This window comes from Passer domesticus, chromosome 7, assembly GCF_036417665.1.
Source record: "Passer domesticus isolate bPasDom1 chromosome 7, bPasDom1.hap1, whole genome shotgun sequence".
NCBI lineage: Eukaryota > Metazoa > Chordata > Aves > Passeriformes > Passeridae > Passer > Passer domesticus.
In genome coordinates, this window is record NC_087480.1 from 42,357,261 (window position 1) to 43,471,241 (window position 1,113,981).

Sequence of the window (1,113,981 nt, forward strand, 5' to 3'; positions counted from 1 at the left end):
TTCATGGACTTTGGTGGGCTCAATCTCAGCACCTCCCTGAAATCTAATTCTCTGGCTACTTCTGTGACTTTGCAGGTCCACATTTCTGGAGCACTTTGGTATGAAAATACCAGCTTGGTCCTCCAGTCCTTATGTAAGAAGGCGCATCTTAAATTTACAGAAATAAGAATGTAGCTGGCAATCTTTCAGAGTTTATGTGCAAAATAAGTTGGTTATAGGCCTTATGCTGCTTCTGGAAGTAAGGACAAATATTAGTTCCTCTTGGTGCTGCAGAGCCCCTCTCTAGCTTTTGTTTGTGGTGAAGTGCTCAGTCTGAGATTAGTAAAAAGCAGGGCAATCTACAAAGTACACAGGAGAGGAATGAGACTGGAGCCAAGGTAAGTGTTTGCAGTACTGTGTTAGAGTCCCTGCCTAATAATGAGGTGCCTTTTGGAAGTGAAGGGCGTTACCTCTCCTGAATGTAGAATTCTGTTCCTAAAATATGTCTTTTAACACCTGCAGCTGCTGATTTTGCTTTTCTGCTGCTGTATGGTTAAGACAGCAAACACAAGAGGATAATATTTTGGCAGGAACTACTCCATCTGCACTTTTTCTTCCATGGAAGATGCACGAAGGTCAAAAGATTTCAATGGAGGTTTTGTGAACAAGAGAGCTGCATGTTCTGTAGTGGAAGGTGGATACCACAGTAGCCTTTTAAGAAATTGGCATTTTCATTTTTCTGTGCATCTTCTTGCAAAGCCCTTGTCTTCCACTAGTATGTGGAGCTCTTTCCTGACAAAGAAAATATTTAAAGCCGTTTGTCCATCTGGATGAGTAGAACTCTGCTCAATTAACCTCCTGCCCAGCTTCTCTCTCTCCACTCTTTCTCCTTCTGACTGGTCTCAGAGTCTTTTCTCACTTAAGCTCCCTTGCAAATGGAGAGAAAGCTCTTCCTTGCTTTTCTACTGTTCCTGACAGCTTTTACTCCTGGAATGTGTGTACAAACTGTTTCCCAACATCCGCCTCAGTCCCTTCTTTGCCGTGCTAAATGTACAGTGTCCATTAAAGCAGTATGTATCTCTAAGCAAAGGCATGATCTTTTCAATTAACAGTGAAATTTGGTGTAAATTCTAGAGCAGTAATTGCCCCTTTGATATACTTGTTGTCTGCATCACTTAGATCTGTGTACCAAAGAGGGGTGTTGCTCCAAATCTGAACACTAATGCATGGAAAAAATGCCCTCTAGACCTTCAACTTCCTAGGAAACCTTCATTTACTTCCATCAAGGTATAGGGAAAAGGCACTTAAATGGCTTAACATCTGCACTGTCTACTGAACTGCAGTTGCTGAGTTTAATGCAGCATTTGCACCAAGCAGAGTAAATCAGCTGTGCAGCAGGTTGAGCTTCTGATTATAATAAGATAGGACAATATCCTACCTGTAAGACATGAAGCCATGTCTCCAACAATGTGATAATACTGAGACAGAGAAAAAGGAAAAAAAAATATTAAATCCTTCTGTCCTTGAGGAAAATGGACCTTGTGGAGACCTTGGAAATCTGTTTGGCTATTCTGCAGTAAGCAAGAGAACAACCATTGTTGACTCTTTCTAGGCAAGATTTCTGATCACAGCTATTACAGAATGCTGAAACTCCATGGCATCGAAACTTCCCTCCATGTCTCTCTTGATGTACATGAAAACATCTGAAATATTGCCCTTAAAACACTTCCTTGGTTTGTGAACTTTAGTACATTTTTCTGACAGTACTAGACTTAAAATTTGTGTTTTTCAGATGTGGCCAAATTTCTCCTATATTCTTGGATTCCAGCCAAGTTCCCTGTAATTTTGTTTTACCTTCATCAGGTCCTTAAGTTTCCAGGGAACAGACTATGACAATTTAAAAAGGGTTTAGCTTCATTTGGAGTTGTCTACCAAACTATGACTGTCTCTGTTCCCCTAACAATTGTTTCAGCCCTCACTTGAAATAAGAATTTGTGACTTACTATTGCACATGTTACAATGTAAAACTTTTTCATGCAATCTTTGAACATTTCACTATTTTATATTATTAATTTATTTTCTTTTTTCTTTAAATGCATATAAACTCCAACAACAACATCAGATGATGGATTCTCTTCATTTATATAACCTTGACTTTACCAGGTGCATTTATCCCAGAAAGGCCTGGCAAGCCCCAGGGTTCTCATTTTTCTTGTAATCTCCTTTCATTGGCATCTAAAGTGGCATTAAGTATACAGACATCTTGACCTTGAAGTCTTCTCAATACAACAGAAAAGCAAGACCCCTTAAATAATAAAAGAGGCAGTTCATAGTTTTATGATTTTAAAATAAGATCCCATTTATTTTCAAATGCTGTGATGATTTTTCAGTGTCTACATTTACTGTCTCTTTGGAGATTTACAAGTTTTTTTCTTTCTTCTCCTAAAACACAACTAGAGTCTAGAAGGCATCTTCTTTTTTAAAAAAATGCATCCCATTTTCATTTCTGGAAATGCTAGTTCTCTTTTACCATCTATACCCTTTCGTTCTTTCTGTAATAACCCCTCCTCTTTTTCCTATTACTTTTTTTTCTTTTACTTGACAGAATGCTTTGTGTTTCATATTGTCATGCTCCATTTTGACTAAAGATCTAGCGTTTTGGATATTCAGTATTAGTCCTTAACTGCTCACTGCACAGACTTCATAAATACTATATTAGCTTTCTCTTTAACAAAAAGAGCCAAAATGCCCTATTTTTATTAGGAGTACAGTGATGAAAACTCATGTAATTTTACTTTTGGTACAGTCTCTCATTAAGAGAAAAGGAAAGCTGATTTTTATAGTCTGAATTGGTACCTTGATAATATAATAGCATATGTCTCATTGACAGAACATAATAAAATATATTTCATTGATACAACATCCCAGTTTCATTTTAATAAGTAAAGAGTTCACAGTATTCCAGACAATTCATTCTGTGATCAAAGTGTTGGCAGAGATTTAAAAAAACCTTGCCTGCTGGACATATTCTGCTACATTTCTCTATGGCACATAAAGCATTTAGGACTAATTACCACTGTCACCTTTAGAAACCATGGCCTGAAAAACTGGAAAGAGAAAAATTCAGACACCACCATTGCAGCTCTATAGCCATGGTGTCTCCAGGGCCAGGGAGCAGCAGAGTCTGTGTCTCTTTGGGATGGCTCCATGTCTGCCAGGAGAGTGGCTCTAGCACAGCAGGGCAGAAGCTTCCCTGGGAGCTCATGGGCTCTCTGGTGGCAAGTTCAGCATCTCAGGTGCCTCTTCTGGGTAGGACTGCAACTTAGAAAGGACTTGTTGCTTTTAAAAGGGATTGAAATTTCTGGTGTTTTTGAGCATAGCAGAGGGGGTACACTGACAGGAGGATACACAAGGATGGGGTGTGGGGGGTTTGTGGGGCTTGCAGAGTTGTATTTTAGATATTAGTTGCAGTTTCAGAGCCATTATTTTGACGTAGGAAGCTTTCCTCCAGTGAACCTTCTGCTGAAGCAAGCTCTGTGCCAGGTTACCACTGAGTGAGTTTACTAACCCTTGAAAAGTGAGGATGGCACAGCTCAGTGGCCCGTGTAAGCTTCTTGTCCCTTAAATGCCATTGTATGAGAATTTTATATTCTCCCTCTGTGCTTCTATTTTCACACTCAGTTGTTCATTCTTTGCATTCTCAACTTTGTTTTCATCCTATTTCTCACTGGAGTTTTTCTCTGCTCCCTCACGGATCCTTCATTTGTAGTCTCTCCTAAGCAGAAAATCAAGTGACATTCAATTTTGTACCAGCCTTTTCAAAACAGTGTGATTTGAAATGAAAGAGCTTGAACATACCATCTACAAATCTGTACACAGATGTGTTGTGGATAAATGGAAATTAAAATATTTGGGGAATTGTTTTTAAAATTGCAGCTTACATATGAATTTACAAGGATAGTCCTTAGCCTTGAAAAAACCTTCACTAGAATTAAAATTGTGCAGTGGACTAATCCCACTAGAAGACATGCTGCAGATACTAGATAATTTTCAATGTAGGATTAAACTGCAGAGATTGCATGTTTACTCTGTGTTCTAAAGTTATGTATAATTATTGTTTGTCCATGTTTTTGTATTTCTGTTAATTTTATATAAATGTGAAGATTAATTGGATAGGAGTTTATGTGCATGTAGAATTCAATGCCACAATATCACCACAGACAAATTCACTGTCTCCAAACTGTCCACACATTGTTCTTCAGCAAATAAATTGACATGTGGGTAAGTCCTTCAGTTCCTTTGAAAAGCAGACTTCTATTCACATGCTTATGTACTCTGCTATAGATAAAATTAGTTTATGGTCTGAATCCCGTACCACTGAAAATTTAATTGTTGAATGTAGCATCACACAAGTGTTCATGTCTAAAAGCCTGGATCTCATTTACACCTGAAAATTCATTTAGCATTCCCTGGTAAAAAGTTTTAGGTGTATAAAGCTTCATCTACAGTGCTAAAAGATATTATAACATGCTCATGTCAAAATCAACTGCAGAAGTTTTATACAAAGTCAGATATCTCATCTAGTGTGTCTAATAGCTCTGAATGCCTGCATGTGTTATGAGTTATAGGTACAATAATTCTGGCTTATTTCACTTGTATAATGCTACGTTTGTGAGCTGAAGGCCTGGATTCTGTGGTGCATGTAGCCAGACCCCAGGGTAAATTCTGAGAAATGCTTGCTTTATCCAGTCATCTTCTCTAGATGATTCTTTCGCATTAAAGCTACTTTCACAGTGATGTCTTCAGAAAAAAGTTTTGAAACAACCATTCAGATTATCACATGAAACAACTCATGCAATTTTATCTTCTCACACGAGACTTAAATCTCTCTTGAAAGACATAGTTAATTTTTAATGATTTTTCTCCAGAACCAGCCAAATTTTTAAAACTAATGCTGATATTAGCCCCATGAACAAATGACATCAATTGAAATTTACTTTTTTTGTACAAGGTGATTGATGTAATTTCGTATTAAAGTGACCTTTGTTAGAAATGTTTTGACTATAATGATTTCCTGTCCTTTTTGCTCAGCAATCAGAACTGCAGAACTGGCATCAGCCTCTTTCAGCTGCTTCCCTTAATGCTTGAAGGGAAGCAAGCTGCCCTGAATGCCTGCCTGAAGGATGGGCAGTGGCTACAGGCAAGGGTCAGCACCAACTAGCTATGGAAATGTGAAATGCCAACCTGAGAGGTTAGTAAGGGCCTCACACCACTAAAAGTGCAGTCAAATTGCTATCTTGAATTTAATTGTTTTACCTTATATTTCTTGGCAAGATATTTTGTTCCCAAGGGAATTGTGTTTCTGACATGTATGGGCTGATTCATGTTTCTATAGGCTGATCTTCTTTGTGTTGGAAGTCTGGCACCTAGAAAACCTGTGATTTATGCTTGTGAATGATACCTATTATATAGTTATAGAAACACACCTGCATCTGTAAAACTGATTGATTGCTCCTTATATGAAACCATCTTATTATGAGTGACTGGAAGTGCTGAAGATGGCAGTGATCTTTTGTAGATTCTGTGGGTGAATGTAGTTTAAAAGATATTTTCATTTAAAAGGGAGAACTATAGTTAAATTTTTCTGTGTGAAATTCATTCTAAAAAGCATGAGTCAAAACTTCATACTGTTCAGGAAAACACAGTTACAAAAAAAGTAACAAAAATTCCCACTTCAAAAGAAAAATTCAAAGTAATCCTATAACTAAGGTGCAATAGGTGCTTGGATTAGATGCCCCATGTGACCTGCTGGTTTTAAAATGTGTGGGCAGTACTCTGGGCCTATTTTAATTTGAACACTATTAAATATCCATACAGACAGAATACGGAGCAAGACAAACTCACTATGGCAGATGTTGTTTTTTTCCTTCTTTATTTTCTTACTTTTCCTGTAGAGAAGAAAATAATCTTTACATGTAGACCCCTGCTCATCATCTCCTGTTTGTAGGAAGAGATGTAACAATATTATTGCCATGCTATTCTTTCAACCGTGAAGTAAACTTTTTCATAACAACTTTGTGATCTGAATATTTTATTTAATAAATCACAAATACAGAATATAATAGAATTAAAAGGAACTGTTTAAAAATAAGGTTGTAATTACAAGCTACCAGGATTCATTTCATAGAGCATATGGCTTCTCTAATTAAGAGGAAGGCTGTTATTTTTTTTATCTTTTAAGCTGCATATAATACTCTAAGTTCTATTCATGTGCTGCCAAACTTGTCAAATGAGCCTGCTTTTGCAGCTAAATTTTTGTTCTTGTTCAACCCCCTCTTATCAAAGGCTGAAGTTACAAAAAAGTACACAGCATAAAATAATATTGAGCTTTGAAGCTAATGCTCGACTTTCTTTTAAAATCCTTCCCCTGTTCTAACTACTGTCCTGAAGTTTAGTGCTCCCATCTATTTGAGAGTATTCACCTGATGTTCATTCTTTATTTAAGAATTCTGTCTTTTAGGTTGATAGGATGATGCATTTATGACATGATTATTGCCATGTCAGCTATTCTGAATATAGTTTGAATGATGACGTTAAGGATGGTCTTGGCTGTTGCAATAAAGTATAGGACATACTTTGCATGGTTTAGAAATGAACATTTTGTCTTCTCTGTTGTCTACTTACTAAGAAAAATACCAAGAGTTTAAGTAGACTAACAATCTAGGAACAATATTTTAAGAGAAAACTAAGCCAGAGTTTACTCCAGAATTTTTCCTTGCTTTGCCCCAAAATTGCCAGGTGTTAATCATTGTACATACTTGGTGGCCACATTGTGTTTTGGTTTATTGTCTGTTCAGAATGGAAAAGGATTAAAGAAGCATTTTTGTCACATGCATCTGACTTTTTAGATAACAAGATTTTAGTGCTGGGTCATAGAGCACAAAGGACATTCCAAATTACACTAAGCTAGGAAAAGTCATTGGCATAGTCTTGTGTGCAAGGTTTTAGGAAAAATGTATCCTGCTGGATGTCCCTCTGTTTCTGCTCTTCAGTGCAGTGTGTCTGTGGGTTACCCACTGCCCAGCAACCCAGCTCCAGGCATGGCCCTGAAAGAGAAAGGCCTCAAAATGCCTCAGCTTGGAGATCTACAGAATAAGATTTGGCACAAGTTTCTTAAAGCTGATCCTATGACAACTTGAGCAGGTGCTGCTGATCCTTTGAGGCTTTTGATTGTTCAATAACTTTTGGAGTGTCTAGACTTTTACAGTAGGAGAGTGTTGGTACCTCTGGGAATTGAGGTTAGATGCTATCCAGAAGTTCCCCTCAGGAAACAATGAGTTTATCAACTACAAAGTTTTGCTTCATCTGTCTCCAGCCTGCTACCCTTCCATTAAGTAGCACTTAGTGCAAAAGCCATCCTTCTATTTTCAGTGGGGTTACTCATGTGAGTACCACTTCACACAGGGAGAACGATGGGATCAGCATCTGAATTGCCCACCACCTGGTTGTTATGTCATTAGTGCTTACTGGCTTGGGTTGCCCACAAACTTCCAGTTATAAAAAAACCTAAACCAAACAAAAAACCTCAAGCAAATAAAAATCCTCCCCTCAAAAAGCGAAAAAGTAATGGGAATTGCAGATTATTGATGTCTTTCTCATATTATGTTTGACTTTTTTGTAATGCAAGCCTACCCACACTACTCTTATATTTATGAATTCACATGCTAGGCAGTCTTGTAATGATTTTTTTTTTTTTGGTAACAGCAAGTCCAACCCATTCTCTTTGTATTTATTTTGTACACTGGCTTATCAATAAATCATTCAAATGATCTTAGTCACCTACTGCAACGTGAAGAAGCTATTCTTTGTTTCTGTCAAATCCGCTTCTGAAGTTATCTGTTCACAGATACATGAATATTTATACAGATGACATTTTCAAGGCATTTTTGGCCCTAGATTCCTAATGGAGAATAATATTCCTATTTAAATGAGCTTTTATTGTTTTCTTTTAATTTTCTATGAAACATTATCACTGCACAAAAACTAATGCTTTGTTCACTTGTTTTGATCCCTAATAATGTAATCATATGCAAAAATTATAAGAAAGCTATAATACCCTGGTGAATTATAATTAAAAGCAGATTTAATAAGGTGCTCTTAGCTGCTAATTGCCTTCTTGAATTGAAATCTGAAGATTCATGCAGGATGCTTTTAAGGAAAGTCATGTTAGGTATGAATTTTGTGAATATATTCTTAATGATGTCAGTAAAGAGGAAGACTTTGAGCTATATTCTTAACATTGATGATGCCAATGCCTACAGTTCAAGATTCATCTGATTTTTGCATTACACATGGAGAAAAATATCATGGGCTTTGCATTTAGGTCCTGGGTCTGACCATGTTCCTTTTTTATCACCTCAGGTTCTCGCTGGGAAAGGGCTGTAACAAACATTGCACTAGGATCTGTTGAAATGTGTCATACTTGATCAGTTTTCTGTAAAATGTGCAGAGGTCTCTGCACAGGAATGACACTTTGGAAGTTATAACATATTCACTAATAAGTGTTTTTATTCAAAGGAAACCTTTAACAAGGTGCTGCTGGGATGTTATCCATTCTCTGCAGCATCCTTAAACTCCATGCTCAGGGTCATCTTCAAAAGCTGAATTTGTGAGTAAGCATGAAACAGATTTGTCAAGCTGCTGTCCACAAAGTTCTCAACAACGTGCGTAGTGAAAGGTGGAGGAAAAAAACAGATGCTTATAGCTTGAACACTTACATTTCAGCTATCAATTTGTTTGAAAGGGGATTATGTTGTTTAAATAAAACAACATAAAATTAATATGAGACTCAGAAACTTTGATCATTGGACTATTACAGAGGTAATATTTTGTACTGTATATACTAGATATACAGCTAGATCTATCTATGTATGTATCTTAGCAAAATACCTACAAATAATCCAGTGGCTGAAATGGATGGGTCCCTTGTGTCGCAGGGCCTGTTGTGTGAACTCCCTGAAAGGAGCCTTTGTTTCCATAGGCAACAGAGCTGCTGTGGCACCATGGATCAAACACATCCGGATTTACTTTTATGCCTCTGAGGTAAACAGTTGCCTGCTGCACTACATAAATACTGAAAGAAAAACTCTCTTTCAGTGAAAGACCTGACCAGCATGAACGGCAGGCTGCCGAGGAGAGCCTGGCGCAGGCAGCTCCTGGGAGAGCGCCACAGGCACTGCCATTTTTGCCTTTTCTGCCATTTAGTGCTCTAACTTTTTTGTTGTGTATTTCACAGCTTAAAGACTAATAGAAAAAAAAAATCTTTAATGTGATCATTTTTCCTTCCCCCACATCCAGATAGAATATGTTTTGGTTGCCTTGTTGCAGTTAGGCTGGAGATAATATTATCAAATGTTTCTGCTTTTGACGATTTGAATTGTAGAATTAACTGCACTTTCTGATCTCAGCCGGCCAAACTGTTTGATACAGCTAAACGGAGAATTTTAAAAGACAATGCAAATCTAGCTGGGTTTTGAAAGCGTACCCTTCCATTTTAACCAGAGTAAACAAAATTAAAGCAACATATTATAGAAGGTGGCACAGGAAAAATGACCTTTACATGAAAAAAAATGAAATGTCTTATGATTGTTGTTGTACAAGAAAAACTAGCCACAAAGATCAAAGAGAAATATAAGCTACTGATAAGTTATGTCTGGGTTTGCTGAGTTTGCTTATTCATCTGATTAAAATGATGCCATTCCATGCAATCTATGTTTGTTTTATTTTGCAGTTCCTATTTGTCTTGCTAATTGTTTCGCTCTCTAAAAGGTAGGTTTCCAGAGGCGCAAGCCACAGAGACCTGGTACACTCTGCTGATTCAGTATAAGTGGAGCCTAATCCTGAGTTAAGTACATAAACCTTTACAGATTTTGCAGTGAAAATTTTTTGATTGATTTTAATGGTATCCACTGTCACATTTCTGAAACCACTGTTACCCTGCAAATAATCAAACCCATTGAGTTTCTGTCTCTGTGATAGCAAATTGAGACTCATAAAATATATTTGTTCTGCTGCTAAAAATGCTCTTAGTGCTTACTTGTGCATCTTAATGAAAAAAAAGTCTTCACCCTCTAGGCAGAATTGTGTGAGAGTGTTGAGGGCATGGAAACTCTGCTGCCTCCCTCTAACAGGGTGGATTTGTCCAGTGACCAGCTCGTGCCCCCGCAGAAGTGGCACTGCAGCATCTCAGGTCCCCTGTGCTGAACGAGGCTCCTCCCTGCTGGCCACGGGAGCCCCAGCCTGTCCCTTCCTGACCTTCCAGCGGGCCTCCTTCAGCATTCTGCTTCTGCTGGAGTAACTTCCCTTCAGAAAGGGGGGATGGGAGGATGGAACATGCCTTTTGGTCTGTGACTTTCTCTGTCATAAGAGGTCAAGTACTGAATATTTTTATCCCAGCTGCTCCTGTCATAGAAATACTCCTTGAATTCATATAAATGCTCTGTTTGTTTGTTCTGATTAAGGCTACTGAATAAATTAATTATTGAGAGAAAAATTAAAAATGTAATTTTGAGGTAGAAATATATAATAAATCACAAAGTGAATATGTGATAATCCCAAAGAGATAAGCACAGTCTTCATGGCAATGCATATTTTTTTGAGTTCTGTGTTCTAGGTCTCTACATCCTTTTTTGGTTAACATGAAAGCTTTTCAAGGTCAGCAGTGCCATACAGGTAATGATGAGCCTGGGGAAGGCTTATGTTAAATGTGTCCTCAGTGTTCAGGTTAATCTTTTCATTTGTGATTTTTTTTCCCCATAAATGGATACATGGAAAGACATTACCTATGTCACAAAAGTAATTTTTGTGTCTTTAAATATTATGGTGGTCTATTTTTCAAGTAAGGGGTTAATTTATGCATTGAAAACTGTGACATTCATTAACAATCCCCTAACTTCAAGCACTTAGGAAAATGTAAACCCTGGGTGCTGCAAGGTTGAATAGATGTAAAAAAAGTGAAGGGATAAATAAAAATAGGGCAGCTTATCTGCACTTTTGCATTTAATCCAAAATTGCATGTTATTTTATCTGACCCAAATAGGTGGAAACAATAAATTAGTGAGTTGAACAGATTATCAGTGTCTTGAAAGTGGAGCTCAGTTTAGGTTCTGCTGGGCTGAGCCCTGTAGTCTTTATCTGGTCTTTGAGCTCTGCCTGCTACCTTCACATTCCATTTATTTTAGTGAGGTGTTGATTTTTGTTAGCATGAGTAGCATTTGGTGTTATTTCGTGAAGATTTCAAATGGTCACTATTTGCCAAAAAACTTTCAGCTACTAGGAAATAGTGTGTTATTCTTTTCTCTGAGACTTTTGAGTCTTAAACAGCAATCCAACTTGTTTCATAGGATTTCCTTATTATAAGGATCCAGCTGTCATATATTTCCCTGTGCATGAAACTGAACATAAAAAGATAAAATAGTTTTTTGGAAAATACTTCTGGCCTGGTTTTATAGCAATAATATTTTTGCATTTGTTTATGTATGACTGTCTAAATGCCTTGTCTAATAACTTTCAAACCCACTGACCGATGTCAAGCAAATTTGACAGAATGGAAGAGGTCTCTAGGATAATTGAGTTCTCAGTAGCTTTGTAAAAATAGACCCCATAAGCATTTTGACTGAAGGAAAGACAGCAATGAAAACTCATGTTTTGTGAAATGAGAGGTTATAAATTCCCATACGAGAAGAAAAGTTCAAATTGGAGCTTAAATCATGAGATAGATACAAATCCACAGAAAACCAAGCTGCATTTATTTCAGACTTCATTTTTTCACTTTTGTTTTTAATAACATCTTATGGGATTTAGAGATCAAAAAAATTTAATCTTTCATATTTGTCATTATTTGCACTGTTTATTTAGTTTTTACTGTCCAAACTTATTGAAAGGAGATTATTTTTCTCTTTTTACATTTTGTCAACATAAAATGAAGCATCAGTTTATGGGAGCTGCAAATGGTTATGTTTGCTGTTTAATTACTAATTTCTATCTGTTTCGTGCATTACAGCATTGTTCCATGTTTTATTCTTTTTTATTCTATTCTTTTAGACAACATAGTCTTTCTTTGAAAATTGAATTGAAAAATCTGCAACCAGTGAGCTGTGGAAGGTACTTCCCTTGTTGCCTCTGGGTCTTTGAATTAGACCTGGAGAAATAATTCTGAACTGTTGTTTGTTTGCTACAGGCATCTTGCTTCCCCTAAACATGCAATGGGATTTGACATCAGTGCTGTTTCTCCCTGCTGATATTGTGATTAAACTCCCAGATTTGAGCAGGTATTTGAACATGCCAAACAAATCCTTCACCTTTTCTAGTCTTCCCCAGGCAAAGGCCACTTTCATGCCCAGTTCCCTGCAACACCTTTCCTATGCTGAGGAAGGAAGGACCCTAAAGAGAAGACATGGAAACCCATGGTAAATGTGCATTTTCTGTGACTGTTTGCTTTGATGCAAAATTACCAGTCTATCCTCTTTTTTTTTTTCTAAAATTTCCTCTACATGTTAGATCCTGTCAAGGAGGTAAGGAGGACTGTGAATCCTGCTTTCTCCTGTATTTATTCTGGCAGGATGAGCTATACAAAAGTGAGCACTCTGTCAGTAGTGTGCACACTGACAGTATCATTGTAGGTGGAGACTGTGCTCTCTGAACAGTGCTTATAATTGTGCTAAAAAATTAAACCAGATGAATTATCCTGAAAGGTTATTGTGTAATTATATATTTCAAGCAGTTTTTCAAAAACATTTTGCACTTGTCACAAGCATTTGTTCAAAGTGGGTAGGAACTGAGAGCAAACAAGCAAAGACTTTAGGGTCTTGGGGTAACTTGCATGCCTATCATCTAAGTGACTCTCATGTCACACATCTGCTTTGTGATATGTCACTGCCTTTCTGTAACATGCCACATCCTAAGCAGTGTGCTGAGAATGACAGCATGTCACTCACCTCGCTGTCATGCACAGTCTTGTAGTACTGAAACCTTCTCAGGCAATGGTTAAAATTTGAAATTTGCTCCATGTTTCCACAGTGAGTGGTGAAAGAGTAGGGAGAAAACTGTGTTAAAAGAAAAATGAGAATAAACTCCCACTTATTGGTTGCTTTCTGTTGCCAGTTAATTCTAGTAAAGTAAGCACACATTTTGTACCTGTTTGGTACAATATTCTACTCATTGTTGTTTGGAAGGAAGCTGCCTATACTGGAAGCACTCAGGAGCTGGGCATTTTATAAAGTCACAGTTCTGACTTATTTATAAAATGCCCAGCTTCTGACTGTCAGATTATCTCTTTCAGATTTAGATGCAGTGATAGAATGCTCACACTTTACACCTCGCTTCTCAGCTGGAAGTAACCACCTGAAGAGCAAAGGCACCAGACTGGATGTGTGATGTAGCTCACAGGCCAGTGGCAGGCCAGCTAAACTGCTTATGAAGGTAGCACTCCCAAACTGGGAACAGACATCCCATTTTATAGTACTGGGATGGAGATGGGTGGAGGGAACACCGTAAATCACAAGTTTAATACCTGAAGGAAATGTAGCTCTTCTGCTGAATGGGCCAGGGGATCTGGTGGAGGATGTGGGAAAGGACAAGATGCTGAGAACCTTTTGGCCTCAGTCTTTCCTGATAAGGCAGGTCTTCAGGAATGCTCAGTCCTTACCCCCTGCTGCTTTACCCCCTTACTGAAGTGGACAATGGGTCAGAGTGCCCCCTGTGAAGCTTTGCCAGGGAGCAGCCAGCTGAAAACAAGCTCTGCAGTGGAACACCTTGGTGTCCTGGTGGATGAGAACATTGCCACCAGACCCAGGGACATGAACTTTCCCCTCAAATCAGCAGTGGTGAAACACATCTAATTGCTGTGTGCAATTCTGGGCTCTACAGGACAACAGATATGACAAGAGGAAATAGCACAATGGAAATATAAGACATTCTAGTTAATTGTAGGCAAAAACGTTTTAGAGCAGAAAAGGTGAAACAAAGGAACGCATTTTCAACAGAGCTTCTGAAGTCTCTTTACTTAGAGATATTCAAAACCTGTTGGGACCTGGCTCTGAGCAACTTGCTGTGGCTAGCCCTGCTCTGGCCAGAGGGTTGGACCAGACAATCTTCTCCAGAGGTGCCTGGTGCAGCCAGTCTGAAAGTTTGATTCTAAAGACTCCCCAGTCTCTAGACCTGAAGACAGTTGTGCTTTAAAAGTTGCTTGCTGAGTTGCTGTACTTTTGTTTGATTGTCAAAAGAATACAACATGCAAAGTACACTACTGGGCTAGTGTTTGCTAAAAACTTGTACAACCTCGGGCTAATAAGGGTAACAAAAGTAGACAGTGGTGCAAATCACGAGCTGGCAGTTTTACAAGGTGTCTACTGAAAAGAAATTCTTTATAGGTGTTTTTTGAACATTTTCTTGGAATTCTGTGAGGTAAGTTTCCTTTCTTCTTATGCCTTTAGACAGATGTACAAACTGCTTTGAAGCCAACCATACTGGAATTAATAGTTTCTTCAAGCCATTATGGACTTGATTTTTTTTTTTTTTGGCATTTCTTCTCTTAGAGACCTCTTTAAGAGATTTAACTTTGAAGCCTTTGTCCCTTTGAATGTTATTGTCTTCAGCAGCAATTTGTAACTCCCAGCATCCCCTTTCTACTGCAAATATGAATGTAAGTCTCTACATTATTCATTCTTGCTAAAGTGAGAAGGGAGAGTTGTAAACTGCTGAATTACAACCTGCAGTTGCCAAGAGGCAGGAACAACTTAAGAGCAATTTAATTGTAGATGTTTTCCTCCTTTCCCTTTTAACTCTTTCCTCAGGGAAGGATAAACACTACAGGCAATTGAATAGTAAAGAAGCTGTTCTGGAGACAGAGACAAGCAGGAATAGAGAAGGTCAGAATGAACTTTGCAGCTAGGAGAACAAAAGACAGCCAGAGTTTCAGACCACCTTTAGAAGAGCAGGAATTTGAAATTAGTTCATTGAGTTACTCTATTCAAGTTTGGTAATGTGATGGACTTTACTCACAAAAAAATTAAATTTCAGTTTAACATTGGGAAGGAGTTAAAACTTTTGCATAATTTTTAGTGGGTGAGATTCCATCAATGCCCTACACTACCCCAGCCAGCTCAAGAGAGAATTTTGTGAAGGAAGCAGATCTGAGCTAAAGGTAAAATGAAGCTACCTGGGGACATTCTATAATCAAAGCGTATGGTCTAAGGCCAGTTGATGGTGTCATAGTTACACTTTTAGTGATATTTATGCTTTTCTGAGAATGCCATAATGGAAAGTAAGTGCTGTTCTGGAACAGCCTAAAGACAGTGCTGAATTGGTGCTCGTCCTTTTAGGTGTTTTATTATTTGTTTATGACCACAGCAACTTCTTCTGTGGTCCCTCACCATTGTTTCCACAGTAATGTGGATGTAACCTGCCTCCTAACAGTGAACCTCTACAAGATGTCATCTCAAAAAAATTGTGTCATCTGGAGAACCTTAGGCAGATTGCATCCACAGTCAACATCAGCAATCCTAAACTGTACATGCTGCAAACTGCAGTGCCTGACAGCAGGGTGAGCTGTTCCTGTTGACTGAAAATATTCTACTTTTTATTTAGAGTGAGGAGTGGTTGAAAGGGACTTAGAGTAACACTTATTTTACTGTCTTCCATAAGCTTCGTGTTAAAAAGCAGTACAAAACTGTGGCACAGAACTGCAACATTTTTACCTGGGTATACACTATTAGAGAGGGACAAGCCTTCAAGCCAAGAGCTTTTGTGAAAGTCATGAATAATATTAATCCTATTACCATGGTTGAAATACAAGTGGGCATATTCTTCTGTTGTTGGCTTTGTGAGAATGCCTTATTTTCTACTACCAGCTTGAGCAGCATGTACTGCCAGCTAAGGGTGACCCTTTCTTTGTGCACACATTCCACGCTGTATCTGTAATGTGTATGGGCATTTTTGCATGACATTGCAGACTGTATTTTCGCAATTCCTTAATGCAGCTGAAAAGAGGATGTTTCCAAAGAATATGTAGTGTAGACACCTGCAAAAAGATTTTTCTTAGGTTCTCTGCCTGAAGTAGAAGGTCTACAAACCTGCCAATGCATTAATTCACTATATGAGGTGTCTGCCATTCTTAGATCATCTGGTTATACCTCTGGTCCTCAGAGTCTGGTAACAAAAACAAAACATGTAAAATCAAAATATGCACAAAAGATTTTTTTTAAAAATGTTTTTGTTCTTTTCTCTTCCTTTTTGTCTAATTCAATTGGATTCTCATATACCATTCTGTGAACTAAAGAAAGTAGGAAGACAAAAATAAATTGTCTCTTTTTTAAAAATCCCTCTCCATTTGATGACAAGTCAAATATGGGGTCATTTGTTTTGTCTGAACTACAAGGCAGTGTTAGCCTTGAGCTTGTTTCCTCTAGAGAAGAGAGATTATGTAACAGCACTAAATGGTGTTAGTCTGGACAAATAAATAAACCTGGCTCACTCCTTGAAGGTAGGGAGGGAGGAATATATAACAATAGCAGGTAAGGGAGATTTTTCTATGAGTGGCTGAAATTTACTCGTGGAGCCACACACTGCTGGTATCACTTTAGCTGCCTTCTCCTTTCCTCATGAAAAAAGTCCTCAGAAAGGCTGGATGTCTGCAGCCATTTGGCCAAAAGCTGGGATTGTCAATACGTTCTACTTTAATCAACTCTGCAGTGCTCAGTGACATGAGTCCTTGTGGTCCTTGCAAGTTTAACAAGTTTTCTGAGGAGACATGTCTTTAACCACCGGAGTCTTAGGAGCTTTTTCACCACCTTTATCCTCTCTTTGTGTCTTCCCAGCCCTTCCTAACCCACTGTTCTGTGGTTCCATGTGTAGCTGCCTCAATATGGCTGACGTACAAACCTCTGGAGAACTTTGTACTAAGTCAAGGCCATGTAAGATGTAGAAACAAAACCTACTGTTGTTAACCACTTTAAATAGTAAAATCCTGTGGTGTTCCACGGCCATTTACTGGAGACAGTCTCCATCCATAAAGAGTTTTATGACTTCTAATCCTCTTACTATAGAAACAAATTATTTTACTTTAACAGACCATTCAGGGAGAAGAAATATTTCTGTTTTGAATTTACTTTCCCATTCTGCAGTAACCTCAAACACAAAAATTTACTATAGTTTCTTTCCTGTGACTTTAAATTTTCTCTACGGTGTCTGGAATATTCTGGTTTTTAGGATGGATCCTCACTCCTTCTGACGTGCCATTTGTGACACTTGTGTAAAAAGTGCATGATGTGTGTAAGTTTTTTCTTCCAAGTCTTTTTGTAAGATTTAGGTTCCTTCTCTTACTGGTTCAAGTGAGCAGTTTTCTTGGGGTGTGTGCAGGGACCTTGTGTGAGCACACCACCCCCTACAAGACAGATTGCAGCTGGAACATGCTACAGCAACAAGTACGTTGTTGGGGCTAAACAAGTTACCTCCAAAATTCACATCTTGAGTTTCCCAAAATTACATATTTAGGTGATTGAATGTTTATTGACCATGTGGACTGTCTTTTTAAAGTACCAGCTGTATTTTAAAACAAGCACAATCTGAATCTGAAACAAACCTAAAGAACACTTCTGTTCATAACAGCCATGTCAGAATTTTCTCATCCCTCTGAGCATACATCTCATTCTGGGATATAAATAAATGGTAGTCTGAAGGAAAAGCACTTCCTATTGATAGCTAAGAGTATATGCCATTGCTTGGGAAAGAATATTATTGCCTTAATTTTTTGCCCAAATGGTATTACACTTCACCTCACATCCCCTTGTACTTGGTTTATTTATCTTTGCAGCAGTTCTCCCTATCCTGAGGGATTTGAGTAGCCTAACTTGCCTTTCTTTTCATTTCTTTTAATGTCCCTGTTTCATGTCTGCATAAGGAGAAATAAAGCTCTCAAAAACTTTTGCTAGATTAAGCATTTAAAATACTCAAGTAGTATTTCCAACCCAAGTGTTATCAGCAGGGGCTATGAGAGGAGGGAGATGAGGAGTGATCTGTCTCCATGTGCCCTATTCATCTGGGGAGAAGGCTACTTGCAAGCATTTTTTGAAATGCTAAGTAGAAGACAAAAATTATTTGAGAGCTGCATGGTAATAATGTACAGTTTTATGGGATAATTGGTGAAGAAATACATGTATGAGACTGAAAAAAATTGTTTACAATGTGATGGAATACAACTTAAAGTCCTTTTAGCAATATACTGTTACTATGGGCAGGACAGTGACCTTTACTCCTGGTTTAAATCAGGGTTATTTGGGTTGATGAGCAAAGAAGAAAGAAGAGCCACAGTTGTCTTTCAGATTTTGGGACTCGATAAGGCTCAAATTCTATTCATAGTTATTTTTACAGTAATCCCTGAAATCAGTGGTGCAAGATCAGCTAGCAAGCTTGTGCTCAATTACAAATACTTCAATATTAAAATTTCTAAAAGATAACAAGCATTCTGCAATACATGTTTTACAATTATTTTTTCGTCTGCCCCTCTCAGGCTATTAAAATTCACTTAAATTTGAATTTCTTGAGTAAACACAAATTTTCAGAATGTTCATCTAGTCTCTGTTTTGATAATACTGTTCTGTTATCCTTCTTTTCAGCTAGACACACCAGGCAGATCTGTGTGATTAATTTCTAGCACATATAATACCAAAATCAAGAACACATGAGCAGAAAAATACACTCCTCTGACTCAGCCTATGAAAATATTAGAATTAATTGCTCACAAGCAGTCTTTTCATAAGCATCCTCAGTAATGCTAAATTGTGAAGCTAAAGTTCTGATTGAGGTTACCAAAATAATTCAGAAGGAGGGCTTTTGTGTAATGGCTGCATCTTAAACCTGCAGGGAACTAAACATGGGGAGCTATTCACTTATCAGGTATTTTAAGATAAGTATAAATGTAAAGGACACAGACTCCTAAAATAAATTTAGAACATTTCTTTTGATTTATTTCTTATAACAACCAGAACCTGATCTTAAAATGGAGAAATATTTCAGGAAATAGTTCTCCTCCCTTAACTTCTGTTTTTCTAGGTAAAACATTGTTATTTGTAGTGTTTATATAATTATATTCCAATGTAATTCAAGTATGTAATGACATTTCTTAAATGAAAGCATTTAAATAACTCAGGAAATTGTTCTACTGTTCTGTTTCCTGACTTAAAACCCATTTTGTCATGTTAGTTTTATTGTTCAATCTGTCTGAGCTCATCTAGGTATAGTCTACCCTACACAGAGTAAAATTAAGTATTTACTAGCTGGTCATCCCATATATGATTATGTACAAATATGCATGTTATATTAAAACCATTCATCTATATATCTTCATACAGTTACTATTTTCACCCTTTACTCAATTTTAGTTAATATAAAAAGACCGAAATCTTACATAACTTTGGAATGGGACTAGATTATAATAAAAAAGAGTAATCTTAAATGATGGCGTATCAAATAATAAATATATTAAAACCAAAATTTTTCAGAAAATAAAACACTTCAATTTTTCATGTAGTACCAATCAATTGTAAGAAATATAGAGTTTTTCCTTGTATTTGGCAATACAGCAAAACCGTTTTCTCACGTGTACAGCCCAAAAAGATGTTTTGTTTTGTTCAATGAAATAGAATAGTTTGGTACAGAGGTGGTATTTTTCAGCAAAGAAGGGGAAAATTTACCAGGCTTGCAGGAGAACTGAATCTTCTTTTACCCTAAAGACCCCTTCTATGAGACAAGTGATAGGTTAACCTGTCTCATTTTTATCCAGAGCTTTTTTAATTTAGTGGATAAGATTAAAGAGCAAGCTGAATACCACAGGTGTAGCTTGGGTTTTTAATCTGCTTGACTCAAGTTAATCTAGTTCCTGAATGGGGCTACTAATAATGTAGTTCCCAAAGTAAAATAGGAAACCTAAGTATTGCAATGCTTTTATTCAGCTTTGAATAAATCAGAGAGGCATAAAATATACTGAAACAGATTAAATTTGATTCCTGCAGGAATCAAAGTTTTAGAAGTTGTAGTAGAGATGGAGAGAAACTCAGTAGTGGAGATCAAACTCTGCCCAGGGCAGACAGACTCTGCTGGGGTGCAACAGTGCCCAGAGAAAACCCCCTGGGCACTTGGCCTGAATAAACAGCTTAGGTACAGCCATGCTTCTGGTTTTATGCAAAGAGTAGACACCAGTGAGATTACAGTATTTATTTCTGTATTATCCTGCACTGGAAAATATGTCTCCATGCTCCAGGACAAAAATGGAAGAGAGGCAGAAAAATACCCTGAAACAATTGCTGGTATATAAGAGTGTGGCACTGCAGCATAAATTCTTGGGTGTCTTTCTCTTCAAGGCACTTTAAATTTTATATATTCTATGCCAAATTCTTTAGCCCTTAGGTGAGCAGAACTCCTGCTGTCCATGCTGTGAGGTGTTCTCAGTTAAAGAGCACAAAAGCTTCATCCTGTGCTACACTGATAGCTTTGATATTTCTGCAAGTTTTCAGGATATTTTTCTTGTGAGCTGAGGAGTCACAGCCCCCTGTGTGTGTCACCCAGCTCCTGGCACTGGCACTGTGAAGGCAGCAGAGTGAGCCCTGCCCCACAGGAGGGTCTGCAAGGGGCACAGGCCCCAGCTGCACCCACCTATGCACTGGGATTAGAAACACCCTGGTGGGGACCGGACCAAGAGCAGGAAAGCGATGGGAGAGAAAAAATGTTGTCTTGGTACCAACAATTGCAGGATGTAGTTCAGAGGAATGATGATTTTTGTAGAAGCCTTTTCTTGCCAGAAAAGAACACTAGAATGTTTAGTTCCTCCCTAGCCCTTGTTTAGTCTGGGAAGCCGCAGGGCTACAAGCATTGCCTGGAAAGAGCTCTGGGCATCCCTGAATTGGTGGGAAGGGGAGCCAGTGCAGGCACCAGGGACCGTGGTGGAAGGGAAGATGCATCAGCCCTGGCCAGAGGCTCCACCTGAAGAACTTCTACCTGTCCCCAGAGCCAAGGGTGTGAAGTGCTGATTCTGTGAGTGCTTCCAAGATTTTCCTATATCTTGAACTTCAGAAAGAAATGTGAAATTAATCTGTTTTTCTTCACTGGGACATGCTACATTTCCTAGATGTTGGCTCTAAATTTGGCAAAATAAATCCACTGGATATGACTGTAACTGTGATGGCTCAACTAATTTTATATACCATCATTATCCTATTCAGGGAGACTGAGCAACTTGATTTTTTTGTATTTAGCTCAGCAGTCAATATGTACTTGCATGTTTTAGTTAATGCTCATTCACATGTATCTAAATATACAGTGCTTTTTAAAAATTTTTTTAGTCTTCAAGTTAAGAAACTAACACATTCTTTTAACTATGTTATTTAGAGAACTTCTTGAGAAAATTTCATGATCTGAACAACTGCTACATCTTGTTGTAGCACTGAAGGGCTAAGGCACTAACAGAAACTCAAGTGCTTCTCTAATTTATAGGAGATGATAACTGTAAGTATTTGAAAATAAAAGTAAATAAGCATCTTTAAATAAAATACATCTGTAAGTATCTCACAGGATCCTAGCTTCCCTGGGTACTTGCTTTGTGGTGAACAGTAATTACTTCCAATTAAAAAGGCAATGTATTTGTTAATCACTTAATGTGCTGTGGTTAAACCATCCTGCTTATTTATGTTTAGATAATTTTAATCAAATAAATAAAACATTCTGGTCTTCTGCTTAATAGTGTACAAATGCAAGATGTGGAGTAGTTTTTAGTTTTCCCTAACCTAATCCTCTTTTTAATATTTAAGAAATATAAATTCTACCGCTATGATGTACTTGGCAGGTATTTGTTACAACAATCTTTGGAACTTATTTCATAGAGATGTATTCTCATAGACTGCAAGGAAGGAAGGAAGAAGTTAAGGTGAAGAGATTTCAGGTTATTCTTCATATAGAAGAAAATGCATACCCCCACCAGTGGAATGATGTTACCTTTTCAAGGCTAACCCACCCCTCCTTAACTGGTACAGAAGATGTTTGTAAATGTTAATTTTTTTTTGTGATCTCTGTTCCTGTGAGGAATTCAAGCTTAAAAAGGGTGAACAATATTGAAAAGTGTAATATTTTCCAAGTCAGATACCATGTATCTAAGAAATAGCATATATGATGGGTCTGCAGGGCTTCTCTCAGAGCAGTTGGGGCCAAGAGGGCTCAGATGGCTCCCCGTGTGCTCAGTTATGATGTGTTGTTTGTGTTAATGATTCCTAACTTAAATCTTGGCAAAAAAGCCATAGAAATCCCACTTCAGTATCTCAGTAGGTGCTTCTTAGTGAAGAAAATCTGTCCAAGAAACAATGGATACTACTAGAGTTACTCATGTTTGAAAAATATTTCAGCCTGATTGTTAGAAAGCCCTAAGGGTAAAAACAGTGACTCCATCGTAGCCGCTGTGGGGAGGGAATGAAGGATGTTTTGTGTTGTCTCCTTATTGGAAGGTAATTTTTGCAGGGTTCAAAATCCTCTGTTTAGTGGGGGAGTCAAGGAGAACCTCATCAGTTTCTGATAAGTGTTCTCTGCCTGTCTTGCGCAGGGTGGGTGGTTAGACAATACCTGACTGTCTGACAGTAGCAGATGTGATGCAAGCTTCAGAGTGCAAGGAAGCAGAGTTCAAATTCCTTTTGTGTCTATAAATACAGAGCTGCTGTGAAAGTCTGTGAATAGAGCTTGGGTCTAATGCCTGAGGACCCTTGAGGCAAGAGATGTGATGGAAAAGGGAAGGCATATAAAACGCACACCTGGGAACAACTGTTTTCACTCATCTATTCTAAGAACGGTTTCAAATCTTTAGTTAATGTAATCCATCTGCAAAAGCCACAATATTTGAAACAAACAGGTGAGATGTAGCTGTTGGTAGGGTAGCTATGCTCTGCTAATGACGTGTTAAACCTGGCTGCAGTTAGTTAACTACTTTACAAAACTTTTCAACTTACTCAACACATCACTCAGCTCACCCAGCTGTGCAGGAGCTGTCATTAAAAACCTTCAAGCTGTATTCAAAATCCATCAGTGCTTTAGAGGATCACCTTTCCAAGATAAGGAATCTCTACAAAGGTTATTGTTCTGACCAAAGAGGCTTATAGATAGTTATATACTGCCTACATCACATTTTTCCTTTTTGCTCTGAATATCTTGGACGCAAAATGTGAAATGAAACTAATGCAGTTAAGAATTCTCAAGTGAGATGAGGTGCAGTGGTTAGAGCTCAGTCAGAGATGGATGGTCAACCTAAACTGCATTCACCTGAATCTGATTTCTCATCTGCTTTGTATCCCATCCCATCACCCATCTTCTCTTTTATCCTCCATCCATTTAGTGTCTTACTAAACTGCTTGGTGTTTTCTTGCCAGCTTTAAGAGCCAATTGTTGCAGGCATGTGCTAAAGTCTTTGTAAAAAGACTTTTAATGTTGGATGTTTCCTTTGGTCAGAGAACTACAAAGCTTCAACAAGCTGTGGTAAGGCTTTATTTTTGCTTTATGTGGATCCACCTGGAATTGTCTTGCATGTGTTCTGTGGCTGTCTCTCGCAAAGTAAAAAATTCTGGCTGTATTCTTTTTCTGGATTTTATATCTTATGTTATATAGAAGAGTTAAATACTTATTAACAACATCCTACAACAAGAAAAATGTTAAACACGGTAAAGTTTTGTTACTACTCTGTGCTGTGCTGAAAAGCTGTATTTGAAGTTGTGCATCTGCATCTCTCATGAAAGATGATTCTGGTCATTTTGGATAGTGGGCTATCTACACATGTGGGCATGTTCTGGTTCTTAGTTTGCAGCACCTAAGATAACTAAATGTCAGCTATTTTCCCTGGATACCATGAACAAATAAAAGTTTAGTTCTTTGGGACACAAGGTTTGGTCATTAGCATACCTGATTGCTAATTTGGCATTACCTATTGTGCTATTAAAATAAAATAAAACAAAACAAAACTGCCATAATAATCTTCCTTTCCCTCTCTGTTACCTAGAGATGAGCATTACTTTTAATGCAGTGCCCCAAATGATCTTATTAAGGTGTATGAATAAAGCATAAATTTTCAATTCCAATAGACAAACGTACATTTTGGAGGTAGAATTTCAATTTTTTAGGAAGCCTTGCACAATTTTTTTTTGTGTGTGTGGGTTTTTTGATGTTCATTTTTTAATTCAAAGGCATAATGTTGAGTGAAGAGGTGGCTTTCTGTGGGGGAAAAGAAGACATTTATATCTATCTATATCTATCAGTACTGGGTCAAGGAAAGAATTTGTGGAAAGACCTTGGTAACTATTGTTTCTCTAATGACAAATTACCAGTGCTTTTGTTGGAAGGTACTGGAAGGGGAAAAACCTCAAGATTTTGAACTACAGAAATAGCCATGCATGTAGGTGCTCTGTTATCTGACAAACAGCAAATCTAATTTTTGCATTATAACTGCTTTTTCTGTATAATTTTTCAACCTCTGGGCTGGCCTATAGCTACTGCTTGGAGTTTGAGACCCTTGAAGCATGGGCAATGTCTTGCATTTGATTGTTTGATTTGTTTGTAGTGACTAGATTTTACTTTATTTGGGGTAGTTCCAGACCTTAAATTAAAAACTACTAAATCAGTAGCACTCTATATGTTTGTCATACATATTTGACTTAAAAGGTTTCTTTTATTCTAGAGTGGGACTACTGCACAGCCAGTATTTGGAATATTGATTCTTTAGCTACTTTTATAGCCTACACAACTTGTTTCTCTGCCATTTTCAAGTTGTTGTGATGTGGGGATTGTTAATAGTTGAATTATAAAAAAGAAACCACCTAAACCTGTAATCACTGTCACACTGTCACCTTCTAAAATAACAAGATTATTTACTTTCCATTTCTTGCCTTCATTTTGAGACTGTATTCTGCACAGATGAATCCAATTTTCAGAATAGTGATATTTCTGCAAGAAAATCTAATACAAGAGAGCAACATCAAACTGACAGGAAGATTGAATGGGTAATGTATGCCCTCTTCTTTTTAATGTGGGGTATCTTTATGATGCTGTGGCCTGTGGTCTACAACTTTGACCCACATCTTTCTTTTTAGTTAACCTCCATCAACTATTTAATATAGCTTCACATGTTTGTCATGTGAATCTGTAATTAATGCCATTTTATTCCCCATGTTAATATGTTCACTGAAAATGATATAGAAGGAAGGGCACTTAGATCTACAGAGAATTAATTAGCATGTAATTTTCAGCATATCATCTCGTGTTAATTAGCAGTTAAACCATCTTCTAGTGCACGACCTGCTGATTTAAATACAGCATTCTGTTACAGTGGCCCTGGAGGATAATGTCTTGAAAGGGTATTCTCTTGAAAATGGTACTCCCTGTTTGTCTCTCTATTTCTTTGTGCCCTAACATCAGATCTTTGTCATCCCTTTCCCCCACATAAAAGCCCCTTTACTTAAGTGATCAGCAAGCAGCAATTTTGATATTAATCAGAAAAGATAATGATAGATTTATGCATGCCAAATCAATGTGCTGCCTGATGGAAGTGTGACAACTCCGTTGTTAAAGGAGGGTCACATCCTCCCTGATGGATCTCTAACTGCAGTAACTTCAGCTTTGCCATCTTTCTTTAAACACATAAAATTCTACCATGAGAAACTGTAATACTGGCTAGCTGAGGCATTCAGGAACTATCTCTCTTTACATAGTTGTAGTGTAGCAGCTTATATTTCGTGTGAAAAAGACAAGTGCTATATTATATTTTAACTACCTAGCTTAATCTGCTTATGTTTTGCTATTCCTCTTTTCTTAAGTTGTGAGTGATCCTTTAAATTTTTTATTTCATCAGTGTAAAAATATCTAAAGCTTTACTTTATTGAGCACTTCCATCACCCTGAATACCTCTATTATACTGCTTTTGAGGTCTTATTTTTCTATGCAATCCAATTCCCTTGACCTCAGAAGAGTATTTATTTCTGGTATCCATGCTTTATATTATAAAGGCTTTACCCTGGTGTGTCATCAAAGCTGTTGCTGTGAAGTGGTGAGTTTTAGTACTGTGAAATTGAACTCTTTCATGGTGATAGAGAACAACTGACCCTAGTTCTTCAACTAGTTGATGATGGATTAGATGAAACTGAGAAGTTTCTTGTGCTGCTGCTGGTTTTTTGGAAGTGTTTGTGGTTTTTTGCTTTTGTTGTTTTGTTTCCATTGGATTCTTTTTTCTTAATATTTCCACAGTCAAGTGTTACAGTGCAGGATGCTGTTAAACTGAAAAAAAATAGTCTCTTGAACAGAAGAGATGACTTATCCAGAAAATGTCCAACTTTTGAGTTTCTGGAATGAGAAGCCTCTTAATGACCAAAAAAGCAAACCCCTCAGTTGTCGCCAGAATTGTGCAGATTCTCGATAGGACTTATCAGATGGGCAATACATTACAGACACCCAGAATATGTTTTAAGAGGCAGATGCCTCAGATGCTTGCAATGAAACTTCTGCCTAAATCAAAGATGGATTGTAAATCTGTTCATTGCCATTATGAAGTGCTTTTGAGGGCAGTTAGAAAAGACTGTAGTTTTTGATTAAATGGTAAGTGACTTAGTGAACTCTTTAGATCAAAAATTTATTCTTTGCAAATTATTGCATTGTCCAAGAGCTCAACTTCATCAATGTATTCATTGTTCAGTTCTAAAATACTGTCAGTATGGATTCATCAAGAATGTAGTGCAGATAGCTAAACATTACTTTTATTTGCTCTCCATGGGAAAGATGGAAACTGCATTTGATAGAATTAATTTCTGAATAAGCTATATTGAACCTGCACACCTATTTCAGCGTTATAAAATCACAGCCTACTCAGCCAGACCAGTCTAAGCTATCAGTGGTGAATTTAATACTGATGTTTCCCTAACCTCAAACATTCAAACACTTTTCTCTCCAGCCATCCTAAAGCAGCACTGGCTAGTGCTAGTAGTCTACTGGCTACTGAAACTGAGCTCAGAGTGTGGAAAGCCTTTCCAAAGCATTGTGTGGCTGGGTCCTTAAAGTGTTTCATGTGATGCGTTTCTGGCCTGGCTGCTGGACTGCCTTCAGCTGATTGTGGTTGGGCTAGGAAGAGGCATCAAAGGGGATTATCCCTGCTGAGCTGTGCTGTGGGGCTGGAGGAGCTGTGTAAGGTGAATCAGTGGCAGAGTAGTGTTGTGGTTCTTTGGTCATTTATTTTTCCTCTGGCAGAATTTGGGATATCACTGTTTTCAGGCATGGCAAAGGAACTGAATTGTTTCCTTTTCACTGTGTTTATGAAACTTTGAACATTTCAGAGTCTGTGTTTGTAATTACTTTTTTCAGAATTATTGGAAAGAAAATCTTGGCCCTATAAATTAAATTAAATACACTACCTTTAAAACACTTTTGTGTGTATTTAAAATACTTTAAAATTACTGTGTGTTCAAGACAGTGGAGGGCAATATCTGAGGCAGAGACTATTCCTACTCTGGTAAGTCTCTTTTTGAAAAGCAGAGGTAGGGAGTACCTACTGAAAATATTAAATTATCAACCCAGCTATATTTTTTATACAATGAAGTAACACCAGTGTTAGAGTGTTCCAGTATGTTCAAATAACATGTGCTACTTCCTCGGCACAGAATTAGTTTTCATTTCCAGAGATTTCCAAATCCTAATGGAATTGTTGAAATTTATTCTGATTATGACACTCATCCAAAAAAGTTCGGGCTGAAGCTTATGAAGGTTGTTCCTTCATTGTATTTCCCACTTTTTTTCTCTGCAAAAATTTCCTGTAACTACTTTTCTCATACAAAATAGCCAGTTTCTCTTTCCCTGGTGTTCAGAGCCTATTACAAACCCTCTGATTGCAAAATCTTGAGTTCCCACTGTCAGCACTGTTTCAATTCCCAGTTTCTAGGTCACATTAAAATACTATGGAAGTTGCTTTTATTCATCTTTCCCTGTTTAAATGTCTCATTTATGGGCTCCTGGCATGGCATTCACACTGAAAAGTGTTACTGCTTGTATGAGTAAGTGGCACAAACAGACTTTGCAGAAGCCTGTAAGCTGTAATTTGCTGGATGATGAAAAGGGGACATAGGGTAAGGTTGGTCCAATATGCTCTCTTTCTCACTGAAGGCTGAAGTGTTGAGAAGTGGAAAAGGGGATTGTTCCAAAGAAATCTTCTTTGTTGACTGCCTAATGATCCATAAACGATTTGTTTGCTGAAATTGAAGATTGTGGTTTTTAACACTTTCATGTTGCTTGTGTCAGCAGGGGCTGTGATGGCTCTCCTGGCCTAAACAGCAATGAATTAAGTTATTTGATTAGACTGCTGTCGTAATTCTACTTTTGTGCAACATTTCTGATTAGTTCCTAAGTAGATGCCTATAATCAAACCAGAGCTTTCAGAAAGAATTGAAATTTGAACATTGCCTGCAGGTTTATGAAGTATCAAAAATTTCCAGAAAATTGTCATGTAACAGTCCTGTGAAGATGCAGCTCAGTAGCTTGAACCGTCTTCTAGTCTAATAAAATTCCAATATAAGATTAATTATTTATTGTGCAATTTTTTCATTTTTCCTATATTCATGTTACTATAAAAGTAATTTATGATGCTATATAAAGATGAGGCAAATTCTGGAGAACATTATGAAAATTAAAATTTGTTCTGGAGAACATATAAAAATTATTATTTTTTAAATTTGTGTGTAATAAAACCTCTAATTATTTGCCTAACTGGACAATGAAACCTAGGCTTTTAAAAAGTATGTTTACATATATTTTGCTGCAGTAGAAAAAACACTGCCTGTGGCAGAAGGTGCTATTAGAAATGTTTAGGCACTGTGGAAGGATGCAAGAATGGAGCTGTGACTCTTGAAACTCACTTCAAGGGCAAACAACAGTAGCTGGGGCAAGCTGTGCCAAAGAGGCTGCAGGGTAGGATTGGGACAAACCTTGCCAGAGACTTGTGATTGGGATGGTCCTTGTGAGTCAAACACTACTGTGAAAGCCAGGCAAGCCCTGCCATGATGAGCTTGCTTCCAAAGCCAGGGCTGGTACTGGTGTTCTGTAGTGCCTGAACATGGCTCCCAAAATGGTTGATGTGTTCCCACTCTCTTCTGTACCAGAGAATGTTAGCTCAGCAGCTGATTGGCAAATGGAAAACTCCTAATGTTGATTTGAAGTCTGCACCTTTTAGATTTGTTTGTGATATTTCTGGTTTAAATTGGGATTGGTGTGAGAAGCTGCATCTACAATGAAGAAAACACTTCTATTTCTGGTCTGTTTCACACAGACAGCCTGAAAGGCTTCCGCTCGGATGGAAACAGGTCACATTTCATCCCAAAGCAATTGAAATGACAGCTACAAATTCTGTAAAGTTTAGAACAAGTCTGCTGACAGATACTCAAATAAGGAGTATTGGAGACCAGCAATAGCATGTTTGTAATGGCCCTCATTGTACAAATCCTGGTCAAGTACAAATTCTACCAAGCTTACTGATCCTAGAAAATACTTTAATTAATAAGTAGTCCAATTGCAATTCAAAATAAGATATTGAAATAAGGGAGGAAGGAAAGCAATGTCTTTCTTGGCCTCTCATAAAATTCTCACCTATTCCTGCATCAATAATATATTCCAGGAATGGCATATATTCCATTATATGACACACTCTTGTTTTTTTCCTTAACTGATCTTAACACCTGCAGATTATTCCTTGAATCTCAATTTACTATGAGCAGATTTTGGATGTCTGGAGTGTCTGGGGCTGGTACTGGAACCATAGGAGAGAAATTATGTTGAAGCAATTAAGATGATTGCCTGCATTGCAGGCAATGCTAATATTAAGGAACCAGTGAAAAAATGGTGTGTTTTGCTCTCTGGAAAATCGCTGGCTGAGAACAAAAACTGCCAACATGCTTATGATGCTCTCCAAAAACCAAAACACCAGCCTAAAAGTGTTTGAAGTGATCTCCACATAATTAAGAAGATTTCTGAATTCAAATCCTTTAAAGAAGAGTGATGTACTCAACTGTTTTAGAGCAAGCAGAAACATTAGTTACAATTTAGCTTCTGAGGAAGAAAATTATCTACTTTCTGTTCTCTCTTAAGGTGCCTTAGATTCTTAATTACTTGGTGTTGGGACCAGTGCAGTGTTCAATTAGTGCCGTCGGTGCCTGTTCTTAATTTGTTTTTCTCAGAGTAGTAACACTGTCACTCCACTTTGGTACGTGTGTACTTGGAGTAAATGTACACTGAAGGCAATCAAAACGACATGTAAGCTTGCAGGGGCAAAACTTGGCATTCACAGTTTAAAAGGTTACACAACAAGGACCAAATGTAGTAAAGTGGGAAAGCTCTTTTTCCCGAAGACCTTAGATGAGGTTAGTGGCGCTTAAATAATACCATGGAAAATTCATTCTTTTTAGCAAGTCCCAGGAGGCTGACACTCTGATAGGTTTAATCTCTGAGGGTCTAAAATGAGACTGGCCAGCTGTGGTTCATGGATCACCAGTAGTGCATGGTGGTCCATGTGTTATAAAGGGATTAGGGAAGAATCCATTTATCTTCAGGCAACTATGCTTTTCTAGTTGTTTTAAGGACTTACAGAACCTTCAGAAATAATTATTTATCCTCTTACTGACAGAAATAAAGATATCAAGCACTTGCCTGTCCTGTGCTGCAATATCTTTCTTTTCTCCTACTTTTTGCAGGAAATTTGACATTTTACTCTTCTGAAATGGAAAGAAGGGAAAAGAAGCTGCAAAGGCAAACCTTGAATCTCAAAATGACCAGGGAAGTTTGAAGTTGCTTCTAAGAGAGGAAGATATGGGACTGGAATCCTCAGCAGTCAGGAAAAAGTAAATATTACAATTTCATAGACATACCCAAGCACAGTGGAATTCATTAGATCTTTTCTCTTTAGAACTGTCCTACTTTGATGCTGCAGTAGGATGGTCACACAAGGGAACATGTTGTCTTGTGGGTGAGGGTTTGAGAGCACTGCTGGCCAGGAAAGGAGGTGTGCTCTAAGAAGTGGCCTGAATATGTAGTCTAAGATCTTCTTTTAAATACCATAATACCCCCAGGGCATTAACACTGACTAGCAAAGAAGTCACTAAGTTATTACAGTTTCCATTTGTGTTGTTTAAGCATGTAACCTGATTCTCCTTACTCAACATTGACATTTGATTCCAGAACTTTGCTCTTAACTTTGCTGATTGGGACTCAGATATTTCTCCCATGACTTCTAATAATGCTTTCTTTGGTCTTGAGAGGTCTTAAATAAAAAAGAATTAATTTCATGCAGATTTTTTTAAGCTTTTGCAGCTCTAATAAGAGGGTATTGCGAAACCTCTATGTTAAAATTTAAATAGCAGGGAAGAAAAGGCAAGCAGGAGGCAGTAAGGAAAAAAGCACAATGGAGGATAAAAAAAAAAGGAGATAATGGTCTATAAGCTCTTTGTGGCAAGGAAGGATTCCTTGTGCAGAACAGCACACCAGTGGGCCTAATTAATGCCTGTTACTTGCCACTTAAGGCTTGTTCTGAAACTGCTGGTAAGAAGCAAAGAGAAAATGAGAGAAAGAAAGAAAGAAATTCTGGAAAGGAAATGCAGAAAACACAGCACAAACAACTCCCTTGAGATTCCTGCTGTCAGCTATAGGAACCTCTTGGATGTGGAGGCTCCTACAGCTGCATGGTGACAGTGGCTGTAAACTGGGGGTACAATAATGTTGGTATGGGGAGAATATCTTTACTTTTCTTGTGAGATTTGTCTCGTGGTTGTCTCATCACGTGTGGATACTATCTAGTATCACATTATCAAACGTAAGAGAATAGTCTGATCTGTCTGAAAAATTGAGTTGTTATGTAAACTGTGTACATCAAGGGCATTTATCCAGTGAGTGTCATGTCATATACACACAGAGAAAAAAATTCTGAAATTAGCTTTTTTTTTCTTGAAATAATATCTAAACTCATATTTTAAAGTCATGAGTGATCCCTGTTCAAACTTATAGTTGTGTGCTGGGGGAGGTATCCACTAGTGGCATCCAGAGTGAACACTGATGCTTCAGCACTTGTCCATCACTGCAGTTCCTCCCCACAGACACCTTGGAGAAGGAGCTGCTGCTTTGGGAACTGCAGAAGGGATGAGTAACATGGCACTGCTGTCTTGGGGTCTGCTCGTGTTTCACGTGCAGGACTGGAACATGCCCTGTTAAACTTCGGTCTAAAGGTAATCCATGGTTTACACAAGTTATTTATGATCTTTTATTAGCCTCATTCACATGAAAGACCTGTAATTTTGGTCTGATTCAGATGCAATATGTACTGGTATTAGGGATTTGTTTTTCTTTGTTTTGACAGGACATAAGGATACAAGTATGAGAGAATTGATTATATTCCATACTATGCATTTGGAGATAGAGCCAGCAGTATGCTAGTTAGCAGTTTCACATAATCTCATTGGCTTCAGCAGCTTTATCCTTTTCTTGCACTATAAATGAAAAAGACTCAGTCCATTAACATTTAAATTGGAGACACAGATTCCTGATGTAAACTATTTGCATTGACATTAATAGTGGGCACAGCCCATTAGTGTGAGCTCATATTAGCAACATCTTAATAATCATGGCAGAGCTTTTTTTAAAGTTATGGGAATTTCCCTGTAGCATATAATTAAGTGTGTATGGAATTTTTATTGGTTATAATTAAGATGCATGATCTTTGTTTATTATAGCATTAGAAAGTACTATAATAGCTCTGAAAAGCACTGGTTGTCATGTGGTACTGCTTAATTATGGAAAAATACTATAACACTTCAGGTTGGGCTGATTAAAGCAATTAGCACAAAATTATAATTGGATGCTATTAAAGTATGTAAAAATATTTACAAGCATCCTCATGACTATGGGAATTGGGACTTAAATGTTTTTCTTTTTAAGAAGATGCAATTTTATGTTTTTCCTGTTGCTAGATAAGAAAAAATATCCAGAAATCTATTAGCTACTTATTGGGCAATGTTACCAGGGTCCTATGTGTGTGCATGTATTTAAAACTATTTTCAAATCTTTTAAAATCTGAAATTACGCATGTTGATCTTATCCATAAAAGCATTCTCATCTCTATTCCTCTAACCAATACTAAGCAGTGTAGATATGGGATCCTTCTTTTCTTAACAGATCTAAAGTTCATGTTCCTCTACTGAGACTATGATAAGATTGTTTTCTCCTGTCCCATTACCTTTGCTTAGGATTGTAACTTCAATTCAGTTTTTGGCACAATATTTTGTGGCACGTTAATATTTTCCTCTTGCTTTTTACATGGGCAAATATGGGACATCTCTGCTGTCCCTTCTTGTTTTGATGGTTTGGCTTCTCTGTGGTATTCATAATTTTAGGGGAGCTGAAACCAAAAACGTCAGCAACTAAAATATTCAGATCAAGAGGCTGGAGGGAATAAGGTCTTAAATATTTTTAATTGAAATTATTCTGTCATCTTCTGGGTTTTGGGTCTTTGGAGTGCACTGAAGTGAAACTTCTCTTCACAGCCATGCACAAAAGGAACTCAAGTATTAAAAATAAGAAATAAAATAAACTGTTATTGGTAGTACAGGGATAGCTGTTTCTCTCTGAGCTGTTACTTCTTGGAAATAGTTTCTTGTTGTTTGCACAGTAATCTCCAGTTCTTTCTTGAGCCTGCTGTTCTTGGGAAGTGGGGAGATGTGATGGTAACAGAGTTCTGTAAGCAATAAGTAGTGGGGAAATGTCATCCGTTTTAATAAAAATATAAGGTTTTGGTCTCAAAATTTTTTTCTGCTCCTGTACATTGCATTGAAATATTTCAGTCCATTTTACATTGTCCTAAAAGAAACTCTGAGACAGAAATGTCTCATATCTGCCTCAGTAAGGAAAGTGAAATGATATTGTTTCAGCAGGGAGATGTCCCATTTGTTGTGATAATAGATTGTGTTCTCAGTGGTTTGTTTTGTTATTTTCACCAACTCGGACTATTTGTGTAAGTGACGAGAATTCTCTGGCAAATTATGAGATGTGATATTTCCCTCAGCCAGGGATATGTTCCCTAAAACTATGTTAAAATATTATGTCTTTCTTCAATGTTCCACGTCAGTGCCTTGCCTATCTCTGTAGGTGTACCTTTTTTCTACTAATTTTCTGGTTTCCTCTTAAAACTGGGGAGTCTGAGTTTTCACCACAAACGGGTGCCAGCCATCTCCATATGCTATACGAACAATTTAATCTGAATGCAGCTTGGTGGTTCTGGTGAGTTGTTGCAGATGTTTTTGTTCATTGTTTGTTTTAATTTAAATAATATAAATCCAAATAATGAGGTTAAACCAAACTTTTCTGTGTTGTCACATTGTAAAGGAATGTACAGGTTATGTAGATGTTGTCATTTGTTATTATTTATTAATGACAAGTAACACATGGGTGGTCCCAACAATTACACTTCAGTTTGGACTGTTAGGATGCTGACAAGTAAATATTTCCTTTTCCTTAAAAATCTTATTTAAGTGATTGTATAAATTCTTTCAAATGAGGTACTCTACTCACCAGAACTTTAGTGAGAAACTGTTCTATCCACTACCCATTTTTGTACTTTAGTATAGAAATTTTTACTTTTCCCCAGACACTAGCTTCATTTATTTTTCTTTCATTTTGACAGAAATTTGGGCTACTGTTTTTTTATTAAATAGAATCAAAATGTGAAAAAATTACAGCTATCATTCCAGGTGATAATGAAATAGGGATTCTTTTGCATGTCAAGAAAAGAATGCTATAATGAAATTTTGCTTTGTAGCTACAGCAGTTGTGTGCTGTAATGTCTAGACACTCTGTTCCCTTATTCATAGATGAGTTGTTTAAATTAATGTACAATAAGCCCTTATCAGATTTTAGGATGAAGTACAAAACAGCTGAGACAGATGATGTTCAGCCATCTAATTGCCTAAATTAATTTTTTGATTCTTACATTCAGTGGCAAATCTATCAAGACACAAAAACTTGTCCCCTTCTTCCTGTCTCAGATGTTCAGGTTTGAGTCCCAAATACAATAATTAGCAGTATCACAATGAGAGCAGAATTCAGTGACCACTGTTATTTCATGGTTTCATTGGCTCTGTCTCACTGGGAGTGCTTTTGAATTTTTCACTCAACTTAGCAAGATAGTCTTTGATACACTTTTCATTATTAAGCTAATAGGAAGGCTCATGGAGGACTTTAGAATGGATTCAAGTGTGAAATCAGTAGGTAATACACATAATGAGGCCATTGCTACAGCTGTGCTGCTTGGTAGAGTTAAGCTGCAAGGAAACCTGAAATTGGCTTTGGCTTGAGTTAGACCTGCACCTGTGAACAGCAGAGATATTGGGCATATCAGGCAAACAATCTGAGATTCCTTAATCAGCCTAAGTTGTCTATGGGTAAGTGATCTTGCACAGCTGATATGGGGGAAGGGGAAATAACCCTCCTCTTTCATTGTTTTTCAGGAGCAAAATGGCAAAAAAACCCTCCTATGTGTACTTCTCCCATTATCTCCTCTGAGGTTCTGACTAGAAACATGGTTTCTTTTTTCCCTGACCTGTTTGTGGATTTCAGGCTTCCCTTCCTCTCTGAATTATCACAAGGCCTCTCATGGTAATACAATGGTATGGTATGGTTCTGTCTGAGAATACTGTGTGGGTCTCGTCTTGCAAACACCCCAGTGTTTTCAGATCTTACTGTGGTTGTCAGTCACTTGCTGGTATAACAAGGCAACTAAAATTAACTTTTGAAGTTCTGTGTGTCTCTGTGGGGATCTCGTAACTACTCGTAGGGATAATAGTCCTTCTTCTCTCCTGTTATCCATCCCATTGTTTTGGTTTGTGAACTCTTACTAGTAAAAGACTGTTTTTTACAGTGTGTGTGTAATGAGATGATATCTACATTGTTTCCTTCAAGCTGTGCTATAAATATTTTTGAGAATCATCTGCCAAAATATTTTAAAAAACAAAAAAATCATACTTTTAGGAAAAAATGCTCCCATGCTTCTATTGTTGTTGTTTTGGAGTGGTTTTTTTTGGTGTTTGGGTTTGGATTGTGGGTTTTTTTTTTTGGTTTTTTTTTGGTTTTTGTTTTTGTTTTTTTTTTTTGTTTGTTTGTTTGTTTTGTTTTTTTTTGTAACCCACAAAGAAAACACAGCTAGCATTTCCTGAAATAGTCTGTGGTTTTCCACTCTGCATTAATTGCTGTACTGTATCTTGGAGTTGTGTTCTACCACGAGAGTGAGACAAACTGGGAATCCACAGGCACTGGTCTTCAACATTCTCATGAGGGGAAGTGGAGGAGCAAATGCAAATCTTGTCACTCTTGTGACAGGACTCAAGGAAATGGTGTGGCTCTGAGCTGGGGGAGGTTTAGGTCAGATATCAGGAAAATGTTATTTACCCAGAGGATGCTGGACAAGGAACAGGCTCTCCAGGGAAATGGTCACAGCACCAAGACTGCCAGTGTTCAACAAGTGTGTTTGGACAATGTTCTTGGGCACAGGATGTGGTGTTGGGGTGTCCTTGCAGGGCCAAAGGTTGGACTTGATGATCCTGATGAATCCCTTCCAAGTCAGCATATTGTATGGTTCTGTGAATAAAGGGATCAAGAGGAAAAAGGACAATTCTAGTGATTGTACCTCAGTTGTTTTCTGACCAAGAGCTAATGTTTCTAATCCTAGTTTCTTGAAGGGTTTAATTTTAATATGTTTTGTTTATTATAAATCTACAGGAGCTTTATCATCTGTGAAACAGGCAAATTGTTATTGAATTGATACGTTGAACTTAAACAAGGAGTGATAAGGAGATTTCAAGGGTGACAAAAGTTCAGACTTATGTCCTGAGTTTTTTGTCTTGTTTTTATTTTAGTAGGTTTTTTTCTGACAGGTGCTGTTTGGTGTGTTTAGTGCAGGAAGCATGGATGGTGTGATGTTGTAAGAGAACAGCTATTCCAGGTCACACTTACAGATTTGAAGAACTAACATAGATATAATAAAGAGAGTCTGTGCCTGCAGAAATGCAAGTGATTTTGCAGTTGTGAAAATTAACATTAGCCTGAGCTTCTTGCAAACAATCTGGGAGATCCAGTAAAATAAAAGTGTAGTTTCTGTAGTGCTGCCTAAGCTCATGCAAAACACTGTGGTTTTACATTTGTGTGTAATGAAGGCTTGTTCTCGCAGGGAAATGAAAGTACTGTGGCTTCTAAAGGATAGGAAGAAGGCATCCTTAAGAATAAAGATGGAAAGAGAGCAGAAGAGGGAGACTCAAGATTCCTAAAGTAGCTTTTTTGGTTTTGGGGCATCTCACAATGGAATATACAGTGAAGCCTAAGAGTTAGGAGACTAATCAGTCCCTTCTTGAGCGAGTGAGCTTTTTCATTTATATCTGTTACTCCAGAAAACAGCCAAAATCTCTTTGTTCTGACAGAAGCAGATGAATTCAGGAAATTCTAATTCTGGAATAATAGCCAGAAATTGGGAAACCAGCTTTTAACCAATTACAGAAAAAAAAAATATGCTTGAAACTTCAATAACTAAAAGTGGTTAGAGAAATCTGGAACTAGGACTACCCTTACCTAGTGCAAATTTTTGACAATTGGCCACACAGAATTTTTGCTATTATTTTAAATGTTTAATGAAATCCTTTCAGTTTTAAGGATAGGAGCATATCCCAACACTCTTGAACAGAAAGTTGCAATGCCAGAAATCCCCATAGGAAGTCTGTTCCTGTTGTGAGATCCTGGGCAGGGTGACTTGAATAAAATTGTGAAAGCTTCAGGGTTCATTCAAATTGAGCGAACTCTGAGCCTTAGAGATGCACACACCAGCAGTTTCTTTGATGTGAAAGAGTTTGTGAGGCAAATCCAGGAAAATTTATTCTCTATCAAAGATTTTTGCCACCACCCAGCTGTGGGACAATGCCTGGCACTGGTGTGGGAGCAAGGCATGGGGTAGGATGCCTTCTGCTCTCGTATGGGGCACAGCTACTGCTGAGCAAAAAGAATAAGACTGGACCACAAGTCATGACAGTTCAAAGCATTACAGGATTTGAGCTAATTCCCAATTCTCTTTGTTCTTTTTACTGTAGGAGAAAAGGAGCCAGGACAGGCAGGTGATTACCTTTGGTTGTTGTTGCTGTACCACAGTTAGAAAAACAAATGTGGCTGATTTGTTTCATTTTTGTCTTAACTGTAACAAGACAGGTTAATCAGTGCAGTGTTTCCTAGTGCTCACAGCTGCCCCAGCACATCAGCTGTCCTCCTGCAGGGAGGCAGCTGGTCTTGCCTTGGTGATTCCATTGTTACTGCAAAGCTCCTCATTGCCCCGGACCTCTGAAGGAGCAGCTCCATTTAGTTTTAACCCATTCTTATTCTGCTAGCTTTAGATTGCTAAAGATTAGGTACAGAGGAAGGAGAAGATAGAAAAATTATGTTTTAATGTTTGGTTGTTTTTTTTTTTTTAATTCAGCTTCAGATTCCTTGTCATATGTAATATTTTTCTGATAGTTAGGCACTCCTGATATAGTAAAGTATCTTTTAATAGGAAAACCGAGGAAATGGCCTCTAATGATTCTTTGCAAGATGTTATTTTTACCTCTGCAATAACTGATTTGAATCTCTGTGGTGGCCAACAGCCAGGAAAAGAGCAAGACAGTGCTTTCTAATAGAACATGTGAATCTTTCTTACAATGTTAAAATAAGGAGTATTCGATAATTTTCCTTCAGAGGCAGAAAAAACTGTTCTCCATGGGTGTACTGCTTGTGATCCCTCTGTGATCCCTAACCCAGGGTTATGGTGACTTGATATCCTGTTTGGTTTGTGTAGGCAAGTCCATGTTCTTGTGTCTCTCTTTTTTACACTTATGCAACCACTCTGTCAGCTGTCGAGAAAGAGCTGTGCTGGGACCTTATGCAAGGCATACAGGCTGCTTTTCTGCTCTTGTGGAGAAAGACTTATGAGTGAGCTTGAGGTATGATCCCAAATCCCACCAGATCCTAACTGCTGCTGGGGTAAATGTAACATCTGACCGTGCTGAGAGTGTCACCTCTGTTGTTGCCCACATAGCTGATGTTTCGCTGCACACGTACATTGCCCCCCCCCCCCCCCCCATTAAAATTCAGTTGAATTTTTTCTTGAAGCTTTTGAAGTTAAGATTGTGCTTAATTTTGGCTGGTTTTCTGCTTTTCTTTCTTCTTGTGTACATCTTAGCCTGTCTTATTGTATAAATCTCTGTGTGTTTATATATAGAGCAAAGCTGAATGAGAGATTCCCACAGTTGCTTTTCACTTTGGACTGTTTTTAAGGCTTAAATACAATAGTCTGTCTTTTCAATGGAATAATTTTGAAATAAAAATTGTCAGGGATCAAATTGTAATAAAAATTTCATGTTCTTTCTTTCTGTTTTGATGGAAATCACTGAATTGGAGCAGAAGGCTGGGAGCCTCATAGACTAGGACATTGGATCTGGGACTACACTAACTGAAAACTAAATTAACATAATAGAAAATAACGCCCAATCTTGTATTTGTGATTGTTCTGTGAATGTTCTTTTTGTTGTTTTTTTTTTTTTTTTTGTGAGGAATTACAAGGGCATAATATAAACAGTGGAAGTGATGGGAAATTCTCAAACTTTGTTTCCTGAAATTAAAATAATTTAAGGATACACTACACTATGAAGTATCCTAACACCAATGACTACTGCTTTCCATCAGGACTAATAAGTTTTAATTACCAATTTCATTGTAAAGGTAGTGGGATTGTGTGTCATTGCACCTGCTAATCTCACTTGGTTCAATGTAGCAGTTGCAGTATAAATAAATTAAAATATGAATAAATATTAGAATGGGGAAATTCCATCTGTCTCTACCAACAGCTGTTCAAAACCATATAATACATGTTGAGACATGAAGCAGAGACACCTTAGTAGCACACTTAAGGAATGCAGGGCTTGTATCTTCATGTGTGACTCCTTTATCTACTTATCACTGGTAATTTCCCGGCTTTGATTTGGGAGGATGTGGTACCTTGCTGCCTCTGAGACAGACCAGCTGCTATTGGAGTGAATTAGACCTTGTACCTGCTGCTGTGCTCTGGTCTGATGAGGAAAATCTTTCCTGTGCTGGCACTCCCATGCTTTGGATTGTTCTGAGCTGAGTGCTGTGCTATGTATTCCTCCTTTTACCTGAGCATCATGATTATTTTTAAATTTAGGAGCTGAACTAACAAAACATGGTGTTTTCCTGAAGAATTGCCTCTAGTGCAAATGAACAATATAAATACTTTTCCAGCTCTCTGATTTTGTATCCTATGTGTGTGGCAGGGGGTGGGGGGAAAGAGAGAAATATCATCATGGTTTAACTGAAGAATGTGATTCTCATATTTGTCTTAGGCTGAGTACAAGGAGGAGCTCCTAATGCCCTTCACTTCCATCATAAGCATTCTGGAAAAGTTGGCTTTTCCAGTTATGAAGCTGGCCATGCTAACTATGACATATGTGAAGATTTTATGTTTTGGTTATCCTTTGTTCTGTGAAAGCTGGCTTCCAAATGTTTTTGGAAATGGATTTTTGAGGAGAGTTTGTCCAAATCTGACAGAGACTGCAATTCTAACACTTACCATGTGAATTCAATGTGATGTCTTTGCCCTAGGCAAAATAACAAATTTTGAGCAAATTTATCCCAGTGAGAATTTAATACTATTTCCACGAATAAATGTCCTCCTTTTCAGTGTGAATCATACCTGGATTATTAACATGTGAAATAACAGTTTTCAGACTTCACAAATAATTTACATTTGTGAGCACACTAGTAAAAATTCAGTGTAAAAAGTTTTGACTTTCTGTGAAAGTTGCTGATTTTTATGAAGCAATGTGATTTCTCTTTTGTTTTTTCCCTTTCTACCTCTTAGGTCTGCTTTATTGATGATGTTGCTTCCTTTTACCTTTTCTCTATTTTTTTTTCCAATTTAAGTTAATCCTAAATGCCAACACAAGAGATTTTAGTAGGAAGCTCATCCTATCAGTTGTTAATAGGACTCACACTGTTAGTGCAAGTCCCAGGCCAGAGTATAAATCTAGATCTGATCTGTAAGCAGTGTAGGCTGGAGTAAACAGACTTGACTAACTTTTACTCGTCAGGGATTTGGCCCAAATATTTTGGTTACATGAGGAGAACTAATGTTGGTTCTTAATTAGCCAGATGTGAGATATTTTGCGTTTATCTTTGTTTTAATTCACAGCTCAGTATATTTTATAGCAAGCTTAAAAGTAATAAATTTCTTTTAATCCTATCACCCTGCAGTAATATAGTGGAATGTTTACTAATTGCTCAGAAGCTTTTAATTTAAAGATAAATGGCCTTTGTACTGGAAATGAAATTTAAAGTTGTTTCATTTTATGCTGATATACTAAAAGCAGTTCTGTATACAAATGTCTTTATCATCAGTTTTACTAAGGAGCCTATAGCACATATATTTATAATATATTAGCAGGGAATTTGAATATACCCTGTGAATAATATAAAGTAGCAAAATAAGATGGTGCGTCCTGACAAAAGAAATGTGTATTTAGTAATTAATTTTATTTGTGAGTGATGTGTATCTGTCACTTCCATCCATGCAATAAGAATTCTCAAAGGCTCTCATCTGCTCCGTATTTTTTCCCAAGTTCCCTTATGTGATTCCCAGTATTTCTAGGTCTTTTTGTGATCTCGAAAGTTTTCTCATCTCTTTTAGTACATTTGCCTCCTACTTCTTCCCTGCAAGGTGTTAATCTTTCCTGGTGCTTCTATTTCACACAAGGCATTTACATGCTAATTTTCATTTTCCTTGATTTCTCAAAATGCTTTTTAAAAATCTGTATCTTTACGTAGCAATGGCATTCTGAAATTGTCAACACTTGTTTTGGTAAATTGCCTTGTAAGAAGCAAAGAAAGCAATAAAACTCCTTAAGTAGCCTTGGTTATGGAAATAATGTGAACCACTCTTCTATACTATGCCTGAATGTACAAGCAACTGCTGAAGATTTCTTGGTAAAATGGTCAAATCCTCACCCTTAAACAAACAATATATTAATCCTTGTAAGAAACATTCAATTTGATTCAAATTTAAGTAGTACAGAAAAAAATTACTTGTAGGGAGTATGTGGAGGAAGAGTCTTCCATATTAACAATCTGCTTGGTTTCTACTAGACTGATTCTTGCTGCATAGTGAATTCAGGGTGCTGTCTTTGAGACCCATACCTGTAATCTGGAGATTTTTTTTTGTTGTGGTTGGGTTTTTTTTTTTTCTTTCTTTCTTTAATCTGGTGTACTTCATCTGGACCCAAACAATAGTTAACAATGGTTGCAGACTATAGGAAATAACTCCTACATGCAGTTGGACCCATGTCACATTTCCATCCAATGCAGTTACAGTTCTTGTGACTATTTTTTGAATACAAGGTGTTGGTTCACTGTTCTTGTGAGCAGCTGGAATAGCTGGAGATCAGGGGGTTGTCAGAGGTGGGGAGGGAAGAGTAGACTGAGGAGTGGGGATGAGGAACTTATGCTGCTATTCTAAATCATCAATGTGGCTGCTCCCAAGATGCTCTGCCATGGACCCATATGGACTTCATATGGAAGTGTGGAACTTCCATATCCTAGTGTACGTTCAAATCTCATCTCTTAGCATAAACTCTCACCTGTTAACACATTCTTTGTTTTGGATACTGTGCTGTGCTTTTAAGAACCAGAGCTGTGGTGCTGTGGTGTGGGTTGTGCTGGACCAAACGCTTTGTGGCACAGTCTGCCTTCACCCTCCAGGCTGAGGAGGGGAGAGCTGGGCTCTGAGGTGAGAGCTCTTCTGTGTTTAAAGACAAGTTTATACAAGATCACAGTGTGACACCTGTGTTACCTCGAGTTTTGGTACCACTTGTGCTCAGCCTGCAAGAGGCAGCCATGGTAAACTGCCTGTGGAGCCTGGGGGAGCCTCTGCTGCAGCACTGCCCTGGCCTTGGGCATCCTGTGACACCCAGCAGAGGCCACTGAGAATTAGTATATTTTCTCCTCTGTTTAGCTCTCACAGTGGCCTTGTGAGGCTGATGAATTATGTATTACAGACTGGTTTCTCTCGCAGGCTTATCTTCCTTAGCTGAAGTGGCTCTGGAGGAGCTGGTGGCTCCTTGGTGGCCCCTTGGCAGCCGTGCCCACGGGAGCTCACAGAGCCGGCCATGCCCTGCCTGGGGCTGCCCTGCTGTGGGCTGCAGACTCTAGCCTGGGCTCCTGAAAGACAGGGCTGCTGTGCTGATGAAAGGTGCTTATCTTATCCTTCCTTTCAGGTGTGTTTAATATCCACGGCTCCCAGAGCCCAGCGCTCTTGAAGGATGGGACTGCTGTGCTGATGGTAATGTGGTCATCCTTCCTCTCAGGTGTGTTTAAGATCCAGTTGTACATCCTCTGTTTTATACCTGACTGTGCCTGTGTTTCTCTACAGTCTGTTGCCTGTTTAGAAAATGTAAATATTTTAGCTCTAAGGCTTTAGAACTTTTCATGTTTTTGCTCACCAAAAAGTACACACCGTATGTTTTCAACCTTTTGCTAAATGCGTATATAACTTTTATTTTTCTATGAAAATGCAATATTATCCCTAAGGAGTTAACTAATATCTCTGAAGCTTTCTAAGGTTAAGATTTGAAAAACCTTCAATATATGTCCCTGATTTTCTGATTCCGTTGCTTATTTGTTTAGGCTGATGGGAATAGGCTTTGTCTACTGTGCTTGAAGAAGAAAAGAAGATTTTTCTGCTCCCAGGAGGCAAAGGCAGTTTTCATTGGCATTTTAGTGAAATATTAAAGGCAAAGCAGATTTGGAGGGACACACTGCAAAGGCTGTCACAGTGATCAGAGAGGCACTGGAGTGAGGAAAGGGACAGCTAAATGTGTAGGTGGAGAGTCAGTCCATTTGTGCAAAGGTATGAGTAACTGAAGTTATGAATTGGTTGCAGATGGGAGATGGCAAGCAAGAAAAGTGGAACAAAATTATATTGACATCCCTGTGTTGTCTAAAGACCACTACAAGACCATTAGTATTGCTGCGTAGCCAGCAGGGAGGCCCTGTCAGGGTGAGATTTTACTTAGGCAACTGGTATTGATTTTTGGTCTGCCGCCAGGATGTAGGAAGGAAAAGATTTTTTTTTTCTTTTTTTTCTTTCTTTTTCTTTTTTCTGCTGTGTCCATATTCATGGATGCAAAGCAGTGTTTCTGGACCTGGGATTATGGTTGAGTGTCTGTGTGCTGTCATGACTGACGTTACTGGGGGTAAAATCTTTTGAATTGACCTTCAGACTTCTGGAATGGAGAGCCCTGTGTTTGTTCCCTGGGCAGCAGCAGGCAGAGCTGTGAGGGCTCAGCTCTCCCCTGGGGTTGCTCAGAGTGCTGTGGGGCTCCTGCAAAGAGCCAGGAGTCAATATTACAGCAGTGTAGGAAGAAACTCTAAGGAGTCAAGCTGCCTTTAATTTCTGGCCAAAGTCTCATCCAGATTCTGCCAAATACAGCTGTTATTAGTGTTTCTCTGTTATCTGTTCTGGTGAAAATAGAGTGGGGGCTAAAAATGGGCCATGGAGCAGCTATCAGGCCAAGGCAGCAGCTCTTGTTCTTGGATCTCACTTGAAGTGGCAACCTGGAATAGCTTAGTACTTAGTGATGCTTCTCTGTTTCCTCCTGCAATGGAGGGGTGCCAGTTTCTCTTCTGTGTTTATGAGTGCCCAGTTAAACATGTTTGCAATGAGTTTATTTCCCTGCTTACTAAGAGAAAGCTTAGTAAAGGGAAATTTCTGGCAAGAGAAGAACTTGTATCAAAAATAGTGAACTGCAGTCTGCTTATAATAGATGGACAGGGACTGACTTCACATCAGATCCTTCCTCGTGACTTACCTTAGATCCTAATATCTTGTTATTAATACACATTTTTAGCAGAGAAAATTAATCTCATAGAAAAATATCTTTCTTCATTCTGTTGCATGTATGATAAACACTTACCTAAGATGTCTTTTCTTTAAAATTTATATACCTGCACACTGCAAATTGAGACTGCAGAATTGTTAGAGAAACAGGCACTAAAACAGAGCAGTGCTGTTCAAGTGTAATAGATGAATTAAATCTCCCATGCTATTTCATCCCTGTTTATCTACGTCAATACTTTTCTCTCATGTTGCGAAGCCTACTTAAATTCATTCCATTATATGTTTGACAGATTATTCTTATGGAGGGTAGGTCTGAACACTGCTTATTTCCAAGGAGATAGAATGAAAATATTCTTTTGGGAATTTGGCCCTTTAATTATGGGTAATTTTTAAACCAATTAGTTGTGATCATTGAAACACCAGATTAAATCTCAGCATTGATTGAGGTCAGTTCTGTTAAGTCTTCAATTTTTGTGCTGTCTTGTGGAACAGACAGCTGTTTGTTCTGAAATTTTGTTTGCTGCTGCTTTATTTTCACTCTCTCCTACCACAGTTCTGACCACATATCTGATTAGGAAACAATCATAATCAAGAAAACAAAAGCCCAATCCAGGATACTATAACTTCTCAAATATTAACTGCTTTTAATTTTGCCTTATTCATAGTGATTATTTGGAACATTTTTCAGACTCTCCATCTATTTCTGTGTGACAGTGATTGAAGAGTAAAAAAGCCATTTATTTACAAATTCTGTCAAAAGTGCTAAAGCATGTCTGTTCTGAAGCACAGCAGAAGTCAAATCCTTAGCTTATTCTTTTTCCTTAGCTCTCCCTCCAGGACCTACTCAGATTCTCTTTGGCTTGACTTTTACCCTGAGATGGAAAATTATTTGATTTTGGGTTGAATAACAGGAATTGTCTCTGTTTGTTTGTGGAGGGTGTTAGCTCCTTTTAGAAGAAGAACATGCACAATTCCAAATTGCAGCTTATTTGAGTAGGTCTGTCAAGATCCAGAATATACAGTATTGTGTTTAATTTTACTGTTCAATGTTTTAATTCCTTCCCCACACCACGATAGCCAAATCTTTGTCTGAATTCAGCCCATTTAGGCTATAAAGTAATCAGGAAAGGGCTTCTGGGTTTTAGTTGCTGCAGAAAAGCTGATACAATATGAATAATGGTTTGCAACAGTGTGTGTAACAATGGTTTTATAAGATGTAAGCAAAAGATCTATTTCCTTAAGAAATAGATCTTAAGGTGTTTGATGAAGACCTATTAGTGTAATAGAGAATATTTTCATCTGTGCATTTTGCTAGAAGATGCTAGTGGAGGTTTGGATGTCACTTAGATGTGTGTTGTTTGTGAGCATGTCTGCTTTTTTAATCATGCTTTTGCAAAGCATCAAAGACACCATTCATTCTAGTAACATTTTCAATACAACACCACCCGTTATTCCAGTAATGTTTTCCTACAAATAAATAAGTTGCAAGTGAGTGTTTTAAGTGTAGAACTATTTTTAAGTTTGCTGGAACACTCTGCACACCAAAGATCTTTCCTTTTGGTGCTTAACACACATGTATGCAGTCTAGTTGCCCTTCTAAAACCTTGAACTTGAATTTCAGTCTGAAAACCATAAATTCCTTCAGCTGAGCGCTGACTCTTCCCTTTATGCAGAAACAGTTGCTAAATTTAGAAATATAGACAACAGTTCCAGGAAATGCTACCTAGAATCTTTACTTTACATCATTAGCTGACAAGTAAGAGCCCACTTGCAAGCCAGTAAGATGGGGTTGTTTTCCTCGCTGCTGTTTGATAGCAAATGATTACAGATAAGCTGTAGGGATATCCATTTATTCACAAGGACTTTGTCTTGCAGATGAAAAAAAACATTACCAATTCAGAAAGCTCTCTATGTATGGCAATCAATTTTAACTCTGCCTTTCTGCTGATAATGGAAGCTTCTGTCTCACCCCCTGTCTGGCTCACGCGAACTCCTCTTCAACATGTTCAGAGCCTGACAAAGTTGTATAAATCATTTTATGGTAACAGAAGATACTGTTAGGCTGGTAAACAGAAAGGAATAAATACACAAGTGTCAAGCTGTCTTCAGTTATATCTATTTATTACCCCACATGAATGCACACGGTGCTTCATAAAACTCCATCAGTATTTGAATCAAGTTGTTTCTTTTGGGAGAGGGAGAAAGCTGTTGTAGGGACATGTTAAACCTTCATGCTCAATAGAGTGCAGAACACCAATTAAGGAGACTTTTGCTCTAAAACTGCCCTAATTTGCCACGTGAGCCAGGAGAATCTTTTATAAGAAGGCTTAAGGGACTCTCTGGGACTTGGTATGCTAGCTAGAGAGAGGTGGCATAAACACAGGCGAGTGTATCCACTAGAGGGTATTGGCACACTATACATGGTGGTGCATTATAGATAATATCTAACAGGTCTCATTTATTATGCCTTTATACGAGACCTTTAAAAGTCCTTTCTCTTGTAAAGTCCATATTCCCCAGGACCTTTTCCATTTCCTGATAGCAAATGCATTCCTAATATGAGCTCAATTGCCATTAGGAGAACAAGGGGGTGGGAAGCTGCTCACCACCAAATTATCAAATGGCTCGTGCCCAGGTGCTGATTGAAATATTGATGCAGTCAGAAGACTTCTAGAGAATTGGAATACCAGCTGAGCAACATGAAGACTTGCCCCTGCCTTGCACAACAGCTTTCAGGAGAGGGATAAGTGGGTTCAAATTCTGCAATCCAAGCATTTCCAAAAAGCATCTGTCCTGGAGTGGAACAAACACAGGAAAGAAGGTCCTATTTTTAATAGCATCCACTAATCCCATTGCTATCAAGACTTTATCACAAATCTAGAATGGGGCCTTTAAGTTTATAGTACAAGACTGGTTTTCTTCAGAGAAGAATTTATATTTGTTGATCAGATAAATGGCCTATCACATTATAATCCTAGTAGTATTACTTTTCAATTTAAAATGTTTACTTGGTTAGGATTGCTATAGGAATTGTTTGGTTTTGCTCATAAATGACTATTAAAAGAAAGACAGAAAGGAATGTGTAGTGTCTGTGAAAATATCAAGTGTCTCACATGAGCATTGGAGTCACTGGAAGACTCTGGGTGGCTTTCATTAATTTTTTTAAAAAGATCTCATAGAAAACAGTGAGAAAAATGAAGGTATTTGCATTTAAGGACACAGTTTAGTGATGGACCTGGTAGTGTTAGGTTGGTGACTGGACTTGATCTCAAGAGGTCTTTTTGAACCTGATGGATCTTATGATTTTGTGGATTTATATTTTGCTTGCTGTGTTCTGAGGCTGTTCTTTTGGAAATTTTAAGGTCTTGGGGAAAACACAATGATAAGTGGTGATTCAGCTATGGACATTTTACTCTAAGATGTGTATCTGCATAAATACCTGCAAATTCCTTGTCCTTTGAGAGCCTTGGCCATATAATTCACAAAGGGAATTTTCTGACTGAAAAAGTCTAGCCTGAAGTAGTGCCTGCCCTACTCATAACAAACCTAACTGTGGATGTGAATTAGGCTCACTAAAATACACTGATCCCAAAAGCAATGCTGATGACAAAAATGAGTCAAGTGAAACCAACAAAAAATATTGCTTTGTTTATATTACAAAACCCATTGCCTTTCTTTCCCATGATAACACACTGTCTCAGGGAATTGATGATAATGCATATGAGCATGTCAGAAAAGCATTTTAATGAGAAAGCCCTTTATGTAATATCTATTTTTATTCAAATTGGAGATTGAGGGATCAAGTAACAGGATGAGATGTTGAAAGATTGGTCTGAAAGAAATTGTTTCATTGTTGTAGTCATTAGTGAAAGTGTTCTCCTTAAATATTCAAACATCTACAGCAGTATTAAAAATTAATTTATATACCATGTACAAATACTTACTAATTTTTTTTGTAGAAGGTAGGTTTAAAAGAACTGATTCTGTGAACAGAAGTACTTGTTTAGGTAGATTTTTTTTTTCTTGTAGTATGGTTTTTTTTTCTTGTAGTATGGATAGTATGGTTTGAATATTTATTCAAAATTTAGTTAGGGATAAAGACAGCTTAGATTTTCTGATTCTCCTTCCAAAATAGGATTTTACATTAATGTGCAGGTTTTAGTGCTCTGCCGAAACTAATTTTAATTTATTTAATTTATTTAATTTTTAAAATTTATTTAATTTAAAAAAATTTATTTAATTTATTTAATTTTTAAGTTGCCAGTGCAATAATAGAAGTATTTCCAGTCTTTTTGGAATTGTTTTCAGATGTGTAGACTTTAACAGTCTAATTTCAGATATGCATAATTCTGTGATTAAAAAAAAAAATCCACTCAATTTTATGTAGGCCTCTGTTGCTGTCCTGGTTTATTATGAACGTGTCTGTGTTCTAGTCATGATTTCTTCTTAGCATCTTCCAGTAACATCACCTAAATATTTTTTCATGTAATATACCTGGCTTTCCATTAGAAGTTCTACCTCATGTTTTTCCTTATTGAATACCACTTGTAATTTCCTACCCACATCTCAAATATCTGAATTTGTGTTTTACTTCTTATTTCAGTCATTATGGACAGAAGTCAATTACACATCACAATTTCTGTAATCGCTCTTTAATAGAAAAGGATTTTCAAATTTCCAAAGTATTTATTTCAGTTGCTCCAAAATAATTAAGAATATTGAACAAGGCCAGTAGACTTTATGGTCATTAAATAAATTATATAATCCCTATTTCCTGTAATTCTGAGTTGCATATAAGTTAGACTAATGGAATGTTGATATCTTGTAGTATTTGAAGAAAGTGTTTGAACTCTGGATATCTTTCCTAACTCTCAGGTTGAATTTTGGTGTTGTGCTCTGAGAAAAGTCTTAACTTGTGCTGCTAACAATGTAGCAACTTCACAGATATATTAACCCTCATTTTCCACTGTAAAGTAAGATGAATAATCAAATAATACAAACAAAGCTGTGTCTCCCAACAAGCATCCTGCGAGCCCAGGCTCCTTGCATTTCCATTTCCTCATCCAATGGTAGGTAGCATCAGCAGTTTAGCTTTTCCATTCTGCATTACAATATCCTACCACTAAAAACTTCCTGAGCATCACTTTAATGGATTGAGGAAGACTATTATAGCTGATTAATTTTTTCAAGTTAAATTAAGTATTAGCAATTTGGCATTACTTTAATCCTTATTCTGCTTTACGATGCTCCTTCCATTGTATTTGTGGTATGATGATGATGCATTTTTGCAGAACTTTAAGTAAATTGTGGTACTAATTGTATTTCCACTGGGAATTTCATGGCAAAATGCCTTTTTTGTTTTAACAATTTAATGAAGAGTTGCCTCACATTGATACTCAGATACAATACCTCTCTCTTGTCAATATTGAGGTTTAAGTATAAATGGCAATATAAAAATTAATCCTGTGTTAGAAAGTAATGGCTCTGAAGTACTATTTTCCTGTGCTTGCCTTAAGAAAACAATTGAAAAAAAACTCCAAAGAAACCATGGATTTTGATAAATACTCTTTAGTTTCAATTGGCATAGAGAGATGAATTTACTCTGTAGAAAATATGCTTGTGACTTGGGATTGTAGATTTTTTGTTATAGACTTGGTACTTCCAGTCACGTGAAGATGTTGCAATACCATGAACTGCTTTGTTGCTGCCAGGCTGAAGATAGAAAACAGGGCTAGGCTGTGCTTTTCCCTGTAAGTCTATGAGTGTGTCACATTGAGGGATACACAGGTAAAGTCTTCCAGGAACACACACAAGAAAAGGTATAAATGCATACTCTACATAAGATTCCTTGCAATAATAGTGTATTTTCTAAGGTGTAAAGCAAACCCAAGTTTTATAATCCCAAGTTTCCAATTAGAAAAAAAGTGTGTAATTTTAGTATATAGACATCTATGGTAATAACATCCTCTTCAGTTTCAAACAGCCTTTCCTCATTTTATTTCCATGTTTGAGTGTAGTTTTGTGTTTCCCCATGCAGTTCTTTTTTCTTCATCTTACTGGTGATGGAACATTTATGTGTGTTATTTGTAAACCATTTTGGGCTGGATATTGTTACACATGACGGATAAGCAGCAGGTTACTACTACTACACCAATAATACCTTTTATGTTTAATGGGAAACACTGCTACACAGGTTCAGCTATAGATAGATGGGAAAGAAAAAAAAACACAAAAAATGTCCATAATCCAAATTCAAATTAATTTTTCTCATATGAAGCAATTGGCATTTCTATCATAGCCGAGAAATAGAATATTATCTTTAAGTCTCTATATCTATAATTGAAAAATTATATATACAACATATTGGTTATACCTCCTTTTTAGAAATCTTGCAAAATGTGTCAGTTGAAAAATATATTGCTTTAAGCTCTATATTGTTAGAGGTGCTTGAGAGGTTTCTTTTTGTTGGGAGTTGTGGTTTTTTCCATGCCCCCACTCCCACCTCAAGTGCCAATGCTCACATTGTGGGTAGTGATGGTTACTTCTGTATAAAAGTGGGGTTTGGCATATAACCTCATGAAACTTCTTTAGAAGGTCAAAGTGAATGGAAAACTTTTTGCTCAGACTTAAATGCATGCTCTAGTAGCTTCTTTAAGTCAAAGCAAGACAGATGTTGGTGAATACATATTTTAGATGTTCTTTTTTTGGATATTCTGCTGCAAGAGCACCTGTCCAGCCAAATGAAAACATCACATAGGAATGAAGTGGCACTTGTGCTGGTTCAAGCATTTTAAAGCAGACATACTGAACTATCACTTAACCAAGCAACATCTGTGGCACAGGGGAAGTTTGAAATTATGCTGCTTATTGGGTTTGCTTAAACACGTTCGTGTCTGCTATTCCAATTTGTCTGCCTGGTGCCACAAAAAGATGTTTCAGTGACTTTGGGAAATGAGGTATAAACAACAGTTTTGCTTGTTAAGCTTACACACCTAACAGAGCACAGAGCTCCTTCTTAGGACAAAGCATATAGGGATCACTGTGCAAAGTCTTTTGTGTGTTTCATCTACAGAGATGATGGTGTGTTTGCATTCCTATCTCTGTATGCTTGACTTAGAATTCATAGAAAGTACCTGAGTAGCTCTGTCATCTTGCATTTGCTGATCTGTAGGATTGGAAGATGAGAATTTCCAGGTTAAGGAATTATATTTTATTAATAAGAAGGTTCACTTATCAAAGGCACAGGTTCCTTCCAGTTGTTGTGCACTGTTGCAGGGCAAGCTAAAACTTTTTTATCAATAGTCAGAAGTGCAAGTAGTACTTTTGACCTTCTGTGAATATCTTTGATTGTAGGTAAAAGAAATGTGCTCCTAGATTCTTAAATGCCAATCTCTTCTCCTTTTACCTGAGGAGCATGAACAAAAGTACGTGTCCCGTAACATTATTTGCCTTTCCTCTAACAAATTTTTTTGTATATGTGACATATTACTATAGAGGATATCAACTCCTCTGAAATCAGCCTTTTTAATTTATCTGCATGCTGTGTAATTCACAGCTTTAAAATCAATTCACAGTTGTACTTTGAGCTGTAGGTTATTTTTTTCTTCTCTATGAAATTACATTATGCATATGTTGTATAAATTAACTTGGGTTTGAGTTTGTTTAATTATGGTTGTCTCCAAAATGATTTTGGCATGGCTGTGTTTATCAGAGGAATAGTTAGCCAACTGACCTGTGGGTTATCTAGGATCTTTAGTTAGTTATTGTCAGTAAACAGCTAACGGTGTAAATGGTATCCTCAAATGTGGAAGTTCATGGCTCTGAAGTAGTAGTCAGGACTGTAAGTGTTGTGAGATGTACTTTGTCGTCAGCTTAGGAGAAACCTAAAGTTAATTTCTCCACCAGAAGTACAGGGTGGGATTTGCTTCATATCTGTACTGTAAAATATAAATTAGTCTTAAAAGTATCCCTAATAATCCAAGCTTTGCAGTGTACAAATACCAGTGGGATTGTTGATGTGCACTGCTAAGGTGCCAGTCTTCTAATTCCCTTACGCCCTGAGAGTGAGCAGCCTTGAGTTGTAAGAAGTTAGAAATGAGTGGTTTGACGTCCCAGTATGTAAAGGGATGTCAAAACACTCATTTTGCCCCACTCTTTGAATTGGGCAGCTGACCAGCAGAAACAACCATTTGCAAATGTGTATCCAAAAGAAATAGCCATAAATCTAATCTGTGACCCTTGGTAGGAGCAGGTATTTGAGTGAGAGGAGGGACCTGATCTTGTCTTGCTATTTGAGATACTCGGGTATTAGAAATGGAGCAAAACGTGACCTATTCTTGGTTATCTCTGTGAGGACATGGAACACCTTGGTAGTCAGGATGCCACAGTGATATTTAGTAGTGTAGAGGCTATTTTTTTCTTGTTTTTTGGAAAAGGTGTAGTTAAAAAAGAGTGTTTAAAACATGGTCCTTTAATACTGGAAGACATTATTGAAATCAACAAAACAAGCAACAGTGCTCCACACTGTAATTTTATTTTTTCCTTCAGACTCTTTAACTACATACTTAACTTTTACAATTGATAAACTGAACACTGCCTTGAGAACCTGAATATAAACAGTGGAATTAATTTTGTTAATTTTCATTGTCTACCTTAAGAAATGGGAAGAAATGGAAGATCATAAATAGAAGAAAGAAGTTTGTTTTCTTTCACTTTGATTTATTGGAAGAAAACTTAGACCAACTAATATGTTACAAGAGGAGTTTGGTATAATAAATAATAAGGTTACAATTCTGGAACAGCAATTTCCTTATTTAATGCTGTTAATGGGAAAAGTTTGAGATATTAATTTGTCTATTACATTTGAAATGCATTAACTAGACACAAATAGCTCAGTCAGAATAGACATTGAATAGCTCATTACCCTTTCATATACTGCACTACAGCCCTAACTAGAAAGGACATGTTAGTAAAAAAGTTACAAGCAGTTTAAAATTCACACACACATTTCTAACAGTTCTCAAGCCACCTTAGATTAGTTACAGATACATTCCTTTATTTTCACTCTGTTCTTTTTCTCTGATTAAGCAGGTTAAATGAATGAATGCATCTGAAACTGGATGAAGTGTATCTATCTGCACTGTATATATTTATATATTTAATTGTAATTGGTTTTTAGAAATACTGCTATCAAGACAAAAATTCTGAAATCTCAAAAAATCATTGCAGGAAAATAATATATTAAAAGTTATATTTTTCAGTGTAGGTGTTTCCCTTGCACATTATGATTTGCAGTTCTTATTGCACAAGAAGCCTTTTACAAGGTAACCCACATTTCCTGCTTTTTTCCCATATAATATAGATTATATTCTAAAATCTTCAGTACTAAGTATTACTACATAATTATTAGTTATATGTACTAATTAATTTATTATTTGGGATGGTGGTGGGTTTTTTGTTTGTTTGGTGAAGGGGTTTGTTGGTTTTTTGGAGGAGGGCTTTGTTGGGTTTTTAAAATTTTGTAAGTGGCAAGCTAAGTGTCTCTCAAGGGGTTCATAGAAGTACCTTGTTGTCTTTGAACAATGCTTTGATTCAGCTTGTTGTGACAACATCTTGAGCCTTTTTTGTTCTTGATTTTGCTCTAAGAGCAACTCTGCTAGTAGCCTACATATTTGTAATATCTATATCATAAACAGCAGTGTTTTCAGAGAGATAGCAGTGACAAATAGTAATTTTGAATAGAACAAGGTATTATGTAGTTTTAACAAAGGAGAGTACTGTGGAGAGAGCCTGGTAGAACAGGCAGGCCTTGAAGGTAAGGACACAGGATGCCCCATGGAGGAGTACAGGCATGGGATGATGAGAGGTGGCACGCAAGTGGCCACCAGAGACCTCCCAGTTTTAAATGATTCACCAGTGGTCAGTTAGAGAAACGCAGACTTAGGAGCTGGGTAAAAATTATGGTGGGATGTGAAAGAGTAAAGAATAAATAGCTTGTGTGCAAAGCTACTATGTACAGTAAGTTTGAATCACTAAAGGAAGAGCAAGGTTAAAAGTGTATTAGAAGACACATAAAAATGGTCTTAAAGACATCCTGGAGAAATCACTGTCAACATCATGCTGCTTGCAGTGGAGGAATTGCTGTATGGGTGGCTCTTGGGAGCCCAAGCAACAGTCCACTCCTCTCTGTCAGAGAAAGGAATCTACACTAGGAAGTGTGCCTGTGTATACTAGCTTTAACTGTAATGTACTATTTAATGATAGATTATTTTCTTATTGCACGTTCTTTTTCTGTAACTGCTAAACTGGACTGAACCCTTTGACCATGCCCTGAAGATTCCAGCTATTGTAATCAAAGTTTCTTGGCCTTAGATCCAGTGTGTGCTTTCCTCCTTATGTGCAACAATGCAAGCTGGGTTCATGTGGAAGAAAAACTGCTGGGGCCTGCAACCATCCTGTGGCCTGATGTGTCAGTGGGCATTACTGCTTTCAGGGCAAAGGCCATTATCTCTGTGGCTCAGTAGCAGGACAAGTGCCCCTGGTGCCTCTTTCCAGGACTGTGAACTAGTTCTCCATTGGTAGTGGGAGTGTTGGTGAGAGGCAGGTGAGAAGTGGTGTCCTGACCTTTTCACCATCAAAACAAATTTGATTTAAAACCTCACGACAACTTAGTGTGAACCCTTGCAACTCTTCATCACGTTTTCATTATGCAGCCTCCCTCCTGGCTGGCCCCATGTCAGGGCTCTGGGGAGCCTCAGTTATGTTGGTGTTCAGCCTGGAAAAAGCATCTCTTTGTTGTATGTCCTATTGTTGCAAATAAAAATCTCTGATGCTAAATGTGCTCTTGAAAAGAGATTTAAAATTCACAGCTGCTTTTGTGCAGTTCATATTCTGTTTCACTGTGTGAATGATCATTGGAACTATGCTGTATTTAACTGTATCCCTCAAGTGGAAATAGCTAATATTAATCCTCTAGCAGAGACATAAACCTTCCTTCCTTCAGGCACCTGCCAGGCACTTGAAGCTTAGCCTTTTACCTCAGCTTGGCTTATACCCAGTCTAGGATATTTCTCACTTTTCAAACTGAATGTTCATTTGAAGTTTGAGTTTCTGCTTTCCTAAGCTCTGAGTGGTTTCTGTGGTGGCAAGACAGGGGCACTGGAGAGCTGACTGACTAAGAATGATCCTTCTCCTTCTGCTTGCCACGGGACTGGTTCCTACATAAGCATAGAAAGAGTAAGTGAGGCTTGGCCGAGGGCCCCTTCCTATAAATGTGTGAGTGATTGCAGTGTTCACCTGTGCCTTACATGCCATCACTCAGCTTCCCACAAACACCTTTGCTTGGTGATTATTTGAGCTATCAGATAAACAAGGCACCATAATGGTTAGAAATGAATGTGCCAACTGAGAGAAGTTAGACATAGGAGAGGCATAAGTAAGGTCTCTCTCAATGCCAGTATTATAACTGGTGTATTGGGGCACAAACTGTTTATTTAATCTTTGAGGTATCTCTAGGAATCAAAGCTAACAAGACCTAGTCCCAGAGAAGATTGGAACTGGAAATCCATTTGTTTTCATGGTATGACAACCATGTTTTCGTGGTAAAAAACTAAGGGGTTGTTTCCCTTTGATTTTTGAAAATTATAATGACTTCATAGAGACAGTAAGTAATAGTGATTTGGATGTGTTATTTATTTCAAGCATGACTCTGCTTGCTGGTGAGAAAAATAAGACTCCTGTGAACTTTTTTGTGATTATATATAGCAGACAGGTTGGTAATTTTAATTGGTGTATATATAGTTACTAAATTGTGGTTTGTGCGAAAGATAACGCAAATAATCAAATTAGCAGGAAATCATAAGAGCTCTGAAAGGGATTTTGAGTCAAAAATTGCATCTGTTTTCAAATGGAGCCTTACAAAAACTGTAATCTTCATCTTTTTAGAAAAGCATTGTTCTGTGAGAGGGTGGCAGAAAGAGGAGAATAGACCTGGATAAAAACACTGGAAACCTACAGTTTAAACCCCAAGTTTAAACATTGCTCAATGTTTAAACAATGCTCAACAAACCCCAACATTGCTCCTTGCTAAGATTTCATTTCTCTGGTATTCTGCTTTGATCAATTAGAAAAAATTATGGATTTTATCTAAGCGGCAGAAAAAATTATATTAAAAGAAAATCTTTAGTGGTGATTGTGTGGTCTTCAGTTAATTACAGCAAATGTTTACTCATGCATATTTCTGTTTGGAGTACCTACATTTAAATTTCAGCCAGGAATTCTCTCCATCAAGAAAGTGATGTTGTTTAATTATTAAGATAGCATGCAATGTGACCTGTTTAATAATATAACATAGGCTCCTTTAGTGTTTATCTAGTATTCATATGAAAAGTTAAAGTTTGATCCATATAAAAATTTTGCTTCAAAATCAGTAAGCAACTATAATTCTGTAAGTACATGGCATTGCCTTGATCTTGACTATTTCTGAAAAACAGGAGCTCATGCAAGAAATCACATATCATCTGGGGAAACTGAGACAAGCTTTCTTTCACCATTCATTGTGTCATCTGATTTCACAAGAGAGGAGAAACTTAAGCTGTTCTGCTTTGAAAGCTTATTTCATTTTAACCCTAAGCTCAAAAAGAAATCTGATATAAAAGCTTGTAGCTGCATGTTCCAAGAGATTTTGTCAAGAATTTCCAAGTTAAAAACTTTAATCCATTGCAGGATATAGACATCCTCATAAAGAAACATATTTTGGGTATTTTTTTCAAGCAGAGTCATTAAATAATACCTTCCTTGTACTGCTGTGATTCAATGCAGGGATGCATTTTGCTTGAGTCTGTATTGCTGTAGCCTTGTTACCGTGTCATGGAAGAGATTTAGGCATGCCATGAACTCTTTCGTTATTATACTTAGCATTTCCTTGTGCACTACTTCTAGGGATTGACATCAAAAAGCAATATGAGTATGCAGACTTTAAACACAGCTTTAAAGAAGTCAAGATGGTTTTGGTTGTCTTCTGAAATGATAATACCTCTCAAAACAAATCCCAAGTAGCCTCATGTTCTGTGTGTGCATGTCTCTGTTTTCCACAGTAACTGAAATTCAAAATAGCATCTCTGGAAGTAGACAAGTGCTGGCATTAATGCTGATCAGGAATAGTAAGTAATTTGCTAGAAACAGACAGAAATGCAAATGGTGTTAATAGAGGGAAACCCTTCAGAGAAAGCAGGTGTTTTACATTCTCGCTTTCTCCAGAGTCTTCTGGAAGTCTTCTGCATCAGTGATTTCTGATCATGGCCTGCAGGGAAACACCCTTCTTGCAATTTGTGCAGTAGTACTGTGAAGTGGTGCTGTTAGAGGGAGACAGTTTCATCCCTCAGCAAAATGAGACATTCCAGACAATATCCAATTTGTTCCCAGGGCATTTTTGGGACATTCTGACAAGCTCTCAGATATCAGCAGTGTCTGAACTGCAGCTAATGGACCTTGCACCTGGAAAAGCAACATTGTCCCCTGAGCTTTTCACATTATGTCTGTCCTAAGTCCAGCATTTTCTTATTGCACAATTTTTTATTGAGGAGAAACATAATTTTTGCTTTTCTTGTCTTGCAATGGGAGTTTTTGTTTTTATCTATTTATTGATACTTTGACATTACATGGCATAGAAAAAAGCCTTTTGGAATTTGGGACATGTTGTGTTTATGCACTGATAGCCCTTTGGAGTTGTAGTCTGACAAATGTGTGTCCTGAAGCAAGTTTTTTGTTCTGAAAGGTTGGAACGTGCTGCCACTCCTTAACTGCTTGTCTGCAGGGTGTCCCTGCTCTGTCCCCATGGCCCTGCCCACAGAGCTCAGCTGCCACCCAGCCCACAAAGGGAGCTAGGGCTCCTCCCCTCCCTGCAGTTCAGCTGGGGTGAAATCTAGCTGAGGTATTTAATTTAAACCTATGGCTTCATCTGGTTTATCACGTTCTGAATTTGTTGATAAAATGCTTCCAGAAGCTCTGCATATTTGAAGGAAAGGGAAGGAAATTGCAGTTCTGCAGCAGAAGTAGCACATACCTGCCGTGGATGCTTTCATTAGGCACGCTCTGGTCTGCAGAAATTGGTTTTTTGATAAAGAGTATTAAGTTGTGGAGCAATACAGAATGGCAGTGTTGTGAAATGTTTGTTCTGGCACTTTTGGAAATAAATGCTTAAATTAATGATGACTTGGAGAAATCACGCAACTATAAAATACTCAATTTGCTGTGGCTTTATGCAGTACTTCAATATTAATTGCTTGGAAAAAAATCCTTTGGAACCTAAACATATTTTTGGGTTAACCTTCCTTCATATCTTCATATTTCATGCAGTAATTTTCACAAGTGAATAAAAAGCTGCATAAACCCAGAAACTTGTGATTAATAAAATGGATTCTGGTGTATTATGAGAAGGACATGAATTAGGCAAAGTTTTTCAGGTTCAGTACTTACCCCCTCCTTTTTGTATCTCAGGACTGCAGAGTGGCAGGAATTGCTACTTTCATTAGAGTGTCCAAATTTCATAAGCCAAACTTTTAAATTATTCTCTGTGCCCAAAACATGGAATGTGATATTATTAGACTAATTCTTGATATTCAGAAAAAAATTACCAAATGATAATCGAGCAGTTAACTATAGGACTACTGCAGCTTTATTCTGCATCAAGGTTGTCACATGGTAGCCCTGATCATTTGGTTGCACGGATCCTTTGTAGTCCTTGAGCACTCTTATCATCTCCAGGTTATTTTTCTTTTCTCTAGAGAGAAAGCTCATGTTGTAAAAACAGGTATCAGCATGTGTTACCGTTGGAAAAAGAAGATTGTCTCTTAAGCAAAGTCTTAACAATTGAGATCCCAGAATTGTAGGATATCCTGAGTGGAAGGAATTCACAAGGATCATCAAAATCCAGCTGCTGGCCCTGCACAGAGCAGTCCCAAGAATCACACCACATGCAAGCAATGCCATTCCAGCTGAACTTGATCTACTTTGCAGTGACCTGTTACAGTGAATGAAATATGGAGACATGGTTTGCAAGTCCAACTTCTGTGGTCTTTTCACTCTAATTGCACCAATCTTTGTCCTGTTCAAGTAACAAGATGGGCTATAGACTGGGAGTATGTGGGAGTGGCTGTATATGTTAAATATCTTTCTCATGGATGTGAAGCTTCATGCTCGGGTAGTGTGCTGCAGTACTGTCAGGTGCACACCACTGTGAGCATCAGACACCTTGGACAGGCTTAGGGCAGCACAGGGAAGGGGGCAGAGAACTCTGCTGCTGCAGCTCACTCTGCTCTGTCCATGGAACCGCTTGGAAATATTGAAGCCTTTGCAGCCTAATTCTGTGTTAGTGAACAAGACTGGCTTACTGCTGTTATGTTGCAGTTTGGTCCTCAAAGTCAATGCAAGAAAAAGAACTACAGATTTTCTGTTAATGATATTTTATAAATTGATTATTGATTTAGTTGGCATGATAGGGGGCTAGTTATAGCCTTGTGATAAATCTCTGCAATTATGAGTGCCTTTGTTGAAGGCATGACCTGAAATTTAATAACAGAGTTCTAGTAGGTTTATATAAACTTGTAACTTGATTTAAATTATCAGGCTGATCACAAAGAGGTCCATAACACATCAGTTCCTAGACTAATGAACCATACATCCTTGTCGACTTTAGTAATGTTTTGACAGTTTTTGCCTCAGTGCCTCTGAATTACAAGTGTGTAGAGATGTATTGCTTACTGCTACGATAGGTCTCTCCCTCAGGATATGGTAGGTCACGTTTTCTGAATCTGAATTGCTTAACTAAACAATGACAACTTCTGTAATGCTTTAAAAGAAGGCTACAATCAGTTATCATAGTTGTAATTGCAATTTTTTTTTCACAAGGAGAAATATTAAAAGAATGACATTTTTCAATTTCATACATTATTTAGCTTTTCTGAAATGGCACTTTGGTGTTCTTAAAATATAGAGGATTTATATAGCAGTGTGATTAATTCTAAGATGTTAGAAAACTGCTGTTGATTCTTTCTTTACAAACAGAGATGCAAAAATAATTCAGGTTTTGAAATCAGTCTGTATTTATCTTCTCACTAATGAATATATTATGTACATGAAACACATGCAGCAACTGTCTTATATTATTTACTGGTTTGCGTTTGTCCTATCAGCTAACCTTGTTTAGTATGAGCATTTTTCATAAATAAGATGGCTTTTTTGCCCTTCACTATGTGGTTGTTTTTTTCTATAGTTGAAAAAAGAGCCTGTGTTTCTCTGTGTTTGATCTTTTCTATGAATTTCCTATTTTCTTGAGTTCACAGGAAGCAAACCAGATAAATATAGGAAGGCAATTTCTATGAATGACAGATGACATTAATATTAAATGTCTAGATTTTTCTTATGTTTGCCTGTTTTCCCCCTTTTAGAGATGCAATAAAGTGGAGCTGAACTGCATCTTACACGTTGAGGTCAGTTCTGCGATGAGGGTTGACTATTATTTCATGTGTTTGAAACATTCCTTTGCTATATTACTGCATTACAGAAGGGAAAGTAAGGCAATCTTTGTTAAACATTGTGACCTCCTGAAATGGAGATTTGGTAAATTTACCGATGGCATTTCCAAGTACAGAAGTTTTGAGGAATATGTCTTTTGTGGAAAATAGTGAATCTGGTGATTCACAGGATATTTCTCTAAGTGGGGTTATGTTTGAATGAAACATGTTACATGATGCATCATCATTTAATTACTTGTGGGAAGGTTTGGGAGCAATGATCCTGGGCACTGCTGCATTTTGTTCTTATCTGCTGATAGACTTCTGAAAGGGCTGTTGTGGGTGCTGCAGAAAGGAGGACAGCTGTGAGGGGGATGATGGTGTCACTTATGTCCACTGTGTTGACTTGCTCCCTTGTGGAAGCTGAATGTAGCATGAACCCACTTTGTTCTTTGTTAAAATTTATTCTATACATTTCAGAATAGGCCTAATAGTCCATATCATAAACCATAATCCCCATTACTGCCCATTATAAATGTGTGGTTTCTGTTCAATAGTACATTATTTTCCCTTTGGATCCATTATCATTTAATATATTAAGACCTTAAAGTTTTAATATATGGATCATCACCCTTCAAAGCTCAGTGGCAGTCTAATAAGTAGTTGAAAATAACTCAGGCTTTGAAATAAGAATTTTTCTTTTCAAAATGACATTTTTCTGGATTGAGCCATCCCTTACACCTGCCTCTTCAACCTCACTTCACTCAGCAAAGACTTTTGTGGAAGTAAAGCAAGTCTTATAAGATTTCAAGAACAGTAAGAATTTTCAAAATGGAGCAAGGTTTAGATTAACTTTTTCACGTTCACACAAAGTAGGACAATAGAGAAGAGCATTTTCTACAGTTTGTATATATCTAAAATTACTCTGTTCTTTTTAGAGCCCTGTAAGTATCAGTCTTGCTGAGGCCATACAGGATCTCCTACAGCCCACAGCTTTTTTGTGCTTTTCTATTTCACTGTGTGCCTGAGGCAGGTCAGTGTTTGGACAGTACAGAAGAAAAATAAATAATGTGGTTCTCAAGTTCTCTAACAGACTTCTCCCATTCAACTTTTCTGCCTTTCATTTTATACTATAGAGAACTTACAAGATGTTGAGTATAGAGACCTTACAAAGAAAACCCTGGTGGGCTGAAGTCTTTTTCTTTGTTCCTCAGCCCTCAGAGATTTCCTGCTCAAGAGTATTTGCAGTTAGATTTAAGACTTCCTAAAACAAAATATTAAGCTATGTAGGTTCATTGATTACAAAGATGATGCAATATTTGATAGTCCTTGCACAAAGATATTTCTGTAATTCCTTAGTCTGTAGAGATTCAAGATCCTGGCTGAGACATTGCTAATTTCTGGTAAATAGTTGACAAATTATCAAACTTAAAGCAAGGCTGCAGATTAAATCTTAGACAGATGACAGCAGTGAATGTGTTTGGACATCCTGTCCAGCCGTTGCATTCTTTCTTTTTTTCCCCCCCATTGTTTCCTAAACTTTCTTTGTCCAACTTATGATCTGTGTATTTGTCATAATTTAAATAAGGATAAATGCCTCTCAATGAGGTTAAGAGCTGATAACATATATTAATTAATTCTGGTACAAATTAGTCTTAATTGTCACTGCATTATGCTACCTGATATAATGGCATGTAGCTGTTTGGCAGCTCATGCAATGACTGAGAAGTGTGTTCATTGGCACAGATGCTCCATGCCAGGTGCTTATCCTCCATTGCAAAGGTCTGTGGTGCTGTGGTTGTCCTGTGTGATGGGGCCCCTCCCTGATCCTGTTATGCCACTTGCTTTTGGGGGAGTCTATTTTTCTTGGATGAAATTAGAGAAAATACTAGCACTCATGCAGCTTTGCCTGTGTTCTTGCTGGAGCAAAGGGAGGGTGCAGGCAGGGTGTGTGAAAGACCAGGTTCCACACGGGAGTGGGCTTAAACAGTTGGAGATGCTGAACTGTGGCAGTGGAGTGGGCATCCTCTGCACTCTGAGGGCACAGATGCCCATTTCAGGTCTTTGTGTTTGGGACCAGTTCCTCATTGTGCTGATAGTTCATTTTAGCTTAGTATTAAAGGAGGAAAAGATCAATCAGAAACATCAACTAAAGAAAAAAAAAAACTTTTATTGTTGTGGATTTCCTGTCTTTAAGGGACAGTGACCCTGCTTGATTCAATATTAGCTTTCAGATTGTTGTGGTGCTTTTCTTTTCCCCCCAGACTACTATTCTTATTCTTAAACTGCAGGTTATTTTAAGCGTATTGTTTTAAATTGCAGAGCATTTAAGACATTGTAGGCATATAGAATTAGCTTGGACAGTATTGAAGGTCACAGTATAGAGAACTAAATTACAATGACAGCTGGGTAGTCTGCATGATAGTCTTTTTATCTAGCTTATGTATCTGATTCAAGTCTTACTAACCAGTGTTTATTCTTTATTACACTGGTAATTACTTCAATACTTCAGCAGGGATGTTTTAAACTTATTTTTGTTCAAAAAATTTTTGTTTGAGCAAACATCAGATTTATTTGGTTACTCTCATCTAGTCAAGTTTAAATGTGTTTCCCTCACCATAAATTTTCCTTGAAATTAAGCTTTTCTGTTGTTTTGTTTTGTAATGCTGTAATAATCATTGACATGGTGATAGATGAACAAAAACACTGGAGGCATAGTCTTCATTTATTACATGAAGTTTGGGAGAAGATGGATCTGGACAAAGATGTAACTGATCCTAGTGTTGCAATTGATTTCAATTAATTGTAGCTTTAAAGACTTCTGACATTGTAGTAGCTTGTTAAAACAAAGTGCTGTGCTGTTCCTCATGGGCTTGGAGCACAGAGGCTGGCAGTGGATCTCTGACTTTCCCGGGCTTTTTGTGCAAAAGACACCTGAGTCTTCCCGCTCTGCGTACATAGAATGATGGCTCATGAGAAACATGCAAGCTGTTGCTTCTCACTCCTTCCTGGCAGGGTCTCACACGCAGTCCTGTCCACTCCCACACGGTGATCTGAACTGTGGCTCCAATTACAATCATGGTTATGTTTTCCATCACAAAGTTCTTGAGCATATTTTGATTTGTTAGTATATATTAATTATTTAATAAGCTGGTTTCAAAGTCTACTTAAAATCTAAATTTTACAATTGGCTACATGTCTGTAAATGGTACCTGTAATTGTTCAATAATTATTTGAAGAGCAAGGCAATTGGTATTCCAAACAATTGTTTTGTGAAGGTTGAAATCTAGATCCACTGAGAAATATGTAGAGAAAAAAACTGCAGATAGACTCCCTGGTGCTTCTCCTATAAAAAATTAAAGACAAAACAGAAAATGACGGTGCATAATTATAAAGAAATAGATCCATTTGTTAACAGTTCTATGGTGAAATTTTTTATTGGCACTAATAACAACATAAACATTTGCATTCGGCTGAAAGCAGGTAGTGATATTCATAATGTGGTCAAAAATGTCCCTGTAGAGTTCCCAATGAGAGGAGCATTGCTTTGAATAAAACCTATCAGGCCACTGAAGAATGTTCTGTTGCTATTGTGTACTTCATTCCCTTTTTTTTTCTTCTCTTTTTTTTTTTTTTTTTCCTTAAGTCCTATTCTTCTCTAAAATATTTTCCAGTATTAAGTTCTCCCACGGAACTGGAAGCTATCTTCCAAACATATTTTCTAATCTGTATTTTTAAACTGCCTTTTCAAGTACATAAATGCACATGCTACAATTTATTTACTCATTATTCCTAAAACTTTGAGTAGACTTTTTGAATGGAAGTAGAATAAATTCACTAAAGCATCTGCAAAATGAGAAGTGTTTAGTAAGTGGCTGGCTACTAATAAATCCCAGGAAAAACATGCGGAAATGAAATAAGATATTGATATAGAAAAAAGATGTAAGCAGCATCAGTACAGTGCAGTAGCTTGATAAATCTGGTTTGAAATAAAAAAAAGGAAGACAGTGCTCCTGAGAAGCAGAGCTGTAGCTGGGCTCTGTGGGTCTGGGGTACATGAGTTTTCCCATAGCAGGTCCACCTCCCAGCCTCCAGAAAGAGCTGGTGTCAAGAGCTGGGAGAAGTGATGTCCCTTTGTAGCAGAGAACATTGCACTGTGAATGCCAAGTGTTGATAACTCTGTATGTGCACCTATTTTTTTATAGTATGGGATTCCTTCTACTGAAAATCTTGAAACTCTGAAAATATTACACAGGCTTTGCAGTAGAAACTGTTATATGCCAGAAATTCAGCTGAACGCTTTTTGGATTTCTCTGTATGAACACCATGGAGATGATGTCTGTCACAATTGTACAGCTGCTGCAAGTGGTAATTTTCTAATCAGATGAAGCATAAGAAAAATAATTCCTTGTTACATACCTTTATGTTACTGCATTTAACTTCTTTTCATTACCATGTACATCTTTTCATTCTATAGATGGTGTGATAATTTCCAAAGTTGTTTGTGTCTGAAAATTAAGTGAAGTTGTGACATGCCTGGAACAGTCTTACTTCAGTGACCTAAACTACTCAGCTCTGGTAAATGTTCACAATAATAAAAGCTGCCTATGCAATGCCCAGTCATCACAAGTTACCCAAAACGGCTGTGACAGAGACACTGTACTTTAGTCCTGATAAAATTCGCAGCCACTGACTCTTTTCTCTTTTTTCTAGTTGTGATGATGTCTTTTTTCTCTATACTGTAGTTGCATTTGTGATTCTTGTAGCTGTTGTAGAAAGCAAAAGGTGAAGTTGTGTTCTAGGCCTGTTGTTTTCAGTAATCTTTAAGAAGATAGGGAAACTAGCATTTTTGTGTCAGAAGAGTATTTTTTCATTTGAAGGAGATCTGAAGAAACACAAAGGGATCTAGCATAGTAGAAGGAACCCGAACAGCAGATAAAACATGGAGAAAACAAAGGTAATTTTAGTAGTATTTGAGAGGTGTTTGAATTCTGTAAAAATGGTGCATTACTAAATATATTGTTTGAGAAAAGAATTATGAATTATCAACAACTATATATACGTTCCAATCATACAGAAAAATTGCGTGTAAATAGTGCTCATCAAGGCCAGTAGAGTGTTAAAATAATTTAGGACTACTGAGTCTGCAAGCAGTGTGTTAAACAGACCACTGATTTGCTTATAGTAAGCCAGCTATTAAGCAATTATTAATCTTTTAAGAACTGATATGGAATTAATGTAAAACATATCTGAGTCTCATCATGCTGGTGTAAAATAAGATTTATTGTAGTTTGTCAGGCGTTTTCTTCCTTCCCTCTCCCAAATGTTGAGAAGGATACTTTAATAGAGGAAAGAGATTTTAGACTTGCACATTTGGCTCTTTTTGTAGTCATTATTACAGGTAGGTTTAGTACTTTTGTAGGCTCCATCAATTGTCTAACTGTATTATGAAAAAATCATGTTTCTTGTTTGACAAAAAAACAAGGAAAGAGAGATGATGTATCAGTGTATGGGTACGTAAGTCAAGAACAGCTAACAGCCAAAGGGCAGTAACTCAACCAGAAATGGATATTGTAGTTCTCAGAGAGCAATTGCCTTGGCAGTTATTTCCCCTAGGAATGGGATAAAAACACTTCCAAAATACAGACACTTACCTATATGTGCTTCTAACCAGTTTGGGTTCTTCCAGCCTACTTAATTGTGAATAAAACCCAAGTTAAAAGATTAACCTGCTTTATCTTAACCTACCTCTTTTGAGACATGCACATAAATGTTTCTTTTCCTTTCCTTAGAAGTATTTTCCACTGCCCTGAGTCCGTTTCTTTGTTTGCTGCCCATCGTGCACAGCCCATGTGATGAAGAAAGCATCATGTCTGGGGTAATGTGGCTGGAAATCCAGTAAAAATGAGATGTGGAGTGGGGTGGGGAGGTTGGAGGGATGGGGAAGCCAGAGGAGCAGCAGCCTGTGGGGCTCAGAGCGGTCCTGCCGGGAGCTCCGGTTCCTTGTGCTGCCTCCAATGGAAACTGATCCAACCCATAAGGGAATGGAGATTTAGCAAGCTCGTATCTGCTCAAGTGCTGGACTCTGTGTCTGCTTTTATGATTGATTGGCCAGTGGAGAAGGCTACTGTAGAGAAATATGGCAGTGAGATGACATGAGATGAAATATTTTTTCAGTTAGAAGTGACCTCGTAATTCCCAAATGGCGGTATGAAGTGGTACTCCAAATGAATTATGTGGGGACATCCTAATGAGTAGGAGTTGTTTTGGATCAAGTTCTAGCCACTACAGAATTTCTAACCTTATGAGAAATGCATTTCCTATCACAATTCACCATACAAAATACAAAATTGAGCAAGCTTTGGATCTATAGCCAGCTTAGTTTAGTTGTCTATGGTGATAATGACTGGCAAATGAGGTTGAATACAACCATGGCATTCAAAAGTTTAGGCAATGTTCAAGACCATGCACTTTTTGTCCTTGCTGTAACTTTAGATCATAACAGGCTCTAAAACATATGTTCATTTCTTGCAGGTAAGGCTTGGGGTTTTAAGTACATCTATGTTTACTCCTGATGATTTTTTTACAATTACATTTTCACAGACTGATTAAGTCAATAAGAGTCATGCACAAATCATTGTCTTAGCTAGAAGATTGCTTAGCTGAGGTTTAGCTTCTGCAAGAGAACTTAAGGGCTGTTTATATACAAGTCACAAGACTAGTGGACACAAAATATAAAAAAATGTTAGTGACAACTTACTCAAATAATCTGCATTTTTTTTTTTATTCTACAGAGAGCACTGAAGAGTATAAGACTTTTTACTGTTCTGTCAGGTCTCTGCAACATGGTTCTTACGCTGAGATAGATGTAAGTACCTTGAAACCGCTTATGTAAAATAAGTAATTTCATAAAATCTGACCTTTATTACAGTTCTCTTCATCATGGTGACATAAGGAGGCTATGTTACCTGTCACTTTTATTAACTCACACAACTAGTCAGCTTGAGTGATGCTCAAAATTTCTCCTTCAAAAGGCTGTAGGAATGAAAAGGTTAAATGTAATTTTAAATGTCACTTTCTAGCAAAATACTTCCACCATGGGAAGGAAACATAAAGTAAGCAAAACTTGCTTAATTTGAAGCTTGGAGTGGACCCTGACATGACTATTTCAAATCCCTCCAGGTAACCTGGAAGAACTGCTGTAATTTCACAGCAAAATGTTACTTTTGCAAGACATGTACCAAGAGATGCAGTGTAAAGGAAAACTGATTTACAAGTATAGCTTTCCCTCATGATAAAGATAATGAAAGTTTTTTTTTGAAATTTAGTCTAGAAATATGCAATGCTTTATTTGAAATTATTTGCTGCCTTGGATAAATTATTGAGATGCACACTTTTTTCAATATAGAGAGCTAGAGGAGCACCAGCATTTTTTATATAGATAAGAGATCAAACTGCTTTCAGGCTGGACATTCCCAATACCATTGATGGCTGGAAAAAGAATGACAGAGGTTGTAAAACTTTTGACACTAAGGGGTTTTTTTTTTATCATAGTGAAAAGATAAATAAAATGATTAATGATAGATCCTAAAGCTAAGTGTAACAGTCCTGTTGAATATACCTCATACTTTATTGGTGACTCTTAAGTATTTGGGTTATGCCAATAGAGATACTGGTCCTCAGTCGAGGTTTTTCCAGAACAGAAATATGTCTAGTAGCTTTTCTGCTTGATAAGGTCTTGATGTCATGTTGCTTTTCAAGATTATTTAACTAAAAATCCTCTAAAATTAGTCTGTTCAGAGAATGTATTTGTCTGACGCCTGATTTGGTTGGCAAACACCTCTAAGAACACCAAGTCTGCCCCTTGGTAGGTTAGTGAAAGGTTATAGGCACTCTGACAGTAGTGGAGAATTGGGTTTTTAGAACTTTTAGATTTACCAACTTAAAATAGGCTAAGAGGTTTCAACTTGAATAAAGTAATGCAGAAAGTATGTGAGATTTATTGGGAAGTGCAAACCTGACCAGCTATACTGCACTGGCCAGACATATAGTTCATGTTGTAAGTAGTACCACAAAAAATGAGGAGGAGTCTGAATAATCAGCAGTTTTAGTCCCTTTTATATTTATTTAGAGCATTTTTTGAGGTGTTGAAGTGCTCTGAAAGTGTTTAGGTCAGGGGGCCTGGGGGACGTTGCTGCTGCCCTGGGTCCTGCACTGCTGGGAGCTCTGTGCTATGGTCGGGCTGGCTGAACATGTTCCAGAGTGGCATGGGCTGCTGGGCTGGGCCTAGCTTACTGCAGCAATGATCACCTGCAACTTTATTAACCACCCTGACTGTCACCACTTGAGAATGTGCCTGATTGTCCTTTCATGGCCCTGAATAATATTTTGTTTTACTATCTGAATTTAACTAGGCTATACTGGCATTTATATGTCTTATTTGTTCCGGAGAAATGCTGAGGGGAAAAATATAGATGTGTAGAAATATACCTTGAATTTATGATATACATTTACATTCTCTGCAGGGGTAAGATTATCTGGCTGTAATTACATAGTTCATCAACTGGCCACTGCTCGTGGGGCTTGCCTCGCCTACTGCTGAATGTGGGGACCTGTACATTAATTTTAACTCTGATGATGATTGGCTGTAGTGTTCCCTGTTGTCACTGCAACTGTGGAGATCAGGCCTGATGATATGCCACAAAATCAGTGACAGTTTGCATACAGACATGGTTTACTCAGGTCTCAGCACTGCCATTCTCAGAAGATGAGGAGGTATTGAACTGTCAAACTGAGACTGAGCAGGTGACAGCTGATGCATTTTAGATCAGCTGCCTTCATGACTGATTTAGTAAACCTAACTGAGAGCAAGCAGGCTGTTTCTCCTTCACTATTACACTCTTTAGAAAAATAAGACGAAAACGAAGCTGTGAAAATGTGGGGTTTTTTCATTTTTATACATTACCCTTTATTCCTTCTTTTCACTTTGGAACTTTTAGTGTAAGAATGATAAGGACGCAAGATCTGAGAGGATTTTTTCTATGGAATGAATTGAGGTAGAAAAGTATTTTTATCCTTTCCACAGCTCCGTGGCAATTTAACATCTGACTCTCAGTCAATCACTCTACCTGCTGTCTTCTATATATCATACAATTTCTTTAAATAGGTAATGCTGAAAATAACATAGACAAGCAACAACATGTGGAAACATGCAGTAAATACAAAATGTGTTTCCTTCTCTTCCCTGAATTGCTTCCTAATCTGATAGCATTGATTAAAAAATGAAGGTAATTCATAGTACACTGAGTTAGCCTAGGATGAAGCCATTTCACAAAACACAGCAAGGTTTTAGTAGGCAATGAATACAATGGTGAAGCAGAACAAGTGGCATTGTCATTGCAAGTTGGTGTTCATAGAGCTGATTGCTCTGCCACATAGGAATTAAATCTTCTAAATCTTCTTGTGTGTGCAGAGAGATGTTTTCAGTCATTTCTCTTGGATACCACTAAAATTTGAAGGACCTAACAGGGGTCTTAAATGGAAAACTCTTTCCTGTCCATTACAGAATGTCCTTTTGGCAGAATAACTGCATAGTCACAGAAGAGGGAGAGAAATTTTGTAGATGTCATTTTGTTGGCAGCATCCAGTTGCTCAGAGCATTTTTTTGTCTCTTGTGTCTGCTCATATGCAAAATAAAGGATGTGGGAAGGGATCTCTTCTCTACATCTCTCCTTTTCTCTCTTTTTGACTGAAATATTCCCCTCAGAAAAGCTCTGCTGTTGCTTCCTGTGGTCTTGGGAATGCTCCTTTGTCTGATTTGACTAGCAGAGAATACAGTGCATAACGTATACCTTGGGTTCAGAAGAAAAAAGATTTTTATGTCAAGAGAATTTCCTGCAGTTTTTCTTGAACACTTAAAAATATAAAGATGAGATGCTAATATGAAGAGTGTGAAGTATATTTCCAAGTTGATAATGCATTGCGTATATTTGTTTTCTGTGTGCTGTATTGTTTTTGAGAAATTGCATTTGGGTTTTTTCAATATGTTAAATACTGGAAAATTGGATCACTGGAGCAGTGAGTAAACTTTGTGCGTATAATGGCTGGAGATGTCCAAAACCTTCTGCATTTCTTTTATTTCCCCCCCAAAACTGCAAGCAGAAAATGAAAGTATTTATGCAGAAGTCACATAAATACTATTCTTTCTTCATCATCAGTGCAGCTGGGAGTGCATTATTTCTGGTGATGACTGGCATGTTCTCTCACCTCTTTGTCCTCTCCTCATGAAAATGCTTTGCCACTGCCGAGGAGCGCCGGTGTCGGACAAAGCGCGGAGTCCTGGGCTTTGCCTTTGGGAGGTCTGGGCGAGGCAGGGGCCAGCAAGGAGAGGAGCAGAGATGTGTTGGAGCACGTATGCCAGTCACTGAAATAAAGGTGATGACCCGGGGAGGTGACAGTGCCAAATCACTGTGTGGCTTAGTCCCAGATGGAGCAGTTCTCTAGTGGCTGTTACTGTTTTCTTGGTGTATTAAAAAGATGACTGGGGAGAGTGGTTGCAAATTGCTTTAGAAATCAGACTTATATATATGTATAATTAGTACTAAAAGCAGCCTTAAAAAAGTAATAAACCACAAAATACTTCACTATTTCCAGGTAAGTGTGTGCAGGGAGAAAGAGGAGCATTAGTTAAATCTCTGTTATATCTGCATGTTAGAGAAATGTCCTACCGTTCTTGCTGCAGGCTGACTTCCCTATATGTTCAAAATTCACTTCAATATTTATTGAAATTTAAGATTCTATTATTGAATATAGTGACACAAAACAACATTCCAGCAGAATGTTTGCTCCACAGACTCTGTGCTACCAGTCCTGCAATATCAAAAAAGAACCCTATTTGGATTATAGAGAACAATAATGTTATCAGGGGGATACTTGTGAATTGCATTCTATCAACTTCTGTGATATTTATTTCAACTATATATGTAATTTGTACATTCTGATTCTTTGCAGGCTTCTTGGTTTTCCTTTAAGTTATTCCAAAATATTCCATTTTTATTTGTTGGTAAAGTATCTTTCCCTATCTCTAATGGATTTATTAAATCCATACCTCATGCTGTTGTCCCTATACACTGGTCCCCAAATGCTGCTTTACTGTCAGTGCTATTTTTGTGTGAGTTGTGGGACCAGATACTACAGTCCTGTCACTTAAATCAGGAAGACAGCCTGGTGCTGGGCTTGAGCCCTCATGGCTTGTCATGATTCAGCATTCCTGCCATCAAGGGAAGGAGATAAACACAGCAGTGAAGGGGGCAGAGGGTGCCTTAATGAGAGTTGTTAATGAGGGGAAGGCATTTTTCATTTTAATGGTGCAATAGAATTTTCCCCCCAATTCCCTTTCTTCCTTTACCTCTGTGTATAGTTTATTACTCAGAAATACACACTTGGGATTAAGTTACCTGGAGAGATGTAGTGCACACCTGGGCTACAAGTACTTTGTTTCCAGGAACATGCAGAGGCAGAGGTTTATCGAGGGTGTGAAGCTCAGGGGGCATGAAATGGTGGGGTGAGCTTCCCCTCTCGATGTATTAATTAGCATACCAATTACAATTAGAGAGAATGGTCTGCTGAACCCTTGCTGGTGGCATCAACAGTGATTTCAGCTTCTCTCATGTTGTCTTTCTATACAAAAGCAGCAAGAGAGTGCAAAACCAAAGGTATGTTGAGGGATGGGGTAACCCCATCAGATCAAGGTGTTTCCATGGCACTACTCCCCAGCCCAAGTCCTTACGGGCATTGTTAGTGGAATATGGACTGCAGGCATCCCTTTGCTGTAGGGCGGATATTTGTGGAACTTGCTTGGGAAAAAGAGACAGAAGTTCATTGCATTTGCAGAATGATAGATTTAGACCTTGCTCTAAAATTATCAAGTCACTTCAACCTCCTTGTATTTTACTCTATAGGCTTGTCATTTTCAACCTTTTTTGATCTGTGAACCTCTCAACCTTTTCCACAGAAGATACAGATCTCTCTATAGTAAGTCAAAGCCCCACTGACAATCAGCTTGAATTTTTAATATTTTCTTTTCAAGTTATCCTTCCAGATATCCCCAGACCTTGAGTGCTTGGTGGACTACATTGTGAAAGCCATTGCCCTGAGGTACCAGTCATGCTGAACTGAGCTGAAAGCTACTAAAAGTTGAAGATTCTGGCTATGAGAAAATATCTATTCTGTTGAGGTAAAAGTGGTGATTTTGATATTGAGAGCTCATACTGTTATCTTTGACAATATTTATAATAATTTTGAATTTTTCCTTTGCAAATTTTAAGCAAGCTGAGTCTTGGACTCTGGTGTTTGAGTGCCCAGCAGTGAGAACAGAAAGCAAGTACAGAGGTAGCTGGGGGTGGGGTGTGAGTGATGATTCCCTCAACAAAGCAGTAGCATGTCACAGCCCCTGAAAGACCAGAAATTCAGGTTTTGCTCTATGATCCATTGAAAAATGAAGCAGATTTTCTGTGAGGAGTTAGAAGTTTGTTGAAAGAAACACATTTCAGGAATCAGTGTTTCCTGACTGAACATGCATTTGGTTAGTCTGTGTCACTCAAACTGAGCTGCAAGCTCAGATGTCCCAGGTATTTTAGCATCGAGCCTGAAGTTACTGGTAGAAGGCTGGCTAGAGAAGCAATATGGAAAGGGTAGTGGTGACAGGGAGATGAAGTCTGATGGGATGGTGCTGAGCAAATAATTCTAATTATTCAATGAACTGACTTTTAAAATTACTGTAGAATTCTGTGAAAAATAAGGGGCACATAAAGTCAGCACAGGAATCAGCCAGCTAGGCAAATATCAGGCTTTTATTTTTCACGGTTTAATTTTCTTTGGAAACATGCTTCCTAGGAGAACTTATCAACAAAGACAGCAACTATTTCATTTTGCCCACAGCCAAAAAATAATTTTTTGTTTGTGCTTATGTCTGGATCTCCCTGCTGGCTGTGAGCCTTCCTTTGAGTGTCTAGGCAGGGACAAGTTAGAATTATATGGTGCAGAACACCTGCTTGCTCCAAGATGCTAAACTGCTGCTTAATAGAAAACTTGATGTCTTACTGGTGTAGTTCTCAATATGAATTTACTATTTCTTTGACTCCTGGCTGTGTGTGATGACTTCTGTAATAAGGAGGAATGTCTAAAAATCAATGGAAAGCTATTTTAAAATTTTCACGCATGAATTGCTATGTGTGCTTGGCATAGATTCTCAAACACAGTCAGAGCAAATTAATGGAAAGAAAAGGATGCTGGCAAGGAGGAGGTGCATCAAGGAAGTTTGGATTAGATTATGCTAGGTAAAGCCTTTTAAAGCAGCATAGGAAGCCAGTGGTATTTTTTTGTTTGTTTTTAAGGAATATTTCTTTTCCTGTTTGTACTTAAGCAAGTCCTAGAAATCAGAGTAGAGTCAAGCACTTTTAAACTTTTGGGATCTTGAAGAAGAAGCTGGCAGTGAACCATGTGCATTTTATCAGCCAGCTTGTTCCAAAACTCTGGGGTCTACATAGGAAAGCAGATTTGCTTTTTAGTTTTCTGGCAGACAAAGATGGATTGCCTCCTTTACATGGCCAAAGGGGGAAGAGAGATTCTGTTTAAGGGGGCAATTTGTTTGGTTGTCTTTCTTTGACTGGAGCTGTGCTTTTAGGAAAAGGGAGAAGCTATGATAGCTGACATAGGCTTCTTGGAAAAACATTATATGGAGCCTGCCAAGATGTGGGGAGAGCAATGACACTGACATAGACTGGTTCCACGCCTGGGGAACTTGAAAGAGAAAGTATTGAAGTGTCTAGCATTTGCTATTAGACAGCAGCTTTTGGAGGTCTGTGTAATGTAAAAACCTTCATTTTAGTAATGTCACATTGAAGTTTCTTTTGCCTCAGAGGAACTACTGCTAACAATATTAACATTAATATCTGTACTTCTTAAAGGAAATCTTTTGTACATTGATGCCTAAGTTTGTGATGGCTTTTTTCTGTTTTATGATTCCCATAAGTTGTGCTCAGATTTAATTTAGTTTTTGAAATGTACCTACAACAGTGTACAAAACAAAAAATATTTAGGCAAATTACTAACTGCATTTTTGAGTGGTCTATATGTGCTCATGTAAATACACACAGAAAGTGAATATTTGCAGGAACAATGTTTTGCACTCATAGTCAAACCTTGTTAATAGAAAGGACTGCAACCAACTATCTTTGAATTTCAGCTGTGGGCTTGGTAAGGAAAGATAGATTTAAAAAAATGATGTGAGGGGGGAAATAGAAATAAAGATAAAGGATAAAAGAAAAGAGTAAAGAGGAAGGAGAAGCAGGTAAACAGAACACTACCTGAGGAGAGAGTTTAGGTCTCCCAACAGCCTTAGTGGCATTTCATAAGGATTAAATTATGTTTTAAATATTGCATGATGAAAGGTATTTCAGCATTTAAGAAGCAGCTTTTGGAAATAAAATAATATTGATGTGGTACTTCATCTGTTTTCTGCAGAAATGAAATAGCTACTGATTCACTTGTACAGCATCTTCCTGCACTAGTGGGAATAGACCTCAGGAGTTAATTAGTTGGTTTTGTGCTTATCCAGAGTGGGAGAAAACTAACTGCAAGTCTCCACAGGGTGCTGGTAGCTCTCCTTTCTTTAGGGATTTTTCTGATGTTTTATAGGTAGAGGACAAGCTTGGCAAAGCCAGGCATGTTTTATGGGAGTAAGAGAGATGATGGCTGTCTTGGTCAGCTGAGGTTGATCTTGTGTTCCTGAATAATTTCCTATCCATACCCCTAGATGCCAAAGTGAACTGGCAGTTCAATAACTGTTGCTGAGCTTCAATATTGCTAGTCAAGGTTTAATGTAATACTTGCTAAAATTATTAAAGTCGAGTGCAGACAGAATACATGTGTTACATTAGAAAAATGTACTTGTGTATACATGTAGCTTCCTGGTTTTTGCTATGTTGCTTGTTTAATGCATATGACTTTTTTTAAAACAAGGAGAAATATTCTAGGAAAAAAAAATCCTTGCTGGGTCCTTTTATTATGGGCCTTATATCAAATTGTGTACTGGCTATGGAAGTATTTTCTTTTAGGAAAGTGGAAATTCCACAGGAATTTCAATCGAAAGGAAGTCCCATTCTGCTGCTCCACTCTCATCTGCCAGAAGCTGGAGGGGGGCCAGTGTGCTCACCACGATGTGTGAGTGCTCAGTGATTGTCCAAGCCAGAGACAGGAGAGGCATTTACTGGGCAGCTTCCAGCCGGGCTGTGCCCGGTGGGCTGCCTTGGCCAGCATAGCTCAGGGAGGCTCAGCACAGCGTCCGAGTTCCCAAGCAGCTGCTAGCCACAGGCAACCTAAGCAGGCTCAAGTGATATCAGCTCTTAGTGATTATCAGCTCTGTGATTTCAGCTCTTTAGCTTGCTGGTGCCACAGCAGATGCCAGGAGAGAGAGGAGAAGCGCTGTGTGAGGTTCCGAAGAATTCTTTATTGGTGTCTTCCATGAAGGTTCTCAGTGACAGCTCTTCTGCTAAACCAGGCAGAAGAAGGGGTTTATATACCCTACAGGGGTTTTTGAAATTGTCCAATAATAAGGGTCAAGGGAAGGTGACCTATAGGCTTACAGAGAGATAAGCAGGGTCCCAAAGGTGGAAGAGAGGGGCTGCTAAGGCCCAGTCATCATGACTCGGCATTTCTTAGCTCAGGCTTCTGACCGCCAAGGAGGCCTTGCAGGCCCTGGGCCTGCTACAGAGAGGCCAGCTGCGTGCTTGAAGTGACAGGAGTTATTTGATAGGGTGGCTGGTGCAATTGTCCTGTGACAGCTCTGCCCATTCCCAGTATGCAAAGAGGCTAAGGAAGTGGCCTGACATGTCATCAGGAGCTGGCACTAGCAGTGCCATGTGGTGACAAATGGAGCTGTTTTGGCCGGGTCTTTGCTCCTCTGTGTGAATGAGCTGTAGGTGCACACAGGGCTGGTGCTTAGTTTCCTCTCCCTCCTTACAGCTGTCTATTCCTTATTGCAAGCTCTGGTTTCAAGGCACAGCTGCAAGACAAAAAAAAATAAGCAGCAGATTTGTGATATAGGACCATAGACTTATTTTTTTGAGAATCTTTTCTGAGCAGTACTTGCACAAAGGTACTGTTAATTTATAATATTTTGGGAAAAGTCGTTAGCTGGAGAGAAGTGCTGTCAGTAAATGTATTTTTAACTTGCAGTCTTAGTCCTTTATTTTTCAGCTCTATTAAGTACTTTCCCCAAATCCCTAGTTACACAGTTCAAAGAGATGAAGCTATTGGATTATTGTCTCTTTCCTGTCAAGGAGCCTACAAAATTCTTTCTAGAGCCTAAGTGTAGCCTCTGTTAAATAGAATGTTTTGGTGGTGCACTTTGCAGCGTATGTGCATAGCACCTGTGAATGTAATTGTTGAAAACTACATTTAAGATAGAAGTTCTTGCCATGGTAGTATCTTCGGTATCTTAGGTTGTAGCCAACATTTTATTTAGTTAGGTTTCCTGAGGAAAATTTTCACTTCTCATCATCCTAGCCATCTAACTGTTCTTAAGCTTAGAAAAAAGAACTTGGCTACCAAGCAAATCCTCCTACCATTTTCTTGATGAGAGTTTCTTCTGCAGACAAGGAAACAGAACCAATACAAATACCTGTGGGTTGGGGCCGCTGGTCGTTGATCAGCACTGCTTTGAACAGGGCACAGTACAAATGTCCAGCAAGAATAATCTCTCCGTGGCTTTTACAAATACATAACAATAATGCATAGAAAATACATCTGTTTTCTGAACCTATGTTCCTACATTGTGTCTACAGACAAACGAAATGTGTCAGGCAGCCTTGCAAAAAGAAGTAAATCCATGCCGAATTCACAGAATTCTTTGTATCTAATGAGAAAATTTTTACTTCTTTATTTTCCTTCTCAAGTCCCTTAATTGGGAAAATAGTCTTGTAAATTCAATTGGTTTATGTAAGAGAAGATACAATACCAATCAAATGTAAAGTTGAAATGCGTAAAATGTTTTATTTAATGAATCTATGGAGAACACTTATTGCTACTAGCATCAACTAATCATGAGCTCAAAGTGAGGCCTGAAGGGAGGTTCTCAGGCTAGTACTAAATCTGTCAGATTAGCAAAAATACTTGTAATTACATAGGCTATTGAAGGAAATTATTAAATTTGGAGTTATGGAACATTGGAGATTTGATAGACACTTTACTAGCAAATTCCTGCATTTACTAGGCTTCCAAATTTTCAACGAGTTTAAACAGAGTTGTTACACTGCAAAGGAAATCCTAAAATGCAGGAGTAATAAGATAGTTTTAATTTTTTCTCATTTGATTACAATTTCTTTTCCATTTCTTGTCTCTCCCTAAATAGCATAATAAAAACATTTTTTCAGGTAAAATTTTCCACATATACAGCATCAAAAGATCAGATTCTGTATTAACCTCAGAAAAATTTTAGCATTGGTGTTATTGCTGAAAAGTGACCCAAAGAAATGTGAAACAGGAATTTTTTTCTTGTGATGGTTTGTCTACCATGACAACATATAAAAGAGATGAGAACAATTTTGTTTTTTCTTTTTGAAATGAAATATCTCTTTCTGAGAACACAGAGAAAAGATTGGCTATGGCCCCAGACTTTAAATGAGAAACAAGGATGATTAATCTCTTTAAAAAAAAAAGACTCGTTCTTTGAATAACATGTTTGATTTTCAGTGAAAGAACTGTCGAATAAAAATCTAAGCACTTTCAACAATTTCAACACTATTTTGAAATTTTAACTAATCTCATGTTATGCTGGCTGTTATAATTGGATTGCCTCTCTTGAGTTTTCTAGGAAGAGCGTAAGAAACAAGAATAATTTTTCTGGTATGATAAAAGATATAACTGCCCTATCACATTACTTCATCCACTTTTTGCTGCCAGATTAGCTATAAAAGCAAAAACTACTTTAAAAGAAAAAGCATTTTATAATAATTTGTACTTTCTTCAAGTTTTTCTTTGAGAACAATATACATCTTCAGTAAATTCCTCATCCTCTGTTGTGTTGTGCAACCATCTGCTTATCTGGTAAGCTATGATGAGTTTGGAGTAGTGCCACTTATTTAATTGGAATTTTAATTCAAATGATAAGGCAATCTTGATTTTTGTATGTATATCACTTGATTTTTTGTATAAGTATGTTAGGGACTCATTTGATGGTCTCTTTTTGTGTTTACTGGATACATGTGTGTGACATTTTTATTAATGGTAGTATATATTATGAATTCTAGCATTATTTTACAAACTACCCACTCCTCTGTTGTAAAGGCAAATATTAAAGGTCAGGAAATTCAGTAGTAGGTGGAGTCAGAAAGCTCAAACTGATGCTCACAATGCACCTGGTGCCCTGAGATTAGAACAACAGTGTGGAGAGAAGTGGTAGCAGGGGGCTTGGCAGCTTTGAGATCTCTGCTGGCATCCAGTGATCTTTCACTATAGGACAATCTTTTCAATCAATGAGCTGCCAGGTAGGCTGTACATTTACAGAGGGGGGATTTGTTCTCAAATGATGCCAGCACGAGGTCTTTGTTTTGTTGTTGTTGTTTTTGTGTTTGGTTTTTTTTTTTTAATCAATACAGTTCTGAGTAGAGATGCAATTAAGCCAGCCTAAGAATGCCTTTAGCAGTATGTTCTGCTTTCTAAATGAACGTGACTTATAGCCACATTATCATATAGTCTATCTACTTCAAACTATGCAGAGTTCTTTAGAAGCCTTGGAAGCAGTGTGAACTCCAGCTACAAGCTTTTATTGCTGCTTCAAAGATCAGTTTTGTGGCTTTTACTGTTGCACCTGGAATTTTGCCTTCCATCTTACCTCAAAAAGGCAATCACCGATAGGTGTTTTGGGAGTAGAGAGCAAATGTGCAAGGAAGAACAGGGCAAGAAAACAGAAGTCTGGTGACATAGCCCCTGGCGTTTCCTTCATCAGAGCTTCTCTCCTCCTCTCTGTGGTGTAGCAGAACATTCTTAACTTCTTGAGGCTTGCAACAAAGAGCATTTCTCTTGTATTTGCTCCTTTCTAGACGTTCCCTGAACCCAAGCTTTTTGAGCTGTTTATGTGAAATATGAATGTAAATACACCACTGTTGGCTTCAGAATCAGATTTTCTACTTACTTTTCCATACCTGAAAGGTGTGAAGATACAAATAATTCCCTGAATCTACAAAAAAGCTATTTATACATGCCTAACTTGGTAGCAAGTGCCCTCCAAGAATATTAAGTGGGGTAAAATATTTAATCCAAATAAATATTAGCTAAAATACCTAGAGAATTTGAAACTCAAAGCAGCATGTCTATATAATGTACCTGATACCTTCTAAAATTGCATTTTCTAAATGGTGGTGTCTAATCAATGTGTCTACTTTGGACGCTTGTCTTTTTTTACATTTGACATGATACAATCAGTGAAAAAAAACCTGTCCTCTTCCTCCTAGGAGTCTTAAAAATTTACCTGTGGGACAAGAAAACCAGATCGAAAGAGGTAGATGGAACAGTAAGAAGAAAATGTGAAAGAGCATCCTAGAACAAGGTATCTTGTGTCCAATAGTTTTGTTTTGCTTTGTTTATATAAGCTTTTCTAGTTCTAGATTCTGTTTTCAGGAAATTTTAATGCTTAATGTGATTATTTACAGATGATCGTTTATTTCATTTCATGCATTTTCTTTCTCTGGAAAGGTTTATAATGGAAAGTGCTGCTGTACTCCTTTTGAAATTCTGCTTTTTCAGACTTACTTTCTGCTTCCCATCTCTATGGAAGTATCAATGTATCTCACTGAATGTTACTTAAATAGTAATTGATCTTTTATACCTGTGAGCCCCCTTTCTGATAGCCACCACATTTAGGGCCATTGTGAAACCTTTTTGAACTGATTATGTGGTTCCAATCAGTTCTGCACTGAATTGCCCAGAGTGCCAGCTGATGGAGTAGCCATGGTTTAGAGGTCAGTTCTCATGTCATTGACAGCAGCTACACACTGGCAGGCAGAGGCTGGTTTGGCCCTTCGTGATGAATTTGGGTTATTTCTTATTTTTGTATTTCAACCTTCATCTTTTTGTTTGAGACTGTTTTGTACCTGTTCCCAGATGATTTTTATATTCAGTACAAGTTCTTGCTGCGATCATCTCACTCTGAATGTCTCTTGCTGAATGAGACTTCAGTAACAGCTATATCTTTTTACACTTTAAATGTGAATTTCAGCCTTGGTTAAGCAAGAAATTAATTCTGCCCCGCCTTCTATACCAAACCTGCCAAATGAATGGCTATTAACTCTGGATTATTAAACCCCCAAAAGCTTTTCTGAAGCTTCTGGGAGCTGACCTGGAACTTCCTTTATGAAAGGGAATGAAAAGAAAATCAGAAGCTGCAGAGGACTTTTTTGGCTTTTCAAATTATTTTTTTTTTTAGCAGGAGGAGTAGGAGTAGAGGGGAGTGCAGTATGTAAATATCAGAATATATTTTCTTCTGGTTTAGTTTTTGTTTCCTCAGGTTTCTGGCAGGACTGGCTACTGTTGCTTAGTCCATGATATTTACTGTTGGCTTTCTTTGTCTGTCCTGTTACTGGTAGGTTTTCAAGATCTCCCTAAAGACAGGTTAGATGAACTGACAGTTTGCTGGTTGTGGGCAGTTTTCCCCTCAGGCTTGTGTTTAACACAGTAAACTTGTTTTCAGGGGTTGGTTTGCTTGTTTGTGTTTGGCTTTTTTTCCCATGTCACTCATTGCAGCTGGAATAATTTTCTTTGTATATTCTGGTTTTTTAATGTTGGACACATATTTAAGAGAGCAAACAAGTAAACCCTCTTCCAAAGAGAAGTAAACAGGTTCCCAGAGCCCCAAGACCTGCAGCTGGGCATTCTTGCTTGCTGGGCTCAGCACTGCAATGGGTGTGAGCACCTTCCTGTCTTTTAACTGCCTGGAACCAGCTCCTTGGCTCTTGTGAACTGATGGTCTGCTCTGCAGATTCTTTCCTTCTCCCACTTTGCCTCTCCACTATTGCAAGAATTGCTGTGCTATTCTGAGTGTAACTGGAAATACTATTTATTTTGAGGACAAAGTAACCTACATCTAAGGTAGATGCATCCTCTACAGGCAGACTAATACAACAGTGATATTTAACAGGTACCAAGATAATTGACTGGTGCAATTAATTATAGACAGAAATAAGTAGAGACAAATAAAATATATACTCAAATCTGTCAAGCATGCTTAACACTAAAATTACTCAGCAAAGCAGAGCGGGGAATGTTTTGGGATGTTTGAGGAGGGCTAATCTGTATTATCTAGTTGCTGTTTTATCTATTTGCTAAGCCTTTTACACAGAGATACTCACTTTTCTCTTTATTTATTAAACATTTGGTTATCCCTACTGAATGTTGGTACACTGTAAAACCTTCTGTATACAAGGTAAGATGGGTGTGCTGATTGAAGGCCTGAAGATTGACTGAGCTGGAGCATTCTCAAGGCTTCAAGAAAGGTTTTTACTTGACGTGCTTTCCCGCAGGAGTTCACATTTGCTGTTTTATCTCTGGGAGTGAGCTTAGTGACAGACACACACTGAGAGTCGGGGAGAAATGCCATGGGAGCTACTTAACAGCATTCAGATGCAGAGATGGCATTTGATTCCCAGGCTTCTTTGCTGCAGCCGCTTTATAAGAAATCTAAATCAGGAAACTCTACAGGGTATCAGGAAAGCAGACCTCTGATCTGTGAGCTCACGCCATTAAAAAGCAGAGTCTGGCTTCTGAAACAATAAACAGATCTAAATGTTATTTTGGAATAGCTCCTGTTTATTTTGGTGGAGTCTGTGAAGTGGTAGAATTGCAGGTGTGTGGACACACCACCGTGCGTGGTAGAACCATGAGAGTTCTCCGACAAGGTGTTAACAGGTTGTCTGACATACTCATTGTAGCTGCTTCCATTTCATGTAGTCTAATTCCTACATGTTGTTCAGGTAAAATGTTCTGGATGTGTTTAAAAGCAAGTGCCAGTCTTTTGAAACAGTTCCCAGTACCTGCGTTACAGACATCAAATATTCTTTTAGAGATAGCAGAGCTTGAAATATTTCTTTTGCATTTTAGTTTTTATGCAGTCATTTAAATTTGTATTTATAAATATCTGGAGGTGAGTAATTGAAACTCCTCAGCAATCCTTTTTCTTTCCCTTGAAAAATCCAAAATGCCTTGTGAGTAGACATGCTAATGCTGTGTTGAAACTTTGCCTATCATTCAAGGAAAAGGTAATTTTTTTGTGATTCTTTTGGCACAGTGAAAGTAAGAAAGTCATCAAAAATAAACATAAAAGCACAAGACTAGATGGCAAAAGTGATAAAAATGTAAGCACTGCAGCTGTAAGATAACACACTCCCTGATGTCAGAACTGTGAATTGTTGATGAAGTTTGAAGTAATTCTATTTTGCATAATATTTTTAAATTCTCATCTAACACAATTGCTTTAAATGTGGAAACTTTGAAATACAAATAATTAACCTCACCTTCCAGACTAGATGCTTAAGGTTAAAAATAATAGAAACATAAATCTTGTGTAAGTCTTATTAGAAAAGAAATATCTGCACTATCTGAGTTAGATTTCTTTCAACCAAAACTCCTATTCTGAAATGCTACCGTTCTGACAGTGTGACAAATTGCTGGAACAAATGCTAAATAGTTAAATGGACAAGTGATGGATGGCCTCATAAGCCTTGCAGGGCAGCCTGTGTAAGATACTAATTGGTTCTGTGGAACTGGTTTTGGTCAATAAATTCACTTGAGATATTTTTTTGTATGTGTGTGTTAGATATCTTTAAAGAATGCAGTCTTGTAGGTGACAAACCACTTGCAATGTATTAGGCCACCAACAACTTTATTTTGTCTGCTCTACAATCTACCTTCTTTCAAGGATATAACCTACTAAAAATCTATTATTGATGCATTGCTGTCTCTCAAATGCTTCTGAATTATGAGTTTATTTGGAAGCCTCCAGAATTTTCTGATGCTAAAAAATGTCCACGTTAAGTTTTCCACAGTGTTTGCAATTGCTCCTTTTTTTTTTTTTCTTTTCCTTCCCCTGGAATAGATTCTGCCACTATTGCTCACTTTGAGCAATATATTCTACTGCAGAGAGCCTAAATATTAGTGTACTCCCCTCGTAAAAAATATTGCCAAGGTGAGAAAAGGCAGTCAGACTCTGGACTTTGGGACCTGTTGCAGAAAAGAGTTGAGCCACCAATCTTTGAACTGAACTTGGAGATAAGGAAGTAGCTGCGGAAGGGTTTTCAGGATTCTCACTTTGAGTTTAGTCTCTAGCTGCTCCCTGTTCTACAACCCCTGCACTTCCCCGAGCTCTCTTGGCTGAGCCATGGTTCATGGTGTCTGTAGCCCAGGGCAGCCCTGTCCTGACGGGGCTTGCAGGCTGAGCTGCAGCCTACACTGAGCTCCGGGGCCTGCAGTGCCAGAGGAGGCTGCAGTGCTCACTGTGGTGGCCGAGCCACAGCCCCTCCAGGCTGGTCCCCAGCCTGTCCCTGCATCCCTGCTCGGCTCCGTCTGCTCCGAGGCACGGCTGGGATGCAGGGTGCTGGCCGAGGCAGAGATGCTGTCACAGGCAAAACCCCAGCTCTTTCACTGCTCCAAAGTCTGGAAGAGAAGCTCGTTGCTATTGCTCTGGTCCTGCGTAGATCAGCTGCAGGGGTGAAAGAGCAATGCTGTTTCCCAGCGATGTGTGCTTCGTTTTGGACAGCTCCCTTCCACAGCCTGGCTGCTGCAAACCCCGTGTGAGACTCCTGCTCTGCACAGCATTGCACAGCCCATCCTGGGACCTGCTGTCTTGACATCATCTCCAGGCATTGAAAAGACAAGCCCTGAAGCAATTGCCTTTCAAGTCCTTCAGTCCTTTGTTGAATTTGGACCTAAGTGATTTCAGTGGAAATAAGAGATGTAGAGTTGTTGGTTTCTTTTGTTTTAGTTTCTGGGGTTTTTTTTGTTTGTTTGTTTGGGTTTTTTTAATTGCCTTTTTTTTTTTCCCTCTCACGTTGGTTTGTTTGTTGGGTGGATTTTTTTCTTTTTTAAAAATTGTCATTAATGCTAAGTAGAATTTGTTTTCCATGAATGCTAAAAAAAACCCCAGAGAACCAAAGCCAGCCTCAAAAAGCAAACCAGGGAAGCAGAAGGATTGAGATGGTTTCACAGTTTTTTCCAGATAACAATTTTCTGTTCTATAAAGTAGAATAGGTTAATTCTAAAAACATTAGAGTTTAGAAGGCTAATTTTTGATATAAAGGAGAAATCTGAAATTAATTTAGAATTTAAATAATGCTAAACTTAAACATATATTGTCTTTGTTTGCTTTGCATTCTTGCTCATGTTAATGTATATGAGATGTTTCATGATGAAACCCTATATTTCAACTGCTGTATATTTAAACCAAGTTTGACTGCTTACACTTACTAGCTACTATAACAAGATGTTTCCAGAAGGATCCATAAGTCTAACATATATAAATGTCAAGAAAACTTTCCGGGAATGAAAAAGCATTCAACTGCTTTAACATTCAGTTATTTATTCAGTTATACTTAATATTCAGTTCAGTGCAGTATAGTCAACTCTTGTAGAATGCGTATTTAACTCGAAGGTAAATGTGTTACTTTGAGAGACTGTGAAGACAAGGCTCCATAGGCTCCTTGTAAAGTTTTGGGAAGAGGTAGAGATGTCTCAAGGAGAACTTGCTGTTTGTGGCATACAACCCAGACCCCAGTACAAGAAAAACATTATTTGTCATTGTGGAAAAGAACATTCAAGTAATTATGTGACAAAAAACTAATAGTTTTTTTTCCTTAAACCCTAATATAAGATTGGATTTTATGACCAAACAACCCCCAGAACAGGCCTAGTGAAAGCTAATTTTTTATCAGTTTTCTGGGTAGTAGCTTCCTTGTGCAGATTAGTTGATTGAGGTATGCAACAAGCTGAGCATATGTGTTGTTGATCCAAACAAGCAAGAGCTGAATTAGAAGAGTTCAGAGCTATCCTGTTAGAAACCTGCTGGATGCGTAGCCATCTGAGAATCAAGAGATAAATAACAGTCTATTTTCTTAATTTATTCAGATTCTGAGGCTCCACAGAAAAGGCTCCCGTGTCCCTCTGGAGAGAATTTATGATGACTGTTTTAGTTTATTAATACAAAGTATTGTGACTATACACAAAACAGAACAAATAAATGTCATGCAATATATGATACTCTGATCTCTATTTAGGCTTGTGTAAAAGCCCAAGGATCACTTAGGATATTGAGCAGTGACCTTTAACTACTGAATTGACCAGAGATGATAGACTTAAAATTTTTTGTGTAAACAAGATAATTTTTATTAAATCATTTAACCTTTTTTTTTGGTTTAAAGTTAATTTTGGACTAAGGACTGTATATGTTGTTTTCTGCAATACAGAAAGTGCTGCTACAGGTAACCTATCAATCTGCAAGGGTGGCTGTGCCAAGAAAGACCTTGCAGCACAGAGCACTCCAGTTAATGGTTACCAGGCCATAGATTTATTGTTGTGAAGCAGAACTTGATGTTTAAATACCAACATTCTTTTGCTTGTAAATCAACTGGAAGTGAGGCTCTTTTGGGTCATTTGGAAATTGGAAATCTGTCGTTTGAATTCAGCTGATAAACTTAGATGTTGCAAGTGTAAAGTACATAATTTGCTGTAAGGAACTTGTAAATACTATCTGTGTCTAAATAGCATGATGTGCATCCAAAAAGTCTTTCAGTTCCTGTAGTAACCTCTTAATCACCTCAGCGAGGAAAGGTAAACTGTATCTCGGGTACAGTTGGCACAGAAACTGCTCTAAAAGCTTCTCTCATTTTCCAAAGTTCCTCAGCTACACTTCAAAAATTAAGAGTATACTTCCAAATAGCTTATGAAACAAACATGGAGGTGATGAGCTGATATGTTTTTCACGCTTGTGTACTTAGGTAGCCATGTGTTTATGAAGTGTTCTGTCACATCTGTGGGAGACACTGCAGCTGTTCATAACTTTGACTGTAAGAAATCTGCTGACCCGCTGGATTCCTTAACAGTTTCAAGTTATTGCTTAACCTTTCTGAAAGATTTTTTTTTAAATTTATGAAAGTATACTTTTTCAGAAAATCTGAGTGTGTGATATTACAAGAGAAAGTAAAGAGATGGAAAGAATAAAACTGCTGAATGTCAAACTCACAAGGACCTCCTGAAATTCAGGACAAAATCCAAATTCAGGTAATTTCTTAAGTTACCATCTGTTCTGTTCACAAGTATCTTTTATATACTATAAATATACCATACTGTAACAGCTTCCCAGCTGTGAAGAACCCATTTGCCTGACTATTCTTGTAATTCCTCCATAAAACTTTGGTTTTGAAGTTGGCCATCTGCCTAGATGCCAGTGCAATAGGCATTAATAAAATATAGTATAAAGGATAAATTAAGGCATCTGCTAAAATTAATATGAAAAGGTTCTATTTGGCATAGCAGGAAGTACAATAGCATGGGGAAACTGAGCAGTCTGAATTGGAAGTCATAATTTTGAGATATGGAGATAATGAAGGAGGCACTTGGGAGCTGGTCCAGAAGTGCTTGCATTCATACAGTGTTCAACTATAAGCCTGTGAGTTACCCCATTTTTGGCTCACTTGCACATAAACCCAACACTAAGTGTGTTATGTGACAGAAACCATTTTTATATCCTGCTGCAGCTCTAGAGTTATGGGAGATTCATTTTACTGTTGAGGATAAGCCCTAGCAGGTGCGGCTTGATTGGAAAGGTGAGGCTGTTTCCCTCTGTCACCACCGTGTGTGTGTGTGCTGGGCTGCAGCTCAAGCTGGAACCACGTAGCCCCCAAAGCTCAGTCTGGGCTGCATTGACTGCTCCTGGCAGAGAAGCCAAAGGGCAGGATTCTGTAAGCACCTGCCTCCTGCCAGAGCCAAGTGATGGATTTCCTGCAGGCTGAGAGTTGCAGAACATGAGTGTACCGTGCTTTCAGTGCAGGCAGCGTGTAGGCTCCACTTGTTGCTTATGCTGATCCAGCAACAGGAGCCTGGCTTGGGCTAAGCATGAAGAAAATCAGGGAGGTGATCAGCGTAAGTGCAAATCTTTTCCTTAGAAAAAGGCTTCTTTGTGAGGAGGGTGTACAGCACTAACAGAGTATATTTCAGTCATGTATTTCTTCATCCTTAGAAGTGTTTGGACTTGTGTTTAGTCAACACTGGGGCTAGAAACTTCTAGAAATGTGTTCTAACTTTCTTGAGACAATGCTTTTTCAGAACAAATCTCTCTCTCTAGCAGAGATCAGGACCAGGCACTTAAGAAAAAGCGAAAGATGAGACATACATATTTGTTCTCAATATTCTACTATAATCTGGCAACAATGGGATGGGCATTTCCCAAACAGAAGGTGTTGTCTTTCTATTTCTTTAACAAGTATGAAAAAATTTGGTTGAGACACCTTAAGGTTTTTATTTAAACCTAGTAATTATTTCAGTTCTGAGATATAACCTCAGATAAAATAACTTTTACTATCATTGTGTATTGCAGTGGCACTCGATACCACTGCACTAGTTAAGGGTCTGTGAGGAGTATTTCTGCTATAAATCTGGAAGATTATATCTCTGTCTTCTCATATTGTATCATCCTGAAACCTGACAAGTTGTCAGTGGAGAGGCAATTATTTCTACCATAACATGGAGAACATAAATTTTGAAGAGATGTAGAAAATATGAAATCCATGAAAATATTTAGGAGAAAGTGATGAGGTTGTTGGGATTCTTTGTTTCTGTTTACTCCAACTATAAAATTTGCATGTTGAAACTTTAAAAGTGATCTTTTTCTTGCTGGTAGTTGACAATGAGGTTTAATTGTATTTTTCAGTTTTCAAGGGTGAGGGAGAGGGAATGACACAGTTCAAGCCTTAAGAAAAATGGGAGGAAAAAAACCCAAACAAGCCGGTGGGGCTGGCCAGAAGATACTGTTCTATCCTATGAAAGAGAGATAATGTTATTTCCAGTTTGTTGTTGAGTTTGAGAGCAGCTGGTGCTAGAGGAAGAGGCTGTGTTTCCCAGCAATGACTCACTGGATCTCAGGAGCAGCAGGGAGAGCGGGAGTGAGCAGAGCCAGGAGCGGCTGTCAGGGCTGGGACACCAAGACTCCTAGCAGGATATAGCTCATTATTTTTGCTTTGCAAACTCCCCAAAAAGTGAACGTTTTGGAAGGGTAAGACAAAGACTAGGGAGGCAGGGGAGCAGAGACAATGTTTGGAGGGGCAAAAGGAATCTGAAGAAGAGTGAAGGTGCCTCTCAATTTACCTGATAATATGCCAGCTTAGAGCAGCACAGTGCATCATCAGTGTGGTTATGTTGTATGAACAGCATAACTAACTGAGAGTAAGTGAACTGCAAATTCAAAATTCAGATTACCCTGTATTTCTGGATACTTGTTTGTGTGAAGAAAGCCAAGTGGCCTTAGAAACGTTAGCAACTTTTAGTTCCTTATTGTGAATTAGCTTCAGCAATGCTGATTATTGAAAATGGATGAAACATTTTTCTTATTAGAAATCTTCAAGGTAAAAAAATTCTTTCTCTCTGCCTTGCTGTGAAATTGAAATGTAACCTTTCCTATCTGTTACCATTAAAAAAATGGAGGAAATGAACCTGTATTATGTCCCAGCAGTGCACTTATTTGGAAAGATGTAGGAGTTTGATTCGCATTACCATAGTGGAGGTATCTCATTTACTGGCTTGGAACTACAGTGCTTTCTTCACAGACCTCTGCTGCATGACTACATCTAATTCTTAGGACATGGAAGAGCCAAGTTCAGTTCTCTGCTCTATTATTCTTCTGTCTCTCCTATGGCCTTATACACCTTGCCTTAACATTGGGCTCTGTCTCAGTAACCCTGTTTTAATATTTTTGCATAAGGTTGGTCAATATATTAGAAATTTAACTGACAGAGGCAGAAACTAAATTGTTCATGTCTTGTACAACTGCAGAGGGCTCCACAGCTACTTGTCATTATATGGCAAGTAATTCCTAGTGTTCTAATACTCTAGTTTTAATCAGAAATATTCTGTATACTTGCCATTCTGATAGCTTTCAGAGATACATTTAGGACCCCAATAGCTCAATCAGTATTTTTTTAGGATACCTTAAATTGAAATTGCGACTACTAATATACAGTTCAGAGAATTTTCAAAGGAATTTGTAAAATTAGTTTTCTTTCTTAAATCAGAAGAATTAAACAGAAACTTGAATCAGTAAGAAGAAAAGTCTTCATTATTTATGGATAAAAACCTTTATTTCTCACAGTCAGATATGACCTACAATTTGTATCATTATACTGCTGAAGGGAGTGAGGCAGTGAAAGCAGACACCACACGGTCTGTGCTGAGTGGATGGGAAGCAGGAGCAGTTTTGGGCTGACAGATTGTAGAGCTGTGGTGGTGAGGTCAGGACCATCCCTGCTGCACTGGCTTTTGTATTTGTATTCATCTTGAAATCATGAAACCATTTTCTGTGGTTCCTCTACCTTCTTCCATCAGCATTATTTCCCTGAAGAAGAGTGGTCAGCTGCTTTACAGAATGAGGGGACAAAGTGTGCGGTTATGAAGTCATGTCTCAGAGAGGCCGCTGTGGTTTGGGGCCACCTGGGGGAAGGTGCACAAAGATGTTCCACCAAGGAGGTGCAGACACATTCTGGGGGTTGATGAATATGACAGCTGATACTTGTTTGGTTAACAGCTGGGACCTTCTTTGCTAGCTTCATCATCAGTGGAGAAGTGTTTCATACATGTGCCATAAAGTATAAACACCAGATTGCCTCCCTGCCTGCCAAATTCCCAGGGCATGGGTGCCTGAGAAGTTGCTCTGAGTGCACTGAGCAATCATGATGGCATTTGCTACGTTAGCATTTGTTCATGGGGCGTGAACATACTGAAACAGGAGTAGTGCATTAACAGCTCAGTGTCACAGCGAGGTGGCCACTGTTAGCATGATCTCACACCCTGCAGAAAGTTACACTGCTCTCAATAGCACTTAAAAAGTGCCCGTCATAATTAATGAGGCTGTTAACTTCCTCCTTGGAGGATGGCTGAGGGCCACAGACTCCTTCTTGTGACCCCAGCTAATAGGAAGGAACGAGAAATGCTAAATTTTGAATTTTGTGGCTATTAAGAGCTTTTGTATACTTGGCAGTTAAGCAGCTCATATCATGGATTTGCTTCATGCTTCCCATTGATTCATTTCCTCCAATTCCCAGATCAGTAGACTATGGCCACTGAGATGTTCTGACTGCATAAACTGTTTTTTGATTGACATTCTTTGTAATTAGCTCTTTAACCCCAGTGGCCTTCCAAGATTGCCTCTTGCCATCCCTGTATTAGTTCCCAAAAGCTTTGCTTTTGCACATCTTTTATGCCCTTTTCTCCAAGGTTAGTATTTGTCAGCATATCCTACTTTTGTAGAGAGTTATTATATATTATATGCATTTACACTCTTGAAGGTAGAATTACCTCTCCTTTCACTTCAACATTGCTTTATACTCCTGGGCTACCTGGTAATCCAAGAGAAGTCATTATCAGAATTAAGAGCTCATCCACAAATCCTTTTGTGTTTTCTCTTTTGTGAAATGCCTCTTGACAATAAAGTTGAATTCATATCATAATTTGAGTTTAAAATTCAGTTACCAAGTAGACATTCCTAAAATTAAAATGGCTGTTAGAAAACATATTCTCTTCCTATAATTCTCAGCAGTGAAAATCTGAAAGTGAGAAAACAGAAGTGGGAAAGCTGGAACTCTGTAGCAGTAGAAACAAAGGATGCACAGCAGAAGTTTGAACTCTTTCCATTTTGGTGTGCTAACACTTCTGATTTGAACAGTTAATTGCTCTTGTACCTTTAACCCTTTGGCAACCATTACTTTTAGGTGTCTATTACAATGGGGAAAATCCATTGCTTAGTGAAAAAGGAGTGAAGGAAGTACTTTATTGCCTTTTATTACTGGTCTCTTTCTATAAATAAAAAATTATGCTGTTACCTTGCTTAAAAACCTCTCTCACAGGGGCTTTTCAATTAGGTTGAGCATCAACTTCTAAGAAGTGACAGTGCCCCTATGAAACCTCTTTTCTAGACAAGGCCTCTGCAGTGTAGACATCAAGTTATTGACTTTGAGGGGAAGATGGTAAGATGGGAAAATTTTCATTCTCTTATTCTTGTATCGCTAGGAAACAAATAGAACAAGAGCTAAATGTTGGTCAGAGGTGTTAAGTAAAAAAATTAAATTTGTAGTGCTCTAACTTACTCCCAGTGAAATCATACAGTCTTGTCTTGAAATGCACAATGTGTTTCTGCAGAGTATTTTAAGTCCAGGAATCTTAATATATTTTCAGGTCAGATTTAAATGTTTTACACTGGGATGGTGATGGTGAATGCAAATATAGCCCCAGGTATTAGACTTTATCCTATATTTTTAATGATCTGGAGAAAAATAAAATTACAGTAAAAATAAATTGCCTTATTTTTATTATAGCAAACAGAACAAATCAGAAAAAAACTCACACCGTTTAATATTGTCTTTTCCTGGATTTCTGTTTTATTGTAAATCACTATTTTTAAATAGGCAATATATCTGACAGTTTTCCATAGAGATGTCAGTGGCTGCATGCACGACTGATCTGTAAGAGAATTCCATGTTTAGTGTTTGGTTAAACTCTTAGATCTTGGTAAGTTGTCTTCAATTTGTGAACTTGTCTTCCATCTGTGTAGTGCATGGAGACAGACAGCAGCCTACGGAGCCAAATGGGAATTTCTCTGCTCTGAGGAGTCCCTGACATGCTGATTCTTGTGCTGCATCGTTGGCAAGACTGTGAAGAAGATACATGACCAATGTAAGAAAAAACAGAATATGACATGCATTAGGCTTTAAGTGTCATAGTTTGCATAAGTTCTGAGTGAGTTAAAAAAAAAAATCCCAAAATAGGAACACATAACTGGCTCTTACATAGCTTCTTACTTTATGATGCACATTTAGCTCAGCTGAGGAACAGGCATATAGCAGTGAAACTTCTCACTGTAGACCTAGTTTATCATCTCAGACTCTCCACAAAGGACAGCTTGGAAGTAGAGACACATTTGTGCATATGTTTACAGGTCACAGACTGCTTTGTCCTCAGGTATGTTTTACAGGAATGATGGAACAATTAACGGAATTGCTATGTTTTCCTTTTGGACATATCCTGTTCTTAATTAAGTGTGCTTCTTCAGCATATTTGTGATGTTTAGGGATAGACAAAGAGGTTCTGAATGCAGAAATACCCATTTTGTTAACTGCTTTTCTTTTACTAGTATAATGGGTTGGTTTTGACATTGTGGGACAGAAGATATTACACAATTTGGTCCAAAAACTGATGCCAAATCTGGGGTTTGTGAAAGTTCTTTTCTGTGTGTGCTTAGGAAAGCAGTGGGGAAAAAGGGAGTGATGGGGGGATCACAAACCTGGGTGCAACCATTTTTATACCTTTTTTTAACCAGAAAATGTCTTCTAGTGCCTTGGACAATCAATTTATTATACTGGGTTTGAACACATAAAGTGTCCATTGCAGCATATATAGAGATTACTTGTGAGCAGTGCACACCAGGTGGCTAAGAAAAGCAAACCTCTGTTAAGCTGACATAGATTCAGTTAACAATAGTTCATATTTTGAATGAAAAAATTTCAGAGGTCTACAGACTCCCTGGACTAGTCTGTTGCCTGGGAAACTGCACTTCATAAATTAGGGTAAGGGGAAAATGTGGTTATTAGATATGTATTTTTTATAATTATTGCTGTAATTTTTACAATAAACATCCAAGCCAGGGCTGTGCCATGGATGTGATCAGCCTTTTTGTGTTTGTACATCCCTGATAACAAGGTTGGGATATTTTTTTGTAAGCAGTGCATGATTGCATAGGAGGTTAAATATTAAGTAAAAATAGTTGTTTTCCAAGTCTATCAGCATATGTTTTGTAGATATAAAATCTCTTCCTCTTGTTATTGATGACTTGCTGTGTCTGCTTTAGATGCAGAATGGACTGCTGGAGGAATGGTTGAATCCCTTCCTCCCAAACCTGACATAATTGAAAAAGCCAAGAGAGAAGAAGGATTGCTTAAGCTCTTATAGCTCTAATAATTTTTTATCCTGTAGGTGTCCCCTCTTTTCTTAGCACTTGTACTTTAGAGAACATGAGCTTTAATTTTTATAAGGGATATATAGAAAGATTTACTTAATATGTGGGAAAGCATAGAGCATTGACTTTAGAAATTGATAAAATAGAACTCTTGGACTGGCCATTCCAGACACTGAAGCTTGATTTGCATATCTTTTCAAATGAGGGTTTGAAATACATCTAGGGCATAAGAGTGTAAGCACATCATTTTTAACCTCAGCTGAAAAGAAGAAGAAAGCAAGATCATGCTAAAATGCTAAACAGCACCTCCTGCTTTGGCTAACCAATTCAACAAAACCAAATTGTTTTTGCAACTCCCATCTCCGTAGGAGACACCAAGACGGACATGGTGTGCATTGAGGAGAACGGAGAAAATTAAGGTGAATGTTGATTTTGCTTGAAATCAGATACTCATAGAGAGATGTTGAAAGCTCAAGTCAAAATGAGTTTCAGACAACTTCTTCCTCCTGCAAGTGCCTCATAAGGTATTTCTTCCAAAATCTAACTGTAAGAATGTCTTTTACAAGAGCAGCCATGCTGCTGTCTGGACAACAACTGGAGCACATGCAGCCAGTCACTGCTCCCAGTCTGGAAAGTTCTGTGCAAGGTCAGAGCAGCTTTTCCTGTCTGCTGTCCCTTTCTTGGCTTTGGCACATGCCTGCTGGCACTCTGGGTTTCCTTGCAGCAGGAATAGATCCTTCAGTGGCCACACCTGCCTGCTTGGTTGTAATATCCTGGCCCATGCTGAGCACTTTGCCTCTCAAGAGAGCTGCAGGTGACCCAAAAGCTACTTTTTGAGTCTGGTCTCTCCACATTTCTTTTTGCTGGGCTTTTGCTTTTAGAGGCAAAACAAACTCCTTAGCTCAAAAGGAATTATCTTTGAAACTGTGTCTTGACATTTGGTTTGGAATGGCAGGGAGAGAAACTGCAATTTTTGTATTACTGCATATGCAGCAGGAGTCTCAGACTCTTTACTTCAACAAGAAGAAACTCACTGAAAAACTAATGGCTTTCCTGGTAGTAAATCCATTCTTTTCCTGGGGTTAAGCCATTCAGTAACTGTGGGCACTGACCTTACTGTCAGAGTTTTCCAGACGTTGTCTTCCTCTAAGTGTCAAGCTACAGTTGGAGAATGAATGCTTCAGTCCATAGTAAAGATTATTTTCCAAGTCAAATGAAATTGTGGAATTGAGGAGTTGACATTGGCATAGTCTCCAAACTGTCACACTTGTGTACAAAAACTAATAACACAGGACACACTGCAGTCTTCTGGACTGGTAGAGTTTATTTTTAACTCTGTAACTGAGGTAAGTTAGGGAAATTTGGTATTCATTGCCACTCAGCTTCCTCCTCAACTCCCTGGTGGTAAAGATCTACTTGTCTTGGCTGTCATTGTGCTGTATTTACTTACATTCTCTATAAATCCTCTGTATTCATTATTTTTTTTCTAAAACAATTTTTTTTTTTCATTCAGGAAAATTATGCTGTAAAAATCATGAGATCCTGTTTTGTTACATAAGTATTAAACCTGGACTGTTCCTTCCAGTTCTACCAGTGGCTTAGAGTGTTCTCCCTGAGATATTTTAGTAATGTGACTAATCTGTTACAAATAGTTTGTTCTGTCATGTTTTCTCTGTGGAAAAATTGTATAAACATTGTAGTGTTTCTCTGTGACAAGATGTTGCTTATGTTTGTGAAGGTTTGTTATTTATGGGTGTGTTAGGAAAGGTGGCTTGGAGAACAGAGCTGGCTTGCTTCCTCTGTTTTTCTGGAATTTCATTTCGTTCCAGGACTGCTACTATCCCCTGAGTAACCTCGTTGCTACTCCAGTAATTGTTACTGAGTATAGTTACTGACATGACTGAATACAGTTTGTTCTTTTAGAGGTGCTTTCAAAATGTGTTTTAAGATGATGGTCCAATGGATGAATTTATGACAAAATCTGACAACTTTTGGATAGTTTGGTATTTCTGTAGATCTTTGCTGTAACACCACCCAAATAGCTTTGGGACAATTGTAAGTTAAGTTACTTCATAGAAGTGGTTTCAGCAAGCTTCAGATAGATCAGTGTAATCCACTGAATATGTCAAAACCATTAGTGAGAAGTTCCTTATCAAATTTGACTTCAGGTGCCATGTTTGATTTTGAAATCTGTATTCTCTATTTACATTTTCCTCATCTTTGATGATAACACATTAAACAAAACTGCTTCTTGCTTTTCCAAAAAAAAAAAAAAGTGTTTTAAAGATAAATGTGGCTCAAGTATTGACAGTTTCCTAAACCACATGTTGTAGGCAGCCTTCTTGTTCACAGTATCGTTACTTTTAAACATAAACTCAATTTCTGATGGAGAGGCTTTAAAGCTTCATTTTCTTAATACTATGTTTTCTCTTTAGCCTTTGTTACTCTGCATCTCTGGGCTGGAATAGACATTATTCCAGCTTCTTTAATCTCTTTATATTGAACTACTAATTCTGTCTAATGTTTATGGTGGGGAAGATGTCTCTAGGAAATTTTTTTCTCTGAAGAAAAAAAAAGATATTGTGTTTCTAAAGAATAAGATTCAAAGGTCTGAGGTAAAAAACCCACCTCATAAATGATTACTAGGAGCACACGTAGAGCAGCCATAGTGCTGTGAGCGGGCCACGCTTTTGGGGAAATGAAAAATTTAACAAGAAAATGTGCTGCAGAAGAATACGGGAATATTTTGTGCCTCCTAAATTCTGAATGAAAAAGGTAAACACCTTATTAAAAAATCCAGTATATCTATCAGCCAACTGAATTGCTTTCTGGAAACACATTAGTTCTAGGCTATATAAGCAGCAGTTATTAGTGTTCATAGTCAGTTTTATCCAAGAGATGTGTCCTCCAGCAGGTCCATACCAATAAAACTCTGCCTTAACGAGGTTTTACATTTTGCTTATACACGCCCCATCTTCTTGGAGTGTCTCAGCCCTTGTTCCTAAAATGATTATCAGAATATCCTGTTTTTCACCTCTGTTTTCTTGGAATATCATGATTTACTCCTCAAACAAGCACGAGTTGAATCTACCTCAATCTCAATCAGGGTCAACCATTGACATGTACTTAACTGAAATTATGTTGTTATCTTGATGTAATTGTTGAAATTGAACAATGGAATAATGTATTCTATTCACTATTCTAAATAATTCAAGTGACTTTATTCACATTCCTAAGTGACTGTCAGCAGTGTGGGATTTGGAATAGCAAGTATTGCTTTATGCTTAACAAAACACAGATAACTGACAGCCCCTTCAAATGGGGAATGGTTCATTTTGTGATGCAAAACAGATAGCTTGGGTGGGAATAATATTGTGTATCTATATGCAGGATTAAATCCCAGGCAGAAAGCATAGGCAGATGAAAAAATCATACTGCTAGTCTCCTTTTTTCCTGCAGTAAAACTGAATGTTTCACAGCCCTCAGGAGAGTAAGGCAAGTGGCTGATTAATGCATTGGCTGTGTTTGACGTACCTTATAACTATTTTTGAACTTTCAGCTCCCTTTTTTAAACATGAGCAGATTGTTGCTGTGATTGAATAGCTTTCTCCAGTAAGAATCTTGTGATAGGGGATTTACATGTTAGAGAACAGTGTACCTGTAACAAAGGTAAGCATTATTTCTGACATCATTGGCAAGCAAAATGCTCAAGAGCTAGGCAGTCTTCTTCAGCAAAGACTGCCTTCATCCCTTTCATCATTCTAGGAAAGCCTTGGTTTCAGGGAGTTTGTTTTTAAATTTATTTATTTAAAGTAGTGTGTCACGCACGTTTTGAGAAGCTGAAATGTGCATTCATAGAAATCGTGGTCCATGGAGCTAACTGGTAGCCAAAGCAATCAGATGGTGCTTAGGAGCCTATTAGTCCAGCTCTTTGCTATTGCACTGTGTCACAATGGTGAGTCCTTCAGTATCTGTCACTTGCAATCCTGCCAGCATCTCAGTGCATGAAATGTCAGGAAAACATTTCTGGGGATGCTGCCAATGGGAAGGGCTCCGTGCGCTCGGCCCTTTCCCCCTCTCTGATGGCTCTGTCTGTGATCACTGCTGGGGATCAGCCCCAGTGACACAGGGCTCCGTGCCAGCCAGGGAGGGAGGCACATGTGGAGGGCAGATGGGTGTGCTAGCAGCCTTTTGCCCCCCTCATCCTTCTGGGCTGCCATGCTCATTACCCAACTGATCCTGCAACCACTTAACATATGAACCCTCTTAAAAGGAACTGTTAGACTGATAGGTTGAGTGAGCTCCCACTGACATTACACAGAAAATGTTTTGAAAAACGTTCCAGAGCCCAAATGAGTTAAAAAGCAATTTATGCATTTTGAAAGCTGCTCTGAAGGGGAATATAATATTTTTTTATTGTTCTGCTGAAAACATATGCTTAAAGAGATGTTTCAACCTGAAACAGGCAGCAGGAGAGCAGGTGGCAGCTTTGGGTGTCTGGGCACAGCTCCTCTTGGTGGTTGGAGCTCTTTTGCTGGCAGGTGAAGGGTCTGCTGCCTTGAGCTGTCCCAGAGGTGCTCCTGGTTCACTGTGGTTGGTCACAGTCAGGTTTGCTCAGTTTGAAGTGTAATTGTTCAAAGCTACAGTCAAATACAAACCCTTCAATCAACTGTTTTATTAGATTGCAAAAACCCAAAGTTCATAGAACCACAGAATAATTTATGATGGAGGGGTCTCTGGAGGTCACCTGATTCATTTTCCAGTCAGATTCTGAATATCTCCAAAGATGGATATTTCACAGTGCCTCAGGTCTTTTCCATTGCTTATCTTATTGTGAAAATTTTATTTAAACCACAGCTGCATAACCACAAAAGTGCAACATTCCCATATTTACCTATTCTAGTGCCCTTCTCTGTCAGGCGGAGCAGGAAAGCTAGTAGGAAGTAAATAGGAGCCTTGAAATGTGACTGTAACCTGGACTCAGGAGGATATTAGAGTTTATATCAGTATAGATTATTTCTTATTTCATATAGTTCCCCAAAAGGCTTTTGACTTTTCCTGCTTAAACCTCTGAAATTGAATCTCTAATAGCTGCATCAAGATTCTTAAATACTCCATGAAAAAAAAAAAAAATCCAAATCCACTCTTTATTGGAAGGGAAAAAAGCAAGAGTATTTTTGGGGAGGTCATACCTCGTAGAAAAAATATACAAAATCCTTCGAGGCTCTTGCTTGCGGGTGACCTTTTGTCTATTTTGGCAGGTGGTCTTAACTTATTTTCTTATTTTCCGATTTTTCTATCTATTCCCTAAGGAAAGCTCACAGTCACTGTAATCCTGGACATTCTGTGCTTAATAGGTAGTGTAAAAAAACCTGATGAGGATGTAGAGTAACACCTGCGTCATCACTCATACAAAGGACACTTTTGTGAACTGCATTTCTGTGAGGACACAAAATGCAAAGGGGAGCTTGAACGTGCTTTTTGTGTTCAGAGGAGGAAAAACGCGCTTCTTGCAAGTCCTGAATCCTGTCCTCTCATTGAGCTGCTCCCCAACACTTTCATGTTCAAGGGTCCTTCCTTCTTTCCCTGTCCATATTGTCTGGTCTGCCTCCTGTCCCAGCCTGACTGTTATTTGGGCAGCAGCAAAGAGAAGTCCCAGCTTGCGCGTGCGTGCCCCTGATGGAGCGCCATGTTCAGATGCCGGCGTTTGTGCCGCAGGTTTACGATTGCTGCATCGATCGGTGTCTCCATTTAAATGATTTATCCTTGCTCTTGGCTTGCTGTGAGCTTTTCCATGAGCTGCAAGGAAAACTGATTTTATATATGTGTTTTTAGCAAGTTACTCAGCTTGTTACTCATGTTATCTGAAGGAAATGGGATAAGAGCTGGGAAGTAGTGTGTTGGGTGCCAGGGCATGTGCAGGACCTGGAGCTGTCCCAAAAGATTGTGTGGTGGGGATGGCTGGAGACCTCACTCCCTCTGCTGTGCGCTACCAAAGCCACACCTGGCTCTGAGATCTGTCAGCAGGCTGCTGAGAACTACTGTGTTGGGAAGGATCAGTTACTGCAGGTTTTAGAAAGCACAGAGTTTGGAGTATTTAGAAGTCTAACATTGAATCAAATCCCCAGGGAACAATCAATTTTTGGTATATCAAAATAAGTATATTTTGCTTATGTAATCAATCCTCGGATGATAAATACTTTGTCATCCATTCCAGGCAATTTACTTCATTGATTGGCATCAAATAGATATTGTATGGTCAATATAATTTTCATACCTCGCCTTTAGCAGCAGTTTCACCTACTTTTTAAAATTTATTAAAAACTCTGGTTCAGTTTTCCTTTTTATTTGAACTCAGAAGCCTCATTTTGTTCTCCTGATTAAAAAGTATGTTGTCAAGACTAACCCGGAGTTACGTAAATCAATAATGCTACACAGAAAACTAGAACAAATTGTACCTCTTATTTGCATAATGGACAAGATCTAAAATGAATTCCTCAGGTTAATGAGTGTCCTCAGGGTTGTTTGTGAGAATGTACAGCCTTCTGTGACACCAATGTGTTACTGATTGAAAAGTACTGCTCAGAGTCAAAGAAAAGAAGTGGGGAAAAAAAAAATCAGGAGCAATCAGGTTGGGGGACTCCATACTAAGCTTTTAGCTTTAGTGCATTGATTTTTGGATGCCTGCATTGAGCTTCACTATAAGCTGAGGATACAAATTCAGATTTACCCTTGCTTTGAGGTTCAAACTCAGCCTAATCTCACCTGGGGTTTTGGCTAAAATGCAGCTGAGTCCCCAGGTTTCTGTCACAGTGACATAAGGTTATCTTTGTCTTTCTCAGAAAGAGAACAGTGCTCCCCAGAGGGAAGGGAGCATGAACACCCTCTGCAGGGTTATGCAGCTTGGTTAACTCAGAAGAGTCTGAATCTTACATAAGACAATCACGGGGCCAAAAATTGCTAGAAGCATGCAGTTACAACAGCATTAAAATGTCTCATATTTCCTATTCTGTTTCAGCTCCATTACCTTTATCCTCTTATTCCAGGCAGTTAGCCTCCTCTTGCTCCTATTAGCTTGCTGTGAAATGGTAACATGGCTGGAGGAGCACAGGATACTGCCACAGGTGGCCATTCCTGCATGGAAAGGAGAATGGAGAGGAGGAACCTTGCTTTGGCCGGAGTGCTCTGCAAATGGAATTGCTTTTGGAAGCTTGTAGTGTGACTGCAGTTGGATATGCGTTTATGTAGGTGGCAAGAGGGGATTCAAGGCAGAAGGGAGGGCCTATTACCTCCCCACCCAGCGTAACATCTTTTATTCCAAACAGGAGGAAGCTGGTGCTACTCAAAGTTCAATTGAAAATAAACAAAACAAGTGTTTTGTTCTTAAGCCTTACTGATAATGAACTATAGTAAATGAATTTTACCTTAACTATACTATGGAAGGGTCATAAACTACTGAAGAAGGGCTTCTACAAAAATTAAATTACACGTTAATACAGTTCATATAATGTGAGAGAATTGACTCTATAGATCAACCACTGCACAATGACTCTTGCTTTTTCCCTGTTTAACGTGGACCTTGAATATAGCACTATAAGGGATGATCTTCTTCAGAGGATTGTTCTGAAGAAGGAAAAGTTCAATGGTCAAGTGAAGAAGGTGTTTTCCAATTAACAGTACAGCGACTCGTGGAGATTGGGGCCACTCTTTCTTCTTTCTGCTTCAGGACTCGAGCTGGAAAGGCACCTATTTGCAGTAGGACTGCTGCAGCCTGGTTCCTGTCACTGGTGCCCTGACAGACCTCTCACTTGTGCAGCAAGTCTCTGGGAGTTCAGAACCAGACAGGCTTTTTCATCTGCTGAAACATTTCCTTGCTGAGAAATAGGACTTGCTATACTGGGAGTCAGCAGGTGTATTGTGCTGGTTTATGAGGTCTACTCTGTTTTTCTGTATAGGCAGAACATTAAGTAAACATTTATTTTTTTATATATATAAAGAATATTTAATTTACCATACACACACAGAGTTACATCTTTGGGTTTCTTTTCTGATTTTTACATGGCCTTTTTTTCTGTGTAACACCCTTCTTCCAATTCTGTTGCATCTTGCCTATGATCTATAAAGCTAAGAATTATGGAAAAATTCCCAGGGATTTGTAACTTCTGAAAACTGAATCCTACTGTAGAAACTTAGTGAATTAAATTGCCCCAATGCTTATGGTTTTGAGAGTTTTCAAGCCTTCTACATAGGGGGAAAAAAAAAAAGAAGACATTAAGTAAGGAGAAATTGTGCAAACTGAACCCAGCAGAGCTGCTGTGCTTTACCTATCATTCTTCAAAAGGTTTTTGATCCTTAGATAAAACATTTGTTAATACTTTCAAGATTTCAACATAACATCTTTAAAGATTTTCTCTTCTTCCACAGTAAAAACCTAATAATATGTCATAATTTTACTTAAGTGTTAAACTTCTCTCAGTATCTGGAACTATTCACCCTAGGCATTCAATAACAACAGTGTAACACAGAAATCCTGAATCAGGAAGTAAGAGGATGAAATAAGGCTGGGGTAAATGAGTTGAAGGTTTAGAATAATTTCAGATTGATTTAACTCCCTGACTCTCTGCTAGCAACATGAAAAAGATAATCTTTTCATGTCATTGATAGGCAAATTTTGGGAAATGCTGAATGCAGGGCACAGAAAATAATTAGAAAGAGAATTAAAACATGAAAATGTTCTTTCAGATATAAAATCATGTTATTGGGTAAACTAAGGTTCTGGAAGCCTTATTCTTTCTCTCTCTCTTTTTTAATCAGTTTGCAGGAAATGGAGCAAAGCAAAGCAAACAGAAAAGAGTGGCAGGGTGTTAATTGCAACCTGATAATTAAAGTGAAGCATAGTCAAGGAACAGATATCCTCCCAGCTTTCAGCATGAAAATGATGATGGGCAGCATCTCTGGATGCTCAGCGCTGTTTTGATAACCCTGGGAAACTGCTGCAGGGAGAGCCTCAGTGACACACAAGTCTGTGTCTGAGAACACACATTACCAGGTGGGGAGTTCCATAAAACTGATTTTTTTAATTGATCATCTTGTTTTTTTTCCATCTCATCCTTGGTGTCTGGGCTGTTGATGGGTAGGAAATGGAAAGGATGAGCTCCCTTGGTGATAAAAAGTGTGGGCGAGCAGGCGACGGTTGCAGGGTAATGGCAACAGTGCCTTGTGTCAGTCACAGATGAGTACTGAGAGATTAAATAGATTAAATGAGAATAAATGTAAGCTAATTGAATTCAGTGATATAGGAGAAGAAATCAGAGGAGTATAAAATTAGGTTCAAGATGGGCATTATTATTTTACTTTTTGTCAGCTCTCTTTTTGGCTTGCCAGAGTCAGGAGCTTTTTGAATCAGAAGTGAAAACAAAACAAGAATACACTCTGAAAGAGAATGAACTACTTACCTGTTTTGCAGGTTTTAGTTTTTTTTCTTACAACAAACCAGTTTTGCAGAAGGTTTGCAATGTTTTAAAAAGATTATGCTTTGACACCATCTTAGACTGAAGTTGCTTAGATTTTCTCCATATTTTTAGGTAAGATGACCTAAAATTTGAGTTTAGAGTCTCTCTTTTCAAGTTATAATGTTCAGAAGTGTGATGAACTGTGACAATACAACTGTGATTATTTTTCTAGATTTTGTTCTGGCTCACAGAGGTGGTGGTTAAACTCCCCTTCTCCTGACATGACCTCCCCACTTCAAGCATGTGTGTTTTATGGAAGAACATAAATTTGTGAACTCATGAGTTTATATCCAGTCAGCAAAATGGACCACTAAACTTAGGAACAGTACAGAAAATAAAATGGACATTAAGGTCTAAAGAGCATAATGGGGAGAAGGAAAGTTTTAAAATAATCAGAACAAATTGAAAGCCAAGTATGTGTTGTGTTTTTCTGGGCCTTGTATTTGAGAGAAGAACTGTGAACTTGAAGCAGAGAATGAAGGGTTTGATTTGAATATGAATGTCTCTCAGGGTCTTAGCAGCATGAAAGGGATAATTTTAGCAGCAGCTTTTGAATAGAGTGGTTGGGTACAAGCTGAGATATAAGTAGGCTACACAGGCTATAGCTAAGATCAAGGATAGGGTAAGGAAAAACCACAAAAAGCAGGTGAAATTCACCTGTGTGCAAAAAACATCTTGCAGAAGCATGCATGGCTTTCACTGATACCTGCATCCTGGTTTGTAAATTTTATTGGAATACCAAGGGTTTGGTTGGCAAACAGAGATTTCTCTCAGGTAGAAGGTATGTTTTATGGTATCCACTTACAGGCACAGTACCTGAGGGGGCTTGGTGAGCATCTGAAACATAGGAGAGGTTATTAGGGTTGGGGTTCAGTTGAGACTTCTCACCAGATGAAGGGATTTGTAGTAAAAATGAACTTTACTATGTGGAGTCAGAGGTTATGGCAGGGTGCCCAAGAGAAGGGGAAGATATAGCCAGCATTGTCTAGACTCAATAACAGGCTTAAAAGATTTTTTCACACCTGAAAGCTTGTGCTGTAGAAGTAAAATATCGAAACAAATGCAATGATTAGTAGAGCAAACCAAAACAATATGAAGTGTCTAGCACTTTTTCCTCTTTTCTAACAAATTCTTTTTCAATTCCTCAGTGATGATTTTTTTTCAGAGGAAAATACCATACAATTAAAGTTTAGTAGGCATAGATGAACATTGAAAAAGGCATGCACTGTAAAAGACGTCAATAATGTTTACAGCCAACCCATTTGGCAGATAAAATACTTTACTGCTTCAAAATTTTCTGTCAGAGGCACTTCACTTTTCTTGGTACATAGAAATGTTTATTATCTTTGATTTGAAAACAAACTAACAAAAGCCTTTTTCCTATTCATATTCAGGTCTTACTTTCATCGCAGGATATTTAAAAATCTGGCATTGGCTTTAGCAGAGGAAGGAATGAGCTCTTTTCAACTCAGTTGGAACACTTGCAAGTTTAATAGTTGATATAGCTTCCAGGACCTAAGGCCTTACTTTACAGGTAATGGAATCCATTAAATCCCACCATATATCATAGAAAGATTTTCATATTTATTAACAAAGTGACCATGGATAATTGGGTTGTTTTTTGGGTTTTTTTGACTGATGAGACTCAGGTATTAAACTGATCAAAAATGAGAGAGGCTAAATTAATTTATAATATAATGAAGTGAAATTAACATTTTTTATATAGGACTGTGGGCTGTGTATTTGAGAACACTCCTTATAAATATCAGTGACCATAACGGGTTCTTTCTCACCTCTTCATTATTCCAGCCAATGTTGCTTATTTTTTTCATGAAGCACTTAGAAATTGAATATATTGAGTGTTCCTCTACCTCGTAATATTACTTTATTGTCTATGATGCCATGCATTTATCACATGTTTATGATCTCATAAAATGGTTTAGGTTGGAAGGGACCATAAAACCATCTGGTTTCAGTTCCCCTGCCATGGGCAGGGACACCATCCACTGGACCAGGTTGTTCAGACCTGGCCTGGAACACTGCCAGGGATGGGGCAGCCACAGCTTCTCTGGGCAACCTGTTCCAATGCCTCAACACCCTCACAATAAAGAATTTCTTCCTAATATCTACTATAAATCTACTATATCTCTTTTAGTTTAAAGCCATTCCCCCTTGTTCTATTAATATGCATCCTTGTAAAGAGTCCCTGTAGTTGGCATCCTCCAGGTACTGGAAGGTGCTCTAAGGTCTCTCCAGAGCCTTCTCTTCCCCAGGCTGAACAGCCCAGCTCTCTCAGCTTGTTTTTGTAGGAGAGATGCTCCAGCCCTCTGATCAGGCCTGTGGCCTCCTCTGGACTTGCTTCAACAGGTCCATGTTCCTCTCTGCACTGGGGACCCCAGAGCTGGACACAGCACTGCAGGCTGGGTGTCAGAGCAGAGGGGCAGAGTCCCCTCCCTGCCCTGCTGCCCACACTGCTTTGGATGCAGCCCAGGCTGCAGCTGGCTCTCTGGGTGGCAAGCTCACATTGCTGGGTCATGTTCAGCATCTCAGCCCCCTGGTTGTCCTTCCCAGGGAGAAATGTGAAACGTCCACTAATTCAAATACATTTTGGCAACAGATGGTATTCTTCAAGTTAGATATGCTTTCAGTGTAAAGTAAAATAGATGGGAAGATAATTTAGAATCAGCAGTCATATTAGAATGTACCACCAATGAATATGCTTGAAACTCAGTAGAATAGGGTTACATTTTCCCCCACTAAAAATAATGAGATCTGCTTTGAAATTTCTGGCTCAAACTAAATTTCAGTAAATAACCAGGCAACAGAAAATTAGTCTAGTTTGTAACTTTCCTCCCCCATTGTTTTTCAAATACCACAAATAAATTTTTCATTCAGAATTTTGGTAAATTTAGGATCAGAAATTTGGAGAGCTTTCACTGATGATACAAATATGTGAGCTATTTCAAAACCTGAAAATGTGTTTGTAAGTTCTGTAAAAAGGAACAATTGAATGCTGAACTCTAAGAACAATCTGGCCAGGATTTTGTGTGCCAAGTGTTCAAGAATCTTTTCCTTAAAGTGTGTAAAAATATACCCTTATCAAAGCCAAAAAATTTGAAAATTATTGAAAGTATTATCCCCTCCTCCTTCATGTTTTTGTCGTCTTCGAGTCTGAGAAATTCAAAACCACAAGCAGGCAAACCACCATTTCTTGAAATGTTTTTACGTGGCATGTTGTGATGGGGGTAATGTCATGTCCTACAATCAACTAGCAGTGGAACTTCCAAAATCTCACCTCATCTGAAAAGGCTATTAAATTATATAAAAAATTATAAACTTAAGAGACTTGGAGAAGCAGAGCTATCACATACAGATGCAGGTTAGAGATTTCTTTATCCTTGAGGTGGCTACTAATTCCTGGTTTGCACTAGGAAGCAATTATTTTTTTATTATTTATCTATTATTCTTATTAGAATTTAGCTCATTTAGCTAGACAAAATATGTATTCTTGTTATTTAATATAGTCCTTCAGAAAAAGAAAATTTGACTGTTTTTTCATGATAGTTTTAGTAAGAGACATATTATGACTTTTGAGCTGTGCATCAGATATTAGTGGAGGAGAGATGGAGCTGAGGCGATGTTTCCTACATGTCAGTAGCAGAAGTTCTGATTTCACTGATAAAGGAACTGTAGTGTCAGCTAAATGGGCTTAGAGCAAGTTGGTTCAGGTCAAATGCACTGCAACTATCAGCAGTCTGAATCCCAAAGAAAGAGGAAAATAAAGCCTTAAAGCATCAGAAACCTGTGGCTGAAGCACTTTTTCTCTAGTTTTAGTCTTTAACTGTAAGCACATATATAGGAAACTGGTGGATACAGAGGCTTCCCTGAACTTTCTTATGGAATAGTTTAGGTTGAAGAGAAGATTCTTCAAGTAGAAGAGAAGATACTTCAAGTAGAACATGGCTCAATTTTTCTAGAAGTTTTGCTGATTGAACACTGTTATTAGTTATACATGAATGAAACTTAGTTTATTTTGTGGTTTTTCTAGGTTTACATCACCACAGATAAAGAACAAACCAAATCCATTGTCCAACTTGTCCTTTAAACCTTTTATTGCTGAATTCAATGGACAGCTTTCTGATTCTGATGATAGAACCAAACTCCTCCCATCTAGAATGTTAAACAAGGATAGCTGAAAATAACTGCAAGTGTGTTAATTGTCCTTTGAGGATCTACAGGGAGAGAGACTGAAAAAGAGTTTTCCAATTGAAAAATTGGAAGAATTAAGTTAGTTTCTGGAGTTGAACATATATTAAATATATATATTTTTTTATTTCTTAAAACTTTTGGATTGTCTATTTAATGTGTTGTAACTACAGTATAACCTCTTCTAGATTTTTTTGGATCAAAAGTAGTAAGGAAGAAATAATAAATACAAGGAGTAAGGGATCTTTTAGGCAGAGTAAAGAGATGGAATTAGAGCCACTTGCTTTCTTTATGTTCATTTGTTCCTATGGTTCTTCCTTTCAGAAAGTGCTTGTATGCAGACATCAGGACAGTAAGTCTCATATAAGTCAGATCTCGTTACAGCTCCTCATACTTGGCTTCAGTCTGCCAAGTGTTCTTGACAGCTTTTAGAAACTTTAAATAATTGTGAAGGAAAATTGAAGCATCAGCCATCAGTATGAAACAAGAATGTTTCATTTTTGCTGCATGTTTGCTCATAGGTTTTGGAACCATGTTTTTTATGTATGCTTTGTTTGATGGAGATATTTTATGGAGATATTCAACTGACTAAGGAAAATCCATACCGCAACCTAGAAAAAAGTTTTCCTATTACACTTTGTTTTGCAATTGGCTTTCATAGATTTTTGTTGCAGGAAGCTTATTCATGCAACCTAGTATAGATTTCACATGCTTGCCATGTTTAGACAGCAAGGTTCAAGTTATTACAGAGATGGGTAGTAGTATAAATCTTCTGGCAGTGACCTCCTCTAGTATATTCTGTATATACTATGTATATTTGCATTGTAATAACTCCTTTATTAATATCCGGGGAAATAAAAATTAAATCAGCATGAGATCTGTTTAAAAAAAAAGTGTGAGCTTGCATCCTTCAAGGGTCTTTCCTCATTATTTTAACAGGCAGAGATACTATGCGAGGTATGGATAGTACGTATAGGAACAAAGGATATTTCATCTCTTACTGAAATCTTCTCAGCTTTGGTAACTCCAAAACTGAACAGGACCTTTGTAGCTGCATTGTTTGATGATATTTCCATAACATTTGTGGCTGTCCAACTTTGTTGTGAAATGAAAGTCAAGAAATCTGACTGAATGCATTGTTAACTTTCAAGAGCCTACATTTTCCTTCTGCAAAAACCTGTGACATTTTGGTCTGTAAACGTCCTTGTCCTTAAACTGGGGCAGAAAGATAGGGACAGGAAAGGAACCTAAAGGATGACTGTAATTTAAAGGTTTTCCTGGAGACGATGAGCAAGGCACTGTTTGGTCTGCCAGAAGCTGAAATCAAACAAATGACTGCTTTAACATGTTGGGTGTGATTTCATTCCATCATCATCAGCCAGATGGAAAACATACTGACAAGCTTTGAGTGACCAGTGACAGGATCCAAAGGGCACTGTGGTCACAGTATGGTTAGCTGGCACAACAAGGACACCTTAGATAACTAGTCATGCTACTAGTGTAGTGCATTAATTTTTGAAGAATTAACATTGGTATTAATTATGATATTTTTGATAAATTTTTTTTAATGTCCAGCTTTTCTAGAATGCTCGTTTTAATATTGTATATTGTGTTTGCTCTTTTTATTGTATATTAGAGTCACATTCTGTTGTGTAACTATCCAGGTGGGTGGAACTACAGGCTGAGTTGTTTGGCTTTAAATGCATAATGAAAAGACTACCAGAAAATTTACTGAATTTATGATGTCTTTCTCAATGATTAAATATTGAAGTAAAGAAGGAAATCATATGTTAAAAATTATTGTAATCTTCTACTTGTACATTTTTGTGAAGATGATGATTTGTTTTTTGATGGTATTTGAGATTCTTGTAATTATTGTGTGGTCTTTCCCAGCTGCCCTAATACCAAGCTCCTTTGCATTTTCCTCATTCCATAGGTGCTCTAGGGAATACTCTGTTTCACAGCAAGCGTGTGCCTCCCTGGCTGTACTGTGGAAAGAAGCATGCATTATGATTTCTTTTGTAAAGTCCATGCATTTGATCGTGTAATGAGGTTGAGGTGTTCCTCACAATGCTTTTATAGCATGATACCCATGACCTGATATGCCCTAGAAGAGAGAAAGAGGTAGTTAACTATTTATTAGCTCTCTCTGTATATGCAGCAGGAGATTACAAGCAGTCACCACTTTATTAAAGCAGTCTCAGCTGATCATTCAAGCCTTTTATTTGCGCATTAAAGTAAGACCGGAACATTTGTAGTTATCCTTTCCTAGACATCCTCTTCAGATCTCTCTCTTCTGGGAGACTGGAGCAGTGTGGGTTTTGCCCCTTGGCTTAGACCTCTGATATTTCTGACCAGTTTATCTCACCTTTTCTTGTGGTGTTGTTTAAAAGCTGGTTCAACTATTTTTGCTACTGCTGTTTGTTTGCTTAACTAATCCTTTAATCCTATTCATAGCTTCTGTTAGAGAGTGAGGTCCTTATAATCCTTTTGGGCAAACTTGTTTTCCTTTTATTGTTTTGGCTGATGTTCATTCAGGAGTGGTTACTAGCCATAAATATATAGCAATTTTTAAAGATAATTACAGAGGCAATAATTGGAGATTTTTGACTTTGAATTTTACTGTTCTGGTAGCAGGTATGAGCTCAACAAATCGTGCTGCATGGCTTTGTTGTGCCTGGTCCCATAACCACACATTTACATCTCCAGTTAAAGGAGGGTAGCATAAACCTTCTCACAAGGCCTTGGAAATCTCTTCAGACAGAAAGCAAAGTGTTAGAGGATTTTAGAAGAGGCCGTGTTTACATATCACATTGCTACTTTGCTTGCAGTAGATCCAAATTAAGTAGAAGTTCCCAGCTTCTTAGAAAAGATACTATTTTCTCTAAGAGTGGCTGAATTAAGAATCTGAAGCTTTGCTTCCCTGCCTGACAAGCAGGAGGCCCTGAGCAGTGTCATTTTCTGCCAAGAGGGAGGAAGTGGAGCTGACAGGATCTCTCCTGACAGAGAGCTGCTGACCACCAGGACATGGGCTGTTGGTCTCTCTAAATGTGGTATTTCTTTTCTAGGGGATGCATTGTGAATTTCAAGCTTTGCTCTTTTTCCTGTTTCTAGCATGAAGGCTGTTGGCAGTGTTATATATGTATATGTTATTGCATATATATATATTATATATATATATGTTATATATATATATATATGTTATATATATATATATATATATGTTATTGCAATTTTGTTGTCTTGGCAAAGAATTCAAAAGTGTTTGCGTGCCTCAGTGGACCAGTGATAGACTAATGATATGTAGCAGCAGTAAATGATTTTTTTTTTTTTTTTCACTGCAATCATGTTTCATAGGTGCCATGCTGGAAAATGAGATAAATGTTTGAGTCCACTCTGGTGGTTCAGTTGTGGATATGCTGCTCTCAAGGGAGGCAGCTCTTGAGTACAGTGGACAGACCCCAGGGACAGCCTGGCAGTTTTAGCATCACCATTTTCCTGGATGGTGTTTTTCTTTTGCCTGGAGAAATATCTGGAGACATAACTGTGATTGTGGATTGCATAGGCTTTGAGTGCTGCTGTGTGCCCCAAATTATGGACAGCTCCTCTTCAGATGATCTGATAAAATGATGTTGCAGTAGTGCTGCACAAGTTGCACACTTCTGAACTGTTGATGGTCTGCAGCTGCTCAGTCAGCACAGAAACATGAGGTCCTTAAGTATGGCCTGCAATCAGTTTGAGTTTTCTGGGTGGCATTAGACGAGGAAAAGCCCCAGAGAAGCCAGGAAAATCTATCCTGCCAAAAGCTAAACACGTGCAGGAACTCTTTGTACACGTCTGGCACAGTGCGTTTCCTGCATGTGAAACTTCTCTTACTAGAACAAACAGCAGGTTGATGGAGACATGTGTTTCTCCAACTGAACCTTAATGCCAGTTAAAACCAGCACTTGTTTATTAAGAGCAAAACTTCTACTTTTACTAGACAATTTTTTGTCAGTCTATGGCATCAGAAGAATCAATGAAAGATAGTGAATGTGTAAAGTGGCAAGTTATGAAAATTAAATAATGAAACATACTTTTCAAAAGCTATGAAGGATTATAATTTCAAAACTATTTAAAGTGTTTGATTTTTAACCTACTTTTTTCTAATAGATCACATTTTTTTTAGGGTGGTCTCCCTTTTAAAAAGATCTGAAAACCTGGTGAAAATGGCCATAGCTATGTAAAAATATTCCTCCTCAGAACATGAAACTCTTGAATGATATGTTATCGTCTGCTAATAATTTTTTAAAATTTATTTAATATAATGCTTTATGAGATTTTTAATATAAAAACTTAGGGCAATTTGACCAAAAAGACCCCCCAAAACCTTGAAAAGTGTAGGTGCATTATTCCTGGCATAAAATAGAGTCTAAAACACTGATACATTACAAATGATTTCACACCAAAGACTGCCCTGACTGTCCAAAAGCAGGAATTAATTCCCTTATCCAGACTGAGATCCCTAGGCACCAAAAAAAACCATTGGAACAAGGAACCGAGGCTGAATTTTTCAAAAATGTGTAACAGCTCCTGTTTTTTCACTTGTCTCATAGACCAAAGGGACGCATTGAGTGCATATTTGTGCAATTTTTTTTAGTTGTTGAGTTGCAGTATCACAAAACTATCTGAAAATGTACCCCAATGAAACTTCCCATTTTTGGGGAAGGAATAATAAATGTCCTTTAATGAGTTTACTCCATCTGAATGCTTTGTGAGAAGGCATATACTTATGACACGGAGGGGACCTAAAAGTTTGTGGGATTTGATCTCTGTCATCCTCAGGTAATGCTGAGGGGGATCAGGTATAGTGGTATGACTTTTGTTGTTAACCCTCTAAGCTTGTGTAAATATTAATTTAACCAGATTAAATGTGTGATTGACTTTATCAGCAGGCAAAACCAGATCTCATTCCAGGCTAGCCCTGTTTTGTACCTGCCGCAGAACTGGCATTGTAGGTGATGCATGGTTTGAAGATGGGACTGAGTTCTGTTCATCTATCAGGCTTAATCCTCAACCTTATGTGTACAGCATGATAATATTTCATGCCATGTGACCTCCTCCATTGGAATCCTGCTGAGATTGTGGCAAAGTGAGTATCCCACAGTGTTACCCAGGAGTAACACACTGTCCTGGTCACTTTGGGTTATATTTTTCCAGGTTTGTGTTTCAAGTCATGGAGATAATTGGAAAACTACAGCTGCACAGTAAGGAGCATGCTGTGCAAGCAGAGGTCTAAACACACTCTACAGAGACATCTAGATACCAGGGTGTGTGTAAGAAAAACTGCTTAATTATGGACACAATAACAAACACATCTGCAGGGAAACACAGAATTCACTGCAAGGAAGTGTCACTGGGATGTAATCTACATACATTAATTGCTAGGTAATATTTTTATATTATGCAAATAGCTAAACAAAATACAAACATGCTATAGCCTTTTAACAAGGAGCTAAAGGCCTAGGATATCTAATAAAAATTCTGAAAAACACCATTTAAAACGGATTATGCCTCTATGTTATAATTTTTAAGATCCTTTGCATTATTAGCAAAATTTCAAAGGAACTGCAGTCTTTGTTCTCAGATGTCCACTTTTCAGGAGCATGCATGCAGCTTTCTGCATGGCCAATCCAAAATGCATGACATCTGTGATTATTCAGATAAGCTGATACATATGCTGACTTTCAAAACTTTGAGTGATGAGCTATTTGGTTTTTCTGTATTTTCCTTTTTCTTTTCACTAGTCTTCTCTGATACACTAATCTTCACTACACTTATGTTATATCCCAACCACAGACATTTTCTGTTCTAGCAGACACAGCTCCTCTGGCACTAGGCAGCTTTTCCACCAGTTTAAGCTTCTGGATGCCTCTCAAATCTCACTTGAACAACATATGGAAATCATACTACAACTAGTTATATTTTTTTGGATATGATTTTGTAAAGAAAATGTGTTCTGTTTGAAACTTGGGGTGAGGGGAGATAAGGAAAACAGAATATAATAAAAAAGGCACTTCTGAAAAAAACTGTATGATCTGACTTCTAAGCTTCCCTATTCTAATTCAGCAACTACTTTTTTTACATGCAGCAAATCCTTTTATTGGTTATTTCTTTTTCTTTAATGACTTCACTACAGGGTTGCATGGGTCGATAGGAATGCCTTCTCCAAAATCCATTAACATGGCTCTTGACTGAATGCAGTTCAGGCATGTTAATCACCATTATTCTTCAAGAATGTCAGACCTCTCAAGTTTTCTATATGTGAATTTCATGTCTGAGAATCGATGTGTTCCTTATTTATACACAGGACTGAGTACCTTGCTGGAAATCATGGTACAATTAGTTTAAAAATCTGCTATAGCAAATATGATCAAGGTGAAGAAACTTCTTTAATGTTGGGAAAAACTTATAAACTGAAATTAAAATTATAGTATCATCTGTGCATTTCTTATCTAGATGATAGTAGAATTCAAAGAAATTTGAATTATATGTCTCTTCTTTTACTCCAACATATGCATATTAAAGAGAAACTTTTTTTGATGTGATTGCATCAGGAGAAAAGATATAGCATGATTGATGCCAGTGGGGTTTGACAAATAGCAACTCTACAGAAATTATACAAAAATTTCCTTCCATATTTCCTCTCAACTGTTCTGCCACTTTGATGAAATGGTAATCTCTCTAATCCATTTCTCCAGCTAGAGAAGCTGTTTCAGAAACATACCCTTCCCTGCAGTTATTACCATGATGGAACATTTATTATCCAGCAAATGAGGCATCACACTCTCTGATAATTCTCCTAAAAAAAACTTAGGGATAACTGCCATCTATTGTGCATATCAAAGATCAATTAAAATGTGAAAAAAATTGTTGTACATTCTGTACAAGGCGGAATACAGACTGTTCACTGATCAATATCCAGTGCAAAAATATGTTAAATTTTGTGTGGACAAATTCCTGCCTCCTGCTGAGGGGTGGTTGGACACCCCACTCACACCCTAAACCAGTGAGGCTGTAGAATGTAGAGTTGTGAATTATTGCTTTCACATACAAAAGCCCTGGTCAATTTTGCCTTGAAAAATATGTCTGTAGTTCACTCAATGATTGTGGCTTTTGGCCCTGTGTATTCCTGACCTGTTAGGGAAGAGTGAGAAACACAGCTGTGAAAAAATGAACAACCAAAAAAACCATCAACCAAACAAAGGAACCCTTTCTTTAATACCCCTGCAAAAATCACCAGTGGACCTTGCACAAAGCTAGTCGCTGCTTAACTATTTGCTTTATTTTACAAAAGGCAAATCACAAGGGCTAAAGCCACACAGGAGCTCTAAACCAACAATACTACTTTAATATTATATTTTTTTCTTCAGTCACTTATATTTTTATCTACTCTGCTTCAAAGCATGCAGGTGAAGTTTAAGCTATTCACAAGAGTTAATTTTAAGTTTAGGGGGCATATTAGGTATAAAAAAAGAGAAAAGTTATTTTTGTAAAATGGTCTAATAGTAATGTGATAAAATATTTGCTGAGTGATATGGGTTGTTTGTCTGTCTTCAATCCCATTTTATTTTATGTGTACACACATACATATATATGTGTGTACCTGCTATATACAAACACATTCAAGTATAGAGCAGGTACTGTTTGTTAACTTTGGCCAATATCTTTATTGCTTTCCTTGAAATATTCAGTGGTTTCTGCCCTCTGCAAGTAGTTTAAGAAATGTTTTTGTGACACTGTGTAACCAAAACCTCACTGAATTACTGTTCTATCCAAGAGAAGTTTTTAAACATAGTTGAATATTACCTTGAAAATGCAATTTTTAAATAGTAATGATTCTTAAAAGTCTTTATTGTGGATTCTCTTCCTTCCTATGTCTGATCTTTAAAAATAAATTTCAATTATATGGCCTGTTACAAAGCCATAATTGCATAATGAGAAAATTTAGGTTATTAGTTTCTTTAACATTTACTGCTGCCTTTTCTTTTATTAAACTGAAGCAAAATATTTTTTTTGCTTTTTTTCTTTAGCTAAAGCAATAGGTGACATGATGTTGTGTTTTGCCCACTTGCAGGTTGCTGATTGAACACTTGCGTACCACCTCTCCTACCACTACATTAGGAACCACCTCACATTTCGTTCTTGCACATGTGTAATGATTTAAAAGAATTTGAAAGAATGTACCATGGATGGAAACAAGACAGTTTCCTGAAGAAATGTTTTATTCAACAAAACTTGCCCAACTTGAGCATTTGCCAGGTAAAGGATCTGCCTTTTTTTTTTTTTAATTTTTTTTTTTTACTTGTTTACTTAAACACTGTGGAGTAAGTGACCTAAGAAAAGCTTGCTGAGTCAAAAATGCTTTCTCCCAGAGTCATTTGTGAGAAGGGAACAATACCTAAAATAGTAACCTGCTTGGAATCAAACCTCCCTGATAATGCCATGAATATGTGAATATTTCTTTCTTACGTAGTAGAAAAAACCCCAACGTAATGATCTCGAATAGTTACCATAGTAACTGATGTAATGGTATATTATTTATGGACATATTGCAACATAGTATTCATAATATGTTACTTTTTTCAGACCTTACACTTCTGGTTGTTCAGGTAACATTTGTACATCTGAATGAAAATGCCAGATCTTTTCACTTGTAGCAAGCTAACATTTCTCTATATTATCAAAAAGTGCAGAACTATGTATTTTTGAGACCACTAGAAAAAAAATCATAGGTTTTAAAAATTATATTTAGATAATCAGTGTAATACAGCTAAGCAGTGCTGCTAATTTATTTTTTTATCACTACTATGTTTTATGGGCTGGAGGGCAGGGGGTGTAACACTGCAGCCACAACAAGTAGTACATTCCTGATCTGCTGATGGAAGGGAATGACATTTCATTAAAAAGTCAATTGAAACTGCTGAAAAGAAAGGAAATAGAAATATCACATGACTGGCTCTACCGTAGTTTTTTCATAAATGCTCTTTAATACTGTTACTTATGATGTGAATGAATAAATTAGTCTGTAAAAGGCAGACTAATTTGTTAAGCTCGTGTTGATGAAATTTCAAACTAATTTTATTTTTTAGGATTATCTTCAGACATTTATTTATTAAAACAAGTACCTATGCTCTTGGTAAAAGTAATCTTCCCTTCTGCTTACATTTTGAGGCAGAAAGAGCAGCTGGATACTCTACTGCTAATGAATGATAATGAAACTCGGTCACCTGGCTTTGCCATTCCCAGCCAGGGGCCAGAGTAGGTGCTGTCTCTCTCTGCCCTCTTCCTTTTTATACAAATGCAGTCTTTAAAAAATCAAGCTAGATATTGCTATGACTGTCTGCAAAAGAATGCCATTGAATCAAAGGGAGCAGTGTGGGTATCTGCACATCCAGGTCACTCTGAAATGCTTTGTCTTTGAAGCTGATCTCATATGTGCACCAAATTGAATATTTGGATATAAATATTTAGACACTTGAGTTGATTAAGTTTACTTAACACCCAAGTATTTTTACTTATCTGATTTCCATGTTACACAGAACAAGTTTTTCAAATGAGGTGTTGCTGCCAGCAAGTGCCACTCCTTCCCAGACAGGAGCTCAGCTATCAGTTGATATTCCCTTTTCTGCTTGTCATTTTCATCATTTGGCACCTGTAACTATTTTGAACACAATTTATGTCATTTATACATGAAGTGTGTGACACCTAAATGCCACAAATCATGCATATGCATCACTGCTGGCACAAATTTACATCTGTAATTATCTATACTTGCAAACTGTCATTGTTATGAAGCCTTGTTGGAGACTGGCTGAAGAACATGACATACTTCACTCATCCTCTACACGCAAATTATGTCCTGTTCCAGAATTTTTTTTCTGTTTGAAAAATTATTAAAATGTTTTAAAATCAAAATTAGTTAACAATTGACATGGATGAAAGAGAAATATTCTGTGTGAGGAGTATTTTTCATCTCCTCTCTGCCCTGCATTTTATTTCAACTGTGAATGGACTTTTCAGAAAAGATATTAATATTTTATTGAGAACAGTCCTGTTCCATTATTACTCTGACCATGCAATTATTCCACTAATGAGCAAAAAAAGGATGTTTCCCTATATAGATTTCTTTTTGCCATCAATATTTACATGGATTCTGGTACATCTGGTTGATAAATGTTCTTGTAATTCCTGGTTTGCATTGCAAAAGAAAGCAATCACTCTAGTTTCAAGTGTCCAAATCTGGTGGTTGCACAGATATGAGATTTTCCTGCTATGGTTATTTTTTGTAGGAAGACAGTTCACTTAAAGGTAGGGAGGTTTTTTTGCCCATTCACTGTCTGATTATTGATGCAGCTTCTCTACTACAAACTGATAATTTCTGAAAGGGACGGGAAAAACTTCTTCATATGTAATCCACAGTTCTTTTGTTAAATTTTCACTATGCAATAATTCACTTGTGAAGTATTTGTAAGTACAGTCTCCTCACAATGGCAACATATTTTTTTGATCAAAAATGCTGATGTTTAAATAAATCCAGTTGGATTTGGATGCTGTTTCTACCACTGGAGCTGTGATCTGAGAGCTCATGCACATGTCACAAGCTTTCAGACCAAGTATTTTGAAACATACTCAACAAGGATCCTTGAAGGGAAATTTTTGTATTGCCTCTCTGCTGTTTGCATCATGACTTTTTTTAGTGCTTGCCCTTCCTCCTCCAACTCCAGTCTTTGAAGTGCTGTGTCTCTGTAGCCAGCTGATAGAGTTCATAGTGATTTTGAGGTTGGGAGTATCTGCCTTTATTTGGAATATGTATCTGACACAGAAGACTCTTAACAGCCATTTCAGAGCTGTTTTAGAGCTGGCTGTTGCCAGCTGGTGTCGATTTCTCATGTGCTGATAGGTGCTACTTATTTTTAACACCAGTATTTTCTAAATGATAAGAGCAGAAGAAATAGTTGGTGAGCATAAACATCACTGTCTTCTTTGAAATTTTGTATTAATAGAATATTAAATGGTAAGGAAGGAAAGGCTAAGGGAAGGATTAAAAGTAGAAAAAAAAAGGAACAAGTAAAATAATTGAGTTGAAAGGAAATTTAATCACTCACTGGGTTATAATATCAGTGCTTCACACACTCCAAAAAGACAAAACAGAAATGAAACAGTGGGTTTACATTTGCACAAATGGAAATAAAAGCCATAAAGAAGTCAGAAATTAAATCAATATTTTAGTGTACATAGGTATCTCTTTCCAGCTGACTTCTGAAACCTGATGTTTGCCTGTGCATTCCAAATAATCCATCTGCCAAGACCTGTTTTTAAAGTGGGTTAACTTTTGTGGGACTTGTGTTTTTAAGCCATTGATGTGAACAAATTTTGAGAGGTAGGGTTTGCTTGGGGTTTTTTTTTTTGGTATAATGACTCTGCTTTCTTGTAGTGACCAATGTTTCAGTCTGCATACAAAATTGCTGTTTCACTGACAGGAGTGTTTTTCCTCCTCACCACAAGAGGAGTTCTAGTCCAATGTGAAATTGGAGAAGCCTTTGCAGAGTTTATAGAGATCTTCCAAGCGACTCTTTGAAGCTGTCATTTTGTTGTGTTAAAAGTACTCTCATGCAAAGAAAAAGCTGCACAAAATGTTTAAGAAAGCACATTAATTCTCAAATGAAACTTTGTAGAAATGCTTAGCAGCTGGTGTACAATCTGAAAAAGGTTCTTTCTTTTATTAGAAACACATAACGTTGGCATTCCCACTACTGCCAGAAAAGGTTATGCCAATATGAAGAAAAGAGGAGGAAGGAAAGAAGATTAACAAGTTTTCCAGCTTTCCATTTCTACATAATAATATGACTTGAAGAAAAACAAAACTAATTTTCATTATATAAAGGGAAATACCTTTTGCATTTTGGTTTGCCTAGTTCCAAAACAGATTGCATGATTTTTGCTCTTGTGACAGAGTTTATTGTATTTTGGAAAATCGATCTGTTAATTGAAGTCAAGTAGCTGAATGCTGGCCTTTTTGGGTTTGGGAGAGCAGGACACAAACAAACCAAAACCCCCGACCTTGAAGGTTCAAGGTTCAACTTCCATTTTAATAATTTGTATGGTTCTGCATTTGTGGTCATCCTGGCCAGTTTGATAGATAAACACCAGTAGAGATTCATTGACCTCAACTTTGACACCTAAGAAACTATAACAAAATCTCTAAAATATGGAATTGCTACAGGAAAGCATGCCAGTAATAACTGTGACTTTTAAATTCTAAATATGCAGATATACATTTAATTTCATTTTCTAATTTCCTATTTTCTTTCCACTTTTCTTTCCTTGTGGCACAACTGATGAAAGCCAAAGTGTAGGTTTTAACCTCAAATCAATTCACTGATCTTAATAGATCATCTATACTAATCTGATTTTTGTGATATAAGTCTAGTTATGGCATTATAAAAATTGTGGAAAGCATTTCTAGGTGCTGCTCTAGGTGCTGCTTCCCATGATGTGGGAAACAACTCCTTTTTAGATCTTGTAACTAAATGAACAAAATGTAATATAGATAAAGTCATGTGTATCTCATAGAGCCTCATTTTCCTCTGAGTTAATCAATCTCATTAGCCTTGTCACACAGTTACTTATGTCAGTTGATTACACACCACCACAAACAAAGAATGGAAACAGTACCACTATTCTTGGGACTAAATTATATTTACATAGGAAACTCCTTTGTTTTCCCTTTGTTTCCCCACACACAAAGACATCCAGCCTTGCAGCCTGGGGACCCTAAATGTGCTGCATTGCAAGGGCTTGGAGAGAGAGAAGAGGATGAGGAGGAGCTGTGATCCTGACTGGCTTTGTTCCAGGGAGGCTGTGATCAGTAGTGGAGAGAAAGAAAGGACATCCTTCCTTCAGGGTTGTTAGGCTCTTTCTGTGTTTCAGATCAGGTAGGATTACTCATAATCCTGCCTAGTGTTATGTGGTCTTAGGATCCATAACTGAACCCTTAAGGTTCAATTTTGTCTGCATGTGTTGCAGAGGCTTACTTGAATTGCTACCTCTATTTTAATTTTGCTGCTGACCAGTTTTTTAGTTGCAGCTACCTTCCACTCTGTTGTCAATTACTTTGTAGTTAGATTTGGGCCCAATCAGTTCAAATAGCAATGCCTTCACTTAGTAACTTAGATCCAATTTAGCTACCTAGAGAAGTGACTATTAACATTAATCACTTAACTAATCAGCACCTTTTCAGAATGGCTGAGTAGAGATGGAAGATAGAATGTTCCTTCCTGAAGGCAGGTGAGTTAGAATTTTTTGGCCAAGCAGATAAAATCCTAACATTACATTGTCTTCATTGGTTGCTACATTAAGTAAGATGGGAGATGAAATTCTATGACCTTTTAAAAACGGGCAATTACCGTTGCTGAGAAATTAGCATACTAGAAATCTGTGTAGAATTGCATAACTGAAGTTGTATGAATGATTTAACATCGAACCTACCATTGCCTTGCACATACATTTAGCAGAGATTAAATTTACTGTAGATCTTCTAGTTTTCACAAATCTGCATGTTAATCTGAATGTCTTTTATATTATACCTTTAGTAGATAAAATGAAGTGTCAGGTTAAATAAAGCAGTAAAATATTTATTCTAAGCTGTTGACAGCATCAACAATGTATTAGGAGCCAACCCCAGGAAGCACTGACTTCTGTCTCATCTACTTTAATGTGAGTCTGAAATAAGCCATTTAAAGGTAAGGGATATGTTAATAGAGTTAAGTCGGTGTAAAATTGGCATGAAAAGAGGATGAAGATGTAATATTGAGTCATTGGTTCAGAACAAAATACAGACCCTGTTAAATGTAAAAATTCTCATGACTGATGCATGGCATCTGCTTCCAGATGAAAGTTGTTCCTCTGATCCTTTTTAAACCAACCGCTGGGCATCCTTGTATTTTGTGTATCTTGAATATCCGTGTCAGGGAACTGAAAATATTTGAGTGCTAAAAATTCTAAAGAGCTGGTTTTGGGAGTTTTCCCAGGAGTTCTGAAAGATTGTTTAAACTTATCATGGTGTTCTTAGTATGGATAAGGATATTTCTTTAGTCAACTATGCTTGGTAACTTAATATGACTGCTCTGTTTTCTTCTGTATGACATGGCATGGAAAAGTTAAATATTTCAGGTTGTGCTGGGTAGATATAGAAAGTCACACAATTGGCAAATGCATCTCAATATAATATGACATGAATTATTAGAATTTTAATGCAAAAAATCACAAACTCCTGCATATCCAACTGCATCATCAGTGCTGCTTCATCCTGGCTATGTCAAAATGACTATAGATACATGCCTGGTGAAGCCACAGAAGTAAAACCCCCATTGCAAGGCACTGCCTTCCTGCAGGCCCCTCCTGCTGCAGAGGAATCCCATGTACCTCCTCTGCACATGTGTCTGGCTATAGGTTGTCCCCACTCTGGCTCCTGGCCTGAGGGTTGCAGGGGGGCTGTGACTGTGTTCATGTCCCCTATAGCTCTGCAAGAGGGCTACAGCAGAATTCACTTTCTACACTTCACCTTCAAATGGCTCCTGTAGCTTCCCTGGAAGTGCAGCCCAAATTGAGATCATAATATAGCACCTATGTGCAGTTGTTAAGAGGGGAGGGCTATATATCCAGGCTTCTGTTTGACATTCCTATAGCCTGATGCAAAATGTACTGCTTGCTGTAATTGGCTGATAAGTGGAGAAGATAGAAAGTGGTCTGGCTTGACTGCTACAAAACACTTCACGATTATGTTGCATAGCTCACCTCTTTGTTTCCTGTATCACTGCATCATGATTATGATTCTAATTAGTTTATTTTAATCACGATCAATACACCAAGGAGAAGCATCAGACAGCTAATATGATTTATTACATATTCCAAGAGCATTTGTCTCAGATTTGGCATTTCTGCTATCTGTCTCCAGAATGCCCCTGCCTGCTTGACAGCAGCCTGTCAGTGCTGCGATGATTGCTCTATGCAGTGACTTTAACTGCCAGCTTTTCCTGCAGCCTTGGAGAGTGATCGATCAGCACTACAATCACAGCTACACAGAATATTTTAACACTTGCCTATGGCCCTGCCAATTATGAAAAGATGGAGTATCAATGCACATTGCAATCTGGTGCTGTAGCACTTAAGCATCAAACACAAGACAAAAAGTAAACAGTGGTGACCACCTTTATGAATATCTTTCTCTTTTGAAGCTTTTTTTTCTTTTAATGATGTTTTACTCATAGCTCTGGAGGAAGATCAAGAGCTGTCTTTGTAACATTAAGGATTCTTGGATGTACTGTTAGTACTGAAGTACTGATAAAGAAATGCAGTAATGCTAAAGATTTTCATAAACTGTCTTTCAAACCTGTGAAGGCAAAGGTCAGGTGAGGTGGTAGGTTGTTATTATTAATGAATATAGGAGCGAGGGGAGATATTAAGGTTTCCTTCAAAATATACAGTATTTTACAGCTTAGTTTCAAGGCATCTTCTTTTCCTGAACCTCTAGTATGGGTGACTTGACCCTGGTTTTATTGATTAAACTTTTATTCTTCCCCAATGAATAATTTAAATTATGAGCTGTAGTCTGGCATGATTAGCAGGAGCATAGGAGAGATTTTAAAGTAATACACTGTATCACTGTATGCTTCTCCTACTGCATTGGATTCCTCTGCATCACTGCACTCTGGGCTGAAAACTTTACGGGCAGCTTTGTAACTTGATTACTGATTCTCTTCGGTGAGAGGCCTAATAACAGATTTTCACTCTTTGATGCAGGAGCAGGATTACGGGGCTGGTTTGGGTTCCCCGATTCTCCTGTTGGTCTCCAGCCCTGTTCCCATAGTTCAGCTCACCTAACACAGGTGATTCAGCTGTGCTGCAGTAAAGAACCCCCTGATCTCTACTTTTCCCTGAATGCAACATGTGTCAGTCCTGTTGGAGGGGGAGAAAAGCATGGCCCCCTCTTTGCCTCAAACACTATTGCAATAAGTTGTGCTTTATCACAAGGAATTTTTATATAGGGGGTGTAGGAAACCTCAATATCATGTAAATCTGTAACTTCATAAAACTGTGAAGCACAAAAGGCCAAGATTTGGACTGTGAAGAATTATTTTAATGTTGCACATAATGGTCATTATACTCTCACTAATGCTTTCTATCCTCAGATGCTCTTGCAGGTCCCGCTGATATACCAGAGCATTAGTGTGTGAGTCCTGAAAACAAGTGTAGCTCAATGTAGTGACTGCATGAGTATATTGTATGCAAGAGATGTGCAGGTGGCACTGAAAAACAATCTCAGATTGTAAATGGTATTCAGAGATATGACTTTAAAAATGTAAAAAAAAAAGAAAAAAGACAGCAACAACAAAAGAAAAAACACAAAGTGCTTCCCTTCTACTAAGCCATAAACTGCAGCAAAACTCAGGAAAAGGGCCAAAAATAATTATACCAGTTCCCCAGGAAACAGGTATTTTTAATTACAAAGCTGTATTAGCTGGCTAATAATCCCCGTGGTGAAGCTGTACACAGGAAATTGCCTGTTGAAGTTGCCAGGCTGCTGCTGCAGAGTCTGTTGTAGCCCTGCACCAAAGTGCCTGGAGCCTTGATGCCTTGGGCTTTAGCTTTTATATTTTACAGATTCTCTGCTGCTTGGCATGTAACCCTGAAAGTTCATATTAGGTGTTAGTAGATTCTCTTCACAGGGCAGTTAAATTAAACAATCCCTTCCCAGCAGAGAATTGAGGACAACTATTGCCCAAAAAGCATAAACAATGTAAAGAGAAGGGGGCAAGCCAGGGGATGACCTGGAGCTGTAATTGGACAATTGAATCCAATATGTAGATGAACCAAAACCCGTGAAAGTGTAAAAACTCGTGACTAGGATCCATCTTGGATTCAACCTGGGTGTAGCTCTGGCCAGCCCTTATGCTGCCCAGGGTGTATCCCTTCAAGGCCTTTCAATAAATTCTTATTTTGTCCATTTAGCTCTCTTCCAGATCAACCTTTCTAGGCATCAGCCTCACTCCAAATGCTGTTGTCAAAACACTCCTTGGAGTCCTGAAAGCAGCCAGGGCTGCGCTCACAGCCTCTTTCCACATCCCCTTTTATGAAGTGCCTTGGTGTGGCAGGGATGAGCCCTTGTTCTCAGGACAGGGAGATCCCTGCTGGTGCTCCCGCTCCCTGTGCTGATGTGAGCAGAAGGTGGTGCTGCCTTGGGTTACAGGGGAATGGAGCACCTTTCTGGAGATCATGGCACGTGTGCACAGGCACTTGGCTGTGGAGCAAGGAAAGGAGAGAGCACAGCCTACTGCCTCAGGCATGCTTGGTTTCCCAGCCACAAGCAGGAGAAATATTCTTGGGACCTAAGTGTTTTTAGTAGAGAGAGTGTTCCCATATCTTTACTTGTTTTTTTATTTCAAATGATGACTACGTTGGAGTTGGTTATTTACATATATATTACAGTCTCTGCCCTATTACAAATTCTGTATTTCTGAAAGAGTTTATAGAATATGTTCTTTAGAAAACCTTCTGAATTTTTTTAGTAGACTGTTTTTCTAACATAATAGAAGTATATATTTAATAAAAGAATACATTTAATGAAAATATAGTACATTTTCCCTGCAAGCTGTTTAATGTACAGGCATATTTCAACTATCAGAACTTGGCACTTTCCATATGGATTCAGTTTTAACTCAGTCTTAAACAGCATTTTGTTAAATATCTTTTGGCATTTTTAGAACTTGTTGTTCTGAAATAAAATCTGCCATAGCAGCAAACCCATTTGAAAGGACAGTTATAGGGGCCATCCAAATCTTAAAATTTTAGAATTGATCTGAAGATGGCATCAGACAATATGCTTCAATGAAGTCTTTCCTGGGAAAATGAAATGCTTTAAAGAGAAATTGTACCATACTAAAGTTAAGATAGGACAATCCTACCTCTGTACATCTAAAATTTTGGAGCCTAGAAAAAACAAAGGCATAGCATGTTCATGTCTGCTCACCTTCATCTCACCTACAGTATTACAGTACTTCATTTGCAGGGTTATTACTTTAAAACAGATTTCGGAGAATGACATGCATCCATATTTCCATCAAATTGTTGGTCTAATATAAAATCAATTGTGATCTCAGAGCTTTGATTTGTATTCATTGGAGGATTAGATACCCTTGCCAGGTAGTCTAGTGTGTGTATGTGGGGAAGGGGATTATCCCTTGAGTGGGTCACAATCCCAGCTGAAGCTGGGCATTAGAAGTGCAGCACTGAGGAGATCCAAGGTTGTGGTTTTCCAGGAGTGTTCTTCTGGCCACACTCTTGCTGCTGATCCTTCAAAGAATGTTTAGCAGCTTCTGCCAGCTCAGTCTTTCTACAAGTTGCTGTTTGCAGTACTGAGGTCTTATTTTAAATCTTTTCTGATGTCTCAGGTTTAGTGGTTTAAAACTTTCTGACAATCTTTATCCTTCAGTAATTTTCATAGAAGGGTCTCCATCCTAAATTTCAGAGCAGGTTAATCCTACATCTCTGTTGTGCTGAATAATTTTTACACAGCTATGAACTTTTAACAATACACATTTTAATGTATCTTCCTATACCTTGGCAGACTTATAGGACAATTTATTAACCATCTAGGAAAACAGCAGGAGAAGTTCTTTCATTTGGAGCCTGGAGGCTGTGAATTGGTGTTCATTTTTTCCAATGATCTGCAGTCACTGAGAAAATACTTAAAGAATAGGAAATAAAGTACCATGCAAAGATAAAAATGTGATTTATGGATTGAATTTGAACTTGTGATGTTGGTTATTATGTATATATAGATTTTTAAAAATCTTTTGTGCTATAATGGGCTATAAGTGCATTTGTACATTGAAGTTGTAAAGAAGACATTGATCTCTTCTTAAAATGATTTGCTAGTATTTTAATATATCTACATTCATTTAGGCTATAGAAAAGACAAAGAAACAAATTCTATGCTACTCTTAATATATTTTAGTATATGAAGCTCAAGATCCAAATGCAGCTTTCAAATACAATATGTTGGAAGATTTTACAAGGAACAACAAGGAATTGGACTTAAAATTGTAATTTCTTCTGTAATTAACTCTATCTTTTTTTTCTATATATTTGATAATTTAAATGCAAACCAAAAAAATGCTTGTATTATAGAAATGAAATTCAAATTAAGGCAGTTCAATTTAAAGGATGAGTATTAATAACTAAAATGTGCTTATTATAAGGAGGAAATTAGATATATTTATGGTAAAGACAGCACTTCCTAATTAAAACGCTTGATGTTAAAAACTGAGCAATGCCTGTGGGTTCCCTGTTGTGCCTGGAGACTTGTACCCCTTTCACTGAACATGTGAATTTCTGCTGGTGTCATCTGAGCTTAATAATCCTTCTGCACTTTAGACAGTGTTAGTTTGCATGAATTTCTCTGCTTTGTTCCTTCATGTTTGTCACTTCCTGAGAGGAGCAAGTAGAGTTTTCATGGATTTTGAGGTAGAAATGACAAACTTGCATTGTTCTCTATTTGAAGTGTAATTTTATATTGCTGTTATACATTTTATTGGGTACATTTTCTGGTATCAATTCCAGTCAGAAAAGTTGTGGATCAAATGCAAAGTTTGTTTCACCTGAAATCTGTCACCTAATATGGGTTGCTGTAATCCTCAAGTAGCAGATTAAAGGTCTGGAATTAGTTTGGGCACTCTTGCTGCTTTTGCTTCATGGAATACAAGGTTTTTTCTTGCCATAGTTGGTTGTTTTTTTTCTTTCCCCTGTATAATAATAGAAAGGAATAACAGAATAATTCTTATGTGAATAATTATTGTATTTAGATGGAAATAGTCTCTGACATAACGTTTTTATAATCATGGATTTTTAACATTTTTAAAAGTCTAGCTTTTCAAATTAAAAATCAGGATGTACTGACTGATATTTTAATAAGGAAACCTTTTTTTTAATATAATAAGAAGGGATAAAAGATATATCAATATTGTACCACTTTTTTTGGGCCATATGTGTATGGAAAGTGATTGTATCAGAAGTCAACCTGATTAAGTGATGTAATACCCATGAAAATAAATGGGGGAAGGATCTTGATTTGTTGTTTCACTGTAACAATTTAACTTCCCAAGCTACTAAAAGGTGGTGGGGGCAGGGGGTGTGGGGCTAGGTTCTAATGTAACTTTCTAATTTCTGTCTTTGTCTTTGATAACTTTGCACTTTAGTCTGAAAAATGGATATATGTTAAGATTTTGCTGGGGTGAGTTACTTTTCCACGTTCCCACCTGTTTGCCATGGCTCCTGCAGGCCTCCAGAAGACTGGCAATAGTTAGTGAGTCTCAGTTTAGTTCACAGGAGACTGTAGATTTTAACTTTCTTGTAGAGCATAATTCCTTTGGGAAAAGACTTTAAGGGATTATTCTTGTGGGAGTTTTCTGGCCAAACCATTTCAGCAGGCTAGAGGCTTTTGCAAAACTGATGATGCCCTTTGGGAATGTAGTTTTCAGCATTGTTTGTATCTTGCCTTGAGAAATAAAGAGGACAAGCATAAGGAGAGACAGTGACTTCAGAGCTTTCTTCTGTGACTGTTAAACCTTCTGTGAACATTTCAGGAAGATTTAGGCCCCAGTCACAGAGTATCCCTTCAAGGGAAATTGATCAAATTTGCTTTATCATCTGAGAGATTAGTTTCTAGGTCTGGTTCCCATGAGCTGTGGGAAGAGAGAGACTGCATGAGACTCCCTTCTCTTCTTTGCCTTACTTCCCTTCCTGTAAAATCCAAATAGGAACAGCCTATATATATAAGATCAGTAAGGAAAGTTTCATATAAGGTCAGTAAAGAAAGCACTCCCTCCTTAAATTAAGATTTGTAGTGCTCTAATAAAGGACAAGCAGCTATAATGTGCTGATATTTAAGTAAATGTAAAGAATATCATTAGAGAAAGCAGTGAATATAGCATTGCTGAGTCAAGGATAAGCATCATCAAAATACGAAGCTGTGATTTGAGATTAGTGCACTTGGAATTCATGATCAGCTTTTGTGTTCCTCTCTGTTCTGTTGAAACATTTCTTAAAGGAAGGGATGATGAACTTTTGAGTGTGTACTATGAAAAAAATGAGGAGCCCTATGGCAGGGGTTGTTTTCTTAGCCAATTATGTGACAAAATGTTAATAATATGTTCAAGAAATCTCAGTAATATAATTCCTTGTTTTCTGCGTTGCTAAGATATTGGTGGAGCTTTCTAAATATTAGCATATTTCCTGTCACACAGGGCTGAGTATTGTCTTTGGAAGAAAGAAAAGCTCTTGTCTTTTCAGCAGGATAAGCAGATTCATGTTTATCCAAATTCAGGATGTAGATGTTTTCTGTAATTAGATTTAAAGTGCTCTCTTAGTGAATGATGTTTTTAGCTACAAATGCCCACAGGGCATTGTGCCTGAGTGGTATCATCTCTCATATCACTTTTGTGGAGCAAGGAATATAGACCCACAAACAGCTCTGGAGCCAGCCATGACTGTGGCCCCATGGTTTTTGAACCATCTTTCACTGGTAGATAATTTTGATAACTGCTGCTAATAATAACTTTGGTAAGGTTGATAGCCCTAAAATCTAATCTGAACAGAGTTCTTCCTTTCCACAGTTGCAAGTAAGAAAAATACTGAATGCATTACTAAATTCAAATGTTCTATTACCTTAAGTTGTATCCTCACAGTGGGGTAAATCAAATGTCATTACTACTCAGAAATCTATGTGTAAGCTGCATATGAACAAAGTGGTTAGCAATCATTGTTTTTATGGTAAGAGAGGGACACAGATAATTTGTATTCATGTTATCAGGACCATTTTCAGGGTTTTCCTCAAAGCAGTAGCAATGAGTGTGCCTGCTGCCTGTTGTGTAAGGCTCTAATATGCTTTCTTATGGTCACTTGTTTTGATTGAAGAGGAATTACTAGAGCTGAGAGGACAAAATGAATGCTATTACAGAGAGTGTTATAGGCACAGAGAAAAGAACAAAACTTAGTGAGCCCTCAGTACGTGAGGGCTGCCTATTACCTCTGCAGCAGTGCAGTGAGCATCCATGAGAGCCATTTATAAAGTGTGTGCCTGCATGGGGCTCTGATGGCACCCTCTGATGATGAGTTAATTGAACGGTGTCAGCAGGGCACTCCTGGCCCTGGGAAGAGACTGACAGGATGACGGCAGCAGTCACTACTTCATTACTTAGAAACAAAATCAGAGATTCTTCATTTTAAAGGCAGGAGCTGCCAAGCAGTTTAAGAGCAAACGTTATAATGTGTGGGGGTGGATGAGGTTAGGAGCTTTTATGTGTGAAGAGCTTCACTTAACCCTGTGGCAGCATTCCACTCTTGATCTGTCTGTGGCATCTGAGCAGACAGGCCAGGCCTACTGTTTTAACACTGGTCTTTGATTCACACCAGCCAAATCTATTTTAATTGTTTAACTAATTTAATTTTCCTCAAGTAAGTCTGTTTTGCCCATGACAGTAACTGGCAAGATATTTCCCTGTCTTTGTCCTGACCCACAAGGTTTTTCATCTCATTTTCTACCTGTCCTACTGAGAAGGGGGAGTGATAGAGAGAGTGGGTGGCCATGTGGCAGCTGGAGAAGGTCAGCAGACCATCCTATATATTTGGCTGCCTCAGTGCTGCTATTCAATGTTCCATTTTCTCAAATCCTTTACCAAGATCTGTGTGTAAGCAGAAGGGTGTAACAAATAGAACAGGCAGGTGCTTTATTGCTTGAAAATTCTGCCTTCTTCAGTGGTCATCTTATAAATGGGATTTATTTCCAATGTTGGCTATGTTTTTTCTCCCTACTCTTTGCAACCCTGTCTCTCACACCATCCATTAGAAAAAGAAAGAAAAAATGTTAAGAAGTGTAATTGTTTTGTTCTATAGGATCATTTGGGATTTGTGTTTCTGTTTTCACTTGTGGATCCAGTTTGCTAGCTGAGCAGTATTTTCCATAGTTAGTTCTTAGAGGAGGATTGTTGTCTAAGAAAAGTAGGAATCACACATAGTACAAGGTTCATAAGTAAATTTCACCCTCTCACACACACCCCTGAATTAGTGCCTTTTAGATATAACTCAGTATTTCTCACTTCACAGGTGTTTCATCTCTTTGGTGACAACAGTGGGTCCTATACAGGACATTTCAGTGAGCTGCACGTGCTGGGAAGTGCTGGTCAGGTGAAGACCATCCTGTCAGGTCTGGAATGGGTACTGCCACACTTGGATGTTCAGTTCCTCCATCTCAGATGTACCTGTACCCATGAGGGAAAAATCTCTCCCTTCCTGATCCCTATCACAGAAGCAGGTTTGGCTGTGAGGTAACGTCCCAACAAAAGGCTGGGGAGCAGGGAACAGGGCATGGGCAGCACCCCACCACCCCCCTGAATGCCAGCCAGGTGCAGACTGTCCCTACCCAGCCTGTCAGGGATCACAGTTCTGTCTCTATGCCCCTTTGAACTACTGTCAGCTTTTATTGTGTGTAAGCACAATTACTGGAAGAGAGGTCATAGTATACTTTAACATTTTTAATGAAAGAGAACATTGGATGTGCAGACTGTAGTCATGGTAGTAGCTTTGGCACTGATGTCAATGTAAGTAAAAAACTGAGAAAGGACAAAATGTCTCTAATTTGAAGTTTTAAATGTTGAATGAATTAAATGGTAAGAAATTTTCAGAAGCAGTGTCTCATAATTCCAGTAAATAAATGGAAGGTCAGATTTCAAGACATGCTTCATCCCCTGCAGCAGAGGTATTTTACATATTTTACTACTTATTTCACTGTTTTCATACATGCTAAATTCTTCTGAAAATACAGTTTAAATGGTCTTTGGAGCATCCTCTATAATCTATAGATGGTGAAATAGGAAATTTCTAGACTGAAAGTTTGAAAAGACTGCTATTACTATCATTTTCAGCAGTAGTGACTGTCAGTATTCAATCTTGGATTCCTCCAGCTGGCCAATAATAGTTTAGTTTCTTATCAGCTTTTCTATTTTTATAACTTATTGGATTTGGATGTATATTTAAGATTACATGTGAATTTTTCCATTTTACCTTGCATTCAAGAGGCCCTGCAATTTTTGTTACTTGTCCAGTTTTTAGGGATTGTTCATTGAATTAGACTTTGGGAAATTACAGCTCATGTAATGACAAAAGGATGGCATAATTCAAATAAGTAGCAGCATGAGAGATTTCGAAAAACAGTTTAAACTCCCAAATCTGGTGGTTGTTGCTGGTGATTTTTGCTTGCTGGTTCATTTATTTATTTAAGATTAGATTTAATTTTAGATTTGTGGCCCAGAACCAAATGATTCCTCCCATAGCAGCCCCAAAACGTTCAGTCTGAAGAGGGTGAAGTATAATAAGAACAAACTTCTAGCGGTATTTTCTTAGGCTGCTTTTCTGTCATCTGCCATTTGCCAGATTTTACACTGTTTAATTTAATTTAATGAGTGGTTTTGGTGAGGCCTGGAAGACAGAAGTTATCCAAGTTTCTTTAAGAAACTCATGCACTATTGCTCCTTCTGCTTCCTTTGCCTTTTATCAGAAATAATTTCAAATACTTAATGTTTTGCTATGTGAATGTCTTTTCAAACCTTTGATTATTTTTGGAGCCCCTTCAGTCTTTTACTAACCTTTCTTAGATAAAATGACTGGAACAGTGTTTGAAGAAACAAAATCAGTGATGTATGAAAACATATGCATGTTTTGATATTACGTTCTGTCCTACTCTCAGGACAACCTAACATTTCTTCTATGATTTCTTTACCTGTTGAGAGAAACTCTCACAGAGCTGTTCACAATCATAGTTCCATTTCTTTCTTGTGGTGCTTTTGTGATAAGAGAATTATAATTGGTGTAAAATAGATTTAAATTTTTGCCCGTTTGCCTTTCTGGATTTGCATCTTTGACTTCCATTTCCATTGTGTGGTCTTTTCCTGGAAAATGAAGATTCTATGATATTAAAATATTTCTCAAGATTATAGAGATGGCATCAAAACATTTTGTAGAAAGCAGGTCTGGCAGGAGAGCTGGCCACATTGCAGTTTCTAGCCAGCCCTTTCAGCAGCAGCACTGCCAGGCTAGCGAGCTGCTGTGCAGGTCTTCCCAGACTTTTCAGGCTGTTTTGATGCTCTGACCCTTTCCTTTGAGAGAATCAGTGTTGCAAGTTCCACTCTCCCAGGATGCCCGGTTTGTCTGTCCCAGCTGCAGGCAGAGCTGACAGCTCCCTTAGGGACCTGCACCTCATGTTGTCATACAGGAGAGTGGCTGACACTGCCCACCAACACTTCACCTTACAGCACCTAGAACTCATTCCTCCTTTCTCAGCCATCTCCACAGTACATTGCTGACAGCTTTCTGAAAGATACTTTGAAGTAAAAGAAATCAGACACTTCAAAGTGATAAACAATTGGCCCTTTGAAAAAAGCAGGTCTTCAGCATCACTGCTGTACACATCTTCAGCTGGTGGGAGGATGTGCCAAATGGATGTGTTGTCATTGGCTGCTTTGGGTACAGAGTAAAAAACTATTGTCAGGAAGTTTGAATCACTGCTTGTGATGCTCTTGGTAGTTTTGTAAGGAAATTTCTCTTTTCTTGGTTAATGAAAACTAGCTTTCTCATGAAACCAATCATCTCACAGGTTTCTTGGAAGCTTCAGTCTGGAAGCTCACATGGTTCTGTTTCATGTTGTGTTTCATGCCCTGAGATATATAAAGGTAGAGAAACTATTTCACTAGTTGTTCCTTACTTGATCATGATATGCCAAATACTTTGTTTCTCTTAATCAGCCCTGTTCACTAGGCTCACATGTAAAACTCCCTTTCATATGTCAATATTGACATCTGTTATATGTCACATTTAATTCCATAATTCTGTGGATTATTTGCACAATTTTTAAAAACTAGAGCACAGTATTCATTGCTTCCCAGTCCTCTGAAACAGTGGCAGTTCACTACAGGTGTTGGTTGAGTTCTGAAGTTACTCTGCCTATGTGAGGAGATGATGAAGAAACATCTTGCAGTTTTAATGAAAAAAAGAATTGCACAAAAGATTTTGGAAGGCAAAGGACTGCTGAGACTCTTGAGACGTAATTCACAGGATAGGGCTCTCAACAGAATGACAGTGAGGAAAAGGTTTGCTTAGGGAGAATGCCATGAGTAACATTTGAGAGCCTTGTGGGAATAAATGAACAAAACCTTAAATACTTGTGAATAAATATTCTCACAGGTTTCTTGCTTATTGCAAAGGTATTTTATGTATTTTGTTGTGTAAAAGCCTGTGATATTTCTGGAAAACAGGCATTGGGGGAGGGAAGGTCAGGGGGAGTCATCTACAAAAAAAAAAAAAAAGAGCAGTGTCCGATTTCTCTCTTGCTAAGGCAGGAAGGTATCATAGAAATGCATCAGTCCCAGCAGACTTGTAAAAATATCTCCAAAATAGTCAAATATTCCTTAGAGTTATTTGATGCTTATCTTACTTGAATCCTAGAACTGTAGACTCTATCTAGAATTTGTAGTTTTCAAATGACTGGGATAATGTGGGAAGTTATGTACATTTTTGAGGAAAATACTGGCATTCTTGGTGGCATTTTGATCCTAGGAATGGAGTTATTTACTTAAGGAAATTATTTTTTACCTCCTTTCTCTCTGCTTTGACTTAATGCTGTCAAGGTACAAAACTGAGCATGGTACATTGTGCAGGCAGCAATCTAACAATGAAGAAACCTATTGAGTATATTTAATTGGATGCCAATTCAAGGAAACCAGAGAAAATTGCAGTACAACTGGTGTGTGAGTTGGCTGGTTCTAAACTAGATTTAGGTGAATGTAATTAGCATCACTGCCATGGTTTTTGTGATTGATTTTTTCATAAGGTTGTGAACTAGAAAAATAAAAATAAAAGAAACATTCTACTGTATTTCATATTACCTTGAATATCAGGTCCAACAGTTTACAAGTCAAATAGTTGTATGACTATCCACACATCCCACATTTTAATTGATTTGACTTTTTGGAGATAAATGTCTTGTGTCACATATGCAACACAAAACATAACATAATATAATGAAATTTCATCAAGGATCTTTTGTAATTGCTTATCACACATGGCTATGCGTGATAGATAGAAACAATAAAAAAAGAGAAAAATATTTAAGCCCAACAATGTTAGTTTCTGAAATGTTGATTTTTTTTTTTTTCCCCAGTATGTCCAGATCTGAACACTCAGAAAACATCAATCTCTTCAGGAATGCATTAGGAACTGTGGGATAGAATTGATAAAGAGCTTACTTTCCACAGATTTAAAATCAATAGTGGGGACTTTAAGAAAGACAACTGCTGGCTGCTGCGTGGGGTGTAAGGTACACTTCTGAGTGCCTGGAGCGACGTCATCATATTTATCAAGTCAATTCTTGCTTTTCATTTTGGTTGTTTTATTGAGATTGTGTTAGGAGAGCAGTTACAAAGCACATCTTTAAATTAGTGAAAATACATTATCAAAAATGGTATCGTTTAAGAATCAGCAAGCCATAAAAACTAATTTAAAAATCATTTATCATATAAGAGTTTAGGGTTTTTGTTTCAGAACCAAACTCCAACTGTATGCTGGATAGCTGCCTGATATGTGCTTGGATGTGGCTGGACTGTAGTTAGCCTTAATTAGTTCACAAAACTAAAGTTATGCAAATATAATTTTAAAATGTAGCTGTTATCCCTTTGTAACCTGGGCTTCCTAGTAGCAGTAGGTCGCAAAATGCTGTTGTAGTTTTCATGAACAACCAGTTTAGATGAACAACCAGTCCCGCACTTTCTGCAGTCTGTGATAACAGAGACCCTCTGTTACCACATAATAAATAATAAACCTAGCTGGTTTTGGTTACTATACTTTCATCTCATCTTGTCCCACCTAGTGCTGGGGAACCCTTTCTTTTCCTTTAGACAGAACCACACAATACCTGGGAGAATCTTAAAATGAGAAAAGAGATGCTGAAAACTGAAGTGGCTTTTCGTACTCCTGTAAAGCTCTGTCCCGTGTCACCGAACCATGCAGGCTGCAAAGCATCTAGAGACATCTCTAGTCCATCATCCTGCACAAAGTAGGTCCAAGCTTTGTCCAGCCAGGCTTTTGGTACCTGCTGGATGGGAGCTGCACTGCCTTTCTAAGGGATGTGTTCCCAGAATGTGCCATCCTCCTTGTGAAAAATGTTTGCTTGTAGATCAAGATTTTTTTGTGTTGTACCTGATGACTGTTGTCATTCATCCTACTGATGTGCACTTCTGTTCCATCTGTGGCCCTTGACAGTATTGAAGCAATTCATTATCTTACTATCTCCTCCTTTGCTGTCATTTAGCTCAGTTTTGGTTTTTTCCAGTAGCAATAAGAGAAATGTATTTTGTCTTTAAAAACTACTACTGCCTCCAGTGCTTGAAATGTGTTCTTTGCATTGGAAGATATTTATTATCACATATCAAAATGGTAAAGCCATTGCCAATTCTGATTCCAAGATGCAGGGTAATATTTAACAAATTTTCAGTGTAAGTGACAAACTCTAGACAATATTCTATATGGCAGGCTAATGTACAGACCCCTTGTGACTATTTGTAGCAGGGTATTTTTTTATAGTTTTGTGGGATTTTTATTTTTCTCTTTTTTCTGGCATTGTAAGATATCTGTCTCCCTGTCATGTTAAGGTTTACTTAATGTTGTCTGTTCATAGGACATGTTGATTTCTAACTTGGTGGTCTTCTTCACTGTGGCTTCCAATTCCTGTAGACATTCTTAGCATTATTATGTGGTGTTCCTAAATCAGTGACTAGAGGGAAACCATGCTTACCTGGCCCTATTTCTTGTGCCTTATCTCCTGGGGTATAAGGGCTCAGAGATATAATTTGACATTTGTTTCTAATTTTGATTATAAATACAAGAGAACTTGTAATGTTCTCTCAGGCCTCCAAGTTTTCTGTAAGGAAGGGTGAGTGGAAAGTGATGGGTGCTCCACTAGGATTGCCAACTGCTAGATCTTAACTGAGAACCATAGCTAAGGTCATAATTAATTCATATTAGCTGCAGCTTAATTCAGCTGAGGACTTGTGCTCACAGACAATATTTTTAATTGGTTGCTGAATTACTTGTTTGCTGTGGGAAAGTCCCATTTTTTCCCATTTCTGCTGCAACGTACTTATTCTCTAACCACAAAGCACTGGCTCCTTTATACTTTTGGAGATTCTGCTTGTTCAAGGCTAGTGACAGCTTTTCATCTTTGGGGTTTTGCTGTGTGGATATTTTTAATTGTTTGCCTGATTTTAGTGGCTTGTTTTGCAAATCATTTGGGATGGGATCAAAATGGGATAATTTTGATTGCATAAAGTTAAATAAAAATTAAGAACCCTATCACCTAGATTCTCCTTTTGTTTTAGTTTGACTATTTGCATTCTGTGAGCAGATCTGGGTTTTTTTCCCTGCTGTTTTCATTGCTCTTGTTAATTCTGCTGCTTTGGGCCATGTTAAATTTGCTTTCTCCAGGAATCATCTTTGGAATCTCTCATTATTAACAGAGTATTCATTGTCTCAGTATGTCCTCTAGGACATTTCTAAATGGACAATATTCTGTTAGTCTCTTAGGCTGTCACATACACAGTTATAGTATCATGCAACTGTAATGTCATATTGCCTTTTCCTATAATGAAATATTTTACAATGGTGTTAGGTTTGATATGTTACTCTTTACAATTATTTGTATAACTTCTGAGGTTTTATCTCCTGCTTACAGAGACTGCTACAAACTGCTTAAGACAGAGTAAGTTTAACCCTTTATATATTTAGAAGAATTATATGTTCTCAGTAATCTTATATGTGAAAAAACATTGGCCTTGGTTTTCTATGTATTGCTGCCATTTTCTGCATTGAACTGTTTATTCTTCCTACAAACTGCCACTCTGATTTTTTTTTTTAGTATTTCTAAAGAAACTTTTAGTTTAAAAAAGCAAATTTTACTTACATCAATGAAAAAAAACTTTTGCTGTATTTCAGCAGCATGAAAACAAAATAGAGGAAAAACACTGTAATTAAAGAGTAAAGAGATGAAAATGGAGAATTGCTACATTGTGTTGCTATTAGTTCATTTCCTGAAATGCTATCTGTTAACTATCTGGAATAGTTTATTCTGGGCACCACAGGGTTGTTGTCCAGTGTGCCTTTGAAGGAGGTATGCTTAAAATAATTTTTTTTAATGATAATTTTCCATCATCAATTACAATTTGAAAGTGTAAATATATAATTGGTTTTGAAATCATTGCTCTTTTGGATTATTTGATAGTTTATATATGTATTTTATATGTCTTTTTTTCTGCATGAACCAGAAACTTGCCCTGTAGGAATTATATGTCTGTTTATTTTCTCTTCTGCAAAAACCATTTAGGTAGATTTCAGCTTTTTTGAAGCAGTTGATGTTTTCTTTGTATGCTGAGTGCCACACATCACTTTGCTTGAAGCTATGAATGTCCATAGTTTTATTTATAGGACAGTATCAGGCATGAGCTGTGGAATATGCTGCATTTATGTCTGCCTACACATGGACTCTAGAGCAGATAAACCATTAGCAAAGCCCCCAGCCTGGTGGCCAAATGCAGTCCCATGAGTGACTGCAGATGAGATTCAAATACAACCTGAACAGCTTACAAATTCTTACAACTCTTACTCTAGACAGCAGCTAAAGCCCAAGAGTGCCTAAAGGAACTTTCTGCAATAAGAACTTTGCATGCAAAACTTAATATATGGTTTCCTTGTTTATCCAAAATTAATTATAAAATACTCATTTGCTGCAAGGGTGTGACACAGGAGTCTGTCCAGGTGTCCTGGTTCTGGCCAGGACAGGGTTAATTTTTTTCAGTAGCCAGGAGGGAGCACAGCTGGGACACAGAGATTATTCTATACCACCTCATGGAATTGCTGGGGGCTATCTATACCACTTCATGGAATTGAAGGAAAGAGATGCGCTTCCAGAGAAAAGGGGCTCTTGCCAGTCAAGAAAAGGTGGCAGCTGGAAGCCTTTATTTATTGTCAAGGCCTTTGCGTGTACGTTGTCCTCCTTTCTTATACCTCTTGTTATTAATAATGTGCTGTTACTGTTCATTTTCTCATCTCATTGCTCTTTCCAGTAAATCATCCTTTTCTCAACACATGATCTTTGCCTTTTGTGCCTCCATCTGGAGCAGGGTGGGAGGGGAAGCAGTTGTCTGCCTTTAGTGTGAGTACTGAATTGGAGAATACCATTCCTAAACCATGACACCAGATTGAACTGTCTTCTCTGAATGACAAAGGGGAGACTGAAATCCTGGCTTTGGCCAGGCAAATTTCTGCTGTGTCACCTTTCCAATAAATCAAGCCCTTTCATTATCAACATCTCTTCTGGCTATTAGTTTCTCTTCTATCTCATTTCTCTCTCCACCTTACATTTTGATTTTTTAAAAATTATTCCTAATTAATAAGTAGGGCTGTTTAACTATTGCAAGTTTACCTTGTTTTAATGATTTTTTTTCTGAGTTTAGTCATGCTTTGTGTCATCAACTTCCACACATGACCCTTCAAATGACAGGAAAAAACGTCCTCAGACTTGATAAAATTATATGTAAGTACCTTAACAGTACTTAACCTCTTTTTTCCACAAATTGCTTTTTACATTAATTTCTAGTATTTATAGACATCAGTAATTTTATTTGCATTAGGGTTAAGGAGAAAGGAGATTCTGAAAATTATGAAAATTGAGGGGTACTTCAGATCTGGAAAATATAGCCTGATTAAAACTCCAGGGAACAGAGCCACTACATTTGGTTTCAGGTAAACACATACCTGAAGAGGAAAGTGATTTTGGTATTTGCCTGAGACCTTTTTTTTTACAGCCTAATGCAGTCAGGCACCCAGCTATTGTTGTATTTTGAAAGAAATCAAGTTCCTATATCCCTTAATCGTCTTTCATAAGTCTAACCTATTTTGCGTGTATCTTTTATCCAGTCATAGGTAATATATACTCTCCAAATATGCGAGGAAATGCTCAATTCATTTATTATTTATTAGAAAGAAATATTTAACTATTTAAATGATAAAATTGAAAAAGATCCCATCTAAGCCAAAGCCAGCCTGTCGCTTAGACCCTTGTATGGGGAAAACCATTTCAAGTTATTTATATTTTATATTTTTCTACTCAGCAGGTTTTGAAGGCTAAATGTTTTGGTGATTTACATGCAATAAACCTGGGCTCTTTTCCAGGATCTCCCAAAGGCCATTTTCGTGACCTTCGGCAAGTTCATGGCAAATAAATAATGGGATTGAACCTAATTTCCTTTACAAAGGAAAGCACTGTGGCTATAAGTATAAATGTTTATATACTCATCTGAGATACTGCAGTAAAAGTCCTGTCGACCACAAACCAGCATTATTTATTGGAGTGACTAAGATTGAATGATGAAAATGTTAACACTATCTACTCAATCTGCATACTTGTTAGTGTGTCATAAACACAACACTTGCCATCAAATGAACTCTTCCTGATATGAATCAAGTTTTTTTATTACAGTGCTCTGCCCTATTCATCAGTCTGACTCCCTGGCCTTTACTGCCAAATACAAAACGCTTGCTGATTTTCAGGGATCTCACCACGTAGCCATGTGCTTTTGGTTAGAGTAATGGGCTATCAGCAAAACACATACAAAAAATAATTACAAATATTTAAAACTGAATTCTGGGTATTTGTACCAGCAATACAATTCAGGTACCTGTTTCTGCATTCAGTAGGCATGCTCTAGTTCTATACAAGGAATTTGGACTTTCATTCATCCTTAGAAATGAACCAAAATACTCATAGAGAATCCCTGTGTGACACTGTTAGTTTCACTATCAGACATGGGATGGTCTGTTGCAGTTGAAGATTTTATCCTTCCCTATACGTAGCTTGACACCTGTGTTTTCTCCATTTCTCTGTTTAAAATGCTGAACATTTTCGTAGTCAATCCATGCCAATACAGGAAGCTATTATGGCTTAACAATGTATGGATCAACGAGAAGTTGCATTCTAAATCTTGGATTCTTGGATCTGTAAACCCTATTGAAGACAATAATCAGTCCAGGTGGCAAATATTTTTGGTATTAAAGCTCAAGGTAGGCAGTTTGCAAGTTTTAGAACAGAGACCAAGACTCCTTGACAATCTGGAAAAAAAACCCACTCTCTTGAAGAATTCTATCAGAAAACAAAACTCTATATTTCATTGGCTTGGTTACTGTCATTTTTGGTTAATTAATTCCTGTGTCAGTCCCACACTCTTAAGAGGTTATGTCCAGTGCTGTACACCAAGTGTTGAACAATCAGTGATCTTCACCTTGTGAAAAATCTCAAAAAGTGTGTTATGCGTGGGAGGTGCAAAAAGTCAAGGTTTGAAATACAGAAGCAGCTGTAAACATCACACTTTCCTAGGTGTTTTGTGATGATAGGAAACCTGATGTACTGTGAGATTGTTGTCTAGAAGGTTACAGTATTGTGGAAGGTCTATTTATGTTTATTGCAAACACATTTAATTGAGTACACAGAAAAAATTGGAGATGTTGAACAAATGTGAGAATTGTTGTGCATTTTGTGCTCTAATTGAAGAAAAATGGTACCAATGAGATCATTGCATTATTTTTGAAGGAATTTATCTTTTCTTGTGTGAAATTATGATTCTTGTGAAGGCAGAGACATTAGATTCTCCTTTGGAGCTAACCTTATGTAAAATGAGAAGGCTAATCTTTTGCTCTTGGTAGAAAGCAAGACCTTGATAAGACAGAAATAATTTTAGAATTTTCCAGTGACTGTGAGCAAATTACTGATGCAGCCTGAGGCTGTTTTACTTGACTAGTAGGAAAATACCAACTTTTCTATCTCTACTATTGTAAAGTTCATCTGTTGGAAAAAGTTTTTGTTATTATTATTGCAGTAAAAAGGGTTTGTACCCTCTGTTGGAGGGTGTGCAGAGGGAAGTAAGCAAATTAATGTCTAGAAAACAATGGTTTCATTTAGGTGCTTTAAATCAAATGTTTTCACATTTCCTTATATATCTTCCTCTACTTGAGCCCTAGATATGTATGATTCCTTAGTGAAGCATTTTTTAATAATTCAGGGACACAGAGAAGAGACATTGTACCCCACAAGCTGTTTAGCTCCAAAGCTGACCTATAACCACACTGCTGGCACCAATGCTGCTGCTACCAAAAGGAAATGCCAAAGAAGTTCTTGGGCTTTTTTTAAGAGTTATTTCTGGAGAAAAGACATAACATCTAAATATTTCAGTTCATCTTAATCATACTTTTTTTTTTTCTGTTTAACAGCTCCACCTTGAGAATTTCACATTATTAATGGTCACTTTTAAAAACTGGGATATCTGTCCTCTAACTCATGTGTGCTAAAGTGTCCTTTATTCCCCACTGAGAAGTCTGGGTGATACTGGTAGAGAACCATAGATGAACACAATAAAAAAATCTGTATTTATTTTTTTCCCCAGTTCCTTCCTTTAGTAATTTTTAGGTGGTCTCTCTCTGTATGGCTCTGTGATTCATTCTTGTTTGAAAAACACCAGAATTTCAAACTTGATTTGACTTGGTCTGTCTCTCTGGGTGGTTTTTTTGGGTTTTTTTTTTTTTTTGACAATATAGTTTAAAAGAATAAGCCTGGAAATACTAACATAACTTTTGTTTCAGTTTGGTACTGTGCAAGAAACAATTCTCTGTAGGGGGATTTACAGTCTGAAAAATGGGCATTGTAACATCTGTTTTGTACAGCAGGCTATGTGGGTTAACTAATGAACACTGAAAAAATTATTACTGAGTTTTTGAATAAAAGTTCTATCTGTACAATAACTGCAGAAATGTTAGAAAAACTGCAATTTTAAATCCCAGACTGAGGATTGACAAAAAACCCCAAAACCTAAAAGAAGACCAACTTAGCATTTCAAACATCCTCTGAAATGTGAGGCCACAGAATGACCTGGAGGATGCCTGATTTTTAGAAGAAAACTGGTGATTAATTTGTATAGCATCAAAGTTCCTCTTGGTAGGCATGAAAACTGGTCTTCTCATATAAGTTTGGGAAAAAGTCAAAATAATTCAGTTCCTCTGAAGTGACAAAGGAATAAAATCAAGGACATCCATAGCAGTACTTTAGTTGTTTTTATTTTTACAATGGTGCAAACAGAAACTGTTAAGCCATTTGCAGTCTGTGCTCATGTGTGTTACTTCCCAAGAGAACAGACACCTGAAGGGTTTGATTTTAAAACACCATTTAGATGAGAATTATCTGTTGGTTTAAGGTTGTAGCTTTTGGTTTTAGTTTTTCCTTAGGAGAAACAGAAGGCAAGTGACCAATGAAAAAGCTCTGTTCTTTCTTGCAGAGAAGAGCTGCTCTGCCTATGCTGTGGGGTCAATAGCTTGACTGTGTTTATTTTATATATATATTTATTTAATCACTGTGTTCATTTTTAGTCTTTTATTGCTTTTTTTCCAGACAGTGCTTTGGAGCTGCTTACTAGCTCTATCCCTGTAATCCTAGATTTTTGCTGCTAAACTGTTAAAAGGAAATTTGACTTCAAGACTTGTGGGAATGCATGTTTGCTATGACTGTGTTATCTGTGCAGCTGGCTTTATATGATCCTTTATCCTAGTGGAGAATTGCGAGTTGAGAAAGGTGGATTAGGAGAGCTGCTGGACAGCAAGTGCTGTTCACAGCATGCAAAGTGAGCATTGTATTTTAAATGCAGTTCTGATAGCAACTGGGTGTGTCTGATGTCAGGACAACACACAGAAAAGGCAGCATAGAGCTGGGTATCTGTCTGGTGGATGGGATGAGATAATCTATGGAATTTCATAATTTACTGTTAATTTTTCTATCACTGAATTGAAATTCTACCATAAACATTCTTTATTCAGTTTGCATTTTAGTTCAGATTGCATGTGAACGTAATCCCACTACCTTTTAACTTAAAGAAAAGGGAATTAATTGTTAAAAATTATAGTGGCACACTGAATAGATGAATTCCATTCAGAAAAAGGAAAAATTATTCCCTCAGGGGCTTTGTCATGGGAAGTCTTTAAAAGGAAAATGCATGTAAGAACAAAGTAGATCTGAGTGATTTTGAAGGTGGCTTTGCCAAGTGCTAATGGGAGACTATGGCAGGAATCTTTTCAAAGGATGTGGAGAAGAAAATTAATGCTTCTTGTGGTGGTAGTCTTCTTCCTGTGGTGCTGATTAACCAGGGTCACCTGAGTAGGACAACCAGGGGCAGTTCTCATCTCAGATATAGAGGATCCATCCTCACCGGGACTTTGTAACTCTCCATAAATTTGGGTCCTCTTTGGCTCAGTGCTAAACACAATTGTGCTGGCACCAAACCCAACACCACAACTCAGTGGGGCAGGAAGTGTTGCTGCTGTTGAGAACTTTGAAGTGAACAAGTGAAGAAGAGCCAGAGCTACCACTCAGCGTACAGAATTCAGATAGCATTGTCACCATTGGCTGTGTTAAAACATTGAGCTGGTCTTTGAAGTATTTGAGCATTTTCAGCTCTAAGAGTTAGTTAAGTTAGTTAAGCAATACATTTTGTTTTAATTGATGCTTTTTTGTTTCTCCCAATAAAACTCTTGAAACTTAGACACCTAAAATGAGCTAAGAAGATCTGTTAAGGAGGTTTAAGTTGTGCTGCTGTGCAGTAATGCACGTAACTACAGAAACTGTTAAGAAAGCTGGATACTAGCAGTATGATGTGGGCTGGTACAGGACAAATCTACCTTTAGTGAATTCTGTGTTATCATGGATACACTGCCTTTGATACCCGAGTTAGCTGCTTTAAAACTGGCTCAGGTGTGTCAGTGGTATTGTGAAGTTTTGGTCTAGCCAGGAAGTGAATAGAAAAGGGATCTTGTATGGTACAGAAATGCTGGTTCCATAGCTGCAAATGTTCTTCTTTCTTCCTTGTTACCTCTGATATTACTGGTTTAATGTGGAGAAATGCTTTCATTGTAAAGCACCCTAGGGCACTCTTAAGTTAAGGTGTTTCCAGTGGGATATTACTTGCATTAGATTTTGGAGAATATTCTTGATGGAAGAATACTTTTTTGCTACTTTATTCCCCATGATTCTCTTATTGTACCAAATCCGAGCATAAACATTCTGGGAGAAATGTGCTGTAAATATTTGTATTTATTAATGCAAATCAAAATCACACAGTTAAATCCCCATGTACTGGATTAAATATTTACTCTTCTGTGTAGATTTTAAGTGTATTCAAGGACAGAACAACCATTCTCCATGTTCATAAACAGTAAAAGACGCTATTCTAGAATTATGGACATTTTCTTATTATTGGGAGGGAGAGTTGGAAACTAATATAAAATATAAGAATGAGTTCTAAAATGTAAATATTATGTGTCTTGACATATTTTAGTCATTATGATATAATGTGTTAATTGCTTGACTATCAATTCATTTGGCAGACCTCTAGGAAGCCCCTTATACATAGTACCACATGTTAAAAACCATTCCGCTTCCTGGAACAGCCCCTGCTTAAAGAGTTAGCAGTCTAGTGAGCCCAAATGGACAGAAATGTAGGATATCAAATGGACTTAAATGAAGTAAAGTTTCTGTCAAAAGTCCTAGAGCTGCTTAGGTAAGCTAGAAGTGTGGTTTTTCTTCCTTAGTCCCATCCTGATACACAGCCCCAGCCAGTCACACTTTACCTGAGGCTGCTCAGCGCTTCCAGTTTAGACCATAGAAAATTGCTGTGGAGAAGAATCCCAATAGCAAGGTTACATGGCTCCTAGATTTACTCCAATTCTGGCTTCCAAAATGGTGCAGGAAGGCCCACACCTTTCATCATGCCCATGTGTCTGTCCTTTATGAAAAGGTGTGAGGAGTAGTCTCTGCACCAGCCAGGGGCTGCAGCCTGAACCATGAGCACATCAGCAGGACCAGCTTAGGCTCACTGTGCCCCACTGAGCAGAGAGGGACCTGATCATCTGCCAGGAGCTGGGACACCAGCTACCCCAACCCAGCAGGTCACCCCTGCACCCCAAAGGAGGGCTTCCAATATAGATATAGCCTGTACAGGAATTTCTTTCCCTTTGGTGCTATTTTGAATGTGACAGTGGGAAAACCTCATCAAACTTTCCCCAGAGTGAGACTTTAATTCCCTCTCTCATAGCCTATCCTGCCTGCTCCTGATGGGCCAAATCAGTGCTATTGTGTTTAAAGATAAATGGCAGAGCTTTGCATACACCTGTGCTGGCAAATGTGTCTGCTGCAACTTTAGAAAAAGTGACATAAGGACAACAAGTAATGACAAGATGAGTAGATTAAGTGTGGAATACCTTGCTGAGCTACAGCTCACTATGATCAAACCCCTCTCTGTGATTTAGTAAGCCAGGAAAATAAATTATAGTTTAGACTTGTTCTTCTCTTCTTTTTGAGACCCAGGAAGGCTAATACTTTTATAATAACTGTTTATAGAATGTCTGACTTCATGATCCTGACCTAAGCACTGAACAGGAGACCACTACAGGAAATTTATGCCTCAAACCAGCATAGTATCTCCAACTATTATTGAATTGTAGCACTACAATATAGCTCATAATAAAGCTTGTAACAGTGGTGACTTCTTTGCAGCTCTTTCTCTTTAAAATCTCCTGATACAGTTTTAAATCAATTTCTAGCAGGGAAACATTTTTTTCCCAAGGCAGTAAATAAAACGTTAATGGAGAGAAGACTCCTGCCCCACTGTGCCTGAGCAAACCAAGAATTTCAATAGATCAGGGCTCCCTCTCTTCCCCACTGAGGGAAAGGATGGCTGGGGATATACTCAGTGGTGGCCTTGTCCACCACATAAATGCTTCTCTGGGCTAGATGACCCAGACTTAGAGTGCACACAAATATTTATAACTCTCAGAAGTGCCCTTACAATCCATCCTGCCATGAGTAGCAGAGGTCTATTTTGTGCCACTGGATGAAGATTGTGTCAGTTAAAACATAAACAGAAAAGATTATATGATTAAGAAATATTTTATGGTTACATGGGATTTTTTTTTTCATTAAATAGCAAACTGGTAGCTGGCTTAAATCAGCAGTGAGAAACCCTGGGAATAGAAAGAAATTCAGATTAATCTTCAATTTCTCTGTTTTGGTACTATCTTTTAAATAAACAATAGTTTAATATCTGTATCTCTGTATCTGAAGCAAGACAAAAAGAAATAATAACAAAAACCTCATATGACACCTGTACATCTGCAGTAACATTGAGCTAGTTTGTTAATAATGAGAGTAGCTTGAAAGGTTTGGAGAGGTAAATTGTATTGCTAGGTAAGTGAAAAGTGATGGGTTCTATTTTTGTGACCTCACTTGCTCTGAATCAGGGAAAACCTCTGATCTCTTTTAACAAGATAGACTACAGATGTAATCTAAATAAGCTGCATTTCTTATTTGTATAAAGTTTTCTCTCTGTAAAAAATTTGAAGGCCATATTTCTTCTGTATTATTATGTAGTAGTTGCTCACCAGGATCGTAATTTTTTTAATGCTAAAGAAAAAAAAAAAGAAGAAATTAAAGTTAGGCATGTTTATTAAAGGGAAGAGGTTGCTCAGTGCAGATTAGATTTTTAGGGGATTTTGATGTTGCCTTTTAAGAGCGTGCACAGATAATAATTCTGAACCTTACAGTTCAGTTAGGACTGATTGTTGGAGAGCATATTCTACCTCTAATGCAGTATCTTAAAAATTAAGTTGCTGCCAAACTTTGCAAAATCTCATTGCAAATCATGAAGATGTTAAGCTTTCTCATAACTGATTTATTTTTCATGTTTGAAAAATGCCCGTCTCAAAAAATGGATGAATTACTTTCTTAAAACGATTTTTTAAATGACATTCAGAGGGAGAATTTAATCTCAAATATTTAAAGTGTAGTGTAATGAGAGCAACTGCAAGATAGTTACATTGAGAAGTGCTTTCTTATATTAACTATGGGTATTTCTGTGGGCTCTAGCTATATTGAAAATGACATAAATAAAAAAGTAAATGCCATTCTTTTTTCTTTTTTGCCGCTTTTAAAATGTTCCTTCAAATAATATTAATTTAAGTTGTTTTGATAAGAAAACTGGGCTATCATACTGGTGATTTAATGGATGAATGTCTGTTTAAAAAGATTAATTTTTCCCTGGGACTTCAGTGAAGACTCTGGCTCGTGGTGCTCTGCAATAGTATAGTATATTTCACAGCTGTGGGCTTTGATGGAGCACAGCCTGCCCTCTGCTCCAGAGAATGCCTCTCAGGGGAATGTTCCCTGTAGTACTTTAGATGATAACCTCTTCCAGAAAGTGTAATGGATGACAAAAGAAACCACAAGATAGTTTGACCCATGCCAGTTTGAAGGCTTTAAAATTACTGACCTTACTCTAAACTTACAGTTGATTTTTTATTTTTCCTCCTCCATGTGGAAAATGGAATACAGGTGTGCTGTGATCACTACCAGAAAGGCTTGCAGCAGGGTGCCCTGGAGGTTCTGTGTAGGCAGTTTCTTGTACAAATGTCTTGGTGAAGACAGAAATGTAGATCACTGCCGTGGAGCTGTTGCCACGCGGGAGATCATGTGCTGGAGAATTGGTTCTGGTTTTGGGTGGTTATAAAGTTTCCCTGTTACCATCCGGACAGCCAAGAGTGACAAGTGTGAAGTGATGCCCTGCACTTTTGTACATGAAGCTGGCTTTAAGCTTGTGTGTCTAGGCCACCTTGTGCTGTCACAAGAGCACTCAATGAAAGCCAGTGCTGAGCCCTGGCCTGTGCTGAGCCCTGTCCTGTGTTGCCAGTGCCACCTCAACATGCAGCTCTGACAAATCCGCTGTGCTAAGTCTGTTCCAGACACAGAAATGACTGCAGTGTCCACATCTTTTGGGTTTCCCTCAGTGCACAACAGGTAGGCATAATTGTGTAAGATACATCTACTCTGCAGCAGTCCTGAGAGATTTTGCTGACCTAGAGATAAAAGATACTTAGCTGTTTTTGTATGGAGATGCCATTGGAAAACTAGCATTTCACTCATGCATAAAATTGTTATTAAAAATGTAGAGAAGCCAAGACTTTGTTATGTCTACAGATATCTTCCCATCTCAACTGGAAGCATGAAATTTGTTATTTTCTGATTTTAAAATGCCAACCGCAAGAGCCAAAGGTTATCAAGAAGACAGTATTAATGAAGTTTATCCATTTCTGCAAAACTTTCCTGTAATACCTTCTACTGGCATTGTATGGCTCTTCATAGTGTGACAGAATTCATTTTGGGGCCACACCACTCAGAATTAATGAGGTTACTCTAAATTTCTGCTGATAAAATCTATATACCATCTCATGCTGGTACATGCCTTTGTTGTATAGTGTGCAGAGAGGTAGATGTATATACACTTACTCAGCTTATTTATCTTTAAACTTACAGTGCATAAAGCTTAAGATCTAGTATTTTAATACTTCAATAGTCCTAAAATGTCCATAACTATAAAGGTAAATGGCCTATGAAATGATATACTTAGCATCTGTAAAGGAATAATGTGTTTAGAGACCCAATGAAATAAATCTGTCAACATAAGAACTACTTTAGAGAATAGGATTTCCACAAAGTTATTTTCTTCTACAGAATGTTAGGAAAACTGATTCAGTTAGACAAAAAGCGATTAGAGAGACAAGGATATACACCATAAACACAGGAGACCCCCTATATGTATAGGTGATAGCCAAATAAGCATTTCAATTACATGAGTTAAACAAAGGCAGTGAAAAAAATTCATTTGGCCAAGGCAGCCAATATTTGGTGTAATCAAAATTATTCACAGACCAATGAAAATAATTTGAGATTTTTGAGTCTCTAAATATGGAAGAAGTACAAATGTTTCTTTGAAACGGAAAAAAATTTCCAAGTTTCCACAATTAAGTTATTTCATTTTCTTTTGTACTAGCTTTTATTGCTAAGCTCAAATTTCTTTTAAAGCATTTGAAATGCAAGAATTGGAGGGGAAAGTGGCATGTTTATACTTATGCCATCCGAGTATTTTGTTAGTAATTGCAAAAGTGGCAGTATCTGATATCAGTGTGAAAGAAAGCCTTACAGTAATTTGAATAGTAATGTAGCAAACAGCAGCAAGAATTAAGTACATGTGCTATAATATATACAGCAAGTCAGCTAGCTCTTAAATGTACACACATCACTTCTGCCTGAGCTTGCCTCTGAAAAGCAAAGCTAGAAACTGGGGAGACACTCTAGAAAGGTAACCTGTAGTTCTGCTCTGGTTTTAACACTTCCTCTGACAACAGGAATTGAGCACCTTTCAAGACAGAGCAGATGAGCAGGCAACTGTCTTAATCCTGAGGGGTCACTCCTGTGTCAGTTTCTTGCGTTGTTGGGAACATTAAGCTCTAAGATTACAAGAATTTCAGCAAAATAATTAAACAGTAGGAAATTCCATGACATTAAATATTATTCCTGTACATAATGCTTAATGTCTTTGGAAAAAACCCAAGTAGATGAAGTAGAGGATTATATTATTTGAATCAGAGTAATTGACCTCCTGTGTGTTTATTTTGATGCTTTCTGTATATAAGATACCCTAGTGACACCCTAGTCATCCATTTTGTGCCAGTCAGTGCACATTCTCTTCTTTCAGGATTAATATTCCAGAATTAGATATCAGATCCAGTTCAATAGTATATTCAATTCCAAATATGAACATACCCTCAGAGAGTGAGAATAGAGGGAAAGGTCAGATGATATCATCAGTTGCTAAGAACAGCTACAGGGCTTGAGAAGCAGGCTGAGGAGAAGGGAATGTTTCTTGGACAGGAGCCAGAAATCTGCACTGTGGTGAAAAATTTTTCAAGTTCTAAGTACAGTGTTTCCATTTGGTAAGGATCTTTGAGGATTGCACCATCCAGCTTTCAGGGATTAAAAGCAACAGCAGCCTCAAGAATCTTGTTTGCCCACATTTTTAATTGTTAGAAATGCTCGTTTTAGGCATGAAAGCAATGAGACTTATGAAGACACGATCAAATGGTTAATTAAGATATGTGTTTGCTCTCCTTCTTCATTTAGAGAATGAAAGCATTCTGGTGGGATATATTCTTCAATGGTGTGGCTATTATTATGTTATCTGCAATTATGTCATAAGATTTGATATTTCAAGTCTAGTCAGATACTTTTCAGGGTTTTTCAATACAAAAGTAGTTTAGCCCTCAATGTATCTAATAAGTGAATTCATTGAGATGATGTGTTGAAGATTAAAGAACTAAGTCTTGCAATTATTGCAGCCATAAAACATGCTAGGTAATAAACTGAGAAACATTTTATAGAATGATTTAGCACCTTTGGTAGTCAATGGGAAGAAACAAATGAGATTGGTCCTAATGGATTTTCCTTGGAAATCAAGGAAGTCAGAGGGAGTTAGGAAATCAGTGTGAACAAGGCACACCACAGTTAAACCCCTTGGCATGTCTGCAATGCAGTGCAGATGCTTTGCAAGCATTTCTGAGGTAGCAGTGCCAAGTGTGAGCTGTGTGTGGGCACATCCCCGCGTGTGAGCGGAGCAGCCCACGGAGGGATGAGCTGCCAGAACCCGCGCCAGTCCTGCTGAGGGAAGCAGGGCACTGCAGGACAGGGCTCTGCACAGGGGTCTGTGGGCAGAGCAGCTTGGACATCACCACACAGCTCTCCAGCCTGCAATGACAGGTATTCCCATGGTTTCCAAGCTTCATGCAAACTTCCAAAAGAGTAAAAGATTCTATATATTCTCCACAGTATTTATTCATTTCACATAGTAGCTTTCACTACTCTTACTGCCATTCCTATTGGCAGATCTTTTTTATATTGTAACCTACTCAGTTGCCAACTTCCACTATAATCCCAAATTTATAAATAAAAGAAAATGACTGCTTAAAAAACATAATCAAAGCACTTGGCTGACTATAGAGATATGTTATTACAGATCTCTTTGTTTGCTGTGAAATTGCTTGTCTTTTCTTTCCAAATGCTGTCTAATTTTCATAATAATGATTTTAGCTTTGCCTTCCTTTTTAAAACAGCATTAAATTAAAAAATGAGTATGTTCCAGTGGTCATATCTGTTGGTGGCAAAACATACTTAATTCTTAATGGGTGTATAACCTTGTTAAAGGCTGAGTGCAAACTAAATGATGTCCTCACAAAGAGAAAAATAATGCAGCTTGTTCCTGGCATAAATAGGGGAGGGGAAAGGGGAAAAGCGCGAGCTATAAACAAATCTGTGCAATGGAGTCAAGCTTGGTGTCCAGCTGGAAAACTGTCCTGTGTACAGAAATGGCTGTGGGAATAGTGACTGATAAAAGTGAGTGATTGGCACAAGAGAGGCTGCTCTGGGGACCCTTGAAAAAGCAGGTTTTTTTCTGTAGTCTGTGCTCCTCTGTATCCTTGGCTGAGGAAATAAATCAATGCACACTTCCTAAAGTGTATAACCATGGCTTTCCTAAATGGCAATGCAGCTTTGGATACCCCTGTGTACAGGAGGGAGAAGCTTTCTCCTGCTTGTGAGTCACACACAGCTAAAAGATTTGGAATTAGGTATGCATAAACCTGATTCTCGGGTGCTGGAAGATGAATTTCCACTGCAACAATGTAGATTTATAAAGCTGACAACCAGTATTTTAACTTCAGCAGCAATAGAAAAACAGTGATTGATATTTTTAAAAAATTATAAATAATCATAGTAATTTCAGATTTCTTATCTGTAGTTAATACAAGTAGATAAAATAGCACTGATTTATTTATTTATTTATGAAATATTTGTTTCCCAGAAACTTCAAAATGAGCTTAGCTGTGATGAGATTTGTCACTGTTTTCAATGGAAAAGATAAATAATTAAGGGGAAATTTTAAATTAATATTTTTAACTAACATTCCTGTCTTTACAGAAAAGAAGTGTTAAAAATTAAGTATGTGGACACTGAAACAAGTAGCCTTAACTTTTAAATATGAAGTCAAAGTTGACTGATTTACAAATGAATTCTAGATATGGATTTTCTTTTTGATGATTCATCTGCTGTGTGAGGGTTCAGATGGTGATTGGTGGTAAAATCCTGCATTGCTGGTATTGCTCTGGCCCTTGTGGAGGATGCCAGGTGCCAGTTTCCCTGCAGGCAGTAAATGGGTCCCAGGCAGGTGCCCAGGGCTGGGCAGAGGGAAGGGCAGGGCTGCTGGGCCCTCCTGTGACCACAGCCCCAGTTGTGCCCTGGAATCCCCCACCCCTCTCCCACGGGAGTGTGTCCTGGGCAGGATACAGCATAATTAAAAACTGCAACACCAAATTAAACTTCTGAAGTAATGTTTGGGTTTTCTTCTTTTTTTTTTTTTTTTTTGGCAGACCATTTGCAAACATCCAGAAGCTCAGTCTTTAAAGAGGCAGCCCAAAACCTAAGGAAATAATCAGTGTAATCGGATGTAATCATTGCTATGGCAACAATTTCTTCCAGATCAGTGGATAAAATGTTCGTTTCAAACTTGTGTCTATAACTTGTAAGTAGACTTTATTTATTCTCTGTTTTATTTCCTCCTCAATATTCTCCATCACCACAATGAAGCTTCTAAAGAGCACTTGTAAAGAGCACGGTACAACAATTGGTGAAGCAAGTGGGTTCAACAATCCATATATTGACACAATGAATTCAATAGAAAACTAATTAATAATAATAAAAATAATAATAAGATAGCACTTTGCCCTCTATGGCTTCTTTCATCAAAGAAGCTCAAAGAGCTTTGCAAATATTAATTAAGCCTCAGAACACCCTGATAAGCATCTCTCTCTTCTCATTTTCTCCCTGCAACTAATATTAATTTCTGGATTACAATGAATAAGACCTACAAATCAAGAAAGACTGAAAGGTAAAACAATCCCCTTGGTACTGTTTTAAGGTTACCCACAGCATCAAAGCCTGCACGGGTGAAACCAACTGCTGCATCTGGTGCTCTGCAGAATAATCTGTGCACCTGCCCCTGCACTCTCATTTGTGTGCAGTGTTCCTTTGGTCTACAGTGTGTGCAACCATCCAATCAGATTTTTTTATCAACATATAATCCTTTCCCAATCAGTAAAATGTACTGACTGTTCCAGTCTAACACACAGATTTAGACAAAGTGATGATTTTTTTTCTTATTTTAAGAAAGTATTCCCCAAAGCTTAATAAAGAGTTCATATATTCTAGTGTGCAGAAGGCTGGTCTAGGATCTTGAGATCTAATCCTATTTGCAAATGGCTTGAATTGTAGCTTTGGAAAAATATTTTAATCTTATTACTTCAATTTCCTGCTTTGGAGAAGAGATAAATAGTATTTGTTTATATTCAGGGTTTCTAGAAGGATTATTTAAATGTTGTTTTAAAGGCAGTGTAGCCCAGTGCACTGTCTCAGAACAGGAACAAGGCAATTATCTGTTTATTGAGGCATTTATTTATTATTCCTTAATTTTATGAACTTGGCTTGGCTGATATGGGCCATTGTACAGAGGACAAGATTTTGGTGAGACTTTTTTCTACAGCCTTATCAGCAGTTTCCACTTCCTGGTCTTACTTTATTCACCTATTAGAATGCAATAATCTTAATTATTTTCCAGTGCAAAGTCATATCTTCTCTGGCTTTTAGCAGGTGCACAATGTCATTCCCAGCTGCTGTTTTCTTTGGTTCTTGGAATGCCATTTCTTATTTCCTATTGCTCCTCACAATCCCTTTGTGTTTTTGGGCCCCACACAATTCTTCAGTGGAATAACTGCTGCACCTGATCACCCGTACTGGCTTTTCACATGCAAGAGTGAGTTGGTATAATCTCTGAGTCTCATCTGCTGAAAGGAAGAATGGCTGAATTAAAATTATTCACAGAAAAGTGTTTCTTCTGGTTTGTGCTGTTATTTCAGACAGCCAAATGATTTCTGCTCAAGTAAAGACAGCAGTGTGTGGCCCTGCAGAAGCTGTGTGTGCTTGCTCCGGGCTCTGTGAAAGTCACTGGCTTGGCAAACGGGCTCTGCAGCGTCACTCACATTCCTTCTCTTCTGACTTTTACACAGAATTTCATTTGCTGACTGAACTTGAGGATCTTAAATTACAGCTCTCTTGGACAGGGATGTAGATGTGAGAGAGGTGAAGAGAGGTGAAGTGACCTTTAGGTAGCCTGTTTCTCTGACAAACACTTCTCACTCGTTGTGCAGCTGTGGCACAGGTTCTGACGCAGTGGTTTGGAGAAGCTCTTGTCAAGGAATTGGGGTGAAAAGATGTTTGTCCCGCTTCTCTTGAGGACAATTTTAGAGAAACATGGTATTGCTTAATTCTAATGAACTACGTGCAAGTATTTGATTGCTTACTGCAGAACAAAATTGTAGATGGTCTTTTTAAAGTCAGAAAAACATTTGAAGGTATTTTCCTAGCTGTTCACAAGCCCAGAAAGGAGAGACTGTTCAGGTGTTCTTCCAGTGCCTGAGTGTGTGCTTTTAGCCCACGAAAATTTCTAACTTCTAAGGGAAGTGAGGAGTCTGGCTGTGAGAAATGCAGTTTAATAAGTTCTGTACTAGTGAATGCCCAAGGTGCTTGGGTGTTAACCACCTGGGAGTAACTCTCTCTGTTTCACCAAGGACACTCTAAACTGTGTCCTGACAATATCTCTCTTTCCAGTAATACTTGGAGATATTGAGCTCCCTAACAGTGCTCTCAGCTGTACAGAAACTGGTTGTTTAGAAGACATGGTCTAAACAGAACTTCTGGATCTAATTCTCTGTGTTATGTTAACAAGGGGGTGGTGTAAGGAAAATATGAACTGAAGTCTATTCTCAATACTATAAAGGATGAAAACAGGGCAGATAAATGCACTCAGAATCAATTTTTAAAGTATTAAGATTATTGAGGTGAATGTTTTGTGTTTAATTAGGTCCACAAATGAAGAATAATTATATTTTCAGGTGGAAAATTTTTTTGCTGAGATTACTCATTTGTACAAAATTACATACCTTAGTAATTCTCTCAACGTTTGTGGCCCAGATGTTTGATAACAGGAATTTCAGCATATGTGCATGCATTTTAAATTGTATTTCCCAAAAAGTGTATAACAAATAGTTCCAACAATTATGCACTGCTACATGAACTCAGAGAGGGAATTTACAGTTGTATTCACTCAGAACTTGCATACTTCTTTGTAAAGCTGTAAATCAAAAATCTCGTATGAGGACTGCATTCTCTTGAAACAGCTCTTGAAATCTGGAATTTTTTTAAAAGAATCTTTTGAATTCCCAGGATAAGGTAAAGAAAACATTTTTTCATCAATTTATTTTGCCTTAAAAAAACAAAATCCTAGTTAGCTGTTGCAGACTGTTGCCTATTACACAGAGATCAATGTTATGACACAAACACCATGTTAGAAGTGTTTATTTATTTATTTAGCATAAAAATATATGTTTATATTTAGCAGCCAATTATGGATATAATATCTAGCTAATGATTTAGTCCTCTATTTCCCCTAATTTTGTTGATCCTATAAGATAACAGGATACTTATTTATAGCATATATATAAAATTTGCTGCATTGACTGAAGCACCTTAGCAGAGCCACCTTTCAGCAGTTCCTTCAGGTTACATCACCGTGCTATTACTGTGGATTAATTAGCCTTTCCCAACAGAATGGTGGTGTTAGAATATGAATGAAGTCCTGCAGCGATCTCTTTTAAGTGTGGGATCACTGGGTTAATCTCTACATGAAACAGTTTGGTTACTGAATGGAAGAGCTGCCATGTGGGCTAAAGCTGGCAAAGTCAATATATTTTAAGAGATTTAGTAAGACATACTCTTCAGAAGTAGCTTCACAAGAACTGTGTGGTCTGCAATAATTTAATAAATTGGAATTACTTTTATATTCAATTGGAGTGCAGCTTTAGTTTCCATCCTTTCCATTTGCTGTATAACAAAGACCTAAAGTAATTGGGTGTAATCCTGGGCTGTCACCCTGGGAGCAGGCAGAGCAGGGAGGGTGCTGCTTCAAGCTGTCCTGATATATTCCATCTACTACAGAAACATTAATGAGCCCCAGGTTATTAGCCTGTGGTTTGATTATCTTTTCTCTGGCAGAGAACAACAACCTGATTCTGGGGCTATACACAGTGCTCACTCAGGGATCTGAATTTGGCATCAGTAGGGCCCAGTTAGCTGGAGGAGCAGCCCTAAATCCCCTCCCTGCCACTGTTGGAGTTTTCAGTCAAGGCTACACACTTGGCTTCCCGTCTGCTCACTGTCATGCTTGTCATGCTTGCTTACTGTTAATATTTTGTGCATCTTTCAAAGTGTTAGTAACAGAATTCTTCCCACAAATGCCATGTGCCATGTCCTCTAATATTCTCACCTGAGTGATTTTACCCTGCTGACTCTCCCAGACTGGCAAAGGGGCTTGCACCTCTGTGCAGGGCACCTGAGAAGTGGCAGCAAGGGGAAATCACATCAATTGTGTGTGTATTTTCCTCAGGGAGAGCGCTAAACTGGAGCTGAATGTGTGACTTGTGGCTGGAATGAAAGCGAAAGGTATGTGATCCTTGCATCAGAAAGGGTGTGGGCATTTCTTGGTGGACAAGTATTCTCAGTGGGAGCTCGCTAAATATTTCTTAGAATGGTCATGTTGTGTTTATTTTTTTGTCAAGTGGTCATTGTCCTACCCAGGTATACACCCTCCTTATTACCAGAAGGACAAAACTCGATAGGGATTGCTTCATTTTAAGTAAATATTCTTTGCTCTTATGCTTGTCCACTGTTAAATCACAGTTCAACAGCAGTGGCTGAAGTGGGTCATACTTGCTTTGCTTGATTTCCGAGTAAATTTAACCAAATGGAGTCAAATATCTAACTCAAACATTATTTGGTTTACCTTCCACTCGGGGCTGTGAAAGAAACATGAGAGAGAAAAGGAGAAACCTGTGAAAAACATGAAAAAGTCAAGAGGGTGAAGGAGAAGGAGGTGGTATTAGTACCTGCCTGCCTATCTTTCCATAGGTACTCAGGCTGAGGGCAATCACAAGCTATCAGTTCAGTAGCCTAGTGAGTAATTTGCAGCAGAAAGTTATTTCAGCCCTTTCAGTAGGATGTTATGTACTATTCAAGATATCAGAAGTCCTTTTTTTTTTTTTTTTTTTTAAACCTCAGTGCATACTAAAAAGAAACACTAGCTGGAAGAGAAAAGTTGCCAGTTAGTAATAAATCTTGCTGTGGTTCCTAGCCCCAAATTTTAATCTGCCCATGTCCTCCTTGCTGTCTCACATCTCCTTTCTTCACTAGTGCAGTTTTTGGGCCGGGGGATCTTCCATAACAGCATCCACTTTGATTTGCAGGAGGGGATAGATGAGGACTTCTAACGATGAATAAGATATGTGCTTTCTCCTGTACTGGCAAAAGTGAGCAGAAATTCAAGCCTTCAGTCCTGCAGTTGCAAGAGGGTAGGTAGGGGCACATCCTTGTCCTCAAAAACCCCAGGCAGTGTCTCAAATGAGGCCTCTGCCCAGCTCCCCTCTGGTAAAGCAGGGAAAAGCAAGAGGGCAGCCTGAGCTTTGGGAAGTGTGTCTGTGAAGATAGGGCTACACTTGAAAGGCTGACAGGATATGTGTAGCCAACATACACAATTGCTACAGTTTTTACAGCTACAGGATAGCAAAGATACCAAAAATATCCTGAGATTTTTTTTCTGAGATTTGTTTCCTGTTAGAACTAATTTCAGTACACCTGAAGCATTGCTTTATTTTTTTTTTTATATTTTGTTTTTCTGTCACTGAATGATTTCAGTAAATCTTCTCTTAAACATTTATTTTCCTTTTATGTTTATCTCTAGCACAGAATAAAAACTGTTTACAGGAAGAACTAGTCTCCCTACTTAGTATGCAGTGTAATTTAATGCTTAGAGTACCTATTCTGTAATTGTGTATACACAGCTAAATATGTACTTCTCAATAGGGCTTAACCTTCTATGAACATATGCTGTAAATTTACAGTGTTTGCATAATGTTTATCCAGCTTGGTAGAATTCTATGGTTTAGTGATATAGAAAACTTACTGTGTTTTTAAACGTGGTAGGTGTGGAGGGGATCCTGAAATCAGCTGGAGAGCTCTTTGTCTTGGTTCCTGAGGATGCTCTGAAGTGCAGCTAAGCAGGGGTGGCAGTTCTGCTTTGTGGTGCTACTGCCAGTTCTGCTGCTGCTCCTGCACCATCTCTAAACAATGGATTTTGAAAACAGATCTCTTTTAAGTAGAGTTTTAGCCCTACTGGATATTGTGAAATAGTAGTGGCATGAGATGATGCTTTTTATATTTTGTCTTCAGTTTCTTGATTATTGTACTGAAAGCAGTCTGCAGGTTTTAAATTTGAGGTGATGGATGAAACTGTACAGCTGAAGAGACAGCACACGTGACAGGTTTGCAATAGGTTTGTTCATCTTCCTATGCTAAATGACTGAACATCAGCCAGTCGTGAGATGGCATTAAAGGTCTAGGTCTAGTGAGCTGGCAAAGAGATATTCCCTGAGATACTAAGAGATGGGAGGGTTTTGGTAGGAATTACTGTACTATTAATCTGCAAGTGTTATGGCAATAGGTCTAGTGTCTCCTCTTTGGGGACTTAAATAGAAGGGTTTCATTGTTCTGTTTTAATTCATTCCTTGCCTCAGCCTAACTTATAGAATTTGGAGGGAATAAGAGGGGACGATTCAAGTTCTATTATCTTCTTCTACATTGGCAGGTATCCTATAATGGAATTTTCTTTCCAGTTGTCAGGAGCCTCAAATCTAAACTTGATTTTAAACATTTTCATTGGATGAAAATGCAATTTACAGGGAGAAAATATTGTCTGAAGGAAAGTTAAAAATTACTTCTGGAAAAACAATTAATGCTGTAAGCGTAAGGAAAAAGCATCAAAACTCTAGCTGGAATACTTGTTAAAGATAGTACTATTGGATTAAAAGGAAATTCTTAATCAATCTACAGACATGGAATTTCCATGTATTGACTTCGCCCAAAGAAGTAAAACTTTGAAACTTTCACCTCCCACCTCCCTTGGTGATGCAACTTCATATTCTCTTATCATTTTTGATCTTTAGAACTTTAATATTTTGTCCTGAAGTGCCTTAAGGACCATAAACAGAGCTGTCTTATCTATAATATTTCCTGTGTTTTTTCCTACTAGTCACTGTCACCATAAGACTGAAACAATAACATTGTCCCCGCACCATACTATGTGCTCTTTGTGCCAATCCAAATCATTTGGTGTAGCATGAAATGGAAATGAGGCAGTTCTGTAGCAGGTGTCTGCTGCTCTATAAAGGTGGGGAAGCCTTCGAAATCTCTTATGTGAAGCTCTGGAATTCTGGCAGGCTGATGAGCTGAAGGAGACCAAAGCCACAGGCACAGCAGAGGCAATAATCCTGTGCTCTGTTCCGTGTGTGCTGAGAGAGTAATATGGCAAAATGCTGGACACAGATGGTGTAAGGAGGGAGCTCCATGGGCTTCCAGGGGCTCTCTTGGTCCTTAAAGCAGCACATCTGGTGGTGACCAGGCTCTGCTGATTCTTTAGTCAAGCATTCCATTTCAAACAGACTTAGAGACTGTATTTAGAATCAGGTAAGTTTCATGTACACAGAAAAATAAAGACCCTTCAGTTATCTGCTTAAGGCCTTTACTTAGGTTTTATGCTTTGCATATTGCATTTTCTCCAGAGAGATGCAATTCATTAATTAGATCACTAGCACTACTACAAAATGAGTTATAAATTTGCATATTCAAAAATTGCACATTCAAAAACATAATCTAGAAAACAATGTTAACTCAGTGTTCGATTAGAAATATGTTGCAGATTTTTTTGTAAGCCGCTTTAAACATATATTTAAAGACCTCTGTTTAAAACAAAATAACATAACTTCTCGTCTTAAGAAGGAGTCACTGTAGTCTTGTAGAAATAATAGAAGTGAGAAAACTCTTGGGTTGAGATAAAGACAGTTTAACAGGTAAAGCAAAGCAAGGAACTAATTCCCTGCTTCCCCTGGTCAGGCAGGTGCTCAGACATGCCCAGAAAAGCAGGGCTCCATCACATGTAAGGGTTGCTTGGGAAGGTGAATGCCTTTCTGTGCTGAGCATGGCTCCATGCAGTGTGGGGCATCCCTGGGGCCGGCTGTCCTGCTTGTGCCCCCTCCCAGCTCCTTCCATTCCCCAGCCTCCTCACTGGCGGGGGGCTGCAAGAAGCAGAAAAGGCCTTGGCTTCTCACAAGGTCTGCTCAGCAATAATGAAAACATCTCTTATGTCATGGCCACTGTGTTCAGCACAAATCTAAAGTAGTCCCATAGCCACTACTGTGAGGCGAACTGGCTCTATTGCAGCCAAAACCAGCACACTCAAGGCTCCACTGAAAGGAGCATTATTGAAAAACAGAAGGAAGGCATTGCATGCATATGTATAATGCAGATGATTCCCTGCTTTATGGAACAAAATCTGGAAAATCACAGTACAACAGGAGAGAGGAGCTGATAAAGAAACAGGAAAGTGATTGTATTTACTACAGTGTGGGCCATTTATACATTTAAGATAAATTTATTATTTTTTAAGTATGTCTAATATTGATGTGCTCTTTGGATTTCTGTCTGTACAGACAGCTTTCATCTGAGGTCTGGTGCATTTCAGGTGGATAGCTAAACTTTCCAATTTGCATCAAGAAAAACTATAGCACAATGACTTTATGGAGGCTGTAATGTATTTTATTCTTTCTTTTGAAAGACTGCTCATCATTAAAGCTCTTCTTAGGGCTTTAAAGCAGATTGCTTCAGACATGAAACATGAAGTTTTAGGATGACATTGCTTTGCTGTAGAAAGTCTTTATAAAAGTGCAGGTGTAAGAAAAATTTGATCTGTTATTACCCTAACAAGTCACATTTGTCTGCTAGCTTTAAAGCTTCTTTTAATCACAGGTCATAGTCTTTGATGTTCATGGTTACCTTTCATCCCTTTTCTCTTCTCTGCCTTCCTTACATGCCCAAACCATAATTCTCAGTGCTGCTAAATCCACACGTCAGACATTTTTTATTTGTGTACTCAGAAATAGTTTTACAATTTAGACTTCATTGAAATTCTAGTTTAAGTAGTGATTGAACTGTTGTTTTTAACCTTTGTCTTTAAATATTTCTCTCTATATACCTAAGGTTTGTTTTTATTGCTCATTGGGTGATTTTATTTCAACTCATTACACTTCCAAAACAGCTAGCAAAACCTTTTAATGACTTGTTAATTAAATACTAACTCCTCCAAAGCTTTATAAAAGACCTATATGTGGACTAAATTCTGCCATTTGGATTAGAGTGCTATGGATGTCTTCTCCATGGCACTGGTGCTGATGCCTTTTCTTTTCCTTCTCAAGGGTCTGTCCATCATACCTGGCATTCATAACCTCTTATTGCTCTCATTTTACTGGGATTACTCTTACAGCAAAATGCAGCCTAGCACACAGTCTGTCTCACTCCTCCCTCACCCTCTGTCTGGGATACATCCAGGCAGCAAATGAAGCACATTCACCATGAATCAGCATTAGAGGACTTGGATAATGTGTCACAAACCTGCTGGGGCTTGTGGTAAAAGCAGTGCCTTGATTTGATTTTGGAGTGTGTGGCACAAAGGCAGCAGAGCAGATAGCCAGTGTATATACAGAAAGTTACAAAGCTATGACTCTTACACCTAGATTTTAGCTGCATCTGTCCTTTAGTGTAAGGTATGGACAGGGTGAGGGACTATTAGAGCATTATAAAAGTCATCTCTTTTAATCCTCCTGTTGTAATCATCCCTAACAACAGGAGCTTTAGAAAGTAGCTGTGCATTTAGTATTTATTGCAACAGAGCAGAAGTTATGCATTTCATTAAACTATTAAAACTGGGGCCTACATTTGGAACGTACTGGCTCTGCAGATCTCAGATTCGTTCAGTCAGAAGCATTTGATACCAGAGGTCAACTGATGAAAATTAGAGAAACAATAGGTGGCTCTGAGCTTTTTCACTTCCTTTTTTTCCTAAGCAGTTGACAGCAAAATCCTACAATAATAGAGTGAGCTACAATGGCATCTAATGATTTTCTGGGAAGCAGGGAGTACGCTTCAGCAGGGAACCAGAAGCCATGCCATACTGATTCTTTATATGCTAAAGTTTAAAAGCTGAAACCTCAGCAGTAGATGACTGAGACATGCTGAGGAAGGAAAAAGTAGCCCTGCATTTCTTCACCAACTCATATTTTAGTAAAGTTTATAACATACTAATTTCAAAACACCAAATAAACATATGAAATGGGGAGATGTTTAGGCTGATTTTAATCCAAGACTGCAGAAAGTTGCTTTTTGGACACTATGTCAGACATCCTTGGTTAGTCAATTGAAGCAAATTTCCTAGGCTGTTATTTTCAGTAATTTTCAATTAAGAAGACTTAGTATTTTTTTAAATACAAAACATTAAAACATATATTATAAATTAATAATAATTCATTTTTTAAAAATTGCAAAACAAACTATGGAGAAACAGAGTGATGAAATGTCAGCCTTTCCACTGTGTTGCACTTCCCGGGCCACCTGGAGGTAGAAGTCAGGCTGCTCTGAGCTTTTGGCAGCTACCTACAAGGAGTCTCTCCTGAAGGTAGGGGCTGGTTTCCACAAGTCACCCCAGGATATGAATCACTTCCAAACTCCTCAAGGCAAGTACTTCATGGATGGCTTTGACATCCAGGTCGTCTGCAGAGGGTGGCAGATACATCCCAGGATGATCCTCTTCCCCCTTGGGAAGGAACAAGAGGCAGCACATATAATCTTAGAGGATCCAAAATGATGCTGAATACTTGTGCAGCCAGGATCTGCATCAAGTTGTCAGACACAACCAGATAAAACAATGAAAAAAACCTGAAAAACAAAAGTCTACCTTGGACGGTACTGTTTAGTCACCTGTTATAAGCCTGGGCTTAATTCTAGTACCTTTTGCTAAAAAGAGGTCAGACTCAAAATATTTACCAATGTTCTCATATAATTATGTCTTCCTTACAGGGGGAAAAAAAAAAAATCTTTGCTATCTAGTAATTCATATGCATTCAAATGTCACATTCCCCCAGTGCATTCCTCCATTTATTCACACTGAAGCTCTCCATCTGTGTATCAATACCATTATGAGATTTCTCTGAGTAGAACCAGACATGTTTGAATGGATATTGTAAATGTGGAGTGGGGTTTTTTGCCTTCTTTTTTCTACCTTCTGGGCATAAGTAATGCACACAACTATTAAAAAATGTGGTCCCTATGTAGTGGCTGCAATAAATGTATGGTGTTTTATTACAATGGAATGATGTATTGAAATATCTCAGGAAATGGGGATGAGGGTGATGCTTTAGGCTGAACTGGAAAGAGGGAAGGTGAATACTGGGAAACAAAAGGGAATGGAGCAGCAAATTTGGTTTAACCTTCATTTGTGTTACACGTTTTTTGGTTTTTAAAAGTTCTTCTATTCAGATTGAATTATTTTGTCCTGAAATAGGAAGACTATTTCGTACATGGGCTTGATGGGTCAAAAAGGGGGAGAAGTGTGAAACACACTTTTCTGAAAGTGTGTTTCCCAATGGGAGAGTGCTTCTGATCCTACTTAATTGAACGTCACACTTGGTGTGGCAGAAGTCACGTTCTGCAGTGGTACTGACTGTGCACCTGCTCTGCCTTTCTCAAAGCTAGTGAGGAGGTACTCTGTTTACTGTTAATATTTGTAGCAGGCAATGGTAAGATTTTCATAGTGATTACTTTGAGCATAAACAGCTGATTTCAAAATTAATTAGATCCTATGATCATACTTCCAACCTTTGAAAATCTTGATAGTAAATGAAAGACATTCAGCAACTTGGCATATATTTTCTGGAAGCCAGTTTTATCACTTAGCATATTGTTTTGGTCAGTATGTGTAATCTGTGTAAATAAAAGGAAGTAAATACATTCAAAATGGTGATAGTCTCAGCTTAAATAATTAGTGTGTCAGTTTTTTTAGGAACTGCAGTGGGAAGTGTCAGTAAACCAAGTGCCTTTGTAAAAGTCAGCAGATGCTCATACCAACCACACCAGTTTTTCTTGGATTTATTTTTATTTCCTTTTGTTTAAGTATTTGTCATATTGTTCAGTATGTTGTACAATTAAGATGAAAAGAGCACTGCCTCCTATTATAGTGACTAGAGAAATAATTAATTCATTTGTTTTAGTAACGTGTCTTTCCATTATTTGGATTAATTCTCTAAATAGCCTGATCTAAACCAGACAAAACAAGCTCAGCATAACTGCTGGAATAATTTCACATTATTCTCAAATTATCCATAATCTTATATTCCTGACTTCATGACTGTTGTGCACAATTACTGTTATAATTGTAAAGATAATTCTTTCATTTGAATTCAACAAAAAAATTTAAAATTTTATGATTAATCAAGACACACTGGTCAATACAACAGCTTTAAAAGCATTCTAAGCATTCAATTAGGTTGTCCAATGAGAGTTGAGTTGCACTTGGGGTTTTGGCATCGGTGCTGTGTCAATACGTGGTCAAGGCTTTCTTGTTTGAACTAACAACAGAACTGCAACAGAAATTTATTCTCCTTTAATTGGTAAGGGCATGGAGAAGGACTGGAATTATTAACTTAACATCTTAAGTAGAAGTTAACTCATCTAGAGAATCAGTTGTATTTTTCTCAGATCTTTCAGACTTGAATAGAAAAGGATTTTCTGTTACACATGGTCAGATGCCTGAAGGAACACTCATTATCTCTCAGTATTGTTATCACACATGATAGCAGGAGACAAAATCTGCTCATTATGTTTTCATCACTACAGTTTGAAAAGCATATCTCTTGTGCTTCTTTGCATAAAGCCATCAAGTATTTTAAAATGTTAATGGATCTTAATGAGGATGATTTCATATAACCTTTTTGTGGTTTCTTTGAAAATTAATTGTTGCTCTGTTCTTTAGATGACTTGGATCATTCACTTTGAGCAACCTGTAATGAGAAAACTACTACTAATACTTCTTTATTTCTTCAAACTGTTAGGAGAATGTTTTCAGGTATTGACATAAATCTGCATCTTTGCCAGATGATGAAAATTACTTTCTGCTTCCTGTTTGTCTCCCTCACTAGAGATCTTAGAATTTGAGCTTGGTAAATTTGCACATTGCTCTTTTATTCCTTTGATATTTGAAGGCTTGATCACCTTTCAGATAGAGGAGGAATAGGCAATTTCTCAGAATGTATTTCGTATTCTACCAGATTAGGCCCTGTGAATATCTGATCTTCTGTGCTTTCCCCACTTGGGCGTGATTCTAAACAAGCGTGTCCGACTCCCTGTCTGTTTGTTCTGATGCTGACATAGACTTGTGTTTTCTATCAAGTAAAATGCTATACATTGATGCTGTTATGTGTGTGAATATCAAACTCTCATCACCTGTCTCTTTGCTTGCAAAAGGTTTTCCAAGGAAAAGAGAAAAAGTGATGCAAATCATGATGAAAAAAGCTTTTGAATTTTTTTTTTTTTGATATTTTATCTCTGGAAGTGTGTCTTTGCTGTCTACTTTGGATGCACATTTTTGAGCATAAAATATCACATGAAGTGTTAACATTTGGTAGAGTCTTGTAAATTTAATTTGGTTTTCACGTGGGATGTAGAAATCAATAGAAAAATATATCAGTGTTTACCTAAAATGTTTTAACATCAAATAACAAAGGTCTATTGATATGGCAAATGCAGGACAAATTCAATAAGAAATACAAAAGGGTAACTTAGGGATTGGAAAACATTCTCATGTTGCACAATGTCGTGTTAAATCATATTTCATAATGGGAGAATAATGCAATGGTAACTGCAGATGATGTCCTGCAAGGTATGTGATTTGAGAACAAGTATTGGCAGGACTGTCTCGTCAATACTGTTTTGTCCTACTGCAATTCTGAGAAGAAAATATAAGCCAGGTTAAGATGGTTGTTATTTGGTAAAAGATCTTTTTCTGTATACAGAAAGTGATAAGTCTTATTCCATGGTCCCAACTTCGAAGTGTTTCATTTCTGGGTCTGATAGAATTGCTGTAGAAAATTAGAGATTGGCCATGTTATATTGCAACAGCTTCATTTTCTTGATGAGAGTGACTGAAATTGTTGCTTATACATATCCTAAGGATAGTTATGGAAGGTGAAGATAAGCAGCACAACAGGGGCAAGTGAGACCTTAAATCTATGACATGCTTTTTTGTTTTTTGGGGTTTTTTTCTGATTTAGTAGTAGAAAAATGCTAAAATAATTGCCAGCAATATTTATTTGATTACTTTACCAGTTTTTTCCTCTGAAAAATTTCTTTAACTTTTTCATCTCCTAGTCAGTGCTATTAATTCACTATCATATTTGAACTTTGCTAGTGCCCAAATCTTCCTTCTTCAGTCTTCAGATATTTTCTTGCAAGTATGTGTTCAGATACTTGAGCAGAGAGGGTTATGAAATCGCAATTTCTTGATGAAATTAAATTAAATTATTTTGTGGAAATGCTTGGAATTAGCATGGTCCACTTGGATCCAAGCTGGGAACAAAATTATCCGTCATTCATGACAGTCTTTTCTCTTTTTACTTTGCTGTTGTCTTTTGTTTGGTTGTACTGAACTGTGCTACTCAGAGAAAATGAGCTTCAGTGTTGAGAAGCTTTGTTTCTAACATTCAGTAGAACAGCAGCAATAATTAAAATGTCATACTATTTAATACCAATAATTTCATGTGTTCCCAGAATGGTTTAGTAACTTTAGATTTGGATTAGTTCAGCTCTTCTTGGATAAAACTCTCACAAAGATAAAATAATCCTTACTTCTTTAAGACAAAAAAAAAGTAAGCATACCTTATTCAGATGGGAACTTAGAGTGGAATTTATTTCCTCATTTAAAATTCAGGTATAACATGGTTTCTAGTATACATACTTTTAAAATGCCATGGACAATTTTTAATTGTCATGGAAGTGCACACTTTGATGTGATGCCTTTTCCAACAACAGAATCTTGCTGCTACACTGTCTGTCTGTCCTGACTATAGGGCACCTGTCTGCTTGGCTCCTGGGGGCAGAGGGCTGCAGAGATAGCTGAGATACAATATCTTGTGCTTCAGTCTTCTAAATGAGTGAGAAAAAATCTAGGCAGAGGTTAAGCATCAACTTTTAATGGGGTATGGATTGGGCTGAGAAATGTAATTGCAGCAAAAAGACAATGTATTACACAAAGTGCTAAGTAGTAAGAGGAGATGCCTATCTAAAATTTGGCTGATTTATAACAAATATCAATATTTTCTAAAACTTTAAATAGATTATTTTTCAATCTCAAACGCTCAGAAATGGAGACTGTACAACTGCCAGATCCACAGCTTGACCTGCTATTATTTCCTCAGGAGCATTTTATTTGAACACAGCATCCTTCAACCATTCAAGAGAAGACCTTGAACTCTGCTTCTACTCATAGCAGAGGTTATGCTGAGAATACTTTTGATAACACTTCTTTTCTTCTTCAGATGCTTCTAGAATATATCTGCTACCTGTTTCCTTGGAGACTGACATGCAGTCAGCACAATGGCTCTATAGCACCTGTAAATCAAACTTCAAAAGGAGACACTGTCCTTGTTAGAGGAAATGGTATGCATGGTGGGAAAGAGGAGAGCTTTCCTCTCTCCTTGTCTTCCAGAGGATAAAATGGCTGTCGTGCTGTAGGGAGATTGAGATTATGTCGGAGGGTGAAGGCTGAGAAGGCTGTGCAGCAGCCTTCAGACTGCCTGGAGTTTTTATCAAAAATAGCATTGGACTTCATTTAATTTGTAGAAAATAAGGCCTTATTTTGCAAATGGATTTGTGAATACAGTAGTTATGGAGGCAATTGTATATGTATCATTAAGAGTTTAGATGTGAAAAAGATACATTAGTAATTCTGACAGTCTTGGGCATCTTTTTAGCAAATTCTTTAATCACAGATTCTGTAATTTTCATGTATCCCTTTTATGTACCCTTCCTGCATGAAGAGATAGGGCCAGTACACTTGTGAGGACATGAGTTTGAACCTGTTTTCTCCAATTCAAACACTTTATCTTTCTCCTCTGTCCTTTGCAGTGTGGTTAAAGGATATGTTCTAATGGTTTCCTATTCCTTTCCCTTATGTCAATGTTTTAAAATGTTATTAGTTTTGGCAGTTATAAATTTGGTCAACATTTAGCTTCCCAGCTCTCACACAGAAACAAAATTAAAGGACATATTTGCTTTTAGATTAGCTACCGATTCAAAAAGGGCTGAAAATAAATAATTGGAGTCTCACCTTAGGAACAGGTGGTATGTTACAAGAGGGGAAAAAAGGTTTCCTGTTGGAACAGACACATGGGATTTCAGGTGAACCACACTTGGTCAAATACAAATGATATATATAATCCTTATTATTCCCACTTTAGAACGAGTACTGTTATTGCCAATGTCAACATCCAGATTTCCTGTGACTTCACTTTCAGTGTCAAGTTTCTACAGTAAATCCACAGCTATAAATTGCCAGCAGTAGATACAAACAATTTAACAAACATATCAAATGTCCTTCACAGTCTGAGTAAATTTTAAGAGCATGATGCTCAAATATTTGATTAGATAGTGCTGTGGGATGTTCATGTGCTGAGCCTGCTGGCTGAGATCCTTTTGACTGCTTACCCTTTGCTTTGTAAGGGAGAGGGACAGGGGAGCCCCCAAGGTGAGAGTAAATTACAGCTTTACAAGGCATTTCTAAGTGAAAATGTCGACAACTATTGTGTGATTTTGTAATCCATAACTTCCAAGTCTGCTAATAGACACATACAACAATGAGTAAAGCTACAGCTGAATGAAATTTGATCAGATGTGGTGCATAGCCATAGGGCAGTCCTAATTCTTGTGTTGTTTTCTGCAGTCTGCCATTATTCTGCAATGATGTTAGGACATGGCCATCTTTTCTTGCCTTCTCTCAGGCCTCCATCAGCCACTCCTTAAGTCTTCCAGGAGTTATACAGAATGAATCTGTTTCATCCCCTGAGAGGCTTTGTCATGTCTGCATATGATGTTGCACGTGCAGATTGAGTTAATCCTCACTTTGATTTTCCTGCCACACCCTACAGTTTTCAAAAGGCCTCACTGGGACTGAGTGCAGATATCAAGTCTTTTGTTATCAGGTCAGCTTTGCCTCAATTCTTTGGCTAGCAATGGTCTGGCTGGAGAGTTTTGGACAGTAAATCTTGCAATAGCCATGTTGCCTGTGAACTATATGGAATGAGTTGTAATTTTTAATGAACTGCTGAAGGCCATCCAAGGCTCTCTTCTATGGAGAGGACTGCACAGCCAGTCTACCCATACATACTCTACATCCCTGACTAGGTTTGGGACACCTGAGCATAGGGTCACATGGCAGATGTGTGTCTGAGTGGATGCTTGGAAAGATCCTTTAATGTCCCTTGGATGAAAGCAGCAAGGAGAAAATCTAGAACTCCAGAAACCATCAAACATGTTGGCTGCCTTCTTGCATCCCCACGATGAGGCAGTAGCAAAGGGTAGGATGTAGTTAGATGAATGGTTTCTCAGCTGATTTCAGAATGATTAATGGCAGCCATTCTTGCCTCACAAGAACAATGTACAAAGCACAGCTCAGCTCCCACTGAATCACCAAGCTGTCCCTTCTCAATTACTCTCTGGGTGTCATTCAGTCCTACATACTTATTTCCACTATAATTTTATTTTTGTCGTAGGTTGCTACAACACTCAGTGTGCGTGCACACACTGTTGCTAAGAGCTCTGCTATGTGTCACTTGCCAGTATTCTACAAGGAAGAAATTAAGGTGTTCATCATAAAATATATGTTTGGTAAGTCATTGACATAGGCTGAAAGCACAGAGCCCCAAATACAGCTTGTCTATTACAGTCAAATAAGGCATAACTGGTGGTTTGGAGAACCTGTTATGAGTGGTGCACTGATGAAATGTGAAAAGCTCTCAAGAAATTAATTATATCACTCTCTGTGCCCTGATTCTGTAGCTACATGAATCTGGACTGTTTGTGAACTGTATGCACACTTTTAGTGGTCAGAATGACAACTTCTATTTCCCTCCAAGTTTTTAAATTGTTTGGTATGAAAATAACTTGCACATTATAACACATATGAAACTCGTTAAAGAAGTTGAATTAAATGTTCAACATAAAAGGGTTTTGCCTTCCCTTCATGTACAGGCTAAACTCTCATTGATATTAATAGAACTTACACGTTTCCATGAAGAGAAAAATAGGACCACAGTTTGTAGGGCGAAAACTTGAAAGAAAATGAGATTCTTAATTATAAATAAGATTTATGTTAATAAATATTACAGATATGCCATGAAAAAAAAATCTGAAACCCACAGTTTATACTAAGTAAACAAATTATTTTAAATAAGTACTTAGATAGTAGTAGCTTGTTTCTAATTTCTTGTTTTTCATCTATTCATATATTTTGTAGTACCCACAGATCTTATCTAGATGGACTCTTTGTTATATTTAATGCTGTATAAATATGTAATGAAAAGACTTACCCAAAGATATCGAAGTATTAATTTTATTTATAGCCCAAGCCAACCCTATTGTCTACAACATTGAGTTCCTACATAAGTACAGTATTTGCTATTTGTTTCTTATAAGCTTCAGTGAAACATTAAATAAAGTAATTTGCTTGGTCTGGTTATATGAGTTAGCCACTAACATTTTTCCCTGTTTATTAATTAGTATCCTTAATGTGCCCTTGGATAATCATGTATAGAGGAAACAGCATCTGTCACTTAGCTCAAGTCAAAATTGACAGAACAAATAGAGTTATTATAATTATTAGGTAAAGAGACACTTTTGTTCTTGTAGTTTTTCAAGGCTATCCTGCCAGAAAATAGGCATTTTTTTCTCATCCAACTGAAAACTAGCTGAGTAAATCTAATTCACAACTGATTTCAACAGTAAAGAAAATTTATAGTATATTTCCTGGGATGAGGGAAAATTAAAATCTGGCGTAATCAGGAATTTCTGTAATTTGAAAAGAGTATTCTGTGATTGGAATCAAAATCTTGTGATGATGGAATATTTCTGAACAGTAAAAAAAAAAATTCAATAGGTGATGAACAAAATGACCATTTATTACTATAGTAAGGGATCCTTTTACTTTTTAATATCTTGTACAACAGCAATTGTTTAATGTTTCAGATGCAGTTCTATTGCTGCTATGGTTACTGTGTCACTTGTATGTGTGTCTATGCTGATTTGTATAATCCATGAAAGGACAGCAAACCTGGACTCATAATCTATATGGAATAATGTATCAGTTGGCCACAAAATTTACCATGATGGAAACAAATATATGATTCCAATTTGATTTTTGTATTAAAGAGTTGTGGGGTGGGTTGATTCCCTTGGCTTATTATTAATATCAAGTGTGAGGAATGCAGATCAGTGTGGATTTCTGAGTGGGGAGCTTTGACTCTCTGGATGCTCAGAGAGGCCACCAGAGTTCTTGGGGAGAGCTTGCAGGATGGGACAGGGACGGCCTGTGCTCCCCTGCCAGGTCATGTGGGACAGACCAAGAGACTGGCAGCAGCAGCAGCAAAGGGGGAGCTTTAGCACTGTTCTCTGGCAGTTATGCCCTGTTGCAAGGTTGAACTCATCTGCCTGACTGCTGGACTAGGTCCAAAGGAAGAAGAAGCCTTCACAGGCCATATGTTCTGTTTTTAAAAAATACCAGGTCAACAATTGCTAAGTTATTCCTGTTTGTATCTCAGGGACTTCTGGAGAACTTGACCTGTCTGGGTGACTCTTGCATGACTTCAGCTATCACATTTGATAAGGCAAGCAGAACCTCATAGTTACCCTTCCTACACTGCAGCCGCGTTGTGCTTTCTGTTGGAATCTGTTGGGATGCCATTTCTTTGAATCTCTTTTGTATCTCCCGTAAGTGTCTGACAAGATGGTTGTTCTAGGGTGGTGCTGGTGACACCAGCTCTTGGACCCCTCCACTTATCCTCTACATCCTTCCCTGTTTCCATTTGGTCCCTACAGCAAGAGGTTGTAAAAGTAGCAACAGAGGGAGACTTTTTAGCAATTCTGCCCTACCATGCAAGTCCTACTAAACTAGCAATATGATGCACTTTAAACTGTCTTGCTTCTTTATGTATTATAGAGCTGGGACTGAACACCAGAACAGCAAAAAGAAGACTTCTTTACATCCAGCCACCAGCTCAGTTGGTAGCAGAGATGTGTTTCACTTGATCATTGAAGCCAGCAGTGACTGAGGTCCATTTCTGAACAGCTCTGTCCTGCATAAAAACCATTTCTGTTTTTCAAAAGGTTTCAATACTAGACATGAAAAAAATGGTAAGATAGAAAAAGAAAAGAGTTCTCATTAAAAGTGTTCATAAAACTGAAGTTCTAAAGTATTTGTATTCATGTCCTCCCTGCTGCTGGCTGTTCATAAGAATGGGACAAGCTAATTTGCTCATTGTTTGCTGGGGACAGAAAGTAATGTAAGTAAAGTAGGAAGTTCCAAAGCGCATCACTGACCTACAGCCAGTTCGGAGACTTTTTGCAAATTGTTTATGCTGTTATTCCCAATGCAAATTAATTGAACTGCATAATTCTTATTGATGCTGGCATAACTAATGTGTTCCCCTCCAGGTATGTGCCTATTGGTGTTGTGAGCCTTGGCCATTACTTTCTGGATCTTATTTCTTTGAATGAGTTGCATATTTATTTGACATCCTTTTGGAATTCTTTGTCAAACTGAGGAAGTTAGGTTTAAACAGATATGTAGATGGGGAAGTGCAAGTTAAAATTACAGTTACTGACTTTTATTTTAATAAATTTGTTCTAAATACCTGGGATTTAAAATTTTCCTTTCAGTACTAGGTGGTTAATGACTCTATATAGCTGTCAGTTTTCAGTATAACTATTGAAATCAAGCTGACTTACTTTTAAAAGAGAAAATTTCAGACAATGAATCAAATTATGAACAAATAAAAAGGATTTCAAAACATTTTTCCAGGAAATGGGTTTGTGACCAGAGAGAACCAGAATAGAGAGAACTTCAATACTTTTACAAAAACCAGTAGTTAAATTATAGTTAAAAGCAAAACAATTTGAAATTAAAAATAAAAATAAATGAAAATTAAAGACAAAGGAATGGGGGGATCAGTAAAGACAAAGTATTATCTAATCCTCTTGATTTTCTAGGATAGCTGCTGGTACAGGCAAGTGTAATTTTTATCCTCTTTGGTAAGAAGCCATTGCACAGTTAATTAGTCTCCAGTGTTAGCAAGTGGGTGGCATTTACTTTTATAATAACAGGTCTGTCTCTAAAGTGGAGATAGCACAGGTCATGATTGTGTACCTTATCTTTTGAGGCAGGAACAGTAAAGACTCTGTAAATGGGTTTAAGCAGAAAGTTAACTAAGAGCATTTTGGTGTGTCCCAGGAATGTCGTTTGTTCTAATTATAGAATGGCAAATATCAAGTGGAAAGGATGCTGTGCTGGGGTGGTGTGGGTGACTCAGTGCTCACTATTCACTGCAGAGCAGGCTGTCAGAAAGTGCTACTTTTCTGACTCACTGCATCTTGTAAATGAAGAAAGAAACATGAGCTATATTCATATTATATTCATCAGTGCCTTGTTATTTAATTCCAACAGTGTTTGGAGGATTTGCTCAGCTACTGATCCCTTTGAAGTGTTAGGCCCTTGCTCAGTAGTAACAGTAGTAATGCCTAACAGAGTTACTGGCATTTTAGATATAACTGTGGGCCTAAGTGCCATGCTTAAGCAATAAAAGCAGTAATGGCAAAGACAGTGTGGTATTATAACAGAAAGGAAATCTTGGTTTTGGCTCTATTATGTAAGTTGCAAACAGACATGCACATACACAAACATTAAAACTAGTTTAATAGAGGACTTGCCATAAAAATAATTCTAATCTGATCCCCTTCTGAATGCTTGGCTAATTAAACAAAAAAGCCCCAAACTAGTCACCCAGTGAAAAAAACATTAAACCCTCTTTTTCCTGAGGAATATTTTTTTCTAAAGAAGCTTAGTTGTTATCTCATTTCCTTTTGGCATCAGAAAAAGACTTGTAATTCTGTAATGGTAATTTTCTATGTAATGTAAACTGCTAACATGTTTTTAGGCTTTATATATATATATAAATAAAAATTGTTACTATTATTTCAATGATTGCTCCTACCTAGGGGATGTTGAGCATGACAAGACTCATCACCTACATGAAGTAATGGATAATTCTGAGCTTCTTCTGAGGGGGATCTGAGCCTTTTAAAATCAACTTCCAAACTGTTCTGCTGAGTCATACCTAGAGTAACAGGGAATTTTTTCTCTGATTTTAGAAACTATGGATAATTTTACCATTAAATTGTTATAGATAATGTGTGGAATTCCATTTAACTCTGCCTTTGAAAACCAGCTAGTTATTTTACATTGGGGTTTTAAACAAAGCAGCTTTGTAAACTAATTGTATGTTATGTTGAAGAGGCAGTCAGTGGCAGAGTTATTAGTGATATATATTTCTTTAAAATTTTCCCTTGAAAAGCCCACCAACTCTTCTAAATTTTTTTCCTATACAAGGCTCTATTATTTTTGTCCAAATTTTACAGTATTGTCCACAATAGCCAATATGCTGGAAAACATCTTTGGAACAAATCTGTAAGCAATTTATTTCATTTTGAATATGGAATGTATAGAAGGAAACTGCAGAACAGATGGAAGAAGTGCTATTATAGATTTGCAAACAGTGCAATCAAAGGCATAGCTAGTTAGTGCCTGGCAAGATTTTGACTGTGTTTTTTGTCATTTGAGAGGTCTCTTGCTAAGGATGGATGAAGTGCTTTTAAAATTGAGATTAGAACCAGCATATATAATTATTTTTTTTGTTTTGTTGTTTGTCTGTTGCATCCCATTGAATTGGGTGTATTGGTTTGGTAACAGTAACATGTTTAAATACAGACAACTCTGGATGGAGCCATTCAGCAGATGCCATTATGAGGATGGAGCTCTAAGGACCTTTGGTCTTTTTTTTTTTCTTTGCTTTACTATTCCTCTGGTTGCAAACTGAGCCAAACACTATTCAGATGCTGATCTTCAGAGCCTTCATTTCTGAACTCTGGGTGGTTAGATTTAAATGTGAGTAATGCAAATGTGCATATGCACATATCCATAGCTATTTATATTTACAGTAAAGGTGGGGGAGCTGGATTTTATGCTAAGACAAGACTAGTATGCTCAAAAAAGCCTGAAAGATACTATAACTTCATCTTAAATTTGTTTTAATCTCATCAAGAATGAATACATATTTTAAAAGTTCTGTTGAACTTTCAAAACTGACTGCTCAATTCCTAGTCAATAACATTGATATACAAGACTTAGTCGACAACTGAGGCATATTTTTACTTTCTAGTTTCCAGGTTCTTTAGCGCCACTTTGGAACAATAAATTCATTTGTATTATGTTGTTTTTATTAATTAATATCTGTAATCATCATGTGCCTCTTTATCTGTGGATTACATTATCTTATGGTGCCTGTCACCTTTCATCAGTCTATTCTCCTTAGTGAAGAAACACAGATGTAATTAACAGTGACTTAGGAAAAATAATTATACAGATCACTACTGCACACACACACACACAGAAGCTAACTCCCAGCAACACTGGTTCTACAGACACAAAGGCAATAATGCATAGCAATAATCAGCAATTTCAGGCTGACTAAGCAAATATGAGAGAAAAGTTGATCCCAATTTCTATCAAATCCAAGAAAAGGTTAACAAGTATTTTGATGGGGTTGGATCAAAGCAGAGAGAAAATTCTCAAATACACGAGCAGTTAACTTCTGTGTATTTTGATTGTTGGTGATTCGGTCATGAATCATACAGTAATTTAATGTTTAGAAATAATATACTGTGTGCTATCACCTTAACAAGCATAGCATTCTGTGGTGCTGTGCAGCATTTTGTCTAAGATAAAGTTATGGTTTATTTACTAGGTATTTTGATGTTGCAATGAAGTGTGGTTAACACTGAGGTTTGAGAGTATAATAGAATAAATCGGCTTTATTTTCCTTTTTAGCAGTAATTTCAGTTCCTTTTTCTCTGCTGTGCTTATGATTATTCTTCTGAAAAGAATGAAAAAATGATGCCACCACAGTATAATGATAGACTGGGGACTACTAATATAAGGTGTCTTAACAACTGCACTGAGTTGTGGTAGCCAAACAATTTAAGAAATATGCTGCTGGCCAAGGGCATTTGTGGATGTGCAACCTGTGAGTCTGATTTGTTCCAAATTAATTGTGACTATGTGTAAGTTAAGTGAATATGTACTTGTGGATAAAAACTGTTCCTACCCAACTAGAAAAAAAAAAAGCTGAAAGTCAGTTCAGGAAATCTGATTTTTATGCACAGCTCCCAGATCATAGAGCAATGGAAATATTGCACCGATTGTGAAGTACACTTAAATATACATAAGACACAGAGTGGTGGTTTTTTCCTGACTTCTGCTCTGAACTCTTAACCGTAGTCTGTAGGTTTACTGCATAACTTGAAACCTTTTCTAATTTGGAATGGAGTTTCTTCATGTAGAAATAAAGAAGTTGTGGTAGATTGAGGAGAAATTCACATCAGGAAAGTGGTTGTTCTTTTCAGTTTGCCTTTATGGGTTATTTGTACTATGTTAAATACTGTAAATAGAAAATGGGCTCTAGTTCTAGATCTTATGCTATTGAAAAGTTTTTGTTTTGGTTGTGGCCCTGTTTCAGATGGGAACTAAAGTTGCATTGATGTGCTATTAGGTATATTTTCTGAGGAACGAATGTTGATGCTGAGCTTGGCATTCCCTGCAGTGGGTAGAGAAGGCACTTAGAGCACCAGAGAGGTCAAGGAATTCACTCACTTCCCACTTGGGAGTCTCCATGTAACTCTGCCTGCAGAGCTGTAACATGGGCACACCTCTGCCCTCCATCTTTAGTTTATCTTTCCACAAAAAAGTAGAACTATTATTATTTTACTTGAACAGGAAATGGTACTGTGGACTCAAGATTTTCTGCATTGTTCACCCTTCTTGATCTCCAGTATATGTTTGAGTTAGTTCTTCTTTCGTGTCTAGTTTATGAAAAAGCAACTCTGTGTTTGTATGCTGTTCCAAAACACCAGAAATGCAGCATTTTCTGTGGTATGTAACAAAAATGATTATTTTTAAAAATTGTAGTGCCTCAAGATGTTCCTCTTACAGATACATTCTCTTCTCATATTATGTCCAATGCCCCCATAATAAAAACATGCTAGCAAGAGCCTACTCCCTCAGAGAAGAGAAAATAGCAGCACTTCTGTGAATTTTCCTGTAGTTCTGGGGTTTGGTTGTTCTTGTCAAAATGTTAAGATGTGGTGATAACTGGATAAACCCCTAAGAGATGTTAACATTTTATCAAATTGATGTAAGAATTTTGTACAACATGTGTTTCCAACATGTCCTTCACATCAGCTTTTTTCCTTGTGCATGGCTTCCTTGTAGATGACACCTGTTCCTAGTCTCAGCTCTGCTGCTGCTTTGCAGGGAGCTGTGGCACTTCACCATGCTCACCCTGACAGTGCTGGCAGAACACGTCACTGTGCTGGTGGGTTTGGCCAAATGACCCTAAGAGAAGGGAGGTCGAGGCAAAGATGAAAAGAAATGCCACAGCAGGTCTTTACCACGAGGTGTGCATGGAAATCCCAGAGTGCCAGCCTGGCCCTGCAGCTGGCTGTAGCCCATGTCACCTCTCATGACCTTATTGCACATGAGGGCTTGGTGCCAGTTCACACCTGTTAAATTCGGCTGAAGCAGTGCCTCTAATGCCTAGGAAAACCTGCAAAACAATTTACCCAAACAATGAGAGTTGTCCCCCTTCCTCCCCCTCCCCACTTTAGTTTTTACATGGAAGAGAAACATTTAAATAATATAAGTATGCCTTTTAAAAACATTAGTAGTATAAATCACACGCATATGCTGACTGATTCTATTACCTCATTTTCAATACAAACCTCTTAAACAGAATCCCAGAGGATGCATTTCTGCTTTAATCTCTCAGTAATCAAGCAAAAATATGTATTTTAGAAGTTTTCACAGACAAATGCTTAGACTGAACTGTAATTTGCATGTTAGTACCTGAATGTGTTCTTTCTGACTTTAATTAGTTTTGTACTATTATTCTAATTGTGTTTGGAGTATTTTATCAATAATTTTCCATCAATACTTTTATCAATATTTTTATCAACATTATATTTAAATTTATGGGACCTTGCTGATATTTAGTATGTTGGCAATGGAGCCTTTCCACTTTATGGTAATAACCATTGACCTGTGAATTCCCAAGAGTCAAATAATACAGGCTTTACTAGAATTTTGGCAACAGCTCTTGTAAGGATTTTTGGGCTAGGTCATCTTTTCTGACCATTATAACTCCACTGATTTTAGCTGTGCTGCTTTGACCTGGATGGTCTGGGAATTTTTGCTATTTTTTACCTGAATAAAAGCATTGCAGTGATATCTTAAACAGGTGGGTTTTGATTACCCTTCTGGTGATGCTAACAGCCTGCAGGAGGTCGGCTGTCAGAGCAGTGGACTGCTCACTTAGAGGCAGCAGAATTCACTTCCACAGCTGTTTGCAGCTAGCAGGGAGAAAGAAATTATTTCAGCCAAAGGTAATGCGAGGCAGAAGGCTAATGGCTATCCACTCCTCACCACGAGTACTGAATGTATTACTGTGCTGATTGCTCAAAAAAAATTCCCTTGCTCAAGTAAAACAATGCAAATTTTCTGAATTAACTTCAGTAGAGTTTGGTTTATTGACCTATGGCTTTGGAAACTTTTTCTGCCTTTTCTAGCTTTTTAGAAATTCTCAAAGGAAAAGTCTATCTCTGCAGCAGATATAATATAAATTTTAAATAACTATTACAACACAATTCTCTGTAACCGCAGACATGAATTTTGATGCTAATCTCTGAATATAATGAACTTTTGTCTGTTATTTTGCTCTCAGATTGATGCTTAGTTCCAGTATCCAGTAGGGCAGAAAAATAACTTATCAGCATTCATTAGATACATGAAACTCAGTGGAATATTTCCTGTTGCCTATGAAAGTTGCTTTCTAAACTAGGAAAGGATGTATGAAAGGAGAGAAAGCAAAACAGAATTGAAATTGGATAAGAAGCCTTTCACATAGGGGCCATTAGTTATCAAAAGCTATTCTTACATGATGGCTCACTGGTATTCTAAATTTAATACCATATGTGGGTGATCTCATCATTGCTTCTTACTTGATAATTTAACATCTCTTATTTTTGCTGCTGGGACCAGGGCTTCTTAGTTGTAGCAGGTTTTTGGGGTGTCTTTGTCCAATTTTTCACCAATAAAAGAAAACATTGTTTTTCAGGACCCTTTTTTCAAATTTAGACTGCTTTTCTTCACAAATCTTATGAGAGAAGCTGGTCTGCTGAGGGAAAGCAAAGTGAACAAAGAGTCTTTCCTCTGCTCTTTGCCTCCTCGACATAAATGGCAGTGCTTTACTTCAGAGATGTTCATAATTACAGGTGAGCTGCCACCCCTCCTCTTGCTCTACAATTGAACTTTGTTATAATTTGTTTTCACATAGAGTGATTTGCTTGATCCGAGTCAGAATGTTTTGGTTTTTTTTTTTTTGTCTCAGTGGCAGGAGGTCTATGCTTTTATCCTGCATTTCCTCAAAGCAAGACCAAGACAAAATTAGTTTGAGCAATTGCAGCTATATAAAATTCAAAATTGTTTAGCATCAAGTGTAATTGAAAAACTGAAAGTCAGATGCCACAATTGTGAGACTTTTGATTTAATTTTCAGATTTTAACCCATGATTCACATCTTCTTAAACCCAAGAATTTTGTGTGTATTTCTAAGGAGTAGGATGTTTTTTTCAAAACTGCAATATCTTGCAGACATCCAGCGAGTAACATACATGTTTTCTATAATAAATGTAAAATTTTTCCTTAACAACTAAATAATAACATCCTGACCTCTAAGCACCCTAGTGTCTATCTTTGAAGAGCACAAGACTGATGGATTGAAAAAAGAAAATATGTTCTTATTTTGCATGATACTACTTCAGTAATAGTTAAATAAAATTCCCTGTATTGATCTGGACATGAAAACAAACACCAAGATGGTTTTGTTGACTTAATGTATGAATTTAGTGTGTGAATTTAATTAGCAGTCATAAACAAGCAGGGAAAGCTTAGCTCACCCTTATTTCTAGGTTATAGATGGAAGAAGCAAAAGACTTAAAAGGAATCAAATTTTTTTTCCTTCCCCTACTTAAGTGCAGGTAGAGGACTTGCAAACACGCCATGAGCTTTAGACAATTTACTGCATCTGGACTTCTGAAATAACATTTGTAAAGGATTTTAGAGTTCTAACTTTTGGAGAGACCTCTGAACTTCAGAAATTAACTATGAAAGTCTCCATGTTCCTCCTTACTGTTAAAGTTTGTTTAAATTGATAATTCCTACTTTTTGAGTGGAAAAGAAACCCCCATATCATAAACTTGATCCATCAGCTGTTAAATTGGTGTTGATTCCTCAGGTAGATTCTGTAATTTAAACCAGTTATCTTCATTAGATTTTAAGTGTCAGAAATAAATTAGAAGCTGCTTAATTTTTGTTGCTTTTCATTTGAGAAATACTGTGAAATGATAGCTATAACTTAAAAAATAACTTATTTTGACTACCTGGACTAAAACTGACATTACAGGATGTAATGTGCTCTTTCAGTCAGTTTTGGGCACCGAACTCTCTCCTCTTTATAGCTCCTTGCAAGAAAGAAGGAAGAAAACCAACCCCACAATTAGAGCTAGACCCTCAGCCAATACTAGCTGATGTTTCTCTTTCCCTTTGAGCAGGCTTACTCTATTTTGTCACAAAGATCTTTGGTTTTGTCTTATTTCCTTCTCATTGTATTGTCCAGCTTCTGATTTCTCTGAAATGCTGACTCTTTCCCACTCTTTATTAAAGTTCTGCTTAAAGAAAGGCTGCCATCACGCCGTGTTATAAAGAGGAGAGGAATCCCATACCACAGGGCAAAAGTCCAGCTGCTTTTGTTGAGCTGTAGTCTGTGTCAGTGCACACCCTGCACTCAGCAAAAGCAGTGCAGCAATGACAGCAGCCAACCATCTCTTCAGCAGCTGATGGGGTCTGTGAATGTCTGCTCTGGTCACTGGACTGAAAATGTCTCTGAGGACAATCTCTGCTCTGATCTTGTCTCTGGTTTTCTGCAGGCATTTAATCACTGTTAGCTCAGATATCCACCTGAATGTGCTGCCTGTTGTACTCCTGTGACTGAACCCCACAGTTTTCTGCAATAAATGCACAGACAAGGTGCAATCAGTAAACCCCTTCACTCCAGTTGGCTGAATTGCTGTTTGCTCTTTGCTTGATGGTTTTGGGCACAAATCTAAAGTCAGGTTGATTTCAGGGTCCAAGATGCTTTCAAGTATCCTTTCCTCCCTCATTCTCTGATGTTTTCTTGTACTTGATGTTCTTGAAACATGTATCTGGGTATTTCACACTGCTTAGGCAGTTATTCTAAAAAACTTCCATTCAATGCTTATACTTAATGATTCTTAATTTCTACCTTTAAATAATTTCCACATTGATAGTTAAAAATTCATCTAACATTAAATGTACTATTTATTACTCCAGAGGAGTATTTTCTTTGCCCAGTATGTTCAGGATCAGGTTTGAAACAGAATCACAGGGTTGGTAGCCACAATCATAAGGTTGCAATAGCCCTGAGGCCAGGCAGACAGAAGAGGAATTTTTAAACCACCTCACCAGTTTTCTTCTCAGTTTGTCTGTACCGCAGTATTTTGCAGTTGTTAATACTTTTCATTTTATCTAAGGAATTTCATTAGAGCAAATCTTTAATAATGCCTATGATGTGAATTCTAAATTTCCTCTATTTCTGATCCAATTCCTTTATCAAGTACTGTGACACTTCAAAAGGTTATTTTATCAAGTTTTTCTGTTGGTTATGTTTTCAGTCAAATAGTATAAGGAAATACTGCATATGGGGTCAGATTGTTTGTGTACATAACTGGGGGCAAAAAAAAAAATCACAGTCTTGATATCCCACTGTTCAGTTTATTATCAGGCAATCTTAATAGTTCATTGCTGAATGCACTTTCATCTTCTAATTTTGGGACATTATTGTGTATGAGAGTCATACTCTGCTTCCTGGTTTTTGGTAAATGACAGAGCATAACATTGGAAAAAAGCTGAGGGTTCTTTGGTCCTGCTAGGAGATTTCTCAAGTCTTTACTTCCTAAAGATTTGTGGTAATTGACAGTCTTTGAAACTGAAGCTCTGCAAATTGCAAACTAGAAGCTCGTGTTTCAAAAGTGTTAAGTAGAGCTTAACAAACTTTGGCAGAGTAAAAAGCTGGTGATTGAACCACCAGTGTGTCCTGTAATCCATGAAAAATGTGATGTGTTGGTAAAGAGGAGTCTGACTTAGTAATACGTTAAAGATCCTTGAACTGAAATTCATGTAAAAATGAAGGAGCTGAAATGAGCAGACTGATTCTATTTTCATATTACCACCTGAAATTTTGTATAATTAATCGGAGAATCTTTGAAAAGTAAGGCTTTATGGAAGTATCTATATAAGGTATTTAAGTGACTCTGGAAACCACAAAGTACTTTTGTGAAAGTATATTGGGGTGTTTCATATTATTTAAAAACAGTTGTTACAATAAACCAAGTGCTGCAAAGCACTGAGTGCAAACAGAAATGGTGTATGTATTAGACTTGTGTTTTGCTGTGGACAGTCCTGCCTGTCTGTTAGTGTTGTATCTGTTGTTGACTCCTGGCTGACAGAGCTAGACTTCATCCAAAACCTGCTTATTTAGTTGCATTGAATTTCTCTTCTGACCTGCTGAATAGCCGAGTCACACGGCAGAGATATTTAATGTGCAGCCTTCAGCCTATCCCATTAGGCTGAAGATTTATGCTTAACCCAAACCTCAGATGGTTGAGTGGGTTTTAAAAAATATAACTCTACAGTCCTTATCTTCGCCTGGTTTTGTTTTTTACATTTTCCTTTGGTTTCTGGTAATCATTCTTCTGCACACTGTTTGCACCTTTCTCTGCTGCTGAGCAGTGGGCATTCATTCTCCCAGCACCCACTGGACCAGCAGGCACAAAGACAGACACTCTACAGCTCTGCAAAAATGGAGACTGAAATACTGTGCTCCTTCAAAATAAAACAATTGGTGGAATTAAAACAAAAGAAGATATGAAGCAGTTAGAGATATGAATATATGAAGCATTAGAGAGAGTGATACAATTGTAAAGTTTATAGAAATTGAAAACTAAAAACCTTGTTTAAAGCAGGCTTTTCCAGGGATTATACAAGTATTGATTTGCATGTGAGTCTGTATCTCTTATCAATTTATGTATTCATAAAATATCCCAGACCATCACAGGACTTCAAATCTGGTCTTCCCTACCCCCATTTGTTCTAGCAAATGGAAGAGTGAACAAGACAGACCATAAAGATGCTGCTGTTGCCCATCTTTCATCGTGTTTGTAATCAAAAATCTTCACAGTAAACATGTGAAAGTATCTCCTGTTTTGCGGACATGTTCCACATTAAATGTAGTGCTTCCCTTTGTGTTCCTAAGATAAATTATTATTTAGTGTGACCTATGTCTTCCAGCTGTGATATTCTTTGCATCAATTCCTTCTTCAGAGACGCTCCTCTGGCTATTTAATAATGGGCTAGAAGAGAAAATCTCAATTAGAGAGTACCAAAAAAATTCATTTCAGTTATTCTATTTTAGTTTAGTCTTCCACTAAACCACCCCTTTCTCCAACAAGCCATTGTGTAGGGGTGAAATTTAATATCTGATATGAGAACAAGCATCGGTAATCGTATGACAGCACATGAGATTAGGAACAATGAAGAGATTAATTTGATGAGGTTTGTTTATATCTTCTCTCTAAAACCTTTTCTGGGAAATTCTAAAGGGTTTTTGTAATCTATGATTAAATTCCAATATATCTCCCACTGGGTTCCTACCTTGTATTTTCTGTTTACTTAAATAACATGTGTTTTATGTAAGAACTGCATTTCCATTTTTGTTTAACCTAAAACATTTCTGTTGAGTTGTCACCATAGAGTGAAAACTTACTTTGATAACATTCATCCTACTTTCACCAGCAGAGACTGCTTTAAAATTTACCTTTAGAAATGTTTTACTTTATTATGAAGAAATTGTGAATGTTATGCCACTGAGTGCCAGTGACCTTCCTGTATCCCTGCAGGCTGGGAGCAGGAGCTCAGCAGGACTGGAGTGGCTAAGCTGTCCTCCTTGTGAGCTGCACTTGATCTTTGGGTGTGCACCTGTGGAACTGTTTCCAGACTGCTCTGGAATCTCTCCACTTATGGATCACCCGATAACATTTTGCGTCTTGATCAGCTGTGTGCAGAGGTTGGTAGGCGTCCACACCTTCTAAAAAAAGGTAAAAACCCCATGAGGGTAAGATGAGAAAAACAGGTAATCAAATAGAAGAGGAGAAAATAAGGTGATTTTTTTTTCCCTGATGAGTTATGTCTCAAAGATATTTGGGTGATCAGTGAAAAACAAAAAAAGGAGAATTTTGTCAAAATCCATTGCTCTTGAAGTTGATCAAATTTATGTAGAAAATACTTAATCATGAGAGCTGCATTATATTTTAAGACAACCAATCAGCTACCTCTCTTGAAAGACCATATTTAGTTACAAGTAATTCTAAAATATGCATCTGGTAGTATGTTAAATTTGGGGGTTTTTTCACTTATTTGAGGTGAAATAAGAGAAAAAAATAAAATAACAAAAAACCCTCATGATTTGCTTTTGATTGCTGCTTTCAGTGGGAAAAAGCTGTGGGCAGTAGCGCTAAGTGAATGTTTTAAGTCCACTGAAACAGGCAACAGGATGTGACATTAATTAAATTCATGAATTTTTAAAGAATGAGTTGATTCAAACATCAATTTGCAGAATGACATAGCAAAAGAGTCCAAGAGCTCTTCTTCCCTGGAGGGGAGCATAAACACTCAGTGGAGACTTTGCCTCCCAGAGGCAGCAGGAGGGAGGGCGAGGCTGGGGTAATGGATGGTGAATGAAGTGTGACTTTCATGTGCTCCTGGCCTCTGGTCCTTCAGCCGTTGAATGCAACACGGTTTTTTTCCATGAAAAATGTTAGAAAGTCGTTTAATGCCCAGGGTGTTTTAGGTGCCAAAAGGCTCGCAAATGAAAGATGGCAAAGCTAACATGAAAGCGAGCATGAAACTATTAAAGGAATGTCAGTTGATGTATACAAGTACAGAAATAAAAACAGAATTATGTTAATACCTTTCTCATTGTTTTCCCTGGAAGCAGACCCTTACTCATCTGTCCTTTCTTTAATATCCTTTAATTAAACATATTTAAATAAATAAAAAAGCCCTAAGCATATGTTATGACTAATGATATTACTCTAATGCATTTCTCCAGTGGCAATCACAGCTGAATTGCTGGTACATTTTCAATGAGACCACAGTTCTCATTCACCAGTTCTTGTGAAAAGGGGCTGCACTGATTCACCATATTGATTAAATGATTTTTCAGCAATTTCTAGGTTATAACGTGGATATCTGTGCTTGTGTGGAGGGTGAATACTCTTTGTTTAGTTAAAAAAAAGAAGAAAAGTATTTTGGAAAGTAATATTTTGTGTGATATTTTTCAAATATATAAATGAATATAAATAAGTATATAATGAAATACATAGCAGAGTTTTCATGTATATCAAGGTCAACATTAATATCTATATTTTAAATTATTTGATCTCTCTCTGCTAAAATTTGTCTTCCTTGGCTTATGATTCTATAAAATAAAGTTCTTTAGCTTTGAGATTAAAAAAATAGTGGAATAATCTGTCCATTAGGGTAAAATGGACCCAATCTTAACTTTTTGCACCCAGCCTCATAATTCTGAAAAAAAAATGAAATATTAGCTACATGTAATATTTATTATATAAGAGGTACAACATATACTGGATTTTATAAGCTCTCCACTTCTTATATTCAGATGCCCCATAACGCTCAAGGCGAAAAACTTTTTTACAAAAGTATAAAAAATGATATATTTGTATTATATGGAAAAATAAAAAGGGAGAGAAGGAGCCATTTGAATTACTGTTGAATACTTACTGAAAGTCTGACAATTTTCCTGGGAGTCTACTAGCACTAGTATGCTCCACAAAAGGATGTTTTATGACTTTATTATGGATTTTAATTTACTGGAATGCAGAGTCAGAATGCAGCTGGTTTGTTCCATATTTAGCAGTTTAACTATTTGTTAACTGCCACAGCTCTCACCCTGTCCAAGCATGCAACACTGAGGCCATTCAGTAATACACTGAGAAATCTCCATTATTGGGCATAAGGATCATTAACATAGCACAAGTTTAACTAATAAAGTTGAAAACAACTAATAAATCTGCCTGGTTTTATTGTCAATTAAAATCTGCATGCATCCTATGACATTCATTAAAAATTAAGTGGATAGGTACAATCAGAGATAATCATGCATGCCACTTATCCCTGAGAATGTGACATGCTGTTAATTCATAGAAACTGAAAGCCTAATTACTTCTATCACTGTAATTGATGGGCTTTGTATGTACTGCTTCATCACAGAAATTAATGTGAAAAAAAAAATTTTTCTAATTTATTGGCACTTCTGAAATAAAGGAATACTACTTAAATACACAGCATTCTGCATGTGTGCTATTGGAAATTTCAGTATTAATTTCTGCAATCTTTCATAAGCATATTTCTGCATAGTGTTTAAGTATACTGCAATTATTTAATTACCTAATTGCCTAATATGTTATTAACCATGTAGTAAAATTAATTGTTTATTGGGTAATATGTTCATTGACCATACACTCTGTGTTTGAGATGTGGAAAATCTCATGGTGTTAAATCATCCTGTAGTGTGCTAAATGCTTTATAAAACACACAGCCAAGGTTACATTAAGATTCAAATATTAATTTTTCTGCAGCTGTGATGTAATTGAAATCTCTTTACTACCTGTTAAGTACAGTAAAGGTAGGAATGCTGTATGTCTAACTCATTTTCTCATATTCCTGTAAAATCAGCAACATTGGCCAAGTTAATCTGATGGAAGCATGACTGATAAAATTCTGCTTTCTTGATACTAAGGCCATGCAATAGAATTCAGATTAACTTACTGGAATGAGTGCACTCTAAAATTATGTTTGTTTGTTTTTTTTTTTTAACTCTCAGCTTAATGTAGATTTTTGAATGTATTTTTTGTATATTGAGCCAAATGTTTTCCAGCTCTTTGAGTTTTTGTTTCTGGAATAAGTGAACGATTTTCTAGAGACATCACTGTCTTACCTGGTAACTGTAAGAGGCAAAGAGTCTTGACACTGTGCTGTGTAGCAGGGATTGTGTGGGCAGTTTGATGTCTGTTGTAACAAAAACTTTAAATTAATGGTGGTGTTCAAGCATTTGGGCAAGACTGACCAGGCTTCTCTTCTGACTAACTTGGTAAGTGTTCCTCTTGTCCTTTCTCCTACTTTCTCTGGCCTACAGTGCTCTCATTCAGAAAATGAGTGTCGATGTATTCAGGTTTTACAGTACTCTTGCAGATCCTACACTTTACAGCTCATAAAACTGACAGTTGGAAATAAAACACCTTGTTGAAATGAAGAGTTTAAAAGGTTCATTCTATATTTGTAAAGTTTACTATTTCCCATATTCAAGGTAGGCCAGATGTCTCTGTGCTAGGACGTACACGGTGGACTGAATTAAGGCATTGGTTGGGTTGTTGTACTGCATATTTAAGATTTATAAATATGTGCTTTTGATGAGATAGAGTTGCTTCCCTCCCCTTTCTAGTTGCACTATCTAATCTGCTTTCTGTCTTTACTTACTATTCTTGCATTCCAGAAAGCACAGTTTACAGTCACTTTTATAGTTTTATCCATTCTTCAGAGAGAAAGAATTGAAGGTCTGTATACTTAATTGCTGCTGAAGATGGGTTAGCTATTTTTGCACAAATAAAGGACCCTGACAGTCAGTGGAGGTTTTTAAAGACCTGTCACACACATACTATAAGGGGTTGTGTAATTGAATATTACAGGACAGTGGTGGAGGATGTTTGATGCAATGGTGTAATTTTCTTGGGTCCTTTTTGAGCCATGGAAGCAGCTTAGAGTAATGTTTACAGAAAAATGATTGACTCTTTCTGCACCTTAAATCACTTTTCTCCCAAAAGAAATAGACCTGAGGGCAGCAGGTTGTTCTCAGATGCTGCAAAAACCAACCTGAGTATTAAGGGTAGAAAAAAGATGTCTCTATGCTCAGGGGAGGGGAAAAGGTTTGATTTTTTGTTGTTTGTTTATTTGCTTTTTAAGATTGTAAAAAAATCAGTTTGTATTACCAGAATAGTTCACTAAAAAGGAAATGCATAAATGCAATCCCTTCCTGGTTTAATTTAAGTTGTAAAAATTGGTTGTGTTTACATCCCTCAGTAAACCTGAAAACTTGTCTAAGAATATGCTCTGGTTCAGTTGACAGTTTCACAGATAATTGAGTAGACTATAAAAAGAGAGATGTTTCCTCAGTCATATTTTAAAATTGTCTTTGATCTGTTGCATTTTATCATTGGAACAAATAAGGAGGAAGATATTGCTGTGGGTAGAATTAACTTTATTCAGATTTACCATATATTGATTTAAAATGTAAAAGGTCTTATATTACCCTCTAGAAAAATCATCAAAAGGATTTACACTAAAAGCTTGTAAACAGTAACAATGGAAACATCTTTTAGAAGCAATGTTGTAATTCTAGGAAGAAGAAGGATGAAATACCTGTGCAGAGACCTGCTGACTTTTTGATATTTTTTTACTTTCTAAAATATTATATTACTTTAGAATTTGAGCAAAGATGTTATTCAGTTTGGGGGTGGGGGGGGGTGTAAAATGAAAGAAACAAAATAAGCTGTTCTGGAAAAAAGTTTCCAGTATATGAGTATTTCACTTGTAAACAATTTATAATAATATAGGTTGTGAGCTTGAGGAGATTTTGAGGAAAAAGAGCACAAAAAGTTTTGTGAAGATATTAGTGATTTGCCTGTATTTTGATGTGTTTATTCAGAGTGCTCTATTAAAAATAAATATATATGAAAATTCTTTCAAATTAAGAATTTGCAAAAAACCAGATTTATTGTTGGGCAATACTAGCAAAGGATGGAACAACCAAATGAAAACAAAAACCTGACAATTCCTTTCTCCATTGAACTAATTGAAACAAATCCTGATGGCAAGAGATGGGTGCTCAGTAAAGCAAAGGCAGAACTTGGATTTATTTGCTGAATTTGCTATTGACTCCGCCTTTAACCAATAGCAGGTAATTTCCCATGTCCCAGTTCCCCTCTTTTAGTTCCTATTTCCATGTTACCAAACCACAATTATTATATCTGCCTCTTCTATTTTGTTTAATTTTCTAGGTTACAAGTTTCTGTGGAAAGGGAATATACTCTGAATATCATTGGTTTAATGAAAGTTGGGAGTTTGTAAAGGCTATTCTGATACCAACAAATAATTATAGTTTCAATGATCTTCGACAAATATTTACCAAAATGTAATGTTTTAAATTTCACTCTAATTAGTTTTACTCCAGTGTTTCTGTGAAAGGAACCACATAATAAGCGATTAACTAAGACATTTAGCACTGAATTACTTTTTCATGGCTCCTTGCTTCCATTAGAGAAAAAAAATGTGCATTTTCTTTGGCTTCTCTTCTCTGGATTCAAAAGGGATAAACTGTATTGATAATTCTTCCTAGCTTGTAGAGATGGGTTATAACTGATTGCATGGTCATTACCCCTTGTAACTACAGTGGTAATGCTAAACTCAAGATCCTTCTATTTTGTTCCTAGAATGCCTTTGTTACACAATCCAGTTTTAAAATAGTTTATTTTGTCCAAACAGTGAACATTTTAGCTGGAGAGCAGAAAGTTTTTTGAAATTATTATATCACTCCTCCACACTGCTTGAATGCCTCAGAAAGTCAGATTGAGGCTTCCTCTGTTGGCACTACATTCCGTTTCCTGTTATCTCTGAAAAATAATGTTATTTATGAATAGAATTTCTTGATGAAAGCAGACTCAGCACTTTCTGCTAAGCCCACAATCTGACCAAAGAACATTTTATTTCCTCTGTAGCTCAAACTAATTCTAGACACTGCAGTGTTGGAAATGAGCATATCTCTAAAAATGACCATGTCTCTAAAAATACTGTACATTTGTGTGAAAAATCTTTTAAATGGGATTTTCTAATCTTGCAGCCTCAATCAGAGATTTGACAGCAGTAAAACTCTTCCAGCTACTCTTAAAGATGCTAAATTGCAGGTAGATCCAGCAGATGAAAGTAATGACATTAACTTGATAAATATGCATTTTAATATAGAAAGGGAAAAGCTTTCCTGGAACTGAAACAAAAGCAAAATTTCTATGCTATCATGACCAAAAATCTGAAAAGAATGCAGTTGCTTTGAAGAGGAGAAGGTGTTCACAAGTATTTCTGCTCTTCACTTCCTGCATCAAGACCCTGGAACATTATTGTTTCTTGCCCTATATTCCAGCCTAGCTGGACTCAGAAGCTAAAAATCGCACCATAAAGATCTATTTCACCAGCATCTCTGTCCCATCATTATAATAAGGTACTAGCTTTTTTCTTTCCTTGAAAAGAAAAAAATGGGCAGTGTATTATTCCTATATAACACACTGCTGAATTTTCTCTTCTGCTGTCAAAGCCTGCCCCAGTACCATGGGACAAAATTTGTTCAAAGTTCATAGTCTCTGGTTAAATACAGCAGAGTGCCAAACATTTTTTCACAGCTCTCTTCTGCCAGCTTCCTGTCTCAGGGCTCTGCTTGCAGCCCAGTTGATGAGATCCATGCCTCTGTATGGAGCTGGGTGACAAAGGCTCTGGGTCAAGTACTACCCAAGTAAGAGTAATTTGTTTACATTTACTTTGAATGTCACTCTCCCTTGACAAGAATACTAAGTAGGTTAAATGATTGTGGGTATATGTACAAAACCACTGATTATATGCTAATTTCTGTCCCTTTGCTGAAAGTCAGTATCTTCAAAGTTGAGATTGAAAAGTAAAAGATTCTCAACAAGTAATGAGAATTCTCTACCTCGTCCTTTGGTGCCCCCATTATTCCACATTACTGATCTTCTTTTTTCCTAGAATATTAGTCTACACAACTAACAATTTTTTATTTCCAATGTAAGCTTCTGAAAATGTTTTTAAGAATTTATAGCATGCTTTTAACTGTAATCTAGAGGATTTAATTTCCTCTTAATTGTCATTGATAACTGCATATGCGTAGACCACTATCAGGTCTACAGCTGTAGATGTATGAAGAGATATAAATTAAAGGGAGTAATATGATTAGGAAAAATTTAACTGAGGATACAGTTTCTGAAATATTTGTAGGGTGAAACTCACTTATGTGTCAGCATATTTTCATATGCATTCTTCTATAATCTTGAATTGGTAAATATTTTAACTCTCTTCCTCAAAAAGATCATGAAATTTTGATCTTGATCAAAATGAGACCTCAAGAGCAGTGAATGAGGAGCAGAATCAGAAGCAGATTTTTCACCTTGAAGGAATGATGGCATAAACTGGAATCTGTATTAAGAAGCTGCACATACAGGTTGCTGATTACCAGCAGCAGCATGGCTCTATCATATGCAAATGCAGGAGATTTTGCTTGATAAGGGTTTGACCTGATTGGGATGCAGGAAAGCCCAGCAGCAATGCAGGAGTCATCAGCAGGAGTTACAGCTGGAATGAAAAATCAGGCTGGCTTTGGGGAGGGCATAATACAAGGTTGTTCATCCCTGCCAAGGGCCTCTGCACTTGGATTGGCCATGGAGCAGAGCAAACTGTGGAGAGTGCTGTGCACAGAGCCAGTCAGGAGATAAACTCCATGCTGATGGAGAGTTTTACAGCTTCTTACTGCCTCGGTCTCAATGGCACAGGTATTTGCCATCTGTTAGCTGGGGGCTGCTAAAACAAGGCTCTGGTTTTGGAACAATTGTCCAACGGAGCAGGGTAAAAATTGAGGTTAAAGAGTTTTTCAAGGAAAGTATTCTAGAACTGAGATATTTGCTTAGATGAATTATTTACCCTGATTTGCTTATTGGATTTTATCCAAAATTTCTCTTCAATGTCTTGTAGACTTAAAACTCCATGAAGTCCATTCTAACTTTAATCCAACTGGAAAAAGCTGTGAGGCTAAACCCGAGGACTTTAAATAATGTTGACATATGAAAACAAAAAAAAACCCCATAACCTGCCTCAAAAAACCCAATAAAAGCCAAAACCAAACAAAAGAAAAGGAAAAAACAGCACCTCAGAACCACAGTACGAACTGAAATATCAATGTTGATGCACTTTGATTCAAGGAACACTAAAGAAGAATCCAGAAAAAGGATTACAGAACAAAGGTGTTGCATGTGGAATAGTGATACGTAATTTGCAAGTAAGAACCTTAAGTTAAAATATGTTTTTATCTTCAACAGAAAATCAGAGATGAGAAAACCATTTGCCCCACTGGGCAATATTGATGAGTTAGAAGGTTATTAAAAAGGTTAGGGCATTGATTCAAATCAAGTCTGGAGACAGAATTTATGATGTGTCCTGTCTTAATATTTCTTTAAAGTGTCTTTTCTTTGTAGTCTGCAATGTCTGATTTAAAATACAAACAAGAATCAAGGGGCAAATCTCCTGAATGCCTGGTAGTGCCCACACAGAACAGGCATGCCTGTTCTCAGGTGACCATAATTTATTTTTTGCAAAGATGTAGTGTGAAAATAATAAAAAATGAACCATCTAAAAAGCCCCAGAGTATTAGCATTTACATCTGGCCTTGTGGCTGCAGTGGTCACATGAACACTGAGGGTCATATATTTGTCTGAGTCGAGGTGAAGGAATGTCGATGAATTTTTGCAATAAGAATGTCGATGTATTTTTGCAATAAGAAGGGAAAATAAATAATTTGCAGACAATAGGAAGTCTATTATGAAAATGACTCCAGGGAAACAGGGCTAATGTGGCTACTGAGAAGTACCAAGGTCTACACACTTCACTCTCATGGTTCTCTGTTTCCAAAGAATATACAGGGCACTGAGTTTTCGTAACACTTTCTTTTTAAATCTGATAGCTTCAATACAATGAAATTAAAGATAAAAAAGCAAAAACCCAAATAAACATAAAAAAAATTCTTTCATTACAATGAAATTAAAGATAAAAAAGCAAAAACCCAAACAAACATAAAAAAAAAATTTCTTTCTTAGTTCCAATGCAAGATTGGACTTGTTAGGGTAAATGACAGCATTTCAGGAAATGTTGATTTTGTTTTGCATCATTGAGATTTATTCTAGTTAAAAGTCAAAATAATCTGTTAATAGCCCTTAATAATCTTGTTATTTTCCATCACAAATTAACACAGAGCTTGAATTTAAAGGAAATGTTTCTGTAACAACTCAGTAGGAAACATTAACAGCCTACCTTAGAGTTCCAGGCTTGCAGAGAGTAAAGCACTGACTACACAGTCTGTTCCTCTTTCAAATGTGTTCTTGGGGAATTAATTGGAAAGTACATTCCATGTCCAATAATGAGAAAAAATTGCAACTTCAGAGCTGCTATCATAGTTTGAAGCCACATTAAATTCTTGGGTTTCGTTCTCTTTCCAAGGCAAAGCGCTCTTGTATTTTTGCCAGTAAAACCAGAGTATCAGAGATCCTTGACCACTTTTTGAAATTGTAACCAGTACAAACTCTTGCTCTGTGATGTTGTATGAATTCTACTGATATTAAACCTGATATCAGCACTCACCAATGGGAGTCATTAGCTCAGCTGGGACCAGGATAAAGCCCTGAGAGCATCTTTGAATCTATACAAACGCAATGAAACATTTATATTCCTATAGAGCCTCTAGAAATGTCTCTGGAGTTCCTTTCATATGGGTCAGTCCCTTCAGTATTAATGATGGGTATAGAAAACCAGAAGTTATTTTTTTTGTGCTGCATGCTTTTTTCCAATTTTATATTAATGCCTGTGATAGTGACCAAATAACACACAATAGAGGCAATCTGTGTTTTTCTTCAGTAAATTCTGTAATGGTGGCACATTTTTCAGTGCCATTTAATGAAACTACTGTTTCAAAGTAATATTTTTTGCATGTAATAATGGTGCTTATCAGGTTTAAAAAACCCAGAAAAGACCCAAACAATCTAAACCAGCCAACCAAACAGAATCAGATAAAGAAAACCCCAGCAGTGGGGTTACAAATAGACACCAAATCTATTACTTTTCTAGCATATAAGTAATGCAAATAGTCTGATAACCTAAAATGTTGCTCCCAGAAATTCTTGTTAAGAGCAAGGAAATGTGTTGTACCTACAGTGAACTTGTCTATAGCCTCTGCAGACTTGGGGTTAAGGCTCAAGGATCATCTCACTGTTTTGGTCCACTCACATCCTAATACTGAGAAGCTAATGCACAATCTGCACTCTCGAAGAGCTACAGACAGACAAGTTTTGATAGCAGACTGTGTTGGAAATATCTTCCTTGCTTATATTAAATAGGATCTAATTTTAAACCTGATATTGAATGTTAGTGTTGAAAGTGACAGCCTTTCCTTATTTCAAATAGTCAAGCAATGGTGTCCCTCTGCTAGATAGAACAATATATATATATTTGAAAATAATATTACTTTTCACTTAGTTTTAAATTGAACCAGTTTTAGGTTTTGTTCTCCTGCTCTTGGATGTTGTAAGTAATTATCCTGTTGGTACTACCGGGATGGGAAATACCACACAAAGGGCTTTTTTGTTGTGCTGCTTTCTGCCTTTCCAGGCAGTCTGCCTTTTGCATGAAAATGGCTCCAGTTTCCTTGGCAATATTCTTAAGAGAGCTCTTTCCCTCAGGAATAGGAGAGCATTTAAAAATGTTTTTAGGCAATTCACATTTTGCAGATGGGACATTTACCTACGGTAAGTAAGGTCGGGATTTGCCCTAGAGGGGAAAAGAGAAAAAGGGCTCTGCATGCGGATGGGTCCTGTGGTGGGGATGGGCTGTTTCTGGAAGCACTTTGTATGTAGCTGTGCCTTGCAAAGCCTTGCAGCACTGTCAGGTGTCTCTGGAGGAGCACAAGTCACTCCTTCCATCCTTCTGGAGCAAGTGAGAGAGGTCCATGGTCGGATGTTCTCTGTCCTGGCTGGGGCTTCTGTGCAGGTGCCTTGTTGCGGAAAGATGAAGATCCTGCTTCTTCCCATTGATCCCAAATGGACACAAGGGAGAAATCCTGGCTCAGCCTGTCAGCTTCTGGCCAGTTCAAAGGTGAAAATGTTCAGCACTGCAGTTGGAAGCATATTGTAAAGGAACAATTGCTTCAAAATAAGTGGAAGGGACTACACAGCTGATTTCTCACCCTTCCTTCACATGTAGCCTGTAGTGGGCAAAATGTACTTTAATTTTAGCTATGACGTGCAACCTTAATACAGAATGAGAATTCTGGGAAGTATTTTTGGCAAGTGCTGCACCGTATCAGTTTCACACATGCACATGCTTTGTTGCAGTGTTCGCAAAATAGATCTGGATCTTGTCTGGGATAATCAATCTGTTTAACTCTTCATCAGCTATGGTTGTTAAATTATGGGTTATTGGTAATTTTATATGACTATTGTCTCGTAAAATTTATAGATTTGACACGTGTGCTGGATGCCTATGCCTTGCTTTTTTTCTTTGAGGCATTGAAAGAATTTAATGTAACAGTAATTTTGGGCTTTGGTCAAGGAATTAATTTCTAAAATTGTGCATTGAACATAAATCATGGTGCTATTCTTTCTTATGACCCGGAAACCTGATCTCCTTCCTCAAATCTTCACTAATTGCATGTTAACTATACTTAAAAATTAGTAATAAAGAGTTTGACAAACAAATTCTCTGCAATAAACTAGAGATAGGTCTACATTTTATCATCTGTCATTTATGCAGAAAGCAAAAACCATATGGCAGTAGAATAAAATTCCAGGATATGAAACCAAATGAAATATGTTTACTATATTTAATTATCCAGTGATTCAGCAACGGTTTGCATTGACTTTGGTTTGAGCTTGACAGGGAAAAACATTACATATTGAAATAGAAATTATAATTATTATTACCATGATAGATATTGATCTAATTTCAAATCTTGTAGATAGTGAATCATACTTGACTTTTTTTGAATGTAGATAATTGCACTATTCATATGTTAATATAATTTTTGTTGTATTTTTTCAATATAGATTTAGTCCATGACAATATGAAGGAAATTTTTAATATTAAAGCATTGCTTAAGGAAAGAAAAAACCTCAGAAAAGGCAAAATTAGGATGTTGTTGTTGTTTAGACTGGGCCAGTTGTTATTTTATTTACCATTGTTTATTAGTTCAGTCTGGGTCAGTTGGTGGTTTTTTGCCTTTGGACAGCTGACTATAGGAGTTCTGTGTCATTTGAATTACAGTTATATGATTTTAATAATTGGAAACATACATTAGGTGTGAGGACTACAGACATTTAGAAAAAGACAACAAAAGTAATTTTATCAGATGCAGATGAGAGGAGTTCTCTAAATTTCCTATGATGGATTTTTTTCCCCTTTTCTGTAACAGTGCAGGAAAAATAAATAAGGTGTAGTAGAGAACAATTGAAGTGTAATTATTTGCTGGATCATATGTCAGAAAACACAAATGTGCTTTCTAATTTTTGGTCAGATTTTTCTAGCACTTAAGCCAAAATGAGTGTTCCCATTTTCTTCAGTGGAAACTGGAACAAGCCAGGAATTTTAAGTTTATTAAACACCCTCAGGAAAAAAAAAAAAAAAAGGCATTGAGGATGAGGCATCAGGTACCATCTGTGCTATTCAGCACAGGGAAGTAATATAAGATAAGGATCCAGGGATGAGAACATTTTAATCTATGTAGTTAGTATAAACACTATTGGAAGCATGCAGTCAAGTACTTCACAGCTTGGAAATGGCAAAACAAAAGCTACAACATTAAAATTCCCCCATTTTTCTGCCCGTTTTGTGTGCCTACATAGTAATGGTATCCCTATTTTTGTGATTACTTACAATTTCCCCAAACAAGACACCTAATGTGATCAGTATTCTATTATATAACTAAGATATAAAGATAGATGAGAGATCCGAGGTTGTACCAGGACCTCAGAGATCCTCACAGACTTTCATTTTAATTGAAAAGATGGACTTTAATCTCCAAACCTTAATTCTGAAATCAAAGTTTATATTAGTAACTGCCTTATTGTTCTGAAGTATATATAAAAAAGGTGTTTCAAAGTTAAAAATATTATTATTTTCACTAGAGTTTACATATTTGTGAACTGTCAATCTGATGTTGGAGAATATTCTTTGATGGAGTGCATTATTTTTTACAATATTTCTATTTAATCTTACTATCTACATGGTTCCACTTCAATATTATTGTTCTCCTGTGGAAATGGTTTGATACAAAGTGCCCATTAAAAAGGGACTGTTTTGGTGTGAATGATATTTCAGTTTTTCAAACATTGTTATGAACTGATTTTTGAAACTAGTAATGCAAATTAGCACAATCTCTAAGTAATCAACATTTTCTTGCCTGGAAATGAATGTTGAATCACAAGTCAAGTATGGTGAGCTTCTGACTTCTGTGACTAGAATCTCTTTTGACACTTTTCTTCAGGAACCAGTTCCCCCATTTTATTATTTAAAAGAACTATAAATGGTCTTCTTGAAAAAAACCCCACTCACTTGTTTTGGCATTTTTTGTGACTTAGAATTTAGCTGAAAGCAGAGATGTGTTTTGTTCTAAACACATGTTGGCAAAGAAGACCTCATTTTCAAGATTTTTGATAGGGCATGGAAGAGATCTCTTAAATAAATGTTAATGTTCATAGTATAATATTAATTAAGAAGCACACAATAAAACTGACTTTGTCAGCTAAAGCAGCAGTCGTATAGAAACATTCATTTGAGATGACTGTGTGATATAGAAGATATTTGTTGGTCAGTGAACGTAACCAGTAACAACAAGAGTTTGTGCTATTTTATTGACTGTTTTATGACAGCCACATGAAAACATCCAAAGAGGATGGTGAGGTAATTAAAGGTAGGAACAACTTTGCCATTGAAATTACATTGTAGCATAGCTAAGTAGCAGAAAGATTGATTGTTTTGTAACTTGATTTGATAGTCTATTGCTGATCTTATTTAGGTTTCTTTTTCTAATCCATTTTCTCTGGGACATTTATCAAAGAGAGAAAATTGGACTCTGCAAAGCTTCATATGAAAAGTTCACTGGGACTTATCCTTATTTTGAACACCCTCTTACAACAGTAGCTAATTCTTGCAAACTAATAGATCTGTTCTGAAACTTTATCATGATAACTTGGAGCATTATCTGACCCTTAATCTATAGCAAATTCTTTTTCCTTCCCTTGTCTCCCTAAGTTTTTACACTGAGATGATACCTGCAAGGTTGACCTGAAAACCTACTCCAGTGTGAAACTTGGTCCTGTGATGTCAGGAGGGAAATATGCACATGTGAAGGGTTTGCAGAGAGCTCCATTCTGCAGATTCTTCTTAGCTGGTTCAACAAAATACAACTTCTAGACTGTTACTGTAGCACAGGCTATAAGGAGGCTTTTAATGATGAAATTATTTTGATATACAATAATCTTTACCAGTGTGCAATTTTTAGAACAACAACATAAGAAAGGAATAATAATAAATTGTAGACAGAGATTTCATTAAATGATCACAATTGCATCATGCAGAATAAAATAATTTCATCTGATCTAGTTTGCTTAGAAGACTAGGAAGCCAAAATAACTTGGAAAGATGTTTTAAAATTGCACTTAAAACCATCCTACTACGAAAATTAAGATTTCAAACTTTACTACTGAAAAAGAGCCATTTCAGGTGAACTATGAAAACTAAAGTACCTTGGAATGTGTAGAGCAGGAAGGTCAACTGCAGAAAAAAAAATGCACACAAAGATGACAGTGAAGCCAAGGTAGAAAGTCACTGTCCATTGATTGACCTTCAGCCTGTTCTTCAGAATCAGTCAGTGGAATAACTCATTTGATCGACTACTACAATTCACATGGTAATTAAAACAGCCTCTCTGCTCTCTTTCTGAGAAGACATGCTGTCTGACAAGGCATTTTGACAAAAAGGTCCTAGGATCTCTAAGAAATGGTATTTTCATTGGTGAGACCTTGTGCTGCCAAGAAACAGGAGTGTGGAAGATCCGGGCCAAATTTATTCAAAGTTTAGGTCCTTGTCAACGTCTGTGATTTGAATAACCTTGTCATAGAACATAAAAATTTTGTTGACTCAGATGACCCTCCAGTACTGCAAATGCTTAGGTCCCTGATAAGAAGCAGGGCTATAGCACATAGATTCTTTCTTTGGGACTTTTAATTCCATAGAGATTAAATTTTATTTTACCTGATTTCCCACATGAACTACTTCAATGTTCTAAGTCATCTGGGTGAAGTTCCAGAACGGATCTGTTTGCCTTTAAGAATTACCTTCTGTTGTGAGAAGGTATTCCAGGTAAGAATGATCCAATTAACTTTTCATCTAAAGCTCGGCAAGCTCCAATTCTTTCACGATACTCTCTGGATGTTGCAGTATCCTAACTAATAAGAAGACAAAGGAAGTTGTGCTGGTGGTTAGGATAGAACAAACTTCCAATACTGCTAGGTATTTGGTGAATGTCTGTAGAATATAAAGCTTTTCAGTAATCTGCTCAGAATAAGTAAGCGATTGTAATCTGAGGACACCAATCTGGCAATTGAGAAAAATACTGTATTTGGTATTTGGCAGTCATCATAGACAAAATCCCTTTTGATTGCCCTCCTCCTCTAAGGTTTCTTGCTTCTAGCTGCTGGTGAGAAGGAACTATTGCTTCTTGTGAAGTGGAAGGTGCATCCATTTGTCTGTGGTATTGCGACCCTTACTTTTTCTTCCCATTATAAAACCACTGCAAAAGCAAAGCAAAAAAAGTTTTCCTTGCAATGAACTACACAGCTTTTGTTTTGTTAGCAAGTTGTCTACTCCTCAGCTCAGACAGCATAACACTGTAATAATTTAGAACTGTATTCTACAGCCATTCCAGTGGCTTGTTTTGATATGCCACATTAAGATTTAATTTATGGAAGGATGTATAGGTATATAGGCTTGTTTTCTTCAGTTTATGTCTGGAAAAAAAGATAACAAAAAGATGGTTGGAAGTAGGAAAAAACCAATACTCACATGTGCTGGATTTTTATTCTTATCTAATTCTGCACCCCAAATTTAGTAACGCAGTAATCCCAAATTCTTTATAGAAGCCTATTGAAATGTCCCTTTCCTCTCTTTCATGTTTATAGGTGTGCTCATATGTATACCTGAAAAATAATATAATCAGAGAAAAACATGAATAAATTTTCCAAACTTTCAGCTTTTAACAGCACAGAGAACTATTCACTTTTAATCATTACTTTTTCTCCATTTCTTTTATGTAAATAACTTTTACTGCAGTTTATTTTCCTTTCAGTTGCATATTTCAGCCTTTCAGGGTTTTTTTTCACAGCCTCTTCATCCAATTAGTATATGCCTTTCCTACCCTTTAAAAGCGGAATGACAAAATGTAACAGTTTTATTCCCATCTATTTTTTCACAGCTCTGTTTGAAGACACTGGCCCTGATTTACTACAGTGTGTAGGCTCTTATGCCTATTCAGCTAAAAACTTGGGTATTAACATAGGCATTAAATAACATCTCTGTGTTTTGTATTTGACTGGGTGTAGGCAGCAGTAAGGTGAAATGTTCCTGTTTGCATAGTGCTTTTTGTATTTACATAGTAGTAATATAAAAAAATGACAGTAACAGCAAAACCTGTTGGTTTATGAAATAAACCTGAATATTCTAAAAATATAGTATGCCAAGGCATAACCTACCATCTGTAGGCTTTTTCAGTCTAGCTGCTAGTCTAGTCTGAGCACTACAGAGCTGGGTTGCATTGACATCCATGGCTTGGAAACAGCTTCTTTGTAGATTATGACTTTCAGAGGTATGATGACTATCAATTGATTACATCCTGCTTGCTCAATACTGAGTATTGTGCTCAGGAATAAATAATTCATGCAAATAGTACCATCAGGAGGAACCAACCAATACTATAATTTTTTTACCTGCAGGAATGACATGTTTTGCAAGTTGCCTAAGTGTGTGTATTTGTACCCAAATGTTTACACACTGAAAGGCACAGTGAGAAACATATTTCTGTGTAAGGAAAGCGTCTACCAAAATGAATGAAATTCAGTCTTGACATTTCTGGCAGTCGGAGCAGGATTCAATTCTATCACATTTTTATCCCATAATGACCTGCCATCATTGTTCTACCAAGACTGACAACAGAAATGATCCCCTTTGAAAAAATGGCCTGAATATGTGAAGTCCCCATTTAGACATCCTGTGCACCCCTGAGGCAGTTGAAATTTGTGATTTCTTGTCATAGACATTTTAAAGGTAGCAAACTTTCCATTGAAGTGTGTTGACTCTGCCAACAGCACCATGGTAAGGAAATATTAAGTTTTTTAATGATACTGTAAGGTTTAATTATGTACTTGGCACATGAAATCCATGATGAAGGGTGAAGCAGGGAGGGAGATTTTCGCTTGATATCCATGCTACAATCTACTGCTACTACAGAATTTCAGTAAAATTATTTGACAATAAAGAAGGCTAATGAATGTTCTAGAATCCACAGAGCTAAAATTAATATTATGTCAGTTACTTCCTAGCACTTGGATTATTAATAACTTTCTAAGTGACAATAACTTTCTAAAAAAAGTTTTGTTCTCAAGGTCACTCAGAACTCATTTTTATCATCAATTTTTTTAATAACACCAAAAATTCAGTTAATGAAATCTAAGCTAAGAGATGAAGAAATTTCATAATTATCTTTGTTTCAGATGCCAACCTTTTCTAACACAACATGGTACTTATTTGATTTCACTCTTTTTTAGAAGCCTTGTTTTTCTCCTCCAGCTGTTTCTGAGTATCCTCTAAGTCACAATAGATGTAAATCTACACTTCCTTCCACCTCAATATTTTGTATTCTATTTGATAACAATTTCTAATCTATTGTAGGTTGATGACATCAGTCCTGTCAAAGGAAACTATTTTTAACCTCATAAGCAAGAAACTTAAATCTCTGGATCATGAAGGGATGATATAGTAATGCTAAATATACGACAGTTTGTTAGGCTCTTCTTCCATGCATCCCCTCTGGGTGCTGATACATTTCACCTGTGTCAAATATGGTGCAGAACAAATTTTTTTTTGTTTAGTAAATCAAAAATGAAAATTGTAATAATAATTTAAAAAATACGTTTTGTTTACTTATGGTAAATTTTTGGGTTTGAAACAATAACATCTCTGAGGCTGCCTGCTCAAGTTGTGGTTTATGACATTTGAACTGATTATTATTTAAGCTAATCAACCTTCTCTTCACTCTGAAAGATTTGTTTAAGCCCATTGTTTCTGATGGGATATAAAAGTCAGTGTTCATTAATCCAGTTTGCTGTAAAAATTTCTTTTCACCTATTTCCATATCTATTCCATGGGAACTGGTAACTTTAATGCCTTTGAGAATCTGATCCTTCAAGGTGCAGATATCAGAGTGATTTGTAAAGTGGAGCAGACAAATTAATACATTTCAACCTTGACAGATATTGAGTTTGTACCAACATCCTGTTCTTGGCATATGTCCACCCCAACCATTCTATTAATCCATTTCCAGGAATTATTCTTGTTTCAAAATGAAAATATATTTTCAGTATTACTATACTTACTCTAGCTCTCTTATGTGAGAACAAAAGTGTCATATTCATGTATCAGCATCTGCACTTTCAAATGGAAAATAAAAACTAAATACAATAAAGCAAGCAATATTCCATAGGTCTCATTGAAATGTAAACTTACTTGAAAAAAATATAATGTTCATGTTGTGTCCTCTACAATTGGGACAGAAATCTCAGTGAGATGAGACTACCAAGAAGAGTTTATTTTATGTGCAGATTCTGCTAATATATTGGGGGGGCCCTTTATGCAATGTTAATTTTATAGAATGTATACAATTCAAAACTGTCATATATAGCTAGTAGGTAACATGTCCTGAGATCTGGTCTGAGAAGAAGTGCTGTCCTCAGGTTAGCATGTGACAGGTTATGACAAACCCTCTCCATGTCCTGGAAGGACAGACCATTTCCTGGCTGGAATGTTCTCTATATTAAAACCTACTTTATTACAACTTAGTATATGCACCTTTTCCCTCATATTCTTTTATCCTGTCTCCTCCTGTGTCATTGACTCCAAGAGACATTAGCAATACTTTTTCATATTGCACATTTCAGTTGAGAATGGGGTTTTTTGGGGCCTTCCCTAGGAAAGGGCATAATGACTTATTTTAAATTAATTGATAGCTTTTGTCTGATGGCATTCCTGACCCTAGTGTAAAAATAGAACAATATTATTTACAACCTCACTAATACAATATTTAAAATTGTTTCCTGTCTAGAGATTAGACATCCTTTATTGTAGCATTCTAGGATTTATTTTCCCATCTGACCCAGGGAACATTGTATGTTGATGTGTATGATGTATGCTTGTATGAGGAACTCATAACAAGACTAATTTTAACCATCTGAAAAGCACACAAACCTCCAAAAATATGTTGTCAGGATTCTTTTGTGACCTTTAGCAAACAGTTTATTAATCTACCGGTCTATGTGTTATGGATGCATATGGATGGACTACTGTGTGAAGGGTATCACATACTAGAGGTGATAAGAAACCCTGATCTATATCACAGAAGGATGAAGCCACCTCATAACAAGGAGTTGCACCACTATATGTTTGTTTTTTTCTAAAATATGTATTTTAAGTAAAGATTGCCTCTTATTTCTTCTTCTGCATGTCTTTATTATTGCTAAGATTTATAGTTCAGTGCTTTGCTTGTAGATATGGACACTTTTAACCATGGTTGTCCCTGGTTTTCACATTTTGAGCAGTTAGCTTCCATTTCAGCTAGAAGAGATGCATTCTCCCTTTTACCTACCACTTGGTGTATTTGTGATGTATTTTGTTGCTATCCAACTGGTTTAGGCAAAGAAATTTGTAAATAAATGTTTGTCCTTAGTATATTAACACATGAACAGCAATGTTTGTGATATTTGAGTGTGATTAGCTCTTGAAAAATTCATCAAATGTATTGAGATCTGCATTGCTTTTTAAAAATTCATAAAAAGTTTTGAAGAGTGAAAATGGTTTGACAAGTAGGCAGGCCACAAAGAAACTGACACATCAAGGGAGGAAGATCAAACAGGAATAGAGCAGCACATTCATACTGGAGGCTGAGAGCCTGGCTGCACTCCAAGGAGGTTGAAAGAACAAGTAGACATGAAATATAGAGAAAGAATAGAGACAGGAATCTCAAGGTGGGAAAATGAAAGACCATTTGACATTCAAAAAGGATTTTTTAAACATCTTTGACATACAGTCAATAAATTCACCTCTGCTTTGCTTCTTTATTAACTAGATGCAAAAATTTTCTTAGAATGGAAATGTACACTGCATGAAATTTTCAGGAAATTATCTCCTATTTAGGAAGGAAATACTCAAGGGATTCGGAAAGGGTCTCAAAATAATCATTGTGGCTTTGATGTAGGGCTGTGAGTCAAATAGGCTCTACAGTGAAGTCACCCCTGATATTTGATAGCTGCAATTTAACCTTAAACTTAATGATTTATGTCTACTACACTAAACATGAACTGTATCTCTAAAACACTGCCTATTAAAAGATCCCATTATTTTTATTATAAGTATTTTGTTAAAGATGCTGTCATATTTATATAGACAAAGTCTCTTTACTATTTGTGTATGAATATTCCTAAATTTGAATTGACGATGAAATGAGAAAACAAATGTTTCATTAATTACATTATATTTCTTTATTTTGCATTAAGCAAGCATTTGGCACTATGTCATAAAAGATCTATGTGAGTGCCAATCTGAAATATGTTTAATGATGTTTAACAATGCCCTAGTCAACGGCTGGACCTTCCAGCCTACAGGACACATCCATTTATAACATTTACACATATATGGTATGTGAATAGGACAGAAACTGGGTCTTTTGCCTTCCACACTTCTTTGCCACATATCTGTTATGCGATGGATGCCATCCATCAAGGAATTTCAAAGGGCAATTGGTAAAAGAAAACATGAGACATTCATCTCAAGAGGCCTGATTCTGTTTTATTAGATTCTCCCTAGGTTTTTCCCATGCTTTGAAGCGGAGGTAGCAGCAAGGGATCAAGCAGTAAAAGCCTTTTAAAACTTCAACCTCCTCTCCAGCTGGGTTTTGAATCAATTCTTTTTTTCACTGGGCCAGCAGTAGTGTGCTGTAGGAGTGTAGAACACTGCAGTATTAAAAACTTGATAAAACTTAGCTTTCCCTTTCTTATTCCAGGGAAATTTTACAGGACAACACAGAACACAAAGCACCAGTGAGGTTGTAAATGTCAGAATACCTGGTTTGTTTTGGTTTGAGGAATTTAAGGTGGAAATCTGGAAGAATATTCAAGTATTGTACTCTCAAACGTAAATTTCCCCCATGTTCTTTGAGATTCTCATGAATTAGTGACTGTGTACATGTGCACTGGGCAATTCTCAGTATGTACACTTGGATGGGAATAAACAATTTTATCTGCTTGATAAGTCTGAGAAACCTGTTATGAAATAATTTTGAAGTTAATTTCTATGGAAGACCTAAACGAGACAGAAAATTTTCATGATTCTCACAAATTTGGAATGAGGCATTATAATTTTGTCTTCTTTCTCTTTTAAATCTCTCAGGTACTGCTAGAGAAAACAAGGCAGCCAGCGGTCCCAGAAAATATTTACAGAAGAAATGTACTTTGTGCTTGTGGCAATAACAAAACGACGAAGCCATATATCTCAAAATAGTTTAAGAAATCTGCTTTTGCGTATTGTGTCTAAATATTAGGAGATGGAATCGTTCTTGTGCACTTGTGGTTGCTGTGGGTGTTTCTTTGCTTCCCGAGTGGCTGCCTGGCCCTGGCGGTGCAGGTGAGCTTCGTGCCTTTGTGCGGGGCCCGGCAGGGGCAGAACGTGCCTCAGGTGCGCCAGCTGCAATTAATTACCTGGTTAATTGGCTGCAGCTGGGGAGGGGTGGAACGCCCGAGCCTTCCTCACAACCGGGGGCTGCAGTGACCGAGAGCTGGGCTGCTCCTCCGGCTCTGTGGTTCTTCGCACACTCAGGTAAGTTTATTTTTCTGGCCTCAGGGGAGGTGCTCTGTTTTAGTCCTGGTGACGAATAATTCTCCATGGCTGGCAGGCCCCGGGAGCTGAGCTCTCGGCTTGGCCACTGCGGGTTTGGGGGATGCCGTCACAGCTCCGCGGGGCTCACCTCTGCCCGCCACCCACTCCCCTCACCCCCCTGCAGCTCTTGGCTTTGCTCAGAGCGGTGGTTTTAATGTTTCTGTGAGGTGGCTTTTATGTTATGTGTGTATGTATGTGTAAAAATATAAATACACTAAGAATAAATACACTGAGTGTATATATACCTGTATACATATATATATATACGCACATATATATATAAATACACACATATATATATTTGCAGACACACACACGCACATACGGATTCTCAGGATTTTATAGACTTTAGGGCAGTTTTCCTGTTCAGTCTCAGCAGAAAGGCAGCGATCTCCCGCCCCTATGGGGTCCGAGCGGGCCGCGGTTCTGTGCCCGCTCCGGGCGCTCCTGAGCCCAGCATCGGCCAGCCCGAGCCCTTAATGGCTCTTCGTGTCCTTACTCTGGCAGGACAATGGCTGTTGTGCGTGATCATTAGCTCCCTGATATTTGCGAGTCCCGTCTCTTCTGGGCTTTTTATCCTAAATAGGTTTTTCCGGCAAATCGCCTCCTCTGCTGATGTGTCGCTGGGAGCCGCTCGGGAGAGCCGAGTCCCGGGAGGTTATAGCGGAACCCTTGTGAGTCCTTTTCTTGCAATTAACTCAGCTGTGAGCCAGCTTTCCATTAGAACACGATAATTGCTAAGCTGAGGTATTGCAGGGTGCCGCAATATTTTCATAGTTTCTGATTTATTTTCCTCTGGAGTGGTGGTCCTGTTGTGCAGGTCATTTCTGGCTGGAATGACAGAGAAGCTGAGCTCCAGTGAAGTGATTTACCACAGTTACAGTCATGTGTGTAATGTACTTCCAGCCTCCTTGTCACATATGCTGCATGTCATGAAATATTATGGTGGAATGCTTAATATACCAGTGCCCAGCAGGAGATAATATCAGATTAATTACACTGGTGGTGTATATAAATCACGGCTTTGAAGCTGCGGTTGTTCAAGTTCATATGCTGCTTTATACTGTGCTTTTAAGGGTGTCAGGTGAGCTGCTACCTGCACTGCTCGGGTTAGTTGCTTTCCATAAAAATGAAGTATTTGCATATCCCAACTTAACTAAGGCTTCCCGTCTTTGGGATAAAAAAATAGTACAAACTTGTAGAAAACTATATTGTTAGGCTATTGAAAAGCTGAAAATGAGACTATTATTAAAATGCAGTTATGGAAGTTCACATATTGGGGTGACTGCGAAGTGTGTGGTGGTGGTACTCTCCTCTTGAAATGAGTTTGAGTCCTCACTGTTACAGCCCTCTGCTGCTGCATTTAGAAGGCTTTTTGTTCTAGTTGATTTCTCCATAATCTGCATCTGACCTGCACTTCAAATTCTGGACGAACACTTTGTGTTCAGCTCTCGTTTTCCAACAGCAGTTTCTGGTTAGAATCTGTTTTTCCTGCCAAAGGTGTTAAGTATCTCCTACTGCAATTCCTTAGGTTCCTTCTCGCTTTTCCTTTAGACTTTGAACTAAGCTGGGTGCCTGTAAACTGTGAGCTTCAAAATACCTTTATATCCCTCCCTCCCTTGTTTTACCCCTTCAAGAACTGCATTAATGTTCTTATTCAAACTTTCTAGTACTAGCTGAGGCTAGTTAAAAGGGGCAGGTGATGGGATTTGGGTCTTAGCTAGTGTCTGCTAAAAATCAGTATGGAGCTTTTTAGTGGAGAAGGAGGCATGTTTGGGATGTGAGAGGGAAGTCAGGCCCTTTGCTTAGTGCTTTGTTGCATTTGTTAGCTGCTCTCAGGGATGTGCTAGAAATTGATACACCTATCAGTTTGCTTCTTAACAGCATTCCTGTTTTGTTACCAACCACACAAGACTAGCATATTTAGAAGAATTTGCATGTATAACATGCATTTCACATTTGATGCAGGGAGTGTGTGGTGCTGTACTCACAGCTTCCTCTTGCTAACAGATTATAATGTGTTTTTACATGAGCTGTTACAGTGGCCCCTTTATCACCCAAACAGAAATTTTCAGGTGTCCATACCTAAGCCCTGTGCTTAGCCTTGCAAATAGCAAACACTTGTGAGGCAGTGTTTGGTTAAATCTAGTCACAATTTTGCATGTATTTTACAGTACATGTAGACTTTCAGGAAAACTTTTGTGTGAAAAAAGGGGTGAAAGCTTCACACTTTGCAGCAGGCAAGATTTTTGCCATTCTGTGATCTGCATTTTCATGCTTAAACACTTCCTTTCGTCTATTTGCCACTCATGTTCCTCCTTATAACTTTAATTCTGTTTTTTGACTTCCCAAAAATATATTTATGACATTTTTAAAATTTCTATGACTAAAACATGACCTGGTCTGGTCTGTAACTTCAGTGCCTCCTTTAGACGAAGATTTAAAAAATAATAAAGGCCTGTATCTATTATGAGAATTGTCTCTTGCACCTCTCTGTTGAAATCCATATGGCTGAGGCCATTAATACCAGAACTATTTTTCTTTTTAGATTTGGTAGGATCATGCCATTAATACCAGAACTATTTTTGTTTTTAGATTTGGTAGGATCATACCTGAATTTTGCTAAATCAAGTTTGCTTCTTTCAGAAATTTTTGTGCAATAATTCCCTAGAATTTAGGGGGTATGAACCATCAGACTCAGTGCAGTTTTTGTTTTTTTTTTTGTTTAGCTCATAAACAATGTGTCATATTGAGGACAAAGATAAGCCATTAATGCAGTCAATATCAATGACATAATATACCCAGGGGAAATTGGGAAGTCCAAGGACATCCCCTGTCAAGAGGAAGAGTAGGATGGGAACTGACTGCCCACTACATGTAACTAGAGCAGCTCCTGAAGTGTTTAATAATACATTCTACCTATTTCTATGAATTTGAACATCTTTTAACACACTGAATAGAAGCTTCACAAATGTCAAAACTGAGCATCATTGTAGGAGATAGTTCTTTGTTCTTGAACAAATAAAAGGGTGAAACAAACCTTATAATGATTGCTCAGCATGGTTTCATTCAGACTCAGGCCTGTGATTTCTTTTGGCTGGTTTACAGGGATTTTTAGTGTGTTCAAAGAAAAGCTGTCACACTCCCTCTTGGAATTATTTGCAGTTAGAAGGTACTTGGACTACTTGAAGGAACCTATGGGATTCTTCAGGCATACATTTGATTTTCCACTGTTACCTGTGGATTTCTTCATGACACTTGTGAAACTCCTCCCTGAGAGAGATACTGTGCAATGGGTTAATGGCACAACCTGATTCAAATGGGCTTGTCTGCAGTCTGTGTGGCTTTCCATACAGAAACAGGCTATGCATAACTGCTGTATTAGCAAGGATGAATTTGCAGAGATTTTTTGGCATCTCACGTGAACAGAACAGATGACAGCAGAACAGCTTGTTCTGCTCTTTTTTCAATGAATAATAAAGTGTTGAAGCTCTATGCTCTTTAAAACAAATTCAGGAAAAAAATGGCATTGGAGGTTTTGAAAGTTAGAGCTGGTTATGATGTTTCATATCTGAGTACGTGTAAAATATATTCTGATGATTATTCCAGTTTGTGGTGAGTTGATCCTGGCTCTCCAGTATGAAGATTCCCCAGTGTTTTGTGCTTAGGATATTTGATGTTGTAAATGTTTTCCTTTGGCTTTAACTTTTGTAACCCTACATATCAACATGCCAGTATGAGTCCTTTGCATATTGGAATTTACCTTGCTGATTTGATAGTTATTTTTATGTAAAACTATTCTACCTTTTCTGTGAATTGAGATTTTTCTTACCCCACCCCATACTTAGGTAAAAATATGTTGATGAAAATACAAAACAATAGCTTCATGAGAGATTGTTATATTAGTAACTATAAAATAAATGTTATTCCTTGCTGGTATAAACTACCGATTTAACTTTCCCATTCCAAATCAAATGAACTGGGTGCCTTGAAGTCTTTTGTTCTGGAAATTACATTATTTTGGTCTCAAATTAGGGTTTTTGACAGGATGGTGTTTGGTACTTTTGTGCAGATTTGTGTTTAACCACTTTGCTTTGGATTTTTGGAGATAGAGCCCCTCTCTTGTTTGTTGTGACCTTTTCTGTTTCATTGAGTTTGCTTGCTTCCCAATTTCCACTCCTCAGGTGAAAGTGTCTGTTTTCCACTGCTTCATTCCAGCATCACTGATTACTGAAGTTATTTCATCTGCGAATATACACTTTATCTATTGTATCCCTCAGACTGGGACTGGTACCTCTGAATTTTTTTGTCCTGTTGCTGATGACTTAGTCCTTGTAATGATGTTGCTTGATTTACTATTGTTAGCTGTTATTCAGGCTTCAAACTATTTCAAATCTGGCTTCTTTTCTTTGAGCTCAGGAAATGGCTGTTTTGGGGAGTTTGTGTCTTTTTACAGGATAGGCAGTAAAATTAATATGCCTAACCTATAATCAGTGCAGTGAGGTGAGGGTTTTGGGTTTAGTGTTTTTAGACTTTTTAAAATGTCATTTTTCTGAACATAAGTGCTGTAGTGTGCTAACAACTTACACTTGTATAGAAAGAGTTGATCCAGGATAGCTTTTTGTGTCTAATTGTGAATGTTCATGCATGGAGAGAAAGGCCAGCTGCTCTTTTCTCATCAAAATGTAGTAGTTGATATTGCCTGCTAGTAGGTGCCACTATATTGTTCCAGTAATAACAAAAAGATGAAAACTAAGTTCTTGTGTAGAGCAAGCAGAGTAATTTGATGTGACTATACTGTATGTGTGCTCTTAGCAGAATGCAGGCGCTTCCTGAGGATAGCTCATAAGTGCACATGTGGAGCTGCTGAGGAATAAACTTTCTTCAAGGATAGAAGAGCAAAACTGGAATTCCTGGAGGTGAAATACTCCTCCTCAGACAGCCTGTGTGATGTGTTCAGAAAGCATTGTTTACTCATTCAAGTTCCTTTAGCTTAGCATTGGAGGCAGCTTTATTTTGTTAATACTACCCTTGAGGTTAAATAAATACTTTTTTTACAGAGTGCTTTTTTATACCTGAGTAGTGCAGCATCAGAAGTATTGCCTTAAATATGCAAAAGCAAAGTTGTGCTTGTGCTTTACTTCTGCCTAAATTCTTCTCTGTCTACTTGAATTCTGTTTAAAAATGTGCAAATGGGGCACATCTAGTTTGTTTTTTTTAATGATAAGAATGTCATAGAAGTTAGTCTGTTATTCAAGTGATAAAAATTGATTCAATCATAATTTACTTAGTATTTGACAGAAAAGCCTCTGTGCTACTGTGGAATTTAGCAAAAGTCTGTTATCTCAATTTGAGAGCTGATGTCTTTTGTGAAGTGTCTACTTTAACGTATTCATCTAGAGCTTAAAAAACTTCAGCTTTTTTGGCCTATAAACTGCATGCTGTTGCTCTAAATACTGCAATACACCTACCCACAGAACCATAGAATGGTTTGGGTTGGAAGGGGCCTTAAGGTCATCTAGTTCCAAACTGCTCCCTGGTGTGCAGGGACACCTTCTGCTCTATCAGGCTGCTCTGGGTCCCATCCAGTCTGGCCTTGATCACTTCAGGGATGGAGCATCCACAGCCTCTCTGGGCAACCTGTGCCAGGGCCTCACCACCCTCACAGTAAGGAATTTCTTCCTAATGTCTCATCTCGACCTACCTCCTCCCAGTTTAAGGTTATTTGCTCTGTCCTTATAAAAACTCCTTTCCAGGTCTCTTGTCAGTTCCCTTTAGTTACTGAAGTTTAGGCTTCTCCTAGGAGACCTTGAGAGACCTTTTATACTCCAGATGGAATAGCCCTATTTCCCTCAGCCTGTCTTCTTAGGAGAGGTGTTCCAGACCCCTGAGTATCTCTGTGTCCTCTTCTGCCCTTTGAGCTGGGGGCTCCAGGGCTGGACACAGTACTCCAGGTGGGGCCTCCTGATGGTCTTAGAGGTCTTCTCCAGCCCTAGTGATTCTCTGGCTCTCTTCTTCAATGTGAGGAAGAAGAAAGACATCACTGCTGGGAAGACAATGGCTCTGGAAAGGGAGAATGTGTTTAAAGTGAATACAAATAAACATTTATTGGAAACCAGGAGTCGTAGCTTCTGTGTTTGGTAGGCATTTCTGAAACATCAGAATGAAGTAACTTTGTCACAGGGCCACTGTTGGGATTAGATGTGAAGGTTGAAAATAATGTTGAGATCTAAGAATTACTTTCTACAGTAATTTTAGTGTTTCCAGTTCTTATGTTTGGCGTATTTACAAGGAAGTAGACTGAATAAGAAATGAAAACCAAGAACTTACAAAAGGCAAGAGCAGGGCTGAGAGCTGCAAGAAGCTTGGAAGGAGTCATGCCTTAGGATTGTCCTGATGGTACTTTCTGGGATGAAAACGGAGCTGAAAATGGTTGTTTAGGGACAGGTGAGAGAACTGGTCTAGGATGAAAGATCAGACAGAATTACTTAAGAATGTAAAAATTCTAATAGCCAGGGGAAGCAGCACTGTTTCCTGAGTAATTGCTCTTTGGTCACTGAGCAGTATTACCAATTATCCTGCACCAGGGGGTGTGCAGGTTACTTTTTTGTCTTTGGAATTAGGTTTTCTTTGCTGTTAGTCCCTTCACCTTTGTATTGGAAACAGTTATACTCTTTCCTCATGAACTTCCTTCATCAATGCTTCACACATCCCATAACTCTCACACATTGTTATAACTATTGCTTTTTCATCAGCTTTTCATAATTTGTGCTACAGTGGACAATCAACAACTCAAATTCCCGTCCATAAGACAAAGTTAGATCTGCTCATGCACAGAAGTTGCTTATTCAGCATTTCAATTTAGAAGTGTCATTGGCACCAAGATAGTGTGAATATACTTGAAAAACTCAAGGTCTCATATATAATTTCATTTTCCTTATCCCTCAAAGTGTTAGAATTTTACAGGGACAAAGCATTAGATAAAGTTCCACTTGTCTAAACAAATGTCCTGCGCTTTCAACAAGATGTGGAAAAGATGATTGGCAAAACTCATTTACCTTATAAGCTGAGGACTAGTTTGGGGATGAAAGAAGAGTTCTTCATTGTCAATATTTACTGGTTTTTAAATACACTGGGGGTGATTATTCACCTGTCTGGATTTTAATTGAGAATAAGTGGCAAGCAAGACAAAGTAAAATGTTTGTGTGGAACCAAGCCAGAAGTGTGTGTTTATTTATAATCTTTAGACTTCTGCTCTGCAAGGCTAACTGTTCTTGCCTTTTCTTCAGAGAGTAAACCTGTGTCACTTTAGTGCTCTGTCTGAGGCTCTTGCAGGAGAATTCTAATGGATGGATTTCTTTTTTTCACTGAGTAATTGCTACAGCTTTTCAGTTCTGCAGTCACAAAAGAAACATCATATTGTATACTGCGAAAGTATATCATGTTTATAAAAGTATAATGTCATAACTTCAAAGTTATCTTTCAATGTCCTTGGAATTTTCTTTTATCATATTTTTTTATTCTTTGTGCTGAAATTTTTACAGTGTATCTTCAAAGACATTTTATACAATAATTCTCTTCTGTTAAGAGAGCTGTTTGGGCTCATTTTTAGTTAGGTGACAATCAGCAGTCAGTGAACATGGTAATGCCACTAACCCAATGTCACTACAGACGTAATCCTTGTAGATTCTTATGAGAGACAGGTTGAGCCTTTAGAAGTGTTTTACAAAGAATTATTTCATTTATGGTGTAAATAAATGGGCAACAACAGTTAAGATTGTAATAAATAATGAAAAAAAATACCTGTTCCAGAGTTCTGTATCATCTGGTAATATTTTGCTGTAGTTATGTGCTGTATTATTGGCATTTTTTCAGTTTTGAGGGTTCTTTATTTTAGGTCAAAGATCATGTCACTCTGTCTCAGTCAGTGGTTAGCCAGTCAATTTTTTACAGCAAAAATGATTTCCCACACCAGAGGTCAATAGTACAGAAGTATTATAGATCACATTGCCCTCTCCTAATCAATTGAACTGTATTAGACAATTCAAGATTGTAATAATACTTAAGGATGTAAAAAATGTAAAAGTTTGGACTTAAGCTGCATAACTGGGATGGATTATTCTGTGTTTTATTCAGGAGCATCAAGAATGTGCAATTACAGCCTGCAGCAGGGCACTGTGGCAGTCCGCTTAGACAAAGGTATTGGCCAAAGCCTGATAGTCCTGCCAATACATCAGTTTGTCACCACTGAAACTCCTACTAATCTGCACTGGCAAGAGTCAAGGGGAATTTGACCCATGTTTCTTGGTTAAGGAGTCTGTTACTTAAATGCAATTAACTGCTCTGATGCACAACAGTAAGAACTATTCTATTTTGTTCTAATATTCCTTGAAATATTGTAAAAATATTGTTTCCATTGTTCTGATCTTTATGAACCAGGATTCAATAGGTTTCAAAGAGAACTCTCAATTTTCTCATCTCCTTACGCAGACAAGCTTTGTAGCACTTTGCTGCTTGACTTTTTTGCCTAAAAGTCTTTTAAAGAACACAAAAATAGAGGTTTCATTTTAAAGAATAGTCACTTTTTTCAAGCTCCTTTGTTTCACTGTTTTAATGCAGTCTGTGCAGCACTGTTTATCTCTTGCAGCTGACTCTTACAGATAGCTTGCTGCAGACATGTGTAGATTATCTGAGCTTTTCCCTGCTAGCATTTTCATACAGCTTTTTATGTCACTGCAAAGTCTGACTTGGATTCAAATCTAGTAATTACCAGAGTCAAGAAAGCCATCAGCTAACTGTCAGTTTTACATATGTGTTTGCTGAGGCTCGCTTTCAAAATGAAAACTACATTTTTTCCCAGATATCCTGCTTGATAGTAATTTTCAGAGAAATAGATGCCCTGTTTAGAAATGAAGTAGCTCCAATGTCTGTCTTGTCTTTACAGACCAACATGCACAGGAAGATTCTTTAGGCAGACAGAACAATTTGGGTACTTGTCACTTCTTTTGAATGGGTAAATTTAAAAAAACCTAATTAATTATAACCAAAATATGATCTTTTTTCTTAATATAACATTACTTTTTTTTTCTTATAATGCTTCTTAAACAGATACTTGCTCTGATCTCTTGCCCAGTTTGCTGTTACCCAGCCATCCCCTTAATTCTGTTGCTTTGTCAGGTGTTTTCTCCCAGTTTGTACTTTAAATTGACCTATAGCATGTACCCTTGCTTATATTGGTAATATTTTTGCTGACAATATTTGAGATATTGTTTATTTTAGCCTCTTCTTTCCTCTGAAAGATGACACCTGTGAAAATTCGAGATGATAGCAACTGTGGCTTTTCATGGGGTAACTGGGATGTTGGAAGTACAAAAAAGGAGGTAACAAACCAAAAGGCCAAGCTGCCATTTACCCTGTTCTTTGTTGCCAGCTGTATCTCTGGGTTTCAGTATCCTCAAAAACGCTCCCCAACACCTACTTCATGTGAAAGCAGTGGAGAGGTTTGCTGACATGAGTTTCATATGGTAGGCAAGTATCTTAAAATATAATTTGGAATTGTATGAGAAATATATTGAAGGGGTATAATTACTTGTGGAATCAGCAACAGTGTTAAACCTAAATCCACCATAATGCAGAAGAGCCCAGTTTGCTTGATTTGAGTTTACTTTGCCATGGTCTGGAGGTAAAGTGATAATTGTGAATCCATCTATTACTGGGGAGGTTAATGTCATGTTGCCTTGAAACATTTGTAACCTACTTCTACAACTGTAATTATATTATACACAGATATTATTTCTGTCTATCATTTGCTCTCCTCACTCCTGTGAATTCAGCATGTGAAGACACTGAATCTACCTGAAAAAGATCCCAATGTAGATCAGACATTTATTCCTTGTTATAATATTCAGCCATTGTTCTTCCTTTTGTTGGTTATGGTTTTTTTTGGTAGTGTGAATGATTGCAGCATACCTTCAGGCCACCTGTGAAATTGGATAACTTAATTAGCAACAAGTGCTTTTGGTCACTTGGATTATTCAGATTTTTGCTTACTGTACATGTGTAAACAGAAAAGCATTTTAAACCTGGTGTTCCTACCAAAAAATGGTCTAATTTAAGTAATATTTTCAAGAATTGTAGATGATTCTTTTCTGTTCTGGCTTTTTTTTTTTTTTTAAGAGTTAAGATGTAATCATGCAGGCAAATGCAGGGTATGCTGGCATGTATATAAGGAACCCATTTACTGAGTCACTGTCATTTTAACAGCAGGGATGTTGACTCCCTGAGGTGTTTCTAAAGCATTTCAGGCTCACTGAGTCAGGACTAAATAACACCCAGCTGGGTAAGAACAAATACCTGTCAGATAATCCAGCTAATAGCTGGTTTAGTTATCAGTGCCCTTCTCTACCTGCTTCCTCTTTCCTGCCTTTATAAATGTATGATGCATTTCCTACAACATCATGTTTAAAAGCTTCAATAACCCCATAATGGCAACTGATGGAAACCTTTTATATGTTGATTCCTTTTTTCCTTGGTTTTGGAAAGATGGCAAAAGTTTGCATGATGACATCTTGATTGGAATGTCTCTTTTTGTGTTCAGATGTATTTCAGCTGGGTTTTCCCCTTTTTGGAAGTGTTAGTCAGTGTTAGTAATTGCTTCTGGAATCCATGTAATCTTTTTCCTCAGTGAGAATGCAACTCTGCAAACGGAGTTCTTCTGGGAGTGGGCTGGTTTCCTAAGTACAGCTTTACATTGCTACCTTTGAGGTCAGTGATCCAAAGGCTGGCAAGTGAAACATGAGCATCACCAGACTTCTAAGCATTTGTGATGTTAGTGACTGTGTATCCTTGCCCTGGAAACTGGCGTAGCAGTTTATGATCAGCTTCTTTTGACAGTTGTTCCAAGTCTGTTTCCTTGTTTTCTAGAGATACAGACAGCTCTAATTCTGGTAATTGCTAAGTCTTGAGTTAGTTTGTAATCTTCCTACTGTCCTAGAATAGTTCTGTATAATGCATATTTCTATTTTAATTCACTATATTTTACATCGTGCTTTATCTGGGTGCAACATGGCACTGTCAGCTTTGACAGTTTGATCTTCAGTGTTGCTGTAAATCTCATCATTCTTAGCTAATCCGATTGCTTAATTAGATGAATATTATTAACCTCGTAAATTTACATAGAGGTTCTTCAGTTACAAGCTGTCCAGTGTAAGTGTACTTTGGAAAACTGGCTTAACTATTTTCAGTCGTCCTTGTCAAAACTTTATCTAGGCTGAAAATCTGTTGAGGTTCAGTCTGAGTCAAATGAACACAGTTAATGCTTAGGCCTGAATGTTTCTCTGCTCTGTTGTGCTAACATGTGGTATGCAGGCCTTGATCTTGGTGTCTGGTTTGCAGTGCAGGAAGTGGCTTTGAGGAATGCATGCAGGCATTGAAGGGAAGGAACACCTTGCTGTCATCCCTTAGAAATACTCTGGGAAATGAGAAGGTGGCATTAATAGGTTCCAAGAGAATGCTCACACCATATTGCTGTGCTGGCAGAAAGGAGATGGCAGTAGGGAGAGCTGACAGTGGGTGTAAGTTAAAAGGCATCACATGACACTTGACAGAGTGGCAGACATATGTTGTAGCTGATAGAAGCAGGGAGAGCAGAAAGCAGTCAGGAATCCATTGTGTGTGCATCGTGTGCTGTGGTGCTGCCACTGAACACCTCGTACACCTCCTCGGTAACTTTTCTCTTGTAGCTTCTCTTAGTGTCCCATCACAAGTGCTGCTTTTCCTTCCTTGGTGCCTTTCAGTCCTTCAGCCCCAACAAGTGCTCTGTGACCTGCCCTCTTCACAGCTCAGTTCAATCAGGAGTTCTGCTAATCCTGTTCTTGTCTCATGCTTGTTGGTTATGTCTCAGAGGGTTGTAGGTGGGTTCTATAGCTGGGCTCTCTTCCATATTTCTTCCTTTAAATACATGTCAGTAGTGCTTTTTTACAGTTGTGTTTTGCTTATTGAAATATCTATTTGAATTTAAATCTTCCTGGGAGACTTATTCTGTAACAGCAGTAATACAGGAGAGAATAAATGTGTCTCTGGCAAACTGAAATTTGATAGGGAATCCCTTGAGAAAATGTCTTATTAGTGCTTTTGGAATATAATTTTCCTTTACTGTGACAGAACTGTGAACTTAGAATTGGAAAAAGAAACTGAATTTGTAGGACCTGGAAATTTCATTTCTTAAATCATGCTGACAAAGGAAGCAGGACTGGGTTTTCTGGGAGTGCTGTGAGCAGCTGCAAGCTGTTATTAATAAAAGGGCCTAAAATAATTATTAATAAAAAAGCCTGCTAGAAATAAAGCTGATAGGGCAAGTAACTTTAATTTCCAGGATCATGGGCAGTCCAATTGGGTAGTTTGGGCAAATCAGAACAATAGTTATGCCTATGATCATCTGTATCTCATCTGCAGACACTGTGATGCTTTGGAGTTTGAATATTTTTCTCTGCTGGTATTAAAGAAAAAAAAATTCATCTTGTAGGGGGAGGTCCAGGATGGCTGATGAGATGTCACAGGATGCTGTACCTCACTCTGCTCCAAGTCACATTCTAATAATATCAGCATATTAGGAGCTATGAGCTTCAATATCATGGAATTTGGATGAAATATCTCTGACAATCTGACAGACAAGGTGACAGCTAATAAACACCTAATGCCAGGACAAGTCCCCTGGAATCTGCTGAGGCTGGCTGGGTGTGCATGTGAGCATTGACTCACATGTTAAGACTTCCTACTGATGCAAACATATTTGTATTGCTGTTGATACGAAAATAAGAATTCACGTTGTAGAAGTGTGCATTTAGTGCAGTGTATTTTAGTGCAGTGTGTATTTAGCATGTGAAAACCTTGATCTCTTTTCAGTGGTACAAACTGAAGATATCTTCACTCCTGGAAAGCTACTAGTTAAAGACATTATGCACAAAGCGAGACATGAAGTTAATCTGGATCAAGGCTCTGGGCTCGTGTATTCACCGTGCTTGGTGAGATGCAATATTTAAGTTTATATTTTTTTACAATTTTCTGATATATTCTCTGTGACACATCCTCATTGATTTGTCATTTGCCATCTCCAGGATTTAAAGAAACATAGTGAATCTTAGGAAAAAAGCATTGGAAGATGTCACTTAGATCAAATTTGGTATTTCAGCAGTTAGTAATCCTCTACCTCAAATTCATTTCCAAGTAAGAGGCTAGTGCATTGGCTACAGGCCACAGCTCTTTTGGGGTTGTGGCTGTGCTTTTGGTCATGTTTAACTTGGTCCAATTACTGAGCTCCAGAAACAGAGCAAGATTGTGAAGAGGCGCACAGTTCTTACACAATAAATGTGCAGAAAACCTGGAGAACACAATCAGGGAGGTGTTGGCTTCCCAAATGCAGTGTCAGAAGGTGTCTTGTAGTGAAATGGGAATTGTGTTGTACCTTGGGGGTGGTCAGAGGAAACAGAGGCATTTCCCTGCTGATACAGATGCTTTGCACAAGAGTTTAATATAGTGGAGGTGTCCTATCTGTTCCAGGGTAATGTTGCATCATCATGCCCTCTTTGACTTTTGCTATGTAGTAACATAATTTTTCTTTTTTTGGATCTTCTGGAGATGTTAGATTTTCCTGTTTTGCCACAAAGGGTTGTGTGGATTAATGATATGTTGGGGAAAGAAAAGTAAGGTGAATAATTTGGGTTTGTGATTCCTTTGTCACTAAGAATATGAGTTTGCATTGGTTTAGTAAAGTATGGCTGTTCATGGAGATAATGAGTCAGTAGTGCCTGGGCTGCAGTGGCATGGAAACCCATGTAGATGGCTCTCATTTTACCCTCTATTACTATTAACCACAGAATAACTCTGAAAGCTTCAACATCTTATTGTACTTTTTGTAATCTTACATCAAAGTCTACTTCCAGCTGTGCTAAGTAATACTTTGTTTTATATAGATATGAATCAGGTTTATTCATTGCCCTTTATCTCTATTCTTTCTTGACCTCTTGGAATTTTAGTCAGTAGCAGAATTATTTCTACATGCCGATAACACTGTTGTCATTTTGCCATTGACTTTTTATTATTTTTCTAAAAAACCAAGACACAATCCTTTGTACTTATTTTCATTATAAAGCCTTGAAGTATTCCCACGGTTCTTTGCAGATGACTTGTAAAATGTTTATCTTGCAGAGTGTCTGCTTACAAAACCAAAACTAAGGGCTGGGTTTGGGGGTCAGCTTCAACATGGAGACACAAGTGGGCTGACAGGAGTTCTCCACAGCACTGTTAAAGCTGTTCTGGGGGCACAGACACCAGCATGCAGACATTGTTGAGCTATTGTGCAGGGTTTTTCAGATTCAAAAAAGAAGTGTAAGTGCCCAGATAGCACTGGTGAACTGACTGTGCCCCATATGCCTTTGATGAAGCTGGGTGAGTTGTTGGCAGGTGCCTTGGAAACTCATTCCAATGTGACTGAACATAAGACTTCTTAGACACTCCCTGTACTCTGCAGTGTCCATTCAGGAGCTGAAATTAGCTCCAGTTCCTGGCCTGAATTCCCTGAAGATCTTTATAATTTTTAGGCTTTCTCATTTCAAAGCATTGGTAAATTAGGCTTTTGATACCATGGAACTTTTTTTTTGTATGCAATAGACGCTGCACTTTGATAATTGGTTTTGAATATTTTTTTCATCTTTACAATGGAAGGCCACTTGGCATTGCTGCTGATGACCTCCAAGAAGCAGCCAAGAATGGTAAGTTTGGAGAAACCACTTGCTAGCTCAGTAGCTGAGGCTGCAGACATGAGCCAGGCAGTGTGCTCTATGGTGTGTGAAATATTTGGGTGTTGAGCGTTTTCGTACAACAACCAGTAGTTTATCTGCATTATTTCATCTGATTGTTGACCTAATAATTTTCTAGTTTTTAAAGAGATGGTTCTTCTATGTTACTATTTTTTGGGGGTTTTTTGTGTGAAATAAGCCTGTTATAGTAAAAATTCTCAACAATTTCATCTTGAAATCTAATAGTTATCAGAAGTTATCTGTTCTACATTGTCCTTTCAAGCTTTATTGTGAAATATTTGTGCCATAGTGAACACTTCATTGTTCATTAAAACTTTTTATAATTATATACATTTTTTTTTTTATGTACTGTCATGAAGGCATACATTTGTGAGAAGAATTTTAGAATTTTGAACTAAATCTTTCTTAGCCCCAAACCCCAAATGACTTCTTGAAGCATTTAAAGATTTGGATTATCAGAATACAAAGGCATGAAAGACAGGGTGACAAATACTAAGGATAATAACAAAGAAGTGCCATTTTAGCTTTTTAATTCATGTCTGTTTTTAGGTACTTTACACATGCTGCTGTGAAACAAATACTACTTATTGTATAATAAGCATATTTAAAGAAAGGAAAAGAATTGCTTGGGTCTCTCAGTTGAAACATTTAAAGGTGTGCACATTTTTGACTATTGGTGTAAGAATTTTAAGTGAGCTGCTGTGCTAGAAAATTACAAAACAGACAATACTCAAATCTCTCCTCATGTTTTCCTTCTGAGATGTTCAACACTGATTTACAAATGAAGTTTGGCCAGAGCTCTGTCTTGGTGGGAAAATGTGGCCCGACTTGGGGCTACTGCAGTGGGAAACTCTTGTTCAGTTCATGTAAGAGTAAATTATGCAAACTGGTTTTGTGAAGACAAGATTTCTATGTTGGGCTTGTCATCTGAAAACAAATGAGCAGAAAACAAACAAGTGTTTTCTGATTAACTGTCTGCACTTCAGTATATGCTCCATATTCCTTTGATTTGAAAAGCTTTGCAGTGCCTCTGTTCTTACTCCCCAGTGAGCGGCAGACCTCCTGGTGTTTATGTGTTTGTTGCTGTTTACATTTCCTTTCTATTTTAGTTTGGACAGTGCATGTCAGTCTTTCTGCATTAGTAATTCCACGGCTTTCTCTAAGAATGAGAATCAGCATCTAAGGAAAAGGGAGAATGAGATTTAGTGCCTCACATGCATGCCCGCATGCAGGCTGGGGAAATGGGCCGGCAGGAACCTGGTGGAGTTAGGAAAGAAGTGCAGAGTGCTGCAGCTGGGAAAGAAGCAATGCCACGCCCCAGTACGTGCTGGAGCTGTGACACTGGAGAGCAGCTCCCCACAAAGGGACCCCACGGTCCCAAGGGCTCCAGGCTGAACGTGGGTCTGTGGCATGCACTTGCTGCAGAGGTGGGCAGGGTCCTGGGCTACACTATGCCCAGGATTGCCAGCAGGCCAGGAAAGGAGAGCCTTTCCATCTATCCAACATTAGTGAGGCCACACCTGGAGAACTGTGTCCAGTTCTGGGCTTTTCAGTGCAAGAGAAAGATACTGGGGAGTCCTGTGCAGGGTCACAAAGATGCTGAAGGGACTGGAGCACCTCACACGTAAGGAGGGCTGATAAAAGCTGGCACTATTTACCCTAAAGGAAAGAAGGTTCAGGGGATCTTATCAATCTATACAAATACCTGACAGGAGGGTGCAAATGCAAAGTGATGCCTGGTAACACGATTAGAGGAAATGGGCACAAAATGTTCTATCTGAACATTTGGAAGCACTTTTTTTCACTGGTGAGGGTGACGGAACATTTGAGCAGGCTGCCCAGGAGAGTGTGCAGAGGGTCCATCCATGCAGATACTCCAAAGCCCCCTGGAAGAACTATGGACAGCCTGCTCTAGGTGACTCTGGGCAGGGTGATTTGACCAGATGACCTCCAGAGGGTCCCTTCCAACCTCATGGGGCCCTGAGATTGATACGTGACCCTGATATCAAGACTGTTGCAGAATAAATGGTAGGCAGAGTTTTCTACTCTTATTTAATTTCTGGAAATAGGTAACAGTTTTGCTAAATGTTCTAATCAAATGTTATTTGGCATTCAAATTAAAAGTTGGTGATAAATTTCTGTAAGGGTTATTAATGTTCAGCATATGTATCCTATTATGCTTCTGACTGTATAACATATTTTAGCTTTTAAACATGCTCTAAGTGCTGCAGAAACATGACTTTCTTGCATGAGTTTGCTGGTGTCTGAGCCTCCAGATGATAGCAATGATTCCAAGTCCCTCAGGGGCAGTTATGCAAGCCTTATTAGCTGTGAGCAGTAATAAATACTCTTAATGCATGCAACCAGCTGGAATCCTGAAAAAAATAATTCAGGGTATTCCTGCCTTAAACTGATAAGAGTGATTGAAATTCCTTTATATATGTGTCAGATTTAGTTTAAATAAATTGATAATATGTTAGTCACAGCACTGGGAGATCTCCACAGAGTGTGGAGGACCCTTAAAAAATATTTGGACTTTTATTCTGAGGTGGAAGCTGTTGTGATTACACTGCTATCAGGAGTGCAGCTGGCAGGAGTAGTTAACATGAACTCTAATAGAGGATATTTGCTGCAGCAGCACCTTCTTCTCTAGACTGTGCAAGTTGTGTTTCCAGTCACCTTAAATCCCAGGATGCCCTCTCTGACAGTTTAACTTGAAAGAACTCAGAATTAGTTTAGTGGAGCTTAGAAACTGCATTGCAAGAGACAAAATTTGTAAACAAACTGCAGGAAAGAGCTTTAGGAGCCAAACTCTGTAATGAGCTTGAACGCATGAAGGAATCCCTGTTAGTTCTTGTTCCAGTTGTCCTCTGTTTGTCAAGAGCTACACTGAGGCTTTCTTCATTTATTTCTTTGTATATTTCTTAGGTAGGAAGACATAAAGGGGAAAATATGGTAGTAGTTTCAATGCTCATCAGCTTTCCAGCTGTTTTGAAGAGGCATGGAAGTAGTTTGCAAAAAACTGTGTGGAGTAGGGAGTAGTAGGTTTCAAGTTAGCTGCAAGTATCTTCAGCTTTAATAATACAAAGCAAACCTGTCCCCTTTAGTTGCTATTTTGCTATTTTTTAGTTGCAATGAATACATTGCTGTTTCAATCTATTCACCCTCAGGATGTATTCATGGCAAGATTTTAGAACACTGAGCAAAATTATAGCATTGGGCATTTATTTTCTAAAAAGGTTTCTGCTGGTTTTGACTTAAATTTTGGCAGTAAAGAGTGCATTATTAGAGCTTCACATTATGCCTAATTAAATATTTATGTTAGAGTTTATGTACCTGCATAGAAGTCACAATGAAAACAGTCTTTCTCTGGCTTAGTCAGTACATGCCTACCAAGGCAGCATCCATGGGGAAGAAGGGGAATTGCAATTTCATTCACTGAGTAGGAGTTTTTCCTTTATCACTTGATGGTAGAACTAAAAGGGATAAAGGACAGGACTTTTGCCATTAGTGTAGGCTTGTGCTGTCCTGAGCAGGGTCCCAGGAAGCAGAGTGGAATAAGAAAATGTGTCAAGTTCCCACACGGGAGATGTTCCCCCAGCTCTGCTTAGGGACAGCTGAGACTGTCAAACCTTTAACCCTGGGTGATATGGGAAAGGAGAGCATAGCATCAGAGGATTAGCTGATGCTAGGAACTTTTTTGAATAAGTTATCTGTATTAGTAATGAGAATTTTTAATATGCATATTGGCAAGCAGGTTGCTTCAAGTCCTATAATGAGACTGCAGTTTGGACTATTTGGCTGCAAAAACATTGTTGAAGTACCAGCATGTTCCTGGATCTATTTAAAGAATGCATTTTCTGTTGCAAGGTTCTGAGTAACTAAGTGCAAAAGACATGTGACATACTGAGGAAAGTTATTCCTGACCTGCACTGAGTGAAGCTCAGTACTTATGACTAACTCTCGCAGTGTTTCTGAAGGTATGTGGAGTAGCTAGTCCATACTTGAAAGGTCACCCTTCCCTGCCTTCATATGTACTTTTAATTTTTTATGGTTATTTTCCACTTAGATTGGAAAATAAAAGCTGTTACACCATTTGTTTTTAATTATGTAAAAAGGAAAAAATACTGTGAGCAATTTCCAAGGAAAATAATTTGCAGCAGTTGACATATTTTGTGTCAATGAGTACTTTTAATGTTATTAGAAGTGGTTAGTTTATCTTGACAGTGGTAACATACTCAGTAGGAATATGTACTGCTGCCAAGTAACAAACGCATTGCTTTGCCATGTTGCCAACTTTTAATTTCAAGCTTTCAGTGGGAACTAATCCCCCCTTTCCCAGTAGCGCAACCAAAGAAAAGTTATGAACATCTGTGTGAGAAATCTAATGTGAAGATTCTCAGGTCCTGATGCAGTATGACATCAAAATATGTGCCTGCAGGATTGCACAGCAACAATCACTTTGTGACATTATGCTAATGTGATGTATTAAACTTTCATGAACTGGCGTTTAGCTAAACATGTAGCACTATTAGAAAAGACTTGGAAACTAAGCAGTCAAGCACTGCATTGGCACTGGCTGGACAACTTGCGAGCTCCATCCTCTACTAATAGATTGCTGAGAGAGACTTGAAGTTTGTGAAGCTCATTATTACAAAAATGGATTGAAATTCTGTCACTCCTTATCTCCTCTCCCTGTTCTCATCTGAGCAGCACCTTCCAGTCATGGCTTCCAGTGGAGTTTGCAAATGACAGCAGAACAGCAGCAGCAATCTCTTAAACTGCTTTAACCTTTACAGCAGTGTGTTTGTTTGGAGAAGGCAACCATTCCATTTCTCTGTTGCTCACAAAATATTAAGGTTGTAGTCAGAGGAAACAAAAGGAATGGCCAACATCTAGAATTTGAAAATTTTGAAAAGGTCAATATAGCATGGTTTAGGACTAAGTCTGTATGCTTTCTTCTCAGCAGGTGACAACTGACCAAATACCAATGAACTATAAACTATATATACATTTTTAAATATCAGTACAAAAGTGTCTCAACAGTCAGCTTAAGTAGCACTGTTTGCTAGGTTTTCAGTTCTTGGTACCCAGAAGTTATTAAATTTAATAAAGTCATTTTGACTTCTTTACTGCTGTAGGGTTTACTGCCACTTCACTCTCTTTGCACATATAGCAAATGTGGTATTGCATCAAACACTTTTGAGATTGCTTTTAAGAGTATACATGGAGTTTCATTCAGCATAGACTTATACCTTCTGTTTTACACAGTGTTAATTCTCAGAACAGCAAATCACCAGCAGGTGATTTTGCCCATCCAAATACTGGGCTTCAGCTAGACAAGTTGACCCATATGAAATAAGCACTCAGTGTACACATTCAAATGAGAAATGCTTTAGAGGGAAAAAGTAATCAAGAACAAATTGTCATAAAATTGATAGACACTGAATCTGCTCTGAAGATATCCCTCTGTAGCAGGTGTCAGTTATATCTAATGGATACCTAACACCTCACAGGCTCTAGAGTCTCTCTAGACAATGTGTCTGGCTATTGACCTGTTTATTAAAATCTCAATGCTTTTAACTTTGTTATCCAAGCTCTTGCAACAGTGAAATATTTCCTTTTCTGTGCATGGTGGTCTGTGAAAACAATTTACTTCCTTCACTGAGGCAGTTATCTTTCTTTTTGTTTAGACATGGTGCCCTTTCCTCCAGGTGAAAGCAGTCCTGGAACTATATGCATTTATTTTCTAATGATTAAAATGTGACCCCACCAGAGTTTAGCCTTTGAAACCAAACTTGAAGTCTTGTGTTAAAGTTTGTCTTTCAGCCTCATATTTTCCAGAGAAGGAAAAAGATGTCTTCAGGAGGCAGTTTGTTGCATTTCCTTGGGGTTGCTGTCTCCCTCCACTGGTGTGGAGGAGGGACTAAACCAGGAGCAATGCACTTCCTGGACCTTTTGGGACGGTCATAACTGTATGAGAGTAGTTTCTGTAGTATAGTATGAAGATGGGAAAGTAGGAAAGAAAGGAAGGTGGTGCTATGAACACCTTAAAGCTAATAGGCACAGAATATGTTTGTAGACCCTTAATTTGTATTGCACTAGATTCTTTTAAACCTAGTAGCCTGAAACAATTGTGAATTAGCGACTGTTACTGCTTTAGATGTTCCATCTCTGAGAGAACAGAAATAATTATATACTGTAATTAGTTCCATGTCAGTTAATCAGTTTACAGCAGAGCATATAGTGGGAAAGAGTTGATTGCTCCCTTCCAGTTAGCAAAGCAGTCCTCTGACAATGTGAAGGTCTCTGAAGCATAATTAAGAATTAATACATTCTTCTCAATGAACTGTATCCAACGCTGCTAAACTGCTGACTTTATTTTGGATGTGTGACCTTTTACCTTCTTCAGTGTCTGCTCACTTCTGTGTTGAGATGAAACAAGAACAAAGCCCTAATAAGAGAAGGTCATTAAATGCAGATGGTCTTCTATTTAAATACAAACATCTGAGACAATAACCCAGCTCCTACCAGGAAAACTGTGTTGTCAGGGAAGAGGTTACCTTGGCAACAAGGTCACCAGGAGGGCCCTCAGTGCAGAGTGATGGGGCAGCTCGTGATGGCAGAGCCTCCAAGATGATGAAAGAGCAGGAGGTCAATCCCTCACGCTTCTCACTGCCTTGGCTCAGCTCATGGTGAACTACTCCAGGAGTTTCACAAACCTGGCTTTCTGAATACAAATGGTCTGTGTGAGTTGTCAAGGGCATGGAGGACTTTACACTCCAGAAATTATCATCAAAGACTTTTTTTTTAAGAGGGAAAGACTATTTTTGAAGCTCCTTGGTGGCTACTTGCTCATAGCACTGAACTGTAAGCTCCCTGACAAGGATCACTGACTTTAGGTGTGGGCAGGGGAGATGCAGGATGCAGCCCAGAGTGCAGGACAGCTGGGCTGTCAGTGTGTTCCAGTTCATGGCTGTTGGTGCTAGAGAGGTGTCTATGAGTGTCTGGCCACCCTAAGATGAGTTGAAGCATTGGCATTTGACAGTGAGCTCATGGCAGGCCTGCGGTGTGCTCAATCAATTTATCAAATTTCTCCAGCAGCTTAGAAAGACAGAGGAAACCTTGAAAGCTCTTGAGATTGCTCAGGTGCTCAGTGTGCTGGGTGGGTTCTAAGGCAAAGAAATGCCAAGGCTGTGGAGAAGTTGCTAAGCACAGCTGGCAGACTGAGTGATTCCTCATCCTTACAGGATGAGTAAGACAGACGGAGATAGAAGACACAGAGACCAGAGTGGGGTGTTTAAAGCTGCATGGGCAAAAATATTTAAAAGTTAAAATTAAAAACTCTGTCTCAGGAAAAAAGGAGTGGTTTGTAAACAACAAATTGCACTATTCCGGCTTGCTCCTTTTTTTTTCCCACACTGTGAGAAAAATTAAATAGGGATACTAATAGACAACGTACTTAAAGCAGATAAATCAATTCAGGACTGTAATTAACAGGTGGAGCTTAATCACTCCTTATGGTTCTCTTTTACCTGTTTGCATTTTCTTTACCAAGCCATTAGTTTTGTCTGTTACTCTTTGATTGCTGGGCCCTGCAAGAAATTCAGTGCCATCCTCAAGGCACTTTTCTCTTGGTGCCGGATATTCAGTGAGGTAGACTCATTGTGTTGTCTCTTTGTAATTAGCATGCCTGCTAACCATGTCTGCAGTCTAAACTGCTCAGTTGGAAGCTAATGAGACAGTGTAGTGGTGTTATTCTGTATTCAGTGCTCAAGTCTGGGTCTGTTTTTCAGTCAAAGGATTGCCAGCTCTTTCCATTTTGAAGGCAACATTCTGCAGAAGTGTAAATGACACCACCTCCTCTCTCTCATCGTGCAAGACTGCATGTCTAACTGCAGTGACGAGAGAATCGAACTTGTGACTTTGTTAGTGAGGAAATGATGTTCTTGATACTTTTCTCAGTCCTCCTCACCCATCACCTCAGGCAAAACTAACCTACTCCTCCACGATCCTGTTGTTAAATGAAGAAAGACACGGTGCTGATAACAGAAAAAGCCAACACTCTTTAGGTACTGCTAAATTATTCTATGCTGCTCTTAATTTTTAAGGTCTATTTCCTTTTTGTGCTGGAATTAGTGCTGTGCCTAAAAAAACCCGCCTCCTGAGATCTACTTATTCTTAACTGGTGTCACGAATATCTCTTTTTCAAGGAAGGTAATGGTCATGACTGCAAAGACCTCAAATGTGTTTGAAACTATTTTCACCCCTATGCTTTTACTTTTGTTACATTTTTGGGGAACAAAGGAGTTATATCACAAAATTGCTGTTGGTTACTGTTCACTGAGGAGAATTTAAACCATTCATGCAAAAAAATGTTTGTATTTTCTTATTTTCTTCACATTTTTTTGCTGAAAAAAACAGCTGAATATCCAACTGCACTTGCTATGTGTACAAATTTGATAGAAGCTCGTTACTGCATGTGCATGACTGGGTTGTTTGGGAAACTAGAAATTATTAAGAACTACTATGAAAGTCGCAAAGAAAAAGTGAATGTGAATACTGGAAGCTCTAGAAAAGAAACTATTACTAACGAGGCAGCAATTTAGGCTCAAGAGTTTAGAGCTTTTGTTCTGAGTCTTCACCTCACCTTTCCATCTTGTGTCTTCATACATGCTAATCAAGGCATAGGGCATAATCCAAGCTCTCAGACACATCCGTCCTGCCATTTGTTCATCCTGAGAATTTAAGGAATACTGGTAAGCAAAGCAGCAGTGAGGACTATCCAAATATGGCAGCTGATTTTACCTAAGTAGTGTCTTCAGCCTCAGTTTGTGTGGAGCAAAGGCTCGTGAATTGAAGAATTCAGTCTCAAAAAGGGTAGGTTGTGGCTGCAGTTGCAGCAGGTGTGCTACAATTAAAGATAAGACTGGTTCTTAAATGTGTAGAAATAGTCTGCTCTTTCTCCATATGAGCTGCCACTGTTATCCCAGTTACAAAGATGGTAGTCTCTTAAATGGCATTTAACAAAATTACTAAAGCAAGAGAATAAGATAAAAATTTATTGCTGAAATACTAATTGATATTTTGTAAAGCTGTAACTTCCCTGCATAAGCACTTTTGTCAGATTCTAATTAAATACATAGACATTCTCTGGCAAATTTAATTTAATAACAACATCTATTGCTTCTCTAGTTTTCAGTAATGGCTTGACTGTATTCTCCAATATACTATTCATCCAGAGTACATAACTTTCTGATAATTGATTACTATGCTCTGTGCAGCCAGACTAAACAAAACATGGCATCAGGGGGTTTGTCTAAGTGCCCCAATAGTACCACTTATAAAAAGGCTGACGGGCAAATCTGACTGTGAAGCTGCCGCCCCATCCACAGTCATCAATAGAATGCCCAGCTAGGCACCACCTACTGCAGGCTGCCTGGTGAAAAATCCAAAATTGCAATAACCAGTTTTCAATTAGGGCAAGGAAGAGTAATGTCCTTTCAGTTGGAGGTATTTAGAGGCCTGAAATCTGACTGTAGCACGCTTTTCTCTGAAGCCACTTGTGCAGAACCCATCTAGAAGTGCTGATGATCTTCCCACCCCCATTACTGGCTGTAACGGGGGCTTGGATCATCTCTGCCTCCCCTGTGAGCCCAGGATACCTCAGGGGCAGCCAGCTCCCAGCTTGTGCCTCGTCTGTTGGTGCTGGTGAGCCTGTGCTGATGCTGTGTGTGTGTGTGTGCCACAGCCCTGCTTTTCTGCAGAGCCCTGCAGCCTCTGAACTCGCTCTGGGCTTGGCCAGGGGTGCCAGGTGGGGCACGGGGCTCCAGGCTCAGACATGAGTGCCTGGTGGCAGTGGAATGTTTTTTAGGATCCCAGCTTTGCTGTAGGTATGTTCATGTCTGTATGAACAAATAGCATGAGGGACAGCTAAGAGAACAGCGACATCAAGAAAAGAGCAAAGAGGGTTTTTTTAAGGTAATGCTATCGAAATGAACATATTTTGTTCTAATGCATTGGAAAAATTAAAATAATCATTACCATGTAAAAATTTATAACTTTTTCCATTTTGTATGCCAAGTCTGAGTTTCTGCATACCTATCTCAAAGCTTCTAAATAGGTGGAGAAATTGATACGAAGGCCCCAGTGCAGAATGCCTGAGAGGTAAATAAGTGTGAGCATTAATTTAAGTAAAAGCTGTGAGAACTGATTAAATGTCCACATTTATTGTGAGCTAGGATTTCTATATATATATTTATTTTTTTTTTTGCTGGTTTTAAAATGATAATATTATGGTCTTATATAGTAAAATAAGAATCTTTTAAAGAAGTGGACTTTAGTAATGATTATGTGATAGCTGAAGAGAGATCTTAATATTTAGCCCATCTAAATATTGTTGGGCTGTGTCTTAAGGAGGTTTTTTTGCTATTTATAGAATATTTAAGGGACATAGAAAAGCAAAATATGCTACTTTGAAAGGTCACGTTTTTCACCATGTTTATAATATTTTTTTATTCTGTGAGAGCTTGGGTTGATGGCAATAACATAAATATCAATGGTAGCTTTTGACAGGTGTACATTTAAGCTTTGTAATTGTATTTTCACAGTACTTTTAGACTCTCTTCCTTAGTAAAGGTGACTTTTATACAAGACTGCTCGTTGTTTTTGAGGTTGCATACTAAACACAACAGTAGAATGCATTTGTAAGCATATTGGAAAGGAAAAGTGTTTGTAATTTTTCTTATTGCATAATTACTGAAAACATTGGGAAGCTTCAAATTTGAGTCAGCTAACTTCATGTGGATTGAGACAGACTAGATTAATTTGTCCCTTAAAAGATAAAACATTGGTTTTAGGTAGCTGTATAATATAGTTTTCATGTGCTGTTAGCTGTGCTTTCACTCTTTTTGTGTTGTTAACCATCCCCATTTTCGCAAGTGTAGTTGTGGCTGCGCCTTCAGGACCCTCCCAGGTTGGGAGGAATCTCTTGCCTGTGACAATGAATTACTGTTCTGTCACTTGTGACTGCTCTGTTCTCTGTTGTGAGCTGGTGCAGCACCTTCCTTCTCCATGTACACCATTAATCTTTTCCTGGCGAGGAGCAGGTTTGTGACTGTTAAAGGTCTCCTGCATCTCTGTAGCTTTCCAAGGTTTCTGGGGCACTCTAAATTCCCAGGATAGGGCTGCAGTACCCCTAGAAGTGTGTTACTTAAAGACTCCCTGTATAGACTCTGATGAGGTGCTTAGTGCAAGACCTTTTCAAGATTATGTAGGTATTTTTTAGGAAGAGTGATATTTAGAATAAAGTCAAATTATTAGGTATTGAGTATCCATGCATAGATGTGTACTTGCAATGAATTAGGTATTCCCTCCTGATTTGGGGTGATGATCTAGGGAGTGGTTTTTGGAGCTGTATCCAACTTTAACTTGAGCTGATGGTAAATGCAGCAGCAGCTGCATGGTTCAGTCAAACCATGTTTTGGTTTCCTCTAGGGTTTGCTTGGCTTTTTCCATTTGCAGTATCCAGCCTGGGGTAACTTCCTGCTTAGGCATCTGAGACAACAAACACTTAGTCTTCTGGGCCAAACCAATTTTCTATGTCAAGTCTGAAGAAAAATTACCTTAAATATCTATCTATGCTTTGTGAATGGCCATGATTATTTTGTTTTGATTTAGCTAATTACATTTCCAGCCAAAATAACTAAAGGTTACTGAATTAGTCTGAGTGAATGTTAACTGCCTCATAATTTTTTTATTTTTGTGGTATTGACTGCTTGTTTGTCCTGCAATTCACTGATAGAAAAATTGAAAGTTATTATTTTTTAAGCCAAACTTCAGAATGTATTTGACTACTTTGCAGCAAGTTGTAGTTGTTTCAAAAACACTGTGTGATTGTGTCAAAATTCAAGTGCCATATTGCTAACATTTTTCAAAGAATCACTTTACACTTCTGAAAGCAAGATCATTTGAAATCCTTTAGAAGCATCAAAGCAGTCCACTTGAGGATCTATAACATTCTAAAGCTTATAGGGAAAAACTCTGCATTGTCTTCTCTGCTGGAATGGAACTTTTCAGGGGCAGTGTAAGATTCACCATCCCTCAATAAAAACATTTATTTTTTCATTCAAACCTTTTCTTTTCATTTTTCAGATTTCTATAAGATGTCTTAGTGTACTTAAAGAGCAGACACAATGGCAGTGTCCTGAATTCATGTAAATCAGCTGCAAGATCTTTTGGAGATTCAGAACTGCAAATTATTTGTTCAAGAAGTTAAAGAAAATATGCAAAATGTTTAAAATGAGGACAAATGTTCAGGGCACTGCATTTTCGCTGCTTCTTAGATACAGACTTTATGGCTGTTCACCTTGAACTTGGCAGTTCTGGAAGTAACCTGTGCTTCTGTGTATGTTTCTTTTAATGCCACGTTACCAGAAAAGTTGTGCTGGGCTTGAGTCAGAAAACCCACTGGCTGTATGGTTAAAGCACAAATTTCAGCATCCTTTCTGGCACTCTGATATGCAGGGTACACAAAACCTCTCAGCTGCCACACTGAAAAGCTGGAAGTCTTGCTGCTGAAAGCTGTATGGGCACTGCAGTTGTAAATCTAAGCTAACTAAAATACCCACAAAATTCTGTCTTTAACCTTCCCAGAATTAACTATAGGGCAATCTTCTCTTAGTTCTCTACCAAGTTTCTAGAATGCTTTAACAAAACTCCTGTTGCTTATGTTAGTTTTCTATCCATTTTGTGAAAAATTCATACTGTGTGCAGAAGTTTGTCTTCTGCGCTTTAGAAATATGGAAGAAAGTAAAAGATAATAGCTTTTTACATTAAATTAAGTCTTGAAGGCGCCTTTTTCTTTTTTTTCTTTCTTTTTTTTTCAGACACTAACACATGTAATTCCAAGCAAAGCTGAGAGATTAAGTCCCCTGTCAGCTGAAGAATAATTCATGCTTTATTTATGAGAAAATGCGAATATGCTAATAGAAGATTATTCATCTTGGGATGAATATTTGATCTCTGATGTACCTTAGGACAGGCAAAGCTTTTCATATAAAGGATTTGCATGGAAGTAATGGCCAGAAGTTCAAAATTTAGTTATCTCCTGATGTATAAATGAAGGATTTTTAAATTTGCTTCATTTATGTCCAAAAATAGCATTTCTGTTAGTTGTCCCACGGGCTGGATTTAAACAACTCTAGAAAACAATAGGTTTTTTTTTATGCTGGATATTTGTGCTTCAAAATACAGCTTTTAGGTGAAGGGCAGGTGGTTGCTGTGACCCAAAACTAAGCAAAAGAAGCTTTGCTAGGTGAGTACAGAAAATGCAAAATGCAACTTGTGAAGGATGCTCCTCTCCAAAGGCTGAGCAATCCATGAAAGTGTACCTTGTACAGCTTCTCTTGTGCTTATTGGTACCTTGGGTTAGGATCTCCTTGGGCCAGAAGAGATGGATTTTGGCTGTGAGCATGTTCTGCTGGACTCCCAGCTGCTGGCATGCTGGTTGTGATACTTGCCAGTATCTGTTAGTTCAAGGGCTGCTTTTGCACTTCTTATCCAAATAACAGAGTTTGGTTTCACAAAACATGCCACAGGACTTCTCTCCATGAAGTGTGTTTCACCAGGTTCCCCTGGTTTGAAGAGCTCTAACATAGGCTCTAGAATAGAAAACTTTTGGTTTCTCTGCTTGGTTTCAGGTTTCTGTGGAATTGTAGCTGTTTGTGAACTGCTTTTCAAAGGATTTGGTTTTTGTTTCTCCCCAGTCTTCCTCTGTGGCCTCATGTATGGATATCAAAGAGGCTTCATGCAGATGGTGTGGATTTCATGTGCTGGGAATGAATGACAGCTCTTCTATATCTTTCTGCTAGCCCAGAATACTGTGTGTGGAAGGTCACAAACTCGTGTATCTTAAGGAACAAAACAGAAGATGATAAATTCAACATAAATACATGTTCATATATATTAATAAACTGCAACTGGCTGACATTTGAATCCAAGCTGTTGTGCTTCTGAGATGTTAAACAGTTAAGCAAGTACTTTATAGTGAATAATATTTATGATGAATTTCTTCTCCTTTCCTCTTAACAAATCTTGTATGAAAGCACAATGCATCTTCTGAAATGTGCCTATTGTTTTAATTGTTCTTTTTCATCTGTTCTGGTGTTGGTTTTTAAGCCATGAATTGCTTGGAGACTGTTAGCATTTGAAATGCATTGATGCACCTGGATTGAGCTTTGACTTTGTTATATGGGAGGATAATTTTTTGAGGTCCAGGTGGAGATGAAATTAGTTTTTGGTGTGACCCTGTTATTTATAAAATCACTTTTAGTGGTTTGTTTTCAGTGTGGGAGAAGTGGAAATGTGCACAAAACATTTAGAACCACTGTAATTCATGGCAGAAACATTAAATATGCAGCACCTTTCTGCTTCACCTACTTGTTGTTAATTGTTTCTAATTCTTTGCTTAAAATAAGTGTTTAAGGTTACTAGAGCAAAAGATCTCTCTACATTTCTGCATAGCTTGCTGGTTTTGGGGATTTCCTTTGGCAAAAAACACATTGCTTGTTCCAGGAGTTAATCTGCTACCTGAGAGATACAAAATAAACAGAACAAGAAATCTACTGTTTAGGAAATAATATCAAGGGACTCCTGTGAATTTTCTTTTGCTTTCAGTAACACTCTATACATTTTTCTATAAGGGAAAAAAATCTTATCCTTCAATTTAAAGCCTGTCATGGATTCAAAAGTTGATTCACTTTTGATGTTATGAAGTGTCCATTGCACACAGGGAAATCCCTGGGGAGGGCAGGAACAGGAGGGGGAAGGAAATGAGAACAGGAGTGTATTGATTGCATGTGTGTAAACAAAACAAAAAACCCTAGCCAATAATCAGCAATAACAAAACCTCCATAGCCAGAAAAATAGCAAAAATAATTTTAAGTACAAAAGATATATTGAATATAGGAGCAGCCCTTTAACATTGCCCTTAGAATTCTGAGGTGAAAGATGATGTAAGTATATAATGCCAGAGAAAAATATTTCACAAGATGAAGTTATTTTTATGGGCTGCTGTAGTTCCCCCCCTATTCCCCTCTGCCTCCCTTGCTCACAGGCAAAGGTGCACAGTCTGCAGATCTTCAGAGCCTGCAAAGTTCATCTATTCCCCTTTATGCTGAAATTGCTGACCAGAAATCAAAGGGGAATAGAGAGTTCAGGCAGGGAAGCTCCATCTGTGTCTCATTGTTTTTCACCATGTGAAGCACAAAATATTATCCCAAATTTGAAGCCTGCATCCATACTGAGGAGTAACAGATGAGATGTGCAGAGATCTGCATCCAAATATGTGAACTTGCTTGCTGTTAGATTTTTTCTTTCTTTAAAGAAAATGTTTGTGAATTTGCTTATTTTTTTAGGAAAAAAAATGTGTCAACAGAGAAAAAAGTGATTGCAGTTGCTTTTGCCATTTTTTAAGCTAATGGGATTTCTTTTGGTGGTATTCTTCATATGTATTCTCAGCATATCCCATTATAAAGTCCCATGGAACCATTTTAGTGTGTGCTGCAAATGTTTATTGCCAATATGATGAATTGTTTAACAACGCTCAGGCAATCATAACAGATTTACTGAACAAGTTTAAATCTCTTATTTTAACAAAAGCCCTCTTGGAACTCTCAAAAGAAGTAAACAGACCTTAGAACCATTACAGGCACATTAAAAAAGAAAAAAAAAGACAGCACTTAGTGTGACTGATATTTTTATATTTGTCCCATGATAAAACTTGGAAATCATACAAGTGACCTATTTTTGAGTTTTTCTAGGTTTTTTCCTACTATTTACACAACACATATTCTATAAAAAGTCCTAATAAAGCAAGGTTGATCATGCACGAGGACATTTTTTTAAATGTAGTCTGTGAAAGTTCACAGCTTTTAATTCATGCCTGTTTATATTGTTTGTTGTGATTGCACTGACACATTTGGGATGGCAGGAGCACTGTGCTAATTCATCTGTTGGGGCCTGTAAGCAACTGGAATTATTTTCTACCTTCAGAATAAGATGATAAAGACTGTGAGAACCTTGGGAACCATGGACTGGATAATGGTGGGCTGAAGACTGACTCTCCTGTCAGGCCTCAAGGGCTGGTGGACAGCCATGAGCAGAGTGCCCCAGGAGTTGATGTAGGGGCCAATTTTTTCCCCAGCAGTTGTAGCATTGAAGAAATATTGGTTGCAAGGGACCTCTGGGCCTTGACTTTGGAAGTCTGAGCTCCATCTCTAATGCTGCAATCCAAGCTTGGAGTCACTTTTGAATTGCTCCTTCTCTCAGGCTAAGTGAGTCCAAGTGCCTCAAGCTCTCCTGGTGGATCACGTGCTGGAGGTGCCTGTCCACAGTGCTGGTCCTTCAATGCACCTTCCCAAGCTTTGAGTATTCTTTTTGAATTGGGCCACCCAAATCTATGCCCTGTACTGCAGATCCAGCCTGAGCAGGGTTGAATAATGGCTGTAAACTGTGTTTTGAGAGGTTTAGGTAGAACTCTAGGGAGATGAAAATAAAACTTGCTAGAAGAGTAGTGCAGCCCAGGGAGAGATTATCCAGATATTCAGGAGTCTGTGTACTTGGAGGCTCTCAAGCAAACTGAACAGACTGATCTGATTTACTGGTGATTATGCTCTAGTTCATAGTGGGAGGTTAGACTAGATGACCTTTTGGGGTCCCTTCCAATAAGCATTTCTATGATGGCATCATTCATTCATTTTATGAGAGCTGATTTTGATTTTTAAATTCATAGTTTCTACTTAGAATTTTTCTTTCTTCCATATTCTTAAGCAATACTCCAGAGAACTTAATGATAGAACTAAAAGATCTGTTTAAAAATGTTTCAAACTGATACTATTCAGAACTGACAGAACAAGATTTCTTGTTTGAAAACTCGTATCAGATTTTTAAAAATAACTCAGGATGTTGTCACCATTCATAATTCAAAGATTTTTCTCAGGACACATTTTATTAAAACAATCCCCATTTTTCTAGGACCACAAATCTGAAAATAGTTTTGGAGAAAGGTGGGTGCCAGTTCACAGGTTGTATACATGCTGTGCTATGCTGGAGATATGTTAAACTTTTCTATAATTTTTTTTTTTTATAGTCCTAGTTGAAGTCTCAGGGTTTTGGTGTTTGGTTTTTTTTTTTTTTCCCCCTGAGTTTTTTGTTTTATTTTTTTTTGCTTCTTTTGTTGGTTTTGTTTTTTTGGTTTTTTTTTGTTTTTTTTTTTTTTTTTCCAAAGGGAAGGACTAATTTCATTATAGTTGCAGGAAATTCCACACTGAAATCATTAGGCTTGCAGGGAATGGAAATTAAATAAAATTTTGGTCTGGAATACTTTCAAAATCTCCCCATCCTCATAAATAAATGAATAAAAAGAAAACTTCAGAACTGTGCAGAAGTCTGTGTCTCTGCTTCTGCAGGAGCCAGCAGGGCTGGGGTTTTCCAGCTGCCAAGGCAGGGAATTCAGTCACTGGGAAGAGTGCATTAACTGTGCCATGCTTTGGGCAGGGGGCTGGCCTGGGTCTCTAATAGCCCAGGTTCTTCTGCAGCGCTCCTGTGGAGTGAGCCAGGGAATCTCTTGTCTCTGTAGCCTCTTTGGGGTGAATTCCTACTGCTGTCTACCTTGCTGGCAACAAGATTTAGGTGGTGAAAGGTGAAGATGGCCATTGAACTGCCTCACACCTTTTGGTGCATTCTGTTTTACTGTACCAGGGAAGGGATTCTTCACACTGCAAAGCAGAAGGAAGCAGCAGCTTTCCCTGGACTGTTTGTTGGGCAGGACTTGAAATACAGCACTGAGTGGGAAAGAGCAAAGTGAAGTGAGACTAAAGCAGGAGTAGTGATAGCATCTCAGGAGCAATTTAGATCAGGTGTGTGTACCTGTCTCTCTCTATAAAATAAAGTATCTTCCATACACCTTTTGGAAGTATAGATACTGGGGGTATATTGTATGGGGAATGCTAAGCAAAATCTTAGCATTTTATTTTGGGTGGAAAATGAGTAAAGACATAACAGGACTGCCAGGTTTTGGAAGAGAGAATTTATGGAGAGCAGCTAAATGATGTTGCCTTGTTCCAAGGCTCCTCCAGCTATGCATTATGGGTGCTGGGAAAGCTGTTGGTGCAGAGAAAACTGCAAACACCTTTTACAGATCACCTGCAATTTATACTTCTATTCTTTAGCTATGTTTCCTTATATATAATTTTTGGTTATAGTATATGAACTTCTATATTCTGCAGTTCCTTACCATCTGCAACTGTTTTCTGACTAATTTACACCTACCTATGGGGTTCCTTAGCACAACAGATCAGCCTGCCTAAAGATCTGCTATTTGGGCCTACCTCTCTATAGAAAGAAAGCAAGTTGTAGTCTGATTTTCTATGTAACAGTCACACAGTGTAAATGGAATGGGAATAATTTGTTTTTCCTTTGCTGAACAAAAGATATTGTGTTTGTTCAGGAACTTATTAAAAAAAAAGCATATGCCAAGGAGTATGTAGCAGTGAGATAACACATGCCTCAAGGAACTCTGTGAGGCACATACTTTTGAAAATATTTTATTTCTGTGTTCCTTTTTGAAAAGAAGTGTCAAAATATGGAAAGCCAACAGGGAGCTCTCACTAATACAGCAAACAGATTTTCTTTGCAACATATTTGCACATAGGACCTTCCAGTCAAAAAAGATATAATTAAGTCCCTGGAACACTGGTATATAAGTTTCAGTAGTTTTGAAGGTAAAAAAATAACAGGATAAAGATAAAAACTGTAAAGAAGGATCCTTGTGTGTAAAGACTTGCAGACAAAATCTGTTCCTATACATATTCTCCTATATATATTGGATTGCAGACTGTGACCCAAGTATGCATTGTCTTTATTGATCTGGGGTCAAATTGCTTCAGAATTTTAGAAAATCTTTCACCCTTAAGTAATAGGGAAAACATCTGCTTGTATTAAATATACCTTTATTCACTGCTTAGCTATTATGGAGTTATTTAATCTCATCCTTTGATGGACATTGGCTATAACTCCCATCCTTGATTACCTTAAATTTGCATTCAGATCTTTCTTTGATTAATCCTGAAATAACATTTTATATGGATCCTGGCTTTTTTTCCTGCCTGCTCACCAATATAAATTTGGTGCAACCATGCAGCCATGTTTCCAGAGAAATCCTCTGGGATATCTTTGTTCCAAAGCAGTGATTACAAATCACCTTAATCATGAGTATCTCAGCTGCCTTGTAAAACAGGAAGGGCATGTACAGAGATACAGCCACTGATCACTGGTGTCATTTGCTGTTGCTTAACCCAGCTGGTGGCACTGGTGCCCCCGGTCCTTGCTCTGTGTCCTGGGCAGGGGCAGCTCAGCAGGAGCCCTGGAGCCCTGTGCTGCTGCTCCCAGCTGAGCCATCAACCCAGCGCCGGTCACTGTCTCCATCCTGTCCAGCCTTGCCTGCCCGTGCCTTCGGGGACTTGGTAGGGACTGAAGAAGCAGAAAGTGCCTCTGGATCTTTGAGACTGCCTGAAAGGATCTTACCAAGGTGTGCAGGAAGGAAGGCAAGAGCTACAGAGGATGGCAGTTTTCTTATTCAGGTCTTACCCAGGACTTCATTACAGCCAAGGAATACATCATAAATAGTGTCTAACACACTTTGGCCTCCACTGGAGCATCTGAAATATTTTGTAATGTAGGTGTCTAGGATTTTCTCTTATACATAACTCACTTTTTGGGGGATAACAGCTTTCTTGTACTGATCTCAGACATCAGATAAATAAGCAATTATATTGTAAAACAATTCTTAGACAACAAGTGGGAGTTTCTTAACAAATCTGTTTTGCAAGGCTGACTTCTTTTTTTCTCTTTCTCTTGAAAAATATTATTGAAATCATTTTACAAAGCCCAGGCGGTTTTAAGCAACTTGACCACTGCAATGCATCATCTTTAATAAAATAGCTGCATTGCACTTCATTTCAGTTCTCAGGGCTTTTTTCACATTTCATTTCATGTAGTTATTTATAATTTTCTGGTTTATCATTTTTTGTGTAGTTGACCAAAATGTGTCGATTTTCAGTTTGTTTGCTTGTTTGCTTTACCCCTAAGCCTGGACAGTTTAGCAGTTTGACCTTATATCTCAATGTAAGTTTTTTCTTTGTTTTGACTGTACTCATCACCACAACCCTTTGGCTCTAAAGCAGTATCTTTAAAGAAAGAATTTATACAACTGGAGGTAAAGGTGTTTTAGAGATCTCTTCTGGTACAGCACTGAGAAAAGTACTTGCTTTTCACAAACCCTGCTCTGGTAGGTGCTGTAAGGCAGCAATTACTGGTCTTATTTTACCCCAATGAAACACCATTTTGTAAGATAAAATAAGACCCGGTAAAAAAGAAAATCTCTTACACTATTGCCAGTTCAGTGGATGAAAAATAACTCTTTCATTGCCAAAGTTATTTTGCAAGAGGTGTCTGAGGAAACTCGTGAGATTGCAGGATAAAGCAGCTCACAGAATAATATTTTTATAAGTATGATTTCAAAGAACTCTTCCTTCCTTGAGACTTTGCTTGGAAAAGGAGTTTCTGTAGCTGCTCTACAGTGTGTTCTCCAAGAATGCATCCAGCAAACTCTGAAGTTATCCTCCAGTTCTTCCTGTGCAGGAAGCTGGGGTGCAAGGAGGTGAGAGGAGCATGAGGTGTAAGTCTGTACTTTTCCGGAATACCCTGGACCATATAAATTTGCCTCTTTTGCGCCATCTCCAGCTACTGTCCAGAGATTGTGAATCTAAGCTCAGTTGTTTCAGTTCTTGAAGGAAGTAATGAATTACCCTGCAGACAGTCTGAGTCTCCTGGACTTGGTTTACCTGGCTAAGCTACAGAGACTGAGCCTGGAATAGAGGTAAGTTTCCAATCACCTCTATCAGTTTCCAAGTGTGGTGCCTCTTGCCATGGTGCTCTGCCCTACCACCTAGGCATGGACAGAGACATCACAGATCCTGGAGGCACACTTTTGCTGCACACCCGGGGTAAGTGTAGCCTGATACCACCTTGATTAACTTCAGCTGGCTTTGCTCAATTATGATCTTATTTGTATTAACAAAATCGTGCTGCCAATGCTGAAGCTCATTCCTGGTCATAACTGAGGCAGTTAAAGTGCACAGTGGAGTTGAGGGGAAGTGTTTCCAGAGTGGAGGTAGAACTCTGTGCATGTGAGAAAAGCTCTCTTACTGGTATTCAGTGTAATGGACAGAGTTGTGTGGTGAAGTACTCTGCAGCATCTCCAGATTTCTATGGGGTTTATGAAGGTTCCATGTAGCCTTTAATTTATGACAAAGATTTTTGAGTACTTAAAAAGATGAGTAATCCTTCTGAGTTAAATGGTGTGTTCAAAAGTTTAAATGCAGACGTGTTCAGGTTCAATAATATTTTCTTGACTGTGTACAACTAATAAATGCACACAGTTTTCATACTGCTAATATGTTAAGCAATATTTAACAATCTTGCCCTTTATTTGGTCTCTTTGTTTAAATCTTTTGCCTGTTCAGCACTTTAAATTATCTTTAAATAATGATTAAAATTCATATTTGGAAAACGCAGACTTAGGAAGAAAGCTTGAAAAGAGGAAGCAACTTTTTATGAGATTATTATCCCTTTTTTTTCTTCTGTCATTTTCATTTCCCTCTTATTTTCTTATTTCAAACTAGCTGGACCTGGTTCAAATACTCATGCTATATTGACGATATTTATGGATCAAAAGAATATGATTTCCATGGCAACTGCTCCAGGTTTTGAGCAAATATCAGCTTTGAAGGTGCTTTTTCTCTTTTTGGTTTTTTGTTTTGTGATTATTAGATTAACCCCAGGAGGAGTTTAGATCTCATTTATAAACACATAACTTAATTTGAAGAAGAAAAGCAAATTTCAAAATAGAATGGAATGTTCAAGATATCAGATCCAGCTGCAGAGTTCTATCAGATTCTTGCTTTGTCCTTGAGTGTTTGAGCTACTTCAACTTTTAAAAAGCAATTTTTAGCATAGAATATGATGTTGTTTATAATCATGCGATTTCCTAGTTTCTGAATAAGTGTTCTGAAAGAGTTATTCATATTTATAGTGTCCCCTGGCTGTCCATTTGCTGGTGGTGCATATGGTGTGGGTGGATTGAGGGTGACAATGTAGCTGTGAGGTGAATTGAGGGATAAGTGTTCTGAATGGGGAGCTTGTTCTGTAAGCACTGATGATAATAACTGAACCTGATTGTTGCTTGCATGTAGCAAAATGCTCTGGGACAAAGTTTTCCCAGTTTGAATGCCTGCTCTGCCTGCATGTTAGCTCCTGACTCTTGCAAATCTTAACCCTGAAACAGCTGTAATAGCCCTGTAGTCAGTGTACACAGCACTGGATTATTTTAAACAGTTGGTGTTTATTGTCCACCATTATAAAAATGCATCCAATTCAGAGATTCATTAAGTACATACCAAATTTTTATAATTTAATTAATTGCCAAGAAGTCATCAATATTAAAAAATGATGGATCCATGAGTTTAAAGAGGAAATTATTCTTGCTAAGGCTCAATTTTTATGGCTGTGGTTCAGAACTGCTGTTGTGTTGTGGGAATACAACAGTTCAATGTAACATCAGATCTTCAGATCTTCATTATTCCTTGGTGCTGGTATCAAGGAATGAGGCAGGGAACTCCCAGGGCACAAGAGAATGTAATTATCCCATGAGTAAGTTTCAACTATGTGTCACAATACATAGTCATGAGAAAGCAAAGCTGAGGCTGCACAAGCATTTCCTCATTCTCTTGTATGCAGAAAAAAAATGTATTTTGGAGAAAAAAAATTAGGGCAGTGCTTATGAGCAGCAGAACCTCTCCATGTGTTATTGGCAGGGTTAGAAATCTTAATTTTGGACATAATAATAAAGCAGAGTCAAGGACAGGGGATTTGATCTCTTCAAGGATCCTGTCTATAAATATCCTGGTTAAGTTGTAAGGAGCTACAATGTTGGTTAATTTTGGCCACCAGCCTTTAAATACATGTGGTATATGCATGTGGTTTATAGGATATTAGGGGGAAAAATACTTAGAATACTTTTCTTCATGTTTTTCTATATCACCACCCACACTGTCAGCTGCTGTCATATTTTTCTGGCTTTGATACTGTTATTCATTAAAGAAAATAACAGATGAAAGTAGCTTTGGCTACTCAGCTTCTCCAGTCTTGAAGTTCCTCAGTTTGTGGTATCATGTGATGGGGAAGTCCTGGCTGCTAACACTAGTGTTCTCTGAAAAGCCAGACATCAACAGGCCTTTCCAGTTTTGGTTTCTAATTTTATTTATTATTTTGTTCCTCAGAGAGCTAGAGCATGACTATATTTACAATGTATTTATTTTCATGTACTTACACAGAAGTGGAAATGGTAAAAAAAAATACCATGAATTTTTCTCTATTCTGTTTTGCTTTGTGTGAGTGAACCAGGCTGTTGTGTTCCGATGGGGGGGCCTCCTGTACTTACAGAGCATTTTGTCTTTGCTAGACCCAGGTCCTGCTTTGAATGCAGTCAGGTTACAGACACCACATCGTAGGAGCTCAGGCAGATTGTAGCTAAGAGCTGGGAAAACTCACCCTAGTGTTTTGGTTATCACTGTTTCACTAAATTTACACTGAATTATGGTATTAGAACAAAAGATAATCAGAGGAAAGTGTCCAAGATTTTAACTGGAAGTGTGAAATCAAGATGAGTAAGCTCTCAGGAGTGTGCAGTCAAGCTCCATGTTGCACTGAGTACGAGTGAGCATGAGTACTGAGTATGATTTTGACCCATCCATGCAAATATATTCTGATTTGGCGTTTTCTCAGCAAAAGTTTTATAAACTCTGGTCAATCTATTAAAGATCAAGAGTGGAAAGGTTGTACTAGAATGAAAAGGCAGGAATTGTCTTTTTGCAGATTCTCCACTGATAAGCACATTTCAAGACTCTGAACGGGATAAAATAGATTGTGTTTCTTCATTTGACTATGTGAATATTTCTCATAGTTCTAGCTGTGAATTATTTCTGGCCTTTTTTCAATAGTTGACTTTCTCCTACTTTGTAAAACCAAGAGCAGGTTTTATACAGCTTTTTAGGATGGCTTCTTTAGAGATGTCTTTTTAATATTTGAGAATTGTAAGTGAAATTATGCATAGACATACCTGGTTGATTCAGTCTGTATATTTTGCATACTAATCTTATCCAGCCAAAGCTATTTTATTCAAATGAGTTACCTTTGATGTTTGTAGGAGTGCTGAAGTAAAAGTGCTCTTTCCTATCTCAGGAGCTCAATAACTTCCAAAGGAATGCTCTATGAGGTGCCTGCACCTCAGCTCCTTGGAGGGTAAGGGGAATTAGATGTCCACAGCACCTTAGCCATGTCAAGGATATCCTGGTACTCCTGTTTTTCTTTTCAAAGTAAGCCTAATTTGTTTGTTTTCTTGCTACAGGGTAACATTTTTGAATCTTTTTGAAAAGGTTCCCTCATTCCCCAAATACAGACAGATGTCTTGTTTGCAGAAACAGCTAAACTAGTAAAAATTGTGTTTGCAAATTCCACTTTAGAAATGCTGAACTATTTCTGTTGAATAGATGATCAAGTGTTGCAGGTCTGTGTACTGCTATCCCATCAAGTGGGATGCTTTGACTTCAGGAGGGATAATAGCAGACAGGGGCTATAACTTTCAGGTCATTCGATTGCTGCCTGATTTGCCGTAGACTGAGTCATTCTTATGTGCTGGCTCCATTGGCCTGTGTGAAATGACTTAATGGCTTCACTTTGCCTCATGGAGGAGAATTCTCCATGTTACAGGTTGCAGAAGATGTTGGTGGCTCTTGAGCAGAGATATAAATGCTTGTGAATGGAGCAGATGCCACCCTTCGATGCAGGAAGGAGATAGAGGAGAGTAGAGGCACTTGTGCTGCTGCTGTCCCCACAAATGTGCAGTGGCTGCCAGTGCTGCTACACTACTGAGACCAAAATTGGCTCTTATCTAAATTTCTCAGAAGGAAATAGAGTCCAATTACTAAAGGAGTATGTAATAACTAAAGAGAGCTAAGTCCTACCTTATGTTGAACCTCTAACTCTGGGAGGTCCCTGGAACTGTGAAGCCCAACAGTGAGCACCGCAGGTTCCCTTGGCTCAGGGGTGCTGTAAGCCCTGCCCACCACCATGGCATTCTCTGTTCCTGATTCTGCTTTGATTCCCCCCACTCCTTGTTCTTCAGCAGTGGCCTGAAGCCTGGCTGGGCTGGGGTGGTGCTGTGACACAGCTCATTTGCTGCTGTTTGGTCACAGGTGCTACACCACAATTAGCAGCCTTTATCTAGAAAGCTGTTTCACCCCTTGCTAGCCCCTTGTTGAGAAACTGCCTTTTGCTCACAATGGAAAATGTCAAGTCATGTTGAATTTGCCAGATGAGGAAAGGGAGAAAGCCCCACAACAGAAATAACTTTTATGAGGGTGAGCCAAGACAGGCATTTAACTCCTCTTCATCATATGGTTTTATTATGTAATGCCTTAATACAGAAAAGGAAGGCAGGTGGCAGTCAAAGAGCAGGAGAGGACACCAGCCACTGGAGAGCAGGACCATGTGGTCCTTAGTGGAGATGAACATGAGGGAAGGAATACAGCCACAGATCTCATAAGATTAACAGAGGAGTACAGGACTCACCCAAATTTGAAAATGTTAAGAGCAGATAGTGGGTTCACACCTTATGACATCCTCTTTTCACTGATCTATATCTCTTTCTCCATGTTGTTTCAAATTCATTTTCCTGCATGGCTCAAGGCCTTTTGTGATTTCTTTCTCCCAAGGATTGGCTTTTCTGTTACTTTTTGCTTTCAGTTTTGTTTTAGGTTTAATGTCATCTAAATGTTAGTGTAAAATAGGCTGAGATGGTTGTGTTTTTCTAGGAGTCATAAACTGTTACTTGTCCTGTTTATGGCAGTGATAATGGTATAAGCGTAGGTATGTTAGATAATTATAGACAAAATTGTTTGGATTCTTCTTGGTCCTGGAAATGTACAGATTTAAATTGCTATCAGCAGGTCATAAGCATTAATAGTTCAGAAAAATAAAATAAATAAAATAAATAAAATTAAAAGAATGTTACTTAGAGTTCTGCAGTTACCTGGAGAATCTGACTGTGGAAGTGCTGTTTCGCATTGGCAAAATGTTCTCATTTACAGCCCAACAAGTCTCCAAGTTACCATATTTTCAAAAATGCAATATTTTACTGGCTTTAGATATTTCTATGTGTTAGCTTCAGGTTAGCTTCATGTGAGAGTCCCAGATAGGCAATTGTTTGAGCTGTTGTGATGAGGAGTTGAGGACAATGCAGTTTGTTTAGTTTTGATAGCAGCAGTGACACAAGAAACATCAGCTCATGGAAGTCAGTGTCAGGTCTGTGCCATTTCAACACATGCCCTGGAATCTCACACTGGCTGTCTTTGCGTTTACATTGTGTTTGTGCTATTGAAAATCCCTTTACATCACTGTGTTATTTTGCTTGTAAGGTTGCAATCAGGCCAAAGGACTTAATTCTCCAGGCTGTTAAGCACTTTTAGTGTTGTGCTGTATGCTCTCAAATTCTATTGCTTTTGAAGTTTCTATTTTTTTCTAGTTTTGAAGATTCCATTGCTTTATTGAGTACCCAATGCCATGTGAGATCCTATCATTCTAGAAAAAAATGCACTCAAGGTATTTTTCAGTTCTCTGATAAAAGTCACTATGGCACATGAAAGTGCCAGGTACAATTATTATTAATAATAATCAGGCACCATACCAGTAGCATTTGCTACTGCATTTCACTTATTCCTCAAAAATTTAGAGAAATGGTTCTCTGTCACCAGGGATCAGAAGATTTTACTGACGCTATCATCACACACTTTTACCTGTTACTTGGCTCTTTGTCAAAAGTAATAGTCCCAGCTTCATTCTGAGACCTTGATAGGTGGAAGATTTTATTTAAGAACTGAACCTAGAAACAATGATTTTACAAAGATGACATTCCTACTCTATTCACTTTTCCTCCTCCTAAAGCAAAAATCCTCCATGAATAATTATGCTAGTAGTAGTTTTCAGTCTTGACATAGCTGGAGGCTGTTGAAATTTATTTGAACTTTTAGCAAGAAGTAGCCATGTTTGAAAAATCTTAAATTAACTTTCTCAATATGATCTAAACATGGAAATTGTGTCATGCTGTCTTTTGCAATACAGCTGAAGATAGTAGTCACCCTTGTCAGGTCCAGCTGTGAAGCCAATTTTTTTACAGCACAAACACTGATAAAAGGGACTTTGCAACGCAGTCATTTCACTCACAGAAAAATTGAGCCACTGCCCCAGACTCTTTCTCTAATGAGTGGAGAGGGAAAGCAGGTCCACAGGGCAGTTCATCCCCTACAAAAAGACCTTTTCTAGGATGGACTGCATTCATCTTCCTTGACTATGGAGATACATTGATTCTACATCTAGGCTAAACACCCATGTTTCCATGCTGAAGTATAATCAGAGTTGACTCTTACCCTAAAATCATGTATTAACACAACCAAATAACATGCTTTTGGCATCCAAGTGGAAGAGGACTGTAATTAGTGTTTATCTCTGAATCGTTACTCAAGCAAACCTTTAAGGGAATTGTTCCTGATTAATGGTTACAGGACCGAGATCTGTAAGAATCGTTGTAGGAGAGACTGTGATCTCTGCTGCTTTAATGAGTTTTAGTTCTGAGATTCATTATAGCTGAGCTGGCCTTATGAGTGGCCCTGAAAAATGAGCTCTCTCTGAGTGTGCTGCCAGCACTGAGCTGGATAGGTATTTGTGTGGGCTCTTGCAAAGATACTTATTTTTCTTTTCCCTTAAAGTAGAATCCGCTTTTGTTTCTTTCAGCATGACTCTCGGTCTTCCTTTTATAGAATGTGTGAGAAACAGGGCTAGAAAAATGTGATTATGTTCTTGGCTGTGTAAATTAGGGTAACTTCACTGAGTGAAAACACTGTCCTACTGTTTCACTACAAGATGAAAGGCATGATTGAGGTCTTTCTTTACACTTTTATGTATCATTCTCCAGCTCAGGAGACTTGTTCTTGTAGTCTAATACTGTAAGTAGGGAATCCTTTGCACGTCTACTTTCTTCTGTTGATAGAGCTGAAGTAGGCTTGCCAAGGGGATGTATGAATAATTTGTTAGAAATATTAGATGTTTGAATTGAAGACAACTGAGAATTTAATCTGAATTTAAAATTTGTCTGTACTGTAAATGTAGTCATTTTTTTGGAAGTATGGATAAAGTTAGAAAAAGGAGAAAGACAATGTTTTTAGAAAATGCTGAAGAATTTTGTTCTCCAAGGTGTTGACCTTTTCAAAGTAATAACAAATCTTCATGATATGGGAAGTTTTTATGTCTTCTGAGTTTTATTCTCTTTTAGTATTTCCTTTTCTTTTAATAAGTGTTTTGGTCTTATCAATAGGGTCCCAAATATTAGTTTTCCTTTCAGAAGCCATTGGTCTGGAATCAGATAGACAAGAGGGATCACTCTAATTTCTTTATTCCTCTTGCACTCTCCTGTACTCCCTCTCTCTCTTTTCTTTCCTGCCCCACCTAGTTTTCCTCCTCAGAATCACAGAATCACTGGGTTGAAGAGACCTTCAGGAGTCCAACCCATGCCCTAAACACCTCAACTAAACCCTGGCACCAAGGGCACATCCAGTCTTTTTTTTTAACACATCCAGAGATGGTGACTCCATCGCCTGCCCATGCAGTACAGTCCAATATTTTATCACTCTTTCTGTGAAAAACTTCTTCCTAATATCCTAATAACCTCTATTTCCCCTGTTGCAACTTTAGACTGTATCCTCTTGTTCTGACATTTGTTGCCTGGAGAAAGAGACCAACTCCCACCCGACTACAACCACCTTTCAGGAAGCTGTAGAGAGCGATAAGGTCACCTCTGAGTCTCCTTTTCTCCAGGCTAAAAACCCCAGGTCCTTCAGTTGCTCCTCATAGGGCTTGTGTTCCCAGCCCCTCACCAGCCTCCCCTGCTAGAACTGCCATTCTCCCTAAAAGAACACTGCCAAGGAACTTGCTGATCATCTTTCTAGAGTACCTAGCTTGTTGGAGATGTCTCTGATTCAGGCTTTATACCATGAAGCACACAGGGTTTTTTTCAATCTCTAAGGGCTTTCTGTCTGCTGAAACCAAACAATATGTTTGTGCGCGTTCTTTGTTTTGTTTTGTTTTTAATACAACAGTCTGCTTTCTAGCACAATGTGTTACTGTTACAGCTGTGTGAGCTTGACTTTTTGAAATTCTCTTTTATTTTTAAACATCCTGTCATGAACCAACTTCTTCTTCCATCACTTGGTCACGAAAGGATGTTTTGGGTTTTTCAGCCTCATTTAACATCAGCTTAGCACTTAGTTTGTACAAGATCTTTACTCCTGTATCAGACGACAATCGATCTCTTCTGTCTTAATGGTGTTTTTCTGAGATTTGAAATTTGGATTTACACTTGAGTAAAAATGTCAGCTGCTGAGGGCTGGGAGAGGCTTGGGCCCTGCAGGTTTCTAGATAGAGCATTTCTAGGTTTCTAGAGCCTTTATAAAGTTGTCTACTGCAATAATCACATTCACATGGTGCTTTATATAAAAGTTAGAGATTTACTTTCTTACTCCCACCCTTTTGATTGTCTTTTATGTCCAGGAAGGCTGTCTGGCCAAACTCACTTTGCAAAGTAGTACAGTTAATTTCCCTTAAAAGAATGAATGGAAAAGATTATTTTTCCCCTTGGCAGCTGCCTATAACAGTGTCTTTCATAAGGTTCCCTTTATTTTTCACAGAAGGAAAGCAAAGACTCAGTGCTCAGTTTTTTGAATGGGATCTTAGCTCTGTCCAGGCCTATTTACTGCAGTGGTTTCTAGCTGCTTCCCTCAAAACTATTCTAGGTGACAGTGGCATAGTTAAGAAGCACTTACCAGAATTTGTAGTGCTGTTTACAATTTCTTGGCCGAGAGGCTTGTAGGAGTATCTTTGACTGCATGTTCACATGAACAGAAACACACAAATTCTTGTCTAGTGTCTGCTTCCAACTAACACTTCTGAAACTTGGATTCTTTCTGTTCTCTTTGTTGCTGTGTTAGAAATGTCTGTTCTTCAGTAAACTGTCAGGACTGTCATTTTATAAGCAAATTGGAGACTAGAGAAAGTTAAAAAAATCTTTAAACATTGATGGACCTAGCTGGTCAAACTTCAAGGCTTTCTACCTGTATTAGTTTAACAGATGACTTCATTTTTCTGGGCAGAAAATTAAATGCTTCTTCATCCACATAATTTACTAAATTGACAGAAAGACACTAGAGGGACAGTGTACATTACCTAGTTAAGAGATGCTGAACAGAAAGAATTAATTTGAAAGGTGTTTCAAGCAAAAATAATGATGACATACCAGCAAACCTCAAATTGTTCATGGGAAGGAATTATCTGGATCCCTTTATTTCAATATTTATTTTTTTAAATCATGTTATCTCTATGCTATCAGTGCTATATATAAACCAGGAGTCTTGTGAAGGATGCTGGCTAACTGGTTTATATGAACACTCTGAGCTCAGGTTGACTAGACTTTCATCAGTATTACTGTTTATTCAGATTGGTTGTTGTCCTAATCTTACACTTTGCAAATACAAAATTTGATATAAATGAGAGAAATCCCTGAACATTTAATTTTGTCTTTTGATTTTAAAGGACAAGATATCTATAGAAGTACTTCCCTCCTTCCATTTCACCTGTAGTAATAGTACATAATTTAGTGTTAATCTAGGAGAATCTTGAAGCTAGCTGATTATTCAGAGTGAGTGGTCTTCTTTTGTCACAAATGTGATTTCCATGCATCACCATCAGACAGTCTGGAAAAGTCTTAATCTTTATTTAGAACAGCAAGCAATTTGCAGTGTTCTACACTTGTAGCATAAAAACCTGCAAAATCAGGTATGGTTCACAAGATGTGAGCTGTGAAAATGAACAGTATGATATGAAAGAATAAAAATGCTTGTATTTCGCAGTTCATCTGTCTTCTAATGAGCAATTCAATTAAGTCTGGCCTTGTTAAGTAGGTGCTTGAAAAATAAGTCAAGTGATGCAGTAATTAGGAACAGAGAAAAACAAATCCCTCCCTCTTTTAAATAGCAATCAAAATATTTGTGGAGAAGTTACTATTGTGGAGCTTTTTATACATATTCTAAAATCCTTAGGCAGCTAAATTGAGGAAAAACCCAGAGTGCAAAAATACAGGGTTGGAAGGCTTGAGAAGGCATTAAATGCTAATCCATCAGTATCTCAGTTTCAAGACTCCACAGGGGAATGTTTTAAAGAATATGTAAGTTTATAATAGGAACAAATTATACTTCCAGATTGTAAGCAAATTGAGCATAAAAGGTGAATAATGGCATTTCACACTGGGTGTTTGTTTCCAATTAATGCAGAAAACTTAGCCAGCTCTAAAGTAATAGATGATATTTAAGTTAGACATTAATAATGAAACTGATCTCTGGACAGTACATCTGATCATGAGAGCATTTGCTTTATTTAATTGACAGCTTACTGGTTTGCCCCACACACTTTGGTTTTGCTCGTGGTCAACAATTTTTTCTCTAGGACAGCAACATTAAGTTAAAGAGCAAGAGCAGAATGCAAGAGGCAGCATCTACAATGTTTGACGGAGTGGCATTTAGTTCAGCTTGAGCAGTGTCACAGGAGCTGAGAGCTCATTTACCGTTGCCATTTGGAATTTGTAAGGCAATCTGTAAAGAACAGCTTCTGTCCAAGTAACTTGTCTGTTTTGCAAAATTCCACTTTCTTCACCAGTGAGAGACTTGGTCTTTAGTTTATCTGCTTTTGTCTTTCTCACTGTCACTAGTGTCCGCTGTGGAACACTCTCAGTCAAATTTATACCTGTGGAGCCTGTCACTGTCAGAGCTTTACTGAGCATCACCTTTAAAAAACTTGAAAAGGCTGTCCTGTGCCCTAGCAAAGAATTACCTGGTGGAGAAAGGAAAATTAGGAGGTCTTGATTGGACTATCCCAGAGACTCCTTCTGTCAGCTCCTGCTGTGCATTGACCAATTTATAAGAACAAATTATGTGTTTAAATGTGTTGATTAACATACTGGGTGGACAATCTGGCAATTTCAGTGATTTCTCTGCAGCAGGAACTGCCTGGAATTGACCAGATTGAACATAAATAATGTAAAGTAGTAAGTAGAAACTGTTTTTTGCAGGCATAGGAAACCAAAGAAAACAACTGCAAAACCCACCCAATGCACAACAGCTTTCAAATACAGAAAGTAAAGTTTTGTTGTTGAAGCCTATGGGAATCATTGTGACAGTAATTTCAATGAGATAGAAAAGCTTGTTTCATGTAGATGAGAAACAGCTCAAGCAGCTTGACTTGTTTCCTATGTAAAGTGTTTCAGATTACTTACATTTTCATGGGTGTTCTCTTTTCCAAATGTATCTTGCACTACCACTAGGACTGTTGACTTCTGATCCTTTGGGAAGAAAACTGCATCAAGTCTCTTATTATCAACATCTAATTGATATTTTATTCATATCATTTATTTTAATTGCAGGACTTTGAATGGCATTTAAGCAGTCATTGTTTTCCCTATGCTGTGTGTTACCAGGTACATGGGCATGCTACATTACAATGAGTTCATTTCAAGGAAGATGATTCTGATGAGGGAAAGAATGTTTGCAGAATAATTTGGTACAGTGGGATTGCCAAATGGATTGTGAGGTGGTTTGGGTGTTTCTAATCATGTGAAGTCAATGTAATGTCATTAAAATGCTTAGGAAAATCTGTACTAGAGACTTAATAAGGAAATCATGTATGGTGTGGGACTTAAACATAACACAGTCCCTGACCGCTGTGCTAAAGTGTTTTGACACTACACTGAAGCATCAAATCCATTTGATTCTTGGTCTTTCTTCTGAAATTATTACAAAATACTATTAGTGATTATTGTACTCTGAGCACTTTGTTGCTAGGCACTGCCTTGAGCCTGGTGGTAAATTCCCCATGTATCATCAGCTAGATGAGATTTTTATTTTTTTGAAAAACATAGTCCAATTTGTAAAGCAAAATTACTCTGTAGACAGTGATCAGAAATTGGAAGCATCACCGTTATTGGCTGTGCTTTTCTGTTTTCTCTGTGGACAGATCTTCAGTTTCCTTTTCTACCGGGGAAGAAGAAAACTGGTTAAAAGATAAGAACTTGGTTGTAAAGTTCAGATCTGATTGCAGGACTACTTAAAACAGCAACATAATGGCAGTGACAGAAATGCCAGCAGCGATGTTAGAATAGCTGAGGAAAAGTGAATAAATAGTTGCTACTCTTCTGTTTCTTTTTGAGATTGAATTAATGACGGCTTCTCAGGAACAAAAGGTGGAGGTTCTGTGTTTCACTGTGATGCTAATAACCCACAATGGTAAAGGGAGTGGAGTGTCCTGGAGTTGCTGTACGTGGCTCACCCGTGCAGGTGAGCTGGGCAGCAGGTAAATAGCATCCTGCTGCCCTTGACAAGCTTGTGGGATCACATGCAAGTGCTTTGTGTGTTCTTGAGTTAGCCATCCTTGGGCACAGAAATTACCCCTAAGCTTTGCACTTTGTAACCACAACTCTAGGAAAGAGGGTGGTGCTGAAGTGACACCTTATCTTTGGATTTTAACACCCAGTTTGTGCATCATGCCTGAGGTTAATTTTCCCCCTGGCAGTTGGTGAGGCATCTGACCAGAATGCTTTTCTTTTCAATCCATCCTTTTATTTTTTAACTTCCATGAGTGAAATATGCTGACCTTATGAAAATGATAAAATTTTTCTCATGAGTTATTACTGGAAGGTGATAATTGTTTTATCAATACCAGACACAGTCAATTGCATTTCAAATGCCTTCAGAGCGCACATTATCTGATCACTCTGTCAGGCAGCTTTGGTTAGTGTGTGTGAGTTATTAGCAGCAGATGTGTAATCATGAATAACTTCCTTTGCTCAGGAGTGTCTGAGCTTTAAGCTCAGCTCCCAGTGTGAACCAGGTCATGGGTTGGGAAAATGTGTAGGAAAATCACTGAGGAGGAGGACTTCCCTCTGGTCCACAGCTAGCACTGTAGCCAGTTCTGAGTGTTGCCCAAAAATCTGCCCTCCAAGAATGAAATGGGAAATTAGCTGATGAAATGCTGACATTTCTGTCACTCATCCTGCTCATTCAGATTTTTGTACTTGGCAGAACTGAGTGGATTTTTTTTTTTTGTTTCCCAGTAAAATCTTGATGCTCCTTAACTGTTCATGAAAGCTTGCCCCAGCAGGGGTGATGTCCCAGGACCCTTTCCTAAAGGTTCTCCCTAGCTGGTTGTTTGGGCTTCTGGTTAAACTTTTGTCTCAGGTCAGTCCTTGCTTGTTAGAGTAGCAAGTATGTTAAAGAAAGTGCAGCCTCCCATCCTTTGCCCAAAAATTATGCTTTTTGAGGGCAATAATCCTCAAAAATTTATTACTCTGCTAACTGTCTGTATATGTATGCAGACTTCTAGTTTATAGACTTCTAGCTATTATTTTGAGGAATGTACAGTAAAATGTGGCTATCTCTCTATTTAGACTGGACCAATGGATTGCATTTCTGCTTTTCACATTGGATTAACTTTTCAACATTAGCATAGATACATCTTCGTGCTTTTCTTACTTTACTTACTGTGTCCACGCATTTAAAAAACAAACAAAAACAAACAACAACCCTTTTAACTGCAATCTGAATACAAGAACTAGAAGATGTGCTTTGCTTCAGTAATGGCTGGAATTTTAACTGAATGAATTCCATGTATTTAGTGAAAAATACAGAAGATGGATACCATGACACTGGTGATGCCATCAGGAAGTGTTATTCAGTGCTTTGTTCTGGATGCATTCTGCAGCCTATTTCCTCATAGTCTTGCAGCATCCAGTAAATAGCTTTAAAAGACTGAAAATTTGAAAAACTTTTCTAGTGCTTGAAAACCAAAAATCACCTCCCAGATACTTTTCTGTGCTTTCTCTGATGTGTTATTTTTTTTGTTTTGTTTTTTGTTTGTTTATTTTGATGTTTAATGGTCCTTTGGTCATGTACAGGTGCTCCCTGTTCTCAGGGAAGGAGAAGACAACAGCACTGGGGCTCTGCACCCTGGCTGATTTACCTGGTGCAGTTCAGCTCTCAGTTTGTGTATTTGTCTGGATCACTCAGCATCACGGGGCTAATAGGAATTAGCTTCACTGATAAAGTATTTAGACATTACTTTTACTTAGAAACGCTATAGTAACAGGGACAAAGAAATGCAAATGGCACCTCATTATTTTCCAAAATTTCAAGTAAATGGAGCAGTATTCCAAAGACATGAAAACATTAACCTGTCATTGTATTTAAGTGTAGCCAGGTGCTTCACATTGGAAACATTTAATATATTTGAATGGGTACAGATACAGATAAAGCTGTAACGGAGAGAAATGCTCTATGAGGAGACAGAAATAGGAAAATGACATTAAATATTGAAAATTAAAAGAGGAGTATTGAATATGGAGAAAATCCCGTTTAAAGAGCTGCCTGTTCTTAAGCAGATGGGAGAAAAATTGGAGAAGGGGAACTTTGCTGGCTCCAAAATATCAACTCACATCCTCTTTTCTGTCATGAATAAGAAATATTTTATTCATTTTTTTCTAGGAAAGGTTCCTAAAAATATGTAATGCTTAGATTTGAGTATATAGTTAGGAAGTACCGTTCTGTGGAGCCTTTCATGGACCGGGTGCTGAGTCCATGCTGTGCTGATGGGATGAGAGTGCTGTGCAGGATGAACCCCGTGTGTGGCTGAAGGCCTGATATAGTTTGGTGTCTGTAGCTGTGCAGTGGGAATATGGGAGCTCAAGGAAGTGACTGATAAGCAGACAGATAATAGACTGATGATCAGAATGTCAGAAATCCATCAAAAGGAAAGCAAAGGTTTGCACTAGGCATGTGTGGTCTCGAATGAGAAGCAGCGCAGAAAATATCCAAACATGACATGAATAGATGCATGAATTGATCTCATTGTGCTTTTAATGACTGGTGTACACATGCATGCTCTGCTGCCAAGCAAAATTAACTAAGTTAAAGATGTTTCTCAGTTCAGTTGTAGAAAGTACAGGAAAGTTTTGGTTAATGCAGAATTTTTGATTAAAGAATTGATTACGTTGTAAGAGGGTGAGGTGTAGGCTGAATTCTTTAAATTTCTATACTGTGTAGTTAATTTCCCCTGAGAGCAACTGAATGACTTGCCCAAAGTCCTACAAAGTAACCTTCTTTCTGTCCCAATTAACACTTGGATTATGCATGATGCTGCTTTGGTCTAAGTCATAGCTGGCTTTCAGACATTAAAAGATGGCTGTAGATTTGTTAATATTTTGATTTCTACATTCATTTCTGATCCTCTACCTCTCCCAGGGACTGCTGTTTTGGGATTTGGCAAAGAGAAGCAGGAAACTGGATAGTGGTGTGTACCCATTTTTGTGAGGCTGCAGTTCCTCAGGTCCCAGCCCTCATCGAGAAGCATGACCAAAACTGAGGTTAGGTCAGGCTGCTCAGGAACAGTCGAGTTATGAAAATCCCCAAGGTGGCCCAACACCAACTCCCTCAACTCCTGTTTCACTTTTTGTCAGAAAGATGTTTCTTAGTTGTTAAGCAGCCTAAGAAGGACATTACAGGTTCTCACAGTGTATTCCAGTAGTTTCCATATTGTGGATCTCTTAAGCAGTTCCTGGGTAACAAGAATCATTTAAATGTTTGGAGTATTTTATGTTGTTTGCTCTTTTTATTAAATGTCTTCCCTAAACAGGTGTTTCCCTACTCTATCATAAGCAATTGAAAATCAGCTCATGCCTGCCTCTTTTTCACGGGAGGGTTGGAACAAACAACCTTCAGTGAAATAGGATTTTCAGACTTCTATTAAAACTTTGTAGTTATGCAAGTTAAGACAGGGATAATCAAATTTCATACCTAATGCCTATATGCTGACCATCACAGGAGTTGAGGAGAAAGTTTTCTTTGGATTTAGGCATGAAAGAACTTGCTGCTCTTCAGTTTCTGTGTAAACTTCATGGAAAGGTTAGGTTGCTAATAGATGAAAGCTACTGGATTTGAAGGATCACATTACCAAATCCTGGACACTCTTCCTCCAGCAATATGTTCACAGCAATATGATGGACCTTTCTGGCCTTCACAGAGTTCACTTTTACAGTCTTTGGAAATGAAGGAAGTTCAGAGTATGCTTTTGATGAGCAGTGGTGCAGTAAGGCAGGGGTAGAAAGGAATACTCAAGACCTGGCAGACACTACTGTGTTTTCCAAGCAGACATCTCAAGGAAAGGGGAAGTTGGTGGTCAAGGCACTTTTCCATCTCCACAGTGGGCAATGAACTTGTTCCATTTTGAATGTGGAAAAAGGGGTTTCTATTATCCCTTGAATCACTGCATATCATGAATTGTGTGCTGGAATTTGAATTACAATCTTGAAACCAGTGATGTTCTCCAAAAGTGGAAGTGGCAGATATATATTGATTGAGAATTCCATCACAGACAGTGATGTCATCTCACTAGGTGGTGCTACAGAATCATTTTGCCTAGAGAGAGCAAAAATGTGCTTTGTGTAATGATTAATGGCTGCTATATTTCTGAGAAAAAGCTGAATTAGATACTAGAGTTCTTAGCTGAGGAAGTTATGGGGTTTATACTTAAAACTTTTGAATATATAGAATCTGAACTGCAATCAATAATTTTAGTTGAGGAAGAGTTTAAGTAAATCATTATATGAGATGAAATATAAGATGCAAATAGTGCCTATTTTCAATCTCATATTAAGGAATAAGGTAAAAGACAAAAAATAAGAACAACAAAGAAAAGGCAGAAAAGGATGAAACTGCTTGCTATGAGCAAATATTTTCAAGATTTTGATGGGAACTCATTGTGCTGTATCACCATGATGGAGACTGACTTCTTGAAATATTTTGCTTTAGAAATACTGTTTATTTGAATTATGTCTTGCTGTTTTGCTCTTTCTTGAATATTAATGGTCAAATTTAAAGAATGATGTTTTTTATAGACATTTAACTAACAAAGTATTCATTTATATTCTTCTAAAATATGTGATGCAGAGAGCTCATTTACAAACTGATAGCAGGAGTCTACAATATGAACTATCATTGTCCAAATCTGAAGTAGTCTCAATACATGCTGAACATAGAAGAAATATTCCCCTCTGTTATTTCACATTCCTACCCTTATAGTTCTCAAGGGGAGGTACAACTCTCCTTGCTTTTGCCCTGAAATGACAAGGAGGAAATCTTCTTTTGCAAACGTACAAGATTAAATGACAGGACTTCAGTTTAATCCAGTTCTCTGCAAAATCAAAGAACCCAGAGCAACACATGAGCTAAAAAAATCAAGTATAGAAACAGGGAAAAAGTGCTTAGCAATATTATTGGCCTCACTGAGCACGAGCCCATCAGTAATACTGCCTGGGCATGTCAGATGGATCAAATAGCAAGTCAAAATATTTTGAGTATAGGTCATAAGTATTCATTGTTACCTGAAGAACCTCAAAGTTCATGGAAAGAATTAGGCAAAATGAGCCAAAGAGGTTGAATACTGGGGATAACACCTACACCTTTCATTGCAAATCCTCAAGGATCTGGTATATTTTAGTCTGTCATCTGAATATAGCTACAGTCTTAATGAGACAGTTTACCTGTTTGAGGACTGCTGCTATGAATGCTTAGAATGCAGAACAGTCTCAGCTGTGGGTCAGCCATGACTGATTTCTGTGAACCCAAAAGCTGTCTGAGGTTTCCCTGATTTTAACATGCAAACCACCCAGTGTGTTGCCAAGAGTGATTGGTATGCTGTCCTGTGTTCTCTTCTGAGAGCACCATAAGAACATTAAGTATAGCAGAGCAGAACTGGGCAAATAATGGATTTTTTTGCTTGACTGCTGAAACAAAAGGAAAGTAAAAAGAAATTAAGATAAATAAATCAATCTGACACAGGTTTGTGGCACTTTGAATAATATGACTTGGAGGGAAAAATATAAATACTTGGCAGAGAAGCACTCTTTTTAACTCTTTAATTTTTATAAAATTAAATTTGACATAATGCTATCTGAAAGTGAAAAGTTGTGAAGTTTTATCTTGGAAGTATATAAAATTGCTGGTATTTCCACTATTTTTCATTTGAAAATGGATGACGTGCTTCATATAAACAAGTGACATTTTTATAGACAATTCTTGCCCTTGCAAGAAGCTGCAAGTCTGTCTTGTAATGAATATGATATTCATTAATGGAACTAGAGCAGAATTCCAAATGGGAAATGGGCTATTTGAGACAGAATTGCCAAATGGCTAGCAGTGATCTTTCCTGTTACTAGGACTGCTTCATCATCCTTCTCTTATGGCTTATGCACATTGATGCATGACATGATTTCTATGATGAGAGAAACACAGAAGTAATTTGTGTAAATGGTGTAATCTTATTGTTTATTATATAGTCTTTTTCTCTTAAATACTCCTCTTTAAAACCAGAATAATTTTTATTGAATAGTTTAATGCTGCACTTAGTGTTATTGATGTTATCATAAATCATAACTATTTTGAGCTAAGTATGAAGTTTGTGTTTATTTCAGTGAATATGATGTTCTGATTTAATCGTCTTTTCACAAATAATCTTGCTCTTTTTTTTTTCCTGGTTGAATGAAGAACAGCTATTCTCAGGGGAAACTGTTTTGATCTCTAGGATGCCTGGCATATTGTGCTTAAAATATTTGTTTATGAACAGAATGTAGTGGAAACGTTAAGATGTTAAGATAAAGCTGCCCTAACTTTCAATTCCATTGTAAGGTAGAAAATCAGTAGAATTGGATAGAAGCCTTTATGTAGTTTAGTCACCAAGGCTAAAAGAGCGGTACATGTTGGTCCCAGTATTGGGGTTTTTGGAGATCCTGGTCCAGCCTGTACAGCTGCTGAGATAGAATATATCCTCTGCTGAAGGGGGAAGGAAGATCCCAGCAGGAGAATAACCTTGGCTGGTGCCAGCTCATGTTGCCAGAGGTCTGTCTAGGTTTGGTCTGCTCTCTCTGCTGTGCCAGCTGTGCTGGCTCGGGGAACCCAGAGAAATCCAGCTCCTGCTCCTGGCTGCTGCTGCCTGCAGCGTCCCCAGCCAGCACGGGAGGCTGTTCCCTGGGCACCTGGATAAGCTCAGCCCTGGATCTCAGGGGTAGGAGCTCTGCTGGCTGCAGAGGGGCACAGAGCCCAGCAGGGCAGGGAAACTGAGTCTGGGGCTGGGCCAGCCCATGTTTGTGCCTCAAAGCAGAGAGCCCTCTGTGTGCCAGAGATGGTGGTACTGACCCAAACTGGGGACTTCACAACAGATTCCAGTCTGAAGGGGGATCTTATGCCTTCAAAGCCCTCTCAAATCACAATTTCTTTTCTCCACAGCCAAAGCATCAAGCTAATGATGCCAAAGGAGGAAGATTTAGCTTAGTTGCTATGGCAAAACTAGAGAGGACACAAAGCTGAATAGAAAAAGTGTGTCATCCTCAGTGGCTACTTCAGCTTTCTCCTTTTTTCCCCCATCCCAGGAAAGATTTGAGAGAGAGAAGAAGGGTTTATATATATGCTCTATTTGTGTTACATATACACATTGCTACACATTTTTATTGTATGATGTAATATATACATACTGGCATTTAATGCAAATTAATAGACTTCTAAAGAATTAATTTTCGCTATGAGATTTACTCATAATGAATTCCAATTTGGCAGCCTCCTGCAGCGCTTAATATTACATCTGCTTAATAAGCAGGATGATAATTCTGCAAACCATATCCAGATTATTTGCTAAACCTTGGAGCAAGTGGCTGTGAAAATAAATATATTACCAGAAAGGAATACTGTAGTACAACATCTACATTTTGTATTGTAGTTTGTTTGACTTGGCTTGTTGTCTGCTTTAAAAAAAATAACCAACAACCCAAAAACAACCGAAGAACCCAAACAAACCCCACAAACTTTTACTTTGTCTTTTGTGGTAATAACAGCAGTTATTACTTACTAAAAATTATTTTTTTTCTGCAATGTCTTACATTATTGTCTAAAGTCCTTATTGCAATTTTGTGGGTATTTGTTCCAGGTGAAGGTACATCCTGGCATTACAGATCTCATTCCTCTGATTAAGCTCTAAATAAGGAATCCCACAGGGTTGCCTGGCTGACATAGAATTCTGAATGACTTGTAAACTTGAATGTCCTGGGGTGTTTGAAGGTTCTTGATGAAATGGTTGAGAATATGATCACCTGGCCCAGAGGGAATGGCTCTTTGAGCTGCAGGTTGCACCAATCTGGAATCTGAGTGACTGTCATGTGAATAAGTCCTTTCAGCTAAGAAAAATGAAACTTTTAGCAGTTAAGTTTTATACCTTGGTCTAAAGAAAACTCCATGTTCCTAATATAGACAAAATCTCAAATATTAGTTGCTTTTATGAATCTTTAGTTCTTTATTTCTTTTTTCGTAGTTCTATATCTTTCTTACATCTGAGATTAACAAAGTCTGAGGCACAAGTTATTCTTTCTTCTTGGCCATCTTTTTTTTTTTTTTGTGCTATAGTCTTTAAGACCTTCTCACTAATTTTTTGAAAACAAAAGTTTGTTTTGCGGTAAATGAAGTAGTTAATGTAGGGGGGTTTTTTTGTGTTTAACACAAGTTCTTGACAGAGTTTAATTAACTTTTTGCCTTGCTTTAAATTTCTGGTAAAAATTGAGCTTCAGCAGCATTGTTAATTTATGCTGCACTGCTTAAAACGTCTGAAATCACATTTTATATGTTTTCTATCCTTAAAAGAACAAATATATATGACAATTTACAAGTATTTTATTTACTGAGTGTCTTGGTTCTTAGCTCACAGGCTTGCATTGCAAAACTTAAGGCAAACAAGTAAAACTCAGGTAGTGTCTGGTAGGACAAGTTAATTATAGAAGTATGTCTTCAGAAACATATCCTAGTCTTTCCATCCCGAGTATATTTTGTTTAAAATTTATTTAGCTGGAGAAATTATTTGATCTTGCTCACTCATGCCATTACTTGTATCTTAACTGAAGCTATTATATATTTAATGTTTTTAAAGCCATTGCTACTCAGCTGGGCACTGATTTTATTTGTGGCTAGGAGGAGCACTTTCCTTAAAAACCGTAATTGCATAGGCTTGCTACCTTGTGAGCATGTAGGTTGTCTTGCAGTAATCAGAAAAGAATGAGAAACTTTTGGGTCACCAAAACTGAATGAGTAGCGTGGACTGACTGGCTAAATGAGAAGGGAATGCTAAATAATAGAATAATGACATTGGAAAAATGTTAAGCAAAAAATGACTGAGATGTGGTTATATAATACACAAGTATTTAATTCATTTTACGTTTCAGATTTCTCTTGTTTTGAACAAGAAAATTTGAGAGGAATTTCAACAACACAAAAATAAAATTGATGGAGATGATAGCTGTATGGACACAAGTTATTAGTACAAGTAAATCCATATTAGAAGCAGTGTAGCTGCAATAAAGTAAATAAATATTGTAATTTTTAACAAGATGAACTGACAACTAATTTGTGGGTTTAGTAGAAAGTGCAGTCAAGCATAAATTCTTTTCTTTCTCATGCAGAGTAAAATGCTTATTCTGATGATTACAGCCTCTAAGTGTCTATTGCTCAGTGTTCTTCATCTTCTGGACTTTGATATTCCCTCAGTGAATTATCAAAAAGGCAGTGATTTCTACAACATGGCAACTGTATTGCTTTACATAATTTTGATAAAGAAAATTTTCAAAAATCCATCCTAAAGTTCATTAATATACAGAAATACAGCTGTCTTTTATGTCTTGTTCATAGCCACTGAATGTAGAAATGGTGAGCAATAGCAGTGGTTTCATTAGTTGCTCATTGGAGGCCTCTGGTCTTGTGGTTGAGTTTCACTGATAAGTGTTTGTCTTCGTGTTTAGAAACCTTCTTGAGGCTTTGTCATAAGCATAATTTATGTCACTTGGGGCAAGGAATGAAATACATATATAAATATATATATCAAGATTTATATAATCAGTGAACTGCTATAAAAATGATAAGCATTATTTGTTGAAAGCATGGCTGTACTGCATGCACAGTACAAAAAAAGTATTTCTCCCTTTAAGTTGGTTTTATAAAGATAATTTTCAGGAATCTGTTTTGGTGGATTCTTGGTATTTCTTCAACTTTCATTGCAGCATGCAGAGCTGTAGGTGCTCTGAGCACCTTCCAAGATGTATGCACTGCCTTTGTCTTAAGGTGTTCTTGGGGGCTGTGTTCATTTTTGGGAAGGTTGTTTTTTGATATGTGTGTGGGTTTTTTGTTGTATAGATTTGGTTGTTTGTATTTTTTTTTGTTTGGGTATTTTTTCGGTTCATTTTTTATGGGGGTTTATGTGTTCTGTTGTTGGTTTGGTTTGTGTTTTTGCTTTGGTTGTGTGTTGGGGTTTTTTTAGCAATGGGTGGGAGGGGGAGGCTGACTTGTTTGTTTGCTTGAACATTTCACTGTTCCTGAATGCAAGGCAGTGTGTGCTAAACAGAATATTGCAGTCCTGATGTCTGCTGTGGTTTTCCATCACAGCCTTGCTTATAGGAGGGTTACCTGAATTTGACTATGACTCATTATGCACCTTTCATTTGTGTGTGTAAATTGCCAAGTAAGATTACAAGTTTTGAAAGATCAGGTGATGGCTCAAATCTTATTCCAAGCTGATATCCTCCTAAAATTAAATCCCATGTGCTGTAGGACATGGAGAATTTTACAGACTGATTTGATCCATGTGGTAGCAAAGAAACTGTAGATGTGAAATATTTTATACATGACGTCTGAGAAAAGAGAATGGGTGGGATGAAATCCATTGATATCATCCACAGTCCTTTTTAGTTTAAAGTAGTTATTAACTTAATCATTTATCTAACCATAGCATTTCTTTATTTCTCTTTTTCTCTGAGATTTTCAAGTGTCAGTTGTGATATGCTGTTTTTTTAAATTTACTTAATTTTATCTAGTGATATTCACCCTTTCTAAAGGTGAAATTCCAAAAAATAATTCAAGACATCCTCTCTCGCTCACCTCAATAAGGTGGCCTTAGGGGAGGCACTATGAATAGGTCATACTTTGCTTTACAAATATTCAAATTTCTCTGTATAATTCAACTCCTGCTTTCTATTCAGCCACATGGAGCCTGTGATATCACATTTCCTTGTGCAGCCTTCTAGTGAATATTCTTCATGTCAATCCCTTTCCATGAGTGGGGCTGGTTAAGAGCATGGTTACGAAACATTCCAACCTGTTTATTTGACCAACCCCAGAGCGAAAGGCAACACATGTTTGATTAGAGGCACACTGAAATTTTTTATCAGAATATCATTGCTGTCATTGTACAACATCTACTATGGAAGCATCATCAAAAGATAAATGGACCTTAGAAAGAAACAGTAACATCTATATTGATATGAAAACTGGTGATATTTATTGGCAAAAATGGAATATACAATTCTTTATTTTTCACTAAAACACGTCAATATTTCCTTCCTTACATTTAGCAAACAGCAGATTAATATTTTAACATAGCTATTTTCGAACAGTTTTCTGTATAACTTGAAGGCACACTCGGATTTCTTTCCTGGTTTTAAAGAATGACAGCAAAAGCACCTTTATCTGACATTTAGGATGATTAAATTTTGAAAAATCACTTGGCATATTCAGCATGACTCCACAGGGTACTTTTGCTTTATAAGGCAATGGATCATGTTAGCTTAACTTATATTTAAGATTTGCTGGCCTGATATTATTGTGTTAGGCAGTATTGCTGAAATGGAAACATAAAATTTTGCTGCCAGGAGATCAAGTCTGTGCCTGCCCTACACTATAAATTAGTTCCATAAAGTTTTAAAATGCAATATTTGCTCCAACCCAACTAGTGCTGTAAGCCAACAAATTGTGTTTAAATACATAAAATTAAATCCCAGATCAAAAATGTATACATTGGTTTGGTGTTTTTTTGCCATGTCAGAAGCTACACAAGATACTCTGCTATTTTAAAATGGAAATCAACCTCAATTAAATATGTTTAGAGATATAAATAAATTTCACTCTTTTTAATCCATGACACTGATGTAGAAACAGATTTTGGAATATCAAAACTTATTCCCCTGTGTTCCTAAATGGTAATGTGTTTGTTAAGTCCAAGCAAAAGTGCTAGAAAAAAAAAAATAAATGTCTTCTTTTTGAAGTCATGGATCTGAAATTTAATTTCATTAATCATCTGAAAAAAATACCCACCTGTATTAATTTTTCTACATTTCTGTGCTTCAATATTTGAACAATGCTATTTACTGCCATTGGGCTGGGATTGTGATGAGGATGCTCTGCACAGCCCTTTGGTGCAGCCTCCTTTCTGACTTCACCCTTCACCTTCTGAGGAGTGGAGGCAGAAAGCCAGCATGGAGGTTCCTACAGATCCCCTTGGCATGCCTGCTTGAGCCATTTGAACTTCCCTAATTTTCTTTTCTCCAGAGAAGGGTCCTGTTGTGCCACTTGATTGAGCAGAAATAGCTTCTGTTAACATGCAACCTCTGGGGGTCATGGAAAATCCTTTTTTCATCAAAAGAGAGAAGTAAGTTTGTCTCAAAGCTGGGAAACAGGCACTTGTCATTGTCCTGAGAAACAGACTTGCTGAGTTAAGAGAATGCTGGGTTTGCAGCTTTTCTAATCACAAAGATGTACCTCTCACAATAGATATGTGGAAGAGGGAAGCCAGCAATTCCTTTGATTGCAGTAGAGCAGCAAAAGACAAGAAGAGCAGAACTGAAAAGCCAGTCTGTTTTCTGTTGTCTTTTCCCTCCATGCTCATACACATATCATGTATTTGAGATGATTGACCATTTTGTGTAGTCCTTAGGCCTTATTAATAGTATCCTATTGAGAATTTTGATGTTGAAGTGAAATGTTAATTTAGAAGAACAGCTCCCACCTTGGTGTGGCAGTCCGGGAGAGAGCGTTCCTGCACAGGGAACTGGCTCCCTCACCTCCAGCAGTGGCTGTGTTGGAAGGCTTGCTCATATTTTGGTAGTTGAAGGACTCTGAACAAATTATACTGAAGCTTTATAGGCTTTCAGGTGAGGTGCAGTGGGGATTTTTGCACCATGCCTGCAAAGCTGACCCAAAGCTCTCAGATGCCTGTAAGCACTCCCAACAGAGGTGCACGTTTGAATGAGGGGATTTTCCCTCATTGGGGTGGGTCAGGTATGCAGGTGCAGCAGAAGCCTATTTGCAATCTAACCAAATACTGTGGATTAGTTGAACTAACAGGGTGGGTGTAAGGCTTTTCACATCTGTGTTAATGCCTGTTTTTTGCCACATTTGGCTGGGAAAGGCAGGCACAGGGAATGCTCCTGGAGAGCTTGTCATGCACTGCTGAGGCCAATGGCTCAGTGGAAATGAGCTGCAGCTCAGGCACTGACCTCTCTCTGACTCTTTCCTTGCAGGTGCTTTCTGCACTACACAGTGCCTGGCTTGATAAATTAGCCAGAGGTTTACAGAGCACCAATAAATTAATGCCTGCTTTGCATTATGGCTGTTTACAAATCAATTGGAAAAATCACAGTTTCACTGCTGATCTCTTCACTGGTTTGCTCCCTTTGCCAGTTTGTTCTGGGAAAGATGGAAAATTTTAAGCTGAAGATAAAATATCAGCTTTAAGAAAGGATTGACTTGGTGCAGCATTTGAGTAAAAGAAACTTGGAAAGTTATGCAAATATTTCAAAGAAGCTGAGCATTAATTCAAGTGATAAACTGTTTAAAAAATTTGTCTGATTGCTTGCAACTTCTCTTATTATTAGTTAATTAAATATCCTAATGTATCAACACATATTTTTGAAAGCTTATTCATAGAAATAATTGAAAATAAATTACAGTTTCACAAAAGGACAGCTATTAAAACAGGCACTATTCAAAACTGCAATCCTCTTCTCCCAGACACATTTTGTGCCTGTACAGACACATGAATGCTGCTAATGCTGCCTGTTCTGAGAGTTTAGATTTTAGTTTCAGTTTTTGTTTTGGTTTCAGAGTCTGTATGAAAACTGGATCATATTTTAAAGCATATTTCAACTCAGGAAAAATACCTGATGCAATTCTGGAGGCCATGAATCTGAATTGAATGTTGAGTACACACAAGTTCTTGTGAATAAATCAAGATGGCTACAGATGCTGGGCATGTCTTGTGCATTGTAGCCATCCTAAATATATGGCTTAGCTCCTCTGCATGAAGCTGGTAACTGTTCAGACTGGGTGTCCTTCTGTTTTCTGTGGTAAGAAATGGCTTTGGTATGGTTTCGGCAACAGTTAGAGAGCCAATCATGCTGTAGACTTCATGTGGTACATGCAATATAGAAGAGAGTATTTTCTTTTCATGTACAAGGCAGCTGCTTTGGGCCAGCCGTGCAGATTGTTCAGTGTTCCTCTGTGGAACAGTTGGCTTTAGAACTGTTGCTTTGCCAATGTTTTTGTAAGTTTTCAGTCAGCCTACTGAAGGAGGCTGACATTAGTGGCTACTTAGTTGGCAAGTGCTAACATAGTAGTAAAATAGAATTTCTGTAGACTGATTAAATTGTATCAAAGCATACAGATAAAGGGAGTACTTGTGAATGAAGACATCACCCATCTGAATGAAGTTAGCAAAAATCTGTCTCTACATAATTTGGATTAGGATTTTTTTTAAATTTTATTTTAACCTGAGAAAGTGTATCGGTATTTCATAAGCTCATTTAGCAAGTACTGATATATCTTTGACATTGAGTCTGATACATGGAAAAGGCTGAAATAACAAAATTGAATGCTTAGCTACAATTTTCAATTATAGCTGTATTATATCTATCTAGAAACAAAGCATATGCTGTGCTTGGTTTTAAAAAAAATCCATCTTCTGTAGTCAACGGGAGATCTAGAAAATCCCTTGATTCATTAAGGGACAATGTTAGATCAAGTGCCAAAGTTGTGATGTATTTCTGTCACTGAAACTGCGGGAAAACCAAAAACACTCTCCAACAACATTTTAGCATTAGAGAATCTAGTCATTATTCTGGCAAGGATGCTCTGGCCAGGATGTGCAACAGAAATCATTTCATTCATGTATAGCCTGGATGTACAGAGAAAATTACTCTATGACACATGAATTTTACTAGATTTTTCAGATACTTATACAGTCAAAACCCATAGAAATTCCTGGTTGAATGTTCATTGGTCCAAGGTTATGTAGTTCTTAGTATTTTAAGAACTGGGGTGAGGGCTGGTGGGGAAGCCTGGTGTGACTGTGGGGTGTGGGGAGTCCCGTGGGGACCTGTCCCTCTCTGGAGCTGCTGCTGCCAGGAGTGTCAGTCCTGGCACAGGGGTTGCATGGTCACACAGGCAAGTGTCCTTAACCTCCTGAACACTGAATGGTTTTTAGAGTGGTGTTTAGAAGCTTGGTTACATAGACTAAAACTTCTAGTAATAAGTTAGAGGGAGCACTGCATAACCCTGTAAGACTGCTCTTTTTCCCAGCCAACTTTTGTCTTCCCTGTTCGACTCGTCAACCATATCCTTTTAGGAGTTGTTAAAGCCAGGTCTAAACATAGAGGGGCAAAGGAAACGAAGCCTCTGTGAATAAAATGGAAAGAACTTTGAAGGTTCCAAAAAACCAACATAAAACCCAAATGAGATTAAACGTCAATGCCAAAAAATGGACATATTTTTATTTAATGCTGAGAGAGAAAGAAAAAGTAGAGAAAAGTTAGAAAAAGCTGTGGTTGCTTTAAAAATCATGGCATAGGTCATCACCACAGCTGCTGCAGGAGGCCTCAGGTTGTCCCACAACCCTTTGCTTTCCCCTCCATGTTTTGCACCAGGTTTTGCCTTCCTTTTTATGGGCCTCAAGGCAGGCTACTCACAGTCCATCCTCCACATGATTTTCAGCTTTTCAAAAGTTATTGTGATATGCAGACATAATGACAAAGAATAGAAAGTACTGCCAGATATCTTAGGGTTTTAATATATATAAAATATATATTATATATGTATTTTATATGTTTATATTAAAGATATATATATTTACATATATTTATATTAGATATATATATATATCTAATTCTAACTTACCACAGAGTATTCTGATTGGAAGGGAACCCTCAAGGAGCACTGATTCCAGCTCTGAAGTAAATGTCCTATAAAGGGATTGAATCCACAAACATGGCATTATTAGCACCATGTTCTCACCAACTGAGATAATCTGAAAAGCCTTTAATAGACTGTTTAAAATCCCTTGTTTTTAGGACACCAGACCATAAGGAAATTGTGTGAGAAAAACCCTTTAGTTTATACCATGTTTCTGGAAAGGTAATGTACAGAGAGAAGGCCCTACTGAAAAACACTGGTGACTTGAGAAATCAGTAGCCTCTTGTGTTTTCATGTCAGGTGTTTTTGCTTCAGTGAGTGACCTACTACTGTCTGCTTTGCAATGCATTCTGTATTATGTGCTATGGCACTAGAAGTGACAGTGCAGTTATTTGTCATGAGAATTTGAATCATAAGGAAACAATTTTGCAGTCTTCAGTGTGAACAGTAAATGACAGGCAGGCGGGTTTTTTTCACTCTTCCATTTTATCATGTTTCAAGTGTCTATTTCTATTTAAAAATTGAGTATATGTTTATGGAATGAATTAATAATGTTTGGGGAACTAGTGTTCCATGTGCTATATCATACTCATTGTATTAGCAAATTCATCTAAATATTCCACTTCTTTTTGCGAAAGAAAATTCTCTGACTTGTTTGACAAGTGTCTAAAGCATCCAAGAAGCCTATGCTGTGGTGCTCCCTTTGCTAAAACAAGCAAACAAACCCCAAAAGAATCCAAACATACCAAACCCAGAAACCAAATTTCATTTTCCCTTTTGATTGAGGCTTTTGCACTGCTCTGCAGTGCCTCACTGGGCTAATGCAGAAGTTTTGCGTTTCTGAGCAGAACATAAAGTCATTGAGGGGCAAGTAATGAGACTACAGGATCTTCATAGGGGATGAAAAAGACACCCACTAAGACATTTTGCAAAATATCTTTTTTTTTTCTGCTCGTGTTCATATTTGGACGGAAGGTGGGAGTTAGCATTGGCATGCAGTGTAAAATTTGTTTAAGAATTGGGCTGAGTATGAATGGTAGATGTTGTTCTAAATTTTCTTAAACACATGAAATTTAATAAGTATTTACCAGGGAAGGAGATTGTCATTCAGTGTTGTCTTTACCATGAAAATGGGTAGGAATTAGTTCTAAACCAGGTTAAACAGGGAAGAAAACAGCTTGGTTACTACTCATGTCTGCAGTTTCTAAAGTTACATACTGATGATACTTTTGTTCTGTCCTTCAGTCCTGACTTTTGATTAAGACCTTCTGTGGAAATAATAGTAATGCTGACAAAGAGTGTTTTCCTCAATGTTGCAGTTCCTTACCTACATTGTTATAATCCCTGCCTATAAAGGTGCTTCTGCTGTTTTTTCCTTTGGTGTGCTTCACAAGGGCTCATAACTTTAGAATTTGTTGTAAAAATCTGAGTGTTATTTTCATCTTGGGTCCAGCATGGGTGATGCCTGTGCTGGTGCCAAGCCCAGCAGTGAAATGTGCTGAAAGGAGAAGTGTGCTCTATCTCTGCTGTAGTCTTCAATGGCAATTTTTATGGCTGTCACTGCACTTGCAGAGAATTAAAATGTCCACAGCTTTCAGGAAAACCCTGTGTAGAAACTTGAATTGTAACTTTAAGCTAATATATTAATTTTCCTTGTTATTCACAGTAGTTCTGTTAATTTTTGTGATGTTTTTGTTACTAGCACAACTCCAGGAAACCCTTTTCTTAGTGAGCTCTTTAAGTAACTTACAAAACAAGTAAGCCAAACTGAAATAGTTGTGTATAAATAAATCTAATAGCAGCAGTTCTGATTTGATAAAGGAAAGAACTGTAGAATAAAAGCAGAGTCATTTTTTTAAAGAGATATATTTTAAAATTATATCCTGTTACAACAAGGCAGGAGCAAAAACCACAGTGACATTGAGGCATAGAAGCTGATTAAAACGAAACAAAATATGACTGATAATTCATATTGACAAGAGGTTTCAAGGGATCTATCACAGTGTTCTGAGTAAAGCACATAGTATTTAAATATCACTATGAGAATAGATTACAGTATTACATCAACAGTTTCTAAAGGTCTGAGTGACAATGAAATTGAGATGTAAGGGAAAACAAAATGTCAGGTTCAACATACAAAGTAACAAGGAGCAACTACAGCACCCCTGAGAAGCAGGTGGTTTAGTGTCAAATGAATAACCTAACTGGGGGAAAACTACCTAGAAAGTAACAAATTTCATCCTGCATCGGAAGGTTTTCTGTGTATTGCTGCCTGCCACTCCAGTGCCCCCCCTCACCTGCCTACGTGACCACCCCTTAAAGAGAATTTGTTTTCCATTGACTGTGCCATCTTTATAGGAGGATAAGAAATCCTGTAATTGCTCAGGTTGGTGGATGACTTCCTCTGAGCCAGTGATCTCTGCAATTGAAGTTGTCACCAGGCTTGTCTGGCTGCTCCTTTGAGGGCAGAGCATTGCACGTAGCACACAAAATGCTATAGGCTTCCAAAGGGTGGAGGGTGTCCTTTAATGCATTGTGTTCAATGCTAAATTAAATAATATGGAGATTTAATTCAAAGAATGAAAAAATTGCTCTGAAGCATTTTTTAAACAGAAGATTTTTGTTTTTCCCAGCAGTTTCCTATCAGCTGAAATATTTCAAAGAAAGACTTTAATGCTACATTACCTATGAAGGAGAATTTTTTTTTTCTGACTGGCTTAGGAAAATAGTTGCAGAAGATTTCTTTATATAACTGAAAGAATTGGTTTTGTTGTATTTCCTGAGTGCCAGATAGTTTGACCTTCACTGGAGTGCACTAAATCCCTTGAATCTGATAAGCAGGAGAGTCAGAGTGATGCCTAAAAACTCAGTATTTCATAGTTTGTTTTGAATTCTTAACCAAATAGATGCAAATCTCTCTGAAACCAAACTTCACAGCTAGGGTTTTCCTCTGGAGTTGCAATACCAGCCTGGCTGTAAAGTATCTGTAGCCTCCTGATGGCAAGGTGCAGAATGATCTGTTTTCCTGAGCTTGTGCCTGCCCAAGTCACAGCACCTATGAGAAGCAATTTCAATGGCTTTGAAGAGACCAAGAAATATTCTATCACCAGGTGGTATGGAAGTGTGAACTTCTTCAAGTTGAAGCTCTTTCCAGTAGTCTATTTCACATCTGAATATGGTACTCTATTCATTTTATTTTTGTCCAAAGCTCTTTAAACATATATTTAAGTTTGCATCAGTATATTTTTTAGCACTGGTTCCTCTCTTTTTATTGATTTCACAAACCACTTTTGATTTCATTTCTCTCTCTTTCCATAATAGCATATTTTTTATCACACAAGGTATGAGACTAAATTCTCACATCTTCAGCTGTGTGCTGGTATTTATCTTGAGGAAAGCAACCAGAGAACTCAGGTTACATATGATTCAGAAAATAAATTCTTGTGACAGTGTTGAGTTTGGAGGAAGGTGAATGGGCATAGCTGTGGTTTGCAGCATAAACGTGTCTGACTGGGCCAAGCACGCTTTCCAGCAGGGTGCAAAGTGGGATTAACAAAGCACATCACTGTGACCAACACTTATTAGAATTGTTGCTAACTTGTTGCTGTTTCCTTGATAGCATGTGGAAGGCAACAAGCTTCTCAGCCAGCAAGTATGTTCCTATCTCAGTGCAAGCTGTGCTGCTTGCTGAGAATACAAGGAGAATATCTGCACATATGAAAAATAAGGTCCTGAGGATTTTGTGCAGTATTTGATCCACAGAATCCACAGGAAAGTAAAAAAAAAATAAACTTTGTCATAGGAATTATCTAATGTAAAAAAAAAACCCTAAGATAAAATTGGAATCCATAGTGTTTTCTTTTCACTGTAAATGTGCTTGAAATTAATAATGATTTCATTATGTTATTTATGTTAATATATCTTTTATTTTCATGCTGACAATATGTGAGACTATATAATAAATATCTAGGATATAAATGTAATCCCTTTTTGCTTTGTTTTCATTTAATAGAATAAAGCTACATGATCAGAGAGATAACATTTTCAAGAAAATTATCTGCAGGTGATTAATTTTGCTACTAGAGCAATCTCTTGTTCGCACTGGAGTTCACTTAATGGGAGCAGCTTTTATAATGGATTAGGTGACCAGATGAGTTAATTCTGTGGCTTTACATGTTCAGAGTATCACAAATCAGATTAAGAATTGAAAGTATTAAATTTTGTATCTGTAAAACCACTGCAAGATTTATTAAGATCCTAAATAGAAATTCAAAAGGAGTTACAGGTTCAGAAGATAAAAGTTTAAATTTGGCTTATTCTCTTTGAGAACAGTGAATTTTGAAACAATGTATTGAGCCATAAGGTTTTCAAAAGCTGCTCGTATTTGCTCTTGAACAATATTCTGAACACCAGAATCATTTAAATGCTTCTCCAAATCCCTTAAATTTATAAAGTCTTGTAATTTGTTTATGAAGACAGCTTACCTGCATTGATTTGTTGAATATTCAGCATCAGAAAATCCTTTGCCATTTTGTTTAGCCTGCATAATAATGACTTTTGCTTTCCTGGTAGGGGCTTTGAAGTAATTATAAAAGGATAAACCCTTATTGGTAATCTATATCTTTGGCAGAGTTCTATTGATTTTAACTGAAAAACAATGACAAAAAGGATATTAGCTCCAGTGAACCAAATATTTGCAATTAAATCGGAGGATTGGGGAAAGGCTTAGCACTAATGAGGTGAATAGTATGGATTACAGGATCTACATTTTGTCCAATTAACTTCAGAATCTTTGTATTTAGACAAAATAATGCTTAGGGTAGATAATGGCTAATAATTGTCAATCTTAGGTGAAATAGTGTTTTGACAGTATTTCAATATCAGGAATGCTCAGGATATGAACATTCTATATTGTGTCAGGAACGTTCACTGGAGCTGTTGGGTAAATGAGGAGTTCCCTGTGGGTGCTGCAGCCCAGACTGTGGGAAGCCTTTGCCCTGGCACACGAGGGGTGGCTGCAGCTCAGTCACACTGATGGGAATGGAAACAGCCTCTGAAAGAGCTCACATCCCACTCCTCATTTATAACCCTGGCAGTACAAGGCATGCAAGAAACAGCAGAACTTTTCTTTGGTCCTTTATTTGCTGGACACTAATCTGCTGCATGAAAAGACCGACCACTTAATTTGAGTCTAACAGTAACAGCCAGTGAGAAAATTATTTGTGACAAACTCTTTTCTCCTTGATAGGTCACTCCTTGGAGATGCTGATTCCCTTTTCTTCCTTCATCCTCTGTGCAAAATAATGTTTCGGGGCTTTTTTGTTCATTTGTTTGTTTTCTAAAGGATAAATTCATACAAGGTCCTGCGTTCTTTTTAATAAGTCAATCTTCTCAAAGCATTAATTTTTATTGTGCACAATAATATATACCTATATGCAAGAGAAAACTTCTGTAGTAGCTAAACTTTGTGAAGGTAAAATCTGTTGTTGAAGATACATGCATTTTCTTTTTCAAGTGAAAACCCTGAAATTTTGCACATATGAGCTCCTAAAATGCCATATGACTGAAATTAGGGAGTAGTTACAAGGAAGCTGAAGAAATGTAGGAAACTGGAATCTTAACCATGGAAAACAATCTTTCCAAACCTCCTGATAATTATTGTAGACCTGAATAATTTGCCAATTTTTGCTCTCCCTTGAGATGTTTTTAGACATCCTTTAAGCATAGATTTGATTCAATGTGCATATATGCAGATGGTGATACTATGATATGGTGTTTCTCTTGCTGTGTTGAGAATTCCAATATGAATGAGTATTATTTTCAGTTGCAATTCTCATATACAAGAGAATAATTATTTAAGCAAACTTCTTCTAAATAATGGTAATTTTAAAAAAGAAAAAAAAATCCCACTCTTTGCTCTATATCTGGAAGATGCCTGAATATTCTACAATAATAATAAAAGAATTACACATAAACTTAATTTAGGCAGAATCATAGTGATACAGAGGCAGCTTCACCCAGTATTACCTTCTTTGAAGAGCTTCCCTAGTCTGCCCAAGATATGAAAGGAAATTTTGAATAGTGTTCTATCCAGTGGAAATCCCTAATAATTTTATGTATAATTATAATAGAATAGCAATTAGCAATTAAATAGACTGAAATTTATGTTAACTTATGGTGTTTGGATTGTGGATTTTTAGTTTTTTAGGGGAGGGTGTGTGTTAAAATTTCATGCCTAAGATTGATTTTGTTTATAGAAATTGACTTTCTGAGATTGCAAATGGTTGCCTGAAGGAAGCTGGATTTGTTTTCAGCTACACACAGAATATAATAATGAAAATATAACCAAGAGTTAATGAATGTTCAACATATTAAAGAGATCAAAGAATAGCGTGGTGAAATGAATTTTTCGGATAATGTTTTTTTCTGTTTTCTTGGCTGATTACTTGTGAAGGTAGTTAACACACAAAGGATGAGCCATTGCATAATTAATTTATAACTGTAATGCTGCAAATACTCTAAACAAAACTGTAAAATTAGAATATTAATGTATGCAGTGTTGATTATGTCAAATTCGTTTTTGCCCAAACCATGTAATTATTTAATGCTCTATTTAGCTGTGACTAACTCTAACTCTGAGTGATTTAAAGTGTTTATAAATACTTGTCTGTGATTTTTTTTTAATAATTTTATTATGTTGAGATGATTTTAGGGAACTTGTTTAGGCCTTGGTAAATTCCTTATGATTTATTTTATATCATCCGAGTGGTAGCATGCCATGAGAGTAAAAAAAAAAAAGGATAATTGTTTTTTCTGCTAAAAACAATTTATTTAAACTTTTCTAGTTTTACATACATATCTTAGGTAAGCTGCAGCAGTATTGGCCTGGTATGTTTCAGTGGTGCTTTTAACAGTTGTCTCAAAACTTGTGCTAAAAGCATCAAATAGTCTTGATATTATTAAATAAACAAATTTTACAAATCTACACAAATATTAAGCCAAACAAGACCATAATGCTTAGGCAGAATATTTTGAACTGCAGCACCTCTGCAAAGTACACTTTAGTGGCTGCTTTTTTCTCCAGTCCCATAAATAATGTCTCAACTTTTAAATTTGCAAAAACTTGTTTTACCAAGGGATTTCTGTTATGTACTTCAGGATCCAATTAACCTGATAAAGGTACCCTGAAAGAGGACTCCCAAACTGCTAAGCAAAATTTGAATTAATTATTAAGGCCTGTCTAATTAGATAGCATCATTTCTATTTTGACTTCTCTTTTCAAATGTTTGCAATGTAAATGTTCCAAATTGCTTTCTACACATCACATCATAAATATTCAGATCATCATTTGAGACCTATTCTCAGTTTATTCTCTTCAAAATGATTGCAAAGTGCTGAAATGTTTTCCTTATCCAGGCAGAAAACAAAACAAAAATAGCAGGACTTTTTTTCAATAAAGGTGTGAAGGAAAATACTCAGGATTTTAAACACCATCTAAATAATTCTAGTGCCTGTAGTGTTGCAGAATGCACTATGCAAGACTTTCTTTAGCAAATTAGGTTCTGTTTTTGATCTGGAAATAGGATGATGCATACAAATGACATCCAATGGTAATTAATTACTTTGGGATGTTCTTAAAAATTTTCAATATTAGATTATGAAATACCTCAGAGAATAAGGGAATATTTGCCATGCATTCTGCTATAGCTCTGCTCTTGTGAGCTTCATTAAAACTATTGTTTAACGTCTACAATGATCATAAATGTGAATGGCAATGCAAATGATATCCCTTTATTGTGGAAAGGACACTGTTCTTGTTGTCAATAGCTGAAAGCTGGTTAATCTACACCTTCCCACCCCTGGGAGAAGGGTGAGACATCATTCTCCAGCTGAGATTTTTTGTGCTGATGAGCTGAGGAAAGTAATCAGGGGACCATCAAAGATCAGGAGTTTTCCTGTGAAGAGAGGAGTCCAACAAAATTCAGACTCGGTGAGATGGGGCATTTTTAATCAAATCCCATCCACTGGTGACTTCTCTGCTGTGAGGTTTATCTCTGGTTCCTGTTCTTTTTACACTTAGGCAGCATTTTCATCTGTTCAGGATTTTGAGGAGCATCCAGCTGCTGTTCCAACTGAATATATGGAATAACTTATACAAATAGATGTTTGCACATCTGAAAATAAACACACCACACATGTATGTTGCTGTCAGGGGGATGGAGATTGTTGTGATGGGAGTTTCAGAAAACTGACAAATTGGGAAAATTGTGAAATTGTTCAAAATCTTTCTAGTAGTCATTTTTCATGTTAAAAAAGTAAAGAGATTTTTTCCTTTTAAATGTTTATATATGCAACAGGATATAAGCCAGCATGATTCAGAAAATAAAATGAAATTATTCTAGAGAGAAACGTTAACCACATAAGAAATATTGCTCTTGGGTATGATCAAAGTGAATGTTTCATCATGGGAATATGTAACTGAGAAGGCAGTGGCATCTTCCTAACATATACCAAGTGCTACTGTGAACCCAAATCATTATTAAAAGGATTCCCACCCACATTTGTAGGAACTTTTGAAGGTTTGAGTTTGTAGGATGTGTCATAGCCAGAGACATCCTCTTTGGTTTTCTCTCTCTGAAGGGCAAATTACTTCCTCAAACACTTTTAGCAAAGTGAGATGAATTAATAGACCACCTTTTGACGAAAAGGAGGGGTTAAAATAGACAGCAGTAGTTCTAATATTCAGGTCAGCATTCAAGCATATTTCAAATGTATATGCATAGTTCTGGAATTTTATTATATATGCAAGCTCACAGTTTTTTTATTCTTTTGTGAAGCTGAGGATAAAGTGTTTGGTGTTCAGTTTTTTAAAACAAAAATATATTTGTTGATGATGGTGCTTTGTTACACTCGTTCTCAAACAGTTGCTTCTGCTCCTTGAAAGGGCACAGAATGGCTCCTTTAACAATTAAAAACTCATTTACTGAACACTTGCATCATGAAATTTGAACTAATTAATACATTGTACAGAACCCTGTCCTAAATGTCTGATTTCTGTAACATTAAGCAGAAGAGGTACTTTGTTCTACCTTAGATTTTGCAAAACAGCTCCTTTTTTTTATTGGATACAACAAAACTTTGGTTTCTTTATTAACTTTATAAATCTGATTTTGTCCTTATTCATTGTTTGTATCTCAATGTTTTTTTTAATTTTATATTTGAAGTGCTGTTTCAGTTTTCATAAAAGTCAAGTGGAAATATGACCTGAACTTCAAGAGGGCTGAGAGTCAACTCTTAAACAAGTAAAGCATTAAGCAAATGTGTATTTAAAATGCCATACAAATTCCATCTGTTTTACTATTGTGAGGGGTTTTTTTCCCCATGAGTAAATATTTTTTCATATAACATTAATTTAAGCCAATTAAAATACCGTTTGAGTGTTCTAGCAGACTTAAAGCAAGAATTTACATTTCCTTATTAAACTAAAGCCTAAGCGGTCACCTCGACACTCAGGATTTATTTTTTCTGTTTTTCAAGCTGCAGTTTTATTTAGTCATGTCTGCACATGTCCATAAAATTTTGTTACAAGGTGCATGTGTTCTTTCAAGGTTAATTTTTATTTTGCTGCCCCAGCCTATCAGGTCTAAACAAAACATTTTTCCAGCACTTAGAACAGCTCTTCAGATCGCCAAAATCCTGAAAGACTCTCTTCAATTTATAACAGATTCTGGAAATATTTGAGGTGTTTCTTGGTATTTAAAGAAAAAAGCATTATCCATGCATTCTTCCTGATGGTGTTTGTGTCTGATCTAGGCCAGAGATCAGGGAACTGTGTTTGCAGTAGGATTTTGGTGCAGTTATCCACCTGCCATTTCTGTAGGGCTTCAACATCCACTTTTGATGAACACGAATGCTAGCAGGTGAATGATTTTCAGATAGGTGGTTTAGTTAGGTTTGGGGAAAAACATATGGTAGAGGTTGCTCTGGACCCTTTGCTGATGAATAACTGTGATTCTCACTATTTTTAGAACTGGTTACACAGGGTGAGTTTGATTGACACATTGTCAGGTCCTGCATATTTCACAGCTACTGAGAAGGAGAAAAATAATAAAATACTTGCAGACTTCAAGAACTCTCACTGTGGTCTTTGGTTAATTTTACAGTTCTAAATACTGTGGTCAGCCAGGCTGGGAAGGTGGATTGATTGCCTGCTCCATGCTTGCACAACAGCAAATTTGAAAGAGAGACTTTGGTATCTTCTTCCCAAGTATTCACCATGCAGTGCCCCTGAACCCAGGAACTGGACACGGGCCTGTCTGAGGATTGACGTCTATGGGCACATGTTTATGCAGATCTGTCATGCACCTACTTCCATGTCCATGTCATCCTCCAGCTCTGCTATCAATCCAATTTCCTGATGACCAGAAACTGCTGCTGTTGTAGCTGGAACTCCTATGCTCATGACCAGCTTTCAGCAGCTTTAAGAGCTGGGTGGTTAAACTTCATTCTGAATGTTACCCTCTTTGTAATACTGCTGCTGGGCATTTGAAATACTATGGGTGGAATGATCTTCAGTGATTGAATTTCCTTCCCTTATTCTTATTTTCAGTTTAGTGCTTAGGCTCTTTCTCAGTTTCATCCCCACTGCACTTCTCATGCCAATCTCACTGTTGGTTGTTAAATGAGCATCTCTCACTTCCACTGGTCAGTAATTACCACAGATTAAATATAAACAAATTGGGGATTTTTTTTTCTGAAGTATCTTTACAAGTGCTAAAACTAAAATCTCTCTAACATCTATGTTTCAATCAAGAGAAAACATTTGAATGACCAGTAAATCTCCTTTCCTTGTTAGTAAAATATCTTCCATTACAAAACAATGAACCCACAGTCACAATTCGAAGATATGATCACGTTGTACAAGGTGAAGATTTGCAGTGATAGTTGACAGTAAAAGTAGAATTTTTTTTCTGGCACTTGTTGACCTCTCTCTATTTGCCCTACTGGGACGTGCTCCTTATGCTTTCTTGCAGCCAACATCAGAAACAGCTCAGACTGTAGAAAATCTCATTGATTGACTCTCTAAGGAAGGATTGATCAGATCGGATCATCCCAGAGGCTGGGTTTGTGTTTTCTGGGTGGGTCTGTGCTGGAATTTCAGTTTATACCCAGTACTGCTCTCTGCAGTGGATTTCTTGACCATTCCCATTGTAGGTGGCCCCGGGGCATTCTGAAAGGGATTTCTTCCCAATGCCATTAGCCCAGAAGGTGAGAGCAGGATGTGCCAGCAGGGGCAGCTCCTGTCAGCAGCAGATCTGTCTGGGGTGCTGCTGTGTGGGCTCTGGTTACTCAGCAGCAATAATCTCAATCTCCAGGTCAGCTCCCATTACACAGCACTGCTTGGCAATGCAGACATGACTCCATGAAGTTCTATTTTTTTTTTTTTTTTTAAGCCGTTGTCAGCTGCAAATGAAGATAGACTGTGAGTCAATTCTGTTATCGTGTCAGTGAAGATAACCATGAAATAAAGGCTTCCTGGGGGAAGGAGAAGCCCTAACTGTTACTATGACAGAGCTTCATATTTTCATTTATGTTAAGTATTTTCTTTGTTGAAAATTGCATGCAAGGATATTCATATGCATCACATGGTGCATTCTCCATGTGGCTGTGTGACTTCATTTGTAGCCTCTTCCACCTCATGAATGGTGTGTACACACCACGTGAAATGGGAAATAGCAGTAACTAATGGGCATTTTTGTAGAATAGCAGAATAAATAGGCACATAAAACTTTGCAGTGGTTACTGCTGCCTTTCAGCTGTACTGACTCACTAGGGTGCACTTCCAAAGAGAAATGTAGGGTCCAGAAGTAAGCACACAAAACATTTCTATGTTTGTAAAATTACCAAGACATTGTTGTGTTGTTTTGGTGTGGTATTTTTCATTTGTTTTTGTAGTTATTTTGTTTCTTTGGAATATTTTTGTTCAGTTTTGTTTCACTTTCTTTTTGGAATTCTGTTTAACTTTCATCACTGTGAAAGTTTCTTTTTCCTGTCCAGAATAAAAATATTCTTAATTTGCAGACTCTTATTTTCTACCTAATTTTGAGATCTGAGGTTTTCAGTGCCCTTCTTTCTAAATCTCATATTTAACTGGATGGCATAACTAAACAAAACAACAAAGAAAAAGAATCTCTGAGTGTTTGGGAAATTTTTTTATGAAGCTAGAGGTGTAGAGGAAAAAAATCTGCATTTTCTATTTTTGCAGATTAAATACTCAATACATGCATCACCTCAATTTGCAAAGAAAAGGATAGTGTTAAGCACATTTTCCTTTGATTCTAGTCCAAGATTGATAGAGAAGGGAAAGTTATTAACAAGAAATATAATGCACAATTGTTAAAAATAATTGCTTAAGAAATTCAATATCCCTAAATGTCATTGTTGTCTCTGCAAATGAGCATGACTCTTTGGATAAAACCTGCTGCTGTGCTCTGGGCACGTCCTACGTGCTGTGTCTCCAGAACCACCTGAAGGCATGTGTACAGATAGCTTGATCAGAGGGTGGACTGCAGTAGAAAAAATAAATATAAAACTCACAGTAGAAATCACTTGGTATGAAAGTGCTAACTACTTCTGGGAGCATCAGAAGAAAGACATTTTCCATGCCTTTAAGTGCATGATCCAAAAATGTCATTTTAATGCTCTTTATAGTGGCTATCACATAATCCAGTTAAATATTTGAGCTTTGTGAAGGTCTTTGTGCTGTTGTCTATTATATATTTATATTAGTCCCTGCTTCTATTTTTGAATTATTTAATTTTTTTTTAATTTTTGGTTTGCCATTTCCTTTCCGGATTACTCTCTGTCTAGTTGTGCTACTGCTTCTAAAACAAAATCTCCTGTATAGTTTTGAGATTTTGTTTCAGTAGAAACGAATGAGAAATGCTGGCTTGTACTTGTTTTCTTTGGGCAAAAGCTCCATTCAAACAGGTATGGAGTACCACAGAAAAGCAGTAAGTGCAGGCTGTATTTTAAAACACCAGGAGACTGAAAAAACAGAGTGAAAGTTCTGTCAATATATTCCAACTAAATGCTACATAAGAACTGATTTATCTCTAATAAATTCTGCACTTTAAGCTTGGAAGAAGGAAAAGTTAGAGTGGGGCTGTAGAAGGAACATGTTAAAATTGTATGTACTATGATGTCTGGTATTTTCCAGGAGAAAAAGAAAGCCACACTTAAATAGGATTGAGAGATAAAAAAGAAAAATTATTTGAAAAAGGAATGTATAGCTGTTTGTATTTTCACTTCATTCACTGTCTGTTTTGTTCACTTGTAAGGGGCACATTACACTGATAATACTTGAGGAATACTGCTGTTGCTACAAATAACTGCAGCACAACAGCAGCACTGACGCTGTGCTTGACCTGCACGTGCTGATTCTGTGCTACTTGCTCCAAAGCCAGCCACAAACAGGGAGAAAGGTCTGCAAGCAGAAGCTGACATGCTAAAGGTGTACCTGGGTGTTAATTGAGAGAAAAGCAGCCTCCTGATATGGAAGCTTTTTAGGTGATCATTGTGGCGCAGCAAATGCAACAAGTGAGTAGGACTCATGCAGTGGCATTCATCCAGGACTGTACATGGTTTCTCACTTTTAACAAGAAATTACTACTTGTTTGGTTTACAAACTTTCAATTTTTCTTTGCTAAGTTATTTTTTTAAGAGACTGACATTAACACTTAATAATGATATTTGAGTTTTGTGCAAACACAACCAAATATATCTGGCTGTACTTAACTGTAGTTTACTTATCAGGGACCTACAGCGTTGGTCTGTGGAAATTGTTTTGAATGATGTGAACTGGAAGAAAAAGTGTTCCTTACCTGGTACCAGTGTAGCTCATGATGTCTCATCTCTAATCTTTTTGCTTTCTCAAGCCTGATGTGAAATTCTGGAGTTTGGTGTTGGTCCTTTGAAAATTTTCAATATTCAAAAAAGAATCTAGCTATCCGTAACCCAGATCTAAATTTAGGAAAATGTCTTGGGTTTTTTTGGCCTATATGTTTTTCTTTTAATTTCTTGTGGTAATGAGGCATTATACTCATCATCACATAAAGATGAATTCATTTCTCTTACTGCTAGAAGATCAGCTTCATGGAAGTTGTTATTGCTGGGTGTCTTTTGTTTACAGTTTTTTAATTAATAACTACTTGAATATGAGGAGTTTTGCTTAGGTTGATGACAGGGGAAAGTTGCAGAGTTCTAGTGGAGTGCCAATTAGAAACATAATTTGACTTCTTCATAATGACAATATCAAATTGTTTCAGAGGTTCCCTTCTGTTCAGTCATTTTTTCTCAACCTTGTTTTGAATTCAGACAAACAAATGTACTCAAAATTTTTCACATAAAAACAACAGTTAATGCTTCTTGAGACCAAGCTGCTGCCCAGAGGAGACTTTTAATTCAGTCAAGGACTGTGGGTGCAGTCTGCTCCCCGTGGAGCCATTATATAGCTCTCCCCTCACCTCCCATGCACGTCTTGCTGGGTCTGGCTGGGGTGTTTTTTGTGTTTGTGCTTTTTGGTCTTGTTTTCTTTTTCTAAGCTACCATTTGCACCCCTGGATAATTATAGGACCTGGGTAACTACCACCAAAGGGTATAACTCAATTTAAAGGAAAAAATATGTTCAGGCTCCTACGTTGCAGATGGTCACGCTGGGCTCCTGAAGGCCTCTGTGGCATTATGTGGGCTATTCTAGAATGGGAGCCAAACATTGTTACTGATTTGAGACCTAAATGATTATTTAAATTTAGACTGAGGAAGAGATTAATTTCTCTTTAAAGTATGCTGTCAGAATTAATGCAGGTTCATTCTTTTCTCTGGTGTGCTTTCTTGTTGGAGGAGACCATCTGTTTGTCTAGGGAAGCCATAAAATAATATTCGATGTGAGATCTGCACTGAAACCCTGACATCTAGCAACTGCAGTTAGGAGAATTATCTAAATGTGCCTAATTCATTTATATTTTAATTCCAATCCATCAGTGTCAGATAAAATAAGTTATTTTTTCTTCTATTCCTGGGTGGCACCTATAATAGCTTAATGTTGTCTGAAGAGTAAAATGGTAAGTTTTGAAGTCTTTCTGCAAGCCAGGGGCTTTTGACAAGGGCTGCCTAGATGAAAGATTTTTTAAAAAATTATTAAACCTCTTTATATTTCTGTAGTTAATGATTATATTTCATTTCTTTCAAATGATTTGCCTATCACAGCTGTTGGAAGCCATATGTGAAGAGAATGTGAATTAATGATAAAGCAAAAGCAGGTAAAAATTTCTGGATGTCAGGACAGTGATGAGACTTGACAAGAAACAGATTCTTTTGGCTGATCTGATTGAGACAGTTTCATTTTTATGTTGCAAAATTGGAAAAATACATGGAAAATTAACAAAGCAGTTGTGTGCTGTTGCAGGTCTTCTAATTCTGCTCATCCCATTAAACTGGTGATTGCACCATTCTTTCAAAAAGTACTTAAGTTGCTTCTTTCTTTGCAAAGGTTGATTACCAACCTTCAGAAATATGTGGCTCAAATACATGGTTTACGTGGCACCCCTAGACTTTATCTTAAGCACTTCTTAAGGATTTATACATATAATGAAAGCTTTTTGTGATTTTAAGAAAAGATGTCTTTGCTAGTGTCAGCGCGGTTCTTTTAGGATGATCCAAGTTTTCTGATATCTGAGTGTTGTTAAAATGTTCCTAAGATTAATAAGTGGACAAGTCATGGCATCATAGTGTTTTCCACAGGGGTTTGTATGATGATTTCTTTTAAATAAAATAATTTTTTTAAATTTAATTTGTTTCCTTTCAGGCTTCTATTCCACTAACCTCATATAGTTTCATATTTTTAACTCCTGTTTCAGGTGTGGCATTCCTAAACCCATTGGTCATGTGAGTCCATTGGCTCTACCAAACAGCAACAGAGACACGTGCTCAAAGGCTGTGGCCTGGGATCAAACATCAGGGTCTGAGGCCAGGTCTCCACAAATAACCGGCAGGGATTATCTTCCTCTAGAGGTACTATCTTCATATCTTCAAACTAATTTTGCCTAGGATACACCAGAGAATATGCCGTGTGTTTCTTCATAGCCTCTCAGATAAAGTGTGACAAAAATACAAAGTCCATAATCCATTTACTATAAAAGTTCATATTGTAAATGTTTTTTCATGTAACAAAGTGAAAATTGGCCCTTTTATTGCACATAAATGACAAACTATTTCTGGAATGTAACTCTTCTTAAAGCTTCCATTTGAATTCCAATTATTTTTACTAATCAAGGCTTGCCTCCTTAAAAGGGCATTGATGTAATTATCAGCCTAAACATGGATGAAGATGTGGCATAAAGTGATTTCATAATTTGCAATGCTGTTTGAGCATATTTGAAACAACCTCACCATTTTGGGCTAAGCTGGGTTATGATTTAGGCCTTCAGCAGTTTGCAAGGAGTCATGAATAAACAGGAGTGAAGCAATAAACAGGGAAAAAAAGAATTCTGCCTTGTTTCATGTCTGCTTTTGATCTGCTATTGACAGAACAAAGGCATGTATTGTAACTATATCCTCTTTTAGACAGGAAATGAAAATATGACCGCTACATCACAGATTAATTCAAGAACTGTTAATCAGTGAAATATTTTTGTTGCTATTGCTTCAGACTCAGGTGTTTTCTTCATAATGCCAAAGGCTTTACACAAATTTATTTTTATAAAATATTCAGTGACAAATCCTTTAATCTGAATATTTCATTTTAATTTTTTAGAGGAAAGTTTATACCACTTCATTAATTTGCACTCAGCAAACCCAGAGGTTCTGACTTCTGTTTTGCAAGAGAAAACTGAAGTATATTTTATCTGTTGGTATGCTAAGCTTCTTTTCTTCCCTTGTCTCTTTACTGAAAGTAATACAGCTATTCTTGCTATAAAATATCTTTGTGTTACTGGGGAGCAAGTGTGGCAAGAGGCTTTGTTCTGAGGTTCTGAAAATGAGATTGATTTTCAGTAACTGGCTAATTTGCTAGGAGCATACTAAAGCTCCTCAAATAGATATGGTTAACCTAGAAAAAAGAATATGATGAATTCACAGAGTTTTGGTTTTAATTTTCTGGCTTTTGTGTGCATGAGCAAAGATTTGTTTTCTGTGAATGTAAGCACAGGTGACAGCAAGGTTTGAGAGGCAGACTCATAGGTATTGTGTCATGCCATGGTCTGCTGGTCATCCTGGTCAGGGCAGCTGCCTCTTCTTCCTTCTGTGAAAGAGAAGAGATCTGTGCTCATTTGGGCCTCCCTCTGAGATGAACTTGGGACTGTGTCAGGACACACAGCTGGTTTGGGTTTAGAAGGACCAAAAGTTGGCTTGGATTTTGTTTGCTGTTCCACCAAGGAATAGCAAAGTTTGTAGTTTCTTGAATATTCTGACAGCTGCCTCTCAAATGTTTTTCTACACTGTTGTCTCCATGAATGAAAGGAGCTTTCTGTATAAAAGACAGCTGTTACTCTCCTTTAAGACTGCAAAGAAATTCTACAGTGCCATGGCAGCCTGACAAACAGCACTAGCAGAACTAGAACTTGATTGCTGAGAGAGGAGTCTGTAGTGAGGTGCTGCTCCCCATCAGCCACCAGGACTTTATCCTATGTGCCAGAGTAAAGCCCCCTGGCTACTTAAATTCCATTATTCAGTAATATTCATTCTGGCACAAAATAACAAATTGTCCATGATTTTCCTCTAAAAAGTCCACCTAATTTTGTCATAAAATTGGAGAGGTCCTGTTGTGTAGTTGAACATAGAGCTGTGACAGAAAAAAAGGTCTTTTGGAAAATATATATAGATTGACTGTTCACTGTACATAAGAGATGCTAAATACATCTTTTGTCATCTATTTCCCTTCTAATAATAATAATAATTTCAATCAGCTGTCCATTTATAGAGGTCATTAGTGCAAGCAAAAAGCTCATTTAGAATTTGTTCATTAGAAAATTGGTTTTAGTCTTTTAAGTCAGAAAGAAAATATAATCATCCCTTCAAAAATAAACTGTCCTATCCATTTCTTGGTTTGCTTTTTATGTACTGTTGGCAAAACAAAAGCATGTGAAATAATTATTTCTTCTGTTAAACATCAAAACGTCAGTCTCAGCTATATCGTGCATATAAATTGGAGAATAGCTAATTAATCAGTCTCATTTTTTCTCTCTGAAAAGAAATACTGTTATTCATTCCATTACCTGCTGCTTCTTTCTACAGTTTCAAGAGCCAAACCTCAGAATATGATGGTTCAATTTAACTAGTTCTAGGTTTGTGTCTGGGCTGTTTCTGGGTCCTTTTGTGTTAGTTTTCTCTCATGTCAGTGTATGTTTCTTCTACCTGCACTCCATATTATTATAATAAGTTAAGTGATCCAAACTGTAGTGAATTATTACATTTTAAAAAGTCAGTAACCTAAGTGGCTTTATACCCACTAAGCTTCTTTTCTTTGTCTAGTTTTGCCAAGTGAAATACCTATATTGTGTCTAAAAAAGCTTTTCAAATGCTGTACTATTCACCAGATACTTAGGGACAGTACATTTAAACTAGAGTGGATAATGTGTATGCTTTTCTATCCCTTCAGTCAGTGGTTAAGGCAGGAAGTAGCTTTGATAGTGAAAACCAGGGTTTTGTAAAATGCTGAAAGATGGAGAAAGAAGAATGGCACTTCTTTCCTTGCTGTTTCAGAATCCATTTGCTTTTGTATATACAGCAAGGGAGCGAGTTTCCTAAACTGAGAAATGCTTTACTCTAGAAGTGAGACAGCACGAGAACCTGAATTGGTAGATTCAGCTTGTATTATTTATATTTTTTCTGCACTCAGAGGATCATCCTAGACCACCCATTAAAAAAAATTGATGGGTGTGTCAAGGGAAGGGGTGTCTAATATACATATACTGACAACTCAGGAGAGCTTGTTTGGCTCTGTATCTCTGTAGCTCTCAATTGGTTTGTACTTTTTTTGTATTAACCTGCTGTGAATTTCAAAAAATCTTGGTAGAAGACCATTATATGTCATTAATCTTCTTTTCACTCTACTTTTCTCCCAATATGTTCTGCTACATCTTATCTAAAGTGAAGCCTAAATCTAAGCTTTATAACAGAGTGTGAGATTTATGATAGAATCTTTTTCACAGCATCACAAAGGGTAGAATGTAGGAAAAAGTGCCTGGAGAAGTGGCTATCACTTAAGTAGATAAAAGGTGGGGATAATGAAGTGTTAAGTACTGTATTTCTTTGAGATAAAATAAATCAGCCAAGGTCCTGTTGAAAAATTTGGGTAAAATTTCATGAGTCAACCATGATAGCACAAGCCAGTCTGTTGCTTCTACCACTAAGCCTACGTACGTAACTGGAGATCTGAATTTTGTGCTCTCTGCCTCTATATCAAGTTTAGTAGAATATTCTGCAATGTGAACTTTGTTTCCTACAGATGATGATTATAAAAACCAGTGCATGTTGACTCCTTCACCTTTGCCTTGGTATCTCACTCCCACTGAGTGCCTAAATACCACTACTTATTTCTTGCACTCTGAGAACCAGTGAGTTGCTAAAGAAGTTTTGTATACTTTCATAATGTCAGAAAATTTTTTTCAGTACAAGTCAGAGCTCAGAAAGTATTCTTCTCTTCACTTTCCAGGCTTGTTTTAGTGTCCGGTGATGATAATAGTAGAATCTTTTTACTGGTTGGATTTATCCAGGTTTGGGTCTTCTTTTTATTTTTTTAAACTTCTATCTAAATTAGCCAAAACTGTCAGGTACGCAAGCAGAACCTGCTGCTAAGCAACAAAGCTGCATTACCTGGAGAATAATATTGCACTGCACTGAGTACTGACAGAATTGGCAAATGGTCTCCAGAGGAAGGAGATCAGTCCCCATTCTGTTACAAATCTGCAAATACAGATGGTAACAGGGATTAGCAGTCTGGAGGTTTTCTGGCTTAATAATTTACAGATTGTGTCTTTTTAAGAACATGCATTTCAATTGAAGTCAGGCTCATCATTGCCTGTAACTTATTAAGTGTTATGAAATCTACAGATAAGCAATTTTGAGGAACACAGGTACAATCTATCAGGCTGTGAACATCTAGTTTTGTCTTTATAGCATTAGGAAAATTCTTTAGAGAAGCCAAACTTGTAAATGTTGCAATTTCCTAACAGCTGAATTAAAGTCTTTTTAGTTTAGTATCCAGTAATGTGTAAGTCAAAAGTAAAGACCATTTACAATGATAAAATTATCCATCTATGGATAGCAGGTTATTATTCTGCAGTAGATGGAATATCACTGAAGAGGAAACCTGAAAATGTATTTTTCTGAGATTCATTCTGGTAATAGTCCATTTTATGTATTTCAGTATATACTACTTTGTAACATGTCATATGCATTTTCATTTTTATATATGAGATTTCTTTAGCTTTGAGGTTGGGCTGAATAAACCTCAAATCCATGTCTTTTTCATGAGTGCCTGTATGATTCCACCTTGCCTTTCTGCAGCCTGGTGTATTGTACTGGTTAATTGTCCATAATACCCCCAAAATAATAATCTCCCTTAGATATCTTGCTGTGGTCTAAATACCTCTTTTTGGCCTTTTCACCAAAGGCTTAGGAACCAGCTAATTTATTTCCCCCAGGAAGAACCATTTAATGTGTTGGCTCAGTCATGATGTGAAAGGAAGATATAGAAAATTTAAGTGGAATTGAGCATCACAAAACAACTGCTAAATATTAAATAAATTAATAGATACTTATGGTTACTTTGTTATGTCATTTCGTGCATAGTCAGTGCCCAGTGGAGGATGCCTCATTCCTGTCATGCTGTGTAAGGCACAGAAACAAGCAGTTCTATACCTACTTGAAAATATATAGTCTCTTTTTCTGAAAAAAAAAAAAAAAAAAAAAGCTTAGTGTCTTCCTACTTAGTTTATTTCACTGCTGTAGAACGATCTTTTGAGGCAGCAGGTCCATCAATCTCTCCTGCATTTGGGCAGCCCTTCACATCTGGCCACCAGGGCCAACAGGTGGGAACGGGCTTTGCAAACCGGCAGGGCCCGGGGCCACCGTGCTCTCCACAGGCCAGCCTAGCTGTTCCCCAGTGCAAGCTGCACAGGGATTCAGGAAATTATAACCCCCTTCTCATAAATGAGTACTGCAGGAAGCAGCACCCAGGTGTGTTGTGTTTTCCCATGTTCAGTGTTTTCACAAGGCTGAATTGGAGCTTTGTGCAGAAGGTGTCCTGGAAGCATCAGGCATCAGTCCGTGCCTCAGCGGTGGCAGCCCAGCTGTAATTTATCTGACATGCCTTGGTGACTTTCCTCTCAATTCCAAACTAAATGGCTTTCTCACATCATTCAAATGCACAACCAGGTTATCAGTAGCTGCCACTTTTCAGCCTAGCAGCACAAAAAGGACATAAAATGCCACTTGCCCTGAACACCGTTCTTTATGTGCTTCTCTCAGATGCCCAGCAGTGAGTTTCCTGCCTCCCCCTTGGCCCTCTGCTGAATCAAACTCAGAAGCTTTCAGACTAACTGAAGAGGAGCTGAGCAGGAATAATATTCATTATAAGCAGGTCATATGGCATTTAAACCTCCTCTGATATGCAGCCAAATCTATCAGTGTACTCATTCTCCCACAGAAGTGGATACAAATTCTCCTGGTCTAAATGATCCAGCCTTGAAAGCATTGGTTTCAAAGAATTTTAATATGAAGCTTTTCCAAACTGAACTGATTTGTGACACTCTTTTAGTAAACAAAGTGGGGATCATCAGTCTTCTCCCAAGTATTCAAAGTATTCTATAACATTGGGCTCAGCAGTTCATAGGTCTTCACAGACATTTACTGGTCAGCTTGTGAACAGGAACAAAGAATTCTTTTTCTGTATTGTTGGTCTTGCCCAGCTGTATTTGTTCACTGTCACAACACCTTTGTTCAGTTTGATTAAGGTAGATTTAGTTCATTCTGCACAGATGTGCTGATAAAGTGTATGTATAAAAGGTGATGTGAAGTAAGGCCTCAGTTTGTTCTGGTTGCAGCCATTGTAGTTTTATTTAATTGATGTCTTTACCATCTTGAGTTAAATCCCCTCTCTAAGCAGCAGGTTGCAGTTAACCATTTTTCCTGTCAGCTATTAAATAAGCAAAAACTCATTGTTACCATCTTCATCATGAAAGCACTCCCAAAACTTGTTTTTCAACAATTTTTGCATGAAGAGCATTCTTGCTGTAGAGCACTATTGGTATTTGAACCAATTTGTTTTCTTCTGTAAGGATTTTTTGCATTTAGTTTTGATTTTTGACCTTTTTCAGAGATGCTAGTTCCTGTTGAGATTATGATTCTGATAGATGGTGACATTTTCTAAGTTGGTGGGGTCACTAAAGGGACATTTTATTGAAACAAACATTGTTTTTTCTTTTATTGGTCCCACAATACACTCTTCAGATGGGCATTACAGGCAGTTGCTTCCAAGCATGAAGAAACATTTCAAAACTAGCAAAATCATTCTGCTTTCAAACAAATTAACATCTCAGCTTTCCTGTGACAAGTTTCTGAAGATGATCATGTGAACAGTACTGCATCCAGTAATTTATTCAGGCCATACAACTTCATCCTTCTGTGTTGTCACAGATGATTCCATATTGACAGCAATGGGCCATCACCACGTTAGTACCATTGTTCTGGGCCAGGAGTGCAAAGTTTTCAGTACATTCAAATGAGCACAAAACCTATTCAGGACTACAGCCTTCTGTAACCTTGGAAACTATTATATATGTTCATTTGAGAGACAATCACTTTGTTACAACAGCGTCAAACCGTTTTGAAGAGAAAGTGAATTGCCCTGTTTCATTTGTTAAAATGCATTTGTATGACTCCTCTGCTGTTGTTATCGCTCAAACTATAGTTAATAGTAGTAGTAGTAGTACATTTAATGAACACTTCCTTTTTTTGTAGCACTGGAGAACTTCATTGAACACTGAAGCGCAAAGTCTTGGATTCTGTGTAGTCTTGGGAGAGATTGTGCTCCAAGGCCCAATGGAGACAGGTAAAGTTTTTACTTGCTAAATAGATATTTTTCTGAGGGCTTTGTAAGAGGGCTTTATTTGTAGTCGGTGCATGGCACAATTAAAACTGTTTTGAGAAGGCTCTAACAAGTGACTAAATATAAAGAGAAATTGGGAGTTTATTTTCCTGTTTTGTTTCAAAATACAAGTATTAATATTGCACAACATTGATTGCACTATTTTAGAGAGCATGCTTTTAATTTTAAACGCGGATATTAAGTTTAGCATTTGTTTAAAATGTATGTATGTAAAAAAACACTGATCTTTTTGAGGTCTGCCCTCATTTTTCAGTGTTACTGGTAGTTATGTATATATGCATCAAGACATGATTATTTCATGATAAAAACCCCCAAACATTTGGCACTCTTTCTTTCTGATTTAAAACAAGAGTGAAGTATGTCTAGAGCTTTGCATAGCTGTAATACATGGTGTGTATCAGAGACAGAATGTCACCACACTGCTCGTTAGCACATGTGGAGTCACACTCTTCTAAAATCCCAGTGCTGGGGCGCCTCTGTGCTCTGTGACTTAACCTCCATTTCACAGCTACACATGGCTGCTGGCAAAGCACCCAGCTCTGCAGGGAACAGCAAAAGCAGCTCTGTGGGAAGGCTGGGGTCCTTTAAAATATGCTGAGGGTTATTTCATAGAGGTTTTGCAAAGCAAGTGTGAATCTGATGAATGCCAGGAGAATGCAGCTGTCACTGGAGGTACCTTTGAAATGGCACAGTGGGCTTTGCTGTTGGCTCCCTTAGCATCATGTTCCAAAAGGGGCATTTTGTGCTGTCTGCAGCAAAGACACAGTCTTTGACAGAGTAAATGTGTCTACAAATGCTTTTGACAAATAACTCATGTTTAATTCCTCGTGCACTTTTATTACAAAGTGTCCCTGACACTATCAGTAAACTTTTCTCAGCTTTTTTGGGGTATGTCAGTTCTTCCACACAACAGCTTTGATTTGATCTTTTTTTCACACTGGACTGAAAATAAAGTATTTTGAATATTTTCTTGCAATAGAATTGTGTCAGAACAGATGCTCTCAATTCAGAAGCTTTGATTTTTCTTAAAAAAGTTTAGAAAGATTTTTAAAACTTTTGGACTGAAAAATATTGCAGGAAAATAAAATGTTTCCATTATAGTTTTGGTTTCAATGAAAGGTCATAGAACCATCTTCTATGAATCCTACAAACCACTGAAAAGCTTTGCCTAGAAAAAGAACTTCTCAGAAAGAATTAAATCTTTATGGCACAAATAGAAGTTCCTCCACTAAAGATAATGTCAAAATTCATATGGAAAGGGAAAAAAACCTATCTCCACAAGTAACAGCAAAATGAAAATAAGTTACCACAAAGTGAGAAGATAGGGCTTACTGATGGGATGTTTTATTTTATAGTTCAGTGTTACTCACATCAAATATAGTTATCAATACCTAGGTGAGCATCTCGTCCCTCCACGTTTGTGGATATGAAACAGTTTTTAGCATTGGGAGTAATATGTGACTCATAAGATGTGGAGGGCTGCTTCTGTAGACAAGTGGAGCCATTCTTTTCGGACTCACATCTTTCAGCAATTGCTCTGTTCATTCCTATTGCATGTCATGGTAAATAAATGCTTTAAAGTCCATGTGCTGTGTAGAAGAGACAGAAGGAGATATATTTGAAATCTGGCTTTCCATTTTAGTGTCATATACAATCACTGAATAAGGCAACACACATGAACAAATTAAGTACTTAATGTTTTCCCCTTAAAATTGTAGCTTGATGTTAATATGTCCTGAAATATCTTCAATTTTTCATTATGTCTGTAATTATGCAAATATTAAGGATAGAATTGTTGTGTATAAATATTAATCTTTGTGTAGGAAGGTATTAAGGTATGTAGAGGTCAGATTCTGCACTGCAGTGAATCACAGCTGAGAAAAACACGTGGCTTGATGTGTTTTTAACTGGAAATGGGCAGCGAGAGCTGCGGGCACCGACAGGACAGCTGGCGTGGCAGCATTTGACATCCTGTGTGTAATTGATTTTGAATGCTTGACAGGTTTTTATAATGGTGCAGGGGCACTTAGACCAGCAGGTAACTGTTGGGAATAGATTGAGTGGTGGTGAGCCCATTTTCATATTACTCTTACTTGAGAATCCTTTAGACACACTTGACATCAAAGATATGTTCTCTTTTAAGTTCAAGTGACTGTCAGCTGTTACACCCCTTTTCATCAAATTCCAGAAAAGCAGAACAACTTAAACCACCAGTGTGTTATTTAATTAAGTGATCATTGTTAAAGATGAAATTTCAAGTACAGTTTATATATCAAGTAGGAGTAGGGAATAAAATATTGGCTGGGCAAACCAGCCTTTAGTTTTCTTGTCCAAGTTATTTTTGTTGGTAAACCCTGAGCAGAAAATCACTTGTGAAATTGATGTCAGAATTAGATCGACCAGCCCAATAATTACAACCAGAGAAAAGACAAGCTGTTTCTGTCTGTTTGATGTGATGAATTTTTTTTAATATGTGCTAAGTAGGCTGGTCAAATAATTCAACAAATTTTAGAGAACTACTGGGTTTGTTTTTCTGTTGCATTGTATGGCTGAAAAATGGCAATTGAATGAAAAAAAATCATATCTCTAAATAGATTTGATTTCATCTGGGGTTCACCACCCAACCAGGACCTTAGAAAGGGATTAGTGGAACTGAGTGCCTTCATTCTGGGATTCTCAATTTACTACCTGGTGAAAGAGTTTGCATTGCAAATAGAGACACATAATGCAGAGTCTGAAAATTGGGCTGCCTGGAATCAAGCATGCAGATACTGAAGATTCAAAAATGACCAGTTCCTGTAAAAATCTAGGTCATACCCTTCCAGACTTTTGGTCTTCAAACTTGTGGCAAAGTATTTTGTTCTTCAAGGGGTTTTTTTAACATTGTCATCATTTGCTGCTAAAGGTTTGATGTTTTGTATCTTGTCCATTAATGTTGGAATCTGGGTGGATATTTGTATTTGGGACAATAAAATATCTCACATAATACACAGTAAATATCCAAAACAACGGCTATGTTGAATTAAATAGATTGTGCCAAGCAATATTCATAATATTTTATTAATGGCTGCATCTAGAACATTTTTACAGTGGTTGGACTGACCATTCATCCAAAAGATATAGGCACTTAATTGTGTCTAAGCAGCTGTCAATTTTGTATGCCCTTAAGATGTCCCTTTCTCACTTGGCTGATCACATCAGGTTCAGAGTCTCTGAAAGGTTCAGACTAACAACAGAAGGGAAAATTTTGCTTGTGACAAAACTGCAATGGCTTAACCATTATGGTACATGTCTAAATCTTAAAATATCTCTGAAAAAATATTAAGAGCTACAGTAAAGGACAAAGACAGCTGAAGCAAATTTTCATGGAAGTTTAAGTATCTTTTTGCAGCGGTTTGTATGCTTGTAAAGTAATTTGTTTCAGTAATTAAATAAAGTATTTTGGTATATAGGTGCAAAGTATTTCCAGACTGAAAGGACTCACATTGCCTTGCTCATTAGATTAACTTCACTAGGGATTATATTTTTGAACAAAAAATATAATGAAAAGATAGAGAGACCCCAATTTTCAAAGAAATAGAGGGTAACAGCCTTAATATTTTAGTTTACAAAGTTGATCAGATAATTTCAAGTCTGGCTACCTTTAGTTGTGCAAGCTGTCCTTCATTTGCTGTTGTAAAGATGTGTGGTGTTTTATGACTGAGTAAAGCTACAATGTTGCCTCAGTGTAATTTTCAATTATTGAAGCAGGGGAGGTAAGAAAAATTAAATCAAGAGACAAAAGTTTAAGCTAAAGTCTTGGAGATCCTGCAACAATAATTTTTCATGGCAAAACTGGAATGTGCTGTGGCTTAGCTAATAATTGTAGCAAATATTATAAATAGCTTGAGCAATTATACATTTTAACTCGTTCATGAGTCTAGAGCTAATAAACGGCCACTTAAGTAATGAAGTTAATCTCATCAACTCTACCAGTATCATCTTCCTAAGATTATTTGCATACTAGAGGCTTCTTCACTCATTGGAGAGAGATATTTCACTGCCATTAGGTATTTATTAAAAATGTTTGACAGAAAACTGTTTTAATGTGAGATTTTGCACATTTGGTAAAATCTGAAGCATGACTAAATTTGGGCACTAAAAAAAAAATCATCAAACTCATGCTCTGTTTGACAAAAAATTGTTTTGATTTAATATTTCTTTATTTGTTAAGAGTATAATAATTACAATGATTTTTAAAAAACAGGTTTCTCCCACTATTATGTAGAAATTAATTTCTTGGTTATTCTTGGTTATTATTTCTTGTTTCCTAAAAGGGACTCTCAGGTAAAACATTGCTATAAAATCCCAAAATCTGGATGACTTTAAGGATATTTTTAAAAGAAAATACCTATTTGAGAAAACCACTAATCTCCTTTTGGTTTAATAACTCCATTTACACACACATGAAAGTAGCTGTAGACAGCCTTGTGATTCTAGATGAGAAAGGTGTTGCCCTGGTTAGGAGACAGTCCATAGAAAATTAGGAGTAATCACAGAAAATTAACTTAGATTAGTCTACAATAGCATAAAATAGTATTTGTCACTTAAAAAGAATCATTCATAAGACTATGCATTTCAAACATACATGTTATAATAAATCCACATAAAATGCTTCCTTTCTTCCTTTCTTCCTTTCTTCCTTTCTTCCTTTCTTCCTTTCTTCCTTTCTTCCTTTCTTCCTTTCTTCCTTTCTTCCTTTCTTCCTTTCTTCCTTTCCTCCTTTCCTCCTTTCCTCCTTTCCTCCTTCCTGCAGGAGTGTATATGTGTTTTCTTCTGTGGGTTTTTTCTTTTACTATTTTTTTTTTTGTTAAGGAAAGAGAAATCTTAATCATAAACCCAAAAAACTAGGACCTACTGGTCCCCTGCAGTTAAAAACTGGGGAAATCCTGTGAGTGAAGGCCATGTTTCTTGCATTAAAATGTGACACAGTGGGAATTTAAATTATGAAGAAGGGCCAGTTCCCTCTGAATGCTATCTAAGCAGAATTTAGCATACCTGTCATAGCCCATTTCATTTTCAAGAGCATTATAAATTTGCTACCTCCCAAAACAGTCTTGGGAAACCAAGTTGTATCAATATTTGACTCACATTTTCAAAACTTCTATCCTTTCCTAAGCACTCCACAAACTGATTTAAATATGCTGGGTTCTTCCAATGTTGCACCAATGTGTTTTGCTTAGTAAAACTAAATATTGTCTAAATTCATGGCTGCAAAATTTCTCAGAAGCAAAATGTATTCTTCCTGTGCTATAGCTTTCCCGGAGTGTTTACTATCACAGAACAAAAAAGATAAATTTTGAAGAGCAATACTTTCCTCCCAACTAACCTCAGTTTCTGTGATGCAAGACTGTGCCTGTTCCTGGACACAACGGAAATAATGGATAATATAATCCATTCTTTTCCCAGAATCTTTTCAGTAGTTAGAAGCTAGAATTTTTCTTCCATTTTTGCCTCTTCTACATTAGTGCCAGGGAGGAAAAACTTGGTGTTAAATGTTCTGTTCCAGATTTTCTCCTCTCATTTATGTCAAGCTAAACAAATATTCCAAACACAGGCCAGTAGCATCTGTTAATTTTGCTCTTTATTATCTTGCAAAGGTTATTTAATTTTTTTTTAGCATATAAAAGACAAGCATTTCTCAGCCCTACACAGACTTTAGTATTCAAACTTTATGCACGCAAATAGTATTTTTACCTGTATCCATGAATACAGTTACTTTTAATTTATGTACCTAGTCTTCTATCTGACCCTTGAACTTAGTTGGATTCTTTTGTAGTTGTTAAACGGAATTTTTTGTAGTTGTGATATTTATTATATCATGGCAATGGTTTCTTTCCCTCTGAAATCCATTAAATGCTCCTTATCAGTATGGTCTTATGCCACTCAGGTTTCAAAATTATTTACTTCACATGATCACAACACAGTTTGAGGAAATAAGAATTTCTGCCATGCCACAGGGTAATGGGCATTGATGGCTTTTTCAGTGAAAGAGATAGGAAACTTCTGAATTTCATTTCTTCCAAAAGTCATACCTTCCCACTTAACTTTGTTCCCACCTGCCAGCAAAGACAGATTTTTCAAAAGTGACTCCATATCTTGCATCCAAAGAAATGGCAATATTTTAGCAAAAGTTTGGTATAATGGAATGTTCACCTCTATTCTGTGTGTAAAGGTTTTAAAAATCTCTCTGAATACTTTTGGGCAAAAGCTGTTGCCTGGGAAGTTTGCTGGTTTTATCATGATCCAAGGAATTCCCATCTGGCTGGTCTGGGGTTTCAGCTGTCTGTGGACAGGTCACAGGAGGAACTGTGTCAGTGCAACTTGTGTGGCAGCAGCTCCGGCAGTGTGATTGGCTAAAATATTGTATTTATCCCAAGTGAATCATGCTTATTTCTTAGGATAGTGATGCTCTTGGTGCTGATTGTCAGACTAAAGGACATCTGACCATCCCTGGCTGCAGATCAATTAATGTATCTTTCTACTACAATGATATTTAACCTTGAACATTTAGCTTATTAATATGAGTAACAGTTTACCATAAACATCTGTAGGTGCTAATTTATATTTTTTGACAATCCGCTGTACCATAGTTGTAAGCAAACTTCAAGTATAGAGCAGCTGTAGGAGAGTTTCTGTAATGTAGTTTTTGTTCAGAGGGAAGTTTTAACTCTGAATACAAAAAGAGAGATGCAGATGGATTTTCAAAATTCTCCCTGGTTTTTGTGTGTTATTCTACTCAGCTGCGAAGGTGCTACGTATTCTGTCTAGAACAGTCTGATAGTATATCTGAGTTCTATTTCTCATAGGAATTGAATTTTAATCAGGAAAGAAAAAATGCACTTGGGAATCAAAACTGCCAACACTCATTAGTCCTTGAATTAGGCAGTTACATAAGCCAGCAGTCTTACAACTCGTGGGTGTATGGTGGTGTAGGTGGAGCTCTGAACTTACAAAGGAGCGTCACTGGAGTCAGCTGTAGGATCAGAACAGCTTTATCAATGCAATCATTCCCACTCTTAATGGCAGCCCCTTAAAATTATGTAGGATTTCCTTCCCACGTCTTTCAAATGATGTTTAAGAAGTGATGAATTCTGTCTTAAAAAAAAAATAAAGGAACAAAAGTGGTTGGAATTAATTCTTTTTGTGTAGAGAGGTTTAAGTCATGATACTGTATGGTTATAAACTGCATTGTAGTTCTGTCAGAAATGGCTTCTGTATATATTCCTTACCCATTGCTAACAGATGGCCAAAAATTTATAATTTCCTTTTAATGAATCTATAGCCAGATCTCCCATACTGATGAATTTGCTATCAAAGCTAGTACCTACTGTGCCTGAATGTTTTCTGAGTACACTGAACTTTTATCTATTTCTGACCCTAAAAACTGAATTGAATGATCCTTTGAATTCAGCCAGCTGTTCACCAGCCTCCTTTGATACCTAAATGACATGAACTAATTTTCCTCTCTTAACTGTTGAAATCTGTGAGACCACAAACCTCTTAACTGAACATGACTCCCAGTGGCCAATATTTTAAATTGTGATCAGCATGAATACCAGTTTCTTTTTCTGTCATGAGGAACTAGCACTGGTGCAGTTGGAATGATGACAGAGAATCCAGGAGAGTGTTGATTCTTCAGGAACATTTGCAGCTTTACATACATGATTAAGTTCTTCAATTTCTCCCAAAAGGAAGTCCCTAATTAATTTATTACCATATATCTAGGGAGACCTCCCAATGCAGTCTCTACAAGAATTCCATCCCACGGTAGTCCACTAAATACCTGCTTTAAAAAGTTTTTAAAGGACTTGCACATATAGAAAGAGTTGCTTGACCCCCATTTAAACTGGATGGAAGATCTTGGGATTTTGTGTTGTTGATGTACAGCACCGATTGTGTTTGGAATAAGAGGCTCCTAGGAGTTTGAATGTGAGGATTTCTCCACTTATTGTGGGGGACCGTTCATGGGACATGAGCAAGGAGCTTTTCAACCATGCCTCTGTGCTCATTACAACTCTAGTAATAAAATTTTGCTTTCCCTGCAATTTTGACAAAATGTTTCTCTGCTTGTCTGTAAACTCCTGCAGGTACTACACTATGTGGTTTCCCTTCCCCATTTGCATTTGTTTTACCCGTGCAACCCTAATTTCACTCTACTTTTGTTAAACCTAATGTAGCTAACTACTTCTTTATTTTCCTATCATATGTCTCTGTGATAGCCGGGCAACTTCAAGTTTTCCAGCTTGGTTGCAATAAAAATAAGTTTCATGTTACCTAAGAATTTCTACTCTTAGGTGTGTAATAATAGCAGTTGTATGAAAAATATAAAAATATGTAGATTTTTCATGTCTAGGTCATACTTTTTTTTCATAAGAAATTATTATAAGCCTTCAAAATTAATATCCTATCCAGCCATTGAAGGCAAATTAAATGCAAATGAAACCCCTCAAATGAACGCATAATGCTTACTACATTGAGGTTTCAAAACACATTTGTGATGCTGAGGAGAAAAAAAATCAAACTTACATTGAATGTACTCTGCAAATGCAAATGTCATCATCCATTTCTTTTTATGCTTTTCTGGTTTGTGCTCTTTGTTTTGCAAATATGGTAATTGTAATGCAGTTGTATTAAAATTGGAAGAAGTCATTGAAATTCACCCAGCAAACACACTCTTGTTCCAAAGTTATTTGGTTCAAAAGTGTAAAATGGATTTTGAATTTTATGTCAGCAGTTTTAAAGCTTATCATGTTACATTCTTATATTCTACTATGTCACAAACGAGATCAGAAATATTGAGGTGTTGGTATGAAACTACAAAAAACCCCAAAAGGCATGTTTTATTCTACAATTTATTTTTTTTAAATGAAAGGCCACCTAATAATATTTCTTTTGGCAAGACAAATGTTTTAATTCATATGTTGAGTCCTTTACTTAAACTTTGACTGGTGTACTTTCCTTCCAGTATTTTAATTTCAAGAGTTACCTTAGCATATCCATTTCTCTGTACAAGTCCTGTAGGAAATAACTTTATAAGGCTGAAAGGATTACCCTTTTCTGCCTTCATGCATTTTATACTTCCATTTACTCATATCCAGTGAGAATGGTAGGAAGAGCACTCTCATGTTTGCTACATCACTGACCACAGTGCTCTGTCATACAAACTCAAGAAGGTGAAGGATCTTTCTCCAATACATTGTTTATTTAGCTGTCATTATAAATGACTTCCAGCTCTGCTAAATCTCTCAGGTACTGGATTCCTTTATCTGCAGTGGTCTGCTTTCCTGGGGAGTCTACAAGATCTTCCTTAAATGAGCATCTTGCCCAGCACAGCAAGGACATCAGTGCCAGGGTAAAGCACAGAGCCAGTGGCTGTGTTAGCCTTTTCCCAAACTTGGCAAATGAGGAGATAAGCAGCTCTGCTGCCAACTCCCTGTCCTGCTACCCAGTAACTGCTATAACTGCAGCATGATTAATGTGAAACTGCCATGGTCTCGCCCACACTGGGCACCAGAAGGGACTGTGGTGTGCTGACCTTGGCTGGATGCTAGACCCTCACCAAGCTGCTCTAGCACTACTCCTTTTCAGCTGAACAGAGGAGAGAAAATTAGATGGGAGACAACTCATAGGTTCAGATACAGCAGGTTACTAAAGCAAAAGGTTATGTGCACACAAGCAAAGGAAAATAAACCCCCAAAGATTTAACTTTGTGCTTTTCATTGGCAGGTGTTGTCTGGACAGCTCCCAGGAAGCAAGGCTTCAGCTCTCATAGCGGTGGCTCAAGAAGGGAAATGATGTAAACAAAGAATGCCCCCACTTCCAACTCCATTTAGCTTTTGTTTCTGAGCTGATGATATAAGGTCTGGAAAATCCTACTGGTCAGTGTGGGTCCACTGTCCTGTTAGCATCCCCTCCCATGATCTTGCCAGCTCCCAGCCTGCTGCCTCAGGCTGGGATGTAAAGAGACAGTGCTGGTGCTGTGCCAGCCCTGCTCAGCAGCAGCCAAAACCCTGGGATGTTACCAACACCTTTCCAGCTGCTGGTGCAAAGCACAGCACGGGGAGGGCTGCTTGGGGAAAATGAACTCCAGCTCAGCCAGACCCAACAGAACTGCTCACTGGGATTCACAGTGTAGGAAGAAGATGAAGACCATTAAGAGAAGGAAAGCTGAATTGCTCTAAATGACTGAAACAGGCTTTATTCTGCTATGGCTGGTGTGGAAGATGCTGGATCAGAATGGTTGTGTGTCAGGTATGTGGCCTGTAGTACTGTGCAGACATCTTACCTTTGTCAAATGGTAAAAATGCGGAAATAAAAAAATTGGGAAAAAACTCAAGCCCTACAGCTGTCACAGGTCATTTTAGTAATGAGGCCTGTGGTGTGCAAAGCTTGGATAGAAGGCATCAGAAAACTGACCAGCAAAAAAGGTGATTATTACACACCTAAACAAAGAGCACAAGGAAAAAAGCTTTGTTATGTGCACAATATCTGGTGAACAAGAAAGGTGGAGCAACTTTATGGAACTGATTGTCAGGGACAAAAGTAAATGCTGAAGCATTTTATGGGAAATTAAAGTTACACCCTGTGGTGAGGGAGACATGTAGTCAAAGACGAATACCCGTGTGTTTTCATTTTGCAACATAGCAGCAAAATCTGTTCTGATGTCATTTGTCTTGTTAAATCTTTCAACTGACTCTGTATGCATTGTCTTTATATCCTGTAGGATACAGGTTAAGATTCTGCATGCTGTTTGTCAAATTTTAAGATGTAAAGCAATGCTTTTGGAGGCTTAGCATCCTTGTTTAATGAAAGCTGTGTTACAGTATGTGTTTGAGAGTCTGATTGAATATTACAAGGCTACATGCAAAGCAGATCTCCCCTCATGTGGCCTTTGATTAGTGGGGAAATGGAAAATAAAAATTTTGGAGCTGCAATGGTTTCATATTTATTATCAGAGACTATTAGTGAAGGGAGATTGTTTCCTTGCTGTACACAGGTACCAGCAGCAAGTTTTGGGAACTGTGCAAGACCTATCTGAATCTAACTGATTATTTGGAAAGAAAACCAAAATCTTTGAGTTTATAGCAATCTCTTTTATCCTTTGGAGAGGTTCTTAGAATTACTGCTATTCTTGGCTGGAAGGAGGTGTTTCTGTGTGTATGTATATCAGCCTGTATTCAAACCTCCGTAAAAACAGAAATATAGTTTTGACCCTTTCTTGTAATGTTTTAGTTATCTGCTTCACTTTACTAGAAATTTGTTTTAGATACTGGCAATTCAAGGTGCTACATTTTAATTCCTCAGGTGATTCAAATAAACCTGCAACTCTAATGACTCACAACTGCTTTCTTAACAAATTCTATGATCACGTGTGCAGCTGGAGCAACATCCATGGGTAAATCACTGCCAGGCAGAGCCAGGTGATGACTGCAGACCAGGCAAGAGGTGAGCAAGCTCCAGGCTGAGGAGATGAGCACTTGGCATTGGCAAGGGCAGTGTTTGCTTGGCCACAGGCTGGTGGTTTTCAGAAATTCAAGTAAGGCCCTTGGCTGTTTGCTTTTGGTAATCTCTTTGCCTCTTTACTCTAAGTTCCTTAGATTCCTGTTTATGTACCTGTCTCTTTCTTAATGAGACTGTGCATGTGAGGCCAATAAAAATACATTCCAGTTATATGAATTTTGAAAACTAAATACAGCCAACCTTTCAGTGTGTATGCAATGGAATCACTGAAATATATAACTGCTGCAGGTAGTAGGGGAAGTTTTTTTTGAGTGACTTTGGTAAATCAATTTTCCAGTGGGGTGAGTCATAATCTGTCAATGATTTGCTGTCTCTTATGGTGTTTTCATTCCATTGAGATATAAACATGAAAGCACTTCAGTGAAAGCTACAAAGCTTTCTTCTCAATCTTTTTTAGTGAGTCTATGAAGGACTACAGCTGTTTGGAAATAAATTTGTATATAGAGAGAAATAATGAGATTTTAAAAAATCCAGTATCAATGGGAAGAATTAAAATCTTTCAGTTTTGTCTATTAATGTTATTGTATTGCTCCAAAATCTGGTTTTAAGAACTAAGTGATATAAAATGTTTTAGGTTAAATAGGTAGATGGAATTAATTTCAAAAATATTGTTTTTAAGGTCTAGCTAAACCCATTTTTTTTGTTGTTTGTTTCAAGTTAATCAATACTGTATTAATTTTTACCACTCTAAACCTGAAGGTCAAGTAGCATTTAAGATCCCTAAATAGAAAAAGGTGTGGCTTTTTTTAGAGGTTTCAAGTCCTGTTTTGCAGATATGCTGACATTTATGAAACTGTCAAGCTTTGATCATATTGGTTAATCCAATTTAAAGATGCTTAGAGTTTTTGTTTAACCTTCAGCTTGAGATAGATGGTGGTGGTGGTTTCAGAGAGAGGGAGTGATAGCATATTCAGGAGAAATACCACAGGCCAGCATTTGCAACTATTACCATTTAAATAGCCTGTGTCAACCTAAACAATACACAAGGGTTTGGATGACATTTTTTGTGGGAATTTGATTCTAAGGATCTTTACGGTATGATAAGTACGTGATCCAAAATGACATGTTATGGAGTTATTCTGGGCTGAGGTGAACACAGATCTCAAGCAAAGGATGATAGGCAAAACTGCATCCCAAACTGCAAGGAAGGAGCAAGAAATTACAAATAGATGGAAAGCACTTTAAACAATTTCCTCCCCCATGTATAGGACTGTATTGTGACATTCATCAGAGGAATCTCATCTTCCCAAGCTGCTTCCAATTTTCTGCAGCCTATTTGAATAGGTCCACTTCTATTAGGACCAAATTTAAGGGACAGGTAGGGTTTTCATTCTAGCTAAACCAGGACACTGTGTCAGTACTGCTGGCAGATCATCTCTAAAAATCCTGATTTCTGAGTTCCTTGATCTGTAGATATCATACATTTGTTCACAGGTACACACCTAAATAACTCGTTAAGGATAGTGTTTAGGAAGAATTTTCAGGATTGAGGATTAGGGAAAATGGTAATTCTTGGCTTCATTACTTTTATTACTTAGAAATCCTCAGTAGATTTTTTATGAGAACCTGCAGAAAAATTTATGTTATAAATAAAGAAAAGCCTGAAAAAAAATAAGATCCAAGGGCTCTGAGAGTTATAATCTTGCACTTGAAATGTTAGACAGGGATGAAGAAGGCTTGCAAGCTGCTCCTGCAGTGCTGGGCTGCAGAGAGCTGTGAGCACAGGGTTGGAGGAGTGCCAGTGCCCACCAGAGCCAAGCAGGGGCGAGTTGAGAGGGAGAATGCAACTTTGGGGATCAGAATCTGCTGTCTAGGTTGATGTTTGGAATACCAAGCATGTGATAAATTATAGCTTAATTCTCAATTGTGTAAGTGTGACACTTTCGTAATAAACACAGGCTGCTTGGGTTTATCTGAAAACAATCTTGGATGTTTGGTTCATTTTAATCATGGGGACAGTTTCTATGTCATCTGCTGAGTGGGTTTGGTGCTTTTCCCCCTTTTTTTCCAAAACTAGCTCTGAGTGCTTGCAAAGAAAGAAGAAAACAGATACCAAGAGGAACTGAAGTTGTTCATTGTGGGAAGTGTGCCCACAAAATTTGTCTTAAAGCTGTGAATATTTTATTTTTGTTACAAAAATTATTTCAAAGACTGAGGAACAGATCTTTCAGTCTGTATTCTTTATCTGCAAAGTTTTTTTCTTTTTAATTCTTTGCTGAAAAATAGTTGCTCTTTTTTAATAAATGGACAAAAATGGATTGATCAATACTAACCTTTAAGATACAGTTTTTGTTAGCAAACAAAAATTTTTACTTAGTGCACCAGTGATATAACACTGACCCTGCCTTTGGGATACCATAGGAGAAATACTGTGCATGGCAATATTGGCAGTGATGTTGTGTTGTTTTTAATGCCCACGGATGTACTCTGAAGTGACCTATCCTGGGGAGCCACTCTGGTTTAGTTTTGTGCCAGTGCTTTGTTTAGCAGGGCTACAGACCAATGTTTCACTTTGTTATCTGTGTAAATGTTCTTTATTTAGCTGTCAGTCCATTATCTGCCTGAAAAGTACTCTCTGAAAAAAGATTCCTTTTTTTTTGTTCAGTATTATCTATGAGAGAGAGATATGTATATACATTTGTACAGGAATACATGAGAGCTGTGGAGGTGCTTGTTCCTACTTCAACTACTTCCTGTAAACAGGATTACAATTTTAAGAGCTCATTGTAATATCAGGCCTGCTTGTGATCATCTTCCAACTGAAAGCTAGTCTGATGTATACTGATACCTTGCTAATAGATGTTGTATGACACATGTTCAAAAAAAGAGGCAACATTTAAAAATGACACTTGATGTTACTGACAATGTAAATGATGCAACCCCATCAGTTTTCAATCAATTTGGATTTAATCATCATTTATAATTCATTTGATTTCCTCTTAAACTCTGCCTCAAGCATCTCCTAGGTGTTTAGACTGCAGAAAGATAAAATGCATAGATGTATATTGCTGCCTAATAAATCTCTTTCATGTTCTCCACTTGCAGAGACAGGGTAGTCTGACCTTGGAAAAGGGCTGTAATCCAGTGTCTTTATAGAGATGGGGAAGCAGCTTTGACAAGCAGAAGTTAAACCCTAGATGGTCCAGGACTATCTAGCCATTGCTTAATCTTCTTAATATGGTAAGACAAATCCCATTCTTCATTTTTATATTAACATATTTCAATTTTATTGCAGTTTTTAACTCTTAAGCAGAGCTGTAGAAGCTTGGATAGAAATGCCAGACAAGCATACGCTTTCAAAAGAAAAAGAACTCAGCTCAGCAAGCTCACAAGTTTCAAAAAGCTTATTTTAAATGGCTGTGAGTGAGGAAAAATTAGGGCATTGAGCAAGCCAATGTAACTACTGCAGAGATAATAAAATAAGGACTGTTGAGGTGAAAATTAATTACTATTAACAATAAAATACATTTATTCTGGGTAGGGCTTGCTATCAAGACAGGATTTCTAAGTGGCCGCAGGGATAGAAATGACCACTTCTGATTGTTCCCCGCATCATCAGCTAGTTTCCATTTTTTGGGAGCAGGATATGATTATCCCCAGTTGTTTCTGAGAAGGAACATCTAATGTCAGCCCTAATCTCTGTGAGGTGGCTGCTTGTTATTGCAGTCTGCACAGAGACTGACTAGAAGGACTCCACTTTGAAAACTGTGTCTGGAAATGAAGCTTTCTTTTCCATGTCTCTTTTTCATTCTCCTTTCCCAAACTAGTATAATGGATATTATTCTGTATTTGCAGAAATTGTCTGCCACTGAGCAAGTTACACAGGCCCTTGAAGCAGCCAGAGAGCTGAATAGTGGTTGAAGTTGGCCAGATTAATTTAAGATAATATTTTCAACAGTGCATACTTTTTATTTAAGAATAATTAAATTAATTATTAAATATTTTATGGTGAACTAAAAAAAAAAAGAAATTAACTCCTTTTGCAAACATTGGGATAGACAGTCTGTGATGTCTACTCTGTGTGTCATTTGGATATGAAAATCTGTGATTTGAGCTATGGAGTTGTTCTGATATGTCACTGGTTTGGTTGCTATGATGACATTTTCTAGGAAATTTGTTCACTTATGAGCAATAAGTGATCTTAAGAACAATTATGAGTTAATTTCTTATATATTTTTATTTGATAAAACAAAGAACAAAATTACTAATAACAAGAAAAATTCAGTATTTGTGAACATGATTACAAATTCACAAAATTAGTAATAAATCATAAACAGCTCAAATCCAAATTGGTTCTGCTGGAGGGAGTTGTTCTGAAAACATTTCCTATGTTTCACTAGCTCTCACACTTAAAATCCCGTGTAGAATAAATCTCTAGAAAGTGTGAAACATTTGCAGTCCTAGTCAAGACACCCCAAACCAAGCTTTGTACCTTTGCTGTAAGGGTGTTACTGATATTTGGAAGTCTGAATTTTGAAGGGAGAATTTTAAATCTGGCTTCTCAGATGCTGGTTGTATTCAGCAGGCTTGTAAATAACCTCAGGACTGATTAGGTATGAGATACAGGCTGCAGGTTGATTAAATTTGTTTGAATGCTCAAAAGCAAAGCTGATTCTAAACAGGTAAAACATGTTTTTTATGAAACTGAATGGCAGATGAAACTCAATTTTGGTAAATGGAAAGGAACTAATGTATTTAAATATGCATTTTGATTCAGTAGTTACTATTCAGGAGGGAGATATTGGCATTATTGTGATTAGTTCAATAAAACTGTCACCTCAGCACCAGCTAAAGAGGAAAATACAATTCTATAAAACATCCTGGGAAAAACCAAGATGAAATAATGAATGCAATCCTTTTGAAATCTAGGTTGCATTGTTATCTTGAATATTGAGACAAGAGTGGTAAAAGTTCCCAGAGGAACTAGAAGGGCTACAAAGAATAATAGTAGACAGAGAAGGGTTCCTTGCTGAGGACCAAGTAAAGTGTTCTGTAATTTCTCCTTGGAAAAGAGAATACTGGGGGTGTGGTAAAGGTCTAATAATTGACAAATAGTGTAGGAAAGGTAGCATTTTTATTTGTTCTTGTAATGTAAGGATGATGGTGTACTGAATAAAACAATCATGCAACAATTTTAAAACCAACAAATGGAAATACTTTCTTCACAAATAGGTAATTAATTGTGGAATTCCCTGTCAAAGCGTATGGTGGAGATAGGAAATGGGAATAGGCTCAAATAGGATTTAATTACTTTGTGACAAAATGTCCTGCTGGAGGGACATGCCTTCTGTATTTTCCTGGTTACTTATAGTATTGTCCAATTGTGGACCTTTTTCAAAGCATAATATGGCCGTTATGATCTTCAGGTATTTGAAAACAGGATTAATTTTACCAGTATTAACAGTTTCCTCTGTGAAGCGATATTAAATGACTGCATATCAGTGTAATCTTGTGAGGCGTCCCCACTGAGGTGTGCTGTGCCTGCAGAGAGCTCTCCCCAGCCCTGCTTGCCCGGGGTGCTCCTGCCCAGGAGCTCTGCTGCAGCATCATCGTGGGTGGTGATGAGCACAAAAGTGCAGGGGCGCATTTAGGGATGGGGATTTCCTGCTCTGTGGGTGCTGCTGGGTTTGCTCAGAAGGTTTCTTTCTGAAAACACAGCTGCATCAGCTGGTGTCCTGAACTTAGGGCTAACAATCTTATCTGCATGGGAATCAAACCCAAAGAGACAGTGGCATGGGCCTTCTCTCTTCCTGTTTGGGGTCTTGTACCCTTTTCTGCATTCTGTTACTAAGTTGCAGATCAGTCCTCAAACAGGCACTGAAATGGATCCTGTTTGTGTTCCCCCATGTTTTTTCTTTCCTTTCCTGCAAATAATCAATGTAAATGAGTTTGCAAAACATTGGCTGCTAGCAATTTTAGTGTGGTGTGTAACCTGTTTCATATTTTTGCTTATCAATTTCATGGCCAAGTAATTATAATAAGGTTTTTATTTTTTGTTTTTTGCTTTTGTGATCCATAATAGAAGTTCTATTTATTTATGGTAAATGATACAAGTTTGTGGATGCGTGTCAGGCTTCTCTGTTTGCAGGATTCCTTTTTGTATCAAAAAATGTCTCAGGGAATGGAAGAAAATGGGCTATGCAAGAAATAAGTTAAAAAATAAACAGAAGGAGGGGAAAAAAAATCAATGGGATTTTGAAATAGCCCATGTGAGAAAAAGTATTGTCAGCAAATTCTAGAAAGTTTTATTGGGTACAGAATGAACCAGATATACATTTCAGGAATACAGGTTTCACTCTAATTCCCTTAAGCCTCTCCTTTCTACTTTGGCCAATATTTGACATTGCTGGCGTGTCTTCCTCACAGCAAAGTTCATGGAAAGGCAGAATGGTGCAGCTGGTTCCTGGCTAGTTTGATGCTAAGGGGAAATCTTAATTAAAGCCTCCTTCATTATGTGCTACCATGTCCTTGGAAGGGGTGGGATGTTGCAGAGAATATTCCATGTCAGGGACAGCTTCAGAGAGCACTGGCCAGGGAATACAAGTTCTTTGGAGAATGAAGTGGTTTTAAAATAGATAATGATATGCAGAGATAAAATTTGGAAAATTTGGCCTTTGCTTTGGATTTGCAAGGCCTTGGGCGTTCTGCCTGTAACTGCACACGCACACATCCTGGAATTTCTGCCAGTCACCTGCCACTTGGTGTGGCAGCATCCAGACACGCTTCTTGCCAAGTCCCGCAGGACTCCTCGTTGCTCTGTGCTCAAAGATTTAAACCAGATTAAAAAGCAGCCATGAGGACCAGCATAAAAAAAGAGCCCTGAAATATCTGTGAATCACCACCGGCCTCTCACAAGTGTCAGCACTCCTGGGCACCATACCAATGGTGCAGGTGCCAGGGGGCATCAGCAGAGAGCGAGAACAGGATGGTGAGCTGTGCTTCTGAGAGCTTCTGGAGGACACTCCAGCTCTACTGATGTCTGAAACAAAATGCTGCATTCACTCAAAAATCGTGTTTTGCAATATTGTAATTGCAGTATTTCAAGCTGGGATAATTCTGCTTGAAATTTAGATATAATTTTAATTTTCCCCATGGGGAAAAAAAAAAGTTCATTGAACCATTCCTTCCCATAGAATCCTGAAACTGCATCTTTTAGTAAATTGTTTAACAGAAAAATGCTCAGCTTAGTATCTGTGAATTTGGGATTAATATCCTTGGCTAAAATTGTCATTTTATCCAAGCAAAAATTTGACTCTAAACATGGACTTAGATGTGCTAACAGAAATGAAGAAACAGTGCTTTTTAGGCTTCTGAATTCACAGGTGATAAAACAGCAACAGAACACTCTTTTCATAACAAAATTATGGAGGTGAAGAGTTTTCAGTAAAATCTTTCATATTTTGCTAGAGAAGCTTTAAAAATTATTCACTCCTGAATAAATTTAACCTACAGGATTTGTATGAACACAAATGTTTGGCTCATCCATTTTCTTTAGCAGATATATAGCAAACCTAGGAAGTCCAGTATTTCCTTTAAAGAACAAATAGGTGAAGAGGTAATTTCATATTGTACATATATTTTTCCAGAGACTGTTACCTTATGCTGAGAAACAAGTGAGTATAGCCAAATACATAAACCAGTGATGCTCTTTGTGTGGTGTTTGTTAATGGGATCTGCTGGAATACTTTATTTCTGTTTGACAAATAAGAAATGTGTAGTAATTCTCAGAAATATTTCAGTAGCTGTTCTGTAGCTCAGTGAAATGGGACCTGCAGTGGTTTAATCTGTTTTTTAATTAATATGTCTATATCTCTGTAAAAACAAATCCAGTGGGATCTTGCTGACACTATTAACTCTTGTGAGATTATGCTACATATCAGCAAACTCAAACAGAATTGAAAAGAGATAATAGTAAAATTTTTAATTTATTCAGATAATTTTGAATTATCAGAATTATTTTTCAGTTTAGCTTTGCCTTAAAATAGCTTTCCCTTCTTGAAAGTTGAAAATGCGTGTTTGTTCAGAAAAAAAGTATTCTTGGCTGCATTTAGCTTACTCTCAGTATTTCCAAGGTCAGACCAACAGCAACATTCAAGGACTCAATAATCAGATTCTGATTTGGACCTCAGCAGTGTAAACCTATGCTAAGATATGACATTTCAGTGGTTTCGCTTTGATGGTATTTTTGAGAGCAGAGTGTGTCTTTAATTATTACATAGAACACAGCTTTATATGTCAAAAAACCCAGAGAAAAATTGACAAGCTCAACCTACTTTAGAACCATCATTTAAGCCAAAATTCATTAAAATGGAATTCCACAGAAGACATCCTATTGGCATTTCAGGTACAGACAGTAACTGAAAAATGCTTTTATATACAGATTCATACCAACAGCTTTCTGTCCAGCAGGTGACTTTCTGCATTAAAAGGTTTGTAGAAGTGGAGATTGTAATAGGATGAACAACCTTGATAAAACACTTTGATTTTGATCTTTGAAATTTTTTCCCCATTACATTTGCCTTAGCTGGTGCTGCTGCAGTTAAGGGGATCTCAATGCTCCCTTTGTAAACTTCTTTCATGGGGTTTTATGACTTCATGATAAAAAATAGCTTTTGTCTGAAATACTGCAGATTTTTTTAAACAATTCTTTTTTCAGTTAAACAGCGAATGTTAACTTGAAAAAACACATTTGTTGTAAATGAAAGGGCAATCTTCAGCCCAGTAATATCACCTCAGATTAATAAAAATGACAGTATTTTAAAAATCCAATTTTGTTTTCACAGTTAAGGTTGTTTGTTTGATTATCTTTTTTGCATTGCACTTTGTTTAGACAGGGAAATGGATGTAGTTAGTTTCAGTGGGCTTGTAATCATTCTCACTCCGAGGTCGTTAGTACCTCAATATTTAAGATGCAATAGCTGCAAGGTAAGTTTGATGAAAACAACCACACATATTGGAATTTTCTGAAAAGTTCTAATGTTGCATCCATCCATTTTTGGTTGCATTTATGTGTCACAACCCAGCAGCGTTCACTTGCTCAGCTCTGATTTCTGCCCTCTCGCCTGTGAGTCAGGCTGCAGAGACCCTGGCTGTTGAAGATGCTATCTGCAGCTCCTCCTTTCCCTGATTCTGAGGGCACTTTTTCACAAACAGGAGCTGGAAGATGAATGAGCCAGCAGCTCAGAGGGCTGAGCTCCCTTCCCTGCCCTCCTTGTCTCGTTTCCTTGCAAAGGCCCAGGCTTTGCCCTTCCTTGTTCCTTGACTTGTGACAATGCACCTGACCTGATTGTTGAGTTCTCCTGGCTTTTGTGTTTATGTTCTAAGCAGTGTCTTTGCTGCTGCGTAGCTTGGCAGAAATATGTTGTGGTGGCAATATCAGTCAGTTCTGCCAGCGTGGCCTCGGAGCTGTAACACACAGCCTCCTGGGCAGAGGGAGTTTTGTGTTAATGGCTCTTATTAGCGGGGCTACCAGGGAGTGGTGGTGCTTCCTTTTTTACATCTTGGTGTTTGCAAAGTGCCTTTCTGCATGGAGGGCTACCAGGCTCTCAAGGCTTTTTCTTCTGCACCTACTGTAAGAACTCAGAACTTGGGAAAAGACAAGTCAGGGGAGAAGAAGCAGCTGGGAGCTCAGTGGGCAGTCAATGCAGTTCTCTTGTGGTACAGGTGAGCATTTAGAGACTGCTCTTCCAGAGAATGCTGGGATGCTGGTGCATTTTCGCTCCTTCATGAGAATATGGCAGAATCAAGGTCTGTGTTTACTCTTGCTTTAGTACTCTGCAGCTCAGATCTTCTATGCCCCTCCCCAGTGTGAGTTCATAATTTGTCATTATCTCCTGGTTTACACAAGGTCAGTACTATGAGATACAGGAATGAGCAGCTAAATGCTTAGTAATTTGTATACTTAGTAAAATACTAAGTGTATCACCCTTGGTTATGCTATTTTCTCCATGTTTACAATATAGAATTAACTCCTATATAAGCATTCTACTCCTTGATCTAGAATGGTTACAGTAGATTTAGCAAACACCTTTCTCTGTTGGAGGAGGCCCTATCAAAGGGTGGCAGTGACAGCATAAGGAAACAGCCTTCAAGAATTTGCAGAGACAGCATGGGTTGTGTCACTGCTATCTTTGGTGAACAGGAACCATTGAATTTGACTGTGAAATACTTTTAAACAAATCTTTTAAGATATTTTCAAAATGCCTATCTCAGTTCATTGACAACTACCTTAATTTAAGATTTGTATACTGAATATATTGTTTTTGTAACACAAAACACTAGGGAAATTTGTTTTGCTTTGTCTTAGGAAATATTAGAACAAAACAAAAGTGATATGAAAGCTTTAACTAGAAAATACTTAGATTTGTGATGCAAATGAGTTTATGAAAATGATCCACTTGCAGTAGAGGAATAATGGAGCCAAATTATTGGAAAGTAAAGATAATAGCATATCTGGGATCTCATTGTTCAAGAACTGCCTATAAATATAGTGCATTATTACTCAAGCATTACCAGGTTATCTCCACATTGCTCAAATTTATGCAAAACATTTTTCAGTGTCTTTGGAAAAATTATGTGAGAGTGTCTGGCTATTTAAATTTTGGTTGGTCACTGTTAGCACGTACAATGCAGACAGAAAAAATCAGAGTTGCATTGCTAGAGTCTAGCAACATTATTATCTAAAAATAAACTTGAGACAGGAATTCTTTGTTTTTCATTCCCTACAAGTATTCTGTAATTAATCAGAAAATTCAATTCAACTGTGAAATGAAATGAGGAGACAAATCTCCTTCGTATGTAGCCTCGTCAGTCCCCAACACCCTGCTGACCTCTTGTTATTGCTAAAGCAAATCTATTCTGCGTTGACGAACCACTCCTTCCAGCAGCACGTGGAAGGAAAGGTTGAAGTGTGTAGGGCCCTACATGCCCAGCACACTCAGGAGGGGTTGTGACAGCAACCAGGAGTGAGATTCTCAAAGAAAAGGGGTTGTGCCTCTTCCTCCAACTAAGGAAAAACAACAGAGGTACTATCCCTCTTCCAATAGCTGATCAAGGAAAATTAATTTATGGGGGAGACTGAGGTGCTCAGACATGCGAATAAAATCCGTCACTACCTTCCCTTCCTGTAGTTTGTGTCTTAAATTTCTCTCTTGTGCCAGTGGGATGATCATGGTATAACTGTGCCCTTCAGCAGAGAAAGTGTATTTTAATTCTCTATACCCATCTGCATGGTCATTTTCTCTATAGAAGTATTGATCAGAAATATGCTCAATAAACTTTTATCTCATCCTGCTGGTTTTTTTTGTTTTAGTTTTTTTGTTTGGGGTTTTGTTTGAGGTTTTTATTTATTTGTATTTTAAAGAATAGTGTACATTTTGCTTATCTTTTTGGAGAGAGGCCGTTTTCAGACAGGGTGCTGCAAATGAACCCTCTCCTCATCCATTAGTGAAGAGTGGCTGAGCATCCACATGGTTCCAGCCTTTTCCAGGTTTTCCATGTTTGCTGCAGGCAGCTCTGCTCAGTGTGCTGCACTGTGCTTTTGTGCTTGGTGTGGGCCATTGTCACAGGCTAGGTTTGGATTTAATGATGGGAGATGACACTTACCAGTTAATAGTCACAGAATTTATTTTTATGTTTTTTGTTCTTTTTCAGTACAGCATTATATGGCAAGGACACTTGCTCTTTGCAGATATGATTAGGTGACTTCTTCATCTTTTGTAAGGCTGAAACTGCAGATATTTTGGGCTGTGTATGTAAGCCTGTATTCTTTAGGGAATAAAATATAGCAATCTCTAAAAACTCCAGCTAACGAGCAGTAAATTCATCGGCAAGTTATTGTCCTTTCCCCTTGGTTTATTCTTAGTCTACAAAACTTAGCTTAGAGTACAAAAGGAAAAGAACAGATTCCCTTGACTCTCTTGCCCCCTCTCCATACTTTTCTGAGATATAGAAGGTTTAGCTCTGAATACAGTTGTCCCTCTTTCAAAATAAATTATCATCTACTTTGTCAGCAGGGAAAGCATCATAGATTGTGTGTGAGTTTCTCTTGATAATTTTGCTGTAGCCTGTGTGAGAAGAGGCGTTTTTAGATGAGTTGGGGTTCCCCAGTTTCTGAAGGCTGAAGGCGTCAACCATCAGTAATATCAACACCTATTGCATCTCTAGTGATGCTTCACATTCTAGTGTTGTTTCTGGTTTTCAGGGTCTTAATCATCCTGAAACAATTTGAAGAAGTTGGAATTTTCTTTTTCAACCATGAAGAGAATACACAATAAAGGTACTCTGTTAGAGTGAGAGAATGCCTTGGTCTGTCAGGTGAAAGTGTTATAGCAGGTGGACTTTATGCAATAGAAGGGGAATGCAGCTTCATCCTCCTACTTGATTACCTCTGCCTGACCTCCAACTGACTCTGTTTAAATTATTATCATCTCACCTCAACATCAGTCTTCCATTTCAGCAAATATTTACAAATATATTGGTTTTTCTGCAGTGTATCAATTGTACTATACTGGAAATTATTTTATCTATAGAAGCAGTATAACAGAAAGTGGAGCAAATCATGGGTATGAAAATACTGGTTTCTCAATCCATTTTAGTTTTAGCTGTCCTCCTCGAGCTGTGTACTGCATGCTGTTGTAATGCTGGTGTGTTTGATTTTTTTCCTCTTGGTGCCATTATTGTTGTGTTGTTGTTTGTTTTGAGTGAGGTTTTTTAAACCTATTGCTGGCTGCCTTGCATGCTGCACATCGTGACTCACAGGCCATCTGATAATGAGGGCTGACTTAAATCCACTTTCAAGTAAACATTCCAGAAAACAAAACATCAGCCCACAAAGTTGAGGAGTTCTGTTTATAGTTACTTTTTTCTTTTGCTCATGAAAAATAAAAATTTTACACTAAGGAGGTTTTTAGACTGTATTTTTAATAGGAGAGGGCAAAGTTGCTTGGGTTTTGGTTGGGTTTTTGTTTTGTTTTGGTGGGACTTTTTTTTTTTTCCTACATAGCGATCTCTTTCTGGCTATGCTGCTTCAGTCAGCACCTCTATTCAGTTCTTTTTCCTATCTCTAAAACATGATCATGGATGAGTTGTATCACTCAGGTACCCCAGGAGAGAACTGTAGAGGTAAATTCAGGAAGAAGCCAGAATGCCACTGCCCCAGAATGCATTCCGTGTGCTGAACAGTTTCACCTAATTGTTCATTTCTCCCTCTATTCAGCTAAGACTTACTGTAAAATGCTTTCATGACTTGAGAGTTTTCAGAGGAGTTAGAGCATGGTGTGCTGTGTGCTGAAATGGCTTTCTTACAGTTTTGGAGACCAGATTGAAATGCTGTGAATGTCTATTCCTTACTCCTATGTCTCAACTCCATTCTTGTCTCAACATTATAGAACGTAAAATGCCCAGAACCAATGGGCCATATTTTAAACCTGATTGTTCACCAAGTGTGTAATACATAAAAATTTTACATTTGATCTCACATTTTTAATATATAGCCATAAAAAGTTAATTTCAACACTATCCATACTCTTAACTGTTATTAAAATAAAGTTTAAAAATATAAACTTATGAAAAAAACCAATGGGGTCAATATGCCAGATATTTAGAAAAATGTGTTTCATTTATTTCCACGCTTATCTTTTACTAAATATTTTTTCTGTATCTGATGCATTTGGAGGTTGTATATTATAGCCCAGCTTTGTATTTTAGTGATATTTTTAATATATAACACATACTTGGTTAAATCTTAGCCCACTCTTTCTATCTGTGTGTTTTAAGACAGAATGCCTTGTTGGGTTACTGTGTGATTAAATGCTGATTTGTCTGTCCCACATATCTGTTTAAGACTGTAGGTTTATTAAAATATTTAATGTAGATTAAAATATCATCATATATTAAACTGCAGTTACCATCTTCTTGGAATATTAGAGTACATGCAGATAAATGACACTTTATCTGGGTGCATGTGTAGAGAAAAATTAATTTCAGCCATTTTCATCACCAGCTGTAAAAGGAAGAAAATGCCTTATGGTACTTTAGATAATGCAGTTCTGAAACAGATCTTGTTGCCTCACTTCAGGCATAATCCATGTAATGGCTGTATTGCAGTGAGGATAAGATCATCTTATAAGTGCCGTAAATGCACAATCTGCCATGTTTTCCCAGTTTTTCCTTTTACAGTTCCTTTTTTAAATCATACTTAAATAGATTCCCAGCAGTAGTTTATCTGTGATGCATCAGAAGAGAGATATTTTGGGTTTGGGTGAACAAAAAATCCTATAGGTAGTAATTGCTACTCTCTCACGAATTGTTAGCAAAGAGCAACCCATTCCACCAAAGAAAAAAAATAAGGAGAGGTTATTTTCAGGCACCCCTGCAAACAGAAATCATCCTAAACTTTGTGTTTTAGTAGGGGAAATCCTAGCATATGTAATTAGAAAAGCATTTACCTCAGTGTTAAAAGAGTTTTGTTGTAATGTTAAAACCACTAGTGTTGACAGGGACAGCTATAGAAAGCAAGTAATGTTCCATTTTAATATCAATTGTGGCATTTATTAATATTTTAGGAAGCAGGGAGCATGTCTGTAACAATCAAATGCTCTGGGAATGCAGCAGTTTACCAAGTGCTTCTTGAAACAGATATATTGTCAAGCTATGTATGGGCTGGCTGTGTCATTTACTTGAAACATGTACACAATGTGTTTGTTATCAGCATGTCTGGATGCACTTAAATGAACAGTAATGTAGGAAAAGTGCTTTTCAAGGCACTGAGGAAGCCATCTGAAGCTCCATTTTATATGTGCTTCTTAAGAGAATGATTTTGATGAGGGTATATAGAGCTTTCCATAGGAGTGAGTCACCCTCATAAATAAGGGTATCAGCCCATCCAACATTTCCCAGGTGCTCTTTCCCCTTCTGCCTGAACTTCTGCAGAAACTTGTGGGTTAGTGATATGTGTTGCACTGTGTTTTTCTTGTAAGGACCAGCATGTTTTGTCCTATTCAGGCAAGCTGAGAAGCTGGTTTGGGAAAGTTATTTACTGTTGTTGTTGCCTTTGACAAGCAGCAGTGAGAGGTGAGTAGGGAGGAAGACTTTGAGCCAGGTGTGGGAACATTATTTACTTGCACTGCTCTCTGCTAACCCAGGGTTCTTCTGCAGCCATTTATTCAAATTAACAATTTGTAATAGTGCTTAGTCCATCTTTAAAGAGCTAAGATTTTAGAAATGTAATTCTAAAAATTTTTTAGTTGGAGACAGTAAAACTATAACAATGCAACTACTCTAACTCTTTTCACCTATTAAATTGTCTACAGACCTGAGATGTTCAAGAAAACTTAATTCAAACTGTGAATAGGAAACACAGAACCAGAAAAGAGTAGAAAGTCTTTCCAAAAGGAAAATATTGCATTGTAAGCTTTGATATCAAATTAATTTATTTTGAATGAAAGAAGCTCATCAAACAGAATTGCCTTTATTAGTTACAAGGTAGTGTTATATTGTATTCTTCAAAAGAAGACAAGTTTCAGACACTGAGCACACATAGTTCTTCCTGATGGTTCAAGTAGAAATGCCATGAAACCATTTCTCTTCTCATTGTTCATGATGTACTCTTAGGTGATTGTTAGTTTGTTAGAGAAATGTGACTGCTTCACACTATGTAGACCTGTGATAATTTGAAGGCAGTTTTAGAGAGATGTGTGCATGTGAAATTTTTGAACAAAATTCAAAATGGAATGAGAGAGGTTAGGTGTTTCATTTCTGTAGTCCCAGAGGACCATTAGCATGCCTGTCCAGGGATTTGTGGAAAAGCTGTCTTTCCAAGTAATTCTGAGAATGTAACTGCTGTGGCCAAAAAAACCCCCAAAAGCCAAAGTAAAGGCAGCTTCTCAAATTTCTTCACCAGTTAGCAGTGGCTGAAGCTCAGAAGAAGATTGTATTGAGTATTACACATTTCTGTAATTACTTGTGACTAAGTTCTAGTTGATTTCACTGATTGCTTATTTGTGCATTAGGGCCATACACTGTTTAAACATTCCCCAGCCATTGTCTTAATTTTCACAGAGGTTTTTCTGTTCTGCCAGATATTGTCCTTCTCCCTTATTCCATTAAGGATTTTATTAGGTCATGCTATTTCCACTCTGAATCTTTTTCCAGCAATCAGTAAGATAGGGGATGTGGGATAGGGATGTTTTGCTCAGATCTGAATTCTGTCCAGAGCCTCAACATAACAAAGTAATTGACTCCAAATCAGCATGGACAAATGACTCTGAAAAATACAATCTCCCATCTGTGACTCTGCTTCTATTTCTGTTCTCTTCCAGCTAAAATGTATTCTGAGAAGAAGAATCATAGGGATACTATTACCTCTTATAGATCATCTTCTCTGTTGTGTACTTAATACCAGATCCATTGTCATAAAAAAGGTAAATAAACATGGAATATCTGTTGGAATTTCTTGGTTTCTAAACATGGAATTTCTTGGTTTGTAAACCCAAGCAATTGAACTTGGCATAAGGACTCTTTAGCATGTTCATTAATATAGTAAGGTACTTTCTTGCTTTTAATTATTTTAAGTTTCTGCTGTTTCTAATGGGATCCTTCTCTTTAGAGGATCCTTTCTTAAAAGGACAATCAAACAGTGAGTGAATTCTTGGCCCACTGGAGTAAAAAAAAAGCCCTGTTTGCTTCAAAACATCTCTGCCCTGTTCCTTGAGCTGAAAGCCAGCCCTCAGAAGTGTCATTCCATACTGCACATTTCTTATCTTCTTGTCCCTGTCCCTAGTTTGGCTTGAGAAGTGAAGAATCAACCCTACTGAAACAGGGATGGGGGGAGATGGGGAAATAACCAGGCACTGGACCAGAAATTCTTTATATTGGTGGTTTTTGTTGATACTGAGAATTAAAAGACTTATGCTGGGAAAAGGCATCTGAAGTTCTTTGCTTGTTTTTCTAGTAACTCTGATTTCTGAGGGACAAACTTCTGCTGACATGAAACATTCCATACCCTTTTAGCAGTCTGTGGTATTACGAACATTTTGGAATCAAACAAAATCTCCCAAACTGCTCTGTCTGAAAGGATCTTTTAGCATCTCTTGAACTGTAACCTCTTTAGTTATGTAGGGGAAAAAAAAAAAGAAAGAGATCTGCTAAAATTGTGACCTCTCACTGCTGGAGTGATTTGAAAGCCTTGGGCTCACAGTCAGTTCCCACATGTTCTGTCTTTACTGCTACTGGTGAACCACATTACAGTGTGGGACTGCTGTGCAGGCACACACAGCACAGCTTCTGCTTCAATGGACTTGCAGTAAACTATTTTGTTTATTGATAAGTGCACAGATGATATTACTTGCTCCAGGGTATTCATCTGGTCAGTGAAGAAGCTGTGTAACTGTTCTGCCCAACTGTTGATCATTTTGTTCCCTCACAAAATGGAATGTGATAAAAATAAAGCCTTTATTTGATCTTTCCAGGGAAAAGATCCCCTTAATTACAAGTTCCCAGATTGGTGATGAAGACAACTTGGTCATTCCCAAAACCTTCATCCACCATATACCTTTAACTCATTCTCTCCTCACCAGACACTTACAGGCTGTAAGTTGTGAGTAATAATAAGCTTTATGCTTATTTGTTAATGTTCCTTGTTTTGTCTTATTACTGTTTCTGAGACCTCTTTCTTCTAGTTCCAAAGAAACTGTTTGCCATCTTGTTTGCATAATTCTGTTTTAATCTTTCCCCTTGGTTAATACGCTCTTTCTTGATAAAGCTCTGCATTGCCTAAAGGATTTCTGTCCACAAAGGTGAAACAAGTCTGTGAGTTAATAAGGATTTTCACTCAGCCACCCCCTCCCTCATAGCCTGGATTTTTACCCCAATCTAAACAGGGTGAACCACCAATTTTACTCCCTACAATTTCAAGGAAGAAGAAAAACATCTTTTTTCTCTTTTTTTTTTCTTTTTTTTTTTTTTTGCATTAGACTAATTTACTTTGGAAGAGTAGGTTGATTTTTGTTTCTTGAAGGGCATCATGAGCTTTACAGGATATTGAGAAATCCCAACTCCAGCCATGTGAAGAATAAACCTATTGGTGCCTCAGGCAATGCAAGTAAAGGACTTGCCAAAATCAAATGTTTATTCTTTTGGGAATTTTTCCTAAGCACCATAATTTCACAAGATGATTCAGTTGCCCCATGGCTTATTTATAAAATGTTAAAGTGTTAAATACAGTTAGTATAAGCATCCTAATCTCTCTAGAGACTCTTTGCTTATAGTATTGCTTGGAGCTTGTGTAAAATAGTCTGGAACATCTTTTCTGGTTGTTTATTTTATTTTTTTTTAAATTTTCTGAGCCTGAATGAAAAAGGAAATTTCAAAGATAAAGTATGTTCTTCTTTCAGGCTACTTTCATTTCTACTTTCAGGTCACTACATTCTGCTGGTGAAGGGGAGGTGAACAGATTCTGTCCTGGAGCAATGATGCAGTTTAGGTAGTTCTGGTTGTATGCAATGTTTATTTTTTAAAAAATCATTGTATGATGAGAACATTGTAATGTGGCCTATTGTGTTGGACTATTTCCTGTTATCAGATGGAAAAGGAAACTGTCAGTTTGTTTTTAAGTGGTTGGTGATTCTGGGAGAATGTAAAACTAGAGTTCTCTGCCCCAGTAGTGTTTATGTCTGCTTATAAAGACTCAGAAAAGAAAGTGAAGTGTTTGGTTGTTTAAGACTTAAATATTTTGGCATCTTTTTCTGAATGAAAGTGGGCTTTGCCATGTCAGCAAATGTAACATAAAGTAATGATGAATTTGGATTTTAGGTTTACTTATGTGGGCTTTGACTAATGTTAAAATACCTGGACTGTGTTTGATGCTTATTGGTCTTTCAAATAATTTCATTTTTCCATGATGCTCTCACCACTAATGGCTAACAGAAAGGGGCTGTCTTTCTAATTGAGACTTTTTAGGCTGCTGGTAATAATTCACACATTGACTCTTACATGCCTAATTGTGTGAAAAGTGTGATTGTATTTGATAGACACTAAAAAGAATCTCAGCCTCTCATCATGGGGAGGACTCCCAACTTATGGATTCAGTGTAAATTGGTTTGTTTATTTTTGCCTGTTAGGATAGTTAGAATATGTGCATGGGACACTGGAATTTGCTGTTAATATTTCCAAGTAAACAATGTGCATAAAAAAATGTCACCTTCATGAAATCCCACAGATCTTTTGAACCTATCAAAAACAGATTCAAGTCTCTTCAGGCACCGTGTGGCAGGAAGGCCCAGTTAAACAGAGATTGATGTAAAAGTGATTTGACAACATTAGAAATTTCTCAGTAGTCAGTGAGTTTTGGGCCCACCTTTTTCTGATATTGCTGTGTTCAACAAAAAAAGCAGTCAAACCTTGAACAATCTTAAAAGTTCAAGGAAATATTTCTCACTGGTTTTACTGAATGAAAAGTGAGTGTGACTGCCAAGATCATGTGTGAACAGAAAACACAAATACAACAGACCTAAAGGAAATCTTTATTGAGTAATTGTCACAAATAACTGTTTATGGATGGTAGCAATGTGTGCTGAAAGGGATTTCTGTTTCTCATCTTCATGGAAGAAATTTTTAAGTAAGGGTTTTTATGAAAAGTGGGACAAGAGGCAGTGAATTGTGATGGATGTAGGAAACCAAGAAGAAAGAAGAAATTGGGAAAATGGGACTGGGGAAGTGAAAAAGAGCAGAGATAAGTTTGTTCTTTAGCTGCTTCTCAATATAGTTTTTGGTACTGATCCTTTCAGCCTCAGAACATTTATTAAAAGGAAGGAAGTGCACTAAGACCTCAGCTGGTCACACTGCACTGATGGGGAGACAGCACGTGGTTAGTGCCCATGCAGGACACAACTGCAACACATTGTTGAAGTATAGTTTGATCTTTTGTGTTACCACATTCCCAGAAAATGGTGACTTCATTCTGCTGTCACTGATTTTAATAACAATAATTATCCATATAATTTGTGACTGATACTATGAACACAGTTAATCACATCTAAAATTCCTTTCATTGGTTTAGCTTGGGATTCTGCTGCTGTGATTTATATTTTTTGGCTTTTATTCTCCCATCCACAACAAAAATACGTGTTTGAAACAAAGATTTATATAAAATGGCTTTGCCTATGACAACAACCAGGTTGTAAATGAGATGTGACAAGGCAGAGGGTGGATATTCTGGTTTGATAACCTCAGTTAATCAATCGATCAATCACTCTATGTCCCTAGGGAAAATGATGCATTGCATGGATGCAGATGATGTGTTGCATTGCCCTTGGGGAAGTTTAGGTTCTTCTATGTGATAATCATCTGCTCAGAAGTGACAGTGAATTTAAAATACCACCTTTACAATCTCTCTAGATCGGTGGATCATCGGGTTGGATGATATAATCAGGAGTCAGTGCAGGTGATCTATAACTCTGTTCTACTCAAAGAGGGTAAGAAAAATTTTGTTGAATTTTTCCAAGCATTGGCTGTAATAGAGCAAGATAGAAATTAGTCCTTTAAAGATTTCCTTTATGATTACATACAAATAGTGAATACAGATAGAGAAATAAGACAGATAATTAATGGTAAATCTGTCCAGATGTATCTTTTGCAGGAATCCTGTTACAGTCTGAATTATAGGTATGGTTACATTTTGTTCCCAGTGTTAAACATGGCCATGGCCTTAAAACTAATTAATTTTTCTTTGAACTTGAGAAGTGATTTCTTGCCATGAAATCTTGAGACCCTTCAGGATGAACTGAAACGTAAGAGTTTTTTCCATGACAGTGAGAGTTTGACCCTTTGCCACTAACTCTAAACCCCCAGATGTTTTAACATAACACAGATGCTCTTTTGTTTGCATGAGCCTTGTAGAAAACAGTGTGATTAAACCATTCTGTCTGTATGTATTACCTGCACCCTATTTTCTTCAAGTTTGTTTTTTTTTCTACAGCTTTTTCACAAATAACAGGATTTTTGCCCCTTATTACAGCTTATCTGTCCCTGCAGTTTTCCCCCCTCACCATGAGTAATAATCCTCTATTTGCAGCTCTGTCAGCATCCTCACAGTAACCAGCTGTGATCTCACAGGATCGTGATTTCTATTAAAGAATATATAAACTTTTAAACCCAGCATATTTTCATGACCCAATGTACATTTTTAATGAGAAACTTGTTTTTTTGTTCATCTAGATAACAAAAATAAAATCAGTGGCTTTGAATGTCGTGGTACACTTCCCATTGTGTGAGCAATGTAGTGTTGACAAGACTGTATTCTCACTTCCTCCAATGAGGAATAACTATTCCTCTGCTATAATTAGGCTCTGATTTTAATAGGCATATAGGGTGCATAACAAAGATGCAGAATAAGAAATTGGATTGCTTCAAAGAAGAGAAGATAACGTAGAGTAAGGGAAAACTAATTATGAACCATTCCAATTTTGCAGTAGTTTGTTTTCAGTAACTTCAGTGAGTGTTGTCAACAAAATGTGCCATTGTCTGCCCTAGAGTTAGGAGCACAGTTCTGTTTTTCTTTTAAGAACTTATTTTCTGATATATTTTCAGAAAGATTATAGTGTGATTTGAAACCTTAACCCATTCTAAATGAGTGAATTGGAAAACAAAGAACAGTAACAATTGAGGAGTAAATAAAAGTAAAAAAAAACAGGCCCAGAAAGTGATCTGCTTCCTGAGTCACACTCCATGGGAGATGGCCTGGCAGATTTTGGTGCCAAATACTGTTTCTCTAGAATAAGTACAATTGCTTCAATCGATGAGCAATCAAGCTATCTTTGGCTGTGTTTTTCTTTATAGTAATTTTTGGATTACTCTAGGGTAACTATTGGATTTCATGGAGGACTACAAGAACACAGTATGTATGATATGCCAGTTAAAAACATATGGACTAGGTCAGGTAATCACAATAATACTACTTCAGTAATTTGAAGTATAAACAATATTTTTGAAATACATACCAAGTATGATATTTGTGTTGGACATTGAGCACAGGTTATTTTGGCCTGCATCAAGGATGTGGTTTTGCCCAGGAGATCAGAGAATAAACTAGAATAAATGGCAAACTGATTTCATTAGTGACGGAGACATTCCAGGGAAATACTGGTAAGCATTATTCTTGTTCTGTAGAAAATCTGCCAGTGAAGATGTGCGGGGTGGGTTCATCATTTCCATGCATGGAACACACCAGCTTGTGGCATATTAGAAAGACTTAACTGCTATCTCAAGAACAAAAACTCACTATTTGGGAGCAGCAATCAATTTCTCTGACTCACAAAACACCTCACCTGTGTTACCGCGGGATTTGCAGATATGAGAAAAGTACCTGGACAGAGGGGATAATTTACAGAAAACAAGTTGGTTATTTTAGCCCTTGTTTTTCTTTACTTTATGAGTTGAATATGTCAGTTCAAATGTATGAAATTCTCACTCTGGAATTTAATTTCTAGACATTCAGGGATAATTTGTAGCTGTGGTCCATATCCTCTTAGGTGCAGTTGCTTGGATACGCTGTGGGATCCTGTTTCTACTCCTCCTTGAGTATGCAAATGCTATGGGCTATGCAAGTATTTTTGGTCATGAGTATTTTTGGTCTTTTGTTAACAGAATTCTGAAATTCTCCTTCTGTAGGCATTCCTGAAGAAAACCTTAATTGTATGAATGTTGTCAGAAAGTGTCAACAAAGCTGTTTAAAGACAACAATTGAATTGCAATGGGTATTGACACTGTTTTGTGAGTGAAATGATTCATTGTATTTCAGAGTGAACAGCTACCAGATTTTTTGACTGGCAGATTTTTCAGGGCATAGGGTTTCCCTCCTTTAAAAGTGCAGGGTTTTTCTTTTTTCTGAAATAAAGCTTAAAAATGTGCAATTCCTTCTACCTTGAAGGATTTAAGTTAAAGCGCATTAGAAAACCTCATTTTTTTCCTCTACTTCAAAAAACTTGCCTTCCACTAAGAAATATCCTGAAGTCCATAATGAGAATTTAGGAGCCTTGTCTGTCCAAAGCCTAGCACTAAACTTTATTCCTTTTTTTGTAGGTAGGAAATTACTTTTTCACAAACAGTTTGTTCAGAAGAATCAAAACATGAAGTAGCTTTAGTAAGATATTTGCACGTTTGGAGACAATTAGGTCTCTGAATCTGACAGACTTTTTTGTGGTCCTGAGTATATTTCAGTAGCATATTAATTTCTTTGTCATAAGTCTCTCTTATGCTGGCTGAATGCTAAATACTTGCTTTAGTTGCAAAGGCAATAAAAGCTTCATGTTTATACAGGATTTTTTCCTAGATGAGTTAGTGCAGTTTCCTTGCTTTTATTTTTACAACCCAAAATAATTATTTTTGATATATTGATCTAAAAACCTCCTTCAACATAAAATCTCAGAAGAGAATTTCCATTGCCTCAATCCTTTGCCTGGCTTATGGCACGTGCCTGTTTTGTAGTATTCTTTCATGCTCCATAGATATGTGTTTTATTTCATGCAGTATCACTGTAACCAGTCCATTTCTTTGTTACAAAACCATTGTCTGTGCCCAACCAGAATGTGCTGTATACGTAAGAAAATCCAGGATTTACTTATTATGAGAATGGGGTCACCTACTGGTCATAACAAAATTTTCATTATTTTAAGCTATCTGTCATTTACATTAACTAGGATATGCCTAAGAACCTTTCTTAATGACTTTGTGTTGTTTCAATTAAGTTGTTCTTAGATCAAATCAAATAATGGTAGGATTTGTTGATCTGTAAGAATGCCTTCCCCATATGGATTGGTAAGGGATTATCCCACCGGGGGTTTAGAATCCAGGAAATTAAAAAAAATATATCTGAATGACTAAATGTTTTCAAAAGGAGGAAACATCTATGATAATGAAACTGAGTCTATTTTAAAATGCAAGGGATCCTCTTGAAAGCCAGTACTAAACACACTCAAAGAAAACATTGTGCACTAAACACTGTGCATTATGATTATAAAACTAGGTTTCATTTAATCCATCAATATTTTGGTATGTTTAATATTTAAAGAGTGTTTTCAAACCATTATTCAGAAAACCCTAGGACAAAAATGATTTTACAAATAACAAAGCATACAAGAATGGAAGTTAATTTGACCTTTATCACTGTATTGTCATTAGGAAAAGAAATTCAATTGCAGCAGTAGTCTACATATATATGTAATCTGTATCTTTTCAAAAGAGGAGAATACATCAGAGCATTTTCCATAATTTTGAGACTTTTACAAATCGGTTGCATAATAAAGTATGAAACTGTAATAAATGCAGTTATGCATCCCAAATATATGCCAAATGTTTTGTCTTATTCAATAGAAGGAAAAGCAGATGGTTGAAGGAAATTTGTTTTCCCTCTAATCAGTAGAACCAATTTTAAAAAGTACTTACAGAAGCTGACAGTGAGTCATCACCTTTGTTTCATCATAATATAGGGAACATTCCCATATCATCCTGAGTGACCTGAATATATGTTTTTGTATTTAAGATTTAGTTCATAAATGAAAAATTATTAGAGGAAAAGTATATGGTTTTTTAAAGTATTAGATGATTTGAAGCAGCACCTTTCTGTCAGAGCTTGCCTGGGATTCCATTTCCCATGGATTGTCTCTTATGATTGTTACACTGGGTGCCACACATTCCAAAAGGCATTCAGGGACCAATGACTGGGGTAAAGAAACCCAGACTGAACTTGCACTTCTTTTACCCCTTCTGTGTTCTGCCCTGCATTATTTCAACACTGTGTATCTCACAGTGCTAACAGCTGCCGTGTGCTTTATATCGATACTAAACCCTACAAATAGTGTTTATGATCTATAAGAATTCTAGTAGCAGGCTGATGATGGCTTCTTTTGGAAAGAGGTCTTAACTGTGCAGACTTGTGACTTGGGTAGCCCACAGTCAAATTAATATAAGAGTTTGGCAAATCCTTTATTTGTGCATTGAAACGATGGCATGATCTTAAGAGAGTAACATAAATTCCCACCCCTCAAAGGTATGTTGCTTTATTCATTATGAGGATATATAGTGAAAAATATCAGGGTGGTATTGCATGTAGGTAGTTTTCTTTATCTATTGGAGAATCTTGTAGTGAAAAGGCAAGCCACTGCAGTTAGAAGTCACCTTGGAAATCCTCTGCTTTGTCATGTGAAGCCATGTGATAAATTTAACCTACTAATAGAAATCTGCTTAAAGTAAATCTGCTCAATTATTAATATAATTATATAGCTAAGTTCCTGTGAATTAGATGACTTGTCATCTCTCAGTAACTTTTTTTTGTCCCCCTACTTTCTTCAAGAGAGGGGTCAGACCTTAAACTTCTCCTTATGGAATCCAAAGGCTGTTTTTGCAGAATTGCCACATAGTGTATTATGTGATATCAATCACATCTTTCAAGGTGCCATGGAATGCCAAATACTCTGAAAAAAAGGAACTACTTTAAAGCAGATTCCTCAAGTGTGTATAAACCCTTTGTGGGGACACTGAGTTATGAGGACAACCAAAACACCAGCAAATGGAGCAAAGCTAGCTTTGGGCATCAGGATTAATAGTCCAAAGTGAATTCACATGTGTCATAGACAAACTGTTACTGGCTTGTTCAAATGCTGTGAATGCTTCTATGACACATTGGTGTCACCCTGTCATAACAGGGAACAGGTACTCTCTGTACTTTAATTCTCCATGTTATGTTCCCTTAACTCCACGAGAGTTAAGGGAACATAATTTACCATCAGGATGTAAAGTTAATTGGTGGCTGTTGATCATTCACATGGTACAGCAGAAAACTTCACAGAAAAAAAAACCCAAAAACTTATGAAGAATTAAAAATGAGGTAAAATGGCATGTTTTTGAGGTGACATTAAAGACCTGAAACATCACATTGAATAATGGATATAGAATGAAATAAAATACTCTTTTGTTCACTGAGCTTCATCCATCTTATTCACCAAATAGTTTGGAGTCCAAGGGAAATCCTAATATATGAATTGATGATTGCAGGAGTGCAGTGAAATCTGCTCTTGCAATCGAGTAGAAAGTTGTCTGAATTCTGCTGTTCAGTTTTCCCTTCAGCTGAAACCCAGTAATCCTTCACAATGCTTCTAGTCCAAGATAGACCATGAATTTCCTACAATCCCTTTAGTGACAATTAAAACTAAGGACTTCTTCCTCTTATGAACAGCCTCTGTGTTTCAGGGGATGTGATAGCAACCCCTCAGACAGCTCAGACCCAGGAGCAGAAACAAATCTGTCTGTGCCCAGTGTTGTCAGCTTTGTATGCTCTGAGCTCTGGTCCTCTCAGGAGTAAGAAAAGCTTGTTAGAACTGTCAATACCAGGCAAAACAATGGCTGATTTTATGAATTATTTTCCTTCAGCTCACCACTAAAAATTATTGCAATGAATTTAATTTTTATATTTGCAAATGCTGTAACATGAAACATACTGCTGCTGACAATCTGAATTGCTCATGCTGTCAACTGTTTGGAAGAGCTCTCAGCCTAGAGTTTGACATGTTCTTCCTCAGAAGAGAGCAAGGGGAGTTGTTTTGCCCAAGCATAACCTGTTTACGCAGCAAATAATTTGTAGGGGTGTTTCTTTCATTGACATTCTTGCTACCTTGAACAGGTTTAACTTTAGTGAGTTCCCCCTTTGTAGCTGTACTTTGCAGTTTCTTTTCTAGACCCTGAAAACTATTTTGTCCACTTTGTAACTGTAAGGCTGTGGTATCTCCCAGGCCTCTTAATGTTCATGATGGTGCACATTTGCTTTTCATTAACAGCAACACAGGGGGAAATAATAAAAATTAAGCCCGCATACAATTTGTTTTGTATGGGGCTTTTCCCTTCTGCCCAGCCCTACTCTCTCTATTGAAGGCAGTCTCTCCTGCCTTGCCCTGGGCTACTGGGAGAAAAGACAAATGTTTCAGTGTGGAATGATAGGGAAGAAGTCAGAATTTTTACACTGAGATCTGTGGCAAGGAGCCTTTGTAGTGCCCAAAGACCTGAAGGTAAGAGAGTGTTCCTTGGCTGTCTGGGTCTCTTTGGGCCTTATTACACAGCTCAAGCCCTGGGCTTTTTGCTTTGGCAGTGGCACTTTGCTGTGGAGAGCTGCAGCTGGAGCTGTAGAGGGGCATGGGAGTCCTGAACCAGAGCCAGATAAATGCAAAGGAGTTAGTTACACAGTGTGAGACACAAAAGGCTTAATGAGCATGAATATCCAGCAGAAACTTAAGAGAAACTGAGCCAATTGTCTGTACACTGTTAAAGAAAACAAAGAGTAAATGGATTTAAACATATTCAGGTTCTAAGTTCAGATGCCTACTTTTACAAATAATAACATGAATACTGTGGATTCATGCAAGGTTCACTTAGTATTTTCTTTGCAAAAAAGAGGGGGGAAAGTGATATTAAAACACTTTGTACATTACAAAAGACTTTTTTTCTGCTTTCTTTCTCTGTTTGGAGCTGAGTATTTATAGAGTTAAAACCTTGCATTTTAGAATCACTATTTATTTTTAATGTTAGTAAATAAAAAGTGCAGGAAGCAAGAATGGAAGATTTGTTTGCAGAAGGTGGATATTGTTTTAAATATTTGTCAAAATGAAAATGAGCTGAAAAGAAATCCTGTTTGTCCCTTTTTACTTTGAATTATCTGTTCTGTAGCGTATCGATGAGTAATAATATGGTTAATCAAAATAATCTGGTCTGGAAAGTAAGACAGTTTATAAGTGTGTGATATGTATCTATGACTCAGTAATCTGCCATAGTTTGGTAATCATGCATTTGTTGCAAAATACTCAAGAGCTTACATAAGAGGCTAATACTGATCTCTGATATTTGGAGCCTGGATCCGTGTGTTTATATAACACTTCTTAATGACTTAGGTTTTCCTGGCAAGTGCTGCTTTGATTGCAGCCTCTGTAAGATCTCTTTGCAAAATCAGTAAAAGCTGCAAACTGTGAATGAAATGTTTATACTGGAAGGTTTAAGAGCCACATGTTGACTAGTAAATTTTTAAAGTCTGCTTCCATCAATGGGAATGTGGCAGGGTCTTGGCAGCCCCCGTGCCTTTGTAAGCTGCAGTATATTGCTAACAAAGCCCCATCAGGGCTTTTGTGTCAAGACTGCTAATTACTTGTATCCTGCTTCTGTCAGTGCTTGTAATGCCTGCTCAGAGGCAAGTGGATTCGTTGACCCGAAGCACATATAACTTCTTCTCAAATTTCATTGATATTCTGTCTGAAGAACCAAGAAAGAGGAGAAAATGCATTTTATTTTCTCACTAGGTCACTGGAGATGATGACCATTTGAAGCAGCACAATGCTGGCAAATGATTGCCAGGGCAGACGGTTTCACTGACAGCAGGTGCTCTAGTAATACCCAACACAAGCAGTGGTTAACACACTGAGGGAGACCTAGCTGCATGTGAGTGAGTGGCATTATCTTCTGGCATTGTGGGACCAAATAGATTTTTTCTGGGTGATCCTACACTTTGTTTATCATATAATGATGAAAACCTGTGTTTCTGCATCTTGCTGCCACAGGTTTTGACATAGTACTGTGTAATTTTATCCCTTTGTCAAGGGAGGTGGCACAGACAAAAGGCTGGCTTTCTGAGGCCGTGTGCTGGTGTGTGAGGATGTGTGTGGGATGCCTCTGGAATCAGTGGGGAAGGAGAGCAGTGTTACTGCTGGGCTGCCAAGGCGAGGGGGCAGCTCTGCAATTGCAGAAGGACTGAGAAAACTGGGGTCTCTGCAATGTGGAAAACTCACTGCTCAGGCCATGTGTAGTTTATGGGTAGATATTTCCACATTGTAGACAAGAGACAGTGTCCTTATGCCATCAAACAATGGGGTTATTTGGATTTGTATAAGTATCTGGCCACAAGTAGGCCAAAATCGGCAGGTAACATATACTGCATCAGAAAATGCAGGTGTGTGTAAGATTTAATGGCCACTGAATGAACCCGCAGTTCTCTCAGTTTGTAAATATAACAAAAATTCATGCCTTTGGCTGTAAATGGGTTTGATGCTTATTTAATATCCTGTGTAAATCAGCTGCTGGTCTTTTTCTTCTGTGATATGGATATCTATAAAACTAGGTCATACCAACCCCTACTAGCTGTTTCACTAGCTGACAGTCTTGCAGGAGAGAACAAGGTTAGGATGAAGACAGAAAATGAATTTCTGTTTTATCCCTGCAGGAAGGTTGCCCTGCCAGGTGTGGGTTTAGCTGCGTGGCTGGTCAGTGACAGGAGTTTGTGATTTCCAAAGCTCATTGTACTGAGCTTGTTCTGGGAACAAAAGTGTTTGGTTTCTGCTGATGTCAATCTGACTCTCTTTCAGACGCACTAAATTCAATTAAAAAAAAAAAAAGTTTTGTGGCGTGCTTTACCTTAATCTTTACTGTTGTGGTGATTTTTTCTCCTTGTATTTTTTTTTAATAACTTGATTATTCATTTTTTTCCTTTGATTGAATTTGACTTGGTCACCTCTATGTCACATCAAAAAGTGTGTCAGACCTGAGGACAGCTTGACTTCACCAAATTCATCCTTTTAACTTCCAGCTCTAGATTTTAATGAGCATCTGATTCTATTCAAGTGGCAGTAGGTTATTATGTGTGCTGTGATACGGATTTAATTGTGTGCCTCTGTTACTATGCTGAGATTCCTGGAATCTCTGTAACCACTTTGATGTCGTGTATGTTTAAAAATTGTGTGAGTTATATTTTTCCCTCAGAGGTAACAAAAATGTTTTGTAATTCAGGCTGAAATTATAGAAGGGAAAAGGAACACGGGAGGCAGTGAAATTTGTAGCCTCTCTGATCCATTGGTGGTAAGAATGTCAGCTGCAGTATTACAGAGACCTGCTTGTGCTAACGTGTCAAAGGATTTGTCGTCATTGGCATCTTTGAGTTTTATTAGGTGTTTGTAACCTCTCCCCCTTGATTTATTTTATCTGGTATCATCTCTTTTGACAACCAACATTATTGCAGCATTTTAACTGCTGGAAGTGCCATGATTTGCATAGCTAAAAACCACATATATTTGCTAAAGAGAAATTGCTCTTAAAGCTTCTTTATTAACAAGAATTTGAGAGAAAGAGTTCCTGTTACTGCTGAAATCACTTTTACTGCTGCTCTAGTACAACAAAGTCTTAGTTTGATTTCCATTTATATTATTTTCTTTTTACATATCTGTGATGTGTGTTTTGTTGAGGTTTTTTCCTCACAAAATTATTAAAAGCTTCAAATTAATGTTTGCATTATGAAGAAATAATTTATGAGATAAAAGTGGTCATAGGCATAGTACAGATAAAGCAACAGTATATTTGGGAGTTTTCTGATAGCCCAGTTAAAGTTATTTTCTATTGTTCTTGGGAAATAATAGAAGGAAGATGCTATGTAGCACAAATTAAATTATCTTTCAATATAGAAAAAAACCCCTCAAATTTCTATTTTTGTTTTAGTAAAATTTTGACACTTTGTTTAAGAAGGGGCAATAACATTTTGGAAAATCAATATATTATTACATTTCTCACAAAAAACAATCTGTAAAATGCAGTGGCATTCATTTGAAACAGGAATACCATTGACTAAAGAACGGTGGAAAAAGATTTGATTATTTTTATGGAGAGATTTAATTCCTTCAATGAAGTAATGAAATCACTTTTCTATTTGAAGTATCTTTGTCACTTTTTATGTAGCCGGCATATTATGTTAACTATTTCTTTGATATATTTTTGCAGCTAAGTGGTTTTAATCCCTTTTTATCTCACAGTATTAATTTTGTTTTATACAGTGATTTGAACAGAGCACTCTTTCAGAAATATCTGCTTCCCCTTGTTTAATATTTATATCTGAGAATCATAATTTGTTTTTTCTTTTCCCGAGGATGGTGCACAATTTCATTTGACATTTATCTTGATTCAAGGACAGTGTTAATTCATTTCTGCTTGGCCTTGTAATGTCTGTTATTCAGTGGAAAGGATTGTCTGCACCTCTGTGCAAATCTCACTTGTTGACTTGCAATATAATGCTCTTTTAAATTGAAGGATTTTCAATTTTTCTTTATACGACACTGTGTTGTTGGTAATTTTACTTCAGATTCTGGGTTCTGCACTGCTGGTTTATTAGCAGGCAAGTTCAAAAGTTCTCTTTGTTTACAAAACATTTGTGAGGTATGTTTTCTCATCAGTTTCTGATTATCAAAAATTCTGAAATTTTCTATTTCAGCTCAGTCTAGGTTTTAGTAGAAGTGTAGACGTAGTTTTTGTCAGGAAAAAGTATTTTTGTATGTTTATTTCTGTCTGTGCTTATGATGATTCTTCAGCCTTTCAAGTCCTTTGCTGGAAGGCCATGGCATTGATGATTTCTCTTTCAAATGTAGGTACACAATTGAAGTTAGTTTTCCATGATCACTAGCACAGTCTATTTGCTTGCCCTTTCCCCATTGTTCTGCAGTTCCTTGTTATATCTATTTGTCCCAGAATATTTTGGGTTTACGTGTGTACAAAGGGAGAAAATAATTGGTTGTGAGCAAAGTATTAGCATAATCTGAACTTTTCTTAATAGGAAGGTTGCTCTGTGGCCAAGAAATTACTCCAGCTTGGTAACAAAGACAAATTGCACCACTTAAAGTTCAAGATAATGCTTAATTCAATCTGTTATCAGATCATAAACTCAGTCCTAATGTGGCCCCTCTGTATGCATCATGCTCAAGAGGCATGCAGAAAACAGAGACTTCAGAGGGTTCATGGGACTGCCTGAAATATTTTCATTGTTTGTGCTCAAGTGCAGTCTCTCCTTAACCTTTTTCACAAGTGCAACAATTACAAGTTAATCTCCAACTCTGTACAGTCCTCGGCCGTGGAGTGTGTGCTTGTGTTAAATTACTCTCTGTTCCTAAAGTCAAAGCTGCACATTCATTCTACATTACCTTTTAAAGGTAGAGATTAGTTTGGGACTATCTCCCAAAATCTTCCAGTTGCTATCACATATCAGTTCACACATTGCACTCAAATGAGACAGAAAGTGCTCTGCTTTTAAAATATTTAATGTTGCTTCTTCTCTAAAGATTTTTCTTGGATTTCTACTTTATATTACTATCAATTAAATGGTTTCTCCACTTAATTTTATTTTCAATTTATGCATCTTAATTTTAGATTATTTCAATTGGAGAGATTTTAAAAGCCCTGGAATTGTGCTTCTTACCTATGATTTATACATTTAGACATGCTTTATTACCAAAAAAGTATAGATTTTATTTTAGTCACTTTTTAAATATGGTTAGAAAATATGACTACTTCTTGTGATTGTCTTTCAATTTTTTCTAACGAACTGTGTAGATCTGCTGAATGATATGCTTGTTGCTGATGCTTATAATTGCATATCGATCTATTTATTTTTCAATGTGACTTAATAATAGAAGATGCTGAGGAATATTGTGATGATGCTCAGTAACCTCCTGTTGACAACTCCAAGGAAATTGTAACTAAATTGGTAGGCATGACTAGTAAGTAACATAAGATAGAATGTTCTCAGTTTTTGTTTAAATGTGGGAGATAAGAGAATTTTTGGTATTAGAATTACCTGAAATAGTTGCAGTTATAGTTCTTTATGATGAATTCTCTTCCAAGGTTATGCTATTGTTGCCATGTAAGTAATTGCAAATTATGCTTAATAAGCCTGGGAACACAGGATCAGTTGAGACAACTCATGGTAGAAACCATGTAAGTGAAGAATTCAGCTACTGCTTATTGTGGATCAACAACAAATAGGACTGGGTCATGAATACAACAATTGTGGGAAGAGAGAGATTATATTTTATCTATCATCTGAGATGATGTTGGCTACGTGACACATACAATGTGGATACCTGTATTTCTGTATTGTTGTTGGAATACTTTTTATTGCAGGTATTTTTACAGAGTTTCAAAATGTTGCATATCTCAGGGGTGTGGATATTAAACTTTTAAGCATTCCTTCCAAAGATAAAAACAAGCAAACAGACAAAAACCACCCAAACCACAAAAAACCTCTGTTTGTCCCAGGCTGGTGTACTGTACCAATAAAATATGATCTCCATTATAATAACCTACTTTATGAAGATTAAATGGTTTTGCAATTCAAACAAGGTAAAATTGGTTTAAAGCAAAATCAAACACTAGTTTGCTAGTTTAGGATTTGAATAGTGGAATGAGAAATCTTTTTTTATATTGCTATTGTGCACTGGTCAGCTAAGAAGTAATTGCTTTTTATAAGGCAAATTTGCTTTTACTTTTCCAAGGTAATGAAATGAACCTGAAACATTTCCTTTGAAATCAAAGTCACTATCACTCAAATGTCACCAGCAGAATTCCATCATATGGTTTCAGCAAATACATAATGAGAAAGTAGTGCTTGGAAATGATTGACAGGATTCTATTAAAAAAGCTTTACTACACATTCATCCCTAATTATCTGCGCTGTAAATCAATAGTGATTTGACTTCTTTTGATATTCACATGTTACTAACATGTACAGACAGAGACATCTGGATCCTATTTGGAGAATAGCTTGAAGATGTAAGTTGGAAACTGCAAAGTCATTGAGGGAAAAGGCTCTGAATTTGCTTTTTTTTTAATACCTAATGAAATTCTGTGCAAACAAAGTATGCTCATTGACACAAGAAAGTCTTAAAATATAATATGGAAAATTGTTCAAAGAAGGAAATCATCTAAGATTGAATCAAATCTTTAAACAGATATGTGTAAAGGTCTAACAAGGAAATTATTCCCGAGAGTAAAGATATTCCATTGCATAAAATCAAAGCTTCTTAAGCAAAAAATTATGTCAAATATAGTTTAGCTCCTTTTCAGCCTAATCAGCAGTTCAGAAGAGGAGATTTTATTTGTGGTTAGGGAAATGCTTTTTAGGAGCAGAAGGACAAGGGATGTAAATTCAGTCTCAGTGAGAAGGCAGGATACTTTTAGCAAAATAGCTATCAGAAGGAATGCTGCAGTAGGGCCACAGAGTAGAACAATTCTCAAGCCCATCCAAATGATTCTGACATATTCCTTCCTGTAAACAAGACTAGAGTGAGGGCTGTAAAGTTAAATGTGAATTAAACAAACATGGTTCACACAATTAACATCTTCTATGACATTATCACAGGAGACTCTGTTTAGAGGGTATTCTGCTGCTCAGCAGCCTCAGAGAAGAACCAATCAATACAAAAAATACCAGCAGGGCAACACTGAAGCCATTGGCATGACTCTCATGACTCAGTATTTAGCATATTGGGGAAGACTTACATGGCAGAAGTGGAGGAAAACAATACTTCATGCCAAATACAGTACAAAAGTAGAGCAATTACAAAGTAAGAGTTAATAATCACAGAAAGTAAGACTATGAAAAAGAAAAATATATTAAAAATATCTAAGACTTGACGGTTTTGGTTAAATGAGTTCAGGTTGTTAACGGTATTGAGTTGAATTAATGTACTTGAAATAACTAAGATGATCTATTACATAGAAGTAGAATACATGTGTACTACTACCACAACGCAGGTGAGGATGAATTAAATTACACATCTGGATCACTCTTGTGATTGATGATGTAGTTAATAATACATGGAATGTAAATACACTAAAAAATTATGCATAAAACATTGTATGGCAAATAACTGAATGAGCACAACAAATGATGTGAAAAGTGGAAAAACATTCAGGAAATCCCCTAATTTTCAAAGATTTCTTTCTAAAGATTTCTTTAAGAAGAACTTGGAAATTGACATTTTTTTAGTTCTTTTTTAGAAAAATGAAAACTATTTCCTTCAAAAGAAAATTAACACTCATTCTACTTGTTAAAACTTAGGATCTTTGTGTTTACTTCAGTCCATGCAAAATAATTGAGTGATTGAAAAAAGGCTTGAATAATAGAATTGCAATTGGGAAGTATAATTAACAACTCCTGAACAGGCTTGATGGAAGATAAATCTCACCAAGTTGACTTGGTATAATTTTTAATGTGATTTAGATTGGCTGATACAGGTAACGATGTTTTATATGGCAGACTCTTGTAAGCACTTATTCAGGTAAGAAAATGTAAGGGTGCTAAGCTAAGTGGTGGACTTTGAATAAAGGGAATTCCCAAATTAGTAGACTTAACAGTAGTTTTTCAGACTAGTAGTTAGAACATCTGTTTCATTGACCAGGGAGAAAATATTAAATTATTAAAAGTGATAGTGCAGTGAAGAGGTATTTGGAGGAATGATGTATAATGATTACAAAATTATACTGATATATGGATATAACTGATCCATATTAAGTTGAATGTACACTGCTAAGGTGATTTTTATTTGAAGGATAATACATTTTTTGGTGTTGAACAAAAAAGCAGACAAACTACATTAGAGACATTATTTTCACTGCATCTGTCACCTTGATAATCAAAATAGAATAATGTATTTAGTTCTGGAGTCACTCAAAAAGATGCAAGTAAATTGAGACAGGTTCATACGGCCATGACAGTGATGTAAAATGTGCCAATATTTCCTGGTGAAAGATAAAACGTTCCATGCTGAGTGTCAACAAGCCATGCTGCCTCTTAAAGTCCTTAAATTGTCAAGAATATTCTACTAATAATATTTGAGGAAATTGAAAAAACAAATACAGTAATGTTGTTCCACTTCTCAGTTAATAAAATACAATAAACTTTTATGTGTGTCTCTGTACCTGCCAAAGAAGAAATGTGAGGTCTGACTGCCATGCTGTGCTCCTTTTGTTAGAAAATAGGGTTTTTTTGTTTCTGGCTTTCAGTTTGCCCAAGCTGTCAGCTGCCCAGTCAGGATGGGTGCCTGGTGGAGGTGTTATCCTGCCTTTCTCCAGACAGCCCATGGCAGGGTGGAGCCAGGAGCAGCCGCTGGGGCTGTGCTGAGCTAATGAAGAGCCATGTCTACAGTGGCACTCACCCTTCACAGCAGCATGTGCCCTTCCAGAAAGAAAACACAGGTTTCCATGGGTGTTACCACAAATGTAGCTGGATCAGGTGCAGTGAGGTGGGAGCTCTGGTGCAGATGAATGTTCAGCTGTTGTGAAGTTTGTTGGCAGTACATATGGTCTTTGTGAAGATAAAGGAAATTTCTGGAAGCTTTTTATAAATGTGCTGATGCTTCCTCTGCACTGCTGAGTGTGGCCATATCTTGTGGGACAGGTTTCCTTCTGGAGCTTATCTGAGGCCTGTGAATGGTAAAATAAGATACTGATCTTTTAGGAATTTATAATGCTGCTTTCTTACTGGAATATTCTAGTTTGCAATTATATATTGCTCAAATTATTTATCAAGTATCTTTCAATCCCTCTTACTCTTATATTTTGCTGGAAAAGGAAGACACAAATCTGGATCCTTTGAATAAATTTACATTTTTTTCAATAGGTTAGTGAAATAATGTAGATTTAAACAATCTGTCCTTACTGACTGTAAGGATGGAAGCTGTCAGAAATTCGCCTCCAAGGCAATTTAAAAAGTGCCTTGTACAACATCAAACCTCCTAGGTTTGTCATTGGAGAATGTTTTTCTGTAGTATAGGTAAACTAGTTTTTTTCTTCTTTCTAACCAGTAGTTGTAGCTGGAGTATTAAAATTTGCCATAATAACATATGCAGTCTTTTAGGAGGTTAGGTAGCTCTTGGGAACTTATTCATCTAGGAATCATAAAAGAGAAGTAAACAAACCTTTCTTTGTGCTGAAAGCTAATTTTTAATGAAGGCTCTTTGGAGAATATGGCAACAGCAGTGGTAAAACCTGCCTTACTTCAAACAGATCTTGATTTTCACAGTATCAGTTTCAGCTGGGTTTATGGTAACTTGCATGTCCTCAGCCCTTGATAAAATTCCATGTGTATTTATAGACAGGAAACCTGAAGAAAACTTACAGGAATATGTGCATCCATCTTCAGCAGTTTGTCAGTGTGTTTTTATTTTGGTCCAGCTGCCTTGGGTTGACATAATGAAATGCTGGAGTGCTGAGTCACATTTGTAGGATTCATGGTGATGTTTCTGAAACTATCAACTATTAGAAATGTAACATATCTTAAAAATGAAGCTCAAAGTTTTCATTTGCAAATATTGCATTTACAAAACCATTCATAAAGATTTCACTCCAAGAGACAAGCATTTATAGTCTGTTAATGCTATTTACATTGAGTAAATCAATGAAAATATCTCCAAAGCAGAGGACACTACAGCTTCTGTTGGTTAGGAAATGTTACAGCTGATTTTTGAAATTAAAGGAGTACATGACAAATTGAAACAAGGTATAAATTTGATTGAATCATAAGTACCTAATATTTTTACATTGTTTATTATTAAGGACATGTTTCTGTTGGAAGGAAAGAAAATACCAGGTCATACTTTACAGAAGATAAAACTCCCATCACCTAGAGGTATTTGTAGTGCATGATGCTGAAAGCTCAAGTATTCCTTTGTTGATGGAAGTCTTTAATGTGGTTTCATGAAGAAAAGTATTGGCTTCTTTCAGTAATATGTATTTTCTGTAATTGTTCTTAGTCTAGCAGGAAGTTTCATGCTCTCTAAAGGTGAAGAGGTTTTCCTTTTCATCCCTTTAAATCTGTGAATCAGCAAATCTTTAATAGATGAAAAAACTCCCAAGCAGTCAACCAACTAGACAAACCCACTTGTTGGAATTAGTTCTGTTGTGGCTAGGAGCTGTCGGGGATATTTTTGGGAACCACAAGGGGTTTTCTTGTAAGTTTTTCCTTGCTACTTAGTAGACAGGCAGAGCAGCTGTGTGAAAGGGCTTGAACCACAGTGCCGTGGCACCTTGTAGTGGTGCTTGTTTGGGGCTGTACGTAATCCTTCAGGTCAATAATAGGCTGTTGATGCACTTGCTTTTTGTGTAACCAAGGTGGAAACCATGCAGCACTGAAGAGGTGGAGGAAATAGATGCAGAAAATGAAGCACGTTGCTCACTTTCTAGGTTTGTTTACTAAAGCCAGTAGTTAAAGTAGTTCAAAGCTCAGAAAAGGGCTTTAAGCTGGCATTTGTGAAACACCTTTCTGAAGTGAAGGAAGTGTGCAGGATAGATTCCTTACGTTGCTACACTTCATCAAGTGGTTCACTTACAGTTTAATCAGTCAGCTTGGATAGTTTAGAAGCTATTCATGCCATGCTCAGTGTGAGGCCCCATCTGTATATAAATAGACTGGATTTAAAGGATGCTTTATTTTGTTTTGATCTTACAGAAAACTGCAATGCAGGTAATAATATAAAAATGTCTAAAGATACAGTGAAGGTGACTGGAACCATTTTTTCTGCTAAAACTAGACCATTAATCACAAAATAGGTCAGGATTTTAGTACAATAAAACCCTTCCTCAGAAGAAACAGTTGAATGTGTTTTGCAGCTCAATATGTTCTTTCTGCTAAGGAGTAATGCAGCACAAGGCAGTACAGATTGGCACCTCCACCTTTCTTTTCGTTCTGCAGCTTTTCAGTTACAAATGAAAGAAACAAGCAGCAGGGTAATGCAGTTGTAGGCATTAGGAAGTTCGAACCTACTTTATGTAGTTTGATTCCTCCATAAAATTTTATGAGTTGTATATAGCATATTGTTGTGTGTGATGTTAATTCATCCTTACAGTTTTCTAGCTTGTGGATGCTGTGATATTGGCATGCTGTTGGAGGAACGACCAGAATGTTGCATTGCAGGTAACACTTGTATGGGCCTTTTACTGTTAATGAAAGATAATGACTTTTAGAGCTGTATAAATTTGTTGTGTAGCTTGTAAATATTCCTATCACATTATTTTTGATATATATTTTAGGCTGAATACTGCATTTTTGTCCTTGTAAGCAGAAATGGGTAGTGGCACTTCTTATCTACAGTATGCTGTCTTATCTTGAAGTTGTGATAGCCCTTGATTTCAGACTATGGTAGTAGTTTGAGTCTTAGCTTTCCATGTCTAGTCTCAAAGAGAGCAGAACAAGAAACAAGCATTTCTGGAAGCATTGCAAAGAAGGAAAGAGTAGTTACTGTGAAAGCAGTTATCTGCTGCAGGTAGAACACTGTGTGAAATAATTGTACGAGATACCAGCAGAAATTAGGGAGCTAATTCTGCCCCTCTACTCCACTCTCCTGAGACCCCAGTGGAGTTCTTGGCTCAGACAGGACATTGACCTGTTGGAGAAGGCCCAGAGGAAGGCATAATCTTAGCTGGAGCACTTCTATGGGGAAAGGCTGAGAGAGCTGGTCTTGTTCAGTCTGGAGAAGAGACAGCTCTGGGGTCACTTCCAGTACGGCATCCTTCCAGTATCTGAAGGGACCCTACAAGAAAGATGGAGAGAGACTTTTTACAAGAGAATGTAGGGACAGGATAAGGGGGAGTGGCTTCAAATGGAAAGAGAGTAGGTTTAAATTAGGTATTAAGAAGAAATTTGTTACTGTGAGCATGGTGAGGCCCTGGACCAGGTTGTCCAGGGAATTGGTGAATGCCCCATTCCTGGAAATGTTTGAGACAGGTTTGGATAGGGCTTGGAGCACCCTGGTCAAGCGGAAAATATCCCTACCGATGGTGGGGGGTTTGAACTGGATGATTTTTAAGGTCTCTTTGAACCCAAACACCATTCTGTTCTTGCTAAGTTGCCTAATGCTGCCCTCAGAAGGATCTCATTTCCTGGAGCAATCCATCATGTTGATTTACAAGTGCTGCTACCGTCTGCATCGTGCTAATAGGAAGCTCATGGCATCTGTCTTTGTGCTGAAAGCTAGCCAGCAGCAAAAACCACATGATTACTGGATGATGTAAAGTCAGTGGGAAGTTCAGGCAAGATTCTGGGCAACTTCTGGGTCTTAGTCAATGAACTAGAATTACTTAATTCTCTTCTTATATAACAAGATATATTTATAAATATTCTTTTATATAAAAAAGTCTTATGTCTTTTGATGAAGACTGCAGTTCCTTTACATTCAGATTGATCAAGTTGTATTGCATGTTCTTGGTCATATCATAAATGAGCAGAAAAACTTTATTTTTTTTCCATTGTTATGTGTGTGCCTGCTTTCCTCATGAACTAAAACTGCCATAGTTACCTCGATCTCTTCACTAACAACTCTGAAGAGGGATGAGTATATGTGTACAACTTCTCCTTTGATTCACATTTTATTCTACTTCCTACTGCTTTAGTGAATGAAGAACTTGATTTCTGAACTGAGGAATTTTGACCTCCCAAAACCAAATTGTGTTCAAATTCTTTTCTTTTCTCTCGCCCTGTGGATGCCTTTCTCTTCCTAAATTCAAGACCCTGTTATCTTTTATGTGAATGCTGTGCAGCATTTTACTTCTGATTGTTGTCTGCTATTTCTCCACCTTTTTCTCTACAAAAATTGACTATGTATACATTTACAGAAAGAAATCAGAATTGTTTGCTACCTTTTTTGAGAATTGGAAGTTGCAAGAGTTCTGTACTTCAGCAGCATCTGGATGAGTGCAAGGCCTTTAAGAATTGTTCAGTATTCTAATGACAAAAAGCTCCTGTTCTAGGCACTGTTTGAGTGGACAGGCATACTTTGGACCTGAATTTTGGGTGATTGCCAGTATCAGCACTTGATTTCCACAGTTTAAATTATGTGTTTTGTGTAGTCTTTGATTGTTTTGATGCAATTCAACCATTTTAAACATCAGTTTACCCAGTGGGATTTCATAAGGGAGGGTCTTAAGGAGATCTGTTGGGTTAGTAGAATTTAGAGCCTCTTAGTGTTCCTAGGGGCAGTTGTTAGGTTTGCCTTTCCCAAATGGTTAGAGTTTGAATTATCCTCCTCACATAGCGCTTGTGATCAGCAAGAAATGATGTAAGGATGACAACATCTGGCAGAAACAATGGCAAAAAGCCTGGGATAAATGTACCTGATTGCATGCCATGGCTGTGCTGTGTTCTGTTAAAAGTTAAGCAAATGCACGCATCTGACAGCTTGTTGAATCTAGATTCCCTTTTTCTATGAATTAATTGGTGTGGTCTCATGATGAGGGAATGTTTTGCAAAGACCAGTCTGCTCCAGATATCTGCTACTTCTATAGCAACAGGAAGGAAACTTCAGGAGATGAGTTTTTTCCAATTTCAACTACAAATTAGATTTACTCATTGAAGTTACAGGTGTTATGTTCTGTAACAAAATCTGCTCCTTGGATTTCTGTCCAAGAGCCAGGGAATACTTAATTCTTTGCAATATAAACAAGTAATCCTAAAGACAGAAAAGTTTATTGGGAAAGTAGATGTTTCTTGGGAAAGAAAGAATTTCATCTCTCCTGTTATTCAACTTCCTTGAAAATTTTGGAACCAGTTTATTTTACAGTAGGAATCAGTTAAAGCATTCTTAAAGTGTATCCTTCACATAGTATTTTGAAAACATGGCCAGAAATAGTACAATTAAAATCAAATTCAGGAGCTCAGTTCATTATATTTTGGGAAGTACTCTTAGTAAACTGCTAGAGGTGTTTCACATTGTAACTGTGTAACTCAACTTCCATAATGAAGCTAAGAAATGCCAAGCTGCAACTAAAGATTACAGTTAAAGCATTGGGACATTTTTTGTTTGCCTTTTATTTTATTCTTTGATCATATATATATATTTTATATTTTATTTTATATTTTAAGTCCCTCTATAATATCCATATTGAAAGAATTTATTGTAATTAATTATTTTCATTCTTAATATATCATTGACCAATTACACCTGATTATACAATATCTGCAATCTTCAATGTGCCAAAAATATAGAAAAATATGTATGAATATATCAGCCTGCTTACTTTTATCACTCCTAGATTCTGATTTAAGTGTCTGTCATTAATGCAGTTTTTTAGGGGTCAGAACAATCAAAAAAATCTACCCTGATGATTGCAGATCTACCTAGTCTGAATGCCTGTGCTCTGTTATTTAACGCTTAAACAAACAACTCCACCTCTCCTACATCTTTTCTACAAGCCATGCCCTGATGCTAAGTGGTAATTTTTGAAGAAGAGCATTACCAAAGAAAAAGTAAACTTGGTGAGTTTGGGGCTTTATTTTTCCAATTTAAATGAAAGTCATACTTGGCAAAGTAGATATTTGCTATACTTAAGTAGAAAATTGTGCAAAATATTTTATGTAGTTTTCAAAGACGTCTTATAGGTACTGGGTATTTAGAACCATATTTTTAAAATTTCAGGGCAAAACTGGGGCATCTGTCAAAACCCCAAGCAAAAGTCCAGACTCCTGAATTATATCAAGTATTATGCTGATGGTGTAAGTATCATTACTTGTGTCATCACTCCGTGCAGAATTTGGACTTTTGATGAGAGAGAATGTGGGAAATGTTTTGCTAGAGCTGCATATATTTTCCACAATAGTTATTCACATAAAACTTAAGAATAACAGCTTTGTAATACAACAAATCTTGTGTTCTGAAGGAAGAGCTCTTGTTTCAAGAGCATAGAGTTGAAACTTTTTGGGATTTTTTAATTTGGCATACAAAAGGGCATGTGAAGACAGGAGAATCCATAAATAAGGCTGAGGTTCTAGGCAGCCTGCCATTCTGACAGCATATTTTATAAACAACCATAAATAACACTCACTGCAGCATATCAGAGACAATTATCCCATGCCATCAGCACCATTGCTCTGATTTACTGAGGTCTTTGAAGAAAAGAAATACTTACCTGTCATGCCAAACTGCAGAGCTCTAATATGGTTGATATTTTTTTTCTCAGACTTCATTATGTTTGGCTCTTGTTTTCAGTGAATCTCTCTTGTTTTGTGTTTCAAAATACAGTCAAGAAGGAAGTTAGATAAGGGGTTTGGAATAAAAATGTCTGAATGGCTTCAACAGAGTATAGGTGCAAATCCTTTTGTACTGCTAAATAAGATTAACGCTCTTATGAAAAGTATTTTTCTTCTGTGTCTGAGCAAAATCCTTCTGTTTCAAGAACAGAAGACACAGAATAAAAATAATACAGGATTGGAAAGCAATGGGAAGTGGTGGTGTGTGAGATTGACTGGGAAGTTCTTCTAATGCCAAATAGCTTAATTGGCAAAGGGGTGACCCTAGGAATGTGTTCTAATAAGGTCTGGATTATATGAGGCACAGGCTTCCATTGGAAATGAGCATAAATGAGATCAAACAACAGACTTGGGAACCTCAGTATTTTAAACCATAAGTAGAAGTGTCTAGCCCATTGCCTTAGATGTCTAGTACATTGAGACCCACTGACCATGGGTAATTTTTTTACAGAAAAAAAAGAGTCAGAAATTCTGAGGGATTTTCCTAGGTGAAGAAGTCAAAAGTTCAGAAGTTTTATATGGTGTGGTGCTCTAACAGGTGATGTCCACGCTCTCACTTGTTGCAGTGTCAGGGAAGTGCAGGCTGGATTTGATGGGGTGTGTTTGCTTTGCTGTCTGCGTGAAGCTTCTGTAGGCAGCACTTCCACTATGGAGCAAGGTGTGTCCATGCTGCAACAATACTTCCTTGGCAGCCTTGGCCTGAGCTGGTGGCTGCCTGCACAGGGCTTGGGTTTGGTGTGTGCTAAAGGCAATCCAGCCCAGTGATGTGCGCTGGTTAAATAGTTATATGGCTTGTTTAAGGGTGAGAGATTTGTGGTTTTCATTTTTTTGTGTGTTGGTGTGGGTGCATTTGTTGTTGTTGTTGCATGGTTTTGATGGTTTCTTGGCTTATTTCTTTGTCCCTTTTGTTTGACTGGGTTTTCTGGGTGAAATTGCATTGTCGTATCTAGGTGAATCATAACTGTAGCATTGGAAATTTAAGTATAGCCTTGGAAATTTAAGGGCTCATGTTCTTAACACACTTGCTTATAAGGCATCCTACAGCGCTTCTTAATAAGAGAAATCTTTACCTGATAGTCTGGCCAAAACACAAGTTAAACAATTTTTTTTTTTCTGCTTTCACTCCTACAGCCTGATGTAATCTTTGGCCAGTGATTTGAAAAGCTCTGTAACATCGTACATAACTTAAAAGCTGTGTTTCTCTAGTGAATCAATTGTATTCCATAGTTCATTAAGAACGTTTTTGGGAAACCAAAGAGTATTATTTAATGGCACTGTGTATCAAAACTCCTGCTATTCTTCTGGAATAGAAAAAAATTAAATACCATTGTTTAACTAACCCAGAGCACGCAAAATTTAGAAAACAGAATTTCATGATGGATGGACACTTGACAAAACAAGATGATCTTCTGTCTTGCAGGAGGTATGTGTCAGTAAGGAGTATAATTCTTCAAATTAATGCAAATAAATGGTTATTAGATGGTAGCCATCTGGAGTAGAAGCAATATTGCATGTAAAGGTTCATGAGATTAATTTTGTGTTTAATGAATAAAAGATCACTAAGAATGTCTGGTTTGTACATAAGTGCCTGTATTTTCTGAAGTTTGGGCATTCTTGTATGTATAAAACTTGATTTTGGAAATCTATAATCATAAAACATTTCTTTGCAAATGCAGTTTACTTTATCACTTCTTGTTGTCTTCCTAATTCTTTATATTACAAACATTTCAGATTTTTCCAGTCCCACTGAAATATTTGGGATATAGGCTGATTAGAACAAAGAGTTACTAGAAGTACTGTTTGAGGTGTGATGCTACTGGAGGTTGGTTTATCTAGTAAAATGGATGGATTTATATAACCTTGATAAAAGGGAATCCTAGAAAATTACTGAGGTGCACTTTGAGCTTTTCCTTTTGGATTTGTTTCTGATTACAAAAGAAATCCATGGGTTCTTCTGATAAGTAAAAAGTTTGGCTGTATCTTGGCTTCACAGACTGTTTACAAAACAGACCAATATAAATTGACAATATGCAAGATTTCTATTGAAATCTCACAGGATTTATGATTAAAGAGCTTGTGCCATGCTTTTTTGTTCATTCTGCATACTGCTGTGGGCACTAGAATGCTAACTTCCAGTTGTGCAAGATATTCTCACAGGATTTTTCTGGTCCACTCAGTGTTTAATCTTTCAAAAGACTCTTCCAGCAGATGGTTTCTGCATTGTGCATCTTCATTCATGGCAATTTCTATGGACACAAAAGTTCAATGACTTATCTCTGAAACAAATACAGAGTTCCATACCAGTTTCCATTGAATTCCAATTTAAGGAGGCATGTCACAACTTACTTCCCAAATGGCTGGCTGTTGAAGTGCAGGAACTGACCTTTTATTGAAGCACAATCACAACCAAATGTGACTCAACTGAAACCTAGTTATCAGAAGTACCTGAACAGAATCCAGAACCCACTGGATTCCACCATGTCCAGGTAAACTAGTTCACATTGGAGAGGTACAGATTCACAAGGTCAAAAATTATTAAAAAAAGATTATGCAGACAGTTGATAATTTCTGTAGCATCTCAAAGTCTAAATCTAGAATCATACTGCTAAGAAAAAAATAATAAATACTATAATTAATAGTAGAAAATGTTAGGAGAATGATTTGTTGTTTGAATAGATACATAAAAGAGAATGTTTTTTAATCTCCACCTAATATATTTTTTTTCTCCTTTCCCTGATTACAGCATACAACTCAGGGAAAAATTATTCTAAAAACAATCTCATTTTGTTATACTGATGTGAATGATGTTCTAGTGAAAATTATGTGTTAAGGTATGGTGTTGCCTAGCAAAAATGTCAGAACTGCCTGTGGGAAGTGCAAATTATTGCAGAAATTTATTGTAATTTTTTTGACAGATGAATTCCAAAGAAGAGAAGAAATATTTAAGAGGGGAAAAGGAGAATCTAGTCAGAATCTGTGTCTTTGTATAGCAGTGTTTTCTGGCTCAGGCATTCCCTCAGGACCCAGGTTACCTGACTGAAGTCTAATTGAGTGTTAAAAAACACTAGGTCACAATTTCAAATCAACGTCTGTGTACAGCAATGCCTAGAGGTTAGTAATTGCCTCCATAATTAAAAATATACAGAGAGCCCTTTGACCTTTGTTTGGTGTCTCATCTGCTTGTGGTAAGCACCAAACCTCTGCTGTGGCAGGGAAACAGGTACAAAACACCAGGCAAGCACTGGGCAGTGCCTGGGGCAGCACAGATTTGGTATCCAGACACAGGAGCTCAGATGCATGAGCAGGGAAGCTGTGTCTGAGTGGACAATTTTGGCAGGTTGCTGCAGCTGGCAGCAGCATAGGTAATCCTGTGTTTATTTTCATCATGGAATATAGACATGCATCAGAGTTAGGTCTTTGCTCATAGCTCATTTTGTAATGGTTTAGACTTGTCATTGTCGTTGAATCACAGGAACATCCACATATCCAGAACAACCTCCACTCTGAACCATGAACCCTATACTGGCTACTGCCAGTACAGAAGTTTGCTATTATTTCTTCCAGACTTGCTATTTAATTCTTGTGTTCCGTAGTTCTGCAACATTTTGAGAACCTGGATCACTTGAGTGACTCTAAAGGAGAAATCTAGTTCAGCAGATTTTGAATTTAAGGGGGAAAAGAACCACTATCCTGAAAGTTATTCAGGCAAAATTGTTTGTTGCTCATTATTTACTGACAATAGACAATTGTAGGCACACAGTTTGTGGTGATTGTGAGTGGGGCTGGCCCAGCCCCATCCCCAGTGGGTGCAGCTGTGAGCAGCACTGACAGCAATGAGCCATGGAGTGCCCAGGGGCACTGAGCAACACCAAAGGGAGCAGAGGGCACACAGGGGCAGGGCATCAGCATGAGGGGATAAAAGGCTGGGCTGAAGAACAAAAAGGACAGAGTTTGCGGCCTTCTGACGTGGTTTGGTGTTACTCTGTGTGGGCAGAACCTGAAGCCTTCTGATGAGGTAAGGTGTTACTCTGTGTGGGGTGAAGCTTTCTGATATTGTTGGTGATACTCTGTGTGTCATGGCCATCTCAGCTGTGACATGTGCTGGGACAGACAATAATAATGATGTTTGTGACTGAAAATATTTCAAAGCCCATACGGCCAATCAATCACCTGTAGTTAAAGACAGATAAACTGTAAAGACAATGGGTTATGCACCTGGGATAGTGGGATCCATGGGTACCTGTGAAGTTTGCTGGTAAATGAAAGTTGTGTGATTATTTTTTTTAATTCCTCCCTCACATTTTGGTCTTAATGTTTTCAATTTATCAGAATTGTGTTTTTAGGACTGTACTGATGTCTGCAATATACTACCATTTCAGGATGAGTTCTGTGTGGTTTTGGGTGCAGTTAAGGTTAGATAAACAAATAAAACCATACGTAGAAATATTTAAATGTAGTATTTTGTAACGTTAATATTCATATACTGATGATTAAGGAGAAGATAGAGCTCTGGTTATTACATGCATGTGCATTACTGACAATATTATTAGAACCATTAAACTCTGTTAGTAAAGTGGAATAAATTAAATTAAAGTGTTTGTTCAATTTACTTTGTGTGCTCAAACTCCAAATTTAGCATGTTTTAAAGCCTTTTTAAATTTTGTTGCTCTTAATATTACTGAAGTGAAAGATGTATAAATGTCAAATTATACTCATTTACCCTTGCTAAGAGAACATAAGTGTATACACACTATGGTAGGGGTGCAATAACTGTACATTCTAGTAGCAGTTTTTCCGTACTAATTCTGGGATTTTCAATGGTTATGAGGATTTAAGATGGCCTTGTCAGAGATGTCTTTGTTCAGGATATTTTATTTATGATGGATTTTTTTTTTTCTATTTAAAACTGGATGCAGACTTCTTAAAAATATTGCAATTTCATCACAATAAATAGGGTAAGAAAAGGTGGGGAGAAAAAAGAACCACAAACCTCTAGTTTTGAAGCCAAAATGCTTAGTACACTGGTAGAATTACTGTACTTACAGTATAATATTTAGTATCAGCCTCTTTAAAGTTTATTTCACCTTTTCAGCTACTTTTGCTAAATAATAGTATGAACAGTTTGATATTTTGCTATTTTTTCAAGAATCACATATATAATACAAGTGTATCAAGCTATTTTCAATTTTATTTTACTGGATTGAGTAGAATCATGAAATGGAGGGCAGAAAAGGAGCTGTGTAATCTTACTCAGAGCACCATGGGCTGTCTTTATTTTTTTTAAGGTATGTCAGAGTATCATATTTTTCAGAGAAATCTTGGAGAAGAGTGAGTCTGGAAAGTTTGGCAGGAGAAAACAGAACTTAATGGCTAAAATACATACGCAGTAGACAAAATTTAAAAGATATTTTAAAACAAAATCTCACTTAGGGAAATATCAAAACTATATATGAATATAATATTTAATAACTTTTAATATTATAAAACAGTTCTTTTTGATTACTAAGGGTCTGATTTGATAATTTTGGAACTGTTGTAATGTTTCTGAGATGTCTGTTTATGACAAAGAGCTACTCTCCAAATGCAGTGTTCCAAACTGTCTCTAGATAACCTTCCAGCAAAGAGCACCTTAAAGTATGTGTGATATCTATGAAGGTATTGGTTTTCGAACTTCATTTATGGAATTGGTATTTTCTAATCAACCTGTAATCACGTTTGTGGAAGCTAGTTCTATTTGTATATTTACTCAGTGCATAGAAATTGTTATAAGCTTATTATGCTCTGCCCCATAACATGTCCTTGTGCTAAAAGCTATGATTTTGAATTGCACCCTGAAACGCAATACCGTGGTCTGAACAATTGCAAGAATTTTGAGCTTAACTTTAAAGCATTTAGTTGTAAGTTTTGCAATCATAGTGTCTGATTGTGAAAATTGCATTGGCTGTAAAAATCAATCACTTATCGGGTGAAGTGATGGCCATGCATGATGAAAAGGAAATGTGAGCCTGAGCCTCACTTGAAACTATTCAGGTTGTCATGAGACAAGACTAGACAGAAAAAAACCAAGAACACTGGTAAGATTTTTCTTTTTTTTTGGTGCAGAATCCTGAGGGGTTGTGGAGTCTGTGATGCCTTTGCTGTGCTCCTGAGTGAGCCTGTGGCTTGCTGACTGAGCAGAGGGGGTTTAAAGCCCAGCATTTTTGCCGTTTCCAGTAGCAGCCATTGCTTGACTTGGCAGGGCAAGCCCTGAGAGCTGTCTGGGTTTTGTTCTGGCCCCTGCTCGTTAGGATTTCTTTTCTCTGTGTCTGTGGCCTCCCCAGCTGTAGCTCTGGTTGTGCAAGTGCTGGAAGTGGGAAAGGGCTGGCAGCCCTGGGGTGTTGGTGCATCTCCAACCCAGGGTCAGTGGGTGCGGAAGGGAAGAGCCTCCTTCACCTGCTGGGCCTGTCCCTCACTGGGCACCACAGCCCAGCCCCGACCAGCACAACTGATAGTGGTGTTTGTGCAGACACAAATGGGGTATGGGGGAGAGCTCCTTTTGCCACGAGGTTCTCCCAGCTGCCATTTGAATATCGTCAGCTCTGTTGAAGTCAGACACATGGATTACCAGCTAGCTGTAAATTTAGTGAAGCTTAAAAGTATTTTTACTCACAGGTTTGTGAACGTACAACAAATATGCTAACCAGGGCCCTGCATGCTGGGAGTGTTTTAAAGGGATTAATTAACGTGAGGATAGTGCTCTTCCTGGTGGAGGAAAAGCTGATTTATGGCTTCAGGACCTGGAGCCAGCTGAGGAATACATTATCTGTTTGCAGATCAGCAAAGCGTGCTATGCTGGCAGGTCAGGAGTGGCCAACTGAATTCCCACCCAGCAGTGAACACCTTAATTAGAGGAACCTTCCAGAAACTTTTGGCATCCTGAAATTTGCTGTAGCATGGCATGAATTTGCAGCATCCTAAATGAAGTAAATTCCAGGGTTCTGGTTTCCTGGACATAAATTTCTCAAAGCAGTGAATCACAATTAATGAACACCCATGCGTCAGTTATTGACATTCCCTTCAGATTATGCTGCACAGCAGCAAGATACTTTCTTCTTCTAATAAGGCCTAACATGACATAAGGTTCTATCTGAAGGACCTTCTTGCTTTATTAATCTCATTATGACCACTTGAATTGCTACATCCTCTGTAATGATTAAAACATTTGACTCCCAAGTGTGACATTATAATGAGGATGAAGTTTGCAGAATAAGGCATTGTATCATTCTCAAAGGCTGGCAGCAAATAGAAATAAAAAGTCAAAATCCTCAGTGTAATTTCTTTACTGTTTCCATGGAAAAACAAGCTAAAAATTTTTACATATTTATATATGCAGGTTTTCAAACAAAACTAAGTGATCTCTTATAGACAGATATATTTTTTTAAATCTTAAAAAGTATAGCTGTCTTGAGCACCAATTTTAAAAAGAGTATGGTTTACTTATGTTAAGTGCTAAGCTAAAATTGACCACATGCAATATAGTCTGCTCTCCTCTTCCCACCACGTGTATAATTTTGGGAAGGACTGGGACTGACTAGCCAAATTCCAGTTTGACAAAATGATATATTTTTTCTTGTTGTTTGCACTTCTTAATTAGAAAATTTTTAAACTGCTCTGCATTTTCTTGACTGTACCAATTCATCCACAAGGGGCTAGAAACCTGATGACCTTTCAGATCAACTTATTTCCAAATTATGTGTTTACTGTCATTTTGACTTTGAAAAGTCAACTTTTGCTCAGACTCTTGCCTTTGTCTTGCTGTTTGACAAAAATTCCGATGTTCAAAACCATTAAAGGGGAGAAACAAATAGATAGTTGGAATCTAATTATCAATGAGGTAGAGAAAGAGCCATCCATCATCCTGGGTTTAGTCTTGTGAGAAACAGTGTGTGAGAATGTAAAAAAATCCCATTAGGACATCTATCTCTGCATTCCTGAGCATTTCATATTGTATGTATTTGGGAAAAAAAAGTAAAGGACCCTCTCCTTTCTCCCCTGCCCCTGATTATTGAGGTAAAAACACAGAACCAAAAGGATGGACTATAAACTATAGATAAACTATTGCAAGAAAGTTGGGAAAAATGCTGTGTTATACTGAGAGATTTTTTTCTGAGGGTCATTTTTACTATTATTTGTTTTATAAGGTCACTTTCCTATGATGCTATTTGAGAATGTCTTATGCATGGAACTAAAAATAATTTCTTTTATTTATTGCATGGAAGAGATTGTGAGCTTTTGGAAGCTGTATGGTTTGCTAATTATATCATTGTCGTTCAATTGTCAAGTTAACTGAATTTTCCACTTGGTCTAGGATTGGGTAGAATTTGTTCTCGTTAGTCTTAATAGGAGAGAGACAACAATTGCACCAGAAGGGATCATATTCTCCTTAATGTTCTTTGAAAACATAACTGCTTCGGGTCATTACAGCACATGTGTGCTTGATAAATATTTTATCACTGTAAATTGGGCTAAGGCTGGGTGGTTTGATTTGGGGTGTTGATTCAAATGTCAACAGTGAACCTGACTTCCATATTTCTGCATAGTTTTCATGTTCCATTTTAAATTCATCCTTACAGTCAAAGGAAGCTTTTTTTTTATCTCATAGAACAGAAATTAATACATGACATATAAGGCAGCTGCAGTCTTGTCAAGAAGACAAGAAAGCTGACATTTGGGTTCTAGGCAGGAGTTTTCAGAAGGAAAATGAGGATGGAATAAGGAATTCTAAGCTTCATTTTCCTGTTCTTGTTTCTTAGTAGCTTGTTCAACCTAAAGTTGTAACTACACTGATGCAAAGCTGGGATGGCGACTCTCCTCGTATCTTATGGAATTTGAAAAATGGAGAGACTCCAGGCTCAAATTCCTTTGGTTCTATGAAGGATTGGGTTTTTTTTCTCAAGAGTCCAATAGGTGATGACTATTTGATGTATGTCCTAGAAGGTGCTGATATCTATCATATATATATTTATATATATATATATATCTAGAGTCAGCCACCAAAATCAGGTAAATCTCAGCAATCCAAGGTATGCTGATCTGGTTATATGGAAGTGGATATATTTTAAGATTATATAGGTAATATTTTCTTATGATGATTATGTATAAAACTGAAGTGATCAGCCACTGTAGACAAAAGAATTTTAATTTATTATCTCAGGAAAACAAATAGGTGAAATGGAGAAAGGAAATTATTCCATGCATTAGTTGTGAATGGTGAGTAAGACTTAGCATAGTGTTATTTTTATTCATACAGTAAGAACTCGCTTCAAGAGGTTTCAGGTGTTTCATTGCCAGCATTAGGTTTTAATTTGTGCCAAAATTGTTACAAGCCTTCATCTGTTATAGAACCTTTTCTATCATACTTTAATTAGCTGTGGTTTTTTTTCCAAATAATTTAGGCTGTTTCTTTATCAGTAGAGCCCTGTTTTTAGTTTGTTATTGTCTTTGCTATTTCAGATTGTTTAATCCTCACTGAAATACTGGAATTATTAAAAAGACAAACATGTTTGGAAGTGGACAGAGTACCTTGGGAATATCAAAAGAGTATAATGTATTTACATAGTGTAGTTTTTGTGCCTGTAAATGTATCAGAAGCGTTGGTACAGTGCCATTGCAGGCAGTTCCAGATACCAGAGGCACACAGCATGATTTGCTATTTAGCTAATCCTGGAAGATAGGTACTTTGGGCTTGCAGCAATATCCCACTGACAGTGCTGTAACTCCTCCAAGGCTGGAAAGCACAACCACTGCACCTTAATTAGCTAGAACTACAAAACTCCTACTTGAAAATCTTACCCAAAACCCAAGCAGCTTTTGGAGAATCTTTTTTTTTTTTTTTTTGGTGGGGGAAGGGCATAATTTATTTAACTCATTTCTCATTAGCACTGTGTTTAAGACAACTTGGGAATTGAAAAGAGAGGAAGAGTAAAGCTCATTTTGAGACAGGAGTGAAGTCCATGTGTTTGGTTTGTACATGAAACTCGTATTCAGATGGAGTGTTTGTTAAACTGTAATCCCTTAAAAATGGATCTCAAAAGGCTTCTTTGAATAAAGATTAAAAGCCCCAAACAAATAAACAACCAAAACCACCACCAGGTCCTTTCTGACAGCGCTGCAGACATCTATAAGAGTGTAGATGATAAGAATTTAATTGTCCAAGGATGCCATATTTACCATTACAGGTATATTCCTGTTGGTTTAGGGCAGAGTTTCTGCCAGTGCTGTCAATGGTGGGAGGAGCACATCGGTGGAACAGATTATTTTCTGTGACTTGACTGGGGATTGTTTTATTTTGCTGTAACACTCTGCTGTTTATATGATCATGAAAATAGATGTACTTGTAGAAGAAAACAGAATGTGATTGTTCAGTGTCTTGTCATTTTTGGAGAAACATATTTTTCCAGCAAGAGCTCTGCTCTCACAGGCTATTTTGTCTGTCTGTAAGGCTGACTGGAGATCAGCTGTTTTCCCCATTGCAGTTCTTAGCAGACCTCCTTGGAGTCTGTTATGGAACAATCTCTGTCCCTTCTCATTCCTCACTGTCCTGTCCTGATGTATTTTAGTGCAAGATGTAATAGGACTTAGATTCCATGGCACCTGAAAGAGTTACAAGAACGTCACGCCAAAAGCTCATCTCTCATGCGGTAATTGCTCCTCAGCATCTGCACAGCAGGCTTTCACTAAATTTAGGTATTCACATTCCAGCTCTGTTAATATATCTGCCAGGTAGGTTGAGTTCTGCTTTACTTGAAACTACCTCTGAGTTCCACGGGACTGAGGAGGACAGGATTGAACTGTTAATGTAATTTGTATTCCCTTTGGGACAATGAACTGGCTTTTTTAGTGAACTCCACCTGTTTTCACTTCTGTATCCTTGCGATGGCTGTGAAGGAGAGGAGAGCAAGGCAGGGTAAAAACCATCATTATTTTAGTTCCTAATAAGCTTTTTCTGTAGTTTTGTTCTTCATTCTTACCTTCTCATACAAATAGCCACTAAGAGCTCTATTAAAAAGTTCTTTGATCAGGGTCAAAGAATCATCAAAGCCAGCAAACTAAAAGTTGAATTGGCAACCAGATGCTTGGAAGAAATGAGCACCATTTGGCTCTGAACTGCCTTTAACCAAGATTTAATTACAATATTCATTACTTCAGAGACTAGGAAAACTCAATATGACAACCTTAAGGGACCAATAGTAATAAAATAATGAATGAAAAATTCTAAAATATAAGCCAAGTGAGAGAGTATATCTGTAACAGTAAAAAAAAAAATGTAATTAAAACAGTCATTTAATTTCAAACCCGATTGTTTTGTGTAGTCTTTAGAGAAAAAGGATAAAAAAAGAAACCACTGAAAAAACCACTGAAATATGTCTGCTTGTGCTCCTGCAGGATGCTGAAAATGGTTATGCTGTTAGTCATGAGAGCTTTCTGTGGATTTAGGTCAGTCATACATATATCTTGCTATTACCATTGTATTTTTTTATTCCTTATTGGCCCAGTTCCTTTGCCATCACACCAGTGTTAAATCCCAACCCATCTGGTAACTGAGAGAAGAGCCCAAAAGTCAAGGGGCTTCTTTTGCAAAATATATGTAATGCCTAATCATAATATCCCTCCTAGCAAATTGCAGGTAGTTATTACTTGATTTTGTTTTAAACCAGGTAATTTACATGACAGCCATTCATACTGTGTGGCAGAAGAATATTTTAATTGAATTATAATATCTGAAGAATTGGTTCAATCTTTGATTTGAATCTTTGAATTTTAATAAACTGTACATCTGCTCTGGACACCTCATGTAAATTGTAAAACTAACGCGGGAGTTCAAGTGTCAAGTAGTTTATTTTTCAAATGTTAGCAATTTCTGAAACTGCATTTATTCTGGCATTAATATTTTCACTTGCACTATGCTGTCAGATAGTGACATTAATCTATTACTGTGTATTAAAGCCACATATTTTGTAGATAATATCAAATTGCCACTAAGTGGTTGCAGGTGTTGGTTCCTGCTGTTATTTATGTCAAACTCCTGAAATTGTCAAAATGTGTAAACAGCTTGGGCCTTTCTGAATTATTCTCATTGATTTCAGTGAGGTTTATGGTAACCCATGGAGGAGAACAAAGGATACTTTTTAAGGCAATACTTGGGGTATCATTTTTTACCCCATCTTCTTTTTCTAGTGTAGTGATTTCTTTTTTTTGTTATATTGCAATCACATATTTTCATGATTGAAACACATATTTTAAACCATATTTTCTTCCCACTTAAAAGATTTTTTTTTTGTTGTCATTTCTGAAATGAAAACCTTTAAGCTGATGTTGTTTTATTAGTTTATCTATTGAGGTTGTAATTTACTATTCATACTGCACAAGGCATTTCGGTTTTTTGTATGTTATATACATATGCCTCTAAAAATAATGTAGTCTTGTGATGGCGATTATCTCTTTAATTCATTGTTAAGTATTTCTTTTACTGCCATATGTCCCCAAGGACCCAGGCTGCTTAGTTTCATTTGATTGGATTTTAAAATCTGTTTGATGAATTAGGTCCACCGATGCACACCTCTGATATGACATGAGCTCTACAAAAATTATTTGGGATGCAAAGAAATGCTCTCAAATAATTGTTTTCAAAGTCTTCTCCTAAAAATGCAGTAGATTTAATCCAAAGCAGTGAAGAAACACAAAAATTATATGTTGTTCCCAGCATGTTTTCACCAACAATTGCTTATATATTTTTTAAAGTCAAGCCCATGCTTTATGCTCCTTCATAAATCTGCCCTAGTCAAAGAAGGAAGAGATGTGGGCAGAATATAAAGAGGTGGTAAACCTAAGTAATTTTTAATGAACAGCCGTAAGATTGTTTTGCTTTGAAGAAAATATATGCAATGAAAATTCCTGTAGTCATATGCTTGGGCTGTTTGTGGTCAATAGCACTTTGCTTATAAAATGTCTGCATTTTCCCCACATCCAAATGCCAATTTAGATTCTAAATAAAACAAAAGCAAAACTTGGACTAAAATATGGATTCAGCAATATCTGAGGAGGAGTTGTTTGTAAAAAGTAGATCTTGGATAAGACTTGGCAACTGGACTAAGGTTTTTCTGCACCTCTCTGTAGAGAGCCTAAATTATTTCAATGTTTTTGCAAATGTGTTGCATCAAACATGTACATTACCTTGTTAACATCTGTTAAGATGTAGGAGTTTAGTTGTTTTTATTCATATTCAAGACATATCAGCATATAGTTGAGGGACATTTGCAGCTGCTGTCATTTTGACAGGTAAGAAATGTGATTTATTTAGCAAGGTACAATACTACCTGAGAAGAAACCAATATTTATTTCCGTTCATGTATGAGAAATATTGCTCCAGTGTACTGGCCATCACTACGCTGGAAAAAAATAGAAGTGATGGCATAAAGAGAATGCTTTGTAAAATATGCAGGATAGCTGTGAGTAGCACTGTTTTAGGAGCTAAAAACTATGAAAGGAAATATTTAAAATATATTTACAGGATTGGAGGAATTTAACACCTTAAAATTACATCACAAAATTTATGCCCTCCTTCTATTGACAAAGCAACCACCAAAATTTAAGTATATTTTGAATTTTTGTGAGATAGTCACGTCTGCTTGATGGGAACACTCTGGACTTTATGAGGCAGTATAGCCCTCTCTCTCTGGGCCAGATACTACCTCCTCACTTTCCAGTTTGTATTGCCTACTAGTGTGCAGACCCCAAAGCCTTTCTTCTGTCTGAGCATTTCTTATTCCCTGTGTTTGCATTATTCATCTCCTTTCGTCATATGCCCCCAGATCAAATATTCTTTGTAACAATCATCCTTTAAGCCAGAATCTACAGTAGTCATAATATAGCCTTTTCTCTGTCTAAAGAGTAGAAACTACTTCAAATTTACAACTCTAACACAGCAGAACTAAAAGTAATAGAATAAATCATGAAATTATGATCATAGCACCAACTAGTACATAAGACAAAATTAATTACTGTAGAAATATTTTAAATGTATTTCATTAGAACTCTGTGTACACTGTATTTTCCTTTACCTCTTCTGAGAATGATTTCTCTTTCCTGTCAACAAGAGTATAAATTCTGTGTAATACCAACAGTTTCTTTTGCCACAGGTGATGTGTGTCACATGATTTATTAGCAAGCCAACTTCATTGTAAATTATTTTCATAATTTTTCAATGTGATAGTATTTTCATTCCATAGTGGAATGATTTTGTATGGAACATCCTCAGTTGCACAGTTTAGCACATCTCAGAAGGTAACCAGCTGGAATTTCTTTTTACTGAGTTGAATCTCTGACCTGTCATTATCTTGGCTATGTTAAAATTGTTGACACTTATATACAGTTTTCATAGGAAGTTGTGCATTTTTTTTTTTAAAAACAAGATATATTTGTCGTCATAATTTAAAATTAATAGTGTCAGCTAGAAGTCTTGAAGAATTCAACCTGAAATCAGATAAGATATTTTTGTTGAAGGAGTTTAGGAATTTATATTAAAATATTTTGAATGCTTGCCCCAAACTTTGTAGCATCTGGATTTTGCTACTTACAGCAACATTTGTAGTTAGATTCTGGATTTATTATCATCACTATTATTCTTATCATTTGTACGTTGCAGTTGACAGTACCAATGACACTTGTTTCATTCAATCCAGATATCCACCTGTGAAATACAGCCTGTGTATTGCCTGAGTGTGCTGCCTTCCATGCCACATTAACACTGCAAAGCCATATCCACTGGGAAAGGAGGATGGTTGTGCTGACAGTGCTTTCTAGGAAGGGGAGAACTGCTGCTCTGAGAGCAGATGAAAACCTGTCTTATTTAGGCTCGGAGAAGTGCTAATGCTAATATGATTGCATTCTAGAAATAGATTTGTATTAGGAGAGAGGGAGAAGGAAAGGGGCTTTGTGTGAAAGGTGAAAGTCTGGTGTGCATCATAAGGATGAAGTAATTTATTTTAAAATATTAATATCTAAGTTGGAGACTACATTTGTTACCATGCTAACACAGGGATATGTTCAATTCTCCTCTGAGAGGTAGAGCAAGGATTACATTACAAGGCTGTTATGGGTAGTAAGTGCTCATGGCCTCTAACACAGACTTATAAAATATGAACTTTGTATTTATGGGGTCAGATGGGTGGTGGTGGTGTGGATTTTTCTTTTTGATACCACTATTGTCTTCAAGAAATAAGATTATTCCTTCCATTTGTGGATAATGGCTTTCCAGTGCTGCTGATCTGTGCTTAGGGAAGGTTATTTAGTTTGCTGTTTTGACTCATTAAATTTGTTATTGCATTTTGGTAATGTAAAATGTAAATTACTGACCTGTCCCTGATTTTTTGTCCTACTTAAGTCTTGAATACCCTCATATTTTCAAATTCCAAAAGTTTTTAAAAAATCCTCACTCTTCTTAATTTGCTGTCACTCATTGTCTGAAGGTGTTTTTGTATTGTTGGGATCTGTAGAAAGAGTAAAAGATATGTCTTTACTCCGAGAATATTTGTGGTGGTTACATCCCTGAGCACATCAGAAATCTCTTGACTCTTGTATAAAAGCTGAGTAAAGAGTACTTCTCCAATATTGCCAGCTCTTCTTGTGACAATGATCTGTTTCATAGGGTAAATTATAATGGTTTGAGAGTTCTACAGATTAGCTGGATGATATTCACTCTAACACTACTGGAGAATACAAATTATATCATTTGAAGTGACTGTTTCCATTTTCTGCTTTCAAGGTCAATGGGTATTTTGGGCCCACTTGATACCACTTACTGAAAATTTTTTGAGTCGCTCTTGCCGTAGAGAGAGAAGATTTGAAAAGCTGAACAAAAATGAGCACTTTGCAGAGATTCTATATTAAATTCGGCAAGTGGGTTCCCATTAAATAAAACAGTATATTTAAGCACAAAACTGGGAATTTACTACTCTTTATTCACTATGTGATCATACTTGAGAACACTACCTTACGCTGAATTCTATGTGTGGACATGCACCTTCATAAATACCTGGAGAAAACAGTGGGGATGCCACTTATCTGGATATGCAAAGTTTAGTTTTAGCTTACAGACTTATGCTGAATAACCCTTATAATAAATAGAGATGAAACCAAGTATTCATTATGACACTGCTTTCCTTCCAATATGTGTTGAATATATTGTATTTTCAGGCAGGAAGCCTCCAACTCCCCTGCCATGGATGAGGAGCCACCTTCTAGTTCAGGTTGTTCAGGGCGCCCCATCCAGCCTGGTCTATGGTTTGAAATTCATTTGGCATCCAGCTGTGGTCTCATTGCAAAGTAAAAATGCTAAATACAGATTCATCCTTTTGAGGATTAATTGAGTTTCCACTGTATAGGAGCTTGTTTAAACGTAAAAACTGGTATGAAACTTGGTAGGATGAACATATAAAGTGTATTACTTCCTAATTAACATTCATGTCATCAGATTATGTTAAATTTAAGTTACTTTGACAGTTTATTATTTTAATCAGTAAAAAGACACTCTTTTCTGGACTGCAAGTAGTTTCATGTGTAAATAAGTTGCAGCAGAAAATGCATAAGGAAATATGTAAATGAGCTCACTTTACTTTCTGAATCAGTATTGGTGCAGGCATTTTATCAGGCTTTGCTTTGAAGATGATCTTTGAAGCTATCTTTGGGCTTCCCAGAAGTCTACCACCACATTCCTGTATTTGATCATTTAGTCTGTTAGTAGTTAGACCAAAATTGCTTTTGTCTTTTTTAATGGTAATATTAGCTTAATAATAACTTTGGTAACGTGTACATGAAAAATTCCCCATTGAGATCCAAACCAGGGATTTGGCTGGTTCTGGCTGGGTTTTGGTGTATAGATGTAATAATCTGATATTTTGCAATTCCCACCTCATCCCACTAAAGACACAGATAAAACTGGCAAATGGGAGGAAGCAGAAGAGCATAAAAAATGAGAACTACCAATGGTTTAGCAAACTTTTAATCCGAAAATCAGCAAGAACATAAATGGTCATGTTGCTGGTCCACTGCTTTGAGTTTCTTATGCCTAAAGAGTTCAGTGACTCTGTGGTGCTGTGCTGCCCTGCCCCACTTCAGCAATAACCACCAGTGGTTAAGTACTGAAGTTCTGAAACCTTGGCTAACAGATAGAAGGGGTTGGTTGTGTGTATATGGACCTTTAGATGTAAAGACATGGACATTGGCCTCTGGGACTGATTGCATCCATCTGCTCATAGACTGGTCACTCAGAAGGTATTTAGAACACAGAGGTCCTTTCTGAACCTTGTGGCTCAAAGGCAGGGTGTTCCTGACAGTTTTGTCTGGCCCTGTCCTTTACACAGTAAATTCTTGTGTACCTTTCCATGAAAACTTGTTAAACCAGGGTTGCCTTTACCATTGAAAGTTGTTAACTCACTGTCTTACATCAACCAAATATACCAATGTTTGTGTCTCGTGAGTGAAGTGCATCACTCCTTATGCAATTCTTCTCTGCAGAAATATGGACTAGGAAATATAAGGAGGTGTTTTCAGTAGCCCAAGGATGATTGTGGTAGAAAGAGAGAAAGGAAAGGAGCTGCCCAGATTCTTAAGCATAGCTTTAATGATTTAATCTACTCCTAAAATGTGGATAGATATTTCTTTGGAGAAAAACCAAAACTGATAGAATTTTGATTGAAAAAAAATTATGGAGCTTTAGAGCTGCCTGTTATATGCCTGTGTATAAAGGTCATTCAGGCACAGTGCAGAAACAGGAGTAGGAATTCAACGAGGGCACAGATTCATGACAGAAAGTCATGACCCTTTCATGCCTAGCAGAGTAGAGGATAATGGATTTCTTGTGGCGAGAGGCACTGTGCCCAGTGGAATAGGTAGTGGTGTGCTGCCCTGCTGTGCCATTTGTAATGCTCGTTGTGGTTTGAGTGAAGGCAGCTGCTTTAGATTCCCTGTAAATGTGAGTTCTGCTTCAAAGGGTAAAAGTGAAAGGATTTGTTCTCCTGGTCCAGTGGAATAGGAGAGTGTTGAAACCAGTCAGTGTGCAAACAGCGGGATGATATAAAAATCAGATGCACGTTGAAAATCTGTGTAATAAATAAAAAAGTAGACTTGATATCCATCTCTTGTCAAAAGTCTGTACTGTTTTTTCCTCTATTTGAGTCAGTGTGCTGGTATATTTTTTAAGTACTTAATCTCTTTTTCTGTCAGATTTTTATCATATTTATGGACGCAGATTTTTCTTAGTCCTTTGTCTGAAAACAGGTGAAAAGGCAAATTTTCACTAATTTGGTCATGAAATATTAGATGATGTTTAGTTAAACTTTGTTGCATTTGTCAGTAAACATATATGATCTTGATCTGAGAAGTATTGTGCAACTGTAGAGTAGTAGAATAAATGGATGAGTTCAGTAAAAGTGCTATATTCTGAATTTTAGAATGTTCAAAAGTCATCCAGGCATAATTTAAATTAAAAATTAAAATACATCACAGAACATTCTGTGTTGGAAAGGATTCACATAGACCATGGAGTCCAGCTCTTGAGTGAAGGACCCATACGGGGGTCAAACCCACAACCTTCGTGTTATCAGCACCATGCTCCAACCAACCAAGACCATCTCAGAGGTAAAAGTAATTAAAAATCTGGTGTATGTATGCAGAATAATTCCTCTGACCATTCCAAACCTATGTGATATATGCTTATTACAGATCAAAATAAATTCCTTGCATAAGAATTCCTTCAATAAGGATGGCAATAATGTTTTGTCTTTGATCATATGTAGATTTTCACAACAAGAATTCTAATATTTCACTAAAGTCTAATTTCATATTCCCAGATCAGCTGAGTAACTCATTTTCAGCCTTCTCCAAGGTGAGTTTTGTGCAAGTTTTAACCTGCATGCATTTTTGATACATGTGGAAATTGACTTTCATTTCCTGCATGCCTAAAATAATTTTGTGTCTTGCTAGATTAATGCCATACATCATATTTACCTTAATAAGTTAAGAAAATGTCTTAAAAAATGTCTCCCTTAGAGCTAAAACTGGAATTGGGCCTTAAAGATTAATCAGCAGGTAACTTGCATTATATAAGGTAGAAATACAGGCTGGAAATAATAATGTTTAAACCAGCATAGTTATACCTTTATATTATGTATTTTCATATGTTAATTTTTTTTTTTTATTTCAAACCTGAATAATTGCCACTAGGACCAGCACATGATGTCCGTTTTTGGTTTCTTCAGAAAATATTGAATTTAAACCCAGTTAAAAACCTCTCAATTAAAAATCTATCCCTTTTTATTATTTCCTGATCTGGCCTGCAGTTGTGTTAAATAACATGAATTCCAGTGGCAGAGACCAGGTGACTGATTTTCCCCAAATACTATAAGCAATATTTTTAAATTGTTTTGGGGTTTCTTTTTTTCTTTTATTTTCTCTAGTTGCAAATATGGGTATGTAACCAAATGGCAGCCTCTCAGCCTATTTCATGGTTCTTGTAGGGAGCAGTAAAGGAAAATACCTATTTTTTCAGTGAAAGGCACCACAGAATGGAGACTGAATGGCAGTTAAAATTTTGAACATCTAATGTATGTTATTTCAGCAAAAACAACAGGCTTGAAAGCATGAGCTCATATTAAATACATGATAGGAGTACACAGAAGATGGAGGTGTTGGTGAATTTCATCCTTTCGTTAATTAATCATGGCTAGGAACTGTAATCCTCGTCCTGTGAGCTAAAGTTTAAGCACAGCCTAGCTCCCAGCTGAAATGAAGAGCTGGTAATTTATGGTTTCAATTTACACCAATAAAGGCTCATAGATTCAATGTATTTTGTTGAACCTTTGCCTCAGTTCCAGTTCAGATGTGCAGCAGAGAAACTCTTACTGAAAGGTATTCTGCCTGATTATTGATACAGGAGGTGACACCCCCATGCTTTTCTAAAATTTCACCAGAATTCAGCCTGTAAAACTCACACTGCCTGGACAGAAGGAAAAAAAAAATTCAGCATCTCTTGTAATTACCTACTGTCAAAAACCATAATCAGCATTTTGCAATTAGGCATGTGGAATACAGTGTTGAACATGCAAGCACTGTTGGAATGCTTGCATGTATTTAGGTGTGAGATGTCTCTTCCTGTATCTTCACATCCAGGTTTTCACTGCAGGAATGGAAACTATTCAGGGAGAATAAGGTCACAGGGAAAAGTTGTATCTTTGCAAGGAAATTCTTTGGGTATTTTCAGATTAGACATTAAATTCTGGTAATTTAGATACTAACTGAGGAAAAGATCTTTATTTGGGATGGGAATTAGGTGTTTAATCCCACCTTTATAATCATCTGCTTGTCTTTAGTCACATGCCAGGATCTTGCATGATTACTGTACAGTTGTATTACTGAGCTAGTTTGTGTTAATAACCTTGCCTAAAATGTCTGTCTGATGCTGTGCTCACATCTGCAGACTTGATGGTATTCATTTTACTGTGGTGATTTTCTGACATATGTTTTCTTGTCCACTGCATGCTTATGACGCTATCAGTAAGATAAATTTAACTTCCCTTGCAAAACTAGTGCATGTGGGGGATGCTCTCCATCAGACCTGGATTTTATCTACAAGTTGAAAAGAATAAGAATATCGCACTTAAAAGCACCGTTTGCCTTCTCAAAGGACTGCAGGAAGCCTCAGTTGAAATTGTAAAGCTTTTCAAAGAGCTTTTCAAGGTTTTGTGTGTGTGAGAGAGGACTTTGTCCTCCTGTTTCCTTTATGTAAAAAGCAGGCTGTGTAAAACAGGGAAAAATACTTTAAAAGTTTAACTGCAATACATTTCTTTGCCTAGGAGGATGGAGGACTTAATGCTTTTTGTTTTGCCCCTTTATCTTTCACAATATGTTCCCTGGTCCTTGGGCTGTGTCAGAGGGAGTGGTGACGTTCTTGAGATGCATCCTGCCAGAGCTGGGTCAGGTGGTTAATAGCCTCAGATTGGGGAAACCATGCTGCCTGTTTCTCATACCTGCTTTGCATTTATATGAGCCATTGTTCTGTGTGGCTGAAAGAAGAGCCCCAGCTGAAAAATACCTCACTTGCAAAGCGTTCAAGCAGTTTTAAACAAGCATTTGGCTGGTTTTCAGACTGTCTCCTGCTGTAATTTCTGCCCTTCAGGGAAGGTAGAAGGTTCTCCTGTACAATTATAGCTGTCATTTTGCAGCAATCCAAGGATAACTGTCGGGGGGAGAAATCTTTTCAACAGAATACATATAAAAGGAAACGTATATTGAAACAGATATGTGTGGATGCTATTTTTTGCTTTGAACTTTCTGAAGGAATACCAATATAATTTGGAAAATATTGCATGAAATTAGTGTAATATGATGTATATTCAAACAGTGTTTCCTAAGAGATCCCTGCCAAATTATACTGTGCAATTACAGGTTTATTCATTTAAGAATAAAACTTTTGAATTGCTAATCTACCAGTCTTGATGAGAAATTGGTGATATATTTTGTTTATTTTATGATTACATATGACAAATATTTTGCAAGTACAGCATGATTTCCAATTATTCACAACCCTGAACAGATGAAGGAGTCATGGGCTGTTAAAAGCCATGGAATGAAGAGCTTCTGGCAGGGAAAGAGATATTTTTCTGAATATAAGATTTATCAGTGATAAAAAAAGATTCTGTGCACTGCATATAGAATTTGAGAGCAGTTTATAGTGGTAAATACTTTTACCAGTCCAGGAACTGACTTAGGTCTAAACTGGGAGCGTTCTGTCTGTCGTTAACCACCTGGTTTGTTACCTAGAAATTGTGACATCAAAAAGGAATTCCACCTTCCACCCCAGGACATAAGAAAGAAACTTTTGATTTCAATGTATTGCTTTTCTATGATCAGCAGTTCAAAGCATTTTTCTGATCAGCTAAGTTTTCCTAACCATCAGTAAACTGCAGTTGATTCATCTTGTCATGAGGCCTTACCCCACTGACATGTAGTTGTAAAAAAATTATGTAGGAAATTACTGTCAGTAGTAGCAGTGAATAGCATTCTGATCTGAGTACCTGTCAGATTGTGTAACATCATAGGCAGTGGGCAAGGAAGAAGGTCTTCTTGCAAAAGCTGGTCCAAAGCACTTGCATTTCTGTTTGAAATATACCTCGGAGAGATGACCTTTGGTAGAATTAACTAGGGCTACTAGTCTCCTGATAAAGCAGCAACAGAACCCTCTGATAGCTTGCAGAAATTATTTCAAAACCTGAAAAAGTTTATGGGGGACAGAGGTTATTGGGCAGAAGTTAGGATTGCAGATTACTTGACAGGAGCATCTCACTCTTTGTGCCAAAACTGTGACTGAATGTGGGGTTTTTTTAATTAATCTTCATGTCACTAGTGATATATATGTTTAATTAACTGGTGCAATGAACACCAGTCTGCCTTTCAGCATACAGTGTATATATGAGATTACCTGGAGTTGTCTCCAAGGAGAATGATTGAGCATGATTTTGAGGAGATGTGAGGAATGAAGCTGAAAATCATGGGGAGGGCTCATGACTGTAGTGAATATAAGAATGACAATTTCAGCAGGACCATCTCAGATTCCATTAAAAATTTTTTTAAAGTAAAAAATTCAGTGTAAGTCTAATTATGGTGAGATAATCATGCCAATTCCCCTTTAAGTTTTTGATTCTTTTCTGCAAGTGCATGTTCATGCTGTCCCAGGAAGAGCCCTTTTAAGCAATCACCAGCGCATAGGTGGAACTTTTTATCTTTTAACTGAGTCATGATGAGCTTCATCCTGTGTTTGTTGCAGATGCCAGGCAGCTCTGTCTTCACAGCAGCAGATTCTGAGGAGAGAAGCAATCCTGTTTGCTTGGCATGGCAGCAGTGGCCCACTAACTCTGAATATCTCTGAGGGAAGAGAAGGGAGTAGTGGACTGTGAGTACAGGGCTGTTCTAATCACTAATCTCCTTAGGATAAACAGATAAGAGTAAAGATAATGTACACACACAGAACAATGCTTTGAAAACAGGGTTCCAGTCTCACCTCCGAAGTGCTTCACATCAAGATGCAGCTTTGTGGTCAGTTTGTCCCTCTGTTCATTTGGTTCACAGAATTTAAATTCTATATCATGCTGGCTGCTGTCTCTCCCTATGGGTGCAGTGGAAGAACAGATAACTGAATTTAAATAATGCTACCATGGTGTTGATGCAATTTCCTAGAGCAGTGTATTATGGGCCTACAATATTCATTGAAAAGCTGTTTTGCATCATCAGAATACCAATATGCTTGCATAATAGAAATTTTAAAAATAATTAGTCTTAGTTCCATGCTGACTTTTATAAAATAGCATGGCTCAGAGTTATTTGGAGGAAACTTTGAATAAGCTTAACATATTTGTAAAATATGTGTTCTATATATTTTAAACTTTATTTGATCATTTACTGTGTGATCTTTTCCATTTGTCATTTATTTCCCCTGATTTCTAGGAAGCTATTGAATTCATAACAAAGGTGTTAATTGGTGGCAACACAAAAGTAGACTTTATATTCTAATAACTTTATCTGGTCATAAAAAGTCACTATGTTCTCAGGCTCTAGGAGGTCAGGATTTCCTTTCTTCTCAAATATGGTTTCGAACAACAAATGGAAGAATGGTAGGATCCTGATAATAATCTGAATATTCTTTAATATTTTATCAAACTCATACTTTTCATCTCTGTTTTGGCCTAGCAGGAAATAATTTATTTTAGACTTCATTAGAGAAGTTTGGGGAAGCAAAAAAGTGGATATGATGTTAGATTGAGAGAATATTTGTGTAGAACACTTCAAAGGAATGTAACGTGCTGGCTGGGTGCTCCCTTTGGGAGAGGAAGCTCTTGTCAAGTACTTTTGCTCAGGGATCCATTTTGTGATTGCTGTTCTAGAGAATCACTTCGAACTTTACATGGAGTGACGCTCTGTATATTTTCAGGCCACCTAGCAAAGTGCCATGTCATGCATTGCTTTTATTTTTGAACTGCAAGGTGTGTTGGTCTTGCCAACTGGGAGCACTTTTTAATTTATTATATATTTAATTTTTGGTAACAGGTACGTGTTCACTGTCTTTTGTATCGTACTGTAACACAGTGGGATTGTGCTACAATCTACAGCTTGGTCTTTTTTCCTCCTCATTTCTCTTTTGTGTCATGTCTTGCTGTATCTTTTCTATAATTTTTTTTCTCTTTCCCACTGCTCTTAATCCTTGTAGAAGTGTTTCCAGTTCTCTCTCAGAGCCTGGAGCAGGACCACTGAAGATGATGGAGATGTTTTCGTTGAGTTCAATGAGCACAATTCAAAACTGAAGCCATGACTGCACAAAGGGATGTACCATGGGACAATACCCAGCTCATGGCATCTCCTCCCTGAAACCCAAATCTTGTGAGGCACTGTTTTGTAGGCAGTTATTAACAGTCCCCCTAGGTGGTTTGGCCAAATGAAACAACTGCAAGGGAATAACAGACACTATGCCTTTTTTTAAATTGTCCTCAGGCTCCTGGTACCTGATCTCTATTACACCTCCATGAAGACAGGTAGCTGACAAAGAATCCTGCACCTATAAACAAAATTTCAAACAAAACACTGAAGCTGATGTCAAAGTTGATTTTCCCTGTAATATTTCTAAGTGGTCAGAGGTTAAGTGCCATTGAAAAATGTTGCAAATTTCAGAATGCAGTCGTGTTGGATTTGTAGCTAGTGGGAATCAATGAAGTTTCACTCGTTTCACTAGGGATAGAATATTTTCATCCACTGAAGTTTTGTGATAAGATCAGCATTTATGTAACAACTTCTGAGTGCTTGTTTGCGCAGAAGAAAACCAATCAGCTTCATGCTCTATTCAATAAGAGTTTCCATACTATAAATCATCAACTGGTTTAAAAATCCAGTAATTTTTAATATAAAACTATACTTTAAAGCTGTTACTAATTAACTTTTAAAACAGTTAATAAGTGTAATTCCTAAGATGTCCTGAAATAAACTGCTTTTGTAAAAAAATAGAAAAAACCCCCTAAACAACCCCTCTACCATGACTACCATAGTGTTATTGCTGTTAGATTTGTGTGATTTCATAGATTAGTTGACTATCAATTGTTGGTGTTTTTGTTATGGAATTCCTCAGCTGTCACTTCCCTTCTTTTTTTTCCTCTGTTTTTTTTGACTCTTCTGTGAAAGAGGAAATAAAAGAACCGTAACACTTCAGGCAATTAAGTAAACCACCTACAGGTAGTATAGACAGCTATTATAGACAATGTTCAGAAGTTAGTCACAAAACAAAAGGAAACTTGCTCAAAAAATGGAGGTTACATATCCCTGTGTATCAGAAAAGAGCTGGGTGAGGTCACAGATCACAGGTATATAGGACAAAGCTGTGTTTAATTCAAAAAGGAAAAAAAAATAAAGGTTTGCTGAAATCTGAGTCCAAATGTGGAAAACTATTTTTACCATTTATCTTTTGGTGTGTTTCTCCTCTATGCCTTTCCCCTTGTACCACGCTAGTTGAGCAACCCAGAATGTACTTGAAATTCCTTGCCTTACTGTCTAAAATGATAGCTTTTATTTCAGGACTTGGCTTATTATTTGATCCTTTAACCCCCTAAGGCCAGTATTTAGCAGTTGGTGTCAGGAAATCCCCATTCCCAGTGCCGAGGGGTTAATTGCTTTTTACCGTTTGATCTTTTTCTGCCCACTTTATATTCTACCTGACCCTTTTACCACCTGTAGGAGGTACACAGACTTTTTTTTGTTGGCCTACTTCCTCAGTCTCCCCATTGTTTTCCTCACTGCTGCCTTGCCAATTTCACATTACATATTTCTCAATGAAAAAATTGAAGTTGACCTGAATTTTTCTTTCTTATGCTATCCAATTTTCCTGGCAGAAAAGGTGCAGCATGCTCATATTGTATTTATAGGAACTGAGATAGAGAGGATGGGCAAGTGATATAATATAAAGGAAAAAAAATTGAATATATGTATAGATTTATGAAATTGGACTGCTGATGTGTTAAATTTGGACAGCTTTGTTGGATAAAAATAATTTTTATGTAATTTTAAACAAAGAAGCTAAAGTGTGGGGGATGGGGAAGGAAGAAACCTTTAAAACTAAATAAAGGCATCTCAGATTTTATTGCTAAACTAAGTAATGTTATAATCAAGCAAAACACAATCAAATTTGTCAGAAATATTTCCCATCTTAAGGGTAATCCTATATTCATTGAAAGTTTTGTTACTAGGTTATAAGCATAATACATTAATTTCTTTAGGGCTTCTTGTTTTAAAATAGCACTTTTGTTTATGTTTTCTTCATATTCCACCAAGTTAGCAGTCAGGCTGATATTATGCCATAGTAGTTTTTGAAATCTTTGCAGTTGTCAGCAACTGACATTTTTTCTGATACATATTATTTTCCTTTAGAAAGTGAGAAAATATTTAAAATAAGAGAAAATTTTTGAAAACCTATCACCCTAGATTTTAATGGCGATAATTCTGAGAAATACTTATTTTCTCTATTTTTACTGTCTCTGGAAATGTAATGTGCCACTCCAACTCTCAGATTTTTTTAAATAACTCTATCACTAGTAAAGGTAAACCAGCACAAGCAGAGAGAAAACTTGAATAGAGTATCCATATTGGCTGGTCAATGTCAAGTCTTTAGTATGGAAAAAATAAAGGAGTTTAGACAGGGAAAAATAGTTCTCTCAGCACTAAAAGTTACACACATTCCAATGTATCTGTATCTTCTGATAAAATAGTCTCAATATTCAATTTTTCCTTCAGGTTGTGATTTTATTAAATATTTCCATTATGTTTGTCTGGTCTGACAGAATGAGAACATCAAGATTTTCCTTGCAGGGTGTTTAGGCCTAGTCACCAGTCTTTTACGCTACCTCTTTTTCACAACAGCAGTAGATACTTGATTCTCTCAAAAACCTGAGTGATATTCAGCTTTGATAAAAATGTGTTGCCAAGCTAGTCCATGATTTTTTTTTAAATGGAGGTGAAAGGCTGAGAAAGAAGCATGTGTAAACCTAGTGCAGCCATGTGAGATTTATTGACTTCAGAAAATAGATTAAAATTAAGAGTAAAGGTTTAGCTTCTGTGCATCCTGATATGTTTAAAAGCTTAGCTGGATTGTGAAAACTCTTTGGAACATATTCAGTAAGACCCTGCAGTTCTTTAAAAATGTAACTTGAAGCAAAGTTTACACACTTGAATTTTAGTATGAAGATAAAAACCTGCAAAGGTAATTTGAAAATCCACACAGGAGTTACAAACTTCACCCACCTTTTTTCCTGGTGAATTTTGTCTACTTGAAGTTCATTTATCTCCTACTCAGCTAAAATTTCCTTGCTCTGCAGGAAAGGAGCTAATGCTTTATCACTTCAGAAGAGGCTGCTGGTTTTGGGCTGTCATTTTCCTTCAAGAGGCCCCAGGGCTGGAGCCTCTTTCAGTGATGGCACTGCCTGTTCTCTCCCAGGGCTGAGCTTCCTTCCAGCTTCTGTGTTCTGTGGTCAGAGCACTCAGGTTCTTATTCCTCTATTCAGGAATAGAGTGTGTGTGTGCTAGATTGCAAGGATCTAATTCTGGGACTGAATGTTTTGTTCAAGATCATATGGCCCTTAGACGGATTGGGAATTTTATGAAGTTTGCATCATGTCTACAGCACTTTCCTACTTTCAGAGATGAAATACTGCATAGCAGGGACCTTTCCATTGTGGCTGCTTCAGAGTATGAGCTGGAAGGAAGAAGAGGGATCTTAATATGTGTGGGATGGCCTGGTCCTGCCTTATCCTTGTTTTTACTGTCTCTCAGGATGTTGCATGAGAAAAGTCAGAACTGGCTCCTCGCTAATGAAAAAGGGATAATGTAAAGTATGGCATTAGTAGATATGTTTGCTATTTTCTGTGAAAGCTCATCATAGTGTCTGGAAGTAGCCTCTTTTGATGTGAAAGCAGCAGAGCCACAAGTCCCATCTAACAGCCATGTCTGACAGCCCACAGAAAATAGTACCCAATGAATTTATTTATATTTCTGACATTATAACACCCAACTTAAAAATGTTTTCAGCTTGGCTGTCTTAGCAATGGGTCAGGAATCACACTGGTACTACCTTTCTCATTCATTATCCAGACTTTTATCTTGCTACACAATAATAACTAACTTAATTTCCCTTAGGCTCCTAAAAGTTTTGCTGTTAGGAAAGTGCAATTGCTGTATCTTCAGATTCTTTGTTGGTGACAGAATCTTTTTCCCACAAAATGCAAAGAGAAGTACAACCATTAAAAATATGAGGAAAATAGAAATGTTTCACTTCTACTTCTTGATGCAATATTTCATATCTTTCATGTTGACTTAGCTCAGCAAAATTCTTTATAGAACTTCATTTCCAATGGGTACACTTAAGACTGCATTTTCTAGAAATTATTGTAAATTGCTCTGAAATGTTGCAACATATGTTTTAGTGAAGAATTATTTTGGACTGACAAGGCCAAAATATAGAAACTACAGTAGTGAGTTAGCTTGCCAGAAATGTCTTGTTGAGTGCCCACGTTGTTTTTCCGGTGGCTTGGAGATTTGCCTTTTAAGAAAGGATTATCAGAGGTGGATATCCATGACACTGGGCTGTTGACTCTTAGCTAAACCACAGCTGCATATGGTGAACTATCCTGCAAATAAGAGGTAACAGTTCTGAGCCACTGAATGACCTAATCTGCTCATCTCTTTAGCCTTCATAGGAGTAAACAATACAGAAATCACTGCTGGTTTGAGGAAAAGGGGAGGTGAGATGCACTAGTCCTCTGCATGTTTAATCTGCTCTTCTGGCTACTTCCTTGAACCTTCCTTGAACTTTGCTGAAAAAGTGATTTGATTATTTATTTCTGTCACAGACGCAGATTGCAAATTACAAGATCAAGGTACTTATCAAAATCTCTGAGTTTCTGTGCGCTTGAAAGCCAAGGACAAACCTACATGATTTCCATGGACTAGAAACCTCTCTATTGTGTGCCACATTTACACTGTCAAGCTATTACCTGAAGTGTCTTGTAGCTATTCCACATTTAAACTTGACTTTGACCTTTTACTGTTTTCATTCCCATGACCTCTTTTCCCCTGTTGTCCAATTTGAAGGACGTCATATCTGTCTGGCACCAAATTGTGCCAGTACTCGGGAGCCTGAGTAAATGTTACAAAATAAGAGCAGCTAATTAAAAATCTGTAGTGTTGACATCTGTTTAATATATGCAATACTTCCAGAATTTGATAGCAGACCACCTTACAGTAGCAAGGGTCTAAGTCAGACTGTTTAAATAAAGTAATAATGAAGTACAGTGATATGGCTGTAAACTTGGAACAGTTCCAAATGGGGTAATAAAGTGTGCTAATTGGTTCTGAGAATTGGAATGCTGTAAAAGTCAAATTTTACCACAGTGACTATTATACAGTGGAATTAACTTGACTACTCTAGAGGTTTAAAATATACCTAGCCATTAAGAGACAAAGTCACAAGATTATAGGGATTTGACTCAACTAACAGAGATTGACAAGTCAGTTTTCATTTCTGAAGATTAAGCTAACAAGAACATCCTAATTAACTTATTTAGGTAAAGAAGGGGTATGTACAATGGTATTTGTGTCAAAAAACTGACAGGCTTGATTAGGTAACGTGCTGGAACACTACGCAAGACTTAAGTAATGGTTTGAGTCACTTGAAATGTATGTAATTATTTGTTCTACTATTATTCAATCAATTTATAGAGCAACTTCAATTCATTAAACTGATTAAGTTAATAAGAAGTACAGAGATTACAGCTTTGACAGTGTTGAAACATCCAAAATATTTAAGCCTATAAAACACAAGCAAAACAATTTTGACCAAAGTGGTGATCTCAATGAAATGCATCACAAAGGTCATAGCTATTTAATATATTTCTGTAAATTTTAAAACAAAAGGAAGTGCTGGGAAGTTTCTACTTCAGTGTCCGCTGTTATTGAGGCATTCCATTTTCTGTGGCAAAAACCTCTCAATCCATTTTTTCTACTAAAGTTTGGGGTTTTGGTTTTTTTTTTTTTAGTATTGCTGGGGTCAATACAATATCTTATTGCAACTTAATAAAAATGTCACCATTTATGTGATGTTTTCTGAATCTTAAAGGCAATGATTATTGACATCTGAAAATGAACCAACAAGTGAGTAAATCATGCTTGTGGCAATCCAGTGTAGCAGCCCTTGCAGCTCCCATTACTGCCTTCCAATCTTTCCTGGCAGTGGGGATACAGACTCAGAAGGAAAATGCAAGATACTTTTTACTGGATGATTATACTTAAAGTGGTACACTGAGAGAGGCACAAAGGGAGCATTTGGTTCCTGCCCTGTTATTCTCTGTGTCTATTCTAGTCTGAACTAATTCTTTAACATGAATGCAGTATTAATAGTTTAAATAAACCCAACTGTGTTCTGTCCAGTCTGTCTTGGTGGGTAGCTCAATGGTATGTGTTGGAACGGAAATTTGTTGGGCTTCATGGGATCTGTTTCCTGCCAAGGCATTTGGTACCAGCTTCTGAATATGAAGAACCTGTCAGGTACAGAGAGAATCCCTGCTGGAGAAGGATAGGAAGGAGTAGGTGCAAGCAAGAAGATAGTTTTCCTTAAATCTGTGAAGTCTCCATATCTGAAGTAAAACAATTTAGAAGAATAGAATTGAAAATATGAGGCATAAAAGTTAAAAAAAGACAGATATTGTTTGCACTTGTCTCCTTCACTACTGAAGCAAATGAAAAGATAACTGCAATAGAAAATTGCCATTAATAATTCAATTGGAAACAGGTGCAACAGTATTTAAACTGCACAAAGATTATGTTAGTTTAGTATCAATCAACAGCTGTGGAGTAATTGCCCTTTAAAAATGAAGTTATGAAATTGTTGGCAACAATAACAGTAACCCAAATCTATGACAATGTTGCTAATTTGATACGTGGATCACCATTAGATGCTCAAATGATTAGGTTTTCCATTGAAAACTGGATTTGTGGGGAGCTTTTTGCTAACAAGTTATTGTAGAAATGATCAGGTAACAAAATATATTGATTTAGTCTGTTAAATTTAGAAAATACTGATCTTTTTAATGTACTAAACTGTCAGCATAATATGATGTGAGAGGAAAGCTCTTGTGCTTGAGCTATTTTTTTTAAAGAAAATATTTACATTTAAGCATTGCAGAACTAAATGTATGTATTGTAAGAGAAAAGTGATTCATATGGCATTTACTACAAAGCTTATATGATGATGATATAATTCTTAAGATGTGCCTAAGGAGGGCTTTTCTTGCTTTTTGCATCAATGAAAATTTGCACAAAGCCTGTTGTGCAAATCTGTAGGTTATTTTCAAACTTTTGACTAAATAACCCCTCTTTAGATTTATTTTTCAGCAGCTTTATTTCCGATAGTTCTCATGCAAAACAAACTCTAGTTTTGAAGAAAAGGTTGGTGGGAATACATCTCTGCTGCAAAGAAGTGAAGCCTTTTCTCTTCTTTCTGATCTTTTTGCTTTCTATCCCCCACTTTTGTTTTCATTTTCCTCTCAGGCTACAGATAGAGTGCAGAATAGTGATGAGGCAAAACTCAGCATAAATCCAGACAGTCATTTGCAGATAACAGCTTTGGTCTCTAATCAGCCAAAATGTGCCTATTTTCTGGAGATGAAATCGACTCTATTCCATCCTCCACAGCTTCCATATGAGCCAATATCTCTTCTCTCCTTTTTTTTTTTTTTTTTTTTTTTTTTTTTTTTTTTTGTAAAGAACCTCTTGGGGTTACGTCCTCTTCCATCATGAGAGTATAGCATCTCTTGTTCCTAGCTCTTTTGTGTTTCAGATATTTAAGAAAGTCTAAGGATTCAGAGCAGCTGCTACAACTGCAAATATCATGCATATACCTTGCACTTGCTTTCAACCAATATTTCACAAAGATAAAATAGTTCAGATTATGAAGAGGTATTAAGATGGGGATCTCTGCTCCTATCTGTTATGTACCACAAGCCAGTTTGAAAAGTTGGTTGTAGCACCAAAGCACTTGCATCAAGATAACTCCAGAAAGCATTTTTGATGTTGATGAGATTTTTTTGTCTAAATAATCTTGTCAGATCTCTTATAAATGCCAATTATTTTCTGAAATAAATCTTACTTCTGTGTTGCAGAGTCTTCAGTGCTGTATGACAGTGGATTAATCACTTCACCTCAGCTTTAAATCAATTTTCCTTCTGAAATACTATTTTTGATAGCCTTATGGACAATAGCTGGCACGTATTTGAGCAGGATTTGACCAGAAGAGCATTAAAATTCCTTTAGTAGCCTTGTGTGCTGAAATAAGTAAGAAAACCCATTCAGTTATTTTCACGAGCCCCTCATGAAGAATTTCATGATCTGTAATTTCACGATGGGCTTTTACCACTATTAGCCCTCATGTGTAATCCATTTGGCTTGGCCAGATTAAGTTACACAAGTGCACATTGTGTGCCTGTGCTGTGGGATGTGTTGGTTTTGCTGTACACAAACAGCAGATCAGATGAGGATGTTGTATTCACCATTAGACCTCCTAGTGTGGACAGGTTTATATTTTTTAAATACCATTAACCTCTTGGTCATAAGAACCCAAATCAGATAAAAAATAGTAATAAACAAAAAGGCTTCTGATCTATAACTTCTGCTAAGAGGGAATAAAACTTCCCCTGGGACACTGTAATTGGAAACCACAAGCTTTGTCACGGGTTCCAAAATGTGCTCTGGCTGCACAGAGTGCAGGATTGGTACCATTAATTTTCCTGATATTAATGAATTCTCTTCCTTTTTGATTACAGCATTCTAATAGTTGAAAATGCAGCCTGACTCAGTACTGACCTGACTGATCTCACAGTAAGATAACTTGTTAGGAACTCAGCTGTGCTAATCTGGGAATTAAATTCTTTAGGCTACAAAAATACATTAGGAGTGGACCCAAACAGCATCATTCCTCTTTCCAGGCTTACAGCTGCTCCAGAGCAAGTAGGGATCTAGTACATGGGAGCAGCTGGAGAGGTTAAGGGGGAATCAGAAGAAACAAATAAACCACTTTTTTCTCTTTTCATTTCTCAGACCCTACTGTAGAGAAAATACCCTGCCTAGTCTGCTTCTCTACCTGCCTAGAGGCTTTGCTGCCCCCTGATGTTTCCTTTACTTTTTTATATGTATAAAATGAAGGTTGAAGATATTTTTTCCCAATCTACTGGTCTTTTCTATGCATTTCTCAGTTAAGGCCTGTGTGTCTTAATATCATCTGTAAATTTTAAATTAGCCTCTAAATGAATCACTACCCAGAAAAACCTCTCTGTCCTCTAATGCAGTTAAAAATATGAATAATATACATGTTCATAATATTTATCCACTTCAGGATGTATGTTTTCATGTAAGTACTGCGAGATACTACAGTTACACATTTCTTCCTAATTCCTGAATTTCACTCAAAACCCCACCAAACAGACCCTCTTTCATAAGATAATTCAGTCTGTCACCACACACACACACAAAAAAAAAAACCAACCCAAAAAACCAAAAAAACCCAAAAGCCAGAATTTGTAGCCTACTGCCCTTAATCTTTCCATGATGAACAGCAGGACAGACACAGTAACTGCAGCTGACAGATGCTCAGCTGTTAAGGTAGTTTGATGAAGTAAATAAAAATAACAGTTTTTGCACTCAAGATTTCATTCTACAGGCTTTGGGTGCTCTGTAGGTAATTACATCTGCCTGTCAGTAAGAGTGTGATGTGACCAAAGGCTTAATTTTCAGAAGGGGCTTTGTGAGTTCCTTCAGAAGCTTTCAAGAATGAAGGTGCTGTGGAAGAAAAAGCTGTCCTGCACAAAAACAGGTGTTAAGTCTTCTTTCCCGTTCCTGTTTGGGTAGTTGGCAGACCAGTCTGTAGAGATCACTGCTGCTGTGCAGCCTTTAGCACTGAAATGGGTGCATTTCTGCATGAGAGGTCACAAACAGCTTCAAGTTCACTTTCATTTGCTTTCTAGTTGGATAGTTGATGAAAAGAAAAAAAAAAAAAAAACAAACCAAAAACCAAAAAAAAACCCCACCCACCTGAATAGGATTTACAAGTATCTTAAAATTTGAATGTGGAGAAATCCTACTTAGAGTCTGATTTTCAATGACTGGTTTTTTAATAAATACACATGATATTCCTGTGAAGGAAACAGCTATAAATAACAAGGTTTATTGTTTCCTATTCTGAACAAATGTTCAAAGGATAAAACACCAAAAGGATAAAATATTCCATATTATTTTATTTTATACGAAAACACATTTTCATGGGTACATCAAATTTCAGTAATTTATATTAACTGATATACATGATCACTAAATTAAATTCCTAGGGTTTTGCTATGTGCGGTTTTTTTTGGTTTTTTTTTTTTTAATTTTACTTGAATCCTATGCAATGAAAGAAGGAAATGTAACAATTTACAAGAAGGGGACAAGAAGAAAAATTTTATTTCCCTGCCCTTGTATGACATTCTTTTCATCTTACTCTGTGAGCTTGCTTGGTTACTCTGTGAGTCCAGAATGAAAAGTGAAATTGAACTTCAAACTACTTACCTTTCTTTCTTGGCTATATTTTCTTTCCAGAACCTGTCATTTAAAGTGTTTCCTAAGGTCATCTTGACACCTTAATGCAAGACAGTTGTCTTTGCCCCTTACTTCCAAAAGTATTTTCTTTTGTGGACCCACAAAACCTATCTCTTTACCAATTTTCTCAGATTCATTTTCTATTATCTGAGGCAAATGTTTCCATACTATTTGATCAGTACTCTTAGCAAACTTCATTAACCTTGCAATTACACTGCGAACATGTAATTGTTTCTTGTTTGTTTTCTTTTTCTCTTCTTTAACCTCAAATTTGTTGGAATTCTGAACAATCTGGTGTTGATATGATGTTGTTGTGATGTATCATTATGCATTGTTTGTTTTTTTTTAGCAAGACAGACTGTGCAGTTTTATAGGTAGCTTCTAATAGCCTAATATTCCAGCTGTGGTAACTCATCAGTTGACTGAAGTGACTCTTTCAGGAGTTAAACATCATTGTGGTGTGTCGAACTCGAAATCCTCCACTCTGTTCTGTGCTGCTCCTGTGCAGAGGGATGCAGCTTGGACAGCAGGAGGTGAGGTTTTGTTAAACTCATGTGATCATTCTGGCTTTATGGGTGCTATGGACACACTTATGGGGTCTCCTGTGATAAACAGTAAGGATGACTTTAAAATGCAGGTAGGAATCTGTAGAGACACTGTGACAGACGTTGAAAAATTATAAGCTGCATTTGAGCTTTTCTTTTGAGCCAAAAGGTCTTAAAGTATCCCAAACTCATATCCCAGACACATTGAAGCTCTGAATAGAGAATCACAGGATAGCACAGGTTTGAACACACCGTGAAAGATCACTTGGTGCTGATCATTTTGTGGAAAAGGAGCCTAGGTGACATCATCTAATGTCAGTCCAGTTCTATCTTGAACACTTCCAGTGATGGGAATTCTACCATGTACCTGGGAAGGTTGTTCCAGTCACTGGTTGCTCTCACTGTAAAAAAATTCTTTCTTATATCAAGGTGAAATGTCCCATGGTGCAACTTGTGCAGATTGTTGGTTGTTCTCTCCATGTGGCTCCCTGTGAGGAGAGACCTTCCTTTCATGTTGTAGCTGCCCTTTAGGCACTGGAAAACTGTGATCTTGTTCCCACTTGAGCCTTCTATTCTCCAGGATGAAATTATCTAACTCTTCGAAGTGCAGGTTTCTCAGCCCTCTGGGAACCTCTGTGACCTTTCTTTGGACCCTCTGTTCAGTCTTTTTTTAATTGGAGGGAGCAGAAAAAGATGAAGTAGTCCAGACAGATAAAGCCTGGCCAGGGCTGAGCAGAGGAGTCAACTGGCTCTAGTCCTGTTGTTGACTTGCTGAGGTAGATTGTGTTGTTGGAATGTTTCTGTGGTGAGATGTAAGTGATAAATGTGCTTATAATTACCTGTTATGGGAAAAAAACTTTATAACCTTTGTTCCCAATGTGAGTCTGTCTAACTTGGCTTCCAAAACCAGGGCTATTTTCAGCTATGAAATACATATTCTGCACTATAACTGGGTCATATATGCGTGTGAGAAGGAAATAATGTGGTGAGAATAAAAATGAATTTATAGCACCTAGATTGTGTAGCGACTGCTGCTCCATAAATATCGTCAACAAAAAATTAACGTGTTCCAGGTGTAAGTAGAAATATAACTAAAAAGGAAGAAAGGTGACCAAAAATAAAGTGGAGGAACCTGTCTAATAAGAAAACACTGAAGAAACTAAAAACTGCATGGCTTCACAGTCCCACATCCCAGCACAGTTAGAAAAATAAATAAAATTAGAGAAGTTATCACAATGGTCAACATTAATCTTTGTTAAAAGACTCATTTCTAGTGGCATGGAATGGTTTTGTATTCCAGCAGCACTTGGGTAATCAACAGCATTCTTGACAAATCAGATCAGGCTACAGGGTCGGTCTCCACTGTGAGGAAGTTTGTTTGCACCTGAAGAAGCAAATGTCCCAAACTTTATTTTTTTCACAAAGTCATACTTTGTTGCTAAATCAAGCATTGACTTTGGAGTTATTATTTGAGTGGGATTGTCTGAATTCTCTCCAGATTTCCCCCAGAAGAATGTGGAACAACATAAGGTGCAAGCAATGGATTTTCAATACATAAGGATGCTTTTATAAGCTTATAAACAAACACAATTGCCCAAAAAGTAGTTGCCTGGGCTTTTACCAGTTATGACTTTGTTAACGTTTAGCACAAATAGAGGAAAGGAATGCAGGAAAAGAGAGAAAATGAGAGCTGTGAGAGACAAAAAGATTTCCTTTTTGGTTGAGAAAAAGAGAAAATAAAATCACTTTTGGAACTTCAGTTTATTACAGTTAGTTTATTACAGTTTGGCTTATTACAGTTTAGTAATAAAATTTGGGGATGTGTTGCCATCACCATTTTAAGAATCTAAACTTTGCCACCATATACAAGATGTATGATTAACTTTGTTGTACAATTGCTGTATACTTTGGATAGTATTGCATTGTCAGGTTTTGTTTCAACATGCATGCAAAAAGAATATTTAAGTGAATCCCCTGTGTTTTAGTTCTAGCTATTTTTTTCAGTGCAGTGAGTACTAATTTATAGGTCCAAGATGAAACATGCTTCTTTATGAGAGTTGGTGTTTTTTCTTTCATTGGGATTTTTTCTTTCCCTTTTTTCCCTTAAAGGGAGAGGTTACATTTGGGGCTAACTCATATGATGTTGATGTTATTATGAATGTTGCTACATTGTTTTGGACACCACATCCGTGGCCTATTTAATACCTCTGTATATACACATGTGGGCTGCTTTTCTAGTAGATATTGCTTTTGTATTGGATAGCTAAAAACATTTTGTAAAATTTTTCCCCCTTTGTTTTCAGACACAACTACTATGCTAGGTAGCACATAGAGTTCATTTGTTGTTTTATAAATTTGCCTGATTGATATATTCAATACTATTTAGCAAGTCAGTGAGCAGATCTTTTTTTTCTTTATTTCTCTTCAAAACAAATACTTCACTGACAGAAGCTTAGTAATTGATCTGAAATTGGATGGACAGAATCATCCATACCCAAACACTGGCTCTTTAGTTCCTGTCAGCTTCTGGTCTTTGTTTAATCAATATATTCAGCAGTAATGCAAGATGAAGTGGCCAGGTCTGCAATGGCCAGTCTACAACAATTCCTTATATGGCATTGGTAAAATTGAGAATTGATTTTGCCTCACTGTGGAATGTTTAAAATAAATTAATTAAAAGCTTGATCTGCATTGTGGAAAATTCTGATTTAGATACTCTTGCCCAGATTGTAGTAAGAAAGTAAAACATAGCATGGACAGCTTTGACTTTAGAGAACACTCAAGATGGTGATAGGGAGGGTTATTTTTGTGATCTTTGATTTTGCAGTCAGTTTCATATGGCTGAAAATATCCTGCCTGGATGCAGCAATGATTTTTAATTTTGGACATCAGGAGTAGTAATGCATGTTTGAAAATTGTATTGCTTTGCAATATATTTGTCCAGACATACAAGTGAGAAGAGTTACAGAATGTCAGGAATCTTCTATGACTCTCCCCTTTGTGAAATCAATTTATTTTTTTTACAAAGTTGCATCTGCATGTAGATAGCTCAAATAACAGATGTTTTTGCAAGTTTTTTTTTTATTTACAAATTGTGTGTAATAAGCTTCTGTTTGTTACCTGCTTTTCCATTGTCTGATGCATGCATTTTCATCAAATACTTGGTAAAATATTTAAGTGTAACTCAGAAGAATAACTTGCATCATTAACTTGTGTATAATTCTGTTTTTCACATATAAACTTTGAAATATTTGTTCAGTAAATGTGTCCTTCAAAAAATGGAAAAAAACCAAGTTCTTCCAAAGTATCTTGCAGCACCGTGCTCAGGCTGAGAACATTAGAAATGTTTATTCAGAGTGCAGGGTTCAGTTAAGCTGTACCATCTCCTAAAGTCAGGAATTAGAATATATCATTTCAGTTAACCCATATGAAGAAGGTGTTAACATAATGAAATTTAAAAGCATTTTACCTAGAAGTTTGGAGTTGGGGTGTTGAGTTTGTGTTTTTCTTTTGGTTTTCAGGTGGTGACTTTTTCCTTCGGTTTGTGATGTTGTATTTTCCCTTTCCCCTCCCCCCCTTTTTCTTTTTCTTTCTTTTTTCAAGTGAACAGCTAAAGGTCACTGTAGCAATAAATTTTGTTTCTATGGTACAATTTAAACAGCTAACTCCTTACTTCTCTCCTTTCATTCTGTGCATTCCAGTTACTCCTACACCACTTCAGCACAGCCAGGAGTCAAACAAAAAGGTCACTGCCTGGGTTACTTGTGTTTTGGTCCACCATCCAGTCAGTGTTCCTGCTGCATTACATTGTCAAAGTTAGCCCTTCTATTGACAAGCCGATTGATTTCCTGATTAATGCACCTCTGTTTTATTGGCGTTTACTGCAGGAGACATAATTTTAATGTTTGGATGATCAATAGGCCCATCAACACCAAGAATTCCTACTGTTAGCTTGCACAGCTCTAACTATGGGGAGTTGTATATTTCTTGATAAATACTACAGGGAAGCTGTAAACATTAGAAAAGCAAAGAAAATTGATGTTCTCTGTGGATTCCTATTGTATTTTAGCCCTAGGAGAGAATGCAAAAACTTTCAAGTAATTCTCTGTAGGAAAGGCAACTAACAGGTACTTGGTCTCTGGGCTGGAATATAAATGTATGGGAAATAATTACTTTTAGAATTTCCATTGTGTAATCACTTTATCTCAAATGTGTAAATACTCATAAAAGAAATTATGGCTTTTATTCAGTTTTAGATTAAGGAATTACATTTTAAATGCCCTCAGTTAACTTCATTATAGGAAGGGAATTCTGTGGCTGTCATACATGCTTCTGAACTTGTATCTCTCCAAAAATTACACAAGGTACCTTAAGGCATCTACTTAAAATGTAGCAGTTTTTGTCTTGGAATTGTAACAGACTTCACAATCTTCACTTGTTACCAGCTTCTTTTCTTCCTTTTGCCTTCCCACCTGCCCTGTTTCAGGCTTTTCAAACCTTCACAGAATCAAGAGACTGATTTTTTGTTTTCCCACTCAGATAAAGTAGTGAACTTAAATAGTCACCTTTTTTTAAGATTTGAAATTAGCTAGTGAGAAAAGGACAATAAATTGTGCCATTTACCAGAAACTTTACCTAAATATCTTTCAGATTAGATTCCTTCATTTCATTCAAGTTTTCATTTCCCAGTGGCTGGCAGGCTTCCTGTGTGATCTCATGGTTTTTCTCAGTATCTGAGAAAGTGCTTGTATTTGAATATTCTCCCAAGGAGCACAGTTTTGTGTGAATGCCCTGGTTAAATCAGTGCTGGTTTAGCCTTATAGACTAAGGAAGATGGTGGCTATTTATCAGGTAATTTATGGAGTATCTTAATGCTGGTTCTTTCCGTCAAAGATCAAGACAAAGGCTCTCTCTCTTGAGAGACAGAGCACCCACTTAATTATTAATTAAGAAAACAGAAGGATGAAGTGAAAGCTATTGCAAATTTCCCATCTCCCAAAAAGCAGGAACTCTACCCTTAATTTCTTGCCAATAAGGACTAAAGTAGTACCAAAACCATCCAGCAGTTTCCAAGCACACAATTTAAGTGTTTCGATCTTTTGGTACAAATTTCAGATGCTGGAGTGTTTATCACTTTCTTCCAGCATTGACATATCCCAGTGGATGAAATTCTAAAGCAAAAAGAATCTTAGTGTGATGATTAAGTCCACTAAAATTAGAGCTATGAAGATCACTGAGGAAAGTGCTGGTGACGTGCAGCTAAATCCTCTGGTATATGGAACAGAAAAGAAAAGAGGTCAGTAATGAAGGTTTAGTTAGGCATTAGTTTCCCATATTTGTCCATGGAACTATCTTCAAATATGCCTGTATTCCTGAAATAAATGACCAATCTGATGTCGTAGAAATCTAGAGATATCTCTGTCTCTATAAGTTCAGAGCAGCAGTGAATGTTTGACTAAAACAATAATAAAATATTATAAATAGGTACTACTCCTGATATCTATCTCTGGTTTTACTAGAATCTTAATTATTGCACTTGCAGTAAGCCAGCTAGTTTGAGTCATAGCTTTCAAGGGATTGTTTTAACTCTTGGAAACTCTTTTAAAGCCACAGGGTTCCCTGAGGGGATGCTGATTCTGCCTTTTATGTCAGTGACTTTGGGTCCCAACTTGTGTTTCTATTCCTTCTTTTGTTGAGTAGAGACTTGCTGTTCTGAGATTTTACTGATTTGTTTTGAACATGGTGGGACTCTCAATTCTTCCTAAGGGTCTGTCAGAGAAAGGCTCTTGCCTTTCTCCTGGGCTGAGGTGGGGCAGAGGGCTTGGCAGTGGAAGGAATGCTGTGTAGGTGCTGTACGCACCCAGACTCCAGGGCAGGTCAGCCTCTTCAGCTTCACTGAAGGAAAGTGTGACAATTCAGGCTTTAAACTAAAGGATTGTAAAGCTTAAATGCTTACTTTCATTAGATATTTAGTTCTAATTTTGTGTTCTCTCTATAAGCTGTGTATGAGTTTTTAAATGTTCATTACCTAAGAAGTGTGTGAGTTTTTGTACATTCACATTTTTGTTAAGGACATTAATATATAAATCTTTACCTGAAACAGTAGAATGATTGAGTTCAGGTTTCAGGAAGTAATGACCCTTTTCAGCCTTAGGCATCTTATTTAACTTCCCTGTGATTCATATCATTTTGTGTTACATAAAGATAATTTTAACTTCATTTGATCCTGAAACAAAAATCTTGGCTAAGTACTAAATTAATATACAGATATCTTTTCACCACTTCACTTTCCCCCTTTTGTGTGATATCACTTTAACACTGGTACCAATCAGAAAGACTTAATAGAAGAAACAAATTGCCTTTATTTCATAATGGAGAATATACTCCCTTACAAACAGTTCCAGCAGGATTCAGGAAAAATGATACTTAAGTTTCATTTTCAGGATTGGTAATTTATCCATCTTTTACCCTCAGGGTTCTCCACAATTCAGCTTTCACTTTTTTCCCTTTTTTAAGCAATCACTATAGCAACGCAGTATTATCTGATGAGCAGTGCACACAGAGGGCAGATAGCCATACCTGCAGCATAAGATTAAGAACAAAAAAAAAGAGCCAGGTAGACCGGTGAGGTGCTATATTAGCCTGTCACACAGAAGATCTGAGCCCAAGCTGCACTTTTGAAGTTTGTTAGCAGGGATGAATTTTTTGAGATGTCATCCCCTTTAGTAGAAATTTGAGCTTGATTGGTGGTTTCTCCTCCAGAGTGGTCTCTGGCTGAAATAGCAATGTACCTGACAGATTATACCATTGCATAAGAGCTGTGTGAAAAATTGACCAGCTTTTAAACATTCTTTATTTCCCTTTATTTGTAAGCACTGCAGTCACACAGGTATTGTAGGGATAAAACTATATTCCTCTTGCATTTCTGATTCCTTTGAGCTGTGTTTAGCCAAGAAAAGATGTGTGGGGACAATATGAGGTGAGGAAAAGTAGGCTTTAGAAAAATTTTAGGTAATGGTCTGGATTTGAAATAAATTAATAAACTCCACAGGATCTGACATATTGTGTCAACCTTTGAAACCTGCAGTATCACAACATGTGAATTCCAGTGAGTCAGTGTTTCAATCTTGATTCTTGTTGATTAGTTCCTATAACTAATATCAATTGTAACAGTGGATTGTATTGGAATGGAATAGCATCCAAGGGGCAAAGCAGTGCTGTACATCTCAGCCCCAGATCTGCAGAGTTAATGAACCAATAACAGGCTGCTCTATGGATAGATGACATAAAAAAAGGTGCGCCCAAATTCAGCCCTGGGTACTCCTGTGGTTCTGTCTCTCTTCAGGAGGAATGCATTATTTTAACTGCATGCTTTTCTTCCCCTCTTCCTCCTCCTCCTGGATGATAGAGGACTTTCTATCCCTGAACATCTCAGGCTTGTTCTTAACACTGTTTGCTGATCAGCCTACTTTTTTTTACTTCTATGGCTGTGCCAGTGAGAGCAGCCCTAGGAGGAGGGAGAGGTCTACTCTACACTTTCCCTTCAATGCATAGTTTCTCATAGTCAAGCATTCTGGTTTCATCTGTTATATTAGTTGCAAAAGAAATACCTTCTATAAAGAATAAAACTTCTACATAATGTGTGGAAAAAAGAGGAATTTTTAATGTGCTTCCTGTGCTGTTCTAGACCAATAAGGACCCCTGTTTCTCTGTGGTGCCAATTCTCTTTTCACTGGAAAAGAGAAAAGAGCACATTTTCATTTGTTGCTGTGAAAGAGGGGATATGTTTTAAATAATGCTTTTCAAGAAATGCCTTTGACTTGCTTTGATCATGGGTGCCAGAGCTCTGCCGGTACACATGCCTCCATTGCAAAGTGAGGTTAATTGCACCACATTCTGCACCTTCTGAATAGACATAATTTTGCATCAATTGATATACTGGTATTTTTACCAAGGGAGGTCACTGTATTCTTCAGCTCAGCAGTTGTCAATTTGCTCTTTACAGCCTCACTCCGGGCTCTACATGAAGAAGGGAACTCAGTGAAATCCTCTCACAATTTTCTGGAGGGGCAAGTCATACACTGCCTGTACTGGATCCCACTAGCAGGGCAATGTTCAGTTTGGGTATTTGCTTTATGCTTCATGAGGTGTGTGTGTGAGTCCAAGTGGGGCCATCCAGAGGATCTGGAGGAGAAGCTCTGCTCCTCTGAGTGTGTGAGCTCTGCCAGGTGCTCTCCCCAGCACACCAAAGTGGTGGCTCCCACTCCAGGGGTCCAGCATTGGCATGTGGCTCAGGAAGAGAAGACAGCAGGCATCTCACTAGGGATATTTCAGCTGGTAGCAGTGTGGAAGAGGAGACTGACAGGCAGTGTGACAGGGAGACAGAGAAGTGAGAAATGAAAGGTCTGTTATTGACAAGTTAAACGCTGGTTTTCTTGAGCCTTAGCTCTGTGCTTTCCTGCCATGTAGCTGAGCTCTCAAGACTCATGACTTGCTCAAACCCTGAGCTTTGTTTCCCAGTTTTGTCCTGCAGACCTGTAAGGAAAGAGGCCGTGTTAATCTAGTGGAAATCCTCATCCTTGAGCTCTTGTGATAAAAGCTGTAGAGCAAGAAGTAACTGTGGAACACCACTTCCTGAGGTTGAGGGTGTTAGGATTGCCTAAGCTGTAGAAGGCAAAACAGTAGTTCTTTACCCAGAAAAGACTACTTTTTCCTTGTACTTAAGAGAAGGAGGCAAATGTCATGGTGGAAAGGATAAAATTCAGGTAAGGGGTGTGAGTGCATCAGCTTGTGTTTTGCAGGGAGATAGATAATCCATTGACCCAAGTCATCAGTTTGCAGTAATATGAAAAAGCTATGTTCAGGACTCTTAGCTGTTAGTGGTTTATACTGTACAGAGCTTAAGAGGTAAGTCCCAAACTAGGTCTGCAGAGAGTAGAAAATTAAGCTAAAAATTTGGCAATTGCATTGCAGGTAAGATCTTTATCTTTAAAACCTTTATAACCTAAGGTAGAAAAGAATGGGTTGTCAAAATAACCCATTCAAGCATTCAATAACCCATGTAAAGCATTTAGGTAGTGAGTTTACAACCCACCACTCCTCACCCTGCAGCAAAATCTGTACACTGCAAAGCCCATCTTACCAGCAAAATGAAATTTCATTTCTTTTCAAGCCTAGGCAACTAGTAAGACTTAATGTTTTTCTGACACTTCTTGATCCTAAGTATAGGGGGAATTTGAACTGCCAAGAGAGGCCTGATGTATATGAAAGGAACTTTATTCTTCTCTATATTAAACAACAAAACAAGCTTCTCAGTCTCTGCTTTCAGCACAGTTACCTTATGCTTTTAATTGATCATAAATCAATATCAATTTAGCAGAGATATAAGAATCTATGACCTGAGCAGTAGGTATCTGATGTGAACAGTAGGCATTTTATGAACAGCCTTTTAAGGCTAGATACTCAAAGATCAGATGTTTTAAAACAGAATGCAAGAAGCTATAAATGCATTTTTGAAAGGTGGAGAGAGAAAGGGGTGTTGGTTCAGTGGTGGGGTCAGTTTAGATTGCTTTTTCTGTTGAACTTTGGTCCTCAATCTTTTAACATTGCAATTGAAATTGCTGTGGAAAACTATAAGGATAAACAATATTGAAACTTTCAAGCATGATTTAGTGTTACTAAGGTAACCAATTGTAATTAATTTTAAGTACCAGCTGGCTTGTGATGAGCATGAAACCTGACAAAGGCTCTCAGAAGGACTGCTTCTCATTTTGTTAGCCACAGTAATAAGACTGTGAGAACTTGATTTAAATAAAGCATCTGCAGTAACAAATCAAGGCACAGCTTTGATATTGGTTAGTTAAAAGAGACCAACCCTCACCTGGCTGCACCCTCCTCCCAGGTGCTTGTGGAGAGTGATGAGGTCTGCCCTGAGCCTCCTTTTCTTGGCTAAACACAACACTAGCATTGCTAAACATAACACTAGAATTGCTTACTTTCACAGCTAGTTTTTTCTTGAATCAATGTTATGATTATTGCATAATTCCTGGACTCCATCATTTAACATTTTGGACAATCATAATTAGATTTGAAATGGTAAAGCAGAAAAAAGAATGAGGACAGGTTTCATAGTCTTTGTGTCCAATTAAAAACACAGAAGAAAGCAGAATACCCAAATATTTAGAAACTAAGCTAAGTTACTGATGTGGCTTGATCATTTGGCTTTCTAAATGTCAGCATGGGTCTGGAGAGCTTGAGTTATTCTATGTGATGGGGTAATATAACATCAAAGCAATCACAAGCGGAGTGCTATTCCCCTCATTTTTAAAAGAGAAGGTATTCAAAGCCAAAATATTGCCCATACTTTATGTGAAAATAAATATCCTATCTTAAATTAAGAAGTTATTAAACTCAAGGAAGTAAAATTGCTCAATTTTTCATTTGGTTTTGATGCTGATCTCCTTAATCACAACTGAAAGCTTAAGATTAGTGAAAGCTAAAACATTACTTCTGCTCAAAAAGAATGTCTTTGAAAAAGAATTTAATTTCCCAGTCCTACAAATGCAAGCAGTACTCTATTGGGTGTACATATATCCAAGTCAAAATGTAGAGTTTCAAGTAACTCAGAGGGAATCAGCATGGTTGCTACCGTAGCCCTGTGCAAACCTTGTTATACTCTGTTTGGATGACACTGATTCTAAACTTGGCTATGCTGGAAGACAACCACAGGAAACTAATTAATGATTCTAAGACTGTGGAAGACAGTGACATTATAGCTGACTAATTCCATAATAACTGAGATAAAAATCTGCCCTGGTTATTGTTTCACTTGACACAATATGTCCCTAATGAGCCACATTTAATTTTGCTGGTAGGACTTAGGTTGTGAGGGTTACTTTGCACAAAATGGTGACTTTTTAAGAGTTGAGGCAATTGGAAATTCCCCTTCCATAGGGAAGTTGACAGCCAGAAGTCTACATGGTCCAAGATACAAGACCAGAGGCAGAGCTTTTGTTTATCAGCTGCTGCAGAGCATCCCCTTAGGTGAGTGCCATCCCCTTAGGTGAGTGCTGTGCCCATGCAGTGGCTCTGCTCCAGGCCAGAATGGGATGTCCCAGGCAGAGGGTGGATGGTGGCACTTGTGCACAGGCCCTCCTTTATCTGCTGTCTCTGGCCACTTTCATGTGTGGCTGCTTTCAAGCTTCAAGAGAGACGTTTTACTGAGATATTTTCGTCCCTCTTTTGTGTATTTCTTCTTACTATTGTGAGAAGGGGATGCACCCTATTTAAAACATTTTATCCTCATTGCCTTGAAGTGAGGGGGAAACATAATATTTTTATCTATATCTTGGTTGTCCTTTGTTGTTGGTAGCCTTTCAGAGTAGCAGCCTGGAACTGATACAATTCTTAAGGGTTTTACTGCTCTCAGAGCTCTGAATGGCAATAATAAAAGAGACCCATGTTACTAGATTCATTCTGCTCTTATATTGAAATGTAGAAGCACTATCAGAAGCACTAGTCATTAATCTGCACTATTAGAGATCCTTCTCCAAACCTGTATTGTGAACCTGTATTGAGGGTTTTTAATCCTTGAAGTTGGGGAAGTTTCTGTTGGTGCAGGTCAGCAGAACGAGTCCACCCTGTATCATGACAACCCATAATTCAAAAATAGAGTGTGCAGTAGAAAGAAAATGTGCAGGTTATTTATTTGCTTGCTTAATTTGGCATGTGAGGTTTTTGATTAGTTGTTTGCAGTAGCTCTTTGTTTTATTGTCTATCTACAAACCAAGCTTGCTTTCAAAGGATGCTTTTAAATCTAAGTATTTAATGTCTGTTAGCTAATTTTGCTTTTAGAACATGAAAACTTTGAAAATCATATATTTATTTTGAAAATTATTGTTCTCATCAATAGTTGATTTGTCTTATAACTAATTCCTTCCGCAACCTTGTGCTATATTTTGCTCTGAATGTAGAGAAATAACTGTTCTATGCAAATAAAATTGTGTCTGTACAGGCAGACAGCTGTTCCCAGAATACTGGTGGACTCTGATTTTTGCTCTTAATATCAAATAGTTCTTATGTCAAAAGTATATGTTTCCTGACTTTTGTGAAAGCTGTGTTAGTTTTCCTTACTTTTCTCTAAACATTTAAGGAGAATGCGGAAATGTAATCAATGGAACCCTACTATAAGCTTTTAATTGGTTTGCCCACAATTATAAACTGACGTGGGATAAATTAGAGTTGAATATCTTTTTTTGAAGTCAAGTGATGATGCACTCATTGTAAAAATGGCCTTCAATGCCCATGAGAAAAATGCACACTTCTGATCTGATAATGAAGTCAGTATATGATATATGTTGTGTTTTCTGTATTGAACTATTTATAAAGGCAGAGGGATTTTTAATTATTTTTAGTGTTAGCTTGTGCGAAACTTGTGTTTGAGACTCCATGTGATAGCTAAACAAAGAATTGAGAAACTTCTAAAAACTTTGAAGGATAACATTTGAGGGCTGGGAGCATTTGTAGCCTCAGGCTATGCCATGAAAAAGCCACTGCATTAGTCTGCCTCAAAATCCACAGCAGAGTTTTAAAGAATTGTTATGGGAGTATTCAGGGGAGTAGGGGGGAAGGCTTAGAAGTGTTTGACTTCTGGTATTTCTGCATACATATAGGATAAAAGGCATTCGATCATTACCATATCTAAACCAGATTCGTTTTTCTTCTACAAAATCTCTTTGGATTTTTATAAAAGAAATAGGGATGAAAAGATAGAGACTGGGATGGTGGGTGAAAAGAACACTTCCATTTTAATACTAGAACATTTTAAGAGTAGGACTTAAAACAGTTTAGCAATTATTTTTAAGTTCAGGAATGTGTCCATATGGCGTAAGAGTCTCTAATAAGTTACTCACAAGTTTCACGACACATACTTGTTAAAATCACACACATGTAAATCAGAATATTAAGTTTTGTTATCCAGATTTTATTTCTGGCTTATCCATCCATTCCACTGAGTTGCATTTTCTCCATATTTTTGTCTGTTCGGTTTTAAACTGAATCTTGGAAACACAAGCTCTGTCACCCATGAGGCTTACTCAGAATGATTATTTCTTAATAGCCCTCACATTGAAGTTGTTTACTGCCAGCAGTTGAAATTAAGGGTAGTGCATCAGCCCAAGAGGAACAAAATTTCCAAATTAGAGGCTCAGCACTTTTCATTTCTCAGGCAGCCTTTACATCAAATGCTCTCAGAAAGCCAATAGAAGGCATTTTAGCAATTTAGGTCTTGGTAAATGATTTTAAGTTATTTGTTTATTAAATCAGTTTAGTTGTAAAATGCTGCTTAAAATCAGCTAGGATTGTGATGTTGATCTGGAATAAGCATGAATGTGAAAACGTGTTGTGCGAAGCTGCCCCAGTGGTTTTGTTGCTTTGCTTCGCTCTGCCCTACAGTGTCACTGCAGCATCTGAAACAGGAGGTCTGTGCTTCTGTACCAAAAAGTTCCATAATTCAGAGCAAGGTATACACTTAATAAATGATTTCTTAGGATGTACCTGATGTTGGATATTTTTTCCAGCTGAAAGCTAAGCTCCAAATGAGGCAGTATTTTTTTTCTTTTGAATGGAGAACGATGCTGTTTGCAAGGTTTGCTTGCTTAGGTTAAGATAGAGAGACCGCAACAGAGTTTTTCACTTTGCAGACTGGTGAATTTCTTGTTTCTGTGCTATGGACATCATGTGTGCTTTACAAAGTGTTCCCAGTGAAAGCTTGGGCCTTAGTAAGGGAAGTGCTAGTATGGAAACAAACCCTCAGAGAGCCAGGCTGGTTCCAGGCCTCGGGGTCTGGTGTGATAAAGGAACATATTTTTTATAGAAGAGCTGTCTTGCAAGTGTCCGTATTGCATTTGGGGCAGAGGTGGCAGCTTCACATAGTTATTCTTGCCTGTATAGGCTTCCTAGGAAGGTTCTTTTTTGGCTTGGAAATCTTTGTGATTGCCTTATTTTACTGTGGCTTGGAGTTTGTTGGTAGTGACAGAAGTGGATCTGCCTGTAATGTTTTTATAAATTCTGATGGAAACATTATTGTGTAAAGTTCCAAGGTCTGTATTGGTCACAGAATCAAGGGAGGGCAATTTAACAGTAACATATGCATGTATATATTGATCCTGTTGAGGGGGATGAGCTTCAGGGTGGGTGGGTGCAGTGTGTGTGTGGCATTTAAAATATTGTCTAATAGTGCATGCATAAATGCAGAGTGGAATGGGCTGGGAGGAGAGCTATGAGGACTGAGGACAGAAGAATTTGTAAATTTGTAAATAGCAGTAGAAGAGGAGGCTAAGAGTTAAATAAAGAAATAGCAACAGGAAACAGGGATGGGAGAACAAAAAATGTCTTTTGAGCATCTATTTTTCCCTGAAATAATCAGGAGATGTATCCATTAAAAACACATTCAGTTATACTCCTGGGATTGTTACTGAGTGCTAATATCTGTGCATGATGTTGCTAATCTATCCCCAGCATCTTCCTTTTTGTAGAGCAAGAGCTGTAATTCATTGAGTAAGTCGTTGTTTTACTGTATTTACTTGACACTTTGGAATATACTACAGATAATGGATTGTGAATAAGGAATGCTCAGTATGTTAAAGACTATGAAATTTTAGGTCAGCAACTCTCATCAGGAAAAGTTTTACTTTGTATTTCCCGTTACTTTTTCTTGCTGTAGATAGATTCTAAAAGATGTCTACAAGTAGTCTCAAAATAATGAGGAACTGATAATGCTGAAAATATGCAGCCAATTCAAAGGGTTTGTGTCTGAACAATGTGTTTTCCTTATGTGTCATGACAAGCTTTTCCCTGAGGTCACTGTTATGGACAGAAAGATTGACCTCTACTGCAGAAGGCAGGTTTTAAATGTAAATCAGCTACATCTGCTGCTTTCTGATTTCTAAGTGTAAAAAAAGGTTACATCTTTCATAAAATGATGCAAGTTGGTGGAGGTAAGATTCCTTCCAAACTGGAGAGAACTTTGAATGTCAAGTTTTGTTCCCTAATACTGCAAATTCCAAGAGTGAACTCCTTTCATTAATTTAATGAGCTTTATGTTTAAAGCAGTCAGGAAAATTGTGAAAGACACCAATGATCTAATGGTTTGGATTTTTCTCATTTTTGGTCTACATTTACTCACAGCAAGACATTGCCTGGTTTTTTGGGTTGGTTTTATTCTGTTTTTTTTTCTTTTGTTAACTTTATCCTTTAGCATCAAATTAGTTCTTCAGACCTTTGGCTCTACTTGTTGCAATTCTATTGTTTAGATATTTGGATTTAACACCAACCAACCCAAAACCCCCTTTACTTTCAGCTCATTGTTTTCCTGTTCAATCTGAGGATCTCATTCTGTACTAATTCTAGTTTAAATAGCTCTTTCTTGAAGACAGTTGATGAGTGTATTATGCATCAATCCAGAGAATCTCTTGTAGAATTCTATTCTTTTTCTTTCTTGGTCTGTCCTAAGGTCATAATATAATCTCTTGGGTCTGTATCACAGCTTTGTGATCATCTTTCCTTTCCTTCATGTGCTTTCTTCGGGTGCTTTCTGGGCCTCAATTCCAAGTTAGCTAAGAAAATCACTTTCTTTTTATGCAATTGAATTTTGATGCTTCTACTACTGCAGTTCTCAAGATTTCCATTTCTCTGATAACTTCATCTTTATCTGTATTAAAGATAATATTACTTTCTCAGTCCTATTTGTGTCCATGCCATTGATACGAGTACTAAATGAAATACTTAATGAGAGTAACCCTGCGGGAATTTGAAATTACCTATTTCTGACCAGATGTGTTCCCTTTCACTGCTGTCATTTTCCTTCCCTTCAACTCCTTAATTCCTTGTATGTTTTAAATTCAGCTGCTAATCCTGCCTTTCTGACTTTAATGCAAGCTCTAATGTGACACCATCTGTAATGCGTTCCTGGAATCCTGTTAGATAAGATTTTTTTTTTGTACCTCACTTGTGTTGTATTGAAAATCTATTGAAGAAAAGCTGTCAGGTTAGTCTAGTGTGATCCATAGCTGGCAAAATCACATTGAGCTGCAGCTTGTTTTCCAGGTTCATCTAAGTCTTTAATTAGAGTGTTGCATGCTCTTGAAGACAATCTGTTGCACAGTGTATGTTTGGGGGTTTTGTTGTTTATTTGGGGTTTCTTTTGGAAGATGGTCTTGTTTATGTTTGAGTGTGTACTTTCAAAGGGGCAATAGAATTAGTGAAAATTATCTCCAGGGATAAAAGCATTGCCAACTGCAAGGCTCCTGTGTTAAAATTAATTTGTGTTAGAAATTAGATTTTTCTAATAACAATGCTAAGCCACTTAAGTATATCTAAATAAACCTGAAATTTACTTACATTAAATACTGCTGGACAAGGATTTATTTTTTTCCTGTGTGTAGTACTAGTGACTCAAATGAAATTCAACAGATATAACTGAAAAGGCAGAATTTCATCTATTTAAGTTTCATGTGAGCCTTAGGATACTACAGGGAGAGCACTTCTGGAGAATTTAAAATTTTGCCAAAGGTCAAGGAGCTTTTTTGCATCCCTGGAACACTTTCACTCGACATAGAAAAAGTTGTCATAGTAACACTAAGAAAACCTAGAAGTCACACTTTTTTTTTTTTTAATTCCTTGCAGTTTAAAATAATATTCAAATTATTGCTGTAAGTTTGCGTCTTCCCTGCCAGCCCCCCATCTCATCCCAGTTTTCTTTACATGCTGTGCTATTGCATTTGTTGTTCAATGCAAATATTTCTACCTTAAGAGGGTATTTAATTGCAGAAGATTTTGATTCTATGTAAGCATTAATTGAGTAATTCAAGGCAGCTGTGTATGATATTAAGTAAAATGCTGAGTAGGAATAATTGATGGAAAGTGGATTTTAATCATATTCTTTAACTTTCTGGAAAAGTACTACTTCTTATGCAATGAACCAACGTGAACCCTGTGATTGTGGGATGCTCATGACAGGTTTGCTGAGTACTCCATAATACATTATATATCCATGAATTTAGGAAGGGAAACAACTGTGACCACATCGCTTGCATCTCTCAGTATTTGCACAAATAATTGTCATTGAGCAGACACTCACTTCCATGGGGAATGGGCACATACAATGAAAGAACAATGCAATTTGCTGGAGGTCAAAAAATCAACAGGCTTCATTATGGCTCACTCTACTTAGTATTCTATTTAGCATCCCTCTCATGGACTTGTGAACAATTTTACCGACTTTTGAGTTCTATGAGGTTTTTAATTCATTTAAAGAAGCTTGAAGTGAAACCAATTATTTTGTCATTTTTTCCCTGAGTTAGAAGAAGTGACATCTTTAAAGCTGCAGTTGTAATGACTGTTGTATAAGCATTTTTTACAGCTCCTATATAGGTGACTTGCATTTGGTTTGGTGTTCTAATAGGTAGATTAGCAAATAGGATTTCAATCTGTACTTGTTATGCTGTCCCTGTTTTTATTGCATTTTGCTCTGCCACCTGATATACTGTGAACTGATCCCACTGAAAAGGTGGGATACCTGCAAAATTAATTGGTATCACTCTAAGATTCTGTTAACTGAAACAGCTATTTCCTGACCTAAATCCACATGTACAGATTTAATTAAAATGATGCAATCTGCTGTTTTTTCTTATTATCTTGAACCTAATCAAAATTCAATGGGCTTTCTGGAGGAGAAACAGGAACAGTGTTCAAACAAAACAAAACCAACGCAAGCAAACAGTGCAATGTGATGTTATAAATATAGACTGGTTTTTATTTGAGGACATGCATTTCTGGCATGATGAATGAATGTCAGTGTTTGTCACATAAATAATAGTAACAACATTTATATATAAATGTTAAAAAGGTGTAAGTTTCCAATTCATTGCTTATATAAAAGAATTTTAAATCTCTAGTCCTCAAATTTGTTGAAAATGAAAGTTTGGGATTTGGTGTTTTGTCGTTTTGTTTTTTGTAATAACTTAAAAACTTAATTCAGACACTTTAAAATAGTTTACTAAAGTATAGAAAAAATATTGACTTCTTTTAAAGAAGCATGGCAATTGGTTTTACTTTAGTATTTAATTGCCTCAATCTGCTTCTTGTTTTGAGTTTCCATATTTCTTCCTTTCACTATTCATAGAAATATATGTGAGGTTTTACAATAAATGGAAAGCTGGCATCATTCACAGTCTTAATCCTGTTGATCTCTGTTTTAATCTATGTCAGTTTGGTCCTAGTAGGTGATAATCTGAATACTGCCACTCCACACTAAATAAACCACCTGTCAAAAACCCCCTGAAAATTGATGAAGAAGGCATCCAAGAAACTTGGGAAATGCTGCAGCTGAAGGTTAAAGTTGTGTGCCAGTCACAACTCCCTGGGAACACTAGCACAATGTTTGGGCCCTGCTGAATTCTGAGCTCCACAGGAAACAGGAACCCATCTAGCACAAGTGCAAAGTGTTGCCCACACTATTAGAGCAATAGCAGGAGTAAAGATTATGTCAGTAAGTCACTCTGGCAAGCTGACTTCTCCAAATGGTTACCCTGAGCAGCACCCTGCTCTGAGGAGCACTTCTGCAGGACAGACTAGCTCAGTAGCCACCTGGGCCCATTTCAGAAACCTGCTGAAAACACAGACATTCTTAGACTAGTATCTTCCTTCTGCTGTTTGGTTTTTTCAAGCCCTTATTGATGCATTCCTGCAAAAATTTTGTACCTCAGTAACTGGCAAAAAAACCCACAATGCTCAACATAGACATGTTTTTAGTTCCATAACTGTAGCCATGTTTGAGCTTAGTTACAGAAAAAAATAAACTAATACTATTTCAGTTACCCAGACATGAGCTAGAAGTGGATGTCAAATCATATGGCTTTGGGAAGGTATAGCTAAAAAGAGTGTAGGGAAAAAACAGGGAAAATTTTTGTTCTTAACTTCCTAAATAAAAAGCTCAGATCCAAGCTGCTTCCCTGCAGACAGAGACTGGCCTCCAACTTCATTCAACTCTAGGCAGTAGTTTTTTTACTCATCACTACCTACCCTTGAATCTTATATACATATATAAATGCAAGTCTACATCAGAAAATGAGATGTCTTGCATGTAAAAGGCATATCAAGAAGTAATGACATTTTTCTGTAGAAGAGTGTAACTGCTGGTAATTCCGTTAGAACAGTCTCTTTGAAGTCAAGTCCAGAATGTGATTGCAGTGCAGGATTTTCTAGTTAATATCTCTCCTCATTTCTCCTGTAGGTGTAGTACCTGCTGACTTTTAGCCAGAACCTGAATGCCCCAAGGGACAGAGAGTTTTCAAACTTTCTACCTCTTCATTAGTATATAGGCAGTTATCCAGTTCAAATAGGCAAGGAAACTTTAATGGGAAATTGTAGGGGCTTGAGGGGATGGTCAGGTGGCACCGTTTTCAGCCTGTCTGCAATGCAAGAAATCTATACAGAATCTACTTTCAAGTTAAAGGTGGAACATGAATGGCCATATCTGAACATCCTGCTGTTATAAACTGTCCAGTTTATCTGTAGCATGTGGTTCGCAATACTCAGTTACTTGTAAAGAAATAGATATGTTGTTACACTTTAGAAGATTTTATTAGTTCGGATTTCTGATTTCTTTAGATTTTTTTTTAAGAGGTCATACTGCAGGGTGGGGATGCAATTCAAACACTGGAACTGGTGAAATGTCACATTCAGTATAGTTTGCTTTTGATTAGTGTGTGTTTACTGAACAACAGTTTGATCTTTCCATTTGACCCTTTCTTGTAGAATTCCTCTTTGTGTGCTATGTGACCTGTTCTGTCACTTAACTTCCCTACATGCTTCACCTTGGAGATACTAAGTGTTTGCTGAGTATTTTCAACACCCCACACCACTCCTGGGTTACATTTTGTATATCTTTTACATCTGAGGGCTGCAGTTGTATCCTGAATTTTGATGTTAAAATTTGGTTTGTATCATAGGTTTTGCACCACTGTTGATGCTGCAGAGATCTCAGTGTGTGTGAGGGTTATTCTAATCAGTGTCTACCCACTTTGATTATGTGATAGTAGTAATGAGTTTGATGTTTTAGTTGCAGTAAACAAGATATAGGTTACTAATACTTGATCCAAAGCTGAGAGAAGTCAGGGAAACACTGTTGACTCTGAAGAAATCTAGAAAAAAAAACTGCTAGGCATAAACATTTTGAAAAAACATCTCAAAAACAGAAAATTTCTTTTGCTCGAATTCATAGTATTAACTGATGTAGATTTGACATTACAAAAAAAAAAAGTGTTTTGGGATGCTCTTAGTCCATGTTGCAGAGTTGGCAAACAGTAAAGGTGAAATTCAGATTTGATGATAATAGTTTTGATTCTGATATAACCAGGGCTAGGGCTGATCTTTGGAAATTTAATTATGTTAAATTTTCAGGTTATTCTGCTCTAAATTATTTGTTGTCATTAGGATTTTATTCGAGTGATTCCCTATGTAATGACAATGAATTAAAAGCAAAGGCTCTGGGGAGACCTTACCTCAGCCTTCCAATACCTAATGCAGCCTTATAGTAATGATGGAAACAGACTGTAGCAGGACCTGTTATAATAAGACAAAGGGTAATAGTTTTAAACTAGAAAAGGATAGATTTAGACAGGTTTTTTTGTGATGTGGTTGGTGTATTACTGGTGCAGGTTGTTCAGGGAGATGGTGGATGTTTCATCCCTGGAAACATTCAAGGCCAGGCTGGACGGGGCTCTGAGCACCCCAGTCTAGCTGAAGATGCTTTGGCTCATTGCAGAGGTGGGTGTGATTAATGATCCTCAGAAATCCCTTCCAACCCAAAATATTCTATATTCTAATGAAAGATTTTTGAGATTCCAGCTTATCAGTACTTCTTTTAAAAAAGCAAAAAACCTTTTAGGACTGATTGTTTTACATGCCAGAGAGGAGAAATGTTACCAAACATGATAAATACACTACTCCACTTTATATTTGGCTAACGTCTTGATCTGTAAGATTTTTTTTTTTTAATTTAAACATGCATAGCCTTGATTTCTTATTTCTAGAAAACATGTATATTTCACATACATTTAATTACTTAGTAAAGCAGTTTGTGGCACTATTGCATAGCAGTGTCAATGCCATATTGGGTTAAAACATGGATTCAAAATTTAACATATTTGGTTATATTCAAGTAATTATCTTTATTGCTCCAGAAATAAATATAAAAATTATCTGAGGCAGTACAATTTTACAATTTTCTCTTTAGAGATTAGGTGTACTGGTATTATTCTCATATGCTAGGCAGTTGAAACAGTATGTTTTCATGATTTTCAGATGTTGACTTGGAAATTTAAATGGAGCAATATCTAATTAACCAGAATCCTGAGAATGTGGTTAGAGGAAACAAAATTTTTCTGTCAGTAACTTATAATGGCAGCTCACAAATTGCAAATACTCTGAAACTAAGTGTCTCACTAGAGAAAAAAAAATTAAAAAAAATCTATTTTATTTTGCTGCATGAGTAAGGTCACAAGATTCAACTGGAAAAGATCACAGTGGTGGAAATGTTTAGGTTTATTTTTTCTGAGCTACAGCATGCTTGGGGAAAATCCTAGCTTGCATTTACCAAGTTTGCTTTTTTGCTGTAAACTTTTCTCAGTAGAAATTGCATGGCTTTGCTTTACTTGGAAGTTTTCCTTTAGTATGGAAAGGAAGGAATTCCTGTAACTTCACAAAGTTTTAATCACATTTGAGGTAGGACTGGTCATTCAGCTTCTTTTGTTTAGTTTCCTTTCTCTGCTCCACGGGTCAGATAAATTATCAGTCTAACCCAGCCTGTGCCTGCAGCAAGAGGTGCTGATACTTTGGGAGAGCACAACAGCTGGGCCACTTTCTGCTGTCCCATCTGCTTTTACTCTGCTCTTCACCTACCTCCAGCTATAATGTCAGTGTTGTGCGGCATGCAGTGAGGGTGAAATAATAGATGAAGCTATCTGGACTTTATCTGAAACTTTTCCCGCTTTATAGTATGAAAAGATGTTAGTTTTTTAAAACAGGGTGATGTAAAGCAACCTTTCAGTTGACCCTCACAAACTCTATTAACTCTCACTTATGCACTTTTCTTTTAGCTAAATGTGTCGGTCTTACTTTTATAGGAAGAAAAAAAAATTAAATAAGCTAGCCCTTTTCATTAATACTTGCAGAAAACATTCCTCTAAAACAGCTTGGGCAAAAGCAATGCAAGAAGAGAAGTACAGCATTTAAGTAGTTCAAATTTATGCAAAAAAAAAAAAAAAAGGAAAAGAAAAAAGAAAAAAAAAGAAAAAAAGCATGTGCCAGATTTTGAAGGTTGCCATATTTGTGCCAGGAAAGTTTTGGAAACCTAGATTTTTGCCTTTGGCTACGACCCCAATCCTCCTTGACAGGCTGAGCAGTCAGGCTTCTGAAGTGCCCTGGGACCCTGTCCAGAGCCACTGGTAGGGATGAGAAGGCTTCCTTTGGGGTGGGCTCTGGTGGCACAGCCAGGGAAGCTGTCTGCCTCCTGTCAGAAGCCTGTCTGCTCAGGACAGCCTGGCCAAGAGAGAGAGAGCAGGGCCCTTGGCCACATCGTTAGAGCACTGCATCTGCTTTGGCTTCAAAAGATGTGTGGAGATCATGTCCCTGCTGGAAATCAGTGGCAGGTTCCCAGGACTTCACAAACTTGTGCCCTAACTAGTGCCAAGCAAAGAAAAAAGACAAACACAGACTAGCCCCAAATAGGAAAACACAGTAGATTATTCTATTTTGTTCAATTTGCTAATTTTATCCAAACGGTTATCTGCTATTTCTAATGCTTATGTAACATTAAATAAGCATATCTTCATTGAGATGTGACTCAGGGGTATCCCAATCCCATTACTGAGGTGTTATTGAATTTAGGAGGTGCTATTAGCTTCTGATCATCAAGCAAGGAGCATTTCTCCAGGAAGAGAGTGTTTTCAGAGACCACATCTGCATCCCTCTGCAGAAACAGGTATCAGCTAAGGCCTAAACTGAGCATTACAATTACTCTGGGTGAAGTGATAATGAGTCTTTGCTAACAGTGTTTAATCCTTAGTTAACCAGCTTAAGTTACATTTTCTTTTCTGAAGCAGATTATGTACTAAACAGAGATCCAGGATTTGTCCTCTCACTCTCTCAGTGGTCAGTGGAAATCAACTGTATTCCTCTCTAAAGACATGTGAGGGGATGAAAATGCTGGCATTAGAATGACACCTCCCCATCTGGTGCTTCTGTATATTTTTATAAAAATTGTTCTGTCAATGTACAAAAAAATTAAGGCCATATTTCAGGTCTTGCTCCTTTGGCCCTGTTTCTTTAGCCTGACTAAGGTGGATGTTGACTCTCCACTGCTTATCTTGTACATGCTCAGTAATCTCATACTCTCTTGATATGTGAAACTCCTGGGTGGTATTTGCTTATCTCATTTGACAAAATTTTTAGCAAATTTTGCCTTCTGACAGATGCTTTGTCACAGTGTTTTAAGGGGAAAAAAATGCAGCAGATAAATTTCAACTTCAGAGCCTCCACCAGCATCTTCGACAGGTCTGTAAAAACAAACTGATGGATGATGTCACTGGAGCCCTGAAGGAGTTGCACAGTAATGACCACGATCATCAGGCAGAATACTTTCTCATCAATCTCAACCAGGAGAGAAAGGACTGTTATTTTAATGCAGCAAAAACAATTTTAATGGGGTGTTTAATGGGTTTCTACACATATCTTATTTACTGGTAATATATTGAAACATATCAGGCAAATAATTTCCCTTAATGATATTTTTCAAGACTCCAATCTAGAGCTTGCTTGTTTGATGTGCATTCTTTCAATTATTTTGAGTTTTTCTATCCTCCAGGTTTTGTCCTAAACAGGACCTGTAACAAATATCTAATTTTCTTCGCACACCAAGGTTACATTGGGCTAGTTGTAAATAACCAGTTTTGTGCCTTTGAAATCTGTTAGCAAATTTCCTTAGAGAACGATTATCTGATTTGCAAGCATGGCAAAAATGGTGTGGAATTTTCAGAAAGTGATTATTATATAGGGTAAAGAAACAATTTTAGAAGTTAGAGCCCTTTTCCATTTCTATTGTCTGTGTTGCTTTTACATAAGTTAAAAACATTTTACTTTGTAAATTACTTCAACTAGTTCTTTATGTACTGCATAGAAATAATAGGAAGCATTTTTTGTTGTGGAAATTATCTGCTTGGCTTTTCAAGCAGTGCTATTTATCTGTGTCTTGTTGCACATCCCCAGCAGAGGGCTGGACACTGAAATGCTGATTTAGCTCTGTACCCCTTACACAGGGCAGCTGCACCTGCAGTTACATGTGTGTCCACTGTGCCCTCGAGGTGTCCCTGGCTGTACCTGGAATATTGTTGAACCTTTTCTGGAAGGCTGTGTAATTTCTGAACGCTCAAGGAGTAAGAGACAATAATTTTTCTCCCAAAATAAATGTTTATGTTTAGTCAGTGAACATGTCTGTGTACTGCCTTCCAAACCAAAGGGGAAAAGTACCTCTGCTGTCAGCTGCTCTAAACCTGCATCTAATCACTCAATTTCCAGATCCAGCACTCCCTGTGTACCAGTTACATGGACATACAGGGAACCTTTTATTGTCCCCTCAGGCTGCACAAAGATCAGCTGTGCTGAAGCCCTGTGCCATCAGAGTCAGCTCTGTCTCCAGAAAACATTACACTCCAAAAGAGGCAAAGGGAGACAACTCTTCTCTTTCTGAATGAAAGCACTGGTGTGCCTCTTTCAGTGTCATTGCTTTGGAATCTGTCATCTTAGTAGGCATGGCTGGCTGTTTGCCTTTTTTTTTTTTTTAACTCAATGAATTTAAAGTAGCCTACCTTGGTTTTTGCAGGACTTTAGTTATAAGTAATCTTGCTCCTTGAAAACTGGACTTGCAGGAGGGAATACAATATCTCTGAATTTGAAGCTTCTGTGTGATGTCTGGCTACTGCAAAGTTTAATCTTCTCTATGAATGAATTTTTTTAGGTGAAGTGGAGCTTTGTATCCTGACTGAGACTGTAGTCAGTGGCTGGAGGTTTGCAAAACAGGCTTATTACTGTCTCTCAGTTATCTAGAATTTGCCAGTTTTTTCAGTCAAACAGATGAGTAAAATAGAGATATGGAGAATATAGATCATGAATGGATATTTTGTTCTGACCAGTAATCTAATGGCAGACTGTCATTTATCTCTGACTCTTTTTGCAACTGCCTGCAATTGAGACAGAAAATATTGCCCAATTAAATAAAAAATGAATTTTTAATTAATTATTCAGTGCTGTCTTGCAGAACTGGAAAGTGTCCAATGGAACCTGGAAGTGCCCCCCCATAACATATGATACCATGAGTTGAATGAATTCAGCAGTTGCATCCAAGGAGGATGTGGTATATATCCATTCTCCTCCAAAAAGTGTATTGTTGACAGCCTGCTGTTCTCTGTATTCTTCCTGTGCACTGGACTGAGATTTTTTCATTTCATGCATCATCATTCACAGCTTGCTGGAGTAACTCCATGAAGTCAGTACATATCCTTCATACATACAAACAGAAGAGGGAACAATATATTTTTGGTGTTGCTTTTGAAAGCTGTGCACATTTGCATAGATTTAATTTTCCTTTTTGCGTGCAAGTGAAGTCTATTGGGTAGGAAGAACAACCTGTAGTTATTTTATGCTCTTTGTAAACTTGAAGTCCATTACTAATTTGTAACAGAGTTTGGTTTGTTTATGTTTTTTATCACTTCAGTTAATATGAAAAACAACCTTGATTTAAAAGTATTCTGTAGTCTAGCTGAAATCACCTTGATAATGCCTCACCACTAAGAGTTAAGACATTAAATTAAACTTGTGAGGTAAGTGTTGTCTTGGCTTTGATCTAGGTGTGCATATGGACTTGAAGATCCATATTCTGCTATATAACCTTTTCTACTGATTAATGAGGATCAGCAAGGAACTGGTTCATTGCTTTAAGAGTTTCCTAGAGTGGGGAGTCCTCAGCTGGTGAGGAGGGAGTATCAGGGATGTGAGGCAGAAAACTGCTGCTCTGTAGGCTTGACCTTAGCATGCCTTTTGCTACATGGTATAGTTTGGAACATCAAAATTACCTAAAACTGAACGAGCTGCTGTGAAGTTGGCTTTTTGTATCTCTGTGGTGGGAAGTGCAATGTCTTTTTCCTTTAGTCAAAGCATGCAGCTTGCTGCTCATGCTCCAGGCTGTAGCTGGGAACCTTTGGCAGCAGTGTCAAACTGAGGGTCTGCCACTGCTGGCTCTCCTCTCTGTCCCTTCCCTGATATCTGACTGCTGCTCTGTCCCTGCGATATCCCGTCAGTTGTGGAGTCACTGAGAGCAGAGCATGAATGAAGAAATAGCATCCCCTGCTAGGGATGGCAGATGGAAAAATGACTCCTTGAACTGCCTGTACCACTGCATGCTTCTGAAGCCTCAGCAGCACTGGTTGGAAAGATGTGGGAATAGAATGACCAGAGTACCACCAGCAGAGAAGGGGGATGGATATGTGGATTACTGTCATGTGCTATGTGAGCACAGGGATGCCCATCAATTTCTTTAAAAGTAAGCTGAAAACTCTCATGAATCTTGTCCAGGACACAAAGTGTGAGGGCTGAACTGAGGCTGAACTGCAGGGTCTGGAGACTGATAAAATAAACATGTGATTTAGGTGCTGATTAAAGATGTATGTGTTTATGAGGGAAAACAGCAGGGAGTTCTGAGATGCAGATAGAGTAATGGGGAATTAACAGCATCAGTGCCATGTTTCAAACTAAGATGGAAAAGAAGGGGGGCCATTTTGAGGCTTACTGCTGACTCTCAGAGACACAGTATTAGGAAAAAATCTTGCTGGTTTGAGTTTTTCTTTAAGGAAAATTACTTCATATATTCTTTATTTTTAAAGATAACTACATCAAATTTATGTGAGATTGGTCTTTCTGATTGGTCAAATGCAAAAAAAAAAGTTATGTTTGGATTTTGATTTTGGTTTTTTCATATTTTTTCTGAAGTTGGATTTTTTTTTTTAGAAGCAGTTCCAAAAATTCACCTTTTCAGGGTAAACTTGATTCAACACTTAATATTGCTAATTTAGGATAGGCCTGATTTCCTATGGCAATGGAGCCCTGATTTCCGGAAGTCATATTTTTCCTGTTGAGTTGTTTTTCAGTTGGTTGATTGGTTGATCTTCAAATCACTGATCTGTGACTTTGAAACTGCATCCTAAAGCAAAATATATGGAATAAAGTAAGGTATGTTATTTCACATTTATATCTCCATAGATTTTGAGGGAATTATTAATAAATGTAATACTATCTCAATATTGTCTAATAACAAATAATTAACATCTTAATACAATATCTTTAATAATATCTCCTAGGCTGAGCAAACATTTGCTGCATGTGCCTCCAACTCGTGCTCTGAGGATGTCTAAGTCCTTGGATGGAAAGGTTGTTTAAAGGCCACATGGCAGCTCACAATGGTACAAACTTTTGATAGAGCTTCTAAGCCAAGCCTGAATTCTGCTTTGCACTGTGTGAAAGGAGCAGGCACTGCTAGGAATTGCTCTTTGTGAATCAGCCTCAGTCTGCGTGTGCTGTGCAGTGGCCAGGGCAATGTGCAGTCACAGCAGTACCTGTGCAGGTGTGACCTTTGCATGACCTTTGTGGTCCACATCACAGGGAAAGTCGTCATTGTAATCAAGGCACTTTTGTGCTCTTCAAGCTTTTAGAAGCAATATATATTTATCTCTATTGATATCTTGACAGCAAAGAGAATTTCTACATTTTTAACTGAGCAAGTTTTGTTTCAGACTTTTTTCTAAACTCAGCTTAAAGGGAAATGTGAGTACATATTCTTGTTGATGCTTCTGACTCTATCTATATCGTGTGCTTTCCTTTATCTGAGGAAAGAAATTAAATCCTTTTCTTCCAGTTTCAGCAGTATTGCTTGAATAATGGGCTGGGTGCAGATTGGACTCTGTTCCCTTCAGCAGTACAGCACTGATCATGTACAGTGTGAATGCTTTGTAAGTAGCTCAGTGTTTCCTGATACTGAATAGTTTGATAAATTGTTTAAGAGAACTAAGAGCAGGGACCAAAAATATCCCCGGGATTGCAGGTTTAGCCTTTCCTCATCACTAACAATTCCCTCCCCAGCTCCTCTGCTAAAAACGAGCTCCAGCCTCTGGCAGTGTGTCAGTAGCCTCTGTGACTGTGTGTGTGTGGCAGGGCACTGCCAGGAGGTGAAGGGTCCAGCTGAGGGGCTCTGTGCTGGGGCAGAGTCATGGGGACAGGCAGGACAGTGTGGCCATTGAAACCACCAGCACAGCAAGGCAGGACAGACCCTCAACGTGCTGGATGTCACAGCTTTGCAGCACCTGCTGGTTCGCTTATGTGGCCAGTGCTAAGTTAAACCGTAGGTGTTGGTTCTTCCTTTCTTTTTACTCTTTTGTAAGGAAATTCAATCTATTCTGTGGACAGCTTGAGGCCAAGTGAAAATGTGGGACCTGGGATCTTGCTGGGGAAACCAAGCTGCAGTGCTGCCCCTGTGTGCCTGTGAGCAGCCTCCCAGACCATCACTTTCCAGCCTTGGCTGGAGCCTGATTTCTGAGACGTGAAACCAACCCAAAATCTGCATGGGAAATCATGACAACTATTTTCCTGAAGGTTACAAGTGGATAGAAGTGTTACTTACTGTCTGTATTTTTATCTAAGCCGCCATATTTTAGGTCAGAAGTACTTGCCAGAGACTTGCAACATTGTGAAATGAAATATGGCTTGCCTCTGCTTCCTCAGAAGATGAGCTTTTACTTCCATGAAAATCCCAACTCATGGTTAGAAACTATTTGAACTTATTGTGTAGCAGAAAGGTCTTTTTCTCAGTGATAGTTGAAGGCTTGAAAACTTATACTAATGTGATTTTAAAAGCTTGATCTTGCATCTGACAAGTTCAAACTAGCAAATTATTATATAATACTAAATCTTATTTTGTTTTCTAAGTTTCAATTCCCTTAAAAGCCATGACACAATTTGATTTTTATTTTCAATTGGAAAAAAAAGTGAAATATTTGTGTAACACTTTTAAACATTGGAAAGATGCCATTAGTTCTACTTTCAAGGATGCTCAGTTTGTGTTAATAGGGATAGGACTAACCTTAAGGAAATGAAACCAAGAACCTTATAGTGAGAAATTACCCCTCTAAATGTTCCTTCTATTTTTTTTGACAGGTTTTTTTTCCAAGTATGAGTAAGAATAAAATATTCAATCATCATTTAATACTTTGAGAGAAATGCAGCACAATAAAAATCTGTACCTAAACTGCAAGCATTTTAACAATATAATAGAAATAACTAACAGTTTATTCTCAGTTATAATGAGACATGCACACAAACCAAGGTAGATTAAATCTCAAAGTCCAATTCTGATCTTAATTAATACCAGTGTAAATCTACAGTAAATTCACTGAACACAATATTACAGCAGGATCACTGAAAATATATGGGGTGTCAATGTACCACAAAATACTGGGCTCTTCTCGCTCATTTAACACCACTCCATTTGTATAATAATGTAAAGCTAATTGTCCAACCCTAAGTTAGCACATTATGTTGGTCTGTAGCTCTTAATTAACAGAACAGGCTTTTGAGTAATTTGAAGTACACTGTATTTTAAGTTTGCAAGGAATTGAAGATGTATTGAATTAAAGATAACACCCCACATGAGTCGTTAGAGTGACAACTTAATTCCATATCCTAAATACTTGATTTAGCAGCACAGTTGATCATTGCCAGCTACATAAGCAGCTCTCATGCATGAGGAGACAGCTACTACTCTTCTTCCCCCTGGCTGCAAGGGTAGCTCCTTCAGGAAGGGTCTGGAGGCTGCCTGGGCCATTGCCAGCTGAGCCACCCTGGATTAAAATATAGCAATTTATCTCCCCTGTCCTACCTCTCCAAGGGCAGCTTGTGCATTAGATTAAAATCTGGCAAATCATTAAAGTGTCAGAAGAAATTGCAGGAATGTAGAATAATTATGTCACATTTGTAAAATTCAGTTGGCGTATTTTATGGTTAAGAGCATCTCACAATTAACTGTCTTTGCAGAGTCGTAGCAGTGCAGCTTTCAAAAGCTTAGTAAAACAGTTTAATTTGGATGAAAATTCCTTGTTTAAAGTTTTTCTACAGTGTTACCAGAGTTTTTCAACACTCAGTGGTAATAAGGCACCTCATTATCAAAATGACAGAAAGGCTGTTGTGTTCAGAGTATGTGGTAAATATGATTGTCACATCTTATGAAAAAGAAGATTTTTGTATCCTTTTAACCTACCATTAGGATACAAGACATACCATAATTGTTACTTTTATTAACAAAAGCTAACAATTCTCTAGAGACCCAGAAATTGCTGTGTCAGATATGCCTTAGCACCTGCTGCAGTGATGAGAAGACAGCAGCTCTGCATGGCACTCCTTGCATTGAGAGGGTGAACTCCTGCCCCAAAGTCCAGGCAACACCAGCTCTGACCAGTCTTTTGTCAATTTGAGCAGCATCTCTTTCAAGCCACTCTAGGTTTTTACTACAGAAACTTTTAAAAGACCTACTTAGAAGTTTGAAGTTGCTCTAGTATGTTAGGAAGAGGGATGGCCCATTTCACCAATAATGTCGTGAGCAATAGGGATTTGAAGTTTTCCTCTCCAGTAAGTTTTCAATGGAAACCAAGTTGATGCAAAGGCATTTTGTAGATCTTCCCCTCGCTTCTTGTAGTTCATGTTCTTGAACAGAAAATAGAATCTGAGCACAGATTTGACATTTAAACTGAAAGTCACCTCTTTTCCTCCTTTCTGTTCCTGGGAGATGTGGGAAAATTAAAATTTCTTAACTCACTGTCACTGGTTTCCCAATACAAAAATGTACATTTTCAAAAGGATTATTCTGTTAAAAATGTGTAATGTACATCAGGAAGGGTGGGGATCTCTTTCAGTCATGGCTATGTGTTTTTCCATATTGTTATCACTATCTGCCTTCCCAGTGGATCCCAGGCTGTGGGTTATCACTCAGTACCCACAGCTGCCTCCCAGCCCAGGCAAAGTCAAAGCTACAGCCAGGGAGGCCATGGGCACAGGGAGAAGTCCCTGTCAGCTGTGCCCAGCACAAGCCCAGAGAGCTCCTGGGGCTCTGCTCTCCAGGACAGTGCAAACCTATGAACTCTTACTGGCAATGGCAGAGGTCATATGAACAGGACCATTCCAATCATATTTATGCTGGCTATGAGAGAACTATTGGCATCAGCAAGGAAACATTGAATATTAAACAAACTGTCCTGTCTGGCAGCCTAAGTGTGAGAACCTGGGTGCTTCCTTCAACCACTCATATTAAGGAAATAAGTATAGCATACTCTGTTTGAATGTGTTCCTTTAGGACCACTCTGCTTCAGAGAAGACGCAGTATGTTTTTGGCTAAAGCAGGAGACTCTCAGTAGGTATTTTTTCATGCTTGCTGTGGAGAGGCTCTATGGAAAAAGGCATTAATGTATTTTTATCCTTCTCTTACTTTTCTATAATCACCCAGGCAATGCTACAAGAACAAACCAACCCTGAATATGAGAATGAATGCATTTCAGGATATGAAAACAATTTTACATTTACTTGTCATCTGCTTTTCAGTTCAGCAGAAAAAACTGAATCTCCCTCACCCAAGCTGTGCTAGATGACAGGAAGATATTTTCTACTGTATTTTCTTAGAAAAACAGAGGAAATGAGTCCTCATGCTCCTATTTCCTGCATGGCTGTTCTGACTATTAGATTTGGTACTGTCAGCTGGAAAGAGACAAACAAAAGGCAGACTGAACTGCCTTCAGTTTTTAAAAGATGAACAGCAAGTAGGCACCTTGTGTTAGAGGAAATGTGGACATGAAGAGCTAAGAGATGTTCCACTTCAGGGGCAGGACTCTTGGCAGCACTCTGTCTTTACTTCCTGCTTGTTGAAGAAAATACAGTGTTGAGGCAGCTCAGCATCTGCAGGGCAATCCAAAGTGTAATTTGCCATAATCTGACACTGATCTCTGCTGAGAGCCTCAGCACCATGATCAAGGCTCGAGATTTGGTTTACATATCTTTATTTAATTCTTTGTTTTATAGGAACTTTTATTGCACCTAATGCTTAACTTCTCTGTCCCTTCCTTAAATCAGGGGACAAAAGACAGTGCATTTGTACTATAGAGGATATATGCATCTGATGTAAAGCATTCAGAGAGTTTGATAAAAGTATAGTTGTGAAGCAAGAGGAATGTTAAAAAATATTAATCTGAGCCTGATCTTGTGGAACAGCTAGAACTAAAAATATTTGTTTTGAAAAGGTGTGTTGGTGTTCAGAAGTCCAGTTTGGACTGAGAAAGATAAGAAAATTTTTCTGGCAGACGTGATGGATACAGAAAGGCATGGTTGTTTCTGGCTGAGATAATCCTGAAGGAACTGAATCCTGCAGTGCTGGTAGCACTGGCACTTGGTATGCTACAGCTGCAGCAGCATGCCAGAAAATTTAAATTCAGTGTGACAGTTCTTAAGGTGGCTTTAAATAGAAATTAGCAATTTGTAAAAGTGTTTTCCAGAGTTTTATCAAAGGAGTAGAAGATGCATGGGACAATAAGTCAAGTTTCAGGATTTGTGTTCCAATTAGACTTTTGGAAATATGATTGTTTTGATTCATGTGGGAATTGCAAATAAGAACTACTGGTGCAAGAGGCTCACTTAATCTGAAACCAAGGTATTGTTTTCCTCTCCAAGTATGCAGCACAGTACATTTACTCTTCTAGTAGTATATTGCAACTTTTGAAAATTACCTTCCAAGAATGTGGTCTCTTACCATTACATAAAAATAACATTTTTGCTTCATGAAGGACTGTAGAAACAGAGGATTTTAAAGTGCTGTTTAAGTTTATTTTTCACTTTCAGCAGATTGATGGATTTTAAAAAAATAATTCTAATCATATCCCTGAAAACTAAATTATGTAATTTTGCTTCATAAGTTTTATATTAAATTTTTTTGTTGTTTTTAAGTAGAATGGAAAGAGAATAGAACTTAAAGAGTCTAATGAGGTACTAATTTTTCAGTTTATTCATTCCCTGCTTCTCTTGGTTACTTCTACTGTGCTAGTGCTTGTGTTACCTTCTTTGGATTTTTTGTTACCATTTATATACACTCAAACTTTTTTAGATGAGTTCAATGAAGGTTAACATTTTACATCTATTTGTAAAATGAAGAGGGGGAAAAGGTGGGTATTTTTTTGTTTTACTTTTTTTTAAAGAAAAATTAAAGTTCTAGAAATACTTTTTTCCCCTGTAGTTCATTATTATATCAGTGTCATCTCAAAGAGATACTTACCTAGTATGTTCTAGCCTTACATAAAGAGAAGAATTAATCAAAGTACATTTTTGGCCATTGTTCCTTAGGAAACACGTTGTCAATAACTAAATGTTTTTTAACTAAATGTTTTTTCAAACCCTTCATAACCCTTGTTCAGAGCTGTACTGTATTTCCTGGCAAACAACCATACTGTAAAAATTGGCAAGGTACTTTGGACGCTGAAAGCTTTTAGTATCACCTCAATGAGAAGGTTTTATTCTATTTTCCTTTGCTGCAGACACACAAACATGGAAATTATTCAATTTGCCCTTCTGGATCATGTTAGACACTCATGGGCAGAGAGGTTGTTTAAAGAATCCCCTAATTTGTCAGGGTTTTTTGCATAAGGCACCATAATGAGTACATATCAGAGGTGCCTCCTGCAGAGTCCCCTGTAGCAGTTATTTGTCCTGTGCCCTGGGGATAGCTGGGAGCTCACTCTTGTCTCCAGCTGGTCTATCCCCACCTGTGCAGGTGACTGCTGGGGAGTTTCTGCACCATGAAGGGACCTGAGTAAGCACCCAGGCACTGCTCTGTCATCCAGTTACGGAACTACAACAAAAGGACTTAGGAATTCCATAACTCTTGTCCCAGTGGGAAAATTATTCTCATTTGTCACAGTTGAACAACAAGCCCAGGTACCAAGTCAGTTGCTTGCTGAAGTCCATGAATATACTTTTGCAGTAACAGAGGACTGGATAAATGAGAAGAGATTGTTTTCCCATTATTCCAAAGTGAGGGTTCAACAGAAATTATGAAGGTTCTTCAGAATCAGAGCTTCTATGGGCTCACCGTGATTTGCTTGTACTGTAAAAAGATGCACACTGGTAGTTGATGTGCTACTCAAGTACTTGCAGTTCTTAACTTCTGCCATCTGTGATCAGGATGACCTTGGTTCTTACCCTTTCCAAATAAAATGTATGGCTCTTTTACTGAGATTTCTCTCGGTGAAATGTGTGACCGTAAAGCAGCTCAGCATTTTTGCTGAATGATAATCTGCTTGGGAACAGAAGAGGGCTGAGGGAAATTGAGTCCTCAAGTGTTATCCTTGTGTGCAAGAGGCGAGAATCCAAGGCTGAATCTGTGCTTTCAATGTCTTGACTTTATACTTGCAGGCACCCTCAAATGAACTGCTGCTTGTTTTATAAGTGGGAGAAATTATTGCACTTATAAGTAAATTTGTGATATGTCACTCTCTACTTAAGTGCTAACATTTTTAATTACATTAATTTAATTAGTTTAAATTACATGCAAATTGATTACATTACAGTATTTAACATAACTTTGACTTGGGGTATTCTCAAGTAATTGCAAAGACAACTAATTCATTTTCATTAATTTTTAATGTTTTTGTAGCCATTTTCCATTTAGAATTTAAATGGAATGGGGGTATAAATTTAAATGGGAAAAAAATCCCTTTAAAATACTTCAGAGGTAAGTTAGAAAAATCTCAAATTTTGCTTCTCAAGATCTGTGAAATCCTATCTTGAGAAAGATCATAAAAAAGCATCATACAACTTAGAGATGGTAATAAAATCATCTTATTTGTTGCTTTAGGCAGCTAGTGCAACTTCTTGAAAAGTCTTCAAAAGTAAATCAATAAGATAATAACAATTTTTACAGTCCCTTATATCTCTTAACATTAAAGCATTTCTTATAAGAACAAGCATCTAAATGATAGGTACAGCCCCTAATGGCCAGATGCAGAAGAAAATATTTCTGTGTCTGAATTCAGCTTATTTTATTGCAGAGCTTAAGAAAAGTTGCAATCTGCTTTATGTCCTGGTGTTTGTGAAAATGAGCTGATTCTGTTAAGGGCATTGTCTCCCTAACAACTGCATAAGAGCTGAGTTAATGCTAAATGCTGCAATAATGTCTTTGTATCTTCTGATGTAACTGATTCATCCATGCCAGGAACTAACTTTTTCTACATGTCAGGGAATTAAGAGATGCATCAAACTGTACCAAAGGGACAAAAAGTGACAGTCATTTTTTTTGTAAAAGCTGGCCTTGCAATATTTGTTAGAATGCTTACCTAGAATGTCCTAAATTGTTTATACTCAAAAATCAAAAATTCTTCAAAAGAAATTTTCTCTAATGATAAATTTTAAAAGATAGACTCAAAGGCATGTAGGTTCTTTGTGCTGAGTTTTCAGAATGCTGTTTTGGGTATTTGAGGACTGCTGTGGTATTGCAAGGGGCAAGGCTCTCTTCAGATGAACTGCAATGATCTCTTCCAGAGTCCTAACACAGACCAATTGTTTAAATCACAGGAAATAAATTAAGGAAATAAAGCTAATAAAAGCTTTATTAGTTGTAGTAAAACTGCCAATGCAGTTTAGGAATAGGCTGGTCCAAGCAGCAGCTATTTTTATAGCTGGGTTGCCAGACCCTGCCTTGACTGATCCTCCTTGCTGGGCTCTGAGTGTAGCTCAGAGAGAGCCCATTCCAGGCTCACTGGTGCATTCACAGTGACACTGGTCGCTGTCTCTGCCCTGAAACCTGCCAGCATTGCCAACCCCGACCTCTCTGCATGGCACGGCGAGGAAAGACGCTCAGGAGAGGATTTTCAGTTTAGTCTAAAAGTTTATTTAGAGTTACATGAAGTGCAGCTGACTGAAAGATTAACTAGTTAGTTTATGGCTCCTAGACAGATTTTTAGTCAACATGTTAGTAATTGTTAAGACACAATGTATCTTCAGCACTAACTGCAATTTTTTAAAGAATAATAACATGCTCTGAACACAACTAAAAACCTTTGTCTTAATATAGACTTAAAATAAGCTCTTTGTGATTAATTTGGAATACTTTGCCATATAAAAATGATTTTTTCAAAGATGTTTCTGAAAAAGAGTACATTTTGCTTTCTTTTTCCTATTTCTCAACCACTGCAGCTCAGTAACTTCATCTCCAAGTCGGGTTGCCTCCTCAGCTGCACCCTTTAAAAAGTACTGGATTCTTCCACTAGGAGGAAATTATAGATGAAATGATGTTGTGTGGCAGTGTTTCTAAGCTGGTGTCTTTTGGGGTTTTGGCTGTAATATCGTTTCATACACAATTGGGTTGAAAATCTGGTGCCTGATTAAAAAAAACAAGAGCAGAAAACAGTTGAACCCATGTTTTGAAATGTTGTCACACCTTCACAGAAACAACTGGGAATATTTTAAACTCCATTTAATACATTTTCACTGAACTATTTGAAAATGTGCATGAATGTAACTGTGCCTGCTGTTTCCTGCATGGTTCTCTTCCAACACTTGCTGAATACTTTTTTATTATTCATTGTGGGAGATAAGGCTACTGGAACCTGTAGAAATGTGCAAAAGCTGCTCATTGAGAAAATGGACCTTTGGCTGCCCTCGGCAACAGCATGGGATTATGGATTGGGAATGGCAGAAACTGTCAAGTGTAAAATATGTTGGTTTGGTGAGTGCAGGTGCATACAAAATGGCCAAGCAACAGCTACATAGTGCCCCTGATAGGGGCAGGACTATACTCAGTATTTCTTTCATACAAGAGGTAGAGCAATTTAAAAAGTTTGCAAAAGCTTGTTTCAGTTCTGAAATCTACTCCCTGAGAAATGTAAAGGCAAAAACTTTATCAATTTCTTCTTAGGGAAGGTGTTTGAAATGATTGTGTGTTTTAAATTGCATTTTGTTTAGTCCATGTCCTTCAGGATCTTTATGTATTTATAAAAAATTCAGTGTTTTTTAGTCCTTTTATGCCAGTTTCATAGAAAGAGGATAACCATGAGCCCATTCTGTTCCAACCAAGTTACATTTACAGGGCAGAAGCAGCAAGTGTCCCTGCTGAGCCATGATTTACAAGGTAAATAGCAAATGCCAAAGATTAAGTGGTGGTTTTCCCTTGTTTGGTGCTTAAAGGAAGAAATAGGGTTACTTCTCTGTTTAACTTGGGCTAAGTAATGCCACTCTTAGAGTGTATCATTCTGTGCAAGGGCTTCAGTTCCTCAAGATGGGCATCTTGGGAACTGAACATGTCAGGAATTAGTGTTTTAAGCATGATGCCCTTTCTAGTTGAGGGAAATAACTTTTTCCTGTCCTTTTCTTACTCCAGACTTCAGATTTTTAAATTCCTCAAAAAAAAAAAAAAAAAACCACACCAAACAAAAACAACTACTGGAGAGGTAAAGGAATTTTACCATTGAAAATCTTTTCAACCTGGCTGTGATCAGCCTGGCTAACCATATGAAATATAAATTTATGTTAGATGTCTATCATTGCAATGTCTAAAGTGTATTTTAACATGAAGATAATAATACTGAGTTTTATCTGTGGGTGAATTATTAAGACAGCAAAAATAGGAGACTTCCTGAAGTAAAATTCCTTAAACATGGTGAATTGTCAAGTTTGCTCTGTAAAGAAAGCTGCTGACATGGAACTCAGAAAACCAGAAAAATTCTGGGCACATTCCATGTGCAGAAAGAGCCCAATATGCTGAGCCAGGCTGCATGTTTTTGTTGCTGTCCTTTGGATAACAACAAGCACTGCTTCACCAGCTCAGAGCAATATACATACAGGATTATTGCTCAGGAACTCTTCACTTTCATATGCTAAGGGAATAAGAATCTACTGTGAATTTTCAGCAGCAGCAAGAGACAGAAACTGAGGACTGAGAGCTTTAATCTGGGGGGCTGGAGATCAGCTCACAGGATCTCCTGGGGTTTAAAAGGAAAGCAGGCACAAGGCATGGCTAGGGCTGTGACATCCCTAGAATCACAAAACCAGAACAGATACCATGTACCTGAGCATTCTGCTGGACAACTTCAGGGCACTTAAAGTCAGGAAAGATGAGGAAGTGGGTTATGCTGTAAGACATGCAGGGAGAAGGTGATAATCTTGTTGAGAGCTTGTAGGAAGAGTCATGAAATGGTGTGGGCTGGAATGGACCTTAAAGTCCCCAGTCATGGGCTGGGATGCCACTCACCTAGATCAGCATGCTCAGGACACCATCCAACCTGGCCCTCAACACTTCTGGGGGTGTGCTTCTCTGGGAAACCTGCTCTAGCCTCCTTTAAGTACTGGCAGACTGCAATGAGCTCTCCTCAGAGCTTTCCCTTCCCCCGGCTGAGCAACCCCAGTTCTTTCAGCCTGTCCTTGCAGGAGACAGTGCTTCAGCCCTGTGATTGTCCTTGTGGCCTCCTCTAGACCAGCTCCAACAGGTCCAGGTCCTTGTGCTGAGGACTCCAGACCTGGACACAGTGCTTCAGGTGAGCTCTCACAAGAGCAGAGCAGAGGGGGAGAACCCCATCCCTTGACCTGCTGGCTGCCCCTGTGTGGATGCAGCCCAGGATGTTTTTGGCAGTCTGGGCTCAGAGCACACACTGTTGGCTCATGCCCAGTTCCTCATCCACAAGGGTGGCAATTATAAATCAGGAGAAGATTTGTAACAAATTATCCCTTTGAATTAAAGGCAGTTGGGCATTTTTCAGGTAACAGTGTCATACTGACTTGCTCCTAAACAAAGTGGAGCATGTTGCCTTACTTTTTGAGACTTATTGACTCTTGTGACTTGCATGTGTTTGTTACCACCTACTGAGAATTGCATCTCCAGGTGCAGTACCATCTGTTTGGGAAAAAGTGCCCTGTACCTGACTTTCAATTGTGTAAATGAAAAGTAATACTTAGTATTTAGGAATCATTTAAGAAAGCAAACATGTCTGTAAATGCCAATTAATATTTCTCCTCTCTAGTAAGAAGGGTTTAAAATTTTTTTAACATGAAAATTACATTGGAATGTCAAAGATTTTCAGTTGTTTATCTACTGCAGAAAAAAGGAGCCTAATTTTTTCCAGGAAATAATTGTGAGGGCTTTGGTAAAATTAGTTTGGACCTAACATTTCACAAGTTATATTACTGTCTTTGTTGACAAATACAATTTCTTGTTCAAACTACATAATGCAATCCTTAATATATGCTAGTTCCTAACTCTACATATTCTCTACTGGGGCTGGGCAGTGGAGCTGTTAGAAAAGATAGTATTTTGTATATGCAGGTGGTGAGAAAATGTTGGTGTAGATTTTTATCTCGTATCTTCTGTACTTCAGCATTTTTTCCCCTGAACTCTTTAATTTTATATCTATTAAAAGAGTACATGCAGCCTCTCAACAAAAATTAGAACTTCTGTTGTACTGAGTACCTCCCATCCATACAGTAATAGATTATCCTACTCTCATGTGGATGGGCAAGACAGGCAAGTGTGGTATTTAGGTAATGGTTTTATCCCCATTTAAATTAGAGACAGAGTTGCTCTTTTTGTAATTTTTATCTATAGAAGTCTTTTACTGGGGTTCAAGAATTGTTACGTAATCAGTGAGGAGGCAGTTTAACGGCACAGTGCCAAAATTTGGACCTGGTTTAGGATTACAGTGAAGGTTTGTGGACAAGCTCAGCTGTGAATCCTAACTGCCTCAATTTTTGGCCAGAAACTTGAATTGCAAGGCTGTCTTTCCTTTGCCCTTGATTCTGTGGTGCTGCTTTGCTCTGGAAGGTGATAAGATGCCAGCTTTTCTGCCAGAGCAGCTCTTCGTGTCCTGGGACATTTCTCTCAGTGTACCTGTGGTCCTACAGGTCTGAAAGGGGGGACCACAGAGATTTAATGAATGGGTGGATTTCTTTCTTCAGTTAGTAATGTCTTCAGTCATTTCTGAGAGCAGCTGAAAAAGCTGCAATAGAATGTTTCACTGGGTGAGGTACTGTATAAAGATAATATATAAATATTCCATAAATATGTGTAATATGTAACCTTTGGTTGCAATAGTTGGTCCCCATATAATATGGACTGAGCTATGCGGTACAGGGATGGATTATTGGTGTTCACTGTATGCTTTTCCATGACAAAACTCATGGAAGGCTAAAGGCTTAAGGCAGCATTTTTGAGCTGTTGAGCTATTGATGTGCCTTGATGCAAATTGAGTCAGTTCTGATGGAACCACTAAACCAGTTTCAGAAATATTAACACCAAGGAACAGCTTATTGTGATCACATTGCTATCAAGCACTTCTCTACTCCCAGGCTTTTAGAAATATTTGAAAGGCAGTGTGATACATTAGTGGAAAAGAATAATTTAAACCATGAATTTCTGTAGCATTTTGTCATTGCTGCTATTTGTAAGGCTTAATCTCTCTTTGATAAATAAGCTTTACTAATTTTTTTTTTCTGAATTACTTCTTTACAGTCTGAGGGGGATCATATACTAGGCTACCTTGAATTTTTGACCATGTCTATTTTGCTAATAATAATTAAAATTTTGTCCAAATTAAACCAGAGTGCACGTCTCAAGGTATATGTCATACAGAAGAGATAAACCAAGAACCACCCCACATGATGAACATATGTTTCACAATGTGTTATGTTTAGTGAAATGTGATTTTGGCCTTGGCCTTCTTGATTCATTTGCAAATTAAACTGCTTAGAACTCTGGAGGACCCAGAATACAGCTGGGCAAACAAGTTTCTGACAATTTTTAAGATATCTTTCTAATTGTGTCCAATGCCAACTTCAGATTATTAATTGTACAAAATGTGTGCTGTTCCTACAGTCGTTTTTATTCATTGCCACCAAGAACAGGGAAAGTTAATTTTCTTTTTATAAACATAATATATGGATCTTATTAAAGACAAATACAATCTAGTGAACACTGAACTGATAAATGCATTTTTACAAGACTGTTAAAGGTCTATCTAAATTTTAAAAACTAATGAGTAGAATGAAGGAATGTCTCAATGTGAGCACCTAAATGTTTTCTTTCTGAAACTGTAGCCTTTATTTCTACTTTGCTAGATTTATTCTACACAAGAGCACTGGAACTATTAAAGCCAGACATGATTGGTTTCCAGATTTTTCCACCTAGAGGGATGATGACATGTTTTATTTTCTTTAATTATGGCACAATTATTTGCTACTCACACTCTTTGTGAGTAGCTGCTCGGCCTTTTCCTTAACTAGTCTGCCTTTTGCCTCCCAAAGTGTGCTTTCCAAAGTCTGAAATACCTAGAATTTATCCACACTATTATTTTTGCAAATCTACAAAGTGAAATATGGCATGGAAACACCATTAGCAATACAGACATTTGGCTAAACACTTTTAACCAGTACAAGCTTATGATAAAGTGTCAGGTGCCCTGCTTCATGAAATAGCACAAATTGAACAGATCAATTCAGTAAGCCATTAGCAGCATTATGCAGAGATATCTTTAGACACTGCAGCTATGCTTCATCAGAACGTGTCTACCATCTTCTTTCCCTTGCTGTTTGAATCCCCTCACTGAATTTTGCATTGTGGTGATACCATAAATTTTCAAACCTAAAACTAGCAGAGGTTTTATTGTAAACACAAATGCAGCTCCAGGAATTTGGTTTAGCAGGCAAGACCACTTGAAGTTTCACCTTTCAAAGTACTTTTGTCCTTTTTTTAATTTATCCCCATTGCAGGCAAAAGTTTAATGGGCCAATTAATAATTCATAAAATACTTGGCACAATAAAAGGATTTACTTCTGTGTCAGGTAATATCAGGAATCCTGGTAATGATTTTTGAGACAATACAAAAGCTGCAGTATCAGATGATTTTTACATTTTCTTGGAGGGATTGTGAAAGGGTACACTGCACCAAAAAGGCTTCTAATAAGATGTGTTCCTGAAAGGGACAAGTAGATAAGCAAGATAAGTTCTTTTTTTGTTGTAGAATGCAGTGATTTGAGCACAACATTAAGAAAAATTACCCATTTGAATTAAAGGGTAGGATGGTTAAACATAATTTTGGGTTAAATGGTGTATATATGCCCAAGGTTTTATTTTGTCACTAGTCTATGAAGTGATGTGCAAAGAGAGGAAAATAAAAGGAAGTGATCTAATAGCCAAGGTGTAAGCATCCTGTTTATTCATGGTTAGTGGTAGTTCTCCAAGAACATTACTAACAACCTTTCAAAAGTCCCGATTATAGAGGGAGATGCTGTGCATATTAACAGCTGGTCTTTGCCCGAGAGAATCTACAACCAGACTGACAATGGCAAAAAAGAAGCATCAAGTCAAGGGAAAAAATCAAGGCAACAGCATTTGAGTAGAATGATAAAGATGCACTTGAACTAAACCAAGTTAAGCAGATGACATCACAGTGGAAGAAGAGAGTTGTTTAGAGTGCCTCTCACTTAACAGATTACTTTGATAGTCGTGAAAAGGGGAAAAGTGGGAAGCCAGTAGGAGAGATCTGCACAGTAAAAGATATCTGAATTTTATCTCCTTTTTTAGGGATCATGTACAAGATTTGTTCTCTAGTTGCTTTATTTCAGAATCTAGACGCTTACCAACCTATCTTGCTTCAATAAGAAGCAAAACTACTTTTCTTATTCAGAAATTAATGCAGAAATTTATATAGCTCTAATTTAAACTTTTTTTTCTAACTAAAAGGTAACCAGTAAAGTACTTTTTTAAAGACTTATTAATTTTTTACTTTACTTAAAGAAACAACATTGAATAATAGTGCCTGATCTGCTTTGGCACGAAATAAGATATCGGCTTTCCTAATAAAAACCCTTTATCATTACTCACAACAAAAAATACTAAGAAGTGTTGAAATTAAACTGTGTTTAATTTCTGTGTCACTGAATTGCAGTGCAGGAGATATTTAAATTGGGCATTTAGTTATCCATACTTTTAGTTTATAAGTTGTCTGGTGCAAGAAGATTTTGGATATTAATCAGTATGAACAGTTATGCAAAATAAATCTAAAAATATTATAGGGCAAGATTGAACATATTTGCAATGATGTTTAAAATCCTTGAAAGAATATAATTTCATTTAATTAGGGGGTTTTCCTTTCTTTGTTACAGTATTAGCTCAGGTCTTGCATCTGACAAAACATTTGTGACCCAGCTCCCTTCAGTCCCCAGTATTCCAGAGTTGTTAAATCCATGATGTTTTGGTGGTGTCAGCTTTGTATTGCCTTCGTTTCCCTGGGTGCTGAAACTGATCCAGGGTAACCAACCTGGAATGAGACCAGCAGGAGCTGGTACCCTTTCACTGGGTCAGGGAGCAGCAGTGTCCTCCTTTGAGTGGCCAAGGCAGGGCAGGTGGCTGGAGGAGGAGGAGGACAGTGTCCTCACAGAGGGCTCTTGTGCTCCTGTCAACACTCTCATCTGAGTCCCTATAAAGGTTTTAATATGTGAAGATGCAGTACTTGTGGTGCACACAGCTCTCATTTGGATATGCATATGTAAGTGGCCATCACATGTCTTCAAGCATATCTTCAAGAACATTTTATCTTTTCCCTTGCTGTGATTGAACCTGAAGTTCCCATGAAGACATAAGAAAGGTGACTAGTACCATGGGAGTGGTGTCTCTACATTCTTTCAGCCAGATCTTGCATCAGCCTATGTGTGCAGAAAGGACCAGTGTACCCCATATTTCACAGTGTGGTGTATTTGTTATTTAGAGAAAAAATCAAAAATAGAGCAAAAAATTTTCATGCACCTCTCCAGTGCAGTGGGAAGAGGATGAATAAGATGCTATGGATATTTCTTATTCTTATGCTTTTCAATTTTATTTGTCTTTGCCTTTAACCTCAAAGCAAATTTCATTTACATACCTGGGAGAACGTGCTGGCAGTGGCTTTTCATGGGGTGGAAGTCCTTTCTGTTTATTTCTGCAGATGGAATTACAGCCAAAAGCCTTTCCTTCAGCACAGTTCTGCTTGTTACTGTTGCACATCTTGACGTTGCTGGATTAAATATTTATTAACTGGGGGAAAACAGGGCAGTAGTTTAAATTTTTGAATTATGAGTTCCAGGTCATATTAATTATTCTGAAAACCATTCAACAGCTTAATAAGGCAAGGGTTTGACCGTGTTATTTTCATTTGTTTGTGTTATTTGAGACTGTTGTAACTGGCTGCTTAATGGTCTGTGTCATGTAGGTGTATTATTATCTCTCATTGGCACATTTTACTCAGTTATCATTAATGGCACAGAATGTCTTTCCCATCATTTTCTCTTGGAATCCCAGATAGAGAGCAAGATCAGTGACAGTTTTATCAGTGAGTTACATTAAGCTGCTCTTTGCCACTTCATCTCAGACTGGTCCCTGCTCTACATAATGTCAGTGCCACTCCACTCTCTCATTTGCCAAATGAATAGCAGGGCTCTCATTAAATTAATTCTATGATTTTTTGCACTGGATTACTGGCAATATGTTCAGTTTGCTCTTTTGATTTTACTGAAAAATGACTCAAATACCAAAGAATAAATAACCACAGTTATATAAGAACTAAAGAAAATAAAATGGTATTTGAGTTATAAAATCAGTCATGGTTCTTGACTGAAAATTCAGCAGTAATTGGGGAGATTAGAGGCAGTGAAGCACATTAGTTCAGCTTGCAGACCTACTGTGTGGTCACTTGTCTTTTTATTTGTGCTAAGTAATACAGCAGGTGGAAGAGAATAAAGAACAGCTTCTTAGTCACTCCTGTCTGGATAAGTCTGCACCTGACAGGTTTATAGCAGAAAATCTTACATATCCACAAGCTTTAAAGGAATGAAGTTTTCATTTTCTGCCTAAAGGAATCTAAAGCACCCAAGTATTTAACCCTCGGAGAAGCAACAGTCCTGCTATAATCAGGAGAAAATGATGTGTGCTCTTCTTTTATCTTAGGTATGGAGGAGGGTAAGCAGGAGGAGAAGCAACCAGTTTGCAATATTCCAGTAATGGAAATTGGCTGGAAAACCAGGAAATCCAACCACCTAGCCATTCCTTCAGCCTGGTAAGCCCTTTCTGATTTGAAAGCAGTTCTGTATCAATGTTTGTTGACTGTTGGCCAAATGTGAGCATTATTGCCAAGGGAATGAGCTAAAGGCACTTGAAAAATCAGTGCAAAATAAAGTAATCATATGAAACTCTTAAAGAAGTGACAGGGGAAAAGAGTGAGAATGTTCATGTGGGCTTTGGCACTCAATTTGCATTACCAATAGCACAGAAGCAGTTAGAAGATCACAGATTCACAGAATCACTAGGTTGGAAGAGAGCTTCAAGATCAATGAGTCCAACCCATGCCCTAACACCTGAACTAAAACATGGCACCAAGTGCCACATCCAGTCTTTTTTTAAACACATGCAGGGATGGTGACTCCACCACCTCCCTGGACAGACCATTCCAGTATTTTACCACTCTTAAGATAAGTAAAGAAAGGTGAGCTTGTAAAAAGCATATGGTATGACATGAAAGTGAGAGAGTTAGAAGGCTAAGTGTGAGAGATGACTCTGACAATAGCAAAGAATTCTGAGATCAAGTGATTTTCTGAGTCACAAATTCATTGCTAATTTAATTTAGATTAAAAGGAGAATAGGAGCTATAAAAATGCAGAAGGTTTCTACAGTTATTGCAGGTTTGGGGTTTGTTTGAATCAGACCCATTACCATGTTCATTGGTCATGATGCCATATCTGAAGACTCATGACCTGAGCATCCCTTCAGGTTGAATTGTCATGTTGGCCCATTCTGACCCCACACCAAAACAGTTCTGTGTGTACAGGGATGCCATGGCTGGCACTGCTCAACCGGGCAGCGCTAGTGCTGGAAAACTTAAAAAGCACAGATTGATAATAGAAGCACCTCCATTGTACAGGATATTTCTTGTCTGGGGGAGCTGCTGCCTTGCAGAATTTCATAGAATCATATAATGGTTAGGATTGGAGGGGGTTGGAAGAGACCTGAAAGATCATATAAATCAGCCTTGGGTGGTTTTAAAGAGTTATCATCTGGAATTGATAAAAGAAGTAGGAAACAGGAGTATATGCTCTCTCTGGGAAAATTTAGCACTTGTTATGACTTATTGAGAAGTATTTGTGACTGGCTAGTAGGGTAGACACTCTGTTATTCTAATCAAGATTGTAATTTTTTTTACCTTGTACACATTGTAGTTCACCAAAGAACACACCATTTAAAAAATAAAATTAAGCTGAAGGCAAAAGAGCAAATGCTAAACAAAATTTGGAAAGCACCGATTAGTTTTGGACAATTCAAAAGAAATAAGAATTTCAGATATATTCTCACTTTCAGACAATGAACCACCGTACATCAAATGCCTTCCTTTAATTTTAAGGGCCACTAATCTCGTTATGCCAGAGCTTCCTAAGGGCAGGAGATGAGGCCATTTTCTTGCCCTTCTCTGTAGCAACCAAGAAAAACGTACATCTGCTTCCTTTTCAAGATGCTTTACTCTGCAGGGGATGAGACACCCGCTGTTCTGCTGAAGTTGGTGTCATTGTCAGCTCCCACCTTTTTTACACTGCCCATTTTTAGGGACTTACAACATCTTCCAACCTCTTTAGTGTCCTTATGTTTTTTGAATTGAGCGGGATAATTCACAGAGAGAGAGCTCTAAGAGAACCCAGAGTATAAAAACTGGTTTGGCATCTGGTCATGGGGTCACTGAAGGAACATTTCACGTTGTGTGCTGACCACATTATTGGGAGCAATATCTCACAGCAGACTTGTATGTGTTACTAGGTCACTGTCAGGGAAATTGTTTGTATTACCCTCCTGAACTTTGGTCACCAGAGAAACTTTCAATCAGATAAAGATGGGAGGGCTTTTAGTCTTTGCAAATAGTCAGCTGTCCGTTTGCAGAGCCTTTTTCTAGTGTCTGTCAAACCAAATAAACCAAATTCCTTGCAATGTAGTATCTGACATTTAAAGCAAGCAAAAGGCGTGGTAAAGATCAGTGTAGGCCACTGATATAATAGTATGTTGAAATGAAATTAATAAACATGGGTTTTCTGATGTGTATTTTATACTTAAGCTTTTCACACTTATCTGTGGTGTCATGATAGCTTTTATCACCACCTTTTTCATTTTTTTCCCCAGTAGTGCTAGAAAATTGTAAAATGCATAGGCAGAAATAAAGGAAAATCATTGGAAATTAGAATTTTTTTGAACTGAAAGGTAAGGTGACAATGAGGTCATGCTCTGGAACAGGTTGCCCAGAGAGAATGTGGAAACTCCAACCCTGCAGATGTAAAAATCTTGCCTGAGCAAGGCCTTGAGTAACCCGATCACACTTTGAAGCTGCTCTTTGCAGGCCAGATGTGCCTTCTAACTCTTGCATTCATTTGAAGCATCAAATCTGGCTTAAATATTTTGAGCAATGCTTCCTTTCTGGGTTTCTCATTTGCTGAGGTCCTTGTAGAAGCATCTGAGAAGTGGGGCTGTGTTTGAGCTGTGGTTGCACAGTGGCAGTTAAACAGATGGCTGGCAAGTACCGTGATCAAAGGATGCTTATTTCTGCTTATTTCTGTGTGTCTTGATAGGGATCTAGAAAACACTGTGGAAAATCTTTATGATAAGCCTGTATTACATGTAAAATGATACTTTATTTTTTTTCCCTTCCAGGCATGTATTAGCATGATTTACATGTGTAAGGAAAGAATATAAACTTTTATTTTATTTCAATGGTAAAGTATTTTTTTTTAGGAGACATCTTGTAGTCCACTGTTTATTGCAGAATGTTCTGAACTGCACTTTTTAATTCAAAAATCTAATTCCTTCCTAAAAAGGAATGCAGAACAGTAATCTGTTTCTTTTACCAGGAAGATGGAATTTTATTTCTCATTTTATTCATTGTTAATTGACTTCAAATGATCATAACATAAACCATAAAAAATTCATTTTAAACATGTTAGCATATCAAATTCTTGCTCTGGAATTTTCTCTGGCATGTCAAGAACACTGATAGTTGGGACTTCTATAAATATCTTTTTGGAGGCTTCATATCATTAATTTTGTAATTCTGTAACTGTATTTTGTCAAATCAGCCTTCTTGTTGAAAATAATATTCTCTTGTTTAATAGAACAACAAATTACCCTTGAGATATTTATTTTGCTATAAATTTTCCTCATCAGTAATAATATGCTGACATTTCTGCTGAGGGAACTTGATGAAATCTTGTGAGTTTGACCTATCCTTGAGAATCACTCCCGGGAAAAGTGCACACTACAGCAGAAAATGTTGGAGTTCTGGTGTGATGATGTCATGTTAAATTCATTAGAAGTACATAGAAACAGAAATTTTGTTAGCCTCAGAAGATGATGAAGTATGAACCTCTGTAGTTGAGGGGAAAGAGATGAGTGGAAGAGAAAGAGAAAAATGGTTTGTTCTTGCCTGTTTTCTGACCTTGACCTCACGCTCTCAATACAGATGGAGAAGACTACTGAGCCCTCTTTCTTTCCTTCTGTCATCCATTTTGGATTGATCTGCATCTTCTTGCATTTCAGTTTCTAGCAAGTGTTTTATTGTGGTTTAATTTCGGATATTTGCCATTAGTTTGTCTCTTGATTTTCAATTTTAGTCATCTCAATAATTATAATAAGAGTTAGAGTTACAACAAAATTTGTTTATTCAAACTGTATCTTAGGTGACCTTCTGTACCTTAGTGCTGTACTCCCAAAATCTCAGGTTTATTTGGGTGAGCAAGGTAGGACCCATCAGTCTAAGCAAAGCCATCTGTACATCAACAAGTTTGGGTTTTAGTCTCCCATGCAGTTATCCATTTTATTCATAATTAAAATCTGACACAGATCAGCTGCCAGGGAAGGATCAGCACAGGTGTCAGTGCTCAGAAATCAGGTGATGCAGATTCTTCTCCTGCCCTTTACAGATAGGGAACTAAGAGAATGCTCATAACAAATAACTCATCTGGATAAGCAAAAACCTGACTATAAATTAAGCTAAAATGTTTTTAAAGTATTGACTTGAGGTTAAAACAGGATCCCAAGACACAACAAATTGTTTTACATGCTCAGACTCCATCTGGGAGCCCTGAACCTGTGTGGGTCAGGTTTCTGTCTTAGTTGAACAGTGCTGTGATACAAACTCTGCCCCAGTGTCCCAGACAACAAACTGGTTTTTCATTACAGAATGTTCTACCATTATTCCCAGCAATTTCTAAGGTACTGATGGTATTTCAGCTGGTATTTATAAAGGGAAAATAACTTCTGAAGGCAGAATGAAAGATGAAGAACTCTCTCTCAGAGGCAAGGTTTCATCCAGCACCGTAGTTGAGACTTGTTAGAGGAACACTCGAATGCTGAGGAAGGCAAGAGCTCAGCACCTTTCCAGGCTCTTGGCAGATGAGTTCTAAACTGTCCAGAGTATGCTCTCACTTGTAACTCCTGCATGAGAAACTTACCCATTGGTTCTCTGGGTTTGTTTAAAGAACTTATATTACCAACAAAAAAGTTGGTAGTACCATTTCAGACCACACTATGGAAAAACATTAAAGTTTTCAACAAGATTGAAAACTGGGTTAATTGCTGGTTATTAAATTACTTGAAATGGTTTTGTTTCATTCTTCAAGGTTTCGGGGCTTATTTATTCCTTTTTAATGCAGTTAGCACAACTCATGAGGAAGGGCAGATACGATGTATCAGTTTGTTATTCTTTAGCAAATAGTTCACTTAAGCTTCTTGGAATGCTGCTATTGAGGAGAAATTAATTGAGTGTTGCTGACATAGAGTGATTATCTTTTCCTTTAAACTTGTGATTGGAAATGGATTTTACTTTTGCTTGTGGCAGTGTCACTATTTTATATGAAACAATAATATTGTTTTTTGAAATGCTGTATTCTGTGATTCAAACATATTTCTTTATTAAGATTATATTTAATTAGGACTGAGTGGGAGAGAGACACATACTAATATCTGGATTTGGGGCTTTTTTCTTCTTTGTGCAGTGTGAGGCTGCACATTTTATTTGTTGGCAGCTAGGCTTTGTTTCAGTGTGAGCAGTGGCTTTGCAGCAAGTGTGGTTTTGGTTAGATCCTGAGGAGGTCTCCTGGTTTAAGCCCAGCTGGCAGCTCAACACCCCACAGCTGCTCACTCCCTCCCCTGCCAGTGGGATGGGAAGGAGAATCAGGAGGGGAGAAGTGAGAAAACCCATGTGTTGCAATAAAGGTGGTTTAATAGGGAAAGCAAAAGCCGTGCACACAAGCAAAGCAAATATAAGTAAGATTTCCCATGTTAAATAATTTGCTTTTCTTGAGTCCTGTGTGTTTTTCTTCACCTCCCTCTCTACTTTTTTTTGTTTTACTTTCTTGTCAATATTTCATTATATTTTCTATTGGTCTCTTTTAAATGAAAGAGAGACAAGAGGGAATGGGAAAGAGAACCACAGTTCAAATAGTATTTCTTTGCAGTGAAGTAAAAACACCTTAAAATTAAGACTAAGTCATTTCTCCAACTGTGATTATCAGTCCCTCTAAAAATCAGTATGGTAATCTTCAGATTACCCAATGTGCCCCATTGGAGGAGTCAGAAGTTTCATGAGCATTTAATCAAACTAAACTTCATATAAGAAAATAGAGGATCTGGCTGAACTGTGATTTCTTCTGTGCAACTACTTGGGTTCAAGTAGTATATAAACAAAATACTTCATTATTGTGTGTCAGAGGCACAGGCTCAGATATTAGAATGCTTCCAGTAACCTTGTTAGAGAAGCTGTGAACTGAAATAAAGAAAAGGTTAAACATATTTATTTGGATTTTTTTTTAACTGGGCACACTGCAAAATCAGAAATTTTCAGTAAAAATTTCAAATGCCATTAGGGAAAAGATAGTTTAATTGTTCTTCATTCTTGATGAAAAACCTAAGACAAGGTTTGAAATTATTAATAAAAAAAAGTTATTGTTGTGTTTTGAAGTTTACAATAATGTGATAGTTGCCCTTTCTGACACCTAGTCTATTGTGCCTTGGCTATCTCCAAGGAGATGTAGGCATGGTTGTGTGTGTCTTCTTTTTCCTCTATAAAGTGTTGTATTTAATAGTTCTCAAGTGTAAATGAGTAAAAATTGCCTTTTCTAAGATTTGGAATACTTAACTTTTTCAGCTATAAGACATAAAAAGTATCTGTGGAGAAACCCAGGATTGCTGATCTCTTTGAAGATTTGCAACAGTTCTGTTGTGAATAGTGCTTTTAAAAATACAACTATGAAACTATTACAATACATTTCTCACTGTGTTACTTGTCATTCCGTTTATTAGGTAAGAAATAACCAGTATCTGGATTTCATATGATGACTACTCTTTGCCTTCTGCCTTTTAATTCCCTGTTACTGCTAGACTATTTTAATTTATATATTATTAAATCTTACTTTTGACTCTAAAGTACTTCAGATTCTTGGTTTTGTTCAGTGCAAGATAGTACTTCTCAGAGTCTATATTCCAATTTCAAAACATTCCCAATTCTAGTCTGAGGTGCACTTAAAGATAAAAGGGGGAAAGTATCTTGTGTAGAAAAAAAATACCCAAACAGCTTTTTGATACTGAACAAATGTTTCAGTGAGTTTCCTGTTATGACAGGCAGCACAGCATTTTGGTGATAAGTGATCGAGTACCTCTGTTGTACCAAAATACTAAGGTCACTCTTCAAACAATAAGCAAGAAACTGTTGCAATAAAAAAATATGATCTTGCAACCAAACTTTACACCTTGAAAGGCCCTGTGTTCCAGGTTCGAGAATTAATCTTTTGATTTGGCCTCATTGCAATTAGGATTGTTTTGAATTCTTAAATTTCTTGTGCTCACTTAGATGCCATTTTGAAATATCAATGCTGTTTTTATCATATATTCTATTGGCACTCCACTAGCAAGAAAAGGTATTCTGAAGAAATATCTTCCTGTGTGTGTAAGTATTCCTAATTATTCACCATCTCCTTGTGAACTGCTGACTGCTGTGGCCTGGTAAATTAGGCTACATAGGTGTGTTTATGTGTAAAATCAAATGTTTGTCTCATCAATATCAATCCGTATGTAAAAATCTGTATGCAGGCAGTATTTTTGCCCCATTGAAGACTCTTAGAAACAGTGGTTTAGTTCCATGGTTGCAGGACATATTTGTGAATATGATCAAATATGTCAGGAACTGAAAAATTCACCAAGTCAGGCAGGGATCACTGCCACCATTGATTAGAATCAGATATTCAGCAGCACTTCTGACAGTTTGATGTACACAAAGCTTTTAGTTATGCAGCTCCTCTCTCCTTTTAAGCTGTTTAGAACATTGCCAAACAATAATTTTTTCCTTGAAGTTGTATTTTTTGGGTATGGAAAACCTTTTGACACTGGGGATAAGTAGAACTTTGCTTTGATGGTAACTTGCTGCTTCTTGCCTGAGAACATCCAAGTTGCCAACAAGCAACTTGCCAAGAAGTTTATTGGGATTAGGAAGTTCAGGAAAAAGAGAGACCTGCAATTTTACCTTTGGGAAATATTTCTTCAAAGACACTTCCTTTAATCTCATCTCTGTGTTTTTCCTGTCCTTCATGGTGTGACACTTAGTGCCAGGGGCATGTGAGCCTTTTTCAGGTAGGTATTTTTGAGAACTGAATTTGACAACAGAGTTTTGTTTAGAGAAGGATCTGTGCAGACAGCATTTAACATAGTTATACATGTAAGTATACTGTTAATGAGGAAATGAAAATAGTTATTAGCTGGACAAATAGTATGCTCAAACCTGGAATGGCTGTTCTTATCCTTTCACAGCACAGGCATGCTATGAAGATTTAAAGGTTTGGAATTGGGTACAGAGGCTCTGATGGGATGTGAATTTACACTGTTATATGTATGTTATTAATCCATAACTCCTTAGGACTTTAGCCCAAAGATTTCTTTGCATAGTTTTATTCATGCTATTTTTACTTTTGAGAGTTTGATAAAATTATTTTACCGTTTCTAATTATGCTGGAAAATAAGGCTATCCTGATTTAATGAAGCTACTTTTTTTAGATAGCAACAAAAAATATCAAGTAGAACTAACCTCAGGACTAAAGTCTTAGTTGGAATAAAAATGCTGAAGTTTTAAGCAAGGCAAAATGATTGTTAGAATTACATATGGCTAAGCAGAGGCTAAGAGCAGTGGTTCAGAAATATGTTGGGTGGATTTTCAGATTATTACGGTCTCTACTGCAGTGCCCCATTAATGACAATAATAATGACATGTTTCTACATAGAGAAATGTCAGTCTTCACTTCATCTTCTTTGCCTTGGAAAGTTTTCAGAGACCAAGTTTTTGTGTTTTCTGGGGTTTTTTGTTTGTTTCTTGTTGTTTGCATTTGTTTTTGGTTGTTTTATTTTTGGTTGGTTGGTTTTTTGTTGGTTGGGTTTTTTGGAGTTTTTTTTAATTTTGTTTTTTTTGTGTGGTTTTTTTTTTTTTTTTTTGTTTAGTGTTTTGTTTTGGTTTTGGGTTTGGTTTTTTTTTTTTTTTTTTTTTGTTAAGACTGGTACCCATTGCACTTAATAAAGTAAAGGTTTTGATTATTTCTTCTTTAGCTGTTTTCTCATATGCTGACACTTCCTGTGAATACCCCAGCTGATCTAGGCAGGGCTGAGGGACAGAAGCAGGGTGACACAGCTGCTCTCTGTCACAAGGCATGCATGGACAGCTGTGGAACAGGGACACACACAGGGACTCCCAGGAGAAGGCTGTTGTGTGCTGCAGTGTGCAGCTGCCTTTTTTTTTGTGTGTTTTTTTGTTTTATTTTCTGTTCCTGGCTGCAACCAAGAGCTCAAGCTGAGGGAGCAGCACAGGAGCCCTGCCACAGGGGTGCAACACTGTGGTTGCAACCTGCTTCCAGGCACCCCCCCTGCCCTGCCTAGCCAGCAGGATGGGGTGGGGTTCAGTCAGCTGATTTTAACACAGGGAAGTTAGGTGTGGTCCAGGGAGATATTTAGAGGAAGTTTAGGTAAAAGAAGAGTAATCATAGCCATGATATTCCATATTGTTGTGAGAAAAAGGAATCAGTTAAATGCTGCCTTACTAAGGAACCCATCCAGCATGCAGTGCCTCATTAGTACAGAACTGCACCCTACTCTGCTACCAACAAAATGGGTTCAAATGCACTCTAGCTCTATCCTCTCTCTATTGTTCCTACTGGAGAAATAATAGCACCCAGCAAGTCTTGTTTCCTTAATGGTTGTTGTCATTATATCTGATAACTATCACAAAGAGAAGAAATTATTTGTTTTGCGTCTTGTAGGCTGTTAACATCCTCTACTTGTCAAATTCTATGATGCTACAGACAGGGCTGTCACTCTGTATTAATTTGCCCCTCAGCAAAACAAAGGTACATGCTGTACTCAATGTAAAGCTGAAGTGACAGAGTCCTTTATGCAAGTAAAATAAATACATCCCTGTCACTTTGAAATCAGCAGTGTTCCCTGGCATTATTTTACAGGTGCTAGAGGAGGTTAAAGGAGGAATTGAGAGAGAGCAAACTTATTGACTTTCCTTGCATATATATGTATCTATACTGATTTTAACCTTGCTCACAAAAGGTCAAGCATAAAGTTATTTCCTCAGAGCAGCTGTCTTCAGGGGGTTGAGTTAACATAGATGGAGAGTGTCATAGAAAAAAGTTCATTTTACCCTAATTGGATTAAGATCAGTCTCACGCATAATGCAAAGGTGAGGTTTCACTCAAGTACAAACTGCTGGGTTGACAGAAAAGGATTAATTTATGTGCCTCTTCTAAGGTTGTTGACTAATAACATATTGATTGTATCTGTAAGATATGCAGAGTGTCTGTTAGAAAGGAAGACAGTCTGGAATTGAAAATTGCCAGCATATCTGACATGATCAAAGCTAGATTAATACCATTAAGCAGCATTAAGTAGGCTGCAGCATGTATCAGATGCAGAGTTTTATGTCACATCTCAGAGCAGGACACCATAACCAGGCATAATTCCCAACTTCAGCAATGAGTGACTGATTTGTGCAGTTCCTGACATTTTTTTCTGCTTTTCTTTTATGTGTTCCTGCAGACATATTGAACTACCACAGTTTAATCCCAGAAGAGCCTGCAGGTGGTATTGTCCTTGCATTGCAGAGTTATTAAATTCTTAAGGTCACCATAAAAAAGGTTCCATTAAATTGAGTTAATAAAAACATTGGGCAAAGGTTTGCTAAGAGTGCAGGTATCAAAGCCCTGGGAATTGGACTGTCTATTATAACATCAAGCTAAAAGAATGTTTTAAACATAGCAATATGAAGATGCCAAAAATGCTGCTTCTGTGAAGTTTTGGCATTGGTGGGGTGCAATAATTGTGCCTTGCCGAAGGGAATGTCCTGTTTAATATTCAGGTGTTTTCCAGAAGGATTGGGCTCTAGCAATTTTCACTGTAGAAAACTTTAAACTTTCTACAAAGGAGTACTCTTCTGTTGTTGGCCTCACATATTTCTGCATAAAGAGACACAAAGATAAATAGGTATACATAGAAATGCAGATTAGAGATATAGATCCATGGGTGATCTCTTGTTAAACCCTGTTTTGTATTTATCAAGGGCGACTGTGCCTGGTGTTTCTCCAGTAATACTAAGGTATTCTGAATGGTTTTAGTCAGGGTAGCTCCTGAAGAAGAGCAGGATTTAAAACCATTTAAAGCCAATTTCCTCAAACAACTCTGGTATGAAGCCTCTGATGAGGAAAGTGTTGATAAATTTGACTTCTCTTTTTAATATGTCTTTTTTATGACTGATGGTTCCTTTTCTTTGAATGTTTGTATGAGATTTCAGCTCCACTGAGGTAAATAGTGAATCCTTCATTTGCTTCAATACAGCCTAGATTTCAGCACAAGAAAAAGCATGTAGTTTTGCTGAAATATATTATCATAGCTTTCAAATGAATAGCTAATGCCATTTTCGACTCCAAAATATCAAGAGGTGATGAATTAAAAACTTTGCTTGCTGCATTTATTGGCAATGAAATAAAAGGAAATTGCTATATTAGCAATTAATTTAGGATCAGTCTCTCTAAGGTTTTAGTTTTGGATGACAGGACTTGCAGTAAATTACATATTTAATTATACAAAACAATAAAGCTCTTTCATGTGGTGAATGAGAGTTGCATGGGGTTATTTTAAATAATCAACTTCATCCTTCCTAAGGGTGCTAGAGTTCCTTTATTTGCAATATGACTTCTTTTCTTCTTTTTTTTTACAAAAGAATTTTAGTATATATAAAATGTAGGGTCCATTTTTGTAAAGGTCTGCTTTGTAAGCTATATTAATTTTTTATGTTTGCTGGTTAGAGTTTGAGATGTTTTAAACATCAGGTACCAAATTGATAGAAATTCTGCTCACAAATAGTATCAATTTCCATGTATTTGTGTACAGCTTGTTACAACAAGCAAATGTCAAGCACAGCTAACACTTTATTGTTTAATGAGTGAATACTGGGGGACTTCATGCATGGCATGTTAACAATGAAAACAGATATAAATAAAATAGTCATAAATAAAACACAACTGAGAAATGCATTGCAGGTGGAATGCAACCCAATCAGACAGACCTGATCTGAAAATCCCCTTGACTGCTAAACTCAGCAGAGTTTCCCTAATTTTTCATATCCTTTCAAAAGTATAATTTTTCATTGGATGTTTGCTTTTCCATGAAAATACATCAATTTTGCCTTTGTCCTTAGGTCTAACCTCATATTAAATCAGACTACATAAGAATGAACTAACACTTTGGCATTCTTTTCCCATTTCCAGTCACAAGTGCATACATCTCAGAAGCTTCACAAGTTAATAAATTCCCTTTCTGTATTCAGAAAGCAAAAGTAGCAATTATTAGGAGAACATATGGCAGGTGCTTTAAAACTCCAGGGTGACAGTAAAGCATATGACTTCAACTCATTATGAGTATTCTCTATGTTGTTAATTGCTCTAGTAATTAATATTCACCAGAAACTGTGCAAAAGCCAAACAAACAATTCATTCCTCAAGCATGTATTACATTTAATAAAATACATGTATTGTTAAAATTTTCAGTTCTGCTACTTAGTCATCTGTGTTGTTACAGGGATTTATTTATTCTCATTCTACTGTATCATCTCTTTACCCTTTTTTAATTAAGAAATTATATGTTTGAACATTCAGGCAAAATGTAAATAAAACTAATTTAGCTGAGGCTGTCACTGGAAGCAAGAGTAGCATGTGCAATAAATGACAGATTATACCTATGGAAGCAATGTGATTAGTTATCAGTTATGAGAATTTCACCTGTGGTCAATGAAGAGTATTAAAAAGTTCTGATAAAAGGTTTAGAAATGATCTTAAAAGACTTTGTGAGGTCTTATTCAATCTGATAGTTCATCAAAGCCCCTGATGTTAAAAAATAATTTCACAGAGAGTGAGGAATATAAGTTAGAGGCAGAGTTTGAGCAGGTTTGACTGAGATGGGAAGGCTGGGCTTGTGGTAAACAGGGTTATTTTTGTGTATGAAATTGGATTCTTAAATGCAAACCTTTAAATGTTTAGTGGTATTAGAGGCTAGGTAATACCCTTGAGGAAACAGTTATTTTAAAAATATAATCTAAAATGCAAGGCAGCAGGGCCATTGCAAATTGCCTTTCAAGACAAGGTTTAGTTATTATGTGTTTAATCAATCCTAGCTGTAAGCAAATTAAGGGAATGGTGTGAACAGAAGAAAATTCAGCTGTTTCTTAAAGGCAAAAAGAGAGATTTACAAATAACTGAGCTTTTAGGAGGTTTGAAGAAAGTTCTTTTTCTGGAGTTGAGAAGGAAGCAGGAAGTGATTTATGGGCAATATTTTTTACAGACAAAAAGACCTCCAGCCCTTTAATTGAATAGAAAAATGGAAGATTACATTATGAAGCTAAGCACTCCATCTAGAATGACTGTCCATTTAGCCCAGGTGGTGTTTACTGGGCATCCAGAATATGAAGAGACTGTAATTATTAATTAGGAGAGGAAAAATTGTTTAAGTGTCACCTCTGCTTTGTAAAATGCTGTAACTGTATTTTTGGGTACTATTTAGGATACTGCAGGCCTAAAACTGTAATTTCAGTTTCTCATTTACTGTGTAATTTGTAAAGTTTTGAATGAATTTTCCCCTGCACCTTTTCTTTACACTATTCATCATTATTAAGCCTCAACAGAGCAAGAAAAGGCTCCTTGGGAAGGAACATTGTAATTAGGGTCAAACCCAGCTTTTTAGGCACTTCTGCAGAGCAGTGGATGTTCTTCTGTGTGCTCCTTTAATGTATCCTGAATTTTTTACTTATGTGGCATTCCTCCCATCCCTGTATATACTCTTGTCTCTCCGCAGTCATTTGGACTCTGATTTTTTGCTTCTTCCTTTAAACCTGTAGACCTGTAACAGATCTGCCACCACATTCTGTAACAGAGACAAAATTATCCTCCTGGAAGAAATGACCCGAGTCCCTGAAATACCCACCCTGCCTGCTGAAATGAGGGAGTGGAACTGGGGAATTTAGGGACTGGCTTGGAAAGCCCATGTGATCAGAGGCCAGGGAAGGCAGCAGGGCTGGCCATTGCTGTGATCTTTCCCAAAGAGACTTTGCCCAGTTTTGTCAGCTTAGGGCTCCATCAGCCAGTGCCACCCTGAAGCAGCTGCAGGTCTCAGGCCAGAGGATCCACAAAGAATGTGTTAAAACCACTTTTCATAAATTTGTGAGGTGGGTTTTTTTTTCCTGGTTTTTATATTTTGGGGTTTTTTTTAAGAAATGGTGATTATTTAGAGACTTTTTTTACTTGATCATTCAGTCAGACTTGCAATGAAACACCTGTTTTATATTTAGTTTAGCAGCTGGACTAAATCTATCATGCATAACAGCTGCTTATGGGTGGGGAATTCCTATTGAGTGAGTCTGGAGCTGTTTGTTCACAGCTGTCAAAAGAAAAGAAAAAAAGGAAGAAAGGTTGTCCACTTGCAAGGATGCATCTACCTCCTTGCTTTGTTCATCACATGCCAGAATCTAAGTCAAGGTGCCCATTTTCTCCATGAGCATCCTGTCTCTGCTTCCACTGCATGGAGTGGCCTCTGCTGTTGCTACCAGTCCAAGCAGGAAAACCCTTTCTGCCTGGAGGTGGGTGCTATTGGAATGGCATTTCCTGATGGATGTTTGAAAGATTGCTCTGGATCTCAGTGGGGTGCAAGCACAAACAGAAATCTGAAAGCAGAGGTGTGTTTGATTTACATCAGTGTGGCACTGTGAAAGTTTGACAGAACAGAACTTCTTGAATACTTTAATTTCAGTGTCATTTCCATTAGTTTTCCTTGAAAGTAGTTCACCAAAAGGGAGAATACCACTTGATGAAATGTTTTTGCTTCACATAGAATCGGATAGAATTCAACAGTTGTGCTCCAACTCAGCCAAGTGCAGGAGTTTTTCAATGACACCTTGGTTTACAGATGAATTTGGGTTTGGCCACTCTTCTTCACTACCTCAAATCTACTTCAGGGTTAGAGGATTGCATTGATTTGCTGTCAGGACAGAATGTGGGTCTGATTTTGAGTGGTGACTGGCACTGTTAGGTTACCTAAAAAGTATGTTGTCTCTTGCAAGGAGTTTGCTTAATGAGTGTGTGAGCTTAAAGTACCTAGGGACTTGCAAAGATATTAAAAAACAGCAATAATGGCAGAGAAGTAGAGAGATATGATTTAGGGTCTTGGGGAGAGTATTATGCTTTATCTAAGTCTGAGTAGGCATCTTTGTTGCTGGCTTTGTTGTGGTTTTTAACAGTTAAGTTTATATGAAAGTTTCTGTATCCTGCTAGTGTTGCTGTTTCTCAGCCACTGTTCATAAGAAAATTCTTAACATTGTTCCTAATCTATATAAACACTTGGTAATGGGGCAGCTAGTGGTTGAACATTCAGGGAAGCTAGTTTATGTGTATATATATATTTTTTTTTTCAAGATTTGTTCTATTATGAGCCAGTGCTGAATTCAGGTCTAATTCCACTTTTTTTTGAAGTTGCTAATTTGCATTATTAGAACTTTTATAACAAGGTTCCATGGGCTTCAGGGCTTTAAGACCTGCTTTTGGCAGTTTCATCCACAGGACATAAATTCAGCAGGTAACAATTTATTTGTGCATATATAAGTAATATATAAAGGTACACTAAAAGTGTAAGACATTTCAATCCTTTATCTTGTAATTAATTAGGGACTCAGTCTTAGAAAAAATTCTTCTGACATCAAGCTTTTTATTATATGGCTAACTTTGGCCATTAATATTTGAATCATTTGTCCTAAAGGGCTGGTCATACTAAGATGAAATTTGGGATTTCTGACTGGATCCTTCTACCTATGAGAAGTTGCTGTGTTTTTATACTAATTCCAATAAATTCAAATAGACTGGCTTAGTTTCAGCAAATATTAATGTCTATGAACTTTATTTTGCTTTGAGGTATTGTGCAGAATGCTGCAGTTTTCAATTAATATAGATTGCCATGGTAGCTTGGAGATCTTTGGAGAATACTGATTTTCTTTTCCCCACAAAAATGATTTAAAAAATCTTCTGCCTCTGTGATTCTTGATTACTTTTGTAGAAAGGGAAATGGTAATCTGATAGCCAATAATATTGGCTTTTTAGGGCAGGTGATTAATTAATGCAGGTTTTTATTTCAGATTTAGTAGTAATTTTTATTTTGTTTCTCAACAGCATTGTAAAATCCCACAAGACTTTTGCTGCAACAGTAACGTAAAAAGTTAGCAGGTGTTATTAAGAGAACATGTCTGTTGCTTTTGCAAAATGCCAGAAATTGATTGCAGACCAACTAGGGAAGACCTATGAGATCCTTCCAGTGTACACAAAAGGAATGAACCTATAATTAAATTACAGTTAAACACAGATGGTTATTTTACAGCAGGTGCTCAACTTTGAAAGTGTATCTCTGGACTATTTTTGTTCCAACATGGTGTTTGGTCCCTGTTGGGTTTCTGGCATCATTTCATGGTTAGATAAAAATATTCCTTTGTATACACTTTTTTTCTTTCCCCGGGATACAAAGCTATCAAATGCTGCAGTGTCTTAAAGGAAAAAGAGAAGAAAAACAGGAAACAGATTAAACATAGCACAGGGAAAAAATATTGGAATATAAAAAAAGACGTCTGCATACTACTTATGAGATCTAGAGGATTAACATGTGCAATTAAACTAAGAGCTCAGAATTTTCAGTTGTCCAAAGTGAAATAATTGCAATACAATTATTGCAACTGAATGTATTTTAATTTTAATGCCAAAAAGTATAACACTAGCAGGTGAATTCATTGTGAGGTATAGTTTTATGATTTATGTAACCTATGACATAGGTCGATACTGAATGAAGTCTTAGTGAAATTTGTGACTCTCTTATTACTAAAACATTGCATATTGAACTAGATTTTAGAAGTTTGGTTTATCAAGATAACTGAGGTTAATAGTTCAGCTTGGGTATATTGATGAATGTCCAGAGGACATTTCACTTGCTGTAACCAATGGGGTCAGCCCCTATAAATAAACCATGAATAGAGATGTGGGAGTTACAGAACAGTTTTAAGAGCAGCTCAGGTGAGCTTTCCAGGTCTCTTATTGTTCAACTTGCGTTTTTAATGTGCACCTCCACCTTCAAGCACAGAGCTAGTTTCTGCAGCCCTGAGGCTGGAGAAATCTCATGAGATGTCCAAAGAGTGAGAGGAATTTTGATGCTTTATGAGCACTGAACAAAAGGACTCCACATTTACTTGGACAGTAAAATGTCTTCTTTCTGTAGCTGATGAGCTTACTATTTCTGGATGTCTGAATATCTTTTGGTTTCTTGTAGGAAGAGGAGTCTGTCTAAATATCTTATTTTGTAACCTATAGAACTTCACAGAAGGATGTCTTCTGGTAATATTCCCTTTGAATTATTGGCTATGAAGATGCAAGTAAAGAAAAAGCAATTTTATACAGTGGACAGGTCATAACTTATAAATGGCCAGTCTGTCTGTTCTTTCAAGAAAAAGCCAGGACTGCTGTGCATACATGGTGAGAAGCAATCCCCCTCTTGAAGAGTCTGAGATGCCTGAATAACAAATCTAACAAAGCCTGTACACTGCTGCCCTGCTTTTCCCCTCTTATTCTCTGATATATACATGACATGTTTAGAAACATCTTATTTTCCAAATAGAGTATATCCCAAAAGCATTTTAGTGTTTGTAATTTATTTTTTTCCCTTTAATCAGTTTCTGGGATGACTAGTGCTGTTATCATAGTTACAACTTGGACTGTTTCTCTTATCATCCCGTTACAAGATGACATTTCTAATGAAACCCAGTACGTTTACAATTTAAATTGGTAACTTTCAAAGACATTCCTTACTGAGCTTTAATGCACAGAAGGGGTATTTTAGAATTTTAAAAAATATATTAATCCAGACTTGCATTATATGTTAAGGGATGATTTTTTTTTTAGGATTTTTTATTATATCAACATTTTCTGTTTACATTTTTTCAGGACACATTCTTATGTTTTTTTTTCTTTTTAACTGGTCTGTAATATTGCAACACTGAGATTGAAGATTTTGTTGTTACACATGAAATATGGCAATTGGCTTGAACATTAGTCACATGCAATCCAGCGCTTATTTTTGAGATTTAAGATGAATTACATTTGTTCTGTGAGAGTTATGTGAAAAGACTACAGTGTTCTGAATGAGTATTATACAATGTTAACTAGCTTTGCATGGTTTCTAGTTGAGATTCACCTTTACAGATTTTAAATTAAAATGCTTAACCTTATTGAGGCAAACATTATAGTTTTATCATAGGTCAATACAATAAAATGGAGAATGTAATGGAAGAAAAAATATTTACAGCATAATAGATACAAAGCTTTTTTTTTCTCCTCTTTAAAGATCAATTCACATTCTTTTCTAATATTTAATCAGTCATACTGACACAGTGATTTACTTGGCATTACCTCTGATGCATTCCACTGAGACTTTGATTCTTAAATTATTTGTCTTTGAACTCACCATGACCTATATTCAGTCTTCTGTGGCTGATGAAAATTACTCCTTTACCTTTCACTGCTGATGACTAAACCACCAAGACAAGAAATATGCTTTGACATTCTCAATACCCACATTAAGTTAGCCTTAAAGTATTAATGTATGAGAAGTTTTTCACCTTGTGTATGTCTTGTTGCTGTAGTGAAGAGGAGCAGTCCAGGTCACACAAGTCTGCAGGACTTTTGGGTGTTGGAAGCCCAGCTTGCCACGTGCATTTCAGCACTGGGACCAGGGAGAATAGAGATGCTGGAGTTTGCAAAAGTGATCTCATCTAACAGCAGTCTCTGTGGGAAACTGTGGGAACAAAGAGAGCAAACCAAGTGTGTCACAACAGCAGTATGATAGACACAATCCAATTACTGTAATATTATGCAAGATAAATTGAACTGTTAACACTAATTTGGATTCTTGAACTTTCTAGTCTGTTATTTCCCCTTTGTCATCTTGGGTTTTTTCCTATTTAGCTAATGGACATTCTTTCTATTACACAGGAGGATTTTTCCCCTCTCTCTACTTGCTTTTGCTGCCAACTGCTCCATCTCATATCTGGGAAAGAACAGGTGTGTGAAAATACTGGATTTGGCAAATATTCATTTCAATCACACATATTTGTATAATTTTTAATTGATTACCATATTTCCTGGGATCTCAGGCAGATATTATCCACAGATTGAAAAAGACACTATTTATATCTGTAGATGCTTTCCTCAGCTGCTGTTATTGCCATGATCAGTGTCATAGCGGCAGTGGTGGAGGTAATGTTGGATGAGCTTTTTGATGTAGTCATGTACCTTATGCACAGGTGTAAGTGCCTGTAATGAGAGATAAAAGGCATCATAAGGCATTATAAAAGGAATTATGGACACTGTTTACCTTGTTACTATTTAGTGTAAAAATTTAGTGTAAAAATTCACTCTTGTAGAAATTCTAGTTCTTGAAAGAGATCTCCTCTCTCTAAATATTGGCTCTGGCACTGTGAGTGTCTCCAAGCCCACAGTCAGGCTGTGTGGGTTTGTGCTGCTCCTACATGTGCCAATCTCTGTTCCCCACCCAAAGTGCACTGTGAAATCCTCTGTGCTGCTGACACAGGGTCACAGATGATGCTGGACCCACTCTGAGTCCTTGCTCACCTGACAAGGAAGAGCTAAAAAACTCTGTCCAGTGAGATAATCTGTCTTGGAAGAAGATACTAAATTACCCCTTCCCTGTGAAAAGAAAAAGTAGGGAGTTCTCTTTCTGCCTCCAAGACCAATAGACAGAGGCAGAGATTTGTGCAACGTGATCAGGAGAGGAATAACAGAGAATCCAGTAAAGATAAATCAGTCTATTGTGATAGAGTTAAGACATTGACACAAACTGCCTGAAGGCTCTGCATGGAGTGCCCATATGGAGAGGGAGGTAGGAAAGGTAACTGCATGGAAAATGCAGTGCAGGAAAATGCACTGCCTGCTAACTGGTGAAAAAGCCTGTGGTACAATCACCTTCTCTAACAGGTCCTTGTTTGTTTTATTTAAAGTCTCTGGACTGTTAATGGCTGCATCTCAGAGATAGGCCTCCTTTCCCTGCAGAATGCCCTTGCCCAAGTTGTTTGTTGTCCTTCGAACCTGTCTTGTTACTCTTTTTCGCACATTTCACTTTTCCAAGCCTCCCAGTCACAAACTAGATCTATGACAGAGTATGGCTTCCTGAGTAACTTTTAAAGGAATAGTGTACACAGCCCAGTGTCTCTCAGCAGTATTTAAAAGAATGTACATATTGCTATATATAATATACTTTAACTGCAACAAAGCTGTAAAGATAGAGTATATACATTAAAGACCAAGCACCTTTCCTTAAAATCTTGTTTTCTGTCTGGCATTGCAGTCAAACATCAGAAACTCTTAGTAGACAGATGTTATTGAGAAATTTCTCATATAGATAGACCCTGTCTTTTCTCTAATACTTATCTACAAATAGGATGCATCTCATGCTCGTTTTAGCTGTAAAAGCATTGGTTTTGTCTTCTTTTCCTCTCTCTCTAAATACAGTTTGAGACTATAAAGGCACCCTGCAAGCTGGGTCCTTCAGCATTTCAGCATGAACTCCTGGGACTTGTACTCTCATTTGTTAAATGTAAAATGGTTTCAGTGCTTTATCAATGAGATGCTCAACAATCTCTTCCTTTGTATCTGACTCTCATGAAATGTTATGCTCACTTTATTATTATATTTTTCCATTGTTGCCTTTAATTAAATTGTAAAGCTGTCGTCTTTGTGTACTTGGCTCCCAAAGGGAGAATTATAGCTAGACAAAGTATTACTGACAATATTGTCTGAGAAGAGATGTGGAGATATTATGTTCATGGTAATAACAGAAAAGGAATTCCCAAAGCTGACTTCCAACGTGCCTGCCATTCCCATTCAGAAAGCAGGAATCAGAGCTCAGTTTTCTTTTGGGTAAAGAGAATGATGGTAGGAGTTAATTTCATCTGATTTCTTAGCGACACCAAACCTTCTCTAAATCAGCTTTGTGGAAGACACAGGTGCAACCTTCAGGCTGAGGCCATGGGGACCAATATTATATGCTGAGTAGGTACATCTACCACTGCTTGTTACCAGAAACAGACCACATTTTTCTAAAGGGAAGTGAGGAAAAATTGTATTTAAAGAAGTGAGCTTTTCCACTGAAAGCAAAACAAACATTTAGAAATCTAATACCTTGATTGTACCTCTAGACTTAGGAAAATTAGACCTAACTTTTCCATGGTTTATCTCTACTGGAAATAGGAGTGGTATTTTGGGAGGCATCAGGGAGCTGAATAACCACTGCCTGATTAGGATGCTTGTAGGAAGCAGTCTGTCTGGGTATAATGAGCACTCTGAGGAAGCAGTGATTTCCAAATGGATTCTGGGAACATATGGACTTATTTATATGCAGCATAGTGAAATTTAGTACAAGAAAATGGGACAGGACCAATATCCTTTCCACATCTATATATTCCTATGCTCAAAATCTTGTTTCGTGCAAGAAGAGGAATGCATCAGGTATATGAAGCCCAGAATTTATTGTTAGTTTAATTAGGAGTAGGATCAAAACACACTGGTGATTACTGGTTCAGTTACAATGGTACTCTTATTCGCAGCATTGCAGTTAGACAGTTAAGTTACATTAAAAAAATTAAAAGAACTCTTGAACATTGAGCTTTTCTGCTTTTTGGTGTTATGCTCAACCTGCTGCTGCCCTTCCAGGGGCAGAGGTCATCTTGGGATTGCAGTGCATTGCCAACAGCTTGCAGGGGTCTGCAAGGAATTCCATGTTGCTGATGGAGGTTTCTTTGTCCCCTTTGCTGGGACAATCATGCTGATGTTTATGCTCCTCTCCAAAGGCTTGGTCATTTCTGTGTTTCATGAAGCTTTCTACACCTTGCTCTTCATGGGGCTGCAGCTTCACCTTTGAGCTGCTTTGGGATACATTTTGTGTGTGCTCAGTGGTTGTTTCCTGTCCTTTCTCTTGGCCCTAGAACTGGTCTGAGTAATTTTCATCTGTCACTGTGGTCAGTTCTGGGCCTGTCGATGAGAGTCAAGGGAGTGGTCCTGCCTGGGCAAAGCTGTGATCTGAACATGTGGGAGTCTCTTCCTACCACACTGCACACAGCAGTCTGCAAAGCTGCATGGCAGCATCTGGGAAACACCTAAAGCTTTTAAATCAAAAATAAAAATTGAACACGAGACAAATTTTTTAATATACTTTGTGTCATATTAAATTATCAAACAAGAAATTTTGGAATTATTCACATTGTTTGTGAGGAGAAAGAATTGTAAGTTAAAACCTTATTTTTTGAACCAAATCTCCAGATTTTTGTGTGAGTCTCAAGAGGGTATTAATATTTTTGTTGATCTTGAAATAGTAATTCCTAGGAAAGTTGGGGATAGTGCTGTAAACATAATTTGAAATTAATTCCAGAAGAATGGTCAGGAAAATAATAGAAACTCCGATTGTGTTAGCATAGGTAGATGTCCTAGTGCTTTTAACCAGAGTGTTTATGTACTTGAGTGCTTTGATGAAAAGAAAGAAAACACACTGCTCTCTTTCTTCTTTTGAACATATTCTGAAAGACATTCACCAGCAGCTGGTGTGTTTTCAAATTAACATCTGCAAATAATTCAACTAAAACTTTGGGGGTATGGAAATAAAATTACACTTAATTGATAATTTTCATATGTAAAGAAGAGTAATTCACAGATAAGAGCTGGCAAGCTGTATTTCCAAACAATTCCTTCTAAATCACGCACCTCAATCAATGCATGAATGGTTATTTAGAAGCCAGATCTGTATTTCATCATTTTATTGACTGTGTAAAAAGCAGAGGTTATGGAAGGTATGATTTTGTATAATATAGTACATCAAATTCAATCTGCTTTAATCCAGTATAGTAAATCACTCCTTTTCTTTGTAAGTTAAGTTACAAGCTTAAATTAATATTAGACACTTTTAAAATACATTTACATCAGTGGTAGTATTTTACCAATATTATAACTTGCAGAAGCTTTTAATTGCTGTGCTTGGGGATGTGTTTCTCTGAATAAAATAGGTCCCTATAATATCCATAGTAAGTTGTTTGATACTTGGACTGTTTCTTGAATCACTGATGAGGGGTATAACATGTTCTCTAAGGTAATTGGTTGATGAATCTGCAGTCTAAATTTATACAATTTGATTAGTTCCACTGGCAGATAATTGGTAATTAGATGGTACACAAAATGTCATTTTCTTCCATGCTTCATCTTTCAATCTTAGTTCCCAAATAACATTTGTTGGAATATAAAATTATAGGCTAACATGAAAACAGTTTTATATCCTAGATAATGCAATGGAATAGAGAATTTGGATTGATTCATTGATATGATTTTCTATACTGATGGTAACAATTAATTTATTCTTTTTAAAGAAAATGTGATTTAGGTTTATTTTTCACCCTAACATTTTAAAGACAGATCATCTAAAATGCAAACTCTTTATCTTGCAGGAATAAAGCATGAAATGACACCACAAATGTTTGTCATGTTCAATTTTTTTTTAAATTAAAATCTGTTCTCTCTCTATGGTTTTTACAATGGATTATTTTGACATATTTGAAAATTTTACTGTAATTTTGAGATATCTATTATTGGTTAATTATGAGACAAATAACTGTAAAATTTGACTATTAGCTTAGCAGTGCAGTGGTGCACATCCCATTATTTCAACAGGATAAGGCAGAAATTTTATTAACTTAGAGAGCAACAGAAGCTAGACAAGGCAAAAGTTGTCTTCAGACTGTTTGGCTCCTTCATTCCTTACTGAACGCTCTTCTAAGATGAGGTTTGCAGTGAAGGCTGAAAACCAAGGCAGGGCAGCATTTTTTTGCAAGGGGAGACAAAACCCCTTAGATTCTGAGCCTGTCTTCAGAAATGTGTTAGCAAGAAATTCATCCTGGGGGCAGAGGGGAAGTAGAACTGCAAAATAAATAGAGAATAATCTGACAGAGAAAAGAGCAAAGTGAAATAAATGTGGGGAAAGTTGCATGATTTGGGCTGTACCCAAATTTAAAAAGCAATAAATTCTAAACACATGGAAAGTTATACTAAGATGTTGAATCCCCTAGTGTTTCTTTGGCAGTGTACACTTGACTGGGTTTATTTAAACTCTTTGCTTCCCCTTCACTCATAATTAAATAACAACAAAGGGAAACAAAGGGTTTGAATCTGCAAATTCTTGCACTACACACATTCACCTGTGTGCTAACACTTCATAAATCATTACCCCATGAGGATGGTAGAATTCTGAACTCATTTGGAGCAGACATAAATTATTTTCAATGTTAAAGCTAGTAGAGAAACAGGTCATATGAAGCTTTTATCATTTTTCTGATTTAATTGATGTTTTTAAAGGTCAGACCTGGTATAAGTGAAGAAAAACTCCAGCAAGGATTTGCAGATCATTATACTGACTGTGTACAAACCTGTTTATGAAGTGTAGGTATTGCCATGGAGATCATAGAACATGATCTTCTCCCATGGCTTTTGCTGGGACAGAGCAGAAGTAGGTCTGAGATGCTGTGAGGAGGAGCAGCTTTACTGGGCCTTTCCTTGTTGGAATGGAGAAGGGCAGAGCCAAGCCTTGCTCCTGGTGCTGGTTAATGTCTGAGTACAGGGAAGCTTGGCTCACAGATGCCTCTGCAAAGCCTGGAAGTGCAGTTTGCTCTCCTTTGCCTGCTGGTGCATCCCCTGCTCTGTGCCTGGAAGTCCCAGGTGCCACCAGAGGTTCCTCCAGTTTGGTTCCCTGATTTACAGCACCTCCATCCCCTGGAGCTGCAGTGCTGTGGTGGCAACAAACTCAGGGGAGCAGCACATTTGTGAAACCTTTTTGCATGGGGAAACAAAGGCCCAGCTGCACCAAATCTGAAAATGCAGGAAGTGTAAATGATCCCAATAGTGGTTGGATTGGGTTTTTGGGCTTTAGTTTGTTTTGTTTTGTTTGTTTCTGTTTTCTGTTTGCAGATTTTGTTGTTGTTGTTGTTTGGGTGTTTGGCTTGGTTTGTTTTGTGGTTTTGGTTGTTGTTTGTTTTGTAGAATTGTAATAAAAATGTCTTCGGTTCTAGTGGAAACATTCACCAGTCATGCATCCAGTCTTTCACCATGATCCAGTCTTGCAGCCTTCTGAGGCTTCTTGGCCTAATAAAACACAATTAATACAGTGCTTTTTTTTAGTTCCTAAGAGTTTCAAGAAAAGAATGATTATTGCTCAATTGTACAACAGACTATAAATCTCTGATGTATGCTTAATTACTTTCTAGATTATGCATTGAATCTTCAGGTTGGCATTGTCTTGCCTTTGGTACTGAAAGTTTAAATATTATGTTACAACATTCACATATCTGTTTCTCCTCATATACAGAAGTATTTAGTAATCTTTGACTGTTCAGTTGTCTACTAATTGCCCCTTAAAAGCAGTTTTATGTAGTAAGCTGTGGGTTATTTTAAATCATCAGATCTAGTCATGTATTACAGCAGTGATGTGGAATTTGATTTTTAATAATTCACTTGACCTTTTTCTTTGATGGTATCTTGCTTTATTTTTCCCTTCTCTGAAGTAATTTTAGGTTCTCATTGGTTAGAACTTCCCAATACATAAATTTTCAGTGGATATTTACAGAAAACAGAAGACTTTTTTTCCTACTCAGGAGATTGCAATACTTTGATTTTCATATTTTAAAGTAATTTTGCCTCTATATGTGTTTTAATTTCCTGCTGTTTGCTGTTAATTGAAATCTTCTTTAATTACCCTTTTATTGGTATTTGAATGGAAATTAAGATGGAATTATAGACTTACTTTGTGCTTCGTTTTATTAGTTAAACAAGTCTAGATGTGTATATCGAGTTAAGTTGGATAAAAGTTTACATATTTATGCTAAAACTGATTTGCTTTGCAGGAGTTTTGTAGCAGAGTTACACTGAGTTACTCAGATCAGAGCTAGAGAACTGTTAGATCTCATCCCCTGAAAATCTCTTTTTAAATTATATAATTAGAAATGAGAAAATAAAGTTGGTTTTTGTTCATTCCTTCTTTTTTCTCCCCCTTGGATAAGCTAAATAGTAATTGAATCAAGTGAACCTTCTTTGCCTTCAGGAGGGACAGTGTTTTTAATCAAAACTTGCAAACTTGGAAGTGCTTGAAAATTCCCAGTTCTCACTGTTGGTGAATTTACTTGGTTTTGAATGGCAGGACACGATTGTAAAAAGACTTCAGGTTTCTGGTGCCATGTGAATACAAATGTGTTCATACATAAAAACATTGTCTAGAAAAAACCATTCTCCATATACTCAGAAATTAAAGGTTTCTCTTCATGCTTAGCAACAAAAAGGAACCTAAATGGTGGTGTTTGTGAAAAGTCACTGGTTTATATATTCTTACAATTTTAGGGAGCCTGGTTTTTGTTTGTTTTTACCTTGGCAGAACTGTGCTCCACCAAGTCTGGAAAGAGGTACTTGCAATATGTGCAGGGGTTTGGCAGCAGCCAAACATTTTTGTACTGACCAAAAGACAGGGTGAGGAGGGAAAGAGGATCTGTTCTTGTAGACAGACAAGTTTAGTTCCTGCCCCTGTTTTCCACTTTTCTGTTCTGCTTCCTGTTAACAAAACTGCTACAAGTGGAACAGCTCCAGAGGTATTTTGACTCTTTATAAAATGCAGTGGAGTTTTCATAAGAGAAAAGCAGAATCAGTATGGATAGATGGAATATAGTTGTTCACTTTACAGTAGGTTATGTATTTTCTCCTTTTGAGAGCCACATGGAATTTAGAAACAGTGTGTTTATGTATGTTCTAACTCTGCTGTGGTGTATGTTGTTTATAGCAAGTTCATTTTAGAAGGACTCAGCTTTTGTTTGCAAAACAGCTATTCTTGCCTAATATTTCTGTACTAGAAGATGGTGTTGCTTGAATAGTCTAAGGGTTGCACATTCTTATAAGGGTTGCACTCTTATAAGCTAATCATGAGCTTCTAATTTCTTTCTCTTTTTGACGTTCTTACTATAAATTTTTGAGGACGGGTCTAGTTTGTCTAAATCTCAACAGTTAAGAGGGGGTTTTTTTTGCTTCAGTTGGAAGGTTTTCTACACATGCAGGAATCATGATAATGTGTTTGTAAGTATATTAATCCAGTTCTTTTATCAACAAGGAATTTTCAGTGCCACAGCCAAGCCCCTGGACAGTAATTTTAAGAATAGCTGCATTACTCATTTGATTCCCTGCAATTAACATCTCTCATTCCCAATTACACAAGGAAGCTTAGAAGTTAAAACTTAACTATCTAAACAAATGTTGCAGAGCATGTGATTTCAACAGAAGTTTACAGAAGCTTTTTAAATGCCTTGTGTGATGTAGTATGTGCAAGAAACTGGGGCAGAAGTGACTCAGATCTTGGTTTGATGTTCAAATGTGTATCAGGTTTTCATTTTTAGGATAGGGATGTGTGCGTCTAAAACATAAAGTAGATTATTTTCTTTCCTTCCTCTTAGTCAGACACCTGGTTTCTTTAAATTTTTCTTGCTTTTGGTCCTACCAAGGGAGTAGCAGCAAGGCTTGCCATTTTTTGCTCATGGATTAAACCAGTCCTGCAAGTTGGCCAAGTTCTTACATTTATGGTGCTGACAGTTTTCAAGTATAAATGATTCATGGGTAAAAGTGTCCTTGTAAATACAAAACCATCAAAAACACAATTGTATTGCTCTCTATAGATTCATGGGTACTTTGCAACAGAAACAGTGGGTAGTCCTTTTTTAGAATATCATCCCAGGCCTGATCAGCTTCATTGTGATTATAAAGCATAGAAAACATCTTTTGTTCTAAATTTGTGTGAGAGGACCAGTGTGTTTTTCCTGTTTGCCAGTTAGGTTTATTGTCAAGCTCTTCTCCCTGGAGCATCATAATATCATCCTTATCTTCAAAATTTGTTTGTTTCCTGAGCAATAGATTTTCTTGTAATCTGTACAAACATGTTTCTCTTCACTGCAATTTTTGCTACTTAATAAATGCATGTATCTGGTAGAGAGTCGCCTCTCTACCTTTCTTGGCTTAACCCACTCCAGGGGATAAAATCCCAAATGGAACCATGCATTATGAATGCACTCTGGGAATAAGCTGTATTTTCAAAAGCAATGCTTTCTAGGTGCTTTAATGCATCTTAAAATGAGCCACAGCTAAGCAGGTTACTAAACAAACCACTATCTTCATAAGCCCAGATCCCTTTTTTGTTGGGTATTTTTTTTGCTACAATGGGGCCACTCAAGCATAAAGTGTTTGATTATGCAGAATAGATAATGTCATAAATTGTCAGTGCCATAAATAGAAAAGAGAGGAGAAGCAGCAATGTCTGTGACTTTTGCTAGTCTTCATACAGAAAACTGGGGGTTGATTCAGCAGACAGATTCATCCTTTCAGAGACAGCACAGAGCCAGTGGCCTTACCCAATTTTGTGTCTCAAATGGAAAAGGTATGTGTGGCATGGACCAAATGGAGCAGCTGCAGATGGCAGCTGATTGTGTTTTCTCGGAGTGCAAGGGAAGGTGAATGGGAGGGATGGAAGGAGGAAGGAGGCAGTTCAAAATTCCTCAGCTTGAGGAATTGAGGAGGCAGCTCAAAACCAGGCAAGCTTCTCCAGGCTGACACCTATTGATGCTCTGTGACTTCCTGTGGGAATCATGACTGGCATGATTTCATTTCTCATTGGGCCCTTACAGAAAGGTTTTCTTGGGTAGTGTCCTACACCCAGGTGATGGCCTGTGAAGTAGAGGAGGCTGAACAAGGGCATCGTTTTTTTGTTGTCTACCGCTGGCAGATTCTACCCCAGGCAGAAGAAGTTTATAAAAAACTAAGCTTGAAGTACCTCTGAAAGACATACTAAGGGCAGCAGCCAGTAGATCAGTACAAAGGTTGCAAACAACATATTCATGTTCTAAATCAGATTCATGTTGAGGAAACTGTTAGCCAGAATACTGAAGGACCATGTTTTGGAAAAAGCCACTTTTATCATTACTGTAGTTTTGTAATAGATAATTAGAGATTATCTCTTTTTTTTAATAGTTTTTGCCTCTCATCCCTTTAATCTTTTACATTTTTGTGCATGCAAAAGTTTGTGTGCCCTTGAGTCAAACTGTAATGACTTTTATTGGAGGTGAATCCTTGATCCTGTAGATTTTAGACAAATTGTAAACTCTAAATTCTTTTTGCTTAGCCTGTCTTATCAGGGGTCACACCAGAAACACTGTTATGAGTTGCTATTTGAGTCCACACCACGTTCACAGTGTTCTTCTGTTCCAAAACTATGAATTGTTTCTGTTAAGCTAAAGGAAATTAGTTCTCAGTAGAATTTCTCTTTCCAACACTTTGAAAAATTTAGTTTCAGAAAATGTCTCAGAAATTATCTATCCTAATCTAAAAAGCAAAGTTTTAAAGTCATTTCACAATAAATCTAAGGTAGAGATTTTCTTTCCCTATGTTTTTTTTTCCCTTTCCTTAAAGCAATAAAATAAGGAGTGTGGCTACAGCCTTGAAAGAATACCCAAGTTGTAACAGGGAAATCTGAGTCCCACAAAGAAGTTATCCTTTGTTATTGATCTTTTCCTAACTTCCCTGTTGAGCTCACTCATACATCACATTCTTCACCTACCAGGTGTAGTTCACCTTGAGTCATACTCTTGTTGCATGAGTCTCTCCCTTCTCTTTGAAGAGAAATTGAGAAGACTTTGGATCAAAGCTACACCCCTGCATTACAAGCCCTACCTTGTAGCTGAAGGTACAATTTGTGCCATCCTTTTTAAAAAATATTTTTCAGTTTAAAGTGAAAGCATCATGCTTGATTTCAAGTGTAGAAAGTTTAGGTGAGCAAGTTCCTTTGAAACTGTGTATGGGAGTGAGCTGAGGCAGGGCAGATACCATTTATGTAGAGGTGTTACAGCACTGTCTCCTCATGAAAGCATTATTTTAGGCAGCAGCTTTAAAATTTTAGCAGTGGGTGTTGACTGCATTTCTTGCATTTTTAAAAAAGGCTGCCAGCCAGCAAATGACATGACAGAGAAAAAGCAGCTGCTCAAGGCCTCATGCTGTTTCAGCAGTCCAGGCCACTGGGACTGATTTTCTAGGACAATTTTCAGATGGACATCCCAGGACATTGTCTCTGTAATAATTTCCCTTCTTATTTAGTGCTTCAGAAAGTGAGAAAATGATAGGGTTTCTTCCCCCACCCCACAGTAAATATCATGAACAAATCTTCCCAGCTGAGGGGTTTCTGGAGTACAACACAGTCACTGGCATTTCTGACAGTGACTCTTGTCTTTATGCAGACTGTGGGTAGAGCTGTGGCATAGAGGGCAGTGAGGGCCACCAGTACAGAAACATGAAACTGGAATTATGCAAAACAAGAAAACCTTGGGTCTGTTAGATTAGGAAATGTTCTGTCACAGTGGGTGTTTCAATTCTCTCATCAGAGAGGTAGATGTAGACAGAGATTATAGAGATACAAAAGGGATTGTTATCCCAAAGGTATTGCAAGTGCTTTTTATAGATGGTTTTCAAGGTACAGAGGATCACTTGCTAAATTTCCAGATGGCACCAAGCTGGGAGGGGATCCATGCACTTTGTAGGACAGAATTGCAATTCAAAACCTTTTGAAGAATTGAAAAAAGTGGTCTAAAGTGAAAAGCTATAGCTGATTAAGGAGAGTTCAAAGTACTACTCTTAAGGAAGGAAATTTATGTGTAAAAGTTAGAGACTGGCCCATTAGATAGCAGTATCTTGGTCACAAGCCTAGTAATTTAGAAATGTCCCTTTGCAAAACATAAACTGAACATGAATTGCTGTTGTTTTTCTATTGTAGAAACATGCAGGCAGCCCTTATTTTGGGATGTGAAAGTGTGAGTGTATTCGAAAATAGGAAATAATAATTCTGCTCCACTCAGTGGGAATAAAGTCTCTGTTGGAGTCTTTTTTCTATTTCTTGACATAAACTTCAAGAAATGTGAGGACAAATTGGGGAGGATTGAGTGACACAGAGAAGGAAGGATCCAAAGTGTAGCAAATGTATCTTCTAAAAAAGAAATAGGTTATTGTTGGTATTAAGAATGGAGAAGACAGGACTTGAGGCATGGCAGGTCTTCAAATGATTTAAAGAAAACTGAAGAAAAATCCAAGAAGCTTTCCCAGCCTCCAAGGAAGTTGAGCTTCTGTTGCAGAAAGTGAGATTTATATATAGCCTTAATAAAACCTTCCCAAAGTAAGGACAGTGGGAGATATTCTCTCACATAAGTTTCATAGAATACAATGAAATCTCCATCACCAAGGGATTTTATGAACAGGATGTACAACCATCTGCCAAATATAGGTTAGATATTTTTAATCCTTTGTTGTGGTAGGAGTCTGAGAGTAGAGGACTGCTTGATGTCTCTCCCAGCTATTTTTTTCTATTATTTTCCACACGCATTATCTATATATTCGAAAAACAATCAGGACTAAGCTTTTTTTTTTCTCTGAAAGGTGACACATTTCTTTTTTATAAACTGTTTTGCAACAATAAAAATACATGGGTTCTAGTTTTAAATTTGACACACAGTTTGCAAAATACATTTATCTGCTGAAGAACAATTAAATTTAGACTTCTACCTTAAACATGCTTTTTAAAATTTTCCCTTTAGTGATGTATATATATTAAAAAGTATGCAAAGTAAATAAGTTTAAACATTATTCATAGAACATTTTCCCAAAGGAAAGCACACTATTACGTGTTCCCATGCTATGAGTACTATCCTTGAGCTGAGAAGAGGAGCAATAAATAGGTTGAAATGTTTTATAATGCAGAGTGGAAGAAATACCTTAGTGTCTGAACTGATTTAAATACTTCTGAAAGTAGCAACTCTGATGCTTTAAAAATCACTCCTCTATAAATCTGCAGCTCCTGTTAGGACAGCAAATTCTTGAGCATCTGTGTTAGCTGCAGGTTTTACGTCTTCCCATCTAAGCTGGGAGGAGGGCTACAAACAGTGCCCTGGGGCTGAAATTCAGTGCAATGTAGACTTCAACAATGCTACAACACGTACTTAACAAGAACGGGGGGTGGCATTAAAGCCTGGGTTACAGCTGTTAGCATTCATGGCATGGCAGATCACTCTGTCTGACATCCCTCCAAATTACATGCACTAGGCACCAATACGAGATGCTACAATCCTGCTTTTCCACTGCAAACCATTTAAAAGGCTGATGAAAGCAGAAGAAAGGCCAAATGGACAGTATTACCAAACATTCTATCCATCCCCTCCAGCTGTTTACTGGGGTCCAAAGGAAGCTGTCCAGCTGGAAAATATGCCCTCCAAATTACCAAATATGAGATTTTCTGTTCAATCATTGTTTTAATGTTTATCACAAAGTCTGTGGAAAAACATGGTCTCTCTTTTTGATGGCCTGCTGTTCTTTCTGTGGGTTTCTGACAGAAAATTTAGAATATATTTTCAGACTAGCCTACATATATGTGTGTCAGTATGCATATACAGAGGGATAAGAGCCTGTTGGGCACAATGATTGCTACAGAGCATTTACCTGAATCCTCAACAGTTACAGCATTTTGTTCATTGAGCTGTTTCCAGTTGGCAGAGGTTAATCTTGAGGGAAAAATCTGAGCACCAACAAAATGTTTCCGGTTAGATAATAAAACCTTGGTGGAGCTGATCAGCTGGAAGTCTTCCAAACCAGAACCTGACATGCACCTGCTTCATTTATTTGTTTTATGCAGATTCTCATTTAACAAACTGTAAATGGGAAAGGGAAAGCAATTAGGTTCTACTGAGCAAATTGGTAATGTTTTCTTTATTTAGTTCAAGAAAATGCACGCTGTAATGTCAGGCTGCATTTACAATATACAGGGATTCTCTCCAGAGGACTAGAAAATAATTAGAAATATACTAGTTATTTACAACAAAAATTCTCTAAACCAGAAGAGTCTGCAGGCACTGATGCCTTTGGTGATTAAAATTGCTCTAAGGATAGATGTCTTAAAATACAGCAGATTTGAGATATTAACAACAAATAGCCCTACTAAAACTCCAGTTTGATCTTTCATGTTATTCATATGGATAGATATTAAAAACCCAAGCACAAAAAATATACAGAGAATGTAGGCTTAAATATGTTGTTTAGACCAGCTTAAGAGACACATCTTCTTTATCTGACATTTCTCCTAAAATCTTTCGTGAGATAATCATGTTCTACTTACAGACAATCCAGAAGTCACTCAAGTTGTTCTATATTTGAAACCAATGCACACAAAGCAGTGTGTGCATTGCTGTTTGGAGTTACATGAATCAAGACAATGTTACTAAATACAAGAAACACATACTCAGAGAAGCAATCTAAGATATATCATTAAAGAAAATAAGCAACAGAATTTTATAGGATGGCTAAGGAATTTATTTCTACTCTTGGACTCCACTCAGACTTCTCAAACTAATCTGTTAGTAAAGGGAGTGAAAATCATGGTTCAATTCCAGTTCACTTACTAATGGGGGTTTTAGATAGCAACTTTTATGTATGTAGGCAGGTAGGTGTAATAATCTATATAAAAGTACTTACCTGTCTATCATGTCCCTAGTTATTATGATAATCTGGCTATACTGCTGAAGATATAATTTCCTTATATCTGTGGTTTTACAAGTTTGATTTAATTATCCCTGAAAAAGTTTTCTGTCCTGTTTCAAATTGTGGTTGATTTTCCTTTCTAATTAACCTTTGCTCCCTGCTTCATACACATACTTTTTAATTGTTTAATTGCTTGTAAAGCAGGGACACTTTTGACTTAGCATTCAACCATGTCCCAAAGTGCATTGTTGAGCTTGGAGCTCAGGGGGGGAATTCAGAAGTGCTTTTGTGTGCAGCACTGTTTGAACTGCAGCTGCCTGCCTGCTGACAGGTAGGGAAGTCACTGTCAACAAGATTTAAAGTTGCTGTCATGTTTACACAGCCGCGTGGAAAAGGTTGAGAGAGTATCGGGATTTTGTTGAAATTAAGTACCAGCAGTTACTGGGCCATAGCAGTGCACGTTGGTTATGATTAATGTTTGACATCTGCATCTTTCTGAGATATTTTAGCCACTTTCCTTGTCAGATGAGAGGTGCACTGCGATATGTTTCCAGTCATGAGGGGAAGGTTCAGCATGCTGAGGTTTCCAGGGCTTAAACTGAACTATTTAAAGTCATGTAAGTTCTAAGTTCTAAACCCTTGTAAGGATTTTCAATAAATCTGAGCAGTTGGGAATTCTGTACTTCAGTGTTAAAAATCCCACTAGACTAAACAAATTTTTAAGCTATTAAACACTCTCTCTTGGTGCTGTGTTTTCTACTGGGTGACGACCAGTACCAATATGAATCTGCTAAAGGAATTGTTTCCCTTTACATATGAAATTTTCTCCTGAAATTATGAAATGGTTCAGAGACACAAAGGTTTTGTCATAGATATTTTCAATTCAGACTGATTTTTAGGTATGAGGAACAAAGATTCAACAGTTAAATACAATTTTTTACAGAGTTTGCACATATTTTATTAAAAGTATAGGGTAGCCCAGCCATGCTCTTCTGCTCTCCAAAGCCCTGTTTAGACAGATATTACTGAAGAAGGCAGCTTACACCATGCTTCTTTATTTCTGTCTCAAATGAATAAACATTGCAGTAATACTTTTCAGTGGTTCTGATGCTGGGGATGCTGTCCTTGTGGTAATTTGTTGGAGAAAAAATGAGGTGTGTGCATGTAATTGGATCATTGAATAGTTTGGTACCTTAAAATGGTGTGGTTGCAATCCCCATGCCAGGGACTGGGACACTTCCACTGGGCCAGGCTGATCAGAGCCAAATCCAACCTGGCCTTGAACACTGCCACGGATGGGACATCCACAACCTCTCCAGGCCATCTAAGAGTGTTTCCAGCATTTATTGAGCTGACTCTGAATCAAAATGCTTACATCTCAATCCCTCTGATGTTTGAACTCGTTTGAAATCCAGGTCCATATTTTGGAATGGTGAGATTTTGATCCTGAATATATATTTTTTCAAAATATATATTTTGATATATAGAATTTTGGTATAATATGAACTTGCCTCTCTGGCAGGACTGTTACTTCCATGAATGTGAACTTGCCTCTCTGTCCTGTTACTTCCATGTGGGTTGTCTCCTATGGGAAAAACTCAGCACAAATTGATAGTAAGCTAGAACATGCTCTCTGCATATATTCCATTGTTCTCATTTTAATAAAGCATCTTAATATGAGCAGCTTTCTGCTGGATATCTGATAAGCTCCCATAAATGTTCTATTTTAGTCACCTAGAAAATTTGAAACCTTCCTCTGTGCCTTGCTAGGTGTCATAATCAGTTACCAGGCTAATCATCTGTGGTGACATCACTGCCAATGAGTAATGCTTCCAGGTTTTGTATCTGGAGTTGATGACCTTGCAGCCAAGGCGTACTCAGCAGATGCATTCTGAAAGGGTGAAAATTTGTTTCCGTTACTCTTTTTGTGATTTGGTGCTGCTGTGTCTACTTTGCATTAATACTGATTTATATTTCTCTCCTCTGTATGTGATATGATGCTGATGCTGGCTTTCACTCTAGGTCACAAAGCAATCACTTTTAAATTATTAGAAAAATAGAAATTATTTATAATGATTATTTTTACAGTGAAGTAATTATAACCCATCCCTCATTTATCTGTCAATGAAAACAATATGCATACAATAGGATTAACACTGCATTGTTTACATGTTTGGTTTTTTTGCTGAACTGGGATTTCTGTATGTGTGATACACTGAGGGAGATGTGATCTGTAGCTGTGTGTTTTGCATGTTAATTTTATGCAAAGCATGAAAATTAAATAATCATGTGTTTCAGCATTATTGTTCATAAGCTTGTGACAAAGACAAAAAAGTCTTAGCAGGCAAAAGATTTAGGAGGGCCAGAGGATGCACAAACAGGTAAAATGTGACAACTGATAAAATAGTTGGGAAGCAGCCATGTGTCTTGTGATACAGACATCAGGGAGAAATGTTAAGCACTTCGTCATTCCTGCCCTCCAGTGTCTGATGCTTCTGATTTCTTCTTTATTGATTTCAACTAAAGAAAATATAGAGGAGTATAGAGGTGACCCATTTTGTTGACAGATACACGTGTTAGTCTTGTACTCCCAGCAAATAGTTTAGACATCAGGAGTAATGGCTTATAGGTAAGAGATAAACACAATTTCCCATGGTTTCTAAACCAAGTGAATCAGCAGACACAGCCTGCTCTCAGTCTCACTTGTTTATCTTTTATTCAACAGATTGAAGATTTAACAGGACACTGAAAATTCTGAAAAAAATAAAAATAAAACCCTTAAAAAAACCCTGACTAACTAGCTAAAACCCCATTAACAAAAATTACTGTAATTATTGAACTTTCATTACTTCTAGAACAGAAGTTATCCACTGTTACCAAAACCAGTGACAGACTACCCCTCTGCAACCTTGTGTGATTTCAGAGGCCTGATCATTACATGAGTTGCAAGTAACTGATGTCCTGCAGTACATGTGATTATGCTATAAAAATGAAAATTGGGTATAAATTGTTACTATGCAGGTATGAATTCCAGCCAAAGGTGCTAGTAAAGGATTTTCCAGTCATATTCCATATAGAGTCAGTATCACACATTTCCATACTGTGGGTATGAATTGTCAGTGGCTGTTGTTTGGAGTCTGTGTGCAGTATTGACCATCAGGGAAACAATCCTTGTATTTGTAGAGTATGCCAAAGCAATGAAGTAAAAATACAGCATCTGAACCAGTGACAAACTGTTGCACAGTGATACTATTATCATTCATTTTGATGCATAAACCAGTCATGTCCTACTTTCATGTCTTCCTTTGTTTATTTAGAAAAATGCTCTTTTCAGTTTAAGTTACAGCCTTAGAAACATGTGAAATATCTTTCCTTTATGCTCAGCTAGTCAGTTTCCCAAACTATTTACTAATGAGATATGAATTGTGCAGCAAAAAGGAATACCCATCCTTTTCCAGAAAAAAAATCCTGTACTCTCCTCCCCAGGAGAGAGTGTGTCCTAGATGCTCAACGTATTTCAGTGTGACATTGTTCCATAGCACAAAAGATGTTTTATTGTATTCCACTGCACATTAGAAGAGATTGTGAATGAGAGATCCAGGTGTTTACAGCAGGGATTTATGCAGCAGTGTTGGAATGGGAATGTAATTGAAAGGGAGCCTGTGCCTGGTCCGTAATGAACCCAGCACCTCCTGCACACCCCTCCACAGCCTGAGCAGTTCCCATTCTTGGGATCCTTGGACATCAGATGCTGTTGATACAGGAACATGTGCACGAGTCAAGGAAAGTGGAGCTCATGGCATTAAAAAAAAACCAAAAAGCTGTCAATATGGTGCAGTTCCTAAATGATATGAATGAACTGCTTTTTCATGTATCTGCTTTCAGCGCATGTCCCACCCTTGTGTTTTCTGGTGGCTTTACTTGCTGTTTGTAGTGTCTAGCAGAGGATATTTTGTGCAGCTATGAAATTCAGTGTCCTGCCTTCCACAAACCTTTTTTGATTCCCTTAGCAGAATACTTAACAAAAACATTTGATGTAATTTTTTCCTTGATGCAGATTGTTTAAAACACAGAAAATAATTTTTATTTTACATAATTTCGTATAACAATGTAGCATTGTTGTTTTCATGTAAGTGTCTCTTGCCCTTCGGTTTGCCTATGTCAAAGTAAACCAAAAATTGGAAATTGATTCATTATCTGTAAGAATCTGCATATTCTAATCCTTATGAATTTCTATTACTCATTGTTATTGAGACTGGAATGAAAAATTATTACATGCAGAGATCTAAATCTAGAACTATAATTATCTATGTAGTAATTAAAGGAGAAAAGACCATTAGAAAATTTTGTAGTTTTTTTCCATGGTTACAAGAACTGAGTTAGACTGGGTATTCTAATTCAACATTGCAAAATTAAAACAAAAAAAAAGGGAAAGGAAAAAGTGTTATTAAAAAGTCAAGAATAGTGGAAAAGGGAGTTAACAAAATAAGCTTAATGGGGATCCTATTCCCCTATGATTCTTTGACTGACATTTTTCTTGTGAGATAAAGATTTTTAGATATACAGGTAGGTGGACTTGAATTTTTTTTTTTGAACTAAGACCAAAAATTTTTCATGTTATTATTTTCAAAATGAAAACAAGAAAGGATCAGATTTGTTACATCTAAATAAGTCTGGCAATAATCTTTATTTTAAGTGGATGAGTTCTTTAATTGCAATACATTCTAAAAAAAAGGCTGTAAGCCCACATTAAAATAGTGAATAAAGACGTAGGTTAAAATGATGTCTATTTCTATAAGACTTTAAATAACACTGCAGGAAGCCAAACACCTTCTGTTGCTCTTGAGCTGAAATATGTGGGTGCAGGGTAATGACAGAATATTTTTAAATAAGACATTAGTCTTTAGTTAACCTTAGTGAACCAGTTAATGAGTGAACACATGTTAACAAACCAATTAAAATCCCAGGAAAATCTACATTGAACTAAAGGAGAAAATCTTACAAGACCTGTAAAAAATGGTTTCTTTAAGCTTTCTAAGCAGGGGTAAAAGGTTCCTGCTCAGTCCCACATAGCTCAGGAGTAGATTATATTTTGCCCTTAGTTTCTCAATTTTGGTTAGGTTTATAAATTCTCATTCATAAACCTAACCATGGTGTAGTTCATAAGGTAAATAACAAAATAATTTGAAGAAATACTAATCATTTGTTGACTGTGGATAATCAAAACCCCTGACAATTAACAGGAATGGTGTTCCCAAACATTTATATGACAATCTTACCATCAAACCTGAGTGGGATTTTTCTGTGTATGACTGTTTCTCCTGAACCAAAACCCCTTTCATGAGAGATTTCAATAGCTTTAGAAATTGTCTTTAGAAAGAAGCCAGAGATGCATTAATTTAGACATCTACCCTCAATGTGGTCTTGAGACTGTGCACAGCAAAGCTGGATTAAATGATTAACGATTATACCAGCCTTAAATATTCATAATGGCATTTGTATAATTATAATTACAATTATAATTATAATTATTAATGTTACTTATGTTATTTAGTTCAATTAGATCAGAGAGCACAAACATAAATACGTGACCCATTTGTCTCATTAAAGTGTGGTAGAATATTCACAGTAAATAGCTATACTTGCAATAAAATCACATTGAGAAGGGATTTGCTGTTAAATCTCCATGTGAGAACCCAGTTAGGGACCAGTTCTTCCTTAAAAACAGCAGCTCCCCAGGAAAGTGATTTCAATTGAGAGAGGAGTGAAAGTGAGCTTTTGTGTTTAACTGGGCTTTCAAATAACCTCAGAAACCGTAAGGTGTATGACTAAATTACTTCAGTAAAGCTGAGATTTACCTTTTTGTTCTTAATCTCTTGTGTGTCCCTCGCCTGAGTTATTTTTCATTTTTCCAGGTTTGGTTATGTTTTCTTACCTGCATTACTTGACTCTTAACACTGCTTCTGTGTTTTATGTTTTCTCACAGGTAACTTTTCACTCTCATCCTTTTTCTCATATATAGAGTAGCTGCTCTGAAAATACTTCTTTAGACTTCCAAGATAAGCCCACAAGGTCTGTATATGGGGTTTGACACTTAGGTCACTTATAAGAGACTAAAAACTGTAGGAGGAAAAGTATGAAATAACATATATCACAGAATAGTTCATAATTCATGGACTATTCACCAGGTTTTTATAGAGTGAAATATAGTACGTTTTGAAGAGTTAAGGACAGAACTCTATTGAAAACTTTTGCTTCTCCTGTTGACTGTAGATCAGTTGTATTGCCAATAATCAGGTGAACCATGTTAAATATTTTACAACTTCAATAACATGAAGAAACATTAGACAACTTTTTGCTTTCAACACCTTTTTCTCTGGTGGCCCTTCTTTTTCAAACTATGTTTCATATGCAGGACACAAATTGCTTTTTGTACCCTTGTTCAGGGGACACGAGCACTTACCCTGCCAGGTGGTGCTCATGATGAGAAGGGCACTCACTGGAATCTTCATGGGCTGGATCACACGTGCCTGGGAATGGTGTCCCCATGTTGCTGCACGTTTGCTCTTCTATTTGTGTATTGGAACAAATATGCTGGCTATTTTGGCATGAACCGAATCCATGGGTCCACCTTTCAGCCCCTGCTAGTCCAGGAGTTAAATTTGGTCAAAGACAGTGCTTCATTAATGATAAATTGATGGAGGCTGCAAAAATAAGAGCTACAGGGATACTGAAGTCACAGTACTCTCAAGAACTCGTGTGGGCCAGTCCAGTTACATGCTATACTTTAAGCAGCTCTGCAAAAAACTAAAAGACTTTAGAGAATAGAGCGGATTACTTGTGATCATTGGCATTAAAGAGTTAGTTTCTAAATATCTCTCATGACAGTGTTTCTCATAATTGGTGCATGAAAAACCTAACACACCACTTACCCAGCAGGGTCACAGGGGTAATATCCTTGCCACAGCTGGTGCAAGTTCTGCACAGTGAGTACAATATTCTGATTCTTTTAATGCCTCTTTTCTCTTTGCTTTTTTTCTTTAGTGGTTATTTCTGGAATGAATATGATTGCTGTTCTTTGAGGGCTGTCAGCATTCTGCTGGAAAATATCTATGTTTCCTCAATAAGTGGTAGTTAGTAACACATCTCTGTGTTCAGATACTTTTTTTCTGTATTTTATATACATTTGTAATTTTATCTTTGAAGTCTGATGAGTGTTTCTCATTGCAGTTTGAGTGCCACTGGAGATCAAAGTAACTCCTATATGAACAGGATTTTAATTTGGCAGTGAAAGACTGTTGACAATGAACAGAAGAATGACTTGATTTTTTTTTGTTGTTGTTGTTTTTGAGAGAGTTGTGAATAATTTAATCTAGAAGTTATCAAATTACCACTTATGAAAATATTGAAGGGCTTTTTCCTCTATTTTTTCTTTACATGCAGTACTCCTTACCCTGTGTTTTTTTTTAAACACAGATACGTTGTTGTCCCATCTCCCACTTTCTGACAACATTGTGAGATAACCATAAAGAACTTAGAAATCACTTTGGCCACTGCTTTACGTATCCTATAAAACAGAACATCCCAATAACCTCGAAACAAGCTGCCTTTTAGACAGCTTTCTGTACCATGCTTCAAATTTCACTTCACGTGACTTTTTAGTAAGTAATGTCAAAAAAGCAACATTTGTTAATATTGTGAAAGTCTGCAATATTTATTAGTGAATTTAGTGCTGCAACTACATTTTTATGAACATTAAAGCAACCCATTATAAGGAAGCAATACGAAGGAAGACATAAAGAGTTTTCACTCAAGAACTTAAGAGAAAAAGAAACTAAGTCAGCACTATGTTTTATATGGCTGAAGGGAATTATTTAAAATAGGCAAATTTGTACTCTGCCTCTAGCTTCTTTATTGATTATTGGTTTTATTTAGTGTTTAAATAGCATCCAGCTCTTTATAAGGTTTATCTGGCCATTAATGCTTATCTCTTTACATCTGCACGACACTTTAATGGAAAATATAATTGATGCAACTGTTTCCTCAAGGTGTAAAATCTAGACAAGAGAGAAAATGATTAGTCACAGTGACAGAGTGAACGTTTGGGAATCACTTTTTTCTGTGCATATCATTAAAAAAGTCAATAGGATGAATATATGGAAGTCAATAGTATTTACTATAGAAGAACAAGGGAAAACAGAGCAGCCATACTTTGCATTACTAAGATTTTGCTCTGTGATCAGGTTCTCTTGTGGGATGAAACTTTAAGGGGCAAATAAAGGTCACCTTTGCTGTGCAGTGTTTGTTCTCCTCATAATGCTTCATGGAGAAAGTCAGATGGCTTAGCTCTAAAATCCCAAATTTACCCTCTCAATTGTATTCAGAAAATGAATGCCATGACTTCTTTTCTAGTCTGGCTTTTGCATCTCCAAACTGTGTTAACTGTACTTTGGATGATTTTGAGACTATAATTTTCCTGTGCAACATTGTGCATGACTTATTGATAAATATTAAAAAAATAAAAGTCAAAATCTATTAACTTCATCCTGTGCTGTTTATGGAAGATAATAATTCTGTATTTCCTCCCCAAAGGAAAGGCTACTAGATAATGGGGTATACCTGATCGCTAGTGATATGCCTAAGTAAAACAGGTATATTGCAAAGCTGAGGAGTTTAAATATCCCCACTTATATCTCTGTATTTCTGCTTTGTGAGCAGTGCTTCCGTTGCACCCAGCTGGCCTCATGCTCAGGGGAACAGCAGGGCCTGCATGTGAAGTGTGCCTGTGTGGGTATCTGCACAGGACCTTCAGCCTGCACACACTGGTGCACACAGTTTGAGCTGAGGTCTTGTTTTAGTAGATCCCTAATAGTAACACTGGCTAGTCCTACCAAACAACTGTGCTAGCATTTTAGGCCAATGTGTTATTAATAATGCTTTTTTGGGGAAAGTCCTTTGTTTGGCACCAGAATAGAGACACTGATATTTGCACTGTCACAGGTAATGAAACTGCATTGAATGGTTGTGTGAGAAAATAGCTGATGCACATGGTAAGAGTAGAATGCAGTAAAAGAGAATCAGCAAAGCTGGGGTTTCAATCTGGCTTAAGTGGTGAAGATTGTTCCTGACCAAGAGTAGTCAAGAGTTTTCACAACACCTGTAAAATTTCTCAGCATTTTGGTGCTGTCTGACAAGATATTTTACCCTGTGGCAGAATAAAGTAGAGACATGCTATGATACAATGTGCTGAGATCTATTGATATTCTCATTAGTACACTACAACTTCAAAGCCATATCCATAACTGCTACAGATGCTGTAGGAATAGACTCAAGTTAATTAATAAGTCTTATTTTTCTGACAGATTTAATATGTACATTAATTGCTTACTCTGTCAGTCCCATTTTCATCTCTCTTCAGAATGTTAATGTAATGGTTTTAGGTTGTTGGTTTTTCCCCCATCTTACAGTATTCTTTGCTACAGCAATGTGGGAAGAAAGATCCTTCAAGCTCTGGTCTGTCCCAAGTGAGGAGATGAACAACAAATGGATTCTAAAGGCATGAAGTGTTCAGCATTGCTGTGAGTACTGATCTGTCTGATGACTTCTGCTTCTGTGTGCATTAAGAGCTGAAATATGATATTTAAAAAAGGCAGGTTGGGAATAGGATGAGCTTAGTGTTGAGTACTGCAGCTGAGCTCAATATCAACTTCTTTAGTAGTAGCAACTTCCCCACGTCTGCAGCAGAGACTGACAGACTCTCCTGGCAGGTCCGAGCACTGGCTGTGTCCCTGGCACTGCTGCTAGGTTTTAATATCTGCAATGGCACCTTCTAGCTCTTTGAGAGATCATGCAGCATTTTTCAGTGTCCTGCAAAACAGTGTCTGTGACAGGCTGCTCTCCTGTCTTACAGAATCAGCGCCATCAAGATTATGGTTTAATTTCCAGCCCTCTCACAACCTCAGAGCACTGACAAGGTACAAGGAAGGTGCCTATGGAGATTTGCAGTTCCCAGCAATGAATGCCCTCCTGAAAAAAGTGTGTTTCAGGCATGAAGCTGTGGGCACTGGCTTTCCTTTTCCTCACTGTTTTGTTTAAAAAATGCTAACTTTCCTTTTTGGTTCTGGATCACCAGTAGAACAGCAGCTGAGAAACAATTTATGGTCCAAGTATATGGAAATAAATATCTACACAATCTTTAGGAAATAAAATTATATTTGTGAAGCCATCAGGAATGGCTCTTTTTTATTTTATATTTATAAGCAGAAACTGCTTTACAAACTTACACAGCCAGCAAACCTCCTTGAAATCACAAAAAAGCCTTGTAAAAGTGTCACAGGTTCAGACCAAATTCCAATACCATCATAAATGCAATGTAAAACTTTAAAAGTCTAGATTTCTTTTTTGTCTCTAATGAGAGTTCTTCTCATTAAAAATTAACACCTTTCTATTATACCTAATTTACTTATAAATCTTATTGCAAACCATTATCAACTCTCAGAGACATCTCCATCAACCTTATGATTAAATCTGTTTTATTCAAGCTATTCTTTTACCACTGATTTTAATTCTATCTTAATGACTTTCCTTTTTTCTTTGAAAATTCATTCAACTTTAGAGACTTTCTCATCGTTTCATGTGTCCTTATTTTCATACCTTGGAACTTGACTATTTTTGTAGCTTCCAGCTACAAAAGACTTTATTACAGGTATGCTTGGTTTGTTGAGCAAAAAAATATCTCCTAGCTGTATAAACACTTCAACATCCATGAATGTGTTTTTGTAAAAGGCTTTTTACTTACCTCTTCAAGAATTTAAACTCTAATAATTAAAATTGTGTTTTACACTTCATGTCCATGTTTTTGCTAAGTATATGGAGTAACCAGTGAGTGCCAGCCCTGTCCTGTGACAAGGTGTTAAATGTGATAATCCTGTCCAGGTGAAATGGCCAGAGGCAAGCAGGAGAATCAATCTATTTCCTTGTGCTTTGGTGTGTCAGACAATTATTATCAGTGCATTCTAGAATGTCTCCTGTAGAATCTGAAAGTGGAGTTATTTTTCCTGATTATCTCCTGCTCTCTGACACATCATGTCCACTATGAACTTACAATAAGCTATATAAGAAATAAGAAGACAGAGGTTTTTAATAAATGTTAAGACATTTTGGAAGTAGAATTCATTTTTAGTCTACAAGGGTCCATATGACATACTATGTGTCTGGAATTCCTAGGACAAGTTCCTTCTCATTGCCAGGCACTTGAATCAGTGGGTGCTTCCCCAGTTTTGTTTATGTGTTCCTACTCTGTCATCCCTTTCAAAGTGTGAATCTCATCCTAATTACAGAGAGTTAGACATTCTTTATTCCAAAAGAAATTAGTGTCCTGATTATTTCTCTTTGTTGCAGTGGTATAAAACAGGATTTCTCAGTACATTTGGGTATTTGAGTGTATTTCTTTCTGTTGAATCTGCAATTCTTCCAGTTCAGCGTGGAATTAGTCCCACTGAGTCTACTCGCAGGAATGTGGAACACTCTTGCAGCTGGCAAGACAAAATCTCATTAAAGGTAAACATCTTGAGTGTTTTCATATATGTGCGTTCTAAGAACTGAATTTCTGTTGGTCCACAAGAGCTATAACAAAAATAAAGCATAGTGAGGATGGTATTTTTGAAAGAATTAAGGAAACAAGAGCAAAATGTGTTGCTCTTAATTCACTTCAAGTGTATGCTTAAGATTCTTTTTGGTCTCAATTTGCCATAGGTTGATTTAATTTTAGAATCACTTTAGGTATGTATTTTAAGAATAAGCAGGCATTTAACACACTTGTTTAAGCATTCTCCAGGACACCTGAAATTTGAAACACACACTTAATCCTGTCACTCATGACAAATGGTAGTTACGTGTTTGCCTAATTTTGTCCTGTTTTTGTTTGTACAGCAGACAACAGACTACAGAGATCTATTTTAAGGGGGAATGCTATATTATTCTGTCATTCACTCACTGTTCACATGGCATGATATTGCTGTTTGTGCTCTGTTGTTGTTAGTCTGCCAGCTTGGATGTGATAATAATCATAACACAAGATTTCAGCAAAAAGCCTACAAACCTTCAAGTCCCCATTGTATGTTATTTGGAGAAGCAGTTTTGATATTTGTGTCTCAGCTTGCATGAGCAATATCACATTACTCAAAATTGTGTTTTCCTACAATGACTCCCACAGGTAAGGACTTTCTGCAGCGTCAAGATTATTTTGTTCAATTTGGCACAGGTAGGTTTTGCTGCAGGAGCTTGTTAAACATGAAATAATGCAAAGTTTCTGGTCTTGAATCCAAATTTTTCCTCAATTCTGACTCTCCAGATCCTGATATACTGCTTTTGACCTTTTCAGGCAGGGGATGGCTGAGACCTGAGCATATGGATCCCCTGTTTGAATAAAAGTAAGATATCTTTGCTACTTATATGACATGAAAGGATACATATCTATTACCATTTTTACTTAGAAGTGAATTAAAATTCAAATGCTTTGAATTTAACAAACATCCCTGCTTAAAATAGTTATAATTTCTTGACCTGCGGGTCATTACTGTCTAGACTGCTTCAGTTTGTTGCTGCTATTTAATTTATAGAGCTTTGGTAAAGTTTCCTCTCTCTTTTTTACAAATAAAAGAATTTTGTTATTTGTTGATAGGAAGTGGAGATGTTAGTTCTACCCCTCTGCTTTTAGACAAATTATTTCTACTTGATCATTCCATTTTTTTTTTTTGCCTGAGTCCTTTATTCAAATATGGCTCTAGAAAAACATCCTGGCAGATTTACTGAGAAGTATTTTCCACTAATGAAAATAAAATAAAATAATAATTAAAAAAAGAAGTAAATAGAACTTCCACAATTTTATTTTCTAGGGGAGTAGTCTCTTTTGCAGTGTATTTTGTGGTTATGCAAGGAAAAACTTCTGCATAATGCTCATTCAGGAGCATTATGGGTTACACCTGTGGTATCTTCCTTCAGTCAGGAATATCAGTGGTCTCTGCCAACAAAACAAAAGAAAGCCTTCAGCCTCTGTGCTGGGATGCATTGAGGGAGTGGAGAAAACTCCACAAGTTCAAAAGTCACACAAGCTCAGTTACAGAAAACTGAAGCATTTTAGAAATGGCTTCTAGTTTTCTAACAATAACATACAATGCTATATTTGCATAACATATTCTGCCAAGATTGCATATTAAAATGTTTAAAATACTGCTCAAATTGAGAGAGATTTTTTGAAGCAAAATGAGTAGTTATAACTTAAGTATCTTACCCTGAGGCAATGGTGTGATTTTTAATTTCCTAATGGTGAATTGTATATACAGAATGTCTAGCAGTTGGAAAAAAGGAAAAAGAAAACTTACTTTTGTTCAGAATAAAGTGATGACAGTGATAAGTAACTTCTAATCATATAATTGGCATTTATTCAGAAACATAATTCTCTTGAGATGGCTTGATTGCATTCATTATCACCAGTTAGAGATGACTTAATATTTTTATCAGCCTGATTCAAAAATTGGAGTACAGATGTCAGAATTTGCTCCTGAATCAGCCTGCTAGGTTTTGTTTCTTATTGGTTTGTTGGGTTTTTTGGTGGTTTGGTTTTTTTGTTTGTTTTGTTGTTTGTTTGGGGGGGGTTGTGTGTTTTAAACATTTCTGAACTTAATTTCTGTCTTGAAACTTGTTTTGAAAACCTGTGTGTCAGCAAAACTATACAAGCTTTTCTATAGAAATAAAATAAACCAATCTGAAACTAGTTTTTTTTAATTACTGTATTCTCAAATAATTTCATTTTGGTTTGACTGTGAATTGCTTTGTTGCTGTGTCTGCTCTGGGATAGTGCCTATCTCTGCATTTAGCACTTCAGGAATTGGCTAATGACTTCTCGGGCCTTTGTAGCAACCTCACTGGAAGAACTGTAAATTAAAGCTTAGCAGGGAACAGAAAAGTGGCAGTAAATACCTCTCAGTGGCCATGCAAGGGACAGTGAAAATTAACCCTGTACTATAGACTGGGAAAATTAACCCTTTACTATAGACTGCCCAATACATTTGTTGGTATTCTTCTAGCCAGAGATCTCTGTAGTGCCAGCTAAATTTCTGTTTACCCTTTGAACTATGAAATAAATAATCATTTACCCTTTGAGACATCCTTGACAAACACCAGCTACTTAATAACACTGCAGAATGACATTTATCAAGCAGTTATAGATGATTAGCTGTGCTTCTTTTGACTTGAAAAGAAGTGGTGCAGTTCCTCTCTGCTAAGTCGTTCTAAGGTTTTGAATTGTTTTAGAGAAAGCAATAATACATTCATATAAAACATACTGGGTGACCTCAGATCAACCATGAGTTGATCTGGGTGAACCCAAGCTTAACATTCAATCAGCAGAAAGTTAAGGGAATCCTTTATTCCTTACTGAATATGAATTGGCAGTATAGCTAAAACCATCAAAATACATACAAGGTTCCTTTAAGGTTCAGTTCTTCACCAGTAGATAACCCCAGCATTATCTCATTCCTCTGCTGACTATTTTCTTCGCTGCTTATAATAGAAAAATCTAGGAGTGATTAAATTTATTCTGATGCATAGTTTTGGTGAACTGAGGTAGTGTTAAGCAGAAAAGATGGTGTACCTTTTGAAGAGGGTTCTTTTGTTGCATTCCATTGCACATTTGCATGAGTTTCTCTGTGGCAGAGATTACTCTCTGTTACTGACTCTCCATTACTCTGTGCTGGTAATATTGCAGATTTTCACTCAGGTTCTGTGGAAATGGAGAACAGAGATCACAAATTCTATAATTTAAGAAGCTCAGTAAGTGCACTATTAGTGCCTTTAGATCTCCTGCTTGTTGAGGACTGAGTGGGGTCTGAGCTCCAAATCTGTGAATACAGGGATTTGTTTTCCTCAGTACCACATGATGCTGATGCCAGCTTTCAGAAATCAGAGGAAGAACATGTACTGATGCACTGCTGAAGAGTCAGGGCATGGTGTCTGGAGAAGGAGAACTGTGGGGGGGGACTGGAATTACACCTGCCTGGAGTGCTGATTGCGTTAGGGTGGTGGAGAGACAGAACAGGACTGGGAATGGGGAGAGGAAGGGAACAAGAAAGGAAGATTAGGAGTCAGCACTTAAGGGGAAACTGGGACTGTATATGTCTAATTTCTGATAGTTTAACACTGTAACCTTAATAATCATCTTTTAATTACAGATCAATGTGATGTGGGCCAATAAGTATATGGAGGTAATTTCTGGAAGTAATATTGCAAAACAAATGAACTGGTAAACAACGTTGTTCTCTTGAAAGATAATTTATCTATCTGGTGATTCTCTTATAGAATCTCTGTCTGGAGATAAACCCCAAGGGTTTAACATATTAATTAATTTTAAGTATTTGACTCCATATTTAATTAGAGAGTAATCTGGTACATGTCTCCTATTCATGCCTGAGCTTGGGTATTATTCTTGATTAAGGTCTGTCATTTAGAAATCATTCCTGTGTGTAAAGTTGCTGTGTTAGAGAGGTGGGTGTTTTGAGACTTGGTGTATTCAGAGCTATCCAGGTATGTCTCAATATACACCACCTAATTGTACCTTCTTTCCTGGAGTGCTTCTGAGAAAAGCAGCAGAGTTTTGAGTGCTGACATCCAAGGAGCTGCAGTATCAGTGTGAGGTCATTTTCCAGGCTTGCTTGTGGAGATACTGTGGTGAAATCACTGGGTGAAATCATGGCTGTATTGGGGTCAATAAGAATTTTAGCAGGAATTGGATTTCACTTTGTAGGTAAACTCTCAGGGCCAGGACCTGTGAGCTTTTCTGCAGAGGAAATAAATAAGGAAGTGGGTTTTGCTTTTTGAGGAGCTGGGAAAAAGACAAACATACAGAGGCTGAGCCCAGTCATCTAGTATCATCTGCTATAATCCTGGACACTGCTGTGTTATGAAATACATTTAGAATCCATGGATTTTAATATCCCATGGAACCCTTCAAGTATAGAGATTTTGGACCTGGATTCTTGTATGATAAACTTGGTTTTGCTAGAAATTCCCATATGAAACTTGATAACATTTGTGCTACAGATTTATTTCTGTACAACAGATTTAAAATAATGGTAAATCTGCCAGAGGTGTTACAGCCTTAAACTAATGGAGATAAAATGCAGTGCATGAAAGAAGCCAGGACGTAACACACAGGAGATATTTTCAGACTCCTGTCTAGTAAAGAACTTAATTGTGGACTTAAATGCAACTAACTTGCATTAGTGTATCCAAAATGTTAGGAAATTTTTAAATTTCTTTGTTACTTCCTTTGTCTTAAAATGTGTACATTGGGAAATTAAAATAGGATTATTTTAGATTAAATACCCAAATAAACAACCAGTAACCTGGTAGATGGGAGTACCCAATGTATATAATTTTTATTCTGCCAATGACACAGATTGTGAAAGTCCCCATGAAAGTATTTGAACAGAAATAGAATATATAGAAATACATGTCTCAATACAGCATGGGAAAGGACTTCCCAATTTCTGCAGGTTGAAAGCAAGAATTTTACTGAATTCATCTGCATGTGGAAGTAATTTGGACCAGTACCTGTGGTGAAGCCATGGCCACGCTGTACCAGCTGCCTGGGAGGCACTGCAGGCTCCACCTTGTGCTGTCTGTTCAGAGAGAATTGTTCCCTGGACCACATCTTGCTAAGCTTCAAATGGAAGGAGAATATATTTCATTTCTGCTTCCTCCAGACTCACTCTGTGATGCAAAAGTAACTATGATGTGAGGATAACTAAGCAATCCTTTCCAAAAGTGCAGTCTTGCTCTGTACTAAAATACTTCTATAATCTTCTCTGCTTTTAAGTAGAGTCTGTCTGTGGAAGGATTATGAACCTTATTGTTGTTGCCAGTTAAAGTGCCTTTTCCTGTCTTTATTTTTCAAAAGAGAAGGAAATGTGGGACTATAAAATATTAAAAGAGTGGCTGATCTTTTTCTGTTCAGAAAAAATGTTACTATTTTCTGTACATTATGTGTTTATTTTGGGGTTTAGTGGTGGGTGTTTTTTGTTTGTTTTTTTTTGGTTTTTTTTCTTTTTTTTATTTTGCAAGTATTGGTTGGTTTTTTTAAATTCCTCAGATTGTTTTAAGAACATCTTTAAATCAAAAATATTTAGTTTGATTCCTCACCCCTCTTTTCTCAGGTGAGAGGGTCCTAGATATTTGTCTCAGACAAATGACTGGTCACTGAACTGCAGCTACTGATATAATACAAAATATCAGAAGCAATAATTTTTTCATTCTTTCTTTCCATTCTTTTGTTTCAAATTCTCATGATTACAGATTTTCAAGACTTAGAGCATTGATTCACGTCTGATTGCTAGAGTATATTCTATAAAAATCAAAGACAAAAGCCTACGATGGGTTTCATGAAATCCTAATGCTTATTGCAATCCCTGACTTTACAAGCCATAGCTACATGGAGGGTTGTAATTTGGATTTTATGTTATTCAGGAACATTCTGCTCCAGATTTAAGAAAGAAACAAATTATATGCCTTGCTTGTAAAGTATGGTATAAGAGACCATTTAGTTAAAAGGAATAAAAATATCCAAAATAAACATAAGAATTCACTCTTTCATTTTTGAAGTTGTGATTATGTCCCCATTGGGGGCTTATTCATCAAAATAGTAATAGCCATTATTTACTCTCTTTCCACACTGAGAGCAAAGTGACCATGCAAAAACAGAACCACCAAGTGATAATCCAGCTGTTTCTTGCTGCTTTTACCTGGATCTTTATGAAATTCATAGCTGTATTAAGCAGTAGGAAAATATTTATAAAGATAGCATTGCAGATGGGAAATAGAGGAAGCATGGGTAAATATGAATTACTTTGGAGGGGCAGGGGAAATGAAAGAGTTGTATTAAAGAAGAGAGGCTTTTGAGAAGGTTTTAGCATAGTTAAAAAAGCAAAAAACCACTGTAATCTTTGTTTGCCACTGCTGGTACATTTTTTTCTGTCCTGGCACAGCCCTGGCCAGGGCCCTGGGCTGTTTGGGTTTGTGTTGGTCTGGGTTTGTGAGGCTCATTTTCCTGTTCCCTGTGTCCTCCTGTCCCTGGCCTCCCCAGCTGGGAAAGGACTGGCAGCACCAGGGGTCAGTGCATCACATGTGAAAGGAAACCAGCTCAGGGAGAATTAAACCAAGACTGCAATGGGCAGATTTGGAGCTAGAATGAATGGGATTGAACAGTTAAGGTAGAGGATTGATAGTAGAAAGGATAATGGATTAAATGGGGGATGAGCAACATTATTACATTTGGTGACACCCCGGTGTTTCCCCAAAATAACTAACTGGTGACTTAAACTCAGTTCAGAAATTTGAAGAACTATTGCCTTTTCAGGAAATTGAAGTCCTTCCTCAGATAGTGAGGAGGTTGGGTAGCAGTGTGGAGCCTGAAGTTCCAGAAAGTTAGAGTGACTGAACTGCCTGGTTATGGAACATTCTGGTGCCTGAGCTGGGATGGAGCTGCAGCTGACAATTTGCTGTATGGGGGTACAGCTAAGAGGGAAAGGGAGCAGATCATTGGCCCTACAGAAAATTTCCTGGTTCCAAGAAGTTTTCATTTTCACAGACAAGAAATGTAGCTTATTAATATAAAAATTAAATACTGTGGAGGGAAGAACCCTCCACAGGATCTGTATTGTGGAAAATTAGTTTCTTTTGGTTTACTTTATTTGCATTGCTTCAATCTATCCCCCAGGGTGCCTGTAGGAGCACCTCTGAATCTTGAGTTAACATTTCTGCTCATAAACAGCAGTGGCTGGGCAATGTGCAGAGTACCCCGTGATTTCTGGGCTTTTTCAAAACCTGCTTCCTAGTTAATCTTTATATACTGTGTGCTGTGTGTGAAAAAAAAAAAAAAGAAAAAAGAAAAAAAAGTTGATCTTTTTAAATTTAAGCTGTTATTTTTCTAACTATCTGACAACCCACATAAATTCAAAACCGCTTTTATGGAGCTTTTCCATTATTTTTTGTTGCTTGCTAATTACTTTTCTTGCCCGATTTCATTTGCAGTTTGAATAAATAAACTGTTTGGTTCTGCCTTCAGGTTATTGTAGGAATAGTCAATATGCAGCTATAATAAAATCATAAATTTCTTTGAACAGGCAATTTCTAACATATACTTCCACAGAGTTTTAAAGTTCTATTATTGTAGAAGAAACTTGCTTAGGAGCTGCAAAGTTGCAATGCTAATTTCTGAAGCTGGGAAGACATTTAAATTATGCATAGGTCTATACATTGTACAGGTAGTTTAAATATTTGAGTGGCAAATTTGGTAAAAATTATTCTGTTGTGTACTGGAATGCAGAACCCTGAATAATTTTATTCCCTTTTAATCTAAATGTAGGGAAGTTTTGGGCCTTGATCTTGGCCTTACTGAGAGGAATCAGGCTATGTGGCTACTGCATAATGGATCATTTTTACCCCAGGTAAAATTTTACAAGTTAACTACTTCCTTTTCCACGATACTACTTTTTTTAAATGCTACTCTAGTTGATCATATAAAACATCATTATTCCTATTTCCCTCAATTGCGTTCAAACCACCTGAGATTATCTTTATTACTCTGATGGAATTGTCTCCAGGCATGCTTAAAAATCTGTGCAGAACAGGAGTATCAGTAACTTGGAGTAAAAAACCTCAGAAACTGCCTGTTACCATGAAGGACAGCTGGTTTCATTAGAAATAGGGCTCATCATCTCCCTTCTGTCAGCGTGGCAGCAAAGTTGGGTCCTCCTGGACCTGGGTGCAGCCAAGGGAGCACAGTCTTGGCACACAAACTTTGCTTTCTTACTTATTCTGTTAACAATGCATAAGATATCTGTTTCCCACACAGGTTCAGTCGCATGGCAGTTACACTGCTCTCCTGGGATGCTTTATTTCATTTGTACTTAGATATTTGTTATCGTTCCTCCACATTCTGCTGACTGTTAACCTGTTTTAAACTTGGTGGGCTTTGCTCCTGCAGCCCGCTGAGCTCGTGACTACCCTTGGAGCATGTATATCCCATTTCCTCAAATACTTGGTTTCCTCTCTGTATCCCTCTAGGCTTTGTAATTAGATCATAGAAAAGAAAATGACAGCTTCAAGTAGCTTTGCATGTATAAGCTTGAAAATAATAAGGCATTAATTTAATTTTGTCTAGTATTTATATCAATGCAAACACATTTACATTTGTAACACAAAACAGTGGGCATAGATTAGCCATGATTTGGGATATCAAAGCACCAAGAGGGATCATTACCAACACTATAAATGCTAAAAATTACTTAGGTATATCTAAATAGTCACAGAGATAATTGGTTTTTAGCTGCCACACAGCTATTTAATATTCTTTAGAGGTCAGTTTCCTAAGTCTTATGTATTACTGCATTGTGCAAGGGCAGTTTGTAGGAGCTGTAAATGACGGAAATACATGAAAGATTTTATAATATATAATAGCTAATAGGCCACTAGTGGCTACTGCCTCAAGAATAAGAATTAGGACGTCTCATGAAGAGTAATACACATCTGGTTGATGTTCTGTAGGTGTAGCATGACCTTGATCTCTGGGCTAGAAAAAAGATCATGGTGGCAAAGAAATTAATTCTGCTTGGTAAGCTCATATTAGTGGCAATGGATGAGGCAAATTTTTGGGCCACAGGTGAGTTCACTGACTAAGATTTTCTTTCTTCCTCCTCTTCTCTCAAAATAACAGAGGGATAGTAAGATCTTTAGCTGTTGCATCTAGAGGAGATTTATAATCATAGCTGTGTGCTAGGTCTTTCATACCTGCCCTAAGTAAAATGTTTTGTCAAACACTGAATTAATGGATGTTTAATCAGCTTGAGAGGGGTTTTTCAGGTCAGGGTCACAGTTACACTTTGTATTCAGTCAGAAAATTTGGGTTTTATCTGTTTGTTTTAAGGCAAACACTTAAATGTGTATTTTGGTTACTCAGGCATAACATCAAAATAACAAGCCTTGTACAATACAATGAGCCCAATCTCTTTAAAGGTTGGAAACTTGAACTTGTGAGCCCAGAGAATGGTGTTGGGGTCTGCAGGGTCATACGAGTCCTGGACCAGAGAGTACTGAGTTTTTCTATGCTCTTACCTCATGTGTGATGAAAGGATGTAAAATGTGTATCAGCCTTTTAAACCTCATAGGGTTAGAGAGGGAAGCAGGGAGATGAATAGCCTACAGCACGCTTGTAAATTTTACACATAAATGGCTTCTCTGTTGCTATTACATCCCACATCTGAGGCTGGAAATCCTTGTGGTTGTCCATGTGATCACAAAACACGGCATTTATCCATTTATGGCGTGTGTCAGTGTGTACCATGGCTGGTTTTCTACAGAGGGAATGCCTGGGCATTGGGGGATGCAGCGGGATTTCTGCCTTCATTTTCTCTGTTACAATGTGCAGTTGTGATTGACTGCAAAAGCTGCAGTACTGTGCTGTAGAGTCATGACCTAGAGCATATTCCAGGTCCCCAAATAGCATTTTTCTTCCCTTCTCTCCAGATAGCAATTTTAAAAGAAAATAACAAGAACAAACTGAAATAACAGGCAAAGTGGCCATGCTTTGTTCCATGCTAAGGTGCATCATGCAGCTGGTCCCCTCGTGTTAGAAAGGGCCCAAAGTGCAGACCAAGGATGCAAAATGGAAAGAATGTGACAAAAGGGAATGATTTCCAGAATGACACTTGAAAACAGAGAGGTCACTCTGGTGCCTAAAAATTCTAAGCAGAGAAGCTCTGTTAGATCTGGCTGGGGCAGATAAAGGTACAGCAATTACCAGATTTTTGGATCCTATACCTTCCTAAATATAGTGGTAGAACTAAAAAAAATGACTGAAGCCATTGGCTGGATGCAGAATTGTTTTTTATAGGTCACAATGTGGAGAATAATCTTTGTTCAGTGCTCAAACACAGACACAGATGTAACTTTTACTAGGTCACCAAGTTCTTGCTGAGATGTAAGCAGCCTCAAAAATTTTTATGGTTATGTAACATCTTAGATTTATGTTTATTTTTATCTATATATTATGCTTACACTACTTCTAGACCCAAATCTTCAGGGGTACATACAGTAAATATAAACAGATATAACCCCCTGCACACTCTAAGCAGCAGAATACAGCTCATTTGATCATGTATAAGCTTGGGATGGCAGGAGCCTGAGCAAAGGCAGGGAACAGCAATCCTCCCCTGGCCCTCACAGCAGGGAGGCAGATATCCAGGGCATCTCCAGAGCCTGTCTGACTTTCACAGTTTGCATCCACACCTCAAATGCAGCTTGTGTGACTCTTCCTTGCTGACATTGCCTCTTGGCACTGGCGCAGCAAACTGGCATGAACTTATTGAGAATCATCTTGCTAACTAGCACCAGTTAGAATTTAATAATAGTAGTCAGTATTTGGTCAAATTTTCATTTACTAACATCAGATACGATATTTCTCTGTATTACATTGCTATGTGAAATATGATGCTCTACTATGTATTAGAGATAATATTTTCCATTAATAAATATTTCTTAATAGAAATGAAATATCTAATGTTTTAAATGAAATAATGTTTATTAAATGAAGTGTAAGCAGTGCAATCAAACACTGTAGCCAATCTAGACTATTAGAATGTAATTATATAATAATGATAATAATGAAGTTAGACATTTACATTCCAAAATTTACTGCAGTGAAACTACCCATTATAAATATAAAATTACTTAATTCTGTGATTACAGTTACATCTCTGGTTCAGTTTGTGAAGAAATGAAGAACAGTAGATTTTTGGATGAACATAGGTGAAAAAATTTTCATCAACTCTAGGGGAAAAAAAAGTTCACTCCAGTGATACTGTGCTGCTTAACTTAAATAATTTTCCATCAGGATCTCTCTTCATAAGTTCATACATCCGTGAGAGACCCTAAGTGGCTCTTCTAAAATATTGTTTTAAACCCCCCCAGTATGAGTCATAATAATAATATGCTTTATTCAAAATAAATCCTCATTTCACCCCATATGAATATACTTATTCAGTTTATTAATTATTTGTTAATTAACATCAGTCTACTTCACAAAAATTGTTGCTTATAATTGCCTCTCAAAAGCATTTATTCATGCTCTTATCTTTGCCTGTATCATCAATCCCATCATGTTGATTATGGCTGAAAACCAAACACTGGAACTGAGCATTAATTTCATCAATAGACCCAGATTTCGTCTTTTCTGAACATGAAGGTTTTATTCGTGTCATCATTTCCTTAATGCATGAGTTGATTCACCTTTCCAGAGGAACATTTTCATTCCTGATAGACTTTGACATTTAAGGTTTAAATCCTCAAGCAACAGCATAGGACAAAAACTCTAGGAGACAGTTTTAAAAAAAAAATATTAAAAGGAGATGTCACTGAAAGTATAAAATGGTAAAATTGCTCCTGCTTGTGAACTGTGACTAACCCAAGTGGAGGCAGTTTTTCCAGTAGTTGGACTTGAAAATTATTTTGTAATTTAACACTCTAAGGTGTCACTGTTAGATAAAGAATCCTATTCAGCATGCTATAGCATGTCCCTGGCCAGTGTGAAAACCTGAGCCTGATGTAATTCTGATAGGTTAAAGTTCCAGCACAGAAGTCCAATTGTAATATGTTTTTTTTCCCTTTTGGCTACAAGACTTAGTAATTATTTTAGATTTTATGTCTTCTACCTTAGAGGCACATACATTTAAAAATACAGAAGTCAGGTATGAAGTCATTCATAACTAAGTTAAAACCCTCTGGATTCTGAGAGAAGTTATTTTCTCCAAAGCAATGTAGCAGTCAATACAAAAATTTGGGATATGTTTTAGAGATTTCTGAAATGACTGTCTACTTTCAAAGTGAGGATAAGAGGCCTGATTATATCCTTTTTCTTCCTGGAGAATCAGTGCATCTGCATCCTCCTCTTTTGCTGAGGTATGACCAGAAGCTGCACATGCTGTAAGGCTGTAAAAGATAGAAGAACTGAGAAAGCTGCAGAAACCCAAGGCAGCCCAGCAGTGTCCCCATGACACCGTCCTGTCCTGTCCCAGTGCTGGAGTAAAGCTAATCTTCCATAAAACAAAAGAGCTATAATGGCTTACTGTGTCTATAAGGTTTTTTCTTTTCATCTGCTTTCCTTTCTATTCCTTTTTTATGCCTTTTAGTCGATCTTTTATACTAGGTGTGTTTTCTTTCAGACTGTTCTTTCTGTAATTTGTAATCTTCCTTGATTGTTTCCAGTTTTCCCCCTCTAAAACAGTCTTAATATTTGAAGGCATTTTCAAATTTCTAGTTCAGCTTTTCTGTATCAATTAATCAATTTAGTATCTCGTAGGCATGCCCTTTACTTGGGCATTCAAGTACCATTCTTCAGGATTGAGCATAAAATCCTCTGCTGGCAAGAAAGGTTTTTAAATTATTTAACCTTATTATAACTATTATTTAGGCAAATATATAAGAAGAGGCTAGTGCTGTGGTCATAATGATTATTTCAGGAAATCTAAATTAGTCTTGAATTTTGAATTATCTTCCTAATGCTTTACTTAACCTTTTGTATTTAGCAAGTAGGCAAACTTCTGTGTTTCTGTAGGATTCCATGGAAAGAAAATCATTCCCTCTACATCAGGGACTTCTCAGAATGGCAGATCAAAAGGTAATTCTGTCCTTTATTTCAATCTTCATTCCATTCTGTCTGCTTTAGTTTTACCTGTCCTCTTTTCATTTTATGACATGGACACTAGAATTTTACTCTTCATATTGCTGATACATCCCTGGGTAGGAAAATGAAAATAAAAGACAATTCTAGTTTTATAACATCACACCTAAAATGAGCTTAGTCATCTGTGTCTTTCTAGATGGAAAAAAATTCTAAGAAACTAGAGCAAATGGTAAAAAATTAAAATTTCTGTGAGTGTTTATGTTGATTGTCATTGCTAGCAGGGAATTGTTTATGATGATTGTCTTTGTTAAATAAGAGGGAAAATGTAAAAAATAATTTTTCACATGCAACGTTCTCATCTGTTTAGGCTATGGAAAAGTAAACCAAAACTCTACAAAAAATGCAGGTAATTTAAATTGCTACTGGAAGCAAAACACAGCACATACCAGATATATAAATGTATTGTACATCATTGACCCTGGATTTGCAAGCTAAAAGGGGGTGAGACAGATGATAGGATTAGAAAGACAAATAGTTGGAAAAGGAATGTGTTCAGCCTTTGGCCATGCAGCAGCACCAGTCATACTTCCCTTCTTGGTGACTCAGACTCCTGTTTGCAGTATGGGAGAGATGAAAACATGAGAGAGGACAAAGTGTATTTTGTGAATCTAAAACCATGAGGTTTTGAAGTATTCCTCAGCACAGTAGAAAATCCCAGATCATGCATGTTTAGCATCACTGAATTGAGAGTTGCTCTGGAAGCAAGGCAAGATCAGCCTTGAGCAGCCTTGTGACAGGGACCAGAAACTTTTTTCTCTTGCAGTGGAAAACAAAGATTGGGGGTATGGAAACTGTGTCATCTGGTACAAGAAGCAAGGAAGATCTTTAGTGTCTGGAGCAGACTTTAAGGATGAGGTTTCAGATGTGATGATCACAGGCAAGGAGATAGCAAAGATTCCAGTTTAAGGAGAAGAGGTGAATATATTAGTTAATAGTCTGGGGAGGGCAGAAAGGTTAATTCCAGAGGGATTTACAGGAAGAAGCCTCATGACTTCCCTTCAGTCTGTGCAGATGAGCAAAAAGCAACAAAAGGTTAAGGTTGAAAATAAAATTAGAGCTAAAAGCAGCAGAAAGACCTGATGATGATGTTGACTATAATAATTCACCAGGGGAGCTGAGAGGATGTAGAGAAAAAAAAAAATCAGTGAACATAAGGCAAGAGTATTCTAAATGCTAAGCAACAGCTATGTTTATGTATATAACTGTAATTGAACCATACTCTAATGACAGAGTAGCATTCAAATAAAATTAGCCAGCAGTTGTAGTGATAGACTAGGCTAGAACTTGCAATGTTGATATGTTCCTTGCCATAATATTTATTCAGAAAACACAGAGGTAATGCAGATATACTGATATAAATATTTCATTTGTATCTAAATTTTAAGTTCAATTTTATATTTATGCTTCTAAAAATCTCTTTCTGCTGTGGTCAAATTTAATTTCTTTCATTTCTCCCTTTTCTAAAACATATGGAAGTAATATTAAGGGATCTGTGCATGATAGTTTTCAGTATGGAATGCTAATGGCTCTCTGTGCTTAAGCTCAGATTTTCTTCATTTTGCATTCTTTTTCTCTTTGCTGCTTGTCAGCTTTTTCTAGATTAATTTAAATGTGAGCAGATAGAAGTTCTAAACTAATATCAAACCACTGCTCCAGGGGAATTACTACAAAACTGAGTCCCAGCTCCTGGCAGTGTAAGCTTCTACCTTTGCTCATCTTCACAGGCCTCCCATCACTCACAGGGCCTTTCATCAAACCCTCCAATCTAACCATGAAAGCACCAAGTCATAAAGTTTTATGAAATACACTTGAAAATAGTGTGAACATAGTTGAGCATGCTGCACATTATTTTTTATCATAAACCCAAACAGATTTATTCTGCTTGAAGAAGCATCACAGTGCCACATTACCGCAGGAATGTATTCCCTGGGTGCAGCAGCTCTTGAGCAATGACGGCCTAGAGCATGGTGTCTGACATGATGCAGTTCATCACTAAACAGAGAGATCTGGGATCAAACTATCAGAACACCACTGGAGAAAAAGGATGTAAAGAGCTGATAAAAGCCAAGAGACTCCAGCCTGTTCACTCGTCCCATCCAGGCGGGGTTTCTGTGTTTCTCAGGGCAGCTGGTTTGGTAGTCATTTACCTGCTCCTCTTTGGACAGTGTTCACAGCAATGGAATTATTTCTCCTCCAGTGTCACTTTGTACAGGAGTACAGGTAAAATTTGTAAATCTGGAAGTTAATGCAAAAAGGACTTGCCAGCTGTGTACACCTGCATGAGTTGTTGGACAGAAGCGTGAATGAGTGGAAAATTAAATGGAAAATTCCTTCCTGAAAGTCTACCACATGAATACAAAAGGGAATGAGGAGAAGCCCATGCACAATGAAATTTGCTACTTACCTTCAGTTAAAATTCCACAAAATCACCACTTTTTAAAAGTCCCTGGTGTTTTGTGGTAAACAGCCACTTAGCAAGAAAAAGATTACTATTGCTGGCAGTTTACTCTTTTACTGTTGCTGTCCCTCCTCTTTCTCCATCCATCACTTTTATGGACTCAGGTGTTTTCTACTCTGACATAGCTCAGCTTTACCACCGTGTGTGAGTCTCATGATACTCAGAAAAGTAAATAGTGCTGGTTCATACCAAACATCTGTAGCCAATGACATTTCTGATAGGACAAGAATTTCACCAATTTTGCTTCACTTTTCTGTCCCTGATATAGTGAAAGAGATACAATACATCAAGAAACAAGTGGGAGATGAGAAAATAGAAGGAAAGGGAAAATTGTTGGAGGGCAGTAGCAGGAGTTTTACACACTTGTGCAGTTGTAGAAGAGAAAAAGAAATATTGCCAAGCAACAAGAATGACACAGGATGAGTTTTCCATGGAGATGTTGCATTGCAGAGTGCATAATAATTTACCTTTTCAAGGCTTATTTCTTAATTTAGTGAGAGCTTGCATTTGTTTCTTGAGCAGAAGAAGAAAATAGAGGCAAATGTGACTCGAAGCATGATTGTATTCCACCATTTATATATGGGTTACAGGAAGAAGTGTACATTCTTTTAATTAGCAATCTGGGAGCAAGGCCTCATAATGAGGCTGACTGTCAACAGTCTGCTGAATTCTATAGTCTACTCCAGGCATATTGCCAGCAGAGTGGAGCCACTCAGTGGGAAAGCAAATTTCTTTCAGTCCAAAGGTTTTCACTCCTTAATTCATATATCCTGCTTAGGTTGTCTTCTTTAAAATCACACATTGGAAATGTTCTGTGACCCCTCTCTCACCATCTCCAGACCCTTTGGATGTTCTCAGCAGCTCATGTGCAAATCCAACAGGTCACATCATCTGCAGTGGTGTTAGGGTTATTTGAGTGAGTTTTGAGGTTGCTGGGCAGGAAGGAGACAAAGTGTGCGATGGTTTTCTGAACAGATTTTTCATCTAGAGGTGAGTAAGAAGTCATGGACAAGTGTTAGGAAATTTTATGCTGAAATTTGTTGTTTGATATGAACATTCTTCTTTTTTCTCCTGCTGTAGACACCTGTGTTTTTCAGGATTACAGAAGAATCTGGCTGGCTGAACTAAAGCAGTGTCCCAAAATGTCACCTGGCCAGGACTTGCACTGTCCCCCAACTTTCCATGGTACTCTGAACCCTTTCAAATGAGGACTATATCTTTTCCACTGTCTTCTGACTTCCCAGGTATGGGCTTCCTCTGCATGTGTAAACTACAGCTATCTGTGAAATGCAGGAACACCTTTCACACACCCAAGCCCCCGTCTCAGTCTTTCACACATCTTGTTTCTACATCAGCAGCACGAAGGCTCAGAGCCCTTCCAGGAGCAGGAAGTGTGGCTCATCAAAGCTTGAAAAGCTGCAGCTCCTTGACCCTGTGTGTCAGATACTGGACACTGACATGGTCTGTGCCTCATAATCTAGGGAAATTACAGATGAGTGTTCACATAGCTCCTTCAAAACTGGTGTTCCACAAAGTGGCCTGGAAGTACAACTCTATCCATCCCTTACCACATGACTAGAGATGCATCTTTAAATGCTGTTTTTTGAATCTGGGTCTGCATGGCTGGTTCTAGTATGTTCAGATATAGCCCTATTGAAGTGGAAGTAATTTCAGTGATTTATTTAGGGCTGGTGTCAGGCACTGGCACTGTTTATAGTGACACCTGCAGCAATTGCCTTGTCAGACTTAGGCTTCTTCAGCTGAGATCATTTAAAAATCTGTAGAACTGATGTAATCTCTGGTATTAAACAGTAGTTCCTCTTAATGCACTGGAAAGTATGCTCATATTTTGGAAAGCAAACGTTTATCTTGCTGAGAACTTGTCAATAAGGCAGTGTATGGAAAGAGCACAACATGCAACCTGCTTCATTAAAAGCTGAGCAAAGGCTGTGACGGCAGATCAAGAGTTCAGTCAAACTGTCTCTGATAGACCTATTTCTCCAGCAATCTCTGGCTAATGGCATTGCTAAGATAGAGTCTGGTGTTTAGTAGCAATTGGTGATTTTTTTCTTCAAATAGTGCTATTTAAAAACCCCCACCAACCCAAACAAATACCTTTGTTATTCAAGAATACTGTGCAGCAGTGAACAATTTGCTTATGTGTTCTGTGTGATAAGTACTTTGAGTAGTTTTATATTTGTTTCTTAACAATATCATTTTATGTTCCTTATTATTTTGTTGTAAAACTAAAATAGCTATCATTGTTCTGTTCTAATAATTTTTAATAGTTTTCTATCATATTTTACTTGGGACATCTCTTTTCCAAATTAAAATATCCTGTCTTATTTAATCTCTCCCTTTACAAAAGATGATCTATTAGCTCTAATCATAATTGTCATTCTTCATTAAATCTTCTTAATTCTGCTGTATCTTTTTTAAGGTGAAGAAAACAAGCATGGATTCAAGGTACAGGTAAACCAAGGGATGATGATGCAGTGACACCAGTGGTAATTTCTGACAAGCTCTTTGATTCTGTTTTAACAATTCATAATCATCTTTATCATCATCCCTTTTTTAACATAATCCTTTTATTGTCTGCCCATGAAAACATAAAGATTTCTTTTCTGAGTACTGGCTAATTTAGATGCCATTGGTATATCCATATGGTGAAAGTTAGTTTTCTTCTAAACACATTACTTTGAATTTATTGATGCTGAATTTTATCTGCCACTCTTATCTTTCAGTCACTCTGTATCACAAGATCCTTTTGAGCCTTCTGCAGATATTGTCTTCAGTACCTTGAATAATTTGATCACATCAGCAAATTTCATCCTGTCACTGCAGAAGCTCTTTCTGGATCATTAGTAAATAAGTTGAAGCACACCAGTTCTCTTGCAGATACTTGTAGATCTCCACAGCTAACCCCCTCCAGCCACTGTGAAAAGTGATTTTAATTATCAGTTAGATATTAATTTGAGGATTTTTCCTTTTACAATAGGAGAACTTGTCATTCTCCTGAGGTAAAAGGATATTTTGAGATATTGATCTATCTCAAAAAATTACTAAAATTCCCGCCTGGCATCACACAGGTATCAGAGGTGTTGGTCCTGCTGAGAGCACTAATGATCCATAAATGCATATTTAGGACTCAACAGTTTGTCCTGCACTGCCTAGATACATATTCATGTTCATGTGTGCAACACCTGGAACTTATTAAGTGATAAATATGAATATTGGACCACAGCTGTGGAGACAGCACATACTTAAGGTGAAAGCTGACAGTGGTTACTTGGTGAAATCTATCTGCCCTTATTGAGAGTAGTATACTGGAGATTACAGATTATTTTAGAGATCATAAGGATGAAACAAAAAGTACAAAGACCGCAAAATGAATATCATTTTACAGCTTTTTTTTGGATACTTGATGAAAATATCCTCTCTGAATATGGTATATCCAGTCCAACTCTATTGACCCAACAGAGCTGAAGAAATAACAAACACAAACTACCCATGACTTTTCCTCAGTTGCCTTGAAGCACAGCAGTGTAATCCTAAAAGGCAGCGTTAACCAAGAAACACAGGACAGCTGTGAGCTCAGGAAACATATTAAATTATTCTCCTTCCAAAAACTACATCTAGTACTGTCTAAGTCTCTTTGCAATTATTTTATTTTAAATTGCATCATATCTTTTGGTAACTGTTACTTTGAGGTGAATCTCATTCTGTAGACATAAAAGGGTGCAGTTGATAATGATGCATAAAAATCATTGAAATCAGATGTATTTATTCAGAATATACACTCATACACACTCAGATATAGAATATGTTTATGCTAGCAGAAATAAAATGAACTACAAATGTTTCCAAACCACAAAGAGTTTAAGTGATAAAATGCAATGTGACTGTAATTTGGTAATAAATAACTCTAATATCACTGTAAAATATAAGAAGTAAAACTATCAAATAGCCTGTAGACTTTATCTATAAAACAGAAAGCTGAGTATATTGTCTTATTTATTCTCATCTTCTAACCTGTCAGGAGAGCATGATGGCCTTTCAAAGATGTAGTTCTTGAATAAGAGTCAATATAAACCAAACTGTGTGGGATTATATATTTTTAGCTAAATGGATGCAATATGATACAGATCATTAACTCTAAACACCTCACCCATTCATCTTTACAACATACATATTGAGGTTGCTGGATGAGAAATGCTGTTGAAGGCACAGACCATTTTTAACAGTGATAGAAAAGTCAAATAAGTAAAAAATATTTTCCTTGTGAATTTGCATGATTTTTTAGTTTAAATAACATTTGCTACATATACCCCTTCCCACAAATGTTTACTATATATCACCCTGAAATACAAAATGGGGATTCATTCACTTTGAAGTAATGAAAAAAGCAGAATGGAGTGTTGTTTTATTTTCCTGGTGTGTTATACATTACATTGTTCTTTTTTATCCTCCTACAAAGATGACTCCTGTAATACAAGGAAACATTCTCTAGATGTAACTATCTTCACCTAATCATGGTAAGTTACAGTGTGTCATTGCTGTTACCTACAATTCATATTTAGATAAATCTCACTACTTTCCAAGGCAAGGAAAGCCCATATTTATAGGCTTCTGAAGCCATATTTCTATTTCAAAGATAAAAATTTATTTGGTAGCAGAAAACATCCCAGCACTTTAAAATATAGGTTTGCAACATGGTGTATTGTTAAAATTTAGTGCAGCTTTTACATATAAGTACTTCATAGCTGTATTTTATAATGAAAAGCAGAATCTACATTCACACATTACCCTGTGGACTTTATACTCACTGTACCAATTTATTGAGATTTCTTGTCTGGACTGTAAAAACATTTTTTCCTCTCTGACTAAGGTTAAATAAATGAAAGGTTAGACTCTGTTGTTAAGGTCAAGGAAATAATACAAAATTTGACTAAATGAAAACCAGGAGAAAAACTGTAAGTTGTATTCATTTTACTAATAACCCACTAGGATGCAGTCGCACAAAGAGATCATAGTCAAAATATGATTCATGGAGAAAAAATAGCAGCAGTTATGTCTGGTGTTTATTGGAAAACTAACAGCTGGATTTGAAATCAATGTTATTATTATATCTTTTGATTGAGGTTACATTATAAGGATCATTTCCAGCAATGGAACTGACAGTTCCTCAGCACTACTGCAGAGAACAACAATTGATCCAAAATATGTACAATTATTGGCTTTCCAATTGTTCCCAATGAAACACTACTTATAAGTAGGTGGAGATTTATTTCAAACCCTTTGAATAGTAGCAGTTATTGTCTACAGTTATTTTTGGATGCATGCTTTGTAGTGCAAACATTGGTATAACTATTTCAAATATCAATTATATTTAAGTTACACGTATATCTGTGAATGGTAGTTGAATGTTAATGATTCATAATAAATTAAATTTTCTGCTGTAGTATATTTTTGCTAATATTTTCTTTTGTCAAGGCAAAGATTGAAACCCAGCTCCTGTTGGTATGGAATTTAGGAGTAGAATCTATTTACCCAATACCATTGACACTTGATAAATCTTGACCTATTAGTACCAGATTTAGCTGCTTGGCCTTTGCCCCCTTCTCTTGCCTCAGCATGACACCAGCATTTTATGTATTTGGAGAGAAGCTTTTCAGCTCTTTATTTTTCTATGATTTGTGCTAAAGACTTGTGGGAACATATTTCCTGTATTTCTTCCCTTTGTTCTTCCTCACAGGAAACATTGAACTGCGGGAATGATAGGAGAGGGATTGGTTGATAGACCTAACAGACTTGGCCTATCTTCTGTCTGTAGGTACTGTCAACAATGTGTTAAAGGGTGAGAAGAATGTCAGAAGTAAGAGATGGAAGAAGTTATGAGGAAAAGAATAGGAGAGCAGGAAGATTTTCTTTGTTTTTAATCCATAAAATTTGAGTGTCTCACAGCCAGATCAGTTTATCCAAAAGGACAGGAAGCACTGACAGATTAGTAGGAGCAAGTTTTCCTATATGTAGTATTTTAGGCCAGATGTCACCCAATGCCCCTCGAACATCTAGCCCATCATAGAGAACAAGAATCCATGAAATTCAGAGTTGTGTGTGAAGATGCATAGAAACTGAAGTTAGAACCTGCCATAAAATTACGGATACCTGTATAGACCTTCTTTATTTCTCGTCAAGCTTCATGTAACTACAGTTATCTTTTACACTATTAGTCATAAAGCATTCTTTAACAGAACAAGAAATACATATGTGTTAAACTCCAATGGAAATGTTCAAACATCCAAAATGGCAGAGTTAGACTTCCTGGGTTTTGTCCAGGTGATTGGATGCTTTTTTATCCATCACTTGTTCATGTCAGATAACATTAAGTCTTATCAGGGCAGGCTTTGCTATGCTTTTCATAATCACTGCATGGATGCTTTTAAGTTTGTATCCCTGAAACAGAAGAACCCCAAGTACATCTCATTTGTACAAAACCTCTAAAAGCTAATTGCAATTCAAATCTGGGACAGCAATAATTAAAATAACTGCATGAGGCTTTTTCAGAGTTGGTTTGTATTTTTTGTATTACCTTTTGTCTCTCATGTTTACAGGCTGTCTATTTGCAAGTGAAATCCCTCTTTAATATGGTCTTTACTTTTCAAAGGATCTATTGGATTTCCCTTATGTAAGGTTTTAATAATAACAATAAGAGTGATGGTTAGGATTACAAAAATGCCTTTTCTACCCTCAAAGCATCTCTTCCCAATGGCAGATGAGGAAATAATCATTGCACCTAATGGCAGAGAACAGGTAAATCTTCAAACCTTGTGGCTCTATTGTATTCCTTCATATCATCCCCTACTAATATTTAATCCTTTCAAAAATCCTTTGGCTAGCTCTTTCTTCTCCTCTGAGCTTCATTTTCCTAAATCTTCCCATGCCTTTTGATACAGTTAAGAAGATTAGACAGACTTAGGAGGAAAATTTCTTTCTTTCTTTCTTTCTCTTTTTTCTAAACACATGAAGACTTCAGGGTGTCTCTTAAGAACAAGCTATTTTGTGAAATTACAGTGATTGTGTCAGCAGTATGCACAGGCATGTGGCACTTAACCCCTAATGCAGTGTCCTAAAGGAATCATTCCCTTGAGCTTCTTGGGGTTGGGACCAGGCCCTTTCCATCCATCACCACCCACATTTCATAATTTCTTAATTAAATGAAAGAGAAGTGGTCCAAGCACCAGTGCCATGAAATGCAGACTTTCCACCCAAGATACATAAAAAGAACATCTGTTCAATTTTCTATCACATCTGAGGTGAACACCACCAACCGTGGTGTTTGTAGCACATCAATCAATGTGCTGCCTTTTTCATAGAAGTGACCATGAGGCTCTGGGACTGGCCTAAGCTTGTGACACACCAAGGTCTTCTCCAAAGAGAGCCACTGGCTACCTCTTCATCGTATGCAGAAAACTGTCTGGGCAACAGCTACAAGAAAGAAGAGGAACTTAAAGAGCTTAATTACCTTGATTTTGCCTCCGGGCTACAGCGGCTTGGGCAATGAATGCAGCCACCCTCGATGGCTGCAGTTGACACAGAGCTGTGCTGGGAGGAGCTGCAGCAGGCTCTCTCTTGTAGCCTTTGAGTTACAACTTCTGAAAACTGCTGTTCCCCACGTGTGCTGCGTGTTTCGCTGAGTTTTCCCATGCCCTGTATATTTCTGTGACACAAGAAATCAAGGCAATCATAACTTCAGAAAAAAAATTCTGTCTTACAGTACAGAATGGTGGAAGAAAAACTGGTAGGAGGCAAAAGCCATGTCATTTAAATATTTCAGTTTGCAGTTCAGCCCAAATTTCTGTCTGACCTTGGCCAAACCCATTTAGTTTTGTCTTCAGAGAAGAATAGAAAGTCCCCAAGGTAATGTGCAGATGAAATCTGTTAAGGACTATGAGACATTCTTATGCAAATAAAAGCCCTAAAAGTGTTTAGCTCAACAATATGGTTCCAGTAAATATTAATTCCCTAGGTTTTTATTATGGTTTACCCATAATCAGACTCCAAAGTGTAGAGAAGGCAGATGTTTTCCTGTTCACAAATTTTTTGTTCTTGTGGTTTCAAATATCCCACAGAAAGTCTGAGTTAAAGTTTATGTGTAAGTGGTTCTATAAGATAGTAATGTTTAGCAAATTTTCTTGTATTATCATATTAATCCTGATAATGTAACTGCAAGCCTGAAATTTCTAAGTGGTGGGGGGAGCATAGCTCCCTGAAATTGGGTGATTTAAACCCATCAAAAAAGGTTGGATTTTCAGTATGTTTAGCACCCACAGCGCCTACTAAATTAAACTTCGTTGACTTATCAAAAGACACAGTGGGAATATCAGCAGCAGCAGTAGAGCTAGGGGATTCCTGCCAGCCAATACAGCGTTCACACTGTCCAGCTCCATCATGGAGAAGCCTGTTAGCAGGAAAAGCTCAGCATACAGTGAAGATCTTCAGCATAAATAATGAAGAGAAAATGGGATTTTGGGTTAACTGAAGTCAGTAGCTACATTAATCACAATTCAGCTAGGCCCTCGTTTAACACTTTAGGATTGGTTCCAACGTGCAGTAAACATTTACCTACCCTTAGCAGCAAATAGTCTGTACAGAAAATGAAAATGCTCTTTAAACTGCTAGAATGACATGAAATAACCATAGAATAGAATCAGGCCCTTTAATGAAGGTTTGAGAGAATAAAGCAAAGATAGTGTTTTTCCCTATGGAAAGTTATTGATTAAATTATTTATATGCTTACCACAGGAGAGTATTCCTGCACTTGCCAGAAGCAAAGAAGTAGTAGCAGTAAACTTAAAAAAAGTAGGGATACTAAGCAATAATGTACAGTAGTAACAGGAAAAGAGATCTGCAACATGCCACAGGACAATGGTAATTAAAGAGTTTAAAAAAATTAAGTTGAAGCATTTTTATTTTTTCAGTGTGTAAAGAGTCAGAATTTAATTTAGGACGACCTGAACATATTTTGCCGAAGCCAGTGCTGTTGGAGTGGAATACAGATGATTCAAGAATGCTACTCATGTTTGTAATATTCAAGCCAATGAGAAGTTGTCTATGGTGTATACACTATTGGAATATCATTAATGAGGGTGCAATAGTCTAAGATTAAATTTATAGAAGGTTCAGACATTGTGATTTTGTTTTAATAATGCTAATCATAGATCTTTTGAACAAATGTGATTAGTTAGACTATATGTTACATATTTAAATCACCACAACTCCTCTATTTCACAGTAACTAAGAGCTCTGGGCAATAATAAAATGTGAGTAATGACTCTTTCCAGATCAACCCTGTAAGCAAGAGGTAGAAATGCTCAGTGTTTATGAGAAAATTGTGATTGGGGAAGTGAAAAAGCAGTAATTGTTCTGCATTAAGTAAACAAAGGAAACTATCATATACTAATGCACTCTCCATTTTATTACATCTTAGTCAGAAAATCTAATCAGCTGTGACAGGAACTGAATGAATTGGCAGCACCCAAAGGTGCTGCTTATTAATTTATCATAACAAATAATGATGGTGTGTCAAAGTAAGTTATGTCACTTCATCCGTTTTATGTCTTTATTATAGAATACCAGTAGTGAAAAAGTTTTGTTCATGTTCCCTTTTCAGAGTCAGAAATGTTAAGCTCTCCATGCCTTATCTGGTTTTATGTTTCCCTCCCTTTTCACTATAATTTGGATTAATCACAGGGTAACCATGTAGGCAGACAAAAACAGACACCCAGAAACACTGGGAAATTCTGTTTCCATACCCTTTGCTTCTGCACTGAGATAGTTAAATTCTGATTTATATAACATTAGTGCTTGGAATCCACACCAGGGTTTGCTTTTCAAGGGGAGATTGCATATATGTGTGTAGATGATAATTTAATATGTATTATGTGTACACATGCACACATACATAAGGTAAGAAACTATTCTTAAAGCTAAGGGAACAGCACCTATAAGGATAGAAAGAAAGGAAACCTTTGTCTTCATATCTGAAGACCAAAACATAAAATCTTAATTGAGTTGTCCAGAGCCTGAAAGTAATGTAGTGTCCCCAACAGGAATGTAACCTGAGTCTCATTCACCCCAAGCCTCAACTGTTTCAGCCTATTTTCCTCTCCAGTATTTCCAGTCTTTACCTCCAGCCTCATGTGACAGTGATACCTTAACTTATAATAAAAGTCCTTTTGAAGTCAAATATCCAAATTCAGAGTTGATAGAAGGAAAAGCAATTTTACTGGGTTTGACTGTATTGAACTGATACTGGTTCCCTTATTAAAAGTTACACAACTGAATGACCACTTTAGTGTCTATTTTTGACACTTTTCAAGTGTAAACTTTGAATCACTGCATTTTTATTAAATGGGAATGAAATTTCATCCTGAATAAATGAGATCTTTCTGACAAAGATGAAATACAGGGAAAAAATATGCACATGTGTATAATGTGAATGTTATTGCCTTGAATTTCCCAAACAAAATCGAATTTGCTGCCACATACAAAAATTAGTTTATAATACTGTCCTCATAATAAGTCAGAGAAAGTATTGTATTAGCTGGATTGCCATTCTCAGAGATTGTCTGGACAATCTCTGAGACATTTCTGCAACGGACACAATCCAAAAAGCAGTTGGGAAAGACATGTCTGAATATCCAGTTTTTTAATTATATAAACTCATTGATGTTATTATATGGTGGCCAACGTTCATTGTAACAGCAGCTAAGGATATGAAAATAACCAGAATACTCAACAATATATACGAGCATGCACAATCTACTAATTTGCAAAAGCAAGTTCCAGGGGACTGCATCTGTGAGCCTGCAAAATGTTCACATTGGCACCAAAATCCTTCCACAGACTCTGAATTCGGAGCCAGGACCTCTCTGTTTTCCTAAATTGAGCTTTTGCTTTCTGTTCTATCAGCAATGGGAAGCAGTGGTATCCCTGGGCAGGTGATGCTTCATCAGACATCTTCTTTTCAGGCCAATCTTCTGTAACTTCAGTTGAAAGTAAGAAGGATTTTCCCACTCAAACCAAAGCAACTCTCTACCAACAGGTTATATCACAGGATCACAGATATATTGAGTTAGAAGAGACCCAAAAGAATCAAGACCATCTCCTGGTCCTGCACAGAACCATCCCCAAGAATCACATCACTTCCCTGAGAGTGTTTTCCAAATGCTTCCTGAGCTCTGTCAGGCTGCTGCTGTGACCACAGCCCTGACGAGCCTGTTCAGTGCCCAACCACCCTCTGGGTGAACAACCCATTCCTGATATCCAACCAAAACCTCCCTGACACAGTTTCAGGCCATTCCTTCATGCTCTGCCCCTGTCACCCCAGAGAAGTGTCTGCCCCTCCTGTTCCCCTCCCAGGGCAGCTGTAGCTGCAGTGAGCTCTCCCCTCCAGGCTGAGCAGACCAAGGGCCCTCAGCCACTGCTCATGGCCTCCCTCAAGGCCTGCTCCATCCTCGTGGCCTCCTTTGGACGCTCTCCGATGGCTCGGTGTGTTTCACATTGTGTCACCAGAGCTGCCCCCAGCACTGGAGGTGAGGCTGTCCCAGTGCAGAGCAGGACAATCCCCTCCCTTGCCCGGCTGGCTGTGCTGTCCCTGGTGCCCCCAGGACAGGGATGTCCCTCCTGGCTGCCAGGGCACTGCTGACTCGTGTCCTACTTGCCACTGACCAGGACCCCCAGGGCCCTTTCATGGCACTGCTCTCCAGGCCCTCGTTCCCCAGTCTGTTTGTACATCCAGGGTTGTCCCATCCCAGGTAGAGAACCTGGCAGTTGCCCTTGCTGAATTTCATGCTCTTGGCTATTGTCCACCTCTGTAATTTGTTGAGGTCTCTGTGCAGGGGCTCCCTGGGTGTGCCACTGTACAAAGGCAGTAACAGGAAAACTAATCCAGTGAATGACAAGGAAATATTTGTACCCAGAACACCTGGGTACTCCTGAAAATTCTATGCTTAATGTTCAAATGGCTACATATATAATATTAAACAATTTGTTGATACACCTTCAGAGCAAAAGCCTAAAACTAGCATAAATGAGCTTATTTTATAGTTACTTTGCATTTGTACCTGATTTATGCATTCCTTCATTAGAATTTCTATGTTGTCAGTAAAAGAGAACATGAGTGCATCAGAATAAAATGGAACACACATTCATTTACCTTAGCCTTGTTTTACAGAATGATTTGAATATTTTTTCAAGCCACAATAGCACAGGCAAAACTGTTAACTTAGTCTTTATTGACTCACCTAAAAGGACAATAGCTCCAAGTAACCCTGCATGCCCAGAGCTACCCAGCTTGAAAGTTCCCATTAATTTCTTTACATTTTAGGATTAAGAATGTGAACAAAATCTGTCTGAGATCAATTAATCTGGTGTGATGAAAGAGAACATGCTTTAATTGCAATTTAATTAATTGCATTTATGCTTTTAGACATGGAAATTATTGATGCTTAAGATGAAATCTGGGAATTAATAAGACCCTGAAGTATTTTGCTGTATTTATTATTTCTGATAATCCATCATTTTTTCAACTATGAAAACTCAAATTTGCTTCCATGAATCTTCATCTATCTAAATAGATCATAAATCTTTCAAGGTGTATGTACTTGAGCTGTAGATCTTGGTCACCCTGAAAATATATGTTATTTTTGCAGATTGTTTATATTCATAGAAGGTCACAAAATTTATATTTTATATATGATCTTACAAAGATTTTGCATCCACAAAATAAAGAGTGGTTTTTGTTGGGGTTTTTATCCTGCTTAGTGTGGCAATGGTAGCTCAGCTACAGTTTCCCTGTGATATTTTGACTGTACAGCTTTTATTAATGTGGGGTGGTTTTCAACTGGATATCTTACTAATTTAAGGTTTAAAATGGAATCAAACCTTAAATTCTTATTTTACCAGAAATTTGTCAGCATCTAAATGTGAGTATAAATAGGCTTCAAACAAATTGGCCATTAATATCTCATATTTATATTAAAATAGATATGCATGGATATGTTCAGAGCTTTTTTGGTACTGTTTCTATGGGACTGGATTGTTCTGGGACTTTCCTCTTCAGCTCTTGTACCTTCAGATCCATTTTTAGGTCAAAAAACAATGCAGTGTTTGCAAGAAAACTTGATCAGATTCCTCAAGTTTTACAGGAAAGATTGGGATAAACAAAAGAGGGGGAAAAGCTTTTAACAAAACTACTTATGGCTACTGGCATTTGTGCCTCTTAATGACGTGTTTTGAAGCAGCTGCTTGTTTATTTTTTTATGTGCTCACATACCCACACATACAGAGGTTTGTAGCAAAAGTAAGATTGTTAGTACAGCAGGTGTTCAGAGTTGAAACAAAAAATGGGTAACTGAACTGGGAATTAGGCAAAAGAAAAAGCAAGCCTTGAGAATAAGGTGAATGCACTGTCAGCAACTGATGTGAGAGCTGCTCTGTTTTACTGCCATGAGACAGCATGACTATATTAGGAATTAGATGACTGATTTTGTATTTCAATTTTAATTGAGTTTTCAATATATTAATTCTGTGGACATGTGTCTGAGTTTAATAACCTTCAAATACATGTTCAGATTGAATGACCAAGTCAATTATTCCTCAGAAATGCTTATTAGGATCGTGTTGGAGGCATACAAATAGCAAAGGAAACATACTCATGAATATGCCACTTGTTTCCAAATTAATTTCTCTCAACCTTGGCAGCATGTTTTTTGTTAAATAATTATTCCTATATTTGAGGCATTCTTGTAGTACTACAGTAAATGAAAGTTGCAGCATTCCATGCATTTGTTGAATAAATGAGTTTACAATTATAATGCCATTTGAGTCAGTGCTGTATTCTCAAATGTGGCAAATGTAGCTTAGTTGGACAGTAACCGGTGGAACTTTCCTGCAGTTGTGGTGTTCAGTGGCTCAGTATGTTGTGTTTTCTCCCAGGCACTATTTTTCAGAATTAGCTAGGTAGTTCTGGTATATAGGAGAGACCATCTATGTATTGTTGGACAACCACTGTCAAAAGACCAAGCTTTTTTTTTTTTCTGGAACAACTTGCAGACGCAAATACACAAATATCCTTTTTTTTTTTTTTAAGTATTAAGCAGACATGGTTCCTTTTGCACTGAACCTTGAAATGCACTACTTCTTCATAGTTTACTTTGTTATCCTTAACCTCTTTAATGGGTAACAAGGTAAGACATTTTGTGGAAAGAAAATAAGTAAAAGCAAGTTTACCTTTTTTGTGCATGTGCCTTTGTCAGCCACATGAAAGCAAGCTGTGCTACTTTCAGAAGCACAGTTTCTTTCAATGGGTAGTTTAGCAAGTGCTGTCATTGAGAAAGAAATATTTTGATCATAATGTGTTTCTTTAATGCACTTAATCTGCATGTCATGAGAACACTTTGGCCTTCACCCCTTCCCTCTACCCAATTAATCTTCTAGCCTTTTTATCTCATCCCTCACACTGAACAATGCTATCAACTAAAAAACCAAAGGATGACACCAAAGAGAAACAAAGAACCATTATTGAATAAGATAAATGTAGTGCCACTTCTGCTAATTCTAATTTACTTAGAATTTAGTGAGGATTATTCTGTCACATCATCCATCACAGACAGACATTAGGGTGGGTGTGAAGTAAGCAATTAAAAACATGTTCTCCATTTCAGGTGTTTTGTGATTTCTTATTCAGTTAGATTCCATTGACTGTTTCTCTTTTTCTGCTAAGTATAAAATCATTTGTCAAATTTTGAGGTTAAAATTAGTGTCCCTGAAAGGACTTGCATTGACAGCCACTGAGGATGGAATATAAATATATCTTACTTCTAGCACAAGTGCTGCATTACAACAACTGTTAAAGTTTCCCCAGGCTGCCCCATCATCACGTGCTTCCACCTTGGCCGTGGTGTAAACTCGTACAGATAAAATGGAATATTTTGACATTTGGGTTGGTGGACTCTCACACAGCCCAGTCCACCTGGAGCACTGCTGCCTGAGGAAGATATCAAGGGCTGCACAGGATCTCTAACAGGACTGAAATATTTTATATGCAGAAAGGACAGTCAGAGTTATGCAAGCTAAGATAATAAGTGTAATCAAATTTCATACTCCAAGGAATACACTGATTGCTTCAGGGACCAGGAAAAATTCAACTCCATATCCTCAGTTTTTGTGCTGCTTCATGCAAGCAGAGCAGCTGTCATAGGGCAGAAAGTCCTCTAAGGCATCAGTTATTGTCCACCTTTCCAGGCACGGTACCAAATTGTCTAGAATAGTACTTCAACAAACTAAAACCTATAGAAGAGAATCTTTGATACTACTCAAAAAATGACTATTCAGAGTGGGAGATTTTCCACACTGGAGATGCTTAAATTTGAGAATGGTTTACTTCAGATTCTAGTTTGTCTTTGATTTTTATCATGTCATAATCCTAAATACTTCAATTCCAATCTCCTAGTTAATATTTCTGCATGGAAATATGTGTGTAAAGCTGTTGGCATCAATCAGATATTCTCTGTGCCAAGTCCTGGGTCACACAACCCCTTCAGCAGACCACCTAAATTGGGGAGCTGCTTAACATCTTCTTAATTATTGAAATCCTTTGTTTCTTAATTTTTGAGATGGAAGAATTCTGTGGGTACTTTTAAGGTGGCTGTAGACTCATTTTTGAGCCACAAATACATATTTGTAAGGCTAGCTACACATTTTTCTGTTGCTATAGAGGAGGTGAGGAATGCTGCTCTACCTTGTCCCACGAAGACTCTTTCAGCTCTCTTGGTGTAGAAAGTGGTGTGTGTGTGGCTGGTGCTTTGGCATGCACTTGGGATGAAAATTAGGGTTTCGTTTTGGTGTAGCTGATTTCTGACATTTCTTTCAACCATAAACAAGAACCAAGTTGTAGGATAACAGCAAGCTCCTTGGTAGAGAGTACTAGAGGAAATTTAATGCTTTGACATTAGATTGTTGAAGTCAGCCTGCTTATTTGTGACAAGTGCAACCCCATCTGGGGAAATAACTGCATTTTGTGATGGTACTGAGGGCCCAGAAGGTGTTAGTGCCCTGAGTGTCCTCACCTGGGGAAAGGGCTGTCAGTGCCCTGAGTGTCCTCACCTGGGGAAAGGGCTGTTCTGCCTTCAGTGTCCTCACCTGGGGAAAGGGCTGTCAGTGCCCTGAGTGTCCTCACCTGGGCAAGGGGTGGCACTGACCGTAACTGCTCCACCTGTCTGTAATTAAGGGTCTACCAGCCTCTCTCCAAGTCTCTGGGACTTTCTTCTGACTTTCGGAGTTGTCTTCAGACCTCTCTTAGCTCAGTGACTCCTGCCTTTGGAGGGTGTGTGTGCCCTCTGCCAGCCTCTGCTGGTCCATGTGAGACTCCTTTCGCCCAGCTTCAGGCAAGTACCTCTGCAGCCCTGCTCCTGGACGCCTCATGTGGTCACCTGCAGTGGGAAGGACCCTCAAACAAGCAGGTATTTCTCTGCTTTTTTTACCTATTTTTGAAACTTGTCAGTTTTTGCATTAGTTTCTGCCTTCATTGCTTCATCAAAGTGTGGCCTGAGGCCTCCTCAAATGATGAGGGGCAGTAATTTCCCTGGAGGAGTGTGAGGGTTTAGGTCTGCATCTGCCTGGGTGGGCTTTGGGCTTTGTTGGTCTGTTTTATGTTGATGTCCTGAAGCGTGAAAATTTCTGAAAGGCTTTGTGGTTCCTTCCTAATTTGCTTTTTCTCTTAAAAAAGCCTATCTTAATTAGTTTGTCTGTAAAAGCTTGTGGATTTAGGTGGTGAGCTCTAGAGATGAGATGAAGCATTAGCTTGGGTTTTTGGCCTCCCAGATAACTTGGTTAGGTCAGTGACATTGTACCAGCATAAAGGTAGTTATTGATTATGTCTTGTGCAACAACTGTGTTTTGCATTTTTTTACTTCATTTGAATATCAGCCTTTGCTTTGTTAATTCTAAAACAAGCTGCACATACTAGTAAGAGCATTTGTAGAGGTGCAGGTCAAGTCCTTGAAAGATGGGCAGGTGGAAAGCTCAGTCTGGGAAATTGTATTTGGGGCTCAGGGAAACTGGAGCAGCCTGTGGTCAAATGAGGGAGGAGAGGGCTGATGCTGAGAGCATTGTCATTGCTGCCTGGTGACTGTTGGCAGAAATGAGGATGGAAGTGGAAGTGTTGCAACTGTGAGCGTGGTGTGACTGTCACAGCAGCTTCAGTCAGGAAAGGTGTCCTGGTAATGGAAATAAATTGTGTGCTGTGGATTTGCAGAGGAAAACGGTGCTAGAAGGACAGAGAGTAAGATGTTAACTGCTCTGGACTTGGAACTGTAACTTAGATATTGAGCTGAAGTGAAAAAGGCAGAAGCAAAATTAGCTGACTTACAAAAGGAAACGTGGAGTACTGAAAGTGAAAAACAAGGAGACTGCCTGTCTATAGAATACGGTAACTTAATGGAAATGCAGCTTTCCTGGCTGTGGCCCTGTAGCTACCCATCTGAATATCTAAAGAGCAATACATCAGGAGAAAAAAGGCAGCTCTTCCCTGTTCTTTGCTAGGAGAGCTATATCCTGCAGGTCTGAAAGCACTCTCCAAAAGATAAATAAGATTGGACCAATTTTAAGTATTAATATTAATAATGCTGCCTTGGACTTCAAGGGTAGCTTTGTCGCTGATTTTATTATCACAGTACAAAATGGCAGCACGCAGAAGGATTGCTTCCAGTGCTTTGTGTCAGAGCTCCCTGTGCCTTTCATGAGTCATTTGATAGGTCTGGGATGTTAGCTGCCACAATTATGTTTGTTGTTTAGACTATTCAGGTGTGACTGGGGAAACAGAAGAGTTTGCTGGCACAGCTTCTTTCATGGTGGCTGCACCTTGTGCTGGTCGGACTGCCTTGATCTGCTATTAAAATCAGCGTCTTCTACTTTGTACTTCATGGCTTCTGTGCTGAGAATCAAATCACCTGGGTGGCTGCTGCTGCTTTAAGAGCATAATTGAGTAGTCTAAGCAGCATCTTAGCAGCTGCTCCAAGAGGCTTTAACCCTCCTTGTATACACATTTCCTGGGATTTTGTTTTACAAAGAGAGGGATTATTGTCATATTCATTGTAATCACTTTTAAGTACTGTAGGCCTGATTCCTGACTGCCTTGTACCTTCTGCAGTCATTTACAACTGTGTAAAAGGACTATAATCTATGATGCCACTGGAATGGCTGTGATATCGTTACATTCGCAGAGAGATTGATTGTACATTGCATATAGCAACAAAGAACCAGGGCAGGTGCAGAATGAGTAGAAAGTCTGTGTATTAAGATATTTCTGAGATGCAAATGAATGAATGATAGAAAAAGGCTGTGGAAAGAGAAAAGAAAACAGTGCCGACTGTATATTGTAATTCTAAATGAGGTTCCTCTTCAAATCTGTCTTTGTGTGCTTGGACTTGCTGGGAGTTGTATTGATGTTCAAGGAAATCCTTACTCTAGACAGTGCTCTGTGCTGGGGTGTTTATTTTCAGCTGAATTGTTTTCCAGATCTTCATCTCTCTGTAGTCTGCTATGCCAGGAGTGGGCCAGGTGTTTGGAGCTGCTTGTAGGCAGTAATGATTTTAGATAGACGTAAAGGTAAATCTGATACTGATATGTACCACCAAAATGCATTGTCAGTTCACTTAAAAAAAAAGCCAAGAGGATATAACAAACAGACTTCTGCTTGCAGTACTAAAGCTTGGATTAAGCTTGCAGAACCCCAAAGTGTGAGGCAGTAATGGCTGTACTATTTTAGAGGTAAAGTCTGACTGACAGAATTTCTTTGCCCTGGGAGCCAGCATGCTCCAGACAGAGCAGAGACCAAAGAGCTCAGACACCTGGAGGTTCAGCCTTGCACCTGAACCTGGGCTGACAGGAGAGCCCTTGGCTTGTGGAGACAAATCTCCTTTTGCTTATGTATATCTGGCTCAGCCTGACTGTTCTAGTTGTGTGTGGGATCGCGTTAGGCCGCTCTCCCCTGCCCCTAAGTTTGTAACAGTCCCAGGGTGTCAATCTCTTGTCAGTTACCCTTCGCTCCTCCCAAAACCCCTTAAACCCTTCCCCAAGTCCCTGTCCGTCACCCGATGGTTCTTTCCCACTTTCCAGAAGCTTCCAGAGTATCCGTCGGATGATTGGTTTAGGAACTGGGGCCACTCCCAGTTATTACCCCTGTTGGTGGTTACGTTTGTCAATCAGCGTTAGGTTACACCCCCTCAACTCCCTGATTGGTTGGTCCGTTTTCCTTATAAGATGCTGTCGGGCTGTGCTCTTGGTCTTTCGGCGGTTTCATCCTTGGATTAAATCTGAACTGTGTCACCCCAAGAGACCGTCTCTGTCCTCATTCCTGCGGGCTGCAGTCCTTTCCTCTTGCCTGGAAGTCCTAGTCACGCAAGGCTTCTACGCCTTAGGCGCACCCCTACTCCCGAGCGGATACTGGGGGCGTCACAGTGCTGCCGGTGACGCTGGCCTTAGCCAGCCGGGATTTCAGCTGAGGTCAGCCGCCGCTGCAGTTGTGTTTCCACTCAAGCTGTAAATAGTTAGATAATTTTACAAGTGCCAGGGGAAAAAAAAGTTGCTTCGTCTCTTAGGGGCAGCTTATATGTCACTGTCTGTGATTCTGATAGCACAAAATGTCTCCGTCATGAAATGTCAAATCTTAAGTATGACAAATAATCCTAAATTGTATTAACATTTATTAAAGGGAAGGTGGAGAATGTATTTCAGAGCTTTAGTAGGAGTTCTACTAAATTTCCATATGAAGAAATCACTCTGCTATTATTGTTGTTTGGAAGTGCCATATTTTGAAGGTTATGTTGTTGTCAAGGCAAAAGGTTCTGTATTGCATTTTCAACCAAGCCTGACTGATTAAGGGTGTTGGGAAGAATGAGTTTTCCTTCCAGAATCTTAATTAGGTTGACTTTAACTCACGACAGGAGATTCTGCCAGCTGTCAGCTACTGCTTGGATGTCCTACTAATTAAAACTCTGAGGAAGCCTATTAAAGGTGTTCAAAAAGCCAAATCTCCCTTTAAAATATCTCTGGCACAGCAAAAAAAAAAGTGTATGACAGTGATATTGCAGCATAGATAACTTGTCTTTCGCTTTTCATGTTGACAAGATGCAGCTTATATTACGTGGCTGAATAGGCTCTTCATTCCAAGCCCTTATCTGTCACCTTCCTGTGAATGGACTGAAAGGAATTTAAGGTGAAGTTTTGCTGGTTTTTCAGTTTAGACATGTCTGACATTCATATTTTCTCATAAGATGAGTATGGCTGATACTGAAACACTTCTCTTGAGGTTTAATTTCTGAGGCAGCAGCATCCTGTAGTTTGCAAATATTTTCAGTATTGAAACAGATTATGATATAATTTCTAATTACCATTGTTTTTGTGCTGCAGTTCATGTTCTTAATTAGATGCTGCAACTGGGGTATATCTGTATTTTAAAGCCATTCCAGTGTACCTGTTTCAGGTGTGTTTAAAAAAAATCCTCCTTACATACTTTGTCAATTTTCTAGACAAGCAAATCCCCTAAACCAGTGCCAAAAATTTGTTTTGGCAGTGTCCCTTACTCCACTGGGGACCTGGCAGAATATCTCTGAACTCTGTAGACTGTTTACAAAGGCAAAATTTTGTTATTATAACTGCATTTTGTCTTCTCAGGTGTAGATAGATAAAATCTAGGAAGATTTTGCAGAAAAAAAAAAAGGATTACTACAACAGCAAGATATTTCAGATGGCAGGGATGTTAAATGGGGGGAAGGAAATATTGTTTTCTGGAAAGTCATTGAATTTCTCTCAGATTGTTGTAATTTTGTCCAGGCATAGATTTCCAAGTCAGTTGATGGCTTCTTGGTAAGGAATTTCGGGGCTAAGAATTTTGTGACAGATAAGAATAACTTCACTGAGAGGCTTTCTCAGTAGACACCTGTTAAGAAAATTAACCAGCCATAACAAGTTGTGGAAGGTGGTGTGTAGGATTTTTGATTTGTGGAATAAAAAGCTTAGAGATGCTGTCAAGATTTAAGGGAATTTGGGATTACCCAGAGGTGTGAAATGTGGGATTTCTCCAGAAGAGAAGGTACACTTCCTTTGAGCTCCAGTATGACCTTTCTCTGCTCCTCAGTCACGCATGGCGGCAGGTGCTGCTGCTCCTGTTATCCTGGCTCCTCACAGAAGTTTCCTCCTCCCTATTTTTCCTCCAGGCATTTAGCCCTGTGCCAGATATGATTTGACTGATGCTCAGGCTCTGGTTCTGAACCTTTTCCCAGCAGGGTATGTCTGGCAGCCCCTGCCCAGAGGGGGTGGATGCAGGGTGGGTGCATCTGGCTCAACACGGCAGTAGCTGAAGCCATAGTCATACATAACTTTCTTCTTGGGAGCTATCAATTCCTGCTCCTATACCTCCCTTGAAATAGATGGTTTTTCTGCAAATAATTGCCAAATGTTCATGCTGTGATCCTCTGTAGACATAGGTACTTATTTGGGAAGAAATTCTTACCTGCAATGCTGCATTTGCTCATTTACTTATTCCATGACAGACTTTGAGTCACTATTGCATTGACCATATTTTTCCAACTGTTTGTTCAATTAATCATGATGTCATGCCAATGGTACTTATTATCTACTACATAGCTGTAGCTTTTATAAGGTGCAAAAGCAATTCTTCAAGCATTTAACAACTTAATAGGTTAATTAAAGGGTAGGTTTTATTAATTGAATTTCAGACAGCAAGTTCCATCATGTACTTTGAGAAAAGATAACATGATTATTGAAACCCTAGTCCTAATATGCTTGAATGTGCCCATTACTGGAACAAAGAAGGAAAGTTTTGGGGGAAAGAAAAAATGAAACCTTCAACAAGCTTATTTGAAGACTCCCAAAGGGATAGACTAATGTCAGCCCTTTCTAGGCAATACTTCAGGTTTCTGCAATTCTGTTCCTTGATTTAATAATGGAAGCACATTCAATAATAAGATTGTAGTTATTTTTGTTTGGTTTGGAACAAAATGTTCTTGGTGTGTGTTTCTGTATGTTTACACAACTAAATTTTGTTAATTTGAACCTCTTCCTCTACAAGAATTATAGCTTCTCTTCCTGCTACTATGATGAATTACCTAGGTTTTTTTCTGGATTAAAGACGCACATTTATTTAATAGGCAGCTGGTTCATCTAGGCACATTTGTGCCTCAGTTGTTAAAGTTGATTAGAAAGCCATTTCTTTCTTAATCAAACTGCACAGAAAGGAAGAGTGAAATTTTTTATTTACAAAAACTTCACTCAAGAGGCACTAGATCCTTATTCATGAATTAATTGATTCTTGTCATCTGGGGATACTAAACTCTTCTAACACTGTAATATGGCTTTCTCAGAGTTTTAGTGGTGTAGAGTTATTTTGAGGTATTGCCATATGGGCATCTGGTAACATTTCATTGTCTAAGAAGCAAAATTGATCATAAAATTAACAGTGCATCCATACAAAGTTGACGTGACAAGTGAACACCTTTGGAGTACTGAGTGGGACATTTGGTAACTCTATCCATATGCTTAATAGGCAGCATTTTGATCATATTAAAACTTTGTGATTAGGAACTCAAAATAATGGTTGTGCTGTCATTGAGTGCTGTGTCATTCCTTACATCTGCCATTTTGCAGTCCTGTTTATATATTATATGTGTGTGTGTATATATATATGCTCACACAAAATTTGTGGGTTTACATGGGTTGGTGTGAAATCTGAAGCTGTCAGATTTTTTTCCCACATTCTTGTAGAGCTGTGTGCCACTCCAGTCCCTTTTAACAGCATGTTTTCCAGTTTTCACATCAGCATAGCTACCAATTTATCTCATCAGATGAGTTGCAGCAAGGAGACTTTACCTTTTGACCTGTGACAGTAATAAAAGGTGCTATTTTAAAAAAAGACAAATTGTAAAATTCACCAAGGTGCTCAGATAAGATATAAAAGATATTTTTTCCCCAAGTAATGTGAAGACAAACAAAATCAAAATACAGAAGGTATTGATCTCTTTTATAGGCAAACTGTTTTAAGTATTTAAGCTCTAGACTTTAATCTCTGTGTTTTGCATATGTTTGATCTGAGCGGTTGCCACTTTGAACTAACAGCCGGCTCAGAATGTTACTAGGGTGTCAGCTCAAAGCAGTACTCTAAAACACATAATGTGTATTTTAAATGGGGAACGTGCTGTCCAGCAGAAGGGTGGCTCTGCTTTGTCTGCCTATGTGAAGGGCTGGTGCTTTCCCTGGGAAGGGTCCAGCAGTGGGTGGGTCAGCAACTGCAGCAGCACAGACCCTCCTTGTCCCAACCCTGCCTCTCCTGGGCACTCCTGCACTCTCCCATGGCACTTTGTCCTGGCCCCACGTGATCCCTTCTGTGATGGCCTTTGCCCGCTGCCAGCTGAGGATACCTGCTGATTTCCAGCAAGAAAACCTTGCCAAGGTAACACTTGGCTCATTGGGAAAAAGCAGCAGCATCCTTTTGTTATGTCCACTTGAACTTACAGTTCCTTTTTGTGTTTTAGGATCTCTTATGAGAAATGATTATCCCTCCTATTTTGCACAGTTTGGCAGCTGAGTGTTTGTTTATAGATTCTGTGCAGGACTGATTTTCTGGCTGCCAAACTCCATTGCCTTATTGTACATGTAAGGCACAATACCGTGCCAGTGAAGGGGACCATGGCAGCATTCAGACAGTGATTAATTTCTTAAACAATTAAGTACTCCAAATATAGAAATATTAGGTGTATAATTCATCTTGATTCAACTCTTTAGATACAACCAGTCCTTCAGGTAGTTCACTTTGTTGCATCAGAAAATTAAACCTGATACTAGTCATGTTGCTTTCTTGAAAAAAATAAATTTTTATAGGTGATATATGACTAATCAAAACCAGAAAGTATCCCACAGCGTTTTTTACCGGATGCTCTTTTATTCTAACAACCTGTGCCCATAAGAACATTATGTGCCAGTTTTATAGAAATACCTGTGGAGAGTTTACCACTTAGAGCTTCCCGCTAACATTTTCACAGTTTTAGAAAAATTATGGAGAAAAAAAAAAAGTGGAGTCCGTTTGTTTCCTTCATAATGCCTTGCTTGCCTCCTCTTGACTCTACAGTTTAAATTAGTGCACAGATGCCTTTGAAAACTGTAAAGGGATACAAAGTGTAAACAGTTTACTTTTTCTTCTCTCCTCACATTCAGCTGTAGGACAGAATGGCTCCTCTGAAGTCTGCAGCTTTTTCAGAATATTCTAGGGCTAAACCAAATTTCCATAAGTATCTCTGAAAACAAAACTACCACAAGGTTACCAGGACACAAAAACAAATGTGTGGAGTCCAAGGCATATCTGTTTCATATCAGGAGAAAATTTTTTTCTGTTCAAGGAGATCTTTCAGGGAAATTCTGCACAGACAACACAACAGGGAAGCAAATTGTGTATACAGTGTTTGAAGGCACGCTTCTAATTAACCTCCACAGTTACTGTTATTCTGTTAGCATAATTGTTGATGTTATTGAAGACGTAACAAAGTCCTTTGATTTTATAGAAGCTGTAATAAACATTGTTGTACTATTGAATTATTGCCCAGATGCATCATCCTTTTTCCTTCGTTTTGAAGAGCTGTGCCATAGGAAGAAAGAAAATACAGTAAATATATGATAAAATCTTTAAGCGTAAATTTATTTTATTTTTTTGACTGTGACTACAGAAATTTTTTTCCAGCTTGTATTTAATGCAACTGATTATTTTTATTAAGGAACTTCAGTTTCTGGAAGACATTCAACTACAGAATCAGTTTATTTTTTGGCAGTTAAGTTGCAAAATGGGAAAACTTGGTACTCCCGCCTACAAATGGATTGATGAAGAGTTAGGTTGCTGCTGAAGCCTACCTGCCTAGACAAGCAGGGTACCCATTTGTTGCTATCCATTCTCATTGAAAAGGGATCTGTGAGTTGCAAAGGTGAAAAAGACAAAGTAGGTTTTTGTGGTCTATTCAGATCTTACATAATTCTTCACATGGTACTTCCAGTGTTATTTCCATTTTTGTAAGCTTCCTATGCCAATGTCCATGGGAACCTGCTGCTTTTTACATGGTGGAGTTTGGAATATAAATATACTACATTTTGCACAGCTTCCCTATTTGGCTCCCCCCCCACACCTGTCTTTGTTTAAGGACCTGTTAAGCACTTTCATTAAGCTAGAAGTGTAATTTTTTTCTTAAAATTGTTTTTACTCTTCTATTAAAAACAAAGAATCAAAAATACTTGTGAGAAAATCCTCAATTTTGATAAAATGGTATGTAGTTGACAAATTCACCATCATGTTTTATTTGGAGTGAACATAGAAAATCAGGCATGAATAAAACATGTTTCTCTGTTGTTTGTGTTTTGAGAAACCACATGACACATGAGGTGCATTTAGTTTTGCAGATATCTGGAGTTACAACCAAGTGTTATGGGGGACATACACAGACCTGTGTGATTTCTGCCATATCCTTTATTCCTGGTTCCCCCTGTTGACTTTTTAGCTGTCTAGCACCTGTGCAGTTAGACAAGCATCCCTGCCAGCAATTTTAGCCTCTCTATAAGAATTTACAGCCCTAATTGCCAGCATTCTGGCATCTCCAGTTCTCTTTCTGATTTTGCCAGGAGAGGATATATTGAACATGATATTCAAGTGCAAAATCACTTTCCAAACTGGGAGTGAGTGAAATAATCCCAGGTTTTTTGTCAGATAGAGGGGTAGTGCCTATAAATCATAGTTCTTGAAGTTTAAGTCCCTTCTGACGAAGGAAGAAAATTTGGAATTGGTAATTTAAAATCTTGCAAATTCTTCTGTTTATCAGCAAAGGCCAGGGGACAGAGAACCTCAGTGCACTGACCTGTGATCTAAAACTTGTGTAGGTATTCCTCATGTCATAAATGATACACCCTGAGGGGCCAGAAGAGTTTTGAATAGTCACTATGATATTAAGGTGCTGTTGTGTTTTCATGTTGGAATCCTCTACACCATTAAAATTGTTAAAAATGGAAAGATGGGTTAAGAGTCCATGTTAATGCAGGATCAACTTCCAGTAATCATTTAACCCACAGAGGGTTTGTGCACTTGATGATCCTACTATTAAAGCAGCCAGAGCTAGGCCAGGAGTGCTTTTCAAACAGATTTAAGCTGACAGAGAGAAGTTGATATGTAGCCCATGATAATTTCCAGAAGAGCATAAAGGATTTGGAACTGTTTCTAAAATTTTGAGAAAATAATTCCTGTCTGAATGGGGAACGCTTCTAACAGCATTTTTACTTGCATTTACCAGCTGCTAGCATAGCTCTGTCTTCATTGGCATGAGTAGTATTTAGAGCAGAGTACATGAATATTGTGCTCTGGCATGTAGCATTAGTTTTGGGACTGATATTTGTGCTCACCTTTGTCTTCTATAAAGCTGTAGATAAAATAATGGTGTATTTGAACCTGTTAGAGGCAGCATAATTTAAATTATATCTGTATAATATATACTTTAGCTGTAATTCTTACTGTGCAGAGAGTGAATACTCAAGTTTCATATTAGCAGCAGCTGAACAGTCTTTATGTTGACCCTTTGCACAGGGATGAACTTTGCCTAAGGAAGAAGGGTAATAAAATGCCACAGAAGTGCTGCATATTCTGCCTACATTAATTTCATGTGGAATATAGAACCGGAATTTGTTCACTCAGTTCTCTGAGGAGAAGGAAAGAAAAAGGTGCTGAAAGAGTGAAAAGAGCTTATCAGTGCTAAGTGAAAATGTGACCCTTATTCTTTTTGCTAAAGATGTGTGTAAATGCTAAGCAGCAAACAGATTTAACGTGCTTAGTTCTATCATGTTCAAGCATAATATTTGATAATTAAAGTGCAGTGAAAGCAAAATGGGTGTTGGACATCAAACAGATTTTCTAAAACCCAGTGTTCATCCCCAGATGTGTGACACCCAACCCCTTCAGCCAGACAGTAAATAGATTTTATCTTCTATATATGACACTTCCTATTGCCCTGAACATCTGGAGTTTGGTGCTTGCAAATTGATTTGTCCTAAATTACAACACGCTTTCCCCCCCATCTTCTATCTTATAAAAAGATCTTATCTTATATCTTCTATCCATATAAAACTCACCCTTGTCCATATTTAGAAAAATTAAATCCCAGTTTGGTCCCTTGATTATTTGCCATAACTGGTTGTAATTGTATTGTTGGCATGAAAAGAATACCTATTCAACCAGGAATACCCAAGTTGTCATAAAAGCTGCACAAACTCATTAATCCTTTTAGTTATTTTTAAAGCAAGCACCAGAATGAACTGCAATTGATTGCAAAGGTCAGTTCACATTAAAAATATTCCAGTGAGCTTAAAAATTCAGGCATTTATCTATTATGCAGCTATTGCTGGTGAAATAGGACAGAAGTTCACGCAACAATTTGCATGAGCAGCTTGCAGTGCTTCTCTGGTATTGATAGGATGTTCAGGATGCAGAATTTATTAGACAACTACCAACAGAATGTAAAAAATAGGGGTATTGCAGTTCTCATTAATACACCTCTAATGTATGGAACTATTGAAATAAACCTCTGCAGATCAATCCCATTACTGTTCACTAGAGACATCTTTGTGATGCAATGTCATTGGCATAAATAATAAAGATGATGTGAACAGACAGGATGATTAGACATGGGGAAGTTGCTGTCAAGTGCTACTGGGCTTCAGCAGCATGAAAATTCTGTTTTCTCTTAAGAAATATAAGCAAGGAGCATCCTATCAAATCTGACTTTTCTTTCTTTAACTTGCCTCCTTTCCCTAAGCATGCAATACAAATGATGTGATTTTGCAGCTGTAGCTAAATACAACAGAAGTTTTCAGGAAGGTGGAGAGAGCAAATTAAAACTGTGATTTAAGAATCCATTAAAAAAGCTGGGCCAGAACTTGCACTCTGTTTGATGTGCACCTGTGCTCAGTGCAATTCTAGTTATGCATTGCAGGTGCAGCGCCCAGGCCCATCCCTTCATTGCTGTGCATCAGGGCAGCAGCATTGGTGCTCACACCCGTAAATTTGGGGTAGAAATGCTATAAGCTTCTATCACTCATGCTTAAAAGTAATTGTTTACCAGTAGCAATCCCAGGGGTAGCAGGATTTAATATTCCAAGCCTTTGAGGGAAGAGTGGTTAGTAATTGAAGATTGGATTGGTATGAAATTTCATCAAAGAGATTACTTTCTCCAGCTAATGGCTGTATTTAATTTTTCAAAATGTTCATAAATGTGTGACCTATGACTTCCTCTCTTGTAGGTGTGTTTCAGAAAAATGATTAACTAAACTGTCTGGTATTTTGAATTGTTAAGCTTCAAGAATTGGAGTTTTTTGTATAAATATAATTTAGGTGTTGAATGTGGCTGTCTCCAGAATAATTGGGTTTTTGGTATCAAAACTTCAGTGCAATCAGGAATGTCTAATAACTGGAGGGCTAGGTTCCTTCAAAATAAATTACAGGTAAAAATAAGTAAATTATAAGTGGGTTTTGGCCTTTTTTATTTTATCTGTGCTTAAGAGGTGAAAATTATTTAGTACCTTTTACTGTATGCATTTGGACACATGAATTAATTTTCAGTGCTGGTGCTCAATCTACCATTCACTTTTTACTTGGTATCATTAGATGAAATATTTCAAACAAATTTTCCCAATGTCAAGCAATAAGACCTTGGTTACACAACTGGTTCACTGCCAGGAAAGGTGTGGGGTTTCTTACCTCAGGGTAGCTATCACATGTTAGTTATTCTTAGTAAAAGCTCAGACAGGCTTTGGCATGTTCCTTGCACTGCCCCATAAATAGATAAGGTCGTGTCCAGGTGTGGAGCAGAGTGCAGACAGGGTCTGTAACACATTTTATTGACCAGAGGCAGTGAGGCAGGCACGGTGAGGACAATACACCAAAGTGCAAGAAGCTGAAGGAGGGGAAAACAAAGAAAGGGAGGAGGGTATTAATGTACTTCAGGGGGGCAGATGAGTGAGAATGATGAAAGACAGGACTTCAATTCATGCTAATTAGCTATGCACAGCAGGGGAAAAGATGGGTAAATCTCTTCCAAAGATGTATGGGCTGAGCAGCCCCCCACAGCTGCCAAAGGGAGAGGCTGCAGTGCAGACCTCAGACCCCAGCAAGTGCTGACATCTTCCTCTTGGGGCAGGGACAGACAGCAGGAAAAGGAAACCTTCATGGTCTTTAAATTGACTGCAAGAGTGTAGGGAGTATGGATGGTGATTCAGGGGTTTCACATACCTGCAGCTGGAGGTTGCATTCTTGCACAAAAGGTGATGCAAACTGCTTTTATTTAAAGTCTCTGCTGGTGGTTCATTTTGGAGATGTTCAGCTGAGACTATTTCCTTGAGCATGTTATTCCTTGGTCCTAATATCTGTAAGCAGAAACATAGAATAAAACAGCAGTATAGACTTGTACAATGTGCCAGCGTCAGACTTTTTAAATTCAGCTTCTTGAGCTCTTCTCATGTCCCTGGTGTGTCCCTCTTGTCCCAGATACAACAGGGTTTTCTTGAGGGAAAACCAACCATATTTTAACCTCAGCAACAGCTTTTAAATTTTTTTCTCTTCATCTTTGGCAGAAGTTTTCAAGCAGAGCTCACAGTTCCCTTTCAGAACGTTGCTTTTAAAGAACCTGTTGTGTTTGCTTGTTTCCTAATTTCCATAAAGTCAGTATTTGCAAATAGTGCTACTCATTGACTCTTGTCATGAAAGGAAGAAAAGGATTGGAGAATTCATTAGAAGAACAGGTTTTTGCTGACCTAAGTACAGAAGCTGTCCTGAGGCCAGTTCAATGCTTGGATCCTACAGCCCACAGACTGAAAACATCAAATAGCAAATAGTACTAAAATTTTAGCTGTCCTTTAAAACATATAAATCCCTTTTTTTTACTCTTGGTTGTTGAGAAAACCTTTATAAATATTACTTAACTATCTCTTTGGGTTTTTAAGGCAACATGACCATAAAGGAGTTGCTGGAAGTCTGAATTGCTTTGTGCATCTGTGATTGCAGGCCATGGAGCCCCATGCTCAGCTGAACTTTTGTAGCAGTGAGATGTTAGATGTGTACCAGTCTCTGCTCCAATTAAATCTGCTGCTCCAAGAACTATATGCAAGGAAGGTGTGATTTGGTGTATTTACTACTTCACTTTGCCTTAGTCCTAGCTCAGTTTTGTTTCTGACATGAAGTGCAAGCCATGGTGCAGACTACAATTGCACACTGTGAAAAGTAGACAGCAGTGTGGTCCTTGTCTTACAAAGCCTACAAAGGTTCTGTTCCAAGAATCAGGGTGTGTTAACTTGGAAATGGGGTTAGAGAGACAGCATCCTAACACAGTTGTCACTTTTCCCTGCTATTAAGCTGTGTTTTAGTACCTTTTCATGACAGTGTGTCCACAGCATTATATCTATTTGACATGATCATTTAAAAGCTGCTTTTCTTTCAGGCCTGTTCTTCTGTCCAAGACATTGTGAGATTGATATACAGCTCATCCTTTTTAGCCTGTGCTGCTTGCTGCCTGCTCTGTACAGGTGAATGATTGGATTTGCCAATCTCAGGGATGCTTGGTTCTTCTCTATCCTATAAAAGACTATACAGCAAAAGGCACATACTCAGTTCTGCCAGACTTTTGGGGCAGCTTCTGTGGAGTTTAATAGTAGAAAATGCCTTATCTAACTTGGATAAGCACACACTATGGGGATTAGGGATAAATCAGTACCTGAAGAAATGTATTCATTCTTCCTATCAGTGGTAATGATTTTGCTACCAGAAGTACTTGCTTTGACTTCAGAGAAATTCTCAACAGCTGGGTTAGGTTAGACATCTTGCTGTAACTAGCTAAATTTAAATGAATTGTGCATTGCCATGGGCACACAGCTTATTGCAGTTCTGGGTAGACACTTGCCAATGCCAGATTTGGAAAGGAAGACCCAGGCTTATGTGAAATAATCTTGAAATCATTTTTCTCAGTTGTTAGTATTAAATACAGATTCTTCTAAATTAACCTTCTGAACCCACTCCCAAAGAGCACTACAGAGCTACTTCTAATTTTTTTGTTCCTACAGCATTTTGTTATTTCTTCTCTCACAGGGCATGTGTTATTTACGTTTGTCTTGTACATTGTCCTGGCTCTGCAAAGAAATGTGTTTTACATAGATGCTATTTACTGCCTGCTAGAGCCCTCATACACCTGTATTTAAAAACTAATAGTCAAAGTTTCTCTGGTTCAGTGCATGTGATCTTAAAGTTGTTGACAAATTATCAACAGAGAGTGGGGTAAAACTTTCTTTCACCAACCCTTTTCTGTGTCACATATCTTACTTAACTGGTAAGCATTTAACCAGGATGGCTGTTTTATTGGGACATCTCCCAGGAAACCAATTGAGCCTAATGATAGTGAATGACAATGACTGCTGTTTAATTGGGACATTATTAGCCAAAATTCAGCTTCTATGAAAAGTAGTTGGCTAGTGCAGCGAGGTTAAGTAGTGTTTAACCAGGTGTTAAATAGACATACAAGTCTTAAGCTCTCCTCTCTGAAGAGGAAGTAGCTGGATTTATTTATATTATCACAAAACCCAAAGTGGTGTTAGTTCTGCTGGTTATGCTGTTATTATGGGACTGCACAATGCACATGTTCTTTTCTAAAAAACAGATTTTGAGTCAGCCAAGAGCATATCTACAGGAGAACCTGCAGCCTCAAAATGGCATGCACTGTGCAGCAGCTTTGAGTGATTGGTGCTTTCTGACTTTCCCTCAATGGCTCTGGGCTTCATGGTAGGGAGGACAATTTTTGACCCATTTGTACCCTGGGGAAGTTGTGTTTGAGCACTGGTAGGAAGCAGTGTTGTCCCAGAATGGCTAAATAAAGGCCCAGGCTGGTTCTGGACATGCAGCAAGGACACATGGATTAAAAGAGAGCTGCAGGCTGCAACTGGGTGATTTAAATAGTGGCACTGTCCAAAACAGGTGTTGAGAGGTTACAACCAGGACACAGCCCTGAGACAGGGTGTCAATTTAGTTTGGGATTTAGAAGTTATTAATGATAAATTCAGAAGCTATACATTAATTGTGCTGGTTTTTTGGTGGAATATATTCCATGTTAGCTTAAGTGTGTAAAACAGAGGGGAGTCCTTTGCCTTATCTCCAGTGGTTGTATCACATAAAACACTTGAGCCTGTGTCTGAAGATCCTTGACAACTGCCTCCATTAATGTCAGCTTAACCATTCTTTCTCCCAGATTTTCAACCATAACTTTCCAACACCACAATTCTCAGCTTTCACTTCCTTTTCCACTTGAATTCCTATGTGATCCCCACAATGGAGCAATAAAGGCACATTTCTTTTGCTTCACTTATATTTAGGCCCTGAGGTCATTAATTCTTAAATTTGGTTTCAGAAGCAGTTCTTATTTAAGCGTTAACATTGGATCATACTAGCATTTCTGCCCCATTAAATCAAGCACTTCTAATATGAAAACAGTGTCATTAGTGGACCATTTACTTCCTTTCCTCTTCTGCTGCTGCTGCTGCCTGGAATATAGGGACCCTTTCCTAAGCTGTGTCACTGTGGTTTGAATTTGCTGTCCACTTGCACACTTCAGATCTGTTTCCTTGGGGAAGGTTACTTCTGATGCTTTCAAAAACTGAATCCTGAAGACAGGTTTACTATAATTGACTTAACACATGCATTTTTAAGAATATGTAGGAGGGTATAGTTAACAGAGAAAGATATTCCAAAATCCAGTTCTGTGGTTCAAGAAAAATTTCTTAGTGTAAAATTTACTTTTGAGGTATGTCTCCCAAGGAAACTGTGAAAAGACAACATAGCATATTTTTTTTTTATATCAAACCCACAAAGTTTCAAGCCAAAAGTCTTTTCTGGTGTTTGTTAAAAACAAACAAATAGAAACCCAAAGCAGAACACCTGCACAAAGCTAACTTGCCATGTTCTGAAAGTACAAAAACTAAATCTCTGTAAACTCTGCTACCAACTGACCACTTTGTTCTAACAAAAAGACAAATGAAGCCCTTGTTTCCAGGTATTCAAGAGAGAAACCCTAATTACATAGTTCCTACAAGGTGTTCATACAGTGCTGAGCTTAGTGCTTTCTAACTTGTACTGTTTTCTAGTGGAAAGCCTAATTTGGCCCTGCCTTGTGTGTTGGCCTGTCAGGACAGTTTTTTCTGGAATAATGTCATTAATACCAGAATAAAGTAATACTCAAGAAGTGTGCATTGACGAGGATCTATTCCTAAAGAACTTGTTATAACATGCAATTATATCTGAATAAGGAATGTATAAATGTAAAGCTCTACCCTCAGTGGTTTGATAGTGCTTGGATGCAAAAGCAAATTTCAAGATCACTTGCATGTTATGATTTTTATATATAATGTTAGTGTTTGAGTTGTTGTGTGTTAGCATATAAGGATGGCTATAAAAGTCCTAAGGCTTTAATTGTGCCTCTTAACCATTACAATTCTTTCATTTTTTTGTAAATGAATCAAAGATTTATCAGAAATAGCTACCTGAAAGAGGTAGCTATTCAAGACCTTTTCCTGAGCAGTAGGGGATATGAGTATTGCTTGTGTGGATGTGTCCAGTGCAAAGGTGGATGACAGTACCACAAAGGAAGAGCTAGATGAACTTGAGAACTGTAATAATGGCAATAAAATTGTAATTCAGTTATATAAAATGCAAATTCATGCCCTTTGAAAGTAACAATTGGGATTTCTGCACTAAGTGTGAAGCTCATCAGTTGGAAATGACTGAGGGAGGAAAGAACTTTGTGTACTTTTTCAAGAATCAGGCACTAATGAGACAGTGACATAAGAAAGATAAATGTGATCCTTCAGGATGCATTAAAATATGTGGGATTTCTTCTCAAGGGAGAAAAGGAAATGTTAATGTTGTTGAGCAAAGTAATGTAGTGACACTCCTCAAAACTGACTGCAATTCTGGTTACCCAGAATTATTTAAGAGGATGGGATCAAATGGGAACAGATAAAGAAAAGGTCTAGTAATGACTTGCCATGAAAAAGGAAAAGAAAAAAGTGCAACTGTTAGACCTCTGATGCACTTGTAGAAAGTGTTTTCTTCTTCAGCTTTTGTTTTGCTGTGCTGGGAGGAGAAAAAGCTATTTAAATTCAGAACAAATGTGTGTTCTAGTAAAGGATGTTTGCCTGAGAAGTAATTTCAGAGGTTCTCCAGCAGCCTTCCAGTAATTGCAGTGGGGGTCTAAAAGCTATGGTTGGTGTTAAAAGTACTGCTGATCAGTTTGTGAGTACAATAAGGTGAGGTGGCTGTAGTCATGAAGACATGGTGCTACTAGAGCCAGGGGATACTTCAGCAGGAATGGATGTTTGACAAGTCCCAGCATCCTCAAGGTTGAAAGGGAGAAAAGAACCTGGGTGTCCACACACTCTTGTTCCCCTGCAGCTGGGCAGCTCAGCACAGCAGAGACATCCTGAGAGCCACCAGTCCCTGAAAAAAGCAGTCCCACTCCTGTTCTCCAGCTGATCCACTGGACATTGTGTAGAGGCTTGTGCAGTCCCAGAATAAGCTCCGTTTAGGGTGTTAAAGTGGAAGACAGGTAATCCTGTAAAGCATTCTCTGCATGGATGATTCACACCCACAGATCCTCTCAGAATGGAGAGAGCTGTTGGTGATGCAGAGGGTGCTGTCACAGCTTGCAGTGAAGAGAGAGACAGACCCAAGCCACTAGGCCAAAGCAGTGTTTTCAGAATAAAAGGTGCTGTTAATTGCATTGTACAAGGTTGTTCGGAAATTAGTGAGCTGAAATACCTCTACCTATTCCCACTCACAACTCTCCACCCTACCACTTTCCCCATTCTCACATTTTTGTTCTAATAGGAGTAACTGAAGCTCAAAGGATTGAGCTCAGAGCTGTTAATGCTGGTCCAGGAGAGAAACATGGTTTATCACATGCTTCTGCCATTAGTGTGTGTTTGTGGCTCTGACACTCACAGCAAGTGGCCACAATGAATCTAACTGGGAGCATTCTTTGCAAAGATTAATTTTTAACCAATTCTGATTATTTTTAAGTATTGTAGAGTGATGTTTTCGGTATCTTACCTATTACATTAAATTTATGTTGTTTATCTGCAGCTGTGATCACACCAAGTGAGGTACTAGGTTAGATTTTATGGATTCTGAAACACAGCATTTACTGGTTGAGTAGAAGTGCCACTAATGTAACTTGCAAGAACAGCAATAAGGAAATCTTTGAAAACATCACCATATATTAGGAAATATGTGCCAGGTTCTGAGCAGGAGTTAGAATAAATGCAAGCTGTGGAGTTGACCATGAGAGGCACTGAATTCCTCCTGAGAGAGAATAATTTAGCAATTCTCTGGAGAATATTGGTAGCTTATGGGAGTGTAGTTAGAGACAAGGAGAAGAATAAAAACATAATTTAGTGGTCAATGACAATGGTGTTTATTCATAATTTCAGGAAGATCTAGAAATGAGCAAAGTAGGAAAACAAATGAAGAAGCAGGCTAAATGGAAGGAACTAATCCAGTAACTATTTATTGAGCTATGAGCATGACAAATTAAGGGCTTGGAAAAGCTCAAATTAGTTTGGCTCCAGTGTAGTGTTACACCATGGTTTAGGTTTAATTTAAAAACTATTCTCAAATACTAATTTTTTTTAATCTTATCTCTTAGAAAGTCCTTTTTATCCCGAGTGTGTTTAGATGTATAACAAATACGTATATCCAATCTATATAATGATATAAAACTACATCTAGAAATGATGTACTAGCAAGAGAACTGCCTCCTTACAGGCACAGCTGCACATGTTGGTGGCACAGCTGCACATGTTGGTGTCTGCTTCAGACCTGAGGGCACTGACAGAAATCTCCCTTGGGCTGTTCCCCTGTCCCAGGCTGTCCTTGCTCCAGTAGCCCACGGGTGCTGCTTTCTTGCCAGGCCTCTTCACTGCCCCTGCTGTGGGATCCATGGGGAAGTGTCTCTAGCTAGCACAGGGTCCTGATGCCTTCCCCACAGCTTTCAGCTGCATTCCAGCAAGACCTCCTGGTGCAGACCAGAAACATGAGTGATGGAAGGTGGTGCGGGGCATGGATGTGGATCTGCAGACAGTTTCTGCTTGAGGAGGAGACTGGGGCCACTGTGAGCAGGCAAAGAGCCTCCCTTTCCTCTGCTCTCACCTCTCTTGCCTGGAAAGCAGAGGCTCGGGAGGAGTTAAAAACCAGAGGTCTGCAGTGTCAAAGTACACATCTGAATCGCTTCAAACTGAGCCCTTTGGGAGACAAGTTATGAACTGGCATCAAGCACTAGATGGACACATGCACATAGAGACTACCCAGCTGCAGCATAATTCTTCCAAACTGCTCCAGTAAGACATATAGAATGTTTTACTGGTCATAGCAAAGAGCTAAACAAAAATCCACAAAATTATAGGCCAAAATGCGCTAGTTCTTTTCTACTGAATGATAAAGTTCAGGGAATTACAGTGATATATTTATTGTGCAGTACAGGAGTTGGTGCAGTGTATGTACTGTCAAATTGGGCTTTTATTAAGTCAAATATAAGGAAAAACCTAAGGCAGATGATTAATGCATTGTTGTTTTGGTAAATTTTCCTTTTTCATTTAATAATGGAAGTGCTGGGGGTGGATGTGTTTTTTCAGAGGCAGAAACATGGTCAGGTTTATTTGCAATCTAATTAACAGCATGGTGTAAAGTAGAGGTTTAACCACAGCTGGCAGCTAAACTCCACACAGCTGCTCCCTCTCCCCCCACATCAGGAAGGGGAAAGAACCTGAAGGGTTAAAGTGAGAATCCTGGGTTGAGATAAAGAGGGTTTAATGGGTAAAGGAAAGGTGTTGCATGCAAGAAAAGCAAAACAGAATTCAGGGAGGTGTTTTTATCCATGACTGCATTGACATGCTCCAGCTGGAAGTCATCCCTCCCATACCCTGGCTCCTTGATACCGAGTATTTTGAGCACTGCATTGGATGAGGTGGAAGTTCTGTGAAATGCATCTTCTTGCATTGTGTGATGCAGATTTATCCATTCTGCTGGTCAGAGGAATTTCCTGGTTTTCTCCTTGCCTTTGACAGCCTCGTTTTGTGAAAAGTGTCATCTTCTCTTTTAAATTATTTTGTTTCAAGCTAAATAACTCAGTATGGCAGACATCTTAACCTAGAAGATAAGTCACTATTGAAATCAGTTATATTGGTTTGCCAGCTACCTCAAGCATTCCAAAATGGACATTATTTGAAGTGAGAAAGCTGATGTTGCTTTCTAAGATGTAAAGATGGGTGGCTACACAAGGACGCAAATGGGAAAATACAGCTCCCTCCCCTAAAGGAGAAATTAGGAGAGAGCAAAAGAAATTTCTTAAATGTATCCATCATCTGCAACAAATAAATAGCAATAAAGGTTACCTTAAAAATGGAGATTACTAAGAGAGAGTGATTTCTCTGAATATATTGATTAGGGAGCTTGGAAAGAATAGTGGACAGAGGGAAATAAAAAACCTGAATTACTTTAAAAAGAGTAAACTGATTCATTAAAGGCTTTGAGACAAAAATTGAGAATTGAAAGTGAGCTACTGAATCTAACATCTAACTCGGTGTCTCATTTTAATAAAGTAATAGGAATAGAATTACAAAACCTGCAAATTCTGATAGCATGTCTGTCTATTACTGGTGAGAGTATTTTGTCATGGCTGGCTCAGAGTGCAGAGAAACCCTGTTTCCCCCCCACACCCCCTGAACTCTGTAATTTTATGGTGGAAGAATAAGACTTATTTTCTATGAGTCTTCTTTTGTGAATGTTTCCAAGCTGGAGATGCTCCTGGTGAAGGGCCATGGTAAGTTTTGATGAGGAGCTTTTGTGTGTGCCTGCCCACCTTCCTCTTTATGAAGATTTTGTAATCACTGAAGTTATTTCTCACATAAGTTTACTTTCTGTTTCTGTGACAAATTTGCTTTAATAATTCTGGATTTTCTCTGTTTTGTATAGCTATCATTCTCCATTTATTTGAGGGAGGTGCATCTCTCTCGAGGGGGTAATACCTTTTTTTTGAAGAGATATTTCTTATGTTTCAGTTAGTTGCCTTTTTTTATTGTTTGCAGTGGATCTTTGTGGCTTCTTCTACAGTACATTGAAAATTATTATAATTTATACAAAAACATTTGTGAATTTAAAGACAGGTGCATAGTTTATGCAAAGCAATCACATAATTTCTTTGAAATGTGGCACCTGAATAAGGCATTATGAATGAGATTGACAGTGGTAGACTGAATTTGAAGGAGTTCATTGTGTTTCAAAGTGAAGCTGCTTATGTGTTTCATTATGGGAATAATGAAATTACATATTAATATTTCTGGTCTTAGCAACTGCAATAAAAAATGTCTTTTTCTATGCTGTGCCATGGGGGACCCATGAATCTAAATCCACTTGCAAAGGAGATTGTATTCACATATCCTGCTCTCCAGCTGCACAGAAAATCCACACACACTCAGCTTGTGCTGCCATGGATCTCTGCTTTCTAGGAAATATTTCAACCATTGCCCCAAAATATCAGGGAACTTGCCAAGGAAAACTGAATGTAGAGCAAGGTGGATAGTGCTGGTAAATGGATTTTCCTGTGAAACTTAGTGCTGTGCAGTGTAGAACCCCTGTTGTAAAAATGGGTAATAACGTCTAATGGAAAAGAAATGCATTTAAAAAAAAAACAACAACCAAAAAGGACAACCAAGCTAACAAGAAACCATCCCTGCAGATACTACTAATAAGGAACAACCTTTAAAAAATCCCAAGTTTAACTCACTGGTGTCACAATGGCTCTTCTTGTTTAGCCCCCTTTCCCCTCCTCATTTCACCATCAAGAACAAAAACTTGGGGAATTACTTTCCCGTCGGGACAATGTGATAAGATACTGCCATCTACAGGTAACATATCTCCTCTTGAAGCTGTACTATGTGCAAAAATGTCTTTGGAACTGCTGCTGGTTATAACCCCAATATTCCAGACTCTTTCTTTTGAATTTGAAGTATACTTGTTAAAGAGAGTCCATGGGGAGCACATGTAGCTGCAGGGTATGCAGCAAAATTCCTGTTCTCCTTGCACAGTGTCTGGATACAGGTATTTTAGCAGGCTCTGAGAATTTAAACCATATCTGAAATATTTATGCATGTGAAAATCTTTGTGCCTGGAAAAAAATCCCTCTGAATTCTTGAGGGTTGTCACAACTAGAAAAGCTAATTGTGTGTTTGGTGTCTGTTCACTGAGGCATGAGGTTGGTACAGATTCCTCTGATCACAACTTCCCTCTCTTGTCCCCCTCTCTGTGCTAAGCTCTTAGGACAAAAACACGGTGTTATGTTGTGTTGTTTGACTCCTAAGCTTTGAATATGACCAATGAGTTTTAATAACAGATTAAAAGGAACCTTCATAGTGATACTTCCATGATTTCTCATCAATTCATTGAATGAGCAAAAAATCAGGATGTTAGCAGTACTGCTGAAGTTAGCATTAGCCTAAAGATTTTTAAATAGTTATATTATAATTTCTACGGTTTTTCAAATGTGGTAAGTTTTAAGGTACTGGATTGCTCAAAGGATTTGAGGAAAGATTTGAAACCATTAATTCTGTATCAGACTTTGTTTCAGGCTTAATTGATTGTTAAGGGATATTACAGAATAGTTATGCTCTAGGAAGTAATGTGCTAGAAATAATCCTCCCTGAAGAATTGTATGGTTTGATGTATACTGCTGAAGCAGGAAATTGTGACCTTTTAATAAAAGATAAAAAGCCTGGAAAATGAGTTTAACTTGTATGGTTCTATTTTGGAAATGGAGTAAAGTATGAGCACAAACTGTTGTGGACTGTATCTCAGGTGTGAAACAACTTATGATGTGGTGGTATTTCATAAATCAGAGGAGGAGGCCTGTAAACTGAGTAGTGAAAGGGGTGAGATATTTAAAGAACTGGGTGTCCCAGTTCAAGAAAGCTTTTGAATTCTTATAACCAAGCAGGTCCTTGGCTTTATCCAAATGTGTTTCTGAACTGCAGCATGCATGGAAAATACCTTTCACTTTGTATGTAAAACTACTGGAGCAGTATGGAGATCATTGTAAACATATGGCAAAGGATGTCTTATTGAATTGTATCATCTTGCCTTTCATGAGGCTGTATGTCATATAAATGTCACCCTTAAAAGATAATAAAAAGCTTAAACAGCTTTTACCTCTGATTTTCACCTATCTTTAATCTTCAAAACTGTGCTACCTTGTGCTTTTGAATATAGCATTTCAAGGGAAGATAGCTCAAAATCTACACGTAAAAACATTTTAACATTAAAAGAATCCATCATATATTTGGATGTCAGACACTACTAGAGTTTTGTTACCTTGTAATCTGTCTTGAAAATAATTGGTTGGGTTTAGGGGTGTCAAATATCTGCTTCTAGCCTTAGCTGCTCATGATGTGTAATTTTTAAACACTAGCTTCTCAAAGGAGGCCTCCCCACCTGATAAATGCTGTGAAATTGCACAGTTGAGAAGCATAGAGAGGGAGTTTTCTTTTCAGTTATTTTCAGATAAGTTATATCTTAGGGGACTGAGCAGGGACTGTGTGGTGGAGAAAGAAGCAGCAAAATTAGAATGCTGATCTTTCCAGTCTTCCCTATGGCTCCTCATTCACTTTTGTCCCCTGTTACATTCATAGGTGTGGACATTTTTTTCCTTTAAAAATGCTCATCTTTATTTTCATTTTCCACTATAGGTAACCATCTCTTCTCTCTCTTTTAACCAGGGAAAGAGAGGATTTCTTAATTATAATGGTCAGGTTTTCCATGCCTTTTCATTCTGAATAGCTCAGGAGTTCTTGAAAAAGTTATCAGGGGTTTTCTTGACCAGAAACAATGTTGTGTCAAAACACATATACATTAGATATACATTACATTACACAGATATATTAGATATATATTACATTAGATATATTTATTGTTTCATCCCCAGTTACTTGAATTTTGGACTTTGTTGCACACAGGGCTGTGGAAAGAAGCACTCTGTTTGTGATTTCAGCATCCTTCATGGCTGGTGGAAATACAGAATCATGTAACCAGTTGTGGTTGGCATTTAGGCAGTAACTCACCTTCTGCACTTTTTAATGCTTTTCCAGATTTATTAAGTGATCAGAATTAATTGCTGTGACAAGTTCAATGCTTGTCATCACAATTTGAAGGTGGCCATGTCCTGACACGGTGAGCTCTGCTGAAGAGCTCCTGTCCCCAAGCAGCTAGGGGAGTGTGGCTGACAAGGGGCACCACATCCAACCCAAGGCAAGGGGGGACAGGGAAGGGTGAGGCCTGTGGAGGTACAGAAAAGTGGGGAACTGCTGTTTATGGCAGGAGAGGCCAGAAGGAGAAGAAAAGTAACCTGATATGTTGGTAAGCAGACGAGGGAGAGAGAGTCTGGAAAGGCAGACAAAGGGAGCTGCAGAAATGAGGATTTGAGAAGGGGAACAAGGAGGGATAGACATGTCTGGGGGAGTAGGTGATGTCTCCTGGGAAGAGGTCTCAGTAAAATGGATTCCTTAGTGCTGATCCAGCATGTTACACATGCTCTTAACTTCAAACCTATGAAGTCAATGCACTTAGAGTAAGTGCATTTTAAGTATCTTACTGAGTCAGGCGAAGTGTGCAACTCCATGTTTAATTTAGCCCCTACATACATTTAACTCTTCAGTGAGATTTCTGTGAGCTTTATCCTTTACAAGGTTTGCAGGAACATGCATGTTTTTGTATGAGAGAAAATTAATCCAGCCTAACTTCTCTGGTAGCACAAATGTCTCGCATGTTTGTTTGTAGAGTTGTGCATTTATTTTTGTTTTTTTGACTTAAAGTACAACAATTGAGTGATTAAGCTTTCTCCAGAATACGTGCTCTGTTTTGCTTTGCTCTGATGCAGGGGCTGGTCCAAAGCCTGCTGAAGCTGGAGGAAAGACTCATTACTTTCACAGCTTTTAATCAGAGCTCTAAGGTACCCAGAGGCCCAAATGAAAAACAAGAGCTTTTGAATACCTTCAGCCAGAGAGGCACATTATGCTGCTTTAGCACTGGAGAATCATAAAACTCCAAGAACCTGCTTTTTGCCTTTTTTTTTTTTTTTCAAATCGGAGCTAGTTTTACTGCAACTATAGGTTTGTAAAAATGGAATTGTTCTTTCCACTCTTAAAGGGAGAGGCTAAGACTTTCTGAGGTGAAGATCACTATGCTAATTATTCCTTTTGTTATTTCCATGTATAAAGATCTGCACCATTTTATTTCCATTGCTGCTGTTTTCTCCAGCCTCGAGCTGCGCCAAGGGAGACACAGGCTAGACTTAAGGAGGGAGTTTTTCACAGCAAGAGTGGTCAAATACTGGAATCATCTGCCCAGGGAGGTGGTGGAGTCACCATCCCTGGATGTGTTTAAAAAAAGACTGGATGTGGCACTTGATGCCATTATCTAGTTGAGGTGTTAGAACATGGGTTGGACTCAATGATCTTAAAGGTCTCTTCCAACCTAGAAAATCTGTGATTCTGTGATCATTTTCACTCTTTCACCCTACAGATATGTTACTGATAAGTGTATGAACCAGGCCCCTTCTGACAATGTGTTATGCTAGAGGGCAGAATTGGATCCAGTTAAGTTTCTTCCCCAAAATTACTGTGCTTCTTAAATGACATTTTCAGATCATTACTATCAAAAATTAAAGGACTCTTTCCAAGATAAATTTGGCTACGTTCTCAAGTGCAGAAAGTTTCAAGCATTTACATCCTTCAGGGTTACTTACGTGATTCTACTCCTTGTTGGTGGGATTAGCAGCACTGGACACAGAGCTGGGAACTGGGAATTGTCAGTATGTTCAAGGAACTTAAGAAGCCCAACATGGACAACCTGGGAGGCTTGAAATTGTACTGCAATATTAGGAGCTGCAGAAATCAGTAGGCTGATTTCCAGAGATGCTGATCATGGTACAATTCCCATATTCATCAAGGAAGAAAAACTGTTAGAAACACACTCAAGATTTGCAGCAGTGCCCTGCAGAGGTAAAACTAAAGGTGCAAGAGAGGGATATAGAGAGCCCTTCCAATGCCACTGTGAGTAGCTCTGTCACAGTTGGACACCAAACCTAGATTGTGTCATGCTTAGCAGTGAAGACAAGCTTTTCTAATTTTTGTTTTACCTGTGACCCCTTGATCCAATGCCTAGTATAAAGGCTAAAATAAAAAACCAAACCATCAGACTACTTGATTATTGTATGTTTTTTAGTATTTTTTATCAAAGAACAAAACCTGAACTTTGGGATGGGCACAAAGTTTTCAGGTCAGTTTCTCGGGGTTATCAGAGTTTTGTGATCTGAGGTTGGTACCAACTTTGATCCTTATGATCCCACATTAGCTTTCATCTATTTGCATGTATATAGGCCTCAAAAATTGGAGTTAAGTCTACTTCCCTTCACCCTTTTCTTTTCTAACAGCCTCCCCATGTGTAAAGCAGCTTTTTCAAAAGCCTGGCATTGCTCATTTTTCTTTTCAAGTTATAAGTACTGCAGTTGCTAAGTGAGCACAACCTGTGTGCTCTGAGCCCCCCTTGGTGGGACAGGGGTGCAGAGAGCAGCAGGAGCTGCAGGTGTGGGATTTCAGCTCCATCCCTGCACCTGCCCAGCTCTGGCACCTTGGAATTCTTCTGCTCCCCACCACTGGAGCTGCTCCGTATTCCAGAGATCTCACTTTGCCTCTATAGCCAAGCTCTGGAGGTGGCTGCTGTGGGAATTTGGGGGTGTTTCAGCCATTCTCAGCTGGTTATTTTGCTTATTTCCTGTAATTGCAGAATAATTTTCTAAGTGTATCAGACAAATGCAGGGAGTTTGCATCTCAAGTGCTGCACTGGAAGAGATGAATTCAGGCTTGTTCCTTGACACCAGTCAGACTGTGCAGGTTTTTGTTACAGGCATTTTTGAGGGAAGGTTTCTCTCTGTCATATTCAGAAAATGCCTCTCTGAAGTCGATTACTGTCATTTTTTCTTTGATTCCTGGTTTCTCTGTTTTTCTCTTCTGTTGTAAACATTTCAGTATTTCCTGTCAAAATAGCAGTTTACTTTGAGACAGACTGTGTTCAGAGATTTGCATCCTAGAGAGCTGATGGCTGCTCTGTGCAGTTCAGTATTACCCAGTAACAGAGCTAACCTTTGTTGCAGAGTCAGAATACCTATATTTGTAAAACAGCTGCAACGGGGAGCCCTGATAGACTCTCCCTAATAAGATTTCAACATGTTTTTATGAGCAGCTGAAATAAATTGCTTTTAAAAATGTGCCATACCACATTAAATGGGGTTATGTGCAGTTATCCTCTGTCATGTGAAATAACTCTCAGTCTCACAAAATGCAAGCTGGAAAGCCACCCCCAGGCATTTGGACTTTTTTTTCTTTCCTTCCTAGCCTTGGAAAGAGCAATTTAAACAGAATCCATAGCCATGTACAAGAGTAGTCTGATACAGATTCTTTCCTTCTTTAAGCCTGATCCTGCAGTCTTTATTAACGTCAGAAAAGCGTGCTAACTTGGTATAAGTTTAGCCATTTTTTCATAAGTTGGTTTTCATGAGGATACCTTAATGTTTTGTGATTTATAAAAGATTTTTTGTGTGTGGTATAAAATATATTTTGAAGAGAAACTCTGATAGAATCTGTCAGCAAATATTAGAAGTGAACTGTTGGATTAATGTTATTGATAAGGATATTTTATGGGCACACAAGATTAGTATAGTAAGTCTCAATTTATTATGGTCTGTTATGTATTATTTTATAGTGGTCTCATTTAATTGTCAATACTGTGTTCAAGAACAGATTAAATAGAGATTATTTTTGTCTTATAAAAATTAAAGTAGAAAACAAATGCGTGTAACTGAATTATCTTGATCTGTGGAACCACAGGAAAAATTTCTAGAATGAAGGTTTTACTTTTCTGCCATCTCCTAAAAGGCAGGTTTTGAACCTAGTGACTTGACATCTGTTTCTGAAAGAACAGCAGTCAAGTTTAAATTTCTATTCCAAAGAGTAAGTTATTGCTAGTTTTGAAGACTGCCATCCTACAAGGTTTTAAATACGATAATTAATTTTTAAGAAGAGCTGGTATGACAGCTTTCTTTTTTTCAATTAAATAAAATCCTGTACCACATTTCAACATGGAACATGACTGTATATTATTTGTTACTGGTCTCCAGGAAAAGTCTAGGTCAGAATTGTCACTTTTGAAGTACCTAAAGAAAATTGTCTTTGAATACATTGGTCTAGAAGGGTTTGTCACTAGTAAGTCTGCTTATGGCATAAATCCTGTCCCCTTTGCTCTCCCTGCATGGAGCCCTGGGGAGGCCAGAGAAGCACCAGAGGCTTTTGGCAGCCCCTGGTGCTGCTGGCTTCAAGAAATCTAATTGGCCTGTGAGCAATTCACGGATCATAAAATAGAATATAATGCAATGAATGTTCTGATTAGTTCTGTGCAGTTCTTGGAAATGTCAACAGTTCAAAACATTGCTAAAGAATCTCTGGGTAACCTGAGCATAAATTGCTCTAAAACATTTCCTGCTTCAGATGCTGCTAAGTATGAGAAGAGGCAGCAAACTCTGGTACGTGGAATTTAGGGCCCATGCAAAAGTATGTTTTGTTAGACAGACATAGTCCTGTCATAGTATTATCTAGATGGCCATGTTCAAACCTATTTCTGTGTGTACACAGTGTATGCCTATCTTAAAGAATATATACAGCCACTGTGGTTTTAAAACTGTGCACACCAGTGTGTAGATGTATATCTCTTTCCAATATTTCTGTAGCTGCTTAATTTGGATACTAAGACTGACATCCTGAATGTCTCTTGGTTGGAATAGGTCTAAAGCCAGTTAATCCATTCATTCCAATAACTGTGTTTAAAGGGTTAAAAATGCAAGAAAAACATACACTTAAATTAACAGGTGTAGAAAGCTCAGAACACTGTTTTTTCACCTGGTTGACCCACTGTGAAATATCAAGAAAATGTTTGAAGATTCAGAGTGCAATACCTTTCAAGAAAAGAGAACCATGAAATGTGATTTCAAATAAAGCTTTCGAAGGAGGATAAACCACTCTGGGTACATGTGGCTTAATAGAATGTAATTGTTTTAATCAGTGTTTGACATACACCGTCATTAACTGGAGAGATTATGTCTACCTTGTTTAATAGGATATTAATTCCACACTATGCAGCAGTATGTGGAAACTGCATCCCAAGAGTGGTATGATTTTTTTTTTTGTTCTCTCTTTCCCCAAAACCTTATTATGGAGGGAGAATTCTTGGAAAGTTACCGGTGTAAGAAGTTCCTTTGATTTTGTGTGTAGGAGTTTAAGCTGGTGTATCACAGCACTTCAGCAGTGCTCACATTTGCAAAAACAGACTGTCCTTCAGACATCTGAGGCCCATTTCAGAAGCATTTTTCTTTGCTGTTTCACTAACAGAAATCACTGAAGGACACAAATCTATCTCTTTCCCTCGTACACAGGAAAAGCCTCCCAGGCAGTGGTTTCAGTTCAGCACATTCATTACCTTTTAATTGCTTCTAAATTGCATTGTGACCTGCTGCATCAATAGCCAAATCTAACAGAAAGTAGCACGAGCTGAGCATATGTGTTAGAAGCTTAACTGGCAGTTGTTTTGCTGCTGGACTGCAGAAAGGACACCCCATGAAGGACGATGGCATTTGGGGATCTTTTTCAATACACTATCATTAGCATTGTTTGGAAGTAGCTGTAACTATCAGCTTGTTTATATGCCAGAAATGTTTCCTTTGGGCAATGGGCAGCCCAGAATCTTGTTGTTTCACTATCACATGTGGATATATGTATTAAGTTTTCACTTGTCACTGACTAAATGTAAAACTTTCAATGTCAGCTGTGGCATGTAAGAGCTTCTATGGAAAACGTACTTGCATGCAAAGTCACAACTGAATAAAGAATTTTATTTCAAATTCTAAGCCATGGTAGAAGAATCACCCTTGGAGGAAAGATAAGCTTGAATACGTTTTAGGCTGAGCCACAGCAGGCCTGATGCTGTAAAAGGTAAGCTATCACACCAACCACTGTGGAAGCTGAGGCATAAAAATCACTGCTCCCCTGGAAGGCTTATTCAAAGCTATTTTGCAATCACTTATAGGATGTAACCACACCATCTTACCTACTGACAATTTCAGCCACCTAGCATGTGTGTTTTAGTCCTTTGCTTTGCTCCTCCCCACCTCCCAAAAAAGGTACAATAACTGTGAGCTGAAGTGTGGTGTTCACTGTATTGCAAGTGCACGTTTCCTTTTCTTTAGCCTTTACACTTAGCAAACCATGTCTATAGAATTAGTGCAGCTGCTGTTCCTTTACAGTTTTGGAGGATATTCTTTGTATCTTTTTTTTTTTTTTGTGGGAACAGTATTCGGTTAATAGTGAAGAACAGCAGTATTTTTAAATTGTGTCTTCCTTTGAAATTGCCCTACTTTAGGGATTGTATCTATTATAATGGCTTAACACTGCTGGCTTTTGTCCACTGCAGAGACTGCTGTGGCTTCTTTTTGTCAGACATTTTCCACTTTACAGCCAGGCATCATTTGGATTGTTTCACAGGCTGCACCAGTCTTTGCAACTGGGGACACTGGTGAGAGATTCAAAACAAAGTGGTTTGTGTGTGTTGGTCTCTTGATTAACACACACTATTACAAGTATTTAGATCATTCTTATGGTGTTTTCAAGTTTTGAGGTCACTATCTGTTGAACACTTTCATCCAAAAAGAGGCTTTTCCCAACCATGCTGGGAGCACTAAAAATCCTCCATGTCCTTGAACTGCAATAGCATCACCCAGCTCCTCCCAGGTTACTCGTTGTTATCTCTTCTTTTATAGTGTGAGAGAGACCCCTGGAGGCACCAAAGCACTGGAAGTGGCACATGGAGTAAACTGCCAATGCTGAAAATTAGGAGAAATAGCAACAAGTGTCTGTGCAGAGATGCTTGGTGGACAGAACCACCAGAGACTGTGGAGAGGGACTTTATTAGGTTTTTACTGTAGGTTTTTACATCCAGATCGAGGTCAAGCCCTCAGGTCGGATTCCAGTTTAGCAGAACTAGGTTCAGGCTGTGGCTGTCCTGCACTCATCTGATTGGAGATGGCTGGCAGAGCACTGGGAGAGAAGCATGAAGGGTGTTGCAAAATAATTTTTGCTTTTATTTTGGAAGACATCTATCTCAGCTATAGCTGAACCCCAAATGTTCGCAAAGCCTTTAGGAAATGTTGTAGACTGGAATTAAATGTTTGGCTGGAAATAATATAGAAGATTATTATTGCTTTCTATTTTTTCCTAGTTAGAGGAATTAATGATATTATTAAGCGAATTAGATTCCCATTACATATAAGGAAAAATGCTAACTGAAAATCTGTAGCCACAGTAATAGAAGTAATCAGACTACATGGTTGCACTCTTCAATTCTGACCTTAAAAACTAACTATCAAGTAGATGAAACATGTCCTCAAAGCACTTTTAAATTTGTCATAAGGATGAGTAAATAAATTATTCACAAGCACTAGCCTGGTTAAAGCAAAGTATATTAGAAATATTAACCATATATTTGTCAACTCCTCTTTGAAAAGCATTTTTCTACTACTGTCTATTAGCTATTCTATTGCTATCTCCTTAAAAAAGGAGAGAACACAAAAAAAAGAAAGCAGCCACATTTCTGCTCTGTGCCCTAGAAAGCTCTTCTGGAACAAAAGATCTTAGACTAATGCATTTCAATAGAGTTCAACAGGGTATTTCAATGAAAGGTCTATCCCTATTTGTCTCCTCATATGGTAGCTTTCAAATGTTGACAGATATGATCTACTGCCATGCTCCAGAACTGTCTGATGGAAATCAAAGATATGTGTTTGCTCTCCTTGAGGTGAGCAAAAGTTCACTGACCCCACTAAATAGAAAGCTAAATTCAGAAGCTTTTAAAAAAAAAAAAGAATACTAATGTCTTAATTTCTAAAGTTGGGTGAGTCACTCCAGGCTCAGGCTTTCACAGGGATTAGTCACTGCACTGTGGGTCTCCACTGCTCTCAATAAACACCATATGAGGTTTGGAGCAAGGACGCAGTTTGAGCTCGCTGTCGTACTCTGGCTCTGCCTGCAGGAAACTGGCTGAGTGCAAATGAGCTTGGACTTGAAGGCACATCTCTTTGCCTGGCATGAGCAGAAGGAATATCTGTCTCTATCTGTTTGTTTATGAATGCTCTTGGGCGTGTTGGTTTTTCCAGTGATCCATGGGTTACAAAGCAGGGTTTAGGCACAGCGGTTCTGCAAAGCACTGGATAGCCGTGGAGTATGATAAGCACCACATAGTTTATATTTCACATGATATCAATGTACTTCAGGAAAAAAGGATGAAGACCTTCTGCTTTCTAATTTTTTCGTATGTGGAAGAGACTGTTTCCTATAAGTTTTCAAATGCTGTTTCTCCTACAGACCTAAGGTGCTCTGGCTTTTTTATGACTGTCACTGCATGAACTGACCAAGTGACTCAGAGCATGTTGGGTGGAGGTTGGAATAGCTGCTCACCTGGAAAATGCCCTGTACCACTCTTGCAGTGCTGAAAAGCGTAAGTTTGCCCAGCAGACAATGCCACTGAAGGGATGCTCATGTGCATCTGACTTGTAGCTAAGCCAAGTCTCTTTTGTCCCACTTCTTGGCTAAGGGGCAGGAAGGAGAAGCATTATTGCAGCGAGGGGATGTGAAGTGGTGTCAGGTCCCCTCAGGCAAGGACTGATCTTGAAGCTCCTTGCTGACAGCTCTGTGTTGCACCAGGACCAATGTAACACAGCTGCCTTGCTGACACTTTAAGTTTGTTCAGACTGAGGCTCAAAGGTGCTTTCATTAATTTGAGTTAGGCTTTGCTTTTTTTTGCCTTCTGACATTAGAGAGTTGACATTTGCTTTCCCAAGGTCACACAAGAAAGGGATCCTGAGAACAGACCCCAGGTATCCTGGCTCTCATTCCTATACATTAGTCTCAAATATCTTGTCCTCTTTTGCTCCTACACATTTATCTCTTTTGCTTCCATGCTGCTTGTGGGGTTTTGCTGCACTCTACACACTGCCAAGCTTTGGAAACACAACATTGTACGTAATGAATGGTATCAATTTTCTTGCAAGTACTGTGTATTTGTAGTATAACCCTATTAACACTGGCAAGCTAGCTTCTATGATTGCTGAATAAATCCTGAAGGCTAGGTCCTAAGTAAAGTTAATATCTGCCACACAGATATTACCCAAGGGAATATACCACTCTTTGAAGTAGTTTTAGTCTTTGCAGGACTGTGAAAGTTTAATGCAACTCATAATCTGTTATCAGAAAATATTCATGGGATAGCTCAAATGCAAAAACACACTGAAATCTCCTGTAATTTTCTTCCCTAGATACTGAGCTGTTGGTGTCTTTTTAAAATCTGAAATGGAAATGAGATAGTACATAGTCAAGCACTGCTTAATGAAATAAGCATGCACCAATAAAATATCTTCATTGTGGAATCCTTCAATCCTTAAATTTATGTGAAATAATTATGTTATTTAATTAATTTATTTCTGGTATTTAATGGAAATATAATACAGTTTGAGAGCTAAGTTCTGTGTTTTCAATGGAGTTTAGTGGGAAAAGTCTAAGAAATTACCCTGCATTTGAAGCAAAAAGAAATACCATTGCCAAAACGGTGCATAAAGGAAATTCTGAATTATGACCACCAGTGAATCAACTTTGCTTCATAAAGTTCATGTGTTACAGTAGATAATAAACATTGCTGGATGTTCTGAGCCTACATAAAATTGCCCTATAAAACCAGCTTAGGTGATTTTCTGTCTAGCAGTGGCAAAGTGACGCTGAATACATGTGGGTATCAGAAGTAAACCCCGTAATTCTGAGGACAGCAGGGACCCAGGCGGATCCCCATCCTAATCAGAGTAGCCTCTAGGCTGCTCCATTTTATGCCCAGCTCCCAGTGTTCTCCAGAGTTCACTTGGAAAGGGAGGTTTTCTAGGACACAGCAAAGCATCATTGTACCTGTGAAGGAAATGGGAGTGGTGTATGCAGCAGGATTATGTTACCTGGAGACTGCTTCATCCTGGTGGCAGTCTTGGGGGATTACTAGATTTGGTGGAACTGAGGGATGAGATTCATCATTCTGTGTCACTTTTGAGAGTTAAAATAGCCAGCTTCAAAACCCCACATAAGAAAGCAAGGAAAGCTAAGAAACTTGGATGACTTGTAACTGTGGAGGATATTTTAGACTGTTGTAATACATGAACAAGGATATAAAAGTCAAGAAATATACATTTACCTATTTGGGAGTGAGGCAGGGGGTTTTCAATAAGAAATATCTCTTTGTCTGTAGCTATTGGTAAGGTATTGACAGAATTGCATCAGCTTTCCCAAGTTCTGTATATCATTATCTACTAAGTTTCTCTGTCTCTTTGGAGTTATCTCCCAGCTTCAAACATGTTTATTTACTTTTTATTTTTGCACTTCTAAACTCACCTAAATAGTCTTTGGACCCATTACTTGTGCTTCCTTTATCCCAGAAACAGGGAGAGCAAACCACTGCAGATGGAAGGCCACAGCTGGATGGCCCTGGCTGGATGTTTGCAGCTGGGTTCATCTAGCAGCTCGAGTCCAAATCCAGGCAGCTTTGCCTGCCCTCCTGTACAGCACCAGTCCTAATGCATCATAACACACACTTGCTAATTGGTTTTATAGCTTATTCACTTACTGCCTATACCAATCATTTTTCTTGCTGTGCTCCAGGCTGTGTTCCCTGATTTTGCATGTTGTGCTGTGTGACCTTGGAAAGGCATGAACATTGTGAATTTTGAAATTAGATTTGAAATTAACTTTCTTTGTGGGCTTTTTGCCCCCATGTTATAGTCTTGCAAGAGAATCACCTTTAGGCTTTTGCTGAAATAGTTTGGCTTCCAAAGTACTGTGGAATAAATTGTACATTCTAATGTTGTTTCTTCATGGCTGCCACAAAATTCTTTGTAAATAGATGAATAATTTTCTTGTGACTTGTTTAAAGTTAAAAGTTTGAAAACAAGTTTTGACTGGCACAGCAAACCACCAGCACAGTTTTTCTTATCTACTTAAAATCCCCATGTTCTACTTGAATACATATTTCAAGAAAGTTAGAGGTGGTTGGAGACCAGGTGGGTTGAGGGAGAATGTGGGTGGGGGCGATTCCTGGACACTGTACCTGTTCTCTCCTCTCTTCTGTAGATTTTTAGATGATTAGTCTCACTTAATCTGAGACCCTTCTAGATTTGTGTGTGGGCAGTTGGCATCCAACAGGCTACCAGCTAAATGAGATTATCTATTGTTTGGGGGTGTACGTGTACTGTGTGCTTTAGCTTAAGTAGCTACAGGTAGCTGAGGTGAAACCCATTCCAGGAAACAAATTTTGTCTGAGGAGGAACTTCTAGATGACTTTGAGGGAAATATTGATGGAATAAGAATATGCTAAGAGGTTACTTTAAAAAAAGTCAGTCTTTCCTCTCAGCATAAAACTCTTAGGAAAAGTAAAAAGTAAAATCCTGTCTGGAACATTAGTGAAAACAAACTCTTGAAACAGTGGCATGATTAGTGAAAATCAATCTCCAAGTGATATTTGAAGAGATTGGAGATTTCATTGCTCAGATGCTCGCAGTGAGGTTGGACAAAGCATTCTCTGTCTTCAGTGGGTTTGCAAGACTTGCAGTTTCACCTGGACTGAGATGTAGATTCCAATTCTCCTCAGCCAATTAGAATATTCTTTTTTGCCTAAATTAGTGTCTTAAAAAATAAAAATCAAAAGCGCACACAAAAAGTCCTGTGTGTCCAGAAAAATGAAGCATAGAAAAGATATCTGTTGGTCCTCGCTGTTTTATTATTATAACTTAAATTTTTCACTGACAAGTTACTGCTTTATATTTAGGCAGTTAAACATTTTAATTTTAGAATTGGTAGGGAATTTTATTGTGTTATAAAGCTTTGTCTAGCTGCATATTTGCTGAGAGTTAAGATCCAAGTAGAAAAAGGTCACCAAAACTTAAGTAATTCAAGGCTATCATCTCGTGCTTATAACCCCATAACATCTCAGAAAAGAAACTCATTATTGATTGTGCCTAAGGCTTAGGATAAAGTATGTCTCTGTGTAGTTAATTGTACCCCACGGTACTGCATCATTTCTGCTGTGGCAAGCTCAATTTAGTTTTGTGGAAGTATTACCCAGTAAGATTTGCAGATGGGGCTGATGGACATCCATTAATTAGGTGACCACAGGAAATGTGGAACTGTCCAGTTGGGAAATGGGACTTTGTAATGAATTATGTCTGGATGTGCCAGTATTAATGGCATCTCAACATTTGTTGATATGTACCAAGGAAAGTAAATCAAAGAAGGGTTCAGCTGAACTTGTGTTTTGCAATGCAGATGGGTTGCAAGTGCCTGCTGCTGGATCAGATCCTAATCTGTTTCAAGTCTTTGTAACATTGAGGTCACAGGAAGTCTGAGACTGAATCTGGGTTATTTATGTCCAGACATGTACCAGAGGTAGAAAGAAGACTAAAACCAGGGATTGAAAATAGCAAAGGCTTATCAGTCTGTATCTTTCTTATTGCAACAATAAACTGGTTGGCTCAGGAGTACCCAGTCCTCTGGGTGAGCTGGGCCCCTGTGCTCCTGGAAAGAGACAGAGAGCGCTGAGTTTTGTAGGAGTGTCTCAGCTTCCAGTCTGACAGAACTTAGTTATCATGGGAATTGTTACCTTTTAGAACCATTTTAGCAGCAAATTCACATTTCATCTGTTCTCCCTTTGAAGTGGCTTGAAATGAAATGCAGTGCATTGCATACCAAAGCTGTGTTGAAGTAGTGCTGTGACTTCTGAAGTATATGGCCTCCAAGGAGTTGCCAAAAATCTCCTTATATTTTAGAGTAAGACCCCTAAAACCTTAATGCACTTGTTCATTACAATGTACTGTGTGGTACTCTTACATAGTGATATTAATGTGACTTTGCTTTTCTAAATGTATCAGTTTTCTTCAAATACTTCTTGCTTGTGAGTTCTGTTTTTCAGCTGAATTTACAGTCTAATAGTATAAAAAATGTAGCATCAGTTTCTCTAATTGTGCTTTTCTTGGTGTATGTTTTGCTGTGGCACTGTGGAAAACAGCTCAAACCTAAAGGGCTCATGCCCCTCCTGCAGTGTTTTTACAGTGCTATTGGCCTCCTGTGAGTGAAGTGCCTTTTTTTAAATGATTGTGGAAAAACAAGGACTACTTTGGGCAAAGGACATCAGTGGTTGTTTTTTAAGCATAATTAGAATTATCAAAATTTAAATAGCATAAATGTCTGGAGTAAGCATCTAAATTCTTTGAAATAAGCAATCTGTTTTTCCTCTCTCTTTATGGAAGAGAAAACTGGTAAGCTGGAGGTGTTTAACATTTTAGAACACTTTAGAAATTTTTCTTGTCAGTTTTCAAGTGTTCTGTGGAAATGTAAATTACTGTCTCTTGGTTTGCTCAAAATAAGTTATATAACAATAGACATTGCCAAGAAAATGGTTGCAATTGTAGCAAATTATTTTTGGTGTTACACCAAGTCTTCTTAAGCAAGTTAAATTATTTTTTGGACTCTCAGACTAATTAGTGCCACATCAAGTTATTTGGAAAAAAGTAAACTGGGTAGAATTTGCAGAACTGTGGTTTTGCTCAGTGGGTGGTTTCCATGGAAAGCCCACACTACTGCAGAAAATTCTTTTGTGCATGTGGCAGCATGTGAAGAAAAATAAGACCATGTGAAAACAAATTCTCAGAATTATAGATAAAAAAAGTCTACTTTGGAAGTATCAGTTAAAAGCTCACAGTTTTAATTCATCTAGCACACATAGGTGGAAAAACAATCTCTGACCAGAGCCAGATATTATATTTGTTCAGGGCAACACCTACAGCTCATTTATCATTTCACTGAACTGAGTGATTCATGGCCCATGTATTATTTTCCAGGATGATTAAGTAATAAGACAAGGACATGAAATAAGGAAGGAAATAAATTGGCAGTGTTTCTATAGCTACAATTCTTATGGCTTAATTGTTTAATGGAAATGTGGTGACGCTCATACATTCCTAATTGGAGGAAACTATGAGCTGATAAGATAATGCAGCGCTTCAGCTGGCTGAATGATTGCTATGTTCAGTCCATGTGTACAAAATTTTAGATTAGCCTATTGATCATCTAGTTGAAATACCTACCTTGTGGAACACTAAATTTGCCCAAGAAAAAAGTAAAACAAACTTAAAAAGGTGTGATAAAACTCTCACACAATTATGTACTCACTGACACAGGGCATTCATTTTTTTTTAGGTCTACTTGGTTTAATGAGTCTGCTGCTGCACATTTAATTTTTGCTGTCTTTAACTTTCATTCTTCACTATTTCTGCATTTAAATAAATGCACCCACACTTGCAGACTACGTAGATATTAGAGATGAGTTTTTCAATGAAGCAAGAAGTAAACAAGTTCTTGCAGATCAAAGAAAAAATTATTTATAACCTGTTTGTAACAACTTTGAAATTGGATTTTATTAAAGAAATGTATGGCTTATTATTCTAAGTACAGTTGGAAAACGCTTTCCACGACAACAATGAAATAAAATGTGAATGTTGCTTAAGTGGTCCCTAAAATAAAAGCTACAGTGTGATGGGTTGCAGAATATAATGAGGGCAAGTACACGGTCCCCTTGTCTAGGCATCATCTAGTGACCACCAGTGCTGAAAGCTGCTGCTGTCTCACCGCTCAGTGACACGTGCCTAATTCAGTGAAATGTTTGTCAGCGCTTTGGGGCGTTCCCAAAAACTGTTACACAACCAGCACCTGCTGTTCTTTCATAGGCCAGAAGGGTGTTGTGCTTCCTGTGGTATCTTGAGAGCGGAAATCGGCTCTCACTCTTCCTGTGATGTTTTTGTCTGTGCAGGAGCTGTGTGTCCATCTGCTCCACGTGCTGAGTGTAGAACAGAGCAGCTTATCCCTCCCATGCACCATCCATGCAGCAATTGCAAGAGATGCTGTAGGAAAACACAGAAATGAAAGCAAAGGAAGACTTTGATAACTGGAAGTTTGTAAATTAAATCTTTAATTTCAGTAACTTCACTTTATTTTAATGTAGCAAAGTGGATTGGAGCAGAACAGGCTCAACATTATTTAAAAGGAACTTGCAATGCAAACTGATTTTTCTTCATGCGCTTAAAAGCACTTGCACAAGATTGTTTTGGGGAAAGGAGTTATCAAAATATATTTAAAATTAAACTTACTAGAGCATAGGCATTTTGAAATGGGAATGCAAATAACTTTCTAGAGAATCCATTTAAATCACAGTTAAATTAGATACCTATTGATCACAGTCTCCCTATTGCAGAAATTCCTGTTGATTTCTGGATGTTGCTTCAGCTGCACTCCCATATGTACTTGGGACTTTCTCCAGCATGTCTCTCTGGAGCATAAAATCCAACAGGAGATGCATCTCCTTAGGGAAAAAGTGACAATTGTAAATAAGAATATAGCTGTTGTTCAGGACCTCTACAACTTTAATAGTGTTCTCTGATACTCAGCTAGAAGTGTAAGATATTAATTGAAAGTTAACAGCAAGGGGTCTGACTAAGAAATTGATTTTTATTTTTTTATTTTTTAATTAAGCAGAATTACTAAATACATAGTGTAAATTATGCACTTTGTTAACTAACAGACTTGTAGCACCTTCAGGAAATGCATCTACATGAGAGGAGTCTGGTTGCAATGATGCCTTAGGGGACAGAAGGAGACATTTTAAAATTTCTATGAGAAAACAAAATACTTAGAGGGGAGTGGGAGGAACAACATTGTCCCAGAACACTCATTGGTGGTGACATACTTTGTGCTAGCCCTTTTTTGGTTACACTTTATGAAATATATGACTCAGCATTAAAGATATATTTTAAAAGCCAACCTTTATCTATGTTAGAGAGCATTTACAGGTGCTAATCTTTTAACTGAAGCTGTTAAGTAAAATATGTTGAATTGATGCTTGTTTTTGTAAAAGCAGATCAAATGAGAGGTAACCTATTATATTTAAAACCTATTATGCCATTTTTTGACAAAAAGTCAAAAAATAAATATGTATTGTGCTCAGTGAAACGTCTGGAAATTTAATTATGCATTCATTCTTACAGTCACACAGTTTCTCCTACAGATCTGTGAAACAGAAAAAACCTTAAATCCATGCACGAGCATGTTTGTCTGTCCCCAACAGTATCAAATCATATATTTGATATATCATCATTCCCCAGGTTCCCTTCAGTCATACATTCCTTTAGGCTTTGTATATTGGACACATTAATGTCACTCGCTGTAGTTCACAGTAAATATTTGCAAGCTTCAGAACGAGTTCTGCCTCATGACTGAGGGTTTAACTCCCAGCTTGCTCTCAGTGTCGAGTGCCATTGCACTGGTGCTGTGCCAAAACTGTGGGTCAGACACTGGATTTGCCAAGTGATGGCTGAGGCACTTGCTGAAACCATGGAAAAATGTGGCCTACACCAAAAACTTGGAGATCTGACATGGCAGGCCTCCTTATATCATTAACTCAGGACCCCCATTTTTGTAGTTAAAGTATCATTCTTTCTGCCTTATGGATTCCATGGGGTGTCACAAATAGTGCTGTGCATGGAACCTGAATGACTTCTTTGGCTGTTGACAGAATTCAGAAAGAAGCATTAATTGCATAGATATGATTTAATAACATTCAGTGAGGCTTAGACTAAACCCAAGAGGCTTTTTCTGTACTTGACATAATGTAACTACAACAGGAATGATTTCAGCAAACCATTTGAAAGCAATTATTTTTATAACTCTGCTTTGTCCCATAGGAAAAAAAAAGAAATCAATTATGCAGTTCCCATCTGAGTTGCTTCTAATATTTAGTTAATAGTTGGATATATAGCTATGAACAGATGATACATGGGTTTTCCCGTATCTATAAATATTGCATTTAATTTCTTTCTACAAAATTCAAATTCTAATAGGAAATTTTGCCTTAGGAAGTAGATGTACATCCAGCACAGTAAGTTATGGCACAAAGTTTGGGGTATTTTTCCCCATGTTTATGGGTTGATACCTTAAAGTCGGGCCATAATACGCCTTGTGAAATCTTTCAGCTGCCCAACAGATCTGTTTCCTACCTTGCCATCAGTACACACAAATTCATTAATCTGGAAGGTGACAACTTTTCAGTATTATATGCTCTCTGAACCTGAATCCAGGTGTTCTTTCCCTTTAATGTATTGTCAAAGCCAGAGGGGAAAATAGTGTATTTTATAGAAAAACAGTAGTTCTAGTGGGACAGATTGTCAGTAGCTTTGACTGCATTCTGGGAACATTAAGAAATGGTTCCCTACACAATTTAGCATTTGAGGTGTGTGTTCTTAAGTATTTCTCCACTAACCCTCAGATGTGCAGCTGTATTGGTAATTTAGTTGTGATTTCTTACACAAGCTGTAGTTCACTGAGAATCCCCTCCTGCCCTTAGACAAAGATCTGTAGCTCTTGTATCAAAGTGCTACCTTAGATGGCAGTGTCAAAGGGAAGAACAAAATTAAGGAAGGCAGAAACCTATTTGACCCACTGACACACAGCCTGTCCACAGAGAACATTATGAGAGACACAATAATTATGTTATTACCAGTGGAAGTAGAGCTTTCATGGCAGATAGAATCCTGTTGTAATCCTTCCTTCATTTTTTATACATATCCAAATAATTTTCAGTGAGAGTTCTGATAGGTTAAAATAGGAAGCAATTAAACATCTTCTCCTTTTCCTTTCAGCTTAGATTATGATATTTTCTTTCTCAGGTGGTACTTTACTATAGAGAAATATGATTGACTACCTATATATATATGTATACACACACACACATGTGTTCTTTGTAAATATTACAGTAAGAGTAATGGAGGGTTTCCTGATTCTGTCACTAAGGTTACCAGCTTTGTCTAGGAGTAAATAACAGTGAACTCACATTGCTCCTATGAATAAGTCTGGTTGCAATTCTGTGATATGGTCTCCTGAGCTGTGACCTTGCTGCTTCACAATACATTTCCCTGCTGAAGAAGTAGAATAACCTGACTGGCTTCATTTGAGCTGGACTCACTAAAGCACTGTGTTCTTAAGTATCACAAAGCCACTTGGCATTTCAGGTGGGGAGCAACAAATTTCAGAGTGGAAGACCTGGTGGAGGTGCTTTGGTTCTGTTTAAGAATTGAATTACAGAATGCTGCAAGAAAACTTCAGTAGAGGCCTCTCTGAGTAGTATGTAATTTGGCTTTAAATATCAAATTCATCAAGCTTTCAAACCCCTAAATAATATTCCTTTCAAAATTGGGACCTTACTAAACTCGCAGCAGAAAATTTAGGAGCTAAGCTGTAATTGCATCTGAGCAGCCCAGGGCCAGAAAAAGATTTTTTAAGAAGTGCTTTGTATGAGCAGCCTATTAAAGGAGAGCCTAAGCAGTTTATCTGATTGTGGCTAATGCAGAATAAACAAGTGGAGGTGTTGAAAGTGCTACTGGGCCTGAATGAGAGGAGGAAAAGAACCTTCTACTGATTCATGTGCAGCTATGCATGCTTTGTTATTCACAGCTGGCTGAAAAATAGAAGGAATCTGAAACAGGCTTGATGCAATTTTCATGCTGCTAGCGTATGATACCTTTTTAGACAGCAGGTAGGGGACAGTTGGAATTTCAGTATTTTCAGTTTCTGATGGCTTCTGCAGGCAGTCAGCAGCTGGCCTCTTATTTCTGTGAGCACCTGTGCACAGATGTAGGGCCAGCATTTTCTAGCCAAGACAGTGCACATCTGGATTAGAAGTGATTGTAGAGATGGAACTATTATAATCTAAGGAAATGGAAGCAAAAAAAGTATTTGAATGTATGATTTCTGAGTGAGGTATTGCTGAGTAAGGCTGCACTGTTGGGGAGGAAGTTGCTTGATGGGTACAGTTGGAAAGGATGGATAAGAACACCTGATTTCTATGTGTCATGGGGTTGGGACCTGCAGCTGCTGCCAGCCATAAATAACATATCATAAATTCAGAGCAACACCCTCCCCTTCCCTAGCATCAGCCACGGCTGGCTGTTGTCAGTACTTGGGAAATGGAGGTTTGGGTATCCCTGAAACAATCAATATCTAACTCTGTGTGTTTTCTGTTTGGAAAAAAACCAAACACAAAAGCACTGACACTACCAGAATTGTTCCCACGGTTCATGCTTTTTTTAATGTCTTTTCTTGCATTGTAGCTTTCTCCTTGAATTCCTGGGTTTTTTTCCTGTAGTTTTCAGTTAAAACACACCCATGTGCCCACTCCTGTGTGTGGAGTTAGTTGCTTGGGAAGCTGTGCTTTTCTCTCTCCCAGTTAGCACTTGCTTTGGTATTGCCACGTAGCTCTATCTTTAATGGTAGCATCTATTATTTTCTTTATCTCACTCCATAAAGAAGCTTAATTGTTTTGTTTCAGGCTTTTGATTTGGCCTGACTGATGAGCATACTAAGTGCACTGCAGCCTGGAGGCCTGTGCTTGCTCAGAGATGAAAGGCGCTTGGGATGCCACCAGCACTTTTCAGAGGAGTTTGGTTGGTTGGCTGCACCCTGCTGCAGCTTAGCAGGGAGATGTGGAGCACACCACATCGTGGCAGACCCCCCTGTGCCCCCCAAACCAGTGCTTGGGAGGGATTCCACTGCATCAACCAGCCTGGCTTCCAGTGGGTAGGAAAGCCCAAAACAATCCCTGTGTTTGGGTGCTCATCTTCTGTGCTGCTCTGACAGACAAACTGGGATGGCTGTTGCTTCCCATTAAATAACCTGTCAAAATCACAATAGAAACAACTTTCTGCACTTACTATGACTGAAAATTAACTGTATTACAGATAAGTTATATTGCTTTTTCTGAGGAATATTATCCATAAGGTATTTTTTGTATGTGATTTCTATGATCCTTTCCATAATACTTTAGATGCAGGAACATTGATCTAGATAACTTTTAATTTGGACAAAAATGGTAGGGGCACATCCTACTAGCAAAAGCAAAAAAATGTATAACATTTCTAGTCAGGATTTTCTGTTGGGGCTAAAACAAATCGGAGAGCTCTGCCAAAATTAAAACATATCTGTGCAGCTCTAACTTCAGTGGTGTTGTCTAGAAATTGCTTGGGGTTTTAACAAAACCTAACCAAACAACAACAACCACCAAACAAACAACCAAAAAAAAAAACCAAAAAAACCCCCCAACAAAACATGGGGGAAAAAAATAAAACAAACCTAACAGTGAGGCATTATCTTAGCCTCTAAACTCATAACTCAGTTTAAAGGTTTCAGTAAAGCTATTTGTGAAAACTGTTTGTTTTTTTTTTTCCTAGAAAGAAATTGATTTTTAATCTGGCAAGAGCTTTTTCTATGTGGTAGTGATTTAAAATGGATAATAATGCCAGGAACAAGGGAAAAAAGATTGAAAATAGCTCAAATAAGTCAAATGTATCAAAAAAACCTCATTATCTTATTTTCCTGCCACGAACATGAGAAGCATTAATGTGGCTAATCATTTTTTTTTTCAGCTGGATATATTAAAAGGCCCTAAGTTGGAAAAACAGAATCTGTAAGGAATTAAACTGAACAGAATGTGGAATATACAAGTATATATAGGGAATTACCACCAAAATTGTAAAACACCACAGTAATATCCTAATTAACTAGTAGGGTAGAAGTAAACAATACTTAGACTTTCAGCTGAGAAATGGGTTACTTGAGAAAATTCATGTTAGCCGAAACGTTTTTTGTCTTCGTTTTCTCAACTTGTGTACCAGAAGAATCACCCAATGCAATGCAGTATCCTCTTTCTGACTAGATGTCTTTCTCTGCTAGTGACAATGTGTGGCCACATTTGAGTTGTAGAATGAACCAGCTGCAGTAGTTTGAGGCTGTAAGTGCAGTCTTATGTTTCAATCGAAGCCTGGTCCATATTCTAAATGGAATTGCAATAAAGGAAAGGGGGATAATGAGAAACTGACTCCTTCCTGTCATGGAAAGGTGTATTTCATGCTCCTGGGAGAAATCTGCAGACTTATCAGTAGCACATAATTTTGGAAATGTGGATGGAATCAAACTAAATTTTGCATATGCAAAGTTTATTTACCAACACATTTTCTTCTAGATAGACATGCAGCATGTATATGTACTTACCTCTGTGTAAGGATGTAGCTCAGGGATGGAAATTCCAGCACTGATATCAGAAATGATGCTACAAAAGTTCTTTTTTTCTAGTGCAGTAAAAATGGCTTTGCTTTTCCAAAACAAATCATTACATCTTTTCTGGATTGCATGGCATGGTTATTTTTATTCCCTTCCTTCCTTTCTGCCATCTGTCCATAAACCTATTGATTGTCCCAGCATTCTCTGGTTTTGCTGCTGATGCAGTGTATCAGTTTCCTTTTTATGACGGGGACTTTTTCCCCTGATCTTTGGAGGACATTTATGTAAAGTGAAACAAAGCTTAGTTATAATGGTGATGTAAGCAAGGGGATAAAACTGCATTGATCCAACATTGACTATAATCAAGAGGAATAAATCACACCTTAGAAAAATGGGATGGGGTCAATAGTTTTGAACCATTTGTTCATTTCATATGATTTTGATATATTAAAGTCTGGTTAATTTTTTTCCTGGTGTTATTATCGTACCAGAAATGCTCTTGACAAGCTTAAAAGAATTTTGTCAAAGGCCTGTTGAATATTTTTAGAGAGATACTTTGAGTATTTCATTTTACAGCTTAGGTAGCTAACCCTCTGGGTAGGTTGTACAGCTCCTATCAGACTGATTAAAAAGATATGCTGGGTCAAGCTCTTCCTGTCTTAAATACTCTTACAGTTCTATAGACATGGAATTAAAGTAACTAGTTTTTGTGAGGCTGATTCCCAGATTCCTTTTAAAGTTACTTAGCAAGCCGTGTTCATTGAAGAACATGGCAAATAGGGATTGATTCTAAAAGTCGAGGTTCAAATTAAAATGGAGGCAATAAATCATGTCTCTGTAAAGAAAAGCTGTGTTCAATATATTTATCCTTATAAAGGCTGCATAGAAATTAAGCTGTGTAACTCTAGAAAATTAGTCTGTAAATATTTTTGTTGCTTCTTGAAACTCCTCTTGCTTAGGTGGAAGATACCTTTCTGGAGGATTTTGTATGTTTGACTTTTGCAAATTTTACATAAAGGCAGTGTTCTTGTATGAATGTTCCTGTTATCTGAAGGATAAAAATACAGGCAACAACTCTGAAGAAATGCCAATAAGTTACAGTTATAAGAGCAGAATACCCTCCTGTGTTTTCAAATCACACTTGTCTTAGCACTTAATAAGTTGATTTCTTCTTAAAGACAGAAATCACTGATCTTCTGTCTTTCTAGTACTTTCATGGAACTCATGAAAAGTGTGTTCTGGTGTTAAGGTCTCCTGATTCACACTGGGCCATACTTTGTGTGAATCCCTCTACTAAGGCATGGTGTTACAGAGGCCAGTGTTCCAGGGGTGGAGCCAATCCCGTGTCACAGGGAAGCAAAAAAGTGTAAATTGGTTAAAAAAAGTTGACAAATTGGAATAGAGTCTATGTCTAAAATCATCATTGACTATAAAAAGACTTTTAAAAATGTAGGAAACCAGATCAGTTAAGTCATTTAGGTAAGTTTTTCCTTTTTTTTTTTTTTTTCTAGAATACTATTCAATAAAATATAAAATGTTGCTCAGTAAAGATCACCTCAATGACTGTGAGGACCTGAATCCCCCTGGCTCGAGTTCAAATATCTATTCATACTCCCCAGCCAGCTTTAAGCTAAGAATTTGCTACAGAGAGAGGCAGGAAATAAAAAATGCTAGTAAATAACATTGCAAACAGCTTTGCATGATCACACCTCAGTGGTTTTGAGTTGGTAAACAGCACAATGATATCAAATTGAACTACTTAGTCATTAAATAAAGAGTTCTGACCTATACAAGGTAATTCTAATTAAAATCCAGTGTCTGTGCTCTACAATTTATTGCATCCATAGCAAGCTCTTTGCTTTCAAAACTACTTAGAGTGACACAAAGAGAACATATTTTAATATTGAGGATCTCATCACCATCAATTTGTGGTACCTAATGCTTGTCTCATCCTCACGTCTTCTGTAATTTATCCTCAAAAAGTGTGTTTGCTTCAAAACTACTTTACCCTCCCTTACCTGCTGCATAACTTAGTTGTGGTCTTCTCAGAATTTTCTCTTCAAATATGTTTTGTTTCTTCAGGGTTTTCTGAGGGGTTTTTTTGTTCTTTTATTTGTTTGGTTTTGTTTTCGATACTTGTTTGGGCCTCAGTTAAGTTTGTGGGGGTTTTTTGTAATATGGATATATTAATGATATATTTCTTGGCTTACCATAAACCATTTGAGGTCACATGCTCTTCTCAGTGAAGTAATAGCAGCAGGTCTTGTTCATCATGTGTTTGCTTTGGAGTTTGAAATCTGGATTCAAAAAAAGACATTTTTTCATCAAGTTTATAGATTACTTCAATAATGGTGTGTTTTCAGAAATATTGATATGCTAATATGTGGCAAACCTGTAACAACAGACATGATAATGTCTAAATGCTTAAGGGAAAGCCTTAACAACAAAATGAAAAATACTGTATATGGTGTTGTGTGCATGGTCAGTGAATGAAGTTTGCAAATGCATGTGCAAGATTGAAGGATAACACAGCATATTTTGGGGTTTAGTTTAGAGACAGGAGAAGCACATTGCTTGAAAAGAAATCTCTGATATCTGTTGTTCATTTTGATTTGATTGCTCATTCATTTCATTTGATTTTATTAAGCCAAAGGCATTGTGAATGTGATAATCAACTGTTAGTGCTTGCTTCATTAAAATAAATTCTAGAAGTCACTAACAAATTACTGCCTTATTTAATTTTTTTTTTATTTGTCATAGGCACAGTACTTTCCTTTAAGCTTCCTTTTATATACTTCCCCCACAGCCACCACAAGATGCAGACTTTCCTGGAGACTTGCCATTCCTTTTTTGAAGCCTTGAGGTGCTAGAAATGAGGCTTGCTGCCTTTAAGTGTACAGCATGTATGTGCTATGACATTGATTTAAATAAGTTAATATTTCTTCCCAAAGATGAGCTGTTTAAGCCCCGGTCCATTTCTAAGCATAACTGAAGGCAGGTTTTTTGCAGGTGCTGGCCATTTCAACAAAACCAGGAAATCACTGGAACAGGTAGTGCTAGTTTGTGATGGTTCCCACCCCAAAACCCCAAGGAAGATGCTTTGACATCTAGCTCCACTGCCAGGTGCAGGCAGTGCATGTTTGCAGTTGTACCTGGAGATAAATAAAACCATGCACTGACCTGGTTTGGTTCCCAGCACTGCAAACTCTGCAATGCCAAAGGTGCTTCACTTCCTGTGCTTTGGGAACAAACTGATGTTCCATTTCTCTTTCTTTGTAACAGCTGGGTTAAAAATCTGTTTTCATAGTTGTATTTTTTTTCCTGGTTCCTTAAAAAGGTAAACAATTTGTATTTTCTGGAAATCCCACTCTATTGAGTATTCCTGCCAGCAAAAGTGTGCTAATGGCAGGCAGTGAGAGTTGGCTTAGAATTGCATTTCCAGTCCTTATTTCTCAAGGTTTTCTGTAAAAGAGTCTTAAAGTATGAAGTTATAAGATAATATCAAATTATTTTTGGTGCGGCTGTTTTTATTAACACAATTCCATTTCCTGACTTTGCCTCATGTCATTTTTTATATATTAGCTCAAAATCATATTTGTTTCTCTTAGACAACACTGGAATATAATTATGATTTCAAGAAATCCTGTGTTGCATACTGGTTTTTATTTTATTTTTTTTTAATAAAGTGAATGATGTAGTGTACTTGAGATAGATTGCAGTTAAAGATTTGCTGCTTTTAGGAATTTTGTTGTCATAGAACAAGATTCCTCCATATCTCTTATCATGAGGAGATGCTGTTTCTTCAGATTTGGATGTAAAACCATGTGAAATTCTCATGCTAATAAAAGCAAAGTTGTTTAATAGTTCCAGCACAAAGTAATTTCTGATCCAAGTGAAATGATCCTCAAAAAGCAGAACTCAGTTTCAAGTTCTGAATCTTGGAAGCAGCAGAGCAGAGTACACGAGTGCTAATTTTTTAATTCCTATTGATTTTAGTGTTTGGGATTGCTTTTCTTCAAATTTATGATTTGTGCTATTATTCAGAAGTATTGGAAATTTCTGAAAATTGTTAGATTTCTGGGTTAGTTTGATGTTTTTGAGAATCTTGTTGTAACACTGGAAGGATCTTCTGGTTATTTGATTGAATTTTGCTGTTGTAAGTAAACTGTGCTCTATTATCCATTTTATAAACCGATGACTATGTAGACATCTTTTGTTTTAGAGCCAAGCCTTGGTTAACTTCAGTTACTAATCATTCCTCCTGTAAAGTGGCCTCAGTCCCTTCCATTTTTCTCCTCCTCTGCTTCCAGGACAAGAAAAAACTGATCACTAGATCTAATCCTTTCTTTTGTTTGTGGTGAATTATCATCCTGTGTGGATGGGAGCTTTCTTTCTTTCTGAACTAGTTGAGAATGTCAAATGCAGTCATTGATACAGAGCTGTGCAGGAAATGAGGGTAAAAGGAGTGGATTATGATAAGATTGTACAAAGCTATCTAAATCTATCCAAGCCTCAATGAATAAAGCAAGGTGAAAGATAACTCTGACAACACTAAATATGCTGAATACTAGAAAATTTTGACAAACATTATTCAGATTTGTATTTCAAGTTCCCTGTTGAGGGAGAAATCAGAGTATGCTGTCTTGTTGAAAAGCATGAGGAATGCTGAAGTCTCATTCTACTTTCTCTAAATTTTACTGTACCTCTGAAAGGAGGAGGTCTAAAATATCAGCAATCAAATGAATATGGAACTTTGCTAGCAAGGTAGATTTGATGAAGAGGCATCTTGTTTGACTGGAAAATATCCTGTCTCCAATTTCTTGTCTAGTGTGCTTGTTTCTTGCTGTCAGAAGTGCTGCAGCATGGCTGGTACTTCAGCATCAGTCCCGTGCTATCACGGGGCTGGTGCTGCTGGCTGTCAGGCCCGCGCAGTCCCATTGCCAGACTTGTCTGTCTCCAGCAGGATTAGACAGAAATGTCTCCTTCACGTGATGCTCCAGCCTTAGGCTGCACCAGCCTCAGGAAACTTGAGTGCATTAGCTTCAAAGAAACTGTCTGCAACCTCTTCTGACAGCACATTTTACAAAGTACCCTCCAATCTTTTCCTCTAGCTGTTTTCTCTGTCTCTAATATTTACTCTTTATTGAATTAATACTTTGCCACTTGTCTCTGGCTGTTCTGTAATAGGAAGTGTTAGACCATTTCTTTTATAAGTTTACCTTAGTTACGTGCTAATATGCTTCCAGTGCAAAATGGTCCTACACTTGGAGCAGAAGAAACACATTAATGACAGGACAAGACAGTGCTTGTTGCAGACTGTCCCCAAATTCCCACTGTATCCTGGCGTGAGCAGTTTTCTCTAAAAACAGCTGATGTGCTCCATGGCTTTGTTTGGTGGAGACAATAAGAAATATTGTGACTGTCTCAGACAGTCTGAGAAACTTCTTTCATCAGCCTACTTAGGCCTCACTTCTATTTTTGCAATCTTATATTAAAATAAACCTAACTTCAAAACATGGTTATCTTCATGACTCTGTGCACTTGCACTTCATAGTCACATTTGTGTTATGTATATACACACACTCAGAACTGCACATATATAACCTCAAATGAGCACTTTATTTTTTAGGAAATAGTGTCTCACTGAGCAGCCCTAGTTTGCCTGTAAAATATTAGGCTGTAAATTGTGTTTATTCTCTCTGGGTTAAGCGGTGTCATTCTGCAAATAGCCTGGTGCTACACATTATAGCATTTAGTGCCTCTGAAAGCTACCTGTTATCAGAGAATGCAGCTTAGAAATTGCATATTCTTAACAGTAACATAGTCTGCCTTGTATTTTATGTCACTTCAATTCATACATACCTCAACAATAGTATGTCTTATCCAGGCCATGATAGCTAAATACAGCTGCAAAATTTGATATTGCCAAAACACTTGGAATTTAGGTACTAACAAGGTTTATTTCTTTTCTGATGCACTGGAGAAACAAGATCTGCACTTCCCTGTGAGAGTGCTATTGGTTTTTTTGCTCTATGCAGGGCAGGCAGGGATATAGGAAATATGACTGTGAAAGCATCGTGAGACCATGATGCCTTGAAATTCCCAATTTTATCTGCTTCTGTTTTAATAGTGTAGAAATAATTGTACAAACATTAATCGCTGCAATGTGCTGGCACTTGTGCTGTGAATGCTCTGACTGAGGAAAGCAAAGAAAAAAGTATCCTTCGGAGTAAAATAAATTCAAATTTTAAACCAGCCAAGAACCAATCACAGGCCTCCCTACAAAACTTTTCAACAGAAAATAAAGTGAAGTTTGAGTGTAGAGTCTGGCATTCCCATGAATGCGCACACACACCCCTTTTATTTCCATTGCCTTTGGAAGAGGTCAGCAGAGCACCAAGGTGTTTGTTCCCATACACATGGAGAGATACCTCTGCAATTGACAGCTGCAAAGTTTTGGAAGCTGTTCTTTTGCTACCATACCAGTGGAGTTCCCTGATACTGCACTGGACTTTCTCATGTCTCTAGCAAGAGCACAGCCACAAAAAGGAGCCAAGGAGGCTTCTCAGCTTCAAACACGTTCAGCATAGTTTTGAGGACAAGAGGAATGATCCTTCTTTCTTGGCTTTTGTGTTGCTGTTGGGATCTCTTTGAAAAATAGAGACTCAAAGTATTTGGCTTCTCTGAAATGTTTCCCATTATCCATAAAATTTCAATTCACAATAGACATGAAGTTAGAAGAGACCATGTAAATGTTTGCAAATGTGTCATTTAACCAATGCTTTAATTTTTCTTTAAAAAACATACTTTTATGACTAAAAACTTACTAATCCAATCAAAAATATGGATATTCTAGAGCACATATGGAGACTACCCATTTTGCAAAACTTTAACTCTTGGGGAAAACTACACAGCGAGTGTATCCAGGATAATTTGAGCTGAATTACTACTATGAGGAAAGTTTGTAAGGCTTTTTGTTTTGTCTTGGTTTTTTGGAGGTTGTTTGTTTTGTGTTGTTGGGGTTTTTTGTTTTCTTGTTTGTTTGTTTGGTTTGTTTTTTTGGAACACAGTGGATTAACAGGGAGCAAGTTTTGTCAGGGATGCATCTGCAAACTTTTCTGTTCAAAAAAGGTCTATATTTTTTGTGAGATAAACTTTGCAATTCATTCCTGCCCATTCAGGTTCTTCTCAGGCTTTGTAGCTAATATGCAGCAGCTCAGAACATGATTTTGTGAATAACTGTAAGGCTTAGATGGCTCCAGTCATGCTGGGCTTGATCTGAGGGCAGGAGGCTTTGTTGCTGCTCTGTTGTCAGTGCTAAAGAGCAAGTCAAAAGGAGGATGTACCTGCTAGATTTTAATGCAGACAGAGTACAGAAATTGCACAGGGGCAATGGTGTTTGCTAAGTTAAAATGTGTGGTGTTCTGAAAGGTATCAAAGAAATCAAACTATGGGGTGGGGAGGAGCTGGAAATCTGCTAAGATGGAAGGAAAAAAAGATGCACATTGTGGAGAAGTGGAGGGGAGCAAATCAAATTTAGTTTTTAGAATATTAATTCAGAACCAGCAGAGGTATTTTAGCAACATTAGAAGAAGCTGTTTTGGCTTGAAGAAGTTTTATGAGCTGTGGATGTAGTGTTGGAAGAACTGTGCAAATGGAGGCTTTATCCCTGCAAAGGGAAGCTTAGCTGCTGTATGTCTACTGTGCATTTTATATCAAAATGTAAATATCCTTGGGAGTTTCATAGTATGGGAACTGGATGCTTAATTATTCTACAGAATGTCACTAATGAGGGGTGTGGCTTTAACTCAAGGTTTTTCACACATAGTAATTAAGCCATTTTCCTACCCATGTGTGTCCTTTATTCTTCAGCTTCTGTGAAAAATGTTGTTTTCTCCAGTGCTTGTCTGGAGCTATCTGTGTGCTGGATGGTTTGCCATTTCCAGGGTGTAGATTAGTCAGTCACTAGCTGCAAGCCGGAGATGAGCCTACCTGCTTTCCCATCTGTGGGAACACTAATTAGAGTTTTCAGTCTTTCAGGAAATTTTTTTTTTCCCTGAAACCTTCAGGAACTTAATTATCTCTGAGAATTTTTCTGTCCCCTACCCTGTGTCAATTGGATAAAATTAAATAGCAGAATTTCTCAGTTATTAAGGTGAAAACAGTGAAACAGGCAGTGCACTCACATGAGTTTCATTGCTCTAGGAATCAGGGCAGAAAATATTATTTATATTATGACAGCACTTCTCTGACAGAGCTACACTGGTCCTAAGACATCCATTCTGGTCTTGGGAATTTTTTCCTTCTGTCAAGTATGCATTTTGATAATACAATGAGACGAAGGTCAGATTCCTCCCATAATCAACAGCAGTGATACAACTGCATCCACTGGCAGGAAATTAGATAGGATGGAGCAGAGACGCTGCTCAGGTGTTCACCCTGACTGCACTGGGTTATTTTTAAAATATCCTTTCACTTAAAGTTACATAAAGAGGATGGGTGTGAATGGCTTCCTCTTTTACTTAACCTTCATAAAGGCACTAAGCAATGCGGTTTGCCTAAATGTCTGTTCTGTGCTGTTTTGAAAATGAGCTGTTTCAATGTTAACTAGACCTTCATTTGTCCTTTTTCATGTGTTAACATCCCTAATGTTCTGATTTTGTGACTACAATATAGTTCTCTAGGGAGTCATTTGCCCTAGTTAGACCATCTGAAAACAGTTACTTCATGTTCATTATTGCCCAGTAATTCAGCTATTCCTTTGGTAATTAATACTATTTTAATTAAAGTTTTAGTGTATCTGCCTGTATGTTCTTAGGCATAACCTAAAGGTATCCCAAAATTTTTATGTTCCCTGGTTTTTATTGCAACTTTCTCCACAAATGTCCCTGATTATTAAAATAGTGAAATAATGAAATGGAAGCTGCACAACTGAAGGGCTCATTATTGTTTATTGCACCAGGTAGAGTGTGTGCCTAGCACCACTCAGGCCACATATTTATCTCTCCAAGTAAATCTCTAAATTGCACATAACATCAAATTCTGTACATCTGCTGGTATGGGTTTTGGGTTTTTGGTTGTTGGTGTTGGGGTTTTTGGTTTTTTGGGTTTTTTTCTTTTTTAACTCTGCCAGCACTTTCTATTACAAAAGTTTATACAAACACGCAGGAAAACCTTAGAGCAAGGAGTGTGCTGTGCAATAAAGGAAACCTTTTTCTCAGCATGAAGCTGAAGCCACTCTTTGAGGTTGCAACTAAACAAGCACTTAAATGTTTAAATGTTTGAATTAAGTGTATAGCTATGGCCAGGCCTTTGCTTTGCATGTTTAAAAGGTTAAGAAAAAGATTGATTTTTGTTTCTGATCATAAGACTTACAGAAATACATTATTTCTGACAGCTCCAACATTCTTCTATATGAAATTCGCTTACTTTGAAACATCTATAAATTATCATCAGGGTAAAAGTTTTCTCCCCTGCACAAAAACATGTTCTCTCATGTGAGGCTATAGACAGGCATTTCTTATCAATAGTGGTGCTGCTTCTGGTGCAAGAAAGATGTCGAGCATGTTTGCTTTATTCTGGTAGGAAAACTGTACTTAATAGAAGAGAAGAAAGAAAACATTTGACAGCTCTTACACAATCTTGTCTATTGCTACTGTTGTAGGATAATATCAGAAAGCACTTGGATTGTTGCTACATCATTAAGCTTCAGAAAGTAATTCTGCTCTACAAACAATTTCTGTGGTTTAGACAGAAATAGCAAAGATTTGCATTAGGAAAAAACTTTCAGACTTTTTTTGTTGGTGGTTTTTGTGGATTTTTTAACTTTTCCTCTACCCTAAAAATCTCTCAATATCAAGCTTGAATCTGAAATACAAGATGGGTTCTTCCTGGCACATATTTCATCAACAATGAATTTTCTGTAATCAGAGTTTGAACATAAAAGCACGAAGACACGCAGTTTTAAATGCAGTGTCTTTGGAGAAAACCTAGGACAACTGGTGGTTGAAGGTTTGAACCAGCTGCCTTCTGAAGCCAAGGGAGATATAGGGTTTGCTGATGCTTCTGTACTTTGATGGTTTTGTCATTTAATCCCTTGTTCAAGACTGTAAACACTTGTATCTGATAGAGATGCTATTCTTTCATTTCCTTAGCTCCTAAAGGAAAAATTACAATCCTGGGACATGTCCTTTGCCCTCTGCTTCCCTCTGGCTAGGCATCTGTGGCAAGATTTCTCACCTCTTCCATCCATCTAAAACTCAAATTTTTGCTTGTAAAACATAAACTCTACAGAAGAAGAGCAGCTGAAGGCACAGGGCTGGATGATTCAGCACAGGAGGAGCTGAGGGGGTGACTGAGCTGCCTGTCCTTGCCTCTAAAACACCACATTACCAAGCTCCTTCCCGAGCAGCTGTTGCTTTGCCAAAAGCTCACCCAAGCACAGCTTGTCTGGATATGTCCTCTGTTCATCCCTTCCCCAAAGCCAGGAGCCCCTGCAGCATCCTTTTCTGTACCTGCTGCTGAGCAGGCTGGCTGAGCCCTGGCAGGGCTGAGCTCTGCCCAGGCCTTGCAAGGCTCTCAGGAAGGCACCTGTGCCTTGCCAAAGGACTCCAGGCAGTCAGGTGAGAGGGTCTCTCTCCCACTGCTGGTCCTGCAGCTGGAGCTCCAGCCTGGCCCATCTCCTGCTCCCACCAAGAGCAGTCAGCCCTGCTCCTGCTCCTTTCCTTCTCTCTGTCTATCAATGCACTGCCACAAAGGGTGAGTGTGGGCTCCTTTGCAAGGAGTGCCAAGGGTCATCATTTGTAGCTTACACCTGAAGATCAGATTGTCATATTTGAACAGAAGAAATTTAGTTGAGACCAGTCATGGGAATGTCCAGGAATGGGGGACAGTTAAGGGAGGATGTCCATGACAGAAAAAAATGTGGGAAAAGAAGGGTCCTGAGGAGGAACAATGAGCTGGAAAGAAACACCTCTGCCAGCAGCATAACTCTTCTGAGTTATGTCCTACCCAGAGTCCTTCAAACACCACTGCCTTCCACAAATTCCTTTAAGTCATTTCTTTGCTTTAGAATCAATCTGAACACAGACCTGTCTCTCATCTCCCATTCAAAGCTTACACCTATAGGACAGAAAGTTTTGATGTTACTTTGCTGACCAGTGTTGTAGTACCCTAAAATACACCATGCCCAAGTGGCAGTGACTGCAGGCTATGTCAGTCTTGATTTTTCAGTCGTTGATCCAAGTGAAATAAAGAGTGATTTTACTGTGCTGGCAAGAAAGAAATTTTGCGTTACCCCAGCTGTAGCAGTTTTAAGAATTGCAGCCCATAAATAAGTTTTCTTGTTTAAGCCTGCATGAATAGTGCCAGCCAGTTGAGGATTAGGAGTGTCAAGGTGTAAGGATGTACTAGTGAGTTGTCTTGGTGAGAAACAAGTAGGAAGTGCGAGGCTGGCCATTCTCCCTGCCAGGATATCCAAGGTCCCTGCCTTGCCTGCACAGGATGCTTTACAAGCATGAACAGATATGAATGCAGTTTGCAGCTTCTGCCAGTTGTACCCTTCCTGGTTGCCCCCTGTCTCCTGTGCTGGGCATAGGTCCCTGACAGTTTCTTTTGAATCCTGTTTGTCTCCTGCTCCTGACTTGATTTGGTGCTGCTGTTTCTCCAGATACCCTATCACTTGTACAGAGAATGCTATGCTGCATTTCTTCTTACTCCTCCTCAGCCAAGAGAAGAAACATGAGTGTTGAAGGGGAAGTCTGCTTTGGGAGATGACCTTGGGACTCATTGTTTTTATAGCATCAGAACAGATCTCATTTGTTATGTGCTACTGAAGTACATGAACTGTAGGCGATGAACAAGCAGTGTCCCACTTACTGCTACTGTGAGCAGTACAAGCTCATGTTCCTGTAGGAGCAGTGAAAACATCAAGGTAACCTTAAGAGATCTCTTTCAGAATTTCCTTCTTTCAGAATTTTAGTTGCTTTTTAGCCCACTCTGTTTATTGCTTAAAATGCTTTGACTCATATTTGTGAGGGATGCTTTGTGCTTGGTGTGAACAACCAAACAGCCCTCTAGCTGATTTTGCACTGCTGCCAGTGCAGGGAGGAAAAGATTCCTTCTTGAACTTGTCAGAAATCCTATTTTGAAACCTCCTGTTTTTTCTTATTAGAAACAAGGTGGAGTCACCATCCCTGGAGGTGTTTAAGAAAACACTGGAAATGGCCCTCATGCCATGGTCTTGGTGATGTGGTGGTGTCTGGTCTCTGATGATCTCAGAGGCCTTTTCCAACCTGGCAGATTCTGTGATATCACATCCCAAGTGTTCAGATGCGATCCAAAAGATGACCCATCTTTTAGAAATCAGTTACAGATTTTAAAACCCCCTGAACATTCTCCTCAGGTGAGATAAGTCCTGTAGTTCCCATCAGCTTGCCTCTTTGTAAAGATTTCAGTCTCTGTAGATGTTACTTAATTGTTTCCTCACTTATTTTGTGAGAGAGCTGCTTTTCTCTAAGTGCTTGAACAGCAGCTCTTTGGCTCTTTGGCTGAGGTCAGTGTAAAACTGAAGCTCTGGTTCATGCAGTGGCAAAGCAGTCTGCATGTAGCCAAGAAGGAAGGAATGTGGGGAGGGATACTAATTTGATGCATTTCTTGTTGACACTAATTCCCTGGATACTCTTTGAAGTAGTTTCTCTTCTATAAAAGCAACGCTGTTTTCATTGACAAACTTCCTGATGTGTCTTGCTCTGAGGAAACTTTTAGTAGCTGTGCATTATGTACACATCTACATGCCTGTGCATAGAAATATAGTTACTGAATTTATGGCATGAGCTATTACAGCTTTTCTTTTAAGTGCTCACAAACGAGACTATGAAAATTTAAAAGCAGCTCCAGTGAAGCTGTTGATTGACAAATATAGAATTACTCAATCTACATCTAACCATCTTGATCCATACTAACAAGACCAAGATGAAAGGTTAGTTTCTGCTCTTCTCGTAAATAGCCTTGCAAATGTCTTTTTTAAATTCTGTCATGCTGAATTACATGGCTCTTATCATTTGCAGATCTTTTTTGAAAGTAGCCCCAGGTTACATGCATATTGGATTACCATGCATCAAAGAGACTAAAATAGGTGTGCTATGAAGATAAGGACTTTTTTGTATTCTACTTGCAAAAAAAATTGTATTAAAAAGACCCTTTAGAGAAAACAAAAAAGGGCTCAGAGGAACCAAACTGAAAGAAGCAGCTCATAGAAAACTGCCAAATGGCTGACAGATTCCTGACAATATTCACTGCTACTTTGTTTCTGTCTTTAATGTGTGTTTTATATTCTCATGAAGAAGCATAAAGTTGGGTATTAACATGTGAGAACAGAAACTGCTTACACATTATTGACTCATTTTATAGTCTTTCAGAATTATAAAGAAAATCAGTTACTTTCTGATGGTAATTTTCTTAGACACTCCTCACTGACAAAACCAACAAGAATTTATAGGTAACCAAATTTAAAGTAGCAACATGTGAAATTATTTAGGAATTTTAGAGGAAGATTTGAGAATTTCTTTTTTTTATCTTGAGGTATGGAAATTTGAAAGTTTCATTTGGTCCTATTATCTATTAGTAATAAAAACTCCACAAGATGAAATGGTGAAGAAATTGTATGTTGCTATTCATAAAAGTATTTCAAAGAGCTGCCTGTACAGAGAAGGACCAAAACCAATTAGATCATTGAAAATGCAATTAAAATGTGAAAGAACAGTAAGTTCTCAAGGGAAATGCATTTTGAAAATGCCATATACATGTGCCTGCCTCTTAGTTGTGTTGATTGATGGAAAATCCAAGCTCTGACAAAGGCTCTTGCACTTCAAGTCAATAATTGTTGTCTTGACAACTGGCAGATACCTGGGGTTAATCTGGGGAGCCTTGGAGGAGCAATGTTTGGGGAAAGAACTGGGGTATTGAGTAACTCAACTTGCAAAATAAAAAGCATGAAACTCTGTGAGCTGTATCCAGCATAAGCCAAAAGAGGTTATCTGCAATTAATTTTGCTCTCTCGACAACCTAAAGAAGCGCTGGCTTTGGGGGGGGGCTTTCTGGGTTTTTTCTGACTTTGACAATCTGATCTTACTGAGATTGAGTTGATTAATAGTTATTTTTAAAACACGACCTTCCAGATGATTTGAATATTTTTATTTAGAACATTATGAGAACCAAGTGTGTTAGTCTATTTTACTACTGTCATAGGCTACTAAAACAAAGCAAGCAGTATTAGAAGGAAATAGAATAAAGCCAAGATGCTAGAAAGGGAGGGGGATGGAGGTGTGGGGGTGGAGTTCATTTGGGGACAACTGCATATGTTATTCACCACACTTTGGAGGAAAACAAAGGTATATTTAGTTCTAATATAAAAATGAAAGAGAGGGGGAAGCTGTACACTCTGGTGTCCTGTCCAAGAGTACATAGAGTGGGAGAGAAGGAACTGTCCCCATCCCTCCTGGTAAGGGGCATGGGGGAAGGAAGGGCTCCCAGCCCAGTTCCTCTTGGTAAAACATGTTTGGTGGAGAGAGGAAAGTGTTCCCCATCTGTTTGTGCACCAGTGTGGTCTGGGAACCCTGCTCTGTGCCACCCCAGGCTCCACAAGAGTGTGCTGGCTGCTCCTTTCCCCCCACCCCGCGGTCTCTGCCTATGATGGTGGGCTTTGCTGTTGGATGTGTCCATGGTTTGTGCTGTGCTGCTTCTTGTAGGTGTTTCTGAGCACATCCTCAAGCTCATCCATGTAATTAAAGTATTCACTTCAATATTACTTCAATTAAAACTTCACTTCAAGACCAAGCATCTTATTGTGCTAGCAGTGATTAATCGCTAAGAGTTCCCATTACCAATCAATCAATTCTCTGAAATCAATGGATTTAGTGAAGATTAACATATTCACCAGTCAGCTTTTCTAATGTACCACATAATTTCAGAAATGGTCTTTCCCACCCACGTGTCTGACCCTATGTTATAACTCAGCAAAGGCAAAACTAACATTTGACTTTTTCTTAAGCCTACCATAATCATCTCAGCTACAGCTGGCACTTGTAGGCCCATTCTCAGGGACTGTGTTCAGGGCAGATGGCTCTCTGAAATGATTTCTGACAAATTTACCCTTTCCTGGGGAAGTGGCCTGCCTATGGTAAAATTGGTGCTAGGCCTTGTGCTGTTCTGCTGCTTTGGATGGGGCCACTCTCAAAGGAATTTAGAGAAGAACACTTATTTATCAGGTAGATTGAACATTCTACATTAATTACTTTGCACTCACAAACCAATAGTTAATACAACAGAAAATATTTACACAGAAAATACTTCAATATTTTTGCATATAACAATTTCTTGCCACCTCATCACCTGCAGTATTCACAAGACAGTAATTTAAAAATTGTTATCTAGCAGATAATTTTGAAATCATGATCTTGTGATCACTTTTGCCTCCTTACTAGATGTGATAAATTAACCTTTGCAACAACATTTTACATTAAATTTGACACCATTTTTGTAAAGTAAAACAGAATTAATTTGGTCAGGAGAATGAAGCATTCTAAAATTCTCAAAAAAAACTTCACATTGATGTTTTGGGCAAAAAGAAATCTCAGCCAATGTAGGTGATTCTTCATGTAAGGAAGTCCATGAAAATGAATGTACTGCTATTGTTAGATTCCATCTGATGCAATACAGTGTTTTACACATGTAAATGAATGTCATTAATGTTTTCTGTTAAGAGCAGATAATTATAAAAAGAAGAGGGGGTGTTGTGGCTGTGCTTAATGCTTAAAGAGTTACAGGTTTGGCAGTAAAAGGGAGGACCTTTGGCTCAATGCTGAGGGTAAAGCTCTGCTTTGATAAATGATTACAAGCATACTGAAATTCACATTGCTTAAGGCATCTGTGGTTCAGCAGCTTTTTTTTTTTTTAGAGCAGCATAGCAAGGGATTAAAGTAAAAGAAAGGAATTTTTATTGTATGATAATAACTCTTTAGGCTTTAATGCTTATTCCATTCAGGAAAAACATTGAGGCTGATTTTTCATCTTCACTTTTCTCAGATGGCTTTTGTCTTTATGTGACTGAATTGCATATTCTCCTGAATAAATTCTGAATGGCTGGTTAGCAGGAAAATAAGGCAAACCTGAGCATTTTATAACCTTATATTAAGGACAAATTGCTAGGATTTTTTCGTGAATGCTATTTGTAGTAGCTTTTAGTAAAACCAATTGCACCTTGGAAGTGTGAAAACTTTGATTAAGAATTAATCTTTTTGAGTTCAGATGGCATTAAGTTATAACTTATTACCGAAGAAACTGGCTCAATCTAATCTTCAGAATGATGATGGCTTTTTTCACAACCAAGAATAAAATCTCAGTAGATAATTAATTAATGGTCGATTTTGAGCTTCTCCAATTGGAAGACCAGGGTTAAAAGGTGTTTTGGAACAAAGAAGACTGCAGAACGAAATGTAGGTTTTTCTCATTTAGATTTGTCAGTTATAAAATGGATTTTGAAAAAATCAACAACAGCAATAGAATTGGAATGTGTAAAGAGGAACAAGTAGGTTCAAGAGTTTTGATTAGCAAACATAAATCATCAGCTTTCTTTGAAATTTCAAATAAATGCTACAATTACTGAAATAGAAATCCAACTATGTTTTATATTTTGTTTAATTTAAAACTGTAATTCTGGCAATGAACAGAAACTTTAAACAGACATCTTATCTATAAAAGTTTAGTGTAGAAGAAGAAACAGGTTTAGTAGAGGGAGAAACAAAGGACTTCAGTCTAGCATTCAATAATGAGTAGCACCCAGGTTCTTCAGTGTGCTGACAGCTATTCCATGTTGGCTGCAGAACACAGATATTCTGTCAGAAAATATGTTTGTTTTCTCAGTCCTTAAGATTTTGTGACCAGCCTTGAAATGCCAGCAGAGCTTTATGCCATAAAAGGATGGTGAAGTCAGTGGCTTCACTTGAAAGGTATTAAATTTTAAGCTGCTGAGCTGCTGGAACATTGACACTCAAGTAAGGCTTGATCTGATGTCTACTGAGGGATGACAATTGTGCCTGTCGTGGCTTCAGTGGGCATCAGATCAGCTACACTTTTCAGCCTTCCCTTATTATTTAATTAGTGTAGTATTTTGAAACCTTTCTAGATATTGATTAAATTCTTAATTGAGATTAGCATGGGACATAAGCTTTCTTTTGATTTTTTTCTCTTTCTAGGGGTTTTTTTTGCAGCTTTGTTTGTTTTGTTTGTTTTTGCTGGGATTTGTTTTTATCCATGTGTTTGGTTTAGTTTTTTTAAGGAACAAAATGTTACTGAGGTCTTAGAAGGAATTTTAAAATCAAGTGAGCAGCAGTTGTCATAGTGTAAGCTGGAATAATACGGGCAACAGGAGCAGGAAAGCAGAAAGGCAACAGTAGCACCTGCAGAGGAAGAAGGCTTGACAAGAGGCAAATAGTTGATATCACTGGAAAATAAGAAAAAATAAACGAGAACAGGCAGAGAGAGAATCATAAACGTCAAATCATGATTTCACTAGGAAAAGACTTTTTTTCCCCGTGACAGCATATCACTTAGTGATGTCTTTCAGGTGTCCCAGGTTTTGATTATATAGCAAACATAACATAGCAGAAAATTATTTCAACCTCAGACAATAAATTATCCAGAAGATGTTGTTAACAAGCACTCCAGGAAAATGTAGCACATGGAGGGGATGAATGTAAATATTAAAACCTGGAAGGCCAAGTCAGCCCACTGACGTTCTTTGAAGCCCCACTTGGGTGATGACCTTACCTCCTTGCTGCATTATGAGCAGGCAAACCACACACTGGCTGTGTGCTGTTCATGAAGCAGGGCAGCTGGGGGACTCATATTTTCAAGGGCTTTTAAACTTTGCCTGAGCGCCAAGCCACTGATGTGGAGCTTGTCTTTCTCCTAGTGATTATTTTTGCTTTCTCTTTTCACTTTCAAGTTCAGCATTACAACTGTTATCTGATGCACTGGAGTAATGAAATAAAACAATGGAGATAAATCATAGACTTGATTTAGAGTTGCTGAGGTTTCACTCAGACCTGATGAACTGAGGAAGACAGAAATGAGACACTGGGTCACGTGGTCCAGATTGGTGTCATACCTTTGAGCAATTTTTCAGAATCCTATCATTGGTTAGAAGAGCTACACAAATGTTGTTCTGACAAGTAATGCTTGGTAAGGACCTTTCACTGTGTTGCAGAATGCCAGTATCTTTTTGTTCAACCTCAATCCAGTTCTAAGCAAAATGTTGCTAATACCTATGAAAGCCTCTTCGTACATGGAAACAGCTACTTATTTTATTGTCATAGATGCTTTTAAGTTCTAATGTGCCTTTGCATGAACATAAACCTTTTTTTTCTTTATGGCTTAGATTGGATCTGTGCTGAAAAATTAATTCATTTTCTTATTGGATGAAGTATTCGTTGAATATTCCAAGCAATAATTCATTTCCTTTTTCCCACATGCTCCTGAAGGCTGTTGGGGTGTGGGAATGTCTGGCACAGAGGACTGGACATAACCTTCCCTCCAGCAGCTGATTTGGGGTGATAGCCTCTCCCTAGGGAGTGGAGTGTGATATTTTAAACATTCTAGAGGTGACAGGAGTTGGTCTGAGTGTTGAAATTACATATACCTCAAACTAAACAAATAAGCATTCAGGGCTTTTTTTCACAGCTTTTGAAAAAAAACAACAATTGTGTGCAAATGAAATCTATTGACAACATGATTTGTTAGGGGTGAAAAGCAACAAATGAGCTATAATACGCAAAGTGCAAACCTATGCACTTAAGTAAAAACAAAAATTTCAGCAATAAGCCAAGAATTCTTCAGCTAAGAAGGCCAGAGGAACAGAAGGCCCTTGGAGCATTAATTAATTGGAGGTTGGCTAGGGGCCAGCTGAAGCTGCAACTGTGAAAAACACAGATGTATCAGCTGAACTTCTTTCAGCTGAGGTAAAGCCAAATCTTCTCTAGAATACCAGACATTCAACTAGTTAAGCACATTTGAAAGATACAGAACAGGTGCAAGAAAGTTTTGAGACTGATGTAAATGAGGGTCTGGAGAGTCTCTGCTGGACTGCAGAAAGGAAAGGAGGAAAAAAAATTCTCTTTTGGATTACAAATCTGCTTGTGAGGATTTCCCCGAGCAACAGCACGGTACTTTCACAGAAGCACAGAATGAGCTAGATTGAAAAGACTTTTTGAGATCATCAAGTCCAACCTATGACCTAACACTTCCTCATCAGCTAAACCATGGTGCTGAGTGCCCCATCCAGTCTTTTTCAAAACACATCCAGGGGCAGTGACTCTACCACCTCCCTGGGCAGATGATTCCATTGCCCCAGCACTCTTTCAGTGAGGAGTTTTTTTCTAATGTCTTCCTTAGCAACCGGAACTGTTTTGTTGGGATTATAGTGTGGAAATTGCTTTCAGTGTCTTCTATTCCTTTAGCCAGGGTTGAGGGACTGTATGTTTTCCCATCATGTGAATTTCCATCACCCAGGAGAGAAAAGTTCTGGGTCCATGTTAATATCTCTGCAATATCTGCCTTGCAACAGATATCTGAGATCCTTGTGGATCTCAGATATTAAATAAAACAAGGGCTGAGCACAGATCAGTCATCAAACCAGAAGAATAAAAATGCAGGGAAGAAGTAACTTCAGAAAACCAATAAACAAACAAAAATACCCCTCAACCTAAAATACCCAAAGCCCAAAACAGTTTTAGTGCACTGATCAGTGTACATTTGCACATATATAACTATTTTAAGTTATGGGTATGCTCACATGCTAAATGCTGTCTGAAAATCTGAATTTCCTGAGCCTCTAATCTAATAAACATATGAGGGATGTAGTGATATGCTATAGTAGGAGTTTGCACTGAACAATATCAAGTCTTTTGAGTCATGTATACATAAAGTACTGGAATTTAAAACTTTGTAGCACATTTGATGTTTTCTGTAATATGAAAAACCCTTAATCTTTCCTGTAAGCAGTGCAGGAAGTGCCCCGTGACAGGCACACTTCAGTTTTATAACAATGTTCCTGTAAGCTTTATGTAAAGTGGTAATTTCAAGCAGCTCCAAGTCCCAGATTAAGTGATGTCTGGTAATTAACTACCATCCTTATTGGTCTATCTTTGGATTTTTCAGATACAGATATTTTTCAGAAAGAGTCAAAAGCTAGAAATGTTCTCTTTCATGGTTGTGTTCAGTAAGGTTCTAAACTGTTGGTATTAGTGCTTCAGTAGAGCAAAACATATAATTGATTTGCTGAGCTATTAAAATGCACGGATTATGCACTGCAGTAGGGATAAAGATTTGCAAAGTATAGATAAAAAAAAAAATCTGTTGCCTTCAGAATCAAATACAGACTATAATGCATCAAAATAGTCTTTGGTGGAGCCAAGAATATCAAAGACGTTGAAAGTACAGGTTTCTATAAAGTACTTGGGACAGGGACCTTTCCTCCCCCACTCTTTCCTTGCATTCTTTGAACAACTAAGCTCTGAAATTTAATTTTTAGATCAGTGGAAATCTATTATAGATGTCAAACTGTATAGCACATTTAATCAGATAACTTTTGCAATCCCATTACAAGTTGCCCTATGCCAGATGCTGTATTTTCTCTTTGAGTGAGAAGCAGAAAATGTCCATGTTTGATGACAGACACAATGAGAGTTTGAAGAAGTCCCAACAGTCCTATAGCAATATTTGCTACATTCAAGTGCCTTGAACTTTAACATTCAAGTTAATGATGGAAAAAAGTGATATCACCAGGAATTTTTTTTTCTTTGGGAGGGGAGGTGTTATATCCACATGAGAAGATGATGATAGTAGCAAATGGTGTAAAACCTCTATCTGAAAAACTCTAAGCAGGTATTGTTAGTCTTTGTTGCTAAACTACTGTTGGACCTTTTCAGGAGAGGAATGTTAAGAGTTAGGAATATTAGAATTATACATTCCCATTTGCAGGGGAGAATAATGTTTTCCATTAGTTTGGAAGCCTTATTTTAATGTAGTTTTGGAGGCAGCCTACACTAGAGACAGAAAGTTGTATTTCTTGTTGAGGTCAGCTGGAGGGGCTCCAATTCAAGCATTATCTCCCCCAAATAAGGATGTAGGTGTTGCAAATGCTTTCAACAGGCTACCTTCAGCTCTTTCTTCAAACCTAAATAAACACTTAGGTGGTGTCCCCTCCATGACTAATTGCTTGCGGTCTGAATAAGACCTGAAAGTATTGGCATGCAGAAGGATGTGATGGTAACACAGTGGTGCTTCCTGCTTTACTTTGAGGTGGGGGGTGGGTGTGTTTCTACTTGTTCAAGGGTTTTGAATTTCTTTTTTGGTTTATTTTTGAAATGTGTAGTAAAACTAACACTAGGTAACCTATGTCATGACTCACTGGTTCTGTTATAAAATCTTTTCTAAGTCAACATTTTCTGCCATTTGAGAACAGCCCAAGTCTCCCTACTGTACAGATTATCTTGCATTTCACATAAGGAAGGTGCTGTGCCTAGATAGTTGCTGTGAAATAAATGTCTCACTCCTCTACAAGTGTCCTTCCACAGGGAAGCCCAAAAATGGATGTCCTTTGTTTTCCCATAAAATAAATTTTACCTGCCTGTCCATCGAGTATCTGCTTTTATCAATATCTTTGTTTTATATAGTGCAAAACAGTGACTTTTATCTAGAAACCCATGTGCTCTGGGGATTCAGGTTGTTTTGATGTCTCTTATTCTCTGTTTCCCTGTTTTTTAGAGAGCTTTTGTTTTATTTATGTGTGTGCACTTGGAGGCATTTTTGAAGGAGTATATAATAGATAAAATCATAAACATTTTATAGATTGATATATTAAAACACAGTAAGTGTGTGCAAATCTAAGCTTGCTCCTTATTTTCATAATCAATCTTGATTTCTTCACTGACCCTCATTTTCTCTCAGTAATGTGTCAAGAAGGGACAGCAATTTTTTAAACCATATGATTACTGACAGAATTACTGTCAGAATTACTGGCTATAAAAGAAATATTTATATTACTGATTGTAAAATGCTCCGTAATGCTGAGGATTGCTGTGTTGTCTTGTTTGCATAGTTTTCTTTATTACCACAATATCTTTCCATTATTAGCATTCTTTATATGGATTCTATTTTTATGCTAGCTAAATTAGAATATTTTCATGAAGCCTGAATTATTCTGAGATTATAGTCTCTGTCAATGATGACTTTTTATTTCTTCTTTTGGCTTTTTCGTGATCTTTTTGAACAGTACAATTGAAATTACCCACTCTAATTTTGATACAATAAATCACGAGAGTTCAAATTACCTAAGGTCAAAAACCTTTTTCCAGGAGGACTTGCATACTAAATGTATCAAGAAACATGTTGTAACTCTTAAAAGGCAAAGTGATGAATAAGTTATCAAAGGAAGTTTTAACAGAAGTGGAAGTAATATATATCCCAAAGGAAGCTATTATGAGCCCATTAATATCACAAGCCAAAGTTTTACTTACTGAATATAATCTAAATTGTATTGAACTCCCCAGCCATCAAGGGGAATATTCCGTTTCTGTGGTCTTGTGGTTGATTCATTCCTTTGATTTCTTCAAATGTCTTTCTTCCTCCCTCTTTGTTTACATGAACAGTTCAAATTCAATTAAATAAACCACAGTGATTTGGAAAGTCATTGTTCAGAACAGGGTGATGTTCCCTGATGCTTGTGAATAATAGAGAAAATTTCCTTGATAATCCAAACGTGATACCTCCAAACCTGAGGGTGCTGGGACTTGAGCCATACAATGCTCTGTGTGCAGTGTTCTCTCAGACCCTCTGAGCTCATCAGGTTTTGGATGCACCCGCACAAAAGGCAGTATGGCCTGCTGAAGCAGCAGCTGCTCAGCTTTGCTGCAGTTGGTATTCCCAAGCTGAAGGTGTGTTTGGGCAAACTGGGAAAAATGCCCAACACACCTCACCTCCACAGGAGCAGGAAATGGTGGTTGTAGGGGTGATTCCAAAGCATCTGTAACTGCTGAGTGCTGTGGGTGCCCAAGTGTCTTTGCCTGGTTGGTGTGGCTCTGTGTGTCCGTGCCCCCTGTCAAGCAGCCCTGAGGGCAGCAGTGTCCCTCTGCCCTTTGGGATGGGGCTGGCCCCAGCAGCAGGCAGTGCCAGGAGCGGGGCTGTGGTCAGCAGCACCTTCTCTGCACAGGCTCCAGCTCCAGGGACCTGCAGCACCTCCAGAGCCTCTGGCAGGGCAAGGGAGCTCTGAGCCCTGCAGGCCAGGGCTGCCTGGTCGAGTGTGGCTGATGAGGTTGTGCTGGGTGGCACAGCTTGCCCTGGCCCTCTTCCCACGTGTGCTGCAGCACCCATCACCCCGTGGTCAATAATGCAGCTTCCCCACTGGCCCTGTGCTGACACTTCATGTGTCATTCCCACAGCATTTCCTGGCTGATGATGGCTGTGCTCTGGTGCACTGCCCTGGCAGCTAGATGATGCCACAGCTGGGAATGACTCTGTTGCTGCTCTTCCCTTTCCCCTTCCCTGCCTTCCCACAGGCACACAGCAGTTTTCTCAGGATCTGCCTCATGTGACCATAGCCCTGCTACAGGTGGTTTTATGGCACAAGGCCTTTCTTTCTCATCCTTTTTGGTGGATAGGTTAGCTCATCCTCAAGTCTTAAATGCATTCCCAGAATAGATATTGTGCTGCAGATAACTACTAGCAGAATGGATTTAACCTCAAAATAGCTAACTGTCTGTTCTCACAAAACCACAAAAAGGCATGCTGTTTAAGGACAAGATTTCTTTCTGTTTGGGAGAGAGAGAGATGTAGTTCTGGTATATTTAAGGAAAATGTCTAGGTCAAAGAAAAAGACCAAAGAAAAGTTCTTTGGGCTGAACTGTCTCCAGAAGGCAGTAGAACAGAGGCAGGACTGCATGCCTGCACTTCCCTCTGCCAGGGGGTTAAAAGTTCTGGCACCTTGCACAAATTTGCTTCTAAAGAAGGTCTCTTGTAATCATTACACACAAGATTTTTTTTGTAAAAAAAGAGATTGTTAGGTAACTTGAGCATGCTAAAATTCCTCATGGCACATGAATGCATTCTTTCCATTCTTTCTTATTTATATATTGCTTGTTTGTGCGTGCTTTATGTGCAAAGCACACCAGCTACTGAAGGTTTCCAGTCCCTGCCTCCTCCTTGCTGGGAGCTGAGTCAGAGAATGGGCTCCTGGGGGAATGTCACAGAGTTCAGCAGTCCCCATCTGATCAGTACCAAATATCCTTCACTCACAGCTTGTCTTCTATAAAAAAGGATAAGTAGGGACTAAATATGAAGCAAAGAAATTTGAACCTTTTATGCTTTGCTCAGGCCAACTCCAAGCACCCAGGAGGTATCTTGGGGTAATAGATAATGATCACTAAATTGCATTATTGCTTAGCAAGGAAGCGAGTTTATGGCATTTCTCCTCAGTGAGGGAAGGTTTGAAGTTACTTGTTTTTTTCATCATACAGAGCAATATATAGGCCACATATTTTATGTAACTAGTTTTTAAACCAACTCCATCTGAAATATTTATAGGTGTCTAAATTACATTTTGGTTGGCCATTAGCCCCACTTCCCCTTTCCTGCTCACCAAATTAAAATATTATCCTAAGATACATAAGAAAAAAATCAATCGAATAGGATGAATTCTGAGATAATCCCACCTCTACAATGGAAAGAATAAAGCTGAGCACTGAGACAGTTTTGTAACAATTTTGTAACTCAGTCAGTCAAAAGCTTTTGAAGGATTCTACTTTCTTATTTATTTGTTCTGTTATGGCTTTTTAGAAGGTGCATTCTACCATCGATTGTACAGTACATACCAAATAGCCAGGCATCCCTAGTAGGTACTCATTATGTATGCTCTTCACATTTTCTGGCAGCTTCAGTTCTATGACTCATTTTATCATGAGCTTCCACTTTGATGGCCTTTAAACTATCTATCCATGGCTGTTAAAATGACTGCAGAGTTTGAAATTCTTTCCTGGCACGACTTAATTCTATAACCCAATTAAATCAGATGGTGTGAGCTGTTTCTCGAGCATTTTTGCTTGTATCGCTTATTGCTCTACCGTCAGCTTTTCAAATCCTAGAGTTTGAGGATCACTAAAATTTCTCTTTCTTTTGCTATTATGGAATGCAGCTGAAGCTACTTTGTTATGAGTGTTTTTTATAAGCACTAAATGGTTAAAAGACTTAAAATAGAGTTTTTAATTTGTTCATGAAAAACATCGAATGTATTTTGGAATATGCATCAGATTCTTATGAGCATGGCTAGATTAGATTAACATACCCTGCTGGGTCAGATATGGGCTCTGAAATGCCTGTTTATATTTGCTGTTGCTTTTCCAGAGAGAACCCTGAACGTAATTTTTGCTTGCTGTGTGTCTGTGTAGAATAAGAGCGTACAGTGTGACATTATTCTGTGGTTTTTATAGTAGAAGAGGGCATACCTCTTTCTAGTTTACATTAAAATGGTCATGCTGAACAGAGTGACCATCTCCCTGTGCTGCAGGGACATCCTGATTCCATTTCTCCTTTGGTTCCTATGTGGGAATCTGCTCCTGGCTGCTGCCGGAAGCAGCAAGCCAGCTCTGCCCACGTGTACTGGTTCTGCACTCCAGTTGCAGATCTCCAGCCATGTGATCCCAGGGAGGCAGGAGGAGATGGAGTTTAGGTTATTAGTTAGACTTGGGCAAATGTGAAAGCAGGTTGTCTTCTGCCATTTCCTTCACAGCAGGGAGCAACATCTGTGCCTCCCTCATGTTCTGCTGCTTCATCTCCTGTCTGTCCCAAGTACCTCCAGGCTGACTGGTGTTCTCAAGGGTTTCTGAGCCACAGATTTGATCTATTCAGTCTTTGATCTAGACACTAGGAGAAATAACATGGACATTATTTTGATAACTGTTCTTCCTATGTTTTGATAACCTCAAACAATGCGTATTTCAGTACTAAGAGTAGTTGCAAATGTATTTGTTGGTTCTGAGAAAACATCAATCCATTGACTGCTTTTTTTCTTCCTCCAAGAAGTGGATAGTGACATCAAGTTAGCTTATACCAGCTGAAAAAAAGAGCTAGTGTCAGGCCAAAGTATCATTACCAATAATCCCAGGCTCTCATACATTTAATTGGAGCACAGCTTTTTCGTGTTCAGTCATTAGTGCTAGGGAAAATAAGTGGTGGAATACTTGTCTTCCTTGGCTGTGTTTGAATATCATCCCAGATTATAGAGCTTTAAACTCTTCAGGAGTTATGGTGTATTTCTCTGTTCAACCATCAGGAACAGTGGAGTTTTTAATTGACAATATTGGACAGAATCACAGTGCTGAAGAGAGATTTGAGGGATGTCACCCTTCACTAGTGTTTTCTATTAGTTCAGTTTCTAATGTGTAACACTTATTTGAAGAGTTGCTAATGAAATACAAGTGTGGAGGCCAGATTGTCACCTTATTCTCCTGCTGAGTTCATGACATTCAGAGGAATCAGGATGTGTTTTTGTATTTCTATCCTTCCAGACTTGAATTTATATAAGATAAACCATTTAGTAGTCAACTCACTTTATGTAACAAACAAAACTTTTCTGAAATAAAGACTGCCTTAGGCTAAAAGGTTTCTGTTTTCTTTTTGGTAAAATGAAGTTAAAATTATTTATGATCAAGACTATAAAAGGTGACTTAAGAACAGGAACAGAACATTTGGAATAACAGAGGATGTACCTGTAGTTTTAAATGTAAAGTATACTTTATAATTAAAACCAGAGAAGACTGGAGGAGGTAAAATACAGGTTATTTAAAAATGATCACATAATCATCTTTTGAAACCTCTGTATGCTTAGGATTTTCAGATAGAAAGGGGTTGTGGAGTTTTTCATTAACAAACAAGGAATTTGTATGTATTCTGCCAGTTAGCATTAATCAGGGACACCCAAATAATTCTCCTTTTTTACTGAGAGAATCTTATGGAATATAAACCACCAAAGACATTTTTATACAAGTTGAAATGCAAAAATATCTTTTTACAGACCTGAATATTTAAAGTGAGAATGCTGCATTAGGTGTTTATGGTGCATAGCCAATAATGGGATTTAAGGTACAGTTTTCTTGTGATCCAAAAAGCAGGTGATATATGGCAATTATTTTTTTCTCTTATTTCAACTGCAAGTAAATATAATATTATAAAGGCAAGAAATAAACATTATTCATTTACAAAATTATCTAGTTGCAAATCAATTTGTTGTGTACTTAATACATTTTAAGGACAGGTGCATAAATTCTCTGAGTAAATGAAGCAAGGCAATTTTATTGTCTCCTTAAGGCTGATATGAGCCACTGGAAATAGTGAAGTCTTGTCTTTGGTCATGCTTTGTGCAAATAAATGTATAAAATATCATCTCCTAAATATGTATGAGGAACATAGTGCCTTGCTTGATAGGATGATGAACATAAAGATGTCAAAGAACAGCTAAGTCTAACAGAGAAAAATCACTAAAAATTACAAGAAAGCATTAGTGCCAAAAATGCAGCTTGGGCCTTCTATGAGTTTTTAAAGAGACTGGAGTTTTTAATGTTCCTCTGAACCACTTGTGCAAAATGGCACAAGTAAGTCTGGAAGTGCCCTGTCCAAGCCCAGCTCCTGACTGCTTCCCTGCCAGGCTCTTGGGGCACAGCGTCTCCTCCTCTCATCCTTGCCAAGCTGAGCTTCCTGCCTTGCACTCCCAGATGCACATGGTGACTTTAAGAAAGAGAGAGCTATTAATGCAATACTAAATCTGGAGGCTTGGACTAAGTTCAAGGTCCAGGGTTTTGGGCAGTTCTGGGCACAGGATGGGGATGAGAACATGATGTGGTGCAGTCCTGTGCAGAGGGACCATTTTTATCTCAGGGTTGCCAGTATTTCAGTGTTATAGCCTTTTTCTCCAGTTGCATAGAAAGCTGTTCATAAGGAAATGTTGTTTTATAAGTATTAAGACAGTTAATCTGTTAGAATTTTGTTGTAGTAAAATTACTATTCATCTAAAATTACTATAATTTTTCTTCCTGGTTTAATTAAAAGCCCACTATACAGGACTGCTGGTTACCCTACAATTAAATTCCTTTCAGTTTGATCTCTCTCATTTGGGGACTTCTTATCCAAACTCCAGATTTCTGTATGCCTTCAGAATACATTTAATACTAAATATAGAACAAGGTCATGATCAGACTTGGCTAGTCTTTAACATTTTCAAAAAGATTTTTCAGAAGGCTGAAATTGTTAGATGTAGCTTGATAATTCTGCTTTTTCTCTGAGATGAATAAAGCTAGCTCTTCAAAAGCATGACACAATCTAATCTTTTGATGTCCCTTAACTCCAAAGAAAATGAAATCTTTCCGGAGGGAGGTCCAAAGAAACTCCAGAAAGAATTTGGAAGACCTTTGAAAATGATAACCAGCAGCATGAAGCAGTCATGAAGCAGCAGGCTGCTACTACATGAAAGTGTTGCAAAGCTAATAATAACCTGGAAATAATGGCTGGTGAGCTTATGCTCTCAGAATATCTGGCTGAGTACATCCCCTTCATCTGATACCCAAGTATTTCAGCTCAGAGACCACCTGTGCAAATCATCTGGAATGGGAGGCACAGAGACTCACCATGCAGCATATTCCTCACACTAAATAACCCCAGCTACCACGTCTTTGGGTCAGTGCCTTTTGACATACAATATATAAGACTATGTTGTTCCTGTTTAAAAAGAACTCTATACATACACACAGAGAAAGAAGAAAGTTATTTCTCTCTGTTCTCTAAAAGATGGAAAGATATATAGCTCACAAAATGACATTGTTGACTGAGTAGGCTTAGAAAATTGTATGTTTTATTTGAATGTCTTCTCTAGCGGTACTTTGGCTCAGACAGGACACACATGTGGGAACACATATTTAAGACCTCAAAGCTTACATCAATACTGAATAATTCAATATTTGTTGCATTACTTATGTGAAATAGGTTACTGCTAAATGTTATTCCATAGACTGGCTATTCCAGCCTCAGAGAGACTTAGGTTATGTTTGCACTATGTAACATTTATACTATGGAGAGAGAAAGATCTTTCTTGAATTTGGTCAAAAAGCGGTATGGTACAGACATTGTTAGGTCTTATCTATCCCATACAGAATATTTATAAATATTGTAGAAAGAGGGAGCTGCTTCTATTTTTAATTAGTCCTTTTTACTATAAAACAGTTTTTTCTTCTTCTCACAGCACTCAGCTGTATCACATAGCCCAATACACCTGTAATATCTGTGCTTGTTAGTTTGCCCTAGTGGTGGCCTAATAAATACAAAGGAAAACCCAGAGTAATTAATACAAATGGAGTTGGCTTTACTGTGCAGCTTTACAATGAATGCATTGTGTCAATTTTTCTGGTTGCACTAAAATCTCCCATTCTGTGCTGAAATGCATGTGAGAGCCTGGCCTGTCACTCTCTTGTGTTTGTCAGGTAGGGGAAGGCTAATCTGGAAAGCTCAAGACTTGTTCTTCCTTGTGAGCAGCCAGTAACTGCTGTGCAGGTATTCTTTTGGACTGGATATATCACATCTAACATGAATTTTGGGCTGTCTTCTGGAGAGCATGCCTCAATTTGAAGCCAGAGAGATTGGGTGATGTGTGAAATGAGCCTCTCACCAGATCCTAAGAAAGGTCTCATCCCCAGAAAGCAGGAGGGGATAAGAGAACAGTAAATTATAATTTACAACTCTGCAACCAGCATAAGCTGTGTTATGTGGGTGCTTTGAATGACAGGCAATGTCCTTGTAAGGGGACCAGAATTCTTGGATTCAACATCTCAGCTCTTTCGCTGTATAAACAGTGCTACAAAAGCTGCTGGGCTGAGTGCTTAAAAACTAAACAGGTATTGTGGTAAATTTAAGTTGTAAGGAGAAAAGGTTTCTTGATGTGACTACTCAGCACTGAGAAAATGCAAGCTGACTAGCATGCATTGTAAAATGCCTTGAAATAAGCAAGTGAATAATAAATGGCTAAGGAAATAAAGACAAAGGAGAAGGGGGGAAAAAGAGAAAATGAGTAACTGAATAATGAGTGAGAAATAGAGGAGACCTAAAGGGAAAATGTGCATAAGCAAAGATATATGCATTTATGAGCTAGAGAATGCAGAAAGAGTGAGAACTGACTACTCACAAAATGAAAATCCATCAGAGCCATAATTTCAAACCAAGGTACCCAGAATTTAATATCTAAACCTAAATGTCAACACTAAATGCAGAGGTCTGATTTCAGAAGCAATAGAGGCCTCACTGGTGTAAGTTGATAGAGCATTGAGGTCAGGGGAGATTTCATTTCTCCTTATAGTAGCTGCAAGAAGCTTGTAGCAAGGTGGAGGTTGGGGTCTTCTCCTAGGAAGGAGGAGACAGGACAAGAGGGAATGGCCTCAAGCTGCGCCAGGGGAGGCTCAGGTTGGATGTCAGGAAGAATTTCTTCATGAAAGTTGGTTCATCATTGGGATGGACTGCTCAGGGACGTGGTGGAGTCACCATCCCTGGAAGAACTCGAGAAACGGCTGGGCCAGAGCGCCGTGGGCTGGCTGGCAAAGTGGGAAAGCCTTTCTCTCAAAGGCTGAACTTGATCCTGCAGGTCTTTTCCAACCTTGATTATTCCATGATTTTGGTAAACAAATAGATCTGTATGTTTGAAAGGAAATTAAAATATGTAAAGCAATTAACCCACTCAAATGAAAGTTAGCAGTTTGGAACTGGAACACAAGCGCTGCCTTGCTAACTTTAAATGGCCTCTTCCTTTATCCTTTCTTTTGAAAAGCAAAATTGGTCAGACCTCCTTTTATAATATGATATCTGTAAATACAAGATAGTTTTTTTAGACATACTGAATGCCTCTGAAATCCATCACTATTGAATTAGAAGAGCTAAAAATAATCAGTGTAAGGATCACTAATCTTGCTTTCAGAGGAGTAAAGGGAAGTGTTTCGACATATGTATATTGTATAAATTTTCAGTGTTACTACGCAAATTAAAACGTGGTGGGAAATATGTTTAGTCACTGTGCCAATACTCCGGCAGGAGGAAGACAGAATTGTTTTTAGAAATATTTATTTCCTCAATAAATATGAGAAAAACATTAATTGAGGTTTCACCAAATTGAACTCAGGTTTACCGTGTGTATTTTCTATATTTACAAATGTAAAAGCAGAAATATAAGGTGGATGTGTCAGAAAGCCAGACAGGAATGAAGCTGCAAAAAATTCCAGAAAAGCATTAGGATTAAGCAGCTTTAATTATCACATTATTTGCTTTGTTCCACTAGGATCCTTAATCAAAACAAACCATTTTTTTCCCTTGATCCTTCATTGTTATTGCATACACACATATATGTGCAACATTTAATTAGCGTAAAAGCACAGAGCTTGTTTTCTCCCAGTCTGATCTTTGATTGTGATTAATGAAGAATATAAAATAATGTGCCTGTTAAAGCAGGAAACATCTTTATATTCAAAGCCAAATCAAAGTTTCATGTATGTGCTTTACAGCACATCTTCAATGTCTTTGAGAAGGAATATCTCTGTAGCAAAGTTTTTTACCAGCTTGGAAAGTACTCTGGCAACAAAAGCTTGAAAGAAATGCTTCTGGACTTCAGTAAGCTTTTGATATGCTATCACCTGGGAAATCATGCTCATGGAATAAAATGAGGATCAGGAGGAAAAATCTAATGTGACCAAAGAGGCGCTTAGAGAGGAGATGATGGAGGTATATGGAGGGGTGCTTTTCAAGGTGGATGAGTTCCCTGAAGATCTGTATTGGAGTGGTCCAAAGAAGTAATAAAACCGTATGGTGAGCAATCTGCCTGGAGGAAAAAAGGAAGATGGAAGGCTTTATTAAGATAATACACATGAAATAACACTAGCCATTAATGTACATCTAAGGTTTAATCACAAGCTCTTCAACTAAGCAACAGAATTCTACAGACTCGAGGTTCTCATGGTTTGATGATGAGTAGTTTATCTGGCTGAATATTCATGCCTCCCAGGTAATTTGGAATCATGAGTGTAGTGGAAAGTCAAGATGTTACTGACTAGCAGGGTAACTAACTGGATTTGTTTCAAAACTTAGCTTCTGATAGATACTGAGGTTTAGTGTTCTGCTGTGGAGGTGACTCAAGGGTTTCCCCACTCTCTGACCTGCTCAGAAGGGGCTCTATTACCCCAAAACCCAGCCCATTCCCTGTGCTGTATGGACTGGTTTTTGCCATTCCTGTGTCTGTACGGAGGGATCAGCAAATTAAAGTGTCCTGTCAGACACATCTGTGCTCTGCTATGTCTGGAATATATTCATCTCTGCTCAGTGTTTTACCTAAAGAAGGTTAAATAAAAAGAACTATTTGATATTGCATTTATACTAATGAATGGCTTGGTGTTCCAATGAGCAGGGCAGCAGTTTTGGTTAGCATTGTTTATCTGCTGGTGCAGTGCTCTTTCACCTTTCACGATTGAATCTGTCATGCCTATTAACTGTCCCTTGATACAGTTTTGTGTGTCATAAAGGGTCTTGAAACTGAATTTAATGTACTTGAGGATAATCTCGATTCTTTCAACCCCCTTGTGTGCAATTTGAGGAAACAATAGTATCTGTTAAAAATTTAGAGGAGAAAAGCAGTGGATTTACAATCCCTGGGAGGAGGTTGTAAACTCTTACTAGGGTGCTTATAAAAGGACATTATCACATTTGAAAAGCAGAGGCAGTAGAAAACAACTGTCAGAGCTGTAACCTTCAGGATGCATTTTCTCCTTGAGGAAACCAGTTTTGTATAACCTATGTGTTTTTATGCAAGAAGCTGCTTTTTCTTTCTTGTTTGACTTTTTAAAATTATCATTTCAGATGTGGTGGTGGAGCAGTAGAGCAAGCACTAATAGCTTTGCAAATGGTAATCCTAGCCCTGCACAGATTGGCACCCAGTGATAGTGAGTTTTTGATAGCTGGAGAGAGAGAACCAGAAATACTTTTAACAGCATGTGAATGCTTTATGGTTTTAGGCTAGGATAGTTGAATATGTGTGAGCCTCAGCTAGTGCTGCCATGGCTGGAAGGCAGCATAATTGCATTGCATAGCCTTTCCTCAGATAAATTAATTGTCAATCTCCAGCAAGTTTTTGCTGGCCTCTCTTCTGCATTGCAAAAAGGGAAATCATCATACTTCCCATTTTGTTTTGGTGGCATTAGAAGGAAAACTAAACAGGAATGAGATAGGAAGACTAAACCTTTCAGTGGTGTGGCTTTTGCAGGCTGTGAGTGCTGGTAATCAGGCCCAAATCAAGCAGCAGAGAGGGGTGGTTGGCAGAAATACACTGTCTATAATAAATAGAGAGAACTGCTACAAATATTGATGCAAAATAGATTCTTATGAAGGACAGAAATACCCCTCATCTGTGTACCTGCCTGTTTCCACACTTTGTTGGCCATTACTCTCCTTTTTGTCTGGGCAGCTTAACTACTCACTTTTAGGCATTCATGTCATTGCCATTATGGAGTATTTTATGCTTTGTTACCAAAATATATTGGAAAGATAGCTGACAGTAAATAGAGGATAATAGTGAGGATAATCAGGTGTAATTGAAATCCATCTCTGTTAAAATATTAAGAAAGAAAATAGTTGTAGCTTCAAAACTGTTAGGAGCTAGTAGAGCTTGCTATGATTCCAATTTAGAAAACAAAAAGCATTCTATGAAAAATAAATTTTTTTTAATTGCTTAATTATGCTGTAGAGTAGCTGTAAATAACATGAAATGTGTATATAGTTACTAACTGAAAATTAAAGAATACAAACATTTGCCAATAAAAGCTTTGTTTTACTTATAATTATACAGAGAAATAATAAAGGGTGTCTGCCCAGATACCTCATTATCTGCATGATGTGGCATCATTAAATTATTTGACTAAAACAGCCAATGTGACAAGAGAAAGAATTCTCATTAGTACCCTTCTATCATATTTAGGAAGAATTCTGAGATTAAAAATTTTATGTGTGAGCCAGAAAAGAATTGTACTCTCACCAGTAATTAAAATATCTCTTCAGCTTTTCTGGTCTTCTAATGGTCTAATATTGAAATTCCAGCTGTGTGAAAGGCTTGTATCACTTTGTAACTCTGACTTGAAAGAGAGGAACATTTTTAGTGTTCAAAAAATAATAGGCTTTTACTGAAGAAGCCATTAAGTACATTTCTTCTGTATGTTTTTCCCCCTAGTGTTTCAGTTCTTTCTAATCCTCAATTCTGTAAAAGTGAATATTGTCTATTAGTTTAATTTACGTCAGATAAAGGGTGGCTCTCATAAAGCAAAGCTTTATGTGTACCTGAAGGTATTACTTCTTAGAAGTACTTGAAGTATATAACCCCTCCTGTACCTGAGATGAAATGTCTTTAAGTGACACTCACAAACATTTATGTTCATCAGAAAATTCTAATTAAAAATATAGTCTACTTAAAATCAAAGAAAACATTTAGACATCAGTAAATGTTTGTGATTGACTTTCTGATAGAGAAAACTTACTGTGCTAGGTTTACGAATTAGCAATAATTTTCCAAGAGAACTGACCCCTCTTTTGCTTTGAATTGCTTGCATAAGGATTTTTAAAAATTGTTTGTTTTATTCCTCCAACTTCTATGGTGCTTGAAAGAAGGGCAGAATCACCTCCTCATGCTGCTGGCCCCGAGTCCTTTGCTGCAGCCCAGCACAGGGTTGGCTTTCTGGGCTGCAGGAAGAGATTTCTGGGCCTTGTTGAGCTCCTTGTGCCACTGATTCTCATTGCTGGTCAGCTTTGGTGTAACTCTAGGGCACAGATTGGCCCTGATTTTTCCTGGAACATGTATCCTCTACTTGCTTCATCTGTGGCATCCTTTGTAGCAAGGCTTGTTTTCAGTAACAATTTCTTTCTATCAACCCAGAGCTTTTCAAAGTATAGGAATCTGTAGACTGATACTTCTAGATTTTATTTTTATGAAATCTACTTAAAATAAAAATTCCTCCTCTACACCTCATGTTCTTATCTGGTAGAAGCTGTACCTCACTTTTAGGGAAGACACAGCCAGTTCAGATCAGTTTCCCAAAACATATGAGATGCACATTAGGTTTCCTCTCTGGATTTGTGTGAGTAATTCCAGATGCACTGCATTTATGCACTGGCTGTGTAAGACAATCTTCCAGAGAATACTGATTGCTACACCCTAGAAACATCTTAAGGAGTAAACTGGAATAATAAGGATAAAGATGATAATCTAAAAGGTATCACACTTAGTTAATTATATTTGACCACTAAAAAATTATCATAGCAAAAAGCTGCAAATAAAATTGTCAGGCAGTATCTATTTTTCTTTTTAGACAGAGACATTGAAAAGTTTTTTCTGCAATTTTGCTTTTATTGTATGGCATACAGAAGATCTTCAGTAAGAAAAAAATTTATTATTATGCATTCAAGTATCCCTTTTGACAGAAACAGCTGAAGCTTGACATAGATGTGGTTTTGAAACATGATCATGCACAGTAAGGCTCTCTGCTGGCATATCTGCAACACAGGGTTGCTGCAAATAATTCCATTTTTCAGTATGATGAACCCCTATTCTGATCCTCAGAATCCTCTATTCTGAGCATGTATCATACATAAAGAAGAATCAGTTTGGTTGTAAAGATGTCTGAATCTTAACACAAATGCACTGTAAGAACAGTTACCCCAGGTAACGAGTCAATAACAGCCTGAGCCATTTTATATCTTTATTAATATATTTCCTATTTTTAGTATATTTTAAAAATTGCCTTTTGAGGTACTGATACTTTTAATAAGTTTGCACTTTCTAACTATTTATTTGAGATAGACTCAAAGCAGGACACTGACCTGGCCACCAGACCTGCAGTGATGGTCCGAATCTCAGTCTTGAAAATAGCTTCAGATTAGCTGTCAAGTGAACTGACTAAAAATCCTGGATTTTTATGGCTCATTATGGTTTGGAGATAGTTGAAATTGAAGAGGTTTTTATTGTGCCTTTAGTTTTTGACCCCTGATCTTTTATTTCATTAATGTTATTTTAATTAAAAATCTGAATCATTCACCGAAGTGATAAGTATCCCTTACACAAAAAGGCTGTTTGAGTGACTTTCTCTAATAAGGCTGATGTGGGAATATGGTCATGATTTATGCCCTTAAACTGCATTATTTCCTACATTTATATGAGATATGACTGAATAGCTGTATTTGAGCAGTTGAAAGTGCAAGCACAAGTAGATATTTCATAGTAGAAAAGAATTTAAATGTATTTTAATTCACAGGGTTTTCTTATAACAAGAGCTGAAATAATTGTAAACCATGCGACTTTTGTATGTATTCCATACATATGTGATAAGTATGGATGGTATAACTTTGTTTAGGAGAAATGTGGCTTGACTGGAATAATGGTTCCTTATTAATGTTTTGGTGAAAGGATATGGTTTTCTTCAGATAGTTTCTTGTTTTTGCACCTATTTAAAGGTAAAACCTTAAAAGACATTTAATAGGAGCAAGTAACACGCACTCATAAATGAGGTGACCTTTCCTTGTGTCTGAACACAGCTGGCATTGTCAGGGCCTTTTTCTATCAAAAATTATCTATCTTGTAAAGAATAATGACTGAGATTTTTTCTTTGAATGTGTGCATTCTTCCCTATCTGTACAGACAGTGAAAAAAATGGACATATAGAATCGAAATTAAACTTCAATTGATTAAAAAAAATATTATATTCACAATCTCTAAAACTATGGTTTGTTTTCATAACCAAATATAGGATATTTTCTTCCCTACCACTGGATTCCTTGATATAGTTCAGGTATACTTACTATGCCTCGTGGCATACCTTGACTCCCATGGGATATTATGGCTCAGACTGAGCTTTAGTCATCTCAGGTGTCCAGAGTCACTCTCTTCTCTATCTCCTTGTCTTTAATACCTTCCCTTGTGAAGTATCAACTGTTCTGACTTATTTGACTTGTTATTCTAAATACTTTTTCTTCTTTTATTCCGTTATTTTCATCACCACTGTATTATATCCCTCTAGGGAACACCTGATGCTTTGGGCACAGTGCTTTGCATGCGAATTAGACTATTCTGTTCTGTATGAATTTTTGTAATGTGTTTATTACCTCAGGATCTGGGCACCTCCCAGTGGTACATTAAGTAACCAAATCTGTCACAATTTATTCGCTTCCTTATACTCTCCTTAGACTTGCAGGGGAATATTTTCCTTTGGTATGGTTTTCTGTTGCTATTTTTGAAATATGAGATGTGTTTACTTGTGTTACAGAGAGAGATGAAATAATTGTCTCTTGCACTTGGGGCAGAAGCGTTGAGTTCTTGGATCCCAGGGATATTCATCCAAAGTAAATTCCCAAATAAATAGGAGTCTCTGCCCAGCTTTCATAAAGGCAGAGATGTGACTTTTTTAGTAAAAGGGTAATAATTACCACAAATGCAAACATAGAAATAGTGATTGAAATACTAATAGAAATATTATAGAAATTATACAGAAATAGCTCTTGGCTAGTCAGAGAATGCTTTCAACCATAAAATTCAAGTAGGATTTTACTGATGATCCTTAAGAATGAAAAAAAGACCAAATTACTAACTTGCTATGTAGCAGTGCATCTAAAAATGTTTCCTGGATGTCAAATCTAATTTCTCTTAGAGATAATATAGTCAAAAATATTGGTGAGAAAAATGGATGAGTTTTGTTTCTTAGTACACATTTTACTTTTATTGACTTCTCTAATAAATTTAGTAGTGATTATTTTTTGTAAATGCAATCATATATGCGAGTTACAGCTTATTTGCTGAATTATCTTCAGATGTACTTTATTGGCTTCAATATTGTCATATATTTGTGTGCAGTGGTATCATCAAACATGACAGCCTCAAAATGGAAAATGGCCGTAACAAAAACACAGATGAATTTTACAAACTTTTTTTTTTTTTAACACGATGCATTATTTGTTTTACAGATTTTTGAGTTAAAATATTATGAGGGAACCAATTGATTCATAGCTCTCAGAGGACTGAGTCAGAACTGGGTTTGCAATTGTTATCTGATAAGGACTGTTGATGCTATCATCTGTCTCCATCCCCTGAATAGTGAACATGAAGGCTCTTCCTGCTCAGCAAGGCTTATTACTGTTAGATTGGCTTCTAAACCAACCTAATGCAGGTCACAAAGTGTAGTAAATTGGCAGCTGCTCTAACTGATGAAAAAAATAATTGCACTGTGAGGCAGGGGAAGTTCTAAACTAATTTTTCCTTAGCAGAAAATAGGTATTATCAAATGCAGAGAAAGCTATGTTAAAGTAACCTTGAATTTTTGCCTTGAAGTCAAAAGCAGCTGGAATTTTCAGTCATGGTAATGGGTACATCTGAACAGTTGCATAATGCAGCTCCAACATCTAAAGTAGTTTAATGCACATCCCCCACCCAATTCCAAGGTGTTATTTTTCCAGGAAGGAAGCCTGCATAGCTGGGACTTCCATTCACACCCTTCAGAATTATGTCCTTGGGATCTTTTTAATGCTTTCATGTGGGCCAGAATGGTAAGGCTGTGCATCTGAAATTGGCACATAATGTTTAACTTTAGGAACTCAAAATCAGGTCATTGTAATGTCAGAAGAGGTAACATTGAGATCTCAGCATTAACTATGAGTATAGTCAGGAAATGAAAAAAACCAGGTAATTTTGAATCTTTTTTTTTCAAATTCTAGGATGTAAAGAAATATATACAGGTTAGAACACAAAATATGAAGAGATAATGAATTAATTATTTATACTGATTTATGTCATGAAGATCAGAGGCTGTTGGTGGGAAAGTAAATGTGAATTGTGTCAGAAGGGCTTAAACAGACTCACAGAATCATTTAGGTTGGAAGCGACCTCCAAGATCAAGTGCAACTTTTGACTGAGTCTTGTCAACTAAACCACAGCCCTAAGTGCCACATCCAGTTGTTTCTTGAATACCTCAGGAATGGTGACTCCACCATCTCCCTGGGCAGCCCCTTCCTTTGCCCCTTCAGAGAAGAAATTCCTCCTCATGTCCAACCTGAACCTCCCCTGGTGCAGCTTAAAATCAACGCTCTTATCCTGTCACTGTTTGCCTGGGAGAGAGGCCAACCCCCACCTGACTACGACCTCTTCTGGGTAGATTTAGACAATAATGTCTTCCCTGCACCTCCTTTTCTTCGGGCTAAACACTCCCAGCTCCCTCAGACACTCCTGAAATGCCTTACTCTCCAGACCCTTCCCCAGTTCCATTGTCCTCTGGACACGTTCCAGCAGCAAGGAACAAAATTCCTTGGTTTCTTTCATCTCTCTGATTTCCAATGACCCAATATGAATTGTAAATACGTAGAAGATTGCTAGGCAACAAAATCTCATTGCGTATTCTTCACCAATTCTAGCGATAATGCCTTTTAAAATGTCTGCAGATTGTTTTATCACAAACTTCAGTATAATTTCCTTTCTACACGACAGCATTTTGGTCTAGCAGAAGAAATTCCTTCAAAAACGGAGGTAAATATCTGATGCAGCTTAAGGATACACCCTGAAGCAGAACATAATATTTGCATAAGAAATGACTGACTTATCACATAAATTTTCCTGTGTAATTTGCTAGTTTGCCTCCAAGGGGCATGTCAACCTGAGAAAGAGAGAAGTCAAATGTAAAAGAAGTATTTCTGCTTTTAAAAAGCTGTCTTATCTGAGGGCTTAGTATGTTGTATCCTGATAGGAAAGTGTTTGTCTCTCTGGGATACATGGAAAATTTTGTAGGCAACTTGTGCAACTTAGTTGATGCATTGAAGTTGTACTACCTGTATGTTATGCTGCAGCAGGGTGATATGGTTATATGTCCTCTTGCTTCTTAGAAACTGAATTTCAGCATCAAGGATATTAAAGATGACAAAAGTCTATACAGCTGAATTGTCAGGAACTGGTAATGGTTTTTTAGAAAATTTTATTCTGTTTTAATGTAGTGTAACAAAGAAGCTATTTTTAAAAAGATGAAGAACTTATACACATGACATGAAAATGTGAACGACATATAGTCATCCATATCATTCAAGGTGTATACAGCAAAAGATTGAAGGGAAAAGGTGCCTGTATGATGCTGAGCATGCACATATATAGATTACTTGGAACTGAAAATGCAGCTATAAATTAATAACAGCAATGAAAAGAAGTGTAAAAGGGATGGAGCTTGCTACAAAGCATCACTGCTTTAAACATTTATTGTTTTAAACACCACTGGTTCGTGGCCAGGAAAATTGTAATCTTTGCACTCAGTGTTTTGTATTAATCACATGGGTTGTTTGAGAAGAACATTGTTGGATGCCGTGGGTGAATTGGGAATGTGGTGCTTCTCCTGCTCTTGACAAGCGAGGGGATTTGTGTGTGTAAGCCAATGTCCCTCTGAAATCACTAAAAAAGGACTTTTAAGTTCAGTGGCCAGCAGATCAGATTCCTCCTCATTGACCATCAGAGATGTTTTTATCATTGATTCTCATTTGCTTCTCTCAGTCAATAAACTACACACAGCACTATCTAAAACAGCCCTCTCTGCTGAGGTCAAGCATCTCCCACATGTCATCAAGTTCAAGACATTAAAGGGTCAGAGGTGTTCGTTGGAGAAAGGCAATGATCACCTGGGATTAATTTAAGGAACCTTGTGGTTAAAAAGCACAAAGAAGGGTTTCCTTAGGAATTAATTTTTAAATTGATTCTTATTAAATTTGATCCATTTCCATCACTGATCCATTTTCCTGTGCAGTGTGTGTATTTATTCCCATTAATTTAAACCACTGAAAACCAGGAAGATGCTATTTTTGTAGGATTGCCTGTAGTCATATGCTGGAGAAAACTTACACAGCTGCCAGCATCTATTTTGTGGCTCTAATCCATTTGTAAGGTGCAGACTGTATTTTCTCCTTAGTTGGCGTTTGTGCAGAACTCAGTGCATGAACATGTAGACTCAATGTGTTCCCAGCACAATCTTGGGTTTACCTAAACACCACAGAAGAGAAAATGTAGCTCTTGAAGTATCTTCAAAATAGTATTGTCTTTGTGACTTATCACACTCTGGGCTTGTACATTTGTTGTGCTCAAATCACAGTGCTCAATAAAGAGTGGTTCTGTTGAATAACTGGAATGAGAGTTTCTGGCCAGGCTTTTGAGAACCATGCCGTGATGGTCTCTGCTGGAAGCCATATTTTGCATATCTTACAATAGCAGCATTTTCTGTCAGTGCCAGAACTGTTGTAGTCAGTCATCATTCATGGGAGTGTAGTATCTTTGTAATGCCAAGTGGGAGAAGGACAATGACACCAGGCTGCAATGCATGAAACATGCATATCCTAAACACATGGAAATATCTGTGACTGCAGATGGCCATCTCCAGTCCATTTTAAAGTAAGCACTTGACCATTTGTGCACCAGAATGTGATTCACTAGACCATAACACTGTGAGATGATGCCATATAATATTCTTTCTGTCATTAAGTTGGCCATGAAATCTCAGTGCTACCAACGTATATTAAGAGGCAAATGACCCACCAAAGAACAGACCTCACCTTATTAAATGAATTATAAAATTGAGCAATACCATTTAAAAAAGTATGAGCAAATCAGGTAAAAATTGAGAAATGCTGCACTAATTTAGTTGTAATGGCAGCATAAGTCACAAATGTAGCTTTTGGAGATGTGTGAGGGAGATTACAGTGCAGTATCACAGATGTCAGTTCACATGTCAGCCTTGTTCTTGTGATTAAAAGGAATGTCTGCAAAACCTGAAGCAGCAGTATTATTCATATGAACGTTGAGAAAACAGATTGAATGCAGCTGAAACCAACTCAGGCAGAAACAGAAGCTTTGTTGTTCCAGGCAGAATGGAACAGAGCAGAGATTACAAAGTTTTAGCTGCAAAGATCACACTGGTGCCACCACAATATATACTTTATAATATCAAAGCAGGACTCACATCTGGCTGACATGCCAAAGGTTGCTTTGCTTTGCTTTTTTTCAAAAGCTTCTATCTTTTTCCTTTTGCTGCATGAGGTGGTGGCACTGCTTGTCTGGGAGATGGATCTAACAGCTCTGTGGAGTGCAGTGTTCTCATGCATTAGGACAATGCTCTGTTTGCCTGTTGTGAACAGACTGTCTGCTTTGCAATGCTCAGGCAATGTAAAGAACCAGATCATGAAAAAACCTCTGTTTCTGAATGTCTGCCTGCACATTTCTTTCCCAGTAGTTTTTGTTCAGCAATTCAATCTGCACTGACAACTGGTAACACAAAGCCAGATTTTGAAAAGTTTCTGTTAACTAACATGCAGATGGGGACTTCTGAATATGCCTGGGCATAAACTCCCATGGAAGCTTGATCAGGAATAAGCTTTTGATTGTGATTCATCAAAAATTCTATCAAAATAAGAAGTCAGAGAAGGGTCTTATATAATGGTACAAAAGGAATATATATCAACTGGTTTTCTCTCAGTGCAGTGCTGGGAGCCAAGCCATCTTTGGCATGGCTCTAGTCTGCATCCGTCACCTGCTGTAATGTTGACAGTTCATCTTTTCAACATCTACTTCGTTCTGTTTTCTCTCATCATCTCCTTTTTGCTCCCATCCTTTCACCATTAAAGGATTAGTAGAGGTGCACATCTTTTAAACACATCCCATCCAGATTCATTTGAAACTTACCATTTCAGAAGCCTTTGAGCCTTTACTTAAATCTTTCAAATCATCTCTATACTGATCTCTGCTAGAGACCAAGCATATGATAAAAACTATGCGCTAGGGAAAAATTCCTAATGCCACAGTGAAGTCAGCAGGGATGGTCCAGATCATAAACCTGTTTCCTTCTGTAAGTGCAATGATTGAAATGCCAGTCCCTGCGACTCGAGGCGGCTGAAATTGCAGAATTATGATGAGCACTTGCACTAACTTTACTTGGTTTGCTTCCTGGCTGGATTTACTCTCATTTTGCTAGTCGAACTGAAAAAGGAAGGAAATTAACTGGCTGGTTTTACATCAGGGAGAGATGGCAGGAACATTTATCATATTTTTTTAAATGTAAATTTTTTTTTTTAGTCCTCCAAATTTATCTTGTTGAAAGTACTGTTCAAAATACATCACTGGAATTCTGCAGGTACATATAGAGTTTTGTGCAATTTTATCAGTTTCCTCTACAAAGAAAAGTGTTTTTCCTTGCATGTGTATTTCCTACCAAGCTGGAGCTGCAAAATGGAATGCGGGTGGCACACTCTTTCTATTCCTGTAGCATCATGATTATTAGCAGTGAATCCCTTTCCTAAATTGACACACACTGATTCACTGATAGCAGAAGTGTGCTTCTTTCTGCTTAAAATTAAGCCAGAAAAACTTTCTTGCTTAGTCTCATTGGAATATCGAATTGATTAATAGAAATGTACTTTGCAGAACATCTGCCCCTGACAACTGGGTTGCAAAGGGATGCCATCTCCATGCAGAGAGTGCAGCTGGGTGTGCTGATGTCAGCTCCTCCACTGGCCAATAACACTTTTTGTAATCTAATAATTTTTCTTCTATTATGTGTAACTACATTATGGTTGCTATTCTGCCTGCAGAATAAGTTAAGGGGTACTTTCTATATCTGAGAGGCATTGCAAACCATCTGTCTTCCTCCAGCTAACCTTCACTTTCCACACTTTCCACAGGTGAAGTCACTTATGAACTACTGATAGTAGTTTATTATTATAAATTTATTTATTTTCATCGTCATCATTATCCTGAAAGTACAAGCGTCTCTGATTGTGATCTCTTAGAAAACTGCAAAGTAGTAGAAAACTGACAGTGGAAAAAACTCTAGAATGAGGCTCCTTTTTATGAATTCTGAAGTGATTTTTGCTATTTTGTGGTAGCTTACGCAGTTTGGTTTGTGAGTGTCCTGTGACCCACTATGGATAACCCAGGTAATTATTCCTGTACACCTCAGCATCCAGGGAGGTCCAGTGGAGCTGAGGGTTGTCGGAAGATTTCCTTGCTGTGTGTGTAATGAAATAATGACACAGGAGTATCTGGTTCATGTGCACAGCTATCTGGAATACAGACAGTCAACTCAGTCCTCCTATAAATTTTTAAGTTCAGTCCTCTCAGGTGGGAAGAGATAGGAACAATTTCTTCCCACTATCCAATTATCAGCAAATGAGACTGCAGTCTGTGAAAAGGCAAGCCATCCTAACAAGCTTGGAAAAAGGCTTTTACCCCACCTTTACCATTAACTTTTTTTGTATCTTTCATGTCCATCTCTTTCTATTATTCTTTTGGTTTTTACCACACTGTGACAATGATAGCAGTATATAAATGCTACATCATGAACATCAAAAAACCATTTTCTATTAGAAATTACATCCTGTCTATGGCTGGTAAATTAGTATATTAATTCTTATTTGGGCATCAAGGTATCATAGAATATCTTAGGTGGGAAGGGACTTAAAGCTCAACTAATTATATGAAGAACAAAACCTTTAGGAAGCATTGTCACAAATATTTTCTTATATAAAAAAGGTTTTCTTGTAATCATGGTAGACTAACCTGAGAAGAATATCTCTCCCCATTTATTGTGTATCCAAGCATCTCATTCTCAGACCATTTAAAAAGTAATGGAGTCATGCCAGATAGACAGAACTCAAAATTTTGCTGAGTGCAAGTAAAATAAGTCCATTGCCTGAAGCTGATATGAAGGGAACCTGAACAGGAGGTACGGTTATACCAGTTGGGAGGTACAGTTATAAAATTGCACATTTCAAATAGAAGACAAATACTTTCAGAACCACTTTCTCAAAAAAATTAATTTTTTCAATGCTTCAGTGCACAATCGTGAAGAAAATAATAAACCAAGTAGGACCAGAAGATTTCCTTTACAACAAAGCAAATTAACCACATGGCAAAAGAGGTTTGGGTTGATTCCAGTAATATAATGAAATGTGTATTTTTAACCATCACTTTTTACATTTTCCTTTTTGACCTAATACTGAGGTAGAGAGCTTTAATTAAAATGGATTACTGTCAGTGAGCCCAAGCACAGGGACAGAAAGATTAGGAAGCAGCAGGCAACCAAGGAAGAGCATAATAACCAGAGACAAACTCAGGTTTCAGAGGGAAAAATGTACCATAGCTACCACCTTAAATTCTCCTGTAGCAGCTTTCTATTGAATAAATAAAGGAAGGTACATTATAAAAGGCTACACAGGTCAAAATATGAGTTTACTTTTAATTGGAAGACTTTATCATCTTCTGCAAGATTTAATTGCTTAAACTTTTGGTGGCTTAAAATCTATATTAAACGGAAAGCATGGGAAAATAAAAGGAATATCTAAAAGAACAAGTCATGTATATGGATGGAAAAAAGTGGCTTTCTTAATTTTGGAAGTGAAATATTATCATTAAACAAAGCAGATTAATAATTCATATATGAATTTGTTATTGTTTTGTAGTGTGAAACCAAACAAGCCAGATTTCAAAACAAAAGATTAGCCATAATTATCCATGGGAAAAATGAAATTAAGGATTTGAATTTAGAAAAGATGAGTTTTAATTCTCTCTCATATGATCTAACATCTCTAGAACATTAGGAGTTTTGCAATAGTCATGGGAAACAATGGTCTTCACCCTCCACAGGCACATAACAAAGAATATTAATTGGAAAGTGAGTTTTGCTTTCCTTTCCCTCCCATGGCTTATCTAGATATTAGATAAAAATCTTGTCTAAATAGGACAAAATTCTACAGGGCTCTGTTTTTCTGGTTGGGCTTTGCTTTAGTATTTTTTTAGCTAATAAATGCAAGTAATATTACTCTGTTGTCCACATCAAGTATAGTGACAGATAAGATACACAAATAACAGATTAGTTTGCATTCATTTTATGTTTGTTTTTAGTATTTTTCAATATTTTTGTGAAAATGTCTAAAAACACACCCTGTGGATGTTTCACTTTTGTCACTGGCACACTGCTCTCTCATTAACCTGAGCAGAGAATGTAAGGGATAGTTTAGTCTTGGAAAATCCCGGAGGAAATATTGTTAGTTTCCTTATGAATATTATGCACAGTTGTGGCACATTAATTTGGGATTAGACCAATAGTCATTGTTTTCTGCATTGGTTTTACTTAAAATATTATTTTCTGGAAGAGTAGCATCAGATTACTATGAGGTGTAGAGGGAAACAAGATGGAATTGAGCTGCAGGCCATGGGCTGTGCCTGCAGAATTCCATGGCAGCACAAAGAAGCTTGTCTCCACCAGACCTTGGCGGGAGGAATGGGGACCTGGCAGACACCCTACAGACAGGAGCCTGCCAGATGAGCGAATATCATGTGGTCACCCCCATGTTAGGGCATTAAAGGGTGTTGCTGATGTGGCACTGGGTGTGATAGGTCACTTATGAATACCATACAAGGAAACAGTGTTTTTGAAGTGCCTAAAACCAGCTCGTTTCCCGCAGTAACATTCTCGGCGTCCCCACAGTGCAGAGTCCCTGTGGTTAGCTGTCACACCATGATCCAGAGGGACAGCAGTCCAGCCAGACTTATCAGCACACTGAACTAGAAACACTGAGACACTGTCATTATCTGTGCAAATGCAGTCATTACGGGACTCCTCTCCAGTAGAATTTCATTTTTGTTTTAAATAGCTTCACAAACTTTGACGGTAATTTCTCCTTCTCGTGAGCTGTGCAGAGGCACACCTTTGCTCATGTCTAGTATTACCCACTCAGAACAAGAGCATACAATTTTCCTGTCAGTGCAGCCACTGGAAATGGTTGGTGGGGCTCTGAATGCAGTTACAGAGAAGGTTTGTGTTCTACAATTTCTCTAGAAATCCCACTCAATATTTCCTCGTCTTGGTTCTTTGCACACATTATTTTTAAAGGAATAATGCAAATCGTTGCTGCCTTATGAGAGGTTTTTTCATGAGCTCTCTGAAAAGGAAGTATACCTCACAGTTTGTCATAATCAGGGACTAGTAAACCCCTGCCCTGTTTTACAGCATGCTCTGTTTTCATGTAGTATGTCTTAAGCTTAGGCTGCAGCCCAAAATCTGACCAATAATTCATTATTAATTTAATAGATTTATAAAATTGGTAAAGAGGTGACAGCAGTAACAGAGTCAATATAACTTCTGTGTGAAACTCTGAAATTAAAATATTTCTGTTCAAACCTACACAAAATAGTCAAGTAACCCTACAGCACTGAACAAATCACCAAACCAAATATCTTTGCATTGGCACGTCAGAAATTTGATTTATTGTAGTTTTTCTTAAACATATATTCAGGCTGTTGAGTGTGGAGAGAGAGAAAGAGAGAAATCTTTTCAGTGGTCATAGGACTCTTCAGCGACACAACACTGACTCTAGTAACTCTTTTTTTCAAACAGTTTCTTGTAGGTTTGAAAAGTCATCACATTTTTCCATTTAGTCCCCAACGAAGATCAAAGTCAATATTCAGTTCTCACAATATGAGTGGCTATTTTTGATAAAATCAAATTCAGTTATGAGTTTATTAAAATTATTAAAATACAGCTACCCTTTTTTCTGAACTGGGGTGACAGTACATTCATTAATATTTCAGAAATTTCAATATTTTATAAAAGGTCTACATAGCTAAGTGTGTTCAGTGGCATATTTAGAAATATCACTGGGCTTGACAGTTGAAATTAAAGACATTATGAGATTTACATCTCATAATAAAAAGCAGCTCATCATAAATACCCCTGTTTGCTGCAGTTCTACCACCAGCCTTCAGGTGTGTCAGAGAAACACTGGACTCCGCAGAATAAGGATCTTAAATACTTGCAATTTTATTTGTTACAGATTTTAATATTTGTGATGACTATATCACAGCTGAAAAGCTGTCTTGGTGCTCAGGGCATTTCTGGCTTCTCTGCCTGATTGATTTTGCTGCCCTGTTTTGGCCTGGAATGAGCAGTTGCACCATAGAGCGTAATTGCACAATTCCTGGAGCCAGCAACACATGTTATGTGCTGTTGGAAAGTGTGAAATCCACACTTTCCAGTGCTAATGGTTATTTGTTTATTTTTAATTTCCTGGTTCACGAAGTGCAACTCCCCTTCAGACTGTATGGCTGCCTGCTTGCTGTGGCCTGCAGTTGTCCAGATTTCTAATTGTGTTCTCTTACATCGAGGGAAAACTCTGGGGGAAATGTTTCAGAAATACCGATTTCAGTGCTGCCATATCCATTTTTGAATTTTTACTTCCATTGGATTTATAATTTGCTAGCTAGAAACATAAGAGGATGTCACATTATTAAAATAAAAAGAGAATTAGGTTGATTCCCTTCAAGAGTCTTCCATTCTTAGTTAATGTCCAGGTTAAGACTCCTCTTGTGTTCATACAGAACATGATCCAACCATTTTTTCCTTCGGTTAATCTGCCTTTCCATTAGCTCCTTAGAAAAAAACAGTAACATACTAATATTCTTTTGGTTTCATGGCCAAATATGGGTATTTCTCCAGGCTCATTCATTACTATTCATCTAATAGCTACTTTAAGGTTTATGAGAAAAAGTAAAACCTACCATAGGGATAATCTCGAATATGGCAAGCAGCTTTTGCCAAATGGTTCACAGCAGCTCTGCAATTATCTTATTGCTTTATTTCTCAGAAGGGAAACACTCTTTCCTCAAGCTTTTGCTGTAAAAACTGTGGAACTCTAAAAAATTACTTCTATTTTAAAGGTCTGATTTCACATGAAAATTATATGCATTGCAAATGTTTTCTTGGCAATTTACTTGTCATAAATGCCTATTGTACTGAAAAACTCTACATGGAATTGGATGTATTTATTCTGCATGTGCTTAGGAATTTGTAAAAAAGACACAATGACAATAAAAATAGAAATATTATGACTCTCTGAAAACCCCCAGATACAGAGATTGTTTTCAACTCAAATGTAGCTTTCTGAGGTCTGTGTAAACCAGGCTTCCTAGCAGGGATTAGGTACATGCTATTGTACTTTCATAATGAGGAGAGCACTGAACCAAACAAAAATATTGTGCAGTATTGACAGAAGATATTCAGAGCTGGTGCACATAAAATAATGCAGCTAATAGCACATAAGGCTCCCAACACTGCTGTGTTTGGGCCATTATTACTCTGAATGCAAAGCTTAGCTTTGTTGTTTAAAAGATACTTTAAAAAGAGTTGCAGTGGCCCACGCTCTGCTCCAGTTCAAAGCCTGCTCCCAGAGAGTGATCCTTGGAAAAAGTCCTTCCCAGCTTTTGTAGGGAAATGTGCCCAAGGGGCAGTGGCTCTAGCATAAAATCTGAAATAACTTGATTTTCACATTTCTGCTGAAGTGAGCCTGAATGCAGCCCTCAGCCATGCTCATCAGTCAGTATCTTCACTTGCCTGGGGGAAGCACAGCAGGCTATTTTCACCCAGGCTGCTGAAAACTCTTTGAATGGGTTTCCTTTGCAGCTGTCTGTCACTGAAAGACTCTCAATTTTTAATTGTGAAATTATTAGCTAGATAGAATGGGCTGCCTGGGAGAGTGGTGAGGTCAGTGTCCCTGGCAGTATTTAAGTGGCACATAGATGTGATACGTGGTGACAGGGTGCACCCGCGGCCCCGACAGGGCAGGGTTAATGGCTGGATTTGATGATCTTAGTGGTTTTTTCCAATCTAAATGAGTGTGTGACTTCAGTGCAGTTGCTCATAGCAGACTGCACTGCTGTGTGGCCAGGTGCAGTGTGGGGCTGGCTGCCCACGCGCTCACAGGAGTGCACTGGTTTCTCTTATGCTTCCTTTTCCAAGTGCTAAAATTTAGGGGGGTTTTCCTCTCTCTAGTCTTGGGAGCATCCCATTTACTTAGGAGAAAGCAGAGGCACACAAATAGAGTTTGAGAGTGGTATTACTGTTATTTGATTAAAACTGCTTGGGAATTTTTCAGGAAAAAAATGCTAGAAGCTGTTTGTTCACTAAAACTAATCATTTTTCCTCAGAAAACAGTCCTCTGGGTAATCTGTTGTAATAAATTATTTCATTTAAATGTATAATTCTGATGTTTCCTGCATTCAATATGCTAAGAGGTTTAAGGTAAAATTAAACATTTTGTTAGGAAGTAATTTTGAGGGTTTTGTCTGTTCAGGCTTTTTGGAATTGTGGATTTCTTCTTTCAACACAAATACATCTAAGACTGGAAAACCTGTGCTGCCTGACCAGATTTGCTGCATATTTTTGGACAGAAAGAAAATTTAATTGGAAGCAAATTGTGTAAGATATGCCTTGCCCAAGAGTTCTATGCCACACATATCCTGAAAGAAAGCTGTTTTCATTAAAACTCTCGCAAGGAGAGGATTATAGCATGGCCAGAGTTGTTCAAGAAGTCCTTAATGGTGTCAGAAAGTACCCCCAGCTATGGCTGGTACATCAGAGCTGTCGTGTCATCTCTGGTAGTGGCTGAGCTCAGTCAGTTGGTGACTGCTTTGTTCTCCCACATGTACAGTGTCAATAGAGAACTTCTTGGGAAATATTTGCTGGTGCAGGCAGGGCAGCTCCTGCAGTCAGGAGAGGCAGGTGGAGACTCTGCACACCTGAGTGCTGGCTCAGTGCTAAGCCTGGGCTGCCTGCACGGGCAGTGCCTGAGCTGGGGCTCTGCTGACGGTGCCTTGGCAATGGGGACTTCCCTGGGGAACTGCTATCACTGCTGGGAGAACCCCCAAACAGGAAAGGGCTGGATGAACCTCTTCCTGGCACAGGAGTTGTGCTCTGCTATGGACCTGGGTTTTGCTTCCTGAACATGAGGATTAAATATGAGTTATTCCCTCTTCAACCTTGGGGCAGCAGCGCTTGCTGGGAAGAGCTGAGTCAGTGCTGGATGGATGGGAGCTGTGCACCTTCCCTGCACTTTTCAGCATGAGTGCTGTGGGATTTATCCATGTACAATGGGGGATGCTCTGAGTAAGAGCAGTAAAAACCCAAGCTTGCCAATGTCTGCAGTGGGATCACACCTGGGTTGTGTTATGTTACAGTAGGAGGGAATGACCAGCTGTATGAAGGATTTGGCGTGAAGCTCTTCAGGTAATTAGGTGATACAGGATTACTTAAGAGTTCAAGGAGTTCTGAGTTTGGGGTGGCTCCAGACTGGTCTGTAATTATTTAGCTAAGGCCACTGCCCAGCCCTGCTCAGCTGAGTTCAGATGCTGTACCAGGAGCCCTGAGACACAGCACAAAACCACTTGCTCCATTAGATAGCCCTGGAGGGACTCCTTAGCCCCTGTATTTGGCAACCACAAAACAACTGAGCTGGCAGTGGGTCTGCTCTGCATTCATCTCTGCTCTAACAGGCTTGAGCCAAGCAATACCTGGATCTAATAAACCATGTAAGTGTTTCTCTGTGAAGGCTCTTTCCAGAAAGAGATGATGTGCAGTGCCATGCAGCAGGCTCATGCCTAAGCCTCATGGAGGAGACCCAAATTAAATCATATCTCTAGAAACTGCTGTTCCCTAGATACCAATATGAAAATAATCCATTTCTAAAGATAAATTCTCCTCATACATCAAAAGTAGAGTACATCAAATGCTGCAAGAAGGGAAAAAACAGTAGCTGTAGGGATGGTTTCAAAAATTTCAGAGTGTGTAGAGGAAACCCAGAGCTGTTAGCATATTTTTTTACCTTTTTGACAGCGAGTAAATGTTCTGTGGCAGACAAATCTGCAGGAAATAAAATTTTATGATGTGCTGTAACCATACCGGTTATATATCTATACACTACTGGCAGGCTATCAAAAGACGCACACATTTTCAGCGTTTCTGAATGTGACTTGAAAGCAGCTTGACTTCTGTAATCATAAACACTGACAAGTGTACTCTGCCTACATGGACCAGATGATGTCTCTCTTCATATTAGCGTGGTGGTGTTGTACAAGCAGTCCAGTGAGATCAAAATTAAATGAGAAGAAAAGGGAATTTTCTATCTTGCCTAAATATTGGTCATAAACCAATTTGCCTATAAAAGGAAACTGCAGCTCCTTCTGTTTTCTGTCCTGTTGAGTTACTGCTCAAAATAACAGTAACTAGTGCTGGCAATTATTCCTTTTTCATCCTGTGCATCTTAGTAGTATGAAAACAAACTCTATTTTCATTTATCCTAGGATAATCTGTAATGGAGGGGTACTACTGACCATGAAAGTAATGATAGCTAATTGCAGACATAAAATACCTCTCTTCATGTGTGTACATATTATAAGAACTCTGATGAATCTATATGGTGCACAGCTGTACTGTATCCTCTCCAAGCCAGTACTGTCACACACAAGCACATAACCCAGGTGTAAGCATATCCTTCCAAAATACCTCCCCTTTTCAGCTCCTATTCCTAACTTCTAGAAATGATGCATGTGGTTTCTAGCTCAGTTGAAAACCAGGAGTAATTAATGATTTCATTATCTTTTTTTTATGGAAAGATAGTAGTTACCATAATGAGCACATGATGAAAAATAATAACAAGCATACAACTTAACAAAACCCACTGGGCTCTGTTCTTTTACAAAGGCAGTACATTGGTGTGTGTGTACCTAATTACCACACTGAAGAACAGAATCAGTAAATGTAAACAATTTGGCTCTAATGTTGTTGTCAGGACCTTCATCATTAATATAAAATGTCCTTGTTCTGGCTGCTGTTCTCTGGTCTGATGAAAAGCTGGTCTGTCGGTGCCACACGCAAAAATTGCTCTGTGCAGCAACCTGGGGGTCATTGATAAAAGAAGATGAAAAAAAGCAATACGAAGCTGAAAAATTAATTATTGTATTGAAAATATGCTTTATACTATACAAGGCTGAGGTAGAACAAAATTAAATCCCCAGGGAAAAGCCACAAAGTACAGTAATATAGAGTAAATTAAAGGAAAATACACAACTTAATGGAAATGACCACTCAATCAGAGGATTTGACAGTGGTCCATGATTCTGGTGTTTTACTTTCAGGCATTTGGACTTTCACATTTTTAGTCTATGCTTTTTATTTTGCTCTTAATGTAAAAATGTGTTAGGTAATCCTCTCTAATGCTTGCAAATCAAGGAAAGTTTCGAAGATGAAAGTAGAGCTCTTCCTGGGTAGCTTTTGTCTAAGTGTTCTTAGTAGTAGAGGTTCTTAACCATAATATACTGCCCATGAATCAAAGAGAATAATTTCACTACAACCAGAGGAGAGGCTTGTGGATGTCTGTTATTTAGGAGGCAACAAATAATGGATGATGTGGAAAATATTGCATGTTAAATGCTCTCTTGCTGCTGACTTACAGAAGGCTTTAATGTTACTGGATATTTGACAGTACTAAAACTAAGAAAAAAGGATCATGAGAATATTCCAAAGTTAAGGAAAGAATGGCCTGCAGGATAATTTTAGAGAAATCAGAGGTCAACAGAAAAATTCAACAACAAAAAAAGCAAACTTGCAGCAGAGCCTTCAAGGAACTAGTTGAGGTATCTTGAGGGGCAAAAGAGACAAAGTAGAGAAATGAACATCTAGCATCTATATTTAAAAGGAATTGACTACTTTCTTGTATTGTGCAGCTTGTCACCTGGCTCAAATATCTAAAAAGATAGCAAAATATTAATTAACACCATTGTAAGCATCAGGAGACTTACAGCATTGTGGGAACACCCTCGAGTGGTGCCAGATGGGATAAGCCCAGTCTAATGTTCAAGCAAACTGGTTTGATGGTGGGAGGCCACAGATGAGACATATCTTGATACTGCCCCAAAATCATGAAAAGTAAACTAGCAAAGCTAGAAAAAATCACATGTGTTCAGCTTCGTGCCCAAAAATGGTTTGAAAAGCTCCTTGCTTTCTTTGTCCATGTACTGCAGCCCAGCTGTCACAGGGGTCAGCACACTCAGAGTTTCTGTGCTGCTGCTGGCCAGAGTGACAACACTGCATTCAGGGCACCACTGGCTGAACACAGACCTGGTGGCTGGCTTTGCAGGCACATAACCACTCCCTCAGATTTCCCTCCAGCTGCCTGGTTCAGGATCTCAGCCACATCAGACATGCCATGGGCAGAGTGTGCAAGAAGCAGCGGCTCTCCCAACATCACTGATCTAGAGCCTGGTGCAGGGGCCACCAGACCCAAAGCCAAAGTTAGGATTGTATCATTCTTCTGTGGCACATCCCCAGTGGCACAGGCAGGGCCTGTGGGCTCCTGTGGCTGTGGGAATGAAGCCTGCCTCAGTGGAAAGCCTGATCTCCATAGTGGATACCTAGGGAAGGGCTTCTTGGGATCATTACTGGAAAATTCCTCATCCTGATACAGAAAACAGCTCCGTAAAATAAACACAATTCTTTTCAGAGAGAAAAGTGCACCAAGACATTCAGTGTACCAATTTTCAGCATACTTTCTGCATAATTACCACGTTATTAGAAAAAATAACTAGAAGGCACATTTAGAAATCTTTTTTGCTCAGGGCTCTTCACTATACAAAGCTGAAATACCATGACAGATTTTAAACAGCAATTGCTATTTATACTGGTACTAAAAAACCTCCTGAAGAGAATTTTTCTTTAAGCTTCTCAGCTTAAACCTCAACTACACATCCTCCCCATGCTATACCTGTGGATGCCTGGCCTTAAATTAGTCAGGGATGCTGTGTTTAGCCTTTCCTCAAAGTCAAGTCAAAATCCACCATGAAATTCTGTGCAGTTGAATGCATTAGTATTCCAGAGGTGAAGTCAGTATATACCTGTACACTGACTTCTATTTTGAATCAATTTTATAGCCTTAAATGATTAGTGCCTGAAATAAATGATTGAATATGCCTTGAGAGAAAATGTGCAATGAATAAAAAGATGGAAAATGCTTTGTTTTGTGGAGAGATCTGGAGTAGATTTATCTTGTTAAAAAAGTTACTAGAGTGACAATGAGGTAAAAATCTGAATTTTCATTTTCAATTAAAAGATTTGCTAAGACAGATTTCCTGGAAAACTTAAAATCTTTTCTAGCATAGTTGTTTATCTTGCACCTCCTGTGTGCTCCTCCTTTTATCTGTAAAAAGTTGCACATATACGCTGGAGATTAACAAAACCTTATGACAAATGTTCCCTGTTGAAAAGGGACTTCACTGACTTATCCATGGCCAACTCTTACACGGTAAAATCATTCCACCCACCTGTGATTTGAAAAGAGGGCCTAGGAATTGACCTGAAATCTTTAGGAGTGCTTTTAGATAATGTGTATGTGGCAGGACAGAAAGTAGCATCCCCTCAAAACTGGTTTTAAGCATGTATTTCTTGTAAGACTTTAGCAGTGTTTTATAAGTAATACATACAGAAATTTCTCTCCTAAGTGTGTGGGAAATAAAACCATTTAACTGGAAAAAGATCACCTTTTTTTAGACTCACTGAGCAGAACCTGAGGAGAACAGCATCTCCTGCCTCCTTTGGAATGGAAAGTGTTTCTACCTTTTGTTTGCAGCAGTCCTTATTTGTCTGGACGTTCATATGATTAAGTGTATTGCTGAAAAAGCAGAGGCCTTATATGATCCTTGTGCAGGGGAACATAAAAGTGTCCAACCACCTTACAGTGAGGCTGGAATAGCACTAGACAGCTTTTCTACTCCTGACAGGCTCGCGCAGTGATTCCAAGGCTTATGTATTTTTACCTTCCAGACAGACGGAAAAGGCAATGTCAAACAAATTAAATAAACAAAACTTACTCGTTTGAAAGAACTTCCTTTAAAAAAAGTATTATTTGATTAACAGTAGAACCCTTCTTACCACTTTCTGCAAAATTGACACCCTATTAAAGAAAACAACCTTTATAAACCATGGATGCCTTTGGGTAGGGGCTTTATGATTTTATCTTCCAGGGATTCAGACCAGTGCAGTTCATTAAAGACAGATTGTTCCCATGGAGGGTGAATCTCCTTGAATTTAGCATTATGTCAGTAAAAAAGGGGTATTTCCACAGGCTTTCATCACTGGTGTGCTGCTGACCCAGCCCTTGAAGCACAAACCCCACTGCATCGTGCTTCCTGCCCTACGGTGGACAAAAGCACACTTTTTATTTTTGTCAAAACCATAAAATGCATGGGCCATATTTGGAAGATGCACATGCCTAGGCTCAGAGCAACAGGAGATGATATGCATGACTGACAAATGCTGCAAGATGTAGCCTTGAATGCAACAAATCTCCCATCTGTAATTTGCCTTAAAAATCACACAGCTGAAGCTCATCCTCTCTCTTTCTTGCTAAAGTAGGTGTTTTGTGTAAAGCACAAATTAATTCACTCATTATTAGTAATTTTCAAAGGACTTTGCCTTTTCCTGTAGAAGCAAATCCTATACTTTATCCACTTACACTGCATGATACTTGCAGCCTTTCACATACACTGGTAGCTGCTCATTTATCTTGCACTAGTGATAGTCTTTTAGCTGACCTGTGGTGTGACTTTTAGCTGAATAGAATGTAAAACAGGAGCTGATAAAGAGCATTTTTACATCTGAAGGTCATAAATATTGAACAGATTCCCTGTCATGCTTGTAAAGAAGAGTGTCACGCCTCTTTTGGTTTTGCAGTCAGTATTTGAAAAGCAAAGGCCTAGCAGGAGTACTGGGGTATATATAGAATACATCTTCACACTTCTAAAGGAGTACAGAACCACTTCTATAAATTTAATAATAAATACAAACAGTTTGTGCTTCAAAATGGCACATTAATGCAGTGCTAGCACTGTAATATCAGACACTCAAAATCAGAATATTTTAGAAGGCTGGTCTGTTCTAATTGTAATGTGGCTAAGCTGCATATCCCAAATTATATATGGCATATTTTGATAGTAAGAATGTATTAAAACTTACATTTTAAAATCCACTTTCTTTTTCAATATGTGAAGCTTATGTTAATGAGGAGTGAGTGACAAAGGCAGATTTGAAGGTGATCCCTTCAGTGGTTATAAATTTTCAAACTCCACAGTTTCACATCTCCTTTTTTGACTATCAGGTTGATTTTAAAATCATGCTGGCTGGAATAACCAGTTCTCTCCTCAGAGGTAATTAGTTTCCTGTTTAAATAATCTCAAACTCTGTACTTTTTTTAGTTTTCTAAATGCAATTAAATATATAGGGTTTGCATATTTTTTAAAAACATGTGGACATGGAGAATTTAGAGAGCATGAGCAACTCCACAGTCTTCCTTGTCAAAGTGTCTACTGGGAAATAGAAAAGGCTGAGGGATAATTCATACTTTTTGTTTGAGACTAACACTGAAAATTCCATGTCAAATTGATTTGTTTCGTGGGTACTTGGCTGCTACCAGTTTGTCATTTGTTATCTGGACTTATTAAAATGTGTGAGGTATCTTTACTTCTCTCTCTTCACACAAAAAGCAGCATTAGTGAGCACTTCAGACCTATTTTGATGATCTGAGCATCAGGCAATATTTTGTGGCCCTGTGAGGGTGAACCTCGACACCTGATTTTAAAAACCAAATTGAATCTTCCCCCTGACTCAGTGTGGCCTTTGACTCTGGCTGCATTTGAAGGAATGTACCTGGGAAATGTAGACATGGGAGGGATCCAGCTGGGTACAGACATTTTGTCCCTGGGTGTTCCCTGTGCTGCCATCAGGCCCAGCCCTTTGGAGACCTCCCCTGAGCCCACAAGGATTGGCATGGGGATCGTGGCACCCCTGCCCCACAGTTCACCCTGTGACTCTGACTTGTCATCTTCAATACGTGCCTTAAAGCTTTCTTTTAATCTGTAAATATCATTTGTATCTTGTTTAGAGGCTGAATTCAGCACAATTTTAAAGACAGCATTTGTCTTAACTGCTACTTACTGCAGTATCTGAATGAGTGCATCACATTTAGATTTTGCTTTTTAAGAAGTGCATGCTTTGTTGTAGATGGAAAAGTGGAAAAGCTGGAGACTATTGAACTCCTATCTGTTTCATCTGCTAAAGAACTTTAATTAAAATGGGAATCTCATTAGCAGAGACATTAATCTATAATTTATTGTTTCATTTTTCCAAATGATTCCTAAAGTATAACTTATCATGTAACACATCCAAACAATTGATAAAACCAGTCTGTAATCTGACATAGGCTGAGTTTTTTAACAGACTTATCAAAAGTCTTTGACATTTTTAAAAATTTCTGCCTGTTAGAAAGTGTCACGTTCTTCCCCATTAGAGTGACTTTTTCATCAATGGCAATGATTGATAGAGAGAGTCTGTTCCTGCTAGAAAATAACACCATTCACATTCTGAATCTAAATAAGCCTCTGGAGTCTCAGTTGTACAGATGTGCGTCCTTGCCCACCCTGCACAGACAAAACAGCACAGAAAGTGTTGATCCACAGCCGTGGAAGTTTGCTTGCTCTGTCTGAGCCGTAGCTCACTTCTGCACCCACACAGTTTGCACTCCTGAATTTTAGGCAGCCACTCTGCACATTGTGTTGCAATTGAGTAGTCATATCAATTTAACAGTAACCAAAATCTCTCTCATATCTCTATAAGGTTGTGCTGTATCGTGGCCTCAGAATGTTCATCAGTTAAGGTTTTTTTCCCTGCTGAGGATATCAGTTGTTCCACTCCTAGAACAACCAACCATCCAGGAAAATATGGACTGTCTCATTCTTGATGCTTGCAGAAGAAATAAGTGATGGAAGTAAAACCGAACTTATAAGTGCTTCTCTTTTTCCCCTATGAGGAGCAAATTCAGCAATGTAAATGGGCTATAAAAACAAATTTTGTTATTCAGTGAGCAACAAACTTCAATTTAGTTACCTGCACCAGACTGTTCTAAATTGCACATCTTGTCCAATGTTATCTAAGCCTCATGAAGCTAAAGGGTTGCTGTTATTGAGGGCCATTTGTCCTTTATTTGCCGAACAATACAATACCAAGCAAAACCACAAGCCCTTTTGTGTATCTGAGATGAATGAATGTGTTTGAGGTTCCTGAGACAAAAAGGAAATTGGAGCCCCAATGATGTGGTTAGACTTGACGAGTTGTGAAGACTTGAAAATACTGTGGGGCCAGGGCTTCTGGAAGGCTGCTCCTCAGCTGGCAAACCCACAGGGCTTGCTGGAACTCCAGGGCAATTTTCCAGCAGTGGGGTTTAAAAGTCGTGCCATGGAAGTCAGGTGTATGACACAGGAGGTGTTTCTTATCAGAAACTTCTGAATTGAACGCTCTGCTTCCCAGCTGCCCATGTTCTGAGCCCTTGAAGGCAGTTTCTGCTACTGACTCCAGCAGGTGGGGGAGGATGCTCCTCTCACATTTTGTGTCTGGCTGCCAGCCTGAAAGGGCAGGTAAAAGAAGCCATGAGGGCTGGCCTGCAAGGTTCACTCAGATGTTGCTTCAAGAAAAAATCTTGGCCTTAATATTTACTAAGGGTTTAAAAGGGAAATGAAAATTATTCTTTCAGTAAAAGGAAATGGCTTAACAGTTTCAGCTGAAACCTGCTAAAAACCATTTGCCCCTGGGTGAACACAAAGCAGGAAAATATCACCAGAGAAGGAAAATGTTTCAAAAAGTTATCTGAATGAAAGAAACAGAAAGTTATAATGGCACTCCTGACTTAACCTTACCAGCTACTGCTACTGGAGCTTACTATAATACTGCATCTTATCTGACCCAAATCCTAAGCCAAATAGTTTTGTTCTCTGTTCCTTTATATTTTGCTGCTGGCTACAGATAAAATTGAACATGTTTCATTCAAAGAATATTAGTGTCTAGATACCGACTGTTCATCCACTCACAGACACAAAAGAAATAGTAAAGGGTATTTGCCTCAACATAATGACTTCATCAAACAAATGGAACACAAGTACTGTAGAACAGTACTGTAGAAACAGTATTGCAGAAACAAAGAGAGTATTCATACACTGAAGAACAGGAGGATAGGGATGACTATTGCACTTTCATGGAACAAAACTAGTGATTCCTTTGATAAACAGCATCATAAAACAAAGCTGGGTGTTATTAAAATGTGTCTTGTCCCTGTAATTTTGTAAAAGATAGTGTGAATCTTTGGGGCTATTTTGCTTATATCCTTCAAAATAAAAGGACTCTTAATTCATAATTTATAAGCCCAGCCACTCCAGTGAGTGTTCCTGCAGGCTACTCTGACTACCTTAGCAACCACCAGAGAATGCTAAGCAGAAACAGCAGTGACCCTTTTGGACATAAATAGGTTTTTTTCTCTTATCACTTGATGATTTTTTTCTTTGGACTGTTAAGCCCTTTGTCCTCTTCTACCCAGGATGTTGGCTGGTCATCTCCACTCTGTTGTAAAGATGAAAAGAGTGGAAATAGCACGGAGACATCTTCACTGCTCCATGCTGACAGGGCAGAGGCAGCCTGTATCGATTGCCACGTCTAACTGGTAATAAGAATGTAAACTCAGCCTTGTGCTGCTTTCCATCAAAGCAATGCAAGTCAAGCTTTCCTTTTGCACAGGCCTGCATTCATTTTTCCAGTTGTCAATATGTCCTGATAGAGCTTTTACAGACTTATCAATATTTAACTGCACTTCTATTGACTCAGCAATTACACAGTAATTGATTTAAGATTGATTATAATCATGTTAACGTTTTAATGGTCAAAGAGTAATATAACTAACTGAACATGATATTATTTTAGGCTTTTATTACCTTTGCCCATGTGTATCATTGTTCCTTGTCACCAGATTTTAAGTTTTCTTTCATGTTGTATTGTTCACCAAAAAAAAAATGACAGTATTGTTTATAGATTTACTCTTTGCCAGAATTAATTCCTATTTTTACAGCATAATGTTTTTATTATAATTCAAACATTCAAGTGGATTTCTTCAGAACTAGTTAAAACACATGAAAAGTTGAGTACTGGCAAACAATCAATTAATCCCCTGTGCTACACATGAGGCAGTTAGCTAAAGGATAAGACAACTAAGTTATTTTATCAACTGCAGTGCTGTATCCAAGAGCTGGGTTTGATGAATGATGCTTTTCATTAATCAGTTTTATTGATTTCTTGCGTGGAGAGCTCTGAGACCTAGCTGGAGCTACAGCAGGTTTGAGCTCTGCCAGCTGTGGAGATATAAATATCAGCCAAGAAAAATATCCAAAAAATAAAACCAGGAATGTGGAAAGATGGAAATTTTTCCCAGTGTAAGTGATTAATTCAGTCCTATTGGTGCTGCTAACTCTTTGTTTCTCTTGACATGTGATGTGTAGTGAAGGTTGTGTGGGATCTGTAGTGTACAAGAGCAGTGGGATGTGAGGGCAGGACCAGCTGCAGCCAGGACCAGGCTGGGATTTTACCTGTGAGACAGGTGGGGGTTTTTTTGTTTGGTTTGTTTTGGGTTTTGTTGTTGTTGTTGTTTGTGTTTTTTGTTTTTTTTTTTTTTCCAAAGGCTTGCTAAATAAATCAAAGTGCAATAGAAGAATGAAAAGAGAAATGAGACTACAGGTGTTCAGAGACTGTCACTATAAACCATTTTCCCATTTTACACCCAGTCTTTTCTGAGATGGTCAGAGCTTAATTCAAGAAAATCTAACACTGTATTTTTAGCTGTCTTTTGTCATGACTTACCTTGCTGGGGCACTTTCCAAGAACCCACTTCTGAAGTTTTTCTCAAGACACAGAGGCCGGTTGCTCTCACAAATAGACCTTGGGAGACTGAATGTTAGATCTGGGCCTTAATCAAAGGGAAAAAAGAGTAAAGGAATCTTCAAAAGATGCCTCACTATGCAAACGAAGAGGTCTGTGAGATATTTCATTGCAGAGCCAACTTGTTCACTGAAAATTATATTTTCTGCAATGAACTGGGCAGGTTTGAAGTTTTTGAAAGTTTGTGAATCCTGCTTTAAAAAGCTGTCAGAAAACTGCCACTTGCTGGGCTGCTGCCTCAAAGATGGCAAACCTTACTCTTCAGCACTGACATTGTAGGATTTGGTCAGACTTGTAACTATTTATGGATGTGTATTTGTGACATCTTTTCCTGTTCCTTATCAACCATTGGAAGTTTTGCAACTTTCAGGCATGAATAGTCCTGCAGACATCCTTTCACAGAATCACAGAATTGTTAGGGTTGGAGGGGTCTCTGGAGGTCATCCATTCCAACCCCCTGTCAGGGCAGGGTCACCTGGAGCAGGTGACACAGGAGCATGTCCAGGTAGAATGTGGATGTCCCCAGGGAGGGAGACTCCATGATCTCCCTGGGCAGCTCTTCCAGTGCTCTGCCACCCTCAGTGGAGGTGAACCACCTCATGTTGAGGTGAAACTTCTTGTGATGTAGTTTATGACCACGACCACTAGTCAGAATTTTATTTGATCAGTCTTAGGAGGAATGGAAGCTCTTCTAATGAAGAATTTTATGCATACTCCTTCCCTTCAGCTATTCCATCCCTCTTCTCAAAGATGAGGTTCAGATTCATATAGTATTTAGGGTGGTGAGGGTAAAAATAAAATAGAAAGAAGTCCTTTAATATTTACACAGGTAGTTTAATTGACATGTAGTGAGAAAAATCATCAGAGAAGGTTGCTTCTATTGTGTACAAAGATTCCTTGAGATATGTGGTTTCAACATACCCACCTTGTGGTGTCCTTTCATCCAGCAGCTCAGGCTAGGCATGGTCATCAACACCTGCCATAAGAGACAGTGACATGGTAAATATGGCTTCAGGATTCCTGCTGCCATGTTCAGTGTCCAGCATGGAAAACTGAATGTGACCTTCTCACCAATCAATGGATGCCAGGGCACAGAGCCTCTCCTGGATGCAGAAGGGGGTCTGACCCAAAATTGGCTGGTGGGCTTTGTGGTCTGCCCAGGTTTGTACTGGGAGCTGCAGTACTGAACATTAACTTGAGCAAGGTGGCAGAACACCATCATTATCAAATAATGTGCGAGGCTGCATGAGTGCAGGAAGGCTTGAAAGGCAACAGAAAGCTTTCTTGAAGAGTCCAGGGAATTATTCCTGTAGGTTTGAGAAACCTATTTTTTTTTTAATATTGGTTGAATCACTATAGAAAGAGCTTCATACTAAGGCTGAATTTTGTATAAAAGAAAAAACAAACTATAGACATTCTTATAGGACTGAAAAAAATAGGTCCTCCTCCTCCTCCAGAAATGATCGCTGTTAACAAGCTGGTTTTGAAATTAATTTTGTTTCTGTCTAGAAAGATAGTATCTAGAAAGATTGCATCTAGAGAGATATTAGATGTGCATAAACACCCAGGAAACCCTTATGTTCTGACCTTGTTGCAATTTTCAACTACTTTGCACCAGGTCTGGGCCTGCAGTGGATCATTTGACTCCCCTCATTTGCTGGAAGTAAATTAGGACAGTCAGAAAAAGTCAGTGTCTTACCTCAGAAAAAGTTTCTGTGTTCAGGAGTCCTCTGCATCCAGTCAGTTTGGGTAAGGAATATCAAGTGAAAAAGTTGATTCCTGCTCAGTCAGACTACTGATGGGGAAATAAATAAAACATTTTAAAAGGACAAGTCTGTCCCCATGTCTACACTCAATTTTAGGACTTCATGCTTTATTTAAAATCCTTATACATAGGTAGAAAATACTGAATTTCACCTTAAATACTTCATTTTAATTAAAATATAATACCAGGGAGAAAATCTCAAACAAACACACTGCCTGTAAAAGAAAAAGAAAATAAACCAAGCAAAACCTGACAGACAGAGCTGTAATTCAGTTCTTAGAGTCTCCTTTTGTAACTGTCCTGCATGGAACTGAGGAGCTGAAATTTTAGAACCATTGGGTTTCACAGTTTTATTTGAAAGTAGAAGAGGCTGCAACTGCCTCAAATTCCTCAAAATTTTGTCTGAGATCCTTCAAAGTACATATCTGGGGTTACTTGAACCTGAGAAAAAATTGCTCCTTGAGTTCTGTACCCTTGTTTGCTGTATGTATCCAGAGGCTCTTTGTTTCTCCCCTGACATGCACAGCAGGCCTCTAATGCATTTTATTTGTTTGTTGCTTTGTTTGCTTGTTCGTTTCTCACGAGCTTTGGGTGAGATTTAGGTATAGCCATGCTCTCCCTGGCTGACAGTCAGAGCCCAGAAGAAGCTTGCTGAGCTTCCACAGTTCTTGTCTTCTCTCAGACACCTGCAGAGCCTCGGCAGGAATTCTGGGCAGCCTTTGATCCATCTCTTCTCATGCTGCTTCTTCCCACCTTTGTGCAAAACCTAGGTGGACTCCTAAATGGATTCTGTGATTGTTAGCTGCTGCCAGAGATGGCAATAATATTTAACACTTCCCTTTTATGGAGGTTTACAATGAGGTTAGTGTTTGAACTAATGAAATTCTGATACATGATCTGCATCTCTCATTGTGGTTACAATCCTGCACATTATATTTTTTAAAAAATGATCAGTGCTTTTTTTTCTATTTAGCTTCCTTAGAACAACTTTTTAAACTAAAAAAAAAAATCCTTAAAATATACAGGTAGCACTGAAAAAAAAGTTATCTATTCAAGTTGGTCAAAAAAATCTTGGGCCTGCAGCTACACAAACACCTGTGTCAGACTCAGTCTTATATATGACATTTATTGTAATGTGGCTCTGAGAGACAAGGCAGTCAGGGCAGGACTGAACTTTTACAATGCCTCTCCTACTTTAGCTTCATCTCTTTTGGGACAATATCGAAAGAAAAAGGAAAAATCCTTAGGTGTCATTTATTATATGTCGACATTCCCCGGCTCCAAACGTAAGCCAAACCAAATTCCTTCACTTCTGTGTAACAGGAGGTCTAGAAACAGTTGTTTTGCATGACAAATTGCACTGTTACAGCCACTCTTGTAATTAGCATGGAAGGTAGATAGGTTAGATTTAGGGAAAAAAAATGTACAAAAGATTAATTGCAGCCTATTAAAATTCTAAATTCATCATCACTGGAGATTTTTGTCATTTTATACCAGAGTAGAAGAATTTCAATGCATTCATGAAACAAATCCAGTGTGTGCTAATTTGCCATGCCAATCTCATTCCAACTTGAGGGCCCAAATGTATTATAAAGCATAATTATTCCAGAGCTAAAATCTTAAGGAAGGCTTTGAGGGCAGTGTCTGTGAAACACAAATTGAAGCTGCCATGGTTCATGTATAAACAGAGAACTTAATCTGGTAGAACCCGTAAAAGCAAGACCTTCCTAATTGCCCCAGGTGTCAAAACAGAAGAAGTGTTATTAGAAAGTCCATATTTCATAATGGTTTTGAGCACTGCTCATTTTAAAATGGACTGAAAGACCTTCAAAGCAGTGAAGATTTCCATATGTTTTAAATTAAACAGTTTTAATGTCTTTTATATTGGCTAACAATTGCCACAGTAGAATTACTCTTATAACATAATTATGTCTGCAAACATACAGTATTTAGGTAGATTATTGTGAGTCTATGTCTCTCTCTTTTTTTTCTAGTCAGTTGTGTCATAGAATATTAAATATTTTTAATAATGTGTTGTCAGGCACTGAAGTGCCATAGAACAGGAGATGGTCTTTCTTCATTAGCCTTTTTCAGGATAGCAGTGTGACTTCTGAGAATACCACTCAGGGCCATTTAAATCAGCACATCATTTCTTTCTTTAAGGTAATCATTGTAGTCTTCTTTCAAAAAAGTAACCTGATGAAGACAAGTGGGGTCAAATCTGACAAAAACAAATTGTTCTTCACTACTGAAAATCCCATTTGGTAATGAAAAGATCAGTTCAAACCAGGATTTCTGTTCTGAGCTTTGAGAAACTTGTATTTTCTTAGTACAAGTGAACAGAGGTTAAGTGCAAAACAAACCTCTTCTGCCCTTCTTGTCTGACTGCAACATACCAACAAAACAAACAAACAAAACCAGGAAAAAAAAAAAAAGAAAAAAAATAAAATCCCTGGCATGAGCACTTCTTTTCCATAATATCCATGCCTTAATTTATCCTAAAATTATTATAGCTTGATGATCAGCTAACTAGGAACACTCATCATAATTTTCACTGGCTGTTTGCAAAACATTACATCTGGGTAATTTAATGCAAGTTACTTTTGTGAACACTTGCTTAAAATAAAATACACAGACAACATAAGCAGATGAGACATCTCATTGTGTGATAGTGCTGGAAAGAACATTTTGTATCTGCCCATGGAAGTGCTCAAGCTAAAATCACAGGAAATGCATCGTGGAGAGTCCTAATGTGCTCAAACACATTGTCTTTGTTTCTGTGTAAATTGTTCTCTCTCAGTAAACTTTTCCCCACATCTTTCCCTACTGGGATAGCCCATGGTTGAAATAATTTTTTCTATTTCATATGAATAAAATTCATGATGAGTCATTTTTATAAGCTTAATTTTACTGTTAGTGCTTACCCTGAGTGACTCATGACCTTATGGGCCTTTTGTGCACTTAAGAAATGAGTGGAGAGTATTAAATACTCTGAAAGCATTAGAATGGCTTTGCCATTTGCTTCAGTGTAGATGCTGAATCATCTGATGCTGAATCAGATGCTGATGTTTGTCATCTAATAATGACAAACATTTAGCAATGAAATGGTTGAAAAATGGGGGAGTCTCTGCCATTGCCCAGAGAGTGACTCACATCGGGATAGTACCCCAGAAAACATTTTGGTATCCAGTTTTCATAGCTGACCACAACCATTAGGGCACAGTATTTCTTTCCTTCTAATGCCATTCCTTCTACCTCATCTCTGGACCAGAATTCATTCTTCCAACTCTCTCTTCTCTGGTGCCCTGAACCCCTTCTCCACCACTCTCTAATTGATAATTCCCAGAGTCCCCATTCTAACTTAGGAAGAAAAACAACATTCACTGCTTGCATTCACATTCCACCTGCCCCTGTGAGGTTTGTGTTCCCAGCACAAGGCTGAGCCTGCCCAAGGGTGGCCCCTGATGGACAGAAGGCTCCTCCTTAAACTGCTGGTGACAAGAGATGGGCAGAAAGGGACAAAGGAGAGGCCAGAAGTGTTACAAAGATGTAAGGGAATGCTGAGAGAAGGAAGAGAATGGAGAAACAAAAGAGTGGTTAGTGAGCAGAAGCCATAGAAGAAGAGGGGTCAAAAACTGAGGGAGACAGTGATGAGATAATTTTTTTATTTTTTAATGTTTAGCATAAAAAAGCACATTGAGTTGCAACTTTAAAATAAATGTTTCATAGCAGTATATATACAAATATGTCCAAAAGTAAAAGAAGAACTCTTTGCAACAGGGACTATTTTTGGTACACTAGAGCCAAAACAAGCTGTAGGTGATATAATATTAAACCAAATGAAACAAACAAAAAAAAAAAAAATCACTGTTACTCATGTAGGATATAAGGACATCCTGAATGTCCATCATTTCTACACTGAGTTCATTGTTCTGTAAATTTGATTTTTATGTCTGTATTTTAAAAAATCCTGAAATTTTCGGTTTGCAAAGTGAGAATTTGATCAATTCAGAAGAAATAGATGCTGGTATATGGGAAACTGAGCTGGTAAACACAGATTTAAAGGACTTGTGAAAGTTCTAAGTAGAAACATCTTTTGATCTTTGAAGTTTTGCTGCTCTGTCAACATCATCCATAACTTTGACTGTCCTTTCTATTCTGAAATAGCTGGCTAAGTCATAAAAATAAATAATAGAGATACTGTCCAAAGGTTACTTTAATCATGGATATTGACCCAACAGTAAAACGAGGATGGAAAGGTTTCTTAGTAATATATTTATAATCTCAGGGTTTTCCTTCTCACAGTAGCCATAGGATTTGCTACAGGAAAGAGCATCCAACAGACCACTCTGCCATAACCAAACTGGCCAGGAGTTGTGTTGTTTCACATCTGTTTTCTGGCTCCCTCAGAGGAGCAGGTATAGTTTTATTTCTTATGATTATCTGAGGCTGCAGTAAAAAAAAAACAGATACTGTTGTCTTTCAAAGACTAGACAGAAATGAAACATGTTTTCCAAGCAAATGTGGAAGGCTAGTTCTGCCATCACTGCTCACTGACCCTTCCTTTCAAAGCTCTCTGCATTTGCACTCCATTTTTGCATTGTCTAAACACATCCCAGTGAAATGAAACTGGTTTAAGGGAGGTAACAATCATGTATTATTTGCATTAATTTTTTGCTTGAAAAAACCTTGACCAATGAAGTTGTAAGAAGACCACGTGTCTCTTTACATTTCCAGAGGAAAAAAAAAGAGATTGTTGTGGTGGAAAATAACTAAACCTATTCAGTCTCTGAGTGTTTTTCTGTGATAGTCAAATAGGCCCTCAAACTACCTTCCTAAAATTATGCCTTGTTGCAAATGTTTTAATGTTTACACAGGAACTGACTCTAGAAGCTAAAAGAGCTCAGTCCCCAGGTGTTTATCCAGTGTTTGCATTGCTTCCCCAATGCTTATGATAAATTGTACCTCTCCTGAAGCTGTGCTTATTTCCTTCAACTATTTGTAGGCAGCTGTCATGTACCCACTGAGTTTCTGCTTAGTTGATCTGCTGTGTGTGTGTTACCCTTCTAAACATTCTTCAGAAGTCAGATAACAGCGGTTCCCTTTCCTGCTGTGCTTGGCAGGGTTTCCCTGTGCCTGATGGTGAGTGTGCTGCTCTCTGTGTGACCACAGAGGCCCAGGGAGCACCCCTGCCCAGAGACTGGAGCTGAAGGAGCAATGCCTCCACCCAGCTCTTTGAGAAGGGTGTAGCCAACAGAGGAAAATAGAGACTGGTGTGATTTTGTCTCCACTCACCAAAGAAAATTAGTACTTCAAGGCTGGAATAGATAATTATGGGCCCTTTTGTGGAACTGGTCAGTAAATTAAGCTGTGATGTGCTGAGAAAAGACTAATGACAACAATTCTGCTCCTTTCCTTGATTCTGCTCCTAAATCCTAGTAATGAGAGCATTCTGCAGGCTTTCCTCCAACAGACTGGATTTCACGTTTCCCATTGTAGTCCCCTGAAGAAAATGTATAGGCAGTAGCACTGTTCTTAAATCCTTAGGGAATTGAACACTTGGAGTCAAGTGCAATTAGAGCATGATTATATAAATCTTGTAAGAATAGACTTTAATTCTCTGGAATAAAAAATAGACATTCTTTAATTACTTTTGCTTGCCTTTCTTCACTTTAGATTTGCTCTGAGTGGTGAATCGCAGATATGATAATGTTATCCTCCTTCAAAAATTATTGTTAGAATGGTAGAAGCAGGGATGTGGCTGCTTCTTTGAAATTCTGCCCTTAGGATAGAGAAAAAGTTGGGCTGACTCAGAAATTGTCCATTTTAGTGTGTTTCATTTTTTATCTCAAAGGCGAATTCTTGTTAAAGGCTAGGTTCAGGTACAAGAGCTGAAAACCTGTGAGCTACAATATGTGAGCTAGAGGTACAACCTAAAAGTAAAGACAGTAAGAAAAGGCAGAAATCTCAAGATAAGGCAAAATAATTGCTAAAATTGACAGTTTAACAAAAAGTAAAAATAAAAAAAGCCAAAAAAACCCAAAAACTAACTAATTCAAGTGTGCATGAGTGTATCTGTAATTTTTTTATTGTTTCACTAATAAGAATAATTGGTCCAAGCAGATGTCACAATGACTGAATTAATATGTGGAGGACTAATGCCAGCTAGATTGAATATGGTGTGGAACATGTCTTCTTCTCTGAGCCACAAAGTACAAGCTTTCCAGAACAGTAAATGTCCTGCTTATGTTTCTGCTCAGGGTCTGACTGACTCCTAAGATTGGGCTCAGCTGAATTGAGTAAATAACTACAGCAAACAGAACACAAGTGCAGTTAAAAGTTGGCTAAGGTAGAACGAAACAGAAGTAGCAGAGAGCAGCGTGGTGACCACGATGGGAAAGGGATGGCCACTATTACAACAGCAACACAACAACAGAATTACACTCACCAGGGTGGCTGCAGGACTTCCCAGCACAGCCCAGCTCTGGAAGCAAATCAGAATTTCCCTGGGCGCCTCAGAGCCCAGGTGTCCCGTTCAAACAGGGTGTCCTTGTTCCCACTGGAAGCTGCAGAAGCTCATGCTCTAACTGCACCATGGTGCCTGGCTCTGTTTTTCCTTCATTCCAAAATGCTTTTGGCAGCAATTCTCTTTTTATTTCCTTGTTTTGGGAGAAAAATAGAAAATGGCAGAAGGGTTCAGATATGGAGCTACACTTAGAGAATCATAAGTTCCCTGTTTGATACTTCAAAGCGCTTTCTTTCGTATTAATCTAGGACACAATTTTTAAGGAAGTGACGGGGAGTCTGTAATTTTATGTAGAATATTAAAATAATTGCTTTCTATAGCTGCTTGCATTTTAAGTCAATTCACTGTCTAAAAAGCTACAAGATATTTCAGTGCCCTTTTTTGCAGCTACAACATTTTAAAACACAAAAAATTCCCTTTTTCAAGTCAGCGCAGAGAGAATGCACTGAGTAAGAATCTGCCAATTTCCTTTCATGCTTGATCTTTGCTTCCTTGATCATTTCTGTAATCTCTATCACTTTGGCTGTCTATGCCTCCACTCGTAGCATTAACCTTGATGTTTTGTAATAGATGTCTCATATGGCCTTTGCTCTTTCCTGGTCTCTCCCTTAATTTCCTTGGCTATCCACACTAGTGGTTTTCTTCTTTTATAGCCTATTTATTTCCCAGTGTTATGTTCTTTCCTTGGACTCCCATTTAATTAAAGTTGTACTGTCAACTTGAAAATCACATTTCCATCTGAAAATGTTGTGTCTTCTCTTGTTACACGAAGCCCTTGAGATGACTCTGGCTAACACACAGAGCAGGCTGGGGGGGAGTGTGCCTTGCCTTTTGTCATTTCACTTAACTTGTGTAGCATTCCAGCATTATTCCAGTGTCTGGCATTTCTGCTGCCTTAGACAGTTCTGCCACTGGCTGTTTGCAGGAGGAGGAGAGAAATAACCCTCCCAGCCTCCCATCATTTCCCCTGTGGCCTTACAGGAAAACAAGTCAGTGCTGAATGAATTAAGGTGTATTACTGTGCTGCCCTAAAAGAAAATTAAACTCCAGACCTCTTGCATCCCCACTGTTAAGGAAGGACCAGGATGTGTATGGGCAGTTCTGGGATGTTTTCATTAGTGTTTCATGACTTCTGAAAATGCAGCCACTTCTGTTTGTTCTCTCCTTTTCCCTGTTATCATGTACCAACCACAGAGCAAATATGGCCCTCTCAAATAAAGCAAATGTTGAATAAAGAAAAGCTCTTTTTCTTCATAAGTACCCTCCATTAGGAGAGAAATAACTCCTGCTGCACCAAAACTCTGTATTTGGGGACAGTATCTACTTTTTAAATTTCTAATTTAAAAACTCACCCAAAAGACTTTTATAATACTATTGTCATCCCTTACTTCAGCAGATACACTTCTACTCACAGCAAACAAGACACTGTGTTGCATACTTCAAGCCCATTTGAAAATGGGCACTGAGAATAGTAACAATAACCTCTATGAATTATGAATATGGAGATACTTATGTGTTACTGTAAAACAGAGAGATAACGTACAGAACAGAATTAGGAGATGTGGTGGTGATTTATATCTTTAAATAACTTATGGCTTTCTTAAATTAGGTGGCAGAAAAGATTGCCCACAGTGACACCATAATTGAGCTGCCCAAGTTCACAAGGACTATTATTTATTTCTTATTTTCCTTTTTTTTTTTTTTAATGTACTTCATAATATTGCTGGTGGTGAACACAGAATGTTGGAGTTGTTGTAAAAATTAAGATCACTTTGAAAAGGCAAGAAAGGGATGGAGTACAAAAGAAGGGGTTATCTCGTTGTATGAAAGGAAAAATAGAATTTTCTTAATAGAATTCCTGTTTCTTTTAAGGTTTCGTACCACTCATGTTTTTCTTGCTAGCATGATCAGTCATGTAATTTCTTCTCTCTTTTACTCAAAGCTAATGAATTTTAAAGATTTTTACATGAGAGGGAAAGGGTTCCTGAGAACCCAGTCCACTGCAAACCCTGGACTGCACAGCCATCTTACCCACTGGGTTATCCCACAAAAGGGAAATTTCTCCACACTAATATTATGATTTAAATTGCCTACATCTTTTGGTGGGTATATAGTGAATTTGAACAATGTTTATCAATACTTTTTGAAGTATTGATATACAATATTGCAATGACAGATTTTGGCAAAAGACCTTTTATCAAAGGGACTTTCACGCTTGCTTCAATGTAGAATGTTTTATTCCTCCTGGTAAAAGAATAAATGCTGTCTGGCCAGCTCTCAGTGCTTTCTAAGTGTATTATACTCTATATTGAAAAATATTACAGTAAATAGATGTGAATTTACTAAGCTCTGGAAAGCAATGGCTTGCTCAGTGTGTGGGTGAATTTCTTAATAAAGGCACTGGGTCAGGGTTAGATGTGTGTTTACCAAAGAGGGTTATCAGTGCTTTGCCTCATGCGTTGTCACAGACCCCAGCTTTAGATCAGGGTGTTATTGCCTGGCAGGATTTCTGCTCCTAGTCTGAAAGTGCTCAGTCTCAAACATAAAAAAAATTAAAGTAGAAGCTTCTTTTTTGTTTAGTTTAAACACATTTTTTATTTTCTATGAACCTGATAAGTAAAATTCTTTTTTATATATTCATTTAAAAATGATTCCTGAAATCTAGAATCTAGATGAACCTACTAGGTTACCCTCTTGTTACATGGGGGTGCCCTTGAGGCACCACAGTGTCCCAAACCCAGGAATAATGTTTATGGAAGAACTGAACCTGAACAAAGGTTCCAGGGACTGCACTGAATGTGTGATTCAGTCACCAGATGGAGTTTCCTTCCATCAGATAAATGGAAACATTGGACACCCTCATGACTGGGAAAAAAAAAGACAGAGAACTATAGACCACTTTATATAAATATTAGATTTTAACACATAATTTTTTCACATACATATATGAGCTGTCCCTCTGATTAAAATGAAAGATACTCAATCTTTTTTCAGCTATTGGGAGAAACACAGTGAAGGCCTTTAAGCCCTAGAAAGGGCAACAGTGGCTGAAGAGCTGATTTAGGGAAATGTCAAAATTAGAAAATGTGTCTTTTCACATCCAAAAATCCCAACATTTGATTCTAAAGATTGAAAGAGAAGGATTTTATTCCTGAGGGACTTTCAGAGCACTCTGATGTGTACCACAGTCCTGACACTACTTGACTTTCTGTAACTTCTTGGAAAAAAGTTACAAATCAAAGGTTTCATTTGTTGTTTAGAAATCTCTGAGTCAGACCTTTCATACCAGTATTTCCTGAGACTAATGAAAAATTATATTTTGAGGATGCTAAAGATTTTTATTATTTAAATTCTCAGTGAAACCCCATGCAACACTGCTGTTAAAATTCTGATTTTCTTTGCATTGCTGGTAAGAACTCAGACATGTGTTAGCTGGGAACTGAAACAACTGGCGCAAAAAAGAATAATTCCTTTTAGTAGAATAACTATCTGAACAAACAGTATATAATTTTCTTAATAAAGCTCATAGTGAAGGTGTCTTTTTGGATATTCATCTGCTTCTGGATGGTGTCACAAAGATGCCAAAAGCACTTTTTCTGCCTGCAGTCGCCAAAGGGTTTGTGCCCTTTTCTGCCCAGGTCTCTCAGAATGGTTATCCATGGCTTTTTGTTCCCAGCTTCAATTACACTGAGCATCTTGTAAGGTTTATTTTCCATTTTCAGCTCAGCAGCATTGTAGGCACAGAGCACATTATCATGTGTTAGATAGGTTTTATGTGCTGTTTCTGTATTCAGTGCAGGTTCTTGGTTTCAGTCTCTTTGGATCTTTCAGATCTGTTCCTCTTGTCATGCTCTGCCCTTGTAACTGAGATGAGCTGAGATAACCCTCTGCAGGTATTTTGGCAGTTGCAAGAAAGACAGTGTCATTGGCAGGGTATAATTCAGCATTTTCTTTTGCTCTTGATCCTTGAAGATTATTGACCTGCAGGATACATAGCTCAGCCTATTAAATATATCTTTTAGTTGCTTTCACAGTGAACTTGAGGAGATAGTGAGGTACGAAGACAGGATTATGATTTTGCCTTCAGTCAAATTAAGTGGAATTTAAATCAGGGGAAACTTCACAATTAAAGTTGGCTTGCACAAGGATCAGTTTTGTCCAAGTCTACTAATGGGATTTTAATTTTTGATTGATCTGATTCTCCTTTCACACAATATGGATGAAAGGAACTTCAGTGAACTGACTGAACCCTCACAATAGCAAAGAAAAAAAAAAGGAATTCCCACCTATGTAGCTCAGCCTTTTTAACACTAACTGCTGAAAAACAGATGCACATGCACATACCCAATGGCATGTGTTCAATTTTTTCATTTCTCATGATAATTTAGAATAGTTAATGTGCTCTCTCTAAAATGCCTGCTACCTTAATGTGTAAGACAAAGCAAAGTAAAATGAGTCTTATTCCTCTTTCATTTCACAAGAAAATTAATCTTGACTATTGCTTTATACAGATTTGCATGATGGTGACTTGGGTTAAATAGACTTCTCAGCTTTTCTATCCAGCTTTATGATGGGAACAATTCCTTGTAACTCTCATTATCATAATAAAATCCTATTACAATATGATGGGGGAAAAAAAAAACCAAACAGAAACATTTACATGCAAGTCTGCTTTAGTGATTGGCATCTTTATGACACCCAGGTGCTCTGCATGTTCCTTTATGAGAATTGAATTACATGACCTGGAAGTTCAGAGTAAATGTTTAAGCTTTTCTAGTCCTTGAAAAGCATTAAGGTGGAGGAGATGTTGCAATACTTGTTAGTGAAACTATTTGGAAATTGAATTACAGATGCTCTCAGGGCCACATCCCATCCTTATGTAATTTACAGAAGCAAGTTATCTCCCTGACCCTCAAACCTCTGGTACAACTGCTTCCTTGCTAAATAAAAACAACTAGATCATCTACTTTGACAAGCCAAAGCTGGGAATCATTTTTTAGAGCTCAAGTCTAGCAATGTCCCTTGCTTATTATTGCAGGATCTCCCTTCTTCCTGCAGCTGGAGGTGCTCAGCACCCCGGGATGATGCTTGCTGTATGTGTGGGCAGTGCCTTCACGGGTTTGGTCTGTTTGATGGTGGTTAACATTCTCTGAAAACTTAAAAATGCAAAATTCGCTTTGAAATGTGTTATTTCACACCAAGTTTCCTTGTTACCCTGTCTGTAGTCCCCGGCTCTGGAGGAGCTTCAGTCAGTGTTCTGGAAGGGGCAGATAACAGCACACAGCCTGCCCTTGAACTCCACGCTGGGAAGGACAGGGTGTCTCTGCCACGAGCTCCCACTGACAGGGCTGTGCTGCCAGCCCGCAGAGCAGATGGGAAACCTGCTGATAAAAGCAGGTTTCTGTAGGTGCAGAAAGACTATTTCATGGAAAGGCACAAAGCAAATGGGAAAACCCCATTATTTTGTCAGGATGCTTCCCTGTCAAAGCACACCTGAAGTGGTCTCCTCTCTGTCTGGTTGTGACACGACAAAGTTGGACCCGTTCACTTATTGGTTCATTCAATGAGGTGTTTAGCTAAAATTCTATACATTCTGTGTTACTGAAAGTAAGAATAAGAAAACAGGGTGGCATCAAGAATTACATTGATATTGCATGAAAAGAAAATGTCAAAATACATAATAGAGTAGTACAATATAGCTTTTGCCAGATTTCCTTAAGTATTTAAATATAGAAGTCCTTGTGTATCAAAAGAAACTTAGTTGGGCAAGTGAAAAATAACACTCCTGAGCAAACATAAGATATTATAGTTATTATATTGTGTTATATTAATTTGTGTCATTGATTCTAACATCTGGTGTAGAAGAAAATTTGTGGCACTTTAATATAGGCTGTCACAACTGATCCCAAAAGTGCTGGACACTATGGTTTGTTTCCTAGGGGAGAATATTTATACTCTAAATAATATTTAGTAGGCAAAAAAAAATAATTCATAAGTGCTAAAACTCCTAGATGAATTGTAAAAATGTGAACTGGATTACAGTAAAGTAACACTTTGTTAAATTGTAGTGGACTATTCTCTTCTAGGAATTTATTCCAGCCTCACTGATAGAGGGCTCATTATTTGAATGCCATCATGACTGCTTTAGTTAACTACTCTATCTTGCAAAAATGCGAGAAAAATAAATTTTGCATCGGGAAAGTTAAATATGCCAGGTTACATAGGTGCATAGGTTACCTGGACCCTTTATCTCACAAGCTTCCAAGATAGAAGTAATACTTTAATCTTCTGAGAGAGTCACAAGGCTCTCTTTTTTAATGCTGTACTACATTTTCATCTACCTTTTTTTTTTTTTTTTTTTACTTTTCTGAATCTCCTTGCTAAATCTATTCTGTGTTTATTAGGTGGTAGAGGTGTCCCTTCAACCTTACTGACAGCAAAGGCTCTGGTGAAGTATTTTTTATATGAAAAGAAGATGATTTCCCAGGGTATGCAAAGGGTCATTACTAATGGCAAGGAAAAGACTTTGAACCTGATCTTGGCCAAATGACAGAAGAGATCAGTGAAAGAAAACATAAGGGTGTCACAGAAAATGGGACAGGATAGCAGAATGGGAATGCACATTGGCTGACTGCAAGCCTTTTGTATCTAGGAGCTGATTTTTCATTCAGATAATTTAATAAATGCATTGATGTTTATTTATTACCTTCTGGTAAATTAGGGAGGTTTTGTATATTTTATCCTGCCTCTGTCATGTTAACAATAGTGCTTGTCTTGCACCACAGACTGGCAGGTAGTGAAGAACACACCACATTCATCACTCAGTTTGGCCAAGGAGCAGCTGATGTTTTGAGCCTTTATTGTGTTTGAGAAGCTGTGCAGTTTCTAGCCCAGTGCTGGTGAGATTGGGATGGTGCAGCATCCTAAACAGTCCCAGTGATGATAACATGTAAGTAACAATAACAGGAGGTGTTATGTCATCTTGGCAAAGTTACAGCTTTGGAATATCACTTTAACTATGAGTAATTGCATCATAATCTATATTTGTGTCAATTCTGCACTGCCTCCTGAATTCCTTAAATGTGTGCAGAGCAGGTGTAGAAATGTTGCCAAGTTCCATGGGTTCACAGCACCTCAGAGAATCAATGTTGAGAGTAGAAGCCATGGACTCTGGTCACACCATCAACTCAACCTGCCCTTGCCTTGAGTCCTGGCTCAGGGCCCCACCAAACCCATGGGAATGCCTTTCCCTTTCCTCGTACAGTGATGTTTGGGGTTAGAGTGTCCAAATGCCTGGGTGTCAAAACCAAGAAAGTTCCTAATTCTAATCACATGCTTCAGATATGTTTGATTTTTGTGATTCATGTCTTCCTCATTTTTGTTCCAAGACCTAGTTCTGAGTTTTTCCAGTACCAGGTCCAACAGAGAAAGTATAATGGCAATTTGTACAATGTCTTTCTATTGCCTTTTCCTTTGAACATAATTAAAATATATTTTGTCAGATAAATCATCAAATATCCTTGTGATTTCCATGTATTCTTTTTTTCTATAATGCTAATTAAATGTCTGCTGAAAGAAATGGACAAGCAATGCTGGGCAAATTCAGCTTGGCCTGAGGCTCATCTTATCTTCAAATTTACTCCAAAATCTGTCCTTTGAAGGGCCATAGAAGTGCTAAATCAGTAGAAAGCTTAAACAAGAGAGCAATAGCTCATGTTATCATCTAATGTAAAGAGGGAAAGATAGCAGAAATAAGTAATGTAGCTAAGTATGAATTGTGCAAATTTGGATGCTTTGCTTAATTTAAAAAGTTTCAAAAACTAGAAAGGGTTTGGTACAGAATACATCCATTATAAGGAGTTGTAAAAATACCTCAGGTGGGCATTATTGAAATAATATATATAGAAGATCTGACTTTTCTCCAAATAATATTATCTGAAAAGTCCTATAAAAATTTTTATTTGCAGATAATTGAAAATTCACATTTGGTATGTGAGTTCAAAATAGTGTCTTATCATCTCCTGTGGGGAAGATCAGCATAGCACTCCCCTGCATTTCATATTTTCCTATCAATTATTGACCTTTCCCTGCTTTCAGTTGTATTAGTTATTCTGAAATTTTAGAATTTGTATATGTAAGTATTATTCAGGTATGTGTATTTTTAAAAATCTAGGTTAAATCTTCATGAAAATTATCTATAAAAATTCTGTCAGCATTGAAAATGAAAGGGGTAAGAATGACTTGTCAGTGAGCCACTAATTGGATGGAGCTTTCTAGATTTGTCTGCAATTTCTGGTGCCATCACCAGTGATCCTGTGTCAGCCTGAACCTAGACCTAGATTTTTATTTAGGGAGTTAGATGTATTAATAACTCAGAGTCTCAAAACCAACATTTCTCATTTCTCTTATCTGTCAACTGGTGCTGTTGCTCATCTTGCATCTCCTTATTTCTTTAATTCCATGTGCAACAGTATTTTAATTATACAGTTGATTTTCCACGACAGGTGAAAAATTGTTTTCCAGAACTATACAAAAATCATTATAAAGATGGGGGGGAAGTTATTTTACACACATGTAAAATAAAAAAAAAACCAAACTCATTTCTCCCTATGAGAAGAGATTGAAGCATTTTCTATGTCGACACGACACAAAACAAATAAAAAATGCATCCTTTAAAGGAAAAAAAAAAAGAAATTAAGACTTTTCAGTTTACTGTAGGTTGGAGATAATTAGTATAATTATTGGTGAGCTCAAATCACCAGTTAGTGTCACTGGCTGATTATGGCAATATGAACTGAGGACCCCTCCTAATCAGTTAAAAAGAAAGCAAAGCAAAACACTTTTTTGCACCACAAGTCATGTCTACAAGAGAATAATTTTTTTCTGTCATTCACATCCATTTCACCTTGTCTCTATTAGAAGTTTAATATATAGGCAGGCTAAGAGCAATATTCTGCAGTATTTGAGGAGTTTTCTTCAATGCTTTCCATGCACTCACCTAGAATGGCTACTGCAGGAGGTATCTTTTTACATATGCATTTGTTAAGAGAGTTTAGGTGATGGGAAAAGAAACAGAAGTACAGTTAATGTAATTTTGATTTTTTTATGACTTGGGGCTAGTCAGCTGGAAAACTGGCTCTCTTGCTTTAAACTGTTTTGCTATTTAAATGTATCAGCATCTGAAAAATCCCTGTGGACTATAGCTTTGAAGTGAAAAGGCATCATTGCTGACATCTGACTGAGAACTGTCGCATTGGTTAGCAATTAACCTTTGGAGGTGCAGCTTCAAGGCTCACTGACAGTAAAAGTTGGGATGTGGGCAGCACAAGGAAGTACTGGATGTTGGTGCTGCCTGCTATGAGATCCTGGAAATACTTCCCATCCCTAGAACATGCAGAGTATTGGAGGGTGGGAGAACTTTGCAGAGGTTTTCCTCAGTAGCAAATGTAATTGTATTGAGAGCCTGGACTAACCACGAGCTGATGCATCTGCAGGGGGTGCCAAGGGGATTTCATGACTGGCAGAGAAGGCATGCAGGGAGGTGGTTCAAACTCACTAATGCCCAGTGCCTTAATTTCTGGCATTGGCTGAAGAAATCCACAACCCCGAAAACACTCAAGGTTCATGTGGTGGTAATGGTGGAGATTGTGTTTGGTGAGGAGCACGACAATGCGTGCAACCATCAGTCTCAGAGTTCTTTCTCAGTGAGTACAACTCCCTAAGAGAGAAAACAGGTTGTAAATTCACTGGCTTGTGTTTCACAGGGACATGAAGGTGGGACCTGCCTCCTCTCCAACCTGTGACAAAGCACAGCTTGAACTGCTCTGGAACTCAGGGACTGTTTCTCACAGTAACTGTGAAAGCATGTACTGATGTAAATCCATTTGGCTTGATTCCCTCCTAATATTGACCTGCATGAAAGTACACTGCTGTCAAGTAACTTACCTCAGGATGAGAGTAGAATTAGATCATAGTCATGGCCCTTGTCTGTGACTGCTGTTCTTTTTTTTTTTTTCCTTTTTTTCCTTTTTTATTTTGGCTGCTTAGAAAGAGAGGGAAATGACCTGTTGGATCTTATATGGTCAAATGGGCTTTTGCTGAGATGATGCCCAAATTCCCCATAAATTATCACTTTTCTCTTGCAAAAGGTCTCATTGTGAGCATCTCAGGATTCATATTTAACTGAAAAACAAACATCTCTCTGCAGTGTAAATTCTGTGGTGCAGCCCTTCAGCCTAGGATTTAAAATCTACTGAGTAGGAAGCAAATTAAGCAAATATTTATTCCCTCACTTTCCTTGGGTGAAACCCCACTACTCTGTATTACATCAGGCCTGAGTGATGCTGTGTCACATCCCAGGCAGGGCAGTGTTCTGCCTTCTTGCTCTGGGGCTGCTTTCATAGCAAAACTGCTATAAAATATGAGCTGGTAATAGCAATATCACCTATGGTAACCTCAAGAGATCAGCTGCTTTATTCATGAGTCTTTGCATCTAAAGGAGGGTGCTGAACCAGAAATAAAATTGTTAACTGTCAGGAGAATGGAGTTAATCTTGGTTTAGTCTGTCAAAAATAAGGAAAAATAAAGACCAAAACAATCCCAAACTCAAGGCAGTGATTTGCATGTAAAACCACTTGTGCAGACTATCTTTTAAAGATGATGTGTATTTCTATCCAACACTGCCAGGTCAATGATGCTGTTTTCACATTTGACTGTAGAGGTACTCTTCAACTCTTATCCATACATTGTCCTTTAAAGAAAGATATGTTTCTGGAGGCAGTCTTTTTAAGAACAAAATTCTCCTTGATCTGTCATTGCAGGTGGGGTTAAGAAAAAGCTCAGCTTTACTAAGTACTGTGAGAAAACCTTTATGTCCCTGACATTTAAGACTTAGTGCATGTGCAATTCCTTTGCATGTTTCTAAATGTTTTAAACAGGAAATAAATGAAAAATCTAAATGCTTAACTTCATATCATTTTTGTCCAGCCAAAAAAATAATTAAATAGCAGGTTACATCAATTCAGTATTGTCTGTGTCAGTGAGACTTCATTAACAGATGCTGTTATAATATAGATCATACATTTTCACTGAAAGAGGGACATGTGTGATAGCTGTCCATTAACAGATAATTTAGGCTGACTCCTAACAGCAAACACTCAGATTCAGTCTTCTGTGGATATCCTCTTTTACTGGTAGTTTTGCCTGAATTTTCATTGCTTTCATTGCTGCATTTAACTGAAGAAATGCAACTCCCAGCATGAAAGGATTATTTTGCTAATCTTCCTTAAAGCTTCCCCCCGAGTATTCTATCAATATGAGGTTGTTGGTAGGAGACAACATAAACCTAATATAAATCCTGTTTTTTGGAACTGTGATTTAAGTTGCACAGCATTCCACAGTCATGTGGAAGGGTATTTTGCAAAATGCTTGTTATTCATGCTTTCATTCTGCTGTCCCTTAAATCTAAGACCCAATAGGAATAATATTTTCCTGTAGCTGCCCTGGCAAATATGGCTTTTGTTACAGGAGATTCACACAATTTTCAAATCCAGTTAGATTCATGCCACCCTGCTGAGGCATACATTGAAATTTAGCAAATGAGTCTTATGGAATGACCTGCTTCTTCTGCCATAGTACTTCTTCCTTTTAGTAAAGGATTCTTCAACCTGAAATTTATTTTTTCTGTTTTTCTACAGTGGGTTCTTTCAGTAAAGGAAAAATTTGGAAACACAGAAAATGTATTCAGAGGCAGTGCTGTAAATGGGACAGTATGTTCCATCTGAGATAACAGAGATGACCCGCTGGTTAATAAAAGATAAAACCATTTCCAGGGCCCTGAACTAACTGCAAGAGAACCCAAAAGGAAAAGAATTTTTTCTCTGTAAGCTTTTTAGAAAAGAAAAATGAAACAAAAAAACCCAGCACCCTTCCACCTCCATTCTCCATGTGCATTGGAAATACGTCTCATTAGTTAGATGAATATATTGTCCCAAAGGTACATTGCAATGTGATTTCACCAAGAAAAAAGATTTACTGAGATTCTCTTTAGTGAAAGAGATCCTGGCAAAACCACAGATCATTATAGGCAGAGTTGGACCTGACAGATTCTTGCTGTTTGACTGACCCTTAATTTTGTTAAGTGTGAGAAAATTTTGCCTAGCACATCAGAATATGAACTAACACTCTAAATATTTTATTGTGTGCTAAATTAAGTATTACAGGTTTCAATTAATCTTCATCAAGCACCCTTATTGAAAATAAAACGACACAACGCAGCAGAGTGGGAGAGGAGAGGCATTGTAATTAAAGCACAAATAAGCAGAGCATGTGACTCTATTAAAATTTATTATTAAGGTATTCTTTGCAAAATGTGTCACAGCTTTAGCAGTGCTTTGCCATAATGAAGTGTTCTAGCCGAGGCCCTGGGGTCCTGGATCTGTTAATCCTGCAAAGCCAGTGCTGGTGAGTGGGAGGGGCTGTGTGGCAGCATGAAGCCTCTGGGGCTTCATTTCCCATCCTTTGAAGAGCAAACTGCCCCAGGCCATGGATCGGGAGCCTGCAGCACTCTGCACCCCTGGCATCCCCCTCCAGATCCCACCAGAGCAGCAGAGAGCCTTCCTTGGGGGCCTTAGGGAGCAGCTGGTGGCGAACAGAGAGGTGCTCAGTGATTCCCTGAGATGGTGTGAGATACAAACCCTGTGCTGTCACAGTGCTGTGCCTGGGACTGATCTGTTCAAGTGCCAGCTCTGGGATTAGGGAGCCCAGCCCTGCCTTTGCCTCTGCCCTTCCCTGTGTCAGGCATGAGTGCCTTGAGCCTGAGGCTCAGACATGGCAGCTTTGTTCTTCAGGTCTAGACCTGCAGACTGAAATCCCACCAGATGCAAGAAGGGCCAAAAGTGTGTGCTTTGGACACTCTGATAAAAACTTTTTTATTTATTATTTATTTCTAGCAAGGCTTTCTGGATAGCACAGTGATTTATCTTTGTTTATCTATTATACGTTATTTTCAATCCTCTATTTTTATTTCAATTCATTTTCACTTTTGTTGTTCTGAGATTCCTATACTGAGAGCATCCTGTTTGTGAGTGCACTTAATTTGTTCCTACAGCTGCAGACTGAAAATCTTCTTTAGCTATGGCTGTGGCAAATGACTAATCTGCACACATTGTTGCTCATGAACATATTGTGTCATGTTTGCTTTACTGAATGATCTGGTGTCAGACTATGCAGGAAGTCTTTCTGCCATTTGTGTTATGATTTTTTTTTTTTTTTTGGTTACCATGAAGTTTAAATGCATAGGCTTAGGACTGCGTTAATTTGTGTTTCTGCCTTGTTACCTTGTGATTGTAGTTCTTATTACAACTTTGACAATTCTTTATTGAATGTATTCAATTTCCAGCAGAATATGCCTGGAGATAATCATCCTTTCTCCCCTCTGCAATACCTGTACTTTCTTGTCAGTGATTCACTCAGACACTGTTTCTTTCCTGAACATGTAGTTTTAATAGAAATGCCAAAGGTAGTGAGCCTACTTAAATGACTAAGTGCATTGAATGTCATAGAGTGGATGCATTAAAAAAGGAGTTGAGACATTCCCCAAAAAAACTTTTGAAACTCGATAAGAAATATGGCTAATCTTTAAGAACAAGATGGTGGCTGTGGTCTCATGTAGTAGGAACCCATTTCATACCCTGAGGGAGCTAGTTTGTATCTCTTTCCCAGAGGTGGGACAGCTCAGGGAATTTGCCAGTTTACACCTTCTGCTAGGCAAGAGGCTGGGCAGGAAAAACAGGCAGGAAATGACTGCAGCCTTATTTTCTTCACCTTACCTCCTAGATCGCCTTTGTTTCTGGTTTGGAAGGATAATAGTTTACAATTTTCTTTTGCTCAGGGATGGACATGAAGGCAAGATCAACCTTCTGTCAGAAATTATGTGAATTAGTTGGTTTTAGAGCCATCAATTCATCAGTGGCACTTTTTCTAGTCAAAATAATGGTACCCACCTAATGGTACTCCAACTAAGTGCTCTCCAGTCCTTGTTTGTGCTTTATTTTTATCAGCCTGTATCCAGAGCCAACAGGAGTCATTGCTAGTGAGAGTTATTCTTCTCTTTCAAGTTGGAAAGCCTGGGCAGAGCTGCATCTCTTACCAAGGGGTAGGAGCTGGCAGGGGGTGCATGGCCAGGCTCCCAGCCTCTCTGCACAGGGCAGTCCCTCGGGAAGCAGGGCTCTCCTACAAAACACTCCTCCTCCAGTTAGTGCCAGAGAGAGGAGTCATCTGACCCATAAATATTAGAGTTGGAAAAACCTCTGTGGTCACCAGCTCCAGCCCCTGCAAACAATGGAGCTGGATGTGATCCTCAGGGATGAACATTTGCCTTGAAATCAGTGACTCCCTGCCAGATTACCTCCCTCCTCTCTCATTTAGTCCTATTTAATCTACATTTTCCCCTTCAGTAATTCTGAGCTATTACTATGCTTCTACCTGCTTTCCCCATGCTGCCAACCGTCCTCCCACACCACCCTCCACCTTCTTGTTATTAATTCTTCTTAAGTACTCACAGCCTGCTATCATTTCATCTTTTCTCTAGACAGGGCAAATTCAACAGTTGGTTTTCTTGCCTAACTACTCTTAATACAATAGCTGCTGTCTTCTGAACTTTGAGGATTTTTTTGTTTGCTGCCTGCCCTAGTTAAGTGTTCTTTTCTCTTTAAATCTAACATGATTTCCTAGTAGGGAATGCTCAGAGCATTGCAGATGTAGCCTTACCAGCCAGGACTGTGTAAAACATTTAAATTCCATGTACTATGTCTTACTGCATGTAGCCACAAGGACAATAATCAATGGGATTGCCGAAAACACTGAATTTTATAGAAATCAAAGGAAAAATCACTGAGCCCTGTGGAAAACAGTGAAAGATGAATTAGGACAGAAAGATTAAGAAATTTATAGAATTATATTTTCTTAACAGTCCAAAGACAGGTATCTGTAGATTTAGGTTATTTGGTGGGGTTTGTTTTTGGTTTTTTTTAATCTATAAAACTTTTTTTTTAAAAGGAATTCTATTTTTAAATACTTATTTATTCTGTTCTGCAGAAAATGCTTTGGGCTTTGCTGATTATTAGCCCTTGCTGAGTGCACACAGCACTTTGCCCTTGGTGTGCAGGGCACCCCAGTCCTGCCATCACACAGCTCAATACCCAGAACGCTGCCTCTTCTTGCCTGGCTGATGCATCACATTCTAAATCACAGCATGTACTGAGTGCAGGTGAAATAACTTAGCATAAAGACAAGGTCTGGTCTGAAAGAATCAGCCCCAATTTGGGTTTGGAGTTAAGAGCATATTGGTAGTAATACTGTGAAAAGAAATATCTCTATCTCTTTTAAAATTACTTATAAATTGAGGGCAGGGAAGGGTTGGCTTATTATATAAGGTTTATATTTTTTATTATTGAAATTATGGCTTATATATAATATGTTTGCTTTAATTTTAATTGCAAATAATTTTGCATAATGTATGTTCAAGATTGTCTGAAACCAGTATAGGATACCTCATCATACTTCCCTCTCAATATATTGTGAAAAATAATGGGAGAGAAGGATATCCTCTTAAAACCATAAAATCTTTAATTAAAGGTATCTATATGGGAAGCTTCTTTCTTCAGAACATTATTAAATATTGCCACCTTCAGGTGAAAGCATATCTAAACATTTAAGGAGAATTTTTCACACATAGTCTTACAATTTTTCATCTTAACTATTTTTAAACCATGTTTATGCTTTTTCTTCTGACAGTTGAACACAGAAGGGCAGACAGGGTGGTGTGCTGAATTTGGGGAAATTCAGTTCCTTGGGTTTGAGGAAAGCAAAGCAGAGTGGAAGAAGGCACCACAGTTAATACATTAAACCCAAATACTCTGTGGTTTCCTTGAACAAATAATCTCAGAAAACTAGAATCCTGCAGTTTCCTTTTATGTGGTTTCAGCTCTTGCAAAACTTCTTCCAAGTTCTTCTTTTCTAATATGGAAGAATAAAGATGATTTTTAAAGTGAATAGAATTGGCTTGGTTGAAATTCAGGTCACAGTTCATCTTAAATTTATAAGAAAATTCCCTAAATTAAGGAGAGACAACTAATTCTGCTGGAAAAGAAAGGAAATTTACAATTAATGAAGCAGAGATATCATTCTGTAGCAAAATTGTCAAAGCTATTTGCCTTGACAAACATTTCAGTCTCTCTTTAAGTTTAGTGAAAAAACAATTATAAATACAAGTACCCCTACTGGAGAGGGCACTCACATTAAGTAACATTCACTTTGCTCCTGGTCTTGCCTCTGCTGGTTTCTTCCAGTGCTAAGCAGGGAGATTGGTCCGTGGCAGTGAGTTATTGATTAACTGATGGCAGGATCCCATTTCCTGTGCATCTAAAGTCAAATTCTTTTGAAACATGGCATTACACAAACAGTGCCTTCCACCCAGAGAAAAATGTCATGCTGTTCAGTAATAGCAATGGCAAACACTCCCTTTGGACTGAGCATAACGCTCCACTTCCCACTTAAATGGTTTTGCACTGTTGCACTAAAGAGCTGGCACATTACTCCCCACAGGTGGCTGCATTTCAGCGCCTGGATGAAGAGAGTCTCTATTTCATCTTTCAACTGTAGTGAGTACTAAACATAACATGGGGCTCCTCTATTTCCACAGGCTATTAACCTTCCAAAACATTTATCTCCAATGCTAAACTTTCTGGGGCTTCAGCTTCAATTCCAGCAAATGTCTCTATTCAAAAGCAGTGCATTGAGAATGAATTAAGTCCCCTTGCAGCAAATAGTAACCATATGCCAGAGCTAAACCTGGGCTGAAACAGCTTTCTGAACTTATTCCTTCTCAAAAGTAACATTTTTATTTTGGCAAGTTTGAACAAAACTTCTTCATCCTTTTTTGAGTAAGAGAGCGGCAATAAGACAAATAATCTTACTGAACTTCTGTTCATAAAACATTTTAAAATATTGTACTTTATAAATAGTATTTTCATAGCATTTACAAAATGCGGCAGAAGGTCTGAAGAACTGAGAGCTGACACCTCTAAAGGAAAATGGTAGGTCTGCAAGGACTTGGCAAAAAACCCTTAGCTTTCTTCTGGGGAAATACATCCAGCAGACAAACACAACCTCCTAAACAAGTAGTTTAAGTTGCCTGTTTGCTGAAGGTAATATTTGCTTAACAGAGCAGATGGAAAGGGTGGCTCTCAATAAGTAGCTGGGCAACTTTAACCATGGGCACTGCAAGAGCTTCAGTGTCAGTACAGTCATGAGTGACCCTGGAGGGAGGCACTTTGTCAGGGAAAGGGAAGCATGCAGGTGTAGCTGACCTGTGTAAAGGTGTGCTTCCCCCACCCAGCCTGACCTTCATTGCCATAACCCTGCTGGAGTGGAAACCACAGTGGCAGTCATCCTGTATGTGCTGGTGGTGATGGCTGCAACCAGCTCAAAGAGCATTCAGGGGAGACAGCAAACAGCTCAATAGCCAAGGGCTAATTTGAGCAATACACCCTCCTAACCACAGTGCTGCCCAGTGTCCAATTGAAGCCAAATTTGGAAGAAATAAACCTCTGTCCTTGGTCTGCAATTCTGATTCTATGATTTCACTCCATGAATAGTGGACAGCCCACGGCCCGTTGAGCTCTCCTGCCTGGCAGTGGGCTGCACACCAGGATCTCCCCTGGGGTACGGTTTCTTCTCAAGGTTTATACTATTCAAGTCTGAGAAACTCTTTATCGCATCACTCTTTATTCATTTATTGGCAAATGAATTAGGAATAGACACACTGAAATTCTGAAATCCTAGCTAAGTGACATGAAGCATGGATGGTGAGTATATAATTCTTTGGACATAAACCATTGACCAAGTCTGGGACTAAATCTGGATTCAGCTGCACCTGAACTTTCCTCTGAAATGTTTAGAATGCAAGAGGGTCCTTTATGAACCCCATGATCTTCCACACAGTTTTGTCTGATCCTATTCATTATGCAGTAAATTCTTGTGTACCTTGCCATCAGATCTTGTTATATCAGTGATGTTAACTCAGTGTCTTTTCTCAATCAAATATATTGTTGCTTCTCTCTTATGAGTGGATGTATCACTCCACCCACAACTAAACAAGATGCTGCATATGCCATGTATATAAAGTATTGCACAACCCTTGCAGAGAAAGTAATAGCTAAGTGTTCAATACCTCATTTTCATTCCCTCTGTCATTTAGAAAATGTGGCTGAAGATGAGACATTCTCTGCTTTTATAAAATGGAGGATTATAAGAAAAAATGAAGGGCTGTAGAAGAGGATGGTTAGTCAGAAATACTTTCTACAGTAGAAAGGGGAAATAAAACTGAAATTAGGTACTAAAGGGAGGAAAACTCATCCAACAGTAATTCAGCATTCAGTCACTGGCAAAGGGAGCTTAGCAGTCCAAATAAGAGATTTTGAAATATTTAATCTGCAGGATCTGTGGAATTATGTATAATTCCACTGGCTGTTTTCTCAAATTAAATTGATCAAGATCTTTGCATTTCATTACATGGATTTATTCTGATTAGTTCTAAAGCTGAAAGTCTTCCAAAAGAAGATTCAGAAACTCAATTTTTTTTTTTCCTTAGGGTGTCATTGGTTTATGTCAGAAACATTACAGTATTCTTCCTGCACCCATGGTAGAAAAACTGCTGTGGTTCAGTGTGGCTGGATGGGGGTAGTTATGACACAGTCACCACAGTGGTATCAGAACATTATAATCTCTGAAGAGCTTGAGAATGAATGGCTTATAAATGTAGAATATTATTACTATATACTCAGTTGGGCCATACTGAATAGGGTTAGCTGCTTTATTGGGTCTATCTCCATGGAAACTGGTGACAGTCTAGAGTATTGACTGCCAGTTAATCAAGATAGTATTGGCACATGCTCTGCTTAAGAGGTCTGACTTCGTTTCTGCAAAATAAAGTGCCCTTTAGCCAGGTGACAAATAGGTGAGAAATCCTGACCCGGTTGTTAAGTGCACAAGTTGCCAAATCAAGATAAAGTAGCATATTTTCCTGGTCCCTTGGGTAGCTCAGACAGGAGTGCAGTGGTGCTAGGGGTAGGAGCAGTGTGCCAGCATCTCACCAAGTCCCTGCTGGGGGAGGCACTGGCAGACCACTGGCAGCACTAATTCTTGCCAGGCATTTCTGTAGTTCATAGCAAGTGAGGGCAGCCCATGAACAGACAGAGCCCAGACCCTGTCACTGCCCAGCAAAGGGCCTGCCCACCCCAAACAAATCCCTGTGGGCAGCACCTTCCTCCAGCACAGCTTTTGGAGTGCATGAGGAGACATCTTCCACAAGACCTCTGGCATTTAAATTCTTCTTTTTGTGCCTGGGCCAGACTGGACCTTTTACTGTGAATTTGGAAAAGTATCCTGGGACTGGGACTGTGAAGTACAAACCAGGAGTTCTGCTAAATTAAACAGTCTGTGGAAGAGCTAATTCTGGTTTTAGTGTTGAGAGGCACTGGGTTTGATCGACTTGGCACCTGGGGGAGTGCCACAGCTTTGTTTGCTCAGCCTTAAGCCATTCACTTAACTGTACTATGACAAAGTAGGAGTCCACAATTTTTTTCATGACCATACTGATTTTCTCTTACCTGAAAAATCATTTAGCCTCTTTGTAGGTATGAAAAATTCCCCAAACAAAAATTCTTTGATTTCTATGTTAGAATCATGCTAGTAAACACTGCAAATCATTATGGTCTTCATAATGGGGCATTAAAATAAAAAGTCCACAGATGCTCTGCCATGATTTACAGCCTTGCTGATAAACACCTCGGGCTGCTTTATTTTACCATGGAACCAAAGATAATTACCTATTTCTTCTGTCTGGAAAAACCCTGAAGATACTGATAAGCCTTTTCCAATAAAAAATTAGTGAAGTCACCATGAAACTGGTGACTTGGTAATTATTTAAGCATTGTTTTAAAAATTATTAGTTGATACATGAAATATTGTTTTCCATATTGAAAATGCTTTGAATGTTCTGTGCAGGGAATCTGGCAACTGCTGGAAGCCCTGTATTATCAGAGCTGCTTGAAAGATACCTTGTAAACTTAAAATAATTCAAAGTGCATTCTGCTTCAGAGTTTCCATAAAAATTCAGTGTTACTATGGTTCTCTTTTCATGCTGACAGCAATTTCTGGACTCTGCAAAACTTTGGGGTTGCTTCTTATTCTTAACTGAAAGACACAGTAAAAACTGAGAACCCTATGATGTATAACTTTACTTCTAACATGGGCTACAAATCTGTTGTCAATAAGCTGTGATGCCTTGTATTCTGTATTGGATACACTTGTTGGAACCTCAGCTGCTGAAACCATGTCCACAATGAGTCTCATCTAACTTATACTGTCCGAGAATTAAACTGGTTTCTTCTTCTCCCTCTGGGAGCAGCCTGTAAGCAGCCTGTTTGGTGGAGTTCCAGGACCCAGTGAGGTATGAGTCTTCCTAGAGAAGCTTATCCCTCTGTTTCACTAACAGCAATAGCCTGAGCATTACCTTTTCCCTTTCTGAATCTCTGGGTTCTTTATCCTAAAACTTATGTAACTCTTTCATATTTTCTATTGACAATCTTTAAGCAGAACAGTACCTTTCTTGTTATCTTTGCAGTTTGATTTAGTACTAGCACACTATTAAATATGTCTTCCTTATTTTTGCATCTATTTCACATTTAAATGAAAGGGAGGATGTGAAAAGTCTGCTTCTAGTGCTATGTACACCTCACAGGTATTGGGGTTCTCATCTGCCTCCTAGATGAACAGGGTTATTCAGTTCCTTCAGTGCAGAGGCTCTCAGTGGGACCAACAAAGACTCAGGGGTATCTCCCCAAGGAAATGCTCAGAAAAGTTCATAGGACAGCCCATAAAGTATTCCAGACTCAAATATTCTACTTACAATTACAGCTGTATAATCTAGAGGAGCATCTTCTGATTTAGAGATGTAAGAACAAAATGCAGCCCTATTAACTTAGCTGTTCCTAGGCTGTGAGAATGTCAGTTATGGATACTTTGGCCCAGGACAATTAGAAAACAAACCTTTTTTTGACTGCTGTAGGAGTTAATTTTTTATGTGCTCTTTATTTATTGTGTTTTACAGGGAAGATTAATCAGTCTTGTAATTAGTTTTGCTCTCTATAACCCTTTAAGACATTGGATGAAATAAAATTATGATAAAGACTAATGATGGACATGGATCAAGAGGCCTTTTCTCTCTGTCATGAAATGGAATGTTATGAAAAGGTTTCCTTCCATTATTAGTTTAGGAAAGAAGAATCAAGTCAAGAAACAGGGCAAAAAATGAAGGAGAAGGTAAACTTGGCAGCAGGCAGAGAAAGACAGCTTCATCTCTTCCCAGTTTGCTAGAAAATACCTTTTCCTTTCTCAGCATCACCTTTCATTCCCCCTACTCCCAGATTATGTTAAAATATTTACTGAGGTTAGTCTTTAAACCCACAGCAGCTAAACCATTTCAGCATGGGGTGAATTTATAACAGGTTTCTTATAATTTGTGCCCAGGGACATCATTATGCAAGTGTCATGCATAACAGTCAGGCTAAATGGTGAATCTAAAAGGAAAAGAAAGGAAATCACTCATGGACATGCCAGGGAATCAACACAGTCGTTTTCTCTGAAGCAATTCAGTCATATTGAGAAGATATATGCTCAGACTATTTTAAAACTTTTTTAATTTTTACTCAATAGGCTGTAACAACTCTGAAACTTATTGCAGTGTTTATTCAATAGACCAGCTCTGTATTTTCGGTCTATCATGTCAAAATGCATTTAAGCAATTATGAAAGGGCACATTTTGAAAAGGCACAGTGTCCCTTATGTTGTACAACACTTTGTTGCAGGTTGCAATTCCAGCATTAATGCAGGCATACTCATGGTGTGCCCTTTCAGGAAGATCTAAGGGCTGGGCTGACTCCTTTCTAACCACTCAGGTACCTGCATGGACAGCCAGATTGTTCCGAGCAGCATTATGTTATGCCAAGGTTCTGTCTCCTTAGACTGAGACTTGCCTTCTGGATGTCAGCAGGCCAGTGGGATTTAATGGTACACTCCAAATTTCACTGCAGGATTGTATGGTTAAACTAATATGAAAAAAACCAAAATTGCCTCCAGTTCTCTGGTAACCCCTTGCGTGCTTGAAAATCTCATTTTTTCTGGTGTGTCTGTGAATATCTCCTTGACATTATCTCAAGCCCACAGATTTAGGGTTTTTTAAGTAACACACGCTTGTCTCTATCTTGCATCGATTCTTGTCAGTGTTTCCCTGTAGAGGAGATCTGTATGTTTGTGGTGATCCAAAAAGGAAGGTAAAGCAGCAAGCTGGAGTGTCCTGGGAAAGCCTGAAGTACAAGGCTTTATTCTCAATCCAGAAACATCTCCAGGCTGCATGAGGAAGGAGCACTTCTGTAAACAGCAGTCTCTCAAGACTACGAGTGTTTTCACCTATGCCTGCCTTTCCCACAGCATGAAAACCCCACTCCTGAGTTATCTCCTTCAGACCCTTTGACAGGACAAGGACTCTGTGTTACCTGTGAAAACACCTCCATGGTTAAAACATGGTCCAGAATCTCAGCTACTCTATGTTTGGTTTAGGACTGGAAATATTGAATATTATCTTCTCTGTATTCCCTTACTTTTGTGAAACAAAATTGATAAGGGTTGGATATTTTTAAATTTTTTACTTTTTATTGTTTAGTTCCTTCAAAGATGCTGGCGTTGCTGAGGCATTAACACCCGTAAGAGGGGAGTTTGCATATGCAAATTTTACTCCCTTAATTAAAAGCAGGAGCACTTGATTACACTGCTGAGCCCCAGAGCTGCAACTATGTAAACAAAGGTTACATGCTCAGAAAAGAAAATTGAGCCCTAAGTCACAGTTTTGTGATAGACTTCTGTTAGTTTTTAGTTAACATGAAGCCCAGTGCCAAATTTAATTCCTTATTCCCAGACTCAAGTGCATGCTCTTCCAGAAGTACGCTTTCTGGTTATTTTCTTTGGGTTTGGGATTGTTTTTCTTCTCATTTTGTGTTTGCTCTTCTGACTTGGAATGCCCTTGTTTCCTGGCTGGTAGCAATAAAGCAATTAAGAGCAGGTGTAGCTTGAAGAATGTGATGCAGCATCTAGAAAAAGTGATTAACAGGAAAAATAAGCCACAGGCTTTAATTTGTTTCTTAATTGTCATCCAGGTGTGGCCTTAGTCCTTCAAAATTGTGAGGATGCTGGGCTTCTGCTCACTCCAGTAGTCATGAGGACTGACTGCTGGACCTGGGAATAATTTGGTGAGACTTTGTCTCTTGCGGTAACCACCTTTCCCAAAACTGCCTCCTCCTGTCTTTGCACAGTGCTCCTTAGCCCCCTCAGTTATCCTGAAATGGTTGTCCTTGGTAAATTGGGTCATACAAATCACCTGGCCACAAGAAAAACAAAAGGGCTAGCGGAGCACCCTGGTACTGTGTGCTGTCTCTAAAGCAGCTGATTTCAATTATCTAATTCTTTGTACAGTTCCAGAAAGAGTGCTGGCATGACTTGGAGTCCTGGGGTGAAGCAGGGGAAGAAGGGCTGGGGAGAGATGTGCTGAGGAGCATGAATGTCTTAGACTGGCTGTACCAATGCCATGAGCATGTCTTGTAGACAGACCCTCTCTGACAAAGACAGTAGTGTTATGTTTTATGTTTTCTAAGCATAAAACAGTGTAGCAATGCAGGAGAGTCCCTCTCCTTACACGGGAAAGTCTTACTGAGCTGACAAGTCCCTTTTTGATCAATCACTTATCTCCCAGTCTTAACAAATAAGAGCAATCCTAAAACAGATATGGGAATGAAAAGGACACAGGATACTTTACACTGGTGCAGTTCTGACAGTCCCACTTCTCTGAGTGCTTCTTTTAAAAGTCATGTGTATGGTGCCACGTAGGGGTGATGCTCTCTACCCTTTCATGCTGCTACATGGGCTTTGCAAGGCAAAGGTGGCTCTGCATGCTGCCAGCCAGCACATAATAGGACCTGTTTTAGGTAAGCAGCTCTGGGGTTTTCTGAGGTTATGGTGTGGTGTGCCCTGTTAATGTTTTTTCAAAAGAACATTGCAGGGAATTATATTTTGACTGTGGTTTTTAATACTTTGGGGTCTTGTCTGCTCACTGTTTATCTATGGGCTTTTGCTGATGGGAAAGATATGTAGCAAATTTCAGTATCTGAACAAATGATCCCCCAGAAATAGCAGAATGCAGCCTGTATGTGACAGTTTCAGTTTGTAAATTCCACTAACTTCTTTCACTGAAGGGTACAATACATGCCCCCTCTCCACACACAGCCTCTAATTGATTAGAAACTACTAACTACAAAAGAAAATTTGTAAATAAATTGCTACAAACTTCACAGGTCGAATGAAAGCACAGCTGGCAGGACCCAAGTTCAAGGCAGATCACAGCTGCACAAGTACTGATCAGAGTACAGCCTTGGGTGAGATTTATTGTCATTAAGAAAGACAATTTTGATCAAACCCCATTGAATCAAGGCATGTATTCACCGACTCCACATACTGACCCCAGCATAACCACTGAGATTGCTGTTCTCTGATCTGTCACATAGAGACTTCACATTGCCTGGAAAATGAATCTCTGCATTTTGCCTTAATTTGGCATGGTTCTTAGAGCACAGCATGAAACACAAACTGGGTTATTAACAGAAGGCAATGCATTTCCTGAAGATGAGCTAGAACCCAAACACCAAGGGCAAGTTCCTGTTATCCAGGTAAAGTGTATTATTTTGCCAGCTCCTGCATACATCCCATTCCCACTGATGGCAGTTTCAGCCACAGACATGTGGATCTTCCATTAACACTAATGGGCAATACCTGCACACAGATCTCAGGCTAACGCTGGTAGGAATTACATGTACCTGCAACACTCATTAGCATTAATGAGGGTTCTCCTGTGGCTATCTAATGATCATTAATGGGAATTACACACATGTGTGTTTCTCATTAGCATTAGTGGCACGTGCATTTCTCATTAATATTGATGGAAAATGCAGGAAGCCATATCTCCCATTAATATTAGGAGGAAAGTTGCACTCACTGCAAGGAAAAAGCTATTCCTGACACATCCTCAATGAGGAAGTTTGAGCTGTTGTTAATTCTGTTCCAAAACAACTTCAGTTTGTGCTGCCTTGAGTGAATTATCCAAGTCTCCACAACCTTGGCCACCAGGCATAAGTTTTGTTCCCACATGAATGAAGCAGTTCTGCAAAAGTCCAAACATTCCTTTCTTTGGAACCAGACAGCATGTCACCTCTGTGTTTTTTAAGCAAATGTATTTCTGAATGGCTGCTATTTCAAAGACAGGTCTGCATATGCTTTTCACAGCATAGGGTGGCATACTCCAGCTGCTGAGTTGTTGCCATAGGCACACCAAATTTATTATAAGTTCTTGTCATCATAACTCCATTTTACATCATGCACTAATGCAGTATTGTGTTAAACTCTGACATGGTTCCTGATGAATGTAGTAGAGACTAAAGGCCACAGCCTCCCCTCAGAGTAAAAATTGTATGAATTTACTACAGGACGGAGCTTTTTATCCTTCCAGTTACAAAGGCATTAAGCTTCAGTAAACCTTTCAAAAATGGCTACTCACACCTGCCAAGTGGTTTCCATCAGCTTTTCTGTAAGACTGTAGTTTGAGTCTCCTTTAGAACAAGAGCCAGGACTGTTGGTTACTGTCAGTGTGAGCCCAGGGCTCCACATGGTGGGGCAGCCAAGGGCTTTGCTTCTGGGGAGGATTTCCCCCTCTCTCTTCCAAGGGCCAGCACTGCTTGGGTGGGTGCTGAAGAGCAAGGCTGTCCACATGGTGTGAGCAGTGCTGACCAGACAGAGCTGAGGAAGGATGCTGATCTCCCTATCCATTATTTATATGGACATACGGGAAGGTGATCGCACCAAAGCCTGATCTGGGAATCAAGTGATTTGCTATCAGTTCTCACCTTCATATCTTACAATTACCATATTTCTAAGACAAATTCTACTTTTTCTATTCCTTGGTATACCTATCAACTTGTACACAGGAATTATAACCTGAAACAGGATCTCTAGATTCCACTGTAAGTGCTTAGCTCCAGTTAATACAAACAAAAACAACCCCATCAGATATAAGCTATTTAAAACAGAGAGCAATATATTTAGTTTTAAAAGTGCCCTTTGGTAAGATAGTCTTATTGCTTTTCTCATTACTGTGCAGAATTAGAATAATCATTGCCCATGCAAATTAGTTACAAGAAACAATATTTGCAAATAGCAGATGAAAATTAAAGGATTATATTTGGCAAACACAACTGCTAGATCAGATTCCCCAAGGCTGGGGGAGGTACAGATCGCACCTTCCGTGCTGCCCAGTGCAGGGAATCCCTCCGAATCCCTCAGTGCAGGGAATGGCGGGCTGTTCCACTGAAGCTGATGGGCCATTCCAGGAGCCTTCTGGAGAGAGTGTGAGAAGAGTTTCCAGCTCTCACAAGAGTTGCAGACAAAGTGCCCAGAGTAAGCCTCTCCCCTGCCCTAGCTCTGCCCCTTGGCAGCAGGTGCTGCCCACCCCGTTATCGCATATTGGCTCTGCGTCAGTACGGGCACGTAGGAGCTGTTGTTGCTTTCTTTACAAGCAGATGTTTCATTGCTGGGCTCCTTGACCACGGCCCCTATATGGGCTCTGTATGTAAACAACTTCAATTCACATGAAAATCAACAACCAATTCAGAGAGAGCTGGCATAATGCATAAAACTGTTTACAAGCCCAGACATTGAGATTCAGATATTGCTTACTAAGGTGCACACGCTTATCCACACTCATATACACCCATCCTGGAAAGTATAATGCAGGAAAGGTGTTTCTAGCATTAATCTAGTCTAGGATGACAGATGTTAGAAGACATCAAGGAAAATCACAATAATAGTATTCTGTTGGGCTACAGCAGCATTAAAGATTCTAATCTGTAACTACACCTTTCACTTATAATTCAGACTTTAGCTGCTAAACAAACTAAATAATTTATCAAGTACAATATGTTCTAACTCTGCAGCTTGCAAAAACTGCAGCCATACCTTTATTTCAAAGAGTCACCAAATGGTGGAAATGTCAAGCTCTTCCTTAAAGTGCATCTTCTTCAATTCCCTTGGTAGATAGCACTGATTTTTATTTTTTTTTCCTGAAGATGTTTTATTGTTTTCCTACTTTTCATCAGGGTGGGGTTGCCATGGCAATAAAGTAGGATGTCTTGCTGGATTTCACCTTTGCTGTCTTGCTTCATATGGTTCTCTCTCCTCAGAGCAAACATGGTGGACGCAATGCACATACAGATGTCTGATTTCAGATTTCTTTCTCGAGTGTGCTTGGCAGCTGCTCTCCTGAGACAGGCAAAGCAGCACTTTGCAAGCAGCACTTCACTTTACATTCATCTTCCCACTCTCTAGTGGCCACCATCATGTCTCCCTTGCTTTGTGAGCTCTCTTTTAGGATGGACAAAGCTTTTCATGAAAGACTTGTTTCCAGTGTAAACAAAAACTTTTGCTTAAGCATTTCAATTAACCAAATGACCACATCAATTGTCCTCTCAAAGTTAGTTGAGGTAAAGTGGCAAAATATGCTGCAATAGATATAAACACCCATTACATATCCCAGCAATCTCCCCAGAGTTCCCTCTGGATTTAAAAGGCTGAGTTTAGGTTGTGATGCTATGCCGGTGAACTGACTCTCACCTTTCCCTGTGTCAGTGTTTATTGACATACCAGTCTTCCCATTTAGATTTGTCCCAGGAAGAAAAAGTTCAAAATTAAATCACTCACTGGTTTGAAGAGTTTCCATTTTATATATCTTTCCTGCATCCTTCAAAAATAGATTGTAAGTCTGTTATCGACATCTGAATTTCACAGTGGTAGCATCTCAAAAACCCAGGTGAAAAGGATGGTAAATGCAGACTTAAGTCACAGTCCTTCAGTGAACATTGCAGATCAGCTCTTCTCTCCTTGTGGAGTACCAACAGTGGAAATAGCTGAAATTTCAGGATACACTAATGAATATTGCATCCCATGCCACAAAATTATCACTAGTATCACAAGTATTTAAAACTCCATATCCAGTAGCTATATATCTCAAAAGTATTTTTAAAATACATGGCATTTTTAATATGATGGAATGTTTTTCCCTTTGGTGTTTGGATTCCTCTTTGCAATTGTACCAAAGTAAAAAAGGGATGTACTACATGAACTCCTGTGGATTAGCCATGATGCCTTTCTTCGTCACTTTCCAAAACTCGGCTTGTAATGGCCAAGCTGAGAAAATGTTTCCCAATTTCCAGGTCAAGGGTTTATACTTTGCTTTCCTTCTTTCTGCCTTACTCGCTAGAGTAGCATTAAGTTTCCCTTTGATTTTGGCAACACTGCCTTGGCAGAACATCAGTGTCATTTTAAAGTATCATTAAAATATTTGTACTTCTGACTCCATTGGTCTCTGCTTGCATGTCCCAATTTTTTTCTTGGAAAGATACTATTAGCATAATTATTATTCTAACATTATAACACCCCAGAGACATGGCCATTGTCTCCCTTTGGTTAATACCATAGGAAACTTACAATCTGGGTAGAAAACAAAAAATAACACGTGTATATCAAGATAGATAAGAAGGGTACTTTGAGGCTACACGACTGTGCGTGCTAAGCAGCAGTGATGCTAAGCAGCAGCACTGTGACAGCCTCTTACTTTTGGTGCATTATAACAAAAGAGATTGAAGAGGAACCTCCAGTAGCTGTACCTTCAGAAGCTCTTTCATAGAATGGAGTACAGCAAAGAGCATGAAGTTGCTTCTCTGAGTGTCTTATGGTTGGTGTGAGATGTTGGCTGTCAGATGAATGGATGGTAGGAATTGATTTCTTAGCAAAGTCCCTCAGAAGATTGAAAATTTTCTGTGATGTGAGAAGGTTTACTGCATGTTATTTTGCTGACCTGGAACATCTCTTTCCAACCTGGTAGTAGTGGCCTGCTAATAAGAGGCTCACTGCTGCTGCCATGATGAGGACAATCTGTGTTTTAGAAGACAGACTATTTCTACTATTTCTTGCCCAAACTAACACTTCTGTGCATGACATACCTCAGCTACAGAGATAATCATGGCTGTAGAGCAAGCTGTGCCTTGGCTGCTTCTCTCAAAGTTATTTTTCAGGACAGAAGCCACACTTCCTGCTACTTTGGACAGGACCAGGCCATCTTGTGCCTTTTAAACCAAACCTCAGCCCAGTTTATCAATGCATGTGACACAATTTCAGCTGGCACCAGTAGGCCTTTCCTCAGGCCAGTTGTGACAGTGCCTGATTTTAGTGACCAAAAAGCAGGTTCTGCACAAAAAAACCCTCCAGTGTTCATTCTGTTGCCTGAAATATGTGGCATGTGTAGGTCCCTTGTCCTGGAAAGCTGTGCTACATCTGCTGACTTTCTGCTATTTTAGGAATGCACCAAGCCCCAGGAAATATGTCAAAAGAAAAAAAATCAGAATTTTTTACATATATTTACATTGCTTAGCATTTTTATCAGGAAGATTTCAAAGCATTTTATGTGAATATTACTATTATCCCCAGATTATAGCTGGTAGGACTTGGATTATGTATAGATCAACTATTTCCTCAAATCCATGGGAGAGTTAAGTGATGAAATTAGGAATGGGATCCCCCATCTTGGCTTTCTATTCCATGTTGTAACTATCACATATTTCTATGTCATGTATGGTTCTGGTATTTACAATTTAATTCAGCTGCACTCCCTGCCATTTAATTCAGTGACAATATGTGCATTTGCAGGAGTGGGGTGGGAGGGCCTATTTTTTGGGCAGGCCGTGTGTGCTGTTTATAGTTTAAAAAGCATGTAGTGTGAAAATCTGATGGCTCTTGAAAATATCTTCCTGGACATTTTGCTGCCAAGAAAACTGATTAATTAACAAAAGTATTTTTTTGTGACAGAAACAAAAAGGCTGCCCATATGCTTTGCTTATAGTCCTAGACCATTTCTCAGGAAGAAAAATAGAACTTCAACCAGCATTGAGAATCATTAGAACTGAAAATACAGTTCATTACTTAGCATGTTTATCTTGAATAAAAACAGAATTCAGTTTTTATGTTCAACTGCATTATTAGAAAGATCTAAAGACGTGATTAACAGGTTTTTCTAGGCCCAAGGACACCTGGCTGAGTTGAGGTTCTGAAGCATGTTATGGTGTGGTATTACCTTTGACAGCATATGAGCTCTATCATAGTTGATTCAAATAATGAAAAAAAATAGATAACTGCCTCAGATTTTATTATTCTCGAGTGAAAAGTCAACTGAGGATGATTCCTAACTGCTGCTGAGAGAAAAAAAATTGCATAGGCTTCACTGCTGTAGAATCAAGCCAATGCAATGCACCAATGCAACTGCAATAAGAATGGAATACACGGAGGTGTTTGATATGTTTGCATGTGAACACATTTATGAAAAGTATTTTTTGGTAGCATTTCAAAAAGTCTTGCAGGCCAGTGAAATGTCTTAGCTTTTCCATATGTAATATTTTGGTAATAGCAATGCTAATGGAATATTGGCACATATAATAATTTCTCTGTGTTAAGGTGGTAAAGTTATTCAGAACTTTCATGTAAACAGCAGGTTTCTTTAAGAACTATCTCTATTCACTATGTTTTTACTTGGCAACAGGTGTACAAACAACTCTTGCCTCTTTAGTTCACTTACTGCTGAGATGCCCAGCAAGCCCTGTGACCACCTTCTTCCAGCTGCTACAAACAACTGTCTCTTAGGGAGGATAATTCCAGCTTCTTGCTGCTGACCTGGGCTGGATTCAAGTTACTGAAAAAGGAAAAGCCTGGCAAGGGTCATGAAACTTTGAATGCATTTATTTTTAGGACACTCAAGCAGAGGGCAAGCAGAGATGAATAACACTTGGAATAACAGAAGATCACCACTCTTCAAACAAACAGTGACTATCTGACCTATAATTGAAGACAGCTCATGGTATCTTATTTCTTGTGGGTATTGTTGTACCTACCTGCAGTCAGAGGGGCAAAAGGGTTCTGATATCAGCACAATTCATATGATGATGAGCCAGAGCTCTTACAGTTAAGAGCTGAGGTACATTTTGTCTGTTCACCTGGACGAGAACCATTGCAGTACATGTGACTGTTATTCTTCAGCTGTGTGATGTCTTTAATATTAACAATTGTCTTTATTTCTCCATGTGAGTAGTTCCCTGAAAAAGAATACAATATTAGAAATCTTGAAGAGTTGAGAAATTTTTGATATGAACATGCTTTAATTACCTTTCCAAGCAGAATTAATTAGGAAATATCTGTTGTCTTGAAAATAGTTCACATAAATTAAATAGAGTATTAGTATGTTTTTATCAAACAGTCCAGATCAGAATACTCTTGTTTTCAGAAATTGGGTGCAATGTGGCTTAAAACAGCAAGAAAAAAAAATCCTTTCTGATTAAAGAATACTGTGAAGGGCAGGTCAGCCTCTGATTTCTATGTTAATTTTAGAAACACTCTGTCTGAATGCAACAATAATACAAACCTGAAGGATTTCAATCCTGTTTAGGGTGAGACAAACCCACAATTCTTAACAACCACGCTGCTCAACATGAGAGAGAACAGGATTTTATTGCCACTTTCAGAAAGGCTAGAAGCTCTCTCTGGAAACGGGAACCAGTTAGTGTCATCACAGCAAACACCAAGAGATATCAGTGAGGGCTGTGACTTCAGCCAGACGTCTCAGAACAAAATCAGACCAGCCTTTTAGTGACAAAGATTCAGCATTAGTGCAAAAGTTTCTGGTTATAAAATAGTGAGGGGGGAAAAAAGACATGCTGTATAGGTGAAATCTCAGTAGACTGATTCAGTTTTTTCCATGAAGCATTAGCAAGGTTTTAAATAGCTGCAACCTGCATATTAAAAATGCCCATGTGTATAATACATGAACAAGGGCACCTTGGCTGAATACATTATGGAACAGAGCTGTCCTCTTTACCCCCTTCACAACCACACTTTTGCTTGCTTGCGTGAATAGTCAAGAATAGTGATGAGCACTTATCAAAAGTTAAATTAGGCAGTCAATCAATAGATTAAGACTCTATTAAAAAAAAAAACATTCCTCCACCAGTTCCTTTCTTTCTCCCACTTTCCAAAATCAGGCCATTTCTGTGCAGCTCTTTATTTAGACACAAATCCTGGAAAATGATCATGCTTTATCTACAGACTGACTGAGGCTTTTTTGTGATTCATTCACCTGCTGCTCCAGCAAAGACATAATCCCATCTTCATTTATATACCTGAGAGACAATTCAGATACAGGAAAGAATGTCTGCTACCAAAAGGAATCTGCTACATCTGCTGTGCTTGATATATGTGAAGTGTGGCTAAAATCTCTCTGCAGCTGTTTGTCTTTGTATTTAGCATGAGACAATGTAATAATGCACTTGTAGGGCAGGAGTGACTCGCGGAATATTTCAACAAGACATGTAGATTTTATGCTGTGCTATTCAGAAAAAAAAAAAAAAGGAAGAAATACTGATTTTGACTAGCCATATATTCCTGACCCATAAGCCCACTTCAAGAAACAGAGGCACAGAATTTTTTTGATTAAGTAGTTTGAATTTCTCCCCTTAAGAATTGTTTCCCTGTGTTGTAACCATTCTGTTGCAGCTCTCAGTGGAAGGACTAGCAATTCTGCTTTTTAATGATGCACTCTCTCTAATGATGAAGGGGAAAAAGAGTGTAAGTTTTCTCGTCGAGGTAGCTCTTGTCTGTGCTGCTGGTTTTTAGCTCTCAAGTGAGTGGAACAATGTATAGCTCCAAGAGATGAAGCTTCTGAATTGCTGTTATCAGTGAGAGCTTGCTGAGAAAATGAAGTGCATGCCTACACTTCTATTTCATAGTCCATGGAAATTAACACCATTTTGAGCCCTGCATGCAGGTCTTTTCAGATACCTGGAATGTATTTTTTCCATCTGACTCATATCTCTGTGAGTCATTTATGGGGCTTTCATATGCAGAGGTGTTTTTTAGGCTATTTATGATGCTTCTTTTAGTATATTTAAGTCCTCCTTTTAAACAGGGCCTCAGCACACAAGGAAAAGTTTCTTCTGGACAATAATTCACAATTATAGAAATGACAATGATGTTCAGAAGATGGAAATCCCTACCTATTTTAACTACAAACATTTTCCAAGAGCAGACTCTTTTTTTACCACATTTCATCATAAGTAAGGAAATCTGGTTTGCCCCTTCTTGTGTGACCTGGACAATGTTGACAGCCCTCAGCATTCCCGTGGCCCCAGAGCTGGAGAAGAGTGCAGGATGAAGCAGGGGCAGGGCAGACACCTCAGCCCCTTGCAGGCTGTGCAGCACTGGGTGTGGGGCTGGCAGGAGGGCAGATCCACACAGGGCACCAGCAAGCCTGGGGGACAAAACCTTGGCAACCTATACCGGGAACAAACATCAGCACTGCCAGGAAAAACAGAAGATGCAAGAGCACTAAAATGGCAAAGCTGAAAGGAAAGCTAAAACCAGCAGACAAAAGTATTGGCAAATAAAGGATTCAGGGTTTACTGTTACTTCCAGTGGAGATTTCACTGGTTTTGTGTTGTGCACCATCTTATTACACTGAGAAACTTCCTTTCTTCTCCAAGACTGTTTGCAAGTTGCTTCCCCATACTCCTTGAAACACATACTCCTTGAAAATGGCTGCCAAATTTTGAAGGTGATAAAACACAGAAATCAATTCCTGTTTAAAATAATCAGATAATAGTAGCAAAAAAAAAAAATTTCTGTCTGCCTTTTCAAACCCCTATTGAGATAAAAAGGTGTTGTGTGTGAAAAAATCAGTAACCTCCAAGACACAGCACTTTTGTGGGAAGGTTGGAATGGTCTTTTCAGGGCTTTCTCTTTATTTTGAAAATTTTTAGAGAAATAGATTTGAACAGACCAAAGAAAGGGATGAGACACCCAAAAAGAAAAGTGCGAAACAATATTTAAATGATGTGTGATTTCATTCTTGCCTGAGGGCATGCTGGATTCATCAAGAGAGTCCCGCAGGATATTTCACAGTGTGGTGTACACAGGCTGCTTCCCTGACAGGTCATTACTGCACATCATGCTGGGATCCAGTACACAGCATGCTGCTGGCTGCTGTACCTGCCTTGGTCTCAGGGTAGACCCTGCAAACATAGGTCAAGAAGTCTGTCCTTGGCATCCCAGATGTCCAAGCAGACTCACAAGATGAGTGATTGATTTCCACTACAGGACAGAGCTGTCAGGAAAAGTCATCCTCAATTCAGAAGGTTTCTAGACGGGCTCCTTGAAAAACTGAGGTGCATAACACAGTCAGCTGATTGGCTTCTTGAAGAACTCCTTTCTGACTTCATGTACAGCAGCAGCCTCTGAGTGACTGAAATAAATCCATTAATAAGCAGGAGGGAGAACAACAAGTATAGAACAATTGGAGGACTGAATGAAAAATACCTATTAGAGATGCATTAGAATGAATGAAACTGCAAGGAAAAATACTTTGTTAGTGGGTGCAGTGCAGGCACCTCTCAGCCAGCAGAAGAATTTCTTTTCTGGATCGCATGGTGTATCTCAGATGGGAAAATCTGAGCTTGGTATGAGAGTTTTATGTGTCTGTTTTGAAACAGGCTGGCTCCTCTGGTCCTGCAGGAGGTATCACTCCACTGATGACCCTGGAGAAGGAGGACATCCCCTCCCAAGCAACCTTCCCCTGACAAGAAATTATCATTTGACCTTGGCCCACCTTCTGCCCAGTCAAGTAGCAAAGCAATAACAGAGTAAAAAACCTGAGTGCTTGAAGATAGATTGGGCTGGGTTTGGTGATCCAAGACCTTTATCTAATTAAGCCTTCAGAAGTTTGCATTGCTACTGCAAACTGTTGGTGAAGAAAGGTTTTTTAGTATTAGCTGATGTTTATAATGATTTTGAGAGCAAATTACCCAAATGTTCTGCCTTATAAATAGTACAGCAGTGAAAGTTTCAGGAAAACATGGCAAATGGGAAATACAGTGTTACTTCTTTACTTCTGCCCAGCAAAATATTCAGCCTTCCAAATGCAGGCAAAATTTTGGGGTTTTTCAGGTATGCAGGTTATTAGGACTGTTTGCATTTAGATTCAGAACCTGAAAAGTTAGTTTCCTGGCAGTATTACTCCCCTCCTAAAACTAAAATACTAGTTTGTAATAATAATAGAGACATGCTCAGGGCATGGACATGCATGCAAAAAAAAAAGCTTCAGTATTCAATATCTATGCTAGATTTTAAAAATTTGACTTTTAACAAGTTAAAATAATTTTTTTTAAATCCACTGTGTTCTTCCTATAACTTTTTTGATTACTTGGACACAGAAATCACTTTTTGAAATATGGTAAGAGAAAACATCTACTTAGCATTAGAGTGGGAGGTGTATCTGTAACCTTATTGTTCTTTTTTTTAATCTGAACGAACATTTCTTATAGTGGAATAGAAAAATGTGGGAGTCAATAAATAGTGTTTCAGTGTGAGCTAGCAGAATTGAGGAGGTGGGGGTAGAAAATGGCTAAAGGCTGCTGTGTAGCTTTTTACTAATCTACAGTGTGAAATCTTCAGCTATGTACTTATCCTTTCTTCCTTTCTTTTTTCTTTCTTAGAAATAACTTCAGTCAGTTTATTGATTAGTTTTTACCCCAGATTTTTAAATTGTAAAAGTTGCTGTGACTTCTGGTTTCACCAGGTGCCTGTCACCTTGACAGCACTTGTAGGCCTGAATCAGAGCTACCCTGCATGTTTGGAAAAGTCCTTAGTTTATGAAGGGCCTGCCAGATGATTGAATGGGAACATCAGAAACCAAGGCTATCTTACTGTATTTCTTTGCAACACAAAAATGTTCATTGGTGTTTTATGTAAGGTTTAATAAGAGCTTCTTCTTTGAGCACTCATGGTTTTAAGCCAAAAATATAATAATATGACAAACAGGAGACAGGGTGTGGAGGACATGTGCTCATGGCTAATCAATGCATACTCACTCTCTGCTTGATCTGCATTACAGAATTTAATCCTGCTTCTTTGTGGATACAGATGGCTCCTTTGCACTGCAGCCAGCCTTGGTTTTTCCACAGGAAGACGGAAGACAGAAAACAGTGGATGGCCACATGGGAGTACATAAGTGATGGACTGCACAAAGCTAAATTTCTTCACTTGCTCACATGGCAGTAACATAATGGAAGTAAATAGATGAAGGACTAATAATTCAAGAAATAGATAATTTTAATAGTATACATACAAAAAGCAGCCAGTAAATGCAAATGTGCTGTCATATCATAGCAGGAAATGAGGCTTCTCTGCCTCAGCTTCTGTAAGTGCTACCTATAAGTGGAATTGGTCCACAAAGTTTCTTGGCATCCAAACATTTTTAAACCCAGTCATAGATCAGGCAACTTTTCTTACAGGAGACTATTCCTAAATAAAAAATGGTTTTTAGTCAGGACACTCCTTTATTCTCTTCTGCCTCTGTAATGCCCCATTATTTCTAATTTCTGTATTGCATTATTCTCTTAGCCCACTCTCTGGAGTTCCTCTCCCAGCACAGTCACAGCTACTGTGGCACCCTTGGTCAATGTTCAGCTGCAGTACATGATTCTTGTAGATGTTCCCATCAGTCAAATTGTTCTGTGCTTAAACATTAGCATTGCTTCTTGGGTTTTTTTTCCCTAAGCTCAATGTCTCACCATCTATCATTACCCTTCTTTTATAGCTTGTCAGCCAATTTAAAATCCATGGATAGTGCTCATTTCTAACCCAACTGAGTTTAATTTTTCAAGTATGATTTCTGAAGTATTGCATCTGCTGTCTACCAGTACTGGTACAAGATCCAAAATTGCTCAGGGTTACAAGTATGTGATGCCCCACTGTAGTCAGCATGTGCTCCAACACATATGTCTGGGATCACAATTTCACTCATTGCTGTTTATTGCTCATGTTTCTGCTGTCAGATGCTTACTTTCCTTTAAAAAACCCCAAAACCTCACTTCTGTTCTTTTCCTAGGGAATGTAATGTAGTTTACCAGATGATCATTTCCACGATTACTCTTTATTCATCTTCTAAAGTTCAGTGCCATCCAGCCATCTGGTCTTTCATTAGTTCTGCAAAAGCCCTAACCTACAAAGGAAAAAAAACCTCACATGGCTAATTCTAAGTATGTGAATCCTAACGATGCAAAGAATGCTGCTCATATTTTTTGACAGAGGCATATAGATAACTCTTGCAGAACCAGGCCATGAAATACTTTAAACATATTTCTGTGGTTAATCATATGAAGTAACGAGCATGAACACTGCAGTGTACTTCACACAGAAGTGCTCATAGGCCTGTATTAAGGTTTTCCATACATTTCTTTACTAGCTTTTTATCAATCACCTGAGCATCAGGCTTGTGACACTATGAAGAGCAGTGTAAGTATTCACCTGAAACATGTTGATGGATGTGTGCATTCAGGACATTTGGAATCAAATGCAGTGTTCGTCATTTCTTAATTAGCCACTTAGCCATTTTGCTTTCTCTCTTCCTCATTGGTGCTAGATATCCACGTAGGAGTGCAATCAGTTTAGAATCAGCATGATTTTTTTTTTTGGTCTTCTGCTTTAAATGCAGATTTTCTCACTTAAACTACTCGTCCTCACTAATATATGTGTAAAACCCCGTTTTATTTGTTTTGTATTCTGCAATGAGGATTCATTTTTTTCTGTCTAGAGAGGTGTTACTGCAAAGGAGCAGTTTTTTCATGACTGTATCTCAGAAACACCTTTCAATTTGCATTGCTTAGTTAAAAAACATCTGCCTTGCACCAATTTTTAGACTGCTATTATTTAGGTGTGAACCATGTTGTGAAAGGCAGCTTGTAACTGCTTTATATCATAAATATCCTTTAAACACCTACTCTTTGAACTTCTGACTCATCAGTCTGGCATCTGAAATTCTCTTCTGTTAATTGCAAGATACTGATCTTGCTCATTACCACTGTAACAATAACACCTTGTTAGGCAAAGATTGCTGCTTCTCCTGGCAAACTGCAATGTTTCATATTTCAGTGCTTTCTGTCACTTAGCTTATTAAATCAGTTTGCACATAGCCAGCTTTGCACATGGCTCTGCAAAATCCTGAATGTTCTTTTGTAGGCTTCTGAATTCAGAGCAGGTGATGTGGAATACACAGGATGAATATCACTTGTTACCATTAACTTGTAGATCTTACCCCAGCCCAAAAATGCATTGTTGTGAATTTTGCTGAGCAACAGAGGAGATTATGTATTTTGTCTTTTTGAGTGTGGATCAGTAAAACAAGGAGAAGCCAAGTATATTTTCCCAGAACCTGTAGTAACTCTGCAACTGAATTTCCAGAAAGCTAGTAAATGGCTTAACTGCAACACTGCTCCTTCTGAAAAGGTAAGGCCTCCAAGCCACCTTAACTGCTAGAAAATCTTAATCAGATAAGGTTGAGGCAAATTCACTTACCCTTCTCCAACTGATCTGAGTCAGCAGAGACTGTTCGGAGTTACTTCATCTGCTTTTATGTCATTTATTTGTTATGTGCATTTTCATACAAGAACAGCCTGGAACAGAAAAGAACATCCTGAAGATAACATGACCAGGAGAAACAGATAGACTGACCAAACTCTGGAGCTGGACTATACACAGATGTAAATAATCAACAAACAGCTCTTCCCCTAAAACAAAACCACAAAATATCCCCAGTAGGGTCTTTCAGATTAAAAGATTTAAATTCCCACTATATACTTATGTAATCACAGTCCATATGAGAAATTATTAATGATAATGATAAGCAAATGTTTGGTTGACATACCACTACTAAACTGTCAGCTAGAAAGTTACACAGGCAGTAAGTTCGAAATAAACACTCCAATGTGTTTCCTGGCATTCACAAGTCAGGAAAAAATGTGTTTTTAAACTTCTTGAAAGCAAGCCACTTTTTGAAAGCCTCTAGATTAAAAGCATTGTGAATTCATTTCAAGTTTAGCATAACAGTCCTGATGGACCAGGATGCTCTCTGGGATAAGCAAACATGGCATCTCCAGAAAGAAGAAATTTCAGCAGAGCCAACTCAGTTCAGGATCATTTAATGCAAAATCTCCATGCAATTTCCTTTTATTTAAACCATTATTAAGAAATATCCTTCAGCTTATCACATGTGAAGCATAAGCTTCCTTTGGTATTAACTTTGACACTTGGGGGATTATATTAATATAGGTGATAGTACCTGTTAGTGAGCATTTGATTGCCCTCAATGCAGAAGGATTTACTCTTGTTATTGATTTGTTGGCTAATATATTGGTTGGAAATCCCCTGGTATTGCTGGTAGCTGCGTATTCTAAATTTTATTGGATTTGCAGGCTATTTTCCTCTGTCTTTTAACTTATGATCACTTTATAAAAAGAAGAGCCCAAGAGTAAGCTGAAAAACAATCTGTGTTTTTATTTTGCTGAAAAGGAAAGCTGTCTTGTTTTGCTTTGTTCCTGGTTGTTGATTGCCTTTGTCTGGCTTTTGTCATGGTTACTCCTGAGACAGGCAACAAACTGAGAATACATTGCTACAGAAGCCAGCAAGAGAGGAGCCATTACCTCTAATGGGCAGGGGGTCACCTGGGCAAGCTGTGTTTCATGCAGAGGATAGAAATCAAACCCATATATCCTTCACTTGCCACGAGTGTACGGGCTGTTGCGACCTCTTTTATAGCACGACTTTCCTCCCAATCATTTCCCTCAGTCCTTTGGGCAGGGGTTGATGGAAGTCAAGGATAAGCCAGCCTGACCCTTCAGGGCAAGGTCGTGGGCATGCAGGCAGCCCCTACCCTCTGGCACAGCCCCGATGGGCAGGCCATGGCACCCAGGGCTGTGCAGGGCTCTGTCCCTCCCCTGCAGGTGGGACACAGCCAGGAGCAGCTCCTGCATCCCAGCGCTGTGCAGGGCTCTGTCCCTCCCCTGCAGGTGGGACACAGGCACAGAGAGCTCCTGCATCCCAAGGTGTGCTCTGTCCCTCCTCTGTAGGTGATGCACAGCCAGGGAGAGCTCCTGGAAGCCCGTGCTGGGGACAGCAGTGTCTGGCTTGCCCATTCCCATGCTTAGCCTTGTGTTGTGCTCCAGTAATCAATATATTCTCGGTCTTTGTTATTTGGTTCCCAGGAGAGGTAAATTGATTTATCTTTATCTTTTCTTTGTGAGGCATAATTCCTCTGTCCTTACACACTAAAGTTTCTGGGAGAATACCATACAAGTGTTGCAAATAATAAATGCAGAGTTGGGCCTCCAGGACACAAAATGTCTCCTCTTTAGCTTTCTTTAAGATTGATTCATAAAACTTGATCAGAATTAACAACAACAATGAAAAAGGGAGTTTAATTAAACCCATATTGGGAAATGTCTAAAGAAATAAAGTGTTTCATTATGTTCTCTTAATATATCCTGCAATATTCATCCAATTAAGTTGGCACTCAAGTTATTTTTAAGATCTGACATGAATAAGATAACCTAAGATATTGTATGATTGCTCCAGCTGAGACATAATAGTTGAAAGTCATTTTTTCCAATAAAAATAACAGTGAACAGTGCTATTAATTCATTGTAATGATGCTACTGGGAGAAGTGTATGACTTCCACTGCTGAATAATCAACAAAAGTAAATTAGCTTTAAGCAACAAAATGTGCATGTATGTGTATGTCTGTGAGTGTAAATGACCTTGAGAAAGAAGAATTGAGAAAAGCAGGTTAAATACAGTTTTAACCATCATAAGAATTTTTTTAATTATGTATTTTGAAATATAATTCATGTATATTCAATACTCTGCAAGGCAAAATTCATTGCAAGTCTCTTTTTACATATTATAACTAAAATTCACAGGCGTGTACTTGTACCTGAAACATTTTCAAATTTCGGCTTCATCCTGTGAAGAAATATGGTCCCCAGTGCATTTCATTTTGCTTCTAATCAAGAAATTCAGGAACAAAACATTAAATTTAATAAATCTGCAGCTTCTTACCCTTTGTCTCTCAGTCCTCACATCTCTTTCAAGTGGGTTGTATTTAAAGAGAAAGGATTTCTCAATTGTAGATATTTTTGATCAGCCTTTTCAAGCTGGTTTAAAACATTCAACTTCTTAACACAGGAAATTATTTTTAGCTGTATTTATCTGTTAATTTGAGTCCTTCCCTCCTTCCTTCCTTCCTTTTGAAGGCTACATGTTTTTCAGTTTGGAGTGCTTCACAGCTGGAAAATTAGAAATACTAGATTAAGTGTGGATTATTTAATTTAATAATCGCTCCCAACAGTTCTTTCTTCTTTGTTTGTTTTAAGATGGTTGTTTTCCTATGAAAATGTAGATGGATATATATAGAGTCAAACACTTAATGAAATATTGATTTTTATCTTGTCTCAAAAGGAAGCCATACTTCCACAGTATCTCTGCTGCAAATGTTCTATGCACAAATATATATAAACAGAGCATTTTTGAACATAACCTCAGAATGGCCTATTTTTGAACTTAACTTCAGAGTGGCCATTGTGAAATTATTATATTTGTTTGGTGTACAACTCTTACCCACAACTATTTTCAAGCAGAATTTAGTATAGCTTTTTAGCAGAAATATGTACATCAAGGGACGTGTGAATTCCATAGTATTTCTACTGCCTAAAAGTGCAACTTGAATGATAATAGATGTATGAGGCATAATTAGAAGCAAATTAGAGATGGATTAGTATGGTTATTATATCCACAATTGATTTTAAGATACTTAAATCTAACAGTACTGATGTACTTCAGCCCATCAAAATTTCAGGCAAATATTCCTGTGCCCTTGTGTTGCTTTAGAGTCAAGAATCAAGTCTCAGTGATCAGTTATAGGATTCAAGTTTCCTTTGATGATAAATCATCTGAAATAAATATTGTGATGTTCACATGTACCAGTTATATGGTATTATTGACTAAAATATATAATGACTTTCAGTAAGTATGATTCATATGATGAATATATTTGTGACTCTGCTGAATGACAATGGTTAAGTAGACAAATCATGCCTTTCATATATTAGAATTTATTAGAATGTATATCTTAGATTTTTCTTGTCTGGAATTTTCTAAAACTACAAAACTGCAATTAAGCCTGTTCCAGTGCCTGACCAACCTCTCAGGAAAGAGTTGCTTCCTATTACCCAGACTAGACTTTGCTAGACTCACATCTAATTCACAGGCTTAGTCAGTGTCTCAAGACCTTTTCCTTTGACTTGTTAAGGCTCTGGTGAGAGGAAACATTCTCCCACCCTACATGTTGTAGCTGTTGGTGTGCACAGCTGCCTTTGCTAGGCAGAAAGACAAATTCTGGATTCTATGTCTGTGAGAGGCAGGAAAGACAATCATCATTCAGTGGGGTTGGTGTCCTCCAGAGCCTCTTGCTTCATGCAGTGTGTGTGTGCCTGTGTGCACAGAGGGACTGCTGGGGCTTTCCCATCCTTATGTGTAAGTGATGTTTCTATTCAGATATTTGAAGCCTCGTCAGTGTTTGGAATTTTTCTTTAAAGCACTCTCCAGCTGAGAGGAAGTGGTACTTGGTACACTTGGGCTATGTTATTGTGCCGCTTTGCTTTTTATGGCACCTTGTGAAATAAAATGCTTGATTAAATTTTATAAAGGCTCTAAGGTTCCTGAAATGTTGGCTGAAAAAAATCCTTTATGAGATTTTATCCCAAGTCTATTGGTGTTGGCAGTTGCATAGTAACAATGAGGAGCTGCCGTGTGTTTTGGCTGCATCCCAGAAAGACCCCTGGCTGAAAAAGTGACTCAGAGACCTTTCGTGGACTACTGGTGTGATGAAAATATGTGTCAAAGTGTAAGTCAGACATCAGAGCCTTAAAGACCTACACAGGTGAAAATAAAATATTGTTGTCCCCAAATTCAAGCCACCATAAGCTTTTAATAATGGTTTGCAGCTTGGTAGATAATAGATGCAAACCCACAGGTTTGGTGGATAAGTTTTGGCACCCAAACTGATGCTGGGTATCCTAGGTTTGCCTGAATCCATAGGAACTAAGATGCAAGAACAATTCTAAATGGGAAAGCAAAAGCTTCTTTTTAAAACTGCCTCTTTAACCTGTGAGATAGCACATAGAGTAAAAAACTCATTCACAGAATTATTTTTTTTATGTGAAAAGCTGTAGAATCTTTAAAACAAGTGACCCTTCCAGCCTCATCTAATGCGGGGAGTTTTAACATAAACTGACTTTAGTGATTTGCACTTTGGCCTTGACTATTAAAATAAAAGTATACTAAAGAGAAAGCTAGAAGAAACTGTTATAAATAATAGATACTTTCATTATTATTGAGCATTTCAATTGCATTTTTGTTAGGAAAGACCTTTTATGCAGCTATGCTATGTAACTCACTTCACCTGCTGATTTTGAGTTCTAACAGAGAGTTTTGAGGACCTGAGCAGAGAAAGTCTTCCTAAGCATATAAACTATAATAGTGATCTAACATATGCCTTCAACATCTGTGCTTTGCTGCCTTATAAAATTTCTATGAGAGTTTGTTTTGATGATGTAAGCAGCATCTCCTCATGCTTTCTGTGCATGAGGAAACAAACAAATGCAGGGATATTGCACTGCCATTCCATCAATGAAATATTATAAGTATCCAGTTTTCTGTAGGAAACAGAAATCCACTCCATATCCTCTCCACTACCTATAAACCAATAGTCCCAAGCCAAGGGAAAAAAAAAATCTCTCTATAATCCTATAGATTGCCTTTTTCCATATGTGTTTCCTAACATGTTTAATAATATTAAACAAATATTATTGATGAACATTTTCTAAGATTGATTGTCATCTAGCAAAAGCTAGAAAAAACTTAGAGAGTTCATGTTTCACAGGAGACGAACAAATCAGTACTGTGATTAATGTGAATTTCTACAACTAAAACTTTCTCTAGAAGGATAGAATGTGTTCATTTTAAAGGAAGAAAAGTAAGAGGACTCCAGCATTAAATCTCTTAGATGCTTTAAACATGTTAAGTATATTTAAAGCTATTTGTCTTAGAGTAAATATGAAATGATGGAATTTTGATTCTATTAAACTGGGTAGTAAAACCATCCTAGCAGGTTCCTCTAGTTCCATAAAGTTTCCAGCTAAATCACTGAGATGGAGCTTAGAAGTGTTCATGCTCTTGAGAACCTTTCTGCTAAATGTAAGCTTTATTCTTCCGATTTAGAAATTCATCTGAATACTCATAAAAAAAGAAAAGCAGCCCCTAGAGAGCTCCGTCTGAATTGTTTTCTAGACTATGCATTTTGAAAATGTGCATTAAACTTCTGATGTTGGCATATCTTTTAGGGTTGTTCAGTGTAAGCACTGGGTGTTCAAAGAGCTGGGAAATCTGTTCACTCATTTGGCTTTTACTCTTCTGGTCAGTATTGCAATAACGTGTTGAGAAGCTAAATCTACAGCACCATATTTCCTTCTATAAAATTAGAATATTTGCTTACTGGATCACTTTTCATGCAAAAATGTTGAAATTATCATATAACTGTCTTTGGGCTTTTTAATAGATATGACAGAAATATAACAATATCTGGTATCATCAATGTGCTGCTGTTAAAGTTTTAGCAGAACACCTGTTTTACTATTTTTAATTGTCTGGGTTTTGAAAATTCATCTCTCCTATTGCTGGTTTAATAACTTTATGTGCTATCCAGAGGTTGCTGAAAAATTTATCATGTCTTCCTGCTCATTATCAATGACTCTTCCTCTTTCTAGCAGTTCTATAATAGTCTGATTCTGTGGAGGGAAAAACCCCAAACACTACTGTTACAAGTTTTTAAATACTCTGGAGTAGAAGGAGATAAGCTGGGGAGATATTCCGAATATTTCAATGACAATAAATTTCAACCAATAGTGATTTTAACAGGACATTGGAAGGAGATTGTTGAATTTGGAGCAGAATGGTGACTCCCTGCTCATGTTGAATGTAGCCAGAAAAGTACATTTGACTTGTACACAGTGTTGTCTTTCTTTTGCTAGGAAAACTTTCAAAAATACCATCCCTTTCGAAAAACAAAAAATAGATTCAATTACCAGGGGAAAGACTATGAAGTCTTGCAGGCTCATAGAAAAGATGTAAAAAACATGTACAAAGAGATCTAGAGAGGTAGATGACATTCAGCCAGGTTTTGCTAAAAAAGAAAAGAAAGATGGCCAGAAGCCATCCTTTAGCAGACAGTATTTCAGCTGTACACCACTCACTGTGAGCATTTCAGGTTCTTGTTGCTGATGGTTGCCTCCACAAACTTTCAGTGCCATAAAAGTATTGGTTTTCACCTGTTAGAGCTGTTCTGTGTAGGAAGTCACTGCAGGGTAAACATAAAGATATGATAGCACAGGGGGCTTTCCTCTGTGAATCTCCTTCATACAGCACCTGCAGGCAAAACACACAAGGTAACCAATTCCCCTTCCAGTGCCACCTCACAAGGAGCAGCTGCTGCTTGCTAAATGCCTCCTTCCATACCCTAATCTGTTTCACCTTCTGTAACTCTAGATCTGTCTTGTGGCCATAGCATTATTCTAATTTTCTGCCAGGGTCTTCTGTTGGCAAGCGTTTTCTGCCACCTCTAAAACACAAAAATAAAACCTGTGCTCCTTGCCTCTATGGCAGCACTATTGCTCTTTAATGGCAAATAAAAATGGTAGCAAAATGTTTGTTGCTGTAGTAAGGATTCTTTAACCTGAAAACATTGTGAAGGAATGATCTGGTTATATTTAAGATAGAAAAAAGAAGTGTAAAGGCTAGAAACCTTGGTGCTTTGTGCTTTATTTTATTTAATTGAGCAGTTCCTCACATCTAAAGAAGCTATCCAATAATCCCTTACATCCTTTTCTTGCACTTTTTGTATAGATGCCGGTCATTTTCAAGGACAGAATATTGGACAGGATATGTGGGGCTTGTGCTCTGGCACAACAGATCCAGTGCTCAAATTGAAGGTGACTTACAGCACAGCTGCCATCCTTTGGTCCTGGAGCCTGTTACTTGTGTCATCTTGTGATAAGGTGTGGCAAAGTGACAAGTCACCTAGATGTATTTAATTTGAAATGAAATATGTTGCCCTTTTTTTTGCTTCTGTTTATTAATTTTTTATTTTAATGGCATGTCATCTAAAAATATGTACTTGAAAATACTTCTGAACTAGGGAATGTATTAGCCTACAGGTCACTTTATTATTTATTTATGCTTTCTTCCGCACTGTCATGCTACAAAATGTACAGCAAAGAGATTCTGAGTTTTAGGAGAGGTAGGTGATGTCACAATGCAGAGTGAATAAAATAATTAGCAATATCAATTATGATTTTTGTGTGTGTGTGTCTCGTACTGCTTTGAAGATACACCTATGAATGCACAGTCTGGCCCACACTGTGTTTCCACGTTTGCACAGGAAAATACTAAAAGTTCTGCTGAATCCTTTCCCGTTCTGACCTTCCAGATCTCCACTTCTTCAGTGAACCATCTGCATCCTGACCTGTAGCAGGCTTGGCTTGTTATGGTCGATCATGTGAGGCTGTTTTTAAGGAGCAGCACCCCATACACTTGGTACCAAAAGCTGCACATTCTCAGCCATTGCACATACATCCTTCACCCCTACTTCATTCAAGCTGAGAATTTGAGTTGGAAGGTGGGTAAGAGAACTCTTTGTCTAGTCACCTATAAAGGCAGAGCCCCCTCTGCCATGGTTCACTCAAACAGGTATGAACATCAAAATACTTGGAGGTATAGGAGAAAATTCAATTTTTAATACTTGTGTGGAGAAATGTTACATTTTCTCAGGAAAACTTGAATTATAACAGAGAGGTTACACTGAGATCAATGTGAAGTTTTTTGTTTCCATAAAGAGTAGATATTGATGGCTATTGATGATAATTATGCAGCAAAATCTAGGTTATAAATCATGTGTGTCCACAATGCTTGGGTGTTCAGGCAAGCAATGTATGGAAAAGTTGAGCTCATCTGGCACTTGATATCATCTCCTTGGAAAGAATTCTATCTGCAAGAGTGAGCAGTTCAAGGTATGAGACAAGACCTACAAATAAAGCAGGGTGAGATACTTGCTGTTGTTTATTTTGAAACGAGTCTTGTGCAATGCAGTATCTCATTGTCTAATAAAGTTTTGGTTCTAAATAGTCTGGTTTAAAATATATTCTTAAGAGTTGTTATTTTGTGGAAATTCTGTAAAACTTTTCCATGAGAATTGAGCTCATATTCAGTAGAAAGAGGCATATTTAGGGCTAAGAACTGCACCCTTAAATTAATGTCGATAGCAGCTGTGTGTGAGCATCCAAGGACAGCCTTTTTTTCCTCGGGGTATGTTCTACTTTGATGTTCCAGAGTCTATAACATTTTAAAGTTAATGGAAGTTACATGCTACAGTATACATCAAGGAAAAAAGATACACCCTGCAGTTAAATATAATAACATTCCTCTTCATAGACCACTACTGGGCACTGTGTTCACATTGCTGAAAAACATGCCTTGAATTAAGCTCTGTACTAGTGATTTATGTAGTTATTTACATCTGCCACTGCAAACAGAAATAGAAATGTTGGCCTGTCATGGCAATGGGCAGACTAACAAGTTCCTACTACACCATGACAAATCATTAGTGTGGCAAATCAGCAGCTCTGCAGCTGCAACTGCCAGCTCCCAGCAGTGCTGCCTGACACAGACTAAAGCAGCAAGGGCTGACGTGCTGAGAGTGATTTCCCTCATGATTCTGGAGGCATGCGTGTGTCTAGGCCTCCTCTGGCCACTAGTGGAGAGGCAAGACTAGATTTTCTGGGTTTATATAATTATGTGTGTCCCTGGAATAGAATTTCTTTACAGTACTCCTCAATTTCTTTCAGCTGTGTGAAAGCTTGTATGTGTGTGTTTGTGCCCATGAGTTTCTCTCCCTGTGAGGACCCCTTTTGCCTGGCTGTGACACCACCCAGCTTGCATTCCCATGCTGGGAGCTCCCCACCTGTCTTTGAGCTGCTGCTGCAGAAACACTGTGCTGTGATTGTTTTGTTATAAGAGACAACAGCAATAACTACTTAATAACATAACCAGGTATTGCCTCACAAAAGGGAATATGATGTTTACCCTTGAGTATACGGTATCCTTTTATCTGTTTGTTCTGAATGACACCTTTTGCATGCAGCACATTTTATATTGATGAAGCAATGCCATGGCAGCTTCCTGCATCTGCTCTGTCTGCTGCCTGAAAGTGGCTGTAATTATTAACATGATAGCTAATCAACAAGAATAGCTGCCAGACAGTATTTAATGGCCTCAAATTTCTCTTCTCCAGAAACTGAGGACATGAAAGAAAAAACGAGTGCACAATATGTTCATTGATTGCAATATGTTCATTCTTATCTCTACAGGTTTTTTGTTGAAATCCAGTTACATTGCTCCACTGGAGTCCGAGCCAATACGAATATGAACAATATGAAACAAGAACCTGTTCTACAGTACTTCTTAAAAGGAAAATTAAAACAAACCCTGAAGATATCACTAACTTGTGATTATCTTCTTTGAAAATGTCCATCTCACACTATAGTTGCAAACAAGTGGTGTGCATTGTATCTGCTATGGATGCTCATAACACTATTGTTTCAGTTGAGTAAGCTTGATATTTTAAACAGTATTGCCATCTTGTGGTACAAGAAGTTTTATCATTTTGTTTCTTTTTGCACCTTTTTGATCTTTATTTATTGGCAAGAAGTCCTGAAATGCTGTAGCACATGCAACAGGATAAGTATTGTCCCAGGTATAAAAGATTCACAGGAAGAAAAAAAAACCCTATATCTGAATGTCATAATATATCTGAATGTTTATCAGTCCTTTAACAAAACAATTTTATCTTCTTCCACTGAAAGGAAGGGAGTAGGGTCATTGTGAGACACATAATTATAAAGTCTGCCTTATTCATTATTGCCCATTTTTGAAATTAGTTTGCTCCAGACACATGTCCTTCAGCAAGGGTCTGGACTCTTCATGTGTGCTGAGTAGCACCTGGTGTTACATCCTCCGAGTGAAAGAAAGAGGCTGTGACTTCTGCTGCAGATTAAGGGATAAGCAAGTTATTTTTCTCTCTCAAGAAAAATGTCAAGCTACTAATTTTCTGTTCAAATAACAAGTCTTGTATCAGAATTTCTTATAGTCTTGTTATCAATCTTCCGGTGACCCCAAGAAAGTATTCCCCAGCACACACTCTGAGCCAGGGCTTTTCATATGTGAAGCAAGGCCCTGAAAGTGAGCAATGGTTTCCCTCGGTCTTTGCTCTTTCACATTCATCTTGGAATTGTTCTACCTGCTATGAAATCAGTAGTTTTCGATGTTCTGGATTTAAGCTCCTGTAGAAACCTGCCAGTTACTAAACAGGTACCTTTGAAAATCTCACCTGTGTGAAACACTGCATAGTGTACATGAACTCATGAACTCCATCTTTTTCTCTCAGGACACTGAGAATTTTCTGGTTTGAAGGTAAAGTCCAGGGACACGACATTGTTAGGGAGGGAATTTATTGGCAAATAACTTTATTGGCAAATAACTTTTCTTGATAAACAAAGGATTCCTGACAAACTTTCTCCATATTCAAGTTTATCAAAGCTCTTCAGGTTGGTAAGAATTCTGTGTTAACTTTCCTGACCACTAATCAAGATAGATGGGTTGTGGAAGTAATATCTTCAGCCTGGAAAGTCCCAAAGTGAGTAGCCTGCTAATGGAAATACGCTAAACAAAAAAACAGGATCTGTACTTAAGGATGTGTTTCAAGACTGAGTTATAATACTTACTGACATCCAGGTTTTTCCTTGAGCAGTGAGCATTGCTGGAAGATCTGTGCTACATTATTCCTGTTTTTACTCCAAAGATGAATAGCCTATTCCAAAAATTCTATTCTGACTGGTAAGCAACTTTCCGTCTGTGAGAAACCAGAAAGCAAACATATGAAAATCAATTAAGATTTTAACAATCTTTTTGTCTTCTGATAGATAAAAGCAAAATAAATCATTCTTTCACTGTAGTGATACCAGAAAACATAGTGTTGTGGTGCTTCAGGTTTTAGAACACACGATGTACTAAACATCCTTTACACCTAGAACCTAAGACAAAAGATGAGAATTAAATTTATCTATGCATGAATGTTCTTCATTTGAACATCTGCCAAAATAAATCCAGTTATTTTAATTCTCCTGTTGAGCAAAGCTGACCATCTGCTCTGTCATCAGCAAAGATCTTGTTCTGAGAGCTAAATCAAAAGATCAGCTGTGTTGCATACCTTGTTCTTGCTTCACAGAAACAACATTTTAATGGTATCCATCTGTGGGAGTGATGGTGACCTGTAGCAGGCACATACTCATTGAGTCAAAGTTAGCAGCTGGAGCTGTAGAAATCAGAATGTCAGTTTAAATGTTTAGGCTCTATCAATGACTAAAAGGCAACAAATTAGGTATACTGCTTAAAAGAGTCATTCTGTATACTTATAATGCAGAATTTTCAGATACCTATAAAAGTCAATGACACAAATTAAAATATACACACATTTCTTAAGGTGATACTAAAGTTCAAACCATTGAACTTTTATCTTTATATTTTCGAGTATACCATAATGCAAAATCACTGCATAAAGTGTAATCCATACAACAAATTGAAAAAGTAGTTTTTAATATGAGAAACTGAGTTTTTTAGTGTTCTGATTTTAATATAATTTCTCAAACTACAGAAGAGCGCATTCCATTTTTTGAGGGAAAGCAAGAGGCTGATGTTAGAACCTTTACTTCAGTGCTCAGTAAGGGAAAAGTGTTAGAGAACAGGATATTATCAGATCATTTGACTTAGTTAATGGGTTTCTGTATTGCTTGCACAGCCAACACTGGCCTTGCAGAATTTTATTGTCTTAGATTTAACAATAAGAATCTGGAAGCTTTGAAGGGTTTACAGAATTCACAGAATCATTAGGGTGGAAGAGACCTTAAAAATCATCGAATCCAACCCTTGCCCTAACACCTCAACTAAGCCATGGCACTGAATGCCACATCCAGTCTTGTTTTAAACACATCCAGGGGTGGTGACTCCACCACCTCCCTGGGCAGGCCATTCCAGTACTTTATCATTCAAAGACTTGTAAAGACTCCAACAAAGTGTTAACTTTCCTACAGAGGGAAATCTCCAGAACCAAGGATCTTTGAGGCAGGCTCCCCTGGCTCAAGCTGCCTGAGGACAGCTGCTCCAGCCAGAAACTGTCGCGTGTCTGCTCCTGCAGCCCCAGCCAGCTGACCTGGGCATCCAAACCCTGCCAACACCCACAGTGTTTTGTTACACTTGCCAAAACTCGAACTTTTCTCTAATTGAGGCCGCATTGTTGATGCTTAGCACTTAGCAAAGGGCACCATTTACGCTTTGTGCTTATTTGCAGTTCAGCAGAAATCTTTTGTCTTGCATTGGAATGAAGTTGTTTCTGTGTGCTGGGTATAGTACTGTCAGCAAAAATTACATGATTTCATCATTTCCTATCAATACCAATTAGTGGTTATTTTCCAGAACAGTCCAATTTAGATGAAGCTAAGCTATTAACTGTATTAGTATTTACATTACCCTGATGATCATGATTCCGCTTCTTTAATTAGGCACATCAGTATGTCTATGTAAGAGTGCATTTCTGTAGACAGTCTTTTTAATTTTTTTTGTTACAGACTCATTAACTGACACATCACTTTGTGTTCCCAGAAACATGTAGCAATTGGGCCTTATCTTTGAATTACACATCATCTTTTTGAAATACCTTTTAATTGAAAAATCATAGGATGGCATTCAAGGAGTAAAGATGATTTGAAATTAAAAAGAAAAATCAAGTAATGCTTCTCTTTACTACACAGCTTCACAAGCAGCTGAGATTTCCCAGGCTCAGCCTGTCTCTGTCAGCCTCCTGTCACTACAGTTTAACTGCTGGGCTGGGCAAATTGGGGAAAAAGGGCCTGTGGTATTTCATATAAACTTGATGCATTTTTCCTCCATAGAGAGTGGCCTGTTTCAATATGTAAGATGTTCACACAGATGACATTAGCATACTATCTCTGAACAAAGCACTTTCCTCTGTGCTGAAGTTGTCCGGGTAATGGTAAAAAGTGATTCTGAAGGTTGATACTAAGTATAATTGAATGCATTCAGGGCACAACTGCAAATCTCTAGAAAATGTCATAAACTCTGTAAAGCTACTTCCTTGGTGACAGTTTTTTGAGCATAAAAATGGAATCTGAAGAGCCTAAGCTATTTATTTCAATTCAGTGAGATACTCAGCAAAGCTTACAATTCTGCTGTATTCCATACAAATGCAGGGTCTATTAAACACACAGATGATGTAATCTATATTATAAATGTAGATCCAACACTGCCTTTTTGTGTATCTCTGTGTATATGTAATATAAAAACACAAGTATTTAGAGAAACAATATATTTACTTTGCACAATTTAAATATTTTCAAAATTAGCAACAGAATTTTGGTTTTGTACACTATGTCTGGCTTAGAGCATATTGTTTCTAAAATAAACAGCAGGATATTTTAATATAGCAAAATTGTGCCTATGACTTCAATGGCAGCATGGGCAGTTTCTCTAAAATCTTTAGATATTTGTTTCAGAAAATTTGTGCATTCACACTTACTAACAAAAGTCCTCAATTTTGCTGATAGAAGCATTTGTGGATTTGTCTATTATGGCTCTAAGCTAAAAACAGGCAGATGATGTAGTGAGTGTAGAGAATATCTCAAAGAGTATTACACAGCTATGAAGAAAATATTTTTCTAATGACACGACTCAAGGAATTGTGTTTTCTTGATGGTTTGATTTTTTGAGAGGAGAATGCCTTTTATTTTTCAAGGATGATAGAAAAATGCATGGAGCCATGCCCTGCAGAGTTCTTGCCAAGGTACTCTACAGCACTAGGCTCCGTAAAGTCCAAAGTAATTTTAATTACTAGCAGCACAAATGTATTTGAACAGCTGAACAAGTTATTTCATTCTGTATGTGACTGCCTTGAAATGAGACACCAAGCAGATCTGTGAACTCTTCTGCTTTTTTTATGAGACTCTTCCACATGAAAAGAGAGGGAAATCGTCTGTTCTCTTCTCTTTTTTCCAAATCTGGTCACCTCCCTCCAAGTAAATATTTCAAGTGGTCATGTAGAAACAGAATGTATTCCTGCAAAATAGTGAAGGGAGAGGGCAGACATCAGGTTTCCTTAAAAAAAAAAAAAAAAAAAAAAAAAAACCAAACATAAAGACAAGTTTGAAAAAGAGCTGCTATTTCTGAGAAATAGAAGGAGTAGGAAGAGTTCAGAATGAAGATGCTTTACTGTGTAAAGGGTGTTAGGCTTCAGTAAAAAGTTCTCCACTATTCCTTCATTTGTTAGGATAAGGGTGAATTAAAATTCCATCTCACTGCAAAATAATACAAGCATATTTAAAGATATTCTAATCTCAGTTAGCTCTCAATAAAAAATAAGACTCAATATTTCAAACACTTTAAGGGAAATATGCATAAACAAAACAAGTTAACTGTATCTTGTCAGTCTCAGTGCTAATTTTTTTCCCATAGTGATATCTATTTGATCTCAATGAAAATTCTGGATGCACAAGAAATGTGAGATTGCACCATTAATTTTACCAGAAATATAAATCTATTTGCTAATTCAGATTCCTAAAACATTATTTGCAGAAATTGAACATAAAGTGATCCATAAATATTTCATTTCACTTTCAGCTAAGGGCCCAAGGGATATTGTGGAAGCATAAGGAATGAAAAAAACCTCAGCGCATAGATGTGGATGTGTAAGATGTGTGCATATGTGTGTGTATGGACACACACTATATATACATATATATAGTTAATATATATATACACACACACATATATATGTATATATGTGTGTACATGTATATGTATGTGTGTATATATATATTCACACAGTTATATGCTACTTGATTTTACACTAGTCAGACCACTTCTTTCCTAACATTTTCAGGGCAGAGAGATGCATTGAAATAAGGTTATTTACACCTGCAACTATAAATGGGTTAACTAACAAAATTTGAGTTTTTAAGTATCGGATCATTTGAGGCCAAAATTCTACTGAATTGCGTAGGACTAGAAAAATCTTGCTACTTGTTGTTTTTGTGTTTACCTAGATAAAAAAAGTGGAAGGGGAAAATGAAAGTGCATTTAATTTTGTGGCTGTTGATTTGCTTGTTATTCGACACTACACTGACACACTGCATCCACTGAGTTTCTTGCTATTGGTAGGAAATACTGTCAAGGGACAAAAAAGGTGTTTTTTAAGGTGATTAAAGAGCAATGAACTATAATATGAAAATGTTAATTTTATCTAACTGATAAAAAGAAATCTGCCCATAAAGTCCATTAGGCAGTAGAGTAGCACTTCAAAAGAAGTTACAGATGGATCAACAAAGGCATGTTCAAAGTAGGCCAGATAAAACATTTAAGAAGTGTGTTGAGAGGATCGTCTTGTAATTATAGTGCAACTGAAATGACCACAATGGTCTTATCCAACCTTCTGATCTCTAAGGGTGGGATAAACAGAACATGGCATTTGAGTGTGAAGATCAAATGAACAGAAAGCCACCTGTGTCTCTAGAAGATGAGTACTTTTCCAAAGTTAGCAGACATGTAAATGGGCAATTGTATTTCATGCATAACAAATGGGAAGACAGTAAATCATGGCTGAATTATGGGATCTTTTCTTCTTTTAGAAAAAAACACACAACCCTCCACAGTGAAGTTACATCCCTTCTCCAGTTTCTCAGCTTTTTTAATATGATATAGACTTTTTAAGGCAAACCTTGTCCAGTCTCATATAAGGTGGAAAAATTACTTGGCTGGTTGTACAATGGGGTTTTGATACCCACACAGTGCCACAAGGAGTATCAGCAGAGATAACATGGTTTTCCTCCTGAAGAGCTTTAGAAAGCATTTTCCCACAATGTAAAAAAATCAGGAAAATGGGTTTTTATTGCACCTCTTTTGGCTTCTGGTTTGGCAGTTTTTACATGTGTAGGGTTTTTTTTTTGCAGAGCTGCCACATTTGCTTCCCTTGTCAAGCAATGGGGTATTTATGTAGAGACCACAACTTAATTTATGATATCGAGGCTGGCAATGAATGTGGTAGTTATTATATGTAAAAGATGGCTACTTTAAACGTTTGTAGGAGAGATACTGAAATGGATTCTAAAGAACAGTAGACAACTAGATCCAAATCCATTGCTCATATTTTTATGATACATTTCCTTCTCTCTTTGTATCATCTGAGTTCTCTTATCAAGAGATTTTAACATCCCATTCTTATATAGCTTACAAGCCTGATACTAAAATATGGCCATCTATTTGTCAGCACAAGGTCTTTACTTTTATGACAAAGTAAAAAGTTTGCTAGAGGTTACAGCACCATAAAGTTCTATCATTCACAGCTGCTCTAAGATCTTTCCCCAGTTAAAGCATGCATGTCCTATCTACAAGACACAAAGTTGGTGCTTGCTGAACTGCTAGTTTTATTCCTGTTTTTCCCTTTTCAGTCTGCAGGCTCTACCCATGAATACAGTTTGTTCTGCTAGGCAAGTCATCTAGGACTTTGCCTATTCTCTGTGGTGTCAGAGAGTTCTAGCTAACATTTTAATCAAGCTTGGTATTCCTTTTAGCTTGCCACCCATCTGATTGTTCTGCCCTGCTCTCTGTCCAGCCCAGCTCTGACTGCTCTGGTCTCTCCCTATCCCCACTGCACATATCAGCTGTGCTTTGCTACCTGCATTGTCTAGAAAAAGGTAGATTCAAGGGGTATTTGAGCAAAGGCAGAAATGCGCACTGAACCCAGACTGATAAATCTCATGTTATTAGCCTTTATTGCCTTACTTGCTGTTGTACCCCATTATCTGTCTTCACAAGGTTCAGAGGAGCTTCTCTGACATGCAATGATTCCAGCCCATGGAAATCCACATGCATTCCATGGCAGATATCCCAGGGTCCATCTCAGCAGGAAGGTTCTGATATGTTCTTGATCCCAGTATGATCTTGCTGCAACTTTACAGTAAAATATTGTCCTGCCATTTTCTACCAGACCACACAAATGACATATGTTTAAATATAATCAAAAGGGTGATTACAAATGCTATAGAGCAGGAGAGCAAACGACAAGTGAAGAGAGATTGAGATGTCTGTAGAGGTGTGCAGATAATTAAGATAGCTACTTCTCAGTCTTGTTGGCTGGATAATGCAGTCTAATTATTCGTTTAGGACCAAGAAATATCAAACATTTGTCTTTCTCTGACAAACATTTGGTATTTCCATTTTCAACTCAGAAGTGCCACAGCACAGCTCACACTTTACTGCTCTCTTACAGCATCTTTCTTAATCCTACACTAAATAATTTGGCTATTTATCCCCACCCTAAGTGCTTTAGTGTGCCAACTGGGTGAAAATTCGAGCACTCACTCTAATTTTTTCTCTACTGACTGAAGATAATTCACCACTATCATCTCACACAGTGTCACCAGCATTCATTCTTGCAAGCATTCTGATTTAACATTAAGGCAAAATTAAAATTGCCACAGCATGAAAACACTTGCAAAGAGAATATCTGTATACTGTTCAGAATTGGGCAATGAGACTAATACACTGAAACTATTAAAAACACAGACTGCAGATAAACACACGATCAGCAATTTAAAAGTTAGTTTTGTGTGTTGAGTTTTTCATTTGTTTCCTCTTAAAAGAAAATAACTTGAATAAAATTTTTACAGTCTCCATAAAAGAAACAATAGATTGTTAGTTTCCCTTTACAGAACCTCTTCTTCTCTTAGAAAAGTAACAGTGATTCAGGGAAATAATAAGCTGACACAAAGGCATGCAGAGCTGAACAAAAGTTTCTATATTTTTTCTTTGCACTTAGCTGAGAAAATAAGTTGCCATGAATAATTCAGTAAACAACTTTCTGGTCCACTCATAGTACAGTAGCGGTTCATGGCTTTTCTAATCTCACTGTTTATTTCCACTTATCTGATAAATATACAATTTTAACTCTGTGGATTAAACCCACTAGAAGGATAAATTATCAAATCACAACATTTTTGTTTGGATGAATGTGAAAGTGCTTACTGTCTGAATGTGTCTGTCTATCTATATATATATATTTGACATAAATAGTAGCAGTGAGCAGTTGTACATACAGGCAGCTGTTCACTTTGCTTTATTGTACTGCACTTCCATTAAATTCTGATCACTATTATGCTGAAAGCTGCACTTAGAGACAGACCTAATGAGGGGAAAAAAACCCAAAAAGAAAAAAAGAAAAAATTAAAAAAAAACCATAAAAGAGGAAGATAAAAAGAAAAATAAATAGAAAAAAAAAAAAAGAAAAAATTAACATAAGTGTAAATTTACAATGTGTTTTTTAGAATCAGAGATTAATTACACAGCTAAATTCATAGTCTGGCCAATGAAAATGAGCACTGTTTCTAACAGAAAATGAAATATTCCATTGTGCCAAAAATTCCTAAAATTTTACAATCCAGCAGATCTGTTGTGCCTTCCTGTTCTTCCCCAGCAAATACCTTAAATTTGATAATTTCATAACATAATTTCAATTTTTCATTGAACACTTCTATAAAAAAAATGAAGGCCTCACTCTCATCACTTCACATAGAAGAGTAGCAATGGAAATGATAAATATTTTATAATACTAACATTCTTTTGAAAACTTAGAGATCAGCAGTATGATCCATGTGTTCACAGGCACAGACAACCTTCTCCATATTCAGCCTGTTGATTTATGGACACCTCAGATCAGTGGGTGTCATTTCACTCATTTGCCACAAAAGCTGTGGGGCTTGGGGGTGGGTTTGCAATTTGACATGTGAACTGATTATTCCATTTGGGGTTGGGCCGTGTCTGAATGACAGAGGATGGAATCCTGGTTTCTGAGGGGTAGAGCTGAATGCAGGCCTTAAGACAGCTCCTGTCCATTTCAGAGGGGCGCGAGCACTCCCTGGCCTGCCCCGTGGGACAATCACCGGTTCGCAAAGGCCATGAGCCCCTGCCACCAGTCCCCAGATCTCTGGCACCTCTCCACTGACGCAGGGGCCAAGTGCAGGGATCCAGGAGATGCAGGGAGACAGAGGGGAGGTCCAGTGCTGGGCCAGGGACCCTTCCCACAGCCTGACTGCCCTGACAGACGCTCGGAGCCCTTGAGCACACTGCAAGCCAATATCCACCAGCAACACCACAGAAAGGAAACTTCAAACTGCACCTTGACCTCAAACTGGAGCAACCTCCTTCCATTTTTCCCTCCAGAATGGGATGCACTCAGCACTTTTGGCCTAGCAGAGATTCTGACTTAGAGCAAGGCCTGCACACTTGCTTTTACCTCAGCATTTTCTCACAGCTGCCAAGGGATTTGGGAAAGCTGCCAAAGCTGTGCTCTGTTTGCATATTTCTTTGAGATATTAGAGAAGAAGGGTGCCTAACACACCAGAGGCAGGAATTTGCCATGCCTCAGCCAGTGGCACAAGGTGGAAGCAATGCCTGTTCTCAGACACCTTCAGCACCCGCACAGGGAGCATTCGCTTGCCTCAAACCACTGGGGCAAATTATGCAAGAGCTCAGGTTTTGCTTTGTCCAAGCACAAGCTGACTGTGAACCTGGTAACCTGCTGGTTTCACTGATACCACAGGCTGGAATAACTGATTGGCACAGCCCAGCTTCCTTCAGTGACCCAGAGCCCAGGCTTGATTTGTCATAAGGAAGGGATAAACTCTGTACATAGGCACTGCTCATAGCTGACAGCCCACAAGGGGGCTGCTCTGGGACACAAGTGTGTGTGCATGGATCAGCTCTGGAAATACTGCACTTTAGCTTAGCCATTTCAGCTGGCTTGGATTCTTTTTTTTTTTTCTCTCCAAAGTTTTTGTTACACAGGAACTGGAGTGCTGCATTGCCTTAAAACCTACCACTGCATTGCCACTAGTTATGAGGGGATAAAGTTACATCTAATTCATTAAGAGAAGAAAATTACTTTTTCATTTGAATGCCATTTATTATTCAGTAGAGAGCCACTCATGGTCAAAATGCAGGGAACAACATATGGGGGAAGCAGTAATAAGCAGACCAAAGAGAGGAGGCTATTTCTCCCAAATTATAACTTGGCATCAACATGAATTGCAATGAATGGATCTTCAGCATCGGTATTAATCTGGAAATTAGCCTTTCCATCACCAGAAACATACACCTGCTTTCCAGTACATCTGTTGTCCTCCTTTTGTCCAGAAATAACATCACAGTAGGTACCAGCAGGCAGTCCAGTTTGCACATTGACATTCATATTCCTATGAGAAAATAAATACGATTTATGCATTGTTTTTAAAACAGGTATTTCAATTGGTGTGTAAGATTTCTGACGATGATCTTACTCCCCCATTTGAAGGGCACTGAAAAGCCTGGGTTTTCTGATCCTACCACTCCTACACTCCCTTTTTAGCTCTCTGGACCCAGCATGCACTCAAATAACTCATGTTGGATTGCTGAGGAAGGATGCTGTTGTTCTCTCTGGCACTATTCCTGCCACTGACTTACCAGTCATCATTATTGAAGATGATGAAGCCTTTGTTACCACGGCCAAAAGCCACTTGATTGCTGCCATTGTCCCACCAGTTGGAGAAAGGCTCACCATCCACCACGTTACGGAAGATAACCATGTTCCTGGAAACACAAGCAATGTCTGCCTCTGCACCTGCAACACCTCTAAAGCCACATGGAGCAGGAAGCAAAAGCAACTGCTTTTACTCCTTGTTTCTCCCCAGGGCCCTACCTGATTTGACGCCAGCGATGTTCACAAACCCAGTCGTTGCCACAGGTCGTGTCCGCGTTGATGGTGACGGCCTTTGTGGAGCCATCTGCGTTACTTGGGGGTCCGTACCAGTCATTGACATCCTGGCATTAAAAAGACAGCTTTATATCTCCCGACTGGAAATGCAGAGAGCCCCTTAGAGGGAGCATCAAAGTTTCACATCCAGCCTGGGACAGGGAAATCACTCGAAAAATCTGAAATGCCCTGGACTACTTCTCCGGCCCTGCTCTCACCCTTAATCCCCATGGATGGATCTTCTGCATCAACAGCTCACCTTTCCATTTTGAAAATATCTTGGCCAGCGAAAACTTGACATCACACGTGTGAGCCCATATGGATGGGCAAGCATGAAGCCAACTGCCATTTTATAGAGCCTGTTTGGTGGACAAACAAGGAATGAGACATGGAAGGAGGAACCTGCCAGAGAACACACAGAGAAACGAACCAAAGCAAGAAGCATCATCCACACAAGAGCAATCCCTCACCTGGCATCCCAGAAGGTTAGAATAGAAGCTCCACCAGCCCCGTGTCCTCTCTGATTGTCGTGATTATCCACAAAGACCAGGGCTCTGTCGGAAGGCACAAAGCCCCAGCCTTCTCCCCAGTTCCTAAACAAAAACACAGACTTGAAGCTACCCTGTCAACTGGTGGATCCAGCGAATCCTGGATAAGTTGCAGCACCTTCATCCTTACTTTAAGTAGGCCATCTTTTCTCCATTCCACTTGCGGAGCACTGTTCCCAGTTTGGCACCATATTTGAATTCTGTCACTCGGCCATTTCCAAAGTACTCGCTGCCTTTGATGGGCTCCGTACCCAAATCAATTACCTGGTACAGGAAAGAAAACCTGCATCCCTTTTTGTCTCACAAAGACCAACAATGCAATGTACAGAACTTGACATCAGCTCTTGATTTACAATGAGAAGAAAGTAATTATGTATTTTGCTGTGTAGAGCAACACAAATTCAGTATAAGACATGAGGGACACATGCAAAAACATGACTGATGAAAGGAAAGCTAAAGTTGATTGACAATCTGTTGTGGAGGCATCTTTAAGAATCAAAATTACCTATGTCTGCAGGGCTGCTCTAAGTAAATTGTGAGCTCCTTCTAGAGTAAGTTGGATGAAGATGAAGATGTATTGTTGTTCCTCTGAAGGAGGAGGCAAAAGAAATACAAAAGACAAAGGCAATCATAAAGGAGAAAATGTGGAGATTACCTCCTGGTAAATTAAAGGTCTAGTTCCTGCAGAAAACCATTGAGTGTTCAGATCATGCAGCTTGTCCAGAAATGCTTTTATGTCCCCAGGCCACATGTGCTTGGCAGCATCAATTCGGAATCCTGCTACACCAATGTCAATGAGATGGTTCATGTACTGTGCAATCTCTGAGCGCACATAGTCCTTCTCCAGGGCCAGATCCAGAAGGCCGGTCACACGGCAGTCCCGGACCTGTCCAACAGAAAAGAAAAAAATAAAGATATCTGTGTATTACACCAAAGGAGGGGTGGGGTGGTGGTTCATGAGGTTGTATTGGATTGGGAAGAAGGCAGGGAGTGATATCCAAAGTAAAGGCTTTTGTCTTCACAAGTCACTGTTGCACATGATAAAGCCCTACGGTCCTGGAGACACCTGAACACCTGCCTTCCAACGGGAAGTGATGAATAAATTCTTGTTTTACTTTGCTTATGTGTGTGGCTTTCTCTTTACCTGTTAAACTGTCTTCATCTTAATCTATGAGTTTTCTCAGTTTTCCTCTTCCAGTTCTCTGCCCCATCCCACTGAAAGTAGGACGAGTAATGTTTAGCTGCTGGCTGAGTTTAACCACAAGTTTTCTTTGGTTCCCAACGTAGGACTCAAAGTGTTTGGATTAATCAGTGTCTGTGATTAATGTGCTAGATGGAATTCACAGCTGTCATTGCTGTTTGGCAGGCTCCTGTGCTTGCCATGGGGCTCACTGGCCTCACTGAGCATTAGAGTCTAGGGCTCATTAACAGCTGCTTTGTGCTGTGGCTGCAGCTGCAGCCTGTGCTGCTGATCCCTCACCCTGGGACATTCTGATCCCAGCGCTGGCCTGGGCTGGCACCTGAGGGACTGCAGGGTCTGGGGAAGTTCAAACCAGGGGTAAGGGGAGGAGTTCATTGCCACATTAAACATGATGCTCTAGTCCAAAGGAACTGGGAGTGGACATTGTAATGGAAATACCTTTAACTTCTTGCAATCCAGGATTTGGGATATGTGTTATAGGGATTACCACAGCAGAAGCCACCCGAACCCATGAAGGGCAAGCCCTACATGAACCTGTGCAAGTGCAGAAACATTATAATGTATTGTTGCAAAGTGGCTGAAGGGACAGCTTCAGAAAGAACTGCTACATATTCTAACTACAAATCCCAGTAAATTGTGTAACTACAGCACCACCTTGCACTGCTCTCAATTTTCCAAGGGTGCTGCTTACAATGATCTGCTGAGTTCATAAGCCACAAAAATGAGCTCACAGGCTGAGCTGAGTACACTGGGCTCACTTCAGGAGCAAACATCTGCACCTAGGTTCTTGATTCCTCAGTACTTAGAGTATTTTGGGCCACACATACCTATGGTCACCACTCCATTCACTTGTCATGTGACTAAGCACAAGTTTTCTGAGGCACTACACCATTTGATTTTACTGTTACAGAATATGTTAAAAAAAAAAAGTTAACAGAATTTGTAAAAAAAAAAAAAGTCTGAAAATTTTTCCAGAGAAGGTTACCTGATAGATATCATTATAATTTTCAACTTCTCCACTTCCAGTGTGACATTTGCCATCATTGAAATCCCAGCCAGAGTATGGGACAGCTGGAAAATCTCTGTTTCCAGCATTAAAATAGCTTCCACAGGTAGAATGTGTGCCTGAGCCACCTGCAGCCCCACACATATGGTTGACGACAGCATCCACATAGATACGAACCTGGAAAAGCAATATGTGCATGTCAGTATGTCTTGTAGCACACAAGAAGTGATAGCCAGGGATTTACCACATCACTCTTAAGTGGATTATTTTCCCTTTCAGTTTCTTCTCAGTTTACACCTCCTTTGAGGACAGCAGCACCTTCCCTCAGCTGATACAGCACTTCTTGCCACATCAGACAGATTTTCAAGGCACTTACTCCAACATTGTTGCATCTCTTCACCATGTCTTTGAATTGCTCCTCATTTCCTGATCGAGAGCAGATCTTGTAGCTAATGGGCTGGTATCTTTCCCACCAGGGTCTGTTCGGGTTAGTAATGACAATGTTTTCATTGGGAGGTGAAACCTGCAGATGAAATGATGTACTTTGATAAGAAATCAAATCAACATTTTAAGGGCAAAATCTGTGCTCAGGACCTCTGCCCTCAGAGGAAAGTTAGTACCCAGCCCAGTCTCTCTCCCACAGCAGAAGGTCAGATCTGTGAGATGTCTGTCTTGTACACTGGCAAGAAAGGCATTTTGGTTTGTTCCTGTGAGTTGCCTGGGTCCAGCATTGGCCTGCTTTCCAGGACATGCGCATGGAAGGGCTGAAGCCACAGGAATTACTTTCACCTGTAACACCAACAGCCTTAGGAATGCCAATCCTCACTGCTTCCATACTTCCTTTACAACAAGGTAAAGAGCTTTAGCTTCTACTTAGCTTTCAAGGGAAGCCTTTCAGCATGCTCCTTTGTAACTGATCTGCTAGACATACACCATCATCATTCCTACAGGGCCCTGCAGAGTTAGAGTTGCTTCTAAAAGCAGCTGCTACTTCCTACTCTCCCCCCTCAGGAAGATGACTGTCTCCAATTCAGACATTATTAATCAAATTATTGAATATTAACAACTTTTGAATCATATATTACAATGCAGTTTTCCTACTACTGGCAGGAAACAACTCACCTGAACTCCGCCAAATCCATTAGGAGCTAAGTAGCGTTCACACTCCTCAGCAATATCCTGCCAGCGCCATTCAAAGAGATGCACAATGGAAGTTCTCTTTGGGACAGTGTTGGGGTTGTACTGCCCCCAACAAAGCCCTGCAGCTGCCAGGAGGAGGAGAAGGATTCGCATGGTGCCTTCAGTGTAAGGCTGTGGTCTCTTCACCGGCTATTTATGTGCCTGCAAGATGGCAAAGTTCCTCTAGCAGGTGTCAAAATTCACATGGATCAATGCTATCAGTTATTATTTAGATAGATAGCTCAATATCATTATTTGGTTTGGTTTTTCTCCTGAATAACTCAACAGCTGAAGATAAAATACTTTTTCACAATGATTATGTCATCATAAACTGAGTGGTCCACGAGCAGTGCACCCAAATCCAGACTTGCACTCTTTCTAATCACATAAACAAAGATACTTTATCAAAAGTATTCCAAAATGTGGAAAATCAGACAGCTGTAGAAGCAGAACTGGCTAGTGACACCATCCTCTTGGCCTTGGGAGAGATAAACTCAAGGTAAGCACAAAGGTTAAGACATTCTATCTGGTCACTCTGACAGCTCTGGCAAAAGAATATAACAAGAACATTGCTGGTGAAAGAATGATAACTGAGAAGATTGTGTTACTAAGGGAACAGGGGCAAAGAAGTCTGAGTGGAAAATTTTGGACAGAATTTAGGGACCTATAAATACTGGTAAACTGATGCAACAAACAGCTTTGCTTGCATAGCATGGTCTGTGCCTCTCCATCCCCAGGAATGGTGTCCCGTGTGAGGAACGACAATTTGCCTATCTGGCCGTTCTGGGAATGCCCCACAGAACTGAATTGCTGCAGAAAGGAAGCAGGAGCCAGCCAGCATCCTTCCCCTCAGGTTTTGATGGTGAGCTGTGAGGGACATGGGCAGGAATATGTCTTCAGAAGAAAAACATGTCTTTGAACTTATACATAAACTTTTAGAGAAGCCCAGAAAAACAGCTGCTTCTCATTCTCTTAAAATGATATTACGCTAGTCAGAATCACATGTTAAAGGGTTAAAGGCCAGCATGGCTTTCCCAGTGGAACTGTGGGATGAATGGGTGATGAAAAGTGATAAGATCGAAGCTGGTTTTGTACCTCTCTGGAGAGCTATTTTAGAAACTCTTTAAGCTCAGGAGGGTGCCGGGAAAGAATCCTGGTGCCCCCTCAGCAACAGGCAAGGACTCTGCAGAGGAGTTTTTAACATCCCCCTCTGCCTAGGAAGGATGAGTTGGGTCGTTCTTTGTGAGTCACAATCCGAGGGAAAGCAAGATGCTGGCACAGCTGATTAAGTTACATCAGCAGCGTTTGTTGGATGAAAAACCATGGAATTGTGAGTATTGGGGAGGTGTTCCAGTAGTGTCAGTGCAACTTAAAAATAGTACAGTAATTTCTCCAAACTGGAGCCACTGTCATAATGGGTTAAACACCCTGTACCTCTTTCCTAAATGAAAGAGACCTTGACATTAAAAAACTCCTGTAAGCAGTTGCAACAGGAGTAACATGAAAGATACTGATAACGAACCTGGTTGTAGATCCAAGACATACCCTGAGAACAAATCCACAGAATGGGTCGATCCTCAATTTGGTGCGCGGTGCTGCTGGCAGTGGTGGAGCCCCCTCGGAGCTGCCCCTGCCCAGGGTAATACCCCATGGCTGGCATTAACCCCCTGGGCTTGAAAGCCCCCCTGGCTTGTCTGAGCTCTCCCGCCTCCTCCCGTGCCAGGCAGCAGCGCTGACCTGCGGGTCCCCGGTCTGTGCCTGCCGAGAGCCGCCCAGCAGCTCCTGCACGGCAGCACCGAGCCCTGCACGCAGTACTGAAGCCATGGCACAACACTGTTAGAGTGCCTGCAGGATGCATTAAAATACATTTGTTAAAATTAACCTTGTATTTTCAGGGAGCTGTGATTTTAACAGGATTGTTTACTGGAGAGATGATTCACTGACAGTCATTAACGAAGTCCTATAACCTTGAATTTGATCTGCAGCAGTTTAAAACCTCCAGTAAATCCATGTTGCTGCTATTTTGGTCACGGAACAGTTGTTTACCTACATGTTGTTCCTTCATGTTTAACTCTTGTATGACAGATTTCCAGTAACTTTTTTGTAATGATAGAGTCAAAATTACTTAAGAGTCAAAAAACCAAAAAAAGGGGGAAATGTGAAAGATCAGAAAGCCACAGAAGCTGAGCTGGATGGTGCCATCATCCTCCTGGCCCTAGGAGAGAGAAACTCAAGGAAAGGACAAAAGTGAAGACATCCTATCTGGTCACTGTGACTGCTCTGGCAAAAGAATGTAACAAGAACATTGCTGGTGAAAGAATGATAACTGAGAAGATTGTGTTACTAACAGAACAGGAGCAAAGGAGTCTGAGTGGAAAACTTTGGACAGAACTTAGAGACCTATAAATACTGGTGAACTACTGTAATAAATGGTTTTGCTTGCATAGTATGGTCTGTGTCTCTCAATCCCTGCACCAAAACATAACACACAGACCCTCTGAAGGGAAAAGCAGTAGAAGCTGATTGAAAGATGACAGGAAATCTAACAGCATTAAGAGAATGAACGAGTTTGCCAGCATTCAGAGGTGTCTTGCTCTCAAAATTAGACTGAGTTCACACCAGGGTATGAACAACTGTCATGGCTTTACACTGGCCCAACACCAGACACCCATGAGAGTTTCTTGCTCACCCTCCCCTGCCACATCTGGGCAGTGGAGAGGGAAAAAAAAACAAACAAAGGGCTCACGAGTGAGATAAGCATGGGAAGAAAATGTTTAAGGGCAAAATGGTTTCAACTTCAGGAGTTTATTACAAACAGAATGAGAGGTGGATAAGGAGAAGTAAAATAAGCCCTTAAAACACTTTCACTCCAGGTTCTCCTCCTTCCCACTGACAGCACAGGGAGACAGGGCAGGGGGGTTTTGGTCAGTTCATCACCAAGATTTTCTTCTGCTGCTCAGGGAGAGGAGTGTCCTCCCCCTGTGAGGCTATGGGGTTCCTCCCACACAAGACATTTCTCCATGAACTGCCCTGGTGTGGGTCCGCTCTCAAGAGCAGCAGCCAAACCTCATCTGCTGCAGCTGAGTCCCTTTCATGGGCACACAACCCCCCAAAACTACTGCGACCTGGGTCTCTCTTCTCATGGGGTGCAGTCCTCCAAAGACAGGCTGCTCCAGCCTGGAAGCAAGGGCTCCTCTCTCCACCAGGTCTTCCACTGGATCCCTGCCTCCAGGCATCCACTTGCTCCAGCATGGGCACCTCCCCCCTGGGCTGTGAGTGGATTTCTGCATCCCCCATGGATCCCCATGGGCTGCAGGGTCACAGCTGCTTCACCATGGCCATCACCATGAGGCCTGCAGAGAAATCTTGGCTCTGGCACCTGGAGCACCTCCTCCCCCTGCTTCTGCACTGACCTTGGTGTGCCCAAGGTCTGTTCTCACCTCCTCCTCTTTTCTGACTGGAAGAAAAACCATGTGACTTTGTTTTGATTTTCTTATTAAATATGTTAGCACAGAGGCATTACCACCTTCTCTCATTGGCCCAGTTTTGGCCAGCAGCATGTCCATCTTCAGAGCCATCAGGGATTGCCTCTGCTGGAAATGGTGGAAGCTTCTGGCAGCTTATCACACAAGCCACCTCTGTGGTACCCTGGCTACCAAAAACCAGGCCATGCAAAACCAATACATCAGAGTCAAGGAACAAAACCCAATATCAGATGCAAATAGTGTAGATAAGTTTTAGCTGTCTGACATATAACTGAATTTGAAAGCTAGAGCTCTTTTCCAAGTCCTCTCTTGTATTTCCTACAAACTCCTCCTTCAAAAAAAAGACCTTTGACTTTTCTTCATGAAACGATTTCAGGTCTGCATTTGGAACTGACAAAAGATCAATGTCTTAGCAACAATCCTCCATGAATAAACTTGAGTAATACTAGCAATAAAATAATACTGTAAGAGAATATGAAGAATAGAAAATCAACCTGAATTGTGCCATGTTTCAGCACAACGGGTTCTTCCCTTGGTTTTTGGATATCTTGCTGATTATAGCAATCCTGCTTGTCCCTAAAGAGAACTGCATTTCTACTTCTGAACGCAGCAGCACGATTTTAAATTTAATGTCAATCTTCTCCTTCCATTTTTTATTAGAACCTCAACTGAATAAAGTACACTTACAAATACACGCAGCACCACTCCCAGATATGCATGGCACCACCAGTTTTCATCTCTGTACAGCAGCTGCTCACTAGTTCATTAGTATTACAGCTAACACACTTTGCTCTGTCTCGGTTCATGCAGTCCTGAGAGGCAGGACATTCTGCACATCTGTTTGCTGTTAACAAAGATACAGAGGAGAAGGAACAGCACATGTATAACACATCTGGTCACAATTTAGCATTAACATGAATGGCAATAAATGGGTCTTGGTCTTCATTCCCAATTAGGAAATTAGCCATGCCATCAGCAGCAACATGTACTTCAACTGCTGTACAGAAGTCACCTTCCTTTTGCCCAGAAATGACATCACAGTAAGTGCCAGCAGGCAGACCGGTTTGCAGAGATACATTCAAGGGCCTGTGGAAAAGAATAAAGTGCTGTAAGCATTATGAGGACTCTAAAATGCTCCTCAAATCATACTGGAAACCTCAGATGTTAAGCAATTCTGGAATTATCCTCTAGCACTTCGCTGGACACTGCAGAACCTATTCAAGCACTACATGCTTCACATTGCTCGTCACCACAACCTACAGCTACTTATTACAGCCCTGACATACTCCCATTCTTTTATCATCTCATTCTCGTGTAAACAATTTCAACAGTTTTAAAACTGTTTAAAAACAGAACATATTCCTGAGTTTACAAGTTCCCTCATTACTATAAATTCAGACTTTGCTGGTTGACCAGACCCAGTCACACAGCCAGCTTCAGAACTGGGAAATATAAAGACCACACTACAAGGTCTAAACAGCCAAGACTGAAGAGTGTCTATGATAGAGTGGAAAACGCTACATTTAAATTGTCAATAACTGTCAATAATAATCCATAAGAAAGATCTATTCAAGTTAGCAACACCTAAAAAGGTTACATTAATAACAAGATATTTAAAATACATATTTAACATATAATAATTGTTTAATAATCATAACAAATTATACTTTATTTCCCTCTTACTCACCAGTCATCATTATTGAAGATGATGAAGCCTTTGTTACCACGGCCAAAAGCCACTTGATTGCTGCCATTGTCCCACCAGTTGGAGAAAGGCTCACCATCCACCACGTTACGGAAGATAACCATGTTCCTGGAAACACAAGCAATGTCTGCCTCTGCACCTGCAACACTTCTAAAGCCACATGGAGCAGGAAGCAAAAGCAACTGCTTTTACTTCTTGTTTCTCCCCAGGGCCCTACCTGATTTGACGCCAGCGATGTTCACAAACCCAGTCGTTGCCACAGGTCGTGTCCGCGTTGATGGTGACGGCCTTTGTGGAGCCATCTGCGTTACTTGGGGGTCCATACCAGTCATTGACATCCTGGCATTAAAAAGACAGCTTTAGATCTCCCGACTGAAAATGCAGAGAGCCCCTCTGGTGAACAAAGCTAGAGGGAGCATCAAAGTTTCACATCCAGCCTGGGACAGGGAAATCACTCGAAAAATCTGAAATGCCCTGGACTACTTCTGTGGCCCTGCTCTCACCCTTAATCCCCATGGATGGATCTTCTGCATCAACAGCTCACCTTTCCATTTTGAAAATATCTTGGCCAGCGAAAACTTGACATCACACGTGTGAGCCCATATGGATGGGCAAGCATGAAGCCAACTGCCATTTTATAGAGCCTGTTTGGTGGACAAACAAGGAATGAGACATGGAAGGAGGAACCTGCCACAGAACACACAGACAAACGAACCAAAGCAAGAAGCATCACCCACACAAGAGCAATCCCTCACCTGGCATCCCAGAAGGTTAGAATAGAAGCTCCACCAGCCCCGTGTCCTCTCTGGTTGTCGTGATTATCCACAAAGACCAGGGCTCTGTCGGAAGGCACAAAGCCCCAGCCTTCTCCCCAGTTCCTAAACAAAAACACAGACTTGAAGCTACCCTGTCAACTGGTGGATCCAGCGAATCCTGGATAAGTTGCAGCACCTTCATCCTTACTTTAAGTAGGCCATCTTTTCTCCGTCCCACTTGCGGAGCACTGTTCCCAGTTTGGCACCGTATTTGAATTCTGTCACTCGGCCATTTCCAAAGTACTCGCTGCCTTTGATGGGCTCTCCACCCAAATCAATTACCTGGTACAGGAAAGATAGAGCATGTCTTTCTATTCAAAACCCAAACAAATAAGACACTGCTTAACACATTGCTTTAAGCAAAGGGACAGTACTTGAGCTAATTATGTTATTTGGCTTTCTTGCAAAATTGTATGTAAGGCTATTTTCTCCTTTTAGCTCAGCCCAACTTGTGAACCTCTTTTCCATCTCTATCCTGTATCTCCTTGCCCCCAGCTGATCACTTACCCATGATTAAGGCTTGGGCTGTACTTCCTTTATATTTAGTACGGTCACCAATGCCTCCGCTTCCAGCAGTTGGGCATCCTTTCACTATGGAGCTAAAGAATGTTTCTATTTGCCTAGACTTTGCAGGCAAGATGCTAATTTAATAAAATATGTGCAGCAAGTTTGGCTTCTGCTGACTGAACCCAACACTCATCTGCTTGTTCCAATTTGTTATTCAAATAAATTAAAACACAAATTTGGAATATCAAGTAATAGATGTTATGCCATTGGAAAATAAACTTTCAACTCATAATCAACATATGTGTTCTGTTGCAATTTATTATCCAGAATTTAAAATTCAGGAAATGAAATATTATTTAAACCAATAGAATTGTTACACTAACTTCAATGTAGTAAATTTATCTCAATAAAATTTCCAAGTTAACTAATTCCAGTAGGTCCAAAAGAAGTGGGGCATTTTGCACATCAATGACCATTTATGGACAGATTTGGTATTTGTAGATTATGGTTGAGGATAGAATTGAGGATGATTTCTGTAGATCTGATTGGGCTCAGCCTATGCAAAGCACTGCCATGTATGACTGAGTCTGTACTGGGCCTGCAAGAAATATGTTTGAAAAGTAAAATGAAAAAAAATAAAGATTACCTCTTGGTAAATGAAAGGTTTAGTTCCTGCAGGAAACCACTGAGTATTTAGATCTTCCAGCTTGTCCAAGATGGCCTTGATATCCGCAGGCCACATGTGCTTGGCAGCATCGATGCGGAAGCCCGCGACGCCGAGGCCGATGAGCTGGTTCAGGTACGCGGCAATCCTGGAGCGCACGTGCTCCTTCTCCAGGGCCAGGTCCAGCAGGCTGACCAGGCGGCAGTCCCGCACCTGGGCAACAACTCTCAGATCAAACCCTTCTCCCCTGATAAACTCCATGCAGTGTTCTACACACCTTTTGAATGTTCTTGGCCTATATTACATGCCAAATAAAACCTTCAGTAGCCTTTGTTCCCCATGCATTTCTTTCCTTTGCAATGTCATCTACACAGAAGCTACAATAAGAAATTGAATTTATCCCTCTCTTCTGAAATTGAGACCAAGGAATACTTCCAAATTACAATAAAAAGCAAATAATAACTTCTGCCTTTTTTAGCACACTAAATATACTTTAGGAGCTTTAAATTGTCTTTATTAATTACATAAGCACATTTGTCTGAATCTGAAATTGAGCCATTGTCTCAAGTACAGCTATCCCTTTAAGAAGTTGTGTTCCTGATAGCAACACTAACCTCTATTATTAATTTGGATGGCTTTTCATGAGGCTTTTAAAAATTCCTTTAAAAAAATATCTCACTGTAAATGAGAGCAAAGAAATCACAGCACAGGATGTACATGAAAACCACAGTTGTAGGTTTACCTGAGATATATCATGATAATTCTCAATGTTTCCACTTCTAGATTTACATTTATGATCGTTAAAGTCCCAGCCAGAATAGGGCACAGCTGGGAAATCTTCAGTCTTTGCATTGAAATAGCTTCCACAAGTAGCATGGTCACCAGCCCCAGCATTAGCTCCACACATATGGTTGATTACTGCATCCACATAAATGTGCACCTAGAGAACAGTATCCACATAACAATTTGAAAAAGCTACTTCCCACAGCACTGTTAATTAATGTTCTCTCTCCCATACCTCCTGCCCTATCCCACCACTTCTGCTTGCTTGCTTCAGCCAATATTTTATTCCATTGTTTTATTAGCATAGAGCAAGGGTGGTAAAACATGCAGCTCAGCAGACAGGCAGGTAACACTGCACCCATTTTTTTAAATGGTAGAATCACTGTTTGGCTATATCCTTGCATTGTAAACACCAGAAGGTTTTAAAAGTACTTACTCCAACATTGTTGCACCGGGTCACCATGTCTTTAAACTCAGTTTCATTTCCAGACCTTGTGCACAGCTTGTAGCTGACAGGCTGGTATCTTTCCCACCATGGTTGCCAGGGGTCAGTAATGATAACGTTTTCATTTGGAGGTGAAATCTGTCAATAAAACAATGGCACTTGGCAACAGGATACTGAAAATGGTTAATTTCTTTGCCCAGTATTTTTAGAGAAATAACATTTTTAGAGAACAGGTAGATCCTCACTATCCTCTGCTTACACTGTAGTAGGTTGGAAACAAAAGACTGAGGCCTGGCCTTCAACAGGTAGAAAGCCAGTATAAAAATTAGGTCCATGAACAGAGTGGCCTAATTTTCTTTGTGACTTCAAGTTTCAAAAAGAAGCATCTGAAATTGAAGTACTAGGTCAGCAGAGGAAGGAAGTGACTGTATAACAACTGACGTAACATCCTGCCTTTAAAACTGATCCAACTTCCCATTTTTGTAATGCTTTGGATGAACACATTCTTGTCTTAATTCTTTTAAGTTTCCAGGTGAGTTCTACTTGTTCTACCTTTTACAGAAGGATACTTTTTAGGCAACAAGCTTTTGCTGCTACCTCCAAGCAAGTCATCATCTGAAAAATACTTCTGAGACTCTGCCACAGAATGGATTAAAATCATGAACAGGCATAGGCCACAGTCTGAGAAATCAGTTTAAAGTCCATCTGGTCTGGAAAGAAGGTTGCAAAGACAAAATGATTATTTGAAAATTATGGGAGAGTTCTCACTCAGGCCAGCTTGCAATCTCTTGGGCTACAAGAGACAGGCAGCCTTCGCATCTATTTTTCCTGAGCTATCTGACAGGCAAACGGAAATACTTTAATAAGTGGCAGCTCTCCTGCCATGCTACCCCACCCAAGTGCCAGTTCTGGTTCCACAGGAACACGTCGCTGTTGTTCAGACAGACCTGACTCACACAGGGACACCTTGACCAGAACCTGTGCTCAGTTCACTTCTGCCTGCTCACACCAGGTTCCTGCAAAGAAGGGTCTCTTAGTGGCTTACTGTGACCCTGTGCTACACAGAGAGAAACCTGCCAGTTTGGGTGAACACAGTCAGCAGCCTTTTGTACTTAATTATTTAACACCTTCAGCACTTTTTTGTTCTCTTTGGAAGCCTTTGTTCAGTCACAGTTTCATTTTACATTTATCTAGCTCTTAAGAGCTTTCCTTGATTTAAATAATATGAAGCAGATAAACATAGGTTACTCTTCACAGCAGTAAAAAAAAAAAAAAAAGATTTAGCAAGTGATGTGCAATTCTAATTCATCTAAATGTAATAGCACAGACTGCAAAACACACACTTTGGAGCAATGAAATAAATCCATGCTTACTCGAAGATAGCTGAAGAATATATTTGTCAGCATTTACTACTTCCATTACCAATTTCTATTTTTCTTGTTCAGTACCTGTCCTTTGACAAATTGAACATTTTCTGTGAAAAACAAATTATCATCTGTGTAGCAATTTCACTACCTACTGATAGGAGCAGACATACCTGAACTCCTCCAAATCCATTAGGAGCTAAGTAGCGTTCACACTCCTCAGCAACATCCTGCCAGCGCCATTCAAAGAGATGCACAATGGAGGTTCTCTTGGGGACAGTGTTGGGGTTGTACTGCCCCCAACAAAGCCCTACAACTAACAGCAGAAAATAGATCCCCATCCAGTGCTCTGTGATCAGCTGGGCTCTTCTAACTATCAATGTTCCTGCAAGAGAGTAAAGTACACATTAGAAAATACACAGTTAAAGGTAAACACCCATCCCTGGCATCACATTTATTTACCTGTTATTTTGTATGAGAACTGGATCTTATCTAAACTGTATCAAATTCCCATACTAACAGTCACTTTGTTCTCATGCACTTAAGATTTTGCCTAACGCAGGCTGCCCCCAGAATGTAAAAGCTGTGGTGTTATTAGTGTAAAGCCAAAAACTACCCCAAAGGGCAAAGGAATACTTACATAGACTGAAAAGGACATTTTCTTATTTTAATGTACATTATTTTTCATTCCTATTTATCATTGAGAGGCATCTTTTTTTCCAAATGGTGTTGCTACAACATGAACTTATTTGGACATGACCTTGCAGAGGAGCATATTTCTTACCATGATTTGTTATGAAACCCCAGATATTTTGGAGGTTTAACATACGTGAGTCTGTCATTCATGATATGCATGACATCTCTCATTCAAACAACAGCCTGAAACCTGGAAGATCTCTCAGACACAGAAATCATTAATTAATGTGACTCAAACCCAGAAATGCTAAATGTCTGATCTCTGCACACCTGCAGGATTTGTGTGCAGATATTCTCTTTTTAAGAACATGGGCGATGGCATGCAGATGTTAGAAATGCTGTGAAACTCCATAACCAAGAAATCTCCTTCCAAGTGCCCAAGTACAGAGTTCTGCAAAAGGAGCTTTCCAGAGGTTTGAAGCTACATTTCCTTCTGATGAGCTAGGCTAGGAACTGCATTTCCCAACTCATATCCTATTTGCATTTACCTAAAATTGCCTCTCCTTTTCCTCACCTAGAGATTGTTACAACATGTAACAAACCAGAAACCCAACAACTATCAAGGTTTACATTACTCTACTGAGAACCTTATTCTGCACTCTTCCTGTTTAGAACTTGATTTAGAGTCTGAGATACACAGAAGTCCTACAAGAAGAACTTCTGCAAACAAATGGCAGAACTAATACCTCCCTTATAGCAAAATACAGAATCTTGTTACTTTCCTGTAAGTAACTATTCTTTATAAAAAGTTATCTTACAGTAACAGAGCAAAGAGAGATTCCTGCCACAAGGGAAACCAAACACTTCAGTGAAGGTTTAAACATGAACACACTTGCCCTCAGGTTTGCTACACAAAGGAAATCAGTGATTTTCCTGATTTAATACGCACTTGGGAATGCACTGCTGAAAACTCCAACCTGCTGTGATACAATTAGCCAGATATAAATTGATATAAAATTTTATGAGACTTCGACTAAATTGCCCTGACTCCTGCTTCAAGGAAAGGATGATCCATATCTCTCAGGTAGCAGAGCACTCTTTGGAGCAAATTTAGGCACAAAATATAGTTTACAAAATGTAGAACCAGCCTTCCAGAGCCTACTGCTATCAGATGTCACTGCTCTTCACAAGCAGGCAGAGTTATTTAGAATTAAGCATTTGGTATATTTGGCTTTTCTGCTTGTGAACAAAATAGCTTTAATACCATTATTTACTTGTAGATGTGCAGTTAAGTATACAGATTAAGTTTCAACCACAAGCAGTTGTTCTGTGTGCTTCCATTTTCATGAAGAAATGCTTTTTGGCCCTGATAGGATAACCGTGCATTAACAGAAAATCAGCTAAGAAAATTCCATCCTCTCTGATAAGAAAAGGCATTTATTAGATTGGCAAGTTTTACTTACAGCAGTAAATACACAAAGCAGTAAATGACACAAAGTATTAAGAATAATATACCTTGGCCCAACCAGCTCCAAGGCCTAGGCCTTAAAGATTTGACGTAGATTTTAATTTCTCTGAAACGGGTTGATGGCCGCTCTGCCTTCAACACAAGCAATAATAAGGGAATGGGGATGTTGAAATCCTCACCGCACTCTGAAGGCTCTAGCTTCAAAATGTTTTTGAAACTTGGAAAAACGCTAAGAGGCCATGTGGAAGAGAGCAACTTTGCAATGCAGAGAACCGGGGAGCGGAGCGTCCCTGCAGAGCCCTGCCGCTGTCTTGGCCAGCACGGAACTCGGGTCACCGGGCCTTCTGCTGGGTCACGGCCGCAGCGGAGCCGCCAACACACCCGCGACCGCGCTCAGACCCGCGGCACGCCCGACGCGGAGCTGCGGGAGCTGCAGGCGCCAGAGGCTGTCACGGGGAAGCACGGCACTGCCCCATCCCTTCTGGCGGCTGCCCACAGAACCCCCTCAGCAGCCCCGTGTTGCCCGCGGGCGAAGCAAGCCCGCACCGCCGCCCCTCCAGGCTGCCGGCAGCGCTCCCCGAGCGGAGCGCGGCCCGGGCGCGCTGGGGCCGCCCCGCTCCGCCCCTTCCGCCGGGCGCCACCGCCGGGCACGGCGAGCTCGGCCCCGCGCCGCCCCCGGGACACCGCGGGCAGGGCACAGCTCCTCGAACATTCACTATCCGCACTTCCTTATAAAGTATTTTTGTCCTTGAGCACAGCACCATCTTGCTGTTATCCTACTTCGGCGCTCTGAAAATTCACTTGTGGGCCTTTGGTCCTGTACGTGTAGCTCAACATGGGTGTTAGGACATACTACTGTAGAACTATAGAAGCCCTCTAGGACTGAAGGAACAATTACACAGTCCCCACGGGAATGCAGCAAGTAAAATAAGAATAATTCCAGTAAAAGCACTTCAAAGGATTCTGGTAAGCCAGCTCCTATTGGAAAAAAATAGCAAAGATACACTTACTTTGGTCCAGCCACCAATACTAGTGATTTAGACTGTTTGTAGCTGGAGTAATGACAAATCTACAGCAGCCAGCTCCCACACCATCAGCTATCATTTAGTAGTTTATGAGATAACTTTTCCTTTAAATCCACTGGACTAGAATATCTTATCAATTAAATGACATTGCAATGTTTCCCACAGGTTTTAGACAGTTCCACTAACCAGCCCAGTATGTGGCAAATCCTATGTGACCACTATTACCATCACCCTCAACAGGGCAAGAACCACATCTATACCAGTTTTAACTGCTGCTCTGGTTTTAATGACTTCAGTCTCACCAGTGACAGTTTTCAAGCTGCAGATGAACAATGCAAGTTAATTACTGAGGAAGAACAGTGCCCAGGTTCAGAGTACAAATTCAGGCCCATGTATCAGTCCTTCTGCTTGGTCTCAAAGACAAGACCTGTCCTGCCCAAAACCCCAAGAACAAAAGTCAAAACAAAGAGAAGGCAGCAAAATGAAGAGAAGTTAAATAATTTATTAGATTTCACAAGCAATCTAACATACATTTATGATGTAGTAAGTCTTGTGATACTTAAAGATTACAGATATCTTTAAGACGGGAAAATTTATCATCTGCCTTAAATACTTTAGAAATGCAACTACGCACAGTTCAAGAGTCCTGATGGTGACACTGCTTCTTCCCCAGCTTGATAATACTTGAAAGAGAAGGAACACAAAAGGGACCTGGAACATCACAAAGGCATGTTAAAAGTAAGAACTACCAAAAAATAGTAGTGTTAGACTGGCTTTTCACAACTAAATTGAAAGATGCTTAGTGTTTTAAAAAGTGCTTAATGTCTCTGAAAAATACATCATAATAAATGCAGAATGTATTAATTTTATATTACGGAATGTTAAACAGTAATGTAGAATGAAACCCACAGGAAACATATAGGTCACTAGCAACAACACTACCTAAGTGCAGACAGCAATGTAACAAAACCCAAACAACCAGAAAGTAGCAGTGATTAATAGTTGATTATTAGTCCAGCTCCAAATACTTAATTGCAAGATATTGTTAATTTTCTTCTTTACTCAAAAAAAAAATAAACAAAGTAAGGAATGTATTAACTAAATCAACTCCAAATTGTTTCTCATGTACCAGGACAACAGTAATCATCAAATGATCTAAAATACTGGTCAACCCCCTAATATTAAAACTGCACTGCAATGTATTTTAGCCAACATATTATATTAATATGTTTTTAAAGTAAAACAAGGTGACTTGGTCAGTGTGAGCTCAGCACAGCTTCACACAGATCAGCTGGTGTGAACTAGAACTGTTTCACTAAGGAACAAATTAGTAGGGTATCTGAGGAAGAAGGTGAAGGCCACCTTTTAAGACTAAGAACCTTCATTGTGTCTATTCACACAACACAGACAACTCATTGGTTTCTTTTTCCCCCCCTGAAAAAATTTGCTTTTTAAAATTATTAGATTAGCTCAAGTTTAAAACATGTTAACTTCTCCCCACACCTACTCTATATGAAAACTTAAGATGCAGTTGAGTGCTACAGGAAACATTGCACAAAAAAGGATACAACAAGAAAGGATACACTCTGCATGACAGTATTATTGCAGTATTTACGCAGGAATGTTTCTAAAGAAGAACAGCAGAATGTGGTTTAATTTTACTTGATTCTCAGTATTGCACACACATAACTTTATGCTACCTAGCAAAAAAAAAAGCAAATATGCCTCTGTGATAAAAACCAGTTCTAACCCCTTATGAGATTTAATGAGGGCTGATGAATCCATAAACACTAAGCTTCATATTCAAAAGAAAATACATTTTTGATAACTTGAACTTTTAGGACACCAGCAGATTCTTCCATCTCCTTCAAGTCTTTGCCATTTTAAGACTCATTTTATTTCCATCAGGTCCAAAACCCAATCATATTTCCATTTAATGCCAGCTTTCAAACCACTTCTTCCTTATGAAGAAGCTGGAGACCTCTCAACATCAGTTTCTTCCACATAACTTTTCTGCCAAATAATTGTATTTTAGCTACATGAAAGTCACTGTAGGTGAACTTTTTGCCAGTCCATCGATAAAAAGACATTTCAGCCAAGCAAGGAGTTCTGCAGTATTCTATAAACCATATGTAATGTTTTGTCAAAAAAAAAAAATAAGGATAAAGCCTTTGCAGAAAAAAAAACCAAACCAAACAAAAAAACCAAAAAACAAAAAAAAAAAAACCAAAAAAAACCCAAAAAAAAAACCCCAAAAAACAACAAAACCCACCCAACAACAGAAAAATAACCCTAGACTTAAGCAGACCCAAGTTTTTATCATGGAATTTCACTTCATAAATCAGCATCCATCAGAATATTCCAGCAGGAACAGAAAAACAGTCATACAGAAATAGGGGTCAGCTTGACCATTACTTGGAAAATACAACAAGTATTTTTAATTAAACCTCATGGATCCTTAGAAACCTGGGTAACTCCATGGCACATTGCTATGATTACAACATATAAACAGCCAAGCTAAGTGAGAAGCTCTGCCCATGACAGAACAGCAGGGACACTTGTAAGAGGGTAACTCATGGAAGACTTTCAGGTGCACAATTAAATCTTGCCTCAGTATGGTTTGCTCACTCTAGAAAAAGTTTCTGAGTTGACCATCAAAACAATAACAAATAAGCACTTTGCTATTTTCTTTATGCAAATCAAGTATTTAGCATGTTTAATGAATTCAGAATTAATGTACAAAATTAGTTGGAAAAAGGGGGAATTCCTAAAAGAATAAAACTGCTCAGATTTCATCAGGTTCTCCAATAGCTAAATTGCTTCAATATTTTTTTAATATAAGAAACCACAGTAATCTTATTAGACACTAGATAACACAAATAGAAGGTTTTTTCTAACAAGAAAGGAGTGTCAAACAAGACTGAAATAGTCTTATAAAACTTGATCCTAACAGAACACTTTAGCCAAGGCTCTTTTCAATGACCAGTACAGAAGGTCTATAAAAAAGTGATCTTTAATTTGACACAATACAGATTTTGCAAACTACAAACAGTAATACTACACAAAATAGGAAGTAAGACCAAAGAGAGAGAAACAAGCCTAAACCTGATTTTAAAAATCATTAGACAATGGATGGAATGAAAAACCTACACTTAGAGTAGCTGTTAAAAATAGAAATACTACCATCACAATAACCACAACGTGGGCTTTACAACCAATTTGTAAAATTCAAAAACAAATGTTCACATCCTTTATTTTCTTCAGAGTAACAAGGATCAAGCTCCAGATTAAAACCACACCATGGGTTAAGTAATGTTTCATAAGCACTCGGGCTAAAGACTCCAGTTAATTCTGTTTTAAGTGAAGACATAACCAGAATGATCTTGACTGTAACCAGAAATTAAGGTCAGCGCCCTTTAAATATGAGTTAATTCATGTATCAGAGGATACATGAGAAAGACTGAGAAATAAATGCTTTTTATTCTTGCACCAGTTACTTCACATGGTCACTTTCGAGTTCACTATGCAAATGTTTGCAGGCCATGAAACCACTCAGGTAAATTAGAGCTGATTTTGCTTGACTTACTCTCACATAAATGAAATGCTCAAGAGTAGGGAGCAGTGAAGTAAAGCTACATGATAAGAAATAAAAGTTAAATAGCAACTATCTGCTGGAAGATACTTTCCCATTATGTTTAAATAATGCCAAAAATCAGGACCTACACATTCCACAACAAAGGAAGCCTTGATCAATGCAACATTAAGCAGCATTTTCTGACAGAATATCCTTCGCTAATTCAGACAAGTTTAAAGGTTGCCCCAACAGCACTAAGAACTCATTTCCTGAAGTTAGCAAAGATTCTTTACTGCCAGCAGAAGTTTATTGCTGAAACCAGTTCTTCAGGATCACCTTACAGCAGGGATGGAAAGGAAGGAGGTAAGAGGCAACACTTTTCAGTACCAAAACCCTGGGAGATGACTAAAAGATAAGTGGTCCGATTCCACAAAATTATTCTCCTTATCTTTGCAGATTAAGGATTAGAGAAACTGACAAATGCCCTACGAGATCAGGATTAGGAACATAAGTGGCCTCTGAGTTTTTTAACACAGGAAAAAGGAAAAGTTTTAAACTTACACCAACTATATACCTTGCACTCTGTTTTTCTGATATAAGCACACATTTAAGAAAATAAATTTGTACGGAACATTTCCTCTCCATCATCGCTACTCCTAAAGAAGCTGTTAAAGAGAGAGTAAATAAAACCAAGCAAACACTAACAAAAAAACCCAGCCCAATTCTTTTTTTTTTACTTTCAGGTAGAGATCCATACCTTGTGCAGGGTTTTACTTTTTTCTTTTCCCTTCGTTGGCATCCTGTTTTGGTCTAGCTGAACGAGCAAATTGCTGAGATTCTATTAAGGACTACAAGTGCCTGGTAATACAAGTCAGTTAGGAAAGACAAAAAAGATTACTCCTACAAATTAGTCTAGAAAGTGACCTTTATCTGTGAATCAATTCCACTACAGTATGAAGTATTATAACAGTGCCTTATTAGTCTAAGATTAGGACCTCACTGATAAACAGTACAGGAGTTATTAGAGAGCCCATAAGGAGGACTAACTGGGAATGGGTTAGATGCAAACAGGGTAACTACAGTAGGATAAATGTTTGATATTCACAAACTTCCAACCCAGCATGTTAATTCTTAACTTTGATGTCACAGTATTTGAGAGGAAAATCAGTAAAAGCAGCAGATGCTGGGGTTAATGTGAGTATAAAGAAACTGAAATAAACTATGAAATATTTAAGTGAAAAGTAAGAAAGGACTTTCACACAAAAAAATGCTGTGCAATCAAAAAGAGACAGTTGCAGCTGAAAAACCTATCTAGAACCACTTACTCTTACAGGAACATTTCTTATGATCATGATTCTGTAAACACACATCTAATCAAGTACAAAATCTTGAATTTAATTTAAATACAGTGATCATACAAGCTAAATTATCTTCTGTATTGTCTTTGCAGGATCAAAGATGTAAGACCAGCAAATTCTGTTCTTAAACCATGACTCCATGTTTCAGAAGGCTGGTTTATTATATTATGATATCTATTACAATGCTATATTAAAAACTATACTAAAAGAATAGAGAGAAAAGGATTCATCAGAAGGCTAGAAAGAACAGGAATGGAATGCAATAACAAAGGCTTGTGACGCTCAGAGTCCAAGCCAGCTGACTGTGATTGGCCATTAATTAGAAACAACCAGCATGCACCAATCACAGATGCACCTGTTGCATTCCACAGCAGCAGATAGTTATTGTTTACATTTCTTTCCTGAGGCTCCTCAGCTCCTCAGGAGAAAAATCCTACTCAAGGATTTTTCATAGAAAAATCCTACTCAAGGATTTTTCATAAAATATCATGGCTGCATCTGTGTTTTCTTCAGCTACCATAAACAGTGCACTGTGTTATGTTGACAGGTTTTCTTAAGGCCTTTTTTTATTTTGCAGAACATTGTGACAACAAAACTTGGCAGAGATGACAAAGAACATAAATGCTTGAAGAAAAGGATACAACCACCATGGGTTTTTCAAATAAGACATAGCCATTTGCTTCCTTCAGTGCTTTAGCAGCTGCTTTCTCATTGGGAAGTCCAATGAAAGCCTGTCCCTTCATCCGGCCTTCTTTCATCAAACGGATATCAAACCTAGGGGCACAGGGGAGAACTGGGAATGACTCATGTTTAACAAACCTTGCAGATTTCACAGTACAAATGCACAATTCTCATGCTTCAGGTGGGAGAAATAGCAGAAACAGAAGCAAAGCCTACAAGGAGGCGTGATGTCCTTGGAAACATTTTGCTTGGGGAAACCATTTACTGAAAGGTAATATTAAACTGCAGGATAGCAAATTGATGTGCAGTACTACTAAACAAGACATATGCAAAATTGTCAGATACACACAGTCACCCACACAGTTCATTCTGTGTCACACAGCCAAGAAAAGCAAATCTGAGAAAGAAAATATAAAGACAAAATAATAGGGTCTTCAGTCACTCATCATAAAATAATTCGATTTCTTAATCTTCAGAAATGAAGATTTTTAGGTCTAACACATTTTTGTTTATGCAGAAACACAGAAAATGTGGCTATTTTTAAAATTCCAGTTTCCAGAAGTGTCATAGAAATCAATATAGAAGGCTTAATTCTAACCAAGTATGAAATGAACTCACATATTGCGTTCCACCTCTGACTGGAAGTCAACATATCTTCCAAAAATGAACTTAAGGTCCTGAAATTAAAGTGTAAGTGTAAGATGAATGCTAAGAAAAAGCCCTTTTGATAGATATTTCATTTGCTTGTTTACTTACTTTTTCTTGAACTTGTTTAGCTAAATTCTTCACATATATCCTGCAATTTGGATCACCTGGCTCATAGTTTTTGAAAACAGAATATTTTTCCATTTCTTGAAGAAAAAAAAAACCACATGCTTTAGTTCATTTACTTTGCACATTTGCTCAGTATAAAATAATTTACTATACACTCAATTAAGAAAATAGAAACTTATTTAAGCTATTTGTTGCAACAAATCAAAAAGCTGTTACTAGATAATCTAGTCTCACAGTTATACCTTCTCTAGAAAGTCTGTTTTTTTCTAGATCCTTTCTAGAAATAAATTCTGATGGTATTTCATCATCCTCCTCTTCAGTTTCCATTTTATCATTTGAGCTAGGAGCTGGGAAAATCCTTCCAAAGCCTGTATTATTGATTTCTTCTGTGGTTGCATAAAGGTCTGAAATTTCAACAAATTATGTAAGTGGTTTATACCTTTATTCACACCAAGATCAAGAGCCAGCAAAAAAACCACACTCTTTCCAGCAACATTATAATAGAGCAGACTTTGTAAGGCAATTTGAATTCACCCTTAAAAATGAGTCTTAATCCCTGGTTTGACAAAAGCACCTGCAGTGTACAGTCCTATAAAACCCCATGTAGTACAAATAAAGGCCATGGCACACATTATTTAGCATAAAACTTGCTTTGCTGTTCAATCCTGTATCCATTTCATTATTTTCCCTTAAAGAAACTGGATATTACTGTAAAGTACCAAGAAGCACAGATTGACCATAACCCTCTAAAAAGCCATCACACCTCATTGTTATCAGTGCCCAGCATGTTTATGGGAGATAATCAGTGCACCAGAGAAAAGGGGTTGGCAATCACTCGGATGCTGCTCTCTAAGAGCTGGAAAAGGAAAATCTGATATATTCATTTGTACCATAAAATACTGAAAATTTGTAACATTTGCATCCTAACATTTAAAAGATAGTGCAATTCACCATAAACCATAGAGCACATAGGAGAGACACCTTTAAAAATCTCTGGATCCTTTCCAAAGCTTGTAACATGGGAAGAACAGCAAATACAAATATGATGCAACTTGGTGTTGAAAGCTCCAACACAGTAAAGGAAAAGAATTATTTCCTGGTGTAAATTTCAGCACCCGTTTATATGCTGAAGCCAAATGACTTGAACATTAAATACATTTGAAGTATAAACTCTCTTACCATTTTTTTCTTCTTTTTCTGGGTTTGTCTGAACAACAGCTGGGATCTCAGTACTAATATGAAACTCTATTTTTTTATGACCTACGTGCTGCAGCTGCTCAAAGACATCTGAAGGTGACAGTGTAGGGTGCGAGTTACTGTTTAAAACAACAAGAGATTAATTAAAGATTCAGACACTGATTAATGCATGGTCAAATACAAGATTTCTTCCAGTTAGATTTTATGCTGCTGTTTACCACAAACACACATTCTTCATTTCACCTAACAGCGTTTCAGGTGATTACAACACTGCAGATACAGAAGGTATGTCTGGCAGTGGGAGCAAAACCAACCATCACATACCACAGTACAATACACACAGACATTTATTAAAACCTTCACCAGTAACTTCAGCATGAAAAAAAAACTGGCCTTGCTGCTGCTCTCACCTAGTATATAAAATATACAACATTTTAAAAAAGTGTAGCAAATCACTTGGAGGAAGCAGGCAGCCATTAGTAAAAATGCATTCACAATCATTCATCACAACATAGAAATACTGCACTGCTGTCCACTGTGGCACAGAACTGCAAGAACAAGAACTGTTCTAAGACCCAAACTTACTTTAAAGCAAGGCAGTTTCTATTCTTCCAGTGTCACACTTTTAGTTTTTAAATTTTTTTTAAGAAGCAGCCCAAACAATAAATCCAAACTGCTTCATCACAGCTGTGATGTGAAACTAGTTATCTTTTTAGGAAAAGGAATTTCTATTAGTTTGACAGGAAGCTTGGATCAGGCACACTTTAAGGTTGTTGAGCAGACTTTAGTTCAAACTAGAGGAAAATTTGAATTTTTAGGGCAATAAAACCAATAGGATAAGTGCAAAAACCACAAACCTGTGGGAAGTACACACAGGAACATTCAACATGTCTTTAATTCTTTGTTTTTTTCTAACACCACGCTTCTTTGTGTTTATTGGTCTTTTGGGCTGAAGGGTTGCCAATTCCATCAACTTGGTCATTCTATTTTAAACAAAAATAAAAACAAAACCAAACAAAAATAAAACAAAGAGGTTTACAGTCTATTTGAAAGTACTTATTTTAAAAACCTTTTTTTCCTTAAAGCCCTTGACATAGAACTTCTCAGAATACAATTAAAAAACTAACTACCTTAAAACTGAAGCTGTAACACATAGAAAATCAATATACACAGAGCACTTAAGGACTGACCAAAATCCTCACATGTCAGTCATGCCCTTCCTTCCCCAAGCATGCTCCTTACTGGGACACTGAAGCTGTAATGGCCCACAGCTTGAACCTGATTTTATAATACTCAACAGGGTTACCTTTTTCCAAATGATGTGTTTTTCCAAATACAGCATAGGGACTTTCTGATTTACTTCTCAGTTTAGACAGCAGAGGAAAAAGCTGCCTTTTAATTTAGAGTTCGTTTAAAGATTAAAAAAAAATACAGCTATTATGTAATTCAGTCCAAAAACTGCAAGAGAATCCTCAGCAGAAATATTATCACCCCTAGCAATACCTGCAGATAAGTTGGTGTGCACATACGATTCAGGCTCAGGAGTCAATTTAGAAAGATGTGGAACAATGAAGACTTCAGAAAACAATCTAATTTCTGCTTCCTTATATCTGCACTCTTCAAGATGAGTTTTTGTTTAGTTGGGTTTTTTTGAACACAGGAACAAAGGAAAAGTTGCACACCAATAGGCCACTTTCCTTTTCTTATTGCATTTATACTTGCACTGTTCTTCTGCACTCTGAAGTTTCTCTAAGCATCTGGAAAGATTTCTACACACTCTCTACAAGATGGTACATCTATATTCTGCAAACATTACCACTTGCTGAACTAGAAGCTGGAAAAGTAAAACCACCCCTTTTAGCAAGCCCAAAACCTTGCAAATGACTGTAAAATGCATACCTCTCCTTTTCCTCATCATTATCACTTTCATATTCGGATTCATCCCCACTAGACAGTCCTTCTTCCTCTTCAGGCAAAGGAGGCTCTTCAGGAGGCAGAGGTGGGATTGGGGGAGGTGGCACAGGCACTGGTAAATACTCTTCATACTAATGATGGGGAAAAAAGTTGAAAAATTAAACTTCTTGAAGGAAAAATCCTAAACATATCTTGTTTTCTTAAGAACAACAGTCAAAGCAATTAATGAACTTTTGACAAGTATGTTTATAGGGATCTAGATACCATTTTAGTAAACTACATTACTAATGAAAAACTTTCCACAAGCAAAAACAAAAATCTGCTTTCTGAAGCATAGCAGTAATGGTTTAATTCTTTTAAGTTGAGATGAAAAAAAACCACGGCAGCCATGGCCTTGGATTTTCACTTTGCTCTCAGCTTCAAGGACTTTCCTGAGAAGAATACAGTCCAAGCATATGGGTGAAGGCTTAGGCTGCAAAGCCATCTCAGTTTCAACAGTGAAGCAACAGTTTGAAACATTCCTGTGCTGCTACCATAGATGGGTATTTCTTTGTTCAAAGTATAGTCCAAAGAATTGCTTTAGAAGACCAACATGTACCTAGTGAAATGCAGCAGGATTTGCAATCCTCTAGAAATTTACATCTCCTACTATGCTGCTAACAATTTAATTGTGACTCAATCCTACAGAACTGAAAATGTATTTAAAATGTTACCATTGGAGGACGAGCAGTAATTGGTCCAAAAGGTGGAGGAAGATTCATTTTATTCATCAGATGGAGTACCTGAAATGAGTCAAAATAAGTAGGTTTCCTTTGAATAAGTGATAACAGTTCCTTGTTAGGTAGAACAGCCAATCACTCCTGGCAGGTGTAAATCAGCACAGTTTTAATGTTTGTGAACAATGTAAAACTTGCACTTGAGATCCAACACTAATAGTCAGTACAAGGAACACCCTAACAAGGCTAATAAAAAGCATACAGCATCTTCTCAGAATGAAATTCCAGGTACTCAAGTTATATCTAATTAGGAAGAGCATATCCAGTTAAGTCTTCAGTGTCAATTAAGTAATCTACCTCAGATTAATAAAATCTCATTACCTCAGCACAGTAAAAAACTAAGATTGGTCAACACCATCACAGAAAATCCAAGTTAGTATTTACAATGACATAAATAATTACTTCTGTGGATAATTAAAAGAGGAAAAATTGAATGTCTTGAATTTTATACTTTTTTTTCCTGTTTTTTACTTACCTGGACATAAAATTTGGGCACGCTTGCCAAGGCATTTGCTATATTTGCTAGAATTGCACTTGAAGGTGGTGGATACAAATATTTGAGGCAAGAATTGATGGGAAAGGTGAGGCTGAGGAAAAAAAGATTGAAAACAAGACACCTTAACATTACTGCCACTTAATCACCCGTAACAACTAATGATTACTAGAGGCTTAACTACTGATTACATCTGAAGTAACACTGAAATATTTCCCCTAGAACAGTTTTGGGCCACTTAGAATGCCTTTAACATCCTGGAGTAGTCCCCAGTGCATGACAGATTTACTGGGCTTGGGCACACTGGAAGTATCAAGCCATGCAGAAGCCTAAAGCAAACAGAAACAATCAACATGTCCTAAACCAAAAGCACAGCATAGCAGCCTGCACAAATATCAGAAACTCAATGCTCAAAGGGCTGCATTAGCTTCAAAAAATGTACTACTTCATGTGTGCTAAAATGAAAACTGGAGAGGAAGGAAGAAGCATCAGGAAAAAAGTCAGTGATATTGTGCTGTTAACACTGGGAGAACTCCAGCCCAAGAAAGCAATGCATGGTGCTGGAAGGCTGTTCTGCCATCCACAAGCTCAAAGCACCAGTCACTATGCAGATGTGAGCATTTTAAACTTGAGGAACTGAAACTCCATCTTTATCACAGCTCCTGCATGCCCAAGGAACAGTGGCATAGGAGTTATTGTTTGGAGCATCTTGTTCAACAGTACATAACACATTTCAAAATAATCTGTAACAAAATAAAATAATTAAGATAAATAAAACCCCAACACTAACCCATGGTTGGGTGCAATTCCATTCTCTATTTTAATACAGTTTGGTTCTATCTTCTCTTCTTCTTTCACTGGTTCTTCCAAACTGAAAATTAATTTAGTCTTAATTAAAACAGGGCAAAAATTAGGTATGTCTAATGTAATATATAAAATATGCATCATCTATTAATAAATATAAAAATAAATTACCACAGGTGTTTATAACATCTTTTACCAATTGCATTACTACAGCTGTTACCAATTCTTCATAATTAATTAATGAGTATAATTACAGTAGCGATAGCCTTCTAAAATAAATACTTATGCAGATTTAAGTAAGACTCCCTATATTCAAACACTCCTGACTTAAACCCACTCAAAGGAAAATAATTTAAATTATTTATCATGCACTCTCTTCAGAGGCCATAAATTCAAAGGTATTAAACTATTGATTTGTTCACATTCAGAAAGTGGAATAAATAACTCGAAAACTCTACTATAGTATTTTTAATTAAGCACTATCATATAGCTTTTGTCACTTATTTGCACATTTCACAGGTGCAAATGACACAGTTCTGTTGGGAGGAATGCAGTCACTGTCCTATAGATCTGAACCTGTCTGTTAAGACTTCCAAGTGGTTACAATTTATCCTTTGAGTCACAAGTACTACATAAGTACCATGAATCTAGAATCCCCTTTCCCTGACCACAAACATAACAAGGACATACCAAACATAACATAACAAACACATACCTTTTGCACTTGTCTGAGACAGAAGGCTGGCTAAGTACCTGTGCACTCTCTTGCTCCTTTGCAAATTCAACAACTAATGTATGACCCAAAAGTTTCAGCTGATGCAGTCTTGATAAAGCCTTCAAGTAATTACAGCGGAGAAGAGAAAGGGAAGAGGACAAACATGAGAACTGTTTCAAAGCATAACTGCTTTTCCTTTGAGTGGCACACTGGCCATAGGATGCAGTCCCAACTGCTTTAAGCTAAGCCTGTGCTAGTGTGGACATGAGAGTTCTGCACTGTTGGTGTCCTCCCAGCTCTGCTTTTAGCAGCATTTCCTGCTGGCAGGAAGGAAAGGGACCAGGCTGCACAGCCAGAACCACTGCAGAGGTTGGTCACCTGAACACAGCAGCAGCCTTAACAATCAGACTTTTCACACAGCCTACTAAATTGCTGGAATTTCAAGTAACCAACCTTTTGCTCCTGAAGTACAAACATGCTAAACTCTGTCAGCAATAGCTAGGAATTTTAAAATCAAGATTTTGACAGTGGTGCTAGGAAGATCCAGCATTCCTCAAGTCCAGAGCTCAGCAGGCTGCTAACAACTGGCACAAGCACCTAACTCACCACTGTTCACCTCACACAGTCTTTTAACTTTTTTAGTCCTTTAAAGTGTGGCCTAAAAAAAACCTATAAGCAATGCAAAAAAACCCCAAACCCAAGGTATAAGGGGGAAATTCTGACACTTAACCAGACTAGTATTTAAAAAGCATTATTAGTATAACTTTTTTGGCATACATATCTCCTATTAATACAGTAGTTTTCTTATCAAAGTTGGGCATTCAAGGCAGACTTGGACTGTGAGAATCACTAGGGCTGACTTTTATGGTAAACACACAACTAAACAAGGAAACTCTGCTTGGTTTACAGTTTGTATGTAAATGCACACATCCTAACAGTGTCCTGATCAGTCTCAGCTTCAGTAAGTCTGCCAGGCTCTGTGTGACAGGCTGGGTCAGATGACTTCCACAAACCCCTTTTGATTCACCTTTCTTAGGACTCTAGGAAACAAGAGAACTGTTCAAGAATTTTATCAAGTCCTGCAGGCAAATCCTGAAACAGAACTCTCATACTACATTGTGGGGCTTTGTTTTTTCCTAGCATTAAGTACCAGATGATGTGTAATTAGAGCACTGGCAATTCAGTGCTTTGCTAAAACATTTAGTAACAAACTCAATACAAACCTTTGCAGCTGCATTTTCACTGGGAAAGGTGGCAAAAGCAGTATGTTTCTAGAAAACAAACAAACAAACAAAAAGTTATAATGTATTTGAATCAAAAATGTTAAGAGATTACGTGTAAAACATTGAGCCACAAGCACTTTCTTAGTTCAAATTTACATATTTGAAAGCTTCCAGATGGGAATCTAACTCCCATTTGGGACAGACATGAAGGACTAGAAACCATTTTTCTTAAGAATTTTGGAGAAGTACCTCTTGCAGTCAAAATTAATGCATGAGCTCAGCAGTTTGACAAATACAGGACAAATGGGTGTTTTTTTTTAGTGAGCAAAACCCATTCTAAACTGCAATAAAGTACATACAGATACAGAGTTTTAATTCTCTTCTAAACCAGAAAACTCATTTGAGCACCACACAAAACATTTTCATCACAGCAACTCTTACTAAAAGTAACCCTCTTCTTGCTACAAAAGTTGTAACCATTGTGCTCTGAACGTTTGAATGGCTTCTAACCTTCCCCCCTAATTTTCCAAATTAAATCAAGTGCTCACAGAATACACCTTTCCAAGCTGAATTTATTTTAATAAACTTTATTACCCCGTATTGCCACTACATAATTCCGTACCCAAAATATCATTGTAACAAAGTCCGTATATCTGATATCCTATAAAGCACGACCCTGATAAAATATGCAGACATCTATCTGCGATTCTGCAAAACACAAGGCTCTCCACGAAGAGCACTTATCACAAAACAAATACATCCATGTTTTCATAATCAGGGGGCAGAAGAAAGCACACCAGAGATTTCAATGGACCCGTGAAACTGCCTGCCCGCCCGCCCACAGGCCCTTCCGCACGGCTGAAGCCCAGCCCCGCCGGCAGCAGCCGGAGGCCAAAGCCGGGGCGCGGGGCTGGCGGCGGGCGGCAGCGAACGCGGAGCCGGCCCCGTCCCGACCGTGTCCCGCCCGCCCCGCGGGGCCCCCGGCAGCGGCACCCCGGCCCTCACCAGCCGCCCGTGGTCCGACAGGACGCGCACAGACACGGCCCCGAAGTGCTGCAGCAGGTCCTCCTTCTCCGCCGCCGTCAGCTCGGCGGGCAGGTGCCGCACCAGCAGCGTCCGCCCGCGCCGCCGCGAGACGCCGGGGTGCGGCGGGACGCCGGGGTGCGGCGGGCCGGCGCCCAGCCCCGGGCCGCCCGCGGGTCCCGGCCCGCCCGCCCGCAGCTCCTCAGCGCCCGGCGCCGCCATGGCCGCGCGCGGCCCGCAACCGGCGGCGCAAGTCGCGCGAGAGCCGGCGGCCTGGGGTCTCGCGAGACTGGCGCCCCCGGCGGAGGCGGCGGGAAGCGCGCGCTGCGGCGGCAGCGGCGCGTGCGCGCAGGGCCCGCCTGGGGAGAGGCGCGGTGCCGCTCCCCTGACCCTGTAACGCTTGGAGCTGGTCCTGCACCAAATCCTAACGAGTGAGGAGTGTTGCTCTCAAAATGCCCTCTCCTCGGCCTTCAATTGCAGATTTGTCTCTGAGTCCCTCCCATGAACAGGGAGGTACTGAGGCGTGGCTGGCACTGTGTCCGGCCAAGGGAAACCCATAATTACAACATGTGAGGGGATAATCAGCGTGTAAGCACTAAGCATGGACAGATTGCTGCCAGCCACCACAGCAGCCACACAGGCGCTCCAAAGCTGTCTTGTTCTGGAGGATGCCGGCTGTGATCTTAAGAGAGGGAAATCTCAGATGTTGACTGATGAAATCTCGCCGTGCAGAATTAGCTGTTTGCTGGCTGGCAAAGCCGTGCCTGCCTGTGTCACTGTTGCCACAGGCTGTGGGGCGCACAGAGGCGCGGTGCCGGGCCTGCAGCGCTTGCCGTGGCTCGGAGCAGCTGGAGCACACAGGGCCGCCCAGGCTCTGGCCCTGCGCTGGGGTGTTCCCACACCTCTCCATAGAAAAAGCAAGGCCTCCGGTCCATAAAGTGCTCAAGGCCCCTTCAGTTTTCCTGAGCGGTCATGATGGACATGGCGCTGTGTGCACAGTGCACCTCAAGGGTCTGGGCTGTCCGCCTTTGGTGACTGAACACTGACACTTTGGGCAAAGACGTGGCACAGCAGTCCCTTTAGGTCGATCAGATGACAATCCAAATCCATCCAAATGAGTTTAGGAAGGAGTTGGGTAAAAAAGGAGCTTCTAAGGGGATCAATGAGAAAAGCAGAAATGTTGGAGCAATTTCTAATGGGATCTGTTACTGCATTTTTGTTGCTGCCATAAGTATAAGCTAGGAAATATCTATGAAGTAGAAAGCAGGTGGAATAATTGACACAGTGTGCAAATAAAGCAGTGTATTTTCTCTCTTGATAAGCCAGCAGTACTGTTTTGTTTGTGATTTTTTTTTTTCTGAGGCTGTTGAAACTTTAAAAGTAACACTGGCCAGCCTAGCCAGTTCTGTGTGTGGCTTGTGGTTTGTATAAAGTCCAGAAGATTTTCTGGGGCATGCTGCTCAACGTGCAATTGTAGCAGATGGGAAGATAACAATTGTAAATGCAAGCCTGTGGTGGCTGTGCTGCTGCATCCTGTTTAAATTGGCTTGACTTGTAGTTCACTCCTGGGTAATGACTTCAGAGAACTTTTTATACAGCAGATCTGTGAAACTTGTAGGCACAGCAAACCTTCCTGTTTCCCTTGTAGCCTTCGAGTACATTCCAATTATTAATGTGCACATCATTCACCAGATGGTAAAACAACGATAGAACTTCAAATATGATTTCCCCTCAGAACTAAGGATCTCTGTTCCCGGTGGTGCTTAGAGAAGGCTGAGGAAACTATGTACTCTTTAGTTAACTAAACAATTGACAAGAACTGTTTCACTTGAAATTACTAATCTCATGGCTCTTCAGCCCACCTGTTCCTCCTAGCACAAAATCCCCCTCAAATATACAGACAAACCCTTCTACAGACTCTTCACCCTGTTAGACCAGGCTGCTCAAGCTGAACACCTCTAGAACAGAGGTTTAACAAAGCAACGTGCAAACCAAGCTATTAAAAAATGTGCATATGTTTTTTCTAAGACACAGAAAGTAAAAAAAAAAAAAAATTATCTTTCTCTCACCATCAGGTCTACAGTCAAAATATATTAATAATATGTTACCTTTTTTACTTTCCAAGATGTTTAATTTGTAGATTTTTGAATAATAGGGCTCCTCAACACCAATGCATCATGTTTTTGTGTTGAAATCCATGGCTTAGAAGTTCTTTGCTTATGCAGAGATTGAATGCAAGTGGTTTAGCAGTACCAGCATGAGTCAGAACTACAGACTCATTCGGGTGGGACAGGAGGGAGATCCTTTTGCAGCAATCTCAAGTCCAGTCAAAGTCAAGTCCAGTTCCTACTCAAAGCAAGGTCAATACTTAAATTCAACCACATAATTCAGAGGACTTTGTCCAGCCTGGTGTCAAAAGGCCCTAAGGGTGAAGGTTCCACAGCTTGTATAAACAAGATTTTCCATGCCTTAACTAACTTTCTAGTGATGTTTTTTTTGTCCTATTTTTATCCATTTGAACGTGACTATATTTTTGTAAATGTGTGGTAACTTCATGTAGACAAAAATTCAGATTCCAGTTAAAATGTATTGAGTTGGTAAGAACGACAGTCTGATCTGCAACTGTACAAACAGTGACTTGCAGAACTGTAGATTATGCAGCCAGGGCTGTTTGACTGGTTCTCTAAGTGGAGTCTCCTTTACTTTTCTTTTTCTGCTTTTACTTTACTTTTATTTTTCCTGAATAGAATCAAAATGTGGGTTCCAAATGCTGTGTAGCACTCCAGTTTCTTCTTCTTCTAAGCTGCTCTTGTGTATGGAGACACAATGTATGTCACCATACACATCATTGCTTCCAGGGCCTCTGCTGTCATGCTAGGCCTGGATTTCTGCATTAGTGATAAATATTTCCTTCTCCACAGAATGACTACTTGTTACTACAGCTTACATCAAATCTGGTTTTCAGCACAGAGGTTAAAGTAAATGAAATTTGGCATAGCCACCTCATAAGGAAAATTGATGCTACATCTAAACAAATTAAGACAGAGCTCCAGGCAAGCCTATGTGAGTTCAAGAAAACAAATCTGACATCCCTCAGTCCTGAGGCTTTGAAAGCCCGTGGCTCTTTATTAATAATGGCAATACAGTATTTACTGGCCTGCAGGCCAGCATCCTGTATTACCAGGTCATTGCTTCAATAACAATTCTGTAGATCAAAAATATTGGAGTTTTAGGCAGTATTAGATGTTATTCAAACTCAGTTCCCAAAGGATATTTTTCCTGCCTAATTTCTTGTGAGCTACACAAGCATAGCAAGGTGTTTTTTTGTTAAGAGCCTTGGAGGTCTCAGGCCAAAATGTTTTGATTACTGAGGTAAAGAAGAAAACCACCAGAGCAGCTGTGAGGTACAACTGGGCAAAATCTGATTTTCATGGTGGCAGTTCAGTAACTGTCTTCATATTATCTAAACAGTGTGGTGTAAGAAAGTGCTTTAGAAGAAGGAGAAGGAGGCAGCAGGAGGGCCCTGGTGAGGCTGGCAGGATCCTGGCTGTTCCTGCTGGGATGGTGTCCGTGGTACCGAGGCTCCAGGCTGCATTCCATGCCATTGCACAGCCCCAGTGCTTTGTGTGGCAGCGTTTTCATAGCCAGGGGGTTACAGGGGTGGCTCCTGTGAGAAGCTGCTGGAAGTTTCCCCTTGCAGAAGAGCCGGTGCCAGCTGGCCCCAAGGTGGAGCTGCCGCTGTTTTTCCCAGGACAGGCGTTCCCTGTCTGTGTCTCAGCCCAGGAGCCTTTGGTGACACTTCCTGTGCCCTGCCCTGCCAGGAGGGCAGGCAGAGAGGAGCTGGGGTGGGCACCTGGCATCCAGACAAGCCAGCCCCCCACAGCTACACAGGCAAACATCTAACCTGAGACTGCAAAATGATGGCTGATTCAGGAAAAATGACTTTTTGCAAGAAGAAGAAGTTAATATTTAAAGAAGGCTTTAGGTCAGGTAACTGCTTTCCTGAGCATAAGCAGCCAGTTCCTTTATGCTCTTAATTTTTCTGTCTGAATAAAATACAAAAAATAATCCACCAAGAATTCTCCTTTTCGTGTTTGACCACTAGATGATGCTGTGACTCTTGAATGAAAAAAAAAAGAAAAAAAGAAAAAAAGAAATAGAAAAAAAAGAGAAAAAATTAACATAAATGTAAATTTACAATGCATTTATAGAATCAGAGATTAATTACACAGCTAAATTCATGGTATGGCCAATGAAAATGAGCACTGTTTCTAACAGAAAATTAAACATTCCATTGTGCCACAAAATTTTAAAATTTTACAATTCAGAAGATCAGTTGTGCCTTCCTGTTCTGTCCCAGCAAATACCTTAAATTGGATAATTTCATAACATAATTTTAATTTTTCATCGAACACTTGTATAAAAAAATGAAGACCTCACTCTCATCACTTCACATAGAAGAGTAGCAATGGAAATGATAAAAATAAAGATAAACATTTTATAATACTAACATTCTTTTGAAAACTTGGAGATCAGCAGTAAGATCCACATGTGTTCACAGGCACAGACAACCTTCTCCATATTCAGCCTGTTGATTTATGGACACCTCAGATCAGTGGGTGTCATTTCAGTAATTTGCCACAAAAGCTGTGGGGCTTGGGGGTGGGTTTGCAATTTGACGTGTGAACTGATTATTCCATTTGGGGTTGGGCCGTGTCTGAATGACAGAGGATGGAATCCTGGTTTCTGAGGGGTAGAGCTGAATGCAGGCCTTAAGACAGCTCCTGTCCATTTCAGAGGGGCATGAGCACTCCCTGGCCCGCCCCTGTGGGACAATCACCGGTTCGCAAAGGCCATGAGCCCCTGCCACCAGTCCCCAGATCTCTGGCACCTCTCCACTGACGCAGGGGCCGAGTGCAGGGATCCAGGAGATGCAGGGAGACAGAGGGGAGGTCCAGTGCTGGGCCAGGGACCCTTCCCACAGCCTGACTGCCCTGACAGACGCTCGGAGCCCTTGAGCACACTGAGAGCCAATATCCACCAGCAACACCACAGAAAGGAAACTTCAAACTGCACCTTGACCTCAAACTGGAGCAACCTCCTTCCATTTTTCCCTCCAGAATGGGATGCACTCAGCACTTTTGGCCTAGCAGAGATTCTGACTTGGAGCAAGGCCTGCACACTTGCTTTTACCTCAGCATTTTCTCAGAGCTGCCAAGGGATTTGGCAAAGCTGCCAAAGCTGTGCTCTGTTTGCATATTTCTTTGAGATATTAGAGAAGAAGGGTGCCTAACACACCAGAGGCAGGAATTTGCTATGCCTCAGCCAGTGGCACAAGGTGGAAGCAATGCCTGTTCACAGACACCTTCAGCACCCGCACAGGGAGCATTCGCTTGCCTCAAACCACTGGGGCAAATTATGCAAGAGCTCAGGTTTTGCTTTGTCCAAGCACAAGCTGACTGTGAACCTGGTAACCTGCTGGTTTCACTGATACCACAGGCTGGAATAACTGATTGGCACAGCCCAGCTTCCTTCAGTGACCCAGAGCCCAGGCTTGATTTGTCATAAGGAAGGGATAAACTCTGTACATAGGCCCTGCTCATAGCTGACAGCCCACAAGGGGGCTGCTCTGGGACACAAGTGTGTGTGTATGGATCAGCTCTGGAAATACTGCACTTTAGCTTAGCCATTTCAGCTGGCTTGGATTCTTTTTTTTTTTTCTCTCCAAAGTTTTTGTTACACAGGAACTGGAGTGCTGCATTGCCTTAAAACCTACCACTGCATTGCCACTAGTTATGAGGGGATAAAGTTACATCTAATTCATTAAGAGAAGAAAATTACTTTTTCATTTGAATGCCATTTATTATTCAGTAGAGAGCCACTCATGGTCAAAATGCAGGGAATGACATATGGGGGAAGCAGTAATAAGCAGACCAAAGAGAGGAGGCTATTTCTCCCAAATTATAACTTGGCATCAACATGAATTGCAATGAATGGATCTTCAGCATCGGTATTAATCTGGAAATTAGCCTTTCCATCACCAGAAACATACACCTGCTTTCCAGTACATCTGTTGTCCTCCTTTTGTCCAGAAATAACATCACAGTAGGTACCAGCAGGCAGTCCAGTTTGCACATTGACATTCATATTCCTATGAGAAAATAAATACGATTTATGCATTGTTTTTAAAACAGGTATTTCAATTGGTGTGTAAGATTTCTGACCATGATCTTACTCCCCCATTTGAAGGGCACTGAAAAGCCTGGGTTTTCTGATCCTACCACTCCTACACTCCCTTTTTAGCTCTCTGGACCCAGCATGCACTCAAATAACTCATGTTGGATTGCTGAGGAAGGATGCTGTTGTTCTCTCTGGCACTATTCCTGCCACTGACTTACCAGTCATCATTATTGAAGATGATGAAGCCTTTGTTACCACGGCCAAAAGCCACTTGATTGCTGCCATTGTCCCACCAGTTGGAGAAAGGCTCACCATCCACCACGTTACGGAAGATAACCATGTTCCTGGAAACACAAGCAATGTCTGCCTCTGCACCTGCAACACCTCTAAAGCCACATGGAGCAGGAAGCAAAAGCAACTGCTTTTACTTCTTGTTTCTCCCCAGGGCCCTACCTGATTTGACGCCAGCGATGTTCACAAACCCAGTCGTTGCCACAGGTCGTGTCCGCGTTGATGGTGACGGCCTTTGTGGAGCCATCTGCGTTACTTGGGGGTCCATACCAGTCATTGACGTCCTGGCATTAAAAAGACAGCTTTAGATCTCCCGACTGAAAATGCAGAGAGCCCCTTAGAGGGAGCATCAAAGTTTCACATCCAGCCTGGGACAGGGAAATCACTCGAAAAATCTGAAATTCACTGGACTACTTCTCCGGCCCTGCTCTCACCCTTAATCCCCATGGATGGATCTTCTGCATCAACAGCTCACCTTTCCATTTTGAAAATATCTTGGCCAGCGAAAACTTGACATCACACGTGTGAGCCCATAAGGATGGGCAAGCATGAAGCCAACTGCCATTTTATAGAGCCTGTTTGGTGGACAAACAAGGAATGAGACATGGAAGGAGGAACCTGCCACAGAACACACAGACAAACGAACCAAAGCAAGAAGCATCATCCACACAAGAGCAATCCCTCACCTGGCATCCCAGAAGGTTAGAATAGAAGCTCCACCAGCCCCGTGTCCTCTCTGATTGTCGTGATTATCCACAAAGACCAGGGCTCTGTCGGAAGGCACAAAGCCCCAGCCTTCTCCCCAGTTCCTAAACAAAAACACAGACTTGAAGCTACCCTGTCAACTGGTGGATCCGGCGAATCCTGGATAAGTTGCAGCACCTTCATCCTTACTTTAAGTAGGCCATCTTTTCTCCGTCCCACTTGCGGAGCACTGTTCCCAGTTTGGCACCATATTTGAATTCTGTCACTCGGCCATTTCCAAAGTACTCGCTGCCTTTGATGGGCTCTCCACCCAAATCAATTACCTGGTACAGGAAAGAAAACCTGCATCCCTTTTTGTCTCACAAAGACCAACAATGCAATGTACAGAACTTGACATCAGCTCTTGGTTTACAATGAGAAGAAAGTAATTATGTATTTTGCTGTGTAGAGCAACACAAATTCAGTATAAGACATGAGGGACACATGCAAAAACATGACTGATGAAAGGAAAGCTAAAGTTGATTGACAATCTGTTGTGGAGGCATCTTTAAGAATCAAAATTACCTATGTCTGCAGGGCTGCTCTAAGTAAATTGTGAGCTCCTTCTAGAGTAAGTTGGATGAAGATGAAGATGTATTGTTGTTCCTCTGAAGGAGGAGGCAAAAGAAATACAAAAGACAAAGGCAATCATAAAGGAGAAAATGTGGAGATTACCTCCTGGTAAATTAAAGGTCTAGTTCCTGCAGAAAACCATTGAGTGTTCAGATCATGCAGCTTGTCCAGAAATGCTTTTATGTCCCCAGGCCACATGTGCTTGGCAGCATCAATTCGGAATCCTGCTACACCAATGTCAATGAGATGGTTCATGTACTGTGCAATCTCTGAGCGCACATAGTCCTTCTCCAGGGCCAGATCCAGAAGGCCGGTCACACGGCAGTCCCGGACCTGTCCAACAGAAAAGAAAAAAATAAAGATATCTGTGTATTACACCAAAGGAGGGGTGGGGTGGTGGTTCATGAGGTTGTATTGGATTGGGAAGAAGGCAGGGAGTGATATCCAAAGTAAAGGCTTTTGTCTTCACAAGTCACTGTTGCACATGATAAAGCCCTACGGTCCTGGAGACACCTGAACACCTGCCTTCCAACGGGAAGTGATGAATAAATTCTTGTTTTACTTTGCTTATGTGTGTGGCTTTCTCTTTACCTGTTAAACTGTCTTCATCTTAATCTATGAGTTTTCTCAGTTTTCCTCTTCCAGTTCTCTGCCCCATCCCACTGAAAGTAGGACGAGTAATGTTTAGCTGCTGGCTGAGTTTAACCACAAGTTTTCTTTGGTTCCCAACGTAGGACTCAAAGTGTTTGGATTAATCAGTGTCTGTGATTATTGTGCTAGATGGAATTCACAGCTGTCATTGCTGTTTGGCAGGCTCCTGTGCTTGCCATGGGGCTCACTGGCCTCACTGAGCATTAGAGTCTAGGGCTCATTAACAGCTGCTTTGTGCTGTGGCTGCAGCTGCAGCCTGTGCTGCTGATCCCTCACCCTGGGACATTCTGATCCCAGCGCTGGCGCTGGCCTGGGCTGGCACCTGAGGGACTGCAGGGTCTGGGGAAGTTCAAACCAGGGGTAAGGGGAGGAGTTCATTGCCACATTAAACATGATGCTCTAGTCCAAAGGAACTGGGAGTGGACATTGTAATGGAAATACCTTTAACTTCTTGCAATCCAGGATTTGGGATATGTGTTATAGGGATTACCACAGCAGAAGCCACCCGAACCCATGAAGGGCAAGCCCTACATGAACCTGTGCAAGTGCAGAAACATTATAATGTATTGTTGCAAAGTGGCTGAAGGGACAGCTTCAGAAAGAACTGCTACATATTCTAACTACAAATCCCAGTAAATTGTGTAACTACAGCACCACCTTGCACTGCTCTCAATTTTCCAAGGGTGCTGCTTACAATGATCTGCTGAGTTTATAAGCCACAAAAATGAGCTCACAGGCTGAGCTGAGTACACTGGGCTCACTTCAGGAGCAAACATCTGCACCTAGGTTCTTGATTCCTCAGTACTTAGAGTATTTTGGGCCACACATACCTATGGTCACCACTCCATTCACTTGTCATGTGACTAAGCACAAGTTTTCTGAGGCACTACACCATTTGATTTTACTGTTACAGAATATGTTAAAAAAAAAAAGTTAACAGAATTTGTAAAAAAAAAAAAAGTCTGAAAATTTTTCCAGAGAAGGTTACCTGATAGATATCATTATAATTTTCAACTTCTCCACTTCCAGTGTGACATTTGCCATCATTGAAATCCCAGCCAGAGTATGGGACAGCTGGAAAATCTCTGTTTCCAGCATTAAAATAGCTTCCACAGGTAGAATGTGTGCCTGAGCCACCTGCAGCCCCACACATATGGTTGACGACAGCATCCACATAGATACGAACCTGGAAAAGCAATATGTGCATGTCAGTATGTCTTGTAGCACACAAGAAGTGATAGCCAGGGATTTACCACATCACTCTTAAGTGGATTATTTTCCCTTTCAGTTTCTTCTCAGTTTACACCTCCTTTGAGGACAGCAGCACCTTCCCTCAGCTGATACAGCACTTCTTGCCACATCAGACAGATTTTCAAGGCACTTACTCCAACATTGTTGCATCTCTTCACCATGTCTTTGAATTGCTCCTCATTTCCTGATCGAGAGCAGATCTTGTAGCTAATGGGCTGGTATCTTTCCCACCAGGGTCTGTTCGGGTTAGTAATGACAATGTTTTCATTGGGAGGTGAAACCTGCAGATGAAATGATGTACTTTGATAAGAAATCAAATCAACATTTTAAGGGCAAAATCTGTGCTCAGGACCTCTGCCCTCAGAGGAAAGTTAGTACCCAGCCCAGTCTCTCTCCCACAGCAGAAGGTCAGATCTGTGAGATGTCTGTCTTGTACACTGGCAAGAAAGGCATTTTGGTTTGTTCCTGTGAGTTGCCTGGGTCCAGCATTGGCCTGCTTTCCAGGACATGTGCATGGAAGGGCTGAAGCCACAGGAATTACTTTCACCTGTAACACCAACAGCCTTAGGAATGCCAATCCTCACTGCTTCCATACTTCCTTTACAACAAGGTAAAGAGCTTTAGCTTCTACTTAGCTTTCAAGGGAAGCCTTTCAGCATGCTCCTTTGTAACTGATCTGCTAGACATACACCATCATCATTCCTACAGGGCCCTGCAGAGTTAGAGTTGCTTCTAAAAGCAGCTACTACTTCCTACTCTCCCCCCTCAGGAAGATGACTGTCTCCAACTCAGACATTATTAATCAAATTATTGAATATTAACAACTTATGAATCATATATTACAATGCAGTTTTCCTACTACTGGCAGGAAACAACTCACCTGAACTCCGCCAAATCCATTAGGAGCTAAGTAGCGTTCACACTCCTCAGCAATATCCTGCCAGCGCCATTCAAAGAGATGCACAATGGAAGTTCTCTTTGGGAGAGTGTTGGGGTTGTACTGCCCCCAACAAAGCCCTGCAGCTGCCAGGAGGAGAAGAAGGATTCGCATGGTGCCTTCAGTGTAAGGCTGTGGTCTCTTCACCGGCTATTTATGTGCCTGCAAGATGGCAAAGTTCCTCTAGCAGGTGTCAAAATTCACATGGATCAATGCTATCAGTTATTATTTAGATAGATAGCTCAATATCATTATTTGGTTTGGTTTTTCTCCTGAATAACTCAACAGCTGAAGATAAAATACTTTTTCACAATGATTATGTCATCATAAACTGAGTGGTCCACGAGCAGTGCACCCAAATCCAGACTTGCACTCTTTCTAATCACATAAACAAAGATACTTTATCAAAAGTATTCCAAAATGTGGAAAATCAGACAGCTGTAGAAGCTGAACTGGCTAGTGACACCATCCTCTTGGCCTTGGGAAAGATAAACTCAAGGTAAGCACAAAGGTTAAGACATTCTATCTGGTCACTCTGACAGCTCTGGCAAAAGAATATAACAAGAACATTGCTGGTGAAAGAATGATAACTGAGAAGATTGTGTTACTAAGGGAACAGGGGCAAAGAAGTCTGAGTGGAAAATTTTGGACAGAATTTAGGGACCTATAAATACTGGTAAACTGATGCAACAAACAGCTTTGCTTGCATAGCATGGTCTGTGCCTCTCCATCCCCAGGAATGGTGTCCCGTGTGAGGAACGACAATTTGCCTTTCTGGCCGTTCTGGGAATGCCCCACAGAACTGAATTGCTGCAGAAAGGAAGCAGGAGCCAGCCAGCATCCTTCCCCTCAGGTTTTGATGGTGAGCTGTGAGGGACATGGGCAGGAATATGTCTTCAGAAGAAAAACATGTCTTTGAACTTATACATAAACTTTTAGAGAAGCCCAATAAAACAGCTGCTTCTCATTCTCTTAAAATGATATTACGCTAGTCAGAATCACATGTTAAAGGGTTAAAGGCCAGCATGGCTTTCCCAGTGGAACTGTGGGATGAATGGGTGATGAAAAGTGATAAGATCGAAGCTGGTTTTGTACCTCTCTGGAGAGCTATTTTAGAAACTCTTTAAGGTCAGGAGGGTGCCGGGAAAGAATCCTGGTGCCCCCTCAGCAACAGGCAAGGACTCTGCAGAGGAGTTTTTAACATCCCCCTCTGCCTAGGAAGGATGAGTTGGGTCGTTCTTTGTGAGTCACAATCCGAGGGAAAGCAAGATGCTGGCACAGCTGATTAAGTTACATCAGCAGCGTTTGTTGGATGAAAAACCATGGAATTGTGAGTATTGGGGAGGTGTTCCAGTAGTGTCAGTGCAACTTAAAAATAGTACAGTAATTTCTCCAAACTGGAGCCACTGTCATAATGGGTTAAACACCCTGTACCTCTTTCCTAAATGAAAGAGACCTTGACATTAAAAAACTCCTGTAAGCAGTTGCAACAGGAGTAACATGAAAGATACTGATAACGAACCTGGTTGTAGATCCAAGACATACCCTGAGAACAAATCCACAGAATGGGTCGATCCTCAATTTGGTGCGCGGTGCTGCTGGCAGTGGTGGAGCCCCCTCGGAGCTGCCCCTGCCCAGGGTAATACCCCATGGCTGGCATTAACCCCCTGGGCTTGAAAGCCCCCCTGGCTTGTCTGAGCTCTCCCGCCTCCTCCAGGGCCAGGCGGCAGCGCTGACCTGCGGGTCCCCGGTCTGTGCCTGCCGAGAGCCGCCCAGCAGCTCCTGCACGGCAGCACCGAGCCCTGCACGCAGTACTGAAGCCATGGCACAACACTGTTAGAGTGCCTGCAGGATGCATTAAAATACATTTGTTAAAATTAACCTTGTATTTTCAGGGAGCTGTGATTTTAACAGGATTGTTTACTGGAGAGATGATTCACTGACAGTCATTAACGAAGTCCTATAACCTTGAATTTGATCTGCAGCAGTTTAAAACCTCCAGTAAATCCATGTTGCTGCTATTTTGGTCACGGAACAGTTGTTTACCTACATGTTGTTCCTTCATGTTTAACTGTTGTATGACAGATTTCCAGTAACTTTTTTGTAATGATAGAGTCAAAATTACTTAAGAGTCAAAAAACCAAAAAAAGGGGGAGATGTGAAAGATCAGAAAGCCACAGAAGCTGAGCTGGGTGGTGCCGTCATCCTCCTGGCCCTAGGAGAGAGAAACTCAAGGAAAGGACAAAAGTGAAGACATCCTATCTGGTCACTCTGACTGCTCTGGCAAAAGAATGTAACAAGGACATTGCTGGTGAAAGAATGATAACTGAGAAGATTGTGTTACTAACAGAACAGGAGCAAAGGAGTCCGAGTGGAAAATTTTGGACAGAACTTAGAGACCTATAAATACTGGTGAACTACTGTAATAAATGGTTTTGCTTGCATAGTATGGTCTGTGTCTCTCAATCCCTGCACCAAAACATAACACACAGACCCTCTGAAGGGAAAAGCAGTAGAAGCTGATTGAAAGATGACAGGAAATCTAACAGCATTAAGAGAATGAACGAGTTTGCCAGCATTCAGAGGTGTCTTGCTCTCAAAATTAGACTGAGTTCACACCAGGGTATGAACAACTGTCAAGGCTTTACACTGGCCCAACACCAGACACCCATGAGAGTTGCTTGCTGACCCTCCCCTGCCACATCTGGGCAGTGGAGAGGGAAAAAAAAAAAATAACAAAGGGCTCACGAGTGAGATAAGCATGGGAAGAAAATGTTTAAGGGCAAAATGGCTTCAACTTCAGGAGTTTATTACAAACAGAATCAGAGGTGGATAAGGAGAAGTAAAATAAGCCCTTAAAACACTTTCACTCCAGGTTCTCCTCCTTCCCACTGACAGCACAGGGAGACAGGGCAGGGGGGTTTTGGTCAGTTCATCACCAAGATTTTCTTCTGCTGCTCAGGGAGAGGAGTGTCCTCCCCCTGTGAGGCTATGGGGTTCCTCCCACACAAGACATTTCTCCATGAACTGCCCTGGTGTGGGTCCGCTCTCAAGAGCAGCAGCCAAACCTCATCTGCTGCAGCTGAGTCTCTTTCATGGGCACACAACCCCCCAAAACTGCTGCGACCTGGGTCTCTCTTCTCATGGCGTGCAGTCCTCCAAAGACAGGCTGCTCCAGCCTGGAAGCAAGGGCTCCTCTCTCCACCAGGTCTTCCACTGGATCCCTGCCTCCAGGCATCCACTTGCTCCAGCATGGGCACCTCCTCCCTGGGCTGTGAGTGGATTTCTGTATCCCCCATGGATCCCCATGGGCTGCAGGGTCACAGCGGCTTCACCATGGCCATCACCATGAGGCCTGCAGAGAAATCTTGGCTCTGGCACCTGGAGCACCTCCTCCCCCTGCTTCTGCACTGACCTTGGTGTGCCCAAGGTCTGTTCTCACCTCCTCCTCTTTTCTGACTGGAAGAAAAACCATGTGACTTTGTTTTGATTTTCTTATTAAATATGTTAGCACAGAGGCATTACCACCTTCTCTCATTGGCCCAGTTTTGGCCAGCAGCATGTCCATCTTCAGAGCCATCAGGGATTGCCTCTGCTGGAAATGGTGGAAGTTTCTGGCAGCTTATCACACAAGCCACCTCTGTGGTACCCTGGCTACCAAAAACCAGGCCATGCAAAACCAATACATCAGAGTCAAGAAACAAAACCCAATATCAGATGCAAATAGTGTAGATAAGTTTTAGCTGTCTGACATATAACTGAATTTGAAAGCTAGAGCTCTTTTCCAAGTCCTCTCTTGTATTTCCTACAATCTCCTCCTTCAAAAAAAAGACCTTTGACTTTTCTTCATGAAGCGATTTCAGGTCTGCATTTGGAACTGACAAAAGATCAATGTCTTAGCAACAATCCTCCATGAATAAACTTGAGTAATACTAGCAATAAAATAATACTGTAAGAGAATATGAAGACTAGAAAATCAACCTGAATTGTGCCATGTTTCAGCACAACGGGTTCTTCCCTTGGTTTTTGGATCTCTTGCTGATTATAGCAATCCTGCTTGTCCCTAAAGAGAACTGCATTTCTACTTCTGAACGCAGCAGCACGATTTTAAATTTAATGTCAATCTTCTCCTTCCATTTTTTATTAGAACCTCAACTGAATAAAGTACACTTACAAATGCACACAGAGGTATAGTACCACTCCCAGATCTGCATGGCACCACTAGTTTTCATCTCTGTACAGCAGCTGCTCACTAGTTCATTAGTATTACAGCTAACACACTTTGCTCTGTCTCGGTTCATGCAGTCCTGAGAGGCAGGACATTCTGCACATCTGTTTGCTGTTAACAAAGATACAGAGGAGAAGGAACAGCACATGTACAACACATCTGGTCACAATTTAGCATTAACATGAATGGCAATAAATGGGTCTTGATCTTCATTCCCAATTAGGAAATTAGCCATGCCATCAGCAGCAACATGTACTTCAACTGCTGTACAGAAGTCACCTTCCTTTTGCCCAGAAATGACATCACAGTAAGTGCCAGCAGGCAGACCAGTTTGCAGAGATACATTCAAGGGCCTGTGGAAAAGAATAAAGTGCAGTAAGCATTATGAGGACTCTAAAATGCTCTTCAAATCATACTGGAAACCTCAGATGTTAAGCAATTCTGGAATTATCCTCTAGCACTTCGCTGGACACTGCAGAACCTATTCAAGCACTACATGCTTCACATTGCTCGTCACCACAACCTACAGCTACTTATTACAGCCCTGACATACTCCCATTCTCTTATCATCTCATTCTCGTGTAAACAATTTCAACAGGTTTAAAACTGTTTAAAAACAGAACATATTCCTGAGTTTACAAGTTCCCTCATTACTATAAATTCAGACTTTGCTGGTTGACCAGACCCAGTCACACAGCCAGCTTCAGAACTGGGAAATATAAAGACCACACTACAAGGTCTAAACAGCCAAGACTGAAGAGTGTCTATGATAGAGTGGAAAACGCTACATTTAAATTGTCAATAACTGTCAATAATAATCCATAAGAAAGATCTATTCAAGTTAGCAACACCTAAAAAGGTTACATTAATAACTAGATATTTAAAATACATATTTAACATATAATAATTGTTTAATAATCATAACGAATTATACTTTATTTCCCTCTTACTCACCAGTCATCATTATTGAAGATGATGAAGCCTTTGTTACCACGGCCAAAAGCCACTTGATTGCTGCCATTGTCCCACCAGTTGGAGAAAGGCTCACCATCCACCACGTTACGGAAGATAACCATGTTCCTGGAAACACAAGCAATGTCTGCCTCTGCACCTGCAACACCTCTAAAGCCACATGGAGCAGGAAGCAAAAGCAACTGCTTTTACTCCTTGTTTCTCCCCAGGGCCCTACCTGATTTGACGCCAGCGATGTTCACAAACCCAGTCGTTGCCACAGGTCGTGTCCGCGTTGATGGTGACGGCCTTTGTGGAGCCATCTGCGTTACTTGGGGGTCCGTACCAGTCATTGACATCCTGGCATTAAAAAGACAGCTTTAGATCTTCTGACTGAAAATGCAGAGAGCCCCTCTGGTGAACAAAGCTAGAGGGAGCATCAAAGTTTCACATCCAGCCTGGGACAGGGAAATCACTCGAAAAATCTGAAATGCCCTGGACTACTTCTGTGGCCCTGCTCTCACCCTTAATCCCCATGGATGGATCTTCTGCATCAACAGCTCACCTTTCCATTTTGAAAATATCTTGGCCAGCGAAAACTTGACATCACACGTGTGAGCCCATATGGATGGGCAAGCATGAAGCCAACTGCCATTTTATAGAGCCTGTTTGGTGGACAAACAAGGAATGAGACATGGAAGGAGGAACCTGCCACAGAACACACAGACAAACGAACCAAAGCAAGAAGCATCACCCACACAAGAGCAATCCCTCACCTGGCATCCCAGAAGGTTAGAATAGAAGCTCCACCAGCCCCGTGTCCTCTCTGGTTGTCGTGATTATCCACAAAGACCAGGGCTCTGTCAGAAGGCACAAAGCCCCAGCCTTCTCCCCAGTTCCTAAACAAAAACACAGACTTGAAGCTACCCTGTCAACTGGTGGATCCAGCGAATCCTGGATAAGTTGCAGCACCTTCATCCTTACTTTAAGTAGGCCATCTTTTCTCCGTCCCACTTGCGGAGCACTGTTCCCAGTTTGGCACCATATTTGAATTCTGTCACTCGGCCATTTCCAAAGTACTCGCTGCCTTTGATGGGCTCTCCACCCAAATCAATTACCTGGTACAGGAAAGATAGAGCATGTCTTTCTATTCAATACCCAAACAAATAAGACACTGCTTAACACATTGCTTTAAGCAAAGGGACAGTACTTGAGCTAATTATGTTATTTGGCTTTCTTGCAAAATTGTATGTAAGGCTATTTTCTCCTTTTAGCTCAGCCCAACTTGTGAACCTCTTTTCCATCTCTATCCTGTATCTCCTTGCCCCCAGCTGATCACTTACCCATGATTAAGGCTTGGGCTGTACTTCCTTTATATTTAGTACGGTCACCAATGCCTCCACTTCCAGCAGTTGGGCATCCTTTCACTATGGAGCTAAAGAATGTTTCTATTTGCCTAGACTTTGCAGGCAAGATGCTAATTTAATAAAATACGTGCAGCAAGTTTGGCTTCTGCTGACTGAACCCAACACCCATCTGCTTGTTCCAATTTGTTATTCAAATAAATTAAAACACAAATTTGGAATAACAAGTAATAGATGTTATGCCATTGGAAAATAAACTTTCAACTCATAATCAACATATGTGTTCTGTTGCAATTTATTATCCAGAATTTAAAATTCAGGAAATGAAATATTTTTTAAACCAATAGAATTGTTACACTAACTTCAATGTAGTAAATTTATCTCAATAAAATTTCCAAGTTAACTAATTCCAGTAGGTCCAAAAGAAGTGGGGCATTTTGCACATCAATGACCATTTATGGACAGATTTGGTATTTGTAGATTATGGTTGAGGATAGAATTGAGGATGATTTCTGTAGATCTGCTTGGGCTCAGCCTATGCAAAGCATTGCCATGTATGACTGAGTCTGTACTGGGCCTGCAAGAAATATGTTTGAAAAGTAAAATGAAAAAAAATAAAGATTACCTCTTGGTAAATGAAAGGTTTAGTTCCTGCAGGAAACCACTGAGTATTTAGATCTTCCAGCTTGTCCAAGATGGCCTTGATATCCGCAGGCCACATGTGCTTGGCAGCATCGATGCGGAAGCCCGCGACGCCGAGGCCGATGAGCTGGTTCAGGTACGCGGCAATCCTGGAGCGCACGTGCTCCTTCTCCAGGGCCAGGTCCAGCAGGCTGACCAGGCGGCAGTCCCGCACCTCGGCAACAACTCTCAGATCAAACCCTTCTCCCCTAATAAACTCCATGCAGTGTTCTACACACCTTTTGAATGTTCTTGGCCTATATTACATGCCAAATAAAACCTTCAGTAGCCTTTGTTCCCCATGCATTTCTTTCCTTTGCAATGTCATCTACACAGAAGCTACAATAAGAAATTGAATTTATCCCTCTCTTCTGAAATTGAGACCAAGGAATACTTCCAAATTACAATAAAAAGCAAATAATAACTTCTACCTTTTTTAGCACACTAAATATATTTTAGGAGCTTTAAATTGTCTTTATTAATTACATAAGCACATTTGTCTGAATCTGAAATTGAGCCATTGTCTCAAGTACAGCTATACCTTTAAGAAGTTGTGTTCCTGATAGCAACACTAACCTCTATTATTAATTTGGATGGCTTTTCATGAGGCTTTTAAAAATTCCTTTAAAAAAATATCTCACTGTAAATGAGAGCAAAGAAATCACAGCACAGGATGTACATGAAAACCACAGTTGTAGGTTTACCTGAGATATATCATGATAATTCTCAATGTTTCCACTTCTAGATTTACATTTATGATCGTTAAAGTCCCAGCCAGAATAGGGCACAGCTGGGAAATCTTCAGTCTTTGCATTGAAATAGCTTCCACAAGTAGCATGGTCACCAGCCCCAGCATTAGCTCCACACATATGGTTGATTACTGCATCCACATAAATGTGCACCTAGAGAACAGTATCCACATAACAATTTGAAAAAGCTACTTCCCACAGCACTGTTAATTAATGTTCTCTCTCCCATATCTCCTGCCCTATCTCACTACTTCTGCTTGCTTGCTTCAGCCAATATTTTATTCCATTGTTTTATTAGCATAGAGCAAGGGTGGTAAAACATGCAGCTCAGCAGACAGGCAGGTAACAGTGCATCCATTTTTTTAAATGGTAGAATCACTGTTTGGCTATATCCTTGCATTGTAAACACCAGAAGGTTTTAAAAGTACTTACTCCAACATTGTTGCACCGGGTCACCATGTCTTTAAACTCAGTTTCATTTCCAGACCTTGTGCACAGCTTGTAGCTGACAGGCTGGTATCTTTCCCACCATGGTTGCCGGGGGTCAGTAATGATAACATTTTCATTTGGAGGTGAAATCTGTCAATAAAACAATGGCACTTGGTAACAGGATACTGAAAATGGTTAATTTCTTTGCCCAGTATTTTTAGAGAAATAACATTTTTAGAGAACAGGTAGATCCTCAGTATCCTCTGCTTACACTGTAGTAGGTTGGAAACAAAAGACTGAGGCCTGGCCTTCAACAGGTAGAAAGCCAGTATAAAAATTAGGTCCATGAACAGCGTGGCCTGATTTTCTTTGTGACTTCAAGTTTCAAAAAGAAGCATCTGAAATTGAAGTACTAGGTCAGCAGAGGAAGGAAGTGACTGTATAACAACTGACGTAACATCCTGCCTTTAAAACTGATCCAACTTCCCATTTTTGTAATGCTTTGGATGAACACATTCTTGACTTAATTCTTTTAAGTTTCCAGGTGAGTTCTACCTGTTCTTCCTTTTACAGAAGGATACTTTTTAGGCAACAAGCTTTTGCTGCTACCTCCAAGCAAGTCATCATCTGAAAAATACTTCTGAGACTCTGCCACAGAATGGATTAAAATCATGAACAGGCATAGGCCACAGTCTGAGAAATCAGTTTAAAGTCCATCTGGTCTGGAAAGAAGGTTGCAAAGACAAAATGATTATTTGAAAATTATGGGAGAGTTCTCACTCAGGCCAGCTTGCAATCTCTTGGGCTACAAGAGACAGGCAGCCTTCACACCTATTTTTCCTGAGCTATCTGACAGGCAAACGGAAATACTTTAATAAGTGGCAGCTCTCCTGCCATGCTACCCCACCCAAGTGCCAGTTCTGGTTCCACAGGAACACGTCACTGTTGTTCAGACAGACCTGACTCACACAGGGACACCTTGACCAGAACCTGTGCTCAGTTCACTTCTGCCTGCTCACACCAGGTTCCTGCAAAGAAGGGTCTCTTAGTGGCTTACTGTGACCCTGTGCTACACAGAGAGAAACCTGCCAGTTTGGGTGAACACAGTCAGCAGCCTTTTGTACTTAATTATTTAACACCTTCAGCACTTTTTTGTTCTCTTTGGAAGCCTTTGTTCAGTCATAGTTTCATTTTACATTTATCTAACTCTTAAGAGCTTTCCTTGATTTAAATAATATGAAGCAGATAAACATAGGTTACTCTTCACAGCAGTAAAAAAAAAAAAAAAGATTTAGCAAGTGATGTGCAATTCTAATTCATCTAAATGTAATAGCACAGACTGCAAAACATGCACTTTGGAGCAATGAAATAAATCCATGCTTACTCGAAGATAGCTGAAGAATATATTTGTCAGCATTTACTACTTCCATTACCAATTTCTATTTTTCTTGTTCAGTACCTGTCCTTTGACAAATTGAACATTTTCTGTGAAAAACAAATTATCATCTGTGTAGCAATTTCACTACCTACTGATAGGAGCAGACATACCTGAACTCCTCCAAATCCATTAGGAGCTAAGTAGCGTTCACACTCCTCAGCAACATCCTGCCAGCGCCATTCAAAGAGATGCACAATGGAGGTTCTCTTGGGGACAGTGTTGGGGTTGTACTGCCCCCAACAAAGCCCTACAACTAACAGCAGAAAATAGATCCCCATCCAGTGCTCTGTGATCAGCTGGGCTCTTCTAACTAACTATCAATGTTCCTGCAAGAGGGTAAAGTACACATTAGAAAATACACAGTTAAAGGTAAACACCCATCCCTGTCATCACATTTATTTACCTGTTATTTTGTATGAGAACTGGATCTTATCTAAACTGTATCAAATTCCCATACTAACAGTCACTTTGTTCTCATGCACTTAAGATTTTGCCTAACGCAGGCTGCCCCCAGAATGTAAAAGCTGTGGTTTTATTAGTGTAAAGCCAAAAACTACCCCAAAGGGCAAAGGAATACTTACATAGACTGAAAAGGACATTTTCTTATTTTAATGTACATTATTTTTCATTCCTATTTATCATTGAGAGGCATCTTTTTTTCCAAATGGTGTTGCTACAACTTGAACATATTTGGACATGACCTTGCAGAGGAGCATATTTCTTACCATGATTTGTTATGAAACCCCAGATATTTTGGAGGTTTAACATACGTGAGTCTGTCATTCATGATATGCATGACATCTCTCATTCAAACAACAGCCTGAAACCCGGAAGATCTCTCAGACACAGAAATCATTAATTAATGTGACTCAAACCCAGAAATGCTAAATGTCTGATCTCTGCACACCTGCAGGATTTGTGTGCAGATATTCTCTTTTTAAGAACATGGGTGATGGCATGCAGATGTTAGAAATGCTGTGAAACTCCATAACCAAGAAATCTCCTTCCAAGTGCCCAAGTACAGAGTTCTGCAAAAGGAGCTTTCCAGAAGTTTGAAGCTACATTTCCTTCTGATGAGCTAGGCTAGGAACTGCATTTCCCAACTCATATCCTATTTGCATTTACCTAAAATTGCCTCTCCTTTTCCTCACCTAGAGATTGTTACAACATGTAACAAACCAGAAACCCAACAACTATCAAGGTTTACATTACTCTACTGAGAACCTTATTCTGCACTCTTCCTGTTTAGAACTTGATTTAGAGAGTCTGAGATACACAGAAGTCCTACAAGAAGAACTTCTGCAAACAAATGGCAGAACTAATACCTCCCTTATAGCAAAATACAGAATCTTGTTACTTTCCTGTAAGTAACTATTCTTTATAAAAAGTTATCTTACAGTAACAGAGCAAAGAGAGATTCCTGTCACAAGGGAAACCAAACACCTCAGTGAAGGTTTAAACATGAACACAATTGCCCTCAGGTTTGCTACACAAAGGAAATCAGTGATTTTCCTGATTTAATACGCACTTGGGAATGCACTGCTGAAAACTCCAACCTGCTGTGATACAATTAGCCAGATATAAATTGATATAAAATTTTATGAGACTTCAACTAAATTGCCCTGACTCCTGCTTCAAGGAAAGGATGATCCATATCTCTCAGGTAGCAGAGCACTCTTTGGAGCAAATTTAGGCACAAAATATAGTTTACAAAATGTAGAACCAGCCTTCCAGAGCCTACTGCTATCAGATGTCACTGCTCTTCACAAGCAGGCAGAGTTATTTAGAATTAAGCATTTGGTATATTTGACTTTTCTGCTTGTGAACAAAATAGCTTTAATACCATTATTTACTTGTAGATCTTCAGTTAAGCATACAGATAAAGTTTCAGCCTCAAGCAGTTGTTCTGTGTGCTTCCATTTTCATGAAGGAATACTTTTTGGCCCTGATAGGATAACCATACATTAACAGAAAATGAGCTGAGAAAATTCCATCCTCTCTGATAAGAAAAGGCATTTATTAGATTGGCAAGTTTTACTTACAGCAGTAAATACACAAAGCAGTAAATGACACAAAGTATTAAGAATAATATACCTTGGCCCAACCAGCTCCAAGGCCTAGGCCTTAAAGCTCTGACGTAGATTTTAATTTCTCTGAAACAGGTTGATGGCTGCTCTGCCTTCAACACAAGCAATAATAAGGGAATGGGGATGTTGAAATCCTCACCGCACTCTGAAGGCTCTAGCTTCAAAATGTTTTTGAAACTTGGAAAAACGCTAAGAGGCCATGTGGAAGAGAGCAACTTTGCAATGCAGAGAACCGGGGAGCGGAGCGTCCCTGCAGAGCCCTGCCGCTGTCTTGGCCAGCACGGAACTCGCACCGGGCCTTCTGCTGGGTCACGGCCGGAGCGGAGCCGCCAACACACCCGCGACCGCGCTCAGACCCGCGGCACGCCCGACGCGGAGCTGCGGGAGCTGCAGGCGCCAGAGGCTGTCACGGGGAAGCACGGCACTGCCCCGTCCCTTCTGGCGGCTGCCCACAGAACCCCCTCAGCAGCCCCGTGTTGCCCGCGGGCGAAGGAAGCCCGCACCGCCGCCCCTCCAGGCTGCCGGCAGCGCTCCCCGAGCGGAGCGCGGCCCGGGCGCGCTGGGGCCGCCCCGCTCCGCCCCTTCCGCCGGGCGCCACCGCCGGGCACGGCGAGCCCGGCCCCGCGCCGCCCCCGGGACACCGCGGGCAGGGCACAGCTCCTCGAACATTCACTATCCGCACTTCCTTATAAAGTATTTTTGTCCTTGAGCACAGCACCATCTTGCTGTTATCCTACTTCGGCGCTCTGAAAATTCACTTGTGGGCCTTTGGTCCTGTACGTGTAGCTCAACATGGGTGTTAGGACATACTACTGTAGAACTATAGAAGCCCTCTAGGACTGAAGGAACAATTACACAGTCCCCACGGGAATGCAGCAAGTAAAATAAGAATAATTCCAGTAAAAGCACTTCAAAGGATTCTGGTAAGCCAGCTCCTATTGGAAAAAAATAGCAAAGATACACTTACTTTGGTCCAGCCACCAATACTAGTGATTTAGACTGTTTGTAGCTGGAGTAATGACAAATCTACAGCAGCCAGCTCCCACACCATCAGCTATCATTTAGTAGTTTATGAGATAACTTTTCCTTTAAATCCACTGGACTAGAATATCTTATCAATTAAATGACATTGCAATGTTTCCCACAGGTTTTAGACAGTTCCACTAACCAGCCCAGTATGTAGCAAATCCTATGTGACCACTATTACCATCACCCTCAACAGGGCAAGAACCACATCTATACCAGTTTTAACTGCTGCTCTGGTTTTAATGACTTCAGTCTCACCAGTGACAGTTTTCAAGCTGCAGATGAACAATGCAAGTTAATTACTGAGGAAGAACAGTGCCCAGGTTCAGAGTACAAATTCAGGCCCATGTATCAGTCCTTCTGCTTGGTCTCAAAGACAAGACCTGTCCTGCCCAAAACCCCAAGAACAAAAGTCAAAACAAAGAGAAGGCAGCAAAATGAAGAGAAGTTAAATAATTTATTAGATTTCACAAGCAATCTAACATACATTTATGATGTAGTAAGTCTTGTGATACTTAAAGATTACAGATATCTTTAAGACGGGAAAATTTATCATCTGCCTTAAATACTTTAGAAATGCAACTACGCACAGTTCAAGAGTCCTGATGGTGACACTGCTTCTTCCCCAGCTTGATAATACTTGAAAGAGAAGGAACACAAAAGGGACCTGGAACATCACAAAGGCATGTTAAAAGTAAGAACTACCAAAAAATAGTAGTGTTAGACTGGCTTTTCACAACTAAATTGAAAGATGCTTAGTGTTTTAAAAAGTGCTTAATGTCTGTGAAAAATACATCATAATAAATGCAGAATGTATTAATTTTATATTACGGAATGTTAAACAGTAATGTAGAATGAAACCCACAGGAAACATATAGGTCACTAGCAACAACACTACCTAAGTGCAGACAGCAATGTAACAAAACCCAAACAACCAGAAAGTAGCAGTGATTAATAGTTGATTATTAGTCCAGCTCCAAATACTTAATTGCAAGATATTGTTAATTTTCTTCTTTACTCAAAAAAAAAATAAACAAAGTAAGGAATGTATTAACTAAATCAACTCCAAATTGTTTCTCATGTACCAGGACAACAGTAATCATCAAATGATCTAAAATACTGGTCAACCCCCTAATATTAAAACTGCACTGCAATGTATTTTAGCCAACATATTATATTAATATGTTTTTAAAGTAAAACAAGGTGACTTGGTCAGTGTGAGCTCAGCACAGCTTCACACAGACCAGCTGGTGTGAACTAGAACTGTTTCACTAAGGAACAAATTAGTAGGGTATCTGAGGAAGAAGGTGAAGGCCACCTTTTAAGACTAAGAACCTTCATTGTGTCTATTCACACAACACAGACAACTCATTGGTTTCTTTTTCCCCCCCTGAAAAAATTTGCTTTTTAAAATTATTAGATTAGCTCAAGTTTAAAACATGTTAACTTCTCCCCACACCTACTCTATATGAAAACTTAAGATGCAGTTGAGTGCTACAGGAAACATTGCACAAAAAAGGATACAACAAGAAAGGATACACTCTGCATGACAGTATTATTGCAGTATTTACGCAGGAATGTTTCTAAAGAAGAACAGCAGAATGTGGTTTAATTTTACTTGATTCTCAGTATTGCACACACATAACTTTATGCTACCTAGCAAAAAAAAAAGCAAATATGCCTCTTTGATAAAAACCAGTTCTAACCCCTTATGAGATTTAATGAGGGCTGATGAATCCATAAACACTAAGCTTCATATTCAAAAGAAAATACATTTTTGAGAACTTGAACTTTTAGGACACCAGCAGATTCTTCCATCTCCTTCAAGTCTTTGCCATTTTAAGACTCATTTTATTTCCATCAGGTCCAAAACCCAATCATATTTCCATTTAATGCCAGCTTTCAAACCACTTCTTCCTTATGAAGAAGCTGGAGACCTCTCAACATCAGTTTCTTCCACATAACTTTTCTGCCAAATAATTGTATTTTAGCTACAGGAAAGTCACTGTAGGTGAACTTTTTGCCAGTCCATCGATAAAAAGACATTTCAGCCAAGCAAGGAGTTCTGCAGTATTCTATAAACCATATGTAATGTTTTGTCAAAAAAAAAAGGATAAAGCCTTTGCAGAAAAAAAAATCAAACCAAACAAAAAAAAAAAAGCCAACAAAACCCACCCAACAACAGAAAAATAACCCTAGACTTAAGCAGACCCAAGTTTTTATCATGGAATTTCACTTCATAAATCAGCATCCATCAGAATATTCCAGCAGGAACAGAAAAACAGTCATACAGAAATAGGGGTCAGCTTGACCATTACTTGGAAAATACAACAAGTATTTTTAATTAAACCTCATGGATCCTTAGAAACCTGGGTAACTCCATGGCACATTGCTATGATTACAACATATAAACAGCCAAGCTAAGTGAGAAGCTCTGCCCATGACAGAACAGCAGGGACACTTGTAAGAGGGTAACTCATGGAAGACTTTCAGGTGCACAATTAAATCTTGCCTCAGTATGGTTTGCTCACTCTAGAAAAAGTTTCTGAGTTGACCATCAAAACAATAACAAATAAGCACTTTGCTATTTTCTTTATGCAAATCAAGTATTTAGCATGTTTAATGAATTCAGAATTAATGTACAAAATTAGTTGGAAAAAGGGGGAATTCCTAAAAGAATAAAACTGCTCAGATTTCATCAGGTTCTCCAATAGCTAAATTGCTTCAATATTTTTTTAATATAAGAAACCACAGTAATCTTATTAGACACTAGATAACACAAATAGAAGGTTTTTTCTAACAAGAAAGGAGTGTCAAACAAGACTGAAATAGTCTTATCAAACTTGATCCTAACAGAACACTTTAGCCAAGGTTCTTTTCAATGACCAGTACAGAAGGTCTATAAAAAAGTGATCTTTAATTTGACAGAATACAGATTTTGCAAACTACAAACAGTAACACAAAATAGGAAGTAAGACCAAAAAGAGAGAAACAAGCCTAAACCTGATTTTAATAATCCTTAGACAATGGATGGAATGAAAAACCTACACTTAAGAGTAGCTGTTAAAAATAGAAATACTACCATCACAATAACCACAACGTGGGCTTTACAACCAATTTGTAAAATTCAAAAACAAATGTTCACATCCTCTATTTTCTGCAGAGTAACAAGGATCAAGCTCCAGATTAAAACCACACCATGGGTTAAGTAATGTTTCATAAGCACTCGGGCTAAGACTCCAGTTAATTTTGTTTTAAGTGAAGACATAACCAGAATGATCTCAACTGTAACCAGAAATTCAGGTCAGCGCCCTTTAAATATGAGTTAACTCATGTATCAGAGGATACATGAGAAAGACTGAGAAATAAATGCTTTTTATTCTTGCACCAGTTACTTCACATGGTCACTTTCGAGTTCACTATGCAAATGTTTGCAGGCCATGAAACCACTCAGGTAAATTAGAGCTGATTTTGCTTGACTTACTCTCACATAAATGAAATGCTCAAGAGTAGGGAGCAGTGAAGTAAAGCTACATGATAAGAAATAAAAGTTAAATAGCAACTATCTGCTGGAAGATACTTTCCCATTTTGTTTAAATAATGCCAAAAATCAGGACCTACACATTCCACAACAAAGGAAGCCTTGATCAATGCAACCTTAAGCAGCACTTTCTGACAGAATATCCTTCACTAATTCAGACAAGTTTAAAGGTTGCCCCAACAGCACTAAGAACTCATTTCCTGAAGTTAGCAAAGATTCTTTACTGCCAGCAGAAATTTATTGCTGAAACCAGTTCTTCAGGATCACTTTACAGCAGGGATGGAAAGGAAGGAGGTAAGAGGCAACACATTTCAGTACCAAAACCCTGGGAGATGACTAAAAGATAAGTGGTCCGATTCCACAAAATTATTCTCCTTATCTTTGCAGATTAAGGATTAGAGAAACTGACAAATGCCCTATGAGATCAGGATTAGGAAATAATTGGCCTGTGAGTTTATTAACACAGGAAAAAGGAAAGTTTTAAACTTACACCAACTATATACCTTGCACTCTGTTTTTCTGATATAAGCACACATTTTAGAAAATAAATTTGTATGGAACATTTCCTCTCCATCATCACTATTCCTAAAGAAGCTGTTAAAAAGAGAGTAAATAAAACCAAGCAAACACTAACAAAAAAACCCAGCCCAATTCTTTTTTTTTTACTTTCAGGTAGAGATCCATACCTTGTGCAGGGTTTTACTTTTTTCTTTTCCCTTCGTTGGCATCCTGTTTTGGTCTAGCTGAACGAGCAAATTGCTGAGATTCTATTAAGGACTACAAGTGTCTGGTAAACAGAAGTCAGTTAGGAAAGACAAAAAAGATTACTCCTACAAATTAGTCTAGAAAGTGACCTTTATCTGTGAATCAATTCCACTACAGTATGAAGTATTATAACAGTGTCTTATTAGTCTAAGATTAGGACCTCACTGATAAACAGTACAGGAGTTATTAGAGAGCCCATAAGGAGGACTAACTGGGAATGGGTTAGATGCAAACAGGGTAACTACAGTAGGATAAATGTTTGATATTTACAAACTTCCAACCCAGCATGTTAATTCTTAACTTTGATGTCACAGTATTTGAGAGGAAAATCAGTAAAAGCAGCAGATGCTGGGGTTAATGTGAGTATAAAGAAACTGAAATAAACTATGAAATATTTAAGTGAAAAGTAAGAAAGGACTTTCACACAAAAAAATGCTGTGCAATCAAAAAGAGACAGTTGCAGCTGAAAAACCCATCTAGTACCACTTACTCTTACAGGAACATTTCTTATGATCATGATTCTGTAAACACACATCTAATCAAGTACAAAACCTTGAATTTAATTTAAATACAGTGATCATACAAGCTAAATTATCTTCTGTATTGTCTTTGCAGGATCAAAGATGTAAGACCAGCAAATTCTGTTCTTAAACCATGACTCCATGTTTCAGAAGGCTGGTTTATTATATTATGATATCTATTACAATGCTATATTAAAAACTATACTAAAAGAATAGAGAGAAAAGGATTCATCAGAAGGCTAGAAAGAACAGGAATGGAATGCAATAACAAAGGCTTGTGACGCTCAGAGTCCGAGCCAGCTGACTGTGATTGGCCATTAATTAGAAACAACCAGCATGCACCAATCACAGATGCACCTGTTGCATTCCACAGCAGCAGATAGTTATTGTTTACATTTCTTTCCTGAGGCTCCTCAGCTCCTCAGGAGAAAAATCCTACTCAAGGATTTTTCATAGAAAAATCCTACTCAAGGATTTTTCATAAAATATCATGGCTGCATCTGTGTTTTCTTCAGCTACCATAAACAGTGCACTGTGTTATGCTGACAGGTTTTCTTAAGGCCTTTTTTTATTTTGCAGAACATTGTGACAACAAAACTTGGCAGAGATGACAAAGAACATAAATGCTTGAAGAAAAGGATACAACCACCATGGGTTTTTCAAATAAGACATAGCCATTTGCTTCCTTCAGTGCTTTAGCAGCTGCTTTCTCATTGGGAAGTCCAATGAAAGCCTGTCCCTTCATCCGGCCTTCTTTCATCAAACGGATATCAAACCTAGGGGCACAGGGGAGAACTGGGAATGACTCATGTTTAACAAACCTTGCAGATTTCACAGTACAAATGCACAATTCTCATGCTTCAGGTGGGAGAAATAGCAGAAACAGAAGCAAAGCCTACAAGGAGGCGTGATGTCCTTGGAAACATTTTGCTTGGGGAAACCATTTACTGAAAGGTAATATTAAACTGCAGGATAGCAAATTGATGTGCAGTACTACTAAACAAGACATATGCAAAATTATCAGATACACACAATCACCCACACAGTTCATTCTGTGTCACACAGCCAAGAAAAGCAAATCTGAGAAAGAAAATATAAAGGCAAAATAATAGGGTCTTTAGTCACTTATCATAAAATAATTCGATTTCTTAATCTTCAACAATGAAGATTTTTAGGTCTAACACATTTTTGTTTATGCGGGAACACAGAAAATGTGGCTATTTTTAAAATTCCAGTTTCCAGAAGTGTCATAGAAATCAATATAGAAGGCTTAATTCTAACCAAGTATGAAATGAACTCACATATTGCGTTCCACCTCTGACTGGAAGTCAACATATCTTCCAAAAATGAACTTAAGGTCCTGAAATTAAAGTGTAAGTGTAAGATGAATGCTAAGAAAAAGCCCTTTTGATAGATATTTAATTTGCTTGTTTACTTACCTTTTCTTGAACTTGTTTAGCTAAATTCTTCACATATATCCTGCAATTTGGATCACCTGGCTCATAGTTTTTGAAAACAGAATATTTTTCCATTTCTTGAAGAAAAAAAAAAAATAAACCATGCTTTAGTTCATTTACTTTGCACATTTGCTCAGTATAAAATAATTTACTATACACTCAATTAAGAAAATAGAAACTTATTTAAGCTATTTGTTGCAACAAATCAAAAAGCTGTTACTAGATAATCCAGTCTCACAGTTATACCTTCTCTAGAAAGTCTGTTTTTTTCTAGATCCTTTCTAGAAATAAATTCTGATGGTATTTCATCATCCTCCTCTTCAGTTTCCATTTTATCATTTGAGCTAGGAGCTGGGAAAATCCTTCCAAAGCCTGTATTATTGATTTCTTCCGTGGTTGCATAAAGGTCTGAAATTTCAACAAATTATGTAAGTGGTTTATACCTTTATTCACACCAAGATCAAGAGCCAGCAAAAAAACCACACTTTCCAGCAACATTATAATAGAGCAGACTTTGTAAGGCAATTTGAATTCACCCTTAAAAATGAGTCTTAATCCCTGGTTTGACAAAAGCACCTGCAGTGTACAGTCCTATAAAACCCCATGTAGTACAAATAAGGGCCATGGCACACATTATTTAGCATAAAACTTGCTTTGCTGTTCAATCCTGTATCCATTTCACTATTTTGCCTTAAAGAAACTGGATATTACTGTAAAGTACCAAGAAGCACAGACTGACCATAACCCTCTAAAAAGCCATCACACCTCATTGTTATCAGTGCCCAGCATGTTTATGGGAGATAATCAGTGCACCAGAGAAAAGGGGTTGGCAATCACTTGGATGCTGCTCTCTAAGAGCTGGAAAAGGAAAATCTGATATATTCATTTGTACCATAAAATACTGAAAATTTGTAACATTTGCATCCTAACATTTAAAAGATAGTGCAATTCACCATAAACCATAGAGCACATAGGAGAGACACCTTTAAAAATCTCTGGATCCTTTCCAAAACTTGTAACATGGGAAGAACAGCAAATACAAATATGATGCAACTTGGTGTTGAAAGCTCCAACACAGTAAAGGAAAAGAATTATTTCCTGGTGTAAATTTCAGCACCCGTTTATATGCTGAAGCCAAATGACTTGAACATTAAATACATTTGAAGTATAAAGTCTCTTACCATTTTTTTCTTCTTTTTCTGGGTTTGTCTGAACAACAGCTGGGATCTCAGTACTAATATGAAACTCTATTTTTTTATGACCTACGTGCTGCAGCTGCTCAAAGACATCTGAAGGTGACAGTGTAGGGTGCGAGTTACTGTTTAAAACAACAAGAGATTAATTAAAGATTCAGACACTGATTAATGCATGGTCAAACACAAGATTTCACGCTGTTGTTTACCACAAACACACATTCTTCATTTCACCTAACAGCGTTTCAGGTGATTACAACACTGCAGATACAGAAGGTATGTCTGGCAGTGGGAGCAAAACCAACCATCACATACCACAGTACAATACACACAGACATTTATTAAAACCTTCACCAGTAACTTCAGCATGAAAAAAAACCTGGCCTTGCTGCTGCTCTCACCTAGTATATAAAATATACAACATTTTAAAAAAATGCAGCAAATCACTTGGAGGAAGCAGGCAGCCATTAGTAAAAATGCATTCACAATCATTCATCACAACATAGAAATACTGCACTGCTGTCCACTGTGGCACAGAACTGCAAGAACAAGAACTGTTCCAAGACCCAAACTTACTTTAAAGCAAGGCAGTTTCTATTCTTCCAGTGTCACACTTTTAGTTTTTAAATTTTTTTTAAGAAGCAGCCCAAACAATAAATCCAAACTGCTTCATCACAGCTGTGATGTGAAACTAGTTATCTTTTTAGGAAAAGGAATTTCTATTAGTTTGACAGGAAGCTTGGATCAGGCACACTTTAAGGTTGTTGAGCAGACTTTAGTTCAAACTAGAGGAAAATTTGAATTTTTAGGGCAATAAAACCAATAGGATAAGTGCAAAAACCACAAACCTGTGGGAAGTACACACAGGAACATTCAACATGTCTTTAATTCTTTGTTTTTTTCTAACACCACGCTTCTTTGTGTTTATTGGTCTTTTGGGCTGAAGGGTTGCCAATTCCATCAACTTGGTCATTCTATTTTAAACAAAAATAAAAACAAAACCAAACAAAAATAAAACAAAGAGGTTTACAGTCTATTTGAAAGTACTTATTTTAAAAACCTTTTTTTCCTTAAAGCCCTTGACATAGAACTTCTCAGAATACAATTAAAAAACTAACTACCTTAAAACTGAAGCTGTAACACATAGAAAATCAATATACACAGAGCACTTAAGGACTGACCAAAATCCTCACATGTCAGTGATACCCCTCCTTCCCCAAGCATGCTCCTTACTGGGACACTGAAGCTGTAATGGCCCACAGCTTGAACCTGATTTTATAATACTCAACAGGGTTACCTTTTTCCAAATGATGTGTTTTCCCAAATACAGCATAGGGACTTTCTGATTTACTTCTCAGTTTAGACAGCAAAGGAAAAAGCTGCCTTTTAATTTAGAGTTAGTTTAAAGATTAAAAAAAAATACAGCTATTATGTAATTCAGTCCAAAAACTGCAAGAGAATCCTCAGCAGAAATATTATCACCCCTAGCAATACCTGCAGATAAGTTGGTGTGCACATATGATTCAGGCTGAGGAGTCAATTTAGAAAGATGTGGAACAATGAAGACTTCAGAAAACAATCTAATTTCTGCTTCCTTATATCTGCACTCTTCAAGATGAGTTTTTGTTTAGTTGGGTTTTTTTGAACACGGGAACAAAGGAAAAGTTGCACACCAATAGGCCACTTTCCTTTTCTTATTGCATTTATACTTGCACTGTTCTTCTGCACTCTGAAGTTTCTCTAAGCATCTGGAAAGATTTCTACACACTCTCTACAAGATGGTACATCTATATTCTGCAAACATTACCACTTGCTGAACTAGAAGCTGGAAAAGTAAAACCACCCCTTTTAGCAAGCCCAAAACCTTGCAAATGACTGTAAAATGCATACCTCTCCTTTTCCTCATCATTATCACTTTCATATTCGGATTCATCCCCACTAGACAGTCCTTCTTCCTCTTCAGGCAAAGGAGGCTCTTCAGGAGGCAGAGGTGGGATTGGGGGAGGTGGCACAGGCACTGGTAAATACTCTTCATACTAATGATGGGGAAAAAAGTTGAAAAAATTAAACTTCTTGAAGGAAAAATCCTAAACATATCTTGTTTTCTTAATAACAACAGTCAAAGCAATTAATGAACTTTTGGCAAGTATGTTTATAGGGATCTAGATACCATTTTAGTAAACTACATTACTAATGAAAAACTTTCCACAAGCAAAAACAAAAATCTGCTTTCTGAAGCATAGCAGTGAATGGTTTAATTCTTTTGAGATGAAAAAAAACACAGCAGCAATGGCCTTGGATTTTCACTTTGCACTCAGCTTCAAGGACTTTCCTGAGAAGAATACAGTCCAAGCATATGGGTGAAGGCTTAGGCTGCAAAGCCATCTCAGTTTCAACAGTGCAGCAACAGTTTGAAACATTCCTGTGCTGCTACCATAGATGGGTATTTCTTTGTTCAAAGTATAGTCCAAAGAATTGCTTTAGAAGACCAACATGTACCTAGTGAAATGCAGCAGGATTTGCAATCCTCTAGAAATTTACATCTCCTACTATGCTGCTAACAATTTAATTGTGACTCAATTGTACAGTACTGAAAACATATTTAAAATGTTACCATTGGAGGACGAGCAGTAATTGGTCCAAAAGGTGGAGGAAGATTCATTTTATTCATCAGATGGAGTACCTGAAATGAGTCAAAATAAGTAGGTTTCCTTTGAATAAGTGATAACAGTTCCTTGTTAGGTAGAACAGCCAATCACTCCTGGCCGGTGTAAATCAGCACAGTTTTAATGTTTGTGAACAATGTAAAACTTGCACTTGAGATCCAACACTAATAGTCAGTACAAGGAACACCCACAGCATCTTCTCAGAATGAAATTCCAGGTACTCAAGTTACATCTAATTAGGAAGAGCATATCCAGTCAAGTCTTCAGTGTCAATTAAGTAATCTACCACAGAGTAATAAAATCTCATCACCTCAGCACAGTAAAAAACTGAGATTGGTTAACACTGTCACTGAAAATCCAAGTTAGTATTTACAATGACAAAAATAATTACTTCTGTGGATAATTAAAAGAGGAAAAATTGAATGTCTTTAATTTTATACTTTTTTTTTTCCTGTTTTTTACTTACCTGGACATAAAATTTGGGCACGCTTGCCAAGGCATTTGCTATATTTGCTAGAATTGCACTTGAAGGTGGTGGATACAAATATTTGAGGCAAGAATTGATGGGAAAGGTGAGGCTGAGGAAAAAAAGATTGAAAACAAGACACCTTAACATTACTGCCACTTAATCACCCGTAACAACTAATGATTACTAGAGGCTTAACTACTGATTACATCTGAAGTAACACTGAAATATTATTATTTCCCCTAGACCAGTTTTGGGCCACTTAGAATGCCTTTAACATCCTGGAGTAGTCCCCAGTGCAGGACAGATTTACTGGGCTTGGGCACACTGGAAGTATCAAGCCATGCAGAAGCCTAAAGCAAACAGAAACAATCAACATGTCCTAAACCAAAAGCACAGCATAGCAGCCTGCACAAATATCAGAAACTCAATGCTCAAAGGGCTGCATTAGCTTCAAAAAATGTACTACTTCATGTGTGCTAAAATGAAAACTGGAGAGGAAGGAAGAAGCATCAGGAAAAAAGTCAGTGATATTGTGCTGTTAACACTGGGAGAACTCCAGCCCAAGAAAGCAATGCATGGTGCTGGAAGGCTGTTCTGCCATCCACAAGCTCAAAGCACCAGTTCACCATGCAGACGTGAGCATTTTAAACTTGAGGAACTGAAACTCCATCTTTATCACAGCTCCTGCATGCCCAAGGAACAGTAGCATAGGAGTTATTGTTTGGAGCATCTTGTTCAACAGTACATAACACATTTCAAAATAATCTGTAACAAAATAAAATAATTAAGATAAATAAAACCTCAACACTAACCCATGGTTGGGTGCAATTCCATTCTCTATTTTAATACAGTTTGGTTCTATCTTCTCTTCTTCTTTCACTGGTTCTTCCAAACTGAAAATTAATTTAGTCTTAATTAAAACAGGGCAAAAATTAGGTATGTCTAATGTAATATATAAAATATGCATCATCTATTAATAAATATAAAAATAAATTACCACAGGTGTTTATAACATCTTCTACCAATTGCATTACTACAGCTGTTACCAATTCTTCATAATTAATTAATGAGTATAATTACAGTAGTGATAGCCTTCTAAAATAAATACTTATGCAGATTTAAGTAAGACTCCCTATATTCAAACACTCCTGACTTAAACCCACTCAAAGGAAAATAATTGAAATTATTTATCATGCACTCTCTTCAGAGGCCATAAATTCAAAGGTATTAAACTATTGATTTGTTCACATTCAGAAAGTGGAATAAATAACTTGACAACTCTACTGTAGTATTTTTAATTAAGCACTATCATATAGATTTTGTCACTTATTTGCACATTTCACATGTGCAAATGACACAGTTCTGTTGGGAGGAATGCAGTCACTGTCCTATAGATCTGAACCTGTCTGTTAAGACTTCCAAGTGGTTACAATTTATCCTTTGAGTCACAAGTACTACATAAGTACCACGAATCTAGAATCCCCTTTCCCTGACCACAATCATAACAAGGAAATTACTCTGCACATACCTTTTGCACTTGTCTGAGACAGAAGGCTGGCTAAGTACCTGTGCACTCTCTTGCTCCTTTGCAAATTCAACAACTAATGTATGACCCAAAAGTTTCAGCTGATGCAGTCTTGATAAAGCCTTCAAGTAATTACAGAGGAGAAGAGAAAGGGAAGAGGACAAACATGAGAACTGTTTTAAAGCATAACTGTTTTTCCTTTGAGTGGCACACTGGCCATAGGATGCAGTCCCAACTGCTTTAAGCTAAGCCTGTGCTAGTGTGGACATGGGAGTTCTGCACTGTTGGTGTCCTCCCAGCTCTGCTTTTAGCAGCATTTCCTGCTGGCAGGAAGGAAAGGGACCAGGCTGCACAGCCAGAACCACTGCAGAGGTTGGTCACCTGAACACAGCAGCAGCCTTAACAATCAGACTTTTCACACAGCCTACTAAATTGCTGGAATTTCAAGTAACCAACCGTTTGCTCCTGAAGTAGAAACATGCTAAACTCTGTCAGCAATAGCTAGGAATTTTAAAATCAAGATTTTGACAGTGGTGCTAGGAAGATCCAGCATTCCTCAAGTCCAGAGCTCAGCAGGCTGCTAACAACTGGCACAAGCACCTAACTCACCACTGTTCACCTCACACAGTCTTTTAACTTTTTTAGTCCTTTAAAGTGTGACCTAAAAAAAACCTATAAGCAATGCAAAAAAACCCCAAACCCAAGGTATAAGGGGGAAGTTCTGACACAGGCTTCTTAACCAGACTAGTATTTAAAAAGCATTATTAGGATAACTTTTTTGGCATACATATCTCCTATTAATACAGTAGTTTTCTTATCAAAGTTGGGCATTCAAGGCAGACTTGGACTGTGAGAATCACTAGGGCTGACTTTTATGGTAAACACACACATCCTAACAGTGTCCTGATCAGTCTCAGCTTCAGTAAGTCTGCCAGGCTCTGTGTGACAGGCTGGGTCAGATGACTTCCACAAACCCCTTTTGATTCACCTTTCTTAGGACTCTAGGAAACAAGAGAACTGTTCAAGAATTTTATCAAGTCCTGCAGGCAAATCCTGAAACAGAACTCTCATACTACATTGTGGGGCTTTGTTTTTTCCTAGCATTAAGTACCAGATGATGTGTAATTAGAGCACTGGCAATTCAGTGCTTTGCTAAAACATTTAGTAACAAACTCAATACAAACCTTTGCAGCTGCATTTTCACTGGGAAAGGTGGCAAAAGCAGTATGTTTCTAGAAAACAAACAAACAAACAAAAAGTTATAATGTATTTGAATCAAAAATGTTAAGAGATTACGTGTAAAACATTGAGCCACAAGCACTTTCTTAGTTCAAGTTTACATATTTGAAAGCTTCCAGATGGGAATCTAACTCCCATTTGGGACAGACATGAAGGACTAGAAACCATTTTTCTTAAGAATTTTGGAGAAGTACCTCTTGCAGTCAAAATTAATGCATGAGCTCAGCAGTTTGACAAATACAGGACAAATGGTTTTTTTTTTTTAGTGAGCAAAACCCATTCTAAACTGCAATAAAGTACATACAGATACAGAGTTTTAATTCTCTTCTAAACCAGAAAACTCATTTGAGCACCACACAAAACATTTTCATCACAGCAACTCTTACTAAAAGTAACCCTCTTCTTGCTACAAAAGTTGTAACCATTGTGCTCTGAACGTTTGAATGGCTTCTAACCTTCCCCCCTAATTTTCCAAATTAAATCAAGTGCTCACAGAATACACCTTTCCAAGCTGAATTTATTTTAATAAACTTTATTACCCCGTCTTGCCGCTAGATAATTCCGTACCCAAAATCATTGTAACAAAGTCCGTATATCTGATATCCTATAAAGCACGACCCTGATAAAATATGCAGACATCTGTCTGCGGTTCTGCAAAACACAAGGCTCTCCACGAAGAGCACTTATCACAAAACAAATACATCCATGTTTTCATAATCAGGAGGCAGAAGAAAGCACACCAGAGATTCCAATGGACCCGTGAAACTGCCTGCCCGCCCGCGCAGAGGCCCTTCCGCACGGCTGAAGCCCAGCCCCGCCGGCAGCAGCCCGAGGCCAAAGCCGGGGCGCGGGGCTGGCGGCGGGCGGCAGCGAACGCGGAGCCGGCCCCGTCCCGACCGTGTCCCGCCCGCCGCGCGGGGCCCCCGGCAGCGGCACCCCGGCCCTCACCAGCCGCCCGTGGTCCGACAGGACGCGCACAGACACGGCCCCGAAGTGCTGCAGCAGGTCCTCCTTCTCCGCCGCCGTCAGCTCGGCGGGCAGGTGCCGCACCAGCAGCGTCCGCCCGCGCCGCCGCGAGACGCCGGGGTGCGGCGGGACGCCGGGGTGCGGCGGGACGCCGGGGTGCGGCGGGCCGGCGCCCAGCCCCGGGCCGCCCGCGGGTCCCGGCCCGCCCGCCCGCAGCTCCTCAGCGCCCGGCGCCGCCATGGCCGCGCGCGGCCCGCAACCGGCGGCGCAAATCGCGCGAGAGCCGGCGGCCTGGGGTCTCGCGAGACTGGCGCCCCCGGCGGAGGCGGCGGGAAGCGCGCGCTGCGGCGGCAGCGGCGCGTGCGCGCAGGGCCCGCCTGGGGAGAGGCGCGGTGCCGCTCCCCTGACCCTGTAACGCTTGGAGCTGGTCCTGCACCAAATCCTAACGAGTGAGGAGTGTTGCTCTCAAAATGCCCTCTCCTCAGCCTTCAATTGCAGATTTGTCTCTGCGTCCCTCCCATGAACAGGGAGGTACTGAGGCGTGGCTGGCACTGTGTCCGGCCAAGGGAAACACATAATTACAACATGTGAGGGGATAATCAGCGTGTAAGCACTAAGCATGGACAGATTGCTGCCACCCACCACAGCAGCCACACAGGCGCTCCAAAGCTGTCTTGTTCTGGAGGATGCCGGCTGTGAAATCTCAGATGTTGACTGATGAAATCTCGCCGTGCAGAATTAGCTGTTTGCTGGCTGGCAAAGCCGTGCCTGCCTGTGTCACTGTTGCCACAGGCTGTGGGGCGCACAGAGGCGCGGTGCCGGGCCTGCAGCGCTTGCCGTGGCTCGGAGCAGCTGGAGCACACAGGGCCGCCCAGGCTCTGGCCCTGCGCTGGGGTATTCCCACACTCTCCATAGAAAAAGCAAGGCCTCCAGTCCATAAAGTGCTCCAGGCCCCTTCAGTTTTCCTGAGCGGTCATGACGGACATGGCGCTGTGTGCACAGTGCACCTCAAGGGTGTGGGCTGTCCGCCTTTGGTGACTGAACACTGACACTTTGGGCAAAGACGTGGCACAGCAGTCCCTTTAGGTCGATCAGATGACAATCCAAATCCATCCAAATGAGTTTAGGAAGGAGTTGGGTAAAAAAGGAGCTTCTAAGGGGATCAATGAGAAAAGCAGAAATGTTGGAGCAATTTCTAATGGGATCTGTTACTGCATTTTTGTTGCTGCCATAAGTATAAGCTAGGAAATATCTATGAAGTAGAAAGCAGGTGGAATAATTGACACAGTGTGCAAATAAAGCAGTGTATTTTCTCTCTTGATAAGCCAGCAGTACTGTTTTGTTTGTGATTTTTTTTTTTTCTGAGGCTGTTGAAACTTTAAAAGTAACACTGGCCAGCCTAGCCAGTTCTGTGTGTGGCTTGTGGTTTGTATAAAGTCCAGAAGATTTTCTGGGGCATGCTGCTCAACGTGCAATTGTAGCAGATGGGAAGATAACAATTGTAAATGCAAGCCTGTGGTGGCTGTGCTGCTGCATCCTGTTTAAATTGGCTTGACTTGTAGTTCACTCCTGGGTAATGACTTCAGAGAACTTTTTATACAGCAGATCTGTGAAACTTGTAGGCACAGCAAACCTTCCTGTTTCCCTTGTAGCCTTCGAGTACATTCCAATTATTAATGTGCACATCATTCACCAGATGGTAAAACAACGATAGAACTTCAAATATGTTTTCCCCTCAGAACTAAGGATCTCTGTTCCCGGTGGTGCTTAGAGAAGGCTGAGGAAACTATGTACTCTTTAGTTAACTAAACAATTGACAAGAACTGTTTCACTTGAAATTACTAATCTCATGGCTCTTCAGCCCACCTGTTCCTCCTAGCACAAAATCCCCCTCAAAAATACAGACAAACCCTTCTACAGACTCTTCACCCTGTTAGACCAGGCTGCTCAAGCTGAACACCTCTAGAACAGAGGTTTAACAAAGCAACGTGCAAATCAAGCTGTTAAAAAATGTGCATATGTTTTTTCTAAGACACAGAAAGTAAAAAAAAAAAAAAATTATCTTTCTCTCACCATCAGGTCTACAGTCAAAATATATTAATAATATGTTACCTTTTTTACTTTCCAAGATGTTTAATTTGTAGATTTTTGAATAATAGGGCTCCTCAACACCAATGCATCATGTTTTTGTGTTGAAATCCATGGCTTAGAAGTTCTTTGCTTATGCAGAGATTGAATGCAAGTGGTTTAGCAGTACCAGCATGAGTCAGAACTACAGACTCATTCGGGTGGGACAGGAGGGAGATCCTTTTGCAGCAATCTCAAGTCCAGTCAAAGTCAAGTCCAGTTCCTACTCAAAGCAAGGTCAATACTTAAATTCAACCACATAATTCAGGACTTTGTCCAGCCTGGTGTCAAAAGGCCCTAAGGGTGAAGGTTCCACAGCTTGTATAAACAAGATTTTCCATGCCTTAACTAACTTTCTAGTGATGTTTTTTTTGTCCTATTTTTATCCATTTGAACGTGACTATATTTTTGTAAATGTGTGGTAACTTCATGTAGACAAAAATTCAGATTCCAGTTAAAATGTATTGAGTTGGTAAGAACGACAGTCTGATCTGCAACTGTACAAACAGTGACTTGCAGAACTGTAGATTATGCAGCCAGGGCTGTTTGACTGGTTCTCTAAGTGGAGTCTCCTTTACTTTTCTTTTTCTGCTTTTACTTTACTTTTACTTTTCCTGAATAGAATCAAAATGTGGGTTCCAAATGCTGTGTAGCACTCCAGTTTCTTCTTCTTCTAAGCTGCTCTTGTGTATGGAGACACAATGTATGTCACCATACACATCATTGCTTCCAGGGCCAATGCTGTCATGCTAGGCCTGGATTTCTGCATTAGTGATAAATATTTCCTTCTCCACAGAATGACTGCTTGTTACTACAGCTTAGATCAAATCTGGTTTTCAGCACAGAGGTTAAAGTAAATGAAATTTGGCATAGCCACCTCATAAGGAAAATTGATGCTACATCTAAACAAATTAAGACAGAGCTCCAGGCAAGCCTATGTGAGTTCAAGAAAACAAATCTGACATCCCTCAGTCCTGAGGCTTTGAAAGCCCGTGGCTCTTTATTAATAATGGCAATACAGTATTTACTGGCCTGCAGGCCAGCATCCTGTATTACCAGGTCATTGCTTCAATAACAATTCTGTAGATCAAAAATATTGGAGTTTTAGGCAGTATTAGATGTTATTCAAACTCAGTTCCCAAAGGATATTTTTCCTGCCTAATTTCTTGTGAGCTACACAAGCATAGCAAGGTGTTTTTTTGTTAAGAGCCTTGGAGGTCTCAGGCCAAAATGTTTTGATTACTGAGGTAAAGAAGAAAACCACCAGAGCAGCTGTGAGGTACAACTGGGCAAAATCTGATTTTCATGGTGGCAGTTCAGTAACTGTCTTCATATTATCTCAACAGTGTGGTGTAAGAAAGTGCTTTAGAAGAAGGAGAAGGAGGCAGCAGGAGGGCCCTGGTGAGGCTGGCAGGATCCTGGCTGTTCCTGCTGGGATGGTGTCCGTGGTACCGAGGCTCCAGGCTGCATTCCATGCCATTGCACAGCCCCAGTGCTTTGTGTGGCAGCGTTTTGGTAGCCAGGGGGTTACAGGGGTGGCTCCTGTGAGAAGCTGCTGGAAGTTTCCCCTTGCAGAAGAGCCGGTGCCAGCTGGCCCCAAGGTGGAGCTGCCGCTGTTTTTCCCAGGACAGGCATTCCCTGTCTGTGTCTCAGCCCAGGAGCCTTTGGTGACACTTCCTGTGCCCTGCCCTGCCAGGAGGGCAGGCAGAGAGGAGCTGGGGTGGGCACCTGGCATCCAGACAAGCCAGCCCCCCACAGCTACACAGGCAAACATCTAACCTGAGACTGCAAAATGATGGCTGATTCAGGAAAAATGACTTTTTGCAAGAAGAAGAAGTTAATATTTAAAGAAGGCTTTAGGTCAGGTAACTGCTTTCCTGAGCATAAGCAGCCAGTTCCTTTATGCTCTTAATTTTTCTGTCTGAATAAAATACAAAAAATAATCCACCAAGAATTCTCCTTTTCGTGTTTGACCACTAGATGATGCTGTGACTCTTGAATGAAAAAAAAAGAAAAAAAAAGAAAAAAAGAAATAGAAAAAAAAAAGATGAAAAAATTTACATAAATGTAAATTTACAATGCATTTATAGAATCAGAGATTAATTACACAGCTAAATTCATGGTATGGCAAATGAAAATGAGAACTGTTTCTAACAGAAAATTAAACATTCCATTGTGCCACAAAATTTTAAAATTTTACAATTCAGAAGATCAGTTGTGCCTTCCTGTTCTGTCCCAGCAAATACCTTAAATTTGATAATTTCAAAACATAATTTTAATTTTTCATCGAACACTTGTATAAAAAAATGAAGACCTCACTCTCATCACTTCACATAGAAGAGTAGCAATGGAAATGATAAAAATAAAGATAAACATTTTATAATACTAACATTCTTTTGAAAACTTAGAGATCAGCAGTAAGATCCACATGTGTTCACAGGCACAGACAACCTTCTCCATATTCAGCCTGTTGATTTATGGACACCTCAGATCAGTGGGTGTCATTTCAGTAATTTGCCACAAAAGCTGTGGGGCTTGGGGGTGGGTTTGCAATTTGACGTGTGAACTGATTATTCCATTTGGGGTTGGGCCGTGTCTGAATGACAGAGGATGGAATCCTGGTTTCTGAGGGGTAGAGCTGAATGCAGGCCTTAAGACAGCTCCTGTCCATTTCAGAGGGGCGTGAGGACTCCCTGGCCCGCCCCGTGGGACAATCACCGGTTCGCAAAGGCCATGAGCCCCTGCCACCAGTCCCCAGATCTCTGGCACCTCTCCACTGACACAGGGGCCGAGTGCAGGGATCCAGGAGATGCAGGGAGACAGAGGGGAGGTCCAGTGCTGGGCCAGGGACCCTTCCCACAGCCTGACTGCCCTGACAGACACTCGGAGCCCTTGAGCACACTGCAAGCCAATATCCACCAGCAACACCACAGAAAGGAAACTTCAGACTGCACCTTGACCTCAAATTGGAGCAGCCTCCTTCCATTTTTCCCTCCAGAATGGGATGCACTCAGCACTTTTGGCCTAGCAGAGATTCTGACTTAGAGCAAGGCCTGCACACTTGCTTTTACCTCACCATTTTCTCAGAGCTGCCAAGGGATTTGGCAAAGCTGCCAAAGCTGTGCTCTGTTTGCATATTTCTTTGAGATATTAGAGAAGAATGGTGTGGACTAGGGTGACATTATGATGCTTGTATCCCCAATTGTGTGTTCTGTTTAGGCTGGATATTATATTCTGTGCCTACAAGACTGGCTCTGAGGGCAAAGGTGGGGAGAAGAAGAAGCACAGAGTTTGTTATCAGCCTGCTCTCACTCCTCCACAGTCTGCTGGAACACAGAACTCCACAGTGTTGTCTGGGCACGGATGGGGCAGGACAGGGTCCTCCTTTGCTTTTTAGTTAGCTTAGCTAGCTGAGGCTATCCAAGTGTTCACTGGACTGGTTTTCCTTTCTTGGAACTGTTCGAACCTGCTCCAGACTGGTAGCTGGTGAAACACCAAGGGCTCACATTTTGTGGCCCACCGGGGCCTGCTCTGGGCAGCGGCCTTTCCCAGTGCCGGAGGCGCTGATAACAGAGCAACCACCCACAGGAGAGACTTTCCGAATTGGTCATATCTTCAGAGAGACTAATGAGTTTTGTCATCTGGGATTGTTCATTTTGTGTGTTGGGGACTGCTTTACCTGCTTAAATAAACAGGTTTTTTTCCACTTCTCTCTGAGCAAATTTTTCTGAACCAGTTGTGGAGAGGGGCCTTGTGGGTTGGCTTTCTGGGGGGGCCGCTTTTGGAGATTTTCTCCCAAATTTGCCCTAATCCAGGACAGGCACCTAACACACCAGAGGCAGGAATTTGCCATGCCTCAGCCAGTGGCACAAGGTGGACGCAATGCCTGTTCTCAGACACCTTCAGCACCCACACAGGGAGCATTCGCTTGCCTCAAACCACTGGGGCAAATTATGCAAGAGCTGAGGTTTTGATTTGTCCAAGCACAAACTGACTGTGAACCTGGTAACCTGCTGGTATCACTGATACCACAGGCTGGAATAACTGATTGGCACAGCCCAGCTTCCTTCAGTGACCCAGAGCCCAGGCTTGATTTGTCATAAGGAAGGGATAAACTCTGTACATAGGCCCTGCTCATAGCTGACAGCCCACAAGGGGGCTGCTCTGGGACACAAGTGTGTGTGCATGGATCAGCTCTGGAAATACTGCACTTTAGCTTAGCCATTTCAGCTGGCTTGGATTCTTTTTTTTTTTCTCTCCAAAGTTTTTGTTACACAGGAACTGGAGTGTTGCATTGCCTTAAAACCTACCACTGCATTGCCACTAGTTATGAGGGGATAAAGTTACATCTAATTCATTAAGAGAAGAACATTACTCTTTCATTTGAATGCCATTTATTATTCAGTAGAGAGCCACTCATGCTCAAAAAGCAGGGAATGACATATGGGGGAAACAGTAATACAGAGACCAAACAGAGGTGGCTATTTCTCCCGAATTATAACTTGGCATCAACATGAATTGCAATGAATGGATCTTCAGCATCGGTATTAATCTGGAAATTAGCCTTTCCATCACCAGAAACATACACCTGCTTTCCAGTACATCTGTTGTCCTCCTTTTGTCCAGAAATAACATCACAGTAGGTGCCAGCAGGCAGTCCAGTTTGCACATAGACATTCATATTCCTATGAGAAAATAAACACGATTTATGCATTGTTTTTAAAACAGGTATTTCAAATGGCGTGTAAGATTTCTGACCATGATCTTACTCCCCCATTTGAAGGGCACTGAAAAGCCTGGGTTTTCTGATCCTACCCCTCCCACATTCCCCTTTTAGCTCTCTGGACCCAGCATGCACTCAAATAACTCATGTTGGATTGCTGAGGAAGGATGCTGTTGTTCTCTCTGGCACTATTTCTGCCACTGACTTACCAGTCATCATTATTGAAGATGATGAAGCCTTTGTTACCACGGCCAAAAGCCACTTGATTGCTGCCATTGTCCCACCAGTTGGAGAAAGGCTCACCATCCACCACGTTACGGAAGATAACCATGTTCCTGGAAACACAAGCAATGTCTGCCTCTGCACCTGCAACACCTCTAAAGCCACATGGAGCAGGAAGAAAAAGCAACTGCTTTTACTTCTTGTTTCTCCCCAGGGCCCTACCTGATTTGACGCCAGCGATGTTCACAAACCCAGTCGTTGCCACAGGTCGTGTCCGCGTTGATGGTGACGGCCTTTGTGGAGCCATCTGCGTTACTTGGGGGTCCGTACCAGTCATTGACGTCCTGGCATTAAAAAGACAGCTTTAGATCTCCCGACTGAAAATGCAGAGAGCTCCTCTGGCGAACAAAGCTAGAGGGAGCATCAGAGTTTCACCAGCTACATCCAGCCTGGGACAGGGAAATCACTCGAAAAATCTGAAATGCCCTGGACTACTTCTGTGGCCCTTCTCTCACCCTTAATCCCCATGGATGGATCTTCAGCAGTATCAGCTCACCTTTCCATTTTCAAAATATCTTGGCCAGCGAAAACTTGACATCACACGTGTGAGCCCATAAGGATGGGCAAGCATGAAGCCAACAGCCATTTTATAGAGCCTGTTTGGTGGAAAAAGGAATGAGACATGGAAGGAGGAACCTGCCAGAGAATACACAGACAAACGAACCAAAGCAAGAAGCATCATCCACACAAGAGCAATCCCTCACCTGGCATCCCAGAAGGTTAGAATAGAAGCTCCACCAGCCCCGTGTCCTCTCTGATTGTCGTGATTATCCACAAAGACCAGGGCTCTGTCGGAAGGCACAAAGCCCCAGCCTTCTCCCCAGTTCCTAAACAAAAACACAGACTTGAAGCTACCCTGTCAACTGGTGGATCCAGTGAATCCTGGATAAGTTGCAGCACCTTCATCCTTACTTTAAGTAGGCCATCTTTTCTCCGTCCCACTTGCGGAGCACTGTTCCCAGTTTGGCACCGTATTTGAATTCTGTCACTCGGCCATTTCCAAAGTACTCGCTGCCTTTGATGGGCTCTCCACCCAAATCAATTACCTGGTACAGGAAAGAAAACCTGCATCCCTTGTTGTTTCACAGACCAACAATGCAATGTACAGAACTTGACACAAATTCTTTCTTTACATTGAGAAGAAAGTAATTTTGTATTTTGCTGTGTAGAGCAACACAAATTCAGTATAAGACATGAGGGACACATGTAAAAACATGACTGATGAAAGGATAGCTAAAGTTGATTGACAATCTGTTGTGGAGGCATCTTTAAGAATCAAAATTACCTATGTCTGCAGGGCTGCTCTAAGTAAATTGTGAGCTCCTTCTAGGGTAAGTTGGATGAAGATGAAGATGTATTGTTGTTCCTCTGAAGGAGGAGGCAAAAGAAATACAAAAGAGAAACATACAAAATACAAAAGACAAAGGCAATCATAAAGGAGAAAATGTGGAGATTACCTCCTGGTAAATGAAAGGTCTAGTTCCTGCAGAAAACCATTGAGTGTTCAGATCATGCAGCTTGTCCAGAAATGCTTTTATGTCCCCAGGCCACATGTGCTTGGCAGCATCAATTCGGAATCCTGCTACACCAATGTCAATGAGATGGTTCATGTATTCTGCAACCTTGGAGCGCACATAGTCCTTCTCCAGGGCCAGATCCAGAAGGCTGCTCAAGCGGCAGTCCCGGACCTGTACGACAGAAAAAAAAAAAAAAAAAAAAGATATCTGTGTATTACACCAAAGGAGGGGTGGGGTGGTGGTTCATGAGGTTGTATTGGATTGGGAAGAAGGCAGGGAGTGATATCCAAAGTAAAGGCTTTTGTCTTCACAAGTCACTGTTGCACATGATAAAGTCCTACGGTCCTGGAGACACCTGAACACCTGCCTTCCAACGGGAAGTGATGAATAAATTCTTGTTTTACTTTGCTTATGTGTGTGGCTTTCTCTTTACCTGTTAAACTGTCTTCATCTTAATCTATGAGTTTTCTCAGTTTTCCTCTTCCAGTTCTCTGCCCCATCTCACTGAAATTAGGATGAGTAGTGTTTAGCTGCTGGCTGAGTTTAACCACAAGTTTTCTTTGGTGCCCAACATGAGACTCAAAGGGTTCAAATAAACAATGGCTGTGATTAATGTGCTGGATGGAATTCACAGCTGTCATTGCTGTTTGGCTAATAACTGGCAGGCTCCTGTGCTTGCCATGGGGCTCACTGGCCTCACTGAGCATTGGAGTCTAGGGCTCATTAGCAGCTGCTTTGTGCTGTGGCTGCAGCTGCAGCCTGTGCTGCTGATCCCTCACCCTGGGACATTCTGATCCCAGCGCTGGCCTGGGCTGGCACCTGAGGGACTGCAGGGTCTGGGGAAGTTCAAACCAGGGGTAAGGGGAGGAGTTCATTGCCACATTAAACATGATGCTCTAGTCCAAAGGAACTGGGAGTGGACATTGTAATGGAAATACCTTTAACTTCTTGCAATCCAGGATTTGGGATATGTGTTATAGGGATTACCACAGCAGAAGCCACCCGAACCCATGAAGGGCAAGCCCTACATGAACCTGTGCAAGTGCAGAAACATTATAATGTATTGTTGCAAAGTGGCTGAAGGGACAGCTTCAGAAAGAACTGCTACATATTCTAACTACAAATCCCAGTAAATTGTGTAACTACAGCACCACCTTGCACTGCTCTCAATTTTCCAAGGGTGCTGCTTACAATGATCTGCTGAGTTTATAAGCCACAAAAATGAGCTCACAGGCTGAGCTGAGTACACTGGGCTCACTTCAGGATCAAACATCTGCACCTAGGTTCTTGATTCCTCAGTACATAGAGTATTTTGGGCCACACATACCTATGGTCACCACTTCATTCACTTGTCATGTGACTAAGCACAGGTTTTCTGAGGCACTACACCGTTTGATTTTACTGTAGAGTTAACAGAATATATCAAGGAAAAAAAAGGTTTGAAAATTTTTCCAGGGAAAGTTACCTGATAGATATCATTATAGCTTTCAATTTCTCCACTTCCAGTGTGACATTTGCCATCATTGAAATCCCAGCCAGAGTATGGGACAGCTGGAAAATCTCTGTTTCCAGCATTAAAATAGCTTCCACAGGTAGAATGTGTCCCTGAGCCACCTGCAGCCCCACACATATGGTTGACGACAGCATCCACATAGATACGAACCTGGAAAAGCAATATGTGCATGTCAGTATGTCTTGTAGCACACAAGAAGTGATAGCCAGGGATTTACCACATCACTCTTAAGTGGATTATTTTCCCTTTCAGTTTCTTCTCAGTTTACACCTCCTTTGAGGACAGCAGCACCTTCCCTCAGCTGATACAGCACTTCTTGCCACATCAGACAGATTTTCAAGGCACTTACTCCAACATTGTTGCATCTCTTCACCATGTCTTTGAATTGCTCCTCATTTCCTGATCGAGAGCAGATCTTGTAGCTAATGGGCTGGTATCTTTCCCACCAGGGTCTGTTCGGGTTAGTAATGACAAGATTTTCATTGGGAGGTGAAACCTGCAGATGAAATTATGTACTTTGATAAGAAATCAAATCAACATTTTAAGGGCAAAATCTGTGCTCAGGACCTCTGCCCTCAGAGGAAAGTTAGTACCCAGCCCAGTCTCTCTCCCACAGCAGAAGGTCAGATCTGTGAGATGTCTGTCTTGTACACTGGCAAGAAAGGCATTTTGGTTTGTTCCTGTGAGTTGCCTGGGTCCAGCATTGGCCTGCTTTCCAGGACATGTGCATGGAAGGGCTGAAGCCACAGGAATTACTTTCACCTGTAACACCAACAGCCTTAGGAATGCCAATCCTCACTGCTTCCATACTTCCTTTACAACAAGGTAAAGAGCTTTAGCTTCTACTTAGCTTTCAAGGGAAGCCTTTCAGCATGCCCCTTTGTAACTGATCTGCTAGACATACACCATCATCATTCCTACAGGGCCCTGCAGAGTTACAGTTGATTCTAAAAGCAGCTACTACTTCCTACTCTCCCCCCTCAGGAAGATGACTGTCTCCAACTCAGACATTATTAATCAAATTATTGAATCATATATTACTTATGAATCAAAGATTACAATGCCGTTTTCCTACTACTGGCAGGAAATAACTCACCTGAACTCCTCCAAATCCATTAGGAGCTAAGTAGCGTTCACACTCCTCAGCAATATCCTGCCAGCGCCATTCAAAGAGATGCACAATGGAGGTTCTCTTTGGGACAGTGTTGGGGTTGTACTGCCCCCAACAAAGCCCTGCAGCTGCCAGGAGGAGGAGAAGGATTCGCATGGTGCCTTCAGTGTAAGGCTGTGGTCTCTTCACCGGCTATTTATGTGCCTGCAAGATGGCAAAGTTCCTCTAGCAGGTGTCAAAATTCACATGGATCAATGCTATCAGTTATTATTTAGATAGATAGCTCAATATCATTATTTGGTTTGGTTTTTCTCAACAGCTGAAGATAAAATACTTTTTCACAATGATTATGTCATCATAAACTGAGTGGTTCATGAGCAGTGCACCCAAATCCAGACTTGTACTCTTTCTAATCACATAAACAAAGATACTTTATCAAAAGTATTCCAAAATGTGGAAAATCAGACAGCTGTAGAAGCAGAACTGGCTAGTGCCACCATCCTCTTGGCCTTGGGAGAGATAAACATAAGGCAAGGAATAAGTGAAGACCTCCTATCAGGTCACTCTGACAGCTTTAGCAAAAGAATATAACAAGAACATTGCTGGTGAAAGAATGATAACTGAGAAGATTGTGTTACTAAGGGAACAGGAGCAAAGAAGTCTGAGTGGAAAATTTTGGACAGAATTTAGGGACCTATAAATACTGGTAAACTGATGCAACAAACAGCTTTGCTTGCCTAGCATGGTCTGTGTCTCTCAATCTCTGCACCAAAACATAACACACAGACCCTCAAAGGGGCCATTGAAAGGTAAAAGCAGTAGGAGCTGATTATAAGATGACAGGAAATCTAACAGCACAAAGAGAATGAATGAGTTTGCCAGCATTCAGAGGTGTCTTGCTCTCAGAATTAGACTGAGTTCACACCAGGGTATGAACAACTGTCATGGTTTTACACTGGCCCAACACCAGGCACCCATGCGAGTTTCTTGCTCACCCTCCCCTGCCACATCTGGGCAGTGGAGAGGGAAAAAAAAATAACAAAGGGCTCACGAGTGAGATAAGCATGGGAAGAAAATGTTTAAGGGCAAAACGAGTTCCACTTCAGGTTGCAAAGTGAGTTTCTTAGAATCAGAGGTGGATAATGGGAAGTAAAATAAGCCCTTATTCAAACTCAGGTCTCAAAGGATATTTTTCCTGCCTAATTTCTTGTGAGCTACACAAGCATAGCAAGGTGTTTTTTTGTTAAGAGCCTTGGAGGCCTCAGGCCAAAATGTTTTGATTACTGAGGTAAAGAAGAAAACCACCAGAGCAGCTGTGAGGTACAACTGGGCAAAATCTGATTTTCATGGTGGCAGTTCAGTAACTGTCTTCATATTATCTCAACAGTGTGGTGTAAGAAAGTGCTTTAGAAGAAGGAGAAGGAGGCAGCAGGAGGGCCCTGGTGAGGCTGGCAGGATCCTGGCTGTTCCTGCTGGGATGGTGTCCGTGGTACCGAGGCTCCAGGCTGCATTTCACGCCATTGCACAGCCCCAGTGCTTTGTGTGGCAGCGTTTTCATAGCCAGGGGGTTACAGGGGTGGCTCCTGTGAGAAGCTGCTGGAAGTTTCCCCTTGCAGAAGAGCCGGTGCCAGCTGGCCCCAAGGTGGAGCTGCCGCTGTTTTTCCCAGGACAGGCATTCCCTGTCTGTGTCTCAGCCCAGGAGCCTTTGGTGACACTTCCTGTGCCCTGCCCTGCCAGGAGGGCAGGCAGAGAGGAGCTGGGGTGGGCACCTGGCATCCAGACAAGCCAGCCCCCCACAGCTACACAGGCAAACATCCAACCTGAGGCTGCAAAATGATGGCTGATTCAGGAAAAATGACTTTTTGCAAGAAGAGGAAGTTAATATTTAAAGAAGGCTTTAGGTCAGGTAACTGCTTTCCTGAGCATAAGCAGCCAGTTCCTTTATGCTCTTAATTTTTCTGTCTGAATAAAATACAAAAAATAATCCACCAAGAATTCTCCTTTTCGTGTTTGACCACTAGATGATGCTGTGACTCTTAATTGCCAATGATACTGTACTGTTAATATTTTGGGTTATTTTATGGAATTCAGCAGCATTTTTATATATGAAAAGTTGGTGTTTTTCTTACATGCATTGTAGCTGTAAGCATATATAGGCTGGTTAGTTCCTATACAAATCTATGTAGATCAGACATCTTAGCAATAACTCTGACAATACGGGGAAATTCACATTATTTTTGAAGCTATTCTTATGTTCTTCTTCCTAGATGCAGATGTGGACTGCTTTGAGTAAAGACTTTTGCAAAAAGGGGAAAGTGTACCGGGAAGAGATTTGAGATATCTAATTCAGGCTTATGTTTATAGTTCTTTCTGGTTTTTGTGCTGCACAGTTAGAGTAGAGTGGTGGGTTTGGTTTCAGTTTTGGAATTTATTTTTCTGTGCTGTAAGAGCATCTGGAATGAAGGACATTTACATTTAGTAATTACTGCTGAAAAATAGGTGATCTTATTTATTTGCTTAGACAGTATTTCTGTTTTCTGTTTCCATCAGTCATTTCTTACTTTTATATTTAGAAGAGCAGTAGTCTGATCCCCATTGTTGGGGGTCCTAGCCAAGAGGTCCATTAGACTTCCACACATGACACCATTGTACTGATGATCTTCTCAATGTGATTTCAAGAGAACAGCATTCTTTTATGTGAGCTAATTTTTCACCATTTGCCATTTCTATGAACTTCTACAAACACATTTCATTTTTTGCAGCAGTTCTTCCATCTTCTTATCAGAAATGTTAATACAATAAGGCCATACTGATTGCAGCAGACAAAGCAATACTCAACCAGCTATCTTCTGTACAGAAGTGCTAAAGGCACAGCTCCATTCAGGTGATTCCCATATGTCAAAACCAGAGGAGGAATGAAAACAGGTTATACAACTCAGAACAGCTTGCAAGCTAGGTCAGTGCCAGTCAGTTCCAGCTGAAAAGAGCTTTGGAACTAGCCTAATATCAGCCTTTCCCACTTTTAGACATGCATGAGCACACTTTTGCCAGCCAGAGATCTGGATCTTATTTTCAATATGTAAGCAAGGAAATTACACTCTCTGAGAGGTAAGGAGTACTAAAGCCTGTTTTTCCCTCACTGAAATGGCACCTGTCACTCACACTGGGGTCTGATTGGGAAATGCCTACATGACACTACAATTCCAACCTCACTGGGACATTGTTCTATCCACAGCAGGCTCTGAGGTGACGGATAATTCATTTTAATTATCATTCATTTGAAAAGTAAGCTTTATTTTTGCAAACTCATTAACAGTTATACTGAAACTGAACTCCTGTCCCATAACTGTGCTCTCATTTTGAACATGTTTTCACTAGTTTACTTTGAGGTAGGCTTGTAGAAAAACACCAGTTGCAGTAGTTCTGCTGAATACATAGGATAATACTCATTTTATTTCCAGGTATAACCTTAGTGTCACCTTCAAAAACACCTACTACTGCCTTCCAATAAAAGATATTATATACTTATATGGGCAACAAGTACCTGTAGTTTAAAACTCCTTAAGAGAAGAACTTGCCATTAAAAGTTGCTGCAAATGCTGTGCCACTGGGATGCCAGCACCAGGCCCCCGAATGTCCAGCACGTGCTCACACAGCTGCAGTGTCCCTGCAGTAACACATTCTAATGGGGCAGCACGACAGAAAATCCCCTGGCTTTCTTCAGACTTAACCAGAGACCAGCCTTTGCTTCCAAGAGACTCACAGCAGTGGTTAAAAGCCACTTGTTTTTCTTCTCCTACCCCATGACCAGGCAGTTTAGACCCTTGTTTCACCAATAGTCCCACTGATATCCAGGTACTGTATGAAGTATTTCTTCAGTGTTGGTAAGATCAGCAGTAAGAATATCTACCTGGACTTATTCTGGTCTTAAAACTATTGGTATACAACTGTAAGGACTAAAATTTAAAGAAGAGGCTTCATCACCATAATTTCCATTTAAAAAAATCTATATATTTCCCAAACTCTGAGAAGTCTTATGTTGTAACAGACTCCTATTCTGAGTGATTTTTTAAAAAATTTCTTTGTGTCTCCAACTCTATTTTTCAATGCTAGGAAGTACATCTACTTCTCCTCTGGCAGAATTTCATTGGTGAGAATTTCATTCTTCTTGCAGAAGAAGCTTCTCTGCTGCAAAAAGAATTTTCTTTGATAACTTTAAAAGTCTTCTAGAGATTTATTGACTTGAATTACAGCAGCTCACTTATCACTAAGGCTTTGTGTAAATCATAGGAAAGGATAACAAATTTTGTATGGGAATGAAGTGGACTTCCCACTTCTACTGCTAAGTAGAAGAGCTCAAACAATCATTAATATCTGATGTGTACATCTGCACTTTATATATTGTGCCACAGTCAGCCTAGAGATAGAAATCAGGTCTTATTTAAAAGGAGAAGTATAAAAGAATAAGAGGACACTATTTTAAGCCAAACAGAAAAAAACATAAGGATATTTACTAGTGGCTAAATTCTTTCCAGTGCAGAGTGTCTATAAAACTTACTTTGCAGCTCTGCTTCATTTAAGACACAACTATAAATGGCTTTATTTCCCCCTAGGACCTGCTTGTTGTACCCTAATTAGAGTTTTTATCTAGCGTGTTATTATTCTGGTTCTACTGAATACAAGCATGACTGCTTTGAAAGGCTTTCAAGTGCACACTCTCATAAGTCCACTTTTTTCTCTAGATTTTATAAAACGAATTATTTTTCATGTTTATATTATGATATTTAAGTATTATCCTCCCAAGACAAAATTCTTTTTCTAGATAAAAAAACTCTTGGTCTAACCAAGTTGTTTATACATTTAGGACAGTTATTTTTGTAGTGCAGTTTTAATAAAATCTGTGCAGTGAAGCATGCCATTGCCTTCACCTGTCTGCTTCCAGAATGATCTGGAAGAGGTCTGTAAGTGAAAGATCATCATCTTAGTAATCCTTTTTTCCTATAAATATTTGTCAGACCAGGCTTCCTTAGGCAAGGCCACTTGGTGGACTTCCACAATATCCCAGTGTCACCCACAGAGTGCTCCCTGTGCCCAGAGCTCCCACCGGCTGGGGCTGAGCCCTTTGGGAGCAAGCTGGAATCCCATTAGTCCCGTTAATTACTGCCTGGATTGAAGTCTGAGCATTCAATATAGTTCAGATCAGAAAGCCACCAGGAAAGCTGCAATTTAAATTTACTGTTCATCAAAGGAGAATATGCAGATGGCATACTCTGTCTAGGGGGTTACTGGAATTTCCTACTCTTTGTTCCTTAATTTGGGAGGAAGCAATACTGCCTTTTTAGTTACTAAAGTAGCCTTTGCATCTGCTATAGGGATATAGCAGTGAGATGAAATGGTGGAACAAATGGAAATAAGGCACTGTTGAACACAGCCTTGGGAACATGGCAGTCAGGAGGCCATAAAAAGCTTTTGACAATCAGAATGACAAAGGGAAGGTTTGGAAATGCAGAAACTTTGGCTGCCATGGTTTGATTCCTGACATAGAAAAAGAATTTGTAGTGAACCAATACCTGACATCTCAGTTGCTTCACATAGTGGGAAAAAGAACTCCAAATAAGCCCCAATCTCATATTCAGCAAAATGCTTGGACCAGAAAGCTGTGAAAATGAGTGCTGGGGGAGTGGGAAATTAATAATTTTCCTCATGAGAGAGCTGCCCCTTGCTACTGTAACAACAGGGATAAGAGGGAGCTGCTTTGGTGCCGCTTCCAAGAGCTGTGCTGTGGCAGAGCCCCACTGCCCCTGTGTGGCTGTAGTCAGGTGCTCTTGGGGGCTGTGGTTTGCAGAGATTTTTTTACTGGTGGTGTTGTGGTTATTTTTCCTTTTGCCTCATTTTTTATTGTTGGTTTTTGGTTTGGGGTTTTTTAAAATTGTTATTGTTTGCTTGGTTTTGTGGTTTTTATTTTTATTTTTTCCACACCTAGCCCCTTTGTTTGTAAATCAGTTCATCAGTGTAGAAGATGCACCACAAAGCCTGCATGGGGTTCATGAAATCTCCCAGTAATGTTTCTGATTTGTACCCCCAGATGGACAGAACCAAATAGCAGATCCTTATTTACATTTTACATAAGCATTAGTTAGTGGAGAAAACTTGTCTGCTCTGAAAGAAGCACATCTGTCAAACACTGCATTTACTGCAGAACATTCTTCTAACTTATTACTTATTCCAGAACTTTAGCCCAGAAATAAACCAAACCAAACCAAACCAAACCAAACCAAACCAAACCAAACCAAACCAGCATTTTCCTTTCTGCTTATTCAGCAATAATATCAGCAAGAGAAAGTTTACATGAATATTTTAAAGAGGAAGAGCTTGGGATTTGTACACCTTAAATTTAATTAAGGGAGAGCTTGGCATTTTATTCCACACCCAACCCCCCACTCCTCCTCAATCCTCTAAGTGCAGTGACCTTTCTTGGATTTCTCTAAGAGTCTATAATAAATTATTACTTCTCCTATAACTCCTGAGATTTTTCTCTCCCTTTCACTTTCAGTAAAATTCTTCTGATGTATTTTGTGAGGAAGCTGCCTGAGGAAGTGCTTGATTTAGGGACAGATCAAGTCATAAATCTTCATTCTTCAAGGATAGGCATGAAGTAGTTCTACTGAAGACAACTGTCAAGGATTTCCTAGAGGAAGGAGACAGGGGAATTTAAGAGAGGAGTGAGATCTACAGCTAGGAGGTTCAGTGAGAGCCTGAGAAGAAGGGTAGGAAGGGAAGGGCAAAACCAACTGGAAACCTGAAGAGAAAAAAGAATAGAAAATCAAAACCAGAAAAATACAATTAAAATCTAGTAAATATTAATTAGCACTGCACAATGAGAAGATATTCTGAAGACTAAGGACAAGGTGCACAAGAGTAAGCCTCAGTGGGCAGCATCTCTGGCCATCAGGAAAGGCAAGGTGGGAGCTGAGCAAAACAGAGCAGCCAGGGCACAACCCCACAGCACCTGAGCAAGGTGAGCAGGAGGCCTCCAGACACAGCCACCACATCCAGCTAGGAGTCCACATCACAGGACAAGGTCACTGTGATGGTACAGCTCTGACATGGAGGGACAGTCAGCCCCACACACCAGAGCAGTTCCAGGATTGCCAGGCAGGTGCACAGCACTGCAGCAGTCCAAGGTGAAGTCTGAAGGTCAAGGCCCAAATCAGGGAGCTCAGTTGCCAAGGGCAGGCATGACCACCTCTGAACTAGACCAGCACTCCTCCAGAAGAGCTGCCCATGCCACTGAAAGCCAAAGGTTCAGCTTAAAAACAGCTCCTGGGCCTATGGACAGGTGTGAGTGGAGGCTCCAGCTGAGTCTGGTCAAGGTCCTTAAAGCCTGTTGGTGCCTTGAGTGCTCTGACACTGAGAGGACACAAGCACAGTGACCTCAGCACTCTGTAAAGCTTTTAAAATATACCATCTACCTTCAGGATATGAAAATCTACTTGACAAGTAATTGTTACATTTAGCACAAATAAGTACCACAATTTAAATTAATTTGGTGCAATTTAAGTTAGTTTGGTGTGCAGCAAGAATGCATCAAAGCAGCTAAAAAAATGGAGCACATGTCAAATGACACCGCTATAAAGATGGCACTAGTAACTGAAACTGCATACAAGTGCAAGTTTCAGTCATCTGTTTTCTTTTGTGGCCTCTCTGTGAACATTACAAGCATACATGCTCTGCTGTGTTCCCTGTGCCAGCCCAGTGCTCCTGCTGTCCCACCACATGAGGTTTCTGCTTGCTTTCTTCTGAGCTAACTCCACAAGAGCAGTATTCTTTCCTTTTCTTTAACATGTGCCTGAGATGCTGCTGCTTTTCCCTGCTCTAGAAGAGATTTGTAACACAGAGCACTTTTTAGTCACTTTTCTTCCTGCATTGGCTTTAGGGATCATGGAGTTAGTCTTTGTGAATAATGATAGAAAATAGATATCAATGAACAGATAGATATCTCATAGACATCTCAAATAGATACCTATGAACAGCAATATTTACTGTAATTTTGAATCCAGGGTTTGCAGAGTGCCTAAGCTGGGTGTCTACATGTTAAAAAGGCACTTAGGATATGTGAAAGATTAGGTATTTTGTGTCAAATTTCTTTGATATTGAGTAGACCTTAGGAATAGCAAACAAAAAGTTTCATTAATATTTTTACCAAAAAAGCTCATTATTCTATTTAACCTTTCTTCTTTCATTTTTGGGTTTTTTTTAAACTTTGAGTAAGCCCTGGGAATGTGAAACTAAAAGTTTCTCTGATATTTTCACCAAAAGCTTTCTATTCTAAATATGTAAACTTTTTATCTTATTTTTCCTTCAATACTAATAAAGGTCATATTGCTGCATGCTGAATCAACTATAAGTATTTCCTGTGAGTTGAATTTTATTTCCGAAGTTGCTGACCTGACTTCTGTGTACAACTGGATCAGAGAACCATCTGGGAGACATCTGTTAAGCTGTAATATTTCCCAGACAGGGAACATATCCCACAGTTCAAATGCAAAAAGCTGAGGTAACCTTCCACTTCTATGCAAGTGTTCTTTAATAAACAGCAAGCAATAAATAATAAAACATTGAGCAAGTTGCTTGGATTCTGTCCATCATGGTGCCTAAAACACACTTATTAATTTGATAACCTTGTATTTGAATTCAATATACTATAGCTCAACATTTTTGTTGCATATCTGTCTCACTTTTTTGTAGTCACTGCTTTTAACTATCCCAACATGCTTCAAGAGACTAGGATTTCAGAAAGCAGCCATACAGATTTTAACATATTTATTCTAATGTGTTTCCTGGTTCTCCAGATGTATTTTTAGAAGTTATAGTAGTCTTAGTGTTTATATATATATATATCAGAGCAATGCCTACACAATATAAGCAAAAAAAAACCCCTACAAAACTGCCTCAGTGAAAACAGAGTCTCCATAAATGCTGAGTTTTAGAAAAGTAGCCAGTGGAAAAAAGTCTCTGATAATTATGTTTCTACTTTATACCACAAGTCTCTCTAGACAAGTTCATACCTTTTCATTCTAAATCCATTTATTTGACTTGTATTATTCTAGTATTATAGAAGTGCTCTAGTTGGAAAACCAGAAAAAGTGCCCTACACTGCTAACAGCTCAGAGTGCCCTACGCTACTGAAAGCTCATAATAAGTTATAACTTTCAAATCCCAACTCTAAGTTTCAAGTTAAGAAAATGTACTTTCTTCCTTGAATATATTGTTTATATTGTTTATTAACATGGCCTAAAGCACTGCATTTAAATCCCTCACCATTGAAAAAGAAAAATTTCCAGTGAATATCACTGAACTAGAGTAATTCTCTCGTGAATTATACTGCAAAATAAATCTGTCTTTGGCACTTAACACTGTGGTTCTAAGGAACATCAGGAATGTTTTTGTCAGCTATGGATGTTACCATTAAACACAATTTTTTTAAGTGCAACATAACACAGAATATAGCCATGTTTGCTTGGCTATCAAGAATATATGGAAATGAGTCACAGGAATTTTTTTAATAATTGTGCTTCTGTGTGATTAAATAAAAGTAAATACAAAATTAAGATCTTTTAAATAGTTTGATATATAAAAGTACTTCTTACTTAGAATGTACATACTGCAAATTCCTTCAATGATAAGAGAAATAAAAGGAATTCACAGAGGCCTAATAATAGTGAAGTGAAAATGGTGTAGTTCTATATTATTTTACAGCTGGTATTACAGTAAATCAGAGTAAAACAGGAGTCTAGAAAGCTGTATACCTTGTGTTGGTGCTGCATTACTAGAAAACAGGGGAACAGAGTATTTGATTTTCACCTTACTGATAATCTCTTCTGCTTCCTGGTTAATGTTTAGCTGGAAAGTGTGAGTACAGGAGTGGCACGTGATCAGCCTTCAGCCCCAGCACTGCAATGTCCTGCACTCACTAGACTGACCAAGCTGCAGATCTCCCAGGATTTTCTTAATTTCCTTGGACAGCTGTGCTTTCCATGATGGTTAGATTGTGCTAAGCCACTCTTCTGTGCAGTGTCTAGTACAGTCTGTACTTGTCTAATTTATTTTTAAAACACTCAGAAAATGGTCTCTGCTCTTGTCATTCAGCAAAACCATGCTACAGATAACAAGTCACCTGAAGTTTGCAATAGGTCTTTATCTTGCTTTAATATAGGATTGAATTGCCACTGAACTGAGCTGCTTTTGCATCAAAAATCCTGTAAAACAATATATTCTAGTCCACGCAGGAAAAAAGCTGGTTTTCCCTTCCTTTGTGCTGCAGGCATCCAGAATTGACAGGATATTGGGTTGTGGGCTTGCCTAGAGTAACGTCACATCTAAGAACCGAGGAAGGCATCAGGAAGCAGTTATCTGAGTGAAACCATACATAAAAGATATCATTTTCTAAAATGTAGCATCAGCTAAAAAGTCTGCTAAGAAAGTTGCATCTTGCTGATGATTCTCTTTTGCTGACCAGGTACATAGCAACAAAGATCAAAGATGTCTCAGCAATCTGGAAAGAGCTGCTGCAAATAAAACTCATCCATCAAATCCAGTACAGTTTAAGGCAGTTGGCTCTGAGACAAGTATCTGCACAAGGTACAAGACAGCAGGAAATCAGTGCCTTAGAGGTGCAAGACAAGTACTCCTATAGCAGTGAGTTTGTGACAGGCACACTGAGTGTGAGCCAGTGCCATGGACAGGCAGCAAAGCCTGGTGTCACTGTTTATCTTATTTACATATAAACAGGAAAGTGCCTCTGACCTGTAAGTTCTATTCATACCTAGTCCTTGCATCTTTACTCCCTTTTGAGACCTTCTCTTCTCCAGCTTGCTCACCTTGCCAGGTTGAGAGTCCGGGCCTGAAATGAGGCCATGGTCCCAGCACTGGAACTGCACAGGGGCAGAGACCCATTTATGGGCTGGGAGACTGAAGCTGCTCAGCCTCATCCACTGTCTATTGAAGTATAACAAGTTCCATCCATCAATTTTAGTGAATTTTTGAAAACTTGTATGTAATTTAAATATGCTGAAGCAATCCTTCCTTTTACATTGTTTTTATAGAACCTGTCACAGGCAGTTTCAGTCTGCAGGAATTGCTTAGAGACAAGTCAGCAGTATCATGTAAAGGAAGCTTCAACTCAAGGCTCCCAATATTGAATATTCACTAGAATGTCCAGTCTAATCCACAGATCAAGATAGTATGAATACATTGAATAAAATTTTGGGGAAGTCCTACAAAAAAAAAGCTTCTTATTAACATTTTTTAAAATTTCTTTTTCTAATAAATTTTACCTTATCTTTAATGTCTACCAGGATGCAGTGAGGTTTCTTATCTATTAACATTAGTTATGTGATAATATTGTAAGCTCAATGAGATTATATATATGTGCATTAACTTGTCTTTTGTTCAGAACTGAGTGTTTAATCTGTAAAGTGGTAAAGTTTTTACTTTAATGTTTAACCTGATAGCTTTACACCTTTTGAACCAGCAGCTGATTGTAAATGAAGTGATTTTTTTCTGAGAAACCTAACTTAACTGCTAAGAAACCTGCTCTATTTAGCAGTGTTTTAATAGTTTAAGTGAATCTTACTGACCCTTATTTAAACCCATTCTACCACTGAAAATGGCTTTAAGAATTTACATAAAAGAAACAGAATATATTCTAATTTTACTATGTGCTATTGCGAAAACTTTTTTTTTTTTTTTCCGTTGGGAAAACTGGCAAAGAGTAACTGATGGAACATTAAAGCATTTCTGATTAAAGACATTCCCAGTGTCACCCAGCCTGTGCCTAACAGAGGCCAGCAGGACAATGTGCCATAGCAGCATCACTGGCTTGTCATTGTCCTAGCCCAAAAAGGGACCTCTTGTAGCACTTGGGTCTCAGAGCTGCTTACGCCCGCTGCTGACGCTGCTGCTACATGGCACAAGGTACTGAAAGCCCAAAGGGGAGAGAATGCCCCAGCAGCATGGTCCACTTTTGAGACCTCCCAGCCATTTCCTCAGTTAACAGCAAGTCCCCATTCTACTCAGTGTACAATCCTGCATTATTTGTGTGATCTCATTTATTCTTTAAAGTTTATTATCCATCAGTATCTGGGATATAATCCTTAGCAAGGACATATACATGAGTCATGTATAAGATGACTCATGTTCATCCAGCTTCACAAAATTGAAAGATCTACAGTTAAAACTAAATTATAAAGTTTTTAGAGGGAAAACATTACCATCTGACATTGATGGTGCACTTAGAGCATCAGCATCTCTGCAATCATCCTAGTGGGTGACATAAAAATGCTTCTCTCTGTCCCTTTTGTTTTATCAAAGAAATCATTGTTGTTTCCCATCAGGAAGGCTTTCACTCCATTATAGACAAGCATACAGAAATGTATGTTGCAATTTATATATTCCAACTCCCTCAATTTAAGGGTCATATCCCACAGCAATGACAGCAGGAGAACAATCAGTCCTGTGAGGGAAAAGTGTAATTATCTTCACATTTTATGTATGCAACTCAAGTAGAGTAGGTCTTTGAGAACAACAGAAAATAATAATGATGTCAAAATGACAAAAGAGAAATTATATTTCTTTACCTAGAGTATTTGGACTGACAGACTATCAGAATTAGTTTTTCTGGTCCACAGAATAAGAAAATACTACCTGCATTTTCTGATCTTGAATGACTTCCTTATCTGTAAATTTTGGTTATATCAAACCAGGACATAAGTGACTGGATTCATTATGATGAACCAAACTTTTTTATTTTGCATTTTAACATGTTCTAGGAAATTTATTACAGTCCTAATTTTCCTATAGTTGGCATGGTTTGAATATCTGATGATATTTAAATATGTAGATAGATTACATTCAGATATCATATTCTTATAATTATTGGTAAATTATCTACCCCTTTCTTCCACATAGGAAATATGCTTAGGATTAGGTATATTTCCACTGAAATACATTTTCTTTATTTTTTTTTATGTCTGCATAACTTGGCAGCATTACATGGAAAAGAGGAGCAAGGACTTTGGTTATGTAAATAACAAAGACCGGATTTGTATCCCAAACCCGTGTCTTTTCATAGTTTACTTGGTAAAATTACCTCAGGAGGCAGGAAAATGTAAGACTATTCTTGAGACTTTCTTCAAATGTTTGTCTATTTAAGTCATTATGAAAACCTAACATATAATTTGCAAACTGTAAATGCAATTTCCAACTATCAATTTGTCAAGCTAACTGTGATATCTATTGGCAAAGCAAAAAGTGCAAGAAGGGGCAAATAAAAACAAAATGCAGAAAGTAAGTTGATGAGTATGTGAGGGGATCACAAACCAGTTATGGGCCAACACCAAGCTTTTACTTTAATTAGGGCCCAACAGAACAGGATTATGATGATCATAAAGGCTTTGTAATTATGATGGGGGGGGGGGATAGTCATTGTGCATATTGGGATTTGAATTCTAAACTCCGGAATTTCCTCCATGGTTTATATGAAGTGGAAAGCAAACGTGGAAGAGCACATCAGGATGCCCTGTGTGCCAGGGTGTGCCCACAGTGTGTCTAACAGGGCTGCAGCACCAGGAGCTGCCCAGCAGAACAAGCCACCAGAAAGCGTGACAGCCAGGAGGCCATTCCCACTGGTTAGTTACTGACAATTTAATAAAGCCTGCAGAGGATGTGTGCAATGGAAAACATCTGTGGCCACTGATACAGTGAGACTGCTCTGCTGTTTAAAATAACTATCTCAGACTGTGAAAACATCAGGGAATTCTGTGAAAAGATACTCTCGCTAAGGAATAGCTTGCATTGTTAGAGGCAGACTTTCAGATCGTTGTCACCTACACTTAGGTGTCCATCTCAGGTACTTACACTGGGAGCTGAAGACTCTGGGTAGGAAACAAAAACAAAAAGTCACTTTTATAGGACAGATCACTCTGTAATGTCATAGGGAAACTGATATCTGAATTGGCATCTGTGTAAGGTAATTAAAGCAAGCAGTGTGAATATGACTGATGTTGGGCACATTGGCCACAGACAGAAATATGCTGCATATAAATACAGGGAGGGATGAGCTTCCCCAGGATTTCTACACAGTTTAATTTAGGACATGTACACATATTGCAATGCACAAAGTGCATTAGTCAAGTGTTTCTAAGGAATATGCAATTCTTACAAAAGCAGCTCTTGAGAGAAAGTCTCAGCAAGGTGCATAACATATTTTGAGTTAGGCTCCCCCACTTTTTCAAAGTAAAACCTGATTTATCAATTCCAGCTTGTACCATAGAGAAGCAAGAGTCTCCTGACAAAGCTGAGCTTATAAAGAGCAGGCACCTAGAGCTCTGTCCTGGACACAGGGATAATCTTTAAGTTGTTTGTGTAACAAAAATAATAAAAATAAGCCCTATATTTTACTGAGCATGAACACTGAGTCAATAGAAAGTTGTAATAGAAGATATAGCAGCAATCCCTAACCAAAAACTGTTACAGTAGAGAAAGACATTACATTTGTCACATACCATCCCCTCTTCCTGGCTGTTTTTTGACTGTGGATTATATCAGACCACTGGCCAGGCTCAGTACATGGGGACTGAGGCACTGAGGTGTCCAGAGGCTGTCAGCAAGCAGTACTGATTCACTGAAACTCTTATCCCTGGATGTACCTTGCAAAAGCCATTAAAATCCATGCAAATCACCACATGAGAAAATGTCCCTCCCAACAACACAGTGACAGCCCCACTCATTCTCCTAAGTGCCCAACATCAAAGATAATCCATTTATGTCAGCTGAAAAATTCCTGCAGCTGTCACCGGGAGCTGGATCAGACTCAGTGCCCAGCTAAGGAACTTGGTGCAGAGATTAGTAAGGGATATTCTTTAGCCTGTATCATATTTGTAGCTGTTAACATAATCGTATTTTCTGACCCCAAACCACTTGTGTGGAATTTCAGCAGTGCCAGAGCACAGCTATGCCTCTGCTTTCCTGCTTTGCCCAGCTGGCACCACACTCCAGCCATGGGCAGAGCTCCAGTGACAGTGTGGGCACAGCAGCTCTAAAGGATTGCCACACATTGTGTACTCATTTAATGCATACCCCTGTTACTGCCGGCATCAGAAGTGGGAGCAAGGAAATTCTTGTTTCTGTAGTTCTCTTCATGGTCAGTTTGGGTTGAACAACAGCAAGGACCACAGCACTGCTCCATTCCTGACAGGATTTAATCTGGACAGGGAGGACACAAGAACTTCATTAAAACAATGACATTTTTTAAAGTTCTCTTTACAAAACTATCCATTTATTATGAAGCAGCTCACACTCTACAACATGTATCACTTAGGAAGTGTGACTACAATATAGCCTCTTTATTTTAGATATTCTCTGAGTTGACATCTTCATCAGACAACTAAGACATTCATAGAAGCAAATGTGTGATTTTGTAGTAGATGTGTTCTGTAAGATTTCACTGCTTATTTAACACTAATAGTCCACCCTATACAACCAGCGTATTACATTCTCTGTATTCTTGCTTCAGAATGATCTTTGAGCATTTTAAAACCACTTATTTCTCTTTGTTTTCTCCCCATCTTTGGGGCATTTCCTCTGCTTGAGGAGAGGCCTGTTACTCTGTTTAGGTGGCTCAAGAGGGGCACAGGCACCCCCTGTGTTTCCACATGTCCCAAGGGCAAAGCCACAGCCTTCTCTGTGCTCAGGATGTCACTGCCTTTGGGACTGCAGCTTCAGCAATAATGCTATGAAATCAAAGGAGCAGTTTTATCTCTTGTTTGAGGAGCAGAGTAATGAAATTGTTTGTATTTTCCATTATTACCAAGATTGATTTACACCTCATTTCCACTAGTACATTTATTAATTATTAATAAAATATAAGTAATAATTTGAAGCACTCGTAAGAGCTCCATTGCATTTTAAAAGAGGCCTCAAACATTTTCTCAATGCTTCCTTGACTCCATTTATATGCTTTTCCAATAGCCAAAGAGTGCAAGAAATGTCTAACAGGAGGAGACTAATTGTTCCATCTTGTTCATCACTTTGCACCCTTCTAATGACAGGTTTGAAAGGAAAAGTTGCAAGCAGTAGATGACATAATGCTGTAATAAACACTCCTGTCTCCGTGCAAGGGAAGAAATATATTCCTCAAAGCCTCAGGACTGACAGATCTTATTATAAGTTTTCTCCTAGCTGCTGCAAGTGTTATTCTTGTGGAGTGTGATTTTTAATCTGCTTTTGCATCTGTCAGAATAGTAGCCCATGCCAGGCAGTCTCAAAGGTTAATTGTATGTTAGACACAAGGATTTATTAGCCTTTCCCATATTTAAAAATCAAAGGCCAGATTCCCCTTCTAGGCTGTTAACTACAGGGACTGTAAGCACATATACAGCAAAGGCAACTTTATTTCTTCAGAGACAGAAACAGCTGGAGTAATCCATCATTAGCCAAACTCCTGTTAAGGGAGCCCCACTAACCCATACACTCAGGATCACACTCATAAACTCACCTTGAGATGTCATTTACTGATCTTTCCAGTCTACCAGGAAGGACTGTAGAGATGACTGGAGGGTTCATCCTACTTTTCTTGAGTTGACTACTGAATGGGATGTACATCTGCAAGAGCAAATACTATATATAGTTGTTTTTGAATTTCTGAATGCATTTGCACTGGGAACTGACAACTCTGACATTTCCTGTGGCTTAAAGAAAGAGAATGTATTTATATCTCTGTGACTTTGCACGAGATATATTGTTTCTGTCACAAATTTCTTGCATAAATATGTACCCTGTATGAGATTGTAGTAGAACTATTGTAATGTTTGCTTTTGGCCTTCCCATGTCTGCTGAATATGTGTGTGTTTTTACCAGCCTCAGGTGATCTGTATTTTCCCAAACTGCAAACTGGAAATGTTTCCATTTTGGTTTTGTTTCTTTTTTATATTCTTTAAAGGACAAATTTTCAGTATTTCAGGTTCATCTAAGCAGTTCATTCTGTTTTGAGTCTTCAGAAAAATATGGAAGGACAGTCCTAATGGAGGATGAAAGACAAGAAATAAGGTTCCATTTTTCAGCAGACTTGGAAGAGTCATGTGAATTCAGGGGTGTACAAAGACTGTTCCTCTTGGCTTTCCTGGCACTGCAGTTACAGAGGTGGAAGGTGCTGTAGCCACGTGTTGCTCCTGCAGTGCAATAATGGTATCATTGAGAAGTGAACTGAAATTTATATCCATATGCCAGTTTTACAGCCTTACTGTATGCTCAGCAAGCTATACTGCCTCATTTGACCTCTCTGGGTGACCTTCTTCTCCTCTGGATATAAAAGGAGCTTAAGGAGTCTAGGATATGAAAACTAAGGGTATTGTTTATAAATTATTTCTCATGTCATTAACAACATTTACTTCACTGTTTGTGTCCTCAAGTACCAAGGCTGGCAGCTCATGGGAGGCCTGATCTCATTAGGGCAGGTTGTCCTAGCAAAAGTCATTGTTAATGTCTGCCCAAACTCCCCATGGGAAAGGGTTCTTTCTTCCTGTTCTCAGAATGCAGATACTACTATTCCCTAAAAGGTTGTTGTTTTAGCAGCGTGTTTCAGCATGGTGATAGAAGCAGGCAGCATGATGAGTCATTCAGTGGCAAGTCAAGCCTGGGAAAGACAAATTCACTAAAAAGCATCACAAAAAGGTGTTTTCCAATCATGAGGCATTCAGCACAATCAGAGCTTAGAAAGTACTTGGCAGTGATATTAAACCTGAGTCTTCTTCAGGGTATTTTGCTATTGATCATATTCACCTGATTTATTAATGTCTGTTTGGAATGCCACCATTTATTATGATAGCTCTCTCCTGATACTAGAAGTCATAAGATGAAAGAATCCATTTTAAATATCTTTGATATCAAATCAAATACAGTGTCTGATGACATTAACATTACCTTCCAAACACAGAGTTAACTACACAGCATACTTTCTAATGTTCAGGGTTTGGGTTTGTTTTTTTTTTTTTTTTTTTTTTCCTGCTTACTTCAAGCTACATCTAATTCAGCTGAACCAACGAGAAGACTTTTAAATCATTATCTTTCCTTTATGGAGAAGGAAGAAACCAGGTGTGTGACCTCCACGGCTCATCATTGTCAACCAAATTACTCTGAGACTCCGGCAGTTAACTCCTTCTTTATGGCGATATTAAAATATCGAGCCGGGGGATATTTAAAAACTTTTTTTAATAATAGAAAATCAAAGATGCCATTTGCCTCCGGGCTTGGCAGGTGCGATTAGGCTGTAAAGTACTTTGTAGTTCTGAAAGTAGTAGTTCTGACGCTGAGCCTCGCGTCACCACGGCTCGGCCGGCATTCCCGCGGGATTGCTCGGCATTCCCGCGGGATGGCTCGGCATTCCCGGCGGGATGGCTCGGCATTCCCGCGGGAGCTCGGGCCGCATTCCCGGCGGGATGGCTCGGCATTCCCGGCGGGATGGCTCGGCATTCCCGCGGGATGGCTCGGCATTCCCGGCGGGATGGCTCGGCATTCCCGGCGGGATGGCTCGGCATTCCCGCGGGAGGCGGCCGCCAGGGGGCGGTGCTGGCCGGCAGATGCCGGGCGCCCCGCGGGAGGGGGCGGGGGCCGGGCCGCTCCCAGCACATCCAGCACATCCAGCGCTTCCAGCACGTCCAGCGCTTCCAGCACGTCCAGCCGCCGCACCGGGACCTCGTCACTGCGGGTGTTCGAATATAAATAGGGAAAAGCTGCTCACTGCAGCGCCCGGGTCGGGCTGTTCCGAGTGTCTGAGCGCAGGGGCGCGGGCGGGGTGCTGGGCGCTCCCGGAGGCTTGTGCTGGGTGTTCTGCTAGTTTATCATTTTCCCGATGGAATCTGCAGCTTTGCAGGATCTTACCTCCGCAGGAGCCGGCCAGCTGCTGGCCTCGGTGTGAATGTGGCCCTGGAGCCTGGAGCATCCCGCTCTGGAAGCACGAAAGAAGCGGGGAGGGGAGGAGGGAGAGCAAAAAGCCATTGGGGGCTGCAGTAACAAAGGGCTCATCTTTAGGGCTTCGTGCAGCTGAAGAGGAGGTGGCGGGGACCTCCTTTACCATTAACATTACTAAACTATTTTAACACTAAAGGCAATCTGTCATTTTGAGTAAATTCTCTTCTGCTTCTATAAACACAGCCGTAATCAATTAAAGACCTACTTGTGAAGGAGCCATTGTGTGCAGCCCCATTCAGACATTGCTGAGTTGTCTTTTAGACAGCCTGTGGGGAAACACTGGTAAGGTGATGGGAAAGTTCAAAGTGCCTAACTTTTCAATGTGGATTTTGTTATTGAGATTTTTTTTTCTCTCTCTCTCTTTTTTTTTTTTTTTTTTTCCATATTGCTTATCACAGCCAGGGTGAAAAATGGATGATATCTCTCTGCATTTAACATTTATAATGTTTTCTGCTTGGGAGGTTCTGCAAATATTTAAAATGATTCTCTAATGTAATTCCTTGGGGGACTTCTGCATGGCAGCAAATCAATTACTAATCTGAAAGTATTGAAAGCAACAAACAAATCGTATGGAGACTGTACATCCACATACATATTTATAATTATGCACATGGGCTCAGCTCCTAACACATCAGACACCAGTCAAACACAATTCTGTGCAGTGAAATAAAACCTCATTGCCAATAGTTTGAAGATGAGAATTGCTGATACAAGCCCTTCAAGAACTCAGAGTTCCATTTCATATTGAGAGAAACAGTGCAAAAGATCACTCCAATGACTTTGTTTTAAATTATCTTTCTATTGCACTGGATCACCTGTGCCTTACAAGTCTGTGAATGTTACTAATCTTTGCTGAAGCAACCAAATTAAATGAGGAAACTTGAACTTAATCCAGGTTATTTTATTATCTTTCATTTTTCTGAATGAAGTAAAAGGGAGGGTTAAACAGAAGAGTGTGTATAAGGAGACAAAATTTTTACCCTTGTTTTATTAGGTTGGATTTTTTTCCCCCCCTGGCATGGGTTCTAGAGACATGAGTGAGAATAGAAAAAAATAAACAATATTGGAGTTAAAAAATTTCCCATTTCTTTGTGTTTGCAATAGAAATAAATGTAAAAAAAACCATTTAAGAATGGTCTCTATTAAACCAAAAAGAAAATAAGAGTTGATATTTAGAGGTACATGTGAAAAGAATCCCACCTATAGAAGCTGGATTTCATTGGGCTTTCTGATGCAGTTACTTTTGGATCCCTTGTCAGTCTTCACTGTGCAGTCAGAGGGAAGAGCCTCACAGGAAAATTGTGTTTGTATCACACTGTGGAAATTCATAAGCACACTGCCTGGGGATTTAAGAATGATGGTTCCTCATTCCAAGGAAAATCACCTAAAATTACCACTAGGCCAGGCAGTCTTTTGACATGGTGTAAATTATTTTGGAGTGACAGGGGGAAAAAAAGTGTGAAGATCATAAAGAAATTCTCTTTCTTGACAACATAGTGAAAAATCATAGATTATGAGAAATGTACTTTCCTTACAGTGCCTAAGGAAATGAACAGTAGCTTTTTCTAGGGCACTGGGAGCAGACTGAGGCTCAGTCCTGTGCTATGGCAGTGCTAGCCAGCAAACCTTAACTTCATTTTTCTTTGAATGACACTTTTTTGGAAGTTATACAGGAGAGCCTTGGTGCACATACCAGGCACTTTGTAGATGAGTCAGGACACCTTAACTAAATCTATTCATTACCCTGTCCCCATTGGGACAGGCAAAAGCTGCCAATTTGATGTTGGTAATGTGGATGCTGCATTAGGGAATTGGCTAAGCCTGCCAGATTTCATTCCTGAACTTTAGCAGCCACAAAAGAGTATTTCTCTGTCGTCTGTAATTGATTCAGAGCCAGGTCCCAAAAGGACAAGCTTCCTTTTGTGTGCCATCTATACCAGGGTCTAAGGACACATAGTGCTACTACTTCTTTTTTTTTTTTTTAGTTAGATCACAGGAAACTTCTTCAAAAAGAGAAAAGAAATAAAATCCAAGTTGTCATAAATTATATTCGTGAGCTTTCTAAGATAAATTATTTATTAGTGCTATTATTATATTCTGGACCATACCTTCAGAAAACAGTCACAGTTTATTATAATCTGAGTATTTCATGTCAATAGTGTTACCATTTGGAGATTAAATGAGGTCTGAAACCAAAACAGAAAAAATGTATTTCTACAAAAAATACATTTTCCAGTGCTTCAGCTCACTAAGCACAGTACTTATTATCATCAGTTCATATTCAGGTCAGATTCTTCCTTCCTTTGAAAAACAGGTTGAAAAACCCTTTGAAGACTTTTCCCATCTTTCCCTTACCCATCTGGTTACAAACTTAATAATATTATTCATTATCACTTTGTGTTTCACATTTGTGTTCTGCTGGGCAATACATTAAAGATTTCATGACAGTAATTCAGATACTCCTAATAAGGATTATTAGCATCATCAGTCCATCCTGGTGACATTCTCAACTCATTCTGCACAAAATATCCCAGAAATTTAACACGAAGATATTAAATTTAGACAGAAAAATTGTGGGCTACTCCCAGTATATTTTGTTGCCTGTGTCAAATGGTTTTAAAAACACCAAAGTGTTCTCATAGCTTCTATTCCCAGTTTTCACCCTAGAAGTGACTTTGAATTTGTTGAAGCAGACATCATCCATCTGAACCTGAACAATTCACTGTATTTGTTCCTTGTACTCAAATACAAGAATAATCTACTAGAAATGTTTTTCAAAATGCTCACCAAACACAGCCTTACTCACATGGAAGCACAGGAGTGCTCCAAAGGCTTAGGACAGAAGTGAGAACAGAGGACCCTGTGTGTGGAGGCTGATCCCAGCTCAAACCCAGTGGTACAGTCGTGAAACCTTCCTCCTCCTTCTCCTCCTCCTCCTCCTCCTCCTCCTCCTTCTCCTTCTCCTTCTCCTTCTCCTTCTCCTTCTCCTTCTCCTTCTCCTTCTCCTTCTTCTCCTTCTCCTTCCCACCCACTTGGCAGGGGAAGCAAAAGAGCCCAGAAAGGGCGAGGCCCAGCCAACTACAAATGTTCAGAGGTTTAATGAATGTGCCATAGCTTTCACCTACTGACTGCAAGGCCTTCTCAAGCAGACTCCAAATTCCTGCTGAAACGAAGACTTTCTTTCCTGGACTAGGCCTGGCATTCCTGGGAAACAATGGCCCTTTTCAAGTCATCTCTGAAATTTCACAGGTGAAGAGAACAGGGCAGTCATTCGATCCCATCCACAAGGAGCCTGTGAGCATTTTAAAAAGTGAAGACAGAGTCTATCATGGAAGCACTGGCAAAACTGGTTAGTGGCAGAAAAAGGCAACCTGGACCCTCAGCTCAGGAGACCCCCGTGAAGCATGAATCCATTTGTCTTTTACCTCAGGCCACAACCTCCCTCTCTGTTTTTTTCAGGAATGGGCCACTCAGCCCACAGAGCTCAGGGAACAGCTCTCCAAGCAGTGTCACAGTGCTTTGGAACAGTGGTTTTTGTGCTTCTTAACCAGAGCTCCACTTGGAGAAAGAGCAAGTTAAAGGAAGCTGTTGTGGGGATGTGGTATTGGGTATGGAGAGCACTCATAAGGCATATGAATCCAGGCCTTTGAAGTGTCCTTCAGCCACCTCATCCCAGGAAGCATATCACAGTCACTGCAGCTGATTTGTTAGAACAAGATCAAATTCACTAGAAAACATTCGGAATGGGATGTTATGAGTGCTGCCTGTGCACTGATAACACAGTGAACTCAGAATGTAAAAAGGTTGGAATTGCAGATGCCCCATACTCCAAACATCCAAATACAATATTCTGAAGGGACACAAGGGCTCTCAGTTCTGTGAAGACAGCTGCAGAGGCCTCCCAGATGATTTGGTAAATATTCAGAATTCTTAAGCTAGAATGTGTCACCATCTCATGTTGTAGGGGATTATTTTCTTTACATAGTTAAAAAAAAAAAAAAAAAAACCAAAAAAAAAACCCACAGAAAACCAACAACAAAATGTTTTACAACAAAAAAATCCCAACTGACTTTCCTATGGTACTGTTATATTGAGAAGTATTTTACCTCACAGATTCTGAGAACTTTTGCACTGTCTGTCTCCAGCATGTTACAGGGAATATTATGCTTATTGAACTTTCTTTAGGAGAACTTGAAGGATAATTGAGTTCATATTTGAACTGCTTTCTGAGAGCAAGTCTGAGGGAATTAACCAGGTCATTTGATATGCAAAAGTACCAGCAAGGGGGCAATATACATGCTTGAGACAAGCTAAATAATGACTGACTAGTCAGAGACCAATATTTCATACATGACTTAGGCCTCTGACCTAACTCATCCACGCAGGGGAAGGTTGCCATAATTTTATTCAAAGTTGATTTTGAAATAGTTCTTTCCTAGTATTACAAGGGAAGCCTGCTTCAGTGCTTACTTCACTACCTGTCTTTGTACCATAATGAAGAAATGTTCCTCTGCTTTTCTCCCATTAAAAAATTCAGCTTACTGCCAGGGAACAGATTCTTGCAGGTCAACTTGCATTTCCATCTTGAATTTAAATTCTGCTCTTGGAGAAATGAAGGTCTACCTTTTTTGTTTTCCAGTCAATGTCATTAACAGAACAATTCCCTTTTTTCTTATGAAAAAGTGAAGTTGGTATGTCAGTCAATCAAGAAATATTTACAGAGGCAATGGGGAATGGTTCATGTGGCTGAGATGAGAAGCCTTTACCTTGTGTAATCAAGAGGAACTGGAGTTAATTTCATATTTGACATGTGGCGAACATTTTTTCATTTTAAGTCCATCTTGGTTTTACAACATAACTGTTTATATTAATTTCACTGAAATGCTGAAGCCAAAGTGGACTGTAACCTTTGACAGGGCTTTCTGAAGGGAAGCAAAAGTTTCGTAACTTACTCCTTACATCCTTCATTTCCTCTTCACTCACTGCATACATGCAGATGGGTTTTTTTAAATTCTTTTAGGCAAAACCACTAGGTCAGAGATGTTCCTTGGTGCTCATTGCTATTTCAATACTTTTCAGTAAATGTGGCATCATGGGACATACCTTAGGCCTGACAATTCAGGTCAAAATGTTGCCAGGCCTACACTGCAAGTCCTCAGCACTTGTTTTTGCTGCTGTGAGGATACCAACAATGCCATCAGTGGTGTTTATGTTCCCATTTCTAAATACCTGCATAATTATTATATTTGGTCATGTTTTTCTCAAGCTCTTCCCACCATACTCTAGAATGACTGAAAAAAAAAAATCTATCAAGCTCCCTGCCTATTTTCCTGGACATGCAAAAGCTGAAAGCCACACTGCAGATTTCTTTGCCCATTCCTGGCAGTGCCTCCACATCATGAGGCTTAGCAGCAGCACCCACAGGATGCCCTGACAGGGACCAGTCAGGGTGAGGCGCCGAGGGGAGGCTGCCAGGGAGCTGCTTCTGGGGTGAACAGAGAACAAGGGTCTCTGGAATGTGCTCACAGGACTTGTGCTGTGCCCACTTTCCAAAGTGGGCTGGCCATGCCACCCTCACAAAGGCCGGTGCTGTTTCCTGCAGGGGGAAGATTGTTTTCCACAGACACTCCACCCATATGGCAGGGAAACAGAGCTTGTAGGCACCAGGAAGGACAAGCTGGTGGGCAGCTCTCCTGGGGCAAGTGCTGTGAAAGGGCTGGAAACAGTTGCAGAGGTATGCGAGGCAAAGAATATTGTTGGAATACTGGTTTTTTTTTTTTCCACTTTTTTTAGAATTGGATTTAATAACTGCAGTATTGGATAACACAAAGGATTTTAGAATTACTGGAGTATTTGCTCTTTTGGCAACCTTGATCTTGCTTTACCACTAGAAATCCTCAAGACCTCTCCATCATTGTCATACCTGGAAGTTCCATTTCAGTTTTTCTGCAAGTCTCCCTTTTAGCACAGAGTTTGAACTGTTGATGGCTCGTGACTTTGAAAAAGCCAGGAGAACCACCTTGGTATTTGGGTTATCATTAGTCCCATTCAGTCCCTTTATTTGTACGTGTGGAAGTTGTTTTTTCTTGTTTGCTGGAACTCTGTTTCACCACATTGCTGTTTGAGTTGGCAGTGCTATGCTTTTTATTAGAACAAACAGAGGTCCAGAAACTGATGAAATATAAATAGAAGGCTCACTGTAGACTACTCTTTTCAGGGAAAATAAACATCAGGGGGTCTTTAAAAAAAAATCTCCAAATAATTCTGTGATATACCTTCCTGATTAGCAGATAAAATCTAAATGGCACATTCTTAGAGGTAAAACTAACCAGAAAGATTATGCTGTTTTTTGCTTAAAGGAGCCTATTTATCTCTCTAATTTTATAATTTTCACAAGTTTCCACTACTTCAGACATGTGAAATTGATTATATCTGGCTACAATGCTATATGTAAGCTTCATCAATTGGAAAATCAAATCCTCAGAATTCCTGCAATCAGGTTTCCTTTTCCTTCCTACAAGTAATAGAAAAGGATGTGTGGGCTTGTTTGGGTGGTGTTTTTTTTCTTAAAAGAAAGAAAAATAGTTTTAAACAGGCTATGTTCAAGGTTTTATAGGAATTTCAATGAGGAAGAGCAAGGCAAATAGAACCAATGCTATCAGTTGTAACTTTGACAGAATGTGTTGTCTGTTAGTGTTCGTGGTGGAGCACACAGTGCCTGTCTGTTAGCACAAAAATGGATATTTTCCTTCACTGGGCTACCCAAAGGCAGCTATTCTCACTTTTGAGTGCCAGCCACTGTAGATGGACTAAATTTGTAGTACCCACTACCTGTAAAGCAAACCAAAATAGCCACATGAAACCTGACCCAGAGAAGCTCAGAACCCAGGGCTGAGTGTTTGCTGCTCAGCCCTGAAATGTGCCCTCTCTTCCCCACCTCACACCCTGCTCTCCCCACTCCTGGAGGAGTAAATAGGGCCATTCATTTAGAGACAGAGAAAGAATTCTGAAAGTTATAAAAAACACCCTGTATGTAAAGATGCCTCCTACAGTGCTAACCACGACACTAATGATGAAAAAGGTACACCCTGCATGTGCAAACTGGCATCCTTTTTACTCTGCACAGGTTTTTGTGGAATGTAGGTTTGCTTTTAATGACGGTATTTCATCAAGAGTGAGTATTTTTGCTGTTTTTACTAGTTCCCATTCACATTTGAATTCCAATCCCATAGGTCAGGATTAGATAGCAAGCCTTGAAAAGACAAACTCTCAGAAATCTAAAAGAAAAATAGCAAGACTGGAAGAGTATAAAAAGCATTTGTTAATTCTGAGCTCTTGGTACTCCAAGGAAACCTGTTAGAAGATGTAGGCTGGAGTTTTACCCTGACACAGATTTTAGGCCTAGAAAGAACTAGCAGGATGCAGCTGATCCACAGAGCAATTTTCATCAGTTCCAAGCAAAAACCATCAGACTAAAATCCTTTTATCCCTTTGCAGGAATGAAATACATAAACAATTGCTGAATCAATTTAAGATGTGAAACAGTCTCACATTATTAGAAAAGCCCAAGGATCTTTTGACTGAGCATTCTTTGTCAACAGCAGCAGAAATTGACTCATAATTAGTAAAGCATTGGAGACTCTTTCATTTCAAAATAGCTAGTATAAAATTAAATCATAATGAAACTACAAAGAAAGTTTCATTACTGCCCAAAGAAAATAATCTAGAATTTTTTTATACAGTCAGTCTTCTTTTTTGTTTTTTAAGCAGGAATATGGTAACAGTCTACCAAATGGCAATCAAATTCTACATTTCTTGCTACTTCATCGAACAAGTAGTATATATTTGAAAAAATGCCAAAAGTACATTACTGTACATTACTAATGGCATCTCCCATCATGAGCAGGCCAGCACAGACCTATAGTTATCTCTAATTTCCATAGTATTATTTGTTAAATACAATCCTAACATCAATAAATTTGTTTGTTGAAAACAAAAAAATATTTCTTTCTTAAAGCTAAAGTCTTTTGAAGCTGAACTGTAAAGAATTAAGGCAAGTAGGTTTTAACTGAGTGAGGACTACAGGAATTTGGGTGGCCTGTTATTCATTCTCTTCCTCTCTTCTTCATAGTTGTGTAGCAGCCTCCCATTGCAGGAGGGGAAGATAAAACCTACTTCTCTGATATTGATTCCCTCAGCCTACCCAGGTTTCACAAAGCCCCTTCAGGAGCCTTTCTCAAAGATCCACTGAAATGGGAAATTAAATAAACTTCCCTAGATTCAAATTTCTCCAGACTTGTAGGTGGAAATACAACAAATGCCCTAGGAAGTATTATATTATGATGTATTCTGTTTGTTATGGAATTCCCTTTAGGAGGAACTCTGTGGGCAGTCCAAGTTGTAGAATTTTTCCTTTTCCTTTATCAAATTCACAGCTGGGCTTTATAGGATTCTGTAATAATACTGCAGCAAAGGAACATCAGGTATGTGGGAGACAGGAGAGTTGATTGAATGAGTGTTGAAATAGCAGAACACTCCTTTAAAATGCACTTTAAAATTCCATGGGCTCCCTTCCCCCTTTCTTTGCTTCTCTACTTAAACCATTTTATCAAAGTTGTAAGCATAAATTTAAAAAAAAAGCACAAAAAACAAATATACAAGGAAACAAAAACCCCACAGATATTGCTATTCTTTCTGTGCTGAGAGTGCATTGCTGATGATTTACTTGCCTCTGCACAAACTGGGGAGATGCAAAGGGAACTTCACTAACAGAGATGGTAAATTTGTAACTCGGCCTTGTAGATGCACCTATTTTTACTGCTAGGATTAAAAAGTGAAATTGGTACACTGCTTTAACTAAATGTTTTAGATAAAACTCCCAAGAGTTCAGAGAAGACTGTGGTAAAAATGAATGTCCAGAGGAAAGCCATTCCTCAGGAGCTGCTCTGTGGTAGAAGCCACAGCACAGGACCTTTTCCCTCTGTGCTCAGGGTCTGTGTGGATTCCCACTGTGGGATGGCATGGATGCCTCATCCAAGGCTTACTTTGGTGCAACCAGAAGATTCCAGTTCATTACAAGGCGCATTTTAGAAGGAGCCTCAATAACCCCTACAAATCTCTAATGTCTGCTGAGATGTTTTCAGTCTGCTTCCTCGCCTAATGCCAGGCACATCACATGGACCTTTGTCTGCGTCCCTGTAACTTACTCCTCTTATAATTCCCATGCCTTCCTTGTCAATCTTTTTTATTTTATTTTAAAGACTGAACAAAGATATTTCTCTCAATTTTTAGGTAAGATTTCCAGATAAATATTGAAACACATACCATATTTATAAGGTCTGTCCTTCTGTTCAAAGTATATTTGGGGCCATACTGTGGGTGTCACTCTTTGTTCATCTGTGACCTCTCCATGATTTCAAAAATAAATTTTTCATTATTTGAATGAAGAGGCAAAAATACAATGACACTAAAAGTCTTCAACAACAGTTCATTTGTACAGCTTGCTAGCCCACTATAAATCATAAATGCTGGAGGACAATCTATACTGCTGGGTGTCTGAACAAGTTTCAGAATGAAAATAAGTTAATATAAGGTACTTGTACTCTGTCTTCAGCTATGTCTGTTTTGATTTTCCTCTTTAGAGCACACATTTGTCAGTGTATATGCACACACATGCATAAACACACCATGTGAGTGGATACTGAATAAACCACCCTATAGAGAGGGAGTACAATATTTCACTGACTGTAGAATGAAGCCCAATTTTATTGGCAGACTCCAATGATGCTAGACAATAAAACATTTGTACGTTTTGCTGCAGACAGTCTGGCTGGCAGTTTCAGCAGCTCTAATTTATTGTGAATAAATAATTTCCTGGAATCTCTGAGGAGTCATTTTAATGCTCCGAAAAAAATTAAAATCTGGCATGCTGTTAAATTTGTTTTCCGTTGTTTTGAACCAAAAATACTTAAAATTAAAGATTTTAAAAACCCACCCTGATTTCAAAGATATTGCTTTGTAAATGTTAAATCTCCCTGTTTCACACTGGTTTTACACATGAATAGTTTTTGTTTACTTCATCTTTATATTTAAAGGCACAAAAAATACCAACTGTTTTCAGTTTCTTTTCGGTGTGTTATTTCTCAGTACCAAGCAAAGAACCTGTCCAGATTAAAGGACTCCCATATTTCTGTAGAGTATATTTGGTTGCTGTTTATGTTTCTATCCTACCATACATTGATTATTACTTATAGCATAATGGTGATCAGACCATTTTCAAAGGCAGTGTTTTCTTTAACCATGAAACAGAAATTCAAAAACTACTTCAGAATCTGTTAGAAGCCAACTGTAAAAATATAGATGGAGTCAATTAGTTGATTCAGTTTTGCAGCCATCAGCAAAAAAAAAGAAGCTTTAGTTTCCACAGTGCTGAGTACATTTTTTCCATGAGGCACCTCACAGTTCCTGCCAGTGGACTAATATATAAGTTACTATTGCACTTTTATTAAATTCTCATTACCTCGATGTATCCAGGAGATATCAAATAAGAAACTGAACTAAGAAAAGGAATAGATTTTAATCACCAATAGCATCACTTAAATACTTAACATCATTCCCAGAAACTGTACCACTCAGAGCTTTGTTGATACTCAGCATTATCTGTACTGGTAATTGGAAATTATAATGGTAAACACTGTGTAAATTTAATTGTAGGTCTCATTCCCTGTAATGTCAAAAGTGTTTTCTACAGACTAGGTACACTGGGAGGAAACAACCAATAACACAAAGTAAATTTGAGAGGCAGAGAAGGCTAAATATACATTTTTGTGTGACTGGGTAGCATCATCAAAAAGCTAAATACATATCTGAACACTAGTTCAAAGAAAGGATCTTCTTTTCTGTAGCAAAGTCGCATGACCGCTGTTCCCATGGAGTCACTATTTCCTTTTCCTTGCTGTCTTTGTAGGGAACTGTTTCCTTCTCCAAGTGCAACCCAGCATTACTTTCATCATGTTTAGCCAGGCTGAATGCCTGCAACGTGTTTGGATGAAAATGGACAATTAACAGTGACAGGCTTGCCTGTGCCCGAGCAGAGAGCAGCATACCTGCCATCAGCTACTGCCACGTCTGGTTATTTGGCTTGGCACTAAGAAGGCAAAAACTCTTTGCAGCACAAAAGGTGCTTCCCCCTGACTGCAGCAACCAATCTCAGCCCCAGCAGTGGTTGTACTCCCAGTCACCTCAGCAGCATCAGTACAAGCCACTAATTTCTGATTCCCTTTGTCTACCTGTGCTCCAGCTGTTCAGCACTGTGAATTCTGCGAGACAGGGGTGATGAAATTTTCTTACATAAATTTTTAATTCAAATGTATAAAAGTTCAGTCTCAGTCCTGAGACTCAGTCCTCAGTCCTGTATTGGTTTTTTTTTTCTTTTTGGTAGCTCAAGCCTACACTCTCTTTCCCTTGTTCCTGAAATGAGATAATACTTTCTCTTGTGATATTTGCTTAGCAGTATAGCATGTAGAAATGCAGAGTATACCCTGGCCCTGTGAGACTGACACTGCCCAAGGGCTCTGAGAGTCAGCATGTGCACTGCAATTCCACACAGGATACTTGGTTCCTTATTCCAGTGTGCAAGGCAGGAATAGCACACTTCCACATGGAATACACACTGCTTTTTACAATTGCTGTTCCTTTCCAATAATGTCTTCTTCCACTGGTTTCAGCACAGTTTGAGGGAGGGGGTAGTGGTGTATATCAGCACTCAATAATTTTCACCCTAAAGAACAAACAATTTTATGGACACAGTGAAGTAAATATTTTCCATAAATGGAATCTAATTTAATTTCAACCCAGCATAAATCCCTCCAAGTATTCATAATACAAATAATCATACAATAACCAACACCCTTTACAGGGATTGTAAACAGGAATTCCAGGTGGAATATTGTGGCAGCAGCTCTCTGGCCATAGAGAGAGGCACAACTTTCCCAGACATCATCCTGGGGAAGGCTATGACAAGATCAGACAAAAGAATGAGAAACAATTCATATCTTCACTTGCTGCAGCTGTTGTGAACATGTGGAATGTGTTATGGATATTTGATTACCAAAGGGTGGTTTCTTAATTAGCCAATGGTGATGGTGTTTGGACTGGAGGACCAGTTAGGTCCACCTGTATCATAACTATCTATAAAAACACTGAGTTTCTTAATAAGTATAGAATAACAAAGAGATTGATCAGCCTTCTGTGAATGATGGAGTCAATGCTAATTATTACCCAGCTGGGGACCCATTGTGACAACAGACTATCACCTGGATTCCATCATTTTGTGGTATCTGAACTCCTAGGCCATGAAACATACTGTGATGTTCAGATGTACAGTTTATTAATATATCACAGATGGTTAATTTTTCTGAATTAGTCTAAAACTTGGTGCTAGCTTTGTCAGTCAATGGGTTATCATTTTTATGTTCAATAGTGTCATGCAAAAACCAAATATAGTAAAAAATTGTATTAGTATGTTCACCAGGTAAAACCTTGCACTGCTAAATTCAGAAGGTGATCTTGTCATATAATATAATACAATATATGCCTTGCCATAACTCCTATGACTCTTGATTACTGGATATTTTCTAGAGGTGTGTTTTGGTTTGTCTTTTCCCCGTGCAAGGCATGAATGAAACACGGGTATCAAGTTCAGTGTTATGTTGACTTCCTGTGTCAATGGGAAGGAAGAGACTCAGCAGGAGGGTATTCAGAATAACTGGGCAGCTGTCTAACAGGCAGGGTGAATACCTTTCACAAGGATACCCTCTCACACCTTTATACCCAAAGCTCATATTCACTTGCTATTGCAGTAGGGGCAGGAATTTCTCAAGGACAACATATTGATACTACTGAATGTATTCCTTATGAGAAAACTGACAATCAATCTAATTTCAGAGAAGTGAATCTATTGTAACAGTACATAACTATTCTAATTCCAACAGTAATAACATTGCTATTGGATCCATTATATTTTTCTCTTCTGAGGAAAAGATACTGTGTCATTTCCCAAATATTAAGCATTAGTGAGGAAAAATTGGTTAGAATACTACTATGTCATAAATATATCTGCATTTCCTAGAAAAAAATACTGATATATATTTCTAGTTAATATATATGTGCATTTAATGAGTCTCCTTCCAGTTGAAAGCAATTATTTTGCACTTACAACATTGTTATGAGCACATGGAATTCAATAAAAACATTCACATCAACTTTAAATAGATGTTTTTTATAAAAACAAAAATAAATGCTCTGTAAATGTTTAGTAGTGCTTTTTTGCTAAGTATGAAATCTGTTGGAAATAATCTTATGGGCAATTTTTGTTTGCCTGCATGTGTTTAATTTTTTTTCATTTTCCATGAAAAAGTACAGCAACAGTTAAAGCCAGAAGTTTGAAAAATTCAAGACTAAATACCTGGATATAATCATCATATATACTCACTGGCTGGTTTGCAATTTCATCAAGTATGAGCAGTCTATTTAAAACACACTTATGTTTTTATGGGATCTTTTTGGACTCCTACTGCATAGGTTATGCATGTTTAATACTAAATCTAAGACTTCCAAATACACAGCAGCATGCTCTAACAAGTTGTTTGAAGTTTATTTTCTGGGCACCACGTAAAAAGTTCTGACATTTTTCATTCTATGTCATGTTCCAGGCATTCATCTGTGGAATAATACAAAGATATTCCATAAGTACCTACCAGAAATGCTATGTATTGCAAAGGCACTTTCTGTGTTTTTTACAGGAAAATGAATGAGATATTCCCTCAGTATCTACCCCAGAGGGAGGAAAAAAGCCTCACCTGTACCTTCCTAGTCCTTTGGAAACAGTCAAGTAATTGATAAATAGTAAAGTGTATTTTATTTATCATTTTATTGCCAGTTGGATAGAACAAAATTTCCTTGATTTCTACAAGCAGGAAATTTATGATGTTGGAATGGTGGGTTTAACCTCATATTGTGCAATAGGTGACATCAAGGTGCCAAAAGTATTTATTACTTCTTTTGAGAGAGGTATGTCTGTTTACCAGGAAAAAATTATCATAGAATTTAATGACTTAGGATAGCAATAGGTGCTTCCTAACTTAATGCTATTTGCTAAGATATCAGTTCCTGATTGTTGTTTTAAACACTTTTACCAGAAATGGCCTAATGTATAGATAGCAACTATTGGGTTTCAATGTGCAGAAATGAAGATTGGGAAAAAACATTCAAGTCATAATAACCTGGAGAAATATCAGAATTCCACCACAAGCAATGCATTATATAGGTATTCTACAGCAATGAAATAACATACATTCAATATCTTTTGGATTCTTTCAGCCATAAGGTAAATTTTCACATTGAGAGTAGAGAGACAGCAAATACTGAGAATGAAGAAAAGGCCAGTCATTAGTACAGGATGACATTTCCTACTTCTTCATGTAGGTGCTTAGAGAACTTCTGAAAATAAAATAGTTTTTCTTACAGGAATTAATTTAGGCAGCTCTTTCAGTCTTTTATTTTTTTTTTTCATCTGGCAAGACAGATAGGCTTGCAAGTTGTAAAGGAAAGGCTCCCTTGTGGCTTTATACAATACAACATCCTCTCAAGTGGCAAAAAAGCCCCAGGCAGACATGAGGTTAGCAAAAGAGTTTCTCAGTTAGATTATTGAGAAGGGTGATGGACCTATAAGCTGTGCTTAGGAATCTTTAACAGACCTCTGCACTGAACCCCCACTTCTTAATTTTCTAACCAGTGCCTTAACTGGAGATTTTGTGTCCTTTTTCCAAAATACATAGTAAACAAGCTCAAAGGGATAATAAGCTAGTTAATACATCTTTGCAAATATGAGATGTATGAATTGGCCAGCAAGCCAGAGCAGACACTTCATTTGGCCCCTGTAGCTGCTGGATGCATTGGTTGGGATGTGCAGAATGGAGCTGTGTCTGGTTTGCTCAGCAGCACTGATGCTGTCACTCAGGAGCAGACATGGGATCATGGTCAGATCTGGCCCCAGCTGGATTTTATTGCAATGACGTACAGAGCTGACGGAGAAATTTCTGAAACTGGAAATGACAGCCCACAAGAATTAGACGATTTCAAACCCTGGTGAGATGTAACATTTCTTAAGAACAATAGCTTATAGCATTTTTATGCTGTACTGCTTTGGATAATTAATTTAGTAAGTCAGTTTATTTGTCATTCATGCATAAAATAAATTAATTTACATGTTGTCTCCTTATTCATTAAGTCTTTAAATTCAGCAGATGAAACTCTCTTTCTGCCAGGAAAAACACTGGGTTATAGATGACTGTCAATAAAAAGTAAAGCCAGCTCCAATGAGAAATCGTGCTGAAAGCAAATACCTGTTGAGCGCTGAATCTTTATTTCCACTCTTTGTAGAAATAAACACATTTATGGTTTGTTTATTGCTTGCAGAAAGAAAGCCTGTTCATCCTCCCCCGCTCCACCCCTGTCATTTGCTGGTCTAGCTACCGAGCAGAGCCTAATCACAAGATGTCTGTGTACATCAAACAGATGTTCACCAGCAACAGAAAATCAATGTCTGGCATGAAGTTATATTGTGTTTGTAGACTCTACTGAGCACACTTTACTTGAAAAGAAATGCTTTCTGTCGCTGTATCTGTATCTCATAATAAAGAACAAGTGCCCACTTCAAGTTATGGATCACCTCTATTGTCATTCCACAGCAATGTGTTTTACAGATGTCTGCAAATGAATTTTAGGATGAACTCCCTTTGCTTCTGAACCATAAGGAAGTATGATATGCTATCTGTCTGGCATTTAGTTATTAAATTTTGGTTGAAGAGCAGTTAGAATCCCTCTGAATTCATTTGAACTCCTGTTTTAAACAAGACCTCTGGCATTTGTTGTCTGACCAGTGGGTCTGACAGGTTTTCAGCACGTTACTTTAGCTGGAAGTGATGCAGCAGCAGCACTTTGTTTCCTGTGAAGCCAATAGCTAACTCATACCTTCATGTGAAAATTTAGATGGGACTTATCAGCTCCTCCACAGCACTTCATGAGACTCTGCCCCTCTTGGGACCATGGTCTCTGTCTGCTGTTATTGAGAGGGACAGCAATGAAACCGCAGCAGCACCGGGAGCCATCCTTCCAGACTGTGTCTGACACAAGCACCGAGTGTTACATTATCTGCTTCGCTGAAGCAGAAAGAGGAGACCATCAGGGAGCTGGCTGTGCTCCCCGCATTTCTGTTCTGCCCAGTTTTGGACACACTGGTGCAACCTGTGTGCTGCTGCAGCCTCTGCCAGCTGGCAAGGGCTCCCAGAAGACATTCTGTCCGTGAGGGTGGCTCTGGGCGAGCCTGGCAGCTGCTCTTTGCTCTCTGCAGTGCCCTGCTGGCAGGGAGGGAGGCACGCGTGCCACCCGCGCAGGAGGCGCCCAGCACCGGGCTGGTCCTCGCTGGGGACAGGGGACCTGCAGCCTGCCTCTGCTCACCACTCCAGAGGCATTAAAGCTGACAAGTTCCAGCCTGTCCTTCTGCAGAAAATAAAAAGAAGTTTACATACAAAAATTTTTGTTTTTCAAAGTAGCTCTTATTTTGGCAAACCGAAGCACTGTGTTCTACCACATTAATTCCAACGAGCTACCCTATCAACCACAGACAATGTCTCCATTTTATCATCAACCCTAGGATGAAATACTTCATCAACCACAAAAAAACCCCAGACCACACCAAAACAAAACTGAGATCAGCAGACAAGGGGAAGAGCAACACATGAAAATAAAAAGCTGTGAAATTCTGTGTTAAAAAATGACACGTTGAATTAGTATTTTAAAATCCATAGGATATCTACTCAGCTGTGGACTCTGCAAAATACACTCATACTAAAGATGCTTAAGAAACAGTCTGCTGAAATATGTCTAGCATAGCTATACACAAGTGCATATGTGTCCTTCAACTGAAATGACCTGATTGAAATTGTAAATTTACACATGGAATCTTAGTCAGAGGTTCTGTATGTGAGTGGATAAGGAGACATGGATACTTGGGCTATGAATATGCTCTCCTTCCTACCACAAAATGACACACAAAATACATTTCAGACATACCCTGACAACTGAAAATAGAGATGCCTTATGTTGAATATCTAAGCAATTGCCAGTCTAGGTCCTTATTGAGCACTGGTCTTCCCTTTTGCAAACACTTTTTAAAACTGAGATAATTATGCTCCAGAAGCTGGGCTTCAAGCTCAGCCCAGTCTTATTCAGCATAGCTAAGTGGGAGCACAGACAGCACCAGGTCAGGGCTGCTGTACCCTGGATCAGCTTGAACCCTTTCAGTAATGAGAATCATATTCTGTCCTGGATCTTCTCTTTCCCTTCAGTCCAAGCCCCCAAATGTCTTTTGCAGTGGTAGAGTAAGATATGAGAATAGTGGCTGGTGTAAAATAACAGCAGGCTGTCTACAGCTTCCCCCAGGGAATCCTCAATTTCCCTGTTAGGAATAAGTTAGGCTGAACATATTAATAGAGAGGATCCTATCTTGAGCCAGGGACTTGTTTATGTACAACTACTGTATTACACTTGTCAAGGCAGTGTGGTAGACACTGCATCTCTTTACTTGCATCAGGTATCAAGAGATACTATTGTTTATTTGTGCAGATATTATAAAAAAATTGGTTACACATTGATGAGATGAACAATAGTTCTCCATTACCTTCTGTTACCCTCTCAGTTTTCTCAAAAGAGATTTTAGAAGGCCTGTTGGAAATTACCATCTGAGTCTAGATTTTTTTTTCCCTTATTCCAACTGCTGAAGGATAAACTGTTATTTACTTTGTATTGTGATGCTCTATTCTTACTTTGGCCCTCATGTTATGCCAACATCTGGATTTATTCCTCAAACTCTCTTGTCTAGATAGTGACAAATCCTTCTTTCTCTTTTTCCTTTGGACTAATAATTTGGGAAAAAAAAGTTGTCAGATGGAGTCAGAACAAACACAGTGAAAAAAAAAACAGAAAAAAAACCCCTTAAAGAAACGTATCCTCAAAACAAGCCTCCTTTTCTGGACAAAGCAAAATTTCAGGAAATAGACATAGCCTTTGAAATCCATTCAGGGCAGAAATAGCCTTTGAAATCCATTCAGGGCAGAGATAAAACAAAGCTTTTAGTGAAGAGCTTTTAGTGAAGAGCTACCAAGCACCACTGAGTTGTGGTCCCAGCTTTTTAACTCAGAGGACTTCACAAGAGCACTGCCAGGCATCCTGGCCTCATGTCCTGCAGCCTTTCTGGATTCTGTGTGAAGATGATTCTTAAGAAAATATCTCAAGCATAAACCTAGACCCAGAAGATCGACTTTAGGCACTTCTGATTCACACAAAATTCCTGGATTGGGTTGAGACAAGCTTCACCAAGTAGCAGAATCTTCAACTTGGCCATCATGGCTATTACTGCAACCAGTGGAGGTGACAAAGCATCAAGTGGATGAATGACACCTCATGCAGAGACAGGCTGGTTTGTAGGATCAGTGGATGTGGAATATGCTAGTTCTTATTCTGGTGGTTTATAGCAATGAAAGGGATAGCATAAAGGACAGTGCCTGTTTTCCTAATCAGTTCTGTGCTTAGTGCTACACAGAAATAGCAATTACAATCTTAGGTGTTAGGAGAGGAACTGAGAGTGAAGCAGAAACATTATAATTACAGCATTTAATCAAGAAGTTCACCATGAATTGACTAGCATGCCGTTCTAGCTCCTCATCACAGAATAAACAGGCACAGACAAAACTATAGAGGTCAGCAAAGATGGTGACACAGGACTGTCTCCATACAAGAAATTAATTAGAACTTCACCCCAAGAAGAGGAAAATGGGAAGGATTAAAATAGTAATAAAATTAAGTTTAATATTAATTAAATTAATAATTACATTGAAAATGTGAGTAAGAAATTTATATTCTCAGTTTCACCTAGTACAAGATACAAGGACCATCAAACAAGGTTTTAGGATCAGATCAGAATCACAAAGTCTGTTAACTAGAGAAATTCAGTGCCCTGGAGTGCTGTGGATTAAAACTACTTTAAAGCTCACTCTTCTCTGTTACAGAGTGCAAACAACAACAAGTGTTGCTAATGCAGCTCAGCAAATCCAACACCATCCTTCCCTATGGCCCTTAATTTGATATTTTGGCTACTGTTTTCTGTTCTTCTTATCTGGTGACTTGATTCCTTTGTGCCACCACTAGACCTTGGATAATTTGCCTCTTCAAGTCTTCAGCTGCCAGGTAAGTATTTCCCTTCTCCTTCTGTCCTTCTTCTTGAAGGGAAGAAAGGACAGGAAGTTTGAGAAATAAGTTCTGTTGTGAACAAGAATAAACTGGAAAAAAACATACTAATTTCAAGTCTTCAGGCACATGGGATTTCAGAGAAGTGAGAACTAAACCCCAAAATGAAGAAAAATAAATTATGAGTGACACCATCTAAAAGTTTCTTAAAGTATTTAATTCAGAATCAATAATTTTAAAGCAGCAAATTGTAAATAGATAGTGTGAAAAAGCCCAGTGTAAAATTAAATAGCTGTCTTTTTTCCTTCTATTCCTTTTTTGCCTTGTCTGTCCATCTAACTTTGAGTGCTTCAAGATGTTGGTTTTACACTTGACACATTTTAGCAACACTATAGACATAATAAACAGAATTATTGGTGTTGTAGTATAAGACAGCCTTGAGATCTCTCTGACACACCAGCAGCTCTGTGACTCTGTCACAGCCTCATGGCTGGAATAAAAATAATATGCTGGAATAAGAAGATTTGTCTTTGGTTTACAAGATTAAGGTCTTCCAAAAGTTTAAGTGGAAAATTTGCTTTACCATTTTGCAGTTACATGTAGGAAATCTCTGCTAGGCTGCAAGTAAGCCCCCTGGCAGGAGTCTGTGCAGCAAGGAATCACTTCACCTCATCCCAGCAGTCACCCACCGCCTGCACTTCCCACCCTGGCTGATTAATGGTGTGCTGGCCCCACAAGGCATCCTTGTTCTTCTCCATACTTGTTACGCTTCAGTGGCTGTGAGTTTTTTTCAAAAGTGTCAGAATTAAAGGCAGGTTATAAAAGCCCCATTTCATTTTGTTTCAGGAGTCCATCCTGGTGCTATATTTTCCAGAATGTCTGTTGAAGTTAAAAGACAAGATTATTTGGTCAGGATTCCTTTGCCCTTTCTGCCCTTCTCCATCAACATCCCTGATTTCTTCTTTCACCACTGTTGACTTATAAACTAAATATATCAGCAAGTACAGGACTATTCCAGACAACTCTTTTAGCTGTTCAGTGTCTTTTATTTCACCCTGTCCCTTTCACCTTGTTCAGTTTTATACTCCACTGGAAAAAACCCTCTGAGTACTGTCTCTTTTACTGCTCTAGCTTCTTTCTGCTGTTTTTAACAGCTGTGAGTGGATGTCCCTTCTACTGTCCTGCAATTCAAGACTGGAAAAATAGTAAACCCTCTTTTCCCACTGATTTCCCCCCAGTCCCAGCTGTGGCTCAGATGAATCAGCCAGGTAAAGCCAAAAACTCAGATATGCATACAACTTTCTGCCAGCACTAATCCCCCAGTGCAATTTGTGTAACGATAGGAAAAAGGAAGCAGAATTAAAAATCACTGAATGTAGAGAGAACACTGAATGTTTATACAATATGTAGCATTAAAACTATTTATTACATTGTAGGGCATCCTGTGGAAGCCTGTAATTTATTAAATGATTAATAAATAAAACAATTAATAAAACTGAATTGTAGGCAGTACTTCAATATCGAGGGACCCTCTCATAATATCAGCACATAAATTACTGTCTTCTAATAATGCTTTTTAAAAAATTGATACAATAAGAATTTATAACTGCACAGTAAAATTTATAATTTATTCTGCAAAAAATATTATTTGTTTATATTTTAAATTAAAGATGAACAATACTCTGTGGAAATACCACACTGGTTAACATTGGGGTTCTTCTAATAAATGATGTCTGAGCCCAAAAAGATTGTGGTTGGAAATATGTCATAAAGAATGTTATCCCTATGGTCTGCAGCTCTGGTGTTGCAGTTTTGATTAAGATAATTTACAGCTTCTGTAAAATATCATCTTCTCACTGTCAATTTGGAGATGCCAGAGTGCCATGTGATGCTAAGAAATAGGTGAGTGCAAAAAGCGACATCACTAGAAAAACAGAGTTGAATATAAACAGTAAGTAAAGCAGAGTGTGTATATAGTATATGGAGTTTGTGATGATCCAAAAGATGCTGTTTCTCTAAAAAAAATTGCAATTAACTTCCTCTGATCATAATACTATCTAAGAGAAGATACCTGAGACAATATGAAAACATAAATTCTTCACTGACAGCCCTGTTCAAATATATGAATATGGCACATGGGACAGCAATTAGTGAACAGAGTCACTATTATCCTCTGCAATCATTTCCAAACAAATGAAGAAAGAAGGCTGCAAAGCCATATGGTACATATATTATAAAGTAACCTGTTCCATTCTTTAGACTTACTATTACTGCTTTTGACACAGCTACAGGAAATAAAAAGCTACTGGAATGCAGACCAGGAAAATGTATTCCCAGAAGGCTTTGTAGAACTAGAAGCTGGAATCATTGAGTGGAAACAGACTTAGCAAAGCAGTCTCCCATTCTTTGCTGCTTAGATGATCTGCTCAAATATAAAATACATTCTACAAATGTGGCCATATTTGGTAGCTGTGCTTTTAAGATACTTATGGAAAGAAAGTAAAAGAAAGGAAAGAGAAAAAGACTTTTAAAAGGGGTAAGTCTCTTCATGGAGAACTGTAATGTAGACTAGAAAAGCACTGTTTTCAAGAGAGGAAGCACAAAGTCAAACAGTTCATACTTTGCTTGCAAGATTTGATTATTTTCCTTCTCTATCCTTCTTAACAAACTGGTTAAAGGAATAATATTAATAAATGTGAAAAATATATGATCCACAAATCCTGTAAAATTTGTTTTTATGTTATTGAAGAGTATGCTGCACACATGCTGAGACATTTAAATCAATACTCCATTAACATCAATATTTTAAAATATTATTCTTCAAATATCTAGCGTCAGGGTAACACCCTTGCTCTGAAATGGTAATAATTAAACTGCAATGGAAATATACATTATATAAATGAAAGAAAGCTTGTGAAAAAAATAAAAACTTTACTTAGTCTGCCAGTGATTTAAACTTAATTGCCAAATATATGTAAAACCTTGGCCTCACTAAGGAAACTATGTCTATTATTCATGGATCTAATCCTGTATGTTCTGAAAAAGTTAGCAGGAATCGTTGTATCTCATACAAAACAGAGCCTAGAAACACTTAAGTCTTCGTCAGAAAAAGAACAATGGCCTGTACATGACATCATATTATTTGGTCATTTGTCATTTAGATAAATTGATGATAATAATAATATTGACATCACATTATTTGGTCATTTGTCATTTAAATATATTGATAATAATATTGATAACATTGAAAATACAATAATTTTTGCTGAAAATTGCCATCTCAACAAAATTAGGGGGCTGTATATGGTTTTACACTGAAGTGTACATGGTTGTAAAAAGGGAAGTGATTTGCTGACCTATTTAAACAGATCAGCAAATATCTCTTTGAATTCAGATGTTTGTGCTCTGATGAGCAGTCACACATGGCTTGCTTGGCTTGCAAAAAACCATTCCAAGAGAGGAGCTCCCTATGTGAGTGTGCTTCCAGGGCAGCTGTTTGGGCTGAAGAGAGCAATATCCAGTGGTCAATCCCTGATACCCTCTGCTAAAGGATTTTAGCCACCAGGACAGTGTTACTCAAGGTCCAAATTTTCCAGAATTTATCTATTTTTTGTGTCTGGAAATTCTGTCTCAGTAGAAGCTATGGCCCTGCTGCTAATTATTATTTAGAAATAAAGGAACTTGAAGTTGTTCCAAGAAGGGGAAATAGAGGCTAAAATTTGCTGTATGTATTTTCCATCTTGTCAAGCTGCCTCAACAAGCTAAATGAAACTGGTTTGTTGTAATTAGTGTACACAAAGAATTGACTTCTATCCTTGAAACTAAGATTAAACGGTGAAATACTGACAGAAGCAACAGATCTCCAAGGTATTGTATCAATCTTGTGGTCACATCCAGTTCTGCTGATGCAGAAAACCACGAGGGGGCTTGCACCCTCCACCCAAACCCAACGGGTGAGACACAAGGTGCCCATCGGCTGGAAGGATGGACTCGGTGAGCAATGGAATCAGCAGTGACAGAGTGCAAACGAGCCTCCAGCATCATTTGGGCCTGGAACCAAGGGTGCAAGCCCAGACTGCTTGTCCCCAGGCAGCATCCCCAGCATCTCCTTACTCATCTGATTGGACATCTGCTTGATCCATGCTGATTTGTGAGGAAGGCAGGCCAGGCTCTTGGAAATGAGATCAAGATGATCACCTGCTGCATTTTAACTCTGCTGTTTCTCTTTAAACTGTCAGCTCACAATTCACTGCCTATGCTTCTGCAACATCTCTGTGGTATCATAAATACACACAGCTACTCAGAACATTAAAGCAAAGGTCCCAAATATCCTACAACTGACTTTATTCTGGCCAGACAAAAAATGGGAAGTTCGATTGCTAGGGGGTGAAGAGTGACAACAGTAGCTTTCCTTAAGATGTAAAAAAAATAATTGAATCCATACTTAATAGACAAAACTGAAAGCAAAGAAATTATGTTTTCTTCTCTCTGAATTTCATTGTTTCCAAGAGACAGGGGTGGTAAGCAACAAAGCTAAGATCGGTATGGATAGGCAAAAGGAGATGTAATGAGAGAAATTACAGAGCAGAAAAGCAAATGGAAGAAAAAGAGGGTATAGGACAAAGCCGTTTCTATTTTGTGCAACATCTTTAAAGGTAAAAACAAGGAGAATAATGTGCTGAGTAGGTGAGAAGTCAATAAATGAGTTCAAGATGCTGAAAGGAAAAGCATTTAGAATAGATTATGATGACGATTTTGGCAGCGACACCTTAGACTGGAAAAGTCCAGCCAGGGGAAGGCAGGAGTTGTCAAGGAGATGATGAGGATGAAGCAACAGCACAGGAAACTAAGGACAGCAATAAGACTAAGTCTGCAGAAACCCTTCACACCAGCCTGATTTGAATATACTTAACTGGGAGTTATCCTCTGGGTTCTGTGATGAACATGGATTTATGTCAAGGCAAAGATATAATTCTTTAATAATACTCAGATTTACACTTTCATAAAAGAAAAAAAAAATCCCCTGTTGTTTATCCCTCAGGACTTTGTGAAAATGGAAACCAGGAACTGGAAAAGTGTATGTACTCTTTTGGTTAGTGGATAACATTCTAGTAGGATGTATATAGGGTTGCTATTTATTCAAAGGTATGAAATTTCACTATATTTACAACAAAAACTCAGTTTGCAAAAAAAATTTGTGAAGTTTCACTTGGTTGAAACTGAGGAATGCTAGCAACAATGCTACAGTTTTTTGCCACCACCCAAAATTAGTAGGTTAGAACAACTGTTGCTGTTGCCCATATTTCTTCCTTATTTTAGTTGCTGTGGTTCCAGGGGTGCCAAATCAGCCTTTCTGGCTAAAAATTCAAAGCCTGCAAGAAGCAAAAAATGTAAAACCTTGCAATTTATAATGAATATCTTGGGTCCAATCCTACAAACATACATGTAGGTAATTTTACTTGCATAGTAAATCCCATTTACTTCTCTGGAATTATTCCTGTTACTAAAATTCCTCATGTATGTAAGAGTTTAGAAACCTGGACCCGTTCTTCACTGTTTCTGCCATGTGCTGGCAGTGTTTTAGTCAGGGAGACACTTAAAAAAGATCCCAGACAGGAACATGAAGAAGTCCAAAGGAGCAATTAAGCAAAGCAATGTAACAATGAGGATAGAAAGACTTGCTCTAGAACTAAAGCTGGTGACTTCTGCAGGAGCTATATAAATGCACTGAGAACCCTTTAAAATTTTGCTTGCTCCTTTCCCTCCTTTCTGCAAATGAATAGAGCCTTTCATTTCAATGGAACTTTTGTCCATGTGGGTCTGGAAAGCAGTCTGAGGAACTTGCACAGCTCCAGGTAGCAAATGTTTGTAGAATCCCAAATGTTAGACAGTCTGTAATACTAATCTGGATGGCCTCAGTGCAAACTAAAGTTGCTGTGTAGAGATCACCCACTACCAAGACTAAACCAAACTAAATGTTTAGCCATACCAAATCATTGGATACTTTTAAATATTAGCACATGGAATCAAAGAATTGACCTGCCTTTGCCTAGGCATATCTACAGCAGTATTGAGAGAGGTGGAAAAAAGGCATGTGAATTCTATGTGTTCATGTCAAAAAAGAAAATGAACATAATGAAGTTCATGATTAAAAATTCAATGTAGTCTTCACTAAAATAATAAACTCCAAAGACCAAGATCTTGCACACTCTCAGATGCACACTCATATTGAAAGACCTAACTCTTTTGCCACTGTATTTTCACAGCCTGAGTGTCAGTTATAAGCAGGATTTGATGAAATCCTCTTTAGGGTCTGAAAAGACATGCCAAGGTCTAAGACAGTCACTAACACATGCTGTGGAACACAGGACACCTCTAAGTGAAGTTTATTTCTCTTATGGCTTCTTCCTCACAAGCTCTGCCTATCTTCCGTCTAGCTGAGATTTCATCATACTTTCAGAGCCATGAACAATTCCCTCTCAGCTGTCCATCATTGCCTCTATTCATTTTGTTCCTTTCTGGTCCCATCTCTTTTGGCAGCTTCCACACAAAGTGTTTGCCCCTTGAACACAAGATATCCAGAGGGATTTGTTTTTCTTTTCTGTGGGGCTCCCAGTTCTGAGGAGTTACCTGAAGACAGTTCCTCCCTGACACACCCTTTAGCACAGCTGAGAAATAGTGAAGCAGTAGAGAGACAACTAAAAATATTTTCCTAAAGTGAAAAAACCCAGTCCATAAAACATCATAGCAAAGCCAATACCTGCTTAATCAATGCATGTGTCATTAACATTTTTAGCTTTTTGTTATCTCAAGATTTCCAGTCTGCCTGCTAATACATTGCTGACCTTATCAAAGTGTTTCACATTTTGGAATGTTCTGAGTTATTCCTTTGCATTGGAATACTTGCCTGGATACTAGCTTGCCCTCCCAGGAGGGCATTTAAGACCCACAGAGCACACAATTCTAAATGTGTATGGAAAAACCAAAAATAAATAAAAATATGTTTCCTTTCTAGTGCTTGATTACATGGCTACAGTATGTGACCATCTCTTTCCAGCAGAGAAAGGTACCAGTTTGCAGTGAGAAATGATGCATTTTACTTGCAGCTGGATTTTAATGGAGCAGGTTTAAGTAGCTTCCAGCAGTCTTTGGAAGGACTTGTCAGAATTTTCCTCTGAAAGGAATCTAGAGATATTCAGGAAATAGCAATAACTTTAATAAATCATGAACTGAAACCACAGAAAGCTGGAACTATTCAGTAGCATAAGGTTGAAAGAGGAGGGGAAGAAACCCAACAATTATTTCAGGAGCTGTGCTGGGGCACAAAGCCAATGACAAAATATCCATCCTTGGTGCAGGTGAGCAGGTCGTGTCTCACCTGACATATCCCCCAATGACTGGGTGTGTGCACATACTTTCATACACAGCTGCATGTACTGGAGAAGCTATAGGTATTTACAGAAAATGTACTGTAAAATATCAGTCAGAACTGTCTTTTTCTGGAAAAAAAACCAACAAAACAAAACAAAACAAAACAAAAAAAACCAACCAAACAAACAAACAAAAAAAACAAAAACAAAAACAAAACAAACAAAAAAAAAGACTTATGAAGGACTTATATCTTCTAGGGATGCATTTTGCCTGAAGTTCTTTCTTTCAAATTTCCACACTCACTGGCTCAAGTAAATTTCACCAAACAGGAAATGTCTATAGTTCCTAGTGAGAGCCCAGAGCCAGCTCACAGGGTACACATGAAGTTGTGTGAGTGCTACCAACTTTCCTGGACTCTGTTGCAGTCCCATTTCCTCATCACTGAGGGAAAAGTGATTTGTTGCTGGGTTGCTTCAGAATGTCTGAAAAAATCACTGCTTTACATCAACAAATTGCTTTTAGGATTCTCTGCCTGGATGCTCAAAATATGAATTGAGTTCCTGAAATGTAGCTTTTAGAAAGACTCGATAAAAATGGACCTTTATAAAGGAAGCAAGAAAATTCTTCTTTGTTTATTATAATGGCAGTCAGGAGGTCAGCTTCAGTTATCCCCACGTAACCCCTCTGAACTTGCTCAATGGGGATGCAGTGCTGCAAAGCCAGGGCAGAGCTTAGCTCAGTGTGTACATTTCAGGAAGAAACCTTCCCTACAGAGCTCAAAAGAATCCTTGTGCTCTCTGAAGGAAAGGTATAAAGGGGTGCTTGTTAATATTGGTCAACACAGTCGGTTTTCTGGAAAAAGAGCAGGGATCTTGGTAAAAACCTGTGGCAAGGCAAAATTTCTCCAAGAGCAAAGAAAAAAAGCAAACGAGAATTATTTAAAAAAACACAAAAACACTACCTACTCTGTACATCTTTGTAATTGTATGACACATTCCTGTGGGATTGGCTTTCTGCAGGAAAAAATCAACAGCTCAATAACCGACACTATCATGCAGTGCTTTTAACTTTTCAACATATTTTTGATCTTTAACATAAAAATTATTCTTTTTTAAAGTCAAATGCAGTCAAAATGCTTTTTTTTATATTATCTAATGTCATGCTAGTATTATCTCATTATCTGTGTAAGTCCTGTTTATTCCAAAATCTGGAAATTGCTTTAAATTGTTTCCTGAAAGAGAAGGAGAAAAGAAGCAGTGCTGCTTGTGTGTGTGAGGAAGAGAGAAAACGAGATCTTTTGTAGGACTTTGAGAGAAAGATTTGTTTAAATAATATTGAAGGGAGCTTTTATCTGTAGCTGTCTGTAGGTTTGACATAAAGCCAGGAGTGTGTGGCACTGTGCTGTATTTAGTATTTTGCCACCATCCTCTCGCCCTGCCAGTCACCCTGCCTTGGTCCCTGGTTGGGGGAGCTCAGGTGGGAGGTGCAGCCCTGCACACCGTGCAGGTGAGCTCAGGTGGGAGGTGCAGCCCCTGCACACTGTGCAGGTGAGCTCAGGTGGGTGCAGCCCTGCACACCGTGCAGGTGAGCTCAGGTGGGAGGTGCAGCCCTGCACACCGTGCAGGTGAGCTCAGGTGGGAGGTGCAGCCCTGCACACCGTGCAGGTGAGCTCAGGTGGGTACAGCCCCTGCACACCGTGCAGGTGAGCTCAGGTGGGAGGTGAGCCCTGCACACCGTGCAGGTGAGCTCAGGTGGGTGCAGCCCTGCACACCGTGCAGGTGAGCTGAGGTGGGAGGTGCAGCCCTGCACACCATGCAGGTGAGCTCAGGTGGGAGGTGCAGCCCTGCACACCGTGCAGGTGAGCTCAGGTGGGTACAGCCCCTGCACACCGTGCAGGTGAGCTCAGGTGGGTGCAGCCCTGCACACGTGCAGGTGAGCTCAGGTGGGTACAGCCCCTGCACCCCGTGCAGGTGCAGCAGCAGGGACAGGAGCGGGGACAGCCCTGGCACAGCCGCTGCCCCTGGGCCGGGGCTGTGCGGGGCCATTCTCTCCTCCCACCAGCAGTTCCTGGGTTCGGGGCTCTGTGGCTCTGCCCCCCGGGCAGTTCTTGCCCCGATCTGTCCCAGTACACCAGCGCGACACCCGCGGTGATCCTCGGGCTCCGCACGCCTGCAGGGGGGGCCAGAGAATTTGGCAGTCTCTGGCTACTGAATGTCTCATTTTGGACAACCTGGGAAGATCTCTGAACAAAGAAAAGCTGAGTGCCACTCAATGTTTCAATATGGTATCGCCCTCTGAGGCAATGTGCTCATCACAGCACATTTTTACTTTAGTAATTCACCAGTTTTCAGTGTTCCCAACTCTTTGAAAAAGCTAATTTTTCTTGTTTTCAGGAGTTATATTTTTCACTTCAGTTTTGTGGAACGTGTGCCAATAAAGTCTTAATGATCTTTGTATTTTTAAAGCATTTTGTCAGAAGCTGAATGCAATATGACTTTTCCAAAACGGTATGGAAACCATGATCCATCTGTAAATTCTCTGTGTACCACAGTCATTTATTACTTCATACTGAAATTTGAAACATGAGAACAAAGCAGAGGCAAAGCCAAATAAAAAAGCCACACCAGAAAGGAACATCTGCAAAATTCTATGAAGAAAAATGCACAAATGTTATGAATTAAACCTTTTCTGACTTTTCTTACAGCTGCTCAACCTCACACTCAGCAAGACAGGAAGGACTACTGAAATATTTCCTATTCAATATGAAGAAGCAGAAGCCCATTACATTTTTTGGAAGCATTAGATAAAACTCTGCTGGCATACTCCAAAAAAATTTAACAGCTGATAAAGAATTAAAATGTGAATCATAAAATACAAGTAATTTCAACTTTAGTCTTTAACACTGTCTTTGTTATGGCTACAGATGACTCTGTTAACAAGTGGTAAGATCCAATGGAGAAGGTGCTGCATTCCAAACCTGGAGGGTGTGCAGAAACTTTTGCAAAAAACATTTTTTAATTGGAAAACACCAGGTTGTGGAAATAGAAAGTGCTCATGAGACCAGGAATGTTTCTGTGAGTTTTAATTTTGTTAAAGGGTTCAGTGTTATTCAAAAATAATATGTCTTTTCAAACACTTCTCTTGACAAACCAAGTTGTTATTGAGGAGTAGGGGAGGATGACAAAGGAAAAACCAGCTTGAAATAGTAGTCAGTCACTCATCTGTAAACTCTTTCAGTCTGCTGGTTTATTGACCCTGTCTAAAGTTAAAGATGGTCTTATTATTTCAGAAAATAAATCTCAAAAATCAGGAGCAATATCCCAGATAAACTGCTGCACAATCAGTGACTGCTTACCTTTAGAGATGATCTACACCACTGAAGTCAGTGTGAGAAGGGCTGGGACTCAAGGTAAAAAATTTGAGCCACAGAGCAGATACTACAAAGCAAAGCATATTTCAGGTGGATTTTAGGTGCTAAAATTCTAGATTGCATACTTGCCAATTTGTGAATTATGTAAGAAAATTGATACATTCCTCTTATCAAGCACATCGCATTTCTCAGTACACTTTCCAATATCAGCTTTATAGTTATAATTTGACAAATATTAACTTGGCAAATTGAAATTCTTCTTGTCCTATGTATTACTGACTTCCGTATTTGTAGTGTTTTGCAGGCAGGTATTGTGTGGCCACACTCTGTATGCAGAAGAAAGGAGTTTGAAAAGGAATATGTCACACCACTGAAATACACTGTGAAAACTCTCTGCAGTGCAGAATGAAGTATTGCTCAAGAAAAATCTGCTGAAGGATCATTCCCACATCACAGCTGGCATGGCTGTGTGAAATGTGAAATGCCCTGGGAAAGTGCACTTTCAGTTTTCCTTTATTGCACCTTGCTTTAGGCACCCTTAAGCAAGAAAACATCTTATTTCCAATATTTGGGTAGAAACCAGAAAGCTATCTACCATCTCTGCATAATCTTTTAGCAAAGCTGTAATGGAAAACAAGGAGAGGTGTACTAGCAGACAATCCTTTTCCTCATGCTTATCTCTACTCTTGCTTAGAGTTTGCACATGAAACTAGAATTCATTTATAAGTAAAATTCATCCGCTTTCCCCAAAGCTAAATTATTCTGGAAGATATTGCTATTTCTAGAAGTGACATAGAAGTAACAATCATCAGAAGAAAAGTTCTAACCATCAGATAAACATTATACAAGACAAACATTATGTGTTTGTGTTAAAAATTTTCTACCTTTATCATTGCTATTAAACACAGTGAATTATGTATTTGTACATAGGTTTACACTTTTGGCAAAAGTAGATTTGTTTGCAAGCCAAAGGCTGGATATTACATTGACAAAGACCATGCCGTCATCAACACTGGAAGGACATGAGTAAGAATCTTTCTTGGAAAGTTAATCTGACGAAAGATTCATAAAAACATTCATTAAGGGAAATAAAAGATTTTCAGGATCAAACTAATTAAATAGAGAAAGGGTGCACCAAGTCTTTTTCACAGAACATTAAAATCATGCATAGAATAAAGCTGCCTGAGAGGACACAAGCTGGGCTGTATACTGTCCTTTTCATTGCAGAGATGGGAGAGAATATTCATAAGTTACCAACACACTAAAAAAAACACTCCCATTTCCTACCTCTGAGTTACTCATTCCTCAAATCTGCACTCACTGAGGCACAGGAGCACAGTGGGCCTGTGCCAGTAAGTCCATGGGGGGATGGAAATGCTGGCAGTGACACTTATATTCCAGACTGTAAAGAACCATATGTCAGTGCTGCTGGTGACACTTTAGTCACCGGTTGTTAGCCACGTTCCAGCCTTTACACATAGATAGTCAGAGATGCAGTTACATGATATTAAAATATTTCTAAAATCCTGGAGGAGAACCATTTTAAACACAAGAAAGTGTGCATAGACTATATAAATTGAAATGTTCACATTAATTTTCACAAACAGGGGCTTCCTTTAGCTGGCTTAAAGGTTCATGTGCTTTGTGGTCAGGGTAAAGAATTGCTGTCTTTATTTGCAGTTCAACTTGGCACTGAAGTAGCAAATAAACTTTGTCTGTGGCTGCTTTCCAAAGCAAATAGACCTTTTATCTCTATTTGAAACTTTTATTAAAACAATGAATACCACATCTAGCATTTACAAATTCCTATGATCCTGTCCTAAACTGGACCATGCAGGAAGGATAATTTGGATAATTAGCTCAAATTAACCCTGGGTCAAAGGAAAATTCATGCATAGTGCAATGTGTTAATGTGGAAGCGTGATCAGATCTTGTGCTACTCTGTTCACCCTCTTAACTCTACGGTCTCCAGAAAAAAGAAACTTGACTCAACTGCAGTTCTCCTGGGAACCCTGCTCTGGCATGGTTCCTTTTCTTCCATTCACAGTGAACCTCCTTTTAGAAGTCGTAATCTGCCCTGGAATCTGGTTTCGTATTTTGAGTCAGAAAAATACTAGCTCATTCTTCTCTTTATTCCACAGTATGTGATACACAATTTTTCTGATGCTATCAAGTATATTTAACACCCCAATAAAGGTATTGGGATCAACTTTTTTAATATTTAACTCTAATATAAAACTTGGACTCCTCTATATAGAAAGAACATTTACTTGAAGTTGGATCCTTGATATTTGACACTGGTAATAGACTGTTCACTGTTTCCAGCCATTCATGGATGTGTTCCAGATAAGTCCCTGACACATAAAAGAATTTTATGTTATTTGAATTCTCTTATGGTGGCTGGAAGCATTTTTCAACAAAGGACCTCACTCGGGGTGATATATTTGGTGAACAAGCTTTCCAAATAATTCTTCATGAGGCTGCACTGAACTACTGCACACTGGTAATGTGCATGTTAGAGATGTACTCGGTACAGATGTTCCACCAACATGAGTATTTCAAGCTGAGAAGCTGCTGGCCATTAATCCTACATTATTTAAAAGGAACCCTATTTATACATCGAGTCGTATGAGAATGTCGTGAAGCTGAAAGAAATGTTACCCTGACACGAAACTTTAGTAAAAAACAAACCCCCAGTTTTGTGGGCAAACAAGAGAAAGATTCTAGAGAATGCCAACTGTCACTTCTTGACTTCTGTTCCTTTAACAAGACAAAACCAGGCATTCATGAGCAGGCAGGCACTGATTTGCCTGGGGAAGTTGACTGCCTGAGCAATATCAATTTTGTAGCACATTTGCTACAGGGGCAGAGGAACTGCAGCAGGTGTATTCTGTAGGCCTGCCTCACTGCAACCATATCAGCCTCAGTTCAACGACAATATCCAGGAAATTAGGAAAAGATTAATTAAGTCTATTATTTGTCAGTGCAGGTTATTTCCTTCATTCTTTGTCCAGGTCATTTGGAAGGACAAAGCCACTTCCAAAATCCCCCACTTTTCTCCAGAATGCTCTATTTTTATATGTCAACATCACTTTTCTTGTGCAAAAATTAATATTTTTGTTCCAGCTACTGCCTGCAGGAGCAGAGTAAGAATTAAGCTTTTACTGACTACAGGGCTCCAATGCTGTTTATACAAAATATAATTTTTCAGTATGGTGTGTTCCTACTTACATCTGTGCTACCATTTTTCTGCTCCTGGAAGTTATTTAAGAAGAACACTGCAGACAAGAGGTAGGCAGAAGCACAGCCACAGTGATCTGGGCATTGCTGGCTATGCAGCCATGGCAAAACTCAAGAACCTACCTAAAAAGCAAGTCAGATAATTGGATGTCAGCCTGAGGTAGTATCTGTGCTGCTATGACAGCACAGGCAGCTCAAGACACTGGCATTTATCTTTTAAACATGACCCAATTGCCATTTCTTCCATTAGTGCTAATTGTTCTAAGTGGCCCTTATGTATCAAGCTCTTATGTCAGTTGAATAACATCTGCTCCCTGCTCGTGATGAAGTGTTCCAAACTCGAGAAAATTTTTCTCATATGGATCCTGTAGAGCATTTGCTCTACTCTTTCTGTCCTGTGTGCTAGGAGGAAGGGCAGTGTGCAGAGGCATGTGTTTTGCCTTATCTGCAGCTGGAATAAATTCTCCAGGCAAAGGTGAGAAGCAGAAAGGGACCCAGGGGTTACAGCAGCTACACTCAATATCCCCAGTGCCTCTCTGCACTGACACACCTGATTTCAGACCTCAGTTCAGGACTAGATTTGTAAGGATGCTCCAGCCTCTGAATCTCAAAATCTCTTTGAGTCTCTAAAACTAACTAGAGGATTCAGAGAACAGAACAGAAATAATAGAGTGGTAGCACAAATTGCACTACAAAACTTTAACACAATCCAGTTTGTGAAGAGAAGGATTCTCCTTCCATGAGCATGGAAACAATCACACCTCATTCATTCTGTGATGAATGCAATCAGAAATTGCCACTGAATGTCATCCATAGATATACAGAAACAACAAAAAGCATTGGCTCTGTTCCCCTCTTTTGTGCAGCATGTACACATTCTGTTGTATTTTTTCCTTTTTGTTATTGTATTGCCAATCCTGAATGAAAGAGCTTACCAATATAAAAAGATTTGGATGGAAATATAATACCTGCAGTTTTGTAATTTGCCTTTTCTAAAACCTCAAAACACCATGCATAGCTTTTTCAATTTGAAATCTGCAGTTATGTCCCAGCCACAAAAACATGCCTATGCTATCATGTGGATCCCAGAAATTACAGTTTGTTTCTGTAATCTTAACTGTATAAAGTCTCCAAACAGTTATTTTGGACAAAACATATGCCTATGTTGTTATTAAACCTTTTAAGATCACTTTCTATGAATTCTATTATTTCAAATAAACAGATTGGTATTTCAGAGGGAATTAAAAAGTAGGGAGTTTAAAAAAACTTGATAGTACCTGATTGACCTTTTTTTTAAAGAATGTTTGAGTATGCAACAGTCTTAAATTAATGTAAGTTCGTGAGCCAGGTCTGGCCAGACTCTGGCCAAAGCCATTTATGTCCTTGCCCATATTGACAATTTTTCTCTAAGCTGCTCCAGAGGTGACTTCTCAGTGCTATGAACTGTATCAAGTTCCTGTGTCTCTGGATTCAGTTTGGATGCACTGGGGTTTTATGTTTGTGCCAGCTAAGATTAGAGACCTCTGCTCGTAGGCTTTGTTGTATTTATCCCTGCAACTTACTTATTCCTTATATAGTGCTGAATTCCTGCTGCAGTCTGGGTCATCAAAGGCATATTGATTAGTGCATCTGCTTATATAAGCACCATACTATGTTCTTGTGGTAAAATCTTTTGCAAAAATCTTCATTTAAAATTTCCATTATTTTAGTAGCACATTCCATAAGTTTACAAGTTGTGACTAACTATATATGATTTGTCTAGGCAACCGTGTTTTTAAATTATATGAACTGATATGAACTAACTGAAAATAATAAATTAAAATGCAAATAGGAGGCAGTTGTTCAGAAATTTTGGTGATTCTGACACAGCTAGTTTGGACTGAGACTTTTCTTAGCCTTGTTCTATAAGCAATAAGTTCCCATTAAGAACAATTTGAAAAATGCAAGGATGGCAGATTGGATGGCATTGGTCAAACACTCCATTGCTGGCCATGTTTGAGACACAGATAGAAATGGATTGGCAGTTCTGAGGGAGTGCTGTGGTGGTGCAGCACAGCTGTGACCCAGCCCGTGAGCCAAGAGGGGTGTGAGGTCACTGTATGATAAAGTCAAGCACAACAGAGCCTCAAATGCATTTTTCTTTTAAGCAATGCTTCCATCTCCTGCACTAATAGGGGCCAGGAGGAGCTATTTCAGCTGGTAACATGGTTAACACATACTTTCTCAACGTAGTAGCTGCTCTGTCTTTCCTGTCATGAGGATATATGGATTTAATTTTTTCACTCTGCTCAAGACTGAGAACAGTAGAGATTTTCTGTTTTCAACTGAAAACTATCAGTTTTTATGGAAGCAGAACAAACTCCCTATGGAAAAAATGAAACTTATTTTTGTGCCATTAAAAAAAATTAATCTAAACTAAATTCAGAATAGAAACTAGATAAATTCCTCTTAGCCTTTGACACTTGGTCTACATTTCTCTCACTTTCCAAGAGAGGTTTTATCAATAGTGCTCTTTGCTATGTGCTGGTAAATGTCTGCATAACTCATAAGCCACAGGCATCCAGGACAGAGTGAAGGAACAAGCAGTACCTGATTGAGGCATAAAATAGCAAGTGTTTGTGAAAGGTATGGGGAAGGTTTTCATGCAGCACAGTTTATCCAACTGTGAAAACATTACTCGGGATATTAGAGTGGGTGCTCGGAGCTCTTTTGGCCGCTGACCAGGATAAATGGTCCAAGCAGAGGAGCTGACTGCATATTAGTTACATATAAAGAAGACTCAAAGAAAAAAGAGAAACATGACCCAAGAGAGAGCAGCATGTGGGTTGAGAGATTAATCAAGCATTTCCTGAGTTATTTTTCCTTGTGTCCTGCTCCTCAGTGAACTCTACTCTTTCCCTCCTTCTTAACTAATACCACCTTGCACAGTTCTATGGGTTTACACACGAAATTGCAAATGTTATCACATCTTTTTCATCAGGATGTTTGACATACAATACAATTGCTGAGAAAAAAAACCAACAAACCTCAATACAGCAAGCTCACAAAGTTCAACTCTACCATCACAGCTTTTAATTGAAAATATTATCTGAAAGTCACAGAAAAAACAAACAAATATGGCTTTTCTCCATCTTGACATCTTCCTCAATCACACTTGCATGAATTTTTCCATACTCTGAACATAATTCTTACTCTTACATTTGATTCAATTGTGTAATTTGCACCTGAGATGATCTTTCTGCACTCCTCTGTACTCTAGTCTCATCACTGAATGTCCCCTGAGAGATAGTCAGTCATCCCATTGTCATTTTCAGCTGTGTTCAAACAAACTGAATGAGATTAATTTCAGACAAAGTGAGAATGAGTTTGTTTAGTGATCTTGATAGGCTGGAAAGATCTCCACGTTCCAGGATACTCATTTGTATAGTAAATTTTCATCCTGATTGGATCTGGCTGAATACTATTATCCAAAGCCAATATTTTGCCACAATCTAGTTAGGAATAGTTAAAAGCACTGCAAAAAAATTATATCCTAGACTGAGAAGAAAGCTGACATATTCTGAAATCTAGATGGAATTTGATACTCTTGTCTGCTCTTGATTTTATAAGCAAATTGATCAGGTACCATTTAAAATATATAAAAGGGGAAACAAGGGGTATCTGGATTATTTTTATTGCCATACAGTAGAATGTTTTTCTGTTGCTGATAATTCCAGCAAGCTGGAGACCATTCTGCTTCCAACCCATCTAGCATCTCTAAAACAAAAGGTATAGCATCCTTGACTGCTGAAGTAATATTGCACAGAAACCACTGGAATATAAATCTACCACAAAGACAGTTGAAGGTTTGCAGTATTCAGGACATGCTCTACTCAGCACTTTTGCTATCACAGAAATGTACAACTGCAAGAGATCTTCCTTGCAGAACTCACCCCTTAGTGCATGAAACAAGCATTATCAGCTGCATGCAGAGCGAGGTTTTGTCTGACCTTATCACCTTAACTGAGAAGGATTGCAAAGCCTTAAAGGTACCCATTAAGGTACTCTCAATTGGATTTTCTACTAGTTTGGTTTTGGTTGTTTTTTTTTTTTTTTCTGACATCTAAGCTAAATATTCATGTTGTAAATTAAAGAGTAGTGTTCTTATGGTTTTAAAGTCAGAGGACAGAGAATCAGCTCTCTAACAAACTTATGCACATTGGAGAGTCTCACACTGATGACCTTTTCCACAAATCTTTAATGTATTTGACTTTGCCAAAACATGATCAAATTTTCAACTCTGCCAACTACAATAAGCTTTTTCTCAGCAGCTTCTAATGTTCTCTTGTGAAAAGTCTGATCTATTGTTTTTGTGCACAGAAAAATGCAATTTATTATTGCTAATAGTGGCACATACATTAATGATGCACTGGTATCCCCACAGTATGATATATCTCACATCTCCTTGCTATGCCACCTTTTCAATATTTCGAAAAAGGAATTGGCAAAGTGTAATTTCTAAAAAGTAATGGGCAAAGCAGCACTTACACACCTGTCTCATCACACCCATTTCCGTGTTACACTGCAGCCTACGCACAACCCTCTGCTCTGCAAAATGTACCCATCCCATCCAAATCTATTTCCTCGTGCTATTTAATTCTTAAAGCACTATGATTGCAACACACTTTGACTCTATAAAGCATTTTATATAATTCATTCTTGCTTATTTGAATCTTATTTGAGTTTGTAGAAACCAGTGAAGAACTCTGTCATTTTATTAGCAGCAAGACTGATTAGTGCTGCCTACTATGTTTTTAAATGTAGTTCTGCTTCACAGTTCATTGTACTTAAAACACATTTTTATAGATGGTTGCTTTGCCCATATGCATGCTGTGCTTCACACAACCATTTTAATGTGTTGTTTTTACTACAGATAAATCTGTTCTCTGCTGGGCATTTATCACTTGTTTTTATGATAAGTTCATATATCTTAAGTAGATGTTCTTGTAAGTTTTCTATTGCAAAACACTATTTTAAGATATCATTTAAAATTCACATTCCTGTGTTACAGTAACAATGACAGAACACAAATGGATTTGGAATTCCCTTTCTGAAGGACAAGTACAAAGGAAAACATGTTAGGACTGTCAGTATTAAACTCAACTTTAATTCCTTTATTAGATCATTCTTTAACTCTTCAAATTCAAATATTTATTATGCTCTCCAGTTTTACACCATCATGATTAATGTTTTCCTCTATCGACTGTTTTTAGTAGATTGTTATAACTTTCTCACATCATAATTTTGTGTGCCTTTCCCAAGTGATAGACAAAGATCAACCACCCATTCCCATTCTTGGCCAGACTTCCCCTTAGAATACTTTGATTCCTCCATTCTTTCCAAACACTACATTTTTCATTTTCCAAATATTATTATAATAAAGATATGACTTTGTAGAAGACTGCTGTGAGATAAATTTTCAGTTAACTTAATTACATAATATGTGCCGATGCTATACAAAGTTACAATTCCAGTGTAGATAAAGGCCTATGTCTTGGTCTTAATAACAACTACAACCAAGGGCTCATCATAACTATGATAAATTCCACTTTTATAAGTGAGGTTTTGTTTGTTTAAAGAATTATGGGGTTTTATGGTTTTATTTGGCGGGGGGGGGGGGGGGGGGGTGGGGTGTCCCACAACAGATCTTAAAATCTACTGTTGATATTTGGAAATTTCATTTGAGAGCCCCAAAAGACCTTGAATTCCTTCAAGATGAGACTTTTAAGTTTTCAAACACAGAGTTTTATTTCTAGTTAGTAAAACATTTTAGGCATTAAATTATTGGTTGCTAAATATTAAACTTAAAAACAAGAAGTTGTCCTTTCCAATTAACTATGGTTAGTCGGTGAAAATTGTACATTTGAGAGGTGTAGTTCTATATTTATTTGAAGTTGAATCCACTAAACCACAAACAAATGGTTTTCTAGTCTCCTGCTTCTAGAAAATCAAATAGAAGCTTTCAATTGCTTGAACTGCACACCATCTTCAGCAGGAGCCGGAGGAGCTGGAGGAGTAGGTATGTCTGGGAAGTAGATCAGCATTCTTGGGGTTTAACATACTTCAGAATGCCTCTCAGTGGTATAACAAGTAATTGAGAAGCATTCATGATGTGCTCCTACTTGAGTTCTTATTGTCAAAACTTCAGCATATAAAAACAACAAGAAATCTTTTTATCAATTTGTTTGATTTGGAGTAGGTGTTCAGGAAAAAAAAATCTTAGCTCTTCACAGATTTTGAATATTTATATGGGTGTAACAGCTCACTTTTCTTTATCTGATTAAATGTCTATGGCAAGCTGTTCAAACAGGTTCATCAGTAACATATGTCAACCACAAAACATTAGACCAAGGACTGGCATCTGGTAGCAGCTGTTTTCTTAGCTTGGAAAGTTCAGAAAAGGAAGAGCAGCCACTTCTGTGAGGGAGTACTGAACACAAAACTGAGCAAGTCAGAGGTGCCACAGAATATTCTGCTTTGGAAGAGACCCAAAAGGATCAGCAACCCCAGTCTTAAGTGACTGGCCCATGTGGGGACAAAACCCACCACCTTGGCATTAGTAGTGCCATGGCCCAAGCAGCTGAGTTCACCTCAGGCAAGCATTGCCAGTGGCACAAAAAGGCACAAAAGGGCAGTGAGATATCCCATCATCCCTTCAAATGCAGGGGTATGTTTGTTTTCTGTTGGGTCCACCATGAAAGATTTCTTTGTACCTACTTTATAGTCAGCTTGCAGTATGAAAACTGAAAAGAGACACTTCTCTCTCTGTAAGGAATACTTTTATCACAAAAGTGTCTTTACCCAAAAGTAAAATGATTCAACACCTTTTTGCAGACTTTCTACGTAAAATATGAGTTTGGTTACAATGGTAGAAAGACTGTAGGCCAACATACTTTTAAAAATAAATATAAAATCCTGGCATTATCAAATGATTAAACACACAGTAAAGGTTTGCACTCAGAGTGCACCATACTTTGCTTATTCAGTGTTATTTTTCTGATATTCTTAAAACTGAATAAAATAAAACTGGTTTTTTTTCCTCTTGCAAAAGTGACCTGAAATAATTCAACTTTTATTAAACTCATTTTTAAATTAATAAATTAATACTGAACCATTACATCTGCAGTAGTACTGCAGCTCCAGACCTCACAAATATTGTATAAGCTATGGGAATTATAGGCCAGCTGGGAGACCTATTTAGGATGATAAAGAATCAAAGCAATGTCCTTAGAGAGCAGTAGAGTTATGTAGTTTATTGGAATGCTTTGAAATAACAGTTTAATTCAGATAAGAAATAATAAATTCAGATTTGAGTCAAGCATATTTTAAAGAGTTGAATTAATTTTGACTTTCACCATCTGAAAAAAAACCTCAAAAAATTAACATCCATTAAAAAATTTAGTTTTTAAAATCTACATTACCTATTGTGAATGTATCATTGTTATATGAAATTTCCAACCATTTCTAGTTTAAACATTGTATAAATGTCTGCCTCTGCCAATTAGACATGCATCAGTCCCTCAGCACAAAGCAATTTTACCATGTGATGTTCTAATGCAAAAAGCACAACACATGAAAAAAAGCATCGGGTTTGCAGAATGAAAGTTTAGTTATTCTTTAGGTTGTCATTTGTGGCTTTATGAAAGAACAAATGGTAAAAAAGAAGAGAGAAAGGCGTTCTCTTGCAAGTAGAGAGGGATACAGAAGATTACAATACAACGTACAACATAATCATATATTTACTGTGCAAAACACCCCACGGAAATATATACATTCATTTTGAGAGATACAGCAGATGTTCGCCGACTTGAAGTTAAGGCCAACAGCTCTCCCCAGCCCCATAAAGCACTGCCTAAGGGAGGAAAACACCAACAACAAACCAAACAAAACCAAACAACTAAATCAAAACACATACATGACTTATCTGTGGATCTCAGTTTCCTAGTTGCTCAACTTGAGGCTTTTGGGTTATAAGATGACCTAAAAGAGCTAAAAATATTCAGTATATGCAGGTAGCTGCCCTGTAACTTATTTCAACCAATGCATTAGAAGGCTTTTGAAAACTGCCAAGCTGCAAATAAAAGCCATTCCTAGCCTACATTCCTTTTAAATTTCACCTGCAAAGCAAAAAAAAGGAAGAAAAGTTGTTCTTCTCTTTTATCACCCAATGATTAAGTTATTTGCCCTTGAAATTCCAGCCAGGTTTCTCTTCAGCCTGACAGGATCCAAATATATACTGCCAAGTGAGAGACGTGGATGTTGGAGCCCACTGCCATGACCAGTTGTGTAATTTCCATTAAACAGATAGAGCCTAAAATTCAGTAAACCATATTGGAGAGGAAATAGTAGAGGAAGGAGGAGGACATGGACCAGTTTTCAGACTGTAAACTAGAAGGATTTGTGCTCACTCTCTCCATAGGCACACTCCAGTCCACACCCTGGCCTCATTCCTCAGTCCTGAGTCAGAGGATTTCTCAGGACAATGTACAGAACCTGAGGAAAGCCCATTCCTCCCTGTCCTTGCCACTCTTTCCTGAGTGCTCAGGTGTGCTGGAGCAGGTCACTCTGATGGCAAATGCTCGTATGCTCATAGCAAAGATTGGCTGTAAAAAGGACAAAACAGTCACCCCCATCGTTTAGGCAAAAAATCCACCCAAAAATTAGGGGTGAATTGAAAAAATTATTTGTTTGTTTGTGGGGGCTAAAAATAAAGGGTGAGGGCTCTACTCCTTCCTTCCTTCCAACTACTCCTCTTGCATTCCTGCTTCCAAGAATATTGGTTAAGGCCTCAGCTTCTCAGACTATTGTGTCTCTATGGGAATACAATAACAAAATTTAGTGTTCTTTTTTACTTGTTCGCCTGGTTAGCTTTATGTCATTATTATAAAGCCAGTATGCATTCATAAGGATTGCATTACCACAACTTTTTCCCATGTCTGTATTTATTTACTCACTTTCCCATAAGAGAAGAAATAAATAACTTCAGAAATGGATTGGACTCCGTTCATTTACTAATCATTATATATATATTTGTATATATATAAGAAGATGTAAAATAACCCCAAAAAACCTGACATGGCAGTTGCACTAAAAACAAAATTAATATTCTCAGGCATGAAAATACAACATTTACTTTAAGGAAAAAAGAGTTCTTATCATTCAATTGTCCTTTTAATACAATCAAATTAAACAGCTTTAAGGGAGGAAAAATAGAAAAATGTTCTAGCTTTAGTGGTTTGAGCCAGGTAGTTTCAATATTCTGTATAATTGCCAGTTCCAGTTTTCCTTTTCTACCCACCAAAAAAGCCTTCAATGTCTGTTACTCTGCTGTTCAGCAGAGTGGATAAAATGGTGTCTTCATTATCAGAAATTCATTGAGAGCTACCAATTGCACCACCTGAAAGTCCCCTACTTTACAATTTGAGAAGATAAAATTATTTTTAATAGTAATAAATTGTTTCAGAAAAAACATAAATTTGGAGATGGTGTTCTGGGTATACTGATGGTATCTTCTTAATACTACAGATATATGTTTACACTCACACTTGCTAGATTTAGCTAACTTGCCACAATGAATTATTTTAAAAGTCAGGGAGCAAGCAGTTTCCATCTGCAGAAGTGAATAATGATTGAATAATCTTTCTGGATGTTGCCAGTAGTAAATGTCTCCAGATTTTGGCTCACACATCTTTGCCTTAATGTCTAAGGTGACAAGTAAATTCAGCTTGAAAGTTGTAGGAAATACTAGTGCCGGCATATACTCAGTAGACTCAGCATATCCATCAACACCATGTATTTGTCCTTAAAACCGAATTACGAATTTTTGTCCCTTAGGTCTCCTACTGTCCTTTTCTAAAAATAAAAAGGTGAGAAAGATGACTATTTCTCTACCTATAAATATTTTCTCTTTGCTTTAGAAAGCTTCTTCTTGTTCACCCACTCTACGTAAGATTATTATCAAGTATTTTTCTCTGATGGTAATGACCATGTCATATCCTTCACAAGTAGAGCAGGGATCTTAAGCCTTGTGTCTCATGGGAGTGTAAGAAATCCTGCCACCACGTATCTGCAGTTAGAGACAGCACACAGGCACAGATACCACAAAAAACCCCCAACATTTGTCACTTGGTTTTGCTCTACCTTTTAAGTACATTTTATGATGGCAACATTTCCTCTTCAAAATGGACTGGGGGGAATTTAGAAGTAAGAAGTATGTTTCAGGTAGGGACTTACAAATTCAGATTATGTTCAGGCAGGTCTAATATGAAAGGTCTAAAATTAGAAAAGGCAAATCAGGTTTTTGGGGTGGTTTTTTTGTATTGTGGGTTTTTTTTAATCACTGTTATACCTTTGACTCTACACCTGAAAGTTGCTGGTAGATATTATCTAGCCTTTGGATTGGGCTTAGATGAAGCCTGTCTTGCTTTAGCTCCTTGCAAGATCCTAATCTGTAGATAAGTGGATGTATCAGTGTGCTGTGCCTGACCAAAACAATCTCTTCATATTTCTTAACTGGCATATGCTCTAATTAAATGTATATAAATTTCACGGAAAAGAACTACTGAAGGATTTATGATCATGGAAGTTCTGGAATAAGGGGAAAATTACTTCCTTATTGCTAAATAGTTTATACCATGAGTACAGCTTTGCTTAGGGAGGTAAACACACTTGTAAACTGTTAGGTCCAGTCCCAAAATGAATATGTCTGTGTCTGTCTCATGACACTTCTAGTGACTGGAAAAAACATTCCCAGACAAACACAGCAGTGAATCTATAGATTCACAGTTCCTGCTAAAGCAATCACTGTAACATGTAAACCACTGCTTTCAGACACGGGAAACATCCTGAGGCAGGTAAATTAAAAATTATTTTTACAGATTGGAAACAGTTGTCACCACATATCTACATAGATTTATTTTATTTCCCCCCAGGTCAACATGCAATGTCACATAGTAAGTCCTGTGAAGAGACAATAACATTACAGAATTCATGCCAAGAGTTCCACCTCTGATACTCTCCATGCATTAACTATCGAAAGAGCTGACTGCTATTTATTTCAGTTGCCCTATTAAAAATCCCTCAAATTTACTAAAATTAGTCTCTAAACCATATAAAGATACAATTACAATCTTTGTGAGCTCATTTACAGAGTTAGTATAAGTGAATTTAACAAAGAAAAATACAATTGACCAATTATAAGTAACAATGTCAGTTTCATCAAGAAGTGATGAACATATTGTTGTCCCTCAAAACTGGTATTTTTTATAGAGGCAAAATGACTTTCTGTAGAACCTGAGAACCACCTTGCTACCCTATATAGCCTTCAGACTATACACTAATCAAAGCATGAGTGTCAAGAAATATTTCTCAAAACAGTTAGAATTTTAGCATAATTTAAATTAATTAGATACAATATAATTATGGGCTGGCAATATTGTAATGTTCTGCTAAGGAGCTGCAAGGTGCTTACTTCCAGTGAGACACAGATTGGATAAAAGCCAGTGGGAAATCCAAATTTCATGTCCTACTCTCTTGAAATGAAATCCTTCCCCCTCTGGAAGTCAAGGAAAGTTTCACTCTTGACTTTAGTAGAAAGGATTTAGTTTGTAAATAAAAGAAGTCTTCTTTATTGAGACCCTTTAATTTTGTATCCTGTTGGCTGATACCTTTTTTAAAAAGTGAGATTTTAAAAATGTGAAACTGTTCAGTCACAGTCCTTAGTTTTGCAAATCTCAGGGGGTCCAATTAGAAGTAGAGAGAAATTTAAATAGCTGTATTTTGCCACTTTAACACAGAAAACTATTTTGTACCAGACACATAAAAAGCACATTTAATTATGAAAATGAATTTGCCAGCATGAAGGAAGTTCAAGTAGCATGGTTAAAAGGTAAAGTTTTCTAATGCTGCACGGTTCAGTTTTCATGGGCTTTTATCATGGACTCTTATTGAACTTTTCACATTAGCTAACCAAACTGCATAATAATTTATTATGATTTCCCTTTCTAAATAGGGAAAATACAATACTGTTTATACTTGTTCTACTCATTTACTTTTTAGATTACTCAAACTGAAATCCAACATTATTTCAGCATTTATTGACAGACATCAAACACTGAAAAAGCATTTAATGATTCCTTCTGCCAGAGTCCTTCTTAATTAGAGAAGGAACCAAGTTCAGTGCTCTTATTTAGTTACATTCTAAAATGCTTCTTGGATTCTCTACAATCATTTTATTCTCATAGACTGAATGATGTCTCCAGCATGACTAGTCCAGACTCTGGATGCACGCTGTCCTGACTTTATAACAAATACTTGTCATCTGCCAAACTCAACTTGCTAGGGCTTCGTCTACACTGTAATTGGAATGGAAAAAGCTAGGATATCCAAGCAGAGAGTTTCTTACAAAAAAAAAAACCAAAAAACAAAAACACAACAAAAGAAAACAAACTTCAGAAAGTAGACAACAAAGGCACTTGAAAGACACCACAGACTTTTAATGGGAAATCTTAGGTGAGATGGATTTCAGAACACAAGAAACACTTAAAAAGGAATCAAACATCTTGTCATCACTTGTCAAGTGGTTCTTTTAACATGTCTGTATCTGACAGATTGCTCTCCCTCCTTCCAGGAAAAAAAAGACAGTACAACCAATGTTAATATTTACATTACACAGTCAAAACAATCTTATGAACCACCATGATGGACAAGAGAGGAAAACCAGAGAGTGTGATGAACACATGGAGTAAATTTTTGGATATGATCAGTAGCACAGTCCACTCTGTCTACCAGTGCTTTTTACTTCTAAACAGGTCCATTTTATGAAGTCAATGTATTCAAATCAATTTTCTTCAGAATGATCCCTCCAGAGATTTTACCATAATTCATCTCTTCTTATCTACTTTTACTGGTTTACATAAAATGTTTCATGTTGATTAATTATTTTTCTAAATGAGAAAGCCAGGAACTAGCATTGGATATTTTCTGCCAAGAGAGAATCTGACTCCCTGGAGTAAGTTTTCATGACAAAAAACCACAGCCAGCTCAAAGTCAGTCATTAGATGAAAACAGATAAGCTCTCCTGCAGAAATATTATAAAACTCTTCTATCACGTCCCTTTTGTCAGAAGACAAGAGCTGGAAATCAGCAGGGCTAAGAACAGTGGCCAAGTGTGTAATTTTCAGTATAGACTGTTGAACTATTACTCTTGCACGTCTCTCTGCAGTCTGATGTGGACAAAGCACAGCTGCCAAGTGTGCAGTGCTGGGACAAAGCAGAAATAATGAAGTGTTACAGCCCAACAGGGAATGTAGGTTAAGGATTTAAACAGGCAAAAAGTGTGAAGGGCTGATGCAGAGCAGTCAAGCTGCCAGAAAAAGGAATAGGCAAGAGGGAAAGTTACCTGCAGTAATCATGTCAGAAGAGGCTACCCAAGCTTACAGTCATGACACTGGCCAGTCATTTATTAGTATCTTGAATTCTGATTTCAGTTTAAACTTCAGAAAAGCTAAAATATTCTGTTCACTGGATTGAACAGTGAATATGAAAAACACTAACATTATCTGGAAAAGAAAGGGACAATGTGGGGCTGTGGATATCCCACAGAAAACTTTTAATGATGGCAGTTAAATAATAATTTAAAAAAGCAAATAAGAAAGCCTCATGAACAATAAAATGCATCAATGAATGTTATATAAAACCACAAGAATTACAGTCTAAAAAAAGTGATGACCTAAAATTATTCCAGCATCTCTCAAGATAATAATAATGCAGATCCAGTATGAGACAGTTAAAAGAATGAAAAAATGCTTGCAATAACATCTCTAAAGATAGCAAGACAAGGGGTATGAAAATATTTTTCTTTGGATCATTTAATCTGTGGAATTATTTCCTTTCTTCCTGTTAGAAATATAATACTGAACTGAATGAAGCTCTGATGAAGAACTGAAAGAAAAGCAAGCAGGAAGGAAAGTAAGATCCCATAGGTAAATGAGTGTAATATGGAGGGGAAAATATCTGATTTATATCTACAGTATTACTCTCCAGTCAACTAAAGGAAATGCAGCCTTTTTTTCTATCTCTATTATCCTCCCCACAGCCCCAAGATTTTAACTGGGTTCCCAATAAGCCCAAAAAAGTTGGATCCATTTGAAGACTCTGACCTTATCAAAACTCAGCATTAAAAATCTTCTTTTGCCTATGAGTGGCAGCTGGTAAGACCACTACAACACATCACACAAAAAATTAGGAACAGAAAATGAGCAAGACTGTAAAATAAAGCAAATGTACTACTGCAGAATACCCTTGCCTCATTTCATGAGTGTAATCGCCCAAAGGCAGAGACTAATGTCAGGTTTAGGGCACCTTGATAAACACATCATAACATTTCAAAGCTTGGGCTTCAGACAGCTCAGCTACCCTCGATCTTCAGACTCTGCTGAGAATTCCAGGAGAAAAATCCCAACATTTGCTTCAGAAGCAGCAACAGGGCAGTCTGCCAGATTAACTTTTAGAAAAACTGGGGAAAAGAAAACAAGGCAACAACAAAAAAGCCAAATATAATTTGAAAGCTAGGATCTTGTAAAGATATAACTACAGTACTTTGGATTTTTGAGCCTAGTAGTGGGCTAGAAAAATACTCTCTTGTTACACTAAAGCTTAAGATGGAATTGGTTCAATTTGCTGCTGTAAAGACATATAAAAAAACCATTTTTTTTAGTGTGCATTATTTTCATATGTTGGCATCTGCATTAATCTCTCAAAATTAACAGGGTGGAGCCACAGACGTGTAATAAATTGATTACTTTAATTAGAAGGGTAACCTATGATTACGTATTTTATGATATAAAAACAAACAAACAAACAACTGAAAATCATAAATAACAGCTGTTGGGAGCCATCCAAGAGGTAGGTATTGTTACAAGAGTAATTTGGACATTGCTGCCATATTGGAAATCAGAGGTGTGAGTCCTCTGTGTTCATCTTTCAGATCTTCCAAATAGCTCAACATACAGAAATTGTCTGCTTTTAACATTGTTTCCAGATGTACTTTTGGCAGCTTTCATCTTCTATTTGGACTGATATGAATGACCTGAACCTTGGGAATGCAATTATACTCTGGGACAAAAATGTTGTTCTCTCCAAATAAAGAACAAAAAGCTGCAAGGCAAAGATATGTGGTGACTTAATATCTAAGCAGCTCTTTACCCTAGAAGAGAGGGCAAAGGAAGTTTTGATTATTCCACCTATTTTTGAGTTTTTGATGCCTTGTTAAGTCTGACCTGGAACAGAGACTAGACAGAGCTAAAGAATAAAGTAGGGATTTATTAAAAGGCCTCAATGGATACTCCTTGAGCAATACAAGAGCCCAGTCAGGGCTACACCCCAGATGAACCCAAAATGGTCACAAAATCGTTATGAGGTCTCTCGCTCTTATAAGTTCTGATCCATCAGCAGAGCTAATCACTGATTTAGGTTGAAGTCCCACCTTTTTGATTGTAGTCTCTTCAGCCTACATTGTTTATGCTCTTGGGCCTGAAATTTTGATCCTTTGTCCCAAGCTAGAAAAGGAATTGTTTTGTCTATCTACTCCGTCAAAAGAACTTACCGTCCCTCAATATGAAGCTCAGAACTACACACTAAAGCAGTACAGAATCTGAAAATTATAAAAGCTAAAACCTAAGGCATCATTTATATGAACACATTCCAACATATACAAGGAGTTAATTAGATTACTCCAGATTCAGTCTTACAGCACCAAGTGCCCATTAAATTACAGATTGGCAGTTGTGTTATTATCATATTTGCTTTTTTGAGAAAAAAAAGACTAACTAGAAAAAATATAATTGAGCTAAATAATTAAGTTAAGGCTACAGAACTTGCATTTCAGCAGTGGTTACTAGTCCCTCTGGTAAGGCAGGCAAGACATCCTCAAGCATTAGTATATGGAGTGTAACCCTAGAAAGATGCCAGTGTATGTTACACTGCTGGGCTGTGTGTCGTAGAATCAATATGCAACAGATCTGCCCAGAGTCTGCTTTCAGCACACACTAAAAACTCTTTGGCCCAACAGTGGCAGACTGGAAACAGACTGCCAGAGCCAAGATGAATGAATATGGCCAGTTCCCAAGAGCTGTCATCCCTAGAGCCCCATGGCCAGCCTGTTGCTTTCTTAAAGCCAGACCTGCAGCCAATACTTGACAGGAGGGGACTGCCGGCTTCCCAGGAATAAGCACCACTTAGTGTATCGCAGATCCCAGGAATTATCCCACTGATCCACAAAGACTCTACAAGCTGTAGTTTAAACAATGCTGCTTTTGACTATTCAAATTTCAAGTAGCGGGACTTCATCTTCCAGTGACCCACTAAGTTGAGAATTCTACTGTTAGTTTGGTGGGAGAACCTCTTTTTCAAGCAAATAGACAAGTGACCAGCCAGTTATAGTACAAGGAGCTCTCTGGGGACTTCCCATCACATACCAGGAGCACATCTTCCATCTAATAGAAAGTATATTTCATCACTATACCAGAAACCATGGTAATAGCAAGAACAGCACAATTCCAGCTGCTAACCAGTTTGATATCAGTCAGCCCAGACCAACAGAGAAGAGAAATCTGGGCAACACAACACTGCTTCAGTTAGCAGCGTCCCAGGCCTTACCAGTGTATTTTCAACACTGAGTTTATTTCTACCGTTCATATTCAGTTACTATTTTACAATTACCTGTATGCCCTTTACCATACTGATTATTAGGTAATGCATTCAAAACAGAACTCATTCAAGCTACACTATCTATGTATTTTGATGGATGAATTTTTTTTGAGACGCTTGGTTCTTTAGAGGAATAAAATGTTGAGAAAAGGCTTCATCCTGCTGGTGGATACTAGGCTGTTTTTCAGAATGCTCACTGGGAAAAAAGTCCCTGTAAGCACTGAAACCAGCAATGCTGCAGTGAGCTCAGAGGCAATTTTTCTCTCTTCTCTGTAAGAATTATTTTCATAAGACAAAATTATTTCCTATTTTTGATGCTGGAGTCTGTGAGTCTGTTCTTCGTGGAAGAACCATACGTGTGCAGCTCACAGAAAACAATAACTTTTAAAATCACTTTCTGCAATTTCCAGCTTCTCTTACAGATGACTAAATATGAATTCAGTGCTACATAAACATCTAAAAGGAACCCTCCTCATCATTCACAAGTGGGATATTAAAACGACTAGAGATTTGAAGTTAAGGCACAATATACTAGCTTTTTAAAATTTAACTTGAACAATTTCTTTTACTGTAAATAGATCCAATTTTGCTTAATAAAATAATTATCCTACATATCACTGATTTTCATTTACTTAAACAAAAATGTTATTCCTTCCATTGAAAGGCCACTATGAGTTCAAATATAATTCATGTCTCCTTCTAACAATTGATGTTTTCTTTTACCTAAGGGCAAACATTAACATTTGAACACCATAAATTTAGTCTTTACTTCACTAAGAAAATGCACAGAAACTGTTTTACTAAGCAGTTGAAAAAAATCAATTTAGATAATATAGCTGCTGGAAGTGAGCATCATTATTCAACTTTCTATTACAAATACAGGCAGTGTTGAATTGCTCAGGTAGTATATGAGAACAGCTTTCCCAGTTAATATCTGATTTCTGCACCAAATTTTTTTTTTTCTTCTGGAGAAGGTAAAGCTGAAAAAAATATGAGTTCCTCCTACCAGTGGGAATCTCTGTCCCATCAAGGAAGAGGTCAGCAGTTTACTGCTGTGGAGTCAGTCTGACTCTTTCAGAAATGCTCCTTAATCATTGGGGGTTTTTTGTTTGTTGTTTGGTTTATTGGTTGTTTTGGTTTTGCAGCAGTGGGTGGGGAGGAGAAATTCTTGTTGGGATGGCTAACAATATTTTCAAATGTCAAACAAACAGTTGTGTCATCACGTGGAATTGTACATACTAGGAACTACATTTATCTCATTTTCTTTATATGTTCTAAGACAACCTTTCATATCCACCACATCCCTGTCCCAAGAGAAGTTCAGCAGATGTTGGACAGAGTTGGAAGATTTGCCATAGCACTGGCATTCTGACCAAAGACAGACTGGTGATAACTGAGGTCACACACCAGCCAGGAACCACAGCATTTTACCTGGCTGTCTGAACCTCTATTGCTGAAAATAAAAGCATAAAAGAGAAGCCAAGGCCAGGGCTTTAAACTGATAGTTTCCTGCCCATACAGCTGGGGTGCTTGTTTGGTTTGTCTTTAGGAATGAAATAGGCTGATATGTTTTCAGTAGGTGGGGAATCAAACATACTGGACCAAAAAGTCAAAGTGAGTTGGATAAGTAAACAAAATATATCAAAGGAACTCAACTCCTTGGCAGTGGCAACAGTGGATTCCAGTGGAGCTTGTGTCTGGAAAATTGGACTCCAGGGCCCAAAGGGATTAATTTTTCAAATTTATTTTACTTTCCTGTTGCAGCTTTGGAACTTTGTACTCTTAGGTCTTCCACTCATTTTCTTTCTCCCTCTAAGAACTGGATAACGGGTCAGGGGAAAAAAGGTGAAAATACGTACTAATTACACAGTAGATTCAAAGACTTCCTTTCAACTTGGTACTATAAATAGGAAAACAAACAGAGCTATTGACATTACTCACTATCAGAAAGTAGCTGATTATCCCATTATGTGTTTTCTACAACTGTATTTTAAACTCAAAGTTGCTTCAATATATAATCAGGTAACAATTTTGTGATGTTACTATTATGAAATGTTATTTCACAGCATTGTAAGACTACTTACTAACACCCCTAAAAGGAGAATGTGACCACTTACATACTGTGAGGCCATTTGCTAACAAGGACTTGATAATAATGTCCTTCTGGGACACAGTGCATTTTTTTGGGAAACTAGTAATCTTTAATTCAAACTATAAATTACAATGACTTTTGGCATTCCATCAAAGTGAAATCTTTGCAAGCATAGCTATTTTAGTTTTTTTTCTCTTGCATCATTAAAAGAAACAAACTCAGGATCCTCTGCCCAAAAGCTAATCAGAAGAAGCATGACAACTTTCAGATTAACAATTTTTAGAGAAATGCTCAAGGGTTCAAGTATGCTTTTTATTCTTTTATTTGAATGTCTGGGCTTCTTTGAGCCTAAACAAATCTCACTTTTAAAGTGGGGTTTTACTGCTAAAATTTCTCTCTAGTAATTTTATAGAATCATAAACCAGTTTGGATTGGAAGAAATCTTGAAGATCATCTTGTTCCAATCCCCCTGCCATAGGTAGGGACACCTTCCACCAGACCAGGTTTTTAGTGGACAAAACCAGATAAAGAATACCAAAAGAAATACCAAAAGAATACCAAAATAAATGTTTCTCTCTGATGACTTCATCTAAAGCAAAGGGAAAAAAAAAGTCTTCATTTATTTCATTGTATAGTGAATGCAGCTCTAAATCAGTGCAAGTCAGCAGACGAAAGTCTGGTTACCTCAGAGCAAAAACAGTTGAACTCAAATCCTACAGTTGACATTTTTTTTAACTAAAGTATGATTTTTTAATCCAAGTTCAGTGAAATTATTCATCTATTTGCAGACAGATCCTTTCTCATCAAGAGGTATTTTAAGGTAACACACATCATTACATTATGCCAATTCTCTGTCGCAGACATAATTCGTTCTGATTTGACTGAAATTTTAATCAGCTGCCAGGAGAGCAAGTCCTTCACTGGTGGCATTCAAAATCAGCTCTAATACCCGAGCTGCCTTGGGAATTAGAACTGACATTATTGTTATAGCTCTGAATGCACATACAGTGCATTTTTATCTTGCACAGCTGAAAAAAACCCCAGTTTTCTATGCCTTGAAAATTAACAGAGAGTAATCTTGTAAAACAGCTACCAACTGTATTTATACATAGATGAATGAAGTGCTACGTGTAGATAACCAGCAACTTGAACTTAGCTGAGAGGTATTCAGAACAATAATTACATTAAAAAATAATGCATTTAACCCAAACCAAACAGTTTATAAAGTTTTCTTTGAAGGCAATATATCCTGTTTGGGGTACAGCGAGGGATGGTTGACACAACATAAAATTAAATTATTCCATCCTACAGAGCATGGGTAAAGATTTGTCCATAATGTTGTATCACACTCTGGGCATCCCACTTCAAGTGAAATGTATGGGGAGAATCAGAAATGGAGAAAAAGTGCTAGCTTTTCAGGTGTGCAGAACATTTGAAATAATTTCATTTATTCTCAAAAGAGCAGACTAAGGAAAGGTGCAGTGAGACACTCTAAAACATGCAGAAGAAATAATGGAGTAAGTTGCTCTTCATATAAAAAATAAGACCAGATATCTCATTTTCAATATGCAGCAGGGGGAACTTTCCAGCTGTACAGCCAATGACATGGACATAAAAGATTGTGTGTGTGTGTGTGTGTGTGTGTGTTCAGAACTCAGGTTCCCTTCCTTGGGACAAAATTCAGTTCCCCAAGCCTTATTTGTCATTAAACCTCATAAAATCAGATTGTACTCAATGGGTGCAAGCCCTAGATAATGTAAACACAGATACATACATAGGTATGGAAAGTATTCTCCTGAACAAGAATCAACAACCAAAGCTACTAAATAGCTACTTCTTTGGAAAATGTAACTTGCAACTCACACCTAAGTGGGGTTTCATCAATTTAAAACAATCAGATGAACTCGCAGTGCCTCAACATGCTACAATGGTATTGTAATAGTTGCTGATTTACCCCCTGCTTCAAATATAACTCAGCAACAACAGTGAATTACTCCACTTTTAAGTCTGTATTCCCTTAAGTCTAGGATAATTGCATAATTTAGTTTGGAAAGGACCTCCAGAGATCATTTTGTCAAACCCACTGCTCAAAAGAGGACTAATTAGATCTGGTTGCTCAAAGCTTTATGCAGTTGAGCCTTGAATATAGCCCAATAGAGAGATCCCAACACAACTCTGGACAGAATATTCCAGTATTTAGCTATTTTAGGGTTTTTTATGAACTTCATTTGCTTTTCTTATTTTGAGAGACGTAACAAAAGAATATGTTTATATTCTTATACTTCTCTTCAGGGGAGTTAACACTGAATATCAAGAGATGTATCAAAACCACTGCTAATAAAGCAGTTTTACCAGGCCCATCACCACATTTTTACAAAAAGCCCCTCCAAATTCTTTATGAATTATTCATAAATAGGTGTTTCAGTGGGTAAGTATGACCAGGTTTGTTCTGCAGTAAGAATCATGTTAAGCTTTTCTGGGTTCTGCAAGTCTAATTAAAAAAAAAAAAAGCTTTAAGTACTTTTATTCGTCATTGTTACCAAAGCAATCTAGAAGCAATGAGATTCTCTGACATATTAAATATATTTTTCTCATTATTTCTCAAGCTTACTTGGGTACTGATTGTTATACCATACAACTACCCCCAAACTGGATTACAGAGCCCTTAAACACAACTGGAAAGATGCACTTGAACTTCCAGTCAGAGCCAGGCATGAAATTGGCAGTCCAGGAATTTTTAAATCTAAGCTTTTATACTGCATAAGCAGAGAATTTGTGAAAAGAAACTCAGCTTTGTTTCTGAATCTCACATCTGATACTTTGCTCTGTTGTTGAAGATGCTGATGGTAAGCGTCCTGTGCATGCATCTGTGCTTATCACCAGAAGTTACAGGGCTGAGTTGGCCTGACACTTAGCCAATTTTTTTGCCTGATTAACATATATCACACCTGCTGCCCATGTACCTGCTCAGCCTGAATATTCTACAACCAGTGTGCACCTATACTCCTGACTTTAGAGATATTTTCTGCCTTGTCTCTCAATTCTCATCTTTCCACCATCTCAAAAAGTAGAATCCTGTAAAGGTGAAATTAGGCACTTCATTGAATATATGACTTCATTGTCTGACATTTTTAAGAAGAAACATACTCATTTATAAGGGGAGGAGGAGGGAAAAGAAAAATAAGCAAAACCCACCACCAAATTCAGAGTTAAACCCTGATAACATCTTGTCACTGATTTTTTGGTACCAAGCCCATTATAAAGCCATTCTAAAAGGGAACATAGGGATTTGCCTGGGTTCTCACAGGTACAAATCACAAGGCCATGGGGACATACGTGAAGGAACTAAATCTTCATTCCTTCCTGAAATTCTTAAATCTCTAATCATGTTCTGAAGAGAAAAATTAAGAACAATTAGGTCATATGCTTAGTCTCTAAAACGTCTTAGTGTTGCAGCAACATTTCTTAGAAATACTCAATACAGCCATGCAGCAAGCTCTTGAAATTGGTTTTTACCTACTAGATTTTGTTAATACATTTTTCTTTCAGTGATTTATTTAAAGTAGTTGAAAGATACAGCAGTGGTTTTGCAGTAATGAAAATTCCATTTCTTGTAGCACTTGTGTCTTGGCTCCATAGCTGCTGATTTGCTCCAAAATATATTACATAATAAAATGAAATTTCCAGACAGAAGTCAGTACTTTGCTGCTAGATATATATCAGGAAAACCTCTTCTACACATTGGCTGCTAATTATATGCTATTGGTTCTTGACAGAAATACTTTCTGGATTACATGTTTTTTTTCTCATAAATATATTTAGAGAAGACTCTATAGCATACTTCCATTTTATTTTCCACACAAATCTATCCATCTTTTCCTGGGACAAAGTGAGACTTTATAATAAGCAAGTAAATTTGGACTCCAGTTCAAAGTGGAATTTTTTTTCTAAATTTTTTTTCTTAAATTTGACAATTTGAAGTTTAAAAGGTGGTTTCCGAGGAAGGTATACATCAGAAATAGCAGAGGCAGAAGAACAATCTGCCAGAATAATCTAATATTTGATGGTGGAGCAAGGAAGAATTACCATTTCTAAGGAAGAATGATATGTAGTATTCAACATTAAATACTGGATCCATATGAAATTCAAGATTATAAACAGGTGATATACTAATTCTTTGTTTAAATTAACCAAATCTTTTATATGGAATGCATGTACAGTTCAGGGGAAGTGGAAGGAAGTCCCAATTTTATTTAACAGGAAAAAAACCATTAGGTTTTCAAAAAAAATCAGTTACATTGATCCCAGAAAGTACACTATTTTAAAAAATATGTCTCCGTGGATATTCTAATAACATGAAAAATCTTGGACAAATTAGAATAAGGTCAATATAAACCTTTATGTGATGGTCTGGTTAATTGCATGAAGTATGCAGGTAAAATATAGTAGCCTATATTCACTAAAGAAAATCCTCTAGTGAAATCACAGATTTTCCAAACTAAGAGGAAGATCAAATAATAAAATTATGTAACCAGATTCTGTGTGAGATACAAGTTCAGCACCACATCCTATACTTTAGTAAGGGAACAAGATGCTGGAATGCTGAGAAGTGAATAAAGAACATACAGCCAGTCCACTCCCTTACATTTTTTCTCAGGAAAAGCAGATAGACATGATCTAAATAAAAATAGTCTGATTTATCAGCTGAGTTAAAATATACTTTCAAAATTAATGTAGAAGACAAATATGTGTTGAACAATACATCAATGCATTCGTCCATATTCTTAAATAGTTTAAACCTCCAGCTGTTCTAAATGTACAGAGATTGGACCAATTGCTATCTCTTTCACTAAAGTATTTTATCAAGTAATAATCTCCCTCCTTTCATTTGCATTTGGTAAATAAACTATCCAGTTTGTCACAGGCATGCAAATCCTCAGCAAAAAATACAACAGAAACACTTACAGTAATAAATATATTTCATTTTTAGGAGCGACTTTAGCTAAGTAATTTTTCTGGAAATAAAATGCCAGTATTGCAATGCAAGGGATAAATGAAAGGGGTCAATCTGGAAAAAAATTATAATTCAAGTGACCTTGTGCACAAATGATACAATTCTCCAGGGCTTTGTCTTTCACCTGTGTTGAGTCAAACCCTTGGTGTCACTGTGACCATGGGCAGCATTTGCAGAGCCCAGGGCAAGGCCAGGCTGTGGGTGCAGTGGAGGCCCAGGAGGAGCCTGAGTGCAGCCCAGACCCTGGCACAGCTGGCACAGCCCCAGAGCAGCCAGGCCAGGCTCAGAGAGGTGCTCAGAGCCACGGCTCCAGCACCACAGTTAATACCCCAGAGGACTTGTGCTTTGCCCAGGAAACTTCCACTCCATCAAAGGGTGAATCTTTTTTTAAGAAATATTAACATTTTGGAAAAGTTGGTTGCTGGTGTGTTGGTTGGTAGGGGGTTTATTTTGTTATGTCTCCAGACACCATTCTCACCACTATCAACTTCTAGCTCCCCTATCCTGCAGTGGAACACTGACACCTACAATTTAAATAAGAGATCAAACTACAGCTGGATGTACACTGCAGCTTTGAAATAAGGAAGACATTTTTCTATCACTTTTCACACACACACACTGTTGACTTTTGCAGTACCTTAAGATTTTCCATAAACACGGGCTACCTTGAGGTTTTTTGCATTAAACTAGGCTCTGATACTAGAGAAAATGGAGCTTTTCAGTACAAGTATCAACAGGTCTGTTAGTACTCTGCTCAGGTTTGGAAAGATTATGTTTTTAAACCAATCAGAATCCTGGATCTCCTTTCCCCAAAAGTGGAAAAACTATTTTTAACCCATCCCAACTCCAATACCTCCTCACATCTGAAAAAGACATTGAGCAGTCAACATAGTGTTCCATGAAAAAAAGTCAATTTTAAACATATTTATAGGACCCAAATGTTTCACTCAAAACAGTATTAAAAGGTAAAAAAAACCCCACAAACCTAGAGATTTTCCATATATGTTCCTAAAGTTTCACTCTTCTACAGTAAAGCACCTTTGGAAGAATAGTCCACAGATAACAGAAGTCCATATACTTCATATCTCATCATTAATTTCAAAACTGAACTAAGAAAGTGGCATCTTATTTTGCAAAATCTCCAAACATCCTAGAAGGAAGAAGAGCCACCATTTCCTCCCTGGCCTTTTCAAATTTTCCTGCCACCCAGAATTCACTCTGTAAACCTCCAATATACAGCTGGCATAATGTTCCTTTTTTAGAAGTAAGTAAATATATTTCACAGATGTAGCATAAAAATAAAATTTTACTTCCTTGTGAATGAGGCAGAGGTGACCTTGCCAGTGGGTGAGGTAGAGTAAGCTGTAAGAACCTCAGTGCAACAGCTACTGCATCACACACCTTCACATCCTTTACCTGCAGCTGCAGTGAGCATGGCTTTCCAGGAATCTGGAATGGACACAGGTGTTTAGCTGGAGGTAGGGGTCTGCTTAGGCCTCACCTGAAGTCAGTCCTCATCTCTGTGTTATCTCTGGCACTTCAATTAGCTAGACATTACAAGGAGACTCAACAGCCAGTTGCCTGTCACCTGGCGAAAAATGGATAAAAAAAAGGAGAAAAGAACTTTCAGAGTGTTTTTAAGGCAGTTACAAAATTATCACAAGGCAAAAATTTGGCAAAATACAGACTTGGATCAAAACTTTTCAGTCCTGCAAAAAGCAAGCTGCAAGTATAAATGGGAGAACAAAAAATAGCTGTGAAAAAAGGAAAGAAATCCCCTAGATACTGAAGAAGGGGAACAAATGTAAGAATTTATTTCCTAATTTAAGAAACAATAGGACTGGACATGCAAGAAAAGCTAACAATGCAATCGCACATGGCTGCATAATTTTTCCCCAAAATTACACAAAGCTTCCCTCAGATCAGGTTCTGGGACCTATCTTGAACCTCAGGAGGAATTAATTTTTGATAGGCCTGATTTCTTCTGGATTACCTCCAAAATCAAGGATTAAGAATTATGTGGCCCATACACAATACATGCAACAATTTTTCCTCTCAGACAATAAAAAAGACTGAGATAACTTCTTACTATAGTGTTACCTGTTGTATTTTTAAGTACCAGTTGTTTGGTTTGTTTAAGTAATGCAACAGATTCCACAGATTTTTGTTTAGTCTACAGGCCATCTTCTGAGCAACCCTTTCAAGAACATATGCCAATAATTAGCTGAATATCTACTGTATGCCAGAGGCTGTAAGAGGAAAAAGAACCCTTCAGCAGACTGTAACAAGTAGAATAATAATATGAAAAAAAATATACAACAATAGTCTTTAATAGGTATTTTAGGGTTATGAATCAATATTTTTTTGCATCCTGAATTCATCATGATTGCCACTAAATATTTCCCGAAGTGCCCTAGAGGCAAAGTATTCAAAGGGCCTAAGGAACACAGATGCTTTAATCAGACTCAAAAATACGACTTTATTTTGTTAGCTGGATACTTTTAAATATTTTTTCTGTCTTCTATATTTAAGGTACATCCCATTGATAACTACATTAATATCTTATACTTCAAGTAAAACCACTTTGGGTAAGTAGTCCAATTCCCTCATGTTTTGTAGTCTTTGTGTAGAAGACATCCCAATTCTTTATGATTTCATGTAAAAACCATGTGTACTCACTCACAGCCAAAAGCTGTGAGTACATACAAGACAGTTCACTCAAAGGTACCACCAGATTCTAGGAAATACAGAATTATCACACGTACTGAAAACTCTGGTTTCCTATTAGCCCCTTCTTAGTGACCTTATCCCAACTTCCCAGGTCAGGTTTTGAGTCCTGCACATACTGTAACTTCCAGGAACATATCTACAAAGCTCTCATTTTGGCTTCACTTAATATGCATCAATTGCGTTACTCAGAATGAGTCAAGCAGATGTGTACAGAAGCATATAATTTGCTGATTTACCTTCCCATTTCCTTTTTCCCCCTTTGAGCAAGCCTGTTAGTCCCCCTTCTGTCTTTCCAGAATTGCACATGTAAGCAACATTAAAATCAACAATACCCTCACCATTTTCTTCCTCATATCCCAATGGTTCAGTTCAGCTCCTAGGTAGAAGTCTCTTTTCCAACATATCTGCTTTATTTATGATGTAATTAGAAGCATGAGGCAGCTTTTCCCAGTTAATTCTGAAGCATCTGGCATTGACCACTACTTGCCTTCTGTATGTCAATGTATATGTTCACAAAATTAAAACCAGACTACGATAATCCTTGACCAAGCAAAATGCCAAATTTGCATTCCAGAATTCATAAGAAATCTACATCTACTTCACAGCATAGGCATCCTCATCCCCTCATGGACCTCTGTCTCTATTACTATGAAGAAAGAAATTAAACCAAAGGCAGCAAGTAATAAAACCAGTGGACGGATGACAGAGCAGCCTGCTAGTGACATTTCCTTTGCCTCTGCTCCATTCTGTCATATTAATTTATGCAAGCAGTGACAAGAAGTAGAAGAAAAAGCATATAACCAGCATCCATCACATGTGACACAAGCATTTTAGTTATAGAAGGCCCTAAAAGAGGGAGTTTATAAACTTGGGTTATGTTCTTAAGTTTAAATCTCCTTCACTGTGGAGTATACGCCAAAGAAAAGTTTGCTACACTAAATAGCTTATCATGCACACCTGAACTTAATTAATGCCACCACATCTTCACCATTAATTCTTCAGTCATTTAATGAGTTCCAATTAAGAACTGTCCAAAAATACAGAGTGGAGGTGACACTAGTGCAGAGTCTAGGCCTAAGCACAGACATGGCTGCCCAGCGCTGCGCCCCTCATGCCCAGAGGGGCTGTGGGAAGCTGGCACTGCTGCTCCCGCTGCTCCTGAGGGGCTCAGGCAGTCCCACATTTCCACTCATGCCCAGAGGGCCTGTGGGAAGCTGGCACCACTGCTCCTGAGGGGCTCAGGCAGTCCCACTGCCCCCCTCATGCCCAGCAGGGCTGTGGGAAGCTGGCACTGCTGCTCCCGCTGCTCCTGAGGGGCTCAGGCAGTCCCACTGCCCCCCTCATGCCCAGAGGGGCTGTGGGAAGCTGGCACCGCTGCTCCTGAGGGGCTCAGGCAGTCCGGAGCAGGGGATTCCTCTGCCCAGCTCCACTGCTGCCCACCTTGCCAGCCAGCGGTGCCATCTCTCCATCCTCCCCAGCACCAGGGTCTGCCAGACAGCTTGAGGTTGGTGCCCGGTTTTGTTAATGAACTAAATCATAAATATGTAAAAGGCAGGGAAAATCCCAGGCTGCTGATTTTGGTTTATATTCAGTTAGGGCAGGAATCTTGCTGAAGGATATTCACACCTGTTGTTCTCCCAGACTTGGTGTTCATCCAAATCACACCACAAAGAAATTTTCATTGTCCACCTCATCCAGTCCCTTCTCCATTGATAGCTGCAGGTTCTATTTAGTCCTCAGGAAGTTTTTACGGGAAGGAATTAAGAATATTCCCAGGAAAGGTGCAAGGTCACATTTGCACCAGGTGTCTGAGGGGTGGCTGCCATGAGGGGAGGCCCGGCCGGCTCCACAACACCCCACAGCCAGACAAGCTGAGCCCTCGGGGAAGATGCTGCTGCTTCTCTAAAAGAGTTTTTAAGGGGAAAATGCCACAAAGGCAGTGAGGATAAAAGTGGGTTAAACAGCTCTGCAACCCTCAAGGTCAGAGAAGGAGGGGAGAAGGAGGCAATCCAGACATTCACCAGCGTGGCTGAATATTGATCCTTGGCGCTGCTTTTACTGGGGTCATTGCCAATATATTACAGAGAAATCATAAGAGGGTCATGGCCACCCATGCCAACATAAGAAACCTCACTAAGGCACCACCCTTTGTCAGACTGCTCTAGAGCTCTGCTTCCACCTCTCCAAGCACAAAAAATTCCTGCACAGCAGGCCCTGTCCCCTGCACACATTCCTCTTATAACCTGAGCCTCAGCCTCTTGTTCATGTACTCCCCATGCTTACTCATCTCCTCTGTGGGTGGTGGTGTCAGCATTTTGAGATACCTGGAGAAATAAATTACAAGTTCAATTTTGCCATTTCAAAGACGGCTTGCCTTGCAGATGTTGCTGTCTTGTGCATCTGTGTGTGTGCTCACACAAGTGCAAGGCCTGCTGTTGGGGGTGATGCACAGAAACACAAGAAAAGGAATCCAGAGCAAACTTCTAGAAAAGGCTCACACAAAAATTCTCAGTATAAAGTTCTCAATTAGACAAAAAAATCAAATTAATCAAAACAAAACCCCTAACAAAACCACACAGAAATTAATTCCTTTCTCAGCAGGCTTTACTGTCTCAAAGATGGAGATTAGGTTGAATTCATCTAGCAAGTTAAAAAATAAATCCCTAATTTAAGTAATTGTTGAAGAGCAGATAACTAATGATATTTCTATAACCTGCACTATGCATGCTGTGCAACTTCTCATTGCACATAAAGATCTTTTTTTTCTTAACTTAATGTTATCTTTTTATGAGATAAACTGTTAAGATTGTCTCGATAAGAAAGTTTTGTGATGTCAAGTTATAAGGTAAATAACCATTCATTCCAATTATGGCATTATTCTTAGCTATACCACAGGTAAGCTATAAACCATGTTTATCTGTTTGGCATTCTGTTTATCCTGGTGGGAGATCCAGTATCTGCCATCTCTGCTCATCTGTCAAATCCTCTCAGCTGCTCCTTGTATGTGCTTGCCAGAGACGTCTTGTGTTCTGTGCCCTGCTGAGGCTCCCTCCTCCTCTGCTCCAGGCTGGCTTCCAACTTGTGCCTCCCTATGCCAACTGGAGATCTGCCTAAGCAGCTCTGTTTTGTTACTGGTCAGTGTCCATTAATAATACCACTTCACATCATCTCACTAATGCAAAAGCCATCATTACTTAAAGAAAGCACAATCAAGACCTAATAGCAGGCCACCCTTAAGCTGCTGGACAACTCAAAGCCAAGTCAAGGAAAAAAAAATCAACCTAAGGAAAAACCTGCAGCGATAATTACAAATAGAATTTACCAATGTTTGCATATAAGAAACACAAAACAAACTTAGCAGGATAAGATACACTCCCTCCTAATGAAGTTTCTACTGGTTAAATTTTAGTTTTATTCATGATGATGTGAGTCTTTGGCAATTCTAATGTTTTCCCAGATAGCCATTCTGAATTTGCCCTGCTGGAGCCAGGATCAGCATCTGGCCTCTGAACTCCATTCTGTCACTTAAAAGCAGCTGATATGAAGTATTTCTTTATTTTAGGCTTTCTAACCCTCTGTTAAATCTTTTGGGTTTGGGGCGTATTTATTCCTTGGATATCACTTAAGTTACTACTACTCCTTTCCTTGGTAATTAAGAGTGATCTCTAGCAACAGAAATCAAGTGTGCTCAAACAAATCTGAACAATACTGATGATATTTTTTAAATGCATAATTTTTATAGGCTCAAGAGTACTAATGTTGCCCTTCCTAGTGTTCACCAGACATCCCTATTGGCTCTAGCACACAACCCAGCCTTTTAGCTTACACAGAGAAGAAGCTTCTCATTAAAAAAAAAAAAAAAGAAAAAAATTAAAATCTACCCATCTGGGACTACTTTGCTATTTTCAGTTTTCCAGCTTTTCACTGGAATCAGAAAGATTCAGTTGCGAGAAAGAACCTTCCTTCTCTTGGTGAAATTCAGAAACATATAAGTCAGCACCACTGTGGTTCTAATCTCAGCTTTCAGCTTGAGGAGCTGAACTGTGGTCACTTGTTCTCTGTAACTACCAGAGAATTCAGGAAAACTGTTAAGATCAAATTATGCCTTTTCAAGGGCAGGCAACTCACATGGTAATGCGCTGAGCCACCACCAAGGAATGCTCTGGATTCTATTAATACAGGGGCAATTTTGTAGCATTTTCTCTAAATATGTAGCCTTACAAAAAAAGCCTTATTTTCATGCAGCTAGCACAGAGGAAAATGTGGTTAGAAACTTACTGGTTAAGTATAGTAACTTTGGCTTGAATAAGAGGGAATTATTCTCAGGTTTGTAATTTAGGAATTAGCAGTTAGATCATAAAATAGGCTACTGGCAAATACTAAGTATGAAGGATTTAGAATAGTACATATTTTTTTGTTATTGACACCAAGAGATCAGTTCACTAACTGTAGTATGCATGCTTACAATGATTAGGCTTGGATGCAGTCTTTGAGGCATGTTTTCATGAGCATTCATTTACATCTTAGTTCTTTCTGAAAATTTTCAACATTCATTTACATCAATGAATGATAAACCTGGGGAAAAAAAGCCTGGAATATCATTTTAATATAGCAACACCTAACATGCTCTTGGAAACCAGCTTTTAGCATCCATCAGTTTATTACAAATATTTTGACAGAAAGTTTCCAAACTGCTTTCTCAACAGCTTGCTATCATACAAAAATTCTGTTATATATACTGACGTGCTTTAGATAAGAAATTTAATACTCCTTCCAGGTTAAGTGCATATGACATCAGTATAGCTTTTCTGTGGCTAATCAAAACTAGAAAGCAGTCATAGCAAATCTGCAGTCAGCATGAGGTGTTTCAAGCAGTTCATCTAGAAAAACAGTTTATTTTTGCAGTCCAAATTCTCCAGTGCTCACAAGAACTGGGACTTGTCAGAGCTGCACTGTGTTAAATACCCTGCTACACACAGGGCTCCAGTGTGATTTCACTGTGAGGACAGCAGAATACTTTGGCCTTGTTAAAGAGACCTGTGTTTCTCAGGCCATGCGTATTACTTAAAATATGCATGTAATACCCTAGAATTACTCTGGATAATCTTCTGAAAACTATAGTTGAATAGTCAGATGCTGACAAAAAGACAAAAATTAAAAGAGACAAACAATCATTCAACACTGACTAGAACTCTAGCACACACATCAAAACTGCTACTAGTGATCACCTTTCGCAGAAGGATGCTTCATTATCACACTATGTAACCAGTTCACGCAGAAGTATGGAATGTTTTCTGAACAGTGATAAAAGATCCAGAAACTTCAACTTTGATATGAGTTGCACTAGATGTAAAAATTAAACATTACAATAGAGAAAATGGTCAGAAATTATTTCTCAGTGTTTCTAATAATTCAAGAAAACTGGCAGTCACACAAAGAGGTACAGTAGATATAAAGTTAAGAAGAGGAAATTTTCAGATATTGAATTTGAAATGGTAGCATTTATAACTTCAGTATTTTAAATGCAAATATATAGATTCAAAATGAATCAAGCAAATTAGTATAAAATATGTTTGTCAGCAGCTTTAGAACATGACAGTAGACATGTTCTGAAGAGCAAACATCTTCACTAGCAAATTTCTTTAAATTGGGACAGGGCACTGAGAAATGTTCTTACACACCTGCGAGCTTCCACTCTTGGCTTGGCCACTCTCTGGGACAGAATAAAGGGTTAGATGGATCATGGATCTGATCCTTTCCCCGTGTTTCCATTTTATGCAACAGCATATGAATGCAAAAAAAGCAAAATACTGCTTTCCAAAGACACCAGAAAAAGAATTTGCATGATACAGTTTTCCCAATAATCATACAGGATTTAAATTTTAAGTCTTTAACTTAAGTTGTTCTGCCTCTGGCTACTGTACACTTTCTCAATAGACAGGAAATCATCTCTAGTTCCTGAAAGGAACACAAGAAAGGTCCTCAGAGCAGATAGAGTTTCAGAATGGAAAAAAAAAAAGAATTACCAAATCAAACAATCAGTTTCCTGTCTTTCAGGAGCCTCGTGCCTTACTGTATAATACAATATAAACATGAACTCTTTTTTCTCAGCATTTTCATTTCAGTTCATAATAAAATTAATCTCCTTATTCATATAAAAAAACCAAATTAAAATGAAGTTGACACGTTAGTTTGGAAATTAGTTTTATGCCAATGATAAAAACAGATCTGAACAGGTACTATTCTATCTTCATTTGATTACATGTTTGTAAGAACTGGTTCAAACAAGTGATGAGCCTTACACGCTACAAGAGTCCAACATACAAAACTGACATTACAGAAACTGTCAGAAATTTGTTTTTTTCTGCAGTGTCAGTCTATGGCCTGTCATCTCCCACACTGTGCACCCTGCTCTAGGAGTTAACTAAAGCCATCCGAATAGCTGCAGGGAACCGCTAAAAAAAAAATCCCGGGACTTGCTAAGAGGAGTCCTACCAATTCAGGCTGATGGAGAAAAGAAGAATTGGCAATAGAAGATCCCTGGCACTGCCTAGGCCAGGAATAAGGAACAAAGTATTTTTCATGTGGTTTTCTATTGGAGGATGATGTGGTCATGCCACATCTCTGTGTCCATCAGAGAGGTTTACTTGATTGCTCCTGTCCCTGGGTAAAATGACTGAAGGTTTTATAGGCAGCTCCAGAATGCAAAGCCATAACAGGACAGACTGAAATTGCTTCAGGGAAGAGGGTTCTTAGCAGCGGGCTAAAGGGAAGATATTGTCTATATTTTGAAACTTGAAAATAAAATCCTGAAAAAAACTCTACTTTCAAGTCACATCAATCTGCCCTAAGAAGTTTCTGTCACAGAGGAGTTAAATCTCCTTCTCCCTCTCCTGTCCAAGAGCAGCAATCTCTCCTCCCTCATTCTTCATTCCCTCCTAACCTTGCTGGACAGATTATCCCTTCCCCACAGGGACAAATTCAATTTAACAACTTGCTCTTTGATTATGAAGCACTTGTGGCTGTACTAGTGACTTGTGCTCATCACTGCCAGAGCAATGTGAAGTATCTGCTTTCTCCAAAAGACAGAGAGAGGACTGAAGAAGGGAGAAGCCACTTCCAGTTTTAAAATTTAAAGACCTTTAGGGGATTTGTGGACCTAACACCTTTGTCTTCCTTAGCAGATACAGTTCAGTATCATAAATAGGTTATAGTTAGGACCAATCTATGCATCAGATCCTTTCATTAGGACTTACCCCAGTAGTAAACATTCCTCTTAGTTTTTACAGCTCACTAATATTCACACTTTATATGCATAAGAAATTTTATTCTTCTTTCAGTCTCTTTCACTAAGTTTTCCACAGTTGTATTGCATGAGATTTACACTGCAAAAATGCTGAAGCTGTGCTGAGGCAGTTTTTTTCTTTAAAATAAATGCCTTATTTTTCTTTTTTTTTTAAAAATCAAACATCTTCAACATATTCAGGCTGTCACTAAAATAGCTAAGCACCCCTAGGACTATGATGCTTGCCCAGACAAATGCACATTCCTGTCTGTAGAGACCTAGCCGGAATGTCTAGCATCAGAATTTCACATTTTGTGCAGTCAATTCTATTTCACGTACTAAGCCACAAACCCATTCTAGCTGAAAGCAGCAGAAAGTCTGGTTTAAATTAGGTGACGCAAATACAGTAGTAACAGAAACCACAGAGCCCAGATGTATATATAGAGCCACAGACATATAGGCAAGGCAACCAAGAAGGAAAGGCAAGTATCACTTAAAATGCTTTCCAAATTCGCAGGTTTAACAAACACTACTAATGAATAAAACAATATATTTACTGCACAAAAAGGCAATTTAATGTCCCTTTTACTGAAGCTCTACCAAATATGAAAGCAAGAGAAACAGGTAATCCCAGAGTGTCTTAAACTAAGGTTCTTGATTACAGCAAGGGCTCTCTTCCTTTGAATGCACAGCTGCAAGAGGCAGGACAATATGAACAACTAAGGAAGGAAAGCCTTACAAAGAAGACATATAGACCCACAAGAGCCATGATCATTTACCAGAAAAAAGGAGAAAAGAATTATGCAGGCAAGAAATTAGACAATATTGCATTTTATACTGTAGCTGAGAGTACTTATGAGAGCAAGATGACTGTCTGCATCAATCTCATTTTTAGACTACCTGAGATTGTTCTAGCTTTAGAGTGGAGACAAACAAATGGCTGACAATTTTTTAAATATAATTGTTCAAGTTTTAAAGATCATGATTGATGATGTGATATTATGTAAAAGAAAAGTTTGTATGATGCGACTAAACCCTTACCTGTAAATCAGTGGATTAAAATAATTCAGGCCACTTTCTAATAGAGAATTGCATGAAATTATTTGATTATTAAATGAAATAACTAATTTATCTTAACAGTGGGAGTATTAGAAATGACTTGTTGCTCATCCAGTTCAGCTCTTCCCATCACAGTTCTAGCCATAGGGCATTGTTCCACTTGTCCAAGGACAAAGGAAGTTATTAATAACATGTTAGTGCCAGCAGAACCTACAACTTTTGCTGTGTTTTGAGATTTTTAAGGCCAAGAAAAATTGCCTTGTTGAGGTGATAAAGCCTTGATTTATATTAAGATAGTTCAGTAATTCAAGAAGAGTTGGCACAAACAGTAAAGTTGTGGCTATTCACATACACACAGAAAAAAAGGCAAACTGAAAAAATATTGGCAAAAGAGCATTGTCACTTTTACCAACTTCTAAAACCCCACAGAAATCCTCTACATTTCTGAAGTAAGCAAGAAAATAATGTCCATTATAAAACATAATTAAATATTAATCACACAGTAGTTATGTCAAATTGCTATTGTTAAAATCAGCACCTGGCTCAGAAACAATTGAGAAATTGGAACCTTTTCTGTTCAAAAAGGTTGGCTGCAAAAGCAAGAACCTCTTTCACTCATTGAAATGTGGACAAGATATTTGTTTTGCATCAGTGCTGACACTACAGACACAAAAAAAAGATATTAAAGCAAAGTATCTCACTAAGGAAAAATATATTGTCCAAAATATTTCATTTCTTGTTTTGTATCAGGCCTCTAGATTTTTCCCTCTTTCCCCCTTGTCCACCTCTAGAAATTTCTTTAACTTGCATAGGTTTTCCCTCCTCTATGGTATTTGCTTCTCCTTTATATAATAAGTAAGCTATATTTGAAAATCAATTCTTCTCATAAATTATTCTTATAGATTCTTCAAATCCATAAGCCACTGTTTCATGTGACATTTCAAAGAAAGCCTGTCTTGTGATGTTTGACTAAGATGAGTCAGCATAGAAAAAGAGGAAATAACATACAATTCTTAAGACATACATTGTGATAAATCAAAGATATTTAATCTTCAAATATCACTGTGGCATATTCACTCTACAGTTTATTCTGTCTTATTATTTTTGTTAGAAGATAAATATCGAGGAATAGTGTGGGAAAAGCTCAAAACTAAAAATAATTAGTCTTTGAAGTTGAAAACAACCTTTTAGTAATAAATTTATCCAATTTAGCCTGACAGAGGCAGTCCATGATTCAAAAAAAATGAAGTCTGCAGCATACAACAGGAAGGACAGAATCATTAAGTAGGTTTTTACTCTCAGCCATTTTTTTACTGTCTTTGCAGAAGGTTTCTGTCCTGTGTCAAACTGTCAGATGGGGTAGCTTGGGAATGACATGGATGAAGGGGTTTCCCTTCTCTCAAGTACCAACCATTCAGTGTTCTCATACTCAGACTTAAAATATACTCTTTTTAAATGATACTACCTAGTGAAAGTAATTAATGGGATTTAAGCCTAAAGAAAGGTCTTTAGATCTAGTTCATTATTGCATGTAGACATGTGGGTCTTCTGGAAGACTGGGGTTTTATCTTCAAATTTTAATTAATTTCTGCATTTTAATATAGCTGGTGTATAAGCCAAATAGCATTAGAGTTTTATCATCCATACATTTGTGAATAATAGTACAAATCTTAATAAATACGGAATATTTCTGGGAATTGTTGCATAGCTTTCTTCATGCCTGAAAGGTCCAGAAGAATAAAACACACGGGCCCAAGCTGCAAGCTTTGGTATACTTTGTCAATCAACAAAAATCTCTGCTGAGGGCAGGAAAAGTATCCCAGATCTTCATTACATTCTTGAAATTTGCACCAAGACAAAAAAAAATAGAATAAAAAAAGTGAAACAGTATTTATTATCAAACAACAAGCAGCAATATTTCATGTCAAGTCTTTTACCCAAAGACCTTAAGCATTTCTTTCAAAAGACATATTCAAAATGAAATGGATGCAAAAAAGTAACAGAGAAAATAAGGGTTTTTTTTTACAAGAAATTACTACAAGTACTGTCTGATTTAGTGTACCAAAGCTGATGGTAATGGAGAATACCATCAATACACCAAGAAAATGGAGAATTTACCATCAATATACCAAGAAAAGCAACAAGTACTTTTTATGCAAATATATGATAAACTAGCCATAGATAAATGTAGCCAGCAAATTACAAGGCTCTTTTTAATATCAAAGGATGGACTTCTGGAACAATCTTTCAGCTACAGAAACAACTGAACTAATTTGAGATGAGGCCTGATAATTTTCTATTTTACATTTCTTAACCTCTCAATTGTAGGAATGCTTTCCTAATGCTTTAATGTTTTTCTTGCTTGATCTATGTTTTTTAGCATCCATTTTGTGTTTCATGACAGCATAAAAAATTCAGGAAACCGTATATAATGATATGACTCTGTCACGGTAATTTTGGTCTTGTGCATCTCAATGATCACATGGCTTTGATATGCCACAGTAAGTTTTAAAATGCTGCATTTAATGGTAAATGTGGTAAGCCACAATTGTAGAGCTTGGTAATGCTTACTTTGGCTTTGCAAAATGGGATATCAAAGAGGTATAAGATCAACTTGCCATATTTGGCACCATCAAGTTTCAGTTAAACTCATATCCTAGGTGAATGGACAGTCAGAACCATCCCTCTGGAAATAGCAGGGTACTGTACGTACACTAGAAAAATTATTGGTTGTAAAGCAGTCTGGACTGAATATAACAAACTCAGCTGGCTTGAGCTCAGAGAGCTGTTTCTTTTGCTTCATAACGGAGCTTTTGTTTCAGAAGTTGGAGACCCTGTGTTTAGCCCAGCAACAAACTCTGAAATGAATCAACCATGCTTAGGTTTGATAGTGTGTTTACCGAGGCTTCCATGTATGTATTATTTTGTCCTTGTACCTTAGTATGATGTGGCTGCCTCTGTACTATCCTACACTAAAAGAACTAAAAATAAACCAAAGCCTTCCCCTTAAAATATTTTTTAAATAAATTGTGCCAGAAAAATACATTTCTAATCATCCAGAAGACACATCTACTATCAGACTAGCTCCCACAAAATGGTTGGTCTCCCCCATTCTCAAACAACTCATCATGCATTTTCCTTCTTTCTTGATGGTGAGTGGGTCATACTCCATGACCCATTCTTAATTCCTTTTGTCAGTTACCAACATTTTCCTACTCCCTTTGCCATTTTAATCTTCTTGAATGGACTAAACTACATTATACAATCCAAGTTTCCCATTTCAGGTCATTATTATTTTAAGGTAATTTCCAACTTAAATATATATCCATCCCAGGAATAAATACAACTGGTTGAATGTGGAAGTACAAATCAGTGTGAGGAAAGTTTATGCAAAGTCTTTTGTACATTCAAATTTCAGCCAATGTGTTCCACAAAAATAACTTCTGTGAAATCATTACCTTGGAGATGAAATAGCACTGTGCTTGAAACATACTGTCTTACAGCCTGAAATTTGTGGTTTATAATAATTACTTAAGAACATTACTCAGGAACAGAAAAACAAAGGAAAGTAGGAATTTGTATCTGCCCTATTCAAAAGTCTTTTACAGTACCATAACTTCATGTTCTTGACACCATTAGGAAGGGCTGGGAAGTTTTACCCAGAGATTCTGACAGCTTGGCTGGGGTTAGAGGGATGCCAACCTGGCAGCAAGGGAAAGTTCACTTGTACTGACAGACATGGCTGTGCCTCACATTTTATGCACTCCTAAGGGAGACTTGTGCTTCACTGTTTAGAGAATCACACTGTGAGTCAGTCTGCAAACCTTTCACAGGTGAAGAGAAAGACTAAGCAAGAAGTTAAAGGAATGCAGAGTCTGACTCAACTTATATACAGCAAAAGTGGTTGAAATATTTTTCAGACTTAAAAAGGAAATCCAGTTAATATTTAGAAAAGGGAGTAAGTAATTTATCCAGTTTGTTAGGAAGGTTTTCCAACAATCCACATCCTTGATTTTTTTCCATTTCTAAATTCAGTTATTTAGCACTTTACTACAATACAAGTTCAGAACCCTCACTATTGCTTTGAATGAAAACCTGGTGAGTTCAACTACGCAGTCTGATTTGCTTTCATCATTACTGAACAAGGCAAGAATCTACTATTTTTCTATCCTGTTATCGCAAACACCCATAGGAATAAATTCATACTCTTCCAGCTTAGCAAATATCCACAATATCAGCCTATGGCTATATGATTTGTTACAGTTTCTTCATTGTATATTTCAAATCTTAGTGTTCCCCAACTCTTCCTTTCCTACAAAGATGACAGCAAAATGTCAAAGTTCCAAACTACTGGGAAAGCCCTCTGGATGAGTTGTTTTGCGTATTCTAATGTGCATTCATTGATACTAACTGAAGAGCACTGGACAAAAGGGAAACTGATACTAGGAAATGCAAATGATGCTCTACAACAAAATCCCTTTGGATTGGAAACAGCATTTTTACCTAGATACTGCTTATGTAGATGTTCTTATATTTTCCATTCCTCTGTCACAAAGTATTTTTCAAGTGAAAAACAGAAAAAACAACACAACCAAAAAAAAAGACCCCAGGAAAAACTTTCATTACCTCCCCAAATCTTTTCTTTGTTCATAATTTTGGGGAAAATTATGATAAACATATCTCACAGTACAGCAGGATGTTCTGTACCACCCAGCCCTCCTGCTTGTGCTTCCTGGCAGTACCACAACAGTGGAGGATCCTTAGAAGCTCTTGTAAAGGGGAGGGTTTTATTTAATGTGTGCTTGTTCAAGGGCTCAAGGATCTCTGCTTCTTTCACTTAAAATAAGAAATTTTAATTTCATGCTCAAATATTTGCTGGATAGATAAAGGAGCATATTTCTGTTTCAGGCAAATTTTCTGGTAAGGGAACTGCAGGACAGGGTTTGTTTTCTGAGGCAGGTCATCTTGTCCCATGAAAAGGCCTTTACTGGTATTAAGACAGTTTGCTGTTTTGTTATGGTGGTTTTCTAAGCTCCCCAAAACACAGGTTTGACATAGACCTATGAAAGGCTGGCATGGGCTTCAATTTTTACTAACTCTTGATGTTTAACAACTTTTCTTTAAACAAGTTATTAAAATTAGACCTTGGATCTGAGTTACCTACCAAATCATGACCCTCAGAATACACAGTTTTAATTTGATTAAACAAAAGCAGCAATTTTTAAAGAAATTAAGATGAACACAATTTTTAAAGTGAGAGGCCTAAAAAGTAAGAAGCAAAGCACTGAACATGTATTTTTTGAGGAAAATTTTTCAAAACAAAAGTAATTCCTGTATTTCGTGCTGCTGTCTTCTGCATAGAAAGAAGCCACTGTTTTATAAGTCAGACCATTTTGCCTTTGGGGAGGGGAAGTCAGGAACAGGGAAACTCCCTGTTGAAGGGACAGCAGCAACATTCCCATGCCTGCAGCCCATTCCTGTGGCTCCCACAGCTGGAAATTAAACAGAAAAAGTGGGTAATACAAACTTGTGGTCAGGTTTCAAAGTTCGTAGATTGTACCAGCTTGACATGCTTGAAATAAAACTGTGCATTCTTTCATTCCATTTTTTATTGTTTGACCAAGATAGGTGTTTGAAATGTTATGAATATCCACTGTGAAAGTGTGCTGCTGCTCTGTCCACCATCACAACTCTTAAAACATTGTTTGTGTTCCTCATTCTCAATGCAGTTTGAGATTCAATTTCACAATATAACTAAGGGTAAGTAATATAAAATAAATTAGCAGCTTCATTTTGTAGGATCATTTAATGAGTGATTTTAATTTTTTTCCCTCAAAACCAGTAAGTCCAGTGAGTTTCAGAAACAAATCATAAAGTTATAGTAAAACAAGCTACATTTCTAACCAACAGGACAAGAAGCTACCATCTCTTTGCCATTCCTTTTTATAATAGAGAAACAGATCCAGTTTTCTTGGGAACTTGAACCATATTCAAAGCTGATAACACAAATTCCTTACAGGCTAAGGTAAACCATTGGGAATACAGACCTTGGAGACAAAGAAATTCTGATAAATGAACCCTGACAGAGACAAACAAAGTGACAGACCCACAGGCAACTCTGAAGGCAGCAGCTCTCCTGCCTGTGAAGTTTGCCACAAAGCATAACATGCCCAGGTATTTTCACCTGCCTGTTCATTACTCTCACTCCTGTCAAAATGCATCTCTCTTGCTACACTGTGGATGTTTTGTCATCCACAAAGCACTCACTTTGGGTTCCAAAGGCAAACAGGCCAAATTCAGAGCTCTAGCAATCTGACATGAGCCCACAGAAGTCAATAGCTACACTTGCTTATACATACATGAAGAATTTTGTCTCAGTATCTTAGAATGTGGGAAATTCTGACCTATTCAATTAGGTGCAATTTAGCACAGGTTTGTAGGAATTTAAGGGATTTTTTCAAAACACAAAACTGCAGCTTATCTTAGATACTATCTGGAATTGTTCATCTGAGTTTTCACATCAACACTTCACCAACCTCTTCCCCTTGCTGTTAGCAGTACAGGCATCACTGACTAAATGAAAATGGGCATTCAGTGTCCACCATTCATTCTCCTTTCCCAAAGAGCAGAGCACTGCAAATGAGCCTCTCTCATTCACTGCTTCCTAGAGGTCTTTCCAGGTATTTTCAGTACCACAATCATCTTGGGTCCAACAGAAAAGCATATACACAGAACTAATCATCCCTTTTGATTTTTTTCATCCACTCCAACATTTCTCCAACTCAAAACGATGGTAATGTCACTCTGGTTTATATTTGTCTTAGCACCCTACAAATGTCCAAGAAATATATATTGATTCTAGTTTTTCCCATATAAAACCCTCAGAGTTACACACACTGAATTTAGCTACCTTGTAGTAGTTGGAACTAGTCCTGGGGAGAAAAAAAGACACAGATAAATATAAACCCCAATGAGGTACACACATATTTAAATGCTTAAAAATTAGGCACCTGCCAAAATACTAGAAGGATCATAATAGCTGGCTGGCAGATGTGAGAATAAATAAAGAACAGAAATAGTATTTGTGGTTAAGATAGGTTGGATGTTTTTATCTAGGGGAAACTAAAAGACAAGATTGCTAGATATCATCTGGAATGAATTTTGAGGCTTTTCCATGAAAAAAAATAAAACCAGATGTATAAAATCCTATTGGCATAACAAAACTCAGCTTTGAAAAAGCTATTGTCTGCAAATGTGATGATCCTTAAGGTCTGTCTTTAGGAGGACTAAGGGATTCTGCACAATCTGGGGATGATAGCAGGGTATCATATTTATAATAGCCAATACTTGGAATCTTGTTTTTCCCTTCTCCATTTATCAGTCTTGTTCTCATATCTGATTATAATTTGGTAGAGAATTAGAAGACTAAACCATATAGTAAATTTTGGAAAAATTTCAGTCACCTGAAATCATACTGGATACAATAAGTTAGTCCTTAGTATAATATAAACATTGCCTCCTATACTTCACAACCTGAAAATATACACTGTAGAGGCTAGAAATATATCAAAGCCTTACTTTCTCCAAACACAGAATCTGCACCAGCAGTGCACCTATCACAGGTGATGTCTGGTTTTAATGTCTCACAGCATGACAAACAAACAGGCATATTTCAACCTTCAGTATTTTGCCCACTGTATTTCAGAAATTCTGCAATTGATTTTATAGTCTTTTCACAGTAATACCTTCTGGAATGTTGAGATTTTTTTTCTGAATGATGTTTTGGTTTAGAAATCTTATTTCAAGGCATTACATATAAATTCATCAAAATGTTTTTCATTATACCTCTATAACTTTCATTATTTAAATAAGCAAAATATTTACATTCTCATAATCCATCTAAAAATTACCAGAACAAACTTGATACTGAAATAAATTAATTTGGGACTTATCAACATCACTGAAGATAGTTATGTAGTACAACATTTACTTATTGCTATGATAGTTTGATAATCAATATCTTTTAATCGTGAGGGTCCGATCACATGAGTTTTCAAGTAATGGAGTGGTGGAAAAAGCAATGTAATGGAACTTGGATTTCTTTAAGAATCCAGATGTGAACTTCCATATTCCTATCTTTTTTTACTGCCTCTTTTATAGAATGTCATTAAGATTCAAGTAAATAATATATTTCAAACCAGAGTTTTACATTTTGTACCTTTTCATTTTTCTCAACCATCACTATAATAGTAGACCTCATTACTTTTTGCTTCAGTCCAGACTGGCTACAAATGAATCTAATTATTTCATAGTTTGGGCAATGTGCCTGGCAGACAGCAGGGCTTGGACACCCACTGCTGCTTTGAAGATACATGTTGAAAGCACAACTTGACATTTTTCTGATAAAGTTATTAATTTTTATTGTATTGACTAGAAAATAATCACTTCCTGGAAAAAGATCAGGATACAGGCAGCTGAGATTATTACTGACTGCAACAGAAATACTGAAACATTGTGAGCACCTGTTAAACATGTTTTTTAAGTGTTAAGGGGAAATGAACACTACTAAAAGTGAATGAAGTAGAAATCAACATATTGATTATTTAGTCTAACACACAGTATAGAGGAAAAAAAGGTGTATCACAGTTTCAAAATAACATCAGATAGGAAAAGGTGTATGCAAAGATTTCTGCTAATCCTGCATTTGCTGATTCTTTTTTGATTCGCACAGAGCTGCAATATTCTCCACTGTTTGTCCTAAGATCAGCTGAAAATATTCACATTTTTTACATTAAACAATGATCCAAAATAGTATTTTCTTGACTTGCCTTTTCAAATCCATACAAATTCCCAAACAACAAGTAAACACCACCTCAAAGATGCATTTTTTTCTCTGCAGAAATCTATGCCCATGGACAGAAAGCTTAAGGCACCTTGGGAGCTTTAGTGCAATCCCTTTTTTCACTATGCCCTGCCACATGAACTACTCAATGCCTTCCAGGAACTGCTGTTAACACACCCAGCCCATGGGCTCATGGGACTGGTCCCTAAGGCTTTGTAGGGACTGTGCACTGCCTCACATTTCAAAAGGGAATGGTCAGCCCTAAACAGAGTTTTCAAATCTTAAGAGAATTAAAAGGCACTGACTCAAATTAAAAGCTTTTCTGTGCCTAAATTTTAAAGCTTCTACATGTAACTCAACCACTTTCCTCAAAGGGGTTTCTTTATTTTCTAGGATAAAACTGGAATTTGGTCTAGAGAAGATATATTACATGGCATGGTAATTAATGCATATGATTCAGTTTTCATCAGCTTGGACCACTAAAATGACCATTATTTTATGAACTGAGGTAGATAATGAGAAATATTTGAAGTCTGAAACCAGTCATAGTCCAAGGCACTCATCAATTGGCAACCTCTGACTTCTTTGAGAGGATGTGTCATTTTGGAGGAATGAGTTAAATAAAATGGGTCTTTTACATTTACTAAATTATAAACTACTAATGTATTTTTTCTTTTATTATTAGTTAGATGTATTTTATGTTTTGGTCCTCATCCTCTCAAAACAGGTAAGAAATGGAGCTTCCTGAGGCGCAAGGCCTCCCTGAAATGTTACATTTGCTCTATGTTCTCTTATAAAACAGGATAAACTTTTCTTTTACTTCAAAGTGTTTTAACAAGTGATCAGTTATGATATTTCTAGGCATATGAAGAGGAAGTACAGGAATATCATGGCTGGACATAAATTCATTCACTGTTACAAAATTCACCTTCTTAACTCTCTCACATCTTATTTTATTTAAAAGGAACTGTGAGGGTGGTAGCATTAATGTTGCCAAAAACTAATAAACATGTTACAAGTGTGTGACACTTGCAGACCATTAGTCTGTGCCTGCACTGCCTCCTTGTGTATTAGATAGGCCACCAGTGCTCACCCACCACAAAACAATGCCACAAAACAATGCAGAAGAGGAACCCCAAGAGGCCTTTTATACTTAAACATCCATGTTCATAATTTTCCCAAGTCATAATTAAAAAAGGACGGTGGTATGTAGGTATTGGCCCACTGTTTCAAGAACAACACTGATTAAAGCAGAACCAAACAGGGATACTCTGATAATATGATAAACAGTTGCCAATGTGAGTAACTGAGCCTGCCTACAGTGTCCCCTTTTAGCTCTCCCAGCCCATGTATTTGTTTCAATTGGTCTCCTGCAAAAGGAAGTTTTGGATAAAATGGGAAAAATAAATAAATAAAAAGACAATACTTTGAAACCAAAAAGGTACCAGCAATTGAAGACAAATATTTGAAAGCATGGTAAAACTGCAACAGACTCAAGTTTTAGTCGGCCAATGAAAACATTCAGAAAAGGCAATCAAAATGCAGACTCCTGGCAGTTCTGATGTGTAATAGCAATATGTAAAAACTAAACAGAAACTGAGAAAGTATATGTGTCTCATTTTCAGTTGTCTTTAATGAGGAAAATTATGGTATCCCTTGTGCATTACATTTTAGAAGATGTAATGCATATTACATTAATTGTTCCTCTTGTTTTTTGTCTAGAATGAAGTATAATTATGATTAGAACAGGCTCTCATTTCAAAAAGAAATTCATACAAATTAAAAGAATGGTGGGTTGCTGTATCAGATACACAGTGCAGTCCTATAAAATACCAGTAGGTGAGCCTTGAAAGCTTGGGGAGTTTGGCTGAAACCAGCCTCCAGAAACTTGAACCAAATGACAAAGCTGAGCTGGGAATGCTGCAGGATACTTGGTACTTCCTAAAGCTTGCTGAACAGGATGGGGTTGTGCTGTTTATATGTTGTAAAACACTATTTCAGCAGTATTTTTCTGGGGAGGGAGCTGTAGGAAGACCAGATTATTCTACAATACAGTCATGATTAAGATTCAACAAAGTCAATGACACCAGGAAGCACAGTCATTGCTGCTTTTCTCCAATGAACTTCATAGGAAGACATCATTTACTTGCTGTTTCAACCTGAGGCCAAACACACAGCCCATTCCCAGAAAAATTCTGGTCCGAATATATTCCATTCAAAAATGTGAATATGCAGTAGCTCTTCAAAGAGATCACCTGTATCAACATTAAAACACTGCTCACTTTTGTGCATGTTAAGGCTATATACTGTAAGAAAGGAGGAACTCCATAGAGAATTACATATTTGTCAGACTACAGTGATCAATGAAAAGAACAGAGTTAATAAAAAAAATTGTACTCCTTAATTTTGGCAAGATTTTATGTAAATGCAGTTACTTTTCCTCAGATATAAAAACATAGAAGCACACTGATCAAAAGGAGGGTTAAGAAGTAGAACACATGAAGGAAGGTGACTGTGTGACATGGAGGTGTGCATCAAGGGGTAGGAGACTCAAGTTCAAAACACACGGACTCATCCTGCCCGCACAGACAGGTCAGAAGCAAGCAATAAACTAATTTTTTGCCAAGCATCTTAATTATAACAATGTAAACAAAATCACCAACCACAATCACAAAACCAAACCTTGAAAAAAGTGCAGTACGTTTGGCTAATACCTGTTTCTTCTCCCCCTTTGATGCACAGAGAATCCATGTGTGGAGGGTTAGTCATCCATTTCTTCCTAAATCACAACCATAACCAGACCAATAACCACAGCAAACATGAAAAATCAACTGACAATTCAGGGCCTCCCAGAGAATTCTCAAACCCAAACTTTAACACCTATCTATGTAACCAGCACTTATAACAAAAGATTCTCATAATACTGAGAAGCCCTACAGTGTCTGGACAATTTTATTGCCTGAAGCACTGAACCTAACTCCAATCCTAAACATTATTTTCATTGCACAAGTGGGGGCATCACTACAAACTTTGGTAAATTATAAGTGCAGGTGTAGCCAGTTTGACAACACTTACAGCATCCCTGACATAGGAGAGCAGCCCATGAAAATATGAGATCTGTTCAGGGAGCTGTGCAGAATCAAACAATTATTTCCAACAATTATCCCAAATATTTAAGTTTTCATTTTCCAAATGATACTTCCTAACTCCATCCCAACTTCTAATTTTATATGCACACACATGGGTATCAAGAAGAATTTTAACTCATGACAACTCCATGGAACAGCCTATTCCTTCAAGCTTTGAAGAACCTTGCTTTAAACATAGGTCTTGAAAATATTCTTTTTCCATCCTAACCTTCAAGCCAATATTATCCCTAACCTTCACAATGCCCATTGCTGAAAACAAGGCATTTGCCACTGATAGGAGTAAGCTGCTTTGTATTCCCCAGCAATAACTCAAGTCTCCTGAAGTTCTCTTACAGTGTAGCCTTAATGAAGGCTGGCAAAAAGATAGCAACGTGAAAATAAGATGCTAGACCTCGACAATTCCAGACCATTTTCTATCTCTAGATCAAATAAACTAGGTTGTCTATGAATTATAGTCCTCACCTCAACCTCTCCTATTGCTGACAGCAGCCTTCCTAACACTTCAGGTCTGCAAAAGTTGATTGTAAACTGGAGTCTTGACACCTTCCTAATCTTAAAGACAGTAAATCATTACTGAAGAATAAAAAATGGTATCTAGCATCACTGGGGTTTCTTCCTGTCTCTAAAAACTTCCAGAGACTAGATAGTAAATCCTATGTCAACCCTGTTCAGAAGGCCAGACACCTCAGGGCCACAAACACTCCCTGGATCATTTTACTTATTGAATTCAATCTAAAGAGTCTCAAACATTAATCCTGAATTCCTAATCCTCCCAATTCTAGTTCTTATATTATTAAGAACTACAGGATCAACTACTCCCAACAGCTTCTCTTCATATGAGCTGAGTTTTATCAATTCTTATTCCTGGGAACACTGTAGAAGCTACATAAACTATGTTCTTTGCACTTAGTCATCCTCTTCCAAAGCCCTACTCTTAACCTGTTTCCAATCCTAACAACACCCTCCTAGAGGAATTATTCCTACACAGACTGAAAAACATAACATAAACCTTATAACAGTATCTGCCCAATTCTCACCTCTGTAGCATGTACAGCATCCAGTGCTAATTTGTAATTTATACATAACAACCTACAGTTATACTGTAAGACAGTATCAGTGTCTGCTTTTCATTGTACTGTTTTTGTGCTTTCCTGGAGGAGACCCCATACAACTGAACGTTACTCAGGGACGCAGACATAAAAACCCTAACCTCTTGTGTGGCAAAGTCTTGTTCAGATCTAGAGAATACATTCCAACTGTAAAACAAAACATAGTTTATTTCTTAGTTTATTTCTCCACCTGATGCAAATACTATTTCTCTTGAGGAAGAAAACCATGAAAGCTTTGGCTGCCAGCTACATTAATACAAAGCTCACTGACAGGATTCTGCATTTGGGTGAGATGAATTTACCTAGTGATCCTGTATTTTTCTAAGACTTAAACCCTCTCTTTTATACTAGACTTCTTTCCAGCCTACAAGGAGACTAAGGCATTGGTTTCTGCCAGTTGGTATAAAGCATTGCCTTCCATTAGTGCCTACCTCCTTGCTTCGCATAGATTCAATATGGAAGAGGAAATTGTGACAATTTAGAATGCAACTATCACCATTAAAGCAATTTCTAACAGTAGTTAAAAAGGGCAGCAGTTTCTAGAGAAAATCACAATACAATACATGAGAGTATTAATTCCTCTCTGCTACTCATATTTAGCAGTCTTACATAGTTGCATTATTCAGTATCTGCATTTATGACAGATACAATTCTCAAACCCCAACACTATTGCTAGAATACTATCTAGAACTTGAATTAACTAGCACATATGGGAGCAAACCCCAAACCCCATAGTTAATGGCAGCATTAGCCAAAGATTTCTACCACTTAACTTTGGGGGAACCTGAAAAAAGGTATTATGGCTCTTAGCTAAAACCTTTGGCCTAAACTCAATTGTCATACCTAATTGCTAAGCAGTTGTCTCCTAATTCCTATGGGACTAATAGAGCTCAATGCACAGGTTTCTATCAAAACAATTACTATTTCTAGGGATCAGCAGGAGCAATCTGCCTCTTAAGACTTGAAATTCCTCAACACCACCCCTGTGCCAAATCTTCCTCTTGTTACTGTTAATATCTCATGTTTCTGTCAACTAAGTTCCAGAAGAAGAATTCTACTAATTCATTTCTGAGGTATCATCCCTGAAGTGAATAGCAGCATAGATTGTCTTGCTTTAATCTTATCTTTGAAGAACACTAGAGATAAAATTCTCCAAATTTGTTCTCATCTTCATTATGCTGAGGAAAAGGATGCAAGTTTGATGGTTGACCTTTTTAACTCTCAGTCTTAACCATATAATTTAAAAATGAGAAACTCCTGCAGCAAGAAATATGTAAGCACCTAACAACTACAGCCCCCTTCCAAATCAGCAGACTGTTTCAAACAGCAGCCATGTCATTTAACTCCCTCAATCCCTAACTCTAACCTCAGTACTGCCTTCATTCCTTACACAGGCCTAAAAGGCTTTTTTAACCTCTCATGTTGGTGTTTCTGATAGCAACTTCCATTAGGGCACATCCAATTTAAAACTGCAAGGCTTTTTTTTTCACCAGGCACTGTACATATTCAACCTTCAATACACACACAACAACAAGTACACATTCAATTTCTGGCCACATCACAGACCTGCTTTTGGATCTGTGTAGGTTGCACAGTGCAGCTTCACTCCGGTTTTGCTTATGTCATTCTCAACACAGTCTTCAGAGGAAAAAAAAACAGTAATGCTAATATTTCTGTCATTTTGTGGTGCCTGAGCTAATGAGTATTGAACTATGCTGTTTCATATTTAATTTCTTTTACTATCCTTTCTCCTCCCTAATACTTGGGAATCTAAAAGAAAAAAAAAATTCAAAGGGCACATGCTGTAGTCAAGACAGCCACAACACACAATATCAGAATGCTTTAAGCATTTGCTCATACAGCCTAGCATTTTACCACTTCAGAAGGCTTCAAGCTTCTACCCACACAGAGTAACACCTTATTCTATCTGAAGGCTGCTAGCACCTGCCCCTTTTAGCCCAGCCTTTTATCCCCTCATGCTGATGCCCTGCCCCTGTGTGCCCTCTGCTCCCTTTGGTGTTGCTCAGTGCCCCTGGGCACTCCATGGCTCATTGCTGTCAGTGCTGCTCACCTGCTGCTCACAGCTGCACCCACTGGGGATGGGGGTCAGCCACAGCCCCACTCCCAATCCCCACAAACTGTGTGCCTATAGGCACAGTCATTCCACAGACCAAAGAGGTTTGCTGAGGGTCAGAGAAAGCCTCGGCTTTATCCTTCGAAACCATAGATAATGGAACTGGGGGAGTTCAGTGAAGATGTAAGCTATTATTTGTATTAGCAAAAGGTATATTACCCTTCTTGAAGATAGAATCATGGTAAGTAATGCTGAGATTATTTTATGTATGTGTATGTGTTTATATATTTCTTCTTTAAAACTACAAAAAAGAGCTGACTGGTAATTCATCTAGCAGAGATCACTTCACTGATCGCCATTGGTGAAACAACTTTTTTTACAAGTGTTCACTTCTCTGAAGCAGTATAACTCACTCTTCTTCCTAACAATAATCATATAACAGAAAATTCTCAGCAAACATAGATTTGCACCAGAAATGAGACAATGATAAAATACCCACCTACCTAAACCAAAATAATTAATGCAACATAGAAGGCAGTAGATGATGAATTTTAAGGCAAACATTTATTTTGCAGTATTCACTTATGCGCTGTGAATAGATTTGGAGAGGGCATCAACATCTGTGTGAAGCCAGAAAAAAAAAAGTCAAGTCAATATCCCTGAGATACAGGGAAACCAATGATAAAAGCATACTCTTCTTTACAGTGCATTCTTTGTTCTCAGTGAAATGACCCTTTACATAGAGAAGTCCATCGCTTTTGGTGATGTCAAGGAATATGTTGGAAAAACACAATGTGATTGCAAGAGAGCCAGAGAACACCATATTTACAGTTACATTTCATTATGGTGCCTATAGCCTGAAGAGTGTGAAAGAACTGCTGCCGTGAGTTTCTTGTGACCTACAGTGGTCCAAGGAAACATTCTCTTCTCCATAGTTCCTAACCCCTCCCCCTCTCTGCCCCAAAATACAACAATGACCCATCTGTGCACATACAAGAGAGCAATTCCTAATATTTAAACATGGATTAATCTGCCAACGTAGATGTATCAGGGACAGAACATAATGAATGTCACAGTGCTTAGTCTTTCTTTTCACTAAAACTGTCTTGAACAGTAATGAGGAACAAAAAAGCCGACAGAAAGAACAAACCACTGTGGATCACAGATGATTTAACAAATAACATCATTCACTTCTCTTCTATCCAAAAATATTTTCACATTGTAGCCTTCTTTCAGATTCAAGACAGAAAATATTTCTCCTGAAGTTACATCTAAGAGCTGAAAATTTCTAACAAAAATCTTTAATTTTATGGCATTCATAAAGCTTATCTATGCTCTGAATCGTTATCTATTCTTCAACATACTTTCATGGCTGCAATTACTTCACTCTGCACTTCACTAGAACACCATCATTACAATTTATGAACAATAACTAGGAAAATAAGCTAAATGTAAATCAATCATCCCTAATTAAATAATTTGATAGGCTGCAAAATGTGGATCTTCACCTAAATGACATGTAACTTTTCTCTTGTAACTGCTGAATCTGATGGCAATTTATTACATGCCTGTGTCACTTGACATGCTGGCATGCAAAATAACTGAGCTAGCTCTAAATTAAAGTGGTCCTGGTACCGGAATTCATATAGAATTATACAGATTTTTATATTAGTAAAAGTATGCTACCTCACCAGAATTAATACTTAGCATTTTGTTCTGCTTTGGAATGATGTAGGACCACAAAAATCAGTGGCTATCTTTCCGCTGACAGTTTGGGAGATGAACCACATCCCCTAAACCGTAAAGGCACTGTGTGAAATGACTGTTCTCTACACTGTGAGAATACTTGCTCTTTTTCACCACTATCTGAAATGCTTCCATTTCTTCTCCTAAGCAGAGACAGACTTTTTCCTTTTTACTAGGGAAGAGTTTAGCTGTATTCGTTCAGGTAAACAGAAAGTCTCAAAACAAAGTCAGAGAAACAATGTTTGACAAGAGACTGCAAGCAGCAAGAATGCTGGTGACACAGATGTATCATTTATAAGTATGAAGAGGAAACTTGAAACTTTATAGCATATGAGATTTTCCCATGACAAAGTATTGAGTAAAGATAATAAATTGCCATTGGAACTACCTACTGATATTGTAAGGAAGGAGGCTGCAACTACAAGTTAATCTGGTCTGTTCTACAACGCATCTAGTAAGTGACTGAGAACTACTCAGACAAGCAGAGAAACAATAATAGTATTGACTTTTGGGAACCTGTATGCAGCTAAGATGTAAGAGAAATAATTGTAAAACAGGATGAAATATTCCATAAGCAGCTGGGGGTGGTCTCACCATCACTGGGGAAGTGGTTCATTGGTGCACATGGTGCTGTTGGGTTAAATGGTTGATGATGTTAGAGGTCTTTTCCAACTTTAATGACTCTGTGTCTAAGTTGTGGTACAGAAGGATTGGTACATACAGCATTTTGGTGCTCCACAGCTGTACTGTTGGTGATTACCTGAAGTGCCAGCATAACCTTGAGTATCTCTTCACTGAATGGCACCGAAAGCACAGCACTTAAGAGAGCTCAGACATAACCCCGCTATGCACCTCAGTCCCCTCAGATGCAAATCTAATGACTATGATCTCAACAGTTTCAGGAAACCCAGGACAGAAAGAGCTAGGTATATTAATGGAGTGCAGCAAAACATAAGATATTTTATGAAACTCAATAAATTTCTGGAGTATGATTTGACAGATAAACATGTATTTTATTGAAAACCATTTATTTAGTAATTGCTGTAAGACATTCAAGATCTCAGTGAAGGTAGATTTCTTTTTTAATTATATACATTTCCACCAAAACGTGACCATGGTTTTCTCCTCTTCCAGGGAAGCCGGGGCAGAACCTGATCCCAGCCAAGGGCTTCGGCTGCATCTGTTGCACAGGTAAGCGCTGCCAGAGGTTTCGGCCTACGGGCCGGTCCTTGTTACCGATTGCTGCACAGGTGGGACAGGACGGGAGTGAGAGCGGGAGGTTCCCCGGCGAGGAGCGGACACCCGGCTCCCCGGGCTGCAGGCTGTGGTGAGGCGGGGAACGGTAAGGCTCGGTGGCGGGCTTTTCCTTCACCACCCGCTCCTCCTTTCACACAGCCGTCTTAGAGCGAAGCCCCCGGAGGTCCCCCCAAGGGTGTGTGAGAGCAAGCAAGCCCGGGCGGGGTGTGAGGGGGAACGGGCCGCCGGCTCCGAACCTGCCGCCGCACCAACGCCAGCCGTGATTTCGGGGAGTCCGAAGGGCCACCCCCAGACGCTTCACCTCAGCGCCCCGGCTCCTCTCCCGCACATTCCTCTCCTCAATGTTTCCCTGCCTCGCTCCCTCCCTGCCGGCGTCCCCATCCCCCGCTTGTCCCCAGTGTCGCCCCCCTGCCCGTCCCCCACGCGTCCCCGCTCCGCGCCCCCGCCCTGGCTCCGCGGGGCGCCGCGGCCGCCTATGCGCATGCTCGGGGCGAGGGGGCCCGCGCGGAGCGGAGCGGGCGGGGGGCGGCGGTGACCCGGTGAGGGGACAGCCCAGCCCTGTCCCGGCTCGCTCCCGCCGCGCCTTCTGCGTCTCCCGAGCGCTTTCGGCAGGGCCGCGCTCCGGCGCCGCGGGGCCGGCGGTGCCCGCGGAGCGGCCGGTGTGCCGCCGCCGAGGCGGAGGGCGGTGCTGTGGGCGGCCGGGGGAGCCCCGCGATTGGCCTCCGCCCGGCGGCTGGCGTGTCAGTCGGACTCCAGGGGTGGCCCTGGGAGCCGCTCGCCCAGCCCTCTGACGGGATGAAGCCTTTAGGGGGATGCGGAGCTCTTTGCATTTTGATTAAAGCCCCTCATCTCCCCTCAGTCTGAAGGCAGGGCACCGGGGAGGACGGGTCGGAGGGGCCTGTGCGAGGCCGGGCAGAACGGGAGAGGGGCGAGAGAGAAAACCTTCTCTCCGTTTATCACGTATGGCTCTATAGGAGAAGTCATCTCTGGGAATATAGTGGAAAGGACGGAGCAGGTATAAACTGAAGGCGCCCGCGTTTAATTCACACTTGTGGGTGCCCAGCATGGAGATGCAGAGATGGTCCACAAGGTGGAAAACGAGAAGGTGGCCCTGGGACTCGGCTGTAACCGTGCTCATCACCTTCGCTTTCCTTCTTCGGGCTGCAGAGGTCAGAGGAGGTAAGAAAGCAAAGGGGAGCCGGGAGTCCACCGCCTCTCTCCCCTCCTCGGGGAAAGGACCCAGGGCACGGCTGAGGCCGCGTTTCAGAGGAAACCTGTCAGAGCGACTCCCGGTGCTGGGGAGGCGAGAGCGCTCTTGCAGCCGGCTCCGGGCGCGGAGACCCGCGGGGAGCCCCCGGCTGCGCGGGTTGGGAAGTCTCTCCCAGGTGCCGCGGAGGAACGGCTCTCAGTCAGCCTAAAAATTTGGATGTGTTTTTAATGAGGTAAAGGAGATGTACTGGCAGGGTGGGAAAATGAAAGAAATACTTGTTGCACAGAGACACTTATCTTCTTTCAGCACTGGACTCTTGTTTTGTGAAGTGTGCGTCCAACTTTGTTTTGTTGAGCTGCTGAAGTTCACCAGATTGTGACTGAAATTGACCGACAAGTTTCTGCCTTCTCCTCGAGGGACAAGGAAAGGGAAAGTTGGGGGTGGAGGCTCTCTGCTCTCTTTCTTCGTTTTCCTCCCTTTTATTTTTTCTTTTGCAACGGGTTTTAGTAGTCAAAAAGTTTTCTAGGGCGCAAGCGGAGGAGAAAATACACTGGCAGGGGCCCTTTGCCAGCCGCTGCGGCGGGCAGCTCCCGGGGCAGCGGCGCCCCGCAGGTGGTGCGAGCGGTGCCGAGCCCGGAGATGCCTGGGCGGGCTCGGGGGGGCTCAGCCCGAGGATCGCTGGGCTCCCTGCGGGCGGTGTCAGCGCTGGGGCACCGTCCCCAGCCGCCTCCCAGCTCTGTAGCCTGCCCGGGGTATCGAGTGGTCCCTTAGGTGTCCGTGGACCTGGTGGGCAGGGTGCGGCCCGCGGGGGACTTGCAGGGGGAACACGAGCCAGGCAGCAGCCGCAGCAGCCTCAGCAGAAAGGAATCGCCGCCCCCTCCCCCGCACCGCCCCTCGCCTTCTGCGCACTTCTCCCGTCCGCACCGCTCTCCCTGGGCTCCTCGCACCGCCGCCAGCCCAGCTGGGTTTTCTGGGCTGTGCTCGCAGCTCATCGAGCTGCAGTGTGGAGTCTCCGGTGGCAGGAGAGTTCTCCTCTCCTACCGGGGGTGAAAACGCTGCCTCTTCCTCCGTTCCTTCCTCCCTCCCACCGGAGCCCGCAGGCGCATCTGGAGGCCAGTCTGGCTGGGACTGAAGTTTTTATTTTTCTGTGAATCTGACATCAATGAAGGGGCTTAACTCTCCGAAATGAAAGGTTTAGTTTTTAATGTATTTATTATTTTAACGAGGTATTTCTCGATCTGAATCCAGAAACAACAGGCGTCGTAGAGGGAGATCAGTTTCCATTCAAGCCTTTATACCTGGGCACAACTTTGACGGTGTCAGATCAATCAGGGCTCCTGCCCCCTGCTGGCCCCGTTTCTGACAGGGACTGGAGGGGTCAGATTTCATTCCTCTTGCAATTCCACGGACTCCCTGGAGTTACACCAGGGTGAATTAACCTCGCAGAGCTTCAAGGATTCGGCTTCTCGTTACCATGTGGAAACTAAATTTCTTCAAGAAGGATACTGTCCTCAAAGGCATGATCGATTTCTTATGCCACTTTTCGCAGCAGAACTGACTAAATTAAGTAGGGTTTTTGTAGCCTATGTTTACATAATGGGTTGGATGGAAATGACAAGTTCAAAGAAAATCTAAACCCAAACACAGGAAAAATCATCAAAAGTTACACTGAAATCAACAGAACTGATACTTACTGGACTGTATTCAGCAACATTAGGCAGACTAATTTGGTTGTGGTAACTTTATTCAGAACTAAAAGACTATATTGATAGTCTTCTAGTTTTCTGGATAAAGGACATTTCAGAAATGTAGAACTACAGGCTTCTTATTCTTTGTAGAAGCATTCAGAAAAGAACTTAGTTCTTGACCTTTTCTGAGATACAGTGTGCTATTTGCTTAGGAACTACAGGGAGCTGTGTGTTCAGGGCTTGATCTGTTATTGAAGTCAGAGTTTTTCCATTGACTACAGAGGGACTAGAATTTGACCTAATTTCTCTAACAGTGTACAAGGGACTTATTTCTGAATCATCTCTTATGCATTCTAATCTTATTTAAAGTAGTTAAAAGTTAACATAGGACATAATGATTCCTATTTGAAAATTGGAGAGTGAAAATACCAAGGAATTAAATAAAATAGCATAAATGACATAAACAATATGACTAAATGAAAATGCTGGGGAAAATATGAGTTTCTCTTTTAAATCTTCTGTTCTTCAGTGTTCTTTTCATAAACCATCTCTATGGAAAATTACATGGTATATTCATATGAAGTGTTAATCATGTAGCAGTGACTTTTTAAAGACAACAGAAGCCATTCCATATAGACAAATCTCAACAGATTCCTAAAATACTTTACTTTTTTTGATGTTTCTTTATTTAACAAAAAACAACCTCAAAACCATAGTGAAGTATGAGGTGCCTTTCATACATGTAAGAAATGGTGTGCAAATAAGTGTTTGGTCTCTTGAGTTATTTCTTCTTTACACAGAAAAAGGTGCAGAACTGAGAATCAACTGCATGGGAAAAGCAGTGACTCATACTTGGTCAGCTCAGTGCCCACCAGTTCTTAAGTAGCTCTTTTCAGAAAATGTTTTTGCTTTATGACTTGGCTAAAGTAAACAAAATTCAGTATTTTTAAAGACATGCTTTGATTTCCTTTCCCCTTCTTCACCTTTAATACTAAAGCTGTTGGTAATGTCTTTGGAATGAATAAACTCATTTAGTCAAAGTGGCATGGCTTCAACACTATAAATTTTTGTAAGGCCTTGACATCAATGCACTATTGTGATGCTGATTTAAATTTCATGGGCAAGAAATGAAAAATCAGCCTTTTTATTATTTATAAGCTTTTCCAAGCAAATGGAAATCTAGCTCTTAATCTGTGTGAAAAAAAAAAATATTTAAGAAGCCTTACTGAAAATGAGGCTATGAACCTATATATAGAAAACTTTGGACCTTCTGTGTAAGCAATGAGCAGATTTGTTTCTAAAATAAATAGATACTTCTTGCTGTCATCTTAGGAAATATAAAGGTTCCTTGTGCTTCCCACACACAGGCTTGGAAAGTAGTGGGAGTTCTAGGTGCAGAAGGAATGCAGAACTGGGCCAGTTAGTGATGGCAAAAGGAGAGTTTTCTTAGTGGGTGCACACTTAACACTGCTATTTATTTCTGTTTGCTTGGTAAGAAAGATATGGATCTGTTTATTGAATGAAAACTCTTGAATGTGTCCAGCTAGTACGAAATGGTGCTTCAAACGAGAAAAGTATGAATTTCTTCTCAGAACTATTTGTGATGTAAAGTACTTTTGATTTTAACTGATCAATTAACTTTTAAGATTAAAAAATATTGTCTTGTGTGATAATTTATATGCGTTTCTCAGATTGATATTCTCAAATTAGCAAAAATGAATAAATCAAAGGGTGATTTCACTAGGTGCAGCTAGTGGTCCTAGCTGAAGTTTTTCTGAGTCCCAAGGATCAGCAGGTGAAATGGTCCAATCTTCCCAGAACAGTGCAAGAGACACCTGCATGTATATGTCTCTTTTGCTATATGATTTTGATTTCTTAATTGTTTCTAAGGTAAAATAATGATTTCAACTTCAGCTGCAGACATCAGGCACAGAAAAAATGACTGGTATGTGTTGTTAATTCTCTAGAATGTGTGTCTTTGCACTGAATTTAGGAGACCTCACATGGATCCAAGAAAGGACTATTAAGGCTGCAGGAAACTGTCTCTTTCCCACCTCTGCAGGACAGAAGTTTTTCAACGCCAGCTTGGTGTATATCCTAACAACTTTAACTGTATATAGATAGACAAATACTCTATGGGTTTGGCTAGAAATAATCTCTTCCCTAGAGCCTATAATTGAAATGACAGTAGTAAAAAAAAAAAAAAAGGTATAAAAACTTTCCTGGTGCTATCTTTTGTTAAAAACACCCACCCCAAAAGCTTCCAGTTGGTGTCTGCAGCAGATACAAAATGTGGGAAAAAAGTTGTCATACTTATTTTTACAACTCTCATGCCCAAAGTTACTTATCTCCCCCAAAGAGAATCCTTAATTCTGACACAGTTTCAGCATACTAAAGGAGCCACGACATAACTGCTGAGGTTATACCTAAAACACACTGGAGCATTTATGTCTTTCCCGGATTTGTTTTGTACACTGGTGAACAGTAGGGTTTCCATCTGCCAGCAAGATTTTCTTTTCTCTGTCAAGCGTTCTGCTTCTTTTCAGAAGAAATCCTCCTAGCATTAGTTAATTTATCATTGTTCTGAGTATTTGTTGATAATAGGGGGGAATAAATTAAGCAGAGCTTGGGAGAAATCTTCAATGTTCTAAGAATGTGAAGTCTCATGCAGTGATAGAGATTTGCTCTCTGGATGGACACAATAGAGAACAGTGGCTTAAAAGGAATTAGGTTAACACACATGCCTGTTGCAAGGGCTTATAACTGTTCTACTCAGTAATAAATACCAGGTTTACAGACTGTAAATGTAAGGATTAATTGTTGACCCGGTTATTACAATAGTAGTAGAATCTGGCAGAACTTAAAATCTTTTTAGCACCTTAGCACACATAAGGGACTGTAAAAACCTTTGTGAATTTCAGGTCTGGGACTTCGCTGCAAGTCTAAGTGTTAATGTACACAGTGTGTGAAATAGAAGGTATTTGGCAGAGCTCATATTATGGAACCAGAGTGTTTGCTGCAAACCAAATTGAGAGATGTATTTAAAAAGATGATTTAAAAAAAAAAACAGCTTAGATCCTGATCCTGCAGGATCTAATAATGTCACTAGCAGGTAAGCTTTCTCTATGATAGGCATTAACTTAGTAGTAAATCAAATTATGGTCAGATTTTAAGGTAGAGTAAGTGCTACTCTGTCCCTTACCTGTGTATTTTACCTTACTCAAATTATCACAGTAATCTGATAGATTATCTACTATTCACAGTTTATAGATCAAGACTTTACAACCTTGGTGTCTGCTTAAGAGAAATTCTTGTGAATATTGGTAGGATACAGAATTGAATCTGATTTCCGTGCATTGCTCTAACAAGAGAGATGATACCTTTGACATCAGGGAAAATACGGTGAAAGACTTTAGTTGTACAAGTTGTTTCTTATCAAATTAAATAGCATTATGTTAAATGGAATAATTTCTAAATCTTGTCCTTGACTGTATTCTATGCTTAAAACTGAAAAATGTTCAATGTTCCATATTTGAAAACTCCCATTTATTGAAAGATGAATACTTATTTGAATTCTTTCTCAATAAGTACCTTGATGACAAAACTTTTAAGTGGACTCAGTTTATTTCATATTTAATTGCTGAGGGAACGCCTTGTCTCTTCCTGTAGCACGAACCATTTTTAGACTGTGTCTCTTTTTATATGGTAATAGAAACAGGATACTCAAAAATGTAATACTTGTTTTGCTGATTTTCACAGCTGAAACTACTGTGCCTGCAGTCTGCACAAAAAGAACTTTTGGAATATTTAGCAGAGGCCTCAATATAGTTAGACACTTGGAATGTAGTCTTAAAAGACTTGAGGTGCAAAATAAGAAAAAGTCCATAGAAATACGGGACAGATGTTAAAGTATTGTAAAATAATGGGTCAATACAGGTCTGCACAGATGATGAACAAGCCCAGTTTTCTGAGGGTAACGAGTGAAATTTTTTATGAAATCACCATCATGTTATTAGTGCTTGATGGCAGTCAATGCTGCTAAAGAAGTCATAAAAACACAATCTATCCAGTCTCAAGAGGGTTCTGAACAACAAAAAAGTCATATGTTGTAGTGACTTACATTGTGATAAAAAGCTTCAAAATCTAGGTTCTGCTTCAGAATTATGCAATGTAATGAAAACTTAAAATAATTATTCTTTTTTGCTGAATATGTGCAGTAAATAAATCAGCCTACAAGCTAATTCTGCTAAAGATCTGAATGTGAAGTTATACCTAGACAAGTTTTCCACTGGTTTCAGTATAGGATATAAGTGGTGGAGGATTATGGTTTTTTGGGTTTTGGTTTGTACTGGATACGTGTTGTAGGTTGGTCTTTAAAGTGAGATATAGTTCATAGTTGGTGAGTATCAAAATTGCCTCCTGTACATGCGTTGACTGTCTGCATAGCCTTTGAAATACTATAATGTATTTAATAGACTTTTCAGCATAGGAAGTCAATAAAAACATTCCAAATAACTGGTATGGAAACAGAAGTAGCCATTTCTGAGCAGTTTCACAGAAGCCTTTGTTGGTGAAATAGTCAGTCCTAGGCTATTTAAAGCATTCCTGTATGCATCTGGATAATCTCTAGTTCTTGTAAGCATTACATATGAAATCACTGCAATAGCACCTGTTTCTAAAAATGTCAAGATTCCAATTACATAATTCATCTAGGAAATTCATGTAGGAAAATTCTTAACAGGTAAAACAACCTTGAAGTATGTCCCTAGAAGTATATATATTCAACATATATTCAGTTCATCTCATAGATTTACATTCAGATACTTAGGAAAAAAATCGGCTTAATTTTCAGGAGCACTGTGTAAGTAGGCAACTCAATTGGTTTCCTTTTTGTACCTTGAAGATGTAAGTCACTCTTGCAGCCCCTGAAACAGAGAGTTGGTTTTATCCAGCTGTATAAAGTCCATCTATGAAAAGCTATTGGAGCCTTCCCACAGGACACTGCAGAACCAATGCTTTGATGCTGGTTCCCAGAGCAGTTCTTCTGTTACAGGGCTGGGCTCCCAGCAGAGTGGGGAGGCAGGCGGTTCTCAGACTGCCAAGCCCAAAAGCTTGTGAGAAGGGCAGCTCTGCCCAGAGCTGGCCTGTAGGAAATGGTGAGGACAGAAGAGTGCCTGATCCTTTTCTGGTGCTTAGACACCTATGGCTGAACTGCAGGGAATCCTTGCTTGGGATACAGAGACTAGACCCTGTGGTGGGAAGGCAATGGAGTCTTTTGTAGGAACTACAAAGCTCCTACAAAGTGAAGCTGTTGGGCTTAACATGCTTTTCAATTCCTGCTTTTGGATGTTCTCTATGAATACCTAACAGATGAAAAACACATTAAAATAATAAGTGTAGATAATCATATTTTATGCCTTTCTGTTTTTAAAGGATATCCAGCATAACTGCCCACGATAAGTAAAAGTGTCCAAGAGTAAAAATAAGAACAGAAATATTCTTAACACATTAGATATGGCATCATTTTCTAGTAATTGATGGTCTTGTTATGTATCCTAAAAGTCAGTAAAATATCAGTTTATCAAATCCAGATTCTAATGCTGCTGTTAAAAAAGAGGTGAAGACTTCTGACATCATTAGTTAATGATTTAATGAGTGTCATTTAGTGAGTCAGTTAGAAGCTTCCATCAGAGAAGTGCTTATCTTTACTCACCTATACAGTACATGGAATGTCCTTAAAATGAGCTCTCAGAGTTATAAAGATGCAAAGTTTTAAGAAAAGTAAATAAACTAAACAACAATAGGTTATTATATCTTTAATAGGTAGCATGGTTTCAAAAACATGTGGTGCAGTCAGTAGCTTCTACTTAGGTCCTTAAATATAAACCTAGAAATCCAACTAGAGTTGGCCTCTTCTGAAAATCTTGCCCACAAATATAAGGAGTCCCTTCATTAGTACTCACCAAATACACACATTTTAGCCTACCAGGCCATCACAGCTTGTAGATTTTAAATGACCTGTTACAGTGACATAAAACTGGACTAAACTTTGAGAAAACACTCCATTTAGAACTGAAGAGTAACATTCCAAGGCTCTTTTAGTTTTTGCAGTGGTTCCATTGGAACAGATTACTGGCAGATTGAAGCCTATTTCCATGGAAAAATATGAAGTAAAAGAATAGTAACTTAGAAACATCAGTCTTCCTAAATTTCTCATATAATTCTTTGTACTGGGGAAATTTAAGCTCTTTTCTACTCCAGGGTAGTATCTCCCTAATTAGGAGTTATTGATTGTAACTCTTAAAGGCTCTTTGTGGAGTGAACACTGGTAAATTTTCACTTTCGCATCAATTAAAAAAACTAATTCCTGAAGAATTATGGGAACTCAGGAAGTTATCTGTTTATTATATCAGAAATCATATAATACTGTTTAAAAGTACTTTTTACTGTATCAAAAAGGAGGAAAGGCAAAGTTGCTATAGGTATTAACAGTATAGCAAACACAGACTTGCACCTTCAGTTTGCTAAGGTAAATCTGTATAGTAAAGAGTACTGCCTCTTTTCTTTCCCCTTTGGGTTTTGATATTGTTTGCATTCAAAGTATGTCCCCAGGCAGGCAGTCTGGAAGCATCTAGTAAATGATGCAAGTAAACACAGCTTTCAATAGGGTAGGATCACTGTGCCTGTGCTTTCTCATAAAATTCAGAGACTAACAACCAGGAGTTAACAGACCAAAATCTAAATATAATAGGATTTCAACTTCTTTTCTTCATTAGGTGATTGGACAGAAATAAACATATTTTAGTCTAAATGAGTCATTCTCTGGACAGTTTCTTATGGGAATGAATTTTGCAGCCAGACATTGCCACCACAGTCACTTTCCTGTCAGTTCCTGGAGGGTTCCACTTTGTGGCATGATGGTGAAGTCCTTCCCTCTGAGAATACAGATGATGGTTTCTTATCTTCAATATGATTTTACCCTATCTTCAATAACTGAACTGAACTGGAGTGTCTGGTGCTTAGGCAGCAGCACCTTCATCTGCAATTCCAAAGTGCTTTGCTGTGTAGTTTATAGCAAGAGAGTGGATGTCAAGCTTGGTGCTAACCCTATCTGCAAAGGTTCAGGCTCCATTCCCACTGCAGCTTGTAAATGGTTTGCAGCATGTCCCATGTTAAATAGAAGAAAGCTTAAGGTGTTGGACCTTTAGATAGATTCATTCTGACTTCCATGGTCATCTTTTAAGGAATAATAAAACTCATTCAAAAGTTCTCTATTCAGTGAGTAGTAGATTTTCAATCTGTATGTGTTCAAAGTCTACTGAGAACCACTGCATACAACTGGGATAGGATCACACTAAATGTTTGACCTCTTCAGATCTGAGTAAGACATGAAATACCGTGTGAGACCCACACTAGAGTGGAATTGCAGCCACTCATGGAATTGGCTCATAAACTGCTTCTTTATACAGCTGTACCTAGGTTAGAAGCCTGGATGATAGCCAGCTAGCCTAGATGGGTCAAAAAATTTTTCTGAAAAAGCACAAGTATGCAGTAATTTTTTTCTTCTGAAAAAAATTTCCAGTAATGAAGCATTCATGGCATTTATTTGAATGAAAATAATATGATACAGAATTTGTCAACTTACTTGTGACTTCAGCAGGCCTAAATTACTAGTAAGATACTGTGATTGGAAGATATGTATGCTAAGAAACAGAAAATCAGGTTTTTCATATGCTTAAGTGTCAATTTATTGACACATACACATTAGCCACTTAGGGTGATACAGGACAGAACATTCTACTTAGGTAAAACAGTACAGCTCTATTTTTAGTGTGTGTGAATGGCGTAATACTTACAAACCTTACACTAACAGTAATGCCACTCACTAAGTTGATCTGATGAGTAAAACTTTGTGAAAAGCATTTTGTAGATCAAAACATTTTCAATATTTAAAAGTCACTGAAATAAAGATAACCTTTAAAAATTATTGTTGCTAGAACAATAATACATGACCATTCCAATGCACATTTCTGGCATATGTTAAAACTTGTAATGTTTTCTTTCTTGTAATGTCTGTTCTTTTACGTAAGGTTGTGTCATCATCTACAAGAAGCATTACCATAGGGAGATGTGGAATTGCTAAGCATTTTTACTGAAAACTGGGGTCACCCTTAAGAGGAGGAGGCTTGATGTCATGCAGTGAATAAGTCATGAGTACAGGCTGTGTGTCCAGAGGACTTCAGTTTCTGCCCTCCTTTACGGTTTCTCAGCACCTCCTTTCTCTGCTGTCATAACTTGTATTGTTATGGTACCTGGGAACCTCCTCCATGGACAGTTTCCGCCAAGAGAAAGGCGGAGCCATGTTGTGTGGGAGATGCCAGCTCAAATGGCAGGAAGCAAGTCCTCTGAACTTGAATAATGATGTTGTTTATATTTGTGACATTAGGGCATGTCAGAAATGAATCTGCTGTTTTCACCAGATTCTGCTTAACTCCAGATGATACCACACTGAGCAATGGTAATAATTGTTAGGTGTAATGCAAAATAAAGGTAGCAGAATTTGATTCATATGTGTTGTATCAGTATTATTAATAATGATATATCACAGATTCTGTTTCAGTTTAGATATTGTGGAGTGAATGAAAGCTATGATATTTTCAACTGTGATTATATGATAATAATGTAGTCTAGATTTCTACAGACTTTCCAAATCTCTAATGGCATTCTATTTTTACAGTATAGGGTTATGAATTAATAGAATAGAAAGCATTGTCATAGCCTTTAAAGCAAATATATCACTGTCTGTAGATGAAATTTAGGCTTGGAAATGGTAACTAAGACTGGAAGTAAATTTTTACACGTATTTTCTTTCTCTCCAAATAAACAAAAAACATATGAAGCTCCCCTCATGTATTCGATACTCTCTCCTGATCTGGCAATGTAGAAGTGTGATCTAACATCCAGTTTACAACTACTTAGCTTCAGTGAATCCTTTTAATTTCCAGCAGAGATATTCTGATTTTTTCATAAGTTTCCTAATGTAAGAAAGCTAAAGGGAAAGGAAAGGAAGAATAAATATGGCTTTGGAGTTACATTTAGTATGAAATGCTCTGGATCAAATGTTCTGATCCATACCACTGTAAATATGGAAAGCTCACTGAGTGAATGGACTTAGTCATACCACAGTAATGAAGACCAGAATTTGACTCTACAGTTTTAAAGTTACATAATTTTCAGTCTTCAGTTATCATTTTCAGTCTTGAGATGTGGCACCACTAATTTTTCTTTGTGTGTTTTACCTTCTTTATATTTGAAAATATAAGAACTTATGATGGAGTTAAATGATTAATTGTTTGGTATCTTGAAAGATACTGGAATGCTCAGGTTCCCATCTCACACAATTCTGATTTTTAAAAAGGAATTTTTGAAGAATTCACCTCTGCCATTCCAGAAATCCTGGTATTTTTAAGCATTTCTGCTTTGGCCACTGCTGTACAGTCTTTCAGTGGCAGTCAGAGCTGTCTCTCTGAACTCTCCTGAACCAAGGACATAACACCATTGAGCTTTGCACTATAGTCATTAGTGAAAAGAGTAATCCTCTGAAAAAGTAGTAGAGTAGAAATTTGTATTTTGATTGCAGACTGCAGGCTTCCCCTGATGAAGACCCTTTTTTCATAAGTTAGTCTTGTGGCACCATCTGGCTTGTTTTACACCTCTTGCAAGAGGTAGCCTTCAAGCAGCAATGCAATATGGCCATAATCATCTATGTAAGGGACCTGCTTTCTGGGTCTGGTTCTTGTATTTTGTCAAATTTGCCCTGGCAATCAGAGTTGAGTTTTCAAAGCTGATGTCCAAGTTTTGTAAGGAGAATTAACTCCATCCCAAAAACTGGTGAACAGAGCTGTTTGCATGATTCTTATTTATTTCCTTGACATCTGAAATATTGACACCAAATTGGAAGGATACAGAAGCACTATATTATTTATAATTAATCTGCATTTTGCTCTACTTTTTGAGAAGGCTACTGGGGAAAGGTAAAATCATATAGGCAAGCTGTTTTATCCACCATACAGAAGGTCTCATGAAAGATCCTTGACCTGTCAGTATATGGGTTATATTAATGTTGCCCCATATAAATGCAAGCTGAGATCTTAGTTTGTGGACCACACAACATTTCTAGTAATTATTTTAAACTGACTAGTCCTGCTATTTTATGTTTTGTGAATCACAGTTTGTAGAAATAAATAAATAGTCAACTGTGGACTATTACCAGAATGTTTGTTCTTATTATCTGGAATTTGTGGTTTGAAGATTGTCCTATTATTATTTTGTTTCTTGTCTGGAAGTTTTTTAGCAGCAGAACTAGCAGGGAGTAATGAATAATCTTTTTTATGGGTGAATAGTCTCCCAGGCAGCCAGGCAAAGAAAAACCATTATTCTAAAAAATAATGAAGGGTCTGGTAGAAATTATAGAAAAGGGCAAAGGATAAAAGAATGTAGCAGTGGTTGACTTACACAGTGAATTGAAATTTGTACTAATATTTCTGGTGACTGGTTCTACATTTCTGGTTCAAATTATTATAGGTACATCAAAGATAGCTGTTGGTTACTAGAAAAAAATGTGTGTCTCTTCTTTCAAAATGTTCCTTCAGTATGTGTAGCAATTCCTTCAGAACTCTGTGGAACACCTATAGAAAATACATTATATCCATTAAAATTATTTTTTCAGTGCTCAACAGTGGAGATAGACTGATACCACAGTGTTTTCATAATATTGAAACTTTTCCTTTGAAATTGTTTAAACATAATTTCTTGAATTTTCCATGTATTTGGATTTTAGGTAAATTCAGTTGTGTACTATAACATTCATTCCCAATGTGTTAGCTTGCAACAAACATTGGATATTTGATTTATGTTAATAACACAATGATGATTCAATGAGGAAAGGAAATGAAAAATTGCAAGATGTGAGGAAAAATTTTTAAAGTTCATAAGCAGTTTCTTGCAAATATATTTTAAGAAAGAAGAAGTTATGTGCATTCTAGGCTGGCTGAGAAAACAAAGATTGGTTTAACCACAGAGTTGAGTTTTTCATATTTGGCACTGTCAGGAGATGAATAGGATGAGCTAGTTAAACTGTGTTCACATCTGTGGAAATACTTGTTTAAATAGTTGAATATTTACAGGCAGTGAATTTTGAAACTTAAGTTGATATTTCTTGACACGTAAAATGAATAACAGAAAATAAATCAGCCATAGTTAATGCTGCTGTGTAGTTCAAAGATGTGAAGTCAGATTTACCAAGCTCATTTCTCAGCTGTGACACTGAATGTCATTTAAAACTTTGTCTTCCCAAATTAAGTGGTTATGAGTTTCCCAAAATAAAAACTGTGGAATAGTCCAAGTGACAAAAAAGTCTACTGAAATTCTGTTTCCACTAAAAAAAAAAAGCATTAAAGAAGCCGTGATTTGTAGGGAGTATGAGAATAAGCACCTTAATTTTTCCTAGGAGAAAAGACATGCAGTGTGCTAACTGTCTTCTCTCACTTCCTCTCTTGAAGTGCATGTCCATTCAGTACTTTGTCCTTTTGCCATGGAGAACTTTTATATATTAAGGCTTTTTGTTGGCTTTACATATGTATGCAGGCTTTTTTGTTCGTTTTAATTTGTATCAATATCAGTGCAATAACAGCTCTGGATTTCAATTTTAGATTGTTATACACTGAGCACAGATGCAATCTTATTGTACTTGGTCTCTAAAGTATAAATTTGCATTTTAACTTAGAAATAATGAAAGACTGCAATTCTGCCCATTTAGTCCTTGCAGGCACAGCAGGTACATTTTTCTTTCTCCTACTTGCATGTGAAATTAGTTTAGCTGCTTCCTTATTCCTTTGTGTCTGAGAAAGCAGTTATGTGTAATCAGAATATATTTTAATGTTAGCAACAGATGATTTTGTGGTAGCAGATTATTAGCAGCTGAATGCTTCTGAAAGTTTTGTGCAAGCTTTGAAGATCAATTTCACTTCTCAGAAGTCACTCATTAAAAGCATGTATTGGAAGTTTCAACCAGCAAGATCCTCAGCATTTGCAATTGGTGATTTTCAGTGTGTAATCAAGTAGTTTGAAAATATGATCATAAAAAGCACATTGGATGGGATGAACTCTTACATATTTAAAAATGAATAATCCTATAAAAATAACATTATAGTGTCGGAGTAATGTGCAATAAGTCAAAGTAGGATGCAGCTACTGCTCTGATTAGACATATACATTTGCAAATAAATGAAAAGATTTTTGGATGCTGGATGCCATAGAGATGCAAGATAAATAATTATTCTTGTTGTTTTTCTTTTTTTTTTTAACTTTGTCAGCTGAGCCCGTTGATGTGCTAAAAGCATTAGAATTTCACAATTCTCCAGAAGGAGTAACAAGAACAGCAGGATTTTGCACAAACAGAAGGAATTCAAAAGGATCAGATGTTGCTTACAGGGTTTCAAAAACTGCACAGCTGAGTGCCCCAACAAAGCAGCTGTACCCAGGTAAGATGGGCAGAAAGTTGTTAATTTTGTACATTACCTTGCTGCATATGTTTTTATGTTCTCTAAAGCATAGCATGTAGTGCAACATCAGTAGCACAAAACACTTCTGCATATGAATGGTTGAATGAGCTCTATCCACCAAAAGATTCAGGTTTTATTGGCTTCAGTTATAAAGTTCTCCATCAAATTCTGTCACTGCCGGAATTGACTGCTAAGTCATATTACCTGTTCTTTCATGATGCTATCTGATGGAAACCTTATTTGGTGGCTTTGGCAAGTCTCTGCCTGTTTCAGTAGTGCATTTAGAGCCATTGTGCTTCCTGGAGTAATGCTGCAGTGGGAGAAATGAATTCTGGTTGGCCATTGCAAAATCATTCCCAGAAGTAACATCTGGTAAGAATTACCTAAGAGTATCTCGGTATTTGGGGGACTAAACAAGCCTAGTTGTGGATAGCTGTGATTCCATCTTCTCTCAAATTTCTCTAAAGTGAAATAGTCAAATTTTGGGAAAGATTCTTTGGATGCTACAGAGAGACTTTTATTCCGTTATTTCACTATCACTTGTCACTTGACTCAAACTGTTGAGGAAAATGATAGTAAGAATACTAAAACTCCAAATCTTTGAAGATTTAAATTTTCTGTTTTGACACATGGTATAGAGTTATAACAAGTCATACAGAATACATACAGATTAGAAGTGGCAAAGAAAAACACTTTCTCTTTTCTGTCCTTTAGAGTAGCAGTCGTATAGATGTCACTTGCATTCAGAAAAGGGTCAAGCATGATTTATTTTGTAGTAATAATATGTTCCCATGATATATGCAGTTCAAGAGTAACTTACATGCTCCCTTAACTCATCACTTATTGTTGATGGAAGAAGAACAAAGCAAAATTCACTAAAGATATAATGTTTAGATTATTTTTCATACACTTCCTCAGGTTTTAATATATCCTCTTGACTGAGTTGAATGGGAAATGTCCTGCTATCCTTTAAAGTAGTAAAAAAAATAATCTGGAGGTGATTATGGTAATTTATTCCTTTTCAGTCTTGTGGTACAGGCATCCTCTCTCCTCATCACAAGAAGTGTTCATTTTTCAGATTATTCTTAAAGAAATTTGAGGGATTGTGTCTCTTTTTCTTAGTACTCTATAGCAGTGGAAAGGCTATAGAAGATACCCAAGATAAGATCAAGCTGTGAGATACCAATTCTGCTAAATAGTACACATTTTAATGTGTCCTATCCTTGCTTTCATTTAACTCCTGTAACTCATCAGGAGCTACTATATCCAGTAAATCCTCCATCTTTTAAAAAATTAATTTAATTTTATTTACCAACTTCCCAGAATATAACAGACCCTGATTTCGCTGACTAGAAGGCAATATATGATTGTAATAAGAAAACTGTTTAGATATTTGTGATACTGTTGTTGTACATGCTCTTAGTCATCTTTTACAAAAGCATGAAGGAATGCTAACCCAGATATATAAACATATTTTTCTAGACATTTTTCCTCCACAAGAAATATAAAAGTATTTAAGAAGGCTTTGTAGACTATTCCAGATATATGTCCAAGAACTATATATGCATATAGTTTTATATGTTAGATGCAATATATATAGTTTTCATGTTAAAATGTCATTTCTTTTTTGACTCTTTCAATCAAAGCTGTGTTTGGAGGAAATTTTCTTCTGATTACCCAGAGCAGATTCAAGATAAAACATTTGGGAATATTGCAATAGCAGCAATTACAGAGACTACTGAGCTGAGACACATGACTTGCTTTCAGTCACCTTTCCTAAACGTTCACTTTTTCCCGCTAGGATGTTACATGTTTGAAGAGCACGTATCCAGACAAGCTGAATTATTATCATTTGCCTTAAGCACTTCCAACACATCTTTCACGTTAACAGTGCAGATAGGGCAGGTACTCGGTACTTCTCTAAGAGTTTCTTTGGCCTGTGACAGTCATCTTTCTTTTCCATATTTTTGTCATCTATTTGCTATGACATTAGAAGGTATAACATACAGTTTAATTCAATGTGCTTTACCCTGTCATGGACAACTTTTACCAGTGACTCGCCAGAGTATGTTTCCTTCCTAGAAATGTTTCCTATCTGTTGAGCTTTGATCCCTTCAAAATAAGATATCAAAACGATGTATAAACATAGTCTATGCTACTACAATGTTTCAACAAGCTTCCATTAAAAAGTTATAGAGGAGTAGAAAGCACATTAGGTATCATTGCAGGTGACAAAATAAAAATGTAAGACCAGGGGGTTCTGGTTTACAAAGGTAGTATGTCATTTAAAGAGCAAGGAAAATTCTACACATTTTGTTTACACATTGTAATTCAAGAAGTAAAAATTTGTCTTCAGGGAGGAATCTAGAATCTTTGGCGTTTCCCCGTAATACCTGTCATGGAAACAATCTTCCATTTTCTTCGTTGGAAGAATAAATTCCAAAATCAGAGATTGATGAATTCTTATATGCTTTAATTGATTTCAAAACTACAAGATATTATTATTAAAGCTTGTTCTCATATTATATTAAAATGTCTAAGAACATTTTATCCACTCTCCTACACACAGAGCTGCAGTTATATTCATTGCCAATGTTACAATTAGATTCTCATCCTTTTCTTGTATGCCAAATTACAGCTGAAGCCACATGGATCCAGAGCATATTCTGAGTTTTAGAATCTCAGTCTTACATTTTGTTTGTTATTAAGCCTAATTGAGTTTTGCATCGAATGAAATGCAGATTTACCACAAGATTCAACAGGAGCAGCACTTCAGTGCTTCCTTTATAAACTATATCTACTTTTAATTGTGTTTATTTTTAGTTGTAAAGGTGGAAACAGTGTTTGGTACATCATCTCTACTTCAAAAAGGAGGCCTCAGGGAATAAGTGAAAGTAATACTCTTTGATTTTGCTTAAATCTTCCATTAAAGAAAACTAGTTATGTATTTTTTTAATGTATGCACAATATAATTCCAGAAAGACTCAAATATACATTGTGGGAGAGAAACTAAAAGAAACTGTTGTCAAGGGCTACTGAAGTGCCTGAGAGTCTTCTTGGGAAACTACCATGGTTCTTTCATACTTTGTGTTATTACAGGAATTCACAGTAGATTTAGAGCACCTCTCCTACAAAGACAGGCTGAGAGAGATGAGCTTGTTCAGCTTGGAGGAGAGAAGCCTCTGAGTATATCCCATTTTGGGTGGGTGGTGGGGTCCTTCAGTAACCTTTAAATACTCTTAAGTCTTTCAGTACTTAAAGGGGCTTACAGAAAACAGGGGTAGGGACTATTTACATGGGCAGGTAGTGTTAGGACAAGGGGAAATGGCTTTAAAGTATAAGAGGAGAGAGTAGTATTGGATGTTACAAAGAAATTCTTTACTCAGAGAGTGGTCAGGCACTGGAACAGTTTGCCCACAGAAGTTGTGGATGCCCCAACACTGAAAGTGTTCAAGGCCAGCTTGGATGGGGCCCTGAGCCACCTGGTCTAGTGTGTGGCATCCCCGGCGTGGCAGGAGTTGACACACGATGAGTTTAAGGTCCCTTTCAACCCAAACCATTTTATGATTGTATTCTTTACCAGTTATGTTTAAGAACCATTAAGGTTTACTTGACAGGAATAAAAGTGAAATCAGAAAGAAAAAAAAGAGACACAGAAAATGTTCCTAATATAATTTTTATGTACTCATTTTTGAGAATTGTATGCTGAAGTTTGTATGCTGGATCCTATGTGCTTATAGAAAAATAGAAAAAATGTTTCATATTTTCTGAATTTATAGCTGTATATGTCACTTTGTTTACAGGTGGAAGTTTTCCAGAAGATTTTTCAATATTAATGACAGTAAAACCTAAGAAGGGTATTCAGTCTTTCCTTTTGTCTATCTACAATGAACAAGGAATTCAGCAAGTAGGTGTTGAAGTTGGTAGGTCCCCTGTCTTCCTGTTTGAAGATCAAAATGGAAAACCTGCCCCAGAAGACTATCCTCTTTTCAGAACAGTCAACATCGCTGATGGCAAGTAAGTGCAAAATTTTAAAATTAAGAACATATTGCAAACCACAGTATATGTGATTATCTATTTACAAACAGTTTCCTTAAATATTTAAATATGTCAGTAATATAGTTTCTAGCTAGTTGGGCTGGTGTAGTACAAAATTAGAGAAGCTTTGCAGCAGAATACAGAATACATTTTTATAAGTCAAGGGTGAGGAAAGAGTCATAGAAATTAATCCAACCCAAGCTAAACCTATGAATATTCTTCCTGTCTGTTATACAATGAAGCTGTTTTCAAAAAGTCTCAAGGAATAGTCCCACTAAAAGAAATGTCTGGTCCACTTAAAAGTGGTAGGCAGCGTGAAGACAAGTTGACAAGACAGCATAGAATTTCTTCTATCCAAAGCCAAACCAGCAGATAAATAAAAGTTTGAGATACGAATGTATAAGGAAATCCTATGTATAAGGAAATCAGGAAAGAATAAGGATTTATATTGCACCGTCAGTAAAGGAATTAATCTCAAATACCTGTTGCGTTAGTAATGCAGTTGTTAGTTTTTTGTAGCTTTGTAGACAAGCAATCATTCTCTGGGAATGTCATTTCAGTGCTTGTAAAAAGACATTCATTCTTTCAAAGGCTTTTTATTTGCTGTGCTGCAGTCCAAGAGAAGCAACCACAATCTTCAGAGATACACAGAAATAAATTTTACTAAAGCAAAAGAAAGCAATTCAGTGAGGAAAGGAAAAAATTCAACTATAATGAAACACTTTTATAAAGCAATCAAGAATTAAAAAAAACACTTAATTGTCTGCTTGGCCTACTTTTACCAGACAATGAAATTATATGATGAAACCTAGCCTTGATTCATTTTCCTAGCAGAAGGAATGATTAAAAAAAAAACCAGCATTTTTTAATGGACTTTTTGTTAAATAACAAACTTTGACATAGACTTTAATCCAAAATGTTGATAAACTAGCTAAAATGAAGAAATAAAAACAAACTTGGTTTGGTACAATTTGCTACACTGAGACTATACAACTTCTAAATCAACTGGAGTCAATCCTATGCACAGTGAGCTATGATTTTATGCTTTCAGCTTCTACACACTTTCAAAAGATAAGCCAACAATTTTCTTCTGACTCAGCTATTTTATGAAGGATCTAGGACAACAACCTTCATCTCAAACTGAGATATATTTAAAAAGTGTGAACAGTGTAATGTGCCTGAGGATGCATGGCCAGTTTGCTTTTATAATGGTAGTGTTTAACAGCATTCCAGAGAAAACATGGAATTATAGTTCTGGCTCAGTGATACTGTTTAGCAGTCAGATTCCATTAGCTTCAAGGTGTTCCTTTTGATACACAGACACTCTTTGTAACAATGATCTAAGCTTTCTCTCTGATTTAGGCAACCCTAATGCTACAAATGCCAACTAAAATAATTTGATTCCAGCCTTCCTCTTACCCGTCATTTGTATGACATATTTTACATTTTTTGTCCTGGTCTATCAAACATTCTTTAGCCTTTTGCTCCATGGTGGATTACAGAGTGGTCTGCTTTTGTTCTTAAACATTTGTCATAGCAGAGAGGCTCACAAAATTAATGTAGTCTATCATGATTATTCATAAAGTCTCATAAAGAACATAGTAGCGTTGGGCAAAACATACAAGACTTTATTCTCAAATGTCTCTAAAGTCATGTCACTTTTCAGTACTCTGAAACACTTCATTCACTTTTTGGTCAATATTATGTAGGCAAAGCTATTGTTACAGGAATAGTGCCAAGTATTTGTAAATATGTTTATCTGGAAAGGTATCTATGTTGGAACCATTTGTATTTATTTCTCTACAGCTATGGAATACCTTCAAATATGTAAACGAACATGGTAACATTTTGATGGTTGATTACACAGAAAAAATAGTGAATTGTAAATAATAAATAATAACCTGCTGGGTTAATTATATTTGCACAAGTAATTTGGAAAATCAAACACATTCATAAAAAAGAATCTGCTGTCAGCTTGTTCAATCTATTAAAATGTAAACTGTGCACTGACATCTAATTTGAGTTTGGTAATGTTCCCTGGTTAAAGCTGCAGAGAACATCAGCTTGAGCTTCACCTTACAGAGTGTGTTTACAACGAGCTGTGGCTCAGACCCCTTTGTGTTGAGGGACAGAATTTATACAGCAGCTAGTCTAAACACTTTGTACATTTGTGTATGTATAGAAGAAAGAAATAAAAGGATACATTTTAAATTTTATCTGTGAATTGGTACATCATCTCCTATAAACTGATTTGATAAGAACACAATGACCTAGTTTTAAAACCATAAATTACAGTCAACTTATATTGGGTTTTTTTAATAGGTGGCATCGAGTAGCCATCAGTGTGGAGAAAAAGAGTGTTACAATGATTGTTGACTGTAACAAAAAAACTACAAAACCACTTGACAGAAGTGACAAAACAGTTGTGGACACCAATGGCATCACTGTGTTTGGAACCAGGATTCTGGATGAAGAAGTTTTTGAGGTACAAATGAATAATGAGCAAATGGAATTGAGTTTTTTTGTATTGAGCAAGGTGCTTAATGCAAACCAGAATAATCTTTCAGATCAAATGTTGGTATAATGTAGAAACTTTGATTTATAGAACCTGTTAGGATAGGCTGAAATAAAAAAGAAGTAAAACAGGGAGGAGTATTGTTGGAAGATTTGGTGCATTTTTCTGTCCTCTTTGTTGTATCTGGAAGGGAGTTGCTTTTTTTGTCTTTCTGCCTAATATTGAGATACCTGAGATATTTGGGAGAATTAATCAAGGAAAATTGTGTAGTATGATACTGAATCATTTTCTTTCTGTCTCTCTTAAACATTTGCAGATATATGTGTGTGCTAACAGTATTTGAGAGCAGGGGAGAAGGACCTGGAAAGTTTTCTGTGTAATATGAATCTGTTATAGTGTTTATCCCACCTATTACTCTTTCCAGTAAATGGAACATACTTTGGCAATAAGGACATACATGTTTCCATCATTTACTGGCCAAGAAGTACATATAGGAAGGGTAAAATACCTTTAAGGAAGTAAGTAAATGCCAATCATGAGGCCTTTCTGGGTAGAATCCTTATGTCGATAATTACTTTTTCAGACTAATTATGAAACTTCTTAAATCTACACTACTGAGTTTCTTTTATAACAGTGTTATACAATGATTAAAATTGAAAAATTAAAAAAAAATTAAATTAAAAGTTACAGATTGGTAGTTATTTCCTCTACAGAACATCTGTGCTCTATAAATGTTTTAATCCTAGCTTTAAGCAGAACATATGCTTGAGAAACTGCATAGGTCTCAAGAGGGGAAATAGGAATTTTGAGTGTAACATTGTGGTACTGTTATCTGTGTTTTCCATGGACACAATGAATTGTGGGTCTTTTGAATACAGAAATTTCTGGGGTGATTTAGTGGATCAAGCAGTATGATATGTTTGGTATTTGCAGCCTAATTCACCTCTAGTCCCCAATACAGTTTGCACATCTGAGGAACATTATTTTCTGTTTGAAGATGAATTCCACAATTGCCTCTATCTGGGATGTGACAAGGATTTTTTGGTCTCCTCATGGGATAGTTACTTTAAATTTTCATTTGTGTTTCTTTCTTAGGTGAGAAACCAGCTTCCCCAATATTTGTGTTTGACAATAAACTGTCAAAAACATGTGCAATGTGAATATGCATAAGTAAAAAAGAATTCAGAGAAAAATAAAATTAGATAAACTGTTTTTTCAGTGTTTTCCATGTGATTTTAGATTATAACAGAAGCTAAAGTAGCAGGGTCTGGCTAGTTCTTGCAAAATTTGTAATAATTAAAAAAGTTTTCAAGCAGGGAAATGCACAGTAGATAAACACTGATGATTGGTTTGTTTAACTCAGTGCAATTGCTAGATAAAAATATCTGTCTGAAGTTTCAGAGGTGCTGAAATAATCCTACATATCTGTTTGGAAATAATTTTTTATTATATGTGTGTAAAGGGAGATATTTATTTTATAATTTACCTTAAAAATAGGAAGGGATGTGGTAGAATGCAATTATTTTCGCAACTGTTGAGAGAGTCAGTAAAGTTGGATGAAGACACAACGTAGCAAATGGAAATTAGCATTTAAATCAGAATTACCAGATTAATTGGTGAAAATCAAAAACAACCCTGCATTTTTCTTGAAGTAAAACCTGTGTGAAGTCAAAATGGACACAAGGACATAACTTTACAGAATTTGCTAGAATGAGTTAAAATTACTTTTCTCTCAGGGTGTTGTCACTTGTGGAAGGAGGGAAAAGAAAAGTAGTGGTAGCTGGTTCTCTGCCAGGTTTGTTTTTTTTTTTTTAACACCTTGTACACTGACATGGCAAGTCAGTGTTTCAATTCTAGCTGAAACCCACTAAGGAGGCTTTGGACTCACAAAAGAAATTGTGCAGCTGTCTGTAAGGTCAATTCAGAGGCTGAATCTTAAGATTCAGTACTGAGAACAGCAACATTTCAACCTTTTTTAAACTCACTGTACATTTCTGAATTTCTTCAGTGATTAGGTTCTCTTACTCAACTGAGTGCACTTCTCTTTTTTTATTCAGAGAAATCACTTATACCCTTAGAGGGCTGTTCTTGAAATTGGTGGGGGTTTAGATTAAGTCTCAACTCTTACTTAAATTAGAAGCTTGCAATCCTTGCTTTTGGGATAAGTTTCTGCTTTCTTTGTTACTGTACAGCCACCATGGAATAATTTATACCTATGCTGAATTATCTGAAACTGTAGGTAAAAAGGTGTATGTTGAAATTAGAATGTACCACAAAGTTTAAAAAAATGCTGGGCCATACACTTTTTTAATGGATCATAAAATCACAGATTACCCTGAGTTAGAAGGCACCTACAAGTCCAGCTCCCGGCCCTGCACAGGACACCCCAGGAATCACACCCTGTGCCTGAGGGCATCGTCCAAATGCTTCTTGAACTCTGTCAGGCTGGTGCTGTGACCACTGTCCTGAGGAGCCTGTTCAGTGCCCAGCCACCCTCTAAGTGAAGAACCTTTTCCTGAAGTCCAACCAAAACCTCCCCTGGCACAGCTCTTGGCCATTGCCTTGGCTCCTGTCACTGTCACCACAGAGCAGAGATCAGTGCCTGCCCCTCCTCTTCCCCTCTCGAGGAAGTTGCAGACTGCAATGAGGTCTCACCTCTGTCTCCGCTTCTCTAGGATGAACAAGCCAAGTGACCTCTGTCCTAAGTCTGGCCAAACAAAACATCATCTAGTACATGTTGAGTTTGTCTACTGTTTTTCTACTCTCTAAATAGCATTCTTTTTGTTTTATTAACAAGAATGCATCCATCCCTCAGCTACCGGTGCTACAATTTCTAGAGTTTGGTGCTGTTTCCTGAAATCTATCCCTGCTTGAAAGTGTCATGATTGTGTGTTAAATGTTCTGTTTTTCTCATTCATGGCAGCTCAGAGTGACTTTTGGTGACTTCATGGGTCTCCTTGTTAGTATTTCTGTGTTATGAGCCCTGATGTATCTTGAGACCACAATAGTCACTGAAGATACACATAACACAATGTGTCGTATTTTGTGGGCAGGAAATTCCAGAAATTATCTAGTCATGACATTACATTTAACTGTTTAAGACATAAAACTGTTTACTACAGACTTCTCATATGACACTTGCAGCCTTTGTTAGCTTAAATGTAGGAAGCTCCTAAAAACAATTACCTTTTGCTCAGAGTGTCAGAAGGATTAATATTGCATCCATGCATCACAGAGGTCATCTTATCTTGGGTAATAGTGATATTTTTCTCATAGTAAGCCAGTGCTGTGGTCATAAGAACAGTGGAGCACTCTTCAGTCTCCTCAAACTGAATGGAAATTTAAAATGTGGAAATAATAACCTGTAGATACATATAATGAACTCTTACTCTTCAGTGACCTACTAGTTGACGATGATACTGTTTCATTTTGGTTTTGTACCAATGTGTGCAGCAGAGCACAGCTGCACCAAGCCCCACTGCATCTCTAAGGTAACTCCCATTGAAAGCAGCTGTATACAAATGAGTCCAAAACAGGTATTAGTACATTATTCTGACCTCCTCACTACTTGATTGTATCTTTTGAAAAAGGAATGCTCTTTCAGTCATATTGCTCTAACATATTTGCATGGATCAGTAATTTAGAAGCTTCAGAACAAATATTGTTCCTATGAGGAATGTTTCACTCTTACTTTAAAACAATGTTACATCCCATTGGTTCAAATATACTTCTTTTTTTCTAATTGTGCTATTTTAAGTTTGTAATACAAGATTTAACTAGGCTAAATTCTTGACCATTTCCTTTTATTTTTGTTCTTAATACTAACCTCTGTTTTCTAGGCAGTTGTCCTCTGTTCTGATTCTGCAGTAACACAGGAGTATGCTACAGCACACTGGCAGATTTTAAGTGCTTACATTTTAATAGGTGTGACATGACCTCATGACATAACTTTCCTATGATGATCAATAATTTCTGAATAAGTAATCATATTGGGTGTCCAGAGATCAGGTAGATCACTGAAAGAAGGAAAGGGCTGATTAGTGTACTGAGAACATGATAAATTGCTGCCAAATTCACTGGTTTTGTATATCCAAAACAAAAAACATTCTTTGTTAAGTTTACCTACTGGTGCTAAAGCTAAGAGGCATTTTTTTTTAGTAGTGCTGTCAGAAAGATTCTGGTTTAGCTGTAAAATCAAGAAAAACATTATATAAAGTGTTTCCTAAATGTAGTGGGCAGTTGTGTGTTTTATGTGAGAAAACTCCAATTTGGAGTCGCCGGCTGCTCATTCCTGAATATAAGTGCTAATCTGACATTTTATGACATTGTGCTTTGTTAATATGGAGATCAATATGATGTTAAAAACAAGATAGTGAATTCAGCAAGCACTAAGCATCAGGTGCATACAAATGATGAGAAGCAAATTATAAACCATGACTGTGTCTTAACATAATAAAATTATGCTGTCTAGAAACTGTATTATTATTAACTGCCAAATTATGAGACCTTCATTTACACTGCTAAGCCCTTGCTCACTGAAGTGAATCTTCTGATATCAGTGGAACTAATTTGTAAATGCTTGTTTTTGAAAGACTGTCACAACATTCCTCAAACTTTTATATGTGTCTTTTGAAATTAATGTCTTCTGTTTTCAAATACATATTGCAAGAACAGCTGGTTTGTAAGTACTTGCTGCAAAGAAGAGAATTCCCAAAATGCAAACAAAAAAAAAAAAAAAGAAAAAAAAAGACAAAAAAGGAAAAAAAGAGTGAGATGCTGGTACATGGCACCTAGTAAAGGAATTTTGAATTGTATCCATTGAAATAAGTTTGTAGCTTACATGTTTTATAAATAATAGGGATCTTTTTATTCTTTGCCAGCTTTAAGGATTTGTCACTCCTCATTTAGTACTGTTGGTGTGAACAATCCAAGTTTTTTATAAGTATTTTATAATAACTTAATAACTAGCAGAGTCTTTATGCAGATATTTCCCTATAGACACCTTTTTTTCTTCAAAACTCCACACATCAGACCAATACAATAATTTTTTAGACATTTTGCTGTAAATGAGTACAACAAGACAAAACCTGATATAAGACTCTCATTTAAAGCCCATGAAAGCTTTAACAGCACAGAGTTTATGGATTAAATCCTTGCAGTAATTCTTGTTAATAAAGAGTTTAGATTTTGATACTAGGCATTAATCTGTTCTCATGAAAAAAGCAGTAAAACACTTGTGTACAGCAGGGGATTCCTATTGAAAGGAGTAAGAATAGCTGAGTGAGCAACTGGAGCAGCTGGAGATAGGCTGAGAGTGCCCTGGCAGCAGGGTGGGTTAGGCTGCAGTTGAGGACCTGTCCCTCACATATGTGAGCAGGGGAAGCCCCAGAGTGCAAGTACAGACAGGAGCAGATTGAGTAGAACTGTATTGACAGCTCAGATTTCCTGTACAGCTAAGTGGAAGAGAGCAGCCAGCCCAAAGTGCCCCCCAGCATAGAGTGAGAAATGGGTTCTCAGTATCCTCTGTTTCACGCTGCCCTGTGGAGCTGCACCACCAGCTCATGGACACTGCCAAAATTATTCCCACTCTAGTAATGCAGTAATTGCTGCTGACCTTCTGTGTGTCAGACTAAAAAGAAATGTTTAACATTTCAGGGAAAAATACTTAGAATCAGTGCTTTAGATATCAACACCAAAGTGGACAACTTGACCACTGAGAACTAAAAGAAAACCAACATCAAAAAAAAAGTAAAGTAAAGCAAACAATTTTTTCCTTTCAGAGGCACCTAATAAAAAATCAGGGTTTCTTACAAAAGCTTTTTATTTTGCTTGGTTTTGTTTACTTTATTCTTTTTTATCTCAAAGAATGGTGATCTGGTGTTTATTAATTTTTTATAGTACTTCCAAACTTATATTCAATGTACAAAGGTAAATCCAGTTTCCCTTTCTTATTTTGGGAGGCAGGAAGGGGAGAGAAGAAGAAGGCAAAGTCATGGTAATTAATCGGAATTCAAGTTCATTTTCAAGGAATCTTCCCAAGAAGCCAAGAAATGGTCATTTAACAAAACTGTCTGTAATTACATTTAAAATTAACAACCTGTGATCAAAGAATGCTTGCATGCTGAAAAATATTTAACAGATAGGATTTATTATCACCTAATTTATTATTGTGTCTAATACATTTCAGTTTTAAAAAACAGATGTAAATAAGATTTCAAAAATACATGGAAATGTAAGAGATTTGTAGGTCATTTATCTAGAAAAAAGGATGTCGTTGGGCACACGTGCATGCCTGTGTCTATGTACACTTGCTGTTGCATAGGCATTGTAGTAAAATCTAATCTCTCAGCCAAGAATTGCAGTTGACTTTGTGAACAGCTATGTTTGGAAGGTCCAAAATTATAATTGGCATATCAACCTATTTCTTAACCAAGCTGAATTTATCCTTCTATAAGCATGGTGTTCAAAGAATGAAGAAGACATTGATTTCTGTGGAAACTTTGACCTGTGCAGTATTCTGCTTTCACAATTTATTGCTTTTACAGTGCTTCAGTCTGGCAGGCTCTAAATATCTTTCTCCAGCTATATTATACAATGGGCCTGGGTTATGGAATATTATATTAAAAGCTCCTGGAATTCCTCAATCCCTCAAATCTTTGCAGGAAGATTAAATGAATTCTGCAGCAGGTTTTTCTAAATTCTCTAGTAATAATATTCATGCTGTCTAGACTTTTGTTCTTTGGAGTCTATAGCTGTACTGTCACATAACTAATTAGAGAAACTTGGCACAAATAACCAGGTTGGGATATTTGTGCTGATTGCTGCTGATCTACTGAAAAACTCACTTTGTAATTTCAGGGTTTAGCCATAACATTAAAATGAAAGACTCTGATTTTGTTCTTCTGAGTTGATTTAGAGCCTAGCACTGCTTTTTGTTTTTATCACCATTTATGTAAACATCTTTAAAATCTAATTATCTTTATAAACACATAAGATGTGCTAATGTTATCTGGTGTGAATCAGGAAGAAGTATTTTGCTAATTCTAACCATCACACTCTAGTTGTAGAAAGTATTTTTGAACCTCTAATATATAAATTAGTCATTTAAGTAATTGCTGGGGATTTTTTTGTTTGTTTGTTTTTTTTTATTTTTTTCCCCTGCCAGGCTTCTGAAGTAATGCTTACCTGCTATTCCCTGGACAAAATAACTTTCATCTGGAAGGGTTATTGTTTTATTCAAATTCTTGTAAAAGAGATATCCCTAAATCTGCCCCTGAACTGTTTGAGTTTCTTGTGGAACTAGAGAACTAGACCATTAAAATTTCACAGACTGGAAGAAAACAGTAATTTCTGCACTGATTCCTTCGTACAGTGCTCTTACAGCCTTCTATTATGAGTTCATACTTTTGCCATTTTAACAATGTGGCTGTTGGTAGCAGATGTGTCTTTTTTCAATGATAGGAATTTTTAGGTAATAAATAGACTATAAATGAACTATTTTATGGATGTGATTCTCTAATGAACCATATTTAGAAAGCATTAGTAAGATTACCTAGTTAGAAGGGAAAGATAATGTTTCAAGAAGACGGATACCTAAAACATTTTATGAGGTCAGTTGAGATAATAAGCAGCTATTAGTGTTTATTGAAATAACAGTAATTAGTCAGAACCTTTATGATTTATATCATTGAGAAAGTCTGACACCATATCTAACTGGAAATTTTCTTTGTTCCTATTTCTGCTGTGGAATCTAAGGAAGACTCCAAAAGATTTGGAATCACATGTAACAATTATTACCACAAGGCTAACTAAAGTGATAATTACTTGATGATGTAACCAAAATTGGAAAGAGAACTTGTTAGTTTACTGCTTTCCTGCAAATTTGGTTTCCATTTCTTTTTTTGGTATTCAACACTGCATTTTTCTAGTATTACACTGTTTTCATATCAAAGCTATTTTTCCAGTGCAGATACCTCACCTTGTGCATTACTGCTTTGAGTTTTTCAGCAAGTCCTGGGAGTGTACATACACATAAATTGTCTCATTCCAGGATGTCGCTGTGGAATGTCTGTGAGATTCACAGAGGAATTTTCAATGAATGAATTCAGCACACACTTCTCATTCTTAGCTGGGCTGTTCCTCGTAGTAGAACAGTTGATGTGAGTGAATGTGTGTGCAGTTCCAGCAGATGGGAGTTCTGCTGATTTGAGCAGATTATCCTTCTAGCTCTCTAGCCTGGTTCTCCACATTTGCTCTGGCATGCAACAAAGTGAATAGTTCCTCAATAAAAACAACTCCTTTTAGTACTCTTGGAGGATTCTGCAAAGAATAACTTATTTGAAGGAATCCTTCTGTACCATGTTTTCACACTGGGCATAATTGGTGGACAAGATATTTTATCTTGGCTCTGGCAGCTTTTGGCATATAACCATGAGGCTGATTCAAAAGTCTCTAATTTTAGTTATGAGCATATCCCTGAAATAAAGAGAAATTAAGTTGTTCATAGATTTTAACTATTTCTATTCCATATTACAATGAATTATTGAACTGTGCATTGCCTTTGTGAGTTATATGTTGGCTTTGACAATAACTTAGTTCCTTTTTCTATAAAGAATTTAGAATCCAAACTACATATTAAGATTTAACATTTACTTCCAACTACTTGTATGGTTAATGTTATATAGAATACCCTGCTGGATGTTCTCCACTACTTCTGGGCAACTGAGATGTAGCTTTCATCTTTCTTATCCCTAATTAGCAAGTTAATTTAAATATCTGACAAACCACTGTTTAAAATACATTGTTTTAAGTGTTATCCAGGAAAAAAATTGTTACAAGGCAGAAGGTTATGATTCTCAAAGGTGAACTAGGCTTTTAGAATGTTTTGGGGCAAGTTAAGCATGCAGTTTGTTACAGGTATTAATATGAAAAAGTGTCTGTGTGTGTCTGCCTGATACCTCGCCACATGTTCTCTGCATCTGCCTCCTGCTGCCATCCCACTTACCTCTGACACCGGAGCATGGTGGACAGCTGGCTCAGCAGAGACCTGGAAGGCTTTACTTCTATAGCATGGTAGATAGCAGCTTCCAACTTTGAAATTGCCTGAGAAATCTTTCCCAACAGATATGGTCATGAAATTTTCTTAGAGAAGGAAGAACTTGTCTATAGACCATAGTATTTTGTACTTCCTTTTTTTCTCTATGCACTTTTCAGAGAACTTTAAGGATCCTTGTACATTTTAATCTATTTTTCTTTCTCTTTCTCCATTTTTATCTCTCTCATCACTCTATCCCATGAGACTTCCTTTTTTCCTGAAATGTTCATACAAGAAAAATGGTATGACATATGCAGACGTGTTTAGATACCTCAGTATTTTTTACACATCAGCTATTGGAATTCTTAATAACTCATAATTCAAAGTTCTCCGGACTTGTGCAAGTAGATCTTCACGTGCCTGATTTATTACTCCAGGTCATGAAATATGACCAGATTATTTGTAGTTTATTTGCAAGGAACTTCATAAAATTCTATTTCGGTCTCACAAAGTCAAGCAGTTAAAATCAAAGAATGTGTTTGTAAAGTCTGAAGCAATTCTGTGAAAAATTTTCAAAGGGAGAGTATAGATTTGTCCAACAAATACCTTAGAATGGTAACTAAATCACAATAATGAAATCTGCAGTAATGCCAGTGGAACTTCATGAGCTGGAATGATTGACCTGAGGTGAAAGGAAAACTCTTGAACTATTCTTACAGTACAGCCAATGCTTCATGGAACAAAACACTCAGAGAAACAATTTAATTAGCAAAGACAGAAAATAAAAAATAGAAAAGGAAAATTAATAATTTACTGGAATCATTTTTATAGCACATCTTGAAGGAAAAAGAGGGAAATTAACATTTGGGATTCCAAATGTAAAATCAATCGATTCTTCAGTAAACTTCTGGCACATTTATAGCCAGTAGCAATGTATGTATTCTGTAAAAATTTATGTATTCTGTGTGTAGGATTTCTGAGGGCCTCCATCTATGTGGAGCCATGACAGGCAGACAGGCAGGGCTGGGAAATACAGTCAATGGATCAGGAACAGCTTTAACCAATTTAGGCACATTTAAGCCAAGTGGTAACAGCATACCGAGTGCTTCTTGCAAACACACAATCCAACAGAACTCAGTGCCAAAATTCCATGGCATTCAAGACCAGCACAAAGCTGCAGAGTACTGGCTGTATTCCTGGGCCTGTGTTCTCTTAGGCTCTCTGACTAAACAGTAGTTTCAGGAGCTGTTTGGGCATGGCTCCCGCTGGCTGGCACTCTGCGGCCATGGAGATCTGTCCAGGCACCTCAGACAGCCAGGAATGCTCAGGGCCAAAGAGCAAGACCATGACTTGAACTCAGCAGGGTGAGGACAGAGGTTCTACACATCCACCTCTAGGTTGCTCAAAAGGGTCACTTACCTCTTTTGTCTTACAGTTGCTTATTCTCTCTCATTTTTTCCTCTGCCTCACTTGGTTTTAATGTGGTTGGTGAAAGAGAAAGGGCAGAGCACTTTGGAAACACTTTGCTGGAGACGGGGGATGCATAGCTCAGGCTGGCAGTGACTGTACAAAACCTCTCAAAGCACTCCAGCTCTTAAGGGAGTCGTAGAAGAAATCAAAGGGGGAATTTTTCTGTATGTGTAGTAGGTTTTGTAAGATGTGCAAATCAGGAAGCATTAGTGAATTAAGGAAAATAAAGGAGACGGTCCAGAGCTGCTGACAGAGAAACAAACTGTTGCATTTGTAGTATTTCTGGAAGCTTAGAAAAAAATATTCTAAATCTAAGTTAATCTGAGACACACATGTCTATAAAAGTGAAGTGAGCTTACAGTACTGTAAAAAGCAGACTTGTAACATATAGCCGTTATGTGCTATGAAACTCTTTCCTACTTTATGACTGAAAAATTAGTTAAAAATTGTAGAACTAGTAAAATTGCAGATTATTGCCTATTTTTTTTTTCACTTTGAGGAAATTTTGCTTATGTCTCTGTTTTTTCATTTTGTAAGGAAGGAATGTTGCAACTATTATTTACTATTTTAAAATATGCTCCAGTTTTCTTAATTTGTTAAAGGTTACTGTTATGATAGATGTAAAGTGATTCTGGAAATACTGAGAGATTTATGAATTTTTCCCACCTGCAGATTTCAATCAGTTATGATATCTTGTCTTTAAAGACAAAACAGGCACAGGTATACTAACAAAGGTATTAATTTGCTCCTCTTTTGGGTAAAACAAACAAAAAAACCTGCTAGAAGTATATAAATCTTAAAAATCACCCCCTTGTGGGGAAATAGTGAGAGATTGAATTTAATGGGTTTTGACCAAGAACATGTGCCAATTTCCAACAAACCTATTTTTATGTGAGCATAAGAAGCTCCGGGATGAGAAAATTTATAGTGGAAATGTTGGCAGAAATTAACCTAATGCTGCCTAAATAGTACCACTATGTTAAGAAATACACTGGATACCAGACAGCTTTCTGTGGAAAATGATAAACATACAAGATCTCTGTAGGGGATCTCAGCAGAGCCATTTTTATTATCCAGAATAGTGGGTCTCTTTCTGTGATGTTGTTTTTATGCGTGATATATGGAAATAGAGGCAAAACCAACATTTTTTAGCAGTTACATTTTTTCCAACACAATAAATGTGCATATTTACACAGCGCTCACTTAATTATATTTTATTCAAATAACTGTCTCTGGTACAGACTATTTTATTTCATTTTATTTTATTTTATTTTAGTCTCCTTTGAGACTGCATATGTGTTACAAACTCATGGTTATATTGTTGATCACTTGCATGCTGAGCTGCATGCTGGTAATAGGAAGTGCCCTGAATTAAGTCTTAGGAATTTAGACAATTCCCAGTGTAGAAGTAAACAAACAGCATGAAAATAACTGATCAGAACTTGCACCTTCTCACTCTCTCCTTTGAAAACCAGATATGATTTTAAGCCAGAATTGTGCACCTAGTCCATTTGGTATTAATTTGCATTGTTTTGCCATGTGAACAATAGTTGTTTTCCATAATAGCAGCAGAAATTAAGTGGATATGTTATTTATAACCAAGGTGGAAATATCTAAGTATTATGTGCCTGGTTTTGTTTCTGAATGCGAACTCTGTACTCCTGATGAACTGTAGACTACCTTTGGTTCTGTTATTTAATCTGCATATGCTTTCCTGCAGGGTGAGATCCAGCAGCTGTTGATTATAGCTGATCCCAGAGCTGCATTTGACTATTGTGAGCATTATAGCCCAGACTGTGACTCCCCAGTGCCCAATGCTGCTCAGGCTCAAGATCCTCGAGTTGATGAGGTGAGTAATCAGTGTAATACTGGATTTATTGCACATTAGTGGTTGTGCTGGAGAAAAGTTACCCAAGGAACACTTCCAGCTAAATGGCATGCATTGTTCTAGAGGTGAAGAAATCAGGTTGCAGGAGTGCATTCATTTTTGCTGTCCACTCATTTATGTCAAGCTTTTGAAGGAACCTATCACCCTGGTTGTAATTGAACAATCAGCATTCTCAGTAAAGCTAAACTGTAATTATTTTTAAAAATTATGGCAGTATGAGTTTGTCTACTCATGCATAGTTATTCTTCCTGTGTAGGTTTATAATTTTACTGATGCTGGATTTCAACAAATGCCACATTTGAAAGATGTTGGAGCTTTGAGTATCCCACAATTGTAAACTTCTCCTGTTAAAAGTGCCCTGTGTTTTAATGAGCTGCATGCACAAATGCATGTGCACACAAAAGTATTTCAGCCAATTCCACTCATAGGAGGTAAACCAACAAGGACAAAACAGAGTAGGAATTTTTCCCAGAAACATGAAATATATTTAGAGAAACCATTAGTCACTGTAGACAGTTCTCACAGCCACAAACTGAGTAATTCAACCAAGTAAAGATAGGTCTCAGATTAGACCTCTGAACGCTTGTATATATTGCTGTACACATTCTAAGTACTGTACACACATTCTAAGTACTTGCACTGACCAGTGTAAAGGCAAAAGCTTTTCCAAAATGTAACAAGTCATAACTGAACTTGGCTCTGGACAGTTTGTGTGCACACCATGTGTGATCTGACTGGTCATTACTACTGATTGCTCAAGAGATCAGCATTAAAAACTGGCTGAATTGTTCTTAGATGTGTGCTTTGTGCCTGTTTTGGGACAGAACTTCTCCTAAACACATGGTAATTTTTCGCTACTATTTATTCTGACTTAAAATTCTGGCAGCAGAGGACAAAGGCCCACAGGGTGCAGAACTCCCTTCCCCATCCATTCCATCTGAGGTGTAGTTCAAGATATGTCAAGTCACCTCCACACAGGCAGAGGACTTTATACTGCATTACAGTGTGTGGGGTCTGGGCTTTTCAGGAGGATCCCAGAGGACCTGCTGTCTGTGTGCCTGCATACATGGATCTCCATATTCCAAACCAGAACAGATTGAAAGCATATCACTGGTAATTTATTCAAAGACAAAAAAAGATGGCAAGATCTAATTTTTTTTTTTTTTTTTTTGTAATTGAGTTTCAATGAAAATTTAAATTTTGCTTGGGAATTTTCCTGGGCTTTTGGTTGCTATTTGGTTGCTCTTGGGTTCAGTGGTTTTTAATGTGTTTTTCAAAGGCCTCTTTTTCCCTCTTGGTAACACAGAGTTTGTAGCAATACTTACAGAGAAAAATGTAAAATCAAGGATCCTAATTTGTAGTGTAACATTTTAAAATTAATTTGAAAACAGATGGAAGAGCACTTATTGATTAATAAAATGGAGAACTGCTGTTTCTATATATTTCATTTTTTGCTGAGAGTGGTGATTGGATTATTTTGCATGGCTTTCTGACCTAAGACACAATTAGGTCAGAAATTGTGCTCCATGAGTTTGTTTCACTTTGCATAGATATTCCCAGTGAAGTCAATAGATCTCTTAAATGTGTAATAGTGATCTAAAATAATTGCATCAGCAATGCTACCAATGTGATAAATATGAAATAGAATAAATGGCAGACTGAATTTATAGAATGATAGAATAGTCTGCTAGATAGTAAAAAAAGCCTCAGCTTGTTGAGGCAGGCTACTTTATTATCTTTTGAGAAGCAGCCTGTCAAATCACACAGATAATTTATTTTAAGGAAATAAGTGAAACAAGCTTTATTTGGGCACTGAAAGGATTTATGGAAGACAGAAGTGCTGATTTTGTAAACTATAATTGCAAAACTAAATAAGATGTTAAAAGATAATACATTTGCAGCTAGTCTAGGAAAATAATTGTTTTTAAATGCTTGATTATATGTTTTGAGGAGATTACAATTTTGATTAGTGATATTGATAGAATTTATAGACTTAGACCTGTGCAAAGCTTCTGACTTGTCAACATATGATATTTCAATTTTTTAAAAAAAGGTATTGTATGGGAAAGTATGTGACAAAGAGATTTGAACCTGGGTGCCCTACTTCAGAAATTATTATAAAAACAAGCTGTTGCCAAATTAAATTTTAGTAGAGTTCCTTAGTAATTGTGCTAAAAATACAGAAATGTGTGTAAAATGGATGGCATTAAGATTTGTCAGTCATGATACTGCAAAGCAGTAAACAGTGATGGGAACACAACTGAAGGCAATGTTACACATATGCAAGCCAAAGAAACAACTGCAGGGCAAACATGATGTAGCCACTAGTACACTGCAATAACAGTCTGCATGCATGTGGTAACAGAAGAACCTTTCATCTGCAGCAGATTGTCCCCATCTGGGATACCAATCATGCTGAAAGGCAACATGGAAAGATTATTGTTCAGCTTGATTGGTTTCATGGTTTCATCTTCAATGTTTTCACACAAACTCTTGTGGTAGGAAGAAGGAAGAGGGAAAACTCAACAAAAGGCTAGGCAGGATTGTGTCTTCAGAGTCTGGATTAAACCAGAAGAAGCTGAAAATATTTGTTGGGCACTAGCTTCAAAATACGCTGATTGTTAAAGAAGGGGAAAAGTTTTTCCAAAAATAGTACAATGCATGTCTTAGTTTGTGAATAAAGTAAGAATTCAGATGCAATATTACTTCTGCATGCTGTCACTTGAAACATAGACTGCATCATCACATATGTGGCTCACTTACCTTATGCAAAGATCCAGGACAAAAAGAAAACATAGACAAATGGGGTGGGGGGAGAAGAAACATAGATAATTTCAGTTAGGAAAATATCTACTAAAACTTGTAGGAAAGGAAGAACAAATTACCAAAATGATGAATCTCTAGCTATCTTTAAGCTAAGGATAGAGATCTTTCTGAAAGTTTGGGGAAATGTTATTCATACTTTAGTTGACTAAGTTGCAGAATGACTGTAGGAAATTTTGAAGTCTGCAAGTACGCAAGAGTTAGCCAAGGTGGTCTAATAGTCTCTTGTGGCATTATGTCTCTGAGTCTTTGAATTATTGCAGTCCAGAATAAGAAACTGATACTTGCCTTAAAGATAAATTATGTGATTTCAGAGCCTATTAATGTGTGTTTCCAGCACTGATTACAAAACCCAAAGGAAGTGGTTGACTTCTCATCAGTAAAATAAAAAATTATGTTTGTGATGTTGCATTTAGGAAGATGAATAGGATTTCTCTTGAAATTGCACAGTTTTGTAGTCTCCTGGCAAGGTCACAGCCTAGGAAGGCATTCAGTCTGAAAAGTTGGATATTCTTAGACCACTAAAGAAGCATCTTGAGAGAAGGATTTAGGTAAAGAGATATCGGTTTAAGGGCATAAGTACTTTGTGTAGCTGAATATAATCCTTATTGCTCTAGGCAATGCTTCTTTCTCCAAAGGAGCAAATAATAAAATATCCAGTGTTTTAGGTTTTGGGGCATTTCTTTCAATAGCAGTGCTGATTTAAATGAGTCATTTTCTGAATTTGTTTCCACCATATGCCCTCTTTCTAGTTCAGCTGGTGGAAATGCCTATGTGTTCGTTGTGGGAAGGGAATAAGACTTCATCTAGACTAAAAATAACTACCAACCATAAAATTGGAACAATTATGGAATATTTTGGGGTGAATTTCCATTAAATGAGCCTGAGAGTGCATGTCACATCACTACAACATCAGAAATTAAATATTTCTTTTTAAAATGTTTGAGTTTTTATCAAGGCTTTATGACCTTCACTGTGCTCTCATATGTAATGCAATATGTAATTACTGACTTGTAATCAAATTGTATTTATTAATTATACCTTAAGTCCTGCATTGAGATTTCCTTTTTCTTGTTGTATTTTATTTTTCTTTTGCATCATATTCAAACTGCAGTTTTGGTGGTCCAGCAGAGAGGATTTCAATGCCTACTTTTTATTTACATGATCTCTTCATGCCTGAATCAAATACCAAGTTTACCCTAAACAAAGTTCAGGAAGAATCAAACATCTCACAGTCGGATTCATAAAAATACAAGGCTGTGAATAAAGCCATAGAACTAGTCAGCCTAGAAAAAGAGGACATATCTTAAATTCGACCCTTGTCTGCAGGCTTACCCAGCTGTGCTGTCCTCATGACATTCTTCTCCCTCAGCAAGGTCAACTCCTGCATCCTCACTTTTCCCTTCCTATAATGGGTGACCTGAGGATTTCAAGATAAGCTTTGGACCTGTTTGGGCCTTTATATTTCCATTTCAATTCAGTCAGTGCCTTTCTGGACCAAGTGACTGTGTTACGTGTCTAAACAAGATTTATTTAACTGGGCAACCTCTAACTACCTTTTGTGTTCAGGCTCTGCAGAATGTGTTGCACTTGGCTGCTGGCCAGGACTATGGGCTCTCTGTGAGCAGTTCAGGCTGAGCTGTTGGGATAGATGCATGTCAGAACCCTCCCTATACAGAATGCTTCTATTCCCCCAGGATTTGTTCATCAGACCTAAGTGCCATTCAGACTGAAAACAGGAGAGCAGTAGATTAATAGTAATATCCATACACTTTACTCTGTTGTTTATTGTCATTTATCTCCATCTTCAAGACATGTTTTAATTGAAACATCAGTCTTCCTTGTTCTTGCTTGTGAATAGCCAGGTATAAATCTCTGTATCTTGTCAAGGTCAGAGTGATGACCTCAGCAGCTGGCACTGCACAAAAAGATGTTGTCTAGAAGTTCAGGAATCTTTGGGTTTTTCTCACATTGAATGTATGACTTGGTTTTAAGGATCCCATATGGGTTTGAAATTATATTTTAAAACTATCAACACTGCTTTTCTTAAAGGTACACACTTATGCATTTCTGATAAATACCTTGTGAACAATCTGGCCTCTATCCTGTTTTCAACCTCCTTTTTACTATATATGGAAATGTATTAAATTCCTTTCCAGTTCAATCACATATGGTTTGCCAGCTCACAGGACTTAGAGCAGTGACAGACCTAGCCAGTCTTCATCATCCTTGATGGTGGGCAGTATATTTTCTGGAGGATCTTCAGGTCTTTTCAAAGAAAACAGCTTTCAAATCTCCTCTTGCAAGATTATTCTGTAACCTAATGAATCACATGGTCTGACTTCTGCTGAAGAAATGCTTCCCCAAAGGAACTCAGCCTCATTTATTTTGGATCTATCCCAAACTAATGGATTATTTGGAGACATGAAATGTTTTCTTTTAATGAAATGAATTTGGTAAATTAAAAGTGCAAATGGCCCCCAGATATCTTGACTTGGAGGCTTCAAGCATCCTTTCAGCATGTGTTAATTTATTGTCCTTTGGGGTGTTTGACTGGTCAGAGAGACTAGTTTTCTGAAAAATGCAGAAAAGTAATTATTTTTATGTTTAATCTTATGTTTATTGCTTTCTTTAGAACTGCAGTTAGCTAATTTAGCAAATATTAAAAACTGTGATCTTCCTAGCTCTCTTTTTCTTTACATAGATACATAAAATTTTTTTATACGTGAGTAACATAATAAAGAACCTTAAAAGCATTCTTCTCCTTTTGAAAGAGGATATCTTTGGAAACTGAAGATAATGTTCTTATCTCCTTTTATCTTCTTGCTTGTATCACTTTTATGAACAATATAAGGACTCTGTGGTGGAAGAGGCCATCCTTTAAATCTTGTAACTTTCCTTCTGCCCTAAGACTGACATCTGCTACCACTTGTTTATTTATATCATTGCAGCTGATTTTTAAAATTCTCATTTTGCTTGGCATCCTTTATTGCATTTTGTAAACTGTTAGTGAGCCTAGAATATGTCAAAGTCATCTTTGCCTCTTTAGCTTACATATGATTTACCATAATTTTTAGGAAATGGAAAAATCAAGATTATGACTGTTCTTTGGTTGAGGATTTAGATTATTAATTACTTTTGTTTGGAAATTTAGAGCAAAAATTGCTAAAATCTACATTTGGAATGGGAGTTGTTAGAGCAGAAGAATTGGTTTCAAAAGTAAGGTTTCCTTCAGAATGTTTAAGTTATTTCCCAGTTCAAATAGGCTTTGTATGCTGCTGATCCTCTGCTTCTAAAATTCATCTGATGAAGAAAACAGTTCATCTCTTTAATTGGAATTGCATGATGATCTGGTAGTGTAATATAATCACTCTGGTAAAGAAAGCATGAGGTCATAATGGAAACATTTTGTCCCATCAAAAAGCAGCAGGTTTCATTCTTCCTTTCATTTGTAAGAAAACAGTCATATGTAATATTCATTACAAGAATGGCTGTTTAGTAACTATTGGTGGTCTTAATAGAGAAGAAAGAAAAGCAAGAGGAAGAAAATTGCATCACATCTGAAGTATGTGTTACCTGGTGTCTCTTAGCTGAAATCCCTTGCTGAGTTTTACCTATTATTTATTTTGAAATTCTAGATCCTTTCTCCTATATATTCAAGAGTGTGCTCATTATCTTTCCTTTATTAGTAGTATAACTATGATGGATTTCTGTGAACTGCCCAGCTTCTGTGAACTAATAGGGCCTGGGTTTTGTGTATCTAAAATGTAAAGGAAGTTTCCTCAAGGTTGGTTGAGGTCAAACTGAGTGGATCATACCCTTGTCTCTGGTGATCTGATAAAGGTGACCTTTCAGTTGTGTAGCTCCTGAAAAAGAAGAGGCCACATATCCAGTCTTAATTGGAAAATGTTAATTGCAGGGTAAGTTTGAGTTTCTAGCTTCACAGCAGGTGACTAAAGCCATTAAATCTGTCACATGTCTGTATATTTAGTCTTCCTTTATCTGACTAGTCCTTCACTAGTCCTGTTGTGTCCTATTAAAAACAGGGAACAGCCTTCATCAGGTTGAGTTGGTAAAATCATTCTGTGAGTCAATTATATTTCCAAACTGCATCTTTACATCAGCTAGGGGTGTAGAGATGCATTCCTCCATCTGGACAGATTGTGCCTCGGGAGATACACCTGGAAGATTTTGCATTTGTATTTAACTCTTTGCAGCAGGACCCCTGGAGTTCAATACAAAACATATTCTCTGTTTATCAGCTGGTGTGAAATATGAGGGTTGCTGGTTTTTCAGAAAACAGTATTGGTAAAGCATGGGTTGCTAAGAATAAAGATTATCTTGTAGAACATTTAGGCTACTATATATTTTCACTTGTGCTTCTTGTATCGGTGGGACTACAAAGCACTAAGATTTCAAAACTACTTGAATGTGGTTTTGGGATAGTGGCCACATGTCCTGGCTTGTAAGTTCAAGAATTTTTGTAATACCCCTTTGATACTGTGCTCTTAAAGTGGAAGGCCTTCACCTGCTTGGCATTAATCTGACTACAGCATGGAAACTGTCATTCCCCACTTCTCATCCATCCCTATTATTTCTTTCTGTGTGCCTGTATATCAGTGCAACCAAAATATGCTCTTGTATTTTTGATCACATTTTGCATATAAGGAAAATTTCACTTTCTTTAACAGAAATGAGTGAAGCACAATACCCAAAAGTATTTTATGTGTGCTTACACATGATGCAATAGATTTGTCCAGGTACTTGTGCTTTTTTGTATTTTTTTCTAGTACTCATTCACAAATTTCTGACTTTTTGAACTAGGTATCTTAGCATAAATATCAGCTTATTCACTACTTTCTTTTTTAATACTAATATACTTGGCACAGATCATTTTCCTTCCTTTTTCTCTCCCCCATTTACATTTCTGTTTACTTTATGGCCTCTGTAAAACTATTTGTAAGCCACTGTTGCAATTTTATTAGTCATGTGGTTGGCACCATTCAGCACAGCCATTCAGCTTACCTTGAGAAAAGCCATACTACTGAGATTTGCAAAACAGTTATAATACTGAGAAAGACAGTTATAATTTGATTGTCAGTTGGTCAAAGTGACTGCTGTAATGAATGCTTCCAGTTTCAGAATAGGTTTACAATGCTTACAGAGGAATCTGTGTGTCTGTAAGTTACTGATACAAACTCCTAACAGCATATTAAACTCAAATCTGGCTAAAAACATGGTAGTTCTCTCAAAAATGTTGCTCCACTTACCTCTTAAGATACTGGATATTATTTAATATAGCTGGTGTCTTTTGCTTGGGTTCCAATAAAAATTGCATATCAGAAGGTTGGATTCATGTTGTTTGGCCTAGGAAGCATTTAAAAGTATGGAATTGGTTACCACTGTTAGGGTGGAATGACTGAATTTAGAGAGGTATATTCCACTGAATACTTTTTTTTTCCCTGTAGATAAACCTAATTTGTGTGGACTTCTTCAGAGAAGATAAGCAAATCCCTTGCAGACGTTTTTATAATTTCCAAATATATGCTGCAATTTCAATGCTATTCTATAACTATTTCAAAAAGTATTGTTTTATCCATGTGGTTCTTCCTTTATTTCCTTTTAGTGGCTGCTTATGGTCTCCCAGAAGCTTGTCATTGCATTTCTTCTTTGGGTGCCAGTGGCACACTTCTTAGAGACAAGCTGTATTGAGTTGCACTTCCAGAACTGCACAAGCCAGAAAATGTGCTTTTATACCTTGGCAGACCTGTAAATGTATCATTGCTGCTCATGAGGCCCTTCAACTCTACCAGTTATAGGTCAAACATGTTTCATTGACTTCACTGGGTTAGGACTGAATCTTAATTTGCTGAAGAGGGAGAGAAGAATCCCATATTGCTTACCATGGCTAAGACTAAAATGCTGCTGGTTTTGAAAAGTATAGATAGTGTTAACTTTTTTTGGTTATGTAGAAGATACCACTGACGAAATCAAACCATTGCTTACATTGTATGAGGCAGGTATAAAGTGCCCATATTCTTCCCAAAGAGGATATTCTCCACCTAAAATGACATGTTTTTATTTAAATGTAATTTGAAGTGCTCTTATTAATGTCCAGTATAGTTTTAAATGAGTACATATGTTACATCCTTTTTTAATGTTTATCAAATCTCATGACTGATCAGTTTACATGTACAAGGGTAGAAATACTCAAAGGACAATTGAGCAAAAAGCATCTGCCTTCTGAAAAAAAATCTGTCTTCTTTTTAAGCAAAGCTGTTGATCATAGTAAGACTCTGAGGAGTCACAGGAGCAGAGTAATAGAAACCCATGTAAAAGCCTTTTAAGTGATTAAGGGCCTTTCAGCTTCAGCCTTATACTTGCTGAGGAAATCATCTTCTGTGCATTAAAATCATAAGTAAAAAATTGTATCAAAAAACATTGCCAGAGGGAACAGTTAAACCAGTGTTTTGGTCACATGGTAAAATATAGTTTGGAATATGGAGATCTATTTTAATTTGTAATTTCTTCTAACGTGTCCATTTCCTTTTGATAATGATGACTTCTATGAATCCTCAGTCTGGTTTGGAAGTTTAATGTACTAATTCTCTTTCTCATCAATATAATGGAACAAGCGGATATGGTCTTCATTTGACAGACAATGATGCTGACTTGTAACAGGAGAGAGGGATTTCAGAAGGGACAAGTTCATATGAGGCACATTTGAATATTTCTTCTTAAAGGAAAAGAAACACTTGTCCCTCTGGCCAGTTCTGCCTTCTTTTGGCTCCCTGGGCACATAAAGAGTAACCAGGAGTCTGCTTTAATTTGTCAGACCAACCAGTTCTTGTAGCTTCAAGCAAAATAGTAGTGGGAAGATCATTTAAAGCTGCCCTTTTTTCTCAGTTCTGACGAGTTGCACTTGGTGCAGATAATATGGGGACCAGGATCTTCTTGGCACAGCCGAGAGTACAGCTCAGGAGCTCCTGGCTCCCTAGATCATGTTCACAACACAACACAAGCCAATTCTAAAGCTACTTTCTCTTGTAAAAAGTTTGTGTGCCAAATCTTCATTTGATAAAAATTGTAGAAACAGAGCTATGGAACAATTTACAGAAGCTGAATTTGAAATTGAAATTACAGAGGTGAGACTTTGCTCAGGAATCTGTAACATAGAGCTGTCCTGGTTTTCAAACTCATCAAACAAGAGGAAGATACCCATGTTTTCTTGTGAGCTGGGGCCTCTCCTGTATCTGAAATTATTTATTCATGTCAGATATTGGCATCTCTGCTCTTCTGATCACCTGAAAAAATGCAAGTAAAAGAGGTATTATTTGAAATTTAAAGATTAAATATATATGCGGTTTCACAAAGATCTGTTGGGGCTCCCAGTAGTCAAAATTATACTTGATTCTTCTTTGCAGTCCAATTAATGAAAGTTTTTTTCCCCTGGCATTAATATTTACTTTTTTATTACTTCTGTAATGTGCTTTCAAAGAAATTGAAAGTTGTAAGGTTTTTTCCCCCAAATGAATAATTACATGGAATTGTTAATACTGCCTTAATTTTGTTAAACTTTATTCCTAAGTAAAGGTGAAGTTACTTTCCAGTATTGCTAATCTAGTTTTCTACCTCTAACATGGGAATGCCTGATATTTTTCCATTTACAATGTAGTACACACCAGAAGATTTTATCGAATATGACTATGAGTATGGGGATGCAGATTATAAAGAAACTGATTCTGTAACAGAGGGACTCCCACTGTTCGAAGAGACAGTAGCACAAACAGAGGTAACAGAATGTGATCTGTTTGTTGTGTGGTGTCCAGCTGTCCCCTACCACATGGTTTGTCAGTTTGTGTCTTTGTATATGAGCTTAATGCTTTCCTCTCACTCATTTCTTTACTTCCTAGCTGTAACCTTTGCTTTCAGTTAGAGATGGAAGGTCTCACGGCTGACAGCATTCACCTCACATGTGGTTACCCTTCTTTCATTCACCCTTTCTCAATTTCCTTTTCATTTTATTTATGTTTTCCCATTCCATCTTTCATAACGTTTACAGAAAAAGAAAGCCATGGTCAAAAAGAAGAAGAGGACAGTGGCCGCTAGCTCAAAGGACAAACCTCAAAAGGCCACAACAAAAAAATCTGAAAAATATGCATCCAAGAAGAAGAAAAGTTATCAAGCAGCAACAAAAGACAAACTAGGGGTAAAGGTAGCCAAGAAATAATCAAGATCTTTCCCAGACCAAGACTGGAAGATCTTTGATAATAAGAAAAAAAATTACCTAACCCCACTAGATGAATATATCTAATACCATAACCTGAATAACAGCAAAACCTTTTGAATTTTTCATACAAGATTTTTTTAATAATGTATTTGTTTTTTCATACTAGGCCAATGTTATTGATGGATTTCAAGATTATAGCATACCTGAAAATGACTATGGGCCCCAGACAGAAGCTCCCTCCAGAGCTACTGAAGCAAATGAGGTAATAACGACTCTCAAGAAAATACTTGTCCCACCAGGTGTCATTCATTAAAAAAGTAGAAATGCATTTTAAAGGGATGGATTTCTATGTAAATGATATAAACTTTACCAGCACTTTATGTGATTTCATACTTTCTCAGCCAATATCAGAAACTACTATTTTCTTGGGCAAAACTCCCATTAATTCTGTAGAGATCTGCCAAATCTTCAGCTTGCAGAGTTCATGATTCTGGAAATAATTCAGGATTATATGGTGTGGGAATGTACAAAGAATGGCTGCCACCATAGCAGCATATGAAAGTTGAATCAGAAGCCATCATTTCCTTTTCATAGTTCTTCAGCTAACACAACCAAATTATTTGATTTTCATTTGCTCTATTCAAAAGAAACATTATAATTTGAACTGTCAAGAAAGATAAAATTATTTTGACTTATGTTAGAAAGCACATTCCTAGAAAGCCACAATAACAGGTCTAAACATTATTTTGTTAAAATTACTGCACCCAAGCCAGCGTTGATTAATATGTGTGCATATTAATTAACACTAGTGTTAGAAAAATGATGGCAGATTTTAAGAAACATTTTTCTCATTTTTCTTTTCCTTTTCCTTTCAAAATTAAGATTGTTGCTTAAAAGATGTACAAAACTCCCCCTCCCCTCTTTCCCCTAAATACGTGAAAGAAGAATCCCCATTTGTTCTATGCTTTTCCTCCTCTTGTGTATCTTGGAAGGTGAAGGTGAATTAAGGTATGTTTTACTCATTTTGTTGCTAAGCGTTCTTGTGTTCAGTCTCATGTTTGCTTCTTACAAATTGATCAACAAATGTATCTAAATAATTTCATTTCCTGGGCAATTCTAAGCCGATTGTACAATTGTAGAGCTGTAATGAAGTAGATTCAAAGTGCTAAATGCTCTCCTTGGTGAGAGCACTTCTTCATAAAGGTAAAATTTGGCTTAGAATTGGTTCTGATCTCTGTTTATTCCAGCTATAAGGTAGAAGTCATATTCCTGTAACTAATGGAATTAGGCAAGTGTTAAATCAGAATCTGGCCTTTTATTTTAATTGTAATAAATGTAAATGTTATTATTAGATCAGGATTTTTTAATTACACTGGATGTTTATTAGCTTCTGAATATATTCAAGATCACACTACTTCATATTGTCTGATTATTTTATATTATGATATCAGATGATATCTGAACTTCAATTTCTTTCAAAATTGTCCTGTATGCAAAATTATTGAAAGACCTCTGTAACAGAATAAAGCAATCCTCCTTTACTTCACAAATGGTTTTGTACATCTCAAATATAGCATTATTTGAAACTGCTTTAGTGCTTTTAATTTGTTTGCTTGGTTTGACAGCTTACACACTTTAAGGTGAAAGCTTAGATTTCAGAAATCTTAAAATTAATCTGAATTGTACAGGTAGAACTTAGATAAAAAATATGTAAATTACCATGACACACAAAAAGTCATGTCTTTTACTGATAAATAAACTTCAAAATCATTAACAAGAGAAAATAAGTTTAGCTCAGCATTTGTAATTATACACAGAAAATAATGTAAAAAGCTGGGCTTAACTAAAGTGATGCTTACACCTCCTCCACTTTGCTATTATAAAAAGATCTGAACTTATTCACTGCTGATTGCATACGTTCATTCATGAATGCTTGTAAGAGTGAAACCAAGCAGCTAATTCAGCTATATTTGGCACTAAAGTAACATTACGCAAGCAGTACACATAATACTGGATATATTGAATTCAGTGGTTTTGGAAATAAAAAACCAAAGCGTATGAAAACATTACTTCTTTGTACTACTTATACAAAGATCTTTTAATTACTCTGAAAGGCTGAGCTTCCATTCCTTCAGACTCTAATTAAAAGACAATATGCTGTAGTTCTACTGTTCTTTCTTCTTTTGACAAGTCATCATGGTGGATCAGCATATGCTTACATTGCTTTACTAACAATAACCCACATATTCCTCCTATTCCCAAATCTTTGCTACTGATACAAATAGCAAAATCCTGTTGAAGAAGTATTTGCTGAAGAATACGTAACTGGAGAGGATTATGATAAAAAAACTGAGGCAACTGAATATGGAAGCAGAGGAGTAGACCTCAGTGAATCTGATCTGCTGGTAGATGGAGATTTAGGAGAATATGATTTTTATGAATATAAAGAATATGAAGAGAAACCAACTGATTCCACTAATGAGGAGTTTGGTCCAGGTGTTCCTGCAGAGACCGATATCACAGAAACAAGCGTAAGTTGACTGGAGGGATAATGCAGATTAATCTAATTTAGCAATTATTTTATAATTACACAGTCTCAGAACTGCACAGACCCCGATCGAGAGCTCCTTGTACATGTCAGATATATTCTCATTTCCAATAGCCTTTGGATCAAGATCCTCGTAGTAATCTTGAATTTTGTATTTTTATCATGTATGATTTTTGTCTTATTTGCTGAAGGGAGTGGAGGGTGGAAGATGGGAGGAAAAGGAAAGAGATGGAATTAAAAAAAATAAATTATTAAATAAACAGTTTTAAAAACCTTTCTAAACTAGAGCTAAAGCTGGAAAGAACATAAGTTCTAATGCAGGTACAAATGCTGTAATTAATATTTTTATATGATTACCTTAAGAAATTGAAATGCATATAAGTGTCTAGAATCCTATGGCTTTTGCAGCTTTCCAAGAAGAAAATTCATTAGTGGGAAGGTTAAGGCCTGAACCCTTTCATGAAAATAAGCTTAGTCAATGGTGACAGGTTTATGGTCTTGCAGATGTGATTTAACAGCTCAGTATATATAAAGATAGATAGGATGACATGGTGGATCCTGTGAATCATGCTCTTCATTCTGAGTTTTATAGCTCTCTTTCCCTCTGGCTTAATCATAGGCTAAACAGCAAGGCTTTAACTTTCCTTTAGTTGTGCCAAGGTCCTTGTTTATCAGTTTACCAGCTGTGGATGCTGCAAAGAAAACTAATACAGTTATGACTGGAAGTAAAAAAAAACCCATTTGAGTTTTTTAATTAGGAAGACCCTGAATATAGTAGAACAAGAGAATTTTGTTTTCACTATTTTCTCAGTCTTGTCTTTATTTTCTTCTCAAAGTCAAAACTTCAGTATACAAAGGATCCAAGAAATAACACCAAATGCTGTGAGGTTGCTTTTCTCTGCCAACCTTGAAACCCATCCTTCTGTATTTCATTTACTGCTCCTTTCTATACCCTGTTGGGGTCATTGTATTTTTTAATGATCCTTATCTGTGCAATGTGATACAAGTGTACTCTTTTCCTTCTAGCCCAGATGGGGACACTGTGACAGAATGACAGAGAAAAGGTCAGATTATCTGTGAAGCAAAGCGCCCATAAGGCACCATTTGTGCCTGCGTTAAGCAAATGACTGTGTAGACTCTATCCCCTGGTGTCAATTTCAACTTAAAATGCCTTGATGCAAAGTTGAAGGAGTCAGGAATCTTGAATTAGAACACAGGCTCTGGTCTGTGCAAGCTTTATTGCAGTTGTCATCTGCTGAACTAGAGATATTTCATTTTCCTTTGGTATATGGACATATTTAGAATACCTGAAGTTCTATCTATGACAAAAAAGGGCAAGATGGAAAGTACTCAGTATATGGGAACTTTCAAAAAGGGGAAGTATTTCCAAAGATGGAGACCCTGATATCATTTTTTTACAAGTAAATTATATTAATCCAATAAAATGTGATTGCCCATATCTCTTGCTACTTGATTTTGATGAACTATCAATGGGTTTATGAACATCATTACTAGTGAGATCTGTGCCTTTATAAATCAGTGCAAAATGGACAGTCTGTGAATCCCTGTTTTTCAATTTCAAAATATTTCATATTGAAATATTGTAGCATTATCCTTACCATTCTTAATAATCCCCAGGTATTTTAGAGTAAATGTTGAATCAATTTCTAGTAAATATGTTAGTGATCAAGAGAGATATTTCTGAAGAAAAATACATTACCTCATGGTTTTAAAAAAATCAGTTCCTTTTTCTTTGTTTGAAACTTGAATCTGTTTCTTCCATTAGTATGTGTTATTGACATATTGTTTTAGGTACTTCTGTTACCTTAATCCTGAACCCAAAACTTCCCACAGAGCTGGTCCTAAAAGAATTTGGCAGTTGATGCTAATTCAGGTAGTGTCGAGGCATCTTCGGTTATCGGTGACATATTCTTTAGACTCCACAGTGCCACTTACATCCTTTCTCATTGATGCCATGAAATCACAGACCCTTCTCAGGTTGCTTTGCATGTTGTGGATGTCTCATGAATGAAATTAGGAGCTTGAAAGGTACAGTCCATATTGGACCAAGGGATGTTTCTTTCTATCTTACTTTAGGCTGCTTAACTCATAAAGCCATGAAAAGTCATTGTCAATTACCAAGAATATTTCCAATCAAATAAGAAAAGTAAGAATGTTGTGACTTGCACACAGAAGTTTTAGATTCTATTTTCAAAGTTCTAATGTAAAGCATGGGATAAACACTCATGGGATGCACATCTCATTCAAAAAGTACAAATTTACAACATCCAATAATGGAAAATTGCATTTTCCATTTCTCATGCATTAAATATTTTTGATTTATATGGTTTGTACCTGTGATGTATTTTTTATAGTACAGAGCAATTCCAGCTTTAGCTTTCAGTTACAGGTTGCTGCAATTCTTTATTGTACCGGGTCCTTAGACCTTCCACTTATGTTTTTGGGGTTGTTTTTACTGGCCAGGTGACAGGACATGGGGCTTATGGAGAAAAAGGCCAAAAGGGAGAACCAGCTGTGATTGAACCTGTAAGTACAGATGTCAGGGAGTTTTTCAATAGTACTGTATAACAAATATTCATTGTTAATGCATCATTATGAAATGTTGTTCATGATAGGATGACAGCATCCGCATTGTCCATGATTTCTGAAACAGTCACTGTAAAGTGGATGATATAAAGTGATTAGTGACAGTGGTCTGTTCCATCTACTCCTTTGGTTACATGAGGGACTAACCACATATTCCTTAAAAAAAAGAGAGAACCTTGTACAGAGGGAAAAAGATCATTGATCTGATCTTCAGACCATCTAGTATCTACATCTTGGACAGATCTACCCAGAAAACTTGCAGCTTTGGCACAGGTAACACTGTCACTACAGGTTTCAGCAAGGGCAAGGAAGTCTGCCTCACTTTTAATGCCATGCAACGGTTCAGATTCTCATGCTAGGAACTGTAGAGAGATTAGTCCTGGAAAAGTTTATCAAAACACTAAGAAATGTTAACATTAGTAGGTCAGCTAAAAAGATTTTTTATATTTTTCTACGAAATAATGAATTTAATACTGTGTTCCATCCACTCCTAGGGTATGCTCATTGAAGGACCACCGGGACCAAGAGGACCTGCTGTAAGTAGATTAATCACAATTTCCTTTATTGCACTTGATTTATCCACTGTGCTTTTCTATTCACAAGTTAACATAATATTGATCTTATTATAGTTCCTAAATGTGTATTAGATTTAGGACTTATAGAAGGGAATAGAAAAGGGTCATCTCTAGCATTTCAGTGACAGCAAGCTACAAGCTGACGGCACATGAAAAATCTAAGTTTTAAATGTTGACTATAAATCTTTGTATAAAAAAAATATGCTGCCTTATAATTTATTTTATCCAGATATATGTTTGTCATAACTTTTGAGAGAAAAAATAGTTTAAAAATTTACAAGTATTCAGCATAATTATGTTATTAATTTTCTATAGGGTCTTACAGGTCCCCCGGGTTTACAAGGTCCTGTTGGTCCTCCAGGTGACCCTGGTGAAAGGGTAAGTCAACAAACAGATTATCCCATGCATTCATAGGATATCTTGCACTAATTGCTGCACAAGGGTGAGTTAGAGCCTGATCTGAAATAGATCCACATAGGTTAGAAACTTCAGTGGAACTGAGGCTGATTCATTCAACTGAGCAACTCAAGTGAGAATCTGGACAACGTTGTTCTTTGCGGTAGAAATATGTGCTATAAATACAACAAGACATTTAAGTTCTGGTTTGTTAGGATTTTTCTGGTTTGGTGTGTTTAGAAATATGCTAAAGTAAAAGAAATAAACATTTCATATGAATTTGAATGACTTTTTAAAAGATCAGTATGGCCTCAGCTATAATATGTACAAATATAGAAACGAGCTTTTCAGAATCAAAACACATGGGAATATTGAAAGTGATGGCTAATATTTAGAAGATCTTGAAAGAATTTATTGGCCATATGAAACAATATGTGGCTTGAGAAACATATCCAGTCAAGAAACTAGTTAAAATTTAAGCTATTATTTTAATCTTCATGTTCTTCTAAGCCTTTTCTTACTGCCACCACCAACACGATTTTAAAACAGCCTAAACCTATTTATTTGAGGAAAATATGGTACTAAAAGGCTTTCCAGTGTTTTATGAGAGATATTTTACTAGTGAATCCAGCATGTTCATGCTGTATTTATATATGAAAGATGTTAAGAAGTTCCTACCACTTCACTATATAATGAGAAAATATTAAAATCCCAACAACACTTTACCATGCTAATAAGTAAGCATCCACACTACTTTCATATTTATGTCCTGTAGAGAAATTAAATATTCCAGAATTTGAACTTGTAAAATGGGAATTTTAAGACCTAGTAAAGGAATAGCTACCGACAGTACTTAGTTTTTTAACTGGACGCTCACTGAATTCATCATGAGGAAATTCTTGACTAAGCACGTCATGTGCCTGTCACGGACCAGACACGACACAAATATATAATTGCAGCAATTAGGCTGGGAGGAGAATGGATTGAGAGCAGCCCTGCAGAGAAGGACTTGGGGGTGTTGGTGGACAAGAAGCTTGACATGACCCAGTAACATAAACTTGCAGCCAACCGTATCCTGGCGGCATGAAAGAAGCGTGAGCAGCAAGTCAAGTGAGGTGGTTCTGCCCCTCTGCCACCCTTGTGTGCCTCTTCTATGAAGACAGGCTGAGCTGTGGGGGATGGCTACAAGAGAGGTGCAGAGAGGCTTTCACAAGGGCCCATAGTGATAGGACAGAGGGGCAGGTCTTTAAATGGAAAGAGTATATTTTGATTAGATATTGGGAAGAAATTTCTTATGCTGACAGTGGTGAGGCCCTGTAACAGCTTACCCGGATGGCTGCACCATCCCTGGAAGTGTTCAAGGCAGGGTTGGATGCGGCTTTGAGCTACCCAGCCTAGTGAAAGGTGTCCCTGCCCATGGCAGGGAGGTTAAAACTACATCTTTAAGGTCTTTTCCAGGCCATTCTATGAATATAAATTTATGTAAGTGACTCAAAAGGTTTATTTTACATTACTATATTTTTTCCTCACCTTTTTTCTCTCATGTCTTTTTTATTTTAGGGTCCACCTGGTCGCCCTGGTCTTCCTGGTGCTGATGGTTTAGCAGGTCCCCCAGGTACCATGTTAATGCTACCGGTAAGTTGTGGTTACAGTGTAAGCAGCCTACAAAAAACTGGAAGTGTCTTTCAAGAAATGTATAGGTATTTTATTTTTTATACAAATTTTGTTGGTGGAATGAGAGAATGATAGGATGGCATAAGCATTTGAAATTCATATATATGGTGCCTTTTTTTTCCTCAAAAAAACCATATGCTTTAGCTCCTGCATGGCTGACAAATTGGAACCTACACAAGTGAATTACAGACACTGAAAACCCTACACAAGTGAATTACAGACACTGAAAACCACCTTATATTTTTAGCAGTAACTATATTTTGCTACTATAGGTCCGAAACAACGAGTCTGCTGTTGTACAGAGGGCCTGTACTCCCAACAGGCGTGTGTGCTTTCAAGTCTCATTGACATGTAGATTTTTAAGTATTCCATGCTTCAAATCGGACTTCAGTGTCCTCTTTGAAGAGTCAGTGCATCCTTTGAATAGAAATATATGCACATAGCCAACTCTAGTCCCACTGGAGTCAAAGCAAAACACCATCTGTTTTAGCAGGTGGAGGAATAAGCCCAAAGCTGTTAAAGTATCTTGCAGCACTGGAGTACGAAAATCACTGTGTGCTTGGAATGAATAATTCCTAAATGTGTCTATGGGTGAAAAAGATCTGTGTCAGTTCTGGGAGTAGGCAAACTGGACAAACTATTGTGGACGGTGCAAGATTCATGGCCCTGATACCCAGTGTATGCCATACCTTTGGAAAGTTGTGCTTCATGCTGCAGCCTAGCATTTCTACTGCATTGCAAAGCTTCTGCCAGCAGTTTCATTAGCAATAACAGTGCAGGAGCAAAGGAATGAGCACTTAAATTTTTATTCTGTAATTTATTTTGAAATTGTCAGAAAATACACAAAACTGTTTTATTTTAGATACCAAACATTTTTCACATTTGCATATGCCTTAAATTAAATTACATTTTTTAAATGTGAGTAGCTACCAATGTACAGAGGATTAATTAATTTTGGTACATATTTGTATTAACATTTTGCAGGAAAGTAAAAGTCTATTTTGGCCTCTTTTTTAAATAAACAAGCAAACAAACAAATGGAAACCAAAATCCTATGAAATCAGGAAAATATTTGCTCATAAGGGAATAAATTTAGACTTCAGTTACTATCAGCAATGACTTCATGCTCATGTTGGATGAAGTGGCCTTCATGCAGCCATCTTCTGAAGTTAGTAGAATGAACTAAATACTGTGCCTTTGTGACTTTGAAGCAGTTTGCACCATTGCAGCAAGCAACAAGTGTAATTTTGATTTGAAAAATTCTAAGTCCTCTTCTTGTTTTGATACTTGCAGTTCCGCTTTGGTGGAGATGGTGAGAAGGGCCCAACAATCTCAGCTCAGGAAGCTCAAGCACAAGCTATTCTTCAGCAAGCTAGGGTGAGCACAAGGAGCCAAAACCTAATTTGTTTTACATCCTGCAGGATGTGAAGTCAAAGAGGGGGGATATTTCCTAACACATTCTGAAACTCTGTTAGTATAGAATATGTATGCTGGCTGGCAGGTTTTTCTTGACACCTGGTGTTCTGTTTGTCTTCTCAGATCGCTATGAGAGGTCCACCTGGTCCTATGGGACTCACTGGAAGACCAGGTCCTGTGGTAAGTAGAAAAAACAGGGGCAGAGGTTTAAGAACATGGTGATGTAGCCCATGGATTTCATTCTGGCCCTGACTACACCTCTATGTTTGTATTTGGTTTGTATTTATTTGAAATTAATATTATATAATTAAAGCTGTAGTTTGTATTATTCAACGTCTGCAATGCAACCTAAATACTAAATGAGGGGTTTTTTGTAGGTTTTGTGGTGTTTGGACAGAGCACACTGCTGGACTTCCAAAACTAGTGAATAGTTTTACATAAATATACCTCTACATTCAATCATCTCTGTAATGCTATCAGTACAATTTCTTGCAGTAAATATGAAACTTTACAGAGAGATGCTAAAGCAAGAGTTTCCAGAATCACCTTTACTCAATATTTAAGCTAAATCTGAAAAGTTCTCAAAAAGCATTCCTATAAACAATTAAGAGCCACAGATTTTTAAAATAAAGACACTTTTTATTTCAGTCCTGAATTTGACTCAACTGCTAACACCAAATGATCTGGAAATGGCCCTGTGGATTTTAAAATATTTGTACGAAGTGTGTACACTTGTATTTTTAAGCAGATCTGTACAACAATAATTCTTTTCTACACTAATTCTTCCAAAGTAAATAGTAGCTACCAAGCAGAGAATCTGGCTCACAGACTCCTGATCACAATTAGGTACGCAATACTTAAAAAGAGTCAAATATGTTTGGTCTATATAACAAACTCATACACTATTTCCAGCAGTGTATTTAGCTCAAGAGACCTGCAGGATAACATTCTGTCTGTACAGACAAAACTCTGGAGCTGCTGTAAGCAAGGAGGACTTTGCAAAGGCTGGTATGATACTGACCTTTAGCAGAGGTATAACCTGCCTTCATACTCATGATTTTGTGTTTTAAAAGCCTTCATGAGTTCCTGTATGCAAAGTTCAACAAATTAATAATATTAATAGTTGTTTTGCTTCTAAACCACCAGGAGGCTCTAGAAATCCAACTCTTTGATCTAGAAATATTTTTTGCCTACAGCTCCAAAAGCAAGTTTCTTGATCTGTAAATTGTTTCTCTACCCAGTTTCTGTTAAGAATTTAAAAGTTGGATCTTCTAGTCTTTATATGCATTTTATTTTGTTAAATTAATCAGTAGCCAATAAGATGCATTAGTAACATGTTAGTTACTAAAAATCTTAAACATTACCATGTCAAAGCTCCAGTCTAGCATTAGTTGAGTCTGGTGTTCACATGCTCAGTTAACATAGCATAAAAATGAATGTCTGCCTGCAGATAGTAAATGTAATCAATTATATTAAAGAAGCTTAAATCAGAGAAACCCCAAGAGAGAATCATCACCTACCAAAACCCATCTTCTCTCCACTGCCAGTACCAGTTTGGGATCTGATTTCCAGTTTGCTTAGGACTTGAATTAATACCTGCAGGGTCAGTGGGGATCTTTCCACTCTAGGATGTGAGACTCAGCACCAAGCCAAGCCATTAGATTACTTCTTTCTTCCAATGTTAATGTAGAAGGATTATCAGTTTTCAAAGGTCTGCAACATTTGTTTCATATTAAATACATACTTTGAGTCACAGCCTGTTTCAATGATCAAAAATGCAACTATTCTTTTTGCACATAGTAACAAACTCCCATATCTTCTTTCCCTGAGCCTGTATTCTAAGTGTGCATGCCAGGATTTTTTGGTTTATTTTGTCTGTTTTTGTGAGACGTCTAACTTACTTTCACTAGTTCTGCCCCTGATTTCATGTACAGTTTGAATGAATATCTGGTCTTGGCCTGTTTATGATTAAAATATTCATTTCATCATAATAAGGAGATGTAGTTATATAGATTCTCCACTTCTTTAGGGCCAGGTACACAAAGGACTTGATTAAGACATCACTGAAGTTCATAACAAGATTAGACAGGGTGTTTTTCATTGACTACAGTGATCTTTGGATTGAACTTTGAGACTGTTTTTTTTTCTGTACAACATAGAAATAAAGGTAAAAAGAGGTGTCTTTCAGCTCTGTTTTATTCCCTACGATGGATGCACTGCTGATTGCCCTGCTTATGTTCTTACTGTGCTCATACTTAGCTCTCAAATACTAATATAGAACAAAGGGTTACATTTTGCATTCAAATCCATGGGAATTTTCTCTGGTAAGAAATATTTCTGCCCAGTGTTTAGACAATAATAAATCAAAGTAGATAAATCTGTAGATACAAATGGTGAATTCACACTTCCTGATGAATAGAGGATTATTTGTTATTTCTCCCTGTAAGTCAAGTATGGAAAGAGAAAATAACTTATTAATTTAAAGAGGCTTTTGTATATTTAAACAATTTATGTTGGGGTTTTTTTCATCAAGGGTGGACCTGGAGCAGCAGGTGCTAAAGGTGAATGTGGTGAACCAGGACCTCAGGTACAATAATATTCCCTGTTACGTCTGAGCATGTTTTATCTTTAAGAAAATGTATTCATATCAATTAGAAGAAATTAATCAATTATTTGCTTCCTGCATGCAATTGAAGAAAAATATCCTTCATGATACTATTTTATAATTTCAATAGCTTGATCAATATTAAAATTTTAGTTAAAATCAATAGCTTAATTTTTCTTTCTGAAATATGAAAGTAACAATCTTTGTATAACAAAGAGCAGTTATCACATGTAGAGTGTCATCAGTTGAAAACCTATTTTAATATTGTCACTTCAGGCTCTTTTCCCTGTTCAATAATATGTTACTGTGCAGCTGGTTGACTTGGGCTCTGAACTTATCAGATTTCATAAGGTGAGGGAGGTTGAATTTGGTTGGTAATTAAACAGGATATTTTCACTATAGGTGTGGCATAGCTAGAATAAATCTTTAAGAATCAATGCACATTTTTCTTCTCAGCCTAATATTATACAAACCTCTCCACAATGATGTCAAAGAGCACTGAAGCACATGGAATTCTTTCAGTTTAAACCAAAAATCAATAAGGAGATTGTGAAAGAAATCATGAAATAAGTATCCCAAACGATTTTTCCAGATCTCAAGTAGTATCATGGATTTGATGCATTACTAAGTGCCTGTCTTAAAACTGCACTTGGAGTAGACTCATAAATTTTACAAAAATTATTTTTAATGTTTTTTTCTTTTCCTACACAATATTTGTGAATGGCTTGTCCTTACCATTGCTTTTTTTCATGTGAAAATGCATTTGGATGGGGGGTGAGAAAATTTCTACAGTTAACACCCACACAGTTGTCAGTGAAAGTTACATATGTTTGGAAAGTGAAATGTTATTTCAGTCTGGGGTAATTTGGTCCCTCTCTAGTTAAACCCATGCTGTGTAAAGCTAAGACAGCATGTGAGCTCTTTACTAACACAACTCATGTTTGTGTAGATATCTAAAATAAACACTCTTTAGTTTTCACTAAATAATTATAAAGAAATTATAATTCTAATAAAATCATTTTGGCATGAGAGGAAGAAGGTTTTTCAAACTACAGGACTGAGATCTTTAAAGCTATGAAAAGAATGTAAGAAACTTACATGATAACTTATGCCATGTATAGTGCCATCTCATGAAAATTGTTAAAATTCATATAGCTAAGGCCAGTTTGGATGCCTATGTACTTTTAAAACTAATGGGAATCTGGGAACCAGAATCCAACTCCTAGGGAAAAAAATGCAGCTTTGTGTAGAAGAAATCTTACTTTATTCTTGAGGTGAGTTTTTTTCTAGATTTTAGCTGACATTAATGGAATTCTAAATATTACCCTCTTTAAACCCAGGGTCCTCGTGGTGTCCAAGGTGCCCCCGGTCCAAGTGGAAAAGCTGGCAAAAGGGTAGGTTGCATATAGATCAGTTCTGCTCTGAGTAAATACTTTTTGTTTAAATGTATTTAAATATTAATTTATTCCATTCCATTTTCAAATGTTTGCCCCTTTGGGTTTTTCAGGGACGTCCTGGAGCTGATGGTGCCAGAGGAATGCCAGGAGAACCTGGTGCAAAGGTAAAGAATAGTGAGACCTGAGGCTTTAGTTCAGTGTTGGAACGGGCTAGACAGATTTTATGTGGGTACCGCAGTTACATCCAGGCCAACCAAAGTTCTCCTCTCAAGTGAAAATACTGAGGCTTCAGATAGCTGGGTCAGATGCAAGAGCTGAGAATGAATCATCCATTTAAAATATGGTAATTAATGGTAATTCCTAGTAGTCTGACTTTGAAGAAACTTGATTCTTGGGGCATGATTTCTCTCTCTCTGAGTTAGTTTCTAGTTACAGAGAATCAGTAATAGTAAAGTCAGTTTTTCAATTGCAAAGTGCAGCTAGAATCAAGAGTATCCTTTCAATGTGAAAATTCTTTTTATAAATAGCATAACTACAGCACAGTGAAAAAGCTGTGGCACCTTCTCTTGCTACCATTTGTAGAAGCAAATTTTGTGAGTTTGATCTATATACTCAGCCCCATGTGTTTCATTCAGTAACAAAAGTGTGCATACAACCCAAGGGTAGAAACTAACTTTTAGGGGGAAGGCACTATTTATTCAGACAATTTAAGAAGCATTTACTAAAGCTGTGATTTCTTTCCAAGGGTGATAGAGGATTTGATGGTCTTCCTGGCCTCCCTGGTGACAAAGGTAACCGGGTAAGAGGAAAAATATGTACATTTATACAACACCAAACTAATAGAGTCCCACAAATAATTAATTTTTCATTAAGAACAGCACTAAGGACTGAGGGAAATGTTAAAACAGAATGTCAGCTTTTCACTCTACAAATAGTAGCTGTACTATCAGGCAATGTATTTCTCATTAAACTTTTGAGTAATATCAATCAATAGACAAAAAATATGTAAATTTATAGTTTAAATATATTTGCAGAATTTAGATCACATCTTCAGCTAGGTTTTTCTCTAATTTTTCTTGGTTCAGGAATTTGTCTGTTGGACTTCAAGTCATTGCTCTAAAGAGTAATAGGGAAAGGAAATTAGCATGAAGTTTCTGTACCAGGACCATGCCAAATTTTAAGTTGCTTAGAAGCTTGCTCGAAAGAATGGATATTACTATTTCAATTACAAACAGAATTGTTTAGTGGGACTTGTTCCAACAATTGCAGCTTAAGAAAGGTCACAGTCAAGTCAGATAAATTAGGAAGATTTTTAGTAATATTTAAAACAACTAAAATACTTGTTGCTTTTGGAACAAGTCTGTGGAACAAGTCTATGTAATGAGACTTCATCTTTCCCTACAAAGTCCAGAAATAATCACAGCTAGGGACTTCTGCTTCAGATTATACCCCTTATGTAGGTGCTAGCACACCCTGCTGAGTGTCCCTCCTTTACTGTTGTTCTGGTAAGTGCAGTGCACCATGAAAGAAATAGTGAATGGAAATGTCAGCAAAGACATTTCCTCATGTGCTAAAGCTCAGTGACCAAGGAATTATTACCTCACCCTTCAGTGGATAAACACAGTTGTACTCCTAGCTTGGTGATGTTGGCTACCAGACCCTAATGTAGTTCTTTATAATAGCATGTAAGGTTACCCTTTTTGAGTTCTGTTTGCAATGGATAAAGAATGTCTGGTGTCATGAAGAATTTTTTTACTCCTCTTTCATCATCCCTGTTTAGATAAAGAGTGCATCCCATAATGGAAGCCCAGCATGCTCAGCAGGCCAACAGCAGAGGGGGCTCGGCATTAAGCACTTGCCACCTGTACTTGGAGGGCTGAACAGAAATTTGGCCTGTCAGGCACTGTGTGTCTGCTTTCCAGCTACCTTCCAAGTCATAAAGAAATGTGTATTTTTTTCAAATATTCAATTTTTTCCATATTTCCATTCCAAAATTAAAAATTTAACACACACCTCCCCTCCTTACCCCAAAAAATAGAAAAATAAGTTTGGGGCTAAATTTTCAAAATAGTAAAGAAAATAATGACTTACTTTCATATTCTTTCATCCCACTATTTAAAAATCATCACATTCTTGTGTTTCTATAGAAATCCTCTGTAAAAGTATATACTATTGTTCTTGTGAAAGCAGCTCAGTTCAAAGCCAGATAAGATAGTTATAGGTCTCCAAGTCTTAAGTAGTGCCAACATATAATGCTCAGCTCTCATATAATGTTCAGCTCTCTTTGGCTTACAATAATAAACACAGCAAGACAAGTAAAATACTTCTGTTGAAGTTACATTTCAGATGTAAAAGAATCAACATTGAAAAACAACTTTAGAGTAGAAGTTTAGGATTAATTTTAGAATTAGTTATATTGGACATATGAGTTGCAAACTGAATGTCTTGCCTAGGTTATGTCTCTGTCAAGCACAAGTTTTCAGACAGGAGTTACTGAATGAGATTCTTGGACTTCTAGTGTAGAGCAGATTACATCACATGAAGTTGTATTTCTTTTAACCTCATTATCTGTGACTTCAAACTTTTCTTATTTAGATTTACTGGAAGCACAACTCTTCTTCAGTATAAAAGCAAGACACATTATACTTTTAAAATAGGCCCAAGGAAAAAGAAATTAAAACTTTAAGAGAACACTTGAAGGAAAGAAAAAGAGCTGAAAAACTGAATGCTGATAATGATAGGAAGTTTTGTTCTTATTGAATGACAATACCAGGAAACGGAATGCTCACTACTTAATCTATATCTAAGTACCACATGACTGCAAGAAGAGAAAGGTAGCCCTTACGGGGATGAACTATTTCAGTATTTGAAAGCCTAAGTTAGTCTTCACCTGGATATTAATTGGAAGCCAGACGAAAGGCCATGCCTCTCATGTGTCATCTTTCAGAAATGACATCTAACATGTAGAAAAACACATTCTCTACCTACAGATAGCCTAGAGTGGTTGCAGAACCTAGGAAAATACATGAATTGACGTATGAATTCATCTTGAAGGTGTTAGAGAGCTGTTCATAAAACTTCACTTTCTCTTGCATGCTGGGGGAGGACAGAAAGGCAGTAGAATAAAGTCCTAATATCCCTAGTATTGGGGGATGTGCTCTGGGTATATGAGGGTTACCTAAAATTCCCTAGGAAAGTTTGGAAGTGTAAAGAACAGAGCCACTGAACAGTGACTCCATATATCCCTACCAGAATCCCCAGCAGTGGTCAGGCTCCTTGGAGACACTGATAAAATTAAGGCAAACAGCATGAATAGTTGGGTGTTGTCCAATGCCAGAAGGAAGTCACAGTCTCAAAGCCGGCTGCCCAGAAGGAGGTCAGTCAGTGGTGTTTGAGCTCTGTAGCACACTAGTTCTCTTTAGGAACTGAGAAAGAAAAATAAATCCTAAAAGTATGGTCCAGAATCTACTGAGGTTCTGCATATATAGACTTGAAAAGCCCCAGCCTCTGAGGGGAAGTGTGGAAGTCTGGCTGCCTTCCAAAGCCTCAGACAAACCAGTCCCAAGGCTCTCAGTAGCTGGTGCCAGGGTGTGTGGTTCTGAAAGGTGGTTAAAATCTCTCTATATTCCTGGGCCCTGCAGCTGGTTTCTTAACTTCTGTCCCACGTACATCTTATTTTACTGCACTAATACATTGTGTAAGGGATAGGGAAAGTGGTGATGAGACAAAGGAAAATGTGAGAAACACTACCTTTTGTAGATGGAACTTGTGTATGTTCTGAGGCCAAAAATCACAGAATCAGAGAATCACAGAGTATTCTAAATTGGAAGGGACCCACAAGCATCACCAAGTCCAACTCATGTTACAGAGTGAAATTGTACAAACACAAATTATTAATTGTTTCAAAAATTCTCATCTGTTCTTATACTAAGGTAATGAAAGATTTTACTGAGTACCATGACTTACAGATTTGTATCAGTGTGTCAAGACGTGTTTTGACACATCAAACTTCAGCTAACATACTTGTTTTCATTTCCCTTCCCATCCATTATTGTTTCCAGCAGCAGAAAGTTTCCAGCAGTTATTTTAATGTCTTTCCTTATCCTACAGGGAGACCGTGGCCCACAGGGACCTCCTGGCTTACCTGGTGAAGATGGATCAAGAGTAAGTTGCTGTTCACACAGGAAAATCTAGAGTGAATCCTCATATAATAGAAATAAGGTCATGGGTTGTGTTTTTTTTTTTTTTTCTAAAACTTGTTTCCTTTTGCACAAAAACAGGGAGAAGATGGGGAAATTGGACCAAGAGGTCTCCCAGGTGAAGCTGTAAGCAATTCTTTCTTATTCTTCTGCTTCTGTTACAAACAAAAGTCACATTCAGATATTTTTCCAATCTATTGAACTATTTTGAATTGCAGATATAAAAATTATTTCATGTGTTTGCATATAGAGAATACTGTTTCTGGCTGAAAAGCAAACAAATTGAATGTTTTCTTTAGGGTTGAAACACCACTTACAGGATTAGAATTAAGTCAAGAATATATCCAGCTAAGTATATACAACTTCCAGCATCACAAATTCTATTTCTTATTCAATTATGTAAAATCAGTAACTGTCATCCTTGATACATCAGAAAACACAGCCAAGCCCCTGTTGCTTCTAAAGTATTACCTAAATTTCTACTTATTAGAAAGGAAAGCCTGGGTTCTCCTCTTATTTCACACTACTGTGTTACATTGTGTATTTTACACTTGTTTCACATACAGAATTTCCACTCCTGTCAGTTGGAATTCTGCAGGTGCTGTCACTGCAGAAGAGAGTTCTGCATTGCAGACAAGAAATCAAGCCTCAAAAGGGGAATTTTACCCTACTGCTACCTACTCACAAAGTACAAACACTTTGCTACAGTCAGTGTCAGTGATTTGTGACTGTGTCATACATGAGGAGACTGGAGACTCAGTTCTGCCTACTTTAGCAGCAGAACATGAATGATGGCACAATAATGAAATCTAGCACTCATTGGCATAGTATAGAATGTAAAGATAATGTCATAGACCAAAATCTTGTTCACCCTATTGATGAGAATAGCCATTGATCTTTTGTGAAAGCTTTTAGGGATAAGAGCAAAAAATCTAATTTTTGTTTCTACAATGTCATGTATTTATTGTAATAAAATTACTAGCAATTTTTAATTACTTATCCTTACTACAGATAAAAACATCACTTTGTACTTAGAATAGTAGTATAGAGTATGACACACCATCATGTTTTCAAAAAAAGGAATACAAATATGTATGTTACTGTTCAGGTCAGACCTTCAGGCAAGACACAACTAAAATTTTAGTGGAAGATGCTGTGCCAATGTTCTGCACCAGGAAATATAAATATCAATCTCCCACCTTTCTCTGAATTGACTATACAGAAGTTAAATCAAAGGTTGCCCTTCCATTGATATCCTGTTCAGAAATACAATGCCCTTGAGGAAAATGTGTTATCAGTGAATTTTACCCGTTCTTCTTTTCTTTCTTCCTAAACACCCATGCTGCCTTCCCTTTGTCCTTCCTACTCCTTATTCCATTCCTCAGCCAGTCCTGTTCACAGGCATTTCTGTTTAGAAAAAATCATGCAGCTGTCAATAAGAGTTTCTTCTCTTGCAGGGTCCACGGGGATTACTGGGCCCCAGAGGAACACCTGGGCCCCCTGGACAACCTGTACGTATGAGCTGTCGAGTATTTCCAGTTCACAGAAGGAAAAAAGGAAGTCCACTAAAATTGCTCTTGTTATATTGTCTGTTGTAGGGCATTGCAGGTATTGATGGACCTTCAGGCCCAAAGGGAAACATGGTGAGTAAGTAAACTGGGAATTAGAAAGATTCTAAGGATGCTTTCCGCATTCTCTCATCCCTGCAACTATGCCATCCCTTCCATTTAATTAAACTTTTATGTCAACTATTTGGATTCATTATGATTTTATATGGAAAAGGCAAGGCTTCTGTTACTTAGTTTTCAGCCAGAAGCCCTGACCATGCTTTCTCTCAGACTCCTTTAGCACCATGGACTCCAGTGCTCAGGTCCTATGTGTGGGCTGTTATTCTCTGTTAAAGAAAAGGTCATGATATTCATTAGCATGAAAAAATTTCATACTGGAGAGAAAGTTGCTGGTAAACTTTAAAGAGGGAGGAACAAAGATGAGTTTGTACTCCTTTTAGTCCTGACAATGAAGATCTGTAGTGCAGAAATGCAAACCTAATGCCCTACTATTTTTTTGCATGGTAGGGTCCTCAAGGGGAACCAGGACCTCCTGGTCAGCAAGGAATTCCAGGCCCACAAGTAAGTGTAAAAGAACTCTCAAGAAATACGAGGTAATGTGCAGCAAATGTTTAATAAATGGAAATTACTAAAAGGTTCGCTTTTCATGTGCAAAACCGATAAAGCTTCAAGGATTTTATAAATAATGCTGCAAATGTGGCAAGGGGAGTGGAAGCAGAGTTTTCAAGTAAGTTTTCAGAGGGATTTTTCATTCAGGAGAAAAATGACTCATTCAGTGTTCCTGGAATGCAGCAGGAATGGCCACACCTGGAGGAGGGTTCTGAATAGGATCTTGTTACAGACCTACTGCCAGAATAGTGGCTTGTGCAAAAGGCTCGCACAAAACTCCTGACCTAACTTGTAAGGGGGGAAAAAAAAGCCACTTATATTTGCCCGTGTGTTGAAACAGATTAATGAGGGAACCTTTAGTAGAGTGAATGTATGTACATTGTTCTCCCTGGTTTCTCACACTGGCTTCTTTCTAACAGGGGCTTCCTGGTCCTCAAGGTCCTATTGGGCCTCCTGGTGAAAAAGTAAGTTAGAGCATTATTTTGTTACTTCACAGTCAGCTCAGGGTCACAACCTTGTTTATCAGCTTTGCTATCTTTTATGGAATAGTAAGCTTAATTTAAATATTATATTTTCCTGAAATCATCAATAAATGAATAACCAATGAATACCCAATGGCTTTCCTCTCACATACCCTTTTTCACGAGGATAACTTCCTCCCTTTATTTTGGATTAATTTTGTATAATTATCTTCAGAATCTCATCTACAATATTAAACAATTTATACTTGAATGTTACTTAATATCACAGCAAGCTGTAAAAATTATTTTTCTTAATCTCTTTTTTATAACAAAGTTTTAGCTATTCGAGTCTAATTCTGGTCTTTTTTCAATGATTATATTATGACATAACTTTGCAGTGTAATTGGCATACTGTTGTGTCCTTTGGTGGCTTTTTCCTCATCTGTTTGCAGATGTTCTTTTGGCTTGAAACCTGTCTTCTATTCATTTAAAACATGTCACTACTGAATTTCATGCTAATTGTATTATTTTCCCCTTTTTGCTGAATTCCTGCTCAATTAATTGTTTTATTTTTTTCCTCTTCACTGTTTACTCTACTCTTCTGGAGAAATTAATACTTTTTACTGTCTGTGTGCTTAAGTATTATTCTAGTGAAATGGACAAGTCCCATGGTATATGCATTTCCTAGGCTTTCACAAAGGCATACCAGGCCTTTCAGCTATGAGCACTGGAGTTTTGTACCCTGCACTCTTTGCCTCTTCAACTTGTTGATAAGTTTCATTGGTGAACCCTTTCATTCCTGGAATTCTAAATAGTACTTAATTTTGTACACCAGAGAACTCTTCCCCACCTTGTGTTATGCATGTGCATGTTCATAGGGTAATTCCTGAATCCTGTTCTCAGGCAAGCATCTCATTGAAAATTATGGATTATTTTTGTAGTCTAAAGATAGTAAGAACTGGCCTTACATATGGTATGAAAGTGTCATTCTGGCTTTAGTTTTATTTTTGTCATATCCCTGATATCCATATCAAGGGACTTAGGTATGACTGTATTTTATGTCCTTAGCTCTTAGGGTCACATGTGTTGGGCCTGTTTGCTATTGTTTATAAGATGTGTGTCTGTTACTGCATTTAGGGACCACAAGGCAAGCCTGGCCTTCCTGGCCTTCCTGGTTCTGATGGGCCTCCTGTAAGTAAAGAAATATTTAATCCTTTGAATGTTTAACTACTTTTACTAAGTGACAAATACTTCTGGGTACCTGTGTTACACAAACAAATGGAGGGGGAAAGTAATGGTAGTTCTAGTTGGCAACAGCATTATAAAATCCATCTAAAATCCATATATCATTTGAGCTGTTAAAACGAAGAGAATTACATTTTTGAAGCAGATGCTTAAAACATCTGTGGGCTTTTAAAATGTGGTCCCAGGTGTTGAAATGCCTCTGCAACATCTTCAGGGATGCGTAAATAACCAGCTGACACACAAAGGGCCAAATACTGTTCCACTGTATCCTTCCATGTCAGTCCAGCAGAGCAAATCACCTGTAAAAATGTTCACCATTTGTTCTCTGAGGAAACATAGAGCAGACTACATCTTTCTCAGCTTCCTGGCTTAAGGTGCATATTATGTGTTTAAGGTGCTTCTTGCATTGTCTAGACTGGGACATACCTAAGCCAAACTTGGTGATTGCCAAAAAATTCAGCTTCACTGTAAAGTTGTAATCGCTTACATGTAACCACTTGAGCAGCATAACTTAGGCATTCAGCTGAAATGGAATCATTGGCCATAATGGCATGCCCATACACTTCTTTTCTTGCAGCAAAAAAACCCTTTTTTATACTATGAAGGGCCTTTAGACAATGTTATTTCTGAGACCTTGACTATCCTCCCCATGCAATTGTCCCTTACAATTTTTCTTTTAGGTGAAATCTGCAATTCTTAAGCCTGACTTTTTGCAAGGTTTAACAAGGTCACTGCAAATATATTGCAAATACAGAACTTTCCCAGGGCTCTCACAGTCTAGTGTTTTACCTGCCAAAGTACCAATTTAGTGGAGAATGTTAAGTGTGCAATGATTGTCCAGCTGAGTGTCTGTATCTTGAATCATTGTCTAAACATTTGAATGTTTCCCCTTATCCTTTCCTGTATACTGGAACCAATGTCAATTTCCAAACACAAGCATTATTTGTCACCTGCATCTTGTTAAACCTTCAAAGCAGGGGGGAAATGCTGTAAAAGATAATCAGGTGTCAGCATAGGTCTGTACCTGACACAGACCCCTGCTGTGGTGGGCTGATCCCAGTCAGCAGCCAAATACCCACCCACTCCCTGGCCCTCTCCTCCCACAGCAGGGGAGGGCGCAGAATCGCAAAGGCAAAAGCAAGAAAACTGGGCTGAGGTAACAACAGCTTAATAAGTGGAACAAAGCTATGCACGCAAGCAAAGTAAAAGAAAGGATTGATTCACTACTGCCAATCTGCAGGCAGATGGCCAGCCACTTGCTGGGAATTTGGTTATGAATGTCCTCCTTCCTCCTCCTTTCCCTGAGCTTTTATTACTGAGTATGACATCATATGGTATGGAATATTTCCCTGCTCAATTTGGAACAGTGTCCCAGCTGTGTCCCCTCACAGCTCCGTGCACTCCCACAGCCCAGTCACAATTATCTGTTAATCTTCAGTTTCATTAAATTGCCTTTAAATGTTGCAATTTAAGTGCAAATTTTTTAAGAAAGGAAAACAGTGCATTGGCTAATGTTTTGAGTCCTGTAGTATTAATGTCAGTGATATAAAGCAGAGTCTAAAATGTAAATTTATTTTATTTAAAAAACAAGTCACAGTTTAGAGCAAAGACATAGAATGTTGAAACTAAATCAGTCTTTCTTTTAATAAATTCTATAGTTTAAAAAATATTTTAGGAATGCCTTCATGCTACAAAATAAATGACCCATTTTTCAAAATCAAAGGAGAGAGTCTTTTACATTAAAAGCCTCTCACTGCTGAAATAAAATATTAATTAAACAGAAGGACTGGTCAGCATATTTCTGAAAATATAGACATGAATGTAACTGTTGTCCAGTTTTTCTTTTGTTATGTAAATTATATTGGTATTGAAAATAAAATCTTTTCTCAAAATTTTGTGTGTCTATTCTCATACAAAAGAAATATGATTAATGTCCTGAAATTCAAATGTTTAAATAACTGTGTTTTTATAATAAAATGTCATCCTTAAAAATTATTGCTTTTCAAAACAGATACATTTCTCTTAAAACAGGGTCACCCTGGCAAAGAGGGTCAGTCTGGAGATAAAGGTGCATTGGTGAGTTTTAAAACTTTTCCATTTATTTACATAAATTTTAAGAAAACTTTTGGTAGTTTTTCATCTTTATGACACATTTGTCACATTTGTTGTTTCCAAGAACTATTTAAGAAGACAATAGGCAACCCAAGACACATTCAAAGCATCTTTTCACAGACAAACAGATATATAAAAATATTATAGATTGTAAATGATATAAAGATTATTCTTTTAAAATAAACCTCATCTTGGAGTTAGCAGAGTGGCAGCGAAAAGTTGCACATATTTTATACAAACAACTTGCAGATATTTTGAGTTTTCAATTCTGTTTTATGGAGTACTCACAAAGGTTCTTCAGAACTTGCATTTTTGAAGGTGTAAAACTACATGCAGAGACCATGCATTTTTTAGGTCGTCTTCAATTCAGTGTCTGTGTAAAGTATTTTTTCAATCTTATGAAGTCCTGAAAGGGTCTTGGAGCTCCATCAAGTGTTCTGCTTACTCAGTATTGACCCTTATTTATCCAGAATAACACCCTTCATAGCACCTGAATTCAGCTTCAATTTTCAGGAGCAATACTAAAAGGTTGTATCCTCCTGGATGACAGGATGAGTAATTAATTGCACATTTCAGAAAGTACAGCACTACTGACATCAGCATATTATATATGTCAAAAGTGTTGTTAATGTAAAGACATGTAAATTTTATCCTGATTTCTTAGGAAAATAAAGCTTACACACAGCATTTATGTTTTGCAAGTCCAGGCATGTTGCCATCTGCCAGTTCTTATGTCTTTTGAATTTACTGATCCATTTCAGCCAAACTTGATAGAAAGTTCAGTTTCTCAGAGATGTTAACAGTCCAAAGGTTTTTTGAAAAGACACATTGGAGAGAGGAAAAGAATCCTATCAATGTCCCCATTAGTAACAGATTTTGTTATCTGTCCTTCTCTGACACGGGAGACTCAGCAGAGCATCTCAGAGGTATCATGTTTCCAGGCTTCCTGGCTTCCACCATTCACAGAACTCAGTTTCTCTAGGCCCTGCCATCAGATTGTATAGATCCAAGTTGAACATCATTAAAATACTCAGCAAAATGTAATTAAAAGAATCCAGGAACCAGTCAGTATTGGTAGCACCATGAGCCTTTTAGCTTCCAGGCTTGGAATGTCTTTTTTGTTCTTTTTTTTTTTTTTAAGACAATGATTTTTTGTTATTCCTATTATTTGTGTCTCTATTTTTGACTTATGTCATCATCATAATTAGCCTATAAATTTTCTCCAATAAAGCACCACTGGTTTCTAAATGGCTTTTTTTTTTTTCCTGATTATTTGTTTCTTTTTACAATTACCATTGTTTCAGATAATTTATATTATGGATAGGTGCTTCCGAAATATACAAGTTAAATCCAAGTTCGCAATTAGTTCACAATTCTATTAATAGTTTATAGTGACATTGAATGGTGCTTTTTAATGCCTTAACTTTTCTTAGTGGCAGGCAGCCCAGTGTTAGTTTGCTGTCTCATACATTATACTGAAAGAATAAGGATTAGATTCTGAAGAGAAGTGCTTGCTAACCAAAAACTGTACAAACAAATGTTCTTTGCTTCAATGTATTTTAGGGGCCTCCAGGTCCTCAGGGTCCAATTGGATATCCAGGTCCTCGTGGTGTAAAGGTAAGATTTAATTATTGGCTTCTTCCTCTCACACCTTTTGAATATATGCATGGGGGTAATTATTTATATTCTTCCTTTAGGGTGCTGATGGTGTACGTGGACTCAAGGGATCCAAAGGTGAAAAGGTAAATCTGACTGCAGTTAATTCTTTTCCCTTTTTACACTGCAGCCTCTTCTGCCTCCTTCACTGCAGTGTGCTTTATCTCACAGCAGTGAGTTTATTTTTGTCTTTCCCTAAAGGCATACCAAGCCCAATGCCTAAATCAGTGACCTTCATGGTTATTTACACTGGTACAAAGTGAATATAAAAACTTCAGTTGTTAGAATGGTTTTGAATCCTCTTTGCACCAGTTTAGGTAACTTGTCTCTAAAGTGGCCTTGAGTAGAGAATTAGACATCCCTCCCTTATTAGTAGATACTGTAGTGGATATTGAGGCTTGTGCATCAGAGAGATTTGTGGTGACAATACTGTTTTTATCTGTTTTGATAGAGCCATAAAATAGATCTGTATTTTTAAAGTACATTGGGCAGTGGCTTTCTAGGCTCAAGGTATTTTGTCCCAGATCTTTGGCTTTGCTAAAGTGATGGACAGCCGCAGTCAGATCGATGTATATGAATGTGAAGAAAGCTCTTATTTCCCCTGATACTATTAATTCTGTGTGTAGAGCTTTTCCTAGAGCAGTCACCAACCACTGCGGTCTGGGCTGACTCCTGATGGTCTGTGGTGGCTGAAGCTGCAGCCCGTGTTGGTTTGAAGTCACACTTCCTTCAGCACTCAAAATAAGAGACACACAACAGACTCCATCAGTCATGCCTCCTCCTGAGCACACAGACAAATCCACTCTTGTGGCTCTGCTGGCTAATATGTATCTGTATGTCTATATATAGATAAATATATGGTCTACAGATATTTATAGATATTTCTAAAACAGAAGACTCCATCTTGCCAAAAAGCCTGGATTCAGAACTTGGCTCAGATGACAAGGGCTGCTGTACATTTTCAAGCCTTCTTAAACCACAATTTGTCTAGGCTGCCTGCTCATTTTAGAGTTGCTCATTAAATCTAAGCTGAAAAAAGAGTGTGTTTAACATCCATGGAGACTGGACAGTTCAAAACCCCTGATTTTTCTTGTGCTTTACTGGATTATTAATATCCTGCTTGGACAAAATACAGGACTTATATATAAATACATTTCATAGATGTGGTATATATATATGTGTGTGTGTGTGTATCAATGACTACTGATTAGCACAATGTCTACAATACTTTTGTGTTCATAAAACTGATCTATCTCCCAGTTGCAGTAAGAGACAGTAAATTCTACTGAATACCTCCAAAGGTCACACAAAGCTATTTCATCCTTTGTTCTCTTAGTGTTTTAGGGGTGTGTTCTCTGGCCTTTTTGTACTGAAATTATTCAGCTGCCATTGCATGGGGGAGAGCAGTGCAAGAGAACAAAATAAATAACCTTATCATTCAGGGAAGCCCCTGTAGATCTGCAATGGTCCAGGCATGTCAGAGAGATCTATCTCTGTACTGACCAGTAAATGTGACTAGAACTCTTTAGGTATTTTATTTTTTGTTACCAGCAGAGGAGGAAATAGAGCATTCAGCTCTCTCCTCCTACACAGAATAAAATCAACCTCTTGTAGATCTCAATAGCAGGAACCTCACTGTGAAAGCTGAAGAAGAGTTTCAGTTCATTTGGCAGCCATTTGGTCAGTAGCTGACACCTGGTCAGTCCTTGCTAAGGGTTCTCATGTAATTGTTACTGGCCATATTACTGGCTGTAACCAAGCAAATTTACTGAAGCTTTTTTGATGTATTCTTCACACTACCTTTTTCATTTCTTTCTAAATATTAAGGAAAGCCACCTTTAAATTTAAATTTATGCAATATAAGACGACCACATAAAACTTTGTTTCATCATATAGAAAGCATGGGAAAACTGCTTTTAGACTGGTTTTTGTATGGTTTTTCAATGAACTATAGTGTTACCTCTTTGCTTTTTTTTTTTTTTTTTGCACTAACACATTTTATTGAAAAACTGTGTTTACTTGTTAAATTTCTTTTGGGGTTTTTTTGGTTTTTTTGAGTTTTTATTGGTTCTTTTTGTTGTTGTTGGTTGGGCTTTTTTGGGCTTCATTTTGGAGGGAGGTGTTTTGGTTTGGTTTGTTATTTATTTTGTTTTTTACTTTTGATGCTTCCTTGCCTGTTTTGAGTTATTTGCCACTACCAGATCTACTTCTATCACTCTTTCTAGGGTTATTGTTGCATACTCTATGACTATTTCCAAATTCAAAATGACTTTAGCCCTGAAATCCATCTCACTTGGTGATTGGGGAGAAGATAAATTTTTTGTGGGCCTAGGAATGTAGAAAGCATAATCCTCATGTTCTTTTTGAACATGAGGTTTAAATACAAAGCTTTCTTGCTCCTTTTTTTGTTTTTTGTTGTTTTTTTTTTTTTCTTTAGTAATGTCACATGAGCACATTGTCACTCTCTCCTGGTTTTATTGACAGTCCAAATATTACTCAGATTCAAAGTCAGCAGTATTGCTTTAGCTTGTAGTTCAGCATGGAGACCAATTTACATGTGTTTCTGCCTTTTTTAGGGTGAAGATGGTTTTCCAGGATTTAAAGGTGACATGGGTCTTAAAGGTGACCGGGTAAGCATTTATTCATAGCCTGTATATTCTTAAATGTTTAAATTTTATTGTTTTGAAAGGATCACTGTGTGGTTAGATAAAAGGTAGGAAAATAGAGGCAGTGGTGAAAGTAATCTGGCCCCTAAGGAGTTACAGCTGTGCTAATTATCAAGCATTAAGAACAAGCCTGCTCTTAATAGGCCACAGCTGGATCCAGTTAAGAGGGGTATTATAAAAGAGCAGGTTAGCTGGTGGTGATGGAGTTTGTTGGCTGTGCTGAGAAAGTGGAGTGAGTGCTGTGAGGAGCTGTGCCTGAGAAGCCACCGAGAAGGTATGAAACCTTACCAATAGGATAGCAACATCACTGAAGTGAACAAATATATTTAAACCAAACATAAAATAAAGGCTAGTATTTTAAAATGTTTCTATTCCCTGTGCATGCACAAGTTCAATCCAGAGGTATGGTTGTTGTGAATCAAAAATAGCACAGTCATAAAGAGGGAGAGAATGTCACTCTTGAATATCCTCTTCACTGAGCTTCTTTGTACAGACTTGTCTTTCCCAGATTCCAAGATCTCCAATATTTGCCTGAGGAAAAGTTATCTATCTAGGATAAAGATATTTCCATTCCAGTGCAGCATTTTGCACATCTCTGCCACAATGCTGTTTATTTAGCCCAAAGAGCAATTGCTTCCTTTCATAGTAAGTGTTGTGGAGGTTGTAGAAAACCTTTTCATAAGAGGCTCCTGGCCTGTATCTGTAGTCTGTATACATAAATAACTGTGAAGATGGTAGCCACATTTGGTACTTAGATAAAGACAAGTTTCTTCCTATAGACTGCCACGGTGCCTTCTCAAAAATTTAGGAAAGGAAAAATAGGAATAAAATTTTCAAATGCAGCTGTCTTCAAGCAAGACAACTAGGGTCTAACACTCTGAATATGGTATTCACTGTCTAATATTTATCCATTTGCATTTATATAATGAACATAAGTAATGATATTTTCCTAGTAGGAAACTGGACAGGGCTTACAGCTACCTGATCTATTTGGAGATGTCCCTGTGCACTGCAAGAAGCCTTTTGACATTTAAATGTTCCTTCCAACCCAAACTATTGTATGATTCTATTCTCTGTTTAGGTTTACTGAAAATTTATTTTCAATTACTTGTGTGTAATCTTTCCAATATATGTATGAATACTGTTCCATATTTATAATGTGATGTATTTTAGGGAGAAATTGGTCAGCCAGGTCCACGAGGAGAAGATGGCCCAGAAGGTCCAAAAGGTCGAGCGGGTCCATCTGGGGATCCAGGTGCTGCTGGTCCAGCTGGGGAAAAGGTCAGTAGCCAGAAATCAACAGAAACATGCCATTGCCTCATAACATAGCTGGAATCTGTAACCTCCATCACTGAAAAACAAGTCCGCAGATCTGCAAAATCTTTTTGTGACACTACTGCAGCAGACCACTGGAGTCCCATTTGATCAAGGATTGAGAATTCTTATCTTGTAAGTAGGCAAAGAGGCATTGTAGCACTCCACCAGTACGTAAGGCAACTCCATTCTTATCCCTAATTATATACAGTGCAATCCAGCTGTGGAAAACACGATGCAAATAAAATAGCTGGGCACAAAGGAGGATAAAGGTGCTGCTGAAGAGTGAATTCATATTGAGTCGTATTACTACAAATGGTGACTGGAAATTTTATTTAATGGAAAACATTTCCTGAATACAAATCCAAAATAGGGTTGGCGAAAGGGGATGAGGGAGGACTGTTAAAAGGATGATGAAAAAAGAGAAATCAAGAACAAGGTACAAATCTCTGTAGAATCCTGGCTTCAACAATAACCATTTGAGTTTGGTATAAAGGATGGAAAGGAGGCTGAGAAATGTGTGTGGGTACTGTCAGAAAGGAAAGGTGACTTCATCAGTGGTAACAGAAATAACTGGAGAAGTATGACAGTAAAATTATGGTTCAAAAATGTATATGCTACATACATATAAATGTAAACACATATCACTTCAGTGAGAAGATGCTGATGAAAATATTTCCCTTTATTTTTTTTTGTGAGCTATAGCTTCAATTCTAGTTCTCTCTTGAAAAAATAGAAAAGAAGGTGCATAAACCAAATCAAAACAAAACAAACCTTTTTTAAATAATTGGTAGAGTTTAAATTCCAATTTGTGTTATTTTTAGTTATTCAAATTGCTTGCTATGAATATAGGTTTTCAACCATTTCTTCTTCACTGTGACATATTTGGGACTCTCACAGTATACAAATCAGGAATCTGAAGCCCTAAATATCAGAACATATTTGGAAAAAATGTTGGTGTTGATAACACTATTAGCTGGCCTTGGAATTTTAGACCCATTGTTTTCCCTTTTCTAGAAATATTACAGGTTTTATTGTCCACTGGAAGGCACACATCTTCTGTGGATATTCTATGGATACTTGGCCAGAATGGAATAGGTCAGAGAAATTCATTGGTGCTGATCCTGTGATATTTATTTTAGTGCTAAAACTGGAATAGTCGTGAACTTTCATATCTTCTCACAACATTTTGAAAGTCTGTAAGAGCAGATGTAAATGTCTTGTTCCCTTGTTATTCATATGATATATTTAATGCAAAGGTACTTTTATTGTAAGGAAAGTAATGAAATTACTGCAGTAGTTCTTATTCTGTGTTCTGATTCTATGATAAGAAAATTCTATTTCCCAAGTAGGTATAAAGCTGGATTTTCTTGGTTAATGAAATCTCAAGTAGGGTGCCAAAATATTAGGAACATATCAGAAATTAGCTCATAATAAAAAAAGAATCTGTATTCACAGTAATAACCTAGGCAACTGGGCTTGCTGACACAAAAAATCAGGGTTCAAAACTTTCATGGAATCTGACAAGAGTTTGATGTTCTGTCATGCTGCATTGCAATGCATGTGGCTTGTGTCAGGGGCAAATAACAGGCAGCATTGTAAGTAGTATACTCAACATATTTATTTATGTGCTGGTTTTTTTACCAGTATACATTTTTGGGAAAATTTCCTTCCCCATGCAAGTCTCTTTCTCCTATTTATCTACAGTTACTACAGAGTACCATATGATACTTTACAGTCATATTTTACATTGAGATCTTCTCCAGAATTTTATATTCTAGAACATAGAGAAATTCTTCCCCAGAGTTCCCATCTTTGTCTGAAACTGCAGACTTGTGGCAAGCCATCACTCATCCTCTAGAGGTCCAAAGAGACCAACTCAGTGGAGCAGGGTACTGTATTTCATTTCTGGGAATGGTTGATGTCAGTGCTGATCAGTCTTTTCTGAACACTGCAAGTTGGTAATGGTTGTTGACAAATCCATTGTCAGCAAATAATCAGTGGAGTATAATTTATCATAGTCTCAGTTTAGAGCTATTCAAGAAAAGAACCAGTTCTTCACATGCCTATTCATGAAAGTCAGCCATCATATAGTATAAATTGAAAAGCATTTCTTCTCAGTTAAACCTCTTAATGCCCTGATGTTTTAGAGAATAATTATAGTTTAATGATTTCAACCACATAGAACTGCAGAGCACTTCATGGAAGAAAACCTTTGAGGTATTGGTTTCTTTGGTTTCATTAATTGGAGTAGGATTTTCGTTTAAGCTTGGGGGCCCAAGCCCTCTGGTGATTAATTATAAAAATGAGAAACTGGTTTAATTTAATATTATATTCCGTGGAGTATCATCACTCTATGTTGTTGAAAAATTCTTTTGTATAGATGGTTGCTGAACCACAAAGGAGGATACAGTAAAATTTAACACTGCCTTCTCATTGCAGGGCAAGCTTGGCGTACCTGGACTGCCAGGATATCCAGGAAGACAAGGTCCAAAGGTGAGCTGTAAATGAGCTGTATATTGAGTGCTTTGACACTGGTCACAATGGCAGTTATTTAATTTCTGTGTTTGGGGAAGCAGGGCAAAGAAAGGGCCATTTTCCCATTTTCTTTTTTGACAATAATATTCTGAAGTAAAATCATCTACAGTGTGACCCCTAGGTCAGGCTCTTTATGGAGCACTACCTGTTAACTCTTCTTAATATAATACCCTTTACCATCTTCTCCTGAGCTGCATTGTGCCAGCATCAGACTGGCATGCACTAAACAATTGCAAAAAGAAGGAATTGCTGACATTCTTAAAAGAGAATAGGCACTATATTGATTAAATGGATGCTGATAGTGATGGGAATTTCCAGTGTGGTGCAGGGATTCCATTTGTGTGATTACTGCTTCTTCCATGGAATAAACCATATTTCTTTGAAACATATCATTTGCATGTTTTCCTCATGTTTTCCTTTAGTTTCTTTTAAGACAAACATGACAAAACACAATCCTTAGTTAATTTAAGTGCCTACATTTATCCTTCATCTAACTTATATATTTAGATTGCAATAGAAAACCACACAGGGGCTTCTGGTTTAAAACATTTTTATAAAACAAATTTCTATCAAGTTAATCCTAACCCATCTTTAGGAAATGGGCATGTTAAATTAATTGCAGGATCTCTTTTCTGAGATTAGAAAGAAAAAAGATGGAATAAAAGCATAGTTCTACAGACATTTCACCATGTAAAGGAGAACATTAGGGAAACACTGTAGCTCCAGCCCTTCTCAAAGAATTCCCATCTAGGTAAATATCACAAGTGAAAGAATCCCTTACCACTCCTATGCATCTGAACAATCAACCTGCAGTAAAATCCTCAGTTCTATTCTACTTTGGATTTATTTTTATTTCCAAATCTGAGATTATGGGGGGTTTTGGATGAAATGCAACTTCCTGACTGGCAAAGTGTTCTTCTGACTCTGCTCTACTCTTCAACCCTTTTTTGTCAAGTGAAAGGACTGTCTGAAGAATGCTTATTCACTGCATTAGTGAAAAAATATTAAAACTGTCTATGGAAAGTACTCATGAAAACTGAAAGACACAGGGGTTTTGGCTTTGGTTTCTTAACTCAAAATGTCTGAAATTTTAGTCCCATTCTCCTTTAGAATAGTCTTTTGAAAAATCTAAGATAAGAGTTTTACGTTATTCAGTTCTAAGAACAAAAATGAGGTAGCATTTCAAATAAAAGTTGATTGATTCTTTTTTCAACAAGGACTTGATCAAGAACTTCCTTGCATTAAATTTTTATCACATTAAAATTGAAAATAGTTCTCAAGCTGCTTTCACTGTTGCTCTTCCAATTTTTTGCTTAAATTTCTAAGAAATATTAATGACAGCTACAATAGATAATTCACTAGAGACTTCTTTGGAAACTGAGTCACAGTTCAGATTAACACGAGGGAGTGAGAAAAAAGCAGCAGAAAAATATGTTAGCTATGTAAAGCAAATAAGCAATCTTGTCCTAGTATTGTCAAGAAAGTTGAAATCATTCTTTTTGTTGATAATTTGTTTTTGTTTTTTTCTAATTGTTTTAGCCTACTGCCTGTATTTGATAATTTTCAGTACACTTTGATTTTTCTCTAATCCAGTCCTTCTTCATTAGCACAGTTGCAAAGGCTGCTGTACATGTAAGATATTTACAACCAAGTTACGACTACTCATGCCCCATCATTTGTTCTGGATTTTTTTCAGCCTTTTAAGTTTAAAGAGAATGCTTGGGCTTCACATACTATAATTTTTAGTTTTATTCTTATATAAATTTATAACTAGTGAAGAATTAAGAAGTAAGAAAGGAAATAAAAGGAAAAGGAATGTAAAAGGAAAGGGAAGGAAGAAAAATATTACTTTTCTGCCACCAGTCAATATCAGTAAGGGTTTCATTAGAATATGTGTTAGTGAAGTTGTACTGCCCTTAAGTCTTTTATGGATAATTGGAATGGTTATGTAAAACAAGATTCATTAGAGGAAAAAGAGAAGTAGGAACAGGAGAAAAAAAAGGAAAACAGTTAATTTCTAAGAGCACCAAGAAATTATATTTTAGGTTTTTGTTACATTCATTTTATTTGCCACTAAGATGCTAACAGCAAGCTGCACAGACATAGATGCATTGTGACAGCAGGGACTCTGGCTAGTAAATTTCAGTGGCCAACCAAACCAAACACTCTCTACATTTTCATCCCCAGTCAGTTAAAAGTATATTTTATCATGATTATCACCTCTTTGATCCCAAGTTCCTTATGAAAAATTAACACCTTGGCAGGTAAAAAGTCTGCTGTCCCACTGAACCTCTCTGACAAAATCAAAGAAGAAAATAGTACTGTTCCCATTGGACTGGGCAGTTAGCAGAAGGAAAGGGGAGGTAAAAAGGAGGAATAGAGCTGGGAGGAATTTCAAGTCAGATCATCTCGTAAGTTCTGCCTATGTATGAGTTGCATGGATCAGTTAACTGAAACTATCCATTGGTTGGTTTACAGTGAGAAAAGAACTTGAAACAATTAATTTACAGCTCAGTAAAGTGAATAGAAGATGTGGCAAATCCTTACAATTTTTGGAATTATTTTTTAAAATAATTATCTTACTATGAGGCAACAAGGCCTTGTTTGTTTATCTTCATTATGATACAGTTATTTCTAGTGGACTGTTACTAATTATTGCTTTCCTGCTTTAAAAAAAGTGTAGAATTAATGAATATTTTATTGTCTAATAAGATGACAAATAATGTCCATTCTATACATTGATTTTTTTTAATGCTTTCTGGACTGACTTGAGGCATTATGGTAAGTTTATTTACAGCTGTCATAAGTTTATTTATAACTGTTGCAGGTGCAAGTTAGACATGTATAACGTACATGACTTTGGAGTTGTGCTTTATGTGTCTATTAAATGTTGGCTCTTCCACTGTTTTGCTCTTGATATCCTCTGACATTTGCATTGATTTCTTACATAGGGCTCAACTGGTTTCCCAGGATTTCCAGGTGCCAATGGAGAGAAAGGTGCAAGGGTATGATAATTCATTCTTGCATAACACTTTATTAGGTTTTTAAATCCAGCGCTGGGAGAAAAGACTGAAACCTAAGGATACAAGTTACTATCTAAAGAATGATAAAAACAGGCTTTTCACATTCAAAATGGGCCTCTATGTAAAACAGGATGTAATGAGGCAGTATTTGCAATTCTTTAAGATGTTGATGTAAATATACAAGAACTTGCACTCTTTCTTGCTGCACATAGTTCCATAATTATATAATTTGAAAAAGAGAATAAAAATCACCTTTGCTGAAGGGCTTAGAGTTTGTTTTTTTGAGTGTTTTTTTTTGGACAGTATAGCTGAGTGAGTTGGCAAGAACTATTTTCCTGTATCCCGTGAATAATCCTGCTACCATGCAATTTACCCTCAAGGAAATTCAGCTTGTATTTCATAAATATTCTGACTTGCCACAAGGGGCTTTTTTTAGGCTTAGCTTCAAAAAGGCAAATATACCAGGCAAGATGAAGAATGTGTGCTATTACATATATTAAAAAAAAGTAAAATTACATCTTCTGCTGCTTTTCTTGAAGCAGGTGAGAGGAAATGTGTTATGCATATTCCTCAAACTATAACAATTAAAAATAGATTAGAAAGAAGGTCACTGTGCTGTTGTCTCTAAAATTCAATTCAATATAGCAAGGTATGTTAGAAAGATAGTGAAATTAAGAGATGAGTCAGAATTCATAGCTGATAGCAACAGCAAGTCAAACAGGTAATATATATTATTATTCTTAAAGCAGAAATTAATTATTTTAAGTTTAAATAAATGAAACCCAATAGCATCTGCATTACTTATGTACAGTTTAAATTATTCTTGTATTATTTTAGCTAAGGTAAAGATGCATTGCTATGTACAGGCAAAAGCAACAAAGCAATGCTCATTTCATGAGCATTGTGAAAAAATGAGGCAACTGATAATAAAGGTAGCAGATGGGAAAAAAAAGAAAGCAAAATTATAGAATCAAGCAAGAGGCTTAAAATTATGAAAATCTTACTATATTGCTTTCAGGCCTACTTAAAGGCCTGTTTTCAGGCCTTCTTAAAGCTTTAAGTTCAGCTAGGGTATTAACCATGTAATTAATACCATCAAACTGCTGGTACACTGAAATATTATGCTGATCATCAGTGAGCCCCTAACTGCATGTTTTGTAATGAGGATCAGATATTATTGTTAATCTTGCCTAAAGGGTTTTCACGGAACACCGTGATACATTGTGCTACCACACATACACATAAAGTCCCTGTCCTTGAGAAGATCACAGGCTGAGTAGCATTTCAAAAACAGCACATAAATTTTATTCTGCTAAGTGAAATAAAACCAACAGTAAAGAAAAAAAAAAGAAAAAAAACAAACCCCGCTGCCTAGAAAACAGATGAATGCATTTAATTTGTTTCTTATAATAAAGGGAAGCTTTGTGCCAGAACAACTCTGATGATTTTTTGGTTGCTGGTTTGTTTACCTCAGAGATTCAAAAGTACCAGCCATCAGGTCCCTTTCTCTACCTGAAAAATACTTTCTTGAGTTTTAAGATCCTTTGCATTACAATGCACAGCAATTCCAGTGCAGAGCCTAAAGAAAAAATCACATTCAGCATGATTAGGAGATATATTAAAGCAAAAAGTAAGGACTGGTATTCTGGCAAGTTCTGAATCTTTGTCAAGTGTGCATAATTTTGGTAGGTATTACAGTGCCCATTTCTGTTATAAATGGAGAGAGGCTTGCCCTTTCTTTTCTCTGTTAACCTGTGGAGCTGACCATGGGAACCCAGGAACTTTGTTTTTAAGGCTGTTCACAATGCCAAGTCCTTTAGACTGCTGCAGAGGGACTCTGTTTGTTGTGTGCCACCTTCAATACCGTTTTAATGTGATTTAAAATGTTCTAATGCCTCTGACAGAATCTGACTCTCAGGCAAATTTAGTGCATTTAGCCACAAGTACCAGTGAATACAGAAAGATAACCAATTTTCTCAAGGACCATGATTCTGTAAATTGAAATGCAAAGTAGATAGTTAAGGGAAAAATAATATTTAAACTTAAGGGAGTTGCTCTCTGCCTCCAATTCAGTAAAAAAACTTTATCCCACAAATAGAGTGCCTGCTAAGATGATTCCTGTGAACTTTTCTTTCCAGGGGTTGCATGGCAAACCAGGCCCCAGAGGACAGCGAGGACCAACAGTAAGTTCCTTTGATTTCCAATTTAGAAATTTCCCTGTGTAAATTGCATCCACTCTACTGTGACAAATTACTTTTATTAGATTATAATATCCAGTATTTATGATCAAGTGCATCTGTGTTAAATTGACAGGGTCCAAGAGGCTCAAGAGGTCCCAGAGGTCCCACTGGTAAACCAGGTCCAAAGGTAATTGTCAAGCACACTGTATAGATTGGCTACAGGCTGTTTCTTTTAAATGAATGTAAATCCTTGAACGTACTCTCTTTCCCTTCCAGGGCACTTCAGGCAATGATGGTCCTCCTGGCCCACCAGGCGAAAGGGTTTGTGAAAGCCATCTTTGTACACATTTTTCCCAGTATATATGAGTGTGATTTGATTTATATTCATTTCTCCCTCTCATATCTCTGTGCTACTTTGACCAGGGTAACCAGAACTAGCAAAACCTCAGTTCCAATGGTGCTTTTCACAAAGTTATGAATGGGGTGGCTGAAATTTGCTGAAAGCTTCTTCATGCTGTATCTCAGTTTTGTACACACAGGACACAGAGTACATACACACTTTGTGTTACATCTATACACTTTGTATACATTCCTGTGAATTACAGGTGTACTCACAGCTTAGGCTCCTCAGAATTCCTCACCTACTGCAGTTTACTGCCTGTTCATTGGATTACCAAACACTCAAGCACATCCAGAAGATCCTTTTTTGAAGCAGCTGAGTTTTTTGTTCTGATCAGCTAAGAATTCCCTTCAACCTATTTTCTGCATGTTTCAGAAACCTATTGTTCTCTCTAAAACAAAACTTTCTGCTTGCTATTGTCTTAGCAATCAATACACAAATCCACTACACAACTCATTGTACAGCACTGTAAAGAAAAAAGATATTAATAAATGGTTTTGTAATGGCAGCACTTGAAAATCAAGTCAGTTTAAGTGGATGAGCTTTCTGCCAAGCATTTTTGCAAAGCTTAAACTTTTCTTTTGTAGTCATATTTCATTAAACTGCTAACCTTTTTCATATAGAAAGCCTAAAGCTCTTCTCCCTGTATCCACAGCAAGGTCCCAGTGTTCTGTAGGAGTATTATTCTTCAGGAGGGAGCTCCTTGTGCATTTTTCTCAGCTCCATAATGTCACTTTTTGTGGCAGTAGCTAGGATGTGTGATGGAGAGAACGAGGCATAGACCAAGAGATGATATGTAGGTTGCTTTACACTGAGGAGGCTCAGAGGCAGCCTACCAGAAGGGGAATAGCAGATCCTTGTGGAAGAGCAGTTTTCTGACAGCTCCAAGAGTTTGCAAGGGAGAGAAGTTGTGGGGATACTAAAACAATGAGCAGATCAATCCAAGATGAGGGCATCCCTGGAGAGAAACTGATAAAAGCAAAGAGATGAAGAATCATAAAGCACCATGTTTCTCATCACTTGTGTAATATAAGTGTGAGGTATCTATTTTCTTCCCAAGAGGGATGTCAACCAAAAAATAAAACTGTCATCTCTACTCCTCTGAGACTATTGCAGCTACCAAACATGAAAATAATAAATAATCTATCCTGTGTAGCTACTGTTAAAATGAAATTTAATAACAAGAATGCAAAATGTAATTTTGATAGCACACTGATAGTATTCTAGTGCTTTTTCTCACATAATCCATCAGTTCACTGTCTTGAAACCTGCAAGCCATATTGTGAATGAAAAGAAAAATGTAAAGTTTTTTTCCTTAGAAAGCTTCAGATCTTGAGAACAGGGGAAATTTTTGCGAAAGAAGGTTCCTTTAAATGTAAAACTTCAAGTTGTGTTCCTATAACCCAGTTTCTGAGACTGACCCATTTCATTCACGTATTTTGTAGCTCAGTCAATTTTATTAGTTTTCCTCTACAAAGCTCCACTTTTTTTCCTTTTTTTTTTTTTTTGAAGCTTTACGTTATACCCAGAAACAAATGAGGAAAGTTAATTTGCTCACAGACGTGGCATATTGAAAAATGACCCAAACCCTCCTATGGAGCCTATTTGTGTGTTATGAAGGGTTCAGAAACAGACTTATACATCTTTTTGGAAAAAAAAAAATTATGGATAAACAGTAAGATCACAAAGATTTCTCCCTTTGCCTAGTACTTCTTAATTGATTCAGATTTAGCATTTCAGTATAATAGAAGCCTGCCCTGGAATAAGATTAATTTAAAATCAAATTAATTTATTTAATTAATTTTATTCTATTTATTAATTTATTTCAAATTTATTTTTCATAATAGCAAACATGCTGTATTTAATCCCAGCTACTCTGAAAAGTTTATTCTTTATGGAATTTTGTGCTGTTGTACTGGTTTGAAATATTGTGAGGGTTTAGGAATTGCCAAAGATGAATGTTTTACTGAAAGTTAAAAAGATGACCAAAGTATTAGCTAAATCCCCTGGTTTATGCAATATGTAAGAACAGTGCTTCTAACTCACAGTTGGTTCCTACTTTATTATGCACAGTTTTAGGTAAACATAGTTGAGGTAAGTAGTCTTCCTCATTTTTTACTGGATTCCTACACAAGCACTATTGCTTTCAGGAAATCCTTCCAGTGTCTGTGCATGTGAATTGTGACTACCAATATTTATGACAGTGTGGCTGAGGTTTTATGCTTAAATCCAGACATTACCTGCAGTGTTCCTATATTCTATAATTGAAACAAACTTTGCAATCCAGCTTGAGTAGAACTTCATTTGTTTGTTTGCCTTTCAACCAGGGACCACAAGGGCCTCAGGGACCTGTTGGATTCCCTGGACCAAAGGGACCTCCAGTAAGTATCTCTCTTATTAAGTTTGTGCAACAACAGGAATTGTAGTTTTTGTAGAGTGCCTCTGAAGTAAATAGTTGAAAATTTATGTAAGAGATGGTTAATGTATAGATTAAAAATGTTATTGTTGAGCCTTAAGAGTTTAGGCTCGCATATTTAACATAGTCATTGGTGCAGCTCAAGACATTGAGAGTAATACACCAAACTGCAAGTGTGGTATGTCCTGCCAGAGAGCATGTGACTCACTGAGTTAGGCAAAATGCTGCTTTGCTGTGACAAACATCCCATGTGTGGAGACGCGAGCCTTGACTCCATGTTTCAGAAAGCTGGTTTATTATATTATGATATATGTTATATTAAAATATTACATTTAAACTATACTAAAAGAATAGAGAGAAGATTGATCAGAAAGGTAGAAAGAACAAGACTGGAATGCATAACAAAATCCTGTGACTGCTCAGAGGCTCAGCACAGGTGGCTGTGATTGGCCATCAAGTGAAAACAACCCGCATGGAGCAATGGAAGATGCACCTGTTGCATTCCACAGCAGCAGATAGTTATTGTTTACATCTCTCTCCTGAGGCTCCTCAGCTTCCCAGGAGGGAAAAATCCTAGCAAAGGATTTTTCATAAAATATCATGGCTACACTTTGCTACTGTATATTTTCTTAGAATGAAAAAGGAAAAAGGAGATGATGGAGGCATTCATTAGTAGCAGGAACATATAGAAGTAATAGCACATTTGAGCTGCCTCCTGAACCAGTCTTGGTGCTTTTCTGGTATCCCTCATGAAAGCAACAAAGCACTTGTGATTTTTTTTTTCTCCCATGCATTTATTACTTTTATTTCCAATTCCAAAACCTGAAATTTCATTATGTACTTCTGTAATGCTTAGATTTGTGTTGAGTCATTAACCAAAGAGAAATGGAGGTATAGGGAATTTCCATGATTTCTGAATTTGCAGAAATCTATTTTGAACACTTTTGCATTTGGCAACAGTTATTCTCTAAGTAATTGTTAAGACACTATAGGAAGGACACAAGGAAAAAGTACTATTAAAATCCTAGTTAGATAATAAAGAAGCAGTTAAAAGTTACCAAAGCCTAGTCTAGAAATAAACAGAGCAGAGATTCTGATAGCTAATTGCACACTCTTTTTGATAATGGCTAAGAAATTGCTTAATTTATTTATTTTATCATTTCAGGGTCCACCTGGAAAAGATGGCTTGCCTGGACACCCAGGACAGCGGGGTGAGACTGTAAGTAAATGTACTCTGCTGTGTTAGTGTTGTTCTAAAGGTCATGGTTATGTGATCAAATCCAAAGAAAGAGACAACAGGGAAAAGGGAAAGAGGCTGGCACCAGGAGGTTACATAACTGTACTTTTCTTGTAGATGGGGCATGAGAAACCTTTATTTTGCTCCCATGATACAAGTGTGAGGTTATTCTTTGCTATGTCCAGTCAGCAATATCAGAATAAGATTAAATATTTAATAGAAGTAAAAGAGATTAGTACCCAGATCTCTATTTAAATTAAGATTTTCAGGCAATTACTATACAGTAGTTTTCTCCCTGAATGCCATGTACCAAAAATAGTAGCATAAAAAAAGTATAACTGATGATAAACAGCTAGAAAACTGAAAAACCAAGACCTTTGGAAAGTAGGATCAAGAATGATTGAACCTATTAAAATAAAATAAAAATTTGAAACTATGTAACTCATCTAAGAATCATAATTAATAAATTCTGGCATCAAAATGAAAAAAATACTATATAATACTTTTAATTGAATTATCTTTAAAAAGCACACTATTTCTGTGTGTCAGAATGTTACTCATATTCCATTACAAAATAAAAATTCTCACTTTGATTTTTCAGAGCTAGAGAAAGCCATAAATGAATTTGAGACATTTTCTCAGCATGTAGAATGTGTTTTAGGCTCCAGCTTCACTGGAAATCTGTTAGTGACTGCTGAGTCACTTCCACGGCTGGAAGGAGGAGCACAGAGCTTGGAGTAACACATCCCTCTGAAAATCTCCATTTTCTTCTGCTAATTTTGTAGCATTGTCACACTGCAATGCTTTGCAATGACAGTGGCTTTTTTGTGTATGAAACATTATTGACTCCTTCTTTGTTCTTTTCCTTTGCAATGATGCAAAGACTTGTGTACCATAAGGATCAATTGTTTACATTGTTTACAATGCAGGAAGCTCAACCTTGTTCTTTAGTCTGCTGTTAAAAAGCTACAATTTTCCCTTTAGCTTTAGTGCTTTGAACATGAGCCATTAATGTGCCAGTGCAGCAAGGAAAGCAGAGAGCATTCTGTGCTGCAGCAGGGGGATCTTTTCCTTCTGCCCAGCCCTGCTGAGGCCAGGAGCAGTGTCCAGCTCTGGGCTCCTCAGGACAAGAGAGCTCCTGGAGAGTGGCCAGGAAAGGGCCACGAGGATGATTAAGGGACTGGAGCATCTCTGCTGTGGGTCTCTGATGGAGCCAGGACTGCTCAGCTAGAGAAGGCTCAGGCCTTACCCAAGTACAGAAATACCTGAAGGGAGCTGAAAAGAAGATGGAGCCAGGCTCTTTTCCATGGTACCCAGTGACAGGAGGCACTGGGAATAAACTGAAACTCAGGAGGTTCCATCTGAGCATCAGGAAAGTTTCTCCATGTGAGGGTGACAAAGCACTGTCCCAGAGTCCCCAGAGAGACTGCAGTCTCCATCTGAGGTATCCAAAAGCCATGTGGACACATTCCTGAGCACCCAGCTCTCAGCAGCCCTGGTTCAGCAGAGCAGTTGGACAAAATATGACTCCAGAGGTCCATTCCAACCCCAGCTATTCTGATTATGGGATGCAACTTGTAGCAAAATATTCAAAATACAATGAAACTATGGACACTGCTACTGTGTGAAACTTGAACCAGGGTCCCTCAGATTCATTCAGTGCTGTGGTTCTCTACTTTGGGTTTAACTGGGTTATGCTAATAAAAATCTTGAGTAACCTAGCAGCAAATGCAGCTTTTTGTTAGAATTGTTTTCTGCCCTGTGTGTTTGTAAACTTGGGCCAAAATTATGTTTAAAATATTTTTCCCCGTGGGTTCTTATATATGTGTTTTTGCAGAAAACCAGATGGTTTTAAATCAATCAGTAGGCTTGTTGACTTTCTTTTCCTGAAGAACATACTCCAGATTTTTAAAAAATTTATAAATAGAAAACTTATTGTACTCATCTTTTCATTCACTGGCAGATAAGTGTATTAAGAATTCTGTTTCTTATTTAGACACATATCTTATTATAAAGTTCATTGGTGCATATGGGCATTTCAGCAATGAGGGAACGAGGATAAGAGACATAGTCAAGCTTAACAAATTAGAGAGCCAGATTCCCAGGTTGCACTCTGCAGTTAGTTGCAGTCAACATGTGTTTATTATTCTATAAACAGAGGTAACTATTGGTGGAGAAAAGGCTGCAACTCTTTCCAGTAAGACATACACTTTGAAGAACTGACACTGTTGAAATTGTAGACATAGAAACAGTAATATCATGATAAATAATTTGGAATATAAATGTAGGAATAAGCTTTATACTAAAACCAATATTATGCCAGTTTGTCCTTAGAAGTGATTATAAATTTCAGTCATCTTAATCTCAGTTTGGCAGGAAGCATCAACAGTGAAAATTACTAGATTGTCTGCTGTTATGGAAGAATTTAATGTTTCATGCTTGTGAAAAGACAAAATAGAAATATACTACCTGTAGCATCTGTTGGAATTAATTGAGGGACTTCTTATTACAATAAATCATTTCATTAAATTGTCTTTCACAAAAATAACAAAAAAAAAGTAGAGGCTACTTAGGCACTTCAAAACACACACATGAGATGTAAGTGTAATTTTTTTATTCTTAATTATTTTAGATGAAACCATGGAAGGTTCAGGTCTTCTTAAGTAGTTGTTGCTGAAATCTCCTTTGCTTTTTACATTTTTTAAAAATCTGGATCTGTAGGAATAGATAAGCTTGTAACAGAAGAGAAAAAGCAGGGTAGTGAACCTATCATTAGCATCAAGAAACACAGTACCAATGCATTCTGCAAAATCGGGACTAGCAGGTCTTCTCAAGGTGCTTTCAGTAAGTGGGTGATGTTCAACTTTCTTTGTCTTTCCTGATAACAGCCTTACAGAGAAAGCTTTGATTATATAAAGGAAGGGACGTGGGAATGATTTCATCTGGAGCAGTTCTGGTTTTCTGTCGTTAGAACAAAGGGGTACTTTTGTCTTCTTTTTCTTTTTCCTTCAATCCAGATAATTTCAGGGGTCTGAGGGAGTGCCTGAGTTATGGGCCAACCTGAACCCTGGTAACATCTGGCTGGCAGCTGGAACAGAATCAGAGTGAGACAGAAAACTCAAACAGGAACTCATGGAATAGGGCAACTCTCAGTCAGACTGCCCAGAGGAAAGCTGAGTAGGGCCCAGTATTTGAAAAAATTGGGGCCAGGTGACCCCTTTGTTTTTACACAGGTGAGCAGAGCAGGAGGCAGGCACAGGCTGTTTGGCAGGCAATATTGTGTAGGACCCTAATGTCACCCAGCAGGAATGCACTGCCTAACACTCTTCCAATATTTGAAAGAAATAATTTAGCATAATTCAAAGATGCATTAAACAGTGTCTTTAAAAAGTGACATTCTCATTCAGAATATTGAATAATTTTGGCCTGAAATTCTGGGCGACTGATTAGAAAATTAAAATTATTGCTCTAAAAAATTGTCTCAAAAATATTTATATTCTATTCTGGTTTTGAAATAACATTGATTTCTCATTGGCACTCAGATTGCTTTTTTTACCATTTCTATATAACCTTCACCTTTCTTTTCATTTTCTTTTTGTCTCACCTCCATTTTAATGCCCTTCCAACTTAATAGTCCATCTGTGTCTTTCTTTAAGAAGCATTTTTATGTCAGGCTTTATGATTCATAATATACATATGTAAAAATGTATTTTCAGCTGTCTTTTAGCTGCATCACTTATGCATTCAAACTCATCTAATCAAGTTCTCATAGAGAGATTTGGCAATTTTTACTGCTGTACCACCTCAGAGAGATGGGAACTGAGATGGGAAGAGAGATTAATCAGCATTTCATATCTAGGCATACACAGACAAAAAAGATTTCTCTTTTTAATTTTCCAAAGAGAAGGAATGTGTGACATGGAATTTCTCATTCACCTCTTCAGCACAGATATGAATTTTGCTCTTTTATACCTTGTAAAGGGTAATGTAATATTCTGTCATTTTTTTTTCACAGGGTTTTCAAGGAAAAACTGGTCCTCCTGGTCCTGGTGGTGTTGTTGGCCCTCAGGTACAGAATTTAATTTCATAGCTGACTTCATGAGACCAAAGTTTAATGGTTATATTATGGATAAGGCAGTTGCTTTTGCTGTGTTAAAAAGACCATATCCATGGTTATATTAACTTTTGTAACAGAAGTTGTATAACAATATCAGGAGCTATACTTAGTAATCATCAGTGATTCCACCAAAAAAATGAAATTATTTGGGTTACGTTTCCATTTTGTTTTATGTTTTCATTTGGGTTTTTTGTTGGTTTGTTGTTATTTCAGGGTTTTTTTATGTGATTATGAAATTGGTGGTTTACAGAAGTCAAAGATGCACATTTCTCTATCATTTTACAAAGAACAATGCTACATGTGAATTTCGTGAGAGAGAAAAAAATTCAGTAACTTTTAGATTGTGGAGAGATAAATTATCAAAATTTCATTTTATTTAACCTTATTAATTTACAACTTAATCAAGCATTTAGAGCTTATTTAGCTAATTCCCTCAGTGGAACTTTTCTGCTAGGGAATCTGAAGAGATATCTTTCAACTCTCCTGCCTTACAATTCCTATTATTCAGAAAAGCAGCAGTACAGACCTGTTTCAAGACAAGAATAGTACATGGATTTCTCTCCTGTGTCCTTTTTATAACCTTCTCCCATACACACTGTGCTTTAAAGCTTCAGTGCTTAAGGAACAAGGTCAGGATTTCACTCTTTGGAAGCTGCACAGACGTGTCTGCAGGCAAAATGCAATGCAAGATTTATTTTGTAGGACAAAGATATTTTGTAAGTCAGCCTTGCCTGGAGGGAAGGTGAGGAATGTGCACTAACCAATAGCAGCACTGCTTGGTAGCATAACAGCTGGATATTGAGAATCTGCTCCTCTCCACTTCCTCCCACACCCTCAAGACATCAAATAACTTCAGGTGACTGAAGTTGTACTTTTGTGCCTAGGGTCCTACGGGTGAGACTGGACCAATTGGTGAAAGAGGCCATCCAGGTCCTCCTGGTCCCCCAGGTGAACAAGGGCTCCCAGGTGCTGCAGGAAAAGAAGGTGCTAAGGTATGTGTGGCTTTGGGGAACAAACAGGAAGGGACAGATAGGCTGCTGACAGTATGACATTTCAAATCATCATAAAGACATGCAGATCAAAATCAAAACATACAGTGTAAAATCATGATTGGCAGGTTTCACCCAGAAGGACTTGGAAGACTGGAAGATTCCAATTTTAGACATGAGTCTGCTTCCACTGAAATAATGAGAATTCTCTTGAGCCAAAAATTAATATTTTTGTAATAAAAGCGAAAGAAAAAATTGTTTGCATGTAATATGCATTCAATATACTAGTCATATTCAATACTTCATACTTAGTAGTGACATTTTCACACCAAGGTAGAAGATTGTATTTAAAGTCAGATGTGTAGTAGTGAACAAAAAGTTAGAATTTCACTGAATAAATTAAACTCCTTGCTTAATTTTTGGCTGCCATTAGGGAACAAGAAAAATGTTACTTATCTAGTTACTATGTAATTCTATTCAATTTTTTATTATAATTGGGTATAAAAAATGTTTATTGAATATATCTTTAAACATATTTTTACAGCTTGTTGTGTTTTCCACTATTTGTATTCCATAACTGGTACTGTATTTTGTCAAAGTTCATTATAAATTTAACCACAGACTATTGTACTGATAAAAGAATTAGTGAGTGAATAGCTGGGTGAATAGATCCTACTATAACTAGGATCTGGTAGTTAATTTTCATCACTCACTCTACACCTAATTTTTAAACATGTTTTTTAATCAAAATATAATATGTTTCCCAGGGTGATCCAGGCCCTCAAGGCATTCCTGGGAAAGATGGACCAGCAGGTCTTCGTGGTTTCCCTGGAGAGAGAGGCCTTCCAGGTGCTCAGGTATGATATAAGCACTAGAGCAACTGCCATGATATATCTAAATAAAAAAAAACACAAGGTATTAACTCCTTTATTTATTAAGTCTTCTACTGTGCTTAAAATAAATACAGTAAGAGAACAGACAAAAATATAATTGGCTAGATAAGAAGTAAGGAAATTATTCAAGTTTGTTTCTTTGGATCTTTACATGTTTCCTATTATATGTCCTGCAAAATTAGTGTTGAATGTTCCAGTTTAGTAGACAAGCTTTTCTTTTCCTTTCCATTTTTCAGGGTCCAGCTGGTCTGAAAGGAGGAGAAGGCCCACAGGGTCCACCTGGCCCAATGGTAAGTAAACATAATAATTCTATGGAAATACAAACAATATTACCTGATAACCTTTTTTCTTCTTTAGATGCTGGAATGTTTTCATTAACACAGTCTGTAAAACAGCAGACAGATCAGACTTCAGATCTACTAAGTATCCATACTAATAAACATGCATGAATTATGGAGGTAGAGAATATCTGAAGCCTTCTGCCACTACATTTAGTTATGACATTTACTTGCTGCTCGATACTTGTCACTTATGTCAAACTGGTTTTGAGATGAGAGAGGTTTTCCACAGGGGAAAAATCCATGGATAGTGACTCATGCTGTTGTGGTGGGCTTGCCTTGGCTGGATGCCAGGTGCCCCCCAGACTGCACTATCCCTGCCCTCCTCAGCTGGACAGGAGAGCACAAGATACACTGAAAGGCTTGTGAGTCAAGATAAGGACAGGAAGATCAGCCACCAGTTACATCATGGGCAAAACAGACTGGGAAAATTAGTTTATTTTGTATCAAATCAGAGTAGGATAGGTAAGGAGAAACAAAAAGTCTGAAAACACCTTCTCCTCAACCTCCCTTCCTTCCAGGCTGAGCTTCACTCCTGATTTTTGTTTTATCCTGCCCCTAAGCAGTGCAGGGGGATGGGGAATGGTTCATCACACTCCTTCCACCACACCCTTCCTCCACATGGGGAGGGCTCCTCACACTCTTGCCCTGCTCCAGTGTGGGGTCCCTTGGCTGTGAGGCAGTCCTCCATGGACTTGTCCAACGTGAGTCCTTCCCAGGGCTGCAGTCCTTCATGAACTGCTCCAGCCTGGGTCCCCACTATGGTGCAGTCCTTTGGGAACTGGCTGCTCCAGTGCTGGTCCCCCAAGGGGTCACAAGTCCTGCCAGCAAACCTGCTCCAGTGTGGGCTCCTCCCTCCACAGGGCCACAGGTCCCGCCCAGCTCCTGAGTCATTGCAGGCTCTCCATGGGGCACAGTCTCCTTTGGGATCCACCTGCTCCAGTGTGGGGTCCTCCATGAGCTGTGGGAGGATCCCTGCTCCCCTTCTGCTGGGCATTTTTCTCTTAATTTCTTAAATACATTACCCAAGAGGTTCTACCCCTGTCACTAATGGGCTCAGCCATGGCCAGCCCGTCAGTCCATCTTGGAGCTGGTGGTGTGAGTTCCACTGGACATGGGGGAAAGTGGCATCTTCTCCCAGAAGCCAGCCCTGTAGCCCCTGCTAGCAAACCCAGTACTCCTGTGTTCCCTTTGTACAACTGTGTAAAATCATGAAATTTCCTTCTCGGCCTTTTAAGCTCAATAGTAGAGTATGCTTCAAGTTCCCTATTCTCTGTTGTCATGCTTTATGCAAAGAAGTTCTACAAGGATGCACTGGCATTCAAAACATGCTAGAGTTATTCCCAAATGTGAATTGTGTAGATTTTGACAGTCATCTTGTCAACTTATTTCTTTCATACAGTGCAATTGAGGTTAAAAAAGAAAAGAATCAATCATCACAGCTATTCATGTTAGGAAAAAAAAAAAAAGTAATGGAGAAGCTGAATTTCTATGCACTCCAACAAAGCTCTCTTATGTCCTTGCAATTCATATTCAGATTAGAATACATTAAACAAGGATAAAAATCCACGCATAGTACAGTACAAGTAATACATAGGACTTGAATTCTTAAAATGAATTATTGAATTCTGAATGCCAAAAACTTGGATTTACAGTTCTTAACACTGTGCAGTATATATATGTCTCCAAAAGGCACCAAAACAAAGAATGGAATGGAATGGAATCTAGCAGGGAGGGTCAAAAGGGATATCATCTTACCCATCTGAAGGACCTGAAATGTTAAAAGAAAGGATGAATCGAAGTCAAGAAAGCATGGACCAGAATAGTCTCTTCAATCTAAAGGTCCTGTCTTGATTTTTTGTTGAAGGAGCCCCTAAGGCTCTGACCTCTCAAGCAGATGGTTCAGGTGCAGTGACCCAGAGCTCTTCGGAGCATACACAGCAGCCAGCAAAGCTGATGTGGGACACAGCCTCCTTTGCCAGCCAGCATTGTCCACACTGGAGCCGTGCCACTCCTGTCATGGTCCTCAGAAAGACACATCACACAAGATGGGAGGCAAAAGTACACACCTTATTTAGTGATAGTTGTCTGTATTCTGAAACACATATGTTTGAATTGAAATTCAGACAATCCATGTTTTTTCTAATTCTTATAGGGTGTGTATAGGTTAGAGTTTTAGTTGAAAACATCAGAGCTTTTACGGGGAGGATGTCTCAATTATCCCCATTTACCATGCTTTGGTTCAAATCATGGAGCTCTCTCAGAGCTCATGAATAGTATTCCTTTCATGTGAAACTAAATTGGTAGAGAAAATCCAGGAACACTATTAATGCTGCCCAGCTAATGGGAGTTCAGTGCCAGACTGAAATCATCATTGATTACAGTCCAGAAACACACAGAGTGTGGGCATTGGGAGCACAGTACCAAGGACTCCAGTTCATTAACCTGTTCCTGCTGAGGTAAACAGTCATAGAAACAAACCCTTAGGAGACTGAGGGTTTTTTGCATATAGTTTTTACAGTCTTTAAGAAACAGATGTAATGGTAGAAGAAGTTGAAAGAGAGTTTGAAGGGCAAAATTTTTATTTTTTTTAAATTTATTTTGAGCTTATTGTAGTGTAAGCAGGCCATTTCAGGTACAAAGAGGAACCAGTTGCCCTTAAAGTATTCCAGGAGTCCTCCACAGGATTTTTATCTGTTTCATCTTTAATTACTAACTTGTTATCTCAAAATAGCATTGAAAAAAAGGTGTGTAGGTGTCCTTAATACTGGGTTTCAGTGCACCATCAAGCACCAGAATTAAGCCACAACTGCTTGCTTTTCTTCACAGAAGCTCACAGCAGACCAAGAACATCAAATACTCTGAAAATATTTTCCCATCTATTTTTAGCCAACAGCGGGTACACACAGAAGTGTAATTGTAGTGGAGTCTTCATTTGCCATCTACAATAGGAAGAGAATCCATGCCACTGGCTGACTTTCCTGTGATTTCCTGCCAATACCAATTGTTTCTAACTAGCATATATAGTCAATTATAAGCTTTGTTTGGCTGCTGCATACATCTGCAAGCATACCAAACAAATGACTGCTCCAAATACTCTGCATATGCCAATTACTCTGTTTAGAGGGATTTGCACAAAAGAAAGGATGCATGAATGCACGTCAGAGCAAGAGGGGGTTCTGCAGGACTGAGAGGGGTGTTTTCATGGTTTGGGGTTTTTTTGGGAGAGTGTTGTGGTTGTTTTTTTGTTATGTGGGGGGGGCTGAGTTTTTTTAACAATTCTCTTTTATCTGCTCTTTGTTGCTTCTGTTTGTTTTCTTCCCTCCTACTACCGTGTGGAATGCTGAATGCTGATGAGAGAAAGCTCTTTGGAATGTCAAGCAGTCATTTTTCATTTGCTCATTTAGGAATAGGATGCTCAAATTAAAGTCAGAATAAGCCAGCTGTAGGCTACCCAATTATCAGTACTGAACTATCTAGAGCTATCTTCATCTATCTGACAACATTTTACAGTCAAGAGGACCTTCACTTGTTGAGCATTTTGTTAGCCCTCAGTAAAAAGTATTGCTACTACTATGCAATGTATACAATAGCTGTCATTACATATCTCCTCACAGGAAGTGAGAGAAAACCAAGGTTGCTAATGAGTTTACAGTCTGTATAGCAGCCATACAAGACAAAACGTGAACTTCCATTCTGTAGAAGAGTTAAAAAAAAAACCCAACAAAGCAAATTAATAAAAAGATTCCATGATGTGAGTACTGCAAGACCAAAGGTTAACAAGTGGTTTCATAACATAAGGAGCTTGTTTTGTAGTGGGACAGAGTGACCAGAAAAAAATTACACACGGAATGAGACAACAGACTTAAGCTGCTTAAAATGCTTTTCCGAGTTGGGACTATAATATGTTCTGCTGTGCTCAGAAGCCATTCTCACAGAGAAATAAGTGGTTCCTTGAAAACAGAATGTATAGTCCATCTTCATAACTCATGAGAAATGCAAAGATAAATGTGAAAAGCTGGCTGATTAAAAAGAGCTACTGGAAATTATGGCCACTGTTAGTGTCTGCTGCCTGACACAGGAAAGATCTAGGAGTTATTTGGGTTTTTTCCTCTCTATTCTTACATCCTCCTGATGAGATGACCTAAAATTGTTTAGCTTATGAGAGCTGACAAGATCAGGGACCATGGTAGTATGGCTGTAGGGCAGTGACTTTTTCTTATTGAATTCACTGAAGCCTTAGGAACTAAAAGAATAGAAATAGGACAGAAACTTAGGCAGCCACCCAGACTTAAAAAAATCCCCAACACCTGGAAGGATCAAGTCATCCACGATTTTCATACAAATACTTTGTTTGACCACGTGCAAATTTAGATCTTACTGAAATAACTTGCTAAAATACTTTGAGAAACCATTCAGAACTCTTTTCTGTCACATTGATGTGGAAGGAAAAGTACCTTATTATGAAATTAGTACCATTTATGCTAATGAGGTCAGTCCCTGACAAGTATGTCATGAGTAAAATAAAAAAAAAATAGGGTCCTCATAGGTGAAAGCATCTTAAAATTTCAATATCTACAAAGTGGCAAATTTGTTCTTGCTTAAACATGAAAAAATGCTATTTGGAGTCTCAGGGTCTTAATTTTATTATTTTCCTATTTTTATTATTATTTTATATTGCTTTTCTGTTCTGTGATGTATCATCCTGCTTCTAGTATATCAGTTGAAGAAGTGAAATTACTGATCATAACTTTGAAGTGTTGCAAACTATCTCAAAGGTGCAAAGCTGAAAATTTGGGAAATATTTTTTCTACAGCAAACAAACATTTAACAGTACTCTCTTAATGCAAAAATTGTAAATTATTTAAAAGACAGAAACAAAGATGCATTTTTTGTGGTTTTCAATATATAGTGTCTGTTGTTTCACCCTTGATTTTTAATATTACATTTTTAACTTTTTCTGTGCTTATCTAAAGATGCCTGTACATAAAAAGCCTCTGTAGAGCACACTAAATTAGTTGCTATACTTGAATGGATTTTTACAGAGGTGCATTGAAATGTAGAAATGTGATCATCACAGCAATGAACAGCACAAAACTTTACTAAAAATTCTGGTTTTGGTGTGGCTTTGTTCTGTATTTCAATATGGTGAATATGCTTTCATCAAAGCAGTATGTTAATATATTTGGAAAACATAGAGGGAAGTAAGTTCTTGAAAAGAGGCTGGTTTTAAAGACACTGTCATGATGAACAAATACAGGAAGTGGTATTTACAAAAAATAAAATCAGTGTTGTATGAACTGTATGGAGTATGAACTGTATGGAGTATGAACTTCAGGTTGTTCCTTCCAGCCTTTTTTTGTTACTTGTGCACATGATGGATGCGTGACCTTCAACCAGCTGAACTCGCACTGCTGAGCAGCTTCTCTGCTGACTTGCCTCATGAAAACTGCCAGCATTTCCAGGGCTCTCAGAATTCCTTTATCCTTTTTTTTTATCCTCTTTCCCAGGGCTCGCCGGGAGAGCGCGGAGCCGCGGGCACCGCTGGCCCCATTGGGCTGCCGGGCCGGCCCGGCCCCCAGGGACCCCCAGGCCCCGCCGGAGAGAAGGGGGCTCCTGTGAGTAACCTCAGTCCCATGAAACCATCCCTGCACACGCTTGTCATTCCAGAATGCTACTTGCTCCCACTCTGTATTCTCAGAATACCCAACCTACTCATTTTAGATTTACAAATATGTACATAGTAAAACATTTCTCACTGTGCTCTCTAAGACCAGGAAGGTTTAACCTGTTATTATCACAGCAGGGAGTGGATCAGTCTTTCAATAAAACTTTGTACCCAGCCACTCTGCATTAGAGTACAAGTATATTTGACATCAGCTTCCATTATTATTTCATATAATTCTCTTATATATTCTCTTCCATGACAGTTTTCTTTCTGTTGTGGTGTTTTCTGTTTTGTTGGGGTTTTTATTTGGAGGGGGTGTGTGTTTTAATTTTGTATTGGTATTGGGACTCCCTGTACTGAAGCATTCATTACTCTCCTGTGATAATGTGGATTGCTTCATTTTCTTCAAAACCAGGGTGAAAAAGGCCCTCAAGGTCCAGCTGGACGAGACGGAATACAGGGTCCTGTAGGACTTCCTGGTCCTGCTGGTCCTAGTGGTTCTCCTGGAGAAGATGGTGACAAGGTGAATCATTATAATTGGGTATTAGTGCATCTGGGAGATCTGTCAGTACAGTTCTCTGTAGGTTTCCTCACAATAAATAGGGTGACAAGACAATAAATCTTATTCATGCCTCCCCCAAATTCCCTCTGCCTACTGCAAAAAATCCCTAAAAACCTCTTCTATTACCAAATGTCTGAGGGACAGATGCCATGGGACCCTGGGATTTTTGTTAAAGAGCTAGTAGAATAACATTCATCCTGGCAAAGAAACAAGGATGAAAGTGTCACAAAATATGACAAAATTGATTTTTGCCTATTTTAGAAACTTGGTTTTCTGAATGAATAAGATTAAATGTCTTCAGTAATATACAGGGGTTCAGAACCACCAGAGGTTTTGCTGGTAGGTTGACGGTGTCAAAATAATTATGTTCACAGCAGAGATGTTTTGTTGACCTCTGGCAGGATTTAAAATATTTCACCTCTCAGGATTATCTGGTGTGGTTGCTTGACCCAGCACTCTTCTGTTAGTTAGCACAGGGTAAAGGTAAAGACTTCAACATTAATGTTTGTGATTCATGAGTGTTATTTATCCCACAGACAGTATTTTCTGTGATTTAATTTAATTGTATTTTATTATTGTATAAAGAAAACATTCTTTTCTAATGTGGTTTCTTGGTGATGTGAATAATTGCAAAGTTTTGAAATATTGTACACAAGCAGTAGTTCAGTCATAAACAGTTACATGAGTCTGTAAATTAGGGTACTTTCATTATAAGTTCATATTGAAGGTGACATGAGCAACACAATTTCCTTTATTTAGAGCTCAGTTGCATTATACTTCAAAGCCAGGTCTCATTGCCCTTTTCAATTCAGCAATCAATATCTGTATTAATATGACATATTATTGATCACTGCAGAATTGCTCCCTTTAGGCTTTCACTTGAAGCAGCAGCTTAAAACATAGAATAATCATATCAAAGGGATCATTTAGAGATACTGTGATACTGACTTCAGCTAAGTGTGAAGGAGAACACTTTAAAGAAGTTTAACTTTTAACTTTCAATTACAGGGTGAAATTGGTGAACCAGGTCAGAAAGGTAGTAAAGGTGACAAAGGAGATAACGTGAGTAGCAAAATCCTTTGTGCATTACATCTACTCTTTATAAATAAAAGGTATTCATGCATGAAGTATGCAGGTAGTTTTGCTACATGAACGAGCAGAAAAAAGACACTCTTAAAATGTTCCTTCAAAATAATGGTCTTTTAATGTAATACTGGAAGTTTGTACTTACAGATCGAGGTATGTATTTATTATTGTTCATATAACTAGAGCTTATAGAATCATTACAAAATATAAACTACATTCTTAAGCACCCTTCCTGTATCATTGAAATTCCTCCATTCTGTATTGGAACTGGAGAGACCAAGAATTCCCATGTGTTCTCTTACTGTGTTGAACCTCACTGACTGCACTGTGTGAACATACCCAGCTTTGGCTGCTTAGCCACGAGGATGAAAACTATGGAGACTCAACAGAGAAATCTACAAATGTAGTTTTAACATTTGTAAAGGATATCTAATTCCTGGGGAACACAATTAACTGATGGCAGATGAAATGGCTTCTACAAGTTTTCATATATTACCATTAAGCCTATTAGTGAATCTAGGACTAATCATGTTTCTACTGTTTTGATTTGACATTTTTCTATCTTCAAAAATTAACTTTAAAGTTCAAGCACTTCCTTTTTCTATTTAGACCAGACATATAAAATCAAGCTTTTTTCACGGTGAAATTTGAAGCTAAAAAGAATAAAACTAGCATTTACTTATTCCCATTTGATTGTAGTTTCTTTTGTAAAAATTCAAAATGGTATGTTTTCACTTCTGTTCAATTTCAAGATAAACTGGTACTTTACTTGAATACTTTTCCTTAAGAAAAAATTGAGAAGCAATGGCAGAAAGATCCCTTTTATTCTTGTATTTCAACACTATTCAGTTAGCAAAGCTCCAAACTCAGCACAGGGGCATTCATGGCTAAGTATATTTATCTTGAAAACAGTATGATTTTTGAGATTAACAAGGTACAGAGTAGTATATTACTTTAAAAATTACACCAAATTTATGGCTTACATATTATCAAATGATGTTTATGGGAGGATATGTACATACTCAAGAAAATCACAGGTCATAGAATTACAGAATCACAGAGTGGCTTGGGCTGGAAATGAACTTTAGGATCAGCTGGTTCCAGCCTCTGATCCAGTTCCACTTCAGGCTCTGCATGTGGTCACAGGCAAATCCTGTTTTCCCCTTTGCCATGCCTCTTCATTAGAAATGCTTTGCATCAGAGAAATTCAAGGAAAAAACAAAAGCTGCACTCTTCTATTTCAGATAATTTTCCTCATAGCTAGTTATGCTGAGCATTAGACTGTGACCACAGTTCCCATAGTGAGTACTGATGTATTTGGGTCTGTTCCAGCAAACCTGCTTTACAAATAAAATATCTGCAGCATTATAATTTGAGGATGTATCCCGGACTCCCAGTCTCAAGGTTTCATGCATTTGAGACTATTACACATTTTTCTTGCAATACAGGATTCAGTTGAGGCCTTAGTTGAAGTGAGTGTAACTGGTTGAAGTCACATTCTTCAATCTATTTGCCCTCAACTGCAGCCATTCAACCCTGACAATTTCAGAATGTGTTTATTTTAAAATTGCTTCTCTTTCAACATGCTGACAGATGCCTGTTGGGGCAGGGAGAAAGGGCTTCTTGGTCACCTCTGGGAGGTTCTGACAAGGAAGTACCAGTTCTGAAATCACAGGACATAAAGAACAGATATTTACAATCTCAAACCACCCACAAAAGGCCTTGGTGGGCATTTAGAGCCTGATCACAGCAAGGATCCCGATCAAAGAACTGATTCATCTTTCCTGTTTAAGAAGAGCTGGAAAAATCTTCAATTCCCCATTGAAACTAACAAAGATTTATTTTTGTGGGTTTGAGAATACAGTGCCTAACTATGTTAGCATATTCTAGTTAAGACAGCACAATTTTGTTGTTGATGTGCTGTCCTCTCTTGAACTTCAAAACATCCTTTATTAACTGAGGATTCTCTCATTATACTGATCAGTCTTTCTCCGTTTGCCCTCCAGAGCAATGGCAAAAAAGAATCTGGCCATGTGTCCATATAACTCCTCATTAATCAATTGCAGAGTACGTTCCAACAGTGCTTTATATCAAAATGGGTTTTTAAATGAGTTTAAAAATGTGTAGGCCTCATTCCAGAGCCTATAAAATGGAGGAGCACATTGAAGCCTCTCCAAGAGTGTAGAAAAATCCATGCATGCCAAATCCCTTTCTCATGGTAGCACTTCCCAGTCAGCTGGAGCATTCCTCAGAGTCCTTTCATTTAAATATGTCACCACAGAGGCTAGAAAGCTTTGTTTCACTTATTGCCATCAGTTATGGGACAAGAAAAAAACCTGTAAAAGAGAAGAAATATAGAGCTTGATGCTTCATACTCCCTAGAAAATAAAATGGTCCAAAATATATATAAAACCCAGAGACAGAAATAGACTGCAAGACTAAAGAAGTCCCTTTATTTAATTTCCCTTATAAAGGGCACAATCTAATTTTCACCCTAGAAAAGTCCATAAATCCCAGCATTATTTTCCTCTAAACCAGAATTTGAAGCCTGGAAGTTGCAGGCAACTTGGCATCTGAAATAGGCTAGAATCAGCCAAGGCCAGGTGTTGAGTTTTGTGCCTTCTTAGCGTAACTCTTTCTTAGCCTACTTCCTCCAGTGTTGCAAAAACAAGATTCAAACTACTCCGTCATTTACACCTCATCATAAAGTAATATCTTGCATTCCTGTACTCTGATAGCTTCATTATATCACATCTGCATGACTGATTTCTAATTACGTGCAATATAACTTAATTATTCTGCAGGAAGAATGAAAAAGACATTCCTCTCAGAGACTGGGGTTTTTGATCATTCTGTTGAAAAGAGACTTAATATCAAAGAGAATGTGATTCCCAGTGCTCAGCAAGAACTTGCACTTTTTCATGTCTCTTGGAGGTCAACATAAACTTTGTGCTGTGCCATTGCAAAAATAATTAGCAATTTCAAAAAACTACTCCAAATAAGCATTTTTATTAAAGATAGATTTTTAGATGATGCTTTAAAGTTTGAGAGATATTTTTAATAAATCTCGTTGAAAGTTTTTATATTTTCAATTGTGAAAAAAAATTCATTTTGATTCATGTTTGCATGGAAATTTATTCAGAAACATTAAAAATGAGTTTCTAACAAATGCCAACATTGTCTATTATAGATGTGAAAATCTGAGTTTAGAGATAAGTAGTTTGTACTGGATGGAAAGGACTTGTGAATGATGCTACATCCTCTATGGAGAAGTATGGCAATGCTGAGTAGATTGTGGTCGTGCAAATCGTGTTTTCTCTCATGTCTGTATTTGCTTTTAATCTCACTGCAGATGCCACAATCACTAACTTGTCCTTCTGGATGTGTGTTTGTTGCAGGGTCCTCCAGGTCCACCAGGTCTGCAGGGTCCTGTTGGAGCCCCAGGGATAGCTGTGAGTAGCTCCTTCAGAGCCAACCCCAACCTTGCATAACTCAGCTGATCCTGACTTCTTTGAACTGTTTGCTCTACTCAGGAATATATTTCAAAACACTACTAACAGTTCTGTCCCTGCCTACTTACATACAGTTCTTTTTTGTAAACAAGCCTGCCTGGGTGTTACTGTATGGCAGATTTACAGCAGGGCAATAATTTGACAAAATTATTAAAAATTAAATCCTGTAAATAGTGAATGGGGGTCATCCTTTCAATGAACTTGTTTGGTGGTGTGTTTGTCAGCTCAGTATAGATGCAGTTAAAAGAGAGGGTCTCTTTTTAAAATCCACTTGATACCAAGTGAATTAATTTTTATTTTTATTTAAAAGGCTCTAAATTCTTTTACCCTTAGTATTGGTAGAAACCATATCTGCATATGATTTCAAGATAAACTGGTACTTTACTTTATGATCTCACAGAAACCTGTGCTACTCATATTTACATAGGTATTCAACATCCAGAATGTTTATGCAGATGTGACAGAGAGGGGGAATTCAGGGAAAATTTCTGTGAGAAATTAGCAGCACTAATTGACCTATATTAAATCAGAGCACATGCTGGTATTCTGTTTGTGCAACAGATTTTATCCAGCCAAGATGATGAGCATGCATTTGTTAAGACACTTGGTGTGATTCTGAGCCCTTTTGTAGCTGTTTCTCAGTCATTTCCATGGAGCTTTTCCCGTTGTTCTTATCATAGTTCTGCTCTTCATTTTTTCCCAACAGGGAGGTGATGGAGAGCCAGGCCCACGAGGTCAGCAAGGGATGTTTGGGCAAAAAGGTGATGAAGGTCCTCGAGGCTTCCCTGGGCCCCCAGGCCCTATTGGCTTACAGGTAAATTCGTTTATTATTTTACCTTTTATCTGTAAAACAAGATGTAACAGGAAAAGCATTAGAGCACTGTTTTCTGTCAGAAACTGAATGACTACTGTCTTCTATTAAATAAATGATAGCATCAGTTAATTAGAACTGAAAGATCCATACTGATGGGGTTCATGCATAAACAACAGATTTAATGCAGCAGGAATACATATATATATGTGTGTGTGTATATCAGAGCATAAATTATCCAGACTCCCACCTGAACTCTGGATAATCCTGGCAGTGTTTTTAAAATCACCTAGTGTTGCATTTCTGTGTGTATTTTTTGGGGTTTTTTTCCCCCAAAATTTATTGCGTCACCTAGTTTAAGCATCCTAGGGCTACTTATACACTTACTGTAATACGAAAAGCTCTTTTCCCTTTCTTTCCATTTTAATACAAATAGATCTTTTTCTTCTTGTTCCACCATCCTGCCCCCTCCCAAGTTCACAAATTTGATGTGTACATTACATTGTTTCATATTGATTTATAACTAATCATTCCAGAGACCCCACTTATAGTATTCTTCCTGTGTTTTTTAGGGTCTGCCTGGCCCACCAGGTGAAAAAGGTGAAAATGGAGATGTGGGCCCAATGGTAAGACTTCTTCCCCACTGGTCACTCTGAAGGACATAAATATTCTCCATATATTATTGTCTTTTTTCTATAGCTCATCATTTGATAAGATATTCCTGAATTTGGTGACCGAATATGAAGTATTTTGTGCAACATAAACTCTCTCTGGGATTTTCTTTGCTTTCCCACATCTATCCCCTCATCGCTAATATTAAGATTTATGTAACATGAGAAAATACTAAAAAATAGCTAGCAAAGCAGATGCTCTGTGTGCCTGAGACAATCCAGTGACAATCAGGTTCAGAAAAGAAAGAGGAAAAAGTAGATACTACTGCACCAGAGAGTCTGGAGCTGCTTTCCTGAATTTCAGGCTGTTGCTATTAACATACAGCTTCAGGTATGCAGGCCAGAAGATGGTAAACACTGCTTGGCTCTGTTTACTTTCCCTGGGTGATGCATTTTCCAGCTGTTTCTCCTGCTGACAGAATGCCTTGTGGGCTGTTCCTGACTGCTATGCAAGCTCTCTATGCATTTGCCTCCAGCACCTTGTGCCAAGCCTGGATGCTTCACTGGTGCCCATCTGCAGGCACCATGGTGCAGTTCTGCCCCAGGGCTGTCACAGACACTTGAGCTGGTCCAGGTCTCTGTCAGGGAACCTGCAGGGAAAGAACCAATCCTCAGGGGTCCTAAGCATCAGGTCATGTCCAGCTCAGCTGCTGTGTGGCACAGCCTGGGTCTCCTGTCACCTTTGAACTCATCCAGCAGGCAGCAATCTGGTCCTGCTGCTCCTGCTGCATGGTGAAGATTAAAAGCCCTCTACAGATTGAGTATATTATTTTTCATTGCTCAGAAATTCTTCCTGATTGTAACTATATTGTATCTGTTCTATGATTCTGTCATATCACATTGTCTCTTTGATACAGGGTCCACCTGGCCCACCAGGTCCCAGAGGTCCCCAGGGTCCTAATGGAGCTGATGTAAGAATCAATCTATTTTTTGTCTTGCTAATTGAGTAACAAGCACCCTATTTTGGATAACAATATTTTGGATAACAAAAATCTTTTATCACTGTAGGGTCCTCAAGGTCCCCCAGGCTCAGTCGGCTCTGTTGGAGGTGTTGGTGAAAAGGTGAGTGTGGATGGAAACACCTAAGGCAGAGAAAACATTGGAATAAGAATGCTGTATGACATTCATTCATTAAAACTCTTTTCACTGCTATTTTCAGTTCTCTATTCAGAAAATTTTCTGCCAAGATATGGAGTGAGTTTGTGTGGGATTGTTTACTTTAATATTTTACCCAAGGAACATGCCAGATCGTATCTTCCTTGTTCTTAAAGGAAAGATGAGGTATGCAGGAATATAAGAGCCTTTTTTTCCCTGTGATTTATTTGAAGCAACAGAGCAAACTATTAAATAGTGCTGAGCAAGCAAGAAGTTCAAAAGAGAGTCTTAAAATGCTTGTTTATGTTTATTTTATCAAGCTACATGACCTCAACCACATCACCTACATAAGCCTAAAAGCCTTTTGCTGTAATGTTACAGATTTAACATTATTTTTTCCTGAACTTTGGAATGGGAAAGAAGATTCTAAGTGGAGCATAAAATGGAGGAAAGAAAATAGAAATATATTCCAGGCCAATATATAAATTGCTTATTGAGAAACAATGTAGATTGCTCTTGAGTATTTAATGATTTGTCACACAGTATCACATATGTTCAAAGAAACACCAATCTCAGTGAACCCTAAAAAAGACATCTCTAGGAATGTCAGTATTGGTAGTTTTCCAGAAAGCTTTCCATATGTTTAATTTCTCAGAACATGAAGCAAGATTTCCCTTTTTCTAACTAAACCAGCCTTTTAAAAGAATCTTCAGGTGTTTCATGGTTTGTGGTTTTTTTCCTACATGCTCATCAACTAAATCACTTACCAGTGCTCTGGGATGTGGCAAAGAGCATACTAGAATAATACAACATAAAATTTGGTTTGCTGGAGAAATATCCTACTTTGTCTCCTTTCCTGTCCTTTGAGACCAGAGGGTACTGAGCCCAAACAGGTGTCATTGTGCCAGGCTGGCAGTGCTTCACTGCAGTGCTTCTTTCTCAGGATGTGGCTCTGAGCATCAGCTCACCTCTGGGGAGCAGCACCATTCTGGTGTTTTCAATCCTTTTTCCCCAAAATGGCACAAGACACACAAAACATGATGCCCTCCTGCTTGACTGCATTATTAACAAGGATATTTCTTCTAATGTCCCAAGTTCATGGCATTGTTCATCCAGACTACTTTAAAAAATATCTTGGCCTCATGAAGGACTGCAGGATTTGTTTTTTTCTCTCTGGGAAGAGTACCAAAAATGTGACACAATCTAGGAGTTTAGAGAAATAAAGTTACTGGGAAAAGAGTCTGTATGTCAGTGGAATACAGAAAATAATGGGCATTGTGGGAAGAAAAAATTTTCCTGTGACTAATAATGAGAAAAATATTAATTATGAGAACATGCAGGGTAGCAGCCAGTTTTATTCAGTGCTTTATAAAACCCCACCTTGTATAATATTATGGCACATTGAACTTGATAGGAATTTTTGCCATTGACTGAAAAGTCATCTCTTCAATTTTTAGCATTTCATGATCAAATTATATTCCAGCCATTTTCTAAACACATTGCCTTATATTGAACTCCTTCTTCCTTTGTTTCTCCCTACAACTCATCTGCGTGATTTAGAATCACTGTTTGTGATGATTAGGCCATGAAATTTAATTCAAGAACATGAAGTTCAGACTGTTTATCACTTGGTTGTCATTTTTTATTTCCTCTAGCTTATATCCTATATTCACAAAGAGAAGCTTCCAAGTGTATTTTGGAAGTTCATATAATTGTAATTACTTTCCTCCCTCCTCCTCCTCAAGTTTTAGTACATGCCAGGCTATTTTCTTTCTTAGGGTATCTTCCTTCTTAATTTCAGTTCCATTTAATGAGATTTCAAGCTGAGATATCATCAAGAGTTATTTTTTCAGGGGGAGTTGCTGCAGTGGGAGGACAGGTCATGCTTTTAAACAAAACATGCATTTTTTTTCTTTTCCTTTTCTTCCCACACATTTTTATCCCAATGTTTTTCTTATTATGTCAGCATGCTTTGGCCTCTGCACCCCTTTCAGGAAAGACACACCATACTACAGATAATTCAATACAGTGAGTAAAGAATGTGGAAAAACATTTTGGCATCATCCCTGTCACTGCTGAAGAGAGAGAAGTAGGTTTGCTCACTTGAATATTTTAATGATTTGACCAGGAGATATTTCTTTATCAATACATGGGGTTTCAAAGCCCCCTTATCTTCTGGCAGAGATAAACATTTTTTGTCACACTTAGTGCCACGCATTTTTAACTGGTTTGTTGTTTCCCCTCATCTGCACACACGGGCCTGAATGTTCAAAGGCATCAGTGCTGCAAATGTTCCTGCAGTCCTGCATTATTATTGCTGTAACCCTCACCAAGGGCCTGGCAGTCTGACACTCAGCAGAACATTTAAATCCAGCTTTTAACTAAGAGAAATAGAAAACCAAAATGCACCTACACACGCTTATCTCTAATTTGACATCAAAGGTCTAACATGCAGATATTCTAAACAGGCAGGAAGTTGCACATGATTTCTCTAACCTGTGCCTTAGAATGTACATAAGAATTTACAACAGAGGGGAAACAGATCAAGTAATGTTAACCCCACACTTCCACAAAAGCTGATGAAATAAATTTGCCTTTCTAATTTAGATTAATTTGTGATAATTGCACTGAGCACTGTTGTTCTTCTACCCCCTCTTCCTTCCACAGCAGTTACAAACCATCAGAGTTAGCAAAGCCACTGTTTGCAGAACCTAAGCTTTCGTTCTGTATCTTCTCAGAGTTCAGACCAGGTTTACTGCATGAAAAAGTCTGGTGTTAGAAAACCATGATACTCATCTGGGTTTAAATGTCTTCCTATTATATTGTTCTTAAAAAGCTTTCCAAAGCAGTACACTAATGAGGAGTCCAACACAGTAAACAAGTGAGATCAATAGTTCTCATGCTTAATCATTGATTTATACTGCAGATGGAAGTGAGAGGACAAAATCAATGGAGTATCCTGGCTCTAAGTTTAGGAACATGTTTGATAAGTGTTCACAGACAATTTTATGTGTATATATAATTTTTCCACACATGTATGTGTGGACACTGCTAAGGTACCTAATCAAGGTGTGTCTGTGACAGTTTAGGCTACTTGCATATCCATCTTAACAAATTACCTTTAATGACTTCACATGACCTCCTGACTGTGATTTTTTTCTCATCCTACTCCATCTCTCCAACGCTGTAAACAAGAACCCTCCATGAAAACACAGCCTTTAGAATTTCTCTCAATTAAATTTAATTCTCCACAGAGCCATTATATATAACACGTGTGCAGACCTATGGAAAATGGATTCTCTTCTAGAGTTACAATTTATCTTTTTTTTTTTTTTTTCTTTTTTTTTTTTTTTTGTGAGAATGGCAAAAAGGAGCAAAACTAACGTTTCAGAACCCAGTCAGTTGCAAAGCTGCCTCTCATTCTTACAAAATTAAAGGCTATGTCCCAGAATTTAACCAAAAGGTGGCAGCCTTCTATCCACTATCCCTGTGCTTTGGATATCAGTTCTCTAGAACTGACCATGAAGAAAACAACATTTTTTAAACCTTAAAACTTTTTAATATATTTTTTTTATATTTTAGCTTTTAAACTACTTTGCCTAGCTTGGTAGAAACCATTCTGCTTGCTTAATCCAAGGTTTTCAGAATAAAGCATGTCTGCAAAATGACATGACCCTTTGTACTTTAAGATGTCTGTCCTTCCTTTTTGAAATTCTGTCTGAGGAAGGCTTTGCCTAAAAAAGACCACAGTAACTTTTAAAAGATCTGAGCTGCTAAAAAAGAGAGAGAAAAATCTCCAGAGATGGGATAAATATATTATTAGATCATAAAATCTGTTTCCCAACAAAACATGAAATATTTTCTATGGAGAAGGTTTTGAATTAATGCCATTGTTACTAAAAATTAAAAGAAAGATGAGGGCAAACAATAGCTATAGATTACACAGGTTTTAGTAGCTATAAATATGCACTCTCTAAATATATATCAGCTACAATCTTCTCTATCAAAACACTGTTTAACTCCCTTAACAGCTATCTAAACCAAATGCAGCATTTCATAGTACCTAATACTTGGAATATGGAAATCACAGTCAGATAAAACAAGGACTGACTGTATACAGGGAAGGGGCAGATTTTTTAGTAGAGCAATGATATAGAAATATTAATGTGAGATGAAACTTTAACTGGTCTCATCTTTCACAAATGCCATCTAAGGGAACATTTTGACATTTTCTAGCCCTTCCAATTTCTCAGTTTTCCACACTGCTGCTTGCTGGGGAGCTGCAGTGCACAGAGCCAATGTCACCGTGTGTGCTGGAGCAGGCACCCCAGTGCTCACCCACTGCTCCCAAGTGTAGGTCAGAGGGAGCCCAGTGTTGTGAGAGAGAATGAAGATGTGTTTGTCAACAGGAAGGGTAAGAGTTGTATTATCAATCAAATGTGGATTGCTGTAAATCACAGTATCATTAGGCAGAAAGGCAGAAGAACAACTCTCTCTCTGAGAAGCTGCCAAGGGGATTACACTGCACAAGTGCTTGTCAGCAAGAGTGGGCACAATCAGGGCTCTTATGTCACTGCTTCATTTTGTCCTGCCACGGGCTCACCTTTGGAAAGGCTCTATAGAGTGGACTCTGTGGCTATAGTATGGCTACTGATGTGAAAAACACATTTTGCTGATTCCAGACTTCATTCTCTGTTGCTACAAAAATCTCATTTGATTGACAGTAGGCATGGACAAAACCCCAATGCTAATGATGCTGCAGACTCAGTAAATGCTGGGCAGAGAATAAGGAAATGAAGATTATTAATTTTCTTAGAAAACATTCCTAACACTTATTGATCTGAAGCATCCACTACAGGTTTTGTTTTGTTTTGAAATGAATGCAACGTCACAGAAGTAAATTAATATCAAACCCTAAAAGGAATCATTCATTTTTGAAGTTTCTAGAAATTTTATATATCTAATAGAACATACCAGAGTTTCTAAAGGCACATTCACCCTTTAATAGTGCCCTTTGTAAAGGGCATTTTAATATTGCTCCTAAAATATTGGTTATTTGTTAATTATCCTAGTCTGGAATTCAGTTGAGAGGTACTGAAATATTTTCCTTTAATCTAATGAAATATTTGTACTGGGCCAAATTCTGTCCCCGTGAGGTTATCTTGGTGCTTTGAGCTTCTCTGAAAAAAAAGGTTCAGTACCTACACCAAAGTTTTGGGTTCAAATTGTATTTTATGATTTAAAGTTTTATACTGACCACGTGGAAATGACATGTATGAATTAACAGAATTGTCATAAAATGAAGAGGGGCGTGCAGGTCACACAGGTTAGGAAGGATACAGAAATTTATTCCAGTTCTGTGAATTCAGTAAATCATTGGGTAAAATGTATTTTCAGCACTGAACTACTCTTGCTGATAGACATAATTATTGGAAAAAGAATATATTTGCCCCCATTAGCAGTTGGATTGAAAAATCCTTTGGGATAAGAGCATGTATTTCTTATCCAAGCACTCCATAACAATCACAAAGCATATTCTCTTATCCTTCCATGGTTTATGTTTCTGTGATGCTAATAACTAAATATTCTAGCAGAAGAGTTTTCTATTAAAGTTTATTCATCAGACCACTGAGCTAGAAAATAATTGGTCATAACTAAACATTAAAATGAAAACTTGTAAAGACAGTCCTTGAGATAATACTATGTATTGGCTCAGAAGGAGACTGAATTATCTTAAATGTTCACTTAATAGTGCACAATCTTTGACTTGCACAGATTTTCTTTTCATACAGTATCATCCTGAAAGCCATCTGCTTTACAAAATAAATTCTATCACTGGTAAATATGTAACACTCACCTCTGTAGCCTGTGGAGAAACTTTTTCTAATGGATGCTATTATTTCGTCCTTAGGTTTTTCTTTATATAGTTTTTTCTTCTTCCAACAGTAGCTATAGCAATAATCACAAGCAGGAAATTTGCAGTATGGAATAATAAAGGGGAACATCTTCCAAAGCCCAAAGGGAAGTTTAGTGTCCCTGGCTCAAGAAAATATTAGTTTGATGTATTATGTCTCAAATTTCAGACTCCAGTTCTGAAAAACCATATGCATAACTCAACCCCTCTAGGTAGACCAAATAAAAACCCTTCTTATAAGTTGTTTACATAAATAAGCATGGGAAGAATATGCAATTACAGAAGTAAATTCATCAAAATGTTCTCCCTAATGACTCATAAATTTATTCTTATGCATCTGTAGGGTGAGCCTGGAGAAGCTGGTAACCCTGGACCTCCTGGAGAATCTGGAACAGCTGTGAGTATTTTGTTGTTGTCTTATTATTAACATTTATTGTGGTGAACTGTGGTATCTGGCAGGGCTTTGGTAAGCATTTCCTCAGATCACTTGAACACTTGTGCATGTTTCCTTTGAATTTTCAGCAGAAAACTTATACCTTTAAAATGACATTTTTTTCCATATAATCATAGCCACATCTTGTACTAACAGAGGATGGAGACTTCCCAAAACAATACCTATTTTTCCTTCAATAAGTATTAACTTTGGCTTGCATGTTTTTCTTCCTGGAAACAGTTCACTGATGCAGTCTGGGTACAGAATGTGGCACTTGACCTAAGAGATCCTAATTTCCCACTCACATGCCACTATTTATCAAGGAAATGGAGAAATTTCCATTGACTGATAAACCAGTTAGCCATTGTGATCTTTTTGGCCGTTCCATTTCCAGATGTCATTTTTGTGTTCATGTGTTCCCACAGGGCCCAAAAGGTGAAAGGGGAGAAAAAGGTGAAGCTGGTCCACCTGGAGCAGCCGGACCACCAGGTGCTAAAGGACCTCCAGGTGATGATGGGCCTAAGGGTAACCCAGTAAGTGAGCTTCATAATTCTAACTCAAACCACTGTGAAGCATTGTGTTAATACAGAACCATAGCATTTCCTACAAGTGCACTGTGTTCATTATATGCTTCATAAAAGATTTCTGATAAATGCTACCTGCTTGGCAATGGATGACACATTCCTTGCTTTTTTTCCTGATCTATATAGGGCCCAGTTGGTTTTCCTGGAGATCCTGGTCCCCCTGGGGAACCTGGTCCAGCTGTAAGTATACCTTAAAAACAGTTTTAGGTCCTAGTCCTAGTTTGTACTTAATTCTAGTTGACCCTCTCTCTTTCCTGTCTGGGCATGAGCACTTGCCTGTAAGATCCATTGCTTTTGAGTTCATGCATTTCTCAAGGTTTACAAATATGAAAAAAATCTTTTTAAGTTTTGAAAAATAATGACCTTGGAAAAATGCTCTATAGAAAAATACTGCTCTTATATCCATATATGAAATTTAGTGGCTTACATTAGCTGAATTTTTAATTTTGTTTATTTTCCTTGAATTCTGTAGGGTCAGGATGGTGTTGGTGGAGAGAAGGGTGAAGATGGTGATCCTGGTCAACCTGTAAGATTTTTCTCTCATTTTATTTCACCTGCATGAGCTCTCTGATGATAAGTATCTTCTGCCAAATCAGTGGCTTCTATGCAGTCATACTCTTAAAAATATTTTCAGAGTGGACACTTTTTCTATTATACTGAAAAATAACTATTTATTTCCTTGAAGAGAAAGAACTGCCCATATTACTGTAACACAATTAAGCAAGAGCTCAATTTCTTTTAGAAGTAGTGATGTGTTAAAGGATTTCTGCTGGAGCTGCTGAGGAGCACTAAAAATAGAGCAGCTCTGAGCATAAGAAAGAAATGCTGCAGCCAAATAATCTTCATTAGCTGAACTAACAAAATTAAGCCAAGATCTTAAGCAGTACCTCAGCAATACCCATATTAAGCATCAAAGTTCTATTTCTGTAGAGTCTGTCCATTGAAAGGACATGATAACACATGGCATATGTCTGTGGTGTTTAATAAAGATGAGAACTTCATCCTTTATTACTGCTGTAATTTTAATTTTCTGTTGCAGGGTCCACCAGGTCCTTCAGGTGAAGCTGGCCCACCTGGTCCTCCTGGGAAAAGAGTAAGGAATATCTCATCTTCTCTTGTACACTTCTCTTTCTGAGACACTGTGTCCTAGAGAATTTCAGCTACTTGTTTCTTACTTGGACACTTTCATCTGATATTTGTAATTTCTTTTAAATAATGTAATGAGAGCAATGAAAAAACAGAAACAACAGAGAAAGCTCTTTAATATGGGTTATAAGAATATAAGAAAAATATATATATAGGGAAGAATGCACTGCTTACCCATAGAGGTGCTTTTTCTTTTCACTCAAGAATTCAGTGTCTACTAAATCAGTCTGCTAACAGGAGTGAGCTGGTATGACAGTAATAGCAGACATCATCTTTAGGCACACCTCTCCTGCTATCAGGGAGCAGGAAGAATGTGTCTGTTTGGGTGTCTTTAGTCTTGGAAATAAAATAACCTCAATGCAGCTACTGTGCATCATCCTCTCTGCATACAGAATTAACAGGCAGACATTTCTGTAACTTATGAAGCTATTCCATTATTTCTAAAGCATTTTAAGATTTACAAATAGGCTTTACAAATATACCTAATCAAACCCAGTAAATAATATTGCAGTCACAGAACTGTAGTAGATGCATCAACCCTTAGGTCTGCTTCAGAGAGCAATTAGATGCAGTTTTTACACTTGAAAAACAGAAGTGGCATTATTAAATGTAAACTGAGAATTATTTAAGAAAATATGTTAAATTGCTTGGTTTAGTGGGCTTGAGTGGAATGACATGCCTAATTAGTTTTATTTATTTTACACAGTAATATATTTGCTCCACGAACATGGAAAATATTTATAATATTCTAAATTATTATGGTCACATTAGCAATCTTATTCTAGAACTGAAATATGGCTCAACTGAATATTAACAATTAGTATGTTTGCTTGACATCAAATTAAAACTTCCTGCTTTATTATACAGAAAGTCAATAGCTCACTCCTCACAGATGGGCTGTATTCTATCTGATTGTACCTAGACAAAAAAAACAATTTCAAAGCACAAATTCCATGTTACCTGTGTTTGACATATTTCCAATTTAGGGAAAATGCATGGCTAAATATTGCAATGTAGTCCCTTTTGAAGAGAACATTTTTAGGATCAGATTCTACATTACTTGAGCACCAGAATATTTCAAACTTGTAGGGAACCTGTATTGTATTGATGTTATACTAGAAAGTAACAGTGAAAGACTGAAAGGTTCATACTTACCTGGAAAAACTGCTTTTCATTAGTTTCCATCACTTGTATGGTAGAATAAATTTCAAGAAAAAGCCCTAACAAGAGTCTTTTAATTTGGATTGAGAAGGACACACAGTTTCAGTAGTAATATTGCTGTCTGTGAGGTGCAGCTCTGGCTATACTACTAGAAAGCAAAATTCCACTCCATTTTTTGGTTTTTAGTCTCCAAAATAATGAGTTGGCAGAGCTCAGAATTCATACTTTTAATTAAAAGCTCTGGAAATCCTCAACAGTAAGTTCCTTATTTATTTTGTTATACATTTTCATTCCCCTCTTCCATTCCATTTTGTAACTGAGCTGACCTCAGTTTTACTGTCCAGTCTTGTAAAATCATCTTTATTACCAGCTGCCAGAGTTTTGAGCAATCTCTGTCTCATTACAGAGTTACAAAGTTTCCCCAGCTCTCCCTGGGAAGCAAATTCTAGTGAAAGAGACGGACATAAATAGTTTTTCCATTGTATCTAAGAAATTTATAAGCCAAAAGCATAATCTACAAAGGGTGACATTTGTGACATAGTAATAGACAAAGTCTTTAAAGTGATTTTTTTTAGAGTTTCATTAAATAGTAATTATTATTTTACATATTTTGACTTCTTAAATGAAGATGCACCAGATCAGAAAAATACATGCTCAGAAGGCTTTATACATCACCATTTAGCTGCAAGTAATGGCAGTAATTGTGGTTGCTTATCTAGAAATAGGGATACAGACTGAACCCCTCTACAGTTATGTTGTTATTATTTTTCTGAAACTTAATCCCTTGCTCTTACTTCTGGGACTTCTTTTTGGTTTGCCATACAGTACTGGGTAACTCTTTTACTTTGAATTCACTGATTTCAATCTGAAATATGTTAAAAGTATCATGAGGAAAAGACACCATCAGAGAGTGTCTTTTCCTCATGATCAATGTGCAGTCAGTACAGATCAGCACAGACAGCCTGTGCTCCTCCCAGCCCTTCAGTGTGCCAGGCACTTGGGCTTTGGGATCTGCTGCTGGGCTGCTTTCCTGGGCAGTGACATCCAATGTCCACATCACATACACATAAACCTCCATATACCAACCAAGTATTAGAATTTAAAGCTCAAGACTAAGATATGTTTTTGTTCTCAGCTGGAGGCCATACCATCTTTTTCCATTAAAAGAAGAGATGTCAGTACTGCAGCAAAGCCAGCAATTTTGCAAAGCAGAAGTTTATTTGGTTTGTTGCCTTTAAATGCAATGTTGAATAACTTAGGGAAAAAGAAAGTGTTTCTATGAAGGAGATTATTTTTTTTTCCATTGTGGCTACAGCATGATGCTGCCTCAGCAGGGTGTACTCACCACTTAAAAATTAATTTCTCTCTTGATTTCAAATGCACAGAATACCTAACAACATCCTAGGTTCCTATCACAACAGGCTAATGAAATGTGGTAATGGTTTTTCTGTGTTGGAAATCATGTTTTAAGCCGGATGACAGCTATAAACAACAATTGAAATTATTTTAACAAAATATGGAAGAACAGAGAGAAATATTCACTGGGTTCACGTAGCAAAAATTGAGAACGAGTTTGTTTCTGCATGACTTCTTTAGTCTTCTTGGTTCATAAAATGTATCAGGCAGTATGTCCAAAATTACAGGGCAATGTTCATAAAAATCTCTCATGGTAGAGAATTGCAAAGAGCTCTCTGTGTCTGCAGCAGTGAGCCAGGCCAGCTATGCAGGAGCAGCTCCTGCAGCAGCTCCCTGCCTGGGGCAGCCTTGGCACTGCTGCTAACGCCAGGCATTGCACTTGTATTTTAGCCATCACAGTGGGCTTAGCCCTGCTAATTAATTCATGCTCCAGCTTCATTTCTAGATTATGCAGAGACCATGTTTTTCAAGTAGAAACTGCCACATTCAACCCTTTTCAGTTTCTTAGATAGGGTGGATTATAATCCATATGGGACCTTTAGGCAAGTAATGAAAATGGGCATGTAAATTAATTCATGTAAGAAAAAAAGTCACATTTCTAAAATGCTTCTGAATTTATTTATGTACCTGTTGATCTTTGTTATTATCACTGCAAACTTTGATCTACTCAACAAATTACAACCTACACAAAGGGTTACATACCTCAGACATTATCATTATTGCAACAGCTGGGATTTAAAATATTCTTCCTGCTGTAAATAGTCAACATTTAGCATAGGGCATTTAAGCTTCTCTGTATTTTGAAGAAATAAAACCAAGCCCTTTACCCCTTACAGCTCTTAAAAATACCAAAGAAAAAAGCTGTTGATACCCACATCAAATGGTCAAAGTCCTCTTGTGGTTAATTCAGTTCCTTTGGCATTACCTTTGATGTAAAGTCTGAGCTATCTCTGCTGGCCAAAAGGTTCATGCAGTGCTGCAGATGTTCAGTGTCACCCTGGAGAAAGCTTAATTTCAGAAGCAAATGAATGATCTTTATATACTTCTATGTAAATAGCTATAAAATGAATATAAATTTCCAGGAATTAAAACCAGTGGAGTTGCTCAAGGTATGTGCCAAGGTAGCAGTGGATAGTGAAATATATCAGGCAATAAAAAGTTTGGGCTAAATTCAGCTCTAGTATAAAAAATGGCTTTAGGTCAAACACTGATCCAAAGCCCTGACCTCACAAAGCAAACAGGCAGATGCGTAACTGAAGTACAGTTCTTATCTGTAAAATTAAATTTGTGTTCTGGTGCTTTACCATTAAGCAGCCTGAATTGTTTTTCTGTATGTTGTTAAGAAATAAAAAGCAGTAAATAAATGTGATTGAATTTTTCTAGTTGCTAATCTTCAGAACTTTTTTTTACATAAAAATCTGCTTTTTGCATTAATGAACAGATGAGTATTATATAGATTCACAAAATCACAGCATTTGACCATAGTCACGTTTATTTCATGTTCCTTTAAGCTGCTCATTGGTTGGCAAGAAATAGCTACTTGTAATAAAGACATTTCCCAGGCTAAAAATTAACCTTGTAGGAGAACAGTTGGTCCATTATCTTGAGTGCATCTTTTCTAAACTAAGCATATAAGAGAACCATTTTCAGAAGAGTGCATTAAATTCTAGACACTGCTCCTGTTCATAACTGAAGCTATGAATATTAATTACCTGACCTAAAAATCAGCCCTTCATTTTTTGGAGGAGAAAAATGTCGTTTTATTTTACACTTTCGTATTTAGTGGATAATATGTCAATTTTTGGCTGTCCAAATGTAATCAGAACCCCTGACTGAGCCCATCCCTGACTTAGAGATTAAAGAAGTATTTGCCATGCTGTGCACTGTAGAAAGAGGCCTTTTTGGAATCAGTGGATAAACTACAGTGAATAGAAGTCAGTGCAAAGCAAGTTTAAAATTAATTGTTATTGTACATATAAACTAGTTTTGCCTTTTTTTTCTTTGATGTTTTGTTGTTTTGGTTTTTGTTTTTTTGTTGTTGTTGTTTTTGTTTTCCCAAACAAATTGAACCTCATCATTTTTTAGATATTCTAAAGAACCAGAAAATTTTATAGGAGAATAAGTGCTGTTTGGTATTTTTTAGCCTGTGAATAAAATGTCAAAAAATAAATTTAATGTTATTTTGTAATCATTTGCTACTTATTAATATGGTGGCAATTGCACTTTCATAATTTTTTTCACTGGTTATATTTGAAAAAACTTGAGTGTCCATTTTTTACAGGGACCTCCTGGAGCAACAGGTGCTGAAGGCAGACAAGGTGAAAAAGGTGCAAAGGTAATACACTGAAGTTTTTTTTTGAAGCATAGAATATAAACTATTTATAAATTAAAAATGAATTGCTTATGATGCACTGAGTGTGGAACTTTTCAAAGTAATAACAGGCAATCTGTAAAACCCAAATTCAGACCCAGAATTAGTAGCAATTTGCAATGGAGTGGACCCAGCAGTGCAGGCCAGCACAGCTCACCTTTAACAGGCAAGGGGAGCCTGCTCTGCTGGCACCCCAGCTCTCTGTGCAGAACTCTGGCTTTTAAAAGCACTTTGCCTCTTGTACATCCCTCCAGTGCCAAACTCAGCCCCCCTCTCTGACCTGGTCTGTTCTTTCCAGGGTGAACCTGGTGCAGAAGGGGCTCCTGGAAAAACAGGGCCAGTCGGGCCACAGGGACCTGCAGGGAAACCTGGCCCCGAGGGCCTCCGGGGCATTCCTGGCCCTGTGGTAAGTCATGGAGCACATCATATCTTAAATGTTGCATTTCCTGAATATACTCTGGTAAAGCCAGCTTTTTGGTTTTTTCTAGGGAGAACAAGGAATGCCTGGAGCACCAGGTCAGGATGGCCCTCCTGGACCTCTGGTGAGCATCCTTTTCCCACATGTCACTCACAGAAGCCTCCAAAAAGATCACTGAAAGATTTATCTTCTAACGTTTGAGAGCTTAAATATTCTGTTAAAATCTGGAGCTGAGTATAATAATGAACCATATGCTTTCAAATGCACAGACTTCCTGTCAGCTCAACAAGAATTTTTCAATGCATTGCTGCAGCTTAATTTTGGATTTTAAGAAAGTAAAGTTGATATGTAGAAGTTTCTGAGGTTAGGTTTCTCTCCTTCCCCTCCCATCCACCAGAGAAGATTGCTATCAGGAGAGTATGAAGCCTGATTTGCAGTAGAGCACAACACACTGCAGGTGAAAAATCTGATTCTGCATTCCAAAAGCTTAAAAATTTCACATTTCATTCATGAATTATGTATTTGTCTAGGCTTTTGCATCTAGTGATATCCTGAAGTGGAGATGGAAAGCATAAGTACTGAATAATATTTTGTACATGAAATGTTATGGCATTTTTGAATATGTGCCAGGTGGAAGAGGTCTCTTATCACTCCTATCCATAGCAGAAGTTGTCCACTGTCACCAGGAGAGCAGTGGTGAGGAGACACAGACTTAATGTAGCAGCTCTACACCTCAGGGACACATATGCAGAGTGAGATTAACAGCCTCTGAAAAATTCATGTCTTTTCACAGGCACTGCATGGCCTGCATTCTTTACCTCATTATGTACAAATTACACAAAACCAGCATTGCCATTCTTACAAAATCTAAAGATTTCTCAAATCAAGAATTTAGTTTGCCCTCTGCTCCACAGATTTCTATTCATACAACCTTTACAGATTTCTAATTATAAAGTAATTTAAATACCACTGTAGCATCATTATGATTTTTTAAACATACATTTCATCTTGGGCTCTAAATCATGTCATCAATCACAACCATCAACTACTGAATGTGTACTTTGATTTGAACTGCCTTCAATAATATTTCAAGAAAACATGATTTGAGCAGGATGTTAAAACTTACTTTAACATTACTTCCTTTGATTTATAAAGGGCCCACCTGGCTTGCCTGGCCTGAAAGGAGACCCAGGTTCCAAAGGAGAGAAGGTATGCTTTGCTAACTGTTGTGTCTTTGTAACTTCAGCCCAGTCTAAAACCTGTATAAAATTAGGAGAGAGAAGCAGTGGGGTTTGTATCAGCAAGGCATTGTGCCATGCCTTTCAAACAGCTTCCCACAGCCCTAACAGTCATCGTGAAGTTTTAAGCCATACCCAATATCCTGGAAACACCTAGAAAGAAAAAGATTACTGCCTGTGTGGTAATCTATTGACCATGTGGTCCCTGCAATGAAAATCCCAAAGGTACTGATGTAAAGAGAACTGTCATATTTACAAGAACAAAGCGAGTAGAAATTATGAGTATTGACAATTTTTATTTTAAAAGAACAAAATAAAAATATTTAACAGCTATAATACTTTCTTTTGAAATAATAGATTGAGACATCTGGCATAGTATTTTCCCATGGAGTCCCAACAATACATTGACTTCTTGTGTATCAGAGAAAAACCTGTAGAGAAAGAGGCATGGACATGACTGTGCCTTGTGAACTGCGGGTTTTGTTTATCTCCTTGGATCAGCTCTTTGTGCAACCTTATCACATGTGGAACTCTGTGAGATGCTGATAGCAGCTACATGTGAAAACTGGCATGAAATTTGTACCCAGAGTACTGTGATTTCTGTGCTGGTTTCAGTAAGGTAACCTTGCACTTACCTCTTTCACTGAACAAGCAGTCACAACTTGTAAATCTGAAAGTCTGAAAGACCATCTAGCAACAATAAATATACTTTTAGAATAATTTGTGTTGACTGCAACAGTAGTAACATGTGAAAGGTCTAATTTATGTTTGCAAAGCACATTTACTTTAATGTATGTTAACTCGATTTTCTTAAATCTTGTTTAGGGACATCCTGGTTTGATTGGCCTGATTGGACCTCCAGGAGAACAGGGTGAAAAGGGTGATCGGGGTCTTCCTGGCCCACAGGGATCTCCTGGAGCCAAGGGTGATGCAGTGAGTACAACATACCTGTGTGCCATTCAAGTTCCATGCAAGCAAGGAGTGTATATTCCAGGCTTCTGGAAAACATAAAGTTGTTATAAACATTTAACACCTGGAGTCTCCTGCAAGAGGTTAAAACTTTCTTAGGCATTGTACAAGCACAGCAATATTAAACATCTTAAAATGAGGTTATAGAGTGGTTTTGGAAAATGAAGGAAACACATACACCCCAACATGCACACAGAACAAGTTAGCAATGAGATAAAAGTAGCAGCAGCAATCTCATCACATTTTCTGATTGCACTACCCAAAGCAGCTCACTCTTCTAGTTCCTAAGCCATGTTTTTAGGGCACTATGTAAAATGTGAGGTTTCCAAGCCAGTCTGAAGAGGAACACAGCTCTGACAATCCACTGCACTCAGTAAGAACAACTACAAGCAACTCACATTGTCAGATCTAATATTTTAAACTTGCCAACTATTTTGGCCTCTAGCAAATGGCCTAACTCAAAAGTCACCACAAAGGGACACTTAATGGGACTACCTTTTTTTATAGATATGATTTTTTAACACAGTACAATATGTAGAATACTTTAGTTCTGTGCTTATTCTCTTATCCCTTTTTAGGGAATTTCTGGTCCTGCTGGTCCCCTTGGACCCCCTGGTCCTCCTGGATTACCTGTAAGTGATTTCATCCAGCCCTCCTGTTCTACCCAGCCCCAACCTGTGTGCAATACCCTCTAACCAGAGTTCTGTGTTCTTGCCCACAGGGTCCCCAGGGTCCCAAAGGTTCCAAAGGATCCAGTGTGAGTAACTCTCCTCTACACTTTCCCCTCTTTTCCTTAGCTTTTGTGTGTGTTATTTTTAAACCTCGTGTAGCATGCTCAACACTGCACTTCTTTCATTGCTCTGTAGGGTCCCGCTGGTCAGAAGGGTGACAGTGGCTTACCTGGTCCACCTGGTCCTCCAGTAAGTAAGAATTCTTATCTTGCATTACCCTGACATGATGAATCTGTTTTGACAAGGGTAGAAAACAACATTTGGGAACTAAAATATGAATGATAATTTGAGAATTCATTTTTCAGGAAACACAGATTCAGCAGGCACAGAAATACATATCTGCACTGAAAGACTCAGAAGAGACTTAAAACAAATAAATAAAATAAACAAAAAGAACACCCAAAAAAACCCCTATAAACCTCCCCACCAAACAAAGAAGCTCCTCATGCAATAATTATTTAATGTGTTATATTGAAGCACAGAGAACAAAATTCTACTGGTTTCCCCTGCTGATACTCTTTTGTTTCCATATTTTTTTTATATCATAACAAACTAAAATGAAGAGTCCAAACCTGAGTGAAGTGCTTCAATTTCTTGAAATTAAATATTGTTTCCTAGACCCCAAGTGGCATTTTCAACTTTTATCATAGGAACCATCCAGAGTTTTCAATTTTCATAGAATATGTCTGTGCTTGAGGGAATAAACAGGGATACAGAGGGTGAGTCAGTTCTGTGTGTCACTTGTGAGGGCAGCACACTCATCCACAAAAAGCAATGTAGCAAGAAGAGTTTAGAGCACAACAATGGTTTGGCCTTTTACAATCTTTTTTTTTCTTCAAGTAAATCAAAGCACATTGATATGAATCTAAAAGAAAAAAAGGTGAAATAAAGAAATAAATACCTTGAATAAAGCTTATTCAAAGCATCTCCAAGCCACATTCTGTGGTCCTTCTCTGCTGAAAAATGAACAGAAGATATAATTAGATATGTTGTTTTCCACTTAGGGCCCTCCAGGTGAGGTAATCCAGCCACTGCCAATTCAGTCACCCAAGAAGACAAGAAGATCTCCTGACTATATGTTATCTGATGCTGGTGATAACATTCTGGATTATTCTGATGGCATGGAGGAGATCTTTGGCTCCCTGAATTCCCTGAAGCAAGACATTGAGCACATGAAGTTTCCCATGGGCACTCAGAATAACCCAGCCCGGACCTGCAAAGATCTGCAGCTCTGCCACCCTGACTTCCCAGACGGTGAGTTCAGAGCGCACAGCACGGGCACCCAGGGCTGAGCCTGCCTCTGCCAGGCACTTGGGACCATCAGTCCATTACTGGTACATGGCTCATACAGTTGCTCACCAAATACAGTCTCACTGAATCCATTTTTACGGGCATAAAAGTTTAAAAGTGAGTACACATGTTCTCTTGGTAAGTACATAACCTGATCTGGTGTTTGAGTTAAAACCTGTTAAAGTGATGAATGAAAAGCAGTTGTTGTTTTGAAAGGTGTGCCTTGCATTTCCAGGACAATCAAAACAGGAGTGTGATGAAAGAGTGCAGTATAACAATATGAAACAGCATTGGTATTATATGAGATTTATGTTCAATAATGATTCTCAAAAACTTTACTGATGTTTTAGCCCTGGAAGCAGTATTTTCTCTACTGCATCTGCACTGTTTTTTCTAGATCAGCCAGCAAAGAAGCATGGAAGTTTCTTTGATACTGTTTAATGCTACCAAGTAGTAGTGTAATAAAATGCATAGTAATATGAAGACACCCAGTGTTCATAAGAACTATCTTGATTTTATTATTCTTTGTTGTTTTCTTTTTTTCTTCTAAATAATTTTACCCCTCTGAAAATGTTTAAATGAAAGCCAGCCTTCACTAAATTTTCCTCCTTTCATAATTTTTTCAATTGCAATGCATATTTTTTCCCTGTTCAAAGTAATATTTTTCTGCTTTTAAATGGGAGGGAAAATAGATTTTGACAGTTTAATAATATTTTATTGCTTTCACTCTAGATAGATAAGAACAGATGGTTGCCTTGAGGAGTAGTTAAGCAGTGTAAGTGCTATATGAAAAGTACATATTTTACAATTCAGTACTCTCCATTATAAGGAATGGTTTTTACAGAACACATTCACCTTCTGCATTTACCAGTGTTTGCTGCTTCTTTAGAGCTGTCTTGTAAAAGAAATCTTATTTTGGTTAAAACAAAAGCAAATGTGTTCATTAAAATTCAAAATTCTTCAGGGATAAGACTTACAGTAAGGAAAGACTGTTTTCAATATACAGCCTAAATCAACACAATTGTTAAACCCCACAAATAAATACTTTGTCTATGCCTTATATTCAGAAGTCAGAACTGGTGAAAGGATTTGTCATTTCTCTTTGAAACCTCCACTATTTGTCTGAAACTGGATTAGAACTGTAGTTGTCAGAACGTCGCTTGCTGCCCTGTTTATGAAACATGAAGATAAGAACCCTCATCACAGAAATCATCATTCTAACTAGAATAGCAGATTTTAAAAAGCACTGACTTTGAATGGACCTTGGATGGGCTGCAGCTCTTTTCATGCCCAGCCTTCATGGGTGTTGCAGCTTCATAACGCAGGAGGAAAAGGTCTTTGCTTGGGGTGGATCCCTCTCAGTGGGAGGGACCTTTAGGTGCTTGTGCCAGCTACAACCCCAGCAAGCCCCATGCAGACACCTCTGCATGCAGATAAGGATGCAAATCACTCCAGATTTTGCTCCCTGACCTAAACCATTCAGATAAAATAAATTTCCTACAAATTTTGGAGGACCATTAGGTAGCAGTAACGCCTGGTTCTTCTGAATACCATTTCTATTGTATAAGGTAAATATTTTCTCATTTGTCTTAGGGGAATATTGGATTGATCCTAACCAGGGCTGTTCTGGAGACTCCTTCAAAGTATACTGCAATTTCACAGCAGGGGGGGAAACTTGCATCTACCCAGATAAGAAATCTGAAGGAGTAAGTACCAATCTGTGTTTTCAGTTGGCTGTTGACAGTTACTATTATGCTGTTACAATGTTGAACTAAACAGGATAATTACATTGCCACATTTTCATGTATCTGTCTTTCTAATTACATTGACATTTACATATGTCTGAATGGAGCAGTAAAATGGTACACAGAGTTAACAAATACCATTTTCAGCTTTAGACAGGGAATCTGTGCACCTGCTTGCTAACATTTCAGTACATTTCAGAATGCAACACAGCTGAGCAGCCACTTACAACACATGGTCTAGTATTTGTCACCTCAAAGCTAAATCTTCCTGTGTTTCTCTTGTGGGTTCATTTATATCTATTTGCTTATTCCTATGCAAAGTAGATGTAAAAGACTGTATTAACAGTGTCCTTACTCACTGTTATAGATTACATTTGCTGAGGCATATGGTACAGAGGAAGGCTTTCTGAAATCTTGCCTAAAAGACAGAGATCTATTAGCATCCACACTGGTGAAACTCATTTAGATACTTCACAGCAACAATTTATACCAGCAGCTTACCTGGCTCTTAACAGATTACAACCATCTCCCTCAAACAGAACTAATGCTCTCCTGGATTCCATTTGAAGTCACTAATTTGAAGGCATTCTCTACAAGAAAAGCATTCTATTTCAGACCTTTAAAGTGGCTGAGATTTCAGGAAGAACCATTCTGTATTATCTGGTGTGGTATTTGTCCCAAGTAATGTAAAACCTTCATATCTGTCAGAATATGTTTGTAAAACTTCTGTCTCTGCTGTTTGACCACACAGGTTAGAATCTCATCGTGGCCAAAGGAGAACCCAGGATCTTGGTTTAGTGAATTTAAGCGAGGCAAACTTGTAAGTTGTCACTGGATTGTAACTGTATTCACAAATCAGGTCCATGTTTCCAGCAATCAGCAGATCACAGGGAATTTTATACGTATTTACATAATGAAAAGACCCCCAGCCCTTTTGCCCTAAATATCACAGCAGCTATGTGGTCTCTTGGCCCTGGACAGCAGAAGCCTGGTGTGTACTGTCCCACAGTGATCCCAGTGGTCACCTGCACAGCTGGTGCTGAGCATCTGGCCTCTATCCAACACACCTCACCACCAAACCTTGGGAAAGCAGCTGGAGCACAGATCCCCCACCCCAGTCTATGTTACTGGAAATATACTGGGTATGCAGAGGCAAGGCTGCAAGCTGACTAACTTTATGATTAACTAAAAACAGATTACCAAACAGGCTCTGCTGCTTTACACTATAAGGTAGGAGTAATTCTCTCTTTCCCAGTAGAACAAAGCTGAGATATGTAATTCTTCATCCTAAGTACACTGCTACATCATGAAAATCTATTTACTGAGTCATAGCTGTATTGACCTTCAAAACTTCATAAAATGTTATGTGTTGGTTGATATTTTTATTAAGGGCACTTATATGATTCTCTTTTGTCAACAATAATTTTGGTTTACATTGTACCAAAGAAAACAGATAAATATTCATCTAACTTTTTATATTTTCCAGCTTTCCTATTTGGATGTTGAAGGCAATTCCATTAATATGGTCCAAATGACATTCCTTAAACTACTGAGTGCCTCTGCCAGACAAAATTTCACTTACAACTGTCACCAGTCTGTAGCCTGGCACGATGCACCCTCTGACAGCTATGACAAAGCACTAAGGTTCTTAGGATCCAATGATGAAGAAATGTCTTATGACAACAATCCTTACATCAAAGCTCTCCATGATGGCTGTGCAGTAAGTAGAGCTTCAAAGAGTCTTTACAAAACCAACCTGTCATTTAAAGTAGAAATCAAACAAATCTATTTTTTCACAGCTTTCTTCTGAGAAAAGCTTTGTAAACACTTCACTTGTCATATACTGATTTTTTGTAGATTTTTAACCACATTACACTAGTGCCATATTCAATTTTCACCTATGTACCAAAAAAGATATAACCACAAGCCAAGCAGCAGAAATTGAACAAACTTGGAATGGATGCAGGCTGTCAGCACCACTATGCTGAAAGCAGACTATCTGCTACTGTGTATGAGCACAGTATAAGGAAAGAGCAGAAGCAAAAAAGATGAGAGGAGGCAGCCTATAAGCAGAATATATTGATACTAAAAATCAAAGTATACACAAATAGAATAATTATTGAATACAGGAAAAACATGTATCACATAAGTCCTCTGTATGTACCCAAACATAGTGAATTAATTTAATAGTTTGATATGTGACTTTGTATTTCCTTTTCTTGTTTTGTGTATTCAAAGCCAGGTGAAGTTTGTGGATTTTACTTTTCAGAAACCTCCTTTAGCTAAAAATCCCCAGAGGTGTCCAAGCATACATCAGGTCTCTGAGTACTCCTCTTTCAGGGTCTCTGTGGGCATAGCAACTGTTACCACTTCTCAGAAATAGAACAGTCTCTATTGAACGCTTTGAAACAAAGACATCAAAAGAACAAGTGACAATTGAAGCCTCATTAATTATTTTGGGGGTTGATATAGCAGCATTCTGAAGGCAGTTTCTGAGGAGTCAGAGATACAAAATTAGAGACCTAAAAGTGCCAGGATATACACCTGAGGCAGAGATGCAGCTCAGGAGGTGCACAGGACCTCCCCTCCGCAGTGTGACTCTAATACACAACTGCTCCATGTCAGCCTTTCTGTGTGCCTTGCATTTCCATTTCACTTTTGTTATCCACAGAGGGTAAATGTAGAGCTCCAGAGAGAGCAACTGTCACTAAACTGGGAACACTCAGGTCTGTCAGCTTGGATGCTCATCTGAACTCCAAGACCCTGGTACAGCTGAAAGGGGTCTCAGCAGATATAAGAGACCATCTAAATGAAGTGCAGTGCTGATAAGTGATGAGATGACAGGGCTGAGTGATACACAGAGGAGCCTTCTTCAGGCAGCAAGGGTGTGCCTTCACAGCTGGCTTCGAAGTGCAGCAGTCCTGTCAGAATACTACTTTCTTCACAGCTGCTGTAATGGTTTGTGAGCCAGTTACAGTATTTCTTCTTAGAAGTGGGTCATCTCTGTTTCAGAACTAATTTGTGATTTTTTTCCGCAGGAAATAAGTGTACACCTGTGACAATATTATTGTTCATTAAATAATATAGACATGAACTATAGAATTCTCTTAAAAACATGGACTATCTTAGATTATTTTTCTTTTGTAGGCCTGCTTTAGAAAGTAAAAAACCCTATGGTCCATCTTCCAACTAAAATCAGAGCATTCCATATAACATTTTTAGAATTAAATCATAAGAAAATATAAGATTTAGGATTTGCAACATCTGGTGCATGACAGGGCAATCATTTCAAAATTCTACATTTCAGATATAAAATATGAAGATCTACAGCATGTTAAATGCTCAGAGGTATAACAGTTTGGGTTTTCTTCTCTTTTTTAACAGTCAAGAAAGGGCTATGCAAAGACGGTTCTGGAAATCAACACGCCGAAAATAGACCAAGTGCCCATAGTCGATGTGATGATCAATGACTTTGGTGATCAGAACCAGAAGTTTGGATTTGAGGTTGGTCCTGTCTGCTTCCTTGGTTAAGCTTAAGACAAAATCAGATCAACACAAATGTTGCACTTTGGTGCTACCAACCCACTTCATGCCACATGCAAGTTTTGAATAAGGATGGCATAGAAAATGTCTTGCTGTGTATGTATGTCTTACCTAGAAAGTAATCGTTGCCCTTGTAGGGCCAGAATCACATGACTTAAACTTATTTTGCAAAGATGCTGTGGCACAGACAGACAACGTAGGGCTCAATTCAGGAACACCCCCCTTGGATTCCTCTGGTGCTGTAAAAAAACCAACGACAATGGTGCTCCTTCCATTACAACAAAGAGGTGTTTAGAAAGTGTTTAATATAAACTGTAATTATTCTATGTACAGTACTATACTGTGATTTCTCTGTCCACTTCCAAAACTTGCATGTGTCTCTGAATTGCATCTGGCTCTTATTTTACAATTACAAACTACATTGTCAATGCTGTGTATGTATTCTGAAAAAAATAAAACTGTAATTGCCAGTGAAGCCAATTCCATTTCTGATTAATAATAAAATCCCTTTGTATATATTGTTGTTGAAGAGCTTTGTTATTTGAAGTCGCCAGTAAAATTAAGGTGGCAAAACTGGAAGAGCTTGAGCAGCACACTCAAACAACTCCTTTCTGCTGATATAACTCTGTGGCAATGAATTTAGATGATGAAATAAAAGCACTTTCAAAGGTGCTGTGTTCCATGGTGCTATACCTCAGACTTTTTACTTTCTACTCTAATTCCATAATTTCATAAGATAACTGTATATACCTAAAGTAAACAAGTTTATATTTCTAGGTGGGGAAAACATGTAAGGAAAAAAACCAAACTTCTGTGTTAGAGAACTGTTTAAAATCTGTGAAATAAATTAGTCATATAGCTTTCCTTTATTTTTAATCTCATCTGGATTTGTTTCCATTGTACTTAGTTGAGCAACATAATATAAAAACTGGATTTGAAACAGTTATTTATGGATTTTGCAGTGTTTACCTAGATGTTTATGTAAGCAATGATGGATGTTTGCTTCCTGAACTGGATACTAAAGGTTTCACAGAATAGTCTATACAATATTTGCCCGTCCCATTAATATGAATTATTTTTCTTCCTGTTACTCCACCTGAAGGCCAGAGATGCAATATGTCTAGGTCATGTGATTCTACACAGTTGCTAAGCAACACAAGAGGGACTGCTTCCTAAAGAGCTGTCTTTGACCCAAACTCTTACAATTCACTGTTCAAAGCTCACTAAAAAAATGTGATGGTTTGGCCTTCCCTCTGAACATTTTATTCAGGTAGTTGGAAGTAGAAATTACATTTTAGCTTTACAACACAAATCCTTTTGTAATTATTTTTCATAATATATGTAAGACTTGAAAAGAAATGTTTGTTTCTATTTCTTATAAATTGTTAAATTAAATAGTACTAGTTTCTGCTGGCTCGTTTCCAACTGGTATTTTCTTATGCACGTTTATACATGTAAAAGTGAGATTCCAAAAGTCAACTTCTTGCTGTTCATATTTTCTTTTATTTTTGAACCAAAGTTTGTAACTGTCACCTCAAAGAGGGAAATACAAATTTTATTAATAAAATCAAGTCTTGTTTATCTGGATTGGTCATTCTCTTGTTTCAATGTCCAAAATGCACCCACTGTCATTACTGTAACTTGATTCTGCTTCCAGACCATCCAGGCTTGAAAAATGGGATGTTGCTACATGTCCTAGCAAGCACTGGGAAGAGAAGTGTTAACAGAGAAGGTGCTGATCTGGCCATTGGCAGTAGGCAGCAGGGATAAGTTCACATGTGGCTGATATGGATTTATAGCTCCAGCAGTCCAGATAATACCATCAAACACAAGACAGGAGCCTGATACTCCTTCCCCAGCCACTCACAACCTACAGTGACTGTCCATTCCTCAGTCTTGTGCTTGTCCTTGTAGGACTCCATTGGGTAGGCAAATGACTCTATTTATTAACAGGAAATGGAAGACAAGAATGAGACCAAGACTTGGAAAGTAGTGGAACACAAAATGCCCAGCACCTTCCATCTGGTTCCATCTGTGGAATCAGAACCAGCGATGGGTCCAATGACATGACACATGCCCCCTTCTCCAAAGAACCTTCTCTCTTTTTAATCTGCTATTTGTTTGTCATTAACTCTGGCAATGTCTAAGATGTGAGAGCAGCTGCAATAAGTTTGGCAGAGAAGCAGCCACTTTTTCCTGCTTAGGGGGCTGGGCCAAGTTAGGAGCTGACCTGTTAAAGCCTATCTAAAAGAAACCTCCTTGTTGAGTGCTTTACGGTAAAAAATAAAGATGGTTGTGGTTTGGCAGAGTCAGGATTAGTCTGCAGCAGATTGTTGTTTCTAAGAATGTAATGATGTATTTAAGCAGCCAAATGAAAGAGGATCTTCTCCAGAATTAGTCCAAGCATCTTGCCAAGGTTTGTGTCAGCAACATCACAAAGGAGGAAATGAACTTGAGTCTTCTACTCTTTTCAGCAAGGGCCCATCTGGTTTATTCTTTAATATTTCTTTAGGCCTTAACCACTTACCTTACTATTTATCCTTGTCATGAAAGCATCTCACCATTGCTTGTTATCTAACTTCTCTTTGTCCATTGTCTTTTTCAATCTGCTGTTCTTGTTCTCTCCAAATTTCAGATTAAAGGAGGGATAATGCCATTATATATACCTGCCTTCCAGCAAAATTAGGCTCTTGTTTTTCCCTTGAAAGAAGTCTCTTATTAGCAGTGCTTAAAACCCAAACAAGCAAAAGGGGAATTCAGAACAGAAAGAAGTTTCACATTAAAACTCACATATTGGTCTTCCTATGAAAAAAGCTTCAGATTCTATAGTCAAATTCTAATAGCCATAAAAACACAAAACCTCCGATTCATGATGCAGTATTATAAAATCCATAGAAACAAATCAAACCTCCAAACCTATGCAAGCCAAATTCCTCTCTTAACCAAACCCAAAATAAAAAAATGATCTTATTCTTCAAACCCTAAATTAAAGACCTGTGTAATCACAAAAATACTTGAATTGTTATAGGACACATGGATTTTACATCTAGAAACAGAACTTGGATGTTCTGTGATCTTAAGGGTTCACCCTACCTAAAGCAGACTCAGCAATTTGTTTTGAAAGTTTGCTTCAAGATGCTCTGAACAGAAAGCCATCCTGGAGATGGTTTCTTCACTGCAAAGACAGATTGTGGTTGTGTTGCATGGAAATGAAATAACTCAGCACATGGCAAACCAAGCCCAAAAAATACTCCAGAATGAGGCAATGTTCTGCCCAGAATTACACGGACATACAAGAGAGATTTAAATGACAAGCTATGAGTAGAGTGGCAGAAATTGTTCTGTGTGCATGAGTGGAGTTTCTTTGCCTCTCTCTCTCTCTCACCCTGGATAGGGCAGTATCAACTCACCATGTCTGGCACATCTCTTGGAAAACTTCATAAAATTCAATGAAGATACTTTTTTCCAGTCCAAGTGAGAGCCATTATGGCTAACATCAACAGTCACCTTGTGACACAAAAAGCTACAAAGCTTCCAAAAATAAGAACCGTGAGCTCCTTAAGATTCTTCCCCTTGGGAACAGCTTTGTTAATTTTAAAATTCAGCTTCACATGCTAATAGCTGGAAGGAAAAGCCTTAATAGCCACTGGTTTTCTATTGCAAACACACTCATTTTTCTGTGAAAGAACATCTTCTATTGTAGATGCACCAAAAAAAAGAAAATTACAAAGACAGGATATTAAATGTCATGTCTATTATATTTACCTGGAAACGTGTCTTATTTGTGTTCCTTTTGAAAGCACATAAATTATCAGAGCTCATTGTTAGTTCAGTGAAAAGCAATGCCAAGATTATTGCCAAGGAATAGATTGCTCTAAAGCTATTTATACATTTTGTTTTCAATAAAAACATGAAAGATTAATACAGTGAGGAAGGCTGCAAGCTTACAGATATTCCAACGCTCTGCTCCAGCCAAAATTGGTCTTGTTTCTTTCTCAGCTCTGTGAATGAAGGCTCTGTTCTAATGAGCAAGGATGCAGCCAAAGCCCACAATGGACACATTTTGTCTAGGTTCTCCAGGGAGCTTTGGCAGACCTTGACTTGTTTCCAATATCTCAAGGGGGCAAGAAGTGATCTCCATCAAAACACACCTATTTTCACTAAGACAGACAAGAATTGTTAAAAAACTCAGCAGTGGGACTGGGATCTAAGTGCCTCCTCTGCTCCCTATTATAATCTAAGAAATTGGGTTTTTTAACATCAAAAAGGCAACGTAGCTAAATCTTACTGAAGCATGAAAGAACTCCAGCTTGCAATGTGATTAAAATGTGGATGAAAATTAAAAATTCAGTCCATGGAATAAGATGCTGGACAGAAACCAAATTAATACTCTTATAGCCCCAGAAGTTCTCTAAACTGGATCTTCTGTTGTGTTTTCAATGGTTAATTAAAAGAACCTTTCTGAGTTCACAGGAGTGGGACAAGGCTGCCCAGAGCCCAAAAGTCATCTTAATAATCAGGAATGAACACAGGAGCCTCACACTCATGTCCCCTCTCACCTGAAATATTTCACAGCCAGAGATCTTGCATATGGCCTTAGCCCCTGTGGGCTGCAGCAGTGCAAGGCCAGTGAATCGTGGTCTCAGAGGCCCAGCCTGAAAGCTCTGAAGTTCCCCAGCACAAGTAAAAAGTAAACATAGCTGCAGCAGAGCCATAAAGCTGACTTGTTAAATTAAAAATGTCAACTAAATGAGGAGACTCAGGATGTGACTAACAGAATAAAAACATTACATTGTAATTGTTGTTTCTGAAATGGAAACACTGATTTCTTCTTTGTTAGTTTACTCAGAATGCCCATACAAGTCAGCCAGGGTTTTCATGGAGTTGCTGCTTGACTTCTAGAGCAGGTCCTCCTCATTACAGCAGGAAAGTATATTAAGTGCATGAGAGGTGGAAAGATTTAGAATGAAGTAGTTTTTATAGACAAAAGCTTTTTTTTCTGTCAAATATTAACTGGGGAAAAAAAAAGTAAGGTTTTATATCCTATCCTTACAGTCTCTTGAGCCTGGGCCTTTGTTTTGTTATAATATAATCTCAGTGGCAGCTCAGGTGAGAAAGTAGCTGTGCTTTGTGGTCCTGGTACTCAAATCAGCTCACAAAATAACATAGCACAATGTCAGGGCTCAGGTTCTGGAAAATGCATAAAAAGATAATCTTCCTAACGTTCGCTATTCCGTAACTTTCTGATTTGGATGTATGGGGATCATTTATCCCTTTGTCATTCCTCTTAAGGATTTTGGAAATATCCACTTTGCTCTAAGCCTGCAGAGTTTTTCAGTGCACAGATATTAAGATCAAAGTTGTTTACTGTCAGAAAGAGCCAAAAATTGAATTTTAATTTGTGAAAACTTTCCACAGCACTCCAAATTCTGAATAGAACAAAGAACATTTCACCTTTCAACTTCTCCCCCTTTTTTAATTGTGATGTTTCCATTTGAAATAATGAGATGTTTTTGTCCATTGAAACTCATTGAAAGTATTTGATTGCTAGGAGGAAGTCCATTGGTACCCTCACCGGGATTGTTTTCCCATGTGCTGGAAGACAAGAGCTGAGTACAATACTAACAGTGGAATAAAGACACCTCTAGAAGAGAAAGGCATAATAAAATAGTTCTCAATGTATAACAGAAAGGAGGAAAATGTAGTAGGGGAGAAAAAGAGGAAATAAGAAAGCAGGGGGGAAATACATGGGAAAAGAATTATAGGAGAACTTGCTTCCCTCAACACAGGGCAGAAGGGTGAGAAATCCTTATGGGCAGTCTGGGAGCATCCCATGTGATTGCTGGTACTGCAGGGCTCAGGTTTGTTTCCCACAGTCAATGCAAAGGCAGGGTGCACTGGCCCCACAGTTAGCAGGCAGCAGCAAAACTGGTTTATACAAAACACACCTGAAGAGCAGCAAAGATTACAAGCCTGTGTGGGAAACACCTGCAGCACTGCCTGGAGCCACATCCCCGTGCCTCGCTCTCCCTCCCCTCCCTTCCCACACTCACCTCTCTCAGACACTCCTGACAGTGCCTTGGCTGCAGGATCTCTATTCTTGTGGAGCAGCCACATTTTGCTGGGGCACTGGAAAGCACGGGAGATCTGAAAAGGAGGATGAGAGAACTTTTCAGGTGAAGAGAGAATGGATGATGGGAGAGGGTGAGCAGGCTCAGAAATCAATATACACCCATACTAACATACTGCCAGACTCATAAAATATAAAGCCTGTCTGGACCACCCAGATTAGGAACAGGCAATTTCTGTGTCATTTTCCTACCATGGAGAATTACAGAGACCTGGCAGCACTGATGGCTGTCTCTGAAAGGAAACTCAGATAAAAACAATGGGGAGATCAGCTCACACTGCTGATCCTTTGAAACAACTCTCTGCACTTTAAAATTGACCTATTTCATTTTCTGAACACACTGACCTCAAACCAAAGCCACAATATTTTGAGGAACCACATTTGAACTAGCATGACATCTTCCCACAAAAATATTCCTGAAAAAGCAATAAAAAATTTAAAATGGACAGTCTGAATGAACTGAGGATACCTGAAAATATGCCTGATTAAATTATTCTTACTATTTCAATGCATTATGCAGTTTTTCATGTGTGCATTCATTTCTCATATTTTGCATAATCTTTGTGATGACTGTATGCAAAGTGTACCATGTAGAAACAGCAGTGAGCCAATATGATTATTCATTAAACTTAATGAGAAGGTTAGAATTATCTACTATAAAACTAAGATGAAAGCAAAATCACAAATTTAAAAGCTAAGGGCTGAAACATATGCAAGTACAGTTAGTTAATACTCCCTTAACATGCAGAACAATAAATACATCATATAGACATACAGCAAATTTGGATGCATGTTACCCAAGTGTAACTCAGCTGTGATGGTGTATGAAATGATACATTTAACTCTAATCAGACACTCAGAGGAAGCAAAACCACAAAGTACTTAAGGGCTGTCTTGCAACACTGAAATATTTCTGATAGCCAAATAGCATTCTGCCCTTTTGTGTTTAAACACAATGAAGGAAGACAGAGTTTGATGTGTGTCTCCAGAGCTCTGTAAATAAATGCAGGGTGACTCCTACACACAGAGGTCAGGGCTGTAACAACACAGCAAAAACCAGAAAAGGATGAAGCCCAGGGCCTGCGCACAATGCACCTGCGACAAAGGAGAGTTACAGAGGCAGGTGACAAAGTCCAGCAGAAGGATCATAAAAGCATCGGGCATCCTGAGTTCAGGAGGATTCACAAGGATCATCGAAGTCCAGCTCTCTGCAGGCCCACCAAGAATCACACCATCTCCCTGAGAGCACTGTCCAAGCACTTGATGAACTGTGCCAAGCTTGCTGCAGTGACCCTGGGGAGCCTGTTCCAGTGCCCAAACTCCCTCTGGGGGAAAAACCTTTACCTTTGCTTAATATCCAACCTGAGCCTCTTCTCAGCTCCACATGAGTTACCTGAGTCCCACTAGTGGTCACCAGAGAGAGATATCAGTGCCTGCCCCTCCATTTCTGCCTGTGAGGAAGTTGTGGACTGCTCTGAGGTCTCACTGGTGTCTCCTCCACACTTACTAAGCCAAGTGACCTCAGCTGCTCCTCATATGGCTTCCCCTCAAGGCCCATCACTGTCTTGGTAGCTCTTCAATAGGTTTAAGTCTTTCTTCTATTGTAGCACCCAAAACTGCACTCAAGGTGATACTTTACAGTTTAGTACTCTAAAGCCCTTCTTTAAGAGGGGACTTTAAGGATGCTTTTAGATGTTTGTTCTGACCAAAACTCCTGGCAGAGGCCTGGGTTTGGCACTCCCAAGCAGCCTGTGGGCCCAGCCTGAGGGGGGCTGTGCTCTGGTTCCAAAGCTCACATGGTGACTTTAAGCCCGTGTGTGTCAAAAGATACACACCTCCACTTACCCCTAGATGAAACCCAACTTTATCTTTTTGGCAGGAATTTTCCTCCCCTCAATTCTCATTTCTCCTAAAAGCATCATATTAAAAATGTACCACTCCCAGTACCCAAAGAGTTATATGCATGTGAAAGAGGTAAATTCACATTCAATTGTTACCTCTTCAAAGGCTATATTATTAAGGTTAAAAAAAAACCCCAACAAAATCTCAAACCCCATCAAATAGAAATGTTGCCCTCTCCTGCTCCAAACCTCTGAGTGCTGGTGCTCCTGCCCATGGTGCTCACAGGGCACTCTGACCTTTCTCCCTGTCATGCCATGAAAATGCTTCCCATGAGTTAGCACCACTCTGGGGTCATCCTCTCCAAAGCTTGATGTCTGCAACCTGAGGTGAGAGGCCTTTGCAGAGTGAAGAAATAAAAAGGGTTTGTTTTCTTTGCCCAGGTGTTTCTGTGGTAGAATGGGCTAAAAACCTCAGTAGCTGTGAGAATTTGAACAGCAGGCATGCAAAGGCAATATTTAAGCAACTCTATAAATGAGATAGGGATGTGTGTCATTGGGTTTGAAGCACTATCTAAAGAGGTTTTATGCTGAAAACACTTCTGTTGAGACATGAGTCACATTAAGCAGCTTTGCGGCAGACAGGGTAGCTCCTCTTTCATGCAATCTCTCTCTCTGAAAGCTTTGATTGAGAACTAAGCCACATTAAGGGTTTAGTGGTTGAGCCTGGAAGCTTCCTTCAGTAAACTCCTTCCTGAATTAATTGCTGCTGAAGCTCATCACCCATAATAATGTTTTCAGAATCTTTCCCCTATTATCTTTCTCTGTCAGGTTAAATTCATCTTTTTGATGTGACACACATTGAACACTGCAAAAGAGAACAAAAGTTTCACTACTCAATAGGGAGAAGCAGCACAGTGTTATTAGTGCCCACAGGTCTGCTTTTGCACTTGGTGAAATACGAAGGACATTTCAGCAGAATTTTAAAGATAAACAGTTGAAAAGAAAGAATTCCCTTGTCCACAGTCCATCACCTTTAAGGACCATGGCAAGGATTCTTCTACATTCACAGCTTTAGGATGTTTCTATGCAACATGTACAAGTGAGAGACCTGCACCAGTCTTACACATAGACAGGCATTAAATAATCAGTTGTGGTTTAGGCTGGGCTCTCTTCCCTTGGTTCTCCTTAGCTGTGAATTGTCTTAGGCTGAAGGTATCTGTCGTGGTTTGGCCGGAAATGTGTTTCTAGAAAAGTCTAAGTCCGGCCAATCAGTGGCCAAATTCAAAATTGGCATTTGATGTGGCCACTAAGGGTCTGGATACGCCTCTGAGAACACACGGGGGTTAAAAGCAGGAGATTCCCAGAGAACTTCCTCTTTGGGAATCCGGGGTGGGTGAGTAAGGTCCGACCTCTCCCCTGCCCAGCTGTGTCTGGGTGGGGGAGGCCATGACAGGGAGGAGGCCGGGAGCCCCAAAAGGTGCAGAGGTGGAGGAGAACATGCAGGGGTTGATGAGATTTGAGATGTCTGGGCAGCCCCCCCCCCCCCCCCCCGGAGAGAGGGACAGAGATTGTGCTGGCGGCTCAGCCGGCCAGAAGCGGGGGAGGTGGCGAGAGAAGGTGCCCGGCAGCTGTGGGAGTCCTGGACAGGCAGAGGCGAAGTTTTTAACCCCTTGGTAGAGTAATAGAAACCTTGCAAATACTGCTCCTCCTGAATCAGAATGAGGAGAGAGAGATGATGGACTGCGTGTGAGGAAAACTGGAAGAGATAAGAAGAATCCTAGGTGAGAAGAGATGATGGAGTGGCCTTGAGCGGGACTCTTTCTTGTATGGCCATGGACAGACCCATACCTGGAGACTGTATTTAGGGGGAGACAATACTTTGGAGCCAAGAGTGAAGCAGTGGAGTGAACAGAGACGGCTGAGGAGGGTGTGGGATGCCCTCTGTCTCCGTGGAGGGGAAGATCTCTGCTCACGAGCCCCTCGGCCCCAGGGGGTAAAATTTGGGGGGGGACTGGTGTCCCAAAGTTGAGAGACTGCTGCTTTTGGAACCGGGTAGAGCATCCTTAAACAAGATACCCTAAAAGCAGTCCTGGCCTGTGTCCAGTGGTGAGAGCACTGGACGTGGGGGGGAAGCCTATGGTGCAAGGGAGGACTTCTCTCTCCCCAATGGATTTGAGGGTGGATTATTTGAAAAGATGATGATGGACTGAAAGCTGATTACCTGAAAGGTGGGAATCTATGGTGTTATCTCATTCTGGCGAGAAAAGGGAGGGGGGAGGAGGAATGTATTTGGAAAGTTTTTATTCTTTGCTCTGTGTGTGTGTTCCTTTATGGATATTGTTATTAATAAAATGTTGTGTTTTTCCCTCCATCCCCGAATGGGAGCCTGTTTTGTTCTGTTCCCGGGTAACATCTCACAGCAACCCTTTTAGAAATATACTTCTTCATGGAGGCCCTGGCATTGTGCTAGGGTCAAACCATGACAGTATCCTATAAAAACAAATGGATAGATAAGTCTTGCTCAAAATACTCAGCTGCCAGGCAAGCAGGTGGGGATTGCAATTTAAAACACTCCCGAGCAGGGCAGAACTCCAGGCCATGGTAAATTCTTAAATTAACAAAGGTGCAAACTGTGTAGTTTCCCTTGCTAGGCACTGCTCCTAAGGGGATCGCAAAAAAAAAAGGTCTTACCCTTAATGAGCTAGGATCCAGTTATGCAGGAAATGCAGACACATTTTAAATACCTAGGGATGAAAGGAGAGAAAGGTTAAGACAGCCTTGATTTGGAATCCATCTGAAAATAAATGCAAATTCTCTCTCTGGCAGATGCTTTTAGAACACTTGGAAAAAACCAAACCCACCCCAAAAAAATATTTTTCTCTAACACTCTCACGAAAATGCCAATGAATTGAAAAAAATTGCTTAAGCTGTAAGTATAAATGATGTACCTAACAGGTGCCCAAAAGTTTTAAAGAAAATCAAAACAAATTGTTTCTGTAGGCTCAGATTTCCTGTGCATAGGTGTAATACATTTAGCTTTTCAACTTCTTAAAAGCTTTTATATTAAGTTTGGAAAGAAATATCCCTTCAGTCAACAAGATATTGTAAATACATGCCAGTATAAAAGATACAAAATATACTTTACTAGAGGTTACTCACATAAATATAAGTTTATATGAAGATAAAAAATATATTCACTCTTCACTGTGGTGAAGTCAACCACTTAAAAATACACTTGGTCTAATTTCACAGAACTTCCATGTTTTGTGATGGTATCAAACCAAGACTGCAGAGAGCTGAAGGCTGATCCCAGGTTAAGTGAAAGGGAATCAGAGCCATTCTGCTTTTCTGACAGCCATTATGGTAATGTGATCAGTACCTTGACAGATGCTAAGAAGAATAATTTTGCTGATTGACTTTTCTCCAAACCCAAGGCTGTGGGCAATCAAAGAAAATATGAACATCTGGCTGAGCTTTTGATTGCCATGCTCACTGATATAGTGCACCCAAATAAGCAACAATTAGTACAGCTTGTGTCAAAAGACCCATCAGTTAATTCAAATTAAGTCAGGAAAATTGAATCCAATTGGCATTCATGCATATTTGTATGCAAAGTTTAAATAAGATTCTTCTGCATTACATTATCCTTTATTTACAAGGGAAAAACATGTAAAGTTTTGTGGTTTAAGCAAATATTTTCAAAAGCCTTTTGACTTCTCAAAGCCAAACTTCTGGGAAAACTCTGTGTGCTGTCAAAGGACATATTCAGTCTAATAAATATCAAAATGTGGCAGCTTTCTCAAGTTGATATTCCTCACTTCTTAAAAAATGTCACAAATTTGGATTAGTTATTCATAGGCATTTTGTCAGTAGCAATTACAGCAATGCAGAACTGATACGCAGGGTAAATTAACTAGTTAAGATGGTGGCCAAGATAACTGCCAGAATGTAGTAAGAAAGAACTGTTCTGAAAGCTGAACACCAATTTCCTCATGGTTTTGCTTGATTCTGAGTGTAGAACCCTGGGAATATGTACTTTCTTTTTTAAAAAATAGCTTTCCTGTTGGGATTCTCTTTATGGTAACAGTAAGTTAGGTTGCATGAGAACCTGAGATTAAAACTAATCAAAGGCAAAAGACAAGTTATGTGCCTAATTTTTTAAAAAGATAAATGTAGAAAAAAAGAGTCAAATTGATTTTTATAATTTAATTCTTGCTCCTTGCAGTAAATAAACTTTAGTCATTGTGTGGAAGATATTGTTTCCAAGTTAAGCTGTTTAAATTTTATTTGTAACTTGGATGTGAAATCTGGGGTTTTTTTCTTAAAAAATAGTGACAGACTCTCTGTCTGAGGTCCTATCTGTGCTCAGCTAACTAGAAGTGAAATTTCCTGTAATCTAACCTAACTCTAAAAACCTGTTACAAAATTCCAGGATTTCTGCAACTCATTCAGATGTGTTAATCTAGAGCCTAAGGCAAACCAGTGTACCTCAGACTACAGAGGGGACAGGGTCACACTGGCAGCCCCAGCTGCAGCTTTGCTCATGGGCTGGGGTCACACTGCACCTGTAGCCACTGCTCCTGAGTGCCCAGTGCTGTCAGAGCCAGGGAGCTTCAGAGCAGAGCTGGGAATACCTAAAATACTGATAGAGCAGAAGAGGGACCATGCCACAGGAGAAGGGTGAGTCAGTCCATTGCTGGGACTCACACACTACATTAGCAGCTGCCACTGATGCAATGAGTATGGCCAAGCAGAGTAATTTATGTTTTTTAGGGTTCCCTTTGTTTTGATGACAAGAAATAGGCTTTCCTAATCACTGACTCAAACACTCTTGAGAACAATCTGATCAATTAATTAGAAAACTGTTACTATGCTGCCTTCATAAATCAAGAGTTAGCTTGTGATCCATAACTTCAAACAGTACTTTAGCAGCTGTTTTCTCTAAGTTCTTCCCTTTAAAATACTAATATCTCTTACACATCCATCTTCTCATTCAGAGGTTAAGAGTTCTTCTACTAGTGTTACCTTTAGAAATATAGTTGATGGAAAATCCCTTAGGTAGTCTAATGATATGGTCCAGTTACTCTCAAGTGCACAGGCCCCTTATAAATGCTACTCAAAAATCAATATCAATCCTTCAGCACCTTCAAAAGATGTGGAGTAAGGGCCATAATAATGGTGATTGCCTCCAGCAAATAACTGCTCAGTGATTATACTGCAGTGGCCTGGAAGTCCAAATCCCCCTCAATAACTTTCAAAATGGATGCATGCTGGGAAATGTAAAATCATCCCTAGCAGGCAGGTCAGTAGGTGCACTTTCTAGTCAAGTACCTACTTATTTACTGTGTTGCTCTCTCATTATTGACATAAGATTTTAGAGAAGTCTGTTAAAAAAACCGTAAGCTGCAAACCAGTAGGTCAGCATTTCAGACCTGTTCAGCACAGCAAAGACTACTGTGCATCACAGGAAAATAGCCAGCAGCCCCTCCCTTTGCCTGTTTTATTTAGGAATCTGAAAGTAGACTAAGAAGAATACAATTTCAAAGATTATGGTAGCAGGGAAAAAATCACTCCAAGTGTAAACAACAAAGCAACATTCATAGTTATGACCCCTGACATTTATTCTCTGAGTAAAGCAGCTGCTTGCTTGGAGTCAGGAACAGGGGAACACTTAGCAAAGTTTGAAGTAGCGTTACTCACTTTACCACTAAGACTCTGGGTGTAATGCCACGGCACTTACCTGGAGTTCAACTTTCCATGGTTTGCACATGAGAAGGTCTCAGTGGACAGTGTCAAAGCACAGGCCAGGTGTAGCAGCCATTGCTTTGACTCTCCACAGAGTCAGCTGCACCACAGGAGTAAGAGACTGGCTACAAGTCATCCAAAGCCCAAGTTGCCTTAGGGCATTGCCTTCCCATCTCATTATCTTCTGCATGCTGATACTGAATCAAAATTAGCCAACCCCCCAAAAGGGTTTGCCAAGACTTCAAAGCTTCCTTAAAGTCTGCTCTTTGGTTGAATCAATGCTTGACCCATGTGTAAAATTCACTCTCAAAAATAAAAGACAAAACAAAGTTCTCTCTCTCCAGAGAATTCTTGGCAAATGTGTGCTCCATCTTTCCTAAGAAAGTAATTCCTTGCCATACAGAATAGATAAGCTTGCATAGACAAGCATTTATACTTCACCCTAGCAAAACTTTTAAGTAAAAATACTGGAAAAAATTGTCTTTATACATACATAGAACTATTAACAGCGGTGTTACTTGCTACAAGGCACAATGAAGTAATTATATAATAATAAAAAACCCCACTGGAATTTGAAAGACAGTGATGTTTTTGTATGTTAAAAGCAGAAGTACAAAATAAATATTGAAGAAGAACTCCCAACTTTTTATTTTTTTAGTCCTGCATGGGGTTTAAAATATTTTTATTTCAACTGTTTCTCAAATATTAAAGTTTATTTTCTACCAGTATTCCTACCAATTTAAATGTCTTAGCAAGTTTTGGAAAACCAAGCTTTTTTGCAGACATCTGCTGTACCATCCTGCTGAGTTCTACAGCTCCATTAACCATAATAAAATCTTTATGTATGTATACGTATCTTTATGTATACACGTATAACATACTGTTTGTATGAATGTCTATCACAACTGGAAATATATTGTGCCATCTAGCAGCTGACAGTTCAAGCAATGCATAAATATTACAATAGAGAAATGCTTAGTATGATTTTAGAGCCAGTTTCATTGAAAATTCTCTGAACTGGCCACTCTCTTTGTGCCATCTGTTTTCATAGGACATTCTGGTAGCTGAGGAGGTTTTTATTTCAAAAACTCCAAACACAAATGTTATGGCCAAATATATGCTCTTCAATAAGCATTAGGTAGTGAAATAAATTAGACTAAGTACATACCCAGGAGTAAAATTTAGGTTTTACGGGCATGAGTACTACCAGAGGTATCAGACTCAGGGAACCCATTATGATTTAGACCTTAGTGATATGACAATAATAAGATACCTTAAGCCTGAATCAGTCAAGTTAATCTCAGCTGTGTGTTAGTGAAGCCATTTTATCCACATAAGTTGATTTTAGTCCATTAAGACAGCCCTTTTACTTCACAGTGTGCATAATCACTACATTTCCCTACCTTCATTTGTCTTCATTCAAGGGAGTACCCAACTACCTTGGTTATTGCCATTAACAAGATTGTGGCTTACCTTAATACAGTGTCAAATGAAGTCACAAAGAGCCTTGAGGCTGACAGCAAGAGAAACTGCATCAATGTGCTCAAGGTTACTATGTAGATGAGAAATATAAATGAGGGACGAAATGCAATTCAAGCAAACACAGATGGAAAACAAATGTGCCATTGCAGACACACAATTCCTGAAGCAGCTGTATAGGAGTCCTCCTTCACTTGTAATTCTTGTAATGGGATTGAAAATCAGAAAAAATCAGTATTGTTAAGCAATGAAGAAATAGCAGATATTTTTACTAAAGCTGTAATTCAGTGAAATTATAATCTTCTACTGGCAAGACAAGCATTATAAAACATAGAGAGTTAACTGCACAAGCATCCTAAAAGCTTGTGTATTAAAGCTCAAAAGTTCATTGGGCAGAGACTAATAGGCCTAAAAGCTTTCTAGTTCATTTTAACACCTTCTGTTTTTCTCATTAGTGCTGGCACTGATGTTCAGTTATTATTGTAGGATTTGATCATATTTACAAACTCCTGCTACTTTTCCTCCTTAGAGACCTCATCTGAATCACTTTTGAATATCTAGCAGATGTTCAAGATACTGAGTTCTTAGAAAGATGCAAGACTATTTAAATACCATGTGAAGCGCAGCTACAATCTCTAACTACTGTGCATGGAAAGTAAAACGTTCCTTGAAGACACTTTCTCATATAACTACCTGCTGCTGGTTTTATCCTCTGAATCAGCTTGTGCTGATCATGGAGGATTCAGGATCCCAGACCAGACTAATCCCACACAGTTGAACAAAGTCCCAAAATGTTAATTTTGTGTCCAGCACTTATGCTCAACATTTCCAGCACTACTTTTAACATAATAGTCCTTTACTATGAGTCCTTGGCCTCCAACATTTGGTAGAAAAAGAAACGACTCCTGAGGCCAAAGTGTATGGATGGGAGAGGATGGTTTTGCCTTTGACAGTACTGATCATAGTAAGTTTTAAAATGCACGTTCAAGGGACTATGTTAATTTGACTGAATACTCCTCACTTCACTAAAGAATCAACTTTACCAGCATCTCATGTTTGCTCCCCAGCTCTTGTATGAAATGAACTCATGAGGGCTGAGCACAGCTAATACGTCTAGTGGTTTTTGAGAAGCAAAGTGGTTTGCCACTGTGCAGCAGCATATGACCTGCTGAGGTCAGAGCAGATGCAGATGTGTTTCAGAAACTCTTGAAATTTTCATTTTCTTTGAAATTTAAAGTAAAAATGTCTGCAGGATAAGAAACACCTTCATTAAGGATGGGTATGTACTTATGTACTCCTTTGTGTACACCTTAATCTCCTCCCACATTAGCCATAGGGGAGTTAATCAGATGCTCAAAGTGAACTTCAGTGAACATCCAGAAGTAGCAGGTAGGTCAGAAGAAATCACTCATCTCTCACTGGCATAGCAGTCACATTATGAGAGTAGATGCAGAGCTGAGAGGAATAAGAGTGATGCTATCCAAAATCAGAATGTCTCCATCCATCAGCAGGGTCGAAAAATCAAACCTAATCTGCTAAACTGCTAATTGTTAAACTGATATGTTTTTTAGTGTGTGTATATTTATAAGTACCTGCCTTGTCAAATTCCCTGACCAATGTGTTACCAATAGCTAACCCCAGTACTGCCACTGCAGCTGCACCTCCGAAGAATCTTGGCCTATTCTGCTCTCTGAGGAGAGAGGAAAAGCATCAACATGACATCCCATACCCCTAGAAATCTCACCAGGTCAGGAAAAAGTTCATGCAGGACAGCCTGCTCTGATTCTGTCAGTGTTTACACTTAAGGCAAAAAAGGGTCTGACTCTGACGACTAACGGTACAAGGACACTGATGTATGAAACTGTAACAATGAAAAGGAAACATCTACTTTCATATATTAATACAAGAATATAGTCAGAAATCTGAAAACCCTTTTTTGTTCTTCCCAAATTAGATTACACATATATCATTATAGTCATCATTTTATGGATATGTGGAAAAGAGCATGTATGACTGACCTTCAAATCAACCCTCAGCTTGACAGCCGAGACCAATGTACTATCCAGATCCCTATTTCTCATTCTGTTTCAACTGTCAAAAAGAATTTGTTCATTATAAATAGGAACTTTCCAACAACAACAGAAAATAAGATACAGGCAGCCACCTTGCAATGTACCTCTTCTCAAAATTCTCTTTGCCTTTTAAAGAACCCCAAGTTTGCAGGCTGCTTGCATGAAAAGCATCCTCATCTTTTGGAGGGGAGTATTTGTAATGAAGTGAGATCAATTATTTACAATGTTTCCTGGAGGACACAGAGGTGACATAAGTTACAGATAAATGGCTTGTTGTTCTTTGTGTGGGAAGGTCATAGGAAGTGTCAGGTCCTAGTGGGTCTCAGATCATAGGAGGTCAACGAAAATGTAAACCAGAGACAGAAATTTCTGGACAGAGACTATAACTTAACTGCAAAACAAGCACACAAGTGACTCAGCACCACTTTTTGAAGTCCATTTTAATTCTAATACTGTGTTAAAATAAAAGAGTCTTGACTGGAAGATTCTTCTAATTTTTCTTTATGGATATAGAATGATTGAGAAAGTGTAAAAAGACCCACCATACTCTTAAATTAAAGCTTCAGATGCCCCGGATTCTAACAAATGATTGTTTTTTTAAGCCATAAATGTCGCTGAGATTCCCTTGCTGTGAAGACAGTAAGGAGTGGGTGTCTGAAGTCATTGTTAGGCCCTGACAGACTTGCATTCATTGCAGGTACAGTTTTTGTTGAAGTACATAAGCAAGCCTTGGGAGCAGCACATGCTGGGGAGGTGTCCTTAGGCCAGCAGTAATTAGCTCCCCTAAGAATCCTGCAGCCATGAGGTGCCATTAGCATTAGGAAATGTACTGCACTTTGAAGATGCAAAAGGATTTCAAAGAGTTCATTGGTACCAGATTATTCACTACACTGGGATTTCTGCATTACTGTTTTCAACTCTTATTATAAAATTATAAATAGATATTCAGAAAAATTATATAAAGTTATTTTTGACAACCAGTTAATGCACTTACTTGTTGAAACCCCAAAACGTAAGTTTTCACTAGGAATGTCCCTTTTGGGTAAGGAAACAAAAATTTGTTTTCATTTATTAAGGAGCCTGAAAATCTGTTCATTTTTCTTTTTTCCACTTGCTTAGTCCTTAAAAAAAAGTTTTGGTCTGTACAAAAGAATAGAATTTTTAAAAGTAGCCTATTTTTTCTTCCCTGATGATACTGCAAGATTCAATGAAAAAAAAATAAACCAACAAAACACAGAAGAATTTTGTCAGGTTTTGATAACAGGACAACAGAACAGGAACGTAAGCTGAAAATGGCTTTCTTTTGCTCCAAAAGCTCAAGATTAATATGAAAGCGATAATCAAAAAATCAAGTTGAAGGGGAGCCACATAGAAATCAATAAAAAACTTTTTCCCAAGCAAGGTAATGCTGCTCAGGGACAAGTTGTTCAGCAAGAACACCTCAGAGGTATTGGAGATGTAAGAAAACAAGGCCAGGACTGGCTGGACCAAGCTTTAGTAATGGCACCAGCTCAGCTGGGGACCTGGAGCCAGTAGCTCCCAGAGGACAATTCCAAGTAAATGTTCTCCTGCAGTTACTGAAACTATCCAAGAATTATCTAAGAAAAGAGATTATAGGATTTTAATTAAAAGGTTAAATATGGAATATTTAAGCCAAATATTGAAATCCTAATGCAAAAAGAGCAAAGCTTTAAATAAGGAAATATGCACATTCCTCAAAGCCACACTGTAATTTAGGGCTTTTCACTGAGTTGTACATAATACATGGAAGCTAAGGACCCACAATTTTTTTTTTCCTTTCAAGGCATCCTAACAGGAATCAGATACATTTACTGTATCACAGCAAGAGTCTGCAGACAGATAAAGTATTTACTGAAAGTTACCCACATCATGTCATCTGTATTTCAAAAATAAACATGTAATTTTACAATAGAAATCTGTTAAAGTACTATCACTTTAACACACCTTTCTTCATATAAGATCTTCTTTCCCAAAATTTCACCTTCAAAACTTCAACCTGTAATAAAAATTTTCTTTTATTTTCCCTGTTCAGCACTGCTTAGACTCAGGCATTTAACTAAATTTTTAATGTTAGCAGGGTTTGTAACTGGTTGGATAGGCTGCCTGTTCTGCAGGTAAAAATTTATATAATAAACCTGAATAAATATATTAAATTCCTCTCTGAAACTTGGATCACTGTATTCCCAACAGGCAAGTAGACAAGCTAAAAAGAGAACCCAGAATGAAACTCAGCTTCCCTTCCTCACAAGTACATGCCCTACCACTTTATAAGAATATTCTACTTCTTAATGAATAAATACATAATGATTCCACTACAGCTTCAGATACATCAATTTCAAGAGACTCAGCTTTAGTCGGGAAGAATTGGCTCATGCTACAACTGTTCATAATTTTAAAATCTGGTCTGTGTATCAAAGACATCATGTGGCAATAATATTTTTCTTGCACGGGGATTTTCCCATATTTTTGGACTAAAACCTCAGAGAGAATTATGCTTGAATAATGGTAATTTTACTATGAAACCAAAAAAAAAAGAAGAGACCTACATTAACCAGACTCAGAATTCAGTGCCTATATCAATTCCCTACATAAAACAAGTGACCATCTGCTCCACTGCCTATAAGCAATATTAATATTTTCTCTCTTTGCTGTCCTATTTATCCCCCTTCCCCCCCCCCCCCCCCCCCCCCGCTTTAGCTTTAAATCCTTCTCTTCATATAACACTACCCACCTATTTTTAACTCATGTCTTCCAAATTTCCACTTGGCTGCTCACCTCATCAACATATGTTAGATCTGTTCACTGGTGCTACAGACCTCCTATCTGGGACCATTTATGAACCATCTTGTAGCTGGCACAGTCATTTACATGTCTTAAAGGCATTTACAAAATGTCACCACCTCAGAACACATCCTGAGAAGAAGCTGTGGCCAGATCCACTTAAAGCTCTTGATCTTAAATTTGTTCTCTCTGTAGTGGGTCATAATTTCAAAAGTTAAAATAAAGCTTGATGTTAAGTCTGGTATTGTCATTCTAATCATCCCATTCTGATCTTGAGACTTCCATTTGATCTGTAAATTTCTCTTATATTGAAAAATAGGTTTTTGTGAGATTAAGAAACTATTTAGTATTTATATTTTTCCCCTCCAAAAGAAGAGGAAAGATAAATTTCTACTTTCAATTTCTTCTACTCTTAATTTATTTGGAATACTAGATTCCTTTTTTCAGATGTCTGGTGCAAAAAGTGTATCTAATGAGTGTTCTCCTTTAAAAAAAAAATTTGCTTAGTTTTTTTTTTTTTTTTTAGAAAGGATGTTTCTGACCTTAGAGGGTCTTATTGCTGAAGTTTGAGTTTCTAGTGATTATCTTACAGCTGTTCAATACCAATTCTGGGTTTCACATAAATGTGTAAAGTCCTTCTTGTATATAAGACAAGAAACAATGCAGAGCTACTCATCTGAGCTTTTCTAATTGTTCTTATACCATCAGCAAAGGAGTTCTTGCAGATAGGTTTATCATAATACCTTGTTGACATTTTTCATTTAACAATTGCCTCTTGAAGCTAAGCAAACCCTGGGGAAGAATAAAGCTATGGTGACTACAGTTGCAACACTAATTAGCAGACATACTAAATAGAAATGTTTTAGTAAGAACTTTTTAAAGAAGTGTATTGGATGTCAAGCAGCCAGGAAATACTTGGAAAATAAAGTTTTGTTTCCTGGAAAATTTGATACTGTGCATTAGAATATATTGAGCTGAAATGCTGGGCAGCAAATTACAGCAATGGCTTTGTGTGTGCCCCTATGCATTATTTTCCTGGTGTTGATGTTTACCTCAGCTGCCCTTTGGGCAGACTGCAGAATTTGGACGAATTTAAAAATGTACCAGTAATCTCTAAACACTAAAATACTGCAATACAAAGCACTAGCAGCAGTCATCTGGAAGAGACTTACTGATTAGGGAGCCCAAGCTAATTATTAAAGACATAGTAGTTTTACTATTGCTGTCTCATATTTGTAAGCAAAACAAAGAAAACAGATGCACTTTGCCATGTTCTGATACTCTGAAAAATGCCAAACCATGTTTATATAAGAAATCTAAAACTCATCTGAGTTCCTCAGCAGAAAAAAACTAAATTAGTAAAATCAAAAGATAAATGAAAGCAACTGGTTCCACTACTATATTGTCTCAATGTACCTGGCATTACTGTCCTCGAGTATCTAGAAATGCTAATATGCAATGTTTAAATTAATCCTGGTTCAGAGGTGAGGTCTGAAGGTAGATACAGAGATTTTATTAATCCTCCCCTAGTACTGATTTTACTCTGATAATATTAATGCTTTTTCTCCATCGTGTGGTGTCCTTAGGGTCAGGCTGTACCTAACCCAATTATCACCTAAAAAGGAAGCTGTAATAGAGATAATTGATTTGATTTGTCTTCATCTACTTAATTACTTCATCCTGAACTCACTTTCCTTTAATTCCGGAATTTCCTGAACCAAGAGAATGAACTGTTATTGACAAAGGAAAAGAAAAGAAAAGGGAAGGGTAGAGAGAGAGGAGACAGAATCTTCATTTGTCTGCATTTCTCAGTATCTCAACTTCTGCTTTGCATTCATATAGATTCAGTGCAAAAAAATCCTCATTAATAAATAAGAGCAACCTTCTAACTCTGTATTGCTTTTGGTCCTGTGGAACATCAAAAGACTGTGCAAACCTAAAGTAAAATGCAATCAATTACCAAGCTCTGGGGATTATTCCACCAAAGCAATTGATTTAACTTCACCACTGCCACCTCCTCTCATTGGAAACATATCAGCTATTTAACAGCACACTCATAAAACAAGGTAACAAATTACCTCAACATTTCCTAGGGAATAACCTTTCAGACTTTCGCTAGAAGAAGACAGGTCAAAAATCACTCTTTTCCTTTTTCTTTTCTTTTCCATTTCTTTTCTTTTCTTTTCTTTTCACTTCAGTTCATATGATCTCTGCTACCTACAAGAAATGTATTAGAAAAGAAGAGAATCCAACTGAAGGTTTCATACAGTAGAATGTGTGGCTTAGGTTTCAGGAAATAGATAATGGGATCTTTAATGACTGCATACAACAAGGATTTGGACTTGTCACATCAAACTGCTTTTCTCTTTTTAACAGCAGCACAGGAAATGGACTTCAGTGAGAAGCATGACTCAATACACAAATGCAGGGTTTCCATCAGTGCAGATATTCCATCCCTGTGTGATTCCACAGCGAGTACATGCAGGACTTTGAGGACTGACATTTATCTCAACAAAATAGAGAGTTCTGAGCTTGACAAGGGGCACTACCTAAATGTCCAAGATAACATATCCAAAGTAACTTGTTTATTTCTATGTCTTGCTATACGTTTTTTATTCTGTCAAATGGGAAAGTGATTCCTTTGATTCCCTTCTCCTGGGCTAGGACCACATCCTGCTCTCACTGTGTATCTAAAGAGACAGCACTCTTTGTTGATGCCTTTCAGACAATTCCCATACTAGTAATAAGCAAATTAGATTTCCCTTTTTACAAAAGTGCTGAAAAATCTAGAATTACCATTATCACTCAGCAAGATACTGCGATGTTTTTCATTGTGTAATTGGTTATGAAAAGCTACATAACATAATACAGAAATGAAATAACTTCATTTTCACCACCAATTCCTTGTTTCTAACATTATTCAATATGTGGATCATCTGCCTTTTATTCCTATTATTAGATATTGAAACTTAGCTTTAAAACTTAACTTTTCCAGAAACCATAATGCCAGGGACTAGAATCTTTGTCATGTCACAGGGTTCTGTCAGGGAAATCCAGCAAGGTGAAATCATTCAAGCAATCACAATTACACAGAGGAGAATCAAAAAGTCATAATATACCCTGGACAATAGAGGAGCCCCAAGTGCTGAGTAGCAGCTGCCATTCTGATGGAAGCGCTCATTAAGAGCTGCCAGTGTTCACGCAGTGAGCTGGAAATGCCTGACTCCAGGAACATCATAGGCCAGAAATTGCCAAGTGTCAAGAACACAAAGTGCAGATCACCAGCAGCACTTTAAAGCTCCTGTAATTCCTGAAGATCTGTTTGGAATGCTATTCCTCTTGAAATCTGTCAGCCCAAGGGTCTGCCTGACCTCCCTTGCTGCTTGTGTGGAGTCAGCTCTACCAGCAGGAAGGTGTGAAACAGCATTTCCCCTGCTTGTAAGCAGTCAGAATGAAAACAGGGTTATAAATATTGAAATGGATTCCCAGATGCCAGTGCCTCAGGTCAGGTGGGAGCACGACAGTGCACAAGTCTGTCTAAAAGCACACAAGGACTGTTCAGGTAATAGCACTTCTCTGAATAAGAACTTTCTCTGGCTTTGGCAACAATAATCCACTGAGATTTTATTTTCTGTCCTTCTAATCAAAATTGTTATCAATCAGTGCTGCTCTAAACAGGACAATATAAAATGTAATTCAATCTTTATTTGATGTATATTAACATGTATAAGGAATTGCCTTCACTAAGGCAATTTTCAAAGGTTTTTAGTGTTTTGGTTCCATTCTTTTCTTTTTTTTTTAGCCAAACCCCTAACTGATAATTAACAGTACTAATAATTAATGGTACTCTTAATTATCCTCATAGATTTTTCATCCTATTTTTTTAAAAATAAAAAAATGTTTATTGATGTGTACTCCAGATACCTTATGATTTAAGCAAGAAATTTAGCATTCATGAATATTTTTTCCTTTGCTGATGGTACTACATTTTCACATAGCAGCTGAATACTTCTAAGTATATAGGATATACCCAAGCACTCAAAAAAGGAAATTAAGGTGGTATGTAAGGTGGCATTTCTTTAAGTAGAAATAAAAAGTATGACAAAGTAGTGAGAAACTCAGTGAAAGATATTTGGCAGCACTGGTTATGTCTGAAAATAATCCAGCTGCCATCTTAGACAGTCATGGGAGTCTGACTGACTGATCTAAGAAGCTGTCACCAAAGAGATCTGAAAGTACAGAGAAATCAATTTTTCAAACCCAGCCAATCTTCAACTTGGATGCTTGGAGAAAAAAACTGACTGGTGTAAAGGAACTAGAAAAGTTAAATTACTCAAGATATTACTAGATTTGTATATTTTTTTCTGTCACACAGTTTGCACACATGAATATTATGTTCACTGTACTGTCATTCATTTTTTCCCAGTAAACCAATAAAATGGACTCAGCACTTCCACTTTGGGATTATATTTTTCTCATTTGCAGACATTGTATTTACAAAATAATTGCTTCCATGTTTTTCTGCTAAACATCTTCCCCCCCCCAGTACCATTTTTATTTATATATATTCAAGTGTCTAAGTTCTGCTGAAGGTGCACAGACTTTTCAAAGAAAGTCCAACATTTATTTTATGGAAAATACCTCTGAATGTACAGTCCAAAAGGCTTAAATCACTTCTGGGACTGAGACAACACTGCTGCCTCATGTTTTCTCTATGGCTCTTTCCTAATGATGGAAGCTGTGGTGCCCATGTCTGTAATTCATTTACACAGCTTTCAAAATGTCTCCTCTCCATTGTTCAGCTCCAAAGAATTCCCCACCTTCTCATATAATTTCTTTTAAATGTATGAATTCCAATTAAACATCTACTAAACAAATTTAATAATATATTGCTGCTTTAAAATTACTGAATTCCTGTTTTGGTTTCATGCTCCCTCAAGGAATGTTTTAAAGAGTGTACTTACATATAACATTTTGGAATGGCTTGGGCATGTTGGGTTTTAAAAATGATCAGATTTCAATTACCAATAATGACCTTGCAGGACCTCAATAATTACCACAATTCTCACAGGGCGCTTATTAAACTTTTAGTGGTTTTTCCTCTTATTTAAAACTTTATTCCTTTTGCACAAAAAAAAAAAAATCCAGATGATTTCAAGAGGACTATTTATGCCTAAAGCTACTTACTGATGATAAAAGAGTAGTACCATTTGCTCATATTTTATTTTTCCATATTTCCAGCTATTTAATATTCTGCCCTACCTTGCTATGTACTAAATGCTTTGCAGCTTTTAGATGCTTGATGTTATAATTTTTAACAGTTCTTTTATTTCTATCTAGTGACATCAGATGTAATTTTTATCCTTAATTTCATTGAAATAAGTGTTTTGCATTCTTTTTCCTTATATCATAATCATCTGTAGCATCTCACAGTAAACAGCAGGTGGTTCTAATCAATCTCCTTCCACCCATTACTTATTCCCACAAATGTTGTCTTTTAAGAGTTCTATGGGATTGGAACTACACATTGTACAAAACTGTCACGTAATTTTCATTTCTGATGATCCATTATCACAAGATACCAGATGTGCACTACTTCTTCTTAATTACCATACTTAGGGCTTATGTCATAAAACTAACTGAGATAATCTTTGATCTGGGTATTTTCTTCCAACACTGGGAGGACAAATACCACATTACCTCAAGATATGCTCACACAATATTTAGTAATTGCTCATAGGAAAAGCAAATTGATTGTTTCAGCAGCAAAAAGAAGTCTGCAAAAGCTGGTTTTCCCACACATTCCTCAACTTCCTGTAGTCCATAGGGTTACACAAGTGCTCTGTGTTGAAGACCTACATTCTTAAACCAGCAAAATCTAGTTTTTGTCAGGGAGGAAAAAATATATATACAAGAAAATATATTGCTTAGTAATTAATGGTATCTTATTTTAAATACTGATTCTTCTCCCCTAGATCCTCACAGCTCTTACCAGAAATAACAACATTTTAGAACCAACATTCCAGAGACAGAATAACCTGTCAGCTGTGCAAAAAAAATTTCTTAAAAAAAACTAGAATTAAAAATTTTTTTCAGCAATTTTAAATTTAATTTTTCCCCCAGTAAGTGTTTCACAAAATAATGGATATTTTAGCCAGCAAATTGTTTACAGCCTGATTTGCTAAGCTCATGCTCCCATCACACCACAGAAAGCCTCTTTTCAGAAGGTACTGTCGGTCTTGACCACCTGGAAAAGAGATGTTCAACAAGTCCCTGCTGGATTGTACAGCTCAGAGGTCATGAGGACCAAAGTCTCTCATGATGATCACTTTCTCTCCCAAGAGTTGCAGAATTTTCAGACTAGCAGTGTTAATGTTATGGACTTAAAAAAGAAAATTAATTTGAAATAGAGTTAAGAGTTAAAATCATATTCAGCAGTGCTATTTTTACATTGCCAAGTAAGCATAAAACTCTTCTTTAACTTCTGAGGAAAAGCAGAGAGAAGAGCTTACCTTCAATGGGAGAGGGAATGTCTGTCTCAAGAGACTGCGCTGCTTGCTCTAAAGCCATCCAGAAAACATCGTGTGCCAATCAGTTCAGTTCCACTGAGTGCTAAAAGCATGAACAGGCAGGTTTATATTGCAAACTGAGCCTGAACCTGGCACTTGGGAAGCCTGGCTTCCTTTCCTTGCCAAGTTCTCTCTAACCTTAGCTGTGCACTGCTTCACTAGTCCTTGGGTTTTGTCTTACTTTTCATTATTGTTTTGAATGGCACTAATGCAGGAGTACTCACAGTGGAAGCTTCTAAGAAAACTTTTGAAATATTTAATTGGTAAAAATTACACATATTTTTGATTTAACATTTGACCTACTGCAAATAAAATACACCTTTGTTTTGTGCAGAAATATTATGTCAACTATAAAGTGAGTTGGCTTTAATATTGGGCCATACCTTAGGCTTTGCTTTTATGATTAAATTTTTGATGCAACTTTTCCAACAAGGTTTTTAAATTATAGTTCTGAAGTTTCCAATCAGAAGTCAGAAATGTGTTTACTTGTATGAATTCAGGTAAATAGTGAAAGATTATCCAGAAGTTTTAGAACAGCTGGTACAGAACACAATTTTTAAATATTTTTTCTTAGAAAGAAAAAAACACCTATTTAAACAGATTATGATTATCTTCTATTCAACACTCTTAAAGCAAATTTTTCAGACAATGTAAATTGACATGGCTTCACCAAAACCAGTACACTTTGCAAGTCTACAAGCTGGAGTTCTAACCCTTCATTATTCAAGTGACTTCTTAATACAATTTTACAGCCTTGGTATTGTTCTGAACCATTATTTTCCATGTATACAGAGACTCTCAGAATTCAAAGGCTTCCAGCCATTCTAATAGCTCTAATCCATGACAGTTCTTCAAAATGGATGTCAAATTACTCAAAAGTGCAAAAAAATCATCTGCATTTTAGAATCTACACTCAAAGTTCCACCCTGATTTATATATTTCTTAACTCCAGTGCAGATAGCTGAGAGCTAAGTCTGCTGCAGCTTGCACTAATATAGATGGTCTCACCAGATCATTCACTTACAGATTCTTCAACAGCTTAAGCAAGCACTATTATGGTTTCCAGTCTTGCAACAAGAACCATTCTGCTATCATCATCTTCACACTTCACAGTTTTAAGTACTTGCATCTTATGGGAAGGATTATTCAGATTCAGTTCTTCTCTGCAGAAAGAACAGATTGGTATCACTCAATAACACAGACAGTTCTACCCTGTGTATCTGAAGCCATCAATACTGTTTTCCTGGGATGAGGTTTTTATTCATCACTTCCAGCTAAGTGACATGGCTGGTTTAGCATAGTCTCTAAGAAGTGCCTCACAAACTCTCCAAAAAGGAACACACCTGAGACAAACCAGAAAATGGGGCAGGTTTTTCAAAAGCAGGACTGCTGCAGGTAGAGCTGCAGAGGAGTTGCAGTGCTGCTGGCCTGTAGGCAGAGACAGATTGCACTAATTTAGATGGTTCCTTGGGGCTTTCAAAATTATGCCACGGGCCATTCCATGGGTGTGAGTTATGAGCTGCAACTCTTTGAAGAACAGCATTGAATTTCACTTCAACGTATAGGCTCTGCAGCCTAATATATATCATGTTGACAAAGTCACTTCTTTCCCATCAGACCTCTGTTCAAATCAGTGAATTCAGAACTTATTGAGGTTAGTATCTGGGGGTAGTCCCTAATTTTCTGAATTTGGTAGGCATATCTAATATAATTCAGATCAAGATTTTATTCAGATTTCTATGCTTTTATTTCCTACATTTTCCTGTATTTTTATGTTTCAACCACACAGTAAAGAAAAATGCTACTGATGAATTCATTATTTAGTTTGCAAATTGACACTCAATTCCAGCATATGAATATGCAGGACTAGATCGTGAACAAGCCTCAGCAGGGAAGAAAAAAGGTGATGAGGAAGAAGTCTACCTGACACGTTGTGCCAGCCTTGTTCTGTATATTTTAGCTTTTCACTCTAGCTCCTATTTTTTATTACCTCATATTTATTTTTCTACTTCTTTGTACACTGATCAAACACTCAGTTTGCCTTTCATACAAAATGATACTGCAGCCACATTTTCCATCAAACTATTGTCATTGGAATAAGCAATGGTGAATTCTCTTATTGTAGCATGTTACAGTTAATATCAGAAAACATCAAGTAATGAACCCAAGGAACAAACAAGCTACTATTAGATTAGATCTCAGTTTTCCTCTGATCCAAAATGTCCCTTCAGAAAACATTGGAGGTGCGTAAAGATTTCTTCAGGTGACCTTCAAGTCATTAAAAAAAATGAACCAATTATTTCTTCTAGCAATATACTTTCATTAAAGATAAAATAGGTTCTAATTTGATACAAATGTTCCATCAAAGGGAGATGCTGTGAAGCATTCTGGACAGCAGTAGTCACAGTTCTACAGACCCTTGCTAATTACAGAGCTGGCCCCAAGATTTCCCCAAATGAAAAAACAAAGGAGCTGCATCCCTTGTCTAGCTTGGCCTGCAGAGTGAGAAGTCATAAGAGAATGATGAGAGGCTCAGAGGCACTTTGCAGCTTGGCTAATCCTTCAGGGGAATCAGTGAAAGACAAGCTGCACTGAGTACCACATTCCCAATCACCACTCAAAAGACCTTCCAGGAAAAGTGTGGAAGTGAATGTTTTTGCACAGGCACCACCAATATTGTGCATAAATTTTCACATTCTGTAGCTTACTCCAATTCCCTAAGAAATTTGGTCCTGCAACTGCCCAATCCTGCATCACCCCCGCAAAAAAAAAAAAGCCCCACATTTGCATGCCTGATTTTAAACAGCCTTAGAACTTTGTGTATCCAGGAAGGCAAAAATCAAGACTTGGACTGTGCAAAGACAAGATCTTTTGCATCTTTCATCACTGCCAATCAGTCACATCCAGCAAAAAGAGGAAGTCTCAAATGCATCACTGTGTTTCAAAGAGGTTTGTTTCCTCTCCCAGTTTTTTGAGTTTCACAAGGCTTTAAAAAAGCAAAGCCATGCTTTGAGTTCCCATGCTGTTCACAGAAATTGAGAAGCCTGAAACACAACACCAGATGCTTAATATTCCAGGACATTTGGTTTGTGGGATGTATTACAGGCCAGTTGCACTATTTTTCAGCATCTTTTCTCACCTCTTTGCTTCATTTCACATGGTACTTCACTAGCCATTACATCAGCTTTTTTCTCCTTTTTTTCTTCTGCAGTTTGGGAAACTGAAATAAAACTAATTCAGAACATGCTCAGCTACCAGGATTGGCTTTGTTAAGGTTTATGTAGACAACTTGCAATTACTGCTATTGTTGTAAGTTGTTTCTTCTGCTTTACTTTTTACTGAAGTATTGTAATTACTTTACCATAAAATCAGCTACTCGATTAATATACCAGAGTAAGACTACACCAATTTTTACAAAGTTAGTAATTGGTGGACTTGGAATATATTAGCTGGCTTCTGTGGAGTAAGTTGTTCTATTTTTGCTATCAGACCATAGTCTGATAAATGTTTCTTCCCCATCCCTCCCCAAAAGATAAGTTTATGTTTTGATTATTGTGACTGGTTTTCACCAGCACAATAAGAAGCTTCCCCTCCAAAATAATAATTCATTGAAACTAAAAGTTAACTAATACTTGCAAAAGCCCATGATTTCTAAATTCAAAATAGTAAAAATACAGTTTGGTATGCAAAATAGATTCAAGCACACGTGTTCCTGGAAGATTTTTATTCCTCCCATTTCTCCAATTTCTGTATATAACAACTAGAATCTGAAATAGGACTAGAGCAAAACCACTTTGAGTGTACTTTAATTCCTCTCAAAGAAATTTTGTCAACTTGTTAGTCAGTGTCCTCTCCTTGGAAATCAATAATAGAGCTGGCTTTATTCAAAGCACAAAAGAGGGAAAATTGCGTTTCTTGGCAAAAATATGCTTCTGAATCAGCCCTCAGCACCTCTTTTCAAGACAATGCTCCTTTGCTTCAAGTACTGTATACTGCCACTTCCAGAGCAGTGGCACTCTGTACAATCCACCTCCTGCTATAGCAGGTATTCAACTCCCACAGCCTCATTAGAAAAAGATTTCCTTTTATTCACGTTATAAAATGACTAATTTCCTTCTTCTGGATTTAGATACACTTTTTGTGACAAATGCTAATTTTTAGACTACATGCTAAGCTTAATGATTTTGATTTCTTCATTTTCATGTTAGAGTCTGCTCCTGAGTTTCTAGAACAGGGTAGCTGAACCTTATTGACTCCAACTAAACCTTATTTGGCTCTGAAAGGCAGGCAAAATAAGCTGGACCCTTCATCCATCACTAATTAACTCTAGAAAGCTGTTAAATAGTTAGACTGTAATATTTCATTCAGACATAAATTAATCTTTGCATTTCTCATTAGAAAGCATTCGTTATTCTGTTACCCTTCAAAGACATTTGTCACTGATTTTGAAGTTTGTCATATTTCTGTAAATAATCACTCCCTTTGGCAACTATTCTATCGTTACTTCATTGGTTTGAACCTACTGACTTCTTGTTCAGCCACTTTTTCTGGCCCAGGTTAAGCAGTCTAGTTTTTTCTTATATCTGCAGAGACTTAAGCAGGTAGAATTGAAGAAAGTATGGTTCCAGCACAGTGGATAACCTCTGTTTCTTCCCCTTGTTCTGAATTCCATTCCTAGACATATTCTTGTATTTCTCATCCATTCTCCCACCTCAAGGGAGGTTGTGGTTAAGCTGTAGAGAGAATTGGCAGAGAATTTCAGGAGGTGGCCTGGCACTGGTCAGGGACACCATAATGTCCACAAGCCCCCTCCAGGAAAGTTCTGTGTGCCTTTGCAAAACACAAGTCACTTCAAACCTGCATTTCTATTGCTTGGGTTAAAAGCACTACCTTCCTTTCCCTTGCAAGGTCATAGTGTTTTAAGCAGCAGTGATTTAGATCTAAAAGCTGTAATAATTTCTTCTTGCTGAGAGTCCAAAGACACACAGGCAGTTAATTTGGGTGACAAATTCAGATGGTGCAGATTTCAGGTTCTATACATCTTGTCTGCAGTCTCCCTCGTTCTGGTTCAATAGTAGTTCACATGAGATTTCAGGTTTGTTACAATTTATGTTTCACTGTATTCCTGCTATGGACCCTGCAAGCTCTGCCAACCCCAAGAATTTCTGTTAATGAGACAGACAATTCATCTGCCATCCCATCCTCCTCAGTCCTTTAGCTTCTTAACTGCAAATAAAAATGAAAATTATTCCCAAGCATTCTGCTTGACAGAGAGTGGGGGTTTTGAGAGATATGAGAACATACCAAGGCTTTTTTAGGAAACAGTAATCCTTTCCATCTAACATTTTGCATGATTTTCTCTCTCACCTCTTAAAAGGTCAGGATTGCCAAAGAATCTATTTATTTTTCACTGAATCTTTGTGTCCTCAAAGAAAAACAACTCTACAGTTATAGTTTTAATTGCTAATATTCTTCACAACTTGCTATACAGAAGAAACCAAGGACTTAATGTTCTACATACTTGAAAGGAACCACTAAATTCCTCTCAGTGCCAATGACAGAAGATCATGGTTAGAGGCCCAGAACCCAACAATCATTATAAATTCAGCTGTCTAGTGGAATCCACACTGAGACACAAGATAGCTGCTAAACTTCTGGGGCTCTTTTCTGAGAAAGGAACAGCATTCCTAAACTAGAAGCATACCTTGTCTTGCAGTTACATATTAAATACTGGGGAAAGGGCAGGGAGTACCATAGCTAACAGTTAGGTGCCTATATCCAGGTCTCTTCAGTCAAAAATAAAACAAAACAAGAATGCTACCAAAGTGTGATCAATAGATTAAGAGCCTGACCATCAGGTGTGTCATCATGTTCAATTGTAAGATTACTTAATTCAAAACAGGCTCTTCAGCCTAGCCAGTAAGAATTTAATTTCCTAGAAAGGCAATCAAAACATCCTGGGTTTAAAAACAGGTGAAGTCGTAGGTTTTCCACCCAGTTACACCAGAACACCATTTTTGCTGCATGCAAAGCACTTAATGGCTGTATGTTCCAGACCTTGATGGTTCTGGGGCTAAAAGCTTAGGTACGCTAAATTAGTTGCCTGTTGCCTACCTTGACTTCCAGACAGCCCAAAGTTCCCATTTTTTTGAGTTGCATGTGTCATCTCAAATGGGATGGAGCCATTTCTTTCCACCTTAGTCTTCCTATCCAGACACAGGTTATTCAGAAGTAAAGTAGATCTTTCTCATAACAAACCTACAAAATTACATACATAATTACTCATTCTGCCGTATCTTTAATCAGTGGGTATCCATTCTTTCATTAACTAGTAGCATTGCTAAAAATTATCTACTGAATATGCACCATTAACAAGCTGGAAAAAACTCCCCTTTGCATAATTTTTGAAGCACATCAGCTGGCTACAAAACATTGTTTTTCCCCATTCAACCTTGACCTGAGTTAGAACTTGTTAGTTGTCATGGCAATAGAAGCATTCAGGTGGTAGGATAGAGAATTAGCAGATTCCAGCTGAATCTGCTCTGGTAGGGTGTGTTCTCAGGAAGATTTATATACCAGGCAAAGAGTGATAGCATTTACATTTTGATGTAGTTGAATGTTCTGAAAAATCTGTCAGTATGATAAATGTGAGTTGCTTATTATCTGCTATAGTTTTATCCAGCTGTCTTTTGCCAGATTATACCACTGACTGACTAAACATCTTTTTTTAAAGTTATTCTGGTAAAATAAATAGGAAGGAAATTAAGTATGATTTTTTTTTTTCAAAAAGTCATTGCAAAAAAATACCAACAGAAAAATTGTCTTGAGTAGCTAATTTTACATTACTATGTATGTATCAGAGAGTTAAACTTACTTTTTACAAGCAAAGCAGAGCAATACTGTTACTTGAGAAAGTCTTTGGAGCTTTTAATAAAGCCAGCTTGAAGCTATAAAAGTTGGGATAACCTGCATGTAGCCTTTATATTCAGAGCATTTAATTTAAAAAAATCCATGGGTGATCATATGCCAGTAGGCATTTTCTGGCTTGGGACATACATATTAACTTTTACTGTAGGAAGTTCACTGTTTAAGTTTTCACTTTCACTGATATAAAACAATTAGAATTAAGCTGATGTAGGTTTGGGGGGGTTGGCAGGAAGAGGATGGTGTTGTCATTGCTTTGGGTGGATTTTATGTGTGTGAGAACAGGCAAAGAAGAAAAATTGAGAACTTCACAGAACTGCCCTGCATTTTTTAGGTCTGGGGGTTTTGGTGTTTGGTTTTTTTTTTCTATTTCCTACTTGTCCACACTATTTTGAATTCTAATCTTGTCTTGTAATTTGCTTGCAGTCCTTCCCAGTTTGGAGTCAAGCAGTGAATGCTCTATAAAGGGTTCAGCAATTACACTTCCCAGGCAGTGCTCAGTTCTGCATATCTGGCACAACAGGGTTTGCAGACTCATCTTGCCGTCATTAGATATGGCTCTAATTATATTATGGAACAGGTAGAATCAAAAGGCAAATAATTTAATAATCATGAAAATAACACTGCCTTCTAATTCCAAAGGGAGCAGCATGGTCACCCTTGAAAACAGGCTGCTCATATGGAAAATACAGCATGCATTTTTTGCTTTGAAAGAGGGCATTTAATTTTCTGACCTTCATGAGCAAGCCCAGCAACAGGATTCTGTGATTTTTTTGCTCTTTGTTTTATAGTAGTTGCTCTTATTTCCAGTGTCACTGAAATACCTGGAAAACAAAATTATCTAAGGCAGTTGGAGTAGATGATCACTGTATGTCCCTTGCAACTCAAATATTCTGTTCTATTCTATCTATTCTACTCTGTATCTGCACAATCAATCTCATGTACCAGTCCTTCAGGGAATGTTACCTTATCTTTCTGTATTTTTATGCCATCTTAATCTGGTATTAGTTTAGAACTGGTTACTATTGCATTTTAAAAATTGTACATTTTATATTTTTGACCTAAAAATTCTGTATCAGATTTCCAGAATAGTATGTGGAGGTAAGGGATACCACACACGAATTGTATCACAACATTTAAAAATGATTGTAATGTCTCCTCGGACATGGAAAAAGGAGGAAAAGCCACAAGGAAGATTACCAAAGCAGTGAAGGAAATTCATCACTACTAGGTCATCTTTCTCATTCACATTTTAAAGAAAAAAAAAAAATCATGATTATTGGTGAATACTTCTGAATATTTCAAACACTGGTTTTGAAGCACTGGAGAAAAATAATGTAAGTTGACTCCTCAATTCCATGCCTGTGATGGCTTCAGGGCAAAACCAAGGTTCTGTGTAAAAGAAAGGCATTGAAATTGACATTAAAGCACAGATACAGTAATATCCTCACAGATGTTAATACAATAATAATACAATATTAATACAATATTTTCACTCAAATTGTCTCTGCCTTTCCCTCTGAGGGTAGAATTCAGACACTGTAAAATTCTACCACCACAGGAAACGCAGGAAAACTGCCCAAATTCATTTGTTTGGTATCATATTATTTCAGTTCAGAGTGCAAACAGGCAGAAACTCCAGAAGTGTCTTCAAAGCTGAACCATTTTAAAGAAATTAATTGCTTTACAATCAGGGAAAACAAATTAAAATCTGTATTCCTTCCATTGATATTGAGTCATAGTTCTCACAAATATTTTTTAAAAATCAAAACAAAACAACTAAGGCAGATATGTTGATATGTTTCCAAAGGCAGTAATATGAGCTAAACATACAATCACATATTAATTGCATAGGTATCAGTTAACCATTGCCACTTCACATGGTTCAATCCATTAATAGGAACAACATAACTAACCTTCTATTCTTTATTATATGGTTTTTCACTTCCTTTCTTCATCATTCTTCCTGAGTCTCCTGTTTATCACTACTTTTTGGATATTTTTAGCTATATTTTTAGATACTTTGCTCAGCCCTGAGCAGAATTAACATAGCTCCTCGGTACACCTGCAGATAGCGTTATGGAGAACACTTACAACTCTATTTGTATTTAAATGTTTGCTTTCATTGTTCTTGTGATTACACTGAAAATACATTGCTTTTTAACCACAATGTTATGGGCTTGGAATGCAGAGGAGTACAGAACCAGGTCTCAAAATTGCAGTTCCTCCCTACACTCATTTATGTTTCCTTAATATAAGTTCATTTTTTAATTTCCCTGTTTTTACAATGGTAAGTTCTCAGTACAGGCAAACTCATTTCTCTCCCACCATTAAGGACTAGTTATATTTCAGTTTGCTCAAAAGGTATTAATGAACACTCACTCTAAGCATTTTTAGCCAGCTTATGATGTTTACTCCAATGTCTCTTTTCCAAGGGCTCATTAATTTTGAAGAATAATATCTAATTGCTGAATATAAAGTATTATTTACAACACTAAGAAATGTATGGGTTATTGCATTCACGTTAAGCAAGTAATTCATTAATATGTCACTTGAAGTATCCACCATCCTCAGTTACTATTTCAGGGGTCTAATCTACGTGCATTTCCTTGCCAACGGCTGAACTGTTAATTGCAACATCAGCAAAGGTACAAGATTTATTGTTGGCCTATTCTAGAACAGCCTCATTTAAGGACAAATCTACAACGGTGACTGAAGAACTAATCAGAATGATTGTGTAACTTACCCAACATTTTTCAAGACAAAACTACTGCAGCAAGAACCTGACCAATAATGACACATCCTCGTGCCTAGATGCCATAACTTTCTCAGATGACAGTCATGTATTCAGCATACACATTTCATGTACAACATTAGCAAAGCCTGTCAAGTGTTCAAAGCCGTGTTTATGTGTCAGAATGTGTATTTCACTACTGGAATTTCTTTCAGAGCAGGCTGAGCTGTTATAGGCATTAAGTACACACACACACGCATACCCACACCATTTCTTTCTGCAGTAGTGTCATGATGCTGTCACATACTGCTGTCCCTAGAATCACTTCTGTTCAAAGTTATAAGATATGAATTAATATATTTACCTGATTTCAGCCTGTGATGATCTGTTTGCAAACTTGTCTTTAACTTTTTTTTTCAGTTTTCCTCTTCTATCTGAACCTAATGAAAATAAGAAACTTGCAGTAATTCATCAAAGTTGTTTGCATTATTAATATTTTAAAGTTGTTTACAAGTTTTCCTTCAGCATGGGGTTGATCAGATGGTTGTATAGTTGTATAATATGCTTCTCTTGTAATTCCTGTTACAGAGCTGTTGTAGCCTTAGTGGCCTACGGGTAAATAAAAGCCAAAGCCTACAGGGAGAGAGGAACATGGACAGCAGCAACTGACCTAGCTGGAAATGTCACAGTAGTTTTCAGACCTGCCACTGGAACACTTGAAAGAACTTTCATCTGCTGAAGGTTTATTATTCAAAACAAACCCTTCAGCTGCTTCACCTGTGAAATGACATTGTGATTCCTTACAAACCTTGCCTAAAAATTATTTATCAGAGAAGACAGAACTGCCTTTTTCATTTCCCTTACCAGCTGGAAGGTCTGTGTGGTGATGAGACACATCAGAGAGCAGAGTGGAAGGTACAGAAAGTCTTGGATAACAACAGATAAACTGGAGAGCTCTCCTTTCAGTTACCTTATCACAGATTGTCCACTAGTGTGTTTTTGTCTTTCTCTTCCTCACATACCTACCACTATAACATATATATTAGAATAATTTAGCTTTACAAGGAGAGGGTGAATGGTCACTAAATGACCAGTAGCCTTGACACTTTTGTACTTAAGAAAATAATTCCTAGTCTTCACCTTTTTCTTACCTTATTAACAAAGAAATTGAGCCCTCATTTCTGTTGCCAACAGTCACCATATTTTCTTAACTCCATTTTGTCTTCCTCTCTGTCTCGATAGTAATACATCCACAAAGATCTACATTCTGCATGAAGTGATTTACACTGAATCCCCAATATTGTAATTAATTTTCAAAAAACCCTCCCATTATTTCCTGAAATGTAGAATGATTCTTTAAAATGTCAAGTAAATGTGGACAAAATACTCAACCTAGAAGGCAAGAACCTAGGTCAGCTAACCCTTGTGAGAGTGAGGGGTGTCTTGAATCAAACTAAGATGATAAATTCTGCCACAGACAAATTATTACTCATCAGAGTTCTGTCATTGTAAGAAAAATGGTTATTTTCTTAGTTTCCATTCTCCTCCTGCTTCTGAAATTTCTTCATAACACCCTATTATTTTGTACTTAGTTTCCCTGAGATCTTAAGCACTTCACCTCCAGCCTGTGAGCCAAATATTGTTTTTTACAAGCTTGCACCACTTGATGTCATTTGTGGTAAGTAGCATGAGAAAAGTATACAATGCTAAGGAATCACAAAAAGATTTTCTTTTGTTTTGAGCGTTTGTTTGGGGTTCCCCCTCCCTTCCTCTCCCCCACAAAAAATTCTATAATCTATTTTCTTGCCACTGCAGAAGCCACAACTCTTGTTAACACTCCAGTGTTCTCACAAAAGGAAGGCTCTTTGTTCTCCTTCACTGCCTGGTGACTTCTATCACATCTGTGCAAAGTGCAGGTCTTCTCTTTGCAGTCCTGAAATTATTCCACTCTACTCTACAGCATCACCCCACTTCTTGCAGACATATCTATCTAGGATTTTCATTCAACAAAGGGGGGGCTAAGGAACAAAAATCTTAGGAGATAATTGCTCACATTAAACCTGTACATACTGACATGAGAACTCTGTAAAATGCAGAGATAAACAGAATATGGTTTTGCACTTTTGACATGGCACTTGCAATTTTTATGGACTTTTTAGTCTCAAACATTGATATTAACTGTGTATCAATTCAATGTATCTTCCCCTTTAAACACAAGTTCTGGAAAGTATTGTATTACTAATGTAATGAGTAATTTGTCCTGATTTGACATAATGAAATAAATATCAAAACAAATGTACAGTCTTGCAGAAGCCCTTATATTAAAACAAAATAACAGAAGTGGAAATGTATTATGGCAAAGAGAAATGTCCAGCAAATTATAGCTTCCATGAGCTTTGCTAAATGTTCAAGTCAAATTACTTATTTTATGGAGAGCAGAGAAATGGGCTCTGTGCAAACTCCTGATATCATTTGGGTCTCTCTTTTTCAGGAGCAAAGTTATAATTTTGTCATCATGACTCAGTGGAAATCTGCTTTCTCTAATATTGCTTTCAGTCCTTTGAAGTAAAACCTTGTGAAAACCTCTAAGGACAATGTTTCTGTAATGCAAAAGTTCATCATTTCCTGAGAATGTTCTGTTTATAACCCCATCGAGCTGGCTTCTAAGAGATGCTGCTGGATCTTGAATACACAGCACTAATCTGTTAATCCATAAATAGATATACAGCTCAACACTTTAAATCACAGTCCCCTAAGTGAGTAAGGAAATGACTAGATTTAATATGATTTATTTTAACTCTCCCAGATATTCATGTATGTTAAGACTAAAATTTACTTTTGTGAGAGTCCACATCTTTTATAATTACTATCTTAAGTATGAAAATTATGAGAAAACATATCTCACACCAGTTGATCACTATCTTAAAAGTCTTGGTCATTTAATATAACTACCCAATAGTGTATTTTAATTTTGGCACTCTGGAAATGTGTTGAAAATGTTCTTTTGAGACAAAAAAAGCGCGGAAACCCCAAGGCATTTAGTTAATTCGCTATATGGCTTTTTGTTCTGAGTAAAGCTTCTTTTCCAAGCCAAAGCATTTTACTATTGCAATAAAACATTTAACACTTGATACCAACTTTCCTCCGCCCAGGGAAAATTTCTTATATTTTCAAAATAGCTTTACTTTTTTAGCCAAAAAAAGAAAGCAAATAATATATTTCTGACTAATAGTATGATTCCAAACCTATCAAAATTTTTCTCCCAAGCATTCTATTTTCTCCCACAAATAAAGGGAGAGAAAAGCCATAGAGAAATAAAGTCAGAGCAAAGACATTGTGACTTTGTTATGATATCATTGTTAATGATAAACATGCAGGCTGATCTACTAGAAAGAAATATACAGCCAAATGATGCCAGAGGTACCCCCTAAGAACAGAGCTGAGTGTACAGACTTTCACCAGCAGCAAGGAGCCCCAGCCTACAACCACACACACAATGGGGAGGGTTGGAAGGCACCACTGGAGTTTGGTCCCACCTTCCTGCTCAGGAAAGTCCCCTAGAGCACATTACTCTGGGTAGTGTCCAGATGGATTTGAGTTTCTCCAGAGGAGATTCCACAACCTCAAATATGTAACGTGCTGCAAGAGAATCATGATGTCTCATTTTTTTAAAGAGTTTTTAAAGAAACAGAAAGGAAGAATCAGATCTTTTTGCAGAATGCTTCTTAAGCTAATGTTTTCAGCTTTAATCAGGTCAAAAAGGGAAGTCAAGCACAGAAGACTCTAGAAAAATGGAGATATTTAAGAAATGAGGCAGCTAGAACCCATGACGAGACATGCTCAGACTCTTTTATGTAACCAGAGAATATAAACAAGATTAAAGAGTAGATAAATAAAGTGCATCTACTTCAGAGATTTGTGAAATGACAGCTTTCTGATAATGAATACAAAAGAAATAACAGGAACACTCATATTTTGCTAAAGGATCTACTTTCAGAAAAGACACACAAAGACATGTACTCCCTCCCAAGTAAGCATCTAAAGAACAGGGATAATCTAGCCCTAACAGGCTGTGTCACATTTTACTATTTCATCACATTGTAAGGTTTATTAGGATTTCAGCAATAAGTATCTTTTCTTGCCTAATGGAACATAAAATTGTATTACTTATGTATATTTTTCACAAAATATTTCTAATGCACTAGTTGCTTTGTAATTAATTTTCAACAAAGTTCCTTTAAAATCAAAGTTTTTTTGGGTTTTTTTTTCTGGAAGTGGCTCCTGTAGTTGTCAGAGCAGGTCCAGTGCCAGCTGGCTTTGCACTGGGTCCATGCACAGCTTGGCACTTGCCTTTGTATGAGAAATGAAGACTAATGCTCCAACCCTCTGACTCAGGCTCAGGAGAGGCACTGATCATGAGGCAATTTCAGGGCACACAGGTATTTTGAAAAAAAGGATAGGTTTGGTTGGGGTTTTTTTCAGTATAATGCCAGCAAAAACTCTGCCTTTTTGTGGTGCGACTGAGCTATATTCCTAGAGACAAGCAGTGTTACCCATTCAGTTCATTCAACATCTGACAAAAGCCAAGACAACCACACACACAAGTTCCTTCAGCGAACAAAACTTCCCTAAGAAAGCACTGTTTCTGCTCTTTAGGTTTAACAGCCAGCATGGAAAGAATAGAAGTCAAAATCCCCAGAAACATCAACATTTTGATTACTTTTCCAGCAAGATACAAGGAGATTCTTCTGCCATAAATTATCACACATTGGATTTTTCATCTGCAGGCTGAAGTTAAGTTGTTACCAGGTAGTGCATTTTTTTTTTATGCCTATATTATTCTCAAGCACTTCTTTTTTAATGCTGACCCTTTATAATAAATCACCCACATGCCTAGAAAGGCCTAACTTCATCCATTCTTGCATCACATTTGCCTTTGTCATAGATATCATTGTGGCTAATTATTCCCCTAAAGTTTCTATTTTTATACCTTCCACTTATCTTTTTTTCGCTCATTATCTTTTTAAGTAGAGGTGTGTTTGCATCCCCATTTCCTGAGAGCTATGAGCATGTCTGTGGACAGCTGCCCCAGCTGAGGGGTTGAGGTGGACTTGCATAAGCATTTGTCTGTGACTTGTAGGCAATAATTTGAAAACATGGCTTGCAATCTAATTGTTGAATTTTCTTTTAAAGTTAATGGAATATTATCTACCTCTTTTATGTATAACCTCTTCATTATAATCCTGCTTTTCCAAGTCAGGCAGTTACATCAAATACATGACATTGTTATGGATTGAGCAGCTATTCCAACTTCCCTTACATCCCTGCTTTTTGCTGCCATTGACTTTTTATATAGGTCTTCCCAGTGTACTCTCTTTTAACAGCAGAAGATAAATCATCCTTTCATGCACAACCAGGTATCAGAGACTGCAGTCATTCCAGGATGGATTTGCTCTACCTTTAGAGCCTGCTCTTCAGCTACAATTGCACTTAAGGTCACACTCTAATTTAGCTCTTTCACACAGATTGCTGAAATAATAGATAATAAATATTTTTACTCATAATATTATTAAGTATCCTAAGATAAAAATCAAAATGACATTAAGCTTTGTTTTTATCGGTCGACAAGACTGTTACAATCTCAGAAAAAGTAATCCACCCTAGAATGTTTTGAGCATAATAAACTTATGTAAAGCATTCAGCAGAAGCATGCAAAGGCCAGGGCAAGCAGGGCATCTACTGTGAGCGTCTATGTAGGGAACACAGGTCACAGAAAACGCCCCAAACTCTGGCTTTTACAGATGGCTCCTGCTGCCACAAAGGATTCAGGCTCATGGGGACTTAGGAGAAAGGAGGTAGCATGGGCATTAAGGACCCCATATCATCTGAATGGAAACCCAAGGAGTGAGACCTGCTCACAGGGAAGAAAGGATGACCTGGTATCAAATTATCACACAGTGGCTCTTGTTTTATATCACAGTTTTACAAACTGCTATCATCTGACAACTGTCATCTTTGAATTTTTTCTATAGAGTCATAAATCTATGTTGATCATAATATTATTAATTATTATTAATTATTAATAGTATAAAATATTATATAAAATGAATTAGATATCATATTGTATATGCACTATAATATTTACAATAACAATTTATAATATTGATAATCTACCTTGATAATCTCTTTGCAGCATATAGTCTTTCCAATATATATCATAACTAAGGTGTGAGATTGATTACAACTTGTGAAATGCAGCTGTGCTAAAAGAGTAAGACAAAAATTCACCTTCATCAGTAGTTACCAAAACAAATAAAAGAAGGAAGAATGCAAATGGCATCTATTTCAGACAGTAACAGTGGGTGATATTCCATGTTGCAGAATTTTGTTGGCAGATAATTCCTCTGACAATAGCAGTGCAGAATTTATCCTACAATCAGAACTTTAGCCATCCACTTTAGATCATAATACATGATAATTTACAAATACAAAACCACTAGAATGAATGATCGTGTTCAAATGCCACATTCCAACTCAGCTGTTCCACTCTCTGCTTTGTATTTCTAGTCTCATTTCTTTAGCTGAATAGAAAACAATATATTTTTAATTGCATTAGGCTTAAGAGCCCAGGAGAAAGTGAGCCAAGTTTTCTTTTCCCTCAACAAGTATCGGCAGGCTTATGAACTGTGTGTCAGGTACCAAGAATAAATAAGAACAACTCCAATTAACTTCATGTCTGATAATTCATACCTACTGAGGATCTGAATTGGATTACAAATTGCACAGTCATTTCTCTCCTTAATTATAGTTATGCCATCTCACTGTAAAATGAATTTCTACAGATGGAGCTTAGGGTTTGAGCTTACAGAATATTTATGAAAGGTCATGATGCGTGAAAAGGAGAGGATTTCACTTGGCATTCACTTAGAATATGAATGCTTGTTTTCTAATTTGTACTCTGCTAGTAGAATTTTTTGGAATCTTCAGTTGAAAAAATGAGCTTCAATACTGGAAACCAAACCCTGTTTGTGTTTGAGATGTGGCCATGGCTTTCAATTTTTTTCAAATATTTCTGTAAGCAAGAATCTCAAAATAGTCTTAAGAAACTCCAAGTACTATATACTTCTGTAGACTAAAATTCCCCTAAGAAGTTCCCTGACTAATATTAAAAATGGTGGAGTCTGAAAAGATGTTTTCTTGCTGGAATTGTACAGAACAATTGGAATCTTCAGGGAAAGCAAACACAGCTGCAGCATCTTGAATAAGTGCAGTGATTAAGTGTACTACCACAATTATGGTAATCCATGTTAAATTTGAGCTCAGACTGAAACAAGTGAATTGGAAGGCTGCTGGCATTACAGAAATAATGAGTGTATTACAGGTGGAGAGGACAGACAGCTTGCTCAAAGGAAGCCTAGCAAAGGAAGATCAAAGGAGCTCTGGGTTTCTGCTGGGAGGTTCAACAGGTGAGAAAAAGACAGCTATAGGAGCTAAAATAATGTGGCAATAACAACTAATGTTTATCATCTAGGAGAAATTTAACCTGGAAAACTGAAAGGTGCTTTAACTCCAGAAAATAATCTAATTTAAATGTATAATAACATGACATCTCTATGATCTAGAACAAAAAAAAATTAGGAGAAAATACCTACTTGTTGTAATTTCAGTACATCTTTTCACACCAAATCATTCATGTATATCTCTCAAAAAATAATCTTTCTACATGGAGGGGCAAAGTCATTCCTTTTCTTATTACAGCCACACATGGGAAGGACAGATATAAGCAACAAGAACAGATGGGGGAAAAAAAGGTACGAAAACATCACAATTTGCATCATATTTGGTATGAAATTTTGGCTTCCTCTCTCATCAACTGAACCCTTTATTCACTATTCATTCCTTTTATGAACTTAATTATGATGAGTTTAATCAGACAGAAAATAGCATACTTTATCTCAGCTTTAAGTCACAAAATCAGGAGGTTGCTCTGAGCTGTGCTATTCGATGCTGAGCAATTGCTTTGTCCTTTTATTCTCCAAAATACTCAAGCACAAGACAGAGATGCAAACATTTAGATACAAACTGTGGGGCCAAGAGGTAAAAAGCACTTCCTAAGAGTAAATTATTTTTACTGCTTATGTTCATGGAGCTTTTCTCTTGTATTTGGATCTTCCATAGTACTTTGGAATCAATCAGACTCAGCCTTTGCTATTAGAATACATTAATGAATAACATCATAATAGGAAGATGATGACTTAACTACTCATTCTGAAATGCTGAAAATGCATCTTGACTGAGGAGAAATGCGTGGCAGCCCAGTTACTACAGAGTGAAGGACACTATAAAGACTGTGAGCAGCAGGACACTTCCCCAAGCAGTAAACACTTTTAGCTCAGAGACCTAGCGTTGCAATGCCTTTATTGGAGCAAACTTCCAAGTGATGACTCAAATGTCCCCATGGTATCCATGACCCAGGAGGGAAGCTCTGCCTTCCTCGTGTTGCTAGACAATGTTTTTCTAGGATGTAAGATAATTCTTTTGAAGAGCCAGCTAGTTAAGACCTCAATTCTTCATTCATGTCTGCCTTTCTTCTATATTCTTACACAGAATCTTTTCTGTACACACTTTTGCTTGAGCTTCTTTTTCTTATTTATTTTTAGTATCACTGTGCTGCTTGAAAGCAGACCTCATATTTTGAAAATAACTGAAAACTTTCTTCTCATAATTAACTTGCACAGAACATTATATAAGACAAAACACTTGGAAAATATGTGTATCTTGATTCAAATTCCTGAAATGCTCTGATGCAGCAAAATCAATTTTTAATTTGCTTTAGTAAATAAAAATTTAAAAGCAGGAATAATTTAAATCAACTGGGTTAAATGTTCCTAAATTTTGTTGTGTACTTTAAAGAAAACTTGTTTTACAACCAGATATATCACTAAAGTGGAACATACAGCAAAGCAAACTTACCATGGTATTTTATCTGCATTATTAAAATTTTGAACTGCTTGTGCATATGAAAGAAGTCAAACTTGTCAACAAATTCCAGGGGTTTGTGGGAGTTTTGACAAAAGGAAAACATTTGGTAGGGTGTGTTGATTTCAGCAATGATTCATTTCAAAAAAGGAATTGGAGAAGAAGAATGGAAAAATCCTCGTGCTAAAACTCTAAGTCACCCAAGCTAACTTCTCCAAAATGCAAAAGTTACTTTCAGTTTAAATATACTAAATAGGAAAAAAAATCCTGAAAATAAATACATTTGTAAATATGAATAGCATATTGAACTTTTTTTTAAGTTAAAAACAAAGTGGAATTCTTTCAGTGTATCCAGCTGAAAGACTTTGAGCATTTTTAGGATTTATTTCATTCTTCAAAATGCATTGTTTTATTCAGTTTTGGAAAACTGTAGAAAACATTATTTTCTTCTCCAAAATAAAATTCCATTCCTGTTCAGGTCTAGTAATTAGCTATAATTATTTCAATATTAATTGGTGCATGCTGCCTTTAAAATGTGCTGCTCAAATGTTTATTTTTTATTTGTATCTGATCAGCTAAAACATCCATATGGTTTGCTTTGGAAAGATACACTGAACTTGTTTTCAAAAATAATATGGGCCACCAGATATTCACTCAGTCAATTTTCAGAAAGCTCTATGAATCAGAAACTGGCATTTCTTAAATTACTGGGTGCCTGACTTAGCACAATCTGTCATTGATTAAAAAGCCAGCAAGTGGTGAAATCCCCTTGGTGTTCTTTGGAACTGGCGCAGATGGCTCCCATCTCCCCGAGTAAGTTTTATTTTGTTTTCCTCCTCCCAAAAGGGAAACTTGGTAACACTGTGACAAAAAACATACTACACAGAATAACAAGTTCAGGCACTTTATGAGAAGCTGACACATTGTTTTAAGGGAGAATAGTGTTTCTTGGGAACTGAAGTGTTTATAGGATTATAAAATGACTGGGATGGCAGCACAATATATACCCAGACAAAAAGTAGTGCTGAAATCTTTGAGTCCCTCACAGTTTTCTCCTGCAGTTTTCTACCGCTACGATATCTCATACTTTGAATAACACAGATGAAAACCAGAATTCCACAGGACAATCGCTGGGCCTCCCAGCAATTTGATAGCAACATACATGGAAAAATCTCACAATCTTCAGTTCTATTCCAGCTTCAGGAAAATAAACTGCTATAGCAGGTATAGCTCCAGTTCTATTTCACCATTAAAAACTGCTTTCTTAAGCATTGCTTTCCTGTTGCTGCTCTTTGTGCTTCCACCCAGTGTCAATCTTCCTTACCCATTCAGTTAATCCCCTTCTCACCTATCACTTACACCCAGCTGTTCCTCTCCAACCTCTGTCCTCCAAGTTCCCCCATCCAAATTCTGTGTCTCCAGCAGGTTCTGCTCATCCTCATTCTGTGTAGTGAGGGAAGATCTTTCGCATGGCTCAGGTGAAAGCAGAAGAGAGCTACCACCTCTGTGTCATCACAAGACAAGAAAGAGCAACTATTCAACTGCATCCTCTCAGACATGCAACTGTATTAGCAGCAGCTAAACTAATATTACACTTGGACCAAGGTTTAAGGATTTCTTACTTCAATTGTGGTTAACTTCAGTTTGACATGATCCTAACACCGAACTTAGTAATCAAAACTCAGGGCTAGTCATGCATAAGGGTACTCTAGTAATTTAGCAATTTATAAGAGAAAGACTATTTGTTTAGCTAGCAATAACTTTTTTCATGTACAATCATTCTACTGTGATTGGTAATCTGGGACTATAAAAAATCTGAGGCATTATTATACAGCAGAGCCTGTCAGAAATTTTGAATTATCCATACCAGGACATTACTGTGTTATTCATTAACACATATTTTAATGAAATTGAGGTAATATCATAAAATGAGAATTTGAAATGGCTTTGACAAGACTATACAAAATGTAAAGCTTTTTTTTTAATTAAGAGAAAAAATTAAATTGGCATTTTAAACAGCCATTTCAAAAGAATTTCAAATTTCCTAAGAGATGACCAGTGAACTACCTTTTGTGCACAAAAGATTCCCACTTACCAACTCGGGCCCTGTCATTTGCCCATAGTTCTGACCACAGATATCTACAGATATTTTCCAAATCCTATCACTTTTCTGTGTTGTTATCTAAATTTCTCATCAGAAAGAACAGCTGAGGCTGTGCTCTTCATTCTGTCATGGCCCCTAAAGACACACACAATTAACAACAGACGAACTCACCTTACAGGACTTTTCACTGACCTGCAAGCAATTACTTCAGTGTACACCTAGAACTTGACTGTAATACTTCTCCTTTTGTCCTCTAGACAAGTCATGTGCTGCTGCGAGTTTCGGAGGTGGGTGTTGTTAGCAGAATTGTTTGCCTTTCAAACCACTACAGCCCATCTTCAAGGAGAACTTTAAAAAGCTGATCACAGCCGCAGCTGAAGCGATGCAGAAATGCCCCTGAGCGATCTGCAGGGTTCCTCTGTCAGCAACCCGAGTGGCAGTCCTCTGCAGAGAGACTGGCAACAAAGCTTGAGTCAACTCACGCGAGTTCAGCAGGAAAAGCTCTCTGCACACAATGCTTATTGTGGGAATAAGAAGGCTGGAACTCCACATTTCAAAAGCAGATATGTTCTATTAGGAGTTTTGTTTTGCTATAATTTTTAAGTGTACACAGCACAACTGCAGTTCTTCATTTCCACTTGGATGGAAACAAACCAAACTTAGCAGAACACAAGTATGTGCTGTTGAACTATTTTGCGGTTTAATCAGTGTATTTCCCATTATTCACTGGCATATTTCAGCAAAAAGGTATTTGTGAATTACTAGGAAGAAGCATGCTAATTTGTACCAAATACACTGCAGAACATTACTGGATACAGTATCAATACCTAAATGAGAGCTACTTTAACAAAAACAAACAGAGAATAAAGATTGCTCCTAAAGATAATGAATGTTATAGAAGACTATATGGTTTCAGAAAAAAGGAAAAAAAAAAAGATAAATCTTTACAAATACACAGACCAACAGGAAAAATGCAATTTAAGATGGCAGTAATGGATTTCTTCCAGTCAGACACAGAAATTGGTGTATATACAGAACTGGGGGAAAATAGTGAATATATAATAACAATTCAGTAAAAAGATATCTACAAATAAATACCTAAATATAAATACCCAAAAATAGGCAAAATAAATAAAAAATAGAAACCTCATGGTGCTTGTATTTCTAATTCAAACCTGTCTTGTGTTTAACACTGCACTATATGGGTTGCATTTGAATTGCTATAATTATACATATGAATATGTATATAATGAAAATGGGGTAATCAGAAGCAAGTACTTTTCCAAAATTTTATAAATAGCAAATTTATAATATATCAACAGATGTGCTGAGAGGTAGCTCAGTATTTTTTTATGAAGTGATGCTGAAAATTAAAAAGAAGAATTAATGTATGATTTGCAGTCTCTATTTGGCATTGGTTGATTATAAAGGCTGTTTTAAAAGATTTACTGGATTTAGAAATATTAATGTCCACGGTTTAATCCAAGCTCTCCAGAACTGCCCTTTATTTCTAATATAGATCATAGAGCATAGAAGTGTTGTGGAATTTTTGTTTTAATTTTATGGCATTTATCTACACCTACTGCTTTTCTGCAGCTAGAACAGTCCTTAAGCTCACAGAGACTTGATTCCTGAAACTCCCTGACATGGTGCTACCCTTCCATGTTGGAAGGAAAGTTTTGCAGACGGTGGCATGCCAATACTTTGGGAATGTAGAAGGAGTCCTGTAGTACTGATTGGAGTTCTGGGACCCTGAGCTGATTCAAAGAGCCATTGAGTCCATCACATCAGGTCCATGTTTATCTCACAACACTCGCTCTTCTACTAAAGTCACTGTGGTACTTGTTTGTATGGGAAACCAATTTTTCCTTACTTCCTTTCAAAAGTAACCTATGGACTAGACCCAGAAAGGAGCAGTGTGAATTCTTTGGTGCTATATTCACAAGGCAAAAAGCAAATGGAATGCATTTTTGGATTCACTGTATTTTTAAAAAATTCAGTTTCGCTTCACATTTAGGTTATTTTATTCTACTCACAAAATCATTCTATATTCTCCCAATTTATAATCTTATCCTGCAGGTAAAAACGTTTACATCAATAATTGGCTTGTATGATAAAAATGTGTAATGGTGCTTTTATAGCAGCATTGTAATAGCTTTGGAATTAATGATTAACTCAAGGCCAGAGAACAGCAATTATTCAGCTGGATTTATTTGGAAGGAGCAAAATCTCCCTTACAATTGCTTTAGCAAAACAATTACTAGAAAAGAGAGAAGATTAGAAAGAAGAAGGTAGCCTCAACAAGAATATTGTTTTTAAAGTGCCTTACAAAAAAATTGGCATATTTATCTTACCATAGGCTTAAGAAGGGATTTGACTACAGTGTGCAACTATCATCATCAGAGGAAAATGCAGGGTACTTAATGAAGCAGAGCTTCATATGACTCATTTCAACAGATATATATAACCTTCCTAAATCTGAAGGGTTAATTAATAGACTAAATCTTCTAATGACTTCAGGCCCCTTCTTCACATAACCTGTCTTAGTAGAGAGGACCCATCCGTCTTCCCTCAAGAAAAGCTAAAATTAAGGTCTTGTCTACCAACACAAATATTATGTTCTTTTTTCTATGAAAAGATCAGATCACCAAATCTTAGACTTAATATTAGAATCAATGAAGTTTTACAAATAAAAAGGATCTTATGACTGTTTATAAATTTAGATTTTCCTTTTCCTAACTGTCTGAAGTAGCATAAAAATACAGTAATTGGTAACTTCTGCAAAAATAAAGCACCACTGTAGTAAATTTTAAGTTCATCTTGATAGAAAGCAGTGGCAAATCCTTTCTCTGGTGTGAGTAATGCAGTGCAGAGCAGAGATGCTCCTTCACTTGCACTTCCCGTTTGCACTGCCTTTCTTGGTCTCGTGGAACAACAGCCCTTGGTAGAACTCCTGTCCTAAACACAACTGAATGCCTAATAAATTCAGCAGAAACAACTCCAAATTACATTAAACTGATTTTTCTCATATAAATGTGATGCTTAAGCACTCCATAAAGGAAAAAACTGTGAATTCAAACTAAGAGAATTAATTCTGATTTGGAAAGACACCATATGTAAATGTTGATTACTCTGATTATGTTGATTTGGGAGGGGCGTTCATAATGAAGGCAGCACATTTTTTACTTAACGTGTCCCACTTCTAAAGGACTGCAGTAAGACAAGTGCAATCAAAACAGCAGATTTAGTTTACTCAGTCAGGAGCTATAAGCACAACTGCTTCTGATTTCCAAACTTGCCACAGTGAATCAGATTAAAGGCCCCATGCTGTGAACAGCAAGGCAAGGACTTTGCTACAGCATCAAGGCCCCTCAGTCAAAAGGCTGACATTCACCGAGGTTACTGAAACACAACAGAGAATTTTAATTGTGACAGTATTTTAAAGCAAGCTGAGTCAAATACCAGTATGAGTTCAATGATACCAATAGGTATGAAATTGTATCACACTACAATTCATAGAACATCCAAGAGTCTTGTAGAACAATGATACGGCATTTTGAAAAATCCAGGAATGTATTTCATCATGCCATAGATTTCTGTAAGTACTTACATTCCTTAGAAGCATGAACCTCCTTGATTTCAAGTGGTGAGTTTGGTTATCAATTACTTAGGTTCTTTTTAAAATCTCACTTTCTAGCAGAAGTTTCTCAAAAATGCTTCTCATGTTTTGGAGCATGTTTGATTCGATAGTCATAAAGAAATTAGGAATCTAGTTATTAGACTTTTGGCAGTTTTTAAACTCCCAAAATTTATTTCCACTGGCATGTTTAAAATCCTGTTTAACCCTAACAAAGTTAATTAATTCCTTTAATAGGTAATTTGTACAGCTCCAAGTAATTCATAAAAAGACACTAATGGTAATTTCCAAATGTTTCAATACAATCACAGTTTACTAAACTATTACATTGTTGAAAACTACACTTGTGGAAGAAGTGACTTGAATTCTGTTGATTTTGCATAAAAAAGTTTAAGAGAGGTAAGTTCCACCTCTCTTCTTTGCAAAAATATTCTTAGGCAGGGAATATGCCAATGGATCCCATTAATTCTTTAGAAATATGCCTTGATTGGGGTCTTCATTTTACCTAACATGTAGCTGAACAGTCTTGTTATTAATCATGTCTTAAGGTAAACACTTTGAAGCTGTTGCTACTCAGTAATGCTCAATATAAATAGCCCCTGTGGGAAACACCAGCTTGTTTCATTAAAACTCCTGCCTGCTGTTAATTGCTCTTAGGAAAACATGAACAAATTAACTGTGTTTTAAGAGACAGTGGTGTAAACTTGAACACTTGTGTGTTTGATTGCTGGGCCTAATGATTTCCCTGATAATCCTCTGCTGTTGCACGCAGTGTATGACAGCTGGCAGCACCAGCCTGTTTTAATCAATAGCAGTTGATATTACACAGGTTACAAAAAGAAAATATGGTTTGAAAACCATAGTGTTCACCATGCCAGCCAAGACACAGTATTATTCCAGGTCATGAGCAACTAATTTTTAAGTTTTAATGAATCTTTTGTGTGAAAGAAATTATGCTTATTAGCTGGGATGACCACAATATATTAAGTGAGCAAATTAAAAGCTCCAGAATATTTTCACGATTTTCACAGTGGCAAAAATAGGATATGTGATACCTTAAAGGTGAAATCAAGGAATTTCCACAATTCAAAGAGATGTGGCTTTGTATAAATTATAATAACATTCAGTTAAATAGTGTAATAAAGAAAAGAGCATTTAATTTAAATGTCCTCAATCAGAATGTTAGTAAATATGCTCTATGGAGTAAAAGCAGCCTCCAGTACAATTTGCCCAGGAATGTATGAACAAAAAGAAAATTACCTTTTTTAAGAAGATTAAGTAATGCAACAAATATGTGTTAAAAAATAAAGTTATTTATTATCTTCCTCATGAAACCTATAGCATTATGAGACATTCCAGATAGTTATCTGGGCTTCCTCACAGATGCCCAAAGTCCCTTGGAAAATCTGTGGCTGGAACCCAAAAATGAAAAGGAATTAAGTAAAGAGTAATATGGGGGATATATTTATATGACATTAAAGAAATCATTACTCTCTCTACTAGCATAACTGAGTTCGAAGTTTTGCTTTGTGTATTCAGCATTGCCCTCGGATTTTGGGGGAACCAACACTTCAGCTTCAGCTAGACATCTAAAAATCAACGGTATGGTTGTCATTAATCATCATTAGCTACTTGATCTCAATAAAGCACCAAAAAACTTAATGGGTAACAAAGGAGAGGGAAACTAAAAATGCTGGTAGTAAGTACACCCTATAGCACTGATAATGATTAATTTAATTACACAGTAATGTGTATATTTCAGATAAGAAGGCGATATAGCTGCTTTTCCCTGTTCCTTTGTCTGTGTTCATTTCAATATTCCAGAATGTATAGTAAATAATTTAATTTTGGCTAAGAGTTGTATTTTAAATAATTATACGATGTCCAGTCCCTGGATTTTCAACACACATAATCCTGCAAATAAATCTGACCATAATCAGAGGAATATTTTAATAATGCATACTTAAGTTAAAATGTTTTCTCTACTCCTCCTGAAATTTTCCAATCACCCCATTTGTAATTTTCAGTCCTCAGCTCTATTATTTTTGCAGAGGAAACTGGAATTTCAGCCCCACTCTGAGCACTCCTGGTTATTCTTAGCACATGAATAAACTAACCAGTATGGTGGAGGCCCAGCAGTTGCAAATGATGGCTAGTCAGAATTAGTCCCTCAAGAAGAGAATGTCATTGATGATTAATTGTTTGCTCTACATATCAACTTTATCACACTTTGTTAATGTGCTCAGTCATGAGAATCTCTTTCTACTCTGTAGAGTGAATGCTTTCCTAATTTGACATTTATCAGAACATAAAATACCACAAAGACCAAAGGACTTAGAAACAGTTTAACAGATGCTTAAATAATTCTCTGAATTTCCTTGTGTAATCTTGATTTAAATGACAGGATCATCTTAAATACAGCCCTGTATGCATAAGGATTTCTTGCAGAGATGCACCTGGTAATTTGAAAACTCCAGAGTCTTTGAGACACTCAGCCTGAAACCTCAGGCTTTTTGCACAAGAAGGTGAAAAAAGCAAGTGTACAAACGAAAGCAAAACATGTAATTCTTGGGTATATGGTTTGTTTGCAGAACAAAAGCTTTTCTGTCTTTTAACATATAGAGAAAACAGAAGTAATTTGACTTGTGGCAGTCAGAAGAGCCCTGTAGGGAGTAGGAAAATGAAAGAAAAATAATTTGGAGTAATTAACTTTTTTTAAAAAAGGTATTTTGTTTACTTGCTTATTTAAACTTTCCCTATTTCCCTTGAAACTGCAACTTCTCAGATGCTAGGAGTACAGATTTAATAATTCATCTGAGGCATAAATTTGACATTTTAGGTCTCCACCAGAGTGTAGCTTCTACACAAAATTAAAATATTTAGCTCAAACCACTGAAAATCTTCTGCTTAATAAGGACTCAGCTATTCAAGAGTGTCTCCCACATTCACAGTGTGCATGAGCCAGCTACTCTGAGCCATCTGAAAAGATCAAATCACATTTCTAATGGAAAAGATATTGCAGAAATGTTGCAAAGTCTTGGTGGATTTGCTAGCATTAGGTTAATGGTTGGAATCCACGATCTTAAGGGACTTCTGCAAACTAAATCATTCCATGACCCTTTGAAAGCCATAAAAAGTGATGCTACAACTCCAGCCCATCAATAAGTAGACCAGATTGTAAAGTGCAAAAATCTCTAATCCTTTCTCTCAGGAGACCTTTCCTCAAATACCAGGCTCCCCAGTCCTACACCACCATCATACTGTCTGTGAGGGAAATCAGGGAGTTTTAATAGAATGGAAATTAATAAAGGCATGGAAAATAAAAACCTACTGTACAATCTTAGAGATCCTACAAAGTCTGCAGAAAACACTTACTGCCACTGCTGAAATTAAATGCCATCACTGACCACAAAGTCAGTGGGGTTTGCATAAGTCTTTCCCCTTGTCAATGGAAAAAGAAGTTAATTCCTGAAGATGAGCTGCATCAAAAAAATCATTATGAACTTGACTCAGCAAGGGTTAAAGGAGTGAAGAGAAATTGGTTTTTATGTGCTGCACAGATTGAAACAATGCAACCTGACAAGGAAATGCAATTCTCTGGCTTTTTCACTGAATGAGCAGGTTTAGTGTATGTTTCACAGCTGCAAGAAAATTAGATAATCTGCAGAAGAAACATGCTTGGATCAGCCAGAAAGGACATCAAGGACAATATTCATACTGCATTTTCATGATAAACAGTCTGGAAATGTCAATGCTTTTTGTGTCAAAGAAAAACTACAAGAAACAGAACATACACACAGAATTTCCAGGTCAGTGAAAAACCAAAAACTGGAACAACACCAAAGTACATTTTAAAATTCATCAGCATGTTTGGAGTAATATGTAGCCCAAGGAGATTTCTAGGATGATTCTGTAACTGTCCAAATTGGAAGGTAATTTTATTATTTGGATTACCAGAAGGAGTAAAATGGAATAATAAGTCTTCCACAGACCTTGTTATTTGGAAGCTGGGTTGTCAGAACAGCTCCAGAAAGTGAGAATACAATTCAAGGCATATGAGAAAGGTCAGAAAGTCTTGGGACAGGATTTGGTGGTGGATGATGCAGCATTGTAGAGCCCTGCACTGGGCAGCAGTGACAGGTACTCACAGAGAAGGGTTCAGCTGCCCTGGAAAATCACCCTGTCTGGAGGCTCACCATGGCTGTTAACTTACCCCAAAACAAAACTGGCTGGAATTTTGGGAAAGGTCATACAAGAGCTACCAATACACAATTACAGCCTTAGCACACAAGAAACAGAAACTGTTTAGAATTTTGCAATGCCTAGGTTTTGCACTGCCTTGCATTTTTTATGGTTATAGTCAAAATTAGAGGTAAACTTGCAGATTTTCAGTCCTTTGGGGCTGCATTTCAAAACTCATTGCAATAAGTGCTGAACCTCTCAAGACTGAATAATGAAAAAATCAATAGATCTCTGGATCTAAGGTAATTTAGAGATCAGTTTAACCCGAATGGCAACCAAATCTCCTTTTTTTTTTAATCCAGAAAAAAGGCTTAACCTGCCTTACTACCTGGTAGAAATATTTCCTCAACATTAACCTTGCTAAAACTACTGGAATGTAAAATATAATACTGTATTTTACAGTGGAACGTAAAATACATTCTGGAAAGTAAAATACAATAAAAAGGGGCATATTTACTGAAACAGATACTACTTACCTTGAGTTCACAAAAATAAAACTGTGGTACTGTACATTTGGGCCCTTGAGGTCTACAGTTGAAGAGTTATCTATTTTCTCCTACTGCCATTATTCTTTCTAGTATTAGTAGCATTCTGTGTGAGCTCAGCTAGACCAGAGCCATCAGTTAAGTGTTAAAACTCTTGTTACAGGTTCCTGAACAGATTACAAGCAGCAACAAACTCAAATTATATTTCAATTTTCAACTATTTGTTATAATAAATAACTTTTAAAATCTCACATCAGCTTCTTACCAGGTTCAAGAAGTAGATTAAAAGAAAAATTTGATCAGACACACAAACATAAATTATTGTATTATAGTCCCATCTACTCTGAGCCTACAAAACAAGGCCTACAAAACCTTTTTTACCTTAATTACAGAACTGCAACCCACACTATTGTAAATGAGAATGTTTGGTCTTCTTTGTTAAAGTATGAATGACCAAAAAATTCCCTCAACAAACAAGGACAAAGAGAGCAGAATTAATCCAGCCTTGAGTTTTATAATTTAGAAAGAAAACCTACTATAACTCATATGCTCACAATTCCTGGCCTCCTGGCTTTGTCAAAGAACATCAGGCACAGAGAGACTAATTTGAACTCAAGTTTCCAAAGACAGGCTGTGCAAGGCACCTACAGATGCTGCCCCATTTTCCAGGCAGTCTTAGTTTGGTCATGTGAGAAATCCAAATCCATGAATGGTTTTTGCAGTCACCGGCTTTCCAGAATAGAAACCAACATTTAGTTTCCACAAAAAAAGTGCTTCAAGGGGGAACATGACTTTGTATTTCTACAGTAATCCACTTTTATTGAAATTTATTGAATGAACAATATTCAAAGAGAAGTTACCTGACTAGCAAGTTACTAGGAAAAGACACATATACTAAGACAACTTGCCCTGCAATTTAAAAAAAAAATCAATTTTTAATTGACATACTAATTAGTTCAATGTATAAAGCCAGACACAATGCTTTAACCATGTTTATTTAATGTATTCATTTTTAATTTTATTAATTTCTTTTAACTTTCAGGGACTGTAAAAAGCCTCAAACCCAGAATCCTCTCTACTAAAAAAACTGCAAAATCTCTTTTTAAGCAGAACATTTCATTGATTTCAATATGTTCCAAAATGGATGGAACAAAGTAAGCTCAGAATGTTTAAGAATCCTACATATAACCTATGCCCTGCTTTTACTGAAAAGTGAGACTGATTCTTTTTTTTAAATCACATTAACTAAAAGTAGTTTACCCTCTGCTATTGTACCATTCAGCTGAACTGCACTAAAAAAAGCACACGCTTACTCAAGGACACCCTGCACTGAGAGAAAAAGCCACAACATCCAGAGCTCAGTAAAAGCAATGTCCTATAGTTCACATGGGCATAGCTGTGATTAGACTCAGAGAACCAAGTTCCAACTCTGATGTACTGACATTCATGGCAACCCCACTGCCTGCTCCTGGTAACTCGTTGGAGTACAGGACACACTGAATGACTTCAGTTAAAAAATCAGTCACTTTTTCTGATGCATGTCACACATTTGTTATCATAAAGCATTCATAAGTGTCATAGGAAGAGATATGCCTCCCAGAAAACTAGTGAAGCCTAGGAGAAGCTGAAAGCAGAAATTAGTAACACACAGACACACACTTTAGTGGGACAGGTTAAAGTCTGGTGGGTCTCTCAGTCAAGAAATTGCTGTACCCACTAGTTTTACCTTGAAGTTTGTGATTAGAAATGTTTTGGTGGTATCATGCAATCTGAAATAAAAAAAAACAATCTTGCACAAGCTACAGCAGGCTAGGAACTTGTCAGAGTATCAGTTGAAACAGCAGGTTCCAAGTCATTAAATCTCAGTTTATATTATGCTCCAGAGACTTCTAAAGTAGCAGAATGTATGCATTACTGTGTAAGCAAAATAGGAAAGACAGATGTTGAACTGCAATCTAGTTCACTATACTAACAATTGCACTAGAGATGTCTCTAAATGCATGCAGTGAACTCCACAAGAATGAAAATGAAAGGTGAATTCATGAAGATAATATCACCTGATTCACATTGCAAAAAGACTGTCAATGTTTTTGTGGGAAAATGTTTTGGGGGTCAAGTAATAATGACCAAAATCACTCTCTATCATAACCAAATTATTTCAGACCAATCCTAAAGAAGAAAAGAGACAACACTGATATTCTAATCCAACATCATTTAAATTATCTGGGAAAGTTTAAGTAAGTGAGCTTCAATACTGAGAGACCTCAAACAACACCATAAAAATGTGCAACTCTGCTACAATTACCATAAGCATAATTAATGTAGTTTGAAACTTCTAGTGTCTGCAGGAATTTGAGAAGCCAAAACAGAAAAGCAGTTTAATTTTTAATGGTTAGTATTATGTTATGCTTTTAGGGTTGACTGGGCATGCATTTAGTGCTGACATTATAAAATAATTAAATTGGAACTTAAGAACAAGGGACTGCAACTTCCAAATGAAACAGCAGGAAGAAAATGATGGATAAACAGGCCACGCTAACAAACACTGGAGGAATTTACACAGCTATGGTCTTGTTCTACCAGGGGGTCCATGCTGAGAATGTCAGATGTTGAAACTTCAACAACAGCTCAGCAAGAGCCAAAGAGACTGCTCAGATGAAGAGCTCCCTTCTGCAGCAAAGCTACGCAATGACATAAAATAAAAAGACATGGCATCAAAACCCCCAGACACAGTAGTAAAGTTTGTTTGGATACAAACATCCACATCTCTTCAATTCACTTTCCCTCTTCCCTTCAACATTTTTTAAAAATATCTATCCACTCAGTCTATCATCTCTATTGTTGCTTACCAATTTTTAAAGCCGATAAGAATTTGATTGCAATGAGAATTAACTGTACTTTTCCCTAAACTTAAGGAAAAAAGTATTTTCAGGAATTCTCTATTTTTCCATCTTTCTCTTCTTTTATATGTGTTTCAATTTTGCACTAAAAATCTCAGCTGAGGCATTAATCAACCGGATGAAACAGTGGGTTTTGTCAATATTGATCAGAACATCCAGGGACAATTAAGCTTTTAGGCTTACCACTTAAAGCAATTATTACTTTGTAAAGAGTCTAATGATCTATCAGTCCTCTTTGTGAACCCTGCTATCTTGTCTTCATCTGAGCTAACACTCCACATAGCCTAGCAATGCTACATAAATGTTGGAAATGTTTCACTGGTGATTAAACAATCAAAAGTCCTAAATGATTGAGATAATTGAACCTGTGTGTAATTTTCATGTTATGAAGGAAGTAAAGCTAGTTGTATGCTTGAAGCTGTACGGCTTCTTATTTACACCAGGAATACAGTAAATTTCACTTCTGTAAGAAATATGAGGAAAATAAATTGGCTTTTACAAATCCTCTAGTGAGATCCAAACCAAGGCATACTTAAACAAACAGTATTTATTGGGAGTACATGCTCAGGGGCACTGTATCATTCTAACACTGTCACTGATGTTTCCCTCATCTTTCAGAGCTGGGTATTTGGAAGACTCCCCTCACCAGGGCTATGCCATCTGGCACATACCACCTGGCATACCTGGGCTGCAATGGCTGAGGATCACTACCTTAATTAAACACATTTTATCTGCCTCACAGGGATGCCAACAGCAATGGACAGTAGTGGCAAGGTAGATACTTGCACACACACTGAACACACACTCCCTCATGGGATCTGCAAGGCGTTTGGAGAGCTTATAAATACAGGGGGTGTGGCAGAAAGTAGTATTAGAATATCCACAGCACCCATTTCTTTCAATTATCCTGATCTTAGCCTTTCTTTTTCTACCATTTGTCCTGCATCTCACAGTTGCTCTATGGCAATAATTTACAAATCCCACCAGGACTTTGTATATGTTGCATATTCAAGCATATTGGAACACTTCTGTAATGACTCAGCACAGTACTCGCTGCAAAAGATTGCAACCCTTTGGCAAAATTTCAGCCAAAGCTGAAAAAGAAATACAGAACTCCACAGTGTTAGAGTTCTCAAACACAAAGTAACTGGAAATTATTAACTATTTGATATAGGCTGGGGATTAAACATAAAGGTAAATTATACATTTAAAAAAAAAAATCTTCTGAGTTGTTTATAGAGCCCTTGAAAGATTTCTTTCTAGGATTTAGTGCAGTGACTCCAATAGATTATGTACTACCTATTTTAGTATATTTATCACAAAATAAATGTACAGGAGCTAAGAAAAAGGTTAAAAGCCACTAGAAATTGATCATAGCATAAAAGTGAGGGAGAGCTAAGAAAACCTGCCCATTTCAGTTCTGTGTCACAGCAGTGATGGGTGAGGCAAGCCATGGATGCTTGCCCAGATCGCTGCACAGCAGCAGCTCTCTGGAGCAGCAGGAACTGCATGTGCTGCACGCCTGCTCTTTCAAATGCAGAGGTGCTGAAGGAGGATCCTGCACACTGAAATGCTGTACACTGCCAAGATGATATGAATTATGTGGTTCCACATAAGGTATCCCTGTTGGGAGGGCTGGGATAGTGGTATTAAAGAAAGTTGAATAACCAGGAAGGGCAATTGAGACTTTGTGTTGTGCCACTGGATAAGAAGGGGAAAACATGAAGGCTGTATTTCTACTGGCAAATAGAGTAGTTTATGGACTTCTCTTTCACCTACTCTTAACATTATCTCATAATTCAAAGCAAAATATCTACATAAAACCAGCACAAAAATATCTAACCTAGTGAAGAGGGAGAAAAGACACTAACACAAGCCTTGGGATCTGCAATGCCTCATTCTAAAGTCAGACAATTAAGAAGTCAGTCATCTTGTTGATCATCAACTATATGGTCCAAAAATTAGTATTTATTATTATGGTCTTCAAACACAAACATAAGCAGAGCATTTCTTTCCGAGCTATTCTTGTTCCTTCTTATTGCAAAAGTGAAAACAATTTTGATTAAAAGAATTTGGCTTTCAAATCCCTTGGGTGTCTTTCTTTGAATTTTTTTTTTTTTCTTCTTTAGCATGCTATTTTTCTTATAGAAACACAATATACAATGACTCACTAAACCATGTTCAGAGGAGGATTCCTAGGTGGGGTGAAAGATATAAAAGTGCTGAATTGAAGGAAAAAGAAATCCACAGCAATAATAATCATGTGAAAGTTCATAAATCATTTTCAAGATCTCTCTGCTAGCACTCCACAAATATGACTGCCATCTCATTTAATAATACTTCAAGGTTAAGTATTTTTGCTTTTTGCATTTTTATTCTCTCTCAGAATTTTCCTTCCAATCCTTCAGCCTTCTGTGTTTGCAGTGAGTATTTGTAGAAGTACAAGACACCTGCTGAAGACATAGTGGTCTAATCAATTACAATTACCTTGCCTAAAAAAAAATCTTACAACATGATCATTTAGACAAACTCCGAGGAAACACTCAACAGCATCCTAAACTGATGAAACCATTCTTACTGGAACATAAAATGCAAGCACACAAATAATGCTGGCCAAAATTAAAAGAGTATTTGTAAAAAACCCAAGATTTGTGTTGAATCCTCCCAAAGCTGGATGTAAAAGTTTTTACCCTGGCTAGATCTTTGTAAATCTTTTCTGCCTGGCTCTCTCTATTCCCATTTCAATTTCAGAGTTGGAAATGGTGATGTGGTTTCCAATGTAACAACTGTCAAAAAACCCTTATTAACTTGGGCAAAAAAAAAGCCAACAAACATACCAAACCAAATGAAAACAACAAATTCACAAAACCCCCCAACTTCAGTTTTATCTAGGTGTTAACACTAAGTTTAATGATGGGAAAACAGATTCACTTACTCTTTCAAACTGCAGGGACTGCTATGGCCAGCTGCCTAACATATAGACAACTGTTTATTGAACCAAAATTGACATCTGGGCATGCAAGCACAGATACATATTCTGATTATATTCATAGATTTCTTCTGTATATTTTTTTTCAGTTGGTCAAACTTCTTCAAACTAAAATTTGTGTTCACTTCATGCACTGACAGTTCAGAAACAGTAAATGACAACTAATCATGTGGAATTCAGAAAGCCATCTGCATGTGGGAAAGATTTTAGTTTATGCACTAAACTAAAGTAAGTGAAAGTAAGAATCAGCACATTAAAGGTCTGTACATTATATCATGCACTATGTACACACACACAGAGCCACTGTCATGTGTAAACATGAAGATTTCCCTATTAATCCAATATACAGTTGGATTTCCAATATATAGACACCTTTGTTATCGTACGAACACTGTTAATTTATTTTGTTGTATGTATTCTACTACCAGTATGATACCACAAATAAATGTGGAACAAAGATTCATTCTAGTTAGTCCTGAGGCTGCTCTCTGTTCTTAAGTTTTTCTGCTGCTCCCTTCACCTCATTCTCCTTTCCAGGGATCAGTGCTAGGCAGAATACCAGCATCTTACTTAGCTAACCCCCTCAGCGTCACCTTCTCTGACTAGCAGTGTTCCCCGAAAGTCCTGGAGCCCTTTCTGAAGCACTGGAATTTTTCATAAACTGCCTCCTACAGGCAGCAAAAGGGCCAAACTGACCAAAATACATATTTTGCCTATGTGCCAACCTGTATCAAAACTTAAAGACTCCACACAGATTCAGTGATGAAGACACAGACTAAAGCACTTTTTAAAATTACTATGATGAAAGTAATCTCAAGGAATGTTGAATTATTAATGTATGGCTAACCTTTCAGCTTCCCTTTTCAGTTTTCACTTTGATCTAAGCATACTTTTTTCATTAAAGAACAACCAACCCATTTTAATTTGTCATCTTAATTTTTCAATTTCTTTACTGTGGTCTGAATAAACCTAAATCATCCCATCAGACAATGTGAGAGTTACCACAATTTCCATAATATTCACCTGCTGTTTACAGCCACCAACTATTCCATTTTGTTTTTCTTCTTTTTGATCTTTTCTTTCTTTTCTTGTCCTTTTCTATTTGTCCAAAACAGAGATTTTTCTTGTTTTAGCTGGAGTTGAAATTGGGGTGAATTTTTCTGGCGCCCAAATCAAAAGGCCTCCACCTCACATACAGCAATCTAACCCATCAAGGCCCTGCTGCCCACAGCAGCTTCATCAACTTATGGCAACAAAGTTCTCAGAATAGTGTTCTTTAGCTGGCTATTGATGCCAAGCTAACACAAACAGCATGGATGATTTTATTTATCTCAGGCTGTACCTTCAATATTTGATGTACTGATTGAACAATGTAAGCAAAAAAGCTTGGCAGGGGCAGGGGAAATACAGGAGATACAGAGAAAATTAAAATACAGGCAGACAGATCAAAAGTCTGTGATGAAGGGCACTTATAATTTGGTTTTTTATATTGCACCAGTACAGGGCTAGGCATAGCCTGAGGCCTTGGACCAGACTTCTCTCACATGAAGTAACCTTTTAGTGTCCATGCAGCTGCCCATGCATCCCCAGTAATTTCAGTGCCATCAATACCCAGCAGCTTAAAAAGGCAGACCCTTCTGTTACTGTCCCCTGATGTTTCCACTTGTAGCTGCCATCCCTCAACACATATGAATAACTACTAAACACTAGTGGTGAGGAATAAACTCTTCTCTCCTCTTGGAATCCTCTTGGCCAGTTAAGGGTGATGACACAACTCTTTACAAACCTCCCCAAATCTAAAACAATTGTCTGTACTCTTCCACAGCATTCACCAAAGCACATGTGTTTACACTATTTGTCATGGCAGACGTGATTTGTAAAAAGCACAAATATAGGGGCAATTATTTCATAATGAGAGTATTTTTATTGTGTATTTATTTCTATAAATTGACAGTAAAGGCAACCAGATAAATCTCAGACAAAACCCTTGTCACTACTTCTATGCATCTATGAAAAAAATTGTTGGGATTCTCTTTAGCATCTGTACCAGCCACAGAGACAGCTTGCTATACTTTTGGTTAATTGTTTGTATTAATTGTTCGCCTTTGTAATTTCAGAGGGAGGTGAAGCATCAATCCTGCTATGCTCCTTTAAACAGAATAGAAATATCCACACTATTGGGAACTGTGTGAGAAAATATTTATTGTATATGACAAGCTCACAGTGCTGTTTTAGCAATGTTAGAGTGAATGTCCCTACTAAATTCAAGTGCCTTTCAGTATTAAAATGACTACTAACCACTTACAAAAAAATAGACATATACTTACTTCCATGTTAGAATAGCAGTTCTATAGCAATTTGTTCATTTGAGAGTTTAATAGAGATGAACATTGATTTTGCCTTTAACTCCACTTACAGAAAACCATAAAATTTGTACCTACTGACTTTGTTTCACATAAATTAATTATCTGCAGAAAACATTAGAATATGGATTTTTCTTGATTTCAATTTCAAAAAAATAACTATTGTTAATTTTTCAGAATGATCTGCAAAACAGAGCCCTTTATTAGTAATGAGGATGAAGCTAACTAGGCATCACGATTCGACATGAATAATTACTATTAGCATGATGCAAACTGCATCAGGAATCATCACATAGTTATAGTATCTCCCTCCATCTTTAAGTACATTTGTTTCATTTATTTTTAGCTACACTTGAGAATGAACGTTTAAAAAGACAAGCCAGGAATAGAAGGAAAAAAACCTAAGGTTAACAAGTGCAATTTAATGGAGTGGTGGTGATTGACAAGAAATAAGATATATTACTTTATCTCATTGCAGAAGATCAGTGCAAAGGAAGGAGATTCCTGAAGAGGGAACAAACTACATTGTCACAGCCTTCAGTTTAAACCATGGCAATGGCTTAGGATTGCAATTGCAAATAAATTACAGTCATTAAGGCTCAGGTTTTGAAAAGGAAGCAAGAAAAGCTTATATGATGTCTTGCAAATACTCTGAACAAAAAAAAACCCCAGCAATCTGCAGAAGTGAATATATAGAAAAGTAAAAGGGATGGATTTTGCACTGAAAAAAGTGCAAAGTTGTTTAAAAGATTGTTCCTAAGTTCTTCTAAAACAAAGCAGTCGTGATATAGTAGCAAATTAAGAAAACCCTTTAAGTGCTGTGGCTTGCAGGAAAATTACTGAAGAAATGGAATCCCTTTCCCACTTGAAAGAGAAATTCCTGCAGTTCTGCAGCTCAGTTGGTGTTCTAATTACACTTTGGCACAGTCATTCACAGTCAGTGCCCAGTATGTGCTCAGTTACAGAGGGTAGCATGATTAGCTCTTCTGAGTGTGAAAATTTGTAATAATGCCAGTATTTAGATGTTTTGATCAGAACCAAAATTTAAGTTAACACCACTGCAAGATTTGCTGAATATCTCAATTTTTCTTGCAATCGTAGTCAGCCAGAAAAATACTATTTAACTACTCTCTTGTGACAGCCTGTTTCTCTACTGAAGGAAAACAACAGTGTAGCATCCATTGGTTTAATTTTTACTAAAAATACAAAAATGAGATACTTATATTAAAAAACTCCAGTTCTGTAAACGGACTGGAAAAATAACTTTTAAAACTAAACTTTCTGTTTTAGAGGACAAAGTATTCCGGGTTCAGATATGCTTAATGGCAACCATGAAGTATGGATCAATAAAACATAGTAACTGTCCATCAAAAATATGAAGATAAACCTAAGAGCTGTGCAGTGAAGCATGGAAAGACCTATCTTTTCTTCTTGAATGTCACAGAGAAAAATAAGTACTTCAGAACAGTAGAACAAATAGTTGAGGTTATGTAAGAGACTGACAAAACCAAAATTGAATTGTCTTGTTTATACTACTAGGAAGAGATATGAAGATCCATTTAGAATTAGCTACATATTAGCATATCACATATTAGGAGTTGGTGAATGTACAAAGATTCATACAGATAAGAAAAAAAAGTAGGCTTCAAAACATGCCCACGATGATTTTTTTAATAAAATACAGGAATACTTCAAGCAGTTCAATTTGGACCATAGGAAGAATTACTTAGAAAAAGCTGGCCTTTGATCCTGTATGTTTAAGAGTTGATTAAGGGAAAAAAAAACCAACCAAACATCAACACCTTACTGCACCCATCCCTCCCTGCCACCCCAAACCTTGTCCAATAATCTGTTTATTCTCAAGCAACCACTTACCACTTCTCTGCTGAGGTACACTAGGGTAGAAATGAGTGGCATAAACCATGGATTAACACCCTTTTTGCTAATAGAACAAAAGCCTGGTTTATATTCTCAAAGCTTACAAGTGGGAGAAGAAAGAGCTGGGTTCCCACTAAACTGAGTTATTACTGAAATGACCCACATTCCCAAAACCTAAACAATTAATATGAGTCCCACTCAACCAATTTTCTAGTCCTGAACAAATTTAACATATAGCTAAGGCTAAAACCATAACTTCAATTCAGAGAATTTTCTCTTTTTTAGCACTAAGGGGAATTAAATACTATAAAGTACAGTCAGCCTCAATTCTAAAGAACAGAGCTGATGGACTGTCTCATCTTTCCTGGGGTCTGCTGGCCAGCTATAATCAAAATAGGGTCAATGCCACAGGAGAGCTGGGCTCTCCTCCTCTGAAATATCTAAAGTTCTTTTTCCTAATAGTTTTCTTTTCCCCTTGACTTTAATCTGTGATGATAAAAATACAACAGAGCCCTGCAGCATTAATTGCATTTCAGCACAGCTTTTAAACCCTTCAGAGACTGGTACATTTTTAGCTGTTGAGGTAGCAGCCACGGTACCTGCTGAAATACTAATAGTAACTGCCATATTTTATCATGATTTTAGGCAGGCATAAAAGAACAGCAGGGGATACAAAGGAGAGAATAACAAAAAGCTCAAAAATACAACTGAATTGTTGCACCTTTTTGTAAATTATGTTTACCTAAGGAGGACTCCTGTTCTATTGAGTATTCAAACAAGGGCATTTGAAGAGCTGGTTAATGTGAGCCATGAATCGTAAAACAATTATCGCTGACCCACACATCTACTGTCTTGTGAGGCGTTACAGAGCAAAAGAGAAATTCCACAGGAATTTGTCCCTTGGGGGAATCCAAAGCTAGAAATGTAACCAATTTAGAAAGATACACCAGAAAAACAACATGCAATCTAATTCTTTAAATACACAATACCTCTTTGTTTTTCTACTCTGTCCTTTCTGGAAATACACCTGGTGACATTCTTGTTCTGATATTTTTGCTACTCTTTATATGAAATCAAACAGATCAGTTAGATGGTACCTTCTATGAGAGAACCACCAAGAGAATTAAAAAAAAAAAAAAAAACAAAAACAAATGAAAAACCCATACTCCACTTAAATGTCTTTACTTAACTGGGAATTGTTTCTAGTGGAAAAGTATTCTAAAAGTTTACTATATATAACCTTCAACTCTTCTCTATCAGCCCCAAATAGTCCCCCAGCCAAATGCTATCTCTTAAAAATTGTGCCTTTAGAAAACAAGATTATTTTAACTGAGAAGGAAACAATGATGAATATTTTTTTAAAATACAGTAACAAAGTTTCCATGGTAGTTGTGCTGGAAACAGCACAGAAATTTCACCTGCACGGTTTTATTTTTATATTGTTTCCTCTTTTCTATGTTTACTTGCCATGAATAATCATGCTCTTTTAATGAATATTCATGAAATATGTGGGACTGCAGTTGTAATGTAGCCAACAGGCATTTGACATTCACTGTTAGGAGGCAGTACCAGTGAAAACCACAGATGCATTCAGCCTGGCATTCTGTTTTTAACAATGGGTAAATGAGGAAGGAATGCATCCTTAGGTAAGAGTATAAGACAGAGATGCCCTGATGATTGAATTCTACTTGCATGACCTTTACACACTCTGGTAGCCATTCAGCCTATGGACAGGAACAGCAGTCCAATAAAGTTTAAATTAACATTAGAAATTATTTGCCTCCGTTTTTAGAATTACTTTATCTCAGGATTCCATTTCTTCCCCCTAAGTAGTAGGTAAATGCAGTGGAAAATACGTGTTTACAGTATTTTTGTGAGCATTCTTATTATAAATCTGGTACTAGCAGTTTTGCATCACCACTAGATGAGAGACAACCCACTTGAACAAACTAGACAATCAACTATGTGCAACTTCAAAAAATTGCCCACAGGCAAGCAGAGAGACCTAGAGCAATATTTGCACGTTGCAAGCTTCCAAATAGCTGAGATTTTCCAATTTTCACAGGAACAAGTTTTTCACAGTTTATGTTTTTAATAGGCTAGTGGATGACTTCCTGCACCACAGATAGCATTTTCAACTCTCAGGCTGCAGTGCTATGGTGGAATAGGAAGCATTCAAGGGAATGCAAATAACTAAAATTACCCAGGTATACTTAATTTCTTCTAATATATATTTATTTTAATGTAAAATTGGGGGAAAGAGAGAAAAACCTAATTTAAGATCTTTTTTGGGTCATATTTTATCCCATATTTTGTAACTTTACCAAATTTCATCCCCTCATCACCTTTTAAAAAAAAAATCTTTAAATTTGCTGTACTGGACATGCAGCAACAAAAATCACAGACCTAAACAATATAGGAATAAGAACTAACTTTACCTAGATAAAAATCAAGTGTATATTTTAAATTGCCTACTTTATTCTGCCCTAAATAAAAACTTTTGTTAGTTGATTTCTTTTCTTCTCAGTCCTGCTCAGGTTTGGTCTGTTTTATCACCATAATTTAGGAGAGACTGAAAGAGACATCCTAACGAGGAATTCTGCAATGGCCACTTGCCAAGAAATCAATCAAGTGATCTCTTTCAAAGTCTATCCCTAACCTCATTAAAGTAGTGAGCACTGAAGCTGTGACTTTCTCAATTCATTCCCTCGAGGCCACACTGAAGTCTCTCGGTGAGGAGCACTGAGTGCATCCCCAGATGTGCACTCTGGTCACTGGTCAGGGCACAGATGTGCATCTCATATGGTCACAGAAATTAAAATTACTATAGGGGTGTTTCCTTGCTGTAGTTTGCTATGTAAAAATGGAGGGAAATTAAGCCAATGTCAGCTTCACCTTCCAGGCTCCCAGTCTCTCTGGCTCCCCGTCACTGCCATGGGGATTCATGCTAATGACTGGCAAACAACTGATGGGAGGTGCCCTGAATCAGTACACCAAGAGGCAAACAGACTGGCAGGAATCTGTTTAAAGCACAGGTGCTCTGGAAGATAAGAAAACCCAAAGGAAGTGATAAGAAGGAAAGTGATGCATGTAGCACATTGCAGTGTTCTGTTCACCTGGCTGCTGTAAGCAGGCTCACAGAAATCTTGCTACTCCCTCTCCCTCTCTCAGAGCTTCTGCCATTCCCTGATCCCCTCCTGTTCTGTCCCACATGATCACATGGATATGACTTCACTTTAAAGTGTCACACATGGTACCACACTTCCAATAGGAATAATAGAATTTATTTCCTAATAACAGCTTTAAACATACAAACTAGAAATTAAATTGTCAAAAAATTGGTATATACCAACACAATTCCAAAGACCAACTTTCCTGAACTGTATAAAACCAAATGCCTGCTGTAATTATTGCAGCTCTCCAAACTAAGAGGTTTTTTTTCAATACACATGTTATAAAATATTTGTCTGCTCACCAGCTTTTAATCTTGTGAAAAATTTCCCTAGCCTCCGGAGTCTAAATAAATTCCAAGCTAGTGAAATTTGATTAAAGACTTTCTAGCATGAAAAAGGTTTCTTTCTTTGTAATTATTACATTCATTCAATATGACATGCACTCATTTGCTGCAGTCCAGCATAAGACTTAAGCTCTGCTTAAAACTACTCAATCCCACAGGCCTCTCCTTCACATAAATCAGCTTGTTCTCCACATCTCACAGCACTAAATAATGACTGAACAATGTTATCAAGAGCTGGAATTAGACATCAATTCACATCACTCAATGGAAGCATCTAAACAGAGGAAATATTGCCATATTACCAACCTATGACATATACAATATATCATGAACCATATTGAAAATTCAAAGGTTTCAAGTATATACACCCTGCTGCACTCAATGTTTCAGGGAAGCACTCTTAAAAAGTAGTAAAATAGTTTGGTCTTCGATAGGAATATCTCCTACTTTGGACAACTGTTGTTTTTAATTAGACTGGAATGTACAGACATTTCTTTTAGATGTGCTTAGAAAGACCTCATTTTACCATAAAGACATACTATAAAAGAGAATCATCAGTGTTAATCCCACACAATGAAATGACACAAATTAAAGGAAAGTATTAAAATTGGTTTTGCTGTTTAATTGATCTAACTTAACCTGGGCATCAGTTCTGACCAGTCCAGTTGTGATATAATATTTCACAAGTGAAGGTGTAGGCATAAATTAGTCCCCAGACTCTTCCCCGTACTGATAAAAGAGGGAGGCCCTTAGGGGAAGGTGAGAATTTCATTTCCTCAGGAAACATTCTCCAGGAGATCTTCAAGAGAAAAGCTACAATTTAAGGCTTAGTCTTAAGCATTAAAAATGAGTGAGGAGGTGTGTGTTATTGACTCTTTCTTACCAGTTATTCAGTACTAATCAGCATGCTTTGTTTTCTTGTTCAAAATCAATGTGGTAGGACAACTTCGCATTATTTTTAATTAGCTTAACACTGTGACTTTAAAAGTCTCCATTTCTCTTGCAAATAAAGATGCAATAAGTCAGAAGTAAAGAACAGAAAAATGCTCAATACATAACTGTAGCTGATGAATTATTTGAATTCAGATATCTTTACCATAGCTGAGATAGAGGGTCATAGGCTGAGGTTTACCACCCAATGAAGCTAAAAACAGAACTCTCATAGATTTCACAGTATTATGAATAAAACTATAGTGAAAATTACTCTACAATACTATCCAGAATAGTGTGGATCCCACTGACCTTACTGATACTGCTATAATATTTTCTTTAATTATTATTTTATTTGGAGTAGTCTTCCAAATCTGAGTCATAGGACACACTGCATTAGAAGAGGATACATGAAAAAACCAGGGCAAAGCTCAAGAAAAACAATCACAGAAATACTTGCATGAAAACTCAGAGCCCAGTTTCCAAATTATCCTTAAACTTCCACTGGAGTTCCATTTAACACTGAAGTTACTCATACCAGAAAGAAACATCAGCTGCTCACTGTACAGGTCTCCAAAGACTTGAATACCTGAATGTAACTCAGTTTCAGTAGCATTGCTCAGCAGCTTTTCACATATATGCCTAGCTTGAATTAATTTTCATAAACTGTTCCTAGTTTGAATTAATTTTCATAAGTTGTTCCTAGTTTGAATTCATTTTCATAATGCTGTTCTAAGGGATCTGGAAGGATTAGACATGCTTAGAAACATTTCTAAAATGTCAATTTCCTGGGTTTAGTTTCTCTAATTTTTCACTGTACCACTACAAGGTATGTACCATTATCTGGGGAAACATTTCAACATATTTAAACAATTCCTCACCCTCTCTCTTGCTCCTTTTTCTCTATCCCATCATTATGGTTAAAGCAGCCTCAAGAACCACATGCCAGGAACATGAACATCTTTGGTCAAAAACGAAAAATTGACCTGGATTTTTCATATCACATAAAGACAGGAAAATTTGGTTTCCATGGGAACAAAGTTAGGTTTTCTATCAATCCCAAGAGGGTGGAATGTGAGATTTAACCCTTACCAACAAAGACAGGAACATTTAGAAAGTAACCTGCAGATGCACACTGGGGGCTGCTCCCAGTGTGAAGGACATGACTTCATGCACAGACTTACCTTCTCTGGAAATCAGAATGTAGTTTAAGAGGAGAGGAGATGGAGACCATGAACAGGCAGGGATTGAGTGTTCTGCATTGCATTAGCTCTTGGAGTGCCACTCCAAGAGAGTTCAGAGCCTCAGAAGCCATGAAGCACTGTGAAGTTTCCCCGTCTGGGCAGTGTCTCCAATCAGCTCTCAGACAGAAGGCTACTGGTGATCTGGTAGCTCCCTGCAAGGCATGAGCTCACCTTTGTCTGCTCAAGGAGATGATGTGCCTCTCACTACACCTAGAAGTGAATTTTTACAACACCCTACATCCCAGTGACTGCCTATTTTTGGAATAAATCTCAATGGAAATGAGAAAGGCTGAGAGAAAGAGACCACAGAACAACACAAAGGGGATGTGATTATACTAGAGAGCCAAGCAGTGATCTCTCCTGCTGAACCACAACCACTGCCAAGCTTTTGGTAAATGCTACAGCAGAGTAGATTTGGAACACAGGCAGAGTTTCCACTGAGGGAAGCTGGAAGTGCAGCAATGACCACAAGGGAAGATACAGCCTTTGCTGATAAAAAGCATACAGTAATCATTGAAATAGTGGTGTATAAAAGTAGTTAGTAAATTGCAGGAAAATTTATCTAAATATGTGACAAGTTCTCTAATTAAAAAGCCCTGTCCAGTCTATACATAACATTTCTACTCCTGCTGTAGTTGTGTTTTTTCAAAACAGTTACTTTGTCTTTATCCTAAATGCTTACAGATACAGAGGATATTTTGTAAGATTTCAGATCACTTCTCATCCAACATAAGCTTTATTTCCTAAAATAAGCACAACCAGAGAAACAGGTGGTTTAGGAAACAAATCAGAGACAGCACAATTACAGCAAGACTTGACTTGCCTTCAGAATGTAGTCTTGATGTCTGCAAATCAGATTCTAATTTAAATCCCAGTGGGAAACTTTAGAATTAGAATGCTTATCACCACCATGGTGTTCTGTGTGTTATTTCATTTGGATTTTGACACACAGCATTAGAGTATAACTGGGTGAAAGGGTATAAATATATTACCACCTGCCTAGCTTTATTTGACTTTTTGCAGATTCATGCACATCTCTAAATTCACACGTGTAAATACACTTAAATCAAAGGGACTATTAAGGTGATAAAGATTAAGCAGATATTAATATGATTTACAAAATTTGAGCCCTAAAAAGCAAACATTTCCAAATAGGAAGGAGTAAAACCAGTCATCTCTGATTTCCATCTCCTCTGGTTTCTTTAAATTTTCTTTATTTTCACAATCTCCTTTTTGTAGCAGCACCCCGCTCTACAGCCTTTTGCCTTATTTTCTTCTTACAAACCTACTGATTAAAAAAAGGGTTAACTTAATATTACATGTAGAGAATCACGAATGTGTTTAATTCCTGTAACTGCGAAAACAGCTGCTAAGCATGGTGTCTGTCTGAGCAGTCATATCTTCACTTGACAAAGCATACACAGCCCTGTGCAGGACAGCTATTCATCACCTTGATGAATGACTGCCAAAGGAAGTGAAATACCCTGTGGCCTCTCAGTGCCCAACACCCATAACCTGCCTCCATCAGCAGTCTGTAGTCACTGCTACCACCAGCAATCAAGCTGGGCGAGCTGGACATGTCATCCTTCCCCTGTACAAGTCCCCAGTTCCCCAGTGACCCCTCACCATCAATACCAAGACATTTTCAGCTAAACTTTTCTCCAACTTAATGACCCTGCTACCTGAATCTTAACAGAAACCCAGCTCTAATCAATTATTACCCACAGTTTAGTGATACTTCCCCACCTCAACCTAAAAGGCTGTTTTCAACTGGCACATGCCAGCTTCAGGTCTTATATCAGTGTTAATAGCCTCTTTCTGAATTCACACCTTATTCCAGCTCATGTGTATTTGCAGTTCATGTGTTATGGTTTATATCTTTATATATATATATATATAATGTTTATACATGAAATCTACTCCAGACACTCTTTCTAGTAATAAAAATTAGCCTTTACCAGCACTTTTGGACCTGCAGAAATAGCCTTAGTCTCTTCTTCCCCTTACTGTGTCTCACTCAGTCACAGCCCTAAGTTCTGGGGCTACCTGTCAGCATGAGTCCTTTGCTGAGCCTGGCAGCACCTTTGGAATCTTCAGCTCACTCTGAATTACATCCATATCCCATGCATTGCCCTGCACTGCTTCCTTACTTCACTTCATCTGTCAGCACCATGAATTAAAAGATGCATCTCAGCATTTTAATCTCTGCTGATACAGTTTCAATCTTTCAACTAGAATCAGAACATTTTAACCCACCCCCTAAAAGCAGTGTAGAAAATTCATAAACTAATCTAAATTATTTTCTAACTTAAGCAAACAGTGTTTTATTGTGGAAGATGGGAAAAATTAAACTCTCTTTTACTTTCATTTGAGAAACAGCATCCTACCGAACACTGACATACTGCTCTGCCACTTTCAAAAAGAACACCATTTCAACCTGCTCTGTTCTGCTGCTTTTTTTGAAATCAAATAAGATTATTTCAGTAAGAGAGGGAGCATATGCTGTCACAGTACATCTGAAAATAGTGTGTACATTGGCCAGCACTGAAAAGAGTGAGAGAGCTGAAATGCAGTAGAGAGGCATTTCACTGCAAAAAACTCCTTTGAAGGCATTTGCCAAGGATAAAGCCTGAAAGCCTTTCCTTGACTTCCTGGAAGATTCTTACAATTGCATCAGCAGGCATACTGCTCCTGAAGTTTGCAGTCACAGGCTATTGTGCTTGCTTTTGGAACTATTCAATACCTTACCATAGCTCTCAGTGCAAGTGCCTATGCTTATTGGTGGGAGTCAGCCCTGGAGACACAGAGGATGAATTTTCTTCTGGTAATGGCCCTCCCCAGTAGTCTTAGGGTACAGATAACTACACTGATATATTGTCACCACTTTCTCAGTTTGAGGGTGATCTCTCCTGTTCCCACACCAAACTCCAATTCTCAAAGTATTTGAAGAGGGACAGGCTGAGCCTCTATTGACAAACACATGACTAAAAATTATGTGGGGGTTTTATGGTTCAAGTCTAATATAAAAACATCCTAGATTTGGACTTAATTTACAGAATAGGCAAGAATCTTACAAATATACATTACTTACATGGACAATGGTGAAGTTTTTTCTACTATGTCATCTTAGAATCTGACACTTTGAATTACTATAAAATTCATTATTTTTTAAAATGCTGACTTTACACTTTCATCCAGAATATAATTTAATTATCATATCTGGCATGAATATATCTAGGTAGCTGCAGAATAAGCAAAATATAATATGAAATCTGAATTAAAGTAAAACTGTCTTGTGGAGCAATACATGTCTTTTCTTTTTAATATGATGGAGAAAAAAAATGGGGTTGACATGATGGTGTTTTAAAATCAGAAACATCAACACTGCATTATAAATTATTCTATCGCTCTTTGTACTTTATATTCATGTAGTCTTAAGCACTTGTGATTTCTCAACTCTAGGAATCTTAACTATACTTGAGAACCAGAATAAATGCAAACTCTGAAGCCTTCTTAACCTTAAGATGAAGGAAACTCCATTAAATTCCTCATGACATTCTGTATTGTCATTTCAGCACATTTATGATAAGAATATCGAACTGTCTGTTTTCAATGACTCTTCAACCTGCTATCTACTGGTTTGCCTATCTCTTTAATAGTGCTTTGGATTTCAGAGGATAATACTGATAGTTTCTGAAATGAAACTATCTCAGTTTAAAAAAAATATCCTCAGACATTAATTTTAAATACAAAGTAGAACTATCTATGTTTAGCTTAACATTGATTTATTTTATTAGATTTAATGTGCTAATTTATCACATTAAAGTGATTTTATAAGCAGTGAATCTTCTTTTCAGAACACCTTGTTTCTATTTCTTCATGAAAATATTCCCTCTTTCATTTATCTGGATGTGAACAGTATGTGATGATAAATTACACGCCACAAGTTCCCACATACCATGGTACCCCTCACCTTCTGATACAGAAAGATCTCTTGCAATTAAATTTACAGAAATACATGTTAACATATTAACAAATAAGGCAGGAACTTGATTTTATGAGATTATGCTGAGCAGTATAACAAATCAGAGAATCCCAAGTATTTTGAGTATGCATTTTATACTCAACATGACAATGAAATAATTTTCAGAAAAGGAAGTCTATTGTTTATTATTTAGGGTCAATTTCTTAAAGCACTAACTTGATTTTGGGTCACAAAACACTAATAAAAATCAGTATGGCTTAACATTTTTTAATTGGTTCAATTTCCAAGGTAATTATGAACTAAGAGATACAGAGAAGCATCCAGTGGGATCTCCTAAATACCCTAACTGTCCCTGTTTTCTACCTGTAAATATTTTCTCTCCATGTAGAACAGAAAAGGAGGGAAAAGAGCAGTAGGACAGTTATCTCAAAAACATCATCCTACATCAGCGTAATTAAAATAATACAACATGAAAAGGCAGCAATATGTGATATTTAAAAAAGTAAATTAACCCCTGCAATGAATTCCACATGATCTAGATGTGTCAGGATATATGACATACTACTGATATCATGTCACATCATACACATGATCCAAGAAGCCAGGACAAGTATTAGTCCTTTGAAGTTATTCCAATTTTTTATATACAATTGAAGTCATACACAATTTTTTTTAGGACAAAATAAATATAACTCTTGAAGACACAGAATTATAAAAGCTGAAAGTTATGCAACTAAGACTCAAAGTGTACACTGAAGAATTATAATTTAAAATTTTAAATAACCCAGTCAACCTGATTAGACTGTGCTCCACCATGTGCATAAACCCAGAGCATCTAACATATATTTTTGATTTAGAAATGCTGTCTTTAGCCATTTGACACTGATATTTCATAAGGCTTCTTGGCTGCCAGCAATCACATCCATCTGTTATGCTGGCAGTGTGCTCAATCACAAGGTGTGTTGGATCTCTTCATTTTAGGCACCATTGCCAGAGAAATAGAAAACCCTTTGAACTGAGTGCAAATGCATTCAGAAAGTGCCAGCTAAAGGTTTTTTGGATGGGGCAACAAACTTTGGGCAGAAAATAAAGAACAGAGGAAGGAAAGTAATAGATCTAAAGAATGTAACAGCTCTAACAGCAGTCTTACCTTTGCTTGAAGAAGTGAGAAAATAATGAAAAGAGTCATTACCAACCAACAAGTGTCATTTAAGTGAACCTTCCCATGAGACACATCTTGGAAGTCATACCACTACCTTCTATTTCTTCCACAGAGCTTAAAGACCACTTTCTGATTTCTCTTTCACATAAGTGCATATATAGCTATACATACATATAAATACCCATGCATTTACTAAACATATATATAGCATGTAGCCAATATAAAATTATACACACACAACAACAAAGACATGCATGTTATATGTACATATGTATATGTATATACACATACATAACTTTTACTGACAAGCTTTCTGTATTTCATTACAATTACTGAGGAGCAAAATCTACTTTGCTATAAGGTGTTTTTGCTTTCCCTGGGGGAGGAGGTAGTCACTCAATGCTTCTGCACAGTTACAAGGGAGAAAAGCCACACAAGAGTGTGGCTAACCCATTAAGACAAGTTCTGTATGTTCTAGAAAATCACTGCAGCTCCAACCTTGCTTCCTTTTGAAGGAGAATTACGAAAATGTCTTCACTTTGGCAACAGTTTTTCCAGCTATCATTTTCTTGCTACTGACTAGTATATTGGTTCAGAAGGATTTAAGCATAGCAATCTCACTGGAATTTGTGGGGCTTTTTTCTCTTCAACTATCAAGAGTTCCTTAAAATAACTTCTCAGCTATAAAATGTGGTACCTGCATACCAAATAATTTTCAGATTATTTCCATTTATTCCAGCTGTGTCACTCCTCAAGGCCTCAGTAAAACAGTCTAAGAGACAATTTTGAAAAAAAAAGTTCTTAAATTTTAGTTTCCTTTTTATTTATTCCTCTGCACAGTCAGCCCCCCAAAAAGAGTAAATTCACGGGAAAAGCTCAGTATTATCACAACCACTGACAGATACCTGGGCTCTGCTTTCCAGAAAAGTGGTGACTGTGCATATCAGGAGAGCAAAGGAGGAGGGTTAGAACTCCTGCACTCAGCTCAGGAAGTGTTTTGCATTACCAGCTGTCACCGAGGGCTCAGCCTGTTCTGCCTGCTGCAATTCCCTCTCAGCTGTTTGGCCAGGGGCTGCACCAAGGAGCATCCTCATGCCAGCAACTTTACAGTCTCCAGTGAGAACTGATCCAATTTGGCAAAAATGGGCTTTATCTTTTAGCTGACTGTGACCAGAACAGATGAAAACAGTGAGGTCCCTACACAGTCAATGCCTGAAGTGTCAATCCACAGTACTTAACTGCAACTACAGCACCAATGGGATGTTCAGATACAAGCTTGTCAAGGATTAAGAGATGTTTTAGAAATTAAAAGTGCTTCATGGTATTAGCTACAGGAATTATTGAAGGAAACTACAACATATAGAATTAGATGTCAAAAAATAACAGTAAAATATGAGAATATTGATCAAACCAGAAGAAAAATAAAGGTCTGCAGTAGAACAGAATACTTTTAAAAAAGTAATAAATATTTCATTTTTAGTACTATTTTTATAAGAGCAATTCCTTGAGGTTTCCTTGATACTTTGCAACTGAGCAATTCCTTGATACTTTGTCATTTCTACTTATTTGAGAGTATTTGCCACACAATTTTCACTCAAGAAGCCCAAAGTATGAAAGCTTCAGTTCACTCACCACAGAACAGTTCTTCATCTATAATTCTGCTGGTTTGTTGATAGCTGTCTTTGTGAACTTCAAATTATATGGGTCTCTTCTTAGGCTGAAGGAAGACAAAACAATTCATCTCTTGCAAATATATTCCTGATTTTTGAACACAAAAATATGTATACAGCCTGCAATTGCTCTAGGAAACAATACAGCATATCAAAATTAAATTCAGAACATGACTCCATCACTTTGACTACTGAAGCAAGGTTTTCCAGCAACAAGATAGTTTTACAAATATTGTACATTAATGCCAATGTGAAATGATGTCAGATTCAAGTCAAATTTCACATCAAATTATGTGTACAGTAAGACTGCAACTCAGAAAAAATTAACTGTTTTTCTGCAGTGTGACAGTGAGCAATGAGGATTGATAGTAACTGAGTGATAACAAATTTCCTCAGACTTTAGACCTTTCACCTGTCACATGCACGGACACTGAGTTCTTTTTTCTTTCTGTGTTTTATCTTCTTAAATATTACTTTTCTTCCCTAATTATAAAAGACCAGTTTTCTACAAACATTTCTATAAATTTCACATTCAACTTCAATTCACTTATCTGATTCCTACAATACTGCAAAATGGTAAATATTAGACAAATTCATAAAATTTCTAAACTGAGAATTTTTTTTTTTTAAGCTGCTTTCACCTGTGGGATATAAGCCTATATCTGAATCACAGATTGGCAGCTATATATACAGAATTTGATGTGGAAAAACTGATTGAGTTGTCCCAATTTCAATTTTAAGAATAATAATGCTTTTGGCTTCAGATCTTAAAACAGTAAACTTTACAGTACAGGCCAAAAGTATCTTAAGCTGCACTAGTATATTTTCAAAGCTTTCATCACAGAAATGGGAAAGAAAGTAGCCTTTTAAGTCAGTCAGGGTGTTACATCACATAATTATTTGCCTTCTTTGTTATTACATGAACAGTTCATTAAGAAGTAAAAATCTCTCTTCCTCCCAATTTCCATTTCTTCCTTCCAGTAGACCTTTCAAAAGTTACCTGTAGCATTATCAAGCACATAAAGCCATACCCATCTTTAGTGATATTTGTGGAGCTGATATAGCTCTGGTTCTGAGAGAACACCATCATTTCATTTTGAAAAAAACTAACCAGGGAACTATTTCTCCCAGAGCTTTTCATACTACTCTTACTATACCCCAGGCAAATTACATTTTTTGTAAAAGTAACTCATAGAATAATTTTCCCAGAAAGCAATCAATAAAAGCTCCCCTCATGCCCTTCCATCTCTCTCTGCTTTCCTGAGAAATAAAGCCACTAGGTGCGCTGGCACCTTTGATAGATGATTTAAGTGAATTTTTCTGAACATATTCCCTCTCTCTTAAGCATATAAGTTGCAAAACTGTTATTCTGTAGACCCTATATATCACTGAAGTAGGTTCAACCTTTCAGTAATCTTAGAAATACAGCAACTGAGTTGAATCCTGAATGAAAGGAAACCAGCCCAGCTGGAAACCTAAAAATATATGACAAAGTCATACAAAATGTTCAGAAAGAGAAAATAATTTTTACCAAAGTTCAACAATATTTTCTCTAAATTAATATTAAGAATTACATTATTGCTACACAACAAATACAGATGCAACAAATCCCCTTCAAGCTTTAGGAGATTACATACATTTTTCTTACTTAGTTTTGTAATTGTAGTATGTATCTTTAAAATATTCTACATTCACTTATTAACCTATTATTTTAAAATAAGGCATAGGTACATGTACAATAATTTCCTTAGCAGTATGTCAAATTATATAATGGATCTATTTCTAATCCTAAGTAGTGATAAAGACTTGCAATGGCAAGTAGTATTTCATCGCTGGTTATGGATAATGTACATTTTTGTTCTAAAGCAAGAATATATTTAAACTTTTCCTACTCCCTAGCATGAAATTGCTACGATCTTAATTTAATTTAGAAGTAAAACAAAAGCTAATTCAACTACAAGAAAAGTTAGTCTGGTTATGTAAGGCTTGGGATGAAACTGTGCCTCAAATGAAATACTTGAAATAAAATCAGCCCCTTATACTTGCCTTTTTACTGGGCCTAGAAGCAATACAGTTGGAGCTCATCCACTCAATCACTTCTGATGTCCAGAGCTTTTTTCCCAGAGGGATGTTTAAATGAGATACCTAAATGTATTTTATGCCAAACAGTCCAAGTATTAACAGAACTGACTTTGGGTCTTATACCTAAGAATAATTACAGAAATCATTTCATCTGTCATGTGAAGAACCCAGAATAAAATGAGCTGTCACAAAGCATTGTGCCATGTCACCATACACATGCACACACACATTCTATACATAAAATATTGCAGCTGTTCATTTTCCCTCCTACAGGGACACTGTCTAAGGTGGCAGCTTTCCTTGGGGAATATGCTATCATTAGATTTCCCATTTGGGCCTTTTCCATGGAGAAAGATTTTTTCTGTACCAGATTAAATCATGCTAATTTCAAACTGGAGGCAGTCATATCAAATTGATTTTTAAAAGCTGAAGAGAGGAAAGAGATGTTTGGTAGATGGTGTGAGAGGAAGCAGCAATGTAATACATATTCTCAAAATCATCCTTGCATATTCTGTATTTCAGAAGCCCTTGAGATTTGCATTGCTCTATTTACCTCATTGAACATTTCAGCTCTAGTAATTCCCACTCTCATATCCACTGTCAGAGCATCACTGGCAGTGCTGGATTTCTGTGTTGTAAGCAGAACTATGGCTCCATGTTGAACTTATACAGTAATTTCTTTAAATAGAACAAAGTCTGTTCCAGCAAAAAGCATAAGTATTACAAATAATTATAAAATATCTCTGAAAATAGGAAAAATCATCTTAAGAGTTCCACTTCACTCATGGGAAAAGGTCATCAGATGTCAGAAGAAGTTTATACTCTAACAAAATAGTAATTTAATGTTTCCTATACATTGTAATTTTCCAATATGTTACAAAATTCTGAATATAAACCTCATTACTGCCTTGCAGAATGAAATAAAAGAAAGCACACATTTGTAACAGCTGATTAATAGACATTGGGATTCCTGGAAGTTTGGAAAAACCACTAATTCTTACTGTGCAATAGCAACTAAAAGAGACACACCATTGAGTACTAGTCCATAGAAATGAACTAACAGGACACTGAAATTCTTAAAAATTGATTTTTGCAAAAATTGCAGGCAACTGTATTTTAGTCTAGTTGCACCTTGCTCCATATGGTCAAAACTGGTACAGTTGACAAAACACATTTGTTCCTCAGAATTCCTCAACAGTAATTCTTTATCTTCCATATTCCTTTGAATATTTTTTATTATTCCTCAGAAAATTCCATTTAATTAAGGCAGAAGCATTTAGAATTCCTAGTTCAGATATTATGCGCTGCTTTCAAAAAGCTACTTGCACATGCTAAGGGGAATGCTAATAATAGACCAGTACAATGCAAATTTTGTTTCAAACTTCAAACTTTCTGAGAAATTACTTTCTGGTAGTCTTGAGGAGAGCTATTAAATGTCAATTCAGTATCACTTTTGATTTTCTTAGACCAGATTTAGCAGCTGAACTGAATGAAGCAAGGCACAAGGGAAGACATCCTCAACATAAGCTTCCCAGGCTTTTATGTTTAGATCAAAGCGTATTGATTTACAATTCTGAGGATGAAAACAGCAGTGAAGAAACCCAGGCAGCTTTAAGTAAAGTGCTGACATCAGTGACAGATCTGATTTTAGCTAAGAGTGCCATCAAATAAAAACAAGTCCAATGGCCTTGTCAGAAACATGCTTTCCTTTCCCCACTCTACTTGCAACACTGGTAACTATGTGAATGCAAAAAAAAGCAAAATGAAGCTATGCAGAGAAAAAGACCAAACAAAATTCAAAACCCAAACCATTTATATGTCCCAGCTCAATCACAGAATGAATGCAAGTGAGATGCTGGAGGACTACAGGAGAAACAGCAATAGGAATGAGTGCAAGAAAAGTAGGATCTCAGCTGTACAATATAGTGAGCTCTTACTCAAATCTAAACATAAACCCTTCGCTGCCTCAGCGATGAGGGGAACAAACACCCTTCCTTTTGAGGATGCAGCCCATAGCCAGGGGACATCCAGCACTAAAAGCTCTACAGATCACATCTATGCTTGCTTTTGTTTCAAGGTGTTATTTTTTTATCTTCTAGCCATTTTTAATGTTAGCATTTATAAGGGTCATTTCAACACAAGAGAGAGAAAAAGGTTTTTGAAGTAACGTGGATCTCTTTTAACGGTGACTATTACTTTTAATATTCATATGAGTGGAAAGTCCTCCTTTCTGTTAGTCAGCTGATTTTCTGATTTTCCTTTTTAAACTGCATTAAGGTAGCAAAAAATATATAACCCTAAATAAATTAATACTAAACAAGAAGAAAACATAGGATACCGCAAGTTTTACAAGAGGGCTTCCATATGCTCGAACAGAATTCCAAAAGGAATGAAATAAGCTTGAGCTCTGAGATTCCTGGTGGAAAATACTAGGAGGAAATTAAGCACATCTTTCATGAGGTTAATTCACTTTTCTCTCTAAAAAAAAAAGCAGAGGAAAGAACAGTTCACAAGCTACCAACTCCAAGTAGTAACATGATTCATGACATACCAGCTTGTTTGTTATGTTTTATAGTGCTGTCAGCAGCACCAGTCCTGGTATTCCTCAAAAAAAAAAAAAAAAAAAAAAAAAAAAAAGGCACCAAACAGTGCAGCTTCTCTAAGTTTGCCCTGGAAGGTGGCAGAAGAAGGTTCAAAGTGTAATGCTGAGCAGCACAGTGCGGGAGAAAGTGACTGCTCAACTGCCCTGCAATACAGCTTTGTTTTCAGAAATGGCACTTAGACAATAAATAGAAATTCATTTAATTTGCAGCACTCAGTGCAATCCCTAAACCTGGGTGTCAAATTCTGCTTTGTGGAAGCAAGAAGAACTTCAGCAAAACAGGGTATTTCCTCACAAAACTAATACCAAATGGATATGGGGAATTCGTACAACTAAATTCTGCAGTTCTCAGATGACAGTATTTCAGCTGGGTGTTCATATAGTAGTACAGTTTTTCCTATTCCTCCTAAAGACAACAAGAAAAGCATTCTTTTTTCTTGTCATAACTGTGCCTGAAAAAAGCAGGTCATTAATCCAGAAGTGGGGATGCTGATGTTGTTATACAAACAGCAAGACAAAAAAATAGATTAGTTTTGATCCACAGGAATATTGTTTTTAGAGGGCAGAGTAATAGTAAGAGTAATGACTAAGAGTAACAAGTGCATTATTGTCTTTGTTTCTAATCAATTTATATAAGAACACTTTCACTCTTTGAACTTAGGAGTCACTTGTTTGTCAGTTGGCCATTATGGAGAACCAATTCATTGATAATTATAAATTTAACCTGAACAAGCACAGCAGTTAACACAGACATCACCAGCTTTTTTATCTTTTTAAGAAAGATTCTCTTTTTCTCAGTGGCATGACTTCTTCAGCTTAAAAGAAAGAAGCAGCAGCCATGGAGATACTCTCGAGTGAACCTCTTATCAAGTATTTTGCTGAACCTATTAGAAATAATAATGCATAATTTCTTACCTACAATGCCCAGCTCCAGTTTAAACCTCAGACTACAGGAAAGTATCTTGATCGCTGTCTAAGGGTGAAATACACTATTGCCATAGACCAAAAAACTGCTCTACAGAGATAACACAGGCAAAGGCAGGATATCTGAATTCCCCCTGAAAATCCAGGGCAACAGAGCTGCTTTAGTCACTAAGATCAATGCCATTGTCACTGTGTCACATTGTAGGGCCCATAGAGTGCTCCCAGACAGCTCTGTTGGCACTACATTTTTTTCCTTCATATAAAAGCAGTCTTCCTCATCAAGCCATAGTGTCTCTTGTCCCCCTACATTCAGGGAGCATAAAGACTTGTGACCAACCTTCTGTCTCAAGGCAAAATCACTCTGCACCTATCCTGGGATAGGAGATAAAGAAATACAAGAGCAATCTTAAGGAAAAAAAAGCTATCACAGAAAATATATTAAATATATCATAAGATCCAAGCTTTTAAAATTACATGGTTCCCTATCCTCTTTGAAAACATTTTAGGAAATGAAAGAAAGCATAATAGGTCATAGATAGGGCTCAGAAGCTTTCAATTCAATCCCTCTCCTGTCACTGAATTTCCCTTAGCTCCTCTTTTGGCCTCAGAATGAATGCATCAGCTTAAACCAGGACTGTTTGCACATACACTAGCAAAGGAGGAAGGCATATAAAGTAAGAGCAATGCACAGATGAAAGGGACATCAATAAACAAATCAATTTTCTCTCAAAATATTGCAGCATCAGCAACTATCCAACAATATTTAATGCATTGCTTTGTAAAAATGAATTACTACACTGCATTGTTAAAATATTTCATGTAATTACTTAGAGCTATCTGAACATCACTCTGCACAACAGATTTCAGAGCAAAGTAGAACCCAGTCTGATTCATGTGCAGACATGGGCAATAGAATTAACCCCTCCTGCCAGGCAACACGGAGTGAACAGAACAAGGAAAAAGTGGAATCAATAAAAAAGGGGAACTTTCCTGTTACAAACACGGTATCTTACATAAATTTTAAGCAATTTTTTTTCATGTATATATTCTTTTTCCTAATATAGAAGAAAATGGCCCTGGATTATGAAAATTGTGGTAATCAAAGAGATTGTTTTTCTAAGTACTTTTGTGACATAAGAGAAAAAAATATATAGACAAGTATCTTTTCTTGTCTTTATCCATCGATTCTAATAAATTTCACAGTAATTTTTGTAAACACAGTTACACTGACCAATTTTTTCATGGCACAGTTTCCCTCTAGAAAAATCAGAAATAAGAAACGTGAGGTGTTTCAGTAAATTGCCACAATTGTTTACAGCAGGAAGTGAGAAATGAGATTGATCAATGTTTTTAATCAGACCCTGTCATGGTGCATTGTTGCACTTGTTACAAGAAATGTTAGGTAACTATGCTATTAAACCAGCCTTTGTTGCAATTTTATAATATCAACATTATATATTACAGATCATTCTTTTTGACAACATCACAGACACATAAAATGACATTTCTGATATCAAGCACAATCTATTTTACCTCAGAAAACAACTACTGTCCAAACAGGGACATCTGAAGAGAAACTTGCTTTGACTACTGAGGGGTGACTGAAGCTCAGAGAGGTATACAGCTGCTAAAAGTTAAATACTTAATATATTGCAATTGTATTGCAACAATAACCTAATTCTTAAATTATTACTTATTTGCCTACTAAGCACCTTCTAGCACTTATTTATTTCACCTACTTAGGTCAATAAATAGGACATTTAAGCTCAGCATAATTAACAAAAAATAAACTGATAACAAAATATAGTCACAATCTGCATTCTCCTGCTAACAATAAAAATATAGCTATTTTCTAATTATAATTTATAAAAAAGAAACACCAATGAGTGGAAGATGCTGCAGAAAATTTTTGTTCAAAGACATATATAATATTAATCATTCCATGCTAGGATAATAATAGCACCCATAAAATATTTAAATACAATAGTATCTATTGTAGAATAACATCCATAAACGGGATTGGCATTAAAATGACAAAAGAAAATGTAAAACAAAATAATTCATGCAAAGAATTTGAAATACTGTATTTCTCTAAAACTGCTACACTATGCAGATCACATGAAATAATTTCTTGTTTAAGCTACAAATCTAATGCTTAAATTACCTATAAACCATTAGCCTGAATAATCTCAGGGGAATGTAATTACATATACAGAGTCCTCCATGTCAATTATACTGAATATAAAGACAGTAAGTAGTAAATAATTTTACATAAACGAATATTTTCTATCATCAAAGAGATCAAGATTTGTTGTTACACATTGGGGCAAAGAAATAATTACAATGTGAAGATTCATCTCATCAGCAGCACTCAGATTTTGAATGTTTAACTCACAATGGGTCTGCAGGCAACCCCAGTGATGGAATCAGAAATGGATCAGAATGTCTCCATAAATCACAAGCTGGTCTAGATTTCACTGAAGCAAATGTAAGTAGTTAAGAGACCAGCATGTACTTGAGAAGAGGAACCAGCTGTCATCTGGCTTCAGGGCTGCACAGGCACACAGCCACTTTCTCATCACACAGCCCTTGTCCTTACTGATAAACCCACTCCTGAATTTAACCACATTACAACCCACAGGAGCTTTAAAGGAATATTGAGCCACCTTCATTGCACAGATAACAAAAGTAACTTTTTTCCAGAACCATCTCCTATCTGCTGCAAAGTGAGACTAAAATAAAAACCAGAAGATCATTCTTTTTTTTAAATAGCAAATCAATCCAGTTTTCTAAATAAATATTTTAGTACAACTTCCTTATAGACAGAAACACTGAGGTCCTCTACATGAACATGGATTTTCTAGGAGGCTCCATAAAACTTTGAAACAAGGAGTAAACATAGCCTTTTAAAAAATATTTAACATCATATACTCTTCCTATTTTTACAGTAAAAAAGGCAAGAATCTTTATCAGCAGATGCTTTTATTTGTATTAACATGCTCCCAGTGAAGCAGAAAAAAATTCTAACAAATAATAAAGAAGAGAATTGTTAATGTATGAATGATGTTAATTAAACAGAGTATAAATGTACTGCAAGACCTAGCTGCAAGGAAAGATATGAGTAATCAACATAGTTTCTCTCCATTGCTATTTTTCTTTTGGAAAATAACCTCCCCATTTGCTAACCCACTCTTCTATTTTACGGCTATGACACTTTCATACAGCAGCTTTGTTGTGCCTAAAACAAAATTCAATAGAAGACAAAAAGCAGTTATAATCATAAGTCTGCAATATGGATTTCCCTTAATTATAGCTACAGAATGACAAGAGGTTGAAATAAAAAAGAAAGGTTATTAAATACATTTAAAAAAAATAAATTCTCTCTTTATTCCAAAATGATTTTCAGCTTTTCTATTACCTTGCACGCAAGTTTGACTTGATGGAAACTAATGATTCATGATAAAGCAATGAAACCCATTTTCAAATTTCAGAAAACTTTAGTGCTGGGTTCTGTTCACAGAATTCTTTTAATCTTCTCTAGTTACTCTCCCAGTAAAGCTGCACAGTTAGGCCACAACTCCACATCACAAACTACTATAGTATGTGTTAAATGCATTTTCAATCAATGCTTTATACCATACTCAATCACCCTGACTTCAGAGTGACTCTCACCAGAATTTTACCACTTCTATTTACAATTAACTCTCTGAAAGCATGACTGGGCTTTAAATTTTCTCTTATTCCTCCAGCATCTTCTCAGGCTCTCCACACATCAAAAGGATATGGAATAACTAAAGCTTTTGCTCACTATATACCCAGTATTAAATTCTGCTTCAAAGATAGCCAAAAATACTGCATTACCTTCCTTTCCTTTTTATCTGCATTTTAATGCAGGATCTTTTTCTCCCCATAACTACAATTCGAAGCCCCAGCCTGCATTTAGTCAGGTAATGGTTCCTCTTTCACACTCTTTGGAAAATAAAAAAGAACAAAAACCACAAACCCTATTTCTAATGTCTGTGCATTACAACCTCCAGGCAAGAGTATTCTCAAGATGACATATAAAATTTCTTTGAGTGTTTTCAAGAACTTTGAATGGTTTTTCTGTTACTGTAGCATTAAATCATGTCTTTGTGGAAAAAAAATGTAATTAGCTCAAACAATTAATATCTCTGCATGATCATTTGCTTCTAGTAATGATTTTTATTTGATTCATTAAATATAAATTGAATTTTGATACTATACAGAAAGGTATAATGACCAAGAAAAATTGTGGGGAAAATCAATCTAAAAATTAAATAAAAGGTATCAGTAGAGAAAGAGGTAACTGTGAAGAAAAGCAGTAAAAAAGAGGGATGCTTAGCACTTCACTACTAAGAAAAAATTGTATCAGTAAAAAAACCCCAACACTGTAGTTTACAAACTGCACTCTAGAAACTCACTGCTGTGCAGAGCAGACAGAAACCCACCAAGAGCACTCATACAGAGTCAGAGAACACTCATGTCAGAGAACACTCTTCCTCTACAAGGTATCAGTTACTTGCCTGGCCCAAGAGAAGGTGCAGGTCTGAATTCTGCACTTATCTCAGAACGGCAGAATTCATATTTCATTATACTTTCCTATTAACTTGGTTTCTATACCTTATCACATATTAATCACTGCAAGATTAAAGTCAATTTATCACTACTGTATCTGCTATAAATAACTAAACAATGAGAAGCCCATCATATGTAATACAGGAAAATCCCTTTTGAATTTACTATGGACTCCTTGTAGAACACTTGTATTGTCAGAATTTATTTTAATGAGAAATTCTTTCAATTTCTCCCATCAAGGAGGCTGCACTGTATTTCTTGCAGAGTGATACATATGTATCAAAGGGTTGCATAAACATCCATAAATTAAACCTCAGTATTACACTGTATCAGAAATTCAGTGTTTTCTCATTTGTAAACTGAGGTATTGTGTAACATATTCCCTTGATGTCAAAGAAAATCACAGTCCTAATTCTGTCTCCTCAGCTACAAAAATGGCTGAGATCCTTCAATAAGTTCTAAAATGGCAAAGGACATGTTAGAAAACTTGGGTGTGGAAAATTGTGCCTAGGCTTCATCAGTGCAAGTAAACTGAAATGCCCGATGTGCACAGAGACAGCAGCTGAGCTGCAGGGCAGACACGAGGCATGGTAAGGTCGTGCTGGTTTAGGTACAATTCAGTGAATACACGTGAACTTTAGTGTCCCCTGTCATCTCACTCCTCCTGCATCCCTGGAGTATTGCTTTGTCCAAGTGTTTGGGGAGCTGACCTTAACAGAAAGTGTGAGCTGAGGCTGTCACGTGGATTAGCCATAGGGACAGAAATCCTTTTCTGACACATCTGAAAAAAAGCTCTTGCTGCTCCTGCACAAGGTTTCATAAAGAATGCAGGGCACAGCTCTGCTAGCAGATCACCAGTCTATCTTCCTGCTAACTCTGACCTCTTTATCAAATCCCCTCTTGCACTTCAGCACTCTTTCTCTCCCTCCCTGTTGCAATATCAAGTTCAATGACTCTCATGGGCTCTGCTTCTTCTTACGCCACATCCCTCTGATCCTGAAGTCATGCTTAAAATCAATTGATGAGATTCTAATCACACTGATAGCAACAGAGAGTTACAAAGTCATGTTTCTTTTCATTAAAGGAGCAACAATTAACTACTTTGCAAATACAAAGATTTTTCTGTTTATAATGGAAAAAAAAGCACAGTGATACATTTTCATTTGTACACTTCTGTACTACCCAGTCAGCCCATTTGAAGTCACCCAGCTTTCCATCCCTTTCCCCACACACAACCAAACAAATTCTGGCTACATTAGTAAATATTGCTAATATAGAATATAATTTATTCTCAGCTGGTAAATCATGAATTAAGATTCAGACTAAGGCACATTTCTCATAGCAGAAACTCGGCATCTGGTAAACAGGGCATTTATAATCTCCAGATTCTCAAGCACAATAGCATAAATGATGATGTTACAGTAACTTTGGAAATAATTCTATTAATTGGATCTTAAAATTTCAAACTCAAGTAAGATGTATGAGTCATATACACATGCTCACCACATTGAGATGGTTCATATCTGCCATCCTGCCATCTTCTGACAAATTGCAGAGAGAAAATTCTAACTTTCTTTAATCAGATTGAAATTACATAGAAGTAACCCCATGCTACCTGGCTCCTATCTCCTATTACCATGGTTTATATTATCCTTCCACATCCTCAAGAGAACTGAACTTTCTATGAAGATTAATGCTACACTCACTTCACTGCACATTAATGTAGAAGACATTATTACTTTGAGCCCCAGGAATTCCCACTGGCAAATTATATTAAATCCATGCATTGCCTCTCCAGGTATCCTGACGTGACAGCCTTAGACCTGCTGTAAATTCAGCCACGGCTGATAGCAGGACTTCAGCCAGAACTTTGATTAAAGTATGCACCCACTAAAAATATATACATATATATATATCTTGGAAATACATAGCAATGTAAAACTACAATTGTTTGTTCCTATTTCATCCCATTGGTTTCTATGGAAATACTAGAGAAGCTGCCAAGTTTCACTTTGAAATATTAATATTTTTATAGGATTATAAGAACTTCATGTATTGACATATTAATTATATTGATTAATGTAAGGTATTCATTCATCTGTAAAGATGTGTCTTTCAGACCACAAATATTTGTAGAGATCTACCTTTACTTTTTTAAGGTAAATATCCTTGAAAGTGCTCTAAGGAAAATGGATGGGATAAGAAAAAGATATTTCTTATATATTCCCCATGTCTTCTTGCCCAAATAAATAAGGGAACACTGAGAAATTTCAATGTTCTATGGTGTCATCACTCTTTAGAATTAAATGAATATAGTCTGTGCAGAGACTTAACAGGTCCCCTCCAACTGCAGATTTACTTGTCAAACTTAACTTCCCCTGCAAGCCCTAGGAGATTTTGGGTTAGGAAAGGAAAATAAGCACAGGTTGCTGAGATTTGAAAACGGTACAGATGCTTTCCTTCTCAGAAGCATCCCTAACTGGTGTTGCAGTAATTACACACAGAGATTGAAATTATACATATCAATTTTGGTGCAGAACTTAAGACAACAATGGAGAAAGGAGAGTGTTCACAAAGACTGCCCACAAATCTTTCAAATTCTTGGAAATCAGGATCTTATTCAGCAGCCCACCATCATGCCTGGCTTGAAAAATCTGTCTCTCTGGATGTGAAGGTGCACTGATGGCATTAAATCCCACAGCTCTGCATATTCCCATCTTAACACCTGAAACAGCAAAGCTAGAAATTATGAAACAGGCCAAAGAGAATCTACAATCTAAAGGTCCTGTTTAACTATACATTTAATATTTGGATCAAGAAGCAAGACTTGAGGTATTTACTATTTCTGTGTGGCTTTAATATGAGTAGCAACAATTTCATGGTATTAATCTTCTGATCCCATATTATTGATTTCCACTCTTAAAGTGAAGGTTCCTTTCCTGAGAATTCCCAAGGGAACAGAGCAAGGCAACATGCAAACACAAGGAAATGGGATGAGACTGATCAAAGTGATGCACCTGAACACAGGCACTTACCACATACATTAAGAGCAGTATAATTTTTTTTTTTAATTTTACATTATTTTAAATAAATATGATGAGGGCTTTACTTACCACAACCCTCTTCTTCAAAAATATGATTTTATCATAACATATATGGTGAAACTCTTTCTGTTACAGGAAATAAAACCCTGCAGAGTTCTATGTAGGTAAAAAAGTTGCAGGTACAGCAGCCCTTTGGGAAAAAAATGTCCTGTTACTCATAGCTTTGTCATAGTCATACCCTTCATCCTGAGAAGATCTACTTCTACCAAGTCATGCCAGTTTCAAGCTGCCTCTTTGATGGATGCTCTCAACATGGACTAATGAAGTCTGATTTGTGAAAGCTGGGTTTGGATCCTAAAGGCTTCTCACAAGATTTTAGGATTTTAAACTAAATATCAAAAGAGAAGTGGAGCTTATCCTGATAATTTTCACATTTTAAGTCAATTGAAATGTAATACAAAATAGCACTATAGAGCAAGAAGCTACTTTTTTATTCTTGCATCTCATAACAGCTTAGATTTTGCACCCAAAATATAACAGAAGAATTCACACTATTTCCCTTGAAATATTTTTTTTAATTCTGTTTGACTTTAGAAAGGATGAACTTGAACTTATTCACTTTGTGTCATAACTCTACACCAAGAAATTCCATGGTTTTCATTTATAGCTTTCTCCACTAGCTCAGAAGTCTAATACTGCCAACATTTCTACAAAGCATTCAGTAGCAAAACATGGCCAGATTCACAGATGGGTCTGTCTCTCCCTCTGAATGTGCACAGACAGAATAGCTTAGTGAACACGCACTTGTGCACAGCTTAGGTGTGTTAACAGTAATGTTAGTGAAAATGGCATATAGAGGCAGTTTTACTTTTAGAAGTCAACGGTATCTGACACGGAAATTGCACCTTGAGCTGAGAAATCACTTTTCCATTATGAGGTCCCAATTCAGAAAGATACTGAAAGATGAAGGTAATTTTCCACGTTAAAACCTCACTTTCAAATAATTGCCTTTTCAAGTTACTAAACAAGATTGCATCCTTTAAAATGAGGCAATTAAATGATTACTTGTTAATTCCTGTCAATAGGACACTGATTTGGTTTCCTACAACAATAACTGTTTACAGGCTACTTATCTTACCTCAGCAGTACCAAACCAAAACAATTATGAATATACATTTTCAAAATTAGACTAACATCTTCTAAATATTTTAAAGCTACATATTTGATTTTTAAATGTTAATCCTGGATTTGTTGAAACATTTATTTGCATATTTTTTCAGAATTCATTCTGTGAAGCAAGATTCTTCAGAAATTGCTGGTATATAAACAACCACTGCTCCTTCTGGCTTTTTTAATGAAAATCCACTGTAAATCCACTTGGAGATCCAGGTTCTACAGATTCTAAAATTAATTGTACATTCTCTGCCTTGTTGATCTTTACACAATTATTTTTGCTTTAAGTGGAAAGAAAAAATCAAATGCGTAAGGTCTAGGGCAATCTACTAACTTTGATGCCTTTGTAAAAGTCTCTAGCAATATTTTGTTCAACACAGCCATGAGGCTTTGGTGACTTCTTCCACCTGATAGAAGAAATCATGAAGCTTTCTTCCTTTCTTCAAACCTACATGGGCATCAGTGGTCATCATGTGAGGAAGAAAGGTCTGAATATGTTATGTTTCTTCTTTTTTCATTCTTACCCGACTAACAAATATTTTTATGCTGTCCTGATTGTGTTTTATCGAAGAACTGAACTCCTCATGAAACAATTACAATGAATAGCATGTTTCAGGGGTAGCACTGCTGTTTCCTCCAAACTCTGCCATTTCCAAAAAAGCTAATCATACCCTATGGCTAAAATATAGTTACTCTCTTGTCTTTCTTTAATAACTTGAATATCAGAAACAATATTTTGTTAAGTAATGGCTTACACGCTTGGACAAGTCGCAGTACTCAGCTAATGCTAATTGCATTTGCAGCTGACTGAGAGTGTGCCCTGTGGCAGTTCTTTCAGATCAGCTGCCAGCCCCAACCCGTCACTCCAAAGCAACATTTGTGTGACTGTGCTCTAATTACTCATCTGCCCTGTTCACATGACCAATGGGACTTTATGACTTGCTAATCTATGGAGAACTGCCAGACACCAAATACTACATCTCCTATAGCATTTAAGACCAATTTACAGTATTTCCAAAGAAATATTCTGCCAATTCCCACTGTGACTACTAGTAGCTGCAACAGCTGGCCCCCAAAGATACCTTTTTAATGTGCATCTTTCTAAGGAAGAGGCTCAGATATGAATCTCCATAGAAGCTACTGGGTTAAAGGCTCTACCTGCTACAAGGAGGATTCCTGGAGAGAACAACTCGCAGAACAAGAGACTAAATTAGTCGTGGAGAATTTCTACAAAAGAGAGACAAATCCCATTTTAATAAGCCAAGACTATCCCCATTCTCTTGATAAACAAACCCCACCTCTTCATGTCACTCACTATGTGAAGATTCTCCCTGGATTTTATTCCTGTTTCTGTCAGTTTCCTGTTGTACAGATGAATATTGTGAATTTTCCTTAAAACCACCCCAGTATGGCTATTGCTGTGATGAAGAGCTAATGGTCTATTGCTTCAGGACAAAACAGAGTGGCCCTCCCAATCTGATATTTTGTAGGTAAGGAGCACAAACAGACTTTGAGCTGTCTGATCAAAGCGCAGCTATTGATTAAATGACAATGGAAACAGAATGTCAGGTCCAGATTTTGGAACTACAGGAAAGCAAATGCCAGTTTATATGCATAGGCTCTTTATGTGTCAAAAATAGCTTTCTCCTTCATAAACAGTGCCATTGATTGATGCTATTCAGGCAAATGTCTAAGAACATTTTGTTCAGTAATTATTATAGGCTTGAGCACACAGACTATAGAAGAAAAATCTATTTTAAGCCCAAAACTCAGTGTGCCCTTCACTGCAAGCAGGGCTGTGACTAACAGAGATGTCATCCTTATTATCTTTACCAGATGCAGAAGCTCAAAACAAACCATTCAGCTCATTAAAGACACAAGCATGGGATAGCATCCAACAGTCATAGCAACAAATTACTGGGCTCCAGGCAAACTAGCTAACTACAAATTGAAGTGGGAAAAAAGAGTGAGCGCAAGATACACAGTAATCATTCACAGCAAACACAAAAGTCAAACCAACAGCCAAATTCTTGATGGTCTTTGAGCTGTCAAGGAGGAATACAACAAATGCTATCATGCCCTAATGACTAACAGATAAAAAAGCTGATTGTTACTAAAAATTAGACAAAAAAACATGCAATAAGTAAGTACTGCAGCCCAGGATCTGATTAAGACCTTTGCCAGGTTAAAACTTCATATGCACTTCCATGTCAGCGATGCCATGTACCTCCCTCCCTCAAGCATGCCTGCTGCACTTGTGTGACTATAGCAGAGTTCTACCTCTTCTGGCCAAAGAACAGTTTCCCTAAAGCCACATAATTTCCCAGAGTGTTAGACAGAGAGAGAGATTTAGTCTTCACTTTCAATTGCACAAAATTGTCCTCATACCATTTTGCTGTCTGTACCTCAATATACCTTGTGTTCTTGTAGATCAATTTTCACTGGAACTACACAATGTAAATCAGAATAAGAGGGCTCAGGATTTGGGCAAAGGGCTTTATAGTTTTTTTCAGTTTTGTCTTACTTATAAATCCATTTCTGTTTGTTTCTGCTATTTTTATTTCTCTTTTTGAGTCTTGTATCTCACAAAGGATTCTTTCACATTTACTGATATAATGCTTTACTCACAATCCTGAGGCATTCTGAAGAAGAAATAGACCTATGTTCGAATGGGGTTAGATTTTTGTCTCTACATTTTTCTCAAAATCCAAAAGTGATAGGTTAGAAGTGCTATTATCTACCAATCTAAGGCTTTTGGCTATACTGAAAAAAAAGCATTTTCTTCAATAACATAATTTTTATAAAGTCTAATAAAAATTACTACCAAGAGGTAACCAATGGTTTCATTCAAAAGTAAACAAGTATTAAATATATTCCAGCACCTGCCTTGAAAGTTTTGCACAATCCTTGGAAAGGATCAGTGCAGAAGGTGGAGTTCAAAAGGACTCTTACAGTGGTCTCAAGTCCATACCTAATTGCAACGAGGAAAGGACAGGACAACCAGAGCCTGGTCATGAAAAGGCAACACCTTTCATCCTGAGACAGCCAAAGACGTAAGGGGAGACTGTCAAGAGTATGAATATGTTTCAGAAAATCAATAGATAAATTGGATAAATAAATGGATAAATTTCAGCATCTTTATCAAAATGAAATTATTACCAGTTGTGGCTGAAAACCAAAAACAACTTCGAGAAAGTGAACAAAAGTCTGCTTATATTTTATGGGCATTTTTTCTCCAGAAGAGCTCTAAGCAGACTGGAAATCCTATCGGATTGTTGCTATTCCTGAACAAACACAAAATTCCAGCAGCTGAATCTTGGTCCATTTCAGTCAAACAGAAATATTGCAGCCTCTCACTCTGCACCTGCCTTATTGTTCACTTCCTCAGTTAGAATGCTGTAATTCATTGTTACAAATGTGGAATCAAAGTAACACCTCTGAATCCAATTAGAAAAATGGAATACAGTCAACCTAAGTTTTAACTAATAAATACAGCTGAGTGGAACACAGTGGTATTCCATAAGAGCCTACTTTGTCTCTGGATACATTTTCAGTGCCCATACATTATCTTTAAAAACGTCAGCTTCTTTCATCCATAAAGATGAAATAACTTTGCTGGTCAAAGTGCTAAGTTTCATGTAGACTTCTTGTCAAACTTTAAACTACTAAAGGAACAGAATCTTCAGTATGAAAAAGTCTTTGTATGAAGTCTTTTCAGTATGAAAAGGTCTGCCAGCAGATGGGATGGGTCATCTTCAAGGCACAATCCAGTATCTGCCTTTGCAGAGGGTGTCAGAAAAAAAGTCATTAAAGAGAAATAGCTAGGTCTAATGCAAAGAATATGTTTCTTTCATCTGAGATTTTAAGCCTGAGTTAAGTGCTTCCTGAGCACATTAAGATTTAAAAAATAGCATTTTACAGGTAGATATTCAGAATCTCTAAAAGAAGTGGGTATAGACTAAAATCAATTCTCCATGGAATCATTTCATTTTACAGTATCCTACAATACTACAAAAGAGTTCAGCAATGTACTGGGTATGACTCATTTTTCATGAAAGTGTCTTAAAAATAAGGTACAGAAGCTCTTTATGAATTATCTCCCTTTCAAAAAACTTGAAAGACCAGACTGCAGATTGTTGACATGAAGATGTCAGATGAAAAGAAAAACTACCCAATCCATTTTATTGCACATTAGATGTATATTCATTGGACTAGACTATGTGCTCTCATGAATCACAATTCTAAGATGCCAGGAAAAAAAAACAGTTTTAAGACTTATTTAAGGGATATTACTGCTGACCACTAAGCCACTTAGAAAACAGGGAACAATTTTAAAATTACTAAGTGAAAGTTATAAAATATAGTCATTAGATATTTATTAAACTATGATCATTTACATTTTGATGGTCCATAATAGTTTCAAGATTGTTATGAAAACCTTTTGCATGCCTTTTTTACACCGTAAAGGCTAAATCCCTGTGGAATTATTAGGACTTGACAGCTCTACATACAGTTGAAATAATGAGGTTTGGCATCTGAGAGCTCCTTAATCTTCTTCCATCAATACCACTGCAATCGTTGCAAATGTCAGGCTAAAATGACTCTGAGCCTCAGACATCTGTCACTTACAATTACACAAAAAAATTGGTCTGATTATTACACTGTGTGTTTTATCACAGAACCACTGTATTGAAGGAATAATTACTACAGCTTGTGCAGTTCATTTCAATAGAAAGAAAATAAATAAATAATGTTTTAAAAAGGGAAAACCAAAGAAACAAAACCACAAAGACCAGCACACACACAAAAAGCCCACTCACACTGGACTTTCAAGGAAGATCTACTTTACTATCAGAACAAAATTTTCCTCGTCCATAGGATGAGACAAACTGTAATTTCCATCATGTATTCATCCAGGTTTATAAAGAATAACATTGGTACTGTCTCTGAAAATAACAGTTACACCGGACCTACGTTAAGGAACAGAAACCAACAGTATTCAGATATACCCATGCTACCTCTTCAGAGGAGTGTCATGTGATGTTTGCAATTTTAATCAAGAATTTTTTGCCATACTCTTCCTTGAGATAATGTACCTTTTCTGACCTCTTGACCTGTCGCAGATCACTGCATACTGATGCAATATTACACTGTAACTTCTTCCCTTTTCCACAGACACTCCTCAGCATTTTTGTTCTTCCTTACAGGTTATGGTGACTGCAAGCTGCTGAAGGATTATGCACATTTAGGTCAGTCTGATCACATTGTGATAGAAAGATCACTTAACATAGAGCACGTAAGTACTTCAGCCAGCTTGGCTGAATCAGGATGATTTCAGTTAGTTCTTTTAATCCTGTTGCCTTATATAGCTTTCACAATATTATTTTCTCAGAGCTAAAAGATTTTGGTGTTTTTGGTGACTTGGTAAGTAAATGTGGTTAATTTTTCTTTTTCTTTGCTCATTCTACAGTACAAATGTGAGGGCTTGCACAAACTATCCATATATTCAAATTTCTGCCTGGAATAAGTGCTGCTCTTAAATAATCACAGTTGGTGTAGAACCATTAAAAAATTTATCTTACAAAACAAAAAATATCCTTTCATTAATTGACTCTCTATTCTTCCCAGGCATTTGGGTATGAAGGCTGAGGCACTGGCAGTTTACCAGACTTCTCAATAGATAATTTCCTCCAAATGATGTTATAAAACTATTTTTACTTCTGCATTTTCAGATGCTCTGCCAGTTTGCTTTTTACTATTGGTATGAGGAAGTCATTTATTACATTGTTATGGGATACTCAGCATCTTCTCTTTGCGTATGTTCCTCTCAAGATATAGATATACATGCACACTTTTAAATATATATGTATCTGTTTACTCATTAAAGTAATTACCCAAACTCATCTTGATATCAGGACTAGGAAACTCACAAGAGATCACTCTTTGCTCATGCAATTTGAAGTGAAATATTTGAAGGGAAATCCAGAGTGTTTTAACACTGAGCCTTAAGGGTTGTCAGTCAAGTAAGGAAGGAATAACAGTAACAGTCTTTGGAATCTCCCTTAGCAATTCCAATCATACTTAACACCTCGACCTACTAACTTTTTTCCTACTTATGTCCTAAATCTAGAGGAAAATGCTAACAAAGCAAGCTGCATCTCACCCTCAGTCAGAACTGAAATATTATGCTCTAAAATTGTATAACAAGCTAATTCGTCTATTTATCTTCCATACAAGCCAACTCCAGCTTTTCTTCTGTATTCCCTCTCATCACTGCAAAAATTTCCCCATAAATACTGTAAAGATACTCCCTTCTCGCTGCCCTTTAAATCCTTTATAAAAACCCAGCCTTTGTAGGAAATCTACAAAATCCTTGATGCTGACATGCCGGGGGTAATCTGTCTTCTTAACTGGCACTATTTATTGGGTTTCTTTACTCTTCTATTTGTCATACCTACACACCATCTTATGTCTTAGACTTAATTCGTAAGCACCTGGGGCAAGGATCATTTATTAACTCTGTTTGTACAACATCAAGAACAACAGGGTTATGATTTATGCCAGACCTGACAAATTAAATAAAGAGCTTGTCTTGCCCCTGAGAGTCTCACACCGGTTTTCAGAACATTTGTAAAACAAGTACTGGGACCGAATAAAATTACTTGGAATGTCAATAGAACAAATTCCTCTCAAACTTAGGGATGCTTTTCAACATTGCTAATTCTCTTAAAAATTTTCTATTTCAAGAAATCTTTCAACATTTTTTGCTCCCAAACATAAGTATCTGAATAAAGTTAATATGATTTTAGGTGCACGAATAGAAAACTACAAATGACAGACTTACAGACAGAGGGATCTGTCAATTACAAGACAAGAAATATTTGTTCATTACTCTGTGGTTCTCCAGCAAGGATTTGATCAAACATTAAAGATACCCTTTTACTGGATATTAAGTAAGTACATATGGACACAGATTGGGTTTAAACATTTATAAATATGTCCTATGGGACTTACCCATCTCTAAGTTCTCATAAATTATCTGTTTTATAAGAACTACATGGTTATATGTATACAAAAGCAGGTATAATTTGGCATTCTTGATTTCTGAATGTGTATTATTCCTTCTGACTATATAAGAATAATATAAAAGATTTTTTAGAAATTCTTTTGATGAAAAACAGCTGCATTCTGCTCACTGATAAGAGTCAATCAGATTCAGTAGAAGCATTGGCCTTTTATTTTGTCACTCAAAGGCTTTGAAATCAACTCAATATCTAACAGCTACAGCTTATTGAATTTGGTAAACGTGTGTGTGTGTGTGTGTGTAAACTCTTGCTTCTATTTCATGACAGGTGACAAAAACAAGATGATGTCCTCTCAATCTTCTCCTCCAATCCAGCTTATCTAGTGAAAAGATTCTACTGAAGAATCAAAACTGATGCCTTTAAAAGAAAGTGAGACTAAAAGGGGGAGGGGGGGAAGAGAAAACAAAGAGGAATTGTGACAAATAGTGAGACTACTGCAATCTAACCCATCCCACCCATTCTGAGTGACTTAGTACAGAAGATAGGTCAAACTGGACTTGGAAAACTAAATTACCATTAATCTCTCACAGACCTTTCAGCGCATTGCCGTATGGTCCCACATATCCTGTAACTTAGTAACAGAGTTCAGTTTTTATTTTATTTCATTATTAAAGATAGTTATTCAAGGTGAAAATTTTCACAACTCAGAGACCAATACAAGCTTTTTATTCATGCAAGTGGACCTGCTGGTCTAAGGAAAGGCTAGAGTTACTGTTCTCATGTATGCTTACAAAAAGATTTTCAAGGATTCTGTTTCCCAGATTTTTTCTCCATTAAATATGGAAACAGACTGCATACTCCTAAAATTTAAGCCTGCATTCTATATTGGAGATAAATCAACTTTGTTTGTAAAAGGATGCAAGAGAAAGGATTTTCACACCATGTATATCACAAGTTGTTTCTCTTTCAAGGGCACTTAGTCTGATCTGCTCAAACTGTATAAGCTAATTCTGACCTCAGTCAAACTACCAAAGGAATGAAGAAATAAGCAATCTGTTCCTATAAACTGTTGGATTTTCTGAAATCTGACCTTAGGGAAATAGATTTTCAAAACTGAAACCTTCCCCAGATCTATTATTTTTTATCATTCACTCAGATTTGGATGAAGTTTTCCCCTCTTTTATGACCATCATTGTGCACTCATGCTACTGAAACTGGAGAGCATATGATTAACAAAGGACTCAGCAAACACAGAATGGTAAGAATGTAATATTACATTTCTTCAGGAAGGTGGAAGCATAAAAGATGGGTAATGGTATAAAGAACAATACATAAAACCCCTTAGTAACAGGTTTCCTTTCTAATTGAATAAAAATCCATCTGATAAGACTGCATACAAATGAAATATAAATATATTATTACAATCTACGTTACAATATTCTGGTTAAATTTGACTTAAAGGTATTCTCAGAAGGAACAAGTTTTCTGCCCAGGTAAACACACCAAGGGGAAAGAAACTTCCAACATTCACAAAAAACATACTTTAAAACCTTGTGTCAGGAGAAAAGCATTGTTACTGGGAAGAGGGGAAAGCACAAAGAAAGTGTTTCTCATATCAAAGGCAGTGTTTGGCAGGAGAATGGGCATTGGTTTCCTGAAAGAAAGGCATGAATAGACTGGGACAGAAAAAGAACCAAGTCAAAAGTACTGACATGACAATGGCTCACAGTTTTTAATCTTTGTTACCTGTGTTTCATACAAGTAAGGAGACACAGACTCTCACAAAACAAAAATTCTGGGGATTTAAGAATGAATCTGTCACACTCTGCTCTTTTTTAAAACTGCAGGCTCTAGTCATCTTATGCTTGGGTTTTTTTTGGTTTTACTTCTGGAAAGGCAACTAGTGATTTATCTTGACAGATACAAAAAATTGCCAAGGGGGAAGATCCTCCTGGCCTACAGCAAATGGAAATTCTTACAGAGAGATCTAGGCTGAGGGATGTCACAGCAGCTGGAATACACACTGGCAGAGATGAAGCCCACTGGCTGTGGGACACCAGATAGAGCATGTAGTAATTATACAGCTTGATCATAAGTACAATGATACAACCATACGTTGTGCTTCTCCAGCAAATTATCCATAATCACACCTCACAGACATCCATGCATTTAATTTATATGCTTGTAATTCAGCTGAACAGTGGCTCTCCTATCGAGACGTGGGAATCATTGTCATAGTCTGCAGTCAAATTACCACCATTGGGCACGAGTTACTTTACTGTGGGAACACAGCTATTCCACGATGAAGTAGCAATGGCATTTTGCAATCACTTCATGTTGATTTCCCACTTGCTGCTCATCTTTGTGCACCCAGATGACTTAAGTCATTTTGTAACCATAGGCTATCCAACCACTTTAAAATGCTATCCCACTCTCAAGAAATTATAGTCAATGGATATCGATACAGCACAGCTGGATATTTCACAGACCAGGCTTTTTCTAAGTAAGGTCTTTTGAATTTTAATTTGCACAGATTAATGCTAGAAACCATGTACGACCAGCTATTAGACCAAAGCAGGTTGATCAGGGCTTTATCGTGTCTGGTTTTGAAAATCTCCAAGCATGGAGACCATAGAGCTTCCCTGAACAAACCTCTTCATTGCTTAACTGTTCTCATGGTTGAAATTATTTCCCTAAATCCACTCAAGCAAATGCCCACCCTGAAAAAGTAATGCATGAATAAGCACCAGATACATTTTATAAACCCTAAAAGGTTCCATTAACAGTTTATATTTAATGGAGAGCTAAGCATGAAACCTAAATTATCAGAGTGACTCTCTAAATGCAGAAGTCAAGCACTGTATAACATCCACAAAATTTGCATTACAGTTTACCGAAATACACAAGAATTTATGTTTTAATCACTCCTATATGCCAGCAATGAAGGCTATATATGAATATATACTAAGATGCAGTAATATAAACAGGATCAGTTAGCAAAAATCAACATGCAGTGAACAGCAACAGAAGTGAAAATAGCTCAATGTATTCACATCACAAGTCTATCATAGTGCTTGTTTTCTACTGAGTTAAATACTGCATGTGACACAGCTATACCCCATTACAGACACTGTAGGTTATAGTGGTAAGCTTGGACCCTTCCATAATGATGAAATTACTTATTTGCTTTTGTTCTTTAGATTTATGTCATGCGGACTGAACTGTGCAAAATGACAGCCTTGCAGTGAATCAGTAACAAGCACTGCTTTGTTTCATTGTCCAAATACAAGAAAAGACATTTGTCTGAAGAACTGCATTTGCATTTAAATACTTCTTTATAAAAGCACCTTCTGCAAGTAATAATTAGGCTGCAGTATTGAAATGCTGTCAAGGATGTGCTTAGTTTAATAATAGAATTTCATAAAAAGTCATTTAATGCAAAAACAGTACAGTGCAAAATTATGACTGTATTACATTACTGAATACCATTCATTCAAAAACAATATGTGTACATATGTCTCAAGTGTCTTTCATCCAAGAGTATCACAGGCATCTTCTGTGGAGAATTAGGCAGTTATGCATTGCTTCTATAGATGGAATATGCTACACAGGTTATCAGTTTGATATCAATTCACCTGACTGCCAGGAGTAAAATCAAGCAAGGCTGCTACTGTGAAAATCAATAGAAAAGCACACAATGAAAGAAATAAGATATTCATGCTGCTACAAAGTGGTAAAAAATAACATTGGTTTGAAGTGTTTAGCAGGTGAGAGCTAGTGGTCTAGCCCCACCCAGTCTTCTGGATAGTTTATTCTTTTCTGGCTGATTGCCTGTAGCAGAAGGAAATCCCAAACCTTAAAACCTTTCCTTGTTGTCCAAGGAAAGCAAGAAAAGCACAATAACTATCAAAACCTTAAAGCTTAAAACCACGTGAAAGAAACAGATGGACGTTTAGTGTGGTACCAAATGTATGAGAGAGGTAAAAGAAGCCTGGTTTGCATACTAAGTAGGTAGACTTGAAGTCATTAGTTCCCAGTGGTAACCATTCAGGCACTTTAAAGTGCAGACATTCCTTGGAAAATACAATCCTGGGCTGTCAATTATCTAAAGGCATCTCATATTCCTGATTTTCCTCCTAGCTCTATTGCTACAAGCTGTCTTTCCACTGCCAAAAATTCTCATCCTCTTTTAATATGAGAAGGCTGACCCACCATTCTCTCTCTCTCTTTCTCTATCTCAAAGCAAGCAGAGCTTGTTCTCCTTTCAAACACAGTACAGTCTGAAGAAACTGAGACAGGGTTTGAAGACAATTCAGTCATGTTAATCTGTTAACATCTCTACACAATTCTAACTTGGTCCATCATCTGAGCAATGAAGGTAAACTCATCTGACATTCCTGTTACCTTTTGAAATACCCAGTGACTAATATGAAACAGGCAAAGAATGGGTTTATGCAGGACAAAAATTAAATTACTTCCCTTGACTTTCTAGCCAGTCTAGATAATGGTTCACAATATGCTGTGCATCTGCCACCTCTAACTCCTCTACAGGACAGTGTATCATCTCCTTCACTACTCCTCTGCCCTTCAGAAGGAGGAAAGAAAGTGGGTAAACAATGACATAAAGATGATAAAATGCCTGTCCTCCTAGTTTGGTCTAGTGCCTGTCTAGTAGTAGTTCTGTGTTTGTGCCAGACTACACTGGCTGAATGCTCAGAGTGTTCTGCCCATGTGTTGTCCCTTTCCTGTCAAACTATACACACATCTTTTACTGAGCTTTCACAATGGGTCAGTGTACATTCCCCATCCCTCTTATGAACCACTTCACAGCTCCCTCGTGTGAACTGCAACTTTTTCTCTGAAGTTGATAATGAATTTATACAAAATGGGAACAGTTCAGATAATGCCATATATTCTGACTGTTACATGAGCATTATGATTATTGTCCTCTTGCAAAATTTTCCATTGCCATGTGATATACTTAACATCTTAGAAAGTGAAAATAAAATTGCCACTGTGGCTGGTGCCCATGAAATTATTCAGTGGTGTTTTATTGAATTCCAGACTGTGGCAGTTAAAATTAGAGATAAATTGATTAAAGATCGTACATTGTTTTTCATGTTCTGCTGTTTTCCGTTATTAAAATCACATCACATCACTTTTTGACATCTCATTTGGAGGCCCATCTGCCGTAGTTTTATCTATACTGTAACTGGTAGCACACACACAGCAATTTATTGTATCCTCAGAAAGCAATTCAAAGCTCTGCTCTTAGGTACCAACTGGGCTAAACTTTGGTTAGAAAATTTGGCCTGAATACATTCACACAGGGAAAAAAATCAGTAACATCTGATGGATACTGGTAAAATGCAGAGTAAAATTTCATCTGTTAAATTATCATTAACTCAGTTTTAATATGAAAAATTCTGAGTATCAAAAAGCCAAAAGAGGAAGGAAAATCCTTCCTTTACTTCAGGGACACTAGAATCTCTTCATATTGGGGAAGTAAAGATAAGAATATTGAAAACTAGAAAATTTTGAAAATAATGTGTGCAGAAACAGCCAACAGCAGCAGATGCTCCAAGAGTCTCTAGGATTATGCCTTGGTTCTGTCACCCCATGTGTTGTAAGTGGCTGTTCTGAGCTCCTTTTCTCTGTTTCTCTGCACTATATTCAGTTCACTGCCACTCTGTCAATTCATTCCATTCTCCTTTTCCTTTGTCATCAAAGCATTTCCTTCCTCCCAGCAGTCACTTTGCTTGTTGGAAAAATGCCTCACCCACATTGTGTCTGTCCCAGCAGTTTGGGCTGAAAGCTGAGACAAACCCTGCACACTTGTGCGTTTGCTCACCCCAGGGTGTGGCAGTGCCACCTCTCTGCTGGTCATCAGGGGCTACCAGCACCTACCCCAGTAAGAGAGCCTGCAACACCCTGGGCAACTCCACACTGGGAAGGGCTCCCATGCACATGTTCCAATGTAAGAGCCACGGCAATTAACTTTGTCACTAGCGGTATGTAAAAACGGAGTAAGTGGTGGTAGGAGGCTGCTGAGTGGTTAATTACAAGCCTTGTGGATGCTGAGAGCTCTCGAGCCCTAATTTATACTGTTAGTCTAAACAGTATTGGCCAGCATTTACCATGCTGGCTAAGTTCTCTCAGCATTCATTTACAAGGGAACAAAAGTAATGCAGACTGCAGATACAAACAGAGCCATGGCCCATTTTCTTCTAAATAAAAACTGTAAATTATTTCTATTGGAAAGGATTTAAAAAGAGAAGTTCAGCTGATGGTGTTTTGAGTCAAATTCCAGAAATATACAGATCTATTTCTACTAAGCAATTGTTGGGTTTTATCTGTTATGGACTATGTTCATCTGGAACAACAAGAGAGCAGGGTCTTTGAGCTCTTGTGTGAATGTATCTGTCCATTACATTTTTGTCAAAAGCTGACACACAACCATTTATTCATCCACTGATAATGTCAGATGCTTTAGATTGATGTAGAGAAACTATCATGTTTTCTACCAGGAAAAAAAAAAAGTAACAAGTATCAAGGCCTTAACATTATTTGTATCTCTGAAAAGAGTCCAGTTCTACACACTACTTTCAACTACTACAATTTCTGATGGTCTTAAGGCATAGACAACAGAAGTAATCTTAATACAGGAATTTAGGATTACTTGTGTCTTAAAATGTCTCCAGACCCTTCCAGAAGTAGATAACAAGAACATCTTCAATGTCTTCACTGAGCCATATTCTCCAGTAATTTCAAGTGAAATTCAAGCCACAGATGTGCAAAGCACAAAATAAAATAACACTAAATTGAACAATTAACTGTTTTGATTGGAACAGAATGCTGCTCAATTCCAAACACTCTTAAAACCAGGAAGAGGATTCACTTACATTTATTTTTATATTATTTATCAGTTTAACTGTCACAGACAAATATTAAAACTAGTATACACAGAGATAAGAAAATATTTTCCATCGACTCTCACCAAATTGCATTATTTATTCTTACATGCACCTAATAAAGTTTAACCATTCTGTTAAAATTACTTCTTATATTAAGCCCTTCTTTTCCTTCATGCAGCATGTGACCCACTAAGATTTAGGGTACATTTGTAAAGATGCTGTCTTCAAATTGCCTCTGTCATAGCCCAGGTTGTCAGAAGCATCCCCAGACTTCATCTTATAGTGATTAATCTTACAAAGGTCTCAGGCAACAACTCTGGGGCATGTCACATACATGGCAGTAGGCTTAGACTAGAAAGGTTTTTTCTTTCAGCATGATAAAACATGGAAAATACCCACAAAGCCTCAAGTCTTTTTCCAGCTGTGATCTATATTTTGTGCTGGTGCTGATGCTTCTCTACTGTTAGCATATTAATACATCATCTTAATTTTTCATTTAGTATATTCAACTGCTAAATTTCAAGCACTGCTCAGACAGCAAGAGAAAAAAAATCTTTCATGTGAGGATTACACTAAGGTAGTAAATAGCCAATACAGCCCAAAGGTAAAATAATCAATGTCCTAAAGTTGCATTTAGCTTTCTTACGTGCATTCTAATCAAAGGATTATATACACACATACACACAGACTGTACTCTTGAGACTACTGGATCTATTCAATTCCTCCTTAATTTAGATGGGAAAGGTTATTTCTCCCCTTATGGGGCGTCATTGTGAGAATGCTGCAGACATGTTAAATTTATAGTAGAGGCTGTGGTGTGCTTTTATCTACTCCTACTAAAACACACCATTTAATACCTACACTAAGTTGCTGCAGAAGGAATAAATAAATGAAAATCCAAAATATTGCAAACAGCTAGACAACAGTAAACAGTAATAATTAAAAACAATTAAAATTGCACAAGCAAGTTGGAAGCCCCCATGGCACTTATGAATTACTGCATGTACAATCCAAGGAAGTGCATCAAAAGTTTATAAATCCTTTATATTTCTGACTAAAGCCATTTCTAATGGCTTAAAAAGTTGTTATGGCACTGAATGAGTGCTCAGTCAATATCACTTTTTCCACCAATTAAACAAAACAACTGGAGATGTAATGACCCAGAAAACAAAAGACAATAATTGTCCAGTGTATTAGAACAGGAAAGTTTGAATTTTTAGAATTTTCCAAGTAATTTAGGAAGTGAGGTCAGAGTTCTTTTTTGCAGGAAGACCTTACACTGCCATTTTTAAAAAAATCCATCTTTGAATGCATCTTTTTCACTACAGCCTTTTAGTATACAATCAATTGCAGCTCACTCTTCAGTGCAGTTGTACTGGGGTCTAACAAACCTCAGGCATAACTGATCACTTCTCTCACACTCATGACACAGCTGGGCCTGAAATATTACTTGGGTCCAGACATTTCTTTAATTTTGACTATGTTCAGCAAAATTCTGAAAGACTTCAGGTACCTGAAAGCACTATTTCAACCAACCAGTCTTGTTAGCCTAATAATTGCTTCGTTCAATCTTGGGGGGTTTTTCGGGTTTGGGTTTTTTTTTTTCTGTTTTTTTTTTTTTTTTCTTTTTTTTTGCCTTGCTGGATACACCTTACACCTGGAGCTTCACAGAAAATGTAATTATTCATCATTGTTAATTTACTATAAAATAACTGTTTGACTAGCATAAGTTCTGCTCTTAAAAGGTAGTCTGAAGGAACCAAATATTTTTCAGACTTTCAACTTAATGATACAGTGTCTCTTTTTCTACTTTGACAATAATTCAGAGAAACCCTGCAGCGAAAATGTTTCATACCAGAGTTGTCGAAGCCAAGGGTGAGGAAGTACTAGAACTTTCCTTAAGTTAAAACACTCACATCCCACAAGAGCTGAGAAGCAGGGGGGTGGGGAAACCCTAAACACAAGTTCAATACAGCAAAGAACTTCAGAGACCAGAGAAACAGTAACTTCTTAAATTACAATGAATCATAACCCATCATCACCCTTCATACACTGTATTGTTTAGATGAATAAAGGAACTCTGGAATTCACCAGCAACACAATATAACTACCACAAAATACTTTCATACATCTTGCTGGAACAAGATTAAAATTGCTAGGTATACCCTTTAATTCCCATAATAGGTTGTCATCATTTAAGCACTGAAATTAAGTATTGTTCAAGTTCTAAATGAATACTTAATATATGCATGGGAAATAGTGAATACCTAGCAGATACATATTAGCATAATATGAATTTTTATTAATAAACTGTCTACAATTTTATTCAAAAGCACATTTAATTACAAGTACACCACTTGTATTAAAGTAACTATTTACATAGAAAAATACCAAATTGTAATACCTTTTCCATTTACCTGAAAAATGGTTTCTTAAAATAAAATTTCTCACCTACACTACAACTTTATGGCCCTTTCCTCTCTTAAGAGTCCAAATTTGGACTCTTTTTCCAAATCTAGGATTCTGCTTCCTCCTTCCAGCCACGTATTTTTGCATCTGCTGTATCAAATGCTCTGCTTGGATTTACTACTCTTAATATTTCTTCAAGATGTGACTTCTTACATACCTATTAAATAAAACTATCTGGAAAAGCTAACACACATATGGTATATACTTACAGTCTCCCCTGAACAGAGATTACAAGTGTTATATTAAAAAAAAATTAGAAAAATACAACTTTGAACAAAAGCAATCAGTACTTATTCCTGGATTTATTTCTTTATCATTCAATAACCGCTCGCCCACAGATGAAAAACATTGTATGTTGGCTTTCATCATCACATCAACAAGTACACAGAGAATCAACTCAAAGTAACTCCAGTATATAAATATTGCCCAACTTTCCAGTCAAAGCAAAACTTCTGCTGGCATAACCTGACATCACCAGACCCACCAAGCTGGACTTCAGCTCTGCTGGTGAAAAAGCAAGGTGGCATAAGATTAAAACTATATTTTAAAAAGTGGGGAGTTTAATACATAATATCTCACTCACATAAACCCACAATTTCTGTTTATGCAACCATTATATCCTGTCATAATGATCTGTATTTAGCACAGTATTATCAGTTGTACTCTGAAGATGATATTTTTTATTCAGCTTGCTTTCTAAATATATTAGCATGAATCTGTTTGTTCCAGATGGATTTACTAAAATAAGAATGTAAATGATTTATGGATCTAGTATTTTTCTACTAACTTGCTACATTTATATCTTATAAAACTTTGAGATTGGAATATAAAATCTTGACAAGTAGTTCTACAAGCAATTAACCTGAGTGTACACCATTTTGGATACTGCATGTGCTGCTCTGCTCTTCTTCCAGTAATAGGTTTTCTAAATTATTATGGTTTGGTCAGCTAGAAAAGCACACTTTCATATCCACAAGGAATATGTCCAGTAGAAAGTAAGCAAAACATTTCTTTTGAAACTGCTGTAACTTCTGCAAATGTGATTTATTGATTAGATGGCAAAGCATCAGTCATTGACTACCTTACACACTAGCATTGAAGAACATCACAAGAGACTTACACTTTCATTTATTAGCTTCCTAAGCTTATAGGCTTTCTGGTTCATTGGTTGTTAATAGCAGTGCTGAATTCCAAACCAAAAAAAAAAAAATTACAAAAATCAGACTTCAATCCAACACATTAAATGGAAAAATACACTTTGTATTCATTGAAGGAAGAAATGCAAGGGATAAGTATGAAGATAAATACCAACCACACCATTCTATGAACCAGTTTCCTTTCTCACACTGATGAGAAATGTGAGCTACATAGTAAAGGCTAGAGCAGCCTAAAATAAGCACAACTGAGATCAGAAACTGTCTCCAGTAAATTTAACCTAAACGTTAATTAATCAAAATTATGAACAGGTAGTTTTTATAGTCTAATTTTTGCCTGGTTTAAAGCAGACCCAATTACACTCAGACCACAGTTGTATTTATATGGCTGGATTTTCCACTGCAGTTTATACCACAGCCACCAGTTCAAATGAAGAATCTATTAAGCAAGAGAGAAACACTTAAGATAGTGTTGAAGTAGTTAAATGAATAATCTGCAAATCACAAAGCAGCTGACTTCATTTCCTACAGCATGGAATATGAGAGGAGATCATGAAGAGTGCTGAACCTTTACATCAAGCAGTATAAAAGGTGTTTATGTGTTCTAGCAGCTGTTGAATAAGTGCTTCTGAAAGGTAGCCTACAGGTTTCTTCCTGAATATTAAAAAGAATTTCATAATTGAATCATGTTAATAACCTAAAGAACTTAATTTAAAAGTGGTTTGTTGGATTGTGTACTAGAGGCAAGTTAACAGAATTGCGTTTTTGTCTCCATTCTGCTGATGAGTCACAAAGAAAACCATAGTTTTTCTCACACAGAAAATGAGAAAATTATAATACTTCTTTTTCACCTACTAATGAGAACTGAAATATAAAAACTAAGCACAACTGTATTTGTAAACTGACACCTTAACAGAAAAGAACTAAAAATTATTTAAAAACACTATAATTTTGATCTTTTGTGTCTAAAGATCATTTAGCAAAATTAAAATCTACCTAAATGATAACCCAGAATAGTATGACAAGTTCTCTACACTTTAAGCTCCTCATTTATGATAACTTTGTTAAAATCATAGCAGCTACCTGAGCTAAAAGCAGCATTGTTAGACTTGCTGCCATAAATCCATCCTTTTCTTTTAAATGTATCACATTTGCATTAGGAACATTTCCACTGCATTCATTTCACAGCATTCTGGTTGAAACATCCTCTTGTTTAGCACTGCATATTGGGAAAACATGAAACTGCCTTCTGAGGAAGATAAGTATTGGCAAATTTTCCTGAAAACTAATAAATAAGTTGGAGCATACTTTGACACCCTCCTACAATGACTATTAAACATGTATAAAGCATGATTCATTCAGTTAAAATAGTTACATAGACAGAAAGTTTGTGGGAAGCAAACTCATTGTCAGTATAAATCCAGCTGAAGTCCATGGCCTTGTACCAGGAATTAGGCTTTTGACCTACATTTCCTAAAGGCAATGAAAATAAGATTCAGAGTTTCTAATGAATAAGGCATCTAGCCATTAGAAACCCGGGTGACCCTTGCAGGTGTGACTGTCAGTCTGACCCAGTAATTCCCTGCATTAGTATTTCCCCCATGCCACCTTGGCGGAGAAAACTTTCAGAACAAATTGTCAGCTCCCTTTTAGGACACTACGATGAATTATAGGCTGACATTGATTTGTAGATTTTTTAACTGGTCAGTGATTTGCTGCAGTGAATGGCTTTGCACTCTGCAGCCAGAGCCAGAGCACCTCTCACAACATGTAGCTGACTCAATATTTTCCCAGTGCAATTGCAATTCTTTTTATGGTGAGGAGATGGACTGTGATTCATATAATCTCCCACAATCCCTTCTTCATAACACACCGTTTGAACAAGAACAAATGATTTGGAGGCTGTCACTGCCAGTTCTCTAGGGAACAATCTATTTCTACTGCCTGATGGTAAACATGTGCCTTAGACTTTTGAATTTTGAAAACATTACAATTGAAATAGCCTTTCTAACATCTACTGGAAAGATATGGCCATAAGTAAATGCTATTAAAATGCTTCTATTTTCACCTTCCTTGTGAATACTCCTGCTGGGGACACAACAGAGGTTAACAATATGTGCATATATGTTATGCACATTTTTAATTCAGTTATTACAGCATTTTTCATTTACTGTACACAGACAAGGATTTCAAGGTTCCAACAAGATCTCTTTTTGAGGAACTCTCTACTCTCTAAGCAAATTAAGAGATGAAGGGAAGGAAATCATTGCAGGACAAGATCTGCTCACCTGATAGAAACAAAGGCAGGATAAAAAAGGCAATTGGATTGATGGTACAGAAGTACAGAAAAAAGATGCGACAGAATATAACACAGTGGTTATATTCACCTGTAAATATCTAAACTATCTGCAATGAAAAAGAAATGCACAGAAGTAGATATTTGGAGCTTAACTAAATATGGTACTGCCCAAAATATATCTGACCTGCAGTGTGCTGTGTCAGCTCAGTTACATTGGTGCAATACATGTTGGGATAGACCTTCTCCCTGACAGGCTCCTTCTAACCTCAAGCACTCTTGCTCTTATAAGTTTAGATTTAGGTATATTCTTCTCTGGATCACCAAAGGATTTATTATCCTCCCAGGTTTAAGAGCATTCTAATCTGCCTCTCCCAATTTCTTCCAAGACTCACTTTCTGCCACAACTAACAAGGAATACAATTTTCTTTACTTGCCACAAAATCTCATCTTGGACTTACATGGAAAATTCCTAGGGTGAGAGGATGATCTGATCTTGCTTGTTCCAGAGTTCGTGAATCCTACCAAAGGAACCAGTTGCCTAGGATTTCCAATTGTTAGGCAAATTTCTAGTTAGAATACCAAAAGCAGCTTTGCTTTTCTAGGATTCAAACTTTAGTCCAACCAGAAGTCTAAATAAGCATTTCAGTTAAATAAGATTCTTCATAAAAAGCAACTAAATGCAGCACTGTTTACTCTGACTGGTCTCCTCAATTCTATATAATTTCAATATTTGCAGCTGCAGAAGCTCATTTACAAAAATTATTTTAAAATAATACATCAACCAGTGACAGTGCTGCAATACTGTAAAATAAACAAGAAACACCACAACCACCTAGGTGGTCTTGTCTAAACAAGTTTAGATATAACATAAGTGGGAAATACATTTGTCAGAAATATTGTAGCATAAGCAAACACATTTGCCCTTGTAACTCTGTTGGTTATAACCCTAAATTCCCTGCTGTTTTAGGGCATTTAACAACTCATCCTCCTCACTATCATTTCTCTAAAAGGCACAAAGCTGTCATTGTACAAGGTTCTTAAGTGAGCAGACCACTCTAGTAACACGAGTGAGCCCTCAAAAGTAAAAAAAAGTATTTACCATTCATATTTTAACATCGTTCACCTTTTACTAAACTTCCTTTTTTCTTGAAGACTGCAAAAACTTGGAGAAATACATAATCAGATGAAAACATGAAAATTCACAACCAGAACACAATGACAATGCCTGTTGTGTTTGTAACAAAATAAGCCAGTTCTACCTTGACATATTAGCCTGGGGAAAGAAACAGTATTATTCAGCCAGATTTGGCTGCAATAAAGCTCACTGTCAGGTGAGCAATGAGCTCACAGGGATGTGTTCCCTTACAGCAGGATTATCTGAGGTCATACTACTCAGACAAGCACAAAATTCTAAACATCTACAATGCAGTGCTAGGACAAAGAGGATTGGTTTTGAACCAAGAGGGAGTAGGTTTAGATTAGACATCAGAAAGAAATTCTTCCCAGTGAGGGTGGTGAGGCATGGGCACAGGTTGCCCAGAGATGCTGTGGATGTCCCATTCCTGGAAGTGTTCATAGCCAGGCTGAAAGGGGCTTGGAGTAGTCTGATCTAGTGGGAGATGTTTCTGCCTACAGATCTTTAAGGACCCTTCCAAACCACACCATTCCATGGTTCTAAGAATCCATGATCTGCATGCACTCCCTCCATATGATTATCACCGGGGGTGACTGAAAACTAACGGGTTTTAACTGGCAAGTGGCTACCAAGTGTTCTGGTGGGAGAACTTTTCCCCCCAAAAAAGCAATAGGCAATTTGCTGCACCTTTATAATTTTGCCTAGATTTGTCTGTTTAAGCTTTTGGTTGATTTCAGGTTTGTGATTTTTTTTGGCCAAAATAAGTATAATTTTAAAAATCAAAACCACAATGACTAGAAAAAGTACCAAGACATTAGAGAAAGCTGCTATTCACTGCACAGTGTTAAAAAGCACAACATGAGCTAGCCCAGCTGAGAAGCAGAAAAATGGCCAATAATTATGGGGGCAGGTAAGGCAACGAAAAACTGGGAAGAAAAGATAATGCTACAGGGATTAGTCACAGGAAGTGCTGAGGTGAAGAGCTAAAAATGTATCCGCTGTGCTTAGATACAAAATTTGTGTCTGAAGGTGAAATCAAAGCTGTGCTTGTTCCAGATCTCATTTAGCAATTGTCAAGCAAAAGGAATATGAAATGATCTCATTTTAAATTGTGACAAGAGTTCAGGACACTCCATGTTTTAAAGGCTTCAGTTGGATACATATGAAAAAGTCTAAGCTGAAATTAAAAATTGCTAATTCTTTGCCTTTTCAGTGTCTTCACCATATATTTCTATGCAAATATTTTTA

General features: G+C 37.9%; 8 protein-coding genes and 5 long non-coding RNA genes across 34 annotated transcripts; 3 read left to right on the forward strand and 10 right to left on the reverse strand.

Annotated features, from left to right (window-relative positions):
* The first annotated feature begins 15,410 nt into the window (after positions 1 to 15,410).
* Positions 15,411 to 673,320, forward strand: LOC135304995 (uncharacterized). Its single transcript, XR_010366252.1, has 47 exons — positions 15,411 to 23,541; positions 24,954 to 25,055; positions 30,774 to 30,920; positions 32,156 to 32,297; positions 43,419 to 43,508; positions 43,828 to 44,050; positions 65,757 to 65,919; positions 66,029 to 66,129; positions 67,344 to 67,429; positions 68,346 to 68,419; positions 73,640 to 73,786; positions 81,063 to 81,157; positions 87,762 to 87,873; positions 88,350 to 88,418; positions 93,410 to 93,531; positions 95,179 to 95,229; positions 103,625 to 103,859; positions 105,717 to 105,856; positions 113,460 to 113,659; positions 116,645 to 116,829; positions 131,731 to 131,951; positions 154,069 to 154,220; positions 158,196 to 158,251; positions 171,511 to 171,625; positions 173,554 to 173,619; positions 173,952 to 174,145; positions 181,234 to 181,390; positions 186,151 to 186,348; positions 288,503 to 288,656; positions 295,605 to 295,695; positions 305,521 to 306,045; positions 307,172 to 307,330; positions 310,360 to 310,494; positions 369,061 to 369,095; positions 373,032 to 373,157; positions 430,613 to 430,721; positions 449,296 to 449,364; positions 473,427 to 473,522; positions 475,421 to 475,503; positions 476,327 to 476,375; positions 488,609 to 488,671; positions 492,276 to 492,439; positions 493,636 to 493,661; positions 495,673 to 495,730; positions 669,902 to 670,053; positions 670,485 to 670,673; positions 672,421 to 673,320. It is a non-coding gene; the product is annotated as an uncharacterized LOC135304995 (long non-coding RNA).
* LOC135304135 (uncharacterized) lies at positions 329,711 to 332,925 on the reverse strand. The gene is made up of 3 exons (XR_010365578.1): positions 331,926 to 332,925; positions 331,753 to 331,824; positions 329,711 to 329,996 (listed from the first exon to the last, which is right to left on the reverse strand). It is a non-coding gene; the product is annotated as an uncharacterized LOC135304135 (long non-coding RNA).
* On the forward strand, positions 507,433 to 531,578 carry LOC135305000 (uncharacterized). Its single transcript, XR_010366278.1, has 2 exons — positions 507,433 to 507,721; positions 527,375 to 531,578. It is a non-coding gene; the product is annotated as an uncharacterized LOC135305000 (long non-coding RNA).
* Positions 659,994 to 665,204, reverse strand: LOC135305004 (uncharacterized). The gene is made up of 3 exons (XR_010366283.1): positions 665,003 to 665,204; positions 662,464 to 662,561; positions 659,994 to 661,111 (listed from the first exon to the last, which is right to left on the reverse strand). It is a non-coding gene; the product is annotated as an uncharacterized LOC135305004 (long non-coding RNA).
* A 3,777-nt stretch (positions 673,321 to 677,097) lies between the features above and the next one.
* On the reverse strand, positions 677,098 to 691,853 carry LOC135304988 (pancreatic alpha-amylase-like). Of its 2 annotated transcripts, none has more exons than XM_064428051.1 (11): positions 687,838 to 689,556; positions 687,092 to 687,238; positions 686,695 to 686,892; positions 685,164 to 685,394; positions 684,639 to 684,772; positions 684,431 to 684,553; positions 684,220 to 684,319; positions 683,907 to 684,028; positions 683,672 to 683,797; positions 683,326 to 683,424; positions 677,098 to 677,236 (listed from the first exon to the last, which is right to left on the reverse strand). In XM_064428051.1, exons 1-11 carry the CDS (start codon positions 688,006 to 688,008, stop codon positions 677,206 to 677,208), a joined length of 1,482 nt encoding a protein of 493 aa, XP_064284121.1. In that variant the 5' UTR covers positions 688,009 to 689,556; the 3' UTR covers positions 677,098 to 677,205. The 2 variants fall into 2 exon arrangements, with proteins under 2 accessions (XP_064284121.1, XP_064284120.1); XM_064428050.1 differs by lacking the exon at positions 677,098 to 677,236 and adding an exon at positions 691,421 to 691,853 and having other exon boundaries at positions 683,121 to 683,424; positions 687,838 to 688,056.
* Positions 691,854 to 691,997: 144 nt separating this feature from the next.
* On the reverse strand, positions 691,998 to 700,954 carry LOC135304993 (pancreatic alpha-amylase-like). Of its 2 annotated transcripts, none has more exons than XM_064428065.1 (11): positions 699,946 to 700,954; positions 697,836 to 698,047; positions 696,290 to 696,436; positions 695,813 to 696,010; positions 695,053 to 695,283; positions 694,048 to 694,181; positions 693,840 to 693,962; positions 693,629 to 693,728; positions 693,302 to 693,423; positions 693,067 to 693,192; positions 691,998 to 692,465 (listed from the first exon to the last, which is right to left on the reverse strand). In XM_064428065.1, the coding sequence occupies exons 2-11, from the start codon at positions 698,001 to 698,003 to the stop codon at positions 692,276 to 692,278; spliced, it is 1,539 nt and encodes a 512-aa protein (XP_064284135.1). In that variant the 5' UTR covers positions 698,004 to 698,047; positions 699,946 to 700,954; the 3' UTR covers positions 691,998 to 692,275. The 2 variants fall into 2 exon arrangements, with proteins under 2 accessions (XP_064284135.1, XP_064284136.1); XM_064428066.1 differs by having other exon boundaries at positions 699,814 to 700,113.
* Positions 700,955 to 701,273: 319 nt separating this feature from the next.
* On the reverse strand, positions 701,274 to 715,563 carry LOC135304987 (RNA-binding region-containing protein 3-like). Of its 3 annotated transcripts, none has more exons than XM_064428048.1 (15): positions 715,306 to 715,563; positions 714,301 to 714,348; positions 713,078 to 713,196; positions 712,349 to 712,429; positions 711,541 to 711,652; positions 711,003 to 711,071; positions 710,275 to 710,420; positions 709,233 to 709,358; positions 708,358 to 708,494; positions 707,421 to 707,582; positions 707,161 to 707,255; positions 707,023 to 707,081; positions 706,365 to 706,497; positions 705,123 to 705,195; positions 701,274 to 701,502 (listed from the first exon to the last, which is right to left on the reverse strand). In XM_064428048.1, exons 1-14 carry the CDS (start codon positions 715,543 to 715,545, stop codon positions 705,136 to 705,138), a joined length of 1,587 nt encoding a protein of 528 aa, XP_064284118.1. In that variant the 5' UTR covers positions 715,546 to 715,563; the 3' UTR covers positions 701,274 to 701,502; positions 705,123 to 705,135. The 3 variants fall into 3 exon arrangements, with proteins under 3 accessions (XP_064284118.1, XP_064284117.1, XP_064284119.1); XM_064428047.1 differs by having other exon boundaries at positions 701,274 to 702,418; XM_064428049.1 differs by having other exon boundaries at positions 701,274 to 702,491.
* Positions 715,564 to 720,547: 4,984 nt separating this feature from the next.
* On the reverse strand, positions 720,548 to 729,881 carry LOC135304989 (pancreatic alpha-amylase). 3 transcript variants are annotated; one of them, XM_064428054.1, is made up of 11 exons: positions 729,479 to 729,881; positions 725,894 to 726,112; positions 725,148 to 725,294; positions 724,751 to 724,948; positions 723,214 to 723,444; positions 722,689 to 722,822; positions 722,481 to 722,603; positions 722,270 to 722,369; positions 721,957 to 722,078; positions 721,722 to 721,847; positions 720,548 to 721,474 (listed from the first exon to the last, which is right to left on the reverse strand). In XM_064428054.1, exons 2-11 carry the CDS (start codon positions 726,062 to 726,064, stop codon positions 721,285 to 721,287), a joined length of 1,542 nt encoding a protein of 513 aa, XP_064284124.1. In that variant the 5' UTR covers positions 726,065 to 726,112; positions 729,479 to 729,881; the 3' UTR covers positions 720,548 to 721,284. The 3 variants fall into 3 exon arrangements, with proteins under 3 accessions (XP_064284124.1, XP_064284122.1, XP_064284123.1); XM_064428052.1 differs by having other exon boundaries at positions 728,001 to 729,511; XM_064428053.1 differs by lacking the exon at positions 729,479 to 729,881 and having other exon boundaries at positions 725,894 to 726,665.
* Positions 729,882 to 730,069: 188 nt separating this feature from the next.
* LOC135304992 (pancreatic alpha-amylase-like) lies at positions 730,070 to 739,130 on the reverse strand. Of its 2 annotated transcripts, none has more exons than XM_064428064.1 (11): positions 738,017 to 739,130; positions 735,901 to 736,116; positions 734,356 to 734,502; positions 733,879 to 734,076; positions 733,119 to 733,349; positions 732,114 to 732,247; positions 731,906 to 732,028; positions 731,695 to 731,794; positions 731,368 to 731,489; positions 731,133 to 731,258; positions 730,070 to 730,531 (listed from the first exon to the last, which is right to left on the reverse strand). In XM_064428064.1, the coding sequence occupies exons 2-11, from the start codon at positions 736,066 to 736,068 to the stop codon at positions 730,342 to 730,344; spliced, it is 1,539 nt and encodes a 512-aa protein (XP_064284134.1). In that variant the 5' UTR covers positions 736,069 to 736,116; positions 738,017 to 739,130; the 3' UTR covers positions 730,070 to 730,341. The 2 variants fall into 2 exon arrangements, with proteins under 2 accessions (XP_064284134.1, XP_064284133.1); XM_064428063.1 differs by having other exon boundaries at positions 737,885 to 739,130.
* A 211-nt stretch (positions 739,131 to 739,341) lies between these two features.
* LOC135304986 (RNA-binding region-containing protein 3-like) lies at positions 739,342 to 753,500 on the reverse strand. Of its 3 annotated transcripts, none has more exons than XM_064428045.1 (15): positions 753,228 to 753,500; positions 752,225 to 752,272; positions 751,044 to 751,162; positions 750,328 to 750,408; positions 749,513 to 749,624; positions 748,995 to 749,063; positions 748,271 to 748,416; positions 747,229 to 747,354; positions 746,369 to 746,505; positions 745,434 to 745,595; positions 745,170 to 745,264; positions 745,032 to 745,090; positions 744,374 to 744,506; positions 743,131 to 743,203; positions 739,342 to 739,570 (listed from the first exon to the last, which is right to left on the reverse strand). In XM_064428045.1, the coding sequence occupies exons 1-14, from the start codon at positions 753,483 to 753,485 to the stop codon at positions 743,144 to 743,146; spliced, it is 1,605 nt and encodes a 534-aa protein (XP_064284115.1). In that variant the 5' UTR covers positions 753,486 to 753,500; the 3' UTR covers positions 739,342 to 739,570; positions 743,131 to 743,143. The 3 variants fall into 3 exon arrangements, with proteins under 3 accessions (XP_064284115.1, XP_064284113.1, XP_064284116.1); XM_064428043.1 differs by having other exon boundaries at positions 739,342 to 740,486; XM_064428046.1 differs by having other exon boundaries at positions 739,342 to 740,559.
* Positions 753,501 to 759,755: 6,255 nt separating this feature from the next.
* On the reverse strand, positions 759,756 to 845,825 carry LOC135304991 (pancreatic alpha-amylase-like). Of its 7 annotated transcripts, none has more exons than XM_064428059.1 (14): positions 845,696 to 845,825; positions 842,099 to 842,270; positions 781,074 to 781,180; positions 779,657 to 779,782; positions 764,504 to 764,722; positions 763,757 to 763,903; positions 763,360 to 763,557; positions 761,835 to 762,065; positions 761,290 to 761,423; positions 761,082 to 761,204; positions 760,874 to 760,973; positions 760,540 to 760,661; positions 760,305 to 760,430; positions 759,756 to 760,057 (listed from the first exon to the last, which is right to left on the reverse strand). In XM_064428059.1, the coding sequence occupies exons 5-14, from the start codon at positions 764,672 to 764,674 to the stop codon at positions 759,868 to 759,870; spliced, it is 1,542 nt and encodes a 513-aa protein (XP_064284129.1). In that variant the 5' UTR covers positions 764,675 to 764,722; positions 779,657 to 779,782; positions 781,074 to 781,180; positions 842,099 to 842,270; positions 845,696 to 845,825; the 3' UTR covers positions 759,756 to 759,867. The 7 variants fall into 7 exon arrangements, with proteins under 7 accessions (XP_064284129.1, XP_064284125.1, XP_064284127.1 ...); XM_064428055.1 differs by lacking the exon at positions 845,696 to 845,825 and adding an exon at positions 845,039 to 845,133; XM_064428057.1 differs by lacking the exon at positions 845,696 to 845,825 and adding an exon at positions 844,853 to 844,920.
* A 24,824-nt stretch (positions 845,826 to 870,649) lies between these two features.
* COL11A1 (collagen type XI alpha 1 chain) lies at positions 870,650 to 1,000,522 on the forward strand. 7 transcript variants are annotated; one of them, XM_064428020.1, is made up of 68 exons: positions 870,651 to 871,112; positions 885,206 to 885,373; positions 889,198 to 889,411; positions 891,755 to 891,917; positions 904,172 to 904,300; positions 914,838 to 914,954; positions 915,225 to 915,377; positions 915,559 to 915,654; positions 917,678 to 917,923; positions 920,425 to 920,487; positions 921,042 to 921,083; positions 921,438 to 921,500; positions 923,079 to 923,153; positions 924,486 to 924,569; positions 924,732 to 924,788; positions 927,142 to 927,195; positions 928,554 to 928,607; positions 928,721 to 928,774; positions 929,356 to 929,409; positions 932,721 to 932,774; positions 932,891 to 932,935; positions 934,267 to 934,320; positions 934,408 to 934,452; positions 934,885 to 934,938; positions 935,406 to 935,450; positions 936,585 to 936,638; positions 938,724 to 938,768; positions 940,368 to 940,421; positions 940,502 to 940,546; positions 943,037 to 943,090; positions 944,300 to 944,407; positions 946,883 to 946,936; positions 949,930 to 949,983; positions 952,140 to 952,184; positions 952,315 to 952,368; positions 952,458 to 952,502; positions 954,909 to 954,962; positions 956,163 to 956,216; positions 960,250 to 960,303; positions 961,236 to 961,343; positions 962,108 to 962,197; positions 962,470 to 962,523; positions 968,082 to 968,189; positions 968,655 to 968,762; positions 969,810 to 969,863; positions 973,286 to 973,339; positions 974,106 to 974,213; positions 974,783 to 974,836; positions 975,739 to 975,792; positions 975,890 to 975,943; positions 982,234 to 982,287; positions 982,749 to 982,856; positions 983,034 to 983,087; positions 983,380 to 983,433; positions 983,947 to 984,000; positions 988,912 to 988,965; positions 989,300 to 989,407; positions 989,490 to 989,543; positions 990,575 to 990,628; positions 991,483 to 991,590; positions 992,205 to 992,258; positions 992,348 to 992,383; positions 992,493 to 992,546; positions 993,362 to 993,611; positions 995,241 to 995,353; positions 996,144 to 996,212; positions 996,879 to 997,112; positions 998,777 to 1,000,522. In XM_064428020.1, exons 1-68 carry the CDS (start codon positions 870,998 to 871,000, stop codon positions 998,921 to 998,923), a joined length of 5,577 nt encoding a protein of 1,858 aa, XP_064284090.1. In that variant the 5' UTR covers positions 870,651 to 870,997; the 3' UTR covers positions 998,924 to 1,000,522. The 7 variants fall into 7 exon arrangements, with proteins under 7 accessions (XP_064284095.1, XP_064284096.1, XP_064284090.1 ...); XM_064428021.1 differs by having other exon boundaries at positions 915,225 to 915,371; XM_064428025.1 differs by lacking the exon at positions 917,678 to 917,923 and having other exon boundaries at positions 870,650 to 871,112.
* Positions 974,082 to 993,247, reverse strand: LOC135304998 (uncharacterized). Its single transcript, XR_010366274.1, has 8 exons — positions 992,930 to 993,247; positions 992,527 to 992,589; positions 991,606 to 991,655; positions 990,582 to 990,678; positions 987,556 to 987,637; positions 980,580 to 983,989; positions 979,096 to 979,160; positions 974,082 to 974,242 (listed from the first exon to the last, which is right to left on the reverse strand). It is a non-coding gene; the product is annotated as an uncharacterized LOC135304998 (long non-coding RNA).
* Positions 1,000,523 to 1,113,981: the final 113,459 nt, after the last annotated feature.

Excerpts from the sequence above, each read along its gene's own strand:
- LOC135304992 (XM_064428064.1), bottom strand. The coding sequence starts at position 736,068 with ATGGGGATCTATTTTCTGCTGTTAGTTGTAGGGCTTTGTTGGGGGCAG. Across the intron at positions 732,248-733,118 it reads AACCTTTCATTTACCAAGAG|GTAATTGATTTGGGTGGAGA; the intron begins GTAATCTTTATT and ends TTCCTGTACCAG. Across the intron at positions 732,029-732,113 it reads GAAAAGATGGCCTACTTAAA|GAACTGGGGAGAAGGCTGGG; the intron begins GTAAGGATGAAG and ends GTTTTTGTTTAG.
- LOC135304989 (XM_064428054.1), bottom strand. The coding sequence starts at position 726,064 with ATGCGAATCCTTCTTCTCCTCCTGGCAGCTGCAGGGCTTTGTTGGGGG. Across the intron at positions 724,949-725,147 it reads AGAGATGCAACAATGTTGGA|GTTCGTATCTATGTGGATGC; the intron begins GTAAGTGCCTTG and ends TTGCTTTTCCAG. Across the intron at positions 721,475-721,721 it reads ATCTTCAATAATGATGACTG|GAATATGAATGTCAATGTGC; the intron begins GTAAGTCAGTGG and ends ATTTTCTCATAG.
- LOC135304991 (XM_064428059.1), bottom strand. The coding sequence starts at position 764,674 with ATGCGAATCCTTCTCCTCCTCCTGGCAGCTGCAGGGCTTTGTTGGGGG. Across the intron at positions 763,558-763,756 it reads AGAGATGCAACAATGTTGGA|GTTCGTATCTATGTGGATGC; the intron begins GTAAGTGCCTTG and ends TTGCTTTTCCAG. Across the intron at positions 762,066-763,359 it reads GCTATAATGATATCTATCAG|GTCCGGGACTGCCGCTTGAG; the intron begins GTAACTTTCCCT and ends TCTGTCGTACAG.
- LOC135304993 (XM_064428065.1), bottom strand. The coding sequence starts at position 698,003 with ATGGGGATCTATTTTCTGCTGTTAGTTGTAGGGCTTTGTTGGGGGCAG. Across the intron at positions 696,437-697,835 it reads ATGGATTTGGAGGAGTTCAG|ATTTCACCTCCAAATGAAAA; the intron begins GTATGTCTGCTC and ends TTTTATTGACAG. Across the intron at positions 693,193-693,301 it reads CATCGCTGGCGTCAAATCAG|GAACATGGTTATCTTCCGTA; the intron begins GTAGGGCCCTGG and ends TTGTGTTTCCAG.
- COL11A1 (XM_064428020.1), top strand. The coding sequence starts at position 870,998 with ATGGAGATGCAGAGATGGTCCACAAGGTGGAAAACGAGAAGGTGGCCC. Across the intron at positions 943,091-944,299 it reads TGGGTCTTAAAGGTGACCGG|GGAGAAATTGGTCAGCCAGG; the intron begins GTAAGCATTTAT and ends GATGTATTTTAG. Across the intron at positions 992,259-992,347 it reads CTGGTCCTCCTGGATTACCT|GGTCCCCAGGGTCCCAAAGG; the intron begins GTAAGTGATTTC and ends TCTTGCCCACAG.
- LOC135304987 (XM_064428048.1), bottom strand. The coding sequence starts at position 715,545 with ATGGCGGCGCCGGGCGCTGAGGAGCTGCGGGCGGGCGGGCCGGGACCC. Across the intron at positions 710,421-711,002 it reads TTACTGCTCGTCCTCCAATG|TATGAAGAGTATTTACCAGT; the intron begins GTAACATTTTAA and ends CCCCATCATTAG. Across the intron at positions 707,256-707,420 it reads AAACAGACTTTCTAGAGAAG|AAATGGAAAAATATTCTGTT; the intron begins GTATAACTGTGA and ends TTTTTCTTCAAG.
- LOC135304986 (XM_064428045.1), bottom strand. The coding sequence starts at position 753,485 with ATGGCGGCGCCGGGCGCTGAGGAGCTGCGGGCGGGCGGGCCGGGACCC. Across the intron at positions 747,355-748,270 it reads AATGATGAGGAAAAGGAGAG|AATGACCAAGTTGATGGAAT; the intron begins GTATGCATTTTA and ends TGTTTAAAATAG. Across the intron at positions 745,091-745,169 it reads CTAAACAAGTTCAAGAAAAG|GACCTTAAGTTCATTTTTGG; the intron begins GTAAGTAAACAA and ends CTTTAATTTCAG.
- LOC135304988 (XM_064428050.1), bottom strand. The coding sequence starts at position 688,008 with ATGCGAATCCTTCTCCTCCTCCTGGCAGCTGCAGGGCTTTGTTGGGGG. Across the intron at positions 684,554-684,638 it reads GAAAAGATGGCCTACTTAAA|GAACTGGGGAGAAGGCTGGG; the intron begins GTAAGGATGAAG and ends GTTTTTGTTTAG. Across the intron at positions 683,425-683,671 it reads ATCTTCAATAATGATGACTG|GAATATGAATGTCAATGTGC; the intron begins GTAAGTCAGTGG and ends ATTTTCTCATAG.